The sequence below is a fragment of the Chrysemys picta genome, chromosome 7 (assembly GCF_011386835.1).
Source record: "Chrysemys picta bellii isolate R12L10 chromosome 7, ASM1138683v2, whole genome shotgun sequence".
NCBI lineage: Eukaryota > Metazoa > Chordata > Testudines > Emydidae > Chrysemys > Chrysemys picta.
Window position 1 is genome coordinate 105637237 of NC_088797.1, and position 1068137 is coordinate 106705373.

General features: G+C 41.3%; 5 protein-coding genes and 3 long non-coding RNA genes across 26 annotated transcripts; 5 read left to right on the plus strand and 3 right to left on the minus strand.

Annotated features, from left to right (window-relative positions):
• Nucleotides 1–100909: 100909 nt before the first annotated feature.
• Nucleotides 100910–103427, minus strand: FOXI2 (forkhead box I2). The gene is made up of 2 exons (XM_005299644.4): nt 102529–103427; nt 100910–102048 (listed from the first exon to the last, which is right to left on the minus strand). The coding sequence occupies exons 1-2, from the start codon at nt 103124–103126 to the stop codon at nt 101486–101488; spliced, it is 1161 nt and encodes a 386-aa protein (XP_005299701.2). The 5' UTR covers nt 103127–103427; the 3' UTR covers nt 100910–101485.
• Nucleotides 103428–188394: 84967 nt separating this feature from the next.
• On the minus strand, nt 188395–192323 carry NPS (neuropeptide S). The gene is made up of 2 exons (XM_042856717.2): nt 192084–192323; nt 188395–189636 (listed from the first exon to the last, which is right to left on the minus strand). The coding sequence occupies exons 1-2, from the start codon at nt 192225–192227 to the stop codon at nt 189460–189462; spliced, it is 321 nt and encodes a 106-aa protein (XP_042712651.1). The 5' UTR covers nt 192228–192323; the 3' UTR covers nt 188395–189459.
• Nucleotides 192324–252294: 59971 nt separating this feature from the next.
• Nucleotides 252295–790961, minus strand: DOCK1 (dedicator of cytokinesis 1). 2 transcript variants are annotated; one of them, XM_065552235.1, is made up of 52 exons: nt 790783–790961; nt 739349–739432; nt 721750–721790; nt 719076–719131; nt 717387–717483; nt 710490–710638; nt 705210–705345; nt 703814–703971; nt 702544–702625; nt 701981–702116; nt 698476–698548; nt 695574–695653; nt 691944–692069; nt 691135–691259; nt 690675–690773; nt 688560–688632; nt 685326–685429; nt 684492–684675; nt 679183–679280; nt 676189–676278; nt 673451–673551; nt 671971–672105; nt 665661–665769; nt 639424–639494; nt 637613–637719; nt 626214–626341; nt 623653–623748; nt 484409–484510; nt 465187–465281; nt 393846–393924; nt 384583–384683; nt 376954–377012; nt 361888–362036; nt 348117–348202; nt 347789–347945; nt 344283–344323; nt 342359–342449; nt 335854–335973; nt 325032–325121; nt 320834–320938; nt 316045–316186; nt 315746–315824; nt 313989–314073; nt 311821–311907; nt 307195–307371; nt 305559–305642; nt 297805–297942; nt 291936–292081; nt 281407–281605; nt 271186–271339; nt 265212–265357; nt 252295–253804 (listed from the first exon to the last, which is right to left on the minus strand). In XM_065552235.1, exons 1-52 carry the CDS (start codon nt 790949–790951, stop codon nt 253709–253711), a joined length of 5715 nt encoding a protein of 1904 aa, XP_065408307.1. In that variant the 5' UTR covers nt 790952–790961; the 3' UTR covers nt 252295–253708. The 2 variants fall into 2 exon arrangements, with proteins under 2 accessions (XP_065408307.1, XP_065408305.1); XM_065552233.1 differs by having other exon boundaries at nt 695574–695716.
• On the plus strand, nt 297885–303548 carry LOC135972787 (uncharacterized). The gene is made up of 3 exons (XR_010589303.1): nt 297885–298025; nt 300854–300930; nt 303412–303548. It is a non-coding gene; the product is annotated as an uncharacterized LOC135972787 (long non-coding RNA).
• INSYN2A (inhibitory synaptic factor 2A) lies at nt 539427–617532 on the plus strand. 4 transcript variants are annotated; one of them, XM_065552236.1, is made up of 4 exons: nt 539427–540113; nt 563474–564671; nt 593308–593379; nt 595395–596023. In XM_065552236.1, exons 2-4 carry the CDS (start codon nt 563479–563481, stop codon nt 595438–595440), a joined length of 1311 nt encoding a protein of 436 aa, XP_065408308.1. In that variant the 5' UTR covers nt 539427–540113; nt 563474–563478; the 3' UTR covers nt 595441–596023. The 4 variants fall into 4 exon arrangements, with proteins under 4 accessions (XP_065408308.1, XP_005299696.1, XP_005299697.1 ...); XM_005299639.5 differs by lacking the exon at nt 595395–596023 and adding an exon at nt 615446–617532 and having other exon boundaries at nt 539452–540227; XM_005299640.4 differs by lacking the exon at nt 595395–596023 and adding an exon at nt 615446–617532 and having other exon boundaries at nt 539584–540113.
• Nucleotides 790213–812820, plus strand: LOC135972786 (uncharacterized). Of its 2 annotated transcripts, none has more exons than XR_010589302.1 (6): nt 790213–790371; nt 805862–805957; nt 807128–807241; nt 811669–811774; nt 811984–812079; nt 812684–812820. It is a non-coding gene; the product is annotated as an uncharacterized LOC135972786 (long non-coding RNA). The 2 variants fall into 2 exon arrangements; XR_010589301.1 differs by lacking the exon at nt 790213–790371 and adding an exon at nt 791635–791774.
• Nucleotides 812821–822887: 10067 nt separating this feature from the next.
• Nucleotides 822888–837892, plus strand: LOC135972788 (uncharacterized). Its single transcript, XR_010589304.1, has 3 exons — nt 822888–823258; nt 824318–824459; nt 825802–837892. It is a non-coding gene; the product is annotated as an uncharacterized LOC135972788 (long non-coding RNA).
• Nucleotides 837893–878445: 40553 nt separating this feature from the next.
• On the plus strand, nt 878446–1060452 carry C7H10orf90 (chromosome 7 C10orf90 homolog). Of its 14 annotated transcripts, XM_065552244.1 has the most exons (15): nt 878464–878585; nt 900864–900920; nt 925213–925274; nt 932705–932816; nt 942561–942657; nt 1002351–1002445; nt 1003140–1003208; nt 1006527–1007604; nt 1031922–1032215; nt 1034502–1034695; nt 1035722–1035923; nt 1053496–1053585; nt 1055551–1055614; nt 1057993–1058092; nt 1059556–1060452. In XM_065552244.1, the coding sequence occupies exons 7-15, from the start codon at nt 1003197–1003199 to the stop codon at nt 1059592–1059594; spliced, it is 2073 nt and encodes a 690-aa protein (XP_065408316.1). In that variant the 5' UTR covers nt 878464–878585; nt 900864–900920; nt 925213–925274; nt 932705–932816; nt 942561–942657; nt 1002351–1002445; nt 1003140–1003196; the 3' UTR covers nt 1059595–1060452. The 14 variants fall into 14 exon arrangements, with proteins under 14 accessions (XP_065408314.1, XP_065408315.1, XP_065408317.1 ...); XM_065552242.1 differs by lacking the exon at nt 900864–900920 and having other exon boundaries at nt 878446–878585; XM_065552246.1 differs by lacking the exon at nt 932705–932816.
• Nucleotides 1060453–1068137: the final 7685 nt, after the last annotated feature.

The window sequence follows — 1068137 nt, forward strand, 5'->3', positions numbered from 1 at the left end:
TTACTTTATGTAATTTTCACTGTGACTATATTAAAAAAAACAACCCAAGACTCTGATACAAGACTGTTACAATCTGATGCTGCAGGAATACTAGTATTCCTCAAGATGAGATACTCTACCAAGCTGACTGATATAATAGTGATGGACAACCCTGAAAGGGATCTCTCAGTTTATGGTGCCTGCTATCCTGGGCAACACCAAGGACCTCTAGTGCTAGATTCATGAGTTGCTACAGCTTGAGCTAAAGAGCCAGGTTCTCAAGCTGAGAGCTGTCACTGGATGAGGCACGGAATGGGATGTGTAATGTGCACTGACCTGTAGGTTACATACTTCCTCTGGATAGACAAATCTCATCTTAAGCAGCTGAGGCCCTAAAAGTCCAAATCCCAGATGAGGCCTCATCTATGTAACTTACCATGATCTGTAAGTTATGCAGGCGAGTTTCTTTGGCGCAATAAGCTTCTTAAAGCGACCCCTTCAACCACTCTCCCCATGGCACCTTTGTTATGAGGAGGCTTCTCCATTGCTTCTGATGGCAGCAGTGCTCTGTGGTGACATCTTGACAATCTCATCCCTGCTGTCAAAGTTGCTGCATCTGCCACATGCCTGGGGCGGCCTGCTGGTTTCTGCGAGGGCGGCAATCAGGCTGCCTTTGGCAGCATGCCTGCAGGAGGTCCGCCGGTCCTGCGGCTTCGGTGGCAATTCGGCAGCGGGTACGCCAAAGGCGCGTGACCGGCGGACCTCCCGCAGGCGTGCCGCCGAAGGCTGCCTGACTGCCGTGCTTGGGGCGGCAAAATACATAGAGCCGCCCCTGGCATTATGGCATCACTGGGGTGCATTTTGGTGCAAACACTCCCAAGGAATGCTTTCCAAAAGGAGTCAGACCGACTGTTAAGTCTGCAGTCTTCAGCCTGAATGTCACAACATTTGAGGTGTTGCCCTCAGATTGGACGGGAATTGAGAGAGGATGATACTGGTACTTTGGAAGCTTTATTGCCATAACAAAAACTCTCACTTAACACTAATTTATCCTAGTCCATACAACTTCCCTGAGCAAGGTTCCTGTCTCTATACAGAACTCTTGCTAATTTTGATTTGCCCTCAACCCCATTGGATTGGCTTGCCCAGACTAATAGTTTTCCAGATAAAGGGGGAAAGCACCCAGTTATCTCATTAGACCTCATGTTTTCCCCATTCGCTCTCAGACTTCCCAGAACAGTGCGGATGGGGGAGACAGTGAACAGCTCCCTGCAGTGTTCCAGCTTGGAACTATATCTTGCATTTTAATGTTTTTTTCTTCAAGAAAATACCGGAGGTGCCTTCTGCCAACACTTGTGTCCTGCTCTGACACCAGCATCACCCTTCTGCTGAGCAGTAGCAAATAGCCAAAGCCTTGCAGGCTGGCTTTCCAGGGGAGGAGAAATCTGTGAAGGGGAGTTGTCATGGGATTCACTCACCACTAGTGGCGCCTCCTCCTGGAAGTCCTGGGGATCAGCTCTACCAGGTGTTGCGCCCTCCCCTGGCAGTCTCTCCTGTCATCTTCTTGCTGTGTGGCTCCCCCTTCTTCCAGGAACCACAGATTCCTTCTCATGATTCGGCCCTCCAGCCAGGTCACCATACATGTTCCCCCTTTCCAGGGTAGATATAACAAAGTCTTTCCAGGACTCCCAAGCAGTCTACTGTCCTCTGCCACATCCCCAGTGGCTAGTAGAGGTGCCCAGGTCTGCCCTATAGTTTGGGTCCCAGCTTAGGAGCCCTCTAGTCAGCAGCCAAGATCTGCACTCCTATTCCTTGCTGCTATCCCTGAGCCTTCTCCTACCTTCCTGGCTTCCCCCCTCTCTGGATTTGCCAGCTTCCGAACTCCCTCCACCCAGGGAGTGACTGCAGCCTACTTCCCTGAAGCCCTCTTCTGTTGCCAGTTGTCTGGCTTTTTATAGGCCCCACCTGTTCCTGTCCAGCTGATCCTACTCCCAATTAGTTCCCTGCTCCCTGACTCCTCCTTCAGGTGTACCCTCCGGAGTTAATTGGCTTGCCTGGCCATCTTAACCCCTTCCAATCCTGTGTGGGGTAGACACCCCATCACAGGAGTGAAGTGTATTCTAAGTGTAACTTGCTTTATTTACATATATGCTCCTGTCCTAGAACAGAGGTGCTCAAACAGCATGCAGGCAATCCCTTTTTCCAGGAATATCAGCCCAATGCCAATGCCTGATTACCGGGGAGAAACTCTGCCTCAAAAATTGACTCCAAAAACCAAAGCAGAAAGCAGACTCCCCACCTCCTTGCTCAGTTCCCTTTCCCAGGGCCACTGCCTTTACACATAACCTTGCATAATAAATACAGCCCTAAAAACAACACAGCAGGTATTCTCAAGACTAAACATTTTCTCAGATGCTTAAACATCCTTGGAAAAGTATGTGCAACAGCGCCATCTTGTGATGCCACAACAGTCAATTTGACATTGCTATTTGTCATTTAATACTGAAGTCAATGAAACTACTAATGTGTTTAAAGTTACATGCATGCTTAAGACTTTACGGTATCACAGCCCTAGAGACTAGACTCCATTGACACCTTTGAATGTACCATCTGTATGTTCTTGAATGTTTAGATACACCTAGAAATTTACTTTTATGAGCAGAAGGATTTAGCTCATAGTGACAAATATTCATGTAAATGTAATTTCACTTAAGTGTCTTGGGAAAAGAATTTTGTCCACTAGTGAGCTCTCTCTATATAGCTGGTTTAGACAGTGTTGACTCCTGCCCCCATTCATTCTTTTAGGCCCTAATTTCTAACTCCCTTGTATACAGATGGCTAGTTGTTTAGCAACCATTCACTTGTATTTGTCAGGCATTACTGCTTGCCCTTTAATTCTGTACATTTTAAAGAACAGCTATAACTACAAATTTTCCATTCTGACTGACTAAAGAATACAATGATCTCCAGCGTACCACAATAACTCTCATCACTGAGTAGATTCTAAAGCACCTAAGAGACAAATATTTTAGAAATTTTCCTGCAGGTGCATATGTACACTCAAACACACGTAATAACAGGAGTTAAAAATGTCAGAGAGAGTTCAATACAACAAGACAAATTCAATTTTTACTGAAATACACATTGTGTTTATTCGCTTTCCTATCCACATTCCACTTAGTGGAGACATACATCTTATCTATAGTAGGTTGGAAGCTGGTGATGTTGATATCCTTTACTTGGACTTTTCACGATGGCACTTCACGTAGATCACAGTCACTGAACATTTCTCTGTGTATCCAAATTGGAGAGTGACCTACTGTCTTCAATACAACATAGTATGTCAACAGGAGGTCTGTGATATTAAATAGCATGATGGAACCATCTGTGGTGCATTGCTATGACAATATCTTATACAGGACCATAAATATACACCACACTGAACAATTATGTCTTCCTCTCCTAAACATTTAACAGACACGAGTTGGTGCATTACAATATATCAAAATTCAGAACAGACTTTTGTTCTGTTAATATTATTTATTAATCCTTTCAAGCCTCAGCAATATGTTCAAATCTCCAGATCTGCTGGAACCCAGCAAAATAAGACAAATAAATGTCCTAAGTCTCATACGTGAAGCATATTGCATTTAAGGTATTTGCAAACATTAAAATGTATTTTTAAAGAGGAAAGGGGATTAAAATAAGAAAAATAAAATCCATTAAAACATCTTATTTGAATGAATCTAAGGCATTTAGAATTATTTTTATTGTAAAATCATTATGGTCACAATTTAATATTATATTTTATCAGACTTACATTCTCTAGAAAAATAAACTGAACTCTTGATGTCTTCTTAAACAACTTCCTTGTAGTCGTTTGCACTGAAAACCATAAGAGGGCAGCATAATCCTTTTTGTCTTAACCATCTCTTTAAGAAAACTGCTTTGATCTGTATACATTACACAGGCTGTTGTACTGTCCATTCACCATTTACAGTAACTTACTTTCTTTGAATAAAGGAAAACAAATGAAAGAGCCTTTTGGCTTTATAACACTATCTACTTGCATTAGATCATCATAGGCAGAGGCATTGCAGGAGCACAAGGATAGATTATTTATACACACCCTATGGAAATGTTTTTTGTCCAGTTTCTAATATAGAAAATACGATTACAAAACAACCAAGAAGCTGATGTACACAAAAATGAGGTGTGTGTGTATGTGGGGAGGAATAAAAAGTGTACAGAGCCACTTAATGGAAGTTCATGATGTGATTATGTAGGGCTATTAATTAAATTTATTGATAGCTTGGAACTGAACTGTTAAAATGTAAAGTTATCTTATTTTCAGTCCCAATTTTCAGTGTATGGGAAGAATATAAGGTCAGTAGGATAGCAGGTTTTAATTGTATGCCACATAAGCTGCTTGATTAATGAAGTAACAGCAAGGATTCTACAAATAATAGTAGAAGTTTTCTGTAAGAGACAAAATTTTCCAAATACTGTTTCTTCTTACCTCCTGGCGCCATGCTATATGCAGGAATGTGGGAAGGAGAGGAGATACATCCATACCCATGTCTTGGGATGTTGCACCAACACACAGAATTTTAAAGTACATATGATTTTCATGTTGAAAGGCCATAGCCACACAAGTCTCGCTACTGGGTCACAGCCCAGTTTCAACCAAGCAGAGTATCTGTTGGTAAGGAAAGCCATATTCTCTACTACCTCTTACAATGGTTAAGAGGCTGTGTCCAAGAGTCCCTAAGTTTGTTGTGGATTTTTTTCCTGACCAGTTCAAGTGGTTACCTAAACAAATATTGGCTTTTATTATTTTCATTAATTTAACAATGATTTAATCATTCTATTCTTATTTGAGTGGTTACAGTTCACCTTATGTAGAACCTTAGGCTATGTCTGCACTAAAGACCTTACAGCTGTGCCGCTGCACGGTTTCCCGTGTAGCCGCTCAATGCCAACAGAGCAGAACTCTCCCATCAGCAGCCCCAACAAGCGGCGATAGCTATGTTAGCAGGAGAGCGTCTCCCGCTGACATCGCGCTGTGCACACTGGCACTTCTGTTGGTGAAACTTATGTCTGTCAGTGGTGTGTTTTTAGTCACACCCCTGACCAACAAAAGTTTTACTGGCAAAAGTGCTAGTGTAGACTTAACTTACTCCTTGATTAGGAGTAATATCAATAAATCAATAGGTCTACTCTCAGAATAACACGCTACTAATTTCAGTAAGACTATCAGAAACAGGCCCAGTCTATTTAAGGGAAGTGGTCAAACCGATGTTCAACTGACCAGAGCATTTTAACATGGCAGTTTCCCTTAAAAATAATAGGCTACTTCCTTACAAAAATCTTTGAAAGTCCTTGCTTTCCCATGTGTTCAAGGGGGAATTGAATTATCTCAGTCTGACTCTGCATCATCAGAATAGAGCTGCCACTGGAAAATGTCTGTACAATGACAGCTTCCACTCAGAGACCATTCCCAGTATGCTGGAGATAGTGACACACGTCATGTCTAAAAAGTGTTCATCTTAGTGGGATTACTTGAGGAGTAAGGCACTACTCAATGTGAGTATTGGTATCAGGATCTGACTCTAGGTATTTACTGAACTATGTAAGATATAATAATCAGTCACTCCAATATTCATTCAGTGTCCAAGTGATGGGAAAAGCTTAAGATCTGTGTAGAATGGGACAACACATCAATGGAAAGCAGTAGTGTTTGGTTTGCGTATAGCCCCGAGATAATTTCTTGTGCTAATGGAGACCACCAAAGGATGCTGACATGTTTAGATAATATCCTAATTATAGCAGGTTCAAAGAATATCTTCCAATGCATATAATATAAATTTATAGCATTAATTTATTAAGGGCGTCAGGGTTCATTGGCAACAGGGTGTTGAAAGTGAATCATTACAAGAAATGGTATCTAAACATCAAATGCACTTTCGGAGCAGGGGCGCTGGAACAATTTTTATAGTGGGGAGTGCTGAGAGCCACTGAACCAAACTGTAAAGCCTGTATATAATGGAAACCACTTCAAATCAGGGGGTGCTGCAGCACTTCCTGCACTCCTAGGTCCAGCACCTGTGTTTCTGAGTGCAGCTTGCCATTCAGCCACTCTCTTCAGAATTTGGAACTTTCCCTTGACATAGATTTTCATCAGTTAAACACCAGGAGGAGCTAGATTAAGCCATTTAGCCACAGCCCTGAGTAAGGTGCCCTGTGGAGTCACACTGCCTCAGGAGTTTGGAGTGCAAGGTGACCTAGAAAAATCTTAGGCCCTGTTTGCATTCATGTACTTGTGTCACTGTACAAAGTGGAGCTTATACTGCTAGAGACGCACTGGAGTAAGCTGCATCTGTGTAAATCCTATTTTGCAAGTCTGCAGCACATCTACATTAGAGGTTTGCAAAAAATATAGATTAAAAAATGGTCCTTTTTGAACCCAGCAAAGTGAAAGCAATTCTGAAATTCAGAAAATTTTCAAGAAAATCAATTTCCTGCATGTCTACCAGCTCTGATAATACCATTGAAGATTCCTTAGATGAGGAGGTAGAAAGCATAAATCTTCTTGTTACAACAATTTGACGTAGAATCTCTCTCAAAAATAATTTATTCTAGTGCCAAAAAAATACTTGCTGTAATTGAATGTTTTAATTTAGAATAGTCTCCCCCTCCCCACCAAAAATGCACACAAAGAGTACATCAGATATTTGGATAGGATTTCTCTATTATCAGCCAACTGATAAGCAGTAAAATTTGAATTAGCTTTTAATGTAAGATGCACTCTATTAATGCTCTATGCCCCTTTGAAACAACTTACAAATGTTTCAGTTGCAAATTCCATGCCACTTAATCATGCAAATCATTGTTTTCAGATCACCTCAGAGAGGATTTAGCTTTCATCTATTTTCCTGTACTGTTTGCTGTTAGAGATATTGTAACTGAATTTTGTGGAAAGTTGTGAACTGAGAGACCAGGCACTGTGACCTAGAAAGGCCTAGCTACTAGCCAGGCTATGGGACCCATAAAGCATGCAGTTGTGAGTCCCCTGATTTTCAGACCCAAAACATTTCACTTAAATTTATAACAAAAATTTAAGGGCCTGATTCTTGGATAGGATAAGCTGTTCTCTGTGCAGGAACAAACAGGGTGAGGACACAACTGGCTTTAGGGCACCTTTCTTTTCCCTTGAACCTTGGGGCATATGGGGGGGGGCGTCAGTTTCATCTGTCATGGCACACTGGTCACACACCTCTTTTGCCTGGCTATGCCCTGTATGCTATGATGGGATGGCATGGAACTGTTTTAAGACAAAAACCTCAGGAGACCAGTTAGCCAGCTCTACAGACTTTTTCAACTCCTGGAACAGTGGACGGGGCCATAACAGAGCAGAGAATCTGACTAAACTCTCCAGCCATTTTCATTGCAGAGATAACTTTTATTCAAATCAATGAAAACTAATTGCCACTTATTTTTCTTGGAATTCATGTGATCCCCAGGAAATACAAAGGGTCAGGCAGAAAAGCACAATTGCCACCACAGGGCTGTGTACAAATTACATTATTTAGCCTTTAATAACTTCTGCCTGCCTTTCTCCATGGGATTCATGGGCCAAAAGAGGATAACAACATCTATCTCACAGTCCTTACTAAACCTTGTGAATGTGAAGCTTTTGCGACAGAGAGACTAAGGAGGTCCTTGCAGGGCCGGTGCTACCATTAAGGCAAACTAGGTGGTTGCCTAGGGCGCCAAGATTTGGGGGCACCAAAAAGTGGTGTCCCCCAATTTTTTTTTTTTTTAAACAGCATTCCTGGGCTAGGCTGCCGGCGGCACGCTGACACGTGCGGCTCAGACTCCCTCTCCCAGCGCAGCAGCAGCTCCACTTCTCCCGCCCCCCAGGCTTGCGATGCCAATCAGCTGTTTGGTGCTGCAAGCCTGGGAGGGGAGGAGAATCAGAGGGGGGAGCGGCGTGCTCAGGGAGGAGGCGGAGCAGAGGTGAGCTGGGGTGGGGAGCTGCTGCGGAGGAGGGGGTGCCTCAGGGCAGGGGGGGAGCTGCCGCAGGGGGTGGGGTGCCTTAGGGTGGAGGTGGAGGGCGGGGAGCTGCCGCAGGGATGTGGGGGGCGCAAGGTGGAAGTTTCGCCTAGGGCGCGAAACTTCCTTGCACCGGCCCTGGGTCCTTGGAGAAACTTTTAGCCATGGTGAGAGATGAAAATGTGGGAGGCCAAGAGAACAGACAGCATAGAAGGGGATAATGAAGAAAAAGAATGCATGGGTGATAGTAAAGGATACAGCTGTGGCTGGCTTACTGCAGAGGGAGAGTCTACCCATGCTACAATCACTCCTTCATTTGCTCTGTAGACATACCTTTTATGTAAAGAACTGGGCTAGCTTTAATTTTCTGAGCCTTTTGTTTTTGCACCAATTGCTTCACCCACAAGATCAGAATCATTGACATGGTCCACAATGTTTCTAGTGAGGCCCTGGGGGAAGAACTGAATTATCCGCTGACAGCAACCCAGGCAGATTGCTACAAAGTTCACAATGCTTTGCCTTTGGATGCAGGGAGAGCACTAAGCTAACCCCTTAATGAGATCAGAACAATTTTGAAGTCTTAAAAAAAAAAAAAAAAAAAAAAAAAGTAGGGCCTGATTCTCCACAGCCTTGAACTTTTGGCTAATCATTGATACCTGTGAGAACTGGGAGAAAAGTGCTTGCAAAGTTCTACTACACTAATTTGGTAGCATTTTACACTGACATTGCCATCAAATAAATGGTTGCACAAGGTGCAAGGGTAACAGAAAATCAGAACCAAAGTATTCAGATATGACATACTGAAAGGAAATACAATAAGCAGAAGAATGGATCTGCATCATGGAGGACAATTTTAGAAGGATGAGCAACTTGCTTGCATTGGCTTCATAGTTCATCTCAGAATAACTGAGTGGATGGTGTGTTGTTGTAGCCATGCCAGACCCAGGATATTAAAGAGACAAGGTGGGTGAGGTAATATCTTGTATTGGACCAACGTCTGATGGGCAGAGAGACAAACTTTTGAGCTTACACAGACCTCTTCATCAGGTCTGGGAAACTTAATCAGAGGGTGGAACAGATTAACACATATTTCAAGGGACCATTCAAGGTGAAGTGGCTCATTAACATCCCTCCAGTCACAGGGAGGAAAGAAAGGGGGGACAGGAGATTGTTAGTGGGTTATAGATTGTTGTAATAAACCATAAATCTGGTGTCTCTATTCAGTCCATGATTTTTAGTGTCTAGCAAAGTTATGAATTTAAGCTCCCAGGCTCATCTTTTGAAAGTGTTGTGCTGATTTTCTTTGAGGCTGAGGATTGATAGGTCAGACATAAAGTGGTCTCTTTGTGAAAAGTGAGTGGATGGCTATATTCTAGAAGGTGAGGCACTGGAATAATTCTACTTCCAGAAGAATAAGGCCTGGTCCACACTAACCCCCCACTTCGAACTAAGATATGCAACTTCAGCTACGTGAATAACGTAGCTGAAGTCGAAGTACCTTAGTTCGAACTTACCGTGGGTCCAGACGCGGCAGGCAGGCTCCCCCGTCGACTCCGCGTACTCCTCTCGCCGAGCAGGAGTACCGGCGTCGACGGCGAGCACTTCCGGGATTGATTTATCGCGTCTAGACAAGACGCGATAAATCGAACCCAGAAGATCGATTGCTTACCGCCGGACCCGGCGGTAAGTATAGACGTACCCCAAGTCCAGGAAAGGCAAATAAATGTAAAAGATCACAATTTAAAGACTGAATAAAAAACAAGTCTAACTATAAAAATAAAGGGTCAGTTCCTCAGCTGGTATAAATCAGCATCACTCCTTTGACTTCAGTGAAACCATGCCCATTTACACCAATGTAAAGTAACTTGACTGAGGTATTCCCAGAACTCCCCAAAACCAATCCTTGCTTGCAGATCAAAGGACAGATCTGCTGCCCAGTGTCCAAATCAAATAGCTGATCTGGGTGCTGGGATAACTGGGGGGAGGAATTCTTTCCCACCTATCCCAGCCCATGGAGCAGCTGAATGGCTGCTCAGCAGTGGCCACTGAAGCCCTATATAATGCAAAACCTTCCTAAGGCAGTTCAGCAACTAGTGAATGCAGGGCTTTTCACAGAGAAATTCCGTATTGTATTACATGAGGCATAGATATATACAGAGTTTAAAAAAAAAATTTACTCTACTCAATTTTCCTTCTTTGTCCTTCATCATTTCCTTCTTCTGTCGGGGATGGAGTTGGGGAATGAAACTCTTGTTGCCTTCTCAGAGCATTGGAGAATGTAACCCATTGCATCTGATTTTTCTTTCAATATCGTCACCAAATGGCCTGTACAGTTGCCATTGAGGCAGGAAAAGTTGCTTCATGGATGGTATGACAAAACCCTGGATAGCCGTGAGCTATCCCTGCTTGCTTGCCTCCACAATATGGCGGGTTGGTTTTTTGTTGACAGGTTCTGACAGAACTCTGTTTTCCCATTCAAAGTAAACACTAGTGCACACAAAGAAAACCCAACGCACAGATTTCCTAAATATGCTCTAAAGCTTGACCAGTTTTGAATAATAGAGAAGGGAGTTGATTAAAGAAATTGATTATTTTTAAATAGAGTAGATATTGGGCCAATTTCTGGCTTTGGCCTATGCACACTTTATGTGCCCCAAAAGCTATCTATAGTCAGGGGAGGAACTGCAGGGCCCAATTGTTGCGGCCCTATCACTTATATGTGACAGTCCACGTAGTTGATCTTCTAGTCTTCCATGAGGCAAGGTCCAAGACCCCTGGTTTTAGCAGGAACTCAACCCTTTCCAATCCACCTGCAGTCTTTATGCACCCAACCGTACTTGAATTACAACTAGCAGGAGTCATCCGTTTGTGGTAACTGTGGAGGAACCCAGCGGACATCAGAATATACCTGAAAACAGCATTGTGCAAACAACATTAATTTGGATATATATATATTGCTCCATATGACTATTTACAGGGAAAAAAATCAGGCATCTTTGTTGGGTTGATTGAAATACAGTTAATTTGGGAAGTGAATTTCAAATTTGAAGTCACATGTGCTCATATGAGAAACTGGATTCTATAAGTTATATCCATCCAATCAAGGAACAGAAACTTCCCAAATAGAAATAGATGTCTAATCCAGAAAGCTCAAATTTTGAATACTTGCAGTGGACTGCTACAGCATGAGCTATGGACTAAGAATTATTCAGTGAATAATTTTAAATAATGAATCCATTTGAGAAGTTAGCTGACAGTTCAGGAATAGGAATATCAGTGGAATGCCTCAAGTAAATTAGTAGTTACAAGTTAGTCATCCAGCTGTAGTTAAATAAAGGGTGGGTTGTGAACTGGGACAACTCTATACATGAAGACTGTTTATAGCCCTGAATTTGCAAGTTCATTGCCATGGGCAGCTCAAACCCATCCGCGCACCCCAAAAGATCCAATCGCATTTATGAGCTTGCAGGATTGATGCCTAAAATAAAATTAGAGGTAGGCCACGATGGAAAATTTGGATCTGTGGATTCAGCATATCTCAAGCAAGCATATCATGCATAACGATTAGCTCCCATCCTCACTATTTTAATATTTTTTTTAAAGTCCACCCATAACTTTGGAAAGTATTTTTTCCCCAATTGTTTCATGCTATTATGTATCAAGACACTAATTTCTAGAGCAAAAGAGTTTAGGCCCAGATTTTTAAAGGTATTTAGGCATTTCTGCATTCAGCATTGCAATACCAAGCTATTTGCATTTTCATAAGAGATTTAGGCACTTACGTGCCAAAATTCCATTGGCAGTCAGTGGGAATTAATTTCAAAGCACCTAAATCACTTTTTAAAATGAGGCAGGTTCCTAAATTAGTTAGGTGTGCAGTGGTTGAGAAAATAATCACTCGATGTAGTTTAAAGAGGATATTCCATCACATGTACACCTTTAATTAGAACCCCACAGACAATGTTGTGTACAGGGCCGGCTCCAGCATTTCTGCCGCCCCAAGCAAAAAAGAAAGCCGCAATCGACAGTCGCAGTTCAGCGGCAGGTCCTTCGATCCTAGAGGGAGTGAGGGACCTGCCGCCTCTGAATTGCTGCAGGTGCCACCCCAAGCACCTGCTTGTTAAGCTGGTGCTTGGAGCCGGCCCTGGTTGTGTATATTTTTATTCTGTTTCAACACATAACCCTGTTACAAAGTTAATGTAAGAGCTGGTCAGAACAAGGAGGCTTTGCTGCTCTTGTACACACCACTGCTGTGTGCATGAAACAGTCGACCGAAAGGTTAGCCATTTCTAAAGAAATGATCCTCCAGAGACCACAGTAACAGCAGTTGCAGGAACAAATTTCCTTTTCTCTCAGTGCATGGATTAAACACAATCAAATATCTAACTTAAAAAACAAACAACAACAGCTTCTTTCCATCAGTTTCATAGTCCCAGGAACAGCACTGTTACCCTGGCACAAATGGAAGGAATGAGGAATTAAAAAAAAAATAGGAGACAGTTTTTAAATGTTTCCCTGAAATACATTGTCAATTCTTCTTCATAAGAGTTGCTTTAAAACTTCCAATATGAGAGTGCTTCCAAATGAGAGAGATCTGATGCATCCACACAACAAACTGCATGAAATATATACACCCTCTTTGAACATATAGAAAATGCTCTCACTGTATCTAATAATGACACCAGAGTAGCTGGATAGATGACAATATGTTGCCTCAGCATTAATTCATAGCATGTGCACAGTGGAAATTACCACAAAGAGCAAATAAACATGAGGAGGCCAAGTATCAGAGGGGTAGCCGTGTTAGTCTGAATCTGTAAAAAGCAACAAAGTGTCCTGTGGCACCTTTAAGACTAACAGAAGTATTGGGAGCATAAGCTTTCGTGGGTAAGAACCTCACTTCTTCAGATGCAAGAGAGGCATGATTTGAGGAGGCCAGATTTTCAAAATCAGACACACGTTATGAGTTCATGCTTAATTATACAGGGAAGTGACTGGTGTGCATGCATGAATGTAATTGTCCGATGTGGCTGAACATTGAGTATTTGCATGCATAGGTATGGTACACATCAATAATTGCATGCTTGTATACAGGACCCTCTAAGCCACAATATAATGAGCAGCTATCTAGAAGCTCAGATTTCTACCCAGTTTATTATTGCAGCAACTGCTAGCTGCTTTTCTGAGTGTTTTTCCCAAGACTCAATGAATTTCTAAAATATTACCACCTGTCAGCATTTCTAACACAGAAGGTAAAAAGATAATTAATGAACATCCTATCTTTCTTCACAGATTAGCTTCAATACCTTCCTGAGTTGAGGAAAAGAATTGCTGACTGATCCAAAACCATTGAAGAAAAAGGGAAAAAACTCTCATAGACTTGCATGGGCTTTGGGGATCAGGCTCTTAATGAATTAACATGAGAATGATGGGAATCTCTTCTTGTTTACCCTGTAAGCAAAAACTGAAGGGGATCAAAATATCTCACTAATCTCCTCTTCCTTTCCCCACCTTCATTTAAACAGAAGATAACATGGATTAGAAGGACCTGAAAGGTATTTTTGTTTTGTCCGTGAAGTTCTCTAGGACATTTTGAAACTCTTTGGGGAAAAGAAGGAGGGGGAGGAGAATAATCTACCAGGGCTTAACTAAACCTGGAACCTTAGTGTATACATCACAACATCGTCATCTAGATTGTAGCATTTGACAGTTAGTTTAAACCTGTGAAGTGAACAAATGAAATAGATATTTAAAACAGTGATAAATGAATTGCTTAATTCCCAGCTAATTATACCATACTGCTACATTGCTAGCAAACAATGTAACAAGAATGCCAAATTAATTAATGAAACATTTAATCAAAATCTATTCATCTAGTTGCCTATCCATTTTTGAAGCTAAATAATTATTAAATTTTAACAGGTTTCAGAGTAGCAGCCGAGTTAGTCTGTATCCGCAAAAAGAACAGGAGTACTTGTGGCACCTTAGAGACTAACAAATTTATTAGAGCATAAGCTTTCGTGAGCTACAGCCCACTTCTTTGGAGGGCAGCGAGCCCGCTGCAGTTCCGCTCTCCCCGGGTTAGCGCCGCCCCCCTCCAGGTGCCGCCCCAAGCACATGCTTGGTAGGCTGGTGCCTGGAGCCGGCCCTGACTGCCAGCTACAATACAAATCCCAAAAGCCCTCTGCAGTTTCCTACCACAGCTGGGAGATGGTGAGGTGGGATCATTAACAGGGAGAGGAGAGCCTGTGCGGAGAAGGGATGCAAGAGAGACCAGTGTGGTAAGGGAAGAATGCACATGGGACAGCTTCCAAATGTGGAAGATTGAATCTAACCCACAGGTTTGGATGTTGGATCCTGACTCATGAGATCAAGTCCTGAATATCCCCCAATTTCAGAATCTTGATTTGGGCCCATCTCTGAATGAGATATGTAGATACAGAAACATATATTCTAGACAAAGGATTCTCAGGTTTTTGCACAATGTGGACCATATCTTAATGAAAAGGACAGCCTCTTCCCCATTCTTGATTGTGTGGACCACTTCCCTCTCATCTGTGTCTTCTGGCAATCATCACAACTGCTTCCATGGAAAAGTAGCATTAGGGATATATTTAGTGTACTTTTAGTTTCTTTTAATATAATTTAGCAGCTGGAAACATTGAGGAGAGCCTGGATCATATGACCAAGCAACTCTCCATAGACCATTGATGGATTCACCATCACTTGAAGTCTTTATATCAAATTGGGATATCTTTTGGATACAGATGCTCTAGCTCAACCAGAAATTATGATCTTGATGCAGGAATTACTTGGTGAAATTCTATGACCTCTGTTAAAATCTATGAATTCAGAACATCAACAGTTTTGGAACTTCTGTGTTAGCCAATAGGCATGCATTCAATATCATTGAAAAGAGCAGGAGGTGGCAGCTAAATTTATTAAGGGCAGCCTCACTTCCACATGCAGATACATGGTAGGGAAATGGTAGCCATCTTGCTGACTTCAGCCTATTTGACAGTATTAAGTAGGGTTACCATATTTCAGCAAGCAAAAAAAGAGGACGGGAGGAGCCCCGCCCTAGCCCCGCCCCTGTCCTGCCCTAGCCCGGCCCCTGCCCCACCCACTTCCCGCCCCCCTCAGAACTCCCAACCCTCCCCCCCGCTCCTTGTCCCCTGACTGCCCCCTCCTGGGACCCCTGCCCCTAGCTGCCCCCCCAAGACTTCACCCCCTACCTAAGCCTCCCTGCCTCTTGTCCCCTGACTGCCCCCTCCTGAGACCCTCCCCCCCATCCTAACTGGCTACCTAGGACCCTACCTGTGCCCTGACTGCTCCAACCCTTATCCACACCCCCACCCCCGGACAGACCCCTGGGACTTCCACGCCCCATCCAACCACTCCCCACCCCCTGACAGCCCCACCCCAGAACTCCTGACCCATCTAAACCCCTCTGCTCCCTGTCCCATTGACTTCTCCGATCCCTCTCCCCACTCCTGCCCCCTGACAGCCCCCCCCCAGAACTCCCCCCCCCCGCTCCTTGTCCCCTGACTGCCCCCTCCTGGGACCCCTGCTCCTAACTGCCCTCCAGAACCCCACCCCCTACCTAAGCCTCCCTGTTCCTTATCCCCTAACTGCCCCTTCCTAAGACCCCACTCCCTAACTGCCCCCCAGGACCCTACCCCCTACCCGTACCCTGACTGCCCAAAACCTTATCCACACACCTCCCAGAAAGCCCCCCCTGAACTCCCGACCCCCCCCCGTCTCTTGACTGCCCACTCCAGAACCTCCCTGCCCCTCCTCCGACCCCCTGGCTCCCTTGTCGTTGGCCTTCGGTTCGCCTAAGGTCTCTCTGTGAGCTTGCTCAGGAACTGTCTGAGCCGTTCTCCCGGCACGCTGGGCAGCAGTGGGGGAGGAGCTCCAGACTGCCGGAGGCGAATGCAGGGAGGGAGGGAGTGAGTGAGCTATGCTGCAGGGGGGGGAGGGACTCTCTCTCGCTGTCGGAGCACCATGTAAGTGGCACCATCCGGCTGCCCTGTTAGCCGCGCGTGCTCTGCATGGGGGGGGGGGGAGGGGGGGAGTCCGGACATTAACAAATTCCCCCCGGACGCTATTTTTAGTCCAAAAATCCGGACATGTCCGGGGGAATCCGGACGAATGGTAACCCTAGTATTAAGAGATGGTGGCCATTTTGAATAAGGGAAATTTATGAGTTAGCAACCTTTCAATATGTTTTCATGAGACAAGTAAGAAACACCCCACAATCACTGGAGTTATGATAAATTGCAAGACTTGGCAATACAGGACTTGTACCCTTGTCCACGGACTGCAAAGTCATGGTCATCATTTTAGTTAACATAACTCCTTAATGTTATTTTCCAACTCACTTATTTCCTAGTGTAGACAAGCCTTTAGACTCCACCCTGATGCACTCAGAACAGTTATAACACGCTTTAGAACACTGGTGGGCCCATGGCCCACCAGCGAGACAGTGTTTACATTGACCGTCCACAGGCATGGCTGTCCACCTAGCTCCCAGTGGCTGCGGTTCACCATTCCTGGCCGATGGCAGGAAGCGGTGCAGGCTGGCGCCACTTCCCGCAGCTCCCATTGGCCTGGAACAGCAAACCGTGGCCACTGGGAGCTGTGGGTGGCCGTGCCTACGGACAGTCAATGTAAACACTGTCTCGCGGCCCACCAGCGGATTATCCTGATGGGCCGTGTGCGGCACGCAGGCCGCAGGTTGTCCACCACTGCTTTAGAGGGAATACTGTCTATTGCTCCCTCAGCTACAGGGCCGGCTCCAGGCACCAGCCGAACAAGCTGGTGCTTGGGGCGGCAGCTTGTAGGAGGCGGCATTCCGCCCAATCCTGGGATGGCATGGCCGCTTTTTTTGTTGTTGTTGCAGGGCAGCCCGCGTCCTTCCCTCCCAGCCGACCGGAGTGGTGCGGCGCCCTCCCGGCAGGGGGCATGGTGGGAGGGGCCGTGTGGCAGTGCCCCGCTGAAGCCCTGGCCGCCCCCCTTCTCTCTCTCTTCACTCCCTCCCCTTCCCCCCGCTAGCCGGGGCACATCTGCAGGGCAGGGAGTCCCCCTGCACCCTGGCTCCGGCCGCGCCGCAGGTTTTTTTTTTTTTTTGCACTTGGGGCGGCCGGAAAGCCAGTGCCAGCCCTGCTCAGCTAAATGTAATATTGCTGCAACACAAGCTCAAGAGGAAGAGGTGAGTAAACAGGGATCTCAGTGAATCTCCCTCATCTAGATAATGTATTACCCTAATTTTCTTTATAATTCCAGATTATCATCACAACACAGCTAGGGAGAGAATATAGTAGCAACATATTTCCCAGTGCATCCAGTTTTTTATCTCAGTTGTTTAGAGAGAATCTCTTTGGGATGGGAGTCTCTTCCTAGTCTGTCTATTGTACAGCATCAAGTACATAGTCATCACTAAGTAAACACTGAACAGTGTCAGCGAGCTCTTGCTGTCTTTATGTTATTGCACATTATCTCAAATCCAATCACGTTAACTGTTTTCATCTAGTGCAATGTAACCAACATTTTATCATCCAGACACCAAATTGTCTTTTTTATGACAAGAGACGGAGGTGTTGCTCCTGGAGTAGCAAGAGACTGACAGACTGTTTATAAAATATATACAAATCAGGGCATGATAAGCAAAGCCAAAACTTGCCTAATTACTTTCTTCACTGTTCTTTCCTAGACATGCAGTCACAGGCTTGCTGTTTCTAGATATGGAGTTACAGCACTACTGCAGTACACAGGATGGCAGGTAGCAAATAAAGCAGAAAATATTTGCATAAATATCTGCAAACCACAGAAAATATCTTACTTTAGCAATTTCACTTAAACTCTCAGCATTTGAGCTTTCCTGTGCCAGAACTGCCTTGAGCATTACTCAGGACATTGGTGTTACCATCTTTAAGGTTTTAAGCCATAACATCAAGAAACTTCGTTTTTAGTATAATGATGTAGCTCCCCAAATACTAAACAAATGGCTGATATATACGGATTTCTTTGTATTTTAGGTTCCATATAGTACAGAATGAAATTCAGAAATTTTCTCCTCTAACCACCACCCTGTAAGGAGCATATGGAGTTCTCCACTTCGCCAGTAGATAAATATGTTCTGATGAGATGTATTTTTTAAAAACACATTATCTTCTCTCAGATGCAGTTTCAAATTCTGACATTGGCGACATGGGCCTAATTCCTCCAGACCCCCCGCCACATAAACACACAGCTATATGATAAATCCAAATGATTTTTGCCTGTGCTCCAAATGAATTAATTCATCAAAATCAAGTACAATAATTGTTGCCCTTGTTTATACATAACAATATCATTAAAGGAGGTCTTCTAGTATCATGTACTCACATCAAAAGTTGCCTTATACAGCACTATATAAGGTTATCCTATGGTAAATTGCTGTACCAAAGCAAGTTGCTGGAACTTAAGACATACACTTTGCAGTCAGCCTCCTGTGGGGTCATTTTAATCTAGTAGTTACATGTCACTCTGTCGATCAGATGACATTTACGGTCTAATTTAGAGTCATAGAATCATAGAAGATTAGGGTTGGAAGAGACCTCAGGAGGACATCTAGTACAACCCCATGCTCAAAGCAGGACCAACACCAATTAAATCATCCCAGCCAGGGCTTTGTCAAGCCAGGCCTTATAAACCTATAAGGATGGAGTTTCCACCACCTCCCTAGGTAACCCATTCCACTGCTTCACCACCCTCCTAGTGAAATAGTGTTTCCTAATATCTAACCTAGACCTCCCCCACTGCAACTTGAGACCATTGCTCCTTGTTCTGTCATCTACCACCGAGGACAGCCGAGCTCCATCCTCTTTGGAACCCCCCTTCAGGTAGTTCAAGGCTGCTATCAAATCCCCCCCTTACTCTTCTCTTCTGCAGAGTAAACAAGCCCAGTTCCCTCAGCTTCTCCTCATAAATCATTTACCCCTGAGTCTCCTCATCAAGAATGTTTACTGACACTGAAGTTGTTTCAGAAAAGTAATGAGAGAATAAAAGCAGTCAGCATGTGGGATACAAATGAATTCAGTATAAATATATTTTCAATCAAGTTATGCTGCCTTACTTTTAGCAATGATATCAGAAGAGAGAGGAATCTAAATATTTATTAAACAAGTAATGGTTCTTAAAGTGCACCTACCGTAACAGTCTTTAAAGAGCCAAGGAAAGAAAGAGCTCTTTAAAGTATGAGTGAGCAATGTTTAATTAGTATGACTCTTAATCGTGGCCTTAGTATATTTACTGTACATTCAAAGGTATTTTTTTCTTTTCTGAAAATATTTTTCTTGTTTTGAAGAATTTTTTAGTCCAGTTTGCTTTTTTCTCTAAGGGATTTTCAAATGCCTATTTCCTTTTTTATGGGGGATCTCAACTTGTTACAGAGAATATTTAGAAGCATTGACGTTAGCCAGCTTCTCAAAGGACAATGATACATACAGTTTGAACTTTGTAGGAAGCAGCTTTTGTTTCTTTTCTGTTCTATTCTATATAGGTTCTTTTACCACCTTTATTCCCATAGTACCTGTGCATCTTCCAGCAACACATTAAACAACGTGATTAACATTGTCACATGTGGTTTGTTCTCTCTCTCAGAGCATGTCTACACTACAGCCTTACGTCGACCTCACTGTTTAGTCTAGACCTGGCCTCAGTCTCCCCAGGGGATGAATTGCATGTGTAGTATGGTGTTTTGTTTTGGTAGTTTTTGCGTGTGTGCTTTTTAGCTTTTTTGTCCCGACATTTTCTAGAGCCCACATACTAGGATATGCCATTTTTTAAAAAGGACATTTGATATTTTTATCCCTATGATCCTGTTGCTTCTGCCTCCTTATGTAGGCATAAAGTAGCAGAGGTAGATAGTATTGGACCAGGTAGGGCACATAGTGGTGAGCAGCTGCTATGTTGCATATCTTCTGCTCTACATTGATTGGCAGAAGTCCCCTTAAAACAAATTAAGCCATTGTAGAGTAAAACAAAAGAAACATCAAGTGAACTTATTAGTTTGTAAGATTTCCACAATCTGTTCGTGGACGTTCAGCAAACAAAAAAAGAAGCTAACTTCATTGGGTCACATTATGTGCTATTATTATTTTCTCTATTATGAGCACTGATATGTATGCCCTTTTGTTGTGAAATCTACAAATGGAGGGACTGGGGGAATAAAAGAAATTACATTTAAAAACCATGCATGTTAATAAATCTGGTGCCTGCTGTTTTTAGATGCATTGATTGTGAGGATGTGCATAATGTTAAATCAGCTAAGTGAGCAAACTTCTTAAATTACAAAATATTGTATACTTCATAGATCATTAATTACTGATGTATTATGATTTATGTGACATGCCACATTAACCACCATATAGCCATACCTTAAATCAACTTGAGGACAAGAAACTCAACAACCCACCCTCATCCATCTTAATTTGCCTTTCACAAATGTTGGAGATGGAAGCAATAATTAGGGCTGCCATTTCACCATTCTAATCATTAAGTGATTAAAATCTTCATAGTTATACCCTTTGTCTCTTTATCTGGTTTCTGATAGCTGTACCATTCTGGTCCCTTGACATTAGACTTGAAATAAAGATGATGCTTGTATCTTGAAACAATTTTTAATACAATCTGCTGGAGAAGAAATGTGGTCTTCCAAAAGTAATTATAGACCAAAGCAGTTACATCAGGAAAACTTCAAATGGAAGAGGGAGTGATGCAATGGAAAGAATACAACAGAGTGGACAGCATTACAAATATTTACCAGCTACACTAGATAAATTTGCTATGTTATTTGCAGTCCTTTCCATTGTAAATATACAGGTGCTCCTATAAACCCAAAATAATGTGGCACTGCAAATAATGATTTTTAATAGCACCTTTTGTACTTTTGTGGGATAAATATAATATTAAATGTCAAATATCCATAATTGCTTATTATGCAACCTGATTTATATCACTTAAGTTAAGGCCAAGTTTTCAAATAGGTCTCTAAAATTATTTTCTGAAAAATTGGCTGGTGCACCAGTCTGGACACTGAACCTGCTACATCTGTACATGCAAATTGGATAATTATGCAGCTAATGAACCTTTTGTATGTGCAAATCTGTTTTTGCATGTGTAGAAGGTTTCACAACAAGGTGTATTAGGAGGATTAATTTGTCTGTAGAATGCTTTGAGAATGTTAGATGAAGAATGCCATATAGACCAAATTTTTCTTATAGTGATAATATTTTGTAATTGGTAGCTACTATTTAATATTAAATTAAGAAATAATCTCTCTTCCCTTGGTCTCATCTATGTTCAAGATGATGTGCAAGGGTGGCTTTATTTCCCCAGGATGGTGGTGATCATTTTGCCAAACTGTTGCCATGCAATGGATATAACAAACTTTGGGGATCCACTTCAGTCCAACAAGCAAGTTTTCTTCAGCCCCCGAGGAGGCCTTGCCAGGTCCCAGTTGTCAGATGCTTTTCGGATCAATGATCGAGAATTTGCCTGAAGGGATCTTGCTTCCTCTAAATTCTTTTTGGAGAAAAGTATAGACTTTTATGCATTCCTTCATCGAAATGGCAGGCAAGTTCTACTTTGAAAATCCAACAAATACAACAACTCAATTTGTCAGTGTCAGGGCTGGGCAGTGGTCTGTTTTCATCTAGCAATAAGAACCGTTCCAGCGCTTAATGGAGATGAATATTAAAACTCTGAGTGCAGAAAATACTCTCTTTTGAATTAAAATAAGATCAGTCTTCTAGAAAGTGGTATTTTTAATAATAGGGTATCACAAAAATATTATACATAATGTGCTTTATGCAGTGTTGTTGTAGTTGTATTGGGCCCAGGATATTAGACAGCCAAGGTGGCTGAGGTCATATCTTTTATTGGACCAACTTCTTCTGGTGAAAGAGTAAAGCTTTCAAGCTTACACAGAGCTCTTCTTCGGGTCACCTTGTCTTTGTAATGTGCTTTAGTCAGTTTAAATAGCAATTTATACAACAATTTTATGTTCTAATATAGATCTCCCCTACAATTTATATTTTCCCTTAGGAAAATTTGTTCCCAACTCCAGGCAGTTAGAAATTGGCCTATGCCCTGAAGCATGTGGGTATATATGCCTTACAATTTTATCTTATCTAATGTAACTTATCAAATATCCACCCATTATCCATATATTCAGTTCCTCACTGAATCCGACTAAGCTGTTGGTTTCAATCTCTTGAGGCAAGGAGTTCAACAGGTTAATTATGGGTTTGTGTTTAAAAACGGGGGGGGGGGGGGAGCGGGAGGGCACGAGGGAGTGTTAAGTAAGCAAAGGCTGAGAGCTGGGTCCTAGAAACCTGACCTCTGCTCAAAATTTCACTGTTTTTCAGAACACATTCCTGGCAAGATCCTTGGGAGACCTGTAACTTTGGCCTTTACAATCCATTTAAAATGATACTGTAGTAACAAAGCAACAACATCAGGACCGTACCCAAGAAGTATGTGACTAATAGAGTCCATATTATTACGTGAAGTAAACCTGGAGAAGAAAATACCAAAGGAGGACCCAGTCTGAGAGGAACTGCTGGAGTCAATGGTACTTGCGATCTTGCTGAAGGAAGACTATAAACAGCAAGTTGCTGACCCTACTTGTCAAAGTGTTATTTTGAACTTCATCTTATAATTAAGTAGATACCAGTTCTTCCCCTCATTGAATAGCACAGAGGTGGGCAAACCATGGCTCGCAGGCCACACCCAGCCCGCGGGCCTGTCCTGCCCAGCCCCTGAGCTCCCCAGCCAAGGAAGCTAACCCCCGGCCCCTCCCCCGCAGCGCGCCGTGTCGCCAGCACTCTAGCCCGCCGCTCCTGCTGGGCAGCACGGGCGATGTGGCTGGCTCCGCCTGGGTGGCGGGGCTGCGAGCTCCTGCTGCTCTGAGCAGCATGGTAAGGGGATGGTGGGGGAGGGACAGAGGGTTGGATAAGGGGCAGGAGGTCCGGGGGGGCAGTCAGGGGACAGGGGATGGTTTGAAGGGGCAGAGGGTTGGATAGGTGTGGGAATCCCGGTGGGGGGGGGCTGTCTGGGGGAAGGGGTGTGGATAGGGGTCAGGGCAGTCATGGGACAGGGAGCAGGGGGGATTGAATGGGGGTGGGGTCCCAGGAGGGGGCTGTGAAGGGACAAGGATTGGGGGGGTTGGATGGGTTGGGGGCTCTGAGGGGGGCAGTCAGGGGGTGGAAAGTGGGAGGGGGCGGATAGGGGGCAGGGGCCAGGCTGTTTGGGGAGGCACAGCCTTCCCTATCTGGCCCTCCATACAGTTTCTCAATGCCGATGCGGCCCTTGGGCCAAAAAGTTTGCCCACCCCTGGAATAGCATCTGACAGATACATCAGGAATAAAGTCCACATGAGTTATTGTATTTGAAAAACAGCTAAAGATAATTCAGTAAAATCGTGTTCATAATTCAAGTAAGATATTAACTGAGATGGGAGAGATCTGGTAAGCCGGTTGTTAAGGAAAAGATTTTAAAAGATATTAAGATGTCTAAAGATAAGATCAGTCTATGTTTTTTTCCAAATCCCCACCTCTGCTGGGATTTTCAAAACTCCTTGGGAGCTGGGATTTTCAAAAGTTGGCTAGGCATTTAACTCCCTTGACCTAGGCACCTTTGAAAATCCCACCAGAGCATCTTTAGGTGCACACATGCCTTTAAAAATCTAGCCTCAAAGGACTAATTAGTTTATACATTATCTTTCAGTCTTGATCTATCCCATAATAATTATAATGCTATGGTCCAGTGGACATAGGTTTTGTCAATTGATATTATTCTGTGGATCACTGGCCTAATGTTCCAGTTTCATTAAAGGCATTTTTATAATTTTCATGAGTAGAGTTTTTGTTATGCTAGGAGTCCCCTTTACAAAAAAGGTGCACATATATGATTATGAGCCCTACACTCCACTGCTGAACCATGGAAGATACCAATGGGCATAGTGTGCCCCAAGAAGCTTAAAACTGGAATGGTTAATTCAGGACAGAGAGTGAGGATGTTTTTACCTCAAAGGCTAAGTTATAGCCAGTGGGCACATAGTGTTGATGTATCCAGTATAGAGGGTGAAAGAGAAATAGAAAAAAAAAAAATACTGAGGTCAGTGGGGTCTGGGGAAGAGGAGAAAGGGCAAAGGAAATTACAGAAGGGATCAGCAGCAAGGAAAAAAATGTCATAAGGTCAAGATTCAGGAGTCATTGCAAGACATTTTTAATGATAAAGTACTGTCTGCAAATTATGAATGAAGCATTTTAGCTATGTGTGCCAGCAGGCTGCAACAGGTATTCCAAGCTTTGTTAACGTTCACACATTTTTTGCTTTGGTTTAACAAACTCTCCCTCCCCCCAAATTCTATCCGATGAGATGTATCCAAGAGGAAAAAGCAGCGAAATTTTAGTCTAGCGGAAACTGCAAAAGACTCACAGTTATTAAGATCTCATGTTTCCCACACCAATATTGGAAAAATTAAGCCTCTAAGTTTTCCATGGGCAGTTCTAGTTCTGGTTTGAATCTTAGCTGAGATGCAAGGTGCATGTTGCACACACCATTAATTCAGCCAATGGAAGAGGGTCTCTGTTACATGACAAAGTCTACTTGAAAATTGTAGCCACTGGCTGGCAGTCACAAAGGCCAGAGAGCTCACAGTCAGAAAAACACTTTCATTCTCATTTATTTTCAGATGAAACTTTCTGTAACAACTATAACTTTTCTACAACTTTGAAGCACCCTTCAAATTTCATTACTGTACATACAGTTAATGGAGAAGATCCTATTTTATCTAAATCAAATAATTTCTCCGACTGAGCCTCATTCTCCTTTTCTGAGACCTTTTCATTCAAGCTTCTCAATAATTACTTGCTCATGCAGTAAGCACTGTCACGGGCCATGCTGTAGGATCCAAACATTAAATCAACTTCATTATATCATCAGACATCACTACAGAAACATTCAGACTTTGCAGCGTAAGGTGACAGTGGCATTTCTTGATACCTTTCCTTTGTAAATGTTTTAACTGACTGAAGCAGCACACAGTTTTTGGTCTGACAAGTTGATTTGTAATATTGTTTTAAAATTTGTTTGTAAAAATGGATCCAAACCCCAAATCTCTGAGCTCTGGGGATGAATCCATAGACATTTTTTTTTGACATTTTAGTTCACTGAAAATGTAAAAAAATTAAAAAAGAAATTGTTTTTGATTCATCCCATAACAATTCCTTCCAACACTCCCAACTATTTCCAAGTTGCCAGTGAAATGAAAAATCCATTAGCCGCCCAGCTCTCATCCAGATGAATTTCTGAATGGCTTTTATCTGTATAAAGGGCTGAAACAAAACCTTGGATCTAAATGTCCTCAAATTTTGAGCTAGTTGAAATCAGTCTGGATATTATAACCTCAATCCATTTTTAGTTGTTTGCTACAGTCATACTTAACAAGGATTTAAACCTTTGTTACTGATAATGTAACTTCTAAATCACTCATGGCTCCCCTTCTGTTTTTCCTTTAGAAAAATATTCACAAATTTTTTTAAAAAATAGATACCTAAGTACCATTTTGGTAAACGGTGAAGTAATTGGTGAACTGTTCATGAACAAAAAATTCCTTTAATATTTAACAGTTTATATACACCGCATATTGGTTAGCGCTTTGAATAAGAAGCATGTAGATCAATCTCAAACTTTAATCTCCAAGGTTTCGTTTGTGCAGTCAAAATTCACCACATTTAGGTTTGGATTTTTTTTTTTTATTTAATGCTCCTGTTCATAATTGGAGTTAATTACTTGCAAAGCAAATTTGATTAATCAAAGCTATTTCCAGAACTATATGTTTCTTAAGGGATCTCAAGGGAGGGAGGGAGGTCACCAGTACTTTTACCAACAAGCATATTACAGCGATCATGTTTTGATTATGCTAACAGATTATTTGAAATCCGCTGTACATGGGTGTCCATCAGAAAACTTCTCCATGCTCCTGCGACTGATCACAGGTTATCTGCCTTTATTCTGTTTCTCTCCCAAACCAATGGAGGAGCAATGTATGTTCTGTTTCAGAGTACCAGCAATGCCCCTCTGGCATGTACATTGGCCAAACTGGACAGTCTCTACGCAAAAGAATAAATGGACACAAATCTGACATCAGGAATCATAACATTAAAAACCAGTAGGAGAACACTTCAACCTCTCTGGTCACTCAGTAACAGACTTAAAGGTGGCAATCTTGCAACAGAAAAGCTTCAAAAACAGACTCTAAAGAGAAACTGCTGAACTTGAATTAGTATGCAAACTAGATACCATCAATTTAGGCTTGAATAGAGACTGGGAATGGCTGAGCCATTACACACATTGAATCTATTTCCCCATGTTAAGTATCCTCACACCTTCTTGTCAAACTGTCTGAAATGGGCCATCTTGATTATCACTACAAACATTTTTTTTCCTCCTGCTGATAATTGCTCATCTTAATTAATTAGCCCCTTAGAGTTGGTAGGGCAACTCCCACCTTTTCATGTTCTCTGTATGTGAGTGTGTGTATATATATATATATATCTCCTTACTATATGTTCTATTCTATGCATCCGATGAAGTGGGCTGTAGCCCACGAAAGCTTATGCTCAAATAAATTTGTTAGTCTCTAAGGTGCTACAAGTACTCCTGTTCTTTTTGATGTATGTTCTGCAGGTTCTCCACAACAAAAGCCAATAGGGTTGTGCAAGGGAGTTGGTCTGCATATATATATTCATACACCCAGGGCCGGCTTTAGGAAGTGCGGGGCCCAATTTGAACATTTTCGGTGGGGCCCCGGCAGCGATGACTGAAAAAAAACCCTTTCATTTCTTAGCAACCGGTTCCCTATAAAAAGTTCTGATTTAAGGGATGTGCCACAGTATGTATTGTTTGTACCAATAGGGTTACCATACGTTCAAAAAGAACCCAAAAGCCTGACATGTCTAGGAAAATACGGATGTATGTTAACCCTACCAAAAGTTCTTTTTTAAAAAGATGGGCCTGAACTAGAAATGTGCTCTGTTTCACATGTGTGGGTCCCCACCACTCCCTGGGGGGTGTGCTAGGGTGACCAGATGTCCTGATTTTATAGGGTCTTTTTCTTATATAGGATCCTATTACCCCCCACCCCTGTCCCAATTTTTCACACTTGCTGTCTGGTCACCCTAGCGTGTGTACATGTGTGGGTCCCAGCTGCTCCCTGCCCCCCTCGTTGAAGCAGGCGTGCAGGATTACTGCCCTGGAAACTGCAGGGCACCAAAGGACATGGGGCTGGCTAGAGGTAGGGTCTGGCTGCAGGCAGGGCAAGGGGTGTGGGGCTGGCTGGAGACAGGGGGTGTGGGGTGGGCTGGGCGGCTTCAGACAGGGCAGGGGGTGCGGGGCTGGCTGGAGACAGGTCAGGGCGTGCGGGGCTGGCTGGTGCGGGAAGGGCGTGCGGGGCTGGTGCGGGCAGAGGGTGTAGGTACAGCCCACCCTGTATGGTAAGTGCCCCCTCCTCCTCCTTCCCCCACCGGGGTAGCTGCAGCAGCCCCCCAGGGCTCCCCTGCTTCCACCGCCCCTTTAAATAGCCGCGGGAGCCCTGGGGAAGTGGTGGGGCTCCAGCGGCTATTTAAAGGGCTGGGGCAGTAGAAGCAACGGGAGCTCCGGACTTTTTAAATAGCCCCCAGAGCCCCGCAGCCCTACCCCAGGGCTCCAGCAGTGGGGCTCTGGTGTCAATTTATAGGGCCTGGGGTTCCAGCCCCTGCTGGGAGCCCCAGGCCCTTTAAATTGCCCCCTGGGGAAGCCAGGTCACCCGGGTACAGCACACCGGCTCTTGCTGGTACGCCGTACCGGGGCTTGGGCGCAGGGCCCTCTTAGGGGGCCCGATTCAGGGGAATTGGTTGAATTGGCCTAAAGCCGGCCCTGCATACACCCTCTCTCCCCATGATCTAGCAGTAGTTCTTATGCACATGCTCTTATGCAAATACTTTATAGCCATATTCTCAGCGGATATAACTTCCTTTGCCAGAAGAGGATTAGTCAGGTGTTCCTGGCAGAAATGACCTCCATGTGTGCATAGCTGGAAGTTGTTGCAGTGCAGGGAGTTATTTGTGGGGATGCTGCTAGACAGAACATGGGTGCACATTATTTTCAAAATTGTTAAAGGAAATTTGTTTTTCCACAAACTATCTTCTTATTGAAAACCCAGTTTCAGTAAATAAATTAAAAACAATTTCAATAAAAGTCCATGAAAAACAGAGAATGGGTCCATTTTAAACTTTGCAAAATGGAAGCAACTTTGAAATTTTGCGCTACATCATAAACCTGTTTAAAAAAAAATCACTAAATATTTGTTAGATGAAATCAAATACAGTTCACTGTCCTGAAGAGACCAATTTGCATTTTAAAAATAGCTTGCTGCCCTGCAAAGCATTTATTTTAAAGTTGTAGCCTGAAGAATGCAAGGTTCATTAGCTGATCATTTTGCTGCAGAAAAATCAAATAGGTTATGTGAGCCTGATGTAGGAAGCCATGTCACGCAAAAATTTGAAAAAATCTCAAGTCCATCACGATTCAGTGTAAATTACTGCTATTTGGCAACTAATCCACGTGGGCATCTGTCAAGACATAAAAAAAGTGGCAAGATTCAGTATGGTGGAATTTAATTAGTAACTCAATGTAAACAAACTCTGGATGCACATTTTGAATGGGTGAACAGTGGACAGACAATACAATTTAATTACCACTCTGATCAGCACAGTATCAACATATAAATAGTTTGACTTTGGGAATGACTCTTAAGTAATTTGTTTGTCAAGTGCATTAATTATGAAGACATGTTTTTATCATCTTTCCAACCTCTTTCATATTTAATCAGCCATTTTCCACCCATTTTAAAAGAAAAAAAAATCACACATTTCTGGAGGAGATGAAAATCCAAATACACAAAAAGAAACCCAAAACAAAACATTAGCTAATAGTAACACCCAGTGCCTGAATGGCTCTAGCTGTCTACTCATGGAAAGAGATGTTTGATTTTTCCAGGACCACCGCTGTAAACAGGTCAGACACAACTCACATTAGAAACTGTAAACGAGCAAGACAGGACTGAAAGCATGCAAGATCTATTGCAGAAAAGAATAATGATGAAAGCTAATGGAATTCTAAATAGATCCGGTTATCCCCTTGACCTGTAGTGACCCTACCTAAGTACTAATTTCTGGAGTGCAACACCCTTAACACCTATCATTGTTTGTTAATTACAGTTTGGTACAGGATTACATTCCAGGGCAGGATGATGGTACAAAAAGGAATATACTTTAGTTCTTTTGTTTAGTCCATCAGCCAAGCAAATTTGATTTCATAATCTCATATTATTAAACTCCCAAAAACCTTTCATTGCAGTTATTACCAAGTTATGGTAATTCAATTCTTTCAATTCTAAGCCTTATTTTTAATATCTCTTTTCTGCAAGGACTTAAAAATTATATTGTTTTGGGCCGAGGATTGTCGAGAGTAGTCTCAGCCCAAATATAATTGATTTTTGAACAATTACAAGACAACAACACATTTTGGTGTTGACAAAAGTGTACAGCAGTGCTTCTCAAAGTTGGGCCGACGCTTGTGCAGGGAAAGCCCCTGGCGGTCCGGGCCGGTTTGTTTACCGGCCGCATCCACAGGTTCAGCCAATCGCGGCTCCCACTGGCCGTGATTCGCTGCTCCAGGCCAATGGGGACTGCGGGAAGTGGCGCGAGTGACACACACAGTTAACAAGCACCTGGATGTTGCATGTTTGAAAATATTTGGTTTAGAAAGATGCTCTTAATGTTCAAATTGTTATTATTAGTTACTCAGTGCTTAAAATGTACTCCGCGTTATATAAAAGATTTAGGAAGATTTGGGGTGAACTCCTGGCCCCACTGAAGTCAATGGGAATTTTGCCATTGACTTCACTGAAGCCAGGATTTCACCCAGGGATTCTACCCCAGTCACCTACAATCTACACTGAAGTCAATGGAAAGAATCCCATTGATTTCCCTCAGATTTGGATTGAACTCGACGTAAGGCAGATTATACAAACCAGATGCAGTTACGTAAAATATGATCCTGTCTCAACATTTTGCAGGTTTAAAAACATTGTATCCTTCTTTGGATTATTGTTAAAAAACAAACAAACAAACAGACAAAAAAAAACATTGTAGCGAGAAGTGTGGATTTGAATGAAGAGAGTCTGGCTAGTTGGTGTAGTATTCTAAGTTTATGGGTTCAACATAGAAGACACTACAATGACAGTGAGAGAAGGGTACATTTGGAGAGGTGATAAAGGCAGTATGAAAGGAGGGGGAAGGATGGGTTGTAGAGAAGCTGTACAGAAAGAACATACAGGACTCTGCCTGCCTAAATGTGAGTGAGAAGGAGAAATGGGTAGGGGAGGACAACACTGAGGTTACAGAGAGAAAAGCAAAATAATCAATCATGACTGAGGAAAGAAAAAGAAGGGGGAAGATTCCATGACAAAAGAGTAGTAATTCTTTGTTTTTGCTCTATGGAGTTTCAGCTTGAACATCCAGAAAGAAAAATAAGACACATTCAGCCCCATTTCATACAACCACCTGATTATCTTTAAGTGAGTGAGTCCCATTATCAATCAATGGGACTATTCAGGAGTTAAAATTAAAGCATGGTTGAATCAAGGCCTCAGAAGATGAGAGCTGGAACAGATATTCTGTAAGGAGAAAGGTAGATTTTGGAGATGTCATTGGAGAGGTGCAGGTAGTGCATGTTATTTGTCAGAACCAAACATGCAACTGTTTAGTTTCTTCAGTAATGGCTTTCCCTTGCCTCAGAACATTTTTTCTCTATGAGGTGATCTTTCACTTCCTAGCTCTGCTAGTAGTCATTTCGCCTCTCTCCAACTGGATAAAACAAGCAATATTGCATGGGCGAGGTGGAGGCCCATTGTATTGAGGAATTAAGAATTTACCATCTCTTTTCTTCTCTATTAGTTTCATTGTGGCTGCATAGTGGTCTGCAGTCTCAAGACCTCCTTAAAAGTTCCACATTACCGTCCCCACTCCACGTTAATACATATCGTAAGAAATCCCTGGCCAAGTAAGGGCATCATAATTGCAATTACTCTGCACATCTTGGCCATGCAGATGTTAAGAGTGTAAGGAGAGAAAATTCAGATCCTGTTGCTTCAAAAGTACAGGGCCCTACCACTTGAGCTATAGAAGAATCTCCATTAACTTTAAGTAACACAAGGCCTATGACACACACGACACAGTTGACACAATTTATACACTTATGGTTGCAGAGAGCTGAATTTGAACCACTGCTCCATGTGGGTGAGCTTAACAGTTTAGGTGGGTACTACTGTTTACAACTTTGTGGCTTGGAATTGTTTCAAATCTGTGGATGATTCCCTGTTTTCCAAGAAGGGGTTTTGTTCTGATGGTTATATAGGAGATACTGTCTTCCTTCCAGGGTCTGCTCAGCTATTATTACAGGTGGTGAAGGAAGTGCAAAGCAGCCAGAAAGAGTAGAAGAAATCAGGAAAATCAAGGCGAGAAAGAGGAGGGGGAAAAAGGGCATGGGGGGGAGTGGGAGGGGACATGGTCAGCAGAAAGCATTTGCCTGAGTATGAGGCAAAATCTTGTTTTAAAAACAAAGTTTTGTAAAGCTACATTTTAAGGATTTATAGCCTACCTGAACCTAAGATTAGTTTCTCTATTTCTCTGTGTGTCTGAAAATTTTCTTATCCTTTGGTGCCAGGTATAAAATTGCGTTGTCTGTACAGAAACTGGTATTTCAAATCATGTGGGAAACATTTGGACAAATGCATTTCCTAACTGAAAAGAAAACATTTTAAGACCTGCAAGAATTTTGCCTCAGGAAATTTGCTCTTAATCTTCACAACGACACCTCTCTCAGATACTTTTGAGCACTTTAAGCCCTACAAGAGGCCAAAGTAACTATTCCCAAGGTATTTAGTTTCTGCTCACAGATTTTTCAAATGATTATGTGACTTTAGAATGAAAAAGCTGCTCCTGTTGTTGTTAGACCGACAGATAATTGAAAGCGCGTACAAGAGATTGAACAAAGACACCGCCTTCTGGACCAACCTCTTCCTGCTCCCAGTTCACCCTCCCCAACACACACACATAAAAAGACTGACAAAAACCCAGTATCTGTAAACCTAGTCACACCATCATCCAAATCTTTTCTTCATTTTTTTTAAAATAAATTCAATGGTCTCCAGATTTCTTCTGTATTGAGACATGCAGGGGAGTACATTTTCGAGCAACATGTGACAGTAAGTGTATTAACAAAGCTGAGATGTACTTAGACAAATAAGCATTCTGGTCCATGACATGCAGCCTACAGCTACTCCCAAGTGCGCTGAGCATCACAGCTGTGGTGATGGCATCTTCCTCTACTCAACTTTTCAGCAGAGGCAGAGTACATAATTTCTCTATGCAGTTGGATACTGGAGATCAATATCAGAGAAGAGTAATTCAGTGTAATTCATTGTGAAATGTACTGGGGGCCAGACTGTGAACCACCCATCAGTGAGCAGTAGTTATCCACCCAACTAGTCCCACTGAAATCAATGGGACTTTTCATATGATCAGCTCATCATGGAAGAAAGAGTTTCAGAATCTGTCCTGAGTAAATATTTTTTTCCAAAAAACCTCAACTTTATTTCTAATAAAGTTCCTGTCACGTATTGGCTGCAGAGTGCAGGTGCACTGGGACACAGGACAGTAATATAAATGCAAATAGAATAGGGAGACGTAATGGTTCAAAACAAACAAATACATTTGGTATACTGGCAGGCCAGGTGCCAGCTTGTGCCCAGGTCCCCATGTCTCAACTGAACACTGAAATGTATATCTGGAATCAGTCTGGTTCACCTGGGTGCTATTTTTACCATACTAGGTATTATAAGAATGTGGTTACTATTTAGATCATGGGTCTCAAAGTCCCAGCCCACGGACCATCTGCGGCCCGAGAACCTCCCCACTGCAGCCCATGGAGGAGAGACGCACATAGACACGCTGCCAGCAATGTCTGCTGCAGGCTTCCCCCCCCCCCCCCAAGCTCCCATTGGCTGGGGGAAAGGGACAGAGATACCATCACTAGTTGCCAGGCAGAGTCAGCCATGGAGGCAGTGTCACTTTTTCCCCCCACAATGAATATAAACAAGTCAAAATACGGAACACAACTGTCTGATGCACACCTTGCTGCAATCCTGAACGTTTCAACTGCTCAGTCACTGAGGCCAAACATCGACAAACTGACAGAACTGATGCGTTGCCAGGTGTCTGGCAAACACTAAAAACTCTCTGGCAGGCAAAGAATTGCATAAGTTGTATGACCATTTTATTATTTCTAAGAAATTCAAAATAAAAAAAGACAATATAAATGTTTTCTTTTCTGAACACCATCTTCAGTGACATTATTGGCCCGTTGGGAGGATTTGAGGACTGGCACTGGCCCTAGGGTAAATTGAGTTTGAGACCCCTGTTCTATGGCATTTAGGTGTTCCTTGGGAGTCTCTCATCTAAGATCTTGTGACAGCTGATAGGAACACTGGGTAAGGTGAGCTAGGAGCAGGCATGTTACTATTTCCTTTCTTTCTTAATAAAAATCATTTAAAGCAGATACCTGCAGTGATATTCTGGCCCCACTGAAGTCAATGGGAGTTTTATTATTGACTTATACGGATGTGAAATCCTGCTCCCGTTAATTACTATTTATTATTTCTATTGCGGTAGCACCTAGCAGCCCCAGCCATAGACCAGGATCCCATTATACTAGGTGTTGTACACACACAGAACAAAAAGACTGACCCTGCCTCATTTTGATACACGGGCATGTGTGTAATTTTAGGGACATAAAACGCACTTGGGCATCAAGTGCAGTTCATGTCAATGTCAGTAAGTGGCTCTTGGAATAGTTACTTGGCAAGTCTACATGCAATGAGTGAAGGACATATACCATGGGTGAAATCCTGGCCCCACTGAAGCTAGTGACAAAAATCCCATTGACTTCAATAGGGCCAGGATTTCACCCTATAGATTCTGAATTATATTTCATTAGTTTAAAAGCATATATTTGATAACATTTACCACTTTAAAATATTGTATGGGAATAATTTCTTATGTCACACGAATGTTTTAAAACAATTAAAAAAATAAGAGAGAGTGCTTACTAGGTAAAAATACTTGCATACATGAACACAAGTCAGCTGGCGCTTCATGTGTGTGCCTGAGATCAGAATTTGGACAATGGGGTCATGGACAAATAAAACTTAAAAATAAATAAATGAAATACTGGTTTATTCATCCAGTAGGAGTTCAGTGAGTAAAATAGTTCAAATTAATTAGGAAAAATAGCAAAACCATCTTATTTTAATAAAATCTGATTTAAATCTACAATAATTTATTGTATTCTTCAGATTAAGCAAAATGCAGAACTTTAGTGAAACTAGACACATGCTTAAAGTAAGTAGGGCCTATTTGAATCAGGGCCTATATTATTTATATAAACATGGGATGGCATTGGTGAAAAATGCTACAGTATGCAAAGGAAAGAAAAAGTGTGCTTTGAGGACTCTCCCTGATAGGTTTACAACATCCCTGGAAGCTGCCAGCAGAGGTCACAATCAGAGATTTCCCGATATCTCCCCTAAACTCCCCCATTCTCCCTCCTCCCCATGGTCAATTTAGTCATTTTCCAACACCCCTGCCCCCATAAATTCTAACACCCCCTGTGTCACAATTCTCTTCCCAGTAGTCCTAACCTTTTTAGTGTTAGTAGTGAGAAAAATAGCACTGGTACTCGCCTGCTATAAATTTCTTGCTATATGAAGAGAGATTCCATAATGGCGCAATAAAACTGGAGAGATGTGGGAAAGGCTCAGGGTAACATAAACCTGCCAGTCATGATAACATTACACATAGTGAGGAAGAAAACAAAAATAAAAGTGCACATGTTTCAATGTATTGGTTTTCAGTAGAGGTCCCAGTGAGATCAATGGGAATTTTGCCATTGATCTCAACTACAGTAGGATTTGACTTTAAGCTCTTCATATATCCCTTGTATCCCAATACATTTTGTTTGTCTTTTTATATATTACTCAGTAAAAATGAGCCCAAGCAGAACATCAAATCCCAACCACCCCTCACTTTGTGTAAATGTGAATCTGAACGATACTGCTGAGGTCCATACCTGGCATCTAGAGATGGATTTTCAAACATGTCTCACACTATCTCAATAAAGCTCTCCAAAAATGAATATGCCATAAAACTTACTGTGTGTTTGTTTTAAGTTAAGCACAAGTTAAACAAACAAAGGATGGAGTGTATGGAGCTGTTGTACCCATAATTCCCTTGAATAAAGATATCTCAGACTTCTTATTCTGAGTCTATATGGGTGGAGTGGGTCTACAATAAAAGTGTCAGAATTAAATAAGTACATGCTGCTTAAACTTCTTGCCTCTTATCAATAGGAGAGTCTACTTTACATTAACTTGCTTGTTATAAAATAATTAAAAATGAATCTTTAAGGAACCTTCAATCTTCAGAGCTGGCTAGGTACACAACAGGGATCATGTTGAATCCTTTCAAAGGGAGGCAGAGCTACCAGTCTGGCACATGTTCCTCAGGAGCCACCAGAAAGAATTTTTTTCAGGCTCAGCCAGGTTTATTCTTGAGAGCTATTGCTGCAAAGCAGATATGAACCCCTTCAAGCATGCCAGGGGGCTCCCAGAAGAGAATCGTGACCTTAGTTTATAGGGCAAATGCAGGGCCACTGATCTTATTCAAACTCCTAAATTGTCTCCTTTATAAATTAAGTTCAGAAACTTTTAATAACTACTTAGGAGAAATGTAGGCTGCTCCCCACACCCAACAATTGAGTTCCTTTCTGCCATGCGCTGGAGATTTTCCCCCCTCGGCAACAGCTGGCCAGCATAAAGGCCTTATTATATGATAATTAGCTGTAAGTTGGTTTTCATAACAGTGAGATGGAGCTTCCACAGACGGAATAAAACCAATGGTCTAGTTATGTAGTTGTTATGCAACATTCCAGTTAAAAAGTATTTCCTAAACTCTAAAGGCATTTGAAAAAATATTTAAAAATAAAGGCTATTTGATACTCTTAAACCAGGAGGCACTATGCATTTGCCATAATGCAGACATTGCTCTAGTCACAAGAATAAGACATGTGGTGCAAAACTGCTTCCCTTTCCCTACTTTCTCCAGTAGCTCATGCTTGAATTCTTTAGAAGGACTAAAAAGTATAGGGTAAAAATAGCATAAATTTTGATTGCATACTTGCTTACCCATGGAATAGATCCATTACACATACTTGCTATGAGAATCAGAGGCAGTGCTAGCCCATTGAGAGCCCTAAACAGGGATAGCGTCCCTGCCCCTTGCATACTAAAATAGGCACGTTCTTTACTCCTCAGGGAATTATGTGCCAAAAAATTAAAAATTATGCACACAATATTTTAAAATTCTGCAAATTTTATTTGTCAATAAATAAATATGGCTCCAGCACAGCAGTGGGGAGCACAGGCCATTGGCTGCACTGAGGTGGGAGATCACCCTGAAGCCCCCACCTCCCCCAGTACAGGGACTCGACAGTGAGGCTGCACTTGACCCTGACACAGTGCAAGGGCTGGGTCTGCCCCAGAAACACCCCAGGGCTCTGCCCCTCTGTGCCAGGCACACCAGGTGTGGGTAGGCAGGCTCAGCCCAGCAGGATCCAAGTGTGGAGGGGCTTAGTGTGGGGGGATCCAGGTGTAGGGTGAGAGGTTTCTGTGTGGGGCAATCTGGGTGTAGGCAGCTCAGTGGAGAGTCTAGGTGTGGGGGGATCTGGGGAGCGTTCCGGGTGCAGGAGCAATGGGACTCTGCCAGGGATCCAGGTGATGGTGGTTGGGCTTAGCAAGGGGGAGGAGGGGTGTGGGGAGATGGGGCTTGGCAGGGGGTCTGGGTGCTGGGGCTTGATGGGGTGGGGGTCCAGGTGCAGCTGGTTGGGGTTCAGTGAGGTGGTGGTCTGGGTGTGGGGGGCTTGTCACGGTGAGGGTTTGATGGGCCTGCTTAATGGGGGAGCCCCAGCTACTGCCGAGGGGATGCCGCATGATGGGATTCCGCTTCCCCTCGGTGATTCCCCTTTTTTCTCCATCCCCCTCTTCTCACTCCCACATTGCCCTCCCCCTGCCCTATTCCACCCCTTCCTTCCCTCACTTCCCCGGTCCCAACTCACTGTCCCACAAAAACAGGCAGGCTCCCAACACAGAAGGGGAGCTCCACTGGCACTAGGACCCAGGAGGCTGCGTTCAGCTCCAATCAGCGGAGCCCGAGAGGAGACGCAGCCTCCAAGCTGGGCACTGCGTTTGCAGAAATGAGGAAGGAGGGAGCGGGGGTAGTGGCACGTAACCCCGTGTGCCCTGACCTCCCTCCCCCGCCTCGCCTCTGTTTGGGGGGCAACCCCCCCCCAAAAAACTGCACACATGGTCGCCTCCCCGCGCGGCTTCTGTTTTCTTCTGCAGGGAAAGGCAGGAAATGTGCGGGGGGGGGGGGGGGGTTGCTGCGGGCAGGAGTAAATCACTGCCACGCACGTATGTTCAGCCCCCCCTCCGGGGGGGTCACGCACGCCCACGCCCCCTCCCCTGTCTCTGAGGCTGCTCCAGGCAAGCTGGAACAGACGTGATGCCTGGGCCTATGAATTCTGCACCCCCACATGGGCGCAGAATCCCCCCAGGAGTAGTTTTTATAATAAAAAACAAATAGGGGGGCCCTTGAGCTGCTAGGGGCCCTGAGGAATTGCTTAGTCTGCTTACATCTAGCATCCTCTCACCTGTAAATTCAGACTGAACCATCAGGGTTTCTCGGGCTGGCTCAGTGTTTAAAAGTGTGCTTCACTGCAAGCAATAAAGTGCCTGCAATTCACTGCTGACAATATTGTACCAGCATGACACAGAGAAGTACAAGGTGTTCATTGTCAGACAGACAGGGGCATAAAATCAATGCTGTGAGGTTTTTCACTATCCCTCAGTAGGAGCCTTCATAGTAAAGTACAGTTTACCTCGCAGCTAGAGAATTCATGCTGCACTTACAACTTCAATAACGAGGTAGTGCACAAAAGCCAGTCAATACCTTACTCTTCAGGATGCCATACCCAACTGACAACATATAGGTAAGTTATGGAATTAACTTAAATGCCAGTAAATCTTCATCTCAGTGCAGAGATTACACACATGACTTATGTTACATTAAAAAAATCCATACATGTCAAGATAGAAGTATAGGCTTTAGCAACAAGTTTAATGTTAGTGGTACAAATTCATACTACATCCATAAATTCTACCATACTTCTCACTTAGGCCATAATAGTGATTTTCTCTGTCCCTCCCAGCTTCCAGGTAATTTTTTCCTATCTGTTCTTGATTTAGATAACCCTTATCTATTTTTTAAAAAGTTATACTCTCTCCTGTAGCTTGAAACAATTTTGCACATCTCAGACATAGTACTATACATGGGACTGGCAGCTTGGTATATTGTTAATTGCTTTTTTAAGATAATTATTATAATCAGATGTGTGCAGGCTGAAAACCAGATACAGTTGTGCAGCTGTAGAATTGTACCATCAGCATAGGGAGGGCACATGTCATTCCATCAGTGTCTAATGAACCTTTTACAGGCAGCACACATCAGCTAAGTTTTGCTGGCCTGAAACAGTTCTGGGTCAATGCAGTAGTTTTAGTTTAGGGCTAAAGGGCAGTTTTACATTGTCCACGATCCCTAGTTTTACAATACTTTGAGCAATGTTTGTGTTTTCTCATTTCTTTCATGTGCAGAAGTAAATCCAGCTGAGGAAAAAAGAAGGTTCTTTCACCTCTAATGCATTTGAAATCCTCAATGTGATGCCTGCTGGAAGCCATGTTTTTCAGACCAGTGTAGAATATGGGAGCTGGAAATTCCAGCAGACTAATACTCTCCAATTCATGCTGTGTCCATTATGAACAACATTAGTCTGGGTGAAAAAGCAAGGCAAATTATAGCACTTTTAAGACATCAGCGTTTAAATTAAATTATCTTGTTCATATAAAAGGCAGAATTTTGCAATACTGGGGAAATAGAGGGAAAGTTTGGATGCAGACTTTTAAATAAAGGTTAACTTCAACTCATACAGTCTCTTGTCATTTTATTTTAAATGTTACTCAGTACATGAATGAATGGTAGGACTGGGTCTCTAAATTTGCACAAAAAGGTCATATTGGCATATGACAGTATGTACTTTGCATATCAGTTCACATATGCAAATTAGCTACAGAAACAAAATTCTCAATTTTTAGTCTGGAAAATAACAGCAGTAATTGGACATTCTCCCCCAAAATGCTGTTTTTAAAAGTAATCCTAAAAAGGTTTCCACAATTAGTTAAAAAATTCTAATGAAAATAGTGTTTAAACATTGTATTATATTTACAACCTGCTTTGATATTGACTTCCTGGAAAATTCAAACAAGTGAGATTATAATTTGCAGGGTAAGGAAAGTCATTTATTTTAGAAACAAATAGATTCATCTATGTATGATAAGCTTGTAATTTCTGTTATATGCATCTTGTTCAGTGCTAGATTAATTTACATATTATTGATCACTGGAATGTGGATAGTACATCATACAACATACAGGCTGTGGCCTAGGTGCCATAGGTCTTATATATGAAAGAGTACATTGCATATTCTACATTATTTTATGGAATTCTTCTAAAAGTTTTAAATTTCTTCTGAGCAGTTACAAGGTAAACTCTCATATCCATCTCTCAGTGAGGAAAACCTGGGTTGATAACATGTTTCTTTACTAATTTGTGGGAGCACGGGACTGTCAAACTATCAATAGAAGATTAAGGATCGCTGTGTGAAGTCAATGGGCAGCACTTAATTTTTGGACTACTCTCTAATGGTTAAGCAAAGATAAGGGGAAAAAAATAAAGCATAAGGGAAACATTTCATCAGTAATTTTACCATGTTTTTGGTAGAGCAAAGTGAGGCCCTACACTTAAGCAGAGAAAAGTCATCAAGTTGTCTATTCACAATGGGATAAGTTTTGGGGAATGTTCTAGCCATCAATGGGCAGAACCCTATTGATTTGGGGAAAAATTGGAAGGGAGAAGTAGGGGAGATAGAGCCCCTGGCATCTTGTTAGCACACCTATCAGCTTTAAATAGGTTGGTAATGGTCTATAAAATAAAATAAAATAAAATAAAAATAAAAATACACACACAGTTGACAGCAGCCATTCACACCTTCCAGCATAACTCCTTCCCATCTCAGCTCTGTCCATCCTCCCAATAATGTTTAAAATGTTGATACCCTGAATGATTTATCTCCCATATAGAAAGGAAACAAATAAATAATTTAACAAATTGTGGGGTGAGCAAAGAGATGCAAGGAACCTTGGGTGTGTGCAAGGAGCTTGACCAACAGAAACAATGCAATGTGCGACTCTCTAGCCATGGGTAGACTAAGACAGGAGAAGTCACAAGAGAAATGGAGGATACATGGAACTCCTGTAATAGGGTGGAGAGAGGAATGGGGGGGGGGGGGACAGCCTCTGGCACAGGGGGAAGGATAGGGGATGCTGGCAGGTGGAAGAGAAGGGAAAGGGGGACACGCAGAACTCCTACCATTGAATGGGAAGGGTGCACACAGAGAGCCCCTAACACTGTGGAGAGGAATCTGGGAGGCACTCAGTGTATGACTACACTGCAGCTGAGAGGTGTGATCCCAGCGCAGGTAGACAGACTTACGCTAGCTCAGCTTGTATATTGAACAGCAATGGATGTCCCTTGTTCCAGCACAGACATAAATGATAGTTGTGCTGGAAGTATTTCTTTAAAAACTCTTCTGTTTTAATTAAGTTTGATTATCTGAGTGTCCTGAGGTCCAGGACAGATCATGGCAGGATGTAAAGTGATTACACTCAGGGCCGGCTCTGGCTTATTGGCTGCCCCAAGCAAAAAAAAAAAAACCTGCGGCGCGGCCGGAGCACGAGTGCAGGGGGACAGGCTTTTGGGGGGGGGGGGGGGGAGCGGGCGGGAGAGAGAGAGAGAGAGAGAAGGGGGCGGCCAGGGCTACAGCTGCCACACGGGCCCTCCCGCTGCGCCGCCTCCTGCCGCCAGGGCTCCGCTCCGGTCGGCGGGAAGGGAAGGAAGAGGACTGCCCTGCAGGGCGCTCTGGTTCTCCGCACTGCTGCCCCCTACAGGGCGGCCGGAGCGGAACAAGAACAACAAATAGCGGCCGTGCTGCCCTAGGATTGGGCAGAATGCCACCTCCAACAATCTGCCGCCCCAAGCACCAGCTTGCTCAGCTGGTGCCTGGAGCCGGCCCTGATTACGCTTTACCGGAAGCTTTTCCAATTGTACTAGGGATGAGTGAACCGATTCAGAATAAATAAAATAAATAAATAAATAGTTAAAGGAGAACTTTCTTCTATGTCTCCTTGTGAGCTTTGTGGCTGAACAGTGTTGATTGTAAGCCCCCCTGAGACCTTTTCTTTATATTTGGTTTCTGTAAGTGGTAGCTAGCACATCTGCTTCCCTTTTCTGTTTCTAGTGTTCTCGCAGTATGCCTGAGAGGTGTCATGTACACGGCCCACCATTGTAGCAGGTCAGACTTCTGTACCGATTTGGATTGGCTACAGAGCTTCCTTCCCAGAGAGGTACACTAGCTGCATTCATGAGAAGATCCTTTTCCTGTGCTGCCAGGAATGTCTGTTGTGAGCACAAGTAATGTGTCACACACTACACCACCTAGTGGCTGAACTATATAATGCAGTTTAGCATTCCATTCCAGCCTGTTCCCCCTGAAAGTCAGGTTTAAGCGATTTGGAAGAAAGTCCCCATTCTGGAACAAGAGTCACTGGATCTCACTGTTCTAGCCCTTCCATTATTAAAAGCACTTGAATTTTGAAATCTCTTGATCTCACTTACCACTAAGGATCATGGAATCATCCACTGCACTCTGGATATAAACGGCATCGTGCTTTCTGTCGTGTATACAAAACTGTTAAAATTACAAGCCATTACTCTAACATGTAAGGGATTTCCTAGTCCTACTTGCAGGCTAGGGGATTCTGAAGGAAGCCATGTGAACTGGATCCTCAGTTCGCAGTCTGCAAAAAGCCAGCCTGGAGCAAGGAGGGATGAGTTGTGTCTCTCTGCCTTATATAGCAGCCTGTTTTGTCTCTCTGTTTTTGGTTCTTGTGTGTTAGGATTCTGGATTCTAAGACATGGAGTCATCGCCATCTTCCTGAAAGCGTACTTTATAATTTTTTCTGCATGCATGCTGTGAACACAACACTTTCAAATATTGAAAGGAACAGAACAGTGAACCCTAGCTGAGGAATTTCTAGGTCCAGGGCCCACTGTTCCAGAACAGGAGAGATGATCAGCCAGTCACCAGAGATGCTCACAACTCTGGGGAGGAGATATGGGTGGAGGAGCTGTCCTGCTAGCTGGCCCCTGAAAGTGAGAACATTGGTTAACTGACTGCCCTTTGAGGTGGGAGAAGGCCACTAAACTGTTCCCAGAAGCTAGACTGTGGACAGTGAACCTACTGCCTAGATCTTTGAAAACTCTGGAGGAGGAGGTAGGCAGTGGGCTGTCAAATTGCCCCCATGAAAATTAGTCGAGGCTCTAAGGGAGTCAGAAGGGGAAAGATGGGTCACAGACCTCAGGGCCTCCCATGGAGGTAGGAGGGAGATGACTTCTGTTGGAAGGAGGCAATTGCATAGCAACAGGAGAGTCACACAGCTTCAGGTGGACTGAAGGGTCTCAGAACATTCAAATAAGCATCCAAGTACTGGATACTTAGCCAAACTGAAACTCTGACCCGTTTGATACTGTTTATTATGATTTGTAAAAGCCCTGATAGCGTGCTAAGTGCTCAGGCTTCATCAATACTTGGTATAAAAGGATACATTCAGGGTGAAAATTCAAAGTACCTTAATCAGAACTGTTCATCGTAAAGCAGAGATCTGTTTTTCTGCCTTAGAAAGTTCTGAGTATGGCAGAACACACATTTTTTTTTCACCCGAGAGAACAGGCATATTAACTTTTTCACCATATTATGAAATCTGCAGAATTCTGATGCCTCGATCTGAGTTAACAAAAGGTGACCTTGGGTTCCATCACATTATTTAATCTGAATTATATTGACAGTAAATACAGTCTGGAGTTGTTTCAGCTGTTAGGTAGGCAGGGAAGACAGGTGTCTTGGTTTGATTCTTACTACTGTGAAATAATAGCAAAACAGATTTAATTGTCCAAATGTTTACAGTAAATTACCTGCTCTGGACAAATATCTTCAGAATGTATGCAAATGGTGGAATGTATGTTTACTTGGCAATAGCAAGAGCACAATATAGTAGAACAGTTACAATTTCTTGTACCAGCTGTGGCTGGTAGGGACTGTGAGGGCTGTGGTAATACATTGCTGCAACCACCTTTTTACTGGTACCAAAAGTATTACTTGGGAATAAACAAGAGTCAACTCACCGTTAGACCTGTGGCTCAACAGTTATTGTTGTTAAGATTATTCCTGCTCTTTGGACAAATATACACATGCAGGGAAGGGAAATGCTAGAAATGAAAGGAAACAATTTGTCTCACTGATGCTTGCTTTATTCATGTGGCTATGGTACACAGACAGGTCTGTCACAAACAGGTGTTCTTTAACCTTTGGACCATCTCACTTCCCCAGCTGGGAATGACATCTAGCTGGAATGCTCTGGTCTCTTCCCACCAGAGCAAGACTGCTTATGCTATCTTAGCTTGTCATGCAGGTTAAGGTAAGGACATCATGGAGTTCAGTTAATTCCAAAGCTGGTCAAGCTTGGACTCAATTAAACAGAAGCCAGAAATAAGAGACAAGAAAGACAATGTAAAATGAAGATGAACTGACACACAAGACACTGGCTATGAGATATAAAAGACTCCTATTACTGAGATGTTGCTTTAGGATTCAGCTTATCTGATGGCAATGGCCTGCTGTCCTCACTGACCTGTTTGTATCAGAGAATTTCCCCAGACTCTTTTGGAGGAGACGTTGAGCTGCCATAACATGAGGACTTGAGAAAATTGCAGGACCTAGAAAGATGCCCCCTGTGCCACTCTCAAAAATATTTAGAATGAGAGTAGTCAGCCATCATTTTCCCACCCATCTGACACTCAAATCCAGTTTCTGGTGTCCCAAAACATTTATTTCCATTTAAAGGTATTCTAAGCCCATCATTAGGCCAACTTGTGTCTTCACAGAAGTCTGCATAGATCATCTCTGTCTCAGATATCAGCCTAAACAAATTCACTTCATGCAATTCCGTAGACAATTCTGTGTGACAAGTTTACAAGTCAGGACAACTCACTGCCACCTTTGACCCACTTCAAGAACCTGAACATCATAGGCTTCAACACAACAGTAGTCCTCTTGATACCAATGTGAGTGCTCCCATCAGTAAACACTACAGTAAGGAATAAGCATTTATTGAAATAGCCCTTTATCTTTCTCTTCATCTGAGTCCTTCACTGTGGAAACTCTTTGTAACTAAGGTTAAGATTTACAGATGAAGGAATAAGAACATAAGAATGGCCATACTGGATTAGACCAATGGGTCCATCTAGCCCAGTGTCCTGTCTTCTGACAAAAGCTAATGCTAGATGCTTCAGAGGGAATGAACAGAACAGGGCAAGTATTGAGTTGTCCAGTCCCAGCTCCTGGGAATTGGAGGTTTAGGGACTCCAGGAGCATGAGGTTGTGCCCTGACCATTTGGCTAATTGCCATCGATGGCCCTATCCTCCATGAACTTTTCAAATTATTTTTTAAACCCACTTATATATTTGGCATTCACAACATCCCCTGGCAACAATTTCCACAGGTTGACTATGCATTGTGTGAAGAAATACCTCATTTTGTTTCTTTTAAACTAGCTTCCTATTAATTTCATTGGGTGACTCCCGGGTTTTGTATTGTGTGAAAGGGTAAACAACACTTCCCTATCCACTTTCTCCACACCATTCATGATTTTATAGATCTCTATCTTATCCCCCCTTGTTCAACTCTTTTCTAAGATGAACAGTCCCAGTCTTTTTAATCTTTCCTCATATAAAAGCTGTTCCTTGCTCCTAATCATACAAGACATTGTTTGAGATTTTTAAAAAAAAAACCAACTTATTTTGTTACAAATGACATAGGGAATATGTGATATTATGATGTGGTATAAAGGTTATATCAGCATTTGTTTGGGATGACTCACTCAGGCCTTTACCATAATGCCAAATGAAGCCATCCCAAACTCAGACCATCATGTCTTCCTGGTGTGCATGGATAATGTACAGTAATTTGTATTCAAGTCCTGATAGAGTAGTTTTCTTGACTTGTTCAGTGCTCTACACAACTCACTTGCCAATGATTGAGACAATATGTATAGATGGGAACAGAGAGAATAACACTGACCACATAAAAAAAGGATCACGTGAATATCTTTTAAAGCAGATGATTGGTATCAGGTTCTTAAGTGGGTAGAAAGAAACCCCAAATCAGAGAGGAATCAAATAACTGTGCTGTCTAGGAAACAACATAGTTCAACAAAGGCTATACATAGCTTAACTACATCAGCCTAAGAGGCATCTCCAAAGCCACCAATACACTGTATTATCTGAGCTCCCAAGGAAATTAAACAACACTGTTGAGATAACCATAGCTAACATGGATTGGCATCTGGATCCTTGACAATCGCCTGAAGATAAGGAAAGAAAGAAAGAAGGGACCCCAAAAAAAAAAAAAAAAAAAAAAAAAAAAAAAAGGGTGTGGGGTGGGGAGTGGTACAGCCACCTAGGTATACCTTTGTTAGGCTGGTATAAGAAAGAAAGAAATACATATAGACAAATACATTTAATTTAGGATCTCCTTAAGTTTAAAAAAAAAAAAACAAAATTAAGTATTCTGAATGCAATGACACTACATGGCTAGCAAAAAAATTGTTACAAAATACCCAACTCATTTCAGGAACTGAATATTTCATGATTTTGCATGGAGGAGAACCTTTAAAAAGTAAATACCTTGATTCAAATGTGCATAAAGCACAGTTTTCTGTACTGTAAATGATGCTTTATAAAAGTCAGTAGGAAAATTTTATAGTTGAACAGATGATATGACACTCTACTGAATAATTAATTTTAATAATCAATGTCATAGCAAGCTCATACACCACCAGTAGCATATGGCTAGTTATTTATAAAGCAAAACAAAATGCCTGTACTCTAAGTGGGACCCTTAATGACATTTTCTATGCATGATTTGGGATTCAAGTCTTCATTCAATAATAATATGCAATGCTTAGAAGGGTTTTTTAAAAATCCTTTTTTACAGCCAAAAATGACAAATTTTGATGTTTCTTCAAGTTGCTTTCAGTAAAATTTAAGTATGACATTTTATTTAGACAAAGGAAAAAATATATTTATGTATATTATTATGACTATCAATGAGAGTCATGAAATAATGCTGGGGGATAATTTTAATCAAACATTTATCAGGAAAAACAGGTCTGGAGTTTTAAATCCTTTGATATAACCTGAAAATGAGGTAACCTGTCAAAGCAGTGCCTGAACATTTCTGATAATATGATATTTTTTAAAAGAGCCTGGGCTTTGCTGGAGGCTGTATAGTAGATGGAGCACTGTATCTTGATGGGGTTTTCTTTTCCTTACAGTACGATATGTGGTGTTGTATATCCTGAGGTATTAGATTCGCAGTGACATTAAGTTGGCATTTGTTCAGAATTTACTGTTTAAATATACTGACTTACAAGCACTTTCTTGCAGTGTCATGAAGTGACAAATATTAGTTTCTACTGATCCTGTCTCACTGTTAATGTACTAAATGCAGTTTTGTGCTTTAGAAGGTCTGCTTCGATGTATCCTAGGAACCAGAGAAAAACATTAGGCTAGATCAGTGGTTCTCAACCTATTTACCATTGTGGGCTGCATATGCAGCTCTCTGTGTGTTATATTGTGTGGATGCAGCCGACATATGTACAACTTGTATGGCCCCAGGGATGTCACATGGGCCGTAAGTAGCCCACGGACGGCGGATTGAGAACCACTGGGCTAGATTCCCTTTTTGGTCAGGTCATATTACATCAATAGGGTGGTGCAAAGGGACCTAAACAAGTAGCTGGAATCTGCAGAGTTGGAGATTTCCCCCAGTGTTGGAGTATCCCATCTAGAGCAGAGTCAATATAGCTAGCTCCTGATCCACCCCACTGCAGCAGAGGGTTGGTAGGGAGAAGATGGGGTGTGGCTCTGTGCTACACCAGCTTGCATGTGGCATCTTGGAAGCTGTAGCCAGTAGGCGTAGATTCAGAGATGGATTAGGGGTTTGAGAGACCCTGGGCCAGAGGAAGTGGAGGTCCCTCCCTACCCCTTCTGTCTGCAGTTTCCCCATACTGGGGAAATGGGGTTGGGGTGCAAGGGCTTGTGCCACCGCGCCAGGCACTCCTGCCAGGGATCAGGGTTGGGTGAGGGGCTTCCCCTGCTCCCCACCAGGAGCACTGTGTGGGTGGAGAAGGGCAAGACCCCATGCTTCGACTTGCTCCCTGGCAGGAGCACCAGGAGGGCAGGCGGAGTGGGTTGAGGCGTGGGAGCATCCATTTTTCCAGCCCCTCCCCCCCCATTGGCCCAGTGGCTAATCCACCACTGCATAGATCAGAGAAGCCTCATATTGGTGCTGGGCATGTAGCAGAAAATCTGGAAGTCAGAAATGGCTCCTTTGTGGCTGAGACTTGAGGTAATGGAGAGGGAGTGTGGTCTAATGGACAGGGCACTGGACTGGGACAGAAGCAGAACCTAGTTCTTCTCAGTCTCTGACACTGACAGAGTGAACTTGGGCAACTGTTTGTGCCTCTGTTTCCCCTTCTACTCCCTCACGAGCCCATCTTGTTTATTTAACCTGTAAACTTTTTGGGGCAGAGGCTGTCTTACTACGTGGAATCTTGGCTTGGGGTCTCCATGCAACACTGATACAAATAATTATCCAAAAGTACATTTGTAATAAATTCAAACTGCATTGTAGATTGAGAGTTCCAAGTATCTAGAAAAAAAATACAAACAGCTTGCATATTATATTCCTCATGCAAACACTATACTTGCAAATTCCAAATGAGGCAACACATGCTAGACATTCAGCAAGCTACATGCTTGTGCTTCTGCAAGTGGTTATTTCAGATTTAAGCTCAGCAAAGATACATGAGGGTTTTTGAGATGTAAAAACTTACTACCCAGATATCAAATGCATTCAGGAAAGCAATTTACCACAAACAAGCACTGAATTTCAGTGTGCTGAAATCATGTTTGCAAAACTACTGACTTCCTGTCACATGGATTGTATTTAAGAAGTCCATGAAGCACAGGAATCAATTGCTGTTTGCTGAAGTGTCACTTCCATGCTGAAGGGGATCGCCACCCTGTGAAAGCCAGAGAAGGATACAGGAATGCAATCTGGGAGGGTAGAAGATGAAACCATAAGGATCACAGATCAGTTTTACCTTTGCCTAAAAATCAGGACGGCTCTTGATAAATATGGCAATGTATCCTCCCATATTTTTACTATTTCTGCCCCCCTGTTCATACATATGCTAATGACTAATTTCATGTAAACATTTTTCTTTTTTCATTGGTCATGGTTGGGTTGGGCAAGTGTTTGTGAACAGAGTTTCTAATGTAAGTTCCCTGTTTCAAACAGCAAGGATTTTATAATCTTGCTGTTCCAGCAAAATGACTGATTACTAGGCAGTGCTCTGTGAAGCTTTCCATGTGTGGATCACAATGGACATATATATTATATGGAAACTCAAAACAGATTAGAACTGAAATAATGAGATCTTTTATTCTGGTCCAGGTACACGTAGGCAACTAATTAGCCTCCATCTTGAAAAGCTTCTTCACAGGCACGCCCAAACTGCTGGAGCATGCTCAATACAGCCTTAGGGCTTCTAACATTATTGCCACCTGGTGGCCAAACAAAAATACCTGCAGCATTACCACATACTGTGGGTGTGTGTATAAAGTTCAGGTGAGTTTTCTGGCCCTGAGTTTGTGTTCAAATCCCTTTCCAAATCCAAAGGTAAAGTTCAAGTTTTGAAATGTTCACCACCTTACATGATGCAGGATTAGCAGCCACGTAGGCTAGTAGCAAGTTACTTAACCCCATATGACTTTTCACAGCAACAATGGGTAACTCAAAATGCACCAGTGAATAGTAGCTTCAGACTGTTTATGTATATCCTGATGCAGTGGAAGAAAAATCCATATCTAGCATTGGTTAAAAGTTCATGGATGAACTACTAGTTTTTACGCATGTCAACCTCAAACCAAGGTTGATTTTGAGCATGACAAAGCTTCCATGTCAAGGTAGGCTGGCGGATGGAGGTATGTGGTAGGGAACCTTGCTGATGTTCCCAAGGAACTGTAGAACTAACCTCTGACATGAAAGCTGACACTTGCTGCTTAACTAGTATCCCAGGGTGAAAGCATCTTCTCAGACTGTGTTTGAGCAACTTGAATAAAATAAAGGCTTCTCTACATACAGTTAAATCCATACAATTTTTGTATTTGTATAGTTAAAACAATACACCCCCCAACTGTGGATGCAGTTACACTAGTCTAAAGGTGCTTGTACCAGTACAGCTTATTCCTGGGAATAAACTATATACAGATATAACATCTTTATACTAGTTTACACTGTGGCCATACTAGGGGTTACATCAGTAAAACACAACATACCCTTAAACCATAATTGTTAAAGCAGTAAAAAAAAACTGTGGGTCAATCAGTCTAAGACACTTTTGAGTGAATGGAGTCACAAGATCATGGGTAGAGCCAGTCAAATCTTAGAATTTTCAATTTCTGCAGGAAATTCTGACATTTTGAGATCTGTTATTGTTCCAAATTGGAACAAAAATAAAAAAAAATTAAAGTTTCCCATAAAATAATTTTTTCCCCAAAATTTTCATTTCGGGTCAATCAAAATGTTCAATTTCAATTAAATCAAATGAATCCATGAAATCAAATTTTTCACTACAGTTGATTTTTTAATTTCATGTTCTATTTATAATTTACAATATAAAATTTCAAAAATGAGAAGTTGAAACAAATAAAAAAAATCATCTGATGTTCTAATAGTGGAAATGGAATGTTTCAACCTATCAAAATGGCCCCCCTTTTTTAAAAGAACAAAATTGTTAAAAAAAAAAATCAAAGATTTTCACATAGAAAGTTTTGTTTTTGCTGAAGTGGCATTTTCCAATGGAAAAAATGTTCAGTCAGAAAATTTTCAACCACCTTTAGTCATGGTATTCAAGAATACGTGTGAGTACCCTATTTTCTATTTTTTCCTTTATTCTTAGAGATGCTGTACAGTATGAAGGATTGTGTTTAAATTCAAGGGAGTTCCAGCAACAGTTCATTTAAATGCTCCACACTCCACTATACAACCTCCTATCGGTGTTTGTGGGAAAGAGAAGATATAGGGAAACTAATAGGCAATACCCATGTCCTAGCAGCATAAAGATAATAGAGTTTTCTAAGGACATTTGCTCACATTTGAAAATTGATTTCATTCAAACATGCTTAAGTCCCTTTTGTCTGTCTTCTGTGAAAATTTGAATAAATGAATTGTACTCAGACAATTGCTCACAGAAAGTGAATTGTAACTTTGCATGCTCAGAATATTTATACTAGAAACAGTATAAAATAGGGCATAATTATTGACACAGTATGGGGCTTCTAAAACCCTTTGCAGAGCCATGGCAAATAGGCAATTAAACCAGCCCACAAGGATTTGACTTCCTCAGTCATAACTAGGACAGTGCAGGAGCATGCAGTTTTTTTATATGTGACAAGATTAAATTAATTTTAAACTCTGCATCTATCCAGTGAATCTTACAGGAGGCTATTTCCTCCCTCCCTCCCTGAGGAATAAGGCCTCACTGATAGCATATGTGGCCAAGGATGGAGAAAGTTTCATATTTTCTAAAATGTTCTTATCCAGTATGCACCTCTACCCCGATAGAACGCTGTCCTCAGGAGCCAAAAAAAAAATCTTACCGCGTTATAGGTGAAACCGCGTTATATTGAACTTGCTTTGATCCGCCGGAGAGTGCAGCCCAGCCCCCCCGGAGCACTGCTTTACCGCATTATATCTGAATTCGTGTTCTATTGGGTCGCATTATATCGGGGTAGAGGTGTATTTGCTACTCTCTAAGATTTCAAATGTCCAGTGGCTCTTTGAAGCCCTCTTCCCTAATAAGGATTTATGCTTTTCCACTGAGGAGACAGAAACAAAAGTCAGACTTTCTGGCAGGAGTGGTCAAACTTACTGACCCTCTGAGCCGCATATGACAATCTTCAGAAGTTCGAGAGCTGGGGGGCTTCTGCCCAGTGGGAGGTACCTGCCATGCCCCACTCCTGCTGGAGCCCTGAACCCCGGCAGGTGCACCCCATGGGGTTGAAGCCCTGAGACCCTCCTATCCTGCTGGACAGAAGCTCCTAGCCCACCACCCTGCTGCAAAGCACAGGCCATAGAACTTCCCCAAGAGAAACATCCACTCTGGATTTAAAAATTGCCAGTCATGGAGAATACACCACAACCTTGGTAAATTGTTCCATTGGTTAACTACTATCACCATTAAAAAGTTTTGCCTTATTTCCAGTCTGAATTTCTCCAGTTTCAACTTCCAGCCATTGGATCTTGTTATAGCTTTCTCTGCTAGACTGAAGAGCCTATTAAATATTTGTGCCCAGAGTGGATACTTATAGACTGTAATCAAGTCATTCCTTCACCTTCCCTTTGTTAAACTAAACAGAGTGATAGACTCAAGGAGCTTAATATCCAGGCATGTTTTCCTAATCATTTAATCATTCTTGGGGCTCTTCTCAGAACCCTCTCCAATTTATCAACATCCTTTTTGAATTGTGGGAACCAGAATTGGACACACTATTCCAGCAGCAGTTGTACAAGTGCCAAATTCAGAGGTAAAATAAACTCTCTACTCCAATTCAATGCACCCAAGGATTGCATTAACACTTTTGGCTGCAGCATCACACTGGGAGCTCATGTTCACTTGATTATCCACCACAACCCCTAAACCTTTTTTAGAGTGACTGTTTCCCAGTGTAGAGTCCCCTATCCTGTAAATATGGCCTAAATTCTTTGTTCCCAGATGTATACATTTAACCATATTAAAATGCATATTGCTTGCACCCAGTTTGCCAAGCCATCTGGATTACTCTGAATCAGTGACCTGCCCTCTTCATTATTTACCACTCCCCCAATTTGTGTGTCATCTGCAAACATTATCAGGGACAATTTTATGTTTTCTTCCAGGTCTATAAATATGTTAAAAAGAGTATTGCCAAGAACTGATCCCCACAGGATCTCTCTGGAAATAAACCTTCTCGATGATGATTCCTGTTTACAGTTACATTTTGAGATATATCGATTGGGCAGTTTTTAATCCATTTAATGTGTGCCATGTTAATTTTATATCATTCTAGTTTTTTAGTCAAAATATTGTGCGGTACCAAGTCAAACACCTTACAGAAGTCCAGGTATATTGCATCAACACTATTATCTTTATCAGCCAAAATTGTAATTAATCAAAAACGGATAGTTAGTTTGACAGGTTCTGTTTTCCATTAATTACATTACCCTCCTTTAATTCCTGATTAATCAAGTCCTCTATCCACTCCATTATCTTGCCTGGTATCAATGTCAGGCTGACAGACCTATCATTAACCAGCTCATCACATGTAACTTTTTTTAAAAAATTGGTGCAACATTAGCTTTCTTACAATCTTCTGGAAATTCCCCAGTGCTCCAAGACTTACTGAAAAAGAATAATTGTTCAGCAAGCTCCTCAGCCAGCTTTTTTGAAACTCTTGGATGCAAACTATCCGAACGTCCTGATTTAAGAGTGTCTAACTTTAGGAACTGCTGTTTAACATCCTGCTGAGATACTAGTGGAATGGAAAGAGCGTTATCACCATATGATTAGACTATATCATCTGTTCCCCGCCCCCCCCAAATACAGAACATAAACATTTACTGAACACTTCTGCCTTTTCTGCATTATTATTGATAATTCTACCATTCCCATCTAGAAATAAACCAATAACACTGTCAGAAGTCTTTATGTTCCTAATATATTTAGGAAACTCCTCACTTCCCTTAATTCTGTTGGCCATAGATTTCTCCTTGAATCTCTTATAAAATCATAGAATATCAGGGTTGCAAGGGACCTCAGGAGGTCATCTAGTCCAACCCCCTGCTCAAAGCAGGACCAATCCTCAACTAAATTATCCCAGCCAGGACTTTGTCAAGCCTGACCATAAAAACCTCTAAAGAAGGAAATTCCACCACCTCCCTAGGTAGCCCATTCCACTGCTTCACCACCCTCCTAGTGAAATAGTGTTTCCTAATATCCAACCTAAACATCCGCCACTGCAATTTGAGACCATTACTCCTTGTTCTGTCATCTGCTACCACTGAGAACAGTATAGATCCATCCTCCTTGAAACCCCCTTTCAGGTAGTTGAAAGCAGCTATCAAATCTCCCCTCATTCTTCTCTTCTGCGGACTAAACAATCCCAGTTCCCTAAGCCTCTTCACATAAGTCGTGTGCTCCAGCTCCTTAAACATTTTTGTTGCCCTCCGCTGGACTCTTTCCAATTTTTCCACATCCTTCTTGTAGTGTGGGGCCCAAAACTGGACACAGTACTCCAGATGAGGCCTCACCAATGTTGAATAGAGGGGAAATGATTACGTCCCTCGATCTGCTGGCAATGCCCCTACTTATACAGCCCTAAATGCCGTTAGCCTTCTTGGCAACAAGGGCTCACTGTCGACTCATATACAGCTTCTCATCCACTGTAATCCCCAGGTCCTTTTCTGCAGAACTGCTGCCTACCCATTTGGTCCCTAGTCTGTAGCAGTGCATGGGATTCTTCCATCCTAAGTGCAGGACTCTGCACTTGTCCTTGTTGGACCTCATCAGATTTCTTTTGGCCCAATTCTCTAATTTGTCTAGGTTCCTCTGTATCCTATCCCTACCCTCCAGCGTATCTACCACTCCTCCCAGTTTAGTGTCATCTGCAAACTTGCTGAGGGTGCAATCCTCCAGATCATTAATGAAGATATTGAACAAAAACGGCCCCAAGACCGACCCTTGGGGAACTCTGCTTGATACCGGCTGCCAACTAGACATGGAGCCATTGATCACTAACATGTAGAAAATTTATAAGAGAAGCAAAGAAACAATTCCTAACTTCTGATTTTTATTCATTACTATCAACTTCTCTTTTATTTAATTAGTTTATGTATATATTTTACAGCTGCTTTCACTTCCACTCTAAACCAGGTTGTTTTTTTAAACCAGCACAGCCTTCTTCTTCAGTTGTGGGATTGTGGATTTTGGGGCATGTAGTAAAGTGTTCTTAAATGATTCCCAATTATCTTTTACATTTTTCTGATTAAAGTTCTTCCTCCCAGCTGAATTGGCTCAATTATTTTCAGCTTTATGAAACTGAACATATTAAAACAGCAAGAATAAATACCAGGGAGGGAGAGGAATTATTTAAGCTCAGTACCAATATGAACACAAGAACAAATGGATATAAACTGGCTATCAGGAAGTTTAGACTTTAAATTAGATGAAGGTTTCTAACCATCAGAGGAGTGAAGTTCTGGAACAGCCTTCCAAGGGGAGCAGTGGGGGCAAGAGACATATCTGGCTTCAAGACTAAGCTTGATAAGTTTATGGAGGAGATGGTATGATGGGATAGCCTAATTTTGGTAATTAATTCATCTTTGTCTACTAGCGGTAAATATGCCCAGTGGCTTGTGATGGGATGTTAGATGGGGTGGGATCTGAGTTACTACAGAGAATTCTTTCCTGGGTGTCTGGCTGGTGAGTCTTGCCCACATGCTCAGGGTTTAGCTGATCACCATATTTGGGATCGGGAAGGAATTTTCCTCCGGGGCAGATTGGCAGAAGCCCTGGGTTTTTTTCACCTTCCTCTGCAGCGTGGGGCACAGGTCACTTGCTGGAAGATTCTCTGCACCTTAAAGTCTTTAAACCATGATTTGAGGACTTCAATGGCTCAGACACAGGTTTGATACAGGAGTGGGTGGGTGAGATTCTGTGGCCTGCATTGTGCAGGAGGTCAGACTAGATGATCATAATGGTCCTTCCTGACCTTAAAGTCTATGAGTCTAAGTATATATATTGCTGATCTGGACTTTATTCTGCTTGCACATTATAAATGTGATCATGTCATGATCACTTGTGCCTAAGCTACCATTAACTTTTAGGTCTGCAATTAGTTCCTCTTGATCTGTTAGGACAAGGTCTAATATAGAATTCCTCCAAGTTGGCTGCAACACTTTTTGAGTTAAGAAATTGTCATTTATAGTGTTGAGAAATTCCAAGGATGTTTTAGTAGTGGCAGCATGAGACCTCCAGCATATGTCACTCAAATTGAAGGTTTCCATGATCAGTTTTTTCCCCCCTACACCTTACAGATAGGATGACTGCCTCCTTATGACCCGTTTCCTAGTGTGATTTGGTGGTCTGTAACAGACACCACCTAGTACCCCATCTTGTGCTTTATCTGTTAGGACATGTAAATTTGTGGATCAAAGATCATTTTCTTCCAAGTTATCAGTGATTTGAAACCGGTAATGCCATTTTTTGACAGAGTGCTGCTCCCCTCTTTGAAACTATATCACTGTGCCTTGCCAAAAATGTATTTATTTTTAAATACAAAAACTAAAAAGTGTCTTTCACTTTTCTTTAAGCATCATACTGTCCATGGAAACTGCTCATTTCAGCTACAAAGGTGAAGAGACACAGATTTTGGTGGCACCTACTTGCAATTTTCACCTACTTAGGACAAAAATCACCCATTTTCTCATCTTAGAGGGCATTGGAATACTCAGCAAAATATTGGGACTCAGTTTCTTTAGAGCCTGTAAAATTAAAGGCATGATACTTAGACTAGACTATCTCATATTTACCATGCAGTGCCTCTTTCCCTTTTATGACTGGCTCAATATGTACACCACTTTACAGGAGAGATGTTCTGAGTACTTCAAGATTATACAGTATCACATCATAATCCCAAGGAGTGTCACTGAATTTCTACATTATGTCATATGATGCATAAAGCAGTAACTTTGGAAGAGTGTCTGAAGGGAATTGCTGGATGTCCCATTAAGTGTTGACAAAACACTAGAGAATACACAGCCTTACAATGGCAGGGGCAGATGGACACTATAACCCATTAGGCCTTTTCCATTTCTGACTTGTATTATTCTGTGATTTACTTTCAAAGGTGCAGTAAGACAACATCTGAATACACTCCATTTCATATCCACCTTTTACAATCCCACTTAGAATCATAGAATATCAGGGTTGGAAGGAACCTCAAGAGGTCATCTAGTCCAACCCCCTGCTCAAAGCAGGACCAATTCCCAACTAAATCATCCCAGCCAGGGCTTTGTCAAGCCGGGACTTAAAAACCTCCAAGGAAGGAGACTCCACCACCTCCCTAGGTAACGCATTCCAGTGCTTCACCAACCTCCTAGTGAAATAGTGTTTCCTAATATCCAACCTGGACCTCCCCCCACTGCAACTTGAGACCATTGCTCCTTGTTCTGTCATCTGCCACCACTGAGAACAGCCGAGCTCCATCCTCTTTGGAACCCCCCTTCAGGTAGTTGAAGGCTGCTATCAAATCCCCCCTCATTCTTCTCTTCTGGAGACTAAACAATCCCAGTTCCCTCAGCCTCTCCTCATAAGTCATGTGCTCCAGACCCCTAATCATTTTTGTTGCCCTCCGCTGGACTCTTTCCAATTTTTCCACATCCTTCTTGTAGTGTGGGGCCCAAAACTGGACACACTATTCCAGATGAGGCCTCACCAATGTCGAATAAAGGGGAACAATCACGTTCCTCGATCTGCTGGCAATGCCCCTACTTATACAGCCCAAAATGCTGTTAGCCTTCTTGGCAACAAGAGCACACTGTTGACTCACATCCAGCTTCTCGTCCACTGTGACCCCTAGGTCCTTTTCTGCAGAACTGCTACCTAGCCATTCGGTCCCTAGTCTGTAGCAGTGCATGGGATTCTTCCCTCCTAAGTGCAGGACTCTGCACTTGTCCTTGTTGAACCTCATCAGGTTTTTTTTGGCCCAATCCTCTAATTTGTCTAGGTCCCTCTGTATCCGATCCCTACCCTCTAGTGTATCTACCACGCCTCCTAGTTTAGTGTCATCTGCAAACTTGCTGAGAGTGCAGTCCACACCATCCTCCAGATCATTAATAAAGATATTAAACAAAACCGGCCCCAGGACCAACCCTTGGGGCACTCTGCTTGAAACCGGCTGCCAACTAGACATGGAGCCATTGATCACTACCCGTTGAGCCCGACGATCTAGCCAGCTTTCTATCCACCTTACAGTCCATTCATCCAGCCCATACTTCTTTAACTTGGCGGCAAGAATACTGTGGGAGACCGTATCAAAAGCTTTGCTAAAGTCAAGATATATCACGTCCACTGCTTTCCCCTCATCCACAGAGCCAGTTATCTCATCATAGAAGGCAATTAGGTTAGTCAGGCACGACTTCCCCTTGGTGAATCCATGCTGACTGTTCCTGATCACTTTCCTCTCCTCTAAATGTTTCATAATTGATTCCTTGAGGACCTGCTCCATGATTTTTCCAGGGACTGAGGTGAGGCTGACTGGCCTGTAGTTCCCCGGATCCTCCTTCTTCCCTTTTTTAAAGATGGGCACTACATTAGCCTTTTTCCAGTCATCCAGGACCTCCCCCGATTGCCATGAGTTTTCAAAAATAATGGCTAATGGCTCTGCAATCTCATCTGCCAACTCCTTTAGCACCCTCGGATGCAGCACATCCGGCCCCATGGACTTGTGCACGTCCAGTTTTTCTAAATAGTCCCGAACCACTTCTTTCTCCACAGAGGGCTGGTCACCTTCTCCCCATATTGTGCTGCCCAGAGCAGCAGTCTGGGAGCTGACCTTGTTCGTGAAGGCAGAGGCAAAAAAAGCATTGAGTACATTAGGTTTTTCCACATCCTCGGTCACTAGGTTGCCTCCCTCATTCAGTAAGGGGCCCACGCTTTCCTTGACTTTCTTCTTGTTGCTAACATACCTGAAGAAACCCTTTTTGTTATTCTTAACGTCTCTTGCTAGCTGCAACTCCAAGGGTACGTCTACACTTACCGGAGGGTCCGGCGGCAGGCAATCGATGTTCTGGGATCGATTTATCGTGTCAGGTTTAGACGCGATAAATCGATCCCGGAAGTGCTCGCCGTTGACGCCGGTACTCCAGCTCGGCGAGAGGAGTACGCGGCATCGACGGGGGAGCCTCCCTGCCGCGTCTGGACCCGCGGTAAGTTCGGACTAAGGTACTTCGAATTCAGCTACGTTATTAACGTAGCTGAATTTGCATACCTTAGTCCGAAGTGGGGGACCAGGCCCAAGTGTGATTTGGCCTTCCTGATTTCACTCCTGCATGCCTGAGCAATATTTTTATACTCCTCCCTGGTCATTTGTCCAATCTTCCACTTCTTATAAGCTTCTTTTTTGTGTTTAAGAGCAGCAAGGATTTCACTGTTTAACCAAGCTGGTCGCCTGCCATATTTACTATTCTTTCTACACATCAGGATGGTTTGTTCCTGCAACCGCAATAAGGATTCTTTAAAATACAGCCAGCTCTCCTGGACCCCTTTGTCCTTCATGTTATTCTCCCACTTGAAGTAGTCATGAAGAACAATTGTTAATAAGGAAAATAAGCTGATATATGAAAATAAATTTGTCACCTGAAGACTTTTCCTGTGAAAGTGTGATTTGTTAAAGACAAAAGTTGGAAACCAATAAGCAACTTTATTTGCATAATGAGATCTGGAGCCTTTCAAAAAGCACAGTAAACCTCGCCTTTGGCATCAAAGCCTGTGGGCATGATGTTACAACCGAAATGTATAGTAAATAGTGGGTTGCTTTGCGTGAGCTTAAAGAGGCAGCAACTAACTTGTCCTGACAATATGCAAATTGCACAATGAAGAATGCACCAGAAGCTTGTGTGTGCAGTACTTCATTTTATGTTTTGTTTGATATAAATAGCTAATCCTTTACTTGCACAAGAACAGGAAATCAGAGATAGGATCAAACCCAAACTCTAGATCTGAATACCCCACACATTTTGGAGAAGATAGAATTTGGAGCCAAACTTTGTTGCTCAACCCTATAGTTAAGTGGAAACCTCTTGCAACTCTCCACCCTCTGCACACCCTGAAAGCTTATTGAAGTGAAGCCATCAAAAGGTGGCTTAATAATTATTTGCATGTATCAAGTGCTGATTTCCCTCATTTCATTCAAATTTCTAATAGGAGTAAATAAATAAAAAGACACTACTTGAAAGGAATATAATTTCTGACTGCACTTTCACATAACAATACTGACTACTTATGCATTCAAAGTGCTAAGGAAATGAAGCTAAATAAACTCTACCATTATAGTTACAACAACTGAACAATGGTCTTTAAAAATATAATTTATTTGGAACCTTCTCAAAAATACACTTTAAAGTAAGAGAAAAGTAAAATATGGGCTCTATCCTTTGTCTTCAAAGCTGCTGTTTTAAAATATTATCAAGGTAATTTCACATACCATGCAACAGTATTAGAATTTGACCCTTCACAAAGAAATGAATACTACATAGATCAAACGTCATTTTTGTTGTTTACCAAAGCAGTGCAGACCGAGACATAAAGAACTCCTGGACAAGAGGCAATATGCAACAACAATCCAATCCCATACATAAATCAGTATCAATACAGCTGTTTTGACAGGAAGCTGAGACAGTGAGGTTCACAGGACTAAGAGAAGCAGGTTCTAATGCTGCTTCTACAGTATTGCCAACCCCAAATGTTCAAAACTGTACTCCCCAGAGTCCTAAGATTGACTTAATCATGAGATTTTAAGAAGACAACTTTTGTATTGTTTTGTTATTGTGGCCTTTAGGGCTCACATTTTCAAACTTATCTCCAGAAGCCTGAGGTTTATAATTTTTTTTTTTTGTTAATGAAAACACAGAGTCTCATGTAATCACATAACTCCAGGAGCTGGGTCTTCAGGAAAAGCACTAAATATCATGAACTCTTGCAATAAAATCCCAAGAGAAGAATTCTACTTCTGATACTATTAAACATTAACATTATTAAACTAAGACCTAACATAATTTAAAATCTTGTTTATCCTCTATTGGGAAAAGTATCTTGCATTTTAGGACAGACTCACTGATCCAACAGCTATTTCCCATCTCTAACTACCATAAATCCAGAAACACATAAAAGAAGAGATATTCAGTGAATAGGGTGAAACACACACTTAGCTTTGGCTTGATGGAGAGTTTCAGTACAGGTAGTAGTGACTCAGTAGGGTGCTCTGCCCTAAAACACATTAATCAGGTTGAAGTGATACTTCAGGCCTCCTTGTTCTTTGGCAGGTGAAAATCAATGACATTATATGGGTGACGGTGTACTGTGTGGAGATTTGATTGTGAAGAAGGAAACACAGCTGACCTCATTTCTTCTCAGTCCCTCTTACTAATTGATTAATAATGCCAGACTTGAAGGAGAACATGTGTTTCCAGTGCTCTCCTTGCCTGTAACAAAAGCTGCTATGATTATTGGTCAGAAGGGGTGAAGTTGAGAGGAGTGGGAAATTCAGGGCAAAATGTAGCTCTTCAGGCTAGAAGATAGATTTTACCTGCAAGTAGATCCTGGGGTTTCACACATTGGTTAAAAACAAAAACAAACAAAAAACCCAAACCCTAAAAACAGGATTCTAGTTGATCATTCCACCTAAATAAATGTGAAACATACAAGTATTCACTCTACTAATGAATTATTGCTATTGTGACTTCAAAGGGACACTGTCAGCCTATGTTTGGCCCAATATTTTATTTTTATAAAATGAACCAAAGATAAACATTCCTCTTAAATGTTTTTGGCCAAAACATTGCCACATTCTGCCAGTACTTGAGACCCAGAGAGTGAAAATGAATAGAAACTTACTGGAAACAAAAGAGAAATGGAGTAGTCCATCTTCATGGCCCAAGCTGACAGTAATGCACCAAACAAACAGAAAATTAGATTTTTAACATACTTTCATTTAAAATTACTTATTATTTGTAATGAAGAAATGTGTTGCTTTTTAAAAAAAAATATTATTAACATGTCAGTGCCAATTTTAGTTTGCAATGTGTGCCACAGAGCTGTGGAAATGGTTTAAATAGTCATGACTGTGGAGTTAAAAAATTTTTTAAGGGTAAATATCTGCCATGGTGAATATTGTATAACAATTTGTCCAGGCACCTCCTCCAGAAGGATTAAGCATGGCTTTTGTTTTCATAAATACTTCATACAAATCTGCTTAAATTTGCTCAAGATTAGTCTTATTACTGATGTCTGCTAATTCTCTCTATTTTTATTTGCTTTTTTTTAAACCCAGTTATTTTTAATATGCTGCAGTTATATGGCCTTTCCAGAAGCTATGTGAATGGATTTTGCTTTACTGTATTTCATGATGGATTCACTCATGTCCTTCAATACTTGCAAGCCTTCTACAGACTCCTTAACTATGTAGGGTGAAAAAACTGCATGACATGCACCAGTGCTCAGCAGGCATTGAGGCCCCTGTTAGAGAACTTTAAGATGACATAAAGGCAAGGTTGATAATCACTGTTTGTGTCTCTTTGTCTAAATTACTGGTCGCAGGTGCTATTAATATAATCACATAGTGACACCTTGATTTAGAACCAATTAAGAGTATTTGAAAGGAAATGTTATGTGGCCTAATTATGTTTTTCAGACTGTAGCAACAATTTCAGTTTGTAAGGGTCAGACTTTTGCAGGAGCATTAATTATGCTTCTTTATTTAATGTAACTGTTTTAGGTTGTTTAATGGCAAGTGATTATGTGTTCAGTTAACAAGAAAGCAGTAAATCAGTGTGACATCTTTAATAAAAAAAAACTGTGTATGTGAAATAAATTCTTTTGATTGATAGTTTCCTATACTGTTTCTTTCCTCTTCCCTCCCAATCTAATTTATAGTTTACCATGTATCACTTTTCCACCCTGGTGCCCATTTGGAGTAAAACAGTCAATCTTCTCTTGCATGCTACCTAGTATTATCCACACATGAACCATTGTTGGTCCTATTTTCTTCATTCAGGAAATGACAGATACTTCTTCACCTGCTCAGGAAACTGTTCTTAATCTGACATGATGCTCTTTGAAAAATGAAAGCTCAATGCACTGATGCAAGACTTCAAATAAAATGCAGTCAAGCCGTGCTAAAATCTGAACTCCTCACAACTGACAACAGATGTAGGAAAAAGTCCTTTGTCCTTGAGGCATAGTTATTTATATTCTCAAGTTAGAATGAAGCAAAGGGCAGAAATAAGAGTTCATAACGGCAAATGAAAAGAAACATGATACTTCCTCTGAAAAAATTTTATTTGTACACTTCCCCTCACTGTTTTTATAGTATGCTTCTCCTTGCACTTTGTCATTGTTTTCAGTAGCTCATGTTCATAACGTTGGAAATATCTTCTGCTCTCTTTTTCTTCCTTTCCCACTAACCACCCTTTTTCATACCACTCCCTATACTTGGGACAGCTTTCCCATTAGTGTATACTGAGACCTAGCTATCTCCTCTAAATCTCTTCCCAAATCTCCACCTCTTCTGCCAAGCCTATCATGATAACATTTACATGCTACTCTTTGGGCCTGATCCTCCTGCCCCCCAACTTGGAAATATGCCTGCAGGAAAAGTGGGAGATCATATCCTTTGTCCCCATTTGTGCATTTGGCCCAGTCTCACAAAACCAAGCTCACAGGTTTAGTCCTTACTTAGGGCTTGTCTTAGGGCTTCACTGCAAAGTTAAAATCATGTTATAACTCGAGTATTGCTCTTAATTCAAGTCCCATCCACACACAAAAATCTTTAACTTGAGTGTGCTGATGCTTTTAACTTGTGTTGGCTAGCCTGTCTGGGTAAAGACTAAACCTCACCTGAGCCAATTTGTTAGCTGCTCACATGACCACTCTGTATTGTGAATGCAGGCTGGCTTCACTTGAGGCCTCTAGTGGCCCAGTGCCTTCCCACAATTCACTCCATGATCCTGGAAGGGCTAGACCAGTTCTGCCATAATTCCCTGGGAAAGAACTCAGGGTTGCTCAGCTCACTGTGAGGTGAAGAACCAAGGGATGCACCTGCAGAATTCCTAGTGCCACAGATGATGAGTGCAGCTTCAGAGTGGACACAACAGCTCAAGTGTTATGTCAACTCCATGGCCCCTCTCACTTGCGCTAGGCTAACTCAGGATAAGCGGGTTGCATGTAGATGACTTGAGTCAACTCTAAAGTGAACACAAACTCCTACACAGCTAGTCATGTTGACTTCAGCAGAGAAAGTCCCATTGAATATCCCTTGAAAAAAAAATTGCAGAATAAAGATAACAGGATGTAAATTCTTGACTGGGGCAAGTGTTTCTCTTTTTTGTTTTGTGCTTAGTGTACACACCCTGCTCTGAAGTACCTTGTCCAGTCACTGTGCTATATGGTGAACAATCAGTACAATCATGAAACAATAGTTTGACAATATTTTCTGCTCTTGAGTTCTACTTCTCCAGGGGTAACCAATTATTTTTTGTCAAGGTCCAAATTTCTTAGTCGAGGTATTGTCTAGGTCCAGGCTGCAGAGAAAATAATACAAAAATAATAACAATAATGATAAGTAAATAAAAAGATGTCACGGTCCGTTCAAAAGCACCAGGCAGTCCAGATTTGGCTCATGGTCCACCTATTGACTACCCCTGTGCTTCTCTTTCTGAATTTATTTCCACCAGCTTCTGAGACTTAGTTCTCAAGGAACTGTCCAGAATTCTAGACCAGGAGTCCAGTTCAGCCCCGACATGAGCTGAGGTAACCCTGTTTACTTCATTAGTGTTGCACTCATATTAAATCTTAAAATGCCTTTAAAATAAAACAGTTGATATGCTCTGGCTCAGTAGATGACATTAGAGCAGTGTCCTTGCATTTAGTAAAATGTGGGCTTTGTGACTGGGGTATGGTATGCCAGAACATTGTGGTTTTGAAATCAGATGATTAATTTATATTACAGTTGCGTCCACAGGCCCCAGTCAGAACCAGAGCAGAATCTTGCTGCAAAGAAATGTTCCTAATGCCTTTGGACTTGTTATGTAACAGATATATATTTAGGTGTTTATGGAAAATAAACTGAAAGGACTAATAAAGGTTGCTGGGTAATCTAAAGGAAAGTATTCTGCCAGAATTTTGAATGCAGTTAGATTTTATGCATACTCTAGGAACCAGTCAGTTGTAAGGCTTCATTCATGTCACATAGCAATACACTGTTCATTGTCCATTCTCAAAAGAAAAATCTTATTTACATGTCTAAAACTTCTTCACTGTAATGGATTTTTTATTGCTTTCTGAAGTATTCCAGCAGACAACGGATGAGACTATTATTAGGGCATCCTGAGAATGAAAGCATACCTGTTTTAATGCTGATCTCTGATCTTCTTAAGCTTTTGCTCTTTCCGCTCGTCTCTGTGAACTACCTGAATAGTATGATAATGAGATTCTGTGTCTACCATGGCTTAATGTATGCACATGAGTCTGCCTACACCTTTCTTTTTTTGCAGGACTGGGGCATAAATCAATGGCTCACTGCTAATGCATAGTACCCTCATCAGAATCTCCCCTCCCCCCACTGGTGGGGGAGGTAAGGGAGTTTACAGTGAGATAAATAATGTGCTTTAGCTACCTTGCTGTAAAATCCTGGTGGAGCCAAGGCACAGGTAGTTTTTACTATGATGTAGCTATAGCTAAGGGAGGTCAACACTATACTCCACCCCATCCATGGCTGATCTCACCTAGGCATTGTGTAATAAGAACTCCCTGCAGCTTCTCCTCACTAGGATTTTACAGCAAGAAAACTAATGCACATTAGTTAGATAATTGTAAAAAACAACCAAGTGAAGACATAGCTTGATACTAAGGCTATGTCTACACTGCGCACCTTACAGTGGCACAGCAGTGCCTCTGTAAGGTACGCAGTGTAGCCACTCTTTGTCGGTGGAGAGAACTCTCCTGCCAACCAAATAAAACCACCCCTGCGGGGGTCTGTAGGGTTCCATTGTTGAAACTGATTGTGGTGTCCAAGAAGTTGATGCTAGTGTGGGAGCGTTCCAGAGAGAGTTTAATGGATGAGTAGTGGTTGTTGAAGTTGTGGTGGAAATCTATAAGGGCGTGTAACAGCATGGCACCCACCTCCCATGAGCACCCTGCTTCTGGTCAGGTGTGTCTGCACTTCTCTCAGTTTATGGTGACCCCTTCTGGTGATTTCTATATGAAACACAACTCAGATAGACCCTTCCATTGGTATTAGTCCACCAAAGTCTTTAAGGTCACCTGGCCCTGGTAGGGGGTCCTGCCACCAGGACTTCCTCCCTGGAGACTTTTGGCTCACTCTGGTCTATCCTGGTCCTAGCTCTCCAGCTGGGCTAATAGTTCAGATCCCCTTCTGGGGGTTTCTCACTGTCCAACTGTAGGCCACTTTCCCAGTGGCCTATGGGGGGGGACCCAGATCCAGCCAAGGGACCCTAAGAATAGCAGCCATGCAGTACTATGTCCCTTTAATTAAACTGCTTTCAGTTCCCTGGGCCACTTCCCTGCAGCACCATGCTTCACCGGTGCTTCACCCTTAATTCAGTGCTCTTCTGTGTTCAGGCCCAGCAGTCAACCAAGAGCTCTTCCTTGCTCCCCCAGTCCCTGCCAGCACTGAGCTGTTCATAGTGCTGCGCTTCCCTTCAGTCAGCCAGGATCACCATCTGCACTTCCCTGACTCAAGCAAGGAACTGACTCTGGTCTGCACTGCAGCTCCTTTTATACTAGCCTGCAACCCCTGCCTGCCAGCAGTCCCCTGCCTAAGGGTTAGTGCTCTAGACTGTTTTGCCAGCGCTCCCCTGCCTAACACTTAGCGCTCTTGACAGGGCTGCCCGGGGGGGTGGGGCAAGTGGAGCAATTTGCCCCCATGAGAATGTCGGAGGCTCCCCCCTGCCTCCGCCTTCCCCCATCCTTCGGCGCCTCAGCGCTCTGTGTCCAGGAGCGGCCCTGGACAGCGCTGCAGCGGCATGGCTCGGGCAGGGCCTGAGGTCCTCCCGCTCAGAGCCGCATGGTAAGAGGGTGGGTCTGCGAGCTCCGGTGGGCCAAGTGGCAGGAGCTCCTGGATGTGGCTCGCTGAGGCTCTGGGAGAGGGAGTAAGCATCGTAGTAAGCCCCTCTGAGCAGGGCACTCCCCAACCCCTACAGCCCTGACCCCCAGCTCCGAGCCCAGCCCCTCTGAGCCAGGCCCCCTCGACCCCATCCCTCCGCAGCCCTGACCCCCAGCTCCGAGCCCAGCCCCTCTGAGCCGGACACCCTTCTCCCCCCCCCCCCAACAGCCCTGACCCCCAGCTCCGAGCCCAGCCCCTCTGAGCCGGGCACCTCCCGACCCAGAGCCCAGCTCCCCACCCAGCCCTGGGCAACAGTAGCGCCACCCCCAGGCAGCGACAGCCCATTGGCACCAACCATCACCATCACCCAGCGACAGCCCATTATGTAATTGCAAATGTATACATACCATTAAAGCATTTAATGTTTTTAAATAATGTATTTCATGTATTTTCAAATTATTAAAAAATAATTTTTGAATGTATTTCATTGGTTATTTTTTAAATTTCCAAATACATGTTACTATAGTATTGCAACTTTTTTTTATGGAAGGGGCCCCCGAAATTGCTTTGCCCCAGGCCCCCTGAATCCTCTGGGCAGCCCTGGCTCTTGACTGTTTTGCCAGCACTCCCCTGCCTAAGGGTTAGCGCTCTTGAGTGTTTTGCCACAGCACCACGAACAGCTCAGTGCTGGCAGGGACTGATTGGCTAGTCCCTGGCAGCCTCCCCTCCTGATTGGCACAGTCTCTTTAGCCACTTGAGGACTTAGCTCCACTTCTTCTTTCCTGGGATGAGTGTGGCAAGACCGTTAGTACTCCAGCTGGGGCCTCTGAGCATAGTCCACCCCATCACAGGGAGTTTAAGCTGTCTGTCCAGAGGATGAAAATATCATCAATGTGTCTCAGATATATCATTGGTTTTGTGGTGCATTTGTCTAGAAATTCTTTTTCATGGTGGCCCATGAAGAGATTGACATATTGGGGAGCCATCCTAGTACCCATGGTTTAGACAAAGTGTTTGTTGTTTAGTGTAAAATTCTTATGGGTGAATTTGGCAATGTGTTTGGGGTGGATATCTGAGGGTTGTCCATTGTCTTGTAAATATTTCAGGCAGGTAGCTATGCTGTCAATTGAGGAATGTCGGTGTATAGGGAAGTGACATCCCTGGTGGCAAGAAGGGTGTTCTGAGGGAGGTTATTAATATTGTGAAGTTTGTGGAGGAAGCATAGGCACTGCCTCCGCAGGTGCTCCAGGGCTGGAGCACTCACTGCAAAAAATGGTGGGTGCTTAGTACTCACCGGCAGCCTCCCATCAGCTCCCCCCCAGAGCCTCCCGCCCGTTGGCGGGCCCCATTGATCAGCGCCTCCCCTTCCCTCCTCACACCTCCCGCCTAAGCACGCAGGGGTGGGTTGGCAGGGGTAGGGGAACGCAGGTCTGCCTGACTCCACTGCATTCCAGCCCAGGGCTCTAACAGTGGTGGGGTGTTCCAACACCAGGTCAGCGGGGGTCCTCCCACAAAACGCTGACCAGCTGTTAAGCCACAACACCATCAAACTAAACCCCTGAGCTACCTCCTAGCTGAGTTCCAGATCCGGTTCCGTGGTCTCCGGTTCCTCAGGGTCGTCAGGGTATTTGGCTGCCGGCAGTCCCATCAGCTCCAGCTCCTCCTCGGGCCTCTCCGGGTCCAGGCCGTCACCTGGCTTGGCAGCAGGGTCAGCGGGTAGCAGCAAGCAGGACACATCTGTCTCCTTCCCAGGCTTAGCCCCAAATGGCCTAGGGATGAGTGGAGAGAGTGGTCCCTCACCCTGTGGCTTGGAGGGAGGCCACACCGCCTCACTACAGGTGGGTTCATGGGGGATGAGTTTGTAGAGTTTCTCTTGGAGTTGTTTAGGGAAGGATTTGATGATATCCTTAAGTTCCTGGTTAAACTGGTGGTGTGAAGTCTTCTTTGAGTTCTTTATAGTAGATGGTATCATAAAGTTGTTGGTTCGTTAACATAGTCATCACACTTGAGGACTACAATGGTGCCCGTTTTGTCTACTGGTTTGATCACTATCTGGTGATTAGAAGTCAGGGACTGTATGGCTGTCCTCTCAGCAGTGGAGAGATTATGGGAGATGTGATGTTTATTAAGGATTTCAAAGCCAATTTTTTTCCTGAAGTGATCAATGTAATGATCAAGAGTGTGATTTCATCCACTTTGTGGTGTCCAGTCAGATGATTCTTTTCTCTTATGATTGTTGGAGGGATATGGTAATTATGAGTGGTATCGTCATTGTTATGACATAATTTTTTGAGGCAGGGATGGTGGAAAAGTTCTTCTATTACTCCAAAAGGTAATAAAATATTTTTAAGTACATCAGAAGCAGGAAGCCTGCTAAACAACCAGTGGGGTCCCTGGACGATAGAGATAAAAAAGGAGCACTTAAAGACGACAAAGTCATTGTGGAGAAACTAAATGAATTCTTTGCTTCAGTCTTCACAGCTGAGGATGTTAGGGAGATTCTCAAACCTGAGCCGTCTTTTGTAGGTGACAAATCTGAGGAATTGTCACAGACTGAAGTGTCATTAGAGGAGGTTTTGGAATTAATTGATAAATTTAACAGTAACAAGTCACTGGGACCAGAGGGCATTCACCCAAGAGTTCTGAAAGAACTCAAATGTGAAATTGCAGAACAATTAACTAGGGTTTGTAACCTGTCCTTTAAATCAGCTTCTGTACCCAATGACTGGAAGATAGCTAATGTAATGCCAATATTTAAAAAGGGCTCTAGAGGTGATCCCGGCAATTACAGACTGGTAAGTCTAACGTCAGTACTGGGCAAATTAGTTGAAACAGTAGTAAAGAATACAATTGTCAGACACATAAAAGAACATAAATTGTTGGGCAAAAGTCAACATGGTTTCTGTAAAGGGAAATCATGTCTTACTAATCTATTAGAGTTCTTTGAAGGGGTCAACAAACATGTGGACAAGGGGGAACCAGTGGACATAGTGTACTTAGATTTCCAGAAAGCCTTTGATAAGGTCCCTCACCAAAGGCTCTTACGTAAATTGAGTTGTCATGGGATAAGAGGGAAGATCCTTTCATGGATTGAGAACTGGCTAAAAGACAGGGAACAAAGGGTAGGAATTAATGGTAAATTTTCAGAATGGAGAGGGATAACTAGTGGTGTTCCCTAAGGGTCAGTCCTAGGACCAATCCTATTCAATTTATTCATAAATGATCTGGAGAAAGGGGTAAACGGTGAGGTGGCAAAGTTTGCAGACGATATTAAACTGCTCAAGATAGTTAAGACCAAAGCAGACTGTGAAGAACTTCAAAAAGATCTAACAAAACTAAGTGGATTGGGCAACAAAATGGCAAATTAAATTAGTGTGGATAAATGTAAAGTAATGCACATTGGAAAAAATAACCCCCACTATACATACAATATGATGGGGGCTAATTTAGCTACAACTATTCAGGAAAGAGATCTTAGAGTCATCGTGGATAATTCTCTGAAGATGGAATCATTAAAACAGGAATAGAGAATAAGACAGAGAATATCTTATTGGCCTTATATAAATCCATGGTGCCCACATCTTGAATACTGCATACAGATGTGGCCTCCTCATCTAAAAAAAGATATACTGGCATTAGAAAAGGTTCAGAGAAGGGCAACTAAAATGATTAGGGGTTTGGAATGGGTCCCATATGAGGAGAGATTAAAGAGGCTAGGACTTTTCAGCTTGGAAAAGAGGAGACTAAGGGGGGATATGATAGAGGTATATAAAATCATGAGTGGTGTGGAGAAAGTGAATAAGGAAAATGTATTTACTTGTTCCCATAATATAAGAACTAGGGGCCACTAAATTAAATTAATGGGCAGCAAGTTTAAAACAAATAAAAGGAAGTTCTTCTTCACACAGCATACAGTCAACCTGTGGAACTCCTTGCCTGAGGAGGTTGTGAAGGCTAGGACTATAACAGGGTTTAAAAGAGAACTAGATAAATTCATGGAGGTTAAGTCCATTAATGGCTATTAGCCAGGATGGGTATGGAATGGTGTCCCTTGCCCTCTGTTTGTCAGAGGATGGAGATAGATGGCAGGAGAGATCACTTGATCATTACCTGTTAGGTTCAATCCCTCTGGGCACCTGGCATTGGCCACTGTTGGCCGACAGGATACTGGGCTGGATGGACCTTTGGTCTGACTCAGTATGGCTATTCTTATGTTCTTATGACTGAGGTCCAGCTGGAGATCAATCCTGCTCTGTGTCTGCAGCAACACGAGAATAATCATCCTACTGTATATCAAAATGTAGCTTGATGCTGTCTTCAGTAGGCCTATGTGTTTATGTTAGTCTAAGTTAGTTTAAGCAAGATTTGGCCCTCAGGCAGCTGACCAGGTTAGACATTCCTCTAACAACATAGTAGTAAAGCTGCATATACATTTTGTAGGCTTACTTGTGTTTTAGCTCATTAAATAGAATTGCTCTCAATGATCAGAAGAAAATGAGCTGAATGCAATGTGAAGTGGGGTCCAATGGCTAGAAAAAAATTGATCTGATTGTTTTAAACACACATGTTATTTATTTAACTACATAAAAGAGTAGCTGTTTTGTTGAAAAAGACATTTTTGCATGTAGTACTTATTTTTCCAGGTTTAAAACATCTCTGTTCCTAAATTTCTTTCTGTATGTGGTTTCACTGCAATTTTAATCTCTGTCTACTCTAGCACTTTTGTTGGCATAACTTATGAAAAAACCACACTCCTGAGCAACATAAGTTACACACGAAGAAGCACCGGTGTCGACAGTGCTATGTTGGTGGGAGATACTCACCCATCGACATACCTACAGCTGCTCGTTGGGGATGGTTTAATTATGTCAATGGGAGAGCTCTCTCATATTGGCATAGAGTGGCTATACAGGAGATCTTACAGCAGCGCAGCTGCATTGGTTCAACTGTGCCACTGTAAGGTCTCTAGTGTAAACATAGCTGTAGACTCTACTTCTTCCCTTTTCTCTCCCAGCTGATGTCTGAAGGGAGCATCCAGAATACAGCAACTGTGTTTCACAAAGGACACAAACTCAGAATCCACATAGCTCCAATAACATGGCCAACCAAAGATGTGGAAGGCTGGGGCTTAATTTTCTTTCCCTGTCTTCAGTTACATCAGGTCTAGTGATTAAATTATTAAAATACAAATCTTATGGCAAAGAGAACTTATATTGATACTTAAGTCAATAAGGACATACTGTACCACCATGACAATGAAAATAGTGTAAAGTATTCAAGAATAAAAAAAAATTACTGCAGGCTGCTACACTGTATTGTTTGGAGCAGTAGTATGTAATCATATGTAACTAACAACAGTATCATAATGTATAGGCAGATTACCTATGAAAACTTCACTTCTTCATTTCCCAGTGTCTGAGTGCTTAACTGTGCAACCTGAAAGGTCTCTTAATACACATGCGTACATATTAATATACTCAAGTACACAGTGTGGAATATGGCTCAAGTCCGAAGTCTACAAAGGTGTGTACAATGAGTTACTCTTCCAAAGATGCTTTAAGCTATTTATGGCGGGGGAAAAACATATAAGAAAGGCTGATATTTAGTTTAATTACCACCATAAACACAAAAAAGTTCATTGTCCTGAATGATCTGACCTTTGAATTCTCTGATGTGTATTATCCACAAAAATTGCATGCAATCATACCAATGGCAATTGCTGACAAAATGCAAACGGAGGTAACTCTATGGAGCATCATTCCATCAAAAAATGTAGAGAGGATAGTATCAAGAACAACATTTCTTTCAAAACTAGAAGCAGCAGCTTTGATAAAAAAAAAAAAAGAATACCTTGAATGTCAAGACCTGGCAATGAATGCACTAAAAATATGATAAAAGAATGGCTGCCCTTTCAAAGGGTATCATTTAATCATCCAGTTAGTATCTGTGTCATCTTCAGCAGTATACAAGGGGAATTGAGATTCCTATCACTCTGATGCTGTCCATCATAAAGATGTATTAAACTGTAGGAGCCATGACATTTATAGGATGAGGTGCAGTCAAGGCTCTTGTCTCTGATTAAGCAGTAGGTACAATCTCCTGTTGAGATGAATCTTACTGATAGGATGGACAGTGGAGTTTCTTAAATAGCCATGTGTAGGAAGTTTCTTTATGAAGAATATGTAAGTAAAAATTCCTGTCTTTAGAAAAAAAGAGAGAAAGTAATGCAGAAATCTCTTGTTTGTTAAAGAAAACAGATCAACCAAGGACCTCATTCTCATTATCTTTGTTGTATTAGAAAGACTCTTTGTTTTTCCTAGCTGCTTTTGAATTTGTGTAAGCAAAGAATTGCTCAAGAGGTTTATGCAATGCCAACAGATATTGAGGGGGTACAGTTTTCCATTAAATTGATGTTACCAACTGAGAACAAGTATGAAGCCGTGGACTAAGTATTCTTCTAAATTCTCAGGGCCCACTCCTGAGCTCTTGCTAAAAAAGGACTCAATTTTCAAATGGGTTGTAGCTCCAAACAGGGATTTTGGACCTGCAAAATCAGCCACAGATGGAAATTGTGCCCACTCAGCAAATTCAAAGGACAATGCAGCTGGGAGTTGTGTCTGTTTGTTGTGTCTTGTACATAGCACCTGGGTGAAGCATTCCCAGGGAAAATCACCCACCCTTGTATTTGTGAAGATACACTCGGAGACAAAAATGTGGGAGACAAACATGTGACACCTCAAAATGGGCCCATAGCACCTACCATTCACCCATTCGTCTGTATTCTCTCAATACACCAGCCATTGTAAACACACACAGGCAGATCCTCAGCTGGTGTAGATGGTAACTGATTTCAGGGGAGCTAAACAATTTACACCACTGAAGATCTGTCCCATATGCTATTCAGCAAAATGTATATACTATTCAAATCACTGTCAATATCCCCACAGCGCATAGACAGGCCAAAACTAAGTTCTGACAGGATGAAAAAAGAGCAGGAGGAATACGAGAAGACCCAGACACAAACTTCCCAGACACTAACCAGGCACCACAGGACTACTATAATGTCCGGCTGAACCTCTGTGATCTGTCATACCTGTGAGGGGGAAGGGCAGTCCCAGATGCAGGAGTGACAAGGAATTTAGCACCTATCCATGACAGACCAGGGCTCATAAGTCACACTGCTTCTACCAGGTGCAGAGGGCAGTTTGGAGATGCCAATCCAAGGAGAAGGAGTTGTTAGGAGACATTTCCCCTAGAAATGGTTTAAGTCCTAAGAAAGTCAGGGCACATTGCAATGTGTTCATTCAATCCTGGATTCTGTAGAAAATAGTCACCAGAGTTAAGTGAAAAGTTAGTCTCTTTCCTATGATTTTTCAGTATTTTGGAGCTTTCACCCAAATGAAAGTAAAATACATAAAACCATTAGAGATGTTTGATATGAAGCAGTTACAAAAGGATTCTTATCAGACTACACCAATTTTATCCTATATTAAAATATTCCTGAAAGAGTAACATGTTCGATACATTCTAAGATGCATAATTTAAAAACATAGGTGAGGCAATTTTCTTCAGCGTTCTCTGTATATTTCAGAAGTATCCTAGTAATGGACTTTCAATAACAACACTGTTGGAGTCAAATCATGCTTCCCTTTCTCTCCTGTGCAGTCCCATTTAAGATAATGGACTTGGGAAAGTGAGTCAAGAAAGCTTTGGCCTTTGGAAATATTTTGTATTCAAATAGCTCTGAAACCAACCTGAAAATGTAAAGAGCCCCTGGGGAATGGAAAGGTTAATTAACACTGTATTAACTTCAGAATGTACTTTTAAACCCCTGGAGGTGCTGGTAAAACTCCTTGTTTCTTTATCTAGGGACATGGCTACACTTGCAGCTGTAGAGCGCTGTGAGTTAAACCAGCCTTCGGAGAGCACAGTAGAGAAAGCGCTGCAGTCTGTCCACACTGACAGCTGCTTACGCACTAGCATGGTGACATTTGCGGCACTTGCAGCGTCATTGGGAGCGGTGCATTATGGTCAGCTATCCCAGCATGCAAGTGACTGCAACGTGCTTTTCAAATGGGGGGTGGAGTGTGACAGGGAGTGTGTTGTGTATATGTGGGGGGAGAGAGAGTGGGGTTTGGGGGGCTAAGAGCATGTCAGCATGCTGTCTTGTAAGTTCAGAGAGCAGCAGACCCCCCCCGCCCCTCTTTCTCACACACAGCATTCCACACTAATGGCTTGCATGCCGGCTGTCAGAAAAGGAGCTTTGAAAGGGCATTTTCCCATTCCTACAGGAGTTCAAAACAATGACAAGAGTGGCCACTTGACTTAAGGGGATTATGGGATGTTTCCGGAGGCTGATCAGAGCGCAGTAACCCAACACCTCGTTCACACTGACGCCCGTGCGTTGTAGCCAAGGCGCAGCAAACGTTATTCCTCTCACCAAGGTGGTGTACCAGGAGTGCTGTAGTCAGAGCGCTCTACGTGCCTTGCCAATGTGCACGGGGAGTGAGCTAGGGTGCCCGGGGCTTGCGCTGTAACTCGCAAGTGTAGCCAAGCCCTAAGTCAGGAGTAGAGTTGACTGTGCTCTTGAGACAACAAAGGTCCAACTCCTCTTCCCATTAACTTCTCTAACAGGAGGACCAGATCCTGTCTTATGTATGTACTCTATAGGGGTGTTTTTTCCTCTGTTTGCTTTGCTATTTCCAAGTCAGCTGATCTTATTCCATTACATCATTAGTGATGGTGGATATTTTTTCTTTTGCAGTAACCATACCAATATGGAAAAATTTCATTTTAAGTCTCCTAGTGATGGGGTCACCCTAGTATTTTAGCTACTAATTTTAACATCTCAGAGCCCTTGGCTCATTGGATATTTCAGAACTGGATCTTTAGCTATATGTTTTCTCTGCCTCATCTCTGCTTCCAGTGCTCTTTTTCTCATTCTTTCAATTTCCAGACACTGATTTTATTCTCTTTGCTCCCAGGTCTCTAATTCTCAGATCCATTGATAACTACCAGAAATATCCTTTGGGTAAAATACTAACATTGAGGTTGCTTAACAAAGTTGCTTTGCCATGAAAGCTGTGACACAGAGGGTTGAAATCTCTATTGCAGCCAGTGCCTCTGTTGGGGATACAGCAACAAGGGAAATTCATTTAAGCAACCTTAGTGCTATCACTAAAATATAAATGCAATGCCAGTGGAATATATCATGGATTCCAATTTCTTACAGCATATAATCTTGCCAAGCAAAATGCAGTAAGAATGAATATAATCATGACCTGTATTTCTTTATAACATGAATTAATGAGCTTCTGCTGTCATTTTCAGTGAGAAATATGGAGACTGTGTATCATTTTCAGGAGCTCAGGAGTGTGAGAAAATATCAGAAGCATGAAATATCTCACCCCCTTAGCAAACCCTTTTTTTCGGTTATTTTACAGCCAGCAGGAGAAAACTCTTGTAACTTACTCTGAAAATTGATGACTACTGGTAAAAGATCTAGTAATGATTTGGGTCACTTTGAATTATAAAAGTCATCATTGTACTCTTTGCTCTGAAGTATCTCAGAATATAGTGTTGTAAGTGTCAGACTGAATGATATGTAGTATATTTAGCTAACCTCTGACTCAGAACTTATATGTCTCTGGTTATACACTGATGATGAGAAGTGCAGATACTCAGTGGGGCATCCCTTATAGTACAGACACGGCACCAGATATTGAGGCAGTAATTCTGGAACTCTCTAAACATACTTTACTGAAAGCAAAGTTTATGTGAAAACCCACAGTTCTACTGTTTACTTTATATCTCTACTGCATAATACATTAAAGTTCTCCCAAAGTATTGGGTGGGCACCTTTCTAAAGCTAAATAACGTTTTCAAAAAATGCCATGAAAAATATGGAATCATAGCAAACTTTTCCTCAAGTAACATTTTAATCTCAGAGGCCCATCATACAACTCACAATAACCCCCCAAATGGAGGACTTCCTACTCCTCTGCTCATGCCATCAACACACCTCCTATGCTGGGGCCCTGAGTGGGTGGGGACAAACGTAAGGCCAGCTTTGCTGGCTCTATGCCTTTGGAGGATTTCCTTACACCCAGGGAATCCTGAGCTGGACACTTATGCCAACACTGAGTCTGATAAATTCAAGTTTATCATTAAAATGGCTGAAGAACCAAGAGAAGGACAAGTATTGTACAAATGAACAGAATGTAAACATTGTATATACCTCAGATGGAGAGAACATCTTCCCTCCAGTGAGAGATTACAAAAAGGCATTCATCTCCTTAGAGAAGGGTCAGATCCTGCCTCCTTTCTGAGTTTGACTTAAGGGACTAGGCCCCCAGTTTGCATGTGTAACTGAGCTGGACCTGACTTTGGGATGTTCAGAGTGTAACTTTCCCACCATCTTTTTGGAATACCTGCCTGCTTTAAGGCCCTGAGACAGTTTGTTCTCTCTGGGACAGGTCTACACTGAAGTCTTCTAGGGCCTTTGTCTTATGCTGATCATTGCACTCCACTCTCAGTTTCCTCTTTTCTATTTACACCAACAACTTGCTGCTCTAATCAAGACCCTTACGGATGCTACTTCAAGTTACTGTATTTTTCCTGAGTCAAACATACTTCACTTGCTGTTTAATCTGAAAACACACAGGCTTATCTCCCAATTTTTCTGCTGCAAATGCATTGATGATGGGTGATAATCCCTGAAATCTAGTTTCTGATTCCTGCCAAGATGACAGGTTTGGACACCCAGTCCAATACTAGCACAATGGACACTAACTGCAGAGGGCACCATTAAAAAGTTCCATCAATTTGAGAAGTCCTACCAACTCCAGAGACATTCCTGACCTTTTAAATGTTAGAAGTGGTAGAACCCACTGTTCTGTTAGAAGTGATAGAATCTTTCACACCAGGGGACTTCATCATGATGCTTGCTGCAATCTCTAGCATTCAACCTGTGGCAGCTGCCACCTTCACAATCCAAGATGGTTATCATTATAGAGAAGCCGAAGCCTTGCAACCCATCTGTGTGACCAGCAGAGACTTCCTTGAAGCTGTCTCATGGGTGTGTTGCTTGGATTTAATTTGGTGGTGGCTATCTTTAAACCCTTCAGTGCCCCAGCTAGTTCCCAGCACCATAAATATGTAGTGAGTGGGTTTCACGGTTTAGTTTCCTAAAATAATGTACTGTTATATGATTAGCAAGGGGTGAGAAAACATTCTAGAAGGAAAAGAAAAAGATGATCCGTTGAGAGGTCAAGAATTAATATGTAGATTGAGCTACATTGTCACTTCTAAGAAGGGTTGAGAAGAATATCGCTGCTGCTTCTGTAACTTCTGAGAATACACAATGGGCCTCAATCTCCCTTAAAATCAACCTGGCACCTTACACAAGCCCTAGAACTTGCTTAAAGGTTTTTAATTTCTTTTTTTTTTCTTTTGGGTTAGTACTCTTGACCTGGTAATCTAACTGAGTATAGAGAGGATATTGCATTTTTATTACATCAAAATGATGGGACCCCTTAATAGTTCATTATCTTCTACCTGTAACCATTTAATTAGAAACTCATCCACGAGTGGGAAGCTGAGAATTCCTCTCATAAAACTGGCTAAAGACCCAACTAACATCAATATCCATCACATGCATGTGCTCTTGCATGTATTAAACTTTATTTTAAAAGCTTTTTTAAAGCTCTCTTTCTCTCATTTAAGTTACCAGGCAAGTGATTTCCCTGATTTATTGCTGAGATCTTAGTTAAAAAAAATGTTGGTCTCTATTAAAAATAAAGCAACTAAAAATTCAGCCTCTTCATCACCAATTCACTGATAGTGAAATTAACCCCTCCAAAGACAAAGCTTTGTTTTTGACATTGTTTGGGGGATTCTGCAGGAAAAGCAGATGAAATTAATTCCTCCTTTTGCTAGTGTACTGCAGCATTCAGATCAGCCCTCCACAGCTGCTCCACCAGCCCATCGGCTGGAATAGTAGCTGTTGCTCCTTTTGCACATTTTTTGGATCTGTAACTGCTGACCCAGAAGCTCTGCCCACCCCCAGTCCATGCAACAGCCCCTTCCATGTTTTCTTGTTTAAATATGTACAATATAACTTTGATATGGCTTGACCAAATGAGGACATGATAATAATCTACAAATGTCTGACGGCTATAAACACCAAGGAAGGAGACGAATATATAGGTAGCACATGGTGGTATAACAAGGAGAAAAGATTGACAATATATAACGTGTTCTATAAACTTTGATTCAAAAACCAGAATTTGCCCTGTGAGTAATTTACACTACATATGTGTGGGATGGAAGTTAACTGAAGTCTAAAACTTAATCTGCACTCAGACACTGGACTGGTTTAACTTAAATTCGTGTAAATTTTTTTGCTTTGACATCTTTATTTTGGTTTAAGAGGTTTTATCTGGGCTTAATGTAATCCCTTTTTACCAGATTACGATAGACACTTTCATTTGGGTTAACACACAACATTTCATTAGTTTAATTTACTTTGAAAGCACAACTTTAGTTAAACCAATATCAGTTTGTCTGTGGACAAGACCTAAAATAAGAGTCAACCCTAGCAGCTGGATAAAACTGAAGGGTATGTTAAGCTGTACTGCAAATTTTAAAGTACTGAAACTAAAATCTAATGAAAGCAGCGTGAAGCACTTAAATTACAAACAAATCTATACTAAACTAAATTGACTTACTGAAGGTGTCTAGTTCAGCAGGAGTCAATATTTCGTTCATTTCCACCAAAAAGATGACTGCTATTGGCCACTATTTCCCAGAGGGTGGCAGCATGATTCTCTCATCTCACGCCGTGATTCCCATAGAAACTTTTTATGAGCAGCGTTTTTGAAATTATGTAACTGATCCGATTTACGGTTGTAGAGAGCCATTAGACTCAGATATCAGATATACATTTCATCTCTTTTACAATGGTGTGAAATGAAGAGGCCATTCTTCATTGAACAGCAAGGATTTGCCCTAGCTGTCATCAGACTGTAGAACTAAATATTTAACTGCCCCCTGAGATTAGGAATATGCCTGGTTTCACTAGAGCTGCACAAACAAATAGAAGTTTCATATGACTAAATTCAACATTCTATTTGTTCCATCATTTTCCCAGACAAAAAGTGTGTTGTTATTTTTTTAAATAAAAGGATTGTAGACTACACCCCCAAAAATGAAAATTCAAGGCTTGTTTCCCTATAAAAACATCCTCAAGACAAAAATGCAAGTAAACACCATAGACAGTGTAATTTCACTTTGTGCTTATTGTCACAAACTCGCAGTAGACCTGCAGTCTACCACAGAGGAAACTAATTGTGCTAACTATTCAGTGGCAGAGTGCAAAAGTTTACCAATAAAGTATGAAACTTTAGCATTACTACATTGCTGCAAAATAAATAATTATATCATAGTGAGACGATGACATTATTGGTGGTGCTAACGAATAGACACTAATAACAGCTAACAAACCCATTTATTTGATCCTGTCCTCTGTGCATTGTGATAAGGAAATGTTAACATCAGATTCTTGCTGTAGACAAAATTATATTTGCTCCTGGGTTAATAGGATTTGTCTGCTTCAGGTTTTTTACAATTGAATGCTGACTTTTTCAGCTAAATTGAAACAACGTCTGACAATTGTAAAAGGATAACCTTTCACAAAAGGTGTATCTATTCCAAAACCTCCTAAACAGCTTACTTTTGGACTCCTGATCTATGACACGGGACTTCAAGGAAATCCCCAGCACAATGTCATTTGTAGAATCAGAAGAGATGCAATAAATAAATGATTCAGAAAATACCATTTTCTAACCATTAAATAATTGAGCATTCTTCCCATATGAAATGGGCATAATACTTTATATAAAAATATGGCTAAGCATGCATTCCTCTTGCATTCCTCAAACAGACAGTATTTCTAATATGCTAGTGATTAGGACTACCATAACAACTCCATAAGGAAGTGTTAGTCTCAGAGCAAGTTATCACAATATCGCAATGCTATTCTATTACAAAACTAGCCCAGTGCAATGTAAGGGCAATGGGGCAAGTCACATGAGTAGGCTGAAGGATAGAGCTCTTTTTGTATTGCTGAAAGCAGACTTGTAAAGTGCTGCTGTCTCATCATGTCATATTAGCAAAAGCAGCAAATTCAGTGGTTGATGACAGAAGTGAGTGTAGGCAACAGGTAGCATTTTTCTGTATTTGTTCCATGCCTAGTATAATGGCATCCTGGTCCACCACTAGTGCTATGGTAATACAAAAAATAAATTATAACAAATAGTACAAAACCCCCAGATTTGTTTCCCATATGCAGCTGCATGAAAATAGGACAGGCACACAAGTGCCTGACCATTTAACAGCATACAGCATTGTGAGTATATGGGGACACTTTTCAAACCCTCTAGTCATGAGCAGTGGGTGGCCAGGTGGGGGGGGGGGCCTGGATGATTTTAGGAATAGGGTAGTAAAGACTACTAAACTTATTACACTCAGTGGTGATCCTGGTAGATTTCCAGCTTATGAGGGTACCAAAGGCCCACAAAAGGCAGCTGCTTGAGGGGGCTTGTGGTTGCTGAGGCCCGTATGCTGCGGACCTTGGCACAGTCATGGTTCCCCCAGAGTGGCGTTGGAAGATGTCCTGCCGTGGGGGGAGAAACAAGGCTCCTCTGCCTAGAAATGGCCAGGTAAGGATAAAACACTACTGGCTTGAAAAGTTTGGTGAAATTGTCCCAGAGGACTGGAAAGCTGTTCAGGCCAAGATAAATGGGCCCCTCTGCAAGCAGCAGACAGCCCCTGTGACTGCAGGATAGAGATGTAAGCCTGTCCAAGCCAAGCCCCATCGAGCTAACCGCACATTGTTTCTACCTCTTTCCTGAATCTAAGCACAGTAGGCAAGTTTTGGACTAGAAAACCTGCTTTCCCTCAGTTTACAATTTATTTTCTGCAAAATCATGTAGCTTGAATTATTAGCTAAATTAGCTGTTACCACTCAAGAAAAAGATCTTGGAGTCATAGTGGATAGTTCTCTGAAAACATCCACTCAACGTGCAGCGGCAGTCAAAAAGGTGAACAGAATGCTGGGAATAATTAAGAAGGGGATAGAAAATAGGACAGAAAATATCATGTTGCCTCTATATAAATCCATGGTATGCCCACATCTTGAATACTGTGGGCAGATGTGGTCGCCCCATCTCAAAAAAGATATATTGGAATTGAAACAGGTTCAGAAAAGGGTAACAAAAATGATTAGGGGTATGGAACGGATTCTGTATATGGAGAGATTAATAAGACTGGGAGTTTTCAGCTTGGAAAAGAGACGGCTAAGGGGAGATATGATTGAGGTTTATAAAATCATGACTAGTGTAGCGAAAGTAGATAAGGAAGTGATGTTTACTACTTCTCATAACACAAGAACTAGGGGTCACCAAATGAAATGAATAGGCAGCAGGTTTAAAGCAAATAAAAGGAAGTATTTCTTCACACAACACACAGTCAACCTATGGAACTCCTTGCCAGAGGATGTTGTGAAGGCCGAGACCATAACAGGGTTCAAAAAAGAACTAGATAAATTCATGGAGGATAGGTCCATCAATGGCTATTAGCCAGGATGCGCAGGAATAATGTCCCTAACCTCTGTTTGCCAGAAGCTGGGAATGAGCGACAGGGAATGGATCACTTGATGATTACCCATTCTGTTCATTCCCTCTGGGGCACCTGGCACTGGCCATTGTCGGAAGACAGGATACTGGGCTAGATGGACCTTTGGTCTGACCCAGTAGGGCCATTCTTATGTTCTTATGTTGAATGCTCACTTATTGGCTTGTGTGTAGCATACAGTCACTGCCAGTGAGGTTTTTTCAGATGTATTTCATTTTATTTGGTTACATTGCCTGAAAATGGGAATGCTTTTTGACTTCTTTTTCAAATTTCCTTTCTGTTGGTTTTGCCTAGTATGGCATTGAGCGCCTCATAATAGCGGCAACTCTGGGGGGCAGCACCAGACTTCTTTTTGCCCTCCTTTGTCCTTTGATAAGCCCACCACAACTCCTTCCTCTTTGTCCAGCATTGATGCTGCATCTCCTTTACAATATCATTGTCTAGATCTTTAGTCCAGTGGGAATTCCAAAGCTGCGCCAGCTCAGTTCCTTCCAACACAGACCGAGGAAATCCAGGCCCTTCCTCCTAGACCAGGCAGCAGCAAGAGCTTTAGCTGGAGCCATGTTTGTACAGATGTGCTTCCAGGGTGGCACTGGCAAGGAGGTAAGGAGGTATATTTCCAAAACAAGCTGGGGGGTTTAAATGGGTGTCTGTCTGGTCACCATGACCCCTGAGCAACAGAGTTTAAAAATTAGACCAGAGAAGTCACTGCTATGTGGACATTTTGGGCTTGTTGCTGGAGGAATCCTTGTACTGGTAGAGGTAATTCTTCGTTCATGAGGGCATTGTGACACTAGCACTGTACCGGTAGAGGGGACCTGGTTAAGTTCAACAGTAAAAGTTCATGGTTTTGTTGGCAGGACTCAGAACTGAGTGGGCACATGTGCAAGGCTATGCCGACAGAAGGCAAGTTTCCCAATAAAACTGTGTAGTGTAGACCAGACCTAAGTATTCACAGGAGTACCCTTGCCAATGATTCCTTTAGAAGCTGGGCTACCAAGGTGTTCCAATGGAGCCAGGCAAAGGGAAGCTCCTTCCTTGGGGATCAAACAAGTCCTCTGGATTGTGAGGCCTCTCCCACCAATATTTGCCTTTAGAGAATAATAAGTAGAATTTTCAGAGGAATAATCATTCATGGTAATATGAATGAACATTTGTGGAGTTGCACATACTCTCCTGAATAAACTGCCAGCTGTATGAATACTTACTAACAACAATAACATCAGATGCCTAGCCATGTTGGTTTTAGAAAATGTTCAGGAAACCTGTGGCAGAGATGGAAATAGAACTCAGAGTGACAGAATGGAGTAAGTCCGTATCAAATTATGAACTCCATTTTGTATTATGGGTTGAACACGTCTAAGATTGCCTGAGGACAGTGTATTGTACTGCATTTCAGCCAGTGCGCGGCCCAGAATAGATGCCTGACACCTTGTTGAAGGACAATCACTGAGAAGCCATCAAAACTGCAGTCTGGAGCTATCAACTTGAATGACTCAACTACTGGCCAACCTCCCTGGAACAATGGCTTTAGTAGACAGGGGACCACAGGTTGTGAGCTATGTGACTTGGGGAGGAGTGACCCAATCAAGCACATGGCTCAGAGACAAAGACCCTATTTAAGAGCAGGGATCTGATCTGTACAGGGGCTGACCATCACCACATATAAACAGGATTGGCAGGAGAGAGAGAGAGAGAGGGCAGGAGGGATTCTGTGGCCCAGTCTGAAAAACTGACAAACCTCAGACTCACAGAAGGGATGAGATTTGATATAAGGAGTGTGTGTCTCAGGATTTATGTTGTTTTTCAAAGACCAATGCAGTGACAAAATTCCATTGCTGAACCTATTGTTCCTTGCTTTCTTGCCTCATTGTCTCCAAAGGGGTTAAAACAGAAGCCCAAAGTTCACACACCCTTCATGGAGTTCTGGAGGAGCATATGTATGCGAGTTGGTGGCGATCTGGAGCCCTGGTTTCAGGCCTAGGGCAGCTAGACTGCAGAGTTCACCATCCTAAGAAAAGGTTTGGGTAATGAATCTAAGCTTGGGAGTGTGTCGTGTAGACCCACTAGAAACAATTATTCCCATATTAATTTTAATCTATGAATCTCTGCTATCATAAGTGAGGAGCACAAAAATATTAAAATGTAAATTAAAAGGTGTGACATTATCTGATTAAAATATGACCATATCGATCATTGCTGCAACCACTGTTATATATTTGCAACAAATCTTGTACAAAATGTGGCTGTCAGATGTCTGAAAAGATTATGATTTGATGGTTATGATTATGCTATCTGTATGCATGTATCATTTTTGTATTTGAAGTTATGAGCATTGGCTCCAAGCCTGTATTTCAAATGTGTGCTCCTGGGGTAACGCCCACAAGAAAGTTAGCCTGCACATCTTGGAGGGACTATTCCAATTAAGTGCCTCATCAAGAAACACTTAACTGATAATGGACCATGGGAGACGCCCATCTACACTGAATGTACTGTCCTGCAAACGTACTGTCTGGAGTATAGGTAATGGCTTCCTGCAATGGCTAGGCGAAATGCATGGATACGTGACTTGTCTATTTGACTCCAACCACCATCTTGTTACTGTACTTTTCCACAGTAAGAACAGTGGGATTCCTCCACATGGCCAAAGATATAAAAGGCCCTGGAAACCCCTCCAATTTGCCTCTATCCTGCTTCAGCCTCTGGACTATGAATTTATACAAATGGGAGCATTCTAACCAAAGAATTGAGGACCTTCCAATGATTTAGAAGCAGCCAGAGACTTGACTTAAGCCAGCAGTTCTTTCCATCACTGCTACAAGCCTGAACCAAGAACTTTGCAATTATTGTAGGTATTTGATTCCTTTAACCAATTTTAACTCTCACCTTTCTTTCTTTTTATGAATAAACCTTTAGATTTTAGGTACTAAAGGATTAGCATCAGCGTGATTTTGGGGGAAGATCTAAGTTATATATTGACCTGGGTGTGCGGCTGGTCCTTTGGGATCAGAAGAACCTTTTATTTGAACAGATTGGTTTTAAAGAACCACTCATAGATTCATAGATTCTAGGACTGGAAGGGACCTCGAGAGGTCATCGAGTCCAGTCCCCTGCCCGCATGGCAGGACCAAATACTGTCTAGACAATCCCTGATAGACATTTATCTAACCTACTCTTAAATATCTCCGGAGATGGAGATTCCACAACCTCCCTAGGCAATTTATTCCAGTGTTTAACCACCCTGACAGTTACGAACTTTTTCCTAATGTCCAACCTAGACCTCCCTTGCTGCAGTTTAAACCCTTTGCTTCTTGTTCTATCCTTAGAGGCTAAGGTGAACAAGTTTTCTCCCTCCTCCTTATGACACCCTTTTAAATACCTGAAAACTGCTATCATGTCCCCTCTCAGTCTTCTCTTTTCCAAACTAAACAAACCCAATTCTTTCAGCCTTCCTTCATAGGTCATGTTCTCAAGACCTTTAAATCATTCTTGTTGCTCTTCTCTGGACCCTTTCCAATTTCTCCACATCTTTTTTAAAATGCGGTGCCCAGAACTGGACACAATACTCCAGCTGAGGCCTAACCAGAGCAGAGTAGAGTGGAAGAATGACTTCTCGTGTCTTGCTCACAACACACCTGCTAATACATCCCAGAATCATGTTTGCTTTTTTTGCAACAGCATCATACTGTTGACTCATATTTAGCTTGTGGTCCACTATAACCCCTAGATCCCTTTCTGCCGTACTCCTTCCTAGACAGTCTCTTCCCATTCTGTATGTGTGAAACTGATTTTTTCTTCCTAAGTGGAGCACTTTGCATTTGTCTTTGTTAAACTTCATCCTGTTTAACTCAGACCATTTCTCCAATTTGTCCAGATCATTTTGAATTATGATCCTGTCCTCCAAAGCAGTTGCAATCCCTCCCAGTTTGGTATCATCCGCAAACTTAATAAGCGTACTTTCTATGCCAATATCTAAGTTGTTGATGAAGATATTGAACAGAGCCGGTCCCAAAACAGACCCCTGCGGTACCCCACTCGTTATGCCTTTCCAGCAGGATTGGGAACCATTAATAACAACTTTCTGAGTATGGTTATCCAGCCAGTTATGCACCCACCTTATAGTAGCCCCATCTAAATTTTATTTGCCTAGTTTATCGATAAGAATATCATGCGAGACCGTATCAAATGCCTTACTAAAGTCTAGGTATACCACATCCACAGCTTCACCCTTATCCACAAGGCTCGTTATCCTATCAAAGAAAGCTATCAGATTGGTTTGACATGATTTGTTCTTCACAAATCCATGCTGGCTGTTCCCTATCACCTTACCACCTTCCAAGTATTTGCAGATGATTTCCTTAATTACTTGCTCCATTATCTTCCCTGGCACAGAAGTTAAACTAACTGGTCTGTAGTTTCCTGGGTTGTTTTTATTTCCCTTTTTATAGATGGGCACTATATTTGCCCTTTTCCAGTCTTCTGGAATCTCTCCCGTCTCCCATGATTTTCCAAAGATAATAGCTAGAGGCTCAGATACCTCCTCTATTAGCTCCTTGAGTATTCTAGGATGCATTTCATCAGGCCCTGGTGACTTGCAGGCATCTAACTTTTCTAAGTGATTTTTAACTTGTTCTTTTTTTTATTTTATCTGCTAAATCTACCCCCTTCCCATTAGCATTCACTATGTTAGGCATTCCTTCAGACTTCTCGGTGTAGACCGAAACAAAGAAGTCATTAAGCATCTCTGCCATTTCCAGGTTTCCTGTTACTGTTTCTCCCTCTTCACTAAGCAGTGGGCCTACCCTGTCTTTGGTCTTCCTCTTGCTTCTAATGTATTGATAAAAAGTCTTCTTGTTTCCCTTTATTCCTATAGCTAGTTTGAGCTCATTTTGTGCCTTTGCCTTTCTAATCTTGCCCCTGCATTCCTGTGTTGTTTGCCTATATTCATCCTTTGTAATCTGTCCTGGTTTCCATTTTTTATATGACTCCTTTTTATTTTTTAGATCATGCAAGATCTCGTGGTTAAGCCAAGGTGGTCTTTTGCCACATTTTCTATCTTTCCTAACCATCTCTAAGTCTAGTGTTTTCGGTGGTAATACAAGGACTGGAATGCCTAAGGAAACTGCTTTTATGACTTCTTGTTAGCTGGTGTGGTGAAACAGAAGTTTACTTTTGTTGCTGGTTTGGTGTATCCTATGGGGGATTAGCCACCAGTCTTGGGGTGTATCTGCCTTATTTCTCAGCAGTTTGTCCTGAATTTGGCACTCTCAGTTGTGGCCCAAGAAGGCATGGTTACAAAAGGTATCCAGGCTTATTTTTCTGAATGCTATTTCTTTACCATGGTTCAATACATTGGGTAGCTGCTAGGAATGACATCTACTAGTAAATCTCTACTGCCTAAGATCAAATTTTACCCCTGAATGTGTAGCTTTCTTTAAAAGAAAGAGAGAAAGTGTAAAACCAAATCAAACCTTCCACTGTAGTCTGGCACCCTGCCTTGGCAGTGGTGAGTACTCGATGCCTTAAAGAAAATGAGAACATAATAGGCCAATGTTCAAAAAAGCCTTGATCTTGCAAGGTGCTGAGGACTTTTGTGACATGCTGAGCATCTTCAACTCCTACAGACTTCAATAAGAGTTGAAGGTGCTCAGTACCTTAAAGAACTGAGTAGTAAATCAGAAAGAATTCTTTTGCCACACCCAAAGGTGAGCACCTTGGGCACGGAATCTTGAAGTTTAATTTTGGATGATCTTATCTGCATCTTGAATTTGGTCTGCATGGCAAGTTTTATGGCGGGAGGGGAAACAATAAAATTCATATGGATCATTTTAACAGAAAATAATGAACAAATAGGGCTGAGAAAAGTCTCTGATATTCATGAGTTAATATAATATTGAAATTATGGAAGCAATAAGAGATGTGCTTTTAAATATACAGGACCAAATTCATTCCTGTTGTAAGGAGGGACAACCTTTTTTCATTTCAGTGGAGTTGCAAGCCACTTACACAAGATCTGATTGTGGCCCTCAATGCTGTATTATTGGAAGAGATTAATTCATGTTTTATTACCATTACTAAAATATTATAACTAGACCTGGTCGGAACCCAGAATTCTCATTCCCTAAGAAATTCCAAAAGTTTGATTTTTTTTTCCATTTCAAATCAGAATGAAAAAAAAAACCAAATTTCTCACAGAATGAAATTCTGTTTTGACCTTATCAAAAGTTTAGCTTAAATAAGGTCATCGCCATAGATCTGAGCATCTTCCAGAAGTGCATTAAGCAACATGGCTAACATTTGTCACATGTTTTTTCTCTCATCATCTCCTATGTGGGAGAAATGTGAACAGTGAAGTGTTTTTTATTTTTATACACAGACACACACACATGTTGCTATATGTTGGTTGGAAAAGGCAAGGTCAAATAAATGTGCCTTGCTGTTAGGATGGAAAGAAGATGAGATTTGCAATGGTCCTTAATTCCTGGGGAGGGCATTCCAGAGTCTTGGGCTGGCCCTGAGAAACTTCCATCTGCAGCACAGCTGAGCTGTACCATTATGGTAGAAAGTTCCATTGTGCTAGAAGAGTGAAGTCATCAAATATGGCTTTCATCCCAGATTTTTAGTCAATATTTTAGATATCCTGGGCCCAGGCCATAGAGCACTTTTACAATAAGGATTGAACTTCATCCAATATTATATGGAAACCCAAAGTAGAGAATGGAGGATAAAATTGATGTATTCACGGTAGCCAGGATTGCTGAGGATACATGTTGTAGTGTTGTGTACCAGCTGGAGTTTCCTAAGTGCTGATGGCTTCATGGCCAGGTATATTGCATTGCTTGCTCAGGAACAGAAGGTATGACACTGGGCAGTAGTTGGCTAGAACTGATGTAGCCAAGAAGTAAAATAGAATTCTTGTTCTAAATATATTTTTTCTGCTGTGTTTGTGTTTTAGCAAAAAAATAAAGATGAGCATAAAATTTTAAAAGTAAAATTATTGATGCTGAAAGCAAGAAGAAGAGCAAAAAATAATCCCAGACTCCAATCCTGCAAGTTTCTCCATCAATCTAGAACCCCAGTTAAGTCAACAGGGCTATACAGGGTGCCCATGCACCATGAATTATAGGACTGGGGCCTTATTTTTGTACATACAAACACTAGTCTAATTTCATGTTCTGTTCTAGATAGATCCTACAGTAGATTGTATAATTATTCTCAACCCATATAAATCCAAATCTCACTCCCCTTACAGTCTCATTGGATCAGATTCTCATCTTCCTTTAACTGGTTTTACTTTCCAACAACTTAAGTGAATGTTACTCCTGATTTAGACTGGTGTGGGATCAGAATCAAGTCATACAATAAAACTACACATGAGAGTAAGGTGAGCAGTGTTTAGCCCATGTAAGGAACAATTCATAAAACAGTCCAGGGAAATGATTGACATCAATATTCACTTAGGGCCTAGCTCTGCTGCCTTTACTCAGGTTGTGCAGTGACTTAGGGTGGGTCTATTCTACAACGGCACAACCACGGTGCTCACTTAACTACATTTCTCGGGGCGGGGGAGTGTGTGAAAAAGCTAAGCAATGTAGCTAGATCTACCTAAGTTTTAGGCATAGACCAGGCCTTACTCTGAGTATTCCCATTGGTTCCAGTTTTGGGACTAGTCCAATGTGTATTTTTTACAGAATAAGGTCCTGACTCAGGTCTGCATTTAAACAAGTGCAATTCTAAACATGTACTCAAGTCCAAGTGACTCAGTGGGACTTAAATTAAGTACATGCTGTCCTTAATAGGGATGTTTTCCTGAACAGAAGCTTAACACCAGGAGGCAGAATTTGACCCCTAAGATTACACGACAAATGTTAAAAGGCAGTGATTGCTGTGCTAAGCTCGCCTTCCTGAAACTATAGTTTTAAAACATGTTTTCTTGATCTGCTATCTTAACCCTCATGAGATGTTTAACTGTCTTATTACAGAAAGAGAACAGTGAAAAGGGAATTTAAGGAAAGGCACTGACTCCCTTAAGATTACACTGGAAACACAAAGGCCATGTCATTTTAAAAAGTCCGGAGTTTAAAATTGCTTGTTTGAATCTGAAACCTTTAATTAAAGTATTAAATCTACTCATTCTTAAAGTCATTTCCATCTCAATTGCAATCCAAACAAATCTGCCCCAAGGCTTATCATAGCAAAGAGGTTTCAGACCAAAAAACCAAGGTTACGTCAAACTGGCAGGAGTTACTTTGTGTCAGGTGCTAAAGTTAATGTGTGCCTCAGGCAGATGAAGAGCATTAGCCCATACAGCAATGAAACGTCAAAGGACATGTGATAAATTACCATGTATGACAATCAAATACAAGTCAAAGCCTGTGCATTGTGGCAAACAGAGTAATACGTATGGAACACACTGTGCAATCAGTTCCTAAAGAGAATTCTCATTGAAGCTAATGGAGAGTTGCACTTAATAATCAATTACAAAATATTGCTGTGTATAAATTTATATTATAAATGTAATATCTTTATATTGTATATATCTGTGTGTGCACATATTGCCCAATTATTGTAATATGCACATACATTATCAAATATTTCTTTTTTCAAACTTTTCTCTTGTGATTCCCTCCCTCCCCCTTACATTCATATAATGACTAATCTCGATAAAGGTTTGCCAGAGACTGCACAAATGAACAAGTGAACTGGATGAAATTGTCAGTAATTCTGGACACTAAAACAATGTAAGTGTTACAAAGAAAAAGGAACTTTGTTATCAGGCTTAGAGACAGGCAACCAAATCCTATATACATTAATGCCCCTTTATACTGATTTGGAAGTTTGAGGAGACCTAAAAGTGGATGCAAATTATATTCACTGTATTGGAAAGCAGCCTTCATGTGAATGAGAATAAGGTCCAGGATATGTAATTATTATTATTATAGCAAATTTCATAACAATCTAAATACACTGTACTGAACTTTCATAAAGCACCTTAATTTGCACAAGCAATGCAGATGTGAGCCTTATAGATCAGGCTCTGTGTACCTGGATTCAGCAGCATTCTGATGTGGCAAGCTGGAAATTTTGTGGCAGCTTCATTTAAATTTTAGAAATTGAGGATTTAATGAATGAAATGAGGAAATGAAATAGTACAGTCATTAAAGATGCCCCAGTATTATTTATTTTGATATTAAATCCAGCCTATTTTACATTAGCCACACATTTTCAATATTTAATTATGCCAAATTGAAAATGCAGAACTACATCCTAGAAGTTGTCAGGGGGAAGTTGAGGATTATGACACTCGGTAGGTGGCAGATGTAGTATGACGTGGTTTAGGATTGTGGAATGAACAGATTAGTTGGATGCATCTGCTAAATGATCAGCAGTGAGGTAGTTAATGTTGACATTTAAACGGACATCTTTAGGTTTCAGTCTTAATCTATAGAAGATGTATTTTTAAGACGTTTTGGCTAACATGTTTTAACTAAAGCCAATGTAGACAAGGCAAATTGTATTTTAACAAGTGTTAGCTGGTCAATGTGAACAGTAGGCTTGCTCTCAGGCTTCATCTCAACCAGTTTGTGTTAAAATACAATCATGAAATTGCAGAACTGCTAACTATGGTATGTAGTTATGGTATGAAATCAGCCAGCGTGCCACATGACTGGAGGGTAGCTAATGCAAAGCCAATTTTTAAAAAAGGTTCTGGGGTAATCCTGGCAATTGCCAGTAAGTCTAACTTTAGTACCAGGCAAATTGGTTGAAACTATAGTAAAGAACAGAATTATGAAAGACACATAAATGAACACAGTATGTTGGCGAAGAGTCAACATGGCTTTTGTAAAGGGAAATCATGCTCTCCAATCTATTAGAATTCTTTGAGGGAGTTAACAAGCATGTGGAGAAGGGTGATCCAGTCAATATATTGGATTTGGACTTTCAGAAAGCCTTTGACAAGGTCTCTCACCAAAGGCTCTTAAACAAAGTAAGGAGTAATGGGATAAGAGGGAAGGTCTTCTCATGGATCAGCAACTGGTTAAAAGATAGGAAACAAAGGGTAGGAATAAATGGTCCATTTTCACAATGGAGCAGAGGTGTAAGTAAGCCGGTATGGTCTGGTATGGTGTATCGGCAAGAGCCAGTACACCGTGCCGGATTGGCTTCCCCAAGCTGGTGATTTAAAGGGCCCGGGGCTCCCCGCAGCGGCCAAAACCAGCGGCCAAAATTGCCTCCCGAGCCTCACTGCCGGAGCCCCGGGGTAGCGGCAGCAGGGCTCCGTTGGTGATTTAAAGGGCCTGGAGCTCCACTGCAGTAGCCCCAGGCCTTTAAATCGCCCCTGAGCCCTGGGGCTCCCAGCCGCCTCTGCAACTGGTAGCTCCGGGGGTGATTTAACGGCCCTGGGGCTCCCAGCTGCAGCCGGAGCCCCTGGGCCTTTAAGTCTTGATTGAAAGGGCCTGGGTATTTAAAAGCCCCCCACTTCCAGTTGAGGCCACACCTCTTCCAATTGAGGCCATGCCCCCTGCTCAGGACTCCAGCACACCAGTAAGTCCTTTAAGTTACTTTCACCCCTGCAATGGAGACATATAAATAGAGGGGTTTCTGCAAGGATCTGTACTGGATCTGTACTGTGATATTCATAAATGATCTGGAAAAGAGGGTGAATGGTGAGGTGCCAAAATTTGCAGTTGATACAAAATTACTCAAGATAATTAAATCCAAAACTGACTGTGAAGAGTTACAAAGCGATCTCCCTAACCTGGATGACAGGGCAACAAAATGGCAGATGAAATTCCATGTTGATAAGTGCAATGTAATCATAGGACTAGAAGGGACCTCAAGAGGTCATCTAGTCCAGTCCCCTGCACTCATGGCAGGACTAACTATTATCTAGACCATTCCTGACAGGTGTTTGTCTTATCTTCTCTTAAAAATCTCCAATGATGGCGATTCCACACCATTCCCAGGCAACTTGTTCCAGTGCTTAACCACCTTGACAGTTAGGAAGTTTTTTCCTAATGTCCAGCCTAAACCTCTCTTGCTGTAATTTAAGTCTATTGCTTCTTGTCCTATCCTCAGAGGTTAAGAAGAACATTTTTTCTCCCTCCTCCTTCTAACAATCTTTTATGTACTTGAAAACTGTTATATCCCCTCTCAGTCATCTCTTTTCCAGACTAAACAAACCCATTTTTTTCCAATCTTCCCTCATAGGTCATGTCTTCTAGACCTTTAATCATTTTTGTTACTCTTCTCTGGACTTTCTCTAATTTGTCCACAATCTTTCCTGAAATGTGATGCCCAGAACTGGGTACAATACTCCAGTTGAGGACTAATCAGCGTGGAGTAGAGCAGAAGAATTACTTCTTGTGTCTTGCTTACAACACTCCTGCTAATACATCCCAGAACGATGTTCACTTTTTTTGCAGCAGTGTTACACTGTTGAACCATATTTAGCTTATGATCCACTATGACTCCCAGATCCCTTACCATAGTACTCCTTCCTAGGCAGTCATTTCCCATTTTGTATGTGTGCAACTGATTGTTCCTTTCTAAATGGAGTACATTGCATTTGTCCTTATTGAATTTCATCCTATTTACTTCAGACCATAACTCCACTTTGCCCAGATCATTTTGAATTTTAATCCTATCCTCCAAAGCACTTCCAACCCCTCCCAGCTTTGTATTGTCTGCAAACTTTATAAGTGTACTCTCTATGCCACTATCTAAATCATTGATGAAGATATTGAACAGAACTGGACCCAGAACTGATCCCTGTGGGACCCTACTCATTATGCCCTTCCACCATGATTGTGAACCACTGATAACTACTCTCTGGGAATGGTTTTCCAACCAGTTTTGCACCCACCTTATAGAAGCTCCATCTAGGTTGCATTTCCTTAGTTTGTTTATGCACATTTTTTATGTGCATAGTATAATGCATATTGGAAGAAATAATCCCAACTATACATACAAAATTATGGGGTAGCTGTTTCCACTCAAGAAAGAGATCTTGGAGTCATCCTGGATAGTTCTCTGAAAACATCTGCTCAATGTGTAGTCAAAAAATCTAACAGAATGTTAGGAAACATTAGGAAAAGGTTAGATAATAAAACAGCAAATATCATGCCACTATATAAATCCACGGTATGCCCACACCTTGAATACTATGTGCAGTTCTGGTTGTCTCATCTCAAAAAAGGTATATTAGAATTGAAAAGGGTGCAGAGAAAGGGCAGAGACTAGAGATATGGAACAGCGTCCATCCGAGAAGAAATTAAAAAGATGGGACTGTTCATTTTAGAAAAGAGATGACTAAGAGGGGATATGATAGAGATCTATAAAATCATTAATGGTGTGGAGAAAGTGAACATACACAAAACACAAGAACTAGGTGGTCACCTGATGAAACTAATAGGCATCTGGTTTAAAACAAACAAAAGGAAGTACTTCTTCACACAATGCACAGTCAATCCATGGAACTCATTGCCAGGGATGTTGTGAAGGCCAAAAGTATAACTGAGTTAAAAAAAATATTAGATAAGTTCATAGAGGTTAGGCCCATCAATGGCTATTAGGCAACATAGTTAGGGATGCAACTCCATGCTCCTGGTGTTCCTAAACCTCCACCTACCAGAAGCTGAGACTGGATGACAGGGATGGGTCATTCAATAATTGCCCTGTTCTGTTCATTCCCACTGAAACATTTGACACTGGCTGCTGTCAGAGACTGGATATTGGGCTACATGGACCATTGGTCTGACCAGTATGGCCATTCTTATGTTCTTAATTTGATCTGTCTACTCTGTGCCTGAAAACAAAAAATAAAGCTAGCAAACAAATTTCATTTGCCACTGCCTGTTTGTATTTATAGTAACCACCTTCTGGTTATCCAAAAATCTAGTCAAGAATAGAGAATTATTGTATTTACTGTATCCTCTAGAGCTAAGACTAAAATGTATGGGCTCAAATTCAATAGATCTATTTATAGACTAAGGTGTTTTGTGGTGCTGTTTTGTTTGTTTGTTGAGGAAAAGTACCAATAATTGCCTGTTTTTCAGTATATTATAGATTTTTTTAAGAGATAAGAATTCTGTGGCAAAACCAAATATATTATTTGGAATTCATCCTCCAGCTCTTCCATTTCTGTAAATTAATCCACCGGATACCTTACAGGTCTGGTTTACATGCAGCTGAAATTAAGTTTCAGCCAGAGGCCATTCATTGTGCACTCTCCAAGCTCACTCTACGGCATTTCGTGAGGAGGAATGGTTACCAAATTATGCTGGCTGTTGTTGTGAGGAGGACTATTGTTCACTTAGAGAGATTTCTAAACTCTCTTGGTTTAGGATCTGAAGCTGGGTTCAAACCACAGATCCAGAGTTAAATGTTACAGCGAGTTAGCCACTAATCCACCAGCTACAGTATCACTTAGCACTGCAAATGGTTGATCACATTTTGCTTCCAAAAAAGAAGCATTTTGATTATCCTATAGCCTCATATCTGCTGGTATATAAAAGCAGTGCACTGCTCTAGATAGATAGTGGTAGCTTTGGTATATTGTAATCTCAATGTTAGTATAATTGGTCCAGATTCACCAGTATGCCCTGGCTCAATTCAACCATAAACCTGTTTTAACTAAGCTTCTTGAATATTCTCCCTGTGTAAGAGACTCCTTGGGTGGTGTACAGAGCCTTCCCTACCCGCTCCATGCTTGAATGAAAGGCAGTGTGATTGGGGTATGCCTATATCCAACTGTTCCCTACATGGGCAGCTAGCACAAGATAAAACAGCCCTCAGATTGCTCTCTGAGCAGTGAACCAGCTCCTGCACTGCCCCGGATCAGGGGGAAACATCAAGATGTCCTAAACCTACATTTGCCATCCCCCTAATCCTGCCCCAAGTGCAGCTTGCCTGGGCTGGGAGTTCTGGCTCATTGCCTTCAGATGTAGTGAGATGCTGAAGCTCAACAAAATATTTGTAGTTTGGCAATCCCGAAAGTCTCCAGGAAATAACTCTGCAATTAAGAATACTTCTGGGCTTCAATGGGCGTTTGGCCTGAGTAAAGAAGGCAGCGACAGGCTCAGGTCTCTAACCACGGGTGGCAAGGATGTTATAGTCTTTTGTACAGCGCTAAACTCTTTCAAGTAGGAGCTTGACAAACAGCAAGGCAATGTTTCACTCAGCTAGGCAGGGAAAAAACCCGTGGGTTGCTTATACACCACCGCATATATTTATACGTTTTCACTAAAATCAGCAAGTATACCCTTTGCCCCCCTGCTGACAGAATTCTTCCCGGAACAGATGCATTTACTTAAAGGAATTACAACTTCACCGCATAGTTTAGACTTATCTGTATTTACAAATAAACTTTCCTCCCGATCTCTCTGAAATGATGCACGGTTTATAAATAGACAGATGGCTGGCTTTCCTAGACATTTGACATACACTGAGTCCGTGAGAGCAAGAGCCGGAAAAGGGATCCAGATTCTGCTCTCGCTGAAGTCAATGCCCAAACTCCTTCGGATTTTAGCGGATGAAGGATCAGACTCACGGTCTACGACAAACTGACATAGAATGTCCATAGTCGAAAATGGCTAGACACCTATAGCGAAGTGGAATCTCCTATTCCAGTTTTGCTGAGTGTTTTCAGGGGGGCTGTAAATGTTACTCTTTACCCCGATGTAAGTTGCCCCAAGGTGAAAATACCTCACTCGGTCAATATAGCTGGATCCGGATCCCTGTAATCCTGCAGCAGAAGAAAATGTGGTTTGAGTGATATAATTTGCTTCCCAGCTCTGAGGTCACAGCGTCTTCAGTCTATCTCAGGGGGAGTTCTTTGGCTCTGCACGGCGGCTGCTTGCACGGAACTTGTTTGTGGGACTCATGTCAATTTCACTTTACTCCTGACCGCAGATGGAAAGAATGCGTTCAATTATAAACCAATTATAAGGTGTTTTACTTTATTTACTTGCTTCGATTTCAGCACATCATGTCTCTTATAAACAAAAACAAACAAACAAACAGGCATTTATCTGGGGTAGGGTTTTGTTCCCCAACCCCCTTTCCATCTCCTGCCTTTTATTATCTGTGTTTAATTATAAATTAGGCGTTGTTTCTTTGTTCTTCCTAATAAAACGCAGTTTACTTTAATCAGTGTGTTTCAGAACCTAAAAGCAGATTTTATAGCTTAACGAATCTATCCGCTTTATCCGTTTGCTGCAAGAAATTTAGCAACAGGAATTTGTCAAATTACAAGTTTGTCTCTCCACTTTAGTCTGAAAATTAGTAATTTACTTACCGTATTCACCAGCATTTTATAAGGAAGCAACTAAAGTTAAACGTACTGCAAACAAATAACGTCAGTGTTACAGCCAATTGTTACTGTTTTGAAACGCTATGAAACAATATTTTGAAACATTGTGTTTTATTCTGACCATGTAAAATAAATTTAGCGATTAGACGTGAAATATTGTATTTAATTGACAGTTCTAGAAATAGAAAATACAGGGATTATGTTTGCTCTATTTTGATGGCCAGCCTTCGAAATAGCAATTTTTCTCATATGCAGCATTTGCAACTGCTCTATTAAATAATACGTTATTTACAAGACTGCAGTTCAACACAGGTCAAATGCTATAGCTACAGTTAAGTCTTATTCTAGGCCCGTTTTAGAGTTGGAGTCTCTTCTAAGACATCTGTCTAGCTAGAAAAAGCCTTACACATAAATCTTGCACCTTTAACTCCTCTTTTCTGGAAACACACACACCAACATAGTCTTAAACTCTTAGGTTTGGTTGTAGTACAGTTTATGCTTGCTGCTTCAAAAACCAAAACATTTTCCATCATGATATCTTTCAACAAGTGAATCCAAGTTACATCAGTAATGTATCCAGCTTTTTCTTTTACCATACCTATATTTTTATCATGTGCCGGGGTGGAGGTGGAGCCTTCAAACTCATTTTAACAGATTATGTAATACAGAATATTGTTTAAAGCAACAGAGGGTCCGGTGGCACCTTTAAGACTAACAGAAGTATTGTTTGTTATTCAAACTCACAGACCTTCAAAGCACGATCTAAAACAAAGAGGAAAAAGGTACCAGGCAATAAGAAGTTAAGTGAGTAGTATTAGCCAAACCGATCTTGATTCCTATCAAATATTTAATAAAAAGTACAAACTTAACCTGAACTTTTGCCCAAACACTCCCCTCTCACTAATTAGAGCCATTGCTCAGAGCCAGCTTTATGTAATTGACAAGCAACCAAGTGATTTAGAAGTTTGAACTTTGGTAGTTAAAATCTGCAATGTCAGATTTAGCTTTCTAGTTGTTTAAAGCTTCTTATATTACATTATAAAAGTATTTATAACTTCGGAGTCTTTTCTCCAGTTAGCACTTAGAAAAGAACAAATTAGAACATGACCTTTTAAAGCAATAATTATCATTCTCTTTTAATAAATCTCCCGCAAGTACTATCCCACATCAGACATATTGCAGCACCAGGCATACCTAGGAGAAAAGTTTGTTGGCGTTAGTTTTTGATAAGACTACCCCGAATGGTAAACTAATATCCTGCAAGCTTCCTTGTCTCAGATAACTCCCTTCCATTGATTTAATTTTAATACTGAGAAATAAAGCTTTTCCCCCCTCCAGACTGGCAATTAAGTTACAAAAGTCTATCCTTCTTAAGCAATGACTCACAGGGAAAAGCGTGATACAAGATCGAAGAACTTTGGAAGTCTACATAGTTGGGGTGGGAGAACAGGGATTGTCCTCTAGATTTCTACCCCCCCTCGCCTCAGGGGGGGAAAAAAGGGAAAAAAAGAAAGAAAAAAAAAGATCGTTGAAGAGGTTAGCATTCAGGAAACTAGTAATTAAAGAGCTCCGCAGCGGGGATCCGGATTAATTTTGGACGCTCGATTAAATCTGAAATTCTTCATATAAATTATTGTCAGCTCCATGGGCTGACACAAAGATGATCTTTTGTGTTTGAAAAAATAAAAGAGTTTATTTACAAACGGTCCTGAAGATTGGACGCTCAACACGCGAACCTGCTGATAGTACCACAGTGTGAAAACAAGGGAACGGATTTTACGCCCTGTAAAACAAAATAAGGACTGCGGGCTCTGCTCAGGGCTGGGTTTATTTCAACAATGGAGGCACAACTTATGCCTCAGTCAGCCAGGCTCTAGTTGAAGTTAAGCAGTCACTTAAAACGCGTTCTAACCAACACCAAATTACAAGTTCAGCTTTGAAATCTTTGTATATTCAAACCTTCATTTAAACTCTGCAAGGTAGAAAGACAAGACTCACTTTTAACCTGCTGAAATCCTAGCTGGGTCCAATTCTTTGAAGGCCAATATTTTAAATGCCAGTTCGTTGTAAGCCAGTGCTTACAGGATATTTGTGGGTTATTACGGTAGAGGGGAATGGACAACAAGTAGAAATGAAGAAAAACACCTGGTGCTAAAGTATCAAAAACATTTTCACAGCGTAAGATACGATTCTCTTTCTACCCCTTTGGCACATCTGGAGTAGTCGATTATCGTCCTAAAATATTACTTTGTCAAGCTAGGTATTAAGAGATGCTCGATTTACTTAACACAGATTCTTCCACTAGTGAAGTCTCCTTTAGACCTTCAGACACATTGCAGGAGGTTGTACGTTTTCCTTGCTGCAGGGGAACTCTGCACAGCTGTAACTATCTTCCTAGCGCTTGCAGATACGGTAAACAATTTGCAGTTAGACTCGCATTAGATCAAGAATGGTTCCTTGGCTCTGTGCTCCTTCAAGTCCACCTGCGCCTTGAGAGAGATTTAAGTGGAAGGAACATTACTGCGATCGGATTATTATTATTTTTTAATAAAGCAAACATTTAATGACTAGTATAGTCAGAAGGCCGGATCCTCAGCTTGTATAAACTGGTTGAGGAGCTGCCCCAATTCAGATGTATTTACAAGTCATTTTTTATGTTTGTCAAATCAATTTAATGGCCGGTTCTCCGAATAAAGGCCCAATCTGAAGCAAAACCCCTCAGTAAGGACTGAATTAGAAATGCCGTTTCCAATAGCCGCATTAAGGTGATATTTTTCTCCTTTGGGGGGGTCTTTAACCTCCATTTTGTCTTTTCGAAAAATCGGTTTAATCTCAGGTATTTGACGTTTCGATTCCGAATGACCTTCCTACCAGACCTGAAAGTCTTTCCCAGTTATTCGCACGAGCGTTTGTTTGATACCAAAGCTGCTGAGTCCCAGGACAGCGCGCTGTATTCCGCTCCATTCACCCCCATCCTATCTGATCGAAAGCCTTTATCTGTTCAACAGGTTTCAGAACAAATATTAACTTCGATGACAGACACCAGACTTCCAAGATCAGTATCAGGCAATAATACGGTTTACCTGACATTGTTATAAAGCACTGGAGAACAATTTTGCAGTGAAATGGCTTCAATTCTGTGTTAAATTCCCAATGATAATTATTTGTAATCATCATTTTAGTTTTAGAAGGCACCCGTTTGTTTAAACCAAATTCTTGTCATGCTGTTAAAGTCTGGAGAAGAATAAAATGGATACCATACATATAGTGTGTCCAATATCTCAATTATACCAAGCTTATAGGAGCTTCTTTTTGGTATTTTCTAAACGGAAAAACCTGAAAGAAGAAATAAACCTCATTGTCGTCTGTAAGGAAAAGCCATTTTAATTTTAAGTATTAGATGGCAAAATGTTATAATTCCATAAAACTTAGAAAAGAAGAAAATAGTTTTGCATTACTTTAGAATTTAAAAAAACCAACCAACCACGATTGGGGAGCTTTTTGTTACCTAAGATTGCATAGATCAGCAACACATTACACTGGAATGTCAAGTCTAGGTGCTCTCATCTCTATTTTTAAAAAAGATTTACTTTATTCTAACAGCTGTACAGAACCATTATATACTATATATATATATATATTGCAAAAATATTCTTATCTTGTGTATTAGTGCATTTTGTTAAGGTCAATCGTCTAGATCTGTATGCATAGTATCAATACTGTAAACAATCTACTGAATAGGATTCTGGGTGTGGGGACACCTCAATCAAATACAGTCTATAGACGTTTAATATACGTGTGTGTGTGTGTGTGTTCTAAGGCACAATAATACAGTGTCCAAAACTAACAAGAAACTGTTTTGAGTACCATGATATATACAAACTTCTTCTAGGCACAGAACATGGCTTCTGTGATTTGCACCGAAGTTATTTCACAGTCAGTTCAAACTTCTGTCCCGTCCCTGCTATAAATCAGATGATTGACGCTGAAGTTGTTAATGAGGGGGATGCTGAGCCCGCTTTGCTGGCCGCTGGCACAGTAGTTCATTCTCGAGTGGGCCGGCGGACTCAGTTCGGGGTTCTGGGCAATGTCGCTGCTGGGAGTGGAGCACGAACTCAGAGCAGGCACATCTTGCCTTCCGTGTGAAAACTCGCCCGCCAGCCCTCCCGAGAGCTGCCTGGCGAAGCCATGGTTCCCATTGACAAGGGCCTGCATGTTGGAGGCGAAGCTGGAGAAACAAGGGCTCCGTTCGAGCGCTGGCGTGGGGGAGGATTTGGGGCCGCTCCCGGAGCCTGGAGAGTTCTGCGGTGCAGGGGAGCCCAGGCCCATCAGGCTGGAGGCGTTTGGAGACTTCAAGGCACCGCCGCTCTTGTCTTCCGCTTTGTCAGGCACTCCTGGGGCGCTGGACCCAGGAGCGTCCGATCGCCTTTTCCTCTTCCTTCGAAAATTGCCGTTGTCGAACATTTTCTCGCAGTTCGGGTCTAGGGTCCAGTAATTGCCTTTCCCTATGAATAAATGAACAGCACATGGGCTCAGGGGATGAGGGTACCGCTCGGCAAGGGCTTTGCCCCATTAGTCAATGTCTGACCGATCGTTTCACAGGGCAGGAGAGCAGAACACTGCCTGCGTCTTTAGCTCACGCTCCCAGTTTATGTTACAATCCCAGAGATGCAGTCGCCAATCCCCTGCCCCATGGCTACAGCGACCTTTGCAATGGTTAACAGTCGGGTAACAAGCCACGCGCCCCTGGTATTTTGCGTTTACAGTGAGCGTGCTAATGTTAGGCAGGCCCAAAGTCTAGCATCCAAAAGCGTCTCTACTTACCCTTCAGTGCGCTGTGCTTTTATTTTAGTCCTTGATAAATAATATAGCATTTTACACTGGGCCCGGAGCTGGTCATTTGCAAATGCCAGCGTGGGTGTGACTTTACACGATACCGGTATGCAACATGCTCCCACTTAGGAGAAGAATGGGTTTTTCCTTACCTGGATCGTCTTCATCCCTGGGGACTTTCTTAAAGCAATCGTTGAGGGACAGGTTGTGCCTGATGGAGTTCTGCCAGCCAGCTTTGCTCTTCTTGTAAAACGGGAAGTTTTCGGCCACGTACTGGTAAATTTGACTCAAGGTCAACTTCTTCTCCGGAGCGTTTTGGATGGCCATAGCTATCAGAGCCGAGTAGGAGTAGGGGGGCCTCACCATTTTAAAAAACTCCTGCTGGCTGGAGAGAGACAACCAGCTGAGATCTGCTCCTGCAAAGCCTGATGCAGGGGCCAGGAACTGTCTCTGGCTGGTCCCATAACCTGAGGGGATGAAAGAAGCCCCATTAGTCCCAGAGAGATAAGGAGACGAGTTGATGGCAGGTCCATTGATCCAGAGGTAGGGGTTCGCTGCCGGGGGGCTATATTCGCTCAGCCCATAGCCTGCTGGATGAGCTGATGGCCTCTGTGGGTGGTGATGGTGGTGCAGGTTTTGCGGGTACATTAGGTTATCACAGTACACCGCCATGTCCAGTAAATCCTGTGCATTGGGATGCTGGAGGGGGGCCGGCTGTGGATTTGCGGGCTGCTGCCCAAAAGAGTTCATAATCCCCTGTGATCGGTGGAGTTTGAAGGACTGGAGCACTGATCATCAGACCTGGATATCTCGGGCTACTGAGCTCCCAGGCACGAGGGAAAGGCATTTAAATAATGGCCTGGGGTAGACTCAGGCTGCAGGCGACCTCAAACCAGAGAGCAAATAGCAGAAACAGGCTGGAGCAGGGGGCAGCACCGCCCATTCGCCACTCCACCTCCACCCAACCAACGGGCTGCCACACCTACCCTGGGCACAGCCTCTCCGCACCCTCTGAGCAACCCACACTACTACCACATGCACCTCACCACTTCCTCCTGCACCCCCCACAGACCACCCGCCCTCTGCACAACCTCTATACAACCCCACCCGCTCTCTACACCTCCCCCTTCATAGCCTCTATACCACCCTACCCCGCTCTCTGCACAACCCATGTGACCACCCATCCTCTGCACCGCCCCCTCCCGCCCAACTCACATAATACCCCATCCAGTGCATAGATTCCCCCTGCACCCCCACATGCCTCCCAACCCTCCGCAGCACCTCTCCATACCCCCACCCAGATATGACCCCATCCTCTGCATTACTCCACCCTCTAAAGAGACCCCTGAACTCAGCATCCCTCTGCACTCCCCCGACACCCCTCTGTACACGACGTCACCTTCTCCCTAGTGCAGCGGCAGCACCCTCCCCCCCCCACCGTGCTCACAACCCCACCCTCTACACAAGAGAACACAACCCGCCTTGCACCGCCCCAGCCCCACACAGCCCGCCCCCGTCCCGTGCCACCTGCTGAGCGCGCGCACCCCCCCCCCCGCCCCACCTTCTCAGCCCCCAACCTCCCACACCCTCCGACCGCCTCCGCCAGTTCTCTGCACGGCCCGACAGCACCCCAGGGCCTGCGCGACACGCACACACGGTGCGAAACCGCCGCGCCCGCCAGCGATGCCCGCCACAGACTGCTAAGCCCAGCGGCCAGTTCCGCAGCACGCGCACTGCCCCAGGGCAAGCCGGCGCCCCCGAGCCGAAGGGATGCCGCTTATCCACCTCTCCTACCCCGGAACCTGCCGGATACCCAGCCTGGGAACGCGCGCAGAGCTTTTCCCCTTCCCAGGGCGGCTGGGTCCCAGCCGGAGGCTGGCAGAGCGGAGCCGGGTTTGCAGGATGACCATGCTCAAAGAACAAACAAAGCGCATGGCCGCGGGGAGAGGGCAAACGATAGCCCGTTTGTACCTCCGAAATCCTTGCTCTCTCCTCAGGCACCACCAGCAGGGAACATCACTTTACCGCCCAGGAGCAAACGCGAAGAAGCTGGCAGCCCACGTTGCTCAAGTTATCTCCCCTCTGAGTTCAGAGCTCAGGGGAGAAGGAGACCAGGGCTACTGCAAACGATCCGTGCTTTTCCTTCCCGCTTCCCTCCTCCCCATCAAAACCGGAACAGCGGGACTCGGGGGTTCCCTGCCATTGCTATTCCACCCGTGGGTGTTCCCTGAACGAGCTGCTAAAGTGCAACTCTTGCTTAGTCTCAGTTCAGCCGAACATTTTCAACAATATGTGGATTTAAGCCAAAATATTAAATGTCCACATATTTCCTAATCATGTTTTCTAAACAAAGTAGGAAGGACACTGCCACCACCCTGTGGTTTTTCAGGCAAGGAGAGGAGAAACAAACCTTCAAAGGAAATACAGCACGGGCAGGTGCAATATAGCTCCAAGGACAGAGTTGCAAACTCAGGCACACCTCACGTCCAAGAATGCAAACTGACTTCACCTATACAGGTGCCCACATACATGGGAGACCAGGGGAGGGGCCAGTGCAAGTTAGAGACATGTGTGCAGCCGCTGGTCTGATCCTACTCTCCTTGTGTACCCAAACTTCCCATTGCAGGAAACCCCCAGCGCCACTCAAGCACATTAGTCCTGCAGACAGGAACTTCCTAGGAGCTCTGAAGATGATCAGATCACAGGGGGCATGAAGAGGTTGCACAGCTACTTGTCACAAAGGTCCACAAGAGGACAGTGCCAATACAGGAGTTTCCCACACTTCCTAGCCTACTTCAGCAGGTCTTGACCTTGTTCTAGCTGTGTGCACAGACCGAGGAGGCTATTACAGCCCTACACCTTCCTGGTGCAACCTGTACTCAAATGTGAAATTGGAGAACTACTAACTGCAGTCTGTTACCTATCATTTAAATCAACTTCTGAACCAAATGACTGGAGGATAGCTAATAAAAATATAGAGATATACCTATCTCATAGAACTGGAAGGAACCCTGAAAGGTCATTGAGTCTAGACCCCTGCCTCCACTAGGAGGACCAAGTATTATTTTTGCCCCAGATCCCTAAGTGGCCCTCTCAAGGATTGAACTCACGACCCCACGTTTAACAGGCCAAATCTCAAACCACTGAGCTATCCCTCCTGAGCTGCCAATTTTTAAAAGGTCTCTAGAGGTGATCCTGGCAATTACAGGCCCATAAGCCTGACTTCAGTACCAGGCAAACTGTGTGAAACTATAGTAAAGAACAAAATTGTCAGATAGATATGTGAACATAATTTGTTGGGGAAGAATCAACATGGTTTTTGAAAAGGGAAATCATGCCTCACAAATCTACTAGAATTCTTTGAGGGGGTCAGCAAGCATGTGGACAAGGGGGATCCAGAGGTATAGGGTACTTAGATTTTCAGAAAGCCTTTGCAAGGTCCCTCACCAAAGGCTCTTAAGCAAAGTAAGTGGTCATGGAATAAGCGAGAAGGTCCTCTCATGGATTGGTAACTGGTTAAAAGATAGGAAACAAAGGGTAGGAATAAATGGTCAGTTTTCAGAATGGAGAGAGGTAAACAGTGGTGTCTGTACTGTACCAGTGGTCTATATTGGGCCCAGTCCTATTCAACATATTCATAAATGATCTGTAAAAAGGGGTAAACAGTGAAGTGGCAAAATTTGAAGATGATACAAAACTAGTCAAGATAGTTAAGACCCAGGCAGACTGGGAAGAGCTACAAAAGTATCTCTCAAAACTGGGTGACTGGGCAACAAAATGGCAGATGAAATTCAATGTTGATAAATGCAAAGTAATGCACATTGGAAAACGTAATCCCAACTTTACATATAAAATGATAGGGTCTAACATAGCTGTTACCACTCAAGAAAGAGATCTTGGAGTCATTGTGGATAGTTCTCTGAAAATGTCCACTCAATGTGCAGCAGCAGTCAAAAAAGTGAACAGAATGTTGGGAATCATTAAGAAAGGGATAGATAAGATAAAAAATATCATATTGCCTCTATATAAATCCATGATATGCCCACATCTTGAATACTGCGTGCAGATGTGGTCGCCCCATCTCAAAGATATATTGGAATTGGAAAAGGTTCAGAAAGGGCAACAAAAATGATTAGCGGTATGGAACGGCTGCCATAAGAACATAAGAATGTCCATACTGGGTTAGATCAAAGGTCCATCTAGCCCAGTATCCTGTCTTCCAACAGTGGCCAATGCCAGGTGCCCCAGAGAGAATGAACAGAACAAGCCATTAAGTGATCCATCTCATGTCGCCCAGTCCCAGCTTCTGGCAAACAGAGGCTAGGGACATCATCCCTGTTCATCCTGGCTAATATCCTCCATGAACTTATCTAGTTCTTTTTTGAACCCTGTTATAGTCTTGGCCTTCACAACATCCTCTTGCAAGGAGTTCCACAGGTTGACTGTGCATTGTGTGAAAAAATACTTCATTTTCTTTTAAATCTGCTGCCTATTAATTTCGTTTGGTGACCCCCTAGTTCTTGTGTTATGAGAAGGAGTAAATAACACTTCCTTATTTACTTTCTCCACACCAGTCATGATTTTATAGACATCTATCATATCCCCCCTTAGTTGACTCTTTTGCAAGCTGAAAACTCCCGGTCTTATTAATAGCCTCCTCCTATGAGTTTTAGATGAATAATGTTTTCAGAACATAAAAATTCCCATATTAGTTCTGGGCACTAGTCCATCTAGGCTAGTATCCTTTGTCTGATATTGGCCAGTAACGGATGCTACAGAGATGTAAGAAATCTTTAGGGGACTGGGTTCTTTCCAGTGGAAGATAGGAAGTGGATGGTTTATGCCCTGAAGCATATATGGTTTATATCCATTATATATTTTAATTCTACCTAATGAAAATGTGGATGTTCTCCATGAGAAATCATACATTTCCCCCAAATGCCCCCTTGCCCACTAAACTATGCCAGCTGAAATTATGCTCTCACCTCTGAAAGATGGGGTGTCTCAGAAGGCAAAATTTAGTCCTTTTGTGTGTGTGTGTGACTGCAATGTGTGCCGAGTGCTGCCTTTGATAGGAACAATATCTATTAATATCAGTAGGCGGTATCACTAATAGCCACATGTTCATTGGATCTGGCATAATGTTGTGTATATGGGGGGCATGGGTGGATTAGGGCTTGCCCTTGCTCTGTTTCCCCCACCTGCACAGTGCCCAGCTCTGGGGCAATGCTAGTCCAAGATGCTGTGAAGATGACTCCACAACCTCTTGAAGTTTGCTTGGATTGCCTACACAAGACTTGGCTGTGGAGCAGGAGGAATGGGGGTGGGGATGGTGGAGAGACAGGCTGAGGTAGGGTGACCAAACAGCAAGTGTGAAAAATTGGGACAGGGGGTGGGGGGTAATAGGAGCCTATATAAGATAAAGACCCAAAAATCGTGACTGTCCCTATAAAATTGGGATATCTGGTCATCCTAGCCTGGGGACTGGGAGCTATCCTGGGATCGGGTCTGTGGCTGTGGGGGGCGGAGGGAAGGCAGGGGCTGAGGCAGCAAGGAGAGAGTTATTATTTCATTCACTCCCTAGGTTCCTGCTGCGTCCTAGAAACCCAAAGATTTTGCTTCTATCAGCCTCTGGAGGGTGATTCACCAGCAGCCACCTCATGACCCACTTCTGGGTTATGCCTCATCAGTTTTCACTGAGGGGCTCTCCACCCTGAAACTTGCTTCCTTATCCTGATTTGACAGAAGAACCTAGATCTGTTGACCTTCAAGATACTCTGCAAGGTCCATCCGTTTTCCTAAACTTTTGAGTCAGCATTAGAGTTTAGGAGACTATATATAGGTTTTGGGGGTGAGACTTGATAGAATTTTGTGGTGGATAGTTTGGTGGGTTGAAGCTAGGTGAAGTCAGGCTGACTTTGTGCTGGTTCACTTATTGTGAAATTATTTTACTGGAGGGGCACCTAGAATACCTGGACAGACACATTTCAAAACTATAAATGGATTAATTCATGTCACTGAGAAGGTGAGTGGACACTGAAGGCAATATATGTCCATAAAATGTGTCACATTTTTAAACCTATTGTATTCACATCAGAAAAGTAACAAGAGCTATGTCCTCCGCACTTCAGAGGAGTTATTCTGGAGAGCAAATTGGCTCCAAATGTTATACTGTTAGATATATAACTATAAGATATTTAATAAATATTTCATTACCTTGTGCTCATCAGTGGGCTAGAGATAACCAAACCTGAACAGTTGTCTTTTTCTAAGTAGCAGTGAATGTGTTGATTATAATCATTCGGTTGAAAGGTTGGGTGTTTTGTTTTGTGTTACAAAAGACAGATGGGTGTCAACTAAAAGTGCAAGGGATAGAAAATGTAATTTCCAGATGTGAACATGGTACATACATGATGTCAGACCTACAGGCAGATTAATCACTAAAATGCAAGGGAAGAAGATTGCTGCCACCTGCTGGAGTTCTGACTCATTGCATATTTTCAAAGCCAGACTCAGGGAGGACAGAGGGGCACTGAACACATTATAGATTTTCAAGCATAAATTCCTTGTGGGAAAAGACTTGGTATCACAGTTTGCAGTTCTGTTGTTGTTTAGTATTTATTTTAATATACTGCAGTGCAGTTGGAATAGCTCATACCCCCATCCAGTAGCAAAAAGCAGGTAATTTAAGTTACCAATAGGAAGGGGATTTGTGCTGTTTGGGAGACATGCTTTTTGCTACTGGGAGTGTTCAACTCTCACTGCATGTGATGCAGAGGCAGCCAGTCAGCATCAGGCAAACAAGTGCTGATGACAGTTGATCTGGACACAGCAGCAATGAGGATAAACACAGGGGTGGATTTTAAGCGGCAGTCCAGAACTTTCTTAAACTTAACATAGTGGAGTGGGGTTACCCGGCCTATCATGCAGACTCCCCCTGCCTGCTTTTTGAAATGGCTCCAATGCGGGGGTTACAGGGCTCCCATCATATAACCCATAACTAGGGGTAGACACTCTTCAGCCTGCTCCTGGGACTCAACTCCATCATCTGAATCCCACGAGGGGAACAGAAGGTACTAAAGGATGTGCGGGAAGTGGGAGAATCTTGATCCACGAAGGCCACAAAGTCTTCCCCTCTCCCATGAGTACAAGGCCCATCAGCAAAACGCCAGGTCTTTTACCTGTGGGAACCAATCCTTTTAACTGGACTGGAAACCAGCCGTGAGTTGCGACAAACTAACATTATCAGGTACTACCTTAACTGAGCCTCCAGAATGCTGCGAGGCAGGTAAAAACTCTGGGACCTGATGCCAATTTGGCCCCTATGGGAGGAAAAATTCCTTCCTGACTGACCTCAGAATGGGTGATCAGTTAGACCTGCAATATCTGCAAAACACAGCTCTGAAACTCCCAGTAGAGGATGAAACTCCTGAAACAGAGCAAAGAGAGGGTTTAAATAGAAATCACACAATACCAGCAGATCTTTAGTTCTGGTATTTGGAGCCCAAATCTCTAGGGAACCACTCACATTTTAGCATTGTCAACTCTGCCATCAAACTCAGCCATAGGTCTTTAATCTGAGCCACATGCCTTATTCTAAAGGTAATTAAATTCTGTTTCCTTGGCTCATCTCTACTTTTCTAATTAGTCTCTAATCCGCCAGAAAAAAATACTCAATGTTACTATTATGGAACTTGGCTCATTCTTCCCCTTTTCATGTTTTCTTAAATGAGGCTCCACATCAAGGGATCACAAACTGAAAAAAAAAAGTGTCAGTAATATGATCACAGAACAGTAATCTTATCCTGGCTGTTGTAATGTTGGCAGCTCTGTGCTCAAAGTGGTTAAAATGTCATGGCAACTCAGCAACATAGTTTCTGACTACATCATGTGTTTAGTGATCAAATGCTAGCTAGCTGACAGAGATGTGTATATGCACAAGTAAACCCACAACTAAGATGTGGCAAATAGTGCATGTATAGTTTTACAATAGTAGTTTACCGTTGCAGTATCTCTATTTCACTGCACATGCTGAGATCTGAACTCAGACAGATCACAATGTTTCTAAATCCAGTTCAAGTAGTGTGCATGTGTGACCCTCCCACTTAAAATATTTTTTGTTTTCTTAATTGTGTGACTGTAATGCCATCTAGTGGAAATTGTACCAGCTGAAAAGAGCCCACTTCAATAGCTAGAATCACACATTTTCCAGCATTACTTAATATACAGGAACAATTAAGACCCAATAAGACCCAATTATATATATGTGGTATATTATTGACAGGGAGAGTTATGGAATACAAACAAGAAGCATCTGCCCTGCAACCTTTGCTAAATGGTACCATCTATTCCTGCCTGACATATTGTTACCAAGCTTAACATTTGTAAATGTGATGAAACAGAACTATGTTAGAAGCTACTACACCATATAGCAGGAAAACAGACTACATCTCCAATTATGTTACAGATTTGGTCATGGATAGTGGAGTTCAGGATCAGGTGTTTGGATGATAGACCATTAAAATCTACTTTTGTCTCCCTCTCCCTAAAAATCATATTGCTTTATTTTATGAGAGCTTATGTTTGGAGATGAGCTTCTTCAGTGCCTTCAATATTTCTCCATTTCCTATAACATGTATGTGCTTTGTTATATTTGCTTTAAGGAGCTGTATTAGTAGAGTTCACATATATGAAAGGTATTGGGCAAGGTGGTCTGTAATTATTTTCTTGTATATTTCATAAAGGATTACAACACATATATACACAACAAAAATAACAACAAAAACCCACCACCAAAACAAGTAGGTAATATATTTCATTTCTTTTTGTGTTAAAGTGCCTAGATGTCATCTTGATTATACTTCAGGTGAATAAATAGATGACCATATGGAATAATCCATCTGAACCATTTCAAATGCAGTAAAGTATAGATAGATAGACCTTGAAAGGCCATTTGTGTCTTCTATATATAACTTGCATATTGTGTGTGTCTCTCGCTCTCCTTCAGGCAAGCCAGTAGTATCAAGGGTTAAGATTTCAGAGCCACCCCGTTAGAGCAACAATCTCAAGTAAATATGTGGGAGGCAGGGCCAGCAGCCTCTGTGATACTGAGACCATGCATCTGAAGAAGTGAGATTTTTTTACCCCCGAAAGCTTATGCCAAATAAATCTGTTAGTCTTTAAGATGCCACTGGACTCCTTGTTGTTTTTATGGATACAGACTAACACAGCTACCCCCTGTTACTGAGACCAGCATTCACAAAACAACAAATGGAAAATACAGCACTAACATCCAAAGTGACCTGGACATCCTATCTCCGGAAAAGACCTTGAAAGGTCATTGAGTCCAGCCCCCTGCCTTCACTAGCAGGACCAAGTACTGATTTTGCCCCAGATCCCCAAGTGGCCCCCTTAAGGATTGAACTCACAATCGTGGGTTTAAGCAGGCCAATGCTCAAACCACTGAGCTATCCCTCCCCCATGTATAAACACTGTATAGCACAGATTCAGTATGTGTCCTACAGCTACAAGTTCAGCCACTGTCTGAACTCAGAATACTGTGTTCAAAAATCAGCAAGAGAAAAGAAACTAATTCCAAAATATTCCAGCCTACAGGACGAACATATCACAGCCCAACAATATTAAAGCTCCACATTTTTTCAAAGTTTCATAGCAAAACCTGTTAGTTATTCTGATATAATTATAGTTCCAATCTCTGGGTGAATGCCAACTACCCTCACATACTTCATGTATATAGTTTATGCTATGGGAGATGTGGCTCATGAAAATCTCAGGCTTTTCTGACATAGACCAACCAGATTGCAGGACAGTATCACTTGGCTAAGGAGAAGTGTACTCATGGTCTTAAGTAAAAGGAACAGGAGTACTTGTGGCACCTTAGAGACTAACAAATTTATTTGAGCATAAGCTTTCGTGGGCTACAGCCCACTTCTTCGGATGCATAGAATGGAACATATATTTAGGAGATATATATACACATACAGAGAGCATGAAAAGGTGGGAGTTGTCTTACCAACTCTGAGAGGCCAATTAAGTAAGAGAAAAAAACTTTTGAAGTGATAATCAAGATAGCCCAGTACAGACAGTTTGATAAGAAGTGTGAGAATACTTACAAGGGGACATAGATTCAATGTTTGTAATGGCTCAGCCATTCCCAGTCCCTATTCAAGCCTAAGTTGATTGTGTCTAGTTTGCATATCAATTCCAGCTCAGCAGTTTCTCGTTGGAGTCTGTTTTTGAAATTTTTCTGTTGTAAGATAGCCACCCGCAGGTCTGTCATTGAATGACCAGACAGGTTAAAGTGTTCTCCTACTGGTTTTTGAGTGTTATGATTCCTGATGTTAGATTTGTGTCCATTAATTCCTTTGCGTAGAGACTGTCCGGTTTGGCCAATGTACATGGCAGAGGGGCATTGCTGGCACATGGTGGCATATATCACATTGGTAGATGTGCAGGTGAATGAGCCCCTGATGGGATGGCTGATGTGATTAGGTCCTATGATGATGTCACTTGAATAGATATGTGGACAGAGTTGGCATCGGGCTTTGTTGCAAGGATAGGTTCTTGGGTTAGTGTTTTTGTTCAGTGAGCTTGAAGCACCTCACCCTCTGACTTGAGATGTACAGCCACCTACAGGATTTGGCCCACTGGCTCAGAACAATATTTCCACCTTTGACTGTCTTATTCCTAGATACTCTCTCCTTCAAATGAAGTAACTTACAAATTTCTCCCCTCTCTCCACCCTCTTAAACTCTCTGGTGGTGCACTGACTTGAGGAAATTCTCTTGGGAGTTTTTTGCTTAGGCACTGAAATGATGACCACAAAACTCTCAACTGACTCAGCAGCTAAAGGATACATGAAAGCATAAACAAAAATAGGAGGGGGCAAAAAAGCAGCAGTAACTCTCTTAATAAGGAGATCTAAAACTGGAACCTCTCCATCTTCTTATGTCTGTAGAGAACTGTGTTAAAGCTACAGAACTCAGCTAATTACAATATTATAATTAGCTGGGTGGCCTAACAGCCACAAAGAGACCATTCATTGCACAGCATCTGCTGCAGTAGCAGCAGATGCATCTCCAAGGGAAGAGATAGCGAGGTGCTGTTGCAATACATCATGCTTTGCACCTGAAAAGTGGATCAACTACCAGATGTTTCACATTTCAGCCAAGTACATTTAAAAAATACACGACCTTATTGTTTCATCAGCCTTTGGGGTATATTCTCAACTTGCTGCACAAGGCTTTTACCACACAGCTCTCACTAATGTTAATGGAAATTGTTCAGAGTGACTCTTCCACATCAGTTGCAAATATATGCCTTAGAGGTTTACAGGTCAAATGATATTTTAACCCAATTTTTAGGAAAAGTTTTGCAAGACAGTTGCTAATGTTCCAGTGGAAGATATGCAAGAGAGATAAATGAGGAAGACACAATGGTTAATTTGAATTACCCACTCTAGACTTTTTTCACTTATTCATATGAAATAAATGTTCAATGATATTGATTTGAGATTTCCTCAATAAATACACTTTTTCACCAAAATAAAATTAAGATCTTAAATAAAGTTATAGAAAGTAAAATAAGGATGCATAATAGAAAATAACAAAAACTGAATGAATTTTAACTGGGAATGTTCAAAGTTAACAAAAACTAAATCAAATTCAACTAATGTAAGGCATAGTAATTCAAATATTATTACAGAATGGCAGTTTTACTTAACTGGCTGTTAGCTAAGGCTGTAGAGCAGACTCATTTAACTCTCTCTAAGTGGTCTCGGTGCCAGTAGGTGGGACAGAACTCCACACCCAGACGGTGTGTGGGTTACACAAGTAATCCCACTAAGTCTCTGTTATTTCAAAGAAGCCAGTAATGAAGACAAATTATTATATTTAGCAATATTTAATCAATCCACTGTACTCTATTAATTTAGCATCTGACTTGGATGGTACAAACAATCCCTTTCCACCAGGAAATGTTAAAAATGGCTTTGAAGTTTGCGTATGACTTTTTGTATGCAACCATTTGTGCCCCAACATAGTACAATTTGCATGCACACATGAATTTTGTATGCAAACCACTCAGATATATCCTATATGACATGAAAATATCATTTGCATGGGAAAACGATGCCATTTAACAGTACATGTGATTTTGCCTGCATATTTAAATGCAGATTCTTGAAGCCTACAACAAAATTTGGCGCTTAATATTTGGATCAATTTCCCTGCTTGCATGTATATCAGGAAACGTTCTGATAGTGATTTTTTTTTTCCATTTAAAAATTTTAAAATCTCCAAAGCAGTCTTGGAATGGATTTTTCCACCCTGAAATGGCCGATAACTTTTAGACAATTTTAACAAAGACAAAAAGAAAAGAAAAAGCACTCTTCTGCCTCTTGCTTGAAGAAAACAATTGAAAAACAGAAGGCATGATTATGCCACTCTCTGTGCATGGATCTCAGTCCTCCCTTGCAGGGCTGGCTCCAGGCACCAGTGCTGCAAGCAGGTGCTTGGGGCAGCCAACGGAGAGGGGTGGCACGTCCGGCTCTTCGGCAGCAATTCGGCGGCGGGTCCCTCAGTCCCTCTCGGAGGGAAGGACCTGCCGCTGAATTGCCACTGAAGAATGAAGTGGCTTCTTTTTTTTTTCGCCGCATGGGGAGGCAAAAACCCTGGAGCAGGCCCTGCTCCCTTGTGAAAGGGGACTCTGCAGTTGCAGCCCTCCTTTCCCCTTACCTTACAGAGGTTGCTTTGTTGTTCTGGAGATGGGGATGAGGTTGAGCGGAGGGTGATCCAGGGAAGGAGTTTGTAGGGCTGATGCAAAGTAGCCATAATGGTTGGAGAATGGCTCATTTGTTTTAAACATTTTATTTATACCTCTTTTAGTTATTAATATCTTTTATTAACTATAAATTGGATTATTGACCATACCCATTTTCTTACACCCTGGTAAGCAGTAAGACAGATATAAAGGCTGGGTCAAGGTTGTAGAACTGTGTGGTTATAGTAATTATACTCAGTTGGTCTGACTGTAGTTTGTACAGTCTCATGTTAGGAATGGTGTACAGGGGTAGGCTGAGGGGGCCAGAGGTAAGGTGAAGGCTCAGCTCCCTCCTGTTCCTGTCTGCCTCTTTGGGGTGTGAGGTTCACCCCTGAGAGTTCACAGAGGGAGCAGTCCTTGTGTGGAACATGTAAAATGCAGGCAAGGTGCACAAAGCTCCTTGTGCTCTCTGTACACCTATATAAGGGCCAATCAAAATCTGGCTATCATTACTATAAAGCCTGTATCCATGGTTATTTTTTCCATCAGTTCATCTGACTTGGTCTATCTTTCTTCAATTAGTTCAGTTGTTAATCTGATACACGCAGTAATTTGTTTCGTGTTTCTTAATCCTTCCATTTTTGTCATCCACATTTCTAAAGTGGGCATTTATTTTTGTGATTATAGCACTGACATACATTTATTAGCTGCAGGAGTTTAAACAGTGTCTGTTTAAGTTCAATACATCATTACATCTCCCTAAAGCCATAATAAATAGGAATTTGGGGGATAAATTGTTTCTCCAGAACATTGTGGTAGCTCCATAATTAACATCAAGTTAATGTGAAGAAAGCACTAGATTTGTTTCTTGGTTTTAACCAAACTTGTCTAATCCAAGGTTCCTAATTTTAGAAAGTTTAACTATGAGCAGTCAACAAATGACAAAGCTCAGTAAAATGAATCATATTATTTCAACACATGTAAATGATTAAGTTTTTTTATGAGGCAATATTATTAACTAGATCTTCTGGCCTATGGATAGTCCCTTGTAGTTTATCAGGTCTTAACATTAAATCAAGATCTCCTAAAGTCAACAGACTCAAAGATTGTTTTACAAGGTTAAATAACAAGGGAATAATTTGCGTAAGAGCAAAATATGTGTTCAGCCAAGTATCTGTGACAGACTGCTAGAAGATGCCACAAGTCTCAGACACTAGAGTGTCATCAAAGGAGGAAATGAGAAGAAAAATAATCCCTCTAGTGAGGTGAAGAGCTTTTTGGAAAAGCTTACTTGGATAATGCTGCTTCAGGGCAAAGAAAGAGAGCAAACGAATTGACACCTCTCTGCCTCAAGGGAGCAGGTGAAACAACTTACTGAGCACTTTACTAACCTGTTGGAGACTCACATGAAGAGCAACGGACATCTTTCACAAAGGGATGCACTATAGTGATGCAGATAGTGTCTCCAACAAAATGTAACTCTATCTTCCATATGTCACTATAATTGATGAAACATTAGGTCTTGAGACTGAGAGGTTTTTAACACTTTACATAGTTCAAACACTCAGCCATTCTGTGTTACTGTTAGCCAGTGATGGGGTATGGATTTGTCACTTCTTGGACTACAAGGCACCACTTTTCAACTATTAATCACAGACAGAGGCTAGGAATCCAGAACCTTCATTAAAATGTAGGTGACAAAGCTTTATAATTCTTTCAACATACTGGTAAATTACCTCTCTGTTCATAGCACTGTTTGCCTTAAGGGATTTTATTTCTCCTCCTTAAATAAGATCTTATTTTAAAACTGTGAAATTTATCAGATAATCTTATACCTAAGGCCAGTAGATCTTGGATTTAGCTGCAAGAACAATGAATTAGTTACACTATAAAACATAACTCTATAGTAGGCATTAGGGACAACAATGCCTGTAGCAACAAACATATTGAACCTTGCATAAAAATGCCTATCCACTTAAATTAGTGTCGTTAATGCTTCAGTAAGTAACATTCTCATTTCTAAATGTTAAAGGTTTAATCTTTGCTCAAGAAAACCAGGACATAAATGTTTCATTAAAAATGTTTGTGGGTTTAATCTCTTTTTTTAACAATATTCCTGATGTTTACCAAAGACTTTCATATAAATGATTCTCTCTCTCTCTATATATATATATATACAAACTTTCATTAAATGATTCTGTTTATATATATAAAAACAGACTCACTATGTGAAAGTGTGTACACATACACACACAATGGCTGACCACTGCCTGACAACAGGAAGCAGAGGGGCCAATCCACCTGCCACACTGACTGACCTAGGCTCTCAAGTAGGGGAGAGAGCATATAAGCTTTTGTTGTTTTTCCTCTTTCTCCCCCCCCCCATATGCAGATGTCAGAGCTTGATATCCAGATTCTGTAACCAGAGAACAATGGGAGGCTAGGTGTAATAGAGCACCCTCCATATGTCAGGTTGGGCACTCTGCCATCACATCAGTTATTAGCTACATCACTGCTCCACAGTCACAGGATGGGGAGGAAACCTGCCAACCTAGTTTATGGTTGCGGCAGAAAGCAGCCTGTTGAGCTTGCTCCAGGATCTATGATCAAGTGGGCAAGAAGCAGCAATGGACTCCTGAATGTACTTGGTGCATTAAACTTCCTTTTCCATAAGAACGGCCATACTGGGTCAGACCAATGGTCCATTTAGCCCAGTATATTGTCTCTGACAGCTACTAGTGCCAGATGGTTCAGAGGGAATGAACAGAACAGGGCAATTTTGAGTGATCCATCAGCTGTTGTCCAGTCCCAGCTTCTGGCAGTTGGAGGTTTAGGAACACCAGGTGCATGGGATTGCATCCCTGACCATCTTGCCTAATAGCCATTAATGGACTGTCCTCCATTAACTTATCTAAATCTTTATTGAATCCAGTTATACTTTTGGCCTTACAACATCCTATGGCAGCGCGTTCCACAGGTTGACTGTGCATTGTGTGAAGAAATACTTCCTTTTGTTTTAAAGCTGATGCCATCAGGAGTTAGTGTATCACAAATTGAATTTGAGCCAACTAAGTGATGCAGTTGCAAAATAGCAGCCGTGTTAGTCTGTATCCGTAAAAAGAACAGGAGTACTTGTGGCACCTTAGAGACTAACAAATTTATTAGAGATGCTCTAATAAATTTGTTAGTCTCTAAGGTGCCACAAGTACTCCTGTTCTTTTTGCAGTTGCAAAAAAGGCTAATCTTTCGGTGTGTATTAATAGGAGTGTGTTATATAAGACATGAGAGATAATTGTTCAGCTCTACTTGGCTTTGGTGAGGTCTCACCTGGAGAACCGTGTTCAGTTCCCGGAGCCACACTTTAAGATAGATGTGGAAAAATTGGAGATGTTCTCCTCTGGACTAACAAATTATGAAAGGTTTAGAAAACCTGACCTATGAGGAAAAGTTAAAAAAACGGGTACATGTTTAGTCTTGAGGAAAGAAGACTGAATGGGGGACCTGATAACAGTCTTCAAATATGTTAAGGACTGTTACAAAGAGAATGGTGATTAATTGTTCTCTATGTCCACTGAAGGTAGGATAAGTAGTAATTGGCTTAATCTGCAGCAAGGGAGATATAGGTTAGATATTAGGAGAAACTTTCTAACTGTAAGGATAGTGAAGCACTGGAATAGGCTTCCAAAGGAGGTTGTGGAAAGCTGGAGATTAGAACAGGTTAGACAAACACCTGTCAAAGATGGTCTAGGTATACTTGGTCCTTCCTCAGGGTGTGGGGGCTGGGCTAGATGACCTCTCAAGGTCCCTTCCAGCCCTACATATCTATGAACCTAAAAACCTTTTTATATATAGAGGGATAAACACTGATCATAGTTATATAGACAAAACCTGCACTGTGGCCCATGCTTTTTAATCTTGACAGCCCATTTACATTTAGTTCTCTGCCATCACTTACTCTATATTATTGCAGATAAGAATACACAGACTTTCAGACAGATTTTGGGCTGCAGCTGAGGAATACCTAGCATAGCTCACAAGGGAAGAGAAGAAACGCATTAAAGCCCATCTATTTGGTTCCAGCTATTTAAGGGAGCCCTGGCCACACTCCCTGCACTGGCTGTAGAGATGAGGAGGGCAAAGAAACAACTACAGCTACACACCAAGCCAGTATTTTCCCACTCTGGTGGAATCAGTGGCTGAGGAAGTTGCTTAAGGGCAGCTTTGTGAAGATGCAGTGGCCTCAATGTACCACAAGATCTGGACCTTTGCAGACTGTAGTGTAAAATGCAGACTACTCTGATTAAAAGTGATGGAACTTAAACACTTTGTATTGTGAAAGCTGCTAGAAAGCACGATTTCGCTGCCAGGCCTAGAGGGCGGGTTTTCAGAGACCTACAGGGACTCAAGGGAATCTCTACTAGGACCTGCAGAGACGAGTGTCACTTTTCAACGGTTTTCACTGCAAATTGCAACTAGAGGGAGATAATTAAAAATGTATGTTCAACAAAGATGGTTTTCAGGTGCCAGTTCTTTTACAATAGAATGGGACACAATTTGTTGCCAACAGTTGTCTGTCCAAAAAATGCTGATTTGACACGTTCTGTGGGAACATGTCCATTCCATTGAAAGTTTCAATGGAAAGCAGGCAGACAGGATGATTGGGTCAGCCAGTGGACAGGCAGACTGCCCAGCTCCCTGTGCTCCCCACCTTATGATCTAAATGGCTCGTGCCACCTTCCTGGGCACATAGCTAGCTGGTTTTCTGGCTAGCTGGCTGCCCAGGATCAGAACAAAACAAAATGTCAACAGCCTGAAATTTCTTGCAAAATAGGAATTCCCTTTTGACAACCAGTTCTATTTTAGAAGTACACAGAAATGCAAGCCCATCTGAATCCAAACACATCAAGCCAGATTCTCTGGTCTGTTAATGTTTCTTTAAGATGATCTGGTGATACAAAGCCAACTTAACTGGCCAGTGGAAGATTCTTCTTGCATAGGGGAATCTTCCTGTGGTGTAGGACAACTCTAATGACTTCTGTGACATCCCCATTCCTATCTCCCAGCTACCAGTATAGCGGGTATGTCCATCCAACCCATTTGCCGTAAAGTAATCTTTCTGACTTCCTGCGTGACCTTGGGCAAGTCACTTAGATGCTCTGTGCCTCAGTTTCCCATATGTAAAAATGGGTATAATAATACTTCCCTACCTCACATAAGTGTTGTGAGGCTAAATACAATAAAGACTGTGAAAAACTTTGAGATCTACTGATGAAATAGCACTATATAAGGGCTAGGTATTATCATTTGAAAAACAAAATATCTTCAGTACCTCAACATGCACCATATTAGTATTATTTCACCCTCTTCCAGTTGCTGCTGCTACATTCTGCCTCTGTCTAAAAGTTTGGTAGGGAAGTGGGATTTGATTTCTTAGGGAACAGACATCTTTGCCTTGCAACTTACACAGTCATTTATATCTGAGCAAAGTGAAAGGAGAGTTCTGATAGGGTAGCATTTTGAACTTGCTTTGCACAAGTGTAAATGTCTATACAAGGTAATGGAGAATGGGGGCATGTCTACACTGCACTGCAATTAGACCCCTGCAGCGGGCCCATGAGCTGACTCAGGCTCATTGGGCTTGGGCTAAAGAGCTGTTTAATTGCAGTGTAGACTTCAGGCTCAGGCTGCAACCCGAGCTCTGGGACCCTAACACTTCTCAGGATCCTAGTGCCTGGGCTCCAGCCTGACCCTGAACGCATACACCACAATTAAACAACCCCTTCACCCGAGCCCCATGAGTGTGGGCCAACTGTGGGTTTTTAATTGCAGTGTAGACATACCCTGACACACCTGAAGTAGAAATGTGCCGAATGGTGTATAAGAGATAATGCAATCATCCTTCGTATGGCAACCCAGATAAACTTTTGCAGTTTCCAGGAAAAGGAAGAGCATGATGGGCATTTCTATGACTTTAAAATCCCTAGATGCTGATCCCCTTGAGCTGTGTGAAGCCAGGTGTAAATTAGATCAGCTCTGAGGCTGCTTTAACTTGCACTGGGGCCAGATGGTTTCCTGGCTGACATCAGGATCAAGGGAATGCAAAAATGGCATAAAGCCATCTTTGCCCCACTCCCTAGTGCTGTACCAAGTGCAGCTTGATTGAACAGGAGAATATGGGCAAGAATGTAGACACGATTTCAGTGGATTATAGCAGATATAACTGATAAGTTACAGGGGGGAAATGGAACCACTACTGTATATAGCTTTAGAATTTTTTAAAAAAGAAAATCCTATTTTAGAAAAATGATCATCTATAATACAAAGCCTACAGTCAATATTTTGCATTTCCACAGCTATAGACTTCTCTGCCAGATACTGGTCTTGCAAACTGCACTGTACTAGGGTGAACACAGTAATACATTGTTAAGACTAATGTCTTGTCCTTCAACTGTTCATTACACTAAGTATTTCATAACTTCCAATTTCCCTATAAAGGGAATAAAAATGAATCTAAATGCTTTCCAACTTTGTCTCTAGGCATCTCATTAGATATTTCAGCACTACGAAAATATAATCCAATTTAAGATGGCACTCTAATTTGATGCCTTTTGTAATTTGCAATTCCTTCTAAGATTCCTGTGATACAAAACTCAACTTGAAACTGTCTTCATTTGTTCAATGAGCACATGCATTCACTGTGAAAAAGATTAGATAGATATAGTAGTGTATTTTAGAATTATTCCTTTTAGAATATATTTTACTGTATAAGGAGGAAGCTGGTAGCAAACTAAAAGATTGATTGTGCATTGAGGCATTTTTCAGAGGAAAAAAGAGTCAAGGATGTTATTGCCCAGAAAAATGTTTTTACATGAGGCAAAATACATTCCTCATATTACAAAAAGCCCCGCTTCTTGCTCCCTAGCTCTTCACAGGCCTTTTGTTTTATGAGGGTACCACTTCATTTTCCTCCTATGGACAAAGTTAAATTATTTCCATCAATTCCATACTCCTAGTACATGTAAAAGAAAATTGTTATGCTGCATCACCAAATAATATTTTTCCTCACAGGGAAGCTGTCAGAGGCAAGTGTTGGGTACCTAAAACAGAAGCAGAGCAGGACTGTAATTCAGGAGATCAAAGTTCTATTCCTGGGTCTGCCACACACTTGCTATATGACTTTTTGCAAGTCTTAGGGCCTGATTCAAAGGCCAATGAAGTCTTAGACTCCTATTGAATTTAACATGCTTTGCATCAGGCCCTTAACTTCCTTATACTTCAGTTTCCCTAGGGTTACCATTCGTCCGGATTCCCCCGGACATGTCCGGCTTTTTGAGCTAAAAATAGTGTCCGGGGGGAATTTGTAAATGTCCGGACTTCCCCCCCCCCCCTGCATGCAGAGCGCGCGCTGCTAACAGGGCAGCCGGCCGGATGGTGCCACTTACATGGGGCTCCGACAGCCAGAGAGAGCTCCTCCTCCCCCCTGCAGCAGAGCTCACTCCCTCCCTCCCTCCCTGCATTCGCAGATCGCCTCCGGCAGTCTGGAGCTCCTCCCACACTGCTGCCCAGCGTGCCGGGACGAGCGGCTCAGGCAGTTCCTGAGCAAGTTCACAGAGACATTAGGCGAAGAAAGGCCGACAACAACGGGGCCAGGGGGTCGGAGAAGGGGCAGGGAGGTTCTGGAGGGGGCAGTCAAGACACGGGGGGGGTCGGGAGTTCGGGGGGGCTTTCTGGGGGTGGGGGTGTGGATAAGGTTTTGGGCAGTCAGGGTACAGGTAGGGGGTAGGGTCCTGGAGGGCATTTGGGGGGGGGTCTTAGGAGGGGGCAGTTAGGGGACAAGGAACAGGGAGGCTTAGGTAGGGGTGGGGTTCTGGAGGGCAGTTAGGAGCAGGGGTCCCAGGAGGAGGCAGTCAGGGGACAAGGAGCGGGGGAGAGGGTTGGGAGTTCTGGGGGGGCTGTCAGGGGGTGGAGAGTGGTTGGATGGGGCGTGGGAGTCCCAGGGGTCTGTCTGGGGGTGGGGGTGTGGATAAGGGTTGGGGCAGTCAGGGTACAGGTAGGGGGTACGGTCCTGGGGGGCATTTGGGGGGGGTCTTAGGAGGGGGCAGTCAGAGGACAAGAGGCAGGGAGGCTTAGGTAGGGGGTGGAGTCCTGGGGGGCAGTTAGGAGCAGGGGTCCCAGGAGGGGGCAGTTAGGGGACAAGGAGCCAGGGGAGGGTTGGGGGTTCTGAGGGGGGGAAGTGGGAGGGGCAGAGGCGGGGCTAGGGCAGGATGGGGCGGGGCCAGGGCAGGACGGGGGCGGGGCTCCTCCCGTCCTCTTTTTTGCTTGCTGAAATATGGTAACCCTAAGTTTCCCCATCTGTAAAATGATGGTATACTAATCTACTTCAGTGGTTTAATTGGCTTAATTATTGTTTTAAAGTCACTTCAAGGTCTTGAACGGAAAGTGCTATAGAAGATCACTGTTATTGTTATTATTGTCATACTTATTATAATATTAAGCATAAACCTAAGCACATACATTTCTTTGAGGAACAAACCTTGGAACTGAAAGGAACTTTAAATACCTCAAAAGCTAGAGTATTTTCTTCGGCCTTCATTTTGAGCGAAATGTCTCCTACACCAGTTTTTCACATCATTTCAGATATCTCAACATTTCAACCAAGTAGAGGTCCACTTTCCATGTCACATGTTTTTGCACCCAGACTAACACAAGTTAGAGATGTATAAAACAGTTTAATTTATCATTTCTGCTTTTCAATATTCTACTCCTCACCTCTTCCCAAAAGAAAAAAATAATAATTTAATGCTCATGAATAAGCTTTGATTCACATCCCGGGAGAATAAAGTTGTCTGTGTGGTCAGAGAACAGGAATAGCAGTGTAAACTTTCACATACAAAATAACATTAATTGTATTTCACAAGCAATCTTCTTCTCATAACATAATATATTTTAACCAATTAAAAATAGAGGGTTAAATTAATCCCTTGCGTCACTTCAATGGTGTTAGACCAGAAATGTTCCAATGTGTTGATATGACATGAAAATAAAACATCACATGATGTTCATAAGAAGACAGTTGACAGGTAATAATAATTCTGCTGACATTAATTGGAAAATGTTGAGGTACTATATATGATGTAGTGGAAACAGAAATAATGGATGTAAACGAGTTTTGCTTCTTTGTATCTAGTTCTTTTTCTAACCAATGACCAAGTTTGTCAAGTTTGCCAATATGGTGACAAACAAAAAATCAAAAATAGATGATGATCATTGCTTAATTTACTGTTTTTTCTGTCATTTTGTTTTGGTACAAAATAGCTTTTGAAGGAGGTGTTTTAAAATGATGTTTTCATTTTGTTGGAGTAACAAGGAGTAAGTGGACCATAATGGAAGTAAGGGGTCCTTGCAACATGGTGCAGTCTCTTGGTAGCAAGCACTGTAGCTAAAGTTGTAAAATGGTTTCATCTAGACTTATTTTTGCTCAGCCATAACTTTCACAAACCATTCTCCTTCAGGTTTGAAATTACCTGTGCTCTGCCCAAAGGCGTTTTTTGTATTTTCTCTCTTTTTTTTAGGTTTATGGGTTTATTTGTTTGTTTGGGGGGGGGGGGGGGGTTTGCCAGCTTTGAGGAAAATCCTTTTCGCTATCTTTGTCTGTGTGCGTATGTGCAAAAATACACTTTCCCATTTTAACAAATAACTAGGAAATGGCAGAATCTTGAGTACATCCAGGGTTGCATTACAAAAAAATTAGTTGCTAGTTATAAATTTGTGTTAATTGTATGCTGGGGTTACACAGTCAGACAATAAGTCTTAGAGTTCACCATGTGTGGATGAGAGGAGTACATTTGTGTCATGGTTTGGCTGGCCAACATACATACAGCCAGAAGGTAGGAGTTTCTACAGGGTTTGAACATGGCTTGGCCTTGTTCACACCAGGACTCTTCCCACATTACAGAAAAAACATTCCTAAAATCCAAAACCAACTCTAAAAAATTATTTTTAAAAGTTTAAGTTAGAGCAGGGGGTTGGACTAGATGACCTCCTGAGGTCCCTTCCAACCCTGATATTCTATGATTCTATATTGTCCGTGTTTGGACATAGCACAAAACTTTTTGGAAACGGGTTCCAGAGTGCTTGGTGGCTTCCTTGCCTGTTGTCTCTGCCTTTCTTAGCCCCCTTTCCAATTTCTTTTGCTTCTTCCTCACCTGTCTGAAAGCATCCAAGAGGTCATTCAGCTCTACCCTATTCTCTTCAAAACTCTTGGCTGGCCCAAGAGGAACAAAGGCATCACTAAGCTGGTCTTAGCTCTTTGGAACATACAGTGAATAAAAGCCTGAATAAAAGGGTTGCCAACCCTCCCGGGTTTGCCGGGAGTCTCCTGGAATCAGGCCCTATCTCTCAGAGGCTACTGATGCCAAACTGGGAGATTTTAAGTGCTAAAAGTCTGGCAGTGCAGGAGGGCTAAGGCAGGCTCCCTGGCCCTACGCTGCTCCCAGAAGTGGCTGGCACGTACCTGCAGTTCCTGAGGGGGGCAGGGGTTCTCCCCGTGCTGCCCCTGCCTCAAGCGCCGACTTCACAGCTCCCATTGGCCAGGAACTATGGCCAATGGGAGCTGCAGGGACAGGGCCTGCAGGCAGGGGCAGCGCATGGAGACCCCCTGCCTCCTCCCAGGGCCGCAGGGACATGTGGCCACTCTGCAGCTCCCATTGGCCAGGGAATTGTGGCCAATGGGAGCTGCGGGGGTGGTGCCTGTTGGCAGGGGCAGCGCGCAGAGATCCCTGGCCCCCCGCCTAGGAGCCCCTGCTAGATCGATGTACCAGTCACTTTCGGGAGCCGCCTGAGGTAAGTGCCACCCTCTGCCCCAGCCCTGAGTCCCCTCCTGCACCCAAACTCCCTCCCAGAGCTTGCACCTCCTCATGCACCCAAACCCCCTACCCCAGGCTCAGCCCGGAGCCCCCCACACTCTGAACCCCTAGGCCCAGAGCTTGTACCCCCCTCTCACACCCCAACCGCCTGCTCTAGCCCAGTCAAAGTGAGTGAGGGTGGGGGAGAGTGAGTAACAGAGGTAGGAAGTGGGGCTGGAGTGAGTGCGGGGGGTCTTGGAGAAGGGACAGGGTAGGGGCATGGCCTTTGGGAAGGGGTGGGGAAGGAGACGGGCAATGGTGTTTGGGTTTGTGCGATTAGACAGTTGGCAACCCTAGCCTGGACACAAGGTAGTAAAACTTTACTAAAAAACCTTAAACAACATAAACAAATAGTTCAACAATTTGCAAAACCAGAACAAATGCTGGCCAGGCTTTCTCCACTCCTGTGAAAAATACAGACAGGGATTTAAGCCATTAGGGGATTTTACATTTTTAAACAGTTTTCACATTTGTGAGGCCTCTATTGCTAAACTCTTGTATGTATTCTAGTCTGCCATATGGCAGCCTCAGCCACCAAGAGAACAATTTCTGAGATGCTGGAGTAAAAAAGTAATGAAGACTTTAGAGGATCTAAAAACCACTGAAAATGCAGCTATACACAAATACAGCCTGTGCTATGCTAGGCTTCATTGTACCCCTGTCCACCACCCACACGTACACTTTGAAATGGGAAAACTCCAATTTACTCTGCCATAGCTGTCTAAGACCCATTCTTCTTACCCCTACCCCTTGCCTCCATAGGGCTATAAAAGTTCCAGCAGTACCACTGCTAAACATGTGTCAGGGGGGGAAAAATTAATGGAGATATCCCATCTTCTAGAACTGGAAGGTCATCAAGTCCAGCCCCCTGCCTTTACTAGCAGGGCCAAGTACTGATTTTGCCCCAGATCCCCAAGTGGCCCTTTCAAGGATTGAACTCACAACCCTGGGTTTAGTAAATTAATGCTCAAACCACTGAGCTATCCCTCCTCCCCTAAAGGAGTACATGTGAGTCATCAGTCAAGATGTTCCCGCCTTAGATCTGGGTCTTAACCATACCTGTCTTTGGATCTTAGATAGGAACACAAGAGAGGACAAAGAACATCAGTTCATCTTATAAATAGGGCTCAATGATACAGCTCCTATTCACTAATACCTTAGCCTGAGTTCACACTGGAAGCTAAAAAGGATGAAACATCTCAAAAGTAAAAATCGAGCATTTACTACCTTGCTTTGAAATTTCCTCTGAATTTTGTTTTCTAGGTCACACTCCCTTCAGGGCAGTTTATCTGACCTTATGGTTCAGTTACAACTACTGAATTTCCTATTTATATCAAGTTTCATCATATTAGGGTCTCTTGACAGGGATGCAAATTATATTTTGATGTGGTTCCAAACATTGGTTGCTAAGAAACATCCCATCATAAACTCCTGGGCCTGTTCTTCCTTAGGCTGCTCCACTTTCTGAGGTATATATCAGCAGAGGGGTGCCTTTGGATGATGTACAGTATTATATTTATACATCTGAATGAGAGCATCGTACACTATCCAAGTGAGCTCTGGCTTTCAAGCTGCATTATATAATCCATCACAAAAGCAAGCTGTTCTCTTTAATGATATATTAGTGTAATAATCTGAGCAAGGCACACTGGTGATATATAACTCAAAAGATGGCACCATTTATGGAAGTAAGGTTCCAGGAAGATATTCAGTATAATTACAGGCTGTTGGGTGACTTTTATTGGAAATAAAGTCAGCCAATGCACACACAGCATAATGGAAGGTGCTTTCCTAGCCCTACTCGGGAATGCTCGTATTAAATAGGTTTTCTGCCAACGAGGCCAATTCAATTAAGGTGGAAGTGGCCTATCGAATTGGCTTCGTTAGCACTGACCCCCCACTTGGTAAGGCAACACCCATCTTTTCATATATATACTGCTTACTGTATTTTTCACTCCATGCATCTGATGAAGTGGGTTTTAGCCCATGAAAGCTTATCCCCAAATAAATTTGTTAGTTTCTAAGGTGCCACAAGGACTCCTTGTTGTTTTTGCTGATACAGACTAACACGGCTACCACTCTGATACAAATGGGAATGCTTTTGTCTCTGAAATACTGAGCCATGACAAGTTAATGCTCAGTTATATTACCTTTCTTTCACAGACCAATACTGCAATCCCTGCTGAAGGTGCTCAGTGGCCCCTCCCTCAAGCCTCACTGTTCTGTCTCAGCCCTCCTGAATGATTACTTGGCACTATTGCTTGCTGCCCTTTTATTTGGCTCCTCTGTTTCATGCCTTTTGCTGTCAGTCACCCTCCAGTTTGGCTGGTTGTGCTTGCTGCTACTCCTGGCCTGGCCAGCTGTAATTCCTGCAGCATAGTTGCCCTTCTGCTTGTTTGGCTCTGGTGCCTGAGGCTACCACTTAAATTAAACTCTGCTCTCAATGCTGCAACTCATGCCAAGTATTGACTCTAGTCCTGAGGTTGATTGTTGTTTAGTCTAAGTATTTAAAATAACCTTAATCCTGAACCAGATTCCTCTAACTGGGAGAGAGAGAAGGCGCTGTTGCTGTTTGCTGCCTGGGGTGAGAAGAGAATTTCAGACACTTGGGAGTGTTGTGGATTATCTGCTTTAAAAAAAATCATTCAGTGTATGATGTAGCTGTCAACATGTAGGCCTGTGTATTTGCAGGGAAGGGCGTGCAGTGAAGGGAGAAGGAGGAATAGGTGCTTTATTAAAGAACCACAAGAAAGGAGATAGAATTCAAGCCAAATACATTCTACTAAAAAAGGGGAAATAGCTACAGGTTAAACTCCCTTCCCCACAAAAAATAGTCATGGGTTAAAGACCTCTACACAAAGTAAATTGATACGGGTCAAAGGACAAAAGAGCAAGTAAGCATATCTAGCCTCTTGATTAGGGTTCCTAAGTGCTACTGTAAGCCAAAATACCAAAAATAAACAATGCTAAAAATTCAAGGTAGTGGAAGAATTATTAAAATAGACAGCAATAGCAATAGGAAATAGTGGTTATTTCATGGCTTTAGCAAGAATCAGTTAGTGGGAGTTTATCTAGACCGAAATTTTCAGAAGACTGAGTGCAGTTTATGGGTTTAGTCTGTGGCTACAAAATATGTGCTTGCAAATCTGACTGCCGTCATCTGAATTGTAGACACAAATCTTTGTAGTTATGTATCAACCAACCTGATTTAGGGAGCAAACTGGGTAATCAGACCTATACCTATTGAAATATATGCGCTCAGTTTGTGGGTGCAAAAAGTGCTGGTGGGCGTTTTACATCCACCAATATTGAAATTGCATTTTTCACATTAAACAGGGAGGCTGGGCCTCAGCCTAGATAAAAATTTGCCTCAGTGTGGAAACACCTGCAGTTTTAAGAACCAAGTAACTAGAAATATAGACTATGTAGAGAAAATAACCCTAATGGAAAAGTCTTATAGAATTGAATATGGATCAAACCTGTAATAGGGTTCATCATAAACTATCTGGAAACCTCTATCATGTAACGTAACAGAGAATGTCATCCTTTCTATGGGTTTATTTTTTTTACCATTCTATAACACTATATCATAAGGGTGTCATTTTCTATTAAAATCTATAGGATGGTCCAATAAACTATAGAAAAATTATTTAATTATTTAGTATTTGTATTTCAGAGGTTCCCAGAGGCTTCATTCAAGACCAGGGCCCCAATGTGCTAGGCCCTGTATCAACACATAGTTAAGAGGCAGTCCTTGTCAAAAGAACTTATAGTCTAAATAGACAAGGGCAATTTGAGAAGGGAAGCAGAGCTAGGAATGGAAGTCATGTACCCAGTTTAAGGATCACATTCTTTTTTTCAATTAAATTCTACAGGAGTTTTTACAATGAAGATTTTACACAAATGTTTGGTTAATATAATGTTCAGGACAAAAACTTTGTGCCTTGGAAAACATGGAGTTTTCCTTCTCCTTGACCTCTGCTCCTACACAAAGGGACACAATGACTTGTATTGTTTACTTGTTAGCAATGTGCCATGGCAATGGAAACCTGGAGGATGAAGGGAGAGCTGGGCAGAAAGCAGTTTTCCCATCCTGGTAAAATGTTTGAGGTTTCAGATTCCTTTCCTGTTCCACATCTGGATGAAACCATGACACTTAACCAAGAATAGCCAGGTGTTAGGACACTCACTCAGCTTGGGGGAAGATATGGGTTCAAATTCTTGCTCTGAATCAGGCAGAGCAGGGACTTGAACTGATTCAAAGCAGCATAATGGAGCCTGGATTTCCCCCAGCTACATAAGCACCGTAACCACCTGGCTATTATGGGGTCTCTGTGTTTCTCTCATTTTGATCAGAAATTCTACCCAAGCCCAAAGAAGAGAACCTTTGATGATGATGAAGTTTCATCAAAATAGATATATTCTAGTGACATGTTTTGTTTGATGAACATTTTCCAATGAAAAAAATGTTTTTTCCAAAAGTTTCCCACAAGCTCTTGATGAAGGAGGTTAAACCATGTAATCTCAGGATTGTGTTTTGTCAATTTTGTCCCTTTTACAGTGTTATAAATAGTTTCTTAGCAGTGATTAGAACTTAGTTTATACAGTGTAATTATTTTGCATAATAAATCTTATTATGTAGCTAATAAAAACAACTAGGATGTATATTTTGGCTAAAAGAGATTGTGAGTTTATTAAAGTTATAAATTATGGATTTGACTAATGCAGGATAATAAGATTGAGCTATGTTGTGTATGCACTAGAGTAATCATTCTCTTATTTTTTCCTAATATTCTGTAGTTATTAGAAATTGTGCCCTATTAATCTTCTTTGAACTTCTTCCACAGCTTCTCATTGCTATAAAAATGAATAACTTGCAGAGAATCCTAGTGCAACCGCCAGTCTCTCAGTGCAGCAGCAAGTTAAGTTACAAATTACAATCAATAAAGCAAACATCACGGTGAGAACATAACGATCCCCTCTCCTCTACTTACTAGGAAAAATACCCTCAAGCTAAAAGAAAGCGAACTCTTCCAGAGCAAGATAAACATCTAAAAATTACATTTACACCAGCATAATACTTCAAGTGTAAGTGCTTAAAGCAGAGTAAGGCATTTCAAGTCAAAATGGTTTTTAATAACAACTTACTATTTTATAGCACCTTTCATGGAATAGATCCAAAAACGCTTTTAGAGATAATGGGCTAATTTCATCCCAGCTTTCCCAGGCATAGACGCTTTTGGAGGCACCGTGCACAGGAAAAATCTAACAAGGAAGAATTTTCAGCATCAGGAAGCGTATGGCTGATGGCAGTCAGGGAGACACGGGAACTAGTGTATTTAGGTGCTATGCAGGAAGGAGGGCATACAAGAGTAACTGGGGCTTGCATTGGCATGGCACATCTTATCACTTTGCCAATCAGCCCCATGCCAACAAAAGAATGTTCCCAGCCATCTAATCCATACCTGGCTCATCACCCATCTCTACACTGCATCCAGTGAGGGGCATGGATCAGCAGTCATGTCGCACTACCCATCAGTACCCAGCCTGGGGAAGCTAATGATCCAACCAGTGGACCAAATTTAGTGATGAATACTGGTCACGTGTCACCTGAGGTATGTTGCATGTACGCTAAGAAGATGACTGCATCCAGTGGTATTCCAGAAAAAGCATGAAAAAACAGGCTTTGCTGCATACACTGAAGGTAAGGTTATCAGATCTGGCAGACTGAGATGACTTAGGAGAACGGTCTACACAACAACGTCCTCTCAGTGCCTTCCGTCACCTGAACTGCTGTCCCGTGTGATGTCTTTGCTGGACTATGAACTCTTTGTGTTTGTGATTTACAGCTACTACATTACTTCCACAGCATTCCGTTCTGATTTATGAAAAGATATAGCTACAGCGGGTTCAATCCTGGGCACCAGCTCCACATCCTCAACCATTTATAGCAAACTGTTAGCGTCTTTAAATTATGTAAGGGGCTGGTTTTGCCCTCAACTAGCTGAGGACCAGAAAGGTGGTTTAGAGTCACCTTCTTTCAGCACAGTGAGGACTGAGTCCAGTATATTGTTTTAAAGATAGGCCATTCTCAGTGAGGAATGAAAAAAAAAAAATCAACACATTCCAAGGCCTCTGTCATTCTCTGTCTGCAAATATTATTGTTAAACATTCAGAATTGCATCTTAAAAATACACTTGCTTCCACTATGCATCATCATCAGGGTTTAAAATTAGGACATGTAGCACCAAAGCACACACCACTAGCCCTTGAGCTAAAAGAGTAATTCCCTTTAAGTTCCAGCAGTTGCCTACATCTTCTATGTGTACTAATCAATAATTTACAAGTGTGTTTCATAAACATAGTGTTTATTACTATGAGTGGTCCTGGTGATATCTGAGTAGTAATGTTATTTTCCCTGAAGGAGGTGACAATGTTGATTTTGAGGATTTAATAAACTTAAAATGAAGATACAGTTAATGGTTTTTCAAAAGTGTACTGGCAAAATCCTGACCGATGGCCTTCTTGGAAAACACTACAAAAATATGGTATTAGGTGGTATTCACTACCATACCCTGCAGCACTAATATGTAGTATAGTAGTCACCTATGATAATGGAGCTCCATCAGTCTTGCTGTTTTAGCTGTGACTGTGTAGAGTATAAATTTAAATACTTAGGGGTTTATAACTTGCTCATATAAATCACATCACTGTTAACCTTGGACTACAGTCTGAATCTAGAAGTGATTTTATTTTCTTTACAAAATGTAATTCTTATCTAATTTTTTTTTAAATCTTATCTGCAGGATAACAAAGGGAAACTGTTGTAGGTTCAGTGTTGATCATTTTATTCTGCTTGTCTAAACAAATGTTAAATAAAATCTTACGGGCCATTGACAGTAAGGCAAACTAGGTAAATATGGTATTTAAATAAATAAATAGGTAAATTATTAAAATTTAAAAATAGGCTACTGTGCATGCAAAGTAACTTTAAAAAAAAGTCTTACTGTTCAAGTCTCTTTTTATATGCAATCTGCAGTCGTATTTGAGTGGCTCTGTATCATATCAATGATCTTACATTTACAAATAACTAGGCGCAATTCTGCTTTTGTGGTGGTACCTCAACTCAAAGCAGACTTCAACCTGGCAGATCCAGCCACCTGACGATTCTTCCAGCATCAGTGAATCCTCCAGTATCTTAAGGCTACATCTTCCCTCACTCCTAGTTGCTAGCACCTGGGCATGGCCAGTGTACCCCTGCATCTGGGGTATACACAGCTGTGGGAACGCTTCCTGGGAGTCATTGGCAGCTGATGCACAATTTATTCTGGAGACCAAGCCAGCATTTGGGAGCCACCTGGATTTGGAGAAAGTTAAAAATTGGCTTAGTACTACCTTTGTGCTTCCCACTTGCTCAGATCTTGTGTAGAGCACACTAAGCTGGACAAGAGAATCTGGCCCAGTTATGTTTAATGTAAACAGACAATGTACGTTCTATTACAGCTTTGCATACAGTACATAATCATCCTGAACATAATCCAGAATAGTCATAGTCTTTACAGTGTGTATTGTTTTGAACAGTCAGCAAGAGTTAAACTAGTTTGGGGGAAACAGGGCATATGAGTGAGGGGAGGCTCTCAAGGGTACACTGAATTCAGCATTCTGAGTAAAGGTTCTGTATCTGTAGTCCACAGAATGTTACTGTTCACACTGAAAATGATGAATTCAGAATATATGCTTATCAGCAGGCAATTTAAAAGAGCATTTCCAGGTGTGTGGAATAGCAGCTTTTAAGTGCTACTAAAATTTTACCTGTAAGTAGAATAAACCATCTCCGCTTTCCTCTCTTTAATGTGCTCTGTGTGAATGCCAAGTAGAAATATGTCACAAAAAGACAGAAACATGGGGGCTATAAAGAAAGGAGGATTTTTGAGGGAAGGCGAATCATTCTCTCTCCATGATTTATATTGCAGTTCAAGGAACAACAAATAGGCCACCCTAAATTGAGGCATTTTTAGGACTCCATGAATGTTCATGTCAAGCTAGCACAAGTGTTTTTAGTGCAGGTGTTTCTGTAAATATGAAATAGGGGGAAAATAGGGTCAATGGGCAGACACACTTCTAACTGTGCTGTGTGTGGAACTTTAGTGCTAATGCCACTAGGCTGTGCTATAATACAATAGCCAATGCCTGCAGGCAAGCGAAAGATTTTTTAATAAGCTTAACACCCTCTGTGCAACTTAGATGTGTCTTGTGATGTTCCCACATTTATATTCAGCACATTTTAAATACTGTTGAAACAGCTCTCTCTTTATTGTAGGAAAGTGAAATGGGGGAGCAGGCACTGGTGAGCAGCTGACGAAATCAGACATGCTTCCGAACCTTGCATTGCTCTACTTATTACTTGTTTTTTGTATTGTTTGGAACTATTCATGTTTTGCCTGGTCATTTGGGGCCCAATTTTATACCCTAACTTGTGATGGGTAGTTTCTTATATCATGGAATATACTGAGTGGAGCCCATGGGCCTAGTCAGAGAGTAAGGGACTACTCAGTAAGGTGCCAGAATCAGGCCCATTATTTACACTCCTTTTAATTCTAAGATAAAGTTTTGAAAACTGCATGCTATGAATAAACAGAGGTCACCTTAAGAAAAGCAGAATTTTGTAATTATGGCTGTTCAAAGCAACAGCAAAGCGCAGAAGCCTGATGAATGTGAAAGGCAAAAGGTTGTATAATCTGCTAATGCAAAATGACAAAGACATCATTAGAAATGAAGGTCAGGGGAATAATTTCTCTGACTGTAGTACAGTGAGGCTTGCCGATTTGATGAACAGCTGTAGGTGTTCTGATTGCCTTGGGATATTTTGGGAAAATGCTTCAGGGCAAATAAGCTCTTTTGAAACAAACTTTGAATTTTTAATGCCTTCCCACCCAGAGAAGCAGGGCTAGGGACTATCAGCTACTAACAAGGGTCAGACAATGTTGCAGAAGTTTTTTGAAATTAATATGAGACGGAAGGCTTTCAAAAACCGATCTTGACTCTCTGGATGAGACACAAGAAGCTTGGCACCAACTTCAAAGGAAGAGATAGGTGGCAAACTAACCACAGAATCACCCTGGCTGCAAACATGGAGCCTGAGTCTCTAGTGCCTGGCATCTTGTGCCACCATTTATACCTGTGCAAGAATGAGTGAATCATGTGTGTAAAGTGCAACCAACTCAAACTCACAGAATTTAACATCCACTTTGCACAAGTGCAAAGCACACAGGTGCACACATGGTGCAATGCCCTGGAGAATCAGGTCCCAGGACACTAAAATGAGGTTGTACACAGATTATAATGGGTGGGGCAGATACACTGCCCTGCTCCACTCCATTTGTGCTGTCTGGGTGGTGCAAAGTATTTATATCTCCTAACTGGCATAGAGCTAGCATACCTGGCTCCTATGCCACTTACTTCTTCAGCCTTGTGTAGGGGATATAGGGAGGGCATGACCTTAGAACAGGAATCGGCAACCTTTGGCACGCGGCCCACCAGGGTAAGCGCCCTGGCGGGTCGGGCCGGTTTGTTTACCTGCTGCGTCCGCAGGTTCGGCCTATCGCGGTTCCCACTGGCCACGGTTCACCATCCCAGGCCAATGGGGGCTGCAGGAAGCGGCAGCCAGCATATCCCTCGGCCCGCGCCACTTCCCGCAGCCCACATTGGCAAACTGCAGCCAGTGGGAGCTGTGATCAGCCGAACCTGCGGATGCAGCAGGTAAACAAACCGGCCCGGACCGCCAGGGTGCTTACCCTGGTGGGCCACGTGCCAAAGGTTGCCAATCCCTGCCTCAGAATATGATCCTTAGCTATCTCCAACTGGCAAACAAATCATCTGGGAATCATTGTAGGCTGTTGTACATTAGAGCTGCTCACTCTAGATTGCTCTAAACCTAAAAAGGGCTGGGGTGCAGCTGAGCCCTACTGTTTGCTGCACTGAGTGCTTCTCAGCAGAATTTACCCCAGAAAGACAAGTGCTTCAGGGGATGGAAAAAATCACACCCGAAAGATCTCTAAATATGCGCTGAGAGGTCATGGATCTACATGATGGGAAAGAAAGCCCATTGAATCATAGAAGATTAGGGTTGTAAGAGGACTTAGGAGGTCATCTAGTCCAATCCCCTGCTCAAAGCAGGACCAACACCAACTAAATCATCCCAGCCAGGTCTTTGTCAAGCCGGGCCTTAAAAACCCCTAAGGATGGATATTCCACCACGTCCCTAGGTAACCCATTTCCGTGCTTCACCACCCTCCTAGTGAAATAGTGTTTCCTAATATCCAACCTAGATCTCCCCCCACTGCAACTTGAGATCATTGCTCCTTGTTCTGTCATCTGCCACCACTGAGAACAGCCGAGCTCCATCTCCTTTGGAACCCCCCTTCAGGTAGTTGAAGGCTGCTATGAAATCTCCCCTCACTCTTTTCTTCTGCAGACTAAACAAGCCCAGTTCCCTCAGCTTCTCCTTGTAAGTCATGTGCCCCAGCCCCATGATCCTTTTAGTTGCCCTCCGCTGGACTCTCTCCAATTCATCCACATCCTTTCTGTAGTGGGGGGCCCAAAACTGGACGCAATACTCCAGCTGTGGCCTCACCAGTGCTGAATAGAAGGTAATAATCACTTCCCTCGATCTGCTGTCAATGCTCCTACTAATGCAGCCCGGTATGCCGTAAGCCTTCTTGGCAACAAGGGCACACTGCTGACTCACATACAGCTTCTCATGCACTGTAATCCCCAGGTCCTTTTCTGCAGAACTGCTGCTTAGCCAGTCGGTTCCCAGCCTGTAGCGGTGCATGGGATTCTTCTGTCCTAAGTGCAGGACTCCGCACTTGTCCTTGTTGAACCTCATCAGATTTCTTTTGGCCCAATCCTCCAATTTGGGCCAAAAGATTTCTTTGGGCCTAATCCTCCAATCCTCCCATCACATGGTCTGTCATACATTTTGCTTCTGAATCTTCCCTTCTGTCTCTGGGAGGGTCCAACCAAGTCAAGGGGCCTTCAGTCATGCTCTCCCAATGGGTTTGTTTGACATAGCTCTCCTTGGCACAGTGTTCAGTTAGACATCATTTAAGCCGAACAAGGGCCTTTCTATTCTTGCTAGAGCTTAAGCAGTACCCTCGACCCTACTTTTTCTGGGGACTACAAACTGTCTTACTTTTCAATAAATCCAATCCTGAATTAGCGAAGTCTGTTTTAAGCAGCTCAGTGCAGTTTAAGTGTCTGCCATACAATAGGTATAGCTTATACCTTAGGACAAATTAAACCACATTTTGTATCCATTTTCATTTGGCATTTCCAGTTTCAAGAGGAAAACAACAAAATTAAAACAATATCATGCCACTGCTCTGTCAATACTGTATTTACTGTTTTATTAACACCCCTCACACCCACACAAACACCATTTTTAGTGGTATATTTTGGGGCATTCTATTCTTACAGTGTTGAAAAAATAGTTCTAGCTCTTGCATCTGAAGAAGTGAGGTTCTTACCCATGAAAGCTTATGCTCCCAGTACTTCTGTTAGTCTCAAAGGAGCCACAGGACCCTCTGTTGCTAGTTCTAGCTCTGTTTTTAAAAATTTGCTAAGTGTACCAGGTGATTTAGTTATAATCTTAGAAAACAACAGAGTCTCCTGTGGCACCTGACGAAGTGGGTATTCACCCACAAAAGTTTATGCTCCAATACATCTGTTAGTCTTAAAGGTGCCACAGGACTCTCTGTTGCTTTTTACAGATCCAGACTAACACGGCTACCCCTCTGATACTGTTCCTAAGATTATAAGTATGTTTGAGAGTTATGGAAATGTTCTATCTATAGATGGGCTACAGGGCGGGGGAGGGATAGCTCAGTGGTTTGAGCATTGGCCTGCTAAACCCAGGGTTATGAGTTCAATCCTTGAGAGGGCCACTTAGGAATCTGGGGGAAAAATCTGTCTGGAGATTGGCCCTGCTTTGAGCAGGGGGTTGGACTAGATGACCTCCTGAGGTCCCTTCCAACCATGATATAAAAAAATTTGTATTGAATTTGTCTAAGATGCTTCTGATGTACTTCTTTAGAGCCCATACAGTCTTATGTACACATTGGGGAAGAAAAAAAGAGTATTTATCTTTCCATTCACCTGAATATTTATAATGCGCTCTAAAATGAGGACAAAGCTATGAAAATACAAGGCTGGCTTTTCTGAAACAGAGTATTATCAGTATGCCAGAGTATAAAAGGAAGTGAAAGCAATGTTCCCATGAGGTGCATGATAAGAGTTGTGTTCATAATGTATGCATCTCATGGTTCTTATGCACCTGTTATACGTTTAGGTACATTTTTACAACGATAGTCAAACATCTATGCCTAGAAGATGAATAGCAAACATTTTCCAAACTACCACCTAACTTGATCTTGCCAAGTGCGCACATACACCTATCATGCATGCCAACTCCAGATTGACACATGTAAATGTGAACTTGCACACATAAGTGCCTGTATGAGAGAGTGATTATGTATACAGGAATAAACATATCAGTTACCCATTTTCCTGCTTATATTTGGATTGCTTGTATGAAAACTTCCCATGCACAACTTGGGAAGCCACTTTAGAAAAACTGCCCCCAAACCTTAAAAAAAGGTTTGTAAAATGCCCAAATAAGGACAATGAAGTGACCGTAGCATGTCAAAATGAGGTGGAATAGCAAGCCTTTTACAAAACACAGATGGATTGTGAGCCCTTTGCCATAAGTTATGATATCTACCTTCCCCTTTCCTTGTCACTTATCAAAAGTCACACCCAAACTAATGAAAACCCTGCCTCAGATTATACTTTACACCTAATTCATTCACATGTAGCCAAATACAGTACCATGGGATTGCTGCAGGAAGGAATCCCCATTTTCTGAGCAACCTACGTTCTTTGGGCTATATACACAGAATCTCTACAGGTGCAGTACCTGTTACAAGTTAGTTCTTCAAGCAACCCTTTATATTCCTCAGTATCTGCTTTCTCACAAAGAAAGACATCCTTATTCACACGATAGTCTTATAGAATAAAGTGAGTTTTACTAATGCCAAATCTGTTCAATACTCCCTCAGGCAGAAGCAGTGACAGTGAGTAAAGCACAAGATGTATATTGAACAGCATAGCATTATCGTCCTGGTATAAAGCATTAGTGCACTTGCTTCCTTTGTAGGCATGATGATGCTAAAGGAAATGCCACTGGGGAGTAAGCAACTCACTTTATTTCTGCTGTCTATGATACTGACTAACAGTGCTTACTCTCAAAGATTGTTAGAGGTAAATGATAAAAATTACCAGCACCACCACCACGCCAGTATCTGCACTGAAGAAAAATGATGTTTCAGAAGGATCTGCTAAGGGAACAGGAATAGTCTTGCAATCAATTGCTTATCACACAGTTATCCAATATAAGTGGATATTTTCCCATAAAAAATGCCTCAATACCCACATTATATAGTGGTCCATTGTACATCTGTCTCACAGCCATTATGGGAAAAATTCTCCATGAAGCATTAGTAAAAGCATCTCAGTCACTATTTAAAAGCAAAGATTAGACACTAGCATGTGTGTGTGTGTGCATATGGAATTCAAAGCTATAATTTCATCTGATATCTTGTTAAGATTACACACAGCTGTTGCAACTACGAACATACAAGGCCAGATCATAGTGTTTTGCACAAAGTCAGACCACTTTATGCTCAGGATTTGGCACTGCCTGTAAGAGGATCCAGGTTTCTGACCCATATAGCAATACAGGCAGTACACAGGTTTGATAGATCCTGAACTTTGGCTAAGCACAGAGATGTATTTGCAGCCATAGGTGAGGCACAGACTTCATGCAGGAAGCAGCAAGACCTACTCAGAGGATGTGCGGTTTGCTGCAATCATTTGCACTCTGCTTGCAACTGAGGTAAGACAAACTCATCAGTGCTTTGCACAGTGCTTGAACTAACCTGCACTACGGGCTCTGAGGGCTCAGCTCCAAGGTTCTGGACTTTGGTCTTCTGCCCACGAGACATTCCATCTCATAGTTCAGGCAGTATCTTGAAAACCTTGAAGGGTGGGGCTGAAATTCCCTAGCTTCTCCACAAGAAAAGTAATGTTGCTGGAATAGTCTTGGTCAGTGAACACTTCTTGACCAACTTCGATTCTGACATGTGGAGAGGCAAGTCCTAATATCCAGTTGGTAGCTTGACGGAATAGTGAGAGTACATCCCTGACACACACCTCAGACTGTGAAGAACTGCAATGAAAGCCATGAACCAATGTGTACTCTCACACCAGTACCAGTGTGAAGATCGCATACCAAAGTTAGCAGAACATCTTGAATGCCAGCTCTTTTCAGTGTGAGCTAAAGTGCTGACACGTTGCCCAAATCAAAAGCAATTTTGATATCAATATACCCGATGTGAAGCGGACAGTTAAATTCTCAATGTAGCTCAGCCAGAAGCCAGAGAGTAAGGGCAGCATCCATTGTCATCCACCTGTCAGTGAAATCGGATTGCTGTGGATGACGATGTCAAGAAGTGTCCACATCCTATCAACCAGAACATGAATGAAGACCTTTCCTTGGACCAATAACAATGAGATCAGCCTGTGTAGTTTCCACACTCAATATGAGATCCTTTACTATTGTACAAGTACACTATGACAGAGTTTCCATTCTGCTGGTACTCTGCCTGATGCCCACAATTTTAAGAAAAGCTGAGGCATGCCTATACTCACTGGTTTCAAGACACCTTTGGAAGTTCAGGTGGAATATCAGCAGGTCCATCGGCACATCCATTCCGTAACTTTCAGATGGCCTTTCGTACTTCCTTGACTGTCAATCAGAATTCATCCCTGGGTCTGTAGCCCTATGGTTTGCTAGGTCACGTAGCTCTGAATGATCATCAGCAAGTGCGTGGTTCCACACGCCTTCAGAATGTGTTTTCCATCTGTCCAGGACTTTGTCCGCTGATGAACAGGGAGAACCATTTGGTTTTGTGATAGGAATGTTAAAAGACAGTTTATGACACCAGCTAAGCATGCGATAGCTCTGTAGGCAGAATGCAGATTGCTGTGCTTTAGGCTGTCCTCTGCTTCGCTGGGTAGGGAATTGATGTAGATCTCACGGCCATATTTTGCCATGACCTGGAAAATGCCTTTCAATTGTTGACATTCACAGATATCTCTCTGCTTGATATATTAGTTAAAAGGCTGAAGCATCCAAACACTCTTTAGAAAGCCAAGGTTTCTTGTGCAACCATCTGAAGCTGATTGTTTCAGCTTCCTGCAGCATGATATAGCACTACATATACCACTCCAGATAATCTCTGTGTTGTCCAAAAGGGTTCTGTGATCTTCAGTGGCTTGTGTGCATCTTAACAGGATCCTTGGAAAGATGCTGGTGTTGTACTGGTGATGGATGTCTGGCTTGTGAGCAGATGGAAGATGCTGTGAGAACTGAGTAACAGCTAGTTTATGGTTCGCACTTCCTGCTGCTTCTGCATTGCCGACGACTCGCTGAAATATCACTATGGAGCAATTTCTGATGAGGATGTGGTCAGTTTCTTTCATGGCACGTTCATTGTTTGAAAACCAGGTCCAATGATGGTTATTGTAGTGTCTAAACCAGGAACCCATGACAGACAAGCCATCAGCCAGACACAATGTCGGAAGTTGAGTGGTGTTGTCATTTGGGAAGGCCAAACCACAGGGGTCTATCAGGGTTTCATACCCAGTTTGATCACAGCCAGTCATAGCACTGAAGTCTCTGAGCACTAGCAGTGTGTCACATGGTGGAATAGACTGGATTTTTGCAGTTAGGTGGTGGTAGAATGTGTCCTTTTCCACAGGTGATGCATCTTCTTTTGGTGCGTAGGCCACAAGGACAGATAAATGTCCATAATGGCGTTGAAGCTGAGCATAAAGTAAGCATCATGAGGATTAAGGTCTGTGCCAGAGGTTGTCTAACAAGTGCCACACCTTGAGTACACTATGGACCATTGGAGTGGAGGAAGGTTGCTCCTTCTACAGTGACTCGATCACTTTTTGGCAGGTGGGCCTCTGTGATGCCAGTGATTATGAATCTGTAGTGGGTGAGCTGTTTGACAAGGGCTGTCTTGTACCCCATACTATTCAGTGTCAACACATTCCATGTGGCAACAGGGAACGTGCCTCTGAGGTCTGATTTGGACTTCTGTGGAGTTAGGGCCATCTGGGCTGCACCTTCACTGAGCAGGATTTGGTTGGTACCCATCACATGCCTGAGAAAAAATGTCCCTCCTTCTGGAGTTGGTAATAACTGGGGCTTTAACCCTTGTGCTTTTATCATAGTCTATCATGGCTGGCTGCCTGTTCATTTTGCTCAGCCTCCTTGGGACTTGGGAGACAGAGTTTCTTTTTGAGGGGCAAACCATCCCCATTTCCAGGAACTCTTCTGCCAGAGGCCATTGGTTCCTGAGGGCATGGATGACTATTTCGAAGATCTAGCTCCTCTTCCTACCTGTGCAGTTTGATGAGTGTTTAATCCACAGTCATAGCTCATCCACCTTCACCACCATTGGTTAACTTGACCCTCATCTGCTGGGTCCATCGTTGGCCTTTGCTTGTCACCCTGAGCAGGGGCCCTTGTCGAGTGCTAATGACTGGAGCCAGTCTGATCCCAGGCTTAAATGGGCAAGGATGTAGAGCATCGAATGCCGCTATTACACATGACTGGTAACAATAGTACGCTATTATGCTATGCATACACAACCCACCAGAGGTGGCCAGACAAAGTTTGCCAACACGTAGATGCATTCTGGAGGTGCCTCTTTGACCATGATATTTAGTTAGTTTATATACACATACTGAGAAGACTAAGTATTAAAAATAATGTAACATATCTGGAGAAACAGAATTAAGTCCTATCACCTGCTGCCCATGCTTAGAGATGCTACTAAAGGGTTACCATAATTCCTCTTCCTTGAGTTCCAGATGAAGGGGAGCCACTGCTGGCCATGATTAGCATTCTACCCTCCCCCTCCACAAATCCCACAGAAGGTGACAGCATTGGCAGCTGCCTTGGGGAAGCATTCCACTCTGAAAAATAAGATCAAAGTAAAATAAATTTATCTTCATCTCAGTGCACTATGTTACTCAACATCATCATCATCATCATCACTACTATTTATTAGTTGTATTACAATACCACCAGCAGCCCCACATGAGATCGTAGACCCAGTAGTGCAAGGTGCTGTACAAACACATAGTGAAAGAAAGTTCCTACCCCAAACAGCTTGCAGTCTAAATAGACAAGACAGAACAAAGGGCAGAAGGAGAAAAAAATAACCAAGATTTCATTGTCTCACACATGGTATCTCTCTGTAGTGCATGCTTGATCTGTGAATTCTGTCAGATGAGATAAAAATTTTCCCCATATCACATGAGATGCTTTAAGATGCCATTATTCTTACAAATAAGATGTCTATGTGGAATAATTTCAGACATGTCAACATACCAGTGGGAGATCTTCCACTTTCTAAGGATTAATCTTTTTGCAAAACTAAGGCCAATTATAGTAAATTTTTAAAAAGGATTTTGTAGTCACATCTCTCTGTCATCAAGTGACAGCTCTGATATGGAGGTTGTCAACCAGCACCTTCCATTTTTCACAGTTGTGACAGATTTGTATAGCTTCCACCCTCCTCTGGATATCAGTCCATCTGACAATATTTCTGAATAACTGGCTCTTTCTTCCTCTTCCTGGTTTGCCTGTGATCTTACCTGAAAGTATGAGTGCTGTTCTAGTCACTCTGCAATCAGCACGCAATATATCTGTGAACAGATGTTATTCTTTTACCGAGGGTCTCCAGGAATTGTGCTCTTTTTACATTCATCCTTCTCAGCACCTCATTCATAGTTTTGGTTATCCCGCTAATTGTGGTCACATACTGGAAAAATCATGGAGTAAACATCCATTCTGACTCAACCAGTAACTGATCATTTCATATTATTTCTAGATCATTTATAACACTAAGGGAAATATTACTAATATTAGGATATTGCCAAACAATGTGTCAAATTGCCAATCTAATTACCACACCACCAACACAAACCCTTATGCAGTAGGACACATTTGGATATATTTTCAGCAATGTAATAAATTCTGTGTATTATTAAATGGTCAAAATTTAATTTTAGATTCACTAGCATATGTAATAGTAGCATCGTGCAATTTGCACTCTCTCTCAAAGCACACATATAACTCATATTTCCATCTATCTGGGGCATTTTCTAACAACATTTTTTTTTTTAAATCAGGAAGTGGAGTACATTTACAGTGAAAAAATCATTTTGGCTTACAGTTTAACTGGCTATCTGTGTTTAGAATGCACAGCATGAAAACAATACTATGTTCGAGAAATTTCATTTGTGTACCTTTCTGGGAGACATTAAAGGGAAACATCACTTTGAGCAATAAAAGCCTTTGATATTTTCAAATAGTTAATGCTGTGCAATAAACAGTAACATATCACAAATGAAATAACTTCAAAGGATCCATAGAAGCCCTGCTTTATTACCTTTGAAATGATGAAAAAATAATGAATGCATATTGGAACCATTACTCACCATTAATGGGATCTTAAGACTTATGGCAATTTATTACTTTCTTAATGTACTCTAGTTATAAGATTCTAAGTGTCAAACAGATAATGAAGCTAAATAATTTGAATTAACATCTGTAGTACAATAGCAGCAGCTGGTTTTTCCCCGTACACAATAAATTCAAATCTCTGCTTTCAAGCAGGAATACTGCAGGATCTAGATAATTCATACACAAAAACTATGTTTAAGTAACTTTAGGGTTGTGATGCAAATCATCAAAAACAAGCAGCATTTTGCATAGATATTGTAGCACATGTGATAAATGGCATCATGCACTGATATGGTGTGCTTATATGGGGACTGTTTTGTTCAATGATCTGGAGGATGGCGTGGACTACACCCTCAGGAAGTTTGCAGATGACACTAAACTGGGAGGAGTGGTAGATACGCTGGAGGGTAGGGATAGGATACAGAGGGACCTAGACAAATTAGAGGATTGGGCCAAAAGAAATCTGATGAGGTTCAACAAGGACAAGTGCAGGGTCCTGCACTCAGGACGGAAGAATCCCATCCACTGTTACAGACTATGGACCAAATAGCTAGGCAGCAGTTCTGCAGAGAAGGACCTAGGGGTTACAGTGGATGAGAAGCTGGATATGAATCGACAGTGTGCCCTTGTTGCCAAGAACGCTAATGGCATTTAGGGGTGTGTAAGTAGGGGCATTGCCAGCAGATCGAGGGACATGATCATTCCCCTCTATTTGACATTGGTGAGGCTTCATCTGGAGTACTGTGTCCAGTTTTGGGCCCCACACTACAAGAAGGATGTAGAAAAATTGGAAAGAGTCCAGCGGAGGGCAACAAAAATGATTAGGGGGCTGGGCACATGACTTATGAGGAGTGGCTGAGGGAACTGGGATTGTTCAGTCTGCAGAAGAGAAGAATGAGGGGGGGATTTGATAGCTGCTTTCAACTACCTGAAAGGGGGTTCCAAAAAAGATGGAGCTTGGCTATTCTCAGTGGTGGCAGATGACAGAACAAGGAGCAATGGTCTCAAGTTGCAGTGTGGGGAGGTCTAGGTTGGATATTAGGAAACACTATTTCACTAGGAGGTGAAGCAGTGGAATGGGTTACCTAGGGAGGTGGTGGAATCTCCTTCTTTAGAGGTTTTTAAGGTCAGGCTTGACAAAGCCCTGGCTGGGATGATTTAGTTGGGGATTGGTCCTTCTTGGAGCAGGGGTTTGGACTAGATGACCTCTTGAGGTCCCTTGCAACCCTGATATTCTATGATTCTATGAATTTTGTATTTTAATTAATATGATTCTAAACTGAGTGTTGACAATAAGGTGGCATGGGTGTAATATCAATTATTTCGTTATTAGCTCTAGTTCTTGAAGCCCCAGGAGTACTGGAACTAGGGTGGCTGCCATACCCCCAACTTGAAGTAGTAACAACAAACACCAAATATAGGGGTTCCATCATCAGCATCCCCACTATAAAATTGTTCCACTATCCCTGTGAAGTCCCTTAATTAATTCCAGTTTCCAAGGTCACATTACCTTCTTTTGACCATCATCCCTTTCCCTTTTGGGATCATTCGACACTCCAGAAAAACTTGGCTTTTCACAAAAGTTCATCATCAATATATTCTGAAGTGTTATTCCTATGTGAAAAAACCCTTGCCTTACCTAAAGGGACATGGTCAATACCCTATGGCAAAAAAAAGAAGCAGAGGTGTCAGTCTTAATTTTGAATTCCACTTTGTCTGTTGGTGTCAGGACAGCGTTAATGCTATGTAAACATAATTCTGTAGGCTAATTTGTTTGATGGCAATCTTTGAAGATGAAAAATAATCCCTTAGAGACAAGAGTTGGCAGAATGATCCAACACGTAAAACAGAATAACCTTGATTATACAAATATCTGAAAAGCTATCATCTAAACCAAGTTCATGCCCACCAATACACTCACTATATTTAAAATTCACCCAGTTATCCAAAACTTTGATCATATAAACTTATTTAATGTCTCCCAGGATGTTTGGATAACAGAGGTTATTATAGTGGACACATTTGCTGATTTTTCTTTAAAAGGGCCCAATGGTGAACTTTTTACTCCTACTGATGAGCAGTTATTTTCCTGAGTAGCTCTATGACTCCAGTGAGACTAACTAAGCACTGATGGGACTAAAGTGTTCACAATCTGGCTGTGAGTGTATATTAGAAAAGGACAAATGTCCACATTTTAAAGAACACTCTCATAATTTTTGTTAATTGGCATCAGTGTTGGGTAATCTTGGGAGATGATTTTTGCAAGGATAGAATATGCACAAAAATTAAATGGCTCCTGGAACAAAGTGAATAGAGTTTGAGGTACACAAATAGAGTTGTGGAGGAAAGCTAGCGCTGCTATTTCCTAAACTATACTTACTTTGTATATACATATTTCCAGCCCCTTTCTTAAGCACTAGAACTCACTAAATATATAACATAACTATAAAATACATATAGTGTGAAGTTCAGCCCTGGTGTAACTGGACAAAACCCTAATAAATTAGCGTGTCTACTTACATCAGGGTTGAATATAGTCTACAAAGAGAATATTAAAAACAAGACTATTAATCTGATAGAGGCTATATAAGAGCTATTATAGCCATGCAACATATTTTCTAACATTGTAAAACTCAGGATAATATCTTTGTAGCCTATTATAACAACCTGTAAAAAGTATAATTACTTTTCAGGGGTTATATTGTAAATCTGTACTTTGATTGTTATGACATGATCTGTATTAAGACTTACTCAGTCACCCTTTCTATCATGTCAAAAGTCCTCCTACGATATGACATAACAGCTACAGTATAGTCCACAATGACACAAGTGCCTAATAGGGAGATATCTCTTTAAGAGCTCTATGTGTGGGAGGTAGGAATGAGTTGTGTCTGGGTCATTGTTGCTAGGCAGATCCACAATTAACACTCTACACTCAGAAGTTTTTGAAATCGGGTGTCGTAGTTTTGAGTATTCTCAATAGGTTCCCAGTAGCTGGACTCAGCCTCCATGAGGGAAGCTGCTTTACAAAAGGCCATGTGCCCTGTGTGGGTTGGGAGAAGCTGAGCCCAGGAGCAGAAAGCAGGTGGGTTTCCTCTAACTCTGAAGCATTTTGCAGCAGGTTAGTGATATCCTTAACCCTCCAACAGGGAAGCCCTGGGAGTATTAACTATAGAAAGGGGAAATTGCGAGGGAAAACTAATTTTTTATTTCAATTGTATACTTGGAATGTTTGATTTTAGCCAAACTGTTTTAGTTAAATTGTCTCAACTAGTATGATGCACCGACTTCTCTTATTTGAATGTGATGATGGGGAAAGAATCATTTATATTTTGCTATTCTCAGTTTCTATTTTTCTTGTAACAGGTTCTTTAAAATCTATATAATTAACTGAGTGGTTGGTTACGTAGTTTAACTGAGTGATTTCAGCAGAGGAAGAGGAAGAAGAGTCTGCATGGATTCCAGCTGAAGATTTCTCCGAGCAAGTGGAGGGAAGATGTTGCAGTGCTTTTGACTCAGCAGACTGTGTAGATTTTGGTGATCAAAAACCACGTGAACTCAGCCTAAGCTTTTGGGAACTCTGAGTTACTTCTCACTGTGTTTCTGTGGGGCCTGACCTGTTTAGATTAAATTTGTTTTCTGTATTTATGCTTATGTATAACTGTGAAGATAATGCATGTGGCTTATAAAGTAGCCATGTTATGTTGTAAAAACTAAATTATTATTTTTTTATTATAAGATTATATAAAGTTAATACTTAAGAATGAAGTTAATTCCTTTTGTTCTTTTGGGCTTGATTGTGGGGAGGTTGGCCCTGTGCAATTCATGCTGAAAATCCTCAATGACTGAATTCTGTGTTTCCATGTGCCTTTCCGTGGGAGTTGTTTTTAGGCACTAGGAGAAAGGCAGTGAAGTAAACTCTAGCCCACCCAAAGGTTACACTAGCATGCATGCTGCCTCCTTATGGCCCAAAGCAATTTACTCTCTGAGGGACGGACTGCAAGAGACAAAGTTCCAGAATGACTGAGAGCCAGAAATCTGCAAAGGAAATGGTAGGGTAGTATATTTAAACTACTAAAGCCAAGTGGAAATCATGAGCATGATAAACCAAATGCTACATTATAGAAACACAAAGACCATCCCTGCTTTAGCTTGGGCTGGATCCTGGCACTCAATTCATCACTCTAATAAAAATGGCCAATAAATCTGGGCAGCTGAGGAATCCCTGGGTGGTATACTACTGACATAACGGTCCCTACACCACGGCCTTGAAGCACCTGGCTTTGTGGGCATGACAGAAGTATTGCAGAGGTGGGGAGAGTATGGCTAGAGCACTACTGTATTTTGGCAGTCCCTGGCGGCAAAGTGCTGTTACCAGCTAGGTCACCCTGAGGCAGAGGTGAAAGTAAGCCGGTCCGGTAAGGCGTGCCAGCAAGAGCCAGTATGCCGTGCCGGACTGGACCAGCTTCCGCGGCAGTGATTTAAAGGCCCAGGGCTCCAGCCGCTGCAGGGAACCCCGGGCCCTTTAAAGCGCCGCTGGAGCTCCAGCAGCCAGGCTCCCGCAGTGATTTAAAGGGCCCGGTGCTCCTGCCGCTGCGGGGAGCCCTGGGCCCTTTAAATCCCTGCCGGAGCTCCGGCGGTGATTTAAAGGGCCCAGAGCTCCGCGGCGGCCAGAGCCCCGGGCCCTTTAATTCGCCACCGAGCCCCGGGGCTCCCAGCCACTTCTGCAGCTGGTAGCTCCGGGGTGATTTAAAGGCCCTAGGGCTCCCAGCCAGAGCCGGAGCCCCAGGGCCTTTAAATCTTGAAAGGCCCCGCCTCTTCCGGTTGAGGCCACTCCTCTTCCTGTTGAGGCCATGCCCCCGCTCAGGACTCCCGCGTACCGGTAAGTCCTTTAAGTTATTTTTACCCCTGCCCTGAGGTTGTTCTCCCTTATGCTAAGGGCTGAAAGTCCCTCAGAATTGGTTAGGAACGGGGAATAAAATTAGCTGAGAGTCACCTTTGCCTGCCTCCTCTCCCTCGGATTCTGAACCAGTGCAGCTTAGCTGGGCCCAAGGATTGGGACCTGAACTGAAGCCAGATCCTCAAAAGTGTTCATTATAGAGCAAAGACCACCTTTGCATCCCCCTTCCTGAGCTGCACTGTTCTCTTCAGTCATAGCCAAAGATCTGGCCCACTATCTATACCTTGGATTTCAAGGCTCTTTGTACAAAAGTAACTCTTTTCCAGTCATGAAAATCAAAGCATCTGAAAACCACTCACTTTTATAATTTAAAAATATTTCAATAAAACAGTCGATGGTATTTTTTCATATTTGGTAATTAAGTTAAATCTCAGCTGAGAGTCAGGGTGCCAGGCTTCAGCTTCAAGTGAAAATAAATGGCTGAGTTATAAAGCCCTAAAAATAGGAATTCAAAATACAATCACTGACACAACCTTCATTTGGGCCCCTACAGTATTATAAAAGACATTTAGCAAACAACAAGGTAGCTAATGATGCAGTAAGCATTTTCATACAGCACTCAGAGACAATTCACCACACATAATTAGAGCATTACTAGAGGCATCAACTGTCTAGCATGCCTGAAAAACAAATGTCACCTGCTTCAAAATATGGTAGTGATTCTAGTCAGCGTATGTGCAAAGCTTTAACAGTCATAGGAAGAAAATAATACAAAAATATTATGCTAATGACATGGTTCACATCTTGTTTTGAAACATCACAGAAATTTGGAAGAGGTCTGTTTTTCAGTGTCATTTTTTGAACTTTATAATAAGCTTTATAATAAAATGAAGGTACAAATGTTTTGTCCATCAAATCATGAGCAAATAATATAAAGTATATAATGTGCTGGCTAACGGCCCTATTCATCTTATTGCAAAGGTTGAGTAGGTGTGAGGAATACAGAATAAGTTCCTAAATTAGTATGTGTATCCTGTCTGGGATAGAATGTCAGACCTGTTCAGCGGGTTGATGCTATGTCACCCTCTACTGGTGGATGACCAAGTATATGAACCTCACACTGCTACAGCTAATTGAGTTACACAAGCCAGAAGTGGAAAAACCATATCAGGTCATCTCATTCATTTTCCTGGCATATACTCAAATTGCAAATTTTCAGTAAAATTTCGTATACTGATTTTAAGCTAATATAAATCTGTGACATTTGTACAATTATATTCAATACCAGCACAAATTTATTAAAGTGCTATGATCAGTATAACATTTTCACATATTTTTTAAACATTCACAGACGTGACAAGAATACAGAAAGCCAGACTTGCATTAGTCATCTGGAACCAATGGTACCTCACGTTTAGATGATAAAACAACCAAAGAATAATGAGCAACTCTGATACAAATATACCTATATATATTTCCTTAAATTCCCCTAAGGGTTAAATTGTGGTGTTGAGCCATAGTCCTCCATAGGGGAAAGTGTAGAGGTGCACTACCCAGTCAGAACTTCTAGAAACATTGCGTTTGAGGTGTGTCGTACTGTGCCACTTCTACACCCTCTAAAAGGTAACTGTTGTGCTCCAAGTGAGACCAGCACCCCTTTGGAAAGACTATACCTTCTACAATAGGAACCAATCAGACATAGCCCTTATCCTCCCTGAGCACAAGGAAAGTGATTATTCCTGTGCAGAGGCTCACGGCTTTGTGCAGCCTTTTCCCTCATACCCATACAGGGAAAGTGCAATAATATCTAAAAATGAGGATTCAGGACATTCATAACTTTACCCTCCTCACAGACTGTTTACTTATACTCAATTTCTTCAGGAGTCTGACATCAGAAATGAGTTATTTGTTTATTTATGTCGGAGAAAAACAGAGTGCTCACTCTTTTGTTTAGGTACAGCAAGTCAGATGCTTTATTAACTCTCACAATTGTGCAGAGGGAGAGAGCTAGGCAGGTCTCAGGTAACCAATTACATCAAGCATTTATACCTTTCATTACAGATAATAACGAGGACAGCTGCATTTTGTTTATACATAGGCCATCTTGATATCTTATTTTCTCATTTGTTTTGACTCTAGCCTACATACAATATTTTCTATACCTTATCTACACAAGGTCGCAACAACTTTTCACACAGTTCTTTCCCATCCGCCTCACACAATCTTCGCTTCTACAAATCTTGCGTTATTAGGGTTACAGTTAGCCTGACTCTTGCTAACAAACTGTCATGCATTGCAGTTCCTTCCTGTCAGTTCTTTCTCTGCTTCTACATTTATATTGCTCTATTTCTCCATGAGAGGCAATGGACCCTCCTGAGGAGAACTAGTGAGCCCTTGGGATGCTCCACTCCTGTCTTGAGGAACTAATCCATTGTGACAATCAGGGTCAAGACACCCCCCAAGGGGAGAACAGGGGGCCTGAACCCCAAAGAATAAGCAGGTGAATCAACTGTGGTATACAATGGTATTGTGTATAAAATGTGTTGAGTAAGATCTTTTATGAAAGTTTGTAATGTTCTGAACTTGATGGTCATTGTTGGATATGCATACAGACTGTGGTTATGAATCTTTGTATTTATATATATAGAATACTATGTCTATGACCTATACAACAATTTCAAATATACCTCACACCAGGGAAGGGCTCCTTCCAAGTCAGGTGTTTACACAAAACCAGACGAAGATAAGGATCCATGGTACAACCCAGGAAAAGCAAAATGACAGACCATTACAGTTAATGGGAAGACATTGAGACACCCCGGCTACCAAGTTAAGCAGGAGCTTCTCCCACTCTGAGTAACCATGAATCACCATATTTAAGAGACTGAGAAAGGAAGGAAAAAACCTCCTGCAAACCCTTAAGAGAGAAGGGGTTTGAAATGAAGGCTATCCAGTACAGAGGGACAATCTTGAGGGTGGGGTGCAGTCTGTGAACACTGGGTCCCCCATTAGGGCTATGGGACATGCTGGGAAACTGTTCAGAGGCAATAGAAAAGGTAGAGGTATTAGAAAAGGGAGTTTATCTAATATAGAAGTGTAAAGCCTAGTTGCGTTTATTTTCTGCGTAACTTGTAGGTGTTTGCTTTTCCTTACTGTTTCATCTTTGAAGCTGTGGTTACACAATTGAATAAACTTTGTTTATTTTTACTCCAAGCAGGTCTCTGGTGTGCGGACTGTGTATGCCAAAGTGAACTGGTAACGGAGGAAGGTTTTTCACACTTTGGGGGGCGATGAACCAAAGCGGAAAAGTCTAAGTGTCTGGTAATTAAGAACTTGGGGAGCTGGATTTGTGGAGCGGAAGGGCTACAAGGAATAACTAGGCTGGTGGAAGTCAGAGTGAGAATTTTATGCTTATGGGCTGGATACTGGTGCCAGGGCTCTGAGTCATAGCAGCATAACATTAAGGCACCTAAAGTTCCAAGGCAGGTGATGATAGAACCCCTTACTGGTCTAGGTGATCCCCAAAATGTCACAAACATCATTATGACACAAGTGGGGCTGGAGGGAAAAGCAAGGTTTGAGGGGAAACCAGGATTTGTTCTTAGTTTGACATAATTTCCTGTGTAAAAACTTCTTAACCACTCATATGCACCTTTCAGGAGCTCATCCAACCACTGAGGTATAGGTGACTTCTGGGTACTCTTCTGGCTCTGTCAATCTGTTTTTTCACTTCAGCAAGTGGGTATTGTAGTTTTAAGAATGCTTGATAGAGATCTTGTAGGTGCTTGTCTCGGTTTGAGGGATTGGAGCAAATGTGGTTGTATCTTAGAGCTTGGCTGTAGACAATGGATCATGTGGTGTGTCCTGGATGGAAGCTGGAGGCATGTAGGTAAATATAGCGGTCAGTAGGTTTCCGGTATAGGGTGGTATTTATGTGACCATCGCTTATTAGCACAGTAGTGTCCAGGAAATGGACCGCTTGTGTGGATTGGTCTAGGCTGAGGTTGATGGTGGGATGGAAATTGTTGAAATCATGGTGGAATTCCTCAAGGGCTTCTTTTCCATGGGTCCAGATGATGAAGATGTCATCAATGTAGCGCAAGTAGTGTAGGGGCATTAGGGGATGAGAGCTAAGGAAGCATTGTTCTAAGTTAGCCATAAAAATGTTGGCATAATGTGGGGCATACAGATTGACAGAGCCAGAAGAGTACCCAGAAGTCACCTACTACAAGACAGGCCCAACAAAGAAAATAAAAGAACGCTACTATCCGTCACCTTCAGCCCCCAACTAAAACCTCTCCAGTGCATCATCAAAGATCTACAACCTATCCTGAAAGATGATCCCTCACTCTCACAGATCTTGGGAGACAGACCTGTCCTTGCTTACAGACAGCCCCTCAACCTGAAGCAAATACTCACCAGCAACCACACACCACTGAACAAAAACACTAACCCAGGAACCTATCCGTGCAACAAAGCCTGATGCCAACTCTGTCCACATATCTATTCAAGTGACATAATCATAGGACCTAATCACATCAGCCATACCATCAGGGGCTCGTTCACCTGCACATCTACCAATGTGATATATGCCATCATGGGCCAGCAATGCCCCTCTGCCATGTACATTGGCCAAACTGGACAGTCTCTATGCAAAAGAATAAATGGACACAAATCTGACATCAGGAATCATAACATTCAAAAACTAGGAGGAGAACACTTCAACCTCTCTGGTCACTCAGAAACAGACCTAAAGGTAGCAATTTTGCAACAGAAAAGCTTCAAAAACGGACTCCAACGGGAAACTGCTGAACTTGAATTAATATGCAAATTAGACACTATCAACTTAGGCTAGAATAGAGACTGGGAATGGCTGAGCCGTTACACACATTGAATCTATTTCCCCATGTTAAGTATTCTCACACCTCTTGTCAAACTGTCTGTAATGGGCTATCTTGATTATCATTACAAATGTTGTTTCTCTTAATTAATTAGCCTCTTCGAGTTGGAGGACAACTCCCACCTATTCATGTTCTCTGTATGTGTATATACATCTCCTCACTATATGTTCCATTCTATGCATCCAATGAAGTGGGCTGTAGCCCACGAAAGCTTATGTTCAAATAAATTTGTTAGTCTCTAAGGTGCCACAAGTACTCCTGTTCTTTTTGTGTATACAGACTAACATGGCTTCTACTTTGAAACCTGAATATTTGCTGTTTTCCTGTGTGTGGGTCTGAGTAGACTCACTCATTTGGAAAGTTTGTTCATCCAATGACTTTCTTTTCTTCCAACTCAACAAGGCTATTAAAGCCAAAGGCCCTGGATTCTATCCCCTATACCCAATGAACAACTACTGTAACCAATCTGTGGCTATAAAGAACAGAAGCTAAATTTACTGGGTATGTCACACATGTGACACTAGGGATAGAACACAGGAACAGTAAAGGGCCAGATCTCCAACTCTCATAAAATGACTTCAAAGGACCTCTGCCAGCATACAGCTGCTCAGGGTCTGGCATTGATTCCAGAAATACAGATTTGGTACCACTTCAGCTAAAGGAGAATCTATTTGATTAACTAGAGTAGCATATTTTCTAAAACAAGATTGGACTAATAGAGTTAGAGTTATTTATGAATGGTATAAAAAAATAATCTTTGGATTTAATAGATTTTACATTATTTTTCTGATCTCTCCTTAGCAAAAAGGTGACAAGGGAGAAATTACACCCTACAAGACATTTTTAGCAAAATGTACAACAACTAAATGTATTAAAGGAGGCTATGGTTTTCATTTACAAACACCTTCAACAAAAATAGAGTATACTGAAAAAACAGATAAGGGATTCTAGCTATTTTGTAGTGGGAATACTGGAAGAAGTGGGGGTTTATTAACAATGTAGCAAACTTGTGATTGAGTCAATATAATGGCATTTTTCAAAGTATTTGGCTCTCACAATTCAGTGAAAAGTCAATTGACTGTCAGAATATTTGTTTTGGAATTGAGAGAAATCCATAGTAAAATTAATAGTGGTCCTTTATTTGCAAACAGCTTTGTACTGCAGGACTTGCTAAACACTATCACCACTTTTACTGCTTACACTTAGTTGAAATTTGCTTGTGGTTATTAATATTCCCTAACTATTGAGAAATTCTTTGCCTCCTTTTTAAAAAGTTAACTAGTATTTCAGCAAAAACCCAACTTGCTATGTAGTTGATAACTACTGATGGCCTTGCTTAAAGCTTCTTGTAAATCTATAAACATGCCAGCTTAGTTATATTTTTGGATGAGTAACCTTCACAAAAGCTTCCTAACTGTGTGATATATCTAAACATTTTTAGAAGAAACTGGTTCATCTTTTATTCCATTAATTTATTTACCAAAGGGGAATAGGAACTATGAGTTTACTTACACCAACTCAAACAAAACATCCCAATCAAAAGTCATCCGGATGAAAAATCTGATAGATATATTAGGGTAACAGGTTTTCTTGAAGGTGCTGTATGAGAAGTGACACTACTAAAAGAGACCATCCATGAGAGACAAATAAGGAAATATATAATGCCTGATTCAGTACAATTTTCATTTGTATAAGATGATGGTTCTGAATCTTACTCTCATGTATCTGTTTGCATTTCACACAGTGTAAACATATCATACTCTGTGTAAAATTAAAAACACACAATCACTTGGGTTGAAAGGAAGTTAGAGTTCTGTAAACAAAACTGCATGTCATACATGGAAAATATTGTGTAAGTTGTATTGCTTTTAAAGGACCTGATCCAAAACTTACTAAAAATCAATGGAAGGACTCCCATTGACTTCAATGGGCTTTGGTTCAGGCCCAAAGAGCACAGTGGATATACTTAATGGACCAGATCCATAGCTGCAGCCAGTGATTGCTCTGTGCATCTGGAAGGGGTTGGAGAAGGTGTAGAGATGGCTAGACTACCAGCACAACACAGAGCAGCCTTTAGTCTACTCTAGCAAGTGCTGACTGCCACCCAGCCCAAAGGGTGGTTACTGCTTCTGGGAAACACTGGAGTACAAGGATTTGTGAACACTTCTTCCCCTAGCCACAATACTTGTTCTAGCCATAGGAGGTTAAGGATGGAACTGCTATGGGGGTGCTGTACCACCCAAAGTTCTCTGAAACAAAGGAGGCTCCCCTTCCTCCGGCCAGTTAGACCAACTTTAGTGCAAATCTGCTGCTGTGGAGTGCCACAGAGTTGCTCTTTTGGAGGATCTGGCCAATTTTGTCCAGCCAGCTACTTTTCTACAGAGACTGCAATCAATCCCATAAATACCCTGATTCTTCCTTCAGACTGCATGAAAATTATAAATGAAATTTAGTATTAGAACGTAGCTCAAAATAAATGATCGTAGAATACAGAGCTTTACAACTGGTTACTAAAGCTGTAGTTCAGAAGATTGCAAAAAAGATAAGTACTCTGTTTTGAGTTATAGTGGTACTATGGAAGTGTCACAATCTGCCCGCTAGCATCCGCCAAAATAAAGCAATTTAATATAGCAATATACATGTGAGGACAATGCATACATATCCATATATATGAGCTAGTCACACACATACATTTTCAATTTAGTTTTGAGCCATTTAATATCCTCCATTAGAGTTAAACTAATTGCATTCAAATATTCCATTACATTTTTGTTGATAAGAAAATCTCTAATTGAATAATAAATTCAGGATCTCAAATGACCACTTGTACCACAGAAAAAGGCAGATTTCTAAATGCTTTTTTAAAATATAAATTTCTTCACAAACACTTGAAACTTTAGCTTATGCTAGGTGTGATCTTTATAAATGAGACTCTGAACTGGATCGCTGAAGCTAAAGCCATCTGTACCATAACTGATGTGTAAGAGACAGATCTTGTAAACAGCTATGCACATCAGTAACTTTATTTATGTGAGCAACCACAATGAAGTAAATTGGACTATTTACATGAGTAAATTAATCATGTGAATAAATGTTCACAGGACTGGGCCCTAATTATGTAAAATATAATGCTATATAAATGTTAAGTATTATTATGTTTCTGGAGATCAAAAATATCAGACTGTTGTACCAAGGTCCAAATGTGGGAACCTGAATAAGGGACACAATAAAACCTTCAGTACCTTGAATTTCAAAAGATGTGGGATTTCTCTAACAAAATTAATATTGAACCTAATCATGAAAGCGAGATAACACCCAACGTGTTTGTGGTATGGAGGTAAATGTGAACTGAAACAACAAGGGACAGTTAGTTCTTACTAGTAATATAAGAGGCATGGTAAAAATAGCAATTAATCAACCAAATGATATTATAGGCTGTGAAGGCCAAATCACTCACAATTTAATATATATACATATATGAAATTACAAAGATCATTCTATATATAGATTTTATATATATATAAATCTATATATAAAATCTTATCATGTACACCATCTTTCCTCTTCCATTGCCTGTCTGATGTTACTGCCTTCCATTTGTAGTGCATGCTTTTATGTCTCTTTCTTGCTCTACCACCAGTTAGTCTTCAGTGATGGTTTTTCACAATAGCCCAGTGCACCAGCTCTGCAGCAATTTTTTCCCACCAACCACAGACTCTTAGCATGGTCAGAAATGCTAGAGAATATTTACCATAAAGTTCAATGTTTTCTATATTTGAAACTTCCAGCTTCCTTCCTCGCTTAATAGTACCTTACTTCTTCAGTAGCTTTATTGAAATTAATGGGATTGCTCAAAAAAGTTGGCAGAATGTGGACCTAAATACTTTTAAATCCCATTAACATTGTATATCCTAAGTTGCAGCCCAGAGCAAAATTTTTATAGCTGCGTTAAACCTATGGCTTTTTAATGGGAATGTTGAACAGCAACACTTTGCTGTAATGGATATGAAGAACAGAACATACTAGGAGTTGGTAAGGTCAGTGAAAAAAAAATGGTTGTAATTTTCTCATGTTTAAGCTATTGTGCCCGATGTTACCTTATGACAAATCAGCTACCATGGAGGTCCAGTTGGTGCAAACTGCTCTTTAGGGAAGGGAGCATTTTAGTATTTCTTAATGAGATATTGGATCATTTGAGAAATATCATATCCCAAGGAACAACAGAACAATTAATTTAATCTCATATCATAGTAAAAGAGAAGGTTGCAGCACATGTTTATTCGTGTGGAATAATAAATCAAGAGAAGCCCAAAGCAGCATTTGTGGTCTGCTGCTTTGAAACTAGAAAGATTACAGCGTAGTTGGGCTCATTTAATAATTTATCACTATCTCTTGCTAAAACCAATATAATGAATTATTTTAAGTCTTGGTAATGTTAAAGTGTCAAATTGATTTGGTGTTAAGAGGGAAAAGTTAGAAGAAACCTGGTAGCCCACAGGGGGCGGGGGGAAGCACAGTTTGACCATTTTCCCCTAGGTAAGAATTCCTTTCATTGAAGAATTTGATGAGTTGTTTTTTCACAGATATTTTCTCTAGTAGGTAATTAGTATGATACCGTATATACCTTTGAGTCTAGTTAAAGTATAATGTAAAGTTTATAGATCACATTCTTTCAGTATTAATAATTAAATACTTTTTGGCACAAACTGAAATTACTTTCAAGTTGAACTCCATATAGGACAGGATTCACTCCTCATGTACTGACTCAAGGAAAGCTCGATCCTTAAAAATACTTATACTGGGCCTGATTCGTCTCTCTTGTACACCAGTTGTATACCAGTTTAACTCCATTACCTTCAGTGGAGTTCCTCTTGATTTACACCAGTGCAAGGGTTTGATCCAATGTCCACTGAATTCAGTGGAAGTTTTTCCATTGACTACAATGGACATTGGATTAGGCCTAATTAACTTTCATCCAAGGAGCTCAAAGTATTTCTCAAATATTAAGAACAAAATCTGCTCTCCAATATAATACACAGCTCCCATCAATTTGTTCATGGATACCAAAGGGAAGAATTTGGTCCTAACTAAGCCGCCAGTGCCCAGGGGGAAGGAGGAGGATGATAAAATGGACATATTTACATTAAGGACTGGTAAATTGAGTCTGATATACAGAGAGGTTATTTTCCTAGAGTTGCATAGACAACCATTGACCAATGGGTGCTCTGATTCTTATTCACTTGCTCGAAAGCACTTTTACAAGCAAGACACCAAATTATTTTAATCCCTCTTCTCAATGGTATTGAGTTTTCCTCTCAATGGGTTATATCCAAAGGACAGTTTCCATTGACTTCAGAGGCTTGGGAGCAGACCCTATGTAACTAGTAAGTGACGTTGCAGTTTATTGCATGTTGACTTATTTCCCTCCCAAAACAGTTTGGGCTAGATTGTATTGTGCCCATGACGGCATATGGGAATAAAGCAATTCTGCTAGAAACATATGTTTTCCTGTTTGCTTAAATGACTAATGATATAAGTGGTTTAAAATATGAATCGTGAAATGTAAGCAGGAGGCAAATTGAGAGTGGAGGGAAATCCATTTTCTTATTGAAATGTATAAATAGAGACATTAGCTTAATATATATTCCTCCCCCAAAAGTCATTAACTTTGAGTTAAGTATGATAGACCTGCTATCCCATCAATGCAAACTGTATAAAACAAGGAAATCAGCAGTTAAGTCATTCAACACCTCAGCTACATTCCACTACACTGTTTCATACCCATGTCTAAATGGTGAATGTGGTAGTGGAGTAGAGAAGCGGAGCTGGGAGCAGGGATGTGGGTGATGGGAGTTTAATGAAGGGTGGTGCTGTGGCACAGGATATATATACAGGATGACCAGATAGCAACTGTGAAAAAACAGGATGGGGGTCGGGGCTTTATAAGAAAAAGTCCCCAAAAACAGGACTGTCCCTTTAAAAACGGGACATTTGGTCACCATAAATATATAGCAACATGTAAGGGAATGAGCCTGAGCAGTGTTGTGGGGGCATGGGAGAAATTTGCGTGCTTTTGAGAGATGTGGAGATAAGGCACATCAGGGTTGTCTGTGGGCAACATGGGGAAAAGTGGAATGTTAGCTGGTAGTGCCTGGGGAGAAGTGGAGTGCGACTTGGCTCCCCCAATCAGGCCACCCATGCAGCAGGGCTCTCCACTGCCCCACAAACAACTGTGTGTTTAATTTTAAAAGTTCAAACAGCCTATGTCTGAGATGTGATCAGAATGTCTGTGTGTATATGTGAGAAGGATGCTAGGAGGGAGTGAAGTCTGAAGTTTGTAGGATCTGTGGTTGTTTAGCTAGAGGAACCCAAAGGAATGTGAAGAAAACAGGGCAAAATTTCAAAATGGGGAGCATCTTCAAATATTTCTACTGGAAATGACAGTAAATATTACTCTGAAAATGTATATAGAAAATTAAAATTTCCTCTGAAGATTTGGTGAGCCAAATCTGGAAGCAAACTTCAGCATTTAAAGTGTGAATCGGATGACTTTTAGACCTAGTTTAAGTGGTAATCTTAACACAATGTTAACTATAGTGTTGGTACCAATGTCTCTTTAGGAAACAGTGGGGAATAAGAGGGTAAACACATTAGATGTTCAGTTCAATTCTCTGGCAAGGAAAACTGACTCTTATAAAGAAGTAATGTATTTATCCATTGTGTCTCTGGATGTTTCTTATTATATTTTTGAAGGTCCTAAGGTATGGTGAAGAGAAGAAGGAAAAACGGTAAAGGGAAAGCTCCTTTGAACTTATCAGTGGTAGTACATACCTTAGGGATGCCCTGCCAAATGTGATTTCTGGCTTCTCAGCTACAGCATCTGAGAGGAATGGGATTGACAATAGTGATGTTTTTCAACCAACTCAGATCTCATGCAACAAGTAAAGGTGGATTAAATGAGGTCTCTATTGTAAATTAAAGGTAGGCGTTCCTGGATAACTGCTGTAAGCCAGTTAAAACATATCGTACAATGTTGGAAGATGCAATTTTTCTTTATACTTTAAAAGTGGACAATTTTCATGACTCATTTTCATAAACTAAAATCTCCTGTGGAGTTTAGTGGGAATGCTATAGCACCTCTGGGTAAGACTCTAGAAAGGTGGGGCGAGAAATGCAATAGTAGGTAGTAACTTAGACATAAGAGATAACGGACAAATTGAAGAGGAAAAATTAAAATCTGGACATTTATAAATATGCAGTTTCTTAGGGGAAGACACACAATTCCTGTCCCACTAAATTATATAGACAGTATCTGAAGTATGGGGATTCACACTAGAACATTTTGCTCCTATGGTAAAGGCATTTTTTTTTTTGAGCAGCAAAACAGTACAGTGGCTGGGGCACTAGGGTGGGATTCCAGAGAGTTGAGTTGTTTTGAGGTCCGCCACTGACCTTGAGCAAGTCACTTCCTTCTCTGTGCCTCTGTTTCCCTTACACTTTGTCATGTCTATTTAGATTGCAATCTATTCAAGGCAGGGACTGTCTTTCACTTTGTGTTTGTACAGTGCCTAGCACAATGGGGCTTAGAACTGGGTTGGGGCTCCTAGGTGCTACCATAATGCACAATAAGCAACTTCTTGCCAGATAAATTCAAAATAGGAAAACCTGTAGACCTGAGCAAAAGGACAGTATCTTATGAGAATGGGCTGGTGAACTCTCAGTATATGTTAGTGACTGCCCTAGAAAGCACTGGATCATACCATGTTGAGGGGAAAGCAGTGGATGTGTTATTCCTTGACTTTAGCAAAGCTTTTGATACGGTCTCCCACAGTATTCTTGCTGCCAAGTTAAAGAAGTATGGGCTGGATGAATGGACTGTAAGGTGGATAGAAAGCTGGCTAGATCGTCGGGCTCAACGGATAGTGATCAATGGCTCCATGTCTAGTTGGCAGCCGGTTTCAAGCGGAGTGCCCCAAGGGTCGGTCCTGGGGCCGGTTTTGTTTAATATCTTTATTAATGATCTGGAGGATGGTGTGGACTGCACTCTCAGCAAGTTTGCAGATGACACTAAACTAGGAGGCGTGGTAGATACACTAGAGGGTAGGGATCGGATACAGAGGGACCTAGACAAATTAGAGGATTGGGCCGAAAAAAACCTGATGAGGTTCAACAAGGACAAGTGCAGAGTCCTGCACTTAGGACGGAAGAATCCCATGCACTGCTACAGACTAGAGACCAAATGGCTAGGTAGCAGTTCTGCAGAAAAGGACCTAGAGGTCACAGTGGACGAGAAGCTGGATATGAGTCAACAGTGTGCTCTTGTTGCCAAGAAGGCTAATGGCATTTTGGGCTGGGGCATTGCCAGCAGATTGAGGAACGTGATCGTTCCCCTTTATTCGACATTAGTGAGGCCTCATCTGGAATACTGTGTCCAGTTTTGGGCCCCAGACTACAAGAAGGATGTGGAAAAATTGGAAAGAGTCCAACGGAGGGCAACAAAAATGATTAGGGGTCTGGAGCACATGACTTATGAGGAGAGGCTGAGGGAACTGGGATTGTTTAGTCTCCAGAAGAGAAGAATGAGGGGGGATTTGATAGCAGCCTTCAACTACCTGAAGGGGGGTTCCAAAGAGGATGGAGCTCGGCTGTTCTCAGTGGTGGCAGATGACAGAACAAGGAGCAATGGTCTCAAGTTGCAGTGGGGGAGGTCCAGGTTGGATATTAGGAAAAACTATTTCACTAGGAGGGTGGTGAAACACTGGAATGCGTTACCTAGGGAGGTGGTGGAGTCTCCTTCCTTGGAGGTTTTTAAGGCCCGGCTTGACAAATCCCTGGCTGGGATGATTTAGTTGGGAATTGGTCCTGCTTTGAGCAGGGGGTTGGACTAGATGACCTCTTGAGGTCCCTTCCAACCCTGATATTCTATGATTCTATGTTTGGGGGGATATATTCCTCATAGCTTTTATTTTCTCTTTTAGTAAAGAAATATTTGGTCTGTGCAAAAATAAGCTATTTTGATGGTGAAAATATTTGTCCCTCAAATAGCATGGAATTAATGACAGTGATTTCTGCTGTAGGCTGTTTTGTGCAATGAGAGTTCTTAACATGTCATGCAGCACAGTCACACTTATGTCGTGAATAAAAGGGGAGATGTGCATGTGAAGACTCTCAAAGAGGAAGAGTAACTTTCTTAGACTTTGGCACCTCTTGAACCAGTGGAAACTAACCTTCTGAAAGGAGCCTCATCCACTCCCATGAGATACTCCAGAGGCCCCACAAAGTCACGGTCAACCTCCTCCTGGCCCTGACTAAAACGGCCATCTATAAAACCAGGGAGAGGAGGTTGGCCGATGGAGACTCCTATGACTGTGAGGCCTGTTTCTGATCCTCTGTCCGTTCACGTATCTGAGCAGAGTTCCTCTGGGCGGCGTCCACTGGCTCCTTTGATGCCTTCAAGGAGCAGTGGGCGCTGTCCGGGGTTCTCAGCTCAGTGTCCCCATCAGGCTCCCTTCTTTTGACCCTTTGACCGCACTCCTGTCCCTGTTATTTCATTACTTGTCCCCCGGATCATTTGGTTTCTAGGTCCTGTAGATCCTCGCCTTAGGCTGTGTGTGTGTGTGGGGGGGGGTCTTTCAGCAGTGGGCGGGCCTTTGCCCGCCCACTTCCCGGAACCCAATAGGAAGATACTCCAGGTGACTCAAAAAAACCCCTAAGGTCAATAATATTAAAGCCTACTAGGGTGACCAGATGTCCCGATTTTATAGGGACAGTCCTGATATTTGGGGCTTTTTCTTATATAGGCTCCTATTACCCTCCACCCCCTGTCCTGTTTTTTCAAACTTGCTGTCTGGTCACCCTAAAGCCTGCTGAGAGATCTAATGAAACAACCATGGATACTGTCTGAATTTGTTGCCAGACTAAACCATACCTAAAACCAAACTGGTGGTGATTGAGGACATATATAAGCAGGACCCCTTGCAATCCACTCTTCCTCAGCCACAGGATGTGTCAGAGAACCCTGCCTTGGTAGGGTTTGAAAAAATTATGTTTTTATTCCTGATGAAGGGAACTTTAAAAATCAGAATTGCTGTCTTCCCGAGTCTGCAGACAGCCTGAAAAAATCGTTCCAAAAAGTGTCAATTGCTCCATTCATCTCAATGCTGAAAGATCGATATCACAATTCAAACACTGACTGAACTTTGTCACTACTGGTCATATTAGGAGAATATTAGACAGCTAATAGCATTTAGTCCACTCTGCTAAACTGCCTCCCAGGACTCCCCCGATGCCAAAACCCACAAATTTACCCTGTTCAGCTACCAGAACATCCAGCTGTCAACCCCATCCCACCTTATAACATCTATGATGCAATAAAGCACTCATAACAGAACAAAAATCTGTGACACTCAAAAGCATAACAAATTATATTTAATATATCAAAAATGACACAGCACCACTGTACTGGTTATACTATTCACAGTATATTTAATCATTTATGAACCCTGACGCTGCTCTGAGTTGCACCAGAGGCTGATATGGCTTGGGAGATTGTAAAAATTGCATAGGAGCACCTTTGTTCCCTTCTGTGAGTGGAGCTCAGCTGGCCTCAAGGAGCTAGCCAAGAGCTTCTCTTTAACAGTGAGGTGTGTAACATAGAATGAATCCACCACATTTTTTCATGTTCTTTTGTTTAGAGCAGTAATGAATGGATGCAAATGTACAGTGCCATATAGTCTGAAAAGATATTCATTTAACGAAAATATCACTTTCAGCTGAGTTGTGGTTTTAAAAAATGACCCTGGTTGTACTCCCTTGTGTGCGAAATTCAAAGCCATTTGTTAACCAGCTGGTGGCAGTGTTTTCATTAGAAAAAGATAAAAGATATTACTTTCATTTTTCTCAAAACCCACTCTATCAGATATTAAAGTGGAAGCATCTTAGTTGCTAGGTTTCTCCCATGGAAATTCTACGAACATCCTTATGAAAAATAAAAGTACTCATTCATCGCTGAGGAACCGTCTGCTTTTAATAGTTATATAATGCGAGGAAAGAAAAGACACGGCTTTGTTTCTTTTCCAGCTAGGGTGTTAATGCAGACTGAATGCTGATTTGTTAGAAGGAGCCTCTCTTTTCCTGCGTACATTAGTTTAGATTTTGAACAGAGATGTTAAGAACAAGATAAAAGCATGACAGATATAATATTGTTTTCTATCCAGTACTATGCATTGTGTTTTGAGAGAGAGAGCGAGAGCGCTTCTTGAAAAGGAGAGCATTGTAACTGTCTCTTCCCATCACCAAACATTTAACAATGGCATGTTCCTTCACCGTCCTGCCTCTTAAATACAACCAGATCCATGGCAACAGCTGGGGGGCAGAGGGAAGAGGGGGAGAAGCCTGAGCTATATTTATGCCATACACTAAAAAGCTATAAAATTACTCAGCAAATCACACACACATAATACAGACAATTCTGTCTGGAAATGGCATCCAAATGCCAGACCTGCTGTAAGGTACCAATAATACCAAGATAACCATGACATATGTATTGACTTTCCATCCTGGAATTACACTGCATTCCTGCTGACAAATACCAAAAATACTAAGTGATAGGTGAAAGATATGCTGACCTCTCTATTTGAGAAAAGTATCATACTCCTATTGTGAAGTATCAAATATATGATAGCCATGGCATCTGCACTATCTCCATGTGGTAACAGCATCTGATTTCTTCACAAATGTACCCAACATTGATGTCTATGTATGTCAGACACACATACCTCTATGTCTGGGAATAAGGTCACATTATAAGGAAGAATTAAAAAGGCACATGCACCATCACTATTGAATTGTATATAGTGACTTGGGCTTTGATCCAGCAAAGTACTTAAACACATGTATATATAAGCACATGAAGAGTGGGGAGGCAAAGTGGTCTAATGCATAGGTTACTGCACCAGCATTCCGGAGACCTAACTTCTATGCCTAGCGCTGCCACTGATCTGCTTTGTGAACTTGGCAAAGTAAAACTTCACCTCTCTGTACCTCCATTTCCCCTCCTGCTCTTTGTCTGCCTTGTCTGTTTAGATGGAAATTATTCAGGTTTGAGACTGCCTCTTCCTATGTGTATGTACAGCACTTATCACAATGGGACCTTGATCTCAGCTAGATCCTTTAGATGTTACTGGAATACAAATAAATAACAAATATTTCCATTGACTTTCGGAGACCTACTTGCATGCTTAAAGTTAGACAGGTGCTTAAATGCTTTGTTGGATGGGGCCTAAGTCTCCTTCCGATGAGGAGATGGTCATTAGCTTTTGTGCTGGTTTTGCATTTGATTTGGCTTTCATGCTAGAATTTACCAGAAACTGAAATTCCTGTTCCATGGGAACTTCTGAAATTTATAAAATATGAAATAAATAAATATAAAATAAATAAATTTCCAAAACAGAAAAATGAAAATTTGAAATTTCTTGTAGACCAGGAATTTCAACATTCTATTTTGAAAAAATCAAAACAGTATTTCGTATTGACCTTTTCAAAGTATGTCTGAGGTTCCCCAAGCTACCCAGGCAAGGAGTCAGGCAGCTTGGGGAGTCCAGGCTTCCAGGTTGCCGAGGAGTCATGGGCTTGAGAGCTAGGACTCCTTGTGATTCAGGCTCCCAGATCTCTTATAGACCACCAGGCTAGCTGCCAAAGATCAAGACGAGTGAGACAGTAGGAAACCGGGAAGTTTTTCTGATGAAAAAACATAGAGATATTTTCTGACCATTCCATGTCCCTGCCCAGGGACCCTCTAGATAGCAGCCATCTGCTGTGTCCCTTTAACTATATCACATGGCTTCTCTAATTCCCTGGGCCACTTCCCCACAGCCCCACCATCTTCACCCTTATCTCAGGGCCTTGTCTTAATGAAGTCCCAGCAACCAGCTCAGGGCTCCTCCTCCTTCTTCCTGGCTTCTGGCAGCGCTGCCCTGACCAGGGTTCTGTAGCTCTGTCAGCCAGCTGCACACCATCCATGTTCCTGCAGCTCCAGCAAGGAACTGAACTCCCGCTGGCCCTGCAGCTCTTCTTATACTAGGCTGCTGGGCTCTGATTGGCTGTGTCCCACACAGACACTCTAGGCAGCTTGGAGGACCCTCTCCATTGCCCTTTTTTGGGGCGGGGTGTGGCAGGGCCATGAGGCCTCTAGCAGGGGGCCTCAGAAGGTCTGATATACCCTGTCACAAACCAAATTTCAAATTCACCATAAAAGTATTTCTATGTGGATTCTGTGGCCCTGAATCCAATCAGGGAACCAAAATCACATCACATGAGTTATCTGACCAATCACAGCTAACCAACACAGCTTGCAATTTGCAGAGAACTGTGTGCCAATTAATCAGTAAAGGTTTTAAAAACTGCAAATAATTGGTAGAATAATTTTGAATAAACAAATGCATTTGATGTACTGGTAATCTGCTTCCAAATATTCAGTGAACCGGAAACAAAATAAAATTTGTTGCATTTGTTATTCATTGTGAATTATTCACTACTGTGTATTAATTCCAGTATTGATAAATCCCCTTGTTTTCTCTATGGCTGTAACACTCCTTGCATAGTCTTACTGCATCATAAAGATGGAGCAGATCCAGTACATCTTTTGACTTTTACAATAGATATGTCTTTCTTAATCCATACACTTTAACAGTCTGCAACAGAATATACAATGGCTTCTATTTAGTGTCCACTTTTTCATCTAAATTGCAAACAAAAGTACACAAATTCACACCTGCTTTTTCTCGCCTGAAGCCTCTACTATAAGAAATACAAATAAATATATGGGCTGACACCAATCTAATGGTGAACTTAAACTATCATTACCACAGTTACTTTTATTCTAACTGAAGACTTCTGAAAAGTAGTTGCTGACCTTCACTGTGTATGAATTGCTGTCTGGTTTTATTAAAGTTAGAGATTCTGTCATTGCTGAGGATTTGAAGTGAGGCATTCCTTAAGGATGAATCCTATCATGTAGTTCATCATATACATGAGAATACTTTGTGACATCATTGCTACATGTTATCAGTATGAGAGGACACACAACGATGCATCTTTTGCTCCTCCTTCAGGTTCAGTCTCTACTCTAGTGAAATGATATTGATATTGCCGGCTTGATGCATACAAGAGGAAGGGTCATGTAGATGGAATCATGAGAAGATTCTCTCTCTTCCTTCACATCCCACTTACCGGAGGGTGCTCATCCAAATATACTAAGTCAGTTTAATAATTTTGGCATCATTCTGACCTCACTGTTTCTATGGAAGTGCTGGATTCAAGAGTGTTTCATCCCATGGTGACCTTGAAACAGCGTGACGCCTGGTTACTGCAATTTCCCATTAGAAAAGCTTTTCCACCTTATGCAGTTTGTTCAGAATGCAGCAGCACACTCAGTCTCAAGCCAGAGCTATCATGATCATGTCACTCTTGCCCTACACTCTGGCCATTAAATGTCAGCTTGACTTTTCAGTGCCACATTTGACTTTTAAACCCCTTTAATGGTGTAGGACCTACCTATGCTGAAATCCTCCTCAATGAATCTCACCCTAAAGGGTACTCAGAGTCACCCACTGCTTAAGAATGCCGCCATTACATCTTAAATGGGAATTAGGATATGGCTTAATACCCAGTTAGGGGAGATTTTCAAAAATGCTTTGGACAGTTAGAAGCATAACTCTCATTGGGTTCCAATGGGACTTATGCCCTGAATTCCCTTAGGTACTTTTGAAATCCCGCCCTTCAGTCCAAAGTGTAGAACTTGCTCCCTTACTCAGTCTCTCGCCGCTTTTAAAAAAGTGTCTCAATACTATTTTATCCCCAAAATGCATTTTAGTCAGATGACTATTGGCCCCTATTTATTGCCTTTCATGCCCTTTCACTGCCTTTCTCTCCCTTTTTCCAGCCCCCTTTTACTGGCTTTATATATTGATTTTACAGGGCAATCTTTTATGCTATCGCTTTTTCAAATACATTTTAACTTGTCTTTATTATGATGTGGAGCACCTTGAGCACTTTGCCAGGCTGGGGAAGAGGAGCAAAATGCTTTCTAAATAAAATTATGCTATTTTTTTTTATAAAACCCACCACAATTCTGCAAGTATATTCTCTGAAATATCACATTTGCATGATCTTTGTATAGCCAGAAGGGCACACAGTTTAAAAAATGTAAAACATGTTAACTATTCACATTTGAATAGCCAACTCTAGAGGCTGCATGATTTCCCAGCAGGAAATGGAGTGAGTTAATGCAATGCAGTTCTTTCCTGACATTGCAGGGTATTAAACTAGAGGTGGCTAAAGGTGACTGGTCTACAGCTATGATTTTTGTGATGACTTTTTTCCAATACCCACTTCAAGAAATGTTTTCAAATCTAAGGGGAAAAAAGTGGGGGAAAAAAGGTGTCAGAGACCAAAAATGAACAAAGTTGCCTCAAAATGTGCAGAAAATGTATTTCTGAATCAGAGACTAAAAATGTCTCAGTCATAAAGCCATAAACCATCTATAATGCCATTTCAGCATTCAAAGGGATAATATGCATATATCAAGGCTGAGGTGCTATTAGCTTCCAACTTTTTTAGGATGGCATTTATCTTTATGTCAAAAATAATTATGGAATACTAACCTGCATCAACTTCAACCTTACTCAATGGCCTTCATAATTTAAAAAGCTAAGCGCTCGTTCATGAAAATAAGGAAAGGATAAAATATGTGAACAATACAGATTTTAAGTCTCTGATAAAATTTTTAGTTGTAAGTATTCAGTACAAAACAGGTTACAAAACAGACATTGCTGAGGGTTCCCACTTCAGCCTTTTCTCTCTCCTCTGTTTTCTTCTCTATAAACCTTCTTTCTCACCATTCCAGACATGTATCCATTTCCATTATTATTTGCATTACTGTAGCACTTAGGTGTCCAAGCTAAGTTCAGTGCCCCACTGTGTTAGGCAACATACAAACTCAGGCTATGTCCACATTTTCACATTTCCCTGGGTACTTGCCCATGTACTGCAGCATGTACCCCATGCCTGTGTCAAGTATCTATATATTCCGAGCAGGGAACAGATAATTGCTGTGCACAGACATATACTCACATCCATACTACCCCTTTTCAGTATGGGATGGTAATGCTACCATTTCAGAGGGAGTATCCCAGAATCCAGGAGACACTCTGGGAACCACCTTGCTGTGAGTTGCTGGTACTGTATGCTGCCTTCATGCATTTGATGATGGCAGCTCCTGCTTATCTGTCCCTTCTGCCAAACTGCATGGGAGACATGGAGCTGGTCCAGGAAGAAGAGATTCTGCTCCTGCTTGCTGGACAGATGTTCATGCAGTGCAGTACCGGATACTGGATGGAATCAATCCCAAGAGATTTCAGATAATGAAGACATCTGACCCACAGAGGGAATGAAAATCCACTTGGGTCCCATGAACTGATGTGTTGAGCATCAGGATCAAATGATATGCCCATCGGTGGACTGCTGCGTCTGGTCCCAGAGAATCTGCAGAGTGTAGTGGGACCACATCATCTTGGAACTCTGTCATGATGATCAGTGGCTACAGAACTTCAGAATGAGGAAGCAGACCTTCTTTGACTTGTGCATGGTGCTTCTAGCACCAGACCACTTGATTCTGGAAACCCATGCCAGTGCAGAAATGGGTGGCTATTGCCCTTTGGAAGCTGGCAATGCCTAACAGCTACTGGTCATCTGCTAACAGTTTCGGGTTAGGAAGTCAGCTGTCGGACAGGTGGTGTACAGGTTTTCCAAGCTATCAATACTGTGATCTCCCCAGAGGTGGTTGCCATAACCCAAGTCCCTAAAATATTGTAGGATTTCAGAGGATGAGGTTTCTCAACTGTGTGGGAGCCCTCAATGGATCACACTTCCCTGTACTTTGCCCACCTAAAGGGGCCAGTGAATATATGAACTGAAAAGGTTACTATTCACTGGTTCTCCAGTGCTTAGTGGACCACAGAGGTCAGTTCATGAACAGTGGACACATGGGAAAGGTCCATGATGCCAGGTGCTTAGGAAGTTCTGGTTGTACTACATTATTCCCCTGAAATGACATGTTTATGTATGGTGTTTCTGTGTCAACATTGATTTTGGTGGACCCCACACACTCACTCCTACCGGGGCTCCTGAAGCCATACCCCAACATCGCTGACCCAAGGAAAACGTGGATTAAAGTACAGTTGCAGAATAGTAGTGGAATGTACCTTTGGGCCTGTTGAAAGCCCATTGATGATCCCTCCAGATCCGTGTGGACACCAATGTGACCAATGCAATTAGGATTATTGTGGCATGCTGTGGTTTGCACAATGTATGTGAGGCTAAATGGGAATACTTCCACAGTGAGTAAGTACAGACCAGATCTGATTTTTCAAAGCCTGTGCAGGCAAATGGATCCCACCCATTGCATGCAGCTCCTGGGTCCCGGCAGGCCAGAACATTTCCTCATGCTCTGTGCTCATACATCACAGACCAATAGGGAGCCACAAGTTTGTGCACAACCACCAGTAGCCTGATTCTTTAATGGTTAATAATTGTATAAAGTATGTTCTTGTGGTTAGGACACTGCACTGGGACTCAGGATGTCCAATTCCTTTGCTTGCTTATTTAGTTATAGGCTATTCAGAATAGGGCTTTGGAGGATGATTGATACCCATGACCTGGTACATGCCCCTTGCCCAGGTCCACACTTCACTATAGAATGGGTATGGACCATGCCACAGCAGAGCCATGCACGTACTCACATCTCTCATGCATGCTAGCTTTCACGCACAAGACTGTCCTTCAGGATCGTTCTTCAGTGCTTCAGGTGTGGCCACTAGGAGGGGTATGGCACAACAATGTACATATAACTATGTACAGTCACAAGTGTAGACACACCCTCGCACTAAAAGACAGGCCCTATTCTGAATAGCCTACAACTAAATAAGCAAGCAAAGGATAAGCTCTATTTTACAAATGAGAAACTGGGGCACAGAGCTATTAAGTGATTTGCCTAAGGCCACACAGGAAGCTTGTGATAGTATTAGGAATTGGACATCCTGAGTCCCAGTGCAGTGTCCTAACCACAAGAACATACTTCCAGGGATTCAACGCTACCTTAATGAATGTTGACTGTTTTAGGAGTGGTATCTCACTTAGTCAAGAGACACTTAAATCTCACTGTCAGGTGTCACTCTGTCCTGTAATTTGTATGAGTATCAATGTCATTTTAATAGAAAGGAAGTAAGCAAAATTAATTGGAGTCCATAGAGGTGAAGCTCTTTATACCTGTGCTGCATTTGGCTCAGTATTTATTCAGAACATGCCCTAAGAACTGCAACTTTTCGTCTTTATTTCAGAGATACAGTGCCTTTGATTCTCTGCTGTTACATCTATCATGCAGGAAAAGTGACCCAATTTCTTTTTTTCCATTATTCTATTTGCATAGAATAGATTTGGAGCTCAATTCTATAGCTCTGTAGCACTAGTTTTATGCCAATGCAATGCCATGGCATAAAACTGCTCTCACAGAAGACAGAATCAGACCCTCTGTCTCCAGCATATGACTTGATTTGTTGTACATGTTGGGTGAGAGTCAGTTTTTATTTGTTATATTAAACTAGATTGTTTTTGGAAGATCTGAGATTTTAAATGCAGCCCATAGAAAACAGCTTTCTAAACATTCTAACATAGGGGTACTCCCCAAACAATAATTGATTCTATTTATCTTTAGTAGTTTTGCTTAGCTAGTCACTCCCAAAAGCATTTATCTATAGGAACCATTGCAACTGTCTACTTTTGTCTTTAACAAGGCATAAAGTAAAATATAAAATTACCCTTGGGTCACCATTAAAAAGTTAGCATATACCAAGTTTCTGAAATGCTATTGTTGTAAATGTTGGTAAATGCTGACTTTTTAATGGTAACCAATATATGAGTCTTGTATAGTCCTAATGAGACTGCATTTTTTCCCTTCATGCTTTGTATAATGTGTAATTCTTGTGTGAGTCAGAAGGAAATAGACTATTGGAATGGAACTTCTAAAGTACAGTAAAGATGTGCTGTTGAAGGGGCAGATTCTGACATCCTTACTCACACAGAGTAGCAGTTTACTCCTGGAATGGTTCCATTGACTTCATTGTGACTGTTCAAGGAGCAAGATACAACTCAACATGAGTAAGGGTGTCACAGGCCCAAGAAATTAAACAATTAAAACGTTAGTTGGCCGTGCGTTCGGTCCAGGTGGCAAGCCTCACGGGGGATGAATCTGGTAACCCTTGTGAGGGCTGACTTTAATCTCTCCCTTTGTAAAAATCCTCAATTTGGGGCAAAATCTTGTTGCACCCCTATAGCAGCTCTCAATAAAACCAAAAAAAGGTCCAGCAAATAAAAAAAGAAAAGGTCATATGTACGGCACCCCCAACTACAAAAAAAGCACCCCGTGGGGTAATTACAAAAAGGAAAGGGACCAGAAGGGGTGGAGGCTAGTTAAAAAGCCCACCCTCCTTGCTAAATTTATAATAAAACAAAGCCTATGCCCATAAAAAAACCCAATTCAACAAAAAAGCAAAATCAAGCCCAGCCAAACAAAAAACAAACAAAAAAATTAAAAACAAATTAAAAGCCCTAAAAACATAACAAAAATAAAAAATACAAGCATAAAAAATTTAAATCCCTAAAACAATACTTAAAGTAATAAAATCTAAATTAATTAAAATATCATTTTAAAAATAAACAAATGATTAAAAAAATAAACAATTAACTCTGCAAAAACTAAAAAAAAATACGCATTTAAACATTATAAAAATATATTTTTTTAAATTCTTAATTTCTTTGCAGCTATTCTAAAAAAAAAAAAGCCCTCCCCCCCCAAAATCTATAAATAATCCAAGCAAAAAAACTATCTAATAAAAATCATTAAACTATAAACAATTTAATAATCAAATTTACTAAAAAAACATAAAGGGGTTCTATTAAAAGTTAACTGACCCAAAAAATAAAAAATATAATCTATATACAGCTATATAAAAACAAAACAATATAAAAATATGCATTTCCCCAAAAACATATACAATATCTATTATAAATTTTTTTTAAAAAATGCAAACCTACCATGCTACTTAATTAAAATCCTATAATAGCTCCAAAAAAAGCCACCATAGGTTATGTTTTCCTTTTCAAATCGCTATATATTTTAAACCCAGGTCTGAAGAGTATTAGCATATATAACATTAAACATATAGACTGAAATTCTGACTTATTGAAGACAATGGCAAAACACCCACTGACTTCAGTGGGGCCAGGATTTCACCCATAACATAATGCCTATCATAGAATATCGAAAAAATTGTAATACAGTAGGACAAGTGGCATCCTTGTAATATATATAATCATACTGAGCAATACCTATTCACGCATAAAGTCTGCATATCAATGAAGTAAATATTTTCCTAGTAGCATTTAATCATGTCAAGGGTAATAGCCCTCAATCATACAGCCCTACATGTACTACAGATTGCAGTAGCTATAAATTCACTATGGGATTATTGCCAAGATAGTCAAACCATGAAGAAAAGAGTCAAAATTAGGGTATATATTAGGTAAAATATTCAGGTAGGTAAACACTGATTAAACCCCACCCCCTGTTTTTCCTTTTACTGGGTCTAATCCCATATGGCTGTTGTCCATTGATCTATACTGAGTGGAAAGAGATACAGTATTTGAAGAATGTGCTGTGAGGAGAGAGATAACTTGTACTGTGTTATACACTTGATTTAATTCTGACAACTTAGTGGAGATAAATGCAGGTCACTTCATAACTAAAGTATATAAACAACACCTTAATTACTGATCAGAGGGAGTGATTTGCAGGGTTTGAATACTGACATATACAAACCGACATAGCACACTGCAGACAAAAGAGCAAAATACAAGCGATTCCTAACTGTAGCTGAGAAATACTCATCCCGCAGTACTTCCACATGTTTCTTTTCTCAGATTTGAATAATGTACTGCGCAATGAGCTGACAATAGCACATCACACAGCATCCTGAGCTCAAAGCCACAGCTTTGCAGCAGAGGTTAGAGAGAGAGAGAGAGCAGTTGTTACAAAAATGGAGATCCTGGCTGGAATTTTTAAAAGTGCATAAGTGACTTGGGAATACAAACTCCATTGTCTTTCAATGGGAATTGTGCTGTGAAGTCACTTGCATCTACAGTGCAATAAAAGACCCGTGGTACTGCTGTGGCTGGCCCAAGTCATCTGACTTGGATTCAGGCTACGGGGCTAAAAATTGCTGTGTAGATATTTGGGCTCAGATGTGTGTTCTTATTCATCCTCCTGGTTGAGGGAAGGGCCCAAGCAGGAACATGTGTATCCTGTAGATGAATGCATGGCAGTGCAGATGATGTTGACAGGAGGGCTTCGGCTTTCTGCAGCATGGGCTGCTGCTCTGGGAAGGAAGTCTGATGAAAAGAGGTAGGGTCCATCTGATCAAGAAGGGGAAATGCACTGGATCATCAACCAAGTGAGGAGGGCTTTAAACAATGTTCACAAGGGACAGGTGAAAAAAGCCCACAGGTAAGCATGAAAAAGGTGACTTTAACATTTTGGGGAGATCTTGGAATATTACAATAGGGCCAAGAAGCAACAAGAAGGAAAACAGGGGGGGAATCTGTTCAACTTCTTAGATGTCTATACACAAATGCAAGGAGTAGGGGGAATAAACAGGAAAAACCAGAAGTATTAGTACATTAACTAAATTATGACTTAATTGGTATCTCTGCGACTTGGTGGGATCAATCTCATGACTGGAATATTGGCATAGAGAAATATAGCTTGTTCAGGAAAGACAGACAGGAACATAAGAACAGCCATACCGGGTCAGACCAAAGGTCCATCTAGCCCAGTATCCTGTCTTCTGACAGTGGCCAATGCCAGGTGCCCCAGAGGGAATGAACAGACAAGATAATCATTAAGTGATCCATTCCCTGTCGCCCATTCCCAGCTTCTGACAAACAGAGGCTTGGGACACCATCTTGGCTAATAGCCATTGATGGACCTATCCTCCATGAACTTATCTAGCTCTTTTTTGAACTAGAAAAAAAGGAAAAAAGGGAGGAGGTGTTGCATGACACATCAAGAATATATATACTTGTTCTGAGGTCCAGAAGGAGGTGAGAAACAGTTAAAAGTTTCTAGGTAAAGACAAAAGAGGAAAAATAGGGGTGCCATTACAATAGGGGGTCTACTATAGACCATCAAATCAGGAAAAGGAAGTGGATGAGGCATTGCTAGAACAAATAATGGAAATATCCAAAACAGAAGATCTAGTAGTAATGGGGGACTTTAGCTACCCAAACATCTGTTGGAAAAATAATATGCCAAAACATAGAATTTCCAGTTAGTTCTTGGAATATATTGGGAACATATTTTTGTTTCAGAAAATGGAGAAAGTAACCATGGGGACAGCCATTTTAGACTTGATTCTGACCAACAGGGAGGAATTGGTTGGAACTTGGGAATCTGAAGGTATAAGGCAATTTGGGTGAAAGTGATCATGAAATGATAGATTTAATTATTCTAAGGAAAGGAAAAAATGAGCACAGCAGAATAAAGACAAAGGACTTTGAAAAATCAGACTTGAACAAACTCAGAAAACTTGTAGGTAAGGTCCCATGAGAAAATATCTAAGGGATAAAAAAAGTTCAGGAGGGTTGTCTGTTTCTCACGGAGACAATACTAAAGGCATAACTGCAAACTATCCTGATGCAAAGGAAAGATAGGAAGAATAGTAGTAAGAGGCCAATACAGCTGCATTCGGAGTGCTTTAATTACCTTAAAATCAAAAAGGAACCTTACAAAATGTGGAAACATGGATGAATTGCTAAGGAGGAATACCAAAGAATAGCACCAAGCATGAAGGGACAAAAATCAGAAAGGCTAAGATATAAAATCAGTTACAACTAGCAAGGTACATAAAAGTAGGATTACCATATTTAAGGTTTTAAAAAAGAGGACACTCCATGGGGTCCTGGCCCTGCCCCAGCCCTGCCCCCGGCCCAACTCCGCTCCGTCCCTGCCCCAACTCCGCCCCTTCCCCAAAGTCCCCGCCCCAACTCCGCCCCCTCCCCTGAGCGCCCCGCATTCCCCCTCTTCCCTCCCAGCCACGCGAAACAGCTGCCCGAGCGCTACTGCCGGGCACCCCCAGACCTCCAGACCCACTGCGCCCCCGGTCGGGCGCTTCCCCAGTGCAGCCGGAGCCCGGGAGGGGAAGCGCCCGGCCGGGGTTGCAGGGTCTGGAGGTCTGGGGGCTGCCCGGCAAACCGTGAAGCCGGTAGCGCTCGGGCAGCTCGGCTCTTCAGCTGCACAGAGCTGAGGTGTCTGGAGGGAGCAGCAGCAGCCGCCGCCGCAGCAGGGAATCCGCCTGCAGCTCGCAGCCTGCCAGAGCCACTCAGGTAAGCAGGGGACTGGGGCAGGGATGCCGGCATTTTCCCGGACATGTTCGGCTTTTTGGCAATTCCCCCCAGACGGGGATTTGAGGATCAAAAAGCCGGACATGTTCGGGAAAATAAGAAGGCAATAAGAAGAAGTTACCTAAATACAATCAGAGCAAGCAAAAAATGAAGGAAAGTGTAGGTCCTCTACTTAGTGGGGAAAGAGAGCTAAGAATGTATAACATCAAGAAGGCTCCAATGTTTAATGCCTACTTTCCTTCATTCTCCACTAAAAAGGCTAATGATGACCAATTAATGCTACCAACACAATTAATGTTAACAGCAAGAGGGAAGGGATGCAAGCCAAAATAGGGAAAGACCAGGTTAAAGAATATTTTGATAAGTTAGACGTATTCAAGGTGTCAGGACATGATGAAATTCACCATAGAGTACTTACGTATCTAGCTGCAGCAATATCAAAACTGTTAGCAATTATCTTTGAGGACTCATGGAGGACAGGTGAGATTCCAGAGGACTGGAGAAGAGCTATAATAGTACTTATCTTCAAAAGGTGAACAAAGAGGAACCAGGAAATTATAGACCAGTAAGTCTAACTTCAATATTTGGAAAGATACTGGAACAAATTATTGAACAAACAATTTGTAAGCACCTAGAGGATAACAGGGTTATAAGGAATAGCCAGCATGGCTTTGTCAAGAAAAAATCATGCCAGACCAACCTAATTTCCTTCTTTAATGTGATTGCTGGCCTAATGGATGTGATAAAGCAGTAGATGTGATATATCTTCATTTTACTAAGTTTTTTTTGACACAGTCCCACATGACATTCTCAAAAACAAACTATGGAAATGTGGTCTAGATGAAATTACTATAAGGTGAGTGCACAATTGGTTACACAAAGAGTAGTTACCAATAGTTCACTGTGAGACTGGGAGGGCGCATCTAGTGGGGTCCCACAAGCTTCAGTCCCGGGTCTGGTACTATTCAATATTTTTAATTAATGACTTAGATAATGGAGAACAGAGTATGCTTATAAAATTGAAGATGACACCAAACTGGGTAGGGTTGCAAGCACTTTAGAGGACAGGATTAGAATTCAAAATTACCTTGATAGATTGGCGAACTGGTCTGAAATCAATAATAAAGACAAGTGCAAAGTATTTCACTTAGGAAGGAAAAATCAATAGCACAAATACAAAATGGAGAATAACTGGCTAGGTGTTAGTACTGCTAAAAGGGATCTGGGGGTTATAGTGGATCATAACTGAATGAGAGTCAACAATGTCATGCAGTTATAAAAAAAGGCTACTATCTTTCTTGGGTGTATTAACAGGAATGTCGTATATAAGACACAGGAAGTAATTGTCCCACTTTGCTCAACACTGATGAAGCCTCAGATGGAGTACTTTGTCCAGTTCTGGGTGTCACACTTCAGGATAGATGTGGACAAATTAGAGATAGTCCAGAGGAGAGCAACAAAAATGATAAACAGAGGAAAGGTTAAAAAAACTGGATGTATTTAGTCTTGAAAAAAAAACCCTGAGGGGAGACCTGATAGTCTTCAAATATGTTAAGGCCTCTTATAAATAGGATGGTGATTTTCTGTTCTCCATGTTCACTGGAGGTAGGATAAGAGACAATGGGCTTAATCTGCAGCAAGAGAGAGTTAGATTTTTTTTCCCTAATAACTAACCTAACTATAAAGGTAGCTAAGCTCTCAAACAAACTTCAAGGGAGGTTGGAATCCCTATTACTGGAAATTTTGAAGCACAAGATAGACAACTATCTGGGATGGATGGTCTAGGTTTACTTGGTCCTGCTTCGGTGCAGGGGTATGGAGTAGATGACTTCTTGAGGTCCCTTTGAGCCCTACATTTCTGTGATTCTTTGATAAAACTAGAACACCTGTAATTCTGCTGTACATCTTAAGGGTGGCAGTCACAATCCAATATTGTTCTGCAGACATTGGCCATAACATATTGTGATAGCCAACAGTTGGCACCTCTTTTGATGCCAAGAGATGAAGTCCAGTCAATAATAAACAATTGGATAACTTGTCTCTTTGATTGACATGTTGGTTCTTTATGTTGTACTGAATTCCAGCCAGTTCCAATTGCTGCCTAATTGTGTGAATGACTTAACACCCTAACTGACATGCCATGGTGTCTAGCACAACAATAATTTTACCACATTTTGAATGTGAAAATGAATTTACAACTGTGAAACATGAAATGGAAGTGGCATTTCACAGGGTACACTTTGCTAGGCATCACTGAGCAATAAAAAATATGCTTGTGACTGCGCTGCTCCTGTGATCCAGGAAGTTAACAAGCTTCACATTGCCAGCAGAAAGGAATAATTTGCAGACCTGGCTAAAACTAAAACATTAAAAAACCAGCATAATGAAATACATCACTTGTCATAACGCTGGGGAGCTGGAAAGCAGGCTTAACCAGAGAGATCCTCACAGAGCAGCCAGTTCTAGTGGGGTGACTATTTCATCATGGCCTCTAGCCTACAGAAAAATTATTTCAGGCAGAGGACATTTATTTGTGTTCAGAAATGTAGGACACTTCCCTACAAAGCTTCACATACCTTCAAACTGGGAATACTTGATGATTTGGGATTGGACCCAATTACATTGATGATGTGCCCATACATTTATCCACACTTGGCAAAGGTGCCATAATTGCTACTATTTTCCCCTTATTTTATATATACATTGACACATTTAAGAATTTCATAAACTGAAAGATGAGTGTACATTATTGGATCATATAAACCAACATAGAAATAAGCCACTCCAGGGTTTACATTATAGGCTATTGGTGCATTGAAAGTGAACCTTCAAGCAATCAAGTGCATCAACGGATTATGAAAACCCTGATTCAGAAAAGCATTTCTATTCAGGATTGCACTTAAGCACATGCTTAGGGGCTACTGAAGTCAATCAGACTTAAGCATGCATTTAAGGGGATTCTGTAAACCTTGTACACACCCTGAGCCCTCTGCCAGTTGGCACCAAGGGGTCCCTGGATCACAGGCACCCCAGTGTTATAAGACAGCAAATACTAGATAGCAGAATTTTAATTTGTTCAGTATATTATATTTTCTCTGTCAGCAAAATATATTCTCAGTTTATTCATCCTCATTTAAACACACCATCTTATAATAGGACAAAAACCTCTCCTGTTTTAGAAAAAAATGCAATGCCTAACCTGTAATGTATTAGACATAAACTCTAAATATAGTGAAGTATTTTGTCAGACCTATAAAAAGTGTACCTTTGAAACTTTTTTCTTTCCCAACACTATTTAAATGTGTAATTACACAACTCATCAATGACGCATCAGATAAACACTTCACTATTAGAAATGTTTTTCACAATGAATCATTTAAGTGCTAGAACCCACAGTAAGTTAAATTTCGATTTACTTCATAATTCAGACTCTTAATAGTTGTGTTGGCTTCTTTCTGCACTATGATTTTTATCTTTATTTTATTATGGTAATGACAACAACTAATATACTCTCTCACATCTGTCTTGTTCTTTCCTGAGGTCAAAATGATATTTAGAGCTAAATGTGGCAAGATATTTTTCCTTATTATGCTTAGAGTATTTTATTGTACTAAATTAACCATCTATATGCATGTAACAGGGTAGCTGGCCCATTAAATGAAACTGGGCTCAGCTCTCCTGTTCCAGTCTAGGTGCTCCTAGTAGGTCGAATAAAGGGGGTGGGCAGCACCTGGGGGCTATAAAAGGTCTAGTGCCTGGGAAAGTCAGAGCAGACTGAGTCACTCAGGAGAAAGCAGGAAATGAGAACTGCTAGAGGCAGAAAGTGGCTCCTGGGAGAAGGTTGAAGGGAGGAGAGCAGCAAGAAGGGTTTGCTGGCTGGCATCCCCAAGCCAGAGAAACAGGGCCGTAGGACTGAAGGCAGGAAGAGCAGCCACAGAAAGAGATGGCTGCTGGCTGTAAGCTGGCGCACCAGCACTAAGGGCCAGAGATGGCTAAAGGAAGGAAGAGAAGCAGAGGAGCTTATATACCCTTGCTAGAGAGTTGTACCCTGAGGAACAGTGAGAGGGCTATGGGGAGGGAGGGATGCTCTCCTGGCAAGAATGCTCCCAGCAAAGAGGCTACAAGAGTTCCCACTTGAAAGAGTGGGGTTGCACCCCAGCCGGAAGGGCTGGGGTTGCTGTCCTGGCAGAGGTACAGAGGTGTGGCAGAAGACTCCAGATATGGTGAGAACGAAACTGGGTTTTAAGGACCACATGCACTGGGCATGATTTGGACTTTTATTATTGACTGCACTATTTTTTGTTAATAAACTACACTTCTACCCCAATATAACGTGACCCGATATAACATGAATTCAGATATAACGCGGCCTCCCAGGGGGAGGGGGGACTGCACGCTACAGCGGATCAAAGCAAGTTTGATATAACGCGGTTTCTCCTATAACGCCGTAAGATTTTTTGGCTCCCGAGGACAGCTTTATATCGGGGTAGAGGTGTATGTTAATAGACTAAAGGAAAAAATGGCCTAGAGTTAGTGGGGACCTAAGAGGGAAACTGAGGTAAGGGGCTACTTGTAGGGTTGCCCCGAGGCCCTGAGGGAGCACCTGCAAATAATAGCAAATTAGGAGGCCTAAACAGGAAAAAACTCATGTCTTTAATGTATGCTTGGTAATCATAAAACTCCGTATCTGTATGTCATTACAATAACTAATTTTCAATCTTGCAGGTAAATAATGTGCCATTACATCAGGTTATCTAATTGCCTTTATGTCAATAAAGTGTGAAAAAAATATTAATTCCACCAACTGGCATCTGGCAGATTTCACTTGTTTATGTTTTATTGGATTTATTCTTTTCATATAAAGCTAGTACTGAACATCAGCCACCTTGTACTATGGCATTGCTCCGCTTAGATATCTTTATTAGGGGACGTTGTAACACCAGACAACATTTAATAATATGCATAGTTCTTTGCAAAGAGATTATTACACTGATGGGTAGTCAAAATTTTACCAAGACACTTCCTCAAAAATATTTTTCCTCAGTAAAGCTGGTTGGAAAGTGCGGCTTTTTACCCATTGAAAATGTCTGCCTCATCTTCTCAGGTCAGATTACATCCTGCATGATGCACCAGTCTCCTGCTTTGCTGAGTCATCACAGTGCATCCTGGGAGTAGCCTGACTGCAGTGCATCCTGGGAGAGAGTGTCCTGCTGGGGAACCCAGCGTATAGAAGAGAATGGAGACACCAGGCACCCACGCTACAGTTCACATGAAACACAGCAGTGCTATTTCTAAACTGAACATTTTTGGTTTTCTAGTGATGACAAAAAGTTGAAATTTTTCATGGAGAGCAAACACCTCACAAAAAATTTCTGTCGAAAAGCAGCTTGGACAGAAAATTTTTGAGCAGCCGTTTTCCTGAGAGAGTGATTTGTGTGACAGTCCATAGGTAAAACAGTCTTTCACCTTCCGTTCCATATTAATAGCTGTCAATTCCAAACTCTTCCGCCCATCCCTCAGAAAAAACATCAATCCCATACTCTTCTACTCCGCCTGCCATAAAACCCATCAGTCCCAGCAGAGTGTGCAGAGCATCATTTAAAGTATGTGTGTGTGGGGCATAGATTCCCCCACACACTGTGCCTGAGCCTCCTCTTCCCTTCTCAGGTGTCCCCCTACTAGCCCCCTGGCCCATGAGCTCCTACACCCATCCCCTCCCAGGAGCCTCAGCCCTACTGTCCTCTCTCGGAAGCTCCTGCCTTGCCCACCCCCACTCCTTACCTTACTCTGTCCCTCTTCCCAGCCAGTCTGCAGCACTGAGCGGAGCTGCCGCAGTTTCAGCTGTCAGCAGGTGAGGATGCAGCACACTGTGCAAGCAGAGCAGGACCCAGGTGCTGGCTGCAGCATGCTCCTGGCCACAGTGTATGTGGTTGCTAGTTACAAGATTGCAGCACAAGAGGCTGCATGTGTGTGCAGCAAAACCCCTGACAAACAACACACTTGATCAGCAACTGACCAGAGTAAAAAAACTGGCCAGACTGGTCAAAACACAGCCAAGTAACAATCCTTTATTCTTCTTTGAAAGTGGGCAGGCCATGGCCAGGTGGCCTTACCCCAGCTCACAGTCTATGAGTTTCAGACTTTACCCTCACTCCTCTGAAAACCCCCCCATAAATCTCAGACACTTCCCGCCCACTTATCAGAAAAATTCATCAATTCCAGTCTCTTCCCTCCTTCCTCCATATACCCATCAATTCAATTTATTTATTCCCTCGCTTAATTTCTTACACTTATCCTGCCTATTTCATTAATCCTTTCATCTCCACCCCAAATTCCACCATGCTTTCCCCATCCCACCACCTCCTGGAAGCTTCCCTAGTTATCTACCTTGCAGCTATTCCTCGTAGCAGCAATGGTGGCAGGCTGGTGGGAAACCTTTAGCCTCTTCTGGCAGTGATGGTGGAAGCTGAGTCATCCTGTGGCCTCTGGCTATGTGGTGGCTGGTCACATACGTAGCATGAACCTCTAGCGTAGGCAGGTTGGAAAATGGGCTTCCTTTGGTTCTTGAGGTGGATAGATCTTCTCCTATGGTCTTTTCTAGCTAGTGAGATAAGGGAAAGGTCTCACCTGGGCATAGTGGATGGAGGATACAGGGATACTATGATGCCAGTACTTTAAACCCTGGGCTGGGGTTCAGCAGGTAGGCCTCAGCTGGGGGAGAGACAAGCTGTGGTAGGCTGCAGTATCTTAGCCTTGTCTCCTCTCCAATGCCTTCTCATATGATGTTGGAGCAACCAGAGAGTGGAATTCAGGGACTACATGGTGTGTTTCCTTCAGTCCTTCCTACATTCATGTACACCTAGCAGCATTGGTGACAATGCAGTTTTCCTTGTGTCTTCAGCTGTGGCTGAAGCAATAGCAGATGCTACCTACAGCTCAGCAGAGGCCTGAGTGAGCAGCAGCCACCTCAGTCCCATCCTCAAAGAGGACTGAAAACAGTACCAAGCAGGGCTGTTGGTAGTATTTTTGGACACACCTTTAAAACACTTCTCACAAACACAGCCTTTCCCTGTCCACCATGACCACATGATTGTGCACGAGGCCAGCTTACACATTTTGGGGGCAGTTAGTGAGAAGAGTCTTTGGGATACACTGAAAATCTAACCGACTCCTTCTGCATTCAAAGAATGTGTGTCTGGAGGCAAGGGAAAGGGGAATCTCTTTGTGCCCCTGTCACCCGCAAGCCTCCTGCTATATAAATGGTACCCAGCTGCTTGTTCCTTTCAAACGTAGTGATCTGTTATATCGGCTTATGTCAATATATGTTTTCCTGGCTAACTTCTCAAGAAAAAGAATTAGAAAGGCTGAGATTCTCCTTCATGGGGCTCCAGACTCACACAAGAGGTGGGTCTTAAGAGGTGATCTTATCTTCACGGCACACCCCAGAATAGTTTTTCTTGTCCTGCTGGGGAAGTCTTGTACATGGCAGTAGCCCAGGCCTGCAGTAGTTAGGGAAGCCATGATGAAATCTTTGATGTACCACGATGTTGATGCAGTGTCCGCATAACAGCCCCCCGTGAATGCACAGACTGGCTCCCATGTATCATAGTAGCCTGAGAAACCACATATTAGTCCAGAATTCTTGAGTTACTTTGAGAGACGAGGTGGGTAAGGTAATATCTGTTACTGGACAAATTTTGTACATTCCTCTTATGTGCTGTGACTCATAGGCGCTTATATATAGTTCGTGATTCTACATGTTTTTATTACTAGTTAGTGGATTTTTGTTTGCAAATCTAGCCTATGAAATTTACTAGCTCTTTGGGGTCAGCACCACCATTTCCTAGCTGTTTATACAGCTCCTAGCATAATGGGCCCAAATGTAGTTGTGGTCTTAAAGTACTACGGCAATATAAATGTTAAACAGTAATAATAATAATTACACCCGAGGAGTGCTTCCACAGGCCATAGTTCATTTGCAGGTTGAGATTTACAAGACTTTTAAAATACAGCTGTTTATCTGTCCAAAAATTTTGGAGCAAAATAAATTAAATACCCTCATAGGCCAGAGATTCTGCATACAGTATTTAAAGAGAGTAAATTTGAGTGTCTTTTTAAAAGAGTGGATTATAGCATCCAGTAAAGAGAAAAGAATAATAATATTTATTTAAAGGCTTTTCAGATCCATCACCATAGGGTCTGAATGTCTTAATAAATTTATCTTCCCCCACACCCAAGGATGTAGGTCAATATTATTGTACCCATTTTACAGGTGTGTAAACAGGCACACACCAAAAATCAGTGATATTGTTTGCCCAAGGTGACACTAGATGTCTGTAGCAGAGTTGGAACTAGAACTCACATCCTCTGAATCCCAGTCCAGTGCTTTATCTTAGAAGAAGACTATCCCTTCTCTTGCTTAGCACCTATGAATCACTTTTCATCTTCAAAGTACTGTAAAAATCAATTAATCCTGACTGCAGATTTGAGATAGCTGGATAAACGTAATTACTTATTTTACAGATGGGGAAACTGAGAAGAAGTGAAGGGACTTATCTGAGGCTACAGAAAGAGTCACTGTTAATAGCTGGGATTGATCTCAGGCATTCCTGGCTCCCTCTATTGTGCTCCAATCCCTAGATCACACCTCTCTTTCTCTCTCTCTCATGTTTGCAAGAATAACTAATCAACAGTGCAAGTGAATGAAATGTTTTGTTACAGAATAATGAAAAAGTATTGATGGCAATGTAATTTCTTTTTATAGTTTAATGATGCTATAGGCCAAAATTTCTGCATCCTTCAATATTGGTATTTGTGCATTGAAAACGTAGCCCTATATATCATATTTTCAGGATAAGAAATCTCTTTATCAAGTGGACTATGACTGTATAGGCAAATGGAGCAAACATTAACGTGCTTAGCAATATCATCACCACAGTCTTACATCCTTATTTTCTGACAGAGGTCACTATGGTTACTCTATGTTCCTTCAAAAAAAATCTACCTTTAAAGCATAGAAAGGATTTTAGCATTCCTATAAAAGACAGCATCAGCAATGAGAGATTTGAGTGTGCAGTGAATGCAAGATCAGACAACAGATGGCAGAGCCACTTGTGTAATTTAGTTGGATACCGGGCATTTTTCAGGCTTTATATCACTCAGGCTTTATATTGTCATTTAGGTGAATACTGGGCAGAATGCCACTTAAAAGTGATTTAGGCACTTTGGAGCCTAAGTCTCATTGACTTTCAATGAGACATAAGATCCTAAGTGATTAAGTGACTTTTGAAAGTGGAATGTAGCTATCTAAGGCACTTAGATTTTGTGATTAGGCTTGGACAGACTAGATTTTTATGTTAAATGTTGGTAAACTTCAATTTCACCCATACACACATAACCCAATGAAAAAATATTTCTAATGATAATAATTGAAATGTACAGGTAGGCAAAGTAAGAAAAATGCTGCTTGAGAACTTATTATGGTTTAAGGATATTTGCTTTGCATATTTTGACATGTTGATAATTTGTGTTTTAATGGTTATAAAGCTTTAACTTTATAAATCTCAATGTTTACTGACATTAAATAATTATCTAACCCATCCCCTTAATTTCTCACAACTGTGAACATTTAAAGCAATAAAAATTGAAGGAAAAAAAACTCCGATTAAAATCAAATTCTGCCAACCCTACTTATAATGCTGAATAGGGCAACACCTTAAAAAATCTGTGCATGTGTCAGGGGTAGGTCTACACAGCAAAGAAATACTTGCAGCTGGCCCATGCCAACTGACTGGGCTTGCAGGGCTTGGGGGTTGCGGGGCTGTTTCATTGCTGTGTAGACTTCTGGGTTCAAGCTGGAGCCCAAGCTCTGGGACCCTCCCACCTTGCAGGATCCTAGAGCCCAGGCTCCAGCCCGAGCCTAGATGTCTACCCAGCAATGAAATAACCCTGCAGCCAGAGCCCTTTGAGCCTAGTTGGCATGGGCCAGCTGCAGGTTTTTCTTTGCTGTGTAGACATACCCCTAATGGCCTCTGGAGATATCTCCAGACATGCTTTAGAGAAGTCCCATAGTTGTTCTAAAATACACTAGAATCAATATGGAATTGTCCCCAGAATCAGGAAGCAGCAACCAGTTACTTTGAACTCCCCTCCATACCCACCCCCACCCCCACCCACTCAGCTGCAACCAGTAGGCAATGAGCACCGCTGAGCTGAGCACTTGTATCCAATATTTTCTTAACACGAAAACAATGATTAATGACAATGTTCCTTTTGTGACAGTTCAGACAAATAAACACTGTTCCCAGTCTAATAACACCACTTCATTCTTCATAATGTTAGAAATGAGATATGTGAAATGATCCATACATTGATTTATTAATAGATTTTTTGGAATTCAAAATGCATCTAAACAAATACACATTGCTACATTTTTAAGCCAACATTCAGAGTTTGTTACATCACTGTTTGAAGGAAATGGCCACAAGGTAAAATTCACACAAATAATGTAACTCTGCAGATGACCTTTCCAGCTGACAAAATCTACAATATTTTGAGAACAAACATCTATCCAGTTACTTTACAGCAAAGAAAAAACAAAAATGGACCACTGTTCATTAGAGCACAACCATAACAGCAGAAAATAGGCAAGACCTACATTTGGCAGATATCATCAGATATTTGTTGCCTACATTAATTGATTAATTGAAGCAAAGGGACATGCACTGCTACAGTGACTTTGAATGATTTCCCAGGACACTCCTGAAAATGAAATGCCATCTCAAGAGATTACTTCCTGCTGAAGTCATTTTAGATAACTATATTAAAAATAAATTAGAGTGTAAACATAGGGCCTGATTCTTTTTCACAAATGGCCCTTTACACCTCTAGATCAGTGTAAAGATGTCTTAAATTACATTTTAAGACCCTCTTTATATTACCAGAGTGGTGTAAAGTGGTTTTCATGTAAATGATAATCAGGCTAATAAAGTGAAGCTATGCCCTGCATTAACCATAAGGATATCTTTTAGACCAAAGATGAGCATATGTAGGATATAATGCTGCCATCCTCAAGATCGGTTGCATGTGTGCATGCTTTCAAAGCACAGAACTATTTTTGTGTTAATCAAGAGCAATCTGATTAAATCTGTAGTCTTACAAACGGGGAATTAACCAGCTGAAAACACATTTGTATCAATACAAAACTTTATGATATTGTAACTTTGAAAACAATGCCTGTACTGAACAATTTAATCTGCTTCACTTGGCTTGCACTATTTGAAATAAACATCTGTTTACATTATGAACATGCTGATACATTTGTCTCTTTTGGTTTTATCACAGAAATGCATTGCAAATTATTTTAAGCTCACAGTTAAATGTTAGATGCTAAAGTTGAGGATACTTTCTTGAGCAGTTATTTATTACTTTGCTCTTTGAAAGGAAGTTTTTTTAATTCCTGATCCAACTCCATTGCGAAAGGACCTTTTAATGAAAGACTTCTCCAGGAAAGGTTTTAGAAAAGTCAATTCTTCACTCCCGTCCAGCTTGGCTAAGCAGCTATTCAGCAGGATGAGACAGTAATCAGATTTCCTGGACAGCTGGCAATTCAAATAAAAAGGATTATTGCTCAGAAGATTAAAAAAATATATATCACAGATCAGAAAAGCCATAATTATGGATTTGCACATTTGCTGGGACTTGCCCACTGTAAATAGCAAAGCCGAAAGACAAAAAAGTCATTTACAGTTAAAATGGCAAGGATTAACTATTATTTGTTTTGGATTAAAAGTATCCAAATTGGATGTTTTTATAGCTTTTCTGAAAATGCAAGTGGTATTTTACCTGTATAAAATTCTGATTTTTCTATAGTTATATTTATGATCCGAAACATGTTATTTTCAATGCAGTACTAATGATGTTGTCTGTTGTGGCAGGTGACAGTCACTTTTCTCTAGAGTACAGTACACATTTGCCATTATAAAATAAGTTTTTTCTATTAATAGTGTAACAGCAATTTCACTACCATTTACATGAAATCTATTTAGTTTAAAAGATAGATATCACCAGAAATGGAAACATCAGTAATGCACAGCAGCTTTTGGGGTTTCTCTTTCACTATTACAGTTACAGTCCTGATTATGTTTCTTAATACTGACAAAAATATTTTTGATTATTTGCATTTAAGTAGTTTGGTATCTTTCTCTCCCCCTCCTCCCCTTTCTTTCACACATATACACTCAGAGCTTTTACTGTATCTTACAATTATAAAAATGTATAAAATACATACTGAGGGAGCCATAATTAGCTATATTTTCTATCCTCTCATATAGTAGTTACATAAAGCCTTTCATCCTATTACACTAGCAGTCAATAGAGGGTATCTATAGTACAATATACATACTGTATATGTCTATGTGTACATATCTTCAGATGTTTCATTAATGTTTGAGAAGTCACTAAATATAAAGCCATGAGGTGAAAATCTGGCTCCACTGAAGTCAATGGCAAAATTCCCATGGAATATTAGTATTGATCTGATAATTGTTTATAATAATACCATCTAATACTTAATAATATTCTCATTAATAGATCTCTAAACACTTAACAAAAGATGGGTATTATTATTATGATTTGCCTAAGGTCACCCAGTGAGTCTGAGGCAAATTCCCAGTAACACACCCCATCCACTGCATTACACAATCTCTCTGCTTATGGTTTTCTGACAAATGGAAATTATCCATTTTTATAAAAAAAAAATTCTTCAAGAAGCATAAAGCAAGCAAATTCCATCTCGAGATTCTAGAGACACCACCGCAACCCATACAAGGATTTGAACTCATGGATAACAAGGTCATCATTCTGTTAATCTTATTTGAAAGTGAAAGGCATTGGGCATATATTAAACAATAAAAAAGCATTTGACATACTATATCATTGCCATAATGAGAGCTGAAATGAAATATGGCTAGTCAAATAGCTCAAAATAGGTCTAAACAATATATAATCAAAGATGAAACAGGATTAAACAGTTACGCAAATAAAACATACACACAAAAATCAGAAGACTGATTGATGAAGATTAATTCAAACTTCACATCAACATAAAAAGAAAACAGACACAAGTAGATACTATTTGTAATGGAGATAGATTTCATTAATGAAAATCTGGTGATATAAAATACATGCCTGAAAGGGAAAAAAAAGGAATCCCAACTAAGATCCCAAGAAATAATATTCTAGTTAAAAATAAATACAGCAAAATACTTTAAATAAAACTATATCCTAACATGGAAATTGAACATTGAACTACTTAATTACTATTTGGAGCAAGACATCTAATTCAGAACATGTTTGCATAATCTTTCATGGGGCACTTTATATAAAGTTTGATATTCTACTATAGTAATTTCCCCCATCCCAGACATCAAATATTGGTATGCACTACCTTTAAAATATCCTGTTTACTTCTACTTTAGAGAACTTTATTAAAATACATAGATACATAATATGGAGAAAATATTACTATTCATTCTATAGGCTGATGTTTTTTCCCCATTGGTTCCTTTTAATAAGACAACTACAATATTGCTTAGGAGTTATCCTTCAGCATACAAACCTATTAAGAATGCCTAACAGTTACAGAACTTTACAAATATTAACTAATAACAGTATGAAGTAAATATGTGTTGTTATTTCTATTTTACAGATGGGGAAGCTAATATAGGGAGATGAAATAGAGAGGAAGTCAGTGTCAGAGCTCAATGCTTCCCATTCTCAGTCCCAGGGCTGAAACCAATGCATAAGCTGCATCCCATGCACAAAAGCATAAACACTTCATGCCTAATAGATTCTTTTAGAGAGAATCCTGTCTACCTTGCTAGCAACTAATTCTTCATAACAAGGAACATTTGATAGTAATATTTATTCTACACCGTTAACATAAAAACAAGTTTGATCAAATAGTATTTAAAAATAATCCAACTAAATTTAACTAAAATGTCTATTTAAAATAAATGAAATAGATGATGTTCAAAGATTAGCTTACCGTAGAAGGGACAGTTGGGTAACACCCCCACAGGTGCATTGTTGAGATCCAAATAATTAAAATGAAGTTTAATCTGAACAGACTGAAAGGAAAAACACGAATTAGTTTAATTTTTTTAAAGGAAAACTTAATATATACATACATATACACCAATACAAACTTTCCAAAGATATAATATAAAATGCAATATCTTTACCTGATCATTTTTTTCTTTCAGCACTTACATGCAATTATGCAGTTTTAGTGCCAAATTTCTCACATTTCCGATCAGTTCTTTCTTAGATGACCATTTTATACCAAGAGTTCAGGAGTGAAAATGTCATCAAATCCTATTTCAGTTTGACTGACTGGTCCTTGGTTGGCCTTTTATTCTTTTTAAATGGGAAAATGGCAAGAACACACTCTGCTGCCATTATAAAACTACCAATTGACTTCATTAAACGTGTTGCCATTAAAATGTCCTTCAAGTGAGTTTACTTCCAGCCCGTATTATCATGGCACAAATGGTAAAAGGTCTCAAGATTTCCAAAAATTTATTTTAACAAGAGTTTCGTCAATTACTGTATGCTATATTAACCCTCTACAGTGTCATGCACATCTAGTAGCATACAAAAAGTAGTCAAAATGTATATTCAGCTGCCAGTTCCTCAAAGCAGATTATAATTCATTGGGATCAAAAACAATAAATATTTCCAAGGACTTTTTTATCTCAGCAAAAATCTGTTTATCTTCTGTCATGAATTGTATATTTGTTTTATATGGTACATTCCCCTATTTGTTGTTTATTACTAGACTAAGGGGATAGACAATATTTATAAGACTCTTGAAATGAACGGACTTTCTTACAGCCAGAGCAAGCTAATGGGGCCAGTGCCCTACTCACATGCATGATCTGGTCCTTTTAGAAAACCCACACATTGCACCATGGAAGCCCCACCATTTTGTAGACTTTACTGTGAATATTGTTTAGGCCTCATCTGTACTGAGTTTTTAATGATGTTCAAACTTGCATTTAATACAATTCCTGCTAAAATGGCTTGATTGTTCAGTTTGACAAGGTCTAAGTGGAACTAGATTCACATTCAGAAACCATGAGCCTAACCTAAGTGCACCTAACTGATGTGCAGAGGGATGCTAGTGTCTGTGTCAGTATAACATTTAATTTAGTCTTTATTAGGACTTCTTGGAGTCATCATCTGGACTTCTCTTGCAGACACTATCTTACTCAACCCCAGCTTCATTCATTAAATTAATCTCTAGGCCTGTGCATGCAGTATCTGCTGATGTTATTGTTTGTTTATTGATGGGAAGTTCCTATTAACTTTAATCTATCTATCAAACCTTTATCTAGCATTACTAGAACATGGTTTCTGAAACTTAGCGCATCACTATTTTATTCTAAATATTTTAGTTGGCACAATATTTATTAGGGAGGATTGAACCTTGTGAAGTCTGAGAATTCACAGACGCCTCTGGATCTTTTGGGTTTCTAGTTTGAGAGCTTTTGTTTTCTGTAATTAAAATCTGTATTTATTCCCTGCATTATTCATTATAAACAATATTTTTAGGTAAAAGAAAGACTTATGTGTATAAAGAAAACCTCTCCCTCAAAACTTATGCTGGCACAATTGAGTACCCTATATTTGGTTTACCTAGTGCACAACAACAACGGAAAAAAAATAAGCTAGATTCTCTGAGTGATTCAAAGGGAATAGAGGAAAAAACATGAATAGATGCCATCAGTCTTAACGGTGAGTCATAAATGTGAGAAAGGACACTTGGCCACCATTGCTACATGGGAATCCAGGAGTAGACAAGGATCCATAATTTGCAAACATCCTTGAAAGCTGAGCACAGCATTTCAAAAGAAGCAGCAGATAAAATCTCTGCTAAACCACAGCTCTCTTTACTCACCAGTAACTCCTCTATTTTGTCCAAATAAAATTTAATCCAATTTGTCTTTCTCTGTGCATGCAGAGGTGTAGAAGAGAATGAATAATTCACAGGGAACAATTCAGCTGACAATTGTAATAATAGCTCTTAAAGCAATTTACAAAGAAGATAAGTGTCATTTTCCCATTTTACAGTTCGGGAAACTGAGGCACAAAGTAGTGAAGTGACTTGCCCAATGTCACCTGGCTAGCCAGTGGAGTTAATTGCCTAGGCACTTATGAAAAATCCCAGTAAGATCCCTAGCTGCATCTTCAGATGCTTAAATGCTTTTAAAAATCTGGACAATGGTGTTATTTTGTCTCCCTGATTGGGTTAGAATAATCCCTAAAGTCAGGTTTCCGGCGCAAATATTCATGTTTACAAAGGTAAAATGTGATTGCTTTGCATATTCCTAAAATTCACTTCAAGCATGCGTATGTCACTGGAATATTCTGAGAAAGAAAACAAAAGATGGGTAAAAGCTGATAAAGTGAATTCAATTTTTTTTATTTGAGTGATACATTTAAAGATTTTCCCCCTTAGATATTCACTCGATTTTTGTCATGTGGGCACCAATGACACTGCGGCCCAAAATGCGGCATGGTTCCCTTTTATGTCTCCTCACACACTGAAAAAGTGATTGGAGAGGGTGACCGAATGAGACCCTAGGGAGAGGTTTTGGGGCAAATGAGCAGTTAGGAATTATGGTGAGATTGATCCAACCCTACATCCTTCGGAGCTAGATACGTGCAATGTCATGAAGTTTACCGCACTGGCCCTTTGAGACAAAGTCTGAAAATTTGCAATGGTATTAAACGTCCTGAGCATTTTTCATAAAAGTAGGAGTTTGTCCAATGTCGTTGGTTGAAAATTTTCCCTCCCTTCACTGCCATGCACTATAGTACACCTAATTACCCACCCGGCTGCTGTTCTCTATGTCAAGGCTTGCTGCAATCCAGTGGTCTAAAGAGATATGTTTGTAATTGCTGGTCACAAAACTCATAACTAACATAACTTCCTGCTTTGTAAAGTACTTGGGAATCCTTCAGGACCAAAGGGGTGATAGAAATATAAAATGAAATTATCCTGATTTAAAGACAGTAGCAATTCCCTCAGTTATAAAGATTATTAAGCGAGCATTTGACTGTTTACATATTCAGCACTTACTGTCTTATTCATGGAGAAAAGCCTTTCATTTTAATTGAACATCAAGTCCCAACAGGTACAGCATGTCCAACTCCAAGAGATAATCAGATTATCTGGATGTTTCTGTTACAGTCAAAATAAGTTTGAGTTTGGTTCTGCTTGAGTGAAAAGTAGTATCAGTTTTCATCTTATCCACACTCGTTAGCCCAATTTCAATGTACATTAACCTTCACAACCTATTGTGTGGAGAGATGGATGGTCTTGTGATTAAGGTTCAGGACATCAGGGTTCAATGCAGAGCTCGGCCACAGACACCCCATGTGACTTTGGGCAAATCACTCAACTTCTCTGTGACACAGTTCCCTCATTTGTAAATATATCAGTCTGTAGGGTTGCCAACCTTCCAGGGTTGTCCTGGAGTCTCCAGGAATTAAAGATTAATCTTTAATTAAAGCTAATGTCATGTGATGAAACCTCCAAGAATTTATCCAGCCAAAGTTGGCAATCTTAGTCCCTGGGTAACTTCTTTCCTACCTGATAGGCTGACCAGATAGCAAGTGTCAAAAATCGGGACAGGAGGTGGGGGGTAATAGGTGCCTATGTGAGAAAAAGACCCAAAAATCGGGACTGACCCTATAAAATCAAGACATCTGGTCATCCTACTGCCTGACCAGGATCCAGCACTCCCACCTGTATGCCCCACACATCCAAAAGCTTTCCCAGATGTAGGACCATACTATGTTCAGACTCCACAGAGGATTAGGAATATCAGGACCCCAAAAGCCTGCTTACTCAGATGCCTGAGACATGAACAGCCTTTGGGGACCAGACAAGAAGCCTCAGTGATATATGTCAGAGCAGCCAATTGCAGATCCCAGCCAGCTTACATACAGCTGGGATTGCTCACACATATGAGATGAGATTGGACAGACACAGCTTTCTGGGGCATGAGAGGAAAGAAGCTGACTGCAGGGAGTCTGCTTCCAGCAACGGGAAGAGATATAGCTCCTCTGTTGCTCTTTGAAGGAGGAAGGCAAGGTGCACAGAGAACCTAGGACTCACTGGTTTTAAGAAAGGTCACAGAGCCACTGAGAGGGAGGAATCAGTCTGCTTGGGGAACGGATGGTTTCTGAAGGGGGCTACACAGATATTTCCCTATTTGGCAAAGCTGCTTAGGACTATCATAGGGTTACCATACATCTGTTTTTTCCTGGACATGTCCGGCTTTTTGGTAATCAAACTCCCGTCTGGGGGAGAATTGCCAAAAAGCCGAACATGTCTGGGAAAAATACTGGCCGGGCACTTCCCCTCCCGGGCTCCAGCTGCTCTGCTCCAGCGGCGCAGGGTCCAGAGGCATGGGGGCTGCCCGAAGCCGGTAGCGCTGGAGCAGCTCGGCTCTTAAACAGAGCCGAAGAGTCAGGGGAGGAGCACAGCAGCCGGAGCCCGGGAGGGGAAGTGCCCAAGCGCTACCGGCTTCACGGTTTGCCGGGCAGCCCCCAGACCTTGCGCCCCCAGCTGGGCGCTTCTCCCGGGCTCCAGCTGCGCTGGGGAAGTGCCGGCCGGGGGCACAGGGTCTGGGGGCTGCCCGGCAAACCGTGAAGCCGGTAGCGCTTGGGCAGCCCTTTTTGCACAGCTGGGAGGGAGGAGGGGAGTTAGGGCAGGGACTTTGGGGAAGGGGCGGGGAATGGGCGGGGTTGGGGCAGGGAAGGGGGTGGGAAAGGGGCGGGGCCAGGGCCCCGTGGAGTGTCCTCTTTTTTTATTTTTTAAATATGGTAACCCTAGACTATCACTTCCTCCCTAATGCTCAGCCTTCTGACTTGTTTACCTCCTGTGTCTATCTCTGCATGTGAATACACTGGAATTTGTTACTGTAACTCTCTCACTGCCTTCTTTCTCACTCATACAGCAAAATTGTCAAATGGCTGCTAAAGAACTTCCATGCAATGGATGTGAGAAGGGAGACTCTTGAGATTTCATGATGCACAAACATTCCAGAACCCAAAACTCAGCACCCCTCTGTCTGAAAAATCAATAAAAAAAACAAACAAACAAAATTTGTTTTTGAAAACCAGCACTATCTGTCCTCAAACTAGAGAGGACTGAAGTTAAGAGTCCGAGGGCTAACATGTCTCATGCTCATGTTATAAATGTTCACACTCAGACACCAAATCTTTCCTTTGATATTTAAACTTAGCTCTTCTACCAGGCTTCTGAAAAGTTTTCGAGTCTGATACATTTTATTAGTTTCTTTTTATTTATATATATATATATCTATCCCATAGCTTTTTTTCTACTTTGTACTCCTTAACTTTATAGCTCTTATTAGGTTTTTATTCATGAACAAATAAACACACAGCAATTGAAATGTTATTTTGTGGAAGCCTCTACCACCTACAAGAGGATGTTATATCATTATTGATTTTGTCAATATATTCCAATAAACTGGACTACCTAATGGGAGGAGACTGAGAATAAAATTTTCCAAGAGCATAAATGATTTTGGATTTAGGCTACTGAGGCTTGGTCTACACTAAACCCCCAAATCGAAGTAAGGTACGCAACTTCAGCTACGTGAATAACGTAGCTGAAGTCGACGTACCTTACTTCGAACTTACCGCGGTCCACACCCGGCAGGCAGGCTCCCCCGTCGACTCCGTGTACTCCTCGCGGCGAGCAGGATTACCCGAGTCGATGGGGAGCACTTCTGAGTTCGATTTATCGCGTCCAGACAAGACGCGATAAATCGAACCCAGAAGTTCGATTGCCTGCCGCCGAACCAGCGCGGTAAGTATAGACAAGCCCTGAGTGCCTTGATTTCAATGAGAGGTAGATCCCTGTACACTTTCGAAAATCTAAAAACATAAAGTTTAAAAATCTGACCTTAAATCATTTTAGAAAATGGGAATTTGGCTCCTATGTCACTTAGGCACTTTTGAAAATGTTACTTATGATCCCGGTCTGAAAGGCCTAAACCCACCTAACTAAAGTCATGTTAAGGGGACATTGATATATGCTGGGAATCTTTGTTTTATTAATTATTAATTATTATTATGATGTGTGTTGCAGTAGCATCTGGAAGCCTCAACTAAGGCTAGGTCTACACTTGGGGGGGGGGGGAGATCGATTTAAGATACGCAAATTCAGCTACGCGAATAGCGTAGCTGAATTCGACGTATCCGATCCGACTTACCCCGCTGTGAGGATGGCAGCAAATCGACCGCCGCGGCTCCCCCATCGACGGCACTTACTCCTACCTGGGCTGGTGGAGTACACGCGTCGATTCAGGGATTGATTGTCGCGTCCCGACGAGACACGATCATTCGATCCCCGAGAGATCGATTTCTACCCGCCTATCCAGGTGGGTAGTGAAGACAAGCCCTGAGATCAAGGCCTCATTGTGCCAGGTGCTGTACAAACAGAGTAAAAGCCAGTGCTTGCCCTAAAGACCTTACAGTCTTGAGAACTGGACTTTGTTGATCTGTTGTAAGGCTGTCTCAGGGTTGCGCCAATTATAAGCTAAGATTGTTTTAGTTATTGGGAACTGATGGAAAATCTGGTAAAGGCCTCCAAGTTTTTTCTGTGGACTGGAAAGTTATAAAAACCAAGGATTACTTTGAGGCAGATGGTTCATCCTGGCATTGAGTGTGAACCTGTCTCTTTTCCTGGCACTGAATGTGATCACGTCTCTTTTTTCCTCCGCTCTTTATTTTCTTGCTCTCAGTTATGCTTTCAAGTGACTTGCTAACTGTCTGCATAACTTAATTCCTCAATTTCTCAGGTATCACAACTTTCCCTAGATGATCCTGGACATGGAGTATATCAGCTTCTCTGATGTTGCCTTCACTGCTCTCTGACCTTGGGAACAAACCAAGCAGATTACTGGGCTTCACCTCCCAATCCAGCTGACCTGAGATGGACCAAGGAACTCTACTCATCAGATAAGAAAGTCATTTTATGTGCCTAAAATGACAGCAGCAAAAACCATCCCTATCTAATGGTAAAAGGATCATTCTTTTGTGTTCCTTTGGTCCTTTTGTTTGGGTTTGTCTAGATTTGGCCTGGGACAATTGATTTAACAAAATGTGTAAGTAAGCTTTTGACTTTTATTATAACTCAGTTAATATTCCCCACCCCTCCCCACCCCCACATGATACTGGTAAATCAAAAGAGTTACAACTAGTTTTGTAACTTGCATGCCAATATTTTTAATACAAAGGTTTTGAACATCTTGAACCATTTGGAGGAATAAACCTAGAAACTGTCAAAAGAACCTACCTAGCACTATCTATGTGTTCCATTAAATTAACACATACCAGATCAATAAACCATGACAATTTGGTGGCCTGTATAGGAGAAAAGAGATAAAAAAAATTTCCCCCTCAAGGATGGAATTGTTTTGCTCCTGTATTTGAAACTTTGCTTGCTTGCTTTCAGGAATTTGGTAATCAGGAAACTGAAGAGACAGGATTGTTTGCTTTAAGATCATAGCATAGTGCAAAACGGAAACTAATCAAACTATCGTAAACCGTAATTTTGATACTGACCCAGTGATAATGGAAATCCCAGGAAGATACAAAGGCCATCGAAAAACAGAATTCAGAAGGCATCAGAGGGTTTATTCCTCCCTCCTGAGATTATTGAAGATTTGCTCAGCTCTTGCTATTAGCAGAGCCTGTCAACTGAGCCAGACAGACAATAGGGCAGATCTTCTAGAGTGGCACATAGGGGCTAGATGGTGGCCATAAGCAGACCATTGAGGATTTCCTTGCCATGCCACCATATTCCAACATTATCCCCTCTCCAGCCCTTCTAGCACAAAGCAGGTTTAGGGGTATGTTGCAGGGCAAGAGCTCACTTATGATCCAGCCATCCTTGTCCAGTGAGGGGCTTGCTACAAATACATGCAAGCCTTGTAACTGCTCTAATTTGTACTGGGAGGAGGAGGCTGAATCAGCCCCAGGACTGGAGGAGAAGATGATGCAAAGCCTAAGAATGCTAAGGATGAATCTCAGTGAATACAAAAGAATAGGGAGATAAATTAATATTAGAAGAAATGGTACACATGACACCTCAAAATCAAATCCAGGGAGACAATCTGTGCAGCCGTAATTAACAAAAAACATATCTGACACTTCTAGAGACTGCCTCTTGTTTTTCCAGCTTGTCTTGTTCTTCTTCCATCATTTGGCTGGGCAGCATGACAGAGACTCCGCCTCCAGTCTCAGAATAAGTGTCATTCCCCCTTAGGGTTGCCAACCCTCCAGGATTGCCCTGGAATCTCCAGGAATTAAAGAATAATCTTTAATTAAAGATTATATCATGTGATGAAACCTCCAGGAATATATCCAACCAAAATTGGCAACCCTATAATCCCCCTCCATCTCCTAGAGTCTGCCCATTGTACCTTTTACTTTGCTCTTCCCCCATGCAGGTATACAGAGGCACTGTCTGAGAAGGATATGACAGTTCCACATTCAGAACTCTATTTGCTGATTTGGATAAATGGTTTTGCGGTCCTGTTTCTGCTGTAATCCTTTTTTAATTTAGAAAGTTCTCTGGAAGATGTAGCCACACAATTGTTGTCTCCTAGTTCACAGGCATGTGTCCCCATCTGCAGAATGAAGGTGTGCAGTTGGAAGAAATCCCATTTGGTATACTAATTAACCACCTTCCAAATGTTTATTGTCCCTAGTCTAAGATGTTACATTGAAACCATCTCTTTAAAGATACAACTCCTATTTTTCAGTAATTCCACTATAACATTATTTCCACTTTATATCAAATAAACATTATTGACATGTAAAAGTTGATTTGATACAAGCCCCTATGTGCAGCTTTAACAAACAAAATGCACAAAAAAGGAAGAAAACAAATGGGGGGGGGGGAATTTCTGGTATTTAAGAAGCTGCATTTGCCAGTCCTTACTCTCACTTCACAGTAGCTTTTTTGTGTGTGTTTGCTTTGAATGGGCAGATTTCTAGGAGCCAGGAAGTGTGTAGCTGTAGTAAACAAGCAAAACCAAATGATGTTAGGATGCATAAGGAATAGGATAGAGAATAATATGGAAAAAATAAAAAGACCATTATTCAAGACAATGGCCTTCTTTTTAATACTGTGTACTATTCTAGTCACCCCAGTCTGAAAAAGCATGCAACACAGAATCTCACCCAGAGAGGTTACGTGATCAGCTCAAGGTCTCATAACAAGTCAACTGCTGGAAGTAGAACCCAAGAGCTCTGGCTTCTATGCTATTTCTAAGCATTTCTGTGTGATAAGACTTGTGCAGGTGCATGTCACTCTGTCACAAGAAGGTGGCTTAAAGCCATAATCTGTTCCATGATGCCAGAAATAGAAATTAGCTGTAAAATCACATTTTGTGGATCCTGTCTTGGACTGATTCAAAAAGTGTCCTCAACAGCATCAGAGTCACAATCCTGTATTTTTAAAGTTTAAGTCATAATGTATCATTACATTCTGTTTTCCCATTATAGTTCAAGCATATAGGAATAGCGTGGGCTCATATGGTGAATGTTTCCTCATACAGCTCTGACAATCCACATCACTGCCAATTATGCCAAACTGTGCAATGGTTTTGAGCATGCTCCTGCTGAATGTAATCATCACCTATTGACTTCAGTCCTTAGTGCTACACAACATCTGGCCCTTTGTGAAATGCATAAATGTCCACTGGGACCTCTGCTGAAACCACCAAGTGCATATCTGTAGCCCACTGCAACTGATGAGAATAACCCATTTTTATGGTGGAAAAAAATCATATTTATAAATAATCTTGAATTTTAAGCAAATCTTCCAAAAAAGAATTTACATGGTGCCTAATGAAAAAAGTTAAAGATTGTTGGAGACAAATTATTTAGCATGCAAAAGACCAAAATGTGCAAATAATTTGAGAGCTTGTATTTAGAAAAATACAGCAGGCAAAAACAGCTCAACGAATTTAGGAGAAGAGTAAGTAGCATATTTACTATGCATATTTGCACACCAACATAAATTATGTATTCAGAAACTTCTCAGATAGGTAACAACTTCCTTTAGAATCTAAGAAAAGACGTCAGTATCAGGCTAAAGATACCTGTCAAAGGTTAAATCTAATTTCAGTTTAGATGGAAGAGCTGCCTCAACTGAGAAAGTATGATAAACATGTAGCGTCTGATGGAGCAGCAAGGATGAGTCTATACAAGAAAGAGAAAATGCAGCATAGCAAAGCCATAAAAATCAATGTGGTAGGTAGCAGCGGGGACAAAAGGAAACTGAGGAAACATTGGCATGACTTAAGAAGAAGAGATCCCACTTTAAAGAAACCAACAGAAGCAAATATGCCTGGTCTACTGGAGAGTAGCTTGGTTTAGGGAAAAATTTAACCCATCCTGAGTCAAGATTTTTTACGAACACAGTCACATGTGTATTGTACTACACCATGCTCTCAGTTGCCCTGGTGCAAAGCCAGACAAATTTCTTTGACTTCAATGGATTTACACCAAGATAACAGAGGAGAATTAGGCCTATTATGTACAGGATACACTGTCTTAACAGGTGATTCACCTGTAACTTCATCATCACTGTCTATCCCTATCCATTTTTATGTATAGTAAATATATTTGTTTCTTAACATACAGTCACATTTCAGTTTGTCCAGGCTTTTATGGGGCAGTAGGAGGATATAAAAGTAGACCAGCAGCTCTCTTAATCCCCACACTCCAACAGCTCTCCTGGGCAGGTGAGTCTAGTGTGAAGACTAGAATTCTGACCTCCCCAATGTGTGGCTGATCTCCATGGCTGCTGGGAGAGTGCGCAAAGCTGGGATTTATGGCAGATGGTTATGGCCTGCAGCCCTCAGATAGTGGCTGTCATTTCTATTTGCTACTCTGACATCATGTGGCCACAAGAGCAGGTATTCAGCAAGGGTCCAGCCTGTTTCTTCTGTCTCCCATTTGACTTTTGAACCATGATCTATAGCAGATGTCTCCTCACACTGTATTCCTTGCCACCAGAGAGGCATTATTCTCTCCTCGTCTTATTCCCCAATACTTGCTCAGCCCTAGAACCAACCAATCCACCACTCATCTTCTGCCAGTGGGGAATTGTTTTTCCTATTGGGACATAGTTTTTCTTTTGGGTGCTGGGTCTCACTCTTGCTTCTCAGCTTAGCTGTCTTGTTCTAATGCTCGGGTGCCTTCCAATGTGGCCCTCTGTAGCGGGGTGGTCACCCCGCTCTGGTCCTGAAGGGGTTAAAGCAGCCCTGGAGACGGCTGTGGCTGGAAAAAGCTGGGCTGATTGGAGAAGCGGCCACAGCTGTGGCCAGCTCAATCATGGCCCAGCTGGCCCTATAAAAGGGCTGAGAGCCAGAGGCTGAAAACAAACACTCTCTCTAGCTCCTTAGAGAGAGAAGGACCTGGCTGCCTGGGAAGCTGAGCAGGGTACCTAGGGTGGTGCAGTGCTGGGGAAGGGCAGAGGGAGCTGGGGAGCTCCAGCCTAGCAAGACCCCAGGCTGCAGGCTTAGTTAAGGGCCCACAAAAGGGGTACTGGGGCTGCAGAGGGGCAGCCCAGATCTAGGCAGAGGCAGGTGGTCCAACCCCCTTTGCTGATGATGAGTGGTTTATAGACTGCCGTCTGCCCCAGTGAGCAGGGGCTAGATGATGATTGGCAGTAGCCACTGAGGCAAGGTGGCCAAAAGCCTCCAGTGCAGTCCACTTCTCTACAGCCACTTACTACAGCTTATCCACAGACCAAACCACCAGTGTGTGGCCAGGAGCAATTTTCCAGTAGGGTTTCTAAAACCTCTCTAGAGCCCCATCCCAGCATCCTGTTCCTTCAGCGACATGTTGAAGGAGTATGCCAAGGAAATTATCAATGAGTGGGAATCAATGACTGGGTGGCTTTTGGGGATGGAGGTAGTAGTGCTGACCATTTTTCTAAGGCGTAAGTTAAATCTTCTGGCTAAAGAGTTGTCAGATCCAAGGAAGCTCACCTAGAATAAAGCTACCAAACTCAAATTGCTCTACTCTTTAAGGAACTCAGCTACCATAGTGTTATATAACATAGTAAGGGAAAGGCAAAGAAAGGTGGGTCACAGACCATTCATTGTACTAGCCAGACAGTCAACCACTACGTTGGGAGACAATCAATCCAACAGAAATCTGCAGATCTTTGGCTACTGGGAGGGTTAGTTAAGGTATGTCTACAGTATAGTGGCTCATTTATGGTGCTGCAGGTGTGTTGCCGTATCTTATAGTGTAGATGCTTCCTACATTGACAAAAAGGGGTTTTCCATTGATGTAGTTAATCACTTCTCCAAGAGGTGGTAGCTAGATTGATGGAAGAATTTCAACCTACACCGTGGGTGATGTCAAGCTAACTACAGTGCTCAGAGTGCACAAATTTTGACAGCCTTGAGTGATGTAGCTAGGTCGATCTAATTTTTAAGTGTAGATCAGGCCTTAGAGCTAGTACTTAGAGCAGTAAGCAGGAGGAGGAAACTAGAGGGGAAAAACCAAGAAATTTACACTGAATGTTCCCACCTTTTACACACTGGATGAATAGGGCTTTATAACCGGGAAAGGATAAGGGGCTGGCAGTTCGGCAGGTTTTTAATTACAGCACTGTATCCCTGAAAGTGAAATGCAGATCAGCAGGCCCATCAACTGGAGGTCCCCTCAATGTCTCAGGTAGAGCCACCTAGGACTAGGGGTGATGATGCAGGCAATGCCAACTAAGCAGTATGTAAGCTGTATCGTGATGCCCATAGTCCATTATTTAGACCACAAGTAAATGAAGGTTCATGGCCTCATAAATTTGATCATTTTGGATGCAGTGGAACTCAGCCCTCCTACAGATTAGAGCTTGAGTAGGGATTAATAGAGGCTGGTCACCAGAGAGCCCATATTCTCCATACAAGAGGCAGACGTTCCTGCATAAGTGACTGGCAACGTCGACTCTAGGAACCTGCGCATCATTTGTGAGTGGGGAGGGAATTTGTGCAAGTCCCTTCTCCAAAACTCAGCTTGCAAGAACTAGTTTCCATTATGCCTGGCCAATATGTCCCTTTCATTAGTATTTATTTTCTTTCTACCGTGTCCACAGCAGATACTCTCGCACACTACAACCTGCTCTAAGGGATCACCCAACCCATCAAAAACCTTCTGCCTAGAAATGGTCTTTACATGAGTGTCTTACTAAACTACAGAAAACCTGGAGGATGTTTTAAAGGGGCCACTTCATACTCAAGCAAATTTCGCAGTGTGTATACATGAATATTTTTAAATTATCACCTGTAAAAAAGATAAAAATCAAACCATTATTCTGCCTTGCTACAGCATTCAGCCAGGAGACAAAATGCCCATAAGTAGGAGGGAGAGGATGAGAGCAGGTAGCTCAATATCTACACAGCTCTAGTCATCAGTTATCAGATGGTACCCTTTGTTAAGTTTATGACTGACAGCAAGGAGCTTTACTACTACTGCAAATGTCAGCCCCAGATCATTATTTGATTACTATCATTGCTGGCATAAAGGTCCTCATGTAGAATAAAGCTAATGTTGCTGTCGTACAATTCAGTGCCCAGCCTGACATGCCTTTTGTCTGAATGTAAACTTTTGAACCTGGTTTCCCCCCCTCCCGCCCCCCCAATAAAACGGCTCATCCAAGAATATCACATACCAAGGGACATGAAAGTTTTCAGCTTTCTCCCTTAAAAGCTGTCTAAGATGAGTGGGCGCTATCATGCATCCCTCCACAGTTACTAATGGTAATTTAACACACTGACATGAGTATGTCCTTCGGCTGTTTCCTCTGGGACCGTTATTGTTTTGTCTCTTACATTAGTATTTAATCTACTTGTTTCATTGCCTTTTTGGCCTTCTGAATTCCCATTTTAACTTTAAGGTCCCTATTAATCTGGCTGAGGAGGACTAGACAGGACTGATTTTAGAGTCTATTAATGACACTCTTTAATCAGTAATAAGGATTACCAATAGTAAGAGGAAGTCATTTTCCCTGTGGGCAGACTATCCTATAACTGCCTACAGCAGGGTTTCCTTTTATGTTCCACAGAGACAACTAGAACTGACCATTTTGAAGACAGAATAGTCAATGGACCATTGTTCTGAACAAATATGGTGTGTTTATGTTCCTTGATAATGATAAGCAGATATTGCAAAGAATCAAGTGTAATCCTTCTCCTCCTCTTCCCAGCAGTCCTTCTTCCCAGAACACCATGGTACAGAAAGCCAAAGCCATCCATTCAGCCATCTCTAGGATGTTTGTGTCCCTGCCTCGGCTCTTACCTTCAACTGGGAAGATGGCTGAGAACAAAACCTGCACATCCCTGACTCCTTCACTCTTGCTCCCAGAGCCCTATAGTCACTGCTAATCTATTTAGGGTCCTACCTGGTAATATCATTAGTGCCCAAGTAGATAAGCAGTATAGGGTAGTGGTCAGAGAGATGAATGAGCCTCAGCAACCTTTTTGTAATATCTTGGATGCAGGCTCCAGGCATGCAGCACACTTCTTGGGACATCATGTCAGGTTGTCAGATGGATGTTTCTGTCTCCCTCTGAAGGGAGTCCCAAGCATAGCACTCTATGTCTCCTCCTTTTTGGTGTGATGGTTGTGAGCCTCTCAGTCTTTGGAGCAGGTGGCTCCTCCTCCTCAGATGTCAGGGTCTGCTCCTCACACTTCTTGTTGCTAGAACAGCATACCGGTTCTTGACCTCAATGGACAGGGGGCCTGGGTGGGGGCTCGAGCACTGTCTACTGTCCAAAGTGCCCAGGAGCCAGTTCTCCTCCTTCCTCTGGTGCCACTGTAGTCATCAGGCTAACATCCTCCATCCCATCTCCATGTGCATCCTGCTGATGAAGTACATGTGCTTCTGGAGGCTACACAGATGAGCCACCTCCTCCTGCAGCTCCCTTACTTGCTTCCTGAGGGACTCCATCATTACACACCTCTCACACTGGGTGTTTCACTTTGCCTGGCTTTCTGTGGAAGGGGCATGCAAGCTGCATCCCCAGCAAGTCAAGACCAGGACCTGGTTAGAAGCCTCCTGGATCAGGATGTCTGTCTGGCCAAGGCCAGGGCCTTCATAGGTTCAGGCAGATGAAGAGCAATGCACCATTTTCCTTTTCCATTTTCCTACCATTATATGTTCTTCCTTGTATAGTACCTGCAAGTTAAGGTGGGGAGAGAACCTTGCTCCCTGCCTTTCTCTGCTGGGAAACTCAGCTGGCTAACTCCCTTAATCTCCCAGCACACCAAACCAGCCCAGAGTCCTACCAAACTTCATGGCAAGTTCCCAGCACAGAAAAGCGCTCCTTTTTGTCCCCCAAAATTAATCAATGGCAATAAGACAGAAGTGGTCTAGAGATATGCACCAGATGGCTAACTCCCTTAGTCTCACCAGCCATATATCTTACTTCTTATGTAGTATTATTAAATTTTTTATTGAGAACTGGATAATAATTGGGTAACCTGTCTGTGGATACGGTGCACTTGGTACTAATTGGTTATATGCATGCCTGCCTGCCTCATTTGGTTTACAGATGCTGCCCTCCATTTCTAATGTCCTCTTAGCTGCATAAGCAGCATAGAATAATGGGGGCATAGCCTTTATCTCTTGGTGTTTGCCTATTTCCTTTGAACCTGAGCAATCCCATAGCCTTCATTCATTGCATTTCACCCATAAAATCACCCAAACCTCGGAGGGGAAAGTTCCGAGCCAGATCACCAGATTTGCTCTCCCAACGTCAACAAAAATGGGAAACGATTCTGTACCAGCAAGAAAGGAATATGGGCAAAGCTCAGCTCCTGGACCCTACTATGTCTGGAGATATTACTGTTGCCTGGGAAACCACTCTTTGTATACATGAGATTACTAACATACATTCTATATGTTTATCTTTAGATATGAGTTTATCACCTTGCCTATATGCTGTGTCGGGAGAAAAACCTGACACTGGATAAAATTTAGATTGCAACCTGCTAAAATCGATTAACTGTTTTGTGGTGTTAGAGGCATTTTCCTAATGTTAAATGCAATACAAACCATTCAGTGTCTAATATCAACAAATCTCATCTTCTGCTGTAAAGGTGGGTTATTCTTAGAGCCCTTCACATTCCAAGTTTAACTAGTGCTAGAAAGAAAAATTGTTCTTAAACCATCTGGTATATTATTAGCAGTTCAGTGAGCTCTATCAGGTGAGGCAGATAATCTGTAATCACAGGGAGTCAGGGTTATTTGAGGATTGGGATAATTTATTTAGTTTGGCTGGTTGTGAATGAAGATTGGAATATTGTATGTTGGGGAGTCTTTGTTTTTTAAAGGAACTACACAAGCCACTTTTAATATCAGTCAAACTACCATCAGGATCATATTAAAAACAAAAGACAAAAGAAAAATTAGAAACCATCACTGAACAGTCAGGCTCTTTGTCTACATATTGTTTCCCATAACAACAAACACAAGAGCATTTGCACCTAACTGAAAGTTTAGATTTTTGCAGCATGATCAGCTTGTTCACTTCTTCTGAGTCTCTCCATGCTGTCACAATGCAATATTCATGGCATCACACACATATCCCCATACCAATTGTAGAATGAATGACCTCTAAAGAGTTTAGAGATAGGAGCAGCAGGCAAAGAATAATAATACTACCGGCCAGATAAAAATATATGATAGTAAGCACTAAGAAGTAAGGAAATAAAGTTAGATGGGGTTTTATTAAAATACAATGAGCTGTATTCTGCCCTTATACCTATGTTTTCACATTCAATTGACTTCAGTGGGGATTGCACAAACTCGTCCTTGGGAACATGTCAGCTCTGGGTATTATGTCTAAATCCAAGGAGACTATGAGAGGAGAAAGGGGAAGGAAATATAATAATGTGGTGCTGGAAAACTCTTTATATCTCTGGAGTTATCTTAAATAAATAATTCAGTACAATCCTACTGCTTGCTTACTCAAATCACAAGACAACACTGTGCTTTCAAATTTTATCTGCGTGTTGTATTAATTTCAATGTACTAAATGGACCCAAAGAGGAAAAGGTGTTAACATGACCCTGTCACTGTCCAACATAAAATAGTGTTAAACAAAGGTTGGGGTTTTGTATATGGAGACTTCAGCTTGCTTAGTGCCATGGCAAACACACCATTAATTTTTTGTAACCTTTTATTAAAGATACAGAAAAGAAAGGGGGGAAGTGTTGAAGCATTTGAAATAAGAAGTATTAAGTAAGACTTTCATTTTAATGACTTCCCGTCTTCCATTTCCCTTAAGATGGAAAGAGTTTTTATAAAGAATCCTCCTCTCCTCCCACCCAACCCCATTTAGCAGTCTTTTAGATGGTATTAAAGATGGTAATAACTGTCCTTGGGGGTGGAGGAAGAGAAGAAGTTAGTTGAGCTGTGTTGGAGCAGTTTTTGTTGCTGTTAAAATCTGATCCCATTTCCCAGAAAACAAAACAAAACACACAAGAGAAAAGAACAGCAAGGATAGAAAATGTACCTTCTATCTCTGGTGTGGGCTCTCACTTGTAACCACAATGCTGGAGAAACATAGGAACAGCACATGGTCTTATCCACCACTTTGAGACCTGGCAAACTTGTACCAGCATCGGGTTGTTTCAGCTATTGCTTTTATCTGACTCTCTGGTGACAGGTTTACAGCAGTGTTGTGAAATATATGGTGTTGGCCAACTAAGTGAAACTCTTATTAGACAGAAGGAAAAAGGAGGATAGGAAAGTGAAGAACCCAGGTGTGTGTTGTGTGTGTGGGAAAGGGGGGCGGTAGGATTCAGCCAAAGCAGCTGAAGGTGGTGATGTCACCTGTGTCCCTCTCTCTCACCTGGTCTGGTCAGGATGGTGAAGACAATAGCGTTACATTACATCCCGGGTCCTAGAAGATGGTGAGGTTGGCAGCCATGATTGTAAAGCTCACTCTTTCCCTTTCTTTCAGTGAGAAATGTTTGTATTTCCTTCCCTCCTAATTTTCCCCTCAAAATATTTTTAGGACCCCAAAAAGGGAGTAATGGTGGAATAGCCCATCCCCTTATTATTTTGTCCACCAATTAGGCCTAATTTCTGACACATCACTTTTATTAATTGATTTCTAGTCCCACACTTCTCTTGCTTATCAGGCACGGTCACAACACAGTCCTTGAATTATACCAATAGACCTTTTTGTTTATACTAATTCAATCTGTCTCCCTTTTGTATCTTTCCCCATCATTCATGATAAGTTGTTGTGCAATTTAAGAATCACTTATTATAGTTGAGTTCAGAATTTGGGTAAATTGTAGCCCCAGTTATTACAACAGTGTGATACAGGGCTCTTAAGCTGAAATACATCTTTATATCATCTACACTTTAGGTCACAAACTGGGACCCAAAGCTGTGTTTCCTACAGGAATACCAAAACCTAGCCATGGACACTAAATTCCATGTTGTACTTCAAGATCCCAGCATATCAATTGCCAGAAACAGTCTTTTTCTCTGGAAGATTCAACTCCTTCATCCAAGAAGTTAAGTAGGGGGAGAAGGTGTAGTGGGAGTAAAAACCATGTTACTAGGTCTTTCTAAAGTTCTGATTCTAATGGACAGGGCTATTCTACTAGTACAGCCAGCAAAGAATCCATGATAACCTTAGCGGAGAATACTTTGCACCCTATAAGCAGCTTAACTGTAGGATAAAAGTGTACACATACCTCAGAGGTGTACGACAGCATTTGGGAGTGCTCCACTAGCGCATTTTTTTCTGTTGTAAACAGGGCTCAATATCAGGGTTAAAGGAATTACTGGGATCATGCTGTTCGCACACATGGAAAATGGAGGCTAAAGTGCATATATAGCTAACTTGGATACTTTTTTTTCATTGGAGGCTCTTTGGTAAATGTTCCAGGGTTTCACCAATAAAATCTACTGCTGCATCTGGTACACACCCTACAAGGTAATTTTCAGCATTTCAGATATGGCTCAGTATAGCATTAAAATTATACATACCCTTTTATCATGTCATTCATTGTAGTGTGAATTTCCACAGTTTATTATGCTCATACTACACATAAACATAATTACTTTACAGCAGGCTATAAATTCCACCTATTGGAGAACATAATTAGTTTTCATTATATGTTTAGTCTAGTTTGTTCATGTACAACATAAATGTATAGCAATTCTTCTTTGTGAAAGTATTATAAACAAATAAAGACAACGTCTTCTATTTCTAACACTGACCTTTCATTGATAAAGTTTAAATAAATAAATTTCATTAAATAAGAAAAGCATCTGTATACTTTGAAGAACGTAGAATTCGAATATTGCTGATGTCTTTTTTCCTTAGGTCCCTGTAGGCCAAATTCAGAGCTGAGGTAAGTGGAATTCTATTGCAGTTGTGCCTATTGCTGCTAGTGTTAAATTTGGTCCTATGACTATCATCAACTTTTTCGGTCCTTTTAAAATGTTGCCTCTTAAAAGGATTTTTACACTGGTTTGATTTAATTGTGGATTTAATTATTCTAAGGTTCAGATAAGGTGCTTAGAAATTCATTACCAGATTAGCCCTTTAGGAATAAAATGTTTCTTATTTCAGTTGACATCTGATGTTAGCATAAGAGATGATGTTGACAGACCAAGCATATTGTCCTAATCACAGTCAAGCTAGCTTTTTGGGATAAAAATTAATAAAATTAGATTACTTTTTCATTTTTTTTACTGGTTTTAACATGAATTTCTGGTAGTTTAGTACTCACAAAAGATGCCAGACAGTCAGACCAGTCAGCAGAGACAAATGAAATTGCCCCAATCTCCACCACCTGCCTCAAACTTGGCTTGAAAGGATGACCTCTTGGGGTTGATAGGGTAATTCAGTCTCCATGCTCAGTCAAATCTTTGGTCTTTCAGCAGAGACTCCCAATAAGGCTGTCAAATTAGTGCTTAGTGAGGTGGTGTTTTTGTGATGTGGACGCCTCTCATGTAGGTCAGCAAACCTATTTCATATAGGCTATCAAAGAGCCGCTATCAGCGTGGGCTGGATTCAAACTAGCCACCTAGAGGTGAATGAATCAATATCCAATTACCAATTCCTGGAGACGTCTAGTCCCTCTCTGCTAAATTTGTTTTAAATAGGAACAAAATGCCAAGACATTACCATGAGACAAGAATGCCATCATTGCTCTTTAGCAGGCTTTTATATTTTGTGTTATATTTTATATTGTTTTACCTTATTTTAATATTTCTAAACAGCCTACTACTATTGCTCCAAGGATTACTGTATTGTAATAGCACTGATCAGAACTGTTCTGTTTTAAAATAAGAGTAAACAACCAGCAAACATGACTGATGCCCCTACCTATGGAACTCTTGATCAATGAGCTGAAGTCCCACTGGACTACATACATGAAGAAGGGAAGGGAGAAAAATAAAATCCCCCCATAAGGAACAGTTGGCGAAATTTAGGAGCAGTGGGAAAACTGAGGTCCTCTGTGGATAAAATGCAGGTGTTATTTTTTTATTTAGTGTCTATCATATGTATTGCAGTGATGGGTGCTTTCTAAGTGACTAACATAGGTAAATCCTTTGAGGGGGCTGAGGAGAGGAGATGTTTATCTACAACAGTGTAGATAAAGCCAGTAATTCAAAACTGCCTGTTTATTTTGTATAAATACATGGATCTGAGTCTTAGTTTCATGTCCTGTACAGGTTCCTGCCCCCAAGCTTAGTCAGAGGGCTCCCTCCTTCTTATTTTAACTCTAGTAGTTTTTCCTACCATTTGGGCCGCTCCTCCTTTACTGCCAAAATGGGTTTGTGCTGTTGGAGCAACTTTGCCATACCACTCCCACAGCTCCTTTTCCCTCCCTTCCCTGTTATACCTGCCCACCATCACCAAGGTAACATTCAGTTTCACCACCATTAAAAATGGGTACAGTTCAAAAGCTTCAGTTCCCTTCATTTGGAGCTCTCACCCTCCCTTTCCTATCCACCCAGCTGCTCAGTGATAACAGTGCCATCATAGCAGCTTATCTCAGGATGTCACAAGTGCATTCTTGTTAAGTATTTCATGGATTATTGAAAGGACAGATGGTCTAAGTACGAACCTCCACAACAAGTTCAGCCTTGAAAGAGAGATGGGTTTTCTATAGCTTTGGCATTATATTGTGCAACTGCCACACCACAGGAACAGGAATTCAAATAGAACCTTTTAAATACGTATGTTTAGACAGTGTAAACGTATATCTTCTCATCAGAACCATTTCCTTTTTTTCTATATACTCACCCGAATGCAATGAACATAACCAGTACCGTGGATAACTCCAAGACGAGTGAGGCAGGTAAGACAATTTAAAAGTAACAACTCTCTTCAATCAAATCAGATTAATTTCCAGGTGTCAAAAGGAGCAGAATTTAAGAGGACAATGCCAATCACTATGGAAATCAAGTTAAAATACATGCATAAACTTGCTTTTTTTTCCTTATATAACAGAAAAAATTACAAGAAATAAGCATGTAAAATACACAGGTTTTCAGATGTGAAGTGTGGTGCTTTTGTACAGGTATTTGTTAAAATATTGTTGGTACACTGATACTTATGGCCCGTAAGCAGGTCTATCTATCTAAGGTACTTATATGATCTCCATTACTGTAGCTAAGTGCCTCACAATCGGTAATGTATTTATTCTCACAACATTCATGTGAAGTAGGGAAGTACTATTAGCTTCATATTACAGAGGGGGAACTGAAGCATAGAGACACTAAAGATATGTCTACACTGTAATTACACACCCATTGCTGGCCCATGCCAGCTGGCTTGGGCTAAGGAGCTGTTTAATTGCGGTGTAGACATTGGAAGATGGGCTGCAGGGCCGGCTCCAGCTTTTTTGCCGCCCCAAGCAGCGAAGAAAAAAAGAAAAGAAAAACCTGATTGAGCTGCTGCCGAAGTGCCGCTGAAGAGGGAGTGTCGGGGTGAAGGACCCACCGCCGAATGTCCGCCGAAGACTAAAACAGAGCGCTTGAGCTGCCACCGAAGTCCCACCGAAGACCCGGACGTTGCCGCCCCAATAACGGACGGAGTGCCGCCCCTTTCTATTGGCCGCCCCTTTCTATTGGCCACCCACTTCCTTCGCTGGTGCCTGGAGCCGGCTCTGATGGGCTGGAGCCTGGGCTCTAGGACCCCGTGAGTAGGGAGAGTTCCAGAGCACAGGCTACAGCCTGCATCCAAACATGTACAACTCAATTAACCATCCCTTTAGCCTGAGCCCTGCAAGACTGAGTCAGCTGGCACAGGCCATCTGTGGGTGTTTAATTGTAGTGTAGACATACCATAAGTGGCTGTCCAAGATCACACAGAAAATCTATTGCAGAGCAGCAAATGAACCCAGGTCTCCAGAGTCCCAGGCTAATGACTAGACCATCCTTCCTTTGACATTTACTCACAGGTAGGGTATGTGTATATTTTGGGACCAGATCTTTCTCCCTGTAAGGTCAATGTCAAAATTCCCTTTGATTTCAATGGTGCAGAATTGTTTTACCCTGGAAAGGTATGCAAATGTTATTTATTCAGTATATAAATGAGAGATTACACATGCATATTTACTAACTGTGTTCAAAACGGTGTGCTAAATTATGCCAGGAATTTACAGGGCCAGCAGCTTGCAAGGCTGTGCCATTGAAAACAATGCAAAGTACACTGAAAGCAAAATGAGAATAGTTCATGTATACTAATAATCCAGGAGGGCATGATCAGCATGGAGAATCTAATTAATGTCCTTGAATTTTTTAAAAGGGTTTAAGATATTGATAATGACAGTGCATACATAATCATTTATTTTGATTTTCAGAAAGACATTAATAGACTGTTCCTCATGACAGCGTCTTGCGTAAGAAATGAGCTTGGGGGATGCAGCTTGGAACTTCAAAACTGATAAAGAGCTGGTTCATTACATAAAACAGATGTTATTTATCTATGTAGAGGACTAAGTGAAACTTGCCATGGATCCAGATCAGAGTAACAGTAAATATAAAGTGTGAATCAAGTGATATACCACAGGTTTCAGATCTCATTAATAAGTAGGATAAGTGGCCCATATGGCATTAATAAATACAAAGTGAAAGCAGAGTTTAAAGCTAATTACATGACATACAAAATGAAGAAAACTGAAGTAAAATAAACCCAAAACTGATTTCTGGGGAAAAACCTCTCTGTGAAGAGTTTGACAGATTTCTTAATGTAGAACATACAAATTCCGGTTGATTGTATGTAATTGCTGCATCATTGAATGCCTCAGTGTCAAAGATTTAGTCAAGCTCTCCCGCATGGACACTCACCAGACTGCTGTGAGGGGATCAACATACTGAATCCATGTGTGCTTTAGCCTCCAGAATCCAGGCATTGCCCCTAGGTTGGGGTCTCTAGACACACCCTCAGGTGCAAATCTTCTCTGCCTAGCACCCTGTGGGGTGTATGCACACACCGTTTCCTATTGAAGCAGATGATGGGTGTGCTGACACTGCGGTTACAGTTAGGGTTGCCAGGCATCCAGTTTTCGACTGGAATGCCCGGTCGAAAAGGGACCCTGGCGGCTTCAGTTGGCACCGCCTACCAGGCCGTTAAAAGTCCAGTCAGCGGTGCAACGAGGGCCCAGGACTAAGGCAGGCTCCTTGCCTGACCTAGTTCCACGTGGCTCCTGGAAGCAGCCGCCAGGTCCTTGTGGCCTCTAGACGCTGGGTTGGCTAGGGAGGCTCTGCGCACTGCCCCCACCCAAAGTGCTGGCTCCGCAGTTCCCACTGGCCGGGAACCGCGTGGAGCCTCCCTGGCCACCCATGCGCCAATGGGCTGCAGGGTCCTGGTGGCCGCTTCCTGGGAGCCATGGTAAGTGCCACCAGGATCCCAAACCCCCTCCTGCACCCCAACCCCCTGCCCCAGAGTCCCCTCCCGCACTCAAACTCCCTCCCGGAGCCCACACCTTGCACCCCTCAACACCCCAACCCCCTTGCCCCAGCCCTGAACCCCCTCATCCATCCCCAAGCCCCTCATTCCCAGCCCCACCCCAGAGCCTGCACCCCCCAGCCAGAGTCCTCACCCCCCCCCCACGCCAACCCCAGCCCAGAGTCCTCTCCTGCACCCTGAACTCATTTCTGGCCCCACCCCAGAGCCTGCACCTCCAGCCAAAGCCCTCACCCCCCTCCCGCACCCCAACCTCCTGCCCCAGCTTGGTGAAAGTGAGTGAGGGTGAGGGAAAGCGAGCGACGGAGAGATGGGGAATGGAGAGAGCAGGGGCTGGGCCTCTGAGAAGGGGCAGGGCAGGGGCAGGGCCTCGTGGAAGGGGCAGGGCAGAGGCATTCAGTTTTGTGCGATTAGAAAGTTGGCAACTCTAGTTACAGTCTACCCGACTGTCTCGTGCTTCACCATGATAAGGGACAATGATCAGATTCAAAAGGGTGGCCCTTGGGTTTAGGGGAGTGAGGCCCAGTGGCCAGCCTCATTACCGCTGCCCTTGGGGGCAGGGCTGTGTGGCCTAGAGGCCAGCCTCAGTACAATGGCCCTTGGGATCGGGACTGTGCAGCCTACACGCCAGCCTCAGTACAATGGCCCTTGGGATCGGGACTGTGCAGCCTACACGCCAGCCTCAGTACAATGTTCCCTTGGGATCGGGGCTGTGTGGCCTAAAGGCCAGCCTCAGTACAATGGCCCTTGGGGTCAGAGCTGTGCGGCCTAGAGGCCAGTCTCAGTACAACGGCCCTTGGGGTCGGGGCTGTGCAGCCTAGTGATCAGAGTCAGAGAAGTGAGCTGCCACCTAGGGGTGGGTGGTGGTGGAGAGGGTAGAGGAACCTGGCCCCTCCCTCTCCACTGCGTCCCGGCCCAAGGCCCTGTTAGTAGTGAACATGGTCACCACCCAGTCAGCAGGGATCCTACCACAACACGCTGACTTTCCTCGGGTGTGAGGTATCACTCACTACATTCCCCCTGGGCCACTTCTTACCATGAGTCCTGAAGCTGGGGTCCATTCGTCATCAGGGTCTCTAAGCTTCTTGGTGCAGGTAGCTTGTTGGGACTCCAGCTCCTGTTGACTGGCCGTGGAGCATGCCCGGTCTGGTCTAAAAAGCAGGACTTCCGCCGCCCATACTGTGGGATTAACCCTTTCCTGCTTAGTGTTGGGTATGCACACCCCATCACAAACCCCTTCTGACAGCTGTGACAATACAATTCAACTGCTAACCCCTCAGGCTTCCCATCCCCATAACTTATTCACCTCCTTTCCCAGAACTCTGTCTTTGTGGGTGCTCTGGGTTTATAGTTTACTTCTTCAGGGGCAGGTGCTAGGTAACACACAACACACACATGGACTTTGTTCAGAATTCTAAAACATCATTGCTCTTTACTTAGCAAAATGAGAAATGCACACATCTTGACAAAAATAATAAACTCTGCATGTATTTCTCTGCCTCAGTTTCTTCATAACTCTGGAACATTCTTTGGATTAAGGTTAGGGTGTTTTGGGGCATCCAGAATCCTTCTCCTACAGTGCACAGCTTGTCTTCAGAACCACAGAGCCTCTCTCTGTAGGTTAGCTTACTTTGACCTTGGTTGGTCCTGCAGTTGATCTTCCTCTACACCCTCACTACAAAAGCATGCCCATCTCTTGCCCTCTCCTGTTCACAGCTTCTTGGGTGACTCTGAGAATCTTTCCCCATCCTTTTTAAAGAGCAATTTCATAAGAACAACTTTATAGCATCAGCCAGAGTTCATTAGTTGTACAGACACATTCTCCAAATCATCACACTCAGTGTATACTGCATCAAGCATGCTAAGACCTGGTCTACATTAAAAAGTTATGGTGATGTAAGTCGCCTCAGGTCGACCTATTTGTGTATGTTTCTACACTCAAATTTGTCTCCAACAGTCATAAGTGCCCTGTTATGGAGATACAGTAAAACCACCTCTCTGAACAGTGTTGAGCCATGGTTGACCTACCGAGGTCAATACGGTCCAAGTGTAGAAACTGTGTGACCTGTGTCGGCTCTAACAGACCTCCAGCAACTGTCCCGGGAGGGCCAGGGAGACCAACAATTAACCTGGTTATTAGCTGCCGACCTGCTGCTTTTACAATGAACTGCATGGCATTCTTGGTGGAGTCCCCTCCAGCACCCTGCAAACCACCATGGATACCTTGGAGGAGCCCTGAGACAGAGGCTCTTGCTGCGAACAACAAGGAGGAGAAGGGAGCACAGCCATGCCACAAGGCAGGACCTATTTGAGAAGCCACCACAGTCTAGCCAGTCCTGCCAGCCAACCATGGACGAGCCCGATGAAAGGGAAGGGACCTCGGGTAAGGGTGTGCATGCACTCTTCTTTCCAATATTTAAATTTAAAGATGGTTCCTGATCCATCCCGGGTTAGCATGACACAGGAATCAACTTTTCATTGTTTTACTCATATGAGAAGGGGTAGCAGTACGACAAACAGAGGTAGAGTTGGTATCTGCTTTTCATTCCGCTGTAGGATTAGACAGGGGTCAAAGAGGTGGGGGAGAGCCCATGCAGAGTAGCTTGTTTATCTACATAGGGATATCCCTTGTATCCTCCTGAGAGATCTTGATGAAACTTTCATGGAGATACTCTGCAATCCTTTCCCAATCCTGTGACTTTCCCAAAGGTTGCTAGGGATGGCTGCCTTATTTCTTCCTCCATGCCACTCCACGATGAATTCAACTGTCACCATTGCAGTAAACAGACTAGTGACACATGAGCCCCAGAGGCTTCAGAATGCCAGTAACAGCTGAGTGCTCTGTGCACTTGTAACCCTCAGGAGTGAGATATCAGCTAAAATCACCAACAGTCCCAATATTCAGTGCCATTACCCGATAAGGACCAACATTTTATTGTTCCATGCAACTGAAATTCCTTTCCCCCTCTTGCTCCTGCCCCTGGCAGGCCATACTCACCATAGCTGGGGTTGGAGAGTGGTGCTGTGCAGGGGCAGTCCAAAGCTGAAGTGTTAATGAGCATGCCTTCTTAAAAGCTTTTATGGGAATAAGGGAAGGGAGTTTTAAACTTATCTTTTCCTTTGCATCGTGACTTTAAATCCAATGCTACAGCTATCTGTTTTTATCAGCAGCTGCTTCCATTCTGCCCTTGATGTATTGCATTGCCTGTTTTTTGTTTTTTCTTGGTTTAGGAGAATAAAATTATCTATAGTAGTACCAAAGAAAACCTGTGTTTATGTGCAGGTAAGCCTACATAATTTATCTTTACTTATTGATTTTATGCAGCAAAATCACATCACAAAGAGAAGCTGGTAGAGGATGCTCTTCTAGTCATGGGAATGTGAAGGATCTGTTTTTATCTGAAGCAGTAGGGGAAATGTGTTGTCTCTTGGATGATAGACTCAGCAACCATGCAGTAATAACAAGGTCAACTGATTCAGGGCATACAGCTGATTCATAATGATCTGTCCAATAATGAGAAGCGCAGAGCATAATTATTTGAAGCAATATTAGGATTTGGAACAGCATGTTGGGAAACTTACAATGATCCAAAGAAAGATGGGCTCTGCAAAGTGAAAGAGGCTCTCTCCATAGGTCTGGCTGAGGCAAACGAGGAAGATGTCTTCCTGTCAAGTTACCTCATTGCATCATTTCATTCCATCCATCCTTGAAGTGGACTGCTGGCTAGGTAAGCGATACAAGGTAAAAAGTTTTGGTTTGGTGGAACACTGGCCCATCTTTTATAGAATAAGCGGATTGTACAGTTTGGATTACTCCATTTCAGTATACGGGGAACCAATCATCTAGGGAACAGTCTGGCTAGACTAGTAAAGATGGCATTAAACTAATTACAAAAGGGAGCATGAAAAGAGAGAACAAATGAGCACTCATTTAGGACAAAATCAAGATGTCGAGAACAAAAGTAATCAAGAAACCAAAGGACATGAAGTGAAGAAATTCTTTTTAAATTGCCTATCCACCAATTTTAGGAGCCTGGGTAACAAACAAGGATTAGAATTGCTCATTTGGGAGCTATAATTCAATCTAGTTGGTAGTACTGAAACTTGGTGGGAAGATTCATATGGTTGAATGTTAAAATCACTACTTGTGACCTATTTAGGAATAGTATTACCTGTTTCTGAGTCACTGACAATTCAGAAGAAAATTATTTTGAATTCTTATGTGTAAATGTTCTAAAAGATAAACACAAGAGAGGGTAGTATTTGGTGTTTTTTGCAGACCACCAAATCACACTAGAGAACCCAGCAACCAGCTCTTTAAGTACCAATCATATAGGGTGGGAAAGCTGAGTTACCATGGGGGACTTCAATTTGAGTGATGTATCAAAAAAGTCTCGTGCTGCCAGGAGTACATTGTCTTTGGAATTTATAAAATTTATAGATGACTATTTTCTAACTCAAAAAGTGTTGCATCCAACATGGGGGAATTCTATATTAGTCCTCATCTTGACAGATAAAGACTTGATTGCAGAAAAAAGAAATTAGTGCAGAAGAGATCATGATTTGATTATATTTGTTATGTACAAACAGAATAAAGTCCAAACCAGTAATACACACACACACTCGGGTGCTTTAAAGGGGCTAGTTTCACAAAGTGGAAAACTGGGCAGCTGGAGAGCGGTGGCTGCTGGCCGGGAGCAGAGCTCTAAAGGCAGAGCCACTGCCAGCAGCAGTGCAGAAGTAAGGGTGGCGGGGCATGGTATCGACACCTTTACTTCTGTGCTGCTGCCTGCAGAGCTGGGCCCTCAATCAGCAGCTGCCACTCTCCAGCCGCCCAGCTCTGAAGGCAGCAGCGCAGAAGTAAAGGTGTCGATACCATACCCTGCCACCCTTACTTCTGCACTGCTGCTGGCAGGGTGCCACCTTCAGAGCTGGGCGCTTGGCCAACAACCGCCACGCTCCGTCCACCCAGCTCTGAAGGCATCGCAGAAGTAAGGGTAGCAATGCCATGACCCCTCCTAAAATAATCTTGTAACCCCCCTGCAATTCCCTTTTGGATCAAGACCCCCATGGTCTCTCCCAGGAGATCTGTATAGTATAGGGTAAAAGCACACAAAAGACCAGATTTTATGGTCCGTGATGCATTTTTCATTGCCTTGAATTTGGTAGGGCCCTAAGTATGAGTAAGGAGGTTATATCACTCTGTATATGTTACTGATGTGATCGCTACTGGAATACTGTGTCTGGTTCTGGTGTCCATAATTCAAGAAGGATATTGATGAATTGGAGAGGGTTCAGGAAGAGCCACAAGAATGATTAAAGGATTGGAAAACATGCCTTTTAGGCTTGGCTACACTTGCACGTTATAGCGCAATAAAGCCACCAAGAGCGCTCTACCTCACTCCCCGTCCACACTGGCAAGGCACGTAGAGCGCTCTGACTCTGCGTCTGGAGCACTCCTGGTACTCCACCTTGCTGAGAGGAATAACGTTTGTTGTGCTCTCGCTGGAGTGCTGCGGCACCAGTGTGGACACCTAATGCACTCTGATTGGCCTCCGGAAGTGTCCCACAATGCCTGTTCTAGCCACTCTGGTCATCACTTTTGAACTCTGCTGCCCTGTCCTCAGGTGGTCAAGCATCAGACCCGCCATTCAAATTCCCTGGGAATTTTGAAAATCCCCTTCCTATTTGCTCAGCCAGGCATGGAGTGCTCTCAGCGCATCTTTCTAGGTGGCCAGGCCTCCACGCGCCAGGCGATCCCCAGTATGGCGCAATGGCGAGATGCTGGACCTCATCAGTGTTTGGGGGGAGGAAGCTGTGCAGTCCCAGCTGCGCTCCAGCCGTAGGAATTACGATACCTTCAGGCATATATCAAGGGCCATGATGGACAGGGGCCATGACCGGGATGCGGTGCAGTGTTGGGTTAAAGTGAAGGAGCTGTGGAATGCCTACCGCAAAGCCTGTGAGGCAAATGGTCGCTCCGGTGCTACCCCCACGACCTGCAAATTCTACAAAGAGCTGGACGTGATACTTGGGGGCGATCCCACTTCCACTGCAGCGACCACCATGGACACTTCCGAGCCCAGCACAGCAAGTGGGGGGGGGGAGGAGAAGGAGGAGGAAACTGTGAGCAACAGTGCTGAGACGGGGGGAGACACCCCGGAATCTCTAGATCATGCAGCCAGGAGCTCTTCTCGAGCCAGGTTCCTAGTAAGCGGCTTTCCTTTCGGGAAGGAAGTTTTTAGGTACAGGCTCTTTGGGTGAGGAGGGCAAGAGCTGCATGCATGCCTAGATGAGGAATAGCGCATTGATGTGCTCTATCACATCGCTGTAATCGGCATCGGTGACCTCTCCAAAAGTCTCAGCCAGAATGTGGGCAATGCGCCTGCGCAGGTTTATTGGGAGAGCCAGCGTGGTTCTTGTCCCAGTCAGGCTAAAGTGTCCTCGCCACTGTGCCGTGAGGGGTGGGGGGATGATTGCTGCACACAGGCAAGCTGCGTATAGGCCAGGGCGGAAGCCGCATTGTAGGAGAAGACCCTCCCTTGTGTCCCTGGTCACCCTCAGCAGCGAGATATCTTCCAGGACGAACTCCTGTGGAGAATGTGGGGACAGCGGTCAGTGTAGGTGCCCCCTGCAGCTGTTGGCTCTCCCCAAGGCACAGAAACCCAGAGGTACAGCCATGAAACAATCAGTCCCCATGGATCCTGTGCTTACTCACCATTTCTGGGGCTCCCGTGGGTTATGTGCGTTTGCTTTGGGACAGGCAAAGTATGTTTTTTGTGATTGCCCTCCTTAAGTGCGGGGGAATCATTGCTCTGTCTGGTGTGTACAATGCTGCCTCTGTTAAGCGTTGCATATTGCCTGTCTAGGTGCAACCTTGAGATCTCAGCCGTCATTCTTATCACCGGCCGACAGACTGAGAAGACTCCAGAAGAGGCCTAGTAAAAGCTTTGGAGACATGCTGCATGAAGTCATGCAGCAGTCTGTAAATGAGAATCGAAAGAAACAGAAGTGGAGGGAGAGCAAAAGGAGGATCTGCCAGGAATACGTGACGCACCGGCAGCAAAGCACGGAACGGCTTATTAGCATAATGGAGCGCCAAGCGGACTCTATCCAGGCGCTTATCGCCATGCAGGCTTATCTACTGCGCTCGCCCCCCCCCCCCCCCCGCAGCCCTTGTGCCAAAACTCTTCCCCTTGTGCCGCCATGTCCCCTCCAGCCAACATCCGGGTTCTTACCGCCCCCAGCTGCCTCCTACACCCGTAGCTTCACCACCCACCCACGAAAACTCTGACCCTTATCCACTGCACTCAACCCCCCTCAACATGCCTTATAGCCATCCTGAAGTGCAGCACTCAGTGCACAGCACTCCAGACAGGATTTAAGAGTATGAAATCAGGACATACTCAAGCCTATGAATGAACCGGTCCCCACCCCACCCACACCCTTGACCTTTTGGTATTTCTATGTTACTTTTTTTTTTTTTTTTCCAATAAATGAATTTCCTTTTCAATAAATGGAGTTTTTTACTTTGAAAACATACTTTATTAGTGCATAAAGCAAAATATACCTTAGCCCAGGAAAGCAACAAGCACTGCAAGTCAGTGAACAAACACAGCCACTGCACTTAACTGCCATGCAGAGCACCAGACATTACTGGTGGCTTTCAGCCTCAAATTGCTCCCTCAAGGCATCCATAATCCTTGCAGCCCTATGCAAGGTTCAACTACAGGCTGAGCCGGTGCCAAATGACTGTGGAGTGCTTTTGGCCGTTTGAAGAGCTGGGCCCCTCTAATAGCCCTGCTCTCTGGCTGTGCAAATTCAGCCTCCAGGTGTTGAACCTCCAAGGCCCATGCCTGAGTGAAGCTTTCACCCTTCCCTTCACAAATATTATGGAGGGTACAGCACGCAGATATAACCGCGGGGATGCTGTCTTCGGCCAAGTCCAGCTTCCTATAAAGAGAGCGCCAGCAGCTCTTCAAACGGCCAAAAGCACTCCACAGTCATTCGGCACCGGCTCAGCCTGTAGTTGAACCGTTCCTGGCTGGTGTCCAGGCTCCCTGTGTAGGGTTTCATGAGCCATGGCATTAAAGGGTAAGCAGGGTCTCCAAGGATCACAGTGGGCATTTCGACTTCCCCTACGGTGATCCTCTGGTCTGGGAAAAAAGTCCTGGCTTGCAGCTTCTTGAACAGGCCAGCGTTCCGAAAGATGCGTGTGTCATGCACCCTTCCGGGCCAGCCTGCGTTAATGTCAATGGTTTCACCACGTCATTTGACCACGGTGATCCACAAGCGCCTGGAGAACCATGGAGAACTACCCCTTTCGGTTAACATATTCAGAGGCTAGGTGGGCTGGTGCCAGAATAGGAATATGCGTCCCATCTATCGTCCCTCCACAGTTAGGGAAACCCATTTGTTCAAAGCCAGCCACAATATCATGCACGTTACCTGGAGTCACGGTTCTTCTGAGCAGGAAGCAATTAATGGCCTTGCAAACTTGCATCAACACGATTCCAACCGTCCACTTTCCTACTCCAAACTGGTTAGTGACTGATTGGTTGCTGTCTGGAGTTGCCAGCTTCCAGATTTCAATAGCCACCCGCCTCTCCACCGGCAGGGCAGCTCTCAGTCTTGCGTCCTGGCGCCGCAGGGTGGGGGCGAGCTCAGCACACAGTCCCATGAAAGTGGCTTTTCTCATCCGAAAGTTCTGCAGCCACTGCTCATCATCCCAGACTTGCAGGACTATGTGATCCCACCACTCAGTGCTTGTTTCCCAAGCCCAAAAGCAGCATTCCACGTTGGAGAGCATGTCCGTGAATGAAACAAGCAATTTCGTGTCGTATGCGTTACGCGACTTGATATCGTCGTCGGACTCCTCACTGTCACTTTGGATCTTAAGCAGTAACTCGACTGCCAAGTGCTGGCGAGACTCGTCAGCATGTTCTGCAGCAGTTCAGGCTCCATTGCCGCAAACCAAAAGGGAAGACAAAGTGTGCTCTGCACAGAAACCATTGAAAGATGGCGCCAAATGTGGATGGAAACACAAGGATTGCTGGGATGTGAAGCAATGCATCACAGGGCGTTAGGACAGGATCCAGAATGCCCCGCACCCCACGCCCCCTTCCCACAAGCCACAACACCAGAATGGGAAGAGGTGCTCTGTGGGATAGCTGCCCATAATGCACTGCTCCAAATGCCGCTTCAAGTGCCGCGAATGTGGCCACGCCAGTGCGCATCAAGCTGTCAGTGTGGACAGACTGGAGTGCTTTCCCTGGTTCGCTCTCCGAAGGCTGGTTTAACCCAAAGCGCTCTACATCCGCACGTGTAGCCATGCCCTTAGAGAAAGACTTAAGGAGCACAATCTGCTTAACTTAAAAAGAGAAAGTTAAAGGAGGACTTGATCACAGTCTCTAAGTACCTACATGGAGAACAGAAATTTGAAAATAGAGGGCTCTGTCTAGCAGACAAAGGTATAACGAAGCTCCAGTGGCTGGAAGTTGAAGCTAGACAAATCCAGACTGGAAATTAGGAGCGAATTTTTAACAGTGAGGATAATTAACCATTGGAATACTTATCAAGGGGTTGTGCTGGATTCTCCATCAATGGCCATTTTAAAAACAAGATTGGATAATTTCTAAAAATATATGCTCTAGTTCAAACACAAGTTAATTCAGGTATGTCCTATGGCCTGTGTTATACAGGAGGTCAGAATAGATGTTCACAATAATTCATTCTGGCCAGACAATCTATGAATCCTCATTAAAGAGAAATAGATTCTGTGTAGACAATGAGATGGGCTTTCTTCCTCCTCCATCCCTACAGCTGTGCTCTTGATGCTCAATAAAATCTATTTTCTTCATCATCTTCTCTGTACACAAAGAGTGACATTTTCAAAAGTGCACAGCATTGGCTAATCTCTCCTCCCATTAAACTCAGTGATAAAACACACTTTCACTTCAATGGGAGCAGTTAATACAATGTTAAGTGCTTTTGAAAATGCCATCCAGAGAGTTCTTGGAAAAGCACAAATTCAACAAGATTAATAATACTTCTCTTATGGATTGAATTTACTGAGGGACAACCTATCCTAAATTCTCAATTACTGAGGGACAATCTACACTTATTGCTATATAAGCTACTCTTAGTATAACTTTTGTTGAGTGATGTACCCAAATATTTGGTTGCTAATATTTTAACTGTCTTGTTAAATTTATTAACCTTAATTTGGGATATTGCAGATTATACACTACATGTATTTTATGATTTTTAAATCAAATTTTATACTTTGGGATAATACCCAGATGTATAGACAATTTTCCCTTAACCTGTGTATTAGATAATTTTAACATTAGCTTTATGTAAAGTGGTCATTTTCCCTCTGTTATTTGATCTATATGACATAATTTCAAAAAACCTCATTAAAATAGGCGTCTTCAAATTTAGTTCAACTTCTTTATATTGTCTATTTTGCATTAATAATGTATTTTAATGGCATACCTTTTTTTGGCGGGGTGGCATATGTATGTACATCTTTTAAACCATTTGCTTGCTTAATATAAAAGAAAAACATCATGTGTGTATATTACTTGGCTATAGATATGGATGTAGATGTTTTTGTAAGTTATAACAAACATCACCTTTCTTTCCCCTTTGCTTTTCTTCTGAAACGTATTATCTTTCTAATACTCTATGCCTGTAACACCAGATGTGCATGTCTTTTAACATCTGGAGCACAGAAATGAGAGAACTAAATTCAGTCTCAAGTTGTAGGTTGAGCAGCACTTATCTAGTGGTCCATTGAAATCAATAGAACTACTTGTATAAGTGCTATTCAGGATGAGCCAGGGTTGCAGAACAGGGTCTAGGACAGAATATGATGTATAGGTTTGAGTTTCCTTACTTTAATTGATTTGTTGCAGCCTTACCACTTTCGCTCTAGAGTTTTAGAAAATATGAATCGCTTGTCAGTTGTCAAATTACACAGGTTTGATATTTTTCAGTCATCCTCAGAATTTGGGACTCAACTTCCAGCCTGAAATTGGAAAATGCCCAGAGTTCTATTTCTAATGCTTTGTCTATACCAGGAAAACTCAGTGTCCAGACAGTTCTGTACCATCGCCATCAAGTCCCTCCGCCATCTTCTCTTAACAGGATGACAGGGTTGGTGCTGTGGGAGGTGGACTTGTGGGTGGTCCCATCAGCATATGCCCAGGACCCAGGAGACCTGGCATGGGTAGAGGCTTGCCAAGCAATCTGTTTGGCAGTCTCTTTTGCCTGGCTCAGCTGGGTCAAGAGCACTGGCCTGGTGGTCAAGGGTGGGTGGTAGGTGGGCTACCTCCCACCCACATGCCATGCCATCTGGAGGGATACAGGTCCCACTGCTCTAGCTGGGTATGTACCTTTCTGGGTATGTTGGACCCACCATCCGGGATGCCACCTGATGTGCTGGGGTCCCACTGAGCCCACCTGTTCCACAAGCCTGGGCTTCCTCACCCTGTCCTTGCTGTGCCAGGCCTCAAGCCTTCTCTGGCACATGCACACAGGTAAGGCCACACCCAGCTGCAGGCACAGACTGAAATCAGCTCTATGTGGGAGGATTCAGTTTGGGGATTTACCCAGCACTCATGTGCATATCTCCTTTGGGGTGTAAACCCAAAATAATATTGTCTTGTGCGTAAGCTCGTAAAAATCGCCCCTCCCTCAGTGTGGAGGGAGATATGCACCACTTTTTGTGCCCCTCAGATGCAGATATGAATTGCACAAACTGAGTTTTGAAATAAACAAAAAACAAGTTTATTAGCTACAAAAGGCAGATTTTAAGTGATCATAAGGGATAGCAAACAGAACAAAACAGATTCCTGAGCAAATAAAACAAAACACACAAACTAAGCTCTATACACTAAAGAAACAGGTTACAAATAGTAATTTCTCACCCTAAATGTTGTTTTAGGCAGGTTGCAGAGTTTCTGTAGCTTACAGTTCCAGTTATTTCTCTTCACAGGCTAGACCCATGTCTCAGCCTGGACTCAGCCCTTGCCTTTCCCCAGCTTAGTTCCTTTGTTTCTTCAGGTACTTTCAGCAATCTTCCTTCTTAGGGGGGGAGGCAATGGAGAAGAGCCTAGATTACCTCACTTCCCAGCCTTAAATAGGATTTACAAAAGGCGGGAATTCTTTGTTTCCAGTGGAGAAATATCAGCAGTGTCCAAGGTGGTACTCCACACCAGGTGACATCATCACATGACCTTGCAGTGTTAAAGCAACCATGAGACAAGGTTTATTTGTAAAGTCCACAGGAGGGAACTCCAGGAAGATGAGAGATCAGCATCTTCAAAGACCCATTCCATTGGGTCTTTCCTAATGACCCATTCAGGCTGATTGCTTACTGTCTGTTGGGAATTACCCCAAGTGTACACACAGTTGTAATTGTTACATAGTCAATATTCCTAACTTCAGATATAGAACTGATACATGCATACAAATTGGATAATCACATTCAGAAAATCATAACCTTTCTAATACCTGACATGCCCCATCTTGCATAAAACATATCTTAGTTATGCCATATTCATATTATAACAATATTTTTATGAAGGATATGGGGTGCAGCATCACACCTTCCTCCATTGCCTCCAAGGGCTCTGATATGACTGGATTATCTCCACCTGAGCAGTCTCCACTGAGACCTCTCTGAGATGCCGGTCTTTTGCCAGGACCTTCTCAGGACCTGGAAGCTAGTTTCAGTGATGAGGTTCATAGTGGCCACCGAGGGGGAGGACCTCCTAGCAGAATCCCTGCTCTACAATCCACACTTTAGTGTGCAGATGGTGGAGTCCCCTTTGGTGCATGGAAGGTTGGTACTACCAGACTCAGAGACCTCTTGGACTACTATCAGAGAGACTGGGTGGACTCCGCGATGCTCAGCCAGCACATGGGGCTGCCCACCCTGTACATCCCCGTCATGTGCTCCAGGAGGTGAGGGCAGCCTTGCCTTCTGCTTCTCTCACTTTCCTCAAGTGGATCCTGTGGAAGGGTGATCCCTGCTCACCCCTCACCCTCCAGAACTTATCATCAGCCCCAGCCCTGTGAGCCTCCCCAGCCACCCCGACACTCAGAGAACATCTATACATGCTCGTGCTTCACATCATATACTTCATTGCTTTGGTGTCCCACCCCGACAGCAAGTGGTGGGAGCTGTTGCCACCAGAGGAGGGTGATGAACCCCAGTGGGCCAATCTGTACTCCACTCTGGTTTCACAGCCCACTGGGAATATTATTTGGGGGCTCCTCAATGGAGTCATGACCAGGGACCTGTACCTGGGGACATTCATGACACCTGTCCTTTTTGCAGCGAGTGAGACCCCGGCACAAATGTATGTAGAGTGTGTCAGGTTGCAGCCCCTCTTCTGGCTCTTCCAGAACCCCTTACTGAGGTTCTAGCTATATGTCTCTCTGCACCTTCTCATTTATGAGCACCTCATCCCTGGCCTTACAAAGTCATTGGACCTCCTCATCAACCTCTTCCTGATGCTGGCCAAGATGGCCATCCATCAATCCAGGAAGAGGAAGCTAGACATGGGATGTACACTGCGATTGTGAGGCCTCTTTCCATTCCCTTGCTTGATCATGTCTCTGGGCAGAGTTCCTCTTGCTGGCGTCCACTAACTCCTTAGATGTCTTTGAGGAGCAGTAGGCAATGTGTGGGTTGTCTGCTTGATGTCCTCCTCTGGCTGATTTTCAACCTCTGATGTCACTCCTGTTCCTGTCCAACTTACTCAGTTGCAGCCTGGGCCTAGTGCTTCCTCTCCCATAGCTGAGAGTACGGGCCTTTATCCGCCTGTCCCAGTCCTGCAAGTAGTACTAGAGAAACTCAGACCCATAATTCATCACTGCTGCAGCTCCCTCAGTGATAGCAATGATGGAAGCTGCAGTGGAGACACAGTGCCTACAGCTTCTATCATCACTGGTGGAGCTGCACCAGTAGAAAGTTATGGGCCCAATTTTACCCCCAGACATGCAACGTGATTGCCAGGCTGATCAGTGAAAACTCCTAAAATGGATGATTAACATTTTAAGATATTAATAGAAACAATTGAGTCTAGCAGCCTTCATAGAGATAAGGAGGGATCTTCTCACTTGGAATTTTTATTTAAATATAAATATAATTAACAGTTTTTCCATTTAATTTAATTTGTTTTATTAGTAGTATTAATTGATTTCAGTTTGATGTACGTAAAGAAACAGAAAAATGTAAAGCCATCCTGGTAAGTAATGCTGATCAACATTGCAAGAAAAATTAAGAGAGAGCACAGAGATGCATACTTGTTAGTTTTTCCACCTATCCTCTCATCTGAAAGGGATTATTTTCACTGTTGAGAGGATTTGTAACAAATTTATGAATGATTTTAACCTCAGCTAAAGTAACAACATCTTTTGGTGCAAGTACTTGAAAAAATTGTTAAAAAAATAATTTTTTTTACAAGTACAACCCAAAACAGTTCCTATGAGACCAAATGTACTCCTCTGAACTTGATAACAACAATACGAGTTTTCAGTGTGGTGGATGTATTTAAAGCATTTAGAAGTCATCTTAATAGGTCATAAATTAAAATAAGCTATTGTGATGTTATTCATACCTATTACCTATGACAATGAAAAAAATGATGTAACCAAATAAAAATAACTAAGGGGCAAAATTCTGGGTGGCGGGTTGTTGCTTTAAAAAACAACAACAACATCTTTACTCTCCAACTTAGAGTAAAAAATATTTTTAACCATTATATATCTTAATTCAATTATTTTTTGCAACTGGAAAAACCCACCTCTGACATTCAGCAGAGGGCAAAAACACATCAATTACAAGCTGTTAAAAGAAAATGTATCAGTGAACTGCAAGCTGATTATATGGTACCCTTGGGCATTCTGACTGTCACAGAATTTCAAAACAAGATGTGAGAATCTAGGACAGTCTGTTGGTCACCGTATCTTCTTAGTTATACTCTCTGGCTTTTAATTCAACATTAAATTACAACATTTCTATTATCAACTCACCCACTTTTTCTAAAATGGTCTATAATTCCTATTACAGCACATAAGCTTTGACTAGCAGTGAAAGGGGATGATGGGGATGAAATACAAAAGTAATAGCAGCATATATTGTTAGACACAGGATAGACACAGACTTTGAATGAAAGGGGTGTATGTGCGATTGTATATCTACACCCACTGTAAAAACAGCACATTGCATAACTAATGAAAATGCATAGGTTCATACAATACACAGTCTTCCAAGATGCTGATTCCACAGATATTTGCATATTTAGTAGAATAATCCAATATTTAAATATAAAATGTACAGGTTTCACATATTAGATGAAGTTTAGTGAAATGGCACCACAAACCTCAACAGCATAGTTTTTGTTAATGAATGGAAGGCCTGCATAATGCATTCAAGCAAGAGTGATGTTTCAGTAGTGGTGCCACAACCGCAGCTAATGCAGATAGCAAAGTGCCCATTAAAGGGTTATATACAGTACTTTAAGAATTTTTTCAAGTCTACTGTGCACAATGAACTTTCTATGGCAGCAGAAATTCAGCTAATCCTATAGCAAAGAGGGTGATTTCAAAAGGTAATTGATGTCTTTTTAACCTAGAACTGTCAGACTGTATTGAGAATAATGGCACCTGACAAGTCTAAAGTTAAAAGAGAAATTGTAAAATTGATCCACGTCAGGTTCTGAATTTCAACGTTAAGTTAGCATTATACTTGTATTGGCATATTATTACAATATTTGCCTTTAAAGCTTGGAGTTAAAGTATGGAGGGAGTGTTTTCTAGTGCTTTGATAAGGGATGGGGTGTCTAGACTCTTATATTTTTCCTATAACTCTGCCAGAATGGCTGATTCCCATTTTTAATAGTAGCTACAATGCTGCTGATTAGAGTTTGATGCATTGGGAAGAGTTTGATCATCTACAATGATAAAAATCTAATCCACTTAAAAGAAAACCCTTTTAAATCTAAAATACACTCATCTTTTGCAGCCTTGTTGCTATTACTGTGAGCCTCTGATCCCATGCAGAGAGGCCAAAGGAAGACCTATATGGAGAATTTGAAGGGCTTTTATGACTAAGAGAGATGAGAAAAGGCACAGAAAAAATTCAGTGAATTTGTACAGAATCTAGAGACCATGTCAAGATCAAAGATTTGGATGCCCATGTTAAGGAAACTGAAAATGCTTCTTTCAGTTTTGTTATTAATTCTGCCTATAATGATACATAACATGCTCTGTGATAGGGTAGATAATCTTGAGAACAAAGGAAGGATGATGAACCTGAGCACAAAAGGAGCACAAGAGCAGTTAATTAGGGAATATTGCCAGATATTTTGGCAGTCTACACTAAACTCTTCCACCCTAAAGTTTTCCACTGTTGCAATTCTGCTGATGATAGCAACAATGGGAGTTCTAGGGCATGAAAGGCACCAGCAAACACCAGTGTTTTAGCCACTGTGCTATACAGATCTGCTCTGAGCAGAACTAGATGAAATGACAGTTCAAATTGATCTTAAAATGCCGATGATGCCTTATTTTCACCACTATTTCCATCACCAGCTACAGTGCATGAGTGGTAGTGATGGTGGTACATTTTAAGGAACAAATGCTAGCACACATAGGGCTTCAAGAAACAGTTGGCCGAGATGACTACATCAGTTAGAGGGCTTTAAAAAGTTGTTCAATTTATGGTACAAAACTGCCACCAACTGAGGTTTCATGCACTACATTCCTGAGGTCTGTTTTCATCAGATTTTTATTCCCTTTGTTGTGAAAAATTTAAGCAACATTTTCAAAAATGGGTACTTGAAAAACAGCCAATTAAAGCATAATGTAAGCATAACAGGTAAAATCCTAGCTCCAGTGAGGTCAATGGCAAACTCTCATTGACGTCAGTGAGGCCAGGATCTCACCCAGTGGTTCTTAGGCCCAGCTGTGCTCTGCTACGTCCAGCAGAGTTGAAAGGGGGGTTCCAGGGCCAAATTTAAGTATTTGCACTTTGGATGAAACTGGATTATGTGATATCCTGGGATCAAAACAACCACAACACCACTATTTTCAACTATGGACTATGTGATGTCAGATGTGACAGTTTAGGTACTAACATCTGGATGCACTTGCATCAAAGAAATCAGAACATGAATAAATGTTATCTGTATTCCATCATTATTTCAGTGCCAAAATATTTGGACTTAATTATGTAACCCTTAGTCCAGGGGTGGGCAAACTTCTTGGCCCGAGGGCCACATCGGGGTTGCACAACTGTATGGAGAGCTGGGTAGGGAAGGCTGTGCCTCCCCAAACAGCCTGGCTCCCGCCCCCGATCTGCCCCCTCCCACTTCCCGCCCCCGACTGCCCTCCTGAGAACCCCCAACCCATCCAACCCCCCCCCCCACTCCTTGTCCCCTGACCGCCCCCTCCCGGGACCCCCGCCCCCATCCAACCCCTCTGCTCGCCCCGACCCCTATCCACATCCCTGCCCACTGACAGCTCCCCCGGGACTCCCACCCCCTATCCAACCGCCCTCTGCTCCTCGTCCCCTGACCACCCCCTCCCAGGACCCTCCGCCCCTAACTGCCCCTGTGATTCCACCCCCTTATCCAACCCCCCCTGATCCCTGTCCCCTGACTGCCCTCCCAACCCCTATCCACATGCCCACCCCCGACAGGCCCCCCGGGACTCCCACTCCCAACCCTCCCTGTTCTCCATCCCCTAACTGCCCCCCCAGAATCTCCACCCCATCCAACTGCCCTCTCCTCCCTAACTGCCCCCTAGGACCCTCCACTCCCTTACCCAACCCCCCCGCTCCCCACCCCCTTACCAGCAGCAGGAGCTCGCAGCCGCTACACCCGGCCAGAGCCAGCTGCGTTCCCCACGCTGCCCAGCGGGAGCGGCGGGCCAGAGCACAGCCCGCATGGCGGCCTGACTGCAGGGGATGGGAGACAGTGGGGGAGGGGCCGGGGTCTAGGCTCCCCTCCCAGGAGCTGGGCAGGACGGTCCCGTGGGCCAGATGTGGCCTGCGGGCCGTAGTTAGCCCACGTCTGCCTTAGTCATATGACTAGTCTCACTGAAGACAACGGGATCACTCATGTCAGAAAGACTGCAGTATCATGCCCTTTATTTTCTCTGCTAGGAAAAAGAGAGATATACATTGCTACTGGATTCTTGGTAGCCGTATAGGCATTCTGTAGTTGCAGCTGTTTATTTAGCTTTCATCTGGATAGATTCATTTAAACAATATACAAAGAATACCTGTATATTAATCAATCAGGAATATTATTCCATCATACAAATAAAAAAACACAAAATTCAGTTCACATCAAAGTGATTTCAGAAACTTTTAAAAATTACTATAATTTCCCCATTTATACACAGAGCCATGTTTTTAGTAATTTTCTCCTATCATTTAAACACCAAACATGAATTTCATTATTTATTTCATATTTGCTTGTTGTTTACTGATTGCACAAACCTTAACAGAGAGTAAGCTCAAGATCAATACCTTGAATAAAACACATTTGCTGAATAGTAGACTTACAGCAAGGGGATGGATAGCTCAGTGGTTTGAGACTTGGCCTGCTAAACCCAGGGTTGTGAGCTCAATCCTTGAGAGGGGGCCATTTAGAGATGGGGGCAAAAGTCTGTCTGGGGATTGGTCTTGCTTTGAGCAGAGGGTTAGACTAGATGACCTCCTGAGGTCCCTTCTAACCCTCATATTCTATGCATAACTGCCTGGCCTGGCAGTAAGAATTACTTCAAAGAAAAAACATATTTTTTAAAGAGTTTCTATATTTGTGAACTAAAAGTTACCCTTATTAAAAAAAAAAAAGATTGCTTAGAGGCTCACAGAAAAACAATGAAATATGTTGCCTGATTTTTCAGGTTCTGAGAACCCAGGAGATCCATTGATTTCGATAGGATCTCCTAGTTGATCAGTGCTTTTGAAAATCAGGCCCTGTATTAAGATGTCTAAATAAAGATTTAGGAGCATAAAAAACAACCATAAAGGCTATTAGAAACACTAGTAGCTTGCAGGAACATATCTCCTGGGAGATCAAATGATGGCTTCCTTAACACTCTAGGAATAAAAGAACTCTCTCATTAAGGGAAAATATTTCCTGCCTAAATCTTCTGTAACCCCAGAGCTTATTTTTTTCATATTTATATGTAAGCAATAATTGCCATTAAAAAGTCAACTTTTACATTTGAGGTATCGCAGTCGCAATATTTCCAGAAATACTTTGCTATCAAATATATTACTGTGAGGTACCTGCATGTAAATATTGTCTTTTTAATGGTGACCACTTTCTGAAGCAAATCACTGATCATCGGGGATCTGCTACAGTCAAAATGGCAGTCATCTGAACCAGCAAGGCATTCCTAAAGATGAAATCTTGGCCCTATTTAGTCAATAGTAAAACTCCCATTGACTTCAATAAGACCAGGATTTCTTTCTATTTCTGGACAGACACTGAAACTTCTAGAAAGAAACACTCTTTTACAAAATGGTGGCTCTTTTCAGTGTGCAAGATTCAGGCAGCTGAAAAAACAGGCAACAAAACAAACAGAGGCACTCTTAAGTACTGCACCACACATGAAAATTTATCACATTGCAAAAGTCCCTCTTTGCATGGCACAAGTACAATACCATCTCTTTTAAAATGTACTGCATTGATATATTATTCATCTTGTAGCAATTTTTTGACTTGTGTTCATAATAATAAATCCAAATGTCTGAAATATCACAGTGTGCTGATTAAATGATTCAGGTGGGGGTAAGTATGCCCTTTTTTCAGCTAATTAAAAAAAGAGAGAAGGACTTTGAGGGGACATACTGCAAAATAAATAAAATCTTAACCTGAGATATATAACAGATGTGATTTTCCTACCGGAAAATAATTCATGTGATCGGCAGACATGGCTACAGTAATTCCCAGTCCGGTGGTGTTGGTTTTTTTTGCTACCCACTGTTACTTAACAGCCCCCTGTTTAGAATATACAGATGTCACAATATGTTACTGGGAGTTGCAGAATGCTTTCATAATTTTCCAGGAACCAGAATGCTAGCATGTGTTCTATTTTGTTCTTAGCCAGTTCTGCTCTTGCCTGAAGGTGCCTTCAGCTGCTCCATCATTCTCTTTTAAAATGGAAGAGAGAAATCCAGGAGACATTTATTTTATAGCTCAAACACAGGTAAATTATCTAGAAATAGATGAGAGCTTGGCTTTCCTCTCCTCAGTTTTTCTTATCATAGAAATAAAACACAGTAGATTTATTAGTTTTAACAATAGCTAAGTTGGCTGATGCAATATTTTCCATTCTCAAAGCATTATTATTAATAATAATTATATTTACTATAGGTTTTGCTATGCTGTTTAAATCAAAAGCCCAAGCAACATGAGAGACAAAAGAGTGATTTTTGGGGGGTTAAATGATGAGCTTCTCCCCTCTAGAATTTTAGTTTAGACCAGGATGGAAATAAACTTGGTGGCCCACAGAACCACCAAATAATTCCCCAGGTCTGTGTTTGAATGTGCTTAATCATATTGGGAAGCAAAGCTTAATGGCCCAAATATGGCAAGTTTTTGGGAAAATCATGGAAATGAATATTAATTCTTCAGCAGGAGTAAGAACTTGACTTTTTAATTACAATTCAATTACATTAAGATTTTGATTAATTTCAGGATCAAATATAAAGCAACTCTATGTGACACGAAGAACCCTACCCCCAGAAAACCCTTGCAAGGTGGGGTATTAGACTACCATCAGGTTCTGTGTGTTAGCAGAGACTTCATTTTCCATATATATACCATTGCCTCGACATAATGCGACCCGATATAACACGAATTTGGATATAACGCGGTAAAGCAGTGCTCCGGGGGGCAGGCGGTGTGCACACTTCGGTGGATCAAAGCAAGTTCAAGTTTCACCTATAACGCGGTAAGATTTTTTGGCTCCCGAGGACAGCGTTATATCGAGGTAGAGGTGTACTAATTGCTTAGTGAGGTCTAAGAAATCCACAGCCTCCCATGGCCTGCAGGGCAAGTTGGAGGGCAGGGAGGTCTAGCTGATGTTCAAACGGCACCTGAAGTTCCATGTTGGCTTAATGTGGTATTTATCTGTCTATTGTCTGTTTGCAACTGAGTTAGCTTTGATTTCCAGGCAGATCTGACCTCATAGCTGTTGCCTGAGAATAGTACTCAGAAGCCAATAGACAGATGGATTCCATAATTCCTGCAACTAGACCATGAAGAAACTTTAAGTTGCTTTTGGATAGCAGGTAGGATTCCAAGAGACAGTTTTTTAAAGAAATGGGGTGCCTTGCTTGACCACCAGTAGGGTGACCAGGCTTCTTTTTAAAATAGAAGCCAAAACATTTGTTTTTGCTATTGTCAAACAAGATGCAGGATGGTTTGGGCTTCTGAATGAAAGTGGGAAACTTCAGAAGCTGAGAGGGGAGGTGGGTTGTCAGTCACTAACTGGGACATTCATAGGAATTGGGCAATTTCTTTTGTCCCTTGAAGATCTTTGTTGCTAGAAAAGGGGGAGTAATCCTCTACTGTCTGTTCCCTGATGATCCCTTCTCTTAACACAGTCTAATGACATGTCACATGTGGAACTGTGAATATCAGGGAAGTTGCAAAGATACCTACTTTAAAAAAAAAAAGAAAAAGGCCTACACCACAATTTTGGGACTTCATGCACCTTTTTGCCAGCAAGGGTGTTTATGAATGAAATGTTACCCTTAGGAAAATGGAACCAGTGCAATTCTGCTATGCGAGACAGCATGATAAATGGAACACATGGACATAGATTTTTAGGGAAGCAAGGCAGTCCAAGAAGTGAAGCTATGCAGTTGCTGTGTAAGAAATGCTCATTAGAAGCTAAAATATTGAGCCTTGGAGTAAATGCTTCGTCTAAATACACTGCAGTAAATTGTATAAGCTTGCTTACTTGTTTGCTCTATTGCTCATAATTTTCAAAATATTCATCAATATGCAGGGGTGAAAGTAACTTAAAGGATTTACCGGTACATCGGAGTCCTGAGCGGGGTGTGGCCTCAACTGGAAGAGGAGGGACCTTTCAAGATTTAAAGGCCCTGGGGCTCCGGCTGGGGCTCCGGGCCTTTAAATCACCCCGGAGCTACCAGCTGCAGAGGAGGCTGGGAGCCCCAGGGCTCAGGGGCGAATTAAAGGGCCTGGGGCTCTGGCCGCCGCGGAGCTTCAGGCCCTTTAAATCACCGCAAGAGCCCTGCCGCTGCTACCCCGGGACGGCAGGGCTCGGGCTACGGCTGGGGTAGCAGCGGCAGGGCTCCGGAGGCGATTTAAAGGGAGGATGATTTATTGGCAGAGCTGTGACTGAAAGCATGCATAAAGCCAGCATACCATGTATCTTAAGTACTTATATGGCCCCAGCACCACAGTATCTGAGCAACTCACAATCTGTAAATGTATTTATCCTCATAACACCTCTATGAGGTATGGGAGTTCCATTATCCACATTTTGCAGATGAAGAACTGAGGCACAGAGAGGCTAAGTGAATTGCCAGCATCACACCCAGAAGTCTGAGGCAGAGCAGTGAATTGAACCCGGGCCTCCGGAGTCAAAGGCTAGGGCCCTAACCATTGTAAGAGCCTCTCTCTCCCACAGCCAATGCTTTTAAATCCTCAGTTGCGTGAGCAAAAATTTCACCCAAAAATATATTTTTACAACATTCCCCTGATTAAGTAAGGTGCAATATGCTAAATTAATAGAGATTCTGTACTGCTTTAAAATGTTTACACGTTCGTATGTTGTACTGTAATTTGCATTCAATGCACTGGTTACAGTGCATTCAATGTATTATTCCTCCGCAGACCGGAGAGAGGGGGAGGAATAGAGGGAAAAAAAGTATCTTCAATGCAAACATTTTTTTTAAGGAAAAACTCCCACACAAGATTTTGTGGTCACTGGTCACTTCCAATTATGCTGCACCATCAGCTAACGTTTGTTGTCAGCCAGAAACAAAGAGCAATGCAGAAAAATAAGTTCGAAGCAGAGAAATTGTTTCTTCAGTACTATAATGGCCTACAGAAAAAGAAAACATTTCTGCTGAAGTTACATAATTATATGTTAGATAACCCTGTCAGAATCTCAGTGAAAGCATGGCAGTGCTGCTTTATTCCCATTAAAGATCAGTGCCCTACTGTCAATTACCTGCCAACTTGAGGTCACACTGCTCTGGGGATATACTTTTCATGGACTAAAATGGAGCAAACATTTGTACTGTATTTCCTTTAAAATAATATTCTATGACTAGTGAACACAGGAGACAAAATCATTTTAACTATATGTAATTGAGTACATATATAAAAATCAAGATGCACATTGGTTAGAAAGACACTGCTATTGTTGAATCACAAAGGCATTCTGCATCTCAGGTTGACAATACTATCTTTTGTAATTCTGATCACTATAAATGCAATTTTAAAGGATAAGAAACTCAATGGAAACTGGTTTAAAATAATTCTGCAGGGTTCTAATTTTTAGAGGGTGAGAAAGCAAAAGGCAAAATCATACCATCAAGCTTATAATTAGATGATTTTCTGGAGGCCCATCTACTGACCAGTGAATCCTGGGTATAGGTTGCTTTTGGCTTAACAACAGGCCTCATCCTCCAAGTTCAAAAACATCCAAAATTCTATAGGGATTTGCTTTTATCCTTTATAGAGGTATCAGCCATGAACTCCCCATTTGGCTCGGAACTTACTTTGATGAGGTTTTGCTTTGGGCCCATCTTTACGTCACAAAACGTTCAAGACCAGCAGGGGAAATCCTGCATCATGGAATGGACCTTTCTGAGACACCCTAACAATAATTACCTGAATCTGACCTTTCTGGTAAAGGTCCCAAACCATAAACTGCTGGGAGGTGAGAAGAAGAAATGAAGTACGATTACAACAAAGCAATGGTAGCACATTCTGTAACCTTCAAAAACTGACACAGTCTTTGAAGGATAAGCCTGTGGGTGAGTGCGAAATTTCCCATTCCCAAAATGCAGCTGCAAGAATTTTAGTGGGACAGGCCAGTCTATGATATTGTGGGCCCCTATTCAAAGGAAGATGTTCAAAGGCCCATCCTCACGATACCTATTACACCCTTCCACCCAACACACATCGGCCAAAAGTCTGCTGGTGTGTGTGTGTGTGCATTTTATATAAAATCCAGTAAACATGCAAGGAAGACAAGTGATACAGAGATAGGAGAACGGGTAGGAAAATATCTCTGACATGGTATCTTACTGCCCTGAAACACACCCATCACAGAAATGGACAAAGAGGCTGAACAGGGAGGAGTGGCCATGAAGCAGTGAGAGAGCAGGAAGTTTATTGGCAGCTATGTTACTGGAACTGTCAGCTGTGTACAGGGCCTTGTGCAACCACACAGAAAGCATAGGTATGTCAGGGTGGTTTATCCTTTTGGTCAATGTTTTTTCTTTTCTCCTTTGTTATGCTCTTTACACAATACATGGAATATGCTGGGAACCATGAGGGCAGAGTAGAGTCCATATAACCCCATTTACTTACTACAGACAACATGCAAGGCCTAGCTAGGTATATGTATATTGCAATATTGGCAGGGTTCTGGTGGCTTCTGAAACATAGATGACAATGAGGGCTACTTCATGGCTCCAAAACTATTTAAAGTGATACTACTCAAGTCTTATACACTACATACTTCTCCACCTGTAGAGTAAAAATAAAATTACATATGTATTGCTCTCATTAAAGCTATTTAAATGGATTCTACCCAATTCCTGTACACAACGTCCTTCAGGGGTTTGTATGGAAAAGACCCAAAATTTCTTGCTATCCCCTTTATTTATTCGGGATTTTTGAGATCCTCTTCCTGAAGGGGCAAATGTGGGCATTTTTAATAGGCTCTGGGGAGTAAAAAGTGCTTAGTTTAATCATCTCTTTGGCTCTAGTGAACATTTCCAAGGGCATGTATGTATGTCATATAGATGGAGTTTGCATGAGATAGACTTGCTGTCTTCTTTATCTTATTGGTACAGCATTCTGGTAGTCCTTCCTTCTCCAACTCCCCCTGCTCCCAACCTTGCTCAGAACAGACACAAACCATTCCTCCAACCTTCTCCTAGTTAAAGGGTTGTTTTACCTTAAAGAAGCTATTGCAGTTCCTCTCTTCAGTTTTGATCCCCAAGGGGCCTGGATTTATGAAGCAGACTGTCAGTGTTTGCTAATGGGAATGCCTTAGGGCATGGCTACACTTGCAAATGTAGAGCGCTTTGAGTTAAACCAGCCTTCGTAGAGCGCAGTAGGGAAAGCGCTGTAGTCTGTTCACACTGACAGCTGACAGCGCACTGGCGTGGCCACATTAGCAGCTCTTGCAACGGCCACAGAGAGCAGTGCATTGTGGTAGCTATCCCAGCATGCAAGCGGCTGCAACGTGCTTTTCAAATAGGGGGGGTGGGGTGGAGTGTGACAAGGAGTGTGAGGTGTGTATATGGGGGGAGAGAGAGTGGGTTTTTGGGGGGCTGAGAGCATGTCAGCATGCTGTCTTGTAAGTTCAGACAGCAGCAGATCACCCCACCCTCGCCTCTCTCTCTCTCACACAGCATTCCACAGTAATGGTTGCTTTGTCCCAGAGCAGATAAATATGCCGGCTGTCAGAAACAGAGCTTTCAAAGGGCATATCCAAAACAATGACAAGAGTGGCCACTTGACTTAAGGGGATTATGGGACGTTTCTGGCAGGGCCGGCTCCAGGCACCAGTGAAGGAAGCAGGTGTCTGGGGCGGCCAATAGAAAGGGGCGGCAGTCTGTCCATTGTTGGGGCAGCATGTCCGGGTCTGTGGCAGCAATTCGGCGGCGGGTCCTCACTTTCTTCGTTTTCGGTGGCACTTCGGCGGCAGCTCAATCGGGTTTTTCTTTCTTTTTGTTTTTTTCCCCCTTCACCACTTGGGGCGGCAAAAAAGCTGGAGCCGGCCCTGGTTTCCGGAGGCTGATCAGAGAGCAGTACTGCAACACCTCGTTCACACTGATGCCGGGTCACTCCAGCGGGGGCGCATCAAACGTTATTCTACTCACCGAGGTGGAGTACCAGGCGTGCTCTAGCCGTGGAGTCAGAGCGCTCTACGTGCCTTGCCAATGTGGACGGGTTGTGAGCTAGTGAGATTTTTATTGACATTTAAAAAATAACTATGATTTAGAATGAAATATTTTAAAGGGGGTTCAAATTCTAGTCTATTGACCTTTGGAAAAGGTCAAACAAAAGCTGGAACAATCCTAAAATTCACTTTGGAAGCAAATGTATACATAATATAGAATAAGAAAATAAGAACATTTTTGCTACTCAACCACTGACATATATATAAAAGGAATACTATTTGGCACCAGTCTTGGCCAATCTGCATTCATTTTTGACTTTTAAGGTAGACTTATAATTTGTACTAATTTATTATGTCCCTTTGTAATTTGCTCTAGGGTTTTCTTACTTTATATATAAACAATAAAGTTTTATTTAAAATAAAGCCAAAAATGAAGATGATAGACAGTATCTTGACATCATTGGAAATTACGTCTGACTGAGACTTGAGTAAAGACTGCACAATTTGCCCTATGTTTTCTATAACTAATGAGCAGAATGGTGATTTCTTTTTAAAGAAATGGAAAGTAAATGGTATTGCAAAACTATATTTGACATACCACAGAAGGAACAGAATAAGCTTTTATAGCAAGTGTTTTATTGCCTAATATTACCAAAGTTTAGAATAACAATCACAGCCCCTACAGCAAAAGTGTTACATCTGTACTAGGAAAAATAATAATGCAAAGTAGATATTATGTGTGTAAGTGCTATGGGCATAATCTTACTACTGGCCTTGCAGTTTCATTATGCTGAAGCGGTTGTTATAATTTAATGGATACATTTACACTGAGTAAATCTTAAGAACAGGGGGCTGCAGTTGGCTCTTAGTTATACCTGCGAACACTGACTTTGATGGCTTTACATAATTGTACTGTAACTGAGGAAAGACTTTATAGCCCACCGTGTTCTCTCTCTTCTTGCTTTTAAAGTTGACAGTTACAAAGCTTGTGAGATCGAGACTAAATTTGCCACCAAATAAAGTAGAACTTCTAAAATTAAATTTTAAAAAAAAGAAATACCCTATATTAGAACATGGATTCTACTCTTTACCCCTTCTTTCTCCTACCCCCTTTTTTGTTTGTTTGTAAAGAACAATATTTTGCACAGAAACTGAGTCAGGAAGGACAGAAATATAACCAGTTTTGCAAAGACAGCAAGCTTTCACCACTGTTCATTTCCAGAATCCCCACAGAATAGGTATTGAAGAATGAAGATTTTTCCCTCCCTGTCTAGTGTTACTTTTTTTGATACAAGGTTCAAAAGTGCATTGGCTTTTTTGCCTAGTTAATATTTTCGCTAACATACTTGACCCTGTGTGTTGGGTAGGTCTTCTTGAGTGATTTGAGTTCTGGAAGACCCAAATGAAAGCACTCAACAATCCTCCACAAATCCTCTCATCTCTGCAAGGATGATGAAGTTATTTATGAAAAGCTGACCTTTGAATCTCTTATTTACATTTTTCTAGCTATTTCCTCTTAAGATGGATTCATCAATAGGATACTGAAAGGAAGAGAAACTGTAACACACACACACTTGGGTACTACCACTCAGTAATAAATGCAAGTAAAGGTCATGAAGTATTCGAAGACCTTTATGAAAAACAGAAATCAACCTGGTTATAGATACATTTCAAGACAGGCTGCTTTTTAATGCAAGTCTGTAGAATATAGTTACTATGGGGTGGTTTTTTTTTTTGTTGATTTCCCCCCATAGATTTTGAGCACATGTAATCAAAAGTCGAATGAATGAATATAACATGCACAGTTTTCTCAGACAAATTAATTACAGCTTAAATGAACTTTCCATATTCTGCAGTGACTTCTTTCCTCTGTAGAAGAGTACACTCCTCAAACCAGTGTTCATAATGTTAATTTAACTGTTAATAAGCATTTTAAAATAGTATAAATAAAAATAGCATAATTTATGCAATATACTGAAGCTGATGATTTTTTTTACCTTATAAATTGTTTCACTTTTACATAGGAATTTTTGATTAATTGAAGCATGCATGTCATACTGCTTTGTAATGGTTTTTGGATACCCATTAATTTCCATTGATTGTTTTATATTTTTATGTGCTTGCCTAAGTATTTTTTAGTTGGAACATATTTCACTGTTCACTTTACTCAGTGCTACAACATTGAGACTTTGATCTGTCATTGTCTGCAGGAATGAGAGAGAAGGAAAACTCAAATTAAGTTGTGATTATAGTTCTGAATAAACAATAAGAATAGTCACAAGAAAATAAACGCCCTGGAATCAGTGTAAATTTTTAAAAAAATTCATAAATACTGCAGACAGGCCAAGCAGATAGATCAAGAGAAATGAACTAACCCTGTAGTTTCAGAGTAACAGCCGTGTTAGTCTGTATCCGCAAAAAGAAGAACAGGAGTACTTGTGGCACCTTAGAGACTAACAAATTTAGTCTCTAAGGTGCCACAAGTACTCCTGTTCTTCTTTTAACCCTGTAGTAATTCTCTTTCTACTTGTAGGAAAAATAAAGATATTGCTTACCTGCTTTTTGAGGAGGAGTCACAATGCTTACACCTCCTAGTCCTATGATGAAAATCGGCAAAAAGCCACAACGTTTTAACAATAGCAAAGCAAGCAAATTAACTATGGCATTTCTTCAAGCATCTGGTAAATAATCCTTGCAGTCTGGAAATGTATAAGAAATCCACATGCCCATTCTTGATCATGTAATTGTGACTGTAGGCTTCAGACCCAAAGCTCTCCCACAAAAGACCCACTTTATTTATGCCAACCACCCATAGAGAAAATGGGTGGCAGGAAACTTGGCGGTCCTGATAAAGAAGCCCATTTATTTATCTATAGCCGGAGTTTGAAGAAGAAGAATGGTTTCCCCTTTACTGTAATCCTTCACCTGGATTTGTATAAACTAACCATGTGCCTATTTGTCAGTGAGTATGGATCCACCAGAGAATCATCCAGAGTAATTATTGTAGGTTTTCACTGCTTACTGACCACTAACAGTTTTCTCTGTGTTATATGAACATATCAGGGGATTTGGGGCCTGAATCTATCTTACCTACACTGTTGTAAATCATGAGTAACTCCACTGAAATCCATTGGATTACATTAAACTAATAAAGCCAATGTAAGAAAGACAAGAATCTGGGTCATGGTACCTATTTCAAGGAGTTTGTAATTTAATCCAGCCACACAGAGAACAGTTTAGATACATACAATACACTGGGTGACTGTACAGCTTAACGTAGCAAAGGTAGCAAAACTATTCTGGTGCCTTGCAGAAGCTGCACTGTGATATCTTTCATGGCTAAGTGTGTTTTACACAGGGGTTGTAAGGAGTCATTTGGCAAATGAGCAGATGCCGGGCACGTGAAATATATGCAGTGAATAACTGAAGGTCCAGCTGGTGTTTAGAACTCTGACAGTGAGAGGGAGAACATGCACACTAAGAAACATGGCCCAGAAGTACCAGTATGGGGGGCAAGTGCAATAAGACCGACAAAGCCAGAGGGGTTTGTTAGTCACAATTACCCAACGTAACAGCAGGATCTTCCTTTGTTTGGAACAGTGGTTCTCAAACTTTTTTACTGGTGACCCCTTTCACATAGCAAGCCTCTGAGTGTGACCCCCCTTATAAATTAAAAACACTTGTTTATATATTTAACACCATTATAAATGCTGGAAGCAAAGTGGGGTTTGGGGTGGAGACTGACAGCTCGCAACCCCCCATGTAATAACCTCATGACCCCCTGAGGGGTCCCGACCCCCAGTTTGAGAACCCCTGGTTTAGAACATGCAACACCATTCATGGTGACTCACAAAAAGCTGAGGCTTTTTTTGGGCTTCACCGTAGTTTTAGATATCAACTCTTCCAAAAAGCATGTTTACTTTGGTAACAAAAAAAAAAAAGAAAGAAAAAAAAGAAACTGGGAGTCTCCAACAATTGGAGGATGGCAGAATAAACCCAACATTTTCTCAAACTACACAAAAGCCAACTGCCACGGTGAGGACCCTGGAATACAGAAATGATTTTAGATTGTCAGAGGATGTATTTTGTAGTCATTTTGAATGTTGCTTGAATATTTGTTTATTTCGTTTGTAGTGTTTGCATTTTTGTTAACAGATGTTTTATGTAAGTAAGTATAGGAATGAGAAAGCACTGTCAGGAGTTTATGAGCAGAGTGTGTTGCTGCACTGAGAAATCTGCCTGAATCCCCACAGTGAAGAAGGACACAGCCTACAGGAAACGCCATTACAAAAAAACTTAGAATGCAAATAATAAAAAAGTTATACTGCAAGAAAACAAAGCATCACCACTGATTGCATAACACCACCACATCGTAGCCAGAATATCCCCCATCCAGTTCCCCAGAAAAACCTAATGGGTATACTCACTGTGAAATCAAGCCCTTCTAATATCATCTCTCACACAATCTCTGTAAACTTGGGGTTGGAGATTGGGGCTTAGAGGTGACTTGAGACAATCTGCTTAGACTCCAACAACTATATAGCATAAGTGAATAAAGAACTGGAAGCAGGTTTGCAAAACAGAGTTTTATGTAGTCCCTGGCCATGCTGGGTCCCACTGGGTGATCTCTTAATGATTGGAGCCTGAGGAACCCATCAGTTCATCCATGTCCTTCAAAACCCACTCTGACTAAATTTGGGGCAAGTTCTTTAATTCAGCTTCTTTCATTAATTCAGGAGTTAAATACTGTATCACATGTATGCTAGAATACAAAGGAAGTTATATTTTCATTTTAGAAATTGGAAAAGAAATCTCTACAAAAAGCATTTCCCTTTCTGATGGACATATCTCATTTACAGTAATTATTCAAGTCTGCAGTATATTCATGAGGAGTTTTTACAAAACCAGGAAAGAATTAAAACCATAATCAATGGTACTACTGCAAAATAGCTACTGTATTACTGTAGCTAGTTCCCATTTACTAAGAGGTTATTTATTCCCCAACCCACACTCTTCTGTATCACCAGAAAAAATGACAATTGTAAGCCTGAAATTAAGTTTAAATCCATGAAAAATACAAAACTGGAATGAAAGGAAATTGAAATGTCAGAGCAACTGGACCTCGCAGCTATAATGTACTGTATTCATGCTGAAAGCTGAAGATAAAGAAAAAACACACCTTAAAATAGGCTTTTCAACGCGCACACACATTCACATCTAGCAAGCTCTCTCTTTGTGTATGTTCTGAATGGAGTACAATTTGTAGCACCTACCAGCAGAATGTGGTCTGGATGTAAATTGAAAAATGCCTTATTTTTCTAATTCTACAAATACAGGACAAGACACTATCTTTCCCTAGCACAAAGTGGGCCAGCAGCACAGGAGCAAGAAAGCTGCACCTTCCAAAGTCTAAGGTTTGCCCTACTGCAAAGAAATGTCAAGGTACGTTGTCCACTCTCCCTGTGAACTTGGGGTGGGATGGAGCCTCCTGAGAAACCGTCCCCTTCAGAGGTACCCTAGGAGGGTCCCACTCCCAAGCTTACCCATAGAATGTGTGGCTGTTACATGTGTAACACCTTTCATGTAATTTAAAGGTATAGAACAGAGTACAGCTAAATTATCGGAGGTGTATATCAAATGGCACAATAAAAATGGGTAAACTACACAAAAAGAAAATTAATCTAATATCTAGTAAGTTGGGGGAACAGGGAATTTTACAAGAGAATAAAAAATAGCCCAAAATACAAAATCAGGGCAAAGGGATTTTCATCAGTGACAACATGAACAAAGGACAGGTGTAGTGTTTGTAACAGAGGAGGGAAGCCAAGGAAAATTTGGGAAAAAGCAAACGTTTCTTACTCCATGTTTATAAATTGAATGAATGTTTGGTGCTATATAAGAGATTAATAATAACAACAATATGAAATGCTGCAGAACACACACACACACAGTACATAATACAGTAGATGAAGGAAAAACAATTATGTCCCAAGATCTCTGCCGGGAATAAAAAATTTTGTTTTGTCTTGTTTAATAGCACCCAGCACACTGGTGTTTAATTAAGCACTGTAGCACTTGAAACATAAGAGCATGACTCCCAGAATACCATATGTTTATTAAAACTTGTCCAAGCAGATTTAAATACTGAATTGTAATCTTTATAAAACCTTTATTTATAATTATTTCATCTGATTGCATCAAACACTTATATTAAGAATGACTAATGTAACCATGGGAACTTTGGTTAAAAATAGTTGATCATGTATATTCATCATAATGGACAGCTTCCTTCAAAACTGCACTAAGTTTCTTGGGCAGTACAATCCCACACAAGGCCATAAAGTTTTTAGGAAACATACCTTGTATGAAGCATAATATGGTGGAATCTTCTTTAACCTGATACTGACATAGTTGAAGACGGAAAAACATCAATGAAACTTGCACCCAACCTAGATTTTGTTTTCAATCCTGCTCCTATTGAAGGCGATCAGTGTTTAATCATTACCTTTAATGGGAACAGGATCAGGACCCCTAAATTTCTCACTAACATCATCTACTACAAGCTCCTCCTTGGCTCTCTCTGCACAAATAGTCAACACAGACATACTGTGTACTTATATTATACATTATGAAAATATTTCATGCGTTAATGCAACACAGATTTTTCTTACTTTATTATTCTTATACATAGCATTTGTGACCTCACAATCATCAGAGGTATTTACAGGAGTTATAACTCAATCATAAAAAAATGGTTATTATGGCTGAAAATTGGCTTGGAGTACCTCTTTGAAACAAATTTGATTAAAAATATTTCTGGTCTACTGTTCATAGATTCCAAGACCAGACGGGATGGTTGTGATTATTTAGTCTGACTGCCTGTATAACACAGGCCATAAAATTTCCCCAAAATAATTCCTAGAACATATTTTTTTGAAAAATATCTATTCTTGATTTTAAAATTGCCAGTGATGGAAAATCCACCATGACCCCTGGCAAATTGTTCCAACAGTTGCTAACCCTCCATGTTAAAAAAATATGCCTTTTTTTCCAATCTGAATTTGTCTAGCTTCAATTTCCAGCCATTGTGTTATACCTTTCTCTGCTAGATTGAAAAGCTAGGTTGAAATATTTGTTCCCCATGTAGGTACTTATAGATTCAAGTCACCCAATAACCTTCTCTTCGTTAAGCTAAATAGATTGAGTTTCTTGAGTCAATTAATATAAGGCAAGTTTTCTAATCCATTAATCATTCTCGTGGCTCTTCTCGGAACCCTCTTCAATTTATCAACATCTTTCTTGAATTGTGGAAATCAGAACTGGATCCAGTATTCCAGCAGCAGAACCACCAATATCAACTGCAATGATAAAATACCCACTTCACCCCTACTTGAGATTCCCCTGTTTATGTGTCTAAGGATTGTATTATTCTTTTTGGCCACAGTGTTGCACTGGGAGCTCATGTTCAGCTGATTATCCAACCCTCCATCAAAAAAAAATCTTTTTCGGGGTCACTACTTTTTGAACTTGAAGGGAGCAGTCTCTGTTGGCATTGCTCAACCAGCTAACATCCAAATAACTAGAGACTGTGAGCTGTTCATTCAACATTATGAAGGTCATTCTTGGATTGCCTACGTTTTGGACTCCTACATCCTTTGCTTTTGCAGATTTGTGTAACAAACCAATTACTGTATTATGACTCTTTTTTATTGAGTGTACACCAATGGCTGATTTTGCAGTCTTCTGTTGGTTTCAATAGCAGCTTGCAACTCGGGCTTATATGCCCATAAAGTTTGAAATATTGGGTCCATGGAGGAACTAAGTACCTTCATTTTAGACAAGGATGTTTTAATCTTTGTAGTTTAAGAGACAACAATCAAACTGCATGAGTGATGAACGTGTGATAAGCCATCTCCTGATAATATCATTCTGCACTTATAAATATAGGGAACCAGCTAAATGTACCACTAGCTTTCATGTATGAGTTGACTGTAGCTCACAGCAAAAATACTGGGGACCATAGCCAGGCAGGAAAGGTGAAAAGATCGTGTTTGGAGCCTGATAGCTGGAACTGGCCAGAGCAGTAACCAGCTGAACTCTAGAGTGTGACTAACAGTGACACCCTTTGGCAGGTCTGGTCTGCGAGGCCAAGAGGAGTGTCACCTGTCCCAATAGTTTTAGGATCATCTTGGTTTTATTAGGGTGAGCCTGTATCTTGCAAAGAGACTTGAAGGATGCTCACAGGCCCTGAAATCAATTCCGGGGACTGCGAAATGTCATTCTACTCTTGATACTACAAAATGCTGCAATTTTTTTTTTTAAATATAGTATCCTCACATTGCATTTGGATGTTCTGATGCGACATCACTAGAGTGTGAAACAAGAGTTTATCTTGCTGGAAAAATGACAATCCTACCAGCGTGATCAATGGGTAAGAAGGTTGTTGTTGGATTAGTTCCTAGGCTTGGTGAAATGTGGCTTGCCAGCAATAGCTGTGGTGAAGGAAGGGATTCTTGGTGGCTGGGTTTTGTACAGTAACTCCCCACTTAACGTCCTCTCGCTTAATGTTGTTTCGATGTTACGTCCCTGCTCCATTACAGAACATGCTCGTTTAAAGTTGTGCAATGCTCCGCTATAATGTTGTTTGGCTGCCTGCTTTATCCACGGCTGGCAGCTCCCCATCAGCTCCTCTATGCCCCAATCAGAGCCTCTCACTCGCAGGTGGACCCCGCGGATCAGTGCCTTCCCCCTGCTCCCCTCGCCTCCTGCCCACGGCAATCAGCTGGTTTGTGGCATTCAGGAGGCTGGGGGGAGGGGGGAAGGAGTGAGGACATGGTGTGCAGCCTCCCTCCCATGCCTCCTGAACGCCGCAAACCAGCTGATTGCCATGGGCAGGAGGCAGGGGAGGAAGGGGGAGGCTGCGGGCCATGTCCTCGCTCCTCCCTGTGGCAATCAGCTGGTTTGTGGCGTTCAGGAGGCTGGGCGGAGGGGGAAGGAGCGAGGACACGGCGTGCAGAGTAAAGGGGGAGGTGGTGGAGGGGGGAGAAGAGGCGGGTTAAGGGTGGAAGCTTGGGAGAAGGGGTGGAGTGGGCAGGCCAAGGGTTGAGCCCCCCCCCCCCCCCAGCAAAGTCAGTGCCTGTGCTTGCAGAGTAGGGGAAGCTGTAAGATCCATGTATGAGTGCAAATTTTACTTGTCCTAAATAGTCTTGCAGAACCAAATTCTAACATTCGCACAAAAGTTAGAATTTGCAAAAGCCATGTGCAAGTGTTTGTCCCTGCAAAAAGTATGCACAGGCCCATGTATGCAATTTCACGTGTGCACAAGTAGAGACTGTGTTAAGGTCCAGATGAAAATTTAGCCCTCTGAGGCAAGCTCTTAACTGAAATTAAGACGAATTAAAATGACTGGAAAAATTACCACACACAATGACATTTAGGAGATTTCAGCACAGTTCCTTAAAACAAGAGCAAGAACAAAAAAAAAATTCTTAAATTCAAAACTCTCTTGCTACATACCATACTGCAATTTAAATTCTTCATTACCTAAAAAAACCCAAACACTTTTCTGATTGACTGTAGCCTGGAATCCTTTTCTGCTTAAACCCTTTGGATCAAAGGTCATATTAATAAAAAATAGTAAACTGGAATTGGAGGACAACTTGTAACTTGTGTATAAGAAGTTCAGTTGTATGGAGAAATTCTGGTCAGGTGGCATGTTCTCTCTGTTGTAACAAAAAGTGCTTGGTTGTGATCCAAAGCTCCATGGTGCTTAAAGGCAAAGTAATTTGCATATTTATCTGACCAGTTGAGCTGACAAGGACTATTTGTATATTTAATATAATTGTTGCTTTACTGCTCCATAAGTCATGTCTCTGCCTTTTATTTTTATCTGGTTGGCATCAAGTAAGCATTAAAGCGCCACGTAAAACTAAGCTATTTTATGTGCTGTTTATACAACAATGGCTTTAAAATTGAAATAGGCTGTCAATTGCAATGTGAATGACATATAAAAGATGCACCCTTATAGTGTTGAAATTCTTATTTATTTCAACACTACATTATGCATCATAAACAAGTTATGTAACTATTATAAAATAATAGGGTAAGAATGTAGACTTTATCAGAGGCAGTTTCAAATTATTCTTGTTATAAATCTGCATTTCAGAAAATTAAAAGTACAGACATTTAACAAAGCAGCTCCTGAAATTAATAACACTTCCGTAAAAAGGATGAAAAATATATAAAGTAGATACATTTATTTTCTTAGACAAACCTTTTTTTAAAAATAATCCTTAATTTTTTGAGTCAGTGATGTATTTAAAACAATCTACTGTAAGATTATAAAGATTGTAGATAGTAAAAAATATATAGTGAGAGGGCAATAAAAAACACAGAGGAATAAAAAAAAAGAGTTACTTTCCTTTTCTTTTCCCTTATCATTGTCCAATATTTTCAGATGCCAATTTTTGAAAAAAAAAAAAAAAAAAGTTAGCTATTTATACACTTCCAGCAGTTAAAATTAAAAACACATAAGGAATCATTTGCAGATACATCAAATCATTATTATATGAAAAGCAGGCAGCAAAAATTAAAAACATTCTAAGAACCATCATATATACAAACTTCTGTACAGAATGATGACACAGGGACAAAAAGATAACATTCAATTTGTCCTAATCCACCTAAAATATTACACATTATAAAAAAAGCTCTTCCTGTTCTTATGTTTAACTGTTCAGTTGTAGAATCACATCAGGTCCCATATTTGTATACTTGGTTTCTTTTCCTATAAATTAGTGCCTGTTCAGTAGCTAAAAAGTTATCTTAATTTAAAATGATATCAGACAGAAGGAGGAGTGCCCAACCACTAATGAAAGTTTTAAAAAAGCTCATCAGAAATCAGCTTATTTATAACACAGAGCAATTAAAAAAGCTACAGGAAAATCAGGTTTTGAATGTGTAATGCGCTGAACACATTTTTTATTTGAAGCTATCATAATGCTGCTTCTTAGTATTGTTATTAGGCCCAATGTTCTCACTGACTTCCAAAGGTGTTGGGATCAGGCCCATAGTGCCCAATGGTCATTATTACACACCAGTATCCATTTCTATTTTCTGTTAAGTAGTTTGGTATGACAAAGCAAAACGTTCTGAAATAGGAAATAGTGTATTATAAGTTGACAAATGCCCCCTTGCTTTGAAAATAGGTCACAAGCTCCACAAAAGCAATGGGTCACCTTATCCTGTGACAGCTTTATTCCAGTGGCATGATCTCTTTAGAAAACTGATTTACTGTTACAAATGAGTTCCGTTCAGAGTTAGAATCATTTCACTAAATGTTAGACACTACAGGCGTGAATGAGGTAACTGTTATATACCTTAAAATATTTAGGGAAATGAAATATTACAGCTTCATCTTTGGAGAAATGCTTTCTTGTTCACTGGACAATCCCAGAGTCAACAGATGTTTGCTTTCGAGTAGTCTTTGGAGGAGGCGGTGGTGGAGTTTTGCTGGGTAATGGAGGTGGCAGGTGCTGGGAAAAATGAATTTTGAATAGAACATGTTACTGATGAACTGATTTTGATGAACTGGTTGTCTATGTATGATTTCATATACTGCTGTGAATCTTTATCTGCTTTATTCTTGAAAACTTCCTCTCAAACTTTGCCATTATGAATACAGTTTTGCTTCTAGCTTTTCACTTACAACCTAATTTTTACTGCTGACAATAACAAGTCTCTCAAGAGTTACTGATTAACTATCTCAATATTTCAGAAAAAGTCTACGGAAAGAACTTGTCAAATGTTATATCCCTATACTTTATATCATATTGATTATCAGCCTGTACTAATTGCTGTCGCCCCTAAACACTACATGGTTTAAAAAGTACATTGAATTACAGCTCTACTTCTTTTTTCTTTTTTCTTTTCATATTTTATATTTTTAGAAAAAGCACCACGCTAAAAAAGAAAAAGGAATAGATTAAACAGATTATAAATAGTTTTAATCTTATTACTGGATATTTGATAATCTTCAACATTATTCAAAATAACATTCTGAGTTGATGAAAAACATTACAAAAAATTATCCCTCTACATTATAGGACATCACACAACAAGGTAACAGGGCTGTCGGTTTACTTCAGAAGCGAATGGAAGGGCAAATACAAGCAAGTATTCCAATTGAACATGGAAGTCCAATGATTTATTTTCATAAAATTCAAGCTATCTGTATGATGACAAAAATTCATATTGCTGAAAGAATACAAGGACATTGCAGGCTTGTTCATACACTGTTTTCAGGCTAGATTTCAACAGCATGTTGGCTGTGAAATCATTGCAGCTTTTCAATCACTGCATTGGAAGTTATACTGCAGTGTTACACTCACTAAGTATTGTGTTTCGGTTCATAACATCCTTCCCCTGCTGGTGAAGATAAAACCCACCTTTGCTTTTTTTTGGTTTCTCTGCAATTTCCTTTTTTGCCATTTACCCTCATGTTATATGCCCCCCCTTCCTTAACCCATTCTCGTTACACTTTATTAGATTGCTATCCGACACGCTTCCAAACAAATGATTATAAAAACGTTAGCCACACACTAATACTTTAAATTACAATACACACTGTGAGTTTGCCAAGTTTCCTGATCACTGCCATGGGAACAATTCAAATGTTTGAAATAGCTTAGCCTTTTATTGCATGTACTGTACATGGAATCTTGATATTGGTGTTTCATTTCTACTTCACATGGCTCCATTTATAGATTGTTTTAGTTACTAGAATTCATTGTAAACAATACCTTATTTTTATCAGCATCTTGGAAGGCAATCCATAATTTCTAAATCATAGTTACACACTCATGCTATTATGAGAACATCATGGATAGACCATGTGAAATTACATTATTTGAAAAGAAGCCGAATGTTGTGATACAAAAACCTAGTGGTTCTGGATGACTCCCTGCCATTTCACATAATTCCCTCCATTCATTTCGGGCAGGGTAAACCCTAGAGCTACGCTGGATATGTTTGCTCATATTGAAACATTCAATTTACTTATTGAGAGCCAGCAGAAATGTCAGGAGAAGAGGAAAAGTACTTTTAAGGTAATTGAAGGTCCATTTCATGGCTACATTTTAAGACAGGAGCAAACAGAGTTAAACACAGGGCTTGAAGTATTTACCAGCCCTCTATTAGCCATAGGCAGATACAAAAGATGAGGGAGGGTATTGGATTCCTACTGAAGTACTATTCTTGGATCCTAACTCAAGAGAAATGTCTTTCATATCAGTCTCTGCCTGGTAAGTGTCAAATTTGAAGCCTCATCTCCTCTTTATGGCTACTGGAGGAGAGGAGCTCTCTCTCTCTCTCTCAGCTATTCAGTGGTGATTGTGATGACGAAGTCTTTGTTGCTATAGTCCTGCCCAAGCCTCCTGGCTGCAGCAAAAGGAGGTAGATGGCATTTCTCCCCCACGCCTACTCTCATATGAAAAGCAAATACTGACTCTTGCAGGGAGGGGGCCTTTGCTACGCTCCTCTTCCATAACCTCTATCTTTGGGTCCTCATCCAACCATCTGCAGAGTGAATATGACATGTTTCTTGTCGGTTTTGCTGACTTTTACAGAGTTCTGATAGCAACTGGGAAAGTGATCATAACTGGTAATTTTAATCTGCTGCTGGATCGGAAAGCTATGAACAGCAGCAAAGACAGTTGGGTTGTGTCTACAGACGAGGGAAGATAACACTGCATGAGTTCCTATTTGTAAGGTTATATTTGCAGTCATAAAGGAAAGAAATCTCAGATTTTTTCTTACAGAGATTAATAGTTTAGGCTCCACACTTACCATATGAAGGTGCCTACTCAATAGTAATGAATCTATTTTTCCAAGACCTGATTAAGCATATCCTATAATGAGGAATTTCACATCCACAGTCCAGTTAAATTTACAATATGTCTTTCCAGGGAATAGTCAGATTACCAAGGATAGCTTTTATCCTATAAACAGCATTGCTGCATTAGTTACATGATTAATGAAAATAATGCTCGGAGCAACATTCATTTTCCGTGTTTGTCTAACAAACGATGTACAATTTGCTCCTGATTTACATTGAAATACAGTTCTCAGTGACCTCTGTATCAGAAGATCAAGTCAACATACTATTTAATATGAAAAATAGGTAAAATTAGAATTTATTTTTGGTTAAAAGTGAAACTTTTTTAAAAAATTGGGATTTCTTTTATGTTGTGCTAGTAACTTTAAGTTTCCAGGTCTGATGGTCTGAAGCTTTAAGTTTATTTATTCCTATCAGGCCAAAATTTTTGAACATAGGTATCTAAAGTTAGGCTCCTGAAGCCACACGTATGCACTTGAATAAAAGTGGCTTGATTATTAGAAGGACTTAGCATTCTCAAATTCCACTGGGATCTGCAGATCTCAGCACTTTTGAAAAACAGGGCAGTTCTATTGAAGTAGTTACATATGGATTTACGAACCTGACGTTAGGGATCCAGTTTTAAAAAATTTGGCCACATTAATCTACAGATATAAAGTGAACACTTAGTGGCCCAGACCATCAGACACAGAAACTGCACATCACTAGTAAAACATTTAAAAAAATCCCAAATCAAAAGATTTTAGTTTCCTACTAGCAAAATAAACTACATATCCCTTCTGAAAAACTTTATGGAACATCACAAAAAAGTGACTTAATATTCCTTAGTATATTTTCCTCACAGGCATTTTAACTTCATATTTGTCATTAAGCAAAACTACTTTAACTTTATCGATCACATAACTTACAAAGAGCCATTTTGAATTAAATTAACTTTAAACTAGCAGTAATTGGCAATTTTACAGATCAAAGTCCTTAATCAAACCAATGGGTTTTTTTGTATTATCATCACTCATAGAAATCAAATGATCAATTATCATAAAATAGAGTTGAAGACCTAATAGGGAAGAGAATCTATTGAAAACACAACGAGGATGGGCTAAATATACTAGCCATAAACAACATGCATATTATATAAAAGCGCTCACATTCTGCAAGTAAATTAGCCAGAAAAGAAATAACAGAGATAGGTGGATAATTAATATAATTGAATTTACAAATTCCATTATAATGTGGGCTAAATTTAGCACTCATTCATTTACATAAGCTACCACTGAATATATTAGTAGAACATTTAATGATGCCAAGGCAGCATTATTGAGAAATCAGCCCGACAAAACTTAACAGCCAATGAGAATTGGTACAAAACCAAATTTGGTCACCTAAGAGCTTACCAGTCTTTTCTTTTACTCATCTATAGTATGAATGATGGTATTCATACTCAATATGAAATTGGGAAAATGATCATTACACTCACAAAACTGATATCACCAGTACTCAAAACAATTCCACATAGAACATTTCTCAAATACAAGATCAAATTTCCCTTGCATTTACTTTTAATTAAAGGTGCTCTGTAGAGTTCATGTTTATGTTTCAGTGGTAATAGTGAATCGTTCAATTCTTGGAGATTGCTTTTCTTTCTGAGATAAAGATAGAGTCTGCCAGTGCATATTAGAACCTATTTTTGGCAGATTCCCTGACTCACGTGTACCTCAGGAGAAATGGGAACCTTATAAAAAGGCACATCTGGAAAATACAAGCATTTTGTCCTTTCCATTTCAAATATTAAATTGCTCCCATTTGTTTGGTTTCCCCCTGTACAAAAAGAAGTAATCAAATTTAAAAATCTCTCCTTTCTCCTCACTCTCTTGTAGAAATAGAGCACAAAACGTTGTACACACAGAAAATAAGAATTAAAAAAGACAAAAAAAATTATTTCTTAATCTACAGAAAAGTAGAATATGATGAGTGAAGGGTTTTTGTCACTCAGAAAGCAATATAAAACACACAAATTGAATTCTACAATGAAACCTTGTGGCACCGTATAAGGGATGAGTTCCTATATTCCTATTTTATTGGAGTTGAACAACAAGATATATGGTTAGCTTCCAAGATCTGATCAGGAATACTTCACTTTTCAGAATTAACTGATTTCACTTAATAAACCATAAATTGTGGGAGGTTTAGGTTGGATATTAGGAAAACTTTTTCACTAGGAGGGTGGTGAAGCACTGGAATGGGTTACCTAGGGTTACCTCCTTCCTTAGAGGTTTTTAAGGTGAGGCTTGACAAAGCCCTAGCTGGGATGATTTAGTTGGGGATTGGTCCTGCTTTGAGCGGGGGTTGGACTAGATGACCTCCTGAGGTCCCTTCCAACCCTGATATTCTATGATTCTATGAGTGAATGAAAAGTAATCAGGACATAAGCTACATAGTGTTGTGCAACAATTTTCCAGCCCTGTTGTCTAAAATTCATTCTCTTCTTTTACTATTATTTTTACAGTGGCACTGAGTCACACAATGTATAAACAGCAGCATGTTTGTTATTTATCTATAGAAACAAATGACGCATGACAAAAATTCGTCAGGATATAATACCCCCATAATTAAAATGTGACAGTGTGCCAAATCTTCAGCTGGTATAAGTCTGTATAGCTCCACTGATTTCAATTGAGCTACACCAAATTACGCCAGTTGAATATTTGGCCCAATATCTGTAACCCTGTTACGTTTAAAATACTATACTGTATAGTGCTGATTTGGCCGGTGATGGTAGTGCTCATCGCCAATGATGGTAGTCGTTAAGAAGAGTATCTTGTCTCAACTAGGTAAAAACACACAAAAAATGGTTATTTACCTATACCGTTATTGTTGTTCTTTGAGATGCATCATACACATATACAGTTTACTGCAGGTGTACGTGCACCCAATCATGCACTCAAGTGGGAGACTTTTGCCTGCACAAGCCTTCACTATCCTCATGCGATGAGCCAAGAGTATAAAGGGGCATGATTGCTGCTTTCCTCTCCATTCCTTCGTACCGCCAGAAGCTAATACTGAAAATAGTGGGGAAAGTGGGAGGGTCATAGAATATGCATAACACATCTTGAAGAACAGTTACTGTATAGGTGATTGGGTTTGTTTTTTTTCCCTTTGAGTGATTGTGAACATATACATTCCACTGCAAGTGATTCAACAGCAGTTTCCTAATAGGTGGTGGAACTTTGATTTGGAGACTGCAACACTGACTTGATGAAGTTGGCATCATTTTGGGAAACTTGAGTGATAGCATAGTGTCTGGAAAAGGCATGTATAAGATGTCCATGTTGTTGTTTTGGAAATGTCCAATACAGGAATGTTGCTCAAAAAAGCTGGTGAAGAGGAGTGAGCCCTAATAGAGTGAGCCATTATCTTTGGTGGAGGAGAGACCTTAGCAAGATTATAGCAGAGTTTGAGGAAGACTGAAATCCAATGTGAAATATGCTGGGCTGTAACAGGTTGTCATTTGATCCTTTCAGCATAGATTACAAAGAGCCTAAGGGAGGATCTGTGTGGTCCAGGTAAAATGCCAAAGCCCTGCAAACATCCAAGATTTGAGGTTTTTCTTCAGCCTTGGAAGAGAATACTGGGAGGGCAAATTGTCTCATTCAGGTGCAATGCTGATACCACCTTAGGGCATGGCCTAAAACAGACCTTGTTTTTGTGAAAAAGTTAGCTGATCCTCCTGCACAAGGTGCCTGAAGCTCTGAGAATCTCCTCACAGGGATAATCGCTACTAAGAATTCTGTTTTCATTGACAACAGCAACAGAGATGGTGTCATCAAATGTTTAAAAGGGAGGACAGTACTATCGACTGAGCAGGACAATACTAAATTCAGGTCCCATGAAAGTACTAGGCTGGACACAGGAAGGCACATGTTAATAAGTCCCTTTAAAAATCTGGAAACCAAGGAACGCAAAAAGATAGAAAACCCATCCAATGAAGGGTGTATGGCAGAGAGGATGCAAAGTGGACACTCACTGACCTGGAAGAGAGACCAGAGGATTTCACATGCAGTAGGTAGTAAAGTAGATGTCTAATCTCTATACAATCTGGAGATCAATGGTGAGATTCCACCCAGACTGAAAACCTTTTCCATTTCATTGCATATGTGGCTCTAGAGGAATCCTTTCTGCTTTTCACCAAATGGTCTGGATATCTCTGGAGCAGTGTCTCTTCATTACTCAAACAGGAATGTGTGGTTTATGGGCGTGACATGGAGAGACTGTGAGTTGGAATGTAGAGACATGACTTGGTCTTGAGACAGGAAAACCTCAACCAAGGGTAAAACAACAAGTGGCCAAACGGAGAGTTGATTTAGGTCCACGAACCTATACTGTCTTGGCCAGGCAGGCACTACAAAGATTAAGTTTGTCTTGTCATTCACCCTCAGAATGGAAGTGACTGGAGGGAATGCATACAGCAGATTTCTCCATCATGAGAAAAGCATCCGTCACGGAACCCAGGCTGTGACCTGCACTGGAGCAGAATCTCTTGCACTGGCTGTTCAGATTAGTTGCAAAAAAGGTCTATTACCAGGTGTCCCCAAATTTGGAAGATCTGGTGCAGAATGTTTCTTCTTATTGACTACTCAGATGGTCTATGAAGTTCCTGCTGAGAGAATCCACATTAGCGTTCCTCAATCCTGGAAGGTAAAAGGCTTTTAGTGAGATATTGTTCTTTATACAAAAGCTCAACAAATGGATTGCTTCCTGGCACAGCTGATATGACCTTACAGCTCCCTGTTTGTTCAGCTAAAACATAGCTATGGTATTGACTGTGAAAACTTGAACCGCTCAATCCCTGATGGTCGATCTCAGGCCCAATGAATAGCTCAAAGCTCTAGCACATTTATATAGAGTGAAATCTCCTGAGGATTCCAAAGTGCTGACGCCTGAAGTTGACCCAGATAAGCCCCCCAGTCTTTGGTGGACATGTCTGTTACAACAGTTATTGTTGGTTCCAGCAGAAAAGGAACCCCTTTGCGTATGTTCTCAGGATCCAGCCACCAATCCAGGGACTGAAGCAGTTGTGGAAGTACACAAATCAGCATGTCCAGAGAACATCTGCTTGGAGGATGTACTGAGTGAAGCCAGGCCTGCAGACATCTGAGGTGAAACCTGGCATGCTGTCATACATATGGACGAGGCTGGATAGGGAAAGGTGACCTCCTCCTAGATGGAGATTCTGATGCAGATCTAGATGCTCTTGGAACAGTCCAAGATGCCCAATAAGGCCCAGGAGAGTATTCTAATCTCTGCACTGCCCATGGTGGTGGGTACCATACTGGAGACTCTATGTAAGGATACTGTTCTTTTTCCTTGGTCCAGGTGTCCCTAGAGCATGACCTGTATGGAGAGCTGAAAGACCATGGAGGAAATATAGGTCTGTTCATGGTCAGAGTCTGAAGAGGAGAAGATGTAGCTCTCCTAGTGAATGGAAGAGCAGCTCCAGATGGTGTTAGTGGAGGTTTTGGTACTGCCAATACCTGGTGGGGTCCTAAAGGTTGGAAGGGAGAAGGATAGAGCTGCTGTCGAGGGTTGCATGGAAGATGCAGGAAGAACCAAGGGGACAATGAAGCAAATGACATCGATGGTGCCAATGCACTCAAGGCTAATGCAGTCAGTGCCAGATGATGTAATATAAGAGAGTCTGGCAGAGAGAAACACAGAAGGTCCTTTGCTGCAAGGAAAGCCTGTGCTATAGACAGCCCTGAAATCGGAGGCAAGCATTCCTTTGCCATACACAAGGTATGAGCACACGTGTGCTAGTTTGTCACTTTCCCCTAGTTCTTTTCAAAAGCCAGGTGAAACAAACAGACCTTGTAGTGTGCCCTGAAAGTCAGCTATTCTGAGCTATTTCAGGCCAGGGGTCGAAGGACATTCAAGAACTCCAGGGCTATTATGGAGACTGCTCTGTTGAGAGGGATGTAGCATCAGGGCCTCTGCAGTGAATCTCAGAGAGAAAGAGAATCTCTCAGGTAGACTAATGCAGGCCATTTAGGGCTTTACAAGTGAAAATGAACCCCTAGGATCAGATCCTCGGCTGATGTAAATTGTCATAGTTTTATTGACTTCAATGGAGACATGACAACCTACATCAACTTAGGATCTACCCCTAATACTTAACTCAACTTCCAGCTGAATCTCACCTGGTTTTCTATGGCTACATGAGGACAGCACGCAGTAAAACTTTCTTATAATCATCATTTTCTTCACATAAGAGGAGTAAAATAATCTGCAATGCAACATACAAACATGCAAACTCTGGATTGCTTCACTATAAACAGATTTTCACTATATCCAACAGATTCCAGTCTGAATGTTACTGATGGATCAGAATCTCAAAAAGTCAAAATAAATGTTATCATCATCATTAACAAAGTTCGTTTTCGTTCTTTTATTATGCACCACTTCCTTCTTTGCCACACTCTTTGTCAAGTTTTGTATCTGCTGCTGGATTGATGGAAATCTTCTCATCAAAACTATTATCCCGTGAATAGTAAGTATTATAGCCAATATTTATAAATGTAAGTGCTCCCTTGTCTATTTTCTTTGAGTTTCCCTTTTGACTGTGAATGCTAAAGAGGCAGTTGATTTTGTATGGGAAGATGTACTCGAACCTGTGAAGATGCACAAAAGCCTAGAGGAATGCCTTGATGTAATAATAATCCTTGCAAGAGTCCTAGGATTCTTTTTCATGTTCATGTATATTATTAAGAATTTTTTGTAGCAGAACAAATCACACAATGCAAGAATGAATATTATATGGATATACTAGTTAATATTTTTAAAATGACAATGAACAAGATAACAATCAAAACATTATAGTTAGAAGATTATTGGGATAAAAAGAATTAAGTAAGGTGGTTAACAATAGATTCCAAATAATCTAAACATAAAAAAATAAAAATCTCAAGCACCATAAATGATTATTGGCAGCAGTTAGACCTAAAGTACTCAGAACGATATGGCCATTTCTTGATACATTTGTCAATGTATTCTTTTCTGTTCACTGAAGCTTTTTCATGTCTGACTTCAAGGCAACCAGTATTGTGCCAAGTACTTAATTCTAACACAGTGAGATCTTTCCCATTCTGTAATATCATTTTTAAAGCAATTGGGATAAGATTATCTACAGAACTTTTCAATGGTTTGTCCTTATTGATGCTAAGAATAGATAATTTAAAACTAATCAGTTTACTAGATAGAGAATCAAAAATGTTAGTTATTTCATTTATGAAATACCATAGCCTGTAACCATAAATTGTGAGGGTCAGTCATAAAAGTTATAAGAGCATACCTGACTCATCTTTTTCATGCCCTGCACCAATCTTCACAACCTGCACCAATGCTTTTGATAATCTTACTGGGGTCCAAGTACAAAGTGAAATAAATGCAATCATTGCTATAAAATTGGAAGCCTTTCTTAAATTATATAAAATATAATCCCTCCAGCTTTGTGTCAAATCTGTTTTCAAATCTGTTTTCAAATCTATTTCACAGACTTTGTCACTGTTCATTCACCCAGATTTTCTGCTCTTGAAGAGTTTATGAAATCTAGATAAAGAGCCAAGCACTCAATTGTTGTCTTATAAAATTGCAGGAGCTTATTATCTAAGGATTTAGAATTTATTTTTGATTAACTTTTCAGGTTGTATTCAAATCCTGAGCTCCCTCAGAAACTGGTTGTTAGGGATCAGGACATTTTAGCAAACCAGAGTAAAAGAGAGAAAACATTCTGGAGGACTATAAAAAATGTGTAAAACCTCACAAAGTCCCAATGAAGCATGGTATTATGATCCCCATTTTAAAAATAAGGAAACTGAAGCACAAAAGTTAAGTGAATTGTCCAACATCATTCAGCAAGTCAGTGGCAAAATCTCAGAATAGAACCCTTATCTTCTGACTCTCAGACCTGTGCTTTAGCTATTATGCATGTTTCTTTCCTGTTTGTACTTGAATAAATTCACTAGCACTTGTCCACAGAATTGATGATCATATTAAATTACCTTTGCAGTTGAGGCACAAGACAAGGAATCAGAAAATCTGGGTTCATGCATGATCTTTGGCAAGTCACTCAGGGCCTGATTTTCAGAAGTGGAGAGTATGTACAACTCCAATTGCTCAGCCCGTCTGAAAAATCTGGCCTGTAGCGTCTCTGTAAACCATATTCTTCACCTATAAAAATGGGGAAATTTCCACCTAACTTTTCTTCCAGACTCGATCAAGTTTCCGTTAGCTTTTTTAAAACAAATTATTTGAAGGATAAATTTCAGAATAATTTTGTTAATTCAAACAAATCTGTGCATATCTCTGATAAGTAAACTGAAAAATCATTCTTACTAAGAATTTACACAGGGGAACATTCCTGCATATGACTGTATATCTCTTTTCTAAAAAGTTCCACATTTCAAAGCCCAAATGATAGCCTTCTCCAAAAGTGCTGAAGATTTTTTGAAAATCAAATTATTTTTAATAGCTGCAATATAGTCTAGTGGCTTTCGAGAAATAAGAAAGCTGAAAAAGTATCTGCCCCTGCCTGAATCTGAAAAATATGTTCATGATGAAAAATGTTTCAGGGATCTGCTCCTTTCAGGGGGAACTGAGCTTGCCTATATAGGAAATGACATAGAACTAAAAAATGTAAAGCTGTCAGAAACATACTTTATTTCCTCTCCTGAAATAGAATTGTATAAAAGTATAAAAACTAATTTGCTGCTTTGACTACATCCTGTCACTTTAAGCTCCCTTGCTAACATATTTAACAGTGTTTTGCTTTATATTTAGTTTTCTCCTCCAGAATGAATCTAACTTTACTTACAAGTCATTTAGAATGAGCCACCACATTCCTTCATGCCCTGATTAATACACTGTTCTGTAGCAGTAGAAATCATTTGGATGCGTACCTGTCTGCTATCAGCATTACATAGAACTTCATGTTCTTGGCCAGTATAATGTTGCAAATAAACTTGCAGAAAATCAGTTGTACCTCTAAGACTTACCCTTTGATGTGCAGCGGGGGGTGTTGTAGGGCTAATCAATTCTTGATTTTCCATGAGATTTCCATAATCTGCCATGCTACCTTTGAGAGGCAGAGGAGGAGGAATGTCTGCCATTTCCAAACTAGAGATACCATTCAGCTCCAGATCTGTAAACATTAACATTTAAGTCTCTGGATCATTTAAATCAATCTTAAGATGCAGAATGTTCCTTCAGGCATTAATGCTATGATAGAGATAGTGCCCATGCATCCATTTGCCCACTCTTCATTTCATAGACTGTATAATTATTTGCTGCTCATGGAACAATAGCTTTTAAATTAAAAAAAGAAACTGCTGGAATCATGAAAGTAAGGATCACTATGTCAGGGTCGGTCAACTTTTAAGTGTACAGTTTGTATCAACACTGACAAGGTCTCTCACTGTTTAATAAAAAAGGAAATTGTACAACATTGTCACTTGTCTCAGATTTTACTTGCTGATATTCACAGATCATTTAAAACAAATAAAATTGTCTTAGCTGTAACCTCTGTGTCTATGCGTTGTACAGTATTGAAAATGTGATGTGAATAATTTTCCAAGGTATACACAGAATATAACAGAGCAGAGCTTTATTTACTTTTCTACTTTCAGAAATTTAGACTTTTAAAAATTAAATGCACTAAAGAAGTCCATAATTAAGCACAAATCTCTATTGAAAACTTTCAAAATCTAGAGCACCATAAGAATGGCCATACTGGGTCAGATCAAATGTCCATCTAGCCCAGTAACCTATATTAGTCATTACTAGTTTAAATAACTAACGTTATAAACCAAGAGAATGTACAACAGATTTTTTTTTAATTTACTCACAGAAGGTAGGGAACAACCATTAACAGGGTGAAATTTAGCCCAGTGAAGAAGATCAGAACTAGGCCTATGCACCACTTAACTTCTAATTAAGTCTTGTTTTGAAGGCCTAAGTGGTGTATAGGTCTTGTGCTGGTCCTCCTCACAGGGGTAAATTTCACCCACAGGAACATATTCAGCCATTCTTCCACAGGCAAATCTTCCACTCGTTTAAGCAAGAGCTCTGCCAGAGGAATGAGCACTGATAAGGCCCTTCTTATAATACATCATTTTGTTTATAAACTGGGGAAACTGCTGTCACTTAGAGGCGGATTTTTTTTTTAGTAGATGGAGGATTTGTTTACACTGATTCTTTTTTAATGTAGAGTATTTGGCAATATCTTATATTGTGTGTCTTTTCTGGTTTTCCCAAATGGCCTACCTTACTATTTTCTTCACTAGTACAACTTTAGCTTCAAGACAGTTGTATTGATTTATCACTGAAATCTCTTTGTCATTTCATCTCCATTCAGACTACATCAGCTACATCCATCACTTTCAAATTCTTCCAATGGCCTCCTCAACTTGAAACTTGTCATTTCCTTCAAGGACCTGAGCAATTCTATGGCTGCCTGCTTCACTGTTCTCATTTCTGTCTACTTCCTCCTCAATGAATCCTGCCTCACTTCTCCCATTGTCTCCTTTTCTCTAGTTCTCATCCTTCCTTTCATTCTGTTCCCTACACTTGGAACTCCCTCCCAGATCCAAAAGTAGCAGGCACCCCACCACCTCGTCTTACAAACCCCTCAAAACCCACTTATTCTTAAACACATCATCAGAATCCCCCACATCCCCCCCCCCCCAAAAATAATGCTTCAAACAGGCTTCTCAGATTGCCCAGGTCTTGTGTGTCTATTTAGAGATTTAAGCTCCTGACGGGAAAGACTGTCTCTTCATGGGAAAAATCAAGTTCCATGACAGTCATATGCCATGTGTCTTCTTAACAACAAAATTTAATACAATACAATAGTAATAAATTAAATAAAATGATACTTCCACAGTGATTTAGTGGAACATTTGGAGAACCTTGGCAGAAGTAAGATTTGTGTAGGTATGCAGTTTTGATAAGTGTCTGTTTTTTTTTTTTTTTGGGTTGATGTTCTTCCATATTTAACTTAAACTAGCTACATGCACATGTTTAACCCTAGGTTAACCTGTAGACTTAACCCTAACTGTAGTTTTTGAGAGGAACATTTAAATGCCTTCACATTTAATCATATCATTCCAGAGAGAGTTAAAGAGTATTTCATTATGTCTAAATAAACATCTTAAAGTAGGAGATTTATGCCTCTTTAATAGAGAAATATAAGTGTACTGAAGACTTCCCCTAGGTATATTAAATGATAGTATAGTACATATTAAATAATAAATCATTGTATGCTATTGTGGATAAACCATTAAAAACTACCAAGAAGATAAAAGGTCAAAATTTTGATGTCAGTTAGAATGGTGAAATTCCAGTGACTATAACAGAACTCAACCATTTGCAGAATTTTACTTGTAAAATGTAAATGTACACAACTGTAATCCCTGAGTTAGGGAGACAAAACTAACATATTCATACAATTTAAGTTTAAGAAACACTTTGCTTAATGAAGCACACACATATTTTTACTTAGATTAACATAAAAATAGCCTGGTTTATAATTTCAGTGCTGTCATAGAAGAGCTAATTCTTTAAGGTGAGGAAAATGATCACATTTTCTATTTAATACCAAATTTACTTTGATTAGAAAATTAAACTTTTGAGTAAACAGAGCACAAATGTAGCCCTCAGTAAAACAGATGCCTTTGATGTTTACATTATTTTGAGTAGCTATAATTGTATTTCAAACTCTTAATTCATTTGATTTTAATTTCTGGTCATAGAAATTATACAGGAATTTCTGGTAAAGCATTTTAGTGTATTTGCTAAGAGTATGAGAAGACCTGGTTCTCTATTTCTTTAGGGCCAAATCTATTTGTCCAGTCTCAGCCTGTGAATCTCAGATAGGCACTGGGGAGATCCATGGAAGAGTAGAAAAGGAATCATTTCCTCAGACAAAGGAGCAGCAGAGGAGATGACCTGTGGAGACACTACTTCATTTTAATAGATGGACTAGCCTTGACAATTCCTAGTGGCCCCCAACCATGGCTGGAACTGCATAATAGTAGATTTTATTCCAGCCACATCCATGCTCCTCTTCCAAATAACTCTGTCCCCCTGTAGTACCTGAGTTACCAGTGTGTAGGGGGTATGCACCTCTTACCTGGCCTCCCCAAAGCCTGGATCCCCCAGTTCCATTGCCAGATAGCATTGCACACTTACAGAGAAGGAGCAGGATACGTCCCAAAGTGAAGGATTTTGATATATTCAGTATTTGTAACACTCTATTTTTCATTTAAAATCAAAGTTCAAATTTAGCCATGGACCAAGTCCAGCACTTCACTTAGCAGACAATTAACATACATAAAATAAGTCTCTGGCCTGAATGGGCAGTCACAAAAGTCACCTTACTGCAGCAAAAAGTTATTTAAACAAAACCACATAATTTCACTGCTATGATTTGGGGAGGAACTGTTTGCCTCAATATTGTATGTCTATTTGTGATCTTCTGAAGACAATGTACCCCCTACCAACCTCCTCTTGGAACCCAAAAGCCTGAATTCATCTTGATTTCTGAACATTTAAGTGTAAATAAGTCTAATAATTTATTTTTGCTACAACTGTGCAGGGTACTTTATCAGAGATGACAATCATCCAATGTTGTCTGTGTATCCCTTATCTTTATTTACTATATGCCATTAGGAACAATTCTCCACTGGCAGGGATCAACTAGATGACTTAAGTCTTTTTCATCTCTACCTTCTTTGGTTCTGTGGAGCAGATTATCAAATTGTAGTTTTCATTCTCCTAGATAGTCAAGAAGCAAGCACTATTCTCAGTGCTCAATATAAGATTAACTGTTTTTAGCCAGCTTGCTTCACAAAAATAATCTATTATCCTGGAATTCTTTAAAAATGTTAGAGCTATAATTCTTTGAACGATTAAGGTCAAGGCTCTGTGTACTCTGTAGCAAGCTGGACCTAAATAATGGAGCAAGGTCCTAGAGTCTGCAGCAATCTGGTAGAAACATTCTCAAAACTATGTGATGACCTCCATTTTAAAAATGTATCTGAAGCTTTCATTAAATATGAAAATGAATATATAATTAGCACAGTAGCCCCTGTGAAATGTAATTCAGATTATGCTATGTGTCCAAATTTTCAGTTTTCAATATGCTAGATTGTCATTTTTGGATTTCAGAGCTGAAAAATAATGTATACCTGTCAGAATTATTGTTTCAGTCTGGAAACTCAGGAAGGCAACATTTGATTTACACTTGGTTCACCTTTTTGAGGTTATCTTTCCAACCAGGAGGTCTAGAAACAATTAAAAAACCCAAACAAACAAGCCTCCCTCTCCCCCAGATTCTATAACACACTTCTGCTACACACAGTGAATTCTGTTGATACAGTTACGTGGAATACAGAAGTCTCAGATTATGGTTTATAAATTTGCTGTGTGTCAACATTCTTTCCAGTAAGTTTTGCTTATTTAAAAATAAAGCACTTTGAAATATCAAAGGAAATAAATAAAGCAAACGTGAACTTGCCAGATCTGTAATTCTTGCTATCTGTAACAGAAGTTCAGCACACGCATAAAAAAGGACTTATTTTCTAAATGTTTCTTTACTAGTTTAGTGCCCAGTGAGATTTTTAGCTAAGTGTCAACAACAGGTCACTTTGCCAAGGCGATTTGTGGAAGCTGACTTTGTACACAAAATAGGAGTTATACTCAGGGCAGCTCCAAGCACCAGTGCAGCAAGCGTGTGCCTGGGGTGGCAAGCCACAGGGGGCGGCCTGCCGGTCGCTGTGAAGGCGGCAGGCAGGCGGCTTTCGGCGGCATGCCTGCGGGAGGTCCGCCGGTCCTGCGGCTTTGGTGGCGGGGACGCCGATGGCGCAGCACCAGCGACCCTCCCGCAGGCATGCCGCCGAATCTGCGTGACCAGCGGACCGCCTGCAGGCGCGCCACCTAAAGCCGCCTGCCTGCCGCCCCTGGTTATAGTCCATCCAGTTATATAATAGGAGTTCTTGAAGACTGAAGCCAAAGTATGAAAGTTTACAGAAGAATTCACTGAGAGATGCAGGGAAAAGACAAGCTATTCTATGTCTTGTAGCTACTACACACAAAAGGAAAGTCCACCTCAGGTACTAACTACAGTAGCTGGAGACTGTTCCTTCAACCTTTGTACTCTACAGAAGCCAGCACAGCATGAATCTTTAGGCACTTATAAAACAACAACATTTAAAAAAAATGACTCTGTGAAAAGGAGCAGAAAACTTATTTCTTTAAGCAGTTTTTCTTGTTTTAGTAAAAAGTCAAAAATAGTTTTTGTCTCTTGACAAACACAAGAGGTGTACCATAGCACAGGCCTAAGGAGTAAATTCCTTACTATAGCATGTATCTGCAAGCTACATCTTATGGCCAGTGGCGGTAAAACTCAGAGCGAGAACTTGGAGCATGCTGGTGAGAATCTTTGGGAACAGATGTTGATGAAATATTTGACTGTAACACTTATAAATCACCTGAAATGCTTTGCAGGATTAAGGCCTGCCTGTGTGTGTGTTAAAAAAAGTGGTATGTTTCCTATGTATAGAGAGGTAGAGAGGATAGTAACCAAATCTCCAGTCACTGAACTTTTTACACCAAATCTCTAAAGAGATGTGACAAATACAGTCACGAGAGAGTGAGTCAATTAACAATATTCCCATTATTTTAAATTTATTCTGATATTAAAACGTGTAAGAAATGTAAATATGATCAAGTGATCTGGTCACAGAAATCATCATCTGTAATAATATAGCTTAAACAACCATATCTCTGTTAACTCCCCAACATGCCCTTATACCTCATGATGTGAATGTACACATTGGATTATCCTCATGTTGATCTGACCTAAGTGATTCAGTTGATTCTGAAACATTTCAGAGTAAGGGGGCTGAACTGTAATTCATTCTGCACAAAATATTTTAGGAAAACAAAGTTTCATTAAAAAAAAAAACTTACTGGACTGTAAATTGAAAGGAAGTTTGGTCCTTGGAGTGATTGGAGGTGGTGTTGACTGAGGAGCTGGAGATGACGGAGAGACAGAAAAACGTCTTTCACTTGCAATGACATTGATAACTTGGCTCTTTGGTCTTTGTGGTCTCAGTGGACTGATCTGCATTAGGACAAAAACATAAAAATGTGATGGTTTCACCATAATGTGTCACATAGCCTGAGCAGAAACACACATTATTACAACACAGCAGGTTACATTGTAAAGAAAAGCACTTCTTATTGAGCTGTTGATCTTGTGATAAGTAAGACATTTCCCTAGATCTAGACTGTAATATTGCAATGATAAGATACATGTTTTAGATTTAATGAGAATTGTACTGAGGAAAATCATGGGTTTCCCCTTTCCTGCACAGGTTTTTATGAACTAGAGCATGTAGTCTGGCAGTTTTTAATTTTTTGTTCAGTGTTTGGAGTTATTCCTGGTCTTTTGTGACTATACTCTGATATTCAACAACTTCCATCATAGTAAAAAATCTGTTATAAACTAAAGAACACTTAAAAATCAAAAGTCAGGGATGCAGAATTGGTTGTTAAACATATTGCCTTTTCCTCACTCCAGCAGGCACACATGTATTGTTTTATTTAATGTATACTTTTAAAATGAAATTACAGTAAAAAAAAAATAGCCTGAAATTCTCAATGCTAGCAACAAATGCACTGAGACAGCCTAGTTGCCATCATGAAGCATAGTTAAGCTCAGTTTCATGCAAATAATTTTTTCTTTGAAAATGTTTCTTCCATCCATCCACTGTCTTAGATGTTAAATTAGTCCTCTTTCCCAAAACCCCTCAAAATCACTCAAAATTGAATGCATCCAGGGTGTTCAGATATACACAGTAGCCCCAGACTGATACATTGGCATACTTCCTTCAGTTCCATAACCTACAAATCTCTCCTTAAAACCTGTGTCTTCCAGAATGTAGGGATTCCCTCAAGACCTTTTCCACTCAGCTTATCCAGAAGAACTTGTCCAGTTCTGGAAGCACATTTCTCTGGGATCCAAAAGCTGAACTGATTAGCCTCAAATGCAGGGTTGTGGATGCAGAGTAAATCACAGCTCCAAAATTACACAGAAACCCTCTCCCTTTGCATACATTTACACATTTCATGGCATTTACTACACATTACATCACATATTTTTGAATTTGCTTTTGGTTATTTTGCAGGAAACAATCCCTATGCATCAGGGCCGGCTCCAGGCACCAGCCCACCAAGCATGTGCTTGGGGCGGCACCTGGAGGGGGGCGGTGCGGCGCTCCAGCCGGAGAGCGGGGCCGCGATTGGGCTCGCCGCCCTCCCCTGGCGCTCTGACCGCGGGGAAAGTGGAGCCCCGTTTGGGCTCTCCGCCCTCCCCTCGGCGCTCTGGCCGCCAGGGAGAGCGGAGCCCCGGCCGGGCTCTCCGCCCTCCTCCCGGCGCTCTGGCCGCCGGGGAGAGCGCAGCCCCGGCTGGGCTCTCCGCCCTCCTCCCGGCGCTCTGGCCGCCGGGGAGAGCGCAGCCCTGGCCAGGCTCTCCGCCCTCCTCCCGGCACTCCGGCCGCCAGCGGAGCCGCGGCAGGCTCGCCGCCCTCCCCCCGGTGCTCTGGCCGCCAGCGGAGCCACGGCGGGCTTGCCGCCCTCCCCCCGGTGCTCCAGCCGGTTGGGGAGAGCGGCCCGCGGCCAGGGTCCCCGCGGGAGGGGAGGGGGGGCGACGGGAGGCTTTTTTGCCTAGGGCGGCAAAAAAGCCAGAGCCGGCCCTGCTATGCATAGGGACGTACCAAATTCAAGGCCATGAAAAACACGTCACGGACCGTGAAATCTGGTCTCCCCCCCTGAAATCTAGTCTTTTGTATGCATTTACCCTACGCTTTACAGATTTCATGGGGGACACCAGTGTTTCTCAAATTGGGGGTCCTGGCCCAAAAAGGAGTTGCAGAGGGGTCACAAGGTTATTTTAGGGGGACTGCAGTATTGCCACCCTTACTTCTGCACTGCCTTCAGAGCTGGGTGGCCAGAGAATGGCAGCTGTTGGGTGGGCACCCAGCTCTGAAGACAGCACCCTGCCAACAGCAGCGCAGAAGTAAGGCTGGCAATACCATACTATGCCACCCTCACTTCTGCGCTGCTGCTGCTGGCAGTGGCTCTGCTTTCAGAGTTGGGCTCCCAGCCAGCAGCTGCTACTCTCCAGCTGCCCAACTCTGAAGGCAGCACCATTGCCAGCAGCAGCACAGAAGTAAGGATAGCAGTACCGCAACCTCCCCAACTCCTTTTTGGATCAGGATCCCTACAATTACAACACTGACATTTCAGATTTAAATAGCTGAAATAATGAAATTTATGATTTTTAAAATCCTGTGACTGTGAAATTGACCAAAATGGACTGTGAATTTCATCGGGCCCTACTTATACAGCATGCTCTGTCCATGCATTGTCCACATTTGACCTATTCCTTAGCTGATCTCCACATTCCTAACTTATCTTGTCCATTGTTATTCTTCTTCAAAGCAAATGGTTCCCTGGGAGCTCTCCCTCTTAGCTTGCTCAGACATTCTGTCTTTTTCAACCTCTATTTACCTCTGTGATGAGGTGGACTAGGCCCAGGGGCTCCCTGCTGGAGGTCTCAGGGTCCCACCACACCCTGTCCCAGAGAGGAGCAGAAGAGAAGTCCTCCAAGCAGCCTCAAGTGGTTGCGGGGAGGTAGCCAATGAGGGAGACTGCAGGGAGCAGCCAATCAGGGCCCAGCAGGCTCACATAAAAAGAGCTGCAGGGCTGGAGTCATCAGTTGCTGCCTGGAGCTGGAGGAGAGACGACTGTGTTCCTGGTTGGCTGGCTGAAAGAGCAGCAGGACCATGGACTGCTCAGTGTTGGCAGGGACTGGGGGAGCAAGAGAGAGCTCCTGGCTGGCTGCTGGGGCTGAGTAAAGACTGAGCCCAGGTTAGGCCACAGGAAGACAGTGTCTCCAGGGAGGAAGCCCTGGGGGTACAGCCCCATAGCAGGGCTGGGACATGTTAAAGACTCTATACCCGGGAAGAAGTTTGTTCTGTTTCACATACAGACAGTGTGTGAAACTTGGCCAGAAGCTGAGTCACTGAAAACCTATCTGAGATACCCAACAATAAGGGTCACCACAAATTGAGAGACTGCAGGCACATGCACTCAACCAACGTGTGCTTGTGAGAGGTGGGTGCCACCCTATTAGGATCTCCCTAATTCTTTCTTTCAAGGAATGAGGCCTCCTTCCAGGTGTTAATTACTTCTGTCAGGTCAGGCCTCAGCTGAAAAGGACTATCTTGTTCTTAGACTCATAGACTTTAAGGTCAGAAGGGACCATCATGATTATCTAGTCCAGTGGTTCTCAAACTGCGGGTTGGGACCCCAAAGTGGGTAGTGACCCCATTTTAATGGGGTTGCTAGGGGTGGCATTAGACTTGCTGGGGTGGAAGCTGAAGCCCGAGCTCCACCGCCCAGGGTTGAAGCCAAAGCCCAAGGGCTTCAGCCTTGGGTGGTGGGGCACAGGTTACAGGCTGGAGCCCTTGGGCTTTGGCACCCCCATCTGAGGTGGTGGGGCTCTGGCCTTGGCAGGGCTCAGGCAGGCTCAGGCTTCAGTCCCCCCTCCTGGGTTCATGTAGTAATTTTTGATGTGAGAAGGGGGTCGCGATGCAATGAAGTTTGAGAACCCCTGATCTAGTCTGACCTCCTGCCATAAATGCAGGCCACAGAACCGCACTTATCCATTCCTGTAATAGACCCATAACCTCTGGCTGAGTTACTGATGTCCTGAAATTATGGTTTAGACTTCTTGCCAATAATCTCCCTTATCTGAACTGTTGTCTCAAATTTTATCTTGGTCTTTTTTGCCTATCTGAGGGTCTGAGAATAGAGCAAACAATCCCATATGTCAGTAATGTTATTCATTTGAGTTCTTAGCTCATGTCTATGTAAGAAAGCCACACATGTTTAACTAAAAGCATGATTTAAACTGATTTAGTTAAAACAGTGGGACAGTGTTGTTGACACACTTATTTCACTATAACAGTGGCCTATTTTTGCAATATAGCCTACTTATCCTCTTTCTCTGACTGGATCTTGATGGTGGCTAGCTACCACCTTCTTCCCCATCGTTTCAAACATGTCAGAGGGGGAGAATCTCTCCAGCTTCTCTTGTTCAAGTTTTTCATGATTCAAAGCCAAGCTTCCCTTCTTTGAGGGGTGATGAAATTCATAAAAGGAAATGGGACTCTTGATCACTTTTGTGCTATTCACCCCTTAAACTCTTCCAAACTACAGGTGGAAAGGAAGTGGCGGACAACATCCTTAAAACAGCTCAGTTCTTCCTCTCGGGGAAGAATAGTTTCTAAGAGAAAAATGTCCTTGCCAAATTACAACTTCAGAACCAGGGATATAACCTTGAAACTTCTCCTTTCCAACCGTGTAGAGGTGTCTCTGGAAGAGACTCAGCTGATGTGGAGGAAGCAGATGTCCCAAAGTCTGGGCCCTTTTCTCTGACAGTGTGAGGGTCCACAGGCTGGGAGCAATCATGGTAGAGCTCCCTTTCTGTGGCTCCTGAAAGGGTCTGCTTCTATAGACAAAAGGTAGTCCAGTGGCTAGGGCACTAGCCTGGGACTAAGGAGGCCAGTATTCAAATTCCTGTTCTGCTACAAGCTTCCACTGGGGGCTAGACTCTCTGTGCCTCAGTTCCCTATCTGTAAAATGGCAGGAAATAGTACCTTGCAGGAGTGTTGTGAGGATAAGTATATTAAAGGTGTGAGGTACTCAGATACTACAATAATGAGAGCCAGGTAAGTACCTAACATACCTAGAGAGCCCCTCTTGGTCTTCAGCTTTCTCCATTTGGCCTGCTCATCCTGACAAGTGACAGAGAGAATGATTTTGCCCTTAGGAGTGAAGGCTGATGTCCCAAAATCAGCCTTAAAAGGTGTGGTTGCAGCTCTGCTTGTACCCCTGGAGACAGAGAAACTGGTACAAAGACAGGAGGGGTGTGGGGCAAGTGCTGGAGACACCAGGACAAGTCTGAGCTGCTTCAAATATTTCTGAGTAGAGAGGTGCAGTCCAGTTGTTTCAGTGTGGAGGACAGCTCAGGATTCAGAAAGAATGATCAAGACAGATAAATGATAGTGATGGCTATATTTGGCTATTTGCAAATATCATTCAGTGTATACACTGGCTCAGCTCCTTCTACAGTATGTTTTCCTGTACTGCTAAATATATCTGGAAAATATGACTTGACAAAGGAGAAACCATAAGTCCTTGCAAAATAACTGACCTTTTCTTTTAAGACAGAGCAGGTTAATGTCATTTTAAATTAAAACTGATTTCCCTTTCACTAGTGTAAGGAAAGCAAATACGGTGAAGTTAAGCCCACCCTTTTATACGATGGATAGGCTGATTCAATTAGCTAAATGGAGATCTGCTATCTGAAGACAGAAAATTCTGCTTGGAAGGATCTTAATATGAATAATTTAGTTGTCAAGAGTCCTAAATGGCAACACCAACATGTATCTGTACCACTGTGCAGCAAAGTGAAGAGTTCTGCTCAGGCTGTGCTCACTTTGAGAGACTTCTGGCTATTTCCCTGCAAAGGTGAGCCAAGACCTAGATTCAGTCAAAATATGACTACTAAAAGACCCTAATAGTCACACAGTTGACTGCACTGTGCCAAACAGATGAGGCACATTGGAAATTTATGCAAAATGTGTCTTCCGGTTGAGAAGAGGCTAAGAAAGCTCCCCCTGCTAGATCTGGTAGAGAGAATCTCCCTTTTAACAAACCTAGGGCTTGACTCAAAACCAACTGAAGTAAAGGGGAAAACTCTAATTTCAATAGTCTTTGTGTCAAATCCATGGAGAGCACAAGGATTCTGATTTAAGTTCTTGCTGAGGTCTGTTCAGAGTGCACACAGCAAAACTCCAGCTACCAGACAGGGATCCTGCTAACAGGGAAGTTTGCTCTAGTAGTCATGACACTAACACAGAGAAGAGACCATTATACCTATTTCTTGAGGACAAAGTTTTAAACCAACAGCCTCAAAATAGATGCCCCTTCTGAGCTTCCAAGGCTATGGTTACTACTCTAGCAAAAAACGGATTAATTTTCAATTTAAAAAATAAAACTTCAGCATTTACATACACCAGTGGGGTGTTCCTGGTAAATTGGAAAGAAGGGTGCAGTTCAAAGAAGAGATACGCTATAATAAATATCTTTACATACAACCACCAGTGAACTGATGAAAATGTATGTATGTTTCTGTTAAAAATGGCTTTCCAAGAATTACTCCTGGGGGAATTCTGTGCCACTGTGCAATGCAGAATTTGCACAGAAATTAATGTTCTGCACAGAATTTCCTCCCTCCTCCTCCCCTAGGGTTACCATACGTCCGGATTTTCCCGGACATGTCCGGCTTTTGGGGGTTCAAATCCCCGTCCGGGGGGAAATCCCCAAAAGCCGGGCATGTCCGGGAAAATCGGGAGGGAGGGATGGAGGGCTCGGCCGGGGCCTCTTTGGCCGGGGCCGGGGTCGCGGGCATGGTGCCGGGCCGGGCGTGGGGCCGGGCGGGGAGCCGGGGGCGCGGGGCCGGGCCGGGAGCCGGGCCATGGGCCGGGGTAGCGGGGGGGGGTGCGCCGGGCTGCGGGGCCGCGAGCCGGGCCGGTTTAGCTGGGGGGGGGGGTGCGCCGGGCCGCGGGGCCGGGCGGGGAGCCGGTCCGGGGTAGCGGGGGGGTGCGTGGGGCCGCGGGGCCGGTCGGGGTAGCGGGGGGGGGGGTGCGCCGGGCCGCGCGGGGAGCCGGTCCGGGGTAGCGGGGGGGGGGATGCGCCGGGCTGCGGGGCCGGGCGGGGAGCCGGTCCGGGGTAGCGGGGGGGATGCGCCGGGCCGCGGGGCCGGGCGGGGAGCCGGGGGTGCGCGGGGCCGCGGGCCGGTCCGGGGTAGCGGGGGGAGTATGCCAGAAACAGAACAGTAAGCACCTATCACCAGCTCCACTCAGCAGTGCACGTTACAGAGACATGACACTGAAATAAGAAATGGGAAGGTCCCCCAGTCAGGCCTGGTTTCTGTCTCTCCAGCACTGTTCAGCTCAGGACTGCAGGATTTTTGCCACAGCAGGTTATGTACATTTGATATCTGAGTGTTTGCTACTGGCAGAAGTAGGAACAGAACCTAGGTCTTCTGGTTCTCAGCCCAGTGCCCTGTCCACTGAATCCCTTATATGGGGCAGAGAGCCTCAGAATTCCCCTTCTCACAAGCTGAATACAGAGATCTGCGGAAGCAAAGTCAGATGAATAATGTATGTCATTTCAAAGAGGATTTGACACAATGGCTAGAAATATTTTCCTCTGAGCTCCTGAATGGTTCGTTATGACACATTCCCACCCCTCCCCCTAATCACCACCAACTCCGTACTCTGTTCTGTATGTTGTAAAAATATAATAGAGCCATTTAGAGGGATTAAAACACCCTGGGTATTAGAACGAGAGGCAAGGCAGTAGCGGCACTCAGATGCAGACTAGGTTAGCGCGAGGGGTCCGAATTCAGATGCAGACTGGAGTCAAGTCTCCTGAGCTCTTTTGCAGGATAGTTTGGCTGCTTCTGAACCAAAACCAACAAAAAAAAGCTCTGTCTGGTTTTGTATCCAACCCAGAATCAAAGCTGTACGGTCAGGCTCAGATCCAGGAATCCGACCCCTCTGAAAAGCCAAAGGGCATCAAAGTCAAGAAGAGTCACATACCAGAAACAGAAGAGTGGGTGAAAAGAGGGGCACATAAAATGAAGCCAGGCAGAGAGTAGGGACTCCACACTTCACTGCCAGAAGCTGGGAGTGGACAACAGGGGATGGATCACTCAATGGTTGCTTGTTGTTATAAACTCATCCTCTTTAAGGTCAGAAGAGACCATCGTGATCACCTAGTCTGATCTCCTGCACATCGCAGGCCACAGAACCTCACCCCCTCCTGTAATAGACCCCTAACCTCTGGCTGAGTTACTGACGTCCTCAAATCATGCTTTAAAGACCAAGTTACAAGAATTCATCATGTACACTAGTTTAAACCTACAAATGACCCATGCTGCAGAAGAAGGTGAACCCCCCCCCCCCGGGTCTCTGCCAATCTTAACCAGGGGGGAAATTCCTTCCTGATCCCAAATATGGTGATCAGTTAGACCCCGAGCATGTGGGCAAGACCCACCACTACCTGAAATAATTCTCTGTAGTAACTCAGAGCCCTCTCCATCTAGTGTCCTGTCTAGGGTTACCATACGTCCGGATTTTCCCGGACATGTCCGGCTTTTGGGGGTTCAAATCCCCGTCCGGGGGGAAATCCCCAAAAGCCGGGCATGTCCGGGAAAATCGGGAGGGAGGGATGGAGGGCTCGGCCGGGGCCTCTTTGGCCGGGGCCGGGGTCGCGGGCATGGTGCCGGGCCGGGCGTGGGGCCGGGCGGGGAGCCGGGGGCGCGAGGCCGGGCCGGGAGCCGGGCCATGGGCCGGGGTAGCGGGGGGGTGCGCCGGGCTGCGGGGCCGCGAGCCGGGCCGGTTTAGCTGGGGGGGGGGGGGTGCGCCGGGCCGCGGGGCCGGGCGGGGAGCCGGTCCGGGGTAGCGGGGGGGGGGGTGCGCCGGGCCGCGGGTCCGGGCGGGGAGCCGGTCCGGGGTAGCGGGGGGGGTGCGCGGGGCCGGGCGGGGAGCCGGGGGTGCGCGGGGCCGCGGGCCGGTCCGGGGTAGCGGGGGGGGTGCGCTGGGCCGCGAGCCAGTCCGGGGTAGCGGGGGGGGGGGGGGGTGCGCTGGGTCGCGGAGCCGGGTGCCAGTCCGGGGTCGCAGGGCCGGGCCGCCGGGGGGTGCGCTGGGCCGCGGGGCCGGGAGCCGGTCCGGGATAGCGGGGGTGCGCTGGGCCGCCGGGGGCCGGCAGTGCTGGGCGGGCCGGGGGTGGTCGGCTGGGGTCGCGCCTCCCCCCCCCCCCACCCCCCTTACCTGCTTCAGGCTTCCCGCGAATCAAATGTTCGCGGGAAGCAGGGGAGGGGGCGGAGACTTTGGGGGGGCGGAGTTGGGGCGGGGGCGGGGCTGGGGGCGGGGCCGGGGCCCCGTGGAGTGTCCTCCATTTGGAGGCAGAAAATATGGTAACCCTATCCTCCCCCCCATAGAAATGGGCTGCAGAGCTGCTGGTTACCACTAGGAGCTGCTGGACCTGGCAGAGCCCAGCTCACAAATAGAAGACTCTGCCGGTGGAAGGGGAACGGAGCTGGAGGGCTCCAGGCAGCTACAATTCCAGGCATACCCTGAAGGAAGAAGGCAGCATGCAGGAAACTCCACACAAGCCCTGGACCCAGCATCAGGCTGTTTCTCCATCTGGATTCCTGGGCTCTGGGAGAGTAGGGTGTGTGTGCAAGTGTCTGGGCTGGGAGGGGTGGGGGTGGACTCCACAGCTGGGGGGTATAGGAGTGTGGGTGTCTGGGCTGGAGGGGGGGGGCACGGTTGGGCTCTGGGGGAAGGGATATGGGTGTCTGGCTCCTGGCTGGGCTCTGGAGTGGGGAGGGGCAGAGAAACAGGAACTGGATTGTTGTAGGGTTTTTTTTAACTCTACTCCTGGGGGAATTTTTTGTGTGTCTGCATCGTGACAGAGTTGCTGAAAGGTATTTTGAAATAAATTAACGAAATAATTGAAACTGGGGTGATTATATATAGTGTTATTTTGACAAATTAAATATGCAGAATGTAAAATATGGTACATGGAATTTTTAATTTTTTGGTGCAGAATTCCCTCAGGAATAAAGAATACGTAATTGCCATATATAAAATGACTGCACAATATATCCACCAACTATATCTTGCAGAAGATAACTGAAACCACATGGAAGAACCATCAGAATCTCACATGACCAACAACTAGAAGAATCCCTGCTATGAATGGTGTAACTGAATTTTCTTTAATTATATCAACTATTGTATTTTTCAAAAGGCCATATATAAAAGTCTTACAGAAAGTCTATACGAAATACCATTATTCTGTTCTTTTTGTTTAGTAAATATCTACTTTTGGTACACTAATTAATGTTTTAAAGAGTATAGAATTTTTTCTCAGAGTTATTTTAAGTCTAAAAAGAAAATGAACTGTCAAAATGACCCTTCTGTGTTGTAAAAAATGTCCGAGTTATTGCCCACAATTAAATAAAACTCTGTTTCTTAACATTACCGTTTCTGAAAGGATCACTGCTTCAGATTGTTGCAGAGAAATATCCGTAGATTTCAACTCTTTATCAAATATCTCTTGGTGTTTGCTGTTCCTTTTTTCCTTCTTCTTTTCCTTCTTATCTTTATCTAGGTCATCCTTGTCCAACTTATCTTGAGACCTAGAATGCATCTTTTTTGGCAGAAGAGGTTCAAGCACAAACCTGAAGGAAAATTTGGTTTATTTAGACCAATGAAATATTACTGTCAAACAACAAATTTTAATTTTCCCAGTCCCCAACAAAAGTATAATTTTAGTCCAGAGATCTTTTGTTAACCATCATTATCACGACGGGGAAAGAAGGTAATGACAAACTGTAATTGTCTCATGCTAAAATTTAATGCAGAACTGTTAATGAACAGTACTGTGTACCTCCCAGTTCTGAGGCAAATTTACTATTAGATGGTTACACACACTGATAAGCATCTCTCTGTGTGTTTATATATCATCACATTTGTAGATCACACCATCATCCACTACCATGTACAGCCTGCCTCATTCACTGCAAATCTTAGTAATTCACAAATGATCATAATGCAAATTGATGAAGTTCTACTTCATGAATATGTGTATGCCACACATGTACACACAGGCAGTACTTGTACATACACTTTACAGGATCATATACATATGCATACTGTGTATACATGTCCACAAAAAAGTACATTAAAAGATTATTATTAAGATTGCAAAGTCAAGCACTGAAAAGTTAGGAAATGCCAGAACTGATGTTGCATCTGTAACCTTAATTCGGCACCCTTGTGCATATGCATTGATAGAGCCTCTAATTACACAATCACATACTATTTTCTCCACAGGAAATCACATACTATTTTCTCCACAGGACTCCTGCCTCATTCAGTACTCAGGACAGACCTGCTCTGGGTATGAACCATGGTTATGCAGGGAAGAAGGCTGTTGTCTGATGGCCCCCTGCTTCATTTGTTGCAGAAGTTGGAAAGTGTATAGTGACTAGAGCTGGTATGAAATTTTCCAGTGCAACGGTTTTGAGGTTTGACTAACTGGTTCCCTGTTAGCTCGCCTTGAACCCCAAATGCCTGCTCTTAGTTCAGGTGCCCAAACCTGGACCCAGGACAACCCACAATAGCGCAGAGCTGCTGCAATTGCAGGGAAATTCTTGTTTTACCCAAGGCTAGAGCATGCCCAGTACAGACGGAATCTTTGGGGAATTTAGCTGCAGTCTAGCAAGTATCAGAGGGGTAGCCGTGTTAGTCTGAATCTGTAAAAAGCAACAGAGGGTCCTGTGGCACCTTTGAGACTAACAGACTCTGTTAGTCTCAAAGGTGCCACAGGACAGTCTAGCAAGTGTCTACTACACATGTGCGAAATGTGATTTTTCAAAGGCTTATAACTTGGCCGACTTGGGATGGGTGGATCTTCACAGGCACAGCAAAAGACTCACCTCCTTGCCAAATTTTTAATCCCTGCTACAAAGCATAGATGCATTAGAGAGTGTCAAAGAAAAGGTCCCCAGAATTTTTTTTATATGGGCATAACAATGTATTTTTCCATAGTTTTATTTTCAGGAATCTGAACTGTTTCAGCTAAAATCTTCCAAAGAAAATTCCACCTGAGGCAGACATCTGGCATGGAAAACTCAACCCACATGGGTTAAAGATTGGTAAAGTTATAAGCAACTGAAAACAGGGTTTATAATGGGAAGTGTCAGGCAACTTTAATAATAAACGGTGCTACCAGCTGTATGTATAATAACATAATGCATAATATGTACATATGTGATTAGATGTGTATGTGTATGTTATATGTATGATATGTATGCATATATCTACAGATCGTGATGTATGTGCATACACTGTACTATGAGGATAAAAGAGCAATTCCAAGTTTCTGATGTTATAAAAAAGATTGAAGGATGACAAGTTAGTGAAAGTCTTTAGATTCATTTTTTTTATTGCCAATAACTAAGGGCAAGGTTGATTTCTGAATAGTAGATGAATTTTCATAACTGGAACGGTACAAACCTCAGGCATTTGGTAAACAGACATGTATTTTGAGTGTGTGAATATATGCAAGGCTGGTACCCTACTATCATAACCTCTCTTTGAAAAGATACAATTTTTACCCTTCACAGTTGACTATTTTTTGCTCCAACTGCACAGCAGAAGCCTTTAGGGTTTTAATGAACTTTTAAAAGAAAATAATAAACAGTTCAATATTTAAACATGTTTTTTAATTTTATTATTTAAATATGCCAAGCAAAACTCTAAGGAATATTTCAATGATATTTTTCCTGTTTTGAGTCCATTGGCTTAAATTTCCAGGAAATTAAAGATCTAAACATACTATGACTCCTTTTGGGCTAGTTTTTCATGTATAATGTGCAGCGTAAAAGGTAATTTTTTCTACAAAATTAGCTTTAAAAAGATAAATTTCAGACTACACATTATTTTGATATGTATTTGATCTTATGAAAGAAGAAAAGAACACAACCTAGGTTAAACATTATATTAAAGAATTTATAAAAACAAATTAAAATTATCACATGGCAGAAAGACAAACTGTGTGATAGAAAGTCAATCTTCTTTATAAGAAAGCTTTCTTCATAAGGAAGAAAAGTATATACTGAGCTATAATGCTTGCATCTGTAGGCTCTGATCCTGCATTGGGATCCACTAGTGTGGACCTCTCACTGACCTTGTGAAATCCACTGATGTTATCTGAGGTTCAAAGGCTCAGGGTTGTGTACTAGAGGTTTCCAGTGTAGAATCAAGGATTATATTTGCATAACATATATAGTATATATATTTCAACATGGTGACTGTGATGGGGTGTACCCTCTGAGGCCCTCGGGAAGACCCTGCAGTCCTACCACACCCCGCCACAGAAAAAAGGCAATAGAGTGGGGTCCTCCAAGCGGCCTAGAGAGGCTGAAGGGAAGGCTCATATAAAAGGAGTTGAAGGGCCTCGACAGTTCAGTTGCTGGCTGGAGCCAGAGGAGGAAGTATGATGTTCCTGGCTGGCTAAGGAAGCTGCAGCAGCTGGACAGAGCAGTTGTTGGCTGGGACCAAAAGGAGTGGAAGGCTGGGAGATTCCACAGGTACGGAGAATGGGGAGAAACCCTGCCTAAGAAGGGATAGGACTGTGAAGCTCTCCAAGCACTGAGGCCTAGGAGAGAGAGACTTGACAAGAAGGGCCAGAGACTGTTATAAGCTCATGAGGTGAAGGGCCTGTGAGAAAGAACCCTGAGAGAACATGGAAGAGACTCTCTAGGCAAGGGGGCTTAAACAGGGAACAGGCCAAGGACCCAAGAAGCTGATGAGACAGAGTGGAAAGCAGCCCAAGGAATGCAGCAATAGACACTAACGAAGGAAGCAACAGGTGGCTACTAGTTGTAGGGTCTCTGGGTTAGGACCCGGAGTAGTGGGGAGGGCCAGATCCCTTCACCAGCCACAGGCTGAGTGGCAAAGGGCTGAGGAGGCAACTAGTTTTGTGTGGATCCCAAGAAGGGGGAAAGTGCTCAAACAGGCCCAGAGATGGGATAGAGGACCTCGGGGTGGGGTGGGGGGCTAACCATTTGTTGGACTGTGTTACCCCAGAAGGGGTTTATTTTCTATTTGTTTCACATATAGACTGAGGGAGGGCTGAGTCACTGAAAATCCATCTGAAAAGAGAAACTGCTGGTGGAGGGCACCACAAAAACAGTTCAGGCATGCACCTGGCCAGCAGGAGGCATTTGCAGGCCACATTTTTACAGTGACAAAGAAATATGTAGTAAGTATTACAGGCAGGATTATTCATATTTACTACATTACAGTATTTCCAAAGAATGGAAACTGAGAATATTAACATACGATAATACGTATTTATAAATCAACTTGTGCCCACTATTAAATATTCAATGTATTTTATACTGGAAAGTCTATATTGCAGAAAACGCATAGGGAATGTTTATGCTAGTAACATTCATTTGCATCAATGACAATAGACTCTCCTTGTGGTTTATCTTCTTAAAAGACTAGTTCCAAAATTACTGAGTTTTGTTAATTAATGTTAGGGTTTGGTTGTTTTGTTTTTACATTCATCTTTCAAGTATATTTTGGCAATCCTGAAATCAGAGCTACTGCCTCCATTGTTAATATGTAACTTTTATCAGCAATGGTGTGAATTTTTAAAACCATGTTTTAAATCTAAATTAACACTATAATGAACCTTCTGTAATATGTTAATCCATTCAAAACTCATATCAGACGTCTTACAAAAACGTTGCTAAATAATTATGTAAAACAATGACCTGATTTAAAAAAAGAACAAGAACTGGTTTGAAATTTTCAGATGTAATGTTTTTCCACTGGAAAATACCAATTTGTTAAAATCGAAAGCTTCCATGAGAATGTGATGATGATGATGAAATTCCAATGAAAATCACGGACACCAGCTGCTACTGTAAACCTGGTTTTCCTACCAGCTTCCCTGATTCCTCAGCAGACCGCCTGGCAGCTACCAGCCAGACTACCAGTTTGATTGCCCCATAGCCAGTGCTTCCAGGGCTGAGCTGCCCAGCTCCCCATCTGGTGAGTTGCCACAGCTCTGGGAAGCTGTTGGAGCATTGGAAACATTTTGAAAAGGTTGAAATGAAAAGCTGCTGTTTCTAAATGAAATTTTGGAATTCCTGTTTTGTGGGAAATTTTGAAATTTCATTTTTTGTACCATGTGAGAACAATTTTTTTTTAATTTCAGAATTTCCTACGAATTGAAATTTCAGTTTCTGGCCAGCCCCTCTTAGAACTTAAGTTTATTCATTAGACATCTGACAAAAGACACTCAAATCAGCACCTTGAAGAAGTGGGCCTGTAATGAGGTGGACTAGGCCCGAGGCCCCCTGCTGGAGGCCGGTGGCCCTGCCACACCCTACCACAGAAAAGGGCAGAAGAGGGGTCCTCCAAGCTGCCTACAGCAGCTGTGTGGGAAGCAGCCAATCAGGGCCTAGCAGGCTAGTATAAGAAGAGTTGCTGGGCCAGAATGAGTTCAGTTCCTTGCTAGAGCTAGAGGAGTGCAGATGGTGTGTGGCTGGCTGAGGGAGTTGCAGGATTTCAGATGAGGTAGTGCTGCCAGAAGCCAGGGAGAGAGAGAGAAGGAGCCCTGAGCTAGTTGCAGGGATTCCATCAGGACAAAGCCCTGAGATAAGAGTGAAGACGGTGCAGGGCCATGGAGAAGTTGCCCAGGGAATTAGAGCAGCAGCACAACTTAGATAAAGGGACACAGCAACAGCTGCTATCTACAGGGTCCCTGTGCTGGGACCTGGAGTAGTGGGTGGGCCCAGGTCCTCCTGAGACATCCCAGAAGGGAGAACTAAACTCTTTTAGTGCTCTGACATTAGCCTGCTTTGTAACCTTGGGGAAGTCATTTCACCCTTTTGTGAGTCAGTTCCAGGTCATAAGGTTAATTAGTAAGGGCCCTGTAATGTGGTGCACTCATGAGTGTCCCCTTGGCCGAGTGTGGAATTTTTCTGGAAATCCCTTTCCGTGAGACATTTAATGCTTTTGACCTAACATCCCAATTCAGGACAATTTTTTTTTTTTCAAAAACATGAAATTTTCCATGGGAAGGGATTTCCATGTTCTGGTCAGCTCTACTAATTTCTTTAGGTCTTTCATCATCTAATTTGTTTAGTCAAAAGCTTTCTCCACTAATATTAATCCAACTTTGTATGCTCTAATGTAACCTATTTCTCTGTAACTCTATTTATGATTAAAATGCAGAACAGTTTATAGTGTAGATGATTCTTAAAGAAAAATACTTCTGCAAAACAAGCACTGGTTATTGTTTGTACATTAAAGCATTCTTTGGGAATCTCACTTTCCAATGGGAAACATTAAATATTTAATAAGAATTTTTTACTTCTAGTGTCTTAAAGTACAATTCTGAACGTCCTTCTTATTTTTCTTTCAGGATGCTATCAAGCCTGATATATCAAATTAATATATAATTCCTTAACTACTGACAAAAACATATCCAATTCCCTGAAATCACTCAAATGGAAAACTTTGCTCCAACCTCAGTCAGATTCAGATAATTATTGATAGACATGCATACAATTTTAAGTCTATATAATGTCAGCATGCAGTCAGAGATAAGGTTTTGCATTTGAGTATCGTTTTGAGAACTTAGATGATGATTGTATTGTGCCTGGTTGTACATTAGAATTATAAGTAAGTTTGGTATTGTAGTTATGGAGTCTGGGTGCATTTCGGTGTTATTTTGTTTGGGTATGATTGAGTTTGTTGTGAATATGAATGTTAGCTTAACTGGTGATTTTTTTTTTTTTAAGAGAATGAACTGATGGGATTTGCACTTCAACAACCTTACCTCTAAGTTAAAATTTTTTGTTTAGTTAAATTTTCAAGGGCTTTAATAAGCATGGATATGATATGCCTCCTCCAACTCTCAATGAAAAGCCCTGTTATTTTTCATGTCCCCCACTCGATTTCACTTAATGGCCCCCACACAGAGGTATCATCCACTCTGACATCCCTCTGCAGAGCTCTGTTCCACTCAATGCCGTCCATGAACAGACCAGACTGTCGCCATACTTACTCCCTGCCCCCCAGCCCAGTTCCATGTGCCTGTGGCCCTTGTCCTTAATATGCTCCTCTCCCAATATCCATGCTTCCTACCGTTACCTGGTACTTCCTATTCACATTCAGCTGATAAATACACACGTGTATAATTACTGGTGAGTACCAACATTTACATGTATTAATATTGATACCTATAAACAATTTAAGAGCCCAAAATAACAGTCTGGTGTGGACCTTACAGGAAACCATACACTTTCACCTTCTTAGACATCAGGCAATTTTAGGTGTCACCACTGTTTGAGAGAAAAGTGTCCTTTCAAGCATGTTTTTATAACTATATATTGATTTTGTTTCCGATCGGTGCTGTATTAAATGTCCAAAATACTGTTCCAATTAAAAGCATTTTTCAAAATAGTGACTTCTGAAAAGACTCATTTTTTCCTAAGTCAAAGAATCTTCAAACATTTTGATCTCCAACACATGGGTAGAACTGTTTGCAGTAGCATGTCTCCTGAAAGGCCAAACTTCTGGGGCTCAGTTCATTGGTGGATTAATAGGCCTAGCTGCACCTCTCACACAAATAAAAATCCAACTCCCATTGAAGTCCATAGGAATCTTTCAATTGATTTTAATGGTAATTTGGCACAACCTTGAACATCTGTGCCACCTTTATGAGACTGATTAAATTGCATTGGTGCAGGTGGTGACAGAATATTCCCCAGTCTCTGTTTGGAGAAATTATGTGAGTTTTACTACTTAACCTCAAGTAATTTTTCATGAGATTGCAGACCCAATAAAACCATATTCACTTGTTCTCCCCATGGAGGAGTGTAACAGCTCATTCTAGGTTTACTCGAAGTCAGCAGGGTACCTATACAGAATAGCCTTTTAGGAGTGTAATGAGCAACTTCCCCAAAAATCTATTTCCCTTTTATTACAAGAAAAAAGCCTGCATTAACTGTGTAACTAAACAAATTAAGCACCTTTCTAGACCTCCCAATTTACCCACATGAGCATTAAGCAGCTGAATGTGGTAAGGAAATGGCACCAAAATGCAGACAGAAATCCATAAGGGGTTTGGAGTTAAACTCTGAGAGGTGTTCACATAACTTCACCCACCACACCACCCTTACAAATATTTGGATTAAATGATAGGGCACTGCGAGGTTGTGACACAAAGGCCCATTTGTGGTTCTCTATTCTGTGTCAACAACTCTCATCAGGCCTGACATACTCATTACACCTAACACTCTCTTGTCATAATCTGTATCTAAAAGGCATCATGTAAGATATCACTGGAAAACTAACAACGCACTGATCATTAATAGTCTTGCATGACATATGTACAGAGTGTGTACAAAAAGTTATAGGTATGTGCTAGAATTATGTTCCTAAAATGCACAAGCCCAAGGTCCTAACTAAAAGTCCATCATGGAAAGAAGAAAGATTGGTAAGAACTCTACCTTGTACTAAGCTGTAGCTTATTTAGTTAAGTCTTAGCCACTAGACAGCATATTTTCCTTTTATTTGCTTATAACCACTTTGTCTTTATCCTTTGTACTTGAATTCACTTAAAACCTCTCTTAGTTAATAAACGTGTTTTACTTTTAATCTAAACCAACCCAGTGTTGTGTTTCTATTGAGGGGAAAGTTAAGTTCAGTTAAGGCAACAAGTTGCTGTGCTTTTGTCTCTTTAAAGGACCAACGGATATTATTAAGTCTCACTATTCCAGGAGAGGGCTGGACAGTTCAGGATAGATGGTTTTGGGGAAATTAGGGACTGGGGGCATGTTGGGGTCACCCTGCAATTAGTGACCAAGGATGGTCAAGATGAGGATGGGGCTGTTGTTTTGTAGGCAGGCTGCTGGGGTCAGAGCGCTGAACCAGGGTTGCACAGCACACAGACACTCCGTGCATTTCTGTATGTTTATTGGGAGTGTCCAGACAAGGAGCTACAGCGCAGAGCATTTAAGGCACTCAGGACAAGTGGTGACACAATCTCTCACTGGTCTGAATTGCAACCCAGAACATGACGGATGTACAGCCTGGCAAAAGTGAGACAAAGGTCTTTGCGCTATAGGTATGTTCAACCTTCCAAGGCACTATAAGCCTGAGTCAATGTCCATTAAAATAAATTGAGAAACTGCCATTAATTTCAATGAGCCTTGGATCAGGCCCTATTGTGAGTTTCAAAACTAAGTTCTTTTTTCTGATGATGAAGTGTATCCAGTAGGTTATCGTGATATTTATTACAACTGCCTTGTTGGTTTCACTTTTCTGTTCAGGCTCAATTGCCTTCACACATAGAGCTGACTTCAGGGGAAGGGGAGGGCCAACCTACATGACTATAAAAGAAAATTTTAACTGTAATTCTTTGTAATAGTTCCATGTGTAAAGAGCTTGCACAAGGAAGATGACTTGCATTATAGAGCTTTCTTCTGAATTGCACAACCTCTATGAAGCAGGATTAAAAAGGAAGCGGACTGGAGAAAGAGAACAAAGGAAAACTGTAATCCCAGACAAACTGTCTGCAACATGCGGACCCCACCCCCACCACAAACACACAGCCTGCCAAATGGTATGCACAATGGCAGAGCTGGAGTAGAGGTGCAAAATGGAAAAAGCTGAAAGAGAGGCAAAAATGTAAAAGGCTTGAACGGGGAGAGATAAGAACCAAATATGCAGAAATGGAAAAAGTAACGTGAGGAGTGAGAAACAAAGAGAATGGCACTTTTATGATGGCAGCACACACCCAGTTTCCCCACTAGCCTTGTATGGATATATAGTTTTCTTTTAAGTCATTTTCTGCTGATGAAGAGCAATCCTACCACAAAGCTTCACTTTTTGGCAGCTAAACCCTGCCTTATCCCAATCTACAACTGGTGAACAAAGTATGAAGGGGCATATGAATGTTTAGCACATCTGGCACGTAAATACCTTGCAATGCCGGCTACAAAAGTGCCATGTGAACGTCTGTTCTCACTTTCAGGTGACGTAAATAAGAAGCAGGCAGCATTATCTCCCATAAATGTAAACAAACTTGTTTCTCTTAGCGATTGGCTGCACAAGAAGTAGGACTCAGTGGACTTGTAGGCTCTAAAGTTTTACATTGTTTTGTTTTTGAGCGTAGTTATGTAACAAAAAAAAATCTACATTTTTAAGTTGTGCTTTTATGATAAAGAGATTGCACTATAGTACTTGTATGAGGTGAATTGAGAAATACTATTTCTTTTATCATATTTATAATGCAAATATTTGTAATAAAAATAATATAAAGTGGGCAGTGTACACTTTGTATTCTGTGTTGTAACTGAACACATTGATGTAATTGAAATCAATATATTTGAAAATGTAGAAAAACATCCAAAATGTTTAATAAGTTTCAATTGGTATTCTATTGTTTAACAGTGCAATTTAAACTGCAATTAAACACTATTTAATTTTTTATTTTCGATTTAATTTCTTGAGCTAATTGTGCGAGTTAACTGCGATCAATCGACAGCCCTAATAAAAATCAAATAGCGTATCTTGAAATCAGCATTGAGAAAAACAAGGTTCTTTTAAGAAATGATAGTATTTGTTAAAAAACGATGCTTTCTTCTCAGTGGTAGTCTATTTTAGAGAGATGTAAGTATCACTGCTGAAATAATTTTCTAAAATGCCAAATTTCTAGTAAGACCCATGTCTCCCCACATGCATACCCGAAAATGCTTTCAGTATAGAAACAATTTGCTCAAAAGAAATGTACTTGAGTTTTAGTTGCTCATATTGATAACTTTATAAAACAAAGAATGAAGATAACACATGCACTATACTATACATTTGTAATTAAAGAGATTTTTAGGTGTTGACGGATTCTCACAACCCAGTAAGGATTTGCATGCTGAATCTTTTTCCACAATTACAAGCTCTTAATTGTTATTCCTTACTTACCCATCAGAGCCAGGTCTGGAAGGGGTGCTGTCCGATGAGACAGATGATACTGATGCAACAGATAAAGGTCTTGAAGATGAAGGCATTGTGAATGATCTAACCATAGACCTTGGCCGACTGCCTCGTCTATCATCCAAACTTGAGGGCTACAACAAAGAAAAATATAATCTTATTCCTTTTAGAACACAACCTGAAATTTGTGAGTCATTATCATGTAATGCTGAATGGTTAAAAGCATCTTTTTCTCTTAGAATTCTATGCTATTTCAGTTACAAATAATCTATAATCACACAGATACTGTTACTAGATATATTTAAGGAGAAAAAGCAAACAGTTAGGCCCTGATTCAAGAAAGTACTTAAGCATATGCTTAATTTTAAACACAGGTATGGCTCTGCAAGGCAGGGGACTATAACTTCTCTTCACCCACTGCACTTCCCATTCTTCTGGCCAGGTAAGGGGAAAGGCCCTGAACCAGATAGTGGCTGGGCTGTGGTTGGAAGCAGTGGCCGCAGGGAAGCCAGGAGCTGAGGTCAGCTGAAACAGTGGCCACATGGAAACAGGAAGCTGGAGAGAAGTTGAAAACAGGAACAATATGGAGAGCCACCTGTGGAAGAGGCTGTGACTCCCAGACATTACACCTGGGTGCAGCTTGTGTGGGATTTATGGGGGAGCAGCAGTGGTTGGCAGGGAGCTATTGCAGAGGGGCCCCAATGATAGACACTAACTGAGCCTGGCTTGGAAACCTGCAAGGTCCTATTTGCTTTGAGCAGAGACTGGACTGGTGAGGGCACCTCAGGCACTAGTAGGGCTGAAGAGCCCCAATTCTCAATTGGACTGCTCCCTAGGGACTGAAACATTTACTGTTATTGCCCACTTTGCACTGTAACTATTAAGCCTCTCTTCCTAGGGTATTTGCAATCTTTCCCTTTCCTGCCAATTCCACAAAAAACAACCTTTCCCTTAGCCATATGTCTGAATGGTTACTGGGACTCACCAGGGCTACTAGCACCTACAACGCCTAGCTGTTGAAGCACCTACAGTTTCCTCCGACTTGGGGTGCACGTGCATGCTACTGGTACCCTAGTGTAGTCCAGGACTGAGTAACAGCAATAATGAGCCAAAGTTTTAAAAAACCACAAATATGGTATTGCTGTTAACAGAACCCTTTCACAGAGTGACATCTAGGTTGAGAAGGAAATATTTAAACATTGTTTTTTATGCAGATGCTCTTTTATAGTTCTGAATATTTATACAAGCTTTGTTAGTCATTAATAACTGATATATGCATAAAATAATTGAACTCTTTCAGACAAAAATAAGAATCTCCTGCTGTTTAGTCACAGGTAGCTTTTCCACGCTGTCAACTACTGCTAAGTTGGCATTGTACAAGAAAGACAGAAGTGATAAAATTCCATCAATTCTTAGTAGCAGATCAGAGTGACACTGGCAAGATAACACCAACTGGGTCTGACTTTCCAGTCGTCTCTTTGACAGTGTTAATGTTTATGACTGAAGCAAGTGACACATAAGTATAGTTAATGGCAATATCTCGTTTCTTCTTGGGAATAAATTACTATTTAGAGGCACAGTGCATCAAACATATCAAGCAGGGATTTAAGGACCATAAAGGGAAAAACATTTACAAGGACACTATCAAGGCTGGTAAGCTTCAGATAGGATTTCTCTCTTCTCTAAATATGTCATTACCTTAAAAATATCACCACTATAGAAGGATCTGAAAATGAGTTTCTGAAGTCAGGGCTGTCAGTCAAATTCATTAGCCCATTCTGCTCCGCTGGTGCACTGGCTCTCATGCCACTCATCTCACAGACTCCCAGAGTAGGATGTTTAGTCGGGGCAGAGAGTTGGTGTGGCTAGCGTGTGCTGTAGTCTTGCTATCTTCAGCTGGCATCTGTTCTCTTGGGGACTGTTGGCACCTGGCCCAGGATGCTCTAAGCTACACTGGCACTGATCAAAGAATCAGAGAGCTATAACCAGATCCCTGTTGTCCCATTCTACTGTGCCCAGTGGAAATCTGGCACAGCAAAGATTCTGACGTAGTGTGTTTAAAATAAACAATCATCTAAACACCTGTGTGATCCCCAGTAATAACAGAAATTCAGGGCCAGATCCTGATCCCAGTTACACAAGTGTCAATCTGGAGTAGCACCATCACTGGACACACGGTGCTGTACATTCATTGTAACTGCAATCAGAATTTGGTGCACTGACTCTTGGATATAATATGTTTATATTACATATTCCATGAATTATAATTTGTCTTTTTCATACAAGGGACATAATGTCAGGCTGCTTTTTCTAGGAATCACCCTAGAATTAACCTTTAACAGACTCCTTTGCAAAATTTTCCTATTAGTGTTTCAATCACTATTCACGAAGGACTAGACGGTGGCTAGTTCTTTCACGGGTGTGCACTGTGCAGTGGGGTGGGATTAATGAAACACATTATGTGCTGCCTCTGGTAAGGGCTACCCAAAATCTCAGACCTGTTGGGAGCTCCTGTCTGATTAATCCTACCTTAAAGGTCCATAAAAAGTTGAAAAATGGCATAGCAGGAGCCCTGTTTATTCTGTGATTCTGCAGTTCTGGAATTCACCCAATCCTGCAGAATCATGCTCCAAATTCAGAATTTTCATTTTTAAATAATTATGGCTCTAGCCCTTATGGTTGCAGAGATAACCTTCAAAACGTGAACCAAATGTAAACCACTGCAGTGACTTCTGTCTAAGTATGCAGACTGCCTGATACAATAACTCACATGAACTGCCCCCAATCATCCCAAATGGGGTGTGTAGCGGGGCGGCTGCCCCACTGCATGAGAAAAAGGGCTGGAACAGTCAGCAAAGGCCTGTGGAGAGCCAATCAGGGCAAAGAAAGAGGCAGCCAATCAGGGCCAGGCTGGGCCCTATATAAAGGCTGCCTAGCAAAGGAGAGGGCAGTCTCTCTCTGACTAGCAAGGGAGAAGGACTGGCTCCTGAGGTAAGGAGGTAACACTTTGGACAGAGCAGTGCTGGGCTGGCTCAGGGTTAGCAGAGAGAGGGCTTCTGCCTGTGACCTGCCAGACTGCAGCCCCTGACTAGAAGGCCCAAGAAGGTGCAAGGAGCCAAAGGGGAAGTGGCCCAGGGAAGATAGTCGGACAAGGGGTGAGAAGGAGGGCAGAGAGAGGCTGCCACTAGAGGGTCCCTGGGTTGGGACCCAGAGTAGTGGGTGGGCCTGGGTCCCCCCCTTGCACTGCACCTGGCTGCGGAGGAATGTGGCTGATATAGACTGCAACTTGCCCTGAGGTGAGGGGCTAGACTTTGAGTTGTGTTTGGCCATTGGGGCAGGTGCAAGCCGAAGGACTGCCATTACCCCCGGAAGGGGAGAGAACTGGTGGGGCACAGCTGGAGGGCTGTATCCAGAAGAGGACGCCGCAAACCAGGGAGCAATGCGGGTCCCAGACAGCACAGCAGAGCAGGCAATGGGTGGGACACCACCTGCTGAGGGAGCTGCACAGCTAGGACTGAACTAATTCCTGGAGCAACCAGCAGGAGGCGCCAGCAGTGGTGAGTCCACGCCATCACAGGGTCACTGTGGAATCTGGCATTTTTCCAAGCTCCACAGAAGTCAACATTTCACCATGGAATTTGCCATTCTGCTGCAGCCAGGCATTCCATATTTTATTTGGTCTCCTTGCCCTGCCGGGACCCGTCTGCTGCTGTGTCTTGCTCATCAGCTTTCCTTCTAATGGGGAGTTAGCTGGATTACCATGCATGCTTCCTACAGTATGCCACAGAACTAGGCAGGAAGCCAGAGTTGGAGTACAGATTGTAGCCAGGCAGCTTGGGAACCAGGAGCATACATTGGCAAGCTGGACTGGCTGCAGAACAATGTAGTAGTTAATGTTTCTTCAACTGGCGATTTTCTTTATTTTTAATGGTCTTGTTGATAGGAAATGCACTTGTGCAACATTACAAATATATTGCTTTTGGGGGGGTGGGATTTTCTGAAAGTTTCAATTATTAGTGTATATTTTCTCTTGCTTGAAATTATTCTTTACAATTTCTGGGAAAATATTTACTCTCTTAAGCAATTTCTGATATTTGCCTTCTTGGAGACAAATCATATTTTGCTACAAGGTCACATCTTATCAAATTGTTAAGTAGATTCTCCCTTAATTTCATTTTTCATGAGCCATTTCTGTGATTACTACAGCTTGAAATCTAGTTAGCCATTTGGGACCAAGATGAACAATGCAGGTCAACATAAAGAAGTAGACAAAATCTGAGTTTATTCACTCACTGGTATAGATTCCCTTATATTTCTGATAAACACTGAATACATTCATGTATTTATTTTGGTTTTTTTTTTAACAGTAACAATGGGGAAAGAGTGTACAGTGGATGTAAGTTTCTTTTTCATTACAAATCTAACCAAGACCTACAACAAGGTTAAAGAATACTTATAACAGTGATGGAGGTTTTGATTCTGAGCCTGTCAATGCTACTAATATACAAGGCATAAGAGTTGGAACAGAAGCCTTCAACATACTTTCAGAACACAAATCCCAGCACAATCAGACCTAAGGTTAACTCTAACTCTTTACTTGTATGTTACTGAATTTTTAAAATGTATTTATAAAACACGTGCCTGCTTTGCATAATCTCCAAGTGCACTTATGGCTTTCAAAATACATTCTCAATTAAGAACCTACGTGCAGGCTACAAGAGCCAGCACTTGAAACGCTCCCCGCACTAAGCAGTAACACTCAGTCTTAAACCAAAAGAAAATCTCTCTACTAACTAACCCGCCTTTAATCAACAAGGTTCAAAGGGTAAGGGGACTTTCAAAATTTCTGGCTGCATCTTGAAGCTGAGGCAGAAGGGTGGCCAAAAATGATTTGTTCATGTTGGGAGAGTGCAAATTACAGTACTGAGGACCATCCACAGAGAACAATCTACCTCCCCTGGTCTCCTGAACTACAGTTTGGAGTTATAGTAGCAGGAGATTTACAAGTAAGGTCAAGGATGTAGTTTGTACTTAAGAGCAGCAAGTCATTGCTGAGAATCTGCAGATACAGGACCCTGACTTATTGAAAAAAAAAAAACATTTAAAACAGCCTTAGAACTAGCTTTGGAAGTGATGATACTCTGTGATATTCCTTGATATGAACCTCTGACTTCAAAGAATGAATGCTTCAAAGATGTCAGAACCTCCTAGAGATTGTAACCTATGTAAAAGATCCTTAAAACCTGAACACTTTGAGGGACTATCTTGACTTCCAATGGACAGAACCTGATATTTTTGGGTAAGTCTTTTATGCTGTGGACTCATGTTGATAAGGGTTTTTGAATGTTTTTTAGGACATTTTGGTCACTTCTCCTAAGCACTGACAATTTAAGTGAAGTCTTTAACTGGGCCCCATGCGCTAAACTACAATTGCTAGTCCAGAGACAAAGATACCTGTTGAAGCCACTGATATATAACTATGCTTCAGAAGACAACCTTCTGGATAGGCATAGAGTACAGGACAAAAATCTAGAAACTAGAAAGATATTATATTCTAATCTCAGGAGAGATACTCATTTGATGTGCAACACAAGGCAAGTCACTATACTTTTGTGTGGCTACCCACGTGGAACATTTTAGGGACGTTAAGAGAAATAAACCTCTGTCTAAAAATAAGTTTAAATCCACGAGTACCACAACACCAAAACAAAATGAAAAACCACATACTCCCTTAAGATTCTTAGTCACCCTCTATTAAAACTGTTTTTTCTATATATTCATTTAATCACTGAAATGTGAATTACAGCAATTCTAAAAACAGATTCTTTTTTAAATGTCAGGTTTGGAGACAACTTACAATTGTTCTGATACCGTATTGCTTTTCCACTTTTTCTTTAAGCTGCTTAAAACAGGCCTCCATTCTCTCATGAAATGGCCTTAGTGCTTCAGTTACTTTCTCTCCATGAATTCGGATACCTTCTGCCAGGAATGGAATCTAAAGAAGACAATTAGATGACAATGAATTTTCTGGTCTTCTCTCATGAAAGGGAGTAGAGCAAGGGAGGCTCTACCTACACCGTAAGTATTTTTATGGAATACTAATAGCAACTAAAGCAGAACATGGTGATTTTTTTGTACTATATATGATTTCATTTTCACTCTGCGTTGCTCATAGTCATTTAAAATTAACGTATGCATAATTCTGCCCAGCAATTATAAGGTACAGCTAAATTTATCAGGTTGAACAAATACCCCTTTACTTATGTTTAAAAAACCCTCAAACATACTGCACTTTAAATTTGACTCAAAAGCTAGACCAGTGATACTCAGACCTCAGTGGTTCAGGAGCCAAATTAGCGATCAACATTACCCAAAAGAGCCACAGTAGTGTGAATTCATTGTTTCATTTACTATAGTACTATATATTCATATTTAAACAGTATGATAGGGGAAATATTTAGAGATATATATATATATAAATTCTCACAGCAAAATGACTGACCAAGTATTATTATTTTATCCTCTACAATTGGTTAATAACATATTAAAAGCATCCTGATTGGTTAATAAATAAATCAGTGTTTTAATATCATGTGCTAAAAAGAGCTGCAGGAGACACATTAAAGAGCCACTTGCGAGCCTGAGTCTGAGTATCGCTGAGCTAGACTATTAATATCAGCCCCACCAGATTTCATGGGAATAAACAGCAGAGAAAAACAATCTTCATATCCATTTCTGTTTAACACATGCTATTTATGAAACCCTGTGTTATCATGAAAAAATATCTTAGATATTGTACACAACATATTTAAGAAAACATACAGCTCTACATACCAAAATTGACAATATTTTTTTATCATAAATTGGTTTTCAATGATTTTTAGTAGAGAGTGAGGTGGGGGGGGGGAGGAGGGAGAATAAATTAATTCTCTTTTATAACTGAAAATAATAATTTATCTGCAAGGCTGCTGTCACAAAATATCCGTGCCAACACAAGGTTATATAATTAGTTCATAGTGTGGAGGTGTACCTGACCTTTTAAAATGTTTTAAGAGAGACATTTTCATTCCCACAGCAACATAAAAGAATCTGCTAGTAGTTCTATCTCGTGTTTAAGAAAAATATTTCCTTTTCCAGATCAGCTCAAACCTACACAGTGCTCCGGTTCTGAGTCAGATATTCTTTGCAGCAATCAAGCTAAGAGATTTCCCCTTAATAATTCATAATTAAACTGTAATACTGATTAAAAACAGATTTTTCTAATATGATGGATCAGCAATCTAAATGAGCAGACTTATTAGTAAGGAGGATAAGAAGTACACAATTAAATTACATGTGAACAAATTTAAGAAATCTTATCAAGATGAATCCATGAATAAAATCCATTTTGTGCCATTTAACAGCACACAGCTGTTGCTTCTCTTGGCACTCTTCAAAAAAACCCACAATATTTCTACTCTATCCACTTTTATTTATAATCCATATGAATTTGTACTCAGTAGCAAAAAATCAAACTTTCAGATGGTCTTGTTCCTAATTTTCTGTCTACAGCATATGAATCTCAGTTTCCATAGGGCCAAGTAAAGAATGCATTGGCTCATTTGTTTTTCCTCGCTATAAAGGAATGGGAAGACTTGGGCAACATATCTTAAAATTTATACATTTTTGCAGCAGGGCTATGTTTGCAGTGCATATGTTGGTGGGGGAAGAGTTACAACAGGGTCTATTTTATTGATGTGTTTTGAAGGATTGTCAAGGAGCATCTAAAGGAAGAGATGGGTGCTCCTTTTTTTTTTTTTTAAATAGATGTACAAATAAAACAATAAATGAGATACATTAATGAGAGCTCTGCATCAGCTTGACCAATCCTGAGAACAATTAGGCTGGCAGAAAAGGGGATATACAGTGCCTCTGCAGCAGCTCTGCATACAGGGAGAGAGGAAGAGACCTTTGGCACCAACAGAACCATCCTCTTGTGCTGACATCTCTAATTTGGAGAAACCAGCCCGAATTGCTGTTTGGAGTATGTGGCTTCTTTACAGCTGACTTGCCCCCAGCCAGAGAGCACCTCAGAGATCTGCTCCCAACCCCACAAAATTGAGGAAGCTCAGCAGGACCTCCTGGTGCTATCCCCAGGGGCCTGGAAGAACAGAGTTTGTTCCTTCTTCCTTTGGGAATTGAGCAGGATCAGCTGCAACTCCTGAGGGGCAGCATCCTATTTCCCAACCTACATCCGTTTCCATGACTGCAGAGTCAAGCTGAGCACATACATTTAGCTGGCTCTGTGCAGCAGAATTCAATAGGGCTAAACTCTCCCCTGTTATGACAGAGGTGTTAATGAAATGTATTATGAATTCTTGATATAAATGTGTGATATGAAGCTCTGCACAGAAAGTTAAACAGAGGCCTGGCCCAAGGGACCTCAATAGGACTGGCTATAGCAACAGCAACTGGATGGTCATTAAGAAGACTGTATGGGTTAAGCACGCTCTTTAGTTATGATGGAGACTAGCAGATGAGCAGGCTCCAGTGGACCATGGATATAGTCAAACCTGTGTGAAGTTCCTTGATGTTCAAGAGCAGCTGAACAAGGAAGATTAGTGGCCAAGCCTGTCTGAAATAGTCCAGGTTAGTTTTGAGAACATGAGCACCATGCACCCAGAGCTTAATGACATTGGATTAAAGGGTTTGCTAAGCAAAATTCTCAGGGCACAGACAGAGGAGAAGACCAGATATGCTTGAGAGCAAGGAAACAAGGAAGACAGAGCTGTTTCTTAGATGAACAGGGCTGAATTTAAGAACTTGATGGTGTTTTAATTTGGGTTTCTGAAAGTGGAATTGCTTTGTGCAGTTTTGACCACCTCTTTTCAAAATGTGTACATTTTGTCTTCAATTTCTCTTCCAAGAGAAACTGACCCACTACAGTGCCCCAAATCCTAATGCTGCAAGGACCATCTTTTCTCCCTCACCCAAAAGGAGACAGGTAAGTCTGGTTAGCAGTGGTGTAGAATTTTGATAAGGTGTGTGTGTGTGTGTGTGTGTGTGTGTGTGTGTGTGTGTGTGTGTGTGTAAGGCAACGGGGCAGGGATTAATTGAATGTTATGTTGTTGCTAAGTTATTTGACCTTGGAGTAATGATCGGTTTATTTATTGGCATATTTTAAAAGATTGTGAAGGGTGCCAGAGCTTTAGATAAGTGGTCTTATTGTAATGTAATAAATGAGAAAATAAATGCATACCTGAACATTAAAGATAGGGTGGGGGGAAGAAACAAAAACAAACACACAAAACCCCATAATGTATCCATATATTATTTATGCCATAATATATTTTTCCTTATCCTCTATCTTAAAGTTTATCATGGCTCTAGCTGCCATTACTTCTTAATACCATGATGTGCTACAGATAGGGGTTCTGGGTTTTTGTTTAAACAAAAAGCTACCAGTAAAATCACACCAATTCTATTTTTTAAAATAATTGAGCACCTATGAAATGGAAAATTTTACATGAAAGGGATTATTTTTTAACTTTTCATGTTGTATGCTGTAATTCACTTTCACTGGTATGGGAAAGATACAGAAATAATTCTTTGTGCTCTGTGGTAGTCTTGGTGTGCTCTAAGTATAATGGCTAGAAGTTGAGTGACTATTGCACTGAGATGAACTTCATTACTGTCATGTGCTGATGAAACAGCCCATTTCAGATCTAAATGATACTGTCAAATAAAACTACAGGATCTGATTTTTCTAGGAAGTGAAAAGGCACAAAATTAGACAAAAATAAACCCCTAAAATGAATACAATAGATTTAAAATCTAGAATATAGGCAATTAAGCAGCACAATCATTTCCCATGAGAGAAATACCATGACATTTCATAGGATTTTCATGAATTTAAAATAATGTTCAAACACCCGAAGTTTGGATGTTTTTGAATTTTGTTGTGACTGTTTTACACAGTACTAATTTAGTGTAGTAGCTTGAAGTACACATTAACAGAAGGCACCAGACTACATGGAAGCACTGAAAAATGAAGTTCTCATCCACAATTTAAGTAAAGCATAGGATGCAACACTGAATTTTCCCACACATTGCTCCATTTCTCTGTACTTCCACCTTGTTCTGTAGGGGTCTCTCCAGAGAATAGTGCCAATCTGCATGCCAAATTTGAGAGTGAGCCTAGAAAAGTGGTCACCAACCTGTAGATCATGATCAACTGGTTGTCCTGGAGACTCTCTCAGTTGATCACGATCTCTGGCCACTAAAAGTCTGGTGGTGTAGCGGGGAGGGGGGCAGGGGTCTCCGTGCGCTGCTCCTGCCTGCAAGCACCACCCCCGCAGCTCCCATTGGCTGGGAACAGGGAACTGCGGCCAATGGGAGCTGCAGGGGTGGTGCCTGCAGAGAGAGGCAGCGCATGGAGCCACGTGCCCCCTGCCCCCCACAGGGACTGCAGGGGCGCGTTGGCCCCTTCCGGGAGTGGCATGGGTTTGGGGAAGGCAGGGAGCCTGCCTTAGCCCTGCTGCGTCACCATCAGGGAGCCACCCAAGGTAAGTACCACCCAGCGGGAGCCTGCACCCCAACCCCGAGCCCCCTCCCAGAGCCAGCACCCCGCAACCCCTCTTATACCCCGAAACCCCTCCTGCACCTCAACCCCATGCCGCAGCCCTGACCCCCTTCCCAGAGCCAGCACCCCATACTCCCTCCTGCACCCCAACCCTCTGCCCCAGGCTCAGCCTGGAGCCCCCTCCTACATTCTGAACCCCTCGGCCCCAGCCCAGAGCCCGAACCCCAACCCCCTGCCCCAGCCCGGTGAATGTGAGTGAGGGTGGGGAGACCGAGAGACGGAGGGAGGGGGGATGGAGTGAGGGGGGTGGGGCCTCGGGGAAAGGGCGGGTAGATCCTGGGTTGCACTTAAATTCAAAAAGTGATCTTGTGTGTAAATAGGTTGGAGACCACTGGCCTAGAAGGTGCCCAGGAATGAGGTCTTAATCTTTGGCCTCTCTCTCAACAAAGATTACCCTTCAACTAAAGAGTATCAATTAAAGATTATTACCAATTACTTGTTTCCAGTGGTGCCCATGCATACAAGTTACTGCATAAGAAGATCATCTTACTGCCAATACTTATATTTTAAAATAAGAATATACAATTAAAAAAAAGCATTCTATTCCAAATACACGTTTTATTTTTCACTTTCCAAATAGAAGGCACTAGCCCTACCCTGAAGAGGTTGTTTTCCAAAAGACAAATGAGACAAAGGGAAAGTGAAGGGGTGCAACAATACAAACAAAATAGTCATGTAGGTAATTGGCAACATTCAATATCATAATGTTTTATTAACACAATGATCTATATTGAGATATCAAATCTCTGAGCACCTATAATATGCTCAGTTGAGATACAGAAACCTATTTATTAGGAATTGGACTGAGACTGCCAACTTACTGTGTTTCATATTGGCCAACAGATACCAACTGCTGAGCTGGAGATGAAGTCAAAACAGTGATTTAATGGATAAAGGCTCTATACTGTATCTCTCTCCAGTCCCCTGAGCCATCTTGTTCCTTATGTGAAATACAGTTTAAAAGTTTTCTTTAACCTGCCACCTTTTCTATGAAGTTACGCTATTTGAAAAAGTTTTCAGAAATGTTTTAGGAATCATAAACACTCTAATTTTATATCAGGTAGTTTCAAAATTATTCCTTTTGCTTTTTGATTTTTATCACTTACTGGTGGCAGTTTCAGAAAAATATTTGTTTGTATTAAGCTCTTGTCTTTAAATTGCTTAGCTTCTATCACACTTGGAACTAAACTAGTGACAAGAAAGCTGTGTGTATTTTTAAACATGTTGACAAAACAAAATTTACAGATTTTAAATAATGCATTTTCCAGTGTTTATTCTTGTATCCGTGTTGCCAGCAGGATGATTGTCTTTTGGGGTAAAGTGTGTTCATGAGCACCAATACAATTCATTTTTAATAGGGTCATTAGGGGTAATGACAGTGCTGACATGAAGTTACTCTCTTGGGATAAATTATTTTCCTCTCTAGAATCTGAAGTCCCTAAAATCCAATCTGCTGTAAAACCTTACAGGGGAACAACAACAACAACAAAAATCAATAGAACTTTTGCAGACCAAACTAGTGTTTGTTCTGCAATAGTTTTATGGCCTTCCAAGGATTTTTGTGTATTATATCTTTGGTTTCTACTACATCTAAAATTGAATCCTCTAGATATTATAAATGGAATAATTTAAATTAAGACAGAATTGAATATAAAACACTATAATACTTTTTTCAGGGTAAAAACATTTCTAGTCACATCTGTGGATTTTTATCATAAAATTATTCAGAGGCCAATGGAAAAATATCAGAGTATAGCCTTACAATACAGCTAGAATGTGGTTTCCTGTTTTTCCCAAAATATATTCTTTGGAAGACATAAATGCAGATCTTCACAGAGGAAGGATGGTTCTATGTTTAAGGCACGGGACTTGGGAGATCTGGGTTCTATTTCTGGTTCACTACAAATATCTGTGACACCTCTTAAGTTATTTAAAGTATGTTTCTTCTATGAACAGTGATTGTAAAAAAGGCATTGTAGAGTTCCACCATATATACATACATATCATAATATATAATGTATCGTCTGTGTGTGTATATATAGTAATACATATATTATGTAACTGTAATATATATATCTACACACACACAATTGTGGTGTGTGTGTGTAAGGTGTGCTGGGAATGAGGCAAAGGCTTTGCAGAAACTCTTGCCTCATATGCATTTTGTGTATACATGACTTTAATTGACTATCTGTCATACACAGTATACACTACTACAAGATGGTACATATGCACATCTGTGGTTGTGGAAAAAAACAGTTATATATCTTATTTGGAGAAACAATATGTGATCATGTAAACAGACAACATTATAAAGCATTTGCATAAGGGGACAGACTTATGGTTGAATATGTAACCTAGGCACTTAAATTCGGAGTTCTTAAACTGTAAGGCCTTAATACTCTTAACTTAGTTTTTATTGTAATTCTTTATTAATTTAGCATATAATAATAAAATAATAGGTATATCTCCATATATTATCATCTCCTAGAACTGGAAGGGACGCCGAAAGGTCATTGAGTCCAGCTCCCTGCCTTCACAAGCAGGACCAAGTACTGATTTTGCCCCAGATCCCTAAGTGGCCCCCTCAAGGATTGAACTCATAACCCTGGGTTTAGCAGGCCAATGCTCAAACCACTGAGCTATATGAGAAAAAATTACAACTAAATTTACAACAGAATTGGCCAACACAATCATAAGATATTGAGTCATTTGAAAGTGAGAGTGTATTTGTATCTCTAAACTGGTAACAGGAGAGACTATGTATTAAAAAAGTGGGTTAATAATGTCAGTCACTTATGGGATTATCAAATGACAAACTATGTCAGATTTGAAAAGATGAACTTTAGTTCATGTTCCAAGACAGTCTAAATGCCACGGAAATTTATACACTAGGGTGAATGGTTTGATGCCTGAATTTTGTCACAAGTGACAGCAGGCTGCCTTTGTATGCCACTTGGCCCAGGCATGATTTGAATTAGACAGTTTACCTGCCATGCTATGAGGTCCTTTAGTTTTTCTATCTTTTCGTGATCTTCTGGATGCTCATGCATGTATTTTTCAGTAAAAAAAGCCTAATGAAAACAGAAAAGTACCAGTTATTTCAGAAAATGATTGAACATTCACTATCTAGAAAGGCTTTTAGTTATAGCAAAGGAAAATGAATCAAACCAAAAGATTTTGCTACAAAATATCAATAATAACATGCCTACAAATTCAAAATTAAAAGCAATGGAAGACAATTTAAGAGTGCAAGAGATCATGATATCCATCCTTTTGGTGCAGGGAGAGGAATATTATCATATGTTGCTCAACACTGAACCCTCTGGTCAAGCAAGAAGTACTGCTGAAGGTTTCTACTTAGTCCTCCTCATCTACAATTATGGGTATTGTGCCCAAGTGCAATTTTGGGGGTCACTAGGAAGATTAGTTAAATTTTGAAGTCTACAATACACGTTGGAGCACAACAACATGATTTACTTTCTGCAATACTATATATCCGTGTCCAGTGGTTTAAGTGTCCTATGTAGTAAACTAGGCCAGGGATATTGGAGGCTGGAAGAGTTCTTCCGATAACAGCTCAAAGAGTGCAAATAGGGTGACCAGATGTCCTGATTTTATAGGGACAGTCCCAATATTTGGGGCTTTGTCTTATGTAGGTGCCTATTACCCCCCCGCCCCCGTCCCGATTTTTCACACTTGCTGTCTGGTCACCCTAAGTGCAAACCACATGTCCCAGTTAGTTATCTTACAAAAACGTATTGCCTACGTACAGCAGTTTGAATAGGCACTAATATAGTTTTTACATTTTCACCATTTTTATACTAAGCTTTCATGTGTACATATTTATCAGACTAGGTCTGTGATAAGCAGCTGAAGTCATTCAAATATATTTGGGATGGACTGTATATTAACTAATATATAATAATGCACTTTCACTAAATTAATCCCAATTACCTTTAATTCATAGATGTTAAGGCAGGAAGAGACTACTTGATCATCTAGTACAGTGTCCCCAACCTCTTTCGTCTGGCGGGTGCCAGACGACGAGCCACGGAGGACCATGGCAGTGGACGAGCATCTGCTGAAATGCCGCCGACAAGTGGCAACGTCAATAGGCGGCGACGCATCTGGATGCTGCTGCTTCTCGGCGGATGCTCGTCCGCCGGCCAGTACGCGGGCACACTTAGACGCCCCGGTGGGAGCCATGGCGCCCACGGGCACCGCGTTGGGGACCCCTGATCTAGTATGACCAGTTGTATAACACAGGCCACAGAATTTCACCCAGTAATACCTGCATCAGCTCCAATAAATTTCAGTTGAACTACAAGCATAAATTTTATAAAGTTATCAAATCTTCATTTAAAGATTTCAAATGATGGAATCTACCACACCTCTTGGGAAATTGGTCCAATGGTTAATAACCCTCACTGTTAACAATCCTTATAGTTGTTTCTCTTTCTTCAACTCACAGAATTCCTTTATAAATATCACTCATTTATAATATACTTGAGACGTGGAAAATTCGAAAACTGACCTATAATGCATGTTTACACTCATGCACCCGTACACACCACACACACTTGATTAGATTCCATGACCAAACAAAGCTAATTTTGAACATACCTTTTCATAGTTTGTGAATCCTCCCATGACTGCAGGATCCACAATGCCATTAAGTAGCATAGAAAGGGGGTTAATAGGTAGGTCTGCATCACTCAAATGTTGTTGAACCATATTATTGATCTTATCATTTGTTAACTGCATAGTTTCTATTGCATTTTCCAGTGGACTGATTTCAACCTGAAAGAACAGCACAAAAATAAGTTTTAATTACTGGTCCAGTAGTCACGTAACAGGCCACACTTGAATAGTTTGCTCCCCACAAAACCATCCCAATGATAACTAATAGATTTTAGAGTGAAAGAGGAATTTTAGTCAATAGCTGCAGGAAGGTGCTGTTTCTACTAGGCAAGATATATAGTGTCAATACTGCGGTAACTGATATGATATAAACAGATAAAAGGTTTACTATTTTTCACTCTTACAGCATAATTACTGCATAGGCCAAGGCTCTCAGAAAGATCAAGCAAGTCTAAAACATTGGAATTACTTTGATAGAGCCCAAGTGAGCTTCTAGTGAGATACTGAGGAAAATTATTCTATGAAGACTTATGGACATGCAGCTCTTAGTGGACAGACAAGAGTGATCCAGTTACCATTATGGTAACAGCAAAGCCAGCATCTTGGACTGGATTGTCTGATGGAATTTGATTATATGCTCTTCAGAAAGTCACATGTTAAAAAGGGAGAAGGTACTTTTGCAGTAACAATTTTGGTAGCCTCTCAGGAAGTTGTATTAAATATGTTATAAAAAAAGGCCATCATATTTGCCCAGCAGGTATCACTGTCTTCATTCTATTTTGGATAATTAAACCAAAAAAAAATGTTTTCTTCTCATACAAAATGAGAAATGACTGCCTAGGAAGGAGTACTGCAGAAATGGATCTGGGCATCATAGTGGATCACAAGCTAAATATGAGTCAACAGTGTAACACTGTTGCAAAAAAAGCAATCATCATTCTGGGATTTCTGTGGGGATACCGGCCGGCAGAGAGTACTCCACGGCTGGAAAAGCTAATTCCCTGGATGACCACCAGGAGGCACTGCACCAGTGAGTTGTTGCTTCGCTATAGATGTATTAGCAGGAGTATTGTAAGCAAGACACGAGAAGTAATTCTTCCGTTCTACTCCACACTGATTAGGCCTCAACTGGGGTATTGTGTCCAGTTCTGTGTGCCACATTTCAGGAAAGATGTGGACAAACTGGAGAAGTCCAGAGAAGAGCAACAAAAATGATTGAAGGTCTAGAAAACATGACCTATGAGGGAAGATTGAAAAAACTGGGTTTGTTTAGTCCAGAAAAGAGAAGACTGAGAGGGGACATGATAAGTTTTCAAGTTCATAAAAGGTTGTTACAAGGAGGAGGAAGAAAAATTGTTGTTCTTAACTTCTGAAGATAGGACAAGAAGCAATGGGCTTAAATTGCAGCAAGGGCGGTTTAGGTTGGACATTAGGAAAAACTTCCTGTCAGAGTGGTTAAGCACTGGAATAAATTGCCTAGGAAGGTTGTGGAATCTCCATCATTAGCGATTTTTAAGAGCAGTTTGGACAAACACCTGTCAGGGATGGTCTAGATAATACTTCGTCCTGCCATGAGTGCAGGGGATTGGACTAGATGACCTCTCGAGGTCCCTTCCAGTTCTATGATTCTATTCCATGGTCTAAAGTTATTTCATTGTTTAAAGTAGGGGTCCTCAAACTCTTTAGTAAGGTGCATTGGTTCTTAATAGAGAGATTGCATTGTATGCACCTCCCTCCCATTGAAATCATATGGATCACCTCCCATCATTTGTGATCAGATAACATCCTTTTGGCAACTACAACAGTTGGTTATGTCTAAAAGTAATATCTGGAAAATATTTAAAATATAGCTAAAATACATATTAATGTGATTTAACACTCTCTACGAGGAGAGCAAGCTCTCTACAGACCACCAGCAAGTGCTCTGAATACCCTAAGTGAGAGAGAGACTTCCACATTTTGGAAGTCTCTCAATTAAAGAGTGTTAAAGTTCTAGCCTATTTATCCAAAAAATGTTGTGGTAGGAATGGAAAAGGCATGTGTGGGGGGTTAATTGGGGCCTGTTAGGAAAATGCAAGTGTGTAGCTGATTACACTCTAATTTACATAAACTCTGCATAAATGAAGCACTTCTAGCTAGCTATCAGTTGCTTAACATGCTTCTGAGAGCCACTTATAATCAAATTTCTTTAGTTGTCACTCTTACACCTGCTATCTGATTAAATCAAGTCTGTTTTAATTATAATTTTTTAAAGTGTGTTTTGAGCATTATTTTAGAATTCAAGGTTTCATGACAAATTACTCTGTCTGTAACTAAGTTTGTGCACACAAACTTTTAAAATGAATATCAAACTTGTAAAACTGTGTATTCAAACCAGAAACCTGATTTTAGAAGTTATGCTCATTCATTCATTACAGAGAAACACTAGTATGTGATCTGTGAGTCCAATTAAAATTTCAGAGCTCAAATTTAAAATATTCAAATACTCACAACAACCTGCTTGCAAACAATCTACAGACCAAGAATTATTAGTAAAAGTGAAGCAAATAATTTCAAACAACAAATTAAAGGAAATCATAAGCTGCTATTAGTTATTTACAAAAAGAAAAAATAAATTAAATCATCTATTAAATTATTTAATCCTCTCTAGTCAATGATTTGATGTGGCATCAACCCTTTATTTAAAATGGAGTTTTCTAGTTCTATCAACAACTTATAAAATATTCAAAGGAGTTTCATTCATTGTGTTCTGTAATGTACCCAGAGTATTTATATCAGGAATTAAAATGTTGTGTTATAGAGGTGCAAGATTTGCAATTATGCTGCTAGAGTTTTACCTGATACGAATGTTTATGCAGCTAATAACTGCTTTTGTAGTAAATAGATCTTACATAGTTGGTCAAAAGTCATCCTTTGCTCTCCTCCAACATTAAGTTACTTTTGTTTCTGTTTCCTTTTTTCAACTGTGATTAATATAATCCTTGCTTACAAAAGGCTTATAGAAAGAGCTCCATTAGACAGATTCATGCACATTTCTATCAGGTGCACAGCATTAAAAGTGCACATGTACAAAGTGGATGAAGTGGCCTGCCAGACTGTGTTCTTAACTCAGAAGGTGAAGGAATTTTCATCAGATATGTTAGGTTTTACAGAAAACAATTCTTGCAACAGAGAAGGTAAATGCTATCATCTCTATCAGGATTAAGTTGAAAACATAAAAATACAAAAAAAAATTCAAAATGTTTTATTCAGTTGCCTAATACTGTCAAACATCACATTCATATTCTGTTACTATAGATACCATAGTCATTTTCTGCATTACTTTTGTTCATCTAAATACAACTGTCCAACCGAATCTCAATGGAGCAATATAATGCTTTTAATTAACCATATGCGAATTCTTCTTTCCCTTTAAAAAAAAAAAAAAAAAAAGCCTCACAAGGAAGATTTAAAAACTCCAGTAAGTAACAATGTTTTCATTGCAACTTAAAAATTACAGCTAATTTAGTATGTAAGATATTTTATGGATATATTTTATGTAAACAATTTTAGTTATGCACTAGAAAAAGGAGGTACACATTTGTTAAAATTCTTGGTGAAGTTTTTAGGGCATATTTTAGCTAACTTTAGAAAACAGAGAGAACTCAAACAACATTTAATCACTAATGATATTTACAAAAGAAATTTAGTCAGCACAAGTAATTTAATTTACTTTATCTTCCCTTAGATAAATTACAGTTAAATTATCCAATTCCTACTTTTAAAAAGCAATACTTTTGTGGTCTTTACAAATTAGGGCCCTTAGCAGAATTTTTTTTTAAATAGTTTTGACAGATAATATTATATTTATTTTTAAGTATTTTTAAAATTCTTATCAGTTAACATTTTCATAATTGTGCAACATCATTTGTTTGAAGCATTTTTCAATTTTTATTTAAATTTTCAGTTGTGGGAAATGATAGGGAGGTCAGACAATAGGAGGAATCAGACAATATTTAACAACAATAGATGTTGAGAATCAAAAAGTTAAAGGTTTATAACTGCTAAAACACAAATTGTCAGCTTCACGTCAAAATGTACAAAATAAATATTCATAAATCAAACTCAGTGAGATCTCAAGTATCCTTTTCTTACTTTGCCTATCTGTATTTTTTTATTATTAAAACTGGAAATCCTTTTTTGCTGATTTGTGTATTTACGGTGAAATTGACACTTAATGATAAAAATCGAATCCTTCCAAGTCTACTTATACAGCAATGAACGAGTAATCCCATTGATTTTAAGGTGGATACTCCTGTGCTTAAAGGTAAGAAGTGCTGAAAAATCTTGCTGAATCAGAGCCTAGAGGTTTATACGATTCACCATTCATATTTTTGTACCAGTGATGGAAGAATACTACTTTTGCTATCTGCGCATTCACCTTAGTCAATAAACAGTATTCCTGATGAGAAAAGTTGGTAGGTAAGTCCCCATTCCTTTAGTAGGTTACATATGGTTCCATTGATTAGACTTTGAGGTTAAGCAGAGTTATATACATTGCATATATTCAGTAACTGGGAAAAAAAAGTTCTAAGTAGTCTCAGTAAATTCATCCTGATTTGTCCTTACCATGAAAACTGATTTGACTTCAAACCATCTTAAAATCCCTGGTAATTTATAGGCTGTCACATAGATGGTTCTCTCAATCCACATATTCTGCAAATATAATATAAAAAAGGTTAGAAATAGCATGGTAGCAGATTGATAGCTTTTATCCTAACCAAAGATCTACAAATTCATTATCAGAAAGAAGAACGGCAGCAGTATAGAAATTACAAAGCTAAAAAAAATAAATTGCAAATGGAATCTGTATGTGTATTTCAGGGCTATGTCTGTGGCGAGATTGGTCTCAATATGCTAGCTAATGTGCTATTTAACAGTCAAACATTGGTCTTTTAACTAAAGGGTAACATTATGTAAAAGCTCCACCTGCTTCTGTTGAACTGTCATTTTCCAACTAATCTGTCTTGCATGTGAAAAGCACGTTAAACAAAGTGGGATGACAGACTTCAGGAACAAATTTATCTGTCTACTGAAATCCTCCACTCCATTCTCTGACTGGACAATTTTAAATATAGCTGAAAACAAGTTTCCCAGGTATAACCTTTAGGGTTCTCACATTAGTGCCTTAAAAAGTGCTTTACAGACTGTATTTTTAATCAAAAATCTCAGAGAGTTTAAGTGCAAGGAGAAGCAGCCTAATCTTAAAACTTCTTTGTCTTCAATTTAAAAAGAAATTATTGTTTTAATTATTGCTCTCTCATGTCTGTAAATGTTAAAGTCATGATGAAAATGTTACTTTACCTAATTTTGTTTTATCTGGCCCTGCCTCCACATTTTAAATGGGGAATATATTGGCATGGCTGTCTTTTATTAGCCCCAAGCTCACTTAGGAGCCTAAGTCCCATTGAAAGTCAATAGGACACAAGGGCCAGATTTTTAAAGGTATTCAGGTGCCTAGTGGGATTTTCAAAAACAACCAGATGCCTAGAGTTAAGCACCTAGGTGCTTTTGAAAATCACATTAGGTGCCTACGTGCCTTTAAAAATCCAGCCCTAAGCTCCTAAGTGTTTTAGTTATTTTAATTTTTTTTAATTGGAAATCAAGATGCATTGTCACTTTATCTCGCCAAAAATCCTTGTTGGTTTTTGCACCAGCATCATCCACTGATGATGGGAGCATTTTCTTCCATCTCATCTGGGATCACTTTGATTAGCAGCCAAGTTTACTGTGAGTAGCAGAACAGACAGCTGTGGCACAGGGCTTGTCAAGTGAATCAGGTTAGGCTGGCCTGGTAGGGGGGAAACCCTGAGTGAGTATCCTCTGCCTGCAACGACAATCTGGAGTTCCACAACACACCAGCCCCTCAAAGCACAGCAGATTAGAATTGGCTAGCTTGTATGGAGACATAAGATTGCAGCTCTGTATTCGGAGCAAATGGTGAAATGGACAATGAAACTGGGGAAGCTGTTCACAGTTCTCTGCTCTAGTAAACCAATTCCAGCCTATTCAGCTAGTATCATAGAATATAAGGGTTGTAAGGGACCCCAGGAGGTCATCTAGTCCAAGCCCCTGCTCAAAGCAGGACCAATCCCCAACTAAATCCCCAAATGGCCCCCTCAAGGACTGAACTCACGACCCTGGGTTTAGCAGGCCAATGCTCAAACCACTGAGCTATATTCAAAGGCACAAGGCGCCTATTATTTTAAAGAAAATTGAGATTTACAATTGAAAAATTATACCTAAGTACAAAGTACTGTTAGTATTATTCTTCCCCCTATACCATGAATAAGGTGGGAAGGGAAGGGGAAAGCACTTGATTTTGTGGCTTGTTGTAACCAACTTGGTGGTCACAGGCTGGGATGAGAGAGAGAGAGCTTTATTGACCATATGGTGAACCATATGGCTTTGTAAAATATGTATTGCTGTAGCAAAGACTGATTTTAAAGGATGCCTGGCTGAGATCCTTAAGGTAAGACAGCTTTCAGTGAAGAATGGTTACATTTTAAGGCCTGACAGTTTTGTATTTCTCCTGCAAAGTGGTCAAGTGTTGAACAGACTAAAACAGCTTTGTTCATTTTTCTTAGTGCTATAAAACAAAATTCATGATACATGTAGTTTTCATTGCACTCATAATAAATTCAGTCCCATTTTATTGCAGTTACAAACATCAACCAACCACCAACAAACCAAAACATAACAGCTATCCTGCATTCACAAAAGAGAAAAAAAATTACCGCAAATTCATTATCTGGGTTTTTCTCTCCTTTTCGGACAGGCCGTGAATACTCAAATCGTTGGACCTCATTCACCCTATAGAAACTGAATTAAAAAAACCAAACAGATCGCATAACTGCAAACATTTTGTATTAACAACATGTTTAGTAGTTAGATCATTTAAATAAAATACTGCTGAACTTCTCTGTTAATAAGGAAGAAGAGTCACAGTTTGCCCTAGGGCTTTGAGCCTGCAGGCATGTATGGATACAGTGTAATTGTAGCCGTGTCGGTCCCAAGATATTAGCAAGACAAGGTAGGTGAGGTCATTGGACCAGCAGACGTTGGTCCAATACAAGATAAGATACATAATGTTCTTATCTTGTATTGGACCAACATCTCTGCTGGTGAGAGAGACAAGGTTTCGAGCCACACAGAGCTCTTCTTCAGGTCTGGGAAAGGAACTACCAGCATCACAACAAAATAAAAGGTGGAACAGACTGTTTATTATAAGAAGTTAGCACATATTGTAAGAGACCATTCAAGGTAGAGTGGCCTGTTAACACTTCTGCAGTCATAGGACAAAAAGAGGCGGTTAGTGGGTGTGATGGGGTGCCTGCCCCTCACTGGCAGAAAAGGGGTTAAAAGGAGCCCTAGGGAGACTGCACTGGGGACAGCAAGGGCTGAAGGGAGCAGTCAATAAGGGCCAAACAGGCCCATATAAAAAGGGAGTTGCAGGGCAGAGTTCTTTGCGGGGGGCCCAGCGAGGAAGGACTGCGTCTCTGGAGGGCTGAAAGAATTGCCAGCACCAAGGACAGAGCAGTGCTGCACGCAGGAACCGAGGGAGCGACAGACAGCTCCTGGCTGGTTGCTGGGGTTTGCAGGCTGAGGCCCTGAGGCAAGGGCAAAGAGGATGCTGGGGCCATGAGGAAGTGGTCTGACCATTTGCTGCAGTAGCCATTAAGCTATAAGTAGCCAGGTAAAATGGAAAATTCAGCATGATATTATTTAATATTCATACTTTACTTTTCTCCTTTCAGCTCTTGTCATGTCTGCGAATATAATGGTTGCTTGGTTCTTGCTTGGCTACAGTATCATATCATTCACTGTACTGTGATGTGCAACTAACACAGTCCTCTACTTAGGCATGGAGCCAGCCCAAAGAAGTGAAGTAACTGCAGTAGAACCTCAGAGTTATGAACTGACCAGTCAACCAAACCTCATTTGGAACCAGAAGTACGCAATCAGGAAGCACCAGATACAAAAAAACCCCAAAACAAAACAAAATACGGTACAGTACTGTGTTAAACATAAACTACTAAAAAATAAAGGGAAAGCAGCATTTTTCTTCGGTACAGTAAAGCTTCAAACCTGTATTAAGTCAATGTTCAGTTGTAAACTTTTGAAAGAACCACAGCATTTTGTTCAGAGTTACGAACATTTCAGAATTACGAACAACCTCCATTCCCAAGGTGTTCATAACTCTAAGGTTCTACTGTCACTTTTATTATTATTTATATTTTGGTTTGTGGTACTGCCTAACAGTCCCAGTTATGGATCAGAACCCCACTGGGATATGAGCTTGGGCTCACCTCCTCAAGTGTTGTGTCTGTGTTATCTTCAGTGGTTGCTTATAGAAACTTATTTTTAAAATCAAACACACACTATAACAACAAAGAAGAAGAATTACAGTTTACAAGGGTTTATGTTAATTTAAGTGTTGTCTGCAGGCCATTCAGTCAGATTGGTAAGAAGGTAGAAAAAACAGAAAACTCACCTTACAATTTGCTCTGATACTGGCTTGTGAAATTTGGGTGGTAAATCAAGTTTTGGTTTTACAGTAAAACACTGAATATCTGAATTGACAGGTTAAGAATTGAAAAGAGACAGAGTTTAAATTATGCAGGAGAGATGGTTCAACTGAGAAATGTCCCTTGAAAATTGGCATAAAGACAGTAATATATCAATAAAAACATAAAAAGTGCAGTGAACTACTGTGCAATTTTAGCAACAATAACACATTCTCAGTCTGATTAGATTACATGAGCATATGCATGTAGCAATTTCCAAGGATACACTGACCAGGGGAGTTTTTAATATCATCGCCTGGTGGAGATGTTGTCTTCATTTTTTCGGCATTTGGAAATTGGGTTAATAACCTTGCTTCAAAGTCTTCACGACGTTCATATTCCTTCCCACGGTAAATGAACACTTTGTTCTGGAAACAAATTAAAGTGAAATTCATATAGTAATATTCACAGTAAATTCACAATAAAATAATATCCTAGTCCTCTGAAAGTGTATCTGGATGCTACTAACTAGTGGTAGAAATATAAAACATCTAGTTTACAGCAGAATGACACACAACAAATTACAGGTATTATGGTCAAAATTTAGCACAACGCTGAAGCATTAATTAATCCATAAAGCTTAAATTAATCCATATTCAGTAAAGCCATTAAGCGCATATTGAACTTCAAGCACAGGCTTAAATCCTATTGAAGTTAATTGAACTTTAGTGTGTTTAAATAAGGGCCTATGGCAAATAATTAAGGCCTCAATTCAGGATAGCTCTTGAACACCTCTTAACTTTAAGTGCATAAGCCACCTTCCTGAATATCTGAAAAAATATTGGCCCAAATAATCCTCTCCATTGCACCCACAAATCATCCTCTGAAGTTAATGGTGTTTGCATGGTGTATCAGAGCAGAATTTAGCTATTATGTCTTCACATTTACAAAAACAATTCTGATTAAATGAGTATTCAAGGAGTATCAGAGGAGTATCTAGCAGGACAGTTCCATATAGTCTGTAGTTATAAAATGACATCTTATCACATAATATCTCAACTCTAATGCACAGCACTTCATATACCATCCAAAGACGATATATCTAATTTAGCTTTTCTAAAAAGATTGAGATACTGTGGATTTCATTTTAGTTCTCTCAACAGGTTTCTATTACTATTTTACAGTTATCTGAAAAAAATAGCTTCTATATGATTATTTTAATGCTAGGTCATTTCTACTTATTGCTGTGTGTCACTGAATGACAGACCGTCATCCAGACGACCAGGAGAATGTGGAAGCAGTGCGCGGTAGCGTGGCTCGACCTGGCCAATGCCTTCGGGTCCATCCCCCACCACCACATCTTCGACACACTACAGGAGTTTGGGATGCCGGAAACCTTTCTCCACCTGATCCGGGAACTATATGAGGGCTGCAGCACCACCATCCGCTCGGTAGAAGGGGAGACCACTGAGATACCGATCCACAGAGGCGTGAAGCAGGGTTGCCCCCTCAGCCCCATCGTCTTCAACCTCGCCATGGAGCCGCTCCTGCGGGCGATCTCCGACGGCACCGACGGCTTCGACCGGCACGGTGAGAGGGTGAACGTCTTAGCCTACGCGGATGACCTGGTCCTGATCGCAGACGACCCCGAGAGGCTCCAGGTCATGCTTGACACCATCGGGAGAGCCGCGGACTGGACGGAACTCCGCTTCAATGCCAAGAAGTGCGCATCCCTCCATGTTGACGGGAGCAAGAGGGACTCTGTACTGATGACGGAGTTCCTCATCCAGGGCGAGTCCGCCGTTCCCCTGGCGGAGGGGCAGGCGTACCAGCACCTCGGCACGCCGACAGGCTTCCGAGTCCGGTAGACCCCCGAGGACACCATCCAGGAGATCCTGCAGGACGCCGCCAAGATTGACACATCCCTGCTGGCGCCGTGGCAGAAGATCAACGCCCTCAACACCTTCCTGATCCCCCGCATCGCCTTCGTCCTGAGAGGATCCGCCGTGGCAAAGGTGCCCCTCAACAAGGCGGACAACACCATCCAGCAGCTGGTCAAGAAATGGCTGTCCCTGCCCCGGAGAGCCAGCAACAAGCTCGTATACATCAAGCACAGGCACGGTGGTGCCGGCATCCACCGTATGGGAGACCTCTGTGACATCGCGGTCGTCACGCACCCCTTCCACCTCCTGACATGCCCGGACACCAAGGTGAAGAACGTTGCAACGACCGCCCTGCAGGCCGCCACCGAGAAACGAATCGGCAGACCTCCCTCCGACCGAGATGTGGCCACCTTCCTGAGCGGCTCCCTGGACGGCGACTTTGCCCAGGACAGGGGCAATCTCGCCTCACTGTGGTGCCGCGCCCGCAATGCCACGCGCTGGCTGGGGAAGCGACTGGGCTGCCGCTGGGAATGGAGCGAGGAACGGCAGGAGCTGGGAGTCCTGATACTGTGGATCAGAATGGAGGACAACATCATCATCACCCCCGGAGCCAGAGGCGTGCTGGAGAGATTCCTGAAGGCCGCCGTCCACGCGCTCTACGTGGACACCCTGAAGAAAAAAACAGACCAGGGCAAGGCCTTCGAAGTAACCAGCAAGTGGGACTCCAGCAACCACTTCCTCCCCACGGGCAGCTTCACCCGGTTCGCCGACTGGCGGTTCATACACCGCGCCCGGCTGAATTGCGTCCCCCTCAACGGTGCCATCCACCACGGGAACCGGGACAAACGCTGCAGGAAGTGCGGGTACGTCACCGAAACCCTGCCCCACGTCCTATGCTGCTGCAAGCCCCATGCCAGAGCCTGGCAGCTGCGCCACAACGCCGTCCAGGACCGCCCAGTGAAGGCCATCGACCCGCGCCTGGGAGAGGTCACTGTCAACCGCGCCATCCCCGGCACCGACAGCCCGCTGCGCCCAGACATCGTCATCATGGATGAGGCTGGAAAAAAGATCATCCTAGTCGACGTCACGATTCCATTCGAGAACAGGTCCCCGGCCTTCCGTGAAGCCCGAGCCCGCAAGCTCGAAAAGTACTCCCCCTGGCTGACACCCTGTGGACTAAGGGCTACGAGGTGCACATCGACGCTCTGCTCGTTGGGGCCCTGGGTGCCTGGGACCCATGTAACGAACGCGTGCTGAGGACCTGTGGGGTGGGCCGTCATTACGCACGGCTCATGAGATGCCTAACGGTTTGATAAACAGTTAACATAAATCTGAGTTATGCATTCAACAAATATGCTTAATTCTAAAGATAAATATGTTGTATAATAGGAAGCACATAAGTTTATAGTACTAAAGCAATCAAGACACATTAAAATGAATTTTGATATGAAAGTAACAATCTAATCTGAAAATGTTTTAATCTTATTATTCATCTCAGAAGTAAGACTTGTAAAAAAGTTATTAACAACCTAATAGAAAAACAATGATTTGTGGAGCATAATGCTAATAATTTCTATAATAGTTAATTAAGTTTGGTTCTGCAATGCTGCTCCTTGAAATTGACAAGAGCTGAAAAATATTTATCTCTATTTGAGAACAGAAATATGAAGATAGATACATTAAAAGTGAATCATTCATATAACTCAAAAAAAAACACCCTGAAATACAGGGAAAATCTTGTACTGAGAACCTTCTGTCAGCAATGCACTTAATAGCCAAACATTACAGTTTTTATTGCTAATATATATATGACACGCTGACCCTTGACAATTTTTGAAGCATAATAAACATGTTACTACAATAACACAATTATTCAATTGTGAAGAAAAAGATCAGTCCAATATTAGTAAACCTAGGTTAACTCTCTATTCTTACTTTCCATTATATCCCTTTGAATATACAGATAACACAGTGCTTCAACTGGAAAATTGTGTGTTGTATTCTATGCACATTTCCTGAATGAAAATGTATTACTGGCTGAGATGCTGGAATGTGCGAATATACTGCTATTGTACTCAGATATTCAAGACAGCTTGCTGCCTCTCTTATGATCCCAGTAGAATCATTTCCACAAAGTTGTATTTAACAGCTCTAAATCGTTGACAGATAACTCTGTCCATAATGGGAAATATGCACTCTGTTGTATGTTAATGTACATGTGGCAAGATTAATAGTAAATCACAGACATAATACTCTCTAAGAAGTTACCAGCAACTTTATGGTTCCTTCTATTTTCTAGTTTTGAAGATTACTATTATTCTCACCATTCCCTGTGTTTTGTTTTTCAGGAATTTTATAAAATGTTTATCCAATTATTTTCTGGGGAAGCAGTCAAGTTTCAGAATTGCAGATCAGCCGATGTCTCACAAGAACAGAATAAGCAAAACTAGCATTTACAACTACATAGACAAAGCATTAGAAAATATATGGTAAAGACAAATCCTGCACTTACCAGGTGTAAGGATTGCATGCCCTCGTGAGAGCTTACCATTTTCATAATTTATGATTCTAACAATTAGAAAAGGAAATATCTGCCTGCTGTAATCCCCAATTAGCTAAGTATTATATTTTCATACAATAATTACAATGCAGCTACTTTCTATTCCTAAATCGTCTACCAATTTTTTGTTAAGAATATCTTTAATTTGCAAATGAACTATGACAAAATGTAAGAACATCACAAACAATTAGAAAATACTTTTATTAGATATTTTAAACTGTAACTATAGTTCAGACAAATATAAATTATTAAATTTATCGGCCCTTCACAACCTTCTAATATTATACTAGTAAAAAACTGTTCTCTCTGACCATCATTATTTGCACTCTGTATAAAAGGAACAGTCAAAAGCAAGACAATCATTTAGATTTAAACCATACTGGTTATACATGTTCATTTCCAATTATATACGAAACTTACGATTTATAAAACACTGGATGTGCTGTAAAGAATAGCTCCTTTTACTACAATTCTGCCAAGTCATAAGTGAAAAGAAAATTGACATCTGTTTCGTATAACTACAAAAAGATTCCTATTTACAAATCCTCCCCAGCATGAAAGGAAAATCTGTTCAAACCAAGTGATCTACCTGTAACTCATGAAAGAAAAAGAAAAAAAAAAAGAATATTTACCCGTAGAAATGTAGGGAATCCTTGGCCATAGTATCCAACAGCAAAATAATCTGGTTTAGGTCTTATCACTTTCACAATGTTTTCATAGAACTGTGCTTGCTTTTTCTGTAAAGTAAACAGCAACAATACTTTACTTGAATGTTTCCTTCTAGATTTCACCTGAAGATGAGAATCCAGTGTAAGAGTTTTTCTGTTCACATCATTCTCTATTAAGTGTGTTTTGTCTTTATTCATCTTTCGACCAGTTATCTACTGATATCTGAAAATGCCAAACTCCATATTCTTGCTGGTTAGGGTGACCTTTTGTGTTAATGGATATAGACTATGGACAGAATAAATACATACTTTCCCAAAGGAATTTTCCAAAGCACTTGAATTCTGACTTGCAACAACCCTGTTGTCCTACCCTCTGGAAATTTCTTGAGTAGACCTGACCAAAAGTACCAAATTCCATATTGGATTCAGTGATATAGATTAAAGGCTTCGAATTGAATCCTGGAAGCACTTGCTGCTGAGCTAGCTGGTCTAAAGGTACTGGCTCACCTCCTTTTTTCCAGCTGATAAATTGCATTAAAATATGCTAACATTATATAAATATGTTCCTAGCATTACTCTTCAATGTGAACAATTGCTGTAGTTGCAACAGGAATGTTATGCAATTGTGAAGGTGGACAACAGGACTCTATTTTAAGATGCCATCCATAAAATTGAAAAGTTTGTGAACCCCATGACATAGACAAATGTGCCACGGACTATTAGGCCTCTCCACTGATCTGTATTTGAACTCAGATTCTTATTTCTTTTAAAATCGGCGGTAAGCTCAAATGATGAGAATGAGATGTGAGGTAAGAGAACAGAATTTATAACTTTACAATATGTACTCATTAACATAATTTCAGTCTACAACATTTTGTATCTGGGGTAGCTTTATTACTGCAACCATATGGCAGAGAGCAATTGGTTTGTAAGACATCAACTTACCAAGTACAGCTCAGTTCATCTTTGAAAAAGTGAATTTTGCAACTGGCAGTAAAAATATCATTTTGCTAATGTCCTGAAGTCCAATGTTTAACATTTGAACAGCCGCCTCTACATAAAAAGTATTCAGAGGTGCTGCAGGATCCAGCTTTAAAACGCCTCCCAGTAGATGAAGATGGTAGGGACGTTACTTGAATTGTCTCATCTCTTCCTTAAACAAACATTAGGAATCTAAACCTCAGGACTGCCAAGCTGTGCTGGGTGCACAACCAAACTATGCTCGGGGGAGGGGGGGGGCGGGGGAGTGGCTGTATGTTACCTTTATTCCCCTGTGAACCCTGCCATAAGTTAGAGCTGCCTAAGGAGAATAAGATCATGGGACTGGTCTGGGAATTCTTGAAGCACAGTAGGCATGCCATCTTCTCTGAGGGCAGCAAGGTTGTGGGGCTGGGTATGTTGCCTCTGTGCCACTGGAGGGATCCTTAGCTGCCCACTTAGGCAACCTGTATCTTTCTATATATCTATCTAAGGTACTTCTGTGGTCCCCATTACCTTGGTATTTGAGCACCTCATAACCTTTTAATGTATATTTATCCTCACACTGCTGTGAGGAAGGAAGTGCTTTATCCCCATCGTAGAGAGGGGAAACTGAGGCAGAGAGACACTAAGTGACCTGCGCAAGATAACAAGATAACAAAGTAAGTAAGTCTGTGGTGGAGCAAAGATTTGAACTTGGGACTCCCAACACCAAAGCATTGCAGAACAATCTTAACAGGTTGGAGAATTAGCTCAGTTTTCACAGATGGTCAGCTACCACTAAAATCACGTTTAGACAGTGTGAGGTACACAGTTGGATTGGTATAAACAAGAGAGACCAGCTAAATCTAAACCTGCCTTGCCAAGAAGAGGGCAAAGATACATTAGCTACAAGGATTGGAGAGCAGAAATATGCTGCCTATCAAAGTCCATGTTATGGATACTCTTGTACTGAATGAGATCTAGCATGCCTCCTACTGAAGAGGATTTGTCCAAATCTCTCTTTGAAATCTAGACAGACAGCAGACTACTTGCAGCTGATTCACTGTTTCAAATGATTTTGTAATTTCAAAAAAATTTGTATTTGAGCTTTAAATTGGAGATGAAAATCTTATGTAATAACTTTTCCTGATAAAGGTATATGCATGTTTCCCTTAATGAAATTATTTTATATCTGAATACTTATAAATACTAAGCTATTATTTAAAAATTATTCCCTGGTTTCATCTGTATGATCCAATTTAAAGATTGACAGTAATTAGCCAGCCAGTGGATGATAGAATCTATATACAGAATCATAGAAATAGGTTGCTAGTCATAGGGTCCCTGCTCTGGAACCCAGAATAGCTGGTGGACCCAGGTTCCCCTACCAACCAGAGGGGAAGTGGCACAGGACCTGGATAACTGGAACACCGGAAAACAGTCTTCCAGTGATAGGGAACTGTATAGTTACCTGGCCCAAGGGTCAAGTCACAAAGACGGAGTATCCCAAGTCCCAAAGAGAGAGGGGCCACAGATCAAGCACCCAGCAGAATGGGGTGCCAGACAGGGCGAGAGCTAATTGTCAGACCTAGCCACAATAGGGACTCCTGCAGTGAGTGGAACCCCTTCACATTCACGTAGACAACTGCTGCTCAACTGTCAGACGAGACTAGAACTGGTTTCCTGCTAGGACCTGTTCCACACATCATAAATGTAAGTAGCAGTAGAAGTGTCCTTCATATAGCTCTTGAGTCTAGAACTTTTCAATAGAGCTTTATCACTTTTATATGGCCATTTCCCTGGAGCCATCCTACCATCTCCACATGCATCTTCTAACCAGACAGACTCACAAGTGTAGTTAGAACAGTTAAATGGACATCAGACATGCAAGTTCTCTTAACCAGGGTTGAGTTGCGGGATCACCATATGAGAGAAAATCATCTGTGGAATGGTTACAAAAAGTTATATATGCAAGGGACTACATATCACTTGGGCCATGCTCTATTCTTTGCTGGATATGATGCACAGAAGGAACATCTGATGGATCTGAACCCAGAAGCAGGCCAAGGATATAATCTCAAGGCAAGCAACAAAGCCAAGAAACTGCATTCCCCAGGAAGAGAATGTAACATCTGGACAGTCAGTCTCTTTATGGATATGAACTATTCCTGAGGTCTGCACATAAATGGATTCCCTGTTGGATGAGATTCCAAGAAGAAATCCTCGACCTTTTGTTGGGATTCACAATGAGATCAAGAATTCAGAGTATGGCTACAGTCTGGAACACTTAATGGTATCTCCTGCAGTTATTGCCGCAGACCAGCAAGTTTTCAGGAGAAGAAATTATTATTATTTAAAAATTACAAAGATTTTTTTAAAAATGGGATTGATGAGAAGCTGAATTAGAAAGTGCCCATTCACGATCCAGAATTTAGGTATTGCTGGTGCTAAGGAAAAATCAACATATACCTCTAGAACAATAGTGATTCACAACTTTTTGTAATGGATCAGTGCCTGCCTTCTCTTCCCCAGTATCTTTTCAAGTCATGCCTTAGTGTGCCCAGTAATAATTAAAATATCTAGCATTCCTTAGTCAATTTTGAAAGTAAAACAATACTTTCTGAAGGCTAAATAGTAGGTCAGTGACAGAGATGAAAAAAAATTCAATTTCCTGGTTTCCAGTCCTATACTCTGTTCAGTACACCTCATTATTACTAACAAGCTACAAGCTCCACAGTTATTGGTAAAGTTATTATGCAGATGCCCTTTGAAATAACTGTATTTACATACAGTTTAAAAATTTTAAAATAATTCTATCAAAGTCTGAGCTCTCTCTATCTTTAATTGCTCCAGGAATGATAGGAAATTTTCATGTACACATCTTGCCAAGATACATCCATCTATTTTTTTAAAAAATCCCATATTTCCTTCTGACCACAAGCAAACTGTAAACAGATTATCTTCGTTCCAACATAAAAAACAAACATTTTCCACTTAAGTCACTTCCAAAGATGGTCATTTAATTAATCTGCCAGCCAACATCTGCCCCAAGAGGGCAAGTAAATCATTCTTCCCACTGGGCTAGCATAACCAAGGTAAGAGGAGTTTTCAATATTATTTAAAAAAACTTAAAAAGTGAAATTCCAGAGAAACTGTTTGATAATATCTATGTTAATTTAAACTGAATGGAAAAGAAACCTACCAGCAGTTCACTGAGTTGTTCATAATCAAACATTTCATTTTCATACTGTTCTGCCAGTTCTTTGCCCAAGGCAATGGCCTCTTCCCACATCTGTTTAAAAAAATGCAACTGAATTATATACCTTAGACAAACAATGAAATTGGATTAAAATAAATTTAAACAAAACATAGCAAAATACATTCTGATATGCCTGCAAACAACTGTGCATAAAATGTGACAAAATAAATATTTGTGGCAGCTTCTTTCATGAGCCCATCTTTTTATTTACCGAAGATTAAATAAAAATAAACACTCTTCCTACCAGCCAGGCCAGGTATCCAATGTGTGACCAACTCTTACAGTCTACTTGGAAATCCTAAAACTCAGGGTTTCTGATAGATTCTGGTATAATCTACAAATCCATATTAGATAAAGCAGGCTACACTTGAGAGATACTTCTTTTGCTTTGTGTAAACATTCATTATATTTCTATTGTCTCTTTTCTGTCTCCTTCAAGCATGAGATTCAAGAGCCACATGAATTGACACAAAATAATTTAACAATAACTAGCAATATCCTTCATCTACTCAGAATACAGAGAATCTTAAAGAGGAATAGCAAGAATGTTTTTAAATGTCTATTTTTCATTTTTACTAATGTACATGGAAAGAATCATGTTTAAATTCCCATACCAAGAAATCCAAGAATCAGGCCTTACAACCTGTCTTTACGGCTGAAACTTGGCTGGCATCTCACTTAATAAAATATGAGCATCAGAACGAGTACGATACCAATTTGTTCCATATTACCCTTTATCTTAAATTTTAAATCATAGTTACATCTCTCGCCGAGCCATCTACTTTCCTTCTCGACACGTGCCACTCCCCTCCTTGCCATGCTGAAAGACACATGGCTACTGCTTCAAACAGCAGCAGCATAAAAATGGGGTAAAAGCGAAGGGGTAAGCACTTGCTTCCCTGTCACTGCCCAAAGACATCTGCCTTGCAGGGAAAGAATTTGAGATGCAGCAACACAAGCTTCCTGAGCTGGCTGCTGAGAAGGTGTAAGAGGAAAGAGCGCTCCTGGGGAGATCTGCATGCAGTGAAACCGATTCACAGATGTCTCCTACATGGACACTTGCTCACCTCAACCCTCAACTCTAATAGTGCTGACTGAATCTTGCCAGCCCTTCCCCTTTCTCGCAGCACCTTTCTGTGGAAGAGAGCTGTCTCTTCTTCCCCACGTGAGAGCAGCCATGGAAAGGGCTGAGGGACAGAAGAAAAGCTGGTGACATTTATTCATCCAACAAGCTTCATCTAGAGAAGAAGCAGGTGGTTCTGAGGGGAAGTGGGAGGTTTCAGTGGGCTGTGGATTTCATGGAACAAAGCCAACGGGCAGGTCTAACTGAACAGTTTCGCAAAACACATTCAAAAGTGAGCCAAGCCACCCAAAAATCATGAGATTGGTTTAAAAGTGCTGAGATTTAAAAAAAATTATAAATGTTAAGTACATTTTGTTTGCCTTCTGGTTTGCCAGGGTACATTTAGGTCCCATTTTCAAGCTTTTCTCCACAACCATAATGGCTCAATATTAATGTTTTGGTTTTTTTCCAGATAAAAGCTGAGGTAGTCAGGTAATCACTGTATCCTGGGACCCGGGGCTTCAAGAACAGCACCAAAATGGCACAGGACTTACAATAAAATCACGAGAGTTGGCAAAACTGAGTTTTTCTACATATTATCCCAGAGGCTTTTTAGGCCAAAACGAGAGACCTGTGACCGATTGGTCTGAGCACCATGCTGGGAGCCTGTGGGCTCAGGCAGCCCATACAATTCTACCAAAGTTATTTGACAAACACTCTCTACATGCATGTGTCCATCCAAATCCATTCCTTCTCTTCCCACAAATCAAATCTATTCCTTCTCACCTCCTGACATCCATCCATCCATCCATTAATCAATCCTTCCTTTTCTCTCCTCAACTTCCATTTTTGGTCTTCTCCCCTCCCCACAAAAAAACATTCCTTTGCTCCCTACCCACCTCCTCTACAAAACAAACCCATCCCGTCTTCTCTTCACCATGCTCCTTTTTTTTATGTGGGGCTTAGCAATTGGAGTAGGCAGGCTGGCTGCATGATAAACAAGACTGCTTCCAAGCTGGTATGGTGCTGAGCCAAGTAGCTGGAAGGCAAGTGGATGCCCCAGCCTGATAGGTCTCATCCTTGTACAAAGCCCTGGAGTAAGTATCTCTCAGCCCCCTGTTTGTCATCCACCCTACCACATTCCAGAACCCTGAAGAGAAGCCTGCACAGCTTAGTGGCTGCTGGAGCTTGGAACAGAGGCCAGCAGTCAACCGTCCATAGCCTGGAAGAAGAACCACTCTAGCAGCTGGGGGGAGGGGAGGGAGAGGAAAGGAAAGAGGGAGCCAGAAGCTGGAGAGATAAGTTGTTGTCCGTTGTGGGGAAAGAGATATAGTACTGGCTCTCTATGAGCTGAGGGGTGAAAACATTGTCTACAGCTCCAAAGGGAAGCCATTGCTGACTGCAGGAAAATAGGTTGGGGGCTAGTTGCAGGCGGAAAGGATACAGTGAACCTGGAGTCCCAGAGAGAAGCTGCTGTCAGAGTTGCAAAGGTGGAATGGATGAAATAATAACCCAGAATCCTCAAAAACTGCTGCTGGATGGTGGGAGGGAGAGTAGTCGTGAGGAGATCTGAAGCCTTGAAAAGCAATTGCTGCTGCTGGTTTGTGTGGGGTAGGAAACAAGGGGTCTAGAGCCCCAAAGACAGGCTGTGGACATCTAGGAAGGAGCAGGGCCCGAGTTGTGTTGGATTGTCCTGGAACACCATTTTGGCACTTTTTTGGAGAGTTGACACTGTTTGGGGGAGCCAAAAGGCTGTTCTAGTACTTCTGGTTCTCTCACTTATAAGTGAGTTCCAACATTTCTTTTTTCAGGACTCTAGCACTATTATGTGGAACAGAGACTGTGTCACCAATCTAATGTCTGCTGCCAGCTGCCTAGTCTGGGACTAATGGGAGCCAGGAATTCATGAGGTCTAAAATTTGGTACATTCGGTTCTCTTTGTAATTGTAGAAGAAATCTACAGAGGCCAAAGTTTCTGCCTCTGCAAAATGGGGATCACAACATACTCACCTATTACACAAGGATGGAATGAATATTAGTTAATGTTTTTAAAGAGCTTTGAAGATGGAGAGTGCAATATAAATCCATGCTGTGCCCACACCTCGAATACTGTGTCCAGTTCCAGTCGCCCCATCTCAAAAAGAATACAGTGGAACTGGAAAAGGTTCAGACAAGGGTAAAAAAAATGATCGAGGGAATAGAATGGCTTCCATATGAGGAGAGACTAAAAGATAAGGGCTGTTCAGTTTAGAAAAGAGACAACTAAGGGGGCTATGACAGAGCTCTATAGAATCATAAATGGTATAGAAAAAGTGAATAGAGAAGCCTTATTTATACATCACACAATACGAAAACCAAGGGTCACCCAATGAAATTAATAGGTAGCAGATTTAATACAAACAAGAGGAAATACTTTTTTACACAATGCACAATTCCCATGGCAATGAGTTCCACAGGTTATGTTGTGATGGCCAAAAGTATAACTGGGTTAAAAAATGCTGGACAAGTTCATAGATCCATCAATGACTAGGATGTAACTCCATGCTTGGGGTGACTCGAAACCTCTGACTACCAGAAGATATGGCTACAATAATTGAGGAACAATTAGAAAAAATCTAATATAGTCTTGCACTTTTTATGTTTTAGACTAAGTTTCTTCTGACTCATAGCAACAATATCCTGCAAATGTATATAAACCAAAACTAATATTTATTGTAATGTGGTAAGTCAGCAACTGTAGAATTCTTTTTAAAGCATTGAACTTTTCTTAATGTTTAATACTTCTTTACAGCTTCAGTCATTCATAACATCTTTTGAACAAGTCTGTTTCAAAGAAAATACCCTTACTTTAATTTTCATCATGTGTTTTTTTGTTTGGTTGCTCTAGACTTAACTAGTCAGTCTCCAAAACTGGAGTATCACTAGCTTTTGCTTTTGTGAAAATATTTTAGTGACAGATCTAAAGTGACAGATGATCTATATCAAATAGTTTTCAAAAAACTTCAGGTTTAAAATAAATGTAATTCTAAATAATTTTGGAATCACACCAATACTATAAAGAAGCACATTCAGTCCTTTTATTGAACTCTGCATCAGAACAATAATTCTAGCAGCAGATTCCCAATCTACCTTCAGTAACTAGAAGTGTTGCTTCAGTATAAATGTATGGTGTCATTTAATATAAACTCATTGGGCCAGATCCACAGCTGGTGTAAACTGGCATAGCTCCTTTGACTGTGGTACTACTACTGACAGTTCCTGGGATAAAACTCTCTAGGATTGGAAACAAGTCATTCTCCGAGAGGCTCTTTGCCTGGAGAATTTGCTCTTTCTCTGGCAGCTCACCAGAGCTAGAGTCTGGTGGCCTTTTGGGCACAGAGATAGGCCTATTTAATTAACCAGGCTTTTGGAAAAATAATTACATAGCAATTATGAAGTGATCACTGACAGATGGATGTCCCTATTAAAACCAGACAGTAGCAGTATATTTGATGTTAGAGAATACTCTTAATTAGAAATGCTTGATCTTAAAGATTTGATGAACCTAGATGCGACTACGATGGGCAACTTATACAAAATAAATACAAATATGTAAAATCGCAGTTGGGGCCCGTAGAAGCAACTGTAATACAAATCATATTAATAATACTTTTATTAATAATAAATTATTGTTACAGCATGGAGAGCTTAAACATGAATCCCAAAATTCAATATGATATAGACTATAACAGAGACTCTCCTTTATATCTGCAGTCAAACAACCTCAGCCTTCTTCCAGTCTGTTGAAGAAACAATTCACTTAACTACAATTGTACCTGAATGGGGGGAAAAAATCTCAGACACAACCTCATTTTCTGATTTGAAATACTAAAACTACTTTAATAGCATCCTTAACTCCCCCTTCTTTCCGCCCACACTGGAGAGGTGTTAATGGGCCACTTCACCTTGAATGCTCTCTTAAAATATGTTAACTACTTATACTAAACAATTTGTTCCACCTTGTAAATTTCCCAGACCTGAACAAGAGCTTTGTATAAGTTTGAAAGCTTGTCTCTAAATCTAACAGAAGTTGGTCCAATAAAAGATATTACCTCACCCACCTTGTCTGTCTAATCATTTTTTGTAATACTAAAAATAAGTTTTGCTTAGTTTTCTTGTTAAAACTGTAACTGTGGGACAAAATTCTTTTAACTTCCTTCCTGTGTCTACTTTCTGTGGAAGTAATCTGACCAAAGGGAAGGACTTGCTGCTGCTGGTCATTGAGAACTTCCTATAAATCCCACTATACCCCCCTATATGCTCAACTTTGACTCGATGAGGAAATCATATCACAATTGTCATATAGTGAGCGAGTAAGAAGAGGTTTATACCTTCCAATCTGTGTGTTGCTGAGTGCCCTCAATTCCAGTTGCCCACAGTCAGTTAACCATTTGCCTTTTCCCCTCCTTTACTTTCTCAACAAGAATTGGGAGAGCTACCATCATGGCAGGGAGAAGAAAATTTAAGCATAAAACTAATCCTTACAATTTTTCTAACATTGTGAGGGTTTTAGATATCCATCTTCAAGTAAAGTGTGCACCTAAAATCCACTGCAAACTCTCAGAAAAATTCCCTTGTGTATACTACAGCTAATGTATATTGGATGAGGGCAGTATGTCTATGACAAAGGATTCTGTTAGCTGAAATCTATAAATATTCTTGAAGGTCAGTAATACCCAATCTGCTTCCTCACAGACTTCTTGCTTTGGAACTTTTCCCAGCTTTGCCTAGGACATGTTAAGTCTTTTAGAGAAATGAGCTGTAATGGGAAAGGGAGCTAGTATATAGTACTTGTTTGATGCATGATTCCTTAATGCAAGAAACAATTGATCTGGATAGCGTACAAGTGAGAATGGTTTCTGATTTTATAGGGAAAACGCCTCTCTTCTGTTGAAAGAATGAGGGAAAAAAGTGTCCTCCTGAATTCAGTTGTGTGGCATATACAGGACTCTGAAAAAGTGGGAAAAGCCTTTGAGAATCTGAAAGGATACTCTTTTTATCGAATAGCCTATAATTAAATTAATTTTAAAGTTCACATGAAATAGTCACAGCCTGAAAAGAGCTATGGGGTCTAGTTTCATATGCTTTAAAAAGGTTCCTTAGCAATAGAAATGGATATCAGTTATGATATTATTTAACTTCTGACTGAGTTAACGATAAGTAAAAATATAATGTTCCAAGATAGGAATATTAGTTCACAATACTGCTAAATCTTAGGAGTGTCCTAACGACTGTACCTAAGTTCCAGAAGCTATTATAAAACTACTAAAAAAAGCTTACATATGTAATGCAATAATAAAAATACATTCTTTGTCAGCTCTTAACACTGGATTTAACATGTGTCATAAACACTGATAGGAAGGTGCCTAGAAACCCTCTCATAATAATACCTGACTAGATTCATTTCAAAAGAGTTCCAGAAGATGGTCTCACTCCATAGTCATCCTCCTCAACCTGTCAAAACAGTCAATCACCCATTCTCCTCCTCTGCAGATTTCTCTCCCTGGGCGTTAGTGATTCTGATGCCCTCTTTCTTCTTCTACCTCTCTACCCAGCATTTCCTCTTCATCTTCTCTTTAGTTATCCGTTGGTGTGCACCTGGGTTCTGTCCTTAATCCCATCCTCTTCTACCCTCTCCTAACGAAAATTCATCTGCTCATGCTGTATCAATCTTTGTAAAACTGCAATTTAGCAAATTATGTAAAGGACAATTTATCATATTATTGTAAAGAAACTTTAAATACATGCTACTTAAGTAGAGTACACAGGAATCTGCTCTATTCAGTGATTGGAGATTATCTGCAACTCCTTTTACTAAACAGAAAGTTAATATAGCTCTTGTATAAATGGTTATCTTGAACATTACATATCTCTATCTGTCTACCCAAACTATCTTTGTGCAGTTTTGGATTGCTGACTGTCCTTCTGATGTCTCCTCCAAGATTATCCTTCAACTATGACAACCTCAAAAGCGTGAAAACTGAACTTCTCAACTTTCCTTCAAAAGCTTTCTGCTCTCTTTTCCTTCTCCATAACCTTAGACTATTCCAGGTTCTTTTTAAATACTGTTGTTTCCGCCTCTTCATCACCTCTAAAGTCCTTCTGTCTTGCAACTTCCTCCTGTCTGGTCTCCATGCATCTCATTTCATTCCACCCCCTCAGTTTCATCAAAAAGCTACTCCTAAAATTAATCTCCTCCTCCAGCTGCTTTGACCATTTAAATCTCCTATTTGAATTTGTTCAGTGGTTTACTCTTATCTTTTGCATCACGTTCAATTCTTTGTAACATATCACATTATTAAACCCGTCCCTAATGTATATAGTTCCTCTCACTTCTTCTTGCCGCCCTCCCCACATGCCTTTGTTGACACAAACCTGCCTACTGAGAACCCTTGGAACAGGGTGGCAGAATTCTCTGTTGCCCACCTTAGGAGCAGTCGTTGCAACCTGGCAGGGAGCTGAAGGTTAATTACTGCTGACTGGAGCAGACATAGCCCATTAGATAATACACTATATGTAAGTAATAGCCCTTTGAAATCAGAATATAGGGCCTGGGACAGACAGGTAATAAGGGAAGTAATCTAGTCTTGAAGAAATGAAAAATAATGGGGATGAGGCAGTGAAAGGAGGATGTATCCATCTAGTTATCGTTCACAGTAAGCACATCTTTCCCTATTGCTTATGGTATGAAGAATATAAAATGTTTAGTTGTATCCCTCATTTTCTTGAATATATTGTCATGGGCTAAAATTCATACAAGGCACCACTTAATTCCTATTTAAAGCCTTAAGTGTGACTTAAGCAGTGTACCGACCTTGCACTGGCCCTCAGTATAAATTTCACAGAGAAAGGCTATCATGTGAGCTGCAACAGACATCTGAGCTTTTTGCCATCACAAGATATTTAGTGTAAAATACCACTTATGCTTTAATTACTGTGAATCCAGCAGAAGCATAATTCTTATCAAATCAATCAGCAATGTGAATTTATTTATTTACTGCTCGCTTCTGAGGCCAACATTTTAAATTTATGAAATAGTTGTGAAAAATGTTTATTGGTTTGTATATCCATAATATCCAGCTCTAACCTTAAAACATGTTCAAGAAGTTGTACATTTTACTAAAAAGGAATAGGAACAGGCATTCCACAGCTTCTGTTGAAAATGGTTGCAGAGACCACATAAATTGGGTTATAAAATATATATTATTTTTACTAGTGCCTCTAGCCTATTTCTTGGCTTCAGTGGTTCTTTAACATTGACTAACATCAACTTCTCCACATGGACTACATTTTTCTTTTATTACTGCCATTCTATTTTCTACTCTCATCATGCTACAGAGCAGCCTACATTTTCAGGAAAGTCCTTGGATTAAGGGCTTTATGGAAAATTACAAGACCTTAGCCAAACACTGTAATTCCAGACAATTCAGGGCAGATTCAGTGGATAGGGTAGACTGACATGATAAAACTGAACACAAGGCCATTTAGGGGGAAAACCAAAATATGATAGCAAAAAGTACAAAACAGGTGAAGGATAATTATCTAGGAGAGGAAGAAAAAGATATGAAGGCTTGTAGGAAACCTGGAGGAAATGCATTTTACTTTGGAAAGGACAGAGATTAGAAGAGTAATGGGAAGGTTAAGAAAAAACAGCTTAGAAAGAAGAGACAGGGAGCAAAATACTATAATTATTTAGGAAAAATGGTAAGCATGCTAAAGAATAAAGGAGAACATCAACCAGTCAGAAAAAAGAAAATGTTTGCAAGATAGAAGGTCAAATACAAGAAAAAGGCAAATGTATTGGGGAATTTAAAAACTAAATTCCAAAATGTTAATCTTGTCTCAACCTACAAAAACAAAGACATGCAAAGTTAAAGCTGACATTCTGTTTTAGCCTGCTACACTGTGCCTAAGAACTATAGCCAATCTGGTATTTAGTGCAGCCCTCCAGTATATTAAGAGAATATTTAATTCTGAATTTCTCTGGACTTGGATCCTAACTCTGAAGGTCTAATAACAGTACTTTCTCCACTGAGGGGTAGCTTGTCTTTGGAATTTGCCTTACACATTAGTCCAAGATTGCATGAGTTTATTAACCTCAGGGCACACTGATATTCTTCAACTATCCAAAAATAAGTGAAAGGGGCAAAAGATAGGCTGTTCAGCGGTTCTTAAACAAGCGGACATTTACTTCCCTCTCGCACTTCTGAACTATACAACAGACAGTACAGTATGTTCAAATTATGTGGGGTTATTCAATCCAACAGTGTTCTCTCAAGCTTTTGATGCCTGACTGTGTAATGCTGCACAGGATGAACGTTTGTAAACAGCAGGTATTTTTGCCTGCTGTTCATAAACAGCTCATTAGTTCTAAAAGTAGCAGAAATGGGTAAGTGCGACTTTAAAGTAGCTTGGCTGTTTCACATGCAGCTGAGGAGAAAGGACATTATTGGTTTAATTTAAAGTTAAAATCCAGTGGCCTGATTTTCAGAAGTTCGGCTCCCATTGAGTCTGGGGGAATTGCAGGTGTTCAGTTACTGAGGAAATTAGGCCATTGAAAACAAAAACGTGTAATTTATTTAGGAACAAGGGTGAAATTATAACATGCAATAAAAAACAAACCCTTTTTACCAGCCGCCCCAAAAAATGTACACTGCAAAGAAAATTAAAATATATTTTTGGTCATGATTTGTATTAAGGTTCAATTTATTAATGGTTGATAGAGGGTTAATAAGAGGTTACAAGTATGTTATATACATGACTAGCATACCTTATCAATGGTTAGAAGCACACCTGGAGGCTTATATAACAATCTAGAAGATTAATCTTTTATTAAAATATATATTGTCATTTATTAACTATTTATAAAGGTAATATAAAGTGACCATATTTGGCTTTTTCAGTGCATAGACTATAATGGAGTTTCATCCAAACCAATACGAAGCCATTAAAAATATGCTTGCATAGTGCTGAGCTGGCAGAACAACAATTCATTCTTGTAAAAATGAACTGTACAATAAACGGTGACAACATAGACATGTGTACCTGGAACATTCTGATGATGAGTCTGCCATTTTGTGCAAGAAAGGCCCAATTAATGGTGTGCCACCAACTGTCTCCCCCCTCTTTTCCCCCCCCGCCCCAAATTTAGACAAACTGACAGACACACACACACAAAAAATGAGCCAATGTCAAACCCATATTCATCCAGAGTAAAATAGCAATTCCAATGAAATATTCCCTTCTGACCTCTCCCCTCCCTACCTCTTTAAGATACCAACCTGAGATTCATCCATCCTTCTAGATAATTAATTTGATTGTTACAAAGGGGGAAAAAACAAAGATAGCTAACAGACTGCATTAGCCACAATTGCCAATGAACCCTCTCAAAATAAGATGCTTCACTCCTCCCCACCCCAGCATGTACACAATTATTTACTCTTTTCCTATTTACACTTAACACAGCATTTATAAAAGTACCATTGATTTTTTTAAAGTATTATTATCTGTAAGTGGTAGCTGGCATTCCAAATTACAATTTATAACAAGTTTAAAGCTCCTTGAAGGTCACTTGATGCAAGTTTACTACTTGGCATTCATTTAGCGAGAGAGAGAGTGTGTAAAAGAGAAAAGCAGTGCAACATGCTTTTTTTTTTTTTTTACCTTGCCCTTGTCAAAGTAATGGATAATTTCTTGATAAAGCTGATCTTTAAGTTGTCCTTGAGTAGTTGCCTGGTATCCATCTCGCTGAGTAAGATGTGCTGCACATGCCTCTTCTGACCACTAAACCAGATATGAAGAGTGAAAAAAATGAAGGCAATAAAAGGTGATGTAACATATCAATGACATTGGGCTAATGCAAACGTTCAATCTTGGTTTATTTTTAAAAGTGCCATCAGGGCTGGCCCGATATTTAAAAGATTTTACAGCACCTATGATGCCGTATTTTGATTTCCAGGGCAGTGGAGTTACTTACCTGACCTATAGTAAATATAGGATGGTTTATATATCTCAGCATCAGCTAAGGGACAGGTCTTTGAGGTGGTTTCCTTTTCTCCTTGATAGAAGGGATTAGAGTGACCTGGCACTCTTGATCAACACAGTTGGCTGGATAAATAACCATTATTAGTAGGTTTACACTGAGAGAAAGCCTACAAAACTGGGTTATGTCAATATGAGTGGACAGAACTGTATACATAGAAGGTAAAGAGCTAAAATTCTTGGAGAAAAATGACTGGAGAAAAAGGAAAAATAGCAAACAAAAATATAAAGGCTGCCTGAAATTGGTGTGCATGTGGGGGAAGGGGGAGAGGGGATCTTGATCTTTGTAACCTTCTAAACAATTTGACTCCATGACTATCTTCATTAAGGTTGAGAGGGTCTTTTCCCCCAATTGCTGGCTCAATGAACAACAGACTGTCTCACACTTTGATCCTACCATACCAAGGCATGATACTTACCATAGAACAAAAAAAACAGTGCCAACTATCAGAGATGCGATGATAAGCCTGCATGGCCCACAACCTGAAATGTCCTGTTACAAACACTGTCTTTAAAAATATGTAATTTATATACAGATGTGTTTTCAATAAGAACATTAGGGGTATAGTGTTTTATCTAAAATATCCATCTGGGAGGTGGTAAGGGGGAGGGATAAGGTGAAACTTCAAGTAGATTAGAAAAATAAAATTCAAAGAACTGCTCATTTGCTCCTACAGAATGTAAAATTATTGTTTTCTTGTCCCCAAAAGTAAAAGGTACAACTTTGGGATGAAAAGGAGTCCCTGCAAGGGCAGCAATTCATAGATTCATTGACAGAATTTAAAGTCAGAAGGGACTATTAGGTCATCTAGTCAGACCGCCTACATATTACGAAATTTCACCCAGTTACTCCTGCATTGAGCTCAATAACTTGTGTTTGACTAAAGCATATGTTCCAGAAAGACATCCAGTCTTGATTGGAAAGAATCAACAGACAGAGAATCCATGACTTCCTTGGTAATCTGTTCCAGTGGTTCATTACCCTCACTGTTAAAACTGTGTGCTTTATTTCTAATATGAATTTGTCTGGATTCAGCTTCCAGCTTCCATTGGTTCTTGTTATGCCTTCCTCCACTAGATTAAAGAACCCTTTGACACCCATTATTTTCTCCCCCTGAAGGTGCTTATGTACTGTAATCAAGTCACCTCTCAATCTTCTTTTTGATAAACAAACAGATTTAGCTATTTAAATGGGTCACTGCTCCTAGATTTATAATTTTGATTAGATTACCAAGCAATTAGATTTGATTAACAACCGATTAGATTAGATTACCAAGCGATCCAGACCACTCAGTATGACAATCTATTTGTCTGGGCTAGAATAATTTTAGTATATACTCTATAGAATGAGTTTAATCAGAAACAAGTTGCATCTGGAAGGAAGAATAAATGTGCTTCCAAAGACCCAGTGATAATTTCAATTTTCAAGTCTCCACTGCTCAGCTTCAAGTCACATTTCTATAAGTAGCCACTTTTTTGTATGCAAAAGCCATATTGCTAAACTACACAAATTCCAAAGGAGTCTAAAATGCAATTACATTTTTCCATACACAAAGAGCTACTGTGTACTATTAGCTTGAACAACTTAATTTAGACCAAATGAAAATAACAAGAAAAAACATTTCCATGAGACAGAAAGTCTCCATGAGTGAGTGTGTGTGTGTGCATCCGTCCAGCCAGCCTATATATGGTGTGGAGTAATTCTAAGAACTAAATAGCTGCAGATTTAAAGGTGGGATTTTCAAAAGCACTCAGGGTTGACCTAAGTCTCATCCCATTAAAACCGATTTGTGTTTTACCATTGACTTCAATCTGACGACATTTATTCTAGTGCTGAGTGCCATTGAAAATCCCATCCTCAAGATCCAGTGGAAAAAAACCTGAAGCTTTGAAGTTTAAAGTTACAAGCTCCACAGTAATAAAGAGACACTACATGAACTGAAAAAGAAGTAAATAAACTTTAGAAATTTTGACATAATCCAACCATTCACTGAAGGATTTAGAAGAAAACATTTCTCAGGGGCAGGTTATCCCATAATGCCTACTGAGGGGTTTCTTTCACCTTCTTCTGAAGTATATGGTCTTGACTACTATTAGAGACAAGCTATCAAACTAAATGGACCACTGGTCTCATCAAGTACTTTCCTATGGGAAGTAAAGTAGACTGTATACGCTTTAGGATGTGAAAATCACAACAGATCTGACTTATTTGTAAGCCAAAGCAAATGCTACTTTTATTTTTGCTATTTTCTATTGTCTTACATTGCAGAAGTAGAAAACTGATTATATGATGGATATTTCATTTCAATTAATTAACAGTAGTAAATTAAAATACTCATCTGGTATCTGAAAATATTTTATAAGGGAGAATAAAAATATATTCCAAAGTGTAGTTAATTGAAATAGTTTAAACTCTAAATTGAGGACACATAAAAACATATTGATTAAAAAATTGCAAAATCTAATGAGTAAAAGACAGAGTGAAATAATAATAATAATAATAATAGAGATATCCTATCTCCTAGAACTGGAAGGGACCTTGAAAGGTCATCGAGTCCAGCCCCCTGCCTTCACTAGCAGGACCAAGTACTGATTTTGCCCCAGATTCCCAAGTGGCCCCCTCAAGGATTGAACTCACAACCCTGGGTTTAGCAGGCCAATGCTCAAACCACTGAGCTATCCCTCCCCCCAAAGTACTGATTTTGCCCCAAATCCCCAAGTGGCCCCCTCAAGGATTGAACTCACAACCCTGGGTTTAACAGACCAATGCTCAAACCACTGAGCTATCCCTCCCCCACAACCTTACAACCTTATCTTGCACTCTGAACTCCATCATCTTCCTGGAAGATGCAGCACCTCAGTAGAGGGAAATGTTTTATCTGGTCTATCAGACTTGGTTGTGGAACATATGATCAAGCAAGTTATGACAATCTAGACATCATTTAATAACTCCAGTAAGAAAATATTATCCAGACTGTCAATCCCATTTAATTTCCCTAATGGGAATAACAGAGATCCTTGTGTCCACAAAATCAGCTAGTTATTCATTCAAATTTGTAATCAAAACCCCCTGGAAAATTCAGTGTGACTGAAGGTGTCAGAGCCATCTTCTCAAATCTTTATCTTCATAAGTTATGTCTCTGTATAGTATATTTCATTATGAAAGCAATAACTTATAAAAGCACTTTAGCAATAGCTTTATCCTTTAAGTGCCAGCTGAATATCATTGACATTTTCATTTTTATATAATCACCAATCAAGTTTAAAATAAAGTGGAGTATATACCGTTGAAAATGTCTTCACACAATTCCATAAAAGTGTTCTGAACCACATTCAACCTTACAACTACAATTTTGGCACAATGTATTCACAATCCTGAGAGAAAAGTAAGAAGGCGCCCAGGATAGCCTTTAAAAGTGTTTCAGTCAACATTTTCAATTGTGTCTTTCTAAATGCAAGTTTATTTATTCTTTATTCCAAACATTTTTCTCTGTGTTCCCCAGATTAAAACTACTAAAACTACTTTGCTGCAAATTATTCGCTAAAAATCCTTATGAAATTAGTTGCTGTTTGAAGGGCCGACTTCTTTCTTATGAAGGACAACTCTATCTTTCATATATCCGATAACTGGTAGGTTTTTGTCCTTTGGCAAATAGCTGTTGACGTGGGGTTTTTTGTAGTGCTTTCCACTACAGGATACTGCACTACAAAATCATAAAAGCTTTTAATTTATACGTCTGTTAAAGCTCTAGTACAAATACTGAGCTACATATTGTTTATATCTCTATGCATACACATATATACATTTTTACATAAATGCACACTTTCTAAATTGATGAATTATTTTGAATTATTGCTATCACAACAATGAAATATTATAGTGACAAATTACAAGAATTAAACTACTTTGTACTCACAGTTGTATGCTTGAGAGTGCAAATTTGGGTTTTACAAATGAAGTGCAAAGACAAATTTTGCATGCAAAACTTAAGCATTAACCTTGCAAAATGTGCATTAACCTTTTGTTACTTTGCCTATCAGTCAATTCTTTGTGGAATTCAGGGTTATCATTCTAGTTCTCACAGGGAAGTTCCCATGACTATTTTGATTCCCACTTTTGGAAGCTGTGATTTCACTATACATACCTATTTTACCATAAACACTGTTTTCCATCAGTTACCTATACAGAAGCCTCATTCTAAAAAAAATCTTCAGGGCTGGACAAAGTATTTTGCATGGAAACTTTTTTCATTGTAGAAAAATGACCTTTGTTCAAAACTGAAACTTTTCATGAAAAACGGTCAAAATTATTGACATTTTCAATTTTTTGCAAAAATGTTCATAACCTGTCATAATATTTTTATAGTTTTCACCAAATTTTTATTGAAATGTTTATCAAAATTGTTACGGAAAAATTTAATTTACCAATAACTGTCTTTTCTTAGAGTTTTCAATAAACAAAGTATTATTAAAATGAATGCAGTACAAGTTTTCATAAAAATATAATGGAAGATTTCATAGAAAATGGGTAATTTCAAACTCTGCTAAACAGAAATAACAAACAATTTCAAAAATTTTCACCAAATAATTTCCCTATTTTTACATGTTTTAATTATCATAATAAAATTAAAGTTTATAGAAGGACATGCTTTCTGGTATATGTGCTGCATGAACATCAGCTCACTTATGCAGCTCTCACACACTGAAGACCAAATTCTTCTCTCAATAAGCATATGAAATTCGCATTAAAGTCTATGGGAAGAATGATCAAAAGAGTGAAGATCTTGACACACTGAAGTTTATGCACTATCCAAACTCAACCCCCAAATTTAATTCTTTCTTCTACTTTTCCATGTCTCATTCTTTGAGCTCCCTTCCAGTGACACAGGATCTAACCCTGCAAAGACTTATGCCAATGCTCAATTTTATGATGTGTGGGTAGCCCCATTGACTCCATATGCACGAAGTTAAGTACAGATGTAAATTTTTGCACAATCAGGGCCATAAAGAGAAAAACAAAGATTTTAAAAAATCTGACTATTTCCAGTGTGAAGTTTAGATTTCTACTTCACCCCCTCTCTCTTTTAAAGCTAAAAATAAAAACTCATTGTCATTCATTAACATGGGTGGAGTAATAAAGTAAAAATGTGATTTCAAAATGGCATGCATACTGTTGAAGTGCAACTGGAATCTTCCTAGATGACAATTCAGGGAATAAAAGAAACTGTTAATATATACAGCAATATTTATGATGTAATGATGTAATTAAGCCACTAGTTTTAGATAACAATATGTATAAAGTGAAGCTTTTAAGTGACATTACATTATGGCTGTAATCAAAGCTATAAAAAGGTAGGTATTATTACCTGGTAATATTAAAATTCTGTATGTTTTATTAAGATGTAATATAATTAATTTAATTTATACTACTAGTCTATTTATTGACCTATTTCAGACATTCCTTAAAGTACAGTGGTATCATTATATGAATTTAGATGCATTCAGTACATGATACCATTGAATTATCATAGACACTCCTTTAAAACGACATGATCTTGGAAGGAGGACTACTGTTAATTTTTCCCCAATGTCTTGAACCAAAGGACTAAGTTTAAAATCCTCCATAACAGTGCACTGAGCTTCCACTAGGCTCATGGGCTGACCCATTTATTACTATAGCACAGTTGTCTATGAAAAGCTGATTTGCAAGAACAAATGCTTAGATTCTTCCAAAGGTTACTAGCATTCCTATGCATTTAGCTAATTGTTAGCTTTTTTATTGATAGTTTATGCTATTTACTCTTGATTTTATTGCACTTTTACTGCTGATATTTTAGATCATCCTCATCAGTAAGTCATATTGCTCTTCTATGAGACTGAGAGAACATGGATTCAATTTTCATTCTCTAGGCTAAGTACTACGGTTACAATAATATCTAATTATGGAACATATAGTAAATCACAATACAACTTTGAGTTACTTCCTTTTTTATTTTGAATAAGTCAATAATCATAATTTGTAAATGTGGATGTCCTAAAGCTCATATGAAAAAATAAACACAAAGCTACATAGTAATCTGCCAACAGGAAAATCTTCAAAATGCTTAATATATTTCAAGTACTCTACCTTAAGAAGCTTTGCATGCAGAAGTAATGTGTAGGCAGCTTCAGTGTAGTTATCACACTCTTTGTGCAGGTCACATAGCTTGTACAAATATCTACGGTAATAAAAGAGAGTCAGTTCTTAAAATGTCACAAAATAATTTGTGTTGAAGACTACAACAGATAAATTCTATGTTCAAACAGTAAAACATATCCGGTATTTTTTAAAGCTCATATTTCTCTACTTCAGACAAATTTTTAGAATAAAGCATGCCAAGAAAATCAACAGCAACATCAACAAAATATACTGGTATGTTTTCGAATAGCTATAAAACTGTAACTTGTTCTGATGTCCTGTTTTTTGGAGATGAGCGGAAAAAAAAAAAAAGACAAGTAAAGAGTTTGATATAAAAGTGTAATTCTCTTTAAAGAGCAACACTAGCAACTTGCAGTCCTCACTTCATTTTCCCAAACCATTCCCGTCAGATAAAAAATTCAGACAGAATGATAGGAAAATAAATATAAAATACTAATTATATGAGAAAGAACAATAACTTGCATTTCCATAATGCCTTTCTTCCAAAGAACTGAAAATGCCTTGCGAATATTAATGAATTTAACCTCACATCACACCTGTGTGGTAGGTGGTATTATCCTAATCTTATAGATGGGGAAATAGACACAGGAGAACAAAGCAATGGGCCCAGAATCATACATGATGTCTGCGGCAGAGCCAGCAAAGAACAAAGGTATTCTGACTTCTAGAACCTCAAGACCAGCCTACATCCTGATAAGAATTCGGTTTTGTTTTTTGTAGCAATTAACAAAAAATAGATTAATTGTGTACTTTAAAAATCAATTTAAATACAAGCTTCAGTGCCCATATTAAACTGAGCCAACAGTTTCTGTTTACAGAAATAGGGTTTGATTCCCATTGACTTCAATGGCTTCTCGATTGGCCTCATACAGATGTTGTATCAGACATATGCATGAATAATGCTCTTGAATGCACTTTCATAGTCAGCAATCTATCCTTCTGTTGCAAGGCACAAATTTAGTGCTTTAAGAAAAAAAGGCAGGTACATGACGAGAATTATGTTACTCTTTCTCCCAAGATGAGAATAAGTGGCTAAGAATGAATGCATAAAGGATATGCAAATACCCATAACACAACAACGAGAGAATCTGTTTCTTCATTTTATCAACAGTACAGCAGATGGAGTATCTTAAATTGATGTAAAAACATGGGAGTAGCAACAAAGTTCACTAGAAAACTGCAATCAGAAGCTATCTTGCAATGTTACCATTTTTAAAGTTACATAATAAAGGAAAATGTTATATGGACTCCTGAAAGCTTTAAACTTAAAATAAATATTTGACATATATTCATTAACGGTCTTTATTCCAGCAGATTTTGTAAATTGGCAGAAAATAAAATTCAATCAGTTCCTTGCTTTTCTTTTGCCTTAATTTTCTTCTGTAGGCAGGGCCGGCTCCAGCATGTCTGTCGCCCCAAGCAAAAAAAAAAAAAAAGCCGCGATCAGCGGCGGCAGTTCAGCGGCAGGTCCTTCGCTCCTAGAGAGAGTGAGGGACCTGCCGCCCCTGAATTGCCGCAGGTGCCGCCCCTCTCCCTTGGCCGCCCCAAGCACCTGCTTGTTATGCTGGTGCCTGGAGCCGGCCCTGTCTGTAAGTCATAATACCTTTATGTATTTAAATAGTTATAATAATGAAAGTGAAGGTGATGCAGTAGGGTTAAAAAAATTTATGAGCCTAATTACTGATGCTTATTATTCTCTGTAAACTCAATCTGCTTACGCCTCGGTACAGGAATGTGCCTCTCATTACTGCCATTTCCCCCCCTCCAAATCAGTAGCTTAGTAGACAATTCATTTTCTCCAATTACAATAAAGTGAGCTGGAAAAAATATGTCAAAGGGCATGCTTACACACCTTATGTACATTTCTTCTCTTTCAATTTCTTTGTAGAAATTCTGAAATATAAAATAATTCGGTTTTAAAGACTTTGATTTCACAGTGTGCCATGTACATAGAATACATACTAAATTAAAAGTTGTAAGTGCATAATATCAACCTCAAAAACTGAAAAATGAAATTTGCCTCTGGTAGAGAAGCCTGTAAGTTATTTAACTATAAAATCTAAAACCATGATGATGTTTCATTGCATAACATTTTACAGCTTACGTTCCACTGCAAAGGTTATGAATCAGAATCACAGTACTGGCAGAAATATACTTCGGGCATTTGCAAGTTACACAGCATTACCAAATTTTAACTGAAAGTAGTTTGTCTACAAAACCATAATTTTAAAGTAACTGTTGAACTATGATTTTTAAACTCTCAACCTTGAGTAATAAGTCATTCACTCTTGAATTCTAATATTTTCTTCAAAAACAGAAAGTTAAAATTGTTCCTTTTTCGGTTTTTATATACCACATCTCATCCTCCTGCAGGAAATGCCTGAATGCCTCTGGCCTTGAGAGAGACAGAGATAAAGTACTGCAAATATTGGAAATGTATGATATGAAACATTAGGAAAGATATTAAAGATGCTAAGATTTACCAAATTTTTTTCCCAACTGTCACGGGGAGACACTGTTCCTTTAAGAGGAAAAAGGCTAGTGCACCTGTGACTAATTAGCTGCCTCTTAAACTGGGTTTAAAAGAAGGCATCTATCCCATATAAGTGGGGAGAGACTGAGAAGGAGTCATCAGAAAAAGGGCAGGTAAGGTAAGGCTGCCTGGGAGTGAAAGATTGACAGGCAAAATCTGCCAGAGACTAGGAGACTGTAGAACAGGGGTGTGCAAACTATGGCCTGTGGGCCGGATCTGGCCCACGAGCTGTTTTAAGCCGGCCCGCTAGCTGCGGCCGGGGAGCGGAATGGGGGGCCGCACCACGCAGGTTGGCCCCACTCAGGTGCTCCGGCCTGGGTGGTGGGTCAGGGGCTGCACCACGCAGCTCCGCCCCACTCTGGTGCTCCGGCCAGGGTGCTGGGTCGAGGGCCACACCACGCAGCTCCTGGAAGCAGTGGCATGGCCCTCTTCTGGCTCCTACGTGCTCCAATGGCCCCCTTCGGCGCTCCAATGAGAACTGCAGGGGCGGTACCTGTGGATGGGGCAGCGTGCAGAGCTGTTGGGCCACGCCTCCGCATAGGAGCCAGAGAAGGGACATGGCACTGCTTCCAGGAGCTGCTTGAGGTAAGCGCCGCTCGGAGCGTTCACCCCTAAGCCTCTTCCCGTGCCCCAACCCTCTGCCCCAGCCTTGATCCCCCTCCCACCCTCCGAACCCTTGGTCCCAGCCCAGAGCACCCTCCTACACCCCAAACTCCTCATCACCAGCCCCACACCAGAGCCTGCACCCCCAACCAGAGCCCTCATCCCCTCTTGCACCCCAACCCCAATTTTGTGAGCATTCATGTTTCCCTTCTCCAGCTCCTACATGGAGGCATGGCCAGGCAGCTCTGCACGCTGCCCCATCTGCAGGCACTGCCCCTGGAGCTTCTGTTGGAGCACTGGAGGGGGCCACTGGAGCGCGGCCATGCCACAGAAGCCGCATGGTGCGACCCCCGACCCAGCGCCCTGGCTGGAGCACCGGAACGGGGCTGAGCCGCGTGGTGTAGCCCCTGACCCCGCTTCCCTGCGGGATCTAGCGGGTCAGCTTAAAACAGCTCAGGCCGGATCCGGCCTGCACTTTGCCCACCCCTGCTCTACTAAGTACGAACTAAATTCATCCCTGTGGCAAAGGGCAAGTGCAAGGCCTATGTCCCATTTAAGTCCTACTTTGAGGTTTTAAGAAATAATTAAATGGTGAATTCATGTTAGGCTGGCCCTCTGTACAAGGATGAATTTCCCCCTAGGCGCACTAAGGATGAAAAGATTATGTTAAACCCAAAGGCTGAATACATCTTTAAAATGAGACCATGTCATCAAATATGATTTAAAATCTATGAGCCAAGTACTGCCCTGAGATGTTTGCATGCATCTTCCAATGACTTCAATGGGAGTGTTGTGTGGGAGTATCTGAGGGCAATTTGGCTCAATGACAATAAATCCCCCACAAAATTTACCATATGCAAATATTTGAAATATTGAGATCACATCCAGTATAACAAAAATTCAGCATTCAAAAATGTGTCTCTATATAGATGAAGAAAGAGGAGTATATTAACTGAAAGACAAGATGTGGTTAGAGAGACACCCGAGTGCACATTTAGATTCCCATATAGCTGATATGACAAGTTTTACTAAGAAGGATTCTCAGAGTTGACATTAAAGGAAAAACAACAAGCATAGGGTATGAAGATGGGAAGGAAAAATAAACCTCTTTCCTAGTAGACTTTTCCAGTTTTATAAATGACTATAACTTGTTTTATATCTTCTTAAAAGCCACCACAAATGCCTCTTTATTTTTGTAATTTCTTTGTCAGTTACGAACAGGCAGCCTCTTGTCACTCTAATTCTACTCAGAATGGCATGCTGCCTCTTCTACAAGCAATCTAAGTCATTCCTTGGATCACTGATCAGTGGCAACTTCAAGAGTTCTCTCCTCTTCAGAGTATAAAGTGCTCAGTCTCTGCTGTACATACACAAGAAAAGCAAACTCTAATGCAAATTGTCATTTCTAAATTGACAGATCTGTATGCTGTGCCATTCTGTCACATGGGTTTGGCAACTGGGCCAAGTAATCCACCATCTGTGCAGTCTCCGTCATACAACCAATGAAATTGTTTCATGCAAATTAGCTTCAGAATAAAGCTGGTAATTGGTTGAGTTACCTCTGATGTCTTGGAAAGAAACCACTTGCCACTTGCAAAGCAAGGGACAGAGGCACTCTGACTCACCACCACAGGCGGTAAGAAGGAACTGAGAGGGCACAGGGCTGACGGTGCCTGATATACCGCAGCATGAGCGCAGCACTCCAGGAGGCGCCACAGCCGGCTCTACGGGTACCGCTAAGACAAAAATCTCAGATGGCTGCGCACATGGGTACGCGCACACCTGCAATGGAACTGACATAAGCAAGCATCTGAAGAAGAACCCAGTGATATTCTGAACCAAAGGAGCTCTCAACCATTCTTGTAGCTGCTTCCATCACTTCACACTGTCTCAACAGATATTTTAGGCTTTAAAGTAACACACAGGTGACAATCCTGGTATCTGACTGTACAGATGATGATGTGGTAGATGGGTTGTACTGACAGGAGCTGAGGATGACTACATTACTCCCTTTCTAAATTCTCCCTTAAAAAAAATAAAATGAAAAAGTAAATGTGCCAAACAATATTTTTCAAGAACTCCCCTCTTTAAATCAGATTCATCAGCCTAACAGCTGGGTGAAAATCATAAGATCTTTCATTTAGAACAAACAGAAGCTTGCTTTTAAAATTAAAAATTCAGTACCCATTCTAAATTTAGCCGACTCATTTCTTCTCACTCACCAGTACATTGACAGTGCAGCTCATGCGATTTTCTTTGTTTTCATCGTGCATTATAGTTCTGTAATCCAGCAGTCTTTCCATCAGACGGACAACAAGTTTGACAAAAGTTTCTCCATTTTTAGCAAGATATTTGTGTTTTCTGCAGTGCTCCAAGAGTCTGAAAAATAATTACACGCTCCTTGTTAAACACATTCAAGAAGAGGTACTAAACTAAGGTGCAATTTTAAATATTTTGCACCATTAACAGATTTTAATTATTTCTGGGCTACAAAGTTCATTGTAGTCTAAATATATTCTGACTTAAATCCCACTGCTAATCAACACTTACATTTTGTCAAATAACACTTTGTACTGTTCATCTCCTCTGCCTCCTTCCACTTCATGATCCAGTTTTGTGATGATCTCGTTTTCAAACTATAATAAACAGAGCAAGCATAAATAATCAGTATGGCAAATATTTCATTTTATTACTGTAGCATTAATGGCTCATAGATTGGTTGGATATCTCTATGATATGTTTAACCACTGTTTTTAAGCCTGATTGATTTTAAAAGTCTGCAATCTCAGATATCCATTATGATCTGCTGCCCTATAAGGATTTTCATTTGGGGAAACCATTGGTCATGTTGTTAAATGAAGCTTAAATATATGCATTAGGGAAATCTAAATAAGGTGGCTGATGACAGGAAGGAGTGTGTGTGGGGGGACACACACAATTTCGCCTCCAGTGATTACAATAGCAACAAATACAACTCAACTGGATGAACATCCTAACATCTCTTTTTGGCTCACACTGTAACACACCTAATAGACAGTTTCAATGTCATTCCTGAAGGGAAGAGAGTTCTTTTGAATGGGTTAAGATCAGTATTTGTATTTAAGAAGTTATGAGAGTACGCACTCAAAGGGATATTAACTATTTTAATAGTGGATTGGATAGTTCCATGGATTTTTAATGTAGTACAAAGCCTTTTGCCTCTAGTTGCCATGCCATTTTGAATCTGGTCCAGGTTGGTAGTAAACTAAAGTTGTTACCACAGGATTGGTGACTGGCAACCTACCATACATGGAATGAGTGATGTTGTCTTATAATATCTAGGGTACAGGTATCCACATCAGAAATATATATACTATTTAGTATCCATTGGCGGAAGGGCCAGAATTGAATGGGCCAATGACACTGAACTACCTATCACAGCTGGAGGTAGTCCCATTAGGTCAGAGTGGGAGTACATTGGTAGAGCAGTGTCATGAAACTCACTGTCTCTTGCTCATGCTCTACCTATTCTGTGGCTAAATGAAAGACTTCAGTCTCCAAGACTCTCCATCCAATATCTTTCACAAGAACTAAAATGTACTCAATTGTTTTAAATATAAAGAGATGTATTTTCCCCCTACACTTTGCATCTCTTTAATAGTAGAGTAAACAATAATATATTTCAATGAAAAAGAATTGTCTTCAGCCTGAGATTCTTAGTCTAACTCAAACTATCCATTCGCCAATAACTTAATTCTCAGTTATACCATGGCTCATTTATGTCACTCTTGTAGCAAACAGGGGCCTTAAAGTGGGACTAAATTACATTTGCACCTACTTTAAGGCCTGTTTATACTGCCGGAGCAGCGTACAGGGGCTGTACCATAACTGAGAATTCAGTCCTAAGACTCTACTATTGCAATGACATATATATTACAAATAACTAAGCAAACACAGGTTCCTTTACCACAAGAGACAATAAAAATGAGACAAAAACAAGTATGACTTTAAACAAGTGTAATATAGAGATCACTTGCAAAAGATTTAGATGAAGTCTAAGCTCTGGACAAATTTTCCTCATCAAATGTCCTACACCCAAAACGTAGTGAATCTGCCACGAAGAAAAATTCCTTCCTACTCCCACATATAGCAATCGGGATAACTATTTGCATAAGGACAAAGATCAACTCACATCAACAGTAATCAGTAGTTAAATAACTGCAACATGCACATGATCTGTGAGAGACCAATATGGGAAGGGCCAAATGATGTCAGTGCTTACCAAGGAAAAGCTATGGGAAGAGATGGTGAGAAGAAACATCCTGTAGTGGGCAAGAAAGTGGATATGTGTGGCTGCCTTCCATTAGCAGCCTTTCATGGCCCCTCACACACCTGAAGCAACCATAATCAAGAGTGGTTTGGAAACACACCAGTCTCAGGCCAGCAGAATTCACATACAAATCCTGGCCATTTGGCTGAATAGAATGTGTGGGAGAATCTGTCCTGCTCCTAGCAGTCCTACAGATGGCAGGAATCTGTATCTGTGAACAGCTTAGTAGCAACAAAGGAGATCTAAACATCCACTCTTTAGAGTCAAATTATTTGATTCAAGCTCTTAACATCTGGATGTGCCTGCAGTAACTCTTCCAAAAGATCCCTAGCATTGTTTGCATCTCCTCATCTGAGGCCCAGTCCCCCTTCAACTCCCAGTCCCAGGCTCACTCTCCCAGGTTCCTTGACCCAATTTTCCTTCCCCAATAAGGATCCTGTCCCCTCTGCTTTCAAGTGAGGTGGCTTCCTCCTCCATACTGCCTGGGAACAAGCAGAGGGAGCACTGAGAGCAGAGGAGAGCCAATCTCCCTGCTCTGAGTTTGATGGCTGGTGCTGCAATGTGGCGAGCAGCAACAGCTAGAAAAAGCAATTGCAGGAAAGTCCTGCTTAGCCCCTGAACCCCTAGAATGGAACATGCTCAGTACAGACTGAATCTTAGTGATCATTTAGCCGCCAAACTCCCAACTGGTCTCCACTGAGCATGTGTGAACTGAGATTTTCCAAAAGTTTATAACTTGGACAAATTTAGGCAACTTTTTAGGGAACAGCAAAAGGCACATCCCTGACTCCAGGGAACCCCCTCAATCAAATATCAAGCCCATGTTTCAAAGCACAGAGGCTCTAGCGCTTCTCTGTAAAATGATTATTGGATTTATTTTAAAAAATGTGGGCAAAATAATGGACGTTTTCCTAATATCATTCTCTGAAATTGGCTGAATCATTTTTGCTGAAGCTTTAACAAACAAACACCCACACGCAGCCTGAGGTAGACAGGCAGATCTGGAAAACTTCAGCCCAAATGTTTAAAGTTTGGTAAAGTTATAAGCAATTGAAAACAGGGATTTATAATTAGATGTCTCAGGCAACCTTAACTATAGGTAGTGCTGCTAGCGCTGCCTATAAATATACAATATATACAGTATTAAAAATCGTCTGAGTATCTAAGATATAGTGCATACTACAACCATTTTAAATGCTTTGTTTGGCCAGATATTAAAAAATAAAAAGCCCATAAAAAAATTAAAACGCAAGTTGTAGAAAATTTCAAATGTCCCCTTCTGTGCCCTACCTGAAACAAAGTGACTCTTAATACATTGCAAGAATTATTTCAGAAATAAAATGAAAATGAGAAAAGGAATCCACCACTTCAAAAAAGCAAAAACAAATTATGAAGCCCAACCCTGTAGTACAAAGACAAATCCAATAACATTTAAACCACTAAGTAAAACAAAAGTCACAAATTTCATGTTCTCTAATGAGGCACAAAAAAGAATGGTCTTTCCCCTCCTAGCTGAAGAAATGACATTTGCTGCCAGCATCAGCTCCCTGGGTGCTTTACCTAAGGGGGAGGGATAGCTCAGTGGTTTGCACATTGGCCTGCTAAACCCAGGATTGTGAGTTCAATCCTTGAAGGGGCCACTTAGGGATCTAGGGCAAAATCAGTACTTGGCCCTGCTAGTGAAGGCAGGGGGCTGGACTCAATGACCTTTCAGGGTCCCTTCCAGCTCTATGAGATAGGTTTATCTCTATTTATTTATGTATTTGTTTGCCATCACTGACAAGAAGAGGAGGATTACACTTGACATACAGGATTTCCAACATTTTGTTGACAGCAAGATTATTCAAATCACATTTCATCTAAATGCAAATTCCTACAAGTTCTAGCTCCTTCTGTAGACCCTAACACTACAGTCTGGGTACCCAGCTATGGTGGCACATCCCTCTGATGCTCGCTTTAGGTTGGCTGAGTGGGCTGAACAATGCTGGAGTATACTAGGGTTATGGCAATCGCTGTGGGGAGAGGAAGAAGGGAATGATTGTGGAAGGGCTTGTTTCCTGGATCCTTGCTGTGGTATTTGGAAGGAAACTGACTGGTTTAGATCAAATACCAGGCACAGGCTGAGAGTACACTATTTAATATTACTTTCAGGGTCTTTTCACAGAAGATTACGGTGTCAATAGTGGCCCTGGGTTCATGTTGATAAATTCAAGGCTTATAAAATTGTTGCCATAAATTTGTTGATTAAGGATGATGCTCTGGCATTGCCTATACTAATTATTCAGGGAGACTGCATCTGATGTTAGTCAAGTGTTTCTTGCAATGAAGATTTTTCACATTATTTTGCATTAAAATTGCTCAGATTCAGACTGAGCAATCTGCTTCTAGATTGGTGGAACTGATTCTTAAGGGAACAAGTGCTGAGTTCGTGGTGTTTACGTTCCAGTTGGTGATACTCATGGAGGTTGTATCTGGAAGTTTAGGGAATGTACTTGTTAGGACCTATGAGTTAGAGCCATATCCTTACCCTGGTTTGTGAAAGCCAGCAGGGTGGTGTTGGGACCACTACTGGAGATTACTGTTAACTCTTCCTTGGAGGTAGTCAAGATGTCAGCTTCATTTTAAAATGGTTGCTAGATCTCTGAGTCAAGAAACCATCCCTTGATGTAGACCATCTACCCAATTATTTCCCTGCTTAGTCTGCCATTTTTGAGAAAGACTACCATGACATCTGAAGGGAGGATATGCCCATAATATGTGGCATCCTCAGGTCTTTTTTAACATCATGAATCAATTTGTTTTTTGGCCTCGGAACAGTATGGAGAGACTACTCAGGTAGCGCTGGTTTATGGCTTCCTTCTGCCAAAGGATGAAGATCAGATGCCCAAGCTATTATTTTTTAGTACAGTCAAGCTGCCTTAAATATCATTAATTTTGTGAACTCACATTTGCCAAATGAGAATCTCAGATAGCTGCAACTAGGAAATAATTTCAAATAAAGAAACAAACAAGATTTCACATTAAGTTTGTACGAAGGTTAGCATGAACCTTAATGAAAACTTCAAGTGGCTTCAGCTCCTTCTTTCATTATACCCCTACAATATCCATCTCCACAGATGGACCTAGGACCAATCACTTACCACAAGGTGATTTTAGTGTTCAGTGACCTTTACTACCTTACCCCTTTTTCTTGGTGTCACTGTGTGGGCCAATCAGCTGTCTTTCAAAGAAATCAGAAGTCAGGAGAATGTTAAATGCCATTGATATTTCATCCCTAGAAAACCCCTTATGATAAGCTACAGAACAAAGTCCTAGAGCCTTTTGGGAAGAGGGTTGAGTTTGTGGGGAGTGTAATCGCCCATGTCACTGCAGCACTGTAAGATCTTGGACAAGTCACAAACTTGTTGTGCCTCTGTTTGCCCATCTATAAGATAGGTATATTAAAACTTCCATATACACAGATGTGACATCACTTGCAATTGCCCTGTTCTGTTCATTCCCTTTGAAGCATCTGGCATTGGCCACCGTCAGAAGACAGGATACTGGGCTAGATGAACTACTGGTCTGACCCAGTATGGCCATTCTTATGTGATGTCAGTTGGCTTATAGCCACATTATATCAATGTATATTCCAATTTCTGTGGATATGGGAGAAATGTGCCGTGGTGTCCCATGGGGCTCTTTTCTTAGACCATTACTTTTCAGTATTTATTTGTACCTCTTAGTTTTAATATCATAACAAACTTGTTGGAACTTTCATGCTTACACCAATGACACTCAGGCACTGGATACTATGCTGGTCCTTCTTATTTCTGTTGTTCAGCCTTAAAGTGCAGAAATGGACATCTAATTTCTTTATGCTCAGCGCTTTGGGGTATTTTTGTAGGGAGAGTGAAGAAATTCTGTGGCGTATTATTTTACAGATAAGGAACCTTCTTTCCATATTATTTCATAAGCAGTATTGCAACTATTTTGAAAAAAAAAATAGGCAATAGTTATTTTTGACTAATTTCTTATATTTTTTGTTAATGATTCTTTTCTCTCTTGGTGAATATGCTAATTCTACCTATTACGGCTGTTCAAGGTTAAAATGATCTTTTATACTATTATAATTCCAAATTTGGATTTTAATAAGGGTAATTTGAACCAGTATGGATTAAAGATGAGTCTTATCCAAACACCCATTAATCCTGGGGAATGCTGAGATCCTGACCCAAACTATGCAGCTAGTGCCCATTTGTAGTTGGGATAAAATGAAAACCTCATTTGGGCCTTCATCCAAAACAACACAATAATTGCAAAAAGTTCTGTTAATGATTAAAAAAAAAAAAAAAAAAAAAAAAAAGAGGTGGTGATAATATTTGGATTTGACTCTGTTCTTCCTGGCTCGAGCGAAGAGAGGAAGCAGTGTCCAAATATTACTAAGAAAGGCTATTTTGTGGTATTTTGGGCCAGCTTGGGAATTAAAAAGCCTGTTTGACTGAGATTTCCAGGTCATTTTTATGGATATTTTGCAGGTTCCATTCCTACTGCCTTTATACATGACTCGGGGCTAAAGGGTTGGCCCTGTACTCAGGGCTGGCTCCAGGCACCAGCTTACCAAAGAGGTGCTTGCGGCGGCCACACCAGAGAGGGGTGGCACGTCCGGCTCTTCGGCGGCAATTCGGTAGTGGGTCCCTCACTCCCGCTCGGAGCGAAGGACCTCCTGCCGAAGTGTCACAGAATGCGATCGCGGCTTTTTTGTTTGTTTGTTTTTTGTTTTGCGAGGGGGGGTGGGTGGGGTGGCTGCTTGAGGCGGCAAAAACCCTGGAGCTGGCCCTGCCTGTACTTTATCTAAACATTTACATTTTGTGTGATATTCTCACTTGACCCAAACTGAATCTTTTGTTGTATGCCCAGGGCCATCATTATAATACTCTGGGGTTTTTTTGGATCTGACTAAAGTTATTTAGGTGCTCAGAATGGAATAAAATTCTGCTACCAGGTTGCTACCTGTACCATAGAGTCTTGTTCCAATATTTTTCATTATTTTGAAAACTTTACACTAATTTCTTGCTGAAGCTTATATTGATTATCAAATCACTCTTTAACCCTTAACATTATCAAACTGTCCAAGTCAATTAAATGAAATGGTGCTCCTTATATGAACCTGTGATTTATTGATGTGGAGCCCAGCGGTGAATCTAAGTTTAATATTTTGCTCATGACTTTGTAAAATGCCTTGAGATGTGGCTTCATGAAAGGTGCTCTACAAATTTACTGCTGCATTTATACAACTTTGTTTCCTTAGCTAGGAAGATCAGACTGTTAAATTGAAATTCAGATAGCTTACTAATAAATGTAAAATCTGATTTTATTCCTATTAACTTAGCAAGCCTTCTTCACACATGCCAAACCCGTGAAAAAAACGCAGAAATTGGGCTTGTTTTTGGCTTAATTAGCTTGTGAGTTGCTTGTTGGCTAGTTTTTTGCTTGTAGATTGGCTTGTAGCTTCTTTTTTTTTGATCAGCTCTGGCAAGCAGGGGTGGGGGGGGGAGGGAGAATCATGGGTGCACAGCGGGCCCACCACAGTCCCAGACTGCATGCTGGGGGAATCTAGTCACATAGAGGGTTGGGGTTCTTAGCGAATGGCTTGTTTTGGCCTTGTTTTGAAATGGGATCACCCTGATTTTTGGCTTATTGTGAAAGTCGGGGTGCTTATTTACCATGTGAAAGTTGGCAGCTGTGGGCTCCTTGTGGGTATATTTATTTTGTACACCATACACTGGATAATATAAATAATCTTAAAATGGAAAGATGATAAGACGATATAGCTTTACTATAACACTATTATGTTCATGTCAAACTTTTAACATGAGCACAGAAATTGGAAAATTAATCATCAGCAATGGGTGAACCACAAAAAATTCAGAATACTGGTTCAGCTAAGTACCCAAGGATTCTACTTTCCGAGGTCTGGTTTGGAAATCTCACATGATTAAGCTTTTTCTACAGAATTCTCCTTGGTGTAAACCTAGATGGAAAGTCCACACACATCAATATATTATGTTTGCTTCTGTTCTGGCCCACACCAGGAAGCACAGAAAGGTGCAAAGCCATATAAAACAAACAAACAAAAATTGAACTAGAGCCTCAAAAAAGTTCTCTCTTTTGTTTGGTTCATGTTTTGAATGAAGCTACAAGTCTGTTTTTATTTTAATCCAGACCGATTCATCTAACATTAATTACACTATTTTAACCCTTAGGAACTAGCTAGCTCCCCAACGAAACAATTCTGATTGTCTCTTTTCTAAATTGTTTGTGGGTCACATTGGGGTGTTTACATGCAATTTCAGAGAGGATTTCTAGCAGCAGGTCTGGATGTGGGTCCTATCTTGCACATGGTGCCAGCCTACCTCACCCCTCTGCTGATGGAAACCGTCACTGATCTTCAGAATGCATTCTCCAATGTTCCTTCTCCCACCTTGCATCCCCCATTCTCAATATGACTCTCATTCTCAACTTCGGAGAGATAAGGCTGGAGTTAGAGAAGGCAGATCAAGGAGATGAGCAGAAGTGAGGTGAGAGGGGAAAGCAATGGGATGGGTCCAGGGAATGAGAGCTAAAGCTTTGTGTGTGCAAAGAGGGGCAAGAAAATGAATTGGAAGGGTCCAAGAAAGGTGAGACAGAGAGAAATCAGGTGGTGCAGTGAAGGTTGTAGACCAGTGGTGCCTAAACTTTTCATGGTATGGGCCACCTTTAGTAATAGGGTCATCTCACGGACCACCTTCCCTCCTGCAGCTACACATGACCTATCACCACTACCTGACTGGGATTGGGACTCTGATAGTCAAAGTGATTCTCCTCACTATCTTTCTCTGGCTCTGACATTCCCTCTGGTCTTTGAAGTGTGGAGTGCACTGATGGAAGGAAGCAGAAGAGAAAAGGAGGCAGTTTCTTCTATTGGGAAGCCTCAGTGGACCTTAGTGGCAATTCCATGCTCCTTGTTTTGTGGTGTGTCCTAGCTGGAGCTGCACACAAAAGATGAGAGAGGGGAAGTAGGCAGCATTACTTGTCTGCCCAGATCTCCATATATCACGATTTGGGAACTTATAACTTAGTTCATTAAAGACAGAGCACAATTTTACTGATCTTATGTTCTTTCTCAAGATTGTAAGTACAGTAAGAGTAAATACAGTCATGCTGTTTAAGACTGTTTTCACCAGATAAGAACAATAGATACTGAAATAAAAGTAGATTTGGTGTGAGTTGCCTATTAATAATAGGCCACATGTTCTAGTATTACAATTCTGTGAAAAATCTATATTCTTCCCACACATTATAGGTTTACACATCTGCTGGGGGAAGTGGAGCCAATTTAAACCCTTGCTGATGTGACTAATAAGGTTAGATAATTGGATTTCTGGCAGATTAGTTAAACAGCAGCCAACCATTCAATTCTAAGTTCTCTTTGCAAGCAAAGCAGAACAATAACTGGCAGTTGCATGTACATAATGCACACACAGACACACACAGACACACACACACACAGAGACACACACACACAGACACAGACACACACACACACACACACACACACACTAAGTTATTGGGAGCAGGTTACTCACCATAAACAGTAAACAGCAAACGAGCAATGGTCTGCATGACAAGACAGGAAAACCTCGGTCTGCTCAGCTTAAGAAAGCATCAGGGAGCTGGAGCTGGCTGCCTTCTTCTCCAGGCCAGAGTCAGCCCCAACACTGGCTTAAGGCCCTGAATGCACTCTGTGCTAGTGGAATAGTGCCAAGGCAGTGCAGGGCTCTGCAACACCCAGACATCTTGGTGTAGGGGAAAAGAGGCAAAGGGTCTGGCTGCTGTGTAGCTGTACCAGTGAGAACTTCCTCTACCTCGAGGGAATTCTCTATTGGTCATATGCAATTGCCTTTCAGCCCCTTTGGGGTGCAATCTAATTAGAGGACCAACCTACTGAGTTGGATGTTGAACATGAAAGCATCTTTTTGGTGAGGTATAAGGGGCACACATGTACCGAAAGTTGAAGTTAGACAGGGGTATTTTAAAACTCATACTCACTGATTAAACAATGTGGCTATGTCACATTCTATGCCAAATATAGTCTAAGGTCTTGCTTAAATGCTGGAGTTTAACACCAGCACACAGATGTGAACACAGTGATGTGCCTTGCAAAGTATAGCTCTCTAGCATTTATATGTGAAACTATGAACGGACAGATTGGATATTTTCTGTTAGATATAAATATGCATTCTGAATGTAATGTACAAGGGGTTTAGTGCTTCTGTATATGTTATGATAATGTTGTATTCATAATGAAGCAAGTTGTTGTGACACAAGGATATAAATATATGGAATATTTCTATCTAAAATCCAAAACATCTGTGGTTTAAGCATGAGGCATATTTCTTCTCAAAAAGGGAAGAAAGTTTGCATTAAATATTTAAGTTGTTCATCTATTAAAATCACCAGACTATTCTATGCAAAGAAATATAGGGCCATAAATTAAACTATGCCATCTTTATATAGTTCATGATCCATATAGTTAAACAAATAAAAAAAACAAGTAACAAAAGTAAGCATCTGACATGAGAATGTGTATATGGTATCTCATTGAGCACTTCAGGTTTTTATTTTGTTACTTTTTATTATGGCAAAGTTACACACAACGTTAACATACTACACCGTGCGTTACTTATTACTGCAATAATATCAGAGATAAATATAAAAACTGATCATTGAAATTTAATTGAATCAAAATACTGATCAAAAGTTCCTCTTTCAATGCAATGCAATTGAAAATTAATACAGCTAGTCATGTTTTATATGTTTAACTCATTCCTTGTAGGCATTCATTTCTTTTGGCTACAGATATGTTAGAAGCTTGTTATGAATACTAACTTATGAAAAATAAGTCCTGCACAGAATTAGATTAGTTCCCATACAACGACCACCCTGCACCTTTAAGCAGGGGGTGGGGGGCATATTTGGCTGGCTGGCCGAGTGAAGGGAACAGTGCTTTATGGAGGGGTGAAGATGAAAACTGTTGCAAAAGGGGTCAGTGTGGTTGCTGACTCATCCCCTAGGAATGCAGGGCTTAAAAGGGGCAGCCCTGGGCCTGAAGCCTCCTTTTTACACAGAGCAGTCTGAAGCAGGATGAAAAAGAGGGGGCGCTGGCAAAAACCCTCCAGGGAATTATAGAATAAACATGGGGTTACCTGCACTGTACGCTTTTATCTGCCGGGTAGTCCCAGACATCTAATAATAAAGTTGCGGCCTGATTAAACCCATGCCAAATGTCTCCTGTCCTTCTTTCAGTATAGCCAGACAAGAAACACAAACCTCAATTTTAATGAACAAATGGTTAAAAACAAACTTAGAGCTTCAGAACTAGAGATGGGCAAATAAAGGATTTATAGTTATCAGGTCATTGACCTGATAAGTCAGGTCAAACCAAAAATTTATTCTAAGTTTTTTTTGTGAATCAAAAAGTTGGAAAAAAAATAGCATCAGGTCGAATAAAATGTTTTCAAAATGAAACATCTGGTTAGGATTTTGAGTATATTTTAAAACATTTTACAATTAAAAACAATTAAAAAAAAGGAAATTTCAAATGAAAGTTGTTTCAAGTAAAAAATCAAAATATTTAATTTTAAAAATGAATATTTAATTTTTTTTCAGTTTTTTCTTTTATTTTTTTCCTTCCAATTGAAAGAATTTAGCAAAATCAACACAAATTCATGAAATGTTTCAGTGTTGTCGCTACAGCTGCATTTTTTTACCCAAAAAAGTTTTGGTCAAAAAATGTTGTCCATTTCGATTCAGAACACATTGCAAAATTCATAGGGATAGATCCCCAGCTGACATAAATTGCCATACCTCCACTGACTTCCATGAAACTATGCTGATTTACACCAGCTGAGGACCTGGGCCACAGGAATCTAAGTTCTTTTGCTCAATATTGAAAGTACTGCTAATCTTCACGTTTTCTCATATAAAAACAATACTTTGGTCTCAAAGATACTTGCCTCTAATGCACACTCACATATTTCCCATATAAAATATGGTTTCAAAGAACAGATCGAAGGTACAAAGAGAGTGAGTGCTGTCAAGATATTGTTTGCTATCACTGCACTGATCTCTCAAACACTGAAGATGGCAGGCCAAGATTTCACATGGTTGCAGCAAGATTTCCACCTCTGCCCCAGAGGTTACAGTACTCATATACAGTATGTGAGACATTATTTTGATGTCAAAATCATGGTAAAGACCATCATAATTACGAGAGAGACTAAAACAATACACTACACAGTTAATTTTTAGCTTCCTATTTTCTTTCCTACTATGTTCAAAATTTCTTAATCTAATTTAGCTCAGTAGATAGCCTCTTTTTTTGAGTGACAGTGCAGAATTAAAACATCTGCCTTTGTATTCCATTTGTAGCATAAAGAAAGGTTTCACTTGCTTTGTGAAAACAAGTTTCAACAAAAAAATAAGAGTTAAAACCATTTACACTGAACATATTACAGCCACTTAAACATTATAGAAAACAAACTTATCTGTAATTGTACCAAATAGATGAAAAACAAAATTTAGTATTTGTAACCAGGCTACAATTGGGCTTACTCATTGTGATGTTTTCCCAGGGTATCCAGAATCACTTCCACCTGCCCTTAGTGGAGGAAGTCTTGTCTGTGCCTGCTGTGAATCAGCTCCCTGACTCCATCAGCTTCTGGCAACACAAGCACCACCTTCCAGGCTTTGCTATCTCTGTACAGGTCAGTGATAGGCACACACCAACTCCTGAGTCCTCATAGACTCTAAGGTCAGAAGGAACCATCATGATCATCTTTCTAATCTGACCTGCGCATTGCAGGTCACAGAACCTCACCCACCCACTCCTGTAATAGGCCCCCTAACCGCTGGCTGAGTTACTGAAGTCCTCAAATCATGATTTAAAGACTTCAAGTTACAGAGAATCCACCATTTACACTAGGTTAAACCTGTGTGACCTGTGCTGCATGCTTGCAGAGGAAGGCGAAAACCCCCAGGGTCTCTACCAATCTGACCGGGGGGCAAATTCCTTCCTGACTCCAAGTGTCCCTCTGAAGCGCCCATCCCCTTATCAACTGAACACTCACAGAACTCTCATATTCTCTGCTCCCAAAGGATTAGTATTCACCAGATGACTAGACTCAACTCAAGATCATCACACTGCTTAACATGCAATACTCAAGATATATTTATAATGAAAACAGGAATACGTTTATTATCAAAGAACAGACATTCAAATGATAGCAAGAACGAATACTGGAAACAAATGGTTACATGCAAAACAAAATTATAAGAAACTTTTTAGAGCCTAAACTTAACTCACAAGACATTATCCTGTCTCCTACAGGTTAGCGCACCCCAAAGTCCTTTTCCTAGAGTTTTCAACCAAGATGGCTGAGATCCTCCTTTCATAAAATCAAGTCCACTAGTAGCTTGTCTTCCAAAATGAATGATGCCAGGTGTACCGCCATACCCTTAATTATTCTTCTAAAATTCATTGTCTTTACTCAAACAGGATAATCCCTATTGTTTGTGTGTTTTCCTACAGTGTATTCATTAGCTTTGACTCAATACGACAATAGACTTCCATTGTAAAATACACAATACACATTCATCAACCAGGGGGATAAGTGTCTCCCACCTCCTGTCTGGAGAAGTCTGTCTCAATGCATGCTACCTCTGAGCAACCTGTGTTTATCTACAAGGACTTAAGAACATAGTTTTCAGTATACACACGTAACTCCTTACACATTATCTCCACATATATTTCTTAATGGCCATGATGGACAGTGTGACACATGCTTTCTTAGAGATCTTACATGACCTCTTTTGGTGAACCCTGAGGATCACTGTAACGCTATGCATCTCTGTGCCTTTTACCAGTGGGCATCAAAAGGTCCTTGGATCACATTCACAAACCTCAAATATTTGTAGCCAAACAATGCTTACCATTTGGAAGCTTCTGGTAGAATGAAACTCGCACTGCATCATGTCAAAGAATATTGGGATTGTAGCTTTCCGAAGCTCAGTTTCAGGAATCAGTGTCATTTCCAACATGGGCCCAACCATTTCTGGGATGAATTTGATCTTATGTTGACCTTTGGGGGGGAAAATGTACTTCAGAATTAATGAAAAGCCACCAACAGTGCTACAAGATTACCTTAAAAAATGCTACAAGGAATAAGCTTTGAATATCCCGAGCGTAAGAATGCATTTCTTGATTTTGCCCTCACTTTCTTAAGTGCAATTTATGTCCTAATGTAAGTCACTAACTCTCAGAAAGAGAAGTGAACTCTGTTCTTAAGGCTAACAGTAAAACTATTAAAGAACTGTTCAAGAGAGACCCAAACCAGAGCTTGCTATACTTCCATAAACCAAACAAATTCACACACCTCCATATTACATATTAAGTACTTGAGTTACATCATGCAAATATGCTTCCCCCCCCTCCCATCCTATTTTAAATTATTTAAAATTCCGTATGTTTCCCAGTGTTACAAAATGTAACACTCTATCAAAATGTCATTATGACTGCATACTTACAGCCTCAAGATATGAAACTACATCTAAGCCAGGTCTAGATTATGTCTTCTTTCTTCCAGAGTTGGTTTGACTGGCTAATTTTATTTTACATTTTTCTTCCCAAATGGAAACTGCACCTCCCCAAATTCTTCCCCCTCACAGATTCAGAAAGTAAGTTAATTCTTAACAGCAACTTGAATACTTATAAAAATTAGACCATTGAACTAAAAACATCTAGTTACTGTAAGCAGCATTGGCTAACAATAGAGGTTATCTATTCAATGAATTATCTATTCTATAATATTAAGGAAGTAAGAATGGATATCGTGCACAGTAAATGAAATGTAAGACAGATTTGGGGGCACTGGGTGGGCGAATATATAGAAGTCTTAGAAATATGATTGTATTCCAATCTCAGCAATAGACTTCCTAGTGTGACTCTGAAAAAAATCACTTAACCTCTCTAGCCCTAAGTTTCCACAGCTGTGAATTGGGGTAAATAATGATTACCTAATTTAGGTAAGTGCTGTGACACTTAATCTCTTAATATTAGTAAAGTGCTGTGAGATCCCTGTATGGAAGTTGTTAATAAGACCCAGTGTATTATAATACTGTACAATGCATGGAACACTAAAAAAAAAAAAATCAGTATATCCTATTGATTTTTAAATTAAATGTAATATCTATATGCAAGAAAAATGCACAGTATAGCATGAATTCACATAATCTGAAATTTCACATACATACAACCATGGAGCAGTATGTAATACAGTGTATTTATTAACACGTTTGTCCTCGTAAGATTACTGTAGTAATCACTGAGATAGTATTCATATTCATTACCAATTTTAGTTGTGATTGCAATTAACATTAACATAAGATCATTTAATACATGAGGTGATCAAGAAGAAAATCCTTAATAACAAGATAGCAACATTATAATCATTTTATTTTTTTCAACAAATAAGTTGCTTTCTTTGCTTTCTTGATTGAGAATTTAAATTGAAAGCAGCAATGGCAGAACTTTAGATATACCTGGAGGATGAAGGGATGATCACTTGCAGCCAGCATGGATTTACTTAAAAACAAATCATGCCAAACCAGCTTGATTTACTTCTTTGAGAAGGTAACAGGTTTGGTGAATAGGAAGAATGTAGTGGACATAATATACCTGGACTTTATAAGGCTTTTGACACAGTCCCACATGACATTCTCATAAGCAAGCTGGAGAAATGCGGGCTCAGTAGAACTACCATTAACTGAATACATAATTGGTTAAACAAACACAAACAAAGAGTAACTGTTAATAGAATGATGTCAGATTGGAAGGAGGTTTCAAGTAGGGTTCCCACAGGGATCTGTTCTGGGTCTGGTGTTATTTAACATCTTTATTAATGACCTGAATGTAGGAATAGAGAGCATACTGATCAAATCTGCACATGACACAAAGCTCTTGGGGGTTGCAAACACTTGGCGGGCTGAGCCAAAAATTAAAGTGATCTTGATAAATTGGAGAACTGGCTATAGACAACAAAATGAAATTCAACAAAGACAAATGTAAGGAGCTACACTTAGGGAAGACACACCAAATGCACAAATACAGAATGGGGGATAATTGGCTCGACAGCAGCACTGCTGAGAAGGATCTGGGAGTTGTGGTGGATCACAGCCTCAACATAAGCCAACAATGCGCTGTCGCAAAAAAAGGAAATGCAATTTTGGGTTGCATTAACAGAGACATAGAAAGTCATAAGAGGTGATAGGACCTTTGTATTTGGCACTGGTTAGGCCTCAGCTGGAGTACTGTGTTCAATTTTGGTCACCACTGTAGAGAAAGGATGTAGAGAAACTGGAAAGGACACAGAGGCGAGTGACAACGATGATCAAAGGGATGGAATGAAAGCCATATGAGCAAAGGCTGAAGGAACTGGATATGTTTAGTTTAGAAAAGAGGAGATTAAGGTGGGGGGACATGTTAACAGTCTTCAAATACTTGAAACACTGCTATAAAAAAGATGGATAAAAATTGTTCTCTCTTTCCACAGAGGGCAGGACAAGAGGCAATGGGTTCAAAATTATAGCATAGCAGATTTAGATTATACCTCAGGAAAACTTTCTAACTGTAAGAACAGTAGGACAATAGAACACACTGCCTAGGGAAGTCATGCAAACTCCTTCACTGGAGGTTTTCAAAGAGAGGCTGCATAGCCATCTGTCTTGGATGGTGAAGAAGCAACAAATCCTGCATCTTGGCAGGGAGTTAGAGTAGATGACTCTTGCAGTCCGTTCTAACCCTATGATTCTATGATATAGCTAAAATCTTTTTAGCAAGTTTGCAAGAGATGGGTTAGTGTTTGACAACATATGACCCTGCCAATGCTGAATGTTTTTGAGCAGAATGCAAGTAAAAGTTGTAAAGCTTTCTATTCTTTTCTTTTTTTTTATGCTATTACCGTCAGCCTCTCAGGTGACAGTTTTCTTGTATCATGCCTGAAAAGTGTCAGAGCCAATATTTCAGAGAACAAATGATAGTGACAAAGTTATTCGTCAGGTGCAACATCAATGTCATGAAGTTCTCTATCTGTCACAATGAGTTTTTCATTGCTCCAAGCTTAAAGATACATAGCAAAGAATAACTAGTATCTTTTGTGGTCTAGATATGAAAAATAGCAAATTTCAAAAATAATGCATTTAAAATTTTTGATTACTCTTCCTTTCCTATAACAAAATATATTGTTTCTACCCAAACAGAAAGTTACACAACATCTCAGCTGAGTGACCAACAGCTACATATCTGGACTATGCAGCTTTGAGTCCAATCCTATGAGGTGCTGAGCATCTCATACAAAGTGCTAACATTTATGGGAGCTGTGGGCACACTCAGGACTTGCTCCACACCTCATATGTTCAGGTCCTTTACAGGTATCAGCAGAATCTAGGGAAATTGCTGCTGTAAGTATTCAGTCCTTTTGTTATTTAGAGTACATTATATTCATAGCAATCCTCTCTCACAGGTAATAATCAACAGAGTTTTTAAATCAGTGAGGACAGGGGAGGTTTTCAGCAAGTGAAATAAAAGAGAAAAACATGGGGGAAAAGGGGAGTAAGAGTGATTAGCAAAAATATTAAAATTATTTGTATAATTTTGTATAATTTCATTTGCTATTTGAAGCCCATTTAGCTCTTCACCTCATCTGCAGAGTATGTAGGTGGCTCCCACCAGAATTTACACTCTATGCTGCATGGAAAAACAAGAACAATAATCTGTAAGAACTGTGGAGTCAGCACGCTCCTGTTTTGGATGCTAAGCATATTGCCTCACCAATCAGATCTATTGTACCCACCTGAGATTTAAGATACAAAGTACATTCTTAAATACAGGGGAGTTGAAGAGGACCACAAAAAATCACGGTAGAGCAAATGAAAATGTTAAATAATCCTCATCGTTATGCCAAATTTACATTACACAAGGAATAATAGATATTTTGGCTTGTCCAGTAAGATGTGAGCAAACCGTTCAAATGGAAGTGGGTTTAAGCCTCTCACTGACACCCTTCTAACTATAACTAAAATGATATACTATAGGATGTATTTCAGTATATCATGTATAGAAATACACGTGTGTATTTGCCATGACAACATGATCCAATGCAATGTTGTGCCACAATATAAAATGTAACAGACAAAATATACAAGGAAACAATCTTATTCTGGGACCCAACAGCGTCTACTCCAGCTGTCTGTCACATACAAAGCATATCCTGAGATAAACAAGTGAACAATGAATTCACAGGTGTTCTTTTTCTGAAGAGCTCCCATATACAGATTCAAAATGTGACAGGTTTGGAAGAAAATTTAGGACTCTTGTCTTTGGCAAGGTAATATAATGTGCAGCTGCTTTAAAACTATAGGTGAAACAACATTTGTTGTTAAACAGCATGTAAATTTTTGCTTTATTTTGGCCTCTGCTTTGCTGTAGTGTGCACTGCCTCCTTTAGAGTGCTTTCAGCATAGTGCCTTATGATAGATAATAAATTAATTGTATCAAAAATAAGATATGGAAGATATTAGATAGTTATGTGTTTTTCCTCATCTTCGCCACTTACCCTACATTTTAATTTGGGTCACAATATCATTGAATAATATTCTAGTAATTTCATACCTCACTTGGGGTCAGATCTGAGCATGTATGACTAATTCAGAAAATGGTAAAATATAATTACTTCTATTTGTGTTAGACTCAAAGTTCAGGTCTATTTTTGACCTTGACTTTCCCTCCAACAAAATTAACATCTCTGTCAAGATACTTTGCTTGACACCAAGTATTGGGGTGAACTGCTGAACCTATATGTGACTAGCACACTGATGGGGAATGCAGAAATAGCAGTAATTTTGCTATATCCTAGGGAGTTTCAACTTTGAAAAGTAGCCCTGGTTAGTTCAGATGTCAACATTAAAAATATTTTCATTATTTTTTTCCTCCATCAGCTTTATTGAGAGTGGGATCAAGGTCTAGTTTTCAAATAATTAGAATTTCTTTAACATTTCATTATTCTTGACCCTCAAAACTGCATCACACGTGAACCAATGTCCAAGTCTTCCTACGTTTCAAATATGCTTTATTGTATCATTTTCTTCCAACCTCTGTGTGTCACTTATCTTCCTAGACCTTAGAGATAGATGTCTTCCTGTTCATTTCTATAGCATTATGGGACTCCTCTGTGATTGCAACCTTTGGGCACTACTGGATAGTAAGTAGTAATAATAATACTCCACTACCCCTATATAAGGTGACCCGATATAACACGGTAAAGCAGCTCTCCAGGGGGGGCAGGGCTGCTCACTCCAGTGGATCAAAGCAAGTGCGATATAACGCAGTTTCACCTATAACGTGGTAAGATTTTTTGGCTCCCCAGGACGGCGTTATATCGAGGTAGAGGTGTATATTTCAATTGTTAGGCTGTAATGTGATTTCATTCAGCAGGTCAAGAGGCAGAAGGAAACATTAGATACTTTGCAAATATTTGAAAAAGGGGACATTTAAAAACCCTTTATATCTCAAAAAGCACTTAATTTATTCAAAAAATGTTCAGAAAACAAACAGTCTAGTTGTCAGTAAAACTGAGCCCTAAAAAAATTCTGAACGCTTGACACTTTTAAAAAATGACCAGGGGTTCAAAATGAGCCTTATAAATTGAATATTATTCCAACATTAATAATGGAAAGGCCATAAGAAGACAAACATCTAGCTGCAGAGCCAGAGTTAGAGACTTGGGCATGCAGATTCAGCATACGGTAAGGCCTCTGTCACTGAAGCCAAAGGAACATATTTGCCAGCACTAAAAAAAACCCAACCATTTATGTTCTTTCAAAGCAGCAACTACACAATAGAATGCAACCCCTGAAACCTCAAAGGCAGCGTGGCTTTCTCTGGTCATGTGGGAAGGTGTTGTGGCTCCTTTAAGGGTTCCCATCGCCTTCAGATTGGAAGGGAGTCATCACCTGTGCTAGGGCTGGCCAGAGAGGCTCAGATTAGCCATTGCCCCCTGCAGACAAAAGGTAGGAGCTCTCTCTCACATCCAGAGCAGCAGCACTCACTCTTCCACCCAGGGAATCAGAGTTGGACCCGTTTTTTTGTTGATCTCCTGTGGGTATTGCCCTAGTTGTCTTTTTTGGGACAGAGAAGGAATTTTCTCCTCCCTGCTAGACTGGCCTGTGAATGGTGATTTTCTTTGCCTTCCCCACAACAGCTCCAGGAAATGGCTGAGCAGGTCAGGAGGTTCAATACAAGCTGTCACAACTTGGCAGGTGATAGGTATCCAGTGCAGATACTCATTCCACAGTAAATAAACAGGAGCTGGAAATGAACTTAGGGGAAGGTAAGAAGCTGGGGAACCTAGAATCTGGTACAGCGAGGAGACACCCTCCTTTGCCAGGAACTTAACCCTTATGCAAGGGACGGGTGGTGGGGTCCCAGCAATGGGCTGGGACCAGGTTTGGACGAGTGAGGAAGGAGTGATGACCTGCACTGTACGAGTTATTGCTCGATAGTTCCCTAATGAGTTAAGTTAATGAAGTTGTGGCCCAATTAAACAGCACCTCTCACATCTTGTCATTTTCCCTGTGTGTCAGGGACAGTTTGCTCAGACATACATATGGTGCCCAAACCTGCTCCTACTAAAATCAATGGCAAAACCTCTCACTGATGGGAATAATGGGAACAAAAGAGGGTCCGTAAATACCACAGAAATCAGTGGGACTTGGATCAAGCCCAGACCTACACACAACAGAAAACTGTTGACAGCCTTGATTAATTACAACCTATTATGTTTTATGGTTTTTCTCTAATTTTTTTTACTACTTTAAACTTTTTGGTTTAAGCCTCCAGCCTTTAAGTTAGGGTGCTGTTCGCTCCTGAGCCCCAGTGATCAAAGCTGTCACTGTGTCGCACAAGGGGAGAAATTCTCTCTCAGGTAGCCAGGACCCAAATAGTACAATTAAATTGTCTGTCTGGAGTTCTTTTTTATATAGACTCTGAAACAACCAAACAGGCTTCAACAAAGATTATACTCCTAGACTATTACAAATATTTGAATTGTGTTGAAATTTACATGATGCTGCTTTCTAGCACAAGAGTTTTTTTGTTTTGTTTTGTTTTGCTATCTGTGTATTGACACAGACACCACAATAGTAATATATGGTGAAAAGATGGATATTTCTGGTATTCTTTAAGTAATTTCAAATAAGCCCTTTGCCTTGTACCGATCTTCACCGAGGAATATAAAGTATGCCACAGTTGCTTTGCACCTGCTCTGGGCTACAGAGTTCCAAAGATATGAAGCTTTAATCACAATATTTGCAGTCATAAACTGACAAGATAAAATGGGAAATTTCCAGTCTGAACCTTGTCATTTATTCTGGATATCAAAAGTCACAGCTACTTGGTTTCATCATATTTTTTGTACAATGATAGAATAACGTCATAAACATGTTCAAGGACATACAGAAATAATAACTTTTCACTTCTGATTTTGTTTCTGTGCCATATGCAACAGTGATTTGACTACTCAGTGTAATAAACACTGTCAGACATAAAAGTATCAGTAGTAATAGGAATCTGTTTATTACCAATGGTAATTCAGTATTCTTAATCTTTGCTATGAAATATATGCAAGTAATGCAAAGCCAGGGAATAAGCATTACCAGCATACTTTTTCCATCAGTAATAAGAGCGAGGTGGGACGTGGAAAGATTGCTCTTCAGTGGAGGGTGCAAAGTGCTAGTTGGAATGGGATTGATTTTCTTACCTGATAATTAATTTTCTCCTCCCCGTTTTGTTGGGGGGAAAAAAACACAGTTTGCCAAGTCGCCTAACATGCGAAACTCCAGCATAAATTAATAATAAAACTGTGCTCATCTACAGTATGTTGCAGCTAAGGATCAAGCACAAATAATAAATAATCAGAGCCTCACAACACTTCTGTGAGGGAGGTAAGTATTATAATACCCATTTTACAGGAGGCACAAAGCAAAGGTCACCCAGAGTCAGTGACAGGAGTAGATACTAAGAGTCCTGATTCATAGGGCAGGTCTACACTACCCGCCTGAATCGGCGGGTAGAAATCGATCTCTTGGGACGCGACAATCGATCCCCGAATCGACGCTTCTACTCCACCAGCGGAGGTAGGAGTAAGCGCCGTCGACAGGGGAGCCATGGAAGTCGATTTGCCGCCATCCTCGCAGCGGGGTAAGTTGGCTCCGATATGTCGAATTCAGCTACGCTATTCGTGTAGCTGAATTTGCGTATTTTAAATCGACCCCCACCCCGTAGTGAGGACGTAGCCATAGTCCCACTATCTTTATTTAAAAGGAGGGAGGAAATGAGTCACAGAGCTATTGGCCTGCACTAATTTGAATGTTTTAAAGGGGTTGTAAATGGTTGGTGCAAACATACATGTGACGGGGCAGCCCCGCCCCGCACTGGACCCAGCGACGTCAGACCAGTAGCCCTGATGCAGGAAGTCCCACCCCGTGCGTACTAGGCATGCTCCAAGTGCTCAGGGAGTATAAAGGGAGGGAAGTCAGCTCAGTCTGGGCTGGCGGCCGTAGGGGAAGGACTTAACTGGGAAGCTCCTGCAGAGGACCAGCCGACGCTCTTGAAGCTGCCGGGAACAGAGGCTTCTACAGACCGGCACGAACCCCTACTGTGGGAGGAACCAGGGGAGGCGACGGACCCGGAGACCCTCGGGATTCGTGGCAGACCCCAACTCCCAACCTGGTAGGAAGCGACCTGGGGGAGGTGATGGACTGGTACCTTGCCCCCGGTAAGCCTCAGCGTGTTTCGGTAGGACCCCCCCCACTGAGCCAGTAGTAAGGTCCAACGGCCCTGCAACCAGGGGCAATGCTATGGACTCTGGCCATTAAGCTGTGCTGCCCTGTAACCAGGGGCGGCTCTATGGACTCTGGCCATTAGGCCATACTGCCCTGCAACCACGGGCAATTCTATGGACTCTGGCCATTAGGCCGTGCTGCCCTTTAACCAGTGGTGGGTCTATGGACTCTGGCCATTAGGCAGTACTGCCCTGCAACCAGGGGTGGCTCTATGGACTCTGGCCATTAGGCCGTACTGCCCTGTAACCAGGGGCGGTTCTATGGACTCTGGCCACTAGGCTGTGCTGCCCTGTAACGAGGGGCATAAACCCTCACAATACATCTCAAAGGGAACATTTCATTCTGCCTTGAAATAACAATCTGATGGATGGAGAATCTGGGCGCCCATAGGCTACATACAGGTAAATGATGTGTGTATATAAAGATGTAGATTTTACCTTTAATTTTGTAAATTTCTTGAGAGGCACAGAGGTTTAAATATTGCCTCAGCAATAGATGCTGTAGAAATTAGTAAAATAAATAATAGATATATAAATAGCCTTAAGGTCGGAACAGTGGAAGAAGATTTCAGTGAAAACTGACAGAGACTGAGCTTTGCTGACCTGACATAAGGGAAAGTAATATTGATTTTGCAATCTGTCTGTCAAGTCATATATTATTGTGTACTTTGCTTTATTTTGGTCTCCAGCCACTAATTCACTAAAGACAACTTTAATAAAAAGAGAATTCAGCTGTTCTCAAAAAGGCCTCTTTTTCCATCACTACATAGCCCTGCAACAGAGTGAATGGGAACACTTCCTCCACATCACATAAATATGCACTCTTTCTTTATATATACACTGCACTATTTTTTAAAGTTTCAGCAAAAATGGTTTAGTTATTTCTGAGAATGAAGTTACTGTAAAATAGGTGTATTTTGCTAATTTAAAAAAATCTGATAATTTTCAGAACAGCTCTAGTGCCTCCAAAGTTTGGGCCAGGAACTTGTAATTTGGCAGGTGGAGAGTCCTAAAGTCACAGTGATATCTTCTCTTTTCCCGTGAAATTCCATCCAGCTATGGCTAACGTTATACCCAAGGAATATTGCCATTTGCACATGCACAGCAGAATTTGTGCACTATTCCTTAATTTTCTGAAAATTCCAAATGTGTTGTGCATGCTCCCAGGCCCTGCTGACTGTCCTACATCATTCTGAAGTAGCCACGCAGAAAAAACAGTTACTGACCTGTTCTGTAACTGTTGTTCTTTGATATGTGTTGCACATGTCCATTCCACTTCAGCTGAGTGTGGGCACAGTGCACCAGAGGTGGAGATTTTTCCCTTAGTGGTATCTGTTGGGGCGGAGCATGTACCCTCTGCTGCCTCATACTGCTGCACAATGGTATAAAGGGTGGAGCCACTCTCAGTTCCTTCTTACCAGAGACACTGATATTGAAGGAAATGAATGTGGTTCATGGGTCATTTTCATTGCACATGTCCATTCCATTTCAAGTGACTCACAAGAAGTTCAATCTGGAGGTGGGACTTGAGTCTACCTGAACAATGACTGAAGGGCTATTTGTCCAAATTTGCTGTCTTTTCAGGAATGCTGAGAAACGGCACAATGAATCACAAAGGTATGCACCGATGACCAAGTTGCAGCCCTACAAATGTCTAATATAGGCACTTGAGCCAGATAAGCTGCAGAAGTTGCCTGAGATGTAGTGGAGTGTGCTGTCACTCTGGTTGCTGGGATTATGTTGGCAGTGTCACAGCACACGTGAATACAGGAGGAAATCCATGACACAATCCTCTGAGTGGAGACGGGATAGCCACATGGAAATACGCTTCTCTCAAGTTGAGGGCAATGTTGCTGGGATTCAGGAAGGGGATAATAAAGGTTAGGGTGACCATACACAAACTTATTTTATTCATATATTTGTTCAGTTCTTCGCAGGTCTAGAATGGAGCTTAGGCCTTCATTTGCCTTTGAGATCAGGAAGTAAAGAGAATAAAATCCTTTTATTTGATGGAGGGCAGGAACCTCCTCTACAGCTCCCAAATGGAGAACAGACTGCATGTCTGGGAGGAGGACAGCCTCATGAGAGTGGAGGAAGGAGGGATGGGAGGGAAGTTTGGAAATAAATGGAAGAGTGTATCCCCAATTCCACAGTGTTTAGAACCCATTGATCTGTGATAATATGGGTCCAAGCACATAGGAAGTAGGATAATCTGTTGGAAAACACAGGGGTAGGAAAAACTGGTGTGATGTAAACTGCCCTCAACCAAGCTGTCAAACCGACTGGTTGGCATTATTGGGCTGCCTAGAGACACCGTCAGAAGGAGGAAATTGAGGAGGTAGAGGTCTCCTCCTATGATTCTTCCCCTTCTTCCTAGACTGGTCAGGGTGCCTAGACATAAATGACTAACATCACTGGTATGTTTGAGGGCGGAACTGTATTTTTTTCGGGAGAAGCATATAAATCCCCAAAGACTGAAGTTTCTTGTCAGCCTGCTGAGATAAGAGGTTAGGGTTCGGGTTAGGGAGAGATTCTGTATAGTCTGCTAGAACTCATGAGGAAGAACTGATGATGGAAGCCATGAACATTTGCACATCATTACTGCAGATGCCATGGCTCTGGCTGTTGTATCCATCACATCCAACGCAGCTTGAAGAGTGGTCATAGCCATAAGCTTGCCATCCTCCAATACAGTCTGAAACTCCTGCCTCACACCTTCTGGTAATTTGTCCATGAATTTAAGGACATTGCTGCGGAGCAAGGCTTGCTGATTTGAGATACAAAACTGCAGGCCAGCAGTAGAATAAATCTTTCTACTGGGGCTGTTGATTAATTGCAGTTAACTCATGCAATTATCTCAAAAAAATTAATAGCGATTAAAAAAATTAATCACGGTTAATTGTAGTTTTAATTGCACTGTTAAACAACAGAATACCAATTGACATTTATTAAATATTTTGGATGTTTTTCTACATTTTCATATATATTGTATTGTGTTGTAACTGAAATCAAAGTGTATATTATTTTTTATTAAATAAAATGATAAAAGAAATAGTATTTTTCAATTCACCTCAGACAAGTACTGTAGTGCAATCTCTTTGTCGTGAAAGTGCAACTTACAAATGTATTTTTTTTGTTACATAACTACACTCAAAAACAAAACAATGTAAACTTCAGAGCCTACTAGTCCACTCAGTCCTACTTCTTGTTTAGCCAATCGGTAAGACAAACAAGTTTGTTTACATTTACAGGAGATAATGCTGCCCGCTTCTTATTTACAATGTCACCAGAATCTCCATTCAGTCCTCTTGGTTATCATTAGCAGAGATGATGGCATCTGCCACATTAGCCTTGTGGGCTTCAAATACAGCTTCGTTTATAGGCAGAGCCACATGAAAGGGTTCCACTGACTCCAATATGTCCACCAGTCTATGGGATGTCCACCTGGATGTCCAGAGAGGAAGCAACCTTCTTTAGTAGGTCATCCTAAAGAGAGGAGGCCACCACAGATATTGCTGCCTCAGACAGTGATAATGACAAGGAGCTAAAAAGGGAGTTGAGATGGAGTCTCTTATACCTCCTCTGCAGGAAGCTCTGTCAGGAAGGATGGTCAGGTTCAGTACCAACCTTGGTACGGGGATAACCTCATGAGTCTCTGCATGAGAGCTATCCTAATGTCTGTTCAGGGATAAGGAGGAACCAGGGAGGATCTGGTACTGGGAGGAAACTTTCATGAGTTCCAGAACAGCCGTTGGTAGGATAGGGGGCCCCAACCCCTATCAGCCCATGGATCTGGGTTCTTGGACCACTGTGGGACCTCTGCCCGGTACCTCTTGTTGAAGGTGAGTGATGCCTTTTATTCCAGGTGCGAGGGGCACAGGAGCCTATTTCCAACTCTGAGGAAGAGCCTGAGTTGCCTGACCCGGAAAGTGTGGTACCACGCAGTACTGAGGACTGGCAGTGTGTCTCTGGAGACGTAGGTACCAGGTACAGCTTGTTGGGCTTGCCTCTAGATGGCACCGGACAAGGAGGCACTGGATAGTCTGAAGTGAGCCCTTATACTGGACGTTGGATACTGCTACTCACAAAGGAGCCCAACAAAGACTGCAGTTTCATCAGTACCAGAAGATTTGTCTCCAGAATAGCTGAAGAATCTGGTGCTGAAAGGCATAGGAGATCCAGCGTGCAGCATATGCCTCTGGCATCGTGGATACTGACCAGTTCTCCAAATGCTGCTGATGTTGCATCAAAGGGGTTGGTACCACAGAGTCGGTAGGTCTCGACCACAGAGGCACCAGTGTCAACGACCCCACACAAGATGAAGTCAGTACCAGTGAGCAACTCTTTTCCAGGGATACTCTACCCTGCCTTTCAGCCTCCTTGCTGGCAGATGGAACTGGAGACCTTGATCTCCTAGTAGAGGCTGGCTCCTTCGAAGCATTTTGTCTATGCTTCTTCCTCGGTAGTGGGGAAGGAGAGCGGCGCTGACTCTCCACAATATCTGAATAGCCACTTCTTATGGAAGCAGAAGCTCTTGGCCCCTGTCCTTAGTGGGAAGGTTCTGATGGTGGACTGAAGGCCGCCTTCATGAGGAGGTAACACAGTCTCACCTCTCTGTCCTCCTTAATCAGGGGCTTGTAGTCTCAACATATTTTACACCTGTCCCGGAATGGGACCCTCCCCAAGGCACTTCAGACACCTGGAGTGAGGGTCACTCACCAGCCCTGACTTCTTGCCGTGGGTGCAAGCTCAAAGACAGAGGCATGCCCCGGTACCGGGAGTCAGTACCCAGATACACAGGAACCAACACTCTAAGTCAGTAGCTCTCAACCTTTTCAGGAGTCTGATTCATCTTGTGTATCCCCAAATTTCACCTCACTTAAAAATGACCTGCTTATAAAATCAGACATAAAAATACAAAAGTGTCACAGCACACTATTACTGAAAAATTGCTTACTTTCTCATTTTTACCATGTAATTATAAAGTAAATCAATTGGAATATAAATATTGGACTTACATTTCAGTGCATAGTATATAGAGCAGTATAAACAAATCATTGTCCGTATGGAATTTTAGTTTGTACTGACTTTGCTTCTGATGTAGCCTGTTGTAAAACTAGGCAAGTATCGAGATGAGTCGCTGTACCTTCTCGAAGCACAGACACTGACTCCATGGGTGCTCCAGGGTTGGAGCACCGACTTCGTGGGCTGGAGCACCCAACAAAAACAACACAAAAAAATTGGCAGGTGCTTAGCAGCCAGTTCCCCTCTCCCCCCTAGTGCTTCCTGCTGAAGCTCAGCTGAAGAGCCGGAGTGCGGGTTTGGGGGAAGGGGTGGGGGCGAGGCCTGGGGCTGAGTGGGGATTGAGCAACCACGGGGCAAGAAGGAAGCTGGTGCCTGTGTCTAGAAGACGTCTGCATAACTCAGGTTGAGAACCACTGCTCTACGCAACATTAAATATCTAAAATAAATAAATAAATGAAACCTATTGAAAAGCTCTATTAACTATGCCAAGCACACTATAACTATATATAAAAAATCTGAAAGGGAGAACACTTGGAAAGCAAGTCAACACAATCCCACTACCGCTCATGGGAGGCAAGAAGGAACTGAGGCTGGTCAGGGGCAGCTTCACCCTTTATACCATCACACAGCAGCATGAGCCAGTAGAGGACACATGAAACTCAACCTTATTGAGTTGTTGGTCACAGCCACAGAGAACTGAACCGCCACCGTCAACCAGAATTGTTAGTCGTCAACTTTCGTTCTGTCCCTTGTGCATATGATACAGTCTCCAGTGACAGGATCATGTACACAGTTGAGGATTAAAAAAATAATTGAACAGTTGCCATTAACTGAGCATCAACTATCTTGTGTGAGGTGAGAGTACTGTGGAAAAGATACTGTGTAATCATGTAATAAAAGACTATCTTAATTAAGCTTGCATGGGAAACTTCAACTCTGGCATTACCTGAATTCTGAGTGCGTGACTTTGCAACTATTCCATTATTTTAGGAATTTTTTTTTTTTAAATGCTATATAGTTTTAAATGAATATACACACAAAATGAGTGATCAAAACAAGAAGTGCTCTGGCTACTCACCTAGGTTATACCACATGTCTCTGATCTCAAAACCAATTTGCCTCCTCATGTCACCATACCTAAAAAAGAACACATTTCTTTATAAAGGGCAGTAGGGAAAATGAATTGGCTGTGACAATTTGAGTAGCATTTAAAAATTCTTAAGATCCCTAAAATTCCAAAAGACCAACTTATACTAATAATACAATTAGCACCATTCATTTAGTACTCTAAAATAGACAGTGGTTTTAAGCCACCCAGAAGATGCATGGTAGCATAGTCAGGAGCTCTGGCTCCCAGGCCTGGGTTCTAATCTCTACACTACTAGCTCTCCCTTGAAGGAAATATATTGCAATTTCTACAAAAGAGAGCACAAATGAGTCAGCTCTGGGAATCTCTCTTTGCCATATCTGCGTATTACATAACTGTTCTTTGGGACCATGGGGGTGGTTGTGTAGATTAATGAGAGTATTTTCCGTTTTTCAGTCTCTAATGGTGGGAGAAAGCATACTGCACAGCCTAAAGGATATTTTATCCTTTACAGCCTAAAGGATATTTTATTTTTATACATATTCTTAGCATATATAGATTGTCCTAGAAAATGAAATGAGAAACACATCACAACATCTTACACACTAAAATCACCAACACAAAGCCACAATGGTTCGGGATTTTTGGATTTGAAGTTTATGCTGGGAAGCAGTGATGCCCTGAAACAGGGCTGATGGCACTAATGCTTCACATCCCAACCCAGTACTCACTACTTAGCAAACTATCATGGAGCCCCTCTACAGTAATGAAGATTGGGGACTAATCCAGCTCCCAGAAATCAATGTAAATGATTTTGATCGGGGCTGGATCAGGGCCCTAGTGAGTTCCTAGAATATATTTGCTTGATGGAGTATACATTTTTTAAAACATTGCTTTTCTCACATTAGCAAAATCACAACATTTGGTAATTGGCAAAGGGTCTCCCTGATATTAGTGTGGATTAAAGCGATTCTACTGTATTTTTAAAAACGTCTGCTGCTATTTAACACACATAAAATCCCAGCTGAGTAGGAGTGATATTTGTTACACAAGTAAATAAAATCTTATGCTTCAAGACCCATGACTTTATTGGTTGCTGAGCAATTTCTTCTCTCATTTTATTGCCTAGACAAATCTAATTCTATTAAAATTATAATTTGTAAAACCATTATCACAGAGTTTTATAAATCAGCAAATTTTAATAACTAGTCTTGTCTAAGACCTGGTCTATTTACTTTTATTATCAGACATGAAGAATATGGTGAAAGTCTGTTGATCTCTTACATTTCCTCCATAGTGCAGCGTATAGCACAGGTTGGTGGAAAAAGAAACCCTTATAAGGTTCTCACCTTATATGGGTGGGTGAACAATCTCATTCACAATCTCTTCCTCCGAGATTAAAATATAAGGCATTTCCAGTCCGACCACCTCCCAAATTCTCCCTGCTCTTTACTCCTTGAATCTCCTACCGTTTCATGGATGGATACAGGAAATTTGCATGTCTATATGCACACACACACACACACACACACACACACACACACACACACACACACAGAGTTAATTTTGTGAATGTATGAACCATTATATACATACACAATTTATCATGCCAGTATTACCTGTACATACATGATGCATATGTACCTTATCAATGTGTGTATATATACAAACATACTTATATTATACAAATACACACACACACAATTTAAATAAATAAATAAAGACACAGAGAGACAAATATATAATGTGGAGGTGATATCCATATAACAACTTGGAAAGGTATGTGAAATTGCATGGGTATGTGAGAATTAAATATAATTTACTATATGTCTATGACCATATTATCTACCTACTAAGCTAGCTGCCTGGGACTTATTCTAACATTCAATCCCCACTCTCCCAAACAGCTTCAGACACATATATTAAAACTAAAAAACAAAAAATAAAAGATCCTCAGCCTGTCAGAGAAGCATTTCCTCCTCTTAAAGTTACCCTTGCCTGAGGCTTGGGATGTGTAATATTCAGTCCTACGCCAGTAATTACCTTTCTATACATAAAAATGTCATGATTTTGAAGTTCCTTATCTTACAGCCCTGCGGGGCCAGACACAGAAAGGCACCCAGCCTCCTCAGTGGGGTCCAACACTCCCATCTAGCTCTGGAAGGGTATGAGATTATGGATTTTAAGGCTGTAACATTTTCAGGTTCTAAAAAAAACCTCTCAGGTACATTTTGTAGGTTTTTATAGCCCTGTAATTTGGACTCGCGCTAATAACCTAGCTTTTCTCACACAGGGATATGACAAACAGTCCCAATAAAAACAAATTAAAACTCTGAGTTTACTACAGTAAAATAGCTGTAAGGTATGTGGCACATAGAGAATCCACAATAGTGTGGTATGAAGGTTTTATTAACATGAGTTGGTGGGTCATCTACATAACTCAACTGCGACTCCACCTCTCATAACTAATATCAGCATCCCAAACTCATGTCCATAAAATACCACCCCATCATATATAATTCTCTGTAGTGTATATGTGTATACATAATTACACACACACACTCACAGAGGCTCAGATTTCAAAGCTATCACATGGGGATCTGGATATCCAATTTCCATTGATTTTACTAAGTATCAGAGGGGTAGCCATGTTAGTCTGTATCCACAAAAACAAGGAGGAGTCTGGTGGCACCTTAAAGACTAACAGATTTATCTGGGCATAAGCTTTTGTGGGTAAAATCCCCACTTCTTCAGATGTATTGATTTTACTGCAAATTGGGTGTCCAAATCCCTTAGGAACCTTTGAAAACTTCAGCCTATATAAAAAATGTAAACTGCCCAGATTTTTTCAGACCGCAGTAAGGCAAATCTTGAGGCATGGTTATCTAAGCATAATTATCATGCTTCTTAGAATAAACAAAGCTGAAATGGTGCTGGTGGCATGAAACACCACAATCCAGGAAATTACAGCACCCCTCTGCTGTGATATGCTTGCCTATGCAGCTACAGCTGATCTCATTGTGTTCTTTGAGTGGTTTGTGAACTCTTTGGGTTTTGAGAGTTTTTGGGTGAAGAGAGGGATTGGCGGGGGTTTTAAGTGCCTCTGTCTGGTAGGTGGTTGAACATCATTCTTTAGATACCGAATTGTTACAACTACATTCTTTCAGCGGCTACATAGTTTTCATGCCCCAGTACAAGACTGTATAATATTAAGATTAAGAAAACAGACCTCTTTTAAGAAGGTGGGCTTTACTGTATTATGACACAAAGGATTTGCCTTCTGAAAATGGCCTCAAACATCTACCACATATGCAGCTTTCAGTATTTAGGCAATGTGCTCAACTAATCCTAACTTGTGGTCTTGGCAGAGATCCTATAGAGAGGAAATGTTTTTACAACATTCAGGAGATGGCTGTCACTGTAAGGCCAGATTTACACTACAAGACTTCTTCCTACAGAGCTATCGCAGGGACAAAGGAGAGACAACAGGGAACATAGAGGGGAAATCAAATCAGTATCTTAGATGTCTGTATACACACAGTGATTACAAATGATGTTTTAATGGTCAAACAAAGCAAAGGTTCCAAAGCAAGTGTCTTGAACATCATGGTGGGGCAAATTAGAGCTTGAACAGCAATATCAAGGGTAAGGGCTCAGGCAGAGAGAGATGCATCCTGGAAGTGAATGGATGGCTGCTCAAGTGGTGTTGCGAGGAGGATTTTGCCTTCGTTGACCACAGGATCTTGTTCTGGGAAAAAGAACTGCTGAGTGTAGATGGGGTCCACCTATCGAGGAAGGGAAGAGTATCTTTGGATACAGATTGGCTAACCTGCTGAGACAAACTTTAAACTAAGTTCTATGAGGGCAGGAAACAAAAGCCCATAGGTAAATCAAAAACATGGAGACCTGGGTGATGGGTTGGAATTCGGGGGGATCATGGGCAATTATAGCAGGGACAAAGGAGAGACAACACAGAACATAGAGGGGAAATCAAATCGGTATCTTAGATGTCTGTATACTAATGCAAGAAGTATGGGGAATAAACAGAAAGAACTAGAAATACAAGTGAATAATCACAACTATGACATAGTTGGAATCACAGAAACTTGGCGGGATAATACAGGACTGGAATACTGGTGTAGAAGGGTACAACTTGCTCAGGAAGAACAGGCAGGGAAAAAAGCGAGTAGGTGTTGTCTTGTGTATTAAAGATGTATACACTTGCATTGAAGTTGAGATGGAAACAGGAAGAGACTTGTTGAAAGTCTCTTGGTAAATATAAAAGGGGGGGAAAAAAAACCAAGGGTGATGTCATGGCAGGGATCTACTGTAGACTACCTAGCCAGGAAGAAGAGGTGGATGAGGCTTTTTTTTAAACAATTAACAAAATTATCCAAAGCACACGACTTGGTGGTGATGGGGGACTTCAACTACCCAGTCATCTGTTGGGAAAATAATAGAACAGGGCACAGATTTTCCAACAAGTTCTTGGAATGCATTGGAGACAACATTTTATTTCAGAAGATGGAGAAAGTAACCAGGGGAGAGGTTGTTCTAGATTTTATTTTGACAAATAGGGAGGAACTGGTTGAGAATTTCAAGCTGGCAGGCAGCTTGGGTGAAAGTGATCATGAAATGACAGAGTTCATGATACTAAGGAATGGTAGGAGGAAAAAGAGCAGTATAAAGACAATGGATTTCAAGAAGGCAGTCTTTAGAAGAGAGCTGATAGATAAGATCCCATGGGAAGCAAGTCTAAGGGGAAAAATAGTTTGAGAGTGTTGGCAGTTTTTCAAAGAGACATAATTAAGGGTATAAGAGCAAACTGTCCCACTGCATAGGAAAGATAAGAAGTATGACAAGAGATCATCCTGGCTTAACCAGGAGATCTTCAATGATCTGAAACTCAAATAAGAGTCCTATAAAAAGTAGAAACTAGGTCAAATTACAAAGGATGAATATAAAAAGCAACACAAGCATGTGGGGACAAAATTAGAATGGCCAAGGCACAAAATGAGATTAAACTAACAAGAAAACATTCTACAAATACCTTAAAAGCAGAGAAAGACCAAGGACAGGGTGGGCGCATTATTCAACGACGGGTGAAAGACAATAACAGAAAATGTGGAAATGGCAGAAGTGCTAAATGCCTTTTTTGCTTCAGTTTTCACCAAAAAGGTTATTAGCAATCGGACGTTTAATATAGTGAACACCAATGTAAATGGGGTACGATCTGAGGCTAAAATAGGAAAAGAACAAGTTAAAAATTACTTAGACAAGTCAGATGTCTTCAAGTCACTAGGGCCTGATGGAATACATCCTAGAGTACTCAAGGAGCTGACTGAGGAGATATCTGAGGCATTGGTGATTATCTTAGAAAACTCATGGAAGACAGGAGAGATTCCAGAGGACTGCCAAACAGAGTGCCAATCCATAAAAAAGGGAATAAGGACAACCTAGAGAATTACAGACAAGTCAGCTTAACTTCAGTACACAGAAAGAAAATGGAGCAAATAAACAATTAATTTGCAAACCCCTAGAAGATAATGAGGTGATAAGTAACAGTCACATGGATTTGTCAATAACAAATTATGTCAAACCAACCTAACAGCTTTCTTTGACAGGGCAACAAGCCTTCTGGATGGGGGGAAGTGGCAGATGTGGTATATCTTGAGGCTTTTGATACTGTTTTGCATGATCTTCTCATAAACAAACTAGGGAAATATAGCCTAGATGGAGCTACTATAAGGTGGGTGCATAACTGGTTGGAAAACCATTCCCAGTCAAGCTGGTAAGGCATATTGAGTGGGGTCCCACAAGGATTGGTCCTGCATCCAGTTCTGATCAATATCTTCATCAGTGGATCACAAGCTAAATATGAGTCAACACTGTTGCAAAAAAAAGCAAACATCATTCTGGGATATATCAGCAGCAATGTTGTAAGCAAGACATGAAGTAATTCTTCTGCTGTACTCCTTGCTGATACGCCCTCAATTGGAATAGTGTATCCAGTTCTGGGCACCACATCTCAGGAAAGATGTGGACAAATTGGAAAGCAACAATAATGATTAAAGGTCAAGAAAACATGACCTATGAAGACAGATTGAAAAAACTATGATTTAGATGCCAAGGAGGAGTAATTGATCTTTCCTTTGGTTGAAATAAAGATTCAACCTTAAAAATGTGAGCACATTTAATCCTAATGATGAACCTTACCTGTTGCCTCCCATACTACTTATGGCTGCCATCTGGTTGTAGCCTAAAAGGGCTCTGAGGTTTGGGCCATGACATGATTTCGTGGACATTTTATGGGGTGAGGGCTGGTGCTAAATGGGGGACTGTTGGGTAGGAGGGTCCTCCAACAGCAAGGCATTCAACTCTGGGCACCACTGGTTTCAAAGGCTGTGAAGCTAGCTCTACAGGTCCTAGCAACAAAGGTTTCCTTGCTTCAGCTGAGTGCTGTGTGGGCAGGAGGACAGAGAATTAGGAAAGGGAGGAGCTCTAGTTTGGCTGGGGTGGGGTGGAACAGGGGGGAAAGTAGCAGAAAGTAGAGGGGACCTGTGTGAATTGCTCTTTCCCTCCCCCTCCCAGATCTCTACTGGATACTCTCACTGGATTTTTGCTGGGACTTTACCTCCCCTCATCTAGACAGCCCAACCCATAAGGGGGTTCTTCATGAACCAATTAAAGAAATGCCCCACAGGTTGAGTAGCACTACACTGAGCTATGCTGCCTCTTACCATAATGCAGACACACTGCACTTCTATGCTGTCAGGCAAAACTAACAGTGATACAAAAGACTACACAAGCCCAAGGGTGCTGAGATAGATGTGGTGAGGGAACCATAATATTGAACTTCCTAGCATGTGTGCCATTAATGCAGTGTTTTGGTTGAAAATTTAAATTCAGATTTTTTGCACTAATTTATTACAAATATTTGGATTTTGAAAGAGTCCACACACATTGTTTAAAACCACTAGATTGATTTTTATTGTCTCTAACTTGTTTGCTCAGTGAAGGAAGGGCACACTATACCTGAATTTAAATAAATGGAGACAGTAATACAGTGGGCAAATCCTCTGTGTTCCCAAATCTTTGTGTCTTCTCCTTTTGACAGGTCTTATTTGCTGTGAAATTTAGAACTTCAATCCAGACAGTTCAAATTCCCTGTCCAGAGGTAGCAATATAATCCCTTTTGACCAGGAAACCATACAAGTCTGCAGCTATGCAACAAAACATTCTTCAGGGATATCACAGTGACACTGACTGTAGTAATGAAGTTTCACTGTAAAAGGCCTTTAGGAATTAGGCAATAAAGAATACAAGTGAAATGAGATTAGAATAAGCACAAACCTAAAGAGGATTTAAAAAATCTACTTTTAGAATATGTTCATACTTCTGAAAGTCTTGACTATGAACATTCTGCAGCATAAGCCATTTCAAACCTTGATTCACTGCTAGGAACATATGCTATATTTGATTCATAGTTTTAAAACCAACATTTCAGTACATCACGATTACATCTAAATTTGTATGGATTTATCTAAGGAACCAAAGTAAAATTATGTTAATAGTCCCTCAAGTTCTTGACCATTATTTTATATTGGGAATAGGACTTACTTGTTAAGTATTTTGGCTCTTTTAGCACTTGAAAAATTCTCCAGTTGTAAAGATTCTTGTGTAAGAAAAGCAACAGCCAGGTGGAAGTAGTTGTTCCAAAGCTGAAAATCAGAGAGATGACAAGAATAAATACTATTAAATCTCTGAAGTGTTCTTCTACACACCTACAAAACATCTTAAAATACATAATTTATGCACATAAATATTAATAGAAAAAATAGACATCGCCTTCTTGAAGAGATCTTAGTCCATCTCCATACTGTTTATATTTTAGCTCCTGTCCTAAGATAGATTCTCCATTCACCTGTTCATCCTAATAGCCCTTCTAAGCCACTGTTCCAGTATGAAGTAATCTTTCTTGAACTTGGGTGACCAGAAATGTACACAGTATTCCAAATGAGGTCTTATTAATGCCTTGTATAATGGCATTAACACTCCCCTATCTGTACTGGAAATACCCTGCCTCATATGTCCTACGATCACATTTGCCTTTTTCATGGCTACATCACATTGGTGGCTCTTAGTTATCCGATGATCGACTAATACATCCAGGTTCTTCTCCTCCTCTGGTGTTTCTAACTGATGAGCCTCCAGCTTATAGCAGAATTTCTTGTTATCAGTCCCTAAATGCACAAACTTGTACTTTGTACTATTAAATTTCATCCCATTTCTATTCATCCAATCCTCTAAGTCAGGCAGTTCCTCCTGTATAATATTCCAATCCTTCCCTGTATTGATTATGCCTCCCCACTTCATGTCATCAGCAAGTTTCATTAGCACACTCTTCCTTTTTGTGCCAAGGTCATTATTGAAAGTATTAAATATAATCAGTCCCAAGGCTGATCCTTGAGGAACTCCACTAGTACCTATCAAAAGAAGTTTCCTATAAGGAATCTCAACAAATCACAAACCTGTAATAATGTTAACAGTCTCCAGCCCGCATTCCACTGTGTGTGGCTACCTCACAATTTGGTTTCAGAGAACTATTACCAGTGTTTGCTCCTTTTGATACACTATCCACTGCAGACCTCAAAGCATTTTCCTAAGTATTTTCTGAAGCACTCTGCATACTCACAGAGCTCTATAAATAAATAAATAAATAAATAAATAAATAAAGTGCATGCACTTATCTGATTAAAAACTAAATTTATATGCAAATTAGGTAGGGCCCTCAAGCTCTTGGGAAGTTGGCAACAGGTCTCCCAGCGCTGCAAAGGTTGTGCAACATCAGTGTATTTATTTTTTGCGGTGGCAGACATAATGTACAGCTTACTTATTGGAAATATACATTTTTCAATACTCTATAAAAATATTTAATCGATTTTTAAAAGTCTACTACTATAAAGAAATCTCTAGGTGACACAAACAAAATACATTAGTTTAGTCGGGTATCTCGTACTATCTCCTAAAGGGAGAGGAGGGAAGGAGTCCGGTTATGGCTCACCAGTTCTCTGGGCTAGCCCCAGATTCAACACGACATTCAGCAGCTCCCAGGGTGCTCTAAGTGATGCAGCTGGCATAGGGTTTTTAATGGGTCCTATGCTAGTAGAGGATAGGCATAGATGAACTCTGCTCTGTCACACCCTCTACCTGCCTCCCCCATACCAGGGCACCCTTTGTGCACAGTGTCCACATAGGGAGTGTCCACATAGGGAGTTACTGCTGACTAGCTAGTGCACTCTAAATTCACACCCTAGCTTACTGAGCACTAACTTCCCCGTGTGTCTTCATCCAAACTTCACACTCAGGCAGACGCTAGTAAAATTGAGAGACTGCACTGTCCGAGTCTGATGAAAAGGTAACTTAGAGTTGAGTATCTTCAGCATATTGATGGAAGAGCAAACCAAACTACCTCACCATCTCTCCTAGTAACTTCACAGTAGCAGGAGGGATGAATGAACAGAATCCTGCAGTATTCCTCATAGGAGAATTCTTGGAGAAGAGCTGGATCATCTCAGAGAAACTAATGGAGACACCCAATGTGCCACTGCCATCTATACCTACATGGGCTCATAACCAAGGCAATTCCTTGTGGTGAACACTCATAGAGATTTAAAATAATCATCAAGGACATTTTTCTATTGTTCTTTACCCAGAGATCATTTACCAACCAGACCAGGACTATCTAGGACAGTCATGTCATAAATCAAATTGAAATAGGTCCAGGAAATCTGAGATCACTAGATAATACCAGAGCTACCATACCACAACATTCTGAATGACAGCTTGTTTACACGAGAAAGTTGCACTGATTTTAACCTCAGGTGTGATTTTATACTAATTTAATTAAACTGGGACAAAACAGTGCGTAGACATGCTTATTGTGTTCTGAATGGTTTATCTTAAACAGATTTCTAAACAATTTAAAATGAACTGAAATAAGGTTTGTTTAAACCAAAATAAGGGCATTCACACAGCCTTTTACACCAATGTAACTAAATTGGTTTAAAAATTATACCTTAAGTTAAATAGGTGCAACTTTCTCATCTAGGCAAGGCCTAACTTTCCATCAAAAAGGAACGTGAGAGCAGGGCTGTAATGAGGACGATTATCAGTGTCAAGACATGGCTTGATGGCCCCAATAATCACTTCTTTGAGATACACTGGAATCTTGACCTCAAAATTTGTTGACCTTCTTTCTCTAATAACAGACCTGAAAGGTGCCTGGCTCCAATGAGACTAGATGATCATGGTCCCTTCTGACCTTAAAGTCTATGAGTAGATTTCACTTGAAGTTCTTCAAATAGCTCTGGAAATTCAGGTTGACTGAAACTCCATGTTGCAGTTGTGCCTTCTCTCACACCCCACACACGCAAAACTGCCAACTGCAGAAGCAGCGAATTTGGCCCATATATGAGATTTGCCACAATTAGGTAGAAAACTGCTCAGAGCAAGAAACACTTAACTCTGATTTCAAGTGCAGACAACCTAGATTCACCTTGCTGTTTACCACCCAGAACTGTTCTACTGACTGAGACTTCACAGATGCTAGGGTGGAGAAGAGGGAATGTTTCTTTGCTTACATTATGACAATGGCATAAGAATATATCGTGATAAATCAGAATAAAAGTATGATTTCCACTACAGACATGTTAGTCCGCTCCTTTCACCTTTCATCTGCTGCAATGTCATTTGTGACTTATCTCCTTGCAACTAAACCTACCAAAATTAACTAAATGAAAATGAGTGTCACACATGGCAGGCCACCGCATTTCCAACACTGAACAGGATTTTTCCTGTTACTCAAAACAAGAAGCAGTCTTTCAGTCGCACTGCTTCCTGTGCTCACACAGCAGTTTTCCAGGCAAGGAGAAAGGCAGTGGAGTGAAACTGACTAGGACCACCTGGAAGAAATGATGTGTGAGTTCAACACAATTAGTGCTAATAAGAAAGGGACTGGGAAATACTCAGGCCTTTAAGGCTTTGTGATAATTTTGAGGAATAAGATATGGGGAAGTTCTGGGGCCCTTCACTTTCAGAAGAAAAAAGGCAATTTAGCATTTGAGCCATTTCTTGTTGTGGAGAAGAGTAGAACACTGAGAAGGGAATTGGCAGAACAGATTTAACAAGCCAAGAAAAAAATTTACAATTCAAAAATAGAAGAAAACTAATGAATTAATAAAAAAGGATTATAAAGAAATATCAAAGGTGAGCATGTGTGTTTGTGCGTGTGCACGTATTGTATGTATACGAGAAAAAGATAGGCAGACAACCTTAGGGAAGAACAAGATAGACTGCAGAGGAGAAAATAAGCTGGGGGCAAAACAGAAAGAATCAGAAAGCAAAACATCTTAGAAAAGAAAAGATGAAAGAAATACAGAAACTGAATGTTACCACATGACTTCTTGATTAATAAACTACAATGATACAAAATCAATGCAGCACATATTACATGGATTCAAAACTGGTGAAATTATATGTCTCAAAATGTAATTATAAATGGAAAGTCATCCTCAAGTGGCTGTATTTCTAATGAGGTCCAACAGGGATCAGTTCTTCGCCCTACGCTATTTCACGTTTTTATTAATGGCCTGAAAGAAAACACATAATCATCACTGACAAATTCTGCAGATGACACAAAGATTGGGGGGAGTACTAAACAATGAAGAGGACAAGTCACTGACAAAGAGTGATCTGGATCACTGAGTAAGCTGGGCTCAAGCAAACACAGTGTGTTTTAATATAGTGAAATGTAAAGTCATAAATCTAGGATCAAGAAGGTGGCCATCCTTACAGTTTAGGGGACTCTATCCTGGGAAGCAGTGACTCAAACAGATTTGGGGGTCATGGTAGATAATCAGTTGAACATGAGCTCACAATGCAACACTGGCCAAAAAGGGCTAATGCAATCCTTGGCTATAGAAATGGGTAATATAAAGTAGGAGTTGAAAGGTTATATATTACCAATGTATTTGGCACTGGGGCAACCACTAATGGAATACTCTGTCCCATTTGTGGTGTCCACGATTCAAGAAGGATGTTGACAAATTGGAAATGGTTCAAAGAAGAACCATGAGAACAATTAAAGTATTGGAAATCATGTGTTTTAATGATTGAGGTCTTTTGGGTCTGTTTATTTTAACAAAGAGAAGGTTATAGGGTTACCATTCGTCCGGATTCCCCCGGACATGTCCGGCTTTTTTGAGTTAAAAATAGTGTCCGGGGGGAATTTGTCAATGTCCGGATTTCCCCCCCATGCAGAGCATGCGGGGCTTACAGGGCAGCCGGCCGGATCGTGCCACTCGCACGGGCTCCGGCAGCCAGAGCCCTTCCTTCACTTCCCCCTCCTCTCCCCTGAAACTTGAGACCAGTCCCCTCCTCTCTCTCCCTCCCTCCCCCCCTCCCTGCATTCGCAGATCGCCGGCGAACGGCCTCCCGGCCTCTGGCAGTCTGGAGCTCCGACCCTGCTCCCCTCCCCCGCTGCCGAGCGCGTCGCTCTACAGCACAGTAAGAAGGCCAGGGGGCCAGAGAAGCGGCAGGGAGGTTCGTGGGGGGGGAAGGGGGGGAGTCAAGAGACAGGGAGCAGGGGGGAGGGTTGGATAGGTCAGGAGTTCGGGGGGGGCTGTCTGGGGATTGGGGGTGTAAGGTTTTGGGCAGTCAGGATACGGGAGGGGGTCTTAGGAAGGGGCAGTTAGGGGATAAGGAACAGGGAGGCTTAGGTAGGGGGTGGGGTTCTGGAGGGCAGTTAGGAGCAGGGGTCCCAGGAGGGGGCAGTCAGGGGACAGGGAGCAGAGGGGTTTAGATGGGTCAGGAGTTCTGGGGGGGGGCTGTCAGGGGGTGGGGGTGTGGATAAGGGTTGGGGCAGTCAGGGGACAGGTAGGGGGTAGGATCCTAGGGGGCCAGTTAGGATGTGGGGAAGGTCTCAGGAGGGGGCAGTCAGGGGACAAGAGGCAGGGAGGCTTAGGGAGGGGGTGGAGTCCTGGGGGGCAGTTAGGGGCAGGGGTACCAGGAGGGGGCAGTCAGGGGACAAGGAGTGGGGGGGAGGGTTGGGGGTTCTGAGGGGGCAGGAAGTGGGAGGGAGTGGAAGGGGCAGGGCTAGGACAGGACGGGGGCGGGGCTAGGGCGGGGCTCCTCCCGTCCTCTTTTTTGATTGTTGAAATATGGTAACCCTAGAAGGTTAAGTGGTGACACAGCTTATAAGTACTGTACCTTCTGTCTGTTACAGCTTTCCCCCTATTCCATTTTGTTTCTTACAGCTGTCCCCTTACTCCATTTTGTTTTTGTTCTCCTCCTGTGGCTGCCCCTCCCTGGCTGTTAAGTTGTTTACCAGGGCCACTGCCCTTCTCAAAGGGAGGGCCCCTTAAGTTGTTTACCAAGGGGAGGGATAGCTCAGTGGTTTGGGCATTGGCCTGCTAAATCCAGGGTTGTGAGTTCAATCCTTGAGGGGCCACTTAGGGATCTGGGGCAAAATCAGTACTTGGTCCTGCTAGTGAAGGCAGGGGGCTGGACTTGATGACCTTTCAAGGTCCCTTCCAGTTCTAGGAGATCGGATATCTCCAATTAATTTAAGAGCCATTGCCCTTCTCAAAGGGATGGCCACTTGTGCCGCGTGCTAAGTGGGACCACTGCCCTGTTCAAAGGGTTGGTCCTGTTATCACCTTGTTAAACCTGGGCTTGGTGTAGGGTAGGCAATGTCCAGAGCTGCAAGACCTAATGTGTTTTTGAGATCCTGGGCATGAGTCATAGGCCTCATGTGCTTTTGAGTCCTGAGATGTGAACTCACGCCTATGGTCCAGGACTCTGCCCAGGCACGTCTCTATGCTCACCTGCAGTTTCTCCCTGTATCTCCTCCCCTGTGACAGAAGGAGCCTATCAGGGACAGGTGGGGAAACTGCCTGAGATTGCCTTTAAGAACAGGCATTTTTTAAACAAACATCAGAAAGGTTCCTGCATTGCTACCTGGTCTGATCAGCCAGGGGTTCTGGGGGGTCCTTTCTCCGCTCTTGTTTTATTTTTGAGCGTACCCCCGTTTTTAACCCCCCCTCCCACGAAGAACGAATTGCTGCCTGAGAGACCTCCTGATTATCAAGACCGTACCAAGCCCTCCTTGCTTCTTCTGATGTTGTTGCTGCTTCTGCCTTTGCTGCTGCCTTGGGGACTGGTAAGAATCCCTCTGTGAAACTTTCTATACTTTTATTACTTTAGCTGCTGGCTCTGTTTCCCCAGCACACAGACTCAAGCTAAACCTTGGTCTGTGTCTTAAAAGCTCTCTTAAACTCCTTGGTCTGTATCTGTAATCTGTTTCTTGCTTTGCAGCACCTTTGCTGCTAGAAATAAGCCTGTACCTTCCTGGACTGTATCCTGGGCTGCCAGCTTGCAGCCACCACTAGTTAAATCCCCCTCCTCCCTTGGAGCTGTATCCTGGGCACACACCACTCTGCCCTCTGGAACTACCCCTAGTATAAGGTGCACCCATTAGGTTAGATTTTGTCCTTTAGTCTAGATAAGTTGTAATTTCATTTTGCATAGCTGTAGTTAAGTTAGGTTTAGAAAATTGCTTGCATTGTACCCTGTAAGTTAGGCTTAAAGAATTGTTGCATTGTGTTTTGTTACTTGCTAATTTGTGTAGTTTTGGTTAAGTTAAATCATAGATAAGATTTTGCTGTGTTTTGTATAATTGTCTCTCTGCTGTTTAAACTTGCAGCCTGTCTGTCCTGTGTCTCCCTGAGTTTAAATCTCCCTCCACCACGTGCTCCTCTTCCCCCATCCCCCAACCTCACTTCTCTACCACTTTCTTTCTCTCTCTCTTCCTCTCTGCTGTTTAAACTTACAGCCTGTCTGCTCTCTCTCTTTCTAGCATAAAACCCCATTGGTTACCCCTTTTCTCTCTAACACACCTCACATTTTACATTTACACCACTGTGACACATTTTTACCTAAAGTTGTTGGTTATTTAACCCATTTTACCCATACTGTTAGTTGGTTATATGCTGCTGTGACACACTCTTTACATAGAAATTGTTAGCTACCTGTTACATTTATACTTCAGTGTTAATTGGTTACCAACTGTATTGTACCCCACTGTATTGTACTCCACCATCGAACCCCCCATCCCATTTACTAGAAGACCCCCCCCATCATTGTCTATTGTAAACACCCTATAGACCCCATCCCATCGTATTTCATTGTTAAATTCCCACCACTTCCTTTTTCCTTTAATAAAGAAATTAATTGGCACCCCACCTGTGTGGTAATTGCTCGCCAAGATCCCATATACCTGCTGGCAGGGACACCTTCATGGGGAACAACAATTTGATAATGGACTCTTCAGTCTAGCAGACAAAAGTACAACAAGATCTACTTGCAGGAAGTTGAAGCTAGACAAATCCAGATTGGAAATAAACAGCAACTTTTTAAATGAGGGTAATTAACCATTGGAACAATTTACCAAGAACTGTGGTGGATTTCCCATCACTTGCATTTTTTAAATGAAGATGGGCTGTTTTTCTAAACAGATATGTTCCAGTTCAAACACAAAATAATTCAATTAAGTCATATGGCCTGTGTTGTACAGGAGGTCTGGCTAGATGATCACAATCCCTTCTGGACTTAGTCAATGAATCTATCGATGTCTGATGCCATTTCTAAATCAGTCATTGTTTCCACAAATACACATCTAAATGGAAAGGAAGATGCAGCTTTGTGCCAAAGTCAGAGGGCCCCTAAATCTGAAAGTTTGTAGCCCTCAGATGACATTTTGGAGACCCAACAGGACACCTCTAAATCAGAATATAGCCTACAATGCTTCCATCCTTAATTGAGGAATGCAACTACATCCCCAGTTTTTGAGCCCCTGGCCCATACTTCTCATACTCACCTGACAGTTTGACTCATTAAAATTTTTTATAATCATCTCAAAAACTGAATTATTTTTAAATTTAATAGGTTCCTGTTGTAGTTTAGATTTCAGACGGGCCTGAGTTGCAAAGTTTGCATCTGGATGTTTAAACGTTTTCTCAAACAGGACTAGTGGTTATGGTATAGGCATTATAGGCTTGTGCCTAATTCCCCAGCTCCTGGAATAATGTGATTAGATCAAAATAGCATCTTTTATTTTTGCAAGTAAGTTTCTTGTCCTCATGATTGGGAAGAAAAGTTTGAAATTTGTGTGACTGACGCAGACATGTCTATCTGAGTCTGCAGACAGCCTGAAACAATGGCTCTAAAACGGGGACCTACTCCATGCACTTCAATGGAGTGCTAACTCCAAGACTGACTGTTCTGGGCTACCCCACCAACACAACACCAGCAGAGAATACTGTGCATGGCAGGAGGAAAGGGAGTGCTATCTGCCCAAGGAGATACACCTCAGCTGCTGGGGTAAGTAGCAAGAAGCCCTATGTGCTGCCACCCCTCCTTCTCCAGGGGTGATAAGAATCTGCTGCCACCCCTGTTTCTTCGGAGGGGAGAGGGAACCTACCTCCCTTGTTCCCGCGTCTAAAGCCCTGGAATGTCTTAATCTGGCTCTTAATCTCAAAAATCATTGCTATTCAAATCCAGGCTTTTGGCTCAACCTGGCTCCAGAAAGAGCGGGGACAGGCCATGACATTTGGATCTGGATGCCAGTTTCTTCAAAGTATAGAGCTGTTTGGGTTATTTGTTTAGTTTAGCATGTCACAGAAGACATTGCATAAATTCAGCGTTCACACTGCAAGGAAGAGATGCATAACAACAAATAGATATATCAAAACTATTGGTTTGTACCTGAAATTTATTAAAACATTAACATTAGTACCAAATATACTGTTTATATTTTCTCTTACCTGTAACTCAAAGTTGGCTTGGTCAAGAAATTTTTTGTTTAGCATATCTGCATACTGATTAATTGCTCGCAGGAAGACTCTGAAAGATCAAGAGAAAATTACATAATTACACACTTATACTTTGGCACCTTTGTAAATTTGGCATCGCAATTAGATACAAATCTGAGACTATCTGGAAAGTGAAAGCTGTAGCAGTTATTTGAAAAGCAGTGTGATCTCACCACTGTTAAGCATACAGAATTATATGCAGATGTTCTCAAAATTAATCATGTAAATTAGCATATGCAGAATAAAAGAAACAGAAGCAATGTTTTGGATAAAATCACTTCTCTTTAAAATACCACAAGATAATCAAGTGAACATTAAAAATTCATTTCATTAACAAAAAGTGCAAATTAATTACTTTTTAAAGTCCCAGTGTCTTAATGTTATATATTTAGCATTAAACTGTATCTTAACTATTAGTTCAGGCAAGACACACTGTAAACTAATTATCAACCATTCACCATCTTACTTATGGGCCAGTGGCCCAAAGTACATATGTTGTGCTTGAGAAAAATGTTTTGAAGTTGTCTAGTCCTATGCTCTGCTTTAAAATGATAAATTAGGACCTGTATCAATTTACTACTTTTCTAAAACAAGAAACTTCTCAAATAGTAGCAGGTGTTGTTTTGAGAAGCTTTAAAAATAAAAAGCGTTGAAGTAGGATAAGTAGGTCTCTACATATTCTTGGTGTCAAAGAATAAAACATATTATTCTGTAGCCTCCTGGTCTCTACTTTTGAGACAAGCATTATCTTCCATCTGTAAATTGCTTAATTGATGCTATTAGACTGTCAAGCTAAACCGTGGGCAAAGGAACATGACCTTTGAGCAGACTGTACATACTGTAGATTTTATTACTTTTCAAGGCATGTGCAATAATCAAGACCAGTCACAATGCCTTTTTCTAATGGCCTCTCTCTTTTTGCACAATAGCAATCTGTAAAGTAGAATCCACATTAGGATACAGATAATAAACTTAATTACCTTTTCTAGATTTCAACAGCAAGCAACAGAAAATTTAAGACACTAAAGTTAGGGACACAAGATGTATTGGCAGCTGGAAATATCTTTCACAGGAATTAAGAGTCTTATCTACATTTGAACAAAATGGAAGACCCCCCTGTCTTTGCCACATTTCTCTCACAATTAAGGGAAACAATCCCCCAGGTGCATGTACACAGCAAGATAGGAAAGGAGTTTCTATATATATATAGACTACCTGCTTGCATTTACTTAATTTCTTAAGACATTCTGATAATACCATTGTGATGAGCATGGTACAAATACCTATACATGATAGACAGACCAGATACCTGCTGTAGCACTGTCACTTAGAAATTTAAAGAAAATGTATGACGGTGTATGGGAGAGAGTCTTATTACGGAGTCTAAAAACTAGAGTGATATTCCATTTGCCTAATAATCTTTAATAGTAGAATAAAGTATAAAATTACTTTTGTTATTCTTCTTTGGTCTTACACTAAACTCTTCTTCTCCCCTTTTTATATGTACACATTTTGCAGTATGACCCTAGCCAGGGACGGCTCCAGACACCAGCACAGCAAGCTCGTGCCTGGGGCTGCAAGCCGGGGGGGGAGAAGAAGCGGCATGTCGGTCATCATGAGGGCGGCAGTGAGGCAGCCGGTCCCGTGGCTTCGCTGGTAATTCGGCAGCGGGTACGGCGAAGGTGCGAGACCGGCAGATCACCCGCAGAAACGCCGCTGAATCCTCGTGAGCAGCGGACCGCCTGCAGGCATGCCGCCGAAGGCTACCTGACTGCCATGCTTGGGGCGGCAAAAAACAGAGCCGCCCCTGACCCTAGCACTTCTCAAAAAACACACAAATATATGTAAAAAGAAGAACAGGAGTACTTGTGGCACCTTAGAGACTAACAAATTTATTAGAGCATAAGCTTTCGTGGACTACAGCCCACTTCTTCGGATGCATATAGAATGGAACATATATTGAGGAGATATATATACACACATACAGAGAGCATAAACAGGTGGGAGTTGTCTTACCAACTCTGAGAGGCCAATTAATTAAGAGAAAAAAAAAAAAAAAAAAAAACTTTTGAAGTGATAATCAAGCTAGCCCAATACAGACAGTTTGATAATAAGTGTGAGAGTACTTACAAGGGGAGATAGAGTCAATGTTTGTAATGGCTCAGCCATTCCCAGTCCTTATTTAAACCGGAGTTGATTGTGTCTAGTTTGCATATCAATTCTAGCTCAGCAGTCTCTCTTTGGAGTCTGTTTTTGAAGTTTTTCTGTTGTAATATAGCCACCCGCAGGTCTGTCACTGAATGACCAGACAGGTTAAAGTGTTCTCCCACTGGTTTTTGAGTATTTCGATTCCTGATGTCAGATTTGTGTCCATTAATTCTTTTGCGTAGAGACTGTCCGGTTTGGCCAATGTACATGGCAGAGGGGCATTGCTGGCACATGATGGCATATATCACATTGGTAGATGTGCAGGTGAACGAGCCCCTGATGGTATGGCTGATGTGATTAGGTCCTATGATGATGTCACTTGAATAGATATGTGGACAGAGTTGGCATCGGGGTTTGTTACAAGGATAGGTTCCTGGGTTAGTGGTTTTGTTCAGTGATGTGTGGTTGCTGGTGAGTATTTGCTTTAGGTTGGGGGGTTGTCTGTAAGTGAGGACAGGTCTGTCTCCCAAGATCTGTGAGAGTAAAGGATCATCTTTCAGGATAGGTTGTAGATCTCTGATGATGCGCTGGAGAGGTTTTAGTTGGGGGCTGAAGGTGACAGCTAGTGGTGTTCTGTTATTTTCTTTGTTGGGCCTGTCTTGTAGGAGGTGACTTCTGGGTACTCGTCTGGCTCTGTCAATCTGTTTTTTCACTTCAGCAGGTGGGTATTGTAGTTTTAAGAATGCTTGATAGAGATCTTGTAGGTGCTTGTCTCTATCCGAGGGATTGGAGCAAATGCGGTTATATCTTAGAGCTTGGCTGTAGACAATGGATCGTGTGGTGTGTCCTGGATGGAAGCTGGAGGCATGTAGGTAAGTGTAGCGGTCAGTAGGTTTCCGGTATAGGGTGGTATTGATGTGACCATCGCTTATTAGCACAGTAGTGTCCAGGAAATGGACCTCTTGTGTGGATTGATCTAGGCTGAGGTTGATGGTGGGATGGAAATTATTGAAATCATGGTGAAATTCCTCAAGGGCTTCTTTTCCATGGGTCCAGATGATGAAGATGTCATCAATGTAGCGCAAGTAGAGTAGAGGCGTTAGGGGACGAGAGCTAAGGAAGCGTTGTTCTAAGTCAGCCATAAAAATGTTGGCATATTGTGGGGCCATGCGGGTACCCATAGCAGTGCCGCTGACTTGAAGGTATATATTGTCCCCAAATGTGAAATAGTTGTGGGTGAGGACAAAATCACAAAGTTCAGCCACCAGGTTAGCTGTGACACACCACACGATCCATTGTCTACAGCCAAGCTCTAAGATATAACCGCATTTGCTCCAATCCCTCGGATAGAGACAAGCACCTACAAGATCTCTATCAAGCATTCTGGAGGGTTTGCACAAACATGTATGTCTGCATTAGCTATCTTTGTCAGCATATACGTTTTGGGACCAATTTATTTAATGGATTTTATAAGTGGGATGAATTTAGTGTACATTGAAAAGAAAACCGGAGACACACATAATATATATTTAGATCTTACAGTGATTCAATTACTCTGCTGTGATATATGCAAAGACTGATTACCTTACCAAATAATTTAATTATGTTGCCTCAAGATATCGCCATAATGGATTCAATGTGATCCATCTAATTAAGCTTTGGAAAAATTTCAGGACTTTACAGACAAATATTTTCTTAAAAATTTAAGGTTCATATTTTACTCTATGCTGATTCTAGTACATAACAATTATGAATAATGAACAAACAAATTGACAACTGAAAAGCAACAAATTGTTTTTTTAAGTATATATATATACACATACATATATACATATATATATATACACACACACACACACACACACTTGACTGTATATAAACTTTAAATTAGAAAGTTGTGCATTTTGTATTATTGTTTGTGTATTGGAGCTGTAAGGATAACAAATATTGTCTATAAAATATATATTTATGAGTAAACTACCAAATAAATTAGGTGATGGGAAAGATCAAGGCCCCAATCCTAAGTAACAATGTGCAAATGAACCCATATACTCATGCAGAGCCTCACTGAATTCAATATAACTTGCAAGATCAGAGCTAAAAAGAACAGCATAATCTATGTAGCAAACAGGTCTGTTTGCAATGCACAATAATACACATAAATTACTTCCTACAGTTCATTCATACCAGAGTAAACATTCACTTATGGTGTCAGAACTATTTAATGTTAATCAGTAATCCTACTAGAAAAAAAAGGGTTTTTCTGTTTGGAAGGTGCAGCTTGTGTAGACACAGCCTTTTTGGTAAAACTATTTTATTATAAGTCACACTTTAGTTCCCAACAGATGTCAAACCAGAAAAAAATTGAAAGGAAAACACTTTAGACGAAAAGCTTTTGTAGAGCTGTGTATGAGGTTGCAAAGAAATGTTAAAACACCTTTGCTACATAAATCAATGGTCCGGACATTATCAGAGTGAGTTACGTGACATCAGTTACGCGAGTCCAAGCTCCACAATTCAGAACTGGATTGTGATTAATATTGTGTTGAGTGGAAGGGTGCACTGGGGTTGAGTTCATATCTTGGAATTTAATTCACTCCATTATAGAAGCAAGATCACTTCCATGAGCTGAATATGGAGTATTTGGATCTGGAGTCTTTATTCAGGCTGGTTTCTTAACGATAATGTTACAAAAACAGCAAAGGCCCAAAATTTGCTCTCTAATGTCAAAGACATCCTTGTGATATCCAGGAGTTCAAGCTTTGCTCTTAACTCTGAACTTATTATTATTTCTAATTTGTATAGAGCTCAAAATGCATTAGGCATTTTAGACAGAAAAATAAGGCTAGGTCCTTCCTGGGCACATTACCATGTGCAGACACAGAGGGGAACAATACAAGGCAGTGCGACTCATCAGTGGAATGGGGCACACTCCATATAGTTCCATCACATAGGGTAAAGCTATCCTGGAAGAAGTGTGTTTCTAGAGGGTCTAGAAGAAGAGAATGGAGGCACGGCAGAGAGGATCAGGGAGGAGCATCATAGAAGGGGGCCAGAAGAAGTGAGTGAAGTGAGGACACAAAGGGGGAGTTCATCAGGTGGCCTGGTCAGAGAAAATGGTCATGGATGGAAACAGGTTTATGTGTGCGAGGGGTGAAGTGGCAAGGTAGGTATAGCAGTGTAAACTTGTGCTGGTAGGTGATGGGAAGCTAATGAAGGGACCAAAGGAGGACAAGGCAAGAACCTGAATATTTCCTTGCTTTTGTGGCTTTGACTCTTACCTTCAGAATGTGAAAGGATTTTTTTTTTTGGTGATTTTTTAAAAAAAGAAACAACAAAACTATTAACCCTGCCTCTCCCTCATCACTACGAACAAAGCTCTGGTAATCTGTAATTGAGATTAATGCAAATCACTCCCCTCTGTCTTTCCTCATTCTCATTCCTTTCCCATTTCAGCTGATCCAAAGCACGTACAAAAGACCTTTTTTTATGACCCTGACTGACTTTCAGGCCTCTCTGAAATCAACTGGAGTTTTTCCATTAGCTTTAATGGACTAGGACTGCATCCCATGTCTCCCAATGACTGATTCTCCTCATTGGCTCCAACTTTTCTTCTGCAGGACATTCAAGCATCTCCTGTTCACAAATAATAGAATGGATTTATTTCAAACTTTTCAAAAGTAAATCAGCCTTTGGACTGAGGAAAAAAAAAAGGAAACTTAACAAAACAAAACAAAAAAACAACTTAGAAGCAAATGAAAATAGTGGCTATAATGAAGTAAAGTTGCAACCTTAACTATATTGCTTGCTCCAGCCTGTCTCTTTGATACCACTCTTTGCTTTTTTGTAAAATTGTAAATGAGTTTGCTTTTGTTTGCTGACAAACGTTTTTGTACACAAACACAAAAATGGCTCGCAGTAAACAAAAACGTTAAGTTTTAAGCTAAAAATAGGACATTTAAGGTTATTTTTTCCATTAAGGTAGAAAATTTAAAATAAGAGACATAAAATGTGAAAGTTAAGCTTCACACTATACGTAAGTGTGTATCTTTATCAAATGTGGGTCTAGACAGACTTTATACATATATAAAATCATCTTGACCAAAATACCAGCCAACTGAGAGAGAATGAGGGAGGGAGAGAGAGAAGTAAATTTAGATCTGGTCTACCCACAGACTTACACCAGTGTTATTTTTAATCAATTTAGTTAAATTGGTACAACTTTGTGTTTAGACACACTTAAGTCTATTTAAACTTGGTTTATATTGGTCTAGCTTGCCCTAAGGGCAACCAGTTGTAAAACAGTAACTGTGTCCACACAGGGGTCCCCTGTAATTAAACTGGAACAAGTTGCATGTAAGTAAAGTACTGTACATAATTGAGACCTACTGCCCTTGTATCTGGCATTTTGTTTTGTGTCCCATCCCCTGACCTCAAGTATTGACCAGTTCAAAATTGACTAATCTTCTTGCCGTCGTGTCTCAATTGGATTGTCTTAGCCTTTGATCCTATTACCATATTAACTTATTTCTCCTCAGCCACCTCCTTATTTATTTATTAAAATGTTGCCATTTTCTGCTATGCCAACACCCTTTTTGGAAGTAGGATTTCTTCGGCTGATGTCAGACAAAGCCCAGAGATCTTAGGATGCCTGCCACGGAACTGCAAAAGAGAGCTGCTGCAGCAACTATTAAAGGACTAGAGCTGTCTGGAAAATGACAATTCCATTTCAAGGCAACTTTCAAAATTTCAAAATTTGTTTTTGTTCCACATTGGAACAAAACCAAAACTTCTAGAGCATTCATTCATTAAATGGAATTATGTCAAAATGTCTGTTTTTGGCTCAAAACTAGAGCTCTTCGATTCAAGACGGAAATACTGACTGAATCTTTACTGTGGTATAGTTGAAGGATGATGATGTCAGATATTTAGCATAAAACTATTCCAGAATACAGTACCGCATAATGAAAAGCAATATCTGCATTGCAATAAAAGTAACATCCACCGTGAATAATTACGAGTTAATTGAGGAAAGGGGAAGTTAGAAAGGGGAATAATCTGAAACCAATTTAACTGCTATAGCCTCCTGGCACAATTAAAGTTACTAAAATGACATTTGTTACAATCAAGCCCACAGCACTTTCTAGCATGTCTGTTACTGACTGTTTGGTGCCAATAAAACACAACATTTTTGATGATACATTATCTGATAAAAGGAGGAAAAGATCTAACTTTGAGTAGAAATCCTGAAACCAAAGGTAAATTTTGTTTCTTGTTAAACTTGGTATGGGGTAGAGGATAGTCGAATTCTGCCAAATATTTCCAGGTGTATTTTGGCTGACCATAAAATTAATTTGCTTCAGTCATACTCACATGTGTTTGTTTTTCACAATGCATTCATCAATGTATGTGATACTTGCATGAATGCTCACAGAAAGTGAAAGTGTTCACAACAGAAGTGATCTATTGCATAGGGTGGAATGCTATTTGGTACAGCAGGGTCACCGGGGGCCCTTATTCACCACTGCATTACTTCTGTTTTACCTAGGTGTAAATCAATTTTGCAATAGACTTACACAAATACAGGTCATAAAATTGCAATGGTATATTAGGACTTCATTCTCCAAAACCCCTGAAGACAGCCTTAGTAGAGAGGCAATTAAATAAGCCAGGCAAGGATCTGACCACAGATGTCACAGCTAGGACCATGAATACATGTGCAATTACTTTGTGTGAATGTGATGTGGAAAATTAACTTGCAATTCTGCACCAAGACAGTGCTTTTTTACAGTATCCTAATTCTTCTAGGACTCATGTCTCAGGTAGAGTCTGTGTGAGCTAGAAAGGAAAAAGTTAATAATTTTCTAAAAAAAATCCCTAATTCTGCTTGTCTGTTCTCTTCTCCATGGATTGCTACAGCTCCCTGAGAGTGTTAATGCTTCACTGTCTTCTTCAAGGCCTCCTGATTTTATGAGTTACACTTATCTAATCAGGAATCAGAAACAATACAAATAATTATGTGATTTATGTGACAAATTTCAACTAACCAACAACTTGAATTTCGAATATTGAGCTCCGAATACATACAAACTGTTTGCAATAAATCTGTTATTAAAAAGAAAAAGATCATGCAGTCACTGTGAACAGTTTCGGAAAACTTCTGCTCTCAAAAAGGCTAACCATATGTTAGGAACAATTAGGAAAGGGATACAAAATAAGACAGAAAATATCATATCACATCACTATATGAACCCATGGTGTGCCCATACCTTGGATATTGTGTTAAGTTGTGGTCATCCCAGAAAGGATATAGTAGAAGTGGAAAAAGTTTGAAGAAGGGCAATAAAGTTGATTAACGGTATGTAACGGCTTCCATACGAGGACAGACTAAAAAGATAGGACTCTTCAGCTTAGAAAAGAGACAATTAAGCGGAGGATCTGATAGAGGTCTATAAAATCATGAATTGTGTGGATCAAATGAATAGAAAAATGTTCTCCAGAGAGAAGCTAAATGGGATGATTTAGTTGGTGTTATTCCTGCTTTGAGCAGGGGATTGGACTAGATAACCTCCTGAGGTCCTTCCAACCCTAATCTTCTATGATTCATCGGGTCACCCAATGAAATGAATAGGCAGCAGGTTTAATACAAACAAGAGGAAGCACTTTTTCACCCAAAGCTAACCTGTGGAACTCATTGCCATGGAATGTTGTGATGGACAAAAGTATAATTGAGCTCAAAAAAGAACTGAATACGTTCATGGCAGATAAATCCCATCAATGGCTGGTAGCCACGGTGGCCAGGGACGCAAGCTTAAATCTTTGGCTACCAGAAGCCAGGAATGGAAGACAGGGTAGATCACTTCATAATTGCCCTGTTCTGTATATTCTCCTTGAAACTCTGATATGGGCCACTGTCAGAGACAGGATACTGGGGAAGCTGGACCATGCTCAGACCCAATACAGCAGCTCTTATGTTTTCATGTCCAAAGTGTGTTAGGTGGTTTGGATATAAACTAAGAGAGGCCCCGGCCCCAAAGAACTTTAAAATGAATTTGCCACTTGATGCATGCGGAAAGATCCTTGCACCCATACATAGTTCCCTGGATCCCAGGGGGACGCCTACGTGTATCAGAATGCAAAATCTGCTTAAAAGACAAAAATACAGATGAAGGATAGGTAAAAAGATGCAGCTTCCAAGCAAAGCGATTGGAGGTTTGGCACACAATTCATCTCTGCGTGGGATTTTTTCTTTATTTAGTAATGTCATCCTTCTCTTCTTCCATTCTCTTTTACATTCATTCAGGGTGCCCTGACTTGCTTAATCACCAAGGTTTTAAAAAGTCCTTATGCTCTGCCTTCTCTTCAGTCAGTCCCTTTTATCCCATGGGGTTTGCACGAGTGTAGAGGGAAAGAGCATAAGTCACATAATGCCTTAAGAGTGTAAAACATCTAATTCACTCTCTGTCACACACATGTCAAACCCACCAAAAATGTGAGCAAATCATAATCCTCATACAGACATTGTATAAAAAGGACAAAGCTAATTCGTAGAGGACATTAGTCACTGCAGATTATTTAGTTATAGTTTGGGATTCACAATTAAATTGGAAAGCTCAACATATTGCAGTATTTCTGATATTAAAACAAGTCAAGCTGCAAATACTCCTCTTTCAATAAAAAATGGTTACCCAAAATGACAACACCTCTTCTAGATAGTGAAAAAAAGAGTGACAGATTCAATCACCATAGCACAATTATCCAAATAACCATACATGGACTCAGCCTTTTTACTATTTGGGTCTACTTGAGAATTCTGTGAATGAAGAGGGCGTTTAAAATCAGGTTACAAAAGGCACTGTTATGAGGTCACCAATTAAGTTAGATGGAAGGATAATGAATGCTTTATTTCAGCTGACCAACCTTCCAGTTCAACATCAACCTTTGACTTTTGAGCTTTGGCATCTTTGGAAGTCAGACGATTCAATAGATAAGGCATGGTTTACACTGGGGCGGAGGGTGGGGTTCGATCTAAGTTATGCAACTTCAGCTATGTGAATAATGTAGCTGAAGTCGACGTACTTAGATCTACTTACTGCGGTCTCTTCACTGCGATAAGTCGATGGCTGATGCTCTCCCGTCGATTCTGCCTGTGCCTCTTGCCCTGGTGGAGTACCAGAGTTGACGGGAGAGCGCTCGGCAGTTGATTTATCGCGTCTAGACTAGACGCGATAAATCGACCCCCGCTGGATCGATCGCTGCCCATTGATCCAGCAGGTAATGTGGACAAGCCCTAAAAGTCAGATATCTCCTTTTTTGGTACACTTGAGATGAAACTAGAGCAAAATAAATAAGAGTGACCAGAATCTCACTAAAGCATAGCATACTCTTTTCCTTGAATGGCTACAATCACATATAAATACAAGTAAAAACTATTGTTTTTAATTTCAATATTTTTTTTCTTTTCAGTAAGCTTAGAAATTCTAAAAATCAATAAAGTGTGAATAATTTAATCGGCTTTATGAAGCACACTTAATTTTGAGCAACATTTTACTTCAGATATAAAAAAACTCTATTAAAACCCATATTTTAATATACTACTGTATAATGGTTTTATTCATGGCAATGTACGCAGTACATTGATTCTCTGATTACCTTGCCATGAACGTGGACAAAAGATGTACTGATCTGATGCAGTATTAAATATTTACATGTATTAGCAGTATCCAAGTTTTATGATAAAAAGTTGTTCACTGATATCTTTGTTGTCATAGGTTGGAGAATGGGAAACCATGGAAAGTGGGAAACCACATGGAGGTATCTCTGCTGTTGTGGAAGCAATCACATGAGGCTTGTGGCAGTCCCCGGCACTCCCCAGAGCCTTATTGGTAGCAACCGGGAGGTGGGCGGGCTGACCCGCCCACTTCTAAAGGCACCTCCCCCAGCCTAGCGGGAGAGACCACTAGACCCAGGAACCAAGTAATCTCTTGGGACAACTAATGAAAAAACAGGGAGTGAAGTGAGGGTCAAAGGTTCAAAATCAGGGTACTGGATGGGGACACCGAGCAGAGAACCCCGGACAGCGCCCACTGCTCCTCAAAGGTGTCGAGGGAGCCAGCAGACGCTGCCCAGTGGAACTCTGCCCGGAGACAGGAGACCAGGGAAGTACGGAAATAGGCCCCACAGTCGCAGTGCACCCCCTCGTCTAACATCCTCTCCCTGGTATTATAGATGGTAAGCTTAGCCAAAGCCAGGAGGAGGTTGACGAGGAGGTCTCGCGACTTAGTGGGGCTACGGATAGGGTGTGCATAAATGAACAGGTGTGGGGAAAAGTGCAGCCAGAACCTCAACAAGAGGTTCTGAAGGAGCCGGAACAGGGGCTGCAACCTGGCGCACTCGAGGTAGGTGTGCGCCAGGATCTCCCTCATGCCGCAGAATGGGCAGGCCTCAGGAATAGGGGTGAACCGCGCCAGGTACACGCCCGTGCTCACGGCTCCGTGAAGGAGCCGCCAACCAATGTCCCCGGCGGGCCTTGGGACTAAGGTGGAATAAAGGCTGGCCCACCGGGGCTCCTCACCCTCCACAGGCGTTAGATAGTCCCGCCATTTGGTGTCAGGGCGGGACGCGAGGGTGAGGAGATGCAACGTGTGAAGCACGAGAGAGACCATCATACCTATCACTCTGCTCTATCCCCCATCACCTGAATAACAGCAGCAGAGGAGACTTTCCCCCACCAACCCAGAAGGACCCAGCCTAGGCACCAAGCTAAGGGTTTGTCTACATACATTTTTTGCACCGCTTTAACTGTACCAGTTTAGAAACGGATTAAAACGTACTACAACCCCATAGTGCGGATGCTGTTATACCAGTATACGGGTGTTTATAATGGTATAGCTTATTCCCATGCATTTATCAGCAGAAAACCACCTTCAGCAATTTGCAAATATGCCAGTTGTAACATATACAAGTGGATGCTTATAATTTTTACACAAAGACAACTGTACAAAGGAGTTGACAAGGGACATCAGATCAAAGGCAGAATTTACTTGCTTAAAACCTAAAACAGGTTTCAGAACCTGGCTGTGGGTCTGTGAAGCTAAGCTAGGGAAAATGGGAAAAATCATACATATCTCTTCTGTTTAAAACTACACTCCAGGAAGAGAATGCTTTAACTGACTCAAACTTTCCCTACATAGGTCTGATTCAAAGCCCAATGAAGTCAATGGAAAGCCTGTTATTAATTTAAATGAGCTTCAATAAGGCCTTCAGCATTCAAAGATTCACAGACTGAAAGGTTCCTGCAGCTTCATGTGAAAAGCGTAGAATGTAGACAGAAGAAGCTGGAGCATGAGTTAAAGGCAGGTGCAAAGAATTTTAAATGGGTGAGGTTCTGTGTCCTGCAATGTGGAGGACTAGAGGTCAGACTAGATGACCTTGATGGTCCCTTCTGACCTTAAAGTCTATGAGTCTATGACAGGAGTGGCCAAACTCACTGACCCTCCGGGCTGCGTATGATAATCTTCAGAGCTTCGAGAGCTGGCACACCGGCTGGGACTCGGGGCTTCAGCCATGCAGGGCACGTCTGCCAGGGCTTGGGACTTCAGCCCCACTCCTGCTGAAGCCCCGAGCCCCAGCAGGTGCCTCCCAAGGGGCTGAAGCCCTGAGACCCCAGTCCCTGCAGGGTAGAAACCCTGAGCTCCCCCAACCCCAGGTTGCTATGTGGAGAATGGGGTGGGTCACGAGTGGCTCCGCAAGCCGCAATTTAACTGTAAAAGAACTGCATGCGGCTCATGAGCCATGGTTTGGCCACCCCTGGTCTATGAGATATGATATTTTAATCAGTTCTATACCACCACTTCCCCGCAGCCCCTCATTAGTCATGGGTCTTTTCTCAGTTCCACCTATATTTATATGTATTAATTTTAAAAGCCCTATAGAATCCCCACATTGCTTTGTTGATTTAGAATTAAGGATTCTCAAGTACTTTTCCTCACAAAATAACTATCTTAAAAAAGGAAATGGGTTACATTAACTTATAATCATCAAGATACTCAACCACATCATACATGAATGCCCTCTTTAACAAACGTACTTTCAACAAGACTATCACCCTCAATACACATAACAAAGGACTGAAAAAAGCAACAGAGGGTCCTGTGGCACCTTTGAGACTAACAGAAGTATTGGGAGCATAAGCTTTCGTGGGTAAGAACCTCACTTCTTCAGATGCAAGAAGTGAGGTTCTTACCCACGAAAGCTTATGCTCCCAATACTTCTGCTAGTCTCAAAGGGGCCACAGGACCCTCTGTTGCTTTTTTACAGATTCAGACTAACACGGCTACCCCTCTGATAAAGGACTGAAAATACACACTACAACCTACACCCAGTCTATCAGTTGTTACTTTCTTATGCAACACCTTATAAATTATTAACAGCCATAGCCATATTGAAACATCCACATACACACCATTTCATAATATCTCTGTATGGTTTTATTTAGCACGCATTGTATTGCCAATCTGATTTCTGAAGATCATTACCTAAATATGTAGTAGTTTGGTGACTACATTTCTGATAAACCACTACATTCTAAATATGTAATCCCATCCCCATCATCAATTCTGTTTTGCTCCTGCCCCTATCTTTGTTTTTCCTAGTTGTCTTCTTGACTTCTCCCTATTTTTCTATCATTTTTTACTTATTAGAAAGATAGGGTGAGTGAGGTAATATCCTTTATTGGTGGTGAAATTTTATTTTTGGTGAAAGAGACAAGCTTTTGAGTTTACACAGAGCTCTTCTTCAGGTCTGGGAAAGGTACTTAAGAGTGTCACAACTAAATACACCGTGGAACATATTGTTGAGCATAAGTAGTATGCACATTGTAAGAGCCTATTCAAGGTGAAGTGGCCCATTAACACCTCTGCAGTCATAAAAAAAAGGGGGTTACTGGGTTACAGATTGTTGTAATAAGCCATAAATCCATACATTTTTACTTATGATCTCCTACAAAGTTAGAGTCCTATTTTTACATTAGGATTATGTCCCGTCCTTGATCTTTGTGCAAACCTCCCATTGTTTCCAGGGCAAGATCATCTGTGGATTGTCCTGGATAATACTGCCAAGAACAAATGTTAAAAATCATGAGTGATTGATCATGAGGCCCTAAAATACATCATGCAGTCTTAAAAATCATGAGATTTTAAATAAATTTTGGATTTTTGTGTTTGCCATCTGTCTTTTCAAGCTTTTCTCCACAACTATGAGGCTAGAAACTTACTTAAACAGAAACAAACAAACAAAACCAGATTCTTATCTGATCTCATGTGTACAGGAGCTGAAGCATTAAGTAAAACACCAAATATCACAAGAGTTGGCAGCACTTTAGTATGTGGATCTAACTTTATATCCCTGGCCCACAAATCCCAAATAAAAATGCAATTCGACCCTCTCCATGGACTGTGCTTTACATCCCTGAAATAGCAGGAGCAAAGTATGAATATTAAGGATTTTCTTGCTCCCAAACAACTTTGCCAGTTTTAAAAACCTCCAGTCTGGTTGTCTTTTTAAAAATTCCAATTTAACACTTAGTCTTTGGATGATATTTCTCTTTTAATGACTTGTCCTCACTTCCTTATTTAGGGCAAGTGTCCCAGAGGTCCCTTTCTGATGACTTCTGGGATTTAAATAAATAAATAAATGAAGCCTGACATCTGTATCTTTGCTCTTTTTGAAAGCATAAGGGGAAAAGACATGTTTTCTCCTCAGAATTTTAACCAACATTCAATCATGGACTGTGACCTGACATGCTAAATTTCACTCCAGAGAGAATTTTTCTGACTGAGTCATAAAAGCTTGGAAACAGGGTTTTATAACGGAAATGCGACTTTTAAAGAATGGTTAGCCAAAGCCATGATACTAGGAAACTGGGATCACTTTAAGGTGATACTGTAAGTTTGGCTTTCCAACATTTTTTCAACAAATTCATATTCTACAAAACGAAACTAGTAGGCACAGGGCTCAAAGATGGCCCCCTCCAGCTGTCAGGTGGGTGCCAGCTCAGAACTGCCCCCCCCCCCCAATCTGACAGCCCAACTGTAGTGGGGCTCAATTTCATAGCAGGGAGCCTATCAGCAGTGAAACTGACATTCTTGTCAGTTTCATGGCTACTGTTATTTCACTTTTCAGCTCAGGTTCTGGCTGTCAGCGCATGGGGGGTTCACAGTTGGAACCCTCTGACCCCTGTCCTGATGTGGGGATCATAGTTGGGAGCCCTGCACCGGGATTACAGTTTAGGCTGTCAGTCCTGGGGGAAAGGAGCGCTCCCGTTGTGAGCCCCACTGCCAGAGCTGACAGCCGGGAGCTCCACTGTCGCCTCTTGGTGAGAGATGGAGGGTCGGGAGGAAGGACAGTCGGGCTTGGACTCTCCTCTCCCTCAGTCCCTCACTGGGAGGCAGTAGTGGGGCTCCGGGTTGTCAGTGCCCCCCGGGTGGGGTGGGGAAGAAGGGCTCCAACTGTTAGCCCTTATAGGGCTGACAGCCAACAGCCGATGTAAGTAACTACACTGACATAAGCACTATGTCTCTCTCATGGAGGTGGAGTTATTATGTTGGTATAGGCTATGTCTGCACTGCATACCTTACAGCGGCACAGCTGCCAACAAAATAAAACCTCCCCCAACGAGGGGTGTTAGCTTTGTCGGCGGGAGATGCTGTCCCGTTGACAAAGCGCTGTCAACACTAGTGCTTTTCATCAGTAAAATTTTGTCAGTCGGGATGTGTTTTTTTACACCCCTAACAGAGAGAAGTTTTACCGACAAAAGTGCAGTGGAGTCATAGTCTTATTTTGGCAGAAGAAGCACTGTAGTGTAGACGCTGACATAATTAAGGTGACATAAGATGCCTTACATCGACCTAACTCTGTAGTGTAGACCAAGCCTTGACTTTAGCAGAGGTACAGAACTTAGCAACAATTTATTAACAGTTTGTGATTACACTGTACCCAATTTTTTATTTAAAGACAGATGCTATAAAAATAAATTTTAAAGAAGAAAATTGCAATGTGGTGCTCTGTCACACGAAACAAAAATCCCACCACCCGTGCCTTCTAGCTCAGCTGTTTGATTCAGATTTTATTATTTATTATTTGTTAGTAAAATTTATCACCACAAAATTGTCAAATGTAGTGGAATTCAGTTCAGCTGTCTTATATTTCATAGCAACAGAGTAAAATAAAAGTAAGAAAAAGGTTGTGTACAATGTGCTGAGCTATATCAAAATGCTGGATATTCAGGTAGCTATATTTTAAGAAGATACTAAGAGTTGCTGGACTTGTGTTCTATCATACCTGTTAGAAATTACTACCATTCCAAAGGTCGCATATTAAAGTACAATTCAGCTAGTTATTGCAGTGTTAGAAACAGTAAGGCAAAAGATGGTTTTTACTAGTGTACTGCTTTGGGAGGAATCATTAAGTTCTAAAAAGAGACAACTGAAAAAATGAATGAACTCATGCACATTGCAGGAATGTGAACTGTAGGCAAAGTTCTCAACAACGCATAAGAGTTCTAACTAGAGTTCTAATTTGGCAAGAAGTTTTCAAATACGTTGCCATATCTCATAGACTATCCCCTCGGTTTTCTGCTGACAGCACAGAATTTTGTAACTTTAAAATTTCTGACGATACATAGACTTGAATAAATGTAAAGCTTACTCAAGATAATTATGGATAAAAACAACACGTTCAATGAAATCATTTCTCCATGTCCCAAATTATTTGATATTTCCATCAATGTTACAATCAGCTGTTAAGGCAATTGCTGATGACTGAATAAAACATGTAATATAACTAGAAAAAATCATCCATTATTCTTTCAAGCATTCAAATACCTTGTCAGATGTCCATCATAAAGTGCTAATAAGGTGCAATAGAATAATCTGCAGATGAAGGAGGCGTCAAAAGGTCAGTTTAACACCACTTCAATGTTGTTAGATATAAATTAGGTATGCCTCAGCAGCAATTTAATTCCCTGGAAAGGTCTCTCTCTCTCTCTGTTACCAAGACAGTAAAGCTAATCATGAAGTCAGATAGGCAAAAAGTTTCGCAATGAAAGCTAGCTAAAAATAATTCTGTTCTCAGCCCCAGATCTTTGAGGCAAACAGCAGGGAAATGAGGACAGAGAGTTTACTAAACTTAAACACACAGGAGGAGAGCTACCTGCCCATCACCCAGACTCTCTTATACCAGGCATTTAGGTGGTTCCAGTACAGGGGTCCAGGGCTCCTACCAGACAACCCATAATGTGGGGTAGGCTCTCCTCAGCCTACCTCCCAGGACTCAGGCTGGAGGAGGGGGACAGAGGGTGCACAAGGGTGGGGACCTCGGCCCACAAGGTCTCATCATATCCCATGAGCCCAAGGCCCACCAGCAAAATCTCAGGCCTTTTACCGCTGGGTACCATTCATTTTATACTTTTAACCACACAGGAAAGCAGCCACGGGGGCACCAGCGACAAGCTTGGTCACACCCCACTCAGCAATGCTGCCTGGTATCACAACTCCTGCCCCATTCATTCCTTCACTTTCCGTAGCCGTATGTCAGTGTCTCCATCTGAGAAATGTAGACGATCATCCCTGAAAAATTCAGGCCAATTATGACAGACAAACAGGCAGAGAGACACATACATACACAAAGAAATCCCCCCAAGTGGTATAAAGATTCAACCCCCAAGAGAATGGAAGAGAATGATACAATTGTTCATACAAACATACAAACTGTTCTACTTTGTTGGTCTGAGAACGCTCGTTCTTTAAATGGCTCACTAATGTTGGTAAAGTGGAAAACCTTACTGCAGCTTTAGATAAGCTTGTTTTGATCTAAACAGTGGCTGGTTGTCATATTTTAACACGAAACATTACATTTTAAAAAGGCACTGGTGTGTGTAGAGAGAGGAAGAGGAGACACGGGGGAAGAGGAAATACTGGTTAGCATGCAGAGAGCATTGGTTGCACATGGTTTAATTTGAACTGTTAACCCATGGCTAACACCAGTGTTGGTGCTAGCCTGTAGCAAAGAGGCAGGACAGGCTACATTTCTTGGCAAGAATAAGTGCCATCTTGTAATCTAGTCCAAGCTTCTGGCAGTCAGAGGTTTAGAGACACCCAGACTATGGGCTTGCATCCCTGACCATCTTGGTTAATATACTACGTAAACTGATCTAATTCTTTTTTTCATCCAGTTACACTTTTGGCCTTCACAACATCCCATGGCAATAAGTTCCACAGGTTGACTGTGTATTCTATGAAGAAGTACTTTCTTATGTTTGTTTTAAACCTGCTGCCTATTATTTTCATTGGGTAACCTCTGATTCTTGTGTGATGTGAAGGAGTAAATAACACTTCCTTACCCACTTTCTCCATACCATTTATGATTTTATAGACCTCCATCATATCTCCCCTCAGCTGTGTCTTTTCCAAGCTCAACATTCCCAGTCTTTTTAATCTCTCCTCATGTAAAAGCTGTTCCATATCCCCTAATAATTGTTGTTGCCCTTCTCTCTACTTTTTCCAATTCAAACATACCTTTCTTGAGACGGGACAATCAGAACTGCATGCAGTATTCAAGGTGTCATTATATTTTCTGCCTTATTATCTATCCCTTTCCTAACAGTTCCTAGCATTCTGTTAGCTTTTTTGACTGTTACTGCACATTGAGCAGATGTTTTCAGAGAACGATCCATGATGACTTCAAGATCTCTTTCTTGAGTGATAGCAGCTAATTTAGACCCCATCTTTTTATATGTACATTACTCTACATTTATCAACAATGAATTTCATCTGCCATTTTGTTGCCTGGTCACTCAGTTTTGTGAGATCCCCTTGTGACTCTTTACAGTCAGTTTTGGACTTAACTACCTTGAGAAATTTAGCATCGTCTGCAAACTTTGCCATTTCACTGATCACCCCTTTTTCCAGATCATTTATGAATATGTTGAACAGCACTGGTCCTGGTACAAACCCTTGGGGGCAAAGGACATCAAGCAATAGGGGATAGGCGGGAGGGAGGGAAGGGGGGAAGGGGGGGTAAAGGAAAGGACCTGTCTTGTGGGCAGGAGGGATAGTTAGTTGTGGTAATGTTAGGGAGAAGGAAGTGTTTGAGCAGGGGGAATCAGGTTGCTGCAAGGGCTCAGAGTGCCTTTGAGGGTGGGGATGATGTAAGGTAGAAAGAGGGTTGAGAAACTGAGAAGCATTCACCAAAGACAAATGTACCCGTTTGTCCTCAGTGTTAGGGATTCTGAAGCCATACCCTATCAAAAACGTACAAATTGTGATGAATCTACATTTTGGATGTTTTTTTTCTATAAGTAATGTATTTTTCTTTTTAAAAAGGAGTTTGCAAGAAGCACAAATGAACAACATGGAGAACAATTTCTATTGCCACGTACTTTTGTTTTAACCCCCCAGGTATGTACCTGTTGGACGATCAGAAGGGCTACCTCATTCCTACGGATCCCAAATCAGAATTCAACATATATATTTTATACTAATATACTTTATACATTGTTTAAAGAAAAACACCTGCGTACTAATTGTATGTTACTTGTTAACCTGAAAACATGGGCAGAGACATTATGTAATCTTTGACTCTTGGCTACTGTGCTTATCTTGTCTTGCTGCTAGACCTATCCAGGGGCTCAGGACCACCCACCTCGTCATTGCCCTCCGCCCATGAAAAATCCATATAATCCTTTGTAATCAATTGTTTGGCAGTGTCTCTGAGCCTAATAAGCAAAGTGACACTCTGCCAGCGCTGTGCGTAATAAACCCACGTGCTTGAGTCCACACAGTGTCCATTTTGTTTCCTTCAGTGTCCCAGATAAAATTGATCTGTCCTATAGTTATAGGACAGTGTAATGAAACTGATTCAATGAGAATATTTGTTTGTTATTTCAGAGACCATTCTGTATTTAAATGGAAGTTTAGATATGTTTCTGAGGCTCTAGATTTAGAAAGAACATCTTCCCTATTAAAAATGGTGTGTTCGTCAATTAGCTAACCCAAGGTAAAATCCTAGTGAAGACAAAGCAGTCTGTAATTTTAATTTGTCAGTAGGTTGAGTTAAAGACTATCGGGAAATTTAGCATTTATCGTGACCTGCTAACTCATGTGAAAACTACGAACTGCCTTGTCTTCACTAGGATTTGACTTCATGTTAGTTACCACATATTAGCTAACTTGAATTATGAACACGCCTTTGTTCTAAGTGAAGACAAGCCCTTCGGGGTGATGTAATATATTTTGAAAGGGAAATAATTGGAGGGGGAATTTAGATGCCACTATATGAGTGTCCCCAATAGAGTTGTGAAAATTTGATTATGGGTATGTCACATCTGACTTTCATTTGGTTAAGACATTTACATTAATTTTCTAGGCATTTATGCTGGAAGATATTAAATTCCACTCTCTTTCCAGATTTTGACTGTTATATCTGAAAATGTATATGGCACATAAGAACTGTTCTACAAAAGAAGAAACACACGCAAAAAAGATGTATCCCCAAAGCTTTCTAATCTCTCTCCAGAGCCTTCTGAAGTGCAAAGCTACAAAGTGCCAGATGGTAACACAGTCATTTTCTAGTGGACTGTGAGTTAAAGTTGAGAAAATACTGTCTCCAAATGGGTGTGATGGGCAATTTCTTTAAGCAAGTTACTTGGATTGATAAATCTTACTGCTAAATCCAGTAGCATGAAATCTGGTCCTGAAAGATCTCTCCTGCATATGTAGCACCTTTAATGTATCTCCTTTTATTGTTTATTGCTGGCCACCAAATATAATATAAATTGATTAAAACAAACATTTTGAAAAGTATTGGAAATTACTTTGCATCTGCAGTGTAGATATGATTGCAAGAAACCATTTATTAGAACATCTTGAGCTTGAAATTGTGCTCCAGGTGGCTGAGTTTGCAAGACTGTTATAAATGGTTGTAATGGGTGGCTGCAACATCTTGGAATAGTCTTAAGCTTAAATCCTACTAAACAAGAGCCATCTAGAATGTTTTCTGTTAAATGTGGACATGAGGAAACAAGCTTGTCAGCTGCTCTGGTTCTCCTAATGCCATCCAACATGCAGCACCATGCATTTGGAAACTACCCAAAAACTCCAACAGTGCTAGGAATTGTAGGATTGGGATTTCATAAATCCCACAATGCACTGGCATAGAAGATGAAAGACACACTAAGAGGAAGTGACAAAAATGTTGTATCAGAATCAGTTCTGCTCTGTGAATTACTCCTGGGGGAATTCTGTGCCAAAAAATTAAAAATTCTGCGCACAATATTTTAAAATTCTGCAAATGTTGTCAACATAACACTACATAATCATGCCAGTTTCAATTATTTTGGTAATTTATTCCAAAATACCTGTCAGCAAGTATGTCTGTAACAATACAGACAAACACAAAATTTCCCCCAGGAATAGTGAGTTAAAGAAACCCCTACAACAACCCAGTTCCTGCTTCTCTGCCCCTTTCCCCCCTGAACCCAGCTTGGGGGGCCAGACACTCATACCTCCTTCCCCCCAGGGCCCAGCCATGGAGGCCCTCCTTGCCCTGATATCTGCCCCACGTCCACTCTCACAGAGCCCAGCTGTTGGGTTGCCAACTTTCTAATCACACAAAAGCGAACACCCTTACTTCACCCCCGGCCCCTTTTCCGAGGCCCCGCCCCTGCCCTGCCCCTTCTCCGAGGCCCTGCCCTCATTCACTCCATCCCCCCTCCCTCTATTGCTCGTTGTCCCCCACCCTTACTCACTTTCACTGGACTGGGGAAGGGGGTTGAGCTGCAGGAGGGGACAAGGGCTCTAGATGGTGGGTGCAGGCTCCGGGGTGGTGCCAGAAATTAGGGGTTCAGGGTGCAGGAGCAGGCTCTGGACTGTGGATTGGAGTACAGGAGGGGGTGTGGGCTCTGGGAGGGAGTTTGGGTGCAGAACAGGGCTCAGGGTTGGGGCAGAGGGTTGGAGTGTGGGAGGGAATATGGGGTGTGGGCTCCAGGACGGGGCTCAGGGTTGGGGTAGAGGTGAGGGCTCTGGGAGGGGATTTGGGTGCAGGAGGGGGTTCTGACCTGGGGCAGGGGTTGGGTGCAGGAGGGGGTTCGGGCTCCAGCTGGGCGACGCTTAACACAGGAGGCACCTGGTCTGCAGTGTGGCAGGGCTAAGGCAGGCTCTCTGCCTACCCTAGCTACTCGTGGCTCCCGGAAGCCACCAGCCTGTCCAGCTCCTAGGCGGAGAGGCCTGCAGGCTCTGCGCGCTGTCCGCGCCTGCAGACGCCACCCAAGAAGCTCCCATTGGCCATGGTTCCCATCCAATGGGAGCTATGGAGCCGGGCAGGGGCAGTGCGCAGAGCCCCCATGGCTTCCCCTACACCTAGGAGCCGGTGATGCCCAACGCTTCCAGGAGCCGCACGGAGCCAGGGTAGGCAGGGAGCCTGCCTTAGCCCTGCTGGACGGCTGACCGGACTTTTAATGGCCCAGTCAGTGGTGCTGACCAGAGCTGCCAGGATCCCTTTTCAACCAGGCGTTCCGGTTGAAAACTGGATGCTTGGCAATCCTACCCAGCTCTGGGGGTCCCCAGCCCAGATACCTGCACCCCCTGTCCCCCACCCAGCCCAGACACCCACTCACTACCCCTCAGAGCTTGCACTGGGTTTCCTGTGCACCACTTGCTCCTTCTCTCAGGGTGTACGGGGAACTCCAACTGCCAGGAACCCTCTAGCTCTTTTCCTCTTCTCCCGACAGTGTCTTCTACATGCAAGCTGGGCTCTACTGGGTTCAGCGGCCCCTAGTGGCGGCCAGCAGCATTTCAGCCCATTTCTGTGGGAGGAAAATAAATTCTGCGCAAAAAACATTAATTTCTGCAAAATTCTGCATTGCTGAGTGGCGCAGAATTCCCACAGGAGTAAATGAAGGTACTAAACCATTGCAAGGACAAATGAGACGGCCATTAATTTCATGCAACCAATGGCACTGGAGCAATGCATTTGCTTAGGATGACATTCGCCCTGGGAAAAGGGCCTGCACAAAGAGTATGCACCACTGAAGTCCCTTTTGACCCTTTGTGACCTGAATTTCACCCTCGATGGCCACATCTAGACAGTTGGTTTATAATGCCAAGTTACACTGTAGGTAGCTTCTGTCTGAATATCCGTACTGATTTTAGGATACAAACCTTTATGTAATTTCCATATGTCTGAACCATCTGGTATCAGGAAGAAAAAAGAATCCACACAACTTATTTAGATTATTCTGCAAGGGCTGTTCCCACCCTATGAGCCAGAGCATGAAAAGGACAAAGCAAACCAGTCACTTATACTACAATAAAACCATCCCATGGCTTGCAAGGTTCAAATGCTTATTGAAAACAGGGGTAGAAAACTAGCCAATCAGGAAAAGAGATTTGCTGTGGGATAATGAAGGACCATGCGATCCAGAAAAGAGGTGAGCTTGCCTGTGCAAGGAGACTCTTGCTTACCCTTGCTAGGACTCATAGGGTGTGTCTACAGTGCATCTGGGAACAAGCCTCCCAGCCTTGGTTGACAGACTTGTGTTAGCAGGGCTTGCGCTAGCATGTAGACATGGCTTTGGCGTGGCGGCTCAGGCTGGAGTTCAGGCACTCAAGCTGGGAAGGTGGAGATGAGGCAACATCTACACAGCTATTTTTAGCACAGTAGCGCGAGCCTGTGGACCTGGGCTTGGAGGCTTATTCCCAGATGGGGTGTAGACATACCCAACGAGACAGTGAGGGATCACTGAAAAGGAGGCAATTTTTAGACTCCAAGGAGATAGGAGATGAGTTTTTGCAGTTGCTCAAGGTACAACCATATTTCTAAGAAAGTTTCTAACTCACTTAAAGATATTCTTCACTAACCAGCCAGAGATGTGTTTAGTTTTTTTTTACCTTTTATTTTATTATATTCTCACTAATTTCCTCATATGAAACTGTTTTTAATTTATAATACACTAAATTTGGATTATGGTGTTTGCTAATGGGGAGTATGTGGGGCAGGGAGGATGTTCCCAAAGAAAGGACACTGACTTCTCGCCTTAGGAAGCAAAAGCTGAGTGGTGGCAGAGGTTAAGGCTACGTTTATGTCACCGAGGACATGGAAGTCAGGGAATCAGTGACTTCCAGAGACCTCCCTGACAATCTCTGCTTCAGCCCCAGGGGCTGCAGGACTCTGGAGCTGACAGCCAGTGGGGCCCTGGCAGGGTTCTGGCAACAGCAGTGACAAGCGACAAAGGGCCCCCTGCAAAGTTCCAGGGAGAGGTTACAGACTCCTGAGGGGGCCCTCCTCAGGGTTCCAGTGATGGCCAACAGCCTCACAGAGGGTGGGCGGAGTAGGGAACGCCTTGGCCGAGCAGCTGGGATGTCCCATTTTCTCTTTGGGAAATATGGTCATCCTGCAGCTCCCAGGCACCATGGGTGGAGGGGGAACCTCCCAGCTACCACGGTGGTGGGGGAAACCATGGAGCTTCAGCAGCAAAAGTCAAGACCTGTCACGGCTTCTGTGAGTTTTTGTTTATTGCCCATGACCTATACATGACTTTTACTAAAAATAACCATGACAAAATCTTAGCCTTAGCAATGGTTTTAGCTTTTAGTTAAAAAACATGGCTATAGCAGGGATAAGCATTCCCCAAAGTGTTACAAATGGCTGACTATGGTTAGTTGGTATAAAGACCTAAAGACCTGAAGGATGGAATACTTAGTTATAAAATTCTATAAAGCAAACTGAATGACATCTCCCTTAAAGAGCAATCACACACAATTAGCCAGATGAGAACCAAAATAATATAAATTTTGTTGTTCCTAGACAACTGTATCATGACTTCACAAGCAACTCAAACAAGAATTTATTTTATCCAACCACTGCATCAAGGCTTAAGCATCAATTTCATGTCAGAAGATACATTTCTGACTCTCGTGGCCTTGTCTTTGAACATTCCAAGCTTGTAGCAATTATAAACACCTGACATAGGAGGTCCAAGACTGGAGAGAGACAGACACCTCATGTGAGGATGAAGAACTGATTTGAAGCAGCTGGATTTTTCCTGATTCAGTAATTAAGCTACTGTTACAACCCTACTCAAGTGCCAGGACCAATACGCTAGAAATAATTAGAGCATTTTGCAGTGACTAACAATAGAAGCCTCTTGGTGAACAGTGAGATCCTGATATTGCCAAGTAGTTTATGAAGGGCTGTGAAAACACTTCTCTTGGAAAGGATATTTATGCTTAAATAGAGAGGACTTGCCAGGATGCCCAAACTCATATGCATTGGACATTATGGAAAGTATGATGAAAATAAGAGGCTATTGGGAGGATCACACAATGCAACACCAGACCCTGACCAAGGTTTTCTATAAGCTAGATGACACAACATATTTGGTGTTACTAGGTACAAGATTAGCAAATAAAAAGTTACAAACAGAATGGCACATGTTGTTGTTAACATTTTAAATAACTTCAGTTTTCATGTTTTTAAATATGCTCTGTAAAATGCTGCACTGAATGCCATAATGGGGATGCTAAAACTGAATACGTGTACTATTTTAGCTTCACTGACTTTGTACCTGTCTAACTTGGAAAAATAATGCTTTTAAGAACTAAACATTTTTAAAATGTCTTTGATACTTGCATTATTTTTGTAACAACTCACAACAGTGCTATCTTTACAAAATCTCAACTTGAAGATAAAGATTTCTTCACACTTTCAGGATCTTTTCCTATGTTCTAAGTTTATTTTTAAAAGTATCAAACACGTTGTTATTTAGGTAATTTAAATGTTACCTAGGGACAAATAGTCAATTTTTTTTAAATCTACTTACCTTAATACTTAATCTGCTACTTACAACTTTGAAGCTAACAACAAAAGTCTACCTATGCATTTCTTATGCTCCATACATAATAAGTTAAGGTGACAATGAGCCTAACAGGTTATGAAGTGATTAAATGAATAGTAAGCCTTAAACAGCAATCATGCCACTCAAATATTATTGCTGTAATTGGTGTATACTTACATTAATACAACATTTCTTCAGATTTGTATGTGATTATAAACAAATAATAATAGTCTGATTAAACAAAAAAAAAATTAAGTATTTAGGACTCCCTCAAATGTCACAAAAAGATGACACGGGATTCAATAGAGGCCTCAAGTAATTACAGCTTTGAAAGTGTTTAGGATTCACTGAACCTCTTATCAGAGAATTCCTTTTTTCAGAAGGGCGGAGCACGGACAATTGGGGCCACAAACTTCTCTACCACAGAGTCCACTTCCACCTGACAAAGACCTACTCCCACCTCCCTCATATGCAGGGTGGAATTAATAAGCCACATATATGCCACAAGTCATCAGAAAATGAGCAGCATCTCACTGCAGGGTTTCAACACTTATTAACAGGATGGGTCAACAGCAGATTCTTGCCACTAATACTAGTCAGAAAATATATTTTTCCCTATGTGGAAAATTTCAGTTATATCGCCCAGGGTCCACCCTGGTTTCCATTCTTGATGGTGGGATACAAGGCATCATAGGGTCCAGCGGGGATGCCCCGCTCGCAGGAGAATGGGGACAAGAAGCAACTCCAATGAGGCACCCAGGTTGGCATATCAAAAATCAAAACACTTCAGTTTTCAGACAAAACTAAAAAAATTGGTGGTTTGAGCGCTTAGTTTCTTGATAAAAAACAAAAAATATCCACAGAAAGCAGATAAAAAAAATAGCTTAGTTGAAAACCTAATTATCCATTGAAAACCAGTTTTGAGGGAAAAATTTTAACTAGCCCTATTAGGCACCTTGTAAAATGATATTTTGACAGTGTATTATAAATCCAGATACTTTGATTAGACAGTTTTTGACTGTTTAGAAAAGGAGGGCAGGATTGACCAGGTCTACTAGTTCAGCGGTTCTCAACCGGGAGTCCGCAGCCCCCACTTTCAGGGGGGCCCCGTGGCCCTGTGGTTGAAACCTGGTGCGGCAAGTGTTGGTGCCCCACGGCAGGGCTGAAGCTGGGAGTGGCGTGGGGCTGAAGTGAGGTCCATGCTAACACACTGTTTGCAGGATAGTGGGACTTATAAAACTGATTAAAATTATGAAAAATTATTCACCCAAGTCTTACTGCATACTAAAATGTATGTATGCATGTGAAAGTCTGAACTAGTCACTGAATTTCATAGAATGTTTACAGATTCTTTATAAGAGTAAGGATGCAAATTACACTGACTAAAGTAATAGCACGCATGGCAACCAGGGGAAAGAAATGTGACATACAATACATGAAGAGTAAGACATGTACAAACTTTAGCATAATATATTATCCACAGTCAATACATACAACATTTTTACAAGTCTGAGAGTGATGTACAGGGAGCTGCATGCCAGCTATATCCCTAAAGCACAAAATGAAAATATATTTCTAAAGGCATTTTTATCTATCTATCTAATCTCTCAACCACTAGAAATTCCAAATATCTGCATAGCATAAATACAGAATGTTTTTGTAACAATGCCCAGGTTTTGCTGAGGGTACTTTTTCCATTCCATTAAAAATATTAAGTGACAACCCATTACAAAGTCAATTTACTGCGCTAAATTATTTTTCCATAGCACAGAAAAGTAATTTAATTATACAAAACAGAACAAAAAACCTGAGTCCAAATCAAACCTACACATATCACTTTTGTAATACAGTATCATGAGTGCAATAAGCATTCAAATAGCAATACAGAAGTTTGTTGTTAATTTGTATACAAGTACTTTGTTATTAATTTGTATGCAACATAGTGAGTAAGTCTCTTAAATTGGTAAAAAAAGTGAACATTATTCTGTGACAAGTTATTACTGGGAGATCATTTAGCTGTATAAATAAATGTGTTAATTTCTAAGTTGTTTTCAGTTGTAAATATAGCTGTGTGTTCATGTTCAGAAAAAGGTTTCATTTTATTACACACAGTTGATAGGGCTTCAGTTTGCTTAATTCAGGATTACCTATTTAGACATTCACTGACACATAGCCTTTGAATTTGGCTTGCTGAATCTAAGTATAAGAAGTGTAACAGCCAGATTAAACTTGGCCCTTTCCTGGGAGAACTGGTGGTTATGGTAGCTTTCATGTGTGGCTTGCACAAGGGCCAGCTACAATTAATTTCACTTTGTGTGTTCAGAGCAGTGTTGGCCTGCTCCCTCCATGTGCCTCTGGGGAGCACAGTGCCATCAAGGGTGGAGGAGGGGTGGAAAAGAGATATGACCAGATCAAACCTACAAAAAGGAAGGTGCATACCCTTCTTGCATCATCATCATCATCATGTTCCCATTACACCTCTGGCATTTAGGGCAGCGACGAAGCTCCTCCACTCCTGTCTGTTTCTGGCAAGTCTTTCTATGGTTCCCCAGCTGTGCCCCAGGTTTTTCAGCTCGGCTTCCACAGCTCTTAGCCATGTTGTTTTCAGGCGGCCTCGTTTTCACTTGCCTTCAGGTGTCCATCTTATTGCTATTCTGGTGATGGAATAATTTCCATCCGAAGCACATGGCCAATCCATCTCCAACGCCTTCTGGTAATGAGGTAATGGCTGCAGTGTGTCAATAGATCTTAGTTTGAGATTGTTCTGGGCCAAAGGATATGGAGGATTTTTCTGAGACAGGTTGTATGGAATGAAGACAGTTTGGACATGTCATACTTTCTCATTCCTCACCCTTCTGAACTATAAAGTAGTGTTGAAAGTACACAGCTCTCATAAATCTTGACTTTGGTTTTGGTGTTGTATTTTGATGATTTCCAGACTATTTAAGCCTGTGAAAGTGTTCCTGGTTCTATTGATTCTGTTACAGATGTTCCGGCTTGTTCCACCGTCCTGGCTGACGGTGCTGTCCAAGTATGTGAATGTTTCTACATTGGTGAAAACATGATCCTCTATCCATACTGGTGATGGTGAGGCAATATTAAAGGTCATGATATCTGTCTTATTGAGGTTGATTTTCAGTCTAATTTGCTGGAGTCAAGTTGTTTTTTCTTCTATATGGTGTTGGGTATGTGATAGGAGAGCAAAATCATCTGCAAAGTCCAGATCTTCACGGGATAAGAAGGATAACCGCTTAATGCCTCTTGTTGTATGCTGCATTACCCAGGCAATGGCAATGTTGAAGAGGATTGCAGACATGACACACCCCTGATGTACTCTTGTTTTAACTTCAAAACTGAGCTCATTGTGATCAACACTGCATGTAAAGTTGGTATAGGAGCTTTTGATTATGTTGATTATATGGAGAGGGATTCCATATGCCCGCAGAATGCGCCATAGGCTGGTCCTGTGAATTCTATCAAAAGCCTTCTCAAAGTCTATGAAGCTTATGTAGAGTTGCCGTTTCCATTCTAAACATTGTTCTATTATGTTTCGTAGAGTGAAGATCTGGTGTGTGCATCCATGTCCTTCCTGAAAACCAGCTTGCTCTTTTCTGAGAACGCTATCAACTGCTTCTGATATACGCTGGACTATGATCTTACGCACTACCTTGCGTGGCACAGATAAAAGTGTGATACGATGCCAGTTATTACAATCACTGAGAGTTCCTTTCTTTGGTATCTTCACTATAACCCCATTGGTCTGCTCATATGGCACTTTTTTCCTTTCCCAGACTGATGTAAATAGAAGGGCCAGGATAGACGCCTGGATAGGTCAGGGAACCTTCTTGCATACCAGTGACCTTAAGGAGGATTTATGTGTCCCTGAGACAAACACCCTTTCTGAATTTTCCCCAGGCAGTGCAGCACTGCATTATCTCAATCCAGGGTTGCACCTTAAAGGCACGAACTAATCTAAATTAGTATACAAGGGCAGATGAGATGAATGTAGCCAGAAGTGGAACAACAAACAGAAAGTTAAAGGTCACCCCTACTTTGACATATATATTTTTCTAGGTCCTCTTCATGTACATTACATCAATGTCTCTCCCTTAGATTTGCTACTGATGTATGAGGGAGCATGTATAAGACTACGGGAACATACGTTACACTACCAAAAAAAATGACAACATGATTGGTAAGTTCACCTTCAGATGCCTTACTATTTTTTCCCACTAATAATATCAATGTGTTGGTTATGTGAGACAAGATCACACTGTGTACACAGTATATGTCTGCTCCAGCTACTCACATAAATAAAAAAGTCTTTGAGAATTATTATTTGTGTTTTCTTGAGCCCTATTTGCTTGCTTCAGTTTGTTTGTAAAGAAAAATATATCAAAAATATTTAAAAAAAAACATTAGTCAACATTAACTATTCTACATTCTAAAGAACAGTAATTTACATATTTTGCCCTTTACATTGCAAGGCTATACTATAAATAGACATCACTGCTACGATAACCTCAAGACATTTGGGAGTTTCATGTCACAAATGGTCTCGTCAGCCAACTAAAACTGAAAAACCAGGTGTTTGCAGAAACCATTTTAGTTATGAGCAAAGTTTCTCAATATAAATATTAGGTCCCAATCCTGAGCAGGTGTACAGGTTTGTCCTAGCACATCACAATTCAGGAGATAGGCGTAAGTGAGTGAGGACGGTGATTTGCGGCTGTGGAAATACCATGCTGCATTTCTTTGCAACATAAAACATTGTATCAGAGAGCTCATTTGCTCATCAGGGACCATGCTGAGAATGAAATGACTTTCCATCTTAAAGAGACCTAAGTTTTACTCTATCTGACTCAAAACTTTGGCTTCACTACTTGATAAAGACAATCTGCCCTTAGGTGAAACTTGTAGATCACAGAAACTGAAACCTGGCAAACAACCATAGCATAAATTCATCCAGCTGTATATGAAATACAATGATGTACATTTGAAAGAGAAAATGTTTAAGCTTTTTATCCTTTGTTTAGTAATACAAAACACACGATAATCTCCATTTACCCACAGCTAATTGAAAATCTAATCATTGGTACTGCCACTGAAAATAACACAGGTCTGTTTTTTGAACAAGTCCTGCCCCCAAAACATCGGGATCTGTTTGAATAATTAAGCAAAGCTGTCTCTCCATGTTTCTTCATCCTCAGCTGAACTCAGTGTTTCCTTCTTTCATTTCAATAGGGGTTTATGGGTATTTAATAATAAATTTATTGTACGATGGACTGCTCAAATCTGGCAGGGTCAAGGCAAGTACAACACCCACCTTCCAGGTGGTTTTTGAATTTAGGTCTAGTGAAAAATACCAAAATGACAATCCTAGCAATGTCCCCCTTCTACAGAACAAGCACAGCCCACACTATCTTGGCAACATACATGAACTCCAAATTAGAGGGAAATTTTTAAAAATCCTTCTGACTGCTAGATGTTATCCCTCTAGTTAGGAGGGAATGTGACTGGCAGGGCAGTGTGGGCTGCACTTGTGCTGGATCTTCTTTGTAGATGGAGCATCTCTCTAGGACTGGCATTTTGGTACTTTCACCAGCCCTAAATTCAAAAGCCATCAGAGATTCTGGAGGGCACTGATATTCTGTACTGGCTCGTTAGCTGAGATTGCCAACAGCAATGTCACTTTTTTTTTTTAAAGGCAGATACTGTGTGGCAGGGCCGGCTTTAGGCCAATTCCACCAATTCCCCCGAATCGGGCCCCGCGCTTAAGAGGGCCCTGCACCCAGTGGCAGGGTCTCCCAGAGTGGGGGGCAAGTGGCAGAGAATCCCTTCCCTGGCTAGAGGCACCTTTTTAATTTTTACTCACCCGGCGGCGCTCCAGGTCTTTGGCAGTGGGTCTTTGGCGGCGCTCCAGGTCTTTGGCAGCGGGTCTTCACTCGCTCCGGGTCTTTGGCGGCACTTTGGCGGCGGGTCCTTCAGTGCCGCCGAAGACCTGGAGCGAGTGAAGGACCCGCCGCCAAAAACTAGGAGCGTGGCCCGGTAAGTACAAGCCCCACGTGTTTTTTTTAACGTGTTTTTTTTTTTTTTAGTCATCCCTCTCGGGGCCCCGTGGAAACTGTTCGAATCGGGCCCCGCACTTCCTAAAGCCAGCCCTGCTGTGTGGTAACCCTAGATGTTATTAGCAATTACATTTCTTTTTTACTTGAGACACATCCCCTTACATTGCATTCAAGGAAGTGTCTGTTTTCATTGGAAGTAACAATGGTAAAAAGAAAAGGAACGGAGAAAAGAAAGGGGTGGGAGAAAGAGGAGCAAGGAAGAAAGGAGAGTGGAAAGAGTGTTTCTCACCCCACATCCCTTTTTATTTTATTTTTTAATTAAAAAGATTCAAAAGCCCCCTTTTTCAAGGAATCTGTGGCCATGGTCCCTATATATTAAGTTGGTCTTTCCACATATAGTTTTAACACAAGTTAATAAGCCAAAGTAAAACTCTAGGCTCCCCCCACATCTTTACCTTGACGTGCTAACATGTAAAAAACCCAACAGACTACCTTATCTACAGTCAGATTTTACTTTGTGTTATTACCAGGTCAGAGCACATCTTTTTTTCTAGTGAAGACACACCCTCTAAGGACAAGGCACATCTGCTGGCGGTAATATTGACTCAGAATTGTTAAACACAGATTGATTGGCTGAAAATAACCTTCAGCAGCTGTTAGAAAAGTGGTCTACAATTCACACTTTTGCTGTACATTGGAACTATCTGCAAAGCATAATATGTGAATGATGATGCTAGTGAAAAAATAGTAAGTTGGAGTGTGTAAACACTATTTCATAAAATAACGAAATTATTTCAAATAAAAACATATTGATCGATATGCTGCCGAACAATTGCTGCTTCTAAACATTTTTTTAAAGAAACAAAATTTGCATCTACCTTTCTTCCTTAAAATGTTCTTTCTGGAGCACATGTGAATGCAATCTACTGGAATAAAAATACACACTTGAGAGAAAAACCCACATGATGAAATATCCTAAATAGAACACGACAGCTTGAGAGCTATCCCTTTCCTTGCCAACCACTCCTCTGTAACACAATATTCATAACAGGGAAAGAGTCAGATAAAGAGTGGCATTTATTGTGACACAGTAAGTGATGTGTTTATTTGTTCTAGATATTAAATGCATGAAGCAACCACATCAGACTTCCATCTCTCTCGAATAGATAATTTTATATAATCTCTGTATACCAGTCTACATGTACAGTATATCTCACTATAATAAACCCAATCAAAACAATAAAACAAGCTTTAAAGCTAAAAAAATGTACTTGGATAAAAGAACAGAAGATGCTCGACCTATATTATTTTATTTCAAATTAATTTTCTGCCATCCAGCTTTAGTAGTTTTCATTTTCCCCTCCTCTAAATAAGGCCTAATAGGTGACAAATCAGTTTCCTAGTTTTGGGCATTCGGAGATTGTAGTGATATGTTCTGCTAACCCACTGTAGTTTATATCATTCTGTTTCACAACAACTGGGACATTAAATAGTCTTAAATCAAAAGGCTGTCCCCTTTTCTGCTCTGTGGCCACTCCTGTGGCTTTGAAAATTCAATATGAGAAATCATTCTTTATGGCAACCTCTGTAGCTCCAAGCAAAGCAATTTAGAGAACATTTTTACCACAGCAGTTTCTACATACTGCTTCTGTTACAAATTACTTTGCTTTGACAACAGTTACAAAATATGCTGTTTAAGTAATACAAATGGGTTATCAAATTACCATGATGTAAACAGATAGGAAAGTTGTTTCCTATCAACAAATCCATTATAAACTAGCAACATAACAGGAATATTTACTCAGCATCTATTCATTCCTGCTAATTTGGCACAATGTTATTAGAGATAAAGCTTTAAATGCAATTCACACAAATCTTTCAGTGTAATTTGCTAATGCAGTACGTTGCCTAATCCATCTTTTTCTATTAAAAAGGTGGAACAAACATCCTTGCTAACATCAAAAATCATTATTCAATTCTGATCAAAGTGTTTATGTTCCAATTATAATTATTATTAATAAAAGTCTGAATAAACTTGACATTTAAGATATTTTTGGCATATTACGCACCTCCTCTATACTCCATGCTCTAAAAGCTGTAAGCTGTTAAAATGCTATTAGTTAATATTAAGTTCATTTGCTCTTAAGAGTCCCTATAAACCTATAAATTAGACATAATTATAACATTTTCATACAAATTATAACTAATTTTCATAACAAACAGTCAAGGTTTTAAAACTGAGCTGAATAAAACTCAAGTACTTCACTACACGAAAGCCTTTTTTTGCTTTATAACCTTGAATAATTTCTCCAGTTATTCAGTGAAAATAAGATGTATGCTCCTTTCAACTACACTGGGAAGTGGCACTGATTATGGAAGAAGACAATAAACCTGAGTTCTATTCTGGACTATCACTGACTCACTGTGTGAACATAAGGAAATTACTTCACTTCCCTGTGCTTTACCCATTTGTTTACCCATCAGTAAAAGGGCATAATGCCACACATCTTCCTAAAGTGCTTTGAGATCTGTGGTAGCCAGTAGCAGCAAAACCAACGAGGAGTACTTGTGGCACCTTAGAGACTAACAAATTTATGTAGGCATAAGCTTTCATGGGCTAAAACCCACTTCATCAGATGCATGGAGTGAAAAATACAGTAGGAAGATATATATACACACACAGTACATGAAAAGATGGGAGTTGCCTTACCAAGTGGGGGGTCAGTTCTAACGAGACAATTCAATTAAAGTGGGCTATAATTAACAGGAGGAAAAATCACTTTTGTAGTGGTAATCAGGGTGGCCCATTTCAAACAGTTGACAAGAGGGTGTGAGTAACAGTAGGAAACCCAAGGTCTAAGATACAACAGCATTTGCTCCAATCCCTCAGACAGAGACAAACACCTACAGGATCTCTATCAGGCGTTCTTAAAACTACAAAACCCACCTGCTGAAGTGAAGAAACAGATTGACAGAGCCAGAAGGGTACCCAGAAGTCACCTACTACAGGACAGGCTCAACAAAGAAAGTAACAGAATGCAACTCCCATCTTTTCATGTACCGTGTATATATATATATATATATATGTATATATAAAATACCGTAGGTATTTTCCACTCCATGCATCTGATGAAGTGGGTTTTAGCCCACAAAATCTTATGCCCAAATAAATTTGTTAGTCTCTAAGGTGCCACAAGTACTCCTCGCTGTTTTTGTAAGTACAAAGTGTAGTTATTATTCTTATTACATATGAATTTTCCACTCTGCAAAAAGAGAATAAAGTTATAGTCCTTTTAATAAAGGCAGCATTTTAGCAACTGATCACTTGCACCTATTGCAGACACCAATTGTCAGCAATCGTCAATGCTCTTACCATAAGCAATGCCCAAGTGTTCACATGAGAGTTTTGAATATGTTTTGTAAATTATTATGATTTAGCAGATAAATATATACCATTATTACTACTTGGTCTATCTGAGAATAATTTTACTATATCAGGCAAATTATGCAAATATCACAGTGTACTTGTCATAGAGGAGTTATTTTATTCCTTTTCTTGAAAACAAATAAAGGAAAGTAAATATACCCTGTTTCCCCGAAAATAAGACAGTGTCTTATATTAATTTTTGCTCCCAAAGATGCGCTAGGTCTTATTTTCAGGGGATGTCTTATTTTTCAATGAAGAAGAATACGGTACACATCGGTGGATGCCTTATTATCGGGGAGGTCTTATTATCGGGGGGATGCCTTATATTACAACGAGAGGCAAAACTGTAAGTAGGCCTTATTTTCGGAGGATGTCTTATTTTCGGGGAAACAGGGTAGTTATATCAAGATGATTAAACCAGAAGCTAAAGAAATTTACAGACTCAAATAAATGCAAATTTAAGGTTGATTCTTGGTTTTAGGTCAACAGATTTGTGTTTTGGTGAATGAAAGATGGAAAGTATATTTTAACTTTGAATTTATTGGATTAGTGAATTTTTTACGTTTCTGAACATATTATTTCCCACTAAAATCGATATATAATATCAGACACAATTTTACCTCTCTCAAGGCCACTGGCATATTTTTAGATTCAGATTTATACAAAGCATAATAAAATATATGCTATGTATTACTCCCAACATAGAAGTGATAGGTTGTGGAAAACTGATCTTTGCTACTGCTTTTTCTCCCCTCCCATTTTATTTTTGAAAATGCATAACAATACTACAACTACAAACAAAAGGACCTGATTCGCATGTACACAAAGGCCTATTCACACTATTCTCACAGTGTAAAGAGACTTTACAGTGAGTATAAACCTTGGAATAGTGTAAAATGACCTTACTGTAAATGAAAATCAGGACCAACAGAATTTTCTGAAAATTAAAATTTAATCAGCTTGATGCTACAATTTAATTTAGGGTGATTTATTAAGACTATATAATGCATCAAAATGCAATATGGTTTTGTGGAGATTTGAAACAAATTGCAGTTTTGTACATTACAAAATTCCATGGTGTTATTTAACTACAAAAACAATGTGAAGTGGTTACAAACATGTTAAGAAAAATTCTTCAGTCTTCCTATTGGGCATACCCTTTAAAGTATTCTGCAACACCACGCCTGTTTGATCTATCATACAGTACATGCTATTATACCAACACCTGTGCCCAAAGGCCACTGTCCCTTCAATTTACGCACATTATTTTGAAGCATCTCTAAATGCTTCAGCACTTCCAGAAATGAATTGCACTTCATTTAGAAAAGCAGTCTGTCTCCTTTATGTAAAATACTCTACTGACCACATACATGTTCACCATTCAATTTCAATTAATTTTTTAAAAAACTGGTGTCTTGATATACAAATGTTGTTCCTTCTACTGTAGAGCTCATTTTTTTAACTATGTATTCAAACCCCACTATGCCAATATAGACTTAGACCCTGATCCTAAAAAAAATGTATACACACTTAGTGCGCTATGAATAACTTAGTGTACACTGACACTTTCCAGGACCCAGAGTTGTGGACCTCGTCACTACCCGCCCTTGAGTCTTGCCTCTGCCCGTTGTGGTTCAACTCGCTTAAATCACCAGCCTCTGGCAACACATGCACAGCCTTCGAGGACTCTGCAGGTCTCACTCTCTCTGTACAGGTTAACAATAGGTACACACCAACCACCAATTCCTCTGACCATCCTCTGGAGAGCCCAGTTCCTGCTCCACTGAGCACCCACAAAAATCTCAGATTCGCTACTCCCAAAGGAATAGCACAACCCAACTTGCATGATTCAACTCAGGATCACCACTTAACTTAGCACACAGCACTTACATATATACAAGTGAAAAAAAAAAAGAATACGCTTATAACAGAACAGAGATTCAAGTGGTAGTGAGAATATTGGAAACAAGTGGTTACATATAAAACAAAATCATAACATGTTTTCTAAAGCCTAAACTTATCTAACAAGGCATTCCCCTATCTTCTGCAAGATGGCTTGCCCCAAGTCCTTTCCCCAGTATTTTCTATCAGTTTGGCTGAGATTCCTTCTCATAAGATCAAGCCTGCTGGCAGCTTGTCCTCCCCCGATTGCTGGTTCACTTTTTCCTGTAAATGTTCTCTCTCTAAAGATTTCCCAGTCCTTCATTAGCATTCAGCTCAGACTGTCAATGAATGCCCATTGAGAACCATACAACACTTAATTTACATGTAAACAGACAGATGGATAAACATTTCTTGCCTGAAAGAAAACCTGTTTTTCACCTTTCTGGTGATCAGCCACTAATCACAGATGTTAACATAATTTTCAGTATATAATGTCTTATATAACATTTGTACACAAGTTTTGTAATGATTATGATGATGACCAGTGTGACACAGGCTTTTATTAAACACCTCACGTGACATTCTTTTGGTGAACCCAGGGGATCCCTGTGCCCTTTTGTATTCCTGTGCCCTCTGCCAGCTGGCATCCAAAGTTTTTTGGGTCACACACACCAAATAGAGTAGGCCCACTGGCTTCAGGTGGGAACGACATGGGCTTAATTTAACACAGTCCGTGTTGTCCCATTGTTTTACATGTTACATTATACTTCAGTGGGGCAACTGAGAATGCCTTAAATTAAGTAGGTGGATAAAAGTTGTATAAAAATTGTTTCCTTAGGTTTGCTCCCTACCTTAGGGTTACCATATTTAAAAAATAAAAAAAGAGGACACTCCACGGGGCCCTGGCCCCGCCCCTTTTTCACTCCCGGCCCCGCCCCAACTCAGCCCCTTCCCCGCCCCTTCCCCAAAGTCCCCGCCCTAACTCCCCCTCCTCCCTCCCAGCCACACGAAAAGGGCTGCCCAAGCGCTACCGGCTTCACGGTTTGCCGGGCAGCCTCCAGACCCTGCGCCCCCGGCCGGCACTTCCCCAGCGCAGCTGGAGCCCGGGAGGGGAAGCGCCCAGCCAGGGGCGCAGGGTCTGGAGGCAAGGGGGCCTCCAGACCCCAGCCGCCGGCCGGGCACTTCTCCTCCCCGGCTCCAGCTGCTCTGCTCCTCCCCTGACTCTTCGGCTCTGTTTAAGAGCCAAGCTGCCCGAGCCAGCCCTACGGGCTTTGGGCAGCCCCCGTGCCTCCGGACCCTGCGCCGCCGGAGCAGAGCAGCTGGAGCCTGGGGAGGAGAAGTGCCCAGCCGGCGGCTGGGGTCTGGAGGCAAGGGGGCTGCCTGAAGCCGGTAGCACTGGCTCGGGCAGCTTGGCTCTTAAACAGAGCCGAAGTCTGAGTCAGGGGAGGAGCAGAGCAGCTGCGGGAGAGGAAGTGCCCGGACGGTATTTTTCCCGGACATGTTCGGCTTTTTGGCAATTCCCCCCGGACGGGGGTTTGATTGCCGAAAAGCCGGACACGTCCGGGAAAAACCGGACGTATGGTAACCCTACCCTACCCTACCTTTGAAATATTACTTTGGCAACTCTCCTACTTTCACATGTTGTATACAAGTCATACAAAATTAGTTATAAAGAAGAGGAAATAAACTTTTACACTAACAAAGTTGTGCACAGTATGGGGAAACAAACAGATTAACTAGAGGCCGATTCTCTCTCTCTCTTTTTATATCCCATACATTTATTCTCTAAACCTCCACAGAATAAAATAGATGGTAATTGATACATTTTCTGTAGTGCACTAAAAAGCTCTAAGAGTACAAAACTTCAAAAACTCTATGCTGCAACTTCTCTGATTTGGACAGGACTTCTACCACCTGAGGTCTGGCCCTCTTCCCTCCCAAATGATCAGTCACAAGCTATCTGAATATCAGGGTGATCTGTGAGGAGGAAGCTAAAGTAAAGGACTTTTATGAGCCACTGTCTCAATAATCAAGGACAGCAGAACATTGACATCCCACCAAAATGGTCAGAAACTTTATTTTTTCCCCTTAGTGGTGTGGTGTACAAAAATGCCTGTGCACAGTAATTGTGCACTTTTGATAGTGTAGGCCTTCTCTTGGTTGGGGGTTTTGGTTTTTCTGTTTTGTGTTTTTAAATACATGAATGATACTAGATAAAGTATAAATAAAAATACCGATGCCCAATATTTTTTCCTTTAAATCAATGGGTAACACTTTCTATGACTCTTCATACAGTTTAACAATGCTCAGCTTTGAGGCAGATCATCAACCTTTCCATTTCCTGGTCCTAGACAGCAATCTTAGCAGCCCGACAATTTATTTTCCAGTGAAAAAAGGAAATGCTTAAGGGAATTGCTTTATAGGTTGACAATGGTCAAAGCAATTGCTTGGTGCAGTCAAGGAGAACTGAAGGATACTACAGTACATTTAGAAACCGAGGAAACTCATATTAATTGAATTACAAAATATACCATCTAAAAAAAATTGTCATTTTAGTAAACATGAGTTTTTACAAAGCATTTACAAAACAATGGTCCCACAGATACTGATAAGAATCCTTAACAAATTAACATTTGACTTTTAAGCAAGCGAGCAACTAACTAAATGCTAAAAAAAAAGAAAAAAAGAAAAGAAAAAAAAAGATTGATTAATTTTTAACTCCTAACAGATTTCTGTATTTTACAATTCCAGGAAAATCAGTGCATACCTTATTGATATTAATGTGAATACACAAAAGACTAAGAATATCATATAACTAGCAATATGCTCATATATTTTACAACATACAGTGCTTTGAACTGTTCAAAAGAAATTAGACCACAATTCACAATGGGCCCAAATCCTGCTTTTACTGAAGTCAATTTTGCCTTTGTCTAAGAGGGAGCAGGATCAGGTCTAACATGTGATATTCAAATCAGTTCTGTCTTAATAGTTAAAACATTAAGCTACAGGTAGGATAAACATCAATGATACGCTTAGAGTGATTTTTTCCCCTGTTTCTTTTCCTTTATGCCAAGACCCCAAAATGCCTCAGTGGCAGATTCTATACAGAGGGTGCAGAAATTACAGTATTCAATAATTTGATGCTGGGTGAAGTTTGTGCAGTTTACTTTTACAAGCCACTGAATTAGACTGTAGTTTCAGATGGAATGCATCATAATTAAGAGAGTGGCTTCTAGCACTCTATTAAACATATATTTTTGTACATACATTTTATACAACATATTTTCTGCTATGAATTTCAATGCAAAGTTTTTTCATATTAAAGCCTCAAGTTTCCAGTTAATGCAATGTATTTACTAAAACAGCGTTAGAAAATAAGATAAGGTCTGGCCTCTAGATGATGCTTGTGTGAGTATCAATATATTAAAATACAAAAACCTGATTTTTTAAAATCTTTGTTCTTTACCCACGCTACAGTCCCTAAGTATTTTGAAGGGTCTCCAAAAGGTATGATATTGCATGCTGCATGTGCTGCAATACCTAACTTCACAAACAGGGTGAGTTTATATATATCTATATCATCTATATATATAGAGAGAGAGAGACAAAATTAGATCGTTCATTGTCCCAGAAAGAAAGACAAGGCACCAAGACTGTGGTTTAACTAGGCCGCAACTTTATTAAGGAATGCGTCTACTACAATCTGTCAATAACTCATGTAGTATACGTCAGCCTTCCTTTGTAATCTGTACCCTCTGGTGGAGAGCCCCGACACCCCATTACAACTGGTGGAGAGCTACTGGTATTCCCTAGCCCCATCGACCTCTCCTCAAACGAGGTTTAAGAGGGTGCGGAAGAGGGGGTTGTCTCCTCACTCTCTCTCTCTCTCTCTCTCTCACACTCTCAGGACTCAACTGCTCCCATTTCATGGCTTGGCCCTTCAGCCAGGTGATGTGGTTAACCCTTCCAGGGAAATCATGTGCACATAAGTCTTGCCAGACCCTTTGTCCCAGGAAGTCTTCTCTTTCTTTGCCCCTTTAATGGTGCCACTTCTCCAATGGCTGGTAGGAGAACCCAGGCCCACCCTCTACTCATAGACTCATAGATTCATAGACTTTAAGGTCAGAAGGGACCATTATGATCATCTGGTCTGACCCCCTGCATGCTGCAGGCCACAAAACCGTCCCTACCCTTCCCTTGACTCTGCTGATGAAGTCCCCAAATCCTGTGTCTTGGTGACTTCAATTGGCAGAGAACCCTCCTGCTAGCGATCCCTGCCCCATGCTGCGGAGGAAGGCGAAAAACCTCCAGGGCCTCAGCCAATCTACCCTGGAGGAAAATTCCTTCCCGACCCCAAATATGGCGATCAGTAAGACCCCGAGCATGTAGGCAAGAGTCTCCAGCCTGACCCTTGTTAGCCATTATACTATTTACCTGCTATTGCTCGGTATTCCTCAGCTAATATGTTTTACCATTAAACCATTCCCTCCATAAACTTATCTAATTTAATCTTAAAACCAGACAGGTCCCTTGCCCCCACCGTTTCCCTCGAAGGCCGTTCCAATATTTCACCCCTCTACATTGGGTTCCAGCTCAAGCCGTGCTTAATTTGTGCCAGGGCTTTTTAATTTGTGCTGATCCCAGCACCTGTAGGCTTGGCAATTCATAGACCTGGCACCTCTGGGCTTGGCGCGTCAGTTATGACAGTAAAAAAATTGCTTGAGCCCCAGCACCTCTTTCATTACAAATTAAGCACTAAGCCCAGGGACCCTACAACAAGCAGTCCAAGGTCTGCCAGTCCTAAATTACTGCTGGGCTACTTCCTACCTTACCTTCTGTCCCTCGGCCCGCGCCGCTTCCAGCAACTCCCATTGGCCTGGAGCAGTGAACCGCAGCCACTGGGAGCCGCGATCGGTCTTTCCCTGCACAAGCGGCGGAACAAGTTTGGGAACCACTGCTCTAACCCAAACTGCAAGCATAGCATTGTGAACTTTAGCCTGGATTTGATTAAGAATTTGTAAAGGAAAAAGGAAAAAGTGAACGGAAAGTGGAGATGGTGGAGGGAAAACCTAAGGTGAAATCCTTGCTGAAGTAAATGGGAGTTTTGCCACTAACTTCAATGGGGAAGGGTTTTCACCCCTAATCTTCAGAGTAATCAAATTAAACAAAACTGCAGGTACCATAAGACATAAAGGCAATTTAATGTGGTAATCTAACCAGAAAACAATGGAATTCAAACAAGCAAATGTGCTTTATTTCTCTTGATTCATGATTCCATGGATTTTGTCCAGTATGTATTTCTGTTTCGTGTGCATGATATTCAGATCTTCCAGTATATACTCTAATTTCTTTTTAACAGATGTGTGACACAGAGGGCCATTGGTGCCAACTGACAAAGGGCTCACTGTTCTTTACAAACAACTCCTGTCTCAGACCTGACAAAGGGTACGTCTATACTTACCTCCGGGTCCGGCAGTAAGCAATCGATCTTCTGGGATCGATTTATTGCGTCTTGTCTAGATGAGATAAATCGATCCCGGAAGTGCTCGCCGTCGACGCTGGTACTCCTGCTTGGCGAGAGGAGTACGTGGAGTCGACGGGGGAGCCTGCCTGCCGCGTGTGGACCCACGGTAAGTTCGAACTAAGATAGTTCGACTTCAGCTACGTGAATAACGTAGATGAAGTTGCGTATCTTAGTTCGAAGTGGGGGGTTAGTGTGGACCAGCCCAAACTCATTACTCTTAATACATTTCTTTCATGGTATTTATCCATAAAGGATAGCATGTGACATCTCTGCTGAAAGCTTGTAACTTATCAATACTTGTAATCATTGCGAGATGTGTGTACAGGTAATATTTAAGGAGTAATGTAACTATATTGAAAATTATGAACTTATGCTTTTGGCATGAAAGTGAGTCACAAGGGGTAATATGACTCACTGATGGCCCATTCAAGTGGGAAGGAGTTGTCACCCCTCTCTGGCTAGTCAATTATGTAATGTATTGCTCAACAGTCTACCAGGCAAAAAGAAAACACAGGAAAGTCATCAGAAAACTCTCAAAGACAAACTATAAATATTGAAACCAGCTGGCAGTGAAAAGGAATGAAAGGACAGTGAGAGGATGGCCCTATCTGTGAATGAACACAACAGACTAATTCAGTTCATCACAAAAAAAGATGCTCTAGATCAGGGGTCTCAAACACGTGGCCCGCGGGGTGATTTTCTGCAGCCTGTGAGCCCCTCGCAGCCCCCCCGCCCTCCCCTAGTGTTTACCAGACCGGCGGCTGGACGTGCGCCAGGAGCAGGGCAGGCTCCCTGCCTGCCCTGCACAGCTCCGGGAAGAGGCAGGGCAGGGCAGGGCAGGGCAGGGCAGGCAGTGGGGAAGGAGGGGGGTCGGAGGGGCTGTGTGTGGCTGTTGCTTTAGGCAGCGCCCCCAGCAGCTCCCATTGGCTGGGAACGGGGATCCACGGCCAATGGGAGCTGCTGGAGGCAGGGCCTCAAGCAACAGAAACACACAGCCGCTCTGCCCCCCCTTTCCCACATTCCAGCCACTTGCAGGGCAGGGGCAGGGCAGACAGGCAGGTATGCGCCGGGCCAGATCCTGCCCCCGAACCCCTCCTGCAGCCGAACCCCCTGCCCTGAGCCCCCTGCCGCACCCTGCACCCCGACCCCCTGCCGTACCCTGCACCCCTCCTGCACCCTGACCCCTGCCCTGAGCCCCCTGCTGCACCCTGCACCCCGACCCCCTGCCTCACCCCACACCCCTCCTGCATCCCAAGCCACTGCCCTGAACCCCCTGCCACACCCCGCACTCCTCTTGCACCCCAACCGACTGCCCTGATCCCCCTGCCGCACCCTGCACCCCTCTTGCACCCCAACCCCCTGCCCTGAGCCCCCTGCCGCACCCTGCACCCTGACCCCTCACCCCTCCTGCACCGCACACCCCAACTCCCTGCCCTGAGCCCCCACCACACCCCACGCCCCTCCTGCACCCCCTGGGGGCAGGGAGGCGGCAGAGTTGGGGTGGGATTTCGGGGAAGGGGTTAGAATGAGGACAGGGAAGGGGTGGGAAGAGGCGGAGCAGGGGCAGGGCCTCATGGAAGGGGTGGAGTGGGGGTGGGGCCGAGGGCAGCGGGGTGGGGGGGGGAAGAGTGTCAGTAATGCGGCCCTCGGGCCAATGCACTAGTCCTCATGTGGCCCTCATGATCATTTGAGTTTGAGACCCCTGCTCTAGATCTATTCACAGAGTAGGCATCTTGATGAGCCGGACTGCTTCATGAAAGACTGAGTCCTAATTCATAGAGCTAGTGAGCATTGCAAAAGACCTGAACTTTGGAGTGAGAATCCACTTTATAAGATAGGAAAGGTAACTATTCATAAGTGTAGGCACTAGTTAACATTTTATGATTTTATTTTATACATAACCATTTGTTTCCATCACTCACACTTATTACTTAAATAAATTTCCTTTTGTTTTACTGTAATCAAACTCAAGTGCTGTATGTGATACTGGAGTGGTGATCTAAGGAAAAACTTGAAAACTGGGGTACAATGTTCCTTGGGAAACAGAGGATCTGGGATTTCTGTGGGTATCTGGTGATCAGGGACTGAATATCCAGGGGAACTCTTTGGGTGTTGGGGTGCATCTGTTGTTTAGCAGAAGAGCAAAGGCAGGGCTGGTATAGCCCAGCCTTAAGTGGCTGACAGGCTGATTGTGTTATGGAGCTGTCACAGACAAGACTCCCTTGTGCTGGAGGCAGGTGGCAACAAGGTGCCCCTGGGTGCCCCGAGAAGCATCATAATAAGAACTTCTGTTCTCTTTTAGAGATTCACACATAGGTGCTGGAACTAGAGATGCTGGGGGTGCGAGTGCAGCTGCACCCCCTGGCTTGAAGTAGTTTCCATTATATACAGGGTTTATAGTCTGGTTCAATGGCTCTCAGCACCTCCACTATAAAAATTGTTCCAGCGCTCCTGGATTCACATTGTTTTCCTGCTCACTGTATCCTTCATCTGAAACACAAGGGCTGACTATGAATTACATCTGTATCTCTTTGCATATCGAAGGTTCACTCTTTCCTCCTAAGACACATGGTTCCATGTGATATAAAAGCAACACTTACGTTTCTGAGATACATTCTAGACTATTCCTTTTTCTGAGGGATGGACACAGAATGATTTTGTTGAAATGTGTCACTGGTGGCATTTTAGTTTTCTGCTACAAATGTCACTGTCCTTCTTTGGTTAATGCCTGTTTCAACAAGGCACTAAGAATCTCCTGAGAGGGGCAGAGTGCCCTAAACTCCCACCAGGGCCGGCTCTAGCATTTTTGGCGCCCCAAGCAGCAAAAAAAAAAAAAAGCTGCGATCGGCAGCAGCTCTACCACCACTTCATTCTATGGCGGCAATTCGGCAGCAGGTCCTTCGCTCCTAGAGGGAGTGACAGCCCTGCCGCTGAATTGCTGCCAAACGGCCGAACGTGCCGCCCCCCTCTTCATTGGCCGTCCCAGGCACCTGCCTGCTACGCTGGTGCCTGGAGCCGGCCCTGACTGCCACTCATGTTATTGTGAATTAAGGGTGAAGCACCTTGCAGGATCTCAACCTAGTGTCCAATGTTTATGGTACCCCGCATAACCAATAGTCCTGCTTTTTCTCTTCTAGCAGTTGGTATTACCAGCTATGAATTTGAGAAGTTGGAATTTCATTTTCCAATTGGATAAGTTAATCATACATGCTGGTACAAATTCTTCATGGGTAAAGCCTCATTTCACATTGTCCACTGTCTTGTTGGCAAGGACCAATAACATCTGCATTTAACAATACTTAGACAAGCAGATATGATGTGTGTTTATCACCCATATGCATGTGTAGTCATACAAAGAAGTATGTAACAATGCTTTTGTAAATAAGGGTACTTCAAAATTCAGAATCACTGCTTTGAATTGCCAATTAACAATTTTCTTTTCTTCATACTCTGAGGACTGTTCTTTCCATCACTCATCTCGTGATTCCTTTAGGCCTTTATATTCTATATCTATCTGTTTATAAACTCAGACCTATTTACGAGCTGCATTTTGTTTCACTTCTGCACAGAATGGGAAATATTTGAGCTTTTCACCCTCTTAAATTTATCTAGCAAATAAATTATATTGCTGGAAAAAGACAATTCTTTTAACATAAAAAAAAAATCTGAAATTCTGCCTTATACTGAAATCAAGTCTTTCTAAAGATAAGAGATACCATTTTCTTGCTCCACCCACAAGTGAATCAGGCTTCATTTTCATTCCCATAGGCCTCATTCTCAATCCTAAAACTCTCTATCTTCCAATTTGTTAACTGTTCTCCTCCCCAACAATGTCCTAGCTGCTGTCATCCAGCCAAGATACTCCAGCCACCAATTGCCCCACCTTTGAAGATCCATTGCTACTTCAATTCTGCGAGGGAAAGACCCACTGAACAAGATGCTAAATGATTTATTACAGAAATAGTAGGAAAAGCAGGAGATGACTGAGTCATCCAAAGCAAGGAAGCATTAGACTTAACTAATGGTGGCTATGATTGAGAGTGCCAAGAGCAGAGGTCAAAGAGGATGAAGACTGAGTAGAAGCCTTAAGAAAATGATCATTAGAAATCTTGGTGAGAATACTTTCAATAGAGTGGAGAAGGTGCCGAAACAACTAGAGGGGATCCATGACTGAGCTGGAGACAAACTTAAGACAACAGATGTAAACAGTGCATTCAGTAAGGCTAGAGATGAAAGGAAGATGAGAAATAGGGTGGGAGCTGAAGCAGCAAATGGAGCAAAAGCTGGATTTTTTGAGTATAGGCTGAGACCAGAGCATGCTTTCTTTTTGAGGGGGGATGGCCTGGAAATGGTGACAAAATCCCTGCCACTAAGGATTTTGCAAAATGAATCTGAGCATTACGAGAAAAGACATTTCATTTTTACTTAGGGTATGTCTACACTGCCCACATTACAGCCCGGCCACGCTGTGACGTGGGCAGTGTAGTCACGCTTTATCGCCGGGAGAGAGCTCTCCTGGTGAAAAAAAATAACGACCCCGAACAAGCGGTGGTAGCTTTATCGCCAGGAGCGTGGCTCCCGGTGATAAAGCGCTGTCTATACTGGCACTTTTCAGCGCTTAAACTTTTGTCGCTCAGGGGTGTGTTTTTTCACACCCCTGAACAACTAACGTTTTAGTACTGAAAGTTTAGATACAGCTTAGGTTGCTACTTTCTTAAATTCATCCATAATGCACTGGGGCTCTCTCGAGCCTAGAAAAACCAGGCAGAGAGCCATGCAAGACGGGAAAGATTCATGCTGTCTCAATTTCCCTGACCGTGCTATGAAAAAGCCCACTGAAGCTTCTGTGGTTGAGCTGAGTAGAAAAGGCTAATATGCAATCCTTGAAGAGACATTAAATTAGTGATGAGAAGAAGAGCTCTCATTTAAACTAGAGCCCAACTGTTTCCTTTCACATCATTGTAAACACAACAAAAACAAGTTATGGGGGGAAATCAGCAATGAATTTTGGTCTGCATCACTGCATATGCAGAGGTGTCAAATCAGTAATAGCCAAATACAGCCTAGGTGTGAGCATATGAAATACACTGATTTTAATAGATTTATACCCGCTTATCCCAGCACTGAATTTGGCAGGGAACCAGGAGGCAATAATCCCTCACTATACAGCTCTGATGAGACTGCACCTGAACGATGGCATTCAGTTCTGAGCACTGCTGTAGCAGAAAGATATGGACAAACTGGGGGGAAAAAAAACCAACCACCTGTGGAAAAGTCTCCTAAACAAAGTGGTGGGAGCTGCAGGTTTATTAAAACTAGTCCAGGCAAACATTAAAAACAAGTATTGTAGAGAAAAGGGTCTTTTGCTGTCAGGGGGATGGCCTGAATGTCCAAGCATGCCTTTCCCATCACTGATTTCTTTGATTCTATAAGGGAAAGTAAAATACCATTATACAGTAGCAGCGGTGAAAGAGTCTAGCATCCATTGTGCACCACCAATGTGTTGTGCTATACAAAGCAAAGAGGGCAAACGAGTCCCACAGAACTTACAATCCAAATCACAGAGGCAATACACTGGATGAGCAAATGGAGATCAAATCTCAAAATGATACAGATTCCCCCAAAGAACTGCTTCTTTTTTGGAGGAGTATCATTGTAGGGGTTTGTGGAAGAACTATACTGTCAGAGTGATTTGACAGAAGAGTGAGAACATGTTTGATGGGCAAGGAGGAATGATGTCAAACATTTTGGGGGGTTCGGATACTCTTCACTTTTTTCCTCTTTTGTTTTTATTTAAATCTGATTCTGCCTCACTGGTGCTGCCTCTGGCTGACAAACTACAAGAAAACTCAACACACATCATATGGGAAAAGCCATGATGAGAGGGTTATTTGTAAGAGTGAAGCACTTCTTTCATGTGTCCATGAGAAGAATATTTATTAACAATTTGTTGTTTCTCTGTGTAAAATAAACACCCAGCAGTGCTTTTATTATTATTATTTTATTATATTTGTAAACAAAGTGTTGGAACACCATTCACTACCTTTCTTTATACCTCATCAGTCTTCAAACTAACATTATTAATACTTTTTGTATGCTTAACACATTATGGACACCATTGGGAATACAAATAAAATAATAATTACAATACTTTTGATCACTTGAACATGATGTGGGGAGGGAATAGACATACTGCTGATAAAATACCTGACCGACTGTAGGGGTACTTTGAGTCTGACAGGATATAAATAATACCACACAGAAATTGTTCTTATTTTCTGCTGCTACCACCAGACCCTCCTGCTACTACCAAAGAGGTATCCTGGAATGACCCCAGTGAGAACAGGATTGCCTGTTATGTGAGACAGCAGGTGAAGTAGTTTTGCTGTAGGGATAATGTAGGAAGTCTTTTCATACTTACAAAACCAGTAGCAAATAGACAGAGACACACACAACCAGGAGGGAATGGCGACAAAGGGAGCAGATAAGTAAAGAGAAGGGAGAGTAGGTAGGATTCCCACATTCATCTTGTGAGCACTACTCCATCTAATATACATTTAATTCATCTTTGCAAGTGAAGAGTATGATAGGCATTCATCACTATGCATAACACCATCTGGTGGACTAAATTCTGAATGTTTCTGAGAATAGTTAACTTGCAGCATGCTGCAATGCATGCTAATGTACAAGCATTAGCAAGGAACTTTTCATTGACCTATACATTCTCTTGTAACTATAACTGTACCTTGAATCCAAGTCTCTCAACAGAATTAAATTGTTTAGTAGTTGAAATTTTTTTTGAAAAGTACTTTACAGCAATGCTAAGGATTTGGTCAGGACCCATAAGAGCAAGAAACTAAATTAAGTCAAAAATCTGGGCTGACAGGTATGCACTCGCCCAGCCCTTTGGTACATACTTGGGCAGGGAGCCCAGCCCGCTGTCTGTGCTACCCTGGCTATACTGCTTATTTTCAGGGCACTAGGTTGAGCAGAGGAAGCGTGGGTGTATAGGCACAGTGTGTAGATGCATAGACTGCATCTACATTGGAGCAGAGGGTTGTGATTCCCAGCTTATGTAGACGCATGCTATGCATTTAAGTATTGCAGTCTCAGAACATGATGTGTGTCCCATGTGTACTGCAAATAACATTGAAGTACAATGTCATCATTTAAGAAAGAATTGTGAGCCCAGATTTTCTGTTTGACTTTCTATTCTAGTCTATATTGTTTCTTACCTCACCCTCCTCATTGTAGTATGTGAGCACCTACTTTGGATTGTCATTGTTCATATTGGCTTTAAAAAGTACCTCAATTCAGGGTTACAGCATTAAGGCTGAGAAGCAACAAGTAAGACCCTTCCTACCATCAGCTTTCCTGAGATCATAGCCTTCTGAGCTAGATTATCTAAAGCTTTTGGGGGGCAGTGGAGAAACGAAACTTGATAGTGGCTCTTCAGATTGGGATTCTCAAGACAAATTTTTTGGTGGCCTCAGAGCGAAGGCCACAGAGTGGAGTCAGAAACCTCACTGGTTTCTGGCTGGAACCCGGGGCCAGACCCTGAAGCCTCGCCACCCCACAGCTGGGGCCAGAGCCGGAAGCCTTGCTGCCTGAAGCCTCCCCGCCCTGCGGCTGGAGCTTGGGGCCGGAACCTGAAGCCTCCTCGGCCCGTGGTCGAAGCCTGTGGCCAGAGCCCGAAGAGCCCCCATCCCATGGCCAGAGCCCAAAGCCTCACTGCCCTGTGGCCGGAACCAGAGCCCAAGCCCCACCGTCCCTTGGAAGGTGGGTCAGGAACTCACCGGCCGCCTGCTCCTCCAGCATTGTGCCCACGTGTCTCCAGAGGCGGTGCAAGGAGCCGACCTGTGCTGGCGGCCCCACCAACCAATACCAAGGTGGCACATCCAGGATCAATAGGGAAGGGAGGGGTTGCTGCTTCCCCGTCTCCCCTTCCTTCCCCCCCAATACCATCCAGAGGCTGTCGTGGATGCAAGAAAAGCCGCTGATGGCCGCATGCAGCCACTGTGGCTGCATTTGAGAAACGCTGCTTTAGATCCTGTTTTAGAGGTCACTTATTTCACTGCATTTCAATAGGATACTGAAATTTTGAACAATCAAAACACAACACCCACAGAGGATGGACTGTAATGCTGCCCCCAAAAGTCTGGGATTTTGAAAAGATGCAAAGTGCAGACAGACAAATGGGGATAGGGTAGGGTCAAATAAGGTAACAGTAAAGTTGTTTGCATAGGCTACTACTCTCAGTGGTCAGAATAGTGGTCACTAACTTAATCACTGCCAGATGGCTGTGAGTCTCAGTTTCCCCTTCATTCATCCATAAAAAGGAGCATGGACAATCTCAGTGTCCAGTACAAAGTCCCACCTTCAGGCATAATTTATTCATATAAACCATTGCAGTAATTCCTCAGAACTATTGTAAGAAAGCCATTCTCACGTTATCACAGTAACACATATAAACAGTACAGTGGTTTTCCATTCCTCTCTCCAGGGACAGCACTTTCTTTTCACCCACTGTAGAGTCCACCTGCACTCTGTCCCCTGTTCCTTTTGCCCCTGTTCCAGGGCCCACTCTGCAGGCCTCCACATGATTGATTGATTAATTGATTGATTAGATTGATTAATGGAGATATCCCATCTCCTAGAACTGGAAGGGACCTTGAAAGGTCATCGAGTCCAGCCCCCTGCCTTCACTAGCAGGACCAAGTACCGATTTTGCCCCAGATCTCCAAGTGGCCCCCTCAAGGATTGAACTCACAACTCTGGGTTTAGCAGGCCAATGCTCAAACCACTGAGCTATCCCTCCCCACATGAGAGTGACCAGTCTTATGACTCATTTACCACAGGCCCCAAGTCAAGTCTCCCATAACAGAACACCCACAATGTTTCATTACCAAGGCCTTCCTGCCTGTGAGTCCAACACCTGCTCAAGGAATGTCTCTTTGGGATCAATCCCTTGTTCCTGGTTCTACTACAGCCCTGACCCTTGCTCATCCTCCTGCCTGAGAGTTCTACACCTGTGGATCCACCCTCCAGCAACAACTCTCTTGTTTCTGGGCTGGGCTACCCCTGACCAAGCTGGATCTTTCCCTTTTTCTAAAAACCCAAGCCTTCTCAGACCTTGGCAGTGTTCCCAGCTTTGGACAGTTCCAGTCAACAGTTCTCTTCCAGCTTTCATCAGAACTCAGCTCTCTCTCCCAGGTCCCCGATAGCTTTCTTCCAAGCACCTCATGCCAAGTCTCTGCTGATCTACTGTCCCTGGGTCACTCTTTTCCTCCTCAGGCAGCTCTCACCTGCCCTTCCTGTGTCTGGGTCCTTTCAGGCTCTGACTCTCCCCCTCTCTTCCCCTCTAGGGCCCAGCTGCCCTCTTTCAATCCCAGCTGGGGATCAGCTAGCCAATCACAGGTGCACTGGTCTCTTCCCTCTTAAAGAGCTAGTGTCACCCTGTGACAAGAACAAATGCAATCCTTGGATGTATAAACAGGGAAATATCAAGTCCAACATTTAGACCAGTTCTAATCACTAAAGCACCATAAGCATTTATAAGGCCATACTGTCCTTTACACCACTCTAGCAATATAAAGGATCCTTAACTTTTTTACACCTGTTATACTCCTGGGGGAATTCACTAAGAACAATGGGAACAATTCACTAAGCAGGCAAGCTCTACATTCTGCTCTGCCTAAGGGGACAGAGCCTTCCCCACAACTTCCTCTTCAGAAACACCCCAAAGCCCTGCCCATCCATGCCGAGTGTGCCGCAATAACAAGTGAGAGGGACAGAGAGTCTCTCTCTCACACGCATGACTGCCCACCCTCCCACCCCCGGCAGTGATTTATGTCTCTACCGGCTGCTCTGGGTGCCCAAACCAACTTGCCTGCATCGCCGGGGAGGGGGCGCCTGACCGTTCTTGGGGCTTCCCTTTGCTTCCCCATCAGAAGTCATTTTTCTGCAGGGAAGCAAATCAATCTGCAGGGGGCATGAATTCTGCGCAAAGGCAGTGACGCAGAATTCCCCCAGGAGTAGCCCTAGTAAGTCACAGCCCTACTCTAGCTCCCTTGCTGGTCACTCACCAAGCCATTGTGTTTGGGTCCCACATGTGCTTTTAAGTTTTCCTGAGTCTGAGCAGAATCTAGGGGTAGGGTATTTCATCACAGAGCAGAACTCAGATATACATAACTCTCCTTTGTTAGGGCTCTTTCATTCAAGTGTCTTATACGAGTCCCTTTAAATAACAATACTTTCCTCTTATCTGAAATTCAGTAATACCTAATCTAGAAGCTTTTTTCAAGCAGAGAGATAGAAATACAGTCCACACACAACATTTTGCAGAAACAGTAAGTAAAATGTTTCCTCAAAACGGCAAGCAGCCTAAAACACCATTTTTCTCTTTTTTCATGTTTGAAGATACAAGAAAGGGAGATGAATAAAGAGACATTAAAGCCATTAATGGCCAAAGCCAAAGAATCTACAGTCCAGTTTCAAAACTGGTTACAGAAATCTTAAATGCTTCTCTCAGCCTGTAATCTGCGACAAAGTCTGAACGACCACTTACATAGTACGCTGAAGAATTTCTGGTATTTACGAACGTGGAAAAGGGTAGTCAGATTGTTTTACATAGTGAAAAATAGGTGAGATGAATAAGGCTACATTTACAAATGTGAAAAAGCAAAATATCTGTCATCCACTAGGTATATTTTATAAACCTAGGTAAGAGCATTATTTTAAATTAAAATGCCAAAGGAAAAGAACACCATTTTAAATAAAATACAATATCCTCTGTTCAAAAATAGCTATCACATGATATAACAGCTTTTTACGGTAATAAAAAGGAATACTGCTAAAGTATTCTTTTTAATTTAACACCTCCGACTTGTTTAATTACCTGCTTCACACTCTTGCTTTTATAAGAAACAAATACCCACACATTCTTGTTCCTAACACATACTGCGTCACAGAGAAAAATAATGAAACTTGGTATTTTGATATATGATGCTAACAACACTTCATTGGATTGCTTTTAATAAAGAGCCTGATCCTGCAAGTCTTACTCTCACAAGTAATAAAATGGGACAAGTCACCTGAGTACTTGCACTATGGGGCACCAAAATTGTAATCATTACATGAAACAACATATTTATGGAGGACAGGGTCTTTTCCCCCCAATCATTTTGTTTTACAAAGTTGCTGGGCCCATTTATAATGTCAACTTTCTGTGTAACATTCACATTTTTTTAAACACGTTTTGTGCAAAACATTTTCATATCAATATTTATTTGGAGCTAGATTTTGGTATGTAGCTAGTCCTTAGAAGTGGGCGCTGTTGAGCTGCACACCCCTAGGAGATCTCTGGGACTGACTTTGCCTCAGGATGCAAAATACCGCCTGGAGCAGGGACAGCGCACATGGTAGAGCGCTACCCCCTCTCTGCACTCTACCAGCTAGGTGAATTGGTGAGGAAGGGACTGGACCAAGTACTTGGTTCTACTCAAGCCATTTGGAGAGATTTGCATTCCAAGAAGTGCATGGAGGGACCAGTCCCTGCTCTCCTGCAAGCATTTGGATTTCAATTGCCCTCGGCCTTGGTGTAAGGATGGGAACAGCCCCTAAGGGTGCTCATCCTAAGAATGTTAAGCTAGTCACCTCTGTGGCCCATTCAAACTTTAGCTACCACATACATTTACATTTGCTACTTTTTACTTCAAGGATGCTAGACCACCCTGCATCACACAATTATTTCATCTGCAGAAATATAAGAGTACAGAGTAAGAACAGTTCAAATTAAATATAAATCAAGAAGGGAATATATAGTTACTTAGACAACAACTATCATTTGGAGCTTCCCAGTGTTTCCATAGTGAACTCCTTTCTAGACTTGGCTTTAAAAAAAAAAATCACATCAGGTGAAACGTGTCTCAGTTGTTAACCTGAAGGTTGGGACAGAATTGATTCCCACGCCAATGGAATTGTCAGCTGTTCTGTTAAGATAGCTGACCAACCCCTTTATTCTGAATTGAGTGGTGGCCTGGGTCTGGATCCTTATTTGTAAAATTAATGACAGCACCCGATAACTTCATATGACACAGGAGTGGATTTCTCTCATCTAAAGGAAAACACAGACATGCAAGTGAGAAATGTGAGATTGGTAGGGATAGTTGTTGCCGGGTTCAAGTGATGCAGAAGTCTAGGGCTTTGTCTTTGTTCAATGTGGTTTTTTTCCCTATTGCTTGTCCACAGTTATTTCTATATATAATTTTGAACTGCCACATAAAACACTGTCAAAAAGGTTATGTTTGTTTCCATGCTATGCCTTCTGGCACAAACCTATAACAGTAAGGAAATTTACAGTTAGGTGCTGCAAGATAAGAGACCTCCATGCACACAAGAAGTCACCATCTCCTCTTTAGTCACCATTCAAAACACCTCAGTCAGCTACAGCTTACTCCACAGCAAACTCACGTTAACTACCACCACCACATTTGTGTTCCTTCCACTCACAAACACCAACTTTCTTTGCATTAATATTTTCACAACATGTTCGCTTGTGAAATATGTGCAGTAGAGAGAGGAGGGAGCCACACATATGGGGTAATATACTATGAGCATCCCAGAGCTGAGCAAGAAATGGTCTGACTACATTTGCCTACCTGGAAGGAGGAAAGACTCATTATTTCAGCAATTTGAGAGCAAAGTTGTGCTAAAGTATCCTATGGATGAAGAGCTCAGGAACAGCCACAGGGACTCCCAACACCTGCGCAAATGGCAGCAGGCAGAGGGTGAAGAGTGCAAGTGGAGCCCCAGAGACACCCCTGCAATGCCCTTCACAAATGCAAAACATCAGGGCATTCAAGTCTCTATTTGAACAAAGGATGTTCCGAGTGGGTTCTGGGAGACTCCCATCTCTATGTGGGGCAGCTGCCCATAAGGAAGAGGAGCCATTGGAGAACCAAGGGTTTTTTGGTTTGTTTTTTAAGGGAACTAACACTGCTAGGAAGAGGGATCATTGGGGATTATTTAAACAGAATTAGGGGAAAACAGGCAGTGAATTCAGGATCACTTTGGGGGTGGGCTGAGGCCAATGGAAAGTGTTAGTGAGCATGAAGGGTTATATAGTTACACAGAGAGTATCAGAAATTAAAATTTACAAGTGTTTACAGTAAGCCGATCCAATTTTGCACATAGCTAGCTTATGTCACTACATGACTGTTTAACTATTACCCTCGTTTTTTCCACATAGCAAGATTGTCTGCTCTTCAGGCAAAGCCTGTTTGTTCAGCACTTAGCACAATGAGGCCCAGTTCTATCTGGGTCTTTTGGACACTCCCATACTATAAATAATAATTTTAAGGCACACAACCCTAACTTTGGCTTCGCCTGACTTCTGAGTGCTCAGTCTTTTCTTACAGTTTTAGGTCTTTTTAAAAATGGAGTATGTGTACATTCCAAATCATTTCATTTATTAGTGATGGACTAAGTGGACTAAGACTTAAGTGGCATCAGACCTAAGAGCATGAACACCTCTTAAATATGAAATAAATGTTCATTTTCATTTGTAATTACTTAAAGTGCTTTCTAAGTAAGGGCTAGAGGTCAACAAAACAGTACCTAGAAGAAACAACGAACTCTTGGGTATACGCCAACAAGGACACAAGAAAGGCAACAAGTGTGAAAAAGGTATTCTGGAAAAACATGGATCTGATGGTGAAAAACAGGAGCAAGAATGTAAAATAATCTGTTAAAATACTCAGTGGAGAAGAGTGCTGTGTAAAGTACTATAGGCATCATTTATTTTTCTGATTAAATTGATGAGATTGGTTTTGTACATGTAACATATTACCGCCTACTCTGACATTGAGTATAGTATAAACAGATAAGCACGCATAATGCTAATTTGGGAATCCTTCAAAACTTAAGACAGTAATCTCTACAAGCATAGTCTGCCAATTCTTGTGAAGACTGTGCTATTAGTCATTTTCATTTGCTGGCAGCATGGAAGGGAGCTTTCTGTTCTTCAGTGTAATACACTTGTTTCACCATTTCAGCAGATGCTGGAAGAGAACAAAAGCCCTTCAGGGCACTCTCAGGGAATGTGGTGGTCCAGGCAGAGCAATTGGTCTGGCACAAAAATTGGATACGAGGAGCCAAGCAAAGTGAAATTAAGCAATAAGGCATAACAGGGTATATGTCACAGCAGGATATCACCACACCTCGGGTGCATTATGGAGCATGAGTGCCTTTAAGCTGCCAGAGGTATGACAGCATCGTATGGATGACACATGCCCTGAAGTGCCTTAATGAAATATACACACTTTGCTTCATCTCAAATACATATACCGTTAAAAAAACGTGCATTCACATTGTTACAGTTTGGGTCTGTCTCTATTTTACACACGGCTATGAAGCTTAAAACTTTCACTTAAGAAGAAATGGTAGACCGGACTCTTAAACACATCCAACATTTTGTGTTTTAATAAAACTGAAATCAAATACATCTAACTCAGCCGATGGATTTTCACTCAAACTCACAGGAAGTGAGACCCGAACTTCAGGATCCCCTGCAGATGACCTGGTATTCTGTTGTGTAACATCCAAAGCAAACATTAGGGATGCACAATCTAGTTCTGAAACTAGGAAACAGAGGGAGCTCTAAGAATTAGAGAACAAAGTTGGAAGTGAATCTTCCACTAAAGAATCCATTTTTAACCTAAATGCCATATGCTAAGGGCTCCTCTCACCTATAATAATATTAAATATAATGTGAATCAAAGAGGGACAAAAATAAAGAAAAATATTTCAATCCTTCTACTCTATCTAGAATATATGGGCTTCTTTTTCAGTTAGACCATGTGTCAACCAAAAAAAATTGCATAAAGATGAACTAATAACAAATGTGTTGGTTTATCTTATGCTACTTCCTCAGGTGCAACTAGTCACATATTGTTTTAATATCAATATTTTGGTACTGGAAAAAATAACCTCCAAAAAAAGAAATTGATTTTTCAGTAATCATTCTGATTTCACTTAATTAGTTTTATCCATATAACGTAATAGCACATGGAAAGCTTACTGGATTCTCAAATAACATTTCAGATTTGTCCTATAGCTTTAAGAGAGACATTTCTGAATTTTCTTTCTAAAAATAGTTATGTTCTCAACTGAATACAGAGGTGCTGAAACAATTTTTATAGTGGGGGTACTGATGACGGAAACCATGTATTTGGTGTTTCTTACTACTATTTCAGCCAGTGGGTGCAGCAGCACCCCCAGCACCCTTAATTCTAGCACCAGTGTATATATGGAAGTTTGGAAAAAAAACCTGGCAGAAATATACAAAATGTTGTATTTAGTTTTATTCCACTTAGGATCCTGTTAAAAGAATCAGTGAACACAAGACTCTTTGGATGATGACTCAAAAAGTCATCTTCGAGAAGAACTCAAAGTAAAAATAACAGACTTGTATAATAATGTGATCTAATCTTACTTTTGCTGAATAGATCTGTCCTGATTGAAGCTGGTATGTATTTTTAAGTTGACTCTGCATAACCAGTATGTCATATTTTTCTCTTAAAAATAATTTCTGAACTACAAAAAAAATGTTAAGAATGGAAGGCAAATATTTCCTTGAAGATTCTTCTTGCTCTTCAATTTACAAACTGTGAGCTGGCTCTTAATTTGCTCATTATCATTTTGGCAGAATAAGCATTACAGAGCCAGTAAAATGTATTGAAGAAGGCGAACAGCAGTGCAAACTGTTAGCACTGCAGCTCTCCCAGCAGTGAAGTCACAAGAACTACCCTGTGAATTAAGAAACCAGGGGGGTGCATGGGAAGTTCCCTGGACTGAACAATACTATAATCTTATAAACCACTTTACAATTGTCATGCTTCAGAGGATGCATTTAGTATTAAAAATGTCTTGAAGAGATTGGATCTTCCATCACTCTTGGAGGAAGATAACCAGCTAATGAACGAACAAGGATATTTCCAGCTTCAACTCTTAGATTGTCCTGGTTAGTTAATGCTTTGCAAGAAGGCAAAAACACCAGCCTGTGTGGCTTAGAAATACAATCTGATTTTTTATTTTATGTTATTTACTTGCTTTGTAAAATTTTGGAAACTTTTATAAAGGATAGCAAGTTGGAGCCTTGTTATGCCTTTACTCATAGGTGCTGGAACTAAGGGTGCTGCCACAACCTGGCTTGAAGTGGTTTCCATTATACACTGGGTTCAATGGCTCTCAGCACCCCCACTATACAAATTGGTCCAGCACCCCTGTCTTTACTACCAAAAAAAGAAGAGAGATGCTTCTCAATGTCCAATATTCTTTTTAAATTCTGATTTCAAAATAATATCCAATTTATCAATTAAAAGTAATCCCATGGTATACAATAGGTTGAAATAGCTAAAAACAATACATGCACATTCAGAAAGCATTAATTACTAATGAATGGTGAAGCTATGCATATTAGTCTAATGATAGTGCTCTACACTGATATTTTTGAGGCCCACAAATTTCTGAGACTTCCTCCATCAGACAGGAGTCAGTGGGCCCAGCCTCTTTCTCCAGGTGTCTCCATTTGGACCTGCCATTAAAAACCCCCCAAAGCTTTCCAAAATATACGGTGGCACCAGTACTGTATAATAATTAAATTTGACAACTGCAAGTCTTACAAAATTAATGATCATCTTTATGTTTACCCACTTCAAGCAATGACTCAAGAAACAAAGTAATACAGTCAGGATTAATCAGTAAAGCAATAGTACTCTTTTTTTTTTTTTTTTTTACATTTCATCTGTACTGGCAAGCTCAACTTCACTGATTAAAGAGGTCATTGTAGAACTTCTGTAGCAAATCAGAGAACTAGGAAATAGATAAGATGGAAAACAGATCCATTACGACTAATGGTTTCCTAGGGTGCCAAGAAAAGCACTTGTCCCTAAATACTCTCATATAATGTCATTATCAATATAATACCAATGTCAAGCACAAACCAGCTCTAATACAGAATGGTTCAGATAAAATAACCCACTGTGTAAGATCTACTGTTTCTCCCTTACTGAGGAAATACATCCAACTGAAAAGAGCATTCTGTCAAAGTATTGTCCTGTGAGGTACAGGTACAGACTACAGAGTAAGAAAAATAATTGTATTTTAAAACATAACTGGAATGTTCAATTTAATTTAAGTTCTAGTTAATTTGACAGGTACTGTATCAAGTAAAAACATCCTGCAAGGCCTTTATTGAAAAGGTCAAAGCACTATACATCTAGCTTCAAAGGACAACAGAACTCCCTTCCATTTACAGAAATGTAGCCCTTTGATACTTAATGTAGCTTATCAATATCCATTCATGCTTTGTATAATAAGAGAAAATTAAGGTTTTAAGTGCTTAAGTCATTTTTGAAAAGCATCTCCCAACTCACTTATGCCCTTCTGAAAATTATATTCTGATCTGTAAATAATTAGAGTTTCTCCCTTTGAGTATATGGAAAAAAAATAATATTCAGGAAAAATATGGAATGGCTAACATTGATATATCCTATCTCATTCTCACTTGAAAATGATCCCATACCTTTCAGTATGCACAGTTTCTTAACAGGACAACTTTAGCAAAGGAGTAAACGTAGTATGATGTAAGACATATAACAAGACAGCAATACTGATGTCACTTTCCTTTAGCCAAAGCTGCTCTACTGTCCAGACTCAAAACAAATCTAATAAGTGTTACTACTTCACATCAACAAGTAGACTATATGTTGTAAATGAACTGTACCTCAGTTATCTATTTAAGCTTTCATGTTGTCTTTACACCCAGTTATCTCCTTGAATAGTGCATTACCAAAAATTCTTGGTAAAGTGGCTCCTAATTTTGAAGTCTCTCCTTTTTATATTTATAAATAAATAAATAAATAAATAAATCAGAAATTACTTGTTGACTCTGAATTTCTGACAGTTTCCTTTCCAAAAATGTCCACACACCCTGCATGAATTTCCACTATTCTGACAACTACTGATCCATCAATAACCAGTTCATGACAGTCTTCCCTGACTCTTCCTATATGATTACAGAATATGATAGCGGAGATCTAGAAACCTAACTGAAACAGACAAAGCAGATCTCTCTAAAGATGAGAGTTAGAACTGAACTTTACACTGAAAACCAATTTGATACACTATATTAGCATCTGCAACTATTTATAATTTCAGAAGGTTGTTTTCATTCATTCATAGAAAACCAATTGTGTTCAAACATTGCAGAGCAAATGTTTACCAATAAAACAAATGTTTAATATTTTAAAAGTAGTTTTCATTTGGCTTTGGTTTGTCAACAGGCATAATTCACTAAAGCAATTTAAGTGAGTACTGTACTATAAGCTTTAAGGTAAAGATAAGCTTGTTTTGTTCAGAATGAGACATTCAGAATGAGACATTGTGTTGCAAAGTTTCCACAATGATGACAGATACACACACAGTAGACATTGCTCTCAAATTACATTACAGTTTGACAGATGCTGATATGACAACCATGTAGTAACACACACCCTTTATTTCACTGACAGTTTCAAACAACCAAAATAAAGCAAGATGTACAAACTATGCTTGCTACTACAAAATACCAGAGAACAAAATTAATTTCTGAAATGGGTGCATTTGTTGATGGTACTACTGTACATTGCTGAACTGTATTGTTCAAGGGTATTTCTTTCCCTAGTTTGATTTCTTTTAGATGAGGAAGAGGGGAAGAGGATAGGAAGAACGTAGGATAAAATGCAGATTGCACAGGAGACCTTGACAATGATCTTGGAGGTAATTTATTCATTCAGTTTTGTAGAATGTTTATAGATTTTTGGTTTTGTGTGTAAAATATAGAGTACATTTGATTACATTTCTTATACACATGAAGTACCATTTAACAACAAAATGAAGTATCAGTATGTTGAATGCTCCCCAAGATAAACAGACAGCCCTCAAGCTCAAGAGCAAGAGTTGTATATGTTTAGCAGACTCTTCTCTCTTTCTTTTATTTTTGTGGGGTTTTTGTTTTTTAAACCGAAACAAAAAGCTCATGAAAGTGCTGGACTGTCAGCAATGGGAAAATGAACAACTCCATTTATCTGCAGAACAGATACAGCACTGGCAGTAACAGGGAAACTTTTTGCCTATCGTTTTGCCAATGTGACCTCACCTACAGGAACAATGTGTAGGCATGAGAGGCTTCAGTCTTCCTGATTCATTCCTATCTTTTTTTCTCAGTGGTAAGACTGCCAACAGGGATACAATTGATTCCAACTGTGGCGGTGGGTTTCGTGATGTGGACATCTGCCCACAAGAAGTAGGATTCACACCACCAAAATTATTTTACATGGGCAACTAAACCTCCATGACTATTGGTGTGGACCAAATTCTTAGTAGAGATGAATTTATCACAAGCTCTGCCATCACAACTGGGCGCCACCACTGCCAACAGAAAGTTCAAGGATTAAATGAATACTGAGATTGAACTATCCTTTCATCTACAGAAATGGTCCTTCCCGGTCAGGGTTGTGATTTGTGTGTAGAATAATGTAGGAAAACTGGCACTAGAAATGACAATACAATGCCTGTTTTGTGGAAAATGGACTTCAGTTTCTAGGGCTATCAGCTGTGCACTTATCACAAACACTGCAGATTAGATCACTAGCCTCTGATTTCTGGAGTGAAAAATCCAAGTTCAAATCTGTCCCAGAGCACAAGTGATTTTGATGATCAAGGAACAAAAGGAAATTTAATAGGCAGCACTTGTTTAAAACAAACAAAAGGAAGCACTTCTTAACAGGGCTTTGGAGCGGAGCCCGGAGCTGGAGCAGCTCCAGGTTTTTGCCTGGAGCTGGAGCGGAGCCGGAGCACAGCTCCAAAGCCCTGCTTCTTAACACAACAAACAGTCTACCTGGAACTCGTTGCCAGGGGATGTTGTGAAGCCAAAACTAAAACTGGGTTAAAAAAAGAATTGGGCAAGTTCATGGAGGATAGGTTCATCAATGGCTATTAGCCAAGAATGGTCAGTGATGCAACCCCATGTTCTAGGTGCCCCTAGCCTCTGACTGCCAGAAGCAGGGAGTGGACTAGAGGGGATGGATCACTAGATAATTGCCCTGTTCTGTTCACTCCCTCTGAAGCACCAGGCATTGGCGACTGTCATAAGACAGGATAGTGGGCGAGAGGGACCATTGTTCTGTCTCAGTATAGCCATTCTTATGTTCTTATCTCCTACTCCCCATTTCTGAACATCACAGGAAAGCCACCCAACATTTTGGCCTTATTCAATATAACTGGCAGTCTATCTCAGGGAGTCTCGTGTCTGAAACCTAGAATTCACTGATAGCGTACTGGAAGGAAGCTAGTACTACAATTGCTCTATAACTAACACTATGCCTACACTTGGGCTCAGACTAGTAATATTAGATCCTCACTTGCATGACTACTACATTCTGTCAAAACATCCACATACATAAACCTTAAAATAAACATAACTTAAAAGCATCTATAATATCTTAAATAGCATAATTCCAAATCAACTTCTGATAACAATGGCAGAATTCCAAGAAATGTTTTCTTTAAAGTTATTTTGGTTCATCTTTATTTTCTAAGCAATTTAAAAAGGAACACATTTAGTAACAAATGTTCAGTGCCAAGTGCAGAATTATCTGTCATATAAAGCAAGTGTCTTGCACAGAAACTTCCTCAGGTGAAAAGCTGACGAATGTAAATGTAGCTAGATACAATTCTAACTCAGTACAAGATCAAGAAATAGTTTTAAACTGAAGATGTCTAATAAAAGTACTATGAAGACATATGCTAAAGAAAAAAAATGATAAGGCCCTGATCCTGCATGGACTTATGCATTTGCTTAACACACATGGAGTAGCACTGCTGACTTCAGTGGGACTTCTCAGAGTGCATAAAAATAAATCTTTGCAGGACTGCAGCCGAAATGGTTTAAAAAACCTGCAGTCTTCTGCTATCTCAGACCATGATTGCATCAGACTCACATGCTAGGAACGATTGCTTCTGGTAACTGATTGGGTGAGACCCCTTCAAGGAAAACAAAAGGTACTACTATAATATTCTTCTTAGTCAACAACCAACTTTGCTCTAAGGCATGGGTTAGGTAAGCATTATGCTGTTGGGTGTTCTGCTTTTTGGCTAAAAGAAAGTCTGGACAACTTGGTCATTAGAAATCCCACACATAGAAGTAAAACATTTACTCTGGTGTCCTTACCAGATTCAAAATGGGTAGCATTTCATTACAGATAGTGTGTCATTACTGGTAAACTTTGCAGATGACACAAAGATTGGGGAAGTGGTAAACAATGAAGAGGACAGACCACCAATACAGATACTAATACGGTGCCATCTGGATCGCGTGGTAAGCGGGGCTGAAGCAAACAATATGCATTTTAACCTGTACCTCTAGAAACAAAGAATGTAGGTCATACTTACAAGATTGGGGACACTATCCTGGAGAGCTGGGAATCTTTAAAGGACTTGTGGTCATGATTTGTAATCAGCTGAACATGAGCTTCCAGTGCAATGCTGTAGCCAAAAGAGCTAAAATGATCCTTGGATGTATCAACAGGGGAATGTCAAGTAGGAGGAAAGAGGTTATACGACTTCCATATTTGGCACTGGAGTTACTACTATTGGAATACTGTGTCCCAATCTGGTGTCCACAATTCAAGAAAGATGAAGAGGCTTCAGAGAAGAGCCACACGAATGATAAAGATTGTAAAACATGTCTTATACTGAATAGATTCCAGGAGCTCAGTCTCTTTAGCTAAACAAAGAGAAAGTTGAGGGGCTATTTGAACACAGTCTATATAAGTACGTATATGGGGAACAAAATTTTGATAATGGGCTCTTCAATCTAGCAGATAAAGGTGTAACAAGATCCAGTGGCTGGAAGTTAACTAAATTTTATTAACGAAACTAAACTAGAAGTAACTAAACTTTATTCTTGTGACTGTTGACAGATTTGACACTGTAGTCTAGCAAGCAGTATCTTGATTTTAAATCTCGGTAGGAGTTCTCCTACTGGAATGATGACAGGAGAACCACTCCGCTGAAGCTTGCATCTGACCTAGAGGCCTGCCCCAATGCATAGGTAAGTACTGAATGGGTAAGCTGAACTCCACCTTGCTGCCCTACAAATCTCAGTCAAAGGGATACTGTTCAAAGAGTCTGTGGAGGTTGCCTGAGTTTGAGTTGAATGTGATCTAACGTCCAGATGAATCTTCTTCTCAAGAATATAGCAAGTATGTATGCAGTCCGAAACCCACTTGGATAGTTTTTGTTAGGATATTGGCTGTCCTCTTATCCATCCTGCAAACACCATGAATAGTCTCAGAGAGGTTCTAACCATTCTGGTTCTATCCAGGTAAAAGGACAAATGCCCTACCCATTTCTAGGGTGTGAAGCTTCACTTTGACTGGTGAAGAATGAGGTTTAGAAAAGACAACCATGGGGTGAATTGATTATTACTACCACCCAAAACAATCATAGGCAGGAACTTAGGGTGAGGTCTCAGGGTGACCTTGTCCTTGTGGAAGATAATAGAGAGGGGACCTGCCATGAGGACCTGAATTTTTCCATTTGTCCTGGCCAATGTTATGGCAACTTGGAAGGCTGTCTTTACAGAAAGCTGCTGGATTGAGCAGGTAGCCATGGGTTTGAACTGAGGCCCAATTAATCCAGTACTATGCTGAGATCCCAAGCAGGAGTGTGTTCCGTAGTTGGTGGAAAGGCCTGGGTCAGTCCTTTAAGGAATTTCATCATGGTCCTGGCAGCGATGTGACAAGTCCAGTGCTGTCTGGAGTGCCATTCTAGAGGTTACCTGCCCTTTGGACATGGTGGATCTTAACTCCTTCTGATATTCATTGAGGGGGCTTGTCCATTAAAGAGGAGGGTTGATTCCATAGCAGAAAATGGTACTTTGCGAAGAGTGCCTGATAACTAGTAATCCCAGCCTGAAGACTCCCTAAGGTGTACTCTTTATGTCCAAAAAGGTTCAGTTTTTTAAGATCCTTTTCGGTGGGAATCGACCTAGTTTGTTGTTCAGACCTTTCCTGTGGAGCTTGGATGATCAGAGACCTCAAGGTGGGGGGCTGGAAGGAGTACTCAAATCCTTTTCCCAGCGCCTTATATCTCCTATATGCATACATGGAAGTTGGCAGGGATCGATGCAGGAGCATACCATACAGTTTTAGCTGGTTCTAGCAGTACCTCATTGATTGGTAGGACCATTCTACCTGATTGAGAGAGCCGGAGAACACCCAGCACATTACGCGGCTTTTCTTGTCTGATGCCAAGTGAAAAGTCTCGAGAGTCCATTAGCTGATGAGTCTTTCAACTCATCTGAAGGGGGTGTGGATGGAAGGTTGGTCATTTCATCAAAGCGGCAGTGGCTATTGGTGTTTAGGGGAGAAATCATGCCCACTGACTCTTTGTTCCTCCTCTACTACAGACTGTTGAGGGGTTAGTGTCAGGGCCAATTGCAGAAGCTGTTTGGGGGAGGAAAATCTTAATTTACAATTGAGCTGGGGAGATGCAGTACCTGATGGTGTCATCAGAGATTGGGACCATGATGGCTAGGCTGCGGTACTGGCATTGGGGACTTCCTGGCTATCGGTACTGTGTGCTGAGGCAAAGTGGTTACCATTGGTCTTGGAACTGGCTTCATCATCAATGGGTCAGCAACATGGAAGGCAATGTATGCACTCTGGCAAGACACTCTCAGTCTCAGTAATCTGCTAAAGTGGTACTAAGAGGCTCAGGAGATCTTTTGCAGCTGCATAGGGTTCCAGGGTGGTTGGTACCAAAATAGACCTTTGCTCCATTATGATCAAGTGTGATGGCTCCAGTGTCTGCTCTAAGTAAGCTGCCAGCCTCAACTGTCCCAGCTCAGGAATCAGAGCCAACAGCTCTGTCCTGGTCAAGCCACTAGGGAGTGATATTGAGGAGCGGCAGCCAAAGGGTACGCTCTACCTTCAGTACTGGAGTAGTTACCCTCTGCAGCCAAAGAGTCCCCCACCAAGGACTTCAACAATGTGAAGCCATCCATTTCTTTGGTTTTGAAGGCTGAGAGGGCTCTGAGCATTCATGTCTCTTCAAGGAGAACTCTGACAAAGAGGAACACCTTTCTCTGATTTCTGGTAAGGACGGGGAGCACTCCTGGATTAAGACGAACTCCCTTTAACTGATCAAGGATGATGGGCAAAGGCATTCTTCTCTTACCTTCTTGATTCGTGAAGCTTTGGCGAAAGACAGAACGAAAAAGGGGGTTTGAGGACCCCAAAACAAGTGCCACTAACCAGCAAAAATCACTAGCTGCATGTTCACAGAGTAACAGCTGACAGCACACTCCGAACAATGACAGTACAAAGGAACAGAAGGGACCCTGTGTGCCTGGGCACCAAGGGAAAATAATTAATACTCAGGTATAATCATAATGGAGCAAAGGTCTTTTTTTTTCTTTTTTTTTTTAACAATTTAGGAAGTTTTAACCTGTTTACTAAACCTTGCCATGTAAATATCAGGAACAAAACAATCATTACAACTGTTCTCTTTTGTTTAAAGACACATTATACAGGAAAATAGCCATCAGATCTTTCTATTTAACAGGTTGTTACCATGTTACAGAGTGAGCATCATTACAACATCTATGACATTTCTAGTGATTTTATTAAATTGAATGAAACCTCTATATCCACATGTTTAACAAACCATGTATGTCTATCAAATGTTAATATTCAAAAAAGTTAGATAGGTGGGGTTTTTTTATGGTTTTTTTTTTGGCAGGTGAATGTACTTTTTCTGAGTAAGGAATAAAAGGTAACCAAATATCAAGCATCTGTCTGTTTTGCTGGATAGGTAATTAGTATGTTAATTCCATATTTTTGAACCATTCCTCAATGGTTGGGCTATTTTTCTTTTTTCCATTGAGGGACTACCAATAGCCGAGAGGCTACTAGCAGATAAGAGATTAATTCTTGAGTTCTGCATGTAGTTTTGTATACAGAATTATACAAGTAAAATGATTTTGAAGTAGGTACATTACTAAATTTCTAGATACACATTTTCAAAAGTTCTCCTTAATTTTACCCAAATATTTGCAAGGTTCCTTCTTCATATATGCAATACTGTACTCATCTGTACACAAGAGTATTCGAATGTGCAAACTGGGTAATTGTGTCTCTAACTAAGATTTTCCATGCATGGAAACAGATGTGCTTGCAAATACTTTGGGCACAATTAAAATATGTCCTTTGAGAGGTTGCCCCATACTGCCAGAACATAACAGTATTAAAACTACTGAAATAAATTAATGAACTAGCACACACTTTTTAATTTTTTTTTTTAATAGTGGTGTGGCACTGTGTACTCAGATTCAATTTCTACTGATGACAGGAAGCAATTTCTGGCAGACAGATTTGCTACATGTTCCTGGATGTTTCAGTGACTCCTTTCCAATAATAGGTTGAAAACAAACAAACTAGACAGGGGAAGATATTTTCAAAATGTAATTTTCTATTTTTGGAAGCCCCACCCTACTTCAGAAGTTAAAGAGTTCAATTCATTTCAGAAACACACACAATGATGCATTTAATTAAAATGCTCACATTCCCATTAAATTTAGGTAAAGAAGTTTAACTTAGAGATGAACAAGTCTCTATACATCTCTCTCTGGATAATTGTCAATACAAACAAGCTTGTGGATACAACATTCTTTTAGACTGTACCTTCTTCAAATACTGTCTCTAAAAGTATGGGAGTGATAGCACAGAAGACTCTAACATTGTGACAATACAGCTGGCTTTTCTGCTTTTTCAGGAAGTAATGTCCAGTATAGGAAAATACACATAAGCCGCACTTTGTAGGTACCAGAAGATCAGGAAAGAATCACAATACATCACCTACCTGCAGGCCTCTGCACACTCCTGTCTCCAAAGTTATTCTAGTTCAGACACTGTCTTAATTTCACCTCTATACTAAGTTGTTGCAGACCTTTATTCAGTTGTACCGTATTAAAGTTACTTGCCATAGTCCGAGACTAAAAACATCATGCTTGAAAATACTGCAAAATTTGCTGAACCAAGAACTGTATGCAGGGCCGGCTCTAGGATTTTTGCCGCCCAAAGCAAAAACAATTTTGGCCGCCCCCCCCTTATTTAATTACCCCACCCCCAGCCCCGCCTCAACTCCGCCCCTTCCCCAAATCCCCAGCCCTGCCTCCTCCCCCCAGGCTCTCAAGCCTAGGAGGGAGGGGGAGAAGCGGCACCGCGCCGCGGCCACTCGGAGTCTCCCCCCCCTTCCAGGTTTGAGAGCCTGAGAGGGAGGGGGAGACTCCGAGTGGCCGCGGCGCGGGCGCCGCTTCTCCCCCTCCCTCCCAGGCGCCCAAGCCTGGGAAGGAGGGGGAGCAGCGGCGCGCGAAACGGCCGCTCGGGATTTCCCCCTCCCTCCCAGGTTTGAGAGCCTGGGAGGGAGGGGGAGACCCCGAGCCGCCGCGGCGCGTGAAACAGCTGATTTGCGCTCCACTGCTCCCCCTCCCTCCCAGGCTGGAGAGCCTGGGAGGGAGGGCGAGTAGCGGCGTGCGAATCAGCTGTTTCGCGCGCCGTGGCAGCAGCAGCGGAGGTGAGCTAGGGCGGCCGGGGCACATTTTTAGGGGTGGCATTCTGGCGCCGGCCATGCCGCCCCTAAAAATGTGCCGCCCCAAGCACCAGCTTGTTTTGCTGGTGCCTAGAGCCGGCCCTGACTGTATGTTAACCCCCCGCCCTCACCTTCCTAAAAAAGGAACTTATTTGCTACTATATTTTCAAATTGGTAGCACACAGACAAAAAAACCAAAACATCCACACAAATCCACAAAATTCACAAGGCACTTGGCCCTGCCACTTGGGAAATTTGGGTTCAATTCCAGGACAAGTATTTCATTCTCAGCAGTGGCAGAATCCTGGGAAAGCATCACACTCATCATTGTCAAGTTTGGAGAAAAAAGCATATCAGTCTCTTAACAGTAACTGCTGCATGACTAGTAAGTGGGGCCAATAGGCTGTAAATAGAACTCTTTCCAGTGCTGTCTCAATTCTTCTTAAAATGATGGTGCACAAAGAAAAATAGAGGGGGGAAGAGATATTTTCAGGATTTCAGCAAGGATGGTGGGATAACATATGCCGTAAAGGCTCCCATAGTGATCTCTGCATATTATAAATCTGCAGTAAAATCCTCAGCTGGAGTTTATGAACAGGGGGCCCATTTAAAACTTGAACAAAAAATCCAGTAGGTTTAAGTCCACATTATCAACTAATTTGAAAAAGTTCTTTTATTCAAAACACAGTGTTTTTTGAGTTACAGCAGCACAAACATGTTTGACCATAGCCACTAAACATAAATTCAAGGATGGCTAAATTCATTTTAATCCAATTTATTACCCATAATAAAATTCATTCTTGAGAGGAGTTGTCATATGCCAAGTTTCAAGTTACAGTGGATTTTTATGGCAAAAGTATAACCCCCATTTTATGGGTTAATAGGGTAAAAACTGACAACTTTATAGCCATGATAGCTAACAGTATGCACAAGATATTTCTCCAAGCAACATGGAAACAAGATGCTTTTTTTAAAACTTGCATCAAAGTGCACAAAAATGTGTGGGAGATATTTACTAAAATGGCAAATGCAAAATATTCCACTGAATCCTGTTAAATAATAATTAAATAATAAAAAACAGAGAAGCAGTGACAAGGCAAAAAAACATGATTTGAAAGATTCGCAACTTGTCACTTCATTATCAAGCTGATGGGAACAGTTTTTAAATCCCTGCCCTTTCAATTAGGATGTATGAAAATGCATTATCTACATGTTAACAACATCAAAACACTCTCACGGCAGATGCTCAACCCTGCACAGTAGCCATTTATTTCTGAAATATGTGATGTACAAACACATGTATCCTGACTGGAATAGTATTGGAAATTCAATTAACTAATAATAATAATAAAAATGTTGGTTTAATGTTCCTCCTCCACAATCTGTTCTAAAATTGTTGGTGTATGTTTTTTTAAAATGACACCCTCCCTTGACTTGTGATGGACCTGAAGAGGCAATGCTTTACTGCTTCTGTTTCAATAACAGGTCTACTGCAATCTCTAGAGCCAATTTTTCAAATAATTATTTGCATCACAGAAAAAAAAAATCTCTCTGCTGCATTGTGTGTGTGACTGTTTCTAAGCAACACTGTTGTTTCAGATCAAACATGAAATAGTCATCTCAGTAAAGGTTCAGCGCTTTTTCTCCGTACTTACTTATTCTGCATCATGTTCATTATAACCCAGTCGAAAGGATAGACATTCTTCCCAATGAGATTCTTGAACATGATGAATGTTTCCATCAGAAAGTCCTAAAATAAGAGGGAAAACATTTGAAAAAGGCCACTCTTTCAGATCAAATATGATACCATATGGCTGATGAAAACTCACTTGATTAATGACTAAATTCAGAAAGGTATCTCTTGCTTTGCTGAATGAAAAAATACAAACTATTGTTAAGGTAAACTTTATATTAATTCTATAATTATATTATTGATCCCTTTCAGACGATATCTGTAACAAGTATAGGTTTTTTTCTTTTTTTAAACTAAATAGTTCTATATTGTAATCAACCAATTAATGGTATAATTCCATGAAAAAGAACAAATGACAAAAAATTCATCAAATTTAAATTTTTTGCTGAAGGTGATTCCAGCTCTCATTGATAAATATGTAGTTAAGGATAAGCATGAAGTCTTACAAAATGAACTTCATAGTACACAACAACATAACACACCAGTCAAAGAAGAATAGATATATAAAATTGAGATCTGTCAATCCTGTTTTGAATATAAACGTTAAAACAAACTATTTGTATATGTAAAAAGAGGGAGGAAGAAGGTTTTAAAAATATTTCCTACGTTAAGCAAATAAGGGTCCAATTATACAAAAGTATTCACTGGTGAGTAGGTGGATTCTCAGCATAGACTTGTTTTAAAAGTTATGCTCTGGTTTGAATTAGAATTAATTCAGGGAAGTCCTATGCCTGCGTTATATGGGAGATCAGAGTAGATGATCATTTTAGGCTCCCCCTAAAAAGAGACACAAATTGGTTCTGCAAGAGAAAAACTGATGCTGCACAAAATAAGCTTGGTGGCATAAGCCAGTTGATTTTTGTATAGACATGAACAAACAACTCTCTGGAGAAAGAAACTTGTGCAATTTACATGTGCTGTGAAGTACCTAACACAATTTGCGGTGCTGTAAAAATAATAAGGCGTATTAACATGCAACACTTTACAGAGCATCAAAACCACAGAAAATATGCAGAGAGCCAGAAAGAGCTTATGCAACAGCTCCTCATCCCACAGAATGTACCAGCTAGTCCCGCTGAACTTTTTATTCTTGATACAATTGTCTCCGTTATTCTAGTCCAAGGCTGTTTCCTGTGCAGGAGCTTACATGGAACCTTGTTCAACACCATCTCTTCAAAATGTCAGATTTCTCCAACACAGAAAAATGACACCCATCTGTCTTTTCATGCAAGACAGTGTTCTCCCATTCGTCTGTCCATCCAAAGTCTTAATGGAACTCCATGCTTGTTTGAGTTAATCTTTCTTGCTCATTGTCCTTTTAAACATTTTAACACTGGTATGAGTCCTGGTATTGAATATACCCTGGGAATGTTATTGCTTTCCCTAGAATACTAGAAGAGGTGCATGTTCCCAGGATATACAGCTCTCCCTGGTCAATATTATGGATACTGCCATTGACCAGCCAGGGAATTTCTCACCTCGAAGAACCAAGGAGTTCCTAAGCATGCTCAGCAGCTGTACAGTGAGATGGGAGTGAGAGAAAGGATGACTGGTTTAGAATGTCTCGTACAGCTTTCTGCAGCAACCAAAGGAGGAAATATTTCACATATTTTTATCTGATGAATCGAAATTAGGTGCAGTGGCTATACAGCCAAAGAGGCCCACAAAACATCAGATGGCACAGAATATGTATTTTAAAGTAACACCACTAGGTGAGTAAAACAGCTAATGGTAAAATTACTCTCCATAGCACATCAGTAAAAGAAGACATTCTGACATTAAAAGAAGTGACTTCCCAGACTTCCAGAGTTTGCAACTGCTAATAGTTAATATGAGATGCTACTGTTGCATAAGGCAAAATTCATTCCAGGCAAATACTTCACTAGCTCAGTAAATGTGTTCTCAGTTTAGTGATCAAACTGCATACTTCACTACTAGCTTTTCATATATAAGTTACAAATTTTTAATGATCATATTGCATATTTTGCTGACTGGAATCATGCAGTATTTCTTTCATTAAACTACGTTTTTACTACATGAAATGGTTGATTTCCTTGTTGATCCTGCTTCATAGCTTAATAACTGAGACGTCAGTGGGAGTTGTACTCATGTGAATGAGGGCAAATTTGGGCCCATAGAGTTTATCTTTCTGAATATTTTATGAATGCAGATACATACTTTCCTGGTTTCTTATAACAGATTTCATTTTGTACTTTATTAGTTCTGCTGGATGCTTCAGCTGTGGAGTTTTTGCACACTTTGCTGATCAAGCTGCATGTGGTGGCAGATGAATTTTCATGCATTTTGCTGATCAACTTGCATACTTTACTGACCATGAAGGTGATGTAATATCTGATTTGTGCTAATTTGCTGATTCAGCCACGTATTTAATCTACTGACATTTACACTTTAATAACCCCATTTTCACAAAGGTACTTTAATCATCAGCACGTAAAGTTTATTGAATAGAATTTATACCCTCTGAAGTTTACTTATTCATTATGTATTTATATCAGTGCTCTCTTGGCAGTTTAGATTCTATCCTTCCTATATGAAAAGTAGTTGATTTTGTGCCAGCATGGCTTGCATTATGAGCAAAAAGCTGGATTTTATTTTTAATCATCAGCTCATGCTATGTTTCCTCGGCAACTTTTAAGGTAAGAAACTTTTAGTGCTACTTTGAACCAATACAAACTGCTCTAATTGTAAAGTAAGGATACAGAATCAAATTGTAGGAGCAAACCATGCAACTCTTCCTTCATTATAGCACAGCTTCTGCCTTCTGACCAACTGAGAAGCCTACTTGATATGTCACTGAGGACAAGTAAGGTCTGAAGCCCTCTTGGATGCTGCACCAGTGAGCTTCACACTGGTGACAGAGAAGGGGTAACCAGCTGAGCTCCGAGACAGATGGGTTCCATTTGCAATCTTTCTTGTTTTTAAACTAAGGGGAAGGGAGAGGACGACAGACAGTGTGTAGACAGACAAACAGGACTTACAAAGAGATCAGGGTGAGGAAAGGGAATGGAGAGCCATTTATTTTAGTTCTCCGTCTTTTAAACACAGTGTTTAGCTGAGATTGGCGTGAAAAAAACAAAGAATGCAATTTTCCTTGTTTCAGCTGACTATCCAGCAAGCTCAATATACAAAGACCTCTAGAATGGTGGATTATAGGATTTCAGAGTGAGAGTTTCTGAACATAGAGAGAATAAAGGTGATAGGAAAGGGAAGAGAACCCTGACATTGCCTGCCTACTGTGTGATGGCCTCTTTCCCTGCCTCACCTGACAGTTCATATCAGGCAAACTATGTTTTTTCATGAACACCGGAAATGGGGCTGAGGCTGCCCTGCTGTATTCTCCCTTCTTCCCAATAAGCCTGACCCTCTGCCTTGTAGTTGGGTGCAGAACGGAGAAAAGAATGCCCCTTTCCATCCTTCAGGCCTCCAGACGTCACACACCATGTTTCACAAGCTCTACTGTTCACAGAGTTGTGATTTTCCAGGAGTTCCAATAAATCCCAAGGCTTAGTAAGATCATTTGAAGCTCTCTACAGAGCACATAAGAAACATGGGAACTCCATATAAGGAGGATTTTAGGGGACAAGCAACTCCCTTGTAAAGCATCCCCTACGGTAAGTGGATCCCCACCTACCAGTGACATGTATTGGCAGCCAGGCCTCCCCAGAGCACCACTATATAAAGCAGATGGCAGGTGGGCTCCACACCAGCCCATTTATGGGGAAAGGGGCACTTGAAGAGTAGGCAGATATGCTAGGGCTTTAGTAAGGAGTAAAATCTTCTAACTATTGTGGCTTTTCTGAAGTAGCAAGCAAAGTGGCGGTTAAAGAAAGCCAAAAAGCAATTGCTTTAAACTATAAAGCAGCCATGAAAGTAATCTCTCACACTCCCAGTAGTGCCAGTTCAAAATCTGACTTCAGATGAAATACTTGGTACAGTAGTTCTCAACCGGGGGTCTGCAGCCCCCTGGGGGTCCATGACTCCTTTCAGGGGGTCCACCTGGCCCCATGTCTGAAACCTGGTGCCCCAAGCCCCGGCGACCTCTGTGCGACTAAAGCTTGGAGCGGCGCGGGGTTGAAGCCAGCAGCCTCACCTGAAGCTGGCAGCCCCAGAGTCCCATCTTCCCGCCATGGGCAGAAGTCCTGAGCCCATGGGAAGAGAAGGGGGGGGAGGGGGGAGGAAGGGGGATCAAGGGTGTTGGCCCCCAAACTACAGTGCCTTACCCAGAGTGGGGCCGCTCCGCCTCCCCTACTTCCTCCTCTCCCCAAGCCCTCCTCAGACCCAGGGTGTAGGTGGGAAGCCAGAGCCAGGCAGTGTGGGGCCGTTGCTCCTCTGGCTGCTGGTGCCATGGAGCGGGCAGCTGTGGCATTCGCCATCTGCTGCTGGTGCCCGGGGTTGTGGCTGCTCCTCAGCTCCCAGCCCTCTTTGACTGCTCACGCAGCTGGTAAGAGCCGCCTGGGAGGGGGGGCCCTGCTCTGGGGCCAGCACAGCTCTCGGGGAGCAGCCACTGCAGGGAGGCCCTTCTGTCACATCGCCCCTAACTATCCTTCTCCCTGCAATCTGAGCTATCCTCCACGCCCCCACACAGCCTCTAGCTACCCCCTGCCTGCACTCTGAGCTACCCCCTCCCTGCCCACGCATTCCCTAGCTACCCCTTGCCTGCACCCAGAGCTATACCCCTCACTGCACACAGTTCCTAGCTACCCCCTGCCTGCACCCTGAGATGCTCCCCCCACTGCACACAGCCTCTAGATACCCCCTGCCGGCACCCTGATACCCCCTCCCCACCCACAGATTCCCTAGCTACCCCCTTCCTACACCCTGAGTTACTCCCCTCACTGCACACAGATCGTAGCCCCCCCTCCCCACCCACGGATTCCCTAGCTACCCCCTTCCTACACCCTGAGCTACTCCCCTCACTGCACACAGCCCCAGCTACCCCCTGCCTGCACCCCGAGCTACCCCCCCTGCCTGCACCCTGAGCAGCTTTCAAACTTTTTGAGCTGAGTCCCCGCTTTGAGTTATATTTTTGGTTGCGGCCTCCCACAACCCAGACAGGTTGGGTTGTCTGCTTGGGTGAGTCAGGGGGTGGAGGTGGCACTCCCTCCCTGAACCCCGCCAACCCTTGCCCCCCCCCACCAATAGAAATCAAATTATGCCTATACCCAAGGGTCCCCCCCATCAGCCCAGAGCCACCCTCCCACCCCACTGGGCCCTGGAGTTTTTATACATATTGGGGAGGGGGGCTCAGCAAGAAAAAGGTTGAGAACCCCTAACTTTGTAGATAATTAAACTTCCTGGAATGGAACCATGAATCTTACATTATGTTCTCCAGACAGAATCTACATGAATCTTCACAAAATTTAATAGCCCTCCAAAATGGTGGGAAGCAGTTAGCAGCACCAGAAGTGCCTCCCAACCCCTTCAACCAGGGTCCCCAAACAGAGACAGAAACAGGGGGGAGTGGAGGAGCACAGGACACAAATCAGGAGAGAGAGTTTGAGCTCAGTGTCTCTGAAGTTGAGGAGTTTCAAGGAGGGAGTGAATGACCCTGTCAAAGGCAGCATATATAATAGATCAAGAACCATGAGCATGAAGAACTGCTGTGGGAACCTAACCAAGAGGAGGACTTCAGTGAGCGGAGGTTGTGAGCAGTGGGTTTGGTGGAAAACATAACTACTGATTACATTTATTTGTATAACAGCAAGCAGGATTCAGCTTCTCTCTTCACTAATCTAAGAGACAGCTGAAACAAGCACCCCAAACCAGTAGATTCAATGTTCGTAAAAAAGGTGGTGGTGTTTTTTTAATTAATATTCTAAACATAATGTAGACTGTTACTTTCATTTGAATCACATTTATTCTGAATGCTAGATTAGAGTAGAGAACTTCACAAATTGATTATAAAGTATGTAAATACTAAAATATGTACATTGATGAGAAGTTACAGACTTTGTTGATGACTTTCAAGCCACTCTTCTATAGTTAGTCCACTAAGAGAGGCCCTGATTCTCTAAGACTTTTTCAGGAATGGAGCAGCTGATTGTTAGTAGAGTGACCTGAAGGAATTTTAGGTAGAACTATTGGCGTATTCGGGTAAGTATCTCTGCTCAGATTTCCTGCTGGGTATGGCAAAATCATAGAGATGCTTCTGAACTTCATACTGAATAGATCCCAACAGCACCAACCCATAATGCAGTGGTGTATAAAACAAAATCTGCTATGACTTAGGGCTGGTCTACACTTAAAACGCTGCAGTGGCACAGCTTTGTTGCCATAATGCTTCAGTGAAGAAGACATTACCTATGCCGATGGGTGAGGTTTTCCCATTGGTGCCGATAATCTACCTCACTGAGAGGCAGTAGCTAGGTTGATGGCAGAATTCTCCCATTGACCTAGTGGTTGTCTACACAGGGGTTAGATGGATATAGCTGCATCTCTCAGGGGTGGGGAAATTTTACACCCCTGAGAGATGTAGCTATATTGAAATAAATTCTTAGTGTAGACCAGGCCTTACTTCTCCATGAGCTCAAGGATCTGTTTATGAAAGCTCTTCTGCTTATTCTTTTGGCAGAAAGTTTTTGAGATCCTGCTTCTTGGCATAAGTGCTAAAGCTATGCTTATATCAAATAGTCTGAATGTTAGCTGGGAGTTGACTTAAGGAAGAGGCTTTCAATGAATTGCACGTCAAAACTATACGGCCTCTTCACAAATCACAACTACATAGTTGTTTATTTCACATTTGTACATAGCCCCGTAAGGGTACATTGTATTATCATCTAACCCATATATTCTTATATTAAATCATATTTATATATACTTTCTGGCTATACATAATTATGTGTGTGTGTGTGTGTGTGTGTGTTTATTTTAAGCGCAAGTCTTTTTCTATGTTGTGTTTGTATCAAATAATGTACACTGTAGTGGCATGACGTGTGTCAGGCTCTGGTGCCAGGAAGTCAGGCTTGGCGGTTAGAGTGGTGGTCAAAGCCAGACGTAGGATCGGGCCCAGGCTGAAGACAGCGCTGAAACTGGGCTCCGGGGACAGACCCTGGGTCCAAACCAGAGTCAGTAGACAAGACAAATCAGTATCATAGTTGGAGTCCAGATGCAGGCCAAAGGTCAAAGTAAGGTGGTCGGAGTCACTAGACAAGCCAAATTAGTATCATTGTCAGACTCGAGATGTAGGCCAACGGTTGAAACCGGGTTGGACTCAGTCCAAGTGTCTGGAGGTCAGGAGGTGGATATAGGGCTGGAGCAGGTCAGTAACAGGGATGTGAGCAAGGTCAGATTAGAGCATGGACAAGGCTGGAGCACACTGGAACAAGACTCGGGGCGAGGCTGGGGCAGGAACTAGAACCTGAGGGTCATCTGACCCAGGCCCTGCTCAGGGAGAGGCTGCTGCAGCATGCCTGAGAGCTGAATCACTCAGTCTGTTGGAGGACTGAGTCAGTGCAGCTGAGTGAGCAGCCCTGGTCTGGCTGCAGGTTTGCCTCAAAAAGTGGCATTTCCTTTCCTCTCTCTTGCGGTCCTGCCCCTCACTCTCTTACTCATCTTGCTTTCTTTCCCCATCTAATACCTTTCCATGCTCTCCTTCCCCTCCTTCTAACTTTCGCTTCCCTCTCTTTTGCCCCCTTCCCACATCCAGTGCTCCTTCCTCTCTCCTTGCTTCTTCCATCTGTCTGCTTTTAGCTGGGCTGTAACCAGGGCCGGCTCCAGGCAACAGCGGAGCAATCATGTGCCGGGGCGGCACATGCTGAGGGGTGGCATTCTGTCCATTCTTGGGGCGGCAGAGTCCAAGCGGCTTTTTTTTTTTTTTTTTGCGCTTCGGCAGTTCGGGCAGCAGTCCCAGCATTTTTTGTTTGTTTGTTTTTTGTTGCTTGGGGCGGCAAAAATGGTAGAGCCGGTCCTGGCGGTAACTGGGTTTCCGAAGAAAAGCTGCTGCTGGCTATACCACAATCAGCTGTTTGGCTGTTATGGGGTATAAAGAACAAATCGCTAAGCGCATACCACCTACATACAGCTGAGCAGAGCAGGATTGACAGCAGCAGCTTCTCTTTTGAAGCCTTGCCATAAGCTAGCAAAAGGAAGGCAGTGGGGGGGGGGGGGGTAGAGGTGAAGAAACTGGATGGATATGGATTAACAGATTTTACATATACATACCTCACACACATACACACACACAAACACGTGTATAATAGGTTTGCTTGATACACTTAAACATAATGCACTTACCACTGAAAAATAGACACTAACAATAGAAAATCAGCCTTTTAAACTCTCCAAGGCATTCAAAATTTTACAGAAATTATGTAGTCTCTAGCTGTATCATATGAAGTGAACACCTTTACAATGGAACTACTGTCTCTGGTGGATTACTATTTAATAAACTATTGTTTAAAAAAAGTCTATCATAAAGCAAAGTATAAGGTCAATAATATATTCCAGGCTATGTATCAGTCAGCCAAAATATGCACAAATTGACTATGTAAAGGAAATGTATCCTTTGCCCTTGTTTACCTAGCAATGCATGACCTCCTATAATCATGAGCCAGCGTGCTTGGCCTACTGACGGCAGTTTAAATCACTAAGATCTCCTGGGCGAAAGGATATTATGAAAATAGCAACTCTCATAGCCAAATACTAACACAGACCCTTTTGCTAGCCTGAAAAAATGAAGGTGAGATCCCACCTCATTTAGAGTCTAACCACTAACAGCTAATATTTTCAAAATTGTGTAAAATGAATTCATGTTCCTCTCCTAATATTTCCCCTTCATACAGATTCCCAAACTAAGGTGCAGAGAAGAGACTTGATAGAACCTATTTTACACATCTGTTTAGTAGAAAGCATGAACAACATTTGAGGTCTAACATTATCTGGAACTAAAATTTCATTTTCAAATCCTCTTCCACGGTCACAGGCTCTGGCAGGTGTATATGTCTGTTGCATAAACACTAGGGCAATTTATATCTACCATCTATGCTTGAAAGCATCTTTGTGAGTCAGATCACTCCACTCTAGAACAGGAAAACATTCATGTTACAAATCCAAGATGTAAGAAGACTGACTAGTTCCTAAAGAAATGTCAATTGGTTCTGATGCCTTTTATGTATTTACTATTGCAGTAGTTTGAGACATACTGTGGAAGAGGCAAAACAAGTTCCAGAGCGATTCAGTCAGCATCCTAAACCATGGATTGAGTGGAGTAATATGCAAAGATGAGACTGAATGGCAATAATTAGGGCCCTACCAAATTCACAGTCCATTTTGGTCAATTTCATGGTCATAAGATTTTAAAAATAGTAAATGTCATGATTTCAGCAATTTAAACCTGAAATTACATGGTGTTGTAATTGTAGGCGTCCTGACCCAAAAAGGAGTTGTGGGGAGGGGGCTCGCAAGTTTATTGTAGGGAGTTTTGCAGTAATGCTACTCTTACTTCTGCACTGCTGCTGGTGGCGGCGCTGCCTTCAGGGCTGTGCAGCTGGAGAGTAGCAGCTGCTGGCTGGGAGCCCAGCTAGGAAGGCAGAATCGACGCCAGCAGCAGCACAGAAGTAAGGATGGCACAGTATGGGTATTGCCACCCTTACTTCTGTGCTGCTGCTGGCAGGGCGCAACCTTCAGAACTGTAGCAATAATGGACGATGTAAACTAATTATATGATGACCTCCATGAACAAGCGAAGAGTGATAACCTCAAAGTGAAAGAATTTTGAACCACACTGAAGTAGTGTTGACTAATCTCAAACTGATAAGGAGAGAGAGAAGCTTGTACCAGAGAGTTAATTTTATGAATTTTGGGTGATGATGCATTAGCCATTTTTACAAAGAGCAGATAACTCAAAATATCACATAGCAAATTTGGCATCACTAGTTATTCCTAAATCAGAATAGTATAGTTTGTTATGGTCAAATCCTTAGTGCCTACAAAGCAGTCCTAAGCCAATGTACGGCCTCTTCTCAACACCCTGAATAGCGTCAATGAACAAAAAATAGTTTCTGTACAAAGAGCAAAATCCAAAATGTCATCTATTAAAAAAAACCCTTACTATAACAATACATATTCAGTATAAAACAAAACAAGTTTAACCTTTTTTTAAAGAAGCAATAAAAAACTGTAATATAGATCTCATGGCATAGTAAGAGTAACAGTTCTTAAATTATTGTCAGATTTACAGATTATGGTGAAGAAGTAAAATGAAACCATGGTCTAAAATCAACAAGATGAAATCCAATAAAGGTGGTCAGTGCAAAGTACTTCACTTAGGAAGGAAAAATCAAATGTACAGCTATGTGGAATGTGGAATAACTGGCTAGGTGGTAGTACTGCTGAAAAAAGATCTGGGAGCTTATAGTGGATCACAAAATGAATCCAAGTGAATCCAATCAACAATGTGCTGCAGTTGCAAAGCAGGCTAATATTCTGGGTTGTATTAACAGGAGTGTCATATGTAAGACATGAGGAATAATAGTCTTCCTCTCTTCGGCACTGGTGAAACTACAGCTGGAGTACTGCGTGCCACACTTTAGGAAATATGTGGACAAACTGGAGAGAGTCCATAGGAGAGCAACAAAAATGAAAAAAGGTTAAGACATGACCTGACATGAGGAAAGATTAAAAAAACTGGATATGTTTAGTCTTGAGAAAAGAAGACTAAATGGGGTCCTGATAACAGTCTTCAAATACATTTAGGGCTATTATAAAGAGTATAGAGATCAATTGTTCTCTGTCTCCACTGAAGAAGCAAGATATTAGTAAAAACTTTGTAACTATTAGAGTAGGTAAACTCTAGAATAGGGCTCCAAGGGAGGTTGTGGAATCCCCATCATTGGAGGTTTTTAAGACTGGATTAGACCAGAGGTGGGCAAACTACGGCCCGCGGGACCCTCCTGTCTGGCCCCTGAGCTCCTGGCCCGTGAGGCTAGCCCCGGGCCCCTCCCCTGCTGTTCCCCCTCTCCTGCAGCCTCAGCTCACCGCACCACTGGTGCAATGCTCTGCGCAGCTTCAGAGCCGTGGCCTGACCCGGTGCTGTGCTGCACGGTGGCGTGGCTGGCTCCAGCTGGGCGGCACGGGTGCCTGTCCTGGTGCTTTGGGCAGCGTGGCTGTACCGCCACCAGCCACCGGTGCTCAAGGCAGCGCGGTAAGGGAGCAGAGGGGTTGGATAGAGGGCAGGGGAGTTCAGGGTGGTGATCAGGTGGCGGGGGTGTGGATAGGGGGCGGGGAAGTCAGAGGGCGGGGAACAGGGGGGTTGAATGGAGGCAGGGGTCCCGGGGGGACAGTCAGGAAGGAGAGGGGGATTGGATGGGATGGTGGGGGGCAGTCAGGGGCGGGGGGTCTGGGGGTGATCAGGGGACAGGGAGCAGGGGGTGGTGGATGGGGCAGGAGTCCCAGGGGGGCCATCAGGGGACAGGGAATGGGGGCGGGGGTTGGATGGGGCAGGAGTCCTGGGGGAGCGTGAGGGGGCAAGAAGCGGGGGGGGGGTGTCAGATAGGGGGCGGGGGCCAGGCCACGCCTGGCTGTTTGGGGAGGCACAGCCTCCCCTAACCAGCCCTCCATACAATTTTGGAAACATGATGTGGCCCTCAGGCCAAAAAGTTTGCCCGCCCTGGATTAGACAAACACCTGTCAGGGAGGGTCTAGGTTTATTTTGTCCTGCCTCAGAACAGTGGGTGGACTTGATTTCTCAAGGTCGCTTCCAGCCCTACATTTCTATGATTCTATGATGTGAAAATCTCACTTATGCTGAAGGAGAAAGTGACACGATATAGTATATGGCCAAATATCTTTGGGGAGTTCTTCCTAATAAAAAGTAAAAATTCATAGAGCTGTGAATATACTTCATTGATGCCCCGCAAATGATTGGGAAGTGTGAATCCATAGATAGTTCTTATCTTTTGAAAATGCACACATTCTACATCAATTTAATCTTTGTTCCAGTTACATTCCTGTTTTGGGCTTAGGGTTACTGACTTGTACATACGCTCTACCTATGTTCGGTCACCAGAAAAATCAACTCTATAAACCAGATTTTCAGGAAGCAGGTGAAAGTGCTAGTATCACCCATTGCTAAATACCACCCTATTTTGTATTGCCCAGATGATATGAGAAATCAAATAGTGAGCACAGTCCAATTTACAACAGGATGACTGGTTGATGCCATATTCAGATAAGTCTGTCATGATTCTATGTAGTTTTTACTTCTTTGTCATTCAAATGAGATGACCACAAATCTCTAAAAATATTGGTGTATATGAAATATCCCAAGAGGGGAGAAAAAACAGTTATCACAGTATCTATGGTTCTTTGGCAGTGTTACCACTCCATGTTCACATTTGGAGGTATGCCCCAGCTCTGAGGAGCTTCCAGTACATTCTAGAAAGTCATGCTCACTAGGGCTGCACAAACACCCGCTCATGACACTCAAAGTTCAAAGTTGACATTATAAAAGGGCCATGCAGCCCAAACCATGTCAGCTCATTACAGTAAGCAGAGTTCAGGAGCACTCCTCTGAAGGACATCCTTTGGGCAGGTCTAAAAATGGATCTTGCCTTTCCTAGCTCATCTTTTCATAGATTTTAAGGGCAGAAGGGACCACTATGATCATCTAACTCTGACTTTTTGCATAACACAGGCCATAAAGTGTCATTCAACATCAAGTTGGATTGAGGTAGAATATGTATTTTAGAAAGATATCTGATTTTAATTTACAGACTTCAAATGATGGAGCCTCAATCATAGCCTGAGGTAAGCTGTTCTAATGATAAATCACCCTCACTTAAAAAGTTGTACATTATTTCTTGTCTGAATGCGTCTAGCTTTAACTTCCAGCTTCAGAACTTCATTATGCCTATGTGTGTTGGATTAAAGAGCCGTGTACTATCAGAAATTATTTCTGTATGTAGAAGCTTATGGACTGTGATGAAGTCACCTCTTCATCTTTTGTGACCCCCAAACTCTAAGGGGTGAGCGCAAAAGCCTTGGCAGAAAGGCTGACAAAACCTTGGGTTAAAGAGCCTCAGGGCAGGACTCTATAAGCCTTCGTCAGAGGGGTACACGCTATATATCTATATATCTATAGGCTCCAGTAGTTGCACTGAAGGTTCTATACTAACCAAAGAGGAAGGAAAAGAACCAGGAGTTCTACGAATCTGAAACATGGGAAAGGCAAAAGAGCACTCAACACTGATGATGCCATGATAGGGGATTCTCTTTATATGAAATCTAAGCCTTGATTTCAATATTCATTATTGTATGATGTATCTTAAAATTACAAGGTATTTTAAAAGAATAAATGATATTTCAGAGTTAGATGTCAAGAGGTATTTAAGAGTCCGTTCTGAACATAACCAATACAAATACTATTTTTAATAAGAGTAACTTAACTTTTCCCTCTTACTAACAAGCAACATGAATGTTTTCCTTCGAACAGAAAGCTACACAATTTAAATAATACTACTAGCTATGTCAAAAAGGAAAAGTACTGATTTATTATTACACTCCGAGTTACATACTGTAATTTCATGTTAGTAATTTGAACTGATAACTCTATTAGGTACTGTGCACATTAAAAAACTAATCAGTTTATTCATTGTCATTACCATGCCATTAATTTGCTATTTTTTCTTTTCACCAGAGAATTACGATCCATTACCATTACACATCCAATTGTATAATTTATGTTCTAATGTTAATTTAACATATAATTATTTACCATTAACCTATTACACATTTAACATTTGTTACTATATTATCATATATATTACTCCCATATAGCATAAATTATCATTTACAGAACAACCATATCACAACATTTCTTAAGAAGTAACGTTTTTAGTTCAAGGCAAAAAATGCGTGTCAAAACTGATGACAGAAACATTTGTATTAGAATGTTTGCTAGTTTATAAGAAATTTTGGAAAGCTATAAATGTGGAAGAAAAACTGTCTATATAAAGTCGACTCATAATACAGAGATGAAGCTCTCTTCCAAATAATGATCTAAGATAAAAAATGTAGAACAGAGAATAATTTCTGATATAAAATCCAAGATCATATTCAATAGGAACTACGTATGATGTCAAGACACAAGAGAGAAAAAGGAAAAAGAAGGGGATTGTTAGTAAATAACAGAGCATTGGTAAAAGCAGACAACTCACTAATTCTTCTAACTAGTAATTACAATTTGATTATTTAACAAACTTCAAAACAATAAATGCTCTTTTTTTCCAAAAGGAGATCAAACTGGTCTACTAAACTGATGTTCAGACCTGCCGAGGAAGTGAAAAAAATAAAACAACAATGGGCGAATATTCATATCAAACTTTGACAAACCCTCATTAATGCACTAGAATAATCAAAGGGATGTAATACTTGTTCCTCTGATTCAAGATATCTGCTTTTTGTTGCTCCGAACTGCAATTTGGAGAACCTGTTGGATCCTAGATTGTTGCCTGGTGTCCTGTAGCAGCAGTAGACTAGAATGTTTTCCTATAATTGTTTGGCTAAAAGGCTGTGATTTTCTATTTTCTTTCAGAGGTGGAATTTGGATTATTGTAACACACTTTATTTGGGGCTAAATCTGAAGGCCACCCAGAAACGCTAGATAGCATAGAACAAGACTGCCCTGATAACCCAACAAAGCTCCTCACAGGAAGTGTTATGTTTTTGGATGTAACTGATGGTGTTGATCTTGATTTAGAAAGCACTTTGTGTTTATAGGTGGATCCTGAGCAGGGCCGGCTCTAGGCACCAGCAAACCAAGCACTTTTGTTTGTTTGTTTGTTTTGTTGCTTCAGGCAGCAAAAGCCTAGAGCCGGCCCTGGCAGCAGCAGCGCGTCATGGGCGGGGGCGCCCTGGGGCCGCTGCGGTTCGCACCGCGGGGAGCAGCGCCCGCACCTTGTGGCTGGGCCGGGCAGCGTCCGAGCAGGGGCCACTCGGGCTGGGAGCCGCCCCGCGGAGCACAGGTTGCCACCTGCAGATGTCGCAGGGTGGATGCCCCCCAGAGCCGCAGCCGGGGCTGAGCGAAGCGGCCCGAGCCGCCCAGGGACTGCAGCAGGGTGGCCAGAAGCAGAAGCAGCACCCGGGCCATAGAGGGTGGGGCATTGCTGTGTGGGGCCCGGGGCCCGCATCCCACTCCCCGGGGCTCCACTCCCTCTGGAGCTACCCTGCCCCGGCTCCGCAGTCCCCTGCCTGGGCAGTCCCCCGGCTCTGCCCTCCCGGGTCCCAGTCGGTCCTGGAGGTGGGAGCCCTGGCTGGAGGGACCCTGGGCTTAGGCGCGGCCCGGGAGCCCCGCTGCTTACCCCGACCCTGCCAGCACTGGACCAGCTGGAGACGACGGGGGAGTGGGCAGAATCAGCACTGGTGGGGAGAGCCCAGGGCTGGGGCGGCAGGGGGTGCGGATGGGGTGGGGTGGGGGGAGGGAGAGCTCAGCGCTGGGACGGCAGGGCATGTGGGTGGGGGAGGGCACTGGTGGGGGGGGGGGGGTGAGAGTCCAGGACTCAGGTGGGGGGCAGCCAAAATTTTTTTTGCTTGGGGCGGCAAAAAACCTAGAGCCGGCCCTGATCCTGAGCTAACTGTAACTATGCATCATAGGTAAAACTGGCAGGCACTTAAGAGCTACCATTGTATAAATTAGATAAAGAGAGGTTACTTACCTGTACAGGAACTGGAATTCACTGAAATATTTTGTCCCTATGTGTGCTCCACCTCCGGGATGCGCACATGCCCATGCACTCTTGATGGGAGATTTTTAGTTAGTAGTGTTTGCAGGTCTGTGCCTGCACTCTACATATTCCCATACTCTAGTGTGAGGATATATAGGAAGCTGGCCGAAGAACAAGGTATTGAGGGAAAAATGACAGAGGAAACAACTCTCCATAGGTTCAAATAGGGTTTCCGTAGAGCACTGAGAACTAAGTTGAAGTCCACAGTGGAGCTGGCTCTTGGGCAGGAGGGAAGAGATTGAACCCTTGATAAATTTTGCAGTAGTGGGGTGGGTGAAGACCGAGAATCCTTTGTTTAGGAACCCAAATTATTTAGGAACTTGAGTAATAGAGGCATTGGGGGTAAGCATATAGCAGGACACGAGGCCAAGGAGTGACTAGGGCATCTCAAGTCGAGTAGTGGCTGCACCCTCCCTTGAACAGAAATGTTTGCAGTTTGCATTGGATGGCATTGTGATGAGATCTATGTTCCAATGACCCAAGTAAGACATATCTTCCAGAATACCTCATTGTTCAGTTCCCATTCATCATCGATCCTGAAATTTCTGTTGAGGGAGTTCACCAGTGTTCTCTAGACCTGGCAGACAAACCACGGAAATGTGTATACGGAGTGATATACACCTGTTCCATAGTTTTATGGATTCAACACATAAGGACTGGGAACTTGCTCCTTCTTGTCAATTGATATAATAAATTGCTGTCTTGTTGTCCAGCATTTATTCTGATTGGATGATCCTTGATATGGGTTGGGAAGTGTTGGCAAGAATACGGAACTGCTCTGAGCTCCATTATGTTGATATGGAGGGTCATCACAAGAAAGGTCCATTCTCCATTCACCCTGAGCTGTGACGTTTTGGGAGTGTGAGCCTAACCTATCAGGGAAGTGTCTGTGGTGATAATCCTCGTGGGAGGAGGCTGTAGGAACAGAACTTCCATGCACAACTTTTATGGGTCCTTCCACCAATGTAGAGAATTGAGGACATTGGATAGACTGTGTTGTTGGGGGTGTAGATAGTTCTCAACCAGGCCGGAAGACACCGAGAATGTAGTCTTGCTAAGGAAGTCATGAATGTAGAGGCTACCATATGGCCCAGAAGTTGTAGGCAACCTGTGGTTTGTGGGCTCTGCTGAATTGTTGAAACAAGATTGGACATTGTGGTGAATCTGTCCTTGGGTAGATATGCTCTATCAGAAGAAGAGTCCAGAGTGGCTCTGATTAACTCTATATGTTGAATGGGCGTGAGGGTAGACTTTTCCACATTGAGGTGGAGGTCCAGTAAGTGAAATGGAGACAGGCCTTGTCTGTGAGCAACCTTTCAGGAGCCAATCATCCAGTTAGGGGAAGACAATTATGCCCATTTGTTGAAGATAGGCTGCTGAGGCTGACAGAACTTTAGTGAACACCTTGGGGCAGTGTAAAAGCCAAAGGTTAAGACAGGATACTAGTAGTGGTCCCTGCCTACCCCAAAACTTAGGAATTTGCAAGGGATGAATGGTGACATGAAAATAGGCATCCTAAGGTTGAGGGACACAAACCAATCTTTGGACTCCAGGGGGGAATAATCATTTGGTGGGGATGCGAGTCTCTCCCAGACAGCGGAGGCATCTTGAATGTTCATCACTGCAGGGAAAAGACCTGTGGCAGATCTGACAGGGTTTGAAGCCCAGGGTCTTGGGCATAACCCACACTCACGGCCATGGATCGAGGCCCAAGAAAACACAAAAGCCCCAGTTGACCAAACAAGGGAAAGCGGGAAACCTGCCTCTCCAAAAGCAACAACTGTGCTAAATAACAAGAAAAAACAAAAAACATAGCTCTTTTATCCTTAAAGTGCGACTCACGGAGCCCCCCAGTCTCCTCCTTTCTCCACCTATTAGACTGGGGGTGGCTGGATGGGTGGGCTGAAGCCCCAAATCCCGGCCCCCGGCAGGTGTGCCCTGGCTCTCGTACTTCTGAAGATTGGTGTATGCAGCTTGGAGGGCCAGTAAGTATGGCCACCCCTGCTATGTACCCTCCTATCACAGCATGACGGTGCCTAGACACTGCTGACGAACATCTCCAATCAAGTGGGCACAGGTGAGCACACATCCTGAAAATGGATCACTCAGAGGGAAAATGCTCAAAGAGGAATCAGACACATGTAACTATAGAGTAGCATGTTGTTATGCTGAGCTATTTCTTTGACTCTCTCTTTTTTCTTCTTTTCAAAAATAAATATTTAAAACACACTAAAATGACTTATATTGCAGCAGGGATGAGTGAATTGTTATATCAAGAAAAGCACCAATATTGTTCCTGTCAAGCTACAATAAAACTTCAGGCAAGAATATTAAATTACACAATGTTGAGGTTGCCACAAATCAGGAAACCTGTTTTTTCTTTTTTGTATCTAACTCACTACAGTGAATAAAGAGACAAGGTGGGCGAGGTACTATCTTTTATTGGACCCAACTTCTGTTGGTGAGAGAGAGAAACTTTCCAGCCATACTCTTCTGGTCAGGGAAAGGTAATCCCAGGATCACAGCAACATGAAGGTGGAACAGATTGTTTAGCATAAGTAGTTAGCACAAATTCTAAGAGATCATTCAAGGTAGAGTGGCCTATTAAAACCTCTGCAGCCACTGCATACAGTGAATAAAGTCTGTTCTAAAATTAAAATACCCCCAAAAACTGCTTAAAATGCTCTACCATGGGAACCCATTGTTCCTAAGTAACAGAATTTGTAATGTAACAGCAGATCAGATCTCAGCCAACAAGTTTGGTTGCTACTTTGCCTTATGCACTTGCCATATGGCAAGGATAGTTCCAGGTCATTAGAGTTATCTGCTTAGCAATAAATTCCTTTCTGTTATGCTCTAATTATGTTGTATTATAGGTGGACTTAAAGAATGATTACAAAAAAAATTGATGAGCTTCAATCATTATTGCTGATTATTAAATGAGTGCATCTTTAAACTTAAAATGTTCTGGATAAAGCTTAAAAATGGCAGTTCTATAAATAACATTAAAGTCAAGGTAGAGAGAAAGTTGGGACATTTAGGGGATACAATTATTTATAAACAGAAGTGTAAAAAATTCACTCATTAAGGAAACATCCTTTCATAAAATAGATCTTTAGGAATACCATGGCAGTGTTGTCTCCTAAGATTTAACTTGTGTTACCCATCCTAAACCCAATATTTTAGAGGCATGTTCATCAAATTTCAACATTGCTTGAGAGATCAATTACTTCATCATTTGGTATAATAATAAGTTTCACATGCTATTTCTGGATTCAGAAGATGACGAAGTAATGATGCTTCATTGATCCCTTTTTTTAATATTAGGTCATATGAATCAAATATCTTTTTTTTTCAAATCTGTAACTGCATTTATCAAATACTAACAGAAACAGAAAGTAAGACAAATGCTACATAGGGTAAAGATGCCAATGTTAAACTTACCACAACATCTGACCTCATCTTTCCAAAAGTCTTGATTAAATGAGCATAATGATAGTCTTCCATTTGCCTTAAAATGGCTGTCATGCTTGCAACGAAGTTCCCCTATTAAAAAAAAAAATCATAATAATAATGGTTTAACAGATGGAGCTAAACAGTACCCGCTATCAAAACCTTAAAAAGAAGAACAGGAGTACTTGTGACACCTTAGAGACTAACAAATCAAAACCTTGTGTCACTAGGCTCCAACAATTCTTTTGGTATGTCAATAAAATGGACTAGTCAAAGTAAAACTTTATCATTAACATGTCATGAATAGAAAGAAATCCAAGGGTCCATGCACAGTCTGCTGCTAGTGAATAGGCACTCAAACATACCTAATATACAAGTGCATGAAAATGTAAAATTTAAATTTATTTGTTTCATACTTGATCAGGCATTTCAGGCCTGGTTTTGGACTATATTTTGATACAAAAACTATTTGGAGATATAAACCTTTTCTGCATTACAGACTTTAAAATCTAACAAACACATTACCAATTCTAGTATCCACATTTGGGCAAGTCAGTATAGTATGCAATGAAGACATCTCTTTAAAAATCATTTCAATGGATATTGCAAGAATGACCAGATTTATGAAAAAACACTATACTATCATCAAATATACTGACTGACACACCGTATCTCTAAACCCATGAAAAAGGTTTTGCAAGTGTTATTTTTTTTAAATTCCAATATTTAAATTTTTATGCACTGAAAAGTCATAACCCCAAACTACATTCTGCCAAGAAAAAGCCCGATTGGTACTAGCATATCTAGGGTATCATCAGTGACGGTTCTACTTGTTTAGTAAACTTATTCTAATATCCCCTCTTAAGAATATGTTAAGTGGACTGCTCATGATCAAACAGAACACAAACCTTTGGAATTATTCTTAATAAATCAACAAATAAGTCTGATTTTTAGGAAATTCTCAAAATTCAAAGGAAAGTTAGAGAATAAATAGGTAATGCTCTTTGATTTCTATACTCCCTTACACAACATTTCAAATTAATCTTTTTTTTTCTACTTTGGAGATTATTCTATTTCATGCGTAATGTGATATAAATTCAATTTGAGTGTAACAGAACAGACGAAAAAGTATTTTTTGATCAAATACTTTCTTTCTAAGCAGGATGTTGATAAATTCTTGCCATTTAAGGCCTTCAATACTTAGTACTTCAATCTCTTTGCTAAATAAATCTCAAGTAACTGAGGTCAAATATCAGGTCATGGAAGAGGTTTGACTTGTGCATCTGTGTAATAATCTATGTTAATCTACCACACACTCACCCTGTCCCCAAACTTCCTAACGTATGCAACTGACAGATTCCTTGCATTGGGTTTCTGCATACCCTTTCTCTGGGGCAGCAGACCTGGTACTTGTTCTGCTGCTTAGCTAGCTTTGTTTGTGTTGGAAGGAATGCCTTTTCCCTTACTAATTTTTCTATACTACACAAATCTAGATTAGAAATATTAAGAGGTGCAAAAGGTGTGAATAAGAAAAGGGAGTGGCCAGCTGACTGGGTGTTTTGCTATGTCAAAGACCTTTATGGTTACTCTCTCTTATCCGTAGCAAGAGATGGGGATATAAAATTATGCTAATAGGAAATTTACATAATAGGGAATCCTCTCATGGGAAACAGGAAAGGAAAATATTAATTGTCTAAAGAGACTGTATAATATGTACATAAAGACACAGAAAAAGGGTTTGCTACTTTAGAGGCCAAATTCAAATAATATTCAGTCCATCTCCCTTAAGGGTCAGATATAATAATCAATGTGGTGGTTCTGAGCCACAAAGGCCAGAGTTGGGGGGGAGGAGGGCGGGGTACAAGTGTTTTGTTTTCTTAAACTGGCCAGTTAGGGCTAGATTCAAGATAACAGTAGGTCCTACCTCCCCCACAAATTCCTGGTTCATATAAATTCAGGAAAGGTGAAGAAGAGAAAGGGGATTAGAAGAAAATCTATCTCCTGTATTTGACCATTTAAATATCTAATCTTTTAAAAGTCCTCTCCTTTTGGCCTTAGTCCTTCAAACACTTATGTACATGATTAATTTTACTCATGTAATTAAAGTTAAGCATGTATATTATTTCTCTACTGAATCAGGACCTTAATGGGTAATTCATCAGTACACAGATGACTTTTTTTGTTTTTTTAAACATAGCATATTTTCTGTACCTGGTTAAGAGCTTTGTTCACACAGTTATGCTAATCTCATTCTGTTTGTTTAGCAATTTAAATTATTATGAACAATGGCAACAACTGAGAGATGAATTTTGTACCAAGGGAACTGATAATGCTAACTTTGTATTTGAATGGAAGACTAACTTGGGAAAACGGTCAAACCTTATGGATTTAAACATGTACTTTTCAGATGCATAAACATTTAGAAATGAAGTTCGTCTTATATTAATTTATCATTTATGTATATTTATGGCCCCTTCCCCATTAAATGGTTAATTATTGAAGATTAATGTTTGCAAACATGAGCCCTCTCCTTCATATTCCAATACCTCTAGCTCTTGCCAAGAGACATAATCCTCTTTTTGTAACAGCACAGTGTTTGTCTGTGGGAATTACTACGATCATGCTGATAAGCAAGAAAAGAAGATGAGTCATTGGAGAGAAAGATAATTACATAAAAATATCTTATTAATTAGCATGGTAAGAGTTAGACAAGATATATGGAAGGTTAATACTTTATACTTAAATGTTGTGTTTCCATATGAACCATAAAATCTTTTCCTTTTTTAAAATGTTTCTAATGTTATTAGATAAAGAAAAACACAGGAACAAACATACTACATATGAACCCAGCATAATGCAAAGTAAAGAATGAAATATATCAAAGAGTACACCCAGGTCAGCAATGATCCATAAGACTAGGGTATTGGCCTTTATCCAGCTAAGCACAATTTAAATAGTAATACAGATAAGTCCATGGAAATAAGTAAATGTCTCCTTAAAGTAACTCATCCACAGTATACACAAACACACAAATAAACAATATACCCAAAATTAAAAGAGCAAAAGTCCCACAAAATATTTTTAACACACAAAATCTCAAAGTCAAAAAGAGGAGATGGGATGCCTGGTAACAATGTTAGATGGGACTACATTTCCACTAGGAGAGGAACTAGGGTTGCCAACCCTCCAGGATTGTTATGGAGTCCCCAGGAATGAAAGATTAATCTTTAATAAAAGATTATGTCATGTGATGAAACCTCCAGGAATATATCCAACCAAAATTGGCAACCCTAAGAGGAACATAGAGTCCCTTAGCCATCTAAAAATCTGTTCATCCATAAAGAACTTGTAAAGGGCAAAAACTAGAGGCTCATAAAATGAATACAAGTGACAGTAATCAAATCATCTGAATGACACTCGTTGTGTCATACCATCTGACCAGTGTGTGTTTCCATTATATCACTTCCTCCTGAATGCAAGGTCACAAAGAGACAGAGGAGTTCATCTTTATCCTAATTCTGAGGGAGTGGGAGTTTTGGGGGGAGGGCTGGAGGAGGAAAGGGGCCTTTGCACTATTTTATCTTAAGTCTGTTAACGCCATCTTAAAATATATATAAAGAAGAAAACCATACAAAAGTTAAATACACTATAAAGCTTCATCCATTTCCATTTATTTTAAAACCCAAGGAGCATGTGTGTTCCAACTATATTTAACTATGCTGTTTTAATTTAAATGACCATCCCTATAAAATGCTTCAAATTGAAAGAACCTCATTAAACTTATTTTCTCTTTTCATGTGTCTTTAGATTTAGTAATTTTAAGATTTCCTTCCATTTGCAGCCAGTACAGTAATTACAAAGCTGTCTAAAATTGTAATTTTATAACAGACAAGGTGGGTGAGGTAATATCTTTTATTGAACCAAATTGTGTCTCTAATATCCTGGGACCATCATGGCTACAATACTACAAACATAATTTTCTAATAGTTAAGCTTATTTCATATGACCTATTAGCTATTTAGCAATAACTAGTAATATTAAACGCTTGTCTTAAGTTGATTTTTTTAATGTTTAGTTGTACTCAGAAAATACTATAATCTCATATAGCAGATCACTTCAGGCAATACAAAGCAAAAAATCTAATTTTCTAAAAAATCAATTTCAATTTTACTGTAGGAGTAATTGCAGACCTATATTTACGTAACAAGTACAGCAAAGGGCAATATATGGGACTTACTGTTGCCCTTTGCAATTATTAGCTATTCATTCAGTGTCAAGGTTTTCATTGCAAGCTCTTCACACACTTTCATATTTACAAAGCAGGAAAACAAATACTATAAATGAAATGCTCACAAATGACTAATGTAATCATTCCATACAATATAAGAAAAGTGCACTTCATGTATTTTTGTATGTCTTAATATAACTAATTTCTTTCTAGCACAAAATCACCAGCCAGCAGAGCTGCTAACTTAATCCTTTTTTTCTTATCAATAAACCAGGTACACTGAGGCAAGAGAAAGTTTATGATTCCCAAAACAGTATTTTGTGATGTGCTGTGTCTGCAACCACATCCTAATATAAGCAAGAGTAATTCACTCTTAATAAGCTCTCAGTGGCAAAGGATCAATAACTCAGCCCATTAAAAAAAATACTGTTGACTTCTTTTGATAAAGGATTCTGTTATTACTTGGATTACATATTTTATTTGAGAGTGATTGTTATCTTCTTTTTTTTAGAATGCAATTCCAGTACCTAATTCATAACTTGTTAAAATTTCTACTTTTTTAAATGAAAAAAAAAAGGTGGAAATTGCATATGGACTTAATGAATCAACAGAATGAAGCAAATATTACATTTTCTTTAAGAATTCGATATTCAAACTATTGTTAAAAGTGTAAATTCCATTTTAATTTAAAAAACTCTTCCCTTCACCAATGTCACTAGAAGATTGCAAATTGAAAGCCAGTTTCCCAAGGGACACCAAGAGTTTTCTTTGCCTAGAGTACCAGGAAAAACATACAAAGTGGGAAACAAATAGGCCATTATGTGTAAACTGGTGTCTCACATGAAGTTTATCCATCAATCTGGAACAGCTACCAACTCAGCTACTAAACTGGGTCCCACCCAAAGGGAGAGAAGCAGGATATGCTTTTTTTATTTTTTTCTTGTGCCAAGATACTCTGCTTTAAATAGCCTCTAGCCGTTCCCAGAAAAAACTCAAGCTGGAATCATTAAACTATTTATCTACACTGAGAAAACCTATTTGAAAGAAATGGAACAGAATGGAGGGATGCTCCATTATTATTATTACTACTTGTATTACAGAAGCAACCAAAGGCCCTAATTAGGTTTTAAAAACACATCTGATTTTCTTCAGACTCTCCCAAAAATTTACCACTTGACTCAAACCACTATGATAAGTTTCTCTGTAAATTATCATTTGGGCAGAAATCTATAAACAAATTAAAACATGAAACTAGAAATAAAGGGCAATAGAAGTTTTAATTATAGTGTTGTTACTATGATACTATTTTCTAATTGATGCTTTTATTTACATCTGTGCAAAATGGGTGAAAAGTAGATATAAGCTGCTTCTAAATAATAAACCCATATATTAGAAAGCAATGACCCTGCTTTTCAAAAGTAAGTAGTGAAATTGTCTCTCTTAATTTTTGGCATCCAAGTTGAGATACCTGGAAGAGGATTGATTTGCAGGCACTGCAAATCCCCTTTAAAGTTCAGTGTTCAAGTATCACATTCAGCACCCAATAATCACTAGCCACCTTTGAAAACCTGGCCAGTATGTAAACCTGAATTAAAAGACAATTTGTCTATTCAATGTAATGCTGATAAATAAGTTTACACATCATTTTACTTAAGCAAACAAAGTGGCAATCTAATATGGTATAAATCAGAGGATCTCCAGCATTTTGCATTCTGTGGACTAATTTCTAAGAGAAACAATCTTTCATCTTCCCGCCTGCAACCCGTCTCCTGCTTGGCCTCAAAGTGCTTCATTTTGCATATTCCCATGAAGGGGTCCAGTAACCACTGTTTGAGAACCACTGGTGCAAAGTATGTGCTAAAACACATACAAAGAAATAGCATGCTGTTTTTTTGTAAGACAAATAATGCCATTTTTTTGGTTAGCATGCACTAGTCTGATTAATCTAATAAATGCATATATGGTATATATCACTAACTCATGGTAAAAATACATTAGTGTGGATTTCAAGTAATAACAGATTCCTGTAATCATCAATCAAAATATGTTGCAAAGGTTAAGACAAAACTGCAAAATATGCCAAAAAGCAGGCACGGAAATCAATCTGCATGCACGTAATTCAGGTCCCTAGAAGCATAAAAACTCATTTCTGCTAACAGGCTTTTCATAGCATTTGAGAGACCATTATGCTCAAGTACTCTCCACTGGTCAGTGCGCAGTAGATTAGAATCAATGCTATTATTTTGTCACATCAGTGTCTGTGCAGCATTTAAAATGTTTTTGACAGAACTTCCCTCAGCTTCTAGTAGCAAGACATCAATCTATATTACAATGTAACAGGGGACTGAGGTAAAATACATATATGCTCTCAGTATTAAAACATAGATCGCTATCGCCAAAATATGAAATCTGAGAGTAAATTCAATAGCATTGTCAAAAGAAAAAGTATTTAAGGGAAATAGCAAGAATTTAAACAAGAACAAAATGTTAATATTTGTCATCTTTTTACTTGTTATATGCTGCTCTCCTATTCTTAGGGCCCAATCCTGCCATCCTGAATAAAAACAAATAGAACCAATACAACATTTGAGTTTCTCTCTATGAAATAAAGGTAGCAACATTTATAAGAATTTAAATGACAAATGTTTGGTTGTTCTGTGGCTGCAGATATAATTATGAGAACACTTCTTCCCCTCACGTGATTGCCCATCCAGATCCAATAATGCTAAGTGTTCCAAAATTCTTTAAATTCACGTATCATTCTCCTTTATGATTTCCCCGAACAATATATGCTTTCTTTCTTTTGTATATTAACCTGAAATGGATGTCTCACCACCGGTTCTAAGGTAACACCCTGTCTGCCTCAATTACAAAAAGCATATGAAGCAGTCAGGTTTCTGAAGACTGGTGGGGAAGGGATTTATAGAGGAGTAATTCATTGATTCAATGATGTATACACTCCATTTTGCAAAGATGACTCTCAAATCCACATTTGGTCTGTGAGTGCTGGATCTCTGAGCTAGTAGAAATATGTTTAGAAAGAAAGCTCCTTATGTATCCTGGACTTCACACATCTAGACCTATCATCTGACCAGTAGACAATATTGCAGTATTTTACGTTTTGTGCAACAAAGTCAGCTGATTTTTTAAAAAGACAAATATATCATCCTAACAATAAATGTATCATCTGATATACAACAAATATATCATCTGATATAACAATAAATTAAATATATTTTCATTTCCATACGTTGTGCTGTAGAAGAACAGAAGAACATTTGGTGTTGATGTCTGTCTGTGTAGACTACAGTGACATTTATATCCTAGAAGCACATTTAAACAAATGTTAAATTAAGTGTTTTGTTCAAAGTTAAAATGGAAGGTATACTTCCAAACTGGACCTTTGTGGGAACTATTCACTGTGGCTCTTAGGGTACGTCTTCACTACCCGTCGGATCGGCGGGTAGTAATCGATCTATCGGGGATCGATTTATTGCGTCTCGTCTAGACGCGATAAATCAATCCCCGAACGCGCTCCCTGTCAACTCTGGAACTCCGCCAGGGCAAGAGGCGGAAGCGGAGTCGACGGAGGAGCCGCGGCCATCGATCCCATGCCGTGAGGACCCGAGGTAAGTCGATCTAAGATACGTCGACTTCAGCTACACTATTCTCGTAGCTGAAGTTGCGTATCTTAGATCAATCCCACCGCCCAGTGTAGACCAGCCCTTAAATCAGGCAGACCAGCAGTGCCACTCTGGGAATATCTCCCAAACTGAATAAAAGAATAAAAAAGGATCATAATAACCAGGATTTATGGTAAATTGAAGCATCACTAGAACAAGAGAATGTACCTGGATCCAAACCAAAGAAAATGGTTGCAAAGACATATCACATATATGTTTCTCAGTTTCCTCATCTGTATTGTATGTATAGTGATACTTACCCTCTTTTGTAGAATGTTTTGAGATCCACAAATCAAAAGTGCTGTACAGGAGTAAAGTGCTATTATTAGAAAAAAAATAGAATCCATAATTGGGAAAGATTTTAATTGTGTGTTCTCTTTTAAGGTGTGTCTGATCCAGCATGTTTTCAAACTAGTCTACATGAAAACATGGCATTGTTATGAACTATTTATTAGAACTGCTATAATTATGTTCTGTCTTAATGTTACACTGCTCTACAGCCAAAATGCTTCTGAAATAAATGTAGTCAAACTTTACTAATTCTGGGTTACTGAGAACGAAAATGATGCTTAAAATTGTTGATTGGCTCTAGTTTTCAAGATATGCTATTGAGTCAGTATATACGACCCTTGACTTGGGAATGGCGGAGGATAAGTGAGTTATAAAGGGAAGGGATCTCAATTTAAACCAGAAATTACTAAAATACATCTTTGACTGGATCTATGAATAAATCTATGACTGGGTTTGGACAGGCTTTTTAGGCAAAACAATGAATGATGTAATCTGAAGCTGGTATTGCGTCATACGTGATATGAATTGCATCATGTTATTCCTAGAAGTCATGGATGATGCAATCATAACGAAGCTTACATCACTCTGCTGAACAAATTGCCCTATATCAGCTCCAGAAATCATACAGTGTCGTGCTCTCTTATTTGTCAGTGTTTGATTTTGCAAAGGGACACATTTCTGTTTAGCCAAAGTGAGCAGAGATGCCTCGTACTTGTGTGAACAGTGCAGATAACTTCTGAAATGTTTGTGGTGAAGTGACTTTTGCATCACAAAAGCGCAGTATAACCACTATGGTTAAGAAAGCCTATCACCTTTATTTTGGCTGCAAAATTGGAGATCAGGACAAGAGGTGGGCCCCACACACATGCTGCAACACTTGTGCAACAAATCTTCGCCAGTGGTTGAACAGGAAAAGGAAATCTACGCCTTTTGCAGTGCCAATGATTTGGAAAGAGCCAACAGATCATACCAGCAATTGTTACTTCTGCATGGTGTCTCCAGTTGGGAAAGGTGTGTCAAAGAAGAAAAAGTGGACTGTGCATTATCCAAACATTCCACCTGCTATACGCCCAGTACCCCACGGAGAAGGATTGCCGGTTCCTGATGCACCAGAATCATTCTCACTTGAGTCAGACGAGGAAGAGGATGAAACTTCTGGTCCTGAACCATCAATGTCACAGGACCCACATTTTCTCCCATCCTCCTCCTCTGAACCACACCTCATAACACAAGGTGAACTGAATGACCTTGTCAGGGATTTGGAACTACCCAAGAGTAAGGCAGAGCTGTTGGGCTCCAGACTACAGCAGTGGAATCTCCTGGCAGGTGATGTTAGGGTTTCCATGTTCCGTGACCATCAAAAGGAACTTGTCCCATTCTTCTTCATGGAAGGTGATCTTGTAGCCTGCCACAACATCGATGGTGTGATGGCAGCCCTCAACATCGTTCATGATCCAGATGAGTGGAGACTGTTCATTGATTCATCGAAGCCGAGTCTTAAAGCTGTTTTACTGCAGAGTGGCAATGTTTTGCCATCAATTCCAGTTGGTCATGCAGTCCATATGAAGGAAACCTATGACAACATGAAACAACTTTTGAAGTGCATAAACTATGACCAACATCAGTGGCAGCTTTGTGGCGTTTTGAAGGTTGTTGCTCTCTTGCTTGGTCTGCAGACTGGATACACAAAGTACTGCTGTTTTCTCTGCTAATGGGATAGTCGTGCAAGAGATTCCCACTACATCAAGAAAGATTGGCCACTCCGACAGTCATTGGAGACTGGGAGGAAAAGTGTTCAGCATCCACCACTCGTTGAATCAAGGAAGATTTTGTTACCACCCTTTCACATCAAGCTGGGTCTGATGAAGAACTTTGTCAAGGCCATTAACAAAACAAAAGCAGCTTTCAAGTACCTCAGTGGAAAATTTCCAAGGTTAAGTGAAGCTAAGATAAAGGAAGGTGTCTTTGTTGGTCCTCAGATTCGTGAACTTCTTCGAGATGATGCATTTGACCATGCGCTGTGTGGCAAGGAAAAGACGGCATGGAAAGCCCTCCAGTTAGTAGCAATAAATTTTCTCGGAAACAACAAGGCAGACAACTACAGGTTGTTGTCGGAAAACCTCCTCAAGGCATAAAAAAGCCTTGATTGCAACATGTCACTAAAGATACATTTTTTGCACTCTCATCTAGATTTTTTTCCACCGAACTGCGGAGCACTGAGCGGCGAGCGATTTCACCAGGACATTGCAACAGTGGAGAAACGCTATCAGGGCAAATGGAGCCCATCAATGCTTGCAGACTATTGCTGGACAGTGACAAGAGATGCTCCATTTAATGAATACAAGAGACAAGCCAAGAAGCGCCGAGTAGACACTGAACATATGTACTATGTACATAATAGTTTTTTGCCTTTTGTTTCATAATAAATTTTATTTATATAACCCTTTTGCTGATTTTTAAAGTGTTACATAAACAGGACAGGTGTAAAGCAACCATAAACACATGAAAAGACCTAGGTTTACAATTTATGATTAAAACTCTACTATCTACATAATATACATAGACATAAAATGTAAAAACTTAAATATCTTAGAAACAGTAGCCAATCAGTTGTTTTAATTGTCATATTTGAATTCAGCACATCAAAATACATAATAAATAGCACATTTTATCTCTGAAGCAGACGACTTCTCAAAAATTGTAGACCAGTGTTATTCACAGAGTCATAGCTTATAAGGCCAGAAGACATCATTGTGGTCGTCTAGTCGGACCTTCCATATAGCACAGATCATTGGACTTCCCTTAATTCCAGTTTGAACTACAGCATATCTTTAAAAATAAATTACATCCCTGATTTAAAAATTGCCAGTGACAGAGAGTCCACCACAAACCTTGGTAAATTGTTCCAATGGTTAATTACTGTCACTGTTAAAAATTTGCCCCCTTATTTCTAGCCTGAATGGGTATGCCTACACTGCAGCTGAGAGTGCACCTCCCAACTTGTTAGACAGACACACACTAGCTCTGCTCAAGCTAGCATGCAAAACTAGTTTGGACACAGACATAGGCAGTGGCTTGGGCTAGCCACCCGACCCAGAGTCCATACTCTGGAGGCTAGCCGGAGCCAATGCGCGTGCCACATCGTTCACACTGCTATTTATAGCACAAATCTGTCTACTCAAGCTGGGAGACTCTCTCCCAGCTGCAGTGTAGCCATACTCAATTTGTCCAGCTTCAGCTTCCAGCTATTAGATCTCGATATAGCTTTGTCTGCAAGATTGAAGAGCTCATAATTAAAGTTTTGTTCCCCATATATGTTCTTATAGACTGATCTAGTCAACCCTTACTCTGCTCTTGGTTAAACTAAACAGATTGAGCATGTTTTCCAATCCTTTTAAATCATTCTCAAAGCTCTTCTCTGAACCTCTCCAATTTATCAACATCCTTCTTGAATTGTGGACCCCAGAATGGGAACACAGTATTTCTATATTGGTCACACCACTGCCAAATACAGAGGGAGTATAACCTTCTTACTCCTCCTCAAATTTCCCCTATTTATACATTCAATGGTTGCATTAGCCCTTTTGGTCAAAGCTTCACACTGGAAGCTCAAGTTCAGCTGATTATCCATCACAACCCCCCAAGTTGTTTTCAGAGCCATTGCTTCCCAGGATAGAGTTCCCCCATCCAGTAAATATAGTCTACCTTCTTTGTTCCTAAATGTATGTCTTTACATTTGACCTTAGTAAAATGCTTGCTGTTTGCTAAAGCCCAGTTTGCCAAGTAATCCAGATCGCTTTGTACCTGTATCACCGACCTGTCCTCTTTATTGTTTACCAGTCTCCCAATTTCTGTGTCATCTGCAAACTTTATCAGTAATAATGTTATATATTCATTGATGAAAATGTGAAATAGCACAGGGCCAAGAACCAATACTTCTGAGACTCCAGTAGAAATAAAGTGGCTCTCTCTAGGATTCCCATTTACAATTACATTTTGAGACCAATTAGTTAGGCAGCTTTTAATCGTGTGTGTGTGTGTGTGTGTGTGTGTGTGTGTGTGTAATATTAATTTTGTATTGTTCTAGTTTATTAATCATAATGTCATGTGGTACCCTGCCAAATGCCTTAAAGAAGTCTATTACATCAACACTATTACATTTATCCACCAAACTTGTAATTTCATAAAAAAAAATACAAGTTAGTTCGACAGGATCTATTTTTTATAAATGTATGTTGATGGGTTTTACCCTCCTTTAATTTTTGTATTAATCGAGGACTGTAACAGCTGTTCCACTATTTTGCCAGAGATCAACGTCAAAGGTGTTTAATGTAATTCTTGTTAAAATACGTTCCTAACCAACTTTATTTCTAGCAAACCCAGAGTAAAGCTTCATTAATTTGTTATGGCCTCATAACAAATGTTCTGTTCATGGATGAACCATCTGAGTGTTAGCTGCCCATACAGCTTGAGCAGTTGCAACACCTACATTGCTTGATTCCACGGTTTGTGATGCAGCTGTCACAATTACCAACTATACCAAGTTTACGTGCATGAAATTAGGCATATCCAAGACATAAAAGAGGGCTGCTTATAGTATTTTAGGGTCACCATGATGTCAGAATAATGTTCAGTTTCTGTATATTGTTATTAGTTGAAAGAACTGTTTTACAAAAGTAATGTACAATGGTAAAAAAATACTCAGGTGTTTTAATTGCTAATGTACTGATAATCTGAATAAAAGCACGTCGCCTACCAAAAGAAACTGCAGCTTCTACTGCATTTCACAGTAGAAGACTTATCATTCAGAGGTCATTTCTGCTGGCAAGAACCAAAATCTATGACCACTTTCCACCTCATTTCCCTGACAGTCTGCTCCCATTTAGTCTGTCTGGGGAAAGAAAAACTGACAGATTCCAATCCCTCCCCAACAAATCAGATAAAGGTAAGGATACTCAACCAGCTCCACTCTCATCTGCCTACTGCTGTACAAGATCTGTGACTGGCTCTGATGCCTCCCCTTTGCCCACTGAGATCACGTTTCCAGAACAAGCTTCAGGCACACTTCTTCCTTCTTGAACTGCAAGCAACAAACTTTATTTTCCCTTCTAAGAGACTGAGAATTATTTTGAACTGACATATGTCTCTGATTTGAGTGTAACATGAATATTTTTCTATCTTGCTTCAACAGTTTACTATTAACCCTGCATCTTGATGTAAGTATATTTAGTGAACATTCTACTGGTTGCAGAAACTAAAAAATATACATTTACTGCTTTAACTCCATTGAAGTAATGTTGACCATAAAGCATGGAACTTTTAGGGGAGACAAACTTTCAAGTGTCACACTAGGAAAATAAGCAGTGAGTGCTAGGGAAGTGCACTGTTAGTCATGTGAAAGACAACATCTTTTTTAAAATCTATCATCAGAGATATGATACCTGACAATATTTGAGAGAAAAAGCAGTTTATGATTCTTACATAAACTGATAAATTATTCTCATTTTAACAACCTGGCTGATTATTTATTTATAAGTGTGTTGAGAAATGGATAGGTGCGTGATGTAAATAGAAAGAATAAAATTACAAAGCATGTGTCTTCAGAACCACTCTACATAGACAAGAGGAGTGTGAACTATGCAAAGCATGTGAGAAACAAATACAGTGAGTCAGACCTTCCCTTGCTGCAAATCAGGATAGCTCTACTGAAGCACATTTACACCACTGAGATTCGGGCCCATTATATATAACTTACAGATTGAATCAATATTTATATTTAAATCAAATATAACATGTTCAAGTTAAAAGCTGATTAGTATTTATACTGGTATGAATGCATTATAAAGGAGCAGTAAACAATACAACTGGTCCATTTACTGATTCTTTTAGAGACACATCCCACTTTGCCCAGGTGGACATAGAAAATCCTAAATGCAGAGGAACCTCTGGTTCTGTACTGGGCGGGGACAGCAGTCCACAGAAGGCCATCCCCATAGTATGGCGGTGGTGTTGTGAGGGCAGGCTATTGAGAGGCCAGGAGATCAGCCATTATACAGATCTAGAAGCCTGAAACACCTGCCTTGGAAAGTCAATGTGCAGCAGCTCCAGCTGCTGCTGCAGCCTCGTTGGTTATAGTACTGAGAGCACAATAATTTCCCTTCTGTTCCATGCCCAACTGCTGAAACAGAGTAAAGAATTCCTTTCCCCAAACCCTTTTTATAAGTCCATTAACCTGCTTTTTGTTTTTGGGATGAATAGCAGCTGGGTTGCACCATTTGACCCTTATGAATTGCACAATACAGCACCCATCTTAAATTATATTACAAAACTGAGTCCCAGTAGTGACTTGAGCCATATTAAACAGCAGGCACCATAGTTACATAACTACATAGGCCAATTTTTTAAAAAAATAAATGAGTGCATAAACTTAGGGTCCTAAATGTACATTTATGCACCTAAATACATGGCCTAATTTTCGTATCTAGAGTGGTGGAAAATGGAAAAACAATTTTGTGGGGGGAAAATGAAATTTCAAAGTTGTTTCCTTTTCACAGGAATCAAAATGGAATAATTTAACAATTTTTTTGTGATATTTTAGTTGAACTTTTTGATGAAATCACTACTTACATTTTTCATTTACCAAAAAACACTGCTCTCACGGTTTGTTGTTGTTTTTACACAATCTAATTAATTATCTAATCACACTAATATCACATACATATTGGTGAATAAGGCGGTAACAAACATGGGAAAACTACAAATTTTTGTTAAAGGAACAAAATAGAAAATCTGATTACTGCCATGAAATTTTGCATGCATGTAAACCTTGATATGAACTATGAATTCCATCAAACTGGGATGAACTCCAACATCCTTTTATTCAGTATTTAGGATTATTATAAAATGGTTGAAATACAAGGCCTTCACACCACTCAAGTCTCACATCAGGACATGCAGTGAGGTACCATTTGCTTCCAACAAGTCACCTATAGCAGGAGGAGCAACCTTTGATTATAGCTTGATCGAAACATTCTCATAGGAGAACCACACACACAGAATAGCTTTCATCGTAGGAAAAGAGAGGTATCTAAAACAACTACTACCTACTGTTTATGCTTTCACTCAGAAAGAGAAAAAATTCTTTGAGATCTTCATAAAATTGTATTGCTACACATTCATTAAAGTACTGTATATTGTAGTCTCTTACAGTTAAACTAGAATCCAATCCCGTGCTTGATCCACGGCCATTGATGTCAATGAGTGTCTTTTGACTGATTTTAATGACTGTGATTCAGGCCCTGAGATCAGCAGTTAAATCTGAAATGTATTATGAAAAAAAACAAAGTACTGTATGTAAGCGACTTGTTAAAATTCTGACCACATTGCCTTTATTTCTACCATTATATTCACCAGATCAAAGAGCAGCTACTTCAACCTGCCACCAATTGCATTTAACAATTTTACTTTGTTGTTTGGAAAATGAAAGTAAATATACACTAGAAACTACTACTAAGAAGACTGCAAATAGTTAAAATCAAACCAATTGAAGTGAGTTTCAAACTTTTTAACTGAAATTCACATAAATCCTTGAAAACAGAGGGCAGACAAACAAAGGTGCCACTAATTTTATTACAGGATTGAAAACAAGGAACTATAAAAAAAGATTATTTCACAGACTACAAAATGTACATATAAAAATGAATGACTTATACATAAAAAAAAAGTGTTAGGTAGAGTGTTAGGTACTGTAGCCAGATGCGCTCCCCGCTATTTGCTCTTTCAAGTGCAGTCTGCACAGTTTCCTGTTACACTGTTACAAAGCCACAAGCAGTGGAAGCTCTCCAATGGTGTTAGATGCTTGCTTAAAGCTGCATTTCTCTATATTACCAATTGTATTCATGCTTATGAATACGTAATCATTAATGTAAGGAATAAGCGAGAGAGTGAGAGTGACAGCCAATGGCAAAATAAAGAAGCAAATATGACCTTTAATGGAACCATGGTATTATCTTGGTGAAGGTATAAATCTCGAGACTGGTGGCCAGGTGGGTTACCAACAAGGAAATGTAACAGCACACTAAACTCGGGACCGGACCGGAAGCAGTAGAGCCCTTCTGCGGATCCGAAGGGACTTCGGGGACTCTCGTCGCCTTGCAGCTGATCTCTGGGCAGCTGTCGGCTGGCCAGCCTCAGCCACCTGCGAAATCGAAACCAACATCCGCGCCTGCAGCCTGCCAGCATGAATTTGTTGTGTGTGTGAGTATAATTGCGCAAATAAGGGATGCCAATAAATCAACCCTCAGTGCTGCTCTAGTTCAACCTTTGTTTGTGGTTATTTCTTGGTTGGTTCCAAAAACGGGTAACAGGTACTTTAAAAGACAGAGCATTTTTACAAGCAATGTCCTCTGGGGATACTAGTGCTTTCCTTATGATGATGATTTTTATTTTTTTTTTATTTTTTTTTGCTTTAAATACAGATTTAAAATAGTAATGACACAGTTATGTGGTCTGGCAGTGAAAAATGTTTTCAGAGTTGGGGTGGGTAAAAGATATTTACTACAGTAAAAGTGATAGGATATTCACAATTCTTGTCATTTCATTAGTAAGTCCTAGTCCTCTAAAATATAAAATATGATTATCAATGTGGGTTGGCACATTCCACTCTTGTAAAACTTAAGATATGTAACGCTACAGCACCGCACCATGTAGTTTAACAGCATGGACTTTTGTGGTACAAATTACAAATGACACCAAAAAAAGTAATGAATGTTGATATGAAAACTGTTTTCCTGATGGCACATCCATTAAACTAAAGTGGCCTGTTTGCCAAATATAATAGTCATAATAGCACTTTCTCATAAAACAACAGCATCTGTATAATATTTAAAATAATTTTGTTTGTATCTTATAAAATATAGAATAGCTCCATTATAGTAATTTTCCTCACAGAAAGCTGAACAATCCTATTTGAGGTGACAATATATCTTTTCCCAAATAGCTACAGTTCATCATTTTGGACCTAATTCTGCAAGGCTCTGAGTGCTCCCAGAGTGGTGCTTAGTGCTCCCAGCTTAGAGTGGAAGACCCTCAGCAAGTGTTCAGCAGCTTGCAGACTCTGAACTTTTCAATGTAATGAAAAACAGTACTAGATAATTAAAAAACAATTGCTAAAAATTCCACAGATTAAATTTGATTCCAAACCATTTCACTTTTTGCTATCATTTACAAGAAACGGATGGCTTTGCTTTCTAATATGTACAAATGAAAATGTTCTGCATATTGTCAACTAAAAATTAATCAACTGCACAAAAATTTCAGATTGAGAAATGTTTGTGGTTTTACTACAAGGCAGGATCAAAAAGGCCTCTGCCAAAAGCTGGGAATAGGAGACAGGGGATGGATCAATTGATGATTACCTGTTCTGTTCATTCCCTCTGGGGCACCTGGCATTGGCCACTGTACAGAAGATAGGATACTGGGCTAGATTGACCTTTGGTCTGAGCCGGTATGGCCATTCTTATGTTATGTTCTTATGAGAAGAGACCTATTTTCAGTCAGAAATTATCTTAACTTTTGATTGAAAACAGAAAAAAGGCCAAACAGAAGAAAGGGGAGGTTGATAATGATGAATATAAATCAGAAGCTCAGAATTACAGAAAATTGATAAGGGAGGCAAAAGCACACAAGGAGAAATCCTATTGTCCCTGACTCTGGTGGCTATAAGAATTTTTTAAGTATATGAGGAACAAAAAGAATCTTGACAATATTATTGGTTCATTACTAGATATAAATGGTAGAATTGTCAATAACAATGCAGAAAAGACAGAAATGTCAAATACATATTTCTGTTCCATATTTGGGGGAAAAACAGATGGTTGTCATGTCATATGATCAGGGCTGGCTCTAACTTTTTTGCCACCCCAAACAAAAAAAAAAGCACCGCCATAACATACACCCTTAGCACCGCAACGTGCTCCCCCCCCCCGCGGAGCGCCGTGCCGCCGAACCCCCCCGCCACTGAACCCCCCCAGCCCTCCACGGAGCTCCGCGCCACCGAAACCCCCAGTCTCCCCGCGGAGCGCCGCCGAACACCCCCCCCGGAGCGCCGCGCTGCCGAACCCCCCCGCCGAGCCCCCCAGCCCCCTGTGGAACGCCGCGCAGCCGAACACCCCACCCCCCGCAGAGCGCCGCCGAACCCCCCCGCCGAGTACCATGCCGCCGAACCCCCCCGCCGCCACACACACCTCCTGCCAAGAGCCGCGCTGCCAAACACCCCCACCGCCGAGCCCCGCTGCCGAACCCGCCCGCTGCCACACACACCTCCTGCTGAGCGCCGCACCGCCAAACACCCCCACCGCCAAGCCCCGCTGCCGAACCCGGCTGCCGAGCCCCGCTGCCGAACCCCACCGCCGCCACACATACCTCCCGCCGAGTGCCGCGCCGCCAAACACCCCCACCACCGAGCCGCGCTGCCGAACACACACCCCCCCCCGTGGAGCACCCCACCGCGCCGCCACACCCATCCCCACGGAGCGCCGCTGCCGAATCTCCCCCCAGCGCCCCCAGCCGAGAAAACAAAAACAACCCATCCCCAGTGCTGCCCGACCGAATAAAAAAAAACAAAAAACAAAAAAACCACCAAATCATGAGTGCCGCCCCCCCCACTACCCCCAAGATTGGCCACCCCTTACCAGGTGCCGCCCCTGCATATGATAATGAAACTCTTTCAATTCCAACAGTAACTCAAAAGGATGTTAAACAGCAGCTTGTAAAGCTTGACACTTTTAAATCAGCAGGTTCACATCATTTGCACCCAAGAATTTTAAAAGAGCTGGCCAAATAGCTCTCTAGACCATTAATGTTGATTTTCAATAACTCCTTGAACACCACAGAGGTTCTAGAAAACTGGAAGAAAACTACTGTTGTGCCAATATTTAAAAGGAGTTAACAGGATGACCTGGGTAATTATAGGTCTGGCAGCCTAATGTCAATACTGAGCAAAATAATGGAATAGCTAATACGGGGCTCAAATAATATAGAATTAAAAGTGGGTAGTACAATTAATGCCAAGCAGTATGGGTTTACGGAAAATAAATACTATCAGACTAAATTATTCCATTCAATCCAATATGGAACAAAAAACATTTTAAAACCTCAAAATGGAATTGTCGTTCTCCGGACAGCTCCAATACTGACTTAGGCCCCAGTTCAACAAAGTACTGAGGCATATGCTCAAGTTCCATTGATTACAACAGGATTTAAGCATGGGCTTAGGCGCTTTGCTGAATCAGTGCTCTAACCCTGAGACTAGCCCAGATCAGAGCCATTATACACTGGCAGTGTCTCTAAAGATAGATGTTAGAGGTCATTCATTACCTCTGAAGAGAGTGAGGGCAGGGGAGAGGAAGGTGGCCCTAAGTCACCTTTGCATTCTCCTGATTCTGGGCTGTCTTGGGGCTTGGATCTTGGTGTAATTTAGAGTAGCCCAAGGAAATGTTGAGTACTTTGCCACACCACTTCTCTGCTCCACCTGTGTAGGGAACAGAAGGAAACACGGGTGGCCTGCAGCTAGTTTTGCCAACTCTACATTCCCTGAAGTATCCTGGGAGGGACTCCTCAGCTGCCCCCGCAGGTCAGTTTCCTGCTTACATTGGCAGCACAAATCTAGTGGAGTCAGGGATGACAATCTGACTCTAGATTCGCTGCTACAGTCTAAATCTAGAAATGCTTAGCAAACAGTAACAAAACTCACATGAACTGAGACTTGAGGTTGTATTTATCAAACAAACAAAGTTTTACCAAGGCAGTTACTTTCTGTAGAAAGCGTCGCATAAATAAATTCTCTCCATCTAACAGGTTGCCTGCCATTTGCTGCCCACTGTATATTCATGAAGTAAATGCTTAGAAGAACGCTAAGGAGATTTTATACATTTCCAGTCTCATGAGAAGTATGATAGGTAAACAGAAGACCTTGGGTTTGGGTGCAAAGAAATAAACAGGATGGGGAGTGAGAAACAGACTCATGGTGGTCTGAATATAGAACTTGGAACCAGGAACTCCTACATTCTAAACCTATGACACGACCTTTGTGGACCCGGCAAAGTCTCTTACCCTCTTTGCCTCAGATTCCCTATTGCTAAATACAGAGGATAATACCTACCTCACATTAGAAGGATTAATTAATTATAATTGAGCATGTATCTGAAGTGCTTTGAATATGAAAGTCACAATGTAACTCAATTTTAACACTCAATCTTTACATGAATTGTACGGAAAACAAATTAGAATTTTCTCTAAAGCAAATAATATAGACAGAGCATATAGAACCCCCTGAACTACTACAGAGAATTTACAAAGATACTGAAAACTCACCTAAATGGAACAAAATATGCAATGCAGCTGGGGGACAGACGCATACACAAATACCACAGTCAAGTGTCCTCTCTTTACATTGCTTTTCACTAATATATGTACTGGATGTTCTTATTGTGTCTTTAAAATACCTGCTAAAAATGCAACTTTATTGTTGGCACATCATCTGAGACTTTAACAAGTAGGAGTGTCTGTTTGAACTAAATGGCATAGTGGATTTTGTTTTTAAGTCTCTCTCTCTGTCACCTCCACTGAGATGCTAGTAAACTGGCTCTGAAAACAGAAAACTAGATTTAGCAGCAATTTTGCATGTTGTTTTCCTCTGACTATAAGATTTGTTGCATGATTATCACAAAAGAAAAACAAAACAAAAAAGAGAAACAAGATAAGATCTCAGAGGTAGATCTTTCCCCTTCAGTAAGATTTTTTCAGGGATGCAAGTGTCGGCATGAAAGCAGAAAGTAGAGTAGCATAGTGGTGCACTTGTATCGTTAATTAACTACATGATACTATTTTGTGTGTGTGTCTGTTTGAAGTGAACATCAATCTGGGGCTTCAAGCTTATTTGAGACTTGCTGTAAATTTACAAAAAAGATATGTCTACGGCACTAATGGATTGTCAAACTATGTACACGAACCTGGCATCATGATTAAGTAATGACAATTAATGGCTGTAAACAAGACAGGGAAAGTGAAACCTCTGCGGTCTAGTCCTACATGGCAAAATTTTACCTGTGGCTGAACACACTTGTGAACAGCAATGTTAGCTGACATAATCCTCAACACAGTTTAACCATCAGTGTAGATCAGTGTTGAGCATTGTGTCAATTAACTGAGATTAAACTCTTTTCAACCTGCTAAAGAATTTGCCGAAATCTAAAATTTACAGAATACCACAAACACCAAGATAAAATTATTTATTGTACACAAAACTAGCAAGTTAGTTAGGGTTACACTTCAGTAGCTCCAATGTTTGCGATGGCCTTCACATGTTATAAGTATTGTTTCTGTTGTAACCATATTATGTTCTAACATGCTGCAGGAAGATATCAGCATGATAAGTCATGGGGATGTTATGTTTTTTTTAAATGAACCACATCTTCAAATGAAATGTGTAGATCCTTCTTAATGAAGACCAAGTAATTATCTTTGGAAATTTTTACTTTTCAGGGAAGTGCTGTCTAAATAGTAGCTGATCAGATGAACAACTACAAAGGCATATGAATACTGTATCCTGCAAATGTTGTAGCCTACTTGGACCTCCAAACATTATTACATTTACACCTTTCAAAAGTGATCTTGCCATTATTTCCAGAGTTCCTCTCCTGGCAGATAAGGAAATATGCCAAGGAGGATTAAATATTTGAAAACTAGAAATATAAAGCAGAATCCTTTTCTCTGGGACGAAAATGAAAATTATATTTATAATCTAGCATTTCTAGACGTGGAATACATTTCACAAACATATAGCATACAGAGTATACAAAAAACTTCATTCCTGAAGCTGCAGGATAAATGTGTTAATGGATTTTAGTAATTAGCTATGGACTATCATGAAACTAAAATAAACCTTGCAAGGGTTTTAATCTGCTTATATTATGTGGTTTAATACCATCAATAGCTTATCAGAAAACGTAACAAAATACTTCCAACTATTCATTTATACAGAATTTCAAAATACAGATTTGTAATACTTTTCTGCATTACATAGAGATTACAACATTATGCACCACAAAGCCAAAGTGCTCCAGAATCTCACTCCTCAGAAGCATCCCAGGAGGGCATGAAGGAGAGGAGGCATTTTGTAAGTAGGCCACTTAGTGACAGGAATATGGCCAGTGGGTGCAGAGGCCACAAAATACATGCATGGGGAGGAAAGTGCACGTGCCCCCTGCCCTAACTGCAATTTGGCAGGTGAAATAAGCACGGGATTACATACCTTCACAGCATGCTGTTAGCACAATCTTTTTACATAGGCTTATCAGGAGAAACCTGAGGTGGTGAGTTTTGTGAGGGAAGTCAGTCTCTGGAAAGGAAAGGTTTTTTTCATTGTAGGCTGATATTCAGTTTTGTTAGGGGTTGGCTGCTAGTCACAATTTGGATTGCTATTTCAAAATTCTGTAAAAGGTTCCTACAGTCAGGGCTGGCTCTAGGATTTTTGCCGCCCAAAGCAAAAACAATTTTGGCCGCCCCCCAGGTTCTTTAATTACCCCACCCCCGGCCCCGCCTCAACTCCGCCCCTTCCCCAAATCCCCAGCCCTGCCTCCTCCCCCCAGGCTCTCAAGTCTGGGAGGGAGGGGGAGACTCCGAGTGGCCACGGCGCGGGCGCCGCTTCTCCCCCTTACTCCCAGGCTCTCAAGCCTGGGACGGAGGTGGAGCAGCGGCGCGCGAAACGGCCGCTCGGGATCTCCCCCTCCCTCCCAGGTTTGAGAGCCTGGGAGGGAGGGGGAGACCCCGAGCCGCCGCGGCGCGCGAAACAGCTGATTCGCACGCCGCTGCTCCCCCTCCCTCCCAGGCTCTCAAGCCTGGGAGGGAGGGGGAGCAGCGGCGTGCGAATCAGCTGTTTCGGGCGCCGTGGCAGCAGCAGCGGAGGTGAGCTAGGACTGCCAGGGCACATTTTTAGGGGCGGCATTCTGGCGCCGGCCATGCCGCCCCTAAAAATGTGCCGCCCCAAGTACCAGCTTGTTTTGCTGGTGCCTAGAGCCGGCCCTGCCTACAGTACAAAAAAGACCAGCTATTTCATATTTTTTATATCAAAATCAAAAACAAACAATACTTAGGAATCCCATTATAAATAATCAATATTTTTTTCAAATCAATGTCTAAGAAGATTAATCCAATACAAAATTCAGACCTTACAGAAAATTCTTTGTTCATTTATTTTGACTTGTATAATTTAGTTTTAATTCACCGTGATATTTCACAGTATGTTAGTAAATCAATTTTATTTATACAGAACTGCAGGTGATCGTGGTACTTTAGAGACTGATAGCATTACAAATCCGTATCTCAAGGAACTTATAATTTAAATTAGATTTGCCATAACAAAGGATGGCAAAAAAGACAATGAGAAGAGATAGGAATATTAGCTTCTAGTAGATTTCAGCAGAGGATCTGAGAGGAGAGCAGCATTCATGTGGCAGCTCCGTTCTCCTCTTCCCAGCAGTTTCCTTAGCACCATACTGTATTTCATCTCCCATCTGACCATTTTACTCAGATGTTCCTCAGGACATATCTAAAACTAATGGCCTGGAGGAGGCTAGTATTAGTAACAACACTTCTCTAGCAATTTTCATCTGCAATTACAAAGTGCTTTACAAACATCAGTGGATAAGCTTAATCTCCATTTCAACAACAGAGAAACAGAGGCACAGAGAAGAAAAGTGACTTGCTCAAGGTCACTTAGTAAGTCAATCACAGAGTTGGGATCAGAACCCAGATCTTCAGTCTGGTGCCCTATGTGCGGCAGCATGCTGCCTGCATTGATTGGACCACCGTAACCTGACAACAAAAAACTGGATATAGATCCTATGGATGTTTGTAGCAGTAAAAGGAGCAGAGAGATCACCAAGAGCTCATTGACACTCTGAGGGGAATTTTGAACTGGCAAGTAATGATATTACTATTTGTTTTTGCATTTGGCACAAGGTCTGAATTTTTATATACTGAATCTGCAGCCTAGTTTACTTTCCAAAAAGTGACACATTTGGCTGAATTTGGGGACAAAGCAGAGCTTAAAATTTTACAGATACGTGTCTGTGGAATTTCCATTTGGACAATTAACACCACAGTGCTCCTACTTAACTGTTTTCCTCAGGACAGAGCTGGAAACTACACCTCTACCTCGACATAACGCCGTTCTTGGGAGCCAAAAAATCTTACCGCGTTATAGGTGAAACCACGTTATAGTGAACTTGCTTTGATCCACGAGAGTGCACAGCCCTGCCCCCCCGGGAGCACTGCTTTACCACGTTATATCCGAATTGGTGTTATATCGGGTGCGTTATATCGAGGTAGCGGTGTACTTACATTTTTATTTTATTTTAAGTTGCTCTATGTCTATAGTTACCTTATAATGACACTGAACCAAATAATTGAGTCCTGATTTAACTAAATGGAAAGTGTCCTAGAGAGTAGCAATTTATTGAATGAGTTCATTGCAGTTGAAACGGGGATGGATTTGGCCCAATGATTTATTTGTGGTGACATTTGGTGGTTTCTGCAAGAATGATATACTCTTTTCCTAGAACGGTATCAATTACACTTGAATTTTATTTCTTATTAAACACAGAACTACTCAGAATACTAATAGGAATTACTTCAGACAGCCTATTACTGAATAAGGCATAGTTACAGGAAGAGCTTCAAAAGCTCACAGTGCATTTCAATGAAAAGAATATGAGATAAATCTACAGTAATAAATATGGATAAAAATAGCTGAACATTTATACACTGGAAAAATAACTTCATTAAACCTTTTCCAAGTAGGTTAAGAAATCAGATGATCAAATATTTCAATACAGTATTTCCTAACACAAACTTTTCTAGGTGAAGTAATTTCTTTTAAAGTTTTCACATTCCAGACTAAAGAAAACAGCTAGTGTAACTGGACTTGGCAGAAGTAAGGTGTGCCTCAAATAAAAGAGGCAAATCACTCCCCATAGGACAGATAGAGAGTCAGACCATTTAGTGGTAAGCTGGGAATTTTTGCTGAATTTGAACCTCATGCTCCATTCCATGGCATCCTTGAAATAGTGCCTTAGAAAGCAAAGTCTGAGGGCTTGTCTACATGGCACAGCAAAGCACACTAGAGAGGTGTGATTTGTAGAGTGCTCTAACGTGCAGCTGTGGTGTTTAGATGCTGCTTGTATTATCAGAACTGGGAGCACTGGCTGTTGGGAGTCTGAAAGGACAGGAAACAGGAAGGAGGGGGAAGGAGTTGAGGAGGCTGGGAGAGTTACAGAATGTGCAGCTACAGCTTGGAAAAGAGACTTCCACTGTAAATAAAGTTCCGTTATAGTTTGTTAATACCTTGCCTGGTGGATACAACATTTTGGCGACGAGGATGGATCTTCTGCCTCTGAACCCCCTTTCTGCAAAGTCCAGGTGAGCTTCCAATTGCTTTTACTGCCTGGATCCATATGTTTGAGACTTATCTGCTTGCAATCAGTGCTACAGAGATTTCTGAAGTAAGAAAGCGTGCTCAGCTAATCTCCTGCCTTGGAGCAGAAGGGCAGTGTATATTTTACACTTTTCCCCTTGCAGATGATAAATATGAGACTGCACTCACTGCATTAAAGAACTTTTTTGTGCCAAAAGTGAATGTAGTAGCTAATCGCTCCAGATTTCGCCAGCGTGAGCAGAAACCAGGGGAGACTATATAATGCAGTATATGGCTTCCCTGAGGAGCCTGATTGTAACTTGTGACTTTGGGAATATGGCAGATGAGATGATTAGAGACCAGCTCATTGAGAAAACAACAATGCTTCAGGTAAGAGAACGCTTACTTCTAGAACCACAACTTATACTAGAAAAAGCAATAACCATTGCTACTCAGATTGAGTCAGCTACAGCTGAAGCCAAAATAATGAACCAGGGTACAGGAGGCCCAGTCCAGGCTGTGACTCCTTTGCAGAAAAGTTCACTGTCACTGCAGACAAACAATTGCAAAAGGAAAACTAATGAAAAGCCACTGAATCAGCAAATGCAAAATACAGTAAAAGCATGCTTTCGCTGTGGATCCCCACAACATCTTGCAAGCTACATAGGATGTCCAGCAAAAGTGGCTTAGTGCAATCATTGCAAAAAGATTGGGCATTTTGCTAAAGTATGTTGCAGTAGCCAGTTCAATCAACAGGTGCATGCAGTTACAATACCAGATGTTACTGTGCTGAGTGTGGACAAAATCACTACTGCACATATTCCAGAACAGATAAAGTGCACTGTAAATGTTTCTGCCATACCCTCAGGCAAATCACACTCTATTCAGCTAATGTTGGACACTGGCTCAGCAGTATCTATACTACCTGATTCCATCTATTTCCGTTACTTTAAAGATGTGCCTCTTACTGAACCCAGACTTCACTTGGTATGCTATTTGAAAAACCATATTCCAGTACATGGCTGCGTGCCAGCAATAGTTACTTTTGGTGATCGCTGTGTAACTGCGGAGTTCTACATTTTCCACAAAGGCACTGCTATCCTTGGCAGAGATTTATTAGCTGCTTTAAATCTCAGGGTAGTTAATGGACGAATTGATCTTCCTCAGCAAAGCACTCTTGAGGTACACACACCAGTTTCAGCTGGGACCCAACTCCAGGTTGAGGAGAAACTCGGCTGTGCTTATGGGTTTCTGCATAAAGTTAAAATGCGGAATAATGTGATGCCTGTACGACAGAAATTACGGCGCTTACCATTTTCAGTCAGGGAAGCTGTTTCAGAGGAACTTAGAAAACTTGTTCAAAAGGACATTATTGAAGAGATTAACTCCTCGGAATGGGTTTCACCTATAGTAGTGACACAGAAGGAGGGTGAAGACATTCGCCTTTGTGTGGACTTAAGGGAGCCAAATAAAGCTATTGTGATTGACAGCCATCCTCTTCCTCACATAGAAGAAGTATTTGCAGATGTTTTCTACTCTTGATTTGCAGAGCGCATACCACCAGGTTATGTTGCATGAAGATAGCAGAGACCTCACAGCATTTATTACACGAAGGACTATTTCATTTTAAACGTGTTCCATATGGTCTCGCATCAGCCCCAAGTGCCTTCCAAAAAATGATGTCATTGATTCTGAAGAATCAACATGGAGTTCAGTGCTATTTGGATGATATTATTGTGTTTGGAAATACTACTGAGGAGTATGACAATAACCTGCAGTCTGTACTAAACTGCATCAGCAAAGCAGACCTCAAGCTCAATAGGTCCAAATGCAAATTTAGACAAACTGAACTCGCCTTTCTGGGGCATACAATTTCACAGGCTGTACTAAAACCTGATCCAGATCATATCCTGGCAATTTCAAATGTTCCTCCTCCAACAGATTTGCAAACCTTACGTTCCTTCTTGGGTCTTACCTCCTGGTATGCAAAATTCATTCCCAATTATGCTTCTGTCATTGAACCGTTACGAGAATTACTACGGAGAAGTTCAACCTTAGTGTGGACAATGGATGCACAACCTAGTTTCGAAAGGGTGAAAGACTTGATTGTACATAGTCCAGTACTTGCACTACTTCAGTCCCGCATTGCCCACAATTGTAGCTACTGATGCTTCTGATTATGGATTTGGGGCTGTCCTTACACAACTTCATGAGGACAACACTGAGAGGACTGTTGCATTTGCTTCAAGGACACTAAGTAATGCTGAGAGAAAATATTCTACAGTTGAAAAAGAAGCACTTGCTTGTGTCTGGGCTACTGAAAAATGGAGAACTTACCTGTGGGGCCGTACGTTCAAGTTGCACACAGGCCACAGCCCTTTGACGACATTGCTCACCATGAAAGGACTGGGAAGAGCAGGATATCGTACTGCTAGATGGTCTGCAAGACTACTCTCTTTCAATTATGAACTGGAATATAAGCCTGGAAACGAAAATGTGGTAGCTGATTGCCTTTCTCGCCTGCTTTTGCCTTCACCAGATGGTCCACCGGAGGATGAGGATGTAGTAGGTGCGCTTATTACAAGCACTCTTACTGCAGTTACAAGAGAACAATTTCAAGCTGCTTGTTCAGAGTGTCCAATTCAACAAAAACTACGGGAATTTCTGACAAAGAGATGGCCCAGTAACCCTAAAAACCTTGACCCAGTTTTGCTGCCTTATTTTAGAGTTTGGGATGAACTTTCTTTGCTCGATGGCTGTGTGCTACGAGGTACACACCAGTTACTTGTGCCAGAAGAATTACAGTCAAAACTCATACACCTGGCACACAATACTCATCAAGGAATTGTCAGAACCAAACAACGACTACGGGATCTGTATTGGTGGCCAGGGATGGACTCTCAAACTGAAGCACTCATAAAATCCTGTGTCACTTGCCAAATGCATGATAAGACAGCAGTGACATGTAACCCTCCATTACAGCCTGTTTCTCTTCCTGAATCTGCATGGGAAAAAGTGGCGATTGACATTGTAGGACCCTTTGACACTGCCCCAATTGACTGTCGTTATGCCATCACTTTAATAAATTATTTCAGCAAATGGCCTGAGGTAGCGTTTACATCGCAAATTTCTTCAGCTACAGTAATTAAGTTTCTCTCGTCAGTTTTTAGCGGGGAAAGTAACCCTAAAGAACTGGTTTCAGATAATGGTAGTCAATTTACTTCCCTGGAGTTTGAAACTTTTCTAGCAGAGAGGAACATTTTACACAGGAGGTCATCCCTATATTACCCTCAAGCCAATGGGGAAATCGAACGGTTTAACAGAAGTTTGAAAGACAGTTTGCAAACAGCTAAACTGGAAGGGCAATTGTGGATACTCTTCACTACTGATTTCTTGCAAGCATACCGGGCTACACGACATGCCACAACGCAAAGATCACCCGCAGAGTTACTTCATGGGAAACAGATGACTACTAAACTGAACATTGCTGGATTGTTAAAGGCACGACCTGATGCCCAAAACAAGGATGATGTGAGAAAGACAGTTGAACAGAACCAAGTAAAGTGTAAGGCTTTCATAGACAAACGGCGGGGTGCTAAGGAACCAAAGTTTGAGTGTGGTTCCTTTGTTAGAATACGAAAACCTGGAATCTTACGCAAAGGGGACCATAAATTCACAGCTCCTCTTAAAATCATAGAGAAGAAGGGACCTTACACCTATTGACTTTCTGATGGGCGGGTATGGAATGCTTCTTATCTTGCACCTGCCTATGCACCAAGAGGAGATTATGCCAACACCCAGTCTGCATTGGATGACTTCACTGTAGAACCAACACAACAAGACATTGCACTGGCACCGGGGCTTGAGAGACGGCCTGTCAGACTCAGACAACCACCTGCCTGGACTAAAGACTATGTTATGTAGTTTCTACAGTGTTTTCTGTGTAATATTCCTGCTAACAGTATAGTGTCTTGTTTCATATTTGTTCCTGGGGTTGGAACAACAATGTTTATTTTAATTTGGAAAGTTTCTTAAGAGAGGAGGGAATGTGGTGTTTAGATGCTGCTTGTATTATTAGAACTGGGAGCACTGGCTGTTGGGAGTCTGAAAGGACAGGAAACAGGAAGGAGTAGGGAGGAGATGAGGAGGCTGGGAGAGTTACAGAGTGTGCAGCTAAAGCTTGGAAAAGAGACTTCCACTGTAAATAAAGTTCCGTTAAAGTTTGTTATTACCTTGCCTGGTGGATACAACAGCAGCACTCTAACTGCCCATGTAGACCCTGCTGGCATGAACTTGATACCTTTTAGCTCACACCAGTAGGGTCTACAAAGAGCGGTTAGAATGCAGCAGGTTAGAGCTCTACAAATCACACCCCTCTACTGCACTTTGCTGGTGCCACGTAGACAAGCCTTGAGCAACATAAACTTCCCAACAAATGTGCACTGCTCAGACAATAGCAACATACATTTGCACTGTTGCTGCACTACAAAGTTGAGGGAGCATGGCTCCGCTTAGTTAGGAGGAGGATGTGGAAAGTAATGACTCAAGCAGCATGATCCCATGATAACCTATCACTTATTCTGTATATGGACAAATAGGATAATGCAGACAATTGCTTCATGGTTTCTTCATACCCTTTTCATGGCCTTCAAGGTAAGAACACATAGTAAGTGACAACCCAGCCAATGGTAATACAGCATGGTAGAAAATAGCTGTGTAGGCTGATAAGCAGGCAGGGGGGCGTGCAAGAAACATGCAAAGGTTTACAGATTTATAGAATCTAGCCAGGTGTTGCTGGTGACTTCCCGGTCTCAATGCCACTGGCAGGCCACGTCCCCTATGTCCAATTCACTTTCATGTACCTTGCCTGGACAAAGGGATGACTATGTTTTATACACATATTTTGTCCTGCTGCAAAAGGAAAGCTTATTACTATTATTATTAGACATTATTTTAAGGAGCCTTTATGATTTATTTTATGCATCTCTATGTATTAAGAATTAGGCTCTTTATATTGTATATGCATTTTTTTCATATTCATTTATTTCTGCTTATCTTTCTGTTTAATGTGATAGTAGCAGTACGAATAAAATAAGATCTATAAGGAAGATTTTATGTTTTTAAATGACCGGTATAACTTTGGGGTATGTTCTGTGCCCATCAATACAAAGGCATTATTAAAGTAATTTGTTAGTCTCAAATCCAATAAAACAATTGTTTGTACTGCGGTCTCTCATCAGGTAGTCCTGCCTCAAGGTAAGAGAAAGGAATTGGGCTTGCAGGCTCCACTACTTAGTGTCCTAGGGAGCCTGACTCAACAGAGTGGGTAGAAGCAATCATTCACACGGAGGGGTTTTTGTAACATTCCTTACATTAACATTTATTCCCCATCTGTATTCTTTTTAAAAAGAAAGAAAAGCAGAACATCCTAATATATAGTTTGTCTGGAATTAGTTTTCATATAGGAGTATATTTGCTGCTCTCTCTGGTGGCCAGTCACACATTTGTTTAATCTAATTTTCATGGTAACCCACATATTTACCCATATGAAACCTTTTCACCAGATGTTAAGATGACAACAAAGATGAGGGCAGATAAAAATTAAACTTAAATTCATTTTGTGCACCAGATCTTTAACTTGTGTACATTTTCATAGCTTAACTGAAGTTAATGGAGCTATGATAATTTACAGCAGCTGAGAATCTTTTTCTCTCAGGACATGTGGAATGAAAGAAGTGGTGGAGATGGGATAGAGACTTCTATTCTTGGACTTGTGTTACTTATAGCTCAGATTTTTCTTCTCAGATATACCCATGAGATTGCATTGAAAACTGTGGGACTGATTCTCCTCTCTCTCTCTCTCTCTCTCTCTCTCTCTCTCTCAAACCTATATAACTCCACTGAACTTTAATGGAGTTACTCCCAGTTTACAAATACATACAAGTGGGGTGAATAAGGCCCAGTGTTTTTAGCTACTAAGTCCCTGGAGGAAAAACTAATAGTAAAAATTGATGCATTTGTACCAAAGGATAAGTAGAAATGAAGACAGATTAAATGTTCTGGAGGGAAAAAAAAAAAACCCCTAAAACCGTGAATAAAAGCACTCAACTTGTAAATGGTGAAATGGAAAGTTTAAAGAATATCTCTGGGGCTTTAAATGTAAGAAAATACTTTCTCTGCTGCAAAATGGAGACATTGGAAAACAAGGCTTAAAGTCAAAATGGAAGGGTTCAGTGAAGGACCTGAATTAAAGGGTTTCATTGCTGCAATATGTAAACTGTTGGAGGAGACACATTTTACGTTCAAATGCACGCGCACAGTTCACACTGAGATCCCCACATGTCCAATGGCAGAACTGACCCTTGGTTTGGAACATTTGGTTCTCCATTAAAAGAAAAGGATAAGTAGAAAATACGTTTCTCATTACCATAGAAATCTCCAGAGCATGCATAAAAAGAATTAAAGGCAAATTCCACACACTTCCACATTTTTATACCTCAGACTCACGTGAAAGGACTGTTATAAACTTTCATTGTTGTCTTAGCAGAGAAAGAGGCTGCGTTCATTTTGAGAATCAAACAAAAAAAAAAAAACCGAGAAAAATAAATGGCATGTAGTGTTACCAGATCTATCCCTTGCAAGTATGGGCATGTGGAGAAGGCTTGTTATACTGAAAATGCTCTGTTCTCAAATCACAGCAAATGGGTTTATTTTATACCTAGCCAAACCCCGGGTTATTTAGAAAAGCTTTAATTATTTTATTGTTTGGATAATGCTAAGACTATTCTTGAAACAAATTCACAAGCCTCTCTAAGGAGAGCAACCCAGAAAATTCAAATGTATATAAAAAGATATTTTTGTTGTTGTGTGTTTGGCCAGATTTTTAATCATATGTTTGAATTTCATGGATTATGCATCTGGAAAAGAAAAAATATAGAAGGGTAGAGGAAAGAGTGATTGTTTATTTTCCCAGATAGTTGGATTTTGTATTTAAAAGTAGATTTTTAAAAATTTGAAACCATTAAAACAATAAACCTCCACCTTCTCTTGCTTTAAGTCTCTCCTCAAAAAAACACTTCAAGATGATTTATAAAGCCTTTCCCATGAACCCAGTTTCTTCTAGGTGTGAACATTTGCATTCTTACCAACAGGGGAGTTAACAAGATGTAGGTTTAATAATAATAATACCTAGCTCTTATACAGCACTTTTCATTAGTACATTTAAAAAAACTTTACAATAGGAGGTCAGTATCATAATGCCCATTTTACAGATGAGGCACAGAGAGGTGACACACCTTGCCCATGGTCACCGTGCAGAATTTGTGTCCTGAGTCCCAGTTTAGCACACTATCTACTAGGCCACATCACATCTATGCTTTCACCATAATAAAAATATTAAAATGACCCATTCTCAACATATAATATTCTCAAAAAATAGCTATGCAATAATAATACCATGGAGAAACCAAATTGCCAATATACTTGATTCCTATACAAAACCACGCAGGTGTATTCAGAATTTGGCACTTCAAGAATGAAGAGTAAGGAAAGAAAAAATCCACAGAAGAATAAAAGTAACCACCCATGAAAAGGGTAAGGCAGCATTTCAAATACACTCTTGTTATTAGTCTTACAAAGATACAGTCAAGATTTTTTTTAAAGTCTGCTGATTTTAATAATCTTCCATTAGTTTGAAAATATTTCCCTTTATTAGTCAGCTATACGCCAACCCCAAGTAGCCCCCTGGTGGAGGGAATATGTTGGAGAGGTGGCTGGAAAGAAAGGGGTGTGCTAGAGTACTGTTCAACTGGCTGCAGAATGGCCCCAGCTGTTGCCAGCTACCAAAACTCAGCCCTGAAGATGCTCAAAATTGCACCCAGATCCAAACTGGTACTCCAGCTAGTCCCAGGATCAGAGGAGCATAGAGGCACCTTCCCCGTCCGTCTCCCTCCCTTCAGCACCCACATATCCTGGGAGGAGAGCAGAGTGCCCAGACCCAAAGATCAGGACTTCGGTTTCAGCATACAGGAAAATTAAACATAATCCTCAGAATGCCAATAGTCCCTCAACTTGATAGCCAAAATAAAGCAGTAAATCACTCCGTATTGGTATATACAGCAGATTGAGAATTACCTACTGAGCAGGTAAATTTAAAGAGACTTTCTTAAAATAATATCGCAAAAAACACTACTTATGAAGATATAAAGTTGTTTTCAGTGTTAGGGAAACAAATAAACCTACCAGGTCTTCATTATCTTTCCCTGGATAAATAATTGTCAGGTATATGGACAATTTCTGCACAAAGGCAGCCCAAATATTACCCATCAAGCCATTAACTTGTCAGTGGGAATTAAAACTTTTACAATGCAAGCAAACTGATAAGTATATACAAAAGAAAAAGCAAAAAAGTCATTGCATCCACCTGAATTATTAAAACATTTTCAGTCCTCTATTAAATGGGAAAATGAATGTGCACAATTACCCTCTTTCTTTCCCATCACTTTCTAGCCAGCAGTCCTCACCCAATATTTGCCAGACACATCTAGAATTAAGAGTTTTGTTCCAGATTCAATTATTTTTAATTATAAAAATATATATATTTAGAGAGAAATCACCTCTCTCTAATAATGGGTTAGGCCCAATTGCTCCTTTCTGGAGGCAATATAAAGGCCGGGGTTAAATGAGAGAAACCTATGTGCAGGTCTTATCACAAAGATTAAGACAATTGTTCTGTCAGAGGGAGGCACACAGATCTGTCCCCTCAAAGCAAGACCTAGTCACAAGACGAGAGAATAGGGTTACCATATTTCCACAATCAAAAAAGAGGACACTGCGGGGGGGGAGGGGAGAGCCCCGCTCTAGCCCCGCCCCCATCCACTCCCTCCCACTTCCCACCCCGACTGCCCCCCTCAGAACCCCCAACCCTCCCCTGCTTCTTGTCCCCTGACTGCCCCCTCCTGAAAACCCCCCCACCCTAACTGCCCCCCTAGGACCCTACCTGTCCCCTGACTGCCCCGATCATTATGGGTGGCAGGTTTGTAGAAATTTTGGTGGATGAGGGGTTCATGATGCAGGAGGAGGCTCAGGGCTGGGGCAGAGGATTAGGGTGCGGGGGGATGACAGCTCTGGCTGAGGATGAGGGGTTCATGATACAGGAGGGGGCTCAGGGCTGGGGCAGAGGATTAGGGTGCAGGGGGCTGAGGGCTGGGGATGAGGGGTTTGGGGCATTGGAGAGGCTCAGGGCTAGGGTGGAAGGGCAGGGTAAGGGCAGCCTGCCTTGCCATTAGTGGATGGGGGGCACTAGAACCCTGGGGCAGCAGACAGCAGTTGCTGCCGGGAGCAGGGCTCCGCATAGGAATGTGCTACTCCGGCAGCACAAGCAGGCACGGGAGAGGCGCGCACTGCTTTCTTTCGGGCGGGGAGGGACGCGCGGGGGGGGGGTGTCAGGTGGAGGCCGGGACCCGCTCCAGGCAGGGCCAGGGGAGAGACCCAGTGCCCCCGGCCCTGGATATTGCTGGAGCTCGGGTACCACAAAATAATATAACCCGTCGCCCCCCTACCCCATATTCACACGCCCACCCCCAGAACTCCCGACCCATCCAACCCTCCCCCTGCTCCCTGACTGGCCCCCAGGACTCCCCTTACCGTGCCCATGCCGGTCAGATGCTGGCTCCTCCACGTGGAGGCAAAACACGCCTCCCCTGCAGAGTGCTGAGGCAGCAGGGGAAGGGCTCTGGCTGATGGAGGCCAATTGGAGCGGCTCAATCAGGCCCAGCCACCCAATCAGCCATGCCACACTCTGCATGGAAGGCAGTGAGGGAGGAGAAGGGGAAAAATCCCAGACCTTTTAACCTTGTTACCAATTCCTCCCGGACGGCTATTTAAAGACAGAAAAGCCGGACATGTCCGGGGAAATATGGACGGATGGTAACCCTACGAGAAAACCCTCAGAGAGGAACCAGGCACTTCTATACAAAGGCTCTGTGGCTCCACAGCAGCTCTGTGTCTGCTCCAGACTGAATGGCTCCCCTGGAGGGAAGCAGCAAAGTAATACAGCCTATTGCTGTACTTCATTTCCAGGGAATTGCCATTGGGCATGCATTTAGCCTCATGCACAGTTGACTGGGAGAGTGGGGGAGAATGGAGAATACTGCCATGGAAGCCCCTCTTCTAAGCATGAGGGGGTAATTAATGTGGGGATGGTTCCTGGCCATGTGTTGATCCTGGGGACACAATCAAGCCCCTGTTGTTGTTCTTTTATTTGCTTGTTTTAAAGTGTATTTTTACACCCATAGAAGGCAATTAAATAATACGCTTACAGCCTTAAAAGGCAAGTTCTCAGCTGATTTTCAGAGCAGGTACAGCACAGTTTGCTGTAGAGCAAGTTTCCCTATATTTCCCAAATTCTGTGCATAGCCTTGTTCTAAAGGAACCACTTCTAGGGGGAGAGGCCAGTTTAATCAGTCATTTGTTTGTGTACTGGACCCGTCAACAAGGATATTATGTTGCAACTTTTGTGAGGTCAATACCTATTTACTAGATACCGGACTAAGTCTATCAGCACCTTTCCCATAAGACATCAAATACCTATTGGATTATAAATTCCATTCACTATTTATCTGGGTTAGATTTGAAAAAATTATCTCTAGGTGAAAGGCAGAAGCTCTCTTGTCCCACAAATGTAAAATGTCTTAAACCAGATCAAACGTGCACCAAGAATACTGTTTTTCAATAGGTCCCTTAGTGGTCCTTACTGAATCAATGAAGATAGTTTGAGTATAGAAAAAAACTTTATATATTTATTGATTTTTTAAAATAACTACAAAACAGTTACAATAAATACCATATCTCATACTTCAACTGGTATGAAAAACAAAATAAAGCATAACAAATACTGTATGCTTGTGGTACCAGAAAAAATTGCAAATATTCTACTCCTCACAGAACACTTAAATAGATCTGAAATAAAAATCCAGTGTTATCTGTCCAATGTTGTCTTTTTATTGACATCTTGACTAATAAGATATTCTCTCAAGGAAGTAAAAAGTGCAAAGAAAACGCCAAACATACTGCTCCAATTCAATTAAAAAGAATACTACATAACTTTGGTCTCAGTAATTAAAGTCAATATTACAAATATGCTAAATAGTTAGACTGTTCCCTACCCACTGACCCAAGCATGGGAACAGCATACTGTACTTTGGAAGCTCAGAGTGCCAAAGGGCAAGAGCCTTCAAGTACAGTACAACCCTCAAGTCTTAGAAGTGAATCTTGACATAGCTGTTCATGAACAGATATTACGACAGCTAAATCAAACAGGGAAAGTGAAATGTCTATCTTACAATAAATGGTAATTTCCCCATAGCACAGACATACATCAGGATAACTCTAGCACTGGGTGTGGACAGAGATGAACACATATCCTCGAAGCATTAAAAGATAATTATAAAACTTTATAAACAAGCTAGGAAACACAGATCCTTTCTGAGAGCAATTCAGTATAGTGTTATATAAACCATGGTCAATGCTGCTGTCTTTTAGGGTATATGACTTTAATGCACATCCTGGAATTAACCGAACACAGAGTTATCCAAGCGATCACTAAATTCTCTCTATACCCATCCTCCATTATATTCACAGTTGACTAAGTAAAACAAAACCTGTCTATATGCAACAAAATCTTTGTTCTCCACCTCTGCATTCTTGGGCCCAACTGTGGCAATCAGAGTATTCTTTGATGCATCAGGGAACGTTAGTAATATGACACTAAAGTACGCATTCTTTCTGGTCCACATTACTAGAAATAGACATATATAATATAATTTTAACGTGGTAAAGAGATAACATGAGATATAATTGCCACAGACATCACACAGTGGAATGTGAAATATATTAGCTATTAGCTATTTCTTATGTTATATATTGGGAAAAACTGTGGTTTCTACTGTGTTGAGGCTGTTAGGAAATGTTGCCTTTAATAAGAACTTCTGTACTCAACTCCCAGCTTCACTTGATTACTCACTATAGTATCTGCAGAAATCCCAGAGGGTTCTAGCCAAAGGGCTCCAGGTAATATACAAAAACAGCACTCTGAATTCTCAGTAGATCCAATTTTTCTCCCAGTATGTAGCAGTTCCTCTCACTGATTCCCAATAAAATACTGTATTGATTTTAAGTTCACAGTGTTTGCTAAGGCCCCCTCTACCGTTCTGACCATAACACCTTTATTTCTCATCCCATTTGCAAAAATAAACTAGTGTCAGTATTCAGACTTCTTCTCCACAATGCTGACTGAAGCCTCTTTGATTTCAACCATTTGCTAATTATGTTTTACAAATGAAGAATCTGCCGACAATTAATATTTAAAATGCTGAATTGCTCCCAGTTTAAAAATTTAAAGAAACCAAAGTATGATGGTATTTTAAATAGTTTTTATAAAGTGTCCTGGAAATAATTTCTAAAAGACAGACTTTTTCTATTGTACTATATTTTAAGCAATAAATATTCCCAGATTAATAATGGCTACAGTACATTTACTTGGGACATTACTGTTTCATAAAGTCCATGTTATCCAGTTATATATACTGTTAGATTGCTGTTCTGTATAACCTGCCTTATTTTAATATTTTGTGCTTTATAATTTCCAGACTGATTTTTTTGCTGTAGGAAAAAAACACTGTTATATTATTTGAGAACTAATATGTAGTTGTGTATATTATAACACATGGCAAAAGTGGGGAGAGTTAAGGCTGTGGGTTTAAACATAGCTTTGGTATTTTCTGTTCTGTGAGTGCCTAACTTTGCATGATTTTGGTTTTGGCATATTTTATATCTACGTTTGAACTCTTTTTCCTCTTCAGTATTGTGGAAGTACGAAAAAAATTTTATCTAGAGCACCAGCACACCTAAGACTTACCTTGTTATTTTCCTGTGCATCAAGTTGTATTCCTATGGGTGCTCCACTGTAGGTGTGTCTGAGTCCCTGTTTGGTAGCAGTGTCCATTGGGCACACAAATGCGCTGTCTCTCCTCTTGCTGTGCCACGAGGCTAGCCAACACGTGCGAATTAACAGTCCTCAGTTCCTTCTTCACTGCAGAGTCATAAGCGAGAACTCCGAAGTAGAGGGGAGGAGGGCGGGTAGCGGAGCACCAATAGGGACACACATCTCGAAGAACCATCATTACTGCACAAAGTGAGTAACTTCTTCTTCGAGGAGTGTCCCTATGGATGCTCCACTTTAGGTAGAGTCCCCAGTGATCACATAATGTTCTGCGAAGGTGTGGACAGATGCCCATGTCACTGCTCTGCAGATCTCTGATATGGGGACAAACTTAAAGAGGTGACTGAGGAGATCTATCTCATGGAATGTGTATGGATCGAGTCTGGAGGGGGTCATGTTACAAAAATTTGGTAGCACCGTCTGATGCAACTTGAGACCCACTTGGGATGAAATGGCGGAATCCTTAGATCTTACTGCCATAGAGAGGAATAGCCTAGGGGACTTCCTGAAGGCTTTTGTCCTATCAAAGTAGAATGCAAGGGCTCTCCTAATGTCTAGGGTATGTAGTATGGCTTCCCTATTGTCTCAGTGAGGCTTGGGGTAAAAGGTGGGAAAGTGAATAGACTGATTCATGTGAAATGAGGAGGTCACTTTAAGGATGCAACCTGAGTGTAAGCTTATCTGGGAAGAACACTGTGTATGGGGGATGCACCATCAGAGCTGCTATTTCCCCTATTCTTCTAGCTGAGGTAACTGCAATCAGAAAGATTGTTTTCATTAATAGGTATGCTAGCGAACAGGTGGCCATACATTCGATGGGGGGCCTGCTCAGCTCTTTCAGCACTAGATTTAGGTCCCACGACGGGGTAGGAAACAGAGGCTGAGGGAAGAGGATTCTTATTCCCTTAAGGAAACTTTTAGTGGTCGGATGCAATAGTATGGAGTACCCCCCTACGGGTTGGTGAAATGCTGTAATAGCTGTGAGGTGGCTCCTGAGAGAGCTCAGAGATAACCCAATTTTTTAAGGGTCAGGGCATATTCCAGAACATGGGGAAGAGTTTCTGACACTGGAGAGATTTGTTGGGACGTGCACCAAATCTGGAACCTGGACCATTTCTGCAGGCTAAGTGCATCATGCGAGGACTTTCTACTGTGCAGTAGAACTCCTCTTGCACTTCCTTTGAGCAGGAGCTGTCTAGGTGCTGGAACCATGCTTTGAGATGGAGGATCCCCAAGGTGTGATGTATGGTACACCCTTTGTCCTGAGAGAAAAGGTGCAGAGTGGCCAGAAGGGAGATCGGTGGGCACATTATGAGTTGCGTCAGGTAAGGGTACCAGGTCTGTCGCAGCCACGTGGGAGCAATCAAAATTAAGTAAGCTCTGTCCCTCCTTATCTTTAGCAGGACCTTCAGCAGAAGAGGAAATGGAGGAAAGATGTAAAGAAGGTCCTTTTCCATGGGTGGAGGAGGGCAGTAGTCAGAGAGGGGAGGGATAGCTCAGTGGAGGGGAGCGATAGCTTAGTGGTTTGAGCATTGGCTTGCTAAACCCAGGGTTGTGAGTTCAATCTTTAAGGGGGCTATTTAGGGATCTGGGGTAAAATCAGTACTTGGTCCTGCTAGTGAAGGCAGGGGACTGGACTCATAGACTTTAAGGTCAGACTCAATGACCTTTCAAGGTCCCTTCCAGTTCTATGAGATAGGTATATCTCCATATATTATATTATTATTATTAGAGAATGCTGTCTGATCTCCACCCTTGAACAGTGTCGTAAATACTTCTTGTTCTGATAAGTTGTGAACAGATCTGTGTACGATGTTCTGTACTTGAAATTTTGCATGTCTGGGAGGTAAGCCATGACAAGGTGCTGTTGTGAGAGATGAACCAGTTCCATGGTTTCATCACCTCCGTGCTTAGTGAGGATGATCTGGCCCCTCCTTGACAACTGATATAATACACGCAGGCTATGTTGTCTGTTGGGATTTTTGTATGTGATCCTGTTTTCAGCAGAAGGAAATTGGCACAGGTATTCCTGACTGCTCTCAACTTGAGTAGATTGATGTGCAGGGATATCTCTGCAGGTGACCACTTGCCTTGTGTTGTGAGACCGTTTAAATGCTTGCCCCATCCTTTGAGGCATACATCGGTGGCAAGGAGTGATGAAGGTTGCGCCTGTAAAAAGAGGATCACTTTACATGCATTGGCCAGGTTCTTCCACCAGTCCAGGGAGTTCTTGATCCTGATGGGCAGTGACAGGGATTCATCCAGATGCTCTCTGTTTGGTCTGTAAACCGAACTCAACCACAGCTGTAGGCATCACACGTGGAGTCTGGCATGCGGAATCACTGTCGTGCTTACTGCCACGTGCCCCAGGAGCTGGAAGCAGATTCTGGCTGGCACTTGAGGGCTGCATTGAGCTGTGTCTATAAGTGAGACCAGGGATAGAAACCTGTCTTGAGGTAGGACGGCTTTGGCTTGTAGCAGGTCTAGGTCGGCCCACATGAATTCCAGGCATTGCACTGGTGTGAGGATCAACTTCTGGGAATTGATCTATACGCCCAGTTCCGTGAACAAGTGTATCGTGGCCTGAGTGGCTCGATCAGCCTCCTGAAGTGACTGGGCTCTGAGGAGACAATCGTCCAGGTAATGATAGATCATTATCCCTTGTGATCGTAGATGGGTGACCACCGAGAGAACTTTGGGAAATACTCTTGGGGCTGACGAAAGTTCCAAGGGGAGAACTCTGTATTGGCAGTGGTCGTGTCCCAGAGTGAACCTGAGAAATGTCTGTGAGCCACAATGCCCATCTCATCACCACAGCCGTGGAGATGGTCCTGGCAGCCATGTCTGGTAGTTGGCAATTCGAAACCTGTAAGGTGGCTGAGGAGTACACCTGGATCTATGAAAGCCTCGTTGATTGGGAGGGCAATTTTGGAAACAGGTGAAGCATGGAGAATATAGATGAGCTTGTGATGTGTCTTTTTATGGGATGTGGAGGGTGTCCACCACTCTTTTCTTAGGTGTTACCTCTTCCTCTGTCTCTCTCTCCTGGTCCTCTGTTTCTTGAGGTGCGAGGCCCGCGATGCTGTAGCCGAGGGGGTCTGCCTGGGAAACTCTTGGACAATGCTTTGTGCCCTTGAGGCAAACTGGCAGTGCGCTGCTCAGGGGTCCCAGTATGGCCACTACAGTGGCATAGGGCCTGGTGGAGATGCCATCTTGTGGTACATTCCCGGATCCTGTTGATAGTGAGTCCCATATGGAGCAGGAGGAGTACTGTGAAACTAGTTCCGGCTTGTTATCTGATCCCTCACTTGACATCGGAGGGGCATGGCATGATTGTTGTTGGCCATAGCTAGGTGCTGTGATCTCAGTACCAAGGGGAGGAGAGTCAGGTGGTACCAACATACTAAGGTCACCTTATGGAATTCCATTGGTACTGAGCATCCCGGCGTTGGTGGCAGTGCCGTGAGAAATGGGAACCTTGCTTGTACTGATCTCTCTGGTGCTGGGTGGGCCAATGTGACTGGTTGTACTAATGTCGACTCATATACCAGGAGCATCTTACGGCATTTTCCCTTACCTCTCTGTACCGAAGATCCATTGCCTGTGCCCAACGGGTCTGTGGGTATTGACGGTATCGGACACCAATGGTCACTATGAGGCGTGAATGCTGGATTACTCGCTGCCGGTGGTGCCAAGGATACTGAGTGAGATGATGGTCACTTTCGACTATCCCTGGGCTCACTGAGGGGACTTCCCACTCTCTTTTGCGACTTGGGGGAAAAATCCCCAGACCGTTTCTTAGACCCACTATCCTTTGAAGTCAAAGGTTGAGGGGAAGACTCTCGCCCGCCAGAGGGCTAGGGTCAGAGAGCCACTCCATAAAAATGATTTTCTGGTGGAGCTCTCTGTCCTTGTGGGATCTTGGTCAGAGCTGCTGGTGGAGCTCACCGAGGCAGCAGATGCACTGGGATTGCTTGTCCAAGACCAGAATCACCTCGCTGAGAGTGCGACACTTCTTGAAGCCCTGAGAACCATATCCTTGTCCAGGTGGTGTAACCCCCTCACCGGGGGTCAACGCAAGAACAAAGTCTTTTCTTTCTCTTTTTTAAAGGCACGGCCATAGGAGTCAGAAGAAAAGCTAGAAGGTTTCTAAAAGCTAAAATTTAAAACATGAAAGGGAGAGTTAACAATCTGCTAATGGGCAGCTAAAGGCTCCGTCTCTAGCCAGGGACTGCTGAGAAGGAACTAAGGACGGTTAGCCCTCGCACTCTGGCTAGCTTTGTGGCACAGCACAAGGAGAAATAGCGCATGTGCGGGCCCAACAGACACTGCTACAAAAATTCTCTGATCAGCAGCGCAGGAATGCAGGCACACCTACAGCGCAGCACTCATAGGGATACTATTAGAAGGAGTTTAGGCTCCTAAATAGAACTGTCCTGATTTTAAAGGTGCTGACAACCTGCACATTCCACTGAGTACAAGGTGGGGTTGCTCAGCACTTCTGAAAATCAGGCCAATTCCATTGATGTGCCTACATATGATTTTGGAGTCTAACCTCAGGAACTCAGGTCTGAGAATTTTGCCCAAATATGTTTAATTGTGATTTTTCTATCTTGTTCAAAATCAGCACATTGACAGAAATAAGTTGATACATTTGATTGATCTTCCCCCATTTATATAGTTTACTTTTACTGTTTCACTAATCTCACAAAACTACATATTGCATTCATCTTAGACTGGTCTAATTCACTTCACTTTTAGTTTGTTTTTCCTTTCAGGATCTTCTGCATTAGCACCAGGCTGCAGTGTGGGTTTCCAGCATTCTATGGGAATATGTACAAATATGAAAACCCACTGTTATATTATATTTTAAAAATAAAAACCATCTATATTTATATTAGAATTTGAAATAATCCAAACATTTTATTAAAGAAAAGCTGAATTGGGGCTGTGAAGAGTGTATGAACTTCTTTATAAAGTTCAATAATTCTTTACTTAAACAGAAAACTCACATCAATTTCTCTCTCCAATTAAATCAATATTTTATGAAGGAATGGTGCCCTGCCAAAGGAGACAGTATGAAGCAGGTGAAAATATTCAGATTACTAACAAACAAACAAATTATGAAAAGTTATCAACAGCTTAGAATGCTAAAATAGCAATGGGAACTCATTCCAAATTTCACATGGTGCATGAATCACAAACTATTTGTCTAAATCAGTGGTGGGCAACCTGCGGCCCATGAGGGTAATCCGCTGGCGGGCCGCGAGACAGTTTGCTGACGTTGACTGTTTGCAGGCACGGGCCCCTGCAGCTCCCAGTGGCCGCGGTTCACCATTTGCAGCCGATGGGAGCTGCGGGAAGCGGCTTCCTGCAGGGCCGGCTCTAGGCACCAGCAAAACAAGCTGGTGCTTGGGGCGGCACATTTTTAGGGGCAGCATGGCTGGCGCGGGCCATGCTGCCCCTAAAAATGTGCCCGGGCCGCCCTAACTCACCTCCGCTGCTGCCGCTCGCGCACCGCTGCTCCCCCTCCCTCCCAGGCTCTCAAACCTGGGAGGGAGGGGGAGATCCCAAACGGCCGCGGCACGCGAAACAGCCGATTCGCGCACCGCGGCCGCTTGGGATCTCCCCCTCCCTCCCGGGTTAGAGAGCCTGGGAGGGAGGGAGAGCAGCGGCGTACGAATCAGCTGTTTCGCGTGCCATGGCCGCTCGGGATCTCCCCCTCCCTCCCTCCCAGGTTTGAGAGCCTGGGAGGGAGGGGGAGACCCCGAGGGAGGGGGAGACCCCGAGCGGCTGCGGCGCACGAAACAGCTGATTCGCGCGCCGCGGCCGCTCGGGATCTCTCCCTCCCTCACGGGTTTGAGAGCCTGGGAGGGAGGGGGAGACCCCGAGCAGCCACGGTGCACGAAACAGCTGATTCACACGCCGCTGCTCCCCACTCCCTCCCAAGTTTGAGAGCCTGGGAGGGAGGGGGAGACCCCGAGTGGCTGCGGTGCATGCGCTGCTTCTCCCTCTCCATCCCTCCCTCCTAGGCTTGAGAGCCTGGGGGGAGGAGGCAGGGCAGGGGATTTGGGGAAGGGGCGGAGTTGAGGCGGCGCTGGGGATGGGGTAAGAAAAAAACGGGGGTGGGGCAAAATTGTTTTTGCTTGGGGCGGCAAAAATCCTAGAGCCGACCCTGGCTTCCTGCCGCACCCATTGGCCAGGAACGGCAAACCGCGGCCACTGGGAGCTGCGGGAGGCTGTGCCCGCGGACAGCCAACGTCAACAAAATGCCTCATGGTCCACAATCAGATTACCCTTATGGGCTGCATGCAGTCCTCAGGCCGCAGGTTGCCCACCACTTCTCTGAGTGCAGTCAGAACCATTATCAGAGATTTTCTTACAAGACACTATTTCTTCCTCTGTCCTTAGAATAGCTTGAGATATATTCCTATGATTCTTAGAGGATGATGAAACAGACCAGACAACAAAAAATATCAACAAAGTTCACAAACCACCACCCTAAAACTAAGTTTCACAATACTTACAGCTTTTCAAGATATTTTAATAAATTATGTTTTACATTTGCTTGTACTGAACAAATTGAACAAGGTGATTTATTATTCAGATGGACACAAAAGATTTCTGAAATGCAAAAAGAAGGACTATAAAGGCACAAATCATCAGTAATGATGACAAGCTAAACAGCCTTTCAAATATGAACAAAATACAGGCATTTAGGGTATCATATATCATGGTCTCACAGACCCTCATTTATTTTCTAACCATAGAGACTGCCTGATCATTTAACTGGTGCTGTAATTCACATCTGTTAAGAATCTCTATATTAGGTAAGTGTTTCTTCAACTTGTATACAAAATAGAATAGATTCTTTCAGGATCTCAGCCATTTGAAATTGAAACAAATAAATCTGTGCATAAACCTTTTCAGTCAAGACGATTATTTCCTTCACAACCATATTTGCACATTTTAAATGATTTTTTGCAGCACTGGTGCCACATAGAAAACTAGGGATAATATGAAAAAAACCTGCTGTTCACACCCAGAAGAAGAAAAGCATTGCTCAATCCATATCAGTAACTAAAGCATTAACATTTACAGTGGTTTGGATTCCTAATGTGATAGTATGCAGCTGAACACAATCAGTTTTAGCTGGTGGGATTTGTTGTTCTACTGTTTTTCCAATGGTCCGTGCAAAGCAAAATTAAGTTAAGAACGAAATTCTACTCCGTTACACCAGTGTAAATACCTCCATGTTACTCCATGTTTACACTGACAGAACACAGCAGAATTTGGTCCTAAAGAAACCTGATAGCCTTAACTCAGCTATTTAATTTATATATTTTACTGAACATTTAATGTCCTATAGTTTTCCATTTATCATTATATAGTTTAATCTTATATTCTTAACAATAAGGCATATGTTAAATTAATCTTAATTCCTGGTCCTGCAAATAAGATGTGCAGTGCAGATTTCAATTAAACCATTGCAACCCTATGCAGAATTAGGATCTACACCAGGACATCTACTTCAGAAATGGGAGCTTAGTGACTATAGCCCCAGTTCAGTAAGATACTGAAGCAAGTGCTTATTTTGAAGTATATCTATCTGTGGTACTTATATAACCCCCATTACCATAGTATCTGAGTGCCTCACAATTTTATCTTCAAAACATCCCTGTGAGGAAGTGCTATTATCCCTATTTTAGAGATGGGGAACCAAAGCATGGAGAGAGTAAATAACTTGCCCAAGGTCACAAAGGAAGTCGGTGGTTGAGCAAAGAACTGAATCCAGGTCTCCCACATTCCAGACCAGTACCCTAACCACTGGACCATCCTTCCTCTCTATTGAGGTCAAAGGGACGTCACATGTTTTTTGAAACAAGGAATGTGCTTAACTACCTTGTAGAATCATGGCTGATACAAGAGGCAAGCAATGTTTAGAGTCACCTTAGCTAGTCAAAACACATGATGAAAAGTTCAAACTGCACATGTAACATTTCTTCTTTTTGATTCCAACTACAGGTAAATCGAACCGATTTAGAAGGAAAGCTAAGCAACTATCACAGTGCAGAAACTAAAGTAATGACCTATTTAATTTCAGTGAAGATTCAGCAATATGAAAATAATTGCTTTTAGCAGAACATCTAATGATGGCGTTGGTCCCAAATGATTACACAAATGAACAGCTCACAATTCACATCTGCATGTTTCAAATGAAACAAAACTCACTCTCTTTTCAACTAAATAAGGAGCAGCTAAGATTCTGATATCAAATCAGGCTAGTCCTAAACAATTATGTAGTCACAGTAATCTAGATTGCACATTTAATACTAGTAATTAAATCTGCTTAATAAAAATTATTTAAATTGTATCAAATTGTATCAAATGGCAAGCACAAAATTTTGAAGATTAGAAAAAGAACCACTGAGTTAGAAATAAAGGATAAGTCCTCTGCATATTGTTGTCATTTGATATGTTACAATTTAATTGAGATATAAATTGGAACACAAGACTAGCAATTTCAATCATAAAACACAAGGCAAGTATGACAAATGTTTAAGGCATAAAACATGACAAGAACATGTATTAGACATACTGAACAAATATAGACTTGTGAAACTAATTTTTGGTGTCTCCACAATTTGTATTATGAGGAGAGCTTGACACATACTTCATAAAAAATGTTCACAAAATTTGACAAATTTCCCCCCTCACAAACTGTTCAGGAACTTTGATTTATATCAACTTTAAATTTTGTTTGTAGTGTAATTTTGAAAGGATTTTGAATTATGCAGGAACTAAATTTACTCTCTATATTTGCTATTTATTATGCCCACTCTGACTGATCACCATAGTCACACAGTATTTTTTTTTTGATTGGATGAATATGTAATGTAATCAAATCGCTGAGAATTAGATTCTCTCAGAGAGGAGGTGGGGCCATTTTTGGAATTATACATAGCTTTGCTATCAGGATTAAGGAATTAGAACATCATAAATCTTTTCCCTTTGGGGCCGCTTGAATTAGGTCTTGCCACAGACATCACACCCCAAAAAATCTGTCTATTGAAATATTATTGGTTAGATTACGTAAGAGGTAATTTTCTCTTTATACTGTCAGAATGTAATTGCATGTGGGATGTGTGTGCATGGTCTGAGATTTGAAGGGTGCTGCCAGATCATGTTCCAAGGCTCTAGTCAGGGTTTTGGGGCACTTATAGTTGTAAAGTGTGCAGTTATCTACTCCTATCAGTCTCATTTAGCTCGTTTAGTACCAGAAACGTTAATTCATTTAAAGATTTTGGCAATACAATTCTCACATCATACTGTGTCACTTTTAACCACAATATCAGGGGTTCTCAAACTGGGGGTCATGAGGTTATTACATGGGGAATCACAAGCTGTCAGCTTCCAACCCCAAACCCTCCTTTACCTCCAGCATTTAGAATAGCATTAAGTATTTAAAAAATGTTAATTTATAAGGGGGGACAAACCCCTTATATAAGAAAAGGGTCATCAATACAAAAGTTTGAGAACCACTACACTATACCCAATCCTGTATAGAGCAATAATTAATGGATCTACAAAATGCATTTACTCAATTAAATGGTTTTTCAATTTTCTATAACCTATCACCACTATTCGTTACAGTCGTTGTCACAAGCACAATAATAATTAACAAAAGTTAGTGGGTTACTTCACATAGCTACCTTACAGATCTCAGAAACTGGCATGTTCCTGAAGCAGGCAGAAGAGGATGCCTGTACCCTGGTGGAGTGCACCTCCATGTTCAGAATGAGAGGCTTGCTAGCTATTTGATAGATGATGGAAATACGCTATGTGATCCACTTAAAGATTCTCTGCAACAGGTTGGCTTGTTGGTGTGCTGGATATGGCCACAAAGATGCAGAGAGAAATGGCCTAAATAATGTCTTGGTGTTATTGAGGTACTGTTGAAGCTCTGGGGGTTTCCAAAGTATGAAACTTTTTTTCTCCTGCTGCTAAATGTGGTTTTGAGAAGAAGCCTGATAAGGTTTAAATGGAATTCCAAGACTACCTTAGGAATGAACTTGGAATGTGATCTAAGAACTACCTTGTCCCTAAGGACAGACATGTAAGACAGTCCAGGCATAAGGGTTTGCAGTGCATCTACTCTCTGTGCTGATGCAATGTCCACAAAGAAGACCATCTTGATGGAAAAGTGCTGCATTGAGCACTCTAACCATGTTCAAAGGGAGGCTCCATGAGGCTTTCCTTTAGAAAGATAGTGTTGAGGCCCCACATTGGAGGCAGGCCTCAACTGGAAAGCAAATATGAAGGAGGCCCTTGAGGAATGTGGAAAACACAAGGTCTTAAGAAGACCAACTACACCTCTACTGGAGCATGCCATATACATATCAGGTGGACCTTAAGAGAGTTAAATGTTATTGCTGTATGTTTCAGGAGCAGAATATAGTCCAAGATCTTCTGTATTAGGACCTGCACAGGGTCAATATAATTTTGAGCTGCCTATATGGAGAATCTTCCATTTCAATAAATAAGTTTTTCTGGTGGACGGTTTCCTGCTTTGTATGAGAATTTCCTGAACTTGTAGGAAACAGTCTCTGTCTGTAATGCATAGCCAGCCAACATCCAGATCTTCAGTGGCAATGACTGTTGGTCTGGGTGCAGTATCTGACCTTGGTTCTGAGATGATATATCCAGGCAAGACATGGCATGTACGGAAGGACGTCAGTAACAAGTCTAACATCCAAAACTGGCCATACAGGACTATTAAAATCATGGAAGCCATGTCCCATCTGATCTTGGATACTATTCTGTGGATTAGGGGAATCAGTGAGAAAGCATATAGGAGCCTGCAAGACCACCAAAGGAGAAAGGCATCTGGCAGAGAGCCCAAGCTCACGCCTCCCCTGGGAACACTCCCATTCGAACACTTTGTGTTGTCATCTGCAACAAACAAGTCTATGACAGGAATCCCCCACTGACAGAATATTCTAAAGGATGATGTTTCAGCCTCATGGCTCATAGCTTGCATGTTCTAGTGTAGAAAAACAAGCATACCAAGCATCTGCTCAGTATATTCAATTCTCCACGGCCAAAGAGAGACATCCTTCAGGGGGATTGCAGGATGGACCAGCCTAACATCTGCCATGATAATTAGCCCTGTACAGGGAATCTGTATGGAGGGAGGAGCGGAGGGGGAGGGTCTGACTAACAGAATTCAGTCCAGATGGGTTGGATCAGTTTGTGGTAGTTGAATATAATAGATCAGAAGTTGTTCTGAAGACTTTGGAATGCTTCAAAGACATTTGCTGAGCAAAAAATTAGTAGGTTGGACGCTTGCCAGGTTCTGCCTTGCTGCTGCAAGTGGTAAGAGGGAAACTAGCCTCCCCACACTTTGTGTCCTAGTATAGGAGCGCAAGGAGACATAGGACGCCTGCATAACCCCAAAGGGTACTGCAATTAAAAACAAAACAAAAAAAACCTGTGGCCTTGTGCAAAAGCACATGTGCACTTAAAGTGGGATCCAATGTAACTCAAAGAACACATACTCAAAGAAAAAGGAAAATTCACAAGCAAAAAGTTTTGTTAACATGGAGTTAACATGAAGTTAACAAGGTTGTAGGCACTCATCAGTAGTCTGTGCCCCCATTACATTCCAGAACGTGAGTTCAATTTCCAAAAAAACAAACTACCAAATCAGGAAATGCTGATTTGAAATGTTCTTACAAGAATGTTAGCATTACAGATAAAACATAACACAAACATTAGAAAATCAGGAAATGGGGAGTTAAGATGCCACATCCCTCACAACACAACCACCTTAACTCTGTCTTGGTAGGGATGGGAACATCATGGTACCTTATGCATCCCTAACAAAAGCTGCTATTTTAGTCTATGTACTCTGAACTCTAAATCAGAACCAGAGCTATGTGAATAATTGATTTTTTGTTTTGGTGGCTGAACTGAAGCTTTTATTAAAAAAAAATCATTTCAAGTGAAACTGTTTGACCTGAAACTAAACATTTTGTTTACATGTTTTTAAATCTCTTTAAAATATTAAATTGCAATAAAATTCTATACAAAAATGCATTTCAAATAAAAAATCATAACTGAGTGTTTCTGGTGGGGTTTCCCAACTGAAACAGTTCAGCAAATTTGACCGATGAGCCCAAATCTGTCAAAAAAAAAAAAAAAAAAAAAAAAAAACAGATAAAAACGAACCCAAAAAACATTTTGCACAAAAAATTTCGCCCACCTCTAATGAAGACTGATATCCATACATAATCCAACAACATGCTTGCAGATATATGAAGAAAAAAAAGGGGGGCAAGACACTGTGATTTTCTTGCGACTCCCCTCAGGGCAGAGTCAAGGTTGACTGATCATTTCACAGATAGGACAAAGTAACAATGAAACTATCTGCTTTCTCAGTTAATATCAGAACTATTTGTATTTATCTCTCTCAAATATCATTGTGATTTTGTTGTTGTTGTTGTTGCATATCATTACACAACACTTGTACTCATTAATGTCTCTCCCAGGACAAAATATTTGCAAATGGAATGATGGGAGCGACCACAATTTTATTTTAACATGTATTTTGCAGCAATGAGGATTGCTTACTCTGTTGTCATTTACTTGTGTTGTCACTAATACTCATGCAAAGGGAGGTTAAAATACTCCTATTTTTATTTAGTAGCATTTTACACCCACTTTGTACTGGTGCTAATGACTACTCAATGTGCAGGGCAACAGAGAATCTGATCCTTGATCTGTAGTGGGAAATCCCTTCTTATTCCCATGAACTTCTTCAGAAAAGGGCAGTTGCTCCACAGGCTAGTAATGAGTAATACTTCTTAAGAGTACTCAGCACTGGGGGAACAGCTGCTAAATGTGACTGAGAGGAAGACAAGGATGCTGTTTCCAATTGCTACTTTTGTCAGACGGTTCTATAATTTCATCTGTGGACTTTAGGTTATATAGCAATAATATTATCCGTCAGCACCAAACATTACGTCTCTGTGATGCTGTTTGTGCAGTTCACATCTTATACGTGTGAAGAGGGTTTGCTTCTATTATTGTTGGTGCAGCTGCTGCTGTCACAAAGTTCTATAATTTAATTCATGGGCCTTAACTTATATATATATAAAGATTTGATAATCATTTTATGTAACATTGCCAGTGCCTGTATGTAGAGCACACCTGGGCACAACTTTGCTTTGGTACACGCAGAAACACAATGAGGAGAGATCCTGGTGGGGAAACAGACTGTCATCACTGAAAAAGAAAAATTAGAAGACATTTTGGACAGTGGAAATTCTTCCCACCCATTTCTTTGAAAATTACACTGTGAAAAACCCTGTCAGACCACAAGCTTTCTTAGTGTTGCCATCTCTTAACAATGTCATCAAGGCACTAAATGTGAAAAGGTGCTGCAGCAGTGGACAGCAAATGCACAATAGCATTTCCAGCCACTATCCCGGTACAACAGAAATACATGCACCCAATCAGGAGGGTGTTTTCTACAGGGGCTTTTCCAGCACAATTCAGACTATCAAAGTGTTTCTCCCCGTTAACTGGGGGTCCATTTACATTTAGTTTAAGGATCAATAGTTTGATGGTGTTTAGTTATTTTTTGGTGCAGTATAAGGCATGAAGGAAGATGAGGGAATGAGCCAGAAATATGAAGAAATGAGATACTACAATGTCACTGAGGAGGTGGGGAATCCTGCAGAGAGGTTCCAGTTGTGGGACAATAGGCTAGTAAGCAAATATCATATAGTGGAGAAGATGTGTTCTAAAACAGGAGGCTATACAGTATAGGAGATGGTGCTTAAAGTGTGCTTCACCAAAACAAGCCACAGACACAGGGAATACTATTTCTGAAAAACAAGACAGGTCGCTGAGGGGTGCACATTTTTAGTATCACCTAGGGGAATCTACCTCTCATTGGCTGCTTTCTCCACTTGCCTGCATCCTGAAGAAGAGCAGCCAATCAGGGTTGCTACAAGAAAGAGACAGAGCTTTCCCCCCCACTCCCCAGACATCATTCTCACAGGAGGGGAGGGGCAGGGAGAGGGGGGAGCAGAAGGAGCCCAGCATCTCAGGACAGCCCTGCTCCCCACTCCACCTTCCCTCCTGTGAGTAAGGGTTGGTTCTTCTACTGCTCTCCCTGCCCCCTTTCAACGCCCAACCTGGGAAGGGGGATAGGAGACCCCACTGAAACTGCTCCCCACCCCAGGCCTGGGAGAGGGGAATGAGGAGGTGCAGCAGAGGTTGGAGGAGGCAGAACAGGTGACAGGGCAGAACCGATCAGGGTCTAGAGGGGGCAGAATTAATTGCTGGGCAAGGATAGGCAGTTGTGGGGATGATGAATTGCCCAATCCCCCTCCCCCGACCCACCCATTTTCAGATCACTTTAAACATAATTGTTAAATAATGAAAAACTCAGCCCAAGGATCTGGGTTCCCAGGAGATGAGATACCTTCTCAAGAATTCTGTCCTGCCTGCCAGACAGATTTAGTTAAACATCAGTAAATTCCAATGGGTGTGGCACAGCCAGCCACAAAATCTCTGTCCTCTTATTTGAAATGCTGTTGGGGGCCCAGGGGAGAGGAGGTGAGGGATGGAAATTCTAGGAAAAGCAGCACAAGGTGGGGTTTTCCACATTGCTTTGTCAAAGGACTTCAGTTTCAGCCTAGACCCATGCTCCTTAGGGATCAGAAGCAAGTGAAAACTTGTGTGTTTATTCTGCATCTTGAACATCCTTTCCCAGCTAATAGCTTTGAGACAAACACTCCACTGAATTCCCAAATGCACCAACATCACCTACTTTGCAGTACATACAGGAAAAAACAAAGGAAGAATGGCTGTGATTTGATCCTAGTGATTCAGTAATTTCTCAATAGTTCCACATATTGTTGCAATGCTTGCACATAAATTATACTGCATAAAAATGGGTATCACTACATGCATATGGTTTAACAAAAATAAAATAGATACCAAAAATTATAGAGGAATTTAAAGTATCTAACTAAAATAATATAATACATAACTGCAAATTTTCTATGATTTTTATTGTATTTTCTCATCAATTTAAAAAGATCAATATATCCAAGCCACATTTTGTTTGTTTTCATTTCATTTCATTTATCTGCGCTTTTAAATTTGCTATGCTTGTTTGGTCACTAGAAGCTTTCCAAGGTTGTTGCTCTTCAGTTATATTTCACTTGTATATGTTGTTGTTTTCCTTGCTTGTACCGGCAGAACCACAGGTTGCTATTATATATGTTATTCCAGGGGTTCTCAATCTTTTTCTTTCTGAGGCCCCACCAACATGCTATTAAAAACTCCAGGACCCAGCAGGGTGGTCTTGGGGGTCCAGCTGTGAAGTGGGGAAGCCTCAGATTCAGGGCTTCAGCCACTGTGTGTGAGTCAAGGCTTTAGTCCCTTGGGTGAGGGGGCTCTGGATTCTTGGCTTTAGCCTGGTGGGGTAGGGGACTCGGGGCTCTGAACATTAGCCCTGTGGAGCAGGGGGGCTCTGGGCTTTAGCCCCACAGAGTGCCAGAACTAGGGGCTTCTGCCCTGCGGGGTGGGGTTGCTTGGGGCTCTGGGCTTTAGCTCCATGAGTCACGGAGGCTCAGGAATTCTGCCTTGGGGACCACCAAGGCTTCTGCCCCACAGATGAGGAGACTCGGGGTTTCTGGCCCAGGGGCTTGGGGCTTAGCGCTCTGGGCACCAGCCCCATGGGGTGGGGGGGGCTCAGGGCTTTAGCCCCATGGGGCAGAGGAGTTCCAGGCTTTAGCCCCAGGGGGCAAGTGGGCACAGGCTCAGAGCTCCGGGCATTCTCCCTATAGGTAGCCCCGTGAAGCCAGGGATTGGGGGAGCTTGGGGCTTCTAGCCCCATGGGGCTTCTGCCTCTGCGGGGCGGGGGTCTTGGGGCTCCAGTCTTTAGCCTAGCAGGGCGGAGGGCTCCAAGCTTTAGCTGTGGGGTATCAGCACTTGGGGGCCCTGCTCTGCAGACCCCCTGAAACTGACTCACGCCCACCTGCTTGAGAATTGCTGTGTTACACTGTACTTGTGTACACACTCACACAAAAGCCAAAAAGATGCTAATTCAACTCAACACACTAGTCTCCGGTGTTGTCTTGCAGCTTTGTTTACACTGAAAGAGAGACAGACTCATGGCTCAGATGTAGACTAGTAATAAAGAAAATGTACATAAAATTCCAAAATATGTGAAGAAATTCTTCCTCTGTTAGACTATGATTCCCTCCTTGTGCGAACTAGAAGCCAGTGTCACGGCTCCTCCCCCCTCCTCCGTCACTGGACCCAGAATAATCATCAACCATTATTTTAAGATCTACACGTTAAACTCAACAAGTTCCTTGTCACAGCCCGTCCACATCAGAGTGAGTGAACACGAGAACTCTCCCTAGTGGAGAGCCGGCGCCAGTGGCTGCTGCCTCTGCCTGCCTGCGAGACACACACACAGAGCTCTTCCTAGCACCACATCACACGCCACGCTCTCCCCCGTCGCTCTTGCATTTCCAAAAGTAGCAGGGAATTCAGCTTCCTCAAATCATCTGCCTACAAGACAGGAGCATTACAGAGATTGCTTCATCCTGACCAGATCCGGAATCCAGATTGGAAACGGTGTCTGCTGAAACGACTCCCCACTCCTCCTCCCCCTCTTCCCCCTGTTGGATTCGAGATCTCAGTGAAGACAATTGCAGTAAATGAGGACATTTCAGGAGTGCGTGGCTGCTGCCGCCGATGCCTAGAGGCGAACGCTCTCTTGGTCACAGCTGAATAAATGTCTCAGTGTGATAGCTAAAGGGGTGGTGGTGATCAAGTCTCCGGAAAGCAAAAGAACATTTCCAGCCGGTATATCTTGCAGCAGATGCTCTACACCCGTGGATCGTTTCACTGCAAGCTTGCAGAAGTGAACGGAGAGAAATGCATCACAAAGGAATTGCACAGACTTTTAGTTATTTTTAAGGCAGCGTAAGGTAAGCTTTCCACTGCAATTAGACATGTTACCCTGAACTGTAATGCTACCCACAGATCTGGAGGAATCAGAGAGTCTGCTTTGCCACCTCCCTGAGAGAGGATTCATGCAAATAGTGAGTTTCCAGGTTTTCATAATTAAAACTTCATAGTGAAAAGTGTAAAGCCACTAAGCCTAAATGTTTGGGGAGGGGCTGTTATGCAATAGTATTTGGCTGCCTGGGAATAGGTATTGCGTCCTGTAACTTTCATGACAGATAAGGGGAGAAAGGGGTTGAGGAAATATCACTGTGTGCCCAAACCATTTCTTTGTTCTAGAAAAATACCACAGCTTCAGCTAATAAAACACCTTGCCAGGGGATAAGTAGTTAAAGAATTTTCAGAAGATGCACAAGGTGCTTCAGCCTTAGAGGATTGATTACAACTACCACGGCTTATTAACTTTTCTATTATAAAGCCCAAATATAGTCCCAACAAAGAGATTATAATTATACCCACTTATAAAACATGGTAATGAGATTATTACCAAGCAGATTTCCTTCCCCGTAACTTGCTGTAAAGTACTGGGGCAGGGGAACACACACCTTGCTCTGGCTTTGAAGCTCCTAGCATTTTGTGAACTATTATTATAGTTGGCAAACAGTGGCTCTCACCATTTAATGTTCCCAAACCCCTACCGCTTAACACATTTCAATTCGAGACGGCATGAAAATGTAGCAGACAAATAGGACAAAGGATAGTACACATCAAGCACCAAAGTCAGAGACTGCCTCGGACCTTGCATCTTGCTGCTTCATGCAGAGGGGTTTCCGTCTTGCGTCTGTATCACTCGAATAAAAATCCTCTCCTGTGACCTCAGCGTCTCTATTTCATATAATACTACAGAGAGCTCCAATAATAAAGGGGAACTCGGATTATGGTTAGCCTGAATTTGCAGGGGGTGGAGAACCATGACAAAATAGGGCATCTTTGCATTCTGCAAAGCAAGAAACAAATTCTCAGCTTGTGTCAATGTCTCCCAAGAGGTCTGTCCCAGTAGAACTGCGGCTCCTCTGTCTGCCAGGGGAGCCGGAATAGGCAGTGAAGCAGTTTAATTCGACCTTGTATGTCTAAACAGTTTAAATTCTGTGTAAGCATAACCGAGAGAAATTTAACTCATTAGGCTCTGGGATCTGGAAGTTTGAAAAGGATTCATTTTTTAAATCTCCACGATTATATTATTTTACACCTGAACACTGGAAGGCAGCAACAAAACAGACAACAGTAAAGGATCACATCAGTATTGGAGATTTATTTCCTTCCTTCATCGTGGTTACCTTTCATATTTACTATCAGTGTCAGGGATGCTGTACCTATGAAGGTTAAAACCTAGATGCTGGATGAAAAACTAACCAGTAAATTACATGCCTTAACCATTCCAATTTGTATGGTACACATTAAAATTAATGTAACATTAATTTCAAACCACAAAAATATGTCTGTAAAAATTCTCAGCATGGAGAATCATAAGCCTTATTCTTACTCTTGGTGTTATACAGACTGTATTCCACCAATCTGCTAATGTTTCACTTTCTTCACTACAACAATATTATTCTCTGGCCAGATTGGCAATTAGAGTTTGAAAAGTTGTTGTTTATTTTAGTATATCTTTTAAAAATATACGCAAGCAGCTCGAATAATGGAAACTGTCATCTGAATTTTAACTATATATTACTAATTTAGCATCTAGAGGTTTACACCCTATATGGATGACATTTTGGTTCTATTAAAAGCAGATTATGAACATTTCTAATGCAACTACTCACACTGAACAGTTTCTTAAATATAATTACCAGATACAGTTTTAATGAGCTTCTGCATTTAAAGGATATTAAATCATCTAATGAAGACTCAGGGCTGCTGAATACTAAAATAAAAATATTTTCTGTATTGTAAGTTATCACATCATTATGTCCTTGATAGGGGGAAAAAACCTGCTTTTTAATTTTAACATGATTAACAAAATAATTCTAACTTTTAATAAAACAGGATCCACTCCGCATCTCCAACCCCCCAACATATAGAAGAGTAGCCAGGTGGCAACAAGCCATCTGATAAAGAAAGTATTACTTACTAATCTATGGGAACAACATTTAAACTGTTCAGCAATTGACATTCAATGCACAGGTCTGCTCATTAAGCAAGTACTTCACAGGATCATCTTTGTGGTTTGCAATTTAACTATTTCACTGACAGTAGCACCTTTCATAACAGAATAATATAATATCTAACAAATTTGGAGAAAATAAGGAGATTAATTCTCACTGAAATGATTATGTACAATGACAACATGGCCAACAGAACCACGAGCCTCTGCACAAGTGATGAATCACAAAGCATGTGTACTCCTCTTAACACGCACCACAGTGGACAGAATTCTATTGGTCACCAAAACACACTGTCACGTCACTTGGAAATCCAAACTCAGCAACAGACTTTATGCATTGTATGTTGAGATACCAATAATTTTTTGTATAAAAGGTATTATTCTTAGAATAAGATAAGAGCAAAGTTACACAATAGTAACAAAGATCTGATAGTGCCACTGTAGTGACCACTGAGATAATGAAAGTCAATGAAATCGATTAGCTTGCCAAAAATCTATGCTAGAACGTAAGCAGAGCCCTGCAAGGCAATTGAGCTGTGAAATCTCAAGGCAATTCCTTGATAGGGACCAGTTAGCTTGGGTAATCATACAAATTTTACAGACCTGAGGCAAATCACAGTAAATCTAAAAAAATGTAGAATGTTAAGACTCCCCAGACAAAACTTGCTTAATTATTTGTTAAGACTGCGTTATTTATTTCATGCCTTCTGATAACCACACTTTAGTTAACCAGCTGAAATCCCATTGAGACACTAAACAAAAACATGGATGCAGCAAACCTGTTTTATAGCACATAAGTCCTTTAACATTTTATTGCATACACCTTTCAAATTTAGTACTGTTATTTCTTTTATAGATTGAGATCACAGGCATATTTTAGAGTGAAATCCTGAAGTGGTGAATTCAATGGGAGTTGAAGATATTAATCTCTCAGGAAGTGGTCCTTCAGTTTTTTTTGTAATTGGATAAATACAGGACAACATGGCAACATACAAAGCTAGAACTAATCTGATATTCAAATCCAAATATTTTTGTGAAGTCTTGAGATTCATTATTAATTACAGAATATGATCAGATGCATTTTTATTATAGTGGAACATCTCTATGTTGAAGTCAATTTACTGCACATTTTACTACACTCAGAAAGAGAATAGAATCTCTACTGATCCCTTAATGCTTTCAAAAATAGTATTACTACTTTATGCATATACACAGCACAAAGTCATGGGGGGATCACTGGCTTAAAATCAGCTACTTTTCAGTTATGCATATGAGCACAAATCTCACAGGCAAAGATAACTGGTTGCAAAAAACATTACAAAGACCTAAAAGCTCATTTTGATGTCCTTCCTTGTGCATACTTTTCTCCTTGAGCTGCAGAGAGATATTGGGCCCGATTTTGCTCTCATACCAATTTTAAAACTAGGCCCACAGACTTCAATGCAATTAGTCCTTTTTTACACCCAGTGTAAGTTAAAGGGGAGTCAGGATCATTTAATCAGCCACAGATGGACAGAACCGAAACCTCAGGTCTGAATATTCCCACATTTGGGGAAATTTAGATCCCAGATCTGTGGCTTGGGTTCCTTTCTAGTTATAATACAGACTTTGTTATGCTGTTAAGAGTCCGCAGAGGAAGTGGGAGAGGAGTGTGCATTCTCACTGGGAAATGCTAAACTATTAAATACAACACCAATTCCTAACTTTAAGCCATAGTACATGCCAATTCCAATGGCATCCTACATCAGCTGGTTTCCAAACCCACCCCAAATGAGACCAAAAACTGTATGAAATGTCTCATCAATGTTGTGAATATATGTGCACGTACACTGTACTATTTAAGGACCTGATCCTGAAAATCCTTATTAACAGGAGTAATCCCGTTAAAGTTACCGAAACTCAGTAAAGGATCACAGAACCAGACCCTAATGTGCGCTCTGGAATAATATGGTCATTCATTTTTAATGTATTTACTTGCTTGGCTAAATGCAGATATATTTTTATAGGCAAGTTTCTATGGGAAAAAAATGTTAGACTGTTTAATCATTTACTCCTAAGTTTAAATGCATTAGACCAAGGATATATTTGGTAAAATAAATAGCCTATGAGATGGCTAAGAAATAAACCTCAACCAAAAATATGCACCCATCCTTTTGTACTTCATGTCCAGGAGAGCTGCCATTCCAGTCAGACATCATAAAACATTCTAAGTAAGGGCTGTGATATGCCTGGACAAATAATTCCTTAGATTTTCTGCACAAAACATTACCAAATCAGTTTACCATTTCTTACTTCTCTCCCTAAAATGAGCCTTCATTAAGCAATGTAAAGATCTACACTTACACAATGGAGCCAACAAAATCTCTAGGCGACTTTCCCACCTGATAAGAAAAAGTCCACACAACCTGTGTAGTGTCAAGATAAAACCCCTTCCTGGAGTTTGACATTATATACAAATTAACGTAAAGACCAGCCCAAACCTTCTCCACAAGTTTGGCTCTCCCTAAGGTTTCTACTTTAGATCAGCCTGACCCTTAAGTCTTTTCTGTGTCAGACCCATGATTCCTCTTCTCAGAGGAGCACTTGCTCTGAGGTATACTTCCTCCCTTTTTAATGGCCTTCCATATGGATAGCCTTTTCTTTAGGTTTGATTTTGCTGGTAGGTTTTATGGGGTGGAGACAACTTCATTCCATCAGTTTCTTCTGTCACAGTCCACCCCATCACAAGATGGCTTTTCTGTCTCTAATTGTCTGTGTTTTTATACTTTTTCTTTATCCAGTTTATCTTTCATTTTATCCATTATTATTATTTATTAGTTGTACTGTGGTAGCACCTAGAGGACCCCACTCCTACCTCGATTTTTACATCAGTGTCCACATCTGTAAAATGGGGATGGTGATATGTACCTCCCTTTGTAAAGCTTTTCAAGATCTAATGATGAAAAGAGCTAGGTGTTATTGTTGTTGTTTGGAAGGAAAACAGGAAGGGGGAGGAGGAGGCTAATTTTGACTTTTTTCCTTCTGCAGGATCAGCATAAATATCAGTCATCAAGCTACAAAACCAGATCCTAAAAACTGATTTTAAAAAGATAGCCTAAGTGAGATCCACTTTCATGATCTGAAAGATGAGGGGGGGAAATGTCAAAAAAATAAAGGATGTGAACTATCCAAATTTCATGGTTATTCTTTCGCCTCTCCATCCTCCCACATTTATGACAATTAAGTGTACCAATTTGTAGAACTCTTACAGAAAGACATGCGTCATTGAACAAGCAGTTGACATCATGCATAGAATACTGCTTGTATTATATGTTCTCCTCTCCTTTTCATTTTCTTCAGGAAGCCAACAGAGCTTATAAATACTAACAAAAAAAGTATGACCAAAGATTCGAAACAGACATTGCTAAGATATATGACAGTTAAAGCCTTAAGCAAGCACATAGAAAATAAAATGCTACTTTTCCAATATGTGTATATAAAAATTAATGTTCAAAGATGTAACACCACATTATTTTGGTGTCTCAAAACTTCAAAGTGTGTCTCAAGCATCTTTCAGTCTGATGACAAATTGATCATTAAGAACGAACTTTTTCATTTCTGAAAAAAGAAAAAATATTACAGAGGTAATGACATCTGCACAAGTTTCACTCAACAAGCAGGTACTTCTGATGTTAAAGTTCTTTGACAGCAAGCTTCAAAATCAAAACAACTAATCAGTAGTTCAATCATGTGAGACATCTGCCTTGAAACAAATCCTAATTGTATATTTTAAAGAAGTAAAACCTTTTGCCATTAAAAAAAAAAAAAGTTATACTGTTCCTAACCAAATATAGAGAAACAGGCCCTTAATGAAAACTCTAGAATTTCAGATCCAAATCTTGTGATTGACACCTAACTAAAATAGGTTGCACCAAAATGCCGGATTCTCAACTAACCCCAACTTTGGATCAATATCAATCTGGATCTAAACGTTGCCATTCAGCACTCTCTCTCAAAAATCCCCATTATCGTCTAGACCAGATAAGTATTTAAACAGAAAAGCATACCATAGAAATAATTCTGTGAACTGTATGACTTAATACACATTTTATCTCTAACTTCTCCAAGATAGAGAACTGCAGAAGCAAACTAGATGCTCCACATTAGAACGATCAGATATTAATATGGCTAAATCTAGATCTATCGCTATTTACCCATTAAATAGAAATACACTTATTTTACTTAATTCCATGAAAATCACACAAGATAGCTCTTAATTCCACTAGGCCCCATCTGCACTGAGAACCATGTTAACATAACAGTGGAAGCAGAACTCCCATTGAATTGCTTTCTAACATGGTTCGGTTACGCATGGGAAGGGCCAAATAATGTTAAGAAAAAAACTATTTGGGATTAGGTTCTTGGCTAACCGTGAGCACTTTAAAAAAAAAAAACCCAGCTTTTATCATGGTTTGGCTCATTCTATAATGGCTGGATTATTAATATTTATATTAGTCATCCCCAGGAGCCTCAATCAGGACAGAAGCACTGTTAGCCATAATACAAACACATTGGCCCAGATTTTAGAGGTATTTAGACATTGCTCCGCTCTTTTGAAAATGGGACTTAGCCATTTAAGTCACTTAGGCCTGGCAAAACTAAGTGAAGCAGTGCCTAAATATCTTTAAAAATTTGGGCATGAGCTCTACCCAAATAACTAAAAAAATCTAAGGAGACAAATTACATGAAAGGTGTGGGTTGTATGGGGGAAAGGTCTGAGAAAGAAGGCAGTCAAATAAATACAATATCTACATTTGCAATTTTTGTTTCTGTAAATAAAGTGCCAACTAACCCATTGGTTATTTTCTTCCTGACATCCCACCACAAGCGAGTGAAGAGATTATGTGCAGAAGAGGGTAGTGATCTTATGAATCAGTTCAAGAAATTTTCTGTGCATAAAGGTCAGCGTCAAAGGAGGTACAAAGATGTTTCTTTGAGAAGCTGACAAATGGACAGACAAGACTGGAACCATTGACATCAAAATGCATAAGACAGTAGATCAGCAGGAACTATGCATGAATTCAATATGATTAACACACATTGCTCCATTCTGATGTAGACTAGGGCTAAGTTCCCTTCATTTTAAGTGAAACCTGTAAACTTTACATAGCTTTTTATAAGTACACAACTAGTGACAAAAAGGTGTTCAAGACTTCAGTCACATTCCTAGATTCATATCTACCAGTGCTGTTTAAACACAAAAAGCCATATTAAAAATAACAGAAACTGTCTGTCTAATGTCTGACCTTGATACCTAGGGCTTTATTCAGGCCATTCCTATTAATGCATATGGGAGTTCTCAGCTAAAATCCTACACAGTTACATAAGCAGAGCACAATTCAAGCCAACAAAAGGAGGAAATTCAGAGTTCTAAGACCTTTAATTAATTTTAATACATTTTTTGTTATCCAAATCACAGCCATTAGCTCATTCATTTCAACATCCTATTTGACGTAGTCTTTCATGTTCATAAAACCTGCAAGCAATTCCTACTCTATGTCTACTCACCTCTGCACTTTATCTGCCAGTTTAACTCTAGCCTCTTCTTTTACTCTCCACACAATCCTTCCCAATGGTGGTTCGAGAACCTTCTCCCCTGCAAATCATGTCAGCTGGAACAAATCTTCCTGTATCTCCCTGTATGCCCCATTATCTGCCCATCTTAATTCAAATTTGATATGACAATATCGGATTCCTCTTGTCTATACCTGTGAGTTGTGCTCTCCCTTTGCTATTATTTACCTAAAAAGCATCTCGAGAAACAGCTTTTATCAAAGATGCTTCACAACAAAGATGTCCCGTAACATTTTACTGTATTGTAATACACTTTAGTACAACCAATTTTGTTCTTTTCCATTTAAGTAACATTCATTTTTGTACTCTCTCTCCAGTGTGTTGCAGAAGCTGGTTTTGCTTACTTCTCTTTTTCTTGCAGTAGCATCACTAAGCAAGAATATGCACAGGACTTACAATACTTTTTGTTAGTTAACAGCTACTGCAGAGCCAGCACAGGAAGCAATTGAGGACAAAAACTGCTTACATACAAGTTTTTTTTTTTTTTAAAGTGAATATTGCTTTCCTTTTATTTTTTGGTGACTGGTAAAGTTTGGAATGCAGACAGAGATATCTACAATCCTGAAGTCATTCATCAAATAATATTCTATTAAAGATATGTTAGATTTGGGGCCTAAATTACCTGCCTGCATTCTTTAGCACTACGTCTATGTATGCTTATCTCATCACCTTATGTCTATTATTTCAAATGGCTTTTGACCAGCATCATATCGTACAATACGTAGTGATAATCATTATCCAAACAGAATGAGGTGATGCTATTTGGATGCCTTAACTCTGACACTGACCTCAGGACAGTCACCAATGCCTTTGTAACCTCCTAGCTGCAGTGGGCTCTAATGAAGGCTACCCTTGAAGAACAGTTCGAAGCTTCAGTAAAAAGAGATGATCTGCTCGTGTAGTGGAAAAGTTTGGCCTTAGTGCATTACACATGTGCTCAGTGTATTGCAGGGGCTTCCCATCAACTCCAAGGTGAAATTCAAGGTTTTAGTTTTTGTCTATGTGGAGGTTTGGATCTGGTTATCTTACTGTCTACCTACAACAGCTAAGATCAAACATCAGATGAGCCATTCTTGCTGACAGACTCAAGACGTACACCCTCAATACAAGGTCCCTGTCTTGCTCTTTCTAGGGGTTTGTCAGATCTGGAGTCCACTGGCCTTCAGCACCTGGTGCGGACTCATCTTTACCAATAAGCTTTTGCTGTGTCTAAACAAAAGCATTGTCTTGTGGTAGTAGTTTGATGTTTTCATGATGCATACTGATATTGAGGGTTAGTATTGCTGCCTCCAGTGAACAATTTTAAATTAATATTAAATAACAATATAACTTACAGGAGAGGAACTGATATAACAACATTTACAATTTACTATTTGTATTTTTGAACAAGTAGTCAAATTTGAGGTTCTTTTGACCCATCAAACGTAAATGGAGCCATTTCTAATGGCAACAACATGTTAATCAGAATGGTTATAATATGAGTATTAGATATAACCTTGACAGACTGAATAGCTACACAGATTCCATTGCAGAAAATTCTGGTAAAATTTTACTGATAATTTCCATGTTATCAATAAGGTGCACTGCACAGTAGAAAAATAAGCAAAACTTTTATTATTTTTTCTACCAGTATCCTAAATCCCAGCAATGTTTGACAGAATAACAACTGATTAATATAAATTGACATGGAACTTCCTTTGACATTGTATTTGTTCCAATGTCAAGTAAATAGTTATTAATTTGGACCTCTGGGGTCTATTCACCTCTTGATGCAAATGCCTAACTCCTAGTGTTAACATTGGTTACACTACCAGTAAGGGAAAATAAACCCATACTATACAGAATTTGATCAAGATAAATAGGATTATATTTAATCTTGTGCATATAATGCAGTATATAGGATGTAATAAAGAAGAAATATAATTAAAGACTGTGGCAGTGTGCATAATATCTCTTTTTCAGTCTTACAGAAGAGAAGTTTAACAAAGTGTTTATCCAGCAGAATATTTTAAGGAATAGTTGCAAACTTTATTTTTCAATATACTGATGTTTTTGCTCCAGCACTGCTCTATCAAAGTATGCAAATATCATGATTTTTTTTGTGTGCATTCACACCCAGAGCTAATCTTAACTATCTAAAAAGGCATAGTTTAATAAAAACAAGAGAAACTCTTACAGTAAAAACACATGTTCTTTTTTGTATGTGATGCAATTATTGTAAATGCTTTGCTACTCTACCTATAAGAAGAGAAGGCAATCAGAAGCTACAGCCTCTTATGTTATTCAGGAAGAAACATTCACATTTTTAAGGCAATGAAGAAGCAGTCACATGAGTTTTCATAGGTTATCATAGTAACTATGGTACTGAAACTCTGAACACATCAAATTTTGGGATTTTACTAGTGCTGAACCTACAGTAGTTTAGAACATATTAAAAACAATACACGCCGCAGCTATTGTCTACAGTAGGACAATAGCAATTTAAAAACACAGTATCACCCAAGGCTCACAGTGGCATTGCTCTGATTTCTTGCAGTAATAACATGTATCAAGAGAAGAAAGGTAATGGCTAGAGCAGTTTGCACTTACATCGGTGAAAAGAGGGATCCATAAAAGAATAATAATAAGGAATAACTTTGATAAAAGATGAATAAGGAAGCCCAACATACAAAGTAGAAGTCTAAAATCAAATGCACGAGGTCTCCAAAACAGATTTCTTAAAAAGTTTAATTTGGCAGTTACTGTCATTATTAGCTCCATTATTCTAGGTGAGAACTACAATAAAAAGTTAAGAGAGTGGTGCACACAACTGACACTTGTGTTGTCAGAGTTGTGATGTACACAACTCTGTATAACATCAGCTGTGCTTTTTTGCTTTTTAACCACAAAAACTAAACATCTACAAGCATTTGATTATGAGTGGAAATCAACCTACAGTACTGTGCCTGCATTTTAAAACTCAATGAAAAATGCATATTACACAGGAAAAGGTTTCTGCAAATAATTGGCAAAGATCATTAGTATCAGCAAGGAAAATTTTTCAGAACGGTTTTTCTTGCATACCAATAATCCTCAGTCCCATATTCAGGATATGAGTCTCCTGATTTTTAAAGTTTTTCTGATAGTAATACAGAGAGTTTACTAACAATTAAGTACCTTTATCAGGACTGAAAAAAATTCTAAATTTTTTTACTGGAAGACCATAATGCATGAAATTGGGAGAAAAAGTTACAGTATTTTGTAAGCAGAAATTCAAGGCACTTTTAATAAGTGTGGTAACCATGTGGTATTTAGAATGAAGAGAGATTTTGGCTGCCATGTTGGATTCGTTCACAGAAAATAAATCCATGTGGTTTCTTTAGAAGTTTTGTTTCAACTGCAAAAGCCTATTGTGCACTACATATTCTTACAAGAAAAACAATGGAGGAGGAGGCAGGACACATGGATATTTGAAGTAAAACATGCTTTTCTCATTAAACCATGTGATATTATTTAGATGTATCAAACGTCACACAGGAGATTTCTTGCTAAAGGTGTACCTATGGTATATTAGTCTAAAGCAGGGGTCGGCAACCTTTCAGAAGTGGTGTGCCGAGTCTTCATTTATTTACTCTAATTTAAGGTTTCGCGTGCCAGTAATACATTTTAACATTTTTAGAAGGTCTCTTTCTATAAGTCTATAATATATAACTAAATTATTGTTGTATGTAAAGTAAATAAGGTTTTTCAAATGTTTAAGAAACTTCATTTAAAGTTAAATTAAAATGCAGAGCCGCCCGGACTGATGGCCACGACCTGGGCAATGTGAGTGCCACTGAAAATCAGCTTGTGTGCCGAAGGCGGCATGCGTGCCATAGGTTGCCTACCCCTGGTCTAAAGGCATCATGTACCCTGACTCCATCTTCACTTTCTTGTGGTGAAAGCAAATCTTGTGCACATTGGTGAATTTCATCCTAGGCTATCAAATATAATCAGAATCCCCTGGTATGTGCATATATCCTTAGAGTTGTTATTCATGTAGTCTTTCAATTTTGTGTGAAACTATACCATTTGTGAATTTACATCTTAAGTGGTTATGGAAATACAAGATGAAGTTAAAATATCTTTTATTAAACATACTTTTTGTAAGTTTTACTTTACATATATGTTTCTACAGATCCAAGACTATAAATCAATTTTAAATTACAGTTTGGTGTCACTTTCAGACTACAAGACTGTTTTTTCTCTTCACTAACAAATCAATAGTTTATAAAACTGCAGTAATGTAATTTATGTTGTAACATAGGTAGGTGACTTCACTGAGCTTTGGCCCTGAAAAGACTTGTACACATGTTTAACTTTACATATGGACTTTAATGGGACTCATCAGCATGCATATATTTTTGCAGGACTGGGGCTCGAATCATATCAGATAGGACCCTTTGCTGGATTTGTAAATGCTAGTACTGAAAACTGGATGGTGAGAAATCTGGATTGTTAGCAGGGGGTGAAGAATAGTAGGGGGGAGAGAAGTATGCAGTTTGATAAAATATGCCACAGAACACCTGAAACAATGTAAAAGTTAACAGCTACTGTGACTTTCCATAAAGATTCTCAGTACTTTTAACATCACATTTTGATACAGTTTGATAGACCACTTCCATATTCAGACAGAAAGTGAAGTCTTTTAGTCATAATCAGCCTTAAACAAACAACAAAAACAAAGAAATCAAGGATTAGGGTTTAGCATCTAGAAAAATAAGCTCTGTGATCCCTTTAATATTTAACTTGGCAAATCATGTCATTCAATCAGTTAATCTCTTTAAATGTAGCTACAGCACAAGAAGCTATAATGCAGTATCTAATATGGACGTCTGCAAACTCTGAACTTCTGCAGTATTTATGCATATTGCTGAACTCCATCTCAGTAGTTTCTGGAAGAGGGATCAGTTCATTCCATGTGGTACAGTCACTCTTCTTATATAACTGCATGTTTGTCACCTTTTGTCTTGTATCTCAAAAAACTCTACAGAGTTAAGTAATGTCAGCAGAATTACAGAGAAATAACATAGGCAAGGGAGTTAAGTTATATTTATGGCCCTACCAAATTCATGGACCATTTTGGTCAATTTCATGGTCAAAGGATTTTAAAAATCGTAAATTTCATGATTTCAGATATTTAAATCTGAAATTTCACGGTGTTGTTATTGTAGGGGTCCTGACCCAAAAAGGAGTTGTCGGGGGGGATCACAAGGTTATTGTAGTGGGGTTGCGATATTGCTGCTCTTACTTCTGCGATGCTGCTGTCGGCAGCGCTGCCTTCAGAGCTGGGCGGCCCGAGAGCAGTGGCTGCTGGCCAGGAACCCAATTCTGAAGGTAGAGCCACCAGCAGCAGCGCAGAAGTAAGGATGGCATAGTATGGTATTGCCCCCCTTACTTATGTGCTGCTGCTTGCAGAGCAGGGCTGTCGGTCAGCAGCCACCATGCTCTGGCCACCCACCTCTCAAGGCAGCAGCGCAGAAGTAAGTGTGACATGGTATGGTATTGGAGTACTTGTGGCACCTTAGAGACTAACACATTTGTTTGAGCATAAGCTTTCGTGGGCTACAGCCCACTTCATCGGATGCATGTAGTGGAAAATACAATAGGAAGAATATATATATATATATACACACACACACACACAAACACACACACACACACACACACACACAGAGAACATGAAACAATGGGTGTTACCATACACACTATAAGGAGGGTTATCAGTTAAGGTGAGCTATTATCAGCAGGAGAGAAAAAGAACTGTTTGTAGTGGTAATGAAAATGGCCCATTTCCAGCAATTGACAAGGAGATGTGAGGAACTGTGGGCGGGGGGGGGGGGGGGGGGGGAAATAAGCATGGGGAAATAGTTTTACTTTGTGTAATGCCCCATCCACTCCCAGTCTTTATTCAAGCCTAATTTAATGGTGTCCAATTTGCAAATTAATTCCAATTCAACAGTCTCTTGTTGGAGGAAGATCCATCACTCTCACAGATCTTGAGAGACAGGCCAGTCCTTGCTTACAGACAGCCCCCAAACCTGAAGCAAATACTTACCAGCAACCACACACCACACAACAAAAACACTAACCCAGGAACCTATTCTTGCAACAAAGCCCGCTGCCAACTCTGTCCACATATCTATTCAGGGGATACCATCATAGGACCTAATCACATCAGCCACACTATCAGAAGCTTGTTCACCTGCACATCTATCAATGTGATATATGCCATCATGTGCCAGCAATGCCCCTCTGCCATGTACATTGGCCAAACGGGACAGTCTCTATGTAAAAGAATAAATGGACACAAATCAGATGTCAAGAATTATAATATTCAAAAACCAGTTGGAGAACACTTCAATCTCCCTGGTCACTCAATTACAGACCTAAAAGTCTCACTATTACAACAAAAAAACTTCAAAAACAGACTCCAACGAGAGACTTCTGAATTGGAATTAAATTGCAAATTGGACACCATTAAATTAGGCTTGAATAAAGACTGGGAGTGGATGGGTCATTACACAAACTAAAACTATTTCCCCATGCTTATTCCCCCCCCCCCCCCCACACACACACAGTTCCTCACATCTCCTTGTCAATTGCTGGAAATGGGCCATTTTCATTACCACTACAGTTCTTTTTCTCTCCTGCTGATAATAGCTCACCTTAACTGATCACTCTCCTTATAGTATGTATGGTAACACCCATTGTTTCATGTTCTCTCTGTGTGTGTATATATCTATATATAGATATATATAGATATATATCTTCCTACTGTATTTTCCACTACATGCATTCGATGAAGTGGGATGTAGCCCACGAAAGCTTATGCTCAAATAAATTTGTTAGTCTCTAAGGTGCCACAAGTACTCCTGTTCTTTTTGCGGATACAGACTAACACGGCTGCTACTCTGAAACATGGTATGGTATTGCCACCCTTACTTCTGCACTGCTGCTGGCGGGGCGCTGCCTTCTGAGCTGGGTGCCCAGCCAACAGTCGCTGCTCTGCGGCCGCCCAGCTCTGAAGGCAGCACAGAAGTAAGGGTGGCAATACTGCAATCCTCCTAAAATAAACTTGCAACCCCCCGCAGTCCCCTTTTGGGTCAGGATACCCAGTTTGAGAAACAGTGTCCTCCCCCATGAAATCTGTATAGTACAGAGTAAAAGCCCACAAAAGACCAGATTTCACGGTCTGTGACGCATTTTTCATGGCCATGAATTTGATAGGGCCCTAGTTATATTACAGTTTCCCATATTCAATTGGCCTGTCCAGGGGCACAGATTTAGGGGCACAATCTGGCAAGGGACGTGCTCCTGCTCCCCTGAAATCAATGTGAGTTTTGGCATTGACTTCTGTGGGAGCAGAACAGGCCTCTGGGCCTCCCTCTCATAATAAGGAAAGTCTTCTGAAAAATAGCGCATTCAGGTTTTCAAGTACAGATGAACGGTTTACCCCCAACTTTCCATTAGGTTTTAGTCTGGATAGACGTGAATGGCTACGTAGAGCATATGTTTCCATTCCCTTGGTGAAAACAGTACACATACGGAAAAAAGTACATTTTAAATCCTTAATAATTTTACTGTGCATCAACTGTTTTGTTGAGCATTCTGTCAGCAGATATGCATGTGCAATTCTCACTGAACACAACAGAAGTTAAATAAGGCAAAGAATTTACAGTTACCCTTTTTGGTTGCAATCACCCCTAATCACAGATATCTAGAAAATTATTAGTTCAAGCTACTACTGGAAATAAAAGTCTCTCTAGCTGAATTACTCAGGCTAATGCAATTGGGAAAGGGAGATAGCCATTTTTGAAGTATCAATTTACTGGCTATTAAAGCCACACTTAAAATTAACTGCATCACAGAATATACTACATCATTTATCTTATCTCCATTCTGTAGAATATTATCAGATTCCTTGGTACATCTGTATTAAGGACAATATTAATTCTGTCGATTACCTCATTCCAAAATAACCTAATGTTCTGGCGTTCCTAAAGCATATGGGACAAAGCAGTGGCTCAATTAATCTGGAAATTGAGCCAGGATTTTCAATCCGGAGGTGTACTAACAAAACCTCACGCCAATTCTTTTAAATCTATCAGTTGCTAGCAGATTCTAAAGCTAAATGGCAAAGTCACTGAAAAACTCAGCATTCATATACTTAAGTTACTAGTAACTATTCTAATAACTTTTCAATATGAGACTTTCAGGGCTGAACACTGAGTTTTATTTTTTGTTTTTATTTTTTGAAATTGGTTTTATTCTGGGTGTCTGTGCCCCAAAACACGGCCTTCTTTAAGGCATAATCCTTCAGTGTTTGACAACTAAGTAAATGCAACATATTCCATAGCTGATTAAATTTCATAGTTTAGTTTTTAATCCAGTGGTGTAGCAGGTTACAGAAGTGAAAGCCCACAGACAAAGGATTTATTTCATAAGTGTCTTCACTTAAATTTCCTGTTAGGGTCACTGGTTTAACAGATTGCCATGGAAAACTGGTTTCCCAAAGTTTTGGGCATCTCAAGTAACTGGCTACCTGACAGGTTTCAAAAAGTAATCATACATGGGAAATCATCATCAAGCAAGTGTGTTTCTAGTGGCGTCCCACAGGGATAAGTTCTTGGCTTATACTATTTAACATTTTTAATCCATGACTGAAAGAAAACAAAATCATTACTGATAAAGTTTGCAGATGACACAATGACTGGAGGAATGGTAAATAATAAGAGGACAGGTCACTGATACAGAGCAATGTGGATCACTTGGTAAGCTGGATGCAAACAAACAATATACATTTCAATACAGCCAGATAAAAAGTCATATCTACAAATAAAGCATCACTGGGAAGCAGTGACTCTGAGAAGCACGTGGGGGTCATGGTAGATAACCAGTTGAACATGAGCTTCCAGTGAGACATTTGGGACCAGAAGTGCTAATGTAGTATTTGAATGTATAAACAGGAACCTCAAGTAGGACTAGGGAGAATAGTATCTTTCTGTTTGGCGAATACTGTGTCCAGTTTTTGGTTTCCCAATTCAAAAAGGATGCTGATAAATTGGTGATAGTCAGAGAAGAGCCACTAGAATGATTAAAAGAATTGGAAAACATGTCTTATAGCAACAGATTCAAGGATCTCAATCTATTTGTCTTAACTATAGAAAGTTAAGGTGTGACTTGATAACAGTGTATAAGTGTCTAGGTACAAAAATTTGATAATGGGCTCCTTCAATCTAGAAGGCAAAGGGGATGACAAGATCCAATGGCTAGAAGTTGAAGCTAGACAAATTCAAACTGGATATATAGTGTACATTTTAAAAAGTGAAGGTAAAACTATTCCGTTATGCTGGATTTTCCATCACTGGCAATTTTAAAATCAAGACTGGTTGTTTTTCGAAAAAAGATATACTCTAGTTCAAATAGGAATTAAGTCAGGGAAGTTCTATGGCCTGTGTTATACAGGTGGTCAGAGTGGATGATTATAATTGTTCCCCTTAGTTTTATAATCTACAAATAAGCAATAGGAGGATAAAAATGTAATTGATTATACTAGCCTACATTTTTGACCTACTTCAATTAAGTCTATTTCAGGTTTGTCTGTTCTCTCCAAGTTGGCTAGTCTCCATATTGTATTTTACCAAGCTTTACATAACTTAACTACCAGCATTCTGAAAATCCATCTTTAGCTCAAATTTTTATTTTTGGTAGCTATGAAACAGATGGCATTCAGTATACAAAATCCATGTAACAGAAATGGGCACCAATCCAATGAAACAGTTATAGATGAATATGAATTAAAATAAAACTGAAAATAGCAAGTACAGTATACTAATATTTTGTCCCATAACAAACATGGCTGACATTTTTGGATATTCTTTACTGCTAAAAGACTGACAGTCATGCGTGGCTCATTAATAAACTATTTGCCCTACATGGTCCTTAGTAGAACGCACAAGGGGAAATGAATTGGAGTTTTTCCCATTGACTTCAGTGAGGTGAGATTTCACCCGAATCCCAGAGTTAGACTCAGACTTTAAGGCCAGAAGGGACCATCATGATCATCTAGTCTGACTTCCTGCATGTTGCAGGCCACAGAACCTCACCCACCCACTCCTGTAATAGACCCCTAACCGCTGGCTGAATTGTTGAAGTCCTCAAATTATGTTTTAAAGACTTCAGCTTACAGAGAATCCATCATTTACACTGGTTTAAATCTGCAAATGACCCATGCCTCGTGCTGCAGAGGAAGGCAAAAGCCCAAGGTCTCTGCCAATCTGAGCCCTGGAAAAATTCCTTCCCGACCCCAAATATGGTGATCAGTTAGATCCTGAGCATGGGTGCAAGACCCAGCACCCAGACACCTGGAAAAATATTCTCTGTAATAACTCAGAGCCCTCACTCTCCTAACTTACCCCTTTCCTAGGATTTGGCTTTATTGATCACCCACTGCATGAAACTCACCCATGTTTCTTCTCTAGGCTTGGCTGCCCCTAGTGTTTTCTTCCAGGACTTCCTCTACCCTAGCTCCCTGTTACCACTGCATAGAGGGCTACTGGTATCTTTTTATATTCAGGGTTGAGTTAAGAAGCTGCACCTTCCACAATGAATCAGCAGAAATTCAGCAGCTTTATGCCGCATACTAGCATCTTTTAAAGTGATGTGTCAACAGATGAGCCTCTTATTATTTTAATTGTATTACAAGGCCTCATTATTTTAATATTGAGCCTGAAAAATTAATACGTGGGCAGTAAAATCTTTTGTGATCATTTGAATTGTTTGATTCTGCTTCTCTGTCTCTCCCCCACACTGAGTTTGAACATTTTCCTTGCAGGCTCATGCAGAAAACATTTCCCTTTCTACAGTAACTCTACTTCACCCACAGCCACCTGGAGGTAATGGTAATAAATATAGATTAGACTAGACATAATATGCTTTGGCTTCTAGAAAGTCTTACTTCAGGTGTTTGCTAATGATTGATTAGATCTACAGAATTTAGGGACACAATTCATTACAATGAATGGCAGCTGTGCATGAGATTTTCAGAAGCAGCTAAGTGGTTAAGAAGCACAAGTTATTGAATTCAATGGGATTTGTGCTCCTAAACCACTTTGCTGTTTTTGAAAATTTCATCCTATATCTAAATATCCTCAGTGGCTCTGAAAACGTCCACCTTAGAATGATATTAAAATCCAACGAATGTTCCAGTATTGCACCTAGCTCGTTGAACTGTTAAGTTTTGCTGCTTCTAGGTGCTAGGCTTTATCCCCACAGGGAGAAAGAGAGAGAGAGAGATGACAGGATTTAGAGCACATCTAAACAACAAATGAAGGTGTGATCGTAGCCCAGGGAGGCAAACCTGCACTAGTTTTAATGTAGCTAACATGGGTAAGAACAGTAGTAAAGACACGGAGGCACAAATTTCAGCACAGGCTAGCTGCTCCAGTACAAGCCCACTGGGGCCTCCTGGTCTGGACTCTGGTGCTAGCCCACTCTGAAGTCCATGCCACCATATCTTCACTGCTATTATTACAGGGGCTAGCTAGATTAAAGCTACTGCAGGCATGCCCACCAGAGCTGCGATCATACCTTCATTTGCTGTGGAGACATCAGACCTTAGAGAGGAGAAAGAATAATCAGTATTCTGCCCTGTTCATAGGCAGCTGACAAACATGGCTTCAAAGTGGTAAGGGGTGAAGAGTAGTGATCCAACAACTAACAGCAGCAAAAAAAGCAAAAAGCAAACAAAAAACAAACAAACAAGGGTTTAAAAAGGAATATGCCCTGAAAACAGAGGTTTCTGCATGTTCAATACGTTACCTGAATTCCATAAGTTAACAGTTGAGAAAATACTAAATATTACAGATGACAAAAAGACAATTTCAAGTTAAGGCTGAAATTGTCAGTTAAGGCTCACATTTCCTTCTGCTGGTTTGGCACTGCAAGAGTATTAAATCAGTATTAAATGGTGTATTGCATAATACTTCTTTGCAAGTGTGATGGACCCATGTCTCCGAAGGAACTCATGAAGACATCATCCATTATGATAAGTGGAAATGTGTGTTCTGGCATTAGGGTACAGTTAAGAGGTATGACATAACTTGGCATTCCTTGGTAGCAAGGGTTTTCATTGAAGGACTTAAACATTGTTTTTTTTCTTTATGAAATCTAAATATAAGATACTACTATTCTTTGATTACTATACTAAGCTAATATAAAGTTTTAGCTGGATCCTTTTCTTTACATTTTATCCTAATTATATGTATTTATATTTGAAAGGCTTTCATAATGCTGAATTAGTACCATTGTAATCATGTAATGACATTTCTAGTAGTTTGAGAAGGTGGAAGGGAATAAGGACTCCTGGGTGATATTCCAGCTTGCCATAAGGACTCTTGGAGTCACTTCTCAACTTTATCATTGGCTTGCTTTGTGACCTTGGAGAAGTCACTACCTCTGTACCTCTGTTTCCCCATCTATACAATGGAAATAATAATATTTATCTTCCTAGGAGTGTAAGGAGGCTTTAATGATGTTTGTAAAGCATGTTGAGATTTACAGATAAAAAACACTATAAGTAGAAATCTTTCCATGGCAACAGACTGATATGCAGGATTATGACTTCATTGCAGGATCAAGCAAAAAAGATTGTGAGGGATAGAAATCTCATTCAAGTATAAATGCTTTAAAATGGCAGGGAATACAATGAAAAAGGATTAGCCATGTAAACAGCTTTTTATATAAAACACTATTTCCCCCATGTTTGTCCCAGTATGCAAGTCTTGCTGTAATACTGTGACGGGTTGGATCACAGAAACCCCCTTGGGAGCTGCCACCCGATGTGCCAAGCCTACCCCTGCTCCTGTTTTCCCTGCCAGCTGAGGACTCTGTCTTGCTGAGCCAGACACTCCCATCTGCTCCAACACAGACCCAGGGTCTGAATCACTTGCCCCAAAGCTGCAAGTTTACCTGAAAACAGCTCACAGAAGTGTGCTTGTCTTTAGCACTCAGATGCCCAACTCCCAATGGGGTCTAAACCCAGATAAATCCGTTTTACCCTGCATAAAGCTTATGCAGGGCAAACTCATAAATTGTTCGCCCTCTATAACACTGATAGAGAGATATGCACAGTTGTTTGCTCCCCCAGGTATTAATAAATACTCTGAGTAAGTTACTAAATAAAAAGTGATTTTATTAAATACAGAATATAGGATTTAAGTGGTTCCAAGTAGTAACAGACAGAACAAAGTAAGTCACCAAGCAAAATAAAATAAAATGCGCAAATCTATGTCTAATCAAACTAAATACAGATAACCTCACCCTCAGAGATGCTTCAGTAAGTTTTTCTCAGACTGGACACCTTCCAGGCCTGGGCACAATTCTTTCCCCTAGTACAGCTCTTGTTCCAGCTCAGGTGATAGCTAGGGGATTCTTCATGATGGCTCCTCTCTCCCCTCTGTTCTCTTCCACCCCTTTATATATCTTTTGCATAAGGCGGGAACCCTTTGTCTGGGTTTCCACCCCCCGTCACTGGAAAAGCACCAGGTTAAAGATGGATTCCAGTTCAGGTGACATGATCACATGTCACTGCAAGGCTTCATTGCCCACTTGCCAGCACACACATATACAGGAAGACTAACAGGTAAACACAGCCATCCTCAGACAATGAGTCCTTGTTAATGGGAGTCATCAAGATTCCAAACCATCATTAATGGCCCACACTTTACATAATTACAATAGGCCCTCAGAGTTATATTTCATATTTCTAGTTTTAGATGCAAGAGTGGTACATTTATACAAATGGGATGATCACACTCAGTAGATTATATGCTTTGTAATGATACCTTACAAGAGACCTTTCCATGAAGCATATTCCAGTTACATTATATTCACTTATATTTTTATAAAACTATTCCAGTTACATTATATTCACTTATTATGTTTTTATAAAACCATATAGACTGCACATCACAAATATCTAGACACATTTTTTTTTATGAAACCTAAAAAACATCAGTTCATTTATCATAACAAGATTCTTACTGAATGTGGGGGGACGGATGGGAGGGACACGCCATCAATGAAAGACAGTTCAACTGTTTGCTGGTGTAAATATACACAAATCCATTGACTTCAGTTGACTCTGTTAATTTATGCCGACAGAGAATTTAGCCCAAATGTATTTTCTTACTTCAGCAATCATGTAAACTTTTCCATGCACATAAAACTGCTGTGAAGCAACATAATAAATTCAGGTGTTACTCTAATGTGGAATAATCAGCCAGCCACCTGTATCTTAGCTACACTTAATAGTTCAGCACAGGATGAAAACTGAATGCTCAAAACAGAGCTCCATATTTTACTATTTCTTTAAGACAGAATTTCTCTGTTTTAACTGTTGGATATTGTAAACAATAATAGACTTACTGTACAAAAAAGTTACTAGAGAAAAGATTTTTTTTCAAAATGGTGATAACTGGTTTTCTATCTTTAAGACTAAAAAAGTTCAGATGAATCCATTGACATAGAAGCAGTAACAAGAATGCCCTCCACCATAATTATTGTACTTGCTTGCAAAAAACTATCAATATGTTGTAAAAATCTGGATGTCTTCTCAAGCAGAGCAACATGTTCCAAATATTTAATCTGTCCATATGAAATAACATACAAACAAGACCTATTAAGCTCTATACCCACTGCACAATTACTAATCCTTTCAAATGTTCTGATCTTAGATAGGTGCATACACTTCTACCCTTGAACTACAAAAGCTGGATTTTATAGCCAGGGGATTTAAAAACAATTGTTCTTTAAATCTAATCAGAAATTAATTATGCAATGTTCAAAAAATTAGTGGAGCCAAAACTGAACTCAATTATAATAAGAAGACTATGGGAGGACTATGCAGTATTCTTAGTACTTTAAAATTTCATGTCTCTTGCAAGAAAGAAGTGTCTTTCACAGAAACCCAGCGCTGTTCATTGACAATCACCCTGCCCATAAGTGTTTTCAACTTTTGGATTGTATGAAGTGCTGATTATAATAAAACATTCAACAGAGAAATACATAATTCTCCCAAAAGCAGTAAGGTATAGAACGGGGTAGGCAACCTATTGCACACGTGCCGAAGGCAGCACGCGAGCTGATTTTCAGTGGAACTCACACTGCTTGGGTCCTGGCCACCGGTCCGAGGGACTCTGCATTTTAATTTAATTTTAAATGAAGCTTCTTAAACATTTTAAAAACCTTATTTACTTTACATACAACAATAGTTTAGTTATATATTATAGACTTAGAGAAAGAGACCTTCTAAAAACATTAATGTATTACTGGCACGCAAAACCTTAAATTAGGGTGAATAAATGAAGACTCGGCACACCACTTCTGAAAGGTTGCCGAACAAAGGAAGTAAAACTTTTCAAGCTACCATGAGGATCTAGTTTTCCCCACACAGTCTGTTTTTCACAAACATAAAAGGGGACTACTTAAAAATACAAGATATTTTCTAGAAGTTTATAATATTTGAATTAAGGAAACATTTCTGTTTTAATAAAAGACTTCTTAAACTGTTTTTAAATACAGGCATCATGGTGAGTAAGGAATCCAGCAAATGCTTACTCACAACCTCAGAAAGTGAAGTGGAGCCAGCAGCTTCACTTGCTTTGGAGATGAAATATGCATTGGATCCCAACCGACAGATTAAGAAAAGAAACAAAGCCCTTCAGGTGAGATTTAAAGATATCTGCGAGGCCCAGAATGAACAAAGGGACAAACAACTATCTACAGTACAGCATGCAGACAAAAGAGAAACAAAGCCCATCTCTTATAAAGCAGCTTATCGTAAATATATGACAGTGCCTGCACGAAGGTCAATACCTAATGTTACTAAGAGCACAGGAGTTCAGACCTCACCAGATCTTAAAAAGTGTTACCAGACATTCCCTTTGGACCGCAAAAAAGGGAATATTATTAAAAGCGTCTCAGCTGTTGACACCTTTAAGAGTCAAAACAATGGATTTTTAATAGATATTAAGGATGAAGATAGTAAAAACTCAGGGGAGGCTGCTCATTATAGCAAGGTCAGTGACCTAAAGACAGCAGAGTTTATTTCCCATACTAATGAACGAATGAATGCAGTAGATCAGCCTTCTAGTGACAACTGTTCAGAGGCATGTAAAAGCACTGATTTGCACAGCTGTACTAAAGAACCTCCTTCTCTTCAAAACTCAGCAGACTCTACTTCAGAAGAGCCTGATTACCAGCTGCATGATAACGCAAAACATGATACAGTGCCTCTGGATAATGAGGAATCTAATCAATCAGCACATGGGAAGGTGTTTAAGACGGAAGTAGCTACAATTTATTTACCTGCATCCAGTTCACATGCCACACAGCCTGACCCGCAAAACTCTGCAGCAGAGACTGAATGGTCACTATGCCCAGCAACAGATGAGGAAAAAAAGAGAACTGTGCATCTTAATGGTCTGCAATCCCAGGCAGTAAATGCTCAGGCCTGCTCAACACAGGCACAGTGCCAATCAGCCGAATGTAATGAACAGACTCTTCAGATAAATGTTTCACCTATGGAAGAAAACCAGCCTTGTCAGACAGCAGTTGCTGTGAGTGAAGAATGCCAACAAATTGTGCCTCACACAGAAGTGGTAGACTTGAAAGCACAGCTTCAGATGATGGAGAATTTGATCAGCTCAAGCCAGGAAACCATAAAAGTGCTGTTGGGTGTCATTCAGGAGTTAGAAAAAGGAGAAGCTCATAGAGAAGGGTAAGTATAAACCAAACTGTTTTTAAAAGCTTTCTTAATATGTACAGTCATTTAAATTTGCTAATTTAATCTACACAAGAAGCATAAATCTTAAGTAAATTCCAGTACTGAACCAGTGTCATATTTTTCACATGTACTAAATGTTTTTGCTTTAGAAATATGTCCTAGATTAACTATATAGCCATCTTTAAAAATGGGTCTTATTTATTTATATTCCTTCCGTTGAATATTTAGTTGATTTATCTTTCTCGCTATATATATTTTTGCTAAGGAATTGAATCTATTAGTCTGAGGATTAGTGCCTGAAATGACATTGAAGCTATTTCACTTTTTCTAATATGCACATAACAAACTACCTTTCAGAATATGCATTATTCAGTATGCTTTTTATATCAACAATTTGTATGAACAATAATTCTCTGTATGGCACTAAAAATTAGAAGAAAAGCCTTATTCTATAATAGAAATATCTTTTAAGATTAAGGGGTATTAATACAACTCTGAACAATCTCATTAACTGCATGAGAATCTTGATTGTTTTATTCTTTAAACTTCAGAGTTTTTAACCTTATTTGTATTCCTTCAGATATTTAATATAAAGGAAATATTTGAATAGCAAGTCTTCGACACAATGCTGATACTGTCCAAAATATGCAAAACTTTTCATCACAGCCAAAGGGAACATTATTTTGTAATTATTTGTTTTCTTCCATAAGCTTACACATTTTCTACAAGTAGTATTACTTTTGCAGGAGTGGTGCAAGTGATAGTTATTTAACCAGATACAGATAATTTAGTCTTTATCGGATAATTGCAACCCTTGGGTGCTTTTGGTGTTCCATATACATTATCTTCATTTAATACTGTAAGTATTTAAGAGATACTGAGTAAGGATAGTATCAGAGGGGTAGCCGTGTTAGTTTGGATCTGTAAGAAGCGACAAAAAGTCCTGTGGCACCTTATAGACTAACAGACATATTGGTGCATAAGCTTTTGTGGGTGAATACCCACTTTGTCAGATGTCTGTTAGTCTATAAGGTGCCACAGGACTCTTTGTCGCTGAGTAAGGATAATGGAAACATCAATGGTCACATATAAACCAAAGTATAACACACTCCCTAAGAGTCTAAACTTAACTTTAACAGACTCTTATCTAAAGCAGGCTCCCAGCATCCACCTTTCATGAGTGCAAAAAGTGCTGTCCATTTTGCTCCCTCAGTGATGGATAAAGATGTGTCCTTTTTGCCTTCTGATATTCCCAACATTCACTGTTTTGCCTCCAGAGTCGGAATACCCCCATGTGATTTAGGGCAGTTCTATGCTATGGGGGAAAGATTATCTAAGCGATGCAATTTGAGTTACATTAGTAGCGTAACTCAAGTCGGCATAGCTTAGATTTACTTACCGCGAGGTCCACACTATGCTATGTCGATGGGAGATGCTCTCCCGTCGACTCCCCTTACTCTTTTCGTTCCGGTGCAGTACCGGAGTCAACGGGAGAGTGATCTGCGGTCGATTTAGTGGGCCTTCACTAGATCCACTAAATCGACCCCTGGTGGCTCAATCGCCACAGTGCTGATCCACCAGTAAGTGGAGACAAGCCCTTAGTCTCCAGTGTCCTCCCAACCCCATATATTCCTTATGCAGATTTAGCTTTCATTGTGTTGGCTTACAGTCCTTAATTTACATAGTCAATAGCAAGACAACTTCCTTTGTCTGACTCAAAGCTTGTTTGTCAACCCTGCCTTGATTTAGACATCTACTTAGTACATATACACGACTTCTGTACATACATCACACAATGATTATGAAGATCAGTATGGTCCTGGATTCATTTAAAATCCCACGACATTCCTTATAGATAAATACTATGTCAGCAATGTGTTGGGTGACGTGAGTTTATAAGGCCTGTCGGGGCTACTGTTACAGAACAGTGAACCCTCTGCCAGTTAGCACTGAGTGGTTCTTAGAATCATAATCTCTACCTACCTAGAAATGGGGGTGTTGTGCAGGAGCTGCATACACCACCTCTATGCCAGCCTAGTTTCCCCCATTGCCAAGGGAATTCTCAGAATGCCAGATCTATCTGCTTGCCAGACTGTTTGCATCAACTGAGCAACACAAAAAAGAATCTGACCCTATGCATAGAGGAAGTCCATGCTCTATTGATTAGATTCCATAAGAGTAGCTAAAAGAACATTCTGTTCCCTTAGAAAATGTATACCTGATGAAGACCAATTGTATCTTAAATCACTCTCTTCCCCAAAATACCCAACTCACCAATAAATAAATAAACCTTGCATTGTTCTAGGAATTTTCTTCCATAACTTTTTTTTCTACAGTGACCACAAATGCACAAAGTTATTCATACTGTCCATCAGTCCTTTTTTACAATGCTAGAATGCTCCCTTTTATTCAATATCTTTTTCTGAACTGATCCTGTCCTTGGTCACTTGGTTTTATGAAAACAAAAAATATTCCTCTAGTTCTATGCCTATCATAGCAGACTCAACCATCTCTTCTGCCAAAATATCAACAATACTCAGCATTTCTACCACTTTATTCAATAAATGAAAAAATATGATGTACATACACTTGTGAAGTAAATATAGCTTATAAAAATAATTTATAATTAGTAGATAAGCACAAACAGCTTAGTATTTGGTAGAATAAAAAGTTTTAACATTTAATCAGACTTTCCTCCATTCAAGAAAGTCAGGGTTTTAAGTACTGTGGTAGTGCCGTGGAATTAGTGCTCAGTGGAGTAATATTCACTAATATTTTATAGGTCTTGAACTACTATTATGTACCACTCATCACTAAATATATCTGTGCCAGCAACAACTATATCACCATCTCCAGTGCTAGTGGTATCACCCTCTAGGTGACAAGCATCCCTGTTTACTTTTTAAGACTGTCATTTCTACATTCTCTCTACTCATATTTGTTCATACAGTAACATGCAGTAGTACTTGACTACACTGAAAATACATTCTGAACAAGTGCTGCAAAGTAGAGGGCTCTGTTTGGCTCTTTCTGGTTTACATGCAGAAATTGTACATTGGTCACAGTCCCTCCCTAGTCCTGACATTTAGAGAAATAAAATCAGATTCTCTTTTGCCTCTGGACTGGGTGCAGATCCCTGTATGCTTTTCACAGAACATTAAAATTGGGCCGTGAAGAAACACTACTAGCCATACTGAAAGTCTAAGGTTTTATTTTTTTTAAAAGCATTAAAGAAAGTCTTGACATATTAAATGTTTGAATGTTTTGTAGGATTTTCCAGAGGAAACCAAAATTTGGTACGTCTAACCTATGATCAAAGTTCAAAGAGGGAATTGTTTTTAAAAAAACACACAGCAGTTTTGTTGGGCTTTTTTTTTTTTAATTATGTATTTATTTAGATTATGGAAAATGGTGATGGGGATTCAGTGAGCTAAAACTTAGGTTTAGACTTACAGGGTAAGTTAAAGCTGACAATGTATTAGATATTGTGTAATCTTTATCAAAACTAAAGATACAAGATGCAGATTCAAAAACCAACAAACAAACCACTACTCTCTGCTGGCAATTGAGGGAAGGTATTTGGAATACCTCCTAGTGAGCTGTCATAATCGTGTAGACAGGTATTGCTCATTTAAATGCAATGGATACACATTTTTTGAGCCTAATTCTCTGTTTTATTTGTGCAACCTTAGTTATGCCAGTGAAGTTGCACTGGAGCCACTGAAAGCTGAATTTGAACCACTGTCTTAAAAATTGGTTAACTACAGTACTGTACATGGAATGTACGTTGACTATGCACTGCTGAGGATTGCAACATACTTAAGTGATTTGTTAAATTGCAGAACATCTGTGGCCAGTCCTTTGAAACTTCCAAGTATGACTAATGGCTATAAGCTAAGCCCTTTGTACTATACAGCAAAGTAGACTGAAATTCTGTAGAAAGGATCTGATTTATGTGGCAGAGCTGTATGGGATTATATGGCAATGGCAATGAAAAATCCATCAGGGTAAAATTTTCAGAAGATTCTAAGCGACTTAAGACGTTAAGTCCCATTGACTTACAAGCTGGGACTGGATGACAGGGGATGAATCACTCAAATTGACTGTTGTGTTCATTCCCTCTGAAACATCTGGCATCAACCACTGTCGAAGCCAGGATACTGGGCGTGGAGGACCATTGGGTCTGACTCAGTAGGGCCATTCTTATGTTCTTAAGTCACTTAACTTTTGAAAAAGTGTTGCCCTTTTCAGAGTATTTTTCAATAAACTTAAAATGCACCATAGTGAGAATATAGAACTGTTATTTGTACTGAAAAGATTTGAAGCAGCTCCTAGGCTAACTTCAGCTGTTTGGAACTTGTAGAGCTGACTGAGTCTTAAAGTTTAAAATTCAGGATTCACAGTTAATTCAAATGAATGTGGGTCCTCATATTTATTACTGCTATTGTTGGGAATAGTATTTTCTTGGCTGATTGGAAGGCAGTATAGAGAGAGCATGTGTGAGAGAACCAGACAGACAGAGGGCAAGAGGCATGTCCCATACAGTTCTAAGCTATTTGTAGTAGCAGCCTCTTTCTGTCCTCACAAATACTGCAGCTACTGTTGATGCTGGTTGCCTCTACTCCCGCATTTCCTCCAAGAGAGACACGGTCTCCACGCTTGGGAAGTTCCTAAGAACCACAAAAGCTAAACAACTTAGAAGCAAAGTGTTTCCTCCTTACACACAAATGGAAAAGCGAAGATCAAAGGGCCCATATAAATACACTCTATGAAAGAAGTTCCAGTGGGAATGGGGGGCTCACAGTGGCCTGTTCTCATTCTGGAAGGAACTGCTTCTGCCTGCCTCCTGCTCTTCTCTTTTAAGGGCAGTCATAGCACAGAAGCAGGAACGGGAAGATCAATAAAATTACAGTGGGTGAGACTTAGGCCAGGGAGGAAGGCAATATGGTGGATGGAAAAGCTCCAGAGCAGAAGGCAGCAACATATTTGCAGATTTCTGCAATACAAACAGATTTTTATGATAACTAGAAACTGAGAGATCACATAATGACATTATACACTGAATGTATTTAAATCTTAGCTTCTGTAGCAAAAATCCTTTGGAAGACAAGACAACAGTGACTGTACTTTACTTTCTACTATGTAGTCTCTACATTTGTTTGTTTGCTGATAGAATTAGTGACTTACTGAGAAAAAAGAACAGGAGTACTTGTGGAACCTTAGAGACTAACACATTTATTTTAGCATAAGCTTTCGTGGGCTACAGCTCACTTCATCGGATGCATGTAGTGGAAAATACAGAAGGAAGATATATATATATATATATACACACACACACACACGACCGCCCAGAGGATTCAGGGGGCCTAGGGTCTTCGGCAGCAGGGGACCCCCGCTGCCAAAGACCCTGCGCTTTGGCAGCAGGTCCCGGGGCAGAAGGACCCCCCGCCACGGGTCTTCAGGGCACTTGGGTGGCGGGTCCGGAGCGGAAGAAGCTCTGGGGGCCCGGGCACCACAAGAGTTTTCTGGGGGACCCAGAGCGAGTGAAGGACCCTGCTCCAGGGCCCCCGAAAAACTCTCGTGGGGGGCCCCTGTGGGGCCCCGGGCAAATTGCCCCACTTGCCCCCCCCACCTCCCCGGGCGGCCCTGTATATATACACACGCGCACACACACACACACACCAGGAACATGAAACAATGGGTGTTACCATACAAGTTATAAGGAGAGTGATCAGTTAAGGTGAGCTGTTGTCAGCAGGAGAGAAAAATAACTGTTTGTGGTGGTAATGAAAATGGCCCATTTCCAGCACTTGACAAGGAGATATAAGGAACTGTAGGGGGGGGAAGATAAGCATGGGGAAATAGTTTTACTAATTCCTGAGTGCAGATGTATTAAGATGGCTTGGAAACTGTGGAGGCTCACCCTTCTGAAGCAAAGACAGCAAATTTCCTTGTATATGTCTTCTTGTTCAAGGCAAACAATTCCACACAAGTTAGTGCATTGTTGAGACTTGCTCAGAGTGGCCTGCCACTTCCTTGAATGTTTTTTTTTCATTTACACTGCCCCTTTTTCACCGTCACCACCATATTTGCCCATCAAACATTTTTCTTGTCTTCTTGACACAGCTATACTACTAGCAGGAGCAGTTGTGTTTTAATTTTCTAGGTTATCTCAAAAACCCCAGCATCTCCGCCTTTACTCCTCTTACCCTCCACACAAACACTCCTCTTTTGGTAAAAAGCGACAAAGAGTCCTTTTTACAGATCCAGACTAACATGGCTACCCCTCTGATACTCCTCTTTTGGGAGCATCCAATATCTGAAGTTCACTGAACTCTGATTCTGAAAATTGTCAGTGTCTGAATTTCAGACGGCTTCTCCCTTGAAGCAGTAGTAATATTGGGACAAACACTGCACGCCTTCTTGCATGGAGTCACATTCTTACATGTGACACTTCCATAGCTTTACTCCCCTGTAGCTCTTCTGTGGCTAATACTTTTTGTGGGAATAGGAAGGGAGAGAGAAGGTCCACTGCTTTCTCTTCTCTCTGTGTGACTTTGTTTTCCTCATTCCAACTCCAGTGTCATCAGTGGCCCTCATGCTATCACCTCCAGCCAGAGTGTGGCATCTAGGGCCTATGAGAGTATTAAATGTTCATAGAGGTGCCTCTTGGTAGGTGCTAGGTCACAGCATAGCTACCACCCCTTTCCCCTTACACTTCTTCCATAATAAAAACCTAGTGGACATAGAGCACGAGTGCTTCACATTGGTGACTGGGTAGACTTAGGATACACTACCTGCTTGGGATACAGACCTCGTGACCTCCCCCATACTGGTTGTGCTGGCATAGACACACCTGTTCAAACATCCCCTACTTCCAGGTTAAAACCCAGGGTCAGGCATCTTCCCTCAATACTGCCTGAGAATTCTGAACAAGAGGGATCAGTCGGCCCCAAACTGAAGGTCTTGCTGTTAAACTCAAGATTGGTCATCAACAGATCCAACACCATTCAAGTTTTAATCACAGATTCACCCCCACTTCTGGCCTGTATGTCCAAAACCAGACTAGATGTCTCAACTAGATCTGTGAGAACACAACTAGCTCCAGATGGTTATCCTATGTTCAGATTAGCAGCCTATTTTTCATTCCACTTCAAATACAAGTAAGGTATTATCTATGTAGGGGGAGCAGAGGGCAGAGCTTTCTCTCTGAAGAACCTGTAGCTGTGAAACAGATTTCCACTAGATGTGAATTGAACCCACGTCTTGTGACTTTCAGAACATAATGTGCATTTTGTATTTTTTGGGTAGGTGTTTTCATAGCAATTGGATGCGATCATTCTATTCCTCTTGGATTAAATGTCTAGAGAGTGGAGAAAAGGGAGGACAACCTTTCTCTATTCATAGAGTATTCCTTACAATACCTTTTCAGAGAACCCAGATATTATGACAGTTAAGGTTCTAGAAATACAATAACTGCCCTGCCATGTGTCTAATCAGAAAAATCAAAAGGCAATGTGGAAAAAAAAAAAAAGAATGAATGAATGAATGCAGAATGAGGAGGCCATTAAAGTGGTTCAGCCGTACAAAACCACTGAAAAAGGAAACTTCAGCAACATCCAACTTGAAGAAAAAAACAAGTGGGAAAAATTTCAATAAATGAGTTTCAGAATCTTAATACTTACCCTTTTTCCTCAAAAAATGATGTTAGGATCCCAGAAAACACATCTCATTTTACTGATTCACTAATAGCTTGGCTGCACATACCGTGGAAACACAATTAGAATATCTTCTGTCAAAAATGGCCATTTAATTGGAATCAAACTTTCTATCTCGCCTTTCAGATGAGCCAAGATTTGAGGCATTCAGAGAAGATTCTGATGTACTTCTAGTGGCTATTTAATGTGACTGATTCTAAAGACAACTTGAAGTCTCATCATATTTTACCTTCCCTTCAGCAGGAACTCTGAAATGTGTCTGAGAGTAGGGTCCTTCAGTATGAAGAGACTTTGAAGCTAGGACCACCATAGTGACATGGAAGTAACTGTGATCTGGATTCTCTGCTATTCATGACTAACTATATTTCCAGGGTGTTAGTCCTTAAAAGTTCCCACATTCCTTTGTAGTTCTGTAAAATGTTAACTAGCCTTCCTGATAAATCCATTCATATTAGTTGCCAGAGATGCTTTTCCAGATGTGTCAAGTTGACCCTCCATTCCTCACACAGCCCTCCAAATTATGTACCTGCAAGGACAGCTTTTTCTACTAATCAGTCATGTACAAAGGATACTATTTAGGCAATAAATTACCAATTTTCACTTTAAATGAGTAGAGTAATCCTATAATAAATTCATTTTGACTGTCAGTGGTGAAAGCCAGGGAGACAGGGCAGTGAGCCAGATATCCATCCAAACATGCTAAAATGAGACATGCAAAGCTTAAAAGGTATCCACATTTGAACTGATATTGTTCTCAGAGAGATTAACCTATCTTTCCTATGAGAAAACCATCACAGTTGTGTCTGAGCACCTCCCAAAACTATGAAGTACACAGAGATACATTCAACTCTTTCACCCCAATCAGAAAAAAAAATGGCCTTCATGAGTGTGGGCTGTTATTGTGCAAAGGCTAGACTGAAGAGGTCAGTTTAGCTTTGAAACTGCTGAGGGTTCAGCACTGATTCTGGAGCAAGTTCCAGATTTGCGAGTCAGTCAGCAATAAAACTTCTCCATGTGAGTCTTACTTTTGAGGTTGACCATTGCAGTGGGCCATAACTATTGTGGGAGGTCATTGGGTGAAGTGATTCTTATGTAAACTCAGTCCAGTTCTATGGAGAGCTTTGAAGATGGAAGCCCAAAACCTTTACTTTGACCTGATATTCAGTGGCGATCCTAATAAGGAGCTGGAAAGCATGATTGTGATGTGTTCTCAGTGGTTTACGTTGCTGAGCACACAGGCTGCTGTGTTCTGAACCAACAGTTGACTTCAGCAGTTTAATATCTAGGTCCAGAGAATCATCATAAATGTGTGGAACACTATGCAGTCTACTTATATGATGTAGATGGAAATAGCCCTAGCTGTCTAAGACACACTATCTGGGTATCCAGGAGCAACAAAGAGTTGAGTTGGGCACAAAAACTTTGTACAGTTTTAGCAATCTGATGGCTCGGTATGGAATCAGTAGTGTACTGGGTGTCTGTCTCTACCTCCTCCTCCCCCTTCCCACCCCCACTCCCTCCAATCACAGCAGCACGCTGTCTTTCCAAGATTCAGTTTTAGAGCCAGCTGCATTTCAACTAGTTGCTGATCTCGGTCAGGCACTTTGATAGGTGGGAGATGGTGCTATTTGTGTTTGATATAAGAGCTGAGCTTCATTTGTAAATTGCTGGCATAATCAATATTGTTGCACAATCTCCCAATGGATCTTTGCAGCTAAGAACCTTAGAGGCAGAGAAGCTGATGCCTATGGTCAACTGTATCAAAACTGGCAAAGCAGTCCAACAACATAAGTATGGCTATTCAGACTTTGTCCATAATCAAAACTAAATCATCCCTCATTGCCACCAGCACCATCTCTGTTCCATGTCCTAGCCTGAAAACTGATTGGGAGAGGTCCAGGGTATTAGAATATTCAAGCAAGATGTAGGCAACCCTTGGTGAGCTTCCTATTTCTAAGCAAACTACTTAAGAGGTTACATACTGGGTGTTAGTTAAAGAGAACAGTTGGCTCAAGCAATGGTTTAATTGATGGTTGGATTATGGGATACTTTAGGATGGTAGATTTTCCTCCTCAAGAGAGTTGGCAACAGTCTCATCTAATAGGTCTCATACTCTTGGCTTGGGAAAGAGAATCAAGGCAGTCAGGGATCAGAGTTACAGGTGGTGGCTAAGTTTTCTGCAGTGCCTCTTGTTGCATGAATGAGTTAGGTTGATAATACTTTATTGGATGGATGGATGTCCATTGGTTCCTAGCATTCTGAAAGGATATCTTGGATGCAAGTGATTTTCCACAAAAAGTAGGCTAATAATTCTTCATAAAAAATGCCAGTTTCTAGAATTGAACGGAGATATAACAAGGCAATTCACAATCCAGAATAGTTCAGCATGGCATGATTCAGCAGCTACTTGGGTGGAAGAGATGCCATCGTTCACCATCACCTCCAGATCAGTGTCTCTCTATAATTCCTTGTGCCAGAGCCTTTCTGTAACTGCTTCTGCTTTCTACCAAGATGCTCAAAGTTTTCTTCCTTCCACTTTACCTGTCACAAGTCACCAGAGAACCAGATGTGCACTACAGAAAGGTCTCACAAACTCTGCCATAAATTGAGTTCTCACAAATGGGAAAACAAAATTAAGACCTGAGAAGAGGTATTCAAGTTCAGCACATCTGCATACACTAATAAAATGTTCTACCCTTTGGGTTGGCATGTTTTTATTTTTTTAATTGTTTTTTTTTCTTCCATAAATTTTTGGCCCTAACTACAGATACTATACATTTAGTAATGTTGCAGGTTACTCTTCCTATGGTATCTCCTTTATTTCACGACACTTAGGATATTTAGGATTTGAAACCAGAGGGTTTTTTTTGCATAGTGACTATTGGACCATACAATACTTTAGTATTGTAAGCCAACATCTGATTATGAATCTCACATGCAGAAAAGGAGTATTTGAATGATGTTTCAGTATAAAGTACATCTATCTGAAAATATTATAAAGCGTATAGATAGATGGTTGGCAATTTCACTTTTGTTTTATATTTTTTTCCTTGACAGTTGTCAGAAAATAAGCATTTAAAAATGTTATACTTATTGATAATTGTATTGAAAGTAGAACCATCTCAGCCAACCAGAGTCCAAGGTTTTCTATACAGTTATTGACCCATAAATATGTGGTTAATCCTCTGTTATGAAATTCACTACAATATGATTGGTTGAGAGATTTTAATTTGCATAATAACTGTATGGTTATAAATCCCAGTACTCTGACTAAGGGCTATTAGGCACAAAGCCGAGGGCCGAATAATCACTGTACAGTTGAGAAACAATTCAACTAGGGGTCATAAGTGATAGGGAATTATGAAGGCAATAATCCACAAAGGCAGATTTGCATGAGGCAAACACATGATCCCAGCTAATCCCAGATATTACACACAATAGAAATTCTTTTAAAATTTAGGTGGGGTTTTGCTGGGGGCGGACGGTAGGCAGAAATGGGAAGAAGGAATACAAATATTCCTAAATGGCAAGGCGCAGCAGGATGAGGACACAGAGATATTAAAGAACAGGTTCGTAGGGGGGATGGGCTACAGGGTCAGATGTTGGTTGGGAGCATATGTAGTGATGAGGTTCAGTGGTAAATCAGAGGAGAGAGATTTATGACAGACTGCAGGTGCTGAAAAGACAGAGTTCATTTTAGTGTAACAGCTTTGAGTATACTCTCCAATAATGTGGTTATAAGTGCTTTGCCCCAGAATTTATTAGTGCAGGATACAGTTATTACATCATGTTCCAGTAAAAAAGTATGCTTCCGCTAAAATTTAAATGTTTATTAAAATACCTGGCACTTTTATTACCTTCCTTGATTTTATTTATGGGAAAATCAAGGCACAAAGTGATTTGCTGAACATCATATGGTTCTTGAAATATAGATTCTATGACTCATCTGTCAAGGATATAACTCAAGACCCCCGATTCCCACTTTTGGTCTCTAACCACTAGATATGCTGCCTTATTAAAAAACGCCATGCGGAAATTAAAATAAAATTTAAATTCCCTACTAATCTCAGAGTAAACTACAAAATATAGTTACAATGGGAAAAAATACACTTAAAATTGTTGTCCTGGACTTATTCCATACAAACACAAACCTCAAAAAGGAGATTAGTCATCTAGTTGCAATTGTCAAAATGAAGTTTAAACAGCACCACAGATTACTGACCTGGGAACAGTTTGAAAAAGCTCATCATTGAGCCATCATGTAATTCAATATTTTTGAACGCACTATTCATCATGAGCCAAATAAGTAATTTCAAGGTTAAAAATCAACGTAGAATAAAGTTTGAGATGAAGGCCCCAATAAGTAGGAGTACAAAATCTGCATTCTCATCATTCCCAAATTGGAAGAAGAGTGTGTGATATTTCTGTATTTTTCATTTAAAATATCAAATACATTCTGTTAAAAAAATTAATCCTTCTAATGTGTTACTTTTTACTATCATGTTGCTGCTACTATTGATCAAACCAATTGCGTACAGGATTTGCTATGGTGACTATTCCAGGACTTTCCCCCTCTTCTTTTAGTGCCTGCAAATGAAAACTGCCATAATGGCAGTCAAGGGACAGCCCCTGATCTTCTGCCAACAGTGCAGCAACAAACTTGGTCAGGCTGAGGACTGCCTCCCACCCTCATTGCACCTTCCAGCCATCACTTTCCCTTGAAGAAGGGAAATGCCTCTCTCGGGGTTCAGTTAATCCAAGTGTGGACTCTCTCCCACTTGGTGACCAGAGTCAGGGAAAAACCATCCCCCAACACACATTAGCCTTTAAGGATGTCAATCACTATCATAAAAGGAAAGGTCATCTTCAAGCCAGCCAAGGTCAGAGATACTATGGCTTTGTCTACATTACAGATTATATTAGAGGTGAGAGGTGCTTAACTAGAATTATTAGCTTCATGCAAACTAAAGGGTGTCATGGCATCTGCACACAGACCTTTCACATGTATTCAGTGTATTTGCTGTTATATCCAAGTATCCATAATAGCTCTAAACTTGAATTATGTGGTTGAAATTATTTCTGGGCATGCATTACATTGTACAAATGTTGGTATTAATTGTGCCAGCCAAATTTGTGAAATGTTGATGCATCAGCCCAAAGTTCTGATGGTGGCCTCTGGCCAGATGGAAGCCCTCTGTGATATGTTCTTAGCATCCATTATAGATCTAGGTTCATCAGATACTTCGGGTATCAGTATGATGAAGAACTTCACCTCTATGAAAGAACTAGAAGGCATGTGACTGTGACTGGCAATATATATTGGGAAGCGAGTTCTGGTTGGGTTGACCTATTGACACTAGCTATTTAAGGCCATTCTGCGGTCTCTGCAAAGCATTATGGGACAGTATTAAATACTTAGCTTCCATTGATTGTTGTAACACATTCCCATTGGCAATAACACAGCTGATGCTCAATACACTTTAGCCTCACTTGGAGTCAACCCTAGGCCACAGCCTACACTGACTGCTCCAAATTTTAACTTGACCTTCACATAATAGTGTTGTGTTTAAGGGCATGCTAGATTCTGACCATGAACCAAAGCTTTAATCTAAGCAAGGATGTACTTTTCCTGGGATCACATGGTCAGATTACTCCTGGTGGAGATCTGTGCCAAAAAAAATTCTGTATATTTTGTGTGTCAAAATAACACAATATAATCACACAAGTTTCATTTTGGGTACTTTTATTTCAAAATACCTGTCAGCAAGTATGTCTGTAACAATACAGATAACAAAAAAGATTCCCCCAGGAGTAGAGAGTTAAGAAACTACTATGACAGCTCAGTTCCTGTTTCTCGGTTATGATTTTGTTGGGCACCTCAGTCTGGGTGAGTCACATGTGCCAGCTGGGCTCATCTTGGGGAAGGGGAGGCAGAAATTTCCACTTACACCCTTCCCCCTGGAGTCCAGCCATGGGCACCCCATGGCCCACAAATCCGCATCCCCTTCCCCCAGAGCCCAGCCACAGGGCTACCCTCAGCCCAGACACTCACACCCCTTACGCCCCAGCTCAGACACCCACACCTCTATCCTCCAGAGCCCAGCCACGGGGTGCCCCCCATCCCAGACTCCTGTACCTAAAATTCCCCAGAGCCCAGGGATCCAGAAAGAGAAACAGCCTGATGCTGGGTCCCAGGCTCGTATGGAGTTTCCTGCATGCTGCCTCCTTCCTTCAGGACATGATGGGAACCGCAGCTGCCCAGAACCCTCCAGATCTCTCTCCCCTCCCCCCCCCCCCCCCCCCCCACCGCACCACACACACACTCTCTCTCTGTCCTGTATTTGCGAGCTGGAGGTACAGCGGTCACTAGTGGCAGCCAGCAGCTCTGCACCAATTCTGCAGGGGAAAATGAAATTCTGCGCAAATTCTGCATTGCATAGTGACGCAGAATTTCCCCAGAAGTATCAGATGGACCTAGCATATAACACAGACTAATCACCTACAAAATTTCATCCAGGAAAAAAAAAAGTGAGGTAGAAACAAATGTTGTAAAGCAGAAAAACAATGTCAAATTTATATTCAGGTGAAGACCTTGAACACCAAAGTCTCAAGAGAATTTTTAGAATAAAATTATAGAGCATGAAGAAACAGTTAAGGATATATTCTCAATTATCACTGTACTAGCAAAGCAATGCACATTAGTGTTTGGAAATGAAAACCCTGTGCTTGTACTTATGAATATAACGCAAGTACAGCACCATTAAGGCTAGGTCCTCCCAAGAATCTTTTGTCAGTACAATAATAGAGTATGATTTCTGACGTTTTTATACCAGCAAAAGCCCTAGCAGAGATGCAATTATACACCAACAAAAACACTTTTTTCATTCAGGGAACTGGTATAAACTACACCACCAAAAGCAAATTTTTGTCAGTAGGAGCTGTGTCTATACTAGAAGGATTTGCTATACCAGTAATCTGACATTTACATATTTAATTTTCCTCCAGTAAGGAGAGTGAAGGAAGTAACTTAAATCATATGCTGAACTAAAATACAGTGTTAACTGTTTAATGCTTTTCCAGTAGCAAGAAAATGTATGAACTTGGTAAGTTACCAAGTTACAACCAGGATTTCCATTTTAAGGCCCCAAGCCTGCAAAGACTTATTCATATGCTTAACTATACACATTATGAGTAGTCCACTGTGAGTGGAACTAGTCACAGTGCGGAATTGCAAGCACATATTTAAGTCTTTGCAGGATCAGAGCCTAAATTTTTACTATACATTTGTACAGTAAGTCTAACTCCTACAAATTTCCTCAATAGTGAGGAGCAGCCAAAATTGTCACGTCAAAAGGATTTCAAAATCCCATAGCCCTCCTCAGAAACAAATTTAACTAGTTTTTTATTTTAAATTTCAATCTTTAGAAAAAATTCTCTATTTATCCCCCTTTCAAGTGGTTGTGTTTAGTTCACCACTCGATGTATTACATCAGTACTATCTAAAGAGAACACTCACTGCACTAATGTGCAGTATAGTCATGTCTATGAAAATCATGCCACCAAGTAAGGATCAATATGAAGGATTCCCTAGTTTGTAATCGCTTCACTAAAAGAATATTAAAAAACAGGAAGGCTATTTGAACTCTTTTTACACATATACAAGTATGCAGAGAATTAGACTCCACTACATATCATCCAAACAGCAACTGAAGACATTAGAGAGAACATCTGGGCTTCAGTTTCTTAGCTCCATAGTCTCCCAATCAAATTAATCTAGCAAATGACAACTCAAATGCAAGGAAGATTCTGTTATGCATTAAGACGAGGCTTTTCAAAAAAGCCTAAGGCAGTTAGTAGCTCAGCTCCAAATGAATTTCAGTGGGATTTTGGAGCTTAACTTCCTTAGGCTCCTTCAAAAAAAAATTGCAGCATGTTTTTTGTCACTAGTCTACAGGTCACAAAGATGTCTGTCCATGTCGATCCATTTATTTATTATTATTGTTTATTATTTGTATCATATTAGTGCCCAGATGCCCACGCTAAGATCAAGGCCCCATTGTGCTAGGTTCTGTACAAGCATATTGAGACAGTTCCTGCTCCCAAAGAACATACATACGATGGGAGCAGAAAAAGGCAGAGAAGTGAAGTGACTTGCCCAAGGCCAAACAGGAAGTTAAACAGAATCTGTTGCCAGCTCTGTCTCTCTCAATTCCCAGTCCAGGCTATACCTCCTTTTGAAAAGGAAAGTCATCTAAAGAGAGGCATATTCATGGAGCTGGTTTTGCTATCAAGAACAAGATTGCTAGCCAGCTTTTAAAACTCCCTATGGCTATTCACAAAATGTCTCATGACTCTTTGCCTTAATCTTAGTAACAACCAGTATGCCATGGTCATCAATTAATTTGCTTCCACACTTGACAATGAAGAAGATAACAAGGAGCAGTTTTACAGTGCTCTTGATTCAATCTTGACTGACACAGCCAAGGAAGACCAGCTCATCTTCATGGATAACTTCAGTGCAAGAGTTGGGCGACACCCCGAATTCTGGAAGGTACCACTGGAAAAGAAGGGTTGGGGAAAGTCAGCTCTAATGGCATTCTCCTCATCAGCAAATGTATGGAGCATGATTTGCTTATCACAAATACCATCTTTGGACAGAGGAACAAATATAAGACCACTTGGAAACACCCGGACTCCAGACACTGGCATCTTCCTGACTATGTCATCGTTCGAGCCCGTGATCGTACTGATGTCCATATTACATGAGTCATGAGAAGTACGGATGACTGCTGGACAGACCATCATTTGGTCAAATCAATCATGAACGTGTGGCTTGCACCAAAACACTGTAAACAACCTGTAAATCACGCTGGTCCTGAGACCCTTCACAACGCCTCATCGAGAGTCTCTTTGACCTATCTGACATCATCAATGATATCCAAACACACTGGGAGGAGTTCAAGAGCATTATTCACAAGGCATGTGAGAGTTGACTGGATACTCCATTCACCACCATCAGGATTGGTTTGATGAGAACAACAAGGAAATCCTAGCACTTATTCATAAGAAGAGAAGCACATTTTGCACTTGGCAAAATGAACTCTCTAACCAGCAAAAATGAGACTTATCATCGGCTTAAAGCTGTTTTTCAAAGAAGGCTGTGTGACATCAAGAACCAGTGGGGGCAAACGAAGGCTGTGGAGATCCAGAGCTTTGCCAATCAGCCTGATATGAGAAGCTTTTTTTTTTTTTTTAAGCAACGAAAGACATCTATGGGCCAAGCTCAAGCAGCACAACCCCTCTGCGATCCCAGGACAGATCCACTCTTCTTAAGGACAATGCAGCCCTCAAGCTATGTTGGAAGAAGCGCTTCAAGATTCTACTTAACCACGAATCTGAAGTCTCAGCTGCCACCATTGAGTCCATTTCTCAGCATTCTGTAATAAATAGAATCTCTTGCTTGCCCCCCCATCTCCTGAGGAAGTTTGGCATGCCATCATATAGACTAGAAACAACAAGGCACCAAGCCCAGATGGCATCCCTTGGAAGTCTTCAAAGCTGGTGTAATGGCACTTGTGCAAAAACGTCATCAACTTCTTATTAGAATTTGGGTTAATGAAGAAATTTCATCCGACCTAAAGAATTCCTAAAAATGGTCACAATACTGGCAAGGGGACAAGTCAATGTGTAGGAATTACTGAGGCATTGCCTTCCTCTCTGACATGATTTTTGTTGCACGACAGATCCAAGAGCAGTGTAAAGAAGAACACCAGCCATTGTTTATGGCATTTATTGACCTAAGGCCTTTGATTTCATTAATCATGCAGCATTATGGAAGGTGCTGTCTAGGTTCGGTTGTCCATTAAGTGCATTCATGTTCTCAGGCTATTTCGTGATGGGATGACCACCACCATCCTTTGTAATGGGTTGGAGATGGACTTGTTCACCATCCATACTGGTGTTAAGCAGGGCTGTGTTAGTGGCCTAACCATTTCTTCCATCTATTTTGCTGTAATCTTGACTCTTATTTGTGACCGCCTCTCTTCTGGAATTGGGATTGCGTATTGCATGGACAGCGAGCTCTTCAACCTGCAGAATCTTCATTCTAAAACTAAGGTCACCAGGACTGTTATTACCGATCTTCACTATGCTGACAACTGTGCCATCCTTGTGTACAGAGAGGCTGACTTACAATCCACCCTTGATCTTTTCTTAGGTGCCTATCATAGCCTGGGACTTTCTCTCAATATTGGGAAAACTAAGGTGCTCCACCAGTCAGCCCCAGCACAAGTTGCCCCCCTTCTCCCACTAATTGTCAGCGGTGATGAACTCCTGGAAAGCACTGAAAATTTCCCTTACCTTGGTAGCCACCTCTCCCAGACAGCCAATCTTGATGTGGAGATTGAACATTGGATCCTTTGTGCCAGCACATACTTTGGAAAGTTGCTTCATCGTGTCTTTATTGACAGAGGTCTTCATATGGAAACTAGATTCTGGTCTACAATGCAGTAGTCATCCCCACTCTTCTTTATGGGTGCGAGACATGAGTGACATACTGAACCCATCTTAAGCATCTGCAGTGCTAGCACCAGCTCTGTCTTAGAAAGATTCTCCATATCAGATAGGAAGATTGTCACACTAATGCCAGCATTCTCTCTGCAGCTAACATCACCCCTGTTGAGGTGAAGATTATGAAAAATCAACTTCCCTGGGCTGGCCATTGTGTGCAGATGGCTGATCCTCATCTTCTGAAGCAAGTCCTCTTTTCTCAACTTAGTCATGGTAAGAAGATCCACAGGGGAACAGAGGGAACACTACAAGGACTCCTGAAAGTATATCTTAAGAAGGGAGGCATTGACCCCACGAATTGGGAAGAGCTGGCTGGCAATAGACTGAAATGGTGTTGCATCATACATCAAGCCTCATTCCATTTTGAAGAGAATTGCCTTGCTCAAGAGGCTGAGAAACAGCAAAGGAAGAAAGAAATTGTACAGCATCCCGGCCAGCAGTTGTGCTCTCTCCAAGCAACCATCCATCATATATGTGGAAAAACCTTTCGAACACGGATTGGACTTCACAGCCATCTTAAGTTTCACCAATGAAACCCCCCCCCCAAAAATCTTCCCGGCAGACATCATCCTCGTATCGAGTGATAGGCGACAATGACAATATATACACAACGGTCTTCTAGAATACTCACTGATTAGCACTTTCATTTTCATTCTTGTAGAACATGTCTCTATGTCAGTACTCTATGTTTTCATATTTACCTCACAGTGTGTAATATATTTACTAACACTCAAATCACTACTTTTCTGATGGCTTCTTAAGGAAAGCCATCTAGTAGCAGGGATTCTATCCAATTACCCAGAAGAAAATTTTAAGATAGTTTTCCTTCATTGTATACATGGTGAACAATTTTTATTTCCCACTAAAAACCAGGACATCTTTTTTAATAATGTCACTGGAAGGAAGGAAATGAAATTCAGAAGAGATTTTTTGCAACTGAAGGAATCAGAATGAAGTACAGGCAGGGGAGGATTTATATTGGGAGCAGGTGATGGCAAATGTTTCTCTCTGCCTATTCCCTCCTTATCTCCCGCCCCCAACAATTCCTTCCAGCTTCTCCATCCAGTCTGTCTTCTGAGCAAGTTCTTCCTTCCCTTCCATTTCAAATGTATATGCATCCAGGTACCTCTTCAACAGACCATGCTGCACAATTTACTTGCCTGTCTTTCCATAGAACTATGCACGTGCTAAGGTACAGTAGAGTGTTGTACATTCCAAATCCCCCAGGATTGTCTGAGACATTATGGGATTTAGAATACTCTGACGCCACTACATTGCAGCACAAACAATATGTTGGATAGGTTACCAAGGTGCACATCAAAAGGCCTGCATGGTATCAAATAAGTTTATCAAAGAAGTACAAAGTGGGATGGAGGGAGAGACAGAGTCACATAGGCAAGGTCAGGTAGCTAATGTTCACCGGTCAAAATGCTTCTCAATCCGCACTTTTTTTTAATTGAAAACAATTCTATTTTAGTTTCACTGTAATCTCTATAGGCATTCTATTAAAGCACACTTAATCGCTTCATTCTGATGTGCTTTTATGTCCACGGAAAGGACGGTTATATTGATAGACACTCAGCTGAGAAAAGTAGAGCTTACCATCACTTTCATGGTTTGGGTTTGAGCCCAAAGTTTATCAAAGTTATTTTACAATATCTATATTCTTTATCCCTACACAAAATGAAATAATTTATCAAAATGAAAATGTTTTGTTCAAATTTTTTCCCAAAGAATTTTTGACTTTTGACTAAATGAAAAAGATTCGCCCCCTCATACTTACCCTCTTCCTTTAAAAGATTAAAAAAGGAAAGTAGATGGGGAGGAATGCAGGGAAAGAAAAAATAAAGACTTTTTTTATTGTCAAAACCAGATTTTTCTCCATTTTTTCCCCATCAAAATAGGATATATTTTGTACAAAAGCTCCATTCCATTTTTCAAAACAATTTGCATAAAAAGGTTTCCCAGTTCTAATAAATTGTAATCTCTGATAAACAGCAACCCATCCAAACCTCGAATTAGCTGGCATGTTTATTTGTCAAAGTTCTCAGTGTGCTGTACAGCAGAATTTGAACACTGTATACTTAAAAACCATTTTGAAAAGAGAGAGGCTCTAACAAAAAAACAGAAAAGGAAAATTATAAATAAGGCTCCAACAGTGATTAAATCAAATCCATTTTTGGAAATGTCTTAAGAAGTCCTTTAAAATGGAAGGAAATGAGCTGAGTGTGACAAGCTAGCAGTGTTCACCTCAATCACCCCACCCTATAATCAGATGTTGATTCCACTTGGAAACAGCTAGGTGGGAGGAGGTGGCTGATTTTCTTACCAAGGGATATAATGGAGATGGGAGAAAAAAAGATCTATGGTGTGGGCTGAGCATCTCAGAAAAACAAACCAAGGAGCAGCTTAGCCTAAGGTGAGTGGCCTCAGCTAAACTTTAACTCCTGGAAGGGAAAGAGACTGGACTCCACTGAGTATGTGAACTGTGCTCATTGAAGTAGTTCAGCAAGGCAACTTGTTGCACCAAAGACAACAGAATTCCATGCCCCATTACAGCAAAAACATGATGCCTTGCTCATGTTCTTATGTAAGATGAGACAATGGGACTCTTAAAAGCCAAGTGACATCAAGCAGAAACCAACATTTCAGAATAATTAGTAGAACTGAGTGAACTGAGTTCTGTCCCATGGAAAACATTTCTTTTAGTCTCAAAATGAGGCAAAAAGTTGACATTTCAAAAAAAAAAAAAATTGTGGAATGGAAATTCCAAACATTTTTAATTTGGAAATGTTGAAATATTTCATTTACAAAGTTTTGCTCAGGCTCTCCCCTCTCCCCCTGACACACACAAGTCAACATTCTCAATCACATTTTGGGTTGTTGAAATGATTTGAAATGCTTAGAGCATTAAGCTGCATTTTCCCACTGGGGTACATTGCCTCCTGGGCGTTGTAGTTTGAGAGCCTGATGCCCGACTTTCTTTCATGTCGTTTTTTTGGGACAAAAAGAAATATTCTGATTAAGGTTGAACGGATCCTAAATCAAATATTTAATTTCTATTTGACATGAAAAAAAATCAAACTTTTTCCTGTAGAAACTTCAATTTTGTAGAACTGATTTTCCAAAAATCATTGCAATAGAAAATTCCCAACCAGCTCTAATAATTAGTGAAGGATGGGTGTTACTAGGTTTATAACCAAAACTCTTGTGAATTTGGGTCTTGGTATCTCAAGCAACGTTTCCCCACATTAAAATTAAAAAAAAAAAAAAAAAGCTGAATTTAACATTCACACACACCGACGCGCGCGCGCGCGCACACACACACACACACACACACACACACACAGAAAATACAGTCATTTGTATTCATGCCCACTGCACCCAGAACATGTTCATAAACTTCTATTTCCATGTATGTTTGGGTAGGAAGAAAAGGTCATCTTTAACAGCTCTATTTCTTAACAGGTTTGTATTTTAAAAGGACCTCACTGCATATGATTTTACAAGGAAATTGTCAGTTAAGCACAACATCATCTTTTTCGGCCTGAAGGAGAATAGCAACAAGATGAATTCCATGCAATTTTCTGTTAAGTAGATGATTATATGGAAATGAGAAAGTGTGATCCCAGTGCCTCAAGGTGAACAAGATAGATATCCTTGACAGAAAGAGTTTAACTTAGAAGAAATAATTGAACTTGCATTGTTTCAACCATTCCAGAATCATGTATTAGCCAGCTAACAAACTACCTTAGAAATACCTAGGCCACTCCAATTTAAGAAAAAGCATGTGAATTTTAGCATCCTGCTATAGTTACGAAGCAAATGCCACTTCTATGCTAAGTCCATATTTTCCGTAGCTTATGAAGAATAAACAAACTATTTTTAATTTAACAATTCAAATGTCTCACAAATATGATCCTCATTAAAGAACATTGCTTTGCTAAGTGAGAGGGAAAACTGGTTGGTAAATAGTTAATTACAAAGAAAATAATTAACTGTGTATGTACTATTTTCCTTATAGATTTGAGTGCATAGAGTGTAATTACATTAATACATTACAAGGCCAGAACGGACCACTATGATTATCTAGTCTGACCTCCTGTATAACTCATGCCATAGAACTTTCCCCAAAATTAGTCTTAGAGCATCTTTTAGAAAACATCCAATCTTGATTTAAAAATAGTCTGTGATGGAGAGTCCATCACAACCTCGGGGAGTTATTCCAATGGTTAACTATTCTCTTTGTTAAAATTTTACACCTTATTTCCCATTTAATTTTGTCTAGATTCAACTTCCAGCCATTGACTCCTGCTATCCCTTTCTCTGTGAGACTAAAGAGCCCAATATTAAATATGTGTTCCCGATGTCTACACAGCAAAGAAAAACTTGCAGCTGGCCTGTGCCAGCCGACTCAGGCTCACAGAACTCAGGCTGTGAGGCTGTTTCACTGCTGTGTAGACTTCTGGGCTCAGGCTGGAGCCCAGGCTCTAGGACCCTGTGAGGTGGGACAGTCCCAGAGCTCAGGCTCCAGCCCCAACCCAGAGGTCTACACAGCAATGAAACAGCTCCATAGCCCAGGCTCCACGAGCCTGAGTCGGCTGGCATAGGCCAGCCGTAGGTTTTTCTTTGTTGTGTAGACGTACCCATAGATTGTAATAAAGTCACCCCTTAACTTTTTTCTGTTAAACTAAATAGAATGAGCTCCTTGAGTCTATCACTATAAAGCATGTTTTCGAATCCTTTAGTCATCCTCTTGGCTCTTCTCTGAACCCTCTGTAATTTATCAACCTTTTTCTTGAATTGCGGTTACAAGAACTGGACACAGTATTCCAGAAGCAGTGGCACCAGCATCAAATACAGGGGTAACATAACCTCTCTACTCCAACTCAAAAGTCACATTTACACACCCAAAACTTACAATACCCCTTTTGGCCATAGTGTCACACTGGGAACTCATGTACAGCTGATTATTCACAACCCCCAAATCTTTTTCAGAGTCACTGCTTCCCAGGATAGAGTCCTCCATCCTGTAAGTACGTTCTTTGTTCCTAGATGTATACATTTACCCCTATTAAAATGCATATTGTTTGCTTGAGCCCAGCTTACAAAGCAATGTGGATTGCTGGGTATCTGTTACCTGTACTCTTCACTATTTATCGCTTCCCCAATTTTTATGTCATCGGCAAACTTTATGATTACATGTTTCTTTCCAGGTCATTGATAAAAATGTTAAATAGTGTAGGGCCAAAAACTGATCCCTGCAAGACCCCATTAGACACAGACATTTGATGATGATTCCCTGTTTACAGTTCCATTGAATGTGTACCAAGATAATTTTTATATTATTATACTTTTTTAAAATGAAAATGTCATGTGGTTCCAAGTCAAACACCTTACGGAAGTTTACTACATTAACATTATTGCCTTTATAAACTAAATTTATAATCTTATAAAAAAAGATGAGACATTTCTTTGACATGATCTATTTTCCATAAACCCATGCATCCGAAGAAGTGGGCTGTCGCCCACGAAAGCTTATGCTCAAATAAATTTGTTAGTCTCTAAGGTGCCACAAGTACTGTTCTTTTTGAGGATACAGACTAACACAGCTGCTACTCTGAAACCATGTTGATTAGTATTCATTATATTACCCTCCTTTAATTCTTTATTAATCAAGTATCATATCAGCCACTCCATTACCCTGCCTGGGATCAATGGCAGAAGGACCACTATTACCAGGGTCATCCCACTTACCCTTTATTACTATTGGCTCACCTTTAGCTTTCTTCCTGTCTTCTGGAACGTCCCTGCTGTTCCAAGACTTATTGAAAAAAATCAACATTAACGGTCCAACAAGCTTTTCACCCAGCTTTTTTAAAAGCTTGGGTGCAAGGTATCCAGACCTTCTATTTAACATCCTCCTGAGATGATAGTTAAGGCTAAGCTTTTGTCACGGAAGTCACAGAATCCATGACTTCCACAGACCTCTGTGACATTTTCCACTTCAGCACCGAGGCGTTGGGACTTGAGCTGTCAGCCAGAGGGAGCCGTCCGCAGCTCCCAGCAACATTGGGCAGCAGGGGGGACCCCGGAGCCTCAGCAGCCGTGGGAGCTGGACCCTCCTCCCTCCCCATTTTGTCACAGTTATTTTTAGTAACAGGCTTTCATGAATTTTTGTTTATTGCCAGTGATCTGTCCATGACTTTCACTAAAAAGAACCGTAACAGAAGCTTAACCTTAATGATAGTGCAGTGGAAAGAGTGTTATATTATATGACTCTCTCTTTTTTCCCAAATACAAAAAAGAAAAACATTTATTGAACACTTCTCCCTTTTGATAATTCTACCCTTTCCATTTAGTAATGGACCAATACCAGTGTTAGGATTCTTTTGGTTCCTAAGACACTCCTCCTTATTGTATTTAACTGTGCTGGCCATAGATTTCTCCCTGTCTCTTTTTGTTTCCCCTATCAATTTTCTACAACTCTTAGCTTCTGATTTATATTTATTTTCAATGTTCCCTTCTTTCCATTTGTTAGGGTTTTTTTTTATAGCTGCGTTCATTTCCCCTCCAAACCAAGTTGGCTTTTTAACCAATACAGCCTTCTTCCTCAGTTGTGGCTTTTTGGTCATTTAATAAAGTGTTCTTAAATAATTCCTAACTCAATCACATTTTTTTCTGACTCCCAACCCCCAAAGCAAGCTATAGGTAGAGTCACTAGAAATCCAGGCTAAAAATCTCATGAGCATTCTCTCCATACTTCTGAAATCTTAAGAAAACTGCACATGCTACAATGTTGAGAAAAGTTAACTCAACACAAAGCTTTATTTTAGCATGGATTTCTAGTGACTCTACCTGTAACTTGCTGTGGGGGTTGGGAGTCATGGATATAGGGCAGAGAGAGAATACTGCCCTCCAAATATGGTATTAGAAACGGCTGAATTTTGGAAAGCAACTGATCTAAATATACAGCAGTTCATTAAGGGCTCTCCTTCAGCAGAAATACGGTACATCTTAAAAAGCCACACAACTGATCTAATTGTACTTCAGCCATATTAAGTAAAAATGGGTTCAAAACATGGAACTAAGTTTTGGCCAGGTATTTGGCAGCTTGGAGCAGATTTCTATTACACGCCACTCTTCCCCGTCTTCCCTGCCCTTTGCTCCATAGCAAATCGTTAATCATTAGGCCAGAAACAGTGCATGCTATGTCTATGAAAGTTATTCTTTGATTTTCGTAGTTAATCCATAATCCAACACTGAGTGCAAATAGCTGAAGCTCAAGATAGACAGATGCTTTGGTTGTCCTAGTTTAGAATTCTTTTCTCAAGTTGCACACAGATGGGAGCACTTGTTGCTTACACTCAGGTCATACAGTAAGATGGTAGCTTGTGTATTCAGAATGTGGAATAACCATCAGATTAATGCACATGTCTAGCGAAAATGTTAAAATGTTAGCATTTTATTGTAAATGCTCTATCTCCCATTTAAATCCATATTTAGACAGCAATGCCACATGCCTTCTGAACTAGATTACAACAGCTGGCACTTATGTGCTGTAGCCTTTATGGACTTTATTGATTCATCAGTACATATTTTTAAATGTCAAATCTATAATAAGAATGTTAAATATGTAATCCCTAGAGTGGAAGATTAAAGCTGAATTCTTCAATAACGCCGGAAAAATCCAGTTTCACGCGGACCTTTAAGTGTTATGGGACTATTTGAAAGTTAGTGGCTTCTAAAATTCTCTTTAAAAGGAAAATTTACATGTCATCAGAGAAAGATACAAGGCCATCACACTGACAGACAACAAGATGGAACACAAGCAATTAATAAAACACAGTGGTTGCCCTGGAAAGTAATGCTGGCATAGTACATATAACTACCACACAAAGAAAGATAATTTTATGAAATGTGTGATGTTGTTACTAAATTTTGAACCTGGTGGATTAAAAGTTAACTTAAATAGGTTCTTGCAAGTATTACTGATGCAATTTAGTTAACACTTTAAGATAGCTCTTCTCATTCACAGATCTCAAAAGTCCTTCAGAAAGGAGGATGCGTTAAGACCAATAGTCCCAGTTTACAGATGAAGAAACTGAGCCACAAAGAGGTTACAACTTGCCATATTATAATTATTTGTATTAGCATAGTGCCTTGTTCATGGACCAGGACCCCATTGTGCTAGGTGCTGTACAAACACAAATAGAAACACCATCCCTGCACCCAAAAGATTAGATTCTAAATAGTCCTACTTTAACTAATAATGGCAGAGAACAGAGGTCTCCTGACTCTCAGGTCTAGTCTCTACCTTCTAGGTCACACTGATTGATTACCAAAAACTAAATAAAAACATGGTTAATTTCTTTTGGACTGGAAAAAGGATCTTTTAAGCACTTCAGTCAATCCAGTGGACAAGCCCAGAGGCTATAGAGAAGCAGGGGAGTAATGACAGATTGGATAAGCTATTTAGAGGATGACTTCCAAAGGAATGGAAAAGTTAAATAGGCTCAGAGAGAAGAAAGCAAATGTCCATTTTGAGACTACATGCTATGTGAATGTCTCTTGTGGAGCACCATGAATTCTCAAAGGATCATTAAGAGTTGTGAATCCCTTAAGTAACATTTATTCTTCATGTTAGAATTAGACCTATAGAGTAGCTTGAGTGATAAGCTATAGATGATTATTTAATATCCTTTGGATTTTCTCTTTAATAACCTATTTGGCATTAAAGCTCTAATTTAAGAAAACCCAAAGTGATTTCTGTAGTTATGGGGGAGGTTTTTTTGGGAGTGTTGTTTTTAATTTGAGAGGGAAGTAGCGGAAAGGAGGTCTCTATCCACAATGGTCGTAATTAAAACCCTGGAAGGTGCAGAGAGGTTATAAAAAGAATAAAGATTGACAATAAAATAATTTAATGGAGTTCCATTAATATAGGTCTTTAAAAATATTTTTGGGAGGATGGAGGGCACATAATGCAACCACCAAAATGACAGCATTCTTTTAAGTAAATTCTAAGTACTTCAAATGATTACCTATAAGAAATAAACACTTCCATTCGTTGACTAAATATTTTCCCATTTAATGTAACCAGATAGGAGTTTTGCAGGTAAACAGCCTGTGTGTTACATTGTAATTTTCTCAAGTTAGGTTGACTGCATCAATAATTAATGGTTTCTCTTTGTAAAAGTTTTATACAGTAAAAGTTTTGTTGGGGGAATGGGGAGTGCCAGTAAGTAAAAAATTCTGGTTAACTAAGAGGGAGAGAGAGTTTATACTATTTTATTTCACTTTTTATATATATATATATATATATATATATATATATATATATATATATATATATATACACACATACACACATACATACGTACACACATACACACACACACAATGTAGAGTTTTTCCAAAAATGTTTATGTAGCACAAAATACATAAATAGGCACTGAATAAAAACTTTGTTTTCCATTTAAAAATCCATTATGCGTGTAAGAAAATTTCCCATAAAGCAGAAGCAATTATAAGAAACAAACAGAAAAACTAACAGACAGATATTCTACTTTTTCCATGAATTTAACAGATCCTCCCATAATATGTTTGCTTCCTGGCGTGAAAGGGACATTCAGAGAAGTCTCCCACGCATTTCACAGCAATATTCGATGGAAGTTAGACACAGGGCAGGTAGGTACGGGAAATGCTATGAAAGCTACCGTTTGCTGATTTTTGAGATCATCACTGTAAGCGCCCTCTTCCCCTTACAGGCAAAATTTCAAAAGAAAATGTTACCATCTAAATAGTACAAATTAATAGCTTACGCAATTATTATAAAAGATTACACATGTGCAATGCTTGCTAGTGAAACCTCTGTGGTTTACTGAAATTTCTAAGGTGGCTGTACAGAAAAGTAGTTAAAACACCATTGCTATGTCTTGTAATTGTACAGTAATGAGGCAATTTAAAATGATAACTCAGCATTTTGGTGTACAAAAAAAGTAATGTAAAAGCTGGCTTTTACATAATTTGGTTTGCTCAGAGTTCTCTATAGACATGTTCATAGAAGTATAGCTGAACTGAATCATTACATTCCCTCCCTTAATGATTAAATAAAACTTCTTCATAATTTCCAAAATTCCCTCATCTTCATGTCGCAAACTTTAAAAAGTTGAAGAACACTAATTTTGGACAGTGTTATTTCCTATGGACACTTAGATTTTTATAATCAACATTAAAATGGAAAAAACAAAACTAAAGCTTTGGTTACAATGAACAGCAATGATAGAGGGCAAAAAAAGGATAAAACAACCACTTGTAATGATGTCATGTTCTTATCTTTGTAGGCTTTCATATCGGACTGGTCAAGACACAGCTAATTGTGACACATGCAGGAACAGTGCATGTATTATCTATAGGTAGGTTAAAAATTCTAATATTCCCACTTTTTATTGAGTGAAAGTAATGATTTTATCCACCAATGCAAGATCAAATGTTAGTCACTATTATAAATTGCTATTTCAACGAGAAGAAAGGAGAAATAAAAGACCAGGAAATTAATCTTTATTTCACGATAAAATTCAATGAATAAAATATTTTTAATATTAAAACTAAAATACAGGACATGCATATAGTCCATGAATTAAGCAGGTTCTTTTCACCTCTGCTTTGCAAGTTTAACTGGCTGTTTTAAGCAACATGCTATGACTTGGAGGGTTTCAGCGTAATTTTGCATCTTGCACCATTGTAAAGAAAACTTATATATACTCTTGTTCAGGAAAAATAACCAAAAGTCCTAGAGAAGAGCCTGAATGTAGTGCAACAGGTGCAACTGCACTGCACTAGAGGAGGGAGCAGGAGGGGTTTCTGGCACCTATGTGCCACACAGCTAATCTTCATGGGAGGCTTCTCTGGAGCTGCCATAGAAAGAGCTGTGGCAGCAGAGAGAATGGGATCTGGCCATTGGATATGCACGCACCTATATCAGTGACCATTACCCCTCTGGAGCAGGGAGGGGAAGCTGCAGCTGTGGCTGTAGAGCAGATCTGCATCACCAACAAACTCCATTTACACAGGCTGTAAGGCTATCTTCTACCTACAAAATTACTTCAGATCTTCAAAGTAAAAACCATTACAAAAAAAGAGAGGAGTTTCCACTACTCCCAGATCTCAATCTAAGCATCACCTAAAATTAAACAAAGCAAACAAAAACTTTACCTAGTAGCAATCACTTGAAATATTATTTTTTCCCAAACGGAAGCCCTTAATGAATTAATGCAAACATCATATTATTTATCAGGATTGCCATCACCAAAGAGTAACAGTTAATGTTCCATGGAGACCATTAACAAGCAAACTTTCTGCAGAGAAGTATATATGAAAGTCTACACGTTTCTGCACAAAATCCATTAAATTTGCATTGCAATGCATGTTTTATGTAGTTTTTCAGAAAAAAAATCCTGCACTTCTAGTTGTTGCCACTTCAGATTGACTTCTAAAATGAATAATTCTATATTTAATCCATCATTTATGAACCTTTTGTGAAAGTGTTAAGATCATTCTTAACTATCATTTATTTCTCAGGTTTATGATTTACAAGTAAAACTGGATTAACAATGTACTCCCTCTGATGTCAAACTGTACCAAGCATAAATACTGGTGGGTTTCATTTTAATATTGCTGAGGGTATATAGTATTTTCTGTACTATGTGCTGCAGCAAAATATTTTAGAATAGCTTTTCATAGCTGTCATGCATTAGGATTGGGGAAGTAGTATTGGACAGACCTTATAGCACAGATCATAATCAGATAGACATGCACTACATATGGAAAAATTACACTTCCATCACCAAGCATTCTGTACAACAGATCAAATACACAGAATTATGTATTAAAGCATATGGGATATATCTTGCTTGCCTAACTTAAATAGCACCACCAACTTCATTAGGATGAACCACTGCCTTCTGCATACACATGTGCGTGGTTAACAATGATGCCACCCATTAAGCATTGGGTTATTTTCAACCAATTTGAATAAAGCAAGCAGGATTTTGTAGCATCAGAGCAACTGATAGACAGTGACAACATTTGGCTATGAAATGAACAGATTTCTTTACATGAGATGAGAGTTCTGCAACAGCAAGAAAGTTTCCAAATTTATTGTAACACTGGATGTTTTAATCACTAGAGAGAAATCAGTGTGCACAAGTTGTAAACATGCATTTCATACTACCAATTGTGGAAGACAGTTTGGATTTACTGCATACATAGCTCAATTTCTGCAGACTATCATATCGCTTTACTGAACAGCTTAAATCCAGTCTACTCTGTAATGCAAGTGCTCCAACAATCAATGAGTGTGACAGGGCTATGTCATGACTTTTATAAGGTGTTTTATACTGACAACCCAGTTATTGTCATCCCACTGCAGTGAAGGCTACACAAAACCATTGGATGTCTTCATGTATTGCAAGTAACATGAAAAACAGTATGTCTCAGAATTAAATTATCAACCTATCAAGAACTCTTTTTCTGTCTCCTGTCCAGGAGATGCTTATGAAAATTATTTCAGGGATTCAGGGAACTGTGTTCACAAGAAAATGTACAAGAAGCCTATTAATTACGAGCTAGCTTTCTACACCCCTTACTCAGCCATGCAGGGAAATAATGACTCACACACTTCATTTCTCTACGTAGTCCTGCTCAGACTGTGACCCACATACGGGGGGAGGAACTGGGGCTATTTACCCAATGCTCCCTCCCTGCAAACAAGTGAATGAAGAGTGGACAGAGAGCAGAAGTCCCCAACTCCACCTCCTCTGCTCAGCAGCCCCCTATGATCACAAACATGGAGACAGGAGGGTGGTGATGCTGCTGCTGTATGAAGTGGGGTAAAGCAAATTAGGTATTCCTCCTCTAAGCAAGGAGGGGAAGAGGAGGAAAAAGCATAACTAACACAGCCACAATTTGCTCACAGCTCAGCTCTGGAGGCTGGGCAGCTATGCACCATCCCTTTCTCAAAGCAGATTGCAAAATTAAAATCTAGCCTGAAATGATAAAGAGCTCTGTTTTTGGTTTACCTGTTATAAAAATAAGAAAAATTAAGAAAATGGATACAATGTTTATTTCCAATAGGCAGTTCCAGCCACTTGGTACTTCCGTTTCACATGCAACTAAGAACCATAATCACATACATAATACAGTAGTGCAGTATAACTAATAGTATTGCACACAATAGTCTAGTCAGTGTATTATCTACTAGCGTTAACAAGCCTCCAACCCTTCAGGCAGAAAGGTTGTAGAAGAGGCATCTCTGATACAAGAAATATGGGACATTAAGATGTTTATGGAGCAAGGGTTTGAAGAACAAAATGACAGGTTATTTACCCTATAAGTAGACTCCATATGTAAGGGCCTGTCCAGCTCCCATTAAAATAAATGGATGTTGTTCTGCTAACTTCAATGGGAGCTGTATCAGGACTAGATGTGCAAGTTCATCCTTCTACATTGCACATCTATTGTAAGTATCCTATACTGCTGTATATACCGTAATAGTTCTACTATTGAAGTTAGCTAAGTCACACAGCCCCTCCCTTTCACTTTCCACCCATTATATTTATTATAATTTATAGGAAACGAATATAGAAATTTACTTTAAAATGGTTCACTATAGGTGGTTCTGGTAACCCCATCTAAAGTGTCTTGATGCTTTCCATTATAAGACCCTGCTTTCAGTTGCTTATAACTTTGCCTAATTTCAATCATTTGGGCTGAAATTTTTAATGATGGGCAGCTGTCTGAGATTAAAAGTTTCAGGAAAAATGCTTCACCTGTTTCAGAGAACAAGATTAGGGAAAAATATGCTGGCTGTGCAAGGGGAGACTAGGAGGGGAAGACTGAGATCAAATGAGTAGCCTAGGGGGGAAAAGGGGGAAGCAGAGTGGCTAGGCAAGGAGATTGAGATTTGGATCTGTTGAGAGGAGGGAAAAACAGGGACTCAGACAAAGAGCTGGTGGGGGGAAAAGGACTGAGATATATACAGGCCACAGGGGAATGGGAAAGAAAGGGTCAGGACTGGGTTGAGAAAAACAGGAGCCAGGAGAGTCTGTGACCACTAGAGAACACTTCACCTTCCTGAACCTGGAATGGAATCCAGTATTCCTGAGTCTCACCATTCCTCTGTCAGCAAATATCTGAAATCCATTAACAAAATGTCTCATCCCCTCTAGTGCTGATCCACAGAAAGGATGAAAACCTACTATTGCGATCACTTACTCAGTTAGCTCAAGTGGCAGGAGTCTGTGTGGTGGATCGAAAGTTTCTAACTCTGCTTATGAACCTCATAGGTGGCAATATGATTCCAGATAATAAAATTTTAGTTTTTTAAATCTAGAAAATTATACACAAAAAAGTATGTTCAAAGAACATTAAGGTTGCACACAAGGTAAAGCCAGGCACCCAGAAGACAAGAAATGAAAATTAAGAATGTGTGTAACGTTAATTTGCCCCCTTCAGTGTCTGCATTATGATCGTCTTTAATTACGTGAACACAATGTTTCCCCCCCACAGGACTCTTGCCTCATTCAGTGCACAGGATGTTCTGGGGATGGGTTATGTTGTGAAGGAGACTGTTATCTGTGGACATCTACTTCATTTGTTGTAGAAGTTTGAAGTTTACTGACTGAAATGGGAATGCAGTAAGAAAAAGGTTAAGGTAGCTGATTGGAGAACTTGATTATATTCCTGCCTCTGCCACAGAGTTACTGTGTGTTGCTGGAACAAAATGTCCAAACATTTCACAGGTGGTCACTAATTGAGTGTTCCTTGTTTTCTTGGTGCCTGACTTGAGCCACTGGGATACAATTTGTAGAGGTGATGAGTATTCACAGCTTCAACTGAAGTTAATGAAAGCTGTGCTTTGAACATATACAATGCTCAGTACTCTGAAAACTCAGGCCCTAGGTGTCTCAATTTGGGCATCCAAAATTCATGTACACTTTTGACTACAATTCTTCTGTTCCTCCAATTGTAAAATGGGGATAATAGTCCCTCACTTCAGACGGTGTTGAGAAAATAAATTCATTAATATTTGTGAAGCACTCAGATGTTACATTGATACATGCTATAAAAGAAACACGAAGAAATTTATAATTTGAAGGGTTTGCATCACAGTTGCCAACTTTCACGCGGTAAATAAGCACCCCGACATTCACAATAAACCAGAAATCAAGCTAATCCCATTTCAAAACAAGGCCAAAACAAGCCAATCCCCAAGAACCCCAACACCCTGTGTGACTAGATCCCCACGGCGTGCAATCTGGGACTGTGGTGGGCCCGCTGTGCACCCCCGACTCTCTCCCCACCTTGCCCTGCTTGCCCCACCCTTGCCAGGAGCTGATCAAAAAAAAGAAGCAACAAGCTACAAACCAAAAACTAGCCAACAAGCAACTCACAAGCCAATTAAGCCAAAAACAAGCCCAATTTCTGTTTTTTCCCCCGCAGGTTTGCCATGTCTGGTTTGCATAGTGTGCAGTAAGTAAAGCATAGGGCTACATATAGAATAAGGGGGATAAAATAAAATATTAAAAAGCTGCTTATGCAGTGAGTACCATTCATCCAGTGTACTGAATGGAAAAAATAGTACATGATTTCGTAATTAAAGATAACCTCATAATGCATATGCACCAGGGGGACAAATTATGTTGTACAGAGAACCTTAAATTTAGGAACTGCCACATTTAGAGTACTTGACTTGGCAACCTTTATGTTCTCTTAACATAGTTTTTGTGTGCAATATAAAAGCATGTTTAAGTTAAACAGGTTAATAGAAAATGTGTGAGTTTCTCAAATAGCGATCCCCTCTTTATTTTTAAACTGGTTTAAGTGAAGCAGAACAGCACTTTTACAGCAATGAGTCAATTGCCCTGCTGACTACCCAACTGCATCTAGTAATGTCAAGTGCAGCATAACTGAGAAACTGGAATGTAGAAATGATTAATGTAATTAACTTTTTTCTGAAGATGACATTTTAAAAATATTAATGTGATCTAGCTCAATAGCTGAAGTCTAATTAAAGACCATCATGATGTGGAAGAAGATTAAAAATGATTCAGTACTTTACGTTTTTATCTTTTTGTTGAATTTGTAGATTTTGTCAAAATATACTGAGTATTTTAGCAAACATTTTAAGTCTGCATTACTAATACGATATTTGTCAATATGCAGTTTACATTTTCCACAGAGATTGCTATCACTTTTGTAACTTTTTAGATGTTTCTTTTTGCCCCACTGATAAGAGTGAATTGCTAATACTTTTGAAGAGGAAAAAGAAAAAGATGGTCCTGCTTTGAGCAGGGGGTTGGACTAGACGACCTCTTGAGGTCCCTTCCAACTCTGATATTCTATGAAAAAAAAAACTTAATTTTAAGTCACTTTTCCCCCTTTTAAATAAATGGATAACTAATAAATCATATGAGGAAAAGCTCTACTGTGTATTGAAAAGTTAAACGCTTTTTATAAGCAAAAAGAAGAACAGGAGGACTTGTGGCACCTTAGAGACTAACAAATTTATTAGAGCATAAGCTTTCGTGGACTACAGCCCACTTCTTCGGATGCACGAAAGCTTATGCTCTAATAAATTTGTTAGTCTCTAAGGTGCCACAAGTCCTCCTGTTCTTCTTTTTGCGGATACAGACTAACACGGCTGCTACTCTGAAACTTTTTATAAGAGAGAATATATTTGATTTTTACCTTTTGAGTAAAAAGAACAGCAGTTCTTTTGAAATTCTAACATTATAATGTGGAGTTAGACCAAATTTTTATAGCAAAGTTTACCTGACAACACTTAGGTAAGTAGTCTTTTGTACATACAGGTTTTTATTATAAGCATCAGCTGGATAACACAGGCCATATCCTGCTAATATTCCCTATGCCAAATTCCAGTGAAAGTCAACTATATAATAATGAGAGGGGAAACAGAGGTCTCTGTTCCCTCAAAAATGCCATGCAAAAATAGACAGTGAACAGAGGTTTCCACTGGATACTCAGACTGTACTGGATCTTACAGGCACATACATTCCCACTAGTTACTACAAAGAGAATGGGAGGGCCCAAAATTGAAGTCTCTATAGAAATCAGTAGGGCAATAATACACATTTAAGATCAAAATCTTCTTTTTCCCAAGCCCCAATTATTTTTGCTATTAGAAGTAAACTAAACAGTTTGGCAGGAATTAAAAACACTGACCTACTACTGTCTACTTTCTCCCATTTCACAAGCAAACTTAACTACATCTCCCTATTTATAGCACATGTCAATTCTTCATTATCTTTAATGCAAGTGAAAAAATATCTTGTTAGACCTGGAGAGTGTAGGTAGATGGTTGTGTAAATATAACGAAAGGTTCTGCCACTGTAGTACAATTGTTCTGTCACTACACTTCTCATGAGTCAATTGTGCTAAATCATACAGAGGTTTTGTGATGCAGACTACTAATTTACAGAGATTAGCCTACTTTATGCTTTAAATTCAAAGTCAAACTTCTATTAACAGAGAGCACCATCACTATAACCCGTAAAGAATCAATATGAAGTCCTTATTACACAGCAATAGACTAACATTTAGTTAACAAAAATATGCAGCATACTGTGGAATGACACTAAATTCTAGACCACATATAGAAAACGAAAGTAGTCAAAAATCCCAATTTTAAGTAGTAAAATAAATTTAACAATTCAAGCGTTCATTTTGCTTTATCAGATGTTCAAGTACATTAGTATTAAGATCACAAAATCTGAAATCACAAATACATCCTTTCAGAATTGGTTATCTTTTACAAATGGAGGTATACCACTGAATTAGATTATAAAAACAAGAAAAAGATTAAATAGTGCACTATCAAGACAACTCAAATACTAAAGTCTAATGAAGTCTTATTGTTAAGGGAGATAATTGTATTGGTATGCAGAAATTGTGCCAATTCAATCATGTCCAATGCCCACTTGGAATAAAATCTTTGCAGCCTGTGTCACTCTGTGATTATCTCTTAGTGGAAGTACCCTTTCCATTCCTGCTTAAATTACAATCACTTGTGAATTTAAATTCTTTAACACAATGAATCAACGTGGGGAAAATTAGCCTTTTGTTTAATATTTTGTGCATTAATCTTAGGCATTTATCATGAATAATATGAAACTGGGAACATCCTAAAGAATTCACAATAGATTTCAAATTGGTCAGAAAGGTCAGAAGTACTCTATATAACCTATTCAAGGTTATTTTAGCTTCTGGAAAGATTCTTTTATTAATCAGATTAGTAGTCAATTTCTGCAGAGAAAAAAACCTGATTAAACCAGACTACAGAACTGTAGTTATTGAGAAATATTACTGAAAGCCACGTCAAAAAATAATTCAGACATTTTCTACTCCGATGAAATTTTAAAATTGTATTTGCTATTTTTAACAAGTTTTGTCCTTGCTATTAAAGTTCTTCTGATGTTGAGTTCTGACAACTGAATTGAAAATAGATTATTCAAGTCTATGAAATTTAATCCTCTCAATACAACAGCAGCAAATGAAACAAGTTCATAGGTTAAAAATCACACTTGTCAGATAAAAGCTAATTAGATAGCAGAAAATCCTCACAGAACTAAGTTTCCCTTACCTATCAATGCCAGAAGTCTATGAAAAGGTCTATTAAATTAAAGTCAATCTGGGATAGAGAAAATAAAAAAAAAGTAAGTAGATTATAGACTAAAAACTGCCAATATATATGCATAACCAACTGCATGTGCATCACTTGTTTGTGAAGTATCAAACGTACTTGTAGTTTCTTAACAATAGTAATATTCAATTTAAAACTGTGTAATTTTAAAATTTTGATATAAATCTATTGGCCTATATTTTCAAAAGCAACTAGTCACTTTGGCCCCAAAGCTTCAAAGAACTTACACGAGTAGTCCCATTGAGTTCAATTAATTAAAAAATATATTTTTGGTGAGTTAGAAAAAGTGGGGGTGGGGTGGTGGATAAAGCGTAATGGTATTTCTTCTCTTCCTGTTCCAATGGGACTACTTGTGCACATCAGTGAAGCAAGCATGTAAGCACTTGCAGGATCCAGGCCTTAATGTGTACTCATGTCACATATTAGGTAATAAAGTGAACATACAAAAGGCATTACTTTAGGCTTTAAGTATATTAGGAACTGACTGTAACCAAGCCACATGAGGTATTCTCAATAAATGTTTCAGTAATTGCAAATATACCTACTGTTCCATTGCATGCTCCTGTCCAATGCCCACTTGTTTTTATCTTGCCAAGTATATATGTTTAAATTCATAGGGCTAGTTAAAAAGATAAATAGTACTGGCTAATAGATAGAGTTAGGAACAGAAAGATTCTCCAAACAGTGTTGTCAATCCAGCTTGATCATGATTGCACTAAAGTCCTGGCTCTCCTAGTTATGCCCCACTCTTACACCAACTTCAGTACCAACTACAGTACAACAGGCCAAATTGTGTAGTGATTTTATTAAATGTGTAAGAGACCGCCAAACTCCTTCATATACACAACATCTCCTAGCCTCATCCTTCAAACTGTCATCAGACACTTTTACTTGTAAATAGATAAAACAAGGCACACAAATACAAATATTTGAAATCCAGTGCCAGTCATTGGAATGATCCACCCGTTATACAGTTCTTCGCATCAGGGGAATGCTTGGGTTTTTATTTTTGTCATTTAGTCAAATAGATGAAATTAACAGCTATCCATTCTAAAATAATTCAACTCTGAACTTAAGCCAACAAAAACAAAAAATATTTGAGATAAGTGTTGACAGTTATGGCTAAGTATTCTACAGTTTCCTGATCAGTGCATAAACATTGCTATTTTATGATAAACTAAAGTAGGAAAGGAAAGCATCCCTAGTCAGGCAAGTGGTTAAACACATACTTCGCTTTAAGCAAGTGTAAGTGCTTTTTTGAATGGGATCTAGAGCAAATAACAATGCTAGATTATTTTGGTCAATTTATATTAATGTCTTCAACATTCAGTTTTGAGGTTTTCTTTTACATACACGAACACAAACAAAATGTAAGTGTTTTAGAAAGTATTTTGGGAATATTCTATTGAACATCACCATGTAAATTTATATTCTGATTTACAGAAGAGTTGAGCACCTTCATTTCCCACTGAAAGGTAGGCTACAGAGGCTTATCACTCCAAAAATTCTGGATACATCATATTTACTTACAGGCATGAAGTCAGTGGCAAAACCCCAAATTATCTTGAGCTATGAACCAAAAAAAGACAACCAAAAAACAGCAGAAAAACTGTTTAGGAAGTGACATGAGAAAGCAGTTTTCAAATGCCTCTCAGTTTGGTTATTGGTGCATTCAATATATTGTTAAGGCTACTGACGTTTAGTAACTTGTTACACAGGTCACCTCTGAAGTGTAGTTCTGATCTGAGAAGAAACCATTTGAAAACAGCACCTTCATATTCAACAGATTTGCTCCTTTTACACATAATCATATTCATTCACTTGAATGAGAAAAGTACATTTTTGCTACTCTTACCCATTAGTCCCGCAGAGCCAGCATAGCTATGAGTGAGCAGTATGCTAATTCTTCTTGTGCATTAGCAGAATAATCCCAATTACAGAGCCACTTACACCTGTGCAACCCCACTGACAGCAATGGGATGCCCCAGGTGTAATGGAATGCCGTAGAACATTTATTAACAGTGATATGCTAGAAGGAAACAAATCTGCTTGGCTTTCTGATCCTAAATTTACAGGGTTAATAGTTATAACAATTTTTTAAAATATCTTTTTGTTGTAAAGTGAGCACATTTCATATGCAGGCTATTGAGAAACAAACATGGAAATTCATACTTAAAAATAAATTGTTTATTTCAACTTTTGATAGCACCCATACCCTGCTCTAGACACCTTACAATAATTAAAATGAGTAATACTAAAATATATAAAAATATACTCACAATGCCATAATAGTTGGCCTTAATAATAACCAGGCATCTAACTTCTCCTCATTGTCATCATGTCCACCGGCTAAAAGATCCGGGTTCTGGGGCACCAAGGAAGGGACAAGATCCAGAATTCAGAGGCCTTCAGAAAAATACCTTCCCCTTGAGCCCCATTCTTACTTAACCAGAGATGTTGCTAAGTTAAGCATGTCTGCTGATTGTAATTCCTGTGGTTCTGTACCAAATAAGAGAGACAATCTCTAGAATAGGTAGGCCCTGAAACTCTATCCAGAAATTAACAGCCAGTGCAGACTACATGAAGCTGTAAAGTAGGCAGGCTTGGCGGAATTCAGTTTTTTTGTAATTCCGATGGATACTACTGATACTTATTTTTAACCATTTTTTCTATTTTTGGTTATTTAAATTTTCATAGATGTGAAAAATTATGGAGAGGATCAGACAATTATTTAATGACAGTAGACACAGATTCAAAAAGTTTAAGCTTTATAACCATTAACACAAATTTTCAATGTTGTATTTTAAAATATACAAAGTAAATAGCTGTAAAATCAAATGCTAATAAGTTCTCAAGCAGCATTTTCTTACTTTACCTATCTGTAAATTTCAATCATCAGTGGAAATATTTTTTCAGTGGTTTGTGGCTATAGGGTGATACCGGTAAAAAAAATCAAATCTTTCCAAGCCTAAAAGTAGGCCTGATTTTAATCTCACTAATATTAGTTTTACAAGTATAAGGAGGATAAACGGATAATCTTTGCCAATGCATCAACCATGCCAGGAAACGTAGTCATAGAAAATTAGTTGACTGCTGAATAACAAGGACATTGCCACTCATATTGCTCCACTAACTCTCTTAATGGCCTTACATACACATTGAACAGGAGGGACGAGAAACTAGAACCATATAGTACCCCAATCTGAAAGAGCCATCACCCAAAGCCATCCTCTCGGACCTCTCATAAATTACCCATGATACTGCCATGCTTTCCAGCACACTGCATCAGAATGCAGCCTCACAGACATCTATTGGCATAGCATTTTTAATAAATCAGAATGTCAATGAGGGCAAAACTGTTGTAATATTTGTTTTTAGACATGATTTCTCAATTGTTACCTTATAAACAACCAACATGTTTCAATTTGTTACTATATTATTTCTTAGAGCAATATGTATTATGTAAGATTCTTAGATAAGGAGTAAATCCAAAAGAATTTCCAAGTTTGCTGCTAGATCTCCTCCCACATACCATATGTTTAAAACTAGTGTTTATGACTCAGCAGACTCTATGCTCAAAACCATACACACTATTAACAGCAATTTTAAAGCTTGTTCTGTTCCCAGCATTTTTAAATATATTCACTCATGAAAAAAGTATAGTAGTCCACTATAATAATCCAAAATACTACAGTTTCCAATATTTGATTCTGCAAAGTTTGTGGATTATTACTGTTGAATACTTTTTTGTTGTTTTAATAAAGGACAGCTACAAGCATATGTTATCTTAAAACCAAAGGAGTTGGCGGGTGAGATTGCAGAGCCATTAGCCATTATTTTTGAAAACTCATGGCGATCAGGGGAGGTCCCAGATGACTGGAAAAAGGCTAATGTAGTGCCCATCTTTAAAAAAGGGAAGAAGGAGGATCCGGGGAACTACAGGCCAGTCAGCCTCACCTCAGTCCCTGGAAAAATCATGGAGCAGGTCCTCAAGGAATCAATTATGAAACATTTAGAGGAGAGGAAAGTGATCAGGAAGGGGAAGTCGTGCCTGACTAACCTAATTGCCTTCTATGATGAGATAACTGGCTCTGTGGATGAGGGGAAAGCAGTGGATGTGTTATTCCTTGACTTTAGCAAAGCTTTTGATACGGTCTCCCACAGTATTCTTGCCGCCAAGTTAAAGAAGTATGGGCTGGATGAATGGACTGTAAGGTGGATAGAAAGCTGGCTAGATCGTTGGGCTCAACGGGTAGTGATCAATGGCTCCATGTCTAGTTGGCAGCCGGTTTCAAGCGGAGTGCCCCAAGGGTCGGTCCTGGGGCCGGTTTTGTTTAATATCTTTATTAATGATCTGGAGGATGGTGTGGAATGCACTCTCAGCAAGTTTGCAGATGACACTAAACTAGGAGGCGTGGTAGATACACTAGAGGGTAGGGATCGGATACAGAGGGACCTAGACAAATTAGAGGATTGGGCCGAAAAAAACCTGATGAGGTTCAACAAGGACAAGTGCAGAGTCCTGCACTTAGGACGGAAGAATCCCATGCACTGCTACAGACTAGCGACCGAATGGCTAGGTAGCAGTTCTGCAGAAAAGGACCTAGGGGTCACAGTGGACGAGAAGCTGGATATGAGTCAACAGTGTGCTCTTGTTGCCAAGAAGGCTAACGGCATTTTGGGCTGTATAAGTAGGGGCATTGCCAGCAGATCGAGGAACGTGATCGTTCCCCTTTATTCGACATTGGTGAGGCCTCATCTGGAATACTGTGTCCAGTTTTGGGCCCCACACTACAAGAAGGATGTGGAAAAATTGGAAAGAGTCCAGCGGAGGGCAACAAAAATGATTAGGGGTCTGGAGCACATGACTTATGAGGAGAGGCTGAGGGAACTGGGATTGTTTAGTCTCCAGAAGAGAAGAATGAGGGGGGATTTGATAGCAGCCTTCAACTACCTGAAGGGGGGTTCCAAAGAGGATGGAGCTCGGCTGTTCTCAGTGGTGGCAGATGACAGAACAAGGAGCAATGGTCTCAAGTTGCAGTGGGGGAGGTCCAGGTTGGATATCAGGAAAAACTACTTCACTAGGAGGGTGGTGAAACACTGGAATGCGTTACCTAGGGAGGTGGTGGAGTCTCCTTCCTTGGAGGTTTTTAAGGCCCGGCTTGACAAAGCCCTGGCTGGGATGATTTAGCTGGGAATTGGTCCTGCTTTGAGCAGGGGGTTGGACTAGATGACCTCTTGAGGTCCCTTCCAACTCTGATATTCTATGAAAAGGAAACCAACGGAGGAAAAAATGATTACTAAAGAAAAAAGATCCAGCTTTAGGTAATATATTAGTTTCATTTTACTACAGATCTGGGTTAAAATGAGTTTGTACACTCATCCAGTTTCTTTTAAAAGTTAAAGACTCTTATTATGTTGCTGGAATTCCTCCTCATGAGAAACAAGATAAGAATCCTACTTGAAAAAGTGAAGAGAAAGGAGAAAAAAGGGGATCAGGAAGGAGGGAAACTAGTTTGACGTGGAGTGATAAATGAAAGGCTAGAATAGAGGCACTTCCAAGAGTAACCTTGCTGGGGAGTCACAAATCATGATGCTATCCCTGCTGATTGTTCATTGGAATTTTGGTATAAATATGTAACTATACATCTGCTATTAAAAATAAATGTTATAGGTTAAAGGGACGGCTGCCTTATATTTCTTTATATTTAACATGAGTATGTAGTTATATTGGTGTGGGTAGCATTTTACAGAGACAAAGACAAGCTCCTTGCCTAAAGAGTTTATAATCTAAATTAGATACGACATGATAGGGGGGGAAAATATGTCAAGCGAGAGGAAGGAAGGCTAACTTATACCAACTATCATTATGACAGATGTATGCATTCACAAAGTATGCATTATATTATGCCAATTACAAACGCATGAGCATGCGCGCGCGCACACACACACACAAAGTTAAAGGACATTACTGGGCTTGCAAAGCAAAGCACTCAAAAGTTAGCAAATGCCAGCATTTTCTAACTTTTGAGAGCTTGACTTTTCAACTTAAATAATGGTCTTTTAATATTTTTTGGGGAGAGGGGAGGTTGTATGAAGTTGTCATAATATAATGCAAATTAAGGCAACTACCTCTTGTAATGCTAATGCCTGTAGAACCTTCATTTGGCCCTCTGAGCAGATACATTATGAGATAATCTTTAATTGCATGATCACATAACTTTTTTCCCCCCACAGGACCATTGCCTCATTCAGTGGATGATTCATATCGTATACTCATGGTTCAATGTGTGACCCAATCCCTTCTTTATTGCACACTCTTCAAACCCTGCTCTGAACACAGTATTATTAATTTCCTCATGGGCTTTTCTCTGGCACCCATCACTATAAAATCTGAGTGCTTCACAACAATTGATCTTCACAAAACACCTGTGAAAAGAGTGGGTATTATTATCCCCATTTTACAGATGGGGAAGTGAAGCATAGACAGATTAAGGTCAAAAGTATCTACTAATTTTGGATACCCAATTTGAGAAGCCTAGGACCTGATTTTTCACAGAGCCTAGCATTATACAGCACTTTATATAGTATCACAGAAATATAGAGCTGGAAGGGACCTCAAGCGCTGCAGCATGACCAAGTATACCATCCCTGACCGATGTTTGTTCAACCTGTTCTTAAAAATCTCCAATGATGGGGATTCCACAGCCTCCTTTGGGAGCCTATTCCAGAGCTCAACTACCCTTGTAGTTAGAAAGATTTTCCTAAAATATAGCCTAAATCTCCCTTGCTGCAGATTCAGCTGATTACTACTTCTCCTACCTTCACTGGACTTTCTTACAGTGTGGTGCCCAGAACTGGACACAGTACTCTAGATGGGGCCTCATCAGTGCTGAGTAGAGTAGGATAATTACCTTCCAAGTCCTCCAGACAAGACTCCTGTTAAAACATACCAGAGGATATTAGCCTTTTTAGCAACTACATCATGTTGACGACTCAGTCAATTTGTGATTCTCTATAACCTCCAGATCCTTTTCTGCAATACAATTACCTAGCCAGTTATTCCTCATTTTGTTGTTGTTCATTTGATTTTTTTTTCTTCTTAAGTGTAGTACTTTGCACTTCTCTATACTGAATTCCATCCTGTTGATTTCAGGCCAATTCTCCAATCTGTCACAGATATTTTGAATTCTTTTAATCCTGTCCTCCAAAGTGCTTGCAACCCTCCCCTGCTTGTTGTCTTCTACTAATTTTACAAGCGGACTCTTCATTTCTTTATCCAAGTCATAAATGAAAACATTGAATAGTACTGGACCCAGGATTAACCCCTGCTAGACCCCATCAGATACATCCCCCAAACTGACAGCAAACCATTGAGAACTGCTCTTTGAGCATGGTCTTTCAACCAGTTTTGCACCCACCTAATGGTAATTTCATCTAGACCTTACTTCTCTAGTTTGCGTACGAGAATGTCATGTGGGACTGTGTCAAAAGCCTTACTGAAAATCAGGATATATCATGTCTACTGCGTCCCTCTATCCAGCAGGCCAGTAACCCTGGTAAAGAAGAAAATTAGTTTGTTCTTGGCAAATTGGCATTTGTTCTTGACAAATCCATGGTGGCTATTACTTATAATCCTATTATCCTCTGGGTGCTTACAAATTGATTTTTTAATTTGTTCCAGTATCTTTCCAGGTACCAACGTTAGGCTGACTGATCTACAATTCCTCAGGTCTTCTTTTTTCCCTTTTTAAAGAGAGATGCTATGTTTTCCTTCTCTGGGCCTCTGAGACCTTACCCATCTCCATGATTTCTCAAAGATAATCTGCCAGCAGTTCTGTAATTGTTTCAGTACCCTAGGATGAACTGCAACTTTAATACATTTAACATTCCTAAATATTCTTTAACCTGTTCTTTCCCTATTTTGGCTTGCAATACTTCCCTTTTGTTGTTAATATTAATTATAATTATCTATGTTAAGCATTTGGTCACAATTTACCTTTTTAGTGTAAACAAACAAAATAGGCATTAAACACCTCAGTCTTCTTAGCGTAATCCATTATCATCTCTCCCTCCCTGCTAAGAAAGGACCTACGCTTTCCTTTGTATTTCTCTTGCTCCTAATGTATTTATAGAACTTCTTATTGCCTTTTATGTTCAGTAATACCTCACTTCAGAGCACTCATGCCAACAGCAAAACACACAAGTAAGGGTGATGCAGCCATCACTTTTATTAAGCTTGTGTGGGTTACTGTGGGAGAGGCTGAGGAAAAAGTGGGGAAGATTCTGAAGGTGAATGAGACTGTGTGGCTGATAGGATCAAGAATAATTAAGGCACAGAGGACAGCGTGGGAGAAAAGAGGAAGGATACAAACAGGCATGAAGGTATGCAAATTTATCAGAGGGTAGAGTTCAAGCAGAAGAGTGGTAAGAGGTAACATCTAAGTGTGGTCAAAGATCTGCAGCTCCCTGAAGACATGGACAAGGGGTTTCAATATGATATTGACACAGATGAGGGAAATGAAGGGACTCAAGTGGGGATGACGTGGTCAGAGCAGCAGGAGATGACTTTGGGAATGGTATTTTGGATACTCTAGAAGGGATGTGCAATGTGGGAATCTGGTAGATCAGAAAGAAAGTTGAAACAGTCTACGCGAGAGATGAGTGTTTGGAAGTAGGGATAAAGGAGGAGGGATACATTTGGGATATATTGTAGAGGAGGAAATGGCAATTTTTTAGCAATAGACTAGATGTAACTAAAGCCAACCAAGCCCAGAATTTTGAAAGGCAAAGCAGGAGAAAACTACAATAATGGTACATCAACTATGTTGAACATGATGGACAGGTCCCAGAAAAAGAAGATTAAGAAAAAGCAGTTGGACTTGGCCAGAAAAAGGAGGCAAGTGCAGGCTCAGTGGAGTGAGAGGCCAAGTAAGACTGAAGAGTCACGGACAGAGTTAGCAGCATGGAAGTCAAGGCAATGGGACAAAACAAACAAAAACAATGTATCTGACATTCCTGTTTGTAAGCTTTCCAAAATGTTATTTGTTTATTTTGATAGTAGTACTTGTATACACAGCCAAACGTTGAGAGGTCAACTGTAAACAGCTTTCGTTTTAGTTAGGCTTCTTTTAAAAGTACACGGAAATGTCTGTATCAGCAGCATAATGCTAGTAACAGCTGAGCAAAGTGTAAGGACAAAGCAGCACATACTGTAAGTAAACCTCAGTATTTAGACCAGCTCCCATTAGCTGAAGTCTTGCATTTCTTAAAAATGTAAATGTTAGTTATTAGACTACTTCAGAAATATTCAGTTAAAATACCTGTATAAATTCATCAATACTCATGGCTTTCAAATTCTCATTTTCAATCTCCTAAGAACAGCATCCTAATTCTACCATCACCAAAATACTTACTATATAAAAATACAGCTGGTCATATAAGCGTGTGTGTAACTATCAATAAACATAGATATAAATATCTATAGTTAGATAGATAGATAACACGTGACCAGCTATATTTTACTGCATTATAAAAGAAAAACTCTGTTTTTGTTTCACAATGATAAAATATGCAAATATGTATTAAGTCATTAATTTGTCATCAAACAAGCTATTTGCATGGAAGGTTACAGGAAGATAAGAAAATTCTAATTTAAATGCATTTATCTTCTGGGCCAACAAGCCATTCTCCTGTAAAACCTATACAGTTATAAAAGGTGACAGGATATAAGTGTTAGTATTCTCTCACTCTCTTCAAAATAACACATTGTTATTTTGATGCCAACTGATAAAAACAGCCTGAGATGCAGTACAGATGGTTTTATGCAGTACAGAATAACAATAGTTTCTAACCGAAATATGCTTTTCCTCACAGGAATTAAAACTGCATACGCTTTTATCTTGCAGTCAGTAAACATTTTGTAATAAAAACTGATTATAAAAAGTTGCTTAACACATTATAAATGATTTTAAGAATTATCTTTGAAGTCTAAAATAGACCTTAATTTAAAAAAGCTTTACATTGGTGAATATCACAGAACATGATAAAAACATATTGGGCTAGGTGAAAACAAACATTTTTCCCCAGTGAGAGCTGAACTGCATATTTCATACATTTATTCAAGTAAACAAGCTGATGCTAACATTGCAAGCCAAATTCTGCCCCGGTTTGCACACCACCATAATGAACAGTTCTGTACAGCAAAATTTGTTCTTTTTCTATGTAAGATATTTTTAATCGCCGTGCTGATTTTTCCATTTTTATTTTTGGAAATAAACACACAGCATGCACACAACTCAATGGTATCCCAACCTTTTAACCAAACCACAGGTTTCTTGCGAGCTTTCTTTTGCTAGCAGTGCAGCTAAACTGCAAATAACAATTTGTCATCCACACAGTCTTGCCATTTTGTTAACAAGAAGTTGGATTATATTACTCTGTAATTACATGGTTCTGCAGTGAGATTAATTGCTTAATACCAAGATACCCAATGTAGCTGCTTAATAGAAATTCAATATTTGGTGAGTCCGAAGCAACAGAATTTTTTTTTTACATGTTACAATTTTTAACATGTCTTTCATACTGTTAGATTAATACTCAATATTCACTTTGAAGTGTCTCCATTCTTAGAAGTGTATTTACTTTTCTCTTATACCGGCAATCAGAAAGACTATGTAAAGTTTTCAAACTGACAGGAATGTCCATACTTATATTGAAGCCTAGAACACATTTAACCATTCTCCACAATTTAACAAACTAGGCTGTTCTCCTGCATTTATGATCCACATAAATGGATCCTCACACTGGTGCAAAGCCCACTGATTTCACAGGGACGTCCTGCAGGTGGATTCTTGTGAGCTCTGATACCAGTTCCTCTTAGCAAGTCACTTAACCTCTCTGGTTTTCTTTTCCCATCTGTAAAATGAGGATAACATTTAGCTACCTCACAGGTAGGGTGACTTGGGTCAGGACGCAAATTGTCCCGATATCCGCCGGCAGTGTTTTTTTTTTTGCTCTGGCGGCAGGGACTGACTTGGTTGTTTGTTTTTTTTTGCCCCCTCCCACCCCCATGTGTCCCGATTTTCTCTTTCCCTCATCTGGTCACCCTACTCACAGGATTGTAGTGAGAAGCACTCAATATCTGCAAAGTGCTACATAGGAGCTAAAATACACCAAAACCTTCCAATGGCTGGAGGCATAATGGCTCCCAAACACCCAGCATATCTAAAAAAATTTCCCTTAAAACTCTTTAAAATGTAACGTTAGGTATGAAGCAACAAGGCTTCACATCTCATGCAGCTTGAGGTTGGGGAAGGAGGAATCAAAGGTCTCCCGTTTTAGTATATGTAACCGGTTAATTTGGTGATGGCTTAAAGCAGTGGTTCCAAAACTTGTTCCGCCGCTTGTGCAGGGAAAGCCCCTGGTGGGCCGGGCCGGTTTGTTTACCTGCTGCATCCGCAGGTTCGGCCGATCGCGGCTCCCAGTGGCCGCGGTTCGCTGCTCCAGGCCAATGGGAGCTGCTGGAAGCGGCAGCCACTAAGTCCCTTGGCCTGCGCCGCTTCCAGCAGCTTCCATTGGCCTGGAGCAGCGAACCGCGGCCACTGGGAGCCGCGATCGGCTGAACCTGCGGATGCGGCAGGTAAACAAACCGGCCCGGACCGCCAGGGGCTTTCCCTGCACAAGCGGCGGAACAAGTGTAGGAACCACTGGCTTAAAGAATCTCTCCCCTAACCCACATCATAGAATCATAGAATATCAGGGTTGGAAGGGACCTCAGGAAGTCATCTAGTCCAACCCCCTGCTCAATGCAGGACCAATCCCCAGACAGATTTTTACCCCAGATCCCTAAATGGCCCCTTCAAGGATTGAACTCACAATCCTGGGTTTAGCAGGCCAATGCTCAAAGCACTGAGTTATCCCTCCTTAAGATCAACCCTTTGCATGGAGTTGATTACACTTGGAATCCGAGGGCCTACAAAATTAAAAATGCTAAGCTGACACCTGGGTCAGAAAGGACTTAAACCAAAACTATATTAAATGCAAAAAAAACCCAACACCACCTAGAAAACAAAGAGAAAAATACATTTGTGCAATACTACTGTTGCACAATTAAATGCTGAAAAGCCGGGAAATACCAAAAGTTAAGCTTGAATGCGCAGGCTTATCTCCGCCCCTTGAGCATAAGTATTATGATATACAATTGTTTTTTCACGTTAATCAAATATTATGAAAGCATCAGATAGCAAATGCTGAATGGGGCCAGATGACTTGTCCCAGGCCGTCAGTAAGCCCCTTGCTCTCTCTCAAATTCCTCCCTGAGCCTGAACCTGCCCTGTCCCCTAATTCTCTTTTCAAAATCCTGCTGTGCTCCCTAACATACAGGGTAAGGTGAGAAGGCCCACTGTCAACTTTCTCCACATCCAGCATGCATTGGAACAAGATCATTTCTGCTTCATTCAGAGCTTTTGCGGCTCTTATTTGGCTTGGATTACTGTGCCAAATTCCCATTTTTATTCACCCTTTTGCTGCATCTTGAGATTGCATTTCTTTGTTTTTACAAACTAAATTTGAAATGTACTTTAGTGCTGTATGTTGATCCTAGGGCTATAAATTCATCTGCATCTTTTTTCTTAACTACAGGGCAGCCTGCAAGGTTTTCCACTCCACAAACTGCTTACAATTTAGGATGCATATTTTATGAGTTTAAGTTTACCTTCATGTGTTAGATTTAGATTGTTGAATGAGTAATAGATTTTATAAATATAATAGATCTATTATAAATAGATTTTTTTACTATAATATGGGGCTATCAAAAAGTACACCCTAGATCTACCAAAACAACTTTTATTTCTTTAGCTAAAAATGTGGATCTACAACAGATGTTTTGTCTTGCAATCAAAATAAAGACTCAGGCATCTTTTTGACTTGGAAGGGCTATTATTTGCAGTAGGTTAAGTGTACTTTAGATTATGCTGCTAGAAATATGGCCAAGTTCAGAGGCAATTAGTGTATGCTAGAAAGCTTGAGCATCAAGGAGCCTTAATCACTGTAACGTACATGTAGATAACACCCACCTGTGGGAAAAAATGTAAGGACCTGCTCCCAAACCTTACAAACCCCATGAGATCTACACAAATTCCAAAACATCAAAGAGGAAGTATGTCTCTTTCCACCTGCTTTGGCCCCACTAGAACTATGCCACCAGGGGGTTGAGCTCTACTGATAGCTGAAACAGAGATCCCTGGGAGGGTAATCTCCACATGAATTGGAATTAGGGGGGCAGGGCATACCCCTTCCTCAATATAGATGCAGACCCATAGAGAAGTGTTTCCAGACTCCAAGGATGAAATTGCCTAAGGAGGTTGTAGAATCTCCATCACTGGAAATTTTTAAGAGCAGGTTAGACAGACACCTGTCAGGGATGGTCTAGATAATACTTAGTCCTGCTATGAGTGCAGGGAACTGGACTAGATGACCTCTCGAGGTCCCTTCTAGTCCGATGATTATATGATCTGCCACATAGCAAGTTACTATGGAATCACCTCTGAACGTGGCCAGAATTCGTATTTTAATTTGTGGTACAAGGAATTTTTTTTTCAAATTCACATTTGTTGGAGTTACAGAGATCTAGTTTATATTTCTTTTGTATATACTGTTAATACCTTTGCACTTGGATATCAGTGTTGGATGTTGTCTTAATTGAAATCATTATATCATAATAATTTAGCACTTAATTGCAATTTTTTTTTTTTTTTTAGTGTGGAGTTGGATTTTAAACAGCAGGAAGACAAACTACAGCCGGTTCTGAGAAAACTTCACCCTATTGAGGAAACTCAGGTTGCACCTTTGCCTTATTCTCAGGAGAGTTACTCCTCAACTCCCAAACAGAAATCCAAAACTGAATCAAAAAAGCACGGAAGATGGAAACTCTGGTTTCTTTAACTAAGTCCATTAGCTATGGAGTTTAAGGCCTTCTTTGAAACATATTTGGAATTCAATTAATCATCTAAAAAGGGATCTTGGTAAATTGATCAGTGTTATCAGCCACTGTTACTCTGGTTATTATGGGCAGCATTCAGTTCTCACCATATGTACCAAAAAGGCCTTTGTACCTATAAACTAATGTTCATGAGCAAGGCATTAAATCATACCTTGCCAACTTTTATTTGAAGTTCACCAATGTGGGATGTAAAATCAGAATTGAAATTTGTATAGACAAAGATGACAAGTAAAACTATTTTCTCACCACCACCACCCCCCTTAGATCTGCAAGTGTTATGTTTCAACCTGGTAAATGGCATCCTGCACACAGCTAAAATCACTATTTTTAAGCCTTTTTATGTTCTGTTTCGTTTTAAACATTAATGAGGAAAAAAAGCAAGCCTTGTGTTTGCAAAGATCTTCAATTTTACATTTAATTTTGCAAATAAGTGGGGGTCATGAGAAGTGCAATTTTTAGCACATAATATCCTGGAGAAAGCACAACTTTTCAAATGGTCCAAGACCGTGAATAATCTCTATGATGTGACTATATATGTGTATTTGCCTTCATGTGCTGTAGAGTTAAACCAAGTTATTACATCCCAGCATCATATTGACACCTCTAATTTAGTGTCATATTTATCACCGGACTTGTGACATATTTACTGCTCATTTCAAAGGATGAGCAGCCAGAAACCACCCGAAGTCAGGACACACCTTTAATCACTAAAAGTTGACAGGGTCGAAGCTATGGGACACTAACCTTTCTTAGATCTCATTTTTATATTTTGGTACCCAGACGCCAAAATGCTATATTCTGGCACAGAATATGAAAAAAATAAGATGGATAATATTAAAATGATAAATTGTTGGCAGTTGCCACACTTTAAATCCTTTTGTAATTCAATCTTCAGAAAAACTGTACACTATTGTAGAGGGTGCTAGAAATTTCATAGTATGCATTATGCTTTATTACAAGAGTTCAGAAGGGCCTGGCAACTTTAATAGTTATTTATTTAGCTGAGCTTCTAGGATCAATTTCCAGACCAACATAATATAATTTGTATTAAAGTAATATATTAACTGTACTAATCAATCACACATAGGGGGAAAAGCTGTGAATCAAATTTCTTCTTAGATTTTTAAAAACAGTAACACTTTAAATCCACTATCAGTTATACACTGCAATCTTTTCCCTTTCCATATTAAGCACTGTCGTTAAAAAACCCTAATCTAGGTGACTGTCTGGAAAACTCTTGTAATGATAGGGATTGGGAATCTTGTTTCTTTTTTCTTTTAGTTAAATAATTTGAGTAGTATACACTCATGTGACAGAAACTGGGATACAAGGTACTGGCTCTGTAATTTCATATCCCAAGGCAGCATTAAGATGTGAATTTTTCAGTCTTTAGATGCAGCAAAAAGGTGGAAGAAATGAATCCCTACCAGAAGAGTCTGCACCTAAACCTGGAGATGTTTATGTTCAACTCTTTTTATCCCCTTACCTCAACATCAAATCCATTTTTAAGTACTATTAATTTTACAAAGATCCTGAAGCAAGCAGTGTGGTCTTTGTCTTTAAAGTAAATAGAAAGTTAATGTGAGTACATACAGTATATGTGAAACTGTTTATGTCCACTTCAAAACTATTTCAACTGGATGCTTTAATGAAAAAAACTCACCTGTGTAGTAAATGTCAAGAGGGCTACAAATCCTTGTACATAAGTAAACAGTATTCTAAAATATTTTTGTGAGAGATAAAGGATAAGAAAAGGTGTGCAATGAAGGAAGTGCAATTGTTTCATGTGGAAAAAAAATGTTTCATGTATTTTATACTGTTTTTAATTAAAGTTATAAAACTGTTTACTAGCTATCCCATCTTGTTTTAAAAATCCCAACTATTTCAAAGCATTAAATATATATATATATATATATAATTTATTTATTTTTCCTAAACAGAACAAAGTCTCAAATATGGGCATACGTAGAAAAAACACCCACATTCAATATTTTAAAACAGTGCTATACCTCAAAGTATAGTGTCACACTTACAAAGAAAATATCATACATGTCAAGTATATTTTTTAAAACACTGAGTCAAACATCTCACAAACGGGATTCTTTACAGATGGTTAATGCCAACTAATAAGACAGACTTCTTAAAAATCCATTCTAAATCTTCTTGTGTGCAAGGACTCTGATGCAAAACTCTATAAATGTTTTTATGCTTGGTTATTGAGTCAGACCCAAAACTAGTATTATACAGGCGTTCAGAATGAAAAAGAAGGATTCCTTGGTGAAATATTTAAGAGCTAAAAAAATGAAAGTTATCACTGAGTGTTCTCTACATGTCCAGACTATTTTCTTAAACAAGTTGCAGATTTTTAATTTTTTACATTTTTTTAAAAAGAAAAAGCTAACATACATAGTAATTACATATTGTGTTATACCATACCATACTATGTAATTTGTAATAAAATGTTTTTTCAAGTGTGTTAAATGCATCATATTGTATAACATTTAGGATCACACAGGCTCGATTTAGATCTTGAGAGGAATATTTAATTCTAATAACTTTTAGCTACATATGGTATGTGACTGACATAGAACTGTTTCCACCCTAATGTGATACATGTGATAAAAAGCAGGAACAACATTATGAACAAGGAAACATCACCACTATTAGTGTAGCATATTATGTAATTTTGCTGCTAAATTCATTGGCAATATCATGCATTCTCAGACACTAAATTTACTATTTGCACTGCTCCCATAATATGCTTTAATTACTTTATAATCAATAAATACTGCAGTAATTTTGCATTACTTACTGTTTTCATATTACATGCACAATGTTTTCTAAGTCTGCATAATTCCCATTAAGCAACAGTGACATTCCTATGTTTTGAAATTATTATTAGGAAACAATTCATGTAAGTATCACTTGTTTTCTTAAAATTAATCACTGTAAAATACTTTATAATCAGGGTAAAATGAAAAAAAATCATGATTAAAACTGAAAAAAAACCCACAATAAGTACAAAGTGTTTGGTTTTTCTTGCTTCAGATAAGATGCTATGCAATGAACAAACAGAATAACTGACTATGCATTCTTTACTTTCTTCAATGTTTTAATGCTACATTACATTTTAAAAACCTAATAGATTACTTTTTTCATAAGCATTTTGAAATCATGCTGTTAAAATTGCATTAATCTAATGTAATAGTACACAGTATGTACTACTCTTTCAATTTCGTGGCTGTGATTGCCACCAATAATATAATGGCAGTACGTTTACAGCTCTGATATAGTAGGATGAAGCAGAAGGCCTGAAACATTTCTTAGCATTATTTCAGTATCAGGAAAGTACAACTGTAACTGCTGGAAATATGCTGCCAATTTATTTAACTGAATGCAGTATCGAAGTAAAACTTGGTATATTATATGTATATTCCATGTCCTTTTGCTCCATTCATGATGATATTCAATTCATACTTCAATGCACAAAAAGCTAGATAATAGTGAGGGAACAAAGTCTTAATTTTTGCAATAATGGCTTGTAATGAGTAATTTGAAATGTGTGTGAGAAAAAAAATTACATTGTGCCACAATACTATTTTTTACTTTGCAGTAGCCAATGAAGAAAATAACATTTCAAACCTTCTGCCCAAGACTTTGGCACTCACTGTACCCCATGATTCATAGAGTTAAAAGTCCTCAAATTTTATAAGCAAAGATCCAAAATAGCAAATACTGAAAAGTCCATCTATTTATTTTCATTGCTGTGTTTGTGGGGGGGAAACATATTGAGTTGGTGTTTTTGAGTAAAGTGTGGGTCTTCGTGATTTTTGGACTTATAATACTTATCAAAAGTGCCTAGAAGAGAGCATCGGAAATTCTAAAATGTGTTTACAGGACACTCACCGTTCTTTCCATTTATCATTGTTTTAAAGCAACCCGTTTTTCAGAAGCTTAAAGGTCCTGTTTCTGTCAAAGCAAAATCTTGCTGCAGCTGTATACATTAAGCCTTTATTGGGTCTTCCGTAATAAAATGAAATAAATAAATAATCTAGTGTGGACAGAGTGACTATAGATAGCAGAACAAACCAAAAAAGAAAGTGAGAGGACAAAGGAAGAATACAGACTTGAAGAAGACAGACACTGGAAACTGGGTGTAAGTGTACAGAGTCACTCATGATAACAAAAAGGGCCATGGTTATCTTGCAAAAATCATAGTCCATATCATATTCCAGTAACTACTCATGACTCTCTTCACCTGAGCATCAAGGAGATAATAATAAATAAATGGAGATACCCTATCTCGTAGAATTGGAAGGGACCTTGAAAGGTCATTGAGTCCAGCCCCCTGCCTTCACTAGCAGGACCAAGTACTGATTTTTGCCCCAGATCCCTAAGTGGTCCCCTCAAGGATTGAACTCACAACCCTGGGTTTAGCAGGCCAATGCTCAAACCACTGAGCTATCCCTCCCCCTGATAAACTGATACAAATTGGTATTAGTTTTACCAACTAGCTAATGAGCTTCATTCTCTGACTAGAAGGTGTCTGAAGGTTTTCAAACCCTGGTGAAGACTGAAAAAAAAAATCTAGAGGGAAAACTAAATGATCAAAACAGATTTAGCTTTTATAGCAAAAACACATTTAGGATAAAAATGGTAAAAAAAACCCACAATCATTTAAGGGAGTTTTTTGGGGGTCATGAGGTTTCCAGAATCTCTGCAAATGTTAAATGTAACAAAGAAGAAAAAATTAAAATGTTCTGATCTCTAAAATTTGTTACTGTGCTCACTTGTGGAATGTAAGTTTGTGACATATAGTACGTGACTGTGTATCCCATGTTAGACATAGCTATCTGGGCCCATTATGTACAACAGAACCATCTATTGTCAATACTTTTGTTGAATCAATTTAACAATTGTTACAACAGTAATCAAGATTTTAAATCATATCCATAAGTTATAAGACAGAGAAAATAAATCTTTTTGAATAGTCACAAATTCTCAAAAAAAGCTGAAAGTGAGGCTTAGTATTAAATTATTTATAGTTTCATAACTAGAGTCTTGAATTATATATCCTCTTGCAACAGCGAATATTTTGCATGTTATATTAGTGCTTATCTACGAATTTCATGTCCTACTGATGCTCTTTGTCTTGTGATCAGAAAACACACTGTATTTAAAAAAATAACCATCATTAACATACCTTTACTCCCTCTGTTTCAAGGCAACTCCATTCTACCCTGAATAGTTGAATTCTGTTAAAATCCCCTTTTGACATCCAAAATGCTAGGCTCTCAGGTACAGACATAGACACACGCACACACTTTGGGGCATACTGCATACTTGTGCACAGTTCAGAACTTGGAAATGTGCGTAAAGAGTGTTATCTATGCAAATTAAAAGCACCAACAAAAGAACACCGTGTTGGATATTTATACATAAAAAGCACCCATTATAGTGCATCTAAGAATACCAAATAAAAATCCCACTGATCTTAAAACCAAGTTATGAAAAGAATGCAAAATGAAACCAGTGTTATTTGATTCACTTTTGTCGTATTGGGCCCAACCCTGCAAATCCTTGTTCAGACATGTAGCTCCATTGTATTCATTGGGACTACTCAAGCAGAACCACTCAGGAGTGAATATTTGCAGAATCAAGATATAAATTTGTATCGTAATGAATATATTGCCTTCTTTTAAAGAAGCAAGCATCATCAAAAATCTTCCAACATCTTTGCAAATACATAATATCAAATTCCAAATTATTACCAGTGCAATAAATTTTAAATAAGAGGTGAAATATATAGTCATTTTTTCACCTTGAAAAAATGATTTAGATTCAACTACTGCAACACCTGTATAGTTATTTTATGTAAGAAATGAATTATATATGATTTGTGATACATTACTTTAAAAAAATGCCATCACCTAAACTATCCTCCTTTATGGTTCTTTGTCTAGAAACTCTTTTTTCTTCTATTTGTTCTGCTATGATCTATTCTCTAATCTAAATTCTAGGTGCAACTTTCAAGTCAAAAAAATTTAATGCATAAATCTCAATCTGATGCTGATCCAAGAAGTGTAAGGTTATGCATACTAAGTATTGGTTGCATTTCCATCTTACTACTTTATTGACACCACAAAAGTGAATCATTATTGGTTGATTACCGAGAGATGCTTTTAGAAATGCACTGAATTTTAAATAGTAAGTGCCCTCTTAAAAATTCCTGATGCTGTCAGCATTCATTAAATAATTATAGTGTGTTCAGATGTAATGCTTTCAGGCTATGTTCATGTTCACAGTGTGCATTTTTAATACAATTGCGCTTAGTTAAAAATATATATATGCAAGACTTAAACTTGCAAATACATTTTGCTACAGCTAAAAAGGGGAAAAACTAACTATGGCTCTAACAACATAATGCTTCAGAATATATCCTGTTCTGTTTTTGTATCACTTCAAATATACAGACATCATCACAGTTTAGCAGAGGGGAAATAAAATTGAGGAATTTTGATAAATACATCAGCTATATTTCTACAATTTAACCTACAGAAACAACAACAACATTTTGTCTGCATTCTACTGTCTATATATTTTATTATATACAAACACACACACACAATCCAATCCTAATGACTTTTGTCTGCTTTCTCAATATTAAGTTTGTCTTCTATATGAATTATAACTACTTTACTTACTCAAGGGTTAATCCTTGTCATTTGGGGGGGCGGGGGGATACAAAGTCATTAACAGACAGCATGTTGTTGGAAGTGGGAAAGCAAGTGCCAAGATGATAGCTGGAGAGACAATTAGGAGTAAGAGAAGGTTTTTATCATTCTTAGGGATACAAACACCATTACAGACGATGAAGAGTGGAGGACAGAGGGTGAGAGAGGATGGTGTCCAGGGGACAGACTGAGGACCTAGAAGGATGAAGGGAGATATCACAGTGAGAGACTGGGGTAAAGGAATAATATGGAATTAGAGGAAGAGAGGAGAGAGTTAATTCAGAACATTCTCAATTTTGATTTTTTTTAAATGATGTAATACAGTACAGAGAAGGAAGAGGTAAGGAAAGAAGTTTTAAGAAGAGAATCAAAGCCATTAAAGTGTGCAGATTGGTAGGAAACATTTCATGATCTCTCCTTCTAGGTTTCCACCAAAGTAATTGTTCCAGAATGGTACAGAACTTTAAATGAATGCAAGCTTTTACACCAATTAAGTACACTGTGTGCATATATGCTGCAAATAGTGACAAACATTTACAGATTTTTTTTAAAAGAAGTTAATAAAGGCCCATATCTTCAGCTGATACAAACCAGTGTAGCTCCACTGAAGCCAAACATCTGATGCAGAATATTTAAGTGGTCCAACAAACAAAATATTTTAAAAGGTAACAAACGTTGTTAAATATGATATCGAGCAAAACTCAACAAAAGTTAAGCTCTTGTAATATTAAGTTATGTCAATGCATACTTAAATGGATAATCTTGGAATAACCATATTATTTCTCAGGACTTCCATGGGCACACATCCAAGTCTTTGTTTCAGTATGCCTATGTGAGTCATTACCCCAATTGAACCACCAATAATACGAGTAACCGTTGGCAGAATTAAGCCTCCAGTCCGATTTAAATGTCAGCAACAAAAGTTTGTTTCATTTACACAACATTTTTAGCTGGTTAAAATCTTGTAATTGCAAAAAATAAAATTAGTTTTGGTTAAACATACCCAATTAAATTCATCATTTGATCACTGACAATTTAAATAGGACCTTTCTCCTCCTAATATAAGCCACACAAAAAATATAATCTAAAACTCTACAGTTTACTTGAACACACAAGAGAGTTACAATAGGTTTTGATTGCTTTTTATCACCGGGGATTTAAATCATATATTATGCAAGGTGCAAGAAGTTGTGATAAAAATACTTTTAAGTTTATGTCAAGAGACACTTACAATGAGCTCTGAATCGCGTCCCATGGAAATGACGGTTCTATTTACTGTCCTCAATAGCTTCTCCATGATTATCTGGACATGTCGCTGTGTTGGTCCCTGAAGAGAAAGGATAATCTAGTGGAAACTATCACCAAAAGACAATCAATACAACTCAAATATTGATGCTCATTATTAAAATCCATCTATCCTGTTGAAACCAAATCAATTATAACTCCTCACAACTACTGCTCAACAAGATGAAAAACAGTCTTTGTTAAAAGCAAAGACTGCACAAAGAAAATAGATTTTTTATTACTGGCTGCTACTGAAAGTCAATTACATAATTAGAGTAATTTAAATAAAAAGCAAATCCTTGGGGGGAAAACACAATGTTTATGGCATTTGGTTAGTTCACAATTTAGTTTTCCAAAGACATTTTTTCACCATTTAAAATCAAAGGTCTCTGATCAAAGTAAACATGGCATACTTAACAGTGTATCAGATAAATTAAACAACTTAACTAAGGCCTTTCAAAGTGATTCTCAATTGTTTCATATATATTCTGGTTTTAGAGGTGATCTGCTAGGATTTTTTTTAAAGCATTAAAAAGTGTGGTGTTGGTGTTGACTGTGAATGCCCTTTGTGAACACATTAGGGATGTATGTCCCAACCTTGTAAGGGGAGGAAGCCCCACAAAGATTGGGGGTAGGGAAGTATCACACTAATATAGGGAACTTGCTTCCCCTACTCCCACAATGTAAACATGCTCCTTAAAAGTTACTTGCCTTCCCTTGCCCTAATGCAACTGTCTTTAGGGACTACTCTATGGTTGTCAACATTTGAAATGTTTTGCCAGACAATTCTCTGAATAGGATATGCTGTAGGCTGTTGCTGGACAGCTGTGCAAACTTTCTTGTGAAATGCCTTTTTTTTTTTTAAATGAGTGAGAAAAATAACCCAAGGATCACCAGTTGCATTTAACTTCCAGAGTCTCCCGCTGGCTTAGGTGAAAAAGTATCCCTCATCTCCAGTACAGATATGTGCAGCTATTGTTCTGCAGCACCAAAGCTTCCTGATGGTGACAAGCTGGGACTTTCCTACTCTGTGTCCCTTCTCACCTTCTTTTCCCCACGGCTCCTCCGTCTCCCTTTTCTGCCTGCATACAGGCATCAATCATCCGGCAGCTCAGCAGCCCTCTCTCACCCAATTGTTGGTTGGCTTTCTCAGTAACAGAAGCCAGCTCCTAATTCTGCCCCCTAAAGACCTTCTCAACTGTGTTCAGCTCAGCAGGTGGTGGAGCTGAAAGCCAGTAAGTACAGCTTGCTGAGAGAGATGCAGATAGCAAAAAATGGGGAGGGGCTGCTGCGCTGTCAGGACAGAAACTCGTCTTTTTAATGTAATCTGCTTCCTGATGCCACAGAATCTGGGATCATAGAAGAATGCAGTTACCAAGGACAGTTTTTAAAAAGTTGGAACTTGTCCTGGCCAAAGTGTAGGTAGCTATGCAGCTCATGTATAGGAATCCAGACTCAGGCAGCAACCCTCTGGTCCAAAAATCGCTGGCAAATAACTGGAACGGATTATAGCTCCCCAACAAAAGAGAGAGATTTGTATAGTTACTGTCTAGTCAATAAAAAATTGTAATCATGCAAATGACACACCCACAACTGCATAACAGAAAAAAGTTGTGCAGTTTTGCATGCGTAATTGTACAGCATCTTTACATTCTGAATGGATAGGACTGTTCAACTTCCCTATAATACTCAGGCAGAAGGAAGCATTGTCAAGTTATTTGGTTTTATCTTGGGAGAATTGGCTAGAGGGGGGCTGTTTTATTTTACTGAGCTGTCTGAAGAGTAGCCTACTTCCCGCAGATTGTTTTTAAATGTCATAGATCACACGGGGATATTTCTGTACATTTTAAATTCCTGACAAATTGTTCATTCACACCATCAAACCAGCATTTTGGATTTTCCTATAACTTGAACAAGTCCTGTTGCTAAGAAAGTCATTTAAAGCTACTCTTTTACAGTGACTTTTTTTTCCTGTAGTGAAATTTTCTGCTACAAATTTCAAACAGCACACTCAGTTTTTATCCTCTTTAGTTGATGAACAACTACCAAAGGACCAAAAGCTGGCCCAACAAACCAGCATCAATGCAATGAAGAGGTTGAAGAGTTCATGTTCCAAACTCATCAAACACTCCCCAATGTGGCAGGAGGTGCAAGGGCTGTGGAGGAAGGATGCTCAACTCCTGTGAGTATCTGACCAATATCTGGAGCGGTGTTATGGGATGAGCTCCAGAGGGAGCCATATTTCATTTCCTCTGGGCCAGAATAAAGGTTGTCATAAGTGAGAAACCTTGGGGCCAGAGAGCAACATGGTGAAAGAGGAAACATCAGACAACACCACCTCACCTCCGACCACCACAATAGAGGAGGAGAAGAAAGAAAAAGCAAAAACTCAGAACAAAAATAAATGACAAAAACTAAGTCATTGCCAGCTTTACTTCATGATCACTCCTATCACTCGCAAGACATAGTATTCTTAAGGGCTAATTGGTATGAACATCAGTTACTAACCACATCTTTCCTGTAAAGGACTTCCAGGATGTTACTAAGCAGTTGGCAGCAAGCCTCCAAGTCTTCCTGCCTTTCCAAATGATACTTCAACTGATCTGTCATCATTGGCAGCAAGATCTCCCTGCAGTCTGCACATAAAGATACAATGTTACAAGTATGTCTTACATAATTTCATAGTATACACACACATATGTTGCAAACAGATCAAATATTTTAAACAAAACTTTCAGGAAAAAAGTTAACTTCCTGGAAGACAGAAAGCCAGACCAAATTTTGGGCAAAAGTTTGAAAACCAAAAAACCAGACAGTCATAAGCAAATGCAAAGTGACCTCTTTATAGCAGAGTACAACTGAACAGCAAAAAAATCCCTGCAGCAGTGAGTCTCAGAGCCCAGGTCAACTGAGTCAGTTGGCTCAGGCTTTGAGACTCGCTGCCACATGTCTTTTATTGCAGTGTAGACATTCCCTAGACAATCTGAAGTATAAAGATTGGTACACGCTTTGTCCCAAGGCTCCAATTCAGCAAGGTACTTAAGCATATGCATAACTTTAAACACATGACTACTTCTACTTATGATAACTACATGTATTTAAGCATTGTGATCATGCAAATGACACACCCACAATTGAGCACAGGGCACTGCATAACGGAGGGAAAAGCTGTGCACTTTTGCATGTGTAACAGTACAGCACCTTTACATTTTGAATGGATAGGATTGTTCAACTTCCCTATAATACTCAGGCAAAAGGAAGTTAGCATTGACACAATCCGGTGAACATGTGCCCTGCAAATTAGGCTGCAAAAAGAGTGGAGAGTTTTTTCATTATGTTTTTGCTTTAAGGCAGTGGTCCCCAATGCAGTGCCCGCGGGTGCCATGGCGCCCACCGGGCCATTTATGTGCGCCCACCTAGTGCCCAGCCGGAGAGAAGCCGCAGCCCTGCGCCTGCTGGGAACAGAGTTCTCTGGGGCTGCGGGTGCCGGTGTTCTCTGTCCTCATGGCTTCTCTCTCCTCTCTGGATTCATATATTATGTAATATTAAATATGATGTTTTTCATATTATTTAATGTACAAATACAAAATAAGCCTTGAAAAATTGTTGGCGCCCGCCACACTCTTCTGAAAACATGAATGTGCTACTGGCTACAAAAAGGTTGGGGACCACTGCTTTAAGGGGAAGGAGGATGTAGCCAAGGAGTAAGGAACTATCCTGACTTGCCACAGAACCCTTAATTATGAGTTGGAGCAATGCAGTGATTTTTGTGGGTGTCCCCATCCCAATTGAGAAGCAGGGATGGTGGTGGAGAGAGCAAAGCTAGATGTTTCTTGTCAGAGCTGAAAGAGCAACATGGGCCCTCGAGGTATTCAATTGGGGACGGGGTGGGGGGAGGGGAGAAACAGATAAAGAAGACACCACATTCCTTGAGGAGAATGCTGCTTCACACTAATTGGTTGTCACTTTTTCTGAATTTCCTTCCAGGACAAGTAATGATATTGGCCACACAGAATGATATCACTGCAACACGAGGCAACATCAAGTCCTAATGTATCGCAACATCACTCAACTATGTGATGATGCATGCAAGCAGCCTGGTACTGAAATTCATGGGATTTTTTTTCCAAACAACACTTCCTGCATATTAATCTTACAGCATGTCTGAAAATCCAGATAGTTTTGTGAAACATTTTACTCTCCTTTAGCCACGGACACACTTTCCAACCATCTCCTTCCAAAGCCCTGTCCCACTGCACACACCCAACATTTATTTAATATTACATCCACAGCCTTTCTGGCAAAACAGTGGAGAGATCTCTCAACAAAGCTCATTTGTGTTACACCTTGGTCACCCCGAGAGACTACACGTGCAGAAGCATGAACTCCACCTGAATGGTTGAGCACAGTACCTCTATGTTACACAAGGGACTAGGTTATAAAAAAAATGACAGGCAGCATATTTTTCAGAAAATGTCACATTCACAGGAAAAAGGGAAAGTAATATAGTTATGTTTTAATACTGTTTTAATTAACGGCACGGCTAATATTTTATAGTCTCACAAATAATGCATTAATTATTAGCAAGTACTTTCAATTAGCTTCAGACTTTTTTGTTTCCAACAAAGGAACAATATTCATCTTTACAGAGCTAACAGCAGAAACTCTTGAATGCAGTATTTCTGTTTTTCTGATCCTTGGTCATTTAGCCTCTGGCATAAGGCTTCAAGGGAGAAGAATCACAGCTTGAGAGTTGAAATGTTTGCCTCAGGGCACAATATTAGGCCTGCATTGTATATCCACAGATAAATGTTGTCATTATAGGGTTCTATGTATCTTACAGGTAAGTATTAGCTACAGATTCACATTTTTAGAGACTAGAAAGCTCAGGGGATGGTCTACACTTGAAACGTTCATCAGCATAGCTACATCTCTCAAGAGTGTGAAAAATCCACACACCTTAAGAGATGTAGCTATGCCAACCTAACCCCTGGTATTGACAGCACCAGGTCAACAAAAGAATTCTTCTGTCAACTTAGCTACCGCCTTTCAGGGCAATGAAGGGAGAACCCCTCCCGTTGCTGTAGTGAGTGTCTACACTGAAACTCTACAGTGGCACCGTTGCAACTGTGCTATGGTAGCATTTTAAGTGTAGACATAGCCTAAAAAGGTAACATAGTGTAACAGTGGCCCAAACTGCATTTCAGTTTTTAAAAGTACAAACAAAACCTTAAGGGGTCTTAATAATTAATTAATCAATAATAAATATTAAATAAATAATAAATAATAATTATAAATATTAATTAATAAATTAATACGATTTTGTGTTACCTAGCAGACAAGAAAATGTATACATGCATAACAAACGTTAATAATATAGCACATTGACAGAATCTTTCACTGAAAGCAGTTTATGTAATATGAAGTCGGACAACACTCTTACATGGCAGGTAATGAATTGTAAGTATTTAACCTAATAGTCTGCTATGAGTTTTTCAAGATACATGATCCTAAACCACATTCACTAAAGATTATGGCAATGAAAAAATGGGGATATGGGACACAGAAGAATATCTTGCCAACAGCTAAATAAGAAAAGTATTAGAAATGTTGCTAAGAAATAGTCTTATAAATATTAATCCAAACTTTAATTTTCCTGTGAAGCTGTTTTGAGGTAATACATTGTAGATTTTTGGAAAATCTATCACACGGTGCAGCCTTTCAGATCTGTTATGGAGGAGGTTATACATACTGTCATAGGTCTGACTAAGTATGCTTTAATGTTTAACTCCTAATAAGGAACAAAACAAATGGCTCCTTGAACACTAGCTGCTGTAATGTATTCATAAGCAATTCAATAAGATTAAATTGTGAGGGACTTCATTTACCTTAGACTCAAAATAGGCATCTTTTAAAAAAAAAAAAATAACCAGTTTGTGGAATACTGCTTTTAATGAAATGAGTAAAAGCAGGATTCTGACACACGGTTGGCAGGCGCTATGGAGAAGTAACTGTACTAACTTCCAGAGCCGGCGCTAGGCATAAGCCAACTAAGCAATTGCTTTAGGGCCCCGAGCAGCTCAAGGGGGCCCCCTATTAATTATTAGTATGCGTTTGGGGGAGGGGAATATTCCTGCCTAAGGTCCTCAATAAAGTAGCACCGCTGCTGCTAACTTGTCTTTGTGAAGCCTCTGGGTGCATCAATCAGTACCATTACAAAAGCCCTTAATTAGAGATTGCAAGTTTCATGTCTCTTTTAAATCCTACTACTAGAGAATGATCACAGATCAATGTAGTATCTGCAAAGCACGTGGAAATCTAAAACTGCAGTTACATCAGTTTTGAGTGGGTTGCCTGGAGCTGAGACTGATCAATAGTGAAGGTAAGCAAGCTGATTTTGAGAGACAAGGAAAACGACCTAATTGATTTGTCATATTACTTCCATTTGAAATTATAAACCTCTATACTGAGGGCTGGCTCCTTTCAAGTAGCGAAGAGGACTTGACAAAATTTCTCCGTCATCATTTCAGTGGATCTCTGCCTTCCTGAGAACCAAGCTGTGAGTAAATGAACTGTTGAGTTTGTAAATCTTGCAGGTTATATAACATGAAGATAAAACAAGGAGTCAAGGATGTCTCAGGTGCACCATCCATCAATATAAGTGACACACACACACAAAAAGGTTTGCACAGAAGGTAACTCTGCTATTGGATTTGGCCTTAGCTTTATTTCAAAGGCTTCACTGAAAAAAGTTATTCACTCCCATACTTGTATTTGTTTGGGACAGTAACATTAGTTAATGATAGTTCTACTACTTGGAAATTTCCTACCCAGACACCATAGCTTTCGTAGGCAAATAAAGGTACATTACAATCACAGTCATCACCACGAGCTCTTTCTGGGATCTGCTGGTACCCTCTACCTAATTATGGGCGGGAAACACTGCACAGAAATAATTCTATAGTCTAAAGCTTATTTTCCAGCAGTCTGAAAGTAATAAATATCAAGAACTAAGAAAATGAAAGTTCTGATTATGATACATTGGAAGATATATACATAAAAAGCGTTTCACAGTAGTAGTGTTTAGAGGGTGAGAGTGATTTTTGTGTCAATAAACACTTCCACTTCCAGCACTCAAGGAGCAGACCTAATATTTGTGCTGTGAGGCAAAAGTCTTTACCTTTGGACTACAAATTCACCTCTGCTGATAGCATGCATCACAGCTAGAGCAGGTTGAAAAAATGTTTACAAATTTTTTTCCTGTCAAAAACAATGCCAGGATGGAACTAAACATTTTGAAAGGTCTCTGCTTCATTCTGTATTAGAATGAAAACAATTTTCAAAACCTCAAATTTTTCTCACAAAACCAAATTGATGTTTTCTAGCCAGCCCTAATTACAGGCAGTATGACCCAGATGTAGCAATCCAAAGATAATTTCAGGCAAATTATTTTACAACCAGCACTACAATAATATGGTGTACAAAGCAGGTGATGCCTTAAATGCATCCTTCCTACAAACCTGAATATTATTCTCAATATTTTATCATCTATATTTAAATTATCAGAAAGCACAGAATAGCAAAGGTTAATCTTTATCGAACTGCCTCTCACGTGTACCTCCCAACACTGATTAATGAACAACCTTAATAAACGTATAGTCTATATCACTACTCTCCTGTTCAAAAGCCAGCTCTGAAGGTAGCTCATAAGTATGATACACAATGATTACAGACAACAATAATTCGACATCTGTTCTTCCCCTGCTGCACTGGTATATCCCACAATGATTAATGTCAGGGTAGCGTGCACTGAAAATAAAGTATTAATCTTTATAAGAGGACACTCAACGGGCATTATCGGCTTATGAATATCCAAGCAAAAATATTTCACCACAACACTGATATGGGAACTTTGTTACAGCAAACTGCATGAACATTAACGAATTTGTCAGTTTAAAACATTTATTTTTATGAACACCAAGTAGTGTGTTTTTTTGTTTAATGTGACCAAACAAAAAATTAAACGATCCATAAAGTGACGTTAAATAACTTTGCTCCCATTATATAGCACTGAGATAAAGATTAACATTTTTTTATGAGAATTAAACAGTAAGAGTGCATATAAATGGTGTATGCTTTCTATTAAACTTTTATGGGCAAGCAATTTTCTAATAGAGAAATCACCTGATTTTTCAGATTAAAGCCCAGAACTCACATAATTCAGTTGACACTTGGCTTTGTTTTACAAAAGAGCTCAAGTTACAGAAAAATAGTTATACCATGACAATGCAGATAAATCATTAGTATAAAACCGAATCTCGGCGTTTGAGTTGTACATTTTATGTTATATATATACACACACACATATAACATGTCATAACAACATCCATAACAAAAATTAAATACATTTATAGTTTAAAGCATCCATTAGGTTATTGCAAAACCACTGTATTCAAATACACATATATACACATACCCAATCCCTATGTAACTTAATGCAGCACCATACCCTGCCAGAACAAATGCAATCCCTACAGACTTATCACCACTGCTATGATGATCAGTGCCCCCTAAAGCATACCTTTTCAAGATCCATGGTCCTATACAACATATGCTATCACAACATATGGTGTACTTCATCCAGTGCATCAAATGCCTCAACAACTATTTGGGTGAAACAAGACAAGCACTATGCTCTTGAATGAACTCTCAGAGAAAAATGATAAAAGACAAAAATATCCTATCACCTGTGGGCGAACACTTTTTCACAAAGCAATCACTCCATATCTGACCTCTCATTCCTCATCCTCAAAGGAAACCTACACAACACTTTCAAAAGACAAGCCTGGAGCTTAAATTCATAACTCTCCTGGACACTTAAAAAACCATGGACTTAACAGAGACATTACTTTTATGGCTTATTACAACAATTTGTAACAAACCCTGCTGCTGACTAATCCTCCTTTATCCTATGACTGCAGAGATGTTAATTGCAGACTTCATTTTAAGTGGTCTCCTACAACATGTATAAACACCTTATGCTTAACCATCTGTACCACCTTGCATTTAGCTTGGACACTCTGGTTACCTTCCCCAGACTTGAGGAAGAGCTCTGTGAAGCTTGAAAGCTTGCCCCTTCCACCAACAGAAGTCAGTCCAATAAAGATATTTTCTCACCCACCTTGTCTCTGTCAGTGGTACTACTTGCATTCTAATAGTTAGGCATGTACCCAAGTACCTGGCTGAATCAGGATTTTAAATTCTAAATATCAACACACTCAGTACTGTGCAGAATTAGACTTCAAAATGCTTTACAAAGTAAGAAAGTAGCATCCCAATTTTTAGAAATGAAAGCTGGGATTCCCTTGAATTCCAAAGGGATTTTGGCACCTAACCCGCTTAACTTTCTTTTGAAAATCTACACAACTTCACAGAAATGTTAAGTATCTTGTTTAAGATACTGACTCCACATATCCTCATTTCCAGTCTCACACTTTATTCCTATTGACCACGCTGCTTCCAACAGTAATATAGCTACAAACTGCATAAACCAAAACCAGAAATCCTCTAAAAAATCATAAAAAGGAGTGAAAGAGCATCAGCCTCTAGATTTTTAATAACTCTTGCAAATCAAACAGGACACACTTAGATCATCTTTGTGATACAATTCCAAGGCAATAATGTTTTGTCAAAGACTCTAATGAATTTCTCTAACAACATAACTGTGACCAAATGATCTTTTCAATGCCCTTACAGTAACTGTTCTGTCAAATCAGATTGAGGACAAATGAATGTAGAAGCAATTTAAATATGGTTCTTTTGTGAGAGGAGAGAGAATTTGGGTATCATTTCCCAAGAGCTTTGGCAATGCCAAAGAAAGACCAAGATAATTAGTTGTTTGTTTCCCCCCAAGACAAAACTAAATTTATCTATCAAGCTTCAGAAAAATGAGGAAATAAGTGAGGATATAAAACTAGTGGGACGTCTAACAGACTAAAGTAGATGTACAAAGTAGCCTTTGGATGGAACTCAATGACTATGACCCTCACAAATGTATATAAATTGGTTTGGTTCTATTAGTAGGGGAATAGTTTCCAGCAGTAAAAGAAAACAATTTTTTCTTCAAACAGTAGTGAATATTCATTGTCTTGAAGCTAGGAATGTGATGAATATCCAAAGCAGAATCAGTCTGTACAGAGTTCTATGTTATACTTGGAAGTTTATGTAGAAAATTTGGAAATGGTCACAGGCCTTGAAAAGGTGGGTCTTGGAAGTCAACTGGTAATTCCTCACCAACAAAATCTAGGACACTCAGAGGGAACAAAATTCCTTATACAGAGAATATGGCACAGCAGTGGATAAAATAAGTAAATATATTCACTGCTCCCATATGTCCTATATCACCTATTCTGAAGAAACAGGGGCTGCAATACAAATGCAAAATCCTATATCTTACTTGGATATACAGTATCACTGTAATCATGCAGATAATTTGGACTACCAAAGAACACATTCATGTTTATTAAGGAACTCAAGGTTGCCATAAAGAATAAAGACCATTGGTTATGGTTCAGTACGCTTCCTCCAGCATTGTCAATAACTGATACTTCAGCTGCTTGGGGAGAAGGGGGAAATGTGTGGAGAAAATATCCCAAAGTCTTCTGAAATCTATGTATTCCAGGCATTCTGATTTATGAATTAGCTAGGGCTTTTGCGGTGCAGTTTCTGGCTTGTTCATGGTATAGTAAAAACTGTTTTATCCGGCACTTCACCAACTGGAAAGCTCTATAAACCGGCATTTCTGATATTAATTGAAATTCTGAGTTATAGTCCGGTTGGCACTGGAGGGGGTGTGGAGCGCAGGCTCTGGGAGGGAATTTGGGTGCGGGAGAGGGCTCAGGGCAGTGGGTTGGGGCACAGGAGAGGATGCGGGGCGCCAGTTCTGGGCGGTGCTCACCTTGGGAGGCAGTGACCTGTCCCATCTGCTCCTAGGCGGAAGCGCAGCAGGCAGCTCCGCGCACTGCCCCTGCCCCGAGCGCTAGCTCTTCAGCTCCCAATGGTTGGGAACTGTGGCCAGTGGGAGCTATGGGGGCAGCTGTGGATGGAGACAGTGCGCAGAGTCATCTGCAGTGCCTCCGCCTAAGAGCAGCAGAGACAGGTCACCGCTTGCGGGGAGCTGCCCAAGGTGAACGCCCGATGGATCCGGCACCCCACACCCCCTCACGTGCCCCCTCCCGCACCCAAACTCCCTCCCTCTTAGTTAACTGGTATTTTTCACTTACCGGAACCTCTCATTCTCCCAATATGCCAGATAAAACAGCTTTTACTGTAGCTTGTTCTTTCAACCTCATCTACTGAGGTTACTAAACATTTAATGTCATAGTCCCAGGTGTGTAAACAGAGGATGGCTCTACCGGACCTCATTCCATGCAGCTCTGCTGATAAAGCTATTCTGGATGTTGCTGGTGTAGTTTCTGACTCTCATTATCAATCTCATTAACCATCCAGTCTCTCCTGAAGTGTGAGACTTAAGTCAGTACCTTTAACATAGATCATTGGTCCTAAAGGATATATCACACTTATTTCAGTTTTAGGGACACGCAAATACAATGTGATGTAAGAAGTTTTATGCATATACTATCATGCGTCCTTGCTTTTACAAATTTATTTTAGCCCACAAAGTAACCTTAGAGTAAGTTTTTACCCTTTAATTTCCTTTATACATAGTAGTATATTTTACATTCATGCTGTTGCATTTTGACCCTTCTTCCTGTTTCTAGGTGGTTTCTTATCTCTACTATATACATTCCTGCATTTACGTGCCAGAGTCATCTTATTATGAAAGATGCATGTAATTTATTTTATTAGCCATCTGCTAAATTTGCCTCCTAATACACTAAATGATCTGTGAACCACTGGGAGCCGTTACTCTCAGGCAGGCATTCTGCAAGTGAAAGCATATATACTGCTTCAGAATATCTGTGCATGTGTGTACTCTGGATTTAACCAATCAATTTATTTAAAAAAATTCAAAACAGGAAAAGGAATTACTCCATACATTTAGGACTACATTTTCACAGTATGGTGCTATGAGGGTACATATAATTCAGATAACTACAGAACACTACCAGTGCAGAGGGTACTTGTGCATTTTAAGGAGCAGCACCTAGTGCACAGCCCTTTCAAAATGTTGAGTGTTAAGGACTAATGCACGCTGAAAAATCAGTTTCATACTCCTCTTACGAATAATTTTAAAAACTATTTCCCCAACAATTTTTTATCTAGCTCCTCTCCCCGATATTTTAGCAACAAAAGGAATTTTTCCAACATAATCACTAAATTCCCGAGAAATACAGGTTAAGAATGAAAAATCATATAGCCAATGAAATGTACAGTATACTCTTTAATAAAAACATCAATGCATTTTTCTTTTCAACAGGACACAAACTTTTAAATCGACTTTGGGGTGGGGTTTTTTTTGGATGGGGGGTTGGGCGGGTTGCCTTGCACACCTTGCAATGCTGAGGAAGCCTATTTATCAAAGTCCTACTACTCTATGTTCCAATCACTAAGTTCAGACTTCATTTATTTTTTCAGTGTGTCATCTTTACCTACAAATAAAATCAACAATAGATAAAAAAGGACCACAGCCTTCTAGAAAATTTCAAGTCCCTGTAACTTGTTACTTCTCTCACCTAAGTGGCTTCTTTTTATAATCATATCAGACAAAGAAGGAATTATGTTTGTTAAATCTGTAACAGTTACCCACAAAACAGATACATTAAAATACATCCTGTCAGGTTTAATTTTATTTAAAATCCTTATCAGTATTACTAAAATTCCCTTAAATAATCAAGACTAACCATATTTTTTAAATTAAAAAATTATTTTTCTTCATCCATTCTGTGGTAGTTTCATATAAATTGGGCAGCGAAATTAGAATGCTCTCTTTTATAGCTCGTTTTACTTTATGGTCCATATATATACACACCAATATAAGTCTGTCTGCTTGCAAATACTTCAGGGAGAGGTTTAAATCCAAAAATAATTTTTCACTGCTCAGTTATAGTTTTATGAATACAGCATTTATTACTATTAAGATTTGTAAAGCTTTTAAAAAAGAACCCATCAAATCTAAATTTGGGGTCTAAATGGTTTAGCAGCTTCCTTTTAAGTTATCCTGGTTAAATTCGTTCACCCTACATCACTACAAAACATCTAAATGAAGAGAAGGACTTTGCCTCTCTCTCCTCAGGCCCTTAGAACATTGACAAAATTGAAGAGATTACTAGGAAGGGAGGAGAGGACAACAGTTAGTTGCTCACTGTGTTAACTTATTTCACCAGGAAACAACACTTTGGTCTACACTATAGCCATCTAGAAAGAAAGGCAATGCTGTACCTCAAATGAAAACCTAGATAAACCATAAAATAACCATTTGAACTTGTCTTTCATTGGGCCACTAACTGCAAAGTGGAATGAAAATCTGGGTGCATGGTATAGTGTCAATGTATTTAATTTGGAATTTGTGGGAAGTATTTAAAAACTAAAACAGAAAGGTCAAGTTCTCTCTCTCAATTTCCTTGACTCAAAATACCATTATAGAAATGTGAAAGTGACAATTTCCTATTTTAAAAATTACAATCCAAGCCAATTACACAGTGTTTAATGCTCTTTTAAATTACAAATTACAAGTTTTTGCCTTCATTTCTCCATGATCTACCACCTACACTAACTGTCAATTAGCATTTTCTTACATAGTCTAAATCTGCTTGTCCTTGTAGTGGAACAACTTTAATTGGTTGCAACCTCAACTACCTTCTAAATTGAGGACAAAACTGACTCTGATAGAGGTCTAGAGACAATGAGTAATGTGACAATGTAATGATTTCCAGGGCTTTGCTTACCATGCTGCGTGAAGAGGTCACTGTGAACTATTTCGATCAAACAGTACAGCTTCTGAATTGTGAGCCGACCCGTTGGAACATTTAGGATGAAATCTGTAAACAGCTTGCTATACAAAAATGGGCAATTAAGAAAAGGAATATGTTAATTTCTCAAAAGTATATAAAACCAAATGTCTATAGCTAGAGAAGAAATTGACCAGTTAGTTCAGTAAACATTTTTTTGGGCAGGTGGAAGGGGGAGCAGAGGAGGACCAAGCCCTTTTCTATATAGTGAGGAGTTATAGAAAGGCAATTCAGTGTTCACAATTAGTTTAAATTTCTTTGGCCAATATATTTATTTCTGCTCTTCATTTTCCTCCCTCACTCCACTACAGATGAACAAGGCTCTACTCGTGTAGCAGCATACAGCTTCTCCATTTTTCATTTTGGCTTATGTATTTCAAAATCGAACTGATGCACAGAGGCAATGCACATAAGACAAAACATAAATATGAGTTACTGTAAATGCAAAAGCCTGCTACTTAGGTAGGGGAAGAAGCATGATAGTAAGGATCCTTTATGTGAACAGCTTCAATTAGGGGTAGGGGCAGAACTGAGACTGATGCAGAAAAAAATTCACAGGCTTTGGGACCAGAAGGGACCTGGTTGACAACCTGCATAACAGAGGTCATTCAACTTGACCTAGTAGTTCCTGCATCAAGTCCTATAACTTGTGGTTGAGCTAAACATATCTTTTAGAAAGACATCCAATCTTGATTAAAAGACCAAGTGATGGGAAATTTACAACATCCTTTAGTAAGATGGGCCAATGACCAGTATTTTACTTTTGGACAGATTTTTCAGTACTTTTTGCTACCATACATCTTTCAGAAATGGCTTAGTCTTGGAACTCTATACTCATGGCCCAAGGAGACCTAGTGGAAAAGGATATAAAGAAGCATGCAGAATAGGTAAATGAAAAGTTATACTTTAGCTTCTGGGTGCAATGAAAAATTTCAGCAATCATTATGATTTTTTGTACAGAGTATTTCCAAACTGAAATTTAGCTTTTGAATTATAGCCTTCTCATTTTCCAGCCTCCAAGCATTTATTTTATTAAAAATTAACTCTGAATTTTTTATTAACACTTGAGTGTTCTCTAAACTACCTCAATAAAAATCACAGACTATACAATTGAAGACAATGTATAGTCTGTGCAATTAAAATATCTAAAATAGATTACTATAGGGGTTTTTTTAAGCACATTAGCAGTGTGTTTAATCTTAGTTATTTGTTTGTTTTTAAACAAATTTTCCGCTTTATCTTTTTTGTAAAAGGGGTCCATGGAGAGATGATTGTTTTTGCTTTAGTAAAATTTCCACACACAACTAGTGTGCAGTGAACTATAACAAAGCTATCATTATTCAAATCAATTGAGGTGCAGAGTGATGCATGAAACACATGAGCTATAAGTCTGATATCACTCACATGATTTACAATTTTTGGCATCTCATTAGATGATCTTAACTAGACAGGCTTGCAAATTTGTCACAAAAAAAAATAATAATAGTAAGCTTCCCTACCACACATTTTACTTTAAAATAAAAATATGTATGTATACTCCTGAAGATGGCTGGAGCAAAGAATTTTGATCCAAGTGCAATATCATAGATGATTATGATTTCTTGTCCTAGGGATTCAAGTTACCAAGATAGCAATAAAAGTTCATATAAAATGTTGTGCATTAAATAATTATACACAAGTTCAAACGCAAAAATGTAGATCTAGACAATAGAAAGTACACAGTACATTACTTTAATAACATTACTTACCTAAGTTCTTTTGGATCAAATACCAATTTCACATCATTGACAATAGTTGGCAAGTATTTAAGTGCAGCCCCCTAAAAATTAAAAACACAGCAATGACCTTAGTGTAAACACCAGTTTGACAGTTACCACAATTTAAAGTTACAATGCAGAGTTCACTGAAAGGGAGAGAAATTAAAAATAAGAAAGTTGTACAATATTACAAGATGGACCATTTAAACAGAAACTACTTGAATTAGAAGAGGCAAATTCCTCTTATCACCATATGTTGGAATGGTTCTGCCCAAGAGTAGGAATAGATTGAGAGATTTGCCAATGGAACAATAATGAAAAAAAATTAGGAACACTACATGAAGTTCCTCAAACCTGTAGAAATCCACAGACATCATTAGACAAGTAAACTATATCAACTGGATCACCTTTATCCACATGCTTGTTGACGTTGTCAGACAATATTGAATGAAGGACAGAAGACACTTCACAGGGATTTAATCAGGACACAGCTTTATTATTAGATATCTGTGACTACCCGTCAGATAATAGTATACAGTACACACAATTCCATATTCATTCAAATAACTACCAAGGGCTTCCACAAGCCGCCCTCACAGGAGAGTTAAGGTGGGCCATGAGAAACGGGAGTTGGCTCCCTGCCGTTCCAATCGTAGGAGCCTGAACCCCCCAAGCAAGGTGCTGCCTTCCCTGATATGTGGAGAAAGGGTTACTGAGCGAACTTGCCCCTTTTAAAGCCTTTCGCACTTACGTTCCCAAGGGTATGAGTCAGCATCGCCCAGGCTGACCCCCCCCTTTTGCAGCAGCTTGACCTCCTTCTCCCCCACCCACAGAGCACTGGTACCCTTACTCTGGCAAGTCCAGAGAATATCTCCCCTCCCGCACCCCCCGTTTCAGATATGTTGCAGTCATCCTCAAAGAATTTTAATAGATTGATGAGGCATGATTTCCCATTACAAAAGCTGTGTGACTCTTCCCCAACATATTGTATTCATCTGTGTGTCTGATAATTCTGTTCTTTACTACAGTTTCAACTAATCTGCCTGGTACTGAAGTAGGGCTACCAGCCTGTAATTGACAGGATCTCCTCTGGAGTCTTTTTTTTTTTTAATCGATTATTTACATGGATAAATAAGGAACATATTTATTTATTTTTAGATCTGTATATCTCTTCTGCTGACTAACAGTAAAATGCAGAGGTGTGGTCAGAAATGTCTTTGCAGAGACTGTTACACTTGATTACAAACTCACATTTCCATGAAGGAGGTGGGTGGGAAAACAAAAATTCTGTGCCCTTTGCTAGCACATAGTACTTTTTGTCTGCCTGTTTGTGTGTCTGCCATATGACCCTAGCAGGGTCTAGGAGGGCCTCTGGTAGAAGTGGAAGAGTGGAGAATGTCCACCAGCTTGTGATGGGGTTCAGTTACTTTATGCAGGACTTCAGCCGCTCTTTGGGCTAGGTCCTGGAATGATTTAAAGCCATCTGCCAAGGAAGGCGGAGGGGGCATCACTGCCTTGTCAGGTGAGGATTATGAAGGATGGGCTGGAGGAATATCCTCTTTTTCTGATTCGGTTTCCATTCCTTCCCCCAATAGCTCAGGAGGGTCTGCCACCTTTGAAGCCACTGCTAAAGGAGGGTGCCTGGTACTCCACACTAGGGATCTGTGAGGCGTGTTGCCTTTGGGTTTGCCAAAGGTCTCAGTTCGGCCACTGCGGGTAGGGAGCTAGTGGCTGGAACTGTGGCTGCCCAAACCATGGACCAGTGTGGGGCTAGGACACGCAGTAGAAACCTAGTATCAGAGGGGTATCACCTAGTATCATGCATCTGACGAAGTGGGAATTCACCCACGAAAGCTTATGCTCCAATACATCTTTTAGTCTTAAGGTGCCACAGGACTCTCAGTAGAAACCTAAGTCCTCTCATTCACTATCTGAGTCTGAAGAGGAGAGAAACAGTGAAGGGCATGGATATGCCATTGTGTCCACTACTCCTGGCGAGCTCAGTACCGGAGCCTCGGTACTGAGAAGGGGTGAGTGCGGTGCATCAGAGAGCAAGAGGTCCAATGCACACCTGTAGTCAGTCAGTGCGGGTGGTACTAGTATCAGTTCCGATGGCTGTTGGTGCCGGTGCCGACAACCTAGTCGACGTAGCCTTCCCTGGTGCAGAACATCTGTTTCTCATGCACCCCCGGTACCAGAACTTCCTTGCCTGTGCCCATCGGGTCTTTGGAGGGACCAACTGGCTCTGTTGGCTCGGTACCATGCGTGCCCTGGGTACTGACTCTAGGCAGCTTCGGCGCCGTAGGTACCAAAGATACTGATGGAGCTGGAGGTTATTTCCTGCTCTATCTGGGCTCGTTATGGGGACTCACAGACCTTTTCTTAGAGCTCTTTAGTGAGTGGCTCGTCTCTTTGGGATCACCTTCCTTTGACGTAGAAGGTTGTGGTGATCATTCTTGTCAGGACACTGGGGAATGGAAGGAAGGAATTTCAACTCTCTGTCCTGCCTGGACCTGGGTTTTAGCTGCTGGCACCAGCCACAATTTTGTGGATTGTGCTTCTCCCCGAGGCAGTGGATACACTGCGAATGTCCATCCACTGAAATCTTTCCAGCTAAGACGCTTTTTGAAGCCTGGGGAGCCAGGCATACCATTGTGCAGGAAGATCACTCCCCAACAAGCTTGGTGGGAGGCAAACCTTTTCTACTTTTTCTACCTTTCTTTTCTGCCCCCCCTGCTTTTTTTTTTTTTTTTGGCATGGCCAACTAAACACAAATAAGTACTAAAAGAAAAGAGGATTAAAGAGAAGCAAAAATTTGCAAAATTAAAGGAGCCAATGATCTGTGAATGGACAGCTCCTAGCTCCGTCTCTAGCCTAGGGCTGCTGAGGAGGAACTGAGGAGGGAATACCCGTGCATGCCAGCTGGTCTCATGGCCCCACAGGAGGGACTGACTGCTATTGAAATTCTCCGATGTCACAGGAACGCACAAACACCTACAGTGGAGCACCCATAGGGACACCACTCAAAGAAGGAGGTAAGTTGACGTTCCTTCCCTTAGCCCTTTAGTCACTGAATCATTGAAAGTAGTCAGCTTCCCTTTCTGGCTCACAATATATTCGCTAATAAATCCTCAAGTTAATGAATTATATTATGGTTCAAATCTTTTTCATGGCACCAAAACTGACAGTCACTAACTCTATATAAATCTTAATTTAAGGATATTGCAGCTTCCGTCTTCTTCTCTTGGCCACACACACAGATTAAATATAGTATGGCATCAGATAAGTGTCTTGTAATATTTATGTACACATCATAGCTTAAGACTGTGTACAAGTGACACTGGTTAGTTCCACTGTCATTGCAAAATCTAACCATAGCAAAAAAAAATTGCACAGTTCAAATAAGAATTAAACACAACTGTTAAGTCAAGTGAAACTAATCAGAAAGGCGCAGAAGCTAACTGAAAAAGTTAGGCTCAGATCAGGCAAGTTCTGCTTTGTGTCAAACCAAGACCTTTCTTATCACAGGACAAAGGGTTTCCTACCTCTCCCTACCTTTATTTTCATTTATCCCCTTCTAACTTTTAAGGTAGATAAATAACAAATATTTACAGAAGGAACTAAAAGAAGTTAGGTGAGTGAAGACGAGTCAGGAATAGATATCAGGAGTTCTCAGTCCCCTCTGCTGACATCATATTTTAAAGTGCCCAAAAAGATGACAAATGCCTCACAAAACAAGGGTAGCTATGGGTCCTTGCTCCTGAAAGTGTAAGCATTTAAATTCAACATAATGCAACAAATTGGGTGTCAACCAGATAAAGAAAGAGAGTGGAGGGAGAGAAAAAAAGTGTGACAGGAAGAGAAAGCACAGGGGTGAATTCTTCAAATTACGCTGCATCTCTAAAATAACATTCAAGCCAAATTATATACACAATAAATATGAAATATTTGCATCATATAGTAACAAAAACAAAGACTCAATAGCTCATTTTTTGAATTTATCAAGCAGTGAAATGTCAATCATTTCAACATGTTGTCAGTTTCCAAGGTACTAGTACGAGTTTTCATACACACAATAAACAGAGAGAGAGAGAGAGATCCAAAAAACTATATTAAAAGAACCTTACGATTACAAAATTAAGCACTCAAAACTTAGAAGATGCCAGTCTTAAGGTTGCCTGTGGAACTTTAATACTGCCTCCTTGTGCATATACACTATGAATGAGGACCTTCATTTTAGCCAAATATTTTGGCCAAAAATTTCCCATGTTTTACAGAAGCTATGATGTGGGTTTTACCGATTTTCACCCTTATTTTGAAAGTGCTGGAACTTCCCAGACCCAGCTCTCCACTCTGGATGGAGAGGCAGCTCTATAACTGCCATCTCTCCTTACAGAGCGGGAAGCTTGTCAGGATTCGGGGGAGGGAGGGAAGGGGGGGTCCCGCTCAGCACAGTGGAACTTCCCAGACCCCAGGTTGCCAAGCCTCTCTCTCTCCTTCAGGAGCAGAGAACCAGGTCAGAAGTATTGTAATAACTCAAACACTGGCATACGTACGGTTGTCAATTCTGCACTCATGAAACATCTAGAAAACATGACATTCAAGGCAAGACTGAAAAAATTGGGTTCGTTTAATCTGGAGAAGAGAAGACTGAGTGGGGACATGGTAACAATCTTCAAGTATGTAAAAGGTTGCTATGAAGAGGAGAGTGATATATTGTTTTCCTTATCCACTGAGGACAGGCAAGAAGTAATGGGCTTTAATTGCAGCAAGGAAGATTTAGGTTATACATTAGAAAAAACTTCCTAACTGTAAGGGTAGTTAAGCACTGGAACAAAATACCTAGGACGATTGCGGAATCCCTGTCATTGGAGGTTTTAATAACATTTTAGACAAACACCTGTCAAGCATGGTCTCAATCAGCGGTTCTCAAACTGTGGGTCAGACCCCAAAGTGGGTCACGACCCCATTTTAACAGGGTCGCCAGGAATGGTGTTAGACTTGCTGGGGCCCAGGGCCAAAGCTGAAGCCCGAGCCCCACCACCCGGGGGCCCACTCCCAAGCCCCACCACCCAGGGGCCCACGCCTGAGGTCTTCAGCCCTGACTGGCAGGGCTCAGGTTATAGGCCCCCTGCCAGGGACTGAAGCCTTTGGGCTTTGGCTCCCCCTTCCCACCTCCACCCAGGGTGACAAGACTCGTGCGGGCTCAGGCTTCGGTCCTCCGTCCTGGGGTTATATAGTAATTTTTGTTGTCAGAAGGGGGTTGTGGTGCAATGAAGTTTGAGAACCGCAGATCTGGATAATACTTGGTCCTGTCTCAGGGAAGGGGACTGGACAAGATGGCCTATCGATGATTACCAGCTTTACAGATAACTCGCCATGCTATCAGCATTCAAAACCAATAAAAGTAAATTACTTTTCATGCTAAAATGGGTTGAAAATAAAAAACTGTATCCATCTACATTTCAGATTATCAGAGGGGTTTTTTTTAAGTTAAAAAATAGTGATATTAACACTGATATTTACCCAGAAAATTGTAACATTAATTTTTTGCAGCAATTTTCACCCATTTTTTAAATTTTTTGTAATGAACACAGATAAATTCCCAGAAAATGTAAAACAAAATAAAAACTGAAAACTAAGGGCCTTAATTATGAGACAATCATTAATTACATCATCACACTTTTTCCACAGGGCTCTGGGAATGAATCAAGACAGTACAGTGAATAAGGCTGTGTTCTGTAGGACCAATGCCGCATTTGTTGCAAAAGTTGGAAGGTGTGTGTTGAATAAACCTGTGGTGAATAAACAATGGAGGAAGAGGAAGAATGAGCTCATTGTTAAGGCAGCTGAATGCTACCCTAGGGAACTCGATTCAATTCCTGCTTCTGCCAGAATTCCTTCATGATGCGTGGCAAGTCACTTAAACCAAAACTTCACAGGTGGCCACTGTATCTTCCTCATTTTCTGGGTACCCAACTTGAGACATCTGTTCAATTTGCAGAAGCACTCACTGCTCCTACTGACATCAATGGGAGCTCTGCTCTGAACATATGAAGTGCAATAAAATGCTAGGTACTCTGAAAAATGAGGCCTATGGCTTATCAAATTGAGCACCTAAAGTTACTTGGCACTTGATAATTTAGGCATTGATCTCTGTGCCTCAGTTCTCCATCTGCAAAATGTGGATAATGCCACCAGACCTCACAGTGTTGTAAAGATAAATCCATTAAGAATTAAGATACTACAATGAGAGCACTAGCCAATGAAGAAATTAACTCTGTATTAAGTGAAGAGTTTGGTATGGTGTGGAGTAAATAATGCAAAGAGCCACACACAATGAATGATGAGAATAAGAAGAAATGAACAATTCCAATGAGCAACATCCATCCTGTACACTGAATGAGGCAGGGTTCTTTGGGGAAAAGAGTATATCATATATGCATATGCACAAAGGGGCTGAATTAAGATTGCACAGGCAACCTTAATTGTGGCCCTACCTAATCAAATGCTTGAATTTACAACTTTAATGCTCTTAAGATGGGTTTGTGCATGGGGCTGCGTGTATGTGCATATATTTATAATGAGTGTGTATACATACACATTTGTAATGTGCCCACACACAAATGCAATTTTAAAGTTAAAATTCAAAACAACAATTATTTGAGTTTTACAAAATTAATAAATTACTATAATTTCACTTTACGATTGTCACATTATCAATAACTGAGGTGAGCCAAGAACCAAGAGATCTTGGCCAAATTATTCCAGAAACAATACTATAATAGGAAAGCCCGTTATAAACACATGATCATAGAAGTTAGATACAGAAAACGCCTATTAAGTCATCCAAGTCCATCACCCTGTCAATGCAGGACTTAACTCTACAATGCATTTTCTAGCATTTTATCCAATTGATTTTCAGAGTCCCAATCAACAGGGCTTTCATCACCTCCACTAAGGCATTATTCCACATCTCACTAATAACTAGGATTGTCAATTATTAATATCTGCTTAGTCTTATTTACACCCTCATATACATAATAAATAATTGTTTTTCCTTCTTGGTTTTTACACCATTCAAATATTTATAGAGGTGCCCCTAAAATAGCAATACACAGTTATTTTTAAATCTTTCTCAATAAGTCAACTGTGATAGTCTCTGATCATTTTTGTTGCTTTTCTCCAATCTCCCTCCATTTTGCCAATATATTTCTAGCGATGTAATGCCCAGGAAGGAACATAATATTCCAGATGCAGATGTAACACAGCCATTCAGAAAAGGAGAATTATCTCCCTTTGTCTTGGATCTTACTATTTATATGAAAAAAGATCTGCATTACTGAATAAGTTTAGCCCCTTAAAAAAAATTTTAGAGGCAAAAAAAGAATCAGATTCCTACATCATTCTAAGAAATGCTAAGCACCTGCAGCTCACATTTAAGTCAATGGCAGTTGCAGGTTCTCAAAATTAAATCAGAATAGACCATAAATCACTAGGCAGAGAAGTCCTCATATTTATTTATGATCACTCTTTCCAACGCCAAGTGTCATGATGTCACAGATAAATTACACTACTAATACTCAAGCCAAATCTTTAAACAAAAAAGGGAAAAATATTTGGTTTGTTATCTAATATCAATCAAATATTGTAATTGTCTTTGTACCTAGAAATATGACTACTGATGATGATTAATATGTACTATTTTAGGGTAAAGTTCAGGGTACATTATTCAGTATAATTATTTTAATTAAATCCATTAGCATATCTTTATATAAGATTAGAAGATCTATCAGTGATACAAAATAAGCTTTTCTTGAATAATGTATGAAGCAATTATTAATTTACATATTTCTTAAGAAAATGCATATTAAACTGAATTCAGTTAGATGGCTGAATCGGAAATACATACAACTGAGAAAAACAACTTCAAAAAGGAGATGTTCCTTTCTCTAAATAGTTAAGAGCCATCTACTAAGGTTATTAGTTTTGTGGTCTTGGCAACAGGACTAAACATGACAAGATGGATTCAGTTTAGGAACGCCTTTTAGTCTCCCTCCACCTCCACTCAAGAAACACTGGCATTGGTGTCTAATGGCACATCTGGCATCCAAATCCGGGTCACTGTATCAAGGACAAAAAAATTCCTTAGGCCTAGATTGTGAAAAAGGCCACCATCTGGCTAGTAATGGTGTGATTCACATCCCCATCAGCCAATAAAAAGACACCTATTGGTGAACTGGGTTTTAGGTCAGACCTCAAATGAATAGCTTTGTATCATGGAATCCTAAAAGTAAAGAAATAAGCATTATGATGTATGAGTTTGGCAATGTTTTTATATTTTAATAACCAATAGTTCTACATATTGGAAAGTACTTTGTATATTTCTGAGAGGCTGTAGTGTAAGTGGGACAAGATAGAAACAGTGGCAGATTTTTTCCCAAAATAATTAGGAGTTTAGCTGGCCATGCAGGTGGTAGGCCACTTCTTCCTGATGCCTCAGTGATTTCAAGGGGCCTTGTGGTCATCTCCATCATCTTCCAAGTCATGAGGGGGTTCCAGCATCTACTTCAGGGGCGTGACAAAAGCTAGTCTATCCGCACAGGGGTGGGGCAGGAACACTCTGCCCACTCCACAGAGCAACAGGACCGTAAGGAGTGCCCACTCCTCAGGGCACTCACTTTTTCCTGCTAGCAGACATTCTCCCAAGCCAGATACAGAGATGCCTCGTAATTCCCAGTGTGGAATACCTGGGATTCCTGACAACTGTTTGCTAAGGATTCAAATTTTTCTCTCCCTTGGGGGGAAATTAGCAAGGAACTCTGGGCTGAGGTTTTCTGAGAGTAACAGAACATGAACCCCACCCTGTTTTCCAACAGGCTCTGGATCTTTTGTGAAATTGTCACAAAACACAAGCTGCTTTAAAGATTAGAGTCAAAACTCTCCTTTGCCTTTAAGTTTTGACTGAAGAAGTGATTCAGAGTCTCAGAGGAGAGAGTAGGATAGAAAGACTTCAGATTAGGAGGACTCTAAAACAATCCAATTTGATCCCTGAACTTCACCATCTCACTGAAAATATCCTCCCACGAGCTATGGAATGGGGAAAGTATTTTGTTGCAGTTGGAAAAAAAAATCATTCCAGATAAAAGAACAGGCATATCAACTCTGATATATAGGTAAAGGCATCTACCTTCATTTTTCATAGCAAGTTGTCTAATGTGCTAATGAAGAAAATGAGAACAGTATCGCAGTCAGCCCTGAGTAAAGCTCCGTCCACAGGACAATCCCCAGGCTGCTCTGTTGCACCTCAATCCACTGGACCCATGTGCTTGAAGCTTCCCTTGATCTGAACAGGCTCCAGCACTGTCTCTTTCCTTGGCCTCTCCAGAACATTTCCAGGGCACACGCTGCCAGTCTGTTATCCCTTCACAGAAATGGGACCAGGTGGCCCAGATGCCGAGGGCCCAGAACCTGTGCTGACCCCTCATACTCTCCAGAAACTTTAGTAAACCCTTCCCAAAACTCCAACCGTGTGGGCACTCCAGGCTTACAATTTAACTCTTCTGGGGCATGTAATACTGAAAGCAAACAGACAGACAGACTTTGCACAGAATTCTAAAAGAAATTACTTGTTACTTAGACCGCACAAGAAATACACAGATGTATACGAAATAAAATACATCTATACTTGTTTCCCTGCCTCAGTTTCCTCACAATGCTGGAGAGTTCTCTGGGGTGGCTAGGATCCTTCTCCTACAGCCCATGGCTTCTTCCCCTAATCATGGTGTTTCTCTCACTCTCTAGGTCAGCTAGCTTCCTTCTTCCTCAGCTGATCCTGCAGTTAAACAGGACCACCACCACCACCACTATGAAAGCATACCAGCTTCTTCTTTTCTCTTGCACAAAGCATCCTGTGTGTGTCTTGAATGTATATGTTCCACCAATAATACCTGGTTTCTTTGTTCTGCGGCTAGGGATTTTCCACTCACTAAAACTGAGCACCCTCCAGGGAAGTTGGAGAAAACTGGCTGTCCTGCTTCAATCAACCAATGGTCCCAAGGTGTTTAAACTCAATAGGCAACCATTAAAGCTAACAATTGACCATTATCCCTGGTCCAGTAAATATGCGATACAGCTCCTGTGACCAAATGGAAGATTCCACATACGAGGCATTCTAGGATTCCACAATTTCATATCAACCAGAATTTATAAGATGTACATAGACAGATTCCTAAATTCATCACAGAAAATATGGTCATGTCTTAACATATCTAACTCAATTTTAGAACACAATTACAAGGTTATTGTGTTATATATTTTTTGCATATGCCTGGAGTTACATAACATGTCACACTAATTTTTCACTAGGGAAAGGAAAATAATTCAGTCTCAATGTCCCTTTGGGCCTAATACATCTTGTTTATGGCTAGTTAGAGCTTTCTTATCTTGTGGTCCACCAATTAGTCAAACCAGAATGGCTCCAAAGTAAGTTCCTTTTTGGCTCATACATTTATCTATCATGGAACTTCTAGGCTCCCAGGCTAGTGATCAAGTTGGCTAGTGATCAAGTAACAATCTACATAATATAAAAACCTTTCCTTTAACAAGACATGCACATGGCATCAGAATACTTGACAGTTCTAAATAGTGATATTTCCACTAAAACAAATAGATTAAGCAATATAGAAAAAAATACACAGAAAATCCCCTTCATAGAAAACCGAGAACTGAAAGTTCAGGCAGGGACCAGCAATACTGGCCTGACCACATACTGGCTGACCCAAGATCATCCTTGTAACATTGCATCAAAGCAGTAATCTTAAAAAGAGTATATAATGAGCATCAACTTGCTGCCTGGCACATTTTGATAGCTGTCACTGCCCTGAAGCAAGCTACTATCAATGTTCCAGCTTTAATTAAATAGACTTTAATTTGTTCCATGGAAAACCAATGAGAAATGCACAAGGACAACCATTTCAATGACTATTAAACACAGGCACTGAGTTATTGTCTTAACATCAGGAGAAGCAAAAAAGATTTAATGATTTTTCTCCCGATGTTCTATCCATTACTGACAAAAAATCAAAGACCATGTGGAAACACAGTTTGGAAATTAAATAACTAAAGGACAATTAGACTGATTTCAGATCAAATAATTTAAAAATTCCAAAGCCATCTTTTACTGCATGTTTTTGAAGAACACGCTTTATATAAACCTAACACGAATATATTAATCACTAGTGTTTATTTCTCATAAATTCTATGAAACAAAGAGGGAGAGTCATTTTGGTGCATACACTACATGCACAGAAAATCCATGAGAGAGAACACCATTCTCAGTTCCCAGGCTGCCATTATGAAGCTTATGCCAGAGGGCTGTGGCAGATAGTTTATCTTAAAAATGTATGGAGCATTTATCACTGTAGTATTTAGACATTAAAATGATATTACGAATTGCAGAAGGACAGCCCAAACTAGAGTCTGCTCTTGCCAATCCTACATTCAACCACTAAAAAGGGTGTGTTTTCATCCCCACTTCTTTCTCCCATCTCTTCTCTCTCTACTGAGTTTCCCAACTGCCCTCTCATATCATGCATAGAAAGGTTCACTTTGCCTTCCTTCATCTCCGGTCTTCCCAGTTGCTGTCTGGGGTCCACCCAGGTCCAAAAAGCCTTACAAATAAGCAGCAGTTGGTTCACCACAGACTCAGGGAAGTCAAAGCCAGGCTGGAGAAAAAAATATATTAGAGCATAGGACTGAAAGGGACCACTTGGTTCACCAAATCCAGTCTCCTGCTATCACAAGAAATCTCAGCATATAATTCCATTCATAAATTTATCAAACTCCATCTTAAAACTAATTAAATTGCTTGTCCACACTGCTCCTAGTGGGAGACTGTTCCAGAACCTCACCCACAGATGTTTAGAAATCTTTTAATTTCCAGCCCATATTTAATCATGGCCAGTTTATACCTATCTGTTCTTGGGCCAACATTTTTGTTTAAATAGCGTTTTTCCCTCTCTGATTTATTAGAGAGAGAGAGAACAATCCTACCACCTCACAGCTTTTGTTTTGCTAGGCTAAACAAGCCAAAGTTTTTTAGCTTCCTCAGGTAAAATAATCTCTCCTTTCCCCGATCACCCTAGTAGTCCTCCTTTGCACTTGTTCCAGTTTGAATTGGAAAACAGCATCTCATATTTCCACAATAGTAAGTGGGAACTGGTGATGGGGCCCCAAATGTTATTTCACACAGGGCTGCCCAAAACCTAGAACTGGCTGACCACTGCGTAGTTCAACATTTTCACTGTGATTTCTGTCAAATTCATCTCATATGATGCTTTCAAATCTGGGGAAAAAAATAAACTCACTTCTCAGCCCTGTAATCTGAAAGTTCAAAATATAAGCACTTCCCAGCATGACTAAACTGTAAAATGATTTTAAAAATAAGTTTTTATTGACGACTGACACTTAGAACTAATTTCAAGTATATGTAAGAATGTATTCATGTGAGAAATATTTATTGTCTGAAATTTCAGACTGCTGAGCTGAGTAAGAGTTCGCAGAGTTCCTCCCTCCGTTGGGCCAATTTATGATCAAATTACTTCAACTCTGTGCCCCCAGTAGCAATGCACAGCTGCAAATAAGTGTAGAAATGGTCTTAACAGTAGAAAACCAGCAGAAATCAAGAGGGAACAGTATTGACAAAAAGGACAATTAATTTGAAAAGATATGAACTTTAGTGCAAAGAGAAAGTCAAACAGAAGGCACAAGAAACTAATCTTAGAATAAAATCAATTCATGTACTTTTCTGAAATGCAAATACACAATTTTGTTTTACACTGAACTAAACACACTGAAATACATTGATGACTCTTAAGATATGACTGATACAAAGATGGAACAAACAAAAAATATTTATCACTAGTTAGCTAGAAAGGGGTTCTAAAAACAATTCTCAATTTCAGCACTATACTAGAGTTGGGTAAATACTTCAAAACATTTGTACTAATAAAAAATAAATTTGTTCAAATAAAATATTGAATCTGCTTTCTTTATGTGCATGTCATTTTTGTATTTGCTTTCCATAAATAATCTGATGAATGAATTTACTGGCAGGAACATTCATGGAAAGAGAGGATTTTAAAGTGAATGATATAGAAAATTAGTTTTAAATTCAAATATCATCTTCAGCAGCAGAAATATGGTCCAAAGAGATATGCTCATCTTACAGAATGTGACCCAATTGTGCAGCCCACACACTAAGTTAAAGAAACTTTTGTAAGAGGAAGAGGAGTACTTGTGGCACCTTAGAGACTAACAAATTTATTAGAGCATAAGCTTTCGTGGACTACAGCCCACTTCTTCGGATGCATATAGAGTGAAACATATATTGAGGAGATATATATACACACATACAGAGAGCATGAACAGGTGGGAGTTGTCTTACCAACTCTGAGAGGCCAATTAAGTAAGAGAAAAAAACTTTTGAAGTGATCATCAAGATAGCCCAGTACAGACAGTTTGATAAGAAGTGTGAGAATACTTACAAGGGGAGATAGATTCAATGTTTGTAATGGCTCAGCCATTCCCAGTCCGAAGAAGTGGGCTGTAGTCCACGAAATTTGTTAGTCTCTAAGGTGCCACAAGTACTCCTGTTCTTTTTGCGGATACAGACTAACAGGGCGTAAGAGGAGTATTTGTATTTTGCATTAACAGGACTGTTGTATTAAAATGAGTGTTTTATTTAAGACATGGAAGGTAACTGTCCTGCTATACTCAGCACTGCTGAAGACTCAGGTGGAGTATGATTCCAATTATGGGCCTCACACTTTAGGAAAGAGATGGACAAACTGGAGAGAGTCCATAAGAGAGCAAAAAAGTGGTAAAAAAACATTTAGAAAACCTGACATATTAGGAAAGGTTAAAAAACTGGGCATATTTAGTCCTGGGATGGACCTGATAGTCTTCAAATATGTTAAGGGCTCTTAGAAAGAGGATGTTGATCAATTGTTCTCCATGTCAGCTGAAGATAGGACAAGAAGTAATAGGCTTAATCTGCAAGAAAGGAGATTTAGGTTAGATATTAGGAAAAACTTTTTAACTATAAAGGGCAGCTAAACTCTGGAATAGGATTCCAAGGAAGGTTGTGGAATCCCCATCATTGGAGGTTTTTAAGAACAGGTTGGACAAACACCGGTCAGCAATGGTCTAGGTTTACTTGGCCCTGCCTTAGCACAGGGGACTGGACCTGGTGACTTCTTGTGGTCCCTTCCAGCTCTACATTTCTATGATTCTCTGAAATTTGTCAAATAATTTCAAATAATGAACAAAATATGATAAAACTCCTGAATTGCTTACTGGCAAACAACAGAGAGGAAGGACACTGTTAAATAATTTAGCTGCTAACTAGAAATTGTACTGTCTTCTCTGAACAGTGTCAACTCTTATGTGTCAATGCAACTGTGAGGAGTTTGCAGCTATTCCCTAGTTTTAGCTATCTCAGGGTGTCAATCCTTTATAACAAGATAACTGAACAAAGCTTACTATCTAGAAAAATATTGGTGTTACATTCAAGCTCTGAAAAACACTACAGTAGCTAATAGAAACAGAACCAAGACTGAAATGTAAATAGAAGAATTAGCCATTATTAGTTTTCCATTAATGTACAACTGGAATTTACAACTAAGCCACACAATGGAATTAGTAAATATTTTGAATTTTCCATGACATTACAGGATTAACATTTAGGTTATTAAATTTAGATGTTAAATATTTTGACAACCTCTAATATTCCCCCATTTAAATGACATACAAATCCTTTCAACTGCCTCTTATATTGTTCTTCTGCAGATTTTTGTAGGATTAGTTTAAATCCTTTAACCAGTAATAATAGAGATCCTCTGTTTTTTTGAAAGTATAAGCTCTTCAGAGAAGAGACTGTGTCTTCTTTTTATTTATACTGTGACTTGTGCATTACACTACTAGAAACAAATAATATTAAAAATTAACAGTAAAGTAATAAATTCCAACTGAGACTGAGGATGAGGGATGATCATGTCCTGTTATAATCCAGTGGCATCAACAGCAATTCAAAAATAATCCCCTGGGGGGTCTGCAATGTGATGTTAATGTCCTGATATGAATAGCAATGTTTCATCTTGCTAGTTTATTGAAATAGGTGAGCAGGCAGCATTGTAGGCATTGAGTAAAACTTTCAGAAGCGCTTAAGAGATTTAGGAGAGTAAATCTAATTCACTTTCACTGGTACCTAACTCCTAAATCACTTGGATGCTTTTGAAAATTTTCAGCAAGAGTCGACTCTCAAAATCTACTCCATTACCAACCAACCCCTTCTTCCCATTCTCACCTAGATCAGCAGTTCTCAGCCAGGGGTCTGAGGCCCCTTGGAGGGGCCGCAAGCAGGTTTCAGGGGGTCCACCAAGCAGGGCCAGCAATAGACTCACTGAGGTCCAGGGCAGAAAGCCAAAGCCCTACCACCCTGAGCCCTGCCAACCAGGCCTCAAGCTGAAGCCTGAGCAGCTTAGCTTCGTGGGGGCCCCTGTGGCATGGGGCCACGGGCAGTTGCCCTGCTTGATACCCCCTAATGCCAGCCTGGCTTTTACATGCATATAAAACAGTTGTTGTGGCATATATGGGCTGTGGAGTTTTTATAACATGTTAGGGAGGCCTCAGAAAAAAAAAAGTTGAGAACCCCTGACCTATATGACACTTTCTAATAAAATATTCAGACGTCAATAGATAACAGAGTCAAAACTGAATAAAGGAAGATGATTATTAGGAGTTAAACAGTGCCTGATACAAGATTTCCATTGACTTCAATGGATTTAAGCGTATGCTTAATGGAACTACTCACATGCTTACAAATTAAGCACATGGAATCATAGAATATCAGGTTTGGAAGGGACCTCAGGAGATCATCTAATCCAACCCCCTGCTCAGAGCAGGACCAATCCCCAACTAAATCATCCCAGCCAGGGCTTTGTCATATCCAGCTTCTCGTCCACTGTAACCACAGGTCCTTTTCTGCAGAACTGCTGCCTAACCACTCGGTCCCTAGCCTGTAGCACTGTATGGGATTTTTCCATCCTAAGTAAGTACTTTGCTGGGTAGGGCTATAACTGCTGCCATTACAAAATCATTGTTGCATCTTTATTTGCCTATCATTCAGTAGCAACGGATGTTGCAGTATATGTTTAGTAATAATATAAATAAAAACAGGTTGTGCCATCATGATATATCATGGAAAAAGGGGTAAATTAATACAATTCAAGAAAAAAATTCTAGAACCCAGTTTGAATTAGCATTTCACACTGCAGCAGCATGATAACCAAAACAATTTGATGATCAGATTTGATGATTACTTCCAGATAAATCTGTTTTAACCAATATTTTAATGCCGCTACAGAAAACAAAATTAACTATACCAACTTTGCTAAACGGGTTAATAAATTTAGACACTAAAGCCTTTAAATTTAATTTCAAGAAAATTGCACAAAACAAATGTGTAATATCAAGACAAATCCCAACTGATTCAGTTACAGTACTGCCAACCTTAAAAGGTCAAAAACCAAGTGTCAGACCCTCAAAATTCATGAGATTAGCCCTCCCGCCCCCAAATCATTTTTTTTAAGTCAAACCGTATTTTTAATCTGCCAGTCTGTGTGTGATAATTTCAGATTGAAAAATCAATCTTTAATGCACACAGAAATTCACACCTGTCCCTGGCTGCTCAGATACCAACTTCATTTACCATCTTCATTTACCAAAATACAGGAATTGCCATCTAATTTAATATATTGTCTTCTCTCAGCTACAATATTTCTTTGTCTCCTGCTGCCCAGGACTTCTTTACCCGGGATCCAACTGCACCGTTTCCTCAACTCCCCACTCCCTCGCCTCTTGCTATCCTACCCCAGGGCTTCTCTTCTGCCTGGGTCCCAGCAGCACCACTAACCCAACTCTCCCCACCCCAGGCCCCTCTCTGTCTGCCCTAATACCATATATGAGGGCATGTGAGGCTAATCACACAGACCACTGCCCAGCCCTGAAAAATAACAGGATCGGAGGAGCTTCTTGCATCATGACAGCTCGCCCTACATGCACCAAAATCCCATGTCTCACAATCAATTTGTGAGAGCTGGCAACAATGCAATACTGCCTTACCCTGGCTGCTCAGAGGGGCTTTCCTTCCCTATCACCACCTCCATCGCTGTCCTCTGATCCCCTCACCCTTCTACTTGCCCCCATATACCCTTATACCTCATTCCTCTGCAACCCCTAAATCTGCCTTCTGCTCCCCCCAATACTCCGCTCTCACTCATTCTCCCCCCTCCACCTTTCAGTGTCCCTGCTAATCCTGACAGTTCCCATGTCCTGGCCAGTTCCAAAATCACAGAGTGGCAACCATTTTGCCTGTGGACATGGCTTCAGTGTCACTGAGAACAGTGGAAGGTGGCAGCCACTCTACTAAGTCCAGCCTCATTTCCACAGGCAGATAGACCATAGAGAAATGGCAGCCATCTTGCTGGCTTCAGCCCCACTGACAGTAGAAGGCCATTCAGCCCCACTGACAGATTATGGCCATTTTGAATAAGGAAAAACTCACTAGCTGGCAGCCCTTCATCACATTTTTATGAGACAGGTAAACAACACCCTAAAAAAATCACTAGAGCCGTGATAAAAATCTCAAGTGTTGGCAATACGTCAATGAGTAAGATTACGTATCAAATCAAATTAAAAGGGATAATATGGTTAGGCAACATAGCCACAGAAAAAATTAATCTAAATTAGTTTAAGAAAAAAATCCCATTTAAGTTACTCTATATAAATACTAGCTTTTATAAAAGCTAAGCTGTGAACCTAACTTTTACTCTGTTAAAAAGGTGCAGCTGAAAATAGATCCCAACAATACCAGAAACATCATTACAATCTAAATTATTCCCAGATGCTGAAATAAAGAATTCAGGAATATTAATTTCATAAAATGACAAATAGTCTTCAGATACTGATACAACATCAGGAACAACTCCAAACAATTAAGCAGTTTATTAAATTCTTAAAATTAACATTTTTAATTAGAATTACAAACACACTTGTGCAACACTGGGCCAAGGTTCAGATCCCTGTTCTCATAATCACAAAAACTACAGGTTTTAATTAGTCTAAAGAAAAGACCTATTTCCATACCAAAAAAACCTAAACACATATGAAAAAGAGGCCTGGGAAGCACAAAAATGAAATACTTCAATTCCAGAATTTTTAACACCGATAGAATATTACCGTAATCATTAAGTGATCTCATTAGGAAGTAAGCACTGGCATACGGAATTAGAAACACACATCTCTGATATATTTGCACTGTTACTGTACATCTTTTTAATTTAGATAATTTCAAACAATTACATTGTGATAAATGATTATTTTATACCACACAGGAAATAGGTGAGTACTTCACAGAAAATAAAGTCCCTATCCTAAATTGCTTGCAAGCTACATTTTAGACATAATACAACAAATGAGGGAGAAAAAAGTAGTAGAGAGGGGATGGGGTAGGAAATGACAAGAATAACAGAAATATGTCTATGTGGTTATTCTGTTTAAAGCATTTGCACATCTTGGTAGTTCTGCAAAGTGTATCACAGATGTGAAATTTTTAAGGGGATGTGATTAAGTGACTGATCCACGGTCAATGAAAACTTTAATGGGCTTTTCATCAGACTGTAAACAAAGACGAAGAAGAGGACTCCCTTCTTCTCAATGAACAAACTGATGCCATTACCTTGTTGAAACACTTGCAAACTATGGCAAAAGGTAATTAACTATGCCAGGAAATAAAGAAAAGTAAATGAAAATAATACGGTCCAAAAAAGTCCAACCTTTGCTTTAAATAGTTTAAATTAACCAGGAATTGATAGTCACAGTTCTTAGCATGTGCAATATGCAGGCTGAATTTCTTATATCGTATAGTTGCACCAGGAAATTGCAGGTTATTTCTACAATCATCACAAACATCTCTGCATATCATCCTTTGAGGCCTTTTAAGGCATTTAAAAATAAAATAATTTGAATAATCATTAAATCGTTTTTCCACACATTTTAAAAATTTACCAGATTTTTATAATGCTGAAAAATTATTTCAGTGGTAGCCTACCTGAAACTATTAGTGGCAAAGACAGCATTAGTCTTAATTTTTAAATTTCCATGATGAAAGAAAGCACTAGCCTCTTAATTTTTAAGTTTCCTATTTCAGTCCCTTCCCCATTAGAAAATTGTGTTTATTATGAAAATTGCCATATTTGATGGTTAGGCACCATTTAGAAGTACTGGGAATTTTTTTGACAATAACCTCCTAGTGTGACAGAATATACTCTTGTATTCATACTCTACATACTACTGTAATAATCTTTGTGCAATGTACGCTTTACAAGGTATCATCTGAAAACGAAGCTTGCTGCTCAGTACTGTCCTGATAAAATATGTGTGGCAACACTATATGTGAAGGGGAATCTTACATTCCAAACCCCACAGCCCTGACCAAGCAGAAGTTGGCAATCAGGTCTGTCCTAAACAATAGAATGGGTGCTTGCCTTAATTTGCATTTAAGCAGTAAACAGAGTCATCAAGCAGGAAGGAAAACAAAGGAAGCTCAAACAGGTGGAAAAAGACAGCAGGGAAGATCCTTCCACACAGAGGCTGTCTCCTAGTTCCCAGCTGGAAATGTTTTTTCTAGAGGGGGACAAACTATAAAAAGAAGGAGCAGACACCCCCGCTCTCTCCTGCATTGCATCTAAGAGGACAAAGGAAAAGAGCTATTGGACTCTCAGGGTGCAGGGTGGTCCTGACCTGAACAGTCTGTCAGTAAACTTGCTGGAAGTATGTGGTGAGAAATTTTGCTTGAATCTGATATAGTTCGTTAAGTTAGGCACTATTAAGCGTTTTATCTTTATTTTTCTTATAGGCATTTCTGACTTTTATGCCTCATTACCTGTATTAACTTAAAATCTCTCTCTTTATAGTTAATAAATTTGTTTAACTATTGTACCTAATCCAGTGTGTTTAAGTTGAAGTGTCCGGGCAACTCTATTTAAGATAATAAACTGGCATATTATTCTCGTAGAGGAACAATGGACTTAATATATTTGTACTGTCCAGGAGAGAGATGGGCAGTACAGGACATACATTTCTGGGGTAAGATCTGGGACTGGTGGTAAATTGGGGTCACCCTGCTATATAACCAAGGCTGGTGACAGTCCCAGTGTAACTGGCAGGCTACAGTTACATGCAGACACTCAGGGTATGGCTTATGTGCTGGAAGGCTGTTTATGAGCAGTCCAGGAGCAAGCTACTTCGGCAAAGCATTGTAAGGTACCCAGGGTTGCAGGGCAGGGGTGACACAGCCCCCCACTAGTTTGGGTTGTGCCCTGGTATGTCACACCTACTCATTACTGGTTGGCTTATATCTTGCATATGTCACTTCAAAAGACAGGCCCTGAGGAGGAATTTGGCTTGTTATGACTCCTCTAAACACAGTGTAGTTAAACCTCCTTGAAAACTCAAACATAAAATATGTTTGAAGAAAACTGGTTGCAATTAAGCAAACTTATAATTGTTGTCGTTTGTCCTTCCATGGGGACAACTGACTTATTTTGCCAACTAAAAAAAAATTCTCATCAGATATAAATATCTTTCAGTACTACAATCTTAGCTCATACCCCACAGTAAGTACTACCTCTTTCATCAGTAACCTAAAAACAATCCCTGCATTTATTTGTATTGATAAGAAGAGTTGGCCTCACTTTAAGATGCTGAGTACATACAACTCCCATCAATGTAACGGAGGGGAGGGATAGCTCAGTGGTTTGAGCATTGGCCTGCTAAACCCAGGGTTGTGAGTTCAATCCTTGAGGGGACCATTTAGGGATCTGGGGCAAAATCAGTACTTGGTATGTGAAGACAGGGGGCTGGACTTGATGACCTTTGTCCCTTCCAGCTCTATGAGAGAGGATATCTCCATTAATTTTAAAATCAGGCCTACTATGTTGATGGGGTTTTTTGAGAGCAGTGTGATATTTACAAGAAGATTGACTTTAACTATTAAGATCTATAGGTGCTCAGCTTTTGTTTAAGGACATGCAATTGTCATTTAGCAATGTAAAATAAGATGCAGGATGGTCCAGTGGTTATGGTACTAGCCTAGATCTTGGGAGACCCAGGTTGAATCCCCTATTACACCACAGACTTCCTGTGTGACTTTGGGCAAGTCACTTAGCCTCTCTGCACCTCAGCTCCCCATCTGTTAAAAATGGAGATAAATGGGACTTCCCTACCTCACAGAAGTGTTGAGAGGATAAGTACACACAGATTGTCAGAGGCTCAGATACTACGGTGATGGGGATCAGATTAATATCTTGGATGGATGTTTCACTTTGAGCTGATGCTACCTTTAGCATGCCCTTCTCTGGTGTTTTTTCCCTTAGCATTCCTGTAACAGCACACCCTTCCCTGGTGCTGCCTCTCATTCTATGTACTGTCTTAAAAGAGATTTTTATAGGTTCCAGACTCCTCTCACCGACAGCATACTTTCCTAAAGCTCACTACTTCTACCAGGCTCCCCTCTTCCTTTTATCATTGGGTGCTGCCACGGCATAGTTCTAATCCTGATTTAGATGAATACTTTCTATATCTATTTCTATATCTTGTTTCCTTGTATATTCAGACCCTGAAAGACCTTGTGTTTTTCCTTTCTCCTTGCGACAGTTTACTTTGTCACAACCAGCATTAATCTTTTGTATATATTCTATCACCAGTCCCCAAAACAATCTAGACCACCTTGGTAAATGACCTTTTCAACATACTAGATCACCAAATGTAACAAGGTGTGGAATAAAAAACTTTAACAATATAGTAGAACTGAAGCATGTTTTGTATTTGTATAAGTGCAATAATTATCTTTTTTTCTTAAAAATAATATAATGAAACGTTGCTCTACTCAGCGGATTTATCATGAATTGTTTGTAAACAAGTCACTTCATTTCCATGATTTTGACAAGTCTAGAGTGCTTATTTATGTTTCCAGATTTGGGGAATGTACGAGACATAGAGGACATTCCACTTTGAAAATGTTATGCTGAAACCCCAGAATTTAACAAACTAATATTCTATCATATTAGCATAAAGCTACAATAAAGGATACATAAATGTTAGAGAATTATGTTGCATCATGGCACCCTTCTGCCTCTCGATATTAGGCTAATATTAAACCGCAAAGCCAATGTCTATAATGCACAAGCACTTCTTTACCATATTAGAGCAAACAGAAAATGAGATGGAATATCCCCACTAAGTGGTTTAAAACCACTTCTGACAGCTTTTAAATAATGCAGTACATGAAAGATGGGGACTTTATTTATTTATTTTATTTTTGCTCATAATGCAGGCCTCTTGTGAAGACTGAACCATCCTTTCGGAATTACAAAAATGGGACTTAAGAATCAGAGTCAAAAAAGAGTCAGTAGCAAACCACTGTAAAAACAAAATGATAGTTCTACGTAAACAAAAACAAAATCTTACAACAGAAGAAAATCCCAATTTCCAATCCATTCTTAGATTTATCCAACAAGGAACAGCAGAAGCAAAAACCCCAAATACCTGTCAAAGCAGCTGTTTTAAAAAGGGGATTCAACTTACTGTTTTGAATAAACAGTATTTGCAGAAACATCAAACTAAGTGTATTTTGCATAAATACAAGAGAAAAAACACAGTTTAATCTGTATAGATTAACAGAAACCAGTTTGGTATCCTATAGAACAAAACACGCAATTTAAAGTGTGCCTGTTTTCTAAATCATTCATTTGAAACTGCATCTCTAGTTGTGTAGTCAAGAAATTGAGTATATTGTTACTGAACATCCAGCATGTACAATTATGAAAGCTATTTATAGTAAAGCTGTTTTTACTAGATTTATTCATAATGTGATTTCAAGGTTACTTCTATCTCCCATGTATTCAACAGAAAATACAATACAGCTACATGAGTATTACCTTGGGCTGTGATCCTGTCAAACCCACAAGTTTAGCAAGATCAGGCCTACTCAGCATTTGTACAGACTACCACCCAGGACATCTACATGATGCAGTGGTTCAAAATTATAGCATTCAGATTTTCTGTCTCCCACCTTAAAACTAAAGAAAATGTTTCTTGTGGGATGAACCATAGTTTTTAATTTACCATAGTATTAAAGGAAGCTAACATGAAAGTGCAAAAGGAAACCTCAAAATTCCCTGTCACAGATCCACAGAAAATATATGGAGAGAAATGAACTTTTTTCAGGCAATGGATTGCAAAACAATTTCTGATGTGCATTAACAAAGTGCCTGCAGCTAAATATAATTTGTATTATGCGACCTCAGGAAATCAAGGTTACATCACTTAACATTATTTGGTGCCTAGGAGAAAGCATTTTCACTCATTCTTATTAGTTACATTTAGTTAAGTCAAACCAAAAAAGCTGTCCACACCAGCACTTTTCACACCCCTGACCGACAAAAATTTTACCGAAAATAGTGCCAGTGTAGATATAGCGTGAGGCTCTACAGCAGGGGTCTCAACCTCCCAGCCCACGAGCCACTCCAATGCGGCCCGTGGGGCTCCATCAGTTTTGGGGTCTCTCCCTTGGCCCCACCTGCTACCCCCAGGCGCTCCCCCCTCAGGGGCCCCAGAAGTGCAGTGGAGCTGAGCGGCAGCTGCCTACTCACTCCAGTGGCTGCCGGACCCTCCCTGAGACCCAGGGGCGGGGCTGTGCCTCCGCGCAGCTGCCCCCGCCCCAAGTGCCCCTGCGGCCAATGGGACTCTGTGCACGGAGGCCCCCCGGCCTGCCCTGCCTTGGAGCCCAAGGTAAGCGCCGCACCCCTCCCCCTTCCCAGAGCCTGCACCTCCCACCCCCAAACTCCCTCCCAGATCCTGCACCCCCCACTCCTCCCCACATACCCCCTCCCGCCCCCAAACTCCCTCCCAGAGCCTGCACCTGGTCCCCACACACCCCTTCCGCCCCCACACTCCCTTCCAGAGTCTGCACCCAGTCCCCACATCCCCCTCCTGCCCCCAAACTCCCTCTCAGAGCCTGCACCCAGTCCCCACACACCCCCAGCCCCCAAACTCCCCCCCAGACCCTGCACCACATCCCCATACCCCCTAGCCCTCAAACTCCCTCCCAGAGCCTGCACCCCCTTCCCCTTCCCACACATCCTCTCCCAGCCCCAAACTTCCTCCCAGAGCCTGTGCCCCATCCCCACACTCCCCAGCCCCCAAACTCCATCCCAGAGCCTGCACCCCAGACTCCCTCCCAGAGCCCAACCTCTCACCCCTTCTGCACCCAAACTCCCTCCCAGAGCCTGAACCCCAATCTCCTACCCCAGACTGCCTTCCCCCACCCAAAGTCCGTCCAAGAGCCTTAGGCAGGTAGGGCAGGGCGGAGTTTTTTTGGGGGTGGAGTTTTTGGGAGGCGGGGTCTGGGTGGCATGAGTGACACTGGCCCTCTGGGAGGATTTGAGGACTGGCACTGGCCTTGAGGTAAATTGAGTTTGAGACCCCTGCTCTACAGCTTTAACACTTGGTGGGTCTCAATGTGCAATCCCCACCTTCCTGCTCCAGGGCCCTAGATACCCTTTTTCTGTACCTCACTCCTCCCAACTACCACAGAATCTTCCCATTGGCGACCCATCACTCATATGAGTAAGAGGTAAAGAGCAGCAACAACATCACCTGTAGAAAATTCAGCACACTGTCCTCCGTTGAGCATCACTGTTCATCACAATCTAACAAAGTTATTGTATTAAGTACTCTTTTCGAGATCAGGATGAGATCTACATGAGGGGCACATGATCCCAAATCTGCAAACTGTGGGATTCTTACACCTTCCCCTGGGGCATATGTGCCGCACTAGTATAAGATGGGGCTTGCATACCTACATCAGGTATGTTTAAGTATACAGCTAGACAAACCTTTTACTAGAATGAATTAAGTATTAACTATGCAACAGAGGGTCCTGTGGCACCTTTAAGACTAACAGAAGTATTGGGAGCAAAAGCTTTCGTGGGTAAGAACCTCACATCTTCAAATGCAAGTAATGGAAATCTCCAGAGGCAGGTATAAATCAGTTGCAAATGAACTGGAGCTCAGCAGTTTCTCTTTGGAGTCTGGTCCTGAAGTTTTTTTGCTGTAAGATGGCTACCTTTACATCTGCTATTGTGTGGCCAGGGAGGTTGAAGTGTTCTTCTACAGGTTTTTGTATATTGCCATTCCTGATATCTGACTTGTGTCCATTTATCCTCTTGCGTAGTGACTGTCCAGTTTGGCCAATGTACATAGCAGAGGGGCATTGCTGGCATATGATGGCATATATAACATTGGTGGATGTGCAGGTGAATGAGCCGGTGATGTTGTAGCTGATCTGGTTAGGTCCTGTGATGGTGTTGCTGGTGTAGATATGTGGGCAGAGTTGGCATCGAGATTTGTGGCATGGGTTGGTTCCTGAGTTAGAGTTGTTATGGTGCAGTGCGTGGTTGCTGGTGAGAATATGCTTAAGGTTGGCAGGTTGTCTGTGGGCATCACCTACAGTCCTCAGCTTAAACCTCTCCAACGCATCATCAGTGATCTACAACTCATCCTGGACAATGATCCCTCACTTTCACAGGACCTTGGGAGGCAGGCCAGTCCTCGCCCAGTCCATTTGCAAATTTGACACCATCAGATCAGGATTAAACAAAGACTGTGAATCCAACTACAGAAGCAGTTTCTCCTCCCTGGGTGTTCACACCTCAACTGCTAGCAGAGCACCTCACCCTCCCTGACTGAACTAACCTCGTTATCTCCATACTGATTTATACCTGCCTCTGGAGATTTCCATTACTTGCATCTGAAGAAGTGAGGTTCTTACCCACGAAAGCTTATGCTCCCAATACTTCTGTTAGTCTTAAAGGTGCCACAGGACCCTATGTTGCTTTTTACAGATTCAGACTAACATGGCTACCCCTCTGATACTTAAGTATTAACTATATTCAAAGTAAAATACACTATTGGCACACTATACAATTTCATGCTGTTTCAACTGCATAATTATTGCTTCTCAATTCAATGAAAATGTATTCTTTAAGTCATGCTATCATATTATACAAATGCAAAGCCAAGACATTTTTCTTTGAAACACCTACCTTCACCATCACAGTTTGATCAGAGACACCACTCATCATCTCATTGATAGACTTAAATAGCTGAAGCAAGGATTCCATGAAGTCTGCTTCTCCTTTGTTTTCATAAAGTCTGAGAAACAAATAATTGCTTGTGTAATATAAGCATAAACCACAAAGGAAAAAACCCCCCGGAAATATTGTATAAAGCAATGGAAATTGTTCCCAAAGCAGTCATTTTTTGTTCAAATGACAACTGACAATGCCATGTATTACTCACGACATTTAAAATAAAAGGAGTTTTTAAATTCCACAACTTTTATCAATCAAGCTGGAGTGTTTTTCCACAGAATGGTTAACCAAAAGGAAATTCATTGAAGTCACAGACCTAAAATGGATTATTACTAATTTAAAGCTTCCCCCGGTAAAACATCAAATAGGTGGAGATTTAACACTGAATCCTAAGTCACTGAGACACTATCAATCCATCTCATTATCACCAACCTCCACATAGCTGCAAAATAATGCGCTAGATTCACTCCTTCACTCAGCACAGGAGTAAGCAAGGAGGTGGGAAGAGCATGCCAGGAAGCCAGTTCCAGCTCCCTGATTCTCAGGACCACAGCCAGCCTAACTTACAAGTGGTGCTAGTCATCTTTAAATTCTGCCGCTGTCGTAAGGTTCTTAATAAACGCTATGCAAGGAGAATTACTGTGGCAACCCCCTTTCCACCACCAGCAAACCTGCTGCATGGGAAGAGGGGAGTTTGTATTAATTGACATGGAATATATCGGCTAAGGGTGTTAACATAACTCAGTTACTGTCTAAAACTCAACAGTGTTAAACAAGATTTGCTGTACACACAATTTAGTCTTCTTAGTATTATGGCAAACACACCATGGAACAGCCTTTTTATTGAAGATAAAGATAAAGAAAAACAGTTACAATATTTGACACATAAAGTATTAAATAAGGCATTTATTTTAACAACATTACTGGTTCCTTTTCTTTTTAACTGGAGAGAGTTTTTAGAACTCTTTTTAGAACTCATTGTCAACAGTCTTTTAGATGGTATTAAAGATGGTAGTAATTGTTTTTTGGAGGAAAAAAGAAGCTAGTTGAGATGGGCTGAAGCTGTTGTGCTGCTGATAAAGTTTGATTTCATTTTATTTTAGGTGGTGTTTGGGATTCAGCAGGAGTTGACAGATGTTATTTGGGTCTCTCTCTTTTTTTTTTTTTGGCCCAGTTTGGTCCGTGAACAAATTTCCTGTAGAACTTAAAACATATGGTTTGTTCTGTGAGAATATCCATATCTCACATTTAGCAAGGATGCAGGCAATAGACTTCTGAGAGCTCTTCCCATTTAACGAGCTTCAATTAAAGAAAGTATGACTAGACAGGTTTAATATATGCCAGAGAGGGAAACGATAGTTAAGGGTGCATGGTATATAGAAGACAGAAGGGCAGAAGGCCACAGAACCATGACATCCTTGTGAAGTCTAAATTGTGGTATTTATAAAAATGGGTGTGGGAAGCACCAGAAATGTTTCCCATGCACTATATATTCAGTTTTTGATTGGCTATGAGCCTATTTGAGACATTTAGTCTCTGACCTCTTTCTCCATCTCGCTACATTCTATTTACATCAAGTGCTGACGTGCCCCTTTGTTGTATGTCATCACGACCTGTCACAGTAGCTATCATAAGAACGGCCATACTGGTTCAGATCAAAGGTCCATCTAGCCCAGTATCCTGTCTTCCGTCAATGGCCAATGCCAGGTGCTCCAGAGGAAATGAACAGAACATCTAATCATCAAGTGACCCATCCCCTGTCGCCCATTCCCAGCTTCTGGCAAAGAGAGGCTAGGGACACCATGCCTGCCCATCCTGGTTAATAGCCATTGATGGACCTATCCTCTATGAACTTATCTAGTTTTTTTTTTTAACCCTGTTATAGTCTTGACCTTAACAACATTCTCTGGCAAAGGTTGACTGTGCGTTGTGTGAAGAAATACTTCCTTTTGTTTGTTTTAAACCTGTTGCCTATTAATATTTGTGCACTTCCCTTTTATTATCCTCTTACTTTACCCATTGATTAAACTGAATCAGAAGAGAGACTTCTAACTTCAGCACACGGTTCTGCTTTTCTAGGGCAATGGGAGCATTTTACACATTTTACACATTTAAACCTTAGTCTGATTTCTTCAAACTTGAAAACATCACATAAGATATATTTAAAACTCACTATGGAGAATCTATATTACAAATTCCAAATGAGGAACAGGAATTTATTTTTTTAAAAGTGGTGCATGAAAAAGAATAGGATGGTCTTGCTACTTTACACTAAAAATTAATGTCTATTATTTCTAGCACAAAATGCATATTCCTTGGGAGCCATAAATACAAAAAAAAAAAAAAGCTATTAAAGTAGTACACTAGGGAAAATGAAAAAAAAAAAGGAATTAAACTGTACTGTTTTGCTATGAGAACTTTGCTTCCTAACTAGAATTGCAGGCCACGCAGGACAGAATATTAAAATTATATTTTAGGAATAAACTAAGACATTGCAATGTTCCCCCAATAAAAGGAACTGTAAAGCTTGACAGTCAGTATCCATCAAGACATTTTATAGATACATGGAGCTAGTTAAGACAAGAAAAAAAAATCATTGTGCTTTACTAAGTCCTGAGCACTTGCAACTCCCAATGACTTCAGCTGGATCAGGGTTTATATAAGATTATAGCAAGCTTGGCATACGGAGGGCATGTGTGTGTGTTTGTTATACAGTACCAAACACAGTCAGCATGTTCAATAATAAATTATTTATTTAAAAAGTTATTTGTAATAACAACGCCTTTTTAAAAAGCTTTTTCTTTAGAACAGAGACTACTTGCTTGTTAAGTGTTTCACACTAAAACACTAGCACTGAGACCATTTCTTTTAAGGACAGCCCCTTATGCCATAGTTTTAATAGTTCTAAATAATCACCACATTTTAGCCAGGGTTTAAGCTTTACAACAGAGAACCAATTGTTGTATCATTCCAATTTAGTAGCTTCGCTGATTAAACCCTTATCATTCAGACTTGTGATTTTTCCCAGTGCTAATGCATTTTGAATTAGTGCTTAGCACCAGGAAATCCAACGGCAAACACCAAGGGATCATTTTTTTCTGTAAATCTCATCTGCAGTGAGAGATAATTATTTTTTTTCTTGTAAAATGATTTGTAAGACCAGAAACAGAATAAGTGACAGTCAGTACCTTATAAATCTCACAGCAAGAATATTATCGAAAGAAATTACATTGCCTAATTTATAAAAAAAACTTAGTGACGTTGTTAACTTCAGAACTCTACATAAATCCCTTGTAATAACCTTGTTACATCCTATAAGAAATATCAAAAGGGTTACATTAAAGGTTAAGACAAACACATAATAAACTTGTTTATTTATAGGTTTGTATATTTGGTGTATGCAATTCCATGATAACTTTTAATTTGCTGGAAAATGACTGTACTTAGCTTTATTGGTGAATATTGACTTCAGCCATGGCAACAAAGTTACCTATTCAAGTCACAGAAAATTAAACAAACTGGAAAACAGCCTGCTAGAAAGGCTGAAACTCTCTCCTCCCATATTAAAGTCACAGGAGTTTTGGTAAAGAAATCTCCTCAAGGATTTTCTCATGAAGAAGCTCCACATCATTCCGCTGGAGGAAGAGAGGGAGAATGGTTTGCTACCCCCTGCAGAAAAACCCAGCCCCAAACCTCACAGGTACCCTCAGTATCTGCAGGAGGCCATGGTCATCCACAGTGGCTCCCTCCTACTCCTTTGGCCATGGGAGCTTATGGGAACCTCTTGGATAAGGGGGTCTCTGTGAAAATGCTAACGTTTTGTCATAAGTTGCATTAGATTTTAGGGGGGACATTTTGCATCCTCTCTTCCCTCCCTCCATGCAGGACTTGGAATGAGCATAAAGCCATCTGCAGGGTCCCGGGGAATGGGACTGCCCTACAGAGGGCCCAGAGTTGCATGCAGATCTTTATGATATTTTAATCATGATTTAAAATCAACAAACAGGAAACCTTGATTGAAATTAAGAATTTTAACCGTGTGGTTTATTTGTACTTTTAAGTTATTTTCCTAAATAAAGGTTCATTCTCATTGGTTCGTATAATCTGATACAACTTTTTGCTAGCCATGAGGATACACTATATCAACACATACACATTTAAGTAATTATAGAGTTTTAAGTATGTTTATTCAGGTTCTTAATTTTTACATTTTATTGTGTTAGAAATGGTGAATGATGCATTTTTTGTTGACTAGATTAACTTTTTAATCATGATTTACTCCTCAAGCTACATTTGGTTAAGAATTGGAATTCAATTAAAATGCACAGAAACAGCCTTTTAAATTTGTTTTTGATTAGTTAAATAAAACTACCTTAAATGTGCTAGATGCACAAGAAGAAAAGTTTATCAAAGTTCGTTTTTAATACAAAACAAGTTAACATTTTAAACAAATCAAATATTATCTGCTAGGGAATTGACTTGATTGCTTCTGGTCACCATGTCCTTCAAGATTTTAGAAAAAGTAGATCTCATCTCCTCACATCTTATTTTTATTCATAGATTGAAAGAGGAAATCAAGCTTTTCTGCTTTTTCCAACTCCCAATGAATCAATCAATTTCTCAACTTTGAATGAACTAGTCATTGAACTGAAATGAAAAAAATTCTCTCTGCATCTGGAGAAAAAGCCAGTGCTATCAGAGTGGCATGTCAACAAACTCTGGTTCCAGGTGCTTAGCCGGTGACTTCCCCCAGTTCATTGGTTTGACTTTCTTTAAAACTTCAGCAGTAAACATACTACTTGAATATTATTGTTTTTTATTTTATTTAAATGATTTTAAAAGATTATAGTAAGTTGAGGCCTTAACAAAGGTTACCATAATTTCAAATAGGTTTTTTTAAAAGACAAGGTATTTATTTTAATTTTTTTTAAATAATTTTTTATAAATTCATTGATTTTAATCAACCCTCAATGATGTGGCCCAGAGAAAAGTTTCCTTCTGCCGCCCTGCAAAAGGTTGAATATCTTCCAACCAGGTGAAAAAGTTACAGTAATCTGAGGTGAGGAACTAGCAAAGTCAGTCCCGGACCAGTGATGGTTATTGAGCTGCATCCCACTAGTAGCATTAATATTTGGATAATTATTATCTTGATGCTATTGCCAATAAGAGTTTCACAGATTTCCAATGGCATGCACAGTATTCATTTTGAGCTATTGGATCACAAAACCATGCCACTATTATATATCACTGTGCTACCTGGGGTGATTGTTAGTTTTCACTTTTCTCTACCCTCTGTTTGTACAGGTTGATTCAAAACTAAAGAATCCTACCCATGAGAATGAAAGAATTTAAATATGAATACATTTAAGACACTCAAAACATTTCTAAAATAGTGTTCCTGGTAACATGTGCAGAATTCATACTAATGTAGTATGGTTTAAAATGTTGACTGGAATTGTTTGGGATGACCAGCATAACTCATTAGTTTGCCACTTGTAAGTAACACAGCCGTTCTAAACCCATGCTAATAAAGTTGTTACACCTCACTACAACATCAAATACTCTAATTACAGCAAGAGTAACTGCCTTCCCATGCTAACCTTCTGTTTTCAGATCCTTACAACATTCAGAAAGCTATGAGCAACAATGGAAGCGCTTATGTGCCCTTTCTAAACTGAGGTATCACTCCCACTGTGAGGTCCATGCTTAAGTATACCCACATATAGTCACTGTTTACGTTTGCAAGGCAGCTGAGAGAAGGATGCTGAACTAATCTCAGGTGTAGTTAGGGTTTGGTAGCTGGGAAGGGATTAAGGGGACAAGGGACAAACTATAAAACTAGTAGCAGTGTGGCCATAAAGTAAACGGTAGCAATGTGTCCATAAAACCATCAAACCTCACAAGGTCTTAGCACCCTCAATCTTATTCCTTCTGTCTAATGCCTAAGTTACATTTTCTTATACTTTGGGGATAAGCCAAATTTGTGCAGAGTAAACAAGTGCTTTATGAAGAAATAAATAATATTCTATTTACTGCATAGTACTTCTTACCTTTAAACAGCCAGTGCCCTTATGAAAAATGCTTTGCTTCATACCAGTCTACTAGTAGGCACAACATTTACAGTAAATACAAAAAAAGGCAGAACTCATCACAAACTTCTCTAATGTCAATTGTAATTTTTAAATAAAAAGAGAAAAATCATATTTAAGAAAGGAAAAAATATGAACCCCAAGGCTGTTTTTTTTTAATTGTTAATACTTACTGATTGAACAATATTCTGGACCGTACTATAAATTTGAAGATGTATTCCAGAGCTTTCATGGCTTTAAAAAGTTGATCAGTTACGCCAGGTTTCTCAGCATTATCCACGTAATTTCTTAAAACTTTAGTCAGCTTTCTATTAAAAAATAATACAGGTTACTTGTACTTTTTCTAATTAAGAATTTTGCTTCCTGAAGAATTTAACAATATTAGCCACAGCTAGTGCAGATAACATGAAAGCATTTTATTATGTGAGAGTAAGGACTCTTCATTCAATTCTTGTCCTTACCAGTGACTAGCTGTGACTCTGGGGAATTCCCTTAACCTCTCTGTTGCACACTTTACCTACCTACAAAATGAGCACAGCATCACGTATTTCATAGGAGAATTAGCAGGCTTAATATTTACAAAGTCCTTTGAATCTTGAGATGTTCAGGTGAAAGGCGCTATGCAAGTGCAAAGAATTATCATAAATATTTGTGAGTAGATTTCTAAATTTAATTATACTATCTAAATCAATAGCCCCTGCAGGGTTGTATCTAGTATCCTTGCATATGGCTTTACTTTGGAGCAGTGACAAAATAGATCCTGTAAAACTTGCCTTTTCAAAATTATAGACAGTAGCAGTTGACATTAAAAAATGACTTTGTCTCCAACTTTGGGATTTTTAAAATTTTGTTTCTACGGACTAACAAAATTACCACTTCTATAGCCTCGCTTTTCCTGACTGGAAATCACTTTTTAAACTGGAATATAGACAACTCCCAGTTTTAAAATTACCATCTTTAGATTTATTTTAAACATACAGTAAGTGATATTTTTAAAACACATATAACCTACTGAAGCTAATGAAGACCTAATTTTGTCTTATTATCACTTAAGTGAACACACTTCACGCATTTTCTTCCCACATAGATCATAAAGGTAAGTTGGCTGCCAAACTCCATTCTGAGGAAGAGAAAGTTGCCAAGCAAAACTATCGATTACTGTTTTTGTATCCAACAAGAACAGTCTGAAGTAGCAAATAGCAAAAGAAAGTTGAGAGGTTTTGTTTTTGCTTAAAGATGACAATGGTGTACACATAATAGAAGATAAGCAGAACACCAATTTTACACTGTAAGCAAGATGGATTTTAATTTTTTTAATATTTATTATTCCTTGCACAAGCATAATTGGCAGTTGTCATGTTTTATTTATGATACCTTTCTCCATAAACATGTCTGAAATAGTTTCAAATCACCATCTCATTAAAAGGAGGAACTCTGGGCTTCATGCCTCAGGATTGACAGCACTGTTACTATTAATTCAGATTTGAAAAAGGAAAGCAGGAATATCTCTTACTCAAAAACAAAAAAAAAAACCATGTTTATTCGTGTTTATAGGCAAACCCTATTTAAATTATGCAAAAGGAAACGTGAATATCATCTGGAGATATTCTGTACAACAATTTTTTCATTAGAAAAATATTTTTAAAAACTTACGTGTAGGCTAAAGTAGCACTGAAATGTTTCTTAATGTAGGTTTCCAAGACAGGATTAAAATGCTGAAATTTTCTGTCAGCAATCAGTCCAATGATAAATACCTGTTAAATTAGTATAATTATTCCATTGTCCACAAAATCTTTGAATTTCTATATTCTCAGGAGCTAACCAATTGAATCATTTTAAACGAGCCACACTAGTAACATACAGGACACAGTCACAGACTGACCTTAGTTAAAAACAACAATCCTACTACAGTAACTCCTCACTTAACGTTGTAGTTATGTTCCTGAAAAATGCGACTTCAAGCGAAACGATGTTAAGCGAATCCAATTTCCCCATAAGAATTAATGTTAATTGGGGGGGGAGGGAGAGTTAGGTTTGAGGGAAATTTTTTTCACCAGAAAAAAAGACTATATTATATATATGTATACACAGTATAAGTTTTAAACAAACAATTTAATACTGTACACAGCAATGAGGTTGTGAAGCTTGGTTGAGGTGGTGGAGTCAGAGGGTGGGATATTTCCCAGGGAATGCTTTACTGCTAAATGATGAACTAGTATTCGTCTGAGCCCTCAAGGGTTAACACATTGTTGTTAATGTAGTCTCACGCTCTACAAGGCAGCACGAATGGAGGGAAAGGAGACAGCATGGCAGACAGAGACACACACCCAGTGTGTGTGTGTGTGTGTGTGTGTGTGTGTGTGTGTGTGTGTGTGTGTGTGTGTGTGTGTGAGAGAGAGAGAGAGAGAGAGAGAGAGAGAGAGAGAGAGATGTGCAAGTTTTTTTGTTGGAGAATTGTGACTTTTAGGTCTGTAACTGAGTGACCAAGGAGGTTGAGGTGTTCTCCGATTGGTTTTTGAATGTTATAACTCTTGACGTCTGATTTGTGTACATTTATTCTTTTGCGTAGAGACTGTCCAGTTTGGCCAATGTACATGGCAGAGGGGCATTGCTGGCACACGATGGCATATATCACATTGGTAGATGTGCAGGTGAACGAGCCTCCGATGTTGTGGCTGATGTGATTAGGTCCTAATACTCCAACAAAAAAAAAATCAAAAACAGACTCCAACGAGAAACTGCAGAATTGGAATTAATCTGCAAACTGGACACCATTAAATTAGGCTTGAAAAAAGAGTGGGAATGGATGGGTCATTACACAAAGTAAAACTATTTCTCCATGCTATTTTTTCCCCTCTGTTACTCACACCTTCTTGTCAACTGCTGGAAATGGGCCATCCTGATTATCACTACAAAAGTTTTATTTCTCCTGCTGATAACAGCCCACCTTAATTGATTAGTCTCATTATAGTTGGTATGGCAATACCCATTTTTTCATGTTCTCTGTGCACATATATCTTCCTACTGTATTTTCCACTGCATGCATTGGGTTTTAGCCAACGAAAGCTTATGCCCAAATAAATTTGTTAGTTCCTAAGGCTAGGTCTACACTACCGGGGAGGGGGGTGGGGGGGTGGGGAGGTGAGGGTCGACCTAAGATACACAACTTCAGCTATGTGAATAGCGTAGCTGAAGTTGCGTATTTTAGGTCGACTTACCTGGCTGTGAGTATGGCGGCGAGTCAACCGCTGCCGCTCCGCCGTCGACTCCGCTTCCGCCTCTTGCCTCAGTGGATTTCCGGAGTTGACGGCACTAGACGCGATAAGTCGATCCCCAATAGATCGATTGCTACCCGCCAATCCGGCGGGTAGTGAAGACGTGCCCTTAGGTGTCACAAGTACTCCTCTTTCCTTTAAGTATGCTGCCCCACTCTAAGAACATTATCTTTTTACATCAGCAAGTTGAGACAGCAGCTGCTGCCTGCAAGCTCCCTCCGTCCTGAACCCTGTCATCTCTCCCCCCTGCTCTATGGAAATGGGGTGAGCGGGTTGCAGGAGCAATGGGCACCCTGATATTAGCCCCCCTCCTTCTGTCCTCTCCCCCACCCCCTGCACAGCAAGCAGGAGACTCACGGGAGCAGCTCCAAGGCAGAGGGCAGGAGCAGCACATGGCAGTGGGGGGAGGGACAGCTGAACTGCCAGCAATTGATAGCCTGCTGGGTGGCTGCCACACAGGGAACTTAAGGAAACGGGGAGCTGATGGGGGGCTGCAGGTCCACACTGGTTCCAAGCCCCCACCAGCTAGCTGCAAAGGGCTGCGCTTTCTGCAAGCAGTGGACAAAGCAGGGGGATGCCAAATGATGTTATAAGGGAGCATTGCGCAACTTTAAACGAGCATGTTCCCTAATTGATCAGCAACGTAACAACAAAACAATGTTAACCGGGACGACTTTAAATGAGGAGTTACTGTATTCTGTTTACTTTACCAACTTTCTGTTCCTAACACAGGAATGGTTCTCTCTCTGCCCCACCACCACTCTTATACTTTTACCAGTGTCCCAGCACAGCAGCTGGTCCACTATATGCTCCGCCATTTCTTCTGGCCCTGACACTGTCAGCAGAGCGCCCCCCTTACACTTGTCTTCAATCACTATGATGCAGTGTGTCAGAACCCTCAATCACTATGATGCAGTGTGTCAGAAACCTCCATCCCCTTTGAATTAAAGCCCTACTGGGAGTTTAAAAAAAACACTTCAAATAAAACAAATTTCAAAAGGTGTGATTTGCAGGTGATCGGATGAATATTATTTATGAAAAATACCATAATTAAGTCTATAAATCAATAAAATTTAAATTTTAGCCAAACACCTATGCACAAACAAGTCAACTTACCAAAGCATCAAACACTAGGGTGTCAAACGTCTCACTTTCTGAATTCTCCATCATGATGTTAAAAAGTGCATCCAGTGTATCTTGTAGGAACTGCAGATAAATATTCAGTCACTATATTTTACAGGAAATTTGAGATTAAGTTTCCCAAATTGATATTTTACATGGATCTACACACTAATTTTTATTTTTACATTATAAAGAATATAAAAATAAAAGAGTTAGTTGGAAAATAGAAGAATTTTTTTCCATATTTTGTTTTTCAGTGAACGTTTATAAAATTTAGTATTTATATATCAGAGTTGGCCAGAAAATGCATTACTACCCCTCCCTCACTTCCCCCCCCCCACACACACACACAGAATACTTGAACAGAAACCTTTACTTTTTATAGTGAATATACCAAGAGTTTCAGGATTCAATCTTAACATACTGTTAAAAAAATCATGCAATTTTTGAGACACGATCATATATCACAGTACAAAACACAAACAAGCAAGTCAGACTCATGCTAAATAAATCAAGTAGTACTCAGATGCTTTGAAATTATCTTGACATTAACAGAAAATACAACATAGCTATTTATGGCTCCATGAACTCACAATCCCACAGCAGTCAACTAATAGCATACATGCAGGCATGGGAAATACCACACACAACCTTCTTCTCTCCCCCACGCCCCCAATAAAACCTACAGGCCTCTATCACTGTAACTGAGGAAGAATCTTCACTAGACAGTTGGCAGGACACCCTGATCTGCACAACATGAAAGTAAAAGCAGATTAGCAAAGGGGACTTGATTTAAGCACAATGGGAAAAATAGCTCTATAACCATATAATGTAATATTCCTTCCTACCATAGGCTAATAGCACATAGGGTTGGAGTTCTTCAGGTTGCACAATGCATTTAGTTTTACCAACCAATAAGTCTGTGTCTGGGCAATTTGTGTTACTAGATGGACAGAAAACAACTCCTCCTCCCAGGCAGATTAACATGTGAATGGATCACCGCTCAGATTCAGATTTTGGGGGGAAATGTAGCTTTATGCAGCAAATGCCTTTTGTCTCCATTGAAACAGGTAGGCAATCTTCTCCTGTAGCCAGACTCCAGTTTAGGGGTGGAGTAAGCTATTTGTTTTGTCAAGAGATTTTATTGGGGGGAGAGGGCGGAAATCTTCCATCAATCAGAGGAGTAGAGTAAACTCTTTTGGGATTGGATCTGCCACAACAATGAAGATATGTAAGATCACACTCAGGCAGCTTCTTGTGCAGTTCAGCAGACTAAACAATGCTCAACAAGAGACTCATTGTTAATGATCAAAAGCTAACTTTTATTTAGTATCCACTGTAATCCTCTGTTGGCCACCAATTTCCATCCCCAGGAATCTGTAACCACAATATGATGCTACTAAAATCTGGAGGTAAACAGCATAGAAGAGGAAGAGCTTGCAACATCATTTTCATATGGGCCCGCAGCTTGGGACAGAAATCAGCTTTTGACTTCATGTTTTAATTTTTAGTAGAACAGTGGCTGTCTTGCAGTCATATTCATTTAATTAAGGGAAACAACATGGCAGTTCACACTGGTATGTATTCAAACATTCACTTTTCACTGGGAGTGATAGTTTTCCCGAGCATATGATGGTTTGATAGCATGGCTAAACTCCATTAAAAAGAAAACAGAGAGATGAAAAGGTGCCATGACTGGATGTTTTTTGCACATGTGGGCATCACACACATTTGCTTTCATTTGTAGAACTCATTTTGTGTGAGCAGTTTTGAACACATGCAATGAGGACTTCCAGTGACTTCAAATAAGAACTCTTCAGTCATGGGCAAAAATTTAATTGACGCATGTCCCTATTAATAATGGGAGCTTTTTGATGGACTTCAGTGAGGCTAAGATTTCACCTGCACTGTCTACAAAAGTGTGTGCGGAGAGGTGGGGGAACAGCAGTGTGGTGGGAGGGGGAAGGGAGGTTCACCTAAATATTGTTTTAACTTTCAGTTGTGTCACATTCTATTATTTTTTTGTAATCACTGAGTACGCAAGTATTTGCCTGCTGTATACTCTCCCAGGTAATTTGAAAAACAATGAAAATTACCCATGATAACATTAGTTGGCAGTGAGCATCAGCACTGAGCTATGGCTATGAAGTAATATAAGCCAAAAATGTAATAAACAAGGCCACTCTGCGAAGTCCTATGTAACAGGCTATTTTTTCCTTATTCAGTAAAGAACAATGGCTGTGGTCTCAGCTGTGCGAAGTTTCCTTAAGATGAAACATTCATTAGTGCTTTTTTACTTTATTTGAATTTTAATTTGGTTAATAGAAGCATAAAGGCCCTTTAGGTTCATCTACTCCTGATATATTACTTCTGCTGACATTATTGGATTCGATTTAATACAATGTATCCAATAAAGACTAAGCCTACTGTTTTCCACAAATAAACCTGTCTTTATGTTGGTCTCTACAATCACTCAATGCCCTTATGGCCTTGGCAAATGTAAATTATTTGGCCCAGCTACATCTTCAGCAGAAACCATAATTAAAAAAAATATTAGCACCACTTGCTGAAATGTAATACTTGCACTCCACATTCAAACATAATAAAATGCACTTAATATTTATTTAGAGAATTGAACTTTTGCTATGCATTTTATTACCTCACAATGATTGAGGCACTCTCCCTCAGCAATAATTTCAAGACGTTTTTATTGTACTGTTTAAATAAAAATCCCTTTTGGCATTTAAATGTGCATATAAAAGCAAGTTTACTGCAGTATTCAAAATATCTATATTTTTAAAAACTGTGCATTACACATCTGTATTTAAAAGTAGTTCCTTACTTTACAGGGGTGTTGTGAGGACACATACATTAAAGATTGCGAGACACTCATATACTACATTAATGGGGGCTATATAAATACCTAAGATAGAGGGACGCAAAAATTAAAATATCAAATTCATTTTAAAAATTTAACTTGTTTGTTACCTTAACCACTTCACCACCATCAACTTTCATCAGCTGTCTCAAATTCTGCTGCAGCAAGTTTGTGTTAGATCGCCATTTCAAAAGCCCCAAGAGATCCACTAGAAGTGAGAAAAACATTAAATTATTATGTGCTGCAGGAGTTATGCTCTCATTCACATACCCTGGCTATATTCATAATAAATAAAAACTTCACTTCCAAGTTAGTCATTTTTATTGGCTGTTTACATATTTCACTACTGTATATCTGCATTGCTGAAATCTAGTACCACAATATTCCTACCTTCAAGTGCATTTACTCTGAGAATGTCATCCATGGAAACTTAAGAAATTCAAAATCAATAGTAATTATGATAAGGATACCTTTGTGCTATAGTATACAGACTATGATTTTTATTATGAAAGCACTGCTATTTTCAAAAAAGTGGATTACATTTGCTAAAGGTATTTTTAGAAAGGAGGCTGAGAAAGTGCTGGTTTCTCAACACTTTGTTTCATCTGGGAGCGATCAGACAATAACTCGTACAGTTCAGGTCAGGTTTTCTTCCACAATCATTTCCACGAGTTCAAGGGTTCCCTTCGGGTTTTCAGCTCATTGCTGGGGCCTCACTGTACTAGCCTGGAACAAGGGTTAAGGAGCTGGGGAAGGAGGTTAGTCTCCTTGTTGTGCCTCACATTAAGATTCCCAACCCCATTTCCCAGTTTCTTTATGGGATGCCTTCCCCTCAGTCCACTTTCAACTCCAGTTTATCATGGCACTATACACCTGTCACCTACTAAAGCTCAACAACCTGAACCGAACCTTCTGACCCACTCCATCAGGTCTCTGAGCTGCAATGGGTAAGGCGAAAGCCCTTCCTGCATGGGCCAATCTAGCAGTGAAGACAAAATTCCTTCCCAGTCTCAATAAAGGTGACAAGCGCAATGCCCACAGCAGACAAAAAAACAACTCGATGCTATTCTAACCCAGCAATGAGTGGGGCTCCTATACTCTCCCCAGGGTAAACAAGGGTCGGAGGCTTAGCTTAACCCTGCTAGCCAGCCCATCAATTTACATGATGCTTCCCACATTCCACCACAGCCCCATCCCTCTCTCAATCCCAAGAGAAAGGGAAACCCTTAAAGGAGGTATACCCTTACGCCTCCAACCAGTCCAGATCTCATGCCTTTGAAGCTACAGAGGGTGCATTCTTCTGTGGCATTTAAAATTAAAAAAACCGCAGAAACTATTTTTTAAAGCTAACAGCTGAAGAGGTGATCTAGCAATGTATTTTACGAATGCAGCAGATGTATACATTAGATATCCCATGGAAAAAAAATAAAGTACATAACTAACTAATGTACATAATAAATGCATCAGTTCATTAAACCATACTACAGTATGGCAATTTACTATTTAAAAAATGGTACCTCTGAGTAGTATTCCTCCAAAGGAAAAGGTCAAGCTCTTACTAGATAGAGTTTTGTTTACAAAATACTTAAATAACCAATAGCAACACATGGAGTAGCATAATTTTTGAGCATCAACAAATGTTTCAAGGCTATTACCTTCTCTAAAGTGAATGCCATAACACTACGTAAAGAGATACATTTATAAATTGAAGGGGAAAGAGACACTGGTTTGGCTGAAACAGATTCAAGTGATGGGCGGGGCGGGGGGAACCTTTCATCTGGGAAGTGCAAGCTAAAAAAGACTGCCCCATATTAGGAGATACTACTGTCCTACTTTGGGAAATGTAAGTGAAAAGTATTACTAATTCAACTGGCAATAAAATATAATCTCGCAAAAAAAAAAATCAAGAATGGGGTTTTAGGGGACTTACTTTAGCCACTGAATTAATATTTTTTTTCAGAAATAGACATGTTTTATCTGATTAAGTAAGAGCTTGCTTATAAGCTATCTTCCATCTCACTTCCTTCTTCAGATTCAAGAAGGTTCAGCATCCAATGAACTCCCTCAAAGGAGGGAGGACAATCAAGCATTCTGGACCTCTTTTCCAGGAAATACAAAACATAAGAAAACTGGTCACTTTAACCCCGGATGTCTCTCTTAATTCCAAGTTCATTTTTAGACTTGTCAGGAGTAGGGGATAGATTCTCCAGCTAAATGCTGGACAACAATCTGGCCTCAATGTCTTATCTTTACTGATTCTTATCTTGAAATAATTAGATTGACATAAAGGAGGATGGGTCTCCTCCCCAAGGGAGGATCCTGTTTTAGCATCCTAGACATGTGTCCGCATCATAAGCTTGTCAGCTGTCTACACCAGATTAAGTTGAAGGGGACGAGAGACCAACAGTGTTAGAAATCTCAGAGACAACTGCACACAACGGCTGAGTGTGTCTTGGCAAGAGAAGGAAAGAGACTCCATCAGACCAGGTTTCAATATCCTGCTATTGCACTGGTCTCTCATGCCTATTCAAATATTAACTATGAAAAAACAGATAATGTCTGCTTAGAGAAACGAACAAAATTCATGATTTCAGTGCCCAACATTTGCTACTTAGAGATAATGATCAGATGTTAAGGACACACATTCAAGAATTGATAAACAAACAACATCGGAGAGGCACTGTCGCTGAAGGAATGGAATTCAAAAAGAGCATGTTGTCAAACCTGTGTATCGGAATACACCAATATGCAATGTCGAATGCAACGCAAAAACAAAACCAGACATATCATGATTAACTAAAATATGGGAGGTAGAAAAGCTGAATTTCAAAACTACTAAAAGAGCCATAAATCCATCTTTAACATGCTGTAGAATGGCTAACAAAAGGAGTACAGAACATCAAAAAAGGAGGAAATTAATCTTTAAAATCAACATTATTGTCTAATTCGCTAAAAGAACCACTGCCATGGATTTTACTGCTCATAGGATGTTAAAGGGACACCGGAGAGTTAAAATGTATTTAAAAAAAAAAAAACGTTAAAAGTAGTGTCAGGAACTAAATGTATCCCTGAAACCCCAGCCAACTGTTGTGATTTTGCAATTATATTATCTATTTTTTTAAATGTTTTTCTATTCCAATTGCTGTTTGTGCAGCTTTTACCTACGAGGGAAATAGTTAAACTGACTGCACACAAAGGAGAGTCAAATGTACGAAGTAAGCAAATTGAAGAGATTTAGAAAAATATTTATTATAATAGGAAAATTAGAAAAATCATAGCCATTATTTTAACAATAGTTAAAACTATTTCAGACAGAAGTGTCATTTCTAAGTTGATTGCATCCCTTTAAAAAAAAGAACTCCCATTTTTCAATTAATAGAAGAATTAATAGAATATGTTATTTCTTGATGATGTTATATTTTTTCTTTCTAACATGTCTATGAATGAATATACAAGGAACTTATTGACACTGTCACAACATTACACAGGTCTTGTTTTTGACTAAAAGTTACAAGAACATAATTATCAGCAACATAAAATAAGGAATTACAGCATTAACCAAAGTATAAAGCACATGTAAGTTATCTATTAAGGATTTATTACTGTTTTCTCAGTGTTAGTATTCACGATATTTACTCGATCAAAGTCCCATTAACTCATTGACCAAACTTCTGAATACTACTAACATTAATTAGTAAACACATAAGAAAAACTGTAACAATAAACATTATTAATCACAAACTAAAATAATGTTTCCAGCAGTGCAACCCTCTATATTGGATTCTGTCGGCTACATTTTATGAAACTATAAAATTACTGTTTTATCATTGGGATGTTATCATATATTTGGGTAGCAATTCAAAAATTATTTCAGAATTATTGCTAAGTATCTCCTTATGCCATAATATTGGTTGACTGCAGTGAATCTTATGTGCTTTGAATATAAAACAACAGGAATGTGTTTCAGAGATGTCACAAAGTACTGCAGTATAATTGTGAGGTGACTACGAAGTCATATCAGACCTGTGATTTTTCTACTTGGATAGGAACTGAATAAAGAATATAGTTACAGGACAATCTTAATGGTTGCTGGCAGTAACACATCACTCAGTATTGTACACTTTACACAGTATGTGTATTTATAAGCACTTATGTAAAATACTAGTGAAAGAGGAGTACAGAGCAACACAGTCATTCATGGTATTAAATCCATTGAAAGTTTTAATTAACCTGTGTCAATTCGATATTGAAGTATTCCAAAATACTATGTGTATGAACTGTCAATTAAGTTAAGCTATCTTAAAGGCACAGATCCAACCACATTTTTGAAAGAGAGGACAGAGAAATTACATACTGCAGAGGACTTGTGTTCATTAGGTTAGACCCCTCTAGGCTAGGTTCCTTCTGGCCTCCAAAGTCTGGAGTTCCATCACACATCACTAAAATAGCCAGCCTCCAAGTACTCCCTGATCTCTCTCCCCCTGGTGACTCCTATAATGACTATCTCCTTTCCCAAGATGACTCCATCACTCCCAGATGACCTCCCCTACCCCATATCCTGAATCCTATCCACTAATCTAGAAGCAAGGAAGGAGGCTGATCAATCCATAGAAACAGAGTGAAAACAAAAGAGCTGGCTGGAGAAGAGGATCAGTTGCTTCAACGACCCGTGAGCTGTATCAGTGACTATGCCAAAGGAGCATGAAAAGCAGGTCTGAGGCTGAAGGGTTTAGAGGAGATACTATGATGCTAATCACATCCCTGCCACTCTATGCCCAATCCTTAAACTCCAGCCATGGGGCACATTCTATAGAGAGGGTGAGGCTTGGCAACTTCCTCCTCCCTCCCAGACCCTTCTATCCATCCCTGCTCTGGTCTCTGTGCCAGTCATAAAAAGAAAGTGGAACTTGTCACTTGGAGAACCCTGCACACACAATGAAAATCATGTAAGGCAGCCCACTGGGGACCATAGCCATTCCACCACCCTCTTTACCAGCTCTTCTATACACAGAGGCACTTTGAAGGGATACTAGGAATGTGTTCCATCATCCTCTTCCACACATCTGTTTGCACCCATGCTAGAAACTAAAGTTTTAGATAAAGCCTATGGTGCCCTGTTTTACACCCAGAAGTACCTTGGCTTAAATGGGCATGGAAATATTTTCTGATCCCTAGGCAGAGCTGAACTAAAGTATATAGACTGAGCAAGGTTTGGATGCTACACTGTCAATTCTCATATTGTACTTGTGCTGTGTCTAGACAGGACTTCATTTGCCATGGCTGCCAATCAAAACCCTTCACAAGCAGTATAAAATCCCCTAAAATAAAAGAAAATAATACTACATTCCTTCCCCGCTGATAAATGGGGGGAAGTTAAAGGGACACATGGGGTGGAGAGACATTTCTTCTAACAACTCACCATTCTGAGTGAGTTTTGTTGAACAAACAAGAGTAGAAATCTGGAAAGAATCTTTGCTGATGGTGCAACTTCCAAGGTTTTGCATGCTCTTCCCAGTTGTGGCGTGCCCTTTTTCTTCCAATTCTATTTTAGTGGATGGCAAGCTTAAATACGTTGAGGCATCCTCCAACTTCTTTGCTTCTGCCTGCAAGATGTTTTTTTTAATAAAAAAATTACATGAAAAATAATTAAAATAATAAAGAACAAAGTTATATAGTATATTCTCAAACAGGAATAAAGATATTTATCCTAAATCTCTATGTAACTATTTACGGTCGATGTACTTTATGTTTGTTCCGGTTTTAGAGAAATTTCAGGTTAAAGTCTGTTTCTTCGTTTTTTTAAAAAGGCCTGAACAGCTCTAGCACCTACATGGTTTGGAGCAGGAATGTGAAATTTCACATGGCCAAAGGCATGCTTTTTTTGCTCCCCCATGAAAATCCATCCATCTGCAGCCAAGTTACAAACCCTACAAAATCAACATTTCCACATGCACAATACAACTTGTTCAAGACCTGTCCCTCAATTTTCCGAATATCCCAATTGTACAGTACATGCTGCTGGGTCCTGCTGAGCCCTCTGGGTGTCATTCTGAAAGAGCCATACAGAAATGCACCTCCATTACCTCCCATCCCGTTTACGTTTCCACTGCTTGACTCTGCGAACAATGTTCTTTTAATATAGTATTTTGCATGTACTTACAACTAGACCAATGTGTAATAGATTCCATAAAGTGAAGCTTTCACAGTAAACAAATCTGTGCAAGGACTGAAGCAAATATCTTTAAAATTATACCTTGTACACTATAAGATCATGCTCTCCATCCCTTAAAGTTGTTCCATCATATCTCATCAGCTTCACAAATGCTAAAGCAAATATTTTCTCTGATTTATCTTTGGCTGTTAAAAAAAATAAGACACACAGCGTAGTTTAAGTAATTGATATTGACAGAGACACTCCTCCAATATCTCAAGGAAAGATCATTTAGAAATGGTCTGACAGTGATAAGGGTTCCCATATGCAGGAAAAGGGCTAAGAAATTTAATAAGGATGCAGTCCTCTATACATAAGACAAGCTAGATAGTAAAATAAAGATTTTTCAAACACAGGTGCCTAAAACTGACCTCTTTGGGAGCTGCTGGGTGCTCAGTACTTCTGAAAGTCAGGCTGCTTATGGATTTAAAAGCCTAAATTGAAGCACCAATGTTTTAAAATCTTGACCTACATTTTTATACAAATCCCAAATTACTATTTGACAGAGCAACAAGTCGGTATCTCTTATACCTGGAATGATGATATGTTGTCAGCTATTTTAGTACTACAACTTATTATTTGTATTACCGTTGCACCTAGGAGCCCTACTTATGGCTCAGGACCCATTATGCTAGTCACTATGCCAACACAGAACAAAAAGACGGTCCTTGCCCCAAAGCAGCCCACACATAAGCATCCTTAATGAAAGCCCGACACATAATTACACTGCAGTAGAGATGAGGAGATGCTTACCTGCAACTGGAGGTTCTTTGAGATGCATGGTCCCTATTTGTATCCCCAAGGCAGCTGTGCATGTGCACCATGCGCCGAAGCCGGAAGTTTTCAGCAGCATCCGTTGACCCACATATGAGTCATATGTTGCCTTGTGTTCCAGAAGAGGTTATAAGAGGCCATGCAAGCCGACGCACCATCGGTCACCCTCTTACTGCTGAATAGAGCTGTGCGCAGCACAGGAGATGATGGATGGGTATTGGAATACAAATAGAGACCACACATCTCAAAGAACCTCTAGTTACAGATAAGTAACCTCTTCTTCTTTGAGTGAAGGTCTCTAAATGTATTCCAAACACATTTGCGTATCAAGCAGTGATCAGCTTGGAGGTGGGTGCCAGGATGCAAGAGTTTTCACCGCCTGCAGGATGGCATGGCCCACAGTCACGTCTTCGGCTGCCCCTTGGCCGATGGCATAGCAGGCGGTGAAGGTATGTAGAGAGCGGCCAGGTTGCCACTCAGCAGATATTGTGCTAGTGGACGTCCACCAGGGGGGCAGAGATGGTTGCTTACGCCCTCATGGAGTGGGCCATAATTCTGCCGGGTGGTGTGGCATTGGACTACGCATAGCACTCTGTGATGCAGGTAGAGACCCACTTGGATAAAAGGCTGTGAGGAGAGGGCCAGGCTCCTCAACCGCTCTGCAGTGGCTATGAGACGGTGTGGAGAAGCACGGAAGGCACAGGTTCTGTCTAGGTAGAACGCGAGTGCACAGCAGACGACCAAGGAGTGCAGCATCCTGTGTGTGGGAGTGGCATGCAGTTTAGGATGGAAGACCAGAAGATGGATAGACTGGGTGAGGCGGAACTCAGAGACTACTTTCGAGAGAAACTTAGGGTGAAGGTGTAATGAGGCTTTGTCCTCATGAAAGACCATATATGGGGGGGGGAGCCATCATGTCTGCCAAGTCTCTGACCTGCCTGGCAGAAGTGATGGCCACGAGAAGATGACCTTCATGGGTAAGTAGGAGGGGGAGCACATGGCCAGGGGCACGAAGGGAGGTCTGATGAGGGCAGAGAGCACAAGATTGGGGTCCCAGGGAGGGGTAGGTTTAAGGACTGGTAGGAAGCTGTTCGTCAACAAGTATCTGACCACTGGTGGGAGGAAGGCACTAAGAGCTGCCAGGTGGTCCCAGACAGAGTTAAAGCCAAAGCCCAAGGTCTTAAGTTCTAAGAGGTAGTCCAGAATAAAGGGGACAGATAGGTCTTTGAGGGGGAGACAGTGACGTTGCACCCAGGACGTGAAAAACTTCCACTTCGCTGCGTAGCAAACCCGTGTGGAATCTCATCTGCTGTGCATAAGTATGTGTCGCACTGGTGTCAAGCAGGCATGGTCTATATGCAATCCCCATCCAAAAACGAGGCCGTCAGTCGAAACAGGCCTGGGCTGCAATGTCGGACTCTGCCCTGGTCCTGCGTGAGAATGTCTGGCAGATCAGGGTGACAGATTGGGGGCGGGGGCTGAGAGTCTGAGTAGATACTAGGAGGACCATGGCTTGGTCATGGCAGATCTTGCACAGAATTTGGAGGAGAAGGGGGATGGAGGGAAAGGCATATCAGAGACCACCTTGCCATGGGACAAGCATTGGCCTGGGAATTGCGGCCCCTGGCTCCCTTTGAGCAGTAGTGGAGTAACTTACAGTTTTCATAAGTGGTGAAAAGGTCCTCAGCGAGGGGTACCCCAAGCATGGCAGATGAAACCAAAAATGGGGTTGTGGAACTCCCACTCATGACTGAGGTACCAGGTCCAGCTAAGCTCGTCTGTCAAGGAGTTTTGTGCCCCGGAAGGTATGCCGCATGGAGTGTGACATATCCAAAACAATCATATATAATACCTATATCAAATGAATGCTATCACAGTCAAAGTAAATCCTTCTATTACTAGAACAGTAATTGCTAATATATGGAAAATGCTTAGTCACAAGGCATCATTCTGGATGAATCAGAGTATCTCGACTGCTAAAGATTTTAAAGGAAAATCAGTGGGAGTTGCAGGAAGGCAAATAGCTTGCATATCCAAACCTTAATTTGAAAACAAAACAGTAGGTCAGTATCAGAACCAGGATTAAAACCCAGGTCTAAACTGCCAACCAAGTCAAGTTCCCTGTCTCCATTTTCCTCATCTGAAACAGGAGGCTCCTCACCTCCTACTTACCTACCTATCTACCCATGGGCCTCTTGCTTAAGGCAAAGCTGGCATTTGATCTATTTACTGGGTCTCTTATTTGGTGACTTAGGAAGAAAGTGTGTAGGAAAGAAGGAAGAGGGCATGAAGGCTATCAGGAGAGGGAGAGGAAACAGAGGAAAAAAAGACAAGCTGTACAGCACCTAGTACAATGGAGCTCCTAGGTGCTACGATAATAAATAAATAAATAGTAGTGATAGTAGAAGTACCTCATCCCCACACTAATAGCCAGAAACACTCTCTCCCTTCAGGCACCAGGAATTGACAGAAGCAACAGGGGAACAAGACTGAAGTACTCACAGTCCTGTGATGATCTGTGACGGAATGTAAACCTTAAATGACTGCGGTTCACATCTTCAATCGGAATTGCCACCTTCACAAATTAAAACAGGAGAGAGAAATAAGACCCATGACTTCAGATAGTTGTTACCAATACCAGACTTTCACAGAGGTTCTTCAAATGTATTTTCTGCATTTTTAGAGAGAGTAATGTAATTTTAGCTTTCTTGCATTTCTAATAATTTGCTTGGCTCTTTCCAAATGAGGTATTTAAGGACCAGCATGACTTTTCCATGAAAGGCCTTTAAAGTCCCTAGCTCCCTTGGAAGAAATCTCCACTCCCTCAGCCATTAGCAGGCTGGGAGAGAGCCATGCCTACTAAGTTCCCTATCACATGACCTTATGGGACAGGCAAGCTACACAAGGGACACCAAAACCCAGCAGCCCTCACCCCCACCGATATCTGAAGCAGCCCCTTCTACATTCGTCAGGGCAGAGCCTTTACACAGAACTTACGTAGAGCCCTTCAGTTCTATGGACATCTGCACATCATCAACAACAGACATTGTATTCTTTACCCCTCAGATGTTGTCAGTTCCTCTCACCTCAAGTAATAAGACTCCTGACACTTACACTATAACTACATAACTCTCTAGACCAGTCTCTCTCTCTGATCCAGGTGGTTGCTACTGCTGCTGTCAACAACTGTCACTACTGTCTATTCAGTTTAACTGCCTTGGTCTCACCGTACCACTTGTACTGGTAGCCCTTTTCTTGACCTCACCCTGCCCCCACCTTCACTCTCACAATGTCTTCTTCTCCCCACTATCTAAATATCCAGTGTACCCTAACCTGTTTTTAATTATTAATTATTATTATTATTATTAACAACACAACCTCATTTGTACAGACACAAAGTTATATCATTAAAAAGTTCAGCTTAAAGACAGTTCAAGTAAGTCACACCAAGATATGCAAACCTAACCAACCATATGATCTTATGACTGTCTTACCCCAGCCATTCAATTTTTTCACTGTAAAAGGCCACACACACCTAGGGTGATGCATTAAATCAATAAATAATCTTTAAACAAAATCACAAGTCTATATATTTCTCCCCTCGGTATTTAATTAGGGAAGTCCTATTTTCTTAAGCATATTTAAATTTGGATTGCATGTTGCTGATCTACAAGTCTGTAATTCATTCTGCCTCACCACAACCATTTTCTGTGGGTACGTCTATACTGAAGGAAAAAAAAAAAATTCAAGCAGTAGTCAGTCTCATAGCCCAGGTTAACGGACTCGGGCTCACAGGGCTCACTCTACAGGGATAAAAATAGTTCCCACTCAGGCTGGAGCTTGGGCTCTGAGATCCAGCAAGGCAGGGAGCATCTCAGAGCCTTGACCCCAGCCCAAGCAGGAACATCTACACTGCAATTTTTAGCCCTGTAGTTCAAGCCCCACAAGCCCAAGTAATTTGACCTTACCTCGGAGACTCGCTGCTGCAGGGTGGGCTAGGGGGGTGCAGTGTAGATGCACTATTAATTCCCACAGCAGCAAACTCCTGGCTGCAACTGCAAAGAGAAAGCCGTCTTTTTTGGAAAGAATATCGAGAAAGAAAAAAATTAGCTAAGTCTCCTTTCAATTAACATTCTTTCCAGCAATAACAGCCAATATGTGTCTTTCAGAAGACTACCCCAGCCTCATTTTTAATTTTAAACCTTTGGCACCTAGCTTGGGAAGTTGTTACTATGGTGCTAATTTAGCATCATTCGCATAATGCATCAGTAAACCCAGCATCCCAATATACTAATGAGCAAGTCACTATAATATATGTTTATGATGATTTCTTTGTACTGTTGTTTACAAAAGAAAGTTATCTTAAACAGATGGTGGAATATCCCTGTCAAAATCTATTTTGACCACAAGGATGGAAGAGTAATTTACATTCTATTAAATGCCAATGTTCCTTAGCAACCTTGAAAGGCTTTTGATTAGCTGATCCTTTTAGCCTTCCTACAATTGACCACATTAATTCCCTTTAATTTTGTTCTTAAAGATTTCTTATTAAAATCTATTCTCATTTTATTTTAAATTAACCCATTATGAGGAAAATTATTTTATCATCATCTGTACCTTGACAGTCTCAAACCAGCGAGGTTGTTTCACTTGGTAATAGATCACTGACTTGTATTCCGAGATAGCGTCATCACCAGCCCCAGGAAAAATCACACTCTTGAAAGACAAGGAATAAAAATATTTACCCACACATACATACCTATCTAACAGAGAACAAATAAAACAGCATTGTATTTCAATAGTGAAAGAGGAAAGAGTAGGTAGGTTAGAATAAAAGAGGTCTTATGCTCCAAGTTAATCACTAGTTAATTTCAATCAAACTGCATGCAATACCACCACAATATTTATTTGTCACAAATAACAAACTAAAGTATTTATTCTTTGGTGTGAGAACTTGGGCAAGGCATTTTTTTTTTTTTAAAGCCTTCAGATTTTGACAAATACCGAAGATGATGATGGAAAAATGTGGACAAATATACTGAAATATTTCAGAGATTACATTTTCCAATAGAAATACCTCCAATCTTTTGCCATCTTCATCATAAACAGATACTGTAACTTCTACATTCTTTGCTGTTGTTTTGCTGCCTTTGTCAAAATCTCCTTGAACTAATGTTACATAGATATCATTGCGAACGTCACCTGGCAGGACAAAAAAAAATTTAACTCACAATGTTCATATGCAGTTCTGCATAAAACAATGAAGTATAAAACCATAATAAGAGACTTTAAAGGAACATTTGTTAGGCAAGTAATCAAGTAATGCTTTTTTCTCAAATTGGTCTTTTTTAAAAATCATATTTCAAAACTTCCAGATATACAGACACATTTAACAGGTGACTTAAGAAATAAAGCAAACATTTGGTACATATAACAGTCACCCAAATCATGTGAATACAATTACCCATTATTGCATTCAAGTACGTGAACTAAACATGTAGTTGTCCATTTATACCTGTAGTTTAAGCTGCTCCTTTTGAAACTGTATACATTGCTTCACAGATTCACTGGTAACAAAGTAGTCAACACCACTCAGGTGTATGTGATTTGAAACAAACTAGATGCTCTACTATCTGAGTACAGTTACTCAATGTCTATGACTTTGTGACTAAATTATTAATGTACAATTTTTGAGGCAGGAAGTACTTAATATAAACTGAAAAAAATAATTATGAACCAAAATATTAGTAATTATTATGGATTTGATTCAGACAGTTATATTCTATTATCTATGGCAATGTATCAATTTACTGCCCTAAAAAGCAGTAAATTGGGCAGCGTGCCCAATTTTGCTCTTAGTATCCCAATGCAATTATTGACACCTACCAGGCATAATAATCTCAGGAAACCCCATTTTCCGAGCCACAGCTGTGGACCTATCCACCAAGTGAGGAAACTCTTTCCTAATCTGATGAATATCTCCTGGAAGAAGTTTCAAAGTCACCCATAAACCTGAAGCATAAAATATAATTATTAGACATATTTTCCAATGTTTTAAAACAAACAAAAGTGTGTTATAAACTTCAAAAGACAATGCACATAAAAGTTACTAAGCCTTGCCCCCAAAATATTTACATTTTGCAACACTAGACTAGAAATAATTATTTAAGAAAAACTTTGAAACAGAACTACAACTATCACACCTAGAATGCACTGGGTACATCAGATTAGAACAGATTTTAAGGCAAACAATACAAAACCGATAGAAAAACTGGAAATCCAGCGTGAGAGAGAGAGAGCGAGAGAGAGAGAGAGAGAGAGAGAGAGAGTGTTGGAGACATAGTGGATGTGGCTCATGTAGCCTACACAATACCTTGTAGGAGATTCCTAAAGGAGGATATAGCATCAGAGGCCACAATTCCACAATGCGTGCACAGGGGCAGGCGGACCCCTGTGCCCACACAAAGTCAATGGGTTTCTATGTAGGTGCAGCTCTGCCCACTCTTACACATGCAGACATACACAGTAGCAGAATTAGGGTCCTAGTTTATTTTTTTTCTCTGGGGAATGTAATGCAATCCATTAGCAGTTTGTTGTCTATTACATGTTAATAGATGGCAATGATAGGAAGGAATTTCCTCTTTTCACACAGGAGAATACATTTTTGGTAAGCATGGTGGCTGATTAGGTGGGATGGGATAATCTTTTTCAAGTCTAAGAAAACAGAATTTGAGGAAGGGCTTCAGTAAAACAAAACTTAAGTCCAGCATAGGAACAGTTTTTGCAGTACCACACAACATGAGTATGGATTGGCAGAAAGATGTTGGAATCTTCAGTGCTTCAATGGGCGCAGTGAAGTTTGCACTGTGGAGCTGCTATAGCACCTTTTAAATAAATTCTGCACTGAACAAGATAAAATAGGTCCCACAGAGTATCCCAACTGTCCTCAAAACTGGAGAGCTAGTTCTTCTCAGGCTTGAATTCAGAAAATGGTTATTAAGCCATCAATAGCACTGGTCTGCACCTTACGCCTGCCCTCGGATTTTTCATAAATCTTCCAAATGACAGTAAAGGGTTTTATTCTTTTCATAGGAAAAGTACAAGGGGCAGCATTAGTTAGAATGGAAGATCTGAGAAAAAAGTATCAAGTACCTGAGGAAGATGTCCCCAACTCTGATACTCTTCCCCAATGCACATTATCTGGCTATGCCAGGAGGAGGACAGGAGAGACTGGATGCACTTTAATCAGCCTACAACTTTAGTCCTAAAATTCTGGAAGTACCCAGCTGGTAAAATTTTACACTACAGGTAATTCCATAGCCATTTACATACCTCTGTGGGGGCTGCTGTCAGTCCACTCCTTTACCCAGCCTGGTTGCCAGGCAACCTGCTTCTGGGACCTCAGCCCACCTCTCCCTCCATCAAATGAGGGTTAAGGGTGATTATTGGGGGACAGGGGTTGACTCCCTGCCGTACAGTTACAGGAGACCCGAACAGCTCCCATGTCCACTCCTTTAAAGAATACCTCCTTTAAATACTTTCCCATTTGATCTGATCGCCGTATCCACTCCCTAAGGAGTGCCTGCACTGGATATCCGCCACACGCTACCAATAAATTGCAACATCATAGCCTAACCCCTCCCCCCCCCTTTTTGTTCGTTCCCCCCACTCAGCTCCCAACCCACTGTAGAGAAGGCAAAAAACCCACCTCGACTTGGCCAATCTGACCATCAGGAAATATTCCTTCCCAGCCCCCCAAGAAAGGAGTAACTGTCCTAATGCCCAGAGCAGATCATGACAAAATCTGGTATTTCAAGTACTTCCATGAGAGGGAGGGTGGGTGCTGCTCAGCCCGGTTCAGATTTTTGAATAGGCTTTTATTGTAGATGGGACATAAACAGCTTCCCCCAGACACACACCGGTCACATGGTGGGAAGGATGGATCAGTGTCCCCAACACTAACCAGGCATGGAGCTGCCTGCCTCTGTAGCAGATAACTCCGGTTCTCTAACCCTGCAAGGGGCAACATGCTTCCTCCAACAAGCCAAACAACCCCACTGCTTCATGTGCTGTGAGATCATTTTTGCATTTCATCTATGGGGATAACCAAGGCAAGTATAACTTGTACCATTCTGAAAACATCAATGATGCCTTCAAAATGTTAACATTTGCCAACAGACACCATGCAATTACTTCCTGTGCTATGGCACAGATGAGAACTGTTGAATCTCAGATACCAATGAGGGATAACTTGGTAAACGGACTCCTTAACGGTGGTCATTGCAATGAGATATGAGTTAAATAAAAACAAAGGCAATTACAGAAGAGAAAGAAAAAGCAGCAATACAATAAAACAGTACATCTATCAAGCAAATTTTATAAAAAAACAATGCATAATGTTTGTAACAGGATAGTAACACAATCAGCAACTTGTGCGCTCACAGCAAGTACTCTCCATCCACTAATTTTTTATTTTTACAGATGAAGAATCCAAAAGGAAATTTAAAGTTACAATTTAGTAACTTGTAATAATATACCTCCCTACAAATATTGGCTGGAGTGGCAGTTCAAAATAGAAGAAAAAACTTCTTAAACAAAACCCATTCTCCTCTTTATAGTGCTATTGTATAAAAAAGCTGCAATTCTGTTATGCATATGAGTGATCAAAGTGTATTTTCTTTAAACCCTTTGCTCAGACACTTTATAAATAAAAGAAAAATAGTTCCAAGAGGAAATTGGTAGACTGAGATTCTGCATTTACTTACACAATGAGGAGTTAATCCAAGACCAGAAAAAGAACGAATCAAGTATATAGCACTAGGGTTGGAATGCATTTAAATTTTTTAACTAGTACATATCTTTTATATTTATATTCATGTCAGCAGAGAATACACTGAATTATCTGTTCAACCTATAGACAGTAATTAACAGTGTTGTTTATTTTGCAGCCCTCCTTTACCAACTCAAAACACAAGTTGGTATCAATTCTGATGAGAGTAATTGCCTTGTCGTATTGACAGCAGAACAACTGCTTAGACTGCAATTGCTAATAGGAAAAAATGAGAAAAATGGGGAGGAGAGAAACACTCCCCACCCCGCCCCCTTGATGGACCCAGGGTGTGCCAGAGTTCAAAGGCATGAAAGCCAGTTATTGAAGTCATTGCTTTCAATACACAAACATACAAGAATGGATAAGGCAGAAATATAGACGCATGTAAAAGTGGCCAAGCACTGCATAAAGACAGAAGACAATCTGTAGAATAACAATACTCCCAAAAAGGATGCGGCGGGGGGGGGGGGGGGGCGGGAAGAGGGGGGGAAAGAGGGCACGGAGAGAGAGGAAGAATGGGGGGGGGGGGAGAAAAAGGGGGGGAAATAGGACAGGTATCTTTTCTGGTACAAAACAATAGCAAGCAAACAAAAAAAAATGAATCCTCCAGTCCAAATTAAAATAGTCAGATGGTGTGAAGCAAGGATATATTTTGTATTCCAGTTTACATAAAGAACAGTACCTACCCTGACCCTTGTGGTTAACTTCTTTAGCAGCAATCACTTTGTTTATAACAGTCTGAAGGAAATCATTCTCCCCTGCCACCCTGGGTGAAAAACGGGATGATATGTTCAACTGCTTGTGTCGAATGGCGTCATCCAATGCTAGCCTGGAGGATGCACATGACGACCAACACCAGGAAACAAAGGGTCACAGAAAACCAGAAGTCACAGTAACAAGGGAACACAAAAGATCATATCATAGTTGTGACGAAGAGTATTTATTAGTCAACGCAAGACAAAAGACAGGAAAGGTAACAAGAAAGACATAGGAAGATCATTAATCAGGAAAATGCTGACCTGCTAAAGAGAAGTCAAGCAATCCTATGTTACCCTTCCCAACGGGAACATGCATGCGTCAGGTCCCAATCCCACTTCCAATAAATAGCATGTGTAGTAGTGAAGAAGAACACTGATCTCCTGAGAGACCCATGTTAAATACCGAAATCCAATTGGGATGATTTTGCAAAAATGTACAGTATGTTAATTCAGTGCAACCTTCAGAGTAGCTTCTACAATTGAATATATTAAGAGGTAGTGTAGATGGTTTGATGGAATTTACAGAAGAAAAAACTTTTACGTTTAACAGAAATGGCTTAGTGCAAGAAAAACAAACAGATAATCCATCATTTTGTTATACTAGGTGAAGAAAAGAAAATGTGAAAATTATAAATGAAATGCAACATTTACAAATGTCATTCAAGTACCCACACCAGTCTTGCCAAGTACTTCTGACAGCTGTTGTGTTGGTGGGCAGTGAATGAATACAAACAAACATACATATGAAAACAGAATTGCATGTAGCACAACAAAAGCACAGCATGAAACGAGTAAGAAAATATGCCTCTTATACACAGTGTTTAAGTCAACATTGGAAACAACGACAAAGCTATTCTTCATGTGTTTGCACATTACTCATATTCTTGGTGTAGACTTTGAAGAATATTTTAAATTGCTGAAGAAAAAATGCAACAAAAACATATTGCACACCCTTTCCAAAAGCTGGTTTGTATATAAATAGACTATAAATCGGTTTTAATGGAGCAAAAAGCAAAACATTCCATTAGAATCCACTTTCTTGATCCACAAAGATTCATTTTCTGTGCATACTTCCACACTCACTAAAATAAAAGCTTGTCATTGTTTAAATTCAATAAATAAATCTCACAAAGGCACTCTTCTTTAAAAGCTTCTACTTTCCTTGAATAGAATTGTTACTGTTCTACGGACTATTATGTACACAAATTACACACAAATTCCATTGCTATCATGAAATACAAACATGAAGTGGCTAGGACTAGAGCCATTAGGCATATAGTGCTAGTCACCTGATTTCTTTCTACTGATTCTGCAATCTCAAATTTTCTGTTAAGCTCCCCAAACATCTTTGCTAACTCTTGTACTTTTTAATAAGGCCTACTTTCCAAACTGAAATTATTTGATGTCACATTATTTTAGTCTATTGCTCTCTAGATTTATTTAAAAAACCTCACGAAATCTAGAAGTAGATTAAGTCAAAAGAGAACTCAGTTATATAACAGCATTGTGGTCTACATTTCTTACAACAGTAAAGCTGAGACAAGATGGGAGAGGTAATATCTTTTATTGGACAAAACTTGTCTCTCTCACCAACTGAAGATGGTCCAATAAAAGATATCACCTCACCCACCTTGTCTCTCATATCCTGGGACCAACACAACTACAACAACACTGCATTCAACAATGGTAAAGCTGAGCATTCATATTTTAATGGGGATGTACTTTAATATCATAGAATGAGGTGAGGAAAGGGTAGTGGGGATAAATAAAGTTGGAATCTTTAAAATCCCCACACATTTTAATTCCTTTGTTAATAGTAAGCACACACTTCTAAAAAGGACTATTTTTTTCTTTAAAAAGAAAGAAAACCTATCCATACACACACAAATACAAACATTCAGACTTATTTAACACACAAAAACAGATTAAGAAACTCAGAGCAAAATCTACATCTGACCTTTGACAGTACATTTCAGTGCTTTCTTTTAATCTTAAAAATATCTGATAACACTGTATGAAGTTTCACATGGCATAGTGGTTCCTTTTATTTCACTTTCTCCTTTAGAAGCCTTGTGTTTTGTTTTTAGATAATTTAGTACTTACGAAAGCTGCCAAACTGAGCATCTAGTAGACCATGATCCCATTTATCCATAAAACACCACCCACAGCACAGGTAAAAGCAGTGCAATCTTCCCTGCTGCCACACCAAAATCCTTAAAAGAGCTGGAAAACTAGTTATACGTATGAGGAGTTATTTCAGTTCCCATGCCCATTTATTCTTTGGTTTCTCTGGCTTTAATTATCTGCCAATTAGTGCCAATTATGGTGGTGATTTAGTGACATGGACAAGCACCTGATACAACCAACTCATTTCATACAGGACACTTAACATCCATCAGACGGAAACAGCTTTTGGTCATTACCAACCTTGACTAGACTGAAACTAGTAACATATAAAGGAAAGAAGCTTAAAACATCTATCTCAAAAACCCTGGGCCCATCTAATTAGTTCCAGGCTCCTTCACACACAAAAATGGAAAAGACATGTTTAAAGTTGAAGCTGAAAAAGCACTTAGAAATAGGTGAATTTTTTTTTTTTTTTGGCACCACTATTCATTCCAAATAAATAAGTGAAGAACTAAGAAGGGGAGGAAATGCTTTTAAGACCTCATGTGTTAAAATTCCAATCTGCAGCAAGTTTACAAACTTCAAAATATCTACATTACATTAGTGGACTGTAAGATCAATTTCAAAAGTTGACATTGAAAAGTGTTTTACATTTAATCCTCCTTAAGTCCTCTGACAATGCTTTATGTTATTTTAGACTTACGGTTGAAATGGTATAAAGTGTTGTTTGTCCTCATCATCAACTTTCCCATTAATTATGTCAGTTACATCCATTACTGAAATAAAAACAAAGCTACTGCTTTAATTTGTCAACAAATGGGGGGGAGGAGAGGGGGAACAAACAAACAATGTACTATAGTCCCTTCATCTCTAATAAAAGAAATTAACAATGGCATAAAACCAGTATAGTTCTATAGCAGAATAGTTTCATGTTTCAAATACAGATTCAATTTTCACATCAGTGAAATAAATGGTATCCTCTGAAGCTATTAGTAGATGTGGATACAAGCTTTTGTTTGTCGCATGTACCATCATGTGACATTACTTTAAACTTCTGCTTACAAGAACAACCGAGAAGCTTATTGTTGCACGTGCCTCCAGGGATCTAAATCTCAATACAAATCACCACTTTATTAACCTAGGGCGTGGCCTGATGAAGAAAACTATTACTGACGTTATTTCTTCATTTGAGAAGGAGAGAGCGAGAGAAAGAATATATTAGTCTTCAAATCTATATTTAATTTTCAATAGCCATGAGATGTGGCATAGTCAGGTGCAAGGTAGGAAAGGTCATACACTGTCTTTGAAATAATTCGCCTCTGGATCCTTCTATGATACTGTTCAGATAATATTTTGTGAATATATAGAAACAAATCATGTTACTGCTTTATAAATGATATCTGGAGAGAATAACATTAGGTTGGCTAGTAACACTGTCATATGCTCCTTGAACAGTACTATAAAATGAAAGATAGTAGCCCACCAAAGTTCTTCTTTGTTGTGTCAAACAAAAGTTACATGGCCTTTATATCAAGATATTGTTTGATTTATAGAAGAACTAGGAGACCATTGGCATAATACTGGTGAACAGCGCCATTCAGACACAACCAGCCATGAAATTCCACCCTTGAAAAGAACACGAACACACAGAGCAGTCATTGTCTTCAGATTCTATGTGCATTATTACCATTACTCTCTGCTGGGAAGTTTATACATGCTCAAGCTTTTGTGATTATGTTGCTCTGTAGTGGCTGGACCACAAAAGGGATACTTTAATTTGAAGGGGGTGGGGGGAGTCCATATTAGTCTAAATGAACATGAGGAAATATTGTATGTCTGAACATTTTTCTTAATTTGCTGTAAACTTCTGTACTGTATTTAAGAGTACAACAGGGCAAGGTAGAGCTTATTTGAATTTCAACATATGAATTTCAAGATATGATTAACTCAGCATTTGAAGAATTCCCTTTACTATAGGGAATAGGTAGGGAATAATAAGGAACTTTTGGGGCTCGTCTATACAGGGAAGAGGACACCACTAGCTACTCTGGATTAACTGCCCACGTGGACACACTTTCTGAGGACTAAGCTAAACTGCCCAAGGGCCCTCTTAAGACATGCCCAAGATGCCTTAAGCTATTGCACACAAAGGCACTCGTAGTGCACAGAAAAAATGTCCACAGAGGGAGTCGGCACAGAGTAGCCAGTGTGCTTTAAATTCACACTGGAGCTTATTGCACACTAACTTCCCCATGTAGAAAAACAACAAGGAGTCTGGTGGCACCTTAAAGACTAACAGATTTATTTGGGCATAAGCTTTCGTGAGTAAAAACCTCACTTCAGGTTTTTACTCACGAAAGCTTATGCCCAAATAAATCTGTTAGTCTTTAAGATGCCACCAGACTCCTTGTTGTTTTTGTAGATACAGACTAACACGGCTACCCCCTGATACTTTTCCCCATGTAGACAAGCCCTTAGTTATCAAAAGCCATGAGAATTTTTTTTTTTTAAAGATGACCTCACTGGTGCATGTTTTAATGTCAATAAGAGCCCATTAAAGAAAAAACCTACATTAATCAATGCTTAAATCTTCTCACTGTGTATGCCATGTGAGCTAGAAGCCTACTTACTACTTATATTTTGTAAAATATTATCTTAACATACGTCGTTCTTGCACAACTGTGTGTGTTAATAAAAAGAATACCTTCCTTTTGCTTCAAGTATCAGAGGGGTAGCCGTGTTAGTCTGAATCTGTAAAAAGCAACAGAGGGTCCTGTGGCACCTTTGAGACGAACAGAAGTATTGGGAGAATAAGCTTTCGTGGGTAAGAACCTCACTTGCATCTGAAGAAGTGAGGTTCTTACCCACGAAAGCTTATGCTCCCAATACTTCTGTTAGTCTCAAAGGTGCCATAGGACCTTCTGTTGCTTTTTCCTTTTGCTTGTGTTTTTATTAAGGGCAAAGTAATTTGTTTCTGAAAGTAACTACAAAGGGTCACAGAAACAGGACATATGATCAGTTCATGTAACTATGCGGTGAACAATTAAGTTATTTGTGTTTTCCACTTTATCTGAGCAATTTTATCATGTGGTTTCTTTGACCTTCCATCTCTCTGCACCTTTATCCTTAATAATTCTGAGTATCTGCCTCAGCTAAATCACTTATTCCTGAGTGACTTCAGAACCTCTAGCCCAGTTGATGCTCTGCCGTTTCAAACATTTTAAAAGGTCGTATATTCCACAGGAAGAGAATTAATCTGATTTAAGCTATCGTGCACTTGTACATTTCCATTTAGGTTTTAAAATACCTGATGCTATACACAGAATCCTACAGAATCATAGAACTGTCGGGTTGAAAGGGACCTCAAGAGGTCATCAAGTCCAGCCCCCTGCACTGAGACAGAACCAAGTAAACCTAGACCATCCCTGGCAGGTGTGTGTCCAACATACTCCTAAAACATCCAATGATGGGGATTCCACAACCTCCCTTGGAAGCTTATTCCAGAACTTAACTACCCTTATAGTTAGAAATTTTTTTCTAATATCTAACCTAAATCTCTCTTAGAAGATTAAATTACTTGTCCTACCTTCAGTAGACATTGGTAACAATTGATCACTGTCCTCTTTCTAATAGCTCTTAACATATTTGACTTATCAGGTATTCCTTCAAGTCTTTTTTTCTCAAGACTAAACATGTCCAGCTTTTTAAACCCTTCCCTTATAGACCAGGTTTTCTAAACCTTTAATCATTTGTGTAGCTCTCCTCTGGACTCTCTCAACTTGTCCACATCTCTCCTAAAGTGTGGTGCCCAGAACTGGACACAGTACTCCAGCAGAGGCCTCACCAGTGTCTTACATACAACACTCCTGTTTATACTGCCCAGAACGATATTTGCCTTTTTTCAAAAATGCATCACATTATTGATCCATATTCAATTTGTGATCCACCATACCCTCCAGATCCTTTCCCATAGTACTACCACCAAGCCAGTTATTTGCCATTTTGTAGTTGTGCATTTGATTTTTCCTTTCTAAGTGAAATTACATCAAGTGTAACATATGTATCTAATATGCACACAAAAGATTTAGTAGCTTGTTTTTCCCCCTTACCAAAAAGCTGACAAAAACATGGAACAATTATTCAATATTAAAAGAAGCTCTTATTTACAGTGAATTCTGACTATGTAAAAACTAAGGAGAATAGATTACCTGCTACTCCAAAAGGTCGTCTTAGCCCAGAGGTTAGTTTTCTTGTGTTGTTGTCTCTTAGTTCCATTCTGCCAACTCTTACAATCTGACAGACAAAACTGATTTTCTCTCTTTTCAGGTCTTTGCTGCCAAGATCCTAGAAATATTAATTTCCATACATTATAAGAATCCTATTCTACTTTAGTAGCCAGCAGAAAGACAAGTTGTTGTTCAGAATGTAAAAGTCTTTTCATCTTTTAGCATTAGAATAAGTTATTCTCATGACAATAGAATTTTCATAACAATATTTAAGCCATTAATTTTACACAGAAGCCAAGGAGTCCAACTATTTTTGAACAGTTTAAATCTTTTTCACAATTGTCAGAGGTTCAACTTGGCCTTTACCCACATGAACCACAGTTGTCAGAAATTGCATTAGAGTAATTAACAAGGAGTGACTTATAAGTTTCTCCAGGACCTAAATTCAAGTCTGCAAAGGTAGTCTACTTCCTGTTAACTCTTTAGCATTTTTCAAGATAGGAAACAAAGCGCTTTAAACACTGCAAAAACAAAAGCACACTTACAGTGAACACAGCTCGAAGATTATGTAACCTGTCTATGTCTTTAGGCAGCCCAGAACTTGACCATCGAACTAGATAGTTTTCACTGTAAGAACAAGGTTTTAAAAATATATATAGATATGCATTTAGATATATATGTATGAGTTCAGATGTTACAAAATTAGGTTAAGTTCACATTAAACAACCTATTTTTCAGCACTATAAGTGAGATTCTGCTCAGTGAAGAGATTATACTAAATAGCATCTTCTTACCCAATTGCTTGTTCCTGGTGTGTAAACATTGCCATTTCTGTCATTTTACTGACTAAATTATATTTTGGGTTTTCTTGTTATTTTGGTAGAGGGGGAGGGTTTAGTTTTGGTGTTTTACACCTCTTAATACAGGAGTGACAGTGCAGCTCTGAGACAGTGAGCTGGATTCTTATTCAGCTCATGAAACAGTAGGACAATTAACTGAGTTCTGTCGTTGGTCATGCATGAGCCAAAAGTACCCAGCTTGACTTTCAGTTCTCAGTTTGAGTTTGCATGGCAGGTAGTTTGAAAAAAACCACAAACCAACCACCTGATTTCCAGATCTAATCTGTTGAGTGAGACACTAATATGGTACCACATAATTGCATTTTTAAAGTCACTTTTTAGAATAGAACCATACTTTAAAATCTAAACCAAAAATGTATCAACATTAACTTTAGATGCCAACAGAAGTAATTTTATAATTCATATAACCATATATGGATACTAATGATGAAGTTTTATGGGGGTCAAAAAGTAATATACTCTTGTCTCTTTAAACCTGATATCACAGGTGTGTTTCACTCCTATTACAATCACAGAACATTTACTCAGTGGGCAGCTGCTATTGTGCTTTGTGCATGTAATATGAATAGAAGAGCAATTCTTCTTCAGCCTAGTAGAATGCAGTCCCTGTAAGGAAGCAGGGGATCCAGAACACTCAGTCTCTCTGATGACTGCCAAGGCAGCTGAACAGTGAATGAGCCAAGCCTTGTTCATGTGTCATTTACCTCTACACAGGTGGAACTAAAGACAATACAATAAGGAACACTACAAATTCTTAATGTACTGAAGCAAGGGAGACTATTCTGTTGCTGTGTTGAATAAAGCAGATGAAGTGCTGTATAATCCATGCTTCCCAGCTAACTTTCTGCTAAAGTTTACCCACCAAACTGACCTCTCCAATCTGCCGTGACTCGACCAAAATCCAGAGACACAAGATAAACAGGTATACATAGTGCAACAGACAGGCAACACTAACCTGATAAACTTTGATTCTAGTGGGTCGTACAGAGACATCAGGACTTCAGCATCTTCTCCTATTTTGCAGACTACATTTTTTAAATTTACAAATAAAGCAAACGAAGGCGTGGCGGCAAATTTGGCTTGTCTGTTAATATCAATGTTCTGCTTTTGAGACTGTAATTTAATAGAGACAAAACAGTCAAATTTAAACAGCACTAACGACTAGAATCACACCCTTAAATCATATCCTTAAATCTTACCCTTCCACTATGAAATGTTTACCTGAAACATTTAGGGCAAAAGAAGAGTGCATCCCCTCCAGGGGGAAGAAGCCCCAGCCCTTGCCATTTTCTATACTGGGAATAGGAAGAGTGCTGAGATTTCTGGCAGGCTGCTCTACTTGGACCCTCCTTGGAGCTCTGTTTTGTATTAGTTTCTAGCTACCAAGGGGGAACAGACAGAATGGAGCAAAGGATCAAGCTTCAAATTTGTCTGCTGGAACAGAAGAGCTTTCCTTCAGTCTCCACTCTTCTACTCTTTCCCTGGCCTCCTACAGGCTACAAGGAAAGAAGGGGGAGAAGACGGGACCACTACTCTGCCCTTCCCCAAATTTTTATTTTTTAAGTCTTTCTCCGCAATGGATGACTTTAGGGCCTGCCTCTGTCGTTGCTGCTTCGAGCTTTCCCAAGAGAAACAAGAAGATGACTATAAACAGCACCACAACCTGTCCAGAGCTTTGTTAATTACACTCTGCTCCTGCTTGGCAAACCAGTGAGTAGCAGCAGAGACAATGAAACCATCTGTATAAAACTTCAGGAAGAGCAGATTTCACTGTTCACATCTGGACAGGTCTTTGGGAGAGAGAATTTATTTTTTAAGCAAAGTTTAAATTCTGCAAAATTTTTGCTTTGCCTCCACATTTATCAGGGAACCTTTTTTACTTGTCACAGATGATTCAACAAGTACATTTTTAAACTCAGCATACAGATCCCATATACAATCCTAATGAAAATATTAACTGATCTGAACCACAGCACTGTATCCTAAATTAAGCCTCAAGAAAAACAACCATTAATATATACAAGTTCATTAAATATGCATCTCCTCTCTCATGTCATCTTCGTAGTTCTCTCTCATAGTAATCCATCAATTATTTTATTGGTAGAATATTATATCAACATTTACACTTCTGAAGTATAGGAATCATTTTTTAAGAGGGGATAAGTTATGCAGCCCATATAAGATAAGCTATACAATGTATTTTTGATACTTTTGATCTTGAGAATGCTTCATGGACTAAAACAGAAGACTAAGCCAAATTCCTGTTTTAATTATATTTTATCATTATTTTTTACATTAATTTACATGATTCTTAATTTTAAAAGGTAACAGTTGGGGATAGTGTATCTTACCTTTTCTTCTAGTAGTCTTTCCTCAACTTGCTTGGAAGCTATTTCATGAGCTCTAAAAAGGCTGATTGTGCTGGTTTGTTCTGGATCTAAAATGTTGCCATCTTCATCCCTTACAACCAGATCCAAATCAAGAATCCTATGTAAAAAGTTACAGATTACTTATCATTATGCATAAAAGGCCTGCAAGAATTGCAGAATGTTGAATATGTAATCACAGATACCGGATTTATACGATGAGAAAATCTCTTTTTCTGCTCTGTCTCATTTGACATTCTGGACAAACAAAGTGAGTAGTATCACATATAAATTGGTGGTCAAATAAATGAGTTCTAGCTTCTTTTTTAAAAATCTTCCTGGGCAGGCAGTTCCATGTTACTTCAGAAATCCACAAATCCATAAAAGCAAAAGCTATGAGACCCAGCAAAGGAGATACTAAGACCTTTATCTTTCCTTAAGGCAGAATCCCATTTTCTGTCAGTAGGGTCCAAGTGTCAAGGGTTAGCCTCTTCAGAAAGATTTTTTATCCCCATACACACAGCCTATCTTTTGGGAGGATCATCTGTTTTCCATTGTGCCAGCTCCAGAACTTGTCATAAAACCAAGGAACGAAGAACATACCGTTTATATCCCTCCAAGTCTCTCTAACAATCTTGGCCAAGGCCTTGAGGAAGAGAAAAGGTCTTAATCTTCCAAATATCCTCAGGGAATTACTCTTTCCTGTTCTCTTGTGAATTCTTGTTTTGGCAGTCCTTTTGTCAGGAGTTTGCTAAAATCTAGAGTCCTAGAAATCCCAATTGGGTGAATCCCAATCATCAGCACTGAAATGTCATACAAAGCCTGACTCTTCTGAGTAGGAAGTACATAGACAGGAGGTAGCAGTTTCTCCTTCCTCTCTTCTGCAGGGAAGACTCTGAACCATTTCTAGCTGGGTGCGGAAGCTGGAGGAGCCACGCATAAGGTTAGAGGAGAAGCCTCATGAGCATATGGAGCCATGGAGTCCTTGACAGTGTGACACACCAAGGACAGGATCCTAGGGAAAATCCCCTCTAGATAACATTCCAGATTACCTGAAATAAAACACTACCACCTGAGGACCTTAAATTAAGGGCCTGAGAGTATCATTCCCATGAAAGGAGGAAACGCAGGACTGTTGAGAAGTTGAGCGTCCTCCAGTCTCAGTGCAAGAAACTCTTCAACGACTTGCCTTGAGTTGAAGGAGGAACGAAGTGCTGTGGTGTTCCAGGGTCTTTGTACAGAACCATCATCTAAAACTGTGCACTGTCCCTAAGTTAGGAGAAAGGATTTGAGTGCTAAAGTTTATAGGGCTGCTGCTCAGAAAAGCTGGGGCAGAGGACGTGATGATTTGGGTATCTGTCTGTAGAATTTATGAACAGAGTGAGATTACAAACTCTGTGTCTTTACCAGGCTGCAAACTCAATTTTGAATGTGCAACCTTTTGCCTTCTCTGCTGTTTGTTTGCCTCTATGTGGGGCTGAAATTCCAAAGATTTGGGGCAAAAGAACAACAAAAGAGTTGTCGAAGTTAAGTACTCTTCCAGTGAAGGAGAACAGCTCTTTAAAAAAGGCGGGCTCCCAACCATAAGAACAGGTTTAGCAGGGGTGACCAGACAGTAAATATGAAAAATCAGGACATAGGGTGGGGGGTGTAATAGGAGCCTATATAAGAAAAAGACCCAAAAATCAGGACTGTTCCTATAAAATAGGGACATCTGGTCACCCTACAGGCTTTCTGGTCAACTGGGGAGACGGAGCTGGATGTCACCTGACAGAAGGGGCTGAAAGTTATCAATAGTGAAGAGCTGATGGGTCGGGGTCTTTTGTCTCCAGCCGTGTCTCCAGCAACTTAGCATTTAGAGGCTGCAAAAAGCAGGAAGCCCTCCCTTCTTTCCTGAGCCCAGAAGGGTTCCCAACAGAAGGAGAGGTTACTTACCCATACAGTAACTGCAGTTCTTTGAGATGTTTTAGCCCTGTGGGTGCTGCACTTCAGATGTGTGCAAACCCTCAGGCTTTCGACCTGAGATTTTGGTAGTAGTGTCTGCAAGATCTGCATCTGCGCCCTATACATCCTTGTGTTCTGATTCAAGGGAGGGTGGACCCATCGCCACTCTGGTACCTTCTCAACTAGGCAATCCAGCCAAGGCAAGGACTGCAAAGTAGAGGGGAAGGAGTGCAGGTAGTGACGCATTAATAGAAACAGAACATCTCAAAGAACTGTAGTTACTGTACAGGTAAGTAATCTCTCCTTGTTTGAATAATTATCTCTATGGGTCCTTCACTGTAGATGAGTTCTGAGCAGCGTCCAAACTTCTGGGGGTGGGTGCCAGGATGACCGATCTAGTAGAGATAAAAAAACAGCTGCACCAAAAGCTACATCTGTCCTTGAAGCATGCACAATAGCCCGTGCTGGGGGAAAGTTTGTGCAGATGACAAAAAGAGCAAATGTGTTAGACCTGTACCTCTCCTGTATGTAAAATGCTTTACAACTACTGCATGCCACGTGAAAGAATTCCACTGCAAACCAGAAAGTTCACGCGTTTGGGGTGGCGTTCTGGGAGAAGATGTGCTTAAGCATGAGGGAATCTGAAGGGTCAGCACTGAGCCCTGAGGGGCTAGGCAGCTGGACAGCAGTTTCCAGCTCTCAAGATGAGGTGTGGACAGGAGGTGTGCACCCAGAGCATGTGCCAAGGAACCCAGAGATTAGAGGAGTGGCTGGATTCCATTCAGGCTTGAGAGGCTTAAGCCATCCAAGGACACAGAGGCTTGGATTCCCTCCAAGTTTGAAGGGTAACCAGCAAGAGGGTGCCCAACTGGATCTGTGACACTGGGCTCTTTGAAATACTGTTTGCCCTGGAGTGGAACATGAGTGCTAAAGACAGTGGGGTTGCCAGAGGACAGTTCAGGAAACCTTACAATATGCATTGACTGGCTTCAGCTCCTAAGGAGGGCTAGACTCTCCGGTTGAAGCCTGAGATAAAGAGCAGGCACAGCATCCTCATCTGCCACTGCTGCCACAGGTGTGGACATGAGACCCTCTTCTGCGTACCGTGAGAGAGCAGAGACACTCCTAGCCTAGGTTTGGAAGCAGAATGAGAGGATTTACAACAACTGTGGCTACAGGAGCCTGTCACTGAAAATATTTGGCACATCGATTCAGCCAGTTATCTGCTCTGTGAGGAGCCAAATGCTTCTGCCTGGAGCTCAGGAAAGCACAGGAGCCATCCTGTATCTAGAAGGGTGTAGCCGGATTGGGGTTGGGGGGGGGTGGGAAATAATCTAATACTCAGTGATTGATCATTCCGCCTTGCAACTATAAACAACAGAGTGGAAACCACTGGCGCAGACTGTCAAATGAACAAGAGCAGAAACTACTTTGACTTTATGTTTTCATTTCTCTTTAACTTACAGGTAGGGTGACAACCAGCAAATGTGAAAAATCAGGACGGGGATGGACCCAAATATCAGGACATCTGGTCGACCCTACTTACAGGTGACATTTGTGAAAACATGTCAATGACTAAGGAGTTGTTCCCAAGTGTTTAATTTTGTTTACAATCAGCTTTTCAACCCCAAAAAGAAACCTGTCAGCTATACACAATAAACTGATCCAGTCTCATAATCTCATATCTACCCATTTAAAAAACAAAAGTCCATAAATCCACAATGATAAAGTTTTTGATTATCACAACACAATAAAATTAATATCCTGCCTTTATTTATATAAAAGCTCATTCATATAATTACTTTCAGGAAACAATGGAAAAAGTAAGCACATACATGAAATCCAGAGAGTATATATTTAATGCATAATGAATATTTCTTATATCTGGATATTAGAAATTGTCATTTTATTTCATTTTACGCAAAACATGATATATGGCTACACTAAAAAGATACTGCACCCTTTTAAATGTGCATATTTACTCAAAAGTTCAAATTCAATTCTCTCCCCTACTCTACAGGGAATGTTTTGATCACTTAATTAGTCCATCAGAACATTATGAATAAAAGACACAGTACAAGATGTTCTATTGTGTTGAACACTGAGCATCTGGACGTTATTCAGAGTAACTTTAACCAACTCCTTAACCAGATGGTAAAATACAGTAGCCAAACAAATAATATCAACAACATCTGGTTAACTGTCTACTGGGGTACAACAGACCGCATCTTGGATTATAAATGTAAAATTACTTACTGAATGGAGTTAGTGATTTTTTTATCACTATTTTTGCTGAAAAAGTACATGAGCACAAGAACTGAAGAACCTGCAGTATTTAAGTAGCAAAGCACAAATAGCTGAATTCTCATGAGCTAATCATACTACAGTGGCACTTAAAGAAAGTTTGGATGATCAATCTTCCATCCCCAGGAGTTCAATAACCTTATATTACCCCACCTTCTCATTATTGAGAATGCTACTTTGACCAGATTCCAATTTTGTGTATCAGCAAGGAAAGATCCCTCGCTTTCAATTAAAAAATGTCACAACTTAATAGTATGACATTCCTCCTTACCGTGGGATGATTTAATCTACAGCTAACCAGTTCAATTTTCAAACACAACATTCCCTCCATCCAAATAGTTTTCAGGATGCTTAGCCTTAAATCAAAAGTCACCTCATCTAAGTTGCTGACATATCTGATGCATGTCCCATTGTAACATCTGTCATTAATTAGGTGCCATTTCTGGTTTTTATCCTCATCTTCTGGAGGAATATAAATGCTTACGAAATCTAATAAACTTTTAACAGTATAACCATTAATACAAGCTAGATACTACACAAGCAGCAGCACAATGAGATACCCCACATTTCCCAGACAAATCCTCTAGCACTGCATGAGAGGATTAACAAGTTCAGAGTGCAAACAGCTGGTGATACTAGAGAGGCAGCAACAGTTTATGTGGAATTGTCAAAGGGTTTTCAAAGACAGGAACATTTTTATTTTTCATCTGACCTCAGAAAAATCATAGTTTTAAGCTGACATCAAATTGATGGTGTCACAAAGTTTATGAGTGACAGCTTAATAGAAAGATTCTAGTACACAAATTATAATTTGTACTGTATCAAAATGCTTTTATATTGCAATTTTTCCCACTTTGCCATACTCTAAAAAGATTGCTACTTAAAATACAAGTACTACTCCTTACAGAACTACTTTCTTCATATATATGCGGTGCCTTTGTACTGCTATATAATACGACAAGGCTGATTCCCCCCACTCCCTCAAGAAGCGCACACTATGAAGTAGTCATCACAAACCTGTTTCCATAATCTATTTTGGCAGTCACTTTCTTTTTCAGTTCCTTGAGCTCATCTTGGGGTAGAGTTCCAGAAAGTATCTGTGATCTCCATTCAATAAGATCATATATCATGTGTCGTACACTGTGGAACATGTCTCTGTTATCTTGCTGTTTGAAAATAAAATAGTTAAACAAGACTGTCAATGTTATTTTAAAAGGTAAATAACAGAGCACATTTTAGAGTTTTTATATGACAAATTAAAAACATGGGCCATGAGATTCAAAACTAGGTGTCTAAAGCTATGCTCCAAAATTAGAGGCCTGGTTTCCAATAGTGCTGAGCATGGTGCTGTCCCCTCAATGGGAATTGTTGAGTTCCCAGCACTTTTGAAAGTCTTGCCTCTTATTTAGGTGCCTAAATACTGATTTAGGAGACTAAGTTCCTTTAAAACATTGACCATGATTTAGTCAATACAGTGAATCACTTAGGATTAAGGCATCTTTTTTGTTTATATGGTTATATACACAGTATTCAAAAGGACAGACAGACAGCAGGGACATTAGAGGAATAATATAGGAAAGAACACTTTGGTTTTAAAGACTAATACAATACTGTATAATTTACTGGGGTGGGGACAATGGATTTGTTCTGCCATTAAAAGAAGAGGTGTTTCCGGATTTATGATGATATTGAATACCTGTTTACAGCGCTCTGGGATCGCAAGAGATCAGCTCTTAAACCTGTCTAGCTCAGAACTCATATAGGCTCTCCAGCACCTCAGAGCAGTATAATATTTTTAGGGAGGGGAAAATAAGGTAGAAAGCAGGGGACAGGGAGATGAAATTCCATATTTGAGAGGGAAGAAGTAATTTCTCTGATAATATTTATATAAATACACATAGGATTAAACTTTAGCGACCACGAAACAGGGCCACCTCTGGAGTGAGATGCAGTGGTTGCTTAACAGTGCACAGCAATGCTACACAACAGTTTAGGCAGCAAGTGAATGTTATATCTAGGGCCCTACCAAATTCACAGTCCATTTCACTCAATTTCACTGTCATAGGATTTTTTAAAATCGTTAATTTCATGATTTCACCTATTTAAATCTGAAATTTCACAGTGTTGTAATTGTAGGGGTCCTGACCCAAAAAGGAACTGGGGGAGAGAAGGGATCGCAGGGTTTTTCTAGGGGAGGTTGCAGTACAGTTACCCTTACTTCTGCACTGCTGCTGGTGGCAGCACTGCCTTCAGAGCTGGGCAGCTGGAGAGCGGCGGCTGCTGGCCGGGAGCCCAGCTCTGAAGGCAGAGCCGCCGCCAGCAGCAGTGCAGCAGTAAGGGTGGTATGGTATGGTATTGCCACCCTTACTTCTGCGCTGCTGCTGGCAGGATGGTGTCTTCATAGCTGGGTGCCCAGCCAACAGCCACTGCTCTCCGGCCACCCAGATCTGAAGGCAACACAGAAGTACAGGTGGCAATACCATGACCCTCCCCCCCCCCCCGCAAATAACCTTGCAACCCCCCTGCAACTCCTTTGGGTCAGGCCCCCCAATTTGAGAAATGCTGGTATCCCCCTATGAAATCTGTAGAGTAAAAGCACACAAAAGACCAGATTTATGGGGGCGAGACGAGATTTCACAGTGCGTGACACATTTTTCATGGCCATGAATTTGGTAGGGCCCTAATTATATCCAGGCGAGAAACTACAATAGCTATTAAGCAGACAGATTACTAACCACTGTTGCCATTTGGCAGCAAACCAGGGTTAACCTCCCTATTCTTAAAAAAGAGACTATGATATATTTAAAAAGATGAGAAGTAGTCAGAACTAGGGTTGCCACCTGCCCAGGTTTTCCCAGAATTGTCCCTTTTTTGACGCAGCTGTCCTGGGAAATCAGTAAGATTTCAGTACACACTGCCAGCTGGCCAATTTTAGTGTTTTGGGCTCAGGCTCATTCTGGATGTCCTGTTTTTTTATACCTCAGGGGGTGACAACCCTAGTCAGAACCTCAGTTATATATGATCAGAAAGTCAGCACTTCCAACATCATAATGTCATGCAGTACATGCTAGGCCACCGGTTGAGTACTGATCCAAAAGGGAATTGCCAGCATCTTCCTGCAGTCGAGATATTTCACTGTGGTCTCCCATGCAGGCCATGATCAGGCTCAATGCTATTTATCAGTCCCACGAGGACAGGCAGGGATAACTAAGTGCTCAAACTTAAGCTACAGTTCTTGGGTCCACATTTTAAAAAGAAAGTTGAAAAGTTGTTAATGTAGAAAAGAAAAAAAATATTATCTGAGGGCTGGAGGAAATGAGACACTGCAAGAGCTCATTCTGTTTAGCTTATCAAAAAGATGACTTAATTGCAGTGTATAAATACCTTCAAGGTGAGAAACTACCAGGTACTAAAGGGCTCTTTAATCTAGTGGAGAAAGGCATAACAAAAACCAAAGGCTAGAAGTCAAAGCCAGACAAATTAAAATTAGAATGAATCACAATTTTTCTAAACAGTGGGGGTGATTACAAGCTACCAAGAATAGTAGTAGATTATCCATCCCTTAAAGTCTTCGGATCAAGACTGGATGCCTTTCTGGATGGTATACTTTAACCAAATACATTTGAGAACCGCTGGACTAGGCTCCCCTTCTTCGTGTCTGTAGTCGTTTATGCCCTCAACTCAACACCACCCCCAAGTACATCTACTGCCACCCAGCTCTGAAGGCAGAGTGGAGAGCAGCGGTTGTTGGCTGGGTGCCCAGCTCTGAAGGCACCATCACACCAGCAGCAGCACAGAAGTAAGAGTGGGAATGTGAATATCACTTTGTCAATATCACTTTTCACAGCAGACTTAGCACCGCATTACCACCCTTACCTCTGCATTGCTTCTGCCACCCGGGGGGCTGACTGCCAGAGCTCTGCCGCCTCCAGGTGAGAAATTCGCAGGGGGGCGGGGGCGGGGGCAGGGAGAGGAGAAGAGACCAAGCGGCAGGGCTCCAGCTGTCTCCTTTATCCCCACCTCCTGGGTATGCATGGCCCTTCTGCATGAGCCCCAGCTACACAGGGCTGACAGACAGAGCTCTTCCAAAAAACCCAAACACACACACACAAAACCGCGCACACAGCTCACACCTCCTTTGACACATTCCTGTGCTTTCCTTGGGAGGCCCGCCCCATAGTTTGAGAACCACTAACTTTAGTCAAACAAGGTCAATAAAGGCATAACTGGATGAAATGTAATGGTGTGTGTAATAGAGAAGGTCAGATTAGGTCAGCGATTCTCAAACTGTGGATCGGGACCCCAAAGTGGGGTCGCCAGGGCTGGCTTAGATTTGCTGGGGCCCAGGGTCGAAGCCAAAACCAGAGGGCTTCAGTTCTGGGTAGCGGGGTTCAGGTTACAGGCCTGGGGGCCTTGGGCTTTGGTCCGACCCAATGTAGAGGGGCTTGGGCTTTGGCTTTGTGTGTCCCCAGGCAGGGGGGCTCGGCCAGGCTCAGGCTTCAGTCCCTCCTCCTGGGATCGTGCAGTAATTTTTGTCGTCAGAAGAGGGTAGCACTGCAATGAAGTTTGAGAACCTCTGGACTAGATGATCTCATGGTTCTATCTGGTATTAAACTCTATAAATCTACCACCTTTTCATTCTACCTAGCTCCCCTTTGGGAAGGCCACCCACGGTTCTTTTCTCTTTTCAGAGATTAATCAAATTTTGTTATGGAATACAAGCATTATCTGTAAGACATGGACTACAAATGAATGGATCAGAATGTAGCATTTGACTCAATTTATCTATTCACTTTAGAACCACAACAATGACTGTTGCATGTAGTTTCAATGAATTCCTGCCAAAGACAGCAGCATACATTCCCTGTTCAATAAGAAGTTCTGAATTTAAGCAGCATGCAATATGATCAGATACTTGCTTCTATAGAGAGGTTGTTTATATGTAAGAGATGCTGTATATATATCAGAATTAGTGCTTCACATTTTAGGCACCCTTCTTCAATGGTTTAATTGGTATAAGAGAAGTATATGTGGGTAGGAAGGAGTTTCTGACCAACTTCCCCCTCCCATGCCCCCCCACTTCGCAACCACCTATGCTAAGTTTTGTGCAGCTCCACGTGCGTCAAAGTTGAGAAAGAATCACCGATTTCCCTCTCTGAATGCTCCCAAGCAATGGAAGCAGGGGGTTGGGCAGGACTCTGATCCCTAAATAATTTATAAGTATGGGAGGAAATAGGGAAGCCACTGGGATCAGAGTATGGCATGAGCTGTTTTAGGGGTTCAAGGAGAGAGTCTGGAAAGTTACTGGGGTGTGAAGGGCCTGTAGGGGACATAGGGTCATTTCTCATTCTGTTCTTCCTAGTTATTTTTCCCAATTCTGCCCCTTTGATATTTTGTCCCTTCCAGATCCTGTCCCACACATCCTTTTCTTGCACTAAAAAAGCATTACTGCTCTAGTATTATGTCAAATTTCTACTTTATATTCACTTGCATCTGATATTCTCAATCTCTCTCTCTAGCCTCAACTGCATCATATTACATCTCATTCTTTGATTCACTTCCAACATAATTCATTTTTGTTTCTCCTTCCCTCTCCTTTGTGGGCCTCATCCAAAGCCCACAGAAGTCCATCCGAACATTTCCATTGACTGCAGTGGATTTTGCATCATTCACCTCACCCTGTAACATTCGAAGTTTCTAGCTTCTTTTAAGTGTCCCTTTATGTGAAACATGTTCATTACCACACTCAAGTAGTAATTTATTTCCTTGTTATCTTCACTTTTCCCAAGTTATGGTCTCAAAATCATGTTTTTGCAGGATATTCACTTTACTTTTGCCATAAAAACAGAATTAACATAATATACATTTCATACAGCTGTTCGTGACATCTAGAAATTTTGCATCAAATAGCAAAGAACATACTTTAAAGAAAATGGGAAATTTCCACTTCAAAGAAGATGGGTTTGCTAATCTTCCATTTGTAGTGACCTTAAACTAAGAGCACTGGGATGCTGCATCTCCTCTAATGTGGTATTAGACTACAATAATACTGTTTACATTTCAGCCATATTTTTTTTAAATCACTATATTTAAACACAAGCTGACTATCTGAAACTGCCCAGATCATCACAAAATATTCATAGCTAACTCCAAGCTTGTAGTTTTTCAGTTAATCTGACAGATGATTAATGCTTATTGCTGTACATTTGTAAGATGCTACTGTGTAATCAAAAACAAGCATGCATAGAACACAGCTGTTGAATTTTAAGAAGTTTTGTACGTGTCAGACAGAGATATTAACATATTGGTTTAATTAATGAGTACTAACTTTTCACTTAGAATTTATGCATATGAAAATAATCAAGACTGAGAATTTAAAATTTGTGCTAACCAAACAAAGCAATTTAATTTGTCCATTAGTATTTTATATGCCAAAAAGGCTTCTATTGATGCATTTTAAGGATATTTTAACCCCCACAAAAGTTAATCTCAGTTTTCTGAATTTGTCATAACAACCTTGAATCTCTCTCCCTTAAAGATAAATATTACAATAGGGATCTTTCATTACCTGATCACACAAGTATGTAACAAATGGCTAGATCCTATACCACTTTATAGTTCTATAGTCCCTTCAGTCTGAAGATTGCAAATAATTTAACAATGATTTAGCCTTGAAACATCCATTATGAGATATCTAACTATGGTACCTCTAAAATAACAGAAAACAGCACAGTTCCTTTCCATTATTCCAGTGTCATAGTAACACTGTCCAGGATGAGGTAGCTATTGTGTTAAGTTTCAAAATATGTCCTATTATATTACCCCCAGTATTGCAAAGCTATCTGGGCCAAAACTGGAACCCTGAATCCAAACCATTTTTAAATTTAGGGAAAAGAGACTTCAAATTTGAATTCCTAATTCTAAATCTGTCCCTATTTTACAGGGTCCGAGTCAGACTCCAACCCAGAATGGAGACTATTTTCTGATTCCTTTTTGGACATAGCTGAAATTTCATTTGAAGTCTCATGAGATGAAGTTTGGAGAGTTTGGTATGATCAACCCCTAGCCCTGATTCATCCGCAAACTTTAAATAAGAGCCTAAGCTGGATAAAGATCTAGCCAGTAAACACTACTCATCTGTACTGTATAATATAATAAATAATATTACATCAGTTGATATTAATTGGCATAGAATATCAATGAAAAGTTTGATAGGCCCAAAAATTTCTCTGACTTAAAAAAAAAAATCTGATATGGTTTAAAAAAATCTACAACCCTCCAGGGTGACCTGCTCATATCACTAGCTCTTGGTGCGGTGACTGAAATCACAGGCAGGCATGTTACTAAATCATGTTGCATCATTTCTCAGCTCTTACTGCATGCCGTGGTCTCATAAGAACACAAGATACATCTCTACCCCGATATAACGCGACCCGATATAACGTGAATTCGGATATAACGCGGTAAAGCACACTAAGGCGGATCAAAGCGAGTTCGATATAACGCAGTTTCACCTATAATGCAGTAAGATTTTTTGGCTCCCGGGGACAGTGTTATATCGGGGTAGAGGTGTAGTGCTATACCAAGACCTGCTCTCCAAGTCCCTGATGCTGCATATCATATCCACAGTTTTCAGAGCATGGCACAGTATGGAGAATTATGTCAAACACCTGAATCTCCAGGTTGCCTTGTCACAGAAGCCCCAAAATAGCTTTGTAAAATGAGTTTCAGAGCTACTTTGGGAGAGTAAGAGTAAGGAAAGAGTGACCTTGGTTAAATAGACTCTGTGTACTTTACATTCTACTATTCCTAATTATTTAAATATCTGTCTTTTCTCCTTCTTTCCATCCAAGTCATAAAGCCCAGAATACTGTAAATATGGGGGGGGGGGGGGGGACAGCGTATTTTACTTACCACATATAGCTGCCGCCATATTATGGACCACTCTCGTAGTGTTGTGGTGACTTCCTGAATTAGTGGGAGCTCACTGGGTATGACTGTTTCATGCTGTCTAAAGTTTGCAAAAACAATTTTTGGTAGAATAGTAAAATCATTAATATATTCCAATTTGTAGACACGAGTGGTTATTGCTAAGTTTCAAATCCGATTCCATGACAACAGGATTCAAAAGAAAAAACAAACATATTACAAGTTATACTGTAGATCACTATATGCCATTCTCGACTCTGCCACTGGCCTGCTGTGTGACCTTGCACAAATCTCACTTCACTTCTGTCCATCAGTTTCCCCATCTATAAAATGGGGATAACAATATTGATCTACTGATGAAAAGCACTATATGAGAGTTAAGTATTATTTCCACAAATTTTAACATTCCACGTGTATCACACTATTTACTTCTTTTGTAATGTACTAATGTACTAATTTTGTAGGAACCGATTAGGGGAAAGCCAGTTATGTGGCATGTACGAGACCATGCCATTATGATTGATCCTTTAGCAAAATACTGTTTTTACACAGGAAAAACCTGTTTTGTAGGTGTTCACCATTGGTGTGTCTAGATGACTATTTTATAATAGTCCATCATCTGAGTATGGAACGACAGCTAGCTCTTTTAGCATGTCAAAAGTGCAGCACTTAGTGGCAGTTTTCTAATCAGCCAGGAAGATGCCATTATGCAGTAATCATCTGATTAGTAGTTTTATCATTTACATATTTAAGAGGGTTAAAAAAAGATCAGGCAAAAAGGAGGAAATATTTTAATTCTTTGCACCAAAGTTCATATCTGGCTAGTCATTTGTCAATTCCACTCAATATTACTTTTGTTTCACAAATATCTTTTTTAAATGATCTTCTATAACGGTATTATGATCTTTAATATACATGTATAGTAACTTGGTAACAAAGTTCAAATTCATACATATCAAGGTAACACTGTTTCCATTAGTATAAATTGCTTTTATATAACAGCTCAAAACATCTGCGGGCAAGTGAAGTCAGGACAGTGGAATGTACACAACACCACAAAATATGGCACTGGGATTCACCGATGGAGATGATGATCTTTTGTAGAAATGCTTCTCAGCAAGGCAACAAACAACAGATACCTTACCATGAGGAGCTAAGTTTACTTAGCTTATTCAAGAAAAGGTCAATAACTGACTTGAACATCATCTACAAGTTCCTACATAATGAGAATGTATCTGCTCTTAGAGTCATCCTTATCCTACTAGAGCAAGGCATAAGATCCAATGGCAGGAAATTGAAGTCAGAAACAATGAAACTGAAAATGCAACTCAACTGCTCAATAGTCAGGGTAATTATTAACCACGGGAGTAGATTATCAAGGAATGCAATAAACTCCCCATCATTTGGAGCATTTAAATCAAGACTAAAAGTTATCATGCTCAATGCAGTCATCAATGGATGAAATTGTATAGCTTGTGGTACACAGGAGGTCAGACATTTGCTCCTAATGGTTCCCTTCTCGCCTTTAGATCTATGAATCAATTTTGAAGTGTTCAGCACATCCTTTCATTAGCCAATAGGAAATGAGGTATTAGCCTATCTCATAAAAGCACAGAAATTATATTTCCACAAATAGGAAATTTTATTCTTGTTAAACTTCAAGTCTCAACTCACCCTTTTCCTTCAACTATTGCTTCTTTAAGCTGAATATAGGAAGCAGGAAATATGCCCTTTGGGGGGGAAAAAAGAGTTAGTTTTTTTTATATATATAAGTAACTCGACATACATACATTCAGACTAATTATTATCTAACAAATAGCTACACTCTGTTCTGCACAGAATTTTTCATATTCTATTCAATAGCATTAAATAGGCTATTTTATGAATGTCTCAGATCTGAATTCGATTTTGTATGTGTATTTTAAAACCGTTATGTCCCTAACTTTATATATTATCTTTATAAAACTGCATTATACAGCAGAGGTAGCTCCTTAGTTAAAGTACAGTGGCCTGTAAGGAGATGCACTTCCCCCTCTGCTCATGCATCTACTGCCTCAGGTTCCCCAACTCAGTTCCCAGAAGAAGGCACATAGACTCATGGGCTAAATCACATCCCCTCTCTAGGTCTGGTTCATTAACAAAAACAGTTCAACTCAATTCAACACAAATCTTCCCTCACAGACTTTATGGCTCCTTCTCAAACCCAGGCCCTGCTGCCTATCCTGTTTTTAAGCCTCTCCCAGCTGAGGTTTCTACTCCTGCTCTCTAAAGGTATCTCCTGCTGTCCTCCTGACCCTGGTCTTCCCTGTCTGCCCCAACAGACTCCCTGTTATAGGAACTACCACCTTAGGGTTGCACATGACCTTTGGTTACCTGACTTGGCCACACAGTAACACACACGTGTCCCACACATACACACCAACCTATTCTACCATCGCAAGGCATACACATTTCAATGAGGGATATCTTAAAAGATTTCTGCTGGAAGTTTGCTGCTTGCCTGAAACAATTTCACTTTAAAAGCGAGTTGTTGCCTCTCTCCCCAATTACAGAGCCTAGAATTAGGACATAACTTTCAAATTAGATTTTAAAAGTTAACAAATGCCCCTAAACCAGGATAAGATGATACCTTTCCCATAGCTCAGCTTTTAAAACTAGTGGCCAAGTATCTTGCCTTGACACACACACAAAAAGAGTAGACATTTTGAGATTATAAACACACAAACATCTAAGCTATGTTTCAGATCTTACTCAGCACCAACACTAATAAGGATGGATAGATTTTATTTTACCTCAGCAAGTTTTCCAGTTACCTAGACTAGCTCTCAAAGGTAGAGAAGCACAACTGAACCAAATTTTGTGCAATTTGTGCTGTAAAAGTCTGTATTCACGCACACATTAACATTAACTTTTTTAGTGCCACTTTAACATAACCCCCACACAAGTTAATTTAACTGAGGGAGCCAAGTTACAGCCCTTGAGTGGTTAACTTTCTTTTTAACCTCCATCCCAATCCTTTGAATATGAAACACATTAGATACACAAAAGAGGGGTGGGGGAAAGGAGTGAATAACATAGCTGAAGAACAGACTCAGAAACCAGGAGAAAATGCCAAGTGCCAGAGGAACAACCAAGAGACACTGGTCAGAGGAAAGAGTCTCAGGAGGTCAAGGACGGGATGTGCAAGCAAGAAAAGGGTCAGCTGCAAAATCTAGACAAAAGCCAAGAAAGGAATGGAAGCAGAAAGCCCAGGATATTGTAATAGGAAGAAGTTCTCTCTCTCTACTTAGCTCCAAGCCTTAAGAAAGCGGAGGGGTGGAAATGGAATGAGAAAGAGTAAGAATACATAGGTATTAACACTGTCAGCATTCAGGAGGTTTTCTACAGGGAGCAAAACAAACACAATCAATCAAGATGCACTAGCGTTAATTTAGGTCAGGTGAGTCTCCACCACACCTACAACCAATTAAAAAAGGATTGTACAGGAATTCCCCATTTTAAATATAGGAAATCTCTCTAAAACCAGTAAGAGCTTTCAAAACAAAAGAAGTTTTTTTTAGGACTGCTACATTTAGCAGCAATCAGATTAATACAGCAGCACCTGGAATTAATGTCAGTCAACTTAAATATCCACTACTTAGAATTTAGCGAGGCACATTCTTGAAGTTTTACTTCAAAAGAATTTAACATAGCACCCCAAAAGAAAAATAACAAAAAGGAATAAAAAAATCAAAAGGTTAGGAAATGGGAGAGGCCTACCACAGAATTCAATATGTAATTACTCTGGTTACTTTTAGACATGCAGAAGGCTATGCAAATGAAAGGAGCTCAAAGTTCATTTCTGTATGCAAATATGTCTTTCTAAACATTTTTATTTTAAAAGGTAAAAATCAAGACTATAAATCTTTAATTCTGGTTAAGTACTATTATAAATTAACCCTCCTCCCCCCCCCCCCCAAAATTAAAATGCAACATTATAGGCAATAGTTCAGCTGTTTCCTTTTTTGTTTTGGAATGTCTGCTGTCAACAGACATTTTATGCTCAGTTCAAGCCAACAACAAGGCAAAATTGCATTGCAGAAAGCAAGATTACTCCATCTTTCACAGAGAATGGCTGAAAATTACAATGCTATCACTTTGCAAGATGCAATTGCATTTTATGAGTAATTCAGTATTTAACAGAACATGAAGCTAACATTAGCATAACAGATCAACTAAATTTTAAGTTTTATAGAAGTTCTTAGTTGACTTTTTAAACAAAGTTCCAATATGCAAAATCTGACATATGTTTATAACAAATATTTGTTACAAGAGAAAATGAATTTCTAACTGGGAATAGAACACTTACCTTTTTTGATTTTTTTCTTAATGTGTAACCTCTGTACCAACCTAGAATAAAGTTATGAAAAAGTTTATTAACACACTGCAACAGATCCTCCTTTGGAGTTGGATAATATCTTAGCTTTCTTTCTGTCCACAAAGATTTTCTCATTGTAGCTGAATTTCAATTCGCTGTAAAATTGATAGCTTAATGTTCATCTTCACTTAAATCAGTTTTGCTTAAATTGGTATTTCCCAAATCAAGCTAAGCCATTTTAAGTGCACATACATTAAAAGTTTGCACTAGTTTAGCTAGTTTGCTTTAAAACAGATTTAGCTAAACCAACGGTAATTCTTTCATTTAGATCAGCCCTTTGTCATCACATCAGGGAACAATACCATGCAATTTAGGATGCTATTCACACACCACGAACAATAAATAGGCGAAGACCCAGATGAAGCAGATAGTTTGTGATCAAATTACTGGCTGAAATGTGTTTTCATAAAGCATCAGAACAACTTCAAGCAAACAATCAGGAAAATCAAAGTCCATGAATTATTCATGAACTGAAAAAAGGGTTACATGTGTTTGTTAATTTATTCACAGGGTGCCCCCTGAGCACCCTGCTGGGGCATTGGTGCAGTAGAGTGTCAGAAGGAAGAGTCCCACCTACTGTTAGTTAAACCATGGACTCAGCAAGACAGAAACTACAGAGCAGCACATCAGCAATAACTGCTTAGGGGTCCAACAGCAACAGAAAATACAAAACCTATGATGACAAGTTCTGTAATGACTGAATGGATATTTAAATGGCGATGCTTTGGGGGATTTGTGTTTTACCTTTCAAAAGTAAAAATTATGTTGGTTCTCCAGAGTTCTCAGTGTTAAAGGGCCTGAAGCCCTAGTTCAATGCCAGGCAGCAAGGAAGCTGGCATTCCAGCTTTCCCCCCAACAATTCTATTGTAGTGCAATCATTCCAATCCAATAAGACATTTCTCACACTCACAGAGGCAGGTGGCATGCCAGGAAAATATGGAGGTAATCTCTCATTTATTGTGCCCCCAGTTCACTACACATCTGCAAGCAATCAGCATTACAGCTTTTATTGTTTCTGAGACCATTCTGTTTCTTTGTGACTGTTTAATTAAAAAATCTCACAATACAGTCATTCACTCCCAAAGAAGGTGCTGTGCCAGGCAGATCAGTAGGCATCTCTCGTGCACACTGTTCCCAATTCAGTACAAATTGGCTTGCAAACCTGCTTTATGACTATTCTGTATTTCAGTTTGTGTCCATATTGGTACTCTCGCACCCTCTCACTCCTGCCTTAGAGAACCCACAGTAAAATGGTGCTGCTCTCCACAGTCTTATAAAGACACTGGAGCGCAGCAAAAGATTTTGTTTGGATTTTGGTACATATCTACCTCACGGACTATTCCGATAAGTCAGGGAGCTCATGCTTGCACAGCAGCCTGTCTGCAAGTACTAGGCACAGTTGTCCCACCTCTAAACCTATCTTCCCCACAGTTCAACACATGGAAGATAGAAAAGTTAGCGGAAGGAAGGTAGAGAAACAGACCACCACCACCAGTCAATCCCCCTCTACAGTCACCCACATAAGAGCCTGGAGGCTCTGCATGGGAGCATGAAGGGAAGGAACAGAGAGAAGGAATACTTTTTCTACCTTGCAGAAAGATTCAGAGAGGCTTCAAAATTCAGACACATACTAGCCTGGGGCAGAAATTAAAATGAAGCCCCCCAAGCATGGCACAGAAACAGCATGCTAGAAGGAATCTCAGTGCCCTCCCCTTTCTCACTAGTTTGCAGGAGATTTTGACTTCTCACTGAAGTATTGCCTCCTACTCCCATCTCTCATAATGTCTGTGGCTAGTAAGTGTCACACTCTAGCTATTTGGGGTCTAGTAATATTTCCTAACCTTATGTAGGGGTGGGTCTGTGACGGGACGGGGGCAGAAGGGAGAAGAGAAATGCGATATATTAGAGAGCAAAGTATAGTACAGAGATGTACCATAGGTATCTTTCCACTCTGGCTAGCAGGCTTAGACTGCAGGCTACTAGGTGTTGGGGGAAGTGACCAGGATATGACTACTCGGTTTTGGTATGTGACTGTTAAAATGATTTGTATAGCCCGTAGCACAATGTGGTTCTGGTCCATGACTAGGGGTCCTCTGCACAATGATAATAATACAAATAAAAATTACATGGAATGTTTGCTTATACAAACAACGATGGAAAGATTTGTTTCTCCATAATATTAAAGATTGAAGCAACACTCCTGGTATCACATTGATTTTATTTTTATATTACATACACACACTCTGGGTCAGATCCTGGCCCCTCACTCCATCCCCTTTCCATTGGCAGAGAACTGTCAAAGCACCAAGTGTGTCAGGGAATGCCTTGGTGATTCAGAGATGGCTTAGCAACCCATTCCTAGCAGGCTGAAGCATGCTGTGCTCTGGCAATTCTGAGCCAATGGAATAGCTCCTAGAGCCTGCTGAAGTGGGGACAAGTTTGAACAGTCCTGATGCTGTTCTATCTTGTACCAGGGCCACAATGGCTCCCAGCTGTTACCAGAACTGAAGTGGGGAGAGGAAGGGAACGTGGCAGAAAACCACCAATGCACCCACCTCCAGTTGCGGAGAGTGTAGATGAGTAACTGATCTGTGGAGCCCTTCGTTTTCAGTTTTTATTTTATTTAATTTTTCCTGGGAATTTATTTGTGTTTATTACTAAAACAAAAATAGGTGAAAAATCAGTGGAAAAAAACATTAATAATATTTCTGGGTAAATATCGGGGTTTATTTTGGTGGACAGAAGGACAGGAGGAAAAAGTATTCAGTAAATTAATGCTTTCGTTAATGGAATTCAATGTGGTATGCTGCAGAATTAAAACAGAACTCAAAACATGCCACCTCTGAGTTTAAGAAAACAATATATCTCTAATCCCCAAATAAAACTTTTCATTTGAATAAATAGTTTATTGTTGTAGACTTAGAACTATTAGCGTATAAATATTTACATTTAATAATTGGGCCACATCATTTGCAGCACATACACTCAACTTAATCCTTTTCACTTTTTAAAAAAAATATATTTGAATGATACAAAAATAGAGTGAAAATTGGAAAAAAATCGATTTAAACTGAAAACGAAGGGACTTAATGATCTGTTAACTCTTCCCGGACTTATTGAGCCAAAGAACTACTCCTAAACAACAGGATTTGTTTACTACAGTTCACAGTCTATTTGGAAGTGATCAATAGAGGGTGACATGGTGTAGAGGTGATTGCAAACAAGCAATATAGTTCAAAGGGTGTATCGAAGTAGAACTTGGGTTGCCAACTAGGATTGTCCCTGGAGTCTCAGGAATTAAAGATCGATCTTTAATTAAAGATTTTGCCATGTGATGAAATCTCCAGGAACACATCCAACCAAAACTGGCATCCCTAAGTAGAACATAAGATACTCATGTGACCTGAAATGCATACCAGAATCTCATTTTCCAAACAGGGCAGTGGGTGAGATAATTCATTGGCCAGATTTTATCTAGGCAGCCTTAATTTGTGTCCCTTTACATGTATGCAGGATAATCTTTAATTACTTGATCATATGCTATTTTTTTCCACAAGACCCCTGCCTCATTAAGTGCACAGGAAGGACTTGCTCTGGGGAATGAATCCAGGTTCTGTAATGAAGGAGACCATTGTCTATAAGACCCCTGCTTCACTTGTTACAGAACTTTTAAGGTACGTAGTGAATGAGGCAGACGATTGTAGGAAGGGAAAGAATGGTCTCATGGATAACGCGATTTAATGCTGCCCTGGATAAGTGAATTCGATCTCTACTTCTGCCACAGAGTTCTTACGTGATGCTGGGCAAGTCACATAAACCGGACATTTCACAGAGGGGTCACTAACTCTATGTTCCTCATTTTCTGTGTTCTGAACTTGATACCTAGGGGTCTGATTTGCTAAATTGCTGAGCACTCACAGTTGCAACTGAAATCAAATGGAGTTGTGCTTTGAACATACATGCATGCTGACATCCCTACACACACAAATGCCGCCCGCCTAGACACTATCTCTAGCATACTATACAATACTAAACACTCTGAAAAATCAGGTCCTAGTACTCTCAAATTGAGTATCCCAAGTAAGGGGACACTTTTGACCATACTATCTTTGTGCCTCAACTCCTGTTCTGTAAAATCATAGAATCATAGAATATCAGAGTTGGAAGGGACCTCAAGAGGTCATCTAGTCCAACCCCCTGCTCAAAGCAGGACCAATTCCCAGCTAAATCATCCCAGCCAGGGCTTTGTCAAGCCGGGCCTTAAAAACCTCCAAGGAAGGAGACTCCACCACCTCCCTAGGTAACGCATTCCAGTGTTTCACCACCCTCCTAGTGAAATAGTTTTTCCTGATATCCAACCTGGACCTCCCCCACTGCAACTTGAGACCATTGCTCCTTGTTCTGTCATCTGCCACCACTGAGAACAGCCGAGCTCCATCCTCTTTGGAACCCCCCTTCAGGTAGTTGAAGGCTGCTATCAAATCCCCCCTCATTCTTCTCTTCTGGAGACTAAACAATCCCAGTTCCCTCAGCCTCTCCTCATAGGTCATGTGCTCCAGACCCCTAATCATTTTTGTTGCCCTCCGCTGGACTCTTTCCAATTTTTCCACATCCTTCTTGTAGTGTGGGGCCCAAAACTGGACACACTATTCCAGATGAGGCCTCACCAATGTCGAATAAAGGGGAACGATCACGTTCCTCGATCTGCTGGCAATGCCCCTACTTATACAGCCCAAAATGCCGTTAACCTTCTTGGCAACAAGAGCACACTGTTGACTCATATCCAGCTTCTCGTCCACTGTGACCCCTAGGTCCTTTTCTGCAGAACTGCTACCTAGCCATTCGGTCCCTAGTCTGTAGCAGTGCATGGGATTCTTCCGTCCTAAGTGCAGGACTCTGCACTTGTCCTTGTTGAACCTCATCAGGTTTTTTTCGGCCCAATCCTCTAATTTGTCTAGGTCCCTCTGTATCCGATCCCTACCCTCTAGTGTATCTACCATGCCTCCTAGTTTAGTGTCATCTGCAAACTTGCTGAGAGTGCAGTCCACACCATCCTCCAGATCATTAATAAAGATATTAAACAAAACCGGCCCCAGGACCGACCCTTGGGGCACTCCGCTTGAAACCGGCTGCCAACTAGACATGGAGCCATTGATCACTACCCGTTGAGCCCGACGATCTAGCCAGCTTTCAATCCACCTTACAGTCCATTCATCCAGCCCATACTTCTTTAACTTGGCGGCAAGAATACTGTGGGAGACCGTATCAAAAGCTTTGCTAAAGTCAAGGAATAACACATCCACTGCTTTCCCCTCATCCACAGAGCCAGTTATCTCATTATAGAAGGCAATTAGGTTAGTCAGGCACGACTTCCCTTTCGTGAATCCATGCTGACTGTTCCTGATCACTTTCCTCTCCTCTAAAGGTTTCATAATTGATTCCTTGAGGACCTGCTCCATGATTTTTCCAGGGACTGAGGTGAGGCTGACTGGCCTGTAGTTCCCCGGATCCTCCTTCTTCCCTTTTTTAAAGATGGACACTACATTAGCCTTTTTCCAGTCATCTGGGACCTCCCCCGATCGCCATGAGTTTTCAAAAATAATGGCTAATGGCTCTGCAATCTCACCCGACAACTCCTTTAGCACCCTCGGATGCAGCGCATCCGGCCCCATGGACTTGTGCACGTCCAGTTTTTCTAAATAGTCCCGAACCACTTCTTTCTCCACAGAGGGTTGGTCACCTTCTCCCCATGCTGTACTGCCCAGTGCAGCAATCTGGGAGCTGACCTTGTGCGTGAAGACAGAGGCAAAAAAATCATTGAGTACATTAGCTTTTTCCACATCCTCGGTCACTAGGTTGCCTCCCTCATTCAGTAAGGGGCCCACACTTTCCTTGATTTTCTTCTTGTTGCTAACATACCTGAAGAAACCCTTCTTGTTACTCTTAACATCTCTTGCTAACTGCAACTCCAAGTGTGATTTGGCCTTCCTGATTTCACTCCTGCACGCCTGAGCAATATTTTTATACTCCTCCCTGGTCATTTGTCCAATCTTCCACTTCTTGTAAGCTTCTTTTTTGTGTTTAAGATCAGCAAGGATTTCACTGTTTAGCCAAGCTGGTCGCCTGCCATATTTACTATTCTTTCTACACATTGGGATGGTTTGTTCCTGCAACCTCAATAAGGATTCTTTAAAATACAGCCAGCTCTCCTGGACCCCTTTGCCCTTCATGTTATTCTCCCAGGGGATCCTGCCCATCTGTTCCCTGAGGGAGTCAAAGTCTGCTTTTCTGAAGTCCAGGGTCCGTATTCTGCTGCTCTCCTTTCTTCCTTGTGTCAGGATCCTGAATTCGACCATCTCATGGTCACTGCCTCCCAGGTTCCCATCCACTTTTGCTTCCCCTACTAGTTCTTCCCTGTTTGTGAGCAGCAGGTCAAGAAAAGCTTTGCCCCTAGTTGGTTCCTCCAGCACTTGCACCAGGAAATTGTCCCCTACAAAATGGGGATAATACCGTCCTCTCACCTCATGGGAGTGTTCTCAATATTAATATTTTTTGTGAAACACACTGATTCTATAGTGATGAGCACCAGATAAAAGTTCATAAGGAAATTAATAATTCTGTCTTCAGAGCTGGGCTTGATTAGTATAACATATGGGGCCACATGCTGACTGATGGTAAAACGAAATATTGAATAGCTGCCCATTAAGTGATCCTTGTCCATCCTGTGCTCTGAATGAGACAGGAATTCTATGGGAAAAAATAGTACATGACTGTGTAATTTAAGATTATTATTGCATATGCACAAAGGGGCCAGATTAAGCTTGCACTGGCAACATTAACTCTGGCATTTCCTAACTTCTGAGTGCTTGATTTTGCAACCTTAATAATATTTTTAATGTAGTTTACTTTGTGTGCAATTAGATTTAATTTAAGATGATACTTTGCTCAATTTAGAAACCTGGTTTGTTTTTTGTCTAAAGCAGCGATGGCAAACATTTACCCTCATGTGGCTAAATGAAGACCATATTAGAGAAATTACAAAATTTCCTCAATGGACTCTTTTATTGGCACTTTGTTTTAGGCAAATATCAGTAATGGGAAAACTGGCCCAAGCCTCAAATGATTCCCAAGGTGACCTGGATTTTGAAAATCTTTTAATTATGTTGCGAACTATGCCTAAACTTTTTAGAATGTCCCATGACCAATGTTGTAAGATTTAATTTATTTTTAGGTATGTGTCCAAAATAATCCCAAGTGAGAAAAACCTAACATGCACACACACTAGATTTCACTAGCCCACTCTGCAGAACATTAAATGATATACAATCCCAGTACTGTACTTTGTCCTAAACAGTGCCTTCTCTTTGTTACACAGTCATCTAAATCAAGCAGGATAAATATCCCCTAAAAACTTGAAATGGCCATTACAGGTGAACATGAGGCAAGGTCCCCAAATCAGATTAAACCAGTGGTTCTCAAAAACTTTTGTACTGATGACCCCTTTCACATAGCAAGCATCTGAGTGCAACCCCCCCTTATAAATTAAAAACACTTTTTAATATATTTAACACCATTATAAATGTTGGAAACAAAGCGGGGTTTGGGGTGGAGGCTGACAGCTCGTGACCCCCCCATGTAATATCCATCAGTTCTGTCGTTCAAGTTAGCTTTTTATAGCGTCCTAATCTGAGTAGTAAGCCCATTTTACTTTCCCTCCTCCCTTTCCCTAGAATATTGAGTGGGAAGGGTTGCAGAGATAAACCTCCAAAACAGATGGATGATCGTCTTATTGTGGTGGAGAATAGAGACAAAGATAAGTCAGTTTTAGAGCTACTTGTCCAAAACTCAGATTCAAAATTAAGAATATCTTTGCTGATGGCTGTTGAAATGAAATCTTCCTGGCAAGTTATTTACTATAAAAAAATAAATTAATTTTTCACAGTAGGAGATATAGTATGGTTTTATCAGCCTTGGTCTGGAAAGGAAACAGAGGAAAATATTCCAAAGCATGGAATAAGTAGACAGGAAAACGGCAACATTCACAACTTGTTTAACAATGTTAGATGTGTCTTCTTCTCTGTACTTTTTAGATGAAATCACGAGACAGAGGTAGAATCTTCTGTCCCATAGTTAATACCCAATGATCAATCTTGTGGCAAGGAGAATGTGGTTAAGTGGAGAAAGCAGCTGTTTTATCAGACCAATGAAGAGCAAATCAAGGGAGGCTCCATCTTAAAACAAAACAACAACAACAAAAATCTAGTCCTTAAATGGTTAATGTATCTGGTCATGAGAAAGATTTGCTTCCAAAGGAGCAAATTTGGCCATGGAGCCCCCACTAGCACCACAAAACCTTGTTTAAAAATGGGATCATTGTAACTCAAAATGAAGCATATTAATGGTAACGTTAATAAATGGAATTATAATTTCTTGTGCTTGCTCCAAATTCTTCATTTGACTATCCTCAGCACCTTCACCCATCATATCATTTAAGGAGAAGAAGAAAAAATACTGGACATGATTTTAAAACGGGATGGGCAAACTTTTTGACCTGAGGGCCACATCTAGGTACGGAAATTGCATGGCGGGCCATGAATGCTCACAAAATTGGGGTTGGGATGCAGGAGGGCTCTGGCTGAGGGTGCAGGCTCTGGGGTGGGGCTGGGGATGAGAGGTTTGGGGTGTAGGAGGGTACTCCACTCTGGGATCAAGGGGTTTAGAGGGCGGGAAGGGGATCAGGGCTCGGGCAGGAGGTTGGGGCACAGGAGGGGGTCAGGCTCTGGGCAGCACTTACCTCAAGCAGCTCCCAGAAACAGCGACATGTCCTCTCTCCAGCTCCGATGCGGAGATGCGGCCAGGTGGCTCCGTGTGCTACCCTGTCCGCAGGCGCCCCCCCTGCAACTCTCCTTGACTGTAGTTCCCAACCAATGTGAGCTGCGGGGGCAGCGCTTGGGGCGGGGGCAGGGTGCAGAGCCCCCTGGCTGCCCCCATGTGTAGGAGCTGGAGGAGGGACATACCGTTACTTCCCGGAGCCATTCGGAGTGGGGCAAGACCCTGACCCTGCTCCCCGGTTGGCGTGTCGGAGTGGGGCAAGCCCCAGACCCCACTTCCTGGTGGGAGCTTGAGGGCCGGATGTGGCCCCCGGGCCATAGTTTGCCCACCCCTGTTTTAAAACAAGGTCTGTAAGCAACTGCATAGCTATTTTGTGTGCAATTACTGATTTGTATCTAAATGACCAATTCCTTTGGCATGCACAATTATCTGATTTGCATATGCCATTACGGTAACTCTGCATGACTAACAAAAAAACTTCAGACCAACAAATTGTAAAGCATGTCCTGGCACACATGATCAAAATATAGTACAGACTGAGGCACATTAGGATGAGTGATCCTCCTATGGATGACTGCAAAGTGTCATTACAGATGGTGCAACTGAATCCTTTTAATTATTTTTCCCTCCCCTGCTCTGCATCTGTATTGCTAGACTGAAAAAGATCATGGAGATAGAAGCTGGAGAAAGAATCCAGCACAGATATTAGAAAAAAGAAAAATAAAACCAGAGCCTTGGAAAGCCCTTAGGCATATGCTTAAGTGAGGCCTAGACACCCAAGTGGCTGACACCTTATGAATGTGTATAGTATTTTATAATAATAAATTAGATATAAAGGGATCCATACAACAATGTTTATTAAGAGTGCAAACTTCAAGACAGCAACAGCAGATTATGACAATCACATGTTCTAAGGGGGGGTAGGAGTGGGTCACCAAGGAGTTATGTACACAAGATATTAATGTCCTTAAGCATACAGTAGGATTCCAGAATAGTGTAATTTAGTCTGGAGGATTAGTTTAAAAAAAAAAAAATCAGAGATGATGATGGGTGATCACTCGTTACCGAGTATGATCATCTTCCTTGGGAGTTATGGGTCCTCTGGTGGCTAATAAGGCCAATCCTTGAACCACAAGTTCTATTACAATGAGGGCAGATATTTTCAGGCTCAGCAGGAGGCTGTTGACCATGACTGGAGAACACTCTCTCCTTTCTCCTGTGCCTCTTGTCCTCTTCGGCTTATCGTCGAGAAAGTTAAAAATGCAGGGGACCATCACATAGGACTTCACTCCATTTTAAGCGATCTGGGCAAGTGTCTCCCAGGTATTAATGTCAATATTACATTTTTTTAGGTTGTCCTTCAGCAAATCCTTATAACGCTTCCATTGTCCACCCACGTTACAGTACCCTTCTTTCAGCTGAGCAAACAGGACCTGCTTTGGGATGCGATGGTCTGGCATCTGGACAACATGACCAGTCCAGCAGAATTGCTGATGGATGATCATTGCCTCGATACTAGTGGTCTTTGCCTCTTCCAGAACACTAATATTGGTGCGCCTGTCTTCCCATTTGATCTTCAGAATCTTATGAAGGCAGCATTGATGGTGCCTTTCAAGGACTTTCAAGTGGTGTCTATAGGTTGTCCAAGTTTCGGACCCATACAATAGGGTTGGGAGAATAATGGCTTGATAAACAAGAAACTTGGTGTCTGTTCGAATGTCGTGATCTTTAAAGACCCTGTGCCGTAAACGAGAAAGAGCTACACTGGCACAGCTCGGGTGATGTTGAATTTCTGCATCAATATCTGCCTTGGATGAAAGATGACTTCCAAGGTAGAGGAAATAATCGACATTCTCCAGTGCCACTCCATTGATTTTGATAGATGGGGCATGTAATACCTCATTTGGAGAGGGCTATAGAGCACTTTAGTCTTCTTGATATTAAGAGTGAGACCAAGACATGCGTAAACATCGGCAAACACATTCAAGATCGTTTGAAGATCTTTTTCAGAGTGGGCAAAGATTGCATTGTCATCAGCATACTGGAGTTCCACAATAGATGTTGTGGAAATCTTACTCTTGGCTTTCAGCCTGCTAAGCCTGAAAAGCTTTCCATCCATTCTGTAACTGATTTCAATGCCAGCTGTAAACTTCCCAGTAATTAGGTAAAGAATGACAGCAATAAAAACCGCAAAGGAGCAATGATACAGCCCTGTTTGACTCCTGTTTGTACTTCACTCTGGGAGCCAGTGCTGCTCAGAACAGTTGCTTTCATGTTATCATGAAGCAATTTTAGGACATTGATATATTTATCAGGACATCCAATCTTAGAAAGTACAGTCCAGAGGGCACGGTGATTCGCTGAATCAAAGGCTTTAGTTAGATCAATAAAAGCCATGTACAGTGGTCGGTTTTGCTCCCGACACTTTTCTTGCAGCTGCCATTTTGTGAAGATCATATCCGCGGTTCCACGATATGGTTGGAAACCACTTTGTGACTCTGGTAAAATTTCTTCTGACAGGGACAGAAGACAGGTTGCAAGGATCCGCGCCAGAACTTTGCCTGCAGTGGCTAGGAGGGAGATACCACGATGATTTCCACAATCCACTTTATCCCCTTTCTTGAAGAGGGTGACAATCAAGGCATCCCTCATTTCATTGGGTATCTCCTCCTTTATCCAGATTTTAAGGATAAGCTGCCGAATTAGCTCTGGTCCACCGTTTTTGAAGATTTCAGCAGGGATCCCATCTAGATCTGCTGCCTTGTTGTTCTTCATCTGCATGGTGGCATTGTGCACCTCATAAAAATTGGGAGGGTCTCCGAGCTAGTCTCTAAATGGTCACTGAGGGATTCGCTCAGGCACTTCATCTACAACCATAGAATTATGGTTAAGGAGATCTTCAAAATGTTCTTTCCAGTGAGAATTGATGGCTTTGTTGTCCTTCAGAAGTGTGGTTCATCCTTAGAGCAAAGAGGATTCATACCATGACAAATTGGCCCATAAACAGCCTTGGTGGCACTACAGAAACCACATGTATTGTGGATGTCCACGAGATGTTGGAGTTCTTGCGCTTTCTCAGTCCACCATTTGTTCTTAAGTTCTCTGGTTTTACGTTGTACTTCCATCCTCGCCTTGGCATGGGCTTCTTTCTTTATATTATAATTTATGTCATTCTGCCAAGCATGAAATGCCATTCTATTCTCATTGAGAAACTCATCAATTTCAGCATCATTCTCGTCAAACCAGTCCTGATGTTTTCTGGTGTGGTAGCCTATGGTTTCCTCACAGGCATTGATGATTACTTCTTTCAACTGGCTCCAATGTTCCTCAATTTCTTCTGGAAACTCTGATGGGAGCTTTTCTTCTAAGACTGCTTGGAAGTGGTTATGCTTAAGAGGGTCCTTCAAGTCTTGAACCTTCAGTTTGCATCTGACCTGCTTCTTTTGCAGCCTCCATTTGGGAGCGACCTTATTTTTCATTGTGGATCAAATAAGGCGATGATCAGTCCAACAGTCATCAGCACTTGTCATTGCTCTTGTGAGAAGTACGTCACTACAATCTCGGGTATGAACTATGACGTAGTCGAGGAGATGCCAGTGCTTTGACAGTGGGTATTTCCAAGATGTTTTGAACTTTTCCTACAGTCAGAAAAGGGCGTTTGTAATAATAAGTTCATGTTCAGCACACTTGGTCACGAGCAGAATTCCATTTGAATTACTTTTGCCAGCTCCTTCTTTCCCGGTTGTTCCCTTCCACAGGTCTGAGTCTCATCCAACACATGCATTGAAATTCCCCAGAAGGATGATCTTGTCTGCTGTAGGGGTCTCTGATAAAACGGCTTCCAACTGAGAATAAAAATCTTCCTTTACATTCTCATCAGCTTCCAGTGTTGGTGCATAGGCGCTGGCAATAGTTGCCTGTTGATTTTTGGTGAGCCTCAGTCGGAGTTTCATAAACCGCTCATTGATGCCAACTGGTACCTCAGAGAGGCAACTTACAAGCTTGTTCTTTATAGCAAGCCCACTCCACGCAATTGGGGTTCATCTATAGATTTTCCCTTCCGGAAGTAGGTGTATTCTCCTTTCTCCTCCCTCACCCTGTCCTTCATTAGCTCTTCTACTTTTGGACAAAGCAGCAATATCGATGTTAAACCGACTCAATTCACAAGCAATAATGGCTGTACGTCACTCTGGACAGTCGCTGTTTGAGTTGTCCATCAGGGTACGTACATTCCAAGTTCCAAAGTTGAAAAGTTTCTTACATTTTCGATTGCTTAGGTGATGATCCTGCTGGATGCGGCTATCCAGCCAGGAGAAACAGAGGCAAGGCTATTTTTAGGGTACCTTTTCTAACCCCCTCCCCATGTGGGGTGAGCAGAGTGGATCCTAAAAAGGACTGCTCAGTCGTAGATGCAGCTGCCAAGATGCTCGACCCGCCTCAATCCTCGAGCAAGACGACTATATCACACACCCACCGCCTGTGTGTTGGTCTGTGACTAGGAACTTCCGGATTTCACTGTCCTGTTCCCGTCGCCACTCACCGATCGCCACCGGACTTTTGACTTGTGCAAATGTTATTTTCCTAAAAACTGGAAGATGCCTGTGCGGGACTTCTTTTAAAGTGGGGAGACTAGTGCACAACAGTCACCACACTACCCTTGACAGATAGAGGACTTGAAACCAATGGCATGGACACCGTGACGATTGGAAATCCCCTATTTGCTGCAGCCTTCATCCACCTTCACAGCCGTTGTAACATTACACAACAGTTTCACCTCCACTGTGCAGTTATCCTCCGTCTGCTCTGCTGTTAGGGACTTCTTGGATCACACTTTGTCTGGAACCTCGCCCTTGACCGTTCTGCCATGTACTCCAGGCAGCATCGCTCTTGGGGTCATTGAGACACGCAAGCTTCTCCACCACTACAAGGTGGTGATCCACAGAGAGTCAAACAGAGATAGCAAACCACCAGCAAACTACCTTTGTGTGTGCTATTTATTAAGAGAGTTTAGGAGTACCTAGTGCAGAGATTTAAAAAAAAAAAAAAAAAGCTGACCCATGCAGGTCAGCACAGAATTCTAAAAGGACTATTATATAAGGGCATTTGTAGAACATTTCAATGGGATACCAATACTCTTGTGCAACTGACATCAATGTCTTTTTTTTTTCTTTTAAAAGTTTATGCTTGGTAGTGACAGTAAAAATAACTCTTGGACAAAAATCAGGAAACCAAAACTTTTGCATTGTTTCTCTCTGTTCCTGACAGCAATAAAACACATTAATGTAGAGGTTTTTATTTCTACTGTCATAATAAAGCAACAATTAAGTTTGAGATTAGGCAGCAGCTTAAGTCAAAATCACTAATTCATTTAGTTAAGAAATTTGTGCAAAAAGCTGGGAAGCAAAACCTCAACTCTTAGGCAAAACATGCACCCGGAAGGTCAAAGAATTTTTCTGACACACTTTCCTATTATCAGCATCACAAGTCCCATTTTACTGCATCACAACTGCCAGGAAACTGACAGGAGACAGGTTAATTATAGGATGTCGGTGATTTAACAAGTTTCTATTTAGGGTATCTGGGAAACAAGATTAGTGCAAATGCTGAGAAAGTTTAGAAGGGTACAGTCTGAATATTGTTTTAAAGGCGTGACCAGCAGATCAAACAGGTGGAAAAACTGCTTGGAAGTGGCTGCTCCTTTGAATGACAGAACTAAGGATTATAGCCTCCTATTTCCCAATACAGAGGATGAGTAATGATCAAGCATGGTAGGAAGCAGATCAGCCTTTGGAGGAACATTATTTTATTTGAACTTCTTTTTAAATAAACCCAGCCAGCACTGTTGAGGCCTAATAACCATTAGATGTATGTGTGAAGGTCATTCTATTATCCAGTCTAGGGAAAAGTGAGTCATCTCACTTGTCCCATTTCATCTGAAGCATGCAGGGGGTTCAAAAAGTATAAAATTTTACACATCTATGATAGACAGATGCTACCTGTGTCACAGGCAAGCTTTAAACATGCTGTCCAAGCATCAGTGTTATTCACATATTAGGAAAATGCATCCATTATCATAGAAATCATAAAATCAAAGAACTGGAGGGGACCTCGAGAGGTCATCTAGTCCAGTCCCCTGCACTCAAGGCAGGACTAAGTATTATCTAGACCATCCCTGACAGGTGTTTGTCCAACCTGCTCTTAAATATCCCCAATGATGGAGATTCCACCACCTCCCTAGGCAATTTACTACAGTGCTTAACCACTCTGACAGTTACGAAGTTTTTCCTAATGTATAACCTAAACCGCCCTTGCTACAATTTAAGCCCATTGCTTCTCGTCCTATCCTCAGAGGTTAAGAACAATTTTTCTCCCTCCTCCTTGTAACAACCTTTTATGTACTTGAAAACTGTTATGTCCCCTCTCAGTTTTCTCTTCTCCAGACTAAAGAAACCAATTTTTCAATCTTCCCTCATAGGTCATGTTTTCTAGACCTTTAATCATTTTTGTTCCTCTTCTCTGGACTCTCTCCAATTTGTCCACATCTTTCCTGAAATGTAGCACCTACAACTGGACACAATATTCCAGTTGAGGCCTAATCAGCACGGAGTATAGCGGAAGAATTACTTCTTGTGTCTTGCTTACAATACTGCTGCTAATACATCCTAGAATGGTGTTTGCTTTTTTTGCAACAGCGTTATACTGTTGACTCATATTTGGCTTGTGATCCACTATGACCCCCCAGATCCCTTTCCGCAGTACTCCTTCCTAGGCAGTCATTTCCCATTTTGCCTGTGTGCAACTGATTGTTCCTTCCTAAGTGGAGTACTTTGCATTTGTCCTTATTGAATTTCATCCTATTTACTTCAGACCATTTCTCCAGTTTGTCCAGATCATTTTGAATTTTAATTCTATCCTCCAAAGCACTTGCAACTCCTCCCAGCTTGGTATCATCCACAAACTTTATAAGTGTACTCTCTATGGCATTATCTAAATTCACTGATGAAGATATTGAACAGAACCGGACCCAGAACCGATCCCTATGGGACCCCACTCATTATGCCCTTCTAGCATGCTTGTGAACCACTGATAACTACTCTCTGGGAATGATTTTCTAACTAGTTATGCACCCACCTTATAGTAGCTCCATCTAGGTTGTATTTCCCTATTTTGTTTATGAGAAGGTCATGTGAGACAGTATCAAAAGCCTTACTAAAGTCAAGATATACCACATCTACCGCTTCCCCCCTATCCACAAGGCTTGTTACCCTGTCAAAGAAAGGTTGGTTTGACACGATTTGTTCTCAACAAATCCATGCTGACTGTTACTTATCACCTTATTATCTTCTAGGTGTTTGCAAATTGATTGCTTAATTATTTGCTCCATTACCTTTCCGAGTACAGAAGTTAAGCTGACTGGTCTGTAATTCCCCGCATTGTCCTTATTTCTCTTTTTAAAGATGGGCACTATATATTATAATTATGTATAATTGTACAGCATTCAAATATTCCTGTTTACATGTGTATTTAAAAGAAATGTATAATAAAACTGTAAATATTTAAAGTACAGAGTATGCAGATTAATTTTCAGTGGACAGATTCCCTCTCTGCAGCTTTGACAGTATCAGGGGTCATTTACTGCTAGTGCAAACTGAATTCATTAACAAATTGCTAGCTGATGAACAGTTAGTATATTCATTGTATATGTTAACCAAATTAAGGTTAGTTGATCTAATTAGCAACTTTCCTATTTTAATAGATCTACATAATAAAAATCACCTTGAATCCAATTTCTAAAACAAACTTACCACCAGTATTAATTTTTCTTCCCTAACAGATTCTTTGGCAGTGACAAGCGGAAATTTTAAACCCATGTACAAAGGCAAATCACATATCCAAAATACAGAAAGTTATCCTATTACTGTGATGATTTCTAATTTTCTAACACAAAAGCCATCTAGATCACTGCTTCTCTTCTAAGACACATCATACAACTGACTGAATGAATGAGAAATCAAGGATATGTGACCCCAAAAAAAGAAGGTTGTACTTAATCATTGCTATTTGATCACTCAACAGCAGCAAAACTAAGAATTTTCCCTCATTCTCAAATTAAATATTTCTCAAGATAAATTACTATTTTATGGGAATCAAGGAGAAGTACTAACTGAAATTTATGTTGTATGCAATATTGCTACTAGTTCTCATCAAAATTAATATACCACATTTTATTTATTTTTAAATGTTGACTGAATAAGTCGCACAGTAGCAAATGTATCTATTTTACAAAGAGATATGAATAATTTAGAGGGTAAATAACTTTCAAATTCAAATTAACACCATTAAGAAGCAGACAGGTCTTGTGCATTATCTGAAGATATCTAGAGAACATCTATCATTTCGCTAACCACTCAACAGATGTTACCATTGATCCATACAAATTAAGGGTGAGAGAACATTTATCTTGCATAGAAAAAGAAATTGTGCATTCAGAAAAAGATATTCATTAGGTATTTTATCACCTGCCTCTTCATTTACATGTAGCACTTGTTAATTCTGTCCCCAATACAACATTTTATTAGTCATGAAAAAAATAGTAGTTCACCATCTGCTAAAATAGAATGATATGTTATAATCACACACACAAGAGCAGTGTGACTGTATGAACAATGGTTTTAAATCAAATATGTGTTTTACTTACCTTCATATGTTTCTAATATATGTACGGTGTCACCTATTTGTAAGGAAAGTTCATCTGCTCCCCTTGCATCATAATTATAGAAAGCTAGAAAGAGAGAATACTGTTATTAGCACACAGAAAAATAGCGCAACTGTCAAGTTATTGATTTTTACTTCTACACATTTGAAAGTGACTTTACACCACAGTCAGCCTCTTGACACAATATTTTATACTGGCTTTCTATATCTTCAGTACTATTCTAATCCACTACTTCTTCATATGACATACCAAAAAAAAAAAAAAAAAAAAAAGGCCACAAGTCATCTTTTCACTCAGTTTCTAACATCACAAATTAGACAAAATATTTTTGCAATTATGTCACAGATTTGTTATTTGAACCAATACATGTTACTGTAAATATAATTCCTGATTTGCTTTTTTCATAAAAATATGTATATCCTGGAAAACAAACCTAACAAAGTATGTAAAGATACTTTGTGTTAACCTCATGAGGTTTTAGAATTAACTATATTATTTTGTCCTTCACTGTCACCTTTATAACAGCTTTATTCAGATACACTTGTAAAATGTTTAGAAAGCTTGATTTATGAATTTTTAAAAAAATATTACTAAAATACTAAAGAACAATCTGTGTTTCAGGCCGTACACTAACAAACTACGCTTTTATTGCATCAATACTATATCCTAAAAACAAAAACCGGGATTAAATAATTGTGCATATAAATTAGGCACGTTCATTATTAGCAAAGGCTAGTTATGAAAAGCAGAGGGTATGAAATTTTGAGTGAAATACCTTAACCCTCACCTGACTTGCAAGAGAAGGCCAGTATCCCTGATTCTGTTTTATTCTATTCAGGTTCTTACACTTCACCCATCACTGGTATCAGATTGTCTGACAGCAGACCAATGTTGTCCTATAATTACCACTAATCCAGAAGATTTGTCAAACAATAAAGAGGAAACATTTATGTGCATACAGTGAAGTGTTGTTGTTTTTTTAAAAATCTGCTCATGTAAGCTCAACTTGGACATAAAAAAAATTACCAGGAGTGTTTGTTTTCACAGAAATTTCCAGCAGTCCCAGATAATTGTACCTAATATGGCAGATTACAGTAAATGGTGAAGTGCAGTATCCAAGTATTCACTTGCTGTCAATGTTCAACTGACAACGTCCTTGGTCACACAAGGCATCATAAGCAGTAAGGGGCTGGCTGAATGGAGACTTAGTGCTCGGCAAACTGAAGTGTGAATCCACAGCGTTCTAGTTTGCCATGCACTAAATGGCCATGTGGATCCTGCCACCATATACTAAAAGTTCCATAATGTGCACATGGAACTTTTATTACATGGAAGCAAGGCAACACAACCACTTCAGTGCACAGCAAGCTACAGCGCTGTATGTTCACATCACGGCTTGCCGTGCACTAAATTAGTAGACATATCCATGCTATATTCAGTGTAAACAGTTGACAGTAGTATAAAAATAACTGATACAAGGGGAAAAAAGGGTTTGCTAGTGCAAAGGTTCTTCTCAAACCATATTAGACTATGAATACATCTAAATGTCTTCTGGTAATACTTTCATTTATTGTACCTCCTTGTGTATTGTAATCACTTTGACAAGTCAACAACCGTCTGCATTTAAAAATTAACAAACAAAATGTCATCATAAACCTATACAATTCATTAGCATTCTTCTAAAAACTATGCTCTAGGAATTATTTTGGGGAAGTTCTATGGCCTGTGTCAACAGGAGGTCAGACAAGAGGGTCACAATGGTCTCTTCTGGCCTTCAAACAAACGAATGCCAGCAGCACAGAAAATCATGCAAAAAATTATAAATGGTTTGCAAAGAAATTCCATAAATATGAAGCGATAAAGATACACAAGTCATGTAAAGGTATCAATGTCAATTTAATGTCATTTTATTATAACTTGTGAACTCCAGCTAGTAGGCTGCTAAAGTCTCTAACCAATAAAACACCAATGAACCCTGTACCTGTGCAAGTGTATACCCAGATTTAGCTTACACAAAAATAGTACAAGCTATGCACCTACAGACCCTGATAAAGTGTCCCTAAAATGAACTCTGGAAGTTAGCTGCTGTAAATTGCTAAGGCTCAAGGGCAATGCTGAGCTTCACATGACTGCATGCATACATTGTTCATTCTCTGCTGGTCCTCATTCCTGTCTGAGGAGTAATTTCAGAAAGATTAATTGTTTTGATCAGATGGACAGTGGCAAGATGTTCCAATGACAACTCAAAGAAAAAAATTCAGAAACACAATTAAGTAAAACATACGACTTTACATCAACTATTTAGAAACTATAGTAGGTTTTCTGAAGTGCTAGCTGACAAAAAGAGTGAAGTCTTTGAAGCTGTGATTTTCTGAAATAAGTTCACCCCCCGTTCTTGTTTTCTTAGCAAAACTTGAAATAAAATAGTTGAACCTTTGTTGTTTTGGGTCAAACTAGGGATTCCAACAAGAGTAGATTTCAGACATCTGGCATCTCTGCAAATTCCACAATCTTGTAGAAAAATGCATCCCATGCAACAGATATGGCTTCAAAAGTTATAGGAGGCCCAATAGATACCAAACTGAATACAGCAGCTTTTTCAAACAACACTGTTGCTCAACATGGTAGCGTCATGACTGAGGATGTTTCAAGAACAATTGCTTTCAAAACTTATGTTAAAAATTCCCTTAGCAATTCAAAGAGATGAAGCAACCTCCATCATTGGTGAAGAACAGAGTTTAGGGCAGTGGTCCCCAACCTTTTTCGTCTGGCGGGCGCCAAACAATGAGCCACAGAGGACCGTGGCTGCAGATGAGCATCTGCTGAAATGCCGCCGACAAGCGGCATCAATAGGCATCGCCGCCGAAATGACGCCGACAAGCAGCGTCATCCAGATTTTCGGCGGCATTTTGGCAGCGACGCCTCTGGATGACGCTGCTTCTCAGCGGCATTTCGTTGGATACTTGTCCGCCGGCCAGTACGCTGGTGTACTTAGATGCCCTGGCGGGCGCTTGGGGGCTCCTGGTCTAGGGTATGAGAATTATGTATCCAATAGTTCCCTTCAGAAAGGCTTGCTATTTTATAAAGCTGTGCTAGGACAAACAGAACAGGGGAAAGCTTATTCAAAACATTTCAGGAGGTAAAGATTTCTGTATGTGCTAGGATTACTTTATTGCAATCGCATGGATTGTGCCATAGCGAAGACAGGTAAGAATAAAGCCTGGTCACACAGATCCAAAACACTGAACTTCATGCCTCCAGGCTTTGTTTCACATACTGCCAAGATCATGCTGTTAAGAAAATGCCTGAAAACCTGTGCCGAGTTATTGATGAAGCTGTTAAAACACAGAACTTTATTCAAGACTGAATGCTCAAGCTTTCTCACTGCTCTATTATAACTAAGATTCCCTTCAATCAAACTGGCAACTTTAAGGAATTTGATAATCATGATGAAATGACAAAGGCCAAACTCCTCATATGGCTTCACAGGCCTAGACTCCAAATATGAAAAGCGTGTGTGCGCCCCAAGGGGGCAATCTGTTTACACTACCTTTTTACAGACTTCAGAGCTTGGCAGCATCACAAGGAAAGCCCTTATTCCCATTTTTTTTAATATGATTATCTCATTGGCATGAATCTTATTGCTCAGTCTGTTTTCCTTAATCATTTCTGAAAGAACCATATCAAAACATGTTTTTCATGGTAGTCAGCCATTTATCACCCTGTCTCCGTTAGCTTCCAGATAGACTTGTTTCTTGAAACAGTGTAACTGTTGACAATAAAGTTCTTAATTACCCTTTGAGATTTTGATGTTTTTTTTTTTTAAGTTCCACTTTGATACATTCAGAGGAGCCCGACATGGGTTGCTTTTTCAACTGACCTTTTGTTCTGCAAAAGGTAGACTTTAGAGTTAGCAAATGAAATGTCAGTAACATATAAATGAACATCATAAAATATAAAACAAAGCAAATAAGGAACAGCAGACACGACACCTATTACAGGACTCTGAAGGAATACAGGAGATTGTTTAAGGTAACAAAATAAAATGTTTCGATAGAACTGTCACAAAAATAAATTGCAGACTTTTACTGGAAACTAAGCACTTCAGCAGTATTTAATGTAAACTTTAGGGAACAGTACAGTTCTACTGACATCAAACACAGACAATGTAATTAACCCTTAAATAGTGAAAAATTTTCACTTTTTAATTAAAAACAGAAACCTCTGCTAAATATCTGAAGCGTGACATTTTAAAAACATAACTGCTATTCAGCAAAAGCGTTCCATGAAAAAAACATTAACAAAAAATTTGTGAACAGTTCTGAATAGTGAACTGTTAACAATGGGTACGTCTGGTTTCCTAAACAGCAGTACAAGGGACACTCTATTTGATTATGAGCCATCAGAAATTTTCCAGTTTATCTGTGTTAACAGTTTGTACAGCCCAATGCCATATTTTTAAGGATTGGGTGCCTAACGTTAGACACCTAAATTCATACTTAAAACTCCTAAGGGAAAGTGGTCTGATTTTCAGATCTGCACTTGTAGGTCTGATTGAAATCAAAAGGATCTGTGGGTGCTCAGCATCGCTAAGATAAAGATGTCTTGATATTTTTCCCTTCGGCTAAATAAGAATTTATGGGCTTAACCTTAGGCACCCAAGTCTAAAATCTTTGGATCAAATGTTTTCCTTTACCCATCTCAACTAAACAATGTTAATGGGACAAAACCCACATGTGGGTAGGAATGAAAGACATTAAATCCATGTTGCTGGTTCTATCTGTTTTCCCTTTATTCCCCTTAAAACCTAAGCTTCTTGCTTAAACAACCCTTTCAGCAGACAGGGGGCTGCAGACGGGAGTTTGACAGAGGGAGGCTTACGATGGTTAGGAAAACCCGCAACACCTGTGCCAGCACTGCTTCTGTCTCCTCCACCTGTGCCTGTAGCCAGACAGAGCGCCTGAGCATGGATGCTTCTACCCAGATCCTGGTGTGGTTTTGCAGAGACTGTAACTTGCAATTTCCACTTACTGATATCCAGGCTGGGGGGACCATCCAATGTGAAAGGTGCCTGCTGGTGGAATCTGTCAGGCAGCAGGTGGGAGAGCTACAGGAGGAGGTGGCTAGGTTGAGGAGCATCCAAATCCACGAGCAATTCCTCGACAGTGTCCATGGGGAGACAGCTGAGGTAGCTGTCCCAGTACACAGGACTGCTGATACACCACTGGTGGAGGAGGAGATGGCTCAGGGTGGACACTGGCAGCTGGTTACTTCTGGCAGCAGGCAGTGCTCCACCCCTGCTCCGAACCCTCCCGCCGTGGTAATAGGTAACCGTTATGCTCTTCTTGATACAGGAAAGAAGGAATCACCCCTTACAGTAAAGGAGGAGAAGCCTCGTACCCCTAAGGCTGGGAGGTCTGCTGCCACCACTGCGAATAGGAAACGTAGGGTAGTGGTAGTCGGAGACTCTCTGCTGAGGGGGACGGAGGTGCCCATCTGTCGCCCTGACATTTCATCTCGGGAGGTATGCTGCCTGTCGGGAGCCCGTATCCGAAATGTTACAGAGGCATTGTCGAGGATTATCCAGCCCTCTGACTACTACCCCATGCTACTCATCCACGTGGGCACAAATGATACTGCGCGGTGTGATACTGGGTGGATCAAGAGTGACTACAGGGCTCTGGGAGTACAGGTGAAGGAGTTTGGAGTGCAAGTGGTACTCTCTTCGATTCTTCCTGTCAAAGGTAGGGGCCCGGGCAGAGACAGATGCATCATGGAGGTGAATGCCTGGCTGCGAAGATGGTGTTGCCAGGAGGGCTTTGGCTTCCTAGACCACGGGATGCTATTCGAGGAAGGACTGCTAGGCAGAGATGGCGTTCACCTTTCGAAGAGGGGAAAGACCCTATTTGGACACAGACTGGCTAACCTAGTGAGGAGGGCTTTAAACTAGGTTCGACGGGGACAGGTGAGCAAAGCCCACAGGTAAGTGGGGCACATGGAGACCTGGGAGATGGGTCAGAAACGAGAGGGAGTGTGGCTATATTGGCAGAGAGAAAGGAGGGTCAGGACAAAACTGGGAGGAAAGATCAAACCAGTATCTTAGATGCCTATATACAAATGCGAGAAGTATGGGTAATAAGCAGGAAGAACAGGAAGTGCTAATAAATAAATACAACTATGACATTGTTGGCATCACTGAAACTTGGTGGGATAATACACATGATTGGAATGTTGGTGTGGACGGGTACAGCTTGCTCAGGAAGGATAGACAGGGGAAAAAGGGAGGAGGTGTTGCCTTATATATTAAAAATGTACACACTTGGACTGAGGTACAGATGGACATAGGAGATGGAAGTGTTGAGAGTCTCTGAGTTAGGCTAAAAGGTGTAAAAAACAAGGGTGATGTCATGCTAGGAGTCTACTACAGGCCACCTAACCAGGTGGAAGAGGTGGATGAGGCTTTTTTAAAAACAAAATCATCCAAAGCCCAAGATTTGGTGGTGATGGGGGACTTCAACTATCCGGATATATGTTGGGAAAATAACACAGCGGGGCACAGACTATCCAACAAATTCTTGGACTGCATTGCAGACAACTTTTTATTTCAGAAGGTTGAAAAAGCTACTAGGGGGGAAGCTGTTCTAGACTTGATTTTAACAAATAGGGAGGAACTCGTTGAGAATTTGAAAGTAGAAGGCAGCTTGGGTGAAAGTGATCATGAAATCATAGAGTTTGAAATTCTAAGGAAGGGTAGAAGGGAGAATAGCAAAATAAAGACAATGGATTTCAGGAAGGCGGATTTTGGTAAGCTCAGAGAGCTGATAGGTAAGGTCCCCATGGGAATCAAGACTGAGGGGAAAAACAACTGAGGAGAGTTGGCAGTTTTTCAAAGGGACACTATTAAGGGCCCAAAAGCAAGCTATTCCGCTGGTTAGGAAAGATAGAAAATGTGGCAAAAGACCACCTTGGCTTAACCACGAGATCTTGCATGATCTAAAAAATAAAAAGGAGTCATATAAAAAATGGAAACTAGGAGGGATTACAAAGGATGAATATAGGCAAACAACACAGGAATGCAGGGGCAAGATTAGAAAGGCAAAGGCACAAAATGAGCTCAAACTAGCTACAGGAATCAAAGGAAAGAAGAAGACTTTTTATCAATACATTAGAAGCAAGAGGAAGACCAAAGACAGGGTAGGCCCACTGCTTAGTGAAGAGGGAGAAACAGTAACAGGAAACTTGGAAATGGAAGAGATGCTTAATGACTTCTTTGTTTCGGTCTTTACCGAGAAGTCTGAAGGAATGCCTAACATAGTGAATGCTAATGGGAAGGGGGTAGGTTTAGCAGATAAAAAAAATAAAAGAACAAGTTAAAAATCACTTAGAAAAGTTAGATGCCTGCAAATCACCAGGGCCTGATGAAATGCATCCTAGAATACTCAAGGAGCTAATAGAGGAGGTATCTGAGCCTCTAGCTATTATCTTTGGAAAATCATGGGAGACGGGAGAGATTCCAGAAGACTGGAAAAGGGCAAATATAGTGCCCATCTATAAAAAGGGAAATAAAAACAACCCAGGAAACTACAGACCAGTTAGTTTAACTTTTGTGCCAGGGAAGATAATGGAGCAAGTAATTAAGGAAATCATCTGCAAACACTTGGAAGGTGGTAAGGTGATAGGGAACAGCCAGAATGGATTTGTAAAGAACAAATCATGTCAAACCAATCTGATAGCTTTCTTCGATAGGATAACGAGTCTTGTGGATAAGGGAGAAGCTGTGGATGTGGTATACCTAGACTTTAGTAAGGCATTTGATACGGTCTCGCATGATATTCTTACCGATAAACTAGGCAAATACAATTTAGATGGGGCTACTATAAGGTGGGTGCATAACTGGCTGGATAACCGTACTCAGAGAGTTGTTATTAATGGTTCCCAATCCTGCTGGAAAGGCATAACAAGTGGGGTACCGCAGGGGTCTGTTTTGGGACCGGCTCTGTTCAATATCTTCATTAACGACTTAGATATTGGCATAGAAAGCAAGCTTATTAAGTTTGCGGATGATACCAAACTGGGAGGGATTGCAACTGCTTTGGAGGACAGGGTCATAATTCAAAATGATCTGGACAAATTGGAGAAATGGTCTGAGTTAAACAGGATGAAGTTTAACAAAGACAAATGCAAAGTGCTCCATTTAGGAAGAAAAAATCAGTTTCACTCATACAGAATGGGAAGAGACTGTCTAGGAAGGAGTACAGCAGAAAGGGATCTAGGGGTTATAGTGGACCACAAGCTAAATATGAGTCAACAGTGTGATGCCGTTGCAAAAAAAGCAAACATGATTCTGGGATATATTAGCAGGTGTGTTGTGAGCAAGACACGAGAAGTCATTCTTCCGCTCTACTCTGCTCTGGTTAGGCCTCAGCTGGAGTATTGTGTCCAGTTCTGGGCACCGCATTTCAAGAAAGCTGTGGAGAAATTGGAAAGGGTCCAGAGAAGAGCAACAAGAATGATTAAAGGTCTTGAGAACATGACCTATGAAGGAAGGCTGAAAGAATTGGGTTTGTTTAGTTTGGAAAAGAGAAGACTGAGAGGGAACATGATAGCAGTTTTCAAGTATCTAAAAGGGTGTCATAAGGAGGAGGGAGAAAACTTGTTCACCTTAGCCTCTAAGGATAGAACAAGAAGCAATGGGCTTAAACTGCAGCAAGGGAGGTCTAGGTTGGACATTAGGAAAAAGTTCCTAACTGTCAGGGTGGTTAAACACTGGAATAAATTGCCTAGGGAGGTTGTGGAATCTCCATCTCTGGAGATATTTAAGAGTAGGTTAGATAAATGTCTATCAGGGATGGTCTAGACAGTATTTGGTCCTGCCATGCGGGCAGGGGACTGGACTCGATGACCTCTTGAGGTCCCTTCCAGTCCTTGAATCTATGAATCTATGTCTTCTCTCTCATGCAAGTGAATTCTCTGCTCATGAAAGGTGTCAACTGGCAGGCCTGTAAAATGAATTATTCTGTTTAGCTACTGATATTACAGAGGAAGAAGCAGTGCAATCTATTCCACCCTTCCCTGCCAATATGCTCAACTCAACCTGACAGGACCACCTCCAGGACTGAACACAGCTCTGCCTCCATTCTGATTCAGTTCTTGATCTCTCTGAGATAGAGAATGAGAGTGATAATTAGTGCTGACTGATTTGAACTCATCTAATAGGCAGTCTACTGTGATGACCAACTACTTTCATAGAAGACACTGAAGAGTCATCAGATAGTAACTGTCCGTCATATCATCATTGATGTGGGCTGAATAAAGAGCAATGACCTATGAGTATTGTACAGAAAGGATTACATTAAAAATCACTTTTAAAAAAGCATGTGAAAATGTACCTGTAGCCTGCGATTCAGCCAGGTTTTCTACTTGCAGTAGTGCTAACAGGGAATAAGATAAACATCTAAAATAACTGAAAAGAAAGTGTACCAAGAATTATGGTTATAAAGCAAGAATTACCAAGAATTATGGTAAAAGAATTATGGTAAAAGCACTCCATAAAAGGGATGTAAAACACACTGCAAAAGGATTTTAAAATGTACATTACAAAAGCTGCCAAGTGTCAAAAGATTCCCCTGCAGAACAGATACTTAATCTAAGTCACTGGTTCTCAACCAGGAGTATGTGTACCCCTGGGGGTACTTAGATGTCTTCCAGGGGGTATATCAACTCATCTAGATATTTGCCTAGTTTTACACAGGCTACATAAAAAGCACTAGTGAAGTCAGTACAAACTAAAATTTCATACAATGACTTGTTTATAGTGCTCTATATACTATATATACCAAAATAGAAGCACAATATTTATATTCCAATTGATTTATTTTATAATTATATGGTAAAAATGAGGAAGTAATTTTTCAGTAATAGTGTGCTGTGACGCTTGTATTTTTGTGTCTGATTTTATAAGCAAGTAGTTTTTAATTGAAGTGAAACCTGGGAATACACAAGACAAATCAGACTCCTGCAAGGGGTACAGTACTCTGGAAAGGTTGAGAACGACTGATCTGAGTGGCTGGACACACTGTGAGGGCAGATTTTTATGTACAGCAAGTGAAACAACACTGTTCTATTTACTATAATAATTAACATTTTATCCATCGCACTAAGGTTATTTATTATGAGAAAAGACATAAAACTCTTCTGATCAACAAGGTATGAGCCCAGGACATTTGAAAGTCACTTTGGGTCAACGCCATCCTAAGGACTTGGCTGGGAAAAATATATAAAAGGAGTCAGGAGTGACATTAGAAATCCAGTATTCAGGTGAGAGGAAACAGGAAAATGAGCAATTCATGGCCTCTAGTTCTAGGTACAAGAGCAGATGGCATCATTTTGATGATGTGAGGGAAACAGAGCTTAACTCATAGGAAGAAACTTGAACTAAAAACCAGTTAGTTACCGCCTAAGCTTCCCACAAAAAGCTGGGGGGACAGCATTTGAAATGTATATTCGTCACTCAGACCAACAAATCTTCAGAGAGTGAATCCCCTTGGCACAAGTGTTGGCCAAGTGTAGACACAGGAGCACATGCCAACATTATGAGCCTGATCCAAAGCTCACTGAAGTCAAATAGAGGCATTACATTGAGTTCAATGCACATTGGATCCAGTCCTCTTATTTGCAGAATACATCACATTCAACGCTGTACATTAAAAACACAAACACACGCAAGTGCAGGGCAGAACAGATTATTTCCTGCCTAAGGATCTTGCAACCTAAACTGCACGCTTATTGGGTGTGTGTGATGATGACTCCTGTAGAACTGTGGTATAGTAAAATATGGATTGTCTTTATAATGTAAAAGCTTTACATCAAGTACGTACACAAGAGACGTGCCAAAAAGAAGCCGGTGTTTACAAATTTGGTCACCTTTTCCAGCATAATCAGAGGAAGAGAACTCACCAGGCAGCAAGCCAGAATCTTTTGTTAGGTTCATTATTATTACCTGATCTGTAGTATGTAAACATTTTATTGTAACTTGGCCTTAATACAAAGTTTTAAAAAATAATTAACCTGATAAGCCACGATTGGAAAGACCAATATCAAAGTAGTACTGGGCTTATGTTTCTGTTGGACTTTAAAAAAAAAATTAGAGGTGGAAACTATAATGGTCAGGTTGGTTAATTTCTATGGTAGGTTATTGCTGAAAGGTTTTGTGTAAGAAACGGACAAGGGATCTGACCAATTTTATGCTGCTTCCAAGGAAAGTCACCATTTAAAGTTTTAAAATCCTCAATGATAGCTTTAGAACTTTTACTCAAAAAAAGCTTTGCTCTGTATGCCCAATCTCCAGTGTAGCAGAGGAAAGATTTCTTTTTTTTTAAATTGTGACCACCTAGCTCTGAAGATAGTAACTTTATAATTTCATCCTTCGCTGAATCTGTGGCTTTACAAGCCTTATGCTTTGCAGTCCTTTGTACAGGAGTTAAAGAATGCTAACCGACTCATGGATTGATCCACTTCAGTAGAGACTGGTAAATTCAGGACAGGAATCTTTGCTAAAATTAAATAGAAACTATAAAGTTTTAATATAGGTGAAGAGTCGACAATGGGATACATGATTAACATTCTCTAAAACAGGATCTTGATACTTTAAATTTGTGAGAAGATTTTTCTCTTCCTGATGGACCTGAGCTTATGACACTGAGGGTACGTCTATACTTACCCGCTGGATCGGCGGCAAGCAATCAATCTTCTTGGATCGATTTATCGCGTCTTGTCTAGACGCGATAAATCGATCCCGGAAGTGCTCGCCGTCGACGCCGCTAATCCTGCTCCGCGAGAGGAGTAGGCGGAGTCGACGGGGGAGCCTGCCTGCCGCATGTGGACCCACAGTAAGTACCTTTAAGTTCAAACTAAGATACTTCGACTTCAGCTACGTTATTCACGTAGCTGAAGTTGCGTATCTTAGTTCGAACTGGGGGCTTAGTATGGACCAGCCCTTAGTCTTTGTAAGACCAGCAAGTCTCGAATCTGGCCCAGTAGAGCTGCCTAGCAGCACTTTCACACCGCCACCCAGTGGCAGCTGTAACCAGCTTGCACTCCACTATCCATGACCCACTGCAGACACAAACCACATGAAGTCCCACCTCCAAGGATCCAACAGGCAGCAGCTTCCTGGCTCCTGATTAGCTCCCCATCCTGTATAAACCCAAAGAGCATTCCAGGAAGTGTCTAAACAACAGTGCAGGTCTCCTGTAGCTGCCAGAACCATTCCTGTTCATAAATGCCTGGCTTCGATCTCACCTTGATTTGGACCTCACCTCCAGATCCGGACCCTGAAACCTGACTGAGACTCTGATCCTTGGTATTGACCTCGGCCTGGAACTTGATTAAACTCCTCTGCTATACTCAGCCTCAGGATTGATCCTGTTCTGACCCTTGGTCTTGACTGCCCTTATCAGGATATTGACAGTCTTTTCCATTTGAGTTAATATTTCTCCTGTGGTTTACCTTTTCAACAACACATTTTTCTGTGCCTCTTCTAGCAGCAGACACACACACAGGTAAGGGAAGACTAAAAATTCAGGCAGACGTAATAAGAGAGGAACTGGAGCTTAAGGAGGAGCCCACTTCCCTAGCTAATAAACACAATGATTCTCCCCAGATGTAGCAGCCATACAGCTAGCAGGGTAGGGTAGGGTTGCTCCAAGAACTTGCTGCCCAAATGCCATCACAGCCAATAGAGTTAGACCCAGGTAGTCCTTGGCAATGTGGATGAAGCACCAAGTGCCAAGTTGATACAGTTCATTCAAAGCTTCTCCCTGACAAACCCAATATGTGGCAGCTTCTCTCATGGACTGGACACCAACCTTGCCTGAGCAGGGAAGCCTTTCTGAAAGGAACACAAGCAGGATGCTGTATGGTTCCAGGCAGAGAGGACTATTAGTCTTCGTATTCATGACAAGGATGAAGAGAGACTATTATCTAAAGTCAGTGGCCTGAGCTATAACTATCTAGAAGGCTAAAATTTATTTTCTAATTGTGTCTATAAACAAAGTTAACATGCAGAAAAGTACACCTCAAAAGCACACAACAGCAAGTTATAAAAAAATATATAGAAATAAATATAAGGCCGTGTTTTCAAAGGTACTAAGCACCCATAGCTTTTATTGATGTCATCTGGAGGTTCAGGTGCTCAGCACCTTTGCAAATAAGGCCTGTGTTTTCTAGAATGATCATATTATGAATATTCTCAAATACTGACTTGCAACAGATAGCCCATAGCCCATTTCCAGTCTACTACTAAATGTAATCCACTGCTGAAACTGAAGATAGCAAACTTATCAAAATAGGAACAGCACTTCATAATTTTAGAGGACACAATGATGAATAAGGAGAACTGCTACTGTTCTTTAGATCTGCATTGAACAAGACCAGTTCCAGATGGATTTAGCAATTTTCTATTACCTAGTTGATATGGATCTGCCTGTGGGCTGAAGAGCATTCAGTGAATATGACAAACTACCCCAGTGGATCTGAGAGCTTCAGTTATATGATTTAATGAACCAAGCAACTATGGGAAGGGAACAGTAAACAAAATGAACTAAAGTCAAAAGGACAGAGAATGCCCTCCAAGCATCTCTCATATGTGGGTGAGAATGGGTAAAATACATTATTCCCTGTTTTTAAAAAGGCATTTCAATTGAAATGGCACTTCCTTTTCTTCATCAGTGCCTGTTTTCAGAAATAATGACACAGTGACTCTATTCCAGCAAACCCCACCTCTTCCCCCACACCACCAGAAACCAGGCTTGAATAAGTACTGAAGTGTTAGAACCAAAAGATTAGCATGGGCATAAAGAGACTACTTTCTGAACTCTGGGAGGAGAAAAAGGAATGAGCAACGAATGGTGTGCTACTGTAATTACACACACACACACACACACAAATCAATTCTTTGTATAAAAAAAATAAAAAAAAAACCTATAAAATCACATCCATTAATTTGTGCATAATAGAAAAATGATAAGAGCAACATGGAAGAATTGGAGCAAGGTGTATATGGAGAAAGGAACAAAAAACGAAAGTAACTAGTGAGAATCTCAGTATATACTGAAAGGACTTTTCTCCCAATGGTTGAATGCAAAGGTATCTTAATATACCACAAGATGATAGAGTACTGTATGTTCCCACGTTAGCTTTACACTTAAAAACCAACACCTATTTGTTTTTTAGCTCCAGGAAGACACAAATATATTTAACCACCACCACTCTTCCTTCACAATGTCTTAAAGACAAGGCACAAAGGATATGTCTACACAGCAAAGAAAAACCTGCAGCTGGCCTGGTCCAGCCAACTCGGGCTCATGGGGTTCGGGCTGCTGTGCAGACATATCCAAAAAGATTGTAACTTTATCTTTCCATAAAAGTCAAATACAACTGAAAGCCGGCAAGAATTGTACTACTACAGTTGATGGCTTTCATACACCAATTTGTACACCCACCATTCTGCTCATCATTCTCTTAATATTAGTGTTCACTTACACAAGCTTCGAAATAAAGTCTAGTGATAAAATATGTCCTGGAATAGAAAAGTTACTTCTACAGTACACCCAATAAAGTGATCCTACTCATTATCCTGTGGTCAAGTAGACTCTGCAGATATCCATGATCCTCAGCAGCTGCCTTTCAATAACTGAAGTCAGACAATTTGGCACATTTCTTCATCCAGGTTTAGGCTGGGATTTCCAAAAGGAGCCTAAATTACATTGAAATCCAATAGAATTAGGGCAGCTAGTTCCATTAGGTTCTTTTCAAAATTTAAGCCTTAAAAAAATAAACCAGAAAAGAGGCAGGAAAAAGGAAAAGGGGATACTTATTTTCTAGTCAAGCTGCTTTCTTGTTCTCTCTGTATTTCCTACACTAATAAGTCCATGTCAACACTAAAGAGTTAAGTCGACTTACATTACACTGACGATCATAAACTGCTGAAATTACATCACTTGTGCATGTTCACACAACACTCCTTGGGTCGGTGGAGAGCATACACAGTTGGTGTTCTAGCACTGATAGAGAGAGCAGTGCCCCATGGGAAGCTATCCCACTGTGTAAATCATCAGCTTCTTCCACTAAGAGTTCTGGGAATAGATCACATCATGATGTAGTTTTTTCCATCCAATAATTCCAAGGGCTTCCAACTGCGTTTCGCGCTGGTTTTCAACTGCCCCAGTGAACTTTGCACCCGCCACCTCTACCTGAAAGCATGGATCCTACACTGCTCACCAGTCTTGAGATAAGTGTTATGGACACAAATGCGGCTGATCCTCCAGTATTTCATGGGATGCAAATCTGAACAGGAATCCGTGCTGCCTGCCCTATTGTGTGCCATGGAAAGAAACAATTCAAGACTGATGTTGGCATTCACGGAGCAGCTGCATATGTTAGACTGTTGCTAGTGGGCTCAGGAAACAAGCGTCAAGTGGTGGGATCACATTGTGATGCAGGTATGGGAGATGATGAGCAGTGGCTGTAGAACTTTCATATGCACAAAGCCACCTTCCTTGAAATGTATGTGGAGCTTGCCCCTGCCCGCAGTGTAAGGACACCAAAATGAGAGCTGCCCTAATGGTGGAAAAGCAAGTGGTGATCGCTACCAGTCAATCACAAATCAGTTTGGAGTTGGGAAGTCTACCATGGGGGTTGCGGTGACCATTAATCTCCTCCTGGTACGAAGGACAGTAACTCTGAGCAATGTGCGGGAAATAGTGTACGTCTTTGCAGCAGTGGGATTCCCTAACTTCCGACGGGGCAATAGCTTGCACGTATACCCCAATTTTGGCCCCAAACCATCTTGCGATGGAGCACATCAACAGACAGGACTGCTTCTCTGTGGTATTACAGGTGCTGGTAGATCACCAGGATTGTTTCACTGACATCCACGCAGGGTAGTCAGGGAAGGTGCATGACGCACGCATCTTCAGGAACACTGGCCTGTATAGAAAGCTGCATGCAGGAACTTTCTCTCCAAACCAGAAGATTCCAATAGAGGATGTGGAAATGCCCGTAGTGAACCTGGGAGACCCAGCCTACCCCTTATTCCCATGGTTCATGAAGTCATACAATGGAAACCTTGACTGCAGCAAGGAGACGGTCAACAGGTGCAGAATAACTGTAGAATGTGCATTTGGCAGATTAAAGGGTCGCTGGTGCTGCCTTTTTGGCAGGTTAGACCTCAGTGAGGAAAACATTCCCATGGTCATAGCAGCTTGCTGTGCTCTGCATAACATTTGTGAAACCAAAGGGGAAAAGATTCCCCCGGGGTGGAGCGTTGCGGTGTATCACCTGGCAGCTAATGTTGAGCAGCCAGACAGCAGACCTATTAAAAGAGCTCAACAAGGGGCTATTCAAATCAGGGGGGCTTTGAAGCAGCATTTTAAAAATGAGCCCCACTGTCTCTTTCTATAATGAACGGAGCCAGGTACCATTTACTGGCCACCTTGAATGACCCCTGTAATGATTCCTAACTGAGCGTTAATTGTAGTCTGTGGTAATTGCCACTGTGTTGGAATTTCTGTTGCAACCACCCTGTGTAGGTCACAAATAAAGAATCACTGTCTTCATAAAACTCAATTTTTATTAAAACAGTACTACACAAATTACCATTTCTTACAAGGGACATGACAGTGAGCAGCACCCTCTGAAGTGAGGATCTCACAGCTGCATGTAAGTCCAGTTGTCATTATGGAAAATGTCCTTAGGGGTGGAGTGCAAGGTGTATTGGGATGGGATGGGAATATGAGAGGAATGTGTGGGGGGGAGGTTGGGAAGGGGAAGGACGGCAGTTCTGCATATGCTGCAGGGGGAGTTGAACATGGAGCACAATCATGAATCTCAGCATCTCTGTTTGGTCCTCCATGAACTTTATTATCCGCTTCTGACCTCCTCTCCTGGCTATCCATTTGTAATTTCTTGTTTATTGTCTCTCTCCACGCTCTGTGCTCACTATTAGCCTAATCTGACGATTGCAGGAATTCCCAAAACACATCCTCCTTACTCCACCTCATTCACCTTCTTATCTGACTGAGGCGCTCCGCAGGCATGGAGGAGCTGGCCTTCAAGGGCACATCTGCAGAAGCAAAAGAAACAATACGCAGAATCAGTACTATGTGTACACTCACAATCTTGCAAGCACGCAGCACGGTCAGAGCATTAAACATGGTGAGTTCGGCCCGGGGGGAAGGGGTGCAAGACGGGACAAAGGGTCTGGGTAGTTTCAGAAGAGGATCAGTACAAATGCCTGGGGACACTATTCTGAATACTGGCACCATTGTCCATAGGCAGTGGGTGACTGAAGCTGAAATCACACTACTGAGGATAACTGAAGATGCAAGGGTGCATCTCCTGTATACGTGCAGCTTTAGACCGGGTCCGTATGCTGCTTGCCTGTGTCCTGCTTTGGGTCCTCCAGAAGTACTTGCCAATTGATGCAGCAAAGTTTCCTACAATGGGGGGAAGAAACAAAGCAGCTCTGCCAAGGAATCTTCGGCAGAGGATTGCAGAGTATGTGCAGGACAGTTTCCTAGAAATTCCTGGGAGATCTTGGTATGCATTAACAAACTCTTACACCGGGCCCCACCGCATAGCTGCATAGGAGAATACGAAGCAGATGCAAACAGTACCTAGTGTTGTTAATTTCGATTCCTTCTCCCACATGCACCACGTAGCAAAATAAAGGACACCTCTACCTCACGTAACCATGCACTATCAAAGAAAAATAAGTACTTACCAGAGCTCCCCTCTCCTACTTCAGGCACACCAAAGCCGGACTTCTGGCACTGGCTAGACCCCTCCAAAGTCAAAAAGTTGTCCTGGCTCGCCACGCCACCAAACAAGCCTGTCTCCTGTCCCACATCCTCCTCCACATCCTCGTCCACCACTTCATCTTCGGGGTTTACTCTGCTGGCCATTGCCTCCAATCCCCCCAAAGTATCCACAAGGCTCTTGGCAGTAGAGGTGGGGCAGCCACAGAGGATGGCAGGCAGGTCCTTATAAAAACACCATATTTTTGTTGCTACACCAGAGCGACAGTTGGCCTCCCTTGCATTCTGGTACAGTTGCCTCAGCTCCTTTATCTTAGCAAGGCACCGCTGAATGTCCCTTTCATGCCCCTTCTCATCCACGCCACGTGCAAACTGCTCGTAGATGTCAACGTTCCTATGGCTGGATCAGACCTGCGACTGCACAGCCTCCTCTCCCCACAGACTCAACAGATCCATCAACTCCAGTGTATGAAAGCCAGCATGGTCAGCTGGGAAGATGTGATATGAGGTGTCCACACCGAGCAAACAGGAAGTGGAATTTCAAAAATTCCCAGAGTTTTAAAGGGGATGGGGCCCATGCCTGTGTACCTAGCTGCATAGCAGCAGAGTAGAAACTGCTTACCAGAATAGTCACGATGGGCATTATGGGACACCTCCTGGAGGCCATTTAGGGCAACATAAGCAAGATCAGTGTCTACACTGACACTGCGTTGCTCTAACTATGCCACTCGTCAAGGTGGTTTTATTATGTCGGCACAGCAAGAGAATTAAATCAGCGGGAGAAGCATTATTATGTGAACACCTTCACTGTTTTGTTGATGAATCCTGACTTTTGTAGACAAAAACTATGTAGTGTAGACAAGGCCTAATTCATTAAATATTTAGACAAGGAAAATCTCCTTTCTTCATTCCTTCCTGAAGCACAGATTGTTGGGGCAGAGAGAAAGCTGAATGAGGGAAAGAAATTGCACTGGTGAGGGATGAGAAAAAAGTCTACACAGGAAGAAGGAACTGAAACAAGAGAGGAGGAAGCTGGAAAAAGAAGAGAAGTAAAACAAAGTGGATTGAAAGAGTTAGCATAAATACTGTTAAATTGCTAGTAATGGCAAATTAAAAGAAAACTCCTAGACCAAAGAATGTATTTAATAATTACATTTAATATTGGACTAAATATATGTTTGGGGATAATTTAGTTCCAATTATACAACATATCAAGATTGACAGACAGAATTCCCTGTACCCAAAACTTGTGGAGTTCATCTGGTGCAGTAATGGTAATTTTGAGATTAATTTTCAGAAGACATACTGAGACACTCAGACGGAAGCCAGTATATAAATTCAACGCATTCTTGTTTTTATCCCCAACCAAGACAAGAGACAGACAGGGGAGTACAAGGAAACAATGAGACCATACTGGTCAGCATGAAGCAGTGGTCTCAACCACACCAGTGGCCTGTTGTCAAGTGTTGTGTATGCATCACACCCAAGAGAGTTTTGAGGAAGGGTTTTAAGGTGGATAATGAGTTAGCTTTGGGGCTGTTTATGGGCACATGGGGCAGCACGGGAGAAAGCACAAAAGTGCTTCTTTGAAAATTTAATGGAGGCTGGCATCATGGGCTGATCGGAGATATCAACACAGGGGGTGTAGAGAGCGGTTGGGGCAGGCAAGGGACAGGGAACGGGGGGGGTTAGATTGGTCGGGGGCTCTGGGGGGCTGTCAGGAGAAGGGGGTGTAGAGAGCGGTTGGGGCAGGCAAGGGACAAGGAACAGGGGGAGTTAGATTGGTCGGGAGTTCTGGGGTGGCTGTCAGGAGAAGGGGGTGTAGAGAGCGGTTGGGGCAGTCAGGGGACAGGGAGCAGGGAGACTTAGATGGGGGTGGGGTCCTGGGGGCAGTTAGGGTGGGGGGGGCAGGTAGGGGGATTCTGAAGGGGGCGGGAAGTGGGAGGGGGCGGGGCTAGGGCAGCACCCCGTGTCCTCTTTTTTGATTGTTGAAATATGGTAACCCTGCCTTAGAGGATAAGGATATCCCCCAATTCACAAGGAGAGATTATGCTCACTAGCATAATAGTTGATTTCACAAACATGACAATCAGTATTTTTCCAGGAGGACTAGATTAAATCCAACATTTTGAAGCAGAGCATAGGGGCTGTTTCTCTGTCATTTTTCTCTCTGACAGGAGAAATCTTTTTCCCTCTTTTTCCTAACAGATAGTAGACTGAGCTGAAAGACATGCTGGTAGACCTAGACACCAGATTCTCAACTGAAACCAGGGGTATGGGTTGAATATTGCCTCTTCACCAAGAAGGGAGTGCTCAGTGGAGAAGGTGTTGTGTCTTAGAGGGCTCGGCTCTGAACTAAGATTTAGCAGGAACAGTGTAAACAGAGCTATCTGCAGAGACTACCTCTATAGTTGCACACTTAACCAATTTACAAATGGCTAACACCTCTCTGCCTGAGAGAACCTAACTCTGCAGTCTACATGGGTGGAGCTCAGATGAGATCACATGGAACAAATATGATGTATATTATGTTACTATTCTATCAGTAGTACTGTAGAACCTCAGAGTTACGAACACCTCGGGAATGGAGGTTGTTAACTCTGAAATATTCGTAACTCTGAACAAAATGTTATGGTTGTTTTTTCAAAAGTTTACGACTGAACATTGACTTAATACAGCTTTGAAACTTTACTATGCAGAAGAAAAATGCTGCTTTCCCTTTATTTTTTTTAGTAGTTTACATTTAACACAGTATTCTACTGTATTTGCTTTTTTTTTTTGGTCTCTGCTGCTGCCTGATTTCCAGTTCCAAATGACCAGTGGTTGACTGGTCAGTTTGTAACTCTGAGGTTCTACTATAATAGCAATCCAGCACCTCAAGAGAGAAATTAACACACCCATATTGAAGTAGATGAAAAAGCTCAAAGTGTAAGACATATGTGACAAGAGTGAAATAAGAAATCAATCAATCTACCTTGCTAAATGGCTTCCATCACTTAATGACCCCAGCTCACTGTTAAAAATGTGTTAGAATGGATTAGGTGCACACAATAGTGGCCAAGGCCCAAAAATCAATGAAAGGGCTGAGTCAGTACTGTGAATGTGCCAAAACTCACCACCAACCATACAAAGCACAACTGAACTAAATAAAACTTTGTGTGTTTGAAACACACAACAGGTAACTGTACCAAACCAGCCAATGAACAGCAATCTTTGTAGGAAACCAAGATACTGCTCTATGTTAACATCGTCACTTTGCCCAAAAAGAAAGAGTTACTTACTGTAACCGTAGTTCTTCAAGATGTGGTGCAGATTCTACTTAGGTGTGTGTATGCCCAGTATCCCAGAGCCAGAGACTTTTGTCTAGCAGTACCTATAGAGGGGAGGCGCTTGCTATGTGAAGTGGTGCCACCCTAACCTCCATCCATCTAGAGATGGTCTGTGCAGAGACTGCTTGCTCCTTCAGGCAGTCCGCATATAACATGAACAGACGAAGCAAAACACAGAACAGTTTAGTCCTGTCTAGATAAAAAGCTAGACGTTGCCTGACATCCACAGCATGAATGCACTGTTCTTCCGGGGAAGAGTGCAGCTAGGGACAAGCACAGGTAAATACACCACCTGATTCAGATGAAACTGAGAGACCACTCTGGATAAAAATGTTGGGTGTAGTCACAGCATTACCCTGTCCTGGGAGAACTGAATCTAAGGCGGCCCAGCTATGAGAGCCTGCAACTCATATCCCCTTCTTCCTGAAGTGATGGCTATCAGGAACTTAATTTTCTGAGAAAGGAGGGCAGCGGACACGATGCAGTCACTCGAATGGAGGGCCCATCAGAACTGCCAGAAGCGTGTTTAGATCCCACAAGGGAACCGGTTCTCAGACTGGAGGATATAAGCAGAGAAGCCCCTTCTGAAATCTCATCACCATGGCATTGGAAAAAACTGACTTTCCTTGAATCGGGGAATGGAATGATGATATCACTGCCAAATGCACTCTCACTGAACTGAGTGCAAGGCCCGATTTCTGAAGATGTAGCAGGTACTCCAAGATGGATGGAAGCCCCTGTTGGTTGGGTCCTGTGGGCCAAGAACCACACTTTGGTAAGTTGGCTGACCTAGTGGAAAACTTCCTACCGTTGAGTAGGATTGTTGGACAGCCACTGAGCACTGCTCCTCCTCTTCATTAAGCCATGAAACTGTCACGCCGTAAGGTGCAAGGAGCTGATCGCAGGATGGAGGGTGTTTTTGGTTTTTTTGGGGGATTTCCCCCCGGACGGGGATTTGGAGCCCAAAAAGCCGGACATGTCCGGGAAAATCCGGACGTATGGTAACCCTATTTCAAGAGCTCCCATGCTGGCAGTCTGTCACTTTCTCCACCTCCTTGTAACAAGGTGGTGGAGGCAGGAGACAGCCCTCATAGTAGCTCATCTCCACTGCTGTAGATATATTGGACATCAACCTCACAGAGGCTGGAAGGGCATGGTTTGAGGATGCACTATTCTGACAATACCTCTTAATGTATGTGACGGAAGGACTTGCGGAAACCATTTTTTAAATTTCAATTTAGTAAAAGCACTCATCTGAAAACTCTAGGCTAGCACAGTGCCAGCTCTTGACACTCCAGCAAAAGCCAGACTGCACGGACTCTGGTGCTGGACTGCAGCCTGATTTGGAAGGAGGGGGATCCAACCATTTGCCAATTAGCTGAAAGTGTCAATTCCCCCCACACACACACACTGGGTGCAGTGTTATTGTTGGGCCTTAGTCCCAGCTAGCCCCTCTTTACGAGCCATTCACGGGATGAAACAACTGAACTCTTCCTCTCTGATGCAGAAGCTTGGCAAGCTAGATAGCTGTAGTTCTAACACCAGTACACTTTGCAGTCTTCCCTTTCTGTGGTTGCACAAAATCAAGTGCCCAGGAAATCAGCTACATCAGTGTGAGGTCTTTGTAAAGAAGACAATTTTAGCTCCTTTAGATGATGGGAGATGCCTGAAACACCAGCCCCCTGCTTCTACAAGTTTTTCTCTCCCCGTTGCAGCAGATCTCTATTGCAGTGAATACAATTTTGCAAGAAGCATGGCTTTGCCTAAGTATTTCTATAGCAGTGCAGTAGTGAGTTTAATGTGCTAGCTATATTTTAATAGTCATTTCAATTGACTATAAAAATACAGCTCTGCATAATAAAGCTGCTATTGCACTACTGCAGAAATACTTAGCAAAAAAATGGCCCCTGCAAGACGCTATTCACTGCAATAGAGCAGGGCAAAAAGCCCAGAGCAAGAGGGAAAAAAGGGGTGGTGGCAAGAAATTTGTGTTTTCCTTCTGTCACAGTCTTTTTCCACAGGCAGAAAATCAACCAATTCCTATATTGATTTTTTCAGGAGGCCATGGTGTATTCATTTTTGTTTATGTTCTTCAGAGATCAAACCTTATTACATTTATCTTTACTTGCAATCAGCTTACATACAGGCCCCAGTCCCTGAGGCTCCCGGGCTCCTGCAGCAAGAACTGCAGAGAAAGAGCAGAGATACATGCAGAAGTCAAATAGTCCCCCAGGAACTTACTCTCCTCTGTTAAGAACAATTGCCAACGAGAAAAATTACTGAAAACAACTATAGCTTGTCCCGCCAATATTTTCTCTCCTATACTACAGTCAGACAGCTTCATAAATATGAACTATGTGGTTTGTTTCTGAGGTTTTTTATACACAGAAATTAATATAAGATTCAAATAGGTAAGCAAGCCAAACAGTATTGCAGGCATGAAAGAGAAAAGCAGCATTTTGGAAAAATAACAGGGGGGAAATTGTTTTACTCGAATCAATAAGAAGTCACATGACTTATGTAGCTTTCAGAATAGCAACAGAACAGACTCGGCTTGGAAGCGAACCCAAACAAAGAGCTACTGTATGCCTTAGTCAAGGCTTCAAAGCCCCACACTCCGGTAATCAATCTTTTTTTTCTTACAATGGCGTTTCCCTATGGTGATGTTGCAGTTTTTGAGACCCTGAAAAATTGTGTCTTCCCCATTTAGGGAAGCCCTTTGAACCAATATAAAATATGTCCATTCTGAAGGAAACGGAGAAGGGAAATTTAATTGGTACTGTATGTTTAGTAACTTAAATATAACTATTTCCAGCTTCCCCAACACTTAAGTGCAAGGTTAACCTACACTTACAGTTGTAACACCAATTTGATAATTTAATACAAACTAACTTATTCAACATATGATTTCTAATTGATCGTTCTAAGCCCTTTCTAAGCTAATCAAAATACATTTAATACAGGACTTTATCAAAAATGATAACTCTATGGTGATGAATGCAAATATTATAACTTTCCTCTACATATTTACTGCTTGCTGTATTACCGGTAAACTGAATGCTACACTTTGCTCTCTGCTGTTAAAATATGTCTAACATACTTAATAGGTCAAAGACCCATCAGAAGTGCTGTCTTTGCACCCTAAAGATGTAAAAACATCCCTATTAAGCCAGATTAGCTCAAATAACATTCTGTACTATAAATAATTACTTGGTAAACATAATAATCTGAACAGAGTACTTAGAATGCTGTTGAAGCTCATACATATTAATGTTAATATGATATTTAAACTATCACTAGCCAAACAGTGATTTGCTAACTACTTTCTACCTTTACATAACAGATCAGATAGCACGTTCAATTATTACATGTTATTTGTATACCAGTAACCACATCTGTGCTAAGAAAATAAAATAAAATAAATAAATAAAAAAGATTACCAGACTAACCAACCACAGAACTAACATACTAATCACAGAAAGATAAAGAAGAAAAGATTGGATGGAGAGGGACTTCAGCAGTGAGAATTGGTGCAACCTGATGCAAGCAATCTCAACCAGGCTGCTATCCCCGAGGCTTCATCTTTCATAACAACAGTGGCTAGGAGGGATCTGATGTTTTGTCTACATGGGAAACTTGCACTAGTTTTTATTAAATCTGAGCACATGCACATGAGTGTGTGGACACACTTCAATTTAGCTTAAACCTTTTCCCAGTCAATAAAAGGGGGCCGCACCAGTTTAACCTCACACCTTAGCTAAACCAGTGCAATTTCCCCATGTAAACAAGCCCATGTAAACACGGCCCATGTAAGCCCCACCACCTCAAGCTTCTTCTCCCTGCTGAATAGGAGACAGCACTCTTTTTCTGTTAACTCCTTCTAAAGCCTGTGAGGGTTGTAAGGCAGCGGGAAGAGGGGAATGGTCTCCGCCACTTTAAACATTCCACCAGCAAAAGAAACATTTTAGGTTTTCTCCCTTTCTAGCCCTGCACAGTTCTTTCCACTCTCTTCCTTTTACTCTACCATGTGGTGATGACCTCAGAGGGCAATGTCAGAACTCAGGTGGCTGCTATAGCTTTCTAGTAACATACTGAGACATAGGACCTGGTCAAATGCCCATTCAAGGCCTCCCATTGATAGATTAACTTCAGTGGGCATCAAGTCAGACCCACAGCATTCAGCCATACAGACCATATATTTTAACATTATGCCATTATGGGTATGGCTGTATTTTAGAAAATAGAGCATCCAAATGTATCTTCGAGCCATCAAACTAGGGCATGGGGAATGAAGTCTATTTAATGGGTCACTGTTTGTTTCTTCACAATCAAAATAAATGTATTGTGAAACTGCAAATGCTGGATGGTTGGTTGTCCCTTTATATTTCTAGATCAATCTCCTGAGCCTTCTTTCCATCCTCTTTTCAGTGTGATATCTTCCCACTGTTGGCCTACTAAACGTTGGGGGGCAGGGGAGAGTATCTCCTGCATGGGTGTCTTACAAAGACTGGTCAATGCTTAGCAACAGTCAATACACAATTGTATCTCAGATACTGCTATTTCCTATTCTAAGAACATTTTCCTAAGAGTAAATAACTCTCTAGTATCTCTGATACAGCTGTGTAGTTACTCTTAGTAAATGCTGACTTAAAGATAGCCACTGTGCCCCGCTAATTTTTACATCCAGTACAGAAAACTGCAAACATGCTTGAAGGAGAATGTCAAGCTCTTTCACTGGAACTGTTAACAAATCTTGCGCTGTACTAGCTCTAACTTTCACAAATCACCTTTTCTTTTAAATTCTTTTCTGTATCAAGAAAACCTCACTCATGTTCTATGCATTACGCATAGAGCTTGACATAGTATGGTACTCAATTTGTTAAACACTCAATTCATTCTTCATCTTCAGTTTGTGAACTTCTATCTCAAGACAAGACTATTAAGGAATCAAAGGCAATGATGAGACAGACATCTACTGTTGATAATCCAAGTTTCTATGTCCTGAAAAAGCAGCTTACTTTTAATACATAAATCAGTGATCTTATTTCATGTAATGATTAATGATGAATCATTATTTAACTTCAGGGACCTCATTTTCCTTTTCAATCTGCCTTCGGTTTTATACTTTGCATCCAGTGCTGAGAAAAATAAAATAATGTGTTATCGTCAAATGCAAAAAGTGGTTCTGCAACTGTGTGTTATTTAAATTTTCAAAATGCTTATAAAAAAGGAGTCTTAAAAGCCACAGAAACCAGCCAATAAGAAACTAAAAATTAAAAGTTTAAGAAACTTAAAAGTGCTACATTGTCCTTCTACAACGTTATGCTATAATTAACAAGTGGCACACTCTTGTTTTTATTTGTATTAAGGGAGCACCTAAAGAGGTCAATGGCAATACAACTGGGGTCTCCCTCACATTAGATATTGCATAGTAAGAGAGAGAGCCCACCATGCTCCAGAAAGTTTACAGCCTAAATGGAGCAGGCAGAAATAGATGGAAACTAACAAAATATATCCAAGAAGGAAGTTCAGTTCTTACTTTGGGATTTTTTTTTTTTTTTTTTTAGTTTTTTAAAACCTAGCAAACCAATGTCCTCCCTCCTGTCTATTTATATGCTAATTAGCCCCAAATGGCCTCCAATCACCCTGCCCACCCCAAATTCAGATTCCCAGACTAAAAAAATTTGATAAGACTTACAGCAGAAAAAATAAATCAGATAATTCAGAAAAAAGTTAGAAAGCTAGAGACGTCAAGTTTAAAAGACCTGTATCTTCTACAAATAACCTTAAGTCTGTCTCCACCACACAGCACATTGTCCACATGATGATGATAATTTTTCCATCATCTCTTCTTTACCTTCTGTGTGCAACACGTAAAGTTGCACCCTCTCTAATTTGTTGTAGACAGCCAGGCATTGTATTGCTAGCTACCATTATCTATCCAGTGGGTGAGGTACAAGTGGAAATTTGGTAGTAAATAGGTATTTTGCGCAGACAGACAGACACACACACACACACGCGCGCGAAGAATAAGAGTTCTAGTGGTCTTTCTATTGTGACCAGAGAAGGGGAACATTTGTCTGTTCTAGTTCTTCTGACTTGACGGTATCAAAGAGGTTCAATAGCGGCTACTGGGAAGTAACAGAGGTAATACGTGAACAGATTGTGGTCTCTTACCTGTAGCTGTAGAATGTCCGATGGATCAGGTACAGGTCTCGAGTTATGATACAGCACATAAGCAGGATATGAGGTGACAAATAGATGATATTAGGTGACAAATCTGAGGAACTGTCCCAGATTGAAGTGTCATTAGAGAAGGTTTTGGAACAAACTGATAAACAGTAATAAGTCACCAGGCCCAGATGGTATTCACCCAAGAGTTCTGAAGGAACTCAAATATGAAATCTGGAAAAAGAGGTAAACCATGAAAAGGAGTTCACGGTTTGCAGAAATTTGTAGATGATACAAAACTACTGAAGATAGTTAAGTCCCAGGCAGACTGCGAAGAGCTACAAAAGGATCTCTCAAAACTGGGCAACAAAATGGCAGATGAAATTCAATGTTGATAAATGCAAAGTAATGCACATAGGAAAACATAATCCTAACTGGTTTCAGAGTAGCAGCCGTGTTAGTCTGTATCCGCAAAAAGAAGAACAGGAGTACTTGTGGCACCTTAGAGACTAACAAATTTATTAGAGCATAAGCTTTCGTGGACTACAGCCCACTTCTTCGGATGCATATACGAAGAAGTGGGCTGTAGTCCACGAAAGCTTATAATCCTAACTATACATATAAAATGATGGGGTCTAAATTAGCTGTTACCGCTCAAGAAAGAGATCTTGGAGTCATTGTGGATAGTGCTCTGAAAACATCCACTCAATGTGCAGCGGCAGTCAAAAAAGTGAACAGAATGTTGGGAATCATTAAGAAGGGATAGAGAATAAGATAGAAAATATCATATTGCCTTTATATAAATCCATGGTACACCCACACCTGGAATACTGCGTGCAGATGTGGTCACCCCATCTTAAAAAAGATATATTGGTATTGGAAAAGGTTCAGAAAAGGGCAACAAAAATGATTAGGGGTATGAAGCGGCTGCCATATGAGGAGAGATTAGTAAGACTGGGACTTTCCAACTTGGAAAATAGATGACTAAGAGGGGATATGATAGAGGTCTATAAAATCATGACTGGTGTGGAGAAAGTAAATAAGGAAGTGTTATTTACTCCTTCTCATAACACAAGAACTAGAAGTCACCAAATGAAAATTAATAGGCAGAAGTTTAAAACAAACAAAAGGAAGTATTTCTTCACACAATGGACAGTCAACCTATGGAACTCCTTGGCAGAGGATGTTGTGAAGGACAAGACTATAACAGGGTTTAAAAAAAGAACTAGATAAATTCATGGAGTATAGATCCATCAATGGCTATTAGCCAGGATGGACACCATCCCTAGCCTCTGTTTTCCAGGAGCTGGGAATGGGTGACAGGGAATGGATCACTTGAGGATTATCTATTCTGTTCATTCCCTCTGGGGTTCCTTGGCCACTGTCAGAAGACAGGATACTGGGCTAGTTGGCTCTTTGGTCTGACCCAGTATGGTCGTTCTTGTTCTTATTGATGTAGCTCATAAAGACAGTATCAGAGCATATGCTTCAATGTTATGAATTTTGCTTGCATATTAATGTGTCCAATGTAGGATGGTATAGTTGGGTATGGAAATAAAATTATAGAAGAAGCTATAATATATACAGATGGAATATCGGATGGGATGGTCAGGGACACAAAGAGGTAAGAGCTAAGACTTCACAAACTCCCCCGAAATTTTAATAAATTATGTTTTAGTAATTAATCAATCTCTCTTAATACTAATGCTATTTTATTCTTTTAATCTGAGATTTAGATAATTTTTACCCAAAAAGTTGTTTTTATAACTTTGTTTTTCTATTCTTTGTTCAATTGTATTATGAGAGCACCTGGAAGCCAGCGCCCCATTGTGATAGACACAGTAAAACATGTAACAGGCAGTCCCTGACCAAAATAGTTTACACTTTGATGTGCAAAACCTTTTTATAGCCCTTTCATGCTGTCTTGGATCGCACAAGGACTGGACTCAAAGAGCTTTTAGATATTCAAGGGTCTCAGTGGTAGAAAAACTTCTTCACATGAGGCCATCTTCAACTCCATGTGTCCTAGCCTGATCAAATATAGAATGTCAAGTCGTAAGCCTCACGCAGTGCCGTTGTGTGGACTTTACATACTCATTGTTCTCATGGATTTAAAGAATTCAGACATTCAAAACTATCACACTTTGCAAAACAGTCAAAGGCATCAGCTTTTACTGAGGCCAAAACTTATCTGTTCTAGAAACTTCAACTTGTTTTTTGAGATGAGGTGGACAAAAAGAAAACAAAAACCAAACCTCCTGCCCCCAAAACACCCCCCCCAAATTACTGAGAAACTGAACAGGCCCCTTATAATTAAATAATTTTATTTTCAATATGCCTAATTTCTTCATCTCGTTACTTTCAAGAGACACTGTTTCTGGCAGAACACCATGCAGACACAAAGTTTAGCACAAGTTGAAAGTGAGTTTGGATAAAGTTAGTGAGGGCAAGTTTGTGCCTCGACGACATGCTTTAAACAGAAACCTAGTGAAAACATTAGGTCATTGAGATACTACACTGGTCTACAATTTTTGAGAAGTCGTCTGCTTCAGAGATAAAATGTGCTACTTATTATGTATTTTGATGTGCTGAATTCAAATATGACAATTAAAACAAATGATTGGCTACTGTTTCTAAGATATTTAAGTTTTTACATTTTATGTCTATGTATATTGTGTAGATAGAGTTTTAATCATAAATTGTAAACCGAGGTCTTTTCATGTGTTTATGGTTGCTTTACATGATAATATTTCACCTGTCCTGTTTATGTAACACTTTAAAAATCAACAAAAGGGTTATATAAATAAAATTTATTATGAAACAAAAGGCAAAAAACTATTATGTACATAGTTTAGTCCTATTCAGTGTCTACTCGGCGCTTCTTAGCTTGTCTCTTGTATTCATTAAATGGAGCATCTCTTGTCACTGTCCAGCAATAGTCTGCAAGCATTGATGAGCTCCATTGGCCCTGATAGCATTTCTCCATTGTTGCAATGTCCTGGTGAAATCGCTTGCCGTGCTCGTCGCTCACTGCTCCGCAGTTCGGTGGAAAAAAATCTAGATGAGAGTGCAAAAAATGTATCTTTAGTGACATGTTGCAACCAAGGCTTTTGTATGCCTTGAGGAGGTTTTCCACCAACAACCTGTAGTTGTCTGCCTTGTTGTTTCCGAGAAAATTTATTGCCACTAACTGGAAGGCTTTCCAGGCCGTCTTTTCCTTGCCACGCAGTGCATGGTCAAATGCAGCATCTCGAAGAAGTTCACGAATCTGAGGACCAACAAAGACACCTTCCTTTATCTTAGCTTCACTTCACCTTGGAAATTTTCCACGGAGGTACTTGAAAGCTGCTTGTGTTTTGTCAATGGCCTTGACAAAGTTCTTCATCAGACACAGCTTGATGTGCAAGGGTGGTAACAAAATCTTCCTTGATTAAACAAGTGGTGGATGCTGAACACTTTTCCTCCCAGGCTCCAATGACTGTCGGAGTGGCCAATCTTTCTTGATGTAGTGGGAATCTCTTGCACGACTATCCCATTCGCAGAGAAAACAGCAGTACTTTGTGTATCCAGTCTGCAGACCAAGCAAGAGAGCAACAACTTTCAAATCGCCACGAAGCTGCCACTGATGTTGGTCATAGTTTATGCGCCTCAAAAGTTGTTTCATGTTGTCATAGGTTTCCTTCATATGGACTGCATGACCAACTGGAATTGATGGCAAAACATTGCCATTATGCAGTAAAACAGCTTTAAGACTCGTCTTCTATGAATCAATGAACAGTCTCCACTCATCTGGATCGTGAACGATGTTGAGGGCTGCCATCACATCATCGATGTTGTTGCAGGCTACAAGATCACCTTCCATGAAGAAGAATGGGACAAGATCCTTTTGGCGGTCACGGAACATGGAAACCCTAACATCACCTGCCAGGAGATTCCACTGCTGTAGTCTGGAGCCCAACAGCTCTGCCTTAATCTTGGGCAGTTCCAAATCCCTGACAAGGTCATTCAGTTCACCTTGTGTGGTTCAGAGGAGGAGGATGGGAGAAAATGCTGCTACTCCTAAGAGTAACATACAGGAACTGCCATTTCATCTAGTCTAAACTCCTGTCAGTTTCCAACAGTGGCCAGTACCGGATGTTTCAGAAGATGATGCAAGAAGCCCTGGTGGACAACTATGGAGTAGTCTCCTCACAGGGAAAACCCTCTGTCAGTTAGTGATTATTTCATGCCCTGAAAAAGGATTTATATCCCTTTAGATGTTTTTAATCCTACCTAATGTAACTGTAGATCTTCACATTATACATGTAAGTGTCTAATCCTGTTTTGAATCCTTCTACATTCTTAGTCCCAATGACTTGTTAGAAGCACAAACTGACAAATTCACCTAAAGATAAATAAACAGTTTATAACAATACAGTAAAAAGAAGAAATGTTTGGTTCCATCAAAAGGTTTTGGGTTTTTTTTCCCCACTCAGACACTATGGAGATGACCACATTAGAAATGCCTTTAAATAAACTCTGTTGCCACCTTAGTTGTTGAACTGGTATCTGAACAGCAGCTTCTCCGTTTTCTCATTAGAACATTCCAAGAGCTGAACATTCTGAACTACAGATCCTTATTATCGTCTTCTGTTTTAGTCCCTTTTAATGCTTTGTCGTGTCTCACAACCCATTTTACAGAGGTTAACACAGGCTGCTCTATTTGCAAGCAAAGCCCCAGTCAGCTGAAAGTTTCTTGATAAATTTTTGTACATATCTTTAAATCAAACTCTGATAATTTCTCAAGCAATATTTTCTTACATTGCCTAGCTGTACATTTTGATGATCAGTGATGGAATTTTTTTTCCGTTGGTTTTATGTGTATGGTGAAATTGACATTTATCTACATTTACCATTACAAATCTAATCCTTCCAAACCTAATTACAAAAGCCACCTTTAATTACATGATCACACACTGCTTATCAGATACAACATCCCATTTTTCCCCTGTAATGTTAGATATAGTGCCTGAAAAATCCAGTGTACCATTTAGCTGCAAACTCCAAAGAGGTGTGCATGCATACACACACAATAACATAGCATAAATTATTTTGTGTTGTATGCTTAAGTTTGTAGTATGTAGGTACTGTTTCCTTTAGATTTTTATTATGCATGGATTATCTGGCACACGGAGAAGAGTCACATGAATGCTCAAATATTATTCTAAAGCTGAAAAAATAAACTAAGGGCCAGTCCTTCAGTGAGCCCATACTGCACGGTGAGGCCAGAGAGAGAGTCACAACCCAGCATGACAACAGTCCCCATTTCAAGGACTACCCTCCTTTGTTTGGGAGGTCACCACTGTCTAATTCTCAGGGCTTCACTGAAGGAACATCTTTTTTTCCACTTTCCACTGTTTCAAAATTCCACTCTTTGCCCCTGCTGATCTGTTTTTTTGGCCTGAAATGTGACCACCTAATTACAAATTTTATTGTAATGAATACTCACAAGGGCAGTGTTTCTCAAACTATTGTATTGGTGACCCCTTTCACATAGCAAGCCTCTGAGTGCGACCCCCCCCTTTTAAATTAAAAACACTTGTTTATATATATAACACCATTATAAATGCTGGAGGCAAAAAGGGTTTGGGATGGAGGCTGACAGCTCGCGACCCCATGTAATAACCTCGCGACCCGCTGAGGAGTCCTGACCCCCAGTTTGAGAACCCCTGCACAAGGAGGTACAGTTTAAGGTTGCAGACAACCTACACTATAATATTTCCTAACTTACAGATGACTAACCACTCAGTCTTACTGTTCACCTAACAAATCTTTATTTAATAGAATATTTTTGTAGTTGTTAGTATAGATTACAGTATTCCTTGAACATTTCAAATACTTACCTTGAAGATTTATATTTGTTTGGCATGATTTGTCTACTGGATTCACATGCTGACAGATTTCTCTTTCTTTCTGTCCAATAGATTTTTGAAAGTGTGCAACCTTTTGAGTTGCTCGCCATCTGTCTGTTTAAGGTCCTATAAACTCAAATATCATGAGCTACTTCCATCTGGCCCAGTATTTAGACATATTTTTGTTTCAAAGGCCACTGGAGGAATATTTCTTATATTACCAGCAATTTCCATTTCAGTTTACTTCTAATACACTGCCTTCTCCCCACGTTACTTTAAAAAAAAAATCAGAATGAAGCAACTAAACAATTCTTTAACTGATAATGTTTTCACCCCTCAGCTCTACAATACCCAACAGAGTCACTACTTACTGCCAGTTCTCCTTCTGCAGTCCCCTTGGAATGATCATATGACCTCTGTCACAGAGAGGGGAAAAGATGCACCTGGGTCAGAGTCACGGTACTAGGAGATAGAGCTTATCACAAGTGAGTGAGCACCTCAGCACCAGCAGCCTAACCTGGATTCTGATCAAGTATGTCTTCAAAAATCAGAAGTTCCTTGGTTTGCACAGCATAAAATTACGAAGTGGTTAAGCAGAAAATGTCAAGCTGATATGGCAGCAAACGTAGTGATATCTGGTACAAACAGCCACAGAAAAGTAGGCCAAGGAGTAAAATCCCACCAGTACATTTTGCATCTAACTTGTGCTGGAGTCAGTAATAGATAGGTGTTAGTCATGAATAGTGTAAAATACTCTAGAAGCTTGCAGTTTTATTTTGGTACATATTTATATCCATAACAACCTATTATTTCACATGATTCTTTAATCATTGTTTTTAAGACATATTTAGGCTTTTAGTTAATCTAATAGCAACCTATTTAAAAAAAAAACAAAAAAACACAATCCCTTTGGTCTACATTTTCCACTTAATAAAAGAAAAAAAAATGAGAATCAAAACAGATTCTCAGACATCTTTGCTGTTTCAATGCCCTTTGGTCATATTAAACAATACAAGCCACTGAAACACATTTTGTGAAGTCCATGATGCAACAATATGACCAGTAGATTACAACAAAGCAGCAGAACCAGGAAATATTGTATAGAAAAAAACGCAAGTGTCACAGCTGATAATTATTTTGGTTGTTGATCCATCTGTTTGCTTTTTCATATATATACAGATTCATTACATATAATAGCTCTCAACAGCATTATCTTGGTTTTGTTACAAAAATACATAGTGGCAATGCGCTTCAATAGATATTTTAAATTTTTCTGCTAAAACTGAAATTCAGCAATTACTTCTTTTTTATATTATCCAAGTTTCTAGGCTAAAACAAGAGTTTACTTAATGCGGTAATTATATAAACATGGCAAAATTTATATTAGTTCAAAGGAAAATACGTGAGACTTTGTTTTTACAACCCTAGTTTAAAAATTATTACTACAGGACCCAGATTCACCAAATTTGTAACAAGCACTGGTTCAGGTAGAATATACTTGAATTTATACATCCCTCCAAGCCAGTATGATTCTAATATCTCTATAGTTATTTTAGGCCTTCATTAGTCTTGTAAAAAGCAACGTTTTGTTGAGATACTTAAAAAAATAACCTTTATACAAACAGCAAATAACTAGAGCCAAAAAATATCTTCAAATTAAAAAAAATCCTTAGCTTTTCTGTTGTAAACATTCATGGAATAAAGATGAAGATAAAAGAGCCCTATTAGATTATTCAGTCCATCTTCCTGCCAAAGCAAGAGTACTATGACAAACAGCAGCCCCTAAATCCTGTACAGACTATGACTAGTTGCCATTGAGCCTTATTCAAACAGTCAGCATTACAACATGTAGAAGTACATAGATAAAACTGATAGACATCTTTAACATAGTAAATCTTTTAAATATGGATTAGAACTAGCTCCTCATTTTCATTTCCATTCACTGCTATAAGTCATCTATCATTGAGTCTTTAGATAAATTTAAACACATATATACAGGTATTTACAGAATCGATCCAGTCACAGACTTAATGTTATGATTAGGAAAAGTGCATCGGATGATCCACAGCTGATACTGGACAACGGGATCCATAACCACATTTACTTCAGCGAATAAATCTTGCAATGGTTGTTGCACTTAAGGTAGCAAGCAGAACAATAGTCCTTCCTGACAGAATACATCCATTTGACTTTGAATTACATTCACTTCCCTTTTCCTTTTTCTACCAGCTTTTCCACACAGCAGAGCAGATGCTCCAATGGCACAGTATTATACCACAAAACTGTTAAATATATATATAGCATACAGCCATACCACCTTGAATCATTACTGCATCAGCAGTTCTAAATTAAGCAAGTCTGGGCAAGATCAATATTTGAATAGGGAAACACCAAGAGGCTACAGTAAGTGGTATTGGCAAGTCAGTACTCTTCCCTCTGAGTCAATACCAAATCAAAATCCAAGCTGAGAACACTATTTTAGTCTTTTGTATGAGATGTAAATCTGAAATTCTGATTACTAAAGATACATGGAACTTTTTGCAGGGGCAGCTGTGTTAAACCAGGCAACCCAGCCAAATTCCAAGTCCTAAACTATTCTGTAGAGTTGTCAAATGCTGTTAAAAAGATGTCATGTTTCACTCCTACAGGCACATGAATATCAGTAGTAGATAAGTGATCCACCTAGATAGTTTGTAAAGCTATATGGGATCCTTGAGGATGAAGGCTTTAAATAAAAATGTACAGTACTGCATAAAACTTTCTAAGAACCTTTTAGGCTAACAGTGCATTTGAAATTCAGGTATGGAACAGGGTCTTTTGCTGAAATAGCACAGCATAGTCACAGTGCAATTATACATTGCAGGACAACCTCAATGAGATCTGAAATCATCACCAAAATGAAACTACACAAGAATGACTTGGATAAGGAGAAATAGGTGATGCAGTCCCCTTAGAATTATCGGATCATGATTTATTAGCCTCAGGAGCCTCTAGCACAAGGCTGGCACAAGAAAGGTGAATGGTCAAGACGTCTCTAAGTTCTCAATACTGGAGCTAAGTAGTCAAAACATTTTGATTAAGAAATTAGCACTATACAAATTGATATGACACATTACATGGATTAAAACTGGCTAATTAATAGATCTCAGAATGTAGTTGTTAATGGGGAATCATCAGTGAGCGGGGTGATTTTAGGAGTATTCCATATGGATCAGTTCTCAGCTCAATGCTACTCAGTAATTTTATCAATGACTGGGGAAAAAAAATTGTATCATATCATATATAATACCATTGATCAAGTTTGCATGTAGCACAAAGGTTGGCAGGTGGTAAACAATATTGAGGGCAATTTACTGAGAGAGAGGCTGCCTCACTGCCACCTCATGGCAACCGGCACACCGCCCCCTGCGGCTTGCCGCCCCATGCATGCACTTGCTGTGCTGGTGCCTGGAGCTTCCCCTGGTGATACCTTACCTTCCAGTCACATGTTGCCAATAAGATTGTAATTCTATAATGGGCCCCCAGAGCAAGTAAAGTACTAAAGAAAACAACCATTTTCAGACATTGAAAACAGGACTCCCGTCAGAACATATAGGTTAAAGTATAAAATCAATAATACAATTAATATCTTCAGGACAGTACATTTATATATATTTCTTTTACTGTCTTTAGAGAAGAAAAGTTGATAAATTCTACAGCTGAAAATGCTGATATCGGCTATTGTCTACACAATGCTCAGTAATGCAATATAGGATTTCTTTTCACTAGATAGAAAAAAGGTGTGTTTAAGAATTAATTATACTCTTCAAACTTTTTAAGTTCTGCATTGATATAATTATTACTGGAACATTTTTTAAATCTAATTACACAAGTGAACAGACATCCTATTATAGGAAAATCAAACTGTCCTCGTAACTAAACAACTCTATCATGAACTTTAAGTAATTCTAAAATAATTTGCAAGTCTTATCAGAGGACTAGCAATTCAATGGGAATGAAATTCTGCATTAAGTCTGGCAAAAGGCTCCACCTATCTATCATTACACAAAGTATTGCTGCAAAACTGTAAACTGTACAGATAGAATAAATAAAAATAACTAAATTAATTTTACCTACCTAAATTTTATCTTCTCCCATGTGGGAACCTAATGCACCATCAGCCTAGTACAGATGGTCTTTCTGCAATTTAGAAAGGTAATGGCAGGAAATCTGAAGCCCCTCTTTAGCAGACTCTTGATCTTTCGGTCTACAAAATCCTTAAGGCCTCTGCACTATCCATTCAGTTTAGGATCTACCTGTACTGGAAGCAATCCTGGCCAAGATGAAGAAAGAAGAGTCAGTCTTGGGGATGGAAAAGAACTGAGGGGTTTATTTTCGCCTGGTATAGCTTTTGAATGACTGTGCTAATGGACCCCTTCTTCTGGGGTCAAATCCATCATTGTCTCCAGAAATTCTAGCATAATGAGGACTGGTTGCCTTTCTTCCTTTGTTTAATCTTGAGAAGGTCCTGAGTTAAGGACGGCCACGAAGAAGAGTTCTGGCAATAGTAAGTAAGATCTGCCAACTCATCAACCTTATCTTTTAGGGCTCTGCTGATGACTTGGAAAAAGAGTTATAGATCCTGATCAACTCTTCAAATGAGGAAGGCTGTTGGACCTCTCTGCTCCTAATAGGTCTTCATTTCTTGTGATAAGTTCTGGGTGGGAATCAAGAAGATTTTGAGGAGACTGAGTGCTATTCAGGAAACTTGAGGGACCCAGGACAACTTGCAACCACCAGACCAGGGGCCACTATGACCCTATGGCAGGAGACAGGGGGAGAGAAGAGGAATGAGTGCAATCTGGATCTCCTCTGAGGACTTAGGCCCTGAAGCTGGGCCAAAACAGGTGGGAGGAGCAGGTCTTCAGAGTCAAAAGGCTGCTTACATGTAAAGTCACTGGGAGTTTCAAGCCAGGTGAAAGGCAGTGCTGCCACTAAAGACAGAATACCTGGCTGGTCCCTTAGAAGAGGAATCAGGAGCAGAAGGGACTAAGAACCAGAAGATGTCTGAGCATCCAAAACTTCCTCCCTCCCCAACATGTAGGACACATGGATCCAGCTACAGAAGAAGTCTACAGAGGGCTGAGAGAAAAGTACCGTCCTGAGCATTTCCTTTCCTTTTAACTGGCCTGTTGCATTATCTTGTAGCTAAGCTCAGTTTCATTTGAAAGGAGCTAAATTGGAAGTTGGGAATACCCACAAATCCAGGCCCTGCTTTAAACTGTCCGAAAAGCTCCTCAGACATCCATGACCACTGTTGTTGCTCAGTGGGGGAGGGAGTCTAGGTGCTTGGAGCTCAGTGGCCGTGCAGGACCCTTTCATTGGAGCATTTGGTCCCAACAGTGCTAAAACAGAGAATTCCTAAGTTCCCTTGAAATCCTATAGAATGACCCTCTCACTAGCAGTACTGCTGCTAAGCTGGAGAAGAAAAGGCAAAAACGTCTTTCTTGAAATGAGGATCCATGGACAAAGCCCTGAAAAAGGAAAAAGAAGACGGTCTTGCATAGGTGCAGATTACTGAGCGTCATGTGGCTATAACACAAGTGTGCTAGCTGACAATCAACCTTTTAAAAATATGGTCAGGAGAATTTTTCCCCCTCTACTTCTGAGGCATGGAACAAACGCAAAGGACTATTGGAGCTGATGGTATCCATTAGGGATGCAAAAAGTTAACCAATTAACTAGTAAGCATTAGGCTTACCATTAACCGACCTTAACCATTACCTCAGCAGCCCTGCACCAGGCCAGCTGGCTGGAGCAGCCCCGGCCACCTCAGCAGGACCCCAGCCCCAGCAGACCCCAGACCCGCACTGCCCCTCACCAGGCCGGCCAGAGGGACCTCAGTTAACAGTTAACCAGTTAAACAATATTTTTAATCATTTAACTGTTTAACTTTTTAAACCAATATTTACGTACCTAGTACCCATAATGGAAAAGGTCTCTTCAGCATGAACCAGGACAGTGTTTTTAAACCAAAACAATTTTAAAAATTGATTTAAACCTTTTTTTTAAATCACTGATTTAAATCAGACTGAGGCTTTGTAAAATTAATTTGAAAATTTCTGCTACTGCAACTTTAAATTAAAGTTTATAATGAATGAAATTATAAATACTGTTTTTAAGTGCAACTACTGGTATTAGATATTATACCAGTTTTTACATAACTGCTATAGGCAAAAAATAAAATATTGAAAATTCAGGCCCTAATCCTGCAAACACTGAAGCAGATATATAACTTTAAGCACATAAGCATGTTCTTGAAGTTGAGCAAGCACGACTGCATCATAGGCTCACATGATATTTTTTATTAAAAAAAATCTTAGGCCTTCCTTGTCTTCATTAAGAAAAAAAGTATGTTCTTAACTCAAGGTAAAATCCTAAGGAAGACAAGGAAGTTTAAAAGTTTTCCAATATTGAAGAGTAGATCAACTTGCTAACTCACATGAAAATTAGAAACTGCCTTGTCATCCCTAGATTTTTATCTTGAGTTAGCTAACTCAGGTTGAAAACTCACCTTTTTTTCTAGTGAAAACACAGGCAATGAGCATAAGTCCCAGTGACTGCAAACACCAACGGAGGAGTATAGCTTGGCTCAACTACACCTCTACCCCAATATAACGCGACCCGATACAACACAAATTCTGATATAATGCGGTAAAGCAGTGCTCCGGGGGGACGGGGCTGCACACTCTGGCGGATCAAAGCAAGTTTGATATAACACGGTTTCACCTATAACGCGGTAAGATTTTTTGGCTCCCGAGGACAGTGTTGTATCAAGATAGAGGTGTACTTAATCTTTCTCGACTTGTAGAAGTTCAAATGTTGAAAATGGTGTTGGTCACAAATATGGCACACACTATTTGCTTTTCAATTTTGTGTGTTTTGTTCTCACAGAAAGGATGTTAATGAGAGCCTGGACTTGCTTTTTTCCCAGCACAAATAAGCATTCTAAGTGTGAAAATTCTTGATTAAAAAAAACGAACTGTAAAATCTGAAATTCTACTAACAATTGCGAAACTTAAAAAACAAAAATAAAACATCCACTTCAGCTATTTAAGACTATTAAATGGGGATAAAGTAAAGAACTAGCAATATGGAAATAAAAATGCAATTTAAATAGGAAAAAAAAAATTCTTAAGTCATGACTTTTATCTACCGTGATATGAATCGCTTTACATGTCAAATAATTACACCACAAAAACAAGCCACACTCTGGAATGGGGTCAGATTTGACAGGGGAATGGTCAGCATTGTAAATTGCCTGCATAGGACTATTTCCTATATTCAGAGAAACCAGTTGATACTGTCACCCCAAGACCAAACAGAATCCTCCATAGAAGCCCCAGGAAAGATAGACACAATGTAGTTCAACCACCAAGAAAGCTTTTTATGCAGAGGCTAATTTAATAGATATTTTAAAACATTCCTCAAAACTCTCTCAAACATATCAGGTCTAACTCCATCTAAGAGACACTCGAATAAGTTTGTATACTATAATAATGTGGAGGACATACATAATTGACACCTTGGCACTGGAGAATCAGAAGCTATTGCTATTAATATTTATGAAAAATATATCACTGTATTACAATGGAAATTCCCCTCTCTCAGCGCTCAGGGACACCAGACACCAATCAAAATATCAGAAGAAATCAGATTGCTTCCTTTAAAATGCCAGTCACATCTTTTATGAAACTAAGTTTGTAAGTACATTTGCCTTTTTTGTTTCTCTTTTTTAATTTAAAGGTGATTTATACTATAACCATAGACAAACTCCTGAGAGGGGCTGAGCACTCCCCTTCAATGTGATTCACGAGAGCTCAGCTCCTTTCATGACTTGTCCCAAGCAAAGGAAATTCTGAAATTTAATCATGATCACCTGATCCATAACACACTTTCATCAACGGAAAGATCCTCATTGGCTTCAAGAGGCTTGGAAGAGGCCTTATTTACTTGTTGAAATGTATTGCATAATTTTGCATAAAGCTATGAGGAATTAAACTATCAGTACTTTTTCCTACTGCAGTCTCACAAAATAATTACATATATGAAAAGACTTAAAAAAACAAATATTTTTATTATTATTAAACAGATAAACAGGTTTAAACTAATATCACAAGCCACATTTACAATAATTATTTTAAAAAAATTTCTGGGAGCACCTCTTAAGATACACATCTCATTTTCATGAGAGTCCCAAGAGAACAGCAGTAATGCAATGTTGCTTTAGCACAGCACAAACAATAAAAAGCAGGCCACTCAAGATAATCTAACAGAAAGCACAGTGAGCAGTTGCAATTTCAATAAGCTATTTAAACCAGGAAACTCCAAATTAAGCCTGGTACAATGTCCTTGACTCACCTCAGACATTACTAGCACACACAGAAACAGTAGCATGAGAAGGAAAATATCAGCCTTAAGATACCTAGGCTTCTATCCATATTGCATCTTTAACACTGAACACTTCATGTGTATTTTAATATCTTTCATGGCTTTTGGCCAGGTTCCCTACCAGCAGAAGTTTAACTATCCTATATGACCTGTCAGAGAACTAACCTTCATTTCTGGGAGGAGGGATTCACTGTAATACATTATGAACCTTTCCTTCTTGGCGTAATTCTCAGAAACCATGAATGCAAAATCAACAGCTCTACAACTCAAAACTATGAGGAGAGTCCCCATATGCTGCCAGTCAAAGCCCTCCATATACTATCATAGTGTCAGTCAAAGCCCCAAATCTTATACTAACAATCTTTCTCCTTCAGTCTCTAATGGGAAGGTTTGACTCAGTAAAGTGAGCCGGACTGCAGAGGTTCCCAAGCTTTTGGAGCCCTGCTTTGTCAGCACCCACTCCCATGGGCCTTCTCCTTATACCTATTTTGTAGGACTAATGCAAACACCCAACCATTCTCCCAGTTGCCAAAAGCTTATGTATTGTGACCAAAGTAGGCAATTAAAACCTTTTGATCACTCGTACAATCAACTGCCTCATAGTTAGCTCCCTCCCTCTGTTACTAAAATGTTCCCACATACTCCTCACGAAACATCTCTGACCCAGTCAGCTGCTATAATTTACCATCTTGAAATCTGCCTGAGGCCCATATTGTCTTATTTCCTGCTGAACCTTGTAAAACCTATGACCAGGCTCCTCAGCAAGTTTAACAAGATGTCACCAGTGACTGGCAACTTGAAGAGATGCTCAAATCAAGAGGCTTGCAGGAAGTTACACTTGTGCCTTTTATTGGATAAAATGAGACCTAGTCATGTATGTGTGCAAGACATAAGCCAATATGCTGCTCAGAGCAAACAGCTAGTATCCCTTACCTCAAGTAGAAGCAATGCCCTGTATTTTTAGGGCCAAAGATCGTTCTTTTACCAATGTCACATAAACACGGTATAGCAGAGAAGGCTAGTGCTTATACACAGACTTAGATCAAAAATACCATGCCAAGAAAATGATTTGGCATAATTTATTAGTCCAACAATTTCAGAGCTAATGGATACCACCTGGTGAAACCCTACCTAGCTATAGGGTCTCCAGAAAGCAAATGTGAAAAATCGGGACAAGGGGTGGAGGGGTAATAGAAGCCTATATAAGAAAAAGACCCAAAAATCAGGACATCTGGTCACCCTACCTAGCTATATGCTCACACTATTATTTGGAATATGGCTTGCCACAGTCAGAGAACCTTCCTTCACCATCTTCTTGCTCCTTGAATTTATGAAAATGGCTAATTTATCCAAAGCCAAGAGCAGAGCAATAAGGGTGAGATTTTATGGAACCACAGCAGACAACAGCAGCAGAACTATCCATGCCTTTAAACTGTAAGCCATTCAGAGCAGCATGCCAAAGAACAACCAGAGACATGAAAGGTAGTGCAGTTTGAAGGTACAGACACTCCCCGACTTATGCATAAGTAAGTTGGAAACGTATACCCGACCATTACACCAAACAAACAAAACAAAAACCTATTTCTAGTTTACGGAACTTTTTCCGTAAGTGCAGATTTGCGTAAGTCGGGTTTGCATAACCCGGGGGGAGTGTCTATAGGCACAGGATTGGGAGGTAAGAGGCCCTGTGCCTTGATCAAGATACTTGATCTTTCCATCTGTTTTCCCCCATTTGTAAAATGGAGATAATGATCCACCTATCTCAGTATTGTCAGGTTTAAATATCTGCAGGGCCATCCCAGATGTTTTGTGGCCCACAGCAGAAAATGTTTTCAGTTCCCCCGACAAACCCCCAAAAGGGCACTCCCAAATGAAGGCATCTAGGATAGCTGCCCTGTTCATCAGCCCCTAACACCAGCCCTGAATATCTGTACAGTGCTTTGAACACACACAACCATTGTACAAATTCTAAACATTACATTTACCCATGGCTAAGGGAAAATAAATCACCAGCATGACTGGCACTGTCTCTGGACCTTATCCCAGTTTAAAGTCCAGCCGGAAAGGGTCCAGAATATTAGCGGAGGTACGGTGTATTTGGAGAGTCTCTTCACTAGCTTTTCTATGAAGTATAAGTTGGGACCATAATGATATGTCCACACAGCACACTACCTCTGAGCTTTGACTCAGATTTAAGACCAACCCCCTAGCCCGCATTCATACACACAGAAATTGGCCTTACTCAGGCCAGGAACCCCTCTGGACTCAGGCCCGTGAACCATGCTAGGGGGATGCATCAGAATCCAAGTCCCACTGTGATGGCATTTTGCACTGTGGGTGCAACTCCAGTCTGAGTCACACCCAAATCCAGTGGAGAGTTCACCAATGCTATTCCATAATCCCCTGGGGCTGTTTCTCCCACACCTTCCATCTAGATACTTCCCACTTACTTTCCAGGAACCAGAAGGTACCTCTTCCTTCAAATACAGCTGCTTGACATTTAACCCTTCATTTCTACATGGTCTGCTCAACTGGAAACACTGGCCAGCACTAAAGTTATCCAGCATCAAGCACATGACTAGATGGCCGGAGGAATGCAACCAGATTCAAATTAGCCGCTGGTGCGAGGTGTCCAAGATGATTGACTTTAGCAAGAACAAAAGAAATAATCATATCTACAAAGCTATATCCGAGCGGCTGAAAGGAATGGGGATCAAGCAGACAGCAGAGAGCAAATAAAGAGGCTGAAGACAGACTACTGCAAATTCAAAGACTATAATGGCACCTCTGAGAACTCCCCATCTTACTGCCTTCTTTATGAGGAATTCGACCAGGTACTGTAACTGGTAGCAAGCACTGAGCCCACAGTAGTGCACAGCAATCTGATGACCAGAGATGGCACATGTAAAATGCACCAAAAAGGCTAAGGAAAATAGAGGGACAAAGGACACCTAGAAATAGTTTGCCATGTCATCTATTTATATGCATCTTTTACTGATTGGCATTGAGTTTGGTTATTGTGTTATATGTTTTGATGTCAACTGGCCTGCTTTGCTGGTTTTCACATTGCTATGTAAATACATGTGTAAAATAAAGTGTTGAATTTGCATACAAGACTACAATAAGCAAGTTTTATTATATGTAATGTTAAAAGTGGCACAAACTTTAACAAATATTATCAGCCCATTCTCAAAAAATTTCATAATAGAAGTTTTAAAACTGTTATCACAGTAATCCATAAACTGTAAATTTAAGTACATGGCATAGCATCTCTTTGCATTTCATGAAAGTGTTTACAAAATTCATAATACATAATACCAATATGTTTTAAAAAAACCCAAAGCTGCCTCACAACCATACACAGCGCAACTTCAAATACCATTTCATTCCCCCTCAGGCATGGGACTGCACAAACCCATTATGCGGGCGCATAAAGCATCCCTGATTTCTGTTAAGTGTCTGGATCCAGAACCATTCATGACAAGTGCATTGTTTGGCTGCATTTACAGATTCAGAAATCCGGCAATATCTTGAGTCCACGCCTGGCAAAAAGGTTCACACTTCTCCTTACAGACATTGTGCAGAACACAGCAGGACACAGTAATGCAAACTGCATTGACAGCATGGTTTCCAAATGGCTCTGAAGGAAGCATCAACAGGATTTCAATCTGCCAAATGCACATTCTACCATCATCCTACAGCCACTGAGTGAGTAGATGAACCTTCTTTCGCTAGGTCCTCTGAAATCAGGGTAGAGTTTCATAAGTCATGGATGGCAGCAGGGAACAAGAAGGGTTCCCTATAACAGTGGGGACAGTGAGTCCATTTATAATAATGCCATTTGGTGGGAATAATATTCCTGCTTACCCATAATACTAAAGTCCTGATCTCTGGAACACCCTGGCATCATGTTCCTTACCAGTGTACCCAACATTAATGTCCATGAATCTGCCCCTGTGATCAACCAGGCCCTGCATGTTGGAGCCCTTTGCAGTTTATGTACTCGTGTGCTCCTTGCAGTGAGCACACTATAGGTGCAGGAGTCCCATCAATGGCTCTGCCCCAGTTTGCAACGCCTGTTCTCTCAAAGCCAGCAATTATTTCAAGAACATTATAATGCCCACTACCTTTGGGTACATAGAATCCTGATCGCAAACCTCTGCCACAACAAGCCCCACAACTGATTTGCCAATTCCAAACTGGTTAGCCCTGTACCTGCAGCAGATGGTGGTAGTCAGCTTCCATATGGCTATAGTGATCCACTTCTGGACTGGCATGGTATCCCTCATATAGGTATTATGTCACTGGAGGGTAGGGACAAGCTGATCACAAACCTCCAAGAACATCTGCTTCTTCATGCAAAAGTTCTTGCCATCCCAGGTCCACATAGTGATGTGATCCCATCAGTCTGGAGCCCTGCTCTAGAAACACCGGTTCCACCAGGTTGGGATCCATGTTAGTGGCTCCAGCTGCTGGGAGCATGTGGTCACAAAAAATCTCAGCTGGATGTGATGGTTGGTTAAAACCACCCAAAACACTTCTGGTCAACTCCAGCAGGACAGTCAGACAAGTTCTCCCACAACCCAATGAATTAGATGAAGGCACTAAGAAGCCTGGGATACGATAGTATATGCCCAAAGAAGATGAAGTTCTGACTCAGATCTGCGTAGTGCAGCATGGACACACCAGTACGGTTGTGAGGCTCAGGTTTTAACACAGAGTGGATGCTGAAATGCGGGCTTGGAAACACTAAATCTGCAGGCATGAGACACACAGATTTACTATATTTTGTAGATGTACCCTGAGTCTTCTAAGACAGCTCACCACACTTAGCTCCTCTTCTTGGCATGCATGAGGGTGAGCTCCAGGACAAAAGAGCACAAAAATTACAGTGCCTACATCCAGACTGAAGGCAAGTAAGTGTGTGGTGGACTGCGTAGGTGTGTTTCATGATCATGTCTATCTTATCTGCTATTGTGTTGTCCCAAGTGAAATCTCTGGACCCCTGTAAACCACTACCTCTATTGTGTGCAGAATGCTGTATATCCACCTGGCTGGCCTGCCTATCTGCCTCTCCCTGGTCCCGCAGAGTTTACTGTCTTTCAGTAGTGTTATATGTATACATCTTTGTGAAATTGTTTGAGATGAGAGCCAAAATATAAAATTAAGATATTACATGTGGGGTGAGAGTGAGGGAAAATAACCTCATTAAACTGTAGGATTACTGATCATAATAGTGGTTTAAATTATGCTGTATTAATCCAATAATGATATTCAGTCTGCTAAGAGACAACACATTCCCCCACACCCATTCCTGGCCTGACCTCCCTCCCCCCCGCCCATGAAGTGCTGTATTCCTGCAGGAAATGAAGCTGAGTCACACTTACAACTGCATTCTGTGATAATATTTATAAACTGCATTATAATGCCTTTCATTTAGAGGGAGCAATTTTAGTCTGTATGTGCATGGGATATTCAGGATGGTTTTTAAATCCCACACCAAAAGATTAAGTTAGTAGAGAGGAAACACCATTTCTGGGACATTATTTCCTACTACAGTATCATACTGACACCATTACCCATCAGTACAGATACAGAGAATAAATTATTGAGATACATATCAACATAGCCAGTAAGTTTCTGGAACTTGATATATTAAAAACACTAGTCGCGTACAGAAGCATACAGCTCAAAGGAAAGAAAATACTTTCCAGAGCTCCCATGACTACCACAGAAGTAATAAAAAACAACAAAAAAACGTAAGGGCCGTTATTAATCCTACCACTATTGATGGCTACTCCTGCTTAGAGGTAGCACACATATGATAAAGATGAGAGGGTTAAACATTAATTTAATATACATCACTAAGAGCCAACTGCAGTTGGATTAACAATCCCATGGATGAAGTGATAGATGTTCCTGTTTTACCCTCAAATCGTCAGATCATATTGTTCCAGTCAATGTTATTAACACCATTTTCCAAGACAGAGCATGGCAAGTAGTTAGGCTGTTTAAAGGAATTTTTGCTTCTTTGATGGAAAGCGGCAACTGAATTAGAAAACTCAGAACAACTACACTTCATCCATCATTTTCCGCAATAATTCCATCAAGATCTCCCTGATGTCAGAGGCTACACCATATGGGTAGAAATAAAGAACACTCAACTAAGATTAGAAAGGAAAAGGAGGGAGAGAGAGAGAGGTGAAGAAGCAAAGGGAAGCTGTGAGAAGAAAGATGTTTCAAGACTCTTTTCACATCTTAGATTTTTAATGTACTTAAAGTCAGTCAGTCGAGCCACTTTCATCAAAGAAATCTCAGTGGGAACACTTTATTACCAACCTTTTAACTAGCTTTTCCTTGCACATAATTTTGATAAAAAAAATAAGATGTTCATTTACATCATATTGATTTTTCCATAAACAGATGCATATTTAAATAGGAAGCTATTTCCTCTCTTTATGAAAATGTTCATTTAAATAGATACTCCCATGAATCAAGATTATTTCTTACTGATACAGTATTGATAGACACAAACACTTTTTAAAACATTTCATAGAAGTGGGCAGTAGCCCACGATAGCTTATGCTCTAATAAATTTGTTAGTCTCTAAGGTGCCACAAGTACTCCTGTTCTTTTTGCGGATACAGACTAACACGGCTGCTACTCTGAAACCTGTCAGAAGTTTTAGGTTTCCCAAAAACAATAAATCTGGCAAGACCAGAAGCCTCCTAGTTTAATATACAAAGACATGAAAAACACATGTAACCAAATTGAATACATTAATCATCCTTAGAAGGAAATTCAGTGATGCTGAAAAAAGGATATTCATCCTAAATCTGTTTTGATAGCCAGATTTTAACAGTACAGTGCAGGCAAATGAAAATGTCTATGTTCACTTAGCATCAAATCTAATTTTCCTTCATAGCAACAATACATCTATTTTCAACTCCCACACCCTTGAAATTCATTAAAAAATTTCCATAATGTAGCTAGTGATCACCACTCACAGCTAATCGGGGGGGGGGGGGGGGAGCAGCCCCAGGAAGCTGTTATACCAAATAAAAGCATGAGGTTTTTCTAAGATCTTATATTTAGAACTTAGAAACTTATATTTACAATTAAGAAATATATAGATACTGCACCATTCTCCTACAGACTCTGAATCTATTTTTAAAGAGATAAAACACTGATTCAACACTAGCACATCAGCTAGTTCCAAAATACTTCTGTCTTTTATAAATATCAAAAGCAGTATTTCAATTTTAATTCAGTGAAGACCAGATCTCTAAAATGTGATAGTTTCCCACAATGGATACCCAGATTTACTTAAAGAACTTAACTTACACCTCTAATCTTTACCCTCTACTACACCGCATCCCCAAAGTAACCAAAAGACATTACTTTGGCTCCTGAAAAGCAAGCTCTCCAGATTCTTCATCCAGTTTTTAGCCTCTTGGCAGTGGCCCTAGATCCCAGTATTCCAAAAACCAAGAGATGGAGCTTGCAGTTCAAACTTTAATCCACTTCCCAAGTAGCCCACTAGATGATTAAACACCTCCATATTTACTAGATTTTACATATACTCAACCATTATGACTTTTCCACTTAAACAGACAAGCATCTGTCTTTTAAACTTTCAGTTAACTGGATTTCACTATATATCATCAACAACTGAATTAACTGTCTGTGCTTTACAATTAAACTCCCCAACTGCACCTTGGTGATACTGGAGAAGAGACAAACAGGATTACACATTGCTGTACTTGCTAAAGACCTTATATAAAATCCACACTTGAATATACATGAGTAGGTTTATAGCATCCCCTTCATTCATCCCATCATGCCTAAAACAGTTACAGAAGATACAGATGTGAATCTATATACAATGTGATCTGAAATATTTAGATACATTTGAGATGAGTTAATGATCCACTATTAGCCTTAATTTTTTAATTTCCTTTTTTATTTTCCTTATAATTGAAGTTGTGTGTCTTACTACCTAGATAGTAAATGGAGCGATGTTTTATGTGTAAGGGTCTACTACTAAACCAGGGTCTAACACAAAGACGTGAAATTTTAAAAGCTATGCACTACCCACAACAAACTCCTAAAGTTCACTATGCTCCTCCCAGTCCCAGAACTTCCTTCTCCATTACGTACAGTGGTTCTTCAATAAAAAGTAAATAAATACAAAAAAAAAAAAAAAAGGTTTAGGCACTGAACCAGATGAAATAAAATTCATTTTTACATTTGCAAGCAATGTTTCTAAGAGAATTCACAAATTAAAAAAAAAAAAACCTCTCTCACATTAACATTTCCAAATGGAATACCAGATTTTATATTTCCTTCCTCAAGAGAAACTAAGTAAGATATAGTCTGTTCCCCTTCTACTCATAGCAAATGCTTTTGATGAAATGGTCCACCCTGAAATTCAGGAAGTTTCTGGTTATCTAAGCATTCTGCCATGATACTGACTTTACTATGGAGACTTTTGAATTAAAAGCCAGTTGTAGTTCCTCTCTCTCATTTCAGAGGGACAGAAGATGTGAAGATAGAAATTGAGAAAATATCTAAAATAGTGTTTTCTGCAGAATAGAGTGTCCTTTTCTCCCTCTATCCCCAAACCTTGCTTCTCTTAACGTGGAACAGTAAAGTTAGAGAGCGCTCAGTGCTGTCAAAACGTTCATTTGTGCAGGGCAAGCACTACAATTCATGCACCGAACATTCATGAATGGCCTCCCAAGGGAGAGGAACTGAGTCAAGTAAACACCCTCTAAAATGTCTGGGATCCGTTCTGGAATTTTACATTTTATTCAACCATTACCAGCAGAGAGCTATTTCAATAAATCTGAAATAAACTGTGTAACAATTGTGTCCCGTTATACTCATCTAAAATGGAGCAAAAAAAAAGTGACAGGGCAATAACCCCTAACAGCCTTGTTTGCCGTGATCACTGAAATATACCCTCTCCCATGTTTCCAAACCAGGCATTTCAGAAATTCAAAGCAGCAAACCCGTAATACACAGATGACAACACCTGCGCTCACAGTGCAGGAGTCAAAACCCACGGCAATTAGGCTGCCTACATAAAAGAAAATTTGACTCAGTGAACGAGAATTGGCTACAGAGAGGCTCATCCTAGGTCAAAGACGACAAAATCAAAACCAGGCTTGTCCTGGGGAGGGACGGAACTTTAGATATCTTTTTAAGGAGGGGGTAATCATGCCCAGCCAGCAACTCCACACAGCGCTGTCCCAAGTTGCACCCTACCCAGGCGGCTAGGGGGAAAGGGCCCCCCGGCACGTTACTTAGCAGCGAAGTGCCACGGAAGTGCGAGCCAATCCCGAGGAGGAAATGCGATTTCCAACGTGAGTTTCAGAGAGGCAGCAGCGACGGCTGCTCCCCATTCCCACCCCCGCTACGCAAGGCCTTTGCGGAGGGAATAGGCGCGCCCGCCCGCCCTCCACCTCCTCCCAGTTTAGTGCCAAGCAGCCACGAGCTCCGGCGCAGGGCAATCCCATGGGCAGAGCTCGCCCGCCCGCCCCTCGGAGCTCGCCGCGGCGCAAATGCAGACAATAAGCAGCAGGCGAGGAAATAAAGGGAGAAAAGGCTGCAGCCCCCGGGGAGCAGGAAACGCTCCCGCAGGGGAGTTGGGGGGGGGGGGAAGCGGGCGCCGACTCTGGGCTTTCCCGGGAAAAGAACAAACTTGGGCAAAGTTTGAGTCAAGCAAATAAAGCGCAACAAGCGGGATCCCGGGGGAGCGGAGGAGAGGGCCTCACCCACGCCGTATTTCTCCTCCCTCTTGGTGGGCACCCAGCGAGTCATGGCGCTGGGGGGAGCCGCGACGGCAGCCACCGAACCGGGATGGGATGCGGGGACTCCGCTCCTAAGCCGCCATTTTCCAGCCGCGGGACGGGAAAAGTTTGCTCCTGCGGATGGAGAAGTCATGTGGTGCGGGCGGAGTCAGCGCTGGGAGTCCCAGCCCCCCTGCAAGCCTGGCTGGAGCAGCCACTGCCTGCCGGGCGTCCGCCGGCATTGCCCGGCCCGGGTGAGAGCGAGTGTGCGGCTCCCCAAGGGACTGGCAGAATGATCGCCCAGGCCACCACACACCAGCGTCCCACTGCTGCCCCTGCCCCAAGAAACCAGCGTCCCACTGCTGCCCCTGCCCAAACCAGCCTGCCATTACTGCCCCAAGAAACCAGCGTCCCACTGCTGCCCCTGCCCCAAGAAACCAGCGTCCCACTGCTGCCCCTGCCCCAAGAAACCAGCGTCCCACTGCTGCCCCTGCCCAAACCAGCCTGCCATTACTGCCCCAAGAAACCAGCCCGCCACTGCTGCCCCTACCCAAATGAACCTGCTCCAAGAAACCAGCTTGCTGCCCCTGCCCAACTACTCTGTCAACAAGAAACAAGAAAAAAGAGAAGCTAGATCTACCTGACTCTTGCCAACTTTTGTCCTCCCCACCCCCATTGGTACTATCAGAAACTAAAAAACCCTAGCTACTGTACCCCCCAAAAAATCTGAGTCCCCATTTCACTTGGAGGATGAGCACTGCGTGAGCTCACCACAAGTGTGTGCTGGTTCCAGATAAATGGTTCGGGCAATGGGAGCTTCAGGGGAGGTACCCACAGGCGATCGCAGCACGCGGAGCCCTCTGCTCTCCCACCCCCCAGGGACCACAGGAATGTTCCGGGAGCAGCGCGGTGCCAGGGGAGGCTGGGAGCCTACCTTAGCCTCGCTGTGCGCTGCTGCCACCCCAGAGCCGCTCAAGGTAAGTGGCGCCGGGCCAGAGCCCACACCCTGCACCCCAACCTCCTGCCCTGAGCCCCCTCCCACACTCCACATTGCCCCTGCCCCGGGCCCCCTCTTGCACCCCACACCCCTTGCCCTGAGCCCCTCCCTGTATACTGCACCCCCTCTCACACTCCCTCCCGCACCCCAACCCCCTGCCCAAGCCCTACATTCATGGCCCTGCATGCAATTTCCCCACCCAGATGTGGCAATCGGGCCAAAGAGTTTGCCTACCCCTGTTCTATGGCATGGATAGAGAATAAGTATTGCCACTCCTGCTGCACTAAATAATTCTGGGCTCTGATGTATCCTTGTGCACAAGTGTCACAAAGATCCATTGAAGGGGTGTGCTCATGCACAAGGATGCAACAGGATTCAGAAATTTATGGTGCAGTAGAAGCAGTCACACTGGTTCCTTATTGGTGCCATGTAATTTGAGTGATGAGGGATGAACACTGGATGGATCATGGCTTTTGGTTTGCTCAGGCACCAAAATGTTTTGGTGCAGCTGGAAGAGCTAGATTTCACCTCTATTTAAGTGTTCTAGGACTCGGAGACAGGTTTTTTTCATTTCTACTTGTGTTGGGGTCCAAACTGCTTTTGGTGCAGTAAGAATGGTAGACTTCTCTATTTTGATGGTAGAGTTTCGTAAATAACGTGCCACATTTGTCCTTCCTTGGAAATCAAGCTATCCCCATCCGTCCCATTGCCAGAGAAACTGAGCCCTTTTAAGAGGTGATAAGAAGATATTCTAGTCAGAGGCGTAGCAAGCGCCCTCCGTACCCTCCGACTGGAGAGGGCCCCGCAAGGAAGGGGGCCCCTAAAAGTGGCAAAATAAATACCGCATTCCAGTTTCTGCATTGTAAGGGGCCCCGCCCGGACATAAGTTCGGAGGGGGCCACCGTTCGGAGGGGGCCACGTTCTTTGTTGCTACGGCCCTGATTGCCAGTCTCAGATACTAGAATGTCTCTGCCAGCAGGCTGTCTGTATCTGGGAGAGTTTCCCTGGAGTTATCCCTCTCTGTATGGATCTATTCTATGACTATAAAGACTTGAGATCGTCACTCCCAAACCCAAAGTTCTGGGGATTCTCTCAAAATTAGAGTATGCCTAGCAGCTAGTCCGTGTGTGGGGTGTTTCAGTTATGAGGGGGACAGGTGAACAGAGAAGCTGAGCTTCTCCACCCTCTTCCCCAAGTCCTAGTGCCCTCAGAAAACCTGAAAGGCAGCATATCTTTTGAAGTAAAGCAAAATTTTCGTATTGTTTGGCTTTACTAAGAAGAAAATGTGAAAAAAGTAGTGGAGAAAGTTAAAGGGATAAAATTTGCAAAGAAATAGAGCGGGGAAGGGCAAAATAGCTATGGAAAGTCTGAACGGCTATATTCTGCTACAAAAAAACTGTCAGCTGTAGGTCCCTGGTGTGCTGATGCCACTGCCTCTCATGCTGACCAGTATTGTCTCATTTCCTTGTACTGCCCCGTCTATCCCTCTGTATCGACCTGAGATACAGGGTGAGAACTAATCCCTTGCAGGGGTCAGGAAGGAATCTTTACATTCAGTGCATTTTGTGTAGAGCCATCTCCTGAAGCATTATTGCCTACTGTTGGGGCATTGTTCCAGACTATATATATATATATATAGGTTAGATAAATGTCTATCAGGGATGGTCTAGACAGTATTTGGTCCTGCCATGCGGGCAGGGGACTGGACTCGATGACCTCTCGAGGTCCCTTCCAGTCCTAGAATCTATGAATCTATATATCAGTATCTGATCCACACAGAAACCCATTCCTACCTAGTCTTTCCATACACCCTCCCTCCCACTTTCTTTGTGCTTTGTTTCCCAATTCAGAGGTGTGCTGCAGCATAATATAGATTCCACCACCTAGAACATTGTCTGCCGAGAACTAGACTGAGACCCTGAATCTCATTGCTCTTTTAACTAAAGCAAGCCTTTAGAATTCAAAGGCCATTGCAATGTGTTGAACCACTGTACCCTTAGGCATTATTCCATAGGGTGAGGAGATCAAAAGTGTTTCAACAGCAGTCTCGGCTCGTTATCTTTATCCTGCAGTATTGTGTAACTTTGATTTAAAGGGTTTAAGAGGGTTGTAAGATGAATCAAATCAAACTGAAATATTAAAACAACAAATGTTCTTGTTCCATTTCGCGCTTCTTATCTTTGTTTTTCCATGCAAATGAAAGAACAAATAAAACAGAAATACAGCACCTGTATTTATGACTATGGATAAATATTTTGCACTGCTATACAGTCTATACATTGTTCCTCTGGTGCTTCTGTATTTGTGAAGGGAAGCTCCAGAAGAGGTTGGGATCTGAAGGCACTGTCACATGTTGGCTCACAGATCTTCAAAACTACTGATGTAATGGTCTTTTCTAGCACTTACAGTATAAATGCAAGTCTGGGATCCGATTTGCTTCTCTCTTATCCTGGAGTAAATCAGGAGCTACTCCACTGAAGTCATTGAAGGCATAAGGAATGAATGTGGGGTACAGAATAGCTCCCTTAGATGAAGTTTAGTTATCTGTGGTTTGGTGGTCAAGCGGTCTAGCTTGGTGTATGCACTGTTGCTTCACATCTAGGGTCCAATGTTCAAATCTGAAATTAAAGACACATTGAAGTCTTTAAAATATGATTTGAGGACATCAATGGCTCAGACATAGGTTAGGGGTTTATTACAGGAGTAGGTGGGTAGATTCTGTGGCCTGCATTGTGCAGGAGGTCAGACTAGACGATCATCATAGTCCCTTCTGACCTTAAAATCTATGACTCTGTGAAGGTCTCCTAGTAATTAGGGTTTCCGTAAGAGTTTCCAGATGGAGATTTCTTTGGAAGTGTGTGTGCACCAGAGCCAGATTACCTGACTCTTGTGTCTTCTCATGTGTTCTAGGATACAGGTTTTTCCACTGGACTTTTATAGTGTTATTTAATGGCAGACAATCAGTGAGAGTCTCTTTGTTTCTACTTGTGGGGGAGCTGTGCACTTGATCATGCCAGAATGTGATATGTTGCAGTTGTGCTATAAGAAAGTAAAGTGGAAAATTATGAAAGGTCATGTCCCCCCCCCCATCTGCACAACTAGCATTATCTGTTAGGGTATTGTAACAGAGTGCAGGGAGTGATTCAAGTATTTGCCAGGCCTAGTGGGACGGTTCACCTTCCAAGATCAGAGTTGTTCGGTCTGGTATGGCTGTGCAGGGGATGAACAGGTGAGCCTGCACTCCAATCATTTATATGCTAAGCACTTCCCCAGGAAGTGATTGGGGTAGTTATCTAATCAGGCTGGTGGACTGGATGGGATAAAGAGCCAAATAGCCCGTCCACCCAAGTCTGATAAAGAGGCACAGGAAGGAAGTGCCAGGAGAAAGGAAAAAAAAAAAAAAAAAAAAAAACCCAACAGGGTTAGCTGAGCCTAATCACACAGAGGCCTCAGAGAAGGGAGACCTCTGGTCCCGTCAGGTCCCCGAGGAGAGGGCTAAAAGAACTGTAGATATTGTAAATAGACTGTTGCACAGGGACTATAGTGATATTGGTGGAGGTAACTTGAATAAAAGGTCACTAACTACACACCTGGTGGAGTTAGTACAGTTTCTGCAGGGGAGAAGACAGGAATGGAGCCATGCCCTGTTACAGATATATATATATGGGGATTTTTACTGCTCCATAAAAGGGATGATATTGGAGTGTTGTGGTTTTTTGTTTTTTTTGTAGAGTAACTGGGGTAGAGACAAAAAGTAGTTAACTTTGGAAAGAACTGTCACCTTAATGATGTTAACTTTGTCAATAAGTGTAATCAGAATGGCAGGCCACTTTTTTAATCATTAATAATTTTATCCAAGAGTGGAATGTTAAGTGGAAAGTGTATTTACCTTAATGTTAACTTTGTGAAAAAAATGTGTTGAATTGGGCAGGATTGTAAGAGCTGTGGTATCTAGGAAGTTACACTAACACTTTCTTGCACTTAGGGATACAAGTTAAAAGTTCACCAAATTCTGGGAGTAATCTTAATACTTCAGGCAGAGATGTTTAATGAATATGAGAATAAAGTGTTAATTGTTCAAAGCTTACTCATGTCAATTGGACTTTAACCTTTACTTGAAATCAGTGGAACTACTCACATGAGTAAGGATTCTACAATCAGGCTCAAAACAGTTACATAAATTACTAGTGTATTTCTAGTATAATACACTAGAAAAGCTAAAGAAACTCATCTTAACAGTCTTTTATTTGCAACCTGATTCTCTTTGCACTAACATTAATGAGCCAACAGAATAGTATTTTATATTCTCTTATTTTAAGAGACATAATATTACCTGTTGTAAGTTATTGCTGACATATTTACAAGCATTGGACATTCTCGTTCAAAATCAAATAATAAATCCTATGTACATAGTTTGAGCAGCGCTCCCAGACAAGAACAAGCAGAACAGAAAATATCTTCACAAAAGTTAGGGAAGTATCATGCAGGTAAAAACAAGTACTTTGTTTTCAGAGGACCATCTGTTTTACTGTGTAAATTCCAATTGACTCAATATTTTTTTAAAAGAATGAGCTAAATTTTTCAAACTTTAGCATGAAAAATGAAAAACCTTTAAAGAGAATAGGTGAAGAGATTACTTGAACTATAATGTATGCAAGTAAAGTCATTACTCATTACAAGCTAGATAATGATGAGTTAGAGGCTGACAAGCTCAAGATGAAAACATGCATTATCCTGTTAATAATACTTTGCACTTGTGTAGCACTTTACATTCTCAAAGCACTATACAAATATTAACTTTCCTTCATGAGAGAGAAGTATCATTATCTCCATTTACAACTGAGACACAGCAAAGCTAAGGCCAACATTTTCAAAACAGGCAGGCACCCAAAAGTTGAAGAATCCAAGGTCAGAGACCACTTTTTGAATACTTTTGCCTAAGTGACTTTCAAAAGGCCACACAATACATCATTAGCAAAGGCAAAGTTAGACTTTAGGAACTCCCCAATTCTATCCTCAGTTCTGTAGAACATGTTTCCCTTACTCTTTTACTGTCACATGAGTTAGCATTGAGCAACCAAATGCTATAGCAACACCTGTTTACAAGAGTTTCAAGAGACAAGGGGCTTGAAGTGTTGTCTGTTCTGTTTCAGATAGCTGCCATCCTTACAAGGGTTCATAGGTTTTTATACTGTGCCCATCATTGTAGTACCTTCCAGGAGCACAGTAAGCCATGTGACTACACTTCTGTCATGTGGTATTTGTTCTCTCATCCTCTCCTCAAAAGGAAAAGTGTGTGCAGTGGAGTGTCTTGTTATGGAAGCATATCTATCTATATAAACACACACACACACACACACGTTGCTATGTGTTTATATTAGAGGTAGGTAGGTCGGTCAAAAATGTGTCTTGTACTTGGTGTGGAAAGTGAAGAGGTTTGTGATAGTCCTTAGTTCATGGGGAGTTTATTCCACAGACTCAGTCCAGTCCAGGAGAAAGTTCTGTCTCTTGCACAGATAAGCTTTGCTCTTACTGTTGAGAGTTCCGTTGTGCCAGAGGATCGTAGTTCTTTACCACAGTCTTCATCCCAGAGCTTTAGATATCCTCGGCCCAGGCCAAGGAATGCTTTGAAGATGAGGACTGAGAACTTGAACTCGATTTGATATTTTATGGGAACTCAGTGTAGAGTGCAAAGGACAGGTTTGATATGTTCCGGGTAGACTGTGTTTCTGAGGAGACGCGCTACGGAGTCCTATGCTAGTTGGAGTTTCCTAAATGTGAAAGGCTTCATTCCCAGGTATATTTCATCGCTGTAATCTAGCCAAGAGATGATGAATAAGGCAAAGCTTTTGTCACGGATATTTTTAGTAAAAGTAATGGAGAGGACATGGGCAATAAACAAAAATTCACGGAAGCCCGTGACCTGTCCCTCACTTTCAGTAAAAATATATATCCCTGACAAAATGGTGAGGTGGGTTAAGCACCCACTGCTGCTTGTGCTCCTGGGGCTCCTGCCAATGCAGTGAGTGGCATCTCTGGGATCTCTCCCACGCAGGCACTGAGCAGCTCTAATGGTGCCCTGCCACCCACGGCAGCAGGGAGCTCCGGCGGGTTCCCCACCACTTGTGGCGAATGGGAGCTCTGGGGTCCCCGCTGCTCGCGGTGGCTGGGAGCTCAGGGGGGTCCCCCCTGCTGCCCACTGCAGCTAAGCAGCTGCAAGAGGTGCACCCATCACTTGCTGGGTAGCTGCAGTGTCCCCTGTGGCTGGGCAACTGCAGAGTGTTCCCCCGCCGGCCACTGCAGCTGGGCAGCTGCGAGGAGTTCCCCTGCCATCTGCCACGGGTGGGCAGCTGCAGGTCCCCTCACCAGGGCAGAGACTGGGAGTTGCGAGGGGAGGGCAGCTGGGAGCTCCAGCCCCGGGGCAGAAAATTTCACGGAGGTCAATGGAAGTCATGGATTCTGTGACTTCCATACCTCCTTGACATAATTGTAGCCTTAGTGATGATGGCATGAATAACTGAAGCCAGATCTTCATCTACCAGGATGGGACAGAGTTTCCTAGCCAACTGGAGATGGCAGAAATCTTTACTCACGTATGCTGCTCTGTGAGAGCTCAGAGTAAGTGAGGAATGCAAGTATGCCTAGACTATGGACTGAATTCTTCTTATTATTATATGCACAGCGTGCCTCAGGTGTCACATGACCAGGATTCATCATTTTGGTCCACTGGTTGGATCATTGGCTTCCCCAGCCTGGGCCAGGTATTAACAAGGAGTGTGACGTGAATGCTGATCCATGCCCCCATGGACTGAATTGATCAATTATGAGCGTGTATCTTCAGTCAATGGAGATTGCATCATGGCTGCAAGCTCTCCAGAATACTTTACTGTGCCCACCAGCATCTGATCTGTCGTGTTCATGTTCAGTGCTTTCATTGGAATGATGAAAACAGTTTTGCAGGAACAAAGGGCCAGATTCACAAAGGGATTTAAGTGCCTAAACCCCAGTTTTAGGCACATAAATCATAGTTTTAGGCACCACTGGATTCCACAGAACTTCCACTCGGCTGCTGCTTAATCCTGTAGGTGCCTACATTTTCTTGGTGCGTAAATTTTCACTGTAAAAGTTCCCTCGGTGCCTATGCTTATGCCTCTGAGCACGTGCACTGCTGCTTTGCTCTAGGCATCCGGATGCCTATCTCCCTTCTAACCCCAGAACCGGGGAAAGATAGGTGCTTCTCTGCCTATCTTGCTTGTAGGGCTTGATTGACTAGGTGTGCTTGGAATATACCTAACACCACACAAAAAGGCTTTAAACTTTAAACCAGTGATTAGGGTACTCAGGATGTGGAAATCCCCAGTTCAGTGCCCCCCTCCAGCTGATGAGAAGAAGTAATTTGAACAGGGATCTCCCATCTCTCTGCTGAATGTCCTCATAAATGGACTATGGGATAGTCTCATGTGGGCCTCTCTCAATCTCGCTTATAAAAGTTGTTCCACTTTAATTGAATTAATGTTAATTGGGCCAGAGAAAGCATGAGAATCCCTCTGTAGTCCGGATATTCACCTGAGGCTGCAGAACCCCCACATTTAAATCCCTTCTTCTCATTAAGCACAGGGGGGGAATTGAACTAGGAGATCCCACATCCTGTGTGAGTACCTTAACCAGTGGGCTAGAGGGAGGGCTTCTTCCACCAACTGGCCATTTTGTGTGGAGTTAGACAGACACCTAACTCATTCTGACAAGAAATGACTTAGATAGATCCCTAAACTGCCTGACTCCAGAAGAAGGGTTGCCAGCTGTAGATTGCAAGCTGAGATAGGCACTTTCCTGCAGCCTGCACTAAGTGCCGAACTCCAGAGAAGGTTTAGGCATGGGCAGCAGGTGAAGCTTCCCCTTGGGGAGGCTAGTCCCCTGTCCTGCCTTTTCTGGCCAAAGCCATGCCCCTTGGCTTCTCTCAGTCATCCTCCTCCCCCCGGCCCTGGCCAGGATGGTGGGGGGAAGCTGAGAGTTCGGTCCCTTCCCCCCATGGCCCTGGTGGGAGTGGGGGCTGAGAGCTTGACCTCAGCTCGGATGGTGGCAGAGCTCTTGGCCTTGGCTGGAGCTCTGAGCCTGGAGCCCTGCCCTCGTTCCACCCCTTCTACCTATGGCCCCACCTTGATCCCACCCCATTCCACCCCTTCCCCTCCTCTGTTCCACCCCTTCTCCTGGTCCTGCCCCCGTTCTTCCCCCACTCCACCTCTTCCCCTAGGATTGTCAGGCATCTGGTTTTTGACTATAACGCCCAGTTGAAAAGGGACCCTGGTGGCTCCAGGTGGCACCGCCGACCGGGCCGTTAAAAGTCCAGTCAGTGGCGCAGCAGGGGCCCAGGGCTAAGGCAGGCTCCCTCCCTGCCCTAACTCCGCATGGCTCCTGAAAGCGTCTGCCAGGTCTCTGCAGCCCCAAATGCATGGGTGGCTCGGGAGGCTCTGCGCACTGCCCCTGCCCCGAGGGCCAGCTCCGCAACTCCCATTGGCCGGGAACCATGATCAATGGGAGCTGCGGGGGTGGCACCTCTGGGTGCCTGGTAGCCCACGGAGCCTTCCTGGCCGCCCATGTGTCTAGGGGCTGCAGGAACCTTGTGGCTGCTTCCTGGGAGCCACGGTAAACATCGCCGGGACCCCGCAGCTCCTCCCAGACCCCAACTCCCTGTCCCATCCCAGAGTCCTCTCACGCATCCACACTCCCTCCCAGAGCCCAACACCCCAACCCCCTGCCTCAGCCCCCTCCTACACCTCAAACCCCTCATCCCCAGCCCACACCCCCAGCCGGAGCCCTCAACTTCCCCCACATCCCAACCCCGTGCCCCAGCACCCCCAACCGGAGCCCGCCCTCCATCCTGCACTCTGAGCCCCAACGCGGAGTCCCCTCCAGCACCAAACTCCCTCCCGGAGCCTGCACCCACCCCAACACACCAATCCCCTGCCTCAGCCCCCTCCTGACCCCCAAACCCTCATCCCCAGCCCTATCCCAGAACCTGCAGCCCCCAGCTCAGAGCCCTCTCCCACACCCTTAACCACTCGTTTCTGGCCCCACCCAGAGCCTGCACTCCAGCCCTGAGCCCTCTCCTGCACCCCCAAACCCCTCATCCCTGGCCTGCCAGCCTAAGGGTGCAGGACTAATTTGGGTCAGGTGACAGCCTGATAAACACCTGAGCCTCCTCAAAGGGCAGAGGACTCAGTTTGGAGGTGAAACAACAGGAAACTTGTTGGGGTCTTGCAGAAGGTCCTGGTTTGGAGCCTTGAAGAGGCAGATCTGATTGAAACAGGTTGAAAGATAGACTAAAGGGGCTGAGACTGTGAGGGGACTTCAGGGAAGCACCCTGGGAGTTAGGGCTCTGTCCCAAAGCAGAGAGACTTAAAGGTAGCCCAGAGGATGAGCTCAAAAGAACCTAAGTAGGATGGTAGAACCTAAGTGGGGTGGTAGAACCTTTTGTCTGAACTTTTGTTACTGTCGAAGGAGACTGAACTGTGAAAATCATCCAGCTGCAGGGCTGAGACTTGTGAATGCCCAGGAGAGAAAGAAAACCCTAGGGAAGGGGAAACCGAAAACAGGAGGAGGTGTTATGTGGCAGCAGGTATACATAAATGCTGTTTTAAAAAGAGAAATTAAAATATACTTCACTAACTTTTCCTCAGTTTAGCCAATGCCCGCCCCATCTAGCACAGCCACCTATCCCTGCCAAAGCAGCTACCTGCCAGATATTCAGAATTTGGAGACTGGGTGTCATAATCAGGGATGAGTTACACCTGTGACCTCTCCCCCACCCCATCTCTGGGAGTGCTCTTTCAAAGTGACAGGCCTTTATCTGCATTGTTCCCCAGAGTGGAACTCTATGGTTCACCCTACTTTAGATTGTTAGGCTACAACACCTCTTGGTTACAGGGTGAGTGGTGCCCTAGACTCCCCTCCCCCAACCTTTGCAGCCCTTCTTGTGTGCATGTCTGAGGTGATAGATTTTGCTACCTTCGCCTTTAGCTGGGGGGAGCCCTGTGGCTCTACCATTCTCAGACTAGATGCCAGTGTGGCAGTCCCCCTATTTCCAACTGTTCATATGACAGCCCCAACTCTACTTGTAAGTACCTGTAAGAAACTTCCCTCCAGAAATAGAGAGAAGGATTAAAACACTCCATATTCATCTGGTCTCATCTAAACTTTATCCTTTTCTTGAAAGTTTTGGTAGAGGAAAACTGGGCCAACCAGAAACTATCTCTGGGCTGGCAGAGAGAGACTGTTCCCTGGTGGTTTTCTCTCTCAGTGTCTTTTGCCCACCCCCAAGCAGCTGCTGCTTATTCACATCCTTTTTCTCTCCAAGTTGGTATATTTAATTGTTTAGTGTCCATTTCATCCTAGGCTCAGGTCTAGGCAAAACTAATAGCTTCCCCATTGTTTCTTTAAGAACCCTTGGTATTCTGTCTGTGGTACCTATCTTTTGTCATTGATTCATTTTCTGTTTGTCTGCCTTGAACAGCATCCTTTGATTTAATTCCATGCAGCCATAAAGCACTATATCAGGAGGATAAACTGAGGTACATATATTCTGCACACTGATGAATAATGCTGATATTCAAATATGGGAGTAATTAAATCATCCATATTTACAGTGGCTCCAATTTAAAAAAAAAACCACAAAAGTTTGCCCCAGGCAAAAGAGAAAATGGCATGGAAAGACATTTTATTTTTGAGATTTTCTAACATAAAAGAAACCAATACAATTACAAGAGATTACTAGATAGCACTATTTTAACTTTGGTTGTCTCATTTCTCTTGGTATGTGAGGCTTGTAATGACTCTGTTAGGAAGAAGAATCCTTCAGAGAGTTAGTAATAAAGGTTATCTGCTAAGTGGGGCAAATAGGTGCTGAGCTCCTTGAATTTGGTGAAGGTGGTCTACTTTTAAACACATCTGTCTTAGGCACATATGTTAAAATGTGCAGAGGGAAATAAAATAATCCAAAAAGCTATAGAGCATTGGAAGCAGCTGGATTCTCATTTTGGTGCACAGGGTCATGGATGCAGAAACAAGTGAAGGCTAGGGATCCATATGGTTGACGGCAGAATTTTGTGTATGTCCCAGGTCAGATGCACAGAAAATTTTCCACAGTGAGTACAGAGCTGGTTCCCATCTGTGCTGCTGCCAGCTGCCTGGCACTGTGTACTGTGAACCTTCTGATCAGAATAACAGAGCGCCTGATCCAGTTCCTATTAAAGTGAATTGAAAGGCTCCCATTGACTTCAGTGGGAATTGGGTCAGACCCATAGTGCAGAGGCATAGTTAGTACTGTAAATAAAGCAGCATTAACTGATCCCCGTTTTGACAAGTAGGGAAGGGGGAACATGTTGCACAGAGTGGCTGTTCCCCAGCTTTTCCTCTTCCAGGATAATCCCCTCTCTCTATGCAACCTGTTGGTCATGTAGATTTACTTCAAGAAGGAAAGCAGTGAGTGACTAAAGAAGTAGGAAAATTAGGACAACATATGTAACTGCTTCCCCCTGCCTGCCTTCCCCTTCCCTCCCCCCCGGCACTGGTGTCTACGCTGTGTTTTCTCCTTGTCTTACTCCCCTGTGTACCACACTGTATGGGGAGCATAAGGGTCTTGGATACTGGCTTCTAGTTAGCTGGAACACTTTCTAGTTGTCTAATTTTGAAAAATAAAATCCCTCCAAGTATTCCTTCTGTCATGTTGAAAAAGGTCACTAGTTTTGATGTGTATATGTGTAGCAGTACACTTAACTTGTTCAAATATATCTGGCCGTCTCATTATCAACTTCCTTTGTTTACTGAGAGTACATCTGCACCTTTAGCTTGCCAAGTAGCTGCAAGTGCTTTGGGACCTAAAGGTTGTGAATTCAATACCTCATGCTACAACTGTCATATGTTGCTGGCTGACAATTATATATGTGAGGTTATGGGCTATTACAAAGGCCATATATTATGGATGTGTCCAGGAACCAGATTTTTCTAAAATGGCATTTACTCGGTATTCTAGATTTAAACAATGGGAGCTTAAACAATAGATCTTAATGGTTTCAACTCTGTCATCGAGCAACTTTGGGTTTTTTTAACTTTTGGCTATTTTTAAAGTGCTTCCTGAGCTATGAAGGAGTCTCTGTAATATGTTCACAATTTCACCTGAAAACTACTTCAAATAACATGTGGAGTTGATACTTACTGTACTAAATTTGAATACTGCATTCCTTCAGTATGGTCTATATTTGTGATTCTTTAGTTCTAAACCTATATGTTGCGTGCAGGGTCTAGCTGTTAGTTTCTTTCAGGCAGAAAGTATGATAATTTGAAGTGTCTGGAAGCTTTCTTGTTGAGGCTGATTAAGGTGTTACTATCTGATGGCTGTTATGATGACCTATTGTATGCGAAAGGAGTCATTATCTATGTCCATTGCATGGTGGAGAGCACGTATTATGAAAGTCACCATCAGAAACGGTATTGTTTTGGACAGTCTGAGGGCAGAGGCCAAGAACTTGGATGACCATGAAAACTCAGCTATTTCAGCCTTCGTGGTGACCTTTCTAGGAAAGGTTAAGGCACTTTTATTGTGGGGTAATTCATACTGTTGTTGCCTGTGTTCAGTGACCTTTGGGCCAAGGCCCAAAGTAAACAGAAGTCAGTGGAAAGACTGTCATTGACTTTAGTATGCTTTGGATGAGACCCTGCATAAATCAACTGGGTGCTGCATGGTGTCTAGTACCTTTCATAAGCACTAAACTCACTTTTTTACAAATATTGCTAGGTGTAAAAATTGCCATAGGCTATGTTTGCTCTATAATGGCTGTAATGTTATGTTTTTATCCATTCCTGTTCTTATATTTTTTAATGATGAATTGATCATTTTCCTTTAATTTTTAATATATGGAAGTACCTTTTCAGTCTCTTCAAAGCAAAGGCAAGAAAATGGTAAGGCACTGAGCTTTACATCTAAGCCTGGTGTGCATCTGTGCCATCATTTCCCTTTCTTTTTGAGGGATTTCTCTTCATTCCTTTTCACTTTATAATCTTCTCTCTGTCCTCACTTCCTAGCAACCTCTCTACTTGTCATTGAGGGTGGGACCAGTTCACTTTGGTGCCTGTCATTTAATATTACCTAGATGAGTAAACCAGGGTCAGTCTTCTCAGCAGGTTGAGCTAGGGTTACCATATTTTGTGCCTCCAAATGGAGGACACTCCACGGCCCCGCCCCCAGCCCCGCCCCCAGCCCCGCCCCTCCCCAAAGTCTCCGCCCCCTCCCCTGCTTCCCGCGAATATTTGATTCGCGGGAAGCCTGAAGCAGGTAAGGGGGGTGTGGGGGGAGGAGGCGCGGCCCAGGCTGGCCCCCCGGCGTTTCCAGCCTGGGTCAGCTCGGGCCCTGGGGTGCCGGCCCCGGCCGACCACCCCCGGCCCGCCCAGCACTGCCGGCCCCCGGCGGACCCCCCCGGCTGACCCGGCTCCCCGCGGGCCCGGCTGACCCGGCTCCCCGCGGGCCCGGCGGACCCGGCTCCCCGCCGGCCCGGCTCCCCGCCGGCCCGGCGGACCCGGCTCCCCGCCGGCCCGGCTCCCCGCGGGCCCGGCCGACCCGGCTCCCCGCCGGCCCGGCTCCCCGCGGGCCCGGCCGACCCGGCTCCCCGCCGGCCCGGCTCCCCGCCGGCCCGGCTGACCGTCTCCCCGCGGGCCGGCTGACCTCCCGATTTTCCCGGACATGCCCGGCTTTTGGGGATTTCCCCCCGGACGGGGATTTGAGCCCCCAAAAGCCGGACATGTCCGGGAAAATCCGGACGTATGGTAACCCTACGGGTGGGGGTGTGGGGTCTGGGAGGGATTAGGGTACAGGAGGGGATTCCGACCTGGGGCAGGGGGTTGGGGTGCCGGGTGTGAGGTCTGGGAGGGAATTTGGGTGTGGGAGGGGGTTCCAACCTGGGGCAGGGTTTCTGGGTGCGAGCTCCAGCCAGGCGGCACTTACCTCAGCCAGCTCCTGATCAATGGCACACGGGTGCTAATGCAGGCTCCTGACCCCTGGTCTCCCTCCGCTGGCAGGCTCTGAGCAAGGCCTGCGCCGAGAACATGGATGACGAGCTCTCGATCCTGCTGACAGCACCCCCCAGCACAGACAAACTCCAGCACATCTTGGAGGTGAGCAGAATGGGGAGGGGCAGCAGGGGTTTTACCTTAGCCCTGGGGACTCCTAGAAAGAAGAGACTGGAAAATCCATGTTTCTATTGGATCCTTCCGAGTATGCATTCGTGATATAAACTCACTGGGTGACCTTGGGGTAACTCACTTCCCCCTTACGGCATCAGTCTTCTCCACTATCAAATCTACACTGGGGAAGAAGGACAGAAGCCCCGACAATCACCTTCACCTCTGGGTGTCTGGTCCTGGGAGCCGAAACCAACTGGACTATCTGCCCCATCTCCTAAACTGCCCTGTCTTTCCCTCCTAGGGCCTGGTCCTTAGTGCTCAACCTGGCCCCTTCCCAGCTTGTCCCTGACCTTTAAAGGACTCTCCAAGCCCCTCCCATGCCTGCTTCCCTTGGGGTCTCTCTCCTGGCTGAGCACAGGCTGCCCTTCTATCTCTCAGCAGGCCTGGGTCCTAATCACAGGCTGCGTCTTGTCACGTGACCCCCACACTTATTCCCTTCACCCTAGGGAGCTGCATCACCTGGGCCAGGTGCAGTTGAGCTCCAACCCCTTTCCTGGCCATCTCACCCTGGGACAGGTTGAAACTGGAAACCTGTGGGTAACAGTAACTGGTTGCTCGCAAAGGTGCTGAAGACACAATGGAAGAGGAAATCCTTTGGCCTGGATTGAAATTATTCCGACTGAAAGTGAATGAGAGAAAATAGGTCCAGAGTTCTCTTCCTAGCAGCAGAAAATGTAGCGATTGATAGAGGTTCAGGTCAGAAAGGACCATTATGTGCATCTAGTCGCCCCTCCTGTATAACTCAGGGCCTAGAATGTGACCAAGTGGTTCCTTCAGCCAACCATAGCATGGGACTGAGCCAGAGCATGTCTTTTGGAACGACATCCACATGCAGGAGAGCCAGCTGGCTACCAGAAAATCTCTCTCCTGCAGTGACGTGGGGTTAAGGGACACGGGGGAAAAGACATGGAGGCTGTGACTAAACTTAGAGCAGCAAGGCCAGGAAAACCAGGGTTAGGTCCCAGGCCTGGCTATCAGATCTACTGTTTTCTATTCCTGGCTTTGGGACCATGAGCGAGTCTCTGCACCGCTGGGTGCCTCGGTTTCCCCAGCTATCAAATGGAGCTAATCAAGGTTTTGTTTGTTCTCCCCATTTTACAGGGTGGGAAACCGAGACACAGTTGGGACCTGTCTACACTACAGGTCTGTCGTGCGTTTGTAATCTGCTGACCCCCACATGTTGTTCAGAGCCTATGGACAACACAGCTCCTAAAGGTACGTTTGTTCTGTGCTTATCCCCTATGTACCAGCAGGGCTGGACAGCATTTCTCACTGTGATGTGGGGAGCAGGTCCTGGGTACTAAGGGTCTGAAGAAGCTCTCAAGGACTAATTTTTTAAAATAATTGTTATCAATGAATTGGGAGAAAACATACAATCACTGCGGATAAGATTGGGGGGTGACAAAATACAGGCAGAGTGGTAATTCCTGATGGGGAGAGGGCAGTGATACAGAGCGATCTGGCTCATTCGGCCAGCTGGACCCATTCAAAGAAAACAAGTTTGAGCAGAGCCCAATGCAAGGTCCTATGCGTGGCAACAAGGCACGCCGGCCACACCTCCAGAATGGGGACGTGTATCCAGGAAAGCAGTGACTCTGAAAAGGATTTAGGGGCCAGAGTGGAGAAGCCACTCAACATGAGCTCCCAGTGTGATGCTGTGGTGAACAGGGCTAAAGCCATCATTAGACGAAGGAGCAGAGCCGTGAGTAGGATAGGGAGGTGACACAGCAGCAGTGAGACTGCTATTGGAATACTGCCTCCAGTGTTGGTGTCCTCCTTTGAAAAAGATGGTCCTAGAAATTGGAGCTGGGGCAGCAAAGAGCCACCAAATGTTCTGAGGGCTGGAGAAAAATGCCTTCTAGTGAGCTATTGAAAGAGCTCAACCTGTTTAGCTTATCAAAAGAAGATTGAAGGGGACTTCATTGAAGTGTTGATGTGCCTTAATGGAGAGAAAATACTGGGGATTAAAGGGCTCTCTAGTCTAGCAGAGAAAGGCAGAACAAGACCCAATGGCTGGAAGGTGAAAAGAGACAAATTCCTATGACAAATAAGGCACAAATATTCAACAGCGAGGATGATTGAACACAGGAAGAAGCTACCAAGGAAAGTGGTGGATTCTCCATCTCTTGATGTCATTAATAAAGACTAGATGCCTTTCCGGAATGTGTTTGCCCCAAAAGTAGCTATTGTGATAGACAGGAGGCCTGTGATATGCAGGGGGTCAGATTAGATGCTCTAACTGTCTCTTCTGGCCATAAAGTCTACTCATTTCTGAGAAACCGAGTGTAGCATTGGGAGCAGCTTGTGATGTTTTACTGTCTAGCCGGCTTGCTTCCTAGAATGAACACTCATTGAGCGGGGTGATCCCCAGAGAGTAGCTCAAACCTCCAAAGTGTCTGCCCTGTGGCAGGACATTAACACTGCAGGGGAGGGGTGGGTGTGGCAGTGACATCACAAAGGCCTTTTGCAGGACCTCGGCCTATTGGCCAAAGGTGCAGGGGAGGTGGTGACCTCACAGAGGGATGCTGACATCAGCCAGGCAGGACAGGGGCGCAGGGCCAAGGAAACCTCAGAGACCCCTGTGGCTTTGCTTCAGCAAGTCTCCTCTCGAGATCTCTCTTTGAGGTCTGAGAGAGTATTTGGGTTCGTGTATGTGAGCACCAGGAGGAACCTCTTTTGAGTTTTCTCCTTTCTTTTTCCTGATTTCATTAGAAATCTGACGTCCCTGTTTAGAAGGTAAGAGCCTCCGAGAGGTTTGGAACCTGTTCAGTCTGCTGCATCTGGCTCCAGCTGAATTTTAGGCATGGAAAACACTAGCTTAAGGTGGCCAAATTTTATTCCCCACCTGGGATTTTGTCCCTTAGAATCTCTGGGGACATTAAGGTTTGTCCTTTTTCTTTTACCTTTTCCTCTATCCCTCCCTCCTTTCTTTTCATCTCTTACTTCTTTTGTCCTTTCCCTGTTCCCCTCCCACCACCAGGAGGGGTGTGTGTGTGTCATGGGGGTTGCTCTACAACTCCCATTGTGGGAGGTCCACCGAAAAATGTGGGGCTGAAATAGTGCTCAGACAGTGATCCCCAGCGGTGACCTGGGCCATCCTTTGGGCTCTCTGGTGAGAACCCTCATCCTCCCGCCCCTCGGTCTCTACCCTGATTGGCTGAGCAGGGGGTTATTGACAGGGAGGAGACTCAGGTCCCTGTTGTTTTCTTTTAAGACCAAGTAAATAGTCATAACCAGTCATATGTTCGACAAATTTTGCTGCGTCTCTGCAGTTCATTATTTTCTCTAACATTCCAGTTCTCCTAAAATACTTGCTGAATAATTACTATGAACTCTTGCTGGTCTGGAACTCACTTGAGAGCACTTTATTCAGGTCATTCAATGTCTGAAATTCAAGATCCGATGGTTAGTTTGAAAATCAGGGCTCTTGGGTCCTATTCCCAACTCTGCCACGGACTGGCTGTGTGACCTAAGACAAGTCAATTCTCCTTTCTCAGCCTCAGCTTCTCCCTCTTTCAAGTAGGGATAACAATCCGCCCTATTTACCTCCCGGCAGGTGGAGAATGGGGATCTATTGGAGAGTGTCACTAGGAGCAGTGCATAAGATGAGGTGTCCTATCCTGTTTACTCAGATCAGATTAGGACATAATAGAATGGCTGAAATAGTCTATTTTATTTGTATTTTATTATGTTGCAATTGTTAAAAGCAGCACCTACTTAGCTCAGACTGAAACATCTTATCTAATTTTTGAGATCTAAGTATCTCCTCTTTGTGTAGCTCAAACCTCCAAAGTGTCTGCCCTGTGGCAGGACATTAACACTGCAGGGGAGGAGTGGGTATGGCAGTGACATCACAAAGGCCTTTTGCAGGACCTCAGCCTATTGGTCAAAGGTGCTGGGGAGGTGGTGATCTCACAGAGAGATGCTGACATCAGCCAGGCAGGACAGGGGCGCAGGGCCAGGGAAACCTCAGAGTTCCCTGTAGCTTTGCTTCAGCAAGTCTCCTTCTCGAGGTCTCTCTTTGAGGACTGAGAGAGTATTTAGGTTCATGTACATGAGCGCCAGGAGGAACCTCTTTTGAGTTTTCTCTTTTCTTTTTCCTGATTTTACTAGAAAACAGACGTCCCTGTTTAGAAGGTAAGAGCCTCCGAGAGGTTTGGAACCTGTTCAGTCTGATGCATCTGGCGCCAGCTGAATTCTAGGCATGGAAAACACTAGCTTAAGGTGGTCGAATTTTATTCCTCACCTGGGATTTTGTCCCTTAGAATCACTGGGGACATTAGGGTTTGTTCTTTTTGTTTTACCTTTTCCTCCATCCCTTCCTCCTTTCTCTTCATCTCTTAAGTCTTCTGTCCTTTCCTCTGTTCCCCTCCCACCACCAGGAGGACTCTGTGTGTGTGTCGTGGGGGGTGCTCTGCAGTGGGAACAGGGACAATTCTCCAACTTTGGGCAGTCGAGAGCCTGGGTGAGATAAGGGGCGTTAAAGCCCTTTGTGAAGGAGAAAGGGGAGTTTCACGGTGTTGAGCACCAAGGAATTCTAAACTTTGCTAAAACATCTAGTCTGCAGAAACCAGAAATGGTTGGGGCCACATTGTAACCATTGTCTTTTTTTAAGCCCATTGAGGGATGTGAGTCCCACCCTTTTAGGTATCTGGGGTGCTGGGAGAAGAGAAGAGGTGCCTGTCTCCATTTTATGGCCTCAACAAACTAAGTGCTGTGCCCCAGTTCTCGTCAGAGATCCCTGAAAAAGAACGTCTTCCCATCCATTAACATACCTGGAAAGATACTGGAACCCCTTATTAAACAATCAGTTTGTCAGCACCTACAGGACAATTTGGTTCTTAGGACTAGTGAGCATGGACTTGTCAAGAACAAATCATTCCAAACCAATCCTAGCTCCTTCTTTGGCAGGGTTACGGGCCTAGTGAAGTAAACAGTAGATGTGATCCATCTTGGTGTTAATAAGGACATTCTCACAAACAAACTAGGGAGATGTGGTCTAGATGCAATTAGTATAATATGTGTGCACAGATGGTTGCAAGCCCGTACTCCAACAGCCCAGAACCAAACACTCCTTCTCCTGGGCAGTGCGCTCCGACCTCTAATGGTCAGATGCTGCTTAGCACTGTCAGAGCAGCTTTTGCTGGGGGATTCTCCCAGCACTTTCCAATAGTGGGAAAGTATGAAATCCCCATTTGACTGCTGGGGACAGAGCCTAGAGCGGGGAGCAACTTACCCAAAGTCCCACAGGTCAATAGGAAACTCAGGCGCAGGGCTGGGAGTCACTGCCCCTCCCACTCCCAGGTCACCGCCCAAGGGTGGCTCCTCTGGCAGAGGTGCGGGGAAGGGTCACTCTCTCCTGGCTGGGCTGTTCTTTTCACTCCAGTAACATTGCAACGGCTTTGGGGAGAGGCTCACTCCCAGGATCAGATACAGGAGGGGCAGCAGGGTCCAGGGAACAGGGGCTATTCCTGCCCTGCCACTGTCTGTCTGAGAAACCTTGGCCTTGTCATTCCCTGGCTCGGTGCCTCAGTTTCCATTCTCGCCAGCCTGTGCCTATTTCCCTGCAGTTTCACCTGCGTGTTGGTGCCAGTCCCATCCCCGCACTGCACAGTCTAATACCGGCTCCTCTCTCTTGCCAGCACTATGACACCTGCCGTGGAGCCAGAGCTGGAGACCCACCTCCTCCGAGCTGCCCTGCACGCCGTCTTCACCCTGGGCATGGAGAAGGACACCACCCAAGTGCAGGTAGATCATGCTAAAGTCATGGATTGAAGAGCCAGCTGTCATCCTGACATGAGTCCTTGCTAATTGCCTGCAGTGGGATGTGAATGAGAGAGGCCAGGATATGTGTTTGGGGGTCTCACCAGTGTTTCCCAGAGACCCCACTTCCCATCCTGTGGCAGGTGTAGCCCCACTTTCCCTAACTCTGACCCATGGCTCTCCCTTGCTTTCAGGATCTGCCTAGGGTCTTGCCAGACCTCCTGGATGCCATGCTGGGGAACCTGCTGGCAGAGTCCCCAGACACCGACAGGCTCCAGTACATCTTGGAGGTGAGCCCGATGAGAGAGGTGGGGACAATTTTACCTTCACTCTTAGATCCATTTTCCAGTCTGTCCTCCTAGCCGGGCCCCAAGTGGGCATCCTTGGTCAGGGCAGTCAGTGCAATGCCTCCTTTCCCCACAGCACATTAACTACTAGATCGTGTCCACGGTGCCGCGAGAGAGAGCCAGGGCCGTTAAGAGCAGCACTGCCCTGCTCAGATTCACCATCACCCTCCCTGAGTTTGACGTAAGTGACCTCTGACCCCAGCTTCCTGACTCCAGGCGTAGGTGATCTGGCTCCGACGGGCTGTAGGATCTGCTGCTGCAGGGGCTGTGGGTTAGGAGTGTTCCTCTTGGGGAGGCAGAGTCAGAGCAGAGAGTGAGCCTGGCTTGAGTCAAGTTCTTCTTGTCCTAGTTAAGTGGTGACTCTGGGCTTTTAAGGGGACTGTGCTCCAGGTTCATGCCTCCCTGTCATCCTGGAGCAGCTGGGGAAGCAAGTCCTCATGGAGGGCCCTGCAGAGGGGCTGAGGGGAAGGAGAGTCCTGGCCCGGGGGGGACTGGGAGCTGACAGGAAAATGCTGATGGAGTCCCCTCTCCCTCTCCCGTCCATTAGAACTCAGCGGAATTCCCCAGGATGGGTCACCACATGGCACAGCTAGCTCTGTCCGTCAGTGACCCAGCCAAGGACATCAGCCGGCAGGCCAGGGAGGGGGTTTACCGGCTCTACCAGCTGCTGCTGCACCAGAGGAGTAAGGAACCCAGCTGGGAAATGGCACCCGCTAGAAGAGTGAGACTGGGACCCCAGCCAATTTCTCTCAGATTGACCCCGGCTGGAGGATGAGTCTCTCTATCTCTTTCTGTGTTCCACACCACGCCCTGCAATTCTGTTGGGCCGGGCACGCAGCGAGGACTCTGCCCACTGTGCAGCCACCAATGGGATTGGAAGGACACAAGCCCTGCAACCAGAAGGACAAATGTGTGTGTGTGTGTCTCTCTCCCTGTCACCTACTCCCTCCTGGGGGAAACCCAGCAGCTGATGGGGGACAAGGTGAGCAGCTGCATTAGACTCAGGAGATTGGGGCGCGGCCCAGGCCTCATTCCCATCCTGTGGCCATTCGCTGGCCTGGCACAAGAAGCCTGGTGGGGAATGAAAGGGAGAGCAGGTGCTCCTGGGAAGGGAGATGAATTCACCTCCATGAGCAGGAGCGAGCCAGCTTGTCCCCGGAGCAGCTCCAGCCAGCTCTTTAGCCAGGCTAATTAATGACAAGCTTTGCCTCATCCCAGACTTATGTTCTTAGGACAGGGTGCTATCGCTCTTGGGAAGGGCAGGAGAGTCCCCCAAGTGCCCTCTGCGAGACTCTCCTGTCCCACAGGGCCGCACCCAATTCCTAGTGGTCTGGTGTCTGTGTCACCCGAGCCACCACCCAGAGTTGCTCCCATCACTGGCAGCCTGGGAGGCCAAGGACTGACGGGTGATGGCGTCTGACCAGGCAGGGCTGAGGCACATGGGCAGGGGACGCTTGCCCTGCTGCTGGCAAGGCTGGACACGTTCTGGAAAGAACAGGAGGATTCAGTCAGCAGTAGGGTTACCATGTCTAATAAATAAAAAAAGAGGACCCTCCACGGGCCCTGGCCCCGCCCATTTTCCCACCCCTAGCCCCGCCCCAACTCCGCTCCTTCCCCGCCCTAACTCCGCCCCCTCCTCCCTCCCACTCCCAGCCATGGGGAGAGGGCTGCCACAGCGCTACCGGCTTCACGGTTTGCCGTGCAGCCCCCAGACCCTGCGCCCCCGGCCGACACTTCCCCAGCGCAGCTGGAGCACGGGAGGGGAAGCGCCCACCCGGTAGCGCTGGCTCGTGCAGCTCGGCTCTTAAAGTCTGAGAGGGGAGGAGCGGAGCAGCTCAGCTGGAGCCCGGGAAGGGAAGTGCCTGGCCGGCGGCTCGGGGTCTGGAGGAAGGGGGGGTGCTGCCCGAAGCAAGTAGCGCTGGCTCGGGCAGCTCGGCTCTTAAAGTCTGAGAGGGGAGGAGCGGAGCAGAGCACCCGCGGGAGAGGAAGTACCCGGCCAGCATTTTCCCGGACATGTTTGGCTTTTCGGCAATTCCCCCCGGACGGGGGTTTGATTGCCGAAAAGCAGGACATGTCCGGGAAAAAACGGACGTATGGTAACCCTAGTCAGCAGGGGCTGCCGATCCGTCCCATTCACCAGGGCTGCCATCCTGCGGCTTCAGCATTACTGGCTGGGGTGACTTGGGGAAAGGTCTCAACCTCCCCACATCCCACTTCACTGCTGCCAGAATCCCTCCTGCCCCCCCCCCCCCGCTACAGTCCCCTCCCTACCCAACCTGCATGGGGCTGGAGGAGAGGGGTCTGAGAACTTGAGCTGTGGATTGGAGGTGGAACAGCTGTCAGGGGCACTGAGGGGGAAGTGGCAGGAGCTCCCCGTACAAGGAAGGGGGTTGCCACTGGAGGTCACTAGGAAGGACAACAAGACTCCATCCTGGGGGTCAGGAGGGGAAATCCATCCCTCAGAGGTGGGCAGAGGCTGGGTGGAAATGCTGCTGGTTCCAGGGGCCGTTAATCCCCCCTGATTCCTCGGAGGCGTCTGAGTCTCAGACAGGTTCTCATTCCCTTGCAGCAGGAGGACGTCACGGCCAATGTGATGCGCCAGCTCCGTATCATGCGGCACTTGCGCCAGGTGCCCGAGGAGCTGCAGGGCCTGTGCCTCCCAGGACACCAGCAACTCCCGCTCTCTGCTGCAGGTACTGCTCTGGCTCTCTGTAAATGGGGAGCTAGTGGAAGGGGAAATGGAGCCCCCTGGCACTCACAGAAACCCTCTCCCCTCTCTGTGGAGCAGGGTCCTTTCCTCTGCCCCCAAATTCCTTCATCTGGGACAGGAGCTCTTTCCCTCACACCCATTCCCCTCCCCTCTTTCCTTGATCTACCCCCATCCCATTCCCCCTGCGCCCAGGCAGAGCTCTGCCTGCCCCATATGGTGCAGAAAGGCCTGTGATATGTAGGGGATCAGATTAGGTGCTCTAACTGTCTCTTCTGCCCATAAATTCTACTCATTTCTGAGAAACCGAGTGTAGCATTGGGAGCAGCCTCTGCTGTTTTACTGTCTAGCCGGCTTGCTTCCTAGAATGAACACTCATTGAGTGGGGTGATCCACAGAGAGTAGCTCAAACCTCCAAAGGGTCTGGCCTGTGGCAGGACATTAGCACTGCAGGGGATGGGTGGGTGTGACAGTGACATCACAAAGGCCTTTTGCAGGACCTCCGCCTATTGGTCAAAGGTGGTGACCTCACAGAGAGATGCTGACATCAGCCAGGCAGGACAGGGGCGCAGGACCAGGGAAACCTCTGAGTCCCCTGTAGCTTTCCTTCAGCAAGTCTCCTTCTCGAGGTCTCTCTTTGAGGACTGAGAGAGTATTAGGGGTCACGTACGTGAGCGCCAGGAGGAACCTCTTGAGTTTTCTCCTTTCTTTTTCCTGATTTTACTAGAAAACTGACGTCCCTGTTTAGAAGGTAAGAGCCTCCGAGAGGTTTGGAACTTGTTCAGTCTGATCCATCTGTTCCACAAGTCCTTCAGTCCAATCCACTTCCCTAACTAATTTCCTTAATTTTTTAAAGTTAGCCCTTTTGAAAAAAAAAACCCTAGTCACAGATCTATTTTTGTTTACCCTTCCATTTAGTTTAAACTGAATTAGCTCACGATCGCTCAAATGAAGGCTGTCCCCTACAACCATTTCTTCTAAGAGATCCTCACTACTCACCAAAACCAAATCTAAAATGGCATCCCCTCTTGTTGGTTCAGCAACTACTTGGTGAAGGAATCCATCAGCTATCACATCTAGGAAAATCTGAGCCCTATTATATTACTAGCACTTGTCCTCCAGTCTATATCTGGGAAGTTAAAATCTCCCATGATCACACAATTCCCATTAGTATTTACTTCATTAAAAACATTGAAGAGGTCTCGATCCCTATCCAAATCAGACTCCAGTTCTAACAGACAGCAACCCCCTCCCTCCCCCCCGAAAGGCAGAGATAGAGCCCAGGAATCGAGATGGTGGGGAAATTTCATTGAAACCGTTTCTGACCGAAAATCCTATTCAAACTAAACCAGTTTGTTTCTTGAAATCATAACAAGTGGCAATGAAAATTCTTTGTCACAATGTGTTAAATTGTCTCGTCGCACTCAAAGAGGAGACACTTAGATCTCAAAAATTAGATAAGATGCTTCAGTCTGAGCTAAGTAGATGCTGATCTTAACAATTGCAAAATAATACAATACAAATAAAATAAACTATTTCAGCCATTCTATTATGTCCTAATCTGATCTGAGTAAACATGATAGGACACCTCATCTTATGCACTGCTCCTAGTGACACTCTCCAATAGACCCAGCAGTCCTTATTTCCAGGCCCCTTAACTAACCACTGCTGCACACTCCCTCCCACAGCTGGCAATTACAACCAATCATGTCCGGTCCCCCTGCTTTGAGAGGGAGTGTGCTCCGCTGGAGAGACTTCCCTCACGGATCACAGGGGGAACTCAATCCTGCCAACGATGCCAATCATAAATGAATCTACTCATCGTTAGGTGCCCCCCGGCAGCCAGGCATGGCATCACAGCCCTCTCGCTGGGCTAGCGTCCCCCATCCATGGTCGCTCCAGCACCACGGCAGTTTCTCTGCCTGGTAACTCCGGCCAGGTCACCACCTTTAGTCCACCCTTCTGGGGCCCAGCTTGCCTCACACTAAAAGTCCAAAGAGGTCTTTCCACAGACAGAAGTCCTTCTGCCATCGCTGGGGCATTTGCTCTGCCTGTAGCCCCCTTGCTGGGCTTGGGAACCCTCTCCAGGTGCGTGTACGCCGCCTCCTCTGGGGCCGGTAGGGGAACCCAGTCCCACCCTGACATTGATAGCAGCTCAGGGCCCTGGACCCAACAGCTAGGTCTGCACCTTTCTCTTTGCTGCACTTTTCCAACCTCTCTTCTCAAGTTCCCCTCCAGGCTTTCCTGGCTGCTCTGAACTTCCTACCTCGTTCTTAATCCTGTTGCTACCCCAGCTGGGCTGTATCACCACTGAAGTCTGGCTCTTTACGGGGGCGGATATGGTGCCTCTCAGTTCGGGATCATTCTATAATCAGCTTTCTGTGAGTGCCGGGGGGCTCCATTTCCCCTTCCACTAGCTCCCCATTTACAGAGAGCCAGAGCAGTACCTGCAGCAGGGAGCGGGAGTTGCTGGTGGCCGCAGAGGCACAGGCCCTGCAGTGCCTCGGGCACCTGGCACAAGTGCCGCATGATACGGAGCTGGCGCATCACATTGGCCGTGACGTCCTCCTGCTGCAAGGGAACGAGAACCTGTCTGAGACTCAGACGCCTCGGAGGAATCAGGGGGGATTAACGGCCCCTGGAACCAGCAGCATTTCCACCAAGCCCCTGCCCACCTCTGAGGGATGGATTCCCCCTCCTGATCCCCAGGATGGAGTCTTGTCCTTCCTAGTGACCTCCACTGGCAACCCCCCTCCTTGTACGGGGAGCTCCTGCCACCTCCCCCTCAGTGCCCCTGACAGCTGTTCCACCTCCAATCCACAGCTCAAGTTCTCAGACCCCTCTTCTCCAGCCCCACCCAGGTTGGGTAGGGAGGGGACTGTAGCGGGGGGGGGGGGGGAGGAGGGATTCTGGCAGCAGTGAAGTGGGATGTGGGGAGGTTGAGACCTTTCCCCAAGTCACCCCAGCCACTAATGCTGAAGCCGCAGGATGGCAGCCCTGGTGAATGGGACGGATCGGCAGCCCCTGCTGACTGAATCCTCCTGTTCTCTCCAGCAGGGCCGGCTTTAGGAAGGGCGGGGCCCAATTCAAACATTTTTGGCGGGGCCCCGGCAGGGATGACAAAAAAAATAATGTAAAAAAAAGCCTTTCATTTCTTCCATGTATTATTTACTTTCCATAACTGTATAAATAATAAAATTATACATTAAGTACATTGCATCATATATGCTGTTGATCAGTTATTAATGAGCTCCGTTTCACATGTGTGGGTCTCCGCCACTCCCTGGGGGTGTGCTAGGGTGACCAGATGTCCTGATTTTATAGGGACAGTCCCGATTTTTGGGTCTTTTTCTTATAGGATCCTATTATCCCCCACCACCTGTCCCGATTTTTCACACTTGCTGTCTGGTCACGCTAGTGGTGTGCACATGTGTGGGTCCCAGCTGCTCCCTGCCCTCCTCATTGAAGCAGGTGTGCAGGGTCACTGCCCTGGGAACTGCAGGGCACCAGTGGACATGGGGCTGGCTGGAGGCAGGGCAGGGGCTCACTGGAGGTAGGGTCTGGCTGCAGGCAGGGCAAGGGGTGCGGGGCTGGCTGGAAACAGGGGTGTGTGGGGCTGGCTGGCTTTGGGCAGGGCCGCAGGGGGGTTGCGGCAGGGGTTGCCTGGAGACAGGGCAGGGGGTGCGGCAGAGGCTGGCTGTGGGCAGGGGGTGCAGGGCTGGCTGGAGACGGGGCTGGCTGTGGGCAGGGCAGGGGGTGCAGGGCTGGTGCGGGGACGGGGTGCAGCAGAGGCAGCTTTAAATAGCCCCTGAGTCCCCCGCTATCCCAGGGCTCTGGGGGCTATTTAAAGGGCCCAGGGCTCCCCTGCTTCTACCGACCCGGCCCTTTAAATAGCCGCGGGAGCCCTGGGGAAGCAGCGGGGCTCCAGTGGCTATTTAAAGGGCCAGGGCGGTAGAGGCAGCGGGAGCCCCGGACTTTTTAAATAGCCCCCAGAGCCCCGCAGCCCTACCCCAGGGCTCCAGCAGTGGGGGTCTGGTAGCAATTTAAAGAGCCTGGGGCTCCGGCCCCTGCTGGGAGCCCTAGGTCCTTTAAATTGCCCCCTGGGGAAGCCGGGCCACCCTGGTACAGCGCACCGGCTCTTGCCGGTACACCGTACTGGGGCTTGGGCCCGGGGCCCGATTCAGGGGAATTGGTTGAATTGGCCTAAAGCCGGCCCTGGTGGGGGTATGGCCACAGAGCCGCAGGGAGGGGAACCCTGAGGTGTGGCGGCTGGGTGGGTACTGGGAGTTCCTCCTGAAGGGACGGGGGTTGGCCAAGGTCACTCAGCCCCGGGGTCTGGGAGGGGGACAGGCTGAGGGCACTCAGAGCCCCATGAAGTGGGGGGGGAGCTGAGGGGAGGGACTGGCCAGGGGCACTCAGAGCTCGGGGGGGGGCTGTCCGGGGGGGCACTCACAGCCCCAGGAGGTGGGTGGGGGAGGGCACACAGGATTTCAGGAATTCCCTGGCAGTGAAGAGCTGCTGGCGGCAGGGAGGAGCCAGCCGTGACAATCCCCACTTGGGATCCCTGGCTGGGCTAGTGGCTATGGGGGCCCGTGGCCAAGCTGCAGCGGAAGGTGACCTGAAGGAAATGCCTCGGCCTCGGCCTCCGGCTAGGAAGGGCCTGGGCCAGACAATGACCCACCGCGCAGTGTCCCAGTTCCTTGCCCCACACCTGCGGGGCACGGCCCCTCCTCTGTAGGGAGGTTGGCATGTACCTTAGTGCTGCTTCCTCCATCCCCAAAGGCCTCTCCCAGCCAGTCTCTGGCAACCCCTGCCGTTCAATACGCACATTACCCTGCTGTGACATACCCGGGTTGGGGGGGGAACCCCTTGGGGATGGGGGGGCTGTCACACAGCTGGGCAATTTAACCCAGCTGGGCAGGAGTGACTGTCTCCCTGGAGCTGGGGTCTCAGCCCAGGTGTCTCTCTGCCCTTCCCCCTAGTCGCCCCCGGGCGAGGTGGGAGTGCCCCACGTTGCGTTCCAGCCCCACATTCGCACCCACAAGTGCTGGTGGGTTCCAATCCCAGCTGAACACGCCCACCCGGCCCTAGTGCGGAGCAGAAGGGCCCAGCGCTGCCCCACAGACCCTCTGGCTCTCCGAGCCCGCTCTTACCCATCACCCCAGCACGTCTGGCCCAGGCTGAACGCTGCTGCTCTGTGCAGAGAGGCTGGCACTTCTCGCTCCTGCCGTACGAGGGGCTGCTACCGACTGCTCCCCCTAACCCCCGCCCTGCTGCGCTCTGGGGATGTTGCCCTGCTGTGGAGCTCTGAGGTGTCTTGAACTGGAATTTGTTTGGAAAGAAACTGCTAAGGAGCCTTATCAGCCCCGGTCAGAGAGTACCTGGGAGCCTGCCTGGGTCGGGCGGGTCTGGTACAGCCTCCCCCCAGATAAGGCTCTTCCCTGGACCTGCCACCCATTGGAATCTGGAACGATTCCCTCCGAGGTAACACCCGGGGCAGCCAGGGCAGGGCAGGGCATGGCCTGCTCCCCTGGAGCGTTAGGACTTTCAGGAGTCAGAGGTGTCAGCGGAGCAGGTTGTGATTGTACGTTAAAGCAGTGAAGAAAGTTGGGGGGACAGAGGAATTGGGTGCTGTGGCCCCCCCATGCCTGGGGCCTATTTGAAAGGCAGCTGTCACACTGTCCCCTTTATCGGGAGTGCCCACTACACCCATCTCACGCAGTCCTCGGCACGAGAAGGGGGAGCATGTTCCCAGCTGAACGGCGTTCGTCCAGGACTCACCGACCCCTATTCCAGAATGGGGGAGTGACCTGAGAGAGAGGTCACCATGTAGCCTGCAATTATCAGTGGCTTCTGGATTCCTCTGGGAAAGAGTTAACCAGGGGCTTAGTTTAGTCCACACTTGGCTTTCTCGGCAGTGCTGGACTCTGGTGGCAGGGAGGTGTCCAGCTCGCACCCTTTCACCTGGCAGGGAAAGTGCCCTAAAGGTTAGGATGTTCTCACAGGCTGTCGTAGTTACTGGGACCTTGGCAGGGAGGATTGGTGGCTTGTGGGGCATCGGATACCTCCCCTCCTCCTAGAGCTGTGCAGTAACCAGAACATTACCCCCGCGAGGAGAGGGTTTCGGGGACCCTGGGATCTTGGGAGCCAGGGCTTCTCTCAGCAGCCTGGAAGCCCAGGCCCCCCATCAGCCTGTCAAGCAGGTGGGCAGGCGGGCGAGCTGGCAGGGAGCTAAGCAGCTTTCCGTGCTAAACCTGCCTGCTTTCTGTCTGAAGGTTTGTCCAAATCGACGTGTTCCCACGAAACGTTTGGATTTTGACAAGCTGGCAATTTCTGATGGAAAAACGGTTCCACTGGCAAATTCTGACCAGCGCCTCTCCTGACCGCACAGCTCCCTGCATCTTTGCTGAGCGTGGAATCAGAATGGACTTGACACAGGTGGTTGTGCCCTGGGATGCCATCTCAGGCCAGCTCCCCCAGTGCTCCGGCGCTCACATTCTCCTAGTGGTGACGTCTGACCCTGGGGAGATGAAAGGCCTTGCGGGTTGTTTCCTGCAGTGTGAGCTTTGGCTGCAGGCTTCTGTCCCCAGCCATGGCACGAAGGAATCTGTCTAGCCAAGCTGGGCGTCCTCCCTCATCTGTGGTCAGAGGTCACACGGGCCCTTCCAGTGACAAGGTGGCAGCATCTGGCCCTGGGAAAACAGACATCTGCTGTGTGCTCACCTCAGAGATTTCTTTCTTTCTGCAAACTGAAGAGGCCTCTCTCCTGTAGCCTCAGCAGAGGCTGCGAGGAGGCCAGCAGACCCGGTGGCCCCCTGCAGACTGGGGGAGGCCCTGACCAGTAGCTCTAAAGGCCAGAAGACCCCACAGGACAGGTGGGGAATGGGACTGTGACGTTACGTTGCTGTTCCATGGTTCCTTTCTCCTAGGGTTACCATATTTAAAAAAATAAAAAAAAGAGGACACTCCACGGGCCCTGGCCCCGCCCCAAGTCCACCCCTACTCCGCCCATTCCCCCAAAGTCCCCGCCCTAACTCCCCCTCCTCCCTCCCAGCCACACGAAAAAGGCTGCCCAAGCACTACCAGCTTCACGGTTTGCCGGGCAGCCGCCAGACCCTGCGCCCCCGGCCAGCGCTTCCCCAGCACAGCTGGAGCCCGGGAGGGGAAGAGCCCAGCCGGGGGCGCAGGGTCTGGAGGCTGCCCGGCAAACCCGTGAAGCCGGTAGCGCTCGGGCTTTGGGCAGCCCCTATGCCTCCGGACCCTGCGTCCCCGGCCGGGCACTTTCCCTCCTGGGCTCCAGCTGCTCTGCTCCTCCCCTGACTCTTTGTCTCTGTTTAAGAGCCAAGCTGCCCGAGCCAGCGCTACGGGCTTCGGGCAGCCCCCTTGCCTCCGGACCCTGCGTCCCCGGCCGGGCACTTTCCCTCCTGGGCTCCAGCTGCTCTGCTCCTCCCCTGACTCTTTGGCTCTGTTTAAGAGCCAAGCTGCCCGAGCCAGCGCTACCGGCTTCGGGCAGCCCCCTTGCCTCCAGACCCTGCGCCGCCGGAGCAGAGCAGCTGGAGCCCGGGAAGGGAAGTGCCCGGCCTGCGGCTCGGGGTCCGGAGACACGGGTGCTGCCCGAAGCCAGTAGCGCTGGCTCGGGTGCTTGGCTCTTAAACAGAGCCGAAGTCTGAGTCAGGGGAGGAGCAGAGCAGAGGGAGAGGAAGTGCCCGTCCGGTATTTTTCCCGGACATGTTCGGCTTTTTGGCAATTCCCCCCGGACGGGGGTTTGATTGCGGAAAAACCGGACGTATCGGTAACCCTACGTGACTGGTGCCTGGGGCCGGGGGCGCAGCTCCAGCCCCAGGGGGATCCAAATCCGGACAGTGCCGGCTCCCCGCAACGCGCTGGCGTCCACAACCCCCGGAGGGCGCCCCCCAGCCCTGCGATGGCTGCCAAGCGGTGCCCAGAGACACCCCCGACCCAAAGGACAGGGGCTCGCGCCCCCCCCCTCCGACGGTTTGCTGCCTCACGGGGCAGGTTGGTCGCGTCGCAGGAGCCGCTGGGAGTTGTAGTTCTCGGCCGCTCCCCTCTCCCGGCTCTCCCTGGAGCGTGAGGCCCGGCCGGACTACAGCCCCCAGCATGCCCTGGGCAGGAGCGAGTGTCGCACCGAGATGATGTCACAGCGGGCGACCAACACACACAGATTCGGAGATCCTAGCCTCCCTATTTCCCCGGACATGTCCGGCTTTTTGGCAATTCCCCCCGGACGGGGATTTGGGGACCAAAAAGCCGGACATGTCCGGGGAAATCCGGACGTATGGTAACCCTAGTTGAGCTTATTGCCTCTGCAGAGCTGCCATGTCCTGCTGGACTAGGAATAAAAGATCAAGTTCATGATCCAAACTCAGTTCTCCTGCATGCAGCACAGATTAGGTGGTGAGCTCACTGAATTGAAACAAATATTAATGCCTTAGACAGAATTTTGACAGAAGACGGAGATTATCAAGTTTGGCCCAGAATCAGAAAGAAAGATGTTTCTTAAAATGGCTTCTCAAGTCAAGGCTACTCATGATCTGTAGTGACTTCAAAATACCTGCTATGAGAAGGTCCAATTATGGCTGAAAGGGACCATCCTGCCTTGAAGGGCTTTTCAGAGTTCCCCAGCACACAGAGTGCACCTACTGATCCACCCTCCAAAGGGGTACAGCATATTACAGAGGGGTATGCCTAGCCAGCTTTGATTGTTATTGCATGGAGGAAAGGAAGGTTTCCATAGCCCCGTTGCCTCCTCAGTTCTTCCTAGCTGCTGACCACACTGCTTGTCAGTGCCAATGTCACTTTAAAATACTATTAATTAAACTTAAGAATTTGAGAGGTATATACTTGGGTGCGCGAGTTTATCGTTGTGTGATGGCTCTCTTAATACTGTACAAATTTAAATTTTAGTTCAACAAGAGTAAGATTTTTTTTTTCTAAAAGTGGGTAATATATTTGTGTGTTATACCTATCTGTCTTTGGGGTAGACAAGCAGACACAAGAATTGTCTTGTAAAATTGTAGTTTCTCTTTAACAAGCCACATTGACAGGCAATTATTCATGGAGGTTGTTCTGTGCTAAATGTTTTTTCATGCTGTGCATCCCTGTCTCTTGATTGCAGGAATGTGCTCCTGTGAATTATAATTATAAGTAAATATGAACTGATATGTTTGAAATAACTTACTAGAACTTCTGCTTCTCTGTAATATTGATTATATTCTCTTGCATTATAGAGATATATGAGCTCTGAAAAAGAGTATTTAAAAGGAAATTAATTCTTAGGAAACAGTTTGTTTATTGTAAAACCGTTTCATTATATTCTTTCACTGGCATAAATTTTGGCATAAATTTTCAGGGTAAACTCAAGTGGCCAAATTCTGCCCTGAAAAGTCAGTGGCATTACACAGATGTAACAGAGGGTGAAAATAATCTAATTCTCCTCTCTCACTTATAAATCAGGAGGTTCCACAGAGGTTCTCATGCAAAGAGTGAAATCCTGACCCTCTTGAGGTTAATGAGAGTTTTGGATTGAAGTCCTGGCCCCACTGAAGTCAAAATGTTTTATCGTTTACATGAAAATACTGTATTCTGAAGAGTTATGGTATGTCTGCTATAAGTTAGGCTTCCATATGAGAAGAGATTAGTAAGAGTGGGACTTTTCAGCTTTGAAAAGAGACAACTAAGGGGGGATATGATTGAGGTCTATAAAATCATGACTGGTGTGGAGAAAGTAAATAAGGGAGTGTTATTTACTCCTTCTCATAACACAAGAACTAGGGGTCACCAAATGAAATTAATAGGCAGCAGGTTTAAAATAAGACAGAAAATATCATATTGCCTCTCTATAAATCCATGGTACGGTCACATCTTGAATACTGCATGCAGATGTGGTTGACTTGCCCCATCTCAAAAACGATATATTGGACTTGGAAAAGGTTCAGAAAAGGGCAACAAAAATGATTAGGGGTATGGAATGGCTCCCATATGCGGAGAGATTAATAAGACTGGGACTTTTCAGCTTGGAAAAGAGATGACTAAGAGGGGATATGATAGAAGTCTCTAAAATCATGCCTGGTGTGGAGAAAGTAAATAAGGAAGTGTTATTTACTCCTTCTCATAACACAAGAACTAAAGGTCACCAAATGAAAATTAATAGGCAGCAGGTTTAAAACAAACAAAAGAATGTATTTCTTCACACAACGCACAGTCAACCTGTGGACCTCTTTGCCAGAGGATGTTGTGAAGGCCAAGATTATAAGACGGTTCAAATAAGAACTAGATAAGTTCATGGAGGATAGGTCCATCAATGGCTGTTAGCCAAGATGGGCAGGGATGGTGTCACTAACCTCTGTTTGCCAGAGGCTGGGAGTGGGCTGCAGGGGATGGATCACTTGGTAGTTGCCGGTTCTGTTCATTCTTTCTGGGGCATCTGGCATTGGCTGCTTCCGGAAGACAGGATACTGTGCTAGATGGATCTTTGGTCTGACCCAGTATGGCCTTTGTGTTTCTTATATATTAAAAATTGGTACTTGATACAGAGTGAGAAGCTCAAACTGCAAAAGTTAGATCTGGTTCTGGAAAATCTGAAGTGTTTGGCTTTAAAGGTTTGATTTGGCCCATTGTACCAGTAGTTAACCTTTGAATCTGGGTCTGGATTTATAATGTCCCCAAAGCTGAGGGACATTTGGATCTGGAATTTTGTTTCAGATCCAAACTGATGTGCACTACAGTGGTAGATGAAGTTATCTGTGTATATTCAGTAGGTTCTGTCACAACTTGGGATTCTTTGCCATTGAAGGCACTATATAATGTAAACTAATGGGCCAGATTCACACCAATGGGCTCAGGGGGTGAAAACTACTCCCACACTTTCCCCTGAAGACAGCTGTACCTGGCAGGAATTTACCTTTGAAAGTTAATCACTGCTGTCCCTTCTTTGGTAGGTTCAGCCAAGGAAAGCCGCTCTAATGACATCTGGAACTCTGTCAGTGGAGGCTGCCCTGGAGAAGAGCACATCTTTTGAATAGCCTACCCCCACCCTTTCCTGGGTCAACCCCGCTCAGTTTATGGGCTGCATCTGCAAGTTCAGCAAAGCTAATTTATAAATTAAATTAACAAGGCAATGTGTACATAGTGACAGGAATGTACCATTTAAGAGAAATCCTTCCAAATCAATGATGCACGTCCTCTAGGAAGAGAGAGAGAGAGTGTGTGTGTGTGTGTGTGTGTGACAAATAATTTTGAAATGTAACCAACATGTGTAGTATTAATTATGTTTAATTTAGGAAAATGTTTACTCACAGAGAAACAACTGTTTTAGATCAGATTCTATGTTTAATTCTACGCCTTATTATGGAAATAAACATTTGCACTTTACAGCCATACTAAATTAGGTTAAAACATTTTTAAAAATGTAATTGTGCTGTTTTGTTGTTAGTGTCAGCTTATCCTCTCAAGTACAAAAACAAACTGCATGATAAAGAAGCACAAGGAAAGCATGTCAGTAAAAATATTATAAAATGCTTCTTACTTGCAGGAGAAAAACTAAGTGCTGAAATGTCATTCTTCCTCAGTAAATAGAGCTCTATAAGGTCATATAACAGACAGAAGTGGCCAAAAGGGGTACATCTCAACATTTTATTTAATTTAAAAACTAATCTTGCATTGATTTATAAAGAAGAAATCCTACCAGACAAAATTGTTTTTTTTTTAAATGAATTATACAATTAGTGGACGAAGGGAATGGACTGCATGTAAAGTATCTACACTTCAGTAAAGCATTTGACATGGTGTTTCACAAAATCTTGCTTGACAAATTACTTCAAAATGGATTGGATACAAACACTATTACAAGGATTAATAAATGATTTAAATAATGTAATAAGCAACCAGGGTGAAATCCTGGCCCCATTGAAGGATTTTGCGCCAAGAAAGGAGTTGGGGTAGGTTTCTAGTAGGATGTGACAACATTCAAACCTTACTTTGTTTATATCATATGGAAAAAGGGATTAAGAGCACATTGTGGGTGGAATATAACTTTATGACCCAGGCCAGGAAAAGGGTTATTCACTCTGCATTTGATATAGTGACCACATAAATTAATTTCTATGGGATGTGTCAGGGAAGCATCTACTAGTTTTCCACTAATTTTCTTTTTCTAATATGACTGAGTCATTGCACTGTGTCTCAGCATAGAATCAACACTTGATGGGGAATCGGACCGCATGTGTTGAATGTCAGCTTTCCTTCTTCAAAAATTGCGTAGTTTCTAAAGCTTCTGAGGCCATATAGAATTTGCATCTTGTGTTCCTCTTACTATGTATGTCTGGTAATGTGTCACACTGCAGAAATAACACAAAACTTCTGATGATGTTGCATCATGAGATGGGAAGATACTGCACATCTTAAAGACAGATCTACTTTTGATCTCCTTGTTGCTGGCGTACGTCAGGAGTAACTCCTTCGAATCAGCCTCATTAGTATTTTATGTAGATCTTGTGAATAGTGATGAAGGTCATTCATCTATACAGCAAATTAAGCAGAATTACCATATGACACCAAGTGAGATATATTGTTCTTCTTCAGGTGCTTGCTCATGTCCATTCCATTGGAGGTGTGTGCGCTCACCACATTCACTGGTGCTGGAAGTTTTTCCCTCAGTTGTATCTGTAGGGGACTAGCTCCGCCACTCTCTGGAGTGGCGCACATATGCGCCGGGATAAGGGACGCTGACACCTCCCCTTTCAGTTCCTTCTTATCGCCAGTGATGGTGCTGGAATGTTCCCTTGCCTCAGCAAGCTTTACCTTTTTCCAGTGGTGTTCTTGTATTTTCTACTGTATATATGTGCTAGAGTAATTTTTGTATAGTTCTTCCTAGTTCCCTTAGTGTTAAGTGTAGAAATAGTTTTAGTCCCCTATTGAACTTAGCACAGGGATGGGGCATGGCATGATCCCCGTGCTTCAAGACTTGTGACCACTGCAAAAACATATGCCCATCAGTGATCCCCACCAAAACTGTCCGAAGTGCTTGGGGGGAACCCACATAAGCGACAAGTGTCGCATTTCTAAAAGTTTAAAGCCGCAGTACAAAAAGGAGCAATACATTTGGCTTTGAGCGCTCCTTATGGAGTCCACCAGCCTCCAAGCCAGCCAGATTGGACTCTGCTCTGTGCACCTCTGTGTCGGAGCAGAGTGCGCCGCTGGCACTGACCTCCGACCAGGGTTCATCCCCGTCCCCAGTGCCTGCAAAGAAGCAGAGGAAATCTGGGAGTGGGTGGTCTCCTACATCCCGTAAAGGGAAGCAGAAAGCTGGAAGTAAGCAAAGACTCGCGTGGGGCAGCTTACCTTCTCTGGATCATAGCCAGCATCCACAGGTCTGTTGAGCCCCCTCCGAGACCTGCCTGACACCCCGCAAAGTGGCAAGAGCATCTGGCACCTGGCAGTGCCGTCCACACCGGAGGCCTTCTAGGCTGTTAGGGACATATTGTTCCTTCCGTGCTGCTGACACCTACCAGAGAGGTTGCCAGTTTTAGAGGTAAATCCCCCTGTGGCCCTTCCAGCGCTCCCCTTCTCTGCAGCACTGCTCCCCGGCACCGCTGCAGATGGCATCCTGACAGTGGTCTCCAGAGCAGCCCCACCGGCCCTCCGATACAAGCCATCTTACCTGCCAGAGTTCCCGGCTCCGCTCCCCAGACTCTAGGCATCACTCTCCGGGATGCCAGCATTGATCGCCAGCTATCTAGCGCAGACCTACCGAGGCACGTCACCAGTCCCCAGAGATCAGGCAGTAGTCCCCTGAGCATCTGCGTCGCTCTGCAGACTCACGGCATTGATCCCTTAAGTCGTGACGCCAGTCCCCGGAGTCACATCACCAGTCTCCAGATCATCTAGACTGGTCTCCAGAGTCGAGATGAAGGTCTCCATGCTCCCAGTCAACAGAGCGGCACCGTTCTCAGAGCGCGAAGCATCAATCGCCGAGTTACCATCGCCAATCTGCTGAGCACTGTCACCGGAGATGTGGCACCAAGCTCCACCATCCCGGCACCGGTCCCCAAGAGAAGAATACGGGGACAGTCAGCATGGAAACGGCAAGGAGGAAGCCATAGTACCACCCTGGTCCCCGAGACAAGTTTTTTCCTCCTCAGGCTTGGAAAGTGAGGAGGGCGCATTGCCTGTGGGCCAAGGTCACCTGCCTGTGGCATCAGGATTTCCCCTGGTACTGGCAGCAAGTGCGTGGCCACAGAGCCAGTGTCTGGCTCCGTGGCAGTTCTGGAACCCCTGGGAGTTCTCTCAGATGTTGGAGCATGTGCACTGATTGGTCTTGGGACATCTGAGAAATGGTCAGCGACAGTCTCCCGCCCGTCTCCTGACTGAGAGGAGGAGTTGGAGTTGGGTGACCAAGGTCAGTCAGCCTCAGCCTCAGGGTGCTCAAGGCTCCCCCAGCAGGGGAAATGGAGTTGACTGATCACCTGTACCCACCACCTCATCCTCTTCACCTGATGAGGCAGTAGTGGGGCCTTCCCATGTGGTTTTCCAGGATGATGTGAAAGCTCACCAGGATCTACTGAAAAGGGTGGCAACAAACCTGGGGCTAGAGGCCGAGAAGTTGTCAGAGCCCTCTAACATCCTATTTGACATTTTGAGCATGGCCCTCCCTTCTAAGGTGGCCTTACCTATCCACAAGGGAGTGCTAAAGCTAATCAAGGCCTTGTGGCAAACTCCCTCCTCCCTGCCCCCCGTCTCCTAGTGGTCGGAGAGGAAATATTTTGTCTGAGCCAAGGGCTTTGAATATCTTTATACCCATCCCGCCCTGAGCTCACTGGTTGTATCTGTGGCCAATGAGCACGACAGACAGGTGCAATCAAGTTCGACCCCTAAGAACAAAGAGGCAAAGAGGCTCGATCTCTTTGGCTACTCTCAATTGGAGGCTGGCAGTTGAACAAATTTTTCTGCCAGTCACCACGCCCTGCTTGGTCGCTACAACTATAACATTTGGCACTCTATGGTCAAGTTTGTGGACTTGCTGCCAGAGGACTCCAAGCGGGAGTTCCTGGCTGTTCTTGATGAGGGCAAGACAGTGGCGAGGGCTGCCCTCCAAGCAGCTTCGGACACAGTGGACTCCACAGCCAGGACCATGGCTTTGGCCATTTCCATGAGGAGCGTATCTTGGCTGCAATCCTCCATGCTGTCAGTGGAAGTTCAGCAGTTGATCCAGGACCTCCCCTTCAATGGCTTGGAACTGTTCTTGTACCAGATAGACAGCAGATTACATGGCCTGAAAGATTCTAGAGCTACTTTGCGCTCCCTGGGCCTTTACACATCAGCGCCAGCAAGAAAGTGATTCAAACTGCAGCAGACCCAGATATTCAGGAGTCAGACCCACTTGGAGCCCTTCCGCAAAAAGGGAAAGGGCTATAAGCACCGACCAGGCCAAGCACCGGCTTTCGCAGCTCACTCGAGCTCTACCCACCACCAGCTGGGTAACAAACAGGCATTTTGAAAGTGTGCTCGAGGGCGACCTCCCAGCCTGCATCCTGGATCCAACACTCCTTTTGTTTTCCAACCGTTTATTGCCCAAGCCAGGCTTGGACTTCAGAAACATCAGACCAGTGAGTGCTCAGCACTGTGGCAGGGAGGTATACCCTCCAACTCCTTTCTATCCCTCCCTCCCACCCCATTCCTCTCAGGGACCCTTCTCATGAGCATCTGCTCGCTCATGAGTTGCAAGGCCTCCTGCAGGTGGAAGCCATAGAGGAAGTTCCACAGCATTTGAGAGGGAAAGGGTTTTATTCCTGCTATTTTTTTTTATTCCAAAGGCCAAGGGGGGGTCTACGCCCCATCCTCGACCTGCAGAACCTCTACAAATATCTCAAGAAGTTGAAGTTCCTCATGGTCTCCCTGGCCTCTATCATCCCCTCCCTGAATGCAGGAGACTGGTATGCCGCCCTTGATCTGATATTTTGATATATCTCATATTTTGATATTTCATGGCCACAGAAGGTTTCTGTGATTCATAGGAACATCCACTAGCAGTTCACAGTGCTCCCATTCAGCCTACCGACCGTGCCCAAAATGTTTACAAAGTGCATGGCAGTAGTCACAGCCTGCCTCAGATGTCAGGGTATCCAGATCTATCTGTATCTCGACAACTGACTCATCAAGGGCTGCTCCAGAGAGCACGTCCAGTGCCGTATCACGATGCTGAGAGCCACCTGTCAAGCGCAGGGCCTGTTGATGAATGAACAAAAATCAACATTGGTCCCGGTGCAGAGGATAGAGTTTATTAGAGCTGTCCTCGACTCTACCCGAGCCAGAGTGTTCCTGCCAGAAGCCAGGTTCAGGGCAATGGCAGATCTGATTGCCCAAGTCACTGTCCACCGGCTCACCACAGCCCAGGTCTGTTTCAGGCTATTAGGGCACATGGCGTATGCCTTTACATTGTCCAGTACACAAGACTGCAGCTCAGATCCCTCCAGATGTGGCTGGCATCAGTCTAGTCCTCAGACAGACATCACCTGGACAAATTTCTCACGATCCTGCTGTGGGTACTCAACTCCATGCAGTGGCAGTCCCACCTGGATCCAGCGTTGGAAGGTGTTCCATTTGTGAATCCACGACTCAGTGTCTCTGGAGTCAGATGCGTCCAATCTTGATTGGGGAGCGCACCTCGGTACACTCAGAACTCGGGCTATGCTCTTGAGAGGAGCTGTCATTGCACATAAACGTCAGAGAGCTCAGAGCCATCTGCCTGGCTTGCAAAGTGTTTCTTTATCATCTGTCTGGTCGTGTGGTGCAGGTGTTGACAGACAACATGGCCTTCATGTTCTATGTCAACAGACAGGGAGCAGCTCGATCATCGGGCCTTTGTCAGAAAGTCCTTTGCCTGCGGGACTTCTGCATCCAGCACGCTATCAACCTGGAAGTCTCGCACCTCCCTGGCATCTGGAACACGCTGGCGGATCGCTTCAGCAGGTCCTTCTTCTCACCATGAGTGGTCCCTCCATTTGGAGGTCGTAAGGATGCTCTTCCAGAAGTGGGGAGCTCCCCAGTGGACCTATTTGCCACCAGACAGATCAGAAAATGTCACCAGTTCTGCTCTTTGCAGGGTCTCAACAGCAGCTCACTATCTGAAGATCAAGAGTGACAAGGCACGAGTCATTATGATCGGCCTGGCATGGCCGCACCAGCATTGGTTCGGCACGCTCATGGACATAGTGGTGGCGGCCCCGTGGACGCTTCCCAGCTGCCCGGACCTGCTGTCTCAGGATCACAGACAATTACTGCCCTTCGCCTGTGGGACTTCTGCATCCAGCATGCTATCAACCTGGAAGTCTCGCACCTCCGTGGCATCTGGAACATGCTGGCGGATCACTTCAGCAGGTCCTTCTTCTCTCACCATGAGTGGTCCCGATAGTGACGGCTCATTCCACAAGAGCTCAGGCATCATCGGCTGCTTTCTTGACTCAGCTCCCAATCCAGGACATCTGCAGAGCCACAATGTGATCGTTGGTACATACCTTCACGACGCACTACTTCATCACGCAGCAGGCCAGAGATGATGCTGGCTTTGGTAGAGCTGTGTTGCAATCGACACATCCATTAACTCCTACCCGCCTCCAGAGGTGGTACTTGGGAGTCACCTACAATGGAATGGACATGAGCAAGCATTTGAAGAAGAAAAAATGGTTACTTGCCTTTTTTAACTGTTCTTCGAGATGTGTTACTAGTGTCCATTCCATGACCCACTCTCCTTCCCCTCTGTTGGAGTTCTGGCAAGAAGGAACTGAAGAGGGTGGGGCGATGGCATCCCTTATACCAGCACATATGCATGTAGGGGGCACCAGAGCCTGTCCACAATGGATACCACTGCTGGAAACACTTCCAGCACCGGTGCATGTGGCGAGCACACACACCTCCAATGGAATAGAGATGAGTAACATATCTTGAAGAACAACAGTTACGAACGGTGAGTAACCTTTTTTTTTCCCCACAGTGACAATAGAAACAAATATAAACACCCCCAAAACAAATAGTTAATGAAATGGTCAGTTTGTTGAAAAATGTATTGTGACATGTTGAGCCCAAAATCTGTAACATGGAAAACTTGGTAAATATTAGCTTTTTAAAACAAGGGGAAAAAACATGTTGAAAAAATGTTCTGCTTAACCCTAGGAATCTACAATATTGCCCTGATATTACCAAATATGAAAACTTGCTTCCTTTTAGTTTTTGTAGAAATCCACTCACTTTAACTCTTTACAGGATTGAGTTCAAAGGGTGATAGCACATCCTCAGCTTTCCTAAGAAGCTTCGCACTTTGCAAAATGTGTTTATCTAAAGGCACATCTACACCCTCAGCATTGAGCCTCCGAGCCTGACTCAACTGACTTGGGCTTTTACTGTGGACCTAAAAGAGCAATTTTAGCTCTTCAAGCTAAGGCTGGAGTCTGGGCTCTGAAACCTGGTGATGGGGAAGGGTCTCAGAGCCTGGGATCCAGCCTGAAACCCAACATCTACACTGCTATTTTTAGCCCACAGTTCAAGTCCTGCAATCCCAAGTCTGACTCTGAGACTTGCTGCTTTTATAATTTTGTTTGTTTGTTTGTTTGACATACTCTAAGATCCCATTTAAAAAAAAATCCTTTCTATATCTTCTGTATTCATGGAGATATTTAAAACCCAAATATAGGAAGAATTTCTCTTCTGACTATTAAGTCTTATTTATTGAACTTGTCACCTCAAGAAATAGAACTGACTTAACTTCTTAATGGATTGGCTCTTAAAGATAATCGACATTATCTGACATAAGTACTTGAAATGGTAACACCTTACAAAGACAGCATAAGTAGCATTATTTTCTGTTTCAGTTCATTTTTATTGGAGCTAGCATTGCAATGAAAGGTCTGATATCCTACTTCCCACAGTATACAATTGGAATTATCAGAGTTCATAAGACTTAGAGAATGTTGATAATTAGTTTTGGTTTATCAGATAAACTTTTTGCAAAGTTAAAATACAATTGTGAAATATTAGAAGATAAATGTATTTAGGTGTCATGGTAAAAATAAGTTTAGTGCGTATCTCCCCAGTCATCTATCTGTAAAGAAACACTCCTTAAAATTCATTATCTGTCTTTCACAAATTCTAGATCTTAAAGATGCAACATTTCAGAAGCAACTGGGAGATTTGCCCACCATAATTCTGTATAAACAATATACTTTTGGGACTCAGTAAAATCCAACTAAAATCAATTATGCATTGTTTTCTTTATCAGCACTGTAAATTATGATGTTGCTAAAGACCTACTTTCCATGAATTATCTAGGTGTGATTTTCCCAACTGAATGAGTATATGAAAACAGAACATAGTTTTAGTTCATTGATACTTACATTTTATGGCCACACTTAGTTTTTGCAGATAGGTGTGTCAGCACCGATCCTGAAGACTTACATATTCTGCCCTTTGTATTGCATACTACTTTGTGGGCGAGGGATGGAGATTTTGGTGCACTCACAGAGGACTAGGATTGTCAAATATCAAATGGGAAATTAATGTTTTCATCATACACATGAATTTTGTAATGTAAGACGATCGCTTGTAAGCCACATGTGGGAATGGACTTAGCATTATGCTATGTTTTGTACCTACAGTTTTGGAGAACTATAAAATTCCACCCATCCTGCATGGGAATTCCATTAAATAACATTGAGTTACTGTACAAAAGTCAAACCTTGCTTGGAATTTTAAGGTGTACCCTATCTTTAGGCTTGTTATGAAAAGTAAATTTTAATGGGCCATCTTCCCCACTGGCATTAGTGGGTGCAGCTCCATGACATCGCACTAGTTGTCCATTTGGACATTGGATGTAATCATTTTGTGTTAAGGACAACAACCTCATATTCAACTTGTACCTATAATCATCAATTATAACAGAACTTCGTAAATAAAATAAAAACCAATTAGTTCAATTTGGATTCACACATTGGAAGAAAATCAAATACAGCCAAATCCTTTACATACAACTCTCTTCCCCACCTTATATGCTCTGGGCCAAATTCAGCATACAGAAACAGCCCTGTCAGCTCCATGTCAAGTATACTAAAAGCTGGTCCAAAACTGTGTGAATGTGCTAAATGGTATAATTTGCACAGACCTCGCACTCAGAAAGAAGAAAGTTGGGTCCCCATATTTTATTTACATCCATCTGCTATTTGCCTTTCCTTCCACACCCTTCCATCTACTGCCAAATTGCACCGTTTTTATAGTTCCTTTTCACATTTTCTGACCAACTTGCACATAACATGTAACTTGCATCATCATTTATATCACCACTGAACTTGGCCAAGAGACTTCCATGGGAATTCCACCCAGTTACTCAAGGCTTACCCCAGTCTGACTTTAACCCTCTTTCTCTTCCTTCCCAAGATAGGGAACATTATATAAAAAAATAATTGCTTTGGGGACATAGTTGGAAGCTATTTAAATTTAATCTATTGATTGTGATCTTGGCAGGGATTCGGACTCGAAGTGAGTAGATAGTCTTGGAAATTCTTTTAAATATTACTATCCTCGTTCATAAATATGCTGTCTATATTTCTATAATTATTTCTACAATTTCTAACTAATTCAGTTCAGTGGTAGGCACCATAGGTCATGACCCTGATTCTGATCCTACATGCATTTGTATTACATTGGTGTAACTTAATTCCAATGATATTACTCTTGATTTACACTGGCGTAAAAAAGATTGGACTCAGACTTCCACATCTCCACCCTAAATAAGATTTTCTGCCTGCTCTTTCATCTTTTGAATGTCTTTGACTTTTTCTGAAGTAAAAGCTTGTCTCACTGTTTCCTCACAACTCACTCCAAGAAAACACTAATTAAATAATCATAGAGATGAAGGGCTGGCATCTAGTTCAGCCCATTGTGCTGAGGCAGGACCCATGCCTGACAGGTGTTTGTCTAACCTGTTCTTAAAAACTTCCACTGATGGGGATTCCACAACTGCCCTGTGAAGCCTATTCCAGTGCTTAGATGACCTTATTGTGGAAAACTTTCTAATTATATCTAACCTAAATTTCCCCTGCTGCAGATTAAGTGGCACTTCAGTAATCAAGGAAAACAATCACAATCCTCTCTATAACAAACTTTAACACATTTGAAGACTGTTATCAGGTCTCCACTCAATCTTTTCTCAGAACTAAACTTGCCCAATGTTTTTAACCTTTTATCTAACTCTTTTATCATTTTTGTAGCTCTATGCAGGGATCTCTCCAATTTGTCTACATCTTTTCTCAAGCTTGGTGCCCACAACTGGACACACTACTCAGGTGGGGCCTCACCAGTGCCAAGTAGAGTGGGACAATAACCTCCTGGTGTCTTACACAGGATACTCTGGTTCATGCACTCCAGAATGATAGTAGCCTTTTTTCAACTGCATCACATTGTTGACTCATTCACTTGATGATCCACTGTAAGCCACAGATCCTTTTCAGAAATATGACTGCCTAGCCAATTATTCCCCAAGTCAGCTGCTTGATAACTGAAACATGTTAATGGGCGGGAATTAAAGTTGGTCAGGTCTAATTGCTCAGAGTACAGCACCACAGAGGGGAGCAATCAGTTGATACAGGGCTCTAAACATTTCCCACTAAATCCTCTCAATGTGGCAGAAATGATGGATCCAAAAAAAATGCAGTAACTAGTACAAGATGGAACCCTGGGCTGTAGGCCCCTACAAAGATGTGTATTCTTCTAAAAGGTCTGAATTCCTGCCTCACTAGGACTTTATCAAAGTTTGGGGGATGTTATAATCCAGCAGTAACCTATACTTGGCAGGAAAGATTAGGACTGGGGGACTCCACTTTGTCTGTTTTTGACACTGTTAAAGCAGAGGTTGGGGTAGTTTGAACCTGCATGAAGTGAAGTGTCGATCAGCCATAGCCATGTGCCCTTAGCTACATACACCTCTACCCCGATATAATGCGACCCGATATAACATGAATTCGGATATAACGCAGTAAAGCAGTGCTCTGGGGAGAGGGCAGGGCAGCGCAATCTGGTGGATCAAAGCAAGTTCGATATAACGCGGTTTCACCTATAACGCAGTAAGATTTTTTTGGCTCCTGAGGACAGTGTTATATCGAGGTAGAGGTGTACTTATTTAAATTTACCATAGCTTATTTTCCATCTGCAAACTCCAGACTTCGTCCCTTGCCCTACACTTTGGTGTCTAGGTAGATTTCAGACTCTCAGGCTTCTGAATGCTTGTATTGTGCAATTTACATCCTCTCAGCATTTACACCACCGGGCCAGACCCTGGACATTACTGTGTGCCATTTGCACCATGCTGGTGGAACAAAGGTGTGACGTTACGAGTGTGATATAATATCTCATTGAAAGATGACAGGGCCAGAAAGAGTTAATTAACTCACAGACTGACCTGACCCATGGGTGAACCTTAAGGACTGGTTAGGAAGATATGTAAATGACTAGAGCTTTGAAATTCAAGTCTGCATTGTTAGAGATCTCAAGGGTAGATGTTTGCTCAGGTCTTGTAATATAAGCAAACAATTCTTGTCTATTGCTATAGCTTTAATTTAAAGATCAAAGAAGGAATATTAACATTTATGATGATACTTGAGTGAAATAGTATTATTGTCTGTATGTCTCTTTGAAGGTTGTGGTAACCTGTATCTGTACTGTTTAATGGATAAATTACCCTGTACTAATTTCCAAGATGTTTGGAAGGAGAATTAAGCCTATTGTTTTCTCAGGCCGAAAGGCTGCTGGAAATGTATAAGAACCTTGGGACGTGATCCTTCATCTCAGATCTGCTTTGGGTTTCAAGAGGGGGAAACCTTAAGCCACAAGGATTGAGATCCCCAGTCATTGACTGGAGCCACCCTGAATATGGACATTGGACTATAACCTATGAACTATATCTAAAAGGACTTTTGGCAACTACAAGCTCACCTCTGCTATGCATCTGAACTTCAAGGATTGTATTCAAGTCTGTATGTATATTGATCTTTTAACCAACACACTCTCTCTTTTCTTTTTAATAAATTTTAGTTTGGTTAATAAGAATTGACTGTAGCGTGTATTTTGGGTAAGATCTAAGTTATAATTGAACCTGGATATGTGGCTGATCCTTTGGGATTGGAAGAACCTTTTCTTTCATATGATGAGATAAGATTTTCATTAATCATCATCATATCTGAGAGGTGTGTCTGGACGGAGGCCTGAGGCTGGTCACTTTAAAGGAACTGCATTGTTTGGACTTCTGAGTAACCAGTGAGGTACTATAGAAGCTGTTTTGTGCTGGCTTGGTAAATCTAAGTATTGGAATAACCACCAGATTTTGGGGTTTGTCTGCCCCGTTTTGTTTGCAGTTCACCCTGATTGAGTGACCTCAGCTGGCTCCCACGGGCAGCACCGTCACAAAAGGGGATAACCCTTAGATAGGTGAGTCCCTTGAGTGGCATGAAACAGGCTCTACATCATCTGTTCCTGTGGAGAGCAGAACAGCAAAGAGAGAGGAGGAGAGAGCTTGGCCAGAGCAGACTACATACCAGCAATTGTAGGATGGGGGATCAACTAGGGTTACCATCCGTCCGGGTTTCCCCGGACATGTCCGGCTTTTTCAGCGTTAAATGGCCGTCCGGGGGGGATTTCTAATCAAGTAGAAATGTCCGGGATTTCCCCCTTCCCCTCATGCAGAGTGCGGCTCAGCTGTTTGGACGCCTGGCCTGATTGAAAGCCGTTAGCAGCCAGAGTCCCTCCCCCTCCCCCACTCCCTCCTCCCCCACAGAGCAGCACGGCTGTGTTTGATTCCACGTGGAGCCTGCATTTCTCCCTCTGCCAGGTGAGCGGGGGGAGCAGGGCAGGCGGCGGGGTGTGTGTGTGTGTGTGTGTGTAGAGGCTGCAGGGGCAGGGCAGGCAGGGGGCGCAGAGGCTGTGCAGGGTAAGTGGGGAGCAGGGGGCACAGAGGCTGCAGGGGCGGGGGGGATGCAGAGGCTGCAGGGCGAGTGGGGTGCAGGGGCGGGGGGGTGCAGAGGCTGCAGGGCGAGAAGGAGCAGGGCAGGCAGGGGGTGCAGAGGCTGCAGGGCGAGTAGGGAGCAGGGGGCACAGAGGCTGCAGGGGCGGGGGGGCACAGAGGCTGCAGGGGCAGGGCAGGCAGGGGGCGCAGAGGCTGTGCAGGGTAAGTGGGGAGCAGGGGGCACAGAGGCTGCAGGGGCGGGGGGGATGCAGAGGCTGCAGGGCGAGTGGGGTGCAGGGGCGGGGGGGTGCAGAGGCTGCAGGGCGAGAAGGAGCAGGGCAGGCAGGGGGTGCAGAGGCTGCAGGGCGAGTGGGGAGCAGGGGGCACAGAGGCTGCAGGGGCGGGGGGGCACAGAGGCTGCAGGGGCAGGGCAGGCAGGGGGCGCAGAGGCTGCAGGGCGAGTGGGGAGCAGGGGGCACAGAGGCTGCAGGGGCGGGGGGATGCAGAGGCTGCAGGGGCAGGGCAGGCAGGGGGCGCAGAGGCTGCAGGCTGAGGAGGAGCAGGGCAGGCAAGGGCATAGGGGCTGCGGGGCGATTGGGGAGCAGGGAAGCACTTAGCAACCCCCAACCAAGATCAGAGCGGGAGGGAGGAGGGGGAATGTGGGGTGCTCAGAGGAGGGGGCAGAGTTGGGGCAGGGACTTTGGGGAAGGGGTTGGAATGGGCGCGGGGTTGGGGCGGGGCCGGGGGCAGAACCGGGGCCCCGTGGAGTGTCCTCTTTTCTAAATGTTTGAATATGGTAACCCTAGATCAACTTAAGGGAGACATTACTGCTTCCTCAAATTAGAACAGCTTTACGCCTTTTGTAATTACTCTGGAGTCCGAACCAGTCTTGTCTGTCCTTAGGATGGGAGGTACCCACTCAGCCAGATCCAAAAAATTAGGTCCTCAAACTGATTAGTTTACTTGATATCTTTTTCAGTACCTAATGTAATTGCCTCAGTGTTTGATACTGAAGTGGTAGAAGTGTTGTTAGAGATGCGTATCTTGGGTTCTTAGTTCCTGAGTGAATGAACACTAATACTGAGCAATGCATTGTTACAGTCATGGGTAACTAGGTCTGGGGATTTTCAGTATTTGCTAAAAAATGGAGATTGTGCACCTCTTCTAAAGAAGTCCATGTTTCCCTTGAATAATTAAATACCATAATGAGATGTTGTGTACGATTAAGGTACATCTGACGAAAGTTAGAATTTAACTAGTACTGAAACTTGTTAATGTTCGGTGCTTAATCCTCATTTACTTATGGTATACTCATAGCACACCAGAGAGAATGTCAGACATGAATCGCAGAGTTGCAGTGACAGAATAGGGAAAGGAAAAGGCCTTAAATTGGGACTTGGAGAGTAGTTTTCAGTTAGTCCTTCAAGAGAAGGTCAGTTCTCAATGTGGGAAAAACAGAATATATTTCTGAGAGATTCTATTCAAATAGACAGAAAGTGTTTGGAATATAAAGAGCCTGTATTTGTCCAGGGTATTGCTGTTGACTTTTGATGAGAAATTTCCTCATTGATAGAACACGTTTTATAATTGTTTTTTGCACGTTTGGAATAGTACGCATCTCTTCCTGCTGATTAGAGCCTTTTCCTCTCTAGTTATTTATCTTTAGCCTTTTTGATAAATTGGACTCTGCAGAGGAGCACTCATGGAGTTCTTATGTATTACTTACGTGCATTTTAAAAACAATATGGCATATTAAAAATTAATGGAAAAGTTAAATATGCACCAATCACTTGTACTAACAGGAATCTGCAAAATATATATTGGAGTCTGGTACATGTTTCATATTTTTAATTCATTGTGTATGCCAATTTGTTTTAAAATGCACAGTTATGCACTTAATTTTTGTATTCAGTTTAATATATTTCAGACTTATTTCCCCATATAAGTTCAAGAGCAGTCAGTCTGTCTTCCTATCTAGTTGTCCATCCATTCCTGCTCTCATCGACACTGATTTTATTATTGTGTATCTATGGCGTTTTCTAGAGATTCTACTCATTTACATTGGTGCAGAATGAGAAGAGTCATCCAGAAAGATAACAATGATGCAGACCCACATTTTTCGCTGTAAAGAAAGCATTCATTGTAGAAAACTTGGTTTAGGAGTCTTCCTGTCATTCAGAGCAGTCCAACAAGATGTTACATCGTTCTGCTCTCTTTAATGAAATGAATCTCCTTTGTCCAATTAGGTTCTTCTTTTTTTAGCATCCACAGGGTTAATATCTACAATTAATAATATACACTTTATTTAATAGATACCATTAACAGACTTTGTAAGAATGAATCTTGCATTTAAATCTCTCTGGTCATACTAATAAATAATTTAGGACTAAATGAGTCTGAAGCCTTAAGCATTTGATTGCATTGTAGTCTTCTTTATACAACTCCATAGGTGTTTATGGTATTATACGGGGGATTCAGAGTCTAAGTTACTTAACACAGCAAGATCTTTATGGAGATCATAGGAAACAGGAGGAGGTATAGAAGTGTGAGGGTTATACAGTAATGACACTTCATGAATATGCTCATTGTTAGATTCTTGTCTTGTTAATACCTTTTTCATTTATTAAACATTGGGGACAGTGTCTGGAATGAAGGCCAGGGGGCGGGGGAGATCAGTGATGGAAAATTAACCAAAAGATGTTTTGAACAGGATCTAAAAGAGGGGGCATATGTGGTACACAGGTTTGTAGTGTGGACTTATATCCAAAGCAGTTTTGTTTCCGTTCTGGATATTTCCTCAAAAGGTGATCCAGGTTTTCTTCCTACATTTATTAGTTAGCCTTCCATGAGGGTTTTCCATGTAATGTCTAATAGGTCAAAAAAAGACCTTAAACTTCACCCTGAAATAATTTTTTAGCCAGTGAAGTTCATGGAGACCAGATGAAGTGTGCTCCCTACAGAAAATACCAAGGTCCCCTGTCTTCATCCTTTACCAAGAGGAGGGAGGTCTGTGCCAAAAAACATAACAGGTCAAGGAGACCTGAAGACTCTGGATAGCATGGAGCTGACCCAAACCAATTTCCATCCCCACTCCCAATCTTGACCAAACAAGAGACAACACAATACAATGTTACAATCTGATGTTTTTTGAAAGGATCTAATAATTTTTTCTTTTTAAGCAGCTGGGATCTTTCCCACCTGAAGAAAGCATTAGTAATCAACCCCAGCAATGGTCCCAGTATCTCCCTGTTTACTGTCACTAGCCAAGAGGGTCATGAATCATTAGGCCTTCTTTCACACCAAAGCCCACAGTTCCAGTAGCACTTAAAGAATCGCACTGGACAAACTTGGAACACTCTTTGCCTCTTTTGGGTATAAGACAGTGTAAACATGGAGGGCATGCAGAGATTTGGATTCATCCTTGTTGCAGCAGGGAGGATTATGGTAACATAATGATTTTGAAACCGTCTGTTTTTGGACCTCAAGTTCGTCACACATCATGTACTTGTAGGAAGTCCATGATCATTTCTTAAAGCAAAATTTTACCTGAATTTATTAACACCAGCAGCAGTATCTACAGAATACACATACTGGTATTTTTATGTGATCGATTATATTATGCTTTTGCACCACAAATCATTTCCCCTGCCCGCTTCCCCCCCTTCACCCTCCTTAATGCAGAATCATAGGACTGGAGGGGCCTTGAGAGGTTATCTAATCCAGCGCCCTGCACTCATGGCAGGACTAAATGTTATCTAGAATAAGACTTCTCCTGAGATTTTTCATCATATAGACTTGATGCCTTAAATAATCTTCTTAGAAAAAACAAAGGATTCAAAGTTTATGATTGGAGGTAACTTCTTTCTTTTTGAAAAACTGATCAATCCCCACCTATTTACCAAGGCCGGCTCCAGCTTTTTTGCTGCCCCAAGCGGCGAAGAAAAAAAAAAAAAAAAACTGGGCTGCCGCCAAAGCGGTAGAGACGGAGTGAAGGACCTGCTGCCGAAATGCCACCAAAGACGGAGCGCTTGAGCTTCTGCCAAACTGCCGCCGAAAACACAGACATGCTGCCCCTTTCTATTGGCCTCCCCAGGCACCTGCTTCCTTCGCTGGTGCCTGGAGCCGGCCCTGCCATTTACCATGATTGGTTAAATGTGGAACTAAAGGGGAAAAATGAAAATAGATAGGAAAAATTAATTGGATTGGATATAATTCTCTTTTGTCACAGCTGGCATTTCTCTGGGTCTTTGAGCTACCAAAATTGCAATGACTGTGGATCATAATTAGCACAATTCTGATTTATTAATTCCATTATAAGTCAGTTGCCATTGTCTTACAGTTAATCAGTGTCTTGTTATACTGTTCATTGTGAGGGCCTGGTCTTCAGATGGCAAAAATTGATACAGCTCTACTAGCTTCATGAAACTGTTCCCTTTTACACCAGGGAAGGATATATCCTGTCACAGGGTACTCTCTCACCACAGGTAGTGCTGCCTCCTGGCTGTTCGGAGAATTAGCTCTCTTTCAGGTCCAACACCTCCACCTCTCACACCTTTGTTCTCTTTCTCACTCTGCAGCCCCTCTCTCGCTCCAGGAGCTACAGCTTCCACTGTGTAACTTAGCCCCCTGGTCAGGTCATGGTGTGGTTTCTCTTTCTGCGGTAGAGAGTCTCACTGGACCCTCTGTCCAGGCAATACAACTCCATCACTGTCTAGTAGGAAGGAACCCAGGACCACCCACTGCTCCAGTTTCCTGCCTAGAGATCCTATAACACAAGGGCTGCTTAGTCCCCATCCTTGCTGCTGTCTCCTGGGCTGCTTCCTACTCCACATCCCACAGGTTCTCTTCTCCACCCTGCTCTCCTCAGGGTATATATACCCTGCCCTCAGGGGCAGGCGCCTAGGGGTTCCACTCTTTCCAGAGGTTCCCTCCAGTGCTTAATTTGGGCTTGGCAATGCATAGCCACAGCACCTCTAGGCTTGCCACATCAGTTATGAAAGTAAAAAAATTGTTTGCGCTCTGCACCACTTTCATTACAAATTAAGCACTGCCTCCATCCCTTTATAATACACAGAGGGTAGGTGCAAACTTTCTCACTGTCCCCGTTTCTGTTGCTGGCTTCCTGGCTTTATATTAGCCCAGCCCACACCTGCTTAGCTGAGCTTCATCCTCCAGTCAGGGATTGCTTCTTTAACCTAAACCTTCAAGTGTGGCCTATCACACTGATTGGCTCTTACTCGCTTTCCGTAATCCTTTCCAGGCTGGTGTGGGGTGAATACCCCATCACCCATGATGTCCTTTTTGTTTTTTTCAAAAAGTCAAATAGTTACATGTAATAAAAAAATGATCCAAAGCCAATCACAGTCAGGAATTAGCATCCTAAATAAAATAATGTGCTTTTACACATTTGCATTTATTTGATACCTTGTTCACTCTATGTCCTTTTCCTTTTGTGATTCCCTTTTCTTTATAGTGTGTTTTCAGTGTCTCCTGCCTTTATTTCGTTACTTCATTATTTTTTCTTTTCACTTTTCACTTTGATATTTCTTTCTTCATGTTACTTCCCATGTCTCTTCAAATACCAGTTCCGCTTTCTATTGTACATGTTTCACATATATTTTTCTACATTTATTTTTCTTTAAATTTTCTATAATTTTTGTGTTTTGTTTCCTTCTGTTGTAATTATATGACTCAGTTGACTTGAATTCTGTCACACTGTGAGATGATGTGAATTAATAGGTCATTTTTGCAAAATTTCTAACTCATGATAAAAAATGTTTTTTTTAATTAAATCATGTACAGTGATATATTCAGCACATCTTCATGAGTGTGCATAACATACATGTAAATGTTTCAGAGCCATTGTTAACCTAGAAAAACGCATAAGATGTCTCCTAGCAAAATATGGCATTTCTCTACATGTAATAATTCGAGTAACATTTTAGCCTTTATCTTCAAAAGGGTACAGTGGATTGCGTGTTTGGGAAACCTCCTTGATAACTTCCAGACATTGCACAGTCTTATTCTATTTTTACTCAATCTATTTCATGTTTGATGGATTCTCTAATTTTTTTCAGACTTTATTAGGAGACTCCCTTCCAGTAAGTACATCCAAAAATGCTTAATAAAAAGACTTTAGAATTCATTTGGAAATGCAAGAGTTATAATGTCAGAATTTAAAGGGAACCTTTTGGGAGTGGAAGCTGAGATTCTTGTACAGTATTTCTTTTGTACACAGAAAGCTTTGAAAGAATCACCAGACTTGGTTCTTAAATACTTGTGACACCAGCAAACAGTGAGGTTTCCCATTTCAAAGTGGTTAAAAACTGCTGCATAGCTGTTTTTATTTAAAATGAAAAAATTCTATTATTGAGAACTTATTCTCAAGTGCTATCTTTACTGATACTGCTCAGAAATGACTCTTCTGATGAGATTTTACTGAGAACAAGATGGCAGTACTTTTTAACTACATAATCCTCACAAGGGAATAATGAGGCCTATCTTTCTGCTCATGGCACACACACATACACACACCGGGGGGGGGGGGGGGCTGCATAGGGCACCAACATGGCTAGGGACAGCCCTGATTGCAATGTAGATTTTTGGGCTTGGGCTGGAACCTGAGCTCAGGAACCCTCCCCTCCCAGAGTACATTCCCTAGACCTGAAGAAGAGCTCTTTGTCACCTCAAAAGTTTGTTTCTCACCACTAAATGTTGGTCCACTATAAGATATTACCTCACCCACCTTACCTCACCCACTCAAAAAGACATTTTTCTGAAGGCCTTGCTCATGGAGGTAGCCCTCTGACTGGCCTCAGAGCTGAGTTGCTCCGAATCACCGCTGAGCACTTTGGCTTACATGCGAAGCGCTCCACTGGCACCATGTTCTTCCCAGCACTGTTCTACCTGCTTGGTGCCAAGGAAGAAGCATAAGAAACAACGAGCCAAGAGCGGGCACTCTCCGGTGCTGAAGAGGGACAAGTGGGGAATGACTAGTGCAGTAAAATCCATGCTGAGCCACTCATCCTCCCCAGAGCCACTGTTGGCTTCGGTGACTCCGCTAAGAGCACCGAGAAGAGTACGGGACTTACCTCCGACTCCCAGGAGTGGTCATGGGACCTCATGCCTGCAGCCCCCTTCAACTCCAGAGGCTTTCCTGATGACAAAGGATCTGATGTCCCTCCCAATCCCACCAGTCCCCAAGGCTCCCTTCCTGCTAGGGCTACCAGGGATAGAAGGGATCAAGGGGCGGTGAGCTCCATCACAGCACTCACCATCACGGCACTGTCCAGAGGAAAACCCTCCTTGGTCCCATTGTAACGGTCTCTGACCTGTCATAGGTCACCAGTTCCCTGGCACCGCCTGGAGGTGAAAGCAGGTACTACACCACCTGGTCTCTGCAGAAAGAATCCTCTTCGAAGTCCAAAGGGGAATCCTTCACCCTGCTGAAGAAGTACTGGTACACGACCTATGCACCGGACTTTGATACCGGCCCTGCAGCCGGCGCTTGGCTGCCGGGCTGCTGGCAAATGCAGTGGCGATATTGGAACTTCCGGGGGCTTCCGCAGTACTGGGGGGCACTTCCCACCATTCATACTTGGTGCTGTCCGAGAGGTTGTTGTTCCTCAACAAACATGTGGACAAGGGCGATCTAGTGGACATAGTGTACTTATATTTCCAGTAAGCCTTTGACAAGGTCCCTTACCAAAGGCTCTTATGTAAATTAAGTTGTCATGGGATAAAAGGGAAGGTCCTTTCATGGATTGAGAACTGGTTAAAAGACAGGGAACAAAGGGTAGGAATTAATGGTAAATTCTCAGAATGGAGAGGGGTAGATAGTGGTGTTACCCAAGGGTCAGTCCTAGGACCACTCCTTTACAACTTATTTATAAATGATCTGGAGAAAGGGGTAAAAAGTGCAGTGGCAAAGTTTGCAGATGATACTAAACTGCTCAAGATAGTTAAGACCAAAGCAGACTGTGAAGAACTTCAAAAAGATCTCACAAAACTAAGTGATTGGGCAACAAAATGGCAAATGAAATGTAATGTGGATAAATGTAAAATAATGCACATTGGGAAAAATAACCCCAACTATACATACAATATGATTGGGGCTAATTTAGCTACAACAAATCAGGAAAAAGATCTTGGAGTCATCGTGGATAGCTCTCTGAAGATGTCCACGCAGTGTGCAGATGTGGTCAAGAAAGCAAACAGGATGTTAGGAATCATTAAAAAGGGGATAGAGAATAAGATGGAGAATATATTATTGCCCTTATATAAATCGATGGTACACCCACATCTTGAATACTGCGTACAGATGTGGTCTCCTCATCTCAAAAAAGATATACTGGCACTAGAAAAGGTTCAGAGAAGGGCAACTAAAATGATTAGGGGTTTGGAACGGGTCCCATATGAGGAGAGATTAAAGAGGCTAGGACTTTTCAGCTTAGAAAAGAGGAGACTAAGGGGGGATATGATAGAGGTATATAAAATCATGAGTGATGTGGAGAAAGTAGATAAGGAAAAGTTATTTACTTATTCCCATAATACAAGAACTAGGGGTCACCAAATGAAATTAATAGGCAGCAGGTTTAAAACAAACAAAAGGAAGTTCTTCTTCAAACAGCACACAGTCAACTTGTGGAACTCCTTACCTGAGGACGTTGTGAAGACTAGGAGTATAACAGAGTTTAAAAGAGAACTGGATAAATTCATGGAGGTTAAGTCCATTAATGGCTGTTAGCCAGGATGGATAAAGAATGGTGTCCCTAGACTCTGTTTGTCAGAGGATGGAGATGGATGGCACTTGATCATTACCTGTTAGGTTCACTCCCTCTGGGGCACCTGGCATTGGCCACTGTCGGTAGACAGGATACTGGGCTAGATGGACCTTTGGTCTGACCCAGTATGGATGTTCTTATAAGAAGCACACTGGATCTTTTTCAGGGGAAAAGGCAATATGCCGCGTTTATTGAAAATACAACAAATAGCATATGAACTCAATCTCACACACATGAGTCGATGTTATAGTTACCGGTCCAGAGTCCGGATCAATCTAGTGGCCAGCTAGGTTGATCATGGATAGGGAGTAGCTGGAGTCTGTCGGTCGTGACATGATGCTTCAGGGAAGTCTTGGCAGGACAAACCCAAAGATTCATGGCAAGGCACCCTGTTTATATAGTGATTTTCCTTCATTGAGACCAATGAGTTTTGCATTGTTATGCTGTAATTTGTTTGAGTGCTTGTTTTCTTAATTTTTTTTAATTTAATTTTTTTTATTATATTTTTTAGGGAGTTATCCCATGCTGGTTTTGATCACAGCTATTTTGTCCCCATTGATAGGTGCCTGTCTTACTTTTAGAGTCGTTAATCTGCCCTCCTTTGACATTTCAATAGGGGTGTGTTGCAGCCTTCTGGTGCTCTTGCATTTGTTTTTGATTCCTCCCTAGAATATCTGGTGATGGCCTTCACACTTATCTCTTAACACACACATTCCTCATTCACACACAAAACAGAACTGATTTACGTAGAACATTTTGAACAGGAACATCAAGTTGCAATGCAAAAGAAAAACAATCATTGCATTCTTTTACTTATTTTAAAATGCTAAACCAACAACAAAGTGGTGACTCTAAAAGGTCTGTTACTGCCTTGAAATCAGCCCAGATACAGATTTTGGCTGACGCATCTCTACCAATGGCACATTAGGCCATTTCTTTCTGTTATTTAAAGTGGGTGACTGGCAGGATATGATCAAAACACACATTAATACATTTAATACATGCTACATTATTATTTTATTATTTTTTATTCTTAATTCTAAATTATACAAAATATAAACATAAAATCCTACTACTACACGTCCTTTTGACCCCTCAAGAACAATTCTTGAGTGGGTCATATTTTATACAACTGTTTTATAGCAATATACTGACAGGCAATTTGAGCTTGTGATTGTAATTTAACAAACTTTTTGTTTGTTTGTTTGTTTAATAGCTCATACAACCAGGGCTGGCTCCAGCTTTTCTGCTGCTCCAAGCGGCAAAAAAATAAAAATAGAAGCCTATCGGCAGCACTTCGGCGGCAGCTCAATAATCGTGCCGCTTCATTCTTCAGCAGCAATTTGGTGGCAGGTCCTTCACTCCCTCTCTTCCTCTTCGGCGGCACTTTGGTGGCAGCTCAAAAAGGAAGAGAGGGACTGAGGGACCTGTCACCGAATTCCCGCCAAAGACCCAGAGGTGCTGCCCCAATACCAGACTGAGTGCCGCCCCTTTGTATTGGCCGCCCCAAGCACCTGCTTCCTTTGCTGGTGCCTGGAGCCAGTCCTGCATACAACACATTTTTAGCAAGCAAACACAGGACAATATTAAACAACTAGTAATGGGTGAAACATAATAGACAATATGCCCTTAGAGGATGGGGACTAGCCTGTAAAAATGTTGTACCAGTGATGGACTATAATTTTTTATTTATTTTTTTAGATTTAACAATTTTTAGCATGTTTTTATTTGCATGTAATATTTGAATGACACGCTTTTTTATATTTTTTTCGTGTTTGTTGTAAAAACTGAGTCACCCTTGTTTTTGACAACAGGTGATTAGATTGTGCCATTTAAGGCCAAGGGTAACAGAGAAATTAATCGGGGTGGCAGTTATAGTGCTTTGTGTTTTTTTTATTTTTGGTAAATAGTATTTGTGATTACTAATATATAATATATGGACATTATATTTACATTTATTTACTGGGGGTTGGCTAATACCTGCATTTTTTTAAAAAAATATAGTTTTTTAGGATGTAACACATACATATTGTTTGTTGTACAAAACGTGGTAATTTTTTTAGTTTTTTTATATATATGTTTTTAATGATGTGTTTTTGCTGCATGGTTTTGTGGTGATAGGTAGGGACAAGCACACCCGTTTTTTAGGGCTTTACTTTGTACACCCTTGGGTGTTTAATAATTTTTTTTTTAAGTCCACTGACTCATACCCTGGGGTAGCCAAAAGGATTTTATGGTTAATTTTGGGATCGGGCTTATTTTTTATATTTTTGTTTTTATAGATTGTTGATGAGCAATTTTAATAATAATTTTATTTAATAACAAATTAGGCTTAACATGCTGGAAACATAGTGCATTTATTTATGTTTGTTGGTGTTAAGAAAGGACCTTTTTTGTTGTTTTAAAAGATGTGTTAATACCCGAATATTTTTACCCAAAACATTTTGTGTTTAAGTGATGCTAAACCAAGTATTTTAGTACATTTTATAGTTAAGGCAGTTTTATTTTTTAATTTTAATTGTATTAAGTTTATAGTAGTATTTCCTTGCTTGTGAATGAGACTATTTTGCAGTTGTGATAAGGAACTTAATTTATTTTTAAATATTTTTAGGTTTATAGTATTTATAATTTTTTACTTTAAAACCAATTTTTTTATATGGTGTTTATTACATTTTGTTTTGTTTGGCTATTGGAGTGTTGATGTGTTTTTATTTAAGCCGTTATAATAGGAGGGGAGTAGGGTGAACATTTGGGTTTTAATTTGGACATGCTTAATTGAGTTTAATTTATACTAATTTTTATTTTTATTAATAGTGGATTTAATAAAAAATTTATTGGATTATTTTGAGTTATAAACAATTTTTTAATTGTTTTTTTTTTTTGAATGCATAGTTTTTGGTTTAGGTTTTGGTGCATGTGTTTGGGAACCATAGGTTTAATTTATTACGGGGTATTGGATAGTACCCTACAATAATTGTTAGTATTGTTTTTGTTTTTATAGGTTTATTTTATTGATATGGTAATTGTGGGTAACTGGAACTTTAGGTGCTATTTTTATAGGGACTTTTTATTTTTATTTTTATTTTTTAGTAGTTTGGTATTTTTGTGTTTATAAGGTGAATTTTAAGGTTGGTATTTTTGTTTCTGTTTTTGTTTGTTTTGTAGGCATATACATTGGTATTTTTTAAGCGTTTTAAGATTTGGCTAGTATTTTATTATACCATTTTATGAGGATTACCGGATTATGGGTCGGAATTTATGATTGGTTGGCGGGGAGTGAATTATTTTTTAAATATTGGCTTATAAGGAGGGCTGCATTTCTTTTATGATTGCTTTAATTATTTGGCACTAAAAGTTTTTAGAAGCAGGTAAAGCTAGATTTTACACCAACGTTTTATTTTTTGTACATTAAAAGTGTGGTGGTTAAGCAGCGCTTTGTGCATAGGTTTTGGGAGTTTTTTAACATTATTATTTATGTAAACAATTTAATTTGTGAAATATGTACTTATTTTTTTTAATATGGTATATTAATGGGCAAAGTGGGTTTATTATGGAGTAAGGGTCTATTTTGATTTTAGTGAGTGATTTTTATTTTTTTATTTTACTGTATATGATTTTTTTTTTTTAATTTTTTATAGGGCTGCCCTTGTGGGCCTTTGTTTTTGAATTTTGTTGTTAATGTGTTTGATGCCCTGATTAACCCTATACTGGAGGGTGGTTTTATTTTTTTTGTAATTGTTTGAGCCATTGAAAAGAATTATGCTGGGTTATATTAGAGCCTTTTTAAAAAAATTTGTATTAGGTAATTAAGATTAATTACACTGGTCTACAATTTTTGAGAAGACGTCTGCTTCAGAGATAAAATGTGCTATTTATTATGTATTTTGATGTGCTGAATTCAAATATTACAATTAAAACAACTGATTGGCTACTGTTTCTAAGATATTTACGTTTTTACATTTTATGTCTATGTATATTGTGTAGATAGAGTTTTAATCATATGTGTGGGGCCCACCTCTTGTCCTGATCTCCAATTTTGCAGCCAAAATAAAGATGATAGGCTTTCTTAACCATAGTGGTTATACTGCGCTTTTGTGATGCAAAAGTCACTTCACCACAAACATAGCAGAAGTTATCTGCACTGTTCACACAAGTACGAGGAATCTCTGCTCACTTGGGCTAAACAGAAATTTGTCCCTTTGCAAAATCAAACACTGACAAATAAGAGAGCACGACACTGTATGATTTCGAGAGCTGATATAGGGCAATTTGTTCAGCAGAGTGATGTAAGCTTCGTTATGATTGCATCATCCATGACTTCTAGGAATAACATGATGCAATTCATATCCTGTATGATGCAATACCAGCTTCAGATTGCATCATTCATTGTTTTGCCTAAAAAGCAAGTACTGTTCAAACCCAGTCATAGATTTATTCATAGATCCAGTCAAAGATGTATTTTAGTCATTTCTGGTTTAAATTGAGATCCCGTCCCTTTATAACTCACTTATCCTCCGCCATTCCCAAGTCAAGGGTCGTATATACTAACCCAATAGCATATCTTGAAAACTAGAGCCAATCAACAATTTTAAGCATCATTTTCGTTCTCAGTGACCCAGAATTAGTAAAGTTTGACTACATTTATTTCAGAAGTATTTTGGCTGTAGAGCAGTGTTATTAGGTGCATCGGATGTTCAAATGGAATTTGAAAGGGTTGAATTTTTGTTTTTAGTTTAGTATTGCTGCGGATGGCAGCCAAAATTAGAGGCAGTTTATTTGGCCAGGTTTTTTATGTGATTTACTATTTTTGGAGCGCTTTTTTATGAGTGCGGTTTATGCGCTCTGCTTAGCCTGAGGACTGAGGCCGGTATGGTATATGGAGCTTTTGTTTAATTTAAAGGCTTGTATTGTTGTGGTAAAGATTTTTTATAAAGGCTTTTTTATTGTTAGAATTTATTATTTTGGCAGTGCCATATTTACATACTACCTTATTAAAGAACTTTTTGGTTACTACCCCAGTGCTATTATATTTAGTAGGAAATGCTTCCACCCATTTTGAAAAGGGATTAATTATTACCAATACATATTGGATTTTTTTTATTGTTTGGCAATTTATTAATAACATTAATTTGAACCTTGTGCTACGTCCCAAGCCTTTGTTGGTGCATTACGGGTCACCAGTGTGGAGGACGAGCCTTTCGCACCCATGTTTTAACATTATTTTTTTATATGCTTTTATTTTGCTACTTGCTTTAGCTTTTGTAAAGTTATTTTATTTTTTTTATGCATAAATTGATGGGCTACATTAAGTAACTTCTGTTTGTTTATTTTTTTGGAATTTGGTTTCTTGTATATATAGTTGTTTCTAGGGTTCCATTGCTGAAGCTGATCAACCTGTTCAGGAAAGTCATGCTAATGTGGGAGTGTTCCAGAGAGAGTTTAATGGATGAATGGTAGTTGTTGAAGTTGTGGTGGAAATCTGAGGCAGTTTAAGTCGTCTGTCCAGAGGATGAAAATATCATCAATGGATCTCAGGTATATCATTTAATTACTACTTATGCTAAATGATCTTGTGTTTAGCTATTCCTTTCTTCTGTTTTTTTGTTCAATAATCCTGCATCAGAACTGGTGCAAATTTTGGAACCGTGGTTGTTCATAGATAGGAAGTAGTATGATGGGCTAGATTAGTATATTCATCAAGATTCATCTCCACAAGCAGCATCGAGTATTTGCATTGGGTTTGTTATTGGTATATCACCCAGCAGAGAAGCTGCAGTTTAAACACAGCTGCAGCGCTCTCATTTTAGTAGAGAGCTGTGATAAAAGGTTTTCAGGATCAGGAAGGTTTTTTTTTTTTTTTATATTGTTAGGGTAGTTTATATGTTGGGACTGCAAACCTTGTTATCATTAATGTCTTTTATATTATAGTATACATCTTATTTCATGTTCAAAATTAAATTAGCAGCCATCAGCACATCATAACTCCACAAGCATAAAGGATGGGCAAAAAAAAAAATAGAAAACTATTTGTGTGGGAAATGGTAGTTTTCAAATAAAAACATGTGCTTAACTATCAGTTTCTATCACACCAGTTGGTCTTTGCTTTGAAAGATCTATTTAATTATCTTCTTTGTTTAAACCCTGCAGGGTGTCAATTCAAGCATATTTTAGGGAAGAATGCTCACAGAAAATCAAAACCTTTCTGGCAAGAACCCCGTTCTGCTTTTATTTTTAATATACAGTGGTGCTGTTTTCAGCACTATAGCTAAGGATCTGTGTCATTGTTCCTACTAAAACATCCATCTTCAGGGTTTATAGAGTGACTGTGAAAAATTTGCCCTACAGCAATGTCATGCAAGTGTTGTTTGGACTGAAAACTCCTTGGTGCATGTTCTATATGGTGCACAGCACACTAATAAAACTAACAAAATACAACATTTTAATGAGTTAATATTAATTTTTCAGTACATTGAAAACACTCAAAGGTAAAGAGACGTTAAAGGTAATTACAGCATAAGAAATTGAGACACAGTACAATCACACTAATTGTACTGAATATATATTGTACAAAAGGGATATTAATACAATGCATCCACGAACACACATAAAGGATCCAATCAGGCAAAGACTCTAGTTGACTTCAGTTTGACTCTTGTGCCTGAGTAAGGCAAGATCAGGCTCAAAAGTACATTCAAATACTGCACTTCTTGTCTGTCATCATACGTCCCACTAATCGTTACAAATACATGCAAACAGTACTTTGTTATATTATAGAACTGTTCTGAGGACAGTTGGTGGTGATCCTGGTTTTAATCTAAGGGGAAGAGTGCAAGTGCACTGACCTGACTGTTTGCAACCTGCACAGAAGGAACAAAGTAAAACCCAGCAAAGGGCAGAACTTTGTGGCTTGTGTATTCTGTGAGCCACTAGGAAGCCCACCCAGGGTCATATTGTATTAATTTATCATTTTCTGAACTTGGTCATAAATCCCTGTATTTCCTAAAACAGTGGTTCTTGCCTGCTGAAAAATCATTTACTACTTAAGTACTAACTGTGTCCATATTTTTTTCTTGTTAATAGGGAAGTTTTTCTCCTGTAATATTTGAAATGATTTTGAACAGGTATAAATTCCACTACTACTCTTATATGAGATAAATATCAGAGGGGTAGCTGTGTTAGTCTGTATCCACAAAAACAACGAGGAGTCCAGTGGCACCTTAAAGACTAACAGATTTATTTGGGCATAAGCTTTCGTGGGTAAAAAACCCCACTTCTTTATGACCAAATAAATCTGTTAGTCTTTAACGTGCCACCGGACTCCTCATTATTTTTATATGGGATACAGTTAAATATATTTTTTACCAGAACTAAAACTGATTGGATATGTGTTTTGATGTTTTTTGTCATAACTTATTCCATTAGTTCCCCCTCCCCCCATATTCACCCAGCTCATGTAACTAGGGCAAGAGGTATGTAGTTGGGAGTGGAAGTGAATAATTCATCAATATAGTCGTAATATAACTTCTCTGGTGAATTTCATGAATACTTTCAAATTAAATATTCAGTTTTTTGGGTCAATATTCAGTTCTAGATAGACTTTTCAAATGTATAAACACAATTATATTTTCAGCCACTGGCAGGCATCAGGAAAGGATTATTTTTTCCTCAATGTATTATGGGGTTATTTTTAATCTCCTTCCTCTGAAGAATCAGGATGGCCAGGACTGGAGATGGAACACTAGGCAAGTTGGGCTAGGGCTCTGAGGTGGCACTGAGCATATTATCTCTCTCTCAGGTGTTTGACTGGCTGGGTCTTGCTCACATGCTCAGGGTTTAACTGATTTGCCATATGTGGGGTAAGAAAGGAATTTTCCTCTAGGTCAGATTGGCAGTGGCTGTTGGGATTTTCGCCTTTCTCTTCAGCGTGAGTGTGCAGGTCATGTGCCAGGATTATCTGATTATATCTCACTTAATCATTTCCTTGCCATTGCAGGGGCTTCAAACATTAGTTAACCTCGGAACTCCCTATTCTCTCCCTTGGCATGTAATAGTCTAGTCTCCTGTGGGTGTCATTTACTTTTGTCTCATTTCCATTGCTGCATTTAGTGTGCAAGTGCTCGGGGGTGTTGGTGGTCTGTGATATACAGGATATGATCTAATGGTCCTTTCTGGCCTTAAACTCCTGACTCTAACTAGGACTGCGCATGTACTCACAATTACTTGATGTGAATGTGACAAAAGGAAATGGAACGTATAGTCTGCTGGACAGTCAATAAATCAGGCTAATACATTTCTTTCTCCCTTAATCAGACAAATCTGGAGTCTACTTACATAGACAAGTCTAATATGAAAGGACAGGAAAAGACTTAAATCCCCCAATATTTTTTAGGCCTGATTGTCTCCTATTAGGCTCCTCCATAAAACTCCCCTTTCTGGAGGGAAGTCGCATGTTCAACATAGTAGGAGAGAATTTCTTTGAAGCACAGAGGGTTGTCCTGATCCATTGAGGGAAGAAGACTCTCGGAGAAGTGGCCAGACTCTAGCAGAAATGGAATTACAATGATTCTATATGAGAAAGTTGACCCAAAAGGAGAAAAGATAGGAAGAAAACCATATTCTGGGCATTTTCTTTCTTAAATGTCTTGGAATAAGAGACAAGACAAAAAAGTAGAATAGTGCTGGGAGACGGAATTGTTCAAATATGAGCTAGTTCTAAGATTAAGTTCTGATGAAATGTGAATGATTTTCCCACTAAATTCAAGTCCTCTAAAGGAACAGAACTTTGGCTACTGCTAAAGGTACTGAATGCAACAGACCCCTAGAAAGGGCCACCAGATTGGAACAGACTGTTGGGGCATTGAGGGTTAATGGGGATGTTAGTGACCAGCTACTAGTCAAAGGATCTATAGAACTTTAATCTTTCTTTTTTTCCTCTGTGAACTCATTCTAGTATTTGGTTTGTTTGTTTTTTTTTTACTTGTAAGAAAGCAAAATCTTAACCTAGGCAAATGTAATTGGCACATTAATGTAAATTCTTTGGAAGAGGGGAAAAACACTTCTTCGAGTTTTAACATTTCAAAAGTCATCATTGTTGTTTCTCAATCTGATACTCAGTTGTTTTTTCCTGATTCTATATTTGCTGTTCTTTCTGGAGATCAAGTTAAAAAGGGAAGAGGTTATCATATAATTTTAGAAATGCAGAGATGGAAGGGACCTCAAGAGGCCATCTAGTCCAGCCCCCTACACCTGAGGCAGAACCAATTATTATTATTTTTTATAATGGAGATATCCTATTTCCTAGAACTGGAAGGGCCCTTGAAAGGTCATTGAGTCCAGCCCCCTGCCTTCACTAGCAGGACCAAGGATTGATTTGAGTGGCCCCCTCAAGGATTGAGCTCACAACCCTGAGTTTAGCAGGCCAATGCTCAAACCACTGAGCTATCCCTCCCCCCTTATAGCTAGACCATCCCAGAGCAATGTACAAAACATTCAATTTGCGAACACCTGAAGGATGAAGGGATAATCATTAGCAGCCCGCATGGATTTACTAAGAACAAATCATGCTAATCCATCTTGATTTCCTTCTTTGACTGGGTAACTGGTTTGGTGGATAGGGGGAATGCAGTTGACATAATATATCTGAACTTCAGCAAGGCTTTTTACACAGTCCCCATGACATTCTCACTTAATACAGACCAGAATACAAGCCTTGTTTTGCAACTGCATCACATTGTTGACTTATATTCATGGGGTGATCCACTGTTTTTCCCAGATCCTTTTCAGCAGTATTACTGCCTAACCAGTTATTCCCCATTTTGTATTTGTGCATTTGACTTTTCCATAAGAGTGGTTCTTTGCACTTGTCTTTGTTCAATTTTACCTGTTGATTACAATTTCTCCAATCTATCAAGGTAATTTTGAACTCTAATCCTGTCCTCCAAAGCACTTGTAATCCCTCCCATCTTGGTGTCATCTGCAAATTTTATAATTGTACACCCTCCTCCATTATCCAAGTCATTCATGAAAATATTGCGGAGTACTGGATGCAGGACAGGGTCCCTGTGGGACCCCACTTGATACGCTCCTTCCCCCTCCCCCTCCCCCCCTTTAGACAGTGAACCATTGATAACTGCTCTTTGAATCAGTCTTTCAACCAGATATGCAACCACTTTATAATAATTTCATTCAGATCACATTCTCTAGTTTGCTGATTAGAATACCATTGTGGGATGTTATCAGAAGCCTTACCAAAATCAAGATAAATCAGGTCTATAGCTACCCCATATCCACTAGGCCAGTAACCCTGAGAAAGAAGGATATGAGGCTGGTTTGGTATAAATTGTTATTGATAAATCCATGTTGGCTATTACTTATCATCTTATTATTCTCTAGGTGTTTATAAATTGATTAATAATTTGTCCCAGTATCTTTCCAGCTATCTAAATTAAGCTGACTGTCTATAACTTCCTGAATCCTTTTTGTTCCTCTTTTTAAAGATAGGAATTGTTTGCCATTCTCCAGTCTTCTGGGGTCTCATCCAGCCACCGGGAGTTCTTGAAGATAATCACTAACAGTTCTGAGATATCCTCTAGTGAATTTCATCAGGCCCTGCTGACTTGAATACACTTAACTAAATAGTTTTTAACCTGTTATTTCCCTATTTTGGCTTCTTACTTTCCCTTTGTTGTTAGTATTGATTGTATTAAGCATCCAGTCACAACTGACTATTTTAGAGAAGACTGAACCAAATTAATCATTAAAAAACTCAGCCTTTTTGGTGTCATCTGTTCTCTCTTCTTCCCTGCTAAGTAGTGGACCTACACTTTCCTTTGACTTTTTCCTAATGTATTTATAGAGTTATAAATTGCCTTTTATATCCTTTGCTAGCTATAACTGATTTTGTGCCTTAGGCCTGGTCCACACTAACCCCCCACTTCGAACTAAGATACGCAACTTCAGCTACATGAATAACGTAGCTGAAGTCGAAGTACCTTAGTTCGAACTTACCGCGGGTCCAGATGCAGCAGGCAGGCTCCCCCGTCAACTCCGTGTACTCCTCTCACGGAGCAGGAGTACCGGCGTCGACGGCGAGCACTTCCGGGATCGATTTACCGCGTTTAGACAAGACGCGATAAATAGAACCCAGAAGATCGATTGCTTACCGCCAGACCCGGAGGTAAGTATAGATGTGCCCTTAGTCTTCCTGATCCTTTTGTTTCCACATGCTTGTGCTGTTCTCTTGTACTCATCCTTAACATTTGTCCATGTTTCCACTTTTTATAGGATTCCTTTTTGATTTTCAGGTCATTATAGAGTTCCTGATGCATCCATATTGGCCTCTTATTATTATTCTAATTCCTTCTTATTGGGATAGTTTGCAGTTTTGCCTTTAATATTGTTTCTTTGAGAAATTGCCAGCTCTCCTGAACTCCTTTTTCCCTTAGATATTTCTTCCCAGTTCTCTGCCAGTTCTCTAAGTTTGTTGAAGTCTGCTTCTTGTGAAATCCATCATCCTTATTCTGCTGCTCTCAATCCTAGCTTTCCTTGGAATCATGAAGTCATCATTTCATGATCACTTGACCCAAGTTGCCTTGGGTTCACAACTAATTCATCCCCAATTGTCAGAATCAAGTCTAAAATATCTGCCACTCTGGTTACTTCCTTCACCATCTGAAACAAGAATTTGCTCCCAGCACATTCCAAGAACTTATTGGACATCTTGTGTGTTTGCCATATTTTTCCCAACAGATGTCTGGGTAGTTAAATTCTGCCATCACTACCAAGTCCTATGTTTTGGATATGTATTTGTTCTAGCTTGTGAACTAGAATCCAAATTTACAGCTCTGGAGATTTAATTTTAACTAATCTTTAAGTATCTGGAATTATATCTAGCTAGCTATCTAGGTCTGGTATTCCTTCCTCTCATGGGGTCCAATACAATGCCCATCGAAGTCAGATGCCTCAATTAATGAAAGCATCTATATTCAGGACAGCAGAAAATAATTATGCCCCCCAATTTGGGAAAACAATTAAGCACTTGCTTGTTTAGAAAGCACTTCAGCGCATGTTTAACTGTATATGCATAAGTCCTGTTGAATTTAAAGCAAAGTTTAAGTAAGGGATATGGTTATTCATGTATTTAAATGCTTTTCCGAATCAGGCCCATAATTAGTTTCTAGATAATTACTATTAAGATTTGTTTGGTGTCTGAACTGACCTGTGACTGTTGCTTCAGATTTATAGAATTTAGAAATGGAAAATCTCTACTAGATTATCCATTCAGTTTCCTTAAATACATGTTTAACTTAACTGTCTATGTCCATACAACACAGCACCCAGCATTTCCCTATGAGACATCCTAATGAATCCCATTGTCAGGAAGTTTTGTCCTGATATGCAGCCAAAATGTTCCTTTTCTTCATTAAATCCAGTTATTCCACTGGGGGGGGGGAGGAATAGCTCAGTGGTTTGAGCATTGGCCTGCTAAACCCAGTGTTGTGAGTTCAATCCTTGAGGGGGCCACTTAGGGGTTTGGGTCAAAAATCAGTACTTGGTCCTGCCAGTGAAGGCAGGGGGCTGGACTCAATGACTTTTCAAGGTCCCTTCCAGTTCTAGGAGATAGGATATCTCCATTAATTTATTTATTTTGTTTTATTTACTCCTCATCACATCTCTTGCTATCCTAAATAACTCAGCTTCTATAACTGAACCTAATTACTGATGAATAAATTAGCTTTCAACGATGGTATGTGAAGATTCATAAATATGTACCAAAGTTCTGAGGAATACAAATGAGGACACTTGTGCAGTTACATGGGGTTTTTCAAGGCGTGTATGGTGCCAGTAGGTAGGTTTGCAAAGAGTCACAGGTTCTGGTCTTTTCAGTATGCTGGTGAGTTCCATCTCTAGTGCATTCTCATCCAACTCACTAAACACTGTCAAACCCAATAACCACCCACACACCTAACTGAGAAATATAATTTGAACACTGGATGTAGGAAGTACCTTGACTGCCGGAATAGACTGTGCTGTGCAGGGGGAACATAAGCAAAAAAGCTATGAGGTGAAGCTAAGCCACACTGAGCTACCGCTAAAAAGGCAGAGATTCCTTGATGAGAACAACATTGGAAGTTGTTCAAACTGCTCCTAGCAAAGGCTTAATACCATAATTGATGAGCATTCTCAGCAGAGAAAAATAATCCTCAGAAATGTGAAAAATAAAGCTCCCAGTCAGAAAGCAGGGACATTTCACTGGCACTGGCACAAAGCAGCTGAGCTGGTGCTCACTTCCAGTCTCCAATACTGATGCCAACATTCTTCAACCCTGCTGCCTTTAATGGCAGGGATAGGGCAGGCTCAGCAGTACCTTGGGAGTTGTAGGTATATGGCATATACATTTGCACTGCCTAGAAATGTTTTACATTGACAACTTGAAACTTCCGTGGCCATCTTTTAATTAGAGCCTATTATTATTTATGGATTATAAGGCTAGACAGTACCACTGTGATCTACCCTGGCCTCGTGCATAACACAGACCATAGTACTTAATTCCTTTTTGAACTGGAGTATCCAATCTTGATTTAAAAATCTCAGTCATGGAGAATATATCACAACCATTGGTAAATTGTTCCAATGGTTAACTACTTCTTTGTTAAAAAATGTGCACCTCATTTCTAGTCTGAATCTATCTAGCTTCTGCTTCCAGCCATTGGATCTTGTTATATGTTAGACTGAAGAGACAATTATCAAACTTTTGTAGGTGCTTATCAAGCTGTCATCAAATCATCCCATAAACCTCTTTGTAAAAATAAACAGATTGATCTCCTGCCGTGTCTTACTATAAGGCAGTGGTTTTCAACCTGTGGTCCGCAAACTGTCTAAGATTTCCAACAGGCTTTGCACCTCCAACTGAAACTTTTTAGGGGTCCACAAATGCAAAAAGATTGAGTACCACTGCTATAAAGCCTGTCTTGCAATCCTTAGTCATTCGTCTCTTCTCTGAACCCTCTCACTTGTAAATCAATACTTAGGTACACTCACATATAAAATTGGAACTACCTAAGGTCCCAATCCTGAAAATATGAGTAACATTAGTCACACAAGTAATTCCATTGAAATAATTGGGACTATTTACATTTGTAAAGTTACTCCTGTGTGTAAGTGTGCTATATTAGGAACTAAAACAGCATCTTAGACTTTTTTTTTTAAATGCATCCATTAGCTGAAATATTGTTCACAAAATTTTGTCTAGTCCCTTGATTTTCTACCACCATACATTGCATTACTGAAATTTTATGTTGTTTGAGATAAAACATCCTATAAATTTAAGACATGACATTTTCTTCATAAACAGTTTTTGAAATGACTGACAACAGACCATCTCATTTACTTTAATACCACAAGGATTTTAATAGTTGTATACGACACTGAAAACATACACTATACTATTTCTATCAGGAATGGACTTGATGCAGAGATGTACTAAGAATCTGTGCTGAACACTTGCCTGTTTTTTTTTTTTTTTTTTTTTTTTTTTTTGAGAGAGAGAAATTCCACCTATTCTGTTTATTTGCAACTCTTCTACTGTCCTGTTCTAAACGAGAATAATGGAAAGGGCCCAATTGGTAATTACTTAATTAGTATTCCTTTATAGGGAGCCCTGGGTGTGCTCAGCTGGCCACCAGTGTGCGGCTGGTGGAACTAAGGAGAATTCAGCTATGCCTCCAGAAAGACTCTCCAACCATCCCTGTTCCCTATAAAAAGTGTGGTGGTTTGACCACTCCACAGGCAGAGTATCTCTGATTACTGCTGCTTGGACCCAACAGCCCTCAGAGCATGGCTCTGGCTTTAAGTCACAATAAAGACTCTGACATCCAGGCACTTTTTAAAGGCATGAAAATGTTTGCTAAATCTATTTGCAAAGCTCATATCAACTTCAATAGGAATTTTGCATGAGAAATAATAGCAAATTATGGCCCACAAATGGAGGCACCCAAAATTACAATTTACATTTGAAAATCTTGAGTGTGATGTGTGGTTTGTAAGGAATCATCAGCAGATATTCAAGGCCTGGCCTTGCTCCATAGGTATTTCCAAAATACTACATCTGTTCCCTCTGGTAGTCTGTGTTAAGTTTCAAGTTCAGCAATAGAATAAATTCTCTAATACTATTATTCCGTATAAATTGGTTGCTTACCTTTTCAAGAAGTTTAAAGATTTGTGCTTGCTGAAATCTAAACAAAAACCAAAGTGATCCATATGACTTTTTTGCTTGGATTTTAAGTCTAATCAAAAGAGGATTTCCCAAAACAGAAAGAGTGAATGGATGTGAGAACTGACAAGTCTTATTTTAGAAAAAGAAAGCTACTTCAACTAGAAAGGAAGCAACCTCAGGGCAATCTCAACAGAGAAATTTCAAAGTATCTTGTTCTGTGTACTCTCTCTCTAGCATGACAGAAATGACCTAAGAAGGGGCATGGAGAGGTGCTTCAACTTAATGTATTTTTAAATAATTAATAATGCCTTTATATAGGGCTGTGTTCAAGAAACAGCAAACTGCCTTTTATCTTTTATCAGTGAAAGGGTAACTTAAGTTTTGAGATCAGATAAATCTGGGTCAATGGTTGGATTTTCCTGTTTTTTCTGACACTTGTGTAAATCAGAAATATGTTTGGAATGATGTACAGAACAATCACAAATTATCCAAAAATGAAGATGCTTTTGAGAATAAAGTTTAGTTTTTTTTTGATTGGTGAAACCAAAAGACCTACCAGTCCATTCCGGTGCTCTCCAAGATTTGCAGTCTGCTTCTCTGGATGTGATTCGAGTTATGATATCTTCCTAAAATGTCTTTAAATCCCTCCATGCTACTTGCCGTGATCATTTGACTCCATCAAGCTGCACTGAAGCTTTATGCCACATATCGATAACCTTGGTGAAAGATTTCTCAGGGATGTCCTAGCTATTTATTACTTTCTTCTTATATTCAAACTATGACAACATATTGTTCTTCTTCCTTGCAGTGGGATTAAGTCTTGCTTTGATATTTGTATGAGCTCCTTAGATACTTGTGACCTAATTGTAGTTTACTTGTCCATCATATTTCAGTAATAATGAACATGTTTTAGCTCCTGAAGTTTATCCTCATAAGTGTTAACCTTGTTAACCCTCTTCCCTCATCATCTGAAGGTCTCTTTATAAACAAGGCTACTAATAGTTATGAACAGCTTAACTACTTTTCAGTCTTCCTCATGTTCAGCAATCTTATCTTAAAAAGATGTTTCCCGGGGAAAAGTATGATAAAGATTTTTAATATTTACACAGTGAATTGTTAAGATCCATCTGGCCCCATCAATTCACAAAGTCTAATAGAAGGGCCTTCAGGCATAGAGACGGGGAGGGCAATGAAGAAGAAATAATTTCCCTAAGGAATGAGGGAGAGTTGAAAAAGTCTGAGCGTGAGGTGGGGGAGGCAGTAGAATTATTTTAATGATCTGTTAGCCATCCTTCTTTGTGATTGCATTGTGATGCTCTTCTCCTGCTGAGCACTAAAACTAAATTCCATCCTGCATCACTGTTGCAAAAAAATATATATATATTTTTCCTCTTTTTAAAGTTGTGTAAAAATGATGTGCAATGGCTTTAGTGCTAGCACCTCTTTTGTAAGAGTATGATGTTAACAGTAATGTCAAAACTAGAGTCGGTTAGAAAACAAAACTGCAAAAATGTTTCTCCCTGCTTTTAAAAAATGTACAACTTCTTAAATTGTAGTCTTCTACTTTCAGACCACAGACTCTTTTACCTACCGTAACTCTTAATATGAGCACCTGAGACTCCCTGCAGAAGTGTGGGTTTCAACAGTCAAATATATCTGGATGTTTTTCAAAGTTTAAAGAATGGCAAGTTAATTAGCAAATAGCTATGCAGTTTCATTTTGAGCTCAGGTTCCTTACAATCTGCCACACCAGTCCATCACACAAAGCTGTACCATGCAAACATTGAAGATAGAGGCAGAACATGAGTTAGCCTAAAACAGCACCCTCTGTGCCACACTTTGCCCTCTGTAATACCCATGGAACCCCACTGAAATTGCAGATGGTTGAATCAGGCCCCGTAAGATTTTCAGTGGGATGTGGTAACTAATGGCTTCCGACATCAAAAGAGAGCAGAAAGCCACTGACTTGGCTATTCAGAAAGGTTGCTCAACTTAAGATTCTTTAAAAACAAAAACCAACCCACAACCAGTGACCACTTTCCTTTAACTCGTGGCTTCCAGATATTTCAGTGATTTCATGGGTGATATTGCTGCTACAAAATACAGAAAGAAGGAACTAATATCACTTACCACTGTGTATATGTCTACATTGCATGCTTCTTTTGGTGGTGTGGAGTCCTCCATAGCATAGGTATAAATAGAGACTAGTGCGAAGACACATCTGGAGAGTGTGGATTTATATGCTAATACATACCCTACATGGCTTTCTACTCGCCCAAGCTGTGCCCTCCCCATTTACACTGCAGGCTGCTGGATCCCCTCCCCCGCAACTCTCTGTAGGGAAAGACTCTGGCAGAGGGGAAAATCTCTGCCAGCTCCCCACTGCTGGAGCCCTTCACCCCCACTCCCCCCAGGGAAAGACTTGGGTAGATGGCAGCTGCCGAAGCCTTTTCCTGATGCCTCCCCCACTGCCAGAAACTGTCACTGACATGCGTAGCTACACACCGCAATGTGGACGCAGCCTGGGTTTCACTGCTTGTGTAGCTACATGTACCCTACCCACCACTGGCAGTCGCATGTAGTGTAGATATAGCCTGTGATTAGCTTTAGAGTTTTACTCATTATGTGCACTTTTATGCTAATGCACAAGTTATTGAAACTTTCTTCCCAATCACCTACTATGAGATATTCAGACAGAAATAGGATTTAAGTAAAGGATTTATTCACTGCCCATTGAAAAAAATACAGTAGAAGAATTTGAAAGCGACTCTGTCACAGATTTAACTTTGGTATAACAACATCCAAAGGTTTGCATGCTGGTCCCATGTTTGTGTGAAATATGTTGTGAGGATTGGTTTGTCTGAAAATATAAAATAATTTTGTTTTAAACTGCAGTGTCCCAGGACACTTTTTCTAAGGAATCATTTCTTAGTCTTCACTGAAGTATAAGAGAGTTTACATCCAGAATCAGCTAGGATTTGCATGAGTCACTTGCCCTTTTGCTTCAGGGCAGGAGGTGCCAATTTATTGAAAGGATCCTGTTGATTAGTCTGGATCCAGGAAACCAAAGAAAAGATAGCTAAAAACTGATGATGGTTGGGAGGGAATACTACATAATTAGTACAGCAATGAGTAAATTATATTTATTTGTCTGTTAACTTATGGTTATTACATGATAGTTTCTCTTCATGCAGCCATTGCTTTTGGAAAGAATCTATTAGTTTAACATGCTGTTTCAATTATTCTATAACTGAGTCTGCAGAAATAGCAGACATTTTAAAACATGAAAATCACATCTCCCATCAGTCAACTGGGTACTTAAGCCAAACGAAAGGACCTAGAAGAGTGTTTTTTTAATTTTACTGCAGAGTTTTCATGCTAAATCACAGAAAAAATAATTTGGACTCTCCTCATGGGATTTTTTTTTTTTTAAAGAAGCTGGTGGATTTCATGCTTCCCCAGTCTTTCCCAGGGAAATAGAACACTTGTCAATTATTGATGAGATGTGGAATAAGGGAATTTGTATTCTCCAAGTAAACCAATAGTGCATTGGCATATGGGGATAATTTTCCAAAATGAATTTTTGCTAATTTTGATGTGAGTAAGCTCTTTATTGCTGTTCATTCTAAAAGAAACAGTTAATAGTTTATAGAGGGAAAAAATGATAGAGGGAAACTTTGATGTTAGATTCAGGAGCCAAAACTCCTTTAGGAGGGGATTCTCCCATGGGTCACAGGCCAGTGCGAGGGTCTCCTCATCACTTACGTTTTACAGTGGTGATGCACAGGAGAGCCACCGGCAAAAGTCCCTCTGCACTAGCCCTCTCTACACTATACAACAGTGTAGAGAGCAGTGATTAAGTGTGCCAGGGCATGACATTCAAATGAATACACCTCACAGAGAGGGAAACTGGTTTTACTACTTGGGGCATTCCATGATTGGGAAGTAGTGGTAGGATTTGCCCCTAATTAAATGAAACTAAGTGTGTTCTGCAGTTTATTTGAATGACACATGTTTAAGTCATAAATTATAAAGGCAGAAGGGACCGTTGTGTGATCATTTAGTCTGCCTTCCTATATAACACAGGACATAAGGGTTCCCAAAATTAATTCCTGTTTGAACTAGACTATGCAGGGCCAAACACATATAGCAGGGTCTCAGCTGGAGTACAGATGCCAAGCACTGTCTGACAGCCAAGTGCTTCTTGAGTCTGGCCCTGGAGAATGGGAAGCAGGAGGGGTTTTCCTATGCCAACTTCTCTCTCTTGCCCCAGTCATTCCATCATTGCGGTGCTGATGAAGTTTTGATTTGGGATTCGGTTCATCTAGTTTAGGAAGCTGAGGCTCTTCTGGATCACAAGGAGTGTGAGAAGAATACTCCCATCCCCATTTTGCAGATGAGGAACTGAGCCAGAAAGAGGAAAAGACTTGCAAAAATGCCCAATCATTTCTGGATGCTTTGTATTTTTTTGAAGGGGGGGGGGTTGTTTGAGTGCCCACCTTTCAACACCTTTAAGGGTCCTGATTGTCATAGGGCAGATGGTAAGCACCCTCTGCAAATCAAGTTATTTTATGGTATTTCAATTTGAACACCCACATATCTTTAGCTATTTCTGAAAATCTTGGTCTAAAATGACTTGCACAAAGTCACACAGGAAGTTTGAGTGCTAAGAATTTAACATTGATCGCCTGTGCCCCACTCTAGTGCCTCAATCACAAAAACTTAATCTGTGATCTGAAAACTGGTTGATGGGAATATCTCCGTCCCAGAATGCTTTTCCCTTTTGGAGAAGAGGGGCTAGCATAGAAGGAAATATTGGGCCGCATCCTAAGGTGCCATGCAACCACTCTGCACCACCCACTGATGAAAACTGGCGGTGGAGCTGGCATAACAGTGGCAGGAGTGTTACCCCAGTACAGGGGAAGCTACTGACGCTATTCAGCCAGCATAGCAACGCCTACACCACCACCTTCCTTGCTACCAGCGTAGGTGGCTCGACCAGAGCAAAGGGGATATGGGTGGATTCCTAATCCACTGATCAGCCATTCGAGTATGTAGCAGCCTGTCACCTATAAACACATCCCCGCATGGTATGGCATGCTACCAGAGCCACCCTACCTCAATTTCTTTCCTGAGTCTTCACTACCACCTCTCACAGCTTTCAACACATTCAATTACCAGCTTTCAGTTGCTGAAGTGACTTAGTCCTCCAGTAGAGTTATATACAAGTCCTAACCTTCCAGGGCATTAGAGTCTGAAAAAACACACACATTTCAAGGGCTCCACCCTGTTTCTCCCACTCTTTAATAAAGCACTGACTCTTACAGCTGTTCTTGAGCCCACCCACAATCTTCTCCCCTAACCCAGGGGTTTCTGTGAAAAGCTGGCTGAGTTCTTCCACTCCTTTAAACTCTTCATGACTTTTTATGAGCACAGGTGTCCTCAGCCTATTACCTGATTTAGTCACCAGACCATTCAGCATCTCCTCCACCTGAGGGAAGGCTTGCTAGGTCTGTCACAGATACAGCTGGGTCCAGGGCCCTCTTAAAGTGGCCAGCTCACCCTGTGACAGAGATTTTGACAGCCACCATAAGGCTGTTCTGATTTCTGTCTGGGATCTAGACCAACAGCAACACAGGCTCAGGTTTGGGAGAGTGTAAAAGTGAGCGGTATCCCACCTTTTGCATCTTCTCTATCCTGGGTTTCACCAAGTACAGATGGACCTAAAATCTGTTCCTAAATTTAGTCATCATTTGAACAAATAAATAGGGACAGCCTGTTAATTTTTATCGCTCATTTTCACTTATGGCTCAAAAGCCAAATTCTACCTCCTTTGCATTTATACAACTTTAACTTGGGTTGCACAGGCATCTCCTGGGGCAGAATTTGGCCTAGGAAAAGCAGAATCCTGAATGTTCTGTCTAAGACAGACAGCTCCATTTATGTGGATTCTTTTGAGAAAAAAGATCAAACAAGAAAATGTATTAGCTTTTTCATTTCTCCTGAGCTTCCTTGAGTCTCCTTTGAGTGAGATAGGAGCTCTCCCAAAGATGCCACACACTGTGAGAAAATGAGCCTCCAGCTTGAGAAACAATGACAGTGCACTCCCACTGGAAAGCTTCAGATGTGAAAGTTGCTAGGGGACACATATAGTCTAGGCATTTGAAAACAACAAGGGTCTTCCTCTCTTTGCTCTCTTTAGTATTTTGCATTGTGATATTTACATAGTGATGTTTATATAGCTGTCACAGGCTGTCATGTGCTATACAAACTCCATGCAATAAACTCAATATTTTTTCAGAGTTTCCCAGGATACTGACTTACTCTTGTAAAAGACAAGCAATTGTGCTACTCCATGTTTTCTTGGCTTCTCTTCGCTTTCTGAATACAAAGAAGAGGAGCAAGCAGCAATGTATCTGTGAAGCAACACAGTGGACTCTACTGCAAAACAAGCTGTATTCATTAATATGTATTCCATGGTGATTTTGTATTTCATAAGCTTCTTTTTTATTTCTTCTCAAGCCCTCAGGAGATGGCAGATGTTTCCAAGTATCACACCGTGAGCAATGTCTCCCTTTACTGGGAAGATTTCTTCTCACTTCAAAGGATTAGGAGAGGAAGACCTTAGTTGTTTGTCAGATGCTTAGGTCAGATTTGTCCACTAGCCAAATGCAGCCAACACACCTGAAATTTCTGCAGTGGCAGAACAATCTAGAGCTTTTTGCCCTTTCAAAAGTCTAAACTACTCATTAAAGCAGGCTACATATAAGTTTAGACCCCTTACATTTTAGAGGACACAGCTGATAGACAGTAAAGAATTAGAAGCAGGACAGTTGCAGAACATCTCTGGTTATACATTATATAAATTTATATATTTATTTTTAAAACGGTACAAAATATTTTGGTAAATCAGATCCACACATTTGTTTTCTAAAAAAATAATTTCTATCATGTAATGTCTCTAACTAGAGAAACATAACATATCAATACAAATTTTTTCCTGGCTGAATCTCACCTACATTTGCAGTAAAACACCATAATATTTTCCCATATCGGAGAGGAAGAAAAGGAAATAGGGACACTAAAAACCTGTTGTTTTTTTCCTACTATTAAGTTGTTATATGTTGGTATTCAGACTCTCAGATCTGATCTGTGACTTTTTTTCTCCCTGTTGGTTGCATTATTTTCATTTGTAATAGAAATTGCTCTCTTCTATATACTGCATAAGTGCATGGCAAAAACTTTGTGTAGACAGCTTTTTTGATAAATTACAAGAATTAGTAGCAATAAACCCTACTTGGGGTAAAACAGCTGATCTTAAAATTATCTAAATGCAGAAAAATATCTACCACCAGAGGGCACTAACATCTTAATGAACAAAAGCTGATGGGCAATTGGCACCATATACTGTAATACATTTTTAATACTCTTCCTGGGCAGTGACCTGTGTCAAGACACTTACATTCTCTGTCATGAAGGCAAAAGCCTGCTGAGTAAAATTCAGAACCGTTAGTCACTTAATTTTACAGGATTCTTACATGCTTTGCTGGAGTATTGTACCTCAAAGGAAAAAGAGGTAGGCCTAAGGCTTATTCATTCATCCATGATGGATGAGCATACAGAAGAGTTCATATTTTTCCATGGTATACTCAATTGCTGTCTTAAGAATGCCTTGTGAAATGGGGATAAATACTAGAATAACGTAGGCAATGCTTTACCTATTGGGTATTATTAGCGCTAAGTTACTGACTACCTAATAATAATCAAGACTGGAGGCTAGTTAACTTATAGATGCTTTGTTTACCTGCACTAGCAATCAGTGAAGGTAAAGCAGTGTTATAAGTAGTTCAGGAGATTTAAATAATATAGAAGAAGACCAGTGAACAAGTGTTAATTGTATAGTTCAGGTAAAAACCAGATCTTGTTCACCTGGGCTTAAAATGCAACAAATGATTTATTTTTTTTAAAGGACAGCAAACATGAGCAGTTTCATAAAGTGCTATTTGTTGTATTCTATTATGGAGTTTAAGAATAGCCTCTGATTAGGGGTCTCTTGTACATGGAACGTCAAGTCTCTGCCAAACATTCTACCCTTTTGACATTTAAAATACTTCACTGCAAGACTATCAGAGGTTTAAAAGGACATGGTCAAGTTGTAGGGCCCTAGTATTCATTTACTTTACTTTAAAAATTATTATTCTTTTCAAGTATGAAGAGGGGGATTCTGTCTTTTTAACTGAGCTTTCTTTCTTTGAAAAGAAAAGAGTCAGAATATAATATAACAATACAATTTATTTTTATATAATGTCCTTCACATAAAGTATTTAGAAATGTTTTACAGAATCAGGCTGCTTATCTTTCAGACCTGGATAAAGTAACTTGTACAAGCAGAAAGAGATGGGAAACAGTTGTATAAAGAAGGAAGAGAGAGAGAGTTTAAGAGATGGATTGTGCCTCATAGGCACTTCTGCATGTTGGCTGTGGTGCAGAAAAGGATTGCCCCAGCAGGTGCTCCAGGGGGCATGTATCTGGCATGCAGGTGGAGGAACATAGCAGCTATGCCAACCATAAGAAAGTGCAATATGTGCTCCTGACCAAGGTGTGTCATAGCCCTACCTCCTTCTTTGCCCTGCTGTATCCCATGAGGTGAATAGTGGCACTAGCTTCATGCAGTTCTTGCATGCAGGGGAGCCCAACGATTGTAATTTGGCCTTGCTCACAGTCAAAAATGGGGTAAACTCCTTGTTTACAGCTACATTAGATTAAGATGCAACCTAGCCTTAAAACTATAGAGATGCAATAATTTCTGGAGGAAAGCTACAGAGACAGGAGAATAGAAGTAGGTATTGCTGGAGGAAGGGAAATATGAGGGAAATTTAGTATTGGACGTAGGCTAAACTGAACAGGGTAGTTTTAAGGTGAGACATAGAATCATAGAAGATTAGGGCTGGAAGAGACCTCAGGAGGTCATCTAGTCCAACTTCCTGCTCAAAGCAGGACCAACCCCAGCTAAATCATCCCAGCCAGGGTTTGTCAAGCCAGGTCTTAAAAATCTCTAAGGATGGACATTCCACCACTTCCCTAGGTACCCATTCCAGTGCTTCGCCACCCTCCTAGTGAAATAGTTTTTCCTAATATCCAACCTAGAACTCCCCCACTGCAACTTGAAACCATTACTCCTTGTTCAGTCATCTGCCACCACTGAGAACAGCCGAGCTCCATCCTCTTTGGAACCCTCCTTCAGTTAGTTGAAGGCTGCTATCAAATCCCTCCTCACTCTTCTCTTCTGCAGACTAAATAAGCCCAGTTCCCTCAGCTGCTTCTCATAAGTCATGTGCCCCAGCCCGCTAATCATTTTCGTTGCCCTCCGCTGGACTCTCTCCAATTTGTCCACATCCTTTCTGTAGTAGGGAGCCCAAAACTGAACGCAATACTCCAGATGTGGCCTTAGCAGTGCCGAGTAGAGGAGAATAATCACTTCCCTCAATCTGCTGGCAATGCTCCTACTAATGCAGCCCAATATGCTGTTAGCCTTCTTGACAACAAGGGCACATGAAGAGAGGAAGTGGCTGACTCAGTGGATCGGAATATATGCCTGTATGATCCAACTGAATTATTGAACACCACTAGCCCCAAATCTATTTCTAGGTCTAGTTTATTTAGCTAAAGCCTTTTTTTTTCTGAGATGAATATTCCAATGTTTCTGAAACTCACATTATAGTACTTTAAAAATCACAGTTCAAATAGCTGCCATTCCCATCATTTATTGTATAGTCCATAGCTTTTCACACATTGTGCATATGAAGAATAGTTGAAAATATAAACTATGTTCTGTAAATGAAATTAAAACAGGACAGCTGCAATGGATTTCGCAGCTGGCATGAGAAGCTGCCATGGCACCCTTGAGAGAAGGTGAGGCACCTGAGTAATGCTATAGATCATTTGGCACTGGTTTTGTTTGCAGTTTCACTGAGGTTTTTACATTTGTATGTATGTAAGTTGGGTACATTGTTGCTGTGGATCTCCCACATGTGAGTAAGAAATTGAATTCTTACGCAGATGTGTGCCAACAGTACATAAGTATGAGGTTCAGTGAGCATGCAATTATGTGTGAGATTCAATTATGAGCTTTTGAAGGCATCTTTTTCATTATGAAAAATACTTATATAATTTCTGCAGGATACACATTGCACCTTTCTCTCCTTGTTTAAACGAAAAGAAAAAGTACTGCCAGGACAAAAATTCCACTTGCCTTTGCCTCCCTCCACATGGATTCTTTTGTAAATGCAGAGTGGTATGCAAGAAAATTCCTGAAGCAGCAGGTTCATCATTTTCCTCTCTGTCCCCATGGCATACTCTCTTGAAAGAACACACACTCTATCATTTCAAATCACCCCTGACGCTTTCAAATCACACTTCACTCTGTGCATTTCAGAAAAACACATTCCACACTTGTTTTGACAGCAATTTATTTCCTTTCCTCTTTCAACAAATAGTCAATATCAAACATTTCAGCCCACAACAGATGCAAAAGTCACAGTCACATGGAGATCACACATTGTCATGGATTGGCAGACTTTGTCCTATCACCCCAGAAGTCCTGGAATGACTTAATAGCACAGTGTTTCAGCCTGGTTTTCAGCCTCCATCCAAGTTTTGGGAAGACTTTCAGAAAGTAGCTTTATGAGGTGATAGTTTAACTTTGCCAGCTCCAGTGAGGCTAAGATTGAGTCAAATGGTCTCCAACGCTAGAGACTAGTTAATCAATTGATGGAGTCCCCCATTAGCTGACTGGAGCCAAGATTCAAACTGGGATACTTGTCATTGACTGAAAACAGCATTATCAGGTGAGCTGAAAATCCTGAACTTTGAAGTGATCAAAATCCAGATTCAGTTCATAATTTTGCAAATGGTCATTGTTTCTACAAGTATTGACATTCTTCTGCCTCCTCTTATTGATCTGCAAGAAAATGTTTCCTCAAATAGATATGTAGGTGAGCTGCAAAAGTCTGACCAGATTTAGATTCAAATTCCTCCAAAGTATGATCGAGTTGGGGCCAGGTTCCAGTTTGGGCCATCTCTATCAAATCCTACAAATCACTTCCTCTTTAGAGTAATAAAATAATCTTTCTTCTCCCAAGCTTTATTTCTTTTCCCTTTGTAAAGTATTGGTCATTTTTCCTATATAGAAATATAATGTTACTTTGTTAAATCAAGTCTACTATCTTGATTAAACACAGTTGTTGAGATTCATAAAAATTTTAGATGGTTCCATAATGGAAAAATGACAAAAGTTTTAAAAAGAGGCTTGAAAGGATTAGATTTTTATTGTTGGTAAACATCGATTTCACCATACCCACACACAAACCAATGAAAAAATATTTCCACTGATGATAATAGAAATGTACAGATAGCTAAAATACAAAAAATGCTGCTTGAGAACTTTAAGGTTTGATTTAAGGATATTTTGTATATTTGGACATGGGATGTTGAGTATTCGTGTTTTAATGGTTAAGGTTTTAACTTCCTGAATCTCAGTCTCCGCTATCATTAAATAATTGTCTCAAAGACACCCCCCCCCCTTCTTTCCCAGGACTGTGAAAACTGAAATCAATATTGATGTTTATTTTTAGGAAATTTTTTCATTTGTCAAAACTATAAAAAAATAAAAATTGAATTCTGCCAAGCCTGTTTAAAAAGGACCTGACATAAGCTAGGCTGCTATGATTGGAATAATGCAACTCCAACTTCTTATTCTGTATGACAGTGTTGAAATTTGGAGGTATTTCCTTTTAGAAATTAGAACTCCCATAAGGACCTCTATTAGCTATGATACCCTTCTATAATAACTTTCATCCATACATTTCAGAGCACTTTATAAAGTATCATTAGACTCATTTTACAGATGGAAATCTAAGGCATGGAGAAGTAAAGTGATTACTCCAAGATCAAGGGCAGCAGATGAAGCGATGGCAGGTCAGTTGGAAAGCCAGGAATAGAAACTAGGGGTGAAATCCTGGCTCCACTGAAGTCAGTAGAAGCGTTGCCATTGACTTCAATGGGGCCAGTATTTCACTGCAGGTCTCCTGACTCTGTTCAGTGCCCTATCCACAAGACCATGCGGCTTTCCTTACATATAGCTGCCGTCCTAAATATATCAGAGTGGCTGTGAATCCATTCATTTTTTGCAGATGTCAGCATTCTGATGTCCCACATCAATTGCACTTCTAAGGATAAGACTCAGCGCTCAGATACTTTTTGAATAGTGTCTTCATATATGACCATTTGACAATCTCTTTTTTCATCTCTAACAATATTTTTTACAGTAGATGGAAACCTCTGTCAAAGGTTTAATGAGTCACACTGATCATAAGTACAATTCACTCTGAATTAAGGTTTTGAAATCTCATTCAACTGTTAGCAAAACCTTTTTTTTAGTTTCTTTGCTTCCTTTATGGTGTTTTATGAATGAATTATTCCATCAAGACCATTCTTAATTTAAAAAAATAAGACCTTCTTCTAGCTGTTCAGTTTTTAAAATGTTCATAGTCACCCCCAACATGGTTCTTATTTTCATTTGTGTGGTTCTTAATTCAAAGTGTATTTTTGTTTTCATATATTAAAAATATAATTGGGAAGATGGATAAAGCTCTGGATAAAGATTTGGGCCAACTTTGCTACTGGCATGAGGGGTGAAACTCCATTATAATGAATCTGCCTACTGTTAGCATGAGGCCAATGCCATCAGAGCATGGAATGTTATTTTTCTCATCATTTATTTTTAATATTTTAAATAGCACCACAGGTGTGCATGCTGCTAAACTGGCAAATGCTTGTTCATTTGTCTCAGCTTCTGAAAATGTCCTTATCCAATGCTCAGAAAACATGTAAAATCTTTATAAAAACGCAGATAACAAAAAGGATCTAGTTTCCCAGAAACCAACACCCTGTTTGGTCTCCATAATTTAAAACGTAAGGATGGATTTTCAGAAACACCCAGTCTTGGCTTGAACTCTTCTCCTACTGAAAACCTCACTCTCTTTCTCCTGGTTATCTACTTGTTGCTCAGCCTGCAAAAGCCTGGGACAATATACGGGTCTTGGAGTATGACCTAAAAGTGAGTTAGTTCAGGGTCTGGTAGCTAATGAGAGAAATTAATTCTACATTCCAAGACTTTTCACTGAAAACCACCTGCCTCCAGTCCCTCATAATTAAATCAAGGGGCTATTAATTCAGGTCTCAGCTGTTCTCAGTTACTGAAGTATCCCACAGGGAGAGATACAGGCTATGGAATAATCAAGACCCACATCCCTGACCCAACAGGTAAAGTTAAACTGAAAACACAACAAAAGGCAAACAGACACAGAAAGGTTTCAGAGTAGCAGCCGTGTTAGTCTGTATCCGCAAAAAGAAGAACAGGAGGACTTGTGGCACCTTAGAGACTAACAAATTTATTAGAGCATAAGCTTTCGTGGACTACAGCCCACTTCTTCGGATGCATATAGAATGGAACATATATTGAGGAGATATATATACACACATACAGAGAGCATAAACAGGTGGGAGTTGTCTTACCACCTCTGAGAGGCCAATTAATTAAGAGAAAAAAAACTTTTGAAGTGATAATCAAGCTAGCCCAGTACAGACAGACAGTTAGATAACAAGTGTGAGAATACTATCACACTTGTTATCTAACTGTCTGTCTGTACTGGGCTAGCTTGATTATCACTTCAAAAGTTTTTTTTCTCTTAATTAATTGGCCTCTCAGAGGTGGTAAGACAACTCCCACCTGTTTATGCTCTCTGTATGTGTGTATATATATCTCCTCAATATATGTTCCATTCTATATGCATCCGAAGAAGTGGGCTGTAGTCCACGAAAGCTTATGCTCTAATAAATTTGTTAGTCTCTAAGGTGCCACAAGTCCTCCTGTTCTTCTTTTTGCAGACACAGAAAGGTGAGAGACAAAAAATGGGTGTTTAAGAGGCACATTTTCCCACGGACAAATAAAGTTGCATTACAGATTTTTTCCTCTAGTTACTCTATTAATTTTTATACATATTTGCATAAATATATAAATGAGTGAATCATCTTGAAGTGAAGGATTAGCATTGGTAGTCTTTGTGGAAGAATAAAATTTTAAGAAGAGATTTGAAGGAGAGGGTGATCTAGCCAGGGACTTCAGCTCATAGAGGACATGAGGCAACTAAACCACAACTCCCATGAGGCACCATGGAAGCATTTCCAAATCAAAATATTTAGTTTTTCAGCCAAAATATTTTGGCTGAAGGCATCAGAGTGTTTGTTTGTTTTTTTGACAAAAAAGCAGATACTTCTTCATGAAAAATTCATTGAGTTGGAAACTCAATTTTCCACGCAAAAATAGTTTAGAAAGATTTTTTTTGACCAGCTTTAGTTGCAAGTCTTCATAAATCCTACTTAAACTCTTACATCCCACTTAAGCCTTACTTTAAATGGTACACAGTCCTCTTGCTGGCCTTCTGCATATGGGTGAATTTCACTCTCAGAACACTGGAATCCAGTCAGGAGGTTGGGTTGAGTACTGCACTTCTCTTGAAGCACTTGACGTTCACAGAAGTTTAAAAAGATTTCAAGGAAATAAATTCGAGTTAAAATGGGGAATTGAAAGGAAATTAGATATTCTATAATCAGAATTTCAGATTAACCAGTAACACTGAAACTTTTAAACAGGTACATAGTCCAAATGCTACTTGCCTTAATGTCAATGGTAATCTCAGTAGAGAACATGTGAGAGTTGACCCTTGAGCTAAAGAAGCTCATTTCAGTTATAGTAAACTACCACATTGTCCGTGTGTGTGTGTGTGAGAGAGAGAGTAATATTTGAGGCTTCTTTGTTTTTTTTGTGGGGGGAGGAGGGTTGTGGTGATGGAGTAAGGAGGTAGGTGGGGTGAAATCGCTTCTTGGCTCTATGAGCTAAGATCAAGCGTAGTATTTGTTCTGGATAATCAGTAAGATGTCCGTATGGTTTGAAAACTTAACCCATTGATCCTGCTTCTTCTCTTGTGCCATCATTGTTTACACCAGTGCAATGTGAGTGCAACATAAGACGTCACCGAACCAGAATGATTTTACAGCCATTTTACCCTCCCTTTGTCCCGGTGGAAATGACTACACAAAGTACCAGGCAATGGAGAATCAGGCACAGAGTCTTTATTTCTGTATTTAATTGTGAAGGATTATAGACCATGAAGTATTTGAATACTTAGTTTTGAGAGAAGAATAAAAAGATGAAATAGTGAAAGATTGTATCGTAGTTTGCTTTCCATCTGGTAAAACACTTCTAAATAAACTAACTGACTAAACTGTACTCATCATAATAAGCACAAGCTCTTGATCTAAAAACATCAGCCAGCTTTTAAAAATCCAGTTAATTATTAAACAACTCATGAACATTTTGGCTGCATGACTGGCTTTTGTGCATTAATCTGATTAACCCTATTTCTTTTTTGAGTTTATTTAGATAACCTGAGCTTCTCTTCTTCTGAAGGAAAATAAATTACTTTCATTTTTTTCCAGGACAAGGGAGACAGTAGGTCCATTTTCTGTAAGATATACTTTTAAGAGACACTATGCAGAAATGAGACTGCTCTAAAAATCTTAAGAAAAGTGGAATAAGTGGATTGTGGCTAAAGGCCATTTTTGGCATTTGAAGGTCGCATGCAGAGATCGTTCTCAGAGGGTATGACGGAAGTGATGTAGGCAGAGGTAATTACTTTGCTCATTCTATAAAAGAAAATTAGATGTATAATCATAGTCTTTCCAATTAAAACATAAGCATGTTATAGTTAAGTAGAAATACTGATTGCAGTTATATGTACATCCCACCTTTCTAATGCAGCTTCAAGTAAATAGGACAAAACTATCAATACTAAACACATGCGTATTTAAGGGCTTCTGTTTTATAAGTCAGATCACTTCTTGATTTTGTTTTTTGTTTTTAGTTTGTTGCATTTCACTTCTTAAAAAGAGATAGCAAGTAGTTATGCCATTGCTGCTTGATCATTTTGATTGTGGATTCTTTACAACAATACTGAAAAGCTGTAATGTTAGTATGTGTGGTGTTGTATATTTTCCCTGACAGTGTGTAGCTTAATTTGGAAATGCATGTAATTAAGTGTGTGAATTTTTCATAATGAGCTTTTATGATTCCTTCCAGAGCATGGAAAATACATTTCGAAAGTGAAAATGATTTATATCACAAATCTTCTTGTGAACACTATTCTCCCAGGGCTGTTTACACATGTGCAGTGTTTCTCTGGGAGTGAAGTGCTCACTGCTGCTATCATAGGCCTCTCTTCTGCCCCGTATATATGAGCTCTGCTAGATGGTTCCCATTAGCTAGCACTATTTTGGTGGTGGGGTCATATAGCTGTGCTGTAGATAAAGAATGAATTTTGTATCGAAATGAAATCTGTGCACAATAATATCTATAATAACCAGCCTCTTGGGATCCAGGACCGTAGAAAACAGTTTGGCATTTGAAACATACCAATGATAATGACCAGCACATGCTTAACCTTCCCTTTTATTTTTCCTAGTACAAATATAAGCTCCAATTCTGCCTGCATTGAAGTCAATGGGGCTCCCTGCATGTGCACAGATCTGTCTGTGTGGATCCAGTTGCAAGACTGGAGCCTTACTACTGTACAGTATTTCAAATATTTGATTTTTGAAATGGGGGAGATTTTCAAAGGCTCTAAGGAGAGTGATGTCAATGGAAGTTAGGTGCCTAACTGTATGCCAGTGGGAGTCAGGTGCTGTTGTGTAGCGTATAGGGTAGTAAAGCACTTCTCAGGTTTAATTTGTAGCATGTTGTATGGTTAGCGATAGTAATTTTGAGAGTAATGCATTGGTAACTTTTTTGTCCTTTACATTAATTCAGGGTATGTTGACACTGCGGCTGTGATGATGATCCCTAGCATGGGTAGACAGACACGTGCTAACTAAGTTCGAGCACTAAAAATAGCAAAATAGCAGTGTGGCCACTGCAGCGCAGGCTAGCCACCTAAGTATGTACCCAGTCAGGCAAGGTTGTACTCCATCATCTAGCACAAACCACTATCCATACCACCACAGCAGCACTCCTGTTTTTAGCACACTAACTCAGACAGCTGTAGTGTAGACATACCCTAAAGGGAGAGTTGAATATACTGTATAGGAACAGGGTAGTATCCCTTTAAATAGTTGAGTCTGCTATCTGTGCTCACTGTGTTCTGTGTTTAGCTCACTGCTAGAATCCAACCAGAGCAGCAGTGTTGTTTATATTCAATCAACATAGTTATTTGAACCCCAGCATGCCAATGTGGTTCCTTAATATTACGTTTGTGTAAAGAATAAAAGGCATAATAGGCAATTAACTCCCCCTTGTGCCTTTTAAAATATCCCCCTATATTCTTAATAATTTGATATAGAGCTAATCAAGGTATCAGCTATAATCTAGATTTTAGAAAACAATGTACAATTTTTCACAAATTGCCAATATTCCTCTACAAACTCTTGTTCTGTATGTTGCTCTGCCGTGTTCTTATTGTTTTGTCTGTTTGACCACTCAATCCAGCACTTAATATTTAACAACTCTAATTATCTTCAAGATGCACCTTTTCCTTTTAGCATGATAAAAGGGATCTGTAGTGAAGGATTTTAAGTTGATAGGTGTGCACTAGCTGTAAGTTTTGTGTGCTATATCGAGTAGTAGTTGTTTGTAGTACAACAGCATCATTCAGAAATAAGAATCTGATAGATCATTAAAAATGCAAAGCCATTAGACAGCATCTATGCCTGGCTTACAATACTGAGCATCTCAAGCCACATAATGAACTCCAGGTGATATTATTTAGGGTGTGGAGATACAAATGTCTAAGGGACTGAAATGAAATTCAATGGGACTTCGGCGCCTAATTCACTTTAGTGGTTTTGACAGTTTTAATTTGAGTCTATAGAAAATGGGAGTCTTACCTCTGTCAGGACTGCAGAATTGTGCCTATTGTAGCATCACAACTTGCTTAATCATCTTCTTATATATCAGATGATTATCAGTACATACTGAACGCTATTGAAAAAATGTCATTCTTGGGCCCGATGCTGACCAATAGCAGGATTTGGTCCTATGTGTAGCATCTGTTCATTTTGGAACTCAGTACATTAGGCATACGGGGCCAGTACATTGTAATTTAAAAATAACACTTGCTATTACTCTTGCTTATATTGAGAAAAAAGACCTATTTTCTGAGCCTTTAGTTTAATGGTCCAAACTAATGGCTTAATATCCAGGCTTCCCGGCATCCTCATTCTCCTTAAGCAGGATGTTAAACCTGAATATCTAATGGGAACATATGCAGTGGTGTTGTAGCTATGGACATTAGAGACAAGAGAGAGACAAGCTTTCTCTCTCACCAACAGAAGTTGGTCCAGTAAGAGATATTACCTCATCCACCTTGTCTCTCTAATGAGAACATAGTCCCACAGTTTCCCGTGGTTCCATTTATCAAAATTTCTGTCTTGTTAGTGATAATATGATATGGTCATTTTAAATGCTTCTAAACACTGCTCTTCCTTTTAATTGCTCATTGATCCTAATACCTAACTCTCTACCTGCTTCAGTGAAGTATATGTTCCTGTGAATCTATATTACATATTTTTGACTTTTATCCCAAAGGAATTTTATAGCCCTTATGCTGTTTAATCGATTAATAGTTTTATTCTATCTCTTTATTCCTTTACAGCTAAAAATGGCTACCCAACATATTTTACCTAATCTGTCTCTGCTATTATAAAGTACTTAATGATGTTCAGACAGTATCCCTAGTCTTATAATTTTGCATGTAGGGGCCTAGTGCATGAATGAGAATGAAGACAGTGAGTATGACATTATGATTCCTAAGTAGATGCTGAAATGCTGTATTCTGCTGCTTTAGTTCTTCTTTCTTGATCCCTGCGTGGATTCAAAATTTTTATCTGCATCTGATTCATGATCCGCAAACACGATCTGCAGATATCTGCTTCCATATTTGCCGATATCCGCAGATTTGCAGAGCTCTACGTGTTTCTGCATGTGCTAAACTTTAGGCATGCAAGCAGGGCCGCTCTAGGCACCAGCGTTCCAAGCATGTGCTTGGGGCAGCACTTCTCAAGGGGCGGCATTCTGGCCCTTTGGGGGTGGCTCTTTTCAGGGGACTGCAAAAAACCCAGAGCTGGCCCTGCATGCAAGTAATACCAACTGATTTCAATGGGACTGTGGGGTCCCATGCGGAGCGGATAAAGCACACGACCAATGTGGTTGCAAGCTGAATCCGAATTCTGTTTATTACAAGCTTTCTTTTATAGTTTTTCTCGACATTACGTAACCCAATTAGGCTATAATCACACATCTACGGATTGGACAAGAAGGAGAATCATGTGTTTATCACATGTATAGCCCCACACCGATTGGTTCAACCGTTCCTTACATAAGGCCATGATTTATCACCTTGTTTACCTCATCTTATATAATCCCTAGACCACCAGGGGGCCTTACATAAGGCCATGATTTATTACCTTGTTTACCTTATCTTATATAATCCCTAGACCACTTACATAAGGCCATGGGCTGTTGCCTGGCAAGTGTCCCATCGTGACCCTTACCTCCTCATGGAACTTTCCATTAGGTTGGTGTAGGGATGATACATCCCCACATGGGACTTCTCTCATGCTTAAAGTTAAGCATGTGCTTAAATACCTTGCTGAACTGAGGACTAAGTAAGTAGGGAGGGAATTATATTAATTTGAATATCCTTTAATTCATTCCTTCCATTATTTTATTTCTCATTCAAGTGAGATTTACTTTAAATGATACAGTGATCCAAGGGAATACATTTCCACAGTTAGTATAGATACATAGGAATTGTCATTCCATACCAGTGGAGCACCTTTGCCAGCACCCTTTCTGATAGTGTGTGTACTAGAATCCCTGGAGTACACAACTATGGAGTATCTTGCCCACAAGGAAAGTTTTTCCTGATTTCCTCCCTCAATTAGTGCTTAGTGGCCTGAGGATTTATATCTTTTCTAAAATCTTTTTTCCTATCTAATGCTCTTGTTATCTTTATAAACATCTAATCATTTAAAAAAAAAACCACCACAAAGCTCTTAGCTCCAAGATGATATCCTGTGGCAATGAGTGTCACTGTTTTTAAAAATGTGTTTATAATTCGATCTTAATCATCATTTCAACCGATTCCCAACACTTTAGAGTTTTGGCTAACTCAGAGGTAGGAGAAAAAAAAAGCAGAAACAGGTGCAAGAGCTGAACATTAAAACCAAAAATATTAACCTAATAAAACATATGAATTGGGTTCTGTCTTAGAGAAGAGTTGGGTGAAGTCTACTCTGTTATTTCCTCAACCGGTTACCCATCTACCCACAAAATCCAACTTCAAACGTTTTTAGAGGTTTAAAAAAACCTACATGCAGTATATGAATTACATTGTAAAATATATTATGACATAAGCACATCTTTGGCTGTGAGCTAATAATAGTATAATGCAACCCAGCAGTGAATGAAATTAAATTTTTAAAAAGAGGTTGTTTGCAAGACTGCGACTCCACAGACAATTGGAGATGGGCCTGAACTACAATAATGGTTCCAAATGCCCCCCAAATTTTGGGCATTTGGGATCTAGAAGCCAAATGTGTGACTTGGATCCATCTCTACAGAGGCTACTTTTATTACTGTGTTCAAAGAGAAAAATCCTTTTCTGATCCTTGTTATGGTTAGTCATGGTGCAGGACTTAGCCCAGCTGCTAAATGTGTTTCCTAGAGTATGGCATACTAACGTCCCAATCCTGTAACTGAGCAGACTGCAGGTCCTGCGGGGAGCCGCCCTGAACTCAGTGGGCTCCTGTGCACGCTCAGCAGTAATCTCATCATCAATCACTAAAGGGTTGAGATCTAACCTGTTGCATCACACAAAATAGTAATGTAAGCATGGATAGCACACTTTGAATCTGCGTGTCTCCAAAGTGGGGTGTGATGCTCATGGCATCATAAACCTGAACAGAAAGTGGGATTATTCTCTGCCTATCAATTGGGAAATGTGCCTTGAATTTTGAACAAGTACCATATGTCCTGAAGGGGTGATGCATGTTTACCCCTAGGGTCATTGCTCTCTTGTATCTCTAAAGCTACCACTGCCAGTGCCTTATGTAATCAGCATTGATTTCTACAATATGTTCTTTAATCATTGATTTCCCCCCCCCATAACTACCCACTGTTGTAGTCCAATTTCCAGCTACATTTGTGATGTTTTATTCTTTCAGCCTACAGGGTCTTTGGTGCTCCTCATGTTATTTAATCTGATTAATGGGTTCAAGCATCACATTTATATTATCTTGTCTAACTCCTGCTTTTCTTCTATCAATTGAGTAACTTAAAGTAAGGTAGCCTAAAATACAATAACTTATCCCTCTCCACATTATTTCCTTCTGTCATTTGTTATTCTTGCTCCTCTTTGCATCTTATTTTCTTTTAAGGATTAAGTGGATATCCAAATGTTTTAAAAACTATTTAAACAAGATGTCAGCAGCATATTTCATATATACATTCCTAATAGCAGTGAACCAATTCTCCCTTTATTTGTGTCGGAGTAATCCCATGTGTACAAATGCAGGCCAACTATGTGTCTTATAGTAAACATGACAGAGAATTTGAGTCTTGTCAATGAAGAGTATAAAAGCTTTTTGTAGAAGCATTTGTATCAAACCTTCTTAGTGTAAACTGGACACAAAAAAAGCATAAACTGGGTCTTGGATGACAATGGTTAAATCATAACTTTAAGTGGTGTCTTATGATGGTAAAATATATATTGGAGATGTCAAATCAGGGTGCATGCTGTAATGGCTGTATGTTTCATTTTCTCTTTATTTAAATATGCCATGTATAATTTTATATTAATGCACAATCATAAACACAAAAAAGTTTTAAATGTTGGTGCTTTATTTCATTGTTAAATTACAATGAAACTAAAATGGATTTAATATTCACGTCCAGCTTTATACTAAATAAAGTTGTCATGATTAATGTTACTACAAGAAATACAAAATTAATTTTTAATAAAATTGCTCTTGCAAGATCTAGTAAGCTAAATGTGTCTAACCAGACCTGGCAGCCCTTTCTAGTTCAATATGCCAACTAAAAGTTCACCTGATTTATAGTCAAACGGCTCCTTTATATTTAATGTAGATTACACCAGCCATTCATTTTTCAGTAATACAGAACAGAGCATTCTCCCTGTTCAGATGCAGGGGTAGATTTTTTTTTTAAGCCCTTCTTGGTATCGCATCCCCTTTTCTTCATCACCACTTACAACACTCTGGGACCAATTCTTAGATTCCATCCATCTGTGCTTGGTGCAGGACCCGAGGAAGAGGAGGAGTAAAGGTAGTTTTATGTCCTCTTACCTTTCCATTCACTCAATTCTGGGATTGGCTGGGGACCAGCTGGGCTCCCTCCACATTTTAAAGCAGTTTACAGTGGTTCTAAATTGCATCTGCCTGGCAACAACCCTAACAGGTCATTCTGGCAGCTGGGGGATAGTTGGATTGTAGCTGCATTCCAGCCATAAACTGTAACTTCTTTGAGACAGGGACCATCTTTTCATTATGTGTGTACAGCACCTAGCACAATGATGTCCTGCCCTCTAGGGGCAAACACAATATAAATAATAATAAAGGCAATAATATGCTGGAGATTAGGAGGTAGAGTTAGTACAGAGCCAGTACACCTGGCTCAATGGACACCTGTGGTTCCCCCACATCAGGACAATCCTCATTTGGCTATTTAAACCAGCTTTACAGTCCCTGGAACATACAGAATGGCACAAGGGGGTCATTGCAGACTTGAGACTAAGGTAATCTCTTTTTTATTTAATCTCTTTTGTTTTTACTACATTGTGTTTATAATTTACATAAGATATAATGTATTATCCACCTTTTATGTTTGTGTAGCCTGTGCTTAGTGAATTTGTTTTCTGGGTTTTTTTTTAACTGTTGTAACTTTTCCTTTGGATCCTAAAAAAATGAACACTTTTTTTCCTGGCCACTTTTGCCTTTTAATGTTTAGTGAATGTCATTGGATCAATAGAGAGTTTTACTTAAAAAGTGACACCCATTGACTTTTCTGGGCCTGTTCTGAATGGAGCTGAACATGATAGGGCTTACTTTGTTCAGTGATAACTTCATCTTATAAAGATTCTTTCTGAGCCAAAACATCTTTGTGTTGCAATGTTAGAGACACATGAGACTACAAATCACATAGGGTACAAGCTAAATGCAGATCTATACTATATAGGGTGACCAGACAGCAAGTGTGAAAAATCGGGACGGGGGTGGGGGGTAATAGGTGCCTATGTAAGAAAAAGCTCCAAAAATCAGGACTGTCCCTATAAAATCGGGACATCTGGTCACCCTAATACTATAGCTGTGCATAGCATTTGTAACAGAACTTGAAATCAGACAAAACCGTCATGAGCTGTTTTTTTTTGTTTATGAACCTGAAACTCAGCTCAGTTTGCAATGTCCTATTTTATTACCACAGAATATTCTGAGGCATTTGTTTATCATTTAAGGAATCTTTTTTCACCACCAAAAGTCAAGTGATCCCACACATGAACCTACTAAAAATATTTCTAAAAGGAGAAAAGTGCAGTCTTTACGCAGGTCCTGATTTACACCAAATATAGATTAGGATTAATGTACAGTCCCTCATCCTCCTCCACAATATTGCTGATTACTTCCTATCCTGTTTTATCATGCACTTGTTCACTGGCCCTCAGATTAACATGCTCAAACCATTCTGAAAGTGGCAGCTAAGTATGCAGACGTATGCCCTATGCACCTGCCCCACAATGGCAACTCTGTCTTTACATCTCTGATTTTGTTCTGCGTTCCTCTTCTGTCGTGAGAGCTATTAATTTTCTACGTTTTAATTATAGAACTATCACCAGTTGTTAACTTTAATAACTATTCCTTGCTCTTTTGAGGTAGGCAAAATACATGACCCTCTTCCCCCACTCAGACTGACTGGAGAAGGCAGTGCACATTTATTGCAAAGACTGAACAACATATATAAAGTGGAGGGGAAGGGGAATCCAGCTTTTTTGACCCTTGCTTGCTGGAATTTCTTAGTGCTGAGGAGTGTTGTTAAGGCTGCTAGAGCTGCTTTTCTTGGATCTCTGGTGTTAGCTGCGTGAGCAGAGAGCTCCGCATGCTGATTCGACAGACCTCAATATTATTTTTAAAGACAGACCACAGGCTTGGTTTGGCGGTAAAGGTGTTTGTCCAGGTTTATTGTTGACAAAGCATGGTACTTGTGCCTTATAGCAGGGGTTCTCAACCTTTTTCTTTCTGAGGCCCCCACCAACATACTATAAAAATTCCACAGCCCACATGTGCCACAATAACTGGTTTTCTGCTTATAAAAGCCAGGGTCAGTGTTAGGGGGTAGGAAGCAGGGCAATTGCCTGGGGCCCACGCCATAGGGGTCCCAGGGAAGCTACAATGCTCAGGCTTCGGCTTCAGCCCCGGGTGGTGGGACTCAGAGCCCCAGGCTTCAGTCCCATGTGATGGGCCTTTGGCCCTGGGCCACAGCAAGTCCAACACTGGCCCAGCTTCATGGTCCCCTTGAAATCTGCTCGTGGCCTGCCAGGGGGCCCCGGACTCCTGGTTGAGAACCACTGCCCTAGACCAAGACAAAGATGCCCCTCCTATGACTTCTCCTTTGTATTTTAGGACATTGTTACCAACAAGTTAGGTATTTTGCTCCAGATGTTGTTAGTTACCACCCTAATCCTCATACCTGCTAGTTCAAACAAAACATCCTTATCCATTATCCTGTCATGCCCCCTTATCTTTGTGAGGGGTTGGTGTGTTCTTGTACCATCTCTTAGGAATGCATTTATGTAGTTACTTGAGAGAGCTGTGTGTTTTTGCACCATCCTCTCTGGTCAGGAATGTGCTTACCTGGTTAGCTGACACCCAGTGTGTTACTGTTCTGCCAAGGCCAGGCCTACTCTGGTTCACAGCCGTTGGTTCACACTGCTAGTTAAGCCTAGGCCTCCAGCAAGGCCTATATTACTTACTTTTCATCTACAATAATATATGTTGCAGTTCACTGCAGCAAGTCTTTGACTCAGTGACTGTTTCTATTTCATAATAAAGTCAGAAATCCAACAACATTTAAAGCAATTTACAAAATAAAATTAATGAGTAATGAAAAACTTGGGATCTGGTTTGCTGCTGATAGAATCGCCGTTACTTTCAACATGCTAAGGGCTAATTTATACCATTATGCACAGTCCATACATAGAGATGAAGCGGAAACTGGGCCATCCCTAGAGTAGCCCCAGAAGGGGCTGAGGCATCATTCCCACCCTTCTTCCCCTTTGCTTTGGGGGTGGCTAGCCCACACAAGCAGCAAATTACAACCCACCCCGTGATGGTGGGTATGCATGGTCTAGTGCACTGATACCTGGAGCCAAGACTCCTCCCAATCCACACCCTCCTCATCCAGTCTTAAAATACATATGACCAGTGCACCTGATATAAGATGCTTACTCCTCCTTATTCCTCTACACAGACATGTCGTCTAAGTTAATGACCTGCAGCGGGACTGGGATCCCACAGGTCCTGCAGGACCTGCTGCCATAATAGCGGGAGTGGATAAAATATACTTTGTTGCAGGTGGGATTGGATGGGCAAAAAAACCCCTAACAGACTGTGGTAATTTGCAGGAAAACACTAATTTTTTTTTTAAATAAAGGTTTTAATATTTAAATTTAAGCGAGGACAGAAAAAGATCTGGTGTCTATTATAACAGGAGTTAAAGTATTTTTTACATGATTTAAGCAAGATTTGTTTTATTCTTTTAGTAGTAAAAATTGTGTCTGAATTCCAGTTTTTATGTGTGTATATACAGTAACTCCTCACTTAACGTAGTTATGTTCCAGAAAAATGACTTTAAGTGAAATGATGTTAAACGAATCCAATTTCCCCATAAGAATGAATGTAAATGGGTGGGTTAGGTTCCAGGGAAATTTTTTTTTGCCATGCAGTATGGTACAGTACTATAGTTGGGAGGTGCCCCTGCCTTACTCCACACAGGCACAGCCCACTGGCACCGGAGACAATGAGGCAGGCAAGGAGGCTGAAGGTGCTGTAGGCTAGGAGAAGCACGTTGCGCAACAGCAGCGACAGCTTCCCCTACTCTGCAATCACCAGGGGTGGGAGGCTCGACTCTCGGCCTGCCCACGCCACCCCTTCACCCAAGCCTCCACCCTTAACCCACGTCTTCTTCCCCCCCCCTTTACTCCACACGCTGCATCCTCGCTCCTCCCCCCCCCCCTCTTGCCCGCGGCAATCAGCTGGCTTGTGGCGTTCAGGGGGTAGGGAGGAGGAGTGAGGACTCGGCGCACAGGCTCCCCCTCCCTCCCCTGCTTCCTGCCCGTGGTAGTCGGCTCGTTTGCAGCGTTCGGGAGGCAGGGGAGGGAGAGGGAGCCTGCGCACCGAGACCTCGCTCCTTCCTCCTGAACGCCACAAGCCAGCTGATTGCCACGGGCAAGAGGCGGGGGGAGGAGGGAGAAGGCGCTGATCCGTGGGGTCTGCCGGTGGGTGGGACGTGCTGTGGGGGGGGGGGCGTAGGGGAGATGATAGGGGGGCTGCCAGTTGTGGACAAAGCAGACAGCCAAACGACATTATAGTGAAGCATTGCACAACTTTAAATGGAGCATGTTCTGTAATTGAGCTGGGACGTAAGATCGAAACAATGTTAAGTGAGAGGAGTGGGGAGTTACTGTATATAAATATTTATTATATTTTGTATATATAACATTTTATCTATAACAGCCTTTTTTTTTTTAGTAATCTGGGGGAATTTGTCTCTCTTGCAGGATTTGTGGGATCTAAGGTTTTTGCAGGTGGGTGTGGGATAACAATGAGGGAGTGAGTATTGGGGGACAGGATGGGAGCAGGATTAAAAAGATGGTGTCACGCAGGGCTCTAGTTTAAGTCAAAATATGGTGTCATGAGTGTATATTTACAACAGAATAAACCACTTACCCCACATTTAAAATTATTAGTTTAGTATAAAAATGTGGTATTTATTCTATACTAGTGTTTTATTAAACAAATTGTTGCAGGTTTGACTTTTTTAAACATGGAATTTGAAATAAATCCTCTTACACGTAAGAAATTTGCGTAGGTGCAGTCTGTCATATACAGGGGCTAGCAGAAGTCATAGGCACCACTTAAGTGCCGTTTTGAGGGTTTATGTAAGACTAAAATGGAGTCTAGGACATGTACTGGCCTACTGCATAGGGGTGAATTTCATTCCATCTGTTGAAAACATGCATATTCTTATGTTATAACTTCTTGGTTTAGATGTTGGATTTTTTAATTGAGATGCACACTTTCAGTTACTGTACAATACGCTACATAACTTTAATGATTAAATTTGGGGGTGTAATTATTTGAACAGTGCTCTTTTCATGATCTGTATTTAACGTGATGTGACTCAGTGAGCTGGTATCACAAATTATGAGATTTGGAGACTTTCACCTCTACAGGTCAGAGGTTTATCTGTTTCTATACACCACCACTTATTATCCTTTGATAATTACTTGATTTATGCACAACCAATACAGTTTCTACTGGGTAGGTGTCCACACCACTAAAATTATCAGAGTAATTTGCACCCTTATTAGCAAAAAGGCTAAAGACTGAATGGGGTGATGACAGCTGAACTCTGACATCCTTCATAAAGTTAAGTGAATTAGGTTAAAACATTTTGGCAGGGCAATTTGCATCATTAAATCCAATTGTTACTTGTTCTGTGAATTGACATGACTTTAATCTCTAAGGCTGCGCAATTTGGTACATTTCACGAGCACTAAATTCAATTTTAAAATCAAGAAGAAATCACATTAATTCAGAGCAAGCTAATGTAAGTGGGAGAAGTTGTATTTGAATGTCTGTATCCAGTGTTTTCCCCAAGGATCAAAAATAGAACAAAATATTAATGATATTGGCGCTTTTTGGGGGGAGGGCGGGGGGCAAAGAAACAATAGTCCTCTGCTAATTCCATCTGTGCAGCTCTCTCTCACACTGCAACAGAGCTGTCCTTTGTTCACTGAAGGCAGAACACAGTCACTGTTCATATTAGGCTTAATAATCTACTGTAAATTCTTTTAGAAAAGGGTAAACATTGTGATGGGATCTAAATCAGGAAAATAGTTTTACAAAGCTTTTCAGACAAAACACCTATCAGGATTACAAAAAAAGTTTTCAATTACAAGAAGACAAAAAAGCTGTTAATATAATAATTATTTTCACTGAATTCACTTAAAAGTTAGTGATAGATAAGAAAGAGTGATGTTCCTTTTATAAAAAAAAATTGATAAGTAGCTTGAATGTTTACAACTGATCTTCTCTGGAGAATAAAATCCCCACATGTTTTATTCAAAATGCCAAGGGCATCAAAGGTATAGAAAGATTTGTTTCCTTAAGAGGAAAGTGCACACTAGTAAACATGGAACTGGTTCTCATTTTACAGTCATCATACACTATGATGTTCATACTTCTGCTATCTGACAAGGACCCATTATTTACATGCTGCATGGGGATTTCATTCATGCATAAGTCTCATCAAGTAAGGAAGAATTTTGTCATGTCCTCTGCCTGGATATATTTTATCTCTCTGTCTATATAGTCTAGGGATGTGGCATGTTGTCCCAAGGCATTCGTATTGTGACTGTTTTAAATAAACTGAATAATTGTTCTCAACCTGATTTATTTTTACCTGATGCAACATCAAACTAACTATGATGGATGGAGACCATGGTATATTGGCTCAATGTAAAGAGGGCATTTGTTTGAATTATTTTAATAAGGGCTCTTGTTTCATGAAGAAGTCAGGAACATGAATTCACTCAGCTGAGTGGTCAATGAAATGCTCAGAAGTAAAAAATAACATATCATCCCCTCAAAAGAAACTAAATTACCCAGTCATGAATTCATAGTAATCTGTTTTTATTGCTACTTCATGGCTTGTTGGATCTGTGCAGCCCTCTGCAGATAAGCTCAGAAATGCCACCTACGTTGGAACATCTTTCATAGCTGTAAATGATGATCTTATTGTAAAACATATTAAGAATTCACAGACATGAATTTCTGACATTCTATACCTGTGGTTCCTTGTCTTTTTGAAAAATTCATTTTTAAAATATTTAAATTCGTATCAGATACTGCATATCCCATTTCATTACAAGCAAGGAAGAACGGATTAATTCCATATGTGTTAAAACAGTCAGTGGAGCTCATTTATCATAGAATCATAGGACTGGAAGGGACCTCGAGAGGTCATCTAGTCCAGTCCCCTGCACTCATGGCAGGACTAAGTATTATTCTAGACCATCCCTGACAGGTGTTTGTCTAAGCTGCTCTTAAAAAGTTCTAATGATGGAGATTCCACAACCTACTTAGGCAATTTATTCCAGTGCTTAACCACCCTGACAGTTAGGAAATTTTTCCTAATGTCCAACTTAAACCTCCCTTGCTGCAATTTAAGCCCATTGCTTCTAATCCTGTCCTTAGTGGTTAAGAACAATTTTTCTCTCTCCTCCTTGTAACAACCTTTTATGTACTTGAAAACTGTTATTATGTCCCCTCTCCGTCTTCTCTTTTCCAGACTAAAGCATCCCCATTTTTTTCAATCTTCCTTCATAGGTCATGTTTTCTAGACCTTTAATCATTTTTGTTGCTCTTCTCTGGACTTTCTCCAATTTGTCCCGATCTTTCCTGAAACGTGTCGCCCAGAACTGGACACAATACTCCAGTATCAGAGGGGTAGCCATGTTAGTTTGTGTCCACAAAATCAACGAGGAGTCCGGTGGCACCTTAAAGACTAACAGGTTTATTTGGTCATAAGCTTTCATGGGTAAAAAGCCCACTTCTTCAGATGCATGGAGTGAAAATTACAGATACAGGCATAAATATATATTGGCACATGAAGAGAAGGGAGTTACCTTACAAGTGGAGAACCAATGTTGAAGGCCACTTTAGGATGGGTGTAGTCCACTCCCAATAATTGATGAGGAGGTGTCAATACCAAGAAAGGGAAAATTGCTTTTGTAGTGAGCCAGCCACTACAAAGCCACTACAAAAGCAATTTTCCCTTTCTTGGTATTGGCACCTCCTCATCAATTATTGGGAGTGGATTACATCCACCATGACTAAATTGCCCTTCAAAATGTGCCAATATATATTTATGCCTGTATCTGTAATTTTTACTTCATGCATCTGAAAAAGTGAGTTTTTTACCTACGAAAGCTTATGCCAAATAAATCTGTTAGTCTTTAAGGTGCCAATGGACTCCTCACAATACTCCAGCTGAGGATAATCAGTGCGGACTAGAGTGGAAGAATTAATTCTCACGTCTTGCTTACCACACTCCCGCTAATACATCCCAGAATGATGTTCGCTTTTTTTGCACCAGTGTTACACTCTTGACTCCTATTTAGCTTGTTGTCCACTATGACCCCCGTATCATTTTCCGCAGTACTCCTTCCTAGGCAGTCATTTCTCATTTTGTATGAGTACAACTGATTGTTCCTTCCTAAGTGGAGTACTTTTCATTTGTCCTACCAATGAAATACAACTGGTAACCCTGCTGTTCTTTTACAGTTAGCACTAAGGGTTCGGTTTAGAAGAAATTTAGGAGTAGAGTGACTTTGGTCTTCTGCAGATGCAGGAGTAGGAGTTAGTACAATGAGTCTACCCTATCACCTATATCTGTGTACACTGTGCAGCCACTAGGTAGCTAAGGAGCGTAGTCATTGCACTAGCATCATTGGTAACAGCAGCCTCCCAAAGAGAAAAGGTCAGAGGAAAGGCTGATCCATGTTCCTATCCCCTTCTATACCTTACTTGGAGCTTGGTGAGCACAGAGATGAATGCATGCTATACCCAGCAAAGGACAGCTATCTCCTGCTGACAGCACGGGCCCGCTGGGCTCCAAGAGGAATGCTGGTGGAGTCCTCCTCCTGGGGCTGCCACTACAGTGTCACCTCCTTGATAGCCTTCTGGCACAGAGCTGTGTCTTAAAGGCACAATCTGTCCCCTAGTATAGGAAGTTGAAGAAATTCATAGATTGATTTATATACCTGGCTTTTATTTGGTATTAAGACTTGGCTGGTTTCTTCAGAGAATAGAGAGAAAAGGACTCGCCCTGGAAACCCCAGCCATGACCTGCTACCTAATTAGAGATGGATAAAATATTGTGGGTTTTGTGGGTTTTTTCCCCCTCGGAAATCCTAAACAAACCAAATGTAGAGGTCAGAGGCTGCCTAGCTGTGCACAAAACAGCTGGGGAAGGAGGATCTCCCTTATAAGCTTTAGTCCAATGGTTAGAGCACTAACCAGGATGTGGAAGACCACTGGTTCAAGTCCCCGCTCTGCTGGAGGAGAAGGAATTTGAACAGGGATCTGCCATTTCTCAGGTGAGTGCTCTACACATTAGGCTACAGAGTCAATGGAGGGGTGGAAGTTCCCTGCGAACGGGAGGACAGAGGGGGAGTGAGGGGAGGCTCAGTGGAAGGGGGAGTAGAGCTGGCTGCAAAAGAGAGTCTGGGGGATTTCTATCTGCTCCTGGGCCCATGCCAGCCCCTCTGGTTCCCACATCCTGCTCCTCTGTCATATCCTGGTTGCTGCTGTGGCTGCTTCAGACCCTGTGGGTCCTGTTCTCACCTCTGCTTCCTCTAGGGGTATATGAGTTTTCATATTTCCATTGTGGTTCTGCTAGTCTCTCCCCCACCAATTTGGCTGCTGCTGGAGTCATTCTCACTTTTTCTCTGGCCCAATTAATATTTAATCTGTCAACTATTTAATTAAAGTGGGACAATTTCAATAGGAGAGATGGAGGGAGACCCACATCGGGCTATTCAAGAGCCCAATGGTTAGGGCACTCACCTGAGAGGTGACAGATACCTATTCAGATCCCTTCTGCTCCTCAGGCAGAGGGGGACTTGAATGAGTGGACTCCCACATTTCACATGACGAGTGACTAACCACTGGGCTAAAGATTATAAAGAAGCTTCTCCTTCTCCTCTCCCCTCACTCCCCCAGCTGTTTTGTGTGGAGTTAGTTAGCCTCTGAGCATGCTTACCAGATTGGGCCCCACAGGTGACTTATGTGGAAGAGGCCTATCTTCCCCTGGTTCTTGGTTCATTAGCAGAGATAGGCACCTCCCTGCAGCCAGGACTGAGGGCATGTCAATACTACAAGTGCTACAGTGGCACAACTGCAGTGCTGCAGCTCTGTCACTGTGGTGTAGACACTCATACAGCAATGGTTTTTCTTTTGCTCTAGTAAATCCATCACCTTGAGAGGCGGTATCTATGTCAACAGAAGAATTCTTCTGTCTATCTAGCTGTGTCTACAATGGAGGTTAGTTTGACCTAACTACGTTGCACAGGGCATGAAATTTCAGTTCCGAGCAACGTAGCTAGGTCAACCTAAGTTTTAGATGTTGCCCTGGCTTTAGGTGTATATTTCTCAGAGACAGGCAGGACTTAGTACAAACCATTCTCCTCCAGGTCTCCCATTGGCTAGTTTAGGTAGCTCACCATCTAGTGTGCTTACTTGTGGATCGCATTCTAAGGCACCTTCTTTCCTCATTCATTGTATAGGGAGCCTAGGTGCCTATCTCAGGCTTTGTGGATTGCAGAGTTTTTCCTATGATTTTCTTAGTGCCTAAAAGTTAGGCGGTGTGATGCTGAGCATCCTAATACCTAAATCACTTTGTGGATCTGAGCCTTAGGCCCCAGACCTGCAATCAGATATACTTGCGTGGATCTCCTTCCAAATTAATTATGCCACTGCTGTCACCAATATGAGACCCAGTCTACACTACAAAGTTTTGCTGGCTTAGCTATGTAGGTTAGAGGTGTGAAAAGGTATGATTCCCTCACAAATGCAGTATGCCCCCAAAAGCCACTCCATGAAGAGATCAATTTATTATGCCAGTAAAGCTGCACTTTTGCTGGTATAGCTTATTTTGCTCAGCAGGAGTGGGAAATAAACTGTGCTGCCAAAAGCACAATTTGGCTGGTATAAGCAGAGTCCACACTAGAAGTGCTTTGCTGTATATATACTGGTCTAGCTACACTGGAAAAGTGGTCCTAGTAGATTTGGCCTGAGGGTGTTAGCCAGAACTGAGACTATGTAACTTACAGCAGATGCAAGTAAAATTCTAATTGTTAAAAAATATTTATAGAGGATGTCCATCTGTTTGACATTCTTGATCTGCTGATTATATAGAATAGCACTGGTTTAGTCATCTATTACTGCTGACTGTTATTGCAGTTGAGTACTCTCTATCACCCTGTCAAGGAACATGTTTTGGCCTGGTCCCCCTTTAAGGCAGCAGAGAATAGCCGGATGGGATCAAAATCATCTATTCTTGGGCAACTCATCTCAGCATAAAGGCCTGGAGTTGGCTTTTCTACATATATGGGTTTGGGCTTGTTTTGAGTAAGTTCATTGTGGAAAAACCATATTGTGCTACTTCACTGTCTTACCTCAGCTGTCTTAGCTGACCTCAGCTGCTATAAAGGCTCACAGGGAGAAGGTTGGTCAGACATAACTGGCCTAATTTTGTGCAAATCAGTGTAGAATTTGTCACTGCAGCTTCATTATAAATGAAGTTCTTTCATTACAGAAAGATTTCTGTAATTGTTATCTCTATGTAGGAAGTTTTGTTTCCTACTCAAATGTGTATCTTGTCCGTTTCATTACCGAGGACATTCATTATATCTATTATATAGTATATGCTCAATTATAAGTCGCATTTAAAAAAAATATTTTGCAGAGTTCATATAATTGCTAGAGACTCTCTTACAAAGGCTTTTTAAAATTATTTGGATTCAGGGGTTTTGGTCTGAAAAATACAGCATCTTGCTTTGCAAGTGGATAAAATCTTAGTTCAGAAAACTTTACTGTAATGTGAAATAAAACTGCTCCTTTGAAATCAGACAAGAACTTGAAGTTAAGTGATATTCATGGAGCAGTGGAGCTACCCTGCAAGCAAGCAGATGAAATATAAAATATCAAATGGTGTGAAGGGGCTTACTAGGACAGTGTAAGGCCACAGATGAGACTTCTGCATTCCAAATTCTCTTTCTTGATCTTTGGAAATAACAAGCTTGAAAATTTAAGTACTCAGTTTGAAAATTTTTTGGAAGTGTAACAAGTTAGCTTAATAGCAGTGCCTTTTCAAGAGATGATCAGTACCTGAACTCTAAACAAAAAGTCCTGTTCATCTACCAGACTTCTTAACAACATCAACAAGGTTGTCAATAACATGCTGTATTCTGGATTCACAACTGTTGCAAGAAATATTCTTCAAGGGACATAGAAAGTGTGGCCAGGAAACTTCAGATAAAAACCTAATGTACAAAACTAAAAAAAAAAAGCAATTACAATGGATTTGGGGGAAAGTAACTGGTTTTCCAGACAAAGCACTTTCCGACAAGATAGAGAGCACAAGGTTTGTACAAGACTACTTAACTGTAGGAAAATGTCCATCTGTTTATTTAGGGGAAATTATTACATAGTAATAAAATCTTTTAAGATAATATGGTGCTGGATGTCATGGAAATGCCAAAAATAGATTTATACATTAAACTACATGTTTTATTTTATTTATCTGATTTTTCAATTTAGAAAAGAAGCCATACATATGCCCTTACAATGTGCGTTACTGGCTATTATAATGTTCTTAATACAGAAAAGGCTGATGAATAAGGGTCTGATCTTGCAATGGACTACTTGTTCAAGTAAGAATTACTTACTAGAGTAAGTGATACTACCATCAGGACTTTTACATTATACATTTATTTATCAGACGACCAACTCTAAATTACACAAACTTGTAATAGTATCAATTTAAGAGTCTGTTGAAAGTAATTTATTTTTTTAGCCTTTAAAATGTTAGGGGGGGAAATCTGAAGTTAGTTTTTTTATATGTTTCTATTTAATTTATGCATATGTAATACACCTGAATAGTCTTTATATACACTGAATGTTTCAAACAATATAACTCATCTCATGTTCGGGAGAGATTAGTCTCTTTTATAAAAGAGAACTGCTATGTGAAAATAACAAGGATAAGAAAGTTTTAAAGATTAAAATGTCAGAGAGATAAACACATTACTTTGAAACATATTTGTATTCTCCAGCTAGTTCAAACAGGCAGGCAATTTATCTTTCAAAAAGTAAACATGCATGAAATCTGATCAGCTTTTTATTGTACATGGAATAAATTATGCAAGACATTGTAATAGACTCCCATATAGCTCATTTACACATCTTTTGATAAATGTAATATGCAGCTTCTCAGTACTTTGTGAGACATTAACCTTCTTGCATATTGATGCTGCTGTTCTGAAATCTGACGGGCAGTCAAAGACCTTTCTTTCACCCTTTGGAAGAAAGCAAGTCTCCTACCCAGGAAGGACTTGCTCAGCATTCTACAAATGTAGCTTCTTCAGAGTCTAGTGTCTTATATGAATTCTCATCTAAATATTAAGATTTAAGGAGATCAAATAATTGCAATTATAGTAACACAGCGAAGTGTTATTTACAATATTGCAATTATCCAATGTGGAAGATGGGCAATTAGAATACAGCCAATTGGTGATGGATGGGAAGATACTGATTATTCATCAGTAATTAACAGGAACCATTTAATAGTTCTTTTGGTGTTGCAAGATAATACAGTTCATTCAGATCTGATCAAGAGAATGGTCAAGAGCTTCAACGGTGACTAGTGATTTCAGATGCTTCAATTTTTGGATGCCCATTTGAGACACCTTAAATAAGCCTGACATTTGAGAAAGTGATGAGCCCAATCTCAGAAAATCAGTTCCCTTCAAGTGTCTCAAGTTAGGCACTCAAAAACTGAAACAGCCAAAATCAGTAGTCACTCTTGAAGACCTTGGCAAAAGTGATTGTTACATATGTGTCCTGCAAGAGTGCATGTAACCATAGGTTGTTTCTTTTAAAACCCTTGGTTTGATATATTAGAGGAACTATGAAGCTGTGCAGCTGTGTCTAGAGAACTTTGAGAAATGGTTATAGAAAAATTGCTGATAAATGACAGTGAGTTTCTATCTTGTGTGTGATGGTCTGATTGTGGAAATAAGTTTGCAAAAGTTCTTTTTTCCTGCAAAGAAAAAAGACAGCATAGAGAACTGCATCAGAGAGAAGTTATAGGTTTTTTTATTTTGGTAAGTTCAAAATCCTTACTAGAGAAATACTAAGGAAAAAGGGCAAGAAATCATATTTTAAGGCCAAGAGGCAGCTTGGCTGGCTTCTCAGCCAGGGAGGGACTAAACTTGTTACTATAGTAGCAAAAAGATGCAGTAGTAAACATAGCAGTATTTGTCCTTCCTTATTTCTGTACTGAATAGGAGGGTTGATGCAAGCAAAGCTAGACCTCTCTGCAAAGCAACTTGACTAGGCATTCCAGCAGGAATGTCCAGTGTTTGGTGTGCAGCCTTCTTTGCTGATTCATGTGCCATGCTAGCTTTGACTGAGTGGTAAGAAGATGCTATATAATGTGTCCAGAACTAGTGTAGGCTAGCCAAAGGCGGCTTCTTTTTGGGGGGAAGAGTGGGAGCTTCCATTGTGCCCTGTCCGCATTGCAATAAAGGCAAAACATATTAATTTCTTGTGGAGTTTAAATGATCACCCCAGAGCTCACACAGTATTCCACAGGCCATTAAAGCACATAAACTGAATGTCACACTAGAGATGGTATGGCCGTATTAGCTGCAGACCTCTGTGACTGCAGGTTGAACCAGCCCTGCTGAGGTGTACTGTACAAAGGAACAAGAATAGTCACACAACCGGTTAGTGCTCAGTCTGACCCTAGGGATAAGACTGGAGATAGAATCACTTCTATGGTTGATTCTACAATCCAGTTTATATATTCTAATTTGCCAGCAGTGAATGATGAGTAACAGATCAAGGACAGATGTTGTAAAATTAGAAATGAAAATGGATGGCATAGATGATGAGACTCCTAGTCACTTCAACCCTTAACATGTTTTGAACAGAGTTTAAGACTGCAGGTTTATGGATACAATGGAAGTGGGAATTCATTGAACTACATAATTCTTCTGGTAATAAGACAACCAGAGTGAGGACTGACAGTCAAGCAAGAGAAGAAAGGACTCTTTTATGGTGATGGAAGAGGAGGAGGTTCAATCACAATATTTTACATTATTGAAAAACTTGGAAATATTGATGAGATACCAGAAACCTTTGCCCACAGTAGAAATTATTTAAAATGACCAAAAATTCATCTGCTCTTACTCTGTATTATGGTAGCTTCTGGAGGCGCAAATTGAAATTAGTGTCTCATTATGTAATCATGCTGAGACACATATCTGTTGTGACTGTCCAGAGCTAAGTGGCCTGGCAAACATATGGCTTCAGACCCAGGGACAAACATTGATTTCCCCCCCCCCTCCCCATCACTTGAGGAAGTATAAAAGGCCATCCAAAAGTTATGGAATGGATGTGCTGCAGGACCTGATGGTTTTCCGCCAGAGTTGCTCAAAGGTGCCTTCAACTAATGAGCATCGGCCTGCATCAACTGTTCTTAAATGTGTGAGCATGAGGCAAAATACCAGCAGAATGGAAAGATAGCATCATAGTGTCCTTGTGTTACATGCCAATCTCATAGGTACTGGTCCTTGGAAAGGTCTTTGCTCTCATTCTGCTTGGTAGTATTCAGCTGCTCCTTAACAGACCTTGAGTTCCCCAGGAATCAGGTTTCATTTTTCGGTGGTACATAATGGATGTTATCCTTACCCTTCAGTTTCTGACTGAGCTGCACCAAGAATTTAACTGCCCGCTTCATGTGGTGTATATCAATTTTGATTTGTTTGACAGGTCTTCACTTTGGTCACACTGAAAGAAGTTGGTATCCCAGATCTTCTGCTAAATCTGGTAGGTGATCTTTACACTGGTACCGGTGCAAGTGTGCGTGTTGATTCCTGGTATATCATTTTGTCGTGTTTCTATGCAACCGCAGGTGGGCAGCAGGGATGTATTCTAGCCTTGGCTCTATTCAGTGAAGCTATTGCTTGGCTGTCCACTTGCCACTATGCATGTCGGAATCAAGGTTGGTCAAGAAGTGTTTGCTGACCAAGACTACGCTGATGACAATGCCTTGCTTGTGGAGAAGTCAGAGAATTGCTGCCATGCCCTTCGAGGTCCCCAAGACTCCACCCACACTGTGGGATTGAATGTCTTGTGACAGAAGACCAAGAAGAAGACCAGAACCTCAGAGCTGGGCCACGAAAACTACCAATGCAGGTGGGGTCAAGTACAATGCAGAGTGTTGACAGGCTGTCAACCTAGGCTGCAAGCAGAGTTCAAATGGTTGTGGCAAGCCAGACATTCTTTGATAAATAGGTCTCACCACTTCCTGCATAAAGTTCATGTCTTGTTTATGGACACAAAAACATTTTCACTCAGACAAAGCTCAGGATCTGCCAAACCTGTGTATTACCTGTATTGCTATACGGTTCAGAACCTGGATTCTCTTTCAAGCAGACTTGGAGCGGCTAGATGCATTCTATATGAACAGTTAGTGCTAAATCTTGAGCCAAAAATGATTCTACATTATAATCTTGAAGATACTGGCCTTCCTTCAGTTGCTCATTATATTCAAAAGCAGCACTGCACGCTCTTCAGTCAGATCACCAGGATGAATAAAACACCCCAGCACACCATGCACTCAGATGGTTCACTGATGCCCAAAGGGTACCTGACCTGACCCTTCCTGGCCTGTGGGGCTGCCCAAGAGATTCATAGATTTGCAGGATTGAGCCAGATCTGGGAACTTCACTACACGATGCCTGGTGTAACACCGTCAACCGTAGTCATTCTGGCTGGTGCAATGGTCCTCAGTAAACTATCCATATTTGATGATGATGACTGGGCTAGGCAATGTATACACATAGTAAGAGAGAATCCCTGCCCCCAGAGAGCTTACAGTCTAAATAACAAATACTTTAGATTTGAAGGTCTGCGCATTTCTCTATAATTTGTGAAAGAGAGAGCACCATCTTACCTGCCACCACTCTGGTATACTTTCCACCTGGCTACCTTCTGCAAGGTGGATGGCCTCTTCAAGGGGAGATGGGTCCCAGACCAACCTGTGAGACACCTAGCTCCCTTGCCCAGGTGGAGAGAATGAGTAATGTCATGTGACATATGAGTCATGTAGATAAATCAGGCCTCTGGGGATAGATAAGAGAGGCCTGTGGAGACTCTAAGACAGAGAATGCCTTGTGTCCTTTTGAAAAGGAGACTGCAGATAAGAAGTTTTGGGAGTTGCTCCTAGATAGGGAGAAGGTTGGCGTGATCAGTCCCACACACAGACTATTCTTAGCTCCTCAGGACCTGGACAGGAGAGTGCAGAGAGGTAGTACCGGCAGCGGGGCTGGAGAGTAGGAACATGTGAGCTGAATGAAAAGCCTCAGCCAGGGAGTTGGTTTTTTAAAGTTAAAAAACAGCCCCCAAGAAGAGGTGTTCTAAAAGGCCACATGAAAGATTTTGTGAGTTACTGAGGAGCCCAAGAAGGGAAACTGGGGCAGCAGGAAGGGTAAACCTCATCCAGGCAAGTGGCTCAGTGCCGCTATGCCCAAACTGGAATAGAAAGAATTCAGCACATATGCTCGCTGAAACGTCTTGGAAGCTACTGCCCACATAAAATTCTTGTTCTCGCTTCTCAGGCACACCTGATGGTCAGTGATTGTGTGACAGGCATCATCTGCTCCAGAGCATTGGATTAATGATGAAAGGTTGTTCTCTCACTCCCCTCACATTGCAGTACAATTGTAGTTAGTGGACTGTATGCCCAGTGTGCAGGCTAATAGCAGTATTGTCAAACTAAACATTCAAAACATGAGACTTTTTAAAAAATGGAATTTTATTTGCCTTCTGATTTTCGAACATGTAGGGTAGATTTAGTTGACATTTTTGGGCTTTTCTTCAAACTCGGAGGCTGAGGAACATACTTTAACTTTTAAAAAATTATCCATAATCCTTTACCTCTAGGAGCTAGGGTTTTAAGAAAAACATATAAACTGTTGAATAGCACCAAAAGATTGCAGCCAGTGGGATTAATTTCTGGTGTCTGTCAATCTCTGTCTGAGAAATTTTTAAATAATTTTATTGTCCATGGGAGAAGTTGGGCCAAGAAGGGATCTGAGAGTAAAGAACAATTAAACAGACTTGCTATTTGTCTGGAATCTTTGTGCAAAATTTTAGACTAATTAGCAAAATCATCCTACTAAACCCTTGACTTGGTAAGATATTTGAAAACTAAATATTTTCACTTAAATTTACAGTTTATTTGATAGGTTTAGAATTTGTGTAACAGGGAAAAATTGCTCATTAGTGAAATTATTTGCTGGCTGCTGGGATGGAAAAGTGTCTCTGTTTCCCTACTTTGGGCATGAAGTGTCAGCTGCTGAGCCCACTGTCTGTCTTAGGTACTTATACGGTCCTGAGACCTTCATAATCTGTCTAGTGTGTTTATCCTTGCAACACTCCTGTGAGTTAGGGAAGTGCTATTAGTCCATTTTACAGATGGGGAACTGAGGCCCAGAAAGACTCAGGCTCAGAGTTTTAAATGTATTTCAGTGGGAGTTAGGTGCTTTTTAACATCCCACTAACCACCTGTCTGCATCTTTAGGCACCAAGTGACTTGTCCAGGGAAACTGGCAGAACATGGAGCTGAATCCAGATCTTTTAGAGTCCCATGGTAGTGCCCTAAGCACTGGACCATCCTTATTCTCCAGAGCGCACTACTCTGAAATCTCCCACTAGCCAAAGGCTACTAGTTTTAACTAAATCAAGTTTCAAATAATCTCAAACAAAATCGACATAGTGAAATCAAAAAGAAAGATCGTAATTGGCAGAGCTCTCATAGGCTCTGCAGGTTCTTCTGGGTCATCAGTTCAATCTGAATTACAGGAACTTATTGCCTCCTCCACTGCAGCTATCACTGTAACACTGATCATCAAAATGTCTTGAAGAACGTCAGCAATGGCTGTCAGGATGTGAAAATCAGCCATGCAGATAGAGAAACCATGTGAGTTGGCTTCACCCACAACATTAACATTGTAAATGTGGTATCATAGCAAATGTATTCCTTAAGCTATTTTAGTGGGTTTTTTTGTTTTGTTTTTTGTTTGTTTTTCAAAAAGCCCATCAAATCAGTATGAACAACTTCATATTTAAGAAAAAAGGAAGTCTGATCATGTACTTGCATAGCTCTGTAAATCTGTGGCCTACTTAATTAGGAATTATTCAGTACTACAGAAACTGAATAAACTAAACTAAAGCAGAACGGGCTGTCAGTTTTCCACAACTTTTAAAGGTGTCTCTAAATTTAGCCCTTGCCTCCAGCAGACTAAAATTGTCAGCATGTATTGATTTATTAAAAGAATAGAATAGAATAAAATTTTATAGCTTCTTCCATGAAAAATGTAAGTCAGTACACTTTGTAGAGTTAACCAGTAGCACTCTAGTATCAGAGGGGTAGCCGTGTTAGTCTGAATCTGTAAAAAGCAACAGAGGGTCCTGTGGCACCTTTGAGACTAACAGAAGTATTGGGAGCATAAGCTTTCGTGGGGAAGAACCTCACTTCTTCAGATGCAAGAGAAGTGAGGTTCTTACCCACGAAAGCTTATGCTCCCAATACTTCTGTTAGTCTCAAAGGTGCCACAGGACCCTCTGTTGCTAGTAGCACTCTAGAGTTTAACAAATCAAGAGGAGTTAGAAGATATAGGCAAGGAAGAAAGGCATTTACAACAGCAGGTTCTGGGGAGGAGCAGATCATCCCCAAGATGTGAAGAAGAGACAGAAACACAGGCCCTTATTTCCTCTGCACAGTATGTTGGGATTGGCTGGATATGCAGCAGGACTGAAAGGATGGTACATTGTGCATGTTCCCGCCACACAATAGGGAGCAACTGAGCACCAGTGGATAGTGCTTAAGTGGCACAGTTTGGTTCTCAGAACTGTATTGAGAAAGCTCTCCTTCCCCCAAAGAGGCTCTTGTCTTAGATTTTTAGCTGCAGGAAGCTGAGTTGAAGTTTCTGTTTTCAGTTCTCTTGTGATTTTAATAGTCCATTTTTGAGACTGGTAAGTGTACTGAAATAAATCAAATAAATAAGAAATTGTCATTACTGTGCCTTGGTCTAGGATAACTCTCAGAATATAACTGTGACCAAATGCTTCCCTATATTCACAGCCTACACACCATTGTAATAATCTTTATACAAAATATGCCTTCTGATGTATCATTTGAAAAAGAATAAGCAGCTGGTCAATATCTTGGTTAAAGGTGTGTAGCAACATTATATGTAAAGTTATGAACATAAGCTGAAATTGACTGAAATGTGTTGCCCAGATAAGTCTGCGGAGGGGGTAAACATGTTTCTCAAAGACAAAGGACAAGCTGATGCTTCTAGCTGTGTGTCATCAAAGTTGATTGGCAATTACCAGTCAGGTGGCCATTCTTTGGCATCTGAGGGTGGGGGGGGGCAGGAACAGGTCAATCTGCATTTTAACAAACAAAAATATAGAACCTCTTTCACCATGAGACTTTGTCTCCATCCTCACAGCAGGAAGGAACTTTATCTAGGGTAGCCCTCAAGAAAATGCATTTCACAGGGTGACTGGACTCTAAAAGTGAGGGGCAAAATACCTCAGGTTCTCTTTCTTTCTCTCCCTCTTCTTTCTTTCTCTTTCACCTAAGATGAGGGATTCTGACCTGAGAATTTGGTCAGTCCTATTTCTAGGAATGGATGGTAAGGATTTTACCTTGAACCAAGTCTGTCTTTTTAAGTTGTAGTTACTAGAATGCATTTCATATTTATTTCTTTTATTACCATTTCTGACTTTAATACCTTAGATTTTACGTGAGTGCAAGTATATCCCTTTGTAGTTATACATTTATCTTATTTTTTAATCAAAACTAATCCACTGTTGTGTTTAAACTGAACTGTTTGGTATCAGAAGGGTAGCCGTGTTAGTCTGGATCTGTAAAAAGCAACAGAGAGTCCTGTGGCACCTTTAAGACTATGCATAACAGATGTATTGGAGCATAAGCTTTCATGGGTGAATACCCACTTCGTCAGACACATGTGAACTGTTTGGGTAACTCCAGTTGAAGTGGCAAACTGTTGGATACTGACCCCTTACAGGGGCAACCGGTCTATAATATCTCAGCTGTCCAGGAGAGGGCTGGACAGTGCAGAACACAAGGTTTTGGGGGGAAATTTGAGACTTGGGAGTGTGTTGGGGTCACCCTGCGAGTGGCATCCAAGGCTGGTGGAAGCTGGAGTGTGACTGGAGTGTTGCTGGCAGGCTGCAGCTATACACAGACAATCCAGTTGGGACCTGCATGCTTTTTGGTTGTTTATGAGGGGCCCAAGTTGGGAGCTACAGCAGCAAAGTACTGTGAGGCACCCAAGATTGCAGGGTAGGTGGGGATGCAAGTCCTCATTAGTCTGGATTGCATCCCAGAATGTGCTAACCTGCAGCCCAAACTTTGATTATGATAATGTCATCATGTTAGTTACATCGTGATTTATGTACACAAAAATTAGTACTTGATTGTATACCCTACCGTCTCACACATTCCTACAGTTCTTCCACTTACAAAACTTGCATTGATTTCATTTTGGTTATGCACACTGCATATGCTATCAAGTAGATGGTCTCAAGTTAAAATTTCCTCTTGGAAATTGACCTGCATAGATCAGGAGGTAGTAGTAGTAAAGACTTATGCAGAGGATGTGCTATTGAATGGGACAAAAAGATTTCATGGGGAAAGGGTAAAATCAAAGACCAAGACCTGCATTCACTAGTCCTGCCATTTTCTCTCCTTTAAAAATCTTAAAACTACTTAAACTGTAGTTTTTGATGTACCAAACAATCTGAAAATCATTCACATAGCTCCCAAGCAATCATGCACTTGAAGAATGTGGACCAGCATTTTAATCTGACCTTTATGAACCTTCAGAAACCAAAAAAATCACACAGAAGAGTTTTAGTCTGTCTCTTCAGTCAGCACTTTCTGAAAAGAACAAAATCAATACAATGTAGAATCTACATGGGGTTTTGGATGAATAGGTTATAAAAAACCCTACAAACTGTTCAGATATGGTCAAAGGAAAAAAAGGGCTCAAATAGCAAATTCACCAGTTTCCATAGGAGAATGCTCTTCATGTCCTTATATTTACTTGATGACTGCAGTATTGACTAGGAATGCAGAAATTTCAGGTTGAGATCTGTGTATTCAGTATGCAAAGGTGCAGGATATTCTAGATAATAATATTTACCACTTATGTAGAACTTCATTTTTCCAAAGTTCTATACAAAACAAGTTTCATAGCAGTCATCAGGAGAAGAGGGAACTGAGTATTATTGTCACTTTATGGGTGGAAAGGTTGAGACCCTCAGAAGTGAAGTGGTTTACCTAGTCCCACACAGTGAGTCAGGGGCAGGTCTCAGGTTATACTTGGGTTTTCTTGGCACCTGGTGCCATTGTGCAATCTGCTAGACTGCACTGCCTCTTAAGAGATGTTCCATGATCCTTGCTGAGCACTGGAAATTAGAATCCAGCCCTTAGAGTTGTGCCAAAAATGACATATTTGTAGAAAATTCTGATTTCATATAATTTAGGACTGGAAGGGACCTCAAGATGTCATCTAGTCTATCCCTCACCTCCCTGTACAGAGGGAGAATTAAGTATATCTAGATCAGCTTATTTTTCACATGTGTATGTGAAATATTGTATAAAACCACCCTATATGCTAGTATACAGCCTCTCACATTGAAAACTCAGTACTGCAAAATAATGCTTATAAAGTAATCTGTGCCACAAATAATCTCAAAGCACTTTACAGACTTTTTGTCAACATCATACTGGCCCAGTACCAAAAAGTAGTCCTCTCCAAAATCGAATAGAGTAGTCCTTCTTCACCAGCAAACAGCAACTTTTAGGGGGGAGTTTTAATGTAGCTAAACATCTCCATTAATGATCTGGATGATGGGATGGATTGCACCCTCAGCAAGTTTGTGGATGATACTAAGATGTGGGGAGAGGTAGATATGCTGGAGGGTAGGAATAGGGTCCAGAGGGACCTAGACAAATTGGAGGATTGGGCCAAAAGAAATCTGATGAGGTTCAACAAGGACAAGTGCAGAGTCCTGCACTTAGGACAGAAGACGCCCATGCACTGCTACAGGCTGGGGACTGACTGGCTAAGTGGCAGTTCTGCAGAAAAGGACCTGGGGATTACAGTGGACAAGAACTGGATAGGAGTCAACAGTGTGCCCTTGTTGCCAAGAAGGCTAACGGCATATTGGGCTGCATTGCCAGCAGATCGAGGGAAGTGATTATTCCCCTCTATTTGGCACTGGTGAGGCCACATCTGGAGTACTGCATCCAGTTTTGGGCCCCACACTACAGAAAGGATGTGAACAAATTGGAGACAGTCCAGCGGAGGGCAACAAAACTGATTAGGGAGTTGAGACACATGACTTATGAGGAGAGGCTGAGGGAACTTGGCTTATTTAGTCTGCAAAAGAGAAGAGTGAGGAGGGATTTGATAGCAGCCTTCAACTACCTGAAGGAGGGTTCCAAAGAGAATGGCGCTCGGCTGTTCTAAGTGGTGGCAGATGACAGAACAAGGAGCAATGGTTTCAAGTTGCAGTGGGGGAGGTCTAGGTTGGATATTAGGAAAAACTATTTCATTAGGAGGGTGGCGAAGCACTGGAATGGGTTACCTAGGGAGGTGGTGGAATCTCCATCCTTAGAGGTTTTTAAGGCCCGGTTTGAAAAGCCCTGGCTGGGATGATTTAGTTGGGGTTGGTTCTGCTTTGAGCAGGAGGTTGGACTAGATGACCTCCTGAGGTCTCTTCCATCCCTAATCTTCTATGATTCTAATTGTATACATCTGGGACCAAAGAATGTAGGCCATACTTATATGATGGGAACGTCATCTTGGGAAGCAGTGACTCTGAAAAAAATGTGGTTGTGGCGGATAATCAGTTGAACATGAGCTCCCAATTCAATGTTGTGGCCAAAAGGGCTAATGCAATCCTGGGATGCATAAACTGGGGAATCTTGAGTGGGAATAGAGAGGTTATTTTACTTCTAGATTTGGCACTGGTGTGACCAATACTCTGTCTATTTGTGCTGTTCACAATTTAAGAAGGATGTTGAGAAATTGAAGTGGGTTCATAGAGGAACCACAAGAAATTAAAGGATTAGAAAATATGCCATATGATCATAGATTCAAGGAGCTGTTTAGGTAACAAAGAGAAGGTTAATGGGTGACTTGAGTACAGTCTATAAGTACTTATGGGGGAACTATTTAATAATGGACTCTTCAATCTAGCAGAGAAAGGTATAACATGATCCAGTGGCTGGCAGTTGAAACTAGACAAATTAAGAATGGAAATAAGGCCTATCTTTTAACAGTGAGAGCAATTAACCATTGGAACGATTTACCAAGAATCATGATGGTTTCTCAATCACTGGCCATTTTTAAAATTAACATTCAATGTTTTTCTAAAAGATATGTTCTAGGAATTCTTTGGGGGAAATTCTAAGATTCACCTTTTTCATTAGCTGACGTTTATTTTCCCCGCTCCGGTATTTGACTAGGGACAGTCTGAATTATGTTGATATAACAGTTGAGATCTGCAGATGATAATTATATGCACAGTCTAGATGCATCAGTATAGGAATTGTGAAGTATTTAAAGGGGGGTTTAGGAAATACACAACATTAGATAAAAGTCATAGCTAGGGTTAAGATTCTGACCCTGGTATTTTTAGTAAAAGTCAGGAACAGGTCACGGCAATAAACAAAAATGCATGGAAGCCTGTGACCTGTCCCTGACTTTTACTAAAAATATCCTTGGGGTGGAGAGGACTTACAGTCAGAGTGCTGCCAGGGGCTGAACTTCAGCAGCTGCTCCAGCCCCACGGTTGCTGCTCCAGCCCCACGGTTGCTGCACCTGCTGTGGGGCTGACCCAACCCCAGATGCTGCTCCAGGAGCCCAGGGACTGTGGCTCCAGCAGTCAGCCCTCTGGCCAGCTGCTCCGGTGGCCCCGGGGCTGAACTCCAGGGACAACAGCTGCTCCGGTGGCCCCTGAAGAAATCCCAGAGGTCCTAGAAAGTCCCGGAATCTGTGACATCCATAACAGAATCTTATCCTTAGTCATAGTGGTCTAGTGAATGAATGCATTCTGCATACTTCCATGCTGTGCTCAAAGTCATGGCAACCATATTAGATTTGGATATATTTCAGACTGCTCAGAAACACAACTGAGGAAAAGAAGGCAGTGGCAGGAAACAATTCCTCTGTAAAGAGGTTGTTGCATCATACAAAGAGCATTTTGGAGTGCCTACCAATCAGCTGAACATTATGAATTAGTTTCTGTGGAAAAGAGTGGAATTGCAATGAGACACCCACTAACACAACAGAACAATTGTGAGTAGCCACAGATCCTACCTGCAAAACACGACCACATTGATTTCTAATTTTTTAAAACAAAATAGTTGAAAATTGGTACCATATTTATTAAATTGGTTAGACCCAGGCCAGGGTTTCTCCATCTACTGTTGAAGATGTTGCAAAGTCCTGAAGTAGTATACAAAATGCAGCTCCCTGCTCTGCTGAAGGTATTGGTGACATTATCACATTTGTAGGGGAAGTATAGACCTCTAAAGTTATATCAAAAGTTTTTTACTACACTTTTAAATTCCTAGGTCCAGATTCTCTGCTGGCCTAACTCTACAGAAGTCAGTGGTGTTAGGCCAACAGGGAAGTTAAGCATGAGTACAGCCATGCTGGGTGAAATTCAGCCCACTGTATAGGTCCCATACAAGAGCCTATGCAGTAAAATCCTATTTAAATGGCTTACATGATCCATAGGGTGTCTACATCAAGGTGAATTTTGTTCATAAGAGATGTCAAACAGTTGTTAGTTTATTGTTATAAAAGCACTCATCTATAACAAATGAGTATTCTGTGTCAATTTGGGGTAGGTTCAGAGATGTCCGTGCACAACTAAGCCAATTCATCTCAGTCTAGTGCAACATTTTTTAAGGCAAAATAAAAATGAGGCTCATTTGGATTATGGAACCAGAGCATTTTTATTCATATCCAAACAAGGGAATAATCTACCATTTAAAATCAGACAAGGGATGTTATCTCTGTAATAAAAGGCAATTGAGAATCTAAATGAAAAATCTAATGCTTTTTCATGCTGATTTATTTTTGATTAGAAAAAGTTAAACCAGCTGTAAACATGAATTGATGAAGCATGAAAAGAAAATCACTGTAGAGTGATAAATTTCTGTTTCATGGTATAGGTTCAGACTTGCATTAACTAAAATAAGTTGATCCATAAGCTTCTCCAATACTTAATTACTGCTGCAGAAGAAAATGTAAGAGATCAATTGTCAACATGATATGTTGGCATAGATCAGTTTGGTCTAGGTTAACCGTCAAAGATTTATGCTGTCAACATAAGGGTGAAATGACTATTGTGATGGAACAAAAATTTCAGTTCTATGCAGACAGTGCGCAAGGAGCCATCAGAACCACTTACACCCATATATGAGTGTATGACAAATGGGTAAACTTCATCCACAGAGCTTGGTAATGCAGGCAGTATGTGCTTAAGAAGGCCCAATTCTGTCTTCATTTGTGCATGTTTGCATATCATGTTGAAATGAATAAGAGGCACACAAAAAAGTAACTAGATAAGTAGTGTATTTTTAGCTGCAATTCGGCAGCTAAGGGAAGGAAAAACCAACACCCTATAACCAGCCATTTCTCTCTGGACAGCTGTGTTAAAGAGCATCCATACACCGTATGGGAGAACAGGGGGTCTGAACCCCAAAGAATAAGTAATTGAATCAACTGATTCTATACAACATTATTGTACTATAAAAGTGCATTAGTAAAGTTTTTTATGAAAGATGGTGACCCTCTCATCATTAATATTATTGTGTGATGTATGTACAGTTAGTGTGTAAAGAGCTGTGTGTGTGCTGGAAATATGTTCCTAAAATATGTTTTTGGGGGCATTCCTGATAAACGTGTTTGTCCTAGACAAAGGTATGTGGTTTTTCCTGGTTACCTGTGTCTCCAGTGTAAATTGAGCAAGTTGATGCCAGGCATATGAGTCAGCAGGGAGATGGGAAGTCAGTGGAAAAAGACAAACAACAGGGGAGGAAAAACTTTATCTGGGGCATACACTTCAAAAGAATACATTTCTAAGGTTTACTGGACTTTAAACATAAGAGAAGAGAACCCCTTAATTATTCATCTCTTCAGGGCTAAAGAGGACAGCATCCTCCGATGCTGTGAATGTTAAATCCTCCTGCCAGAAAGGCTGGAGATGCTTGTAGCTTGATGTAAATGAGAAAGCTGTTTAGGCTAAGATTGTAGCTCACTAAAGTTAACTTTTGGCACTAGAAAGTGTGTTTTGTTTGTAACCATACCTGTTTCTGTTACCTCCGCTTAGAATCACTTGTCTGTGGTCTTGTAGTGAGGCAGAGTGGCCTCCCTCCAGACCTGAAGCAGAGGGACCACTATGCTCTCCCTGGTGGGCGGCGCCAAGCCAACCCTGCCCCCTGTGCCGGAAGCAGAGGGGTGGGACAGGAAGTATAAGAGGTGGGCCCTTCAGCTCCGTTGGAAGCTGGAGCCAGTGAGGGAGGCAGATTTCTCTAGCCAGCTGCAGGATTCTGGACCAGACCCTGAGCCATGAGACACTCTGCTCCCCGAGGAGACTGAGAGTAGGGAAAAGTTGCTGGGACTGCTGTCTGCCACTTACCTCAAGGAGACCGAGGACCTGCAGACTATGGAGTCACACCAATGGACTGGGTAGGAAGTAGCCCAGAGGAACCACACATTAGTCATGTTGTGCAGTTGCAATATGAGCCAGTGTGTTTCGGCAGGACGCCCGCCACTGTTAAGGCCCTGGGCTGGGACCCAGTAGTGTAGGGTGGGCCCGGGTCTCCCTACCCCTTGCCACTAACCCCAACCCTAGGGTGGCGGCCTACTCACTCTAGGCGAGAAGGCCTGTGCCTCGTTTGTGGCTTGCCCCAACCAGAACATTGCAAGCCCCCTAGACCAGGGATCAGCAACCTTTGGCACACTGCCCATCGGGGAAATCTGCTGGCGGGCCAGGACAGTTTGTTTACCTGCAGCATCCACAGATTCAGCCAATAGCAGCTCCCACTGGCTGCGGTTCGCCGTTCCAGGCCAATGGGTGCTGTAGGAAGTGGGGCGAACTGAGGGATGTGCTGGCCGCCGCTTCCCACAGCCCCCATTGGCCTGGAGCGGCGAACTGCGGCCAGTGGGAGGTGTGATCAGCCGAATCTGTGGACGCTGCAAATAAACAAACCGTCCCAGCCTGCCAGCGGATTTCCCTGACGGGCCGCATGCCAAAGGTTGCCTGTCCCTGCCCTAGACTGTGTTTGCTGTCTGCCTTAGCCAAGAGGCTAGACTAAAGACTGCTTAAATGTTTACTGCTCTACGTCATCCAGAGCATTAGAGCCCAGACTGTAGTTACTGACTGCCTTAGCCTGAAGGCTGAGGCTAAAGATTGCCTGTTGCTCTGCCCCGCCCAAGGAGCCAGAGCCTGGTGTGGCAGGCAGTTGAGACACAATTTAAGCTCCCGCAAAGCTCTGTCTTGCTGAGGGAGAGGGATAACACAGTGGTTCCCGGTTCTGGGCACCTTGAGGAGAGCCTCACAACAACCAACAGTCCACTGGTCACAGTGGTCAGAGCTAGGAGCAGACAATGTTGATAGAAATTGACTTCTTTTCCAGGATAAGAAAGTGTATTGTTTATAGGGTGGGGCTTACCATGTTGCAGTTTACCTGTAGGAAATTTACTTGGGAATATAGTTGGCAGGGCCGGCTCCAGGCACCAGCCCACCAAGCTTGTGCTTGGGGCGGCACCTGGAGGGGGGCGGCATGGCGCTCCGCCCCCCGGGGAGAGCGGGGCCACGGCCGGGCTCGCCGCCCTTCCCCCGGTGCTCTGGCCGCCCTCCTCCCAGTTTGGTTTCACTTCCAATGACAGTGAGAGAGTCTGAAGATTGTTTTAGGAGTTTTGGCCCCATTCTAGCACCGACTGGCCGAATGGCGATGGAGTGCTGTGTGGCTGTAGCAGGGCTCAATCTCTCCTCATGCATGGTTTGTAAATGTCTAGGGGAAAGAACACAGCCTGGAGTAGGCTTCAGATCTCTCCAGTTCAATTGTATTGCTCAAAACACTGTTCCATTTTATATTCCCAACCAGCTAACCCTAGCATTTTTTTAAAGGAATTCTTTGAAGATGTTCTTAATTAAGTAGAAAACAAAATTTCATACAATTTATATAGACACACAGCTAAGCAAATGTCCTGTGGTTTCAGACACCTGCTGGTGTTAAACTTCTTGAAAGGAATGGTTACAGAATCACTACATAGAATTTGTCCTTAGAAATTAAATGGAAAGATCTGATCAAACTAGATAATATACAGATCCTCATAAAATGTATTAATTAAATATTACTGAATTGATGCAAATGGCATAAGGGAATTCAGTCTGATAAAGGGTATCTTACTACGTGTTTGTACAGCCGTAGCACAAGAGAACAATTCATGGTTGAGGCCCTCTAGGTGCTATTGTAATACAAATATGGTAATAAACAGAAGTCCAGTAACCACTGGGGGATGTCTAAGTCAATAGTTCACTCTGACAATTTGCCTGCAGCCACCACCCACAATGAACTAGATTCTAAATTAAACAGAACATCTTCTAAACAGCTGATAATTACATCAAGAAAAATGGGACTAACATGGCCCCACCTCTCCAACGCTGTTGTTTCAGTATTATATATGTACACACCATTACCAACTTCATTATACACTGTAGAAAAATACCAGAGACTTAAAATACGTTTTTCTCTCCTCTATAACATATCGTAATCATCATCAGAGGGTATTTAAGTGTGTAGGTTGATCATGGCTTGTTATGTAGTCTTTGCTGTTCCTTTGAACATCCATATCCCAGCTTTGTTTTCTGTTAGAATTAGCTCAGGGGGAAAAGAAGAAATATTATGAGTATGATTCCACAGCTAACTGCCTCTTTGGAGTCCGTAATCAAGCAAAATTCCTTTCCTTAGTCCGAAAATGCTAAAATGCTCTAGGATACTGTTTTTGCTTGTTTTTATACTGGTATTAATGATCTTAAGATTTTATAGATCAGTGCAGATTGTTCTCATCTCAAAAAGATCATTGTCTATGGAGAAGAAATGAAAGTCTTTCTTATATAGGTAAAGAAAACTGTTTTCAGGCTATAGGAATATTCGGTGGAGCATTTATTTACCACTTCTCTTACTAACTAGTAATAAATAATGATACATTATCTTTGAAGTACAATCTAGCCACAAATATAAAAATACAGTGCAATGTTAAGGACAAGATGTGGGGCAGATTTGAATTTCTAAATAAGAACAAAAGCTTTCAGAATAAAAACCACTGAAAGGAAAAGAAATGCAAAAGAAAGCTTGTTGATCGCCCAGTACTGTATTTGACTTTTGGGATTATAAGAAGATTGCTAATTAGGCCAGGTTTATACCAGCCATATTGCAGTGTGCCATATAGAATGATTAATGGAATACACAGCACATTTTTTCATGCATTATGCATTTTAAATATAGATAAACCTCCTTTTTTATAAATCATGTTTAAAATAATAATGGTACCACTAATGTGGTGTCATTAAATTGCAACCACACAAGTGAGTGTCAATGTAAATTGTTTGCAAATCAAGTTTTATTTCTTTGATGAGATCAGTTGTGTGTGTGTGTGTGTGTGGGCCAAACTGTCTAATGTGTATTCACATATTGCTATTAGGTTAATGGAATGTTTCAGTTCAGAGACTGCAGCAATAATAAATACAGAAAGAATACTGTAGAGCAGGAAAGTAGGATTTATTAAAAAAGCAGTCCCCGTTTCATTTCCAATTCTCCTAAGTAACAGATTGGTGGCCTAGCTCAGAAAAGGAATTTCTCTTTCATGCATAAAAATGATACCTATGATCAATTGGGACGTAGGATCAAAGTTGGTATTTAAGATGAGACTCTTGTACCCCACTCTCAGCTGAGAAAGTTTCTTCTTCTTCGAGTGCTTGCTCATGTTGATTCCAAGTAGGTGTGTGCACTCTGTGTGCATAGTCATTGGAAGGTTTTCCCCTAGCAGTACCTGTTGGGTCGACTGTGGAGCTCCCTGGAGTCATGCCTTCATGGCGGTGTATATAGGTCCTTGCCAACCTGCCGCCTCTTCAGTTCCTTCTTACACCAGTGACAATCGTTGGAGCTGCTCTCTTCTCTTGCTACTGCAAGCGATTCCCTAGTGGACTTTCCCTTGTTGCATCTGTAAATAGTTAATTTAGGATTAGTTAGTTTTAATTAGCTTATAGTTAGTTAAGATAAGTTTCAGTTGGGGGTTGCCCCCACCACCACGTTCTTCCATTCCCGTGGTCCGGGGTATGCCTTGGTCTCAGCAGTTCAAACCGTGCGGGTCCTGTCTGAAGCCTATGCCAAAGAGACAGCCACACGACTCCAGTTTGAAGTGTTTGGGGGAAACCCATCAGACTGATAAGTATAAAATCTGCAGAGGCTTCTGTCCAAGAACTAAGAAGGTGAGGGACTTTAGGCTAAAATTGTTCCTCATGGAGTCAGCCCTTGGTCTCCAGCCGGTACAGGTGGGGTCCAACCCCAAGCCCAGCACTTCAGTGCAGAGCATGCCGGCTTCAGTAAGAGGCTGAAAAAGGACTCAGGCTCCAGAGACCCTTGGCACCACCTCTCCCCAGCACAGAAGGCCTCCTCCAGTGTGAGTGTCCAGTACTGCACCCATTCGCTGGTGCTGCACAAGAAGAAGACCAACAGAGGTCACTCTCTCACTAGACCAGTGGAGCAAGGAGGCACTAGCGGGGTGCGTCCCGTGCCAGGATACCCTGCTCCGGCTCCGACTCAGCTAGCACCGTCGACTCCGGCCTCACAGGGGCGTCCGTCGAGACCAGTTCTTGTGGAATTCCCAGTGCAGGAGAGTCAGGTGGAGGAGTTGGACCTTCCCTCCACTCCAGAAAACCTTTGACGTGGCCAGGGACCTTATAGCTATAACAGCGCACTCCCCTGCACCAGCTCCAGCACCGCAAAGAAGCACCATGCCTTCCAAGGGCAAGCCTACTATGATGAGGCACTGTTTGCCCTTGCCTAGGCACTGCCCTCCGGCACCGTTTTGCTCTGCACCACCTTGGTCACCGAGGTTGGAATCCTAGTTGGACTAGGAAGTGGAGTCCTATGTACCTAGGCAGAGCCGGCACCACTCTTGACATTACTCTTGGCACTGCTCGAGAAAGGAGGAAGGACAGCCATTGCCTATGATTCTGGGGCCACCGCAGTGCAGGTGCCAGCTCAGTGGCCTACCACCAAGCCCAGGGGCCGGGGTCCAGATCATTATCAGGTGTATTGGAAGGACAGGACCCTCCATCATCATCTGTAGCCTGGGAACCTCCACAAGGCCACGAGATGGGCACCCAGGCCAGCACAGAGGCCGCAGCAGGAACTGGCACTGAGGCTGGCATGGATCTATCCCACTTCTACCATGCCTGGTCACAAATCACCTCAGACCAATGGGTCTTGAACACGGTAGAATTGGGATATTCTCTCCAATTCTGTTCTCTCCTGCCTTCCCACCCCCCTTCCCTGTCTCTCTTCAGGGACCTTTCTCATGAGCAACTCCTCGTGCAGTAGGTGCAAACGCTCCTTGAACTCGGAGCAGTGGAGGAGGTCCCTCCGGAAATCAGGGGCAGAGGGTTCTATTCCCAGAATTTTCTCAGACTGAGGCCAAGGATGGGCTCAGGCCTGTTTTAGACCTGCGAAACCTCAACAGATTTTTAAAGAAGAAGATGTTCTGCATGGTCTCCCTGGCTTCCATTATTCCCTCCCTTGATCTGGGGGGCTAGTACTCCACCCTCGCCTTGAATGATGTGTACTTTCATCTGTCTATAGTCCTGCCCCACAGGTGGTTTCTCTGCTTTGTGGTCAACAACACCCACTATCAGTTTACGGTTCTTCCCTTCAGCCTCATGGAAGCCCCTCGGGTGTTCACCATGTGCATGTCGGTCGTAGCCACCTTCCTGAGGAGGCAGCAGGTGCAGGTATTACCGTACCTAGATGACTGGTTATTCAAGGGCCATTCCAGGGCGCAAGTGGAGGACCACAAGAGCCTAGTTCAATTGACAGTCGACAGTCTCAGCTTGATACTGAATGTGACAATGTCGACTCTAGCCCCCACACAGAGGATAGAATTCATCGGAGCTCTCCTAGACTCCAGTCAAGCCAGAGCATTCCTTCTGGAATGCATTTTCTGGCCATGGGTGCCATCATAGAGGACTTAAGACAATACTCCACTACTACAGTGCGAAATTGCCTGAAGTTGCTTGGCCATATGGCCACTTGTACATATGTAGTACAGCATGCCAGGCTGTGGCTCTGTCCCCTTCAAGATTGGCTGGCCTCGGTATACAGGCCAAACCGAGACCAACTAGACAAGATAGTCACACTTATTCCTCCAGTTATAGAGTCCTTTCTGTAGTGGCTCGACCCATAAGCAGTCTGCATGGGAGTCCCCTTCTCCAGGCCCCAACCCTCGCTGTCTCTAATCACTGACGTGTCAGCGATGGGATGGTGGGGTGCATCTAAGCAGACTCAAGACTCAAGGTCTCTGGTCCCAGGCAGAACTTTCGCTGCACATCAACGTCAGGGAGCTGAGAGCGATTCGCCTTGCTTGCCTGATGTTTCAAGCCCATCTGGAGGGCAGATGTTTATTGGTATTGACCGACAACACAACAGCGATGTTCTATATAAACAAACAGGGTGGTGCTCTCTCCTCTCCCCTGGTCTGGGAAGCCCTCAACTGTGGGACTTCTGCATTGCCCCCTCGATACATCTAGAGGCATCATACCTTCCAGGATCTCAGAACGAGCTGGCTGATCATCTCAGCTGGTCCTTTCACAACCGGTTCTTTCCGCCCGGATGTTGTGATCAACCTCTTCCAAAGGGGGGGATTTCCCAGATAGACTTGTTCGCAACATGGAACAACAGGAAGTGTCACCAGTTCTGTTCCTTCCGGAATCACCACCAGGGTTCGCTCGCAGATGCCTTTCTCCTCCCTTGGAAGGGGCACATGGTGTATGCATTCCCGCCCTTCCTGCTCGTACACAAGGTCCTGCTGAAGGTCAGAAGAGAGGGAGCATCAATAATCTTAATAGCACCAGAGTGGCCATGTCAACACCATGCTTTTTGACCTTTCGGTGGACATGCCTATAACCCTGCCCCTGGTCCCGGACTTGATCACTCAAGACCATGGCTGCCTCCAGCACCCCAATCTGGAGTCTCACCACCTCACAGCATGGAAGCTCCATGGCTAAGCCCTTCAGAGTTCTCATGCTCAAACTCCGTTAGGGAGGTTCTCCTTGGCAGTAGGAAATCATCCACCAGGCCCACTTTTTTGGCTAAGTGGAAGAGATTCTCGATTTGATCATTACAAAAGGTCACTCAGCCTTTACAGACATCGATTCCCCTTATCCTGGACTATCTATTACACCTGAAACAGCAAGGCTTGTTGGTATCATCAGTAAAGCTGGCCACCATCTCCGCTTTCCATCCCGGGTCAGCCAGCCAGTCAGTTTTCGCTAACCCCATGGTTGGCCGATTCCTCAAAGGACTAGATAGACTGTACCCTCAAGTAAGACAGCCAATACCCCCATGGGATCTCAACCTGGTGCTCTCAAGACTGATGGGCCCTCTCTTTGAGCCCCTAGCAACATGCTCTCTCCTCTACTCTCCTGGAAAGTAACATTTTTGGTGGCTATAATTTCAGCCAGGAGGGTGTCTGAGCTTGAGGCCTTGACTTCTGAGCCCCCCCATACCTTTTTTTATGAGGAGAAGATACATTTGCGGCCACACCTGGCTTTTCTCCCAAAGGTAGTTTCATAATTCCATGCGAACCAGGACATATTACTTTCAGTGTTCTGCCCTAAGCTGCACACTAGCAACTGGGAATGAATGCTCCACTCCCTGGATGTCAGACGAGCATTGGCTTTTTATATTGAATGAACAAAGCCATTTTGGAAATTGACTCAACTCTTCGTTTCAATTGCGGAATGAATGAAGGGACTCCCCATGTCGTCCCAAAGAATCTCCTCCTGGATCATGGCCTGTATTAGGACATGCTACAACCTGGCAAATTTACCTGTCTCCGTGCTGACAGCACTCTCCACAAGGGCGCAGGCATCCTTGGCGGCATTTCTGGCACAAGTCCCCATCCAAGACATCTACAGGGCAGCAACATGGGTATCAATTCATACGTTTACATCACACTACACCATTACACAGCAGGCCAGGGATGATGCAGCATTTGGCAGAGCGGTGCTGCAGTCGGCGACCCGCTGTACTCCTCCTTCTCCTAGAAGATGCTTGGAAATCACCTACTTGGAATCAACATGAGCAAACACTCAAAGAAGAAAAAACGGTTATCTACCTTTTTGTAACTTTTGTTCCTTGAGATGTGTTGCTCATGTCCATTCCAAGACCTGCCCTTCTGTCAGAGTACCCTGGCAAGAAGGAATTGAAGAGGCGGTGGGTTGGCAGGGACCTATATATGCCGCAATGAAGGGGTGACTCCAGGGGGCTCCACAGCCAACTTGACGGGTGCCGCTAGGGGAAAAAACTTCCTACGACTGTGTACACGATGCGCACACACCTACTTGGAATGGACATGAGCAACACATTTCAAAGAACAACAGTTATGAGAAGCTAGATAACCATTTTTTGTACAACCTTTCCTTTACTGAAAATGAGTGTTCATTTCTAGGTACTAGTGGATACTTTGATATCTGATTTACACAATAGACTGTGGTGCAGATATAAACTTGTTGTTAACATGATGAGTCTAGCAATATAAATTACAAAGTTACATTTCAGGAAATTGTGTCCTTTTTATAGGATTAGCTATATAAAATTGACAATGTTGTTGGTTTAAACATTTACAATAGGCCTGGATTAGACTTCACTGATGTTAAGGAAGGCATCTTATTATGTAATCATCACCGTTACCAACTGGAAGTGATCTGTCTTCCTAACTTCTCTCCTATTACCCCATCATTTTTTGGGATATATGCGTCTAATAAATGTGAAAAAAGATACATCAAATAAAAATGACAAAATCACTCTATCCCCTGCCCATTGAACTAGAATTTTGGTAGGCTAAGAGTTCCGTCAGTTACATTTGGTCTTGTTTTGATAGATTTAGTTCAGCATGTTGGGAATGAAAAGACTGGGGCAGGAGTAGGGGCATGGTGGTAGCAAATTTAGAAGGCTTTTTAAAATAATATACAGAGATTGTTACAAGTTCTGAAGAGTCATGTGTGCTGAAAACACCATGTTTCTATAGTGCCCACAATAGTAGTGGGCACTATATTGCTATGGCAATACAGACTATAATTAAAATGAATACAAAAATATAGTTCTATATTGTGTACATATAAAAGTATCTAAAGGATAGTTTGGGGAGAATTGGAAATAGAAGAAGTGAATGGAGAGATGAAAGAGAAGGTAAAATGGGAAAGGAATTAATTATAATGTGATGGTACCGGACACTGCGCAAGAGTATGGTGCTGTCAAAGGTGAGCTACTGCACACTACTAGTCAAAGGTGATGGTAAATAGCATGTGCAAATCTGAGAAGTGGATCTTTTGGACAGTGGAGCTGCTGGAATGTCCCTAACTTAGCATTTTTGATTATTTTTTTCACAAATTCAATTCTCAAAAACAAAAATACCTGGACAAAATTCTGAGATTTTTTGACTGGTTATAGAGCTGGTTGAAATTTTTTTGAAAATTGGATTTTTTTGACAAAATTTTAAAAAATGTGGAAATATTTAAAAAAAATGCAAAATGTTTTTTCGTTTGTTTTTGTTTTTTATTGACCAGCTCCAATACTGGTTTTCTTGCTTTCTGGGATATGATCAGTGATGGACTCTGATATCTGGAGTTCATAATATCCCTGAAGAGGAAGGACCCGCAAAATAGTTATAAAAAGCTCCACATAGCAGCTTTGTTTTCTGTCATCATCATGCTCCTTGGAAGTGCCTGTGATACAATTCCACTGAGGTCAACACCATCTGAAGCCATTCCACTATCTTCAGGGAGTTACTTGGGATTTATCCACATATGTCCCATTGGCTTTGATTGGCTAAATTGATGGCACTCTTGAAAGTCCTGTGTCTCTTTCTCTCTCTTTTTCACAAAGAGCACTGGCAGTGACATTTTGGCAACCATTTGAGTGAAATTTCTAATAATAAAGGACTCCAGGCACTTTGAAGGACAGAATTAAAACTCAAAATGACCTTGACAAATTGGAGAATTGGTCTGAAATCAGCCAGAATAAATTCAATAAAGACAAGTACAAAGTACTACACTTAGGAAGGAAAAATCAACTGCAGAAATACAAAATGAGGAATAACTGTGTAGGCAGTAGTACCACTGTAAAAGAATCTGGGGGTTATAGTGTGGGGGTTATAGTTCACATATTGAATGAGAGACAACAGTGTGATGCTGTTGCAAAAAAGGCTAATATCGTTCTGGGCTGTTTTAACTGAAGTGTCATATATAAGACATGGGAGGTTGTTGTCTTGTTCTACTCAGCCCTGTTGAGGCCTCAGGTGGAGTACTGTGTCCAGTTCTGGGTGCCACACTTTAGGAAAGATGTGGACAAACTGGAGAGAGTCCAGAGGAGAGCAACAAAATTACAAAAGGTTTAGAAAATCTGACCTATGAGAAAAGGTTAAAAAAAACCTGAGCCTGTTTAGTCTTGAGAAAAGAAGACCGAGGGGAGAACCTCATGTCTTCACATATGGTAAGTGCTGTTAGAAGTGGACAGCGACCAACTACATGTGCACCATGTCCAGTTTTCACAGAACCTAGCAAAGGCTCTCTGCTGCTATCAGGTAGGGCTGCTGTGAGGGGGATCCAAGCTCAGAATTCCAAAAGTCTGATGCAAAATATCTGAGGCTGAGGGCAGGAATTAACAATACCCAAATAATAATCTTGAAGGATGTCAGAAATTCTCTTAGTCACTGAATTCCAACTGCCATCTGAAGGGAAAGCTAAACCAAAGCCTAATGAATTCCCAAGAGTTCTTAGCAAACCAGGGTGAAGAGGGCATTCCATGCACAGAGTTGGGGTGAAAAAAACACACTATGGACCAATTTCAGGTTTCCTCTTTTGTATATGTAAGAAATGAGTTGAATGGAAGGAGAACTGTGGGACACAGCTATCAACCAGCAGAGTTCTCATTGCACGTGCCTCCTGATGCCAGAGAGTAGGATCTGGGGTGTGGTGCTTTTTAATACATATGCTGCCTGACTCAGCTGTGCAGATTGCTCATATAGATTGGCTGCCTGTCTCCTTCACTTATATAGTTTAATGGCAATATCAATAAACATATTCTAAAACCATTTTTTTTCATGCTAGACTGGCCTTTGAAGATATCTAAATGATAGCTTATTAATTGGTGCTGTTCACGGAACTTCCAGTTTCTCTTGTCTGTCTGGACATATATACCTGGCACCTTGTTTTTGTAGAATCTCCAATATAAACAACTTTGTGTCATCATCTTGGGTTGGGGTCTCATTAACAAAGGGGCTGGCTAGTAGCTGGAAATAGGACCGTCAAGGAAAACCCAGAGTTCTGTTCACTTGGAAGCAAATCCTGCCCTCTTCTTTGGTGCCTCAGAAGATCCCTTGTCAGTAGAACTGGTGCAGTTCTGCCCCCCAAACTAGAGCCAGGGATGTGTTACTGAGTGGATGATATGGCCATGTCTCCCACTGGAGGGAAGGAAAGAAGGGTCCAAGAAGTGCTGCTTCAGCCTTTGAGATGAAATACCCTCTGCAGCTGCTTTGTTGCTGCTTTGTAGCCTGCTGGGAAGATTAGTTTTCCTCCCATTGCGTCTGCCCAGATACGTGAGTTGTGTGTGGAGGATTTGGGAGAGGATTATGCCATTAGTTTCCCATAGCAATTATAGGAGGTACATGTACAATTCCCTGTGTATCATACTCTCAGCTCAGGTGAAAAAGAATTTTTCTTGCCGTCTTCTTGGTTTGTCTCAAACTAATCATGCAAGTACATTAAAATACCAAGAGAGGTGCTGCCGAGTGTAAACAGTGTATCATGCAATAACATACTGCATAAACATCATGCTTTCCTCAATAATTCATGCATCTATTTTAGCTTCTTGTTTCTTCTACTTTTGTTCCAAAGCCAGAGGTTAAGATTTTGGATGGTTGTGTTTCTCCCCTTGACTGTGTTTTTAGGAGGACATTGTGTCTGTGGGGATGAGCTAAGAAATGGTACTCCATTTTATCAGGTACTTGTGTCTAGTAATTTGCTAATGGACATCTACATGGCCCAAAATATAGTCTAATACTAGTACTGGCTGATGCTAATGCTGATCAGTTTCAGCTTTTTATTTCACAGCTAGAAAAGCAATTTTTCAGCTATCAAAGAATATTCAAGGCTGTTATTGTATTGCCTGATTACTTCAAAATTAATGTTAGATGCAGCCTTCAAACTCTTGACAAGTTGCCCTTGCAGCCCCAAGTAGACAACTCTTTATGGGAAGAGTGAGGGACCATAGTGAGCATGTAGGCTGACCTCCTGTATAGCAGAGGCCATAGAACTTGCATGAAAAAATTCCTAAAGCGTATCTTCTAGAAAAACATCCAATCTTGATTGAAAAATTGCCATTGATGGAGAATGCATTGAAACCCTTGGTTAATTATCGTCAGTGTTAAAGTATATTTTTTGTATTATTTTGTATTCCTTATTCCCAGTTTCAATGTGTCTAGTTTCAACTTCCAGCCATTGGATCATGTTATACCTTTCTCTGTTAGCCTGAGGAGCCCACTATTAAATATTTATTCCCATGTAGGTACTTAAGGGGTGATTTGATTACATCCTTTAACTTTCTTTTTGATAATTTAAATAGATTTTGCTCCTTGAGTCTACCACTGTGCGGCAAGTTTTCAAATCCTTTAATCGTTTCCGTGGCTCTGAACCCTCTCCTATTTCTCAACAGCCTTCTTGAATTGTGGACATCAGAACTGGACAGCAGCAGTGGCACCAGTGCCAAATACAGAGGTAAAATAATCTCTCTCTTCCTACTCAAGAGTCTCCTTTTTATGCATCCAAGTATTACCTTAGCCTTTTTAGTCACTGCATCACACTGGGAGCTCATGCTGGGCTGATTTATCCACCCTGACCCCCAAATCTCTTTTGGAGTCACTGCTTCCCAAGATAATCCCCCCCCAACCTGTAAGTATGGCCTGCATTTTGTTCCTAGATGTATATATTTAGCTTTAGCCATATAAAAACACATGGTTTGCTTGCGATCCAGATCATTCTGTGTCAGTGACCTCTTCTCTTCATTATTTATCACTCCCCCAATCTTTCTGTGATCTGCAAACTTATTGTGTTCTGTTATTCAGAAATGACACTATATTTTCCATAGACTACAGTCCATAGTGCTGCACCAAAGAGAATAAGTATAAGGAAGAATTCTGATCATTTGGGGGCCTTTTTCTCATTTTCGTGAGCCAAAGCAGCACTGTAGGCATTGGATTTGCAGGATTCAGGGCAGTAGTTTTGAAGTTGAAATACATCTTCCCCTTCTAGACTATTCCCATGCACTGCATCATCAGTTACTCTTCCAAAGCAGTAAGTCATCCTTAGAGTATTTTTTCCAGAGTAGTGTTGTTTGGTTAGAATAGAGGTCTGGGAATTTGAACTCTTGGGATCTGTTCCCAGCTCTGCCATTAACCAAGTATCCCAATTACTATGTGGCTCAGTTTACCCTTCTGTAGAATTTCCAGACTCTGCCATGGCTTACCAAGGGCTATTGCAAGCATTAGTGTTCATAAAGTGACTTGAAATCCTTGGATGAAAGGTACCATTTAATTTTAAACATAATTCTGATATCTGTGAGTGAAAAATACAATTCCCCTGGGCTCCCCTATCTGGTTTAATACTGCATATATGTGAAGAATGCTCTGGAAAAAATATTTCTGGTGACTAAGCTTCAAAAGTAACTGATTCATTCATACAAAAAAAATTTCAGGCAATTACTGTACATGAGTCATTACCAAATCCTGCTGTTTGCTGCTTGATTGCTTGTCTTAGTGAAATGTTGTTAATACAGCAGTGGATGGAAAGAGTTGATAATGAGGTAATGTTTGTGTATTTTTGTGACACTTATGCCAAAATGATCATTTAGCATATTATTATTTTAAAATAAATAGTGTGTGGATTGAAACAACCATGGAACAAAATGATATGTTAACATGTGCTGATAGCTGATAATTATTCATCAGCTATTTGTATTTAATGCAGCAACAATTCTCCTCCTGGTACAAATAGTAAAGCCCGCCAAGGGTAATATGATAGAAGCCACTGAACTGAATGGGCTCTTGGGTCAGCTGGAAAATGTTTTCCTCAGATGAAACTACAATATTAAAATATCCTTTCTATTACAAGGACTTGTATATGTTCCCATTTCAGGATGGTTAATGCCTAGTAGCAACAGGTTCTGCTTAGCAATTCATATATCTGTAATAGTAATGAACAACTGTATAAAACCTTTGGTAATATGGAGGATCTATAGAATCATTTTTGTTATATTATTTAAAGTCTCTATGAAGGCTATAATGAGAGAAAAGTTCAAAAGCAGCAAGTAATGTTTAGCACACAATCTCTCACACCTACATTTTTGACAGGCTTGAATCTTGGGTGTGCAAAAGTGATTTGCACATGCAAACTAGGGAAATACCTGACAAATCAAATTACTTGTGCAAACCCCAGCCATGAATTTGCAGAAACATGCAATAAAGCACAAGTATGTAGAATTTTGTGTGTCACTTGGAGCTCATCTTGAAAATGTGTCTCAGTGACGATGAATAGCTTTTTCAAATAAACAACTGTAAAGGACTGCATCTATTATGTAGATTGTGGCAGTGTTCAAATTCATAAGTGCTTTGCAAAAACTGAGGAAGACAGTCCCTGTCCCTTTTTAGATCATCTGAAAAAGACAGATGGGAAACAGTAGTTCACTGCTCATGTCAGAGGTGTTTAGGGCATAGTGGAAGCCTTTCCTACTTCTCAACTCATGCTGCCCACTCAGTCTCTGGGCTCCCAAGACTGGTTTCACCTCTTGTAGAGGGGAGGGGAGTCGAGTCCTGGTATCCCCTTGTACCCTTGCTGCTCCTGCTAGCTGGGAATCCACACCCCTCATCATAACGGCTGCTTTGACAGTTGCAAACTCATCTGCTAGTTTCCCCTGGGCAGCTCCACCCCCCCAGCCTCAGATTAAATAAAATCTAAAATCAGCTCTGAAAACCATCTGAGCCCAGATTAAGTGAAGTGGTTTTAATATTCCTCTAAAAGATTTCTCTCATTGGCAGTGAACTGTGGAATCTATCTTCCAAGCCTGGAAATCTCAAAATTCTTAAGGACCAGCCTTTCAAATGCAATGAGTTAGAACTGGCTCCATTTCTTTCTTCTGATGTCCCAGGTTCAGTTTTCCCTGTGCCTGACAAAGTCCAGCTGCACATGGCTATATTTCCTACTCCTAGCTGAGGCAATAAATAGGCTCAGATTGGGGGAGTCACTGGGTTCTCACCAAACTCCATATAGAGGAATTCTGTTTTCTTTCTTACACCTATTAATGAATTACATTATTTCAGGGCCACCCAGAGCGGGGGGGGGCAATTTGCTCCAGGCCCCCACGAGAGTTTTTCAGAGGCCCTGAAGCGGGGTCCTTCACTCGCTCTGCGGGCCCCGGAAAACTCTCTTGGGGCCCAGGCCCCCGGAGTTTCTTCCGCTCCGGGTCCCGCCGCTGAAGTGCCCCGAAGACCTGCGGAGGGAGGTCCTTCCCCCCGGACCTGCCGCTGAAGTGCTGGGTCTTCGGCGGCAGGGGCCCCCCGCCGCCGAAGACCCCAGGCCCCCTGAATCCTCTGGGAGGCCCTGCATTATTTGCCCCAAGACATTCTCATCTTTCCCAGTCTCTTCCAGATACAGGATCCAACATAGACCCAGGGTCTGAACCACGGGCCCCAAAACTGCAGACTTAACCTGAAAGCAACTTACAGAAGTGTTCCTGTCTTTAACGCCCAACTCCCAATGGGGTCAAAACCCCAAATAAATCAGTTTTATTTAAAGCTTATACAGGGTAAACTCATAAATTGTTCGCTCTCTATAGAGAGAGATGCACAGCTGTTTGCCCCCCCCCCCCAGGTATTAATACATACTCTGGGTTAATGAATAAGTAAAAAGTGATTTTATTAAACACAGAAAGTAGGATTTAAGTGGTTCCAAGTAGTAACAGACAGAACAATGTGAATTACCAAGTAAACTAAAATAAAACATGCAAATCTAAGTCTAATATAGTAATACCACTGAATACAGATAAAATCTCACCCTCAGAGATGTTTCAATAAGTTTCTTTCACAGACTGGACGCCTTCCTAGTCTGGGCACAATCCTTTCTCCGGTACAGCCCTTGTTTCAGCTCAGGTGGTAGCTAGGGGATTTCTTATGATGGCTCCACTCTTTGTTCAGTTCCACCCACTTATATATCTTTTGCATAAGGTGGAAATCCTTTGTCCCTCTGGGTTCCCACCCCTCCTTCTCAATGGAAAAACACCAGGTTAAAGATGGATTCCAGTTCAGGTGACATGATCACATGTCACTGTAAGACCCCAAGCCATTCCTCCCAGCCTGACTCACAGGAAGGCCTGCCTGCAAACAGAGCTATCCAAAGTCAATTGTCCTGGTTAATGGGAGCCATCAAGATTCCAAGCCACCATTAATGGCCCCCACTTTTCATAATTACAATAGGCCTTCAGAGTTATATTTTATATTTCTAGTTTCAGATACAAGAGCGATACATTAATACAAATAGGATGACCACACTCAGTAGATTATAAGCTTTGTAATGATACCTTACAAGAGATCTTTTGCATGAAGCATATTCCAATTACATTATATTCATACTCATTAGCATATTTTCATAAACTCATATAGAGTGCAACATCACACATAGCCTTACAGATGTACATTTATATACAGCATCTTCAACTACCATGATAAATAGTTCACTATATTAGCAGAAAATTCGAAGACTTCATTTTTTAAATGATGGATTGTTTGGGAGAAATCTTCATTTCAGACACAAAACAGATTTAAAACCAATTATTATTATAATCACCAGTAAGATGATAAATAAGCACACAGATAGAAACTCCATCCAATAGAAATTTTGAGAGGACGGCAGCAACTCAACCCACAACCAGCAGGTGCCAAAACCCACTGGCTTTTACTAAGCCTCTACTAAGTACATTTTGAAAAGGGATAAAATACTGTATTATCCTGAATGGCCATTTTCAGTATAATAAAAATACTGTGCGTTTTCATATTGCTATGCAAGGGTCTCAAAGAGCCATACATATATTAAGGTCCATGTCTAGCAGGGAAGTGATGTTCTCATGCTACATAGGGGAGAAATGAATCAAAGAGAAGTTAGGCAGTTTGCTCTGCATCACAGAGTATATATCCATGGCATATCCAACCACCGAATCCACGTCTCCTGACTCCTAGCTCTGTGCTTTAGCCCTAAGCCTCTCCTTCACCTCAGTAACAGTTGAAAAGTCCAGCCAGAGCTATTTGAGTTTCAGATGCTTTGCCTTTATCTTCATTTGTAAAGTAAGTCTTATTAAAGGTCTTCCAAGAGGATTCTGGTTATTGCCCTATCTACAGAAAGGACTAACTAGTTCTGAGATGTTAAGTCTTATAGGAAAGCTAGGTTAGCAGAACTGTCAAGTCAATTAAATAGAGCTGCAATTAAATATTGAACTGTATCAGAAGTGACTGAAAAACACTTGGTCTGACTCATGGGAACTCTGACCTTCTTCTCTGGAAGGCTAGTCATGCAAGATAATCTGGTTGGGGTCAACACATCAGACTTTTCTGACTAGTTTTGCATGTGTAACTCCCTCCTTTGAAATGCATTTGCCCCCTCTCTCCTCCTCAGTTGCTTCCTTTGGGACATGACTACTCTCTTTAGTCTCTTTAGTAGTAGGTCTCTTTAGGTCATGACTAGTCTTTTTAGTAATAGGTCAGCCAAGCATTTAATTGTACTTCAAGAACTCCAAGTGGGTGAGCACTGCACTAAAAAAAACAAAATAAACAAAAAACTAAGCATTTACCATATATGTTAACCAAAAATCAGCATTACTTAGGGCACAGGCTAGTGTAGAAGAGGAGACTTAGGAAGTTCTCACAAAATCTGTTGTGATTGCTAATGGGCATACTCACAACTTTTGAACTACCAGAACTATTAGATTCATATATATTTTAAATTGCTTACATGCTACATCAAAAATGCAGAGTAATTTCTCAGTGGTAGTAAAACCACCTCTAAACAATAGATATAAGCTGTTAAAGTCAGAGAGAAGCTACTTTACATACATTAATTTAAAGTGAAGGTGCATATGGCACAGATCTAAGCAGTTACTAAACACAAAAGGTATTTTTGCCCTATCCTTGCAGACGGCAACAAACTAGTTCAGCCTTCTTTGCAATTCCAAGGACAGTTATGCTTTCACATAAGAAGAATCAAGGTTACAGGTCTTCTGTTGAAGTGGTTGTCAACTCAACCCAGTTTCTTTAATTGCCAGTGCAGTCTAACAGTGCAGCCTGCAGCAGTTGCAGCACTACAGCTCTGTTTATTGATCCTTGTGATTCAGTGTTTTTGCTCACAGGCATAAGTCAGCACGTTTCACAGATCAGCACCATGGTTCATGATCAATCATTATTTCTCCCTCCTGATCCATTTTAATTGTGATATCAAAGATGGAGTAATCCTTACTTAGGTTAGAAGATATATTTAAAGCCAGGGCAAAATTATATTATAAAAGCAGCAAAACTCTGATATGCAGATCTAAAGGAAAATCTAAACCTAAGATCTGACCTGAAATTAAGCGGCCAGAGATGCTGAGCTTAGTTTAAGTTTTTACAGCAAGCAATTCAGTAAATACTTCACCTTTCACTTAGAAGCATTTGAAATCTGGAAGGCAACTTTCCAGGACAATGGAACTCTAGGAAAATTGTTAAGCATAGACTCAGACTCTTTGTTTTGACATTCAGGAGTGACCCAGTGTGCTGATGGATTCTGGAATATGTAAGTGTAGATCTGATTTGAACTTTAGCTTTTTTATTTTTAAAGCCCTTCTAGTATTCAACGGAATTGAAGATTAAAGACAAAACTGTGATACATCTTTTGAGAGACATAACAGGAACTGGATATGGTAAAGACCAATGTAGCTGTCTTGTCAAAATGCCTGCTACTATAGGCATTGTCCTACAGCAGTGTTTCCCAAACTTGGGATGCCGCTTGTGTAGGGAAAGCCCCTGGCAGGCCGGGCCAGTCTGTTTACCTGCCGCGTCCGCAGGTCTGGCCGATCGCAGCTCCCACTGGTCGTGGTTCACCGCTCCAGGCCAATGGGGGTTGCAGGAAGCGGCGGCCAGTACGTTCCCCAGCCCGCGCCACTTCCAGCAGCTCCCATTGGCCTGGAGCGGTGAACCGCGGCCAGTGGGAGCCGCGATCGGCCGGACCTGCGGACGCGGCAGGTAAACAAACCAGCGCAGCCAGCCAGGGGCTTTCCCTATACAAGTGGCGTCCCAAGTTTGGGAAACACTGCCCTATAGTATGTTTTCTAGAGCTTTGTCCAGTCTAGTTTTAAATATTCAAGGCCATGGAGCTTCCATGGCTTGCCATGGGAGACTACTACACAGCCCACGAGGTCTTGTTCTCAAATATTCCCTAGAAGAGCCTTGGAAATCTCTGAGTATCCTTTCATGAAGATGGACAGAAACACACACACTCGTGTCAGATAAGTGAGATTTGTGCCCCCTAAAGAAAAGAATCTAACCCCAAATTTGACAAATATCCTGGGAAACTCATGGATGCCCTATGCCTCAACACCAGCCGTAGCTCCCTGGCAGCAAATTTCCTAGTGCCTCTCCTCCCCCTGAAAGGGAGGCCCACAGAAAATATAATACAGTCCTAGGCAAGACTGTCTTTCCTGACTAATTTCCATGTGTCTGGAAGTAATTTCCTTGTGGCTAGAAAGGGGCAATGTGTGACTCTCCCTCTCTCACACCTCACTGCTCAGTCTTCAACCTCATCCACAGAACTGACCCCAGACCTCACAAGGAGGCCTTCGCAGCGGTTGTGTATAGTACTGCTGAGCCCCCTTTCCGTGCAGAGGGAGGAGGAAGAAATTCATAGGTGGGGAGGGTCTGCTTCATGCCTGGATCTAAGGACAACAATCTGATCCTTGATTAGGCTATTAAAGACGTCCCATCTTAATCCTCTCACTTCTACTACATCTAATACCTAAGCAAGTCAAAACACCCAAATAGCCTTTTGGTTTGGCAGACATTGATTTTTTTTCCATATGTTTTTGTGAATCAGAGACTCACATGACTCAATTTCATTAACTTCTTTGTTTTCTCAAGAGCTGTTTCCTTCTCAACTGCCAATTTTTCAGGAATGGATAATTCTGCATCTAACTGAAATTGCAACACCCACCTCTGGCTATACAAAGAAGCATTACCATACACAAATCAGGTAATATATCTAACTACCCAACTGGCATGCACAAATGGGCACTAATGCAAAATCCAGACACACAAATTTAATGAGTTTGAGCCTGGGAATCAGTGGCAGAGTGTCTTCATTAAGATGGGGACGAGGGAGAGTGTAAATGGAGCAGAGGGAATTAAAAAAAATTAGGAAGAAAGTATTAGCACATGAAGCTGGAGAGGCAGAGAATAACAGAAGGGAAGCAAAATGCAGATTCAGTGGAATGGGAACACACATCAGGTGTTTGGACAGCATACAGGCACTATTAGATGATCTTGTGGCAGGCCAACAGGAAAATGAGGTCATGCTGCAGACAGCTGGAACCTAATGGGCAAGGTTAGAGGCCTTGAAAAATTAAGATGTACAAAAAAGATAGGAGATTAGAGGTGGGGTTGACATTGAACTGCAGAGACAATGAAGATGAGTGAATAGAAAAGGAGGATGAGGAAGAGGAGATGGATGTTTACTCTCTAAAGAAAATTATTCTGATTTGATAGATAACTTTTTAATAGCCAAAATCCTTTGAAAAAAGAACAGGAGTACGTGTGGCACCTTAGAGACTAACAAATTTATTAGAGCATAAGCTTTCGTGTACTACAGCCCACTTCTTCGGATGCATATCTCTATGGTGCCACAAGTACTCCTGTTCTTTTTGCGGATACAGACTAACACGGCTGCTACTCTAAAATCCTTTGAGACTTTCCTACCCTAACACTGGATGAATGTGGGGAAATTTTGGGAATGACATAACCTGCATTGTCCAATCCCAACTCTATAAGATGGAGCCAGGCCAGGACCAGACACCTTTCACTTTGAGAAAGTTCAGATTCTGCTTTACTAATAACTCGTTCAGGTCTGCTCCAAGCCCCCAGAAATAAACAGATCTGGTATCCAGGATCCATATTCTGATCCCTGTCTTGTACTTCAGGACTGTCTCTGCTCCTCACCTTAAAAGAGAGGGGATAGCCACATCTTATATATTTTAGAAGTCATTGGGTTTGACAACTTCTGGATGACTGAGCTGTTCTGTTCCCCCCACTCCCTCTTTCTGTGTGGAATGAGCTACAGGGCTCAATTCACTCTCTATCTCCCGAAGTTTTCTGCTCTCTTTCTCCCACGTTGGAGGGGACAATTTATATGCCTTTCTTCCTCATTTCCCCCGACCATACAATCCTGTTCACCTCCCCAATCTGTGACTATTGTTATATCTGTCTGTCTCCTGCATGTTATTTGTCCGTCCTTCCTCCCATTTGTGCCCCCTGTCTTCCTTTACTTTGCCTATCTCATATTTGTCCCCCGTTTCCTTTTCTAAGTCTCCCTTTCTTTGTGTTCTCTCTGTTTTGGCCCCCTGGTGTGTGCCTTTGCCCTTTCTGTGTCTCCTTCCTTCCTTCCCTTCACTACAGCATACGGAAAAGGGAGATGATGCTTTCATGGCCCTGAGCAGCAGTGCGGTTAAGGCTGAGAGCTGAATGCTCCTCTGGTACCTGCTTGAGCCTTTGCTAGTTGATGTCTAAGTGCCCAGAGCAGCTGAGGTGGCAGGAACACTGATGCAGGATGCTTTGCTTCAATCTGCAAAGCACCCTCTAGTGGCAGGGAAATGTACTTACTTGCTGTGACAGCTGCCTGGAATTGGACTGGGACTGAAGAGATTCAGGAGTGTATTTGAAAACTCTGGGCAGTCCAGGCCAAAATGAAACAGCTGGCAAGAATGTTCTATAATTGCATGGACGCTGGTGTGTTTTGTTTTAATGAAGGCTAGCCTCTCAGCACTTGCCTGTGGAAAGGCAAGTTTGTAAAAACACAAACAAGCACAACCCCTACCTCCACATACACAAATATCCATGACTCAATCTATCAAAAGCATTTGAATAATAAATAACTAGGAGTAAATAGCGATCTACTTAGAGAATGTCTGGAAGCAGAAAGAGGTTGAATTAATTAAGAAAATTATTTGCTGTGACTTATTCATGCAGCAATACATGCTCTATGGGAATTCCTATGCAGTAATACTGGAAAAGGAGGTCCAGAGAACATAATGCGATGCATCATGAAGGAGGACTATTCCTGTGTGATGGTGGGAAGATTATTTGGGCATAGCTGAAAAAATTTGGAGTAACAGCTATTAAAGAAGCAAAAATTCCTAATGGCTATTTAGGAACATAACTGATTTTATTAAGAGGAAGAGATTAATTTAATGAAACTGCACAAGCAGGCTAGAGAGGGAAATTTCTAGTTTCTTCTGGTTCCATAAAAGCTCCATCTACTAAAACTACTGTATTGTCTGTTAACGCAATATATCATCAGAAGAAACTCATCATGGATCATCAAACCCTGTAGACTTGATACTATTGCCTAGCTGCTGGTGGAAGCTGTGGTTCTAGCTTTATGCAAATTACAGTTTTTATGGGTGTTACATAGATGGTATCTCCTGGGGCATATATAAATGATTAAATATAAGAGTGATCCTGAGTCCACGTTTGGAGGGACACGAATCTTCCACAGTTAATTTGGGACAACATGAATCAAAAATGTTACTGTCTGAAAGGCATCCATTGCAAATACACTTCAACTTCTCAGGTAAATTTCCTGTTATAATAATCTCTGTGACCTAACTACAGTACTTTAATTGTCAACAAATCCTGTTATAATTAAGCTCCTTATAACAATAGTCAGTACTCAGAATGTTGGGCCCCGGAGGATACTGGTGTAACAGAGTGCAACATATCTTCTTCTTCTTCGAGTGATTGCTCCTGTGTATTCCACAGTAGGTGTGCGTGCTCGCCACGTGCACCGGTGCCGGAAGTTTTTCCCTTAGCAGTACCCGTACTGGGGGAGCACCGCTGCGACCCCTGGAGTGGCGCCTGTATATAGCGCTATAAGGGGAGCTACGGGCTCCCCCACCCTCAGTTCCTTCTTGCCACCAGTGAAGGTAGTCAGAACTTTTGTGCTCCAGCTCTGCTGCAGCCCTTCTTCTCGTCCTTAGTGGTACCATTGTAGATTGTTCTTCAGTGGACAGAGCGGGCTCGGGGCATGCCCCGTGCCTCAGGCTTCAAGTCACGCGACTCCCGTCGCCATTCTATGCCCAGGAGCAACCCTCACGCTGAGTGCCTTCGCTGCCTGGGTGAGACTCACATCAGCGACCGTTGCAAGATCTGCAGGTCATTCAAGCCAGGAATCAAGATGGAGAGAGACTTCAGACTTCGAGCTCTCCTGATGGAGTCGGCGCTGACTCCGATGCCGGTGCGCAGATCGGACTCGGCACCGGCCGCCATGTTGTCAGTACGTAGCGAGGCCCCTTCAACCAGTTGGGCTCTCCCGACAAAAAGCAAGGGAAGAGCTCGGCCGCGCAACGCCACCACGATAAGGACAAGGGGGAGGCTGGTCCCGTGGTGGGCAGTTCTCGATCCCACCCAGGCTTTGACTTGTGTGGAGCGGAGCAGCCCAGTACCGTCAACCCAGGCATCCCCACAGGTACAGATGCCATCAACGCCGGAGGCGGTGCAGGCTGCGAAGGACATTATGTCCCTGCCTGTTCCGAGCTCACAATCAGGTACGGGCCCTATGTCGCGGGGCAAGCCCCCTTTGGGTGCCCACCAGACCTCTCCGAGCAGCTGTAGTTCCCGCTCTGAAGATCGCTCCCCGCACTGCTCTTCGGACAGATCCCGGCCACCCTCGATGCCGGCCAGACTGTCCGGGCCGCCGTGGGGACGGGAGTCATGGGGACCCTCCACGCCACCTTCCAGTGAGTGAAGGCACCGAGAAAGGCACCAGGCACGCTCACCAGCTAGACATGGGTACCGGAGCCGCTCTCGACGGGACAGACGTCGCCGCTCCCATTCCAGCTCCCACTTGTCTCGGCGACACGCCAGAGGCTCCCCTCGGGGTACCTCAGCATCAGGGCACCAAGCGTTGCGTCGCCATCACGCGTACTGAAGCAGTTTGTTGCGTGGATACCATTCATCGTCGTCGAGATACCGGTCCCGAGGGAGATGACGCCACAGACGCTGCTTCTACTGCTCCCGCGGCACCAAGCGTTCTTTGGTAACCTCGGCCTTGGCACACATCCACCCACCCTCAGCAAGCGCAGCTCCGCCGGGGCACATATTGCCATCCTGTGCTCAGCCAAACCAATGGCAAGGGACTCTGTGGCAAGGACAGTGGTGCCAGTGGGAACCTTGGCCATCGGTGCCAGCCCAAGCGGAGGCCCGTTGGGTCGCCGGAGCGTCCCGGGCTCCATTGGTCTCCTCTGGCCGCCCACAGGACAAGTCAGCGGGTCACGAGTCGGCGGACCCACATCAGGACTCTGACCTCGGTCTCGACGCCCCAGCACCGACCTAGGCACCCGGCTCCGTACGGGCCCTCTCTCCGGTACCAGACGACACCACAGCGGTGCCTCCACCATCGGTCCCACAGGAGGACTTCAAGGTGCACCAGGATCTGCTAAAGCGGGTGGCTTCCAACCTCCAGCTGCAGGCCGAGGAGATGGAGGGTCCGTCTGATTCCCTCTTTAACGTCCTGTCTCCCTCGGCACCGGGCTGCATGTCCCTGCCTCTGCACCAGAGTATTGCCAACATTTCAAACTCCTTGTGGCAAACTCCCGCCTCCTTGGCCCCTATCTTGAAAAAGGCCGAGAGGAAATACTTTGTGCCAGCAAAGGACCATGAATAATTGTATTCACACCCGGCACCCAACTCGCTCGTTGTGGAATCGGTAAACCACAGAGAGCGTCAGGGCCAGCCCATGCGCACCCCGAAAAACAAAGACGCCAGGAGACTGTACTCCTTTGGCCGAAAATTTTATTTGTCGGCTAGCTTCCAGCTTCGTGTAGCCAACCACCAGGCCCTACTGAACAGGTACGACTTCAACCTGTGGGAGTCCCTGCCTAAATTTGAGCCCCTCTTCCCGGATCGGGACAGGAAGGACTTCAAGGCACTGGTGGAAGAGGGGTTGGCGGCGGCAAAAGCGGCTCTGCAAGCGGCGTCCAATGCAGCGGACACGGTGGCCCGCTCGATGGCTTCCGCAATCACCATGCGCAGGGTGTAGTGGCTCTTGTTGTCCGGTCTGTCGACGGAAGCGCAATCACTGATGCAGGACCTCCCGTTCGATGGCAAGGTACTCTTTGCGGACCAGACGGACATCAGGCTGCATGGGATGAAAGATTCCCGCACCACCTTGCAGACCTTGGGCCTCTATGTCCCTCCAGCTAAGGATAAGGCCAAATCGCTTCCGATGACTCAGCCTGCGAGGAGCAGATATGAGCCCCCTTACAAAAGGCCCAGAGACCAGAAGCGTTGGTCTCAGAGGCAGTCCCGCTCTGCCCCGCAGCCTGGTCCCTCTAAGGGCAAGAGACAGGGGAAGAGGTGGTTTTGACTATCTGCAGGGGGGCACTGGGCCTGTTGCCAGGGAGACCCCCCGATTAATAAAGTTTGTGTTCTGCAACCGATTGTTTGCCTTCCTCAGGGCGTGTTCCCGCATAACTTCGGACCAATGGGTCCTCAGTACCATCGCCAAGGGTTACATGATGCAGTTCACCTCTTCCCCGCCAAATCACCCGCCATCCACGATGGCCCTGGGAGATCCGGAACGTGTCCGCATCCTGCGCCAGGATGTGGACCGGTTGCTCCACCTAGGGGTGGTGGAAAGGGTACCGGCTCAGTTCCAGGGCAAAGGGTTCTACTCCCGATACTTCCTGATCCCAAAGACGAAAGGGGGTCTCAGGCCTATTCTGGACTTGCGCGACCTGAACAGGTTCCTAACCTGTTCCAAGTTCTGTATGGTGTCCCTGGCCTCTATTACCCCCTCCCTGCACCTGGGGGACTGGTTCGCGGCCCTGGATCTCCAAGACGCGTACTTTCATGTCCATATTTTCGAGGGGCACAGACGCTTCCTCCATCTGTGGATGGACCACTACCAATTCACGGTCCTCCCTTTTGGCCTATCCATGGCTCCCAGGGTTTTCACGAAATATATGTCTGTGGTGCCGGCCTACCTCAGGCGGGAGGGCGTACAAATCTTTCCTTACCTGGATGACTGGCTCCTCAAGGGGGAGTCCCGTTTCGAGGTGGAGTCCCATGTAGGGCTGCTCCTCTCGAGATGTGCGGATCTAGGTCTGGTCGTGAATGAGACCAAATCGACATTAGTGCTCGTTCAGTGCATAGAGTTCATTGGGGCCCTGCTGGACTCCAAGGCCACAGCCTCTCCCCCTGGACAGGTTCAAGACCCCAAGGGATCTCATCACCTCGGTCACGGCCTTCCCGGTGACCATGGCAAGGGCGTGTCTTCGGATTCTGGGACACATGGAGGCGTGTACTTACATGGTCTGTCATGCCAGGCTCCGTATGAGGCCCCTCCAGATATGGCTGGCCTCCCAGTTCTCCCAAGCTCAGGATGGTCTGGACAAGGTTCTCATGGTCCCGTCCCCGATACTGGCATCCCTCCTATGGTGGTCCTGCCCTTCAGGGAGACCAACCCGTCCATAGACCTGATGTCCGATGCTTCGGACCTCAGCTGGGGAGCCCACATTGGGGACGTGCAAACCCAGGGAACTTGGTTGGCCCTGGACTTGCCCCTTCACATAAATGTCAAGGAGATCAGGGCAGTTCGGTTGGCGCGCGTGGCTTTCCTCATGCACCTCTGTGGCAAGGTGGTCAGAGTCCTCACGGACAACACCGCCGCCATGTATTATATCAACAGGCAAGGCAGGACTCGCTCCCTAGTCCTCTGCTGGGAAGTCCTGAACCTATGGGAGTTCTGTATAGCCCACAATATCTCCCTGCCGGCGGCTCACCTCCCAGGCATGCGCAATACGCGAGCGGACCGCCTCAGCAGGATCTTCTCCCCCCAGTACGAGTGGTCACTCCACTCAGAGGTCACGCATCGGCTCTTCCGAGAGTTGGGAGCTCCCCAGATCGACCAGTTTGCAACCCGTCAGAACCGGCGTTACCCCCGGTTCTGCTCCAGGGGAGGGGTGGGGGAAGGCGTGATCTCCGACGCGTTCCTCCTGAGCTGGTCAGACCAGCTTCTCTATGCCTTTCCCCCATTCCCCCTCATCACCAAGGTCCTTCAGAAGGTGAAAGCGGACGAGGCGAGAGTCATTCTCATAGCCCCGGCGTGGGCCTGCCAGCACTGGTATGGGCCCCTCCACTCCGCCTGGACCTCCTCTCCCAGGACGGGGGGCGCCTCCTCCACCCCAATCTGGCAGCGCTTCACCTGACAGCGTGGCTGCTCCGTGGCTGAATGAGGAGGAGAATCAGTGATCAGAGCAGGTAAGGTGAGTCCTCCTGGAAAGCAGGAAACTGTCCACGCGTTGGACATACGTGGCAAAATGGTCCAGGTTCACCAGGTGGGCGAGTGAGTGGGGAGTGTCCCCCTCCGCCGCACCTCTCCAGTTTATCCTGGACTACCTCTTATCCCTCAGGGCCCAGGGACTGGCACCTGCCTCAGTCAGGGTGCACCTGGCAGCCATATCGGCCTTTCACCCGCCAGTGCAAGGCCACTCAGTCTTCTTCCACTCGATGACCTCCCATTTCCTGAAGGGCCTTGACCGTTCGTTTCCGTATGCTAGGCCCTCCGTGCCGCAATGGGACCTCAACCTGGTCTTGTCCCATCTCACGGGACCCCCCTTTGAACCACTGGCCACATGTTCCTGGTCGCACCTCTCGTGGAAGGTGGCCTTCCCAGTGGCGATCATGTTGGCCCAACGTGTTTTGGAGCTCAGGGCCTTAACCTCAGAACCTCCCTATATCGTTTTCCATAAGGATAAAGTCCAGCTCTGCCCACATCTCATGTTCCTCCCGAAGGTGGTCTCCCCCTTCCTTATGGAGCAGAGCATCTTCCTCCCAGTGCTCTGTCCTAAGCCCCACTCCTCTAATGAGGAACGCCGCCTCCACACACTCGATGTGCATAGGGCGTTGGCTTTTTATCTGGATCGGACTAAGCCGTTCCGGAAATCCTCCCAACTCTTTATTGCCTTGGCCAAATGGGCTAAGGGGCAACCCATCTCCACCCAGCGGCTTTCCCGCTGGATCACCTCGTGCATACACACATGTTATGATTTGGCGGGGATTCCCCCGCCACCGATTGTCAGGGCACACTCTACGAGGGCTCATGCCTCATCAGCTGCCTACATCGCCCATGTCCCCATCCAGGACATTTGTAGGGCGGCCACGTGGGCCTCAGTTCACACTTTTACTTCGCATTACACAATCATCTCCCAGTCTAGGGATGACGCCAGGTTCGGCAGGGCGGTACTTCGTCTCGAACCATCAGGAACTCCTACCCACCTCCAACATATATTGCTTGGAGTCACCTACTGTGGAATACACAGGAGCAATCACTCGAAGAAGAAAGGACAGTTACCTGTTCTGTAACTGGCGTTCTTTGAGATGTGTTGCTCCTATCTATTCCACACCCCGCCCTCCTTCCCCTCTGTCGGAGTTGTCTGGCAAGAAGGAACCGAGGGTGGGGGGAGCCCGTAGCTCCCCTTGTAGCGTGATATACAGGCGCCACTCCAAGGGTCACAGCGGTGCTCCCCCAGTACGGGTACTGCTAAGGGAAAAACTTTCGGCACCAGTGCACGTGGTGAGCACGCACACCTACTGTGGAATACACATAAGCAACACATCTCGAAGAACGCCAGTTACGGAACAGGTAACTGTCCTTTCCTGTTAAAAGTCAACAGCAATTTATGATCAGGTCAGAAGGAATTCATGATTTAAAAATCTCTGGTGGTACTTGAATAGCAGAAAAAGAAACAAATATGGAAGTCTGATGCTTCAAATGGAATGTTAGCAGTTGTACTGGTTGCGTAGTTTTGTATCCCCAACCACACACTATAGTTGACCTTTACACATTTCCTGGCACATAGACAGTGATGTATTAAAGACTCTGTTGGAATTGCAAGCTGTCACTTCAACAGTGTGTGTTTGCGGGAGGAGAGAAGGGAAGGTCCTGGTCCTGCTTGCAGGCTAGGAGACTCTGTAATGAATTGTGTGATCAGCAGTTAGTCTGGACTCTGGAAAGAATCAGCCTAAAGATGCCTTAGGGAGCAGCCTGCTTTGTCTCTTTCTGTTTTTGATTACTGTGTATTATTGTTTTGGAATCTAAGAATAAAGTAGAGTTTCTCTGTAACCTTCCAGCACGATTTTTATTTAACTTTTCTCTATATACGCTGTGGACATAACATGGACCCCCACATAAGAATCTACAAATATAATTATTTGATTAAAAATTAACTCCTGAAGGGCCTTGTCATACAAATTCTCACATCAGAGTTCAATGCTTCCAATGGAATTACTTCTGGTAGAAAGCTCATGCTCAGTAATAAGTGTTTTTAGGATCAGGCATAAAGATAAGTGCCTTCTTTATAAATGCAATAAGATGTTTTATTTTACTAATATGATCTAAAAAGATTCTCGTTTGCTTGTTGCTGGAGTTACTTTGTGTTTTTCTCAGCCAGTATGAGTAGATAGGTGACTTTTGGATATTACCTCTTTGTACTCCCCCTCCCCTCCCCCCCATCACAGGCATATATCCTTGAAATAATTTAGTGAAGTTACCTACCCTGTGCCAAGAACGTAGAAAGCATAGTCAAAATTTTGTTTCACATAATAAATAATCAGATCTGTTGTTATGCAGAGTTGTTGGAAAATTTTGGTGGTGAGAGCTAATTGGTTTTTATCAATACACACTGCATCCACAATAATACTTAACTTTCCGTGTCTCCTCTAGGTACTTCTGGCCTCCATCAGAGAGTATTTGAGCACTTCCCAAAGTTGTTAAAAATAGAAGGACAAATAGCCATCTCTCCCATCTTTCCAGCCTGTGGGTGAAGCAGCCTGATTAGTTTGCAGTTTTTGTGTGTGGGTGTGTTGTCGGTCTGTCATGTGTGAGATTGACAAATTTATTGGGGGAAAGCTAAGTCAAAGAGATGGGGTTTGCATTAAATTATTAATGTGATGAGGTCATTGGTCATTCTTATCTGTTCTGGTACTGAGTTCCGTTGTCATAGTGCGGTTCCTGTCAGCGTTCTGTCTCCTGTGCTCATAAGCCTCTCTGTATTCTGTATAACTCTTATAAAGAAAAAGGCAGCACAAGTTAGCTGGTAAGATAAAACGCTCCTTTAAAGATGTGGTTCATGTTTATTGCATAATGATGAGAAAAAAGTACAGTAATTAATATTAACAATTGAAAGAAGATTATAGCAAAAATCCCCTATTACCAGTTTCTCTAATCCACCTATAATAGTACCAAGCTGTCACTGAAGCACTTAAACCTTAAAAAGCTTTAGTAAGAACCAGAAGGCAATTGTCTGCTCCAGTATCTCAGAGGAGTGAATGTGGACATAATCCAACTACTGTCTCTTACTCTTTCCTTCTAATATTTCTTCCGTCCCTTGGACAATCTGATAATTTTGGCTTCCAAAACATGATAGTTTGGCTATCTACTAAGGCTCATGAAATCCACTGTATAGGTTTTGTGGGAGCTCTTATAAGGAGACAGCTGAGTGTAAGATCCTTCTCTTGTACCATTGAGCCCAATGGGAGTTTTGCTCCAATGGGAACAGAATCAGGCACAAATTAAGCAGCTGTGTATTTTTGGGGGGCAAAAAGCATATTCTCTTTTTTGTTTTTAGTTATAGATGTGTATTAGATATACATGTATATCTATCAATATACAAATGCATGCATGAATATAATATACTGGGGGTAGATCATCAATGAGTCTATGCCAATTTACATCAGCAGATGATTTGCACCATCTATATTAGAGCATATTTTCAATATTCTAAAATGGTGATAAGTAACAATAGTTTGGTTGTATTTTTATGTAATTCCTCTGCAGTTTGTCTTCAAAAAAAAATTGAATGATGTAGATCTGATTCCCACTAGTTTGCATTACTTTTTCTGAATATCGGAGATGGTGAAGCTCTAGTAAACTAATTAATTTTATTCAGTTTTGACAAACTGCTTAAATCAGCTTAGAAATGCCACAGCTGAATAAACCCATCTAAAAGTTTATGATTGCTTCCTTTTGAAGGACCTGGTCACATGCCAACAGCAACTGAAACCGCACACTGAAAAGAACCACTTAATTAAATAACTGTTATAAAAGCAGGCAATGGTAAAATGTGTAACATTCCCGATGATATTTTTAAAAATGATAAAATGAAGGGGTTTTTCACTTATATATTTTAAGGAGCATGGTTGTGATTAAATAGTTAAGGTTGTAAAACAGATTCTATTCTAGCCCAGACTTGAGCACACCTTTAACTTTTGCAAAAATATCTGTTCATCCTTAATATTTACATACTCTAGGTCCTAATTTTGCAAACAGTTAGGGATTGCACATATGTGTAAACTTAATCGTATTTATCTGTTTGCAAGATTAGGGCCTTAGTCATGTTCCAATAGAAATTTGTTGGGAGTGGGAAATTTCAGGTTAGTTAAGAAGGATGTTTTCAGATTGCTTGTGTTTAGAAAAACTGAAGGGGCTCAATTCTCCTCTCGCTTTCTTTGGTGTAAATCAAGAGTAACACCATTGAACAGTGGGACAAAAGTAATGTAAGAGGGGAATCAGGCCTGAAGTTTTTAACTTTTTGATGACTGGTCTAGGGTGTGTGTGTGTGTGTGTGTGTGTGTGTCCCAGCACAACTCATGAAGAGATTGGTCAAAAGACTTCAAACATATTTTACACTTTTATTCTCAAAGTAAACCAGTGCCTATGTCTAATTTTACTTTTTTTTTTGGAGTTCCTTTTTCATTTATTGCTTTCTTAATTTTCCACCAATATTTTAAATTCTAGTCAGTGTTTGTGTAGAGCATTAATTCTGTGTTTATTCCTGCTGAATTTGCAAGGCCCACAAGTGCAATCTGTGGGCTTTATGATCTCTGTGCTGACTACTGTAGAGTTTAATGACTGTGGACAAAAATGCAGCCATTAGAAGGTACAGAACTCCTAAATTCTGTATTCAGCACTATGATGTTATTAATCTCCAGTGCAGTGCAACAAAGCTTATAAAGTATCAGAGGGGTAGCTGTGTTAGTCTGAATCTGTAAAAAGCAACAGAGGGTCCTGTGGCACCTTTAAGACTAACAGAAGTATTGGGAGCATAAGCTTTCGTGGGTAAGAACCCCACTTCTTCAGATGCAAGTAATGGAAATTTCCAGAGGCAGGTATAAATCAGTAATATAACCACCAATCTTCTAAGCTTAAGTCTGACCACTCCTGAGCCGTGTGTTAATATTTCATAGTATAAACATATACATCCACCTTTGTACACAATTTTCTGACCTGTGCTCTGTATAGTTCAGCCACACCCAAGGAACTTCTTCTAACTTTCCTACATCCTCCTTAAGTCTGCCTCGCTATGCTTAACCACATATCCTCATCTACCATAAACCACCTCTATCCCACAGAAAAAAATGTGCTTGTTACTGCGCCTACTACTTAGTGACTAGAGACCCTTCCACTCCTTATTCTCCTATTATGGGCAGCGGCTCACATCTTACACTTGCACACTGTCACTGCTACCACTTATCATCCCACTTTGAGATGAGTGCCTAGTGTACCCCATTCACACTCCCCATTATTGTTCAGGCAAGAAATTCACTTCTATCACATCTAATTTTCTTACATGGGACAAAATTTTGCTCTTGATTACACCTACTCAGGGCTGGCACCAGGCACCCAAGCACATGCTTGGGGCGGCACCTGGTAAGGGGCAGCGGGGGGAGCGCAGTGCAGCATTCCGCGGGGGGGGGCGCTAGGGAGGGGGGCGGGCTCCGGTTGCGCGGGGCTCGGCGAGGGGGCGGCGCGGGCGCGGCGCTGGAGGGGGGTTCCGGCGGCGCGGCGCTCGGGGGGGGGGTTCCGGCGCGCGGCGCTCGGTGGGGGTGCGGCGTAGGTGCGGTGCTGGAGGGGGGTTCCGGCGGCACTCGGCAGGGGGCGGGCTCCGGTGGCGCGGTCGGGGGGCGGTTCCGGCGGCGCTCGGCGCAGGGGGGGGCGGGCTCCAGCCCTCGGCGTGGGGGTGGTGCGGCACTCGGCGGGGGGGTTTGGGGGCGGCGCTTTTTTTGCAGCTTGGGGCAGCAAAAAAGCTAGAGCCGGCCCTGCACCTACTGAAATTATAATATGTACTGGGTGATTGGGCTGCTTGATCTAACCTCTAATTTCTTTGACTTTGAAAAATATATAGAGACATTCTCCACCCACGCCCTATGCAGACATCTAAATTAGCCATATAGGAGTGGGAATAGCATTTGCATTATCATCTAAATCACGGTTTTGTTTTCCTAAATCTTAGCACATAATCTTGTCAGCCAACCTAATTGACCTGTTTTAGGTTTTAATTTACCTCAGACCTCTCATTCATTTGAACTCCCTGGGAAGCTACATCCTGCCTAGCATCATTTGCAATATCAGACAAATCTTTATCTCCTAGTTGCATTCCCCCCTTTGAATTATTTGAAGAGATCAGTGATTTTTCAGCTGACCAGGCAAAAGGGATATACATTTTTAGTGAAGGTTAGTTTTCATTGTATCAGGGTAATAATGTAATTACTAGAGTTGGGAAATAGGATCATGGCCAAAGGGAACTATGAAACTTCATACAGTGAATGATGGAGTTACTCCTTGTAGGCAATTGTTCTTGGTCATATAGGTTGTCATGCCTGTACATTTCACTTTAACATAAAGTACAGTATCAGCAGGGGTGAAAGTAACTTAAAGGACTTACCAGTATGCCGGAGTCCTGAGCAGGGGTCGTGGCCTCAACTGGAAGAGGCGTGGCCTCAACCAGAAGAGGCGGGGCCTTTAAATACCCGGGCCTTTTAAATCGCTGATGGAGCCCTGCTGTTGCTACCCTGCGGCTCTGACAGCGGAGCCCTGCTGGCACTATCCCAGGGCTCTGGCAGCCGGGCTCAGGCAGCGATTTAAAGGACCGGGGCTCTGGCCACTGCAGGGGGCCCTGGGCCCTTTAAATTGCCAGCCTGGGGAAGCTGATCCGATCCAGCATGGCATACTGGCTCTTGCCGGTACGCCATACCGGACTGGACTGGCTTACTTTCACCTCTGAGTATCAGCAAATGACAAAGCAATCTAAGTATTCACCAAAGAGATGCATAGTATTTTACAAGGCAAGCAAAGACAGGATGAAATACTGGTCCCATTAAAGTCTGTGGGAATTTTGCCATCGGCATCAATGTGGCCAAGATTTCTTCCAGAGCCTTGAAGAGTTTACAATCCAAACAGACTGGGGGAAATGCAACAGAGAAAGATAAATGGAACAGTGGTTCTCGACCTGCGGCCCGTTGGCCGCTTGCAGCCCAATCAGCATAGAGCTGCAGCCCATGTGACATCCTCCAGGCCATACAGGTAGTATTGGATGCAGCCCACAATGGTAAACCAGTTGAGAACCACAAAGTAACGTTATGGGGTTGCTCAGGCACATCACATTAGCTTACTGGTTTTTTTTTCAGTTTTAAATGTATTAGAAGCTCTAACGATTAACTAAGAACAGGAAGAACTGAAAATACTAAGGTAATGTTATTTAGTTATCAAAGACAATTGAAAATTTTAAAAGGCAACTATGGTACTTTCCTCTTGCTCTGTCTTGCTTGCTGTCATATAGTTATTTTTTCAGAAGTAATGGCAGACTTTCACAGGCTGAGGAGTTGTGTGTTAGTGTGTGTATGTATATCTGTTTCTGAATGAATGAACTAGATTTATTGATCAGTGCTGTGGAGAGGCCAGTTTCCTTAGAATCAACTGGGACATTTTACAAACATTTTAAGACCTGATCTCAAATTCACCAGTTTAATTCCATTGATGTCAGTTACTCTTGACTTATATTGATATGTGAGAACTGAATCTAGCCCTAAAAACATGGCATCACATTTCAGTGATCTACTCTATTAGCACACATTCATTTTCTGAGTTCCAATTTCTAAAATGTAACTAGAGATGACTACCTTGTGATCTGGGTGCTTAGTCTATAAACTAAATCACATTAATTCAAAAAGATGGTCCATAAACAGTAGCCTTATCAAAAAGATAGGGATGGTCGGGTAGGGGAAGATAGGCTTTTCACCATTCCTAGAAGGCATGCTTTGAAGACCAGGGGCCTAGCAGTGAGTTCCAAACCTGAGGGTCTCTCACAGAAGATGTCCTGTTGTCTCATTCTTGACTGTGGCGCTACGTCATGGGGAATGTCTTTCTCTCTCTCTCTCACTCATTGTTTACCCTGCAATATACAGTAGATGTATAGGTTACACAGCATTTCAGCAGGGACATCCAAAATAGCCAACTCTGCTTTAAAGTGGAATTACACCAAAGGTGTATTTGAGTATGGATTTTAAATGGAAAAACTGCATGTTTCAGCATCAAATTATACACTATCCTTGTTACGCAGTGACAAGGAGATGACCTAGTACTCCGGAGCTAATTGGTTTTATTGAACAGTGTAAGAACATTACCAAAAGACAGCTTGCTAATGCTGCTACTTGTGGTTCTCTGAAGTTCCTGGGACAGATTATTATTATTCTTTGTATTGCGGAAGCTTTGTTGTGCTAGGTACTGTACAAACACATAATAAGATGGTGCCTGCCCCAAAGAATTTACAATCTAAGTAAATGCTGAGACAACAGGTGACTACAACCATATGACAAGGAGAGAACAAGGTAGCAATGAGACTATGATGATTAGTGTTTAACACTGTGCAGGAGTTCAGACTAGATGATCACGATTGTCCCTTTTGAGCTTAAAGTCTATGCGTGGGATAAGCAACAGTCACAGGATACTAGTTGCCTAACCATTGTCAAATGTTTTTTAGGAGTCATGGCAGAGGTGAGTTTTAAGGAAGGATTTGAAAGAAGAAAATTAGGTGGCTTTGCCTAATGCTCCATGCAGCCATAATGGCTGGCCTGGGAGGGTCAACAAGGCCAACAACAAAGATGCTTGTTGGAAAATATGGCAGTGAAGGCTGGCACTGTTGGCAGACTGGATGGAGGAATAAACACTTCAGTAGCATATGAGAGATGATAGAAAAGGTGGAAATAGGCCATGAAGGGCCTTTAAATGAAGACCAGTAGTTTGTTTGATGCTGCAGAAAAGGGGGAGCCAATGGAGAAGTGATGTGGATGAAGTGAGGAGCTAGAAAAACAATCATTGTAGCAGCAAGGATATAAATGGGGCAGGAAGAGATTTCTCAAGGTCAGAGAGGAGGAGGTTGCGGTAGCCAAGACACAAGATGATGAGGGCCTGGTGAGCAATTTAGCTGTGTAGATGTAGAGGAAAGATCAGATCTATCTTAGAGGAGATGTGCAGGGAGAAGTAGCAAGATAAAGACATGGACTAAATTCTATGAAGCTACACCAAATTATGCCAATTTGATTATATGGCCCCTCTCTACACAAACTCTGCTCTTGGTGCTACTGTGAAGCAATATATTAGACAGGCTCATTTATTGAAGAGATTGTATATTTATATCCATTCCCATAATTTTCATTTGCATGTTTAAAATTTTTTAATGGTAACGTTCCTTGGTTGACATGTTTCCACTGTAATGCAAACTAGAAAATTTATGTTGAGGGTAAACAAATATTGTTCGTTAATAAACACAGGGATGCTGCAAAGATCAACCTGTGTCCCATGTCCAGAGGTTGTGGTATTTATGCTAGGTGTACAGTGCTGTCAGCTACCGTATATATATTTTATTTAAGTGCTATGAGCACAATTAAAAACAAATATTTACTAGGCAATGAAATAGCTCACGTTAAATTGTAAGGGCTTCAGGAGAGAACTAATTTAATAAATACAGGCCATTTCAAGTGCATTGTCAGTTTAGACAATAAATATTGACTCCATGTATTTTTCTGTTTATTATGGGAACTAAAATGAGGCAAAAAGCAAATGCTTCTCCTTTGTACAAATTGCTCTTGAACACAATCATTAAGCAACAGGCGTGTCTGTTTATACAAAATAGTTATTCTTTTTAGCTTGATCTCTATTCTATATTACCAGGAATCCTGGTAATATAGAAAACGATTCATAAATACCCTTTTCTGCTAAATTAAGGTGAAGAATTTACAGAGTGCATCTATTTTTAATTCCTCAAAATTAGGAAGGATACAATTCTTTGTAAGTTTTAAATACCCTTTGCACCAGGGCCCTGCCTGAATAAAGAGATTCCCTATTAACATAATTTATTGTAACTTTGATATGAACCTTCCAGGGTGATTTTGAGTCTTTTTAGGTCCCAGTCCTGCAATTGAAACAATGAGACTTTCCATGACCATAGGGATCTGTATTAGTGAATCTGGTTATAAACCTTTAATATCAAATGCTGTGTTATAACAATGACATTCATGCTGCAATATACTTAAGGTTATATCATTTTTTCCAGTGAAACCTTTCTGTCAGCCAAGATGATTAGTAATTGTATTAAGATAGCATCTAGGAACCTCAAACAAGGATCAGCGCCCCATAGTACCACCTAGGTGCTGTAGATACATGTAGCAGAGAGACAGTCCCTGTCCCAGAGACCTCAAAATCTAAATGACAGACCAGATGCAATAAGTGGGTGAAACAAACAAAGAAGATTTAGAGTGAAATCCTGTCGTCAATTAAGTCAACGGCAAAATGCCGATTGATTTCATTGGGGCCAGGATTTCACCGATATTATACAAGATCTAGGGGAACCTCACTGGTAGTCAAAACCGAAATAAACTAATCTGCCAATTTTAAAATTACAAGAGTATGAAAGAAAGATATTTTGTAATTTCAGATTTTTTTGCATTCCTTTAAAAATGGGAAAAAAGCCAAGAAATTTGGGAGAAAACATCTAAATGAAGTTTAGAAAAGTAGTTTTCATGGAGAATCAGAGAGAACATTGTGGGACAATAGCTGTTAAATTGTTGAGGGCAAATAGCATTTGGTTCAACTCCCTTTCCCTGTGTGCAAGCTTTCCACTGATGTTTTACTGTAACATTGTTGCTGGTGACTTTTCAGCAATAGAAATGCCAAATTGTAAAGCCAGAACAATTACTAAAATTTTGGCTCAACAGTTGACAACTTGAGAAACTGCACCATCTTTTAGATACTTATAAGAAGTGGAAATTTGAGCCCCACTCCTACAAACAGCAAGTCGGGATCCATGCAGAGACCATCTGAAATCAAAGAGGTTTGATATGGATACAGGGGTCTGTGCTAGTAAAGTCAGTTACCAGACTGTGGCCTAAATGAGTGTGGCTTAGAAAGTGCTGGGTCCTCTCATCTCCCATTGACTTCCATTGTAACTGAAAATGCTCAGCACCTTGTAAATTCTTCTCCTAATAAGGAAAGATAGAAGGTTAATTATACTGTAAGTGAATATTTAGTTGCTTTATTTAATGAATAGAAAAAATAAGCCAGCGTACTATACCCTTAGCCCATTTATCTGTATTGCTGCAACTGTCTGTGTCTGTCTTTGCAACCTACCTTAAGGTTATTTTTTTCTCATTGTACTGATTTATACAATGCATGAATTATATGTATCAAACAATGGAGCAGAAATAAGACAAATGCACAAAAAACTAAACAAAGGGTTTTATTGTATTAATGTGTAGGCAAAGCTACTTGCTTAATGGATCTTTTGAAAGTGCCTATAAACATATTACACAGAAAAACACGTGTTAAAAGAACATTATTAAGTCTGTAAAATCAAGCACTCAAAAGTTAAGAAATGCCAGAATTAAGGTTGCTTCTGCAGATGGAATCTTCAGGGACTTGAGCTGCTAATCTGCAGCAAGTTTCTACTGGTCACATGTGAACTGACTTTTTCAAAGGCTTATGACTTGGCTAAAGTTTGGCTGACTTTTACCATGAAGAGCAAAAGGCACATACCTGGCACAACAGTGACCCCATGCCAAATTTCAAGTACTTGCTCCAGAGCATGGGGGCACTAGAGCTTCTGAAGGAAATAGTTTCCAGAATTTTTAAACTTGGGCAAAATGATGGTTCTTTTGCTAAACTCATTCTTAGAAACAGTTGAGCCAGTTTGGCTGAAATTTCCCCCCCAAAAATTCAACCCAAGGCAGCCACGTGACATGGAAAACTTCAGCTCAGAGGCTTAAAGTTTGGCAAAGTTATAAGCAATTGAAAACAGAGTCTTATAATAGGAATTATCATACCAGTCCCCAAGGTGATGCTACTAAACCCATCTATCATCTATCCAAAGGAGGCTTTGCACTCTAGGGGGTAAATAACTTGTTGCTGCAAAAATTATGTATCGATATATGTAAGTGTAGGCACAGCCAGTGAGCCTGTTGGGGGAATACAGCCCCTTTAAGCATGGGGGTTAGTGGGAACTGTAGTCTCCAGAATAGGCACAGGATGATAGCAATGAGCTGGCAGAGTCATGTGTCTGCCTGTTGGAAACTCTATAAAGGAATGCTGTTGACTCGGTCTTGTGAAGTTGAGTGTTCAGGTAAGACCCTGAAGGAAGCCCCTCAATGGGGACCAGGTAGGACACCCTGGAAGGGTGTGTCCTCTCCTTTTCTAGCTTGGAAAAAGATGGAAATACCTCTGCTGGCTAGAATCAAGTATTCTGAGTTTCTTTGCCCTTGCTTTGAATCCTTTTGTAGTAAACCAGATCTGAGCAAAGAGCCTTGGACTGAACTATAGTTTGGGCTTTATTTTATCTTCCTTGGGTGGTGTATCTGCCCACCAGCTTACAAAATAATGTATCAATATGTGCCCCCTAAATGTGCAAAATGTTTAGGCAAGACACAAACCAACAAAAGCTTGGAAGTTCAATTAAATGCTGCCGTTCTAGGCTTAAGACGTGCTCCTGAGTTAATGGCTCGAGTTAAGGAATCAGCATTATCTTTGAATTTTCTAGCTTTTGTCATTTGTTTCACAGCTTGACATTTTAAAAATACTTTGTTTTTTCTGGTATTTTAAAAATACAAATGGGAAACAATGTCGCAGTAGAATGCATAACCCCATTGTAAATCAAGGCTTTGCACTGCTACTGATCTACAAAGCCTTAAAGGGATACGCCTGTACTATCTCACTACCACAACTCATCACAGTATCTATAAACAGCTAGTTTGTTATACTGAAGCTCCCTTAGTCAAGGATCTGAGGGAACTGTTGCTAGGTCCTTCTCAGCAATGAGTCCATGGCTTTGTCAAAGAACCAGAGAAGTAAAGGGGAAAAAACAGGCCACACACTGAAAGACAGCTAGCAATGATGGGTAAACCAGAGGGTAGGATGGAGAATTGATTGATTGACTGACTTGCTGTCTACATCTCACTGATTTTCTGCAATTGAACTACAGCAACTAGATACTATAGTGATAGCTACTTTGAAGATGCCAGTAGACATTCGGTCCCGGATCTCCTTACTCCCAAACCTGTTCTGTAGTCAAATTATCACCCTTTCTCTCCATAAACACAAAATATATTTTCTCTAGGTACTATTATATAAATATATATATTTAACTATGAAAAATCTGAAACACGTACAAACCATTTCAAAGTTTATGCTATAATTTAATATGTTCTAGATATACTGTATATACTCATTCATAAGCCAAATTTTTTTAGTAAAAAAAGAGAAGCACCAGAGAAGGGGGGCGGCTTATGAAAGGGTATAGAGAGGGAGAGGTGGGACACAGCCCCTCCCTACAACAGAGGGAGCAAAGAGAGGCAGCAGAGCCAGAAGGGAAGAGGCGGGGCCAGAGTCTCTCTGCTTCTGGCCACGCTGCTCTCCCCCAAGCCTCCGAAGCAGCTGCAGCTCCGGGGCTGGCAGGCTGCAGCTGTGCCGTTCGGCCCCGCCCCCCAGAGCGGGCTGTGGCCACGCCGCCAGAGCACGCTGTGGCCATGCCACCTGCCCCAGCCCGCTGGAACATGCTGCGGCCGCGCTGCCCGGTCTGGCCCGCCAGAGCAGGTTGCGGTGGCGCTGCCCAGCCTGCTGGAGCAGCTCCAGCCAGGTCAGAGACATCCTCCCCTGGTCTTCCCAAATAAGGTGGGAAGGGATGGGATGGGGAGAGTGTGGGGATCCCGGGCTAGGGATGGGGTCGTGTGGGGGGTGGTCACAGGGGTTACTCCCCTGACTCCCAGCTTTTCCTCCCCAAAAAATTTCCCCACCAGTTGGTGTCCCGGCCCGTCAGGGTAAGCAGCTGGCACGTCGGGACACTTTGTTTACTTAGGTTTACCTCCGTGCCTGCGGACGCTCAAGGTAAACAAACCATCTCGGCCCACCAGCGGCTTATTCTGATGGCCCAGGAGCCAAAGTTTGCTGATCCCTGAATTATAGGGTCGGCTTATGAACGGGTTATACATTTTTTTCCATTTTTACTTATCCATCTTGGGGGAGTCAGCTTATAAACAAATCAGCTTATGATCGAGTATATACGGTACTCTAGAAGTAAATATATATATATATATGGGTTACAATTTTAATATGGTAAAACTGAAGTATGTGGATTTTGGTGATTGATACATTTGTACAAATATAATTTATGAACTATACAGTATAAAACTACATATCTTTATTTTGCACTGAATACTGTCTCTTTGATCTTAGCAAAATCCTTGGTGGGGGTAGCATTTTTGTGACCCTTTCAGTATAGAATCATAGAATTGTAGGACTGGAAGGGACCCCGAGAGGTCATCCAGTCCAGTCCCCTGCACTCATGGTACGGGATCTAGATCATGCCTGATAGATGTTTCTCTAACCTGCTTTTAAAAATCTCCAATCATGGAGATTCCACAACTTCCTAGGGAACTTATTCCAGTGCTTAACCACCCTGACAGTTAAGACGTTTTTCCTAATGTATAACCCAAACTGTCTTGCTGAAATTTAAGCCCATTGCTTCTTGTCCTATCCTCAGAGATTAAGAAGAACAATTTTTCTCCCTCCTCCTTGTAACAACCTTTTATGTACTTGAAAACTGTTAGCATGTCACCCCTCAGTCTTCTCTTTTCCAGACTAAACAAATGCAGTTTTTTTCAATCTTTCCTCATAGGTCATGTTTTCTAGACCTTTAATCATTTTTGTTCGTCTTCTCTGGACTTTCTACAGTTTGTCCGCATCTTTCCTGAAATGTGGCACCCAGAACTGGAAACAACGCTCCAGTTGAGGCCTAATCAACATGCAGTAGAGCAGAAGAATTACTTCTCGTGTCTTGCTTACAACACTCCTGCTGATGTATCCCAGAATGATGTTTGCTTTTTTTGCAACAGTGTTACACTGTTCACTCATATTTAGCTTGTGATCCACTATGACCCCCAGACACCTTTCTGCAGTACTTCTTCCTAGGCAGTCATTTCCCATTTTGCATGTGTGCAACTGATTGTTCCTTCGTAAATGGAGTACTTTGCATTTGTCCTTATTGAATTTCATCCTATTTACTTCAGACCATTTTTCCAGTTTGTCCAGATCATTTCGAATTTTAATCCTATCCTCCAAAGCACTTCCAACCCCTCCCAGCTTGATATTGTCCACAAACTTTATAAATGTACTCTGTCTGCCATTTTCTAAATCACTGATGAAGATATTGAACAGAACCGGACCCATAACTGATCACTGTGAGACCCCATGCCCTTCCAGCATGACTGTGAACTACTGATAACTACTCTCTGGGTATGGTTTTCCAACCATTTATGCACCCATCTTACAGTAGCTCTATGTAGGTCGTATTTCTCTTGTTTATTACAAGGTCATCTGAGATAGTATCAAAAGCCTCGCTAAAGTCAAGATATACCAAATCTACTCCTTCCTACCTATCCAGAAGGCCTGTTACCCTGTTGAAGAAAGCTATTAGGTTGGTTTGATGTGATTTGTTCTTGACAAATTAATGCTGACTGTTACTTATCACCTTATTGTCTTCTAGGTGTTTGCAAATTGATTGCTTAATTATTTACTCCATTATCTTTCCGGGTTCTGAAGTTAAGCTGACTGGTCTGTAATTCCTCAGATTGTCCTTATTTCCCTTTTTATAGACAGGCACTATATTTGCCCATTTCCAGTCCTCTGAATCTCTCCCATCCTCCATGACTTTTTGAAGATAATTGCTAATGGCTCAGATACCTCCTCAGTCAGCTCCTTGAGTATTCTAGGATGTATTCCATCAGGCCCTGGTGACTTGAAGACATCTAATTTGTCTAAGTAATTTTTAATTTTTTCTTTCCCTATTTTAGCCGCTGATCCAACCTCATTTTCACTAGCATTCACTATGTTAGATGCCCAATTGCTGCTAACTTTTTTGGGGAAACTAGAACAAAAAAGTCATTTAGCACTTCTGCCATTTACACATTTTATGTTATTGTTCCCCCCGCCCCCTTGAATAATGGGCCTACTCTATCCTTGGTCTTCCTCTTGCTTCCAGTGTAATTATAGAATATTTTCTTGTAGGGCCACCCAGAGGATTCAGGGGGCCTGGGGCAAAGCAATTTTGGGGGCCCCTTCCATAAAAAAAAGTTGCCATACTATAGAATACTATATTCTTGGGGGGGCCCTCTGGGCGGCTGTGTTTTCTTGTTACCCTTTATGTCTCTAGCTAGTTGAATCTCATTTTGTGACTTGGCCTTTTGAATTTTGTCCCTACATACTTGTGTTATTTGTGTATATTCATCCTTCGAAATTTGACCTAGTTTCCACTTTTTGTAGGATTCCTTTTTGAGTTTCAGACCATTGAAGATCTCCTGGCTAAGCCAGGGTGGTCTCTTGCCATACTGCCTATCTTTCCTACACAGTGGGATAGTTTGCTCTTGTGCCCTTAATAATGTCTCTTTGAGAAACTGCCAACTCTCTTGAAATGTTTTCCCCCCTAGACTTGCTTTCCATGAGATCTTACCTACAAACTCCTTTAGTTTGCTAACATGAGTTCTGATAGGAAGGAAAACATTTGTGAGTATACCATAGGTTAATCCTGTGTCATCCTGTTTGTTTAAAATCTTGTAGAGAAGGTACCAGTCCGAATAAATAATGTAGTGACAATAATACAATAGTTGCAATGTAAAGAATTAGCTATTGAACTGTCAACAGCACTAGTGGCAGTAAAAGATGACGTCCTCAGAGCAATGGGTATAGGGGCCATATCGTAATGCGAATGCTACTCAACATCTCTGCAGCTTTCAAACACAATAAAGCAGAAGCTGCTGCTGACCCACATATTATATAGGTGAAGTAGATGGATTACATTGCAATTTCCCTAATCAGTCTCTTGAACAGGACCCCGAGAGCAGTGATAGGAACTTCTCTTGTTTACTGGAATGATTGACAAACATCAATGTTAGTATTATTTTATCACTGACATTTTAGATGAAAATGAAATTGTCAAAATGGAATAAATGACCTCCAAAATATCACTTTTTGAAAGCTGATATTTTTCTTTGCAGTTTTTTTCCCACTCATTTACATTAAGATTGGAAAATTTTGAAAACAAGTGTTATCTAACAGACCAAGAGATCATTAGAGAAACATGTGCAAGCATTATGCCTCTAGATCTGTTCTTAACTTTGCTCAAGAAGGCACTCAGAAACAAAGAACACCAGCTTAAATATTAAAGTCAAGAAAATGAAACATTCATGTGCTGCAGCCAGATATTGTTGCTGTAGCTGAATGTACCAGCGCCTGCCTGAATAAGGTTGGAAATTCACTGACAATGTATATGTTGTCTATAAAGCCTGCATTTAGAGACACAAATACTAACTAATCAGACTAAATAAATCAGCAGACCCAGGTTTTATCTTCACAGATAACCCTCATTAATCCAGTGAGCTTTTTTTTGAAGACAAAAGAAGAAATGAATCGCTTCATTTGTGTTGCTTGAATGGAATGCTAATGATGGGAGGTGAAAATCCATTAATTATTCATGCCTGTCGACTGAGAAGGCAGATCCTGGCTTTTCCTGTTACCATTGCAACAAGTGGCCGCTGGCCTAGTCAGAACAAGGCCATAAAACATTTCAACAGAAACAGACTAGAGATCACAAGTATGCCTTCTGGAGAAAGGAAACCCATGTTTCTGAACTGTACAGATCACATTCAGATGGATTTAAAAGCTAAACCTTATACAAAATGGACCCAGGAAACCAAGCCTTTTGTGTCTCAAATTTACTTTACCATAAACAACTCCTCTTTGGAGAAAGAATGTTGCTTTGGTAAGTTTGTACAAGTTGAGCTTTTCCAAATTAGTTGGAAACTGTTGTATATATCATGGCAAATGTAATGTGCAATGTTTTTCTGTGTCTTGCGAAGGAATGTTGAATAGCTTGCCTTGTTTTTATTTTAAAATAGATTTAAAAAAGCATAAAAATGATAATACTGATGACTCACAATTCTGCACATTGTTTTAACCCTAGAAAAGATGTAACAGTAATTGTCTTTAAAAGTTAAAATCAAAACTTCTAAAAATTGGTCTGCATTATTAAAATAAATTTCTCCTGACAGTCAAATCCTAATAAGATTTAAACAAAAAAATAAATCTTTGATCCAATATCTGGTTTCTTGCAAGCAAAAGAAAGACTCATGTAATTACAGTATCAAACTGGAGAGGCCAAAAGAAATCAGAATAGTACTCCGCAGAAGGTGTTTTGGTTCTCTGCTTTAAGTTGCATATTTATGTACACCTTGTATTGTTGCTGCTTTGTGCAGTAAAACACATTTTTGTGTTATCTGGGAATAGAAATAGCGAACAGTGTAACATTCTTATAGATTACATAAACTATACTGATGTAGCATAAATTAGTTGAAAGCAAAGTTAGTAATGAATTTTATTTTTCTAAGTAAAGAAATGACAGATGCTGTGCATGTAAAACACGTAACAGTGGGGAAGCAGTGTTTGGCATCTGTTTCCATTAGCGTAAGGAAGAAAGTTTTTATTTGTTAGTCAACACCACTGCAACTGTCTTGATTGAGCAGTGAAAAAAATCTCAGTATTTAAAATAGTATTTACATTATTCCAATAGAACTCACAAGTCAACTCACTAAGTAGAATTTTTCATAATAAAAAGAATTGGAAATAATCAGTGTCTAAGATGAGAGGCCAAAATCTTATTAACTTTGTCTTGTGAAAATATTGATTGTTTTGGTGCATATTCTGCTTTTGATGTACTTTGCCATACCTGTCAAAATGAAGAAAACAATCTTTTTATTTCATGTCCAGAAGAATCATATTTATAAGAGTTGAAAAGAGCAGATATCTGCATGTATTAAGGCAATGTACTAAGGCAATTTGCTAGGTAAATTGTATGCAAAAAGTGATGAAAATAAGGATATGTAGACAGACAGAGCTACACAAATATGGGGTGTGATCTTGCAACTCTTACTCATAGGAGTGTTCACATAAGTTGACTTATTGTCTTCAACAGAGTTACTCACATCAGTAAGAATTGTAGCAGAGGGCCCATGTTTTACCAGAAAATAACTGACTGTCTTATGTGGCTGTTGTGCAAGGTAATTTGAGCAGCAGGGTTTTTTAATTATGTGTTTAAATGCCTTAAAGTGTTTATGATTAAATTAGAGTTTACAGAACTTTTTTTTTTTAAGTACAAAAAAGAAAAATGGAACAATATATTAGATGTGTCAGGAACAAGGTACAAGAAGCACATGATTTATTGTAGAGATGTGCTACCAGTGGAACAGCACTGCTCACCTTAATTTATTTTATTTGTAAAAGAGATTAATTTTCAGTACATGAAGCATGCAAACTTTGCCTTGCTTTACACTGGTGTGGGTGCATCATTTAGCATAGAGAACACCATGACACCATCTCAAGCTACTTTAAGCACTGGACTATAACACAGGTAGAATTGGTGTCTCTCCCCAATGAAATGTAATGACTCCAGGCCTGCAAAAGACTTCATAGTTATTAGTGGAAATGGAACTCAGGAACTTCTGTGCCAGAAACACAGGTTCCAATCACTTGGGCCAAACGAAAGAGTCTATTAGCTGTATTAGTACTAGGGCTTATATCAAATTGTGGACTGCAGCTGTTTGCCTGCATTAGTGATGATATGGAACCACGGTGACCCATGGAAAGCTCAGGGAAAAGTGGTGCCTTTGGGGGTGCAGCCGCTCACTGATCTCTCCAGAGTCCCAGAGGTGTGGTAACACTGCACTATCCCTCTGAAACAAACTTGCTTCTTTGTCCATGAAAGGATACAGAGAAGAGGCCTACAGCCTTCCCTTTGGGGTTGAATAAACCCCCCAGGGGTGCATGGTGACTAAGGGTATAGTTGCACTACAGCAGCACAACTGCAGGTTTGCTGCTGTAGTGTAAACACCTGCTATAGCGATGGAAGAGGTTTTTCTCTCACTGTAGTAAATGTACTCACTCCAGAAGTGGTAGCTAGGTCAATGGAAGAATTCTTCTGTCAACCTAGCAGTGTCTACACGAGAGTTGAGGCTGGCTTAGCTATGTCTCATGGGGTGTGACTTTTTCATACCCCTGAGCAATATAGCTAAGTCAACCTAAGTTTTAAGTGTAGACTGGTGCTAAGATTGCTCTGTCTCAGACCTGGATGCTCAAAGAGACGCAAGTTTCCATATGCACTTGTAACCTATCCCTTTGCATACTGGTGCTCATATACACTGCAGGTAGGTAACTAGAGCAGATTTGATCACATACACTTGAGGAGGTGTGCCATTCCATCCAGCAGAAGGCCGGGGAACACATACACTCTCTGTGCACTAACCAGTAAACATTACAATGGGAGATTGTGAAAATTCATCATTGAGAAACTCTGTATCATGATAACAATAACAAACAGTCCTAGACACTCTTGGTACCCTCAATCTGTATGGTAGCAGTGATAATAGAGCTGTTGCTGTTGAAATGTAAACATGCCAATAGTTGCAGTGATAAAACATTAACATTGTGGAAACATTCTCCCGTGTCCTTTGAAAGGACAAGAACAAAATGGAAGAGCAATACTATGAATATCATAAAACCATAGTGCTAGATGATAATGTATCATTTGCAGATGGTATGAAACACCGGTTGGCTTTTGTAATGGTGTTTGCATTAGATAGCAAACAACAGCTTGACTAATTCTCTAATTTTTGATCTGTTACATGAAAATAATTCTCTTGTTTGCTAAGTGCTGAGTTTTATTATATTATTTTTATCCATTCATGCTGATTTGTTGCATCCTTGTCTTCTAGTGTTCCTTATTTCTCTTTGCTTCAATTTGTTTAAAAATTTTAAAATAAAACAAAGGAATAGTTTAAATTTTTTTTGCAATAAATCAATAAGGATAATGATGTGAGTAAAGAAGTTTACCAGGGGAATTTGATATCAAGTATTTCCTGAATTGCTATAGGGTTCAATCCTGCAGCTCTCCCACTGGAGGTCACCAGAATTATGTGTAGAACCCACAGCTCTGAGCCTGTAAGTTCATCCTATTTTTAGTTGAAATATAGAGATTTAATTCAGATCTTTGTTTAATGGTCTACTTCTGGTGATAGACAGGGTCAAGTATCCATGCTGATTTTATTAGCCATTTCAGTAGTCTTTGATATGACTGAAATGCCTATGGGACCAGGCAAAAGAGAATGAGGCTGCTCTAGAAAGTCTCTGCTCATTCAGAGACGTCCAGTGTCAGTTGCTCATCTTGCATCAAGAACTATGCTTGTGGAGATTTAATTGTGTATGATAGCCCAAAATACTCATAGTATACCTATAATTAGTATGCTGATGATGATTCTCACTGCAGCATATCCATTTTATGAAGGATTCTTTAGTCTCCTTTCACTCCCTGGCCAAGATAGGTACTTGAATGGGAGCTAGATGCTTAGACTTTATTATAGGGCCGTCGATTAATCGCAGTTAACTCACAAGATTGACTCAAAAAATTAATCGCGATTAAACAAATTAATCACGATTAATTGCAGTTTTAATCGAACTGTTAAACAATAGAATACCAATTGAAGTTTATTCAATATTTTTGATGTTTTTCTATATTTTCAAGTATATTGATTTCAATTATAACACAGAATACAAAGTATACAGTGCTCACTTTATATTATTTTTATTACAATTATTTGCACTGTAAAAATGATAAAAGAAATAGTATTTTTCAGTTCACCTGATACAAGTACTATAGTGCAATCTCTTTATCGTGAAAATGCAACTTACAAATGTAGATTTTTTTTGTTACATAACTGCACTCAAAAACAAAACAACGTAAAACTTTAGTGCCTACAAGTCCACTCAGTCCTACTTCTTATTCAGCCAATCGCTAAGACAAACAAGTTTGCTTATATTTATGGGAGATAATGCTGCCGGTTTCTTATTTACAATGTCACCTGAAAGTGAGAACAGGTGTTTGCATGGCACTTTTGTAGCTGGCATTGCAAGGTATTTATGTGCTAGATATGCTAATCATTTGTATGCTCCTTCATGCTTTGGCCACCATTCCAGAGGACATGTTTCCATGTTGATGATGCTACTTAAAAAAATAATGCGTTAATTAAATTTTGACTGAACTCCTTGGGGGGAGAATAGTATGTCTCCTGCTCTGTTTTACTCGAATTCAGCCATGTATTTCATATTATAGCGGTCACGGATAGTGACCCAGCACATGTTGTTCACTTTAAGAACATTTTTGTTGCAGATTTGACAAAACACAAAGCAGGTACCAATGTGAGATTTCTAAAGATAGCTACAGCATTTGACCCAAGGTTTAAGAATCTGAAATGCCTTCCAAATTCTGAGAGGGACGAGGTGTGGAGCGTCCTTTCAGAAGTCTTAAAAGAGCAACACTTTGATGCAGAAACTGCAGAACCCAAGCCACAAAAAAAGAAAATCAACCTTTTGCTTGGCATCTGACTTTTTTGCTTGGCATCTGACTTAGATGATGAAAATGAATATGTGTTGGTCTGCACTGCTTTGGATCATTATTGAGCGGAACCAGTCATCAGCATGGATGCATGTTCTCTGGAATGATGGTTGAAGATGAAGGGACATATGAATCTTTAGCACATCTGGCACGTAATTATCTTGTGACGCTGGCTACAACAGCGCCATGTGAACGCCTGTGCTCACTTTCAGGTGACATTGTAAATAAGAAGTGGGCAGCATTATCTCCTGCACATGTAGACAAACTTTTTTGTCTGAGTGACTGGCTGAACAAGAAGTAGGACTGAGTGGACATGTAGGCTCTAAAGTTTTACATTGTTTTATTTTTGAATACAGTTATTTTTTGTACATAATTCTACATTTGTAAGTTCAATTTTCATAATAAAGAGATTGTATTACAGTACTTGTATGAGGTGAATTGAAAAATACTATTTCTTTTGTTTTTTACAGCACAAATATTTGTAATAAAAATAAACATAATATGAGCACTGTGCACTTTGTATTCTGTGTTGTAATTGAAATCAATATATTTGAAAATGTAGAAAGCATCCAAAATATTTAAATAAATGGTATTCTATTATTGTTTAATAGTGTGATTCATCGTGATTATTTTTTTAATCATGCGATTAATCACGATTAATTTTTTAAATCGCTTGACAGCTCTACTTTATTATAATAATTATATAATAGTTATGTATAGTGCCATAGGTGAGTCTGATGGATTTCCTTGTTTTGGGCATGTAGCTGGGGCTATTAGTTCTGTTGTCAGGTAAAGGTAGGCAAGATTAGACTGACTTGCTGTTCAGGATTGCCAACATTTATTGATTTGTTTTTATTCTCATGAAGCACCCAGGAAATTGAGCACCTATAAGCACTATACACCTTTAAGGAAACAATTGGCATATGGTTTCTGACCTACTATATTGTTACTTATTAACCGAATGTAATATTTAAAATGTGCCCCAGAAAGCAGTCTGCACTGAAAATACATAGTAATAACTTACCGAAAACAGGACAAAAAGTACATGTTTTCTGAGTGCAAAAGAAATAAAAAATTAGGGAAACCACTGGCAAGGCAGTTCGCTTTCGCTTCCTACAGTCAGAACTGAATCAGCACAATGCAACATGCACTATAGTTTTAATTTGGTATTTTGTGGACGGTATGGGGATGTCTTTTTCATATACCTATTTCCATATGAAATCAAATGGTTAACGTGAGGCAGAAGAAAGCAAGGAAAAACTAAGTGCCAGAGTGGATATATCAGACTGCTGATTGCTTCTCCAGTAGACTTAGGAGGGTTGCTGTAGTTTCTTTCATGAAACTCCTCCAGCCATAGAAATGCCTCCAGTTTCTGGCTCCTGCAAACAATTTACATATGTAGATGTATGGAAATATTTAACATGTACAGCATAAGTTGGTGTGTGTGTGTGTGAGGCTTTTATGTTGAGGCTGATCCTATGAGGTGCTGAGCACCCCTGCTAGGTGCTGCATGTCCTAAGTTTGATGCAGCCATCATCTTATCCTCCTTCAAAGCCTGCCTTAAAACTCAACTCTGCCATTAGCACATACAGAAAACTGCCGTCTGATTATAACTAGGCAGGTGGTGAGCTGAGATTACTGCTACTGACTGGTTAAGAGTTGAGCACACAACTCCTCTGTGCTAAACCCCTGTTGTTTTGGTACTCTGTCCTCTTCTGCTTGTTTGTCTCATCCATCTGTTATTTCTTGTTTGTCCTCTCAGCGGTGAGTTCTTTGGGGCAGGAATTGCAATGTACTGTAAATCTGTACAGGACTTAGAACAATGAGCCCTGACCTGGCTTTGTCCTCTGACTACTACCACAGAAAGAATATTAAATAATGCATGCAATTCCCATTGGAGTCAACAGGAGTTGAAGATACTCAGCACCTATAGGCATGTGTGCATTAGGTGGTGATCGTAGCTCAGTGATCAAGGCATCAGGTTTGGATTATGTGAGATACTTCTTGGAGTCACAAGTTCAGACTCTGGCAGTATAAACAGCACTTCATCTTCCTCAGATAGATACGGTAAGTACTGTATTGTGCAGTTTGACAAGCTGGCCTATCAGATGAGACCATAAATACAGAGATGGGCTCCAAACAGAAAATGTAATCCGAACCAAAACATTCTCTTCAGCAACTTTCTGCTTACAAACCAGTCTGCCTGCAAGCAATGTTTTCTAACTATCCCACAGGACTTCTCCTATGAACAGAGGTTTGTCTTGTTCTCCTAAACTAATAGCTCCCCCCCACACACACACTCCCCATGCTAAAATGGGCTGGTTACCTGTGTGGCTGCCTCCAGCCACCCGAAAGGGGGATGCACTTCAGAGGAGCTGTGTGTACACAGTTTGTAAAGCACTTTTAAGCCTTTGGGAGAAAAGGCAAGAGATATCTGCATACTTAAAAATGTTATTTATTATCCTTCATTAAATTTACTGTAGATAGTGCCACATGTTATTCGCAGAGTAGTCATATTATCAGTGTCTTATTTTCTCAGACTCAGATTTAGTGTACATACAGTTGTATTTTGTTAGCTAAATAAAATGCCATTTTGTGCCAGGATGGGTAAAAACTGAAATAATATACCTAGAGAAATGATCTCATAGCATGGTGGGCTAAAGGTGCTCTAGTAATATAGGGAAGGGGCCATATAAACTTAATAGAGTTACTCTCATACTAATATGCTAGAACAAAAAAACAAAACCAAACCCTACAGTAAAGTGGAGTTAAAGTTGAGAGTACATATAAGCAATTTAAGGATTAAAAAAACCCCAAGAATGTTTTAATTATTCCAGCTACAAGCATTTCTACAACAGATAATTCAAAGTTAAGGTTAAATTTATTTAAACATATGGAAATGTACAGCTAGGGCACCCAAACTCTACCCTGTAGAGACACTATGTAATAACTATATAAGTACAATAGTTCAGTGTTTATTGATCCAGATTAGGTTAAACTGATGAGATTAGTTTATTATTTACTTATGGTACCATTACAGAAGAGAGGTAAGATCATCTGGATGTCATAACTTCAATTACTGAGATTATTAGGGACATAAAAAGCCTGGCGAGGTGCTAAATTTCTTACAGGATCCATTTAAAAATTCATTTAAACTCAGAAACAGATTTACCTGTAAAATCTCAGAAAATTAATTCTCTACTCAAAGAGTAAGCCGTGTAAATTTGGGGAGAAGACACTATATTCTTCATCCATAACAGAGAAGTTGAATTCTTGCTTCAAGGGCAAAACTCAACCTTAATATGGATTTATGACTGGTGCCTCTATAATTACATCATCTTATCAATGCCATATTCACACCTATACTAGCAACATGATACGACAAAGGAAGATTTCATCATCATCATCACTCTTTCCTTCCCATATATCTTTCATAGACTCTAAGTTGTTGGGAGAGTCTATGTTGCGCTCCTTTTCATCTTCATGTGAAGGAGGACCCAGAAGCTCCCACACCCCACTTTCTTTTGCTACACTCTATCCACTCTGCTTGGAATGATCCTGTGAGAGGTACTCTGTTCTCTATGACTGAGATTCCAGAATTTGGCTGATTCTGGGTTTATTGGCAAGGCTACAACATAGAAATTACTCAGTGCCACAAGAAACTCCTCTTCAATAAATGTGTGTGCAGAGAGTATACAGGCAGATACGGTCTATGGAAAGAGTACTGTGAATGTCAAGCTTTTGGCGCCTTTGTGGAAGTGAAGAACTATTTTGCTGACTTATCCTGGCAGTTAGACCAGAGTAGGTCTCATTATCTCCAGCTCAGAGAGATTAAAAAGGTAAGGAAGAGACCTCCAACTCACAGAGAGAAGTAGTTAAGAAAGAGCCAGAGTGATTAACAGGAATTCCTGCAGGGATAAACCCAGGGAATAACTAACCTGGGACAAAGTTCATGCTACAGTCTAGGTTGAGCTGTCTGTAAATACACTTCTGCCCCAGGGCTTTACTACTCAAGATTTGTCTCTAAGGAAAAGGAGTGAGTTTGGACAAAAGCTTATCATGTCTGTGCTGTGCTAGGAAAGGGTGGGAACCCTGTTGCAGGCAGATTGCAGTTTTGCTTGGCAGGTTATCAACCATTGCAAAATCATTAAGGTTTGATCCTGGATGTTTTCTACCTGTCTGGATTTTGAATGTGCTAGTTTGCCTGCCAGTCACATTGGGTTCTGCTTTATTATTTTTAATGCTTTTCTTTTCCTTTCTGCCCTCCTGTTAGCTACTCCCTTTTGGATTGCTTTGGAATTCAAAAGTAATATTTTCTGAGACATTTTATTTCTTTAATTTGTTGTTGTTGCTTGTTGTTCTGATGCTTGACATTTCCTAATCATGCACAACTCTCACTGGACTCAAGACTCTTTCTGCAGCGCTACAGATTGTAGACACAATTTGCTTTAATCAGGGCCCCTGGAATTTTGTAATACTTCAGGCCAATTTCTATAGCAAATTTGAATATGTTCAGCAAAAACTTCTGCAGCAGTGATCAAATATAATTGCCTACAATTTCACACACACGCAGGATACTTGGTTGACTGCAAAATTCCCGGAACCTCAGCTTTTCACAATTTCATCACCATGGAATCACTCACTTGCTAAGGAATTCAAGGCTTTTTAATACCTTGAATGTAAATTGTGGGATGAATTTTCAGCATGACATGGGCAATTAGCTATGCAGCACTCCTATTACTGTTTATTAGAGTAACAGAGATAGAAGGATCAAAAGTAGTGATTTGCAAATCTCAAGAGGCTCAGAGGCCAAGTATGATATAGACAATCATCCAAATATTCTGAATCTTACCTCCACCTATGGATCATCAGCTGGAGTTGGAACAAAGACAGAGTTTCACATGAAACCTCTGCCACCTACACTTCTATTTGTGATTAGAATCCTGAATTCAAGTGCTTCTTCCAAACCTACCATTGTTGTTAATAGCACTTGGAACCTATAGCAGGGAAAAGATCTGGGGAAATCCAAACTGCTAACACTTATAATGATTAATAACAGTAGAAATGGACAGAATCCAAAGCTCAGATGTGTAGTTGGTTGAGTTTTCATCAAATACGTTATTCAACAAATTTTACGCCTATATTCATAGGAATAGAGGAATTTGCATACTGGGTCAGAACGGTGATCCACCTAATCCAGTGTTTTTGCTCAGGCAGTGACTAGGGCCAAAAGCTCAAGAGGAAAGTGCAAGAAACCTCTTAGTAGACAATGAAGGGGGAGTTTTTTCCTATTTCTTCTAAGTTAGAGGCAGGCTTATGCCCTAAAGCATGAGGATTTATTTGTGTTCCTTTTCCTTACGTAACTGTGGATGTTCCCATTACCCATAGAAATGTTTAATCCATTTGTGAATCCTACTGTGCTCTTGGCCTCAATGATATCTTGTGGGAATGAGTTTGATAGGATAATGCTGCATTATGTAAAAAAATAGCATCTCCTTTCGTCAGTTTTAAATTTACTACCTTTCAGTTTCAGTGATTATCCTATTGTTATTGGATTATTAGAAGGGGTGAATAGGTGCACGATTGTCCTTCTCTCCTCAATTCATTGTTCTGTATAACCCTATCATGCCCCTTATTGATCCTCACCTCTCTAAAGTAAACAGGCCTACTCTTTTTATTCTCTCTCCATATGGAAGTCTTTCCATGCTCCTAATAATTGTCCATCTCTGAACCATCTCTATTGAACTCCTTTTAGAGACTGAGTGTAAATATTTCAAAAGCACCTAGATGTTTTAGGCACTTGTGAAAATTTTACCCAGAGGACCAGGACTGGACACAGTATTTTTTGGCATTTCATCAGTTTATATATTGACGATTACATTTTTAGCATTTTCCATCCCATTGTTTACGCACTCTAATATGTGGTTTGCTTTTTTTACTGTTGTTGCATACTGAGCAAAGCCTTCCCCTGAGCTGTTCACATTGACACCTGATTATTTTTCATCATTCATTATCTGATTTTCTTTCTCCCCACATCTGACCAGCTCTACTCCAATGCCATCTCCAAATTATGGAGCAGTTTGGTTATGCAACCAGAGCCAAAATCAAAGATGGCTCATGTCTCTGTACTTGCTGAACCAAAAAGCCTCGCTCTGAACACCTATAAACTTTGAGGAAGTTTCAGATCCAAATGTTGAGGCTTGGATCCATCTGTAATATTCAGGTTCCATTCATTGTTGGAAGTGTAACATTCATGAACAGTGTAAAAAAGTTTCTTTAAATAGAATGCATTTTGTAAGCAGTGCTTGTATATAGGAGAAAGTGGCGCAGAGAAATCATAGAATATTAGGGTTGGAAGAGACCTTAGGAGGTCATTTAGTCCAATCTCCTGTTCAAAGCAGGACCAACACCAACTAAATCATCCCAGCCAAGGCTTTGTCAAGCCGGGTCTTAAACACCTCTAAGGATGGAGATTCCACCACCTCCCTAGGTAACCATTCCAGTGCTTCACGACCGTCCTAGTGAAATAATGTTTACTAATATCCAACCTAGACCTTCCCCACTGCAACTTAAGACCATTGCTCCTTGTTCTGTCATCTACCACCACTGAGAACAGCCAAGCTCCATCCTCTTTGGAACCCCCCTTCAGGTAGTTGAAGCCTGCTATCAAATTCCCCCTCACTCTTCTCTTCTGCAGACTAAATAACCCCAGTTCCCTCAGTACAGGAAGTTAAGAGAAGAGAAAAAAAACTATATGTCTGTAAGAAACATCCTGGGTTCTCTCTTATGCTCAGTTAAAACAGAACAAAATGTAACTGTGGGCTGTTATAACTGAAGTCTCCTTTAGCAAGCTCAAACAGAGTGAAACTGCAAGGAAACAAATCCCAAAGCAACATGGATGCTTGAGATCAGAGCTGGGGAATGGGATAGTTCTTCTATTTCAAAGTACAGAACAAATTTTGGATGAAGAAGAAAATAATAAAACTGTGGCTTGGTAGACAGGTGTTGTCAAGACTTTGGGTGAAATACTGTCATCTTTGAAATCAGTGGCAAAATTTCCAGAATCTTCACTGGGGCCAGGATTTCACCTTTGGTTGTCAAAGATACAAAAAACAAAACAAAAGCCTGAAAATATCTGTGTGTCCAGTAGGATAGACTTAAACTGTGCATCATGGAAAGATCACTGCTAATAGCACCAAATTCATAACCAGGTCAGTTCTGCATGAGGCATCCAACTTTTCATTTGTTATATTTTTATTGATTATGCAGAAGTATTGAAGGGTTTATAAATTAACAGCAAACAGCACAGGAAACAGCTGGCATCCAATTTAAATTGTCAGCTGAAGTTTTTAGGCCCAGCTCTAAGCAGCATGTCACCACGTCTCTGTACGTTTTGGCCAGGAGAGACAAGCCAAACCAAAAGGAAATGTTAGAGAAGTCGTGAGTATAACTATAATGAATGGGGAACTACTTCTGTCAAAAGGCAGCATACTTGAAGTCAACAAAAAAACTTGCACCATAATTTTGAGTCTTTTAAAAGACTATTCTTCTTTAGTTTCCTAATCCTTGTTTGTTTTGTTTGTTGTTTTATGCTCCAGCATGAATCATAATGAATCATCATACTTCTGTTGGGGGCATGGTAGCTTTGGTTCATTTACTAAGCTATTCAGAATCTTGGAGTTAAAAACTTGGCTCTAGTTTGTGTGGATTGCTCATGTCATTATTTTCCCTTTGTTCACAGTCAATGAAGAACTTGAATTCCAGAGAGGTGAAAGATTCATGGCCACCCTGCTTGTTTATTTATCAGGGTTTCAATTGATTGTTGGGGGGGTGTCCCCTACTTCCTCCTCTCCATATTTTTCTCCTTTCCTCTTTTTCATAATTTTTTTAGAGTCCAGAATTTGGGAATGAATAGAAAATGTTTAAGTTCTGGTTGCCCTTCATCCTTCCAAATTTCCCTTCCCCTGATTTTTATTTTATTTTATCTTTTCACCGTCCTATTCTCCTTCCTCCATTCTTGTTTTTTTCCCTCCCTTACACAGAAGAATTTCCTGTGTAATGTTACCAGCACTTGAGAGCCTAATGGACTTAAAAAGGTAGCCCACTGACAGTCAAGGTCTGTACTGATCTGGCAGACAGTGGCTTTGTTCACCCTGCAAGCTTGTGATTTTGTCATTAGAAAAGAGTTGGGTAATATGATCAGAGTATTATTTGTCACATGTAAATGTTTGGGGAAATTTGATTTTATACTGTAGTTGGTGGGGTACAGGGATGGTATTCTTGGAAGGATATACAGCATTCAGCTGTAGCAGGTTACTTTTACAAAGTAATTTGAAATATTTGACCTTACAGAGGGAGTCTCCTGATTAGCACATACCACAAATACTTTCCCTATGTATGATTTACCAGAAAGGATGATAGTACAGTATTTGGAGATAAACACCTGTTATGAGATTGAATCCATTCCCCTGTAAGTACAAGAAAAGGTCCACCAAACAATGACCTATTGTATATTAAATAGATTGTCACCTGTTTTGGGTATTATTTTTTCGTAGACAAGGCAAGGAACGGAAGGATGATCAATAGTTAGGGTGCTAGCTGGAGCATAAAAAAACCTGGATTCGGTTCCTTCCTCTATCATAGACTTCCTCTGTGACCTTTGGCAAGTTACTTATGTTCTCTCTGCCTCTCTTCAACATCTGGAGAAAACAGAACTTCCCTACTTCACTGGGGTGTTGTGAGAATAGCTCAGATACTATGGTGATCAGGGGTATATTAAATATTTTCAAGAGTAGGTACTTCAAGTTGGGCTCCTAAATCCATATTTACACACCTAAATATTTGGCCTGATTTTTAAAAGTGTTAAGCACCTAAGCAGCTGAACTGAAGTTAATGGGAGCGTCTGGTATGTATGCCTTTCTAGAGCACCCATTACTGTAGCATGTGGGTTCCCTACAAAATTGAAATATATTTGTTACTCTATAAAAGGCAGAAATTTCCTGTACTTCCCCAGTTATATCTGGTTTCTTATACCGATCAGGTGGCAGATGACATCCCCAAGAGTAGCAGTTACTTAGAAGAATTTTTTTAAAAAAGTCTAGAACCAAATCTGTGGAGAACTTGTAACCTAACATGCATTGTACAGTAACTCCTCACTTAACTTTGTGGTTATGTTCCTGAAAAATGCAACTTTAAGTGAAACAATGTTAAACGAATCCAATTGTCCCATAAGATTTAATGTAAATGCTGGGGGTTAGGTTCCAAGGAAATTTTTTTGGGGCAGACAAAAGGCATTATACTGTATACTGTACAGTACAGTACTATACTGTGGTTGGGAAGTGCCCCTGGCTTACCTTACACAGGCACAGCCCACTGCAGGCAAGGACGCTAGGAAGCACCTTTGTAGCAGCAGCGGCAGCTTCCCCAGAGAACAGGTTCAGATTTTGCCGGGAATGCTCCAGGCCCGCCTCTCCCTGTCCCCGCTCCACTCCAGGCCCACCTCTTCCCACCCCCACTCCACCTCCTCTCCAGAGCATGCCACATCCCTCCCCCCAAAGTCCTAAGCACCGCCAAACAGCTGTTTGGAGGCACTTAGGACTTTTTGGGAGGGAGGCGGAGGAGTGGAGATGCAGCGCTTCCCTGCTCCTGCCCCTCCCTCCCAGAAAGTCCTAAGTGCGAAGTGCTGGGAGGGAGGGAGAGGAGCAGGGAAGCCCCATGTCTCCACTCTTCCCCCTCCCTCACGGAAAATCCTAAGCGCCGCTAAACAGCTGTTTGGTGGTGCTTAGGACTTTCTGTGAGGGAGGGAGAGGAGTAGAGACACGGCACTTCCCCGCTCCTGCCCCTCCCTCCCAGAAAGTCCTGAGTGCCGCCAAACAGCTGTTTGGTGGTGGGGGAAGCACTTGGAGGGTGGGGGAGGAGGCGGAGAAGCGGAACTTGTGCAATGCTCCCTTGTAAAGTCGCTGCTCTTCCACAGAATCTTAGAAGCAGGCAGCCAAACGACGTTATAAGGGAGCATTGCACAACTTTAAACAAGCATGTTCCCTAATTGAGCAGGGACGTAACATTGAAACAATGTTAAGTGGGACAACGTTAAATGAGGAGTTACTGTACATTTTCAAAATGACTCACATACCCTAAATGACTTATCCTGCAGGGCCTACCTAAGTCAAAAATTCCTGCTTGGCCGACAGCCACAATACCTTGTGATATGATTCCTTCAGCTCTGGTAAGCTAAACACAGTCAAGCTGGATCATATATGGATGGGGAGACCATCAAAATGCACGTGTTGGTGAGTGCTTCAGGACATGTTGCTGGTGTTTATTCCTCATAGTCATAACTAATCCATTGCTCCAGCATTGTATTCAGGGTGCTTATTAATGCTATAGGTGCTGTTTCTGGAGGACATAAAACACTAAGGTCATATAAAACTAATGTGCACATTTAAAGAATCTATGATCTTTTTATGCCCCCCCCCCAGTAAATAAGAGTGCTAATGCTGCTGTCCTTGCCAAAGATCCCCTCAAGCCAGTACAATCTGTTTTCTTGAATTCCCCCAGTGTTTTCAGTTTGGTGTAGTATTTGGCCACAAATTGTTGTGTAGGGTAGATTTGCAGCTGCCATGTTTGAGGCATTTGGTGGTGGATAATGTGATCCTTCTGTATAGTTTATATATCTGTTTGTTTCTAAAACACGGTGGAGATCTTTAGGATGAGAAATCAGATATAAATGAAAGATGACACCAATCCATGCACACATGATTTACATAGTGTAAGTTTAGCAAAGTATCATATAACATACACACTGTCAGAGTTTCCAAATATTCTCGCTGTACTATATATAAAAAAGTTCTTAGATTGTAGTTTCAGTTTGATAAATTAGTTTTCACTTCTCTTCCTAAAAGCACAGTTAAACAGTATGTCTTAGTGTTTTTTCTACAATGTTATTTTCCCCAGGAGAGGTTCAGTCTTCATGCAGACTATTTTTCTGCACTTTGTCTCTGGGCAGACTGTTGTCAGGATATCTGCCATCCTGCAAACTCTATTTTAAAACAGACCCCAAATCTCTTTGGGTTTGGCAAAGCACAATATTATGCTAGCACAATGTCAATGAAGCACAACATGATGTTGTGATGGACGGTGTTTGCTGGTGGCATTGCCTACTGGTTAAGAGGTTAGGCCTCTGTTTGCCATGACTCTAATCTTTCCCCTAGGCTGCTATCATGTCCTGTAGTGGTCTGTCTTTTGATGGAAGATGACCATACCCTCCAGTGAGGTCACCACTCAGTCTTATCTCTCCCCACTATGATTGGGTTCCAAGGAAGATATGGGGTCCATCTACTGACCCATGTGGGTGTCCAGTCCAACCTAGGGGTTTTGAAGGGTCTTTACCTTTTTCCTTCCTTCCTGAAGGGAGGAAGAGTTTAGAATCAAGAGTTTTCATGTCCCTCTTAGTGAGAGGGGTTGGTAGGGAAGCCAGAGTCCTCCCACTCCACCAGTCTCTAGCCCAGAGCCCTCTAAGAGGTACCAATGTCTTGCACCCAGTCTTGTAGCTTCCTCCCTGGGCCACTTCATACCACACACTGTCTTTCCAAAGTCTTATAGTTTGCCTCACAGTAGTAAAGGAAAAGATAATAGTTCAGCCAACAATAGGCTCAGCAAGCAAGTTCTTGCTCTCTGGAAGAAGGTTTCTGCAGCACTCTTCCCCAGGAGTTCTTAGAGAAGGTCTCTCTCCCTGCCCTGTCAGGCCCCTTCTGCACTGCCTAGCTCCCTTTTAAGCATCACATCAAGGTGCAGCTTGCTCTACAGGTGTGGCTAGGCAAGGTCTCCTGTGGCCAGACTTGCTCCTTAACCCCTTCAGTTCCAGTGTGGGGTTTATATACTCTGTCACAGGTATGATCATTTTGTCATAAAGGCAACGACCCTAAACTTTACTTGCAGATTTCTTGCTCTGGGCTGGATTATTACTTTAAGCCACAACCTGAATTGGAGGAGAAGAAGCCACAGTGTAACCAGAATCTGAGGAGGAATTCCAGCTGACTCCTCCAGAATTCTTCTTGGGGCTCAGAAGAAAGCATGATACCGTAGAGAGTTCACCACCTTCTGCTGGCCCATCTGAGCTTGTTGGTGCAAAGGAGAGCAGGGTCAGAGGCCACAACCTTGCCCCTTTGCAATGATAGTAATGGCTGTCTCGGGAGCTGTGATTCTAAGCTTGCCCTGCTCTTTGGAAGGTGTGGGAGAGAGGTGGAGGGTCCGCTTGATCTCTGACCAGACAGGAGAAAGGGGAGCCTACTTTGCTCTTAGCAGGTAAGTCTCAATCCCAAATAACAGTGTTAGTGGTTTGATTTTTCCCAACATCTGAACTGTTGCCCCAAAACCACTTCCTTTATCTCCGTCCTCTCACCACCACTCCATATTGACAAGTAGTGGGTGTATCATGATAATGTAGTAGCGTATGCTTATAACATTTGTGGATGATACCACACTGGGAAGGGTTGCAGGCAACTTGGAGGACAGGATTAGAATTCAAAATGACCATGATAAATTGGAAAATTGGTCTGAAATCAACAAGATGAAATTCAATAAAGACAAGTACGAAGTACTTCACTTAGGAAGGAAAAGTCGAATGCACAGCTCAAACTGGGGAATAACTGGCTAGGTCATAGTGCTGCTGAAAAGGATCTGGGGATTATAGTGGATCACAAATGGAATATGAGTCAACAATGTGATGAGGTTGCAAAAAATGCTAATATCATTCTGGGGTGTATTAACAAAAATATTGTATGTCAGACACAGGAGGTAATTGTTCTACTGTATTCATCACTGATGAGGCTTCCGCTGGAGTACTGTGTCCAATTCTGGTCGCCACATGTTAGGAAAGATGTAGACAAATTGGAGAGAGTCCAGAGGAAGGCAACAAAAATGATAAAAGGTTTAGAAAACCTGACCTATGAGGAAAGGTTAAAAAAACTGAGCAAGTTTAGTCTTGAGAGAAGACAGCTGAAGGGGGGGAACCTATTAACCGTCTTCAACTATGTTAAGGGCTGTTATAAAGCGGACAGTGATCAGTTATTTTCCATGTCCACTGAAGGTAGAATAAGCAGTAATGGTCTTAATCTGCAGCAAAAGGAGGTTTAGGTTAGAAACCTTCAAACTATAAAGGTATTTAAGCTCTGGAACAGGCTTCCCAGGGAGGTTGTGGAATCTCCATAATTGGAGATTGTCCAACCTTTTTTAAAAAACAGGGATGGCTTAGGTTTACTTGGTCCTGCCCGGGTGCAGGGGACTGGATGTGATGGCTTCTCAGGGTTCCTTCCAGACCTACAATTTCTATGATTCGGTGAGCAGTGGAACTGGAGTCAAAGGGCCCATGCTCTCTGAAGGGACTGTTATGGACGACACACCAAGGGAACTGGTGGAGTTAGGCTGGAAGCAACTCTGCCACATGGACAGAGCAATCCACAGGGTTTAATAAAATTCCACTTGTTCAACTTAACCTGCATTCAGCTTCACTCTTCACTAATGAAACAATGGGTAGCACTGGCACAGGACGGTTCCTCTCCTGAATCTTAAAAAGCCAGTATGCTCTACTACATTTGTCAGTGTAGCTCTTTCTACTGTATGTCTATGAATGCAGAAATCTACTAATCTTCATGTGTGTTGCTTATTCTTTCTGTAACATAAAGTCACATAAAGTGCATAAAGCTAAAAATCAAAGCCTAAGCTTGTCAGTAACTAAAGGCAGAGAATCCTGCAAACTCATCAAAGAGAAGACTGCAGTATTTAATCTAGTCTATGAAGTTTCTACCACAGATGCCTCTGCCATGATTGGAGCACTGAAGGTCATTTGTGAGCTCTGAATTGCTGGTAGTGTGACAGCAAAAAAAAAAAAAAAAAGAGGGCTGAAAGAAAGGTTAAATTAGAGAGGCAACTGGAAGTTATTCTTGTATGTAGAAGTACATTAGCTAAATTAATGACAGTAAACCTCCAATTAGCTGAATGTTGATGCTGATTTACAAATTTACAAGGTAAATACGTGCTTTTTCCAGCTAAAGAATTGAATAGGGAACTGTCTAGCCTTCACATTGTAATAAATGGATTTAAGTAATCACTTGCTATGTATCAGTGCATACTAATTTCATTGATATTATTCACGCATTTTATATTTACAATAAATCTCTCCGGATTTCTGACCGCAGTACAGAAAACATAATTTATGACCACATTTTCTAAAATGTCATCCCATAAATATGAGGGCGGACAAAGGCATGGGAATAGATTCAGTATCCCTTCACTTTACAGTAAGCAGTTTACCATCTTATTTATAAAACAGGCAACTCCTAGTAGGCTCAATGTACCTGCATTTAGCTGATACTGGCTTGGAAATTCCACTTTCTTTTAGTATCTGTTTCATTTATTGAATGCTCACATTATAGTAAGGAGAGACAAAAGAGGATAGCTATTATAAATTACATAAATTGTATCTTTTACAGTGTGTTGGGGAGTGAAATAACTAAAATATGAAGCTCTTAATTGGGCAGTGTAATTGGTATATAGCTATATTGAGACTGGATAGGATTTTCCTACAAGGTGTCTTTCAGGGGATAATGGGTGTAAACTGCTTGGCACTGTAGAGATTTCTAATAGGAACAAAGCTTTGCATTGTAGTGCTTGCCTCTGAAGAGGAATTTATTAGTGGATACAGATTTTACATAGTATCATTGACAGCTGCTACTCAGTCAGTTAATTTATAAATCCTTAGTGGCATACTTCATGTTATGTTCTCATGCTTTCTCATTTTAGAACCCATAGCTCAAAGAAGATTTATACAATGGCCACCGTGTATATTACACCGAGAATGTGGTATTTTCTTAGCACCCACATATCTTCAGGCCACTGTCCTAGTAATAACAATGAGGAGTCCAGTGGCACCTTAAAGACTAACAGATTTATTTGGGCATAAGCTTTCGTGAGTAAAAAACCCACTTCTTCAGATGCATGGAGTGAAAATTACAGATGCAGGCATTATGTAAGGTAACTCCCTTCTCTTCATGTGTCAGTATAATAATGCCTGCATCTGTAATTTTCACTCCATGCATCTGAAGAAGTGGGTTTTTTACCCACAAAAACTTATGCCCAAATAAATCTGTTAGTCTTTAAGGTGCCACCAGACTCCTTGTTGTTTTTGTGGATACAGAGTCACACAGCTACCCCCTGATACTTGTCCTAGTAATGCTCTTTCATATCAATTCATTTAGCAAGGTATTGAGATATAAGGTGTATTACCAAAATCCATAGCTTTTCCTCCTAATAGGTTTCCCAACTAGGGTCTTTTTGAATCTTCTTTGAAAGGTCACCTGCAGGCTTGAAATACTTGGGCATCTAGATGCCCGCTAATATTGACTGTATATCTGAAATCAATGAACCAGCTCATTGGAAGAGAGTGTAATCTAAACAAAATAAGCGGTTATATTTACCTTTCTCCATAAAGAGAGAATCATGGCTATATGTTGTTGCAGCTATCAATGCATTTTGTACAGATAGATGTCCACAAAAATGGCTCATGGGTTGGACTAGACAGTGTAGGGAACTAATGTGCATAAAAATGTAGTTCATGTAATGTATTAAAAGTATATAAAATAAATAGTTTAGTGAAAGTTTCTAGTAGAATTTATGCTGAATACTTTGCAGTTATCTATATAAGATAAGTAATATGGTGTGTGACAAAGTTCCTCCTCTGTGTTGGTGGGTCCTGCGCTTATTGGCAGATTTTCTTGCCTCAGAGATTCACCATGTGGGTTGGGGACCAGCCCAGAGACCTTCCCCTCTGGAAGAACCCACAGTCCAGGTCAATTGGGAGGTTTGGGGGAACCCGGGCCCGCCCTCTACTCCAGGTTCCAGCCCAGGGCCCTGTGGACTGCAGCTGTCGATAGTGCCTCCTGTAATAGCTGCATGACAGCTACAACTCCCTGGGCTACTTCCCCATGGCCTCCTCCAAACACCTTCCTTATTCTCACCACAGGACCTTCCTCCTGGTGTCTGATAACGCTTGTGCTCCTCAGTCCTCCAGCAGCGCACTCTCTCACTCTCAGCTCCTTGTGCCTCTTGCTCCCAGCTCCTCACACTCGCACCACAAACTGAAGTGAGCTCCTTTTAAAACCCAGGTGCCCTGATTAGCCTGCCTTAATTGATTCTAGCTTCTTCTTCTTAATTGGCTCTAGGTGTCCTAATTAGCCTGCCTGCCTTAACTGGTTCTAGCAGGTTCCTGATTACTCTAGTGCAGCCCCTGCTCTGGTCACTCAGGAAACAGAAAACTACTCATCCAGTGACCAGTATATTTGCCCTCTACCAGACTCCTGTACCCCACTGGTCTGGGTCTGTCACAGGTGTCACTTTAACCGTGGTTGATCTATACACTGCAATTAATACAATGTGATGCTATATTGGTTGGTTTGTGCACTTGAGAAAGCAAGAAGTCTGGGTCACTTTGGTCACCATGTTGGCAACGTGTCGCTAGCTGCTGCACAATTGGTTGTGGGTATATTGCAATGGATGTAATATTAGTGGAGATTTATTTATGGCTAGAGGGTGAGCTTGACATCCTTTCACCAGTTCTGGCTAAAATATGGGTTACTCAGTTCACAATTTTACAGGTATTCAGAAATATTTCACAAGTTTTTATGATAGATTAATACATTAAATTGACTCAGGTGGAGATGTACTTTATTGCAAAATATTTGTTGTTTCTCATATTTATGAGGATTCTTAAACCTTATTAACTACCTAAGTAGAGAGAGAGAGAGAAATATCTGCATTTCTGGTTAATGCTAATTTCATTTCACATTGACCTAAATATGAGTCTGATGCAATTTAATTAGCTTCTTTTAAACTTTGTGATGAAAATGTGTAAATTTAAACATGTTACATTGGTACTGTTTTTCTCTGAGCTTGTGTTGCTATCAATGAAAATTGCTTTGTTTTAGCTTTTGCCTTCAAAATCTGCTCCATTTCGCCTGCAAATTTTCGTCAACCTCAGGTCGAGCTATCTGTTAAGAAATGAAGTGCAGATTAGAGAGACTGGACCATATGGTACTATTTCCCTCTTAAGACGTTTAGTGGGAAGGTGCAATAATGTAAACAAGACAAATCACTGCTGAGAAGATAATTTATATAGATTTTGTTGTCTCTAATACAGAAATGTATGATGAAGGGAAATGCCCCTAACACTTTTAAAGATGCTGAAATATGGGAAGTACTTTTTGGAATTCAATGGCAAAATGTAATGGCTCTGTAAGTTCCACTTTCAAAGAGCTGTCAGACTGCTTTTTGTATTGTATAATATTTAAAGAGAAAGGAGCTAAATTTTACATTACCTTTTTGGTAAGAAAATTAGCATGTGTTTTCTGTAACGTAATTAGTGTCTGCTATAATATCTACTCAGACAGCAGTATGTCAGCTCTTTTGTAAGAGTTAAAGATGAAAAATTATGGCATCTTTTGCATATTTGATTCATGAAAAATAATTTGTCCCAGAGAAACTTCTTAATGTTCTTGGATAATTTTATCATCTGGTATTTGGCAACCATACATTTTAGAGCAGCCGTTTCCTTACTGTATTTTGATTCATTATTTTACTATTCCAGAAGTGTAATGGACCTTGTTTAGAAAAAAGAAATGTGTCTTTTATTTAAGATTTCTTTTACAATAGTTATTCAAATTTAATGATGTCTCAGTCCTTTCCAAATCACGTAAGTTAAAGGTCCCATCCTACCTCTCCCTGAGGCATCATTACAAAATGTTCCCAGATGGAGTCTACGGCTTAACTGATGATTTTAGAAGAGATTAGCCCCTATGTGATAGTCTTACTCATTGATGAGCTTGTATTTTATGTGTTTCAGTGCTGAATTTGTAGCTTCCAAATTATCCTCTACTGTAATATACAGAACACTTCATCATAAAATGGACTGAATTTTACAAATGACATGCCCTTTCTGCCAATCATTTGCATTTTAAACCATAATTATTTCTGGCTCACATTTCCATCAGATGAGTCTTTATTAATCTGCATTATTATATCAAATGAGCAGGTATTGTATGGCTGTTAAAAAGGATGTAAGTAAAGAATTGAGTGAGTGCAAGTTGACATAGCAGAAGTGTAAATATTTCTTAGAGAGTCACGCCTTTACTCAGGGAGTTAGGTGGCAAGAGTAGGTTGGCTCCATTATATTTAGCCCTGGTTTGAACCATTATTCTGCTTTTCATGTGCAATGACCTTCATCATGTCTTTAAAATAAATGACTCAGCATTTTCCCCTCCCAAAAGGAAAAGTGTATTTTGAAGTCTTTAATTCATGAAGGTGTCGGAAGTCTAATCTTATCCCCCCATTAAGTCAGCTCTTTCAAGCACTGAAAAGGAGTGAATATCTGAAAAGGACCAAGTGACTACATTTGTGATTTCAGTGCCATACATGGTGGAAGTCGGGCTCAACGGGTAGTGATCAATGGCTTCGTGTTTAGTTGGCAGCCGGTATCAAGCGGAGTGCCCCAAGGGTCAGTCCTGGGGCCGGTTTTGTTCAATATCTTTATTAATGATCTGGAGGACAGTGTGGATTGCACCCTCAGCAAGTTTGCAGATGACACTAAACTGGGAGGAGTGGTAGATACGCTGGAGGGTAGGGATAGAATACAGAGGGACCTAGACAAATTAGAGGATTGGGCCAGAAGACATCTGATGAGGTTCAACAAGGACAAGTGCAGAGTCCTGCACTTAGGAAGGAAGAATCCCATGCATTGCTACAGACTAGGGACCGAGTGGCTAGGCAGCAGTTCTGCAGAAAAGGACCTAGGGGTTACAGTGGATGAGAAGCTGGATATGAGTCAAGAGTGTGCCCTTGTTGCCAAGAAGGATAACAGCATTTTGGGCTGTGTAAGTAGGAACATTGCCAGCAGATCGACGAACCTGATCATTCCCCTCTATTCGGCATTGGTGAGGCCTCATCTGGAGTACTGCGTCCAGTTTTGTGCCTCAAACTACAAGAAGGATGTGGAAAAATTGGAAAGAGTCCAGTGGAGGGCAACAAAAATGATTAGGGGGCTGGAGCACATGACTTCTGAGGAGAGGCTGAGGGAACTGGGCTTATTTAGTCTGCAGACGAGAAGAATGAGGGGGGATTTGATAGCTGCTTTCAACTACCTGAAAGGGGGTTCCAAAGAGGATGGATCTAGACTGTTCTCAGTGGTAGCAGATGACAGAACAAGGAGTAATGGTCTCAAGTTGCAGTGGGGGAGGTTTAGGTTGGATATTGGAAAAACATTTTCACCAGAAGGGTGGTGAAGCACTGGAATGGGTTACCTAGGGAGGTGGTGGAATCCCTTCCTTAGAGGTTTTTAAGGTCAAGCTTGACGAAGCCCTGGCTGGAATGATTTAGTTGGGGATTAGGTCCTGCTTTGAGCTGGGGGTTGGACTAGATGACCTCCTGAGGTCCCTTCCAATCCTATAATTCTATGAAGTCAGTAGTACATCTCTACCCTGATATAACGCGGTCCTCGGGAGCCAAAAAATCTTACCGCGTTATAGGTGAAACCGCGTTATAGCAGGTAGGGAAGGCTCCTTGTCCCCTGACTGTCCCCCAAGCCCCTCTGCCCCTTATCCAATCCCTCGGCCCCCGCCTGGCACCCTTAACACGCCGCTCAGAGCAGTGTGTCGGAGCCGTCCCTAGAGGGGTGCGGGGCCCGGGACAAATCAGCCTCCCGCTAGTCTCCTCACTGTCCACCCAGCGCTCCCACCCGCCCAGTCGCTACTCGCCTCCTCACTCCACCTACCTGCCCGCCGCTCGCCTCCCCGCTAGTCTCCTCACCGTCTGTCTGGTGCGCCTCCCCGCGTCCACCTGACCGCCGCTCTTCTGCTCACCGTCTTCCTGCCCGCCTGCCTCCTCACCCCCTTCCTGCCTGCCGCTCACCTTCCCATTCGCCTCCTCACCCCACTTGCGCACCCGCCTCCCACCCTTAACACACTGCTCAGAGCAGCGTGTCAGAGCCAGACACGCTGACACACTGATTTGCCGGAGCACACAGCCCTGCCCCCCCAGAGCGCTGCTTTACCGCGTTATATCCAAATTTGTGTTATATCGGGTCACATTATATCAGGTTAGAGGTCTATAAGGCCATTTATTTCCTCACTCAAAGAAATGGCCTTAACCATAAAACACTCTAGGCTGGGTTATTGGAAGGTTGTTCATTGAGGGAAATTAATTTTATTATAACACTGCTTGATATTATGTAGATTTCTTTCCCTTCCACCCATCTTCTTTCTCCAGCTCATCAATACTTAGGCCTGGTCCCCACTAACCCCCCACTTCGGACTAAGGTACGCAAATTCAGCTACGTTAATAACTTAGCTGAATTCGAAGTACCTTAGTCCGAACTTACCGCGGGTCCAGACGCAGCAGGGAGGCTCCCCCGTCGATGCTGCGTACTCCTCTCACCGAGCTGGAGTACCGGCGTCAACGGCGAGCACTTCCGGGATTGATCTGGGATCGATTTATCACGTCTAAACCAGACGCGATAAATCGATTCCAGAACATTGATTGCCTGCCGCCGGACCCTCCGGTAAGTGTAGACGTACCCTTAGCCACACTGAGGCTACCATAGAGGCTTATGGTAGAGCGGCCAACACTCAAGCACCCCCTGTGGGCAGGGGTGGCTCTGCAGCACCCTGCCTCTTATATCCTAATTGAGTGATTGGTATATTATTGATTAACCTTTTAGAGCCCAGTGGTGTCAGGGAGTTCAGCCATTAAGTCAGCTACAGTATTCTGATTATCATCAGAGTGAGAGACTCGATGAGCACATGAGAAACAACGTGAAGTAATTATACTTGTGCTTATTAATATGTTTATTTTCCAAATAGGTACTGCCAAGAATACTTATGGGTATGTCTTCACTGCTATGAACCACCCACCACATGCCTGCAGCTAGCCTGGGTCAGCTGACTCATGGGGCTCGGGCTGTGGAGTTCTGAATGTAGATATTCAGGGTTGGGCTGGAGTCTGGGCTCTGAAACTGCATGACAGAGGAGGGTCTCAGAGCCTGGGCTATAGCCCGAACGTCTACACTGCAGTTTCAAGCCCCAAAGCCTGAGCCGAGTGAGCTCTGGGGCTATGTCTACACTATTTCTCCCACTGACACAGCTACTGCCTATCATGGAAGCAGGAGTATTAAGCCAATGAGAGAGCTCTTTCCTGTCAGCTTAGAGTGGCTTCACCAGAAGCGCTACAGTGGCATAGCTGCATCAGTTCAGCTGCGCCACTGAAAATAATGTAGTGTAGACATAGCCTGAGACTCGGTGCCCACCGTTTTTTTTATCTCCGTGTAGACGTACCCTATAACATAAGAGATGAGAGATAGTAAAACATGTCCAGCACTTGTATATTCATCACTTATGTCTTCTGGTGGTAGAAATCCAGAATAGGTGGGGTGATCATCAGGTGTACATCAGTCTGGAATGTTCCAATGTATGTCACATGGCTCGCAGGCCAGGTGACAACTTTTATAATAAGTTATGCTGATTCCAACCTTTGATACATGCTCATTTATCCCCTTTTCCTTATCTGAGTTTCTGTACCCTACTAATATTGGCGTTCCCATCTCCTGTAAGCTACTTAATCATTTATGTTTTACTTATCAGCATATATGTCAATTACTTGCAATGGCATTTCTGAGATTAAATATCTAAATATTTGGCTTACACCCATTTCTTAGAATTGCCCAAATATCGAAAACCTGTACTTTGTGGTTGCTGACAGAACACGCATCAGCACTTTAGCCTACTTGTCCACCGCAGCATTTTATCTTGAGACACGGGGTCACTATAGATTAGCCCCTTATGTCAAACTAAATCCAGGCCTTTGTCTTGATCAGTTTGGCTAAGCTAAGTATCTTTCAGACCTGAAGTCCTGTATTCCTCTACCTCCTACTCATACGAAATGGCTAACATGATATAGTTAGCTACACGCTGTTTCCCCTCTTCAGAGCCCCTTAGAACTTCACACAGTTTTTCCAAATATAAAGCCCTTTGCTGGGTTAATTTATTATAAGAGTGCCATGCATGAAAATCATAACAAAAGTCCAAAAACCATAATCCAGAGTTCCCCAGCACAGTTCAAATATTATACCAGTCATCACACCAAGTACAGTTCTGGGATCTCTCACAAGGCCTTGGCACTCCAATATGGCTCTGGTGTCTCTCACCCCACCCCATCCCCAGCCCTTGTAGCTGGGGTGCTTCTCTGTCCTGTTTTTCTTAACATATATGGTTCTAGCTCTTGCTTGGAGACATAAGCAGGCTCACCGTTCCATCATTGCTGAGACTTCAGTCCTCTTTGGACCTCTGGTTTCAGCTCTCCATCTCAGAGAGCCAGCAGGAATCTCCCTCTGCTGCTCTCAGCCTTCAGCTCTCTCCAGCCTTTTCTAGCCATGGTTGTCTGGCCTGGGGAAGTTTGTAGGTGACCATCCCCCCCACCGTCCCCGTCCCCCCCGCAAATGTCTCCCTGCCTTCAGCTTTCAGCAGTCTGATCTGGCTCCGCAACTCACTAGGGAATTCTCACCATTCTCTGAGGAGTGTCCCCTCTATGAAGATCTGACCCCAGCCTCTGCTCTTCTTCTAAAGTCTCTCTACTTCTCTTGGGGCTTTGGGTGCTGAACTCTCTGATCCCTCTGGTGTCTTTTGTTCTGGGTTTTGAACTCTCTTGCTTTTGGGCTGTCTCTCATTTACAACTCCCAGGGGCAGCTCCGACCTTCTTATTACACCAGCCTTGGGTGCACCTGGACTGGAACAGGAGAGCTGGGCCCAATTTCATTTCAGGGAACAGTTACTTCACCCTCTTCTCCTCAGCATTCAGAGCTGGACTGAAAGCAATCCATGGCCCAAGGCCAGTGGTCCCCAAACTGTGGGACATGACCTCCTAGGGAGGCATGGAAGAACTTTAGGGGGGTGCAGCAAGGCCTAGGCCAGCCCCCACAGTGGATAGGCAGATAGCCACACCCAGCCCTACTCTATCCCTGGCGCCAGCCCCAAGCCGCAGCTGCACCCCAGCTCCTCTCCTGGCCCCCGCTCCTGGGTGTGGCTCAACCGCTGGCCCCTGCTCCTGGGCCTGCTCCCGGCCCATGGCCCCCAGCTTTCTCGGCCCCTGGCCCCCTCTCCCAGACCTGACTCCTGGCCATGGTTTGGCCCCCACTCCTGGCCTCCAGCCACAGTTCTGCTTCCAGCCCCCCACCCTGTCCACGGCTCCCTGGCCTCAGCTCCGGCCCCAGCCGCGACTCCACTCCCAGTCCAGGGGGTGCGGACACGTTCCATTGCTTGTAGCGGGGGGGGCGGGGGAGTGAGAGAAAAAAAGTTTGGGCACAACCGCCCTAGTCACACGGTGACATGCTTAGCTCACAATTGCTGTGCCTCCAGAGTCCCACCCTTGCACTGCGGCCCTGCCTCTGTGCCATCTTCCAGATGGTCCCATCCTCCAGATAGGGTATGTGTACATTGCACATTCCTTATGGCAGTGTAGAGTACATACACTGCATGCCCGTCCCAGCATGGGTACAAATAGCAGTGTAGATAGTGAGGCACTGCTTAGGTGAGTGAAGACGTGCCAGAGCTATTGGGTATGTGCCCTACAAAGCTCTCTATATGCTCAGGCATGATCTACACTGCTATTTTTTATCAGCGCAGTGTCCTGCTGCTTGAATCTTTCCCAGCTGCAGGGAAAGGCTCTGCTGGGGGGAGGCACCAGGGAAAGGCTCCGAACCTTTCCCTACCACATGTAGTAACACCATAGTGTGGCTGCAGCCTGCTTTTCACTGCAGTGTGTAGCTACGTGTAGCCTACTCACAGCTGCCAGTGGTGTGCAGTGGAGATATACCCACAGAGAGGTAATGTTATGGCAAGGGGAGCCTTCTCCCTTCCAAGAGAGATGGGAGCAGAAGCATGGGATCCCTTTCTTTCTCCAAGAGTGGCAGCAGGGGTCCCTTCTCCTCTCCAACCCCCAACAGATGAAGAAAGGTGGGCTCTCAGTATTTATTCCAGTAGCCAAGGTGAAGCTGGGTGGGTGGGCTGGATCCATTTCACTTGTCTTTTCTTGTCACACAAACAGTCCTCAGCTTGGGATGGTATTGGTAAGATCCTCCAGAGAAGTGGGTCTTGGAGTTACCACTCCACTGAGATACCTGGGGCAGTGCAGACATCTTAGGGCTGTTTTTTTCCAGCTGTCTGTAGGCTCAGGCAGATGATACTGTATCGGTTACACTCAGGTCACATTTTCAAGATCTTCTCCCTAGCCAGAGGGCAGGAACTTACTTTTTCTTTTAAATGAAAGCTTAAATTCTGAAGTAATCATCTGGCTCTAGGAACTTGGGCTGTAAGCATTAGCCTCTAGTGTTTCTACTGAGGCTGTTGATTAATCGCAGTAAACTCACACAATTAATTCAAAAAAATTAATCATGATTAATTGCACTGTTAAATAATAGAATACCAATTGAAATATATTAAATATTTTTGGATGCTTTTCTACATTTTCAAATATATTGATTTCTATTGCAACATAGAATACAAAGTGTACAGTGCTCACTTTATATTATTATTTTTTATTACAAATATTTGCATTGTAAAAATGATAAAAGAAATAGTATTTTTCAATTAATCTCATACAAGTACCATAGTGCAATCTCTTTATCGTGAAAGTGCAATTTACAAATGTAGATTTTTTTTGTTATATAACTGCACTCAAAAACAAAACAATGTAAAACTTTAGAGCCTACAAGTCCACTCAGTCCTACTTCTTGTTCAGCCAATCACTAAGACAAACAAGTTTGTTTACATTTATGGGAGATAATGCAGCCTGCTTCTTATTTACAATGTCACCTGAAAGTGAGAACAGGCTTTCGCATGGCACTTTCGTAGCCAGCGCTGCAAGGTATCTACGTGCCAGTTATGCTAAACATGCGTATGCCCCTTCATGCTTTGGCCACCATTCCAGAGGACATGCTTCCATACTGATGATCTTGTTAAAAAAATGTGTTAATTAAATTTGTGACTGAACTCCTTGGGGGAGAATTGTATGTCTCCTGTTCTGTTTTACCCAGATTCTGCCATCTATTTCATGTTATAGCAATCTCAGATGATGACCCAGCACATGTTCATTTTAAGAATATTTTCACAGCAGATTTGAAAAATGCAAAGAAGGTACCAATATGAGATTTATAAAAATTGCTACAGCACTCGACCCAAGGTTTAAGAATCTAAGTGCCTTCCAAAATCTGAGCAGGATGAGGTGTGGAGCATGCTTTCAAAAGTCTTAAAAGATCAACACTCCAATGCAGAAACTACAGAACCCGAACCACCAAAAAAGAAAATCAACCTTCTGCTGGTGGCATCTGACTCAGATGATGAAAATGAACATGCGTCGGTCTGCTGTACTTTGAATCATTATCAAGCAGAACCCGTCATCAGCATGGATGCATGTCCTCTGGAATGGTGGTGGAAACATGAAGGGGCATACGCATATTTAGCATATCTCTTTAGCATATCTGGCACGTAAATATCTTGCTACGCCGGCTACAACAGTTCCATGCGAACGCCTGTTCTCACTTTCAGGTGACATTGTAAACAAGAAGTGAGCAGCATTATCTCCTGCAAATTGTAACCGAACTAGTTTGTCTGAGCGATTTGCTGAACAAGAAATAGTACTGAGTGGACTGGTAGGCTCTAAAGTTTTACATTGTTTTATTTTTGAATGCAAGGGTTTTTTTTGTACATAATTCTACATTTGTAAGTTCAACTTTCATGATAAAGAGATTGCACTACAGCACCTGTATTAGGTGAATTGAAAAATACTATTTCTTTTGTTTTTTACAGTGCAAATATTTGCAATAGAAATAAATATAAAGTGAAGACTGTACACTTTGTATTCTGTGTTGTAATTGAAATCAATATATTTGAAAATGTAGAAAATATCCAAAAATATTTAAAGAAATGGTATTCTATTATTGTTTAACAGCACGATTAATCACGATTAATTTTTTTAATTGCTTGACAGCCCTAGTTTCTACTTTAATCCAGCCCTGTCAGTATGATACAAGTAATATCCATTAATTTCAAAAGGGCCCCAGAAATATGGTAGAACAATTCAGGAGGAAGAATGGCCTAGTAGGTAGAGCACTGGACTGGCACTCAGGAGACCTGGACTGTATTCCCCACTCTGCCACTGGCCTATTGGGTAACCTCAGATAAGTCACTTCTTCTTTCTGTGTCTCAGTCTCCACATCTGTAAAATGGGGATAATGATGCTGACCTCATTTGTAAAGTACGTTCAGCTCTACAGCTGAGAAGCACTCTACGAGAGCTAGTTATTATTTTATGATATTGGGTCTTATCCTCAGCTGCTGAAATCAATGTAGCTCCACTGAAGTTAATACAGCTATACTGATTTACCCTAGCTGAGGATCAGGGCCATTACCTTTAAAAGAAATGGCATAACTAAAGAAGGCAACTCTCTTTGAAATAAACTGAAAATCTCTGTAAAGCTCCTAAACCCACACCCATGTCCACCATGTCTAAAAAGCCTGCACGTATTCCCAAGGCACAGACACACCTGGTCCTCAGTCACCTATTTAAAAATTCCATAGGTGCATAGATTGTCCATATACACCAAATGAGGTGGATTAGACTGTATTTAAGTGCCTATTCAGCTTTAAAAATATCTGTCAAGTGTCAATATCAAACTTACTATGGCAAATGCAGTAATGTGATACTGAATAAATGTGGTAACAAGTTACAGATCTATATTGTTCCTCCAAAGACGCATTTATGCGCTTGGGTGTCAAAAAATTAACCCTTTAAAATCAAAGTGCTTAAGAATGGTTTGACCTTATACGACAGAAGTATAATACCCAATTTTAAAATTGTCCAAATACTTATTTACATTAATTTACATTTTTACTTATTTCACAGGTGTTTTAAAAGATTTTTTTAAAAAAAAATCTGATCCATAAAAACCCTATATTTTTGATCTGTTAAAAGAGGTGGTGACCTCCAGAAACCAAGCAATTCCATTATGGCTCAGATACAGCACTTAATTCACCCAGTTATGTCTACTATTATAGTTGGCTTTGAACAGTGTGTGACCTTACATAACATCAGTACGTGCTGTAAAGACTGGGAACAACAGAACGTATAAAGAATTGTGCAAGAGAGTAAGCTCTGAATTTTCTTGCACTTGTGGGTTTCTCAGACCCTTGACATTATTTGAACTTAGTCTTTGTGATTAATTGAAGTTAAAGTAATGGCTGAACCTCAGGTTAATCCATTAAAGATTATTCTAATTAGTAAAATTCTAATTTACAATAAATTCTACCATGGTAAAAGTCAGCACTATATCCTCAGCTCTTCTAGGTATTGCAACAATTTGTAATGAATCAGTGTCTACATATGTACTGACACCATCCTCGCCAGCCAAACTGCAGACTTGTGGCATGGAGAAAAGAAAACAAGAAGTTTGAGCTGTAAAAGAAAAAAAAACAGGCCTTTATATGTCACTTTGACCATGGTTGGTTGTCACTTGATATATTTTATCTCCTTTATGGGCTGGCCATCAGAGAGTGCTCTGATCCCATCCTTATAACTGATCCTGTTGTTCTCCATTTTTTTCTGCTGTATGGAAGGTCTGCCAGATTATCCACAGATAAGCTTTTTGATTGTGTGGAAAACATGTCAGCTATGCAAACTAATGGAAAGAACAACAGATCTTTCCAGGTTTTTGAAATTATGAAAAATATTGTATTATTGTGCAGCAGCATAGGTTGATACATACATGACACACACAAAATGTAACGAATACATTCTACATGTGTTCTGTTTGTTACAGATTTTCAGTGTTGTGCTCAATGAATACTGTCATTGCAAAATTATTGATGTAGATTTGTCTTTCAAATATACTTCACTCTCATTAGAAGACTCTCCATTTTAGAACTTTCTCTTCCTCTGATATAATGTTACTGAACTGCAGCAAAGCCCATCAATTATTCAGGCTTTTATAATATCTCAAACAAAATGCTGTTAGCCCAAGGATGGTGTTTAGTTTTCTAAATAACCTGACATGCTGTGTAAAAGCACTTGCAGTTAGTCCCAATTGATCGGAAGCTCTGTGCACCGCCTGTAGGTCTGTGGGGACAAATCCAAGATGTAGTCACTAGAGCTGATCAAAAGACAGAATACTATCCTGTGCGAAATTCTGATATTTTGACATTTATTTTCTTCCTAAATTGGGACAAGAAGTCAAAATATTGAAATTTTTCACAAAACAAAAAGTTCAGAAGAATTTTTATTTGGAAATATTGCAATGCTTTGTATTGACATTTTGGATCAAAACAAAATGTTTCAGCCTTCCCCATTTGAAATGGTTCATTTCAAGTTGACATTCATTTCTGCATCTGCTTGATCTCCCATGGTGCATGCCTCCCATGAGGCAACCTACAGCTCAGCCACAAGGAGAGAAGGTGATACATCATGGGCGCAGAACGCAGAATGGGGACATCAGGGACCCAGAACTACAGCTCCCATGAGAAGCACAACAGCTCAAGTAGAGGTAGAGATTAATGCCAAGACAAACCAAAGTGTTTCAGTCAGATTTTCCTGACAGAAAATCACACCATAATCAAATTTTAGATGTCAAAAAGGGACTTAAGTAGGATTCAGTAGTGCATAAACCTTGTGCAGGCTCTCTGAACTTGGGTGAGTTTTTCCCACAGTGCAAAATTCATGTCTTGACTTCACACACATTAATAATTTTTTTGAAAAATGGTAGGCAGAAAGAACCCCTTTTCTCTTTTTTATCTTTAAATACTTCAGAGAGGTTTCATATAAGGGAGCATATCAATCGGCTATCCCTTTGGCTCATATGGGCCTGAAAATCTTCACCTTGTGATCATAGAAACTATTCATGTTCTAAAATTATTCCAGCCTAAGGCTCAGCTTAACTGCTGCAGAAGTCACTCCCTCACCAATACCTGAGAGCCTGATTCTCCAGCATATCTGCTAATGATTACAATCCCATGTAAGCATTATACTCAGCAGTAAGTATTTCCAAGACTGGGTCATCAGCCTACAATACTTGTACTCCAGGTCAATCCTTTAAATAGTGTATATTGGCCTGTAAGACTTTCCATGGTTCTTAATCAGTGAGTTTGCCACTAGTTATCATTTCAGAAAACCACCATAATGACTTAAGAAGTTTCCTAAGCAGAATCAGCAGAGTATACCTGCTTTAATTAGTTGTCATAAAGTTATGTTGAGACTTGAGACTTGAGACTCTCAGCTAAATTCTGGTCCCATTGAAGCTAGTGGCAAACTGTCATTGAATTGAATGGAATTTGTGTGGAAGTTGGGATTGACAAAATACAAATTGCTTTTCAATTTGTGATACACTTGGGCTCTGTGAGTGGTTAGTCCTTGATTCTTCATAGAGAGAACCAGTGAAACTTCCAAGCTTTGATTAATACATGTACTTAAAATAGGAGCCAGTGGGCTATCTGTACAATGGCCACCCTTAAAAACTTTCTGGTTTTGCTTTCTTAGACAAATAGATATGGTTACCTTAGCACTTACAGGCTTAACATTATCTAAACTGTGCATTAGTTACTATAGGAAATACTTAAAATAATGCAACCTGAGGTAAAAAATTTTCATTCTCCAATGCATTGTAAAGAATAGCTGGCAAGATTTAAGGGTGACCACTATAGTAATCACTTAATAAGCGATTGTACACATGACGTGTTCAGCATAATTAATCAAAACAAAGGTAAAACAATACTGAGGGCAAACTACTAGAGAGACACTGTTGAGTCAAACTTAAGCACCTAACTCACCTTTGTGCTTTGAAAATCCTCCCTTAAAATTTTACAAGACAAAATTTTACATTTGTAACATCAATACAAATATTTCCATGATTTTTAAAGTCCTAATGGACACAGATATTTTAAAAAGTATGCATTGCAGTGTTTTCAGCCTATGCATTATAATATTATTACATGAGAACATAAAGGGCGAAGAATAAGCAGACAAGAAAAAATGTGCCCAAGCAGAAAGAAATGCAAAAAGCCAACAGAGAAAGCATAGTGTAAATGGTAAATTAGATTTGTAAAATTCTTTGTTTGAATAGTGCATCAGTAATAAGGGAAAAAATCATCTTTTTTTAAATACACAGTGACAAATTCTCTGCTAGCATAACTCTACTGGTTTCAGTGCACTTATGCCAGCAGAGAATGTGGCCTGTGATGTTTAACCCAACAGTCACTCTTTAAAAGCCCAGTCATGAAAATACTTATGCATGGCAATAACTATGGGCCTACTGTTGTGAGTAAAGTTACTTGCATATGTAAATGTTTGCAGTATTGGCCTTAAATCCATATGTTTTAATGCTCGTGAGTAGTTGTCACATTGCAGAATAGGGAAAGTCCTTTAGGAGATAAAAAATATAATCTCTTTTTTTTTGCTGCTTTTTTTTGCTGTTGAATGTGGCAATTTGGGGTCTGAGGTTTTAGGTTTGAATGAAATTTTGGTTTGTTGCTAAGCAACTAGCTTCTTGAAAATGCTAGAGTCATTGCCTAGTATGAACTATCCTGCTTAGATGGAGGTAACAGATAGAACGGCTAACAATTGAGAACTTTTACTTACTTTAATTCTGGTAACAGCTCCAAAATCAAATATAATTCGGTGGCAACTCCATGTCATTCTTTGTGATTTTCTCTGCTACTTGTGATTTTTTTAAATTAAATTCTACAGGGGTTATTTAACTACTAGTATTTTCTAAAAGAATAGAAAGTTAAAGAATTGGGACCTTAACATTTAAGCCATAATATCCAGCTTTTCTACACTCTCTACCACTTTTAAATTTAAAGCTTCAGTGATTAAAAAAAACCCCAATTACGAGCTATCTCTTGTTGAAACTAGAGATAAGCACAAAATCCGCTTACATTCTGTTTTATTTTTATAAGATTACATTTTGTTTTAATCTTGGAAATCATCTGTGTTTCCTAACCTGGCTGCAGTGGAGTTGGAAAAATAGATTCCCAAGACCAGACGCATCAGTTGCATGTTACATAGGTCTGTGAGTTACTGAGTGGGAGAAGCATAGTGGCTTTAAGCCCCTTGGCTCAGAAGAGAGTGTGGTGGGTAGGATGTTTCATTCAGAAGGGTGGAGGTTAGCATGCGCCATTCTTCTAGTTCCCCACACTGTTGCTGTAGGCTGGGTACAGCTCAATGATGGAAGGAAGAGGGTATATGGATGATAATGGGGGAACTGGAACTGAAGAAAAAAGTAAGAGTGTAGTTTTGGAGCGCTCCCACTTTATCTCAGCTCTCTGACAGCTGCAGTCAGAAATGGATGTATGTGACATAATCACCTTTTATCCCAACCCTACAATTCAAGCACTGAGGAAAAATAACAATGCCGAATGAACTGACTATATAACACCATCCAGACTGAACCTCCCACCTCTGCACATCTCTCAGGTATTTTACCTTTTTGACCTAAGCAAGCCTCTGCCGCATGCCTATCTAGCTTTCATGATTGTAAATGAAGCATGTCAGAAAAGCTGCCTGAGGAAGCTGTGATGGACAATGTTATTTGAGCTAAAGACATCTTTTCCATACCATTTAAAATCTTGCCGTAATATCTTCTTTTCATCCCTCCATTGGAATCATTGTCCTGCATTATACTCAGAGAGTAGATGGGCCTCAGCAGATGAGGAGAGTTCGTCACTACAGGGAGCTGAGAAGATCTGTTAGCATAACCCAGTACTGCAAAGGGCACCACATGCTTGGGTTCCTCCCTACACAAATAGAAATTTTTAAAAAAGGGACTACCTTGTTAAAATAATTCTGGATGGCTGATAAGCTGCGGGTAATTCCATAAAGAAGGCACTTTATTTTGTTAAGTAGGGATACAAAATAATAGCAATGTAGAATGAAAGCAGACTTCAAGATATAGGTCCTATGCCAATGGCATCTTGCTAGCCCCCTGATGAGAGCCTTGCTTCTAATGGCACATATAATGAGAGATTTACGACTTTTGGCTTTCTGATAGCAGACCAGAACTCATTCGTCCGTTTCATGGCAGATCCTGTAATCATCTCTGCAGGCAGTCAGCTACTGCTTCAAGATGTGCAAGCAGTGAAAGATAATTCAGTTAACAAATCTCATGATGCTCCTTGTAATAAAAGTAAATTTATCCTGACATCTTAAGAAAATAATTTTCTACTTTGCTTACACAATGAATCCTCTTGCAGAGAGGACTGACTTCAAGTTGTTTTGTTTACTCTGTTTTGAAAAACTTCCCCAATGAAGCTGCATTAAAATATTGATACACCTCTACCCCGATATAACGCGACCCGATATAACATGAATTTGAATATAACGCGGTAAAGCAGTGCTCTGGGGGGGGGGGGGGGGAGGGATGGGGAGGCAGGGCTGCACACTCCGGCAGATTAAAGCAAGTTCGATATAACGCGGTTTCCCCTATAACGCGGTAAGATTTTTGGGCTCCCGAGGACAGTGTTATATCAGGGTAGAGGTGTACTTCTTTAGCACAGACTTGAAGCACTTCATTTTGGGGTGGTTGGGTTTTGGTTTTAATTTTTAATTTCTTTTCTCTGCACAGAGTGAATCAGTTTGCAAAAAGGAATCAAAAGAAGGAGACGGCTGCAATTATATTCCTCAATTAAACCACATACTTCACTCTGATTCACATTATAAACTTCTGTCTGTTGCTCTGTGTAGAGATGCTGAAAGAGATACAATAGCGGTGCTGATGCCTTCTCTCTCTCTGGGCCTATTAACTCAACTGAAAAACCCTCTTGATGCTCATTAAGGCTATGACTGCAAAAAATAGGTGTGTTTTTTTTGTCTTGTGGACATACAGCACAGGTAGTTTTCACCTCAGTGTAGCTGCTTGGGGTAAACCCCAGATGGGGAATATAGGGTTTATATATGCAGGATTGCATTTTCAAAAATATTCAGCATTTGCCTACCTCTATTCCCATTTTAAATGTTGACCTCAGTTTGGTTGTACGTTTTTGTTTTAATAAAGATGGCCTGCAATTAAAGAAAAATGCAATTTTATTTGCTTCTTGATGAAATATAAGGAAACCTGAAAAGTGTTAAGTAAATTTGTCTTTGTCATTTATACTCGTTTGGCTTTTACCTTAGGCCTTTTTCTACATTAGAAAGGATTTGCTGAGCTAGCTATACCAGCAAACTCCCACTAGTGGAGAGATATAGCTTATATTGTTTATGAGTCTACACCAGCAAAAGAACTTTTTTGAGTCATAGAGTTTAAGGCCACAAGGGACCACCAAAATATCTAGTTTGCCCTCCTATATATCACAGGCTACCAACACCACCCAGCAACTGCACATTAACCCAACAGCTGAAATTAGACCAAAGTATTACAGCCCACAGGAGACTAGACTACTGTGTGCCACAGGCAAAGAATAGGAGGGATTGAGATGCACCAATGTCCAAGTCAACCACACCCACATGCTGCAAAAGAAGTCGAAACCCCCCAAGGTCACTGCCAATCTGACCTGAGGGAAAATTTCTTCCTGACCTCACATATGGTGATTAGTTAGACTGTGAGCGTGTGAACAAGAACCAGTCAGCCAAACATCTGAGGGAGAAAGAATGCTCAGTGCCACCTCAGAGCCTTGGGCCACCCCATCCAATGTCCCTCCTCCAGCTCTGGCCATCCTTGAAGCTTCAGAGGAAGGAGGTTAAAAAACAAAAACAAACAAAAACTGAATACATTGGCGGGGGGGAAGGAGGAGGAAGGGAATCCCTTCTTGACCCCTGCAGGTGGTGGCTGGTATAGCTTATTCCAGTTCAACAAATAAAATAAGCTGTACTCGCTAAAGAACTTTTTGCGAGTATAGCAGCCTTTACGCTAGGGCTTTTGCTGGCACAGCAATGTTGGTTAGTTGCTGACTTGTTTCACACTCCTAACTGACATAGCTATGCTGGCAGAACTTTTAAGCGTAGACCAGGGCTTAGAAATATCAGGAATGTCAAATCGGGTGTTCATCGGTCTTCCCTGGTTTTGCTGGATGACTCACTGCAGATCTGAGATGTGCACTGGGAGCTTTCTTAGCCTTAGCCATTGTGGAGGCTGGGGTACTGGACCTGTGATGATTACATCTTTTCCCCAAGTGTTTTTCAGGTTTTTGAGTTAAATAAGTATTAAGAAAAAAAAAAAAAACCCCAAACTGTTTTAAACAGTATAAATAAAACTCCTTACATGTCTTTGAATGATGCTATATATAAATATATGCATATAGCTTGGGGCGGGAGAGTTGTATGGCTGTCTTATCTATAGATAAAATGCTTTAAACAAAAGTTTTAAATTATACCTGAGATAATTTTGGTTTTTAATGTATAAGTTACAAGCATCTTCAAACATCAATGTCAAACCAAAACAACTGCTGTTAATTACCATGAAAGTTTTGAAGATGGAATCCTAATATAACTGTCCTAGTAACAAACAGTGTAAACATTCCAGTGAGTTAGGTGCAATTTAGAACTTTGTGACACTCTTTAGCCACAGAAGTGGAAGGCTGGGAGGCTGACTTGCCTCTGAGATATTTTTGGATCTTAAACTGTCGGTTTTGTGCCACTTGTACATAACATTTATCAGCTGATAAAAGACCTTGTATGGTTTCTAAATCTTTAGTTAAATATGATCAGTGAAATCAATGAAGGTGAATTTTCTCTTTCTAATGTTATTTATAAGTGCTAGAAATTATTTATATAGTGCTAAGTGTTTTACAGACAGCCAAAAAAAGTCCATGTCCTTGAATACTTACTATTTAAACAGACAATTTGGAGATCTAGGATAAGGATTGAGGATCAACAAAAAGCAGATGATTGAGTGGAGATGTTTAGCAGCTTTCTTGTTAGTTTCAATGTGTGTGCGTTCCCACATTTCTCTACTAAACCCTTATTTAAGAGAGAACTACAGTTGAAGGATTCTGAGAAGTTTATTCTGAGGAGAGACTTAAAGAAAGGTAAGATGAGGGCAACACAGGCCAAGTCAAGGCATAAAGTATATGAGATGTGCTGAACGCACAAGAAAGGGCTAAAGGTCCAGTTAGTCAAATTCACTTCACCATGGTGGTAATTAGGTAGTTACTTGTCAGCCAGACAGGGTGGGACGAAAAGCATCAGGTGAAAACTCAGCAGACTCCTGGGACGTATAAATAGACTGAGAACTCAGTAAAGAGGGAAGGAGCCACAGGGAGCAAGCAGCGTTGCTTGCTTGCTCACACATTGGTTCACTTGCTCACTCTATGAAGAGCTGAAATGCCAAAGACTGTGGGAGGCTAGAGGCCTCAGGAATACTTTGACTGGACAGGACAGTGCTCAGTAACAGAGGCAGGGAAATACAGTGGATTAATTCCAGGAGGTGATTAAGCTCAGAAGATAGGTTGATTCTCTGGGACTTTGGACTACATTGAACATTTTGTTAACGAACCGCTTCTCAGCTGGAGGGCTGAATGGCACATAAAGGCAAACTACCTACAGTGGGGAGCTAGAAGGAAGAACCCACGCTTCACGGCATCGTGACACAAAGAGGTGCCGATAGCATGGATAGGAGTTTACATAGAGAGGAAGAGATCAGAGGGTAGTGGGGAAGTATATTTGAAAGTTGTCAGCAGAGATGGCAACTGAATGAAAATGTGCAACTTGCACTACTAAAAATTGGGGTGCTAACTGCCTTTTGGTGCCCCCACACACAGTTTCTTCCAATGACAGGCATTCGCCCCATTGTTTTGACTGCACTTGCTCTGAGCAAGGTATACCATGTCATTCTGCAGCATGCCCATTTACACAAGTGTAGTGCCAGTCAAGACCAGAAGTTCTGGTGTAATAGTCCCAAAGGTGGCCTGTCTGGTTGAGTTTCTATCAAGCTTTCTACAGAGTCCTGGTGTGTAAAAATTGTGCTGTGTACTCCTTAGGTTCATAACATAACTGTTTCTCACCAGCATACCTATCTTTGCAATCACTGTGTTTTAACGGGCCGATTTCAGACATCACCTGAGTGTGCTACCAGTTGGTCCAAGGTAGACATCCAGGCATTTGTGAGTTAGAGATTCAGTTCCAGCTCCACTCTGTAATTACGAACACCACAGGCTGTGCCCTAGTGTCCAGATGCCAGGGAGTGTATCATTTCGTCCAGCAAACAGTGCTGTGAGAAAATAAAAGGGTTAAAGGTGCAATATAGATCGCAAGGGTCAGGATGCCAACAGCTGCCTCCCCCTTTTTCACGAACTGGACTGTACATTCAGCATGCATCCATCTATGAGCCTGAGGATACTGTTGGACAGTACTGAGGGACTAGGAAAGTCTTTCTCAGCCTTAAAGACGGGGTTTGTGAAAATAGGTTACAGTGGAACGGGATAAAACAGAAATCCTCAGGACTTCATATCAGGCAGGAACAAGCTTTCTTTTCTCCCCACACTGATAGGAAATACTTGAAATGCCATGACTTCCATAGCTGTGTGTCAGGGAAATATTGAACTTTATATTTTGTTGAATGATAATTGTTATAGTACAAAGCACTTTGTCAGCAACAAGAACCTGTATGGGTGCTCTGTGCCTGACATTTACTTCTAATCTAAGCTGCTGTTATTTCATGCAGTGTCCTCATTTTAAATGAGGAGCTTCAAGCTCTTTTCATAAGGTCAGTATTGGTGTTTTTACTGTTCACATGAATTAACAAATGTGAAGCTTCCAAGAATATATATTTGAATAATAGCAGGGAAGTTGGTGGAGGTTTATTCACTACTTTTATTAATCCATTACAGCAATTGTTAAATTGTTTGCCAAAAGTCTGAGTATCTGCCATCACTGGGATTCCCATGGTAGCATACGAGTGTCATTACCCAGGACACGATGCAAAAAACCCCCAAACTGAATGATTTAGCAGACAGGAGAAACATTCACTTCCCCCTTCTCTTCTAACTTTCTCCGACCACAAAATGGCTGAACAAACCTACACCAAGAAGATCTGTGGGGAGGTTGCATCTGTGGACAGTAGCCATAACTGTCTATGGATATGTTTTCACTGTGGGGAAAAAAAGGATGTATTTAATTCGGGTTAGCTGATTCAAGTTAAAATATCAGCGAAGACATGGCAACTTGGGTTAGCAGCTCAAGTTAAAGCCTGCAGGTGAGCCTAGGGTTGAACTTGAGTTAGCTAAGTTAAGTTGAGTACACATGGTTTTTTGCAGTGAAAACATATGCTAGGAGAGGTTACCTTGAAAGCCATAATTTACATCTTATATATTTCTCTGTGGACATTGACATCTTATCCTTGTTTGACCTTGTAGTGTTTCTTCTTTCTCTTGGACTTTGAATACAAGTCATCTGAGAGAAATACAGGGGGAAAAACCATCTGGTACAGCATGCCTGCTCAGTTTTGGTTTATCTTTATCCAGCCTTCCAGCTTTCCTTATACACTGTGATTAGCATTAAAAAGTCAGTATTTACCCACAGTTGCCTCACAGAGATATCTGAGAGAACTGCAGTTTTCCCACTTTACTTCCAATAGGAAACAATTGAAAACTGTAGGTTAATGATGACTTTTCAATTACTACCATTGCATTTGGCAAACCTCTGATTTTTCTCCTGAACTAATTCTTACATTTTGCTTTCATGACCTACCTTGGCCATTTATCCCACATTTATTTATTAAAATTCATATTTTTAAAAAGCACAGAGGAGAGGCACCTTTGACAAATATTAAATGACATGCAACACTCTCTCTTCATCCAAATATCCACATTTAATGTATCACTGCAAGTACCCCATTCTCCCTACAAACACCAACCCACATTGTACTTCCCCTTCCCAAACAATTGTGGACATCTGTAGGTTTTGCAGCTTCCTCTACTGGTCAGCAGATTTGTTCGGCCTCCTTCAGACAACGGGGAGGAGTGAGTTTCAAAGCTGAGAACCCCTTGTAGTCACTTCTGTGCCAGCAGCTCCAGGTGTTTTAAACCAAGGAAGCGGCAGCTCCAGAGCATTCATTAGTGGTGGAATGAAGCAGTTATTACTATTTATGTGGCACCTGAGAAGGGTTAATTTGTCACCAGGAGTCCTGTGTTGCTAAGTAATTCTGAAAGAATCTTATTCCAAACGTCATAACCATTCCTGAGTTCTCTACTTATTTATACCCGATTTCTTGGAGCTTTTACTGGTGTAAAACATGACACCGTGAGCTTTGTCTTTCACCTTTGCAAGAACTTCTGTTGGCTCCCCTCAAATCCACTCCTTCCTGACTCCTTTCACCCTCCTCCTCATTGCTGGATTCTTCAGCCTTGGTATCTTCTTTGTTGCTCCATGCCTGTGCACTTTCTATGGCAACAACAGCCTTCTTTTGATATGGTGACTAGTACTGTACACAGCAGATCCACCACAGAGTGATGTCAGCAGAGCCCCAGTGGTGGAAACTGTGCCCATAAGAAGCAGTGTGAAGAAATCTGCAGCCAGTCAGCACTGCTTTCAAAGTGGACTATGGGCACTCCAAGAGATATTCTGTATCATTGAATCCTTCTGGGCAGCCTCTGCTAGCAGGCCTCCTAGGGAGCCCCAGCTGCAACTTGCAGCTGCCTTCCCACAATGGAACTCTCAGAAGAGCAGTTCTCACTGAAGCAGATGGAGTCACACAGTACACCCCCTTCTCCCTCCCCTGATCCCTGCACCAGTGGGAAGGACTCAAACCTGCTATTGCAGATGAGGTTTAATAAGCAGTTTCTACAGTAAGAGGATCTGACTTCTATTCCTCTGCTAATAGAACAATGTATGTAAAATGAAATGAAATTTAGTAAAAACTGCAGCCTTGTGCAGTGTGTTGCGAAAACTAAAGCCTATGTTCCCATGAATTTTTACTGCAGATTTGGTTGGGCAGAAGAGTGAGGGAATTTTATGCCATTTAAATACTTATTTTATTACTTTGCATTTTCAAATAAGCACCGAGAAGCAAAGAAACGTTGTTTATGTAAAATGACTCACAATGTGTGGTGTTAAAGAATGCCCAGTTACAGCAATCCCAGGCACCATGCGGCCCAGAAAACTAAAAAAAACCCTCAAACCAACAGCCAAACAAAATAAATCAAACAAAAGTTAGACCAGATAAATATACTGACATTTACTAATGCGATTTATGATGACTTTTAAGGCTCCTTTGCACTGCCAGGGTAGTGTATAATGTCCTTAGTTCAAATAAAAACAAGGTCCATAATGTCTTGTATCAGACACTAGTCTCAGACTCTGCAAAAGACAGCCAATTTGTGAAGGCCCATACTCCAAAACCCACTGGGCGTCAATGGGAGACCTTCCATTGACTTCAAGGGGCTTTTGATCAGGCCTCAGTACAGCGTGAGACTGTCCTGGAACCTATCCTGGGAGCAGCCTCACAGTGTGGTTTAAAGTGCAACCACTGGAAACAAGGAGATGCGGTCTCTCAGATAAGTGGATCCTAGACCATTCAGAATCAGTTAGTAATACCCTTTTGCCTTCTGTTTGTACTCGGTTTTATATCCCATTTTAGCTATACTATCATGTAGTTGACAGTAACATGTCTTCCTTTTTTCCCCCCACTCCTAGGAATCAGAGAAAAACAGTGTGGTGCTAACGATCCAAAAGAACTCAAAAGCCATCAGCACGATAATGCTGCAGAGAGAGAATCAGACTCCACTAAGGTAAAAACAAAAAACCCCACAGTTGAGCTTTCATAGTAGTCAGCAGAATTCATTCAGGTTTAAAAAATGATCACCCTGTCTCCATATAGTGTGTTTACAGTTGTTTTTGGTTAGTCACACTCAACTTAGGCAGCAGAAAAGCCAAATAAAGTGATGGCTAAGTGGTCATGATTCTGTTTGCAGTAGATTTAATTCATCTTATTATCTATATTCTTGTTGAAGAAAAATAAAATGCATATTTTGGAGAAAAGTAAGTTTTTGAGAAATATACCAGGCAGACTCAACCAATGATACCAGTGATCTAAGCAATGTGTGGGATACTCCCATCCTCTGATCCCCTGAAAATAAAGTCATGGATTTGCAATCAGCCAGAATACTCTTTCCTTTTGCACTAAGACTATGAAGCTTGCAAACTCCCAAAAGAATGTAGGGCCAGCTCAGAGAGACTCATTACCTTCTCAAAACATTGGGAGGAGACATTATTTGCTATTTATTTTTATAATTTACTCATTCAAAATACTGCTACATGAGCTGAAACTAATCAGAAGCGTTTCTGACTTGCATTTGGACCATTACATGGGCTTTCCATCTGTTTTGTACTTAACAAAAGAAATTAAGTAATTTTCATGTTAATTGCTGGAGCACATGAGAGACATACAAAATAATGCATTTCAACGAACATTTATATTCATAGATCTGTAAAAATCGAAGGGAGATTGAGAAGATTGAAAGCCATGCGAAGGTCTTAAAAATGCAGGTTGAGGTAAATATAGTACAATACAATATGAAGAAAATATTATTCAAGCCATGGAAAAAAAATTAGGAAAGGGAAAAATTACATTCTCTGGGGCTGGGAGGATATTGGATTGTCAGAGCCACAAACAGTTAATTTAGAAGATAGGAAACATTTCCCTGGATTTGGTCTGCTGTTTAGGTCCCAAAAATTTACCTTCCTCAAACCTTAATCTGAGGATTATTTAAAAGACAGTATTCTGTGCTATTTTCCTGTTATGACAATACCACAGCAAACAGGGCAATAGTTTGCACAGAGTGTGATGGTCTTCAGCATGGATTCCTCCACAGGAGAGACACTATGGACCTCAGACTTATCACTCTGAGCCTCCCATCTCAGAACACTAACAGCAGGAGGTCCTGTGATCACCTGAGATTTCAATGGTCTGGTTTGAGGCTCTGGAGCTGGTGCTACTGCAGAAGAAACAAATAATAATGTCAAGAGAAGGGGTTGAAAAGGGTCTGAGAAGGCACAGGGAAAATTTCAACAGAGATAGTAAAGCAAGTACAACGTGGCTCTAGGGCCAGAAACAATAGAAATAAACACATTTCTGAAGTGAACATAGTTCCTTGGATGGAATAGATTGCTGTCAGCCTTCAGGCAAAATATTAAACCTCAGGAGAATATTTTCTCCCTCTCAGGCTATATTTTACAGCTGTTGCTGTCCAAATTAGTCAATATATGTATAATATGATTGTTTTATTATTGAAGTCTTGGGTGCTCAAATACCATTGTGACAGGTGTGGTATAAGAATAGAGTACTGAATACCACCTAAACTCTTGCAAATCACACAGCCCTTCTAAAAAAAATAAAACATTCTTCCATCTTTCAGCATCCCCTTTATATTCATATTCTCCTCATCTACCTAACAAATTCCAAAGCTTTGCATAATTAACTGGATACCAAAGCTTACTACGCTTGTTGTTACTTGCAGCTTGGCAATGGTGGGTGGATGGGGGCAGATGATCTTTATAAGCAGGTGAGCAAGCCACCCTTCCCCTTTCTTGTTATGACCAATCTGATGAGGGCAAGTAGCCTCAGCAAAGACTTTAAGAAGGCCATAAAATTCTGCCATAGCCCTGTCCTTACTTACGATTTACCAGAACCTTGTGACCTTGTGTGTATAATGTGTCATCTAATGCCTGGTACAATTACAGATACACAGGGATGGTTCTCGTAAGTTGAGGGACATTAGAGTAGCATTTTGTGGCTATGAAGTCAAACAATATGTGTGTTTTATTTTCGTAATATAAACAAAATGCGTATTGAATGACTGTACATTCTAATATATGAAGATGTCCTGTACTTTACTCCAGATATTCATAACTGTGGTTATCTAAATTGAACATTTTGGTGTGTATAGCTGAATATATATTTATGTAACTATGTGAACATGTACATCCTGAATACTCTCATGTTCAATTCAAATAATAGCAGTATATCTCTGAATATACAACTACAGTAGAGCTTCAGAGTTATGAACACCTCAGGAATGGAGGTTGTTCATAACTCTGAAATGTTCATAACTCTGAACAAAACGTTATGGTTGTTCTTTCAAAAGTTTACAACCGAACATTGACATAATAAAGCTTTGAAACTTTACTATGCAGAAGAAAAATGCTGCTTTTAACCCTCTTAATTTAAATGAAACAAGCACAGAAATAGTTTTCTGTCAAACCTTGTCAAATATTTTTTTCTTAAAATTGCCCTTCATTTTTTTTAGTAGTTTAACTTAAACACAGTACTGTACTGTATTTGCCTTTTTTTTTTGGTCTCTGCTGTTGCCTGATTGCATATTTCTGGTTCCAAATGAGGTGTGTGGTTGACCGGTCAGTTCGTAAAACTCTGGTGTTTGTAACTCTGAGGTGATGGCTGGCTGAGGGAATTGGGTAATGGGCATTGGAGCCTTTGACTTAATGATCACAGGATTGCCTTTAGCCATACTGGTAAGGATCAATGTTTTTGACCAGTTGTTTGGTGCCATAAATGACATGAATTTATATCTCAGTGTAGTTCCTGGTAGACATGTGTTTACGTCACACAGCCCATCACCTCAGTTGGCTGCCTGGATGGCACACACTGCAGAAAAATTAAGGACAGAAGGGATATAAAGAAATCCTACTTGCCCCAAAAGATTGTCCCTCAAGAACAAGGTTGAGGTATACTGGTGAAACTGTTGTAGAGAAGTTTGGATGCTGGCTGACTGCAGTATCACCTTCAGTTGAGTTTCCAGGGCTATCAATCTGGCTAACTTCATGAGCAATAAAATAGGTCCATAAACCACTTAAATAATAATAAAAAAAAGAGTCATTCAGATGACAATTCACCATGGTTCCAATCGTGTAGAATTTACTTTGTGACTCAGTGGGAACTTTGACTAAGTGAGGACTGAGGACGCTCAGATCATAGGGCCAAATTCCCTGCTGGTGTAAATTGATGCAGCTAACATTGACCTCAGTGGAGATGTAACAATTTACAGCAGCAGAGAATTTGAGCCATATACTCTGCATGAAATAAACATGATGTAACCAGTCATCTAGATAATAATTGTAGGTAGAGTTAAACTTCATGCTTACACTTCTCTAAGGACATCAGGTACATTATGTTAAGATAGATGGCGGTTGTTGTGGTTAGAAAAATGAGTCTGGACTGCTGTCAATCAATCTTGGGCATATGCCTCCTTATACTGTTATTTTGTGCACTCTGCAAATATTAAGCTAGTGAATTAAATGGTATCCAAAGCACTTACAGGAATTTGTGCATATCTTTTATTGGAGAAAACATGGAGGAGTTTTCCCCACGGTCATATTTGATGCTTTTGTGTAGCAGCACTGACCCAACTCCCACATAAACACTCCACAGAAAATCACAGTACACCTACGTTGTTCATTTTGTACAGGCAGTAAGTGCTTAAAGCACTTTTAATATTTCAGTAGATCAGCATGAAAGAGCAGGTTATAATTTGAAATTGACAATCACCATTGACACACATATTGTTAGACAAACATAGGACCAGATACGCCAACTGAGAGAATCAGTTAATCATTCAAACTAATGGTTTTAGAATGTTTAATTTTTGCATAAAATTGATCCGATTTTTGCTGAACTCTTCTAGACAATTCTGAATTGATTTTAGGAACATGTCTTCAAAATGACAGAAAGCAAACTGGTACAAAAAGAAATTTAACAAGAAACCTTGAACAAACCCTATTATAGACTCTGAAGGAGAAATAGTTATATGTTTGACAATAGAATATTTTAATAATTTGGATCTTTTTCATTTGCAGGCGTCTCTGGCATCACAAAACACAAAAATGATTTCATCCATAGTCATTTCACAGTTGATTGATGAGACTAAATCAAAAGAAAATGGGTCTGCTTTGCCGATGCAGTCTGTGATCACTCAGCCTAATGCTTATCATACGAAGCAATCTCTGGCTAATGATAGTTCAGTCAACATTAATAGAGCATTCTTGTTACTTCCCAGCAGATTAGGAATTCAGGCATCTTTCGATGACAACATATCTAGAACAGACTCTCATAAAAAAGGATTTGCATCCATAACAGTTACTGCTAGACGGGTTGTTCCACCTTTTAACAACCCAGTGCAGGTAGCTGTTACTCATTCTCTGTGTTTGAAATGCTGGGGAGGTGATGTTCTAATGAACACTACTGCTTCTTCAAACAATGCAGGACGAGCTCAGCACTGCAAACCTTTGCATAATCAAGAATCTTATATAAACCGATATGCCACCAGATTAAAGGTTTCTGAATCTTATTCACAAGTATGTGAAGGGCATGGAGACTGGATTTTTAACATTGACAACAAAGAAAACAGAAAGTTTCCTCCAGGCAGCAATCACAGGAAAAAAGCACCAGTTTCATTCACTTCATCTGTTCATTTCAAAATTTCCCAGCACTGTCCAAATACAATCTATTACTTTGACAAGTCACTTTCTGTATGTATTGACCAACTTCAAATTAAAAGCCAAAAAATTCATAGATCAATATTGTCCTTCAATATAAATTGCAGTTCACCCAGATTAACACCAGATGGAGCAGATGGCATAGCTAATGAAGAGTCAATAGCAGAGATACTTAAAACAAAGCTCCCAGAAGAAAACAAGACTCCACTCAGAACAAATTCAAATGCAAATTTAAAAGAAAATAATGTAGATACAAAACAGACAGCAGAAAAGGAATATTTGGGTACTGCATGCCCTTGGAAAGGTACATCTCCCTCTGACTGTCCAGCATTTGTGGATGCACCCAAAGGAACTAATAAAGAAGATAATTCTGATAAACAGTGTACTGGCAATGACATCAAATTGTCCATTCAAGTTCCTAAGTGGAGTTATGAGGCAGGTGAGTAATTTGCATAAACTTGAGTCTGTTTCAGAGATTCAGACTGGAACAGACCCATCATAGCATTATTATGCAAGCAGGTAATAAAAATCTTTGCTTCTGCAAGAATAAATCCATAATGAGTCTGAGTGCAAACTAGACATTTTAAATTCTAGGACTGCTGTGGATATAATGTTTACCATACCAGTGATGGATGCCACCTGCCACAATATAGGATAAAGCGGTACCTATGTTTTCAGCATAAAGCCCCTGTAAGCATCTGTAACTTTGATATAAATATTTGTTCCAAACACTTATAAGCTTTTAGCCCAAAAGAGAATTTCAAGAAAATCTTTGTTCTGAAGGATTCACTTTTAAAATAGAGATTGTGGAAAATAAGAAATCAATGGATTCAGACTGGTTTGTGCTCCTTACGATTAAAAAAAATTGTTTCTAGATTTAATTTGGAAAGCCATAATAAAATAATAATAAGACCAGTCTTCTGGCAACTAAAATAGATGGCAATTTTCCACGTGTAAAGGCTGCAGCTTCATTCCCAGCAATGTTTTGCAAGGCTTTAAAATATTTCTTCCAAATAAAGCATTTGACAAATATAAAATTAATCCTCACAACATCTCTGTGAGTTAGGTGAGAAATAGATGCTGTAGGGATTGCTTCAGTCACTGCTGAAGCGTAACCTCCACTGGAGTGGAACGCAGCAGCTGTTTTAGAGTGCACAAGCAATAACTACGGATCAGTTTAGGGCAAGAAAAATATTGACCATGCAGGGAGAGAATGCAGATAGGCAAACTTATTCAGATGAGTTGGAATTTGGCAAAGACACCAAAGCTAGCACACTTTCTCTTGTGAAAAATACCGTGGGATGTAGTAGTAATTGTAGGTGGGCAGAACCTTGATTACATCCCATCTGAAATACTTTGCCTTTGATCACTATATGAACATTAATTAATTAAACCTCACAACAACCACTGAGATTTTTCCATTTACAGATGAGGGGGGGAAGTGGGACACAAATGGATTTTGTTCAAAGTCACACACTGACTCAGTGGCCGAGCAAGGTATAGAATCCTGGTGGACACGTTTCTTCATCCCCTGTTGTTGCCACTAGACTCAGTACCTCCCCGCCTCTGAAATGTGTGATAGTAATCTTTATTATTAGCAGTAGTAGTATTTATTATTATTATTTATTTTATTTATTAAGGCAAAATGATTAAATAGCAGATATTCTATAGAGAAAAGTTGCTGCTGTACATCCCAGGTAACTTTCAATGGAAAATTTCAGCAGGACGGATCAGTGAGGCCAAGATTTTCAAAACAGAAGACAAGGTTTGGTTCCTAAATCCATATTTATGCACGAAATCAGTAGCTGGATTTGCAAAGGTGCTAAGTTCCCAATGGCAGAGTGTTTAACACAATTTGAACATGAATTGGAAGTCACAAGGGGAATGACAAGCCATGGTAAGGAGGATAAGGGAAATGCGGGGGGGGGCAAGAAGAACATAGGAGGAGCATCCTCTCTGATGCTATTAATTTAACTCTTTCACTTCTCTGCTTAGCCATGATACCTGTATATCTGTGGCATTTGCAAACTTACTTTGAAGAACAAATGTTCTGTTGGTATTTTGAGGGGCAAATGCTGTGCATGCAAGGCTTTGCTGCACATAGTTTAGACACTGCATGTGATTTACGACAGAAGTTGTTACCTAGAATACTTTTTGAGACTTCTCAGGGGTCAAGAGAAACAGTGACTTCCATTAATAAAGTCAGCATTTGCCAGAAGTTATTAGAAAATGAGGTGTGAGATTATCACAATTTATCCGCCTATACTTTAAGAGGAAGTAACCAGGTGGGAAGTGTTGTCTTTTAAATGGCTTACACTGTTTATTCACATGACAATGTAATATGCAAATGTGTATGTTTCTGTATAATAGATAACAAGATGTTTTGTCACCTTACTACAGCTTTCCTGTGTGAGATTTGTAAATACAACTGATATAATGCCTCCAAAGGGCACGGTCTTTCTTGTTAGGATCCAAAAATTAATGAGCACTCAAATACTTGTCAGCCTTTAACTGTGACAAATCTTAGGAAACCTAGTAAAATTCATGAGTCATGTAAAGTGCTCATTAAAATGAAAGGGAATTGGTTTGATTTTTTCACCTGTGAGAAAATGAAAAATAAAGCTCTTTTGAGTTCATAGAATCATCGCAATGAGAGATGGAGAAGATCTATTAGGTTGACTAGTCCATTCCATCGCAAGCGCAGTATGTTTGTGCCATTTATCTAGGCTTTTGTCTAAACTAGTTTCAAATATCTCAAGTGATGAAGTCATACCTTCCTGTTTCATGATGTGACACCTCTGTGTATGCAGTCAAATTTGCAAGAGCCTTTTTAGATGCCATATCACATTGCAAGTAAAACTAATCTATTATCCACTGTCATCTCTAAGTAGTTTTCACCATTACTGCTTTCCAAGTGTCTTTCTCCCAAAATGTACTAGCTTGAATTTGTCCATGTTGGAATCTGAGTACTACTAGATGTGTCTCCTAGACTCAGGTAGGTCCAGTTGCAAGAAATGCCTTCTTCCAGCTAACACTAGCTAGAAGACTCTGCCTAGTCCCTCCGATGAGGACTAGCAACTGTGATTCATACATTCTTCATTTCACGCCTAGACTGTTACAACTTTCTTTACCTAGTGCTATCAGTCAAGGTCAACAAGAGACTCCAGGTGGTGCAGGCTGCCTCTTGAAGATGACTAGCTGCAGGAAGCACATTGTACCAATACCCTATTTTCCACTGGCTCACCATATACTTACCTTAGACCTTAGTCCATCCCGTGCTTTGCTGCACATTGGGCTACCCACATTTGCCATGCTTGCCTGTCAACTGCCCTTCTCTCCAAATCTTCCCATTTTATGTTGAGGTGCTTGATGTCGTTCAGAACTATTCGTTTCCACGTTATGCGCGGTCTTCCTGTCTTTCTTCTTGTATTTTCTGGCTTCCATTCAAGGGCGGTATTTGGTAAGTGTTCTTTTTCCATTCTCAGCACATGTCCCAGCCACTGATGTCTTCTTTTGTAGATTATTTTTGAGAGGGTCCAGTAATTTTTCTGACTTCTTCATTCGTCTTCCTATCTCTATATGTTATTCCCAATATTCTTCTCAGACATTTGTGACGAAATGCATCCAGCTTTTGTGTAACGTTCTTGGTAAGTTGCCATGTCTCACTGCTATATGTTGTGATGGTGATAACAATTGCTTTGTACACATTCAGTTTTGTCTTGAGGGAGATGTTTTTGAGTCTTCCAAATGCAGCGTTTGCCTTCCCGATTCACCATATACTACTGGGTCCAAATCAGGAACCTGATCCTGATCTCTACAACTTTTAATGGGCTTGAACTGGGCTACCTTAATGATAGCCTTTCTGTTCTTGATACTCTGAGACCATTGGAGAGATAGAAACTATCCAAGCCTGGGGTGAAACTACTGAGACCTGGTGTCAGTGTTTCTTCAGTGTTGGATCATGGGGTATGTAACAAGCCTACTCACATTATAGTGGCTGAGAATAACATTTGAGTATGAGGGAAATATGTAGAAGGAAGGAACTAGAGAAGAGGAGGATGAGAGAAACAAAGAAAGAAAAGAAATGATGAAGAGGAAGAAATAGTATAGTATAGTAATAGTAGTATAAATGACTGAGCCCAAGAAATACAAGTGGAGATCCTTCATTTTATATTCTTATACCACTTTTATTCTACCATATGTGGTGCCTATCTATTACAGTGACTGATACTCTGTACAGTAGATAAAGTTTTATTTATTGTTGCCCTTTCTGATTAAAATGGAAAGCCTTTTTAACTGCACCCACTAAAATACCAAAGTTAGAGAGTTAAACATTTCCAAGGCCAACACTCATTTTCTTTGTCCCCTCTTATAATATTGACTGGTTTGGTTTGAAGGTGGCCATGTCAAACTGTGCTTCATCCCAGGCTTCAGTGGGAGTTAGGGCTGTGCAAGGAATGCAGGATCAAACCATTTGACAAGCAACCCATGCCACCGTATAGTGCGTTGCTACATTAGCTGGCTTGCCTGCTGAGTTCCCAGCGACTTAAAAAGTTTGAACGTATATCAATTTAGAGCACTAAATAGTTAGCCAATAGCTTTCTGGGGAATGCGGGAAGGGGAGTAGGTAGATAATATCCTCACCAGGATAAGGAAAAAGAAAGTCAATGAGTGAACTTTTATTTTGGCTTCTAATTGCTGGGATATTAAAAAAAAAATTAGTTTTCATGTGACCTTATTGGGGATATTAGTCAAGCAATAGTTAACAACCCTTAGCACTTTTCATATTTAAATCATTCTAAAAACATAATCTAATTCAGGGGTTCTAAAATTTGTATATTAGTGTGGGCCTCATGTTAATAAAATGTCTGGTGAGCCTCTTCCAATTTGTGATCACATATCACAGTCACCTGTTCAACTACAGCAATTGCTTACATGGAAAAAAAATAGAAAATTATTTGATGTCTGTTTATCTGCCTTTTAATGCAATTTGGCAGCTGTAAACCAGTAGGAGAACCAGTATCACATCACCAGACAGGTCTCCATGGACCACCAAGGGTGCATGGACCACAGTTTGGATTGGGCAAGTGAATTATGCATCAGGAACATCCATCTTGTGGAATGGGAAGGTATCTTCCTTTTCCATAGGCAGGTGACCTGATCCTCCCCTGTTCCTTGCGTTGTGTATTAAAATTTACACTAGTGCCAAGTGCATGAAATGGAGTAAATCATTAACATTCTGAGCTGGTAGTGTTTTACACTCACTTTGCAATGGCACAGGTGACTAGGGAAGATGCAGGGCAACAGAGAGAATCTAGCCCAGTATTCATACAACTTCATCTCATTCAGTGTTTTACGTTTAAATTTTATTGTCAGGCTTCCTGACAGTAAGTTGTTCAGATTGCAAATAGAGTTTGACTTGGATTTCAACAGCTGAGTTTAATAGTGGGTGGCATCTCAAACACTGTCAGCTAGCAATAGGCCTCTTTGCTTTTGATGCAAATGTGAAATGATTGATCTCAAGTTATTGAAATTTTTTGTGTGTATCATACCATGAATGTATTTTTTTCTATAGCATATTTTGGGGTGAAAATCTAGAATATATATATAGATGCTAATTCTCCCTAGTAAACCAAAGCTCATTATCAGCTAGTGCACAAAGTCATGTTTCATGGTTGTGACATTTGAAAGCCTTGTTTTAGAGCTGTGGTTTCACCTCAGTTGACTTTGTATTTTAATTAATGGCATTGTAGAATTTAAATAAATGAAAATAAATGGTGTCTATAGGGGCTTAGTCACTCCTGAAGCTGCAGCTCCTGTATCCATCAAAGAGCTGTACTGTAAGTGCCTCAAATCCATGTGTTACATGTAAAAACAAGCTAGAACATCAGAGGTGGGATTTTTGAAGCTTCCTAAAGGCCTTTGGGCACCTAATTCTTATTAATTTTAATGAGAATTGGACATCTAAATCTCTTAGGTAGCTTTCAAAGTCCCAGCCTGTATGTGCATTTAATACAAAATAGTCTTCTTATTAAAATCCGTAGAATCCATCCCCATACATAAACTACAGTACAGACTAAGCCTAACTGAAGCTACATACACATCTCAAGTTCCTGATGATATCACAAACCACGTCAGCTTCATTCTCATGGTGATCATGTTGACATCAGGACCGTTTGAGGTCATAAACTGTGCCCTCAGCAATTAAATAATTGCCAGTCTGAGTCTGGTCATAACTTTTAATGAGATATTGCCTTAACCTGTTTAGGTTAACTTAAACTTTCATTGCAAGCTGTGTGGTATCATGTAGCTTACCTGATGTCTCATAAATACAAGGTAAGTTTAAAAATACAAAAATAATTTGTCTTATTTTAACTCAAGACAGGAATATCTTCTTGAGTTGATCTCAAGATCTTTTTAAGTCCTAATTTCATACCTTAGCTTGCAAGAAGAATAACATGGGATCTTGCAGTGTGTGTGTGTGTGTGTGTGTGTGTGTGTGTGTGTGTGTGTAATTCTGACGCTTCCTGGGTTTACACATGGTTATGAGGCATCTCACTACCATGTGCCCTTAACATGAGGGACACTTATCTGTGCCTGCCAGGTGTCAGCTTCCTGCACCACCTGCCACAAGCAACACAAGCATTCCTGTCAGCCTATGTGGGCTTTTTTGTCCCTCTTGCAGGCTAGTAACAGGTGCTCCAATCCTCAAGTCCTCTGAGTGTCACCTTCATATCTAGTATCCAATATTTCTCCCCTTATCCACTAGACACTCACAGAATTTCTAGGCTTGCTGTTCCCAAAGGAATACTAGTCACGTGTTTGGTACACAGCTTACTAGTCACACCTTGGTACACAGCTCCACTTAACACACAGCACTTATACTTGCTTTCACTATAAACTAATCTAAGTTTAGCAAAGCATAGGGATTTGTATGATAACCCTTTGTTTCCAATATTTCTATTTGTTATGTAGAAAATAAAATCATAACATACATTGTAGAATCTACACTCAACTAAAAAGATACACTTTTATCTGATAAGATACTACAGACCCCAAAGTCCTTCTCACAGCATTTGTCCACCAGGATTGCTGAGACCCTTCTTTCATGAGGTCAAGGCTGCTGGCAGATTGCCTCACCCAGGTGAAGGATGCCTGAATGTCTCTCTGCACCTCCAGATATACCAGACTAGTCCTTTGGTGTTCACTTCTAAAATAGGGTGTCCCCTCTCCCACCTTTCACCCCACCCCCTGCTGTTTACCCTTTCCTGGTAATTTCCTTCTGAAGTCCCTTGGAGCTCTTAATTAGCATTTGACTCAGTATGTGAATAGACTTCTGTGGTAAGATACACAATGGTAAGCCAGGGAGATAAGTGTCTCCCATCTCCTGTCTGGAGAAGTCTGTTTCAAGGTGCTACTTCTGAGTGACCCACCTTTAACGACAAGGCCTTAAGAACATATTTTCCAATATGTATATCTCACTGTATATTGTCTGCACACGTATTTCACAAAGACTATGATGATCAGTGTGACACAGGCTTTCAGTAGAAACCCTACATGACCCTCTTTGGTGAACTAGAATGTAAATACCACACCCCAAGGATTCCTGTAACCTGTATGCCCCTTGAGCCTTCTTCTCTTGTCATCAAGAGATCCTTGGCTTACAGTAATATATAAATTTTACATGTCCTATTTGGTTGTGCAGACTGAATCTTTAAAAGGAGCAAAGCAAAATAAATTAAACTGTTTTAAAAGTTCCTTTTAACCTTTGAATTAAATAAAAGTCTTTTTAAAACTAATGCAGATTATTAACATTGATATATCAATCTTGGTCCTGTAGGGTGACTTCGTGAGCCTCTGATCATCATATCTATAATTTAAACTGGGTTAATTTGAGCAGAACAGTTCATCTATTAAGCCAGTACATATTAGTCCTTCTGCTGGTGTTATATCTAAAACCTATGACCAGCATAACATAATGAAGCATAGCAGAAGCAGACAGAAACTGAGGTGTGGGAAGGGAATACAGAGAGTAAATTGTGATATGAAATGTAAATTCAGTAAGACAGAGGGATACAGGAAATCTAATTCAGATGGTAGAAGCTGCAGAGAAGGCTCTCCCACCAAGAGTGGTGAGTAGGGTTGCCAATTCTGGGTGGACGTATTCCTGGAGGTTTCATCACATAACATAATCTTTAATTAGAGATTAATATTTAATTCCTGGAGACTCCAGGACAGTCCTGGAGGGTTGGCAACCATAGTCGTGAGGATAAGTGAAGCCAGGGAAAGAAACAGTGATAGATTAGTGAGGAGAGCAGAGAGGGAAGTGGAGATGGGCAAGTTCTGTTGTGATGAAGGGTGGAGCTAAACCATTTGAAACAAGAGAAGCAATTTTGAATAGGATTATGGAATGAATAGGGAGCCATTGGCGATGTTTGAAGATGAGGTGCTATGGTCGCCCTTATTAGTGTGGGCAAAAAGGTAGACATCAGAATTCTGTACATGCTGGAGTCTAGGGAGTTGAGACTGGTGAAGAGCACAGAGAAGGAAGCATCCATAATGGAGATGGGATGTGGTGAAGGAATTCTGCAGATGAAGTCTTCAGTAGAGTTAAGTCAAGTGAAGTGGCACATGCATAAGCAACTTTGCAGAATTGGGGATAGGCACCCATAAGGGTTGGGAGAGGAAAGTTCAGGATCAAGGATGACACCCATGTTACACACGGAGGTGGTAAATGGAAGGTGTGAATCAATGAAGGGGACAGAGGAGAGAGATGGTGTCATAGACCTAAGAGGAGTGCTTCTGACTGTCAGTCATTTAGCTGAAGGACTGTTGAGATGAAAGCACAAGTTTACTTGATCAAGGCAGCCTAAGAAAATGGACGAGTAAAGCTAAGAAAGGAGCTGATCTTATGGAATGCTAAATGTCTCCCAACACATTGTAAGCTTGCTTTCATTCTTGAGCTAAAGAGTTCCTTCAACTAATGTTGGAGCAAACAGAGTCCTATCAACTAGTATTTGAGCTTGAAGAGTTCCATCAGCTCTTGCATGGACAACATAGATATCTGATCATAAGTCTTCTTAGTTAAAGGGGAAGAGAACTGGTTTTCAATTATTTTATTTCAAGATGCCATAGTTAAGTATGTGTCTGTTATTTGTTTAAAAATATTTAATATTTGTACTTGGCTATAAAATAATGATTAAAATGTTATTTAAAACTTCACTGTATAACTAAAAACATCTTGTCATTTGCCTGAACTCCCATGTACCTGGTCTCATATACTATTAAAGGACAAACGCCTGTGACATGCGATGTTATGTGCACTCAACTTCCACATTCAGATATCATAGTGGTGAGTGTGGTAAAAATGCTGAGCTAGATTCCAGAGAAGCTGACCTATCTTTGGGGTACCTGAAATGCAAAAAAAGTTGGTTTAAAAAATAGTTATACATTGAAATCTCCTGGATATTTGGGGCATTCAGCCCATAAGGATAAAATTTCTTCATTTTTATTGAAATATGTATAGGTCACCTTTAAACTAAAAGGAGCTCATGGTTAGCAGGCTAACCTAATTTGTTACTAAGGCATAGGAGTGGAAAGTAGTAGTAGTATTGTATTTATTTTCAGTTATTGAATACATTGGAAAGGTTACAATGGGAAAAAAAGTGAGTTTCTGACGGTTTTTTTGATCATCTGCCCTTGAGGAAGTCACCACACAGAGGCCTAGAATTTAAGATTAGAAGAAAAAATGATTTGGTGTTTAAAATAGTACATAAGACCCATTAATTACAATATGGAATTTATTGTTCAGCAACTCAAGTAGCTGCAGCTGGTGCCAATTTGTTCTCAAGTATTAGTTTGAGTGTAGCGGTAGTGGCGGTGAAGACAGAGCAGAATGTGAAGTATGATGCAGAAGATTTCACTTTAGTGTACACTTGCTAAACATGTGGGGCCAGATCCTCAGCTGGGGTAAATCAGCATATATCTGTTGATTTCATTGGAGCTATGCTGATTTACCCCAGCTGAGGATCTGGCCCAAAATGTTCATAATGGGGCTTTATGGAAGTAGTAGCTGGTGCTGACTTGTTCAGAGCCGAGGATCACATGCCCAAAAGCATATTAAAAGGAGTACTTTGATGTTTTACTTCAGCTGGTATACATTTAAAAAGAGGGAGTTTGTCAGTTTTCTCTAGCGCTAAATGTTTTGTGTCATTGTGTATATTTCACATTAGATGGTTTTAGTTTAACAGTTTTAGGAAAATGTCCAAAGCCTATAATCTACTGAATAACCTTTGTAAGTACTAAGCACCCTCAATTTCCATTGACTCCAGGAGTCACTCAGCACTTGCAAGATGGAGGCTTAGCTGTATAACTTGTAGTCAGCAATGTCAAGAAATCCCTTATTCTTGGTTCCCTCTTCTCTCCCCTTATGCTTTTCAATATAGAATGTCCCCTAATCTCAGGGCAAACTTTTTACTTGTCCTAAATAACCAGAGCATTAAACCTTATAGTTTTGCTCCTTCATTTAAACTATGATTGTCAATTTCCCTGTCATCCCAGAATCTGGTGGAGTGAAGTGAGAGGATGAGGCTTATCATGTCTAAAAGAAAAATGAGGGAATAGCCCAAGTGTTTTGTTTTTTTTTAACAGAACTTGCATGCATTTAATTTGGTTAATTATTTATTTAGAGAAAATGTGGGAATCAAAGAACATCTTATCTTGCCCCACCCCCACTCCATGTTGCTATATAGCTCCCATTAGAGATCATGGGAGATAAACATCTAAATGAAGGGGAGAATATACCCCCAACTGCATAAACCAAAGCAGCCCCTAGACCTGCTTTCAATTACATAACTGGTACTTCAGCAGCAGGTCATTAGTGCCTTTGTGACTTTGGCTGTAATCACAACCATAATATTTTGACATGGAACTAATTGTTCTTGAACAATTTGTCCACTGTATAAGACTATAAAGAGCCCTTCACATTAGCCATGGAGTCCCTCTCATCCCACTCATTATAGGGCCTGATCCTGCAGTAACTTTTAAGTTGACTGGGAAGCACCTTGTACAGTCAAGCTTTTATCCTGCAACAAACATTAGACCCAGTCCTACACTCACTGGAGTGAATGACAAAGCTCTCATTGACATGCATGAATCAGGCTCCATTATTTTCTCTTGATGATGAAAGGAAAATCACATTCATTTGTGTCTGGAATTCCTTTCTGCCCCATTTATGCTATTCTAGGCATTAATCCAGTACAAAATCATATTCCAAGTTCCTGGAATTTTCCACTGAGCCTCTTTTAATTTTTCCATAAATGAAACTGATAGTGTTAATTGATCTTTTATTCAAAAGGAGAACAGCTTGTCTGGTAGGGACAAAAGTTAAAATATAGACTGTTCTCATTTTGGCAGGTGAAAATCTAGGGCCTGACAGTTTCCTGTCTTCCTACTTTTTCAGTCATTTGCACTTGTTCAAAGTGAGTGAAAAATACCATGGTTCTGATCTGCCTACACTTTGTACAGATTTAAAATACTATGCAAAGCTGTGGATGCTGCTAAGGTAACCTCAGGCATTCAGTGATACTTGCAGGACAAATAGTGGAGGACAAGATAGCATTTTTAGATAATTAGACAAATGGGCTATGTGGAGTCAGTGGACCCAATTCTCCTCTCACTTACACTTGTGTAAATCAATAGTAACTTCACTGAAGTCAATGGAGCTGTTACATGGGGTTCTCTCAACCCAAAGCTCTTGGCAACTTTACTCTTTGTGGGGTAGTGTCAGGAGATAAATCACTGGGGACACAGCCTGTCCATCTGGTTAAAGATTGGCACAAATCCAAAGTGCTTTTATCCAAAATTACTATTTTATTAGATCTCCAGCACATACAGATATGCAAAAGTGTTAGAGTGCCCCCAAGCAATAGTTACCCACAGTCTGGAAGGGTCTTGAGTGGTCAAATGACAAGGTTCAAGTGGCCAGCTATCCGTCTGTCACTGGGGATTCCAAGAGATGTCCAGAAGGTCAAAGCCAAATTCCTCAGACCTATCTACCCCTTTTATGTTAGTAACTGCTACAGTTACATCAACAACATGTCAATAAAAAAAGACAAAACAAAACAAAAATCAATTAAGCAAGCACTTTTAATCTGTTGGTCCTGCAACTGTATTTACACACAACAACAGTCCAAAGATATAGCTAGACTTCCTATTTTTTTTAAAAGAGACAGACTTCAGCAATTTCAAAAGAGAGCCTAACTAGGAAGGCAGCAGGGTCATGCTCACTTCTCATGATCACTCAAACCACTCCCCTCTGGCTTGCCTACTTATGCTAAGGCTGCTACAAAGGCCTACTAACTTACACGTGTTTGGCAATAAGCATAATAATCGATATTCCAGTACTGGCCGAGGCGTTTTGCTGGGCTGTCAAAATCTCCCTAACAGAGCCACACTATTGTAAATGAGATGAGAATCTGGCTCAGTCTGGCTATGGCAAATTACCAGAAATAGTGGAGTGAATAACGAGGTACTCTTAATATGCTTTGATCAGAATACCATGTGGCTAGTGTACGTCACTTTAAAATCCCAAGAGCCATTTCATTGTATTGAGTCACACTGAATTTTTTTTCTAAAAATTAGCACAAAAAATACCTTCTCAGCCACTACGATATAGTATAACAGCTTCTAGTGTGACCTCATTATGATGTGAATATGAATGTCTAATCTAGAGAGCATATTAAAATGTTATGGAAAAGCCTCACAAATGCATCAGCCAATTTTCATAATTTTCTTAATAATTATCAACAGAGACCCAGTCAGCCTAAGGATCAGCTACCTGGAAATGTTTGGTTTGTAAAAGATATTGCTTTGCTACAGCATGACCAAAAAGACACCACAAGAAAGGCCACAAAGATGGTTCGAGGTATGGTTCTAGGATTAATTATGATGGAAAGAAGAATAATTAACAGGGGCTTGATTGAGGTATTCAGAATTATGAAGGGGTTAATGAAAATTGAACAGTTCCTCCTTTTATCCTGCCCTAAACTACAAGAAAAAGGGGAAGGACTCAAAATTATAACCACAGTAAATATGGACTAAATAAAAGAAAACTCTGTTTTATGCAGTGTAGAATTAATCTGCAGAACTCATTGATGCAAGAGGTTGAATCAAATAATATTGGTGGATTACGTCATGGCCACTAAAATATTCTGTAGCTGTTCAACATAAGATACCTTATGGTCAAATCTAATGATCTCCTACAGGTACAGGTGTTAGGCAGAATTATTTTCCTTCATTCTGATGCAGTTGTTCCACATTGTGCTCTTATTCCATCAAATCTCTCAATTGAAGCAGCATTGGGCTAGATCAGTGCATCATGTCCTTCCTAAACTGCTGTGCTGTTATATAGTATCTGTATAATTACACTAGTGTTGAGTGTGATTCCTTTGTCTATCACAAAATAGTGCTGAGAGGCTTAATTAATTGATTAAGTGCTTTTGAGATCTTAAATTGGAAGACACTATGGAGTGCTTATTACTATGTGAAGCATTATTAGCCACTTGATTAGATACATTACGGGATTTTTTTCACCTTCCTATGAAACATCAGGTATTGGTTAAACCCCAAACCTGCAATGAGCTGTATGTAGGTGGAGCCCTCCATCTCTGCTGTGCACTGAAATCAATGGGCCTCCATCCACTCAGCTCAAGTTTCAGGGCTGGACCCTCAAAGGACAATGCCTACGTACACCTTCGGACTGCTGTTTCACAAATACAGCTTTTCACAATCACAGGTTAGTTTTCACAAAAACAAACCATTTTTGTCCTAGAAATGGAAAATATGTGATTCCTAGAGCACCACTGACATTTTTCCATTTTAACTACCAAAAAAGCAATGCAATAGATTCAGCTCCTAGAGCATTTTTTTGAAAAAACATTTATTTTCAGAGTAAGAAGGATCTTCTTATACAAATAAACAGTATGAATATAGATCCTTTTTCTTCTTTTCTCTGCCCCACCCCCACAAAGCAGTGTGATTATTTATAAGCTGATAGGTCAGGCAGACGTGCCACAAGCTTCACACAGAGTTCTACTAGTGCCCTTTTTATTATTGTTGCTATTATTTATTATTGGTATTATAGTAGTGTCTAGCGGGCCCGACCAAGAGCTGGGTCCCGTTGTACTAAGCATTATATGTACATGTAGTAAGAGGCAGTCCCTTGCCTGAAGAGTTAAACTGTAATTAAACAAGACAGATAAATGTGAGAGAGGAAACAAAGACACACAGGGCTGAAGTGACTTGGCCAAGGTGTCACAGCAGGTCAGAAAGCTGGGAATAGAACAAAGGTTTCCTGACTCTCTCTCCAGTGCTCTGCCCACTGGATCAAGATGCCTCTCAAGTGTTCCCCTTTATTTGTGACCTAAAATGCTCTTATTAAGCTTGTTTTAGGCCTTGAGCAAAACTGGCCAGTTGGGATGAATTTTGTGGTGGTTTGTGATGTGTATAAATGAAGAGTGAGATGGATGGGGGGTCACAAAATACATCTTTGCTTGAAAGTCAAATGAGGCTTTGTTGAATCTATAGTAGGTTTCCAGAGGTGAAAATTCTAAATTGCACACCCTGCTGCCCCAGAACCCATTCATTCATTTATATTGAAAAATTAACTTTGAAAGGCAGCTAATGAGATATTTTTGGCTTGAGTGCCAGGCAGTGGGACTCAAATGTCCTGCTAGTCTCTGCTAAACAACTTGGGCTTGATTTCTTCTTGACTGGGTAAAAAAAAGAGATGATATTGTTCCAAGTGCCACCCGCAGTAGATTGTACAGATCTTCACAATATGTTTGCCACTATTTTTTTACATGCTTTGAACAACAATGAAATAGTTAACAATATTGACATTTATAGTAACATAACGGGGCATCTGAATTAACACCCCATTAAGATCACTGGTGCAGTTCCCACCTTTCAGAGCTATTGTTTCAAGCTCTTTGTGTACTGCGATAGTTATACTAGGTTCATGTTTTGAAGGTTTTGTTTGCAATCATAAGAGCTTGAGACTTACCGTATGTTTTTGCTTTAAATGAAAACTTCAATTCTGGAGCAGAAGTTGCCAGCTTCGGGGGAAGAGGTTAAACAGCATATATGCGCATATGGCCCCAATTTGAGCTCTGTACAAAATGTAAACCATCCAGAATGTTTTGGGATTTTTAAAACACTGTGTTATTATATACAGTGGCTGCACTTAAAAGATTCCTTTCCAGCTTTAAAGACTGTGTGGGTTTGAGAAAGAGACTATGTCTACACTACAGACTTCTGCCAGCATAACTATGTTGGTCAGGGACATGAAGAAGTGTGATCCCTAATTGGAAGAAGTCCTTAGTGTAGATGCAGCTATGTGGACAAAGCTGTCTTTTTACCAGTCTAGCTTGCTTCATCTGGTGGGAGAGGCATTGGTGGTTTTACTATACTGGTACAAAGAGCAGCTTTGCCGGTATAACTGTGTCCACGCTAGGGTCAGGTCTGTACTATAAATGTACATGAATATAACTATGTTGCACAGGGGTGTGAAAAATCCACACCCCTGAGTGACACAGTGATACCGACCTAGCCCCTGGGGTAGACAGCACTATATTGACATGAGGACTTCTCCCGTTGACATACCCTGTTTCCCCGAAAATAAGACAGTGTCTTATATTAATTTTTGCTCCCAAAGATGCGCTAGGTCTTATTTTCAGGGGATGTCTTATTTTTCAATGAAGAAGAATACGGTACACATCGGTGGATGCCTTATTATCGGGGAGGTCTTATTATCGGGGGGATGCCTTATATTACAACGAGAGGCAAAACTGTAAGTACGCCTTATTTTCGGAGGATGTCTTATTTTCGGGGAAACAGGGTAGCTACTGCCTCTCACAAAGGTGGATTCGTCGGCGATTCCACAAGGTTGAGGATGATCTTTCACAGGTTTTATTTTTTATGGATCCTTTGGTGACTGAGGAGTCCAATCCTTGAACCACGGGCTCATTGGCAGATGTTGCAAGTGGTGTTGGAAGTCAGGGTTGGGCTGCGATGGTTGCGTGCCGGTTGTCTTTCCTTTCTTTTCTGGTGTTTTTCTGTGACAGGACAAGGCGATTTTCCTCAAAAGTGGACATTCCCTCTCTGACAAGTCTTCGCAGGTTACCCTATCCTGGGCTGCTGTCTCCCAGTGTGCGGTGTCGATGCCACATCTCTTGATGCTTATCGTGAGAATGTCTTTAAAGCATTTATTTTGGCCTCCCCATTTCCTTTCTCTTTTGGTGAGCTGGGCTTACAGCAGTTGTTTTGGTAAGCGTACATTAGGCATGCACACACAGTGCCCGTTCCACCTCAGCTGGTGCTGGATAATCAGGGCCTCTACAATGAATAGGTCGGCCTCTGTGAGGACACTGACATTAGTGCGACAATCCTCCCACTTTATGTTGAGGAGCTTCCGAAGAAAGTTGCTGGTGCTGGTGTTCCAGGTTTTTCAGGTGTTTTCTATAGGTCACCCAAGTCACACAGCCGTAGAGGAGAGCTGGGATTACCTCCGCTTTATAAACTAAAAGTCTAGTGTGTGTTCTGATGGTTGTGATTGTTGAACACCCGGTGAGACAGTCTGCCAAAGCCAAAGCTGCCACAGCGGATTCTGTGCTGAATCTTGACGTCTGTGTCTGTCCTCTGTGAGAGATGGCTGCTAAGATAGGCAAAATATTCTACATTTTCCAGCTCTTTTTTGTTGATGTAGATCTTCCTTTCTGGGTCTGATGATTGACCGGGGACTGGCTGGTGGAGAATTTTTTGTTTTGCTGTTGTTCACAGTTAACCCTAGGCTTTTGTAAGCTTCAGAGAAGCAATTAAGGGCTGTTTGTAGATCCTCCTTTGAGTGTGCAACTACAGCACAATCATCTGCGTACTGGAGTTCGGTTATTGTTGCCGATATTACTGTAGTTCTGGCATGGAGACGAGAAAGGTTGAAGAGGTTGCTGTCAGTCCAATATTGGACTGTGCCCTGTGGTAGACGGTCTTGGGTTAATGTTTTCATAACTGCTAAGAAAATGAAGAAAAGTGTGGGTGCCAGTACAGAACCTTGTTTTACTCAAATTTGGATGACAAAGGGCTCAGAGGTGGAGCCACTGCACAGGATGGAGGCAGTCATCTGGATGTGGAGGAGTCTTACAATGGTGATAAATTTGCTTGGGCAGCCAAACTTTAACATGATTTTCCACAGAGCCTCACAGTGGTGCCTTGTGATGGTCTGAAGCTACACGGAGACTCTGGAAGTACTTTCTTTGCAAGAGGGAGCTGGCGATTCAGTAAGATTCTAGCAGGAATCTTCCCAGTGATGGAGAAAGAGGATTAACTACGCTGACAGGAGAAGCTTTCCCGTTAGTATAGTAGCGCCTTCACTGAAGTGCTACAGCAGCCCAGCTTCAGCGTTTTAAGTATAGATCTGCCCTAGGAGAGATTTGCCTTTATAGTATATCGGTACTCCTATACTAGTAAAGAGCTCATAGTGTAGATGCAGCGTGAGATTCCCTCTACTTAAAATGGGACAAACTATTGGAACCAGTAATATTTCTCAAAACATAAGTTTTTAATTGCTACTCCTGTGGTTCTATCAGAGCCTGAGTTGCTGAGCACCATCAGTTCCCACTACCTTGCAGGAGATGTTCAGCACCTCGCTAGATTGGGCCATTATATAAAATGGCCGGTGGCCTAGAAAAAAGATCAGTGGTGTGATCGTTTGACTTCAGTGATGACACATAGAGAAACAACGTATCCATCTCTTTCTCTGATCTTATCCTATCAAGTTTGTTTGCTGGTCATTGATAATTCATGGTTCCATACAGCTGTTAAAATGATCTTTGATCAATTTCAGAGAGTTATTTTGTCATGAGTTGTAAAAATCCCTGATGAAATAATAGGAAGCAGCCTAAAAGCCTCATTATAATACAGTAAAGCAAGGAGGAATATTTAGAGACAATGGCAAAAGAAGTATATTTTTGCTTAGACTGGACAATATTTTTGGGATGATACAGTTTAATCTATTCTAGTGCAGGACAAGGTCACTTTCTTTTAGTTACAAGCAAATACTCAGCAAATAAAATTAAAAATATAAAAGCACACGACAGTGAAAAATATGTGCATTTTAGTGTCATCAGGAAACTAGTCACATTTGAAAACCTACCATCAATTTTACAGAACAGTTCTAACCTTTTCCCTGTTTTTGTTACAAGGCTGGGTTTTGGTACTTTCATCAAGTGCTTATTTGAAAAATGATCTGTAGTCTGCTTTTTGCATCAGGATGCAGAAATAACTTTTGTTGCAGTTTAATTAATTTCTCTTGCTTTTTCTTTTTTAGTTCAACTATTTACAGCTAGGATAAATATTTTTAGCAAATTTTATTAATGGCAGTCATTCTGCTTTCTCTTTCTGTGGGCTTTGTTCTCATGTGTTTCCCAAAGCATTACACTTTCATGTCTTTGTTCATTGGTTTTAAAGTCTTTCTTCAGCTGGGATAATAGAAAAAACATCTCTGTCTACTCAGCCAGTGGCAATTCTAGCTGTTCTCAGAGGGGTATATATATCTCCAGTTTGTTGCTTGGGGAGTTAGATATACAACTCCAGATAGACTTAATGAGAGTTACATGCTTAATTCCCCACACGGTACATGGAAAAAGTACCCAGAATGTGAAGAATGAGACTGTGATCTCAGCTTTAAGCATCTTTGCCTTTTTCTTTTTTTAATGCATTATTTCATCTGCATACATTAGCTAAAATAATTGACAGCTGGTTTGCGGGTTTTTTCATCTTCCAAGTCTGTGTCTGCTTTTTTTTCTAGGGAAGGGCTGGGTTTGGCTGCATCTTTTGAACTGAAAGACTAGCTAATTCACAAGGTGGGGAGAGGGATTTGCCAGATCGGCTCTGTTCTTAACCTGATTGCTTTATGTGTTAACCAAGAACAAGGTGCATTAAGGTCCATTGACCTTAATTACAAGAATGCCCACTGTGAGTTATCATATTCAGATATTTACACTTGTACAAGTACTGAGAAAAAAACTGGGTGCGAGGGGATATGGATTTACAGGGGCTATTGGGGGGTTCTGGGTGCAATAGTAATGGGACTCTGCAGGGGGCAGGGCCGGCTCTGGCTTTTTGGCCGCCCTAGGCAAAAAAGCCACCCGCCACCTTCCCCCTCCCCCCCACCAGCGCGGCAGGCGGGCCCGCAATCCCCGGAGCACTGGAGGGAGGGCGGGGAGCCCACCGCGGCTCCGCTCTCCCCGGCGGCCAGAGCGCCGGGAGGAGGGCGGAGAGCCCGGCCGGGGCTCTCCGCTCTCCCCGGCGGCCAGAGCGCCGGGGGGAGGGCGGAGAGCCCCCGGCGACCAGAGTGCCGGGAGCAGGGCGGAGAGCCCGACCGGGGCTCTCTGCTCTCCCCGGCGGCCAGAGCACTGGGGGGAGGGCGGAGAGCCCCCGGCGGCCAGAGTGCTGGGAGCAGCGCGGAGAGCCCGGCTGGGGCTCTCCGCTCTCCCCAGCGGCAAGCCCCCGGCAGCCAGAGCGCCGGGAGGAGGGCGGCGAGCCCAGTCGCGGCCCCGCTCTCGGGCCGGAGCGCCCCGCCGCGCCACCCCCCTCCAGGCGCCGCCCCAAGCACATGCTTGGTGGGCTGGTGCCTGGAGCCGGCCCTGGCAGGGGGGTCCAGGTGAAGGTGGTTGGGGCTCAGTGGTGGGGTCTGGGTATGAGGGAGATAGAGCTCGGCAGGGGAGTCTGTATGCGGGGTTCAATAGGGGGTCCAGATGCTGGGGGAGTGGGGTTCAGTGGGGCAGGGATCCAGATGCAGCTGGTTGGGGCTCGGTGGGGTGGGGATCTGGGTGCAGGTGGCTCATTGGGGTGGTCCAGGTGCAGGGGGAGTTGGGCTCATCGGGGGGTTCCAAGTGTTGGGGGGTGAGGCTCAGCAGAAGGGTCTGGATATGAGGGGGTCTGGATGCATGGGGGTTGGGCAAATGGGGATGCAGCTCCCTGTACAGGGATCGCTCCCCCTGCAGCTGAGGAGCAATGGGTTCAGGAAGCGGGGGGAGGGGGAGTTTGCAGAGCTTCCTGCAGCTGAGGGAGAAATCTGTGGGTGGGCCTGACCCGGATGCCGTGCAGGCGAAGAGGAAGTACTGTCCTCCCCAGCCCAGCCAGGACTAGCAGCTGGGTCTTCCCTCGTCCTGCCTCCTGCTCCACAATGATTTACCTCTCTGCTGGCTGCCCTGGGCACCCGAAACATACTGCTGAGGGGGGTCACATGACTGCTCTTGTGGCTTCCCTTTGCTTCCCCTTCAGAAAGTCATTTTTCTGTGGGGAAGCAAAGAAATCTGCGCGGGGGGGGGGGAGGGAGGACATAAATTCTGTGCATGCTCAGTGGTGCAGAATTCCCTCAGGAGTACTTTGTGTAGAGACTGCCTCTGCCGCTTTATGCTGCCTGCAGCTTCCCCATTACTATCCTTTCCTCCTCTGCTCCTGCACTTCCTTTCCCTCCGTCCATCATTCCGAGTCTGTTCAAGGTGGTCTTTTCTGTTTCTCCCCAGAGATGATCTCTGCTGCCCTTCACCACTCCGTGACCCTACCAGTCTTTCCCTGTATCCAAAATTTTTCCTGGTGGGGGGATAGGATTACTCCCTGCAAATATTTGAAGGATGTAAACACTACGGCGGAAGATAAATTTTTCAGGAAGGATGGTCTAGATGGTTAGGGGCTTACTCTGGAATTTGGGATATGTTAGGGTTACCATACGTCCGGATTTTCCCGGACATGTCCGGCTTTTTGGGCTCCAAATCCCCGTCCGGGGGGAAAGCCCAAAAAGCCGGACATGTCCGGGAAAATCGGGACATGCCGGCCGGCGGTGCGGGTGCTCGGGGATCGGGCCGGGGGCTCGGGCCGGGCCCGCGGTGCGGTGCCTGGTCGGGGGCTCCGGGGCCGGGCGCTCGGGAGCTCCAGCGGGGCCGGGTTGGGTCGGCCGGGCCGGGGCCTCCGGCGGGGCCGGGTCGGGTCGGGTCGGCCGGGCCGGGACCTCCGGCGGGGCCGGGTCGGGTCGGGTCGGCCGGGCCGGGGCCTCCGGCGGGGCCGGGTCGGGTCGGCCGGGCCGGGGCCTCCGGCTGGGTCGGGTCGGGTCGGCCGGGCCGGGGCCTCCGGCGGGGCCGGGTCGGGTCGGGTCGGCCGGGCCGGGGCCTCCGGCGGGGCCGGGTCGGGTCGGGTCGGCCGGGCTGGGGCCTCCGGCGGGGCCGGGTCGGGTCGGGTCGGCCGGGCCGGGGCCTCCGGCCGGGTCGGGTCGGGTCGGCCGGGCCGGGGCCTCCGGCGGGGCTGGTCGGGTCGGGTCGGCCGGGCCGGAGCCTCCGGCGGGGCCGGGTCCGGTCAGGTCGGGTCGGCCGGGCCGGGGCCTCCGGTGGGGCCGAGGCCGGTCGGGTCGGCAGGGCCGGGGGCTCCGGCGGGGGGATCGGGGGCCGGGCCGGCGGTGCCAGGCCGGGCCGGGGGTGGTGGGCCGGGGCCGGCACCCCAGGGCCGGGGACAGCCTGGACCGCGCCTCCTCCCCCCACACTCCCCCTTACCTGCTTCAGGCTTCCCGCAACTCAAATGTTCGCGGGAAGCAGGGGAGGGGGCGGAGACTTTGGGGAGGGGGCGGAGTTGGGGCGGGGCTGGGGGCGGGGCCGGGCCCCCGTGGAGTGTCCTCCTTTGGGAGGCACAAAATATGGTAACCCTAGGATATGTGGGTTCAGTTCCCTGCTCTAAATCAGACTTTGTGCAAATCACTTAATCTCTCTGTGCCTCAGTTCCCAATCTAAAAACAACAACAACAACAGGGATAATAGTTCTTGTCTACCTCACAGAGGTGTTGTGAGGAAAAATACATTAAAGACTGAGGTGCTCAGATATTAAGATAAATGGGGAGATGGGAGAGACATATTTAGGAGTAATGGGATGAAATTAAAAGGACAATACAAGTTGAATATCATTGCAAGGGAATGGACTAGATGATCTACAAGATCTTCTCTGTCCTTTTACTTCTTTGATTCTCCTGCAGAAATAAGATGACACGTAAGAAAATATGGACCAATCAGGTCATTATATAAATGTACAGCATGTCTACTTTTATGTGGAAAAATAGGTTTCTTATTTAATCACTTGTGTACAGATTAAACATGGCAAAGTGGTTTGGAAACATAAGACTACCACCTCACCCCAAACTTTCACTTATCCATAATCTGTTAGAGATGGGGGAGAGCCCAACATATCCCTGATCAGTCATCTCTTACCTCTTGGCAGATTTTATTCAGGGATGGAGTGTAGGGGGAAAATTGTCAAGTATCAGGGGGTAGCCGTGTTAGTCTGTATCTACAAAAACAACAAGTTTCTCTGGTTCTCCACTTGTGAAGTAACTCCCTGCTCTCCATGTGTCAGTATATAATGCCTGCATCTGTAACTTTCACTCTATGCATCCGAAGAAGTGAGGTTTTTACTCACGAAAGCTTATGCCCAAATAAATCTGTTAGGCCTTGGCTACACTTACCCGGTAGTTCGACGGCTGGAAATCGAACTTCTGGGTTCGACTTATCGCGTCTAGTCTGGACGTGATAAGTCGAACCCGGAAGTGCTCGCCGTCGACTGCGGTACTCCAGCTCGCCGAGAGGAGTACCGCGGAGTCGACGGGGGAGCCTGCCTGCCGAGTGTGGACCAAGGTAAGTTCGAACTAATTCGAACTAAGGTACTTCGAACTTCAGCTACGTTATTCACGTAGCTGAAGTTGCGTACCTTAGTTCGAATTAGGGGGGTAGTGTAGACCAAGCCTTAGTCTTTAAGGTGCCACCAGACTCCTTGTTGTTTTTTTAGGGGGAAAATTAACCCTCTGTCATTTGTGTCTCCTCTTCAGGGAACAACTAGGTCACCTATTTACTCCTCTGGCTTCTGGTGTCTTCGGTGGGAACTGACCAGGCAGCCAATCCCTTGGTGTGGTGCCATGTGATGCAGCTAGTCTTACATCCCCCTATCCCAAGAAAGCAGGGAAAGGTCTTCTTAGAGAGAGTTGGGATTTATTGGAAAAGGGGTAGTACTGGGGCTGGAAAGACAGAGGATCACGTGGCCAGTATTTCTAAATGTGATTTCCACGACACATCAGTAGCTTGTTAAATGTACTTCTATATGTTGCAGACAGAAGACAATAAAATTCCTGTCTCTTATTTTTGGCCTGAGTCAGGTTTTTCTCTCCCATTCCTGCCCCCACACTACCTAAGTCTCCAGTCTGCCTGCCCTCTCAGATTTGTTCTCCAAATATTAGATGAATCCAGGTCATTTTTATCCCCCTCAAGTCCTCAGGTCCCGGTCCAACTTCCTGTTACGGATCACCAGCAGGCAATATATGCACATCACTAACAATATAAGGCCAGAACCATGCTGATGGGTGCACGGCCATGCAATTGCACACCTCACAGGAATATAGGGACCAGTTCATGGGGACTTAAAATAAATCTCACCTAACTGATCCCCTTTATCTCTCTCTCTCTGATCTTGATGCCCTTTTTCCATGCTGCTCCTAATGCTTGGAATTCCTCTGTCTCCTCATTCAAATTCCTCCTCAGAGCACTCTTCGTGTTTGAGATTTAAGCTGTCGTTCTTTAAAGTGTGTGTTTCTATACACATATATTGTTTGTCTGCTTAGACTATAAGACCCTTGTGTCAGGGACCATTACGACCCTGAAATTTTGGATAAGGCAGAGCACATTGTCCTAGTCAATAAATAATAATGCTGGACTGACTCGTGCTTCTCCGGCTGCTGCAACAGGGTTCTGCTACTGCAATGGCTGTGCTTCTGGCAGCAGCAGTTTTAGGTTGGAGAGAATCAAAAGGGAAAATGCACTGTATGCAAGTTACGCTCTCTGCTACTGGGGCCTGCTGCAGCTTTGTGTGGTGATGGAACGTGGCAATATTCCTTTAATTCTGGGACTTCCAAGGTAATAGTCCAGCTATATAGGGCAGTACTGAAGCAATTAAAGTTCTGGTCCTCAAACCCTAACTACTTAGGCTATGCCAGTCATCATGGATCCGCATCTTATCACCACCACCATTGCTGCTGTGGTTCTTACTATGACTATGCATTCAACCATCTCTCTTGACCAGTTCTGCCCAGCCCAAAAATGCATTAGCGGTGAGAGAAAGAAGCAGGAGAAAGTCAAATAGCAGCTGTGTGTCTGGAATAGCCTTACACTGACCCCTTCCAAAATATCTCAATAGAACATATGTGTGATTTAGATCAACAGTCTATCTGTTATGGAGAATGTTTGTAATTTTTTTTAAAGACACACAGATAACATTGCATTCCAAACAATCTGCATCCCAGTGGCAGTAATGCATTGGTATTTGTATCAGATCTGAAGTTTCTAATTTATAATTGCAGGCAGTTGTATTAGGAATAAGGATAACAGGCTGAAAAGCAATTTATGGAATAGGGAACTGAGGAAGCTAATGATCTCACACATTGCTTTCTTATGGCCGTGGTACATCATCCCTGTTTCAAAGTTATATAGTGATATTAATTAATTTATATTGCTAATTAATGAATTATTAATTTAATGAAAACATTACATGTGAAGTAGCAAACTGTATTAAAAAGAACCTTGCAAAAATATTGCTTTCAGTAGCCGTCAGTGTGAAATGGGCTCTTTTTGCCTGGTGTGTCTTCCATTTGCTTTTACTTTATTTTTTTTATAGGAATGCAAACTTTTTCTGGAAGCCATAGGAGGCAGTACACTAAAGACAAGTACAATGCAACTGCTCCTGCTTCCCTTATGGAACGAGCTCCCAAAAATGAATTCAGGGCTGATGCTGGTGGCTCTTTGAAAGACAGAGATCCATCCAAAGGCACTTCAAAGTCCAAAGAGATTCAAGCACAAAGCTTTCTAAAACCAAAAATCTCTGTCTCTGATTGTGTATGTGATATAAAGGCCTTATCAAAAACTGCACTGGAAGAAAATGATGTCCACAGGAAAAATCAGTTCCCAAAAGGTAAGCTGTAAATCTTGTCTTGGATCTTAGGAATGCAATTTCAGTGTTAAAATGAGGTCAGACTTAAAGGTATAAGTGAAATAATGCAAAGCCTATTCATAGTTGTCTAGTTTTCAATACTGTATAAGAGTTATTTGGTGACAGGTCACTTCACATAATTGATTTGTATAAACACTATACATTGCCAAGGTCTACGGAGACCAAAAAGGAAAAGAAAAAGCCAGTGCCTTTATAAATAGATTACACACACAAAAAAAACTACCTTAAAAATGTTAAGATTGTAGAGTCAAGCACTGAGAAGGAAATGCCAGAATTCAGATTGCCCTTGCAATCTTGATTTGGCCCTCTTGTTTTAATTACATGATCACATACTGTTTTTTCCCCAGGACCTTTGCCTCATTCAGCATGCAATCTCAGCACGGAAACTGCATCAAAAATTTCAGCCCATGTAGCTGAAGTCTGACAAAAGGTATAAGCAACTGAAAACAGAGTTTTATAATGGGAAGTGTTGAGCACCTTAACTATATGCAGCACTACCTGCCCCGCCTAAAATACTGCCATCTTACATAATATATCTATGTATTTTCTGTTTTTCAAAATGTAAACACATCCTTTTCATGTCATTACATTAAAACACATTATTCTTAGGCTTCAGTTTCCGCACAAAGAACAGGAGTACTTGTGGCACCTTAGAGACTAACAAACTCCTGTTCTTTTTGCGGATACAGACTAACACGGCTGCTACTCTGAGTTTCCGCACAAAGGTTTTACCTCCATAAACATTCATATGTCTATAACTGAGATGACCCCAAGGGGCCAAAATCACCCTGGGAGAGACACCAGAGTTGAATTTGGTTCTGATATCTATTGGTTTCTAAGAAATTACTCCAGGGATGATTTGGCCCAAGGCACTATGAACAAATATACTGGTTTTGCTATGATAGTAGCAATTCAGCCTATTTTTTCTTATAATTTATGACTGAATAAAACTATAGTGTATAACACCTGTTTAACTGACAGAGGACACGATTTTCAAATATCAGTACCTAAAGTTAAATCCATTTTAATCCACCGACTAAAAGTGACCTGTTTTTGCAGATGTGCTGAACATTCACAAATCCCATTGAAGCAATAGGCAATTAGCATCTTTGAAAATAAGACCACTTTATTTAGGGGCATAACTTCAGGTACATCAGTTTCAAAATTTTGCCCAAAAGAAATAAAGCAAACAACTAATATGAGAGGGGAAATGCATCTGAATTTTTTTAAGACATCTGTGTCTAATAACTTAGATAATTTTGATTTTTTTTAAAGTACAGCATAATGTTTACAGTATGTCACAAGGGAAAATATTTTCAGTTTACTGCAACCAATCAATTGAAGCAAACAGCAATGGGCTTTATTTCCAGATATAAAAATCCCAGAAATCATACTATTTGGCATGAGAGATGCAGTTAGTGTTGCTGTTTTAGAACTGTGCATATGGGGATTGTTCAGTAGTTAATTTGTTATTCTGGGTTAATTCTACATTTTAAATCAGATACTTCTCAACTGTTTTGAAAAGGTGTCTTTTGCATTTTAGGCACAGGTCTTCTCTTGGGTCTACATTATGCAGGAAATATTGATTATAAAAGAGCAATAGAGCATGGTCATAAATGAGGAAAATCTTTTTAAAAGTCTGATTACAGAACCTATTGGAATAAGTACAGTTATAATGAATTGCTGTATTGTGTTTTACCTTTTCTTTGTTAGCATTTCATATAATCACACCAAAGTAGGCCTAATGAATGCCCAGGAACAACAGAAAGAAGGAAAACTAATATATTAGAAATTAAAAAGCAATACCAATTCTCATTAAAGCCTCAGTTTGGTCAGAGAGAAGTGATATGTGATTAAGTTCCACAGCAGTTTATTATTTTCCATTATCAGTGCAATAATTTTAAACGGTCTCAAAGTCTGTGAGTTGCAGTGCAATAATATTGCTTTACATAAAGTCAGTGTGTTATGAGGTATCTTGTTTTTCAGGAAGCAAACACCAAATGGATCTAAATATCAAAATGGTATCTTTACACTTAATTGTGAAGACTTGTTTAATGTGAAAGATACTTCTGTGTCACAGGGCAGTGACTAGCACCTATGATCAGGCCTGATCTATTCTGCTTAATAAGGCCTATTATTAACACCTTGGCATTCTTATTTCAGAAATTGCCCTCCATGTCTAATGATGTGCAGAACCCAATCAAAAATTAACCATGCACCCTTAATGAACTTTTAAATCTCTCTAAGGTGATTACAAATTCTGTGGTTCAGTTGACAAAATAAAGGATTGTAAGAAGAGTGACAAACAAGAGACGGCCAGCAGGGTAACAACCTCCGCAGCTCACTTACCAGATGTTCCTCATGAGAAACAAGAAGCATTCACACAGCCAGAAACCTACGCTGAGCCTGAGAAAATTCCATCCAGCCTACTGACTTTAAGGGTAAAATATCAAATGTTTCTCTGCTGTTAATTCTGGGACTGATTTTTCATGAATGCTGGTTCCTTCCTGGGAACTCACCACGGGCAGAAGTTCACAGTTAGTTTTGTGTTCCTTTTTCACTTAAGTGTTTGTCACTTGCATCTGCTGTTGAATTATTCACAGGACCATCTTGTCTGACTGCAAAAGAGACGCAGTGAAACTGGTTGTATCTAGAACAAATGCCATTTCCACAGCTTCAGAAGCCAATGGAATGATGATAAGAGCTGGGAGCTCAGTGTTCAGAAAGTCACAGTTTCCATATGCTCTAGAACTGCTCCTCAACCCTTCGTGAGCCTGGGGATAATTTACACAAATCCTAAAATGGCACTACTCAAGCACAACTCTTAGCAGGAATTATTAGTACATGCTGGCTATAATGTAAATTCTTATTGGCATTCAGGAAGATGCAGTGCTTGGGCAGAGGCAGCAGCCATGGGCAGGAGAGGAAACAGGGAATGAACTCCTGCCCAGACTCCCACCAGGCCCTGAGAACAGAGGGATTTGCTGCTGTCTCATCTGTTGCAATGAGTTACACTAGCCCCCTCTCCCCCATGACTCACTTGCATTGGTTGAGCAGGGCTGCTTAGGCCATGGTGCTTCCGAAACACCTGCAGTTTATTTTCTTGCGTTTTCAAGAAGATTTAAACATAAGGAAAGTTTGTGAGCTGCTAGTGACAAGCTGTTGCTGAGTTGTTGTTTTTTTGAAAAACATTGGACAAAAAGTCAGAATCTTAAATCAGGATAATTTTGTAAAAATCTGAAACTCAAAAACGGTTTAATAAATTTACTTCAAATTTGGCAGGAATATTCCCCTTTGCCTTTAGAATAAATCTGGCAATATTCAAGCCAATTCAGTTTTCCAAGCTAAAGTTAAAGGGGAGCAAATACAGGGCTGGAAGATGGTTGTTACTTTAACTGCTGAGATGCATTAACTTCTCCATACTTGATGGGCATCTCAATGTTGTGTGTTTTGACTGTTTTATTTAGGAGGCTCTGGAAGTCCATAAACCTCAGTTTATTTCTCGTTCACAAGAACGGTTGAAAAAACTTGAACACATGGCACAACTGAGGAAAACCCAGCAAAATGACACTCCAGAAAAGCAAGAAGGAGCTCTTCTTCCTCGAAAACTTTCCTCAGCATCCATTTCTAACAAAAAGAAGCAATATACCGTTCCTCACCCTCTCAGTGGTAAGATGAATTGTGATTGTTGCATCAACATCAGGTTTGTAACTGGATTTGAAATCTTGGTACGAATGCAGTATTTCTACATTAATTTTGGTGAGAATCAGACCAACTGTTGTTGTTACCCAACTGTCAACATGCCAACCTCTATACTAATGTTCTAAACAGAAGCTGTGCTAGGATGCAGAGGGAGAGAGAGAGAGAGAACAGTTTTAGGGACAGTGACACAGATTCTCAAAGTTATTGAGGCACCCATTGAAATCACCCGTGGCCTTATCAAAACTTTGGAAATTAACCAGTCATGAGGTTACATCAATATATCATGGTGCTACGCATCAGAAGTCTGAGCACAGTTCAATACTCCAACTACCAAGAGACGGCGGGGGGAGATGCTACGCAGATGCTACAGAGATGAGCACATGAGAGACAGACTGCTGTATCAATACACCTTAAAACTGGCTACTTTCCTAAGAATAAACCTGGATATGCAAGAGAAGTGGAGAGATTGTTAGCCCTAGTGAGTAACATACTGAATTGTTTTGGTGTGGTGTGCAGTAGCTGTATGCCTGATAGACCTTCTCATTGCTTAGATCACAGAGGTGTCCAGATAAATGACACCAAACCACATTACTTAAAACTATTACTTTTGGACTTTCTTAGCTTCATCATCAATTTTTTCTTTATTAATACCATTCACAAAAGAAAAGTGTGTGCTTTAATATCATATTTATTTACATGGATAGCATTCCTCTTTATATTTTATTTTTAAGTTCAGTTAAAGCTGCAGGCTTCTGAAACCACAGCTTTGTACTAAAAAACCAAAACAACAGAAGGCCTTATTAAACAAGTACACAATAAGAAGCTTGTCTTTAGCTATTCTGCTGATAAAGCATTAAAAAGCAAAAATGCAGTTGTTTTTCTGATATGCTAAATTAGCTAGTAGACCACATGCTTGAATGATCTCTTACTGTAGTATTCATGCCACTGTTTTGAAAGGGACTCTGTTTTCTTTTAAAGTTATAGTTGGACCAGTATGTTGGCAGCAGTGCTCTGCGCTGGGCCAGCAGAGACTCAGGTATGTAACCTCCAGTCCTCTGCTCCCCAGCTACTGAATACCAAACTCATTCCAGGAATGACATGCTTGATACTCAAATGGTGTGGCAGGGAGGAAATTAGACGTTTCCTCCCAATTGCTTATGAATGAGAGGCCTTGGAAGAGATGGCAAGTTCTGGTTCTCCAACAAGAGGCAAAATCCTGCACTGAGAATTAATTCAAGTTTTGATGGCGTAGTGGGGAGATGAAAATCCCAGAAAGATAGTTGCAAGGTGCTCACTTGTTCAGTCCCAGATTGGCAGAAGCCTTAGGGGGATTTGACTTTCGTCTGAACACGGCTGCCACTGAAGTTTTCACCTTGCAGGCCAAGCAGAAATTAGTAGACTTCCATGGCTCAGCTTCCCCTCCTCTCCCCCCGCGGTCTATTGGTAGTTGGAGTTTTGAACTGTGCTCAGACTTCTGATGCCTTAGTCGCACAACAGTAAAGCTTTAAAACAAATTCTAGGGTGTTCTATAATTTTCAAGGTTACATCCATTCTATCTAAACCCCAGGTGACATTGTTAGTGCTAATGCATTTTGGATCATTGCTTTGGGGAATTCTAATTCCTGGTGCTATTTGATCTATAGTATAATACAGTCCATTCTACCTTGGCTGTAAAAGTGGAATATAGATTATTGCTTTACAGTTCAATAGGTGTAAAAACAAAAGCCAAAGAATACTTTAAAAAGGTGAATAAAATTCATTTCCCCATCCAATTAATCAGGTTCATGTATTTACTTGTTGCAAAATCCTGACCCCATTGAAGTCAATGGCAAAACTCCCAGAAATTCACCCTTGAAGATTGTAATGTCATAAAGCTACTGGTTTTCCAGTCCAAGGAAGGCAGGGAGGCAAGACCTGGATTTCTAATGTAAAAGACAAGAAGGAAATACCTGGCTGTGGCTGTATGGGTTTTTATTTGGTTGGCTGGTTCTTGGGGAGGCGGTATTTGGATGGTATTGGAGGGGAACACAGGATGGGGGATACCAGGTTTTTGTCATACATCTTGGAGAAGAAGCAAAAACAAAAAACAAAAAGACACAACTCAATGTTTTCCCTTTGTTAGGTCATGTTTAAGGCCCCCAAGTCCAACTATAAAAATATTTTCTGAAATAAAAATGAAAAATTTAACCTCTTTCTCCTTGAATGATTATTAAATATTAATTTATATGCTTGTTCAATGAGAAAAACATAATATTGAAATGCATTCATTAATGGCTCAAGTAAATGGCTGTTTCCATCTCTTTATGGTTAGTTATTAAAGATAAATGTGTCTAAAGAGGAGCTTTTGTTCCCATAACTCATCTGCCACAACTTGTTACTCATAGAAAGTCTCATTGAATTTTCTATTTGTGATATCTTATCATTCTTTATCATGACAGAAACAGGGCCGCCGAGCAGGGCGGGGGGGGAGCCAGTACAAATTACAGGGGCCTGGCGGTCCGGAAGGGGGCCCGGGCCCGGTTTCCCTGACTGTTTAGCCTGTCCGCCCTTGCCGGGCAGCCCGAAATTTTTTTTTCACCAGGGCCCGAACCCGCTCTCGGCGGCCCTGGACAGAAATAGTCACATCTATGCCATAGTAAATTAACTTATGGATAAATAGTAAATTTTAGGTGTCTGACTAAGCATAAATATGTAGGCTACTGTTAAGAAATGGTTTACTAAATTGGTAATGACCAAGTACAACTTTTTAAAACAACTATTTCCTTATTCAATTAAGCACAACCACAACAAAAAAGAGAAATTGGGAAGTATATAAATATACTGAGCATACTTAATTTGTACTGAGTCATGACCATGGCCATTTTGAACCTTCTACTGATGGTGGCTATTATGCAGAGCCTACTGTCATTAATGGTATTAGAAGTGCAGGCAGAGGCCTTTCTAGTAATAGGCAAACTTTGCAGCAGATTTCTGGGAGAAGCAGCACAGCAGACTGGTCTATTGGAGGAGACAGATTGGGGTGGGGTGAATTGCAGAACGCTCTAACTGGTCTATGTGGACTTCGCTGGCACTAACTAAAAGGTGCCTGTAGCCACAGGACTACATCAATGCGTACTAGATACCTTCTAGTTCACCGCGGCAGCGTGCACGTAGGCCAGTTAGAGCACTACACATTAGAGTGCTCTGCAATTCACACCCCCATAGACCTTGCCTCTAGGCAGCTGCCTCCTTAGGAAATATCTACTTAGTTTGCCTATAGGTAGAGGAGCCTCTGGGTGAGAAGGATAGGGGCTGGAGAATTGGAGCACAAAATCGCCAGTGTGGCCCTATGCCTCTTGCCTCTCCCCCACCCTATCTTCTCCCCCTTCCCCTTTTTGCTTCTGGACACAAATCTGAATACTGTTCTGTACTCAAATGTTCAACAAAGCAGGCAGATCTCTGGAGCTGTAAGTTACCATCCATCTGGGAATGGGGAGAAAGGGAGGTTCTGATGCACTCTAGTCAAACCGGGGAGCCTGGGACCAGGCCTTTAAATGGTAGGCTGAAATGACAAAACATGCCCCCCCTGGAGTGGGGTGACCTGGAGCAGAGAGGAAGAGGGGAGTCCTGCAGCAGTCTGGCTCTGGGGTATCAGGACCCAAGAGGAGACCCAATCTTGCTCCTATTGGCAGGAGGGGAGAGAGCTGCCCACTAACCCCCTTAGCTCAGTTTAAGCTCCACAGTTTGCTACCTGTTTACAAGCACCAAGCTTCCTCATACCACTGGCTGGGAGGGACAGCAAGACCCAGTGGAGGGGAGTAATATTAACAGGGAGCAGGGTTCCCACCAATAGCCGCAGATGCAAAAGCCTAGACCCTGAGGCGGTGACACCTGTTATTCAGGAGCGATTCATTGCATGGAGGGTAGTCGGGTGTGTGTCTGAGAGCAAAGATGAATGTGTGTGCAAGTTTGTGTGTATTGAAATGGTAGCACCAAATCCATCCAAAGGCAAAATTCCCCTGCTTATTTGTTATGGTGTCAGACAAAAATAATATTTTCTTCTTCCTCTTAAAACTGCTATTAGGACTATAAGGGGAATAAAATAAAAAGAAACTAAAACCCAGCAGGTGGCCAGGGAGGGGGGAACTATCCCCCATGTGGACGTGGGACCCTTGCTGACTCCATGCTGCCAGGGCCCCACCGATGAATATTTTATTTAAAAATAAAGATTTTAATTCCTGGTGACTATGGCGGAGTGCTGAATGCTGCATGAGATAGAGCCTGCCAGCTAGGCTGGGAAACCCAAGTTCCCCTTCCAGCTTCTCCACCTACCCCTTTTGCCCTGCAGCTTCCCTGTACTTCTCTTCCTTCCCCTGCCGTTGTCCTGTCACCTCCACCCCCTCGCTCCTCACCTTGTGATCACTCCTTGCTCATCCATTCATCCCAGGTGGCTGGTGCTGCCGGCTCCCCAGCCAGCAAATGCCTGCACAGCATCTCATACCCCCTAGAATCAAGCATGCTGCTAACCAGGCAGGCCAGTGTTCCCAGCGCACAGAGCCCAGGCTGCCGAGGGCCCACTGTGGAGCAAGCTGAAAATTAAGGCTGACTGTTATCAGAGCCTGCAAGCGTGGGCATGGCCACCAGTGTGCTGAGTGCTAGTCTGTCCCTGCCCTCAGCCTGAGCCTGAGTTGGTGACCAGCTGAGCTGACTGGAGTGAGTGACTGGGGCAAGTAAGGCATCTCCAGGACCTGCCCGACTACAGGGGGTGTATATAGCAGGCAGAGACCAAGGGCAGGGCAAAACCCCCATGGACCTAGCAGGCTCTCTGGGGGGTTGGGAGGGAAAGGAGGGCTACCAGGGGAAGGCGGGTGGTCCAGGAGTTGGTTGGAAGGGCTGTGCAGGGCAATGCGTCTCAGTGCTGAATCCTGACCCCACTGAGCCTAAACCACCAGAGGGCAGGAGTGTGATCCCGGCTGGTGAATTGTTCCTCAAAGCAGGCAGTAAGGGGGTCAGCCTGGCTCAGAGTCTTCACCTCCACTGTCATTTGGCAGATCCCCCAAATTCTGATTACTCCAGCCCCCCACTCAGTCCTAGGCCCAGCACTGGGCAGAGCTGAGAGCAGAGATGGCTGCCTCTTTGCACCCCACACAGGAGCGTGGGCCAGTTGTTCTAAGTGGGAGCAGCCTGCAGTGCGCATCCTTGCTGATAAATGATATAACAACTCGACTCAGAATTAAGTATACTTGTGCTGAAGGGCTAAGCCAGCTGTACACTCCAGAGCATGGGAGAGGAGCCTCTCAGTGAGACCGCATTGGTAATGAATGGCTACGGAGTGCTGGCTGCATTGGTAACAAATGGCCCCAGATTCCAGCAGGCTGTCGGAGTGTGTGTGTGTTGGGGGATGGGGGGGGGGGGGGGGAGGAGGACTGGTTCCATTCCACACTTCGGTTCCATGGCTGTGTTGCAATAAGATTTGATAGTCTGCACTGGGCAGAGGAACAGCACACAGAAGTTTTGCCTAGGGCATCAGCTTGTCTTGAGTGGCCTTTGAGTGCACTTATTTAGCATGCATTTGAGTACTTATTTAGACGGTTGTGGAAGAGTTATTGTCCTACTTTAGTACTATATAATCTAGTAGATGTATTTGAAAGTTTCAAGTTTTGCTTTTAAAACAATTTGAGGCTTTTTAAGGATATTTAATACAATATTAAAATACACCTCTACCCCAATATAACGCTATCCTCGGGAGCCAAAAAATCTTACCACGTTATAGGTGAAACCGCTTTATATTGAACTTGCTTTGATCCGCCAGAGCATGCAGCCCTGCCCCCCCGGGGTGCTCCTTTGCCACGCTATATCCGAATTTATGTTATATTGGGTTGCGTTATATCGGGGTAGAGGTGTAAATATGAAAACAACAAGGAGTCTGGTGGCACCTTAAAGACTAACAGATTTATTTGGGCATAAGCTTTCATGAGTAAAAACCTCTGTTGACAGGGCCAATTCAATCAGGGTGGACGCTTACAGACAACCCCCCAACCTGAAGCAAATACTCACCAGCAACTACACACCACACCACAGAAACACCAACCCAGGAACCTATCCCTGTAGCAAACCTCGTTGCCTACTCTGTCCCCATATCTACTCTGGCAACAGCATCAGAGGACCCAACCACATCAGCCACACCATCAGGGGCTCATTCACCTGCACATCCACTAATGTCATATATGCCAGCAATGCCCCTCTGCCATGTACATTGGCCAAACCGGACAGTCCCTCCGCAAAAGAATAAATGGACACAAATCGGACATCAGGAATGGTAACATACATAAGCCAGTAAGTGAACACTTCAATCTCCCTGGTCATTCTATTACAGATTTAAAAGTCACTATCATTGAACAAAAAAACTTCAGAAACAGACTTCAAAGAGAAACAGCAGAACTAAAATTCATTTGCAAATTCAACACCATTAATCTGGGCTTGAATAGGGACTGGGAGTGGCTGGCTCATTACAGAAGCAGCTTTTCCTCTCCTGGAATTGACACCTCCTCATCTATTATTGGGACTGGACTGCATCCACCCTGATTGAATTGGCCCTGTCAACACTGGTTCTCCACTTGTGAAGTAACTCCCTGCTCTCCATGTGTCAGTATATAATGCCTGCATCTGTAACTTTCACTCTATGCATCCGAAGAAGTGAGGTTTTTACTCACGAAAGCTTATGCCCAAATAAATCTGTTAGTCTTTAAGGTGCCACCAGACTCCTTGTTGTTTTTGTAGATACAGACTAACACGGCTACCCCCTGATACTTGACATCATGCAAGGTGTAAATATGGTAATGGATCGGTAGACTGTTTTGGAGATTTGGACCAATTCACATTCATTTTAGTGGGAAATGGCATCTGTATCCCCTAGGTAGCTTCAGAAATCCCAGCTGTAGTCTCCAACACAGTTCTCTCATGCTGTTGGAGAATGATGTCACTTTGCAACAGAATGCCTGGAAGTCAGTCAGCTCAGAAAAGGTGACGTATGACTAACACATAAAGCCGACTTTCCCCTTTACATGCTCGTGAGCCTGAGGCCAACCCAAAATGCAAGCTGCTCAGATAACAGTAAGTCATCTTCGTTACCTGCAAAGCATCATGCAGAAATCTGATCCTACATAAAGAATAATATACTCTGGCAATGGGAATATGTAATTGAGAACTTAGGTCTTGACAGATAAGTAAGGGAACAAAAATTTCCCAATTATTTTATATTAAAATGTAAGTGTGCTTGCTTCAGATTGTAAACTCACTTTAGGGTTGTAAGCTCATTGGGGGCAAGGATTGTCATTGACGATATCTTTGTATGGCACCCACCACCATAGGAACCTATATATTCTGTTAAGAAGCTGGGATCTTAAAGTGTTTTTTTGTTTGTCTGGTTTTGTTGTTGTTGTTGTTTTACAAATGCACCGAATTTCCTTTTTAGTGCACAAGTCCTCCTTTGGACAGCTGTTCCATTCTTTTATATTAGCACTGGCTGCTCCATTAGGATAACAAAGGCAGTAGCCTTGTAACCTCCCTTCCATTCTCTCTGATGATCTAAAAGGAATGCTACAGCCTTTAAGCTTCTTCTCCCTGTATCGTTGGAAATGAGAATGAATATTCTACTGAAAAAATTCAAGACCTTGGTAGCCCTGAACTGTGAAACAGGTTAAATTAGTATCCATATAGGTGTTCATTACCCTGAAGTCCATAGGGCACTTAGCAAGGGCAGTGCCATTATCAGGCACTAAGAACTATTGGAATAAAGAAAATAATATGGCAAGGGTTAAACAGCTAATTCTAAACCTCTAAACTAGCATCTTCTGGGGCCATTTTCACAACAGCTGAGGGAAAACTGCAGGGACTCTGCCAAATCCGGCTTGTCTGCACGTTTCTTGGTCTCTGGGGAGCAGTATGTTCTTTCAAAACAATAGACATAAAAACAGCTTAGAAAAACAGAGAACCCTAGAGAACAGAATGATGAGATGGAAACCAGGTTAAAGCATATACTATGATTTTTAATAGGGTCCATAGACTTCAGAGTATGGTCTTTTGATTGCCTCTTTAGCCTGAGAATGATGATTTACACTCTTTCCTCCTTTCCTGGGGTCTTTGTAACCATGTCAAACACACAGCTCCTTTTCAGATTATCATCAATGGTAATTCATGCATATGCCAGCAACAGTTTTTGTAAGGGCAACTCGACTAGCAGACATGACTTCCACTGGCCAGGACAGAAGTGACCCTGGTGATAGGTTCTGAAACTTTCTAGCTGGGCAGCACAGCATCCTTATTATACTCCTGGGCTACTTACAGTGAGTAAACTTGCGGGTGTTACCCTATAACTGGAGAATTGCCTTCATAGTTCCTATTTTTAAGAAAGGGGGAAAAAGTGATGCAGGAAACTACAGGCCTGTTAGTTTGCTCTTGGTTGTATGCAAGGTCTTGAAACAAATTTTGAAAGAGAAAGTAGTTAAGGACAGAGGTAATTGGAATAAAATACATCATGGTTTTACAAAACGTAGATGATTCCAGACCAACCTGATATCTTTCTTTGAGATAACTGATTTTTTTTAGACAAAGGAAATGTAGTAGGTCTAATCTACTTGGATTTCAGTAAGGCATTTGATACAGTTCTGCATGGGAAATTATTTGTTAAATTGGAGAAGATGGGGATTAATAGGAGAATTGAAAGGTGGATAAGGAACTGGTTAAAGGGGAGACTACAACAGGTCATACTGAAAGGTGAACTGTCACGCTTCAGTGGGATTCCACAGGGATTGGTGTTGGGATCAACCTTCTTTAACATTTTTGTTAATGATCTGGGCACACAAAGTGGAAGTGTGCTAATAAAATTTGAGGATGGCACAAAATTGGGAGGTGTAGCTAATACAGAGGAGGACTGGAATATCAAACAAAAAGATCTGGGTGACCTTGTAAACTGGAATAATAGAAATGGGATGAAATATAATAGTGCAAAGTCTTGCACTTAGGGACCAACAACAAGAATTTTTGCTCTAAACTGGGAACTTATCAGTTGGAAGTGAGACAGGAGGAAAAAGACCCCTGGGTATATTGGTTGATCACAGGATAACTACGAGCTGCCAATGTGAGGCGCTGTGAAAAAGGCGGATGCATCAGGTGAGATATTTCCAGTCTTAGTAATATTATAAAAGGCACTAGTGAAACCGCGTGTGGAATACTGTGTTATTGGAGGTCAGACTAGATGATCATGATGTTCCCTCTGTCCCTAAAGTCTGTGAGTCTCTTTAGTCTATCCACTGCAAATCCCAGCAGCCACTCCTTCATCAATCTTTTTTTCTCCTTGTAAATCACATCTAGCTTCTAGTAATTTGACAGATGATTTTATCAGAAAGGGTTTAAAAACTGTGATTGAGATGCTGTTTGTACCGTTGGCTTGAACAAATTTGTATGTTGTTGCACTGAATTGCTCCTAGATGAGCGTGCTCTAGTCTACACCTATTTCACCATGAAAAACACATACTTTTTATCTTAATGTTACTGTGAAAAAGACACATTGGCATTTAGAGACCTCTCTTTAACATCACTTTAACAGAATGAAGTGTGTTTATTGAGAATATAGGATTATTAGATCACACATAATCTTCAAACCATTTTGCCCATGTTGTTATAACTTTACTGTTTCTCATAAAGGAGAAAGATAATTGGTATCCAATATCATTTCCATATAAATATCAACATCTGTGCAGCTTCCCTTTACCTTCTCATCTTCAAAAACAAGTTGTTTACCATTTGTAATTGTAATTCATGAACAGGATTTCACAAAATGCCCGAAGTAATGTTATAAAAATGTGAATGTTTATCCAGCAGAAGATTTTATTATCACAAGTACATTTCAGAGGCAAACAACCTACAACTCTTTTACTAGCCTTTGTACTGTGCAATGTGTACTGTTAAATTTCTAGAGTGCTAATTATTCCAAGAAACACTATTCTGCTGTTGACTATGCCGAACAAATTAGAGATCCCACTGTGACGAACTGAATAGAAACAATGTTCAAATAACTGGATTTAAATCTCAAAAACCATGATGTAATTACTTTAGTGACAAGACTACCAGCTGTTCATAGGCCTTTAAATCCTCCTAATGAACAGCCTTGTGATCTTAGTGTACATAAGCACTTTTAGAAGGTTTTTTTTTTAATTCACAAGAACATATTTTTATACCCTCTATTTTCCTTTCCTTCTGGGAGACTGTTTACTGGAAACAGCAATATAGGAAATCATTAAGTTACCATCCACCCCCTCAATAGATGTCTGCTGATTTCTCCTGATTTATATTAATATCCAGCAGTCAGTCTCAAATCTTCTATCTTCAAAAGTATTTTGGAAGCAAATGTGTGGAACACCTCCTGAACTATGTTCAAAATGGCTGTAGAAAACAGGCTTTTTCATTTGGGCTGTCCTGAGAAGAACTGTGTAGACCTGATTATCATTTAGATTTATAGGTTTAATAGGGAATGTGGACAATAGTAATCAGAGAATATGGACCAAAAAAAAATACACAACCAACCAATCACACAGCCATTATAATGCAGCCTGCCTGCCTTCAGGTGGCATTGCTGGTTGATTAAATGTTTGCAGCCACATTTCCATTGTAAGTTGTATATTACTCCCATTTTGTCAAGACTCTGATTCCCCCTCCCCCCCCCAGACATTATTCATTGCTAGCAACAGCATCACTCACACTGTTGGCACCTTGCTAGTAGTTTGGAGCCAAAAGTGATGAATACAGATTAGGGTATGCTCAGAAAAATCTAACTGAGAACAGCAACTACCTATTTTTGTTATTGTTTTATTATTAACCATGTTTATTATGGTGGTGCCTATGGGCCAAGCAAGACTAGGGCTCCATTGTGCTAGGCACTGTACAAACACAGCCCCCAAGAGCTAACAACATAAATAGACAAGGCAGACACAGAGTGCGGGAAGGGGTAGAACACAGAAGCAGAGTGAACAATGGGATGGTGACACACGTTAGTTCCACATTTAGGGGAGGGAAGAGGGGATAAGCTAAATCGAAAGACAAGTGACGGTAGAGAGGGGATTGAAGGAAGCGGGTGAGAGGGACAGGGCAGGGGAGAAGAGGGTAAGAGGGGCAGGTGGGCAGTGAAGCTAAGGTGAAAAGGCTGTGAGGGAGGGGACGGGAGAGGGTTGGAGCAAACAGCCAATCAGCATAGGTCAGAGAAAGTCCAGTCAAAACTGTAGAAAGTTCTCTGAATGTCCAAAGATCCCTGCTTCTGCAGCTGTTCCTTCTAGCTTGTTCCTCTCTGCAGTTTCTCTTCAAGGAAGGAGGAGAGAGACACACTTGGGACCTAGTGCCCCAGAGTGCTATACTGTGCAAGACAATTGTTATTCCAAAGTTTTCTGACCTATGGGCTAAGCCCTCCAGAAGATCTTAGTAAATTTGGACAAGGGACTGAATTCATACACTAGGGATGAATTTGGTCCAGAAACTTTTAGCATAACATTGGCACTATCTGGATTTCATACACAAACTTGACAGGTTTTATAGGATAACTGGTGAAGTTTCTCATTGTTGGACCTGTCATGTTAAGAAAGGCCAGTGAGGATGGATATCCAGAGCACAGATCAAATTTGTACAGGGGGAAGTGATTAACAAGGAGTGAAGAAGCAGAGAATCAGGCCTACACACTTTAACTTACACCTTCTTCTGGCCCTTTGCCATATAAGTTACACCAATTTAGGACTGATTATCAACTGTCACCAGATCAAAATGGTAGCATGTTACTCCTACACTTCATCCATTCTGCACTGATGTAAATGACCACACAGGCTGCACAGCAGAGAATAAACAGGCCCTTAGACTTAGATAAAAAGTGTGTTGGTAGAACGTGTTCTAAGGGCGTAGTATTCACTAGGCAGTGTAGACTTAAACATGAGCTAGCTGGTTGAGTTGAAATTTAAGCAGGAGCTCATGTTAATGTTGTCCACACTAGACCTTTAGAATGTGTTTGTTAGTTAGCATGTGTTAGCTAACATGTTCTTACAACACTCCTTTAAATCCTGGTCAATATAAATGCTTTAACTCCCTTGCACCAGGTGACCAGCATACAACATACAGCACATCTGAATCTGGCTACTCTGAAAACACCACAGGGAAAAATTCTTCCCTTGGTTAGCAGGGTGGCATGGGTGTCACTAAGCAGAATTTTTCCCATGTATTCAGTTTATGTTCAGGGTTAATTTTCTTTTTAAAATGGACACACAGACTAATGATTTATAATGCAGTAGCCATGAAGTCTGTATGTACTCAACGGCATCTCTGCAGTAGACAGCAGAGTGCAGTTCCAGACATTAAAAATAATATTCTGCAGTACATGTTTGCTGCTGAAGTTTTAAAGAAAGTCAAACCACTGAACTGGTGGAAGTAACTGGCTAATTTGTCAGTGAAGGAGGATCAATGTGCTTTTGGTGGATTCCTGTTTTAGTTGAACGGGAGAGATGCACATGCGTATAACTACCTGCAAGTGCCACACCAGGGCGTCTCTTTTCAGTTACTGGCAACATACAATGCAGGGTCACATTCTAGCTGTGTTCACATTTTTAGGGCTCCCACTCATAAGTGGAAGGCACATCCATGTACGTAGGCAGAAACTAGCCCACAGTACATTTTGTCTCTATTTCAGTGGCTCAGTGATTTATTTCAACGTGGGAAGCCAAGGAACCTATTCCTACTCTTCTCATTCCTAAGCTGTCTGTCCTCTGTCTAAACATTTAATAGCTTCCCAGTCAGGAAATGTATTTTTTTTCTAATCCATCTCTGGGCTTAGCATTAGCATTTGTTAAAAATATATTGATGATGATGAGCTATTTATCTTGGTTAGCAACTTCAAGACCTTGGTATGGCTTCCTCACCCCATTAAAGGAATGTTACAAATAAATCACTGCTGTGCATGGTATTGTTATAAATACCAGTATCTCAGCAGTCTTACAGGATTTGAATAAAACATGGATAAAGCATCTCATAGTAACATTTTTTTCTGTGGAATTTCTCAGCAAAACCCCTGAATAGCTGTCAATCTTAGAACTCAGTACTTTTCCCTGCCTAGAATATTTTTCACATTAAAAATCAAAGCTATGAATTTGATGCTGAATTGTAATAATCTAACAAATGTAATTTAGAGGCTGGCTATTATCATCTTGGTGCATTGTCTACCTTATGCCTAACTTTGATCTTTATTCAATAGGGATGTTAATTCAGGTCTTGATTATGCATTTGGTCATAGCTATTATAATTCTTAGCATGGTGGCCCTTTTGAAGAACCAGCATGGTAAACTTCCACTTGGAACTATATTTTGCTGCTTGGATGTTAACAATAATTAAGTACTATGCACATATTATTTTTACTCTATAATTTGCATTGGCTTTTCATTTCCTTTTTAAATGATTTTAAGATTTTCTCCTGGTGCAATCCCCCAAGGTTTAACCTTTTTGTAAAGCCATATTTTACATTATTTTTTCTCTTGAGTATTGCCCTGAGAGTTAGCGGAGAGATGCCATGTGACTGGGTATTGCATGGTTTGCCTATTACATTGCATTATAAATCTTATGACTGTTCTCTTATGCAGCAGATATTTTTATATGCAAGGTAGTTTTTTTTTTTATCTTCCAGGGAAGATTTTTCAGGATTTCCCCTTTTTATTCTTCCTTTAAAAGCCTCTACCATGGCAACCTCTCTTTCCTGCCAAGGCGTGCTGGCTGTTTCTTGTTCCAGTGTCCTTCAAGACAGCTCTGAGGTCAGCTGGAGATTATTGCTCTAGAGCAATAGAAGGCATACACTACAGTTGTAGTCCTGCTTGCTGCCTCTGTGGTAATTCTCTGTAATTCAAACATGGAGGCCATTTTGTCACATTGACTTGTGGTAAAATTAGAGAATAGCCTCAGCTTATTATTATGAAGTCACAGAAAAGTCATGGGCCTGCATTTCAGAGCACACCCTCTTGTACCCTATGCTTGTTCCCAGCATTATGTGCTGAGGCACTGAGGAATAGTTTACTCCTTTCCTCAAGAGTCCCTGAAGAAAAAGCCTTATCCCTCACTACTTGAGCAGGTGGGCAGACTTATTCTCCATGTCCATCTCTCCCCTGCTGGTGGCCCTGCTTCCCTGCAAAGAAGCAGCTCGGTGCTGGCCTCACCTCCCAGTTCAAGCTGCAGCTCTTCTGCCATTTCATAACCTGAGGGAATAGTATGTAAATGGCATTTGCAGAAAAAGCTTATGTAGGCTGGGGGACATGGTTGGACTAGACACATAAATATGAGTCCCAGCCTAACTTCATCTCCCAGCTGCAGGAAATTCTTCTACCTCTTCTTACAATTACTGACCAACCACCCCTTAGACATTAGCCACTCCTCAGGTGAAACCTAACTGGAGATTAACTGCTTTCTGAAGAGATGAAGCCAGCTGCTGTTGTCTTCACTGCACTCCAGGATGGGGAGCCCAAAGCTTCTGGCAGGAGCTTGGTTAGTCTGAAGCCAGCTGACATTTCTTCACTGTGTTCCATGGGTGGGAATCTGGAAGGAAGCCTTTCCAGCTTGCTGGCTGGAAATGTCACTAACATAACTTTTTATTAAAAAAAGTAAAACCTTTTAAGAGATGATTTTTGTCCCAGCAGTCAGAAAACCACCGCTCTCCAGACAAAAAATTAGAGGTTTCCGCAAATACTAATCTTGATGTATAGGGAGTTATGTGAGCAAATGCTCTGTGCACCCAAATGACATTATTCATCTGATCAGGCCAAATCCACTGCTTGCCCCAAACCAAATTTGATTGAGTTCAGGAAGGCTCAGTGTAAGACAATCAAGGCCACTGCTGGGGCTACTGGCTCACCCTCACTCCTCCCCTGGCTGTCTCCTGCTCTGCACAGGAATGAGGAGGGAAAACTCCTGAAGCTGGACTCTATGCTGGGCAGGGGTATGAATCTTTTGTACAAGATCCCCACATATTAGTTCTGTGCAACCACAGAGGAGGGGAGTTTGTCCTTTATTTTTAAATATCTGATCAGCCAAGTTCTTAGTTCTGCTGTGTTCCTTTGCACCCTTCCACTGCATAGGGGCTATAAAGCTGGTTTAACAAGACCCCAGAGGATTAACGTGACCTTCTGCGGGTTAGAGGATGTGGAGCATCAGTGAGGCAGCTCTAAGGTACATGAGGAGCCAAAGTGGCCCCACTTAACTTTGCAGCCCCCATCCTGTGCCAAGCTTTGCTTGGTCATATCAGACAATGTGTCCTCATATGTGTGGGGGGGATATTGTTTGTTTAAAGTTTGTAATACAATATGATTAAGTTTAGTTAAAATTTATTTGGCTAATTTATAGGTTTATTTGCCAGTTATAAAGCATTTTGAAAAAGGGTTAATCCTCAAGCATAGAGGAGTTTTTTTGCACAACTTTCATTCTGAAAACTTTATCAGCTCAGGAGGGAAATTGCTGAACGGTTCCTTTCATCAGATATGTGAATGACAGTGCTCCTAAAGACAAGGTGCTTTTTTCCTCAGTAAACTGAATGTAATTGAGATGTTGGGTGTGGCCCCTTTAAATGGCTCTAGGCTGTTTGGTTGCCAGGGGCAACCTCCATAAATACCAGTGAAACATATGTGGTGTCTTAAAAAGCTAGGAGCAGAATGTGAAGGGGGAAGGTCTGTACTCAGGGCAGTGGATACAGGCTCAGCCCTGAGCTGACCTGTGTGTCAAGTAGTTCTGGAACTTAATATTTATTTCTTCATCTTCAATATTATTTTCTCTTATTTGTAGTGAGACAGTAGAGAGGCACATTTGTCATTTACTGTGAAATATACTGTCTTCTAAAGTCCTTTGATGATGCAGTGGTATTAAAGTGTCCCAGTGGCCCTCTAAGTGGTCCAGCAAATTTGCATTACTGAAATCACCCTGACCCAGGGTGGATAAAAATCAATGATTTAAAATAAAATAAAATAAAAAAAATCCGATTTTTTTATTTAAATCAGATTTTTTTGATAAAATGCTTTTTGAGGAAAAAACCTATCTAAAGATAGTTTTAATTAAGACACATTATAGCTCAAAGATATCTCATCATGGAATAGGGATTATAAATTTTAATTCTGTAGTATGAGACAGTATATTCATGTAATGTTTAAGAAAAGTTTTGTAAATGAGTGCCAATAGTTCATGGATTAGGGACCCAATCTTATGGGGTTCCACAGACTTCATAAATATCTGCTTCAATTACCTTTGGTAAATGAAATAACCAAACAATCATTCATTTTCTGATATAGCTGTAAAACTAATCTGAAAAGTTTTCAAAATAAATCACTGTTTAAAAATGTATAGTGTGTACCTTCTAAAAATGAAACCTACATCTATCTCTGAGTTGTGAAGAATATGTATTAAGGTTATAACAACCAACAAGAATGCACTTTTATGTAGAAAACCATGATTAAATTGAGTCTTCCTGACTAGTGATTTAAATCAAATCCACCCTGCCCTGCTCCTGTAGTAAATACCCTGTGATGGTCTTTTTAAAAAAAAAAACATGGGTCCAGGGCCCAGTGAGGATCTAGAAACTCATGATATGAGGACCCAGCTTTTCAATGATACGTAGCAATGTTTTCTGATACGAAAATTTGTAAAATATTGGGTTTTAAATTTCAATTTTTTGGATTAAGTATCAGGGGGTAGCTGTGTTAGTCTGTATCTACAAAAACAACAAGGAGTCTGGTGGCACCTTAAAGACTAACAGATTTATTTGGGCATAAGCTTTCGTGGGTAAAAACCTCACTTCTTCAGATGCATAGAGTGAAAGTTACAGATGCAGGCATTATATACTGACACATGGGCTAGGTCTACACTACCCGCCTGAATCGGCGGGTAGAAATCGACCTCTCGGGGATTGATTTATCGCGTCTCATCGGGACGCGACAATCGATCCCCAAATTGACGCTCTTACTCCACCAGCGGAGGTGGGAGTAAGCGCCGTCGACGGGAAGCCGCAGAGGTCGATTTTGCCGCCGTCCCTACAGCGGGGTAAGTCGGCTGCGATACGTCGAATTCAGCTACGCTATTTGCGTAACTGAATTTGCGTATCTTAAATCGACCCCCTCCCCCTCCGTAGTGAAGACCTGCCCATGGAGAGCAGGGAGTTACTTTGCAAATGGAGAACCAGTGTTGACAGGGCCAATTCAATCAGGGTGGATGTAGTCCACTCCCAATAATAGATGAGGAGGTGTCAATTCCAGGAGAGGAAAAGCTGCTTCTGTAATGAGCCAGCCACTCCTAGTCCCTATTCAAACCCAGATTAATGGTGTTAAATTTGCAAATGAATTTTAGTTCTGCTGTTTCTCTTTGAAGTCTGTTTCTGAAGTTTTTTTGTTCAATGATAGTGACTTTTAAATCTGTAATAGAATGACCAGGGAGATTGAAGTGTTCACTTACTGGCTTTTGTATGTTACCATTCCTGATGTCCGATTTGTGTCCATTTATTCTTTTGCAGAGGGACTGTCCGGTTTGACCATTGGCCATCACATACAGCCCCCAGCTAAAACCTCTCCAGGGCATTATCCACGATCTACAACCTATCCTGGTAAATGATCCCTCACTCTCACAGAACTTGGGAGGCAGGCCAGTCCTCACTTACAGACAACCCCCCAACCTAAAGCAAATACTCACCAGCAACTACACAGCACACCACAAAAACACCAACCCAGGAACCAATCCCTGTAGCAAACCTCGTTGCCTGCTCTGTCCCTATATCTACTCTGGTGACACCATCAGAGGACCCAACTACATCAGCCACACCATCAAGGGCTCATTCACCTGCACATTTACTAATGTTATATATGCCATCATGTGCCAGAAATACCCCTCTGCCATGTACATTGGCCAAACCGGACAGCCCCTCCGCAAAAGAATAAATGGACACAAATCGGACATCAGGAATGGTAACATACAAAAGCCAGTAAATGAACACTTCAATCTCCCTGGTCATTCTATTACAGATTTAAAAGTCGCTATCATTGAACAAAAAAACTTCAGAAACAGACTTCAAAGAGAAACAGCAGAACTAAAATTCATTTGCAAATTTAACACCATTAATCTGGGCTTGAATAGGGACTGGGAGTGGCTGGCTCATTACAGAAGCAGCTTTTCCTCTCCTGGAATTGACACCTCCTCATCTATTATTGGGAGTGGACTACATCCACTCTGATTGAATTGGCCCTGTCAACACTGGTTCTCCACTTGCGAAGTAACTCCCTGCTCTCCATGTGTCAGTATATAATGCCTGCATCTGTAACTTTCACTCTATGCATCTGAAGAAGTGAGGTTTTTACCCACGAAAGCTTATGCCCAAATAAATCTGGTAGTCTTTAAGGTGCCACCCGACTCCTTGTAATTTTTTGGATTATACTCTGCTGTGTTTACTGTGTCCTGTACTTTTATAATAATGTCTTGTGTAATGTTTGCCTTTTCTCCTGACCCTTTCAATACAATCCCTAAATTACCTTCCCACAGCAGGAAGGAGTCCTTCCTCTCTTTCCCCTGTAAACACATTCACACTCCTGCAATAGATGTAAGGTCAATAGATGTAAGGTCATTATCGCCAAATCATGAACCAATTCCTGATACAAGTGGGATGACTGCTCAGCCACCCTGCTACTAAAACCCTAGGGGATAGTAGAGTTGTTATAAAATTGTAACACACATGTACAATAGGGCAGAATTTAAAGTTGCTGTTAACAGGCAGGACTCAGGAGCAGGGAAGGTGTCTGGATTAAATTGTCTACCATTACTTTGCATTAATAAGAGTATATGAAGGAAGAATATCAACATTACCTAACATCTTAGGAATCAAACTAACCATTTTGATCCATAATTATTTCCCTTTGACCAGGGAAGTGCTGGAGATGTGAGAGGCTCCTCATATCTTATCAGCAAAGACTCCTGAGCCTGATTCTCCACTGCCGTGTGCAGCTATTTACACCTGTGCAAAGTGGATGTAAAACTCTGTCAAATCAGAATTGCACCCATTGGGCCAAGTTTCTGCAGGTGTAAATCAGTTAACACTGGCAGAGGATCTGATCTATGTTGCTACAATGTAATTAACTACAGAAGATGCATGGCAGTGGAGAATCAGTCACTTGGGCTTTCTAATGGCAAGAAAGAATGACAGAAAAATAGGCCATCTTATGCCAGACTAATCATCAGCTGGTTCCTGGTTTGAATTGGAGGTATGCACTACTGCTTGTGACAGTGACAAAAGTTATATCCATTTAAAATAAATGAACCATGTAATAAGGCTGGTGGCAATAGGTCTATCCATCCTTCCCCCGCTAAAGGGCAGCTTAAGGGTCTGATTCAACTCCAGATGAAGTCATCAAGAGTCTTTCCTTAGACTTCAATGCAAGCTGGATCAGGCAGTAGGTCAGCAATGATTTAATACGAAATAACACCATGTGGATAAATTTAGGGAAAGCAGTGCTGTTATCGTTTCATTAAAACATGCTAAATAAAGATTCCTCAGAAATTAACTATATGTTTCTTTTATTAGATAACCTGTTCAAACCAAAGGAAAGGTTCATTTCGGAGAAGGAGATGCACATGAGATCTAAAAGGTACACAACATTTCGGTTTAGAATTCACTGTAATTCCCTGGGATCCAGTGCCAAGACTTTGCACTTCCTAATTAGCATCGTAATCTTGCGTTTGTTGTATTTCATGCCTTGTGCAATATGCACAAACATGGGCAATGTTCTTCCCCCTAAAATGGCTCGAGTGGATAGGAGCTGTAGCCCTACTTAGTGGATGGTGTGAAGCTGTACTGTCCTAGCAGAAGCAACAGGAGGCCTTCTACTGCAGGGAAAAACAATGCTTCTGGGGGCTCTCATGAGCACTGAGGGAGAGAGAGGAGAGAACACTCCCTCTATTACCTCCCTTTATGGAGTGCAGCTTACACTGCCTTGGATGGACACCAGTTCTTCTGCCCAGTGTGTGTATGTCTTGGTTCTGCCTCCTCCCACCCCTTTTGGGGGTATCTAGTGCCCTAGGGGTGATGGCAGGGAGCATCCCTGCGCTCAGAGAGCATAGGAAGTGCAATTATGGCTGGCCTCTGTGGAGGGGTATAATTTGGGAGGCTTCTGTCTTTACTTTGTGGCCTATAATGCTCCACTTGCTCTCACATATTATCTGATGGTCTTTAGTAATTTACTAAATGTTATTTCTTCAAATCTGTTTATTAACATATTAGAGATTTGTGGTAATATTGTGCATATATTGTAGCCCTCAAAATATACCAGAAGTTTCAGCTCTGTAATACCTAATTTCACATCTCACAATGAAGTTTGCACCACATCCTGCCGCATATTCCTTTGGGGCTCTTATTCTGCAGGCTGCTTTCTCCATCTTCTGCCATACTCATTATTATTCATCTACCATAAACAATCCAGTGCATTTTCTTGTTAACAGCAGGAGTTAATTTCTTAGGTAAGCATTGAATGTGATTTTTCTCCAGTAGTGAAAACTGTCTTTCTGCAGAGGAGTTGAGGTCAAGATTTTTAATAGTGACTAGTGATTTTGAAGGCCCAACTTGAGGCACCTTAAAATGACCTGGTTTTCACCAAGCACTCACTTATTCATCCTCTGAAAATCAGGCCTTTTTAAGGTGGATTAAGTTGTACACACAAAAATTTTTTTTAAATCTTGACCACAGCACATATCCTAGCAAAGACTGCAATTTATTAGATTCTTAGGGGGTCTGATCTTCCATTGCCTTGCACCTTATATAGTCATTTACAACAATGAAAAATGCAAAGTGATGTCAAGGAGTTTTTCTGAATGTACCCTAATGTCACAGAGATCAGAATCTGTCCCACTGTCCTTAAAAATAAAACACCACTGATAATTATAAGCCAGAATAGGCTGCTATAGGGACACTGTAGTGCAAAATAGGTTGGGGGGGAAAGGAAAGTTTTATAGTCCACTAAACTAATTAAGTCTGAATACTTGTGATTTAGATCAGAATACACACAAAGAGCAGAATTGCTGAGTAACAAGATATGTGTTACAGAGAGCCTAATCTTGCTCCCACTTGAATCAATGGAAATTTTGCCACTGACTGCAATGGGAAAAGGATCAGACCCAACGTTAATTTTATGATTGTAACCAAGAACTGCAATTACATTAAGAATTGACTATTTTGTTTTCTGGTGAAAGGATCACAGTGACAGTGAGAAAAACTTATCAGTTAATATAATTATCATTTTATTTTTCTTACACATTTTTTAGTAATCACTGAAGATTATTGCTTGGAATCTGTATTGTGATATAGCAGGGGTCGGCAATCTTTAAGAAGTGGTGTGCCGAGTCTTCATTTATTCACTCTAATTTAAGATTTCGCGTGCCAGTAATACATTTTAACATTTTTAGAAGGTCTCTTTCTGTAAGTCTATAATATATAACTAAACTATTATTGTATGTAAAGTAAATAAGGTTTTTAAAATGCTTCGTTTAAAATTAAATTAAAATGCAGATTCCCCCCCCCCCCCCGGACCAGTGGCCAGGACCCGGGCAGTGTGAGTGCCACTGAAAATCAGCTCGCGTGCCGTGCCATAGGTTGCCTACCCCTGTGATATATCTACAACAAGCTTATGGGCCAGATTCTTGTCTCAGTCACTGCTATAAATCTAGATGATCTCCACTGAGCTCAGTGAAGTTACTCCAGAATTGCACAGACGTAACTGAAATAACCTGGCCCTCTACTTTCATTTAATCATTTCAGAATAAAGACCATTTCTCAAGTTTCTCAGTTCAAAACCTTTCATTGTGATACCAGTGCTATTGCTAATAGATACCTGTATGAAATCTAATTCAGATATTTACAAATGCATAATAATACCAGTGATTGCCTAGAAGAATTTTTTCCACTTTGAAAAATTAAGTTAGTGGTGACACTGTAGAATGATATGTTAAAATTTACATTCTGAATTTATGCCAGGATTTATAATAACTTGCCTGAAGTGAAAAAGAAAGAAGAAGAAAAACAGAAACGAATAATCATACAGAGCAACAGACTACGGGTGGAGGTCTTCAAAAAGGTAATGGTTCCATTGTGAATAGGCCTGATTTGGTTATAACTGCCCTAAAATCGTACCTCTGGTCCCATAACCCCCAAGTAAATCCACTTACCTATCTATTTTATGCATTTCTATACTGAGCACCTCACAATCTTTAATGTATTTATCCTCATAACACCTTTGTGAGGTAGGGAAGTGCTATTATTTCCATTATACAGACTGAGAACTGAAACATAGTGGTTATGTCTACACTGCAACAAAACACACATGGCTGGCCCATGTCACTTGCCTCAGGCTTGTATGGCTCAGGCTACAGGCCTATAAAATTGCAGTGTAGATGTTTGGGTGGGTCCAGGAGCCCAGGCTCCAGCCTGAACCCAAACATTTACATTGTAGTTTTTTAACCTTGTAGCCCAAGCCCGAGTCAGCTGACACAGGACAGTAACGGGTGTTTTATTGCAGTGTAGACATACCCTGAGAGGGTCCAGATCCTCAAAGGAGAAATCAGTGGGAGTTAGGCTCCTAAATACATTTTGAAGACATTTTGAAGACCTGGGTTTAAGTGACTTGCCCAAGATCACACATGGAAGTGAACCTGGAGCTCTGAGTCCCATGCCAGTGCCCTAACCACTGGACCATTCCATTTCACCATTGTATTCCATTACTACTGGTCACACCCTTTTCTCCCCTGAATGGTGGGCTCAAAGGGAAACCATATCTCTATACCCTGGTCTAAAGCATCTGGCTCCCATCTCTGGCTAGTAGAAGGAAATGCAAGAGAGGAGGAAAAATTAGTGCAGTTACAAAACAAAGCAAAAAGAGGAAGAAAAACTAAAACAATGCAATATACATGTTAAATGATAATAAAAATGAGTACATTTATGAAATAATGAAACCAAACTCCTTATCTCTTCAAGAGCCACTAGTCAAAGATGTCAGAGTTCATTATCCCAAGCCTCCAGGTCCAGAGTTGCTCTGGCAGGTGTTTATGGGGAAACTGGTGACTCTCTGCCATGAATTTGCAAAAGCAAGGATTTAGCAGGGTATAGTCTCATGGTTCATTTATTAGGGTGACCAGATGTCCCGATTTTATAGGGACAGTCCCGATTTTTGGGTCTTTTTCTTTTATAGGCTCCTATTACCCCCCACCTCCTGTCCCGATTTTTCACATTTGCTGTCTGGTCACCCTAGTGTTGATGCCTCTGTCCTGTACAGAGATCAAGTATCCAATGGAATAAATGAAAAAGAGCAACAGGTGCAAATAGAGATTATATGCCATAGACATCCCAACCTGTTCCAGGGAGCTTTGCTAGGAACCGTGGGATAGATAGATGCAACACTCCAAAAGCCCTAAAATGTTTGTGAGCACTGCTGCATGTAGACATGCAACCCTTAATTATAGTGGTCACTGTGGCTTCTTCTATATGTCCCAACCACGCATCTAAATTGTGACTTAAGGGTCTGTTCTTATTTTTACCCTCTAGCAACTACTGGACCAGCTTCTTCAAAGAAATACGGAGTGACAAAGGAGACCATTGGATCTTGAATGTCTTTGACTATTAGATAAGACATAAAATGTAGCATTATCTTAATTACCTGGAGACATCTTTCTTACCTTTAACTATCTATGTAAAGGAAGATAATTTGCACTTCAGTAGGATTTGAATGAAACTTCCAAATAACCAAGAGAGAACCTATAAATGAGCAAACTGCTTTAGGACTATCATGTTATAGTTGGTTTACCCAGAGAAAATAATTTTAAGAAACTTTTATGCAAACATTGGATTACAATGGTATTTATTTTCACCTTTTAAATATATATACCGTTTTAGCAATAGAACTGGGTTTTCAAGACATAGGAAACTTATTTTTCCAAAGTATTCTACTCATTGATTTCCTGAGAGTAAAATCCTAGAAAAATGAATAGCATTATTTGTTATGTTTAGAAACTAGCTGAAATGGCATTACCACAATCATATGAGCAGCAGTTTTAAATTAATGGTTAATGCACCAAAAGGGACCAATATTTTAGTGCTCTGAAGGAGTTCATTCCTGTTTATGTACTGAACCCAAATAACAGGGTTATCTTGTAGAAAGCAATATTTAGAACCTCAGTAATAATACTTTTTACATGTTCTTCACTATAACATATAATTCTGCTTGCTTCTATAAGCATAAAGTATTTATAGAAATGGCATATTAAGAAGTGGTGCAGACCCATGCAGTGGTTTCCACCAAGAAATACGTGGGTGTAAAGATTACATAATTAAAAACATCTGTAATGTTTCCTCCAACAATATTTAAATCTGTATTTGTACATTTTGGAAGTAAAATCTACCAATTTTCATATCAAATGGAATAAACAAATATAATAATCCAAATGTGATCTTTTTTTATATTGTTATTTCAAAGCATTTACAAAATCATGGCTTAGTATTAATAAAGAGGTCTTCATTGTCATAAATTCTACTGTGAGAATAAACTAATAGGATTATTATACATTTATTGGGCAAAATTCTCATCTTAAGTACATCAATGTAAATCAGAAGTAATTCCATTAACCTCAGTAGAGTAAACTGCTGACTTGTATTCATGTGAAGGAGATCAGAATTTGACCCTTAGCTTCTAAACTCCTAATTTGGATTGAGATTTAGGACCAGATTTTTTTAAAAGCATCCTCCCTTTTTAAAAAAAAAAAATGGAAATATCCTATCTCCTAGAGCTGGAAGGGACCTTGAAAGGTCATTGAGTCCAGCCCCTGCCTTCACTAGCAGGACCAAGTACTGATTTTGCCCCAGATCCCTAAGTGTCCCCCTCAAGGATTGAACTCACAACCCTGGGTTTAGCAGGCCACCGCTCAAACCACTGAGCTTTGCAAAAGCATTTATTTGTATAGGCCATTTAGATCTCCTCCAGCCTTGCTCATGTGGAGCAGTAGTAACTTACTTCACAAGCAGTCTCATTGCAATCTATGGAACTAACTGAAGTAAGTTACTACTCATTGCGAGCAAGGATAAAGGAGTCTGGCCTTCAGTGCACCCACAAGCTTGATCTCCCACTGACTGAAGCCACATAAAATATCTTTCAAACTGTTCTATCCTAGTTCTCTCAGGCCAATCTGTTCAGGGAGTTTCCAAGGGTAAAATCCTAACTTTCATATTGAAGTCAATGGCAAAATTTCCATTAACTTTAATAGGATCAAAATTTCAAACCTAGATTTTTCAACCTTGTGATCATAAAATCTTAAATACACTGCTCTATGATGTGTTGGTTTGACTTTTTGCACACACCCCCATGGAGTTATATTTGCCAATTTTGCAAATTGCTTAAATTTAGTGAATTTTTAAAAACCTCAATTAAAGTTCACTCATCATTTTGTTTTATGAAAGTCTAGATTCCCCAAATGTTTTTATTTTCTCCAAGAGTAATTTCCTAAATCTAAAGGATAAATATGTAGCAGTTTGCAATGAAAATTCTATCAGAGAAATGAGTTTTGGAGCACAGTTAATGAACAAGATGCCGAAGGCAAGTCATTGGCTGGGAACATTTGATATGATATGATATGAAGCCATAGTTTAAGACAACAAAAATAATCTCTGTGGCAGACCTAATTTCTCATTCTAGTCTTGTAAGAACTGAATATCCTACATTATATCCAAACAGTTCTGATACCCATTTCAGTTCTACAGTCAGGTTATTGTAGTAAGTCATAGGCCTTCAGGGAAAAATGCTACTTCTTGATAAAGTTTCAAACCACCTGAAAAAGCCTTATAGGTGTAGAATCTTTGCAACCAAAGAATAAGGTTTAGAATTACAGCCAAAGTTTGCACAATTCCATTTTAAATTTGCACACACTTTACAATGAAAGAGAAATTTTGCCATTTGATATTATTTAATATGGAAAATTCACAGGCCTGATTCTGATATCAGTAGTTATACATTAGTATAGTTCCACTGACTTAAATAGAATTAACCGGTGCCTAAGTCTGTATGCCCAAATCTTATAACTTAAGTAAGGACGCTCACATTTTATCGCTGAATATTAGATATTATAATTTGTTCCTTAGTTTTGAATAGGCCAGCCCAATTTCTGTATATAGCTTAATCCATCTTTTTAGTCCTAATATGTGAGTTCCAACAGAACAATATTGTGCCCTCTGCCAGTAGGCATATAGAAGTCCCTGGTTCACAGTTGGTGCATAGAGTTTTACAGGGATCCGCGGGGTCTGATGTCTACATAATAGTTCACCAAAGGGTGGCATGTGATGTTTCTACCACAAGCCAGAGGTCCACTGGTCATCATAATTATTGCAAGATGTTTGTACAAGAAATAGTTTGAGATATGCAAAATATTACATTCCAAAACTGTTGAAGTAAAGTATGTCACCTAAATTGAGGTAAGCATCAGGGCTAACTCAGTCAGCACTCAGAACAATGGACATCCGTGGAGACAGGCTATGTTTACAGGCTGGGACAGGTGTGGGCCTGAGGATTTACACAAGGTAAGTCTTTGAAGAGAGGACCTCCTGAGGTAAGAAACAATAGTATGTAACTGCATTAAAAAAAAAAAAAAAAAAAAAAGAAGGAGGAGAAGATTTTATCCTTCATTGAGGATTAAATAGGGTTGCCAACTTTCTACTCGCACAAAACCGAACACCCTTGCCCCGCTCCTGCCCCGCCCCTTCTCCGAGGCCCTGCTCCCACTCACTCATCTCCCCTCCCTCTGTCACTTGCTCTCCCCACCCTCACTCACTCGCTCATTTGCATTGGGCTGGCTCAGGGGGTTTGGATGCGGGGGTGTGCGGGGGAGGGGGGAGGGCTCCGGGTAGGGGCGCAGCCAGGGATGAAGGATTTGGGGTGTAAGAGGGGGATCTGGGCTGGGGGGTGCAGCTGAGTGGTTTGGAGTATGGGAGGGGGCTGTGGGCTGAGGCAGGGAGTTGGGGTGTGGGAGGGGCTATGGGCTGGGGATGCAGATTCCAGGATGGGGCCAGAAATGAGGGGTTCGGGGTGTAGGAGGGGTCTCTGGGCTGGGGCAGAGGGTTGGGGTGTGGGGAGGAGTGAGGGCTCCAGCTGGGAGTGCGGACTCTGTCATAGGGCTGGTGATGAGGGATTTGGGGTGCAGGAGGGGGCTCTGGGATGGGACTGAGGGGTTTGGAGGGTGAGAGGGTGCTCTGGGCTGAGGGGTTCGGAGGGCAGGAGGGGGATCAGGGCTGAGGCAGGAGGTTGGGCACGGGAGGGGGTAATGGGTGCAGGCTCCGGGCAGCGCTTACCTCAGGAGGCTCCCAGAAGCAGCTGCATGTCCCCACTCTGGCTCCTATGCGGAGGCATGTCCAGGCGGCTCTGTGCTACCCTGTCCACAGGCGCCACCCCCACAGCTCCCATTGGCTGAGCCACAGCCAATGGGAGCAGTGGAGCTGGCGCTTGGGATGGGGGCAGCATGCGGAGCCCCCTGGCTGCCCCTACACGTAGGAGCCGAAGGGGGGACATGCCGCTGCTTCTGGGAGCCTTGCGGAACCACACAGGCAGGTCCTGGTTTGGAAGAACAGAAGCTAATGATGAGATAATGATGCTAGCCCTTTTGCTAGTCACTTGGGAATGGAAAGGGCATATGAAAGGCTAAAGAAAAATTGATGTTGGCCGAATATTCAAAATGAGGTAAAGGAATACTGCAAGGATTATGACTATGTCTAAAGCAGAAAAAGCATGTAGGTTTCTGCAAGGCTCCTTTGCATTCTTTACTGTTAGTCAATGAAGCATTTATCAGGGTTGCTATGGATATCATAGGCCATTACCCAGGCCAGCCCAAAGGGGAAAAAGATTTATATTAGAGTTGGTGGATTTTGCCAACAGGTATCCAGAAGCAGTTGCTCTGTCAAATATGGAAGCTGAAACAGTTGGTAAGGCACTATTTATTATATTTAGCAGGGTAGATTTTCCAAAGGAGATCTTATCAGATCATAGGTCAAATTTCACATCTCAGCTATTTGGTGAGTTACGGAGGATGTGTGTAGGGGGTTAAACATCTGAAATCTGCCCCATATCACCCAGAAACAAATGGATTAGTTGAGAGGTTCAATTGGACCCTAACATTTCTGCTAAGAATGCATGCAAGCAAGAGGGAAAGTGACTGGGATGTAATGTTACCCTATCTCTTGTTTGCTTATTGGGAGGTGCTCCAAGAGTCCACCAGTTTTGCCCCATTTGGCGTTCTATATGGGAGAAAGGTCAGAAGTCTTCTGGATTGCTTAAGGGACTCCTGGGAGGGTGGCACTGAAATAGAGGGAAAAGCCATTGTAAACATGATATGCTGTGCAGAGGACTGAGACACAGCCCCTTCTATTGATTTGATGACTGAATGTCATAGTGATTCCCCCTGGAGAGCATGGATTTATATGAAATGTTAACCAGGACTGAAGAGAGAGATTATGGCTGTGCTGAAAAGTCACCCTTAGATATTTTCCAGTAGGCCAGGCTCACAAAATGATCCTAAATGGACCATAACATTGCAGGCCTACAGCCTTTGCACCCAGCAAACCATACCAAACAACCAATAAAATGCAGCAGCAAGTTTGTAAGGAAATAGCAAGCATGCTGGAAATGGGAATAATTACAGAGTCAAAACAGTCCCAGAGCTTCTCCAGTAGCTATGGTCCCCCAAAAGGATAGAGCCATAAGATTTTGTGTTGCTTAACATTGGCACAGTTTCTGATGCATACCTTATGTCCAGAATCTATTTTGTGCTAGATGCTTTAGGCAGGGCAAAGTTCCTAAGTACCCTGGATTTAATAAAAGGGTATTAGAAATCCCCTTAGACAGTGAAGCACAAAAAAAAATAATCCACCTTCATTACTAATTCAAGACTTTGAGTTTAAAGTGTTAACTTTGGAATAATTAATGCAGGAGCCATATTTCAGAGGCTTGTTAATCAAATATTCGTCAGGTTATAGGACTTCGCTCAGGACAACATTGATGATATTGTAATCTTTAGCAATGCCTGGCAAGATCAGAAGGAAATGGAGCCAAAGAGACTAAGAGTAAGTGTAAAATAGGAGGGAAAACTCTGTAATCTAGGTCACTGGGTAGGAAGAAGCTAGATTTGCCCAGATCCATTAAAAGTAGAACTGGTCTGTACCCCAAACCAAAGTGCAAGCTCAGTCTTTTATAGGGTTGGCTAATTACCACAGGTTTGGGGAAGGTTGCAGCAACATGTTTGCAATTACAGCCCTGTCACCAGCTCCTGCTGTGATCTGCTGCTCCTGACTGGCCCTCCTTAGTTTGCCCATGCTCAAGGCAGTTCTTAGACTCTCACCTCTAACTGAGTCCAGCAGTCTCTGAGCTGTGTATATGGAAGCAGTCTAGTGTAGGGATGTTACCCCTTTGCTGTCCCAAGCATTTCTGCCTTCTCTTCCTTTGCTGTATTCTCTCCTTTAGAGCAGGACTCCTTTCCTCTATTTCCTCAGCTGTGGGTGCCTGCCTTCTTGACAGGCAGCTGCATAGAGGTGTGGTCTGTAAACAGGAGAGGCTCTCCTCCCCCTTCTATCTATGCTCAGTTTGGGGTTTGCAGACCCCATTAGAAGGCCTCTTCAAAAAGACCTCCTGACAAGGTGGTTTGGTCTACAGCCTGTCAGGGGGTCTTTAATAAAGTGAAAAGAATTCTGTCAGTGAAATTGGTCCTAGGCAGTCCAAATTTTGATAAGGTATTTGAACTCTGTACTGGTGCCTCTAATGCAGGCCTGGGGGCCATGTTAATGCAAGCAGGCAAAGGCAATAAAAAGCATCCTTTTGCTTTCTTAAGTAAAAAAAGTGATTCCCACTGAACAACATTACTCTGCCAGAGAAAGAGAATGTTATGCACTTGTGTGGTCTGTCAGGCAGGTAAGGCCTTACATATTCAATAGGAAGATCAGAGTCCTAGCAGACCACTTTCCACTGGTTTTTAATTTTCGCATTACACCTCTAGCCCGATATAACACGACCCAATATAACACAAATTCGGATATAACGCGGTAAAGCAGTGCTCTGGGGAGGGGGGAGGCTGCGCACTCCGGCGGATCAAAGCAAGTTCAATATAACGCGGTTTCACCTATAACACGGTAAGATTTTTTGGCTCCCGAGGACAGTGTTATATCGGGGTAGAGGTGTATTCAGAAAGGGGTCAAAATTAAGGATGCACAATGTTTTAGTTGTGCAGGATCTAAAGGCTCTCTATGATGTTGGCACCAACAGTTTTATCTGAAAAGAATACATCAGTTAGGGCCAAAATCATTACACCACAGGACACCAAGGGTTATGGTATTCTGGGCATATATTTTAAACTAATAATTTCTTGTATGGGTCTGTGCAACACAATAGTTACTTACTAGAATCTACTTAGCTAGTCTGATATACCAGTAGACTCTCTGCATAAAAGGACTTGCTATTAATTTTGTTGCTTACTTGAGGTATCTGAGATTTGGTTACATTAGTCTAATGAATTCTGCTACAGAACCAATTTACAAGGAAAACAAAGTGGCAAAGAATCTTTCTGGTGACTCTGTTCATTGGAAGCTGTTCCATGCTACATCATCAGTAATCACAGGAACACCATGGCTGAAGATCAGCAAGCTTGCCCGTTGCATAAAGATGTTTGACCTCTATGACTTCAATAACAAATAAAACCTTCCACTTATTCTGATAGAGTGGGTAATCGTGTGTTCAAATGGATTTCCCACCTACTCGTTCACTGATAGAATAGATAGTTACGCGTGTATCTCAATGTACAATACGTCATCTCTCATGTAATATATCAAGTGATGTGACATGAGTCTATATAAGAGAGACAAGATTGGTCCATTAAAAGATATTGCCTCATTCATCTTGCTCTCTCATATCCTGGGACCAACACGGCTACAACAACACTGCAAATAAGCCTGCATAGATCACTACTCAATAAGCTTGGTGTTGACTTCTCTTAAGGCAGATTGAATGCTTTTGAGGTGGGATTTTTCCTCTGTTGCTCTCTGTCTTGACTTGTTTGTGGTTCATAAACAGACCAGGAGGTTTCTCAGATAGTAGCCACCTTTAGAAGTGATTGGTTTAAATATTAAAGGCCATTGTCACATTCTTCAGTTTGAAAACTGACAAAATAAGATGGAAGAGCTATGCTTAGTGTTTGGTACAAGGGCAAAAATCAGCATAAAATTAGACATGCAAAATCTCTCAAGTATATTCCTATTTATGGACAAACAAAAATTAAGAAGCCAAATTCTGCCCTTTGACATAAATATGTAACTATCATTAACATTACTGGAGCTGATTGAGAAAGTTGAGGAAACAACTATGGGGTCATCCATTTTGGATCTGGCTTTGACCAACAGGGATGAATTAGTTGCATACATAAAGGTAGTCGGGAACTTGGGAGGAAGTGATCATAATCTGATAGAATTAAAGATCCTATTGAAAAGAGGATATGAGAACAGCAAAACAAGGACACTGCACTTCAGAAAGGCAGATTTCAACTGGCTCAGAGAAATAGTAGGCAACGGCCCATGGAAAGACCAATTGGGAAGAAAAGGAGTAGAAAGGGACTGGCACTTCTTAAAAGATGTAATACTAGAGGCTCAACATTACGCTATTCTCACACAGAAGAAAGATAAGAAGAGCCACAGGAGGCCAATATGGCTGCACAAAGAGCTTTTTAGCTATCTAAAAACCAAAAGGGATACATACAGGAAATGAAAGAAGGAGCATGTCACCAAGGAAGTATACATGGGAATAGTGTGAGCATGTAGGGACAGAATCAGGAAAGTCATGGCATAGAATGAGTTACAGTTGACAAGAAATGGTAGAGACAACATGAAGGGGTTCCTCTAGGGTGGCCAACTGCCTAATGGCATAAACTCAAACACCCTGGCCCTGCCCCTGCCCCGCCCCTTTCCCAAGGCCCCACCTCTGCCCTGCCCCTTCTCCAAGGCCCTGTCCGTGCTCACTCCAGCTCCCTTCCCTCCATCTCTCGCTCTCCCCCAGCCACACTCACTTTCACTGGGCTGGGGTAGGGGATTGAGGTGCAGGAGGGGGTGCAGGCTCT

Bases quoted from the DNA above. Each gene is read 5' to 3' on its own strand.
- FOXI2 (XM_005299644.4), bottom strand. From the start codon at position 103,126: ATGAACTCTTTTGGGCAGCAGCCCGCAAATCCACAGCCGGCCCCCCTC. The intron at 102,049-102,528 runs GTAAGGAAAAAC...ATTTATTCATAG, and splicing joins CAGGGATGAAGACGATCCAG to GGAAAGGCAATTACTGGACC.
- NPS (XM_042856717.2), bottom strand. From the start codon at position 192,227: ATGTATGTATATATTAAGTTTTCCTTTAAAAAAATTAAACTAATTCGT. The intron at 189,637-192,083 runs GTAAGCTAATCT...TTGAATTGCCAG, and splicing joins ACCCAACTGTCCCTTCTACG to CTGTCCAGGAAATCTGATTA.
- INSYN2A (XM_005299639.5), top strand. From the start codon at position 563,479: ATGGTGAGTAAGGAATCCAGCAAATGCTTACTCACAACCTCAGAAAGT. The intron at 564,672-593,307 runs GTAAGTATAAAC...TTATCTTTGTAG, and splicing joins GGAGAAGCTCATAGAGAAGG to GCTTTCATATCGGACTGGTC. The intron at 593,380-615,445 runs GTAGGTTAAAAA...TTTTTTTTTTAG, and splicing joins AGTGCATGTATTATCTATAG to TGTGGAGTTGGATTTTAAAC.
- DOCK1 (XM_065552233.1), bottom strand. From the start codon at position 790,951: ATGACTTCTCCATCCGCAGGAGCAAACTTTTCCCGTCCCGCGGCTGGA. The intron at 688,633-690,674 runs GTACAGATGATG...TAATTTGTGAAG, and splicing joins GCTGGTTTGAGACTGTCAAG to GTGGCAATTCCGATTGAAGA. The intron at 393,925-465,186 runs GTAAGTACGGAG...TTGATCTTTCAG, and splicing joins ATGAACATGATGCAGAATAA to AGTCTTCCTGCGAGCAATTA.
- C7H10orf90 (XM_065552237.1), top strand. From the start codon at position 957,648: ATGCTAATGATGGGAGGTGAAAATCCATTAATTATTCATGCCTGTCGA. The intron at 1,002,446-1,003,139 runs GTAAAAACAAAA...TTATATTCATAG, and splicing joins GAGAATCAGACTCCACTAAG to ATCTGTAAAAATCGAAGGGA. The intron at 1,035,924-1,053,495 runs GTAAGATGAATT...ATTCTTTTGCAG, and splicing joins CGTTCCTCACCCTCTCAGTG to AGGGACTGTCCGGTTTGACC.